At 43.1% G+C, this 975,175-nt stretch overlaps 6 protein-coding genes, 1 non-coding gene and 1 pseudogene across 27 annotated transcripts; 5 read left to right on the forward strand and 3 right to left on the reverse strand.

The window, feature by feature from the left end:
• Positions 1-85,852: 85,852 nt before the first annotated feature.
• Positions 85,853-171,516, forward strand: ORC5 (origin recognition complex subunit 5). 3 transcript variants are annotated; one of them, XR_016230992.1, is made up of 14 exons: positions 85,853-87,301; positions 91,856-91,948; positions 95,577-95,777; positions 104,273-104,347; positions 109,042-109,153; positions 115,206-115,336; positions 122,481-122,529; positions 122,618-122,708; positions 128,377-128,429; positions 129,784-129,896; positions 131,742-131,789; positions 134,724-134,883; positions 138,117-138,227; positions 162,893-162,967. XR_016230992.1 is itself a non-coding variant. In XM_002712028.6 (14 exons), the coding sequence occupies exons 1-14, from the start codon at positions 87,230-87,232 to the stop codon at positions 170,792-170,794; spliced, it is 1,308 nt and encodes a 435-aa protein (XP_002712074.1). In that variant the 5' UTR covers positions 85,853-87,229; the 3' UTR covers positions 170,795-171,516. The 3 variants fall into 3 exon arrangements, 2 of the variants coding, with proteins under 2 accessions (XP_002712074.1, XP_051705683.1); XM_002712028.6 differs by lacking the exon at positions 134,724-134,883 and adding an exon at positions 170,749-171,516 and having other exon boundaries at positions 162,893-163,005; XM_051849723.3 differs by lacking the exons at positions 134,724-134,883; positions 138,117-138,227 and adding an exon at positions 170,749-171,516 and having other exon boundaries at positions 162,893-163,005.
• A 72,899-nt stretch (positions 171,517-244,415) lies between these two features.
• Positions 244,416-244,712, forward strand: LOC149127532 (signal recognition particle RNA). The gene has a single exon (XR_016232039.1).
• A 56,774-nt stretch (positions 244,713-301,486) lies between these two features.
• RELN (reelin) lies at positions 301,487-840,855 on the forward strand. Of its 2 annotated transcripts, XM_070071183.2 has the most exons (66): positions 301,487-302,003; positions 377,861-377,971; positions 459,211-459,346; positions 524,145-524,215; positions 556,449-556,481; positions 559,073-559,151; positions 579,772-579,868; positions 590,297-590,348; positions 613,790-613,886; positions 616,591-616,831; positions 639,917-640,062; positions 659,082-659,233; positions 667,896-668,008; positions 669,302-669,510; positions 670,578-670,706; positions 671,634-671,743; positions 674,780-674,846; positions 679,494-679,727; positions 680,410-680,571; positions 686,478-686,714; positions 703,475-703,667; positions 704,428-704,540; positions 711,022-711,159; positions 712,002-712,188; positions 716,572-716,777; positions 718,547-718,718; positions 719,152-719,352; positions 727,420-727,652; positions 736,882-737,039; positions 738,234-738,441; positions 739,610-739,686; positions 749,281-749,439; positions 749,629-749,817; positions 750,538-750,811; positions 754,165-754,305; positions 754,411-754,588; positions 757,259-757,343; positions 758,096-758,278; positions 761,764-761,935; positions 762,034-762,136; positions 763,675-763,904; positions 769,352-769,572; positions 771,136-771,283; positions 773,500-773,758; positions 774,614-774,863; positions 779,273-779,441; positions 791,817-791,957; positions 793,114-793,291; positions 795,937-796,130; positions 802,362-802,618; positions 810,053-810,207; positions 811,227-811,441; positions 814,062-814,239; positions 816,787-816,962; positions 817,090-817,196; positions 818,369-818,611; positions 819,213-819,388; positions 824,217-824,290; positions 825,071-825,232; positions 825,945-826,102; positions 827,503-827,722; positions 829,370-829,567; positions 830,197-830,295; positions 830,922-831,005; positions 834,888-835,023; positions 839,767-839,902. In XM_070071183.2, the coding sequence occupies exons 1-65, from the start codon at positions 301,778-301,780 to the stop codon at positions 835,015-835,017; spliced, it is 10,494 nt and encodes a 3,497-aa protein (XP_069927284.2). In that variant the 5' UTR covers positions 301,487-301,777; the 3' UTR covers positions 835,018-835,023; positions 839,767-839,902. The 2 variants fall into 2 exon arrangements, with proteins under 2 accessions (XP_069927284.2, XP_051705654.3); XM_051849694.3 differs by lacking the exons at positions 830,922-831,005; positions 834,888-835,023 and having other exon boundaries at positions 839,767-840,855.
• On the reverse strand, positions 805,998-807,731 carry LOC103348712 (cyclin-C pseudogene; annotated as a pseudogene).
• Positions 840,856-851,558: 10,703 nt separating the features above from the next.
• SLC26A5 (solute carrier family 26 member 5) lies at positions 851,559-917,572 on the forward strand. Of its 4 annotated transcripts, none has more exons than XM_051848011.3 (20): positions 851,559-851,694; positions 854,802-854,908; positions 879,584-879,787; positions 880,794-880,933; positions 887,895-888,005; positions 889,203-889,369; positions 889,931-890,095; positions 892,479-892,631; positions 893,726-893,808; positions 898,408-898,555; positions 899,882-899,995; positions 900,768-900,845; positions 901,475-901,570; positions 902,085-902,191; positions 905,194-905,263; positions 906,259-906,351; positions 907,927-908,034; positions 908,720-908,920; positions 910,241-910,295; positions 911,471-917,572. In XM_051848011.3, exons 3-20 carry the CDS (start codon positions 879,636-879,638, stop codon positions 911,662-911,664), a joined length of 2,235 nt encoding a protein of 744 aa, XP_051703971.2. In that variant the 5' UTR covers positions 851,559-851,694; positions 854,802-854,908; positions 879,584-879,635; the 3' UTR covers positions 911,665-917,572.
• A 502-nt stretch (positions 917,573-918,074) lies between these two features.
• Positions 918,075-929,174, reverse strand: PSMC2 (proteasome 26S subunit, ATPase 2). The gene is made up of 12 exons (XM_008258330.5): positions 929,054-929,174; positions 926,634-926,671; positions 926,084-926,165; positions 925,294-925,393; positions 922,542-922,673; positions 921,922-921,994; positions 921,416-921,511; positions 920,623-920,787; positions 919,821-919,908; positions 918,601-918,803; positions 918,418-918,514; positions 918,075-918,334 (listed from the first exon to the last, which is right to left on the reverse strand). The coding sequence occupies exons 1-12, from the start codon at positions 929,121-929,123 to the stop codon at positions 918,177-918,179; spliced, it is 1,302 nt and encodes a 433-aa protein (XP_008256552.1). The 5' UTR covers positions 929,124-929,174; the 3' UTR covers positions 918,075-918,176.
• A 3,186-nt stretch (positions 929,175-932,360) lies between these two features.
• Positions 932,361-962,722, forward strand: DNAJC2 (DnaJ heat shock protein family (Hsp40) member C2). Of its 10 annotated transcripts, none has more exons than XM_070071187.2 (18): positions 932,403-932,795; positions 934,662-934,763; positions 941,250-941,325; positions 941,832-941,881; positions 948,123-948,221; positions 948,899-949,040; positions 951,077-951,157; positions 951,868-951,933; positions 952,416-952,507; positions 952,584-952,705; positions 953,090-953,239; positions 956,078-956,166; positions 956,244-956,313; positions 957,953-958,137; positions 958,986-959,086; positions 959,206-959,313; positions 962,159-962,313; positions 962,591-962,722. In XM_070071187.2, the coding sequence occupies exons 4-18, from the start codon at positions 941,860-941,862 to the stop codon at positions 962,663-962,665; spliced, it is 1,557 nt and encodes a 518-aa protein (XP_069927288.2). In that variant the 5' UTR covers positions 932,403-932,795; positions 934,662-934,763; positions 941,250-941,325; positions 941,832-941,859; the 3' UTR covers positions 962,666-962,722. The 10 variants fall into 10 exon arrangements, with proteins under 10 accessions (XP_089185535.1, XP_089185536.1, XP_089185537.1 ...); XM_070071186.2 differs by having other exon boundaries at positions 932,407-932,795; positions 934,573-934,763; XM_089329409.1 differs by lacking the exon at positions 941,832-941,881 and having other exon boundaries at positions 932,361-932,504; positions 934,573-934,763.
• Positions 959,811-974,855, reverse strand: PMPCB (peptidase, mitochondrial processing subunit beta). 6 transcript variants are annotated; one of them, XR_011387391.2, is made up of 14 exons: positions 974,762-974,855; positions 973,784-973,924; positions 973,035-973,121; positions 972,550-972,679; positions 970,400-970,598; positions 969,348-969,427; positions 967,634-967,746; positions 965,728-965,871; positions 964,092-964,252; positions 963,408-963,493; positions 963,239-963,327; positions 963,044-963,119; positions 962,748-962,958; positions 959,811-959,997 (listed from the first exon to the last, which is right to left on the reverse strand). XR_011387391.2 is itself a non-coding variant. In XM_051848857.3 (13 exons), the coding sequence occupies exons 1-13, from the start codon at positions 974,840-974,842 to the stop codon at positions 962,894-962,896; spliced, it is 1,452 nt and encodes a 483-aa protein (XP_051704817.2). In that variant the 5' UTR covers positions 974,843-974,855; the 3' UTR covers positions 962,679-962,893. The 6 variants fall into 6 exon arrangements, 2 of the variants coding, with proteins under 2 accessions (XP_051704817.2, XP_002712070.4); XR_011387392.2 differs by having other exon boundaries at positions 959,811-960,010; XR_011387389.2 differs by having other exon boundaries at positions 974,741-974,855.
• Between the last annotated feature and the right edge of the window lie 320 nt (positions 974,856-975,175).

Below are 975,175 nucleotides of genomic sequence, written 5' to 3' on the forward strand. Positions count from 1 at the left end.
ATGGAATGGCAAAGTCAGAAAGTCTCCTGAAGGAGATGACATTTTAGATTAGAGAGGATAGCTCCAGGATTATCTTGGTTAGTTAGGGTTGTTACAACAAATATGCGATAGACTGCTGACTTAAGCAACACTTATTTCTTACATTTCTAGGGACTGGCAAGTGCAAGATCAAGGTGGCAACAGAGCCAATATCTGGTGAGGGCCCACATTGCTTTCTGATTTGCACATTTCAGAGCAGAGAAAGAGGAAACAAGCTCTTGTGTGTCTCTTATTATAAAGCCACTAATCCATCACAAATGCTCCATCCTCATAACCTAATTAACCCTCAAATACTCTGTCTCCAAATACCATCACATTGGGAATTAGATGTCAAATATGAATTTTGGAAATACACAAACATTCAGTTCATAGCAAGGGTACAACCTGGTTTATTGGAAAGAATTTGGGCTTTAGAATCAAGAAAACTAGAGTTTGAATACGGATACAAACCCTTTGTTATTGGTTAAAAGTCTGAGGAACACAAGAGGAGTTGGAGGAAATCTAGGATGCAGCAAGACAGGAAGTTAAGAGAAAACATTTTTCCCTCTACTAAAAGTTAAGTTCCATGAGGACAGAAACTTTTGCTGTTGTTGTGTTTCAGTGATATACTTCTTAGCCTCTGGTACAAAATAAATGATCAATAAATGTATTAAAACGGTCACTAATAAGACAGAGAAAAAGGAAGTTTCAAGAAAGAAAGGAAGGTCAATGGTCCATGCTGTAAAGAGATTGAGTGGAATCAGCACTGAAAAGATCAGCAGTCAAAAAGGTGGAATGGGGGAGGGAGAAGGAAAGGGGAGGGTTGCGGGTGGGTGGGAAGTTATTGGGGGGGAGCCACTGTAATCCATAAGCTGTACTTTGGAAATTTATATTCATTAAATAAAAGTTAAAAAAATAAAAAAAAGGTATTTGAGCTCTTTCAGTATACAGTGTCCATATTTCAGTGGGGTTATGTCCTAAATTAAAGAGGAATCAGAGAAGAATACAGATAATGTAGGATATCAAGATATTGAGGAATGATGAAAATAGATAGTGGTTCAGCAGATTCATGAAATGACAATCATATTAAGTAACACTCTGACCTCAGAATCAGCCCTTAAGGCATCCTGGTCTGGCTGAAAAGAGCATTTCGGGCATGAAAATCCAAGACACTGTGGCAAAAAATGTTCTACCTGAAGGATCTTTGTGAGTGAGACCCCAGTGGAAAGAAGTGGCCATCAAAGAGGGATGTACTTTTCTGTAAAGGAAGGAGAGAACTTCCATTTTGCTTATGGCATTGTCCAAATACTGATGGAGTTTGTAGACTCAAAAGGCTTCCATAGCCTAGGCAGCACATGTCAAGAGCCTCAGTTGGTCATACATAAGAGTGTGAATTGTTAAATTAACAGCAGTAGTCATTGTGAACTAACTCCCCATGCAGGACCTCTGTCCTCAATGAGCTGTTTTATGAGCATTAATTGTAAAACTAGTTCTCAAACAGTTATTGTGTGTGTGTGTGTGTGTGTGTGCAAACTGTTGAAATCTTTACTTAGTTTAGAGTTGATCTTCTATGTACAAAGTTAATTGAAAATGAATCTTAATGGAAAATGGGACTGGGAAGGGGAGATGCGGAGGAGGAAGGGTGGAGAAGGATGGGTGTGAGGGTGGGTATGGTGGGAAGAATAACTATATTCCTAAGGTTGTACTTATGAAATTTGTATTTTTTAAAAAAATAAATTTAAAAAAGAAAATAGATACTGGTTGCAGAGGAAATCTTTCTACTGCTAGTATCTCTGCATATAGGAAGAATGACCAGAGATGAAGAGAATGAGAACACAACGGAGAGGAGTGGCAGGGCCATTTGAGTTAGGCAGAGGGATCAGCCCTTGGCAGAAAGAAGACCAGGAGTAGCAAAAATTCCTTGGCTATTTCAGTGTTTTGAGGTGGAGGAAGGGACCTCAGCATGAAAGAAGGCAAGGTTGTCTGATGAGTTTGCAAGGTTGAGGGCTGTGCAAAGGTCTGGTAAGGAGAGTGAAGAATAGCCAAGAAGAATCAACAAAGTAAAAAAAAAAAACCAGGGAGGATTTAGCATAGATTAATTTATACCATTAGCTAGTAGGGCCTTTGAAATCAGAGATCAAGGCTAAGCAGAGATCTGAATCACTTTCAAAGGGGAAAATGACTTAGAAGAGTTTTCTTGGGAAGAGGAAAAGTCAAATAGAGCAGTAAATGATGCATTTGTTAAAGAAAGAAACACCAAAAAAACAGCAAAAGGGCACTAGGGCCTTGGAAAGGAACAGAGGTGATAGGTGAAGATTTGAAAGAGAAAATGGCACAGATGTTCTTGGAATGGCATATGCTTGAGTTAAATAGGAACTTAGAGACCATAAAGTCTTACTGAGAGAAGCTTGGTAATACTATGAGTTTGGTAGGGCATGAAGCAGTTACACATACAACCTAGTTCTTAACGTGATTTTGTCTTCTGCCTTTGTCCCTTTGAACCTGGGTATACAAATGTCGATGAAAAGTATGTCTGAGAAATTAGGAACATAATTGAAGGAATGCAAAATCAGAACTAGATTAATTTGTGAGATTTAGTTCTGACACACAACATAGAATTAGGCAATAAGACAATAACTTTGCTAGCCAAGTTATTGTCTCAATAATGTTTTTATCATTCTCCATTTTGGCATGTCTACTACTGAACTTGAAGGATTCAGCTCATATTGTCATCCTGGTTTATAGATAGCTTACTGTGTCTTCCAATAAGGCCAAAAGGCTAGGAGGAGGGGACAATGTGGCAGAGTCTCCGGTTTTCTCAATGGGTGAAAGTTAGGAAGATATCACAGATATAAGGCATCTCAACTGAATCTTGTCCTAGTCCAAAGAATGACACAAACGAATGACACAACTCAAAATTTTTATTCCAAAAATTTTACTTTGTGAGGCTCACAGTTTGTTAAGTTCCACTCTGTTCTATACAATTTCATTGTTAAAAAATCTTAGACACAAATGGCTAAACTGATTTTACAATCACAGTTTGACTGATAGTTTGGAGAGTATTATCTGAGGATCTGTACTGATAATTTATATCATTAAGTTCAATATCATGGTGGTATACTATGTTATGATGCCATCAGATAACATACTGAATGGCAAACAGCCTAATACAGGAAAGGAAGAAAAAAAAACTAATATTAGAATTTAATGAAAAATAATGTCTCTGGATAAAGAACTTCACACCAGCTCTGTGTACCCCAAACCAAAAGTGTCAAGAACAAGAAGAGGTAATATGGGATTGGGAGCTGGAAGCATTTGAAGCACAATAAAGTACAGGTGAAAAAGTGGGAAAATCAGGAAAGCTTTGAGGAGAAACACCTTGGCTGTCACCAAGATGGTTTCCAGGTCATCCCTGATGGGAAATCTCCCACCTTGAGCCTGACCAGGGTGCGGTTTGCTGTAGAGAATAAGCAGGAACCTTCCCCAGAGCAGCAGGGATTGCAGAGTTCTCTGGTGGTGTGCCAGGTGCTTATTTGAATTGCTGATGGTTGATGATGAGCATCTTTATTTGAATTGCTGATGAGGTAGGACCCAATTTTGGTATATGAGAGGCTCAGATGTATAAGGAAGTCCAACCTTAGGAAAGGGGAGAACTGACATATAATATTAAGTATTTGTGACTAAAATACTTATTCATCTCTTTCCCTATCTTTAAAATATCCTCTTGAAGAATCTCCACTCCAACTGTCACTTGGGCCATTCACCAAGTGACAACTGGAGATGGTGAGAAAGTAGAATAAGTGGAGAAGATTGGCTTTGGTGTTCCAGACAAAAACTTTCCACAGGCTGAAAGGCATAGCTTAGCTAACAGGACTCTTCATTTGCAAGCAAAAAAGAAAGAACAGCTAATGTAATATAGAAAAAAGAAAGAGCATTCTTGTGGCGACTTGTAAATTTTTTTTTTGACAGGCAGAGTGGACAGTGAGAGAGAGAGACAGACAGAAAGATCTTCCTTTTCCCGTTGGTTCACCCCCCAATGGCCGCTGCGGCTGGTGCACCGCGCTGATCTGAAGCCAGGATCCAGGTGCTTCTCCTGGTCTCCCATGCGGGTGCAGGGCCCAAGAACCTGGGCCATCCTCCACTGCGCTCCCGGGCCACAGCAGAGAGCTGGACTGGAAGAGGAGCGACCCAGACAGAACCCGGCGCCCCGACCGGGACTAGAACCCAGTGTGCTGGTGATGCAGGCAGAGAATTAGCTTATTAAGCCACGGCACCAGCCGGTGACTTGTAAATTTAAATAAGCAGGTGCACAGTAATGAGAGGATCCAGAGAAGTTTGAGGATATCAAAAAAAGCAAGAACCAACAACTCTTCAAAAGGCTGTCACTGGAGCAAATCAGTTCCTAGGGTCAGACTCAGTTTCAAGAGTCAAATCCTCAGAAGTCTCTAATGGGCTACATCCTACCCCTTAACTGGAGGATGGCAGGACACACTATGACTATTATAGTAATCAAGTCTGTATCTGGTGATGGAGAGAAAGAGTCCTCCAGAGGAAAACTGAGACCTAATTGACAATATAGTGACTGATGCTGAGCAGTGGAAAATCACAATGCCCACCATTACCATCTTAGGGTACCATGCTAATAGAGAAGATAGACCCAGGAGGCCTTACTGGGTCCAGAGGCATCACAACAGCTGACATGGGATCCTCACACAGCTCATGTCCGAGGCAAATGCACTTGACAGGATCCATTCCTTTCCAGGACAGAATTTGGAATTCAAATCAAACATTATTTGGTTGGAAGACATACGACTTTACCGGGCTCTTTCAAAGAGAACATCAAAGAAGTTCTTTGTAAATAAATCATACTGCCATAAGTGTTACATAAATCTTGAAGGACTATAACCGCTCCTCAGTATGCAACTGGGTTAAGGTACAATTAATGGTGAATGCTGGGGCCTTGCTGAATATATGTTTTCCTTTGCCTTTCATCCTTTAAAGAGGTGCAAATGTCGATTTCCATGCCTTCCAGAGTTTTGGATCAATCCAGTCTATTCTGCCTGTAATTTGCCATGCTATTTCTTATTTTAATACTCTCTCAATGCAAATCTGGCTTTAACTCAAGCAGAAACAGGTCCTTACTGAGAATACTACATTATCTTAAAATCAAGAGGCCACAGATTATTGAAATGCCAAACATTCCTGTAATGCTTCTTTCTTAAGTGAGTAAACCTGACACACGAGTTGACTTGTATCTCTTTGGTATGTTTAAGTAGCATAACATGGAGGCACCAACATAAAAACCCACCCGTTCTGCTGCTACCTCCCCAGTGCATGAAGCCAGTTCAGGCTGAAGCTGCCCATTTGTGTCCAGCTCCTCCTCTTCCTCCACTGGACAAAGGTAAACTCCAGGGTATAGCTTTCATAGGAAATATATGCATCTTACCTCCTGGTCTACCTTCACTAAAATCTTCTGCTTGCCATTAACTTTGTGATCTCTGATGGTGCTTCTCAATAAGCCACAGTGTTTGTATGAATATAAATAGTGCAGTTTGAATGTCCCCTCCTGAACTCATATTGAAATTTGATTGCCATTGTAGCAGGAATAAGAAGTGAGATCCGATGGCCAGTGCCGTGGCTCACTAGGCTAATCCTCCGCCTTGTGGCACCGGCACACCGGGTTATAGTCCCGGTCAGGGCGCCGGATTCTGTCCCGGTTGCCCCTCTTCCAGACCAGCTTTCTGCTGTGGCCAGGGAGTGCAGTGGAGGATGGCCCAAGTGCTTGGGCCCTGCACCCCATGGGAGACCAGGAGAAGTACCTGGCTCCTGCCATCGGATCAGCGCAGTGTGCTGGACGCAGCACGCCAGCTGGCCGCAGTGGCCATTGGAGGGTGAACCAACGGCAAAAGGAAGACCTTTCTCTCTGTCTCTCTCTCTCACTGTCCACTCTGCCTGTCAAAAAAAAAAAAAAAAAAGTGAGATCCGGGAGGCCAAGGCTATGGCGCACTAGGTTAATCCTCTGCCTGCGGCGCTGACATCCCATATGGGCACTGGTTCTAGTCCTGGTTGCTCCTGTTCCAGTCTAGCTCTCTGCTGTGGCCCGGGAAAGAAGTGGAGGATGGCCCAAGTGCTTGGGCCCCTGCACCCATATGGGAGATCAGGAAGAGGTACCTGGATCCTGGCTTCGGATCGGTGTAGCTCCGGCTGTGGCCGCCATTTGGAGGGTGAACCATCAAATGGAAGACCTTTCTCTCTGTCTCTCTCTCTCTCTTTCTCTCTCACTGCCTGTAACCCTACCTCTCAAATAAATAAATAAAATCTTTTAAAAAAAATATGAGATCCAGAAGAGGTGATTAGGTGAATAGACTAATGCTGTTATCATGCAAGTAGGTTTGGTATTGGTTTGTTATAAGCTCAGCCTTATAAAATATCTTCTCTGTCTCATGTGCAGTTTGCTTGCACTCTTCTACCATGTCATGATACAGCAAGAAATCCCTTGACAGATACCAGCATCGAGCTCTTATACTTCCAAAGCCTCCAGCATCGTGAGTCAAATCTCCATTTTTTATAACTTTTAAAAATCTCACATATTTTTATTTATCCAGTCTGTGGTGTTCTTTCATAGCAGCAGAAAATGGACTAAGACAGCAATGCAAATTCTTAATCAGCAGCACCTGGTCTTGGTGTTATGCTGAAGATGTCAAACATCAAGCTGCCTACCCAACAGTTCCCATGAAGTTTAGGACTGGAGAAGCTTCATATCCCAAGTGATGACCATTTAATTTTGCTGCTATGGAGTTCTCTAAGGTTTCATAATCCAATTGTGATGTCTCTTTGGGTAAATAAACCTACCTACTCTATAGGAATAGAGAGTTCATTCCTAAGACTAATTTGAGTGATTTCTACAAGCCACATTTAGAAAGAGAGAAAGAGACCTCAAAAGCTAATACCATAGAAGAGAAACAGTGTAAGGAGGCCACCATGTTTTTCAGTCCTTGGATGTTAATCCTATCTAGGAGGAGCAGGGGACTTGAGAAGACCATGTGCTTTGTGGAAGTGGAGTTAGATATGTCAGCAAGTCCTTCATTCATTTGCATTTGGGCACTAAACAATCTCCTACCTTCTGACAGAATACCAATTTCACTGACAACTGAACTTGCATATTTACATAATGGATTCTATACCCTTTTCTGGTTTCAATTTCCTTGAAAATATGCCAATATAAATGAATGAAGATAAATATATCTCTGTGTGCAGTGCCTCCCTACCATTCTAGGGAAGGTAATATTTCAAAACATGTTGGCTCAAAATGTCTAAGCAGAGAAATGCTGTAAGATCCACAGAAATTCTAGCACCTCGGCTTTATTTCACTACCAATAATGAATCAACTAAACACAACATGCTAATTATTCTTTTCTCATAAGAATGCAGTGTACTTCTACCTGCTGGCCTCCCTCACATATTATATGCCATAATCACGGATCCTCATTTGCTTGTGAAAATCTCTACTCATACTTTAAATATCTTTTATTTGGTTTTACATTGCAGAAACTAAATAGTTCTGCTTCCTCTAACATCAGTCTTACTCATATGCTAGCCCTCCAACATGTTTTAATGCTGAGGTCTCAACTTTCACTTTTCCAGATGAAATGCTGCATTTTTTCATGACTTGAGCCAACTTTAGGGGTACACATATTCTTAATAAAGTAATCTTTAAAAGAAATAAAGATAATCTTTCTTAATAAAGAAAGATTACTTTCATGTTTTCTGGGTTTTCTTTGTCCCAAGGTAAGATTAGTCTGACCTGGGGAACTGCCAGTGGCTTGTTGCTTTACAGAGTACTACCACAGAACTATAATCTTTGGTTAGAAGGATCATCTCTTGATCTCCAACTTGGCTACTTATCAAAAGCACCAATACTTCCCAGTCTCATCCCCTCTCATGAAGAGCCATACGTTGATCATTTTATCAGAAGTTACAGCTGACCTCACGTGGGACCTGATCTTCCATCAGATGTAGAGAATCAACCTCAGTCAATACTATTTACCACACTATTCGATAATTCATTATAGTCCACAAGGCTCGTGAAACAAAAACACAATTTCAATACAGTTCATAAGAAACAGGGAGTCCTAAAGTTGTGAAGGGAGTGTCTGTTATTTGATTCTATTTTGGATATGCTAGAAGTTGAAAGATAACCACAGTTTTCATTATCCTAGAGATTATTATTCTCTATTATTATTATCTTATTATTTTTTATATATTATTTTATTTTATATTATATATATTATATATTAATATTCTCTTATTATTATATTATGATTCTTTGTATCTGATTTCTCTATAGCTTCAGATAATAGTCAACCCAAAAATTACGTAAGCAGTCAAATTAATAACTACATATGGTAAAATTGGAGGGGAGAGAGAATTTTCATTTGTCTTCACAAACCTTTGCTCTGCAGTTTTCTTGAAAGAGTTGTGATAATCCTCTGCCAATTCTGACCAGGCTCACCGTTAATTCAGGCACCCTGAGTAAGTGACCATGGGAGCTTGCCTTTCAGGCATAATCAGGCATAATCTGATTCAGGAGCAAGGAGAAGATAATCATCCCATCCTCCCCACAAAAAGCAGACTTTTCTTCTACCTGCTGCGAGCTACAGCCTGAAATTCTTTTCACAGAAATCAAAGTGTCTCATTGCACAGCTAGAAACCAAGGACAAACATCTGGAAGATTTACACTTCAGTGAACATGAGATTCCATCTAACAGCAAGCACTGCTTACAGGTGTTGACTATACAGCCCTGGAAAGATTAAAGATGGGTGAGAAATAGTGAGGACAGGGAAGACACAGAAGAGGGAGAAGCTTCAAGGGAAATGTAGCCTGATGAGTTGGTAAGGAAGCTGAGAGAGCAGCAAGAGTTGATTTACCCCAGTGAGTAAGGTCCTGAGAACAAATAGAGCATGCAAAGTTAAGACGGAGCAAAACCGTGTATTTGCTTGGCTAAGATGTTTCCGGAAAGATGTGAAAATTGAGAAGAAAGTATCCATGACTGTCAATTTTGAGGCAATATTTTGGAATGTGGACAAATCTTGAGGCTAAGCATTTACACTCCAATCACGGTGTTTGGAAAGTTTCTAACAGTGTGAGACAAATCCATAACACAGTTAATCAGAATTTCCTGAAATGTGATTATGTTCATGTGTCTGGGATTAAAGGACTGAATGAAAATTGCAGTCTGAGCCTCACTGTCATCCTAGGGAGACTCTGAAATGCAAGGGACAATAAAAGCATAGATTTTCTGTTTGGGAGGACTCTTGTATGACACAGTGGTAAGACTTAACGAAGAAGTCAAATCCACCTGTTCAGGTTAGGGAGCGTCTCAAATCAGTATAATGAACCATACTGCAGAATTGTGTCAGCAAGAGGGCCTAGAACAATGAAGCAATTTCTAACAAGAGTTCTTTCTTGTTAATGATGTGGCGTAACTATTCAAGGTAAATATACACATGAGAAAGGAAAAGGCAAATTATATCTTGTTTGGAAGTTAAAAAAATCAAGATAAAGTGAAAAGTTTTGGAGATGTGATAAGACAGAGTATTTACTTGAAAATGTAGTATTCATTGGCTAAAAAATGAGTAAGAACAATCATATTAAAGTAATCTTTTCTGTTTTGGATAAGATTTATGGTTTGGAAGAGCACAAGAAACAGCATAGGCATTTGATGTACCTTGATACTACACTTGATCTTATCCAAAAGGCCAAGAAGCGATACCTTGATATTTAATAAGTATTTGATGAAAATTTTGATCACAGCTTCATGGGTATGTTGTCAATATGACAGCATCATTGGTAAGTCATGAAAACTCACACAACCCCAGTCAGCACTTGTGAATGACATCATGTGAGTCAACCCGCTTCAGCATACTGAGGGAAATACACAGCTCTATCAATGAGACAGCATTTTCAACAGTGTGTTAGTGTCACCCTGCCCCACAATATCAATGACATGGGTAAAGTCCCAGAAAGCAAGAGTATCCATGTTTTGGAGGTTAAAATGAGGAATCATTATTTATGCAATGGAAAAAAAATCATACAGTGGTGGGCATTTGGCCTAGTGGTTAAGACATCACTTGAGATGCCTGCATCCCATATCAAGAGTGCCTGAGTTCAAGTTTTGGCTCTGCTTCCAATTCTAGCTTCCTGCTAATGTTGAAGACAGTAGGTAATAACTCGAGTAGTTGGGTCTCTGCCACTCATGTGGGAAAACTAGATAGGATTTCCATCTCCTGGCTTTGACCTGACCCAACCCTGACTGTTGTGGGCATTTGATGGGTGGTGAACCAGAGGATGAGAGTTTTTTTTTTTTTTTTTTTTTTTTTTGACAGGCAGAGTGGACAGGGAGAGAGAGAGACAGAGAGAAAGGTCTTCCTTTTTCCGTTGGTTCACCCCCGCAGTGGCCGCTGCGGCCAGCACGCTGTGGCTGGCACACCATACTGATCCGAAGCCAGGAACCAGGTGCTTCTCCTGGTCTCCCATGCGGGTGTAGGGCCCAAGGACTTGGGCCATCCTCCTCTGCACTCCTGGGCCACAGTAGAGAGCTGGACTGAAGAGGAGCAACCGGGACAGAATCTGGCACCTCGACCAGGACTAGAACCCGGGGTGCTGGTGCTGCAGGCAGAGGATTAGCCTATTGAGACGCAGCGCCGGCCAACAGATCTTTGTCTTTCTGTTTTTCAGGTAAGTGCAGTCTGTTGAAATCTTTACTTAGTGCATACTAAGTTGATCTTCTGTATATAAAGATAATTGAAAATGAATCATGATAACGAATGGGGTGGGAGAGGGAGTGGGAGTTGGGATGGTTGTGGGTGAGAGGGAGGTTATGGAGGGAAAAGCCGCTATAATTCAAAAGTTGTACTTTGGAAATTTATATTTATTAAATAAAAGTTGAAAAAATTTAAAAATAAATTATAAAATAGATGGCATAATTACAATTCTAGTTCTATGATCTAGAACAATGGATTAACATATATAGGGTGAAATTTAATAGAAGTAAATAATAATTACTATATTTGTCATTAAAAAAAAGTGTCCCTTGAAAACATGGCTTGGAAACAGGTTGTTCTTCATGGAGAAAAACATAATTAAACATCTCACAAAACATCAATCTAAAAATGGGGTTATGCACATGAGACTGATAGTTTTTTGACTTTTAAGCCAAACAGTGTGCATCTGTCATATCATATTTTATTGCATTAGCAGCACATTTTAAGACAGACATCAACAGGTAGTGAAGTATCCCATGGTGATCAGATCAGCCTGGAGACCATGTTACTGAAGACCAGTACCCGGTAATGTGGCTTAGTGTGGAGAAGAAAAATCTAAGAACCTCCTTTATACAGATTTAAAATACATATATTTGAAGAGTTTTTCTAGATAAAATCTTTTTTTTTTTTTTTGGTGTTATAAATGACAAAAGCAAGGTGAATAAGGGAGTAACTGTAATCCCATCTGAGGCAGGGCCCCAAACACTTGGGCCATCTTCCCTTGCATTTCCCAGGCACATTAGCAAGGAAATGGACCAGAAGTGGAGCAGCCATGATATGAACCAGCACTCTGATAGAGGATGCTAGCATTGTATGTGGCGGATTAATCTGCTGTGACACAACATCAGCCCAAGGGAACAGCTGGAAGTGGAATCAACAGCATGACTCATGCATTCATATTAAATAGAAAAAGCACAGAAGCAGAGTTCCCAGAATCACCACTTAGGAGTGGTTGTTGACTTGTTTAGTATTTTGCATGCAGGCAGTGCTGCAGGAGAGCAGAGTGGCAAGTAGGAAAAGGACAGATTCCCCAGGTGCTTAGTTCATGAGGAACTTTGCTGGTTAACACAAACCCTCTAGAAGGTGTTTCCTGTGGGGAGCAACTGAGACTAGACTAAGTTACTGGAATTAAGACTTATTCTATGCATCTGCTCTCCCACAATATGGCGCTGGGGAGGAGCAAACAACCTCTACGCAGCTGCCTCATCAGTTTGATAAGCTGCAGGAGCTGATCCTGCTCCTGATTGGAGGACAGCAGCGTGCTCGGCGTGTGGGTAGCAGAGTTGGGATTGGTGGAAGAGGACTATAAAGGAGGAGAGAGACAACATGCACCAGGAACCTCTGAAGGAACATCTGAGCAGCCCCCGAGAGAGCTGGCCGGCGGTGTGCCGCTCCTCCGCGGAAGCAGGGAAAGTGGCAGGGGGGTGCCACCCCTCCACGGAGGTGGGGGGGCCGGCTGCTAACCCGGGACGGCATCGTTCCTCCGCGAGTGAGGGAACGGCAGCTAACCTGGGAAGGGCCGAGCAGACAAAAGAACAGCGCAGGTTCTAGTGTCGTTCCTCCGCGAATGGGGGAGCAACAGTTTCCTCCAAGTATAGGAATATTCACCCATTTACAGGGATAAGGGAGAAAATTTATTTTCACTGGAGCTACATGGTAAAAACACAGTGACCAAAAACAAAAGCTTAAATAACTGCTTCTAGGTAGAGCCAGCAAACACCAGGGACATCTAGGACATAGGTGTCTATAACAGTCAGTGAAAACCAATAACATATCACTGAAGACACACAATAATCACAGATTGTTCTTGAGATGTCCAATGCAAATCTCAGTATCAGAAATATTTTTCAACAAAGAGAGCAATTTCACCTCTCCTGGAGTTACCAAGTGTCCAACATTCATTATAAATCTGTATTTAGGTATTGTGTTCCTTTTTAAAAACATTTAATATTATCTGTGCTCTCTTTAGCCACTGCAAATGACCATTATTACCATGATTTAACCCTGCTACCACTGTTATGCCATGAATTCCCCAGAAACGTCAACAGTTAGTTAATTCCGATTTCATTGCCTTTTAGCATTTGCCCAGGAAGTAATAAATGTAAGAATCAAAGCATGACTATTTTGTATAGACTCATCTATGTATAATATAAATAGCCTGATTACAGATAATCATCCAACCATTCTGATTTGCAAATGGAGGAAGTTTTAGATCACTGCCACCTACAGTAATAGCCACAAATTGCACAGGCATTTTACAACTTCTGAAAGGAGACACAAGAGAAAAGGACGTTAGCATGCCATACTCAGTGACCTGTAGAAGATGATTTGAAATAATAATTATGTAGTAGTAATTGTTCTGCAGTATTACACCATGAAAGGTAAGTTGATATGTGGGCTTCTAAGACAGCTTCTGTGATAGGCTTGTTCAAAAGCAGGCTTGAGGGGTGCCTGTGGCTTCTGACATGGCAAGCCTGGTATGAAGTTAGTGTGTTCAGTCCACTTCCTCTATTGGTGGCCAAGAACCTACTGTGAGTCACGAAGTCACCTTGAGCACTGAATCTGAGCCTGGCCTAAAGGATACGCTTATAAAGCCTTCGGTGAAACTAAATAGTCTCTTGTCTGCTTTCAGAGCCCTTGAAATGTTCAGTTCAAGGGAGGTAAAATATTTATATCATAATGTGTAAAGCTAATTCCTGTTTTCTGCAAATTTTATTATAAAAAGTTGCTTTCAACAGAATAATCTAATTCACTGATTCTTCTTATATCTCACTTGAGTGTACATACTCGGCCGAGCAACTTTGATGAGAATATTATCTATCGAGCTTCTGTCACCCTAACATCCTGATGAAGCAACCTTGACTGAATTAAATTAAAAGAATACGCTTTTGTTGTTAAGCCTCCATTTGTCCAGGGCAAAAATATTCTGTAAATCTCATTCATTATCTGCGTGCCTCTCACTGAAGCGTATGATCTGCTCTTTGATTTTGCAGTTACCGTCTCATAATCCACACTAAGGTGGCATGGCTTATCATTTCCATTGACAAGACAAATATAAACAAGCAAGATCGATAGTCTGATGACTCCATGGATCAGAACTTTGGAATCATAATGTTTACCCATTATCTTTCACAGGTTTTTATGTATGTGTGTGCTGTGAATACCAAGTTCACCTACTTGCAATCTCTGAATAAAGCATACTGACTGAGAAAAGAAGCATGTGAGCAAGCATAATGGACTGGTGCCCTCCTGTTCTGTTAATCACTAAAACAAGCAGTTAAATATACATATTAAATATATATATATATGGCCAGCGCCGTGTCTCACTAGGCTAATCCTCCACCTTGCGGCGCCAGCACACCGGGTTCTAGTCCCGGTCAGGGCACCGGATTCTGTCCCGGTTGCCCCTCTTCCAGGCCAGCTCTCTGCTGTGGCCCGGGAAGGCAGTGGAGGATGGCCCAAATGCTTGGGCCCTGCACCCCATGGGAGACCAGGAGAAGCACCTGGCTCCTGCCTTCGGATCAGCGTGGTGCGCCGGCCGTGGTGGCCATTGGAGGGTGAACCAACGGCAAAGGAAGACCTTTCTCTCTGTCTCTCTCTCTCTCCCTGTCCACTCTGCCTGTCCAAAAAAAAAAAAAAATATATATATATATATATATATGGCAGGGAATTCTGTAGCATTTAATAAAATTCCACATTTTAAATTGGATTCTAGTTACACAGTCTTCATCATCATCCACTTCTGGATTACTCACAATAAGGCTGAATGTAGTAATCTACAGATATAATTATAATTTCTAATATAGCTGTTCAGCATTCTTCTAATGAAGAGTTTTACATACATGCTGTGATGCTTAATTTTATGTGTAAACTTGTCTGGGCTATGGTGGCCAGATTCACTCTGGAGATTGCCATGAGGGTGCTTTGGATCCGATTAACGTTTAAATTGCTGCTCTTTGACCTCCACAATGCGAGAGGGCCTTCTCCCATTGGTTGAAGGCCTGGCTGGTACAAAAGGCTGGCCTGCCCCAAGTGAGAGGGAGTTTTGCTGCAAACAGCTTTGGAGCTTGAACTGCCCCATCTGGTCTTCCTGAGCCCCCAACCCCTCAGAGCATCCTGCAGACTTTAGACCTGCCAGACTCCATAACTGCATGAACCAATTCCTTACAAGAAACTCATTACCCTCCCTCCCTCCCTTCTTCCCTCCCTCTCTCCCTCCCTCCCTCCTTCCTTTCTTCATTCCTTCCTTCCCTCTACCATTTTTTCCTTCCATAAACACAAATTAGCAAAATCTTGTGATTATATTTTTTAAGATTTTGATTATTTATTTGAGAGATAGTTACAGAGAGAGGGAAAGACAGAGAGAAAGGTTGTCTATCTTCTGGTTCACTGCCCAAATGGCTGCAATGGCTGGAAGTGGGGCAGTCAGGAGCCCAAAGCTAGGAGCTTCTTCCAGGTCTTTCACATGGGTGCAAGGGCCCAAGCACTTGGGCCATCTTCTACTTCTTTCCTAGGCCATAGCAGAGAGCTAGATCAAAAGAGGAGTAGCCAGGATATGAATCGGCACCCATATGGGATGCCTGGTGCCACAGGTGGAAGCTTAACATACTACACCACAATGCTGGCCACTTCTTTTGATGTATGAGTCTTTGGCTCTGTGTTAGACTTCCTATTTCCTGCCTTGGGTTTGCTGGGGTCTGATTCCAGGTAAATGTCCATAGACAATGGGAGTTAGTACAAGTATACAAATGGAAAATAGTCTTCTCATGCAAGGTAGTTGTGGTGGCACAATCACAGGGTCCTTCCCTACTTCAAGGCAGGAAGGACCTCCTTGGACAGAGGAGCAACTGGTACTTTTCCTGGGGGAAGGCTCAGGGAGCTTGTGGGCTTGGAGTGATTAGTCATCAAATCCTCCCCTAAGTTCCCAAGGCAGTTCTTGGTGACTCTTTCTATCCTCCAATTTTGTTATCAGAGACAGGCCAACTGGTATAAATAATATTGCCCGGTAGGGAATCACATCTTGAGTTTGATTTTTCTGGTATATTACCCTGAAATTACTTTTGATAAGAGGCTCTTGTAACGTAATCATAGATATTCTATGGTTTTCTGTTTTCCATGAGCTGAGAATTTAGAAAATTGAGCTTTCTTCTCCTCTTTCTTTAAGCTATACAGTGCAGTTAGAAGCAACCAACCTGTCTTATAGCCCTTAAATTTCTCACAATTTTCCCATTATTTTCTATGGTAGCAGCCAGTTGGTCACCCAAAGTCTTGCCTTCAGTGGGCACTTTATGTGACTCTAGGTGTTCATTGCATCACCTCTCTTTGAATTAGCTCTTTTGCTACAGTGTGTGTGTGATGCAATGCCAGCATCCCTGTCTCTGTGTTAGCTGAATTTTTGGAGCCACCAGTTCCAAATACTTCAGATAACTTATTCTAGTTTTCCTCCACTTTTATAGGGTTCTATTACCTACGGCCACTTCTATAATCAGTTTTTGTATGAAGAGTGCTTGATCTCATGGTTAAAATGCTAACTGGACATCCCAAACACATGGGAGTATCTGGACTCAGTTCCTAGCTCTAGCTCTTCACTCCAACTTCCTGCTAATGCAGACCCTGGGAGGCAGTATTAATGGCTCAAGTGAGTGGGTGAGTGGGTTCCTGCCACCCACATGGAAGGGCTAGGTTGAGTTCCTGGCTTGCTCCTCCCCCCCCCCCACACCCCTCTGGCCCCAGATACAGACATCTGTGGAGTGACCCAGTGGATGTGAACTCTATTTCCTACCTCCCTCTCCCTCCCTCCCTCTCTCTCTCTCTCTCTCTCTCTCTCCTCCCCCTCACTCCTATATTAGAGTTCCTGGGCTATTAGGGAAGAAAAAGCTACAATGGTGATTAAGCATAGACTCAGCTTTCTGCTAGGATATGACAAGGTCACGGGAATGCAGGAAGAGCCAGGGAGTGGTTTCAGGTCAAGCTTCTAATCCACACTTCAGAATTTCTCTGCTAAGGACACAGCCACCACAGCCTTCATCAAGCCTTGCCATTAAGACCTTGATTTCCCTGCAGCTGTTGCTCATTTGGGACCAGGGCCTCAATCTTCCAGCCACTGCCTTCGCCCATAGCTGGAAGCCTCTTGGCCTAACCTGGATCCTCCTAGAAGCAGACACAAAGGTAGAAGTAAACACACAAGAATTGCATGAGAGTAAATATTTGTGTGAGGGAAAACAGGAGCATTCTGGAATAGCAAGGAGAGCTTTGACCTGGCACAGCCCTGGCTGTTTCAGTCATTTGATGAGTAAACCATAAGATGGAGATATTCTTTTTTTTTTTTTTTTTTTTTTTTTGGACAGGCAGAGTGGACAGTGAGAGAGAGAGAGAGAGACAGAGAGAAAGGTCTTCCTTTTGCCGTTGGTTCACCCTCCAATGGCCACCACTCCACTGGGTCACTCCTCAGCGCGCACTGCGCTGATCCGAAGGCAGGAGCCAGGTGCTTCTCCTGGTCTCCCATGGGGTGCAGGGCCCAAGCACTTGGGCCATCCTCCACTGCCTTCCTGGGCCACAGCAGAGAGCTGGCCTGGAAGAGGGGCAACCGGGACAGAATCTGGTGCCCCGACCAGGACTAGAACCCGGTGTGCTGGCGCCGCTAGGTGGAGGATTAGCCTAGTGAGCCGCGGCACTGGCCAATATTCTCTCTTGTCTCTCCTTCTCTCTCTGACACTCTGCCTTTCAAATAAATAGAAGAAATCTTTCTTTAAAAAAAATTACACAAGTAGTAACTGATGGTTGAAATTTTGAACCCATCTCTCTTTTATATCCTTGTGTTGAGGGACCTTAATTTTATCAAACTGTCTTCTGGATAATTCAAACATACACAAAGAACTTTGTGCACAATAAGTCCTTCTATGTGATATGGTGCATAGAAAACTATAAAATCAAACCTAGTAGGAATATGAGCTCATTAAGTTTATGGAAATAAGCAGTTTACTCCAACCAGTCGCACAACACAGTAAGTAACTAGCTCCTTCTGGTCTATGTTCTGCTTTGCCTTTGGACACCTGGCTCCCACATGCCCTGCATCCCAGGAAGTAGCCTACAGGTTAGTTTCTTATTAGGCAGCTGGTCCTACAGTACTAATCTCTGCACATTCTCTGACAACCTGTAGATGGCACCCAGTTGGATGCTCCCATGTTCTAGTAGGTTTCCACAGTTCTGGTTACACTCACTACGGGATGCACACTTTAGATAGGTGTTTGAGCTTAGTCAAAAGCAAAATGGAAACGAATAGATTAACTTTTTTCTGGTGTAAATTCACATTTTATTTAGGCCAGCATGATTACCATTTTATAACATGATTGCAGACTATAATGGTATTACTGTGCTAATCTTGAGGAAGTCAATCGGATTTTATATACTAGCTATAACAATCAGTAATATTTTATAGCTATATGATGGTTGTTATGAATATTAATTACCACTATCAACTGTTCTTGATTGCCACCATTTATCCTCTATTCTTCTGGCTTTGCAATGAAGCTCTATAGTTAAATGCACTTATAATTAGATATGCAAAGCAATTTTTAAAATGCTTTTAAAAAGTCCTTTTGGCTTCCTTTAATTGTATCTTTCTATTTTTAATGAATGAAAATAGTAGAAGTGGATTATTTTGGAGCTGGAGATCTAATTTTATTCTTTTACTACCTTATAAATTCACCGAGTCCTTATCTATACACATAGAATATATTATTTTCTAGCTATTCTAAAGGAAGAAAAAATTTAAAGACTTTAGTGGGTAAAAGATTTTAATACAAATAGGTGAATTAGAAATGTCTGGATAATTAGATAAATTTCAGAATAAAATAATTATGTTTAATATCAATGCTTGAATGAGACCTGGTTAACAATATTTATTGAGCATGCTTTACAATACTACTGCATGTAAAGAGAATAAGTCCTATGTATCTATAGTTTTTGTCAAAAACTTCATTCTAAGAGTAGAAGTAAAATGAATTGAACAAATGTATTCTTTATATATAGGCATATTTTTATTGTTTCAATGAATTTTTATATATAGAATATAAATCTTTTCAAAAAGATACATTTCTTCATTTAATCAGTGGTAAAAAGCCTTACTAAGCAGAAACAAAGCCTAAATATCATCACTCATATTTAAAGAGAAATACAGATCATTAAAGTACATGAACATAGAACACAAAATGTAGTTTTCCTTAAGCAGTTACATGAGTGAGGTGGTTGTTAAGTTTCTTCACTGACAACCCCATTTTACCCACTGAACAAATTGTACTTAAATTAACAGCACTAAAAATATAAAAATTCAAATTTAAACATGAAAATATGGGACAATAACAAAAAAAGAACAGGGAGTATCTGCATTACCAAACATTAATAAATTCGCAGACACTCAGGTACTTTCTGAGGCATATCAAAAGAAAAACAAAAGATTCTTTGAAAAATTAGTTATCTGTTAAATAATACATAATGTATGGGAAATTTGTCCTGAAACTCCCTTGGTGCCCATTAGAGATTCTCAATGGACATTAGAAAATAAGGCATTCTGAGAAACTCCACAATTTAAAAAAAAAACTGTTCAACCTCATACCACAGAGAGAAAGAGATCTTCCATCCGCCAGTTCACTCCCCAAAAGGCCACAACAGCCTGGGCTGGGCCAGTCTGAAGCCAGGAGCCAGGAGCTTCATCTGGGACTCTCACATGGGTGGCAGGGATTCAGTCACTTGGACTATCTTCAGCTACCTTCCCAGGAACATCAGCAGGGAGTTAGTTTCGAAGTGGGGCAGCTGGGACCCAAACCAATGCTCTGATATGGGATGCCAGCATCACAGGCCATGGCTTGTCCCACTGTGCCACAACATCAGCTCCATTAAACACAGTTTTTAGCTGAACATGTTGTCAGCCCACCCAGAGACTCCAATTCCCACGTCATGTGTTCTGACCAGGTGACTAAGATCCGGCCAATGAGATGCGAGCTGAACCATCATCTACAGAACTTTACCAAGTTCTTAGAAGGGAGGGAGAATTCTCCTTTCCTCCCTCTTCCTTCTTCCTGCTGGTAGAAGTGCTGGAACTCCTGCAGCTGTCTCGCACCATGAAGCAGCACACTAAGGATGATATTACTAAATTAGGCCCAGGCTGCTCACACACCAGAGACAAGAGTTGTTGATGCAAGGGAACAGGTTTCTTCAAGAAAGCAGCATTTTGGGGAGAAAGCTTCAGTTTTTTAGTCCCAAATATGCTCTTCCCAAATTGCAAGCTGGCAGGAGAACTTTTACAGGAGAAGGGTACTTGGGGGAGGTTAGGGAATATAATGGGTCCAGCTGATTGACTGTGATCCAGGTCCCAGGGTCTGTTCTGATAGTCATCGCCTTGAAGCCACTTAGGTGGAAGTTTCTTTGGTGTGAACTTGACTCTTTGGAGCTGCTGGTGGTAAATTTCTACCTTATCTAAGGTCTGCCATTCTAGCCACTTCTCGGCAGTTAGCTCCTGAAATTCTTAGACAAGCATTATTTCTCTGCTGAATTGAATAGACACTGTAATTAGTCACAAGATCAGCACTTAGCTTTAGTTAATCAGAACAGGGAAAAGGAAAGGAAGATGGATTCAGTACAGTTACAATATAGCAGCAAAATGGAAGAAACCAAGACCCTTGATAACCAAGGAGCTGAGCGGCCACACGGCCCTGGTCCTGCTTTCAGACTTCTTTTACAAAAGAAGGAAGTAAAACATATATAACTTCAATATTGTTTATGCCACTACTTGATTTGGTGGCTTGTGATATACAGCTGAAATGAATCCTAACTGATACACATTCTGATTTAAAATAAGTCTGAAAAAAAAAAAAAACACGTGAGCAAAAAGAAATACATTGAAGCATTGATTATTTGGGCTAATTTGAGGTCATCAAGAAGAGACTGTCCTTCCCTGATAGCAATTCCCTGCTCATAATAGTTCCAAGGAGCTTCATTCACAATTAATAGCATCCTCATCTTCATCCTCTGTCAGAGCTCACATCGTTGCCCAGTCAGGTGTAGATGCTTCTTTTTAAAAAAAAAAATTTTTTTTATTTGCTTATTTGAGAGGTAGAGTTACAGTGAGAGGGAGAGACAGAAAGGTCTTCCATCCACTGGTTCACTCCCCAAGTGGCCACAATGGCCAGAGCAGGGCCAGGAGCCTCTTCTGGGTCTCCCATGTAGGTGCAGGGGCCCCCTTTCCCAGGCCATAGCATAGAGCTGGATCAGAAGAGGAACAGCCAGGACCAGAACCGGCGCCCATATGGAATGCGGGCGTCATAGGCAAAGGATTAACCTACTACGCCACAGCACCGGCCCTGACACTGATGCTTTTACCTCTCATCACATCCCCAGATGCTCCCTAAAACACAATAACAACAATGTGTGATCACTGACAGCCTTCCAATTGGGTTTCTGCCACATAAAAAGAGAGGCTTAAAGTCCTTCTCCTCTTACCTTCCATAGGTCTGGAGAGTTGTTAAAGCTCAAGAAACAAACTCTTGTCAGCCAAATAAATGAATCAAGGACCTACTCAAGCAATCCAGTCAGATAAATAGGTTCCCCTCCCTCACCCTCCAACATCAGCAAGACAACAGGGTTACTGGTCCGTGTGGTCTTCCTTCGGTTCTTGGTCCTTGCATTTTGAAGCGGTCTTTCTTGTGGGAGTTGCCTTTTTCACACTCTGCTTTTAGCCCAGTTTCCAATTTAAGATCATCTTTTTGTCCTTTGTGGAAGCCATGGCAAGTCCCTCTCTCTCAGCTCAGCTCTGATGGCCACACCAATTTGACCAGGCCAGAAATTCATCATAGCCCCTTGTGACTAAGAATGGCTTCCCAGCTTACACAGGCCCTTGAGATATGTGACTTGGGGCTGGCCACATGGAAAACGGATGGCTGCATGGCCATGATCTTCACAGTTTCCTGAGCACAGATTCTGGAGAGTTGACAGGATTGGGGCGGAGGGTGGAGGAAAGGAGTTTAGAGGTCCTAGAGGCCTGAAGACACCACTGGGGCAATCCCAGCCAGCCCGGTTCTCAAGCAGACACCCACCTGCCACCGGCACTTGGCAGGAAGCAGAACCCTGGAAATCTTCCTGAGACTCCTGATTTCAACTCACTTTTCTCAAAATATATACTAGCTTTCTTTACCTCCAAGTTTTACATGTGCATAAAAGTTTCAAGTATGTTTGGGAGGTTCTGTTTTACCATATTTTACTCAAAAAGGAAAAAGAAATCCAGCAGTTGGAACTTAAAGCTGTTAGGAACAGCAAGCTTCTCTGCCCTGCTGGCGACCACGCCATAGTCATCCAGGGTCCTCCATGCTGTGGCACTGGCATAAGCCTATGTTTGATATCTTTGGAAATAAAATTCATTTTCAGAACTCTTCATCTAGAAAATTCAAGAAATTTCATTTCCAAAAGCTAAATAAAAAATATCTAGAAACAAATTTAACTGAAGAAGTGCATGAAAGATCTCTATAATGAAAATACTTCAGAACAATGGATTAGGGGAGGATTTTCCAGCTTAGACTCCTAAAGCACAGAAAACAAAAGCAAAAATAAACAAATGGGATTTCATCAAACTAAAAAACTTCTACTCAAAGGAAATAATTGACAGAGTGGAGAGACAACCTACAGAATGATAATAAATGCTTGCAAATTATACATCTGGCAAGGAGCAAATAATTAGAATATAAAAGGAAATCAAACAACTCAATAAATAGTATAAAACTACAAATAATTAAATTTAAAATGGGCAGTTGACTAAACAGACCTTTCTCAAAGGAAGACATTCACATGGCCAACAGGCACATGAAGAAATGCTCAGCTTCCCTAACGATCAAGGAAATGCAACTCAAATCCAACATGAACTATCACTCCAGTTATACTGGCTACTGCTAAAAATACAGAATATAAGAAGCACTGGTGAGAATGTGAAGAAAAGGAAACCTTTATACATTAATGATGTAAATTATTAGCATAGTCATCATGGAAAACAGAATGAATATTCCTTAAAAAACTACAAAATGGCTGTGAGCAATCATCAAATATCAAAATGGCAATTTCACTCCTATTCATTACATTTTCAGGTACTCTACTAGTTACCATGGATCAAGGAAAACATGATATTTGTCTTTTGGTGGTTGGCTTATTTCACTAAGTAAATGGCTTCCAATTGCATCCATTTTGATGCAAAAGACAAAAAGACAGGATTTCATCCTTTTTCGTGGCTAAGTAGTATTCCATGCCATCTATCCATGTATCTATCTTATCACAATTTCTTTATCCAGCCATCATCAGTTGATGGACATCTGGGTTGATTATTTAGTGTAGATATAATCTTATAAGCATAAAGTAAACTGAAAGTAAAATATTGTAAAAATTAAGAGAGGAAATAAGAGAGGAAGGAGGAGAAACGGTGGGAGCATGGGCAGGAGGGAGGTAGGGTGGGTAGTATCACTATGTTCCTAAATCTGTTTATATGAAATTTGTATAACTTAAAAAATTTTTTAATTAATTGCTTTTAAAAAAACTAAAAATGGGCCGGCGCCACAGCTCACTAGGCTAATCCTCTGCTTGCGGCGCCAGTACTCTGAGTTCTAGTCCCAGTTGGGATGCCGGTTCTGTCCCAGTTGCTCCTCTTCCAGTCCAGCTCTCTGCTGCGGCCCGGGAAGACAGTGGAGGATGGCCCAAGTGCTTGGGCCCTGCACCCGCATGGGAGACCAGGAAGAAGCACCTGGCTCCTGGCTTCGGACCCGCGCAGTGTGCCGGCCGTAGCAGCCATTTCTGGGGTGAACCAATGGAAGGAAGACCTTTATCTCTGTCTCTGTCTCTCTCTCTCTCTCTCACTGTCTAACTCTATTTGTCAAAAAAAAAAAAAAAAAAAAACTAAAAATGAAACAACTGTAATACCTAGCAATCCCACTACCAGGTATACACTCAAGGAAAATCACTCTGGCAAAGATACATCTGCACTCTCAAGTTTCTTGTGACACTATACACAATAGCCAAGAAATGAAAATAGCCAAAGTATCCATCCACCAATGAATGAAGGAAGTGTGGTACATGTACACAATGGAAGAATACTCAGCCATAAAAGGCAGAAGTCTTGTCATTTGCAACAACCTAGATGGAACTGGAGGTCATTGTGCCAAGTGAATTCAGTCAAGCACAGATGGCAGGTTTTATATGAGATCACTCACACTTGAAATCTAAAAATATGCTATTGTAGAAGTTGAGATCATGATGTGGGTGAGCAGAGGTTGGAAAGGGTAGGGGATGGTGGTAAAGATGAGAAAAGTTTGATTAATGGGTACTGAGCTAATGTAGTCATATAAAGTTCTGTTGTTTTTTTGCACAGTTGGTGACTACAAAGATGATGTGTTGTATATTTTCCTTAAAAGAATGTTGAAAGAAGCCTTTTTTAAAAAATACTTTATTTATTTATTTGAGAGGTAGAGTTATAGATAGTGAGAGGGATAGACAGAGAGAGAGAGCTTCCTTCTGTTGGTTCACTCCCCAAATGGCAGCAACGGCTGGAGTTGATCCAATCCGAAGCCAGGAGCCAGGAGCTTCTTCTGGGTCTTCCACATGGGTGCAGGGGCCCAAGCATTTGAGCCATCTTCTACTGCTTTCCCAGGCCATAGCAGAGAGCTGGACAGGAAGAGGAACAGCTGGGAATAGAACCAGCCCCCACATGGGCATGGGATGCTGGCGCCGCAGGTAGAGGATTAACCTACTGTGCCACGGCGCCAGCCTTGAAAGAAGGCTTTTAGACATTTTCACCAAAGCAGTGATAAGTGTTTGAGGAGATCTGTTTACTATGATTTGGCCATTATACAATGTATGTGTATGTTCAAGTATCACGATACCCCACAAATACGTGCAAATTTTATGTATGTGTTAAATTAAAAAAAAAAAAGAACCACCAGTGGTCACTGATTCTTAGGCAGTCATTTTCCACATTACCCACCCAGTTGCAAGTAGAATTATTTAATAAACAGTACTGAGACCGTAGAAAAAGTCCCAATTTTATAGGCAAAGAAACCTATGCATGAGTAACAAGACAGTTAGTATGTATTGAGTGCCAATCATATACTCACAACTATTTAATGCCAAAGCAACCACTGTGTAATGTAAACAAAATCAAAATACCCATTTTAGAAGTGAAGAAATGAAGGAACAATGTTCCCATAGCTACCAAAGTGATGCGCCACTTAGAAAATGAGAGCTTTTCTGTTTTTATCTAGTTTTTGGACTTTATTTAGTGAGAATTCACTTCAACAAGAAAAAGTTATGTTAAAAAAAATTCTTCCAGGGGCTGGCATTGTGGCTTGGTGGGTTAAGATACCTCCTGTGATGCCAGAATCCCATATGGATGCTGGTTCAAGTCCTGGCTGCTCCTCTTCTGATCCAGCTCTCTGCTAATGTGCCTGGGAAAGCAGCAGAAGATGGCCCAAGTGCTTGGGCCCCTGACACCCACGTGGGAGACATGAAAGAAGCTCCTGGCTTCAAATCATCCCAGCTCTGGCTGTTGTGGCCATCTGGGAAATGAACCAGTGAATGGAAGATTCTCCCCGCCCCCCATAACTCTGCCTTTCAAATAAATAAATATTTCAAAAAGGATTCATCCAGAAAGAGGAGCCAGTGCCACGCATGCCCTGTCTGCCTTCCTTTCGCTCACTCACTAACAGCACTCAGGTTCCTAGAGAGGAGACTACCAGCGCCCCAGCATTTAGAGTATCTTCAAGTTCAGAGTGCAGGCAGGGAAGAGGCTGTGGAAGCAGTGCAGCCTAGAACAGAGATTCCCAGTCATTCTGGGGTCATGAGGAATCGCTAGCACTAAAGATCTGAGCACAGCTGAAGACGCTCTCCCAGAAACACACACCTCTGCCACTCACACACCATTTCCAGGTGTTTCCAGAGCCATTTAGAAACTGCCATGCAGGCTTACTGAAGTCCAAGCCGGGTGACAGCCTCCCGGACAGGGCCAGCACACATGTGGAGTAAATAGCAGAGAGCTCATTTCCAGAAAGAAGCGGGTCCTTCCCCTCCTCTGCTTGCGTTGTCTTCTGACTGCCAGTGACTCCTGCGGGAGACCTGGCCGTCCTTTTTGAATACAGAAACAACTCAGGGAGAGTAAAGGGGTGGTGGGCCACTGTACTTCAGTAAGAGTAAATTCCATCAGATTGCCTCCCTGTTAACACCTGGGCAAGATGACCAGCTCGGGGCAGGAGAGTTTTAACTGTTCTGGAGCTTGCAGTACTTTGGGAAATGAGATGGACTCTGAAAAGGGTTTGGGTCACTGAGCTCTGGGAGGCAGTGGGGTAGCTTGAGTTGAGAGAGGGGGAATTTCAGATAGAAACTCTAACAAAGTCAAGGAAATGAGAAACTCAATTTAAAAAACTAAGTTATCTACTATATGCCAGGAATCCTGAGAGTCAATGCATGCATTCACCACATTTAGATGTGTCACCAATACTTGTGTTAGTTTCCTCCATCTTATAAATTAAAACAAAAAACAAAGTTCGCCAATAAAAGAAGAAAAAAAAACTTGCCCAAGTCCACTGTGTAGTGACACAGCCAAGTCATAGAATCCGGGTTCCTTTTCCTCCACCAAAGCACTTTTTTTTTTTTTTTTTTTTACAGGCAGAGTGGACAGTGAGAGAGAGAGACAGAGAGAAAGATCTTCCTTTGCTGTTGGTTCACCCTCCAGTGGCCACCACTCCACTGGGTCACTCCTCAGCACACTGCGCTGATCTGATGGCAGGAGCCAGGTATTTATCCTGGTTTCCCATGGGGTACAGGGCCCAAGTACTTGGGCCATCCTCCACTGCAGTCCCTGGCCACAGCAGAGAGCTGACCTGGAAGAGGGGCAACTGGGACAGAATCTGGTGCCCCGACCAGGACTAGAACCCAGTGTGCCGGCGCCGCAAGCAGAGGATTAGCCTAGTGAGCCGCAGCGCCGGCCCCTCCAAAGCACTTTTACCCACAGTGTTTCTTTGAATGAGTCTCGCCATCCCTTCTAAGACTGCATGAGGAAACGCAGGTCAAAGGCTTGCCTTACAAATGAGACTCTGAAATACAACCTGTTTGTAATCGGAGACTGCCTGCGTGAGTCTTATTGTGGATGCTTTATTTGGTCTGGGGAGAGGCGGAATTCTTCACGGTGTACAGAACTGACCTGGTGGCCTCCTTTATCCACGCTTGCATTTTAGATGTTCTGCCTGCAAATCTGTTGGTGTTCTCCAAACAACCATATGCTTGGGTGTTATTTAATTAACCACAGAGCTATGAACATTGTGAAATGCAAGCTTACATATGTTTTCAAACAACATTTTAAATACAATTATTTGCCACCAGAAGAGGAAGCTCATTTATTCATCGCTCCCTTGATGAATATCTGTCGAGTGTCTCCGCTGTGCCAAGCTCTGCAAAGTGAGACAGAGCACCTTTCCTCACTGAGACTCAGTCTCCTTAAAACCCTCCTGACAGGTGCAGACATTTTATTATAATGCCCTTGTAGAGTAGAACTTAAAAAAAAAATAAAGGGATGTATTGAGAAGACAAGACATAGAAATAGCCTTTTCCCTACATAAAATATAAATCACGTTCAGATTTTGCTGCTCATCTGGTGCACTTAAAAGTGTTTCTTGGATGAATGCCTGTCATTCAATCAAAAATCCAGCATTTGTGCTGTCTGGAGTGCATTACGAGGTGCAGTGGAGGCAATGTGGACATGTTCTTTAGCAGGCTGCAGGCTAGTGGAGACCAGACAGGCTAAAATAAACAAGAAAGTTCTAGGTCAGGCGTGGGTAAACATTTTCAGTTTCAACAACAGGTACTGAATTTTAATTTGCTCCTCTGGCCCATATGGTCTCTGTGGCCACTTCTCAACATTGCCACTGTAGCATGAAAGCAACCACAAATGAGTGAGCATGGCTGGGTTCCAAGAAAGCTTCGTCTACAAAAATAGGCGACGGATTGGATATGACCAACGGACTACAGTTTGCTGACCCTTCACAGGGGGCCAATGTCCAGTCACAGACCATATAAGGCTCAGGAAATCATCTGAGCTGGCCCTGCCAAGGCATTTGAAATTCAATTATTCTATAGCAGGATCTTTTTTAAGTTGGTAGTTTTGTATGGCCTGCAAATGACATTATAGATAATCAGATGGTCCTTGTCAGAAGGGTTCTCCTCTGCTAAGTAAGGGTGATTTTTTTTTTCTTTTTATTTGAGAGACAGTGGAGTGGGGATAGAAAGAAAGCACCCATCTGCTCTTTTACTCCCTAAATTCCCACAAAAGGAAGGACTTGGCCAGGCCATAACTAGGACTTAAGAACTCAATTCGACTTGCACTTGGGAGGCAGGGACTCAAGTACTCGAGCCATAACCTGCTGCTTTCCAGGGCATGCATTACCAGGTAGCCGGAATCAGGAGCTGGAGCAGGCACTTGGATGTGGCATGCTCGCATCCGAACAGGCATCTTCACTGCCAGGCCAAGTGCTTACTCCAAGACGAGGGCAATTCTGCGATGGCATTTGCTCTCCAGGTAATGGTAAAGATGATCGCGTATGCCGCATCACTTCCTTCTTCACACAAGACGTGTGTCCTTCCCGCAGTGACCTTTTTGAGTCCCTGCATTTCTATGCCAAGGTTTCCTGGAAACCAGGCAGGAACCCACCTTGCTAGATTAAAGGAGTAAACTTAAGTTGCAAATAACTGGGGAGAACAATGAGGTGCCCCTGAGTTTGCAGGCACAGGGAAGAACCTGATGACAGAAGAGGCATGCACAGGCATGAATGTGGCAAGATGGTTCCATGGGAGGGCGGGATGAATCCTTGGAGCTGATTCTTTAATTTGATGCAAAAAGCAAGCTTATAAAGGAGGGGTAAACTCAACGTAATATGAGCTGAGGCAGAAAGAAATTGGAGTGTGGAGGCCACAGTATAGTATTTAGATCAATAGTCTAGGCATGGACAGCTTAAAGTCGACACTAAAATTAAAGCTGTGACTTTCTGTTGAGGGAGATCAAAGCTACAGATGTGAAGCTGAAGCAAAGAGCAATATTAGAAGCCAATAATTGGGCCCGGCGCTGTGGTGCAGCTGGCTAACACCCTGGCCTGAAGTATTGGCATCCCATATGGGCACCGGTTCACGACCCGGCTGCTCCACTTCTGATCCAGCTCTCTGCTATGGCCTGGAAAAGCACTGGAAGATGGCCCAAGTTCTTGGGCCCCTGCAGCCACTTGGGAGATCTGGAAGAAGCTCCTGGCTCCTGGCTTGAAATCGGCACAGCTCCGGCCGTTGCAGCCATCTGAAGAGTGAACCAGTGGATGGAAGACCTCTCTGTCTCTACCTCTCTAACTCTGCCTTTCAAATAAATTAAATAAATCTTTTAAAAAAAGAAGCCAATAATCCCCCTGGTCTGCCAATGCCATATATTAGATTAGATATATTAGATACGTAATGTTAGAAATATTAGAAGCAAGTAAGCCCCCTTGTCTGCCGATACCAATGCAGACCAGACTGTGTGATATAGGCAAGCAGATTGCATATAGAGCAGAGGTGAGTTGAACACCATCATCTCCAGACAGGCACCTCACATTAGCAACAGGGGCAGCTGGTGCCCTCATCCTAAATCAGGCACCGCACACACACCACAGACCACCTCTAGCTGGCCAGTACTTGCTCAGCCACCGAGTCCAGACTCTTAACATGGGACAGTTCATAGTTCTTCTGTCTTTAAAAGACTTAATCCATTTCCCCTCCCTGAACCTCATTTCCTGGAGTCTAGATTGTCCTAGATGTTTCCCTATGTCCACTTGGGGTTCAGTCTTTAGTATTTTAGTAGTTTCTTATTTCCTAGTTGAGTGAGGCTTAATTTCTACTTGGTAGCTTATCTCCACTCTTTCAGTTTAGCTTTGTTGTTTTACCTTTCCTTGTCCTGCTCCTGCATAGCATCCACCCTATTCCAGTGACCTACTTTCTCTTCCACACACTTCAATTCAGTAAACAAATATTTATGGAGAATTTACAATGTCCTATACAATATCTTATGTGTTGTAACAATGAATTAAATACTACATTTGTTCTCCATTCATTATCAAATATGACGCATTTACAGCTGATATAAAAAGAAATTCAAGTATTTATTAGTTAGTGTTAATGTTTTTTCACACTGTAACATAAGGAGCTTCTTTTAAACCATTAGTGGGGACTGTGTTGTGGAACAGTGGGTTAAGTCGCCGAATATGATGGTGGCATCCCAAATGAGTGCAGGTTCCAGTATCAGCTGCTCTATTTTCAATCCAACTCCCTGATAATGTATCTGGGAAAGCAGTGGAAAATGGCCCAGTGCTTGGGTCCCTGCCACCCACAGAGAAGGATACCCAGGGGGCCGGTGCTATGGCATAGTGGGTAAAGCTGCTGCCTGCAGTGTCGGTATCCCATATGGGGGCCAGTTAGAGACTTGGCTGCTCCACTTCCTATCCGACTCTCTCCTATGGCCTGGGAAAGCAGTAGAAGATGACCCAAGTCCTTGAGCCCCTGCACCTGCATGGGAAGACCTGGAGGAAGCTCTTGGCTCCTGGCTTCAGATCGGCGCGGTTTTGGCCGTTGCAACATTTTAACTTATTCTCTCTCTCTCTCTCTCTATCTCCTCTCTCTCTGTGTAACTCTGACTTTCAAATAAATAAATAAATCTTAAAAAGAAATGAAAGAAAGGAAGGAAGGAAGCAAGGAAGGAAGCAAGGAAGAGAGACCCAGATGGAGTTCCAGGCTCCTGGCTTCAGCCTGGCCCAGCCCTGGCCATTGTGGCCATTTGGGGAGTGAACCAGAGGATGCAAGAGAGCTTGCTCACACTCTCCACCCCCACCCCGTAACACTTTCAAATAAATAAATCTTTCATTTTTTTAAAAAAAAGCATGGGTAATAATATTTTACATTTGCATTAGCAGAATCACAAGCTCAGAAGCTTCACCATCTGGCAGCTTGTAGAAATTAAGGAAGCCTGCTGGGTGTTACACCTGCTGGGGACTGTCCCTCATCTGAGAGCAACACATTAGAGAACATGGATCTACCAAAACCGAACAGGTCTCTGGGCTATGTGGTTAAGATCATTGGTTTAGTGTCTGTTTTTACCAAATGAACTCATGTGCTTCGAGAAACTCCATGGTGGGCTGGACAGGTATTATCACGCTTATCTCACCAACAAGTAAACTGGTCCCAGTGCCCCTGCTGTCCACCTGGGAGCAGCGGTAGTCACTATCCTGGTAAGATCATCCAAGATGTGAATCAGCATAGCACCTGGTCTGGGGCAGTCTCCCTGTGGAGTTTGGCCTTTGGGGAATAAGAATGCACTGAAGGATTTACAATGCTGCATGTGACCTAGAGCCAGAATTCCCAGCCCTGATCTCCTTCACATGCTTAAACAAGAGGCAGTAGAAGTAGCCTCCTAGGGCCACCCTCCTCAGGGAATGTCTTGGCATGCAGAAAGCAGTTCAGTACCCAGCATTTGTCCATGAGCACACTGACTGAGACCATCATTCCTGCCCACTACTCAGTGAGAATAAGCCAGGAGATAAATAACTGTGGCGTTTAGTCATTCCTAGACTTAGGTGTGAAGCACTTGTGTGACCGAAATGGTGCCGGAGTCCGACCCGGGGGCTGGAAAGGTGGAAGGGTGGGTGGCTGAGAGGTCACCCCTTCTGTATGTGACTTTTGGGGCTCTCAGCAGTGGCAGAGCTCCAAATGAAAGGAAATCTGGGATTTTGTGAAAAACTGAAAGGCTGTGCTGCTCCTAGGGTAGTGTCCAAGTGGGGAAATGCGAGTGCACCTCATTTCTATAAACTCTTTGGGGGAAAGACTTTAATTCATCCCTGTAGACTCCCAGATGGTAGCTTGGTGTTTTTGCTGCAGTAGTTCAATAAACATGAGTTGAGTTGCATTTCCTTTCCTGGGCATTCTACTGAAGAGGTATAACCCTTAGGCAAGTAGCAGGGTGTTGCAAGGCTCCATTTCTCAGTTGCAATAATGCCCATGAAAATGTGAATGACTGAAATTGGCTGAGAAAAGATGCCGGGCCTGATGGGCCTCCACCCAGAAGAGGGCCCCATGAGCTGAAGTCAAGGGCACTGATCTCATACCTGAAGAAACGATGAACAGTGGTGTGCAGAGAATCTTCTTCCGGAAATAACACATTAGGGAAGTATGGCAGGTTGGGCTTCTGGGCGAGCAGAATCTGCATTTAGCATGGAGGCTGTTTACTAACAGAATCCTTAGGTTAGTGCCTATGGAAGGCAGAGGAAAGAAGCAGGACTTGAAAAGGGGAGAAAGGGGACTCTGGTGAGGCTTCAAACCAGCCTTGGCTAGCCCAGAAGGGAATGCTGGAGTTAAAACAGATCTTTAAAGTTATCTCAAGTTGGGCCATGATTACCCAGGCTTTCACAGCCCCAGGTCAATCAGTCATCAAATGAGAATGCCTGGGGAGGGACATGACTTTAAGTGAGGCCCCTCTGAACAGCTGAGGCATTTCCCAAAGGCGCTGAGAGCTAAAGACTCTCTGCAAAGAGCATCCCCAGGAATTGGGGCGACAAGTTCTCCACTGAAGAGGAATGTGGGCAGCACCTCATAGCTTTACCTTGGTGGGTGTTTTGTGCCATCTGAACCTCCTTCTTCACGTAGATTCTGCAAGCAGCAATTCTAGGATTGTAAAGGACTGTTCCTCATGGGGAACTTAGCAGAGAAGGCACTGGAGTTAATTTTGCACCTGCCACTCCTGCTGGTCTCAAGGCTGCTACTGACACCACCATCTCCTTCCCCCACTATCCATTCCAGACCCGCTCTTCCTCAGCGAGCACCTGTGATCTCAGTGTCACTTCATCAGGATGAGGGCACTGCACTGTCCCACCTGCCACAAAGATGGGACGTGCAAGCACCAAGTGGGTCCCTCAGTGGGTCACCTGAATGTCCAACTTATTCTTCCTTGCTCCTGTTGTATAGCTCTCAATGACCAGGGCCAATTATCGCTGCCAGGATGGTGACTCCCTTTCCTGTTTGTTGGTCTCTTGGCACAGAATCCTGACATGCCCAGATGGGAGTCATAATTTATAATTCAAAAGGATTTTTGCTCAATTCTCTGGTGGATACACTTTCCCCTCTGGAATCCACAAGCCTGGAAAAGCAGGGATGCAGGGATGGGCAACATCAGTTTCTCACATGGAAAGTGACGGCAGTCACATGGGAACAAAGCAGGCAGAGCCACTCCTGATTGCATGTTGAGGTTCCTGCACCCATCTGTTCTTCCTACTGGTACATAGCATCTTAAGATCTTTGATTCAAAGTGGATATTGCATCTGCCCATCATGGTAAAGTATTGTCTCCAAACTTACCCATCAACTAGACCTTTAACTGAATGTTCCAATGCTGTCAGGCCATTAGCTTCTGGGTGATACAGTGTGGCAGGAAGAGTGGGCCTCTTGGTGATGGGCCTATTCACTCTCTTCCTTTCCTAGAAAGTGAGTCTCCTGATCCGAAGTGATGTTATATGGGATCTGTGTCTGATGTTATATGGGATGAAACATTCCATAAGTCTTTGGTTAATGGTGCTGCAGGGAGGAAATGCAAATATATTCCAGAACATGTACCTGTACTCCTACCAGAATGAACTACTGGCCCTTTTAAAGTTGAAGATGTCCCATGTAGTCAACTTGCTCCCAAGTGGCCAGTGAACTTTGTAGGAGATGGTAACATGCTGGGGCTTGGTGTTCATTTCTGTTAACAATAGGGTGGATATCTGGAAATGGCTGTAACTAGACTGATCTTGGTAAGGTGGAGTCCATGCTGCTCAGCCCATCCCTGCCACTATGGCCATTTTACACATGGCCCTCTTGTCCAAAATGTTTCCTTGCTTACTTCTAAGATACAAGAGTCTCTTGGTTTTACTCCTACCTCTCTCTTGGCTCCTCAGTAATTTCCCCCAATCTATATTCCTCTGCTTAATTCTTAAATATTGACACCTAGGGGCCAGTGCTGTGGCTCAGCAGGTGAACGCCCTGGCCTGAAGTACCAGCATCCCATATGGGCACCAGTTCTAGTCCCCGCTGCTCCTCTTCTGATCCAGCTCTCTGCTATGGCCTGGGATAGCAGTAGATGATGATCCAAGTCCTTGGGCCTCTGCACCCACATGGGAGAACTGGAAGAAGCTCCTGGCTCCTGGCTTCGGATCGGTGCAGCTCTGGCCATTGCGGCCATCTGGGGAGTGAAACAGCAGATGGAAGATCTCTCTCTCTGTCTCTACCTCTCTCTGTAACTCTGCCTGTCAAATAAATAAAATAAATCTTTTTTTTCTTTTCTTTTTTTTAAATTTTTTGACAGGCAGAGTGGACAGTGAGAGAGAGAGAGACAGAGAGAAAGGTCTTCCTTTGCCGTTGGTTCACTCTCCAATGGCCGCCGCGGCCAGCGCACTGCGGCTGGTGCACCACGCTGATCCGATGGCAGGAGCCAGGTGCTTATCCTGGTCTCCCATGGGGTGCAGGGCCCAAGCACTTGGGCCATCCTCCACTGCACTCCCTGGCCACAGCAGAGAGCTGACCTGGAAGAGGGGCAACCGGGACAGAATCTGGGGCCCCGACCGGGACTAGAACCCGGTGTGCCGGCGCCACTAGGTGGAGGATTAGCCTAGTGAGCTGCACCGCCGGCTAAAATAAATCTTTAAAAAATATTATTGACGCCTAAGGTTCTGTCCTGTTATATTTTCTTCCTTAGTCACACATCCTCCATGGGTGAACTCATTCATTGCCATGGCTTCATTAGTGATTTCCATTCTAATGGATCTCTGCTCCTGAGTGATCATGAGCCTTAACTCCAGCCTCATGTTTACAGTGTAGAAAAATAACTTCTGAGGAATTATGGGAGATAGGTTCACTCAAATATAATTCATTTACTCAATGACTTTTCATTGAGTTTCATTTGTCCAGCAAGAAAGGAGAGAATGGAAGCAGAGAGGCCAGCTTATCATGGCAGATAGTACTGAAGCTCAGAGAACGGGCGAGATCATTCAGACTCTGTGCAAGAGTAAGACAAGAAACGCCAGGTGGGGCAGGAGAAATAGTGAGGACTCCTGGGATACTAATTATGCTTTGTTCTTAATTTGTGTTTTGGTTGTGAGTGTGACCAGATAACAAAAAAAATCATTGATCTGTACATTTATGTGCATTTCTTAGCATGTATACTATTTTTTAAAGATTTGTTAATTTTATTTGAAAGGCAGAGTTACAAAGAGAAACAGAGAGAGAGAGAGAGAGAGAGAGAGAGAGGAAGAGACAGATTTTTCCATTCACTGTTTCACTCCCCAAATGGCTGCAATGGCCAGAGCTGGGCCAGTCCAAATCCAGGAGCCAGGAGCTTCTTCTGGGTCTCCCATGTGAGTGTAGGAGCCCAAGCTCTTGGGCTATCCTTTGCTGCTTTCACAGGCACATTAGCAGGGAGCTGGGTGATAAATGAAGCATCCAGGACTCCAACATGCACCCACATGGGATGCCAACATCACAGGCGGCGGTTTTACTCTACTATGCCATAGCACCAGCCCCTGTATACTGTATTTTAATAAAAAGTTTTTTAAAAGAATAAAGATAGATCATATAGAATTACTTCTTCACTGTAAAATACATAAATACAGTGTGGTGCTTAAAAACATTGAAAAAAACCTAGGATTTATCAACATTTAATAAGCAGGTAGATCTAAATAATTGAATAAAGATCAAAATCAGTGTGTCCAAAATACATTCATTTCTCTTTAACTTAACTTGCTTGATTTTATCTTTTTCTCAGGCATCTCAAGCTCCTCAGGTTGGAAACCTGAAAGTCATCATTGCCTCTTCATTCTTTGTATCCAATAAGTAAGTCCTGTTAATTCTTTCTGTGACAGAATTTTATTATAAGACTCCCATCTTTTATCAGTCTTGTGTCAGCTCTCACCTAGAGGTAACATTAGCCTCCTGACTGTCTGGAACAAGCCCACAGGATTACAGAAAATCTGACATGAGCAGCCTGTTTGAAACATCCATTGTTGTGAAAGGTCATGAGGCTCAGCCGAAATAGGCTTTGTAAATAATTATTACACTGTGAGATTTCCTGCCAGGTGAGAGATCTTAATCAGGACCCATGTAGTGGATTCATAGTCAGGAGTCCATGAGAAAGTCAGTTACTGTGATGGGTAATGAAGGTAGCCTGGAAACCAGAGATGGACACGTGCAACCTGTATGTGAAAATGTGCTTGTGTGCACTTTGGCTGCCTATGGGAGTAGTGACAGTCAGATTTTAAAGCAACTGAGCTGGGTGTGGCAGCCTCTAGTCTATCCTGCCTCAACCCTGGTACATGAGAGGTTAGTCAAGTGATGTTCTCCACATTGCTGTAATGTCAGTCTTTCCATAACTCGAATCTCATTGTATCAGTCTCTGGCTGAAAATACTTCAATGGTCCCTGCTCCCTGTAGCGGTTTGGTGGTTCTTAACCTGAAGACTTTGGTAGAGAGTGGGAAATGTAGGAGAGTCTACAAACCAGGTTAGAATTCTTTGCAATACTTTATGTGCATATTTTCTGAGGATAAGAATCACTGGCCAGGTGGACAAAGACCAAACTGCATCTGAGCCCCATCTTTCTTCTTTCCTCTTCTTGACCTCTAACCCTTCAACCCCTGTTCCAGTCATGTTCAATGACTTGCTGCTCTCAAAGACTCTTGCCTCTGCACTTTTCTGATGCATTCTTGTATAAGATTTCTAATCATAACTCACCAGCCAACTCAAACATCAAAAACTTGCTCAAGTATTCTGCTGCTGCTCCCCAGCAGGGTTCGACTCTCCCAGCATTCAAACACACTTCCATGTCTGACTTGAACACATATGCATTTGTAGATGTCCTGCGTAGCTTCATTCAGGTCTTCCTGATGGTGGATATCACATCTCCTTTGCCTTAATTTCCCTAGCATCTCTACCCCAATATCTTAATAAATATTTGAAAAATGGAAGACTTCTAACATGTTCACAGGTGGTAGAGTCTTTAAATTACCTGGAGCTTTCCGAAGAGATAATTCCTCAGCTTCTTAATGGGAGGCTAGTGCAAGAGGCGAGGAAACTTACCCATAGTACCTTATGCCTAAGGCTTCTCAAATACAATATCGTAATTATAAAGAGCATCATCTTTCACTTCTCTTCTTTATAAGTAATTAACTTTTCTATTTGAACCAGAAATGTTAATCAACTCATTAAGCCACAACAGTTTAAATTCTAATATCTTGTTGTTTTTTAAGCCACGCCCATAACTACAGTTTTACCATCAGAAATATTCAACTATTACCCCCTGAACCCACCAGTTGGTAACACAATGCTTGGGTGCAGCTGAGTATTGGCTATTATATCATGGACTCAAGCACAGAAGGAGAAGTAGGCATCTTTCCACTGAGTTTATTAAATGAGAAGGGGAAAAAGTTACATATGTAGGGCAACACCTTTACACTAGTCCAGTTAATTGAAATCTTAATACTTTGATATCCTTTTTAAGCCTGACTTCTAAAATTACTCCTACAGGCACACTAAGACATGGTGTTAGTATTAAAAGGTCACAGCTATTTGTGGCTGATGAATAAGGCTTTCTTCAACAGTCCATTTTAGCCTCTAATTTTCACATAGTTCTCACAAATATAGATTTAAAATGCAAAGGAGAGGAGACAGGAGACAGGAAAGAGGCCCAGGAGGAGGGAGCTACTGTGCTACCTGGATTTATAAGACATTCAAACATCCTTGGGCTGTTTTCATAGGTTGAAAATCATTTTAAGCACATGATTACATAAAAAGCTTAAGATGCTGTTTCTTTCTTAAATCTTGTTATTGGTGTGGTAAGAATAGGAGCCATTTGTAAAAACAAGACAACAACAAAAAAAACCAAGACTGTCAGTGCAATCAGTTATTCTGACCATGTGTCTCCATTATAATTCAGGATGTTTATTGGGTGCCCTTAAGTCTGCACCAGATGCCTACAGGCAGCTGCATCCAACTGCTTCTCCTACTTAGGAAATAAATGATGATTATGTCCCTCCAACGAGCACCTGAATTCACACTGATTTGCTTTGTACATGTTTTCATGGCTGAAGCTTCCTCATTTTTCCAAACTGTGGAGTAGTTAAGAATTTTACTCTGTGCTTTTGAAAACATTGACTACTTTGACAGAAGCTGCCTCACTTAAGCCATTTCATGTAATTACTGTGAGTGAAAAATGGATCTCAAATATATTAGAAGTCTGAAGAAAGAATCTGCCTCCCCTTACCCAAAGGATTTTTAGTCCATTAACTTAAAGAAAGCAAATAGGGTTTTTTAAAATCTGACTATCAGGAACTGGGTTAGGCTTTACCTATCTGCTCTCCCATGAATTTATTGCAGAAATCAGGGCCCAGTGCTCCTTGTGGTTGCTTTACAGGACAGCCTGTGCTTTGGGGAAGGCAGAGTGTCCTCTCCTCTCAGCGACATGTGCTGTAGCCCTCAACTTCACCATCGTCTCACTGTTCTGACTTTGTTAACCTTTTCTAGCTGTTGGCTGCTCAGCAGCTCTATTTGAGGTGTTGCTAAATGAGACATGTTTTGTGTGTCTCTAATTACAAAACTGTCTTGACAAAGACAGTCACTGCCTGTGATTACTCACCCCAGTTTCCAGAGAATCTGAAAAAATAAAAAATGCCAAGGCTGACAGGCTATTCTAATACTTCAAAAGTAGTTACTTCCTCAGGTGCAAAAATGTTTCCTAGTTTGCCTGCCCCATTCTGCGTCCTTGGTTGTCCCTGGTGTTCTCGCCTTCTGCAAAGGTCTTCACCAAGCACCCAAGGACAGGCACCATCCCCTCTGCCTGGGACATTCTGTTCATTGAACGATGAGTGTGTGCAGTTCAAGGCCATGTACACGTCTGCAGCTACCCCAGAACTCACTACATTTTCCACCAAAGGAAAGCAGTGAGAAAAAAAGTCTACCAAGGTACTAGTTTCCTACACAAATGATTTCAAGTCTGCTAGTCTTGTTAGTGTTCCATTGAAAAATAGTGAACAGATTAATAAATCATCTTGACACATTTTAAAAGGAAAACAGATGCAAATTTATAGGGGTAATGAAACTTATCTCTGTGGTTTTTTTTATTAATGACAGAAATATGTCTTTCCCATATAGAATGAAATCTCTGGGCAAGAGAAATTACTTTAAAAAGATCACTGAGGCCATTGTATTATCACTTGTCTAACATTTCTAATTTACATATGTGCTGTGACGCAGGAAAGAAGTGAAATGTGACACTTCTGGAAACCAGAAATATTTGTAATGACACAAAGCAAATTTAATCATCCAACTTTCTTGCACATTTTTTTCTTGCTTTCACACTCTTCCCCTTCAACTCCCTACTTCTTCAGAAAAAAAAAAAAAACACAAAGTTTGTTTAGATGACAGACCATTCTGTGGTTGTCTCCATTAAAAAAACTTAGTTGATGTATTGATGAGGGTTACTTTTCTGTAAGGCTAGTTAGGAATAGTGATAACACATATTTATTAGTCATTATTGACATTTATTTTAGATTGTCTTGGGCCAGACAACAAACATAGATCAAGACCAAATTTTGCATCTGTCACTGTGTCAGCTGCTGAAAATTCAGTCTGACTGTGTGATCTCTGAGAAGTCACAGAGCACTAAGTACTAGGCATAGTCAGAAACACCTTGGAGACAACCTAGTTCAGCACTTATCCACTTTGCCTGCCATCAGAGGCATCTAAGGTAGTTTTGAAAATTACAAGTGTCTATCTGGGCCACATACTTGTGGATTTTTAACTTAGAAAACCTAGCACACTGCTCAGGCATCTGGATTTCTTAAAGCCCCACAAGGGATTAGGAGAACTGATAATGACTAAGTTACTGATTTGACTCATTTCCCTTGTTTAAACCAAGGAGAAAACAGAGGGTCAGAGTGCTTCTGAGATCTTCCAAGAGTCATCCAGCAAGTGAGTAGCACTATTAGGCCTAAATCCAGTTTCCCTACTCCTCATCCCATGCTCTGTTACACTGTACGGGATTCTTTGGGTTGCAGTGTAAGGGTTGGGGGGATGCAATTTAAGCTACTGTAAGCCAAAACCCAAATGCATTGCCTCACACAATGGGAAAGTCAGGGATCAACAATGAAACTACAGGAATTGTCTCTCTAATCTGTCTTTGGTATCCTTAAATGCATATTCTATTAATTAGTAACTCTAGTGGAAAGAAAAAATTGTTGCTGATGCTCTGGACACACTCAGACACACACACACAGAAGGTTCAGATCACACTGGCTTCTGTCACATGTCTCTTCCTTAGTCAATCACTATGGCCAGGGCATGGAGCTCCCCATGACAAGGATTGGGTGGGTGAGGTATACCCTAAGAAGAGTAGAATGGAGGAGTTCAGTTGCCAGAAATATGGCTGGAGAAGGTATTAGACAAAACCACCAATGTCTAGTTCATGTATTTACCCATCCTGCAATCTAATTTGTGCCTGTCAGGAGTTTTTAACATTAACAATCAGCATTGAAAAATGTATTTATCAGGACCCACATTGTGACGCAGCAGGTCAAGTCCTGGCTGGTCCACTTTCTATCCAGCTCCCTGCTAATGTGCCTGGGAAGGCAGCTGAGGATGACCCAAATAATTGTGTCCCTGCCACCCATATGGAAGACCCAGATGGAGCCACAGGCTCCTGGCTTCAGCCTGGACCAACCCAGGTTGTTATGACCATTTGGGAAGGGAACCAGAGAATGGAATCACTCTCTCTCTCTGCCTTTCAATTAATAAACAAATCCTTTCTTAAAAAAGAAAAACATCTTTATCTCACATGTCTCAACTTTTGAGAAATACATTGTCACAAAACAATGTTCAGTTTTAAGATACACTCTGATATTTTCCATTCTGTAACATTCTACTTCATTTTGTTAAAAAAAAAATTCACCACTGCAATCAGTTGTGAATAGTTCAAAAACTAGCTTGATTGCTGTTCAATTTAACAAATATTCAAGAAGCAATTAATAATTTCTAGTACTATAGATTGGTTTAAATGACATATGTACTTGTCTCTCCAGCTTTAATCATGTAAGTAATCAGGGAAATGACAAATAAGACTGTGTAGCAGACAAGGACGTGGTTGATCAGAAGGAAAATTAACACAGCATCACTCAGGAAAGAGGGCTGGGAGGACAGATACACTCAAACTAACCAGAGGTGACCAAACAAGTGAGACAGCCGATATTCCAAAACCAGGGAGTAAGAGACGAACCAAATGTGAACAGAAGGTAACCCCAGAAGGCAGCCATGACAAAGCGAGAAAACAGTCAGAAGCTGAGAAGAAAGACAATTAGCAAGATGCTGGAAGTGCTGTCAGGTGAGAGCCCAGCAGCAGGAGAAAGTAGGTCAAGGCCCCTTCTAGGCTTATGCGGGAAACCTGCCATGGACCTCCATGGAGGTATAGAGGTAGATGCGGCCTGCCACATCCACAGCCTGGACGGGGAAATGGACATCAACTCTGACCTGCCTATTCAATCACCCTGTGTGAATTATGGCTTCTTCTCAGCCTGCTTCATGAGCATGCTCATGGCAGAGCCACAATTAATACAGACGGTGAACTAGGATCTCTACAGGACAGAGAGACTGCCAAGTTGTAAATGGTCGAGGAGATGCTAAGCCAGTCAAGTCCTGTGGAGAGTTTCTTTCAGCTTGCAAAAATGGTATTATGCTACAAAGCCTGAGATAAGCATGTTTTGTATGTGTCACGATAGATGACCTTAAATTCTGCTTGTTTATTTACTTATTTATACCCTGCTTGTTCACCAAAGCATTCAAACCAGCTTACATTAGTGGCTCCTCATAAAGGAAGATCTTCATATTAGCGAAGCTTCCTCAAACTGTGAAAATAACCCCAGATGTCTTTTCTCACTGTGAAATAGCTTCTGGGAGGAACACACTTGCCAGTGCCTTTCCTCTGGATTTTCGTGGCTTCTCGTCTGCACATCTCCCTCTTAGAGCATTGACCCTTTGCGTATTGGCTCTGGTCTTCTTATACAAACAAAGAAACCATTTCCAATGGAAGTGCATTCCTGTTTCATCTTCTTTCTTATGGCTTTATTTTTCCCAGCTGTGTCTATTTCATATACAACTAAGATCCAATAAGCATGTGGTCCCTTCTTCCACAAAATAAAACCCTTTGCTCAATTGCAAGACCTGGATTTGAGTTCCGGGATGGATCCTGGAAGATTGTTTTTTGCACGTGAGCTGCAGGCTGGGTCGCAGTAGCTGTACACATTCCCCTTGCCCATCTCAAGGACACACAACAAAGCCTCAGCCTCCCTTTCAGTTCCTAGTGTATGAATAAAGCCCAGCCAACAGGGTGTTTCCTCTCTTGGATTTCCTTCTTTCTTGGCCAGCAGACTCTCAAACCACATAGACAGCCACGCAGAAGGATCCCTGGCCACAGGCTACCTCTCCTCACAATTCATTGCTCCCTGTCTGGCCTCAGGAGAGTGCAGACCTTCAAGTTAATTAACCTCAAGAGTGATTACTCTGTACCTCTGCCCTGAGGTTGCATTTCCCATTGGTAGGAAACAGGTGTCTCCAGGAGCCCATCTAGAAAAGTTCTTTGCATGAGGCAGGAAGTTCAAAGTATAGTTCCACAACCTTTTCTTCCCAAAAATCTTTAAACCTCGAACTCCAAGAAGGCAGTCAGGCCTCTTATGCTTCTTTTCATCCCTGCAAGCAGCTTCCCGCTCCAGCATTTGTCTTCCCAGAGCCTGAAGTTCTTCAGGGGATTAAATCGGGAGGAAACGGAGGGGAGTGAGAGACCGACCCCAGAAACAAGAAGGTAGCTGGTCAACGCTTGAAAGAGCTTGGCATGCAGGAGGCTGCACAGGCAGTGGGGCCCTGAGCTGGCTCAGGGTAGGTGAAGGAACCCTGGTGGGAGATTGGCTGAGGGTCACCTGGCTTGAGAAGAAATGTACCCCGAGAAGCAGAAGAGCCCCTCATAGGCCCAGCAAGGACAACAGGGCTATCAGTGAGGTCTGAAGACGGGAGGTGCCCCTCGTGAGGTTTTGTGAGTTCCTTGAAGTACTGGAAGTGAAGGAGGGGCAGGGAGACCCAATATGACTGAAATTAAACTTTCTGTCAACCAACTCATGAAAATTGGGGTTTAAGTCATATTAAATTAGATTTTTCAAAACCAAGTGAGGTGATGGTTTTGTGCATTTGAGCGTGTAGGTTCATATTTGTCATCATTAACTGTCCCCCCTCTCTCACCTTTCTCATCTCCTGGCTGCTGCTTTACATGTATTACCTTCCCAGGCCTGATACCTACAATGTGACTTATATTTTATTCTTTATGTTTTGCATATTTCACTTATTCCCAAGTTACTCCCTTGTTTCTTCTCAGTTTTGGAATGATCCAGCAGGACAAGGATATAAGCAGAGCATTTGAAAGCCCGGGTGTGTCTCATAGCACACACGATGCCAGAGAAAACGCTAACAAAACAATTCAACTACATTGTGTTGGAACCTTTGACCAACCGTCTCCTCTCCTAGACAGGGCACTGACATGGCCTGTGATCTGAGGACAGGGATTGCGTGTGTGAGTGAGAAGGCCTTGAGCACTTAGTAGATCCATACTCTTTGCAGCTAGACTGACAGCAATGAGAGTGGGCATGTGTAAATATGCACGCAGTGCCTTGAACAAATCCGCAACGGCAACAACCTGCCATGATGGACAGCACTCAGGTGCTGTGTGATTTGCAAACAGATTAGATGAAGGATGGGGAACAGTTGTAGTGTAGCAAGTTAAGCTGCCACTTGGGGCGCCTGCATCCTGTACCCGGGATAGAATCTCACCCCTGTTTCTAATCCAGCTTCCTGTGAATGCATCTGGGAAGCAGCAGGTAATGGTTCAAGTGCTTGGACCCCCGAGGTTCATCCCAGGACACCTGGATGGAGTGTCTGGCCCCTAGCTTCTGCAGCCCGACTCAGCCCTGGCTGCCACAGACATTTAGGGTAGCGAACTAGCGGATGAAAACTTTCTCTCACTCCTCTCCCTCTCATTCTGCCTTTGAAATAAATCAATCTTTAAAAAAAAAAAAACAGGTGAAGAATACACCTTGGTGATTGTATATGAAGGGTATTCAGAGACAGAAAAGCATTTCTAAGATAACACAGGATGTCGCCTCTGGGAGTCGCCAGCAGTCCTGCAGATAATATCATGTAGCTTCTCCTGCTGGAAGATATTGGGCAAGAAGACTGATAAATGGTTGGAGGCTTTCCTAAGGAGACAGGTACCTAGCTTCACATTACATCTTCTCTGCTCCCTGCCCTCCCATCCCCAAGGGTCTGCCTGCCTGCAGATGCCCCAGAGGATTCCGCAGGTGCTGTTCCCTAGTGGTTGCAGATGGGGCCAAAAAGCTCAAAGGTTTTATACATGTTGATGTTTCTGGAGTATTGAACTCCTGGTTTCTTACTTTTTGTTAGTTTTATTGCTGGGAAATGATTTTTTTTAAAGATTTATTTAGTTGAGATGCAGTTACAGATAGAGAGAGGGAGAAACAGAGAGAGAGGTCTTTCATCCACTGGCTGCATTGGCCAGAGCTGGGCTGATCCAAAGCCATGAGCCAGAAGCTTCTGTGTCTCCCACGTGGGTGCAAGGGCCCAAGCACTGCTTTTCCAGGCCATGAGTAGAGAGCTAGATCAGAAGAGGACCAGCTTGGACAGGAATCAGCACCTATATGGGATGCCTGCACCACAGGCAGAGGCTTAACCTACTATGCCACAGCTCTGGCCCCTGGGAACTTGTTTTCATGTTATTGTCACTTTAGCATCAATTGCATTTTCAATTACACTTTTATACTACTACTATTGGTTAAAAAATGTTAACTTTCATCCTCCGTCCTTTAAACACTGTGAAATATCTCTGAGCATTCCCTTAAATGTATGAAGATTTTTGCCAGTGTCACTTCCTCTAGGACACCTTCCTCTGTGTCATCATCCTTTCCATATTTACGTCCCTAAGTTCACCTTCACAGAGGTCCTCTGGCCACATGCCTGGAGCTTCTTGAATTATGACAATACTCACATGCTCTCTTCTATAACTCCATTGATGAGTGATTCAAATTCTACTTTCAGCCTTATCAGTGTTCATTTCTTGGCTGCAATTTCATCTTCTCAGACCACTTCCCCACTTGGTAAAATGTGGTGTGCATTTATCACTGGGAGAAAAGGAGACAACAAAGCTACATGATTTTCTGCCTGGGCATGAACTTAACAAATGCAAAGCAACTCATCACAGACAGACTTTAAAAGAAGTAATGTGATCGGTCATTGGTCACAATGATTATGTGCTATCTAGGCACGGATTTGTGGGCTGTGTACTTATTTTATTGTTATACAGTTGTACATGGTTAACATATTATAATGACTGAAACTAGAAGCAAAGTTTTGTGAGACTGGTGCTTTCTAACTAAATCATAGTCTCTGGGGCAGGCATGTAGCCTAGCAATTAAGACACCTGCATCTCACAGCAAGTACCTGGGTTTGATGCCTGGCTCTAACTCATTACTCCAGCTTTCTGCAAATACAGACCCTAGAAGACAGGGGTGATGGATCAGGTAACTGGGCTCCTGCCATCCACATGGGAGACCCAGATTGAGTTCCTGGCCCCTGGCTTCCGCCCAGCCCACTGTGGGAATTTGGGAAGTCAATCAGCAAATGGTAAAGCTTTCTGTCTGCCCACTCCCTTTCTCCCACTCCTTCTTAAATAAATAAATAAATATTTAAATCATGGTGACTGAAATTTACACATACTGGACCTATGCACAGTGTGGACTGCCTATTGTGAAGTGACATAATATCTCTTGTATCTATAAAATCCAGAGCATGGGGCCAGTGCTGTGGCACAGTGGGTTAAACTGCCACCTGCATCCCATTCAGGCGCTGGTTCCCAGCTGCTCCACTTCTGATCCAGCTCCCTAGCAATGCAACTGGGAGAGCAGCGGAAGATGGCCCAAGTGCTCTCCACATGGGAGACCTGGAAGAAACTCCTAGCTCTTGGCTCAGCCTGGCCCAGCCCTGGCTGTTGCAGTCATTTGGGGAGTGAACCAGGTTGGAAAACCTTTCTTTATCTCTCCCTCTCTCTCTGTAACTGCCTTTCGAATAAATAAAATTAAAAAATCCTGAGCAACAGTTAGAATGTACATTATAATATAATTAGAAAACTAGTAAGAGAAATATAAGGAAAAATATTATTCACAATATCCTAAATCTATAATGCTTATAAATTAATTTAAAAAGAAATGAGGAAAAAGCTTATATTAAAAACCTACAAATCTTAGGAAAGACATGAAGGAAGAAATGGATAAATGGAGAATCATGTTTCTCCATGGTAGGAGTCAACTTTCTAAAGGTTGGGCCACTGCCTGTGACCCTGATGTACATATTGGAGTGCTGGTTCCAGTCCCAGCTACTCTGCTTCTGAGTCAGCTCCCTGTTGCTACCCTTAGGAGAGCAGCCGAGAATAGTCCAGGTGCTTGGGCCCCTGCCACCCCTTTGGAAGGCCTGGATGCAGTTCCAGACACCTGACTTCAGCATGGACTGCCACTATTGCCATTTCAGGAATGGCCCAGGGGATGAAAGATCTCTGTCTCTTCCTCTCTTTCTCTCTCTCTCTCTGTCACTCTGCCTCTCAAATACATAAATAAATCTTGTTTTTTAAGCCAGACAACAAAATAAAACAACATACTTCATGAATCCCTTTATATAGAGCTCTAGAAAAAACAAATCAATCTAAAGGGACATAAAACAAATCAATGTTTGCCTTGTGCTGGGATGGAGTGCAGGAGAATGGAATGATAGAAAAGTCAAGACAAAACTTTCTAATGTGACAGACGTGCTCATTATCTAGAATGCAGGATGGTTCCAAAAGTATATACTATAGTCAAGTTTATCAAAGTGTACACTTCAACTATCTGTTGTTATTTATATGTGGAGTATGCATTTAAAAAACTTTAAAAATCAGGTCAAACAAGACTAAAAGTCAATAAAAACAAATAAAGGCTATGGATATCCATCCAATTCACAAACACACCACACGCACGTGTACAAACAGCAGTTGCCGTCAAGTTTGCTTGTTGTGGGTTCTGGCCTGGGCTTTCCGTGCCCTGCTGAGGCCCAAGTGTGGGGTTGGGGCTCCAGCCGCTCCCATAAAAGCTGACAGGTTTCTGCTTCCCTCCAAGGACAGTGAGCAACAGCTCACTGTTCACTTGAGGGTCCAGCCTGGGATTCCTAAGCCTCACCTAGTTCAGCAGGCAGCCCTTGGAGAGTGGCCTGGGAGCACTTGCTTAGTTGTCCCAAAGCCAAAGCCACTCTCTTGGGCCCAGCCACTCTCAGAAGCATCTGGGGGGGAGGGGGCTGCCTCCCCTAGCCAGCATTGCTGCTACACCTGGAGCTGTGGGGCGGAGAAAGAGCTGGCAGTCCATGAGCCCAGGCCACTCCTAGAGCCAGTGCTGAACTCATAACTCCAGCTTAGGACTTGGCGGGTAGCTGGGAATCCATGTGCTTGGCATACCCGCTGCACCGTGGGGCCACTCCCAGAGCCTGAGAAGCTCCTGACTCCAGTCCTCACACTCTGGAAGTAGGCGGGGACCTGTGTGACAGGGATCCCAGTAATTCCACCAGGTCCCGGGAGCACCACAAATACCCATTACTGCTATAAAAGTGTATATGGAGGCCTGCTACAGAGTCCAACCAAAATAAAAGCCAAAGTAGTCTACCAAACAGATACAAAAAGCCTCCCAGAGACTATAACTGATAAGTAAATTCATCCAAGATGCAGGATACAAAATCAACACACAAAAATCAGTAGTTTTTTTTTTTTTTCAGACAGTAACAGTGATCTTGCTGAGAATGAACTTTTAAGGGCAACACCATTCACAATAACTGCCAAAAAAAAAAAAAAAAAAAGCCCACAGAATACCTTGGGATAAATTTAAGCAAACATGTGAAAATCCTCTACATTAGAATTACAGAACAACACAAAATAAATTTAAGAAGATGCAAAAAATGGAAAGACTTTCCATGTTCCAGATTGTAGAAAACAGTATTATCAAAATGTCCATGCTACCAAAAGCAATTTACAGATTGAATGCAATTCCCATGAAAACACCAAAGACAACTCTCACAAAAATAGAAAAAAAATCCTAAATTTCATATGGAGTTTTGTAAGACCCTGAATAGCCACAGCAATCTTGAGCAATTAAAACAAAGCTGGATAAATACAAGGGACCTTACCGGGTGCTACTGAGCACAACCACCTCAGGAAAATTAGGGCTAAGAGTCTACCTCTTAAGTCTTCACAGGTGAGCCCAAAAGACAGGCCTCATTATTCCTGTAAGCCAATCAGAGACCGTAAACACTTCTTCAAAAGGCAAAAAGATAAGTAAAGCTTTTGCTTTTGTCACATAGAAACTGCTGCTCCTTAAGGGAGACGTGCTGTACCTGCCTCTTTTGATCCTCTCTGGGAACTGTTATTGACAATAAAACTCCTAATGGGTTCTTCTATTGTAATTCTGTGTGCTCAAACTAAATGGTTTTATATTCTACATAAGGGTAACCAATCACCACCCACTATCTGGGATTCTAAGATATGTTCTTTCCATCTTAAGAGGCACACCACTTGCAATTGGTTTTGTTCCAGTTTTGCTGATGCTAATTAATAAACATGTTTCAGAACTCAGCAACTTCTGGGAATAACAGACCATGCAGGGAACACAGCCATTGGTAGTGATCGAGACTACGACCAAGACTAACGATAGCTCATAAAGCAAATTTGTTAGATGAGATAGGTGGAGACTTCTGGACCAGGACAGGCAGGGCCTGAGCTATGCCCCGATTGGCAGGAAGCCGCTATAGAAGATGCTATAGAAGATACAATGATTCTATGCCCTTCAACATCCCCTAAGATTAAAGGACTGGAATCTCTCCAAGGGAGGAATGATGTAGGCAGGCAGACAGGATAAAACTGATTAGCTTTGAAAGTTGGAGTCGGCCTGTGCCGCGGCTCACTAGGCTAATCCTCTGCCTGCGGCGCCGGTACCCTGGGTTCTAGTCCTGGTTGGGGCGCCGGATTCTGTCTCAGTTGCTCCTCTTCCAGTCCAGCTCTCTGCTGTGACCTGGGAAGGCAGTGGAGGATGGCCCAAGTCCTTGGGCCCTGCATCCTCATGGGAGACCAGGAGGAAGCACCTGGCTCCTGGCTCCGGATGGGCACAGCGCATTGGCTGTAGCAGCCATTTGTGGGGTGAACCAACGGAAGGAAGACCTTTCTCTCTGTCTCCCTCTCTCACTGTCTAACTCTGCCTGTCAAAAAAAAAAAAAAAAAAAAAAAGCTGGAGTCCATGCCCTCTACCATGCCCCTGTGTGATCTCATGCCCCTACCTGACTCCACCTGTGTGCCCACCTGCCAATCAGGCTATGTAACCACTCCCCTTTGGAAGTGGATAAAAGGCCTGGAGCACAGGGGGCCCCCTCCCTTACTGCCCTTTGTTGCCCTTGCTCCCCATGCCTTCAGGGTGAGTAGCCTTCCTGCCCACTCCCCGCTTTCCTGCCTGCAGGCTTGCTACAGGTAGAATGCTCCTGGCCTGCTCTCAGCTTGGTATGGACCCCCACCTAGCCTCTAGACTTTTCTTTCTCCCCTGAATAAAGCCCTCAGTTTCCTATGCATTTCTCTCACTGAATAAAATCCTTTAAACTTAAAAAAAAAAAAAAAAAAAGACCAAAAAAAAAAAAGCTGGAGGCATCACACTATCAGATGTGAAGATATGATACAGGGCTATTGTAACCAGAACAGCATGGTACTGTCATAAAAATAGACACATAGAGCGGAGCCAAGATGGCGGAATAGTGAGGGCGCACACCGATAGTCCGGGAAAATTTAGTTTAATAAAAGGGGAGTTACGGTAGCCTCAGAAAAAAGAACCAGGAAAATATTGCAGACAAAACTCTTCTGGATCCAGTGGGCGTGAATCGGAGGACCTACTGGGAGAACAAGGTCGCCCACCGCGCGCGAAAGCCTAGCCGCAGGACCGAGCCGCGGGACTGAGCTGCGCAAGCTGCAGGGTCTGCGCGCAAGTGCTCGAAGGGGAGTGCAACAGCGGGGAGACTTGGGACGTCCAGGGCTCCGAGTCCACACATCGGCGCTGGAAGGGGAGCAGACCTGCGAGGAGAGCGTGGGAGCCCACAGTTCGGGACATCAGCGGCAGACTCAACACACCAGCGCTGGAACGCGAGGTGAGCCGAACCTCAATAACCCGAGACACCGGCAGGCAAGCGGAGAGAGGAGACTAGAGGGAACGACCCCCGGGGCGGGGGGGACTTCACCAAGCTAACTGGAAGAGAGAGAGAGGGAAAAAAAAAAAGGTGACTGGTACGGACACGGGTTTCTCTCTCTCCGCTCACCTCTCAAGGGCGAGCAAGACAAAGAGCAGGCGCCATCTTGGACATACGTCATAAGCAGAGCGACCTCAGGTCTGCACCGGCCCTGAGCCTAGCAGTAAAACCTGACTCTGGGTGGGGCGAATTAACAGGAGATTAGGACTTAGTAAATTTATGGTACTACTGAACTGAGACTGTGAAAAAAGAGACGGTGGGGGAGAGAACTCACGGAATTCACGTGAGCACTCTCCAGAGACGCTACAATTCCGTAACTTTGGCAACCCAGTGGGAGACTGAAGGAGAATTTGAGCCCACTCTGAGGGCAGAACAGATTCCCTGTGTGGTCCTTGGGAAAGAGCTTCTGATCTCTGGCTCCTGTGGGTATATCATTTGCCTGCTAACTACCTCCAACTTTGTTCAGCTGTGCAGAATAACTTCCCTTTTGAATCAAAAAAAAAGAGAGAGAGAGAGAGAGAGAGGTTTACCACGCCTAACCTGGGAGTGTCACCTTTGGCACACCAAACAGAGCTCTCAGGCCACACCCATCTCAAGCCCTAAGGCTCCATCAAAAACAGATAGTCCACTTAATCTAGAGTCATAGTATAACAAGAAAAAGCACCACAGTGAAGAAACCAAATATCTCCAATATGACAAATAACAAACGCAAAAACCAAGGTAATAAAAACAAGGAAGTCACCATGAAGCCCTCAAATGAAAAAGACACCCCAATTCAAGATTATGAGGATGATGACATAGAAGAAATGCAAGAAGCAGATCTCAAAAAATTGATAAGAACATTAAGAAGTTCTCAAAAACAAATTCTTGAACTACAGAAATCCTTAATGGACAAGATAGAAAATCTCTCTCGTGAAAATGAAATATTAAGGAGGAATCAAAATGAAACGAAACAACTAGTACAACAGGAAACTGGGATAGTGACTGAAGTGAAGAATTCAATAGATCAAATGAAAAACACAATAGAGAGCCTTACAAACAGAATGGGAGAAGCAGAAGAGAGAATATCAGACTTAGAAGACAGAGAACAGGAAAGGATACAGTCAGACCAAAGAAAAGACGAGGAAATTAGAAATCTAAAACATATTGTCAGGAATCTTCAGGATACTATTAAAAAACCCAACATTCGGGTTCTAGGAGTTCCTGAAGGCATGGAGAGGGAGAAAGGATTAGAAGGCCTTTTTAGTGAGATATTAGCAGAAAATTTCCCAGGTTTGGAGAAGGACAGAGAAATCCTAGTACAGGAAGCACACAGAACCCCTAATAAACACGACCAAAAGAGACCCTCACCACGACACGTTGTAATTAAACTCTCCACAGTGAAACATAAAGAAAAGATCCTAAAATGTGCAAGAGAGAAACGTCAGATTACTCTCAGAGGATCTCCAATCAGACTCACAGCTGACTTCTCATCAGAAACTCTACAAGCTAGGAGGGAATGGCGAGATATAGCCCAGGTACTAAGAGAGAACAACTGCCAGCCCAGAATATTATATCCTGCAAAGCTATCATTTGTGAATGAAGGTGAAATAAAGACTTTTCATAACAAACAGAAATTGAAAGAATTTGTTGCCACTCGTCCAGCCCTGCAAAAGATGCTTAAAGATGTGTTACACACAGAAACAAAGAAACACGGTCATCAATATGAAAGAAGGTAAAGGAAGGAAACCAAGGAAGGAAAGCTCACAGCAAAAGATCACAGGGAATTCAAAGCATATATTAGAACTTATCTTTGGCAAATGGCAGGGCAAAGTTACCACTTATCATTAGTCACATTGAACGTGAATGGCCTGAACTGTCCAGTTAAAAGACACCATTTGGCTGATTGGGTTAAAAAACAAAACCCATCTATTTGCTGCTTACAAGAAACACATCTTTCCAACAAAGATCCATACAGACTGAAAGTGAAAGGCTGGAAAAAGATATACCATGCCAACAGAAATGAAAAAAGAGCAGGCGTAGCCATCTTAATATCAGACACCATAAACTTTACCACAAAAACCGTTAAGAGAGACAAAGAGGGACACTACATAATGATTAAGGGATCAATTCAACAGGAAGATATAACAATTATCAATGTATATGCACCTAACTACAGGGCACCGGTTTATCTAAAAGATTTGTTAACGGACTTAAAGGGAGACTTAGACCCCAATACAATAGTACTGGGGGACTTCAATACTCCACTCTCAGAAATAGACAGATCAATAGGACAGAAGATCAACAAGGATACAGTAGATTTAAACGACACTATAGCCCAAATGGATCTAACAGATATATACAGAACTTTCAATCCTACAGCTAAAGATTATACATTCTTCTCAGCAGTACATGGAACCTTCTCTAGGATTGACCACATACTAGGCCATAAAGCAAGTCTCAGCAAATTCAAAAGAATTAGAATCATACCATGCAGCTTCTCAGACCATAAAGGAATGAAGTTGGAAATGAACAACTCAGGAATCCCTAGAGCATACGCAAACACATGGAGATTGAACAACATGCTCCTGAATGAACAATGGGTCATAGAAGAAATCAAAAGAGAAATCAAAAACTTTCTGGAAGTAAATGAGGATAACAGCACAACATACCAAAACTTATGGGACGCAGCAAAAGCAGTGTTAAGAGGAAAGTTTATATCAATAGGTGCCTACATCAAGAAATTGGAAAGGCACCAAATAGATGAGCTTTCTATTCACCTCAAGGATCTAGAAAACCTACAGCAAACCAGACCCAAATCTAGTAGGAGAAGAGAAATAATTAAAATCAGAGAAGAAATCAACAGGATTGAATCAAGAAAAACATTACAAAAAATCAGCCAAACGAGGAGCTGGTTTTTTGAAAAAATAAACAAAATTGACACCCCATTGGCCCAACTAACTAAAAAAAGAAAAGACCCAAATCAATAAAATCAGAGATGAAAAAGGAAATGTAACAACAGACACCACAGAAATAAAAAGAATCATCAGAAATTACTACAAGGACTTGTATGCCAGCAAACAGGGAAACCTATCAGAAATGGATAGATTCCTGGACACATGCAACCTACCTAAATTGAACCAGGAAGACATCGAAAACCTAAACAGACCCATAACTGAGACAGAAATTGAAACAGTAATAAAGGCCCTCCCAACAAAGAAAAGCCCAGGACCAGATGGATTCACTGCTGAATTCTACCAGACATTTAAAGAAGAACTAACTCCAATTCTTCTCAAACTATTCAGAACAATTGAAGAAGAGGGAATCCTCCCAAGTTCTTTCTATGAAGCCAGCATCACCTTAATTCCTAAGCCGGGAAAAGATGCAGCACTGAAAGAGAATTACAGACCAATATCCCTGATGAACATAGATGCAAAAATCCTCAATAAAATTCTCGCCAATAGAATGCAACAACACATCGGAAAGATCATCCACCCAGACCAAGTGGGATTTATCCCTGGTATGCAGGGATGGTTTAATGTGCGCAAGACAATCAATGTGATACACCACATTAACAGACTGCAGAAGAAAAACCATATGATTCTCTCAATAGATGCCGAGAAAGCATTTGATAAAATACAACACCCGTTCATGATGAAAACTCTAAGCAAACTGGGTTTGGAAGGAACATTCCTCAATACAATCAAAGCAATCTATGAAAAACCCACAGCCAACATCCTATTGAATGGGGAAAAGTTGGAAGCATTTCCACTGAGATCTGGTACCAGACAGGGATGCCCACTCTCACCACTGCTATTTAACATAGTTCTGGAGGTTCTAGCCAGAGCTATTAGGCAAGAAAAAGAAATTAAAGGGATACAAATTGGGAAGGAAGAACTCAAACTATCCCTCTTTGCAGATGACATGATTCTTTATTTAGGGGACCCAAAGAACTCTACCAAGAGACTACTGGAACTCATAGAAGAGTTTGGCAAAGTAGCAGGGTATAAAATCAATGCACAAAAATCAACAGCCTTTGTATACACAGACAATGCCATGGCTGAGGAAGAACTTCTAAGATCAATCCCATTCACAATAGCTACAAAAACAATCAAATACCTTGGAATAAACTTAACCAAGGACGTTAAAGATCTCTACGATGAAAATTACAAAACCTTAAAGAAAGAAATAGAAGAGGATACCAAGAAATGGAAAAATCTTCCATGCTCATGGATTGGAAGAATCAATATCATCAAAATGTCCATTCTCCCAAAAGCAATTTATAGATTCAATGCAATACCAATCAAGATACCGAAGACCTTCTTCTCAGATCTGGAAAAATTGGTGCTGAAATTTATATGGAGGCACAAGAGACCTCGAATAGCTAAAGCAATCTTGTACAACAAAAACAAAGCCGGAGGCATCACAATACCAGATTTCAGGACATACTACAGGGCAGTTGTAATCAAAACAGCATGGTACTGGTACAGAAACAGAAGGATAGACCAATGGAACAGAATTGAAATACCAGAAATCAACCCAAACATCTACAGCCAACTTATATTTGATCAAGGATCTAAAACTAATTCCTGGAGCAAGGACAGTCTATTCAATAAATGGTGCTGGGAAAATTGGATTTCCACGTGCAGAATCATGAAGCAAGACCCCTACCTTACACCTTACACAAAAATCCACTCAACATGGATTAAAGACCTAAATCTACGACCTGACACCATCAAGTTACTAGAGAACATTGGAGAAACCCTTCAAGATATTGGCACAGGCAAAGAGTTTCTGGAAAAGACCCGGGAGGCACAGGCAGTCAAAGCCAAAATTAACTATTGGGATTGCATCAAATTGAGAAGTTTCTGTACTGCAAAAGAAACAGTCAGGAGAGTGAAGAGACAACCGTCAGAATGGGAAAAAATATTTGCAAACTATGCAACAGATAAAGGGTTAATAACCAGAATCTACAAAGAGATCAAGAAACTCCACAAAAACAAAACCAACAACCCACTTAAGAGATGGGCCAAGGACCTCAATAGACATTTTTCAAAAGAGGAAATCCAAATGGCCAACAGGCACATGAAAAAATGTTCAAGGTCATTAGCAATCAGAGAAATGCAAATCAAAACCACAATGAGGTTCCACCTCACCCCGGTTAGAATGGCTCACATTCAGAAATGTACCAACAACAGATGCTGGCGAGGATGTGGGGAAAAAGGGACACTAACCCACTGTTGGTGGGAATGCAAACTGGTCAAGCCACTATGGAAGTCAGTCTGGAGATTCCTCAGAAACCTGAAGATAACCCTACCATTCGACCCAGCCATCCCACTCCTTGGAATTTACCCAAAGGAATTTAAACTGGCAAACAAAAAAGCGGTCTGCAGCCTAATGTTTATTGCAGCACAATTCACAATAGCTAAGACCTGGAACCAACCTAAATGCCCATCAACGGTAGACTGGATAAAGAAATTATGGGATATGTACTCTTTAGAATACTATACCGCAGTAAGAAACAACGAAATCCAGTCATTTGCAACAAAATGGAGGAATCTGGAACACATCATGCTGAGTGAAATAAGCCAGTCCCAAAGGGACAAATACCATATGTTCTCCCTGATCGGTGACAACTGACTGAACACCAAAAAGGAAACCTCCTGAAGTGAAAGGGACACTATGGGAAACGGTGACTTGATCAGCATAGCCCTGACTGTTAATGAACAACTTAATACATTATCCCTCTTAGTAGTTTTTTTGTCTGTTCTACTTAATATGACTGGTTTAATTCTGTAATTAATACACAGTTATTCTTAAGTGTTGAAATTTAACTGAAATGTGATCCCTGTTAAACATAAGAGTAGGAATAAGAGAGGGAAGAGATATATAATTTGGGACATGCTCAAGCTGACTTGCCCCAAATGGTAGAGTTAGAAACATACCAGGGGACTCCAATTTAATCCCATCAAGGTGGCATGTACCAATGCCATCTCACTAGTCCAAGTGATCAATTTCAGTTCGCAATTGATCATAATGAAAGGACTAAGAGTCAAAGGGAGCACATAAGCAAGTCTAGTACCTGCTAACACTAACCGATAGAATAAATAAAGGGGAGAGTGATCCAACATGGGAAGTGAGATACTCAGCAGACTCATAGAATGGCAGATGCCCTAAATAGCACTCTGGCCTCAGAATCAGCCCTAAAGGCATTCGGATCTGGCTGAAAAGCCCATGAGAGTATTTCAGGCATGGAAAGCCAAGACACTCTGGCAAAAGATCTCTGTGAGTGAGATCTCAGTGGAAAGAACAGGTCTTCAAAGAAGGAGGTACCTTTCTCTGAAGGGAGGAGAGAACCTCCACTTTGACTATGACCTTGTCTAAACAAGATAAGAGTCAGAGAACTCAAGGGGCTTCCATAGCCTTGGAAACTCATGACTGGAGCATAGGGAGATTACTGATGCCATAGACAGGAGTGTCAATTGGTAAAGTCAACAACAGGAGTCACTGTGCACTTACTCCTCATGTAGGATCTCTGTCCTTAATGTGCTGTGCATTGAGATTTAATGCTATAACGAGTACTCAAATAATATATTTCACTTTGTGTTTCTATGGGGGTGCAAACTGTTGAAATCTTTACTTAATGCATACTAAACTGATCCTCTGTAAAAAAAAAGAAAAGAAAAGAAACTATCAACTCCCAACTTGACTCTCACTGGGATTAAACATGACAATAGGTCTGATCTGATTTCATCATCATTAAAAAAAATCATCTATTATTTTTCACTTTATGTTTCTGTGTGGGAGCAAACTGTTGAAATCCTTACTTAATGTATACTAAGCTGATCTTCTGTATATTAAGATAATCGAAAATGAATCTTGATGTGAATGGAAGGGGAGAGGGAGTGGGAAAGGGGAGGGTTGTGGGTGGGAGGGACGGTATGGGGGGGAAGCCATAGTAATCCACTATTCGTACTTTGGAAACGTATATTCATTAAATAAAAGTTAAAAAAAAATAAAAAAAAAAAATAAAAACAAAAAAAAATAGACACATAGACTAATTGAATAGAATGTAAATCCAAGAATAAATCCATGCATCTGCCATTAATTTATCTTTAGCAAAGTTTCTAAAAACACTCCCTGGAGAAAGGGCAGTATTGGGAAAACCAGATTTCCACATGCAAAAGTTTGAAATAAGCCCTCTACCTTATACCCTATCCAAAAAGCAACTCAAAATGTATCAAAGATCTAATTATAAGACATGAAACTACTATAGGAAAACATAGGAGAGATACTCCCAGACATTCATGTAAGTAGTAGTTTTCTTAATGAAAACTCCAAATCACAGACAATAAAAGCAAAAATAGACAAGTTAGATTATATCAAACTGGGGATCTTTTGCAGAGCAAAAGTGAAGAGACAACTGACAGAATGGAAGAAAATATTTGCAAAATATAACATCTGATAAAGGATCAACACCCAGATTATTATAAAGAGTTCAAGAAATTCAACAATAAAACAAACAGTCCCGTTCTCAAATGGGCAAATGATCCGAATAGACAACTTTCAAAAGAAGAAAAACAAACACGTGAAAAAATGCTTTGAATCACTAGCCATCAGTGAAAACCATAGTGAGGTCTCATCTCACTCCAGTTAGAAGGCTATATTATCAACAAGTCAAGAAATAACAAATGCTGACAAGGATGTGGAGAAAGAGGAACTCTAATATACTATTGGTGAAAATGCGAATTAGGACAGTCATTATGGAAAACAGCATGGAGAGTCCTCAAAAAACTAAAAATGGACCTAACATATATCGCAGATATATCACTTCTGGGTATATATACAAAGGAAATTAAGTCAGCTATATGAAAGAAATACCTGGGGGCCAGCACTGTGGTGCAGTGGGTTAAAGCCCTGGCCTGAAGCGCCGGCATCCCATATGGGCGCCAGTCCTAGTCCCGGCTGCTCCTCTTCCGATCCAGCTCTCTGCTATGGCCTGGAAAAGCACTGGAAGATGGCCTAACTCCTTGGGCTCCTGCACCCACATGGGAGACCCGGAAAAAGCTCCTGGCTCCTGGCTTCGGATTGGCACAGCTCTGGCTGTTGTGGCCATCTGGGGAGTGAACCAGCAGATGAAGACCTCTCTCTCTGTCTCTACCTCTCTCTGTAACTCTGTCTTTCAAATAAATAAAATAAAATAAAATACCTGCACTCCCATGTTTATTGCAGCCCAAGTCACAACCACCAATATATGGTATCAACATAGTTGTCCATCAGCAGAAGAATGGATAAAGAAATTGTGGTATATATGCACAGTGAAATATTACTCAGCCATAAAAAAGAATTATGTCCTGATACTTGCAACAAAATGGGTTGGAATTAGAAATCATTATGTTAGGTGAAATATGCCAAAAACACAAAAATACCACTTTTTCTACCATATGTTAAAGTTAATATACATATAATAGTAAAAAAAGGTGTAGATGCCATATTATTTGATATATACATACAGAAATATTGTCTCTACTGAATTACACTACTTATACTATAAAATACCCTCTTTCCTCATTTTATGATCCTTGTCATGAATTCTATTATGTGATATTAATCTGTAGTAATAGACAGTAGGTCTACAGCTACTTTCAAAAATAGTATTTGTACATAACATTTACATATTAAATAAATAAGACAAAATGTTCAAAATTTCTAAATCTACACATGCTCATTGAACTCTTCTATTTTTCCTGTATAATTTGTGATATGTTTTGTGTAAAAGAAAAAAGATACTGAGGTATAACTTCATCTATAAGCAAGACAATGCAATTGAAAATAATGAATTCCAAAAGTCACTTTTGCTTAGCAGATGAGAAAAATCCAAAGGATTTGTCTATCTAATGTTGAGTATTATAGGGGAACCAGAAATCTCATATGTTGTGAGGCATTGGATTGGAAGATAATTTGGCTATATCCATTAGAAACTGCACATACATTTTGATATCTTTCTAGGAATCTATCCTATCTAAATAAGCAGTGCAAATTGGCAGATATACATATTTACACACCTATATGAAATATATTACAACATTATTTGAAATAACAGCAGTTATAAACCCACCAAACTATGTATACTAGTGAAAATTTCACTTAAGTTACAGTCTCTTAAGATATAAAAATATTTTTGCATGTCTTAAGCAGAATGATGGTAGATATGTATGTACTGAATTGGAACAAACCCATGATTAGCCCGAAGTGAGGAAACAAGTTGAAGAGTGTCCTTTTTTAGTTAAAAAAAAAAAAAAATACTACGTTCTGTGTATGTGAGCATGTGTGCAGGGAAACAAAAAAATTCCACCTGGAAATGTTGAATAACAGAAGTGAGTTTTTTTCACTTTTTAGTTACACAGTTCTAAAGGTTTTAGATTGACGCTTTCTTCTCTCCTTACAAAATCCATCTACATAATATTTTCTATATACCTCATCCTTGTGTGGAAGAGCGTGCCAGGCCCAGGGCAGCCTGTGGCGGCCTGGTGTGTCCAGAGCCCCCTCCCCGCCACAGAAGGCGACAGCGCTGCGGGACACACGAGCGGCAGAAGTGCAGGGGACGCCCCCTCCTCTGGCCTCTGTCTCATGGGACCGTCCCGAGCCCCCTTGTCCGTGGGGCCACCACAGGCGGATTCTCCAGCAGTCACTAATTGACGGGAGCCAATCACAGGGGCCTCCCGGAAGCCTTGGCCACCGAACTCTATGGAAGCCTTCTGTTCTCCTCACACGTCCCACGCCGGAAGGGGGTGGGCAGTTAGCCGCGACCCCTGGTTCTGGGGCTCAGCGGCCTCCGCCACGCCCCTGGGGGAGGCTGCCCGGGCCGGTGTGGGCGGGAGGCGCTCTGGAGTTGCTATTTAGGCGCCAAGGGCGACATCTAGAGGCCGAGAGGAGGAACTGCAGCGCCTCCGCCAGCGTCGCCCTGGTCCTGCTGGTGACTTGAGGAGGTCCTTTGCCCGTGACCAGCGTCGCTGGCCCAGAGCCCAGTGTTCTCCCTCCATCTCCGACGCCTTCTGCCCACTTCAGACTGCAGCCAGCTGAGACGTGGTACTTGCTCCGAAAGCCATCAGCAGGGAGTCGGGAGGAGCTGTCCGGGTTGAGCCTGACCAACCAACTCTAAGGCTGGTGGGTGCAGGGACTCCCAGGGGGGAGAGCGCGAGTTAGGCCAGGGGCGACCCAGAGACCCTCCCTTGTCTACTTCTCGTCCTAACATCCCCGACCAGAGCATGGGTCCACTGGCTCCCCGCTGGCACGGGAGTGCGGCGGGCTCTCACCTTCAGCCCCTGGGAGGCTGTGGGCTTGGAGGGTAGGGACAGGGGCCGTGGCCGCTACAGAGAATCCAATTCCCCCGTCCTCCTCCTTTGCCTGCTGTCTTCTCCTGCCTTTCTCCCCAACCTGATGATGGGGCCTTCCCCAAAAGGAAAAGACTGCTCTATTTTTTTCCTCTTTCTCATCATGCACCTGGCCCAGCAACTTGGGCAGATCTGGTCAGGGTTTTCCTGTTCTCTTTCCCTGCTCTACAGCTGCAGCTGCAGCTGCCTGCAAACACCCGAGGAGCTGGGCCCAGAGCCAGAAACTCTTACACCCTCCCGGTGGAGGGATTTCCCTAACTTGGCTCGCTTCTCCCCGTGGGGCAGCCTCAGGCTGAGAGAAGGCTCCATGGTTCCACCCACCTGTGTTCAGCCCAACAGTTTGTCCTGGACTGCCAGGCCCTGTGCTTGGGTGATTCCAGTCGATGGAGTCCCTGGCTATAGATACTCATTTCCTTCCATCCAGGATTCCGTAGCATTACTGGCTCGCGTCCACCTGCCCTAATTCCACAAGTCCCAGGTTCAGCCAACTGGAAGACCTTACTAGAAAACAGACAATTTGGTGAATCTTGTATCAAAGGACTCCCACACTTTGACCTAATACTTCCCAGACCTAAGGAAATAGCTGAATATGTGTCAAGATCTATGTACAAAGATACTCATAGGAAGTTTTATAAGGCAATGCTTGGGATAATTGTTAAAGTGCAGTTTGTGCTTGGTCATGTCACGCATGGCACACTCAGGGCATTGAATTCTATATAGCAGCCACAGTGCCTCAGCTGATGCTGCTGATCGGTCCTACTTTCTTGAACTTTTTTTTCTTTTTACTATCCGTAACATCTCTTTCCTTATGCCCAATCTGGTGCAATTTCACTGGCTATCTGGATCTTATCACTCTATTATTCTAGTCTTTTGCCTCCTAGTGGATGTTCATGGTTTTCAGGTTTCCAATCTCACTTTCTTTTATCTTCTCATGTTTTATGACATTGAGTGACTTCATTTATTACGTGGATTTATTTGTTTTATTATTTATTTATGTACTTGAGAGGCAGAGAGACAGATAAGCATAGAGAGAGACAGCACTCTTATGTGCTGGTTCATACCCCAGATGTCTGCAATGGCCAAAATGGAGCCAAGCCGAAGCCAGGAGTCAGAAACTCAACCCAGTTCTCCTCTGCAGGTGGCAGGAGCCCACTTATTTGAGCCTTCACCGCTGCAAACCCCCTACAAGGGTCTGCATTAGCCAAAAACTGGAATCCAGAGTTGGAGGTAGGGCTCAAATACAGGTACTCCAACATGTTTAAGGTCTCTTAATCGCTAGACTACATGCCTGCCCCATATTACATGAACTTAACAACCATAGACATGTTAATGACTCAAATCAAAATGTTTAACTCAAATGGCTTTCGTAAGCTCCACAACCACCTAGCCAACTGGGCATCACCATTTGGTTCCCTTCCAGGTCCCTACAATTCTTCTTGGCTGAATAACAACTCATCTTCCCACTGCTTCACGTACTGTCCCTCCTCGTGTTTCTGCTTATCCACTCGGTGTGCTCACTGGCATTGTGGTCTTCTCCCTCTCTTTGACTAAGCGAGCCTGCTAGTCGTCCCATCTAAATAGCTCTCACAGCTGTATACTTCTCTTCATTTCTGCCTCCAGATGTTAGATTGTGTAATAGACAATGTCACTGCATGATCAGGGCAGTGGCAAAATAAGGGATTCCATAGAGCCCTCACTGGCCAAGTCTCTTGGCTAATTGTCGTGCAAGACTCCAACCATCAGCTGAGAAAAAGATGAACTTGATAAATAGATAGCAGAAGAGGGGCTGGCGTTGTGGCCTGGCTGGTGAAGCTGCTGCATCCCGTGTGGGCACCGGTTCGAGTCCTGGCTGCTCCACTTCCAATCTAGCTCTCTTGCTAATGCGCTTGGGAAAGCAGCAGAGGATGGCCCAAGGGTTGGGCCCCTGCCACCCCTGTGGGAGACCCAGATGAAACTCTGGGCTCCTGGCTTCAGATCACCTCAGATGTGGCCATTGTGACCATTTGGAGAGTGAGTCAGCAGATAAAGATTTGTGTGTGTGTGTGTGTGTGTGCGCGCGCGCGCATGCGCACGTGCGTGTGTGTCTTCCTTTCTCTGCATTACTCTGACTTTCAAATAAGTAAATCAATCTTTAAATAAAGAAACATAAGGGTCGACGCTGTGGCACAGCGAGTTAAAGCCCTGGCCTGAAGAGCCTGCATCCCAATGGGCGCCGATTCGAGACCCGGCTGCTCCATTTCTGATCCAGCTCTCTGCTATAGCCTGGGAAAAAAGTAGAAGATGGCTCAATCTTTGGGCCCCTGCGCCTGCGTGGGAGACCTGGAAGAAGCTCCTGGCTCCTGGCTTGGAATCGGCACAGCTCCGGCCGTTGCAGCCAATTGGGGAGTGAACCAGTGGATGGAACACCTCTCTCTCTCTCTCTCCCTCTCTCCCTCTCCTCTCTCTGTGTAGCTCTTTCAAATAAAAATAAATAAATCTTTAAAAATAAATAAAAAATAAAATAGATACCAGAAGATCATTAAACTGGAAGATGTTTACTGTCCTATTCCCAAGAAATAATTGACACATTACTGTAAGGACAATAAATTAAGGCAGATACTCTTCAAAAATCTTTTTTATCTTGCTTGGTCATTAAATATTTGCAACTTGGTACACTGTCATATTTCTAATAAACAGTAGAGGACATCTACTTCTAAACACCCCAAAGAGAAAAGGAAAACTTTAGACATTCTCATTGCCAATCATCTCAGGGGTAAAAACAGGTAAAAGAGAATCATTTGCTTGCATCCACCCTCTCTGAGGAAGCAGAAGTCATGTCCACAGAGTTTAACTCTAGGTGGCCATCATTGGACAGGAGAACCATTATTTTAAGAATTTTAAAAACGTTCCAGAAAAGAAAACTTACCTATAGATCATTGTGGGACTGGTGTATAATATGTGAATATTAGTGAGTAAAAATGTGAAGGAGGGAGAAAATAACTTTGTTTAAAAAATCCTTTAACTGGGACAGGCATTCAGCATAGCAGTTAAAATGCCAGTTAAGACACCTACAGGGGCCAGTGCTGTGGCACAGCAGGTTAACACCCTAGCTTGAAGCGCCAGCATCCCATGTGGGCACTGGTTCAATACCCGGCTGCTCCACTTCTGATCCAGCTCTCTGCTATAGCCTGGGAAAGCAGTGGAAGATGGCCCAAGTCTTTGGGCCCCTGTACCCAAGTGGAACACCTGGAAGAAGCTCCTGGTTCCAGCCATTGCAGCCAATTGGGGTGTGAACCATTGGATGGAAGACCTCTATCTCTCTCTCTCTCTACCTTTCCTCTCTCTGTGTAACTCTGACTTTAAAATAAATAAATCGTTTTTTTTTTTAAAGACACCTGCATCCTGTATCTGAATACCTGGGTTCAAGTCCTGGCTCCAGCTCTTGATTCCAGCTTCTTGCTAATGCAGACCCTGGGAGGTAGCAGGTGATGGCTCAAGTTACTGGGTCCTTGTCACCTTCTGAGACTTAGAGTGAATTCCCAGATCTTGGCTTGTAAGTGAATCAATCCCCCCTCCCCCCTCATTCTCTCTCTGCCTCTTGAATTTAAAAGAAAAAAAAAAAACCCTTTATTTATTTTTCTCAAAGTTCTGGCTACTTTTCTCTAAAACACATGGAATCAAAACAAACGAAAAAACTAGACAAAAGCTAATATTGGATCTATTAAGAACAGATTATGGGCCGGCGCCACGGCTCAATAGGCTAATCCTCCACCTGCGGCGCCGGCACACCAGGTTCTAGTCCCGGTTGGGGCGCCAAATTCTGTCCCGGTTGCTCCTCTTCCAGTCCAGCTCTCTGCTGTGGCTCGGGAGTGCAGTGGAGGATGGCCCAAGTGCTTGGGCCCTGCACCCGCATGGGAAACCAGGAGAAGCACCTGGCTCCTGGCTTCGGATCAGCGCTGTGCGCCGGCCACAGCGTGCCGGCCTCAGCGGCCATTGGAGGGTGAACCAACGGCAAAAGGAAGACCTTTCTCTCTGTCTCTCTTTCTCACTGTCCACTCTGCCTGTCAAAAAAAAAAAAAAAAAAAAAAAGAGCAGATTATGTTCAACATAAGAAAATATCAAAACAGTTGAATTGTCTCACAATTATTTTATGCTCAATGTAATTTTTATTTGAAATACACATGGGGGGAGTTGAATACATCATAATCTCTGCAGTACAGATGTGTCCTGAATCTGTCTCTATGTCTACCATTCCTTATTTGAGTTCCTTATAAACTCTTAACTAGTTTACTGAATAAGAGATTTAAAAGTTCTCTCTATTTCCAATTCTGTCGTTTCAGTGTCATAAATATTGCTGACACTGTGATTTCCCCAAGATGCAAATTCCACGTTTAAAATCCTTCAGTGGCTCCCCATGGCCTGCTCCCTGCTATGGTTGACGTCACTTTCAATGCCCAGGACACACTCACCTCTCTAATTTCTCTCGACATTCTTCTCCGGTTTTTCATTTCCTTGTCTCTACCTTGTACCCAAGGCTCTACTGAAATACCTACAGCTTTTCTAATATTAACGTTGGACTCATGCACCTTCTTCCTTGTTCATCTAACTCCCACTTAAATTTCAGCACTCATAACAGGCATCATTTCCACTGGGAAGTCTTCTGTGACCTGTGCATTTGATTCCAGGCCCTACTATCAACACTTTCATGTCACTTCCCCAAGATCCAGTTCCCACAGGGTAATGGAACAAAGACCAAATAAGACCTGCACGTGTAGCAGGTTCTGTTCTGAGAGAGGAAACCCCGAGCTTGGGAAACTTGAACCTTTTATGGTGGAGTTTTTGCTTCTGCTCTTTGCTTCTGAGGGTGACATTATCTTTACTATACAGAACAGGATGCCTACCTGTCCCTTTACTCCAGAGAGACACTGTCTATCTTCGTGAGATGTTTGATAGTTAAACATCCTGGAAGACATAGTCCTGAAAAAGGACAGTGCCTCGCTCACAAGCTATGCAGAAATATGACAGGCCTTTGGAACAGTAGCTTGCAACAGTATTTTGATGGATGTGTGAGCTGTTAAGCAAAAAGGGGAATAAATATAAGGCTTTAAAATGCTTCTCCTGAGTTACTGAAAAAATACCATGCTGATTTAATGGACAGGAAGACTGTGCAAGCAGGAGTATAAGAATTAAAGTTTAGCTTTGACCAAGTTAATAAATCAATAAGATAATAATCATAATAATGTTTATTGGGTTTTTCCATGTGCTGGGAACTGTGTCAAGTATATAACATACATTCACTCAATAAATGCTTACTGAGCACCTTACATGTGCTAGTTACTGTTTTAGGAGCTGGGGACATGACAGAGAACAGAGGCAACAAGAGCTTCTGCCCTCTGTAGTGGTGCCCTCATTCTTGTGAAGGTCAGTCAGACTGCCAAGCAAGTTCAGTGTGGGTGGAGATCACCTCCTCCTGCAGGTGTAGTATTGTCAACCAGAGGAGGAAGTTATTGCTTTTCCTCCTGCTCCCCCACTTCACAAACAAGGAAACCAAGACTCAGAAAACAAACCTGCTTAAGGCATAATCAACAGTGTCAGATCCAAGGCTTTATTATTTTTGAATGAGAATGCATTCATGAATATTTACCAGCTTGAGTAAATATAATATCTTTTAAGAAGTGTGCAATTAGCCTGCCCAACAAATTTTCTTTAGAAATGCAATGCTGAAAGTTTTAAGAAGAGTAATGGAAAAATAATAAATCTGGCCATTGCAGTGGAAGAGTTAACTGAATTGCTTTTTCAACTTAGTATTGATTTAATTTCATTGTAATATTGAATTCTCTTATATTACACTACATAAGTCACTTTTGAATATAGTTTTATTACATTTCCTTATTACTTTTTCTTTTCTTATATAAATTTTAAGTTTTATATCATTAAAATAAATTAAATAAATTTGACTTCAGGCAAATTTTAAAATATTTGTCTTATTCCGAAATACTATATAAAGCTTCTAATGCATGTTAGTTGCTTTCCACAGACATGAAGCATTAGAACTTGTTCTACTAGGATAAAAATAATTTATCCAACAAAGGAAATGTTCTTTAAAAAAATGTTTCCTGGAACTATGCACAGCAAAGTTCTAAATTAATGTGATCAGAAACATAAGAAACATTATATTTCAGGATAATATATTATAAAGAAGAGATGTAAAGGTGAACAAGAGATTATTCACACATTTAGTCAATCATTCACTTACTCATTCTGTAATTATATTAATTATAATATGCCAATACTTGGCCTTTTCAGCACTCATGTTTGAAAAATGAACAAAACCCTGCCCAGACTCCTGTCCTGCAGAAAACCAAACTCTTAAACTTTTGTGAGAAATGCAGCAAACCCTGTCAACACCCAACCCCCGCTCTGAGCATCAGGGTACACTAAAGTCATTTGGAAGTGAACAGTGACTAAGCACAACAGTCCCCAAACCAGCTTCATCCTGACTATATTGACTTGATTCCTCACATGAATAATCTAGCAGAAGAGGCATAAACACTCCTTATTCCAGTCTCTGCTCTTCTATCTGTGGTTGGTGTATAACACTCAATAAAAGCATGGGGTGGGCATTTGGCCTGGTGGTTAAGACACCCTCATCCCATGTTAGAGAACGTGGGTTAGATGCTCACCTCTGGCTCCTGATTCCAGCTTCCTTCAAATGCAGACTGGGGGAGGCAGCACTGCTGGTTCCTTGGTCTCCACATGGAAGACATTGATTGAGTTCCCAGCTTTGACTTCTGCCAGGGGTTGTTGCAGAAATTTGGAGACCCAGAGGATGGGAGCTCTCTCTTCCTCAGTCTGTCTCTTGCTATGTGTGATGCCCCTGCCTCTCAAGAGAGTATGGTTATCTTCTTAGAATTGTGTCTATGAAGTACATGAAATCTGAACTCCTTATACAGATAAAAATTAAAAAAAAAAAAAAACAAAATAAAGGGAGTGCCATCACAAACAAAAAACAAGAGAAATACCATTTTTAAAAAGTAAGGAAAACGAAGCCACTGTCAAAGACAAAGCAGTTGACAGAATCAGATTTGGATAATTCAGATGTTTCAGCCATCAGACAGAGAATTTAAAATAATTTTGATTAATATATGAAAGAATCTATTAAAGATGTAGAAAACATACATGGACACATGGGAAATTCTAAAGACAGAACTTTAGAAAATCTAGTACTATTGGATGAACTCTGTAATTAACACACAGTTATTCTTAGGTGTTTAAATTTTAACTGAAAAGTGATCCCTGTTAAATATAAGAGTGGGAATAAGAGAGGGAGGAGATGTACAATTTGGGACATGCTCAATCGGACTTGCCCCAAATGGTGGAGTTAGAATCATGCCAGGGGATCCCAATACAATCCCATCAAGGTGGCATGTACCAATGCCATCTCACTAGTCCAAGTGATCAATTTCAGTTCACCATTGATCACACTGATAGGTCTAAGAGTCAAAGGGATCACACAAACAAGACTAGTGTCTGCTAATACTAACTGATAGAATCAAAAAGGGAGAGAACGATCCAATATGGGAAGCAGGATACACAGCAGACTCATAGAATGGCAGATGTCCTAAACAGCACTCTGGCCTCAGAATCAACCTTAAGGCATTCGGATATGGCTGAAGAGCCCATGAGAGTATTTTAGGCATGGAAAGCCAAGACACCCTGGAAAAAAAAAAAAGAGAGAGAGAGAGAGGAAGACCTAAATGGAAGATCTCTGTAAGTGAGATCCCAGTGGAAAGAACGGGGCCATCAAAGGAGGAGGTACCTTTCTCTGAAGGGAGGAGAGAACTTCCACTTTGACTATGACCCTGTCGGAATAAGATCGAAGTCGGTGAACTCAAAAGGCTTCCATAGCCTTGGCAACTCATGACTAGAGCCTAGGGAGATTACTGACGCCATAAACAAGAGTGTCAAATTGTTAAGTCAACAACAGGAGTCACTGTGTACTTACTTCTCATGTGGGATCTGTCCTTAGTGTGTTGTCCAATGTGAATTAATGCTATAACTAGTACTGAAACAGTATTTTACACTTTGTGTTTCTGTGTGGGTGCAAGCTGATGAAATCTTTACTTAATATATACTGAATTGATCTTCAGTATATAAAGAGAATTGAAAATGAATCTTGATGTGAATGGAATGGGAGAGGGAACGGGAGATGGGAGGGGTGTGAGTGGGAGGGAAATTATGGGGGGGCCATTGTAATCCATTAACTGTACTTTGAAAATTTATATTTACTAAATAAAAAATAAAAAGAATTTTTAACTGATTAAAAAAAAAGAAAAGAGAAGAGTGGAATATAAGTGTAAGAAATAAAATATCATCCAAAGATGGTGAAAGCCCTTGTTATATGCATCAGTAGACTTGACACAGCTGAATAAAAAATTCAGTGAATTTGAATACAGGTCAGTAGAGATTACACAAGCTAAAAACAAAGAGATTAACAGCACAAGAGTGGAATATCATGTGGTTTAACATATGTGTAACTGGGATTCCAGAAAAGAAGATAAGAACAGAACTATTGGAATTGATAAATTGCTAAGTATGTTTTTAAAATAATGAAGAATCTCAGATTATAGATCATGAACCTCAGAGAGCCCGAAGCAAGAAAACATGATACATTAAGTTAAAATACCTGGGGCCAGTGCTGTGGCACAATGGGTTAAAGCCCTGGCCTGGAGCGCCAGCATCCCATATGGGTGGGGGTTCTAGTCCCAGCTGCTCCACTTCTGATCCAGCTCTCTGCTATGGCCTGGGAAAGCAGCAGAAGATGGCCCAAGTCCTTGGGCCCCTGCACCCATGTGGGAGACCTGGAAGAAGCTCCTGGTTCCTGGCTTCGGATCAGCAGAGCTCCAGCCATTGCAGCCATCTGGGGAATGAACCAGCGGATGGAAGACCTCTCTCTGCCTCTCCTTCTCTGTGTAACTCTTTCACATAAATAAAATAAATCTTTTTTAAAAAATAAAATACCATTCTATGAGTCTGAATGGCAGATGTCCTAAATAGCACTCTGGCCTCAGAATCAGCCCTAAAGGCATTCGGATCTGGCTGAAAAGCCCATGAGAGTATTTCAGGCATGGAAAGCCAAGACACTCTGGCAAAAGATCTCTGCGAGTGAGATCCCAGTGGAAAGAACAGGTCTTCAAAGAAGGAGGTACCTTTCTCTGAAGGGAGGAGAGAACCTCCACTTTGACTATGACCTTGTCTAAACAAGATAAGAATCGGAGAACTCAGAGGGCTTCCATAGCCTTGGAAACTCATGACCGGAGCATAGGGAGACTACTGATGCCAGAGACAGGAGTGTCAATTGGTAAAGTCAACAACAGGAGTCACTGTGCACTTACTCCTCATGTAGGATCTCTGTCCTTAATGTGCTGTGTATTGAGATTTAATGCTATAACGAGTACTCAAACAATATATTTCACTTTGTGTTTTCATGGGGGTGCAAACTGTTGAAATCTTTACTTAATGTATACTAAACTGATCCTCTGTAAAAAAAAAAAAAAAAAAAAAAAAGAAAGAAATTATCAACTCCCAACTTGACTCTTACTGGGATTAAACATGACAATAGGTCTGATCTGATTTCATCATCACTTAAAAAAAAATCTATGATTTTTCACTCTATGTTTCTGTGTGAGAGCAAACTGTTGAAATCCTTACTTAATGTATACTAAGCTGATCTTCTGTATATTAAGTTAATCGAAAATGAATCTTGATGTGAATGGAAGGGGAGAGGGAGTGGGAAAGGGGAGGGTAGTGGGTGGGAGGGACGGTATGTGGGGGAAGCCATTGTAATCCATAAATCGTACTTTGGAAATTTATATTCATTAAATAAAAGTTAAAAAAAATAAAAATAAAAAAAATTAAAAAAAAGAAAAAAATAAAATACCTATGCCTATCATATTCAGATTGCTGGAAACCAATTAAGAGGAAATCTTATCAGTGGCTACAGGCAAAAGACCTCCATTTAAAAAAAAAAAAATCTTACAGGAAGTTCTCCAAGAAAGGAAAATAATACCAGGTGAAAATTTGGATTTCCATGGGATGGGCTTAGCCACCATTTAGTGGTTAAGGTGCTGGCTAGGATGCCTGAGCTCAGTGTTAGAGTGTGGATTTGATGCCCGATTCTGCTCTGACTCCAGCTTCCTGCTAATGCAGAATCTGGGAGAAGGCAGTGCTGCCTCACATGACTGGGTTCCCGCAATTCACATAAGAGAGTTTAACTGAATTCCTAGCTCCCAGATTCAGCCCAGCCAGGGGCTGCTGGGTAGTGGACCAGAACATGGGAACCTTCTCTCTCTCTCTTTCTCTTTCTATCTCTATCGCTATTGCTATCACTATTGCTATCTCTTATTTCCTCTGTCTCTATCTCTGCCTCTGAAAGAAATAAAACCAATTTAAAGAAGCTTTTCTAAAAATTGAGTCTACACAAAGAAAAAAACTTTCTAAGAATGATCAAATGAAGGTTAATATAAATTTTTTAAAAATTTAGTCATTCCAAGTGATCTCTATCTAAAAATGTCCTACTCTAGTCCTACTAGAAATGAATAGAAATGTAATTTTAATCAGTTAAAAATTTTAAAATTAATGTTAAAAATCCAGTTCATTAGTATAATTAGCCACATTTTAAGTGCTTGACAGTCACATGTGGCCAGCAAATATGGACAAAACAGATGTGTAACATATCCATCATTACATAAAGTTCTATTGGACAGCACTGGCGCATAGCAAAAACAGTAGCAATATAGTTTGGGTTTATATCAAAAATTAAAAAAGAAGGCCGGCGCCGTGGCTCAATAGGCTAATCCTCCACCTTGCGGCGCCGGCACACCGGGTTCTAGTCCCGGTCGGGGCGCCGGATTCTGTCCCGGTTGCCCCTCTTCCAGGCCAGCTCTCTGCTATGGCCAGGGAGTGCAGTGGAGGATGGCCCAGGTGCTTGGGCCCTGCACCCCATGGGAGACCAGGAAAAGCACCTGGATCCTGGCTCCTGCCATCGGATCAGCGCGGTGCGCCGGCTGCAGCGGCGGCCATTGGAGGGTGAACCAACGGCAAAGGAAGACCTTTCTCTCTGTGTCTCTCTCTCACTGTCCACTCTGCCTGTCAAAAATTAAAAAAAAATAAAAAAATAAAAAAAATAAAAAAAAATTAAAAAAGAAGTAGTATAATCATGAAGGAACAAAAGATAGGAATGAAAGCAAAGTACGCTGTTGTAAGTTTCTTGCAATATTCTTGAAGCAGTGCCTTTAAAGGTAAATGGTGATTAAATAAACACGTATTATAAACCCTAGGACAAGCAATAAGACAACTTTAAAAGGTGGCATAAATAATAACAATGCAGGGGCCAGCACTGTGGCGTAGTGGGTAAAGCTGCCGCCTGCAGTGCCAGAATGCTATATGGGCACCAGTTCGAGATCTAGCTGCTCCACTTCCGATCCAGTTGTCTACTGTGACCTGGGAAAGCAGTAGAAGATGGCCCAAGTCCTTAGGCCCCTGCACCCGTGTGGGAGACCCGAAGGAAACTCCTGGCTCCTAGCTTCGGATCGGCACAGCTCCAGCCATTGTGGCCAATTAGGGAGTAAACAAGCAGATGGAAGATATCTCTCTCTCCCCCCCCTCCCCCTCTCTCCCTCTCTCCCTCTCTCCCTCTCTCCCTCTGCTCTCTCTGTGTAACTCTGACTTAAGGCAGTAGCATACTCAAAATGTAATTTATAAAAATGCCCAATTAGGCCGGCGCCACAGCTCATTAGGCTAATCCTCCACCTTGCGGAGCTGGCACACTAGGTTCTAGTCCCGGTCGGGGCACCGGATTCTGTCCTGGTTGCTCCTCTTCCAGGCCAGCTCTCTGCTGTGGCCAGGGAGTGCAGTGGAGGATGGCCCAAGTGCTTGGGCCCTGCACCCCATGGGAGACCAGGAGAAGTACATGGCTCCTGCCATTGGATCAGCGCGGTGCGCCGGCTGCAGCGCGCTGGCCGCGGCGGCCATTGGAGGGTGAACCAACGGCAAAAGGAAAACCTTTCTCTGTCTCTCTCTCTCACTGTCCACTCTGCCTGTCAAAAAAAAATGCCCAATTAATCCAAAATCAGGGAAGAAAAAAGGGTAAAATATAGGTGAAACAAATAAAAGAAGCTAGTAATATGATAGATTTAAATTAAATTATACCAATAATTAAAGTAAATTAAAATGACCCAAATGCACCAATTTAAAAATAAAAGCTGTCATACTGGATAAATGAGAAAGTTCTAACTACAAGATACCTACAGGAAATTCACTTTAAAAAGAACACAGTTAAATTTTTTTCTTTTTTTTAAGATTTACTTATTCATTTGAAAGGCAGGGTTACACAGAGAGAGAAGGAGAGGCAGAGAGAGAGAGAGAGGTCTTCCATATGCTAGTTCATTCCCCAATTGGCCACAACAGCCGGAGTTGAGCAGAAGTGAAAGCAGGAGTCAGGACCTTCTTCTGGGTCTCCCACACGAGTGCAGGGGCCCAAGGACTTGGGCCATCTTCTACTTCTTTTTCCAGGCCACAGCAGAGAGCTGGATTGGAAGTGGAGCAGCCAGGATTTGAATGGGCACTCATATGGGATGCAGGCAAGGCAGGTGGCAGCTTTACCTGCTACGCCAAAGTACTGGCTCCAAACACAGTTAAGTTAAAAGTAAAAGTATAAGAATGTGAAAAATCTAGAAAGTCATACACTGCTGTGTTAGCAAAGAAAAATAGTACAATAATTTTGAAAAACTGTGGCAAGATTATATTTAATTAAACATATGTTCACTATATGAACCAACAATACCAGGCCTAGGTTTTCACCCAACTCGAATGCAATATCTATGTACAGGCGCACACACGCACACCATTCACAAATGTTTATAGTGTTATTTATAGCTGCTAAAAACTTGAAGTAAGCTAAGTGCCCTTAAACTACTGAATGCATTCACTGTGGAACACATGCAGTGGAGGTCTACTCTCCAACGAAAAGCAATGAGCTACTGATGCATGCAACAACATGAATTTGAAGTGTCTTAAGGCTAAGAGGAAGAAAGTGAACTCGGAGGCCACATACTGTACTTGTTTGATTTCATTTGTGTGACATCAGGAAAAGGCAAATGAGACCACTGTTTGCCAGGTCCTGGCAGGAGGAGGAAGTGTTCAACTACAAAAGAGCATAGGGGAATCTCAGGAGTGGTGGGATTTTTTCTATATTTTGATTCTGATAATAGTGACATGACTGTATATGTTTATCCAAACTCACAGAACTGTGCAACAAAAAGGATGAATTGACATTATGCCTACTTAAATCAGAAAGATGTATTGGAGTTTTCTTTAGTAGAAGAAAACTAACAGGCTAGATGAGTATAGTTTATATCAGGGGATTTATTATGGGAGTCGGCTCACGTGATTAGGTTGTGAAGGCGTGGAAGTCCCATGATATGCTGTTTTCAAGCAGAAGAATGAGGAGAGCAGAGAGTTGTGCTGTTTAGTATGAATCCAACGTCCTGAGAACCAGGGGAGCTAACAGTGTAACTCTCGGGGGAGCCAGCGTTTGAATTCTCAGTGGATCCAATGGTATAGCTCTCAGGGGAGCCAGTGGTACAGCTCTCAGGATATCCAGCGGTAGAATTCTCAGTGGGCCCAATGATGTAATTCTCAGGGGAGCCAATGGGATAACTCTCAGCCAAAGGCCAAAGGCTTGTGAATTTAGGAGGCCAGTGTTGTAGATCTTGAGTCTTAGCACTCGAGAACCTAGAGTTCCGGTGTCTGAGAGAGGATGGATATCCCAGCTCCAGAAGGAAGAGCACATTAACCCTTCCTCTGCTCTAACTAAGCCTCCATAGTTTGGTTGAAGCCAAGGCCCATTAGTAATGCAAATCTTCTTTACTCAGTCTATTGATGCAAATACTAGGCTCTTCCAGAAACACTCACAGACATCTACAGAAACAACATTTTCCTAACATAATAATAATAACTAACAATAATAACTAATAGTGACTGGGTATTCCTTAATCTAACTGACACAGGAAATTAACCATTACAGAAGATAAAGAATTTCCTTAGCTTTTATTTTTGGGGAAAATAGAGCCTAATGCAACTACGCAAATGTTGGTATTTTCCACTGAAAAGTTTGTACTAGTGGTAACAAGCATGAGGAAAAGCAGAAATTTTGTAGTGAAAACTATGAAGTAAGCTGAAGTCACTGTTCCATGATGAACAGTAAATATTCATGGTAGGGGGACCTGCTCATCATTGGCACCCTCCCACCCTTCCGAGACTCTCAGAGCACTCCATGGGGAAAGCCAAGGCAAGGAAATGTGTCTGCCCCTCTCCCTGCAGTCTCCTGTTGTCCTTTGTTCAATTCGCCATCATAGGGAATGAACTCCTTAGGAACTTACCTTCTCTCCCCTCTCATCTGCTTCATTGCGTAACTGCTTGGGATGTCAGATTGCCTGCCCTGCCCTGTGGCCTTTCAGCCAATGCTGCAAGCGGCAGGTGAGCCAGAATCTTCAGATGGGATTGCACTTATCAGTTTGGTTTTCAGCAATTTTGAAATGGGAGACCCCAGCACTCCCCTGTGGATTTGATTTTGAGCCTTAATGGTGGAACTGAGTAGGTTCAAATAGTCAGAAGGAATAGGTAGACAAGAATATAGGTCTCTTGGTAACCTTTTGTGGTTGGAGAATCTTTTATTCACTATTATGCCTTAACACTGAAAAATATTTGACACAGAGTAGGCACTCAATTTCTTTGGTGAATAAATAATTTTTTCAGTTTGGATGCAGGTGGGATAGTATAAGAAAGACTGTAGAAGCAAATCCTCAAAGGTAAGAAAAGCACAGCTATGTACTCAAGGCATTAAGGGAGTTGGTTAAAGATTAATCATTGTTTTCTATGTTTCCCAAATGAATCTCAGAGGAACAGAATTATATGACTCGATATCACAGATCATGATACACTATCAGTATTCTGTGCATAACTCTTTTTTTTTAAATTAAATGTGAACAATTTTGTTGAGGTATAATTGGCATGCAACCATCTGCACATATTTAAAAGTGTGGAATTTGCCAAGTTTTGAAATATTGCATGCATCCATGAAAACATGATAATTAAAATGAAGAATATATCCATTATAATTGTTTCCTAAGGATGCTGTTATTAGGTATCCCAACTGGGTGACTTTCAGCAGCAGAACTTTATTCTCTAACAGGTCTAGATACTACAAGTCCCAAATCAGGTGTCCACAATGGTGGTTTCTCCAGGGCTCTGGGGGAGAATCTGTTCCCTGCCTCTTCCCTAGCTCCTGATGAGGGCCTGCCATCCTTGGCATTTCTTGCCTTAAAAATGTGTCATTCACATTTGCTGTCCTCTCTGTGGTTTTGTGTCTTCATATGTCCTTTTCATGTAAGGGCACCAGTCATATTAAAATAGGGCTCCTCCTAATGACCTGGTCTTAAAGTTATTTAGTTTACAAAGGCTGTGTTTCCAATAAGGCGATATTCACAGCCACTGGGTATTAGAACTTCAATTATTTATTCATTTATTTATTTTGGTAAGGGGGACACAATTCAATGTACCATATCTGTCATTTCCCAAATTCCACATGGTTCTTCATAATTGCTTTTACTAATTTCCCCATCACTAGACAACTGCTGTCTACTTTCATTTTACAATTTCTGGATTTTTATAAAAATGGAAGCATGCAACGTGAATATATATATATATATATAAAATTTGAAAGAGTTATGTAGAGAGAGAAGGAGAGGGAGAGAGAGAGAGAGAGAGAGAAAGAGAGAGAGATCTTCCATCCGCTGGTTCACTCCCCAATTGGCTGAAATGGCTGGAGCTGTAGCGATCCGAAGCCAAGAGCCAGGTGCTTCTTCTGGGTCTCCCATGTGAGTGAAGGGGCCCAAGGACTTGGGCCATCTTCTACTGCTTTCCTAGGTCCTAGCAGAAAGCTGGATTGGAAGTGGAGCAGCCGGGACTTGAACCAGAGCCCATATGGGATTCTGGCACTGCAAGCCACAGCTCTCCCTGCTATGCCACAGTGCCAGCCCCACTAAAATTATTACAATTGTGCTGAATTGGCCGGTGCTGCGGCTCACTAGGCTAATCCTCTGCCTGCGGCGCCGGCACACTGGGTTCTAGTCCTGGTTGGGGCACCAGATTCTGTCCCGGTTGCTCCTCTTCCAGTCCAGCTCTCTGCTGTGGCCCAGGAAGGCAGTAGAGGATGGCCCAGGTGCTTGGGCCCTGCACCCACATGGGAGACCAGGGGGAAGCACCTGGCTCCTGGCTTTGGGTTGGCACAGTGAACTGGCCGCAGTGCACTGACCTTGGCGGCCATTTGGGGGGTGAACCAATGCAAGGAAGACCTTTTTCTCTGTCTCTCTATCTCTCTCTCTCTCACTGTCTAACTCTGCCTGTCAAAAAAAAAAAATTGCGCCGAATTTACATATCCATCTCGCTAAAACTGACAATTTTTAAAAAACTTTTATTTAGTAAATATAAATTTCCAAAGTACAGTTTATGGATTACAATGGCTTCCCACCCCCCATAACTTCCCTCCCACCCGCACCCCTCCCATCTCCCGCTCCCTCTCCCATTCCATTCACATCAAGATTCATTTTCAATTATCTTTATATACAGAAGATCGATTCAGTATATATTAAGTAAAGATGTCATCAGTTTGCACCCACACAGAACATAAAGTGTAAAATACTGTTTCAGTACTAGTTATAGCATTAATTCACATTGGACAACACATTAAGGACAGAGATCCCACATGAGGAGTAAGTACACAGTGACTCCTGTTGTTGACTTAACAATTTGACACTCTTGTTTATGGCGTCAGTAATCTCCCTAGGCTCTAGTCATGAGTTGCCAAGGCTATGGAAGCCTTTTGAGTTCACCGACTTTGATCTTACTTAGACAAGGTCATAGTCAAAGTGGAAGCCTTTAGAGAAAGGTACCTCCTCCTTTGATGGCCCCATTCTTTCTACTGGGATCTCACTTGCAGAGATCTTTCATTTAGGTCCTGTTTGTTTTTTGGTTTTTGGTTTTTGGTTTTTGGTGTGTGTGTGTGTGTGTGTGTGTGTGTGTGTTTCCAGGGTGTCTTGGCTTTCCATGCCTAAAATACTCTCATGGGCTCTTCAGCCAGATCCGAATGCCTTAATGGTTGATTCTGAGGCCAGAGTGCTGTTTAGGACATCTGCCATTCTATGAGTCTGCTGTGTATCCTGCTTCCCATATTGGATCGTTCTCTCCCTTTTTTATTCTATCAGTTAGTATTAGCAGACACTAGTTTTGTTTGTGTGATCCTTTGACTCTTAGATCTATCAGTATGATCAATTGTGAACTGAAATTGATCACTTAGACTAGTGAGATGGCATTGGTACATGCAACCTTAATGGGATTGTATTGGAATCCCCTGGTACTGAAACTCTAGGAATATAAGTAAAAAATAGGGAAACACTTAAGAACATTGGAATAAGAAAGGATTTTCCAGATCAGACTCCAAAAGCAGAAAATAAAAGAAAAAAATAGTCAAATATGATTTTAACAAACTAGAGAGCTTTTGCAAAGCAAAGGAAACAGTTTACAGAATCAAGAGACAACCACAGAATATACTTGCAAGATATACATCTGACAAAGGTTTAGTGTCTAAAATATATAAGGAACTCAAACAACAACTCAGTAGTGAAAAAAATTAATTTAAAAATGGGCAGTATATCTAATGAGACTCTTCTCAAAGGAAGACATATGAATGGACAACACGCATGTGAAAAATGTTCAATGTCACTAATAACCAGGGAAATGTGGGACATATACATATATAATGAAATATTACTCATGCATAAAAAATTGAATCTTCTAACTGAAAAACATGGTGTAGCTCTCTTTTTTACTAATTTATCTTCATTTCCACTTTATTAATGCTATTATTACTAGTTTTCAAGTAATGTTCATTCCTTGATTTGTGTAACTTTAAAATTACACAATAGGAGCTTTATTAAAATTTTTAAGCAGATATAAAAATTGTATCTCGATGTTAGTTTCACACTTTTTTTGAAACTTAAAGGTGGGTATGGTGGGAAGAATTACTATGTTCCTAAAGTTGTATTTATGAAATGCATGCAAATAAATTTTAAAAAGTACATATTTCTGGGGTACTATGTGATGATTTGTCGCATTTATATATTGTGTAATGTCTAATATATTGATTATTTCAAGCACTTAACATTTCTTTATAGTGAAAATCCTATTTTCTAAGTTTTTAAAAATAGAGAACTATACAGTGCATTATCTATAGTCACCCTACTGTGTAACTGAATCCTACAATTTCTTATTCCTATGTAACTACAACTTAGTACCACTCAAGCAACATTTCCCCTCAATCCTTCTGCACAATTCTCTTTCTGTCCTCTAATAACCACCAGCATATTTTGAACTTCTCTGAGGTCACCTGTTTTAAACCTCATATAGAGTGAGATCATGTGATATTTGTCTTTCTGTGCTTAGCTTACGTCACTTAGCATTATGTCCTCCAGCCCCATCCATGTTGTTGCAGCTGACAAAATTTCCTCCTTTCTATGGATGAGTAATATTTCATTGTATATGTATATGTCCCACATTTTCTTTATCCATGCATTAGTGGATGAGCGCTTAGGTTGTTTGCATTTCTTGGCTATTGTGAATAGTGTTACAAGAAACTGGGATATATGCATGTCTCTTCAAGTGATTTTATTCCCCTTGGATATATACCCTATAGGGGATTGCTGGATCATAGCATAGTTCTATTTTTAGGTCCTCCACAATGTACTAGTTTACATTTCAACCAATCATGCATAAAGATTCCGTTTTCTCCACATCCTTGCCAACACTTGTTGTCTTTTGTCTTTTTTTTTTTATAATAGCCAATCTAACTGAAGTTGGGTGATATCTAATTGTGTTTTGAGTTTCATTTCCCTGGTTATTAGTGACATTGAACATTTTTCACATGCGTGTTGTCCATTCATATGTCTTCCTTTGAGAAGAGTCTCATTAGATATACTGCCCATTTTTAAATTAATTTTCTCACTACTGAGTTGTTGTTTGAGTTCCTTATATATTTTAGACACTAAACCTTTGTCAGATGTATATCTTGCAAGTATATTCTGTGGTTGTCTCTTGATTCTGTAAACTGTTTCCTTTGCTTTGCAAAAGCTCTCTAGTTTGTTAAAATCATATTTGACTATTTTTCTTTTATTTTCTGCTTTTGGAGTCTGATCTGGAAAATCCTTTCTTATTCCAATGTTCTTAAGTGTTTCCCTATTTTTTACTTATATTCCCAGAGTTTCAGTTCTTACATTTAGTTCTTTCATCCATTTTTGTTGATTTTTTGTACATAGGTAGCTATAAGGGTCTAGTTTCATTCTTCTGAATGTGGATATCCAATTTTTGCCAGCACCACTTATTTAAAAAGACTACCCTTTTCCCAATGTATGTTCTTAACAACTTTTTCAAAGACCACTTGGCTGTAGATATATGTGTTTATTTTTAACATGTATATTCTGTCCCCGTGGTTTATGGATATGTTTTTATGCTAACACCATGCTGTTTTGATTACTGTAGCTTTGTACTATATTTTAAAGTCTGGTATGTAATACCTCCTGCTTTGTTATCTTTTCTCAAGATTGCTTTGGCTACTCAGAGTCTTTTTTTGTTGTTCCATTTTAGAATTTTTTTTTCTAGTTCTGTGGAAAATGTCATGGGACTTTTGATAGGGATTGCATTTAATCTGTAAATTGCTTGGGATAGTATGCATATTTATTTTTTATTTTTTTAGAAGATTTATTTGTTTATTTGAAAGTCAGAGTTTCACAGAGAGAGGAGAGGCAGAGAGAGAGGTCTTCCATCTGCTGGTTCACTCCCTAATTGGCTGAAATGGCCAGAGCTGTGCCAATCTGAAGTCAGGAGCCAGGAGTTTCCTCTGGGTCTATCCACAGAGGCACAGGGGCCCAAGGACTTGGGCCATCTTCTACTGCTTTCCCAGGCCATAGCAGGGAGCTGGATCGGAAGTGGAGCAGATGGGACTTGAACCGACACCCATATGGGATGCTGGCACTGCAGGCAGCAGCTTGTCCCATTATGCCACAGCACCGGCCCCAGTATGCATATTTTAATAATACTGATTATTTCAATTCATGAACATGGAATGTCTTCCCATTTCTTTGTTTCCTTTTCAACTTCTTTCATCTATGATTTACAATTTACACTGTAGAGATCTTTCACTTCCTTGGCTAAATTTGGTTCCAGGTATCTTATTATATATTTATTTTCAGCTACTGGAAATGGACTTGCTTTCTTGATTTCTTTTTCATATGATTCACTATTAGTGTATAACAACAATAATAATAATAATAAATGTTTGTTGACTTCATGTGCTGCAACATTGTTGAATTTCTTGGTTTTGTTTTTAAAGATTTATTTTTTTGAAAGAAAGAGTTACAGATAGAGAGGGAGAGACAGCAAGATAGAGATCTCCCATCCATTGATTTACTCATCAAAAGTCCTCAATGGTCAGGGCTGGGCCAGGCCAAAGCTGGGAGCCAGGAACTCCATCTGGATCTCCCACATGATTATAGAGGCCCAAGCACTTATGCTGTCCTCTGCTGCCTTTTCAGGCACATTAACAGGGAGCTGGATTGGACGTGGGGCAGCTGGGACTTAAACAGGTGCCTGTATGTGATGCCAGAGTCCCAGCCAGTGACCTAAACAATTGTTCCACCATGCCGACCCCTGAATTTGCTTTTTTTTAAGTTTTAACAGCTTTTTGAAGGAATCTTTGGGATTTTATACATGTACACTCATGTAACCTGAAAACCGTGACACTATGACCTCTTCCTAATTGGGATCCTTTTATTTCTTGCTCTTGTCTAATTGCTCCAGTTAGGATTTTCTATACTGTGGTCAACAAAAGTGGTAAAAGTATGTATCCTTGTCTTGTTCCAGATCTTATTTACCATTTCCCCATTCAGTATGATGTTAGTTGTTGGCTTGAGATTTTATATATATATATAAATATACACACATACACATATGACTTCTGTTGAGTTACATTCCTTTTATGCCTAATTTGATCAGTTTTATCATGAAATGATGTTGAATTTTATCAAATGATTTTTCTGCGTCTACAGATATAATTATTTGCCCATTTCTGTCTCACATTTAGTGATTTGCATATGTCGAGCCATCCTTGCATACCTTGGATAAATCTTACATAATCGTGGTGAAAGGTCTTTTTAGTGTGCTGTTGGATTCAATTTGCTGGTATTTTATTAAGGATTTTTTGGCATCCATAGTCATCACAGAAATTGGCCTGTAACTTTCCATTTCTGTTGTGTCCTTGTCTGATTGCCTTGTCAAAGCAATACTGGTCTCATAGAACGAATTTTGGAGAACTCACTCCTCTTCTTTTCTTCTTCTTCTTCTTTTTTTTTTTGGACAGGCAGAGTTAGACAGTGAGAGAGAGAGAGACAGAGAGAAAGGTCTTCCTTTTCTGTTGGTTCACCCCTCAAAGGCCGCTACAGCCAGTGCGCTGGGCCGATCCGAAGCCAGGAGCCAGGTGCTTCCCCCTGGTCTCCCAGGTGCAGGGCCCAAGCACTTGGGGGCCATCCTCCACTGCACTCCCGGGCCACAGCAGAGAGCTGGACTGGAAGAGGAGCAACCAGGACAGAATCCTGCACCCCAACTGGGACTAGAACCTGGGGTGCCAGCGCCGCAGGTGGACGATTAGCCAAGTGAGCTGCGGCACTGGCCTCCTCTTCTATTTTTTGAATAATTTGGGAAGGATTGGTTTTCATCTTCTTTAAAATTGTGGCAGAATTCATAACTATGACTGTAGTCTTAATAATTTTTGAATATTTTAAAATTTACTATATATGAGTAAAGATAAACATCATTTGTTTCTTGAATATAGCCATTGCCAATATTACTGCTGAACTATGTTGTTTTTACTTTTTATTTGTTGAACTCTTTATTTTAGTGTAGCATTAAGCCTTTGACTATAATGTAAATTAAAAATATGCTATCTTAAAAATAATAAATAAAATAGAATGTTATGTAATGTTTGGCATAATTCAGCAGTGAAGCTAACTGGCACTGGGCTTTTCTTTGACAGGAGGCTTTTATTCCTGATTTAATCGCAGTACACATACTTGATCTTTTTAGGGGTTCTATTTCATTATTGTGCAATCTTGGTAAGGTTCATGTGTCCAAGAGCTTGCCTGTGTCTTCTAGGTTATTGAATTCATTGCCATATAGTTGTTCATAGTAATCTCTAATAGTTATTTTCCTTTTTTTAAAGAATTATTCATCAATTTGAAAGAGTGACAGAAAGGAAGACACACACACACAGAAAGAGAGAGAGAGAGAGAGAAAGAGAGAGAGAGAGAGAGAGAGAGAGAGATTCTTCTATCCACTGGCTTACTCTCAAAATGACTGAAACAGCTCGGGGTAGGCCAGGCTGCAGCTTAGAACCAGGAAATCCATCTGGGTCTCCCACTTGGATGGCAGGGACTCAAGCACTAGGGCCATTTTCTAATGCTTTCCCAGGCACATTAGTGGGGAACTGGATTGGAAGCAGAGCAACTGAATTTCAAACTGATGCTCCAACATGAGATGCTGGCGTCACAGGTGGCACCTTAATCCAATACTTTGTATTTCTGTTTTTTTTTTTTTTCAGTTAAAATGTCTGTTTTTATCTCTACTTCTGTGTATTTGAATCTTTTCTCTTTTGTTCTTGGTTAGTCTATTTAAGGATTTATCAATTTTGTTTATCTTTTCAAAGAATGAGCGCCTTATTTTTTTAAGATTTCTTTATTTATTTGAAAGGCAGAGTTACAGAGAGAGAGGAGGAGAGACAGAGAAAGAGGGAGAGATCTTCCACCTGCTAGTCCACTCCCCAAATGGATGAAGTACCCAGGGCTGGGCCAGAGAACTGCATTGGGGTGTCCCACATGGGTGGCAGAGGCTCAAACACTTGGGACCATCTTTCACTACCTTCTGAGGGAGGTAGATTGGAAGTATAGCAGCCAGGACAGGAACTGGTGCTTGTAAGTGATGCCAGCATCATAGGCAACAGCTTAACCTGCTGAACCACAGTGTCAGCCCCAGAGCCAGCTCTTTGTTCCATTGAATTTTGTATTCATATTTTAATCTCTGTCACTTATTTGTGCCGAGTTCCATTATTTTCCTTTTAACAATTTTGTATTTGTTTTGTTCTTGTTTTTTGAGTTGCTTGAGATGCACTGATTGTTTATTTGAGATCTTTCTGGCTTTTTTTTTTTTTTAAATCAGGCATTGATTGACATAAACTCCCCTCTTAGTCCTGCTTTTGCCATATTCTGTAGGTTTTGGTATGTTGTTTCTATTTTTGTTCAAAAAATTTTTAAAGATTTATTGTATTTATTTGAAAGGCAGAGTTACAGAAAGAGCGGAGAGAGAATTTTCCATCTGCTGTTTCACTCCCCAAATGGCCACAATGGCCAGAGGTGGGCCAGATCGAAGCCAGAAGAAAAAGCATATTCAAAGAGATAATGACAGGGGCTGGCGCTGTGGCATAGTTGGTAAAGCCGCCGCCTGCAGTGCCAGTATCCTATATGGGCACCAGTTCAAGTCCTGGCTGCTCCACTTCCGATCCAGCTCCCCGCTATGGCCTGGGAAAGCAGTAGAAGATGGCCCAAGTCCTTGGGCCTCTGCATGCTCTTGGCTCCTGGCTTCAGATCGGATCAGCCTAGCTCTGGCTGTTGTGGCCATTTGGGGAGTGAACCAGCGGATGGAAGACCTCTATCTCTCTCTCTCTCTCTCTGCCTCTCCTTCTCTCTCTATGTAACTCTGACTTTCAAATAAATAATTCTTAAAAAAAAAAAAAAACAACGAAATAATGACAAAAAATTTCCCAAACCTAGAGAAAGTCAGAAGTATCCAAATACAAGAATATCAAAAATCACCAGACTCAACTCAACCAATTCTACCCCAAGATATTATAACCAAGCTCCCCAAGGCCAAAAGAGAGGATTCTCAAAACTGCAAGATAAAGAAGTAACACAGGAAGCCACCCGAATCCTCCTGATTGCAGGAGTTTTTAACAAGTCAAATTGATATCATTCTTCATTCTGTAGCCAAAGAGATCTTCCTAAAAGTTGAGTCTCATCATTTACTTCTCTGCCTAAAATCCCTCCCTGATTCCCTACAGCCTGCCTAAAGTCCAACACTCTCAGCATAGCACTCTTTAACACTTAACCCTTAACCTCAGCATCCAGGTTCCTTCCTCTGGGGAACTATCCTCAGCCTGTCCAAGCAGTATAGCATTTCCTCTTACATCAACAGCTATTCATTAACTGCTTATTAAGCATATGCTGGGCACTGTTATATGCTGGAATTGGAGCTGTGGAAAGTTTTCACTCCTCAGAGCATCTGGAGAGGGAGACTAACACTTTGTTTAGACAATTATTTAGCTATAAGTTTGTTGAAGGCTATATGGTGTTGAGAATGTGTAACCATTTTTAGGAGAGTGGCAAGGACCTACTTTCCTTATGAAAAGACACTGAGGGGCCAGTGCTGTGGTGTGGCAGATGGAGCCACTGACTGCAGTGCTGGCATCCCATATGGGTGCTGGTTCCAGTCCTGGCTGCTCCACTTAACAATCCAGCTCTCTACTATGGCCTGGGAATGCAGTGGAAGATGGCCCAAGTCCTTGGGTCCCTGCACCCACGTGGGAGACCCGGAAGAAGCTCTTAGCTCCTGGCTTTGGATCGGATCAGCTTCCGAGTAAACCAGCGGATGGAAGACCTCTTTTTCTCTTGCCTCTGCCTTTCAAATAATAAATAAATAAATCTTTTTTTTTTTTAAAGACACAAAGATTTGATGGGCCATCCCACTGTGGCTTTCAGAATTCTCCCTTGGGCAACTTGCCAAGAAGTTATAGGAGACCACGATCCTCAAAAGGTCCTTTTAACCATTACAGTTATGAGTCTGGTCCAGTCTGTAGCCAGACTGATATCCACAATGTAAATCTATGTGTAGCAGGCACTGTACACGTCATCACATACTTTTAGCAATACCCAGTTGCTATTTTTTAAAAGTTTTTATTATTTTTTATTTTTATTTATTTTTTTGACAGGCAGAGTGGACAGTGAGAGAGAGTGAGAGAGAGAGAAAGGTCTTCCTTTGCCGTTGGTTCACCCTTCAATGGCCGCCGCGGTCTCCCATGGGGTGCAGAGAGCTGGCCTGGAAGAGGGGCAACCGGGACAGAATCTGGCACCCCGACAGAGACTAGAACCCGGTATGCCGGCGCCGCAAGGCGGAGGATTAGCCTAGTGAGCCCCGGCGCCAGCCACCCAGTTGCTATTATCCCTACTTTTTTTTTTCTCCCCGACAGGCAGAGTGGACAGTGAGAGAGACAGAGAGAAAGGTCTTCCTTTGCCGTTGGTTCACCCTCCAATGGCCGCTGCGGCCAGCTCACCGCGCTGATCCAAAGCCAGGAGCCAGGTGCTTCTCCTGGTCTCCCATGGGGTGCAGGGCCCAAGCACGTGGGCCATCCTCCACTGCACTCCCAGGCCACAGCAGAGAGCTGGCCTGGAAGAGGGGCAACCGGGACAGAATCAGGCGCCCTAACCAGGACTAGCCTAGTGAGCCGCGGCGCCGGCCTATTATCCCTACTTTCAGATTAGCAACGTGAAGTTCAAAGTGAAAGGCGCCATCACTCTTCCAAGGTCTCCCTATTTGGAAATAGTTGAGTCAGCAGTTCCAACCCAGGAGTTTCAAGGCTCCGTCTTCTTTTCTCCGAGCATGTGTCTACTTCTGTATCTCTGTTTCCAGCATAGTGAAAGCCTTATGCTAATGGCAGCACTGTGCTGAGTCCTTCCACCTTCGCCAACACACACCAGCATTTCCTCAGGTTAGGAGTTCGAGGCACGTCCAGACCTGGTTTCAGGTTTGCAAGTACAACAGTCGCTTCCTGAACCTCATTTTGCACTGGACGCCACACGTTTCCCACACCCGCGTTAGGGGTAAACGCTGACGTTGAGACTACCGGCCAGCAGAGTCCCCTTCCCCGGTGCCTGAGCGGAGGGGGGGTGGGGGGGTGGTCCACTTTCCTGGCGTTCAAGGTCTCTACATTTGGCACCTTCACGCGGGAAAGCGAAGCCCCTCGCGGCACACTGGAAGCCACAGCGCCCCCCGTGCCCTCCCGCCCCCTTTTCTTCCACTCATCCCCGGGGCGTCCTCTCCCCAGCTCGGCTGGAAGAGCCAGCGACCCGAAACGCCCATGCCAACAAGAGGCCGACAAGGCCGCCGCCGGCTCCGACCGCGGGAGACCAGGGCGCCAGCGACGCTCCGCGGTCGCGCTGACGTCACGCCGGCGCGTCCCGTTTCCGGCGGAGCGGAGGTGTTCCCGTGGTGACGCAGTGCTGCCCGGGAGCTTCGCTGCGGTCTCCTCCGAGCTTCCCGCCAGGATGCCTCACTTGGAAAACATGGTGCTTTGTCGCGAGTCCCAGGTGGCCACCTTGCAGTCCCTGTTTGGAGAGGTACGGTGGTCAGACTGTCTTCTTTCTTCCAAATGCTGCAGGGGGGGACATGTCCGTGGCTTTGAGACTGCTTGTTTATTTAGGTAATAATTTCGTGTCCGGGTTGAGGAGCACCTGCCCATGGTTTCCGCTGAGGTTGGGGGCTGTGTGGCTGCCAGGGGCTACCGCGGACCCCCACCCGGAGTAACTTCTAGTGGGCGCCGGGGCGCGGCGAGGGCCGGCTCTCCTCTCGCACACCCGGCGCCGTGCAGATGTCGGGAGCGCAGAGCCGCCGCCGGAAGTCGCCGGTGTGCTCTCAGCCGTAGCGGCTGGTGTGGGGTTCGGCTGTAACGGGCTCGCGCCTCGCGGGAGGTGTGGTGGCTGCGGCAGGTGTAGCGGGTCGGCGGCGTGCCCACGCTCCGGCAGCCTGCTCTCCTGGACGCGTATGCGGGTTCAGATCGGCGCCTCCAGGGAAGCCGTCGTCCTCTGCGTGGAGGAGCTCGGCGAAGGAGTCCCTTCTGCGCGTAAGAAGGAGCGCGCATCAGTTCAAAACTGAAATTATGTGATCTTCTCGGGGCCTTTGGGGTGCCTTTTGCTCCAGACTCATTGATTAGGTTTCGATCTTTATAAAACGAGTGAGCCAGGGCCCGGTAAAGGCTCCCCCTGCGAGGTTGGCATCCCATGTGGGCGCTGGTTCGAGTCCCAGCAGCTTCTCTTCCGACCCGGCTCTCTGCTATGGCCTGGAAATGCAGCAGAAGATAGCCCAAGCCGTGGAGCCCCTGTACCTGCGTGGGAGACCCGGAAGAAGCTCCTGGTTTCTCTCTGGCCTTTGCGGCCATCTAGGGAGTGAACCAGCGAATGGAAAATATTTCTCTCCCTCTTCGCTCCCCATCTTTGTGTAACACTTTCAAATAAATGAATAAATCTTAAAAAAAAAAAAAGTAAATGACAGTTTAGAATTAGCCTCATTTCCTGATCATTTGGTTTGCCTTTTTTTTTTCCTCTCTAGATTTATTTATATGTGTTTGAAAGGTAGAGTTACAGAAAGAGAGAAAGAGAGGTGTTCCATCTGCTGGTTCACTTCCCAAATGACCAGGAGCTTCATCTGGGTCTCCCATGTAGGTGGCAGAGACTCAGGCACTCAGGCCATCTTCTAATGCTTTCCCAGGCTTTAACTAACATAGGGAGCTGGATTGGAAGTGGAGCAGCCTGACGGCCACCCCTATGGGATGCTGGCCCCCTATCTGGTTTGCTTTTCTCAGTATTTTCATCCAACTAGAAAAGAAGTAGCCTGGGCAGTATTAGTGGAAGTACCACTCTCCATTTAAAGGGACATGTTAGGCGGGATACACAGCAGACTCATAGAATGACAAATGCCCTAAACAGCACTCTGGCCTCAGAATCAGTCCTTAAGGCATTCAGATCTGGCTAAAAAACCTATGAGAGTTTCTCAGGCATGGAAAGCAAAGGCACTGTGGCAAAAAAATGACCTAAATGAAAGATCTCTGTGAGTGAGAGCCCAGTGGAAACAATGGGCTGTCAAAGAAGGAGGTACCTTTCTCTGAAGGGAGGAAGGAACTTCCACTTTGATAATGGCCTTGTCTAAATAAGGTCAGAGTTTGTGAACTCAAGAGGCTTCCATAGCCTCGGCAACTCATGACAAGAGCCTCGGGTGATTACTGACGCCATAAATGCCATAAATAAGAGTGTCAATTGTTAAATCAACAACAGGAGTCACTGTGCACCTACTCCCTATGTAGGATCTCTCTCCTTAATGTGTTGTACTATGAGAATTAATGGTAAAACTAGTTTTCCAACAGTACTCTATAGTTTGTGTGGGTATAAACTGTTGAAATCTTTATTTAGTATAGAGTTGATCTTCTGTATATAAAGATAATTAAAAATGAATCATAATGAAGAATGGGAGAGAGAGCAGGAGATGGGATGGTTTGCAGGTGGGAGGGTGGTTATGGGGGAAGAACTGCTATAATCCAAAAGTTCTTTTGAATTTTACATTTATTAAATAAAAGTTTTCTATTAAAAAAAGGGACATGCTAGGGAAGTAAGAAGTCAGCTACTATATTTTCAGGTTATAGTGTTGAAATTACAGTTATCCAGATTATCACAGAAACATGTTCTGTGGATTTCTTCACTGGAACTGATAAACCCAGGTCATTCCTACTAGAAGTGCCTCTTTTAGAAAAGAATATTGGCAAACATTGAGAGATGAGCAGTGCTGCCTTAGTGTGGGCTACAGAATGGAGTCTTTCACTCTTACTGCAAATCGTGTTTAATATTCATGTCACTTTTCTGCAAGGTGTGCATATGGGAAATACAAAGAACTGTAGCAAAGAACTATAAAAAATGGCTTCATGTTTCCAAGAAGATTCATTTATTCATTCAAGAGGAAATAGTTACTGAACATCTTTTCTGTTTCAGACACTGTGCTAGATACTAGCTTATTAGAATTTGTGTTAGGGAAGTTTACAAAAGTTAAGTAACAGTCCAAGAGTGTAATATCATCCTAGGTAACAATTGAAAAGATGTTATAGGGTGGTGATTGCTTTAGGCACCAAATAATAGCAGCATTCCAGAAAAGGAAGGATTCAGTGTAACTTGGCAAAAAAATAAATAAATAAATAAAAACTCCAGAAGCCTGCTATTTCGCTTCTCTTTAAAGGTGTAATGTGTGCAGTGTTTGGGATAGCAGAGATCCCCAGTATCACGCATGTAATGAAAAATGTTTGAGCCAGTTAATTCTAAGATTGTTACATACAAAGTTTAAAAAAAGGATTCACATATTAAAATATCCACTTGGTAAATTGTTAGTTCATTTTTAGCAGTGGAGCTGCTTTTGCCACAGGTGTGCCATTCCAAAAGCTTTCTCCTGTATTAATCTGAGCTCCTGATTTGCCTTGTAAAAGGAAGTGTTTAAGTGAGAGACTAGAATGTAATGCATTTGTATGATGCTGATGCTGAGATAGAAGATGGTGTACAGACTCGGCTTTCTTATGGGAATGACATCAGCCAGTTTTCTTGTATTTTTTTAATGTATGTTGCCCCACTTAGACTATAAACTCCCGAGTAGTAAACCATCTTTTACTGATACTTGTATTCTTTTTAGTGATTGTGCTTTAGAGCATTTAGTAGGTATCTGTGAGTATCCTTTGGACTCATTAAGCAGTAGTATTGACAAGACCAACAAAGGGTGTTGGAACCATTTTTACTCTTCTTGAGGGTGCTGACTTACTGTGCTGCAGGAGGATCTTGTGACTATTTCTTTTTGAATCTATGTATATGGATTTCATTAATATTTTATTTGATAAGATGTATGCATTTTTTGCCAGAGTCAATGAGTATATATAATTCAAAGTATTCTACAAATTTTCTTAAAAATAAGGACTGTTAGAATTACTTCTAGCCCCTTGATTCTATATGCTTAGTTTCAAAGCAGTAAAATGAACGGTGAAGTTGCAGTCTGCAAGGGGATTAAATCCTTTAAAGAGGATTAGTATAAAAATGGAGTATGGGCAAAATTATCCTTGGAAAACTCTTTACAGTAAGTTGAAAATACAGTGTCCTATATATTAAAAATGCAGGAGTTTGTATATGTAACTGTATGCAGTAATAAAAACTGTAAATATGTACAGTATATGCCAGATACAACTTTTATTTATTTATTTATTTATTTATTTATTTTTTTGACAGGCAGAGTGGACAGTGAGAGAGAGAGACAGAGAGAAAGGTCTTCCTTTGCCGTTGGTTCACCCTCCAATGGCCGCCGCGGCCGGCGCGCTGCGGCCGGCGCACCGCGCTGATCCGATGGCAGGAGCCAGGAGCCAGGTGCTTTTCCTGGTCTCCCATGGGGTGCAGGGCCCAGGCACTTGGGCCATCCTCCACTGCACTCCCTGGCCACAGCAGAGGGCTGGCCTGGAAGAGGGGCAACCGGGACAGAATCCGGCGCCCCAACCGGGACTAGAACCCGGTGTGCCGGCGCCGCTAGGCGGAGGATTAGCCTAGTGAGCCGCGGCGCCGGCCCAGATACAAGTTTATAGACATTTTAATTCCATAACAGAAAATACTTGTAAGAGTTGAATTCACATATGTTCAAAATCTAACAGTCCACTACATGCTCATTATTAATTTTTTTTTCTTTTTTAAAGATATTTATTTGAGAAGTCGAGTTACAGAGGGAGAGACAGAAAGATCTTTCCTCTGCTGGTTCACTCCCCAAATGGCCGCACCGTCTGGAGCTGAGACATCCGAAGTTAGGAGCCAGGAGCTTCCCCCAGGTCCCCGGTGCAGCTGCAGGGGCCCAAGCACTTGGGCCATTCTCTACTGCTTTCCCAGGCCATAGCAGGGAGCTGGACTGGAAGAGGAGCTGCCGGGACTCGAACGGGCACTCATATGAGACTCTGGCACCACAGGTGGAGGCTTAGCCCACCGCACCACTGTGCTGACCCCACTCACTGTTAACGTTGCTTGGATTGAGTATTTCACCTTGCCATACAGAACTTTATCACAAGTTGAGGAATAGTTTATCAACTTCATGATATTTATCTTTTTTCCCCCCAGAGACATCATTTCAGCTTTCCATCCATTTTTATTTATGGACATACTGCCAGTGGGAAGACCTATGTAACACAAACTTTGTTGAAAACTTTAGAGGTAAGAATAATCCCAAACTCAGTGCTAATTGATTTTTTAATCACAGACCCCTAGAAACGGTTCTTAACTTTTGTTTGAATCCCTTCACTGACTGTAAACTTTGAAAAGTGTTATTATTAGATCATTTGAATCTTGATGTTAAAATTTATTTTTTAAATTGGGTCAAATTTCCCTTTCTCTTTCATTTGCTGATTGATAATATTTGGAGGAAAACAGATGAGAAGTTGTTTTTAAAATATTACAATTTGTTTCTTTTTCACTGTTTATAATATTAATACTGATAATTTCTACAAATACAAAGCTAAACATATCACTTTACCTTACTTATCTTCCTGTGTTACCTGTCTCTGTGATTGATGTCACCAATGACAGAGCTGTCCAAAAAATCTTTAACTCTTTCTTCATCCTTACTAATCCAGTAAACCAAACCAAGAAACATGTTTTATTAATCTACACCCTCAAAATACTGACTCCATCTACTAGTAACCATAACTGTGCTCCCATTTCAGTTTCATTACCATTGTTTCTTCCATGTATTTTTGCATATCTCCTCGTTCCAATCCTGTCTTCACCCAACAGCTAGCTCACGCAAATCTTAAGGTCTTTAGGACAGTGTTCAAGTGATTTGCCTGATACGTAAGACCTTTCATGAGCTGAATTCAGTTGATCTCCCATCAAGTCATGATTGAGGGTTTGGAATGTCGAGTCTGGCAGAGTTGTGTTCCTCTTTTGGATTCACCACTTAGTGCTTTCCCCATCTGCAAAATAGGGGTCATAGTGACAACATGTAGGATTGTTAGGAGAACTAAATGTTAGTAATGAGATAAAGGTTAGTGGCTAACATATTCTAAGCCAGGGATGGGCAGAGTTTTTGCTAAGGGCAAGTTAGTAAATATTGAGGACTTGGGGGCAGCATGGTTTTTGTCTGGATTTCTTCACACTGCCATTGTATAAAAGTAGTGGTATTACCTGAATGGACGTGGCTGTGTTTCAGAGCAGTGTGTATACAAATAGGGGTGGCCAGCCCGCAGGGTTCAGTGTGCTGTCCCAGTCTTACTGGAGCCCTAAGGCTGCGTGGTTAGTGCAGCTCCCTGAAATACAGTCCTGGCTCTCTCACTTTCAAGGCTTGGCACGTGGTGCTCCCTCTGTTTTGGGTGATCCTTTACTCACTCTTCCACTACTGCCATATTGCTTGCCAAATACTGATTTTGTCACATTTTCTTCTAATATTCTAGGAAGCCCTTCCTGCCTCATTTGTGTTAAATGCCCATCTGTTTTGCAACCTTAGCACTCTGTTACAATATTTAGCCCTCCCAGCTGTGACTTTGTGTTGTGTTTCCCTGGCTTCAGACTGGGTTTCTTGATTATCCCCAGACCAGATAATAGTGTGTAACACATACCAGCTTGTGGATTTCAGCCTTTGATCATGAAGACCAGCTGTGCATTTTGAAAACTTGGGTGCCTGCTCTCTACAGCAAACTTTAGAATCTGAGAGGACAAGGTCCTGACCCAAGCCCTTACATCTGAGAACTCCTTTGTATTAGGCAGCCAAACAAATACATATTGAGGGTGGGCATTTGACACAGTGGTTAAGATGCCTGTGAGTTCCTTGGTTCTAGTCTGGGCTCTGCTTCTGATTCCAGTTTCCTGCCACTGTACATCTTGGCAGATAGCAAGTGATCATTCAAGCACTTGGGTCCCTGCTACCCAAATGGGAAACCTGGATTGAGTTCCAAGCTCTGAGATTCAGCCTAGCTCAGCTCCAGTTGTGGACAGTTGAGAGAAAAAAAAAAAAAAAAAGCCATACTGAATAAAAGCCTGCAAATCCAATAAGGAGGTTTTGTATTTGTATTAGTTAATTTTTCATTGTCACAACGAAACACATGAATCAAGCCACTTAAGAGAGAACACTTAAGAAGGAAGAAAGGTTTTTTTGTTTTGTTTTGTTTTGTTTTGTTTTGTTTTGTTTTGTTTTTTTAGCTAACAGTTTTGAGGCTAAAAGTCCATTCGGCATAATGCAGGCTTTGGTGAAGGCTCCGTGGTGATGATGGAGCTTGAGGGGGGGAAACAGTGAGAGAGGCTGGACTCTAATTCAGGCTTTTATACCAGTCTTTCACAAGAACTACCTGAAGGTATGCCCTAAGTGACCTAGACCCTCCCAGGAGGCCCTGTCCCCTGAAGGTTCTACCTTCACCCCCAATATTACCACCCTGGATCCAAGCTGCAACACATGGTCCCTTAGGAGACATTCGGTGTTCAGACTAATATCCAGACCTTAGCAGTATTTAAGGGCTATAGTCCATGTTTTCACCCATTGTAATTTTTGGTGCTATTTAATCAGTGAGGTGTTAATTTTTATGACTTCTGGTATAGGTGTACAAACAGGCACTTAGAATATGCTGTCATTGAAGGTTACAGATAGTAAAAATGGAATAAGCCAGATATTTAGGAGACGTTGTAGACTCCTGAGCTTAAAGGAATGGGGGTATAGAGGGTTTGCAAACACTGGTAAAACTGCCCAGGTAAATATGATATGGCCTTAGTTATGCTGTAGCTCTGAGAGAGAAAGAAAATCCTTGTAATTGAGTAAGATTTGTGAAATATCACTACAAATAGTTACTGCTGTATAGGTTTCATTATTTGTGCCAGATATCACAAGATATCTCCTTTGATCAGGGCTATTTTGTGATTTCATTTTGATAACAGACTGTATTTGTTTGTTTCCTTACTATTTCTGGAGTTAACTCATTAAAATTATTTTAAATTAATTTATTTTCATTTTACTTGAAAAGCCAAAAAGACACAGATAACAGAGACAGAGAAATCATCCATCCACTGGTTGACTCTCCACATGCCAACAGCAGCAGAGAGGCCAGAGCCAGGAACTCAGTCTATGATATGAGCTATAATCCTCATAGGAGAATCATTAGATTTTAACTCTTTAAATTTCCTTTTTGACCTAGACTTCTTCATCATTAAGGATTTGAACTTAAAATAATAAATTTGTATTTCCCACTTAGAATTTTAATATTCAAATACTTGGATATATTTATTAATAAGAATTGTTTAGAGTTTTCTTTGAATCTCTGTAGGAAACAAGTGACAGACCTAAAGAAATAATTGAAGTGAGTTTAGTAAAGGGAGTATTCTACAAAGGTTGAGGAAGTTTTAGAGGAACCAGTAAGGGATGTTGATGCATCAGGGCCTTTACCAACTCCAGGGCTGAAACAGTCATAGATAGGAGCTGTTGGCAGAACCCAGTAAGAATTGTAGCCTTAGAGAGAAGGCTGCCCAGCTCGAGCTGTTGGTTTTGGAAGAAACCAGCATCACACTGTGGCCCAGTAGGGGATGGTTGTTGGTCTCAGGGGAATAAGTATTCAGCTTCTTTTTCCTACCACTCTCCTTCAGTCTGCTGCTGCTGCCTCCCGTTGGTTTCTCCAGCCACAGCCAGAAAATAAAAGAGTCCAGGCTAATGCAGTATGTGGCATTCAAACTCCTGGGACAAGGACAGATTGGAGAACAGTGGGGGTGTAGATTCAGATAGGCAAATGGAAACTGTATAGCACAGCTGTTATTATATCTGTATGTTTGCTTTATTATTAATAATTTTTTTGGTTTTTGTTTTCAGCTCCCGCATGTCTTTGTGAATTGTGTTGAGTGCTTTACCCTGAGACTTCTTTTGGAGCAAATTTTAAACAGGTTGAGTCATCTTAGTTCTTCCGAGGATGGATATTGTACTGAAATAACCTGTGACACATTCAATGACTTTGTTCGCTTATTTAAACAAGTTACCAAAGCTGAAAGTCTCAAGGATCAGACTGTATATATTGTAAGTAACTTGATTATGTATCATCTCTTATTTGAAAATTGATTGCTTAGCGGATCAATTCCCTATATTTCTTTTGACTACCATTACGTACAGTGCTCTTTGAAAAGTGCTTTTGGAATACAGAAGTGTGCTAGATATATTCCTTATGCAAAGGGAGCTTTGTTTAATTTATGACACATATTCACCTGTGCAGTATTTGATAACTGACAGCAGTGAGATGCAGACTGCTTGCTTTTTTTTAAGATTTATTTATTTGAAAATCAGAGTTATGCAGAGAGAGAAGGAGAGGCAGAGAGACAGGTCTTACATCCGATGGTTCACTCCCCAAATGGCCGCAGCGCTGGAGCTGTGCCAATCCGAAGCCAGGAGCCAGGAGCTTCCTCCAGGTCTCCCACGTGGGTACTGGGGCCCAAGGACTTTGGCCATCTTCTACTGCTTCCCCAGACCATAGTAGAGCACTGGATTGGAAGTGGAGCAGCCAGGACTTGAACTGGCGCCCATATGAGATGCCGGCACTGCAGGCAGTGGTTTCACTTGCTACGCCACAGTGCTGGCTCCCACAGACTGCTGACTGAGGTGCATCTAGTATAGCTTTATGAGGTGATGCCCTTTGAGAAGGACCTAAGAGAAGGATCAGGGTGTTATGGAAAGAAACTGAAGAAGAATTTCAAATGCAAGGAATTATGTAAGCAAAGTGATATGGATGGAATCGGAGGCCAGAGAAGTCCAAATTGTCTAATTTTAGTGGATTATAAAGTATGAAAGGGGTTAAAAAGAAGACAGGAAAGGTAAGTTGGGGCCAGATTATGGAGGTTCTTGGCAAGTATTAACTTTATTTCATTTTATAGCACTTTATTTCCTAGGCAGTGAAAGGAGGTAGTAAATACTTAGAGCAACAAATATGCCTTAGGAAGGCTGCTCTGAATTCACATTGAATAGGTAGCGTTGAGGGAGATGAGAGACTGCAGGCTGAGGAATGGTTGTGACTGTCCACACAGGAAGAAAGTTGACTTTGGGCTAGAGTTGGGCAGACATGCAGAAAGAAAGAAATGGAGAAGATGGCAAATGTCTGACTTGTCAGCTGTGCATGGGTAGTTTTATGGACAAAGATGAATTATTTGATTTTAGCTTGGCTGAGTTTGAATCTAGTTGTTATGTCTATGTGAAAATGACTAGCATACAATTTCATCTTTGCACCTAAAAGAAGTACTTTATGGCTTCTCTTGAGCTTATCAAAAATGCCAGCATTATCAAGTAAAAATTCATGAATTCAGTGTGATACCACTAAAGTCAGTCTGATAAACAATATGACTTCCACGTGACTTAAATGGTGAGCAGTATCCATGGCATGGGTGCTCTGGACAAAGGGATGATTCAGGTGCTGGGTGAGATAGATTTTATCATGCTTCTCAGATCAATGCACAAGTCAAAACCTGTGAATTGCTTATTTCTGGCATTTTCCATTTCATGTTTTGGGACCACAGTTGACTATGGGTAACTAAAACATGGAAAGTAAAACTGCAGATTAGGGATGACTGCTGTAATGTGTTTTGTGTTAGTAAATTTTTCATAATACTTTAACCTTTTTTAAAATGATGATTATCTCTGGAATTGTAATTAAATTGTATATATAGTTCCTTACCGTAACAGCTAAGTAAGTTATAAATTCACTGAAGGGATCAAATCTTAGGTATTCTTGTGTTTCCTAAAATGTGTAAAACATTTTTTACATTTCTTCCTGCATTTTAGTTTCGCTCATTTATGTATTCAACAAGTATTATTGAGGACTTTATATATGTCAGGGACACTATTCCAGGTTTTGGAGATAGAACAAGGAACAGAACAAAGTCTTTGCCCAGTTGTAGCTGACAGTCTAATAAAGGAAGATAGGCCATAAGTAAGTTAATATGTAGTATGTCAGGTAAGATACATTAATAAAGGAAAGTAAAGGAGAATCAAGGAAGTGAGAGGCAGTAGTTATTTTCCCAAATAGGAAAGATCTGAGATGGTGGTACCTGAACTAAAGCCATAGGGAATTGAGGAGCAAACCATGAGGATCTCTGTAAAAAGAATATTCTAAGCAAAGAGGTTTGTGTGCGAATGCAAGGGTAATGAGCATGCCTTGTGTGTTTAAGGATATCAAGGAGGCCACTGTGACTGGAATAGCCTAAGCAGTAGAGGGTGGTATGTTGAGAATCGGCTGGAGGGTGAAAGGGTAGAAGCATAAAGACTAGGATGGTGGGCTGAGTTATTTCTCCCCCAAATTCATATGTAAAAGTTTTAACCCCCATTACCTTAGAACGTGACCTTATTAGGAAGAGAGGTCTTGGCACTCCTAATTAGTTAAACTGAGGTCATTCAGGAAGAGAATAGGTTTCAGATCCAGTATGACTGCTGTCCTTATGAAAGGAAGAAATCTGGAGATAGATACACAGAAATGTTGCCAAAAACCAAGGAATTTCAGGAAACTAGGAGAGAGGCCGAACAGAGACTTGTCTATCACCTTCAGAGTAACCATGGCCCTGCCAACACTTTGATGTCAGATTCTGCCCTCCACACCTGTGAGACAGTAAGTTTCTGTTGTTGAAGGTACCCGGTGTGTGGTATTTCGTTATGGCAGCCTCTGCCGTATTATATATTGTAATAAAAATTTTAATTATATTATATATTGTAATACAATTTTGCTCTTGTCATTTCCTGACACATAGCTTCTTAAAGCCGTTGCAATTTCCAAAATGCTAAATGGGGGTTTCTGAGACATTAGAGTTGGAACTCAGCCTCACAACCCGATACCTGGAGAGGGGAGAGTGGAGAGTGACCTAATCACCAATGGCTGATGATTTGATCAGCTATGCTTACATAATGAAGCCTTCATAAAAACTCGGGAGGATGGGGTTCAGGGAGCTTTGGATTGCTGGAGGTGCTGGGAGGGTGGCACACCTGGGGAGGGCTTGTAAGCTCTGTGCCCCTCCCCCATACCTTGTCCTAGGCATCTCTTCCATTGGATTACTCCTGAGTGTATCCCTTGTAATAAACAGGTAAATGTAAACAAATGTTTCTGTGAGTTTTATGAGCCATTCTAGTAAACTATTGGACATGAGGAGGGAGTACTGGGAACCCTGTCTCGTGGCCAGTCACTCACAGGGACAGCTCAAACTTTTACGATTGGACTGTGACATAGGAGAAGTTCCCTGGGATTGAGCTCTTAACTTGCGGGGTCTGGCACTAACTCCAGGTAGAAAATGTCACAGTTGACTTCAATTGTAGGACACCTACTTGGTGTCCAGAGAATTAAAAAATTGCTTGGCTTAGGAAAAAACCCACATTTTTTATCTCAAAAGTGTTGTGAGATAAGCAGTCACCCCCCGCCCCCACCCCCAGACAGCTCTAGGAAACAGCCTGTTTGTTTCTAGGAAATAACTAATACCACTTATTCTGAGGCTTTTGTGATAATCTAGTGGACAAAACATCACACTAACATGTACCAGGTTGGTAGCAGTATAGGTGGTGAGAAGTAGGTGTATTTTGAAAGCAGGGTTTATAGAGTTTCCTGATAAATTTTGTGTTGTGGAAGGATAAAAACGTCAGAGGCAGCTGACAAGTGTTTGAGTCTGGGGTTGCGATTATCTAAAAGAAGACCCCAGCTGGTGGGGAATTGCAGAGGAGGGGGAGAATGATGAGGAGTTTGACTTGGGCATGTGAAGTTGGGGTGGAGATCCTGAGTTTGCAGGTGCACATGAGTCTGGAGTCCAAGAGAGGTCTATTGTGGAGACATTATTTCGGAGTTGTGAGCACATGGGTTACACCTGGAGCCCAGATAAGGTCAACCAGGGTGAATAACTGAGAAGAGAGGGGCGCCCAGGACATTGAGGAAATGAAGAACCTGGTGCTGTATAAAGAAAACTTGGAGAGTGCTGTGTCCTGCAGTCTGGCTAGGCCACCCCTCTCCTAGTCCTTTGGCTAGTGCAGGCTTTAGTCCTTTGGCTAGAGCAGGCTTTTGTTGGGGCTTTTTTTGGTCTGTATCAATTTGCCCTCTTTTATTTGCATTATATAAGTTTCATGTTTTTAATACATTTAAGATTTATTTATTTATTTGAAAGTCAGAGTTATACAGAGAGGAGAGGCAGAGAGAGAGAGAGAGGTCTTACATCTGCTGGTTCATTCCCCAGTTGGCAGCAATGGCCGGAGCTGTGCCAATCCGAAGCCAGGAGCCAGAAGCTTCTTCCAGGTCTCCCACGTGGATGCAGGGGCCCAAGAACTTGGACCATCTTCTACAGCTTTCCCAGGCTATAGCAGAGAGCTAGATTGGAAGTGGAGTAGCCGGGTCTTGAACCAGCGACCATATGGGATTGCTGGAGCTCCAGGCTAGGGAGTTAACCCACTGCGCCACAAAACTGGCCTTGGAAAAACTAAGTCCTGGCCCTGGAAAAACTAATTTCTATCTTCTTAGTAAATTTTAGCTTCATTTTGTCTAATTAGGATTGAAATATCTTAAATGAATATTCTTATACATTGTTTCAAGCTTTCTACTAAATAACAAAGCAGATACAAAACAGTTTGGGGTACTTGAGGAAGCACTGTTTCATACATTTTAATTTTATTCCTAAATGATCATAATTTGCAATAGTGCTTATTAGTAAAGAACAAGTATTTAGGGGAAAAAAAGAGATTTCTTAGGAGAAAAGGTGATTTTAGGTCTGTGAAGAAAATATACAGAATGACCATAGAACATCTTACCATCTTAGAAAATGGGAAGATTATCAGTGACTACTGGAGTCATTTAAAAAAAAGACACAGAAGGGGTGAGTATTCGACCTAGTATTTAAGAGACCATGTCCCACATGGGAATGCCTGGGTTCAGTTCCCAGTTCTTGCTCCCAGTTGCAATTTCTCACCAACTTCTCACCGACTTGAACCCTTGGAGTAGCAGATGGTTGCTCAGGTGGTTGGTGTGCACCACCCAGGGCAGAGACCTGACTGAATTCTTGGCTCCTGACTTTGGCCTTGTCCTGGCCCCAGCTGTTGTAGGCCTTAGGGGAGTGCCCAGTGAATGGAAGCTCAGTCTGTATGTCTCTATCTCTCTCTTGAGTGCACTCCCTCTCTCTCTCTCTCTCTCTCTCTCTCTCTCTCTCTTTCTCTCTTTTGCTCTCTCTGCCTCTCAAGTAAATAAGTAAATATATAAGACATAGAAGTCAATTTTAAAGAGGTCCCACTGGCCAAGGATAGGACAGTTTAACGGTCAAAAATATAATGAATTCAATGGATGGTAACACATATTAGCATTCTTAAAATCCTTAAATTCCTAACAGTACTAAACAAATGCTTAAAAACTACAAAATCTCAACTAAATGGTTACCTTGGGAGTTTGTTTTCCTGAAGATATCTCTGGGACCCGTCAGTGTTACTGATTTGGAAACAGTGTCTTTGTACGTACAATTAAGTGAACAGTCTTGGGATGGAGAGATTTACCTGGTTTATCTGGATAAACCAAAAATATAATCATTAAGTAGCTGTACAGTAGAGAGAAACAGAGTGAGATTTAACTATACTGCACCCACACAGGAGAAAGCCAGGTAGCAAAAATGGAATAAAGCAGTCAATGGGAAATTTGAAGATGCTGGCCTTAAAGATCCGAGTGATGTGACTACAAGCAAAGGAATGCTGACAGCCTCCAGAAGCTGAACTAGGCAAGAATGAATTCTTCCCTAGAGCTGCTGGAAGGAGTGTGGCCCTGCTGACTCCTTGATTTCTGGCTCTGTAAAACTGACTTCAGATGCCGTCTTTCAAACATGTGTGAGAATAATTTTTAATTCTGTTTTAAGCCACCAACTCTGTTGTCATGTCACAGGAATCTAGGTACAAACTCATTATTCCAAAAATGAGCAAATAGAAAGAACAGGCATTTTTTTCTCTTGTCTTTTGAGAACTTTGTTTTTGGATGAGTGAAAGTTTATTTTAGAAAAATGTCTGCCAAAAAATGCAGAAAGAATGACAGAAGATTACAATTTTGCAATCCCTAATAAAATAATGGATCTAGGCAGTGATCATCAATTAATACCATTGGTAAAAGGCCACCAGGGAACTTTATAATGGATGGATCAAACTAATAACACCTAAATATTAACATCACAAAAAAAGGGGTGACCAGGTATTGTATGCCTGTTGTTGTAGTGCAATAAGAAATACACAGTACTGTTTATGATCTGGTTTTGCCCAAAACTTGAGCGGGAATCTGATCAAATGTTTAGATATATCAGCTCTTTTATAGGAAATATGTGCAATGTAGAAATATTAAATGCCATTACATGGGTATAGTCAACTATTTCAGAAAATGGAAAATTCTGTATGACAGATAATCTGGTTTGTTTTTAACAAATAATAAAGAAATAAAGAAGGATAGAGGGAACTGTTAATAATTTAAAAGATTTACAAGACAAACCACGTGTAATAAGATGCAATGCATAAACCTTTTTAAATGTTGAATCACACTAGCTACCTATAAGAAAATATTAGTGGTACATGTGGGAACATTTGAATACTGATTGTTAGATGGTATTAAAGGATATTGTTATTCTATAAGGCATGATATAATTATACTGTGTTTATATTTTAAAAGTCCTCATCTCTTAGAGCTACATAACATACTGGCATATTAATAAGATGGAATTATAAAATTTCTAGGATTTGTTTTTGTATAATTCAGCAAGATAATAGAGAGCAGTTAGGCTAGGGGTGATTTAGATGAAACAATACTGGTCTTTTTTTTAAGATTTATTTATTTATTTGAAAGACAGATTTTACACAAAGAAAGGCAAATAGAGAGATCTTCCATCTGCTGGTTCAGTCCCCACATGGCTGCAGTGACCGGAGCTGGGCCAGGCCAGAGCCAGAAGCTTCTTCTGGGTTTTCCTCATGGCCGCAGCGCCCCAAGGACTTGGGCATCCTCTGCTGCTTTCCCAGGCACATTAGCGGGGAGCTGGATCGGAAGTGGAGGATTGGGACTCTGTTGTCCATATGGGATGCCAGCATCACAGGTGGCAGCTTTACCTGCTGTACCACAATACTGGCCCCAAGATTGGTCTTTTGTTGTTGTTTATTTGGGTTGGTTGGGGGTATATGAGGGTTCTTAGTACTCATCTCTCTACTTTTTGTGTGTATTTAAAAATTTCCATCATCATAAGTAAAAGCAAGTTAGACTAAATATTATAGATAATGCTTTTAACGCTTTCATTTTTTTTAATGCACTGATGGGTGACCTCTTAAAGCTTTTTTAAAAACATTTTTTAATTATGGGAATTTCAAACATAGGTAAAGTCAAGAGAATAGTGTCTTGTACACCAGTGAACTCATCACCCAGTTAGAAGAATGGCTGACATGGTGGCTGAACTTGTGTAACCTGTACACCATTCACTATGCCATCCATAAATACTTCACTGCATATCATTGAAAGATAAGGACCCTTTTAAAAACACAATTCTAATAGGATTGTCTACCACTGAACAAAAGTTTAATGTTTCTTTTTTTTTTTTTTTTTTTTTTGACAGGTAGAGTTATAGACAGAGAGACAGAAAGGTCTTCCTTCCATTGGTTCACTCTCCAAGTGGCCACAATGGCCGGCGCTGTGCCAATCCAAAGCCAGGAGCCAGGTGCTTCTTCCTGGTCTCCCATGCAGGTGCAGGGCCCAAGCACCTGGGTCATCCTCCACTGCCCTCCAGGGTCACAGCAGAGAGCTGGACTGGAAGACGAACAACCAGGACTAGAACCCGGGGTGCCGGCGCCACAGGCAGAGGATTAGCCATGTGAGCCATGGCGTGCCCCCAATGTTTCTTAACATTATTGGTTATCTAGTTTAAATAAGAAGTTGTCATCAGGGCAACTTATACCATCTTTTTAGGAATATCTTTTTTTGGACCAGTGCTGTGGCACAGCGGGTTAAAGCCCTTGCCTGCAGTGCCAGTATCCCATATGTGGGCCAGTTCTAGTCCCAGCTGCTCCTCTTCCCATACAGCTCTCTGCTATGGACTAGGATAGCAGTAGGTGAAGGCCCAAGCCGTTGGGCCCCTGCACCCATGTGGGAGACCTGGAAGAAGCGCCTGGCTCCTGGCTTCAGATTGATGCATTTCCGGCCATTGCCGCCATCTGGGGAGTGAACCAGTGGATGTAAGATCTCTTTCTCTCTGTCTCTACCTCTCTCTGTGATTCTGTCTTTCAAATAAATAAAATAAATCTTTTTTTTTAAAAAGTATCTTTTTAATGTAGCTACTTAGACATTTCGGTTAAAGTGTGTTATAGTAGCCTACTTTTTAACATTTATTTCACCTATTTGAAATGTTTTTCTACAAATGTAAATGACATTTTAAAAGTTAATTCAGCTGTTACAGTTTTTCTTAATGACATGAAAGTTCAAGTTTTGAATTTTGCAGTATGTTATGTAAATGATTTATAAAGGGCTTTGTAAATTGTGTTTTACTGCCTTTTCTTCTTCTTCATTGAAGGTTCTTGATAAAGCAGAGTATCTAAGAGATATGGAAGCAAATCTTTTGCCTGGGTTTCTTAGGTTACAAGAATTGGTAAGTGATGTATTATACTGATTTTTCCCCACAATGTAATCGATCGATTATGTCATCAAATGTTTTCATTTTACCCTCTGAGATGTTTACTAGAGTAAATGATGGGGCATTTAAATTCTCTACAAGGATTTTTAAATTTTCCATTCAGTAGCCTAAAAATGAATGGTATGACTATTCTGGATTTTCTCAATTTCTGTTTTATGAGAGTACTTCAGAAAGTTTGTGAAAAAGTGAAATTAAATAAGTTTATTTTGATGCAAAATAATTTTAAAATCTATGCAGTTTTTTTTCCTAATTTTCGTTTTCCATAAACTCTTTGAAGAGCCCTTACACTCAGTTTCCTATTTCAATTTACAAATGTGTTGGTACCAAATGGTCCTGTCCCTGTGGATGGCATGATCCTGTGAGAAAACAACAAGAATGGGGGGCGGGGGGGGGGGTAAATTATGTGGATATGTGGCAAGTGAGAGCCAAATAATAATAATAATAATAATAATAGGATTTTTGTAGTAGGTAAATAAAGAAAATTGCTGAGAGAATTCACTCTTCAGCAGTTCTGGTTAGCATAGGGGTTCCATGATAGAGAAGGAGCCATGGCTGTTTATTGTTAGGACCCTGTTCACAAAGGAAGCAAAGGTTTAGTTTGAGTAGGATGGTATATTGTTCTTATTCAGTAAATATTCATTTGAATTCTTTGGTTTTGTAGTTTCCATTTAATTTACAATTTTTTTGTTTTATAATTTTGTGTTTTGAGCATAAAATAGCTTGTACCTACCTAGTTTTAATTATGTATGCATTAAAGTATTAAGTAACAACAGTATCATAAAAAGTAAATATTTGGGGAGAAGTGCTTAGAACATTTCCTCTTTTCAAAGTTAAATACATTACTCAAATTTGAGAAACTGCTTAGTTTAGGGAGGCCTTCTAAATGCTATGGAAATCACTGCAGCTCCTAAGGCCAATTCCTAAGGCTCACTGTCAGCAGTAGTCCTAGGACAGGAGGGTGGAGAGCACACGGGGAGTGGGGGCGGGGGGTGAGTGTGGCTACTGGTGGTCTGTGCTGGGAGTTAACCTCACAGTCTAGTCTTTCCTGGTTTCATTGACTTAGCATTTTCTGAAGGGGACCAGGGACCTGTCCCTTAGGAAGAGAGAGACAGACAGACAGACAGAAAGGAACAGGTCTTCCATTTGCTGCTTCACTTCAAATGGCCCCAGTGGCCAGAGCTGTGCCCATCCGAAGCCAGGAGCCTGGAGCTTCTTCTGGGTCTCCCACGTGGGTGCTTCCACTGCTTTCCCAGGCCATAGCAGAGAGCTGGATCAGAAGTTGAACAGCCAGGACTCAAACCAGCGCCCATGTGGGATGCTGGCACTGCAGGCGGCCGCTTTATCCACTACACCACAGCTCCTGCACCTTCTTTGCATATTTTTACCCACTGTTTTTCAGTGCTTTGCTTTGGGACTCCCCATCTGGAATCCAGAGTGTGTTCTTGCCCTTCCAGGGTAAATTACCCTGTGTTTTCCTCCTTGTGCCCAGGAATGATGATCATGTACCCATAGTTAGGACTTTCACCATTTTTTAGTTTTAATTATGCAAGCTATTTAAAGAAAATTAATGAGTTCACAGCAGTCTGAAATCTGTCAGAAAAGAAAATTGTTTAGAAATTTCTGAAACATACTTGATTTATGTGTTTTATTCAAGAGAAATTTAGCAAAAACATTTCTCATTTTTATATATTTAGTATCTGAGTAAAAAAAATTTTGTTTGGTAACAACTGTTGTATACTGAAAATACTTTCTCATGAATAGATAAGAATGTTACCAATCTAAAATCCTTTCAGACTGATAAGTATCTTTTTTTAAGCTCTCTATATTTTTAACTGTATAAAATGTTTTTAGCTAATTATAGTGAAGTAAAAATAATGCAGTGCTTTTGTAATCAGGATGGTGTTTAGAGCATACTTTTTTTTTTATACCATACAAGTATATTCATAGATTCTGTAAAAATCAGTGAATTTCTAGCCAGTGTTGTGGCATAGCCAGTTTTAAGCCATCCCTTAAGAATGCCAGCAGAGCATATCAGAGTGTCAGTTCAAGTACCTGCTGTTTTGCTTCCAATCCAGCATCCTGCTACTGTGCCTGGATAAGCAGTGAATGATGGCCCAAGTGTTTGGGCCCTTGTATCCACATAGGAGACAAGATCGGGTTTCTGGCTTTGACCTGACCCAGTCCTGGCTGTTGAGGCCATCTGGAGAGTTAATTGGGATAGAAGGTGTCTTTCTCTGTCTCCCTTTCTCTGTTGCTTTGTCTTTCAAATAAATAAATTATTTAAATCTTTTTAAAAAGTTAGTGAATTTGGGGCTAGCACTGTGGTGCAGCGGGTTAGGGCCCTGGCCTTCAGTGTTGGCATCCCATGTGGGCGCCGGTTGGAGTCCAGGCTGCTCCACTTCTAATCCAGCTGACTGCTATGGCCTGGGAGAGCAGTTCTTGGGCCCCTGTACCCTCGTGGGAGACCTGGAGAAAGCTCCTGTCTCCTGGCTTCAGATCAGCTCTGCTCTGGTCTTTGCGGTTGTTTGGAGAGTGAACCAGTGAATGGAAGATCTTTCCTTCTGTCTCTCCTTCACTCTGTGGTTCTGTCTTTCAAATAAATAACATAAATCTAAAAAAAAGTGAATTTGTAAGACAAAGCATTTGGAAATAAAAATCCTTTCCTCTCATAGAGATGTTAAATTTTCTGTGGAATTATGTATTCAGATCTTTTTGTTAACTAAATAAGCAATGAAAATCATACAGGTGAGGAATCAGTAAATCACTCAGTGTCAAAATACAGTATAGGGGCCAGCACCATGATGCATTAAGTTAATCCTCCTCCGCCTGTGGTGCCGGCATCCCATATGGGTGCCGGGTTCTAGTCTCAGTTGCTCCTCTTCCAGTCCAGCTCTCTGCTGTGGCCCGGGAGGGCAATGGAGGATGGCCCAAGTGCTTGGGCCACCTGGCTCCTGGCTTCAGATCGGCACAGCTCCGGCCGTTGCGGCCATTTGGGGGGGTGAACCAACGGAAGGAAGACTTTTCTCTCTGTCTCTCTCTCTCACTGTCTATAACTCTACCTGTCAAATACATAAAAAAAAATCTTTAAAAAATATACAGTACAGTTTATGTGGAAGACTGGTTCTAGGGTCATCCACTGCTGACCAAAACAGCTTTCTTTCTGCTTTGTTAGCCTAGGAATGCCAAAATAATATGGAGAAAATTAAAGTTTGTGTAGAGAATGCAGAGATGAATACACAAAATGTCAGCTAGCTTGTTTAGGACAATTATGGCCATGCTGTAGTATGATAACAGGCTCTCTTAATATTTGTTGATATAGTAATTTCTACATATATGAATATTTCAAAAGATAAGTATTTTGCTTAATGTTGATGTTCTAGATGATAATACTCGTAGTTTGAGCTTTTATTGTTTATTGAACATCAGTTTTACTTAGCGATTGATGTAAACATAACCTTAAGGAAAACCTTTAATGTTCCTAGTATGCGCTGTTATGGGGGATAGATATGGCATATCTATTTTCCTTTAACTGCATATTAACTTTTCTGTGGGTTGCTGAAGCTTTTTTAATGATGAGAAATGATAAGCTTTGCCTTTTTAAATTTACTGATGAAAGCTTATGATTTTTTTGAGAATTTACATAAAAGTTTTGTCTTAATTATTCAAGTAAGTGTTTTTCTTAATTTCTAAAGTAAATCTCATGTGACTATCTTAACATCCTTGAGAACAGATATATTGAATATTTGCAAGTAGATGATTAGGTTTTCTAAAATAACATACAAATGATGTGTTTTATGTTAAAATTGCACTGGAATTTAAAAATTTTTTTAGAAAGCTTGTATTTAATACATACAAATTTCATAGGTACAGCTTTAAGAAAGTAGTGGTTCTTCTCCCATACTCTCCTTCCCACCCCTCTTCCCATCCCATTTCCTACTCCCTCTCCCATCCCATTCTTCATTAAGATTCATTTTTAATTATCTTTATATACAGATGACCAGCTCTATACTAAGTAAAGATTTCAACAGTTTGCACCCACACAGACACAGAATGTATAAAGTACTGTTTGATGACAAGTTTTACTGTTATTCTGATAGTAGAATTCATTGAGAACAGAGGTCCTACATAGGGAATAAGTGCACAGTGACTCCTGTTGTTGATTTAACAATTGACACTCTTATTTATGATGTCAGCAATCACCCGAGACTCTTGTCATGAGCTGCCAAGGCTCTCACTCACAGAGATCTTTCATTTAGGTCATTTTTTTGCCACAGTGTCTTGGCTTTCCATTCCTGAAATGCTCTCATGGGCTTTTCAGCCAGATCAGAATATCTTAAGGGCTGATTCTGAGGTCAGAGTGCTGTTTAGGGCATTTGTCATTCTAAGTCTGCTGTGTGGCCTGCTTTCCATGTTGAATCGTTCTCTCCTTTTTAATTATATTGTTATTAGCAGATAACTGATCTTATTTATATGATCCCTTTGACACTTATTCCTATCTGTATGATCAGTTACACACCTAAAATGATCACTTTAACATGTAAGATGCCATTAGTACCACCCTTCCTGGAATTTTTAAAGGAAAAATGTAAATGGAATTATTGCTTTGATTAATACTTTTAAATGCAAAGCTTTTTTTTTTTCTTTTACAGACTGACCGAAATGTGACTGTTATATTTCTCAGTGAAATTGTTTGGGAAAAGTTTCGTCCAAATACTGGATGCTTTGAACCATTTGTCTTGTATTTCCCTGATTATAGCATAGGTAAATTTTTAAAGATTGTTTTGGCAAATGATATTCAGTAGATTTAATGTTGTTTGAAAGATTAAGCTAGCGTGTTTAAAGTGGGATGTGTTCTGAACTGATAAAGTACACTGCCAATTTCAAATACAGTGTCCTTTATATTTCTGTACTATATTTTTGAAGTTATAATTTGAAACTTTTAGGAATTATTCTTGTATAAGTCCTGAAGTTTTTTGAATGAGCAACTTTTATATCTTTGTGCTAACAGCATATTTTTATCATTTTTTAGTTGGTACATTAAAATATGCAGCAATTATGATATCCATACGATTAAAGTAGACTATAATGACGAAGCATACTAAAATTATATTGAAACATTTATTTATAATAAAATTGGGTTAAAATACCATGTGTAATATATCTTTTGATTTTGTGAATCTTGTTTTTCATTCTTGTAACTTTTGTAGTACCAGCCACTAACTCTTAAATGTCTTTTTTAGGGGGTTGAATTTAAACTTAGATTTCATAGATCTTGATTAATTCTGTCTTTGTAAGAACACATTAGCTCTTTGTGTTGCTAAATAGCTTTGTAGATTACTACTGTGTTGTCAGTATACAAGTGTAAAACTTCTGATTCAAAGATTATAACTGTGAAGTGTGTATGAAAAAATAACATCCCTTGCCTTGTTGATGAACAGTATTATTCTTGTTTGTTTTTGTGCTTTTTTTTTCTTCATACTATTCGGTGAACTCTCTACTTAGGGGGTTAACCTTTTTAGTATAAAATTAATTGAAAATTGATCTCAGTAAAAAATAAGAATGGTAAAGGGAGAGGGAGGAGGAAGAAAGGTGGGAGAATAGGTGGGAGGGAAGTGGGGGGGAAGAATCACCATGTTCCCAAATTTGTTTATATTAAATGCATGAAGTTGTATTCCTTAAACAAAATTAAAGAAAAAAATAGCATCAGCCGGCACCGCAACTCAATAGGCTAATCCTCCACCTGCGGCACTGGCACCCCAGGTTCCAGTCCTGGTCGGGGCGCCAGACTCTGTCCCGGTTGTTCCTCTTCCAGTCCAGCTCTTTGCTGTGGCCAGGGAGTGCAGTGGAGGATGGCCCAAGTGCTTGGGCCCTGCACCCCATGGGAGACCAGGAGAAGCACCTGGCTCCTGCCTTCGGATCAGTGCGGTGTGCCGGCTGCAGCATGCTGGCCGCAGCGGCCATTGGGGGGTGAACCAATGGCAAAAGGAAGACCTTTTTCTCTGTCTCTCTCACTCTCACTGTCCACTCTGCCTGTCAAAAAGAAAAAAGAAAAAAATAGCATCCCATGACGCTGGCCTCACTGCCACTACCCCTCTGGATTTATCTTTTGTAAATATTCATTGTTAAGATCAACACATTTTTGCCTATTTTCACAAGAACAACAGGCAAGTATCACCTCCTGTCCTAGCTAATTAATTGATTTTTTTTAAGTTACCCAAAATAGAAAAGGGGAATCCTTATTTTCAGTAACGTCTCATCCATGGGGGGAAAAAATCACAGAATCAAAGGATTTAATTTTTTAATTTAATTTTATTTATTTATTTGAGAGGTAGAGTTACAGACAGTGAGAGGGAGAAACAAAGAGAAAGGTCTTCCATCCGCTAGTTCACTCCCCCAATGGCCACAGCAGCCAGAGTTGTGCAGATCAGGAGTCAGGAGCTTCTTCCAGGTCTCCCACGCAGGTGCGGGGGCCCAAGTGCCTGAGCCATCTTCCACTGCTTTCCCAGGCCATAGCAGAGACCTGGACCAGAGGAAGAGCAACTAGAACCAGCACCCATATGGGATGCCAGCGCCACAGGTGGAAGATTAACATTACTGCGTCACAATGCTGGCCCCAGGATATAATTTTGAAAATCGCTTTGAAGCTCTCATCCCTACTTATGGTTAAACTTTTCATGACCCATTTTAGATCTAAGTATTAAAAAATTACTAGAATTTAAGAAAATTTCAAAATGCTGGTTTTCTGCATCTTAGTAAATATGAACTAAAGAATGATATAAAATTCTGTTGCAGCTTCTAAAAGTAAAGACACAGCAGCATGGATGAAAAAAATTTAAATAACAGTGATCTTGCTAGTTTCTGAGCATAGGATAATAGATTTTTTTTTTTTTTTTTTACAGGCAGAGTGGACAGTGAGAGAGAGAGACAGAGAGAAAGGTCTTCCTTTTGCCGTTGGTTCACCCTCCAATGGCCGCCGCGGCCGGCGCGCTGCGGCCGGCGCACCGCGCTGATCCGATGGCAAGAGCCAGGAGCCAGGTGCTTTTCCTGGTCTCCCATGGGGTGCAGGGCCCAAGCACCTGGGCCATCCTCCACTGCACTCCCTGGCCACAGCAGAGGGCTGGCCTGGAAGAGGGGCAACCGGGACTAGAACCCGGTGTGCCGGCGCCGCTAGGCGGAGGATTAGGCTAGTGAGCCGCGGCGCCGGCCTAATAGATTTTTGAAAAGTGTTTAGTAGGGGATGGCACTGTGAGGTAGAAGGTTAAGCCTCTGCCTACAGTGCTGGCATCTCATATAGTTGCCGATTCGAGTCCTGGCCATTCTACTTCCGATTCACCTGCCTGCTAGCGCTCCTGGGGAAAGCAGAGGAAGATGGCCCAGGTCCGTGGGCCCCTGCACTCACGTGGGAGACCTGGAAGAAGCTCCTGGCTCCTGGCTTCAGCCTGGTGTAGCCCCAACCATTTTGGCCTTTTGGGGAGTGAATTAGCAGATGGAAGGTCTTTTTCTATGTATGTCTGCCTTTCAGATGAATAAATAAATCTTAAAAAAAAAAAAAAAAAAGTATATAGTAATGCAGCCAAGTCAAATCTGACTACTAAATTTTGTGACCTTTTACATATCAAGTCCTTTTGAAGAAAAATCATTATCATCAGAAAAAAGGCAAAAGAAAACACTAATAAGTCAAATTATGGTTAGAGGAAGCAAGCATGGAACCAGAGCAAAGGGATGGATTTAGTGGTCAGTGTCATCAGTCATGATAACTTAGTATGTAAAAAGGACTTCAAAAAGTTCATGGAAAAATGGACATTCATCAAATAAAAACTTTAAAAAATGAAAAATGGAATTAAAAGATAACGCCCATTTTCCATGAACTTTTTGAAGTCCTTCATAAATCATCTTTAGGAACATGGTGTCCAATAAGGACACCTCTTCTCTCACTACTTACAGCTTGGAGGCCAACTTGGAAGTCTCCCATGCATACTACTCATCTTCTGGTCATTTTTTCTTCAGATAGATTATAATATACTTGATCAGGTTTTTGGCTCAAGTATTGTATCAGAAAAAGTTAAGTGATTCTCTGATGGCAATCTGAAATTTTCAGTATCTTAGAATTTTGTGCTTTGCCTTCTTTATTGCTATTGTACTATATTTTATTTACATATTTATTATAATACCTTATCGTACTATTTCTTAAAAACCCCATAATGTTGTGTTGTCCTTAAAGAAATAAGGAGGCAAAAAAGAAAATATCTTTTGTTGTTTATCTGCTTTGGATTTTTGAGCTTCTTAGAGCTGTGAGTGTTTAGTTTCATCAACATTGGAAAAATTTCAACTATTATTTATCCAAATATTTTGTCTTCCTTTTTTTCTGGGACAGCATCATTAGTATATTAGACTTCTTGCTACTGTTCTATTGGAAGTCTTCATTTAAATTTTAAATCTTTCTGTGTTTTTTTTTTTTTTGGATAGTTTTTATTTTTATATCTTTAAAAATCAGGGACTTTTGTTGCCACGGTTGTCTAATCAGCAGTTAATCTCTTCCTGTGGAATTTTTCATTGCACATCTTATGCTCTTCCTTTATATATTTGAGTGAATATAGTTATAATAGTTGTGTTAATGCTCTGTCTGCTAATCTCATTATCTACTTTTTTGGATATCCATTGTGCTTTCCTCTGTGTCTAATAATTTTGATTGAATTATAAGCATCATGTTGTGTGTGGGGCTGTTTTCTGATAAGCATTTTTAATTACTTGAAGCTATATTTGACCATTTTGAGGCTATTTTTAAAACTTTTTTAGAGAGGGGATATAGAATAGTCTTTATTCCAAAACTAATTTTAGCTCCTCTTCTAAATTATGGCCTTTCAGAATTCTTTTCTGAATCCTCTGTGTATTAGCATTGTCTCCACATTCTGAGAACAATTCAGAACTCTGAGTTCTAGGATTTGACTTAGAGATCTCCAGTAATTGTTTTCTCCTAGAGGTCCTTTAGTTTTAACCTTACAGAGGTTTACGTTGTGCGTAAATTTGGGATTCAGAGAATATGGGAGGGGAACCCTGTACAAATTTCTGGGATACTTTTTCTGCATCATTCACTCCCTTGGTGCTCTGCCCTGCAAATTCTAGCTGCCTTACCTCCCTCTGGCCTCTGTTTCCTCAGCTCAGTGTTACTAACAGACTCCATTTGAAACTCTCCTTGCACCACAGTCTTAAAATTGCCTCCCTTTAGATGTCCTGGCTGATAGGACTCACTCATTTCTCCTTTGTCAGGTGTGATAGTCCTCTACTGCCTTGATATCTAAAAATAGTTTTCTATCTTATATTTAATTTTTTTTTAAGATTTACTTGTTTGTTTGAAAGGCAGAATTAAGAGAGAGAGAGGGAGAAAGAATGATTTCCCATTCGCTGATTCTCTTCCCAAATGACTGTAATAGCTGGTGCTGGGCCGATACAGAGCCAGGAGCCAGTAGCTTCATCTAGTCTCCCATGTGGGTACAGAGGCCCAGGCATTTGGGCTATCCTCCACTGCTCTCCCAGGCCATTAGCAGGAAGCTGGATTGGAAGTGGAGCAGCTGGGACTTCAACTGGCACCTATGTGGGATGCCGATGTCACAGACAGTAGTTGTTTTTCACAGGGGCATGAAAAGTTTCTGACTCTTTTTACTCCCTTACAACTGGAAGCCAAAGCCTCTCTCGAAGTTAGGAATGATTTTTCTTTGTGTGTTAAACCAGAGGCACAGAGATGGAGGTGAGAGGGCTCCCTTGCACAGGAGCTTCTGTCCCTATAGAGTTGGGGTATGCCAGACTCCCAGCCTGTGGCTGCATGCAGCAGCTGGAAGCTCTCTGAAACCTATCATTCAGAGCTTTTAATGGAGACATCACTTAATAGGCCTGATGCATGAAATCATTGGCCATTGGTGGCGGCCTCGATCTCCAGCCCTTCTCTTCTCTTCTCTCTGGAGCAGGTCCTCTCATCTGACAACCAGTCTTCTGAAGCTATCAAGGGACCCAGCTAAAGTTACCTCATTAGTATAAACCCCTGCATGTTTCAAAGATGATTACTGTGAATTACAAAAGATGCTCCTCTCAGCCCTGTCACTTTGGAAATTCCAAGGTCTTTAGAAGCTTGGTCCCTGAATCCGTACTGAGATCAAATGAAGGTTTTTTTTTTCTTGTCACAAAACCGTACTTTGCTGCACTACTCTCACAACAGTTTTATCATTCCTAAATTATTGCTGAACCTGCATGTGGGGAGCAACTCGGACTAGACTAAGTTACTGGAATTAAGACTTATTCTATGCATCTGCTTTCCCACAATATGGCGCTGGGAGAGGAGCAACCAGCTTCTACGCAGCTGCCTCCAGTTCAACCAATAAACTGTAGGACCTGCTCCTGATTGGAGGAGAGCAGCATACTCGGCGTGTGGGTAGCAGAGTTGGGATTGGTGGAAGAGGACTATAAAGGAGGAGAGAGACAACATGCACCAGGAACATCTATCTGAAGGAACACCTGTGCAGCCCCCAAGAGAGCCGGCCGGCGGTGTGCCGCTCCCCCGTGGAAGTGGGGAAAGTGGCTAGGGGGAACCGCCCTTCCACGGAGGTGGAAGGGATGGTAGCCAACCCGGGAAGAACCAGCAGCAAACCCGGGAAGGGCCGAGCAGACAAAAGAACAGCGCAGGGTCCTGTGTCGTTCCTCCACGAAGAGGGGGAGCGACACCTGCATATTTATTTTTTTAAGACCTCTGTTATAAAATGCTAGAAGATAATGACTGAGTTGCTTTGTTAGTCATTTTAAGTTTATTTTGTCTTGTGAACAGGAAACCTTCAAAAAATTCTGTCTCATGATCACCCCCCAGAGTATTCAGCCGATTTCTATGCTGCCTACATTAACATTCTTCTTGGAGTTTTCTACACAGTGTGTCGGGACTTGAAAGAGCTCAGACACCTGGTGAGTGAGCATTTTGCTTTAAATGAGTATGTATCTTGTCACACTTTTCTAAATATAAGTGATGTGGGACTGAAACCCAGAGACGGGGCTAGAGCCTTCTGAGGCCAGTACACCATGCCAGGTCATTCATCCATTCATCTTCGGTTGTGTCTTTTCATTCTGCCTTACAAGTGTGACTTTTCTTTTCTCTGACTACAAAAAAAAAATGTAGTATTCCACTGAAGTCAAAATAGTAACAGAAAGGAGATATAAAAACTTCCAATTTTACATCCCTGTTAACCTTTTGCAGCAGTTTTTCTCCCAGGATTTCTGTATATAGTAACTATATCCTAGAATCTAAATGGATTTGAGTGTAGTTAGGTTTAATTATGGGTCTTTCTTTAGACACTAACCTTGAGATAATAGTTTTTGTATAAAAGATTCTTAAAAATTTTTTTTAATTAGAATAACTTTATATTCCACAAGCAGTCTGGGAAATGTGTAATTTTTCTTTGACCCTTTCACTTTACTTATGGGGACGTGAAAGAAGGCAAGCATGTCTGGCTTTCTATTCAGAAACTTTCTGTTACTACTTCAGGTCTTATCTCCATGTGACAGAAAGGAGTAATATAGCTAAGGCTGGACAGCAGTTGTTTTCAGAGTAACATATTTTGTATACCTCAGCCTATTTTCCTTTCTTTGTCCTGAAAGGTATTACTTAAACGGATTCAGTATTATGCATGAGACAGAACATAGAAGACCATTTAAGATTGTGTTCACACTTAGTATGTTGTTGGAAGTTTTCGATTTAGGACCTACCTCTTACAATTTACAAATAGATTTCAAGCATCTTCTCCTTTGGGGTGGGGAGGGGGCCTATTTCAGGTTGAGCTCATCACTAACATCCCTCTACAAATGTAATCCTGGTCGAAAAGTAGAAAACTGCCAGCATTCCAGGAACCCACTTCATAATTTTTCCCAAACTTGGATCCTACTTGTCTCTCCAGAGGTGATCACTATTTTGACTTTTAACATGAGAGGAGTTTCGCTTGTTTTCAAACTTTCATAAATAAAAACATATAGTATGCTTATTTTCTCTGCTTTTGCTGAATGTTTGGTGTGGGGTATTCATTCATGTTCATTGTAGCTGTGGCAGTCGTTTTCAGACGTGGAGCCAGTGGGAAGAAGTATTTGAGCCAGTTCTCCTGGTGATACATTCTGCCTTTACAAGACACCTTTAGTTATGGGCTGGAAGAGTTAAGAATTCTTTTGGTATGATAATCACATGCAGTGGAACTTGTGTGTTCATAATTTACCCTAATTATTTTAATAAATTTTGTACTTACAAGATATTAAAAGTATAGAATGGGTTTTTTTTTATTCATTTAAAAATTTTGGAAGAGGTTTCTAACTTATAGAAAAGTTGCAAAGTAAAAAGAGCTCTCCTACCACTTCCCCAGACTGTGTGAGAGTAAGCTTGTGACTGAGTACCTTATAATCCCTGAATACTTCAGTCTGCTTCTGAGACATTGTTGTACATACCCACAGTACAACAACCAAAACAGATGCAATTTCACTACAGTCTGCTTCTCAGATCCTATTCACGATTGGTCAGTTGTCCCAGTAATGTCTTTCAGGGCAAAAGAATCCAGTTCAGAATCACGTGGCATTGTCTAGAGCAGATAGTCAGACTTTCCCGAGTTTGAGATCTTTGAAGATGAAGCAGGCCGGTTGTTGGTAGAATCTCCCTCAGTCTGGAGCTGTCGGGTGTTTCCTCATGATTAGATTCACGTTACTCATCTTGACAGGGCTATCACAGAAATGTGCTGTGCTGTTTTCATTTTATCCTATCAGATGGATTCCAGTGTATCCCATTATTGATGTTCATTTGAGCATTTGGTTAAGGTTCTGTTTTCTTTGTAATATGTATCTGGTGAGGAAGCCGATTTCAAACTTCAGGATATCTGTTTTAAGATAGGGTGCCTGGCCTGATCTCATGATCTTTTTAAAGACAGTGCTTTTTCTGGCTGATCACATAAAGAGATTTGAAGCACAATATATCTAGTCTGTAAAATGGGGTTAGTTAGTAGTAATGCCTATTCATGGGATCTTTTTGAGGATAGGAGGAGTTAATGAAATTGAGCTCAGGGGTCAGCACTGTGGCTCACTTGGTTAATCCTCCGCCTGCGGTACCATCATCCCATATGGGCACCGGTTCTAGTCCCAGTTGCTCCTCTTCCAGTCCAGCTCTCTGCTATGGCCTGGGAAAGCAGTGGAGGATGGCCCAAGTGCTTGGGTTCCTGCACCCACGTGGGAGACTCGGAAGAAGCACCTGGCTCCTAGCTTCGGATCTGCGTAGCTCGACCGTAGCGACCATTTGGGGAGTGAACCAATGGAAGGAAAACCTCTCCCTCTCTGTCTATCTCTCTCTCACTGTCTGTAACTCTACCTGTGAAAGAAAGAGAGAGAGAGAGAGAGAAAAGAAATTGAGCTTGAAGAATAAGATGTGACACAGAAAGACCTCATTGCTTAATGAAAATTCTTTTAAAATAGTGCTAATGCAGGTGTTCTTAGTACCAAGTGTTGATCCTCCAGTGTTTAAGAAATAGAATGTAGATATTCTAAAAGGCCAGAAAGTTCAAGGATTATGTCTAGCTTGCTTTGGATAGTGTTTACACTTCCTGCTGTGTATTATTTTTCTGTTGTTGCGTAAAGAATACCACAAATTTATTCTTTTAGGATAGCAAATTGTTAGCTCCAAGTTCCATAGGTCAGAAGTCCAGGCACTTTGCTGCTGGATTCTGTGCTCAAGGTATGACAAATCTGAAATTGAAGTCTTTGCTAGTGTAAATTCTCATCGTGAGGCTCTAGGGCCAAATCCACTGACAAGCTTATTTAGATTGTTGACAGAATTCAGTTCCTTTTGATTGTATGAATGAGGTCCCATGGCTTCACTGGCTGTCATCTGAGAGTCTCTCTGAAGCTTCAGAGAACAGATAGTCAGATTTTCCCTGCCTTTCAAATAAATAAATAAATAAAAGAGTGAAAGAGAGCACATTTGAATGTTAATAGCCAAAGTTGTAAGAGTATTGTATTTCAAAAGATATTTTGTTTATAAAATTCTACTTTTTATGTAGATTTATAAAAAGACAATTGTGTTTGGATAGTTAAATGTTCTTGTTATAATCACATAGTTTTGTTTAATAGTTTCTTGTTGAATCACATGGGGCAAATGCTAATTCTCCCGTCACTATAATTTATTAAAATAGCCTCTTAAATATCTTCATTTCCTTTTTTACTGCTATTCATAAATTATTAAATTTATATTTTAATGTTTTGACCAAAAAGAAAAGCAGTTACTTTTTTTTTAATTTGTTTAAAGCTTTTATTTATTGAATGCATTTTTAATAGGTACAACTTTAGGAATATAGTGGTTCTTTCCCCCATACCCACCCTTCTACCCTGACTCCCATCCCACTTTCTACTCCCTCTCCCATCTCCTTCATTATGGTTCATTTTTAGTTTAATTTTAAATTTTATATACAGAGGACCAACTCTATGTTAAGTACAGATTTCAACAGTTTGCACCCCCCCCACACACACAACATATAGAGTACAGTTTGAGAACAAGTTTTGCGGTTAATTCTCATAGTACAACTCATTCAGGACAGAGGTCCTACATGGGGAGTAAGTGCACAGTGACTTCTGTTGTTCCTTTAACAATTAACACTCTTATTTATGACGTCTGTGATCACCCAAGGCTCTTGCCATGGGCTGCCAAGGCTAGAAGCCTTTGGGGACCACAGATTCCATCAGTATTTGGACTCCACCATAAGCAAAGTGAAAGTTCTCCCCTCCCTTCAGAGAAAAGTACATCCTTCTTTGATGGCCCCTTCTTTCCACTGAGGTCTCTGAGATCCTTCGTGTAGGATATTGTTTGCCAGAGTCTTGGCTCTCCATGCCTGAAATGCTCTCACAGGCCTTTCAGCCAGACCAGGAAGCCTTAAGGGTTGATTCTGAGGTCAAAGTGTTATAGTGTTATTTATAGCAAATGTCATTCTAGGAGTCTGCTGTGTGGACTGCTTCCCATATTGGACATTCCCTCCTTTTTAATTCTGTCTATTATTATTACCAGGCACTTGGTATTATTTATATGATCACTTTTACACTTAAACCTAACTATATGTTGACTTTAACATTTAATATGATCACTTTAACAGTTAAGATGGCATTTTTACCACTGATTTTAATGGGTTTTGGAGCCCCATGACAAGTTTTTAGGCTGTACCCTTAGAAGTAAGTCTGTAGGACTGTATGCAGAACTATACAGCTTTACAGTTATAGACTTCCTCCTCCCTCTCTTATTCCTCCTCTTATTTTTTACTGGGATTTTTAAAAATTGACTTTATATACATATAATTAACTATGTTAAGTAAAGAATTCAACATATAGTATGAAGAAGAGAAAAGAAAAAGAAAGAAAACAACAAAAAAATACAAAATAAAAAGTAACGATAAAAAACTGTTCCTTGATAGGATGAGAGCTATTCAAGTCATTGTTTCTAAAAGTGTCAGTTTCACTTCTATAGCTTTCATTTTAGGAGTGCTATTAATTCTCACAGATCAGGGAGAATATATGGTATTTGTCTCTTTGGGATTGGGTTATTACACTACGTGTTAAGTTTTCCAGCTTGATCCATTTTGTTGCAAATGACCAGATTTCTTTTTTTTTTACTGCTGTGTAGTATTCCATAGTGTGCATATCCCATAATTTTTTTTATCAAGTCTTTGGTTGATGGGCATTTAGATTGATTCCATGTCTTAGCTATTGTGAATTGAGCTGCAATAAAGATGGAGGTGCAGATAGCTCTTTTGTTTACTGATTTCATTTCCCTCGGGTAAATTCCCAGGAATGGGATGGCTGGGTCATATGGTAGGTCTATATTCAGATTTTTTGAGGTATCTCCAAACTGTCTTCCATAGTGGCTTTACCAGTTTACATTCCCACCAACAGTGGGTTAGGGTGCCCTTTTCCCCACATCCCCTCCAGCATCTGTTGTTGGTAGATTTCTGTATGAGGACCATTCTAACTGGGTGAGATGAAACCTGATTGTGGTTTTGATTTGCATTTCCCTGATGGCTAGAGATCCTGAACATTTTTTCATGTGTTTGTTGGCCATTTGGTTTCCTCTTTTGAAAAATTTCTGTTTAAATCTTTGCCCATCTCTTAACTGGGTTGTTTTGTTATTGTGGAGTTTCTTGATCTTTTCATAGATTCTGGTTATTAATCCTTTATCAGTTGCATAGTTTGCAAATAATTTCTCCCATTCTGTTGGTTGCCTCTTCACTTTGCTGACTGTTCTTTTGCTATACAGAAGTTTCTTAATTTGAGGTGATCCCATTTGTTCATTTTGGCTTTGACTGCCTGTGCCTCTGGGGTCTTTTTCAGGAATTCTTTGCCAGTGCAGGGTTTCCCCAATGTTCTCAATTAATTTGGTGGTGTCGGGGTATAGATTCAGATCTTTAATCCATGTTGAATGGATTTTTGTGTAAGGTGTAAGTTAGGGGTCCTGCTTCATACTCCTGCATGTGGAAATCCAGTCTTCCCAGCACCATTTGTTGAAGAGACTGTCATTGCTACAGGGATTGGTTTTAGCTCCTTGGTCAAATATAAGTTGGTTGTGGATGCTTGGATTGATTTCTGGTGTTTCTATTCTGTTCCATTGGTCTATCCATCTGTTTCTGTACCAGTACCATGCTGTTTTGATTATAACTGCCCTGTAGTATGTCCTGAAATCTGGTATTGTGATGCCTCCGGCTTTGTTTTTGTTGTATAAGATAAAGCAGTTGTTTTTATTCAGCCAAGTTGTTTACCAGTTATGACACCTTGATGTTATTAAATGGTACTCAGATTTGAAAATCTGAAACTAAGGTAAGAAATGTGGCTGAAGTGCAAATTTCTTCTCCTTCCTCCCTCTTGCCACTTAATACAGCAGATTTTGGAAGATATTTCTACCTTAAATAGTTTGTTTTGATGAAGAATAGGGAAGATTTGATTCTTAGTCCTCAGTCATCCTCTTAATGTAAGTTTATAATTATACATTTGTATACATCTATATTTCTAGATCTCATTGAATTATTTCAGTATGAAATATTTGAAGGGGCCGGCACTGTGGCGTAGCGGGTAAGGCCGCCACCTGCAGTGCCGACATTCCATGTGGGTGCCGGTGCGAGACTCAGCTGCTCCGCTTCCAGTCGAGCTCCCTGCTATGGCCTGGGAAAGCAGTGGAAGGTGGCTCAAGTCCTTGGGCCCCTACACTCACATGGGAGACCCAGAAGAAGCTCTTGGCTCCCAGCTTCGGATCTGCGCAGCTCCGGCTGTTGCAGCCAGCTGGGGAGTCAACCAGCGGATGGAAGACCTCTCTCTCTCTCTCTCTCTCTGCCTTTCCTTCTCTCTCTCTAGATCTAACTTTCAAATAAATAAAATAAATCTTTTAAAAAAAAGAAAAGAAATATTTGAAGCCAAGTTAATAACAATAAACAGCAACAGTGTGTTTTTAACCATTTTGTTTAAGCTCCCTTTCAGTGAAATTCCAGTGTTGAGTCATGGAAAACTGCTAAATCAATTATGACTAGTTGATGTCTCTCAAACTTTAGAATACATCAAAATTCTAGAGATTGTTAAGATGCAGATTCCTCAGTCTCATCCTCAGAGATTCTGATTATGTGTGCCAGGGATGGTGCCGAAAACTTTCATTTATAACACTCTCAAGTAATGCTGCCGACCCAGACACTGAACTAGATCATGTTTAATTTATGAGAATGTTCAGGCCTTAGAAAATAATACTTAATTTTTTCGACTTAAATTTTATGACTGACTGTTTTATGGTCCCATGTGACATAATTATGACCTGCAAATTATACTTTGTTATTTTGTATCCAGAGGCTAATATTCTCTTCAGGGTTTAGTCAGTTCAAAAATATTTGGTATGTTGTTGTACTGTCTGAATATTGACACTTTTGCTGTTTTATTATAGCAATAAGCTGTAATCACATTTTACTTAATCAGTTGGATTTTAATAAATTCACTGAATTTTAATAAAAATTTTACTTGAAAAATAAATTCCTAATTGTGGTAATTCAGTGCTTTTTCTCTTGATTTCTAGGCAGTGCTTAATTTTCCTAAATATTGTGAGCCTGTGGTCAAAGGAGAAGGTAACTCTATAATTTTATTTATTAATATTTCTACTGAGAAATATTTTTAAAAGTTCTAAATTATTAACATTTTCTCCCTTTGGGGTAGCAAGTGAACGTGATACTCGCAAACTGTGGAGAAACATTGAACCTCATTTGAAGAAAGCCATGCAGACTGTTTATCTCAGGGAAATATCAAGGTAATTCATTGGGAACTATGTCTGTATCTTTAATTGTGAGACCTGCTCTACTAGTAAAGTGTGTGCGTTTTCCTTTACCTTCTTTACATTGACGGGGATGTTATAGAACTTATTTTTTACTTTGGTAAGGACAAACAATTTTTAACCAATATGTTAGATAATTTATGATAAGGTTTCTTTCTCTTTTTTTTAAATCTGGAAAGCTATAGGAAAACCAGTGCTAGCTTTGTTTTTAATATCTATGTTAGGGCCGGCGCCGCGGCTCAATAGGCTAATCCTCCACCTAGCGGCGCCAGCACACCGGGATCTAGTCCCGGTCGGGGGCCGGATTCTGTCCCGGTTGCCCCTCTTCCAGGCCAGCTCTCTGCTATGGCCCGGGAGTGCAGTGGAGGATGGCCCAAGTGCTTGGGCCCTGCACCCTATGGGAGACCAGGGGAAGCACCTGACTCCTGCCTTCAGATCAGCGCGGTGCGCCGGCCACAGCGCGCCGCCCGCAGCAGCCATTGGAGGGTGAACCAATGGCAAAGGAAGACCTCTCTCTCTGTTTCTCTCTCTCTCTCACTGTCTACTCTGCCTGTAAAAAAAAAAAAAAAAAAAAAACTATGTTAGATACTTCAATGAAATAGTGAAATATAAATCATCATAAACCTGTATTTATCTGTTATTAGAATTTCATAGTAATGAAACTGCCTAGGCACAAAGTGACAGAGAATGTTGCATGAAGAACGTGGTTTTGATTTTCAGCTCAACCCTTTTCTGTCTTACATGATCTTAGCAAGTCACCTACAACCTGTAGGCCACAATGTCTTCCCCACCTTTCTCTTTGCTTTTCAAATAAATAATAAATACATTTAAAAAAATACGCTGGACCAAACTTAGTATGGCAGTCTTGGGAACGCACTGTGTCAGGAGAACACGAGGTCTTGCTTTAGAAGTGTGTAGTTTCCTTTAGAGGTTTGGTGGTAAAGGAAAAGATAGGAATGGCTGGAAATAGATTCCTTTCACCTCCCGGATGAACAGAATATAACAAAATCAGAAAGTATGGCAACTCTTCCCTTTCGAAATGGCAGTGTGTATTAAAGAAACTGTTCTTACAGGATAGAACATTTTAGAATAAGAAATCTGAGCCATCCCTAGACTGCACCCCTGCATTCAGACTCACCTGTTACTGATGATCCATACAAACATCAGGCATTTCAAAATGAAGACAAAATAGCACACTCCTTTAAAGGTATTTTAAGAAACATAATGAGAATAAAGACAGTTTCACTGATGAAAATTCCTCTATTCCCACACAAAGCAGAGGAAGACTGCAACACAACACCTGGACCTAATGGAACTTTTTTATAAAAACATTTTCAAATATGAATACAGTCATTTACTTTAGAATGTCTGTAGCCCAGAATCCATGGACAAAGGATAGATGGACGGGAAACAGAAGTTGATGAAGCTTACCAACGGAGTTCAAACAAATGCAGTCCTCTCGAGAATGAAGTGAGATGACACGGGGGAGGGTAGATTCAAGCCATACATCCATAAGGAACATTGAGGAGAGGAATGAAAACAACCAGGAGAAGCAAACTAAATGAAAAGGTAAAACTAATCAGAGTGTGATAAATAGGAGAAACCAAGAAAATTGAACAATACATCATCAGCATTACTGAAGATAGAAAACAGTGTCTTGGAATTAAAATCTAAAACTATAATCCAAGAAAACTTTCCAAAGTGTAAGAAGGCTGACTGAACACAGGAAAAGGAGTTCCTTTTCCCTCTTATTCCTGGATGGTTCATTCTTCAACTATGCTCGTACACTAGTCTCTCAGGGCAGCACATTCGTTGCCTTACAGTCTGGGTCTCAGGCATCTACATGGGTGCACAGGGAAGCGTGCCTTCTCTTGGCTCCTGGGGGGAATGTTTCTCTGCCTTCACCAATGTCTGGAGGCTACCTGCGCTCCTTGGCTTGTGGCTCCTTCCTCCGTGTTCAGATTCAACAGTGGAGCATTTTCTTTTCTCTCAGACCACTTCTCTTCATCCCTGTTAGCACATTGGGACTACCTGGAGAACCCAGTAGAACCGATCTCCTGATCCTTGACTCAGCCACTTCTGCTAAGTTCCTCTTACCTCGTGAGGTAGCATTCACAGATTTTAGGGATTTGGACATTGATGTTGGGGAACGGGAGGTATTATTCAGCCTACAAAAAAGATGTCCTATTGAACGTTTCAGACTTTAAAAGAAAAGAAAAAGAAATGTTTGAACCTCCAGGCAAAAAGATAAGTCACAGAGAGAGAGAGAGAGAGAGATCTTCTATCCACTTGCTCACTCCCCAAGTGGTTACTGGGGCTGGGGCTTGGCCAGGTTGAAGCCAGGAGCCAGGAACTTCATCCAAGTCTCCCATGTGGATGCAGGGGCCCCAGGCACTTGGGCTATTATACCACTGCTTTCCCAGGCACATTAGCAGGGAGCTGGATCAGAAGTGTAGCAGCCAAAACTCTAAGTGGTGCCCATATGGGATGGCAGCGTCACAGGTGGCAGCTTAACTGGCTGTGCCACAACGCTGGCCCTGATTTTGTAGCTTTTATAAGCAGTTTGGACAAATTATAAGAAAGAATCCAGCCACGTCTCCTGTTCATCTTACAATTCTAACCCATTTACCTTTTCTTAATGCAACTGTTTCCCTGAAACATCTCTGGAAGTTGATAATTCATTTGTTTATTTAGATGTGATGGCATGTTTAATCAGAGATCTCAGTGGAAACACTGCCTCCACTACCTGCAACCTCAGTCAGCTTAGTTAGCCCCTGATCCTCAGCTTTTTTATTTGGGGAGGAAAAAAATTTTTTTTCTCATAAATTTATGAAGATTAAATGGGTGTTTAACTGGCTTCAAAATAGACATTTAGTAAATGTCAGTTTCCCTCCTTGTTAATGATAGGCAATTTTTCCTTTGAGAGTTTTTATGTTATTTTTTTTAAAAATTTTGTTTATTTGTGAAGCAGAGAGAGACAGAATGCTCCTATCCACTGGTTCCCTACCGAAGTGCCTGCAGTGGTCTAGCTTAGGCCAGACAGAAGTTATGGGCCAGGAACTCAATCCAGGTTTCCCACATAGGTGGTAGAGACCCAAGTGATTGAGTCATCAGCACTGTCTCGCAGGGTCTGCATTAGCAGGAAGCTGGAATTGGGAACAAAACCAAGATTTAAGCTCAGGCATTTTGAAACAGGATGTGGGCATCCCAACCAGCAGCTTAACCTCTAGGCCAAATGCCCACTCCTGAGAGTTCTAAGAACTTTAATAACAACGTAAATGCACAATTGTTGTATAAGGAAGTCTTACCAGTTTCAACTATCTACAATGTCAGGGTTTTTTGTTTTTTTTTTTTTTTTTTTTAAGATTTTATTTATCTATCTGAGAGGCAGAGTTACAGACACACAGAGAGAGGTCTTCCATCCGCTGGTGTACTCCCCAAATGGCCACAGCAGCTGAAGCTGGGCCAAACCGAAGCCAGGAGCCTCGAGCCTCTTCCAGGTCCCGCAGTTGGGCTACTTTCCACTGCTTTCCCAGGTGAACAACAGGGAGCTGGATTGGAAGAGGAGCAGCCAGGACACGAACCTTCAACTATATGGGATGTCAGTACTGGCCCCTACATGTAACTCATAAAAATGTATTTGCATTTATAAGAAGTAATAAGTGTGCAAATGTTTTATAATCTTGTGAAGCACTCTTCAGTTACAAGGTGGAGGAAATGATCTGTTTTGGAAGTCAGCTTGTTGTACAGATCTGCTTTCCACCTGAGTTACTAATCGCCCATTAAAATTCCCATGTGGGTGCAGGTGTTTGGCCTAGTTGTTAAGATGCTGGTTAAGAAGCCTCATCGGAGTGCCTGGGTTTGATTCCCAGCTCTGTCTCCTGATGTTGCAGGCCCTGGGAGGTAGCAGGTGATGGCTCAAGTTATTGGGTTCCTGTCACCAGTATGGAAAACTGGGATTGCATTCCAGGCTGACCCTGGCCTTTGAGGACACCAAGGGCATGAATCAGCAGATGAGAACTCTGTGTCTTACTGTCTTTTTCCCTCTTGTTTCCCCTTTCTCCTCTTTTCTCTATTTCTCAAATAAAAAAATTTTTCAAAAAATATACCATATAGCTGTATTCCCAGAATTTTAAGCTAAGCCTGCAAATTTAGAAAAAAAAAGTGCAATATAATTTGAATTATTATCCCAATCTGGCATTATTTTTAAATTAGCATTTTAAGAACCTTGTGAGAAAGCTTTAGTGTTGATTGGAGTCCTTATAGATCATTATATCTGCCATTTTCTGATGAGAAGATTATCAGTTTATTCAGAATCATGCTGCTAAAATCTAACTTCCTATTGCAGTCTTTTTTCATTATCCCATAATGTGTTCATGAATTTAGTTCATTAGATCATAATCACCTTACATTCTAATAGTGGTTTGGCTTTCTGATAATTTTAATTGCAAGTAAAGCTAAGGTGGAGCAATTAAAACAGCGTGAACTCTGCAGCCATCCTCCAAGGATGCAGCTCTTATTACTCCTCTGTTGTCTGTCCCTGGCAACTTAACCTTTGGGCCTCTTTTTTTTTTTTTTTTTTTTTTTGTGGTTAAGATTTATTTATTTATTTATCTATCTATCTATCTAATCTATCTATTTGAAAGTCAGAGCACTGGAGAAAGAGAGAAAGACAGAAAAAGAGAGATCTTCCATCTGCTGGTTTACTCCCCAAATGGCTACAACAGCAAGGTGCAAGCCAGCCTGAAGCCTAGAGCCAGGAACTCCGGCCAGGTTTCCCACGTGGGTGACAGTGGCCAGAGCACATGGGCAATCTTCTGCTGCTTCCCCAGTCACATTAGCTGAATTGGAAGTGGAATAGCCAGGACTCTGAACCAGAACTCCCAATATAGGATGCCAGCGTCACAAGAAGTGGTTTAACCTGTTATACCACAGTGCTGGTCCCTGGACCTCGATTTTCTGAGATAATCACATATACTTCAAGGGATTGTTAACAGAATTTAAAAACTGCTGTCCAGGTGTGAAGCCTGCATCCCATATTGAAGTGCCTGGTTCAAGTTCTGGATCCTCTGCTTTCAACCCAGCTTCTTGTTTCTACACCCACTGGAAAGTAAGGGTCAGATACTTGGGTCCCTGTCACCCACTTGGAAGACCTTGATTAATTTTGGGCTCATAGGTTCAGCCTGACCTCGCTGTGGCTGCTACAGGCATTAGGGCAGTGAACCAGCAGATAAGAGATCTCTCTCCATCTATCTGTCTTTCAAATAAAATGAAAACAAATAAATCAAAATTGTAAAAAAAAGTATATGACAATTGTATCCAACTTTATCTAAATTTTATCCAATTTTTATCTAAATTGTATCCAATTTTATCTAAAATACTGAGTTTTAACTAATGGCAGTTTATATTATTTGTTGTTACTTTTTGATAGCTTTACAATATGACCAAAGAGATTACTAAAAAACTTACACCTGAATATTGCATTATATGTATATTTTGTCCTAATATGCACTAAATGATTTCATACAGATACAGTGTATATATTATCTTTTGTCCATAAACAAAATTTTTAGTTTTTCTGGGCTCTAAGCACAGCATATTGATTTCATGTATTTTCAATCCATTTTGCTTTATTTCCTTTCAGTTCCCAGTGGGAGAAACTACAGAACGATGACACAGATCCAGGACAGCTAAAAGGTATCAAAGGAAGTATTGAGATAGTTACCAGAACCACTTCTTTAATTAATTGTCAGCATGCTACATCAATACTAATATCATTCCATCAGTAAAAAAAGAGATGAAAGAGAATTTTCTTTTCAAGTAATAATAATATATTGATTGAGTTTCCTTCAGGTGAAGCTCCATTTTAATAGGAAGAAATAAAATTCAAATACCAGTTGTCCATTTCCTAAATATTGGACTATATCATGTGAAAGTCTAGTAGTTGATATTTTTTTAAATATTTTTGTTGAAGCAGTTCAGTTATATGGCATAATTTTATCTCAGTATGTATGTGTTTCATGAGTGTTCAGGAATAAAATGCAAGTTTATGTTAACTCAGTTTAAGGGATTCATCTCAGCAGTTGTTTTTTAAAAGCTTTGGAAACTATTTGCATTTATCCCAAACTAATTGCTTTTATTTTTAAAAAAAAATAAGCTAATTCCTTAAATGTTAGTAGTTTTTTAAAAAGGTCAGTGGTTGATGGTTGAGGAAAATGTTATGAAGTTGTGACATCATGATTTTCTTTTGTCTGCATGATATATGAATCATACATACTGAATGTTCCCAATGTATTACAGATGATTTCCAGTTTGTTGGCAAGGGAAAGAGAGATTCTAGAGTATAAAAAAACCTGCAATAATTGATCTGCATTACTTCCTGTGTGACCTTGAACCTCATTCACTTTATCTATAGAATGGGAAACATCCAAAGTGGTGCTTCAGTAAAACACTTAGGAGACAGTGTCTGACATATGCTCAGCAAATAGCAGATTCCTTCTCTCCGTTAAAAATCAGGGTTATTCGATTAACTCCATTGTTTGATTTATCCACTCATTTATTATTCCCTACATGCAAAGCATCACATGCATATACCAAAAATGCAAAAAAACAATTTCTTCTCTAATAGTATAGCTTAGTAGGGAATAGAATTTATGTATAATTAACTGTTTACATAAGGCACAATGTTATGTTGATTATACATGAAATACACCCAATAAGAATTCATAGAAGAAATCATTTCTTTCTGTTTTTGTGTGGTGGGGAGTATCAGGGAATGTCTGATGGAGAGCACAGCCTAGACAGGAAGATGAATAGGATTTAGACTTGAGAATGGGAGGAACCAAGCACAAATAACAGAATGAGCACACTGTGGCTTTTGTAGTAAAGTTCATCACCACCACCACAGTCATCATCATGGCACATGAAGCTCAGGCAGTAGGTCCTTTTGTCCAGAAGAAACTATATGAAAGTCAAAAGATACGTGAGAAGGGACACTGGAAACCCAATGGTAGCCTAATCAATTTCTTCGTGAACGTATTTTGTTGTGTAGGTCTCTCTGCATATACTCATGTGGAACTTCCATATTACTCCAAGTTTATTCTGATTGCTGCGTACCTTGCTTCATACAACCCAGCAAGAACTGACAAGAGGTTCTTCCTTAAGGTAATAGCATCATACTTTTTTCACATTATTTTTGATGATCTCAGGAATGTTTTGAAATTTCTCAACATCTATAAGTTTGTACGGGGCTAATGTTAGACTGAGAAATAGCTAAATATGTTTAGGACTCATTCTCTGTAGGCTTTCCAGTAGGATCACAACCTGAAATTTGTAAGAACATAGATAGCTTTATAAAAGCAAAGAAATTAGGTATTCCTTAAGTAATAATTCTAGATTTTAAAATTACATAAATGGGAGTTTTTAAGAGTGAGAACTTTTTCATTGTTTTAAAGCTCTTATTATATTGTTAGTACCCAGTACCAGTACACTGAGAAGTCTCTTATTCATGTGCCCAAGTTGGAGAAACACCACCTTAGAATTGTTTTGCTTACTACTCACTCACTATATTATTACATTTGCCTTTTCTCTTTGTCAGTGTTAGGAAAAGGCGCAGAATAGAGAGGTGGCAGAATATGAATTTACAGCCAGACTGAATTTATTCAGAGAAAATAAATCCGTAGAGGTGGGTGACCAACTGTCCAAGTGCACATTGATGGAGCACGTGTCAGAAGGCCCTGACCCCAGGGATTGGGCCTTTATTTTTTTATTTTTTTATTTTTTGACAGGCAGAGTGGACAGTGAGAGAGAGAGACAGAGAGAAAGGTCTTCCTTTGCTGTTGGTTCACCCTCCAATGGCCGCCGCGGCTGGCGCACCGCGCTGATCCAATGGCAGGAGCCAGGTACTTCTCCTGGTCTCCCATGGGGTGCAGGGCCCAAGCACTTGGGCCATCCTCCACTGTACTCCCGGGCCACAGCAGAGAGCTGGCCTGGAAGAGGGGCAACCAGGACAGAATCCGGCGCCCCAACCAGGACTAGAACCCGGTGTGCTGGCGCCACAAGGTGGAGGATTAGCCTAGCGAGCCGAGGAGCCGGCCGGGTTGGGCCTTTTTAAGGAGGGCTAGAGGTGGGGCTGGGGGTAGGGGGTGGCAGGCAGAGGGGAATTCCTGGAAATGGGCGGGGCCTTGGGAACCTGTAGAGGAATGCAGGATGGGGTATGAAGGCAGATAGGGTGTGAAACCCAATTGAGATTCATGGGTAAGGAATACATTCCAGTGTTTATCTCTTTTAGGCAATGAGAGAGAATGGCTGAGCCTTATGTCTGTATTCCATCAGTCAGAACATTGTAATCTCCTATAGTCTTTGTATATATTCCATCTTTCTGGAAAATGCCTTTCCTACTGCTTATGCTACAGATTTCAGTGCAAATGTTGTTGTTCCAGAGCAGTCCTCCCTGAATAAGCTGTCTTAAGTGGGTCCTCTCTACTGTTTGCTGGTTCACAGGAAATTTGCTTTCCTGTTTGGGTTTAACATAATTTATAATACATTTTCATTTTTTTGTTGCCTCCCTGATTACTGTTTAGATTCATGAGAATCCAGTACTGGATTATTTGAATCCTAAATGCCTAACTAGATACTCTCAGTCAGGGAGGGATATTATGTGAATTGCCAACCTCCTTTAACAGATGGACAAAAACTCCCTTACTTTTGGAAGTTCTGCTGTATGCCAGTAAATATACTAAATTAATATAATCAGTTCTTTTGGAAAATATTATGTTGTCTTATAACCTTTGTTTACATGTAAAAATAATCTTACGTCCAGTGCAAATCTAAGTCAGAAGTCTAAAATACGTTGAAATCTAATATATGTATTTTCATGATGACAAGAACAAAATTAAAAAGCCTAAGACATATAAATTAGCATTATCTTGCCATCTATTAAGCAGATTGTGTTTCCTGGTCTGTGGAGTACTGTCTTTTCAGCCTAAAAGTTATTTTATTTAATTGCAGCATCATGGGAAAATCAAGAAAACCAACTTTCTAAAGAAACATGAAAAGGTATTTAAATTTTAATTTCTCTAATGGGAGAAATTTGTGAATTCAGGGTACTGTAGGAATTGTTTAAATATATAATTGCAATAGTCATTTGCATTTAAGAACTTACTTGTGTTGATTTGGTACCAATAACAGCATTTTGTTTTGTTGAATACAATGATTGAAGGCACATTCATGTGAGCTGGTACTGGTGATAGAACTGGGTTGACAGCCATATCAGTGACTTGATGAAAAGGATCACCCTGAATTGTTTAAACACAGCAGATTAAATATAAGTTTTTTCCTCTTTTCTCCTTTCCCACAAGAAATGACATTGAAGAAAAAAAGGTAGACTTCATAAGGACTGAGCAGATGAGAGACACCGCCCCACCCCACCCCACCCCCAATTTGAAATTGCTTAGTAGAGAGATTTGGGTGACTGACAAATCCTGAGCTCTAACCAAAACCTCTAACCAAATCCTGAGCTCTAACCAAAACCAAAGCTCTAAGCCAACCTGTTTCATCCTGAAGAATCTTGAAAAGCTTAGAAATTTGAAGCACTAAAAGCTTTTTAAGGTAGGGATGAGGCAGAGTTGAAGTTGATGAAAGAAGTATTTAGACTGTTCAGCATGCTTGTTCTGCTGTGTACATTGAAACCGTTGCTGCTTCTCTTGGCAGAAAATAGAGAATTTTGATCCCAGATTATGGGTTATTTATTTTTTTTTTTTGAAAGGCAGAGTTAGAGAGAGACCGAGAGAAAGGTCTTCCTTCCGTTGGTTCACCCCCCAAATGGCCACTACAGCCAGCGCTGCACCGATCCGAAGCCAGGAGCAAGGTGCTTCTCCTGGTCTCCCATGGGGTGCAGGGCTCAAGCACTTGGGCCATCCTCCACTGCCTTCCCGGGCCACAGCAGAGAGCTGGCCTGGAAGAGGAGCAACCAGGGACAGAATCCGGCACCCCCAACCGGGACTAGAACCCAGGCTGCCAGCGCCACAGGTGGAGGATTAGCCTAGTAAGCCACGGCGCCGGCCTACTCGTATTCTTTTTTTTTTTTTTTTTAAGACTTATTTATTTATTTATTTGAAAGTCAGAGTTATACAGAGAGGAGAGGCAGAGAGAGCGAGAAAGAAAGAGATTCTCCAGCTGATGGTCCACTCCTCAATTGGCCAAAACAGCCAGAGCTGAGCCAGGAGCTTCCTCTAGTTCTCCCACACTGGTGCAGGGACCCAAGGACCTGGGCCATCCTCCACTGCTTTCCCAGGCCACAGCAGAGAGCTGGACCGGAAGTGGAGAAGATGGTCTCGAACTGGCGCCCATATGGGATGCTGGTGCCTCAGGGCAGCACGTTAACCGGCTGCACCACAGTGCTGGCCCCTACTCTTATTCTTAAAAGCAGCTCTTTTTTTTTTTTTTTTCAGGATTTACTTCTTAAGACTTTTTGAAGGTATTATTTAATGTTTTCTAGCTTCCACTGTTAATTCTGAAAAAAAAAATCTATTGCTGGGTGTTGATGTTTAGCCTCATGGTTAAGATAGTTGTATCCTACCTCTGAGTACCTGGGTTCAATATTCGTTTCAGCTCCTGATTCTAGTTTCTTTCTAGTCCAAATCTGGAAGACAGCAGTGATGTCCTAAGTAGTTGGGTCCCTTCCACCAAGTTGAGTGACCTGAATTTATCTCCTGGCTTTGGCCCCAGGCCTATCCCTTGGCTGTTGTGGATAATTGAAGAATTAACAGCAGTTGTGAGGTGTCTATCTCTCTGAATATCTGTCTTTGTCTCCCTTCCTCTCTCCCTCCCTCTTCTTTGTCTCCCTGCCACTCAAATGAGTATTGTTTTTTAAATCTGCTGGTCTAATTTCTTTTTTGGCATCAGTATATTCTCTAGCTCCCTTTAAATTCTACCTTTCCTTTGGTATTTTTGCAGTTTCACTGTGATGTATCTGGATCGGATTTCTTTGTATTTAGGATTAGTTTTTCTCTCTGAATTTGAATAATAATACTTTTATTCAGTTCTGATCTGTTCTTGGTCATCAACTTAGCATTCTTTCTACCTCTTGCTAAGACACTGAGAACATGTTCTATCTTCTCTCCATCTCCCTTTCTCTTGAGTCTTCCACATTCTTTCCCTTTGCTTCTCTGTGCACTGTATTCTGGCTAATTTCAGTTCTGCCTTCTGATTGGCTCTTCAGCTTTCTCTGTGCTACTGTTTATATCAACTTCATAGGTTCAGAATCTTTTTTTTTTTTTTTTTTACGATTTATTTATCTGAGAGTGAGGGAAATGGCCATCTACCAGGGCTGAGCTAAGGACTTCATCCAGGTCTCCCATGTGGGTGTAGGGGTCCAAGGACTTGGGCCATCTTCTGCTGCTTTCCCAGGCCATAGCAGAGAGCTGGATTGGAAGAGGAGCAGCCAGGACTAGAACTGGTGCCCCTAGGGGATGCTGGAGCTGCAGGCAACGGTTTATTCTGTTGTGCTACAGCACCAGCCCCGTAATTTCAGAATCTTATTTGTAATTTTTAGAAGTTCTAATTTATTTCAAGTCTGTTTGGGTACATGTTTTTTTTTTCCTAGTCATATCTTTCTTTAATATAAAACATAACTATGTTATACTGTGTATTGTATGGCCCAGTATCAGAAGTCCTTCTTGACCCTGTTCTCTAGTGTCTGTTGTTACTGACCCATGCTCATGATGCCTGTGTCCTGAACATTTTGCAACTATTAATTGTTGGCTGAGCTTAATCTTTGGAATTGTTGAGCCCTAAGATGTTCTTTTCTACATCTTACTTCTGTGAAACATGCTTATGAACACGAATAAACTGGTCTAACTTGAAATTCAGTTCTCAGCCTACGAGTTTTCAGACTTCAAGCATACTGTGAATTGCCCCCATATCGCTATTAGCTCTAGCTTCTAGTTAATTCTGAAGCAAGGCTTATTTCTGCCCCTTCTCTTCACACAGTGCTACCACTTGGCAGGGAAGTGTCCTTACCAAATCCATTCATCCATAAAAAGGTGAATCTAGCATGCTGTCTAAGATATTTATCTGGAAAAAGAAAACATACAAACATGCATCATGATGATAATTGTGAAGTTGTTTAGCACATAAGAGGCAAACACTGGTAAGCTCTGTGTGTGATCTCATTTAATTTTCCCAGTGACTTGATGCATATGGTTACTATCTCAGGTTTTTCATCATATTCCAGATGAGGAAAACAGAGGATTAGAGAGAAATTAAGTAACTTACCCAAGGTCACATAGTTTTTATGTGATGGAACCAGGATCTGATTCCAGTCCTTTTTGACTCCACTATCTTTAAATTCATACAACAGATAAATGATTCGTGTCTAAGAGTTTTTAGAGACTCATACAAACCAATAAGAAAAAGCCTAAAATTTCAATCGAAAAAAATGATTCAGAAAGGAATATGAATGCCTAATAAACTTGACACAGTTATCAGTGTCATTCACTAAAGCTTCAAAATGCAAATTGTAACAGAAGTGAATATTTCACACTCATGGTTTGACAAAACTAAAGTGATGACTCCAAATGTTGGTAATAAATAGTGTAGAAGAATAAAAGCCTGCTTATACTATAGGTTTATAGTACCTAATAAATTTAGCCTAAGAATATCCTTTTTTTCTTAATTTTGATTTCTTTTTTATTTGTTAGAGGGAGAATGAGAGAGCGATATCTTCCATCCATTGGGTCACTCCCCAAATGCCTGCGACTGCCAATATGAAGCCAGGAGCTTGAAACTCAGAATCTGAGTCTCCCACATGAGTCCAAGGCCCCAAGTATTTGAGCTGTCACCTGTTACCTCCCAGGGTATGCATTAGCAGGAAGCTGGAATCAGAATCAGAAGCAAGACTTAAACCAAGGCACTCTGATTTGTGATATGAGCTTCCCAGGTGGGGTATTAATTACTGTGCCATTAACAGGCCCCTAACCTTTGAATGTTCTTTGTACTGGTTCAGATAGGCTGGCCTATACTGTAGTAAAAAAAGAAACCCCATTACCCCCAGTAGCTAAACACAACAAAAGTTTATATATTGTTCACAGTGTAGTTGAACATGAGTTGGGTTGGCTCTCTTTTCATTTACAGTGATATTGAGTAAATCTCCAAAGTTGCTTCCAAAGGGAAGAGAGGACAAAAGAATCCAGTGATTTGAAAGGCCAGGTTGGAAGTAGTTAACTCACTTCTACTCAATAATGTCTGAAACCCAGTTACACGACCTACATCTGACTATAGGAGAGATTAAGAAATAGTCTTCCTGGGGTCCGCGCTGTGGCGCAGCAGGTTAAAACCCTGGCCTGGCCTGAAGTGCCGTCATCCCATATGGGTACCATTTCTAGTCCTGGCTGCTCCTCTTCTGATCCGGCTCTCTGCGATGGCCTAGGAAAGCAGTATGGGCCCCTGCACCCACGTGGGAGATACGGAAAAAGCTCCTGGCTCCTGTCTTTGGATCAGCGCAGCTCTGGCGGTTGCAGCCATCTGGAGAGTGAACCAGCAGATGGAAGACCATTCTCTCTGTCTGTACCTCTCTCTGTAACTCTGTCTTTCAAATAAATAAAATAAATCTTAAAAAAAAAAAAAAAAAACTAGTCTTTCTATGTCCCCAAGAAGAAGTAATGTTGGCTAACACATAGCGTTGTCTTTGCCCAGTACTTTAACCCAGCAGTTTCACTTAGAGGAACTGATACTTGTACACAAGGAAAAATGTGAAAGATTGCCAGTTGCAATAATATTTGAAATGGTGATGAGTCATTAAAAGTAGATGTTGATAGAGTCATAAAATGGAACTTGTTAGAGTAATTTACTAATAGCCTAGAGGGGCTGGCTTTGTGGTGCAGCAAATTAAGCTGCTGCCTACAATGCCTGTGTGCCCTATCAGAGCACAGGTTCAGTGCCCCTGCTCTGCTTTCCATCTGGCTTCCTGCTAATGTGCCTGGGACAGCAGCAGAAGGTGGCCCAGATGCTTGGATCCCTGCCAGCCACATGGGAGACCTGCATGGAGACCTGTGGCAGTTGCGGCCATTTGAGTAGTGAACCAGTGAACCAGTGGATGGAAGATCTCTTTCTGTCTCTCTTCTTTCAAATAAATGAAATAAATCTTTAAAAAATAATTAAAAAAGACTAGAGCTTTGTGTATCTATATGGATAAATCTCAAAAACATCATGTTGAGGGGAAAAAACAGCCATGTTCAAAATGATGTGATCAATATATATGATGTTAGTCATGCAAACTGCTTTTTATTATTTGTGAATACATATGTGGCAGGATAGTATAAATACTGCTCCAGCAGTGGTAAGAATATCGAACTCCAGGTGGTGGTTTCTTCTACAGAAAGAAAGGGAGATTGGTATGAGAGAGGGCTCGCGGGGGCTACAGCTCATCTGTAATGTGATCTAGATTTTTATTTCTTTGCATATACTGCATGTTATTAGTATTTGATAAAATTGGGTGCTAAGTAGACAGGTATTATATTAACTTTTGTGCTTTTCTATTTGAAGTACTTATTGAGAAAAGCATATAAAACTTATGATATGGGAAATGATTTCTAAGCTCTTTTTTGTTATCAGTAGCTGAGATAAATATTCCATTTGATAATTCTGTGTAGGTCTGTTTCTTCATAGCCCTTCTTGTAAATAATTATTTGCATGTATGTGAATATATAATTTCCCATTTTACTTGCCTTTGTGGATGTAGAGTACTTAAATTTTTACCTTGCTTCTAGAATTATCTGCTAATAAAATAGAACTTGGGCACTGCAGTCTTTGGGTGACAAGTAATTGTAACATGTGAGTTTATATACAGTCTTTATAAGTTGTGTTTTATAATCTTTAACATTTTATATGAATCTTACATTATTTCAGGCCGATAGCTTATCTTCAAATTATAAAGTATCATCTTAATGTTCTAAGCTAAGCTAGTATTCACTATAGTTGAATCTTTTTGGAACTATTAGTATTGAAGAAATATATTTTCCAAGCAGTTGTAGAAAGAGGAATGATGAGAAATAAGTAGCTAGTTCTGTTGTGGGAGTTGGGAGCCTGGTTTGGTTGACAGATGAATTGGCTAAGTAACTTCACTTTTGGTTACAAGAGCAAAATAGGGGTGTTGTTCAGGCCTCTTTAATTAATATTTGGTAATACTACATCAGAAAAATCTTGAGGAATATGATAAAACGCGTAAATGTTGATCATACCAGGTCAGGTTAACTGAGAGACTTTACGTTACACTTGTTAGCATGTTTAGAGGACCAAGTATAAATATATTGTCATTGGCAGCTTCAACTTCGGAAGGTCAGTGCTACAATGTAAGAAGAAAATTCGTGTTCTTTTCTTCTTCAGACAAGCAATCATCTGCTTGGACCAAAACCATTTCCATTAGACAGATTACTGGCCATATTATATAGTATCGTGGACAGCAGAGTTGCTCCAACAGCAAATATCTTTTCCCAGGTAAGATTAAACATGAGTTATTGTCTGTCATCTTGGTAGCATTCTTCGGATAATATAATTGGTAGAGTTCCAGGTGCTTAGACGTTTAGTGAGTATATGTTGCCATTTTGACTATGTAATGAACAGTGTTTTTGACCCTACATGTCTATGAGTTTTGCATTTGTGATTTCATTCAACCACTGATAAAAATATTTGGGAAAAAAAATCACATTTGTACTAACATGTACAGAATTTTTTTTCTTGTCATTCACTAAACTATATAGTATAAAAATTATATAGTGTTTACACAGGTATTATAAGTCATTTACAGATGATGTAAGGCATTTAGGAGAATATATGTGGCTTATATACAAATACTACAGCATTTTATGTAAGGGATTTGAGCATCTGCAGATTTTGGTGTCTGTGGGGATCTAGAAACCGTCCGCTGTATATTGAGGAACAGTTGTAATTGAAAATTCCAAATCTAGAATCTTTGGATATCACTGAATTTGCATACATTTACAAGTATAACCTCATGGCAAAAACAATTTTGTATTTCCAAAATTTTTAAAATTAAATGATTATAGTTACCTTATTGAATAAATAAACAAGTAACTTGATGAATAAATTGATGGATTGTAATGTGGAAGTATAACTAATAACATTTTAAAAATTTGTTTGGAAGAAAGTAACCTATGTTGTTCTTTATGCTCATGTATGTATTTGCAGGTTGACATGCTGATTTTTTGAAGTATGTATTTTTCAGAGTAAGTTCCCAAAGTTTCACTAGGTGGCAGTAGAATCATAAAAACAGAAAATAGGACTTTTTTTTTTTTTTTTTTAAATAAGGGTTTTGTTGTTGTTGTTGTTGTTACATTTTAAGAATAATGTATTTATTGGCCAGCGCCACGGCTCACTAGGCTAATCCTCCGCCTTGCGGTGCCGGCACACCGGGTTCTAGTCCTGGTCAGGGCACCGGATTCTGTCCCGGTTGCCCCTCTTCCAGGCCAGCTCTCTGCTATGGCCCGGGAGTGCAGTGGAGGATGGCCCAAGTGCTTGGGCCCTGCACCCCATGGGAGACCAGGATAAGCACCTGGCTCCTGCTTTCAGATCAGTGTGCTGCGCCGGCCGCAGCACGCTGGCAGCGGCGGCCATTGGAGGGTGAACCAACGGCAAAAGGAAGACCTTTCTCTCTGTCTCTCTCTCTCACTGTCCACTCTGCCTGTCAAAAAAAAATAAAAAAAAATTTAAAAAAAAAGAACAATGTATTTATTAAGAGAAACATGTGGGCTGGCGCTGTGGCACACTTGGCTAATCCTCCGCCTGCAGCGCCAGCACCCTGGGTTCTAGTCCTGGTTGCTCCTTTTCCAGTCCAGCTCTCTGCTGTGGGGAGGATGGCCCAAGTGCTTGGGTCCCTGCACCCACATGGGAGACCTGGAGGAAGCACCTGGCTCCTGGCTTCAGATCGGCGCAGTGCTGGCCGTAGCGGCCATTTGGGGAGTGAACCAACGGAAGGAAGACCTTTCTCTGTCTGTTTCTCACAGTCTATAACTCTGCCTGTAAAATAAAAATAAAAAGAAAGAAAAAGAAACATGTTTATTGATGATCTAATCATGGTAGATTTCTTCAGTGTCCCAGAAAAACAATATTTAGAAATGTTAAGAAGATAGAAGAAAAAGCAAAGTGTGTCTCATATTTACTGAAAACGAAGTTACGTCAGATGTTGTGATGAGCATTTTGTTTTATGTGTACATTTTTACATGAACCTTGTGTAAATAATTAAGATTTACATATCAGTTGATTCTCTGTGAATAAATGTGGTCCCAGAATGGACATTAGACTTTGTACTATGGTGGTAATTTTTAATTCTGTATTTAGAAGGCATTTAGTGACAAATATATTCTGAATGTTCTCAACATTGAATTTAGATAATTTTGTACTTCTCAGATGCTTTGTTGGGAACACAAAGAATGATAGTATGTGTTGTATCTTTCAAGCTTATAATATACCCTGGGGAATAAAGTGTGCATAAAAATAGTGTTTTAAGGCTGTAAATGAGTGCTAGATAATGGCACCAGAGGGTTAGAGCAGAAAGATCACTTCTGCCTGGGCAGGATGAAAGAGGGACTTCCCAGGGAACATGAACAAGAGAGCCTGGTTTAGAGAATGGGGTGTTTTTTCTTTAAATATTTCTGGTTAACAAACGATACATGGTTTGTACAAAATCTAGGAAAATCGATCATTCAAAAGGAAGAGTAGTAGATAAAAATCACTTTATACCACACTTCTAGCGGAAGAATGTGATTAGATTAAGCATTCAGAAGGGTGAGGGGAGGTATAAGCTGGACAAAGATATTCATCTAATAGAAAGCAAAGCACATTTGTGAACTGTCACAGACTTGGTTGGAAGTGGATGGGCTATGTTGAAACAGTAGCAGTAGTACTGATGTTAGTAGTGCTAATAATATTATTGCCACCACATGTCATACCTTGCTGTCAGCACCTTACATCCTACTTTTCTACACATTTTTTTAATTTATTTATTTGACAGAGTTAGAGAGAGAGACAGAGAAAGGTCTTCCTTCCATTGGTTCACTGCCCAAATGGCCGCTACAGCCGGCACTGCGCCAATCCAAAGCCAGGAGCCAGGTGCTTCCTCTCAGTCTCCCATGTGGGTGCAGGGACCCAAGCACTTGGGCCATCCTCCACTGCCCTCCTGGGCCACAGCAGAGAGATGGCCTGGAAGAGGAGCAACCAGGACTAGAACCCGGCGCCCATCTGGGGTGCCGGTGCCGCAGGCAGAGAATTAACCAAGTGAGCTACAGCGTCCACCCCTTACATCATACTTTTCTTAGAAATAAACTTTCGGGCCGGCGCCACGGCTCAATAGGCTAATCCTCCGCCTGCGGCGCCAGCACCCCTGGTTCTAGTCCCGGTCAAGGCTCCGGATTCTGTTCCGGTTGCTCCTTACCCTCTTGGAAAAAATATAGCAATTAAAACCAAGGTGGGGGGTTCAATTCTTTGACTGCTGAACAATTTCAGCAGCCCATTTCAGTAGTGCCAGTAATGTGATTACATAACAACTTGGGCCAAAGTGTATCTTTATTTGTTAATAAAGTTAAATTCTTTTCAGTCTTGATAATTGCAGTTGTTGATATTTTTCATTCTTTATTTCTCCTTGATAACTGTCAAATGATAAATTTTGTATGTTTAAAAATTATAGATGAATTCACTTATGTTCATTTTATAACAATTTAGGAACTTGATCTTAGTAACTATATTTAAGATACAGCATATACAAGGGAGTATATAAATGTGGATGCAGTGAGTCCTACGGATTTGACCTTTACTTTTTCTTGCGTTATAAAGTATCCAAAAAATATAATATACATACTACGTTCATAAACAGAATGTGACAGGAATCACATCCAAAAGATCTTTTCATCTATTGAAAAACTATAGTTTTGCCCATAGGAATGGCAATTTGTATTTAACCTGTGCTCATTTAGTTTTTCAGTGTAAAACAGAAACATGCATCTCTATTGGAAGTATGCATTTGATGTGAACACTAGGTGGCGGTGTTGCTGCAGTCTAGCTTTAAGGTGAACTAGGAAAACAGCTTTTACTTATAATAGCGTCCTTGACATATAGAGAAACTTGTTTTTTAATTTAACACATTGATTAATTTGAATAAGAGTAAAGTTCTATGAAGCTATTTAACTATATACATGTATGTACACTTTCATGAAAATGAATAAAATTAGTAAAGAATTGTATGAGTATTTTCTACCTGGAAGTAAATTGCTCTTTATTGGTTATAAAGTATCCAAGTGAGATAAAAATGTGTTGTTTTTCTATTTATTTATATTGAGGCAGGGGATGGGGGGAGAGAGAGCTCTCCTCTCTCCAAATGCCACACAATAGCCAGGCTACACCAGGCCACACCAGGCCAGAGCCAAAAGCCTGGAACTACACTGGGTTTCACAGGTGGTTGGCAATGACCTACCGATTTGAGTTGTCACTTGCTGCCTTTGAGGCTGCATTAGCAGAAAGCTGGAATCCAGAAATGGAGCAGGGACTCACTCAAACCCAGGCTCTTTGACTTGGGATACAGACATCCCAGGTGGCCTCTTAACCACTGCAACTAAAACCTGCCCAGAATGATTTGATAGCAATGAGTTATTTGTATATCTTTCTTTACTATTTACATAATTATTTAGAATTTTTTCATCTATAGTAGATTGGTCATGTGTGATCATACATTCAAAATTTTCTTGACGCTGAAGTTTATTTCCATTACATTTCATTTAAAAATTTTTTTAAGATTTATTTTTTTGAAAGTCAGAGTTACACAGAAAGAAGGAGAGGCAGAGAGAAAGAGAGGTCTTCATCCACTGGTTCACTCCCCAGTTGGCTGCAATGGACAGAGCTGCGCTGATCCGAAGCCAGGAGCCAGGAGCTTCTTCCAGATCTCCCATGCAGGTGTAGGGGCCCAGGGACTTGGACCATCTTCCACTGCGTTCCCAGGCCATAGCAGAGAGCTGGATTGGAAGTGGAGCAGCTGGGACTCGAACTGGCGCCCATATGAGATGCCAGCACTGCAGGCGGAGGCTTTACCTGCTACGCCACAGCGCTGGCCCCGATTTAAATCTTTTAAAATATGTTCTACAATGAAGTTACAAAGATAAGCTTAAGGAAGGAATCTTTAAAGTTTATTGAAATTCTAATAGAGAATAATGAACAAATTTATAATTCTCTTAATTCATCTCATAAAAGAATAGTATCTGTACATTTAATATTTTAAGTTGTTAGTGTTCAGAAGTATTAAACTGAAATATAGTTTTAAATTTTTTTCTTTTTTTAATTTATTTGGAAAGGCAGAGTAACAAAGAGAAAGGAGGAGGAAGGGTGGAAGAGATAGATCATCCACCCACTGGTTCTCTTTCCCAAATGTCCAAGATGATCAGGGCTGGGCCAGGCTGAAGCCAAGAGCCAGGGACTCCATCTGGGTGTCCCACATGGGAGGCCAGGGCACAATTTCTTGGGCCATTTTCTGCTTCCTTCTCAGGTACGTTGGCAGGAAGCTAAATCAGAAGTGAAGCAGCCAGGACCCGAACCGGCATTCCAGTATGGGATTCGGCATCAAAGGCAGTGATTTAACTGACTTAACATAACACCAACTCTTTTCTTAGAGATATAAATCGTTTCAATGTTAACCAGTCTGTACCTTAAATACAACTGTGCAGTTGCATTTTACAAATTTTCGTTCAAATAAAATATGTAGCCCTTTTGTATACAAGGATACTACAAAAAGTTCATGGAAAACAGAATTAAAAGATAAATTCATTTTAATGCAAAATAATTTTGAAATCCATGCATAAATTTTTCATAATACTTATTTTTCATGTGTTTTGGAAACCCCCTTCTAGCTTGAATTCTGGGGTTTCTTTTTCTGCTTTGCTTTCTCCTCCTCATGGATAGAATGAGTAAACTGTATCTTTTACATGTAATAAGTGGGTAAAGTTTATGGGCCTTAACATTCAGATGTTTAATTTAATGAGGTATGCTTTTGAAGACCATTTTTCTTTATAACAAAAAGATTTTTGAATTACCTTCTTTCCAATGGTATTCAAAAGCCGTGTTGTACCTGTTTTATTCTATCTTTTCATGAAGAAAAAATACTCATCTATTAGGAAATTTTTGAATGTCTGCTTAGTTCTTTTTGTAGTTCCATATTTCCTTTTACTCATGCTGGCCTACCCCCTCCATAGTCTTGCACATAGATGTAGGCTGTAAGAATGGGAAGACAGTTTTTTTGAATACTGCCTAACATATCACGTATATTAGAATATAAAGCCACATTGCTTTATCACTGGAATAGGTTCCTAAAGTGACTTTTTAAGAGGAAAGTTATATTTTAAAAAGCAGCATTCAATTACATACATATATATTTATATCACATATTATCATTGATCTTATGATGAATTAGCATTTTGAAAATAATTTTTGAAGGTACTTCACTATAACACTGCCACTTAACAGATTTAAAGTAGCATAGTTATTTTATTGCAATATTGTAAAAGCTTTGTATTCTGAATTAATGTCAAGAATTAGTTGAGGGGCCGACGCTGTGGCGCACCAGGTTAACGCCCCGGCCTGAAGTGCCAGCATCCCATATGGGCGTCGGTTCAAGACCTAGCTGCCCTACTTCCAATCCAGCTCTCTGCTATAGCCTGGGAAAGCAGTAGAAGATGGCCCAAGTCCTTGGGTCCCTGTACCCGGGTGGGAGACCTGGAGGAGGCTCCTGGCTCTTGGCTTCGGATCGTCGCAGCTCTGGCCGTTGCGGCCATCTGGGGAGTGAACTAGCGGTTGGAAGACCTCTCTCTCTGTCTCTACCTCTATCTGTAACTCTGTCTTTCAAATAAATAAACTAAATCTTAAAAAAAAAATAGTTGACAGGTAAGAAAAGGAGTGTAGTTCTTTTTTTTCCCCAGATTTATTTGTTTATTTGAAAGAGTTTCAGAGAGGGAGAGGCAGAGAGAGAGAGAGGGAGAGAGAGAGGTCTTCCATCCTCTGGCTCACTCCCCAAATGGCCACGATGAGTGGAGCTGGACAAATCTGAAGAAGCCAGGAGCGTCTTTGGGTCTCCCACATGGATGCAGGGGCCCAAGGACTTGGGCCATCTTCTGCTGCTTTCTCAAGCAATAGCAGAGAGCTATATCAGATGCAGAGCAGTTGGGACTCGAACTAGCACCCACATGGGACGCTGGCACTGCATTCAGCAGCTTTACCTGCTACACCACAGCGCCAGCCCCAGAAGTGTAGTTCTTTAAAAAAAAAAATTCTGTTTACCATATTAGCAAGTTGAAATTTTATAACTATAATTAGTAATAACTAATTTCTGATTGATTTCATGTTTAGTTGTACATAATTTAATGAGAAAAATAAATCTGAATATCTTTGTAAATTTTTATATAAGAACATGAGTTAAAGCATTTTGTGGGGGCCGGCGCTGTGGCTCACTTGGTTAATCCTCTGCCTGCGGCTCCGGCATCCCATATGAGCGCCAGGTTCTAGTCCCAGTTGCTCCTCTTCCAGTCCAGCTCTCTGCTATGGCCCAGGAGGGCAGTGGAGGATGGCCCAAGTGCTTGGGCCCCTGCACCTGCGTGGGAGGACCAGGAGGAAGCACCTGGCTCCTGGCTTCAGATTGGCACAGTGCCGGCTGTAGCAGCCATTTGGGGATTGAACCAACAGAAAGAAGACCTTTCTCTCTCTCTCTCTCTCTCTCACTGTCTGTAACTCTACCTGTGAAATAAAAAAAAAAATGCATTTTGTAGCATATTTACAAATAATAGTTTTTCCAAAAAAGTACATTTCTAGTTCTCCTTTCTCTGCTTTTGAACTCATAGTATGATAGATACTATATGATAGAATGTGTTTGGACCTGTTTGTTACATTAGTTTAGTTTTTTAGTCTTGATTCTACTTAATCGTTTGTCACAGAAGTTATGTTAATTGGAATAGAATTTAGATCACCTTAAGCTTTCTGCTTATTTAGTTGTTGATTATGAGGTATATGGGATATAAACTATATTTTTGCCAAATGAATTTATCATCAGAAAGCAAGATGGTGATTTGGTTATTTTATCTGTGAGTTTTTTAAAGCAGAAACTTCATGTCTGATTCTCTAGAGCATTAGAAACGTGTTTTACTATACTCATTAGGCTAGCTAACATTTTATTCCGCCAAAATTATTGGCAGTTTTCTTCAGTTGTAAGTAGGTATGTAGTAAATTTGTGTCTTCTAGTTTTTAAGTAAAAAAGGGATTTTATTGATATTTATTTAATACTATAACACTTTAAAATAAAAATATTCTAATTAATTCAAGCTTCAAATTTAAAAGTCAATATTGATCTGTTTTTCCAAGGCAGAATTTAATTTTTCTTTCCCTGCTTAAAATTTCATTGAATAGTTATATAATGTATTCACTGCCTACTACCATGTATGTTCCAGGCACTGTTTAGGTAAAATAAATACAAAAGTGAAGAAAATCTGACTTTGGCTTCCATAGCCTTTCACTTAAACTTGTACATGAATGCTAGCATGTGTGAGAGTTAAGGGTGTCTGTGTATTTACTGAGAGTGTGTGTATACAGACACACATGTGTAAATACTTAGAGTGAATATATAAGAAGAGGGTTTTCAGTAGGCCCTGATAATTGGCCCCTTGATAGGCCAGTGTCTTCTCCCAAGTGATGGCGAGTGCTTCCTTCTGACGCACCTTGAACTTTGTGTTTGGAGCCATGCTTGTTTGATACCTCTGTAATATCAAAAAATCCTAATTAAGACTTGAAACTTATTAAGTTATGAACAAATAAGGAGTGTGTTCTGCTTACCCTACTCTGAACTCTTGGCTTTTCTTCAAAAGGCATGTGGCTATATCTCGAATACTGTATAATGAAAAATTACAGTCATTATGTCATTTGGCCTTTATATACAGTATTTCAAAACTTTTATAGATTTTTATCTATTGATAAGGGCTTATGATTATAAAGCCTCTTTATCTTAAAAATGATTTTGCTTAAATGATAGTCACAGAGCATTCAAAACCATGGTAGATAAAAATAATGTCAGATCCATAGGAATATATTGATTAGGTGTATATTTGAACCTTATAAGTATAAACCATAATATCCTAAAGTCTAGCTGTAAGATACTCATATAAAATGACTTGAGTCTTAGCATTATCTTTATAAATATTAAGCTTGGTGACTAAAAGGGACAGTGGTTCTTAAAAACCTTCCATGGTTACTAGAATATTAAAAATGTGAAGAGCTGTTCCTTTGCAATTTCTCTGCTTCATTAGTTCTGTGCCAGCATTCCAGTGTCTTTGTACTCTCCAACTGAAATACTTGATACTATTAAGGTAAATTATGTAGATCACAGAAAATTTCTTGAATGCTGGCATTTTCTAATAGCCTTACTATGTTTTCTTCTTAACTGTGGCTGAGCTTGCGAGCTTTCCATTCCAGAGATGGCAAGGGAGCCTTACTTAATGCCTACTTCGCTGATGAATAGGTCAGCAGGGATGCTTTTCGAAAGAGGCTGGCTCTTCTCTAGCAGCTAAGAGCGCGACTGCCATGATGCTCAGTCTCCACTGGTGCAGTAAATGAGATTCTCAAATCTCTGTCTACCCCTGGTGTGGATGTCTTACTGTTCTGCCATCAGACCATCGTGTACTAGGTGCCTATTTCAGGAGATTTTTAAAGGTTTTTGGGATACTTCGTGTTAGGAAAAAATAACATCTGTCTGATTTTTCACTAGGTGCCCTGCTGTCATAAGGAATACTAATGTTCATGATTACTGAGAATAATAAAAAGCACAGTATAGTTTATTCTTCTGCCCAGGTGCAAAAGGCTGTTCTTCTTGCTCTTATTCATAGAAGAACATTGTTTTCCCCTGCTCTTCTTTTCTCTTCTCCAAATCTGGTATTAAATGTCTTCTGTATAACCAGTTTGCCTTTATGAATATATCAGTCCAGCAGTATGCATTTTTACTGAATTCTAGAAACGTGGAATCATTGCATAAGGGGGACATGTAAAATAACTGCCTTAGGGATAAAAACATTGCATAGATTATACTCTCTTTTGTATAAAATACAAAAAATATTGCCTTATATGTGTAGGCAATATTTTATATCTGCTTTCTCAAAGCCTAGCATTACTTCAGTAAAAAGACCAAATGTATATCCTGTATTCACATTTTGAGGGAAAATATATTCACCAGTAAGTTTTATTTGACTCGGTGCATCTTTTGGTGAAAGCACCAGAGGAAGCGCGTATGGAAATACTTGGAAGTGCATGTTTCAGAGACTCTGCAGTCACTGTAGTGACTACATGGGTATCGGCAGTCTGTGCTTGTACGCTGCAGCGACTGAGTATAGGCAGTGTTAGCTTTACGACTAGATGTTTCTAATGAAGAAAAGACTCTTAATAAGAATAAGGACATTTGGAAAAATCTCCATTATAGAAATGTGTGCTGTATTTTAAATTACTTCTCTAAAAAGATTAAAAGAATGTTGGATGCTTTAGAGAGTTTCCAGTGAGAAACTGTCTCAATTCCTTGTCAGCATACCACCTCCTGGGGTTCTGTGGAGGAGACTGCCCATACCGGCCCATTCATAGACACACGCTGCAGAAAAGCCCTGTCCTTTCCCCTAGGTGAGAAATGAGGGTGCTGCAGCCCAAGTCACCTTGCAAGTAGATTGTCCCAAACCTTCAGGTGCCCTCAGTGGTGGTAAGGAGTTGTATTATTAATTTTTTTTAGATTTATCTATTTATTTGAAAGGCAGAGTTACACAGAGAGAGGAGGAGAGAGAGAAAGATTTGCCATTTGCTGGTTCACTCCCCTGAATGACCACAACAGCTGGCTCTGATTCAGGCTGAATTCAGGAGCCAGGAGCCTGCTCCCTGTCTCCCACGTGAGTAACAGGGGCCCATCCCCTGCTACTTTCCCAGGTGCATTAGCAGGGAGCTGGATTGGAAGTGGAGCAGCCAGGTCTCCAGCTGGTGCCCAAATGGGATGCTGCCATTGCAGGCAGCAGCTTTACCCACTACGCCACAGCACCAGCCCCAGGACTTGAATTCTTAGAGTAGCAAAGCATTAATTGTACAACTGTATTTCAGAGTAAGATGGGAAACTGGGTTTATTCAGAACTGTCTCATCTACTCCTCTGACTTCAAATGCTGTGTGTATGCTGATGGCTTTCAAATTCTGCTTGTTTCCTCTAGTTCTTCTCCCAGATTGTCAACTGAACTGAATGCCCCATGTACATCACACACCAGCATACCCCAAACCAAATCACCCCTTAAATCCTTGCAAATAATGACCCTTAATATGTAGTGATTCATCTTTTACTTTACATCTATTATGTGACATACACATCTGTGGGTGTTAAAAAAAATGTGTCATATATAGTTTGTTTTTAGTTTAGCCCATTGGAGAAGTTATCTCTGAACTCTTTGTTCCCTCCATTTAGATAATCATCAAGGCCAGGCTATTTTTCCTTCCAATACAGATGTCCTTTGAACATATTCCTTTCTTTCTACCCCTTATATCATTGCCTTAAATCCATAGCTCCAATATTTTTTAGACTACTGCACCAGCTTCCTATCTGGTCTCCCTGTCAGCTGACGCTTCCCTGTTTGTCTTCCATACAGTCATCAACATACATCTTGAAAACTTACTTTGGTCTTGTTTTTCTGTTTGCAGTCTGTAAATGAGTTACACTGTCTACAGAACCAAGCCTTCCATGCTATAGAACCATAGCATTTCTTGCAGGACCCTTCACATTTTGGCCCCGGTTTCTGCCACTTGTGTTCACCCGGTGCGTCACTGACAGTAAGCTGTTTCTCTGTAACAGCATACTCATTTTTCTTGTGTTGTTACATATACTGTCCTCCAGCCATTGAGCTGTCCTTGATGCTTCACGGCCCGTCCCCCAAATGCCATTTCTAATGAATCTACACTTAGCCTCCCTCCTTATTAGTTCAATTCCTTCTTTTAATGAGATAATTATGTTTACACTTATCACTAGTATAGTACTCATACTGTGTCATTACCGTGTTATTGTGTGTCTGTCTCTTACACAGTGCTATGAACATGGGATTCATTCACTGAACAAATGACAATCTTTTCCTATCTCTTCCATTTCTGTGCTCATCACCTCTACTTTGTGTGTGTAAAAATTTCAGTTGAACTGTCTGGGTAATGTGCTATGTACCATCACAGCCCCTGAAATCAGATCAAATAATGTACATACCAGGTTGTGTGGAACTCAGTACACTTAACATTTCGCATGTTAAGTTCATTTGCTTAAATAATTTAACATGTTTCAGGCCATAAAGCTCCTCTAGGACTAGCAGGATAGGCTGTCTCATAAATCAATTGACATAGATACCAACCTGTGAAAGTAGAAAAATAATGAGCATGTTAAAAATTAATTATAGTTGTAAATTGATTTCTTCTTGTTGGCAGAAAGAACAGTTTATTAGCCCAGGAACAGGTTCACACTGTTTTTACATCAAGCATTTCCAGCTGAAGCTTGTTAGTGACTGCCTCTCAGATTAAGGGGGAAAAAATCCTCACTGTGGTACATGAACTCCTATTGTTAAGACATAAATAATCAGCTCATCCCCTACATGGATGAGAACAAAGAACGTAATAGTACACAGAGCAAAGATTAAATAAATATTGGACAACCCCATTGAAGATGTATAAATTAAAGATATTGTACATTTAAGAAGGTTTTCATTTTTGTTTTTCTTAATGAATTCCTCAGTCATAACACAGGAGTTACTTGTCAAAGGGAAGAGAAGATACACTTCGGGTTTTGAACCAGATAGATTATTCTAAACTAAGAGGCAATGAAATGTTAAGCAGTGTCAAAGAGCTGCTAGTATATGAAGCTGGCAATATTATTCTCGTTGATAGCAAGATGCTTCAGATTTTTAGGGATTTTGCTTGGTTTATTCAACCAAGGACTAAGAAATAGAACTTTTATTTTGAGGGAAAACATCAGTGGAAATTCATATGGCTACAAATTTAGAGGCAAGATTACTGATGGTTTAGTACTGTTTTTAAAAAATAAAATTTTATTCTGTATCTTTTTAGCATGAAATCTAAATTTTGACTAGAAGAAAAATTCCCCTCCTTAGGCTGCTTTTTAATCATTTGAATTTTGTTCATTTGACTTTTAAGCGTGACAAGATAGACAAGAAAAGCAACTATGGAAAACAGAATATACATTCCTAAAATCTAAACATTAGTGGGAAAAAAAAGTCTTCATAGATTATAGAAACTCAAGGGAAGTGATAACCTCCCCACAAATCTTAATTTTACTTAGATAATTGCAGTGATTTTCTTGAAAATGATCCTAGTGTTCCAGCAAAGGCCTTCTCATTACTTTTGCTTTTTAAAGATTTTAATGTTTACCTTAGCTTTTAGTACATACAGCCATTAACATATTTTCTGTAGTTAAGTAGTCATGAGTTTTTGTAAATGATCTTTAATCCACTTTACTTTGGGGCCATTTCCAGTATTGCCTAATAGTTTTAGATTTTATGAAATTGTGCTTTGTTCTCCTCCTTACATTATTTATCCTTTAAAAATTAAACCTTAAAAACAATATTATTTCTAATATGCAGTCTGATTTATGAAAAATTCATGACACTAGATTAAATAAATTCCATATTAATATTTTACTTGTATGACATCAAATCCCTCGCATTGTATTCGCAAGATTGTTGATTGTTGTTTGTCAAGGCTGTTGGTATTATATCCCTGGACAGGACATTGGCTGCATTGATAGATTTCTTTCTTTGTCCTTATTGCTACAGTTTCATTAGGGCTTTTTCCTCCGTCTTGTATGTGGTACCTGCTCTCCTGAGCTTCTGCCCTCCAACATATTCATAGTACCCCCTTGCAGTGTGAAAGCTGCTTTCCTTAGTCTGTCTCTGCGAAGTCCTCTCTTCTCTGTGTACTGCAGCACCCTGTTTGCAGTCGTGTACAGATTCTGAGCTTTAATTGAAATAGTGTTCATATCCAGTGCTGTTTAGCTCAGTGACCTTGAGCAATTTGCCTATCTGAGGTTGTTTCCTCATCTGAAAAAAGAGATTTATTCAGAGTACCTAATTGTGAGATTGTTGTGAGGATTGAGTAAATTAAGTGCCTGACACAATGTCTACCATGCAGTCTATTCGCAATAATAAATTCCAATCCCTGTACCACCCATAGTTGCTAATATGATCAGTTAGTTCTCATAGCGCTCTCTTTTTTTTTTTTTTTTTTCCTGCCCTCTCAAGTTTTCGCCTTTGATAGATCTTCAGGGAAGGAATTTTGAAAGACAATATATATATAAAAAAAAGTGAAAGCATCTAGTCTAATGCTGGGGTCTTTATTCCTGGTGGTAATAGTCTTGGCCAAACCACTTTCTAATATTCATCAACACCCAAAGCATGGCATTATTTTGGATAAGCATCTTTGGTATGTTCAATGCTTTGAAAACTGAGTGTAATTTAAAATTTGTTGTTGCGATTCTACAGTGTCTTCTAGTAAACCTCTAACATGGCGTATGTATTCCTTTATACTGGAACTCTTGGATTGAATCATTTTGAAAGATATTAATTTGTTTGAGGTGACTGACTAGGGACAGATAATGCCAATCATCCTTTGATAATGTCTGTTTTCTCATCCGTAAAATGAGGCATTGATCTCCAGGGTTTTCAGTCCTGATGGGTTAGTTCAGAATTTTATTTTGTAATTGTTTTTATGTTGGGAAATTTTATTTTTTTAATAAATTTGAAGTGCAGTTCATTTTAATAGCCCCCAAATAAAAATGGAACTTTCACTATTTTAAAAGGTAAGAATTTGGAAAAATAGAGCACTGATGCTTGGATTTAGTATCTTAACAGTTTTGCTATAATCCTCCTGTGCTATGGAAGAGATGATAAGTTTGGCTGGCCCCAGGTCTGTGGCAACTTTGTGAGAACCTTTATGGGCTCACAGCATGAAACCAAGAGCCACAAATCCTCCTTGCGGCTGAGCCACAAGTCATAGCTAATCATCCACCTTTAAACAGGAAGAAGCTGTGATCTATAAACATGTTTGAACTCACCCCGGTGGCATATCAAGTTTGAAATAACTAACATTCTCTCATTTCCCCCTATTTTTAAAAAATACATCATAAATAAGTGTCAAAAATATTTTCATTTTTACAAGTAGAATTTTGTAGCTTCAGAGGTAATAAACTATTCTGAGATAAAAACAGTATTTCAACAGTTTATGAGGTCTTCCTCAAAGCACTCTGTACTTTGAATACTTTTTCAGTGTTTTTATTTTTTGATTTAACTGTGAGTTAATTATAGATTTGTATGAGCGCTGTCTTCTTGTGTGCCCCTTACTAGTTTCTCCAGTGGTAGTATTTTGCAAAACCATAGTAAAATACCCAGCTAGGAAATGACATTAATCTAATCTACTGATCTCACTCAAATTTCCTTACTTTTAAGTGTGTTCATGTTTGTGTATGCCTGTGCATATTTGGCTATGAGAAAGTTTCCTGTGTGTAGGTTTCTGTTTACCACAGTCTCAGTCAAGACATAGACCAATTCCATCTATTACAGAAGCGCCTCGTGTTGCCTGCCCGTTGATACCCACCCCTTTCCTCTGTCTCCTCTTCTGCAGTCTCTCCCTTTTTAATTTTGTCATTTCAGGAATTCGTATACACAGAATCACATAGTATGTGACATCTGGGACTTGCCTCTTTTGACTTAGCATAATTAATTCCTCTGAAATGAATCAAAAGTTTTTGCATGTATGAATAGTTCATTCTCTACTACTGATGAATAGTATTCCATGGTGTGGATATGCCAGAGTTTATTTTACCGCTCATCCATTGAAGGACATCTAGGGTCTTTCCAGTATTTTTATTATTGTTAGGGTTTGAACAGAATTTGGCTCCCCAAATGCCTGCAGATGTTTAAACTCCAAAGTCTTACATTGATGGTTGATGGATTAAAGGTGGAAGCCTGATCTAATAATGGTGTCCAGGAAGTGGGTCCAGGGGGAGGTCTTCAGGTCACTAGGGGCTTCCCTCTGAAGGTCATTTTCACCAGAGCATTGGTTATTTAAGCAGAGTTTGTAACAACTTCCCTCTCTGTTTCCTGGCTGGCCATGTGATCTCCCTTTGCATGCATTCTACCTTCAGCAGATACCAAAGAATAGGACTGCCTGTTCTTAGATATGAACCTCCAAAATTATAAAATGAATCTTCCTTCCTAAGACACTCCTCTCAGGTATTTTAATTGTAGCAGTGAAAAGCTGACTGATAAGGTACTATAAATAAAACTGCTGTGAACAGTCACATACAAGTTTTGGTGTGAAGGTGCAGTTCTCGGGGATAAATGCCTCACTGCAGTTGCTGGTAACACAGTAATTGCATGTTGAGTGTTACAAGCAATATCAGTGTTCTACTCTTTGGAGTAAAGTATAGAAACCTTACTTCCATTGAGGTCCTTGTATTTTCCTACTTTTCAAATATCATTGTCTGGTGTATCAGATGGTGTTATTAATTTTTAGTCAAATATGATTTAGAAAACTCAAAAGGAGATATTTTATCATATTTTTCCATATATGCTCTTCCCATTGTTCTTTCCTCTTTTGGAATGCCTGTCGCTCCCCGTCTTCGTGGAGGAATGACACAGGACCCTGCGCTGTTCTTTCATCTGCTCGGCCCTCCCCGGGTTTGCTGCTGGTTCTTCCCGGGTTGGCTACCGACCCTTCCACCTCCGTGGAAGGGCGGTTCCCCCTGCCACTTTCCCCACTTCCGCGGGGGAGCGGCACACCGCCGGCCAGCTCTCTCGGGGGCTGCTCAGATGTTCCTTCAGATAGATGTTCCTGGTGCATTTTGTCTCTCTCCTCCTTTATAGTCCTCTTCCACCAATCCCAACTCTGCTACCCACACGCCGAGTTCGCTGCTCTCCTCCAATCAGGAGCAGCTCCTGCAGCTTGTTGGTTGAACTGGAGGCAGCTGTGTAGAAGCTGTTTCCTCCTCTCCCAGCGCCATATCGTGGGAGAGCAGATGCATAGAATAAGTCTTAATTCCAGTAACAGTCTAGTCCGAGTTGCTCCCCACAATGCCCAAGTTCCTTTTTTGTTTTTATCATTTCTTTTTTGTTGTAACAATTTCCTGTAGCCATTCTTTGAATGTAGATCTTTTAGTATAGGTTATTTCGTTTTCCCTCGTATGAGAATGTCTTTATTCCTGCCTCCTTCATGAAGGGTGATGTTGCCAAGTATGGAATTTCCATTTCTTCTCTGCAGGACTTCCTCTTTGATCCAGGAAAGGCATTGGCCTACCTGGATAGACTTCTGTTGGCTGGATTGCAGATCAGAGGTGCTGGGGTCCTTTAGCCACCTTCTTTCTGCCCCTCTCAGAGTCTTTCTTTGGTTACCTCTTAAGTTATTTGCAGGGTTTATGGTTGTACTCAGCAAGAAAGAGCAGTGAATATGAATCTATGCGATCTTGTCTGGACTAGAAATTCTCCTAATTTTTTTTTCTGACCTCCTGTCTAGACTGTTTGGTGTTTGTTTATGAAATATGTTGCAGGATAATTAAAAGCTCGATTGAATAAGAAGCTTTTTGTAAATGAGACAGTGCTAAAAAGGATCAGAGTATTCAAGTATATTTTACAACTATTATTTAGAGAGCATTTTCCCAACAAAGATAATCTTAAATTATTGGCTACAAAAATGTTCTAATTTATTCTTCTTTGCTGCAGCTAGAGACTGTATAAATCACTTTCTGCATTTGGAGACCTAATAATAGGAATGACTTGTGTGTCTCTTCTCTGAATCATTAGCAGCTGGGCAGTAAAGACTGGTTCCACTCTTCATTTTTGCATTCCCTCGCACACATGCAAACTGAGACACCACTATGAATCTGTGTACCTTTATTGTCTAGAGACTTCTGTCATTCTGCCCTGACCATGTCAGAGTACTTAGCTGTTAATGCTAGTCTGGAGATCTGAGGTCATTTTCATATTATCATGAACATTTTAACTTTAATATGTAAACATTTTCATGATTCTGCTCATCTTTGAATGTGCAGTACTTAGAGTAAGACTTGAAGAACTTCATGGGTATGGTATTGGAAATAAAAATTAGATAATGGAGAGGAAGGTAGATAAGCTTGTATTTATGTACACATGGAAATAATTTTTGAAGTTTCATTTGTATTCAGATGTTTTCATTTAGTACAGTTGTATAAGTAATGTGCTTGAGATTTAAAATACTAATGCTGAAATTAATCTTTGATTTTTTTCAATTCTACTCCAGTCGTATTTTAATAAACTGGGAAATACTTTTAATGTATCAGTAATTTTTTTAAAAGATTTATTTGTTTATTTGAAAGGCAACAGTTACAGAAAGAGAGAGAGAGAAGGAGAGACCAAGACAAAGAGAAATCTTCCATCTGCTGATTCACTCCCCAGATGTCTGCAACAGGCTGAAGCCCAGAGCCCATATAGGATGCTGGCACTGCAGGCAGCAGCTTAATCTGCTGTGCCACAGCACCGGCCTGGCAGTACATTTATACACTGCTTCATGTAATATAGGTTCTCCTGAACTATGTATATTGCATTTTAGAGTGATAAGGCCAAAGAATAAAAGGCCTCTGAAGTGAGTAGGTTTTTATTAATGTGAAAAACCACAACCCGATTTATGATTTAATTCACTTTTTTTAGTTTCATTTTTTGTATATTAGCTTTTACTAAGTTAGCCCCCCCCAAAAAAAAAAAAAACTTAATAATCTTAATATTCTTGGCAGTACCTCTTGGCTGCTGTATCTTGGAGTGATACCATAGCCTTTGCTCAATCTCAGGTGATTAATTTAGCCATGGATTCCTTATAGAGCTGAAAGTGACTTCGAGGGACTATGTGTTTCAACTTTTTACTGTGTATATTTGTTTTTTGTGTTTTTTTTTTTTTAAGATATATTTATTTGAAAGTCAGAGATATACAGAGAGAGAGAGAGAGGTCTTCCGTCTGATGGTTCATGCCCCAGTTGGCCACAACGGCCAGAGCTGTGCCAATCCGAAGCCAAGAGCCAGGAGCTTCTTCCGGATCTCCCATGTGGGTGCGGGGGCCCAAGGATTTGGGCCATCTTCTGCTTTCCTAGGCCATCACAGAGAGCTGAATCGGAAGTGGAGCAGCCAGGGCTCGAACCAGTGGCCATATGGGATGCTGATGCTTCAAGCCAGCACGTTAACCCACTGTGCCACAGCACCAACCCCAATATATATTTTCGTTGTAATTAATGTGGCAAAGTAATAAAACTATAAGGTATCTGAAAGTATTCTTGAACTACTAACTTTTAACTAAAGACATCTTGCGGGGCCAGTGTTATGGTGTAGCGGATAAAGCCGCTGCCTGCCTGTGATGCCTGCATCCCATATGGGGGCCGGTTCATGTCCCAGCTGTTCTTCCAATCCAGCTCTCTGCAAATGGTCTGGGAAAAGCAGTGGAAGATAGTAAATCTTTTTTTTTTTTTTTTTTTTTTTTTTTTTTTTATTTTTGACAGGCAGAGTGGACAGTGAGAGAGAGAGACAGAGAGAGAAAGGTCTTCCTTTGCCGTTGGTTCACCCTCCAATGGCCGCCGCTGCAGCCGGCGCACCGCACTGATCCGATGGCAGGAGCCAGGATCCAGGTGCTTTTCCTGGTCTCCCATGGGGTGCAGGGCTCAAGCACCTGGGCCATCCTCCACTGCACTCCCGGGCCATAGCAGAGAGCTGGCCTGGAAGAGGGGCAACCGGGACAGAATCCGGCGTCCCAACCGGGACTAGAACCCGGTGTGCCGGCGCCGCAAGGTGGAGGATTAGCCTATTGAGCCACGGCGCCGGCCTGATAGTAAATCTTAAAAAAAGACATTTTGTATTTCTCTGACAAAAAGTTGTGGAAGAGTAATTTAGCATCCAATTTAGATTAAAGAAGCTAATTTAATATGTGAGAGTGTTTGAATCAGAAAGTTGAAGTTATAAGAAATAAAAGGAAATGCCAGTGGCAAAGTAAAAGGTAATTAATGCCTTTTTTCTATGTTACAAGAAAGACTGAGGAGATCTGCCTTTAATAATAATGGGAACTTAGTATATGATTTTCAAATGACTGTTACTAATACAAAGGGTTGAAGTTAATATAGTTAGCCATAGAGAGACTGTGTTAAAACTCTTTTCTAAGTATTTCCCCATTTATTAAAATTTCAGGTCTACTCTCATTGTGGATTTCTGTGTGTTTCCAAATGGGAAATGATGCAGAGTTTACATTAGCTGGGCTTTCAGTAATATTTACTCTCCCCTACAGACCTCATTATCCTGCAGTTGCCGAGCCTGTTCTCTGTCTCCCTTCTTCGTACAGGTCTCAAGCAATGAATCTTGGAAGAGATGTGAACTCAGGGCCTGCTTTTTATCATTATCAATGAAATCTTTTTTTAGTCTTTTTTTTTTCCTGATTAATGTACCTTCATTTCTCTTTTAGTACAGTCAGTCCAGCATATTCCAGAATCCAAGGATGCTCAAGCCTCAAATAAAGTGGTGTAGAATCTACATGTAACATGTACAAACTCTCCTGTACTTTAGAGCATCTCCAGATTACAGTGGGAAATGCTATGTAGTTATTATACCGTATAGTTAGGGAATAACAACAAGAAAAAGTCTGCCTATGCAGTACACATAGTTTTTTTTTTTTTTTTCCCCCAAGTACTTTTGTGCTGTGCTTGGTTGGATGTGCGGTGTGGAGCCTGTGGGCGTGAAGGCCGACTGCCTTGTTTGACCTATCTCCTGCCGTCCTTTGACTTTGGACTTTCCTGTGTGCTTCTGTTGGAGAGGTGTCTCTTCTGCACAGTGTGTGGTTGGATTTGTTTTTTCAGTCAGCCTTTGAGTTTTATTTGAAGTATTTAGTTAGTTCACTTTTAATATAATTACTAACATGATTTTGTTTATACTTACCTTGTCTGTCTTGATTGACCCTGGTTTTTCCTCCCATTCTGTAAGGGTGCCTTATCATTTCATTGTTTCCAAGTGGCCGTAGCAGCCACTTGGGGAGTGAACCAACGGAAGAAAGACCTTTCTCTCTCTTTCTCTCTCTCACTATCTATAACTCTACCTGCCAAATAAAAAAATAAAAGAGAGAGAGAGACAGAGAGAGATCTTCCATCTGGTGGTTCATTCCTCAAGTAGCCGCAGGCTGGAGCTGGGCTGATCTGAAACCAGGAACCAGGAGCTTCTTCTGGGTCTCCCATGTGGATGCAGGGGCCCAATGAGTTGGGCCATATTCCACTGCCTTCACAGGCACATTTGTAGGGAGCTGGATCTGAAGTAGAACAACCAGGACTCATATGGGATGCTGGTGCTGCAGGCGGCAGCTTTCCCCGCTGTGCCACAGAGCCAGACCTAATACTTCATTCTTCATGTGTAGGCATGCAACTAACTTTTCTATGTTGATTTTTGTATGCTGCAACTTTACTGAAATTGTTTATTGGTTCTTACAGGTTTTTGGTGCTCGCTTTTAGTTATCTCATAAATACTTATGACATCCGTGCATGGCTGATGTATTATTATTATTCCAGGTTTTAGTTTTGAAAATTGAAACCCAGCTTATTTAAGTGACTATTCTGAAATCTGCTTGTATGTGGTAGAAGATAGATTTTCCTAAATTTGCTTTTTTTTCCTCTTATGCTATATTCTCTTTCTTCTGAAATCAGAATATGAAACATGGAATCAGAACAGGCCCAGGGTGGGAACAGGAAGGAAATAATTGGATGATCTTAATTAACAACTTGAGTGATGGCCAGGCAACTCTCACTTCCACAGTGGGCAGAAACATTTAGCATGGACCAGATTTCCGAGTGAGTGAGTGAGTGAGTGAATGGTCCTTTGTCAGTTCTGGAAGCAATATTGCGGGTCTTTCTTTGACTCCTACCTTCATGACTGTTTATGGATCATTTTGATTCTCCTAGTAAACAGCCATTCTGGGTATAAGGGTTTTTGTTTTGTTTTGTTTTGTACCTATGATCACAGTTCAGGTATGTTTTTCAGAAGTTTTGAAGTTGTTGTTAGGAGACCTAAATCCTACTCAAGGAACTTAATTGCCATCCCTTGGCAGTGACTGAACATCTGTTTCCACATTGGTTAGATTAATCATTTGAATCTCACAGTCTCTAATGCATGAATCAGGAAACTTTTGCCACAAAAGGCCACATAGTAGAGATTTTAGGCTTTGCAGGCCAAGAGGCAAACTGCAAGATACTAAACAAGTAGGTGGATAAGTCAGAGGGAATACTTGTCCCATCCACCTCATTTCCTGGAGATAAGCTATTCCAGGTGGTACACTTGCTTTCTGCTGAGTTGTTAGCAAGTAACTACATTGAAAGTACAGAGCAAAAACAATTACAGGGAAAAAAGGCTCACTAAAGTGGGTGAATGGGAGCAGGTGCTGTGGCGTAGTGAGTAAAGCCGCTGCCTGCAGTGCCGACATCCCATATGGGCGCTAGTTCGAGTCCCAGCTGCTCCACTTCTGATCTAGCTCTCTGCTATGGCCTGGGAAAGCAGTGGAAGATGAACCCCTGCACTACGTGTGAGACCCGGAAGAAGCTCCTGGCTTCAGATTGGCACAGCTCCAGCCATTGCGGCCATCTGGAGTGGGGGAGTGAACTGCGGATGGAAGACCTCTCTTTCTCTCCCTCCCTCTCTCTCTCTCTCTCTGCCTCTGCCTCTCTGTAACTTTGCCTTTCAAATAAATAAATAAATCTTTAAAGTGGGAGAATTTTTGTTTTTCCTCTCAGTTTTGATAGATAAAGTAGATTTTTAAATGGCATATACCAGGGGTCTTCAAACAGTTTATGGAAATGCATATTATGAAAAACCTATGCATCTATTTGATAAGTAAACCTTTCAGACAAAAGAGCCATCTTAATTTCATTTCCACAATCTTTTTGAAATGCCTTCATAAAAGATTTGAACAGCACAGAGCTTGATCTAATAGACACATACAGAACACAACACGCAACAGCTGCAAAGCATATACTCTTATCCACATACAGAGAGGATTTCTAAAAAATGCTGTGAGATGTAATCCAATTAGTGATATTGAATTGGAAACTAAAGTCTTAGCCTTTTGAACACAAAACTTCATAATTTGATATGAACCTGAGCCATTTTTCTTTTTGAAATAATGCTTTGTATTTACTAAGTATAGTGTTTTCTCTATATAAATATAAAACTTACCATGTGTTCACCCTTTTTAACTTGTTAGTCAAGTAATGACAACTGAATGAACGATACATGACAGTTTTCTCTTTAAAATTGTCATGGAAAATGTCATAGAGTCCGCATAAGCACAGTAGGATGTACATGAACTCTAGCTTTTGATTTTTATTAAGCCACCTACTTGCTCTGGGGTCTGGGAAGTGATTTAACTTTCCTAATGTGGGGAGTAGGGCCCTGTGGGGAGCAGGGCCCGTCTACCGCAACATGGCGAAATAAGTACTGAGACTATCGAGACTAGACTAGACTACTGAGACTATTGAGACTAACTCAATGCGCCTGGTCTCCCACCATATGGGATTGAGAGGGAGTAAACAAATCTTACACAGCTGCTTCGTCAATTAGCTGATTCCTGATCCAACCTCTGATTGGAGGAGAACAGCGTGCTCAGCACGTGGGCAGCAGAGCACGGATTGGTGGGAGAGGACTATAAAGGTGAGATAGAAGGGGGGGGGGAGATCCGCTTATGCGCCGCGAGGCACCACAGACATCTCACACCACGCGCCAAAAGAATAACAAGAATGCGGACACACACCAAGTGGAATGCGGTTAGCACAGGAGCAAACTTGAGCGCACAACGCAGAGTCATTCGCTTAAACAACAGCGTCCAGTCCGGTGTCGTTCTCCCGCGAGCTGCGGAGGAGCGACACCTAAGGCTTATCTGTAAAATGGGTATAATAATGTCCACCTCATAGGGCCAGGAGGAATATATGTGATAATGTGTATAGAGTACTTAGTACCAAGTAGTCAATACTATTATTTTTTCATTATTCATATAGTATTTATTTAGTATCCACAAAGTATTAGTACCATAGTAAGTGGGTATATTAATTCCTTAAGGGGTGTATTAAATCCTTTATATTGCCATACAGCAGTTATAGGTTGTCAAGTCTCCAAATTTCTTTTGACATTACCGGTGCCTTTCCCTGCTGGTCTCTAGCAGTTAAAAATAAGAAACTGGGAAAAGACAATGGGCTGTTCAGAGTAAGCTCTCAGATCAACTTTGTTTCTTGGGTTTCACAGCACTTAGTACTGTATGGAGTTATTTGGTTCTCTGGTTTGACCTACTGAAACATGGTTTTTTCAGCATTAATTGTTCTGGTGTTTCCGTAAGTACCTGAACAATAAGTTTTAAAGCAAGACTGAGCTCAGGCCTCAGGGGTGATATTCTTATTTGTCACCCAGCCAGCCACCCAACTCTGAAAAAGGCCCAGATCCACATTTTAATTTCTAGATTCCTTAAGTAAGTATAGATGGGATATTCTGAGGTATTCCAATAGATACTCTGAGATTATAAACGGAATTCAGTGTTTCCTGATTACATTTGTAGTTTTTAAAGGTTTATCAGTCATGTCTGTTATTAATGAAACAAGGCTGTCTCAATTGGAATCCTTAAGGACTGACAGTTTAATTCAATTGTTGAACTAGGACTTTATTTTTGTTTTCCCAGAAACCTTTTATTTAAGGTATACGAACCTCATGCATTTCAGAAATACACTTTTAGGAGCACAGTGATTCCTCCCATCCTGCCTGCACTCCCACCCTTCTTCCTCTTCTCTCTTCTATTCCCATTCTTACTTTTTACTAAGATCTAGTTTCAATTAACTTTATACATAGATGATTAATTCTATACTAAGTAAAGAGTTCAACAAATAGTATGAAAGGACTTTAAACATAAGTACAAATTTGTACATACAGATTTTTGTGGATTCAGCTACATATCTTTATCAAAGGTACTAAAAACGTTTCAGAAACAAGGACATGATGTAGTCTCATTTTAAAAGTTTCTTATGAAAATGTTCTCATGTTTTTAGATTACCTCTCTGGTGACCCTTCAGCTGTTAGCCCTGGTTGGCCACGATGATCAGCTTGATGGGCCCAAATACAAATGCACAGTATCTCTAGACTTCATCAGAGCAATTGCAAGGTAAGAATTGAGTGATTGATAATGTAAAATGTCTTGATTTTTGTAAGTGATACACTGAATACAAATATTACTTTTTTCCTAATATAGTATCATTAATCATTTAGAGAAGAAAAGGTAATTTAAGTACCAGAGTAGATAAGTTTCACTGTAGAATGGACCCTCTCATAAAATTTACCAGGGACATAAAATTAAAAGAAATAGCTAATATGCTAGATGGCAAAAATACAGATTATAGGAGACTTTAACAGACTGGAGTAATGGCCCCTATGGTAGCAGACAGTTGGCTGTAGAAAAAGTCTTCTGTACTGAAACAAGATGGGAGAGATTTGGCTGAGATCCTGAATGTTTTAGCTGACTACAAGGTCTTAAAAATCCTAACTTAGGAAATATTGTTAGAAATGTGTAGTGTCTTGTTCAAGGGATATAATCATTCTACTCCGTGTTACCGTAGACACATCAAATCTGGTGTGCTGTGCTGTTTCGAGTTTTAGGAAAGGAATTGACAAATGCCTCTGTGCTGAAGGGACACAAAAAGAGTGGTGGGATACGTAACTGTGCTACATCTCTGACTGAAATATGAAGGGTGGGAGAAGAGCCTTAGGGAGGACATGTTAACTCTCTCAGGTATTCAGGGGCTGTCTCGTGCACAACAAATGACACTACGTGTAAGTAATTCTAGAGCATGAGGAAAGATGGCTGTCCAAATGAGAGCTGTCTGAAAATGCAGTGAGTTGCTTCAGAGTGTTCAAGGCATTTATGTGAATGGTCAGAACTGGGCACTGATCTGTTAAAGACTGTGCTAGAAGATGTCACACAAGTGTTGATTCCTGGGTGGAACAAGACAGTCCAGAAGACAGTGTGCTCCAAACTTTTTTGAATATAAAGATTTCATTTTAGCATCCTTTTAAAATGAATCATGAAAGTATTTCCGTATCTTTCGAAATTGATAATATTCAGGCATGAGACAGTATTTGTTGGGCCTAAAAACAGGGTTTGATGTGGGTATGGATTTGCTGCACAGACAGCAGCTCTGTCCTGAAATCTCTTCTAAATTTGAAAGTCCCATAATGCCAGTGTGGGTATTTGCCAAATTTCCATGACATATAGACTGCAGACATGAAGGAGGATTTTAATGTTTCATTGTAATAAAAAAGAGCAAACTGTAACACAGGTTACTGAAAAGAAACCTTTTTGGGATGTATCAGTATATTCGTAAAGCCATAACTTTGCTTTTCTAAATAATGATATTGGAACCTCTAAGAGCCTTTATCTGAGGCATAACTTTGGAATGAAGTCCATTTTCTTCAGAAGTTGTTGCCTCTGCCCTGAATGTGTTGGGCCGTGCCCCAACATTACTGTGCACAGGGCATGTATGGGGATCGCATATGGGTCCCTGTATGCTTAGTGAATATCCATTGAAGCAAACTGAAATTGCTGTCACCCCATCCAGAGCATCACAGTGATGTTAAACCCATCTGGAGACATGCCCTTCCATTTACCCTCAGAAGAAAGAGGAACTGTAGACCTGGAATTTTGTCATAGAATCTGGGAACTTTGTCAACATCCTTTCCTTGGTTTTCTTTCTTCCTCCCTGCTGTCCATGGGCAGTATGCAGAGCACCCCCTTCTTCCCTCATCTTCCTCATCCACTCTTTCGCCCCCATGGTATTCCATTTCTGCTGACTGCCCATGTTCTGCCATCATCTTCTCATCGTCATCTTCATTGCCTGAACTAAATCCTGAGTCATCCCTGAGAATATCACTTCCCATTGAGTTCTCTCTCATGGTAACCACTGCTTTTCTCAAACCTCAGCAACATCCTTGCTTCTTGTTGCTAGTTCGAGACTTTCACTACCCCCAGCTTGTAAACTGTGGCTTTCTTGGAGACTCATGCAATTTGGCTCTGTTTCTGTATTCTCCTTATGAGAAATTGTCTCCTACTAGCCTGCCATCCTGTCAACCTCATGTATTAAAGGACAGAATACATGGGTCACAAACCTATTTTCCTCCTAGGTCCTTGACTCTCTTCCAGCTACAAATCTATATTCACACTGTTCATCCTCCCTGTTTCACAGAACGGAGTTGAAAGTATCAGTTGAGAAGTCATTCAGCTACCTGCTTAGCACTCGTCTTCTCTATTTGTCCCTTTTCAGTAGAGTAGGACCCAAGATCTCAGGATCTCAGGTGGATTCATCCACGTGTACTGTGAATTCCATCTTCTCTTCCCCTGAACCTCCCTTGGTCTCTGGCTGTTTGTTGTCTCCATGGCACCCAACAGAGTTGACCACCCTGTTTCTTTCTTTCTTTTTTTTTTTTTTTAATTTTATTTAAGGTATACAGATTTCATGTGTTTCATATATACAGATTTAGGGGCATAGTGATACTTGTTGACTACCCTCTGTTTATTTCTTTTTTTTTTTTATTTAAGGTATACAGATTTCATATATACAGATTTAAGGGCATAGTGACACTTCCCACCCACCCCACCTCCTGCTATGCTCCCACCCTTCTTCCTCCTTCATAGAGCCCAAGATTCCATCATCCTTGGGCTTTCCTCTTTATTCTTTGGCAGTTTTGACTAAAGCTCATTTACCAAATTTTCCTTTCCACTTGACCTTTAAATATAACTATGCCTGAGGCTTTGTCCTCAGCTCTTTTCTCTTGTTGTACCTTTTACTAGTCAAGTTAAGCTACACCATGACTTCCAACAACCATCTGAATATTAATAACTCCCCTATTTTTAAAGGCCAGACTTTTAAAAATAATATTCTTGACCTTTATTGAATGTTTCCCAGCTATATCAATATGTTTCCAAAACTGAAATCAGGGATTCTAATCCCTGCTTCCACACACAGGAAAAGGGAAAGATCTTTCTTGCTTCCAGTGTTCCATTTCAATGAAGAGCGTGGCAGTCCACCGTGTTGCACAAGCCTGAAACCTGGGAGTCCTTCTTGACTTCTCTGTCTCCCACACTCCCAGTATCAATCATTAGTCACCTCTGTGTATCACAGATTCATTCTTTTTCATTATTTGTACTTCTGCCACCTGGTAGACCAAGCCACCATCCTCTCTTCTCTAGTAGTCTCCTATTTGATCACCTATCCACTCTTATCCTCCTATAATTTATTGTTCATTGTATACCAGAATGATCATAAAGAAATTTAATGTCACCTTTCTACTTAAAAGTCTTCAATGATTTCCCATTATTCTTGGGATAAAAGACCAGAATCTTTAAATCTTTAAAACCCTGCAATGCCAAAATGAACTGAACTCTACCTCTGTGCCCAGCCACATTGCACATGTGCTTTCTCCCCTCGGAGTTTGTGCTTCAACTACTCTGGCTCATTTCAGGTTTTCAGTTGTGGTTTGCCTGCTAGCATGGTGCATATGCAGTATTCTCCAGCTTCTCACTTTCATCTAGCTGTTAGAGAACACTGAGATTTCAGTTGAAGTGTTCCTTTAGGAAGCCTGTCAAACATACCAAGACCACGATTGCCACCACCCTCGATGCACACAATTAGCAAGTTTCCATTGTGTTCTTCATGGTATGTATCACTTTAATTAAATAATTAACTGAACAAATAGAGTTCATCTTTCTAGAACATGAGCCCAGGAAGCACAAAGCGCAGACTGCATTTGTGTTTGTCACTACTTTATCCTTAAGCCTAGTACGATGCTTTAAACTTAGTATGTGCTAAAAAAATAAATAGGACATATTTTCCTATAGTGAGTAGCAGTAACACTTCAGATGAAGCAAAACTATGTGGGTTTGTTTTACAGGGCACCAGGAAGAAGAGAGATAAGGAGATAGTCCCATTCTAAATTGAGTCTTGATATAGGGAGGATGTCCCAAGGATGGTCACCAAGAAGAGGCAAGGCAGCCTCACACCACCCATTTTTGGCAGAGAATGAATGATTGGATCACAAGGCACAAGCCAGATATATAAAATTGCAGGAAACTACTCGTGATATGAGTTTAAGTGAAGAAGGCAGTTATACAAGATAGAAAGTTGTACATACAAAAAGAAAAAAACCAGAAATACCTGAGGAAAGTAATGGTCAGAAGTCACTTACAGAGTGGGCATTTGGCCTAGGAGCTAAAACGCTCTGTAGCTCCTGATTACAGCTTCATATTAATGGCAGACCCTAGAAGACAGTGGCAGTGGCCAAGTAGGTGCATCTCTGTCACCCGTGGGAAACCTGGGTTCAGTTCCTGGCCCCCAGCTCTGGCCCTGACTTCGGCTGAGACGTTGTGAGCCAGCACATAGGGCTCTTTGTCTCTGTGTATGTCTCTTGTCTCTCTCCGTCTGTTGCAATGCCTTTCAGGAAAAAAAAAAATGTCATGTGCTGCCGGGACCAGCACCATGGCGCAGTAGGCCTATGGCGCCGGCATTCCATGTGGACGCCAGTTCAAGTCCCGGCTGCTCCTCTTGCAATCCAGCTCTCTGCTATGGCTTGGGAAAGCAGTAGAAGATGGCCCAAGTGCTTGGGCCCCTGCACCCTCATGGGAGACCAGGAAGAAGCACCTGGCTCCTGGCTTCAGATTGGCACAGCTCCGGCCGTTGCAGCCATTTGGGGAGTGAACCAACGGAAGGGAGGCCTTTCTCTCTGTCTGTCTCTCTCTCTCTCTTTCTCTCTCTCTCTCTCTAACTCTACCTGTCAAATAAATAAAATCTTAAAAAAAAAAAAAAAAAAAAAAGTCATGTGCTACCAAGAAAGCAAGTAGAGTCCTAGTCCTCAGGTTTAATGATAAAGTCATCGTTTGTGACTTTGCCAGGAACTCTTACATACAGTGATGGGGTAGAAGTAAGTCAGATTATAGATATTTGCATAGTGTTTTATGAGAAAGTACATGTAATGAATAGAGAGAATGCTTTTCTTTCCTTTATTCACTTGCCAATAATTTGACTGCCCAGCATAAACAAACACTGTGCTAAAGCTTTGGGAAGATACAGCAATGGTATAACATAGCTATATCCTCTCATGAGCCTACATTCTAGGATTTTTTCCTTTTTGTCATAAGGAGGGAGAAAGGATTACACGGTTGAGAGAAGGCTATTATATATTTTTTAAAGAAATGAGCTGATAAGAGCATAGAGAAGGTGAGTTAATGATGCAGAAGAGAGATTAAGTCAATGCACAAAATCCTTCAAATGTTATGTGAGCATGGGACTTAGGAAATGAGTTATGAGATGAGAAAGGGGAGTCCTCATTCATTGTAATGAGAAAAAGATGAATTTAAGTGGAACAATTTGGATGTTTGGTGACTTCTGTTTTCTCAGTGAATAAAGAGGCAAAAAGGGGTGAAGGGCAGAGCTAGTCGCAGTGTGAAAGAAATATGGGATATTTGAAAAGCTGCTGTGAGGAATGGAAGAAAGTGTTGACAAGGAAAGCAATGTGCTGGAGTGCTGAGGTTCTTGACCTTGGATGTACAAGGGCACCCTCTGTAAGACTTACGATCTTCTCCAGTAACACTGCATGTGCCAGGTACTGGAAGACCAAAGAATTATAGTCGAAATCACATAGCATTGGGTTTTCTCCAGGTGAGTTCAGTGAATGCTAGCCAGTGAGCACTTGCCATGATGGTTGATAGAGACTAAGCTTGGAGGAACAAGAAGAAAGTAAAGCCAGTTGAGGACTAATAGTTCAATACCTGACATAAACATACTCAGTACGTATTTGTAGACAGAGAAAAAGGGAAGAAGTTTGTGGGCATTTTGTCCCAAGGTGTTCCAAATAGTGTAAATGGCAGAAATTGGGGATCAGAGGGTAAAATGTCTGAATCCATGTTTTTAGAGGTAGAACATATGTGTGTGTGATCCTGAGAGTGGAAGAGAAGGTCGTTGGAGGTGGGAAAGACAAGACTGTGGTGCAGTTGCTCGGCTGGTGCAGGCCTTGGGATGGAGAGGAATTTTGATCTGGAAGCTACGTTGTTCACTGACGAGGAACCAGAGAGTAGTGAGTGATCTCCAGGGAACAGAGCTTTTGGCACAGGACACTGACCTCACCTGACAGAACTGTCCAGGGCCCAGTAGAGTTGAATCTTCACTGGAAGGAGCCGAGGAAAAGACGATGTGCCTGGAAGGCAGCAGAGTACGGCCATGTCCTTGGGCTTCTGCCAACCAGGCCCAGCTGTGGCAGCCATTTGGGGACGATAGACTCGCTCTCTCACCCTCTCTCTCTCCCTCCCTGCCTCCTTGCTGTTGCTCTGCCTTTCAAATAAATGAATCTTTCCTTAAACATTTTTTGAGCTGTTTTAGTTTTCATTTATTATAATTCAGGGCTGAGCTAAAGCTGGCAGCCGGGAACTCAGTGTAGGTCTTCTACATGACTAGCAGAACCCCAACTACTTGAGCCATCACCCTCTGTCTCCCAAGGTCTGCAATGGCAGGAAGCTGGAATTAGGAGCCAGAGCTAGGAATTGAACCCAGACACTCCAGTGTGGGGCATGGGAATCTTAACTACTAGGCCAAATGTTTGCCCCCATAATTATTGCTTTAAAATTATTTATTAGAGGGGACTTGTCAGTAAATGGGGAGGTGAAGGAGGGTCCTCAAGATTGGAATGAAATACAAAAATAAAACAGCTTTATGATTTAATAACCATACCTTTTGTGCCTTTATGCAAAAGTGGTTTTTTTAATAAGTAATTATTTTTAGTTACTTTATTGCTGCTGTTGGTAACAGGATTGTTTTTGGCAGTGCTTCTGTCCCATTTGGAAAGGTTTGCTACTCTTCAGAGAGGACCTGTTAGAATGAAAGAAGGAATTCTTTAGTCCAACATTAGGAACCACAATAGCCAGCACCTCTCCTCTGAGTGATTTTCAAACATATTTGCATAAGCAGATTCTATAGTCTATTTCAAATTTTAAAAAATATTTGGTGTGTCAGTCATTTACTTAGAAACTTTTTTAGAAAGTATATTATAAAATGATACAAAAACATTAATTGATGACGGCTTAATAAAAAAAGCATGCAATTAGTGAATCTTTAAAAGGCTGTTCTCACATGGATGATTATTTTTGCAGAATTGAATACTTGAGGCTTTTATTTTATACTTACTGCTAGATCATTATATCTAATTATTTTGACCATTTATTCAAATAATAAACCCCCAGTCTGAATATTTATAGTGAAGAATGAGTTTGAAAAAAAGAATATAATTATATGTCTCTCTCTCTGCTGTTTTATTCTGCTTGCCTTCAGAGTACAAAAATATACATTCACATCGTCTGTTTGTTGTATGGTATTCTTGGATCCTACAGATTTAGTTACAATACACAACACAGGTCAGCCAGTGCTAGAAAACTGAAAAGAATGAAAACTACAAATGAGGACAGATGAGCGATGGTTTCTGTAATGAGAAAACAGGTGTTTTGGAAGATAAACAATGTTCAGAAGCAAAGGAGATTTAAATACTTTTGCATCTCTAATTACTTTATTCTGATTATTAGACCAAAAAAAATAACTTTCAAATGAAATCTAAGCTTTTTGTAGAATAATTGAAATACAGAACATAAGATGGTTCTAACTTTTCTCTTTTAGAAAAGCAAACTTTATGGTACAAACAAAATAACTTTTTAAAGAAACTGTGTTGAGTGACGTTTTAAAAATGAGTGCCCGTCCCCTAGTGCTGCACTTGGTAGCTTTAGTTGTGCACGATTCTGCACGTGCTTCCCTGAACCATACAAAGCTGAGCAATCTAGGGGTGAAGATGCTAACATATTATCTGTTTTTGTTTATAGGACGGTGAACTTTGACATAATAAAATACTTGTATGATTTCTTGTGAAAACAAGCTTCAAAGCCATATGGACACTGTGACAGTGACTAAGCCAAGCTGTGTTCGTCCAACGACTTGGCTGGCCGGGGAAAGGAGTTCTTTGGCTCTATTGGATTTGTCCAAACAGGTGCTGGCCCAGCATGGAATCTGATGAAAATATTCTGATTGGTCTGGGTGGACGTGAGCAGAAGACTATTTACCAGGGACCCTGGAGTATTTGGAAGCAACGTGTTAATTATAAACAGCAGGGTTTGCACACAATCTGTTCTAGTCTTAATGATGTTATCTTAACACTGAAATTGCCTGAAACCCATTTACTTAGGCCTACATTTTGCTCTGTGAACTATCCCCTGCGCTTTGAACGTGCCAGCAGCCCTTGTTTATATGCCCAGTCTTTTCACTTCCTCTCCACAGGAGCCTCTGCAGTTGCTTGCCAGAGCAGGTTTTCCTGAGGCCACCGTTTTAAAAGATCATAGTTGCAAAATATAAATACAAGTTCTTTTTAAAATCCAAGCTTGTGTATGCTTCTCGTTTCACTCAGATTTTCTCAAAAGACAGGGTGGCTGGTTGAGATGTAGACCGACTTTCCATCTCTAAGACTGGTTCAGTGTCAGGTTTTTCTGGTCAGTCTGGCAGTTAACCACCCAGCCTAGCTTTTTATCAAACAAGACAAGTTTTCTTTGTCCAATTGTTGGCCTTTAAGAATTCCACAATAAAGTATTTTCTTATTACACCAGTGTGAACTTTGTTTCTGATTTTCTTGTCTGTTCATATTTTTGACGTTTTCTATTAGCATTTAAATGCTTGAAAAATTATTTTGAACAGCCTGGTGTAAATGTAGCTGGTATTTGATTGCTTAATTCCATTTTGAAGAAAAATTCTCCATCGGCACTCCCAGATAGGAATCCTTTCCGTGTAGTTTTTGTCTGACATCGTCTGGTTTAGAGAAAACAAGTGGCTGTCTGGCCGCTTTCACCTAGAGGCAAGGAGCCACAGACAGAAGGATGAACTTCCTTCTTCCCTTCCTCCTTAAGACAGCAAGGAAAGAATTCTGGCCCAAAGGGTGGATCCACAACAAGGGACAGTGTGTCCTCCCTCTGCCTTCTTGCCTCACAGAAAATGGCCACGTCAGGGCCAGGGAGAAACCACGTATAGCCTGGGTTCAGGGTTCGGTTTCCTGCATGCAGAAACCCTTGTGTCATCAAAGCAGGAAGCCCTGTGGTAGCTCAAAGGAGAGCAGTGCCACCTGGGAAAGTTTCCAGCCCCTCAGATTTGGTTAGGCAGGTGCAGGTGCTGTGCAGCCTGTCCTGGATGGGCAGGGCCAATCCACATCTTGAAGGAACAACTCTGGGTTTTCAGAGGGGAAAGCAGTTATCACATTGGAGACTGAGCAGGACTGAAAAGAGGCCAGGTGTCCCTTGGGTGACTGTCCTTCCTCCTCTTTGCTGTTCATCTGTCTCCTGCCCGGCACGTTGGCTCTTTGTATTGCTCCATACCTGGTTACCAGCCCCAGGTGTGGCACCTTGCACAGTGTCTTGCCCTTGCCCCCTGACTTGGCCCTCAGAACTTTCCTGTTTTGTAATTTGCTTCCTAATGACTTGCTAAATGACTCACTAGCTAATTTGATTAATTTATTTAAATGAATACTAACAGAGTTTAGCATGGATATTAGCATTTCAACAAGGGTCATCTGCAAATGGCATGTTCTAATTGGAAGATATAAATCTCCCAATTACAAGAGGCAATCTGATGATGAGGATCATGCTGACTGGCAGGCCAGATATTTCTGTTAAGAGAGAAAGCACTTAATGTTCAGCTTCTATTCTTCCTTGATCTAAAAGTGACTTAGGTGGTAGAGGCAAAACGCTATTAAGGCGTGAGTTTTCAGGTTATTCATATGTAGTCAGTCTCCCGTTTTAGAAATATTTTTGATTGCCACGAGCCAGGAATTCATAGGTAGAGAACTTACTTTCACTTCCTTCTTCCTTTCAAGTCCCTGGACCGCTCTGCATTGACAAAGCAGTTCTTTGGCGACAACCCCAGAGAAGATTCTGATCCACCAAGCCTCATCTCATTGATCCCAAAAACCCACACAGGGATTGAGTCTTGATGCAAGGGCAGCAGTGAAGACTGCAGGCTCTGGGGCCTCACTGCTTTAATCAAATACCAGCTATGTTGCTCCTGGCTGTGCGGCCTCAGGCAAGTTCTTTAGCCTCTCTGCCCCTTCCTGTTCTCACTTTACCTCATTGAGTTGTTTACAGGATTAAATATACCTAAGGCCGTGCTAGCTGTCATCTGGAGGCAGAGAACATTGCCCTGCAGAGAACATTTAGGAATTTCTGGAGACATTTTTGGTTGTCTTACTCAGTATGGGGTAGGAAAGAGTAGGGACCTGGGTTGCTGCTAAAAACATTAAAATATCCACCCTGTAACAATCATTTAGTCCAAGTGTTAATGAAAGGAGTCAGAGTGGGAAGCGTAAAAAGGTAGAACAAGGGGGCCCCTCCAGTAATGTGGCTTAAGCTAGAAACCGGTGTGACAACAGAGACATGAACAATTTCGTTGATTAGTCAGGAGAAAAGCAGGCTGGGGCCAAGGCCATGCCAAAGGCCAGGTGGCTGGAGTTGTCTGTGACCAGTTTCAGAAAAACAGCTCTCCCACTGCTGATAGGCCCCAAGATATAACTTTTTCTGTTTCCTGCAAAAAGTCAGAACCAAATAGGAGGAATGGGAGATATGGCAGGATGAGCTCACCACACAAGAAATACTTTTCTTGAAGGATCTTGTACAAAGTTTCCCGTGGGTATAAGACCCCCAGATTACTTTCTTTCAACAATTTTTTCCTGCTAAAGAAGCCCCTCCCAGCGGCTTTCCCGAAAGCTTTCCCTCTGCTCCTTGATTCTGTCAGCTCTTTTCAATAAAACTCTTTGTAGCAGGTGTAATATCAGTTGTGTAAAGGTGGATGAACCTTGCTCTAGCTCTAGTAAGGTGCTTGGCTCGTGGGAAGTGCTCAGTAATGTTCACTGCTGCTACCAGGAAAGACTTGTCTGTGGCCCAGAAAAAAGGTAAGTTGGGGAATTCAAATCCTTTTTTTTTTTTTTAGGTTTATTTTATATATTGAAAACACAGGTCACAGAGAGAGAGGGAGAGACACAGAAAGGTCTTCTGTCTGCTGGTTCACTCCCCAAATAGACACAACAGTCAGGGCTGGGCCAGACCTAAGTGGGGAGTCAGGAGCTTCTCCCAGGTCTCCCACATGGGTACAGGGGCCCAAGGACTTGGGCCATCTTCCACTGCTTTCCCAAGAAGTATTAGCAGGGAGCTGGATTGGAAGTGGAGCAGCCAGGACTTGAACTGGCACCCTTATGAGATGCTAGCATTGCAAGTGGAGGCTTTACCTGCCACGCCATAACGCTGGCCCCTGCATTTAACTATACCTAGAAAAAAAGTAATTTAAAATTTTGGAGTTACTCAAATGAGCACAGTACCCCAGGGATCTGGATTCTAATTCCTATGCAGATGTCATTACTTACTTCTCAGAGGATCGTGTGGGAAAGTCAGAAGTACAGCTGAGGAAGAAATCAGAGCGCATGTGACCGAAGATTCCGATTTGCCCTGAAGGTGTGATGGCTGAACAATTAGTGGTGTACCTCCAAAGATGGAGTTAAGCAACAACTGATTCAGGTAATTAAGGTGGAAAGTAGAAGCCTACTCAGTGCCTCCCAAAAGTTACTCCACTCTGCTATGCAAAGAAAAGCAAAATGACAGACCATGCCCACGAATAATGCATCTCTTATCATTTTAAGTATTTAGATTCAAAAGTAGGAGATGAAATCCAGAAACCACGCATGTGTGCAATCAGAGTTGTAATAGTCTACTCCATTGCTACCTGAAGTCACGCACTATCATGTACTGTAATTGTTCGCGTTTTATTCCTTGAGCCATGAGCAGAGACTTGGATTGGAGGTAATTAGACCAGAGGTTGGTATTATTCAGCTTCATCTCCTGCATTTTGAAAGCTTCATCTACACAGTGTGACTGCCTATCGTATATGAGCAATTTAGATAATTTTGCATGTAATTTCAATCTGCTGACAGAATTTGCTTTCAAAAATGCTTAGTAGAACTCAAAGAAATCTTTCCTATCAAGATACCAGGATTGCACTCAAAATCTGCCGTTCAGTGCCCCGAATACACAGTTAGTGCTCATTTTCCAGCAGTGACACACATTCATGAGCACAGTGAGAGAAGTAGAAATTTGGTAGAGCACAGAAAATTATAATCAATTCATTCATTTAACTGCATGTTGATGCACAGTAATGATGGGAATTTTAGAAGGCATTCAACTGTTTGAGTAAATAGTGGTAGCTTTGGCTGGTGGAAAGAGCCTGGGTGTTAGAGGCATTCGAGATTTTCCTGGGCTTTGAATAGACCATAATCCATTTTGTTGCTCTTCCAAGGAGTTGGGAGTCTGATTTTGTGCAGTTCCCATTGTGTTAGGTGCAGGGAATAGTGTAGTAGCTAATAGGGACTGAGCCTGGCCTAGACAACAGGTGTTACCAAGCACTGGTTGAGTCAGCCCCTGAAATGGGGAGCACTGGAACTGGGGATGGGGAAGATCATGACTTTGCACTTATTGCCATTGAGATGTGAGAAGTCCAAGTGGAAATGTGAAACAGGCGGTCTAATCTAGGTTGGAGATCAGAATTGCTGCCAGTATAAATGTAGACATCATCGGGGTGGTTACCTTGTGATTTAGAGGACTTAATTCCTTAAAGTACTGACCATGACATAGAAACAAAGTGAGTTCAAGTTATAGAAAGTGGCAGTCACCACGCTCTTCAAGAACTGCAAAGTAATTGCATTTTTTTTTAAGAGACAATTCTGCAGTATTCATATAACCCTCATTCCTTTCAACACATGAAGTGGTGCTAAGAAACATGGCCTAATTCCTATTGTATATCTGTTCCAAAGGAAAATATCCCACCAAACCCAATTACAGTCTCAGTTCTTTAGAGAATGTCAGGTCACGTGGTTTCTCCCTGCGCTCTGTCTGCTTCCTCGTGGCCTGGTGACTGGATTTAGAAAGCCAGCACCCCAAGACAAATAGCAGATGAAGGAAGAGAATTCATTAGATCTGCCTTTTTATGAAGAGAGTCAAAGAATTTGCAGACATGCTTTAAATGAGTTACGCATGGAATATATTTTATATCACTGCAATGGAGAGACTGCCCTCCTCTTCCCCTTTTCTTCCCCCCCCCCCCTATCTTTCTTCTCTGCTTTCAAAGCCCAGGAGCTGTAATTGGAACCAGGAAAGGAGGGCAGTTATGGGAGGAGATGGAATTAGAGAGGGTACAGGGCCAGGTCAGGGGTGGCCTTGAAGGGCATTGAAGAACCTAGCTTCTTACTCTGGGTGAGTTGTGGAGCACTGGAGAGTTGAGGAGAAGAGTCAAATGACCCTGCCTATTTTTCAAAAGGATAACTGTGTACTATATTGAAAATAGGCAGCAGGGAGCTGAGCAGATCAGTTAAGAAGACATAAGGTAGATGAGAAATAACAGTGGCTGGGATGAAGGGCTTAGCAGTACAGGTGGTGAGAAGCTGTCAGACGCTGGATATAATTTGAAAGAAACTTCTACAGGACTTGCTAATTAATTGGATGTCAGGGTGGGGAAAAAAAATCAAAGATGACTCCAACAATTTGACCTGCTCATCTGTCTGGAAGGGTGGAGTTGGCCCTAGCTGAGATGGGGAAGAAAACTGGAGGAGCAGTTGAGGCAAGTGGATTAGGACCAGGGGTTCAGGCATGCTAAGTTGGAGCTTTCTGTGAGATATTTGCTGTGGTTTGGATGTATCCTCCAAAATCTCTGTGTTTCAGCTTACTCACCTCTGTGATGGTATTAAGAGCTAAGCATTTAGGAAGTGACTGGGCCTCATGACCTTTGGCCCTTCCATTCCTTCCAAGCTGTGAGTACACAGCTGTCCTCTTTCCCCTCAGGAGGATACAGCAGCAAAGCACCACCTAGGAAGCAGAGAGGAGCTCTCTTCAGACAGTGATCTGCCAGCAACTTGAACTTCCTAGTCCCAAAGATGGTGAGAAATAGTTGTTGTTTTTTTTAAAAAGATTTATTTATTTATTTATTTGAAAGGCAGAGTTACACAGAGAGAGAGGAGAGGCAGAGAGAGAGGTCTTCTATCCTCTGGTTCACTCCCCAAATGGCCACGACAGCCAGAGCTGTGCAGGAACCCAAAGACTTGGGCCATCTTGTACTGCTTTCCCAGGCCATAGTAGAGAGCTGAATTGGAAGTGGAGCAGCCGGGACTAGAACTGGTGCCCATATAGGATGCCGGCACTTCAGGCCAGGGTGTTAATCTGCTGTGCCACAGCGCCAGCTCAGAGAAATAGATTTCTATTAGTTATAAACTGTCCACTCGCAACTGTTTTGTTATAGCAGCACAGACAGACTAAAACTGTATCTGAGTAGAGAGATCAAGAAGCCAGTTACATAAGTCTGGAATCCAGAGTAAACTCCGGCTGGAAGCTGGAGATTTAAACTTGGAGGTGTCAGTATTTAAATGGAAATAATAATGGAAGTACCTACATAAATGTCCACTGTTCTCAGTCAGAAAACCACATATTCACTGAAAAGGCTTGAGCTAATGCACAGGAGCGTTCAGAGCCCCTCTAGAAGGTGGAGCCCCTCACTGGAGACTTAATCCTAGGTGGTAAGGGACTTTCTGTCATTCTTTTCTACTGGAAGGTAGGATTCATAATACAATTGAGATTCCCTTCTTAATACCAAAATTTCAAATACTGAATTATTAAATTTTAAGGCTAAAATTTCAAATGGCAGGAGACGAGTGAGTCAATCAGAGGTGTGGATATATTGATGTATACCATGCCCTGCCAAGGTAAAATGCCTTCTTGATTCCATAGATTAAATGTGCGAATTAAATTCCAAAATCTCATTGTTTTAAGCAGTTCTTATTAACAAACATTTTATTCCTCTATTTCTGAAATAGAAAAAAAAAAAGTTGAATTTTTCTGTTAAGTTTAAGGATTTCCTCTAGGTAAATTTAAGTATGGAATATTTGTTTTAACTCTTAACTGTGTAACTTTGTTTTTCTGTACATATCCATCTTTTTTTGTTTGTATTTTTCTTTCCCTAATCATGATAAATCTCCTGTCCCCGCAGTGAATCACACTCAGTAGAGTACATGCTTCAAGGTGTGGCTGCAGATGTTGGACTGATTTGCACTGATTCTCCCTTAATGCTCATTGTGACCATTGGCACTCAGGGGGTAGAACAGAGTGAAACTGCAAGCCCTGTGTCCTGATTAATATAACGGAAACCCAGTAGCTAGAAATCTAAAGGAACATGGATGACTTGAGTTCAGAAAAAGACAAGACCTGAGCATTCACTTACCAAGGGCAGATGCTGGTGTCATACAAGGTAGTAAGAAGAATTTAGTTTAGAAATACTTGGTAGATCTGGATAATTATAAAATATGTAGAAACTAGAAAGCATACTTCTAACTAACTCACTAGCCTAAGAAATGGCCTCAAGGAAAATGTAAAAATACTTTGAACTGAAGGAAAAGGAAAACTTTAAAATTTGTAAGCAGTTGCTAAAGCCATGTTTATTGGGAAATGTATAGATTAAATACATGTATTAAGAAAAATGAAAACTCAAAACTCAACCTAAATTTCTACCTTAAGGAACTAGAGAAACAGTGCAAATTAAATCCAAGACGATTATAAGCAGGAAAATAATAAATATTTGAGTGAAATTTAGAGATTAATGAAATTTAAACAAAAATTGGAGAGAAAGCAAAACCAAAAACTGACCCTTCAAAATGACCAGGAAAATAAAAAAAACATGATACACCCTCTAATCAGACCAACTGAGAGAAAAGGAAGCACAGATTATCAGTTATCAGAAATGACAGAAAGGATGCAATCGCCGGTCCCACAGTCATTAAGAGCAAACAAGAATATTAGAAAGAGCTTAATGCTTATAAGTTTGATAATTTAAATAAGAAGATCCAATTCCTTTTAAGATATTAAAAAAAAAAAAAACCATAGAAGGGTAAAACTACTAAGTTGTCCCTTCTTCATCAAAATTAATTTTTTCTTTAAAAGACACTGTTAAAATGAAAAGACAAGCTACAGACCGGAGGAACATATTGGCAAAAATATTCAGAATATATTAAAGACCCACACAATTCAATAATAATAAAATAACCTATTACAAATCTGACGGAAGATTTCAGCAGACATTTTATTGAAGAAAATACCAAGATGGAAGATAAACACAAAGATACCCACTATTATCAACAAGAAAATACAAAGAAAACAGTGGGATACTCACAGTACACCTATTAGAATAGCTAAAGGTATGGCCTGGAAAAGCAGTAGAAGATGGCCAAAGCGCTTGGGCCCTGCACCCACGTGGGAGACCTGGAGGAAGCTCCTGGCTCCTGGCTTCTGATTGGCTCTGCTCCAGCCATTGTGGCCATTTGGGGAGTGAACCAGCAGATGGAAGATCTTTGCCTCTCACTGTCTGTAACTCTACCTCTCAAATAAATAAATAAATAAAAATCTTTTTAAAAAAAGAATAGCTAAAGGAAGCAAACAACAACAATATCAAATGCTCACAAGGAGGCAGAATATCCAGAAATCTGTGCATGTTGATATTGGCAGAATGCCAAATGGCACAGCCACTTTGGAAAACAGTTTTCCATTTTTCTTTTATGATTGATGAATTTAAAAGGCAGAACAACAGAGAGAGGGTGAGATGATATCAACCTTTCATCTACTGACTCACTCCACAAATGACTGCAACAGCCAGGCCTAAGGCAGGCTGAATGCCAGGAGCCAGGCACGCCGTCCTGGTCTCCCGCTTGAGCTGCAGGGTCCTGAGCGCTTTGGTCATCCTCTGCTGCCTTCCAAGGTATGTTAGCAGGAAGCTGGATCAGAAGCAGAGCATCAGGGACTCAAACAAATGCTCCAACACAGGATGCTGGCATTACAGCAGTGGCAGCCTTGCCCACTGCACCAAAACACTAACCCTTCCAATTTCTTAAAACTATCCCTACAGTTTTATCCAGGAGAAATGAAAGCCTATTTTCCACAAAACTACTTGCACTTCAATGTTTATAGCATTCTTAACTATTCTAGCAAAAAAAAAAAATTCCATCAACTGGTGAATAGATGGACCAAATATGGTTCATTTATATGCTGGAATACTACTAAGCAATAAAAAGGCATCAGTTACCAAAACATGCAACAATGCATTGTGCCCATTGAACAAAGCCAAATCCATGCTGTATGGCTCTGTTTACATGATACTTTGGAAAGGGCAGAGCTACGGCTTCAGAATACAGATCGGTTGTTGCTGCATCCTGGGAACAGAGTGGTTGGGTTGACAACAAAGCATCATGAGGGAACTTTCCTGGGGATGAAAGCTGCTGTATCATGATAGTGGCAGAAGTTAAATGACTATGCATTCATCGAAAGTCAAAGAACTGTACACCTTAAAAAGACGAACTTTTTTTAACTTTAATAAATATAAATTTCCAAAGTACAGCGTTTGTATTATAGCAGCTTTTCCCCCCATAACCACCCTCCCACCCGCAACCATCCCATCTCCCACTCCCTCTCCCATCCCATTCTTCATCAAGATTCATTTTAAATACAGAAGATCAACTTAGTATATACTAAGTAAAGATTTCAACAGACTGCACCCACACAGACACACAAAGTATAAAGTACTGTTTGAGTACTAGTTATACCATTAATTCGCATAGTACAACACATTAAGGACAGAGATCCTACATGGGGAGTAAGTGCACAGTGATTCCTGTTGTTGATTTAACAATTGACACTCTTATTTATGGTGTCAGTGATCACCTGAGGCTCTTATCATGAGCTGCCAAGGCTATAGAAGCCTCTTGAGTTCACCAACTCCAATCTTATTTAGACAAGGCCATAGTCAAAAGTGTAAGTTCTCTCCTCCCTTCAGAGAAAGGTACTTCCTTCTTTGATGGCCCATTCTTTCTGCTGGGATCTCACTCACAGATATCTTTCATTTAGGTTTTGTTTTGTTTTGTTTAGCCAGAGTGTCTTGGCTTTCCATGCCTGAGAAACTCTCATGGGCTTTTTAGCCAGATCTGAATGCCTTCAGGGCTGATTCTGAGGCCAGAGTGCTGTTTAGGACATCTGCCATTCTATGATAAAAGACGAACTTTATTGTGTAAAATATGTCTCAATATGACTATATTTTTGAAGAAAGACCCAACTATATGCTGGTTACTAGAAGCACCATTTAAGTATAAGTAGAGATAGAAAGTTAAATGTTTGATAATACAATCCAAAGAATGGTAGTCTGGCTATGTTAAATCAAGGTAGACTTTCCTTAAGCCAAAAGATTTTTTTTTTTTAAGATTTATTTATTTGAAAGGCAGAGTTACAGAAAAGCAGAGGTGGAGGGCAGGGGGAGGATCTTCCATCTTCTGGTTCACTCCTCAAAACAGCCAGAGCTGGGCCTGATCTGAAGCCAAGAGCCAGGAGCTTTTTCTGGTCTCCCATGCCAGTTCTGGGTCTCCCATGCCGGTTCAGAGGTCCAGGGACTTGGGCCATGTTCTACTGCTTTCCCAGGCCATAACAGAGAGCTGGATTGGAAGTGGAGCAGCTGGGACTCAAACCGGTGCCCATATGGGATGCTGGCATTGTAGGTGTCAGCTTTACCTGCTATGCCACAGCACCAGCCCTGCCAAGAGATGTTTTATAAAAACATTCCATGATAAATAAAGGCTGATAAAATAATCCTAAATCTAAAACAATAGTTTGGGTTTGTAACATTCTTCTCAGCAGCTAATAGAACAAGTATACAAAATATACACAAACCAGTAAATTCATAGAATATTTAAACAACACACTGAACCGATCAGTCCCACTTGAAGTGTATAACATTAGTTGCAGAATGTATGCTCCTTTCAAGTGCACAAGGAATAGTCACCAAACAGAGCACCGTGAGTGAAACTTCAAAGAATTGCAGTCAGAGTGTATGTTCCCTGCGTGCTGCAGAATTAAACTAGGAAGCGATAACGAAGCCAATCAGAAACCCCAATTGTCTGAACATCAATAAAAATCTTCTAAGTAGGGATGGGCCTTTGGCATAGAGATTAAGATGTTGCTTGTGACATCCATACCCCATATCTAAGTGCCTGGGAGTGGTTTCAAGCTTCATTTCAATTCTAGCTTCCTGCTAAAGTGTCCCCTGGAAAGTAGCAGGTGATGGCTCAAGTCGTTGAGTCCCAGTCACCTACATGGGAAACCACGCTTGAGTTCCTGGCTCCTGGCTTCAACCTGGCCTGTTGCGGGCAGTTGAGAAGTAAACCAGTGTACGGGAACTCGCTCTCTCTCCATTCCCTTTCAAATAAATAAATAGTTTTTAAAACCTTCTAAACCATCTCTATATGTCAAAAAAGAAATCATAATGAAATTAGAAAATATTTTAATCTATATTTAAAATATAATTCAAGATATTTTTGCTAAAGTACTGCTAAGAGAAAGATTTATACTGCTAAATGCATAAAATTTTAAAAAAATTGTTGATCCAGACTTAAGAAGCTAGGACAATAATTTAAGCCAAATAAGTACTAAGATATAGTAAAGAGTAGAAGTAATTAAAATAGAAAACAAATGAGTCACAGAGAACAACAGTAGCCTAATGGTGTTTTTGAAAACATTTTAAAAAATGGGGCCTGCGCTGCGGCTCAATAGGCTAATCCTCCACCTAGCGGCGCCAGCACACCAGGTTCTAGTCCCAGTCGGGGCGCCGGATTCTTTCCCGGTTGCCCCTCTTCCAGGCCAGCTCTCTGCTGTGGCCCAGGAAGGCAGTGGAGGATGGCCCAAGTGCTTGGGCCCTGCACCCCATGGGAGACCAGGAGAAGCACCTGGCTCCTGCCTTCGGATCAGCGTGGTGCGCCGGCTGCGGCAGCCATTGGAGGGTGAACCAACGGCAAAGGAAGACCTTTCTCTCTGTCTGTCTCTCTCACTGTCCACTCTGTCAAAAAAAAAAAAAGAAAAAAGAAAAAAACATTAAAAAAAATGGATAAACACCCAGCAAGACCGTGACAAAGGAAGAAACATGAATCAGTAATATCAGAAGTATATCAGAAATGGGCAGAGTACTATAAGCCATTTACATGAAAAAGATAATAACGGGTGAACTCCATCCCATGTTGGAGCGCCTAAGTTTAAAACCTCGCTCCTGACTCCAGCTTCCTGCTAATGCAGACCGTGGGAAACAGTGATGACAGCTCAAGTACTTGGATTCCTGAAACTTACATGGGGAAATCTGGATTGAGTTCCTGGTTCCTGGCCTATGCCCACCCCAGCCCATCATTTGTGGGCATTTGGAGAAAGAACCAGGAATGGGGTGTCTCTCCCTCTCTCTCTCTCTCTCTTTCTCTCTCTCCCTCTCTCTCTCGTTCTTGATATGTCGACCATGTCAACCTCTCAATTTTTTTTTTTTTTAATCTTAAGATGTCCAGGCTCCTGGCTTTATTGTAGCCATTTGAGTAAATCAGTAGATATAAGATCTCTTGGTCTCTCCCTGTCTATGCAACTCTGCCTTTCGAACAAATAAATCTTTAAAAAAATAATAAAACCTTTAAGATACTGGCATATCATGAACAACTTAATGCCAATACATTTGAAACTTAAATTAACTGAACAAACTCCTTATAAACCACTTCCCAAAACTGGCACAAGAAGGGACAAGGGAAAATATAATTACTCCAATATTTATTGAAGAAATCAATTTCATAAGTAGTCCTTTCCAAAAAGTACCTTCCAAGATCAGATGACTTCATTCACACATTCCAGTAAACACTGAAGGATGAAATAATACCAATTTTACACAATAATGCAAGAAAAAGAAGTGAAAGTATGATGAGAAATTACAAATAAAGTTGCTTTTATGTGTGCATACTGAAAATACAAAAGAATATATTAACACACTATCAGAACCAATATTTTGTTTCCATACATTAGTGACAAACAACTGGGAAATGAAACATAAGTACTATTTACAGCATAAAAGTGAATATAGGTATCAGAATATGTACAATACTTCTATACCCAGAAAATCGCACATGTCTATGAGGGAGATTTTTAAAGACTAAATAAGTGTTCATGGCTCAGAAAGCTTAGTAGTGCTATGTCAGTGACCCCTCGCATGATTACTCAGTGTCATCTCTCTCAAAATCTCTCCCAGTAGGCTTTTTGTGAGTGCTGACAAGGTGAACCAGAAATCTAGAGGGGGAGGAAAGAATCTAGAAATGACAGGACAAATTTTTAAAAGAAAAACAAATTTGTCAGACTGATGTGTCCAACTCCAATACTTACTCTAAAGCTATAGTCTTCAAGATGGTGCTGACGGTAAGAGAGGTGCAGATTAATAGGAGGAAATCCCTGGTCTAACAAGAAGTCCACGTGTGAAGATCCCCAGTGGATGACAGAGGCATCAGTGCAATTCAGAAGAGAAAGAATGATCCTCAAAGACCCATAGCTGGCCCTCACTTCTCCCGCACAACACATACAAAAAGTAGTTCTAGATATATCAGAGACTGAAATGAGAGGAGTAAAACCATGCAGATTCTAGGGGCAGAAATGATGGGCAAGTGTTCTTAGAGTAGGCAAAACTTCTTTCCCATAAGAACTCATCAAAAAGAAAAAGAGCAATAAATTGGACAGCATTTAAGTTTAGGAACTCCTATTGATCAAAGATATCACTAAGAGAATGCAAAGAAAGCCCTGACCACATGATGTGGGTTGCATGACATATTTGACAACAAATGAATATCCAGAAAATATAACCCCTATGGTTAATAATAAAAAGTCAAACAGTCCACTTTTTAAAAAAGATTTATTTATTTGAAAGGCAAAGTTACACATCCACAGGGAGAAAGAGATCTTCCATCCACTAGTTACTTCCCAAATGGCTGCAATGACAAGGGTAGGCTAGAAGCCAGAGCCAGGAGCTTCCTCTGGGTCTCCCACATAGGTGCAGGGACCCCAGGACTTGGGCCATCTTCCACTGCTTTCCCAGGACCATTAGCAGGGAGCTGGATCAGAAGTGGAGCAGCTGAGACTTGAACCAGAGTGAATATGGGATGCTGGTGTCACAGGCGACATCAGCTTAACAGGCTACACCACAACACTGGCCCCCAACAACCCACTTTTTCTAAATGGGCAAGAACTGTAGGAGACCCCTCATTCAAAAGAATTCCTAGATGGATAGTTAGCATGAAAAATGCCTGTCCTGATGATTCAGCTCGGGAAGGGGAATCACAGAGCCATGAGATATCAGTGCACTTTTCAGAACAGCAAGCATGAAAATGCCAAATGGAGTAAGGATGTGGGAGTGACTGCAGCTCCCTTACATTGCTGATGGGCATGTGGTGAAACTATTTCAGGAAACCAGCAATTTCCTAAAAAGATAAACACATGCCTGTCTTCCTCTCCAGCAATTCCACTCCTGGGTTATGCTTCAAAGTCATGAGTGTGTGTTTGCCCACTGAAAAGTTGTGTACAAGGAAACTCAAAGGAGCTTCTTTCATGGACATCAAGACTGAAAACAATAGAATGGATACAAAAAAGTTGTGTGCAGTAGGGCCAGCATTGTGGCACAACAGGTTAAGCCCCAACCTGTGACACCAGCATCCCATGTAAGCAATTGTTTGAGAGCTGCCTGCTCCACTTTCCATCCAGCTCCATGCTTATGTACTGGGAAGGCAGTGGAAGATGGCCCAAGTGCTTGGCCCCTGCCACCCACATGGGAGACCTGGATGGAGTTCTGGCTCCTGGCATTGGCCTGGCCCAGCTCTCACTGTTATGGCTATTTGGAGAGTGAATCAACAGATAGAAGACATCTCTCTCTGATTCTCCCTCTCTCTCTGTAATTTCCTATCAAATACATAGATAAATCTTTTTTGTTAAAAAATATGTGTTATAATGAAAGACTGATAACAACATGGATAAATCTTATAGACATTATGTTGAAAGAAATAAGCCAGAAACGGAAAACTTATCAATTCAGTCATCTTAATAGCGGTTACTTCAGAGTGTGGTATGTGGTGGCAACATTATTGTCAGAAACAAGATACAACAGAGTTTTCTGGAGAAATAGCCCATATTTTGATTTGTGTGGTGGTTTCACTGGTGGATATGAACATTCAGTTGAGCTGTTTCCATCAGATTTATGTAGTTTATGCACTCCAGTATATGTGTTTTTTATATCTCAAAAACCAACAACACCCTCACACCTTACAATGATTCTTCTGTCTTTTAGGCCAAATGCAGTCTCCCATGAGTCAGTGAGTATCATCAGCTCAGTGATAAAAAAAAATGTGTGTGTGTGTGTGTGTGTGTGTGTATAAAACAAAGACAGAAGGGGAAGAGAAAATCCGAGATTTAAGTTTCCCTCTTTTAAAAATCCTGCTATATTTTTAACAGCCCTACAAGGGAGATGCTACTGCCCCTTTTTATTCTTAATTTAAATATTTATTTTATTTATTTGAAAGGCAGAGTGACAAAGAGGGAGAGATAAAAAGAGAAATATCCCATCTGCTGGTTCACTCCCCAAATGGCCACAGCTGGGGCTTGGCCAGACCAAAGCCAGAAGCCTGCAACTCCATCCTGGTTTTTCACATGGCCTGGTTTTTCACAAGTGCTTGGGCCATCATCTGCTGCCTTCCCAAGTGCATTAGCAGGGAGCTGGATTAGAAGCAGTGCAGAGGGCACTTGAACCAGTAGTCCAGTAGGGGTTGCAGGCATCACAAGCGGCAGCCTAGCCTGCTGTGCCACAACTCCAGCCCCCTCCTTTTCCTTTTATGAATGAGGAATGGAAGCTGGGAGTTCAGAGGTATTTTCAAGGCCCTGCTAGGTAAGGTGCAGAGCCAGGACTCAAACCCTAACCACACTTTACCACATGACATCATGGCTACATTTTGGTGAGGCTGGGCTAGTCGGTTTACTCAGTACTTCATTCTTTAATGGCAACATACATCCTAGATCGAATCCTTGAGAAAAACCTTGGAATCCTAGTTAGTGGGAATGTAGCCACTGTCAACAGCAATCCAGAGACCCTGGGTTTACATCTGCCAAAAGCAAAGGTGGAATATTTGCATTATGCCTGTACAGTATTCCAAGAGGCCCCAAAGCCTTAGTGGTGAGGAGCTGGTCCATTTCTGATTTGAGCCTGGCCCTGGACTAGGAGCACCGCCAAGGAAGTTCATGTGTGGGGAAGAACCGGACAGCACTGACCGGTTGAAGCCAGGCCCACGTCTTCATTCCTACTGGAAATGCTCTTGGGTCACCGTGGAAGACTGCAGTGAAGTTTGTAACCCTGCAGTCATTCTCAGCTGGGCTTTCAATCTTCAGTAAGTCATGAGCAGCCAGTGGGGAGCCGGTGGGGTTCAGTTGTCATGGGAATCAGACTATTTTAAATGCAGACGTGAAAGGAAGAAAAGGCACTGAACACAGCATACTGCTTGGAAAATCTGACTTGTGGTGCTGAGACAACGTGATGGAACTATTAGCACAGCAAGGGCTAGGAAGTTATTTCCAGGATATCATAGCCTCTGTCCCTCGATTCACAAACTTAATGAACAATAAGAATCATTAGGTATCTATGTTAAAATAGAGTCACCTGGAAAAGCCTCTCCCAGACTAGTTCTCATCAGTTAATTCTTCCAAAGGTACATTGTTTTAAATATTAAGCCCACATCAGGGCAACTCAGCACCAGCCCCTGAGAGTCAAGAGAGCGCTCTGTGGAGCTGAGGTTTCAGGAAGGACCCATGGGTGAGCCAGGGTGGCAAATACACTTCCTGCGATGAAGAGGACAGTAAGTGACGATAATTATTCTGGTTGCAAATCAGTGCCAGCCATGCTAAAATCAAATCACAAACAGACACGAGAGAAGAATATATACTCCTGTAGAAGTAGAAAATGACAAATAGAAACCAAAACGGCCAAGGTGAGCATTAAAGAGAAACACACAAACTAACCGTGGCACCCATCACAAAGTGATGATCTGACAGAGCCACTTTCTTTAAGGATCGTGCAGTCATGTTCATGATGAATGCAGGGGTATTGCTCTCAGACACTGTCTTCGAAACCAGGATCTACTGAGCATCTGTTGGCTGGAAGACCCTCCAGGAAGCTGTGAACGGGAAGTGGGAGCAGGTAATGGGCCTCATCCTCATACCTGAGGCTTTAAGTGGAGGACTCCGTTCCTTCCAAATTTTCCTCTGCTCTCGCTTCAGATGAAAAGATGATGATATCTCTGGCCCATGGTTTGAGTAAAGATTGTTGAAATGAAGATGCTTGTGTAGAGTTGTTGTTTATCCCCCCACAGAAAGCTAAACAAGACATAAAATTAAAGCAAGTCAATTCAGTGGAAAGTAAGGAGTGCTTTGAAAATGGATGATATCTCCTTCCTTGTTGGGTGATGAAGTCACAAAGCATCTGAATTTACTAAATGATTTAGGGCCTCATGTTGTGTTATTTTATATGGTTCCAGATTGTTCTACCAGGGCCTGTGTTGTGGCACAGTGGGTTAAGCCACCGTGGGCAATGCCAGCATCCCATATCAGAGGGCATGTTCAAGTTCCAGCTGCTTTGCTTCCTATGCGGTTGTCTGTTATGCCTGGAAAAGCAGTGAAGAGGACCCAAGTTCTTGGGCCCCTGCCACCTTCGTGAGAGACCTGGATGGAATTCTAGGTTCCTGGCTTCCGCCTGAACCAGACCCAGCTGTTGTGGCCATTTGGAGAGTGAACCAGCTGATGGAAGACAGCTCTCTCTGTCTCCCCCCACCCCAGTGTGTGTATGTGACTCTGTCTTTCAAATAAATAAATCTGTTAAAAAAAACTTTTTTCTAGTTATTTTGGAACATATGTCTCTGTCATAGTCATCTTTAAAAAAAAAAAAGATTTATTGATTTATTTATTTGAAAGCAGAGTGACAGAGAAAGAGAGGGAAAAAAAAATCTTCCATCCACTATTTCACTCTTCAAATATCTGCAATAGCCAGGGCTGGGCCAGACTGAAACCAGGAGCCAGGAACCCCATCCAGGTCTGCCACATGGGTGGCAGGAACCCAAATACTTGGGCCGTTTTCTGTGCCTTCCCTAGCAGGAAACTGGATCAGAAGCGGAGCAGCTGGGACTCAAACTGGGTCTCCAAGGTGGGATGCGAGTGTCTCAAACCACAGCTTCACCCACACGCTGCAATGGCAGGCCCAGACAGTCATCTTCAGATGAGGAGTCTCTCTGGAGAGATGCTGAGCCAGAGGTAGTCTAGGGAGTCCTGGGCTTATGGAGGTAATGCAAGCTCTGGCCATGGATGAATTTGCAAAAAGCAATAGTGAAAAGAAGGGAAGGCCAAGCTTGCCAGCCAAGAGCTTTGGGTTACAGGTGCCAAATAAGAAACTGTCACAGCCCAGAGATTAATAAAACAGGCAAGGGCAGAAATGTATCTATGGGACTTGACAGTGAGTTTAAATGACTATTAAGGGCATTCCTATTGCTGTTTAAGTTGGGTAAAATGCAGATTGCAGTGGCTTGAAGGATGAATCTCAAATAAGGGATAGACAGTAAATGTTGGTTTCAGTTTCCAGAAACTTTATTCCCAGAGAAAGTGGTTGTTACAGGTTGAACTGTGACCTTTAAAGAAACACACTGAGTGGCAGGCATTGGCATAGCAGTTAAGTCACCACTTGGAATACCTGCATCTCATCCAAGTACCTGCTTTGAGTTTTGGCTCCTCCACTTTCTATCCAGCTTCCTGCTAATGAGTACCCTGGGAGGCAGCCGCTGGTGGCTCAAGTACTTGGGTCCCTGACACCCAGGTGCAGTTGTAGATGGAGTTCCAGGCTTCTGGCTTCAGCCTGACCCAGCCTTGGCTGTTTTGGGCACGGGGGGAGTAAACCAATGGATGGAAGACCTCTGTCTCTCTGCCTTTCAAATACAAATGAAAGTAAATTAAAAAAAATTCAGGCACCCATTAATTCTTAACTTCACTGTGACCTTATTTGGAAATAGGACCACTGTAGATATAATTAGTTCAGGTGAGATAATTAGGGTGGGCAAGCATCCTTATAAAGAGGGGAATTCAGACCGTGAGGTGGACATGAAGAAGGCCATCTGTAAGCCCAGGAGAGAGCCAGGCACAGATTCTCCCTTGGAACAATATGAAGGAACCCTCCCTGCTGATACCTTGATTTCAGCCTTCTATCCTCCAGAACGCCAAGGCAATAAATTCCTGTGGTTTAAACCACCCAGTTTGTATATTTTGTTATAGCAATCCTGGGAAGTAAATACAGAGCTGTAGAAGCTATAAAGAAAAATGCAGGGTTGTCCAAAGCTAATCTCTTTAAAGTGGAAAAATGGAATGTATTTTCATGCTCAGGAGAGGAAGAAGATAGAGAACGGGGCGGGGGGGGGAGGTAATAGACAGGGTGTGACACTGAAGGTGTTTTACAAACCCTTAGCAACCTACAGTAAGAAAGGCATTGTCCAGTGTAGCTCACATGCACATACATAATTTAAACAATGTTTAATATACCTTTACTACGTATAAAAGTAATGATAAAATGATGCTAACCTCAAATAATAATTGGTAACCAACTAAATTAGTAAACGATGTTTTTAAAATAGAGGACAGGCAGGGATTAGCCTAGGACTAAAGAGAGGGCCTTGTCTTTTTTTTCTTTTTAATATTTATTTTATTTATTTGAAAGAGTTACAGAGAGAGAAAGAGACACAGAGAGAGAGGTCTTTCATCCACTGGTTCACTCCCCAGATGGCCGCAATGGCCAGAGCTGCGCTGATCCGAAGCCAGGAGCCAAGAGCTTCTTCCAGGTCTCCCACATGGGTGCAGGGGCCCAAGGACTTGAACCATCTTCCACTGCTTTCCCAGACCATAGCAGAGAGCTGGATTGGAAGTGGAGCAGCTGGGACTCAAACCAGCACCCATATGGGATGCCAGTGCTGCAGGCTGGGGCTTTAACCCACTGCACCACAGCCACAGCGCTGCCCCAGCCTTGTCTTCTACTGGAGCACAAAGTACTGGGGGAGCATGCTGGGGCGGGGGCGGGGGTGGGATGTAGCTAGGGTCCTGTAGAGTGAAAAGCCGAGTGTTCTCAGCAGCTGGGCATGCCCCCTAGAAGAGGAGAGAAGGCTGCATGCTGGGCACTGAGTGGAGCAGATGTGTGTGGACAAGAGGCCTAAGGAATGGCATAGATTTGTAGTAGCTACGGTGGGGAATGGCAAAGGGAGCAACATTAAAAGAAAACAGAGACATAGCAACACATAGCCACGTGTGTCCTGGCCCTCCAGGTGCCGGTGGCCGAGGAGCTGCTGTCTTCCGGCAGGTATCGGACACCCTCATGCCTGCTGCACTTGTTGAGCCTCTTCCTTCCCTATCTTCTCCAGTCACTTTTCCTCTGTTTCTAGCACTCTCGGCTCGACCCTGCTTGCTCTAGAGCATAAAACTGGGCTGATGTCATTTTTTCCTTTTACGCCTTCCCTAATCCGAGAAAACCACTAGATTTCAACAAATACATATCACTTCATTGATTTATCTGCTTCCAAGAGTCTTGTTACTGAGCATGTGGTTTTTCAGTGTCAGCATCACCTGAGAATTTGTGGTAAAAAGAAATTCCAGGCCAGTTCCAAACCATCTGAGTCAGAAAATATATTTTAACAAGATACATACTTGATTCACAGATGTGCTGAAGTCTAAGAAGCATCATCCTATAAGCAGTTCCCAACGTGACTTCATATTAGGATCTTCTGGACAGTTCCAGGAAAATTATGTCTAGACTGAATTAGAAGCTGTCTGGGCAGAACTTAGGCCTTAGTGTTCTACTGCATAACCAGAGCTGACCCTGGTGTCCTACGACCTTGCCGCATGTGTCTCATGTCCCACAGTCTGTTTAGCTATGAGGGCATTTAACCCAACCTTCAATCCAATGGATGGATCTGCACTCTGTCAGATGTTGGCTAGACATGGTTTGATCCCTCAGTCCTGGTCTCCTACCTCCCAATATGATACATTTCCCCTCTAGACCTATTCCAAAATTCAAAATTGTTTTTTCTATTGAACCAACTTTTTCTCCCTTTACCTGTACCTACTGATTCTGGATCTACCCACTTGGGACTATACAAAGCAAAAGTAATCTCTAAGTAGCTGGGGTGTTATTTTTTGCAGGTCTCTTGATATACTTTCCCTTTCCCTGGGAAGCAGAAGGCAAATGATACCCAGGAAGCGAAAGTTTCTGACGTAGAGGCACTTCTTCAGTTCCTCTCTAACTATATAAATGAGCAGGGGGCAGGCATTTGGTCTAACAGCTAACATGCCAGTTGGGACACCCACAGCCCATATCAGAGTGCCTGGATTTGAGTCCAAGCTCCTCTCCCAATTCCAACTTCCTACTTGTGCCATCCATATGGGAGACCTGGATTGAGTTCCCCTCTCCGAGTTTTGGCCTAGCTCAGCCCCAGTTGTGGGGATCTGGGGGAGTAAACCAATGGATGGGAGCTCTCTCTGTCTCTGCCTTTCAAATAAATAAGTTTTAAAAGAAAAGAAAGACTTCATTGCTGTGCATGGGTCAGGGTAGGTGAGTGGAGAGTGACAGTAGGAGTCATTGGGGTGGGTGGTGATTGAGAACAGAGAAAGGAAGAGATGGGGAAGAAATCTCAGTGGGTTTCTCAGCTCTTTCCTCATCCTTTTGGCTTCACAGAGGAAACACTGGGGGAGAAGTAGAGTGGGAAATGAGCTAGAACCAACCAGAGATGTTTGGGGAAATCCTAGAGTAGGAAGGGAGACACCTCCTTCTGCTCTATTCCTTCCTTCCGCCTCCTCCTCCTCCCCCTCCTCCCCCTCCTCCCCCTCCCTTCCTCCTCCTCCTCTCTCACTGTCTGTCTGTCTATCTATCTATCTCCCTCCCTTCCTCCCTCCCTCCCTCCCTCTGCAAAGCATAGGCTTACGCTATGAAAAATTTCCAAGGACACAGCTGTGCAAGTGTCCAGTGCCTGAGAAACACAACTGATTGACACACTGCTGCTGGTATGTAGACTGGACATGATCAGAAAACTCTGAGGGAGCGAGCCCAAGCACAGCTTTGCAGACTGCTACGTCATTCCAGTGCAAGGTGGGGAGAGCAGCCAAGAGGGAGGTCCCTGGCTCCAAAGAGACCCAACCATCTGTGGTGTGCGGTGGGCTCATAGAGGTAGCACTGGGGCCTGGGGACCTTGAGGCTGAGGACAGCACAGGCACCGCAGATGCTACCAGACATGAATTCTTGGAGTCAAACAAGACAGAGGCCATCTCCAGAGACCAGGGAGGACCCAGAGCACAGCACAGGGACCAGAAAGGATGTCACACCTCCCTTCCCAAGCACCAATTTCCACATGAGCTCTGCCACTCTTGAATTTGCTAGCTCCTGGCAGAAGAGTGAAGGGAGGGAGACCAAGAAGATGTGACTGAGAGTCATTCTGGACCCGTTCTTCTCTCACCACCCCAGGGCCATGGTGATCTCCCCCGCAAGGACCTACTCTCCCATCCTGACACTGAAGACCTGCTCCCTCACAGCCAGCTGTGCTGAGCTGGGCCACGAGCCTGGGCATCCCAAGCCCACAGCCATCATATCCTCCCTCTGGACTGGTGATCAAGGCACTGGCTCAGACACCAGGGACAAGGGTCAGCCAGGGAACATTTGCTGAGCCGGAGGACAAGCCAGTGGGTAGCCATTGCTGTAAGGTGGGTCCCGGAAATCCTTCCTCCATTTCCCTGCAGAGCAGCAGAACCAGGTACTTCCAGGCATGGATTTGTGAGGTCAGATTGTCTATCTTCAAATCCCAGGTCAACTGCTTACCCTCCACGAACAAATGTACCTTTCTCATCCATTTCTCCATTTACAAAGAAAGGAATAGTAATAGTGGCAGCCCCTAGGGCTGTTTGAGAATTGAGTTACTACTCATATAATGTTTAGAACAGTGTGTGCCAACAGTAAATAAAAAATGCTTGTTATTTTATGATCATTATTATTTTATATTTGTTATTTTATGATTATCTCAGCCCAAGAGGCTCAGATGGGTCAGGTTATAGGTGACAATGAAACCTAGTCTGAGAGCCTCAGTGCAAGGGAAGCTGAGGCACAGCAGTGGTTTTCAACCTTGACTGAGTGTGAGAACCACCTGGGGAACTCCACTGACCCCAAAGTATACCTCGGACTAATTACATGAAACCCTGTAAGACTTGGAAGGCTCTGCTGGTAACTCCAACAAGCTGCCCTGGACTGAGAACGCCTGATGCCTGGGCTGGGATCCTGACACTGAGCTGGGTGTCCTGCTGGACCTGGAGACACAGCAGCAAGTCACACTCAGAGCTGTGCCCATGAGCCGTGCAGTGCAGCAGAAAAGGAGCTCTGGGCAGGCACAGGCGGTCAACTCTGCAGAGGGCCCAGGGTGCCGGGAGCACAGTGAACCTGTGAGAGCTGCTCACAGTGTGGAGGAGGGCTCCCAGCTCCCCTGCAGGAGGCTGCCTGCCCCCGGCACCTCCACAGGCTGCCCTACCTCTGCCCAACTCGTGACACACAGTGTAGAAACATTTCTAGGTTTATCAGTGTAGTAAATAAAAACTGCTTTCTCAAATACAGGCTTTCCTTAAATGGTTCCTTATTCCCTTGAACAAAGCCCTTGACCCTATGGTGGTAGGGTAGGAAGTAGCAGTAAAGATGCTGCTTGGGACGCCTGCCTCACTCCACTTCTGATTCCAACATTCAGGCTAATGCACACCCCGGAAGGCGGTGGATGCTGGCCCACGTGACTGAATCCCTGCCACTCGTATGAAAGGCCTGGACTGGGTTTCAGGATCCTGGCTTCAGCCTAGCCCAGCCTCAGCCATTGCAGGTATTTGGAAAGTAAACTCATGAATGGGAGATATTCTCTCTCTCCCTCTCTCCCTCTTCCCAGCGGAAGATGGCCCATGTGCTTGGGTCCCTGCCACCCAAGTGGGAGACCTGGTTGAAGTTCCTAGCTTTGGCCTCGCCCAGGCCTGGCCATTGCGGCCATCTGGGGAGTGAACCAGCAGATGGGAGATCTCTCTCTCTCTCTCTCTCTCTCTCTCTCTCTGTAACACTGCCTTTCAAATGAATCAATACAAAAATATTTTTTGGAAAAAGATTGTTCAAATCTGTATAACATGGCAGCCACCAACCACATGTGGGCATTTAAGTAAATTGAAATTAAATGAAAAATTCAGTTCCTCGGTTACACTAGTCACATTTAAATGGTTCAATCACAACTTGTGCTAGTGGCAGCCTTATTGGACGGGATTAACATAGGATCGTCTCACCATTGCATGAAATTCTATGCGGCAGCCATGGGCTACAGTGATGCCCACGACTCCCAGCACCTTCTTACAAAACCCTAAGTCTCTGTCATGGTCATGGGCAGTCACAATGGTTGTCCCAGGAAATGGTCCTGTCAACTGGGGGCTTATGGGAAATATGTGGAAATCCGGGCAGTTAGTGCCCTCATGAATGGCAGCTCTTATACAATGCCCAGAACAGTCTCACACAATGCAAAGTCGTCATCTGTCCAATGGGACTTGTGAAAGTCTCCTGAAACCTATTACTTAAGGCTGAGCCTCCATTTTACACATGAACACAAACAAATTTTAATGGGACTTCACTACCGACCTATCTAAGAATGTGACTGGCATGCTCCTCAGAGGATGCCTGTACTTGGTTTTGTTCAAGTCTTCCACGCTGCTCGTCGTTTCAGAAAACGTCAACACACAGCAACACCATGCGCTGTAAACCGCCAGCCCAGCCATGCCATCCATTGTCACATCACGCTGATTGTCTGTAGAGGCACAAGCACCCTGATATTTCTTACATCTTCTGGTGTGGCTGAGGAAATCTGATTCTATTGCAGGCCTTCTGTTGCTTCTCGGAGTTGGGGCATTATACTCATTTTTAAAATTCTTTATGAAGTTTATCTTCAGATTTTGGGACAGGAGAGTAAAAGGGTCATTAGAAACCATTTGTTATATAAAGGACGCCCAGCTCCAAAGGGCTGCGAATCCTCACAGGACTCCGCACGAGGAACCCTTGCCTGGCTCACCGGCTTTCCCTCCCGCCACCTTCCACCTGCTCTGTCTGCCTCCAGTCCAGAGAACGGGCTCCCACAGCGGCCCTCTGCACTCCCCCACCCCTGGGTGCCCTGGGTGGAGCCCTCTTTTCCTGGTCGCTTCCTTCCCTCCGTTCACTGAGGTCTCAGCTCAGCCCCCATCCGCAGTGGCGCTCTCCAACTCTAGCCCTCCCCATCTTTCACCTGGTCTGCCTTCTGTCTGCCCCCTGGCTCATGCCAGGGCAGCCGGCACTTCATCTTGTCCATGCAGTCCAGACTTGGGGCTCAGTCAGTCACCCTTGTAGGAGGGGAAGAGCCTGGAATTCCTCACATGAAGTATGCAGAGTATTAAGACTGCACATAGCTTGATTGGATATTAGGGTTGTTTTTCTAAAGGTGAGAAATTTTCTAGAAATTTGAAACACATTAAAAAAAAAAAAAGTATGACTTCTACGGTTATCAACATTCTTCTCATTAGACTCCACAGCGCACTCTCTTGAGTTGCTTGTCCTCCTTGGAGTGTATCTCCAGTGATGCTGCCCAGAAAGCTTGGGGTTGTGATATGCTGGATCCCAGGAACAGTTTGACAGTTTCCTTACTGCTTACAACCTGCAGTTCCCCACAGAGGCCTGCTCTGCACGGCAGGCTCTGCCAAGTGGTTGTCACAGCATTAATTAAACTGGAAGAATAAAGGCATTGCATGTCATTTTCTATATTGAATGCCTTCATGTTATGGACGGTTCTCCATGGAGAATCCCGTACAGAACTGAAAACAAATGCTTCGCAACATTACAAAAGCTCAATCAAGATATTGTTCAGAGGGAAAAATTCTGCACACTGAAATATGAACTCTTGCCTAGATCGTATTTTTAAATGTCTGGAGAAACATGAGCTTACTACTTTTTTTCATTTTCCAAATTATGTTTCAACTTCCTCCCCCAAACAGTAAATAGTCACATCATTTTTATGGATACAATCCTTACTATGGCTGTATCCAGGCAATAGACTCAACTGCTGTGAAAAAAGAGAAATGTATTTCCCACTACATTCATACATATTGATAACATTCTAGATTGATTTTTAGATGTTCCCAGGTATCATACAAACACACTGTATTAAGCACACTGCATTTTAAGAAATATGGCTTTTAATAACAGCGAGCATGAGAAAATATAAAACAAGCTCCAAAGAGTGGCTTTGCTGCTACCCCAGAGAAGAATAAACATCTTTGGAAAGGGAAGACTTCATTCCCGCATCCCACGGGGTAACTCCCTGGCTTCTGCAGGACTGGAACTCAACCAGGGTTCCATAGGAAACCTCTGGAGGCTTTGTCCAGAAAGAAATTGTGGACAGCACCCAGTCAGCAAAGCGCATAGGCCAACCTTGTTAAGGTGACAGCTTGGTTAGGAGGGAACAGAGAGAGCAGCGTGAGCATGGTTGGTAAGGGCAGGAGAGCGGCGTGAGCTGAGAGGCCGAGTACTCGCCATCCTCCATGCCTCTCCTCACTGCCGGGACTCCTCCGCCACCCTGCCCCAACACACACTGGGCATTAGGAACAGAAATGGAAAGAAAGTGTTCTGAATTTTCTCAACAACTTCAGGGAGTTGTCCTGTTTCTATTGGACCTGTTAATCACACAGTATATAGTATTATTAATTTCATTAGTGTTATGTATCCATTTACAAATTTCATTTTGTTAATAATTATTCCTGTAACATATACACAAAGCTTGGCCCACTGCAGACTGAAGACTTTTGTGAAAGAGGTCCTTCATTGCAGATATTGGACTGAATTATGTCAATAGACCCATTGCCAAAGAGTGATCTCTAGGAAGCCCTGAACTTGAAGCATAGACATACAGAGGGCCCTCAGTGTATATATTAAAGGCATCCTGAAAAGTCTGAACTGTCAGGTTGAAGGTTACTCCCGAGGTAGCTGCCTATTTTGGTTATGTGACCAATTCATTGATTTTAGTAAATAGCTATTCTTGAATGTTCTGGGTGCTTAGAACCGACTGGAGAATAAAATAGCAAATGAGGAGTTCTCATTCTAGTGGGAGGAGACAAACGAAAAACAATAAACACAAAACAAGCAAAGCTTACAAAGGTACAGGAGGAAGTCAGTGGTAGAAATGCAAATTAGGTTGTGTGTGTCTATGTGTGTGTGATGATTTAAGATACTGTGTTAAGAGTTAGTGTCTTTAAGAAGGTGACAGCCTGTTGTGGCTGTGGGTTGGAGCCTGCATCCTGTATCAAAGTGCTTGTTCGAGTCCCAGCTGCTCCACTTCTGATCCAGCTCCCTGCTAATGCACCTGGGAAGGCAGCAGAAAATGGCCAAGTGCTTGGCCCTCTGTCACCAACATGGGAGATTCAGATGGAATCCCTCCCTGGCTTTGGCCTGGACCAACTCTGGCTGTTGCAGGCATTTGGAGAGAAAACCAGTAGATGGAAAACAGCTCTCTCTCTCTCTCTCCCTCTCTCTCCCTCTCTCCCTCTCTCCCCTTCTGTTGCTCTGCCTTTTAAATAAGTAAATAAATAAAGGAAGGTGACATTTGAGTAAAAGGTTGGAGATCATGAGGGGTTAGTCGGTTGGCTTTATAGAGGAAGAGTGGTCTGGGCTGAGAGAACGGGTCCAAGGCCTGGAGGCGGTGTCATTGGGAAGATGGCGCCTGTGGAGCAGTGGAACAGACTGCTCAATGGGAGGTAAGAGGAGGTGAGCCCAGGTCTTTTAGGGCCTCCTAGGCCAGTGTAAGGTCTTTGGCTTCTCTTGCGAATGCAATAGGAACCCACAGGGCAGAAGGGTTTGAGTGGAGGTACATGGGGCACTCTACCAGGATCCCTGAGACTGCTGTGGTTACAGTAGAGTATGGGAGGAGAGCTAGGAAGCTATGCCAAATGAGAGATGATGAGGGCAAGGTTCGGGGGTCCCAGGAGAGGTGGTGAGAAGTGGCCAGTGGCTGTTTACATGTCCGTGTTGAGCTTGCTGGATTTTCTGACCCACTGGATGCAACATACACAAGAGGACACAACTGCTGTGCTTCCTCAGAGAAACTCTTCTGTCTGTCACGTGAAAACGACCCAGAGGAGCCCGGCATTCACAGTGACTTGTGGCCTCCTTTGGAACAGGGGCAGTGCATTTTTCCCATCTCTAATTCCAGCACAAGGCTCAATCCAGGTACAAAAAGGAGCTCCCAATAAATATTTTATCTCATTAGAAGGATAGTGTACCTGTATTTATATACACGGTAAGTGCACGCAATTCTCTCATACACCCTGTAAGATGTTAATTAGCTAATAATCCCGGTACCCTATCTCACTTGCTATCTATTAAGTAGCTCTATCAGTATGTTTCTGATAGTGATTTTTAGAAAGTAATTCTTACTTCTGAATGGAACTTGGATATTTGAGCTGCCTTATGGGTTAAGGTGTTATTTCAGATTGTATTGGAATTCCCAGTGAGAAGAAGCACAGGGGATACTTCTTCAGGAGTTTCCAAACAATCATCAGTCAAGTCTTCCTTTGTAATTAACAATAAACAGCTGAGGCCTCTAAATGAGCTTACAGCCAGCCTCTCTGTGCTCAGCGTCTGGACCCTGGTGATGTATCATTGATGCCAGAACAGCCCCACACAAGCGTTACCTGTTGAAGAGTCTCTGGAACCAGTAGGACTTTGCTGTGTCTTTCCACAAGATCTGTTCGTTGGCCATGCTACAAACCAGAGAGTTAGAATTTTTGTTTCAACCATGCTCCTTCTGAAACGTGACTTCCAGATCCCTTTTCTCGTGGGGCCCTGCGGCAATCTCCCTCCATTCTGCACTTGTCCATCAGCTATAAAGATGCAGTTCACTGGGCAGCTGCACTCAGCACCATCCCAAGCCCTGCCTGTGCACATACTCACCCAGTGGGCCACTTTGAGCCTGTGTTACAACCCTAGGGAACAGACTGGCGGCTGGGTTCATGTTTAAACAACTCGCCCATGGTCACCCAGTTTGTTGATGCAGCCAGGATTTAAAGGCAGATGATGGGATCCAAAACTGGTGGATGGTCACCATCCCACCACTCTATGTAACTTGCTAAGTGATAGTCCCATTCTGTTCCCCCGAAAAATCCACCATCCCCTAGTGGGAAGTTCCACGAGAAAGGGGCCCAGAGCTATCTCTTCCCATTACTGTAGTTTACCATCCCTGGGCATTCATCTCGTCTGGATTGAACTTCAGCCAGCTCTACTTCAGCCAAGTCTCCACTTTAGGCAGCCAGTGGGTAAGACACAAAAACCACCCTGTCGGAATCAGATGAAAAAGAAATACGGCTGGAGATCTTGGCAGAGGCTGAAGCGGGGCTACTGGGCCCTTGCTGGCGCTGTAAATGGTCTCCCGTGGACACCGAACAGAGAGCATCCCTCTGGCAAGGAGACGTGGCAACGTCCTCGCCGTGGATGGGCAATCACCACAGACCACCTTTTGGGTTTTCAGAGAGAAGGATGGATTTGCTGAGGCCAAAACAAAACAAAACCACATCCACTCCACCTCGACATGCAGAGCTGAATAGCGCTTGGCTACAGTACAAGGCACACAGTAATTCTAAAGCAGCCAAACTCGATGCCATTGACTGCAGGCCTCAAAAGTGGGACACCAAATAGAACTGATTGAAGCGCTTTTGCTCATCCCCTCTGTACGCCCTCTACCCATACTACCCTTCCTTTTATCTCCTTTCCACCTGCTGAGCCCTCAGCCTCCAGGACTGCTGTGGGAGTGGGGAGGTGAGCATGCAGAAGGCTGGGGCAGTGGGAGCCTAGGCTTAGCTACCCTGTCTCTTCTCCACCCTGGGAGCAGGGGCCAGGCAGGAGAGTAGCACCAGAGCAGGTGGCCAGGAGAACGGACAGATCCTAATGGAAGGGGGACCAAGAAACAGGGGTCAGGGGGAAGGAGAGCTGGGAGGAAGGGGAACGGGGGGTGGGAAATGTTAAAAAGAGGAACAGGAATGGAACTGAAGTGAAAGGAAGAAGAAACAGGACCCCGGCAACAAACCCAGGCAGGCCCTCCAGAACACCTGGGCCCAACCAGTCCTACACCTTGTCATCCTTTCTCATGTCCTCAGAGAACATTGAGATCTAGAATAGATATCAAGATAGTTTCACTGTTTTAAGATTTATGTATGTATTTGCAAGTCAGAACAACTGAGAGAGAGAGAGACAGAGAGAGAGAATTTTTCCAATGGCTGGTTCACTGCCCAAATGGCTGCAGCAGCCAAGGCTGGGCCAGACCTTGGTCTCCCAAGTACTTAGGCCATCCTCTGCTGCCTTCCCAGGCACATTAGCAGAGAGCTAGATTGGAAGCAGAGAAGCTGGGACTCAAACCAGAGCCCTGATATGGAGTGCTGGCATCACAAGCAATGGCTTTACCCACTGTGCCACAACTCCCAGTCCTCGGGATTAATTTCTAAGAAGTCTGTTTAATTTTGCTCCTGAGCCCCCGGGGGACCACGACCCACCTCCTTGAAGTCCCCTATCTTCCTTCACAAACCGCTAACGTTTGCCTGACCCTGTATGTTTTCACTTCCGTCTTACCTCTGGACTGAAAGATCACCGAGGGTGGAGATGGCCTCTAACATCTCTAACTGCACAGTGTCTCCCCTTACTATGATTCCTGCCTCATGGCAGGTGCTTAATGGAAATAAATAGAAAACGAAACTACCATGAAAAGCCTAATCATTGAGCAGACACAGAAGAATACGTCCTGTGTGATTGCAGGTGCATGAGGTTCCCAGTCAAAACCAATCTGGAACGCAGGACTGCTCTTGAGTAGGGCAGTAAGTAAGAGGTGGCCCCAGAGTGCCTGAGGCAGGTGACATTCTGTCACCCGGTCTGGGTGGACTTCTTTGTGTTTCCTTTGTGAAAACGGCTGAGCTGTCCACCTATGGTCTGTGCCCTTTTTTTGCATGGCAAATATGTGTGCTACAATAAAAAGTTTACTAAAAAGAAGAACTAAGCAATTAGCTCCTCCAGACAGAGAAGCGATCAAAAGAAATTGGGGTGGATGAGAGATACTAATTACACAAGGAGCCGCTTCTCTTCTGTCGTTTGCTGAGTATGAATTAAAATCACTTGCGAGTTGTACGACAAGCCGCCCTGGCACCTGCTGAACATAATTACTCAGTAGCGTATCTTGTTTCACTGCTCATCAATCATTGATCCTTAACAGGTCAACACATCCGCATGTATGTACAAATTACAATCTCATTACAGAAATCTATAGGGCCGTGTTCTGTGTTATTGATTCCTGAAAGTGTTGTTACACTGGAGGTGAACAAAAGGACTTTTCCACATCAGTAAGTACTCAGGATGTCAGACGCTGGAAAGTGAATTGTGCCTCTGATTAATTGACTTTAATAATAATAATTTTATTTACATAGAGACTATGCCAAGGCATTCAGGGAGCTGTAAAGTAACCCATCACCCATGATTAAAGCATTACCCAAGCAATATATTACAAGCCTCCCTCCCAAAGCCAAACAAAGGGAAGAGATGGATGGGGCCAAGATATGAAGGTGCAGGAGAGGGAAGAGGCTGCGAAGGCAGAGTGGGGATGGTGAAAAATGCTCTGGTAGGGATCAAGGGGAGTTTCCTGGGACAGGCGGAGGGGTGTGAGGGGCAGAGTTGCACTGCGGTGGTGGGCTGTGGGAGGCAGTCCTCACCCAGCAGGGCAGGTGCACTTCCTCCTCACCACGCCCGAGGGCGGTGGCAACACAGTAGCGCCCATCTTTCCCTCCAGCTGCATCAAGCTATGGCTGGTATTTCTCATTACAGCTGGTATTTCTCTTCCGCTCATCCAAACAGCGGAAGTTAACGAAATACTTTTAAGTTGTTCCTTACTCTTTGACATTGACAAAAGAGCCAGGTATCATTTTTTTTTTTTTTAATTTTTTAAATCAGTTCTTCATGAAGCCCTGGAAAATACAAACGTATTTTAGAAAAAGACTATGAGGGTGCCTGCAGGTGTGAAAGTTCTGAGAGAAGAGCAGCAGGAACGGAGACTGAGTATGATTATCGGGGCCTCCACCCTCTGCAGGCTCCCCCCACCCCTGCCTGCCCTGCTCCCCCTGCTCCAGCGCCCCTTTCCCCCCTACACAGCCCTGCTGGCCATGTGTCCTCTCTCCCCGCTGGGACTCCTCCGTGGTTTTCAGATTTTGGCTCTCTTTTGTTGTGGTTTGCCGCCAGTGCATCATGGGTACTATTAAAAATGTGGAAAGTTGAGAGAGTTGTAAGAAAGCAGAGAAAGTGATCACTAGTCCAAGCTATCCAAAGGCAACTGCTTTTGGGATTTTCCGAAACATTTCATTAATATGTATATGTATATAGGAGACCAGACACATGGGAAAATGTCTCCGTGTTTATAGACCAAAGTGTTGTCAGAGGTTATTTCTGGGTGGTAGAATAATGGTTGGTTTTCATTTTTATCTTTACCCTTTTATGATGGAAAAAATAATCAAACCAAAAGGGTCCAAGAGGTTTTTTTCCTGTGTGAGCTCTGTCTACCCCATATTAAACGTTATGTAGCCAGTCTCTTTTAGATGGAAAACACGGCTTCCAGAAGATCTTAGGGTAGATGCTGATCAATACGTTTTCAACAGGAAGCTGATGAGAGCGGGCTACTCCTCTCTAGCTTGCAAGTCTCATTCTTACTTAGTTTGGGCCTCCGAACAAAAAGAAAGATTCATTGTGGGAAGTGCAACAGTCATGAATACGGTCTGCAGATGGTCAGAGAGAAGACTGAGAATGACACAACCAACCTCAGTCACAAGAACCACGTGTGTGCAGTTCAACAGACCGTGACAGGGGATGTCCTCGTGGCCAGAACTCGGCAGGCAACTCCCTGTTGTGCACTTAATTTCACCTAATCCCTGGGTAAATTAAGTAAAGTCTTTATCTTATGCCGAGTAGTTAGAGAATAATATCTACCCCCATGGAATCGTATGCTATTTGTAATGAAATAAACATTCAAAAATCCTCTTATTTAGGGTTCTTTTTGCCTAGATTGGCTGTGTAATTATGTGCCTTTGTTTGACAAAAGCTGAAAAGATGTTCTGGCGGGAGAGGAAGGGGAGCCAGAGTTTACTGGGAATCCTTGGGCAGGGAGTGATTGATTCGCGGGTGAGGAGTCAAGTGAGAGCTAGTGCCCGGGACTGAATGAAAGAGCTTCCATTCTTCAGTGAGACTGGAGAAGGCTGGGGAGCGACCACATGGAGGGCTGCCATGAGGCCAAGAGAAAAGCAGCTTTCTGGGAAAGAAGGCAAACATTAGGGCGAAGCAGGCAACTGTATTCTACCCACTGAGCAAGAAATCCGACATGAGGGGATGAAAAAGCAAGCCTGGAGGGAGGGCGGTTGTAAAGTGCGAACGCTGTGTGTGTTTTGCTTCTGTGGGATGAATTCTCCTTCAATATTTGCCCTTCTCTTGATTGCTGATTATGCAATCGCCGCTTTTGCAGACTGTTCCAGATGAGAGTTTTTTGTAGAAGCCTTTGATGGATGTTGCAGGATTGCCGTCTTACCGCGTTGCGTGTTGGTGTTTACCTGCAGTAGGCGGCATCTGACACTATTATAAAAGAAAGAACACAGGACTTAGAGGTCCCTCAAAGAGGAGTAGCAGTGGAATCAAAGTAGAGCTGTCGGGTGACAGGCTGAGGTCCTGTGCCTGCACTTCTCTGGTGTGACGAGACTTTTTCAGAACAGTGTTTCTAGAACCACAGGTTGGGAACCATTGCGAAGCTGTGAAATCACTTGGGTGGATTACCCAGCATTTTTGGGAAATGAAAGAAATAGAATAGAAAATATCGGAGTGTAATACACGTGGTAAATGTGAAATATTGTTTCGCAAAGTTTGTTGTTACACTGGTATATGAAACAACATTTGCAAGGTAAAATTCGTTTTTTGGTGGGGGTCAAAATCAAAAAGATTCAGAACTACTGTCATGGAATATACTCTTTAGTAATACCAAAGGAAAAAATTAAAATTAAATTAAAAATATGGAACTTCAAACTATAGAAGCCAAGACAGGCATTTGGCCCAGCAGTTAAGATGTTTGTTGAGAGATCCACGTCCTGCATTGGAGTACCTTGGTTTAATACCCGTGGAGATGGCTCAAGTGATTGGGCTCCTGCTACTGACATGGGAAACCCAGATTGAATTCTTGGCCTATGGGTTAGGCCAGACCCAGCCTTAGCCATTGTAGACATTTGAAGGAGTGAATCAGCAAATGGGAACTCTCTCTCTCTCTTTCAAATTAAAAGAAAAACATCATTTGAAAGGGTAAGTTGTGCAAACTTGTAAGAAGAAGCATCTGGAAATACTTTTCTCTGACTGCATTGTTGCAGAACAACCCTGTGAACTTGCTGGAGGTGTTGCTATGGAACCCACAAACTTGGGTCCACTTGCCCAATGCATTAAAAACCGATCTCTGACATCAGAATGGAGGAAGAAAATAGGTGTTTATTGCAAAGCACAGTGCAAGAAGCCAGGCAGCTCTTGCTTAATTCCTGGGCTCCCAAGGAGTTAGGGGTGAAGTTGGAACTGCCACATGTTCAGCTGTATCCAAGTTACTGATTGGTCAGTGGTGCTCATGGCCTTCTTTTGATTGGTCGGTAATTCTGTGCTCTTTGGGGAATTTATGGTGGCCAGGTGGGCTTCAGCTGGTCTGGGAGGTTACCGTAAATGGTAGTTACTGTCTGCCCCACACTTGGAATTTCCCTATCTGGACCTGGAATTCCCCCTAAACAAACTCCTCCAGACAATACTGGCCAACAAGGTTTTATCCATTGGAGGAGCAAATGACTTTTTGAGTCAGCGATTAGAACCTTGTTGGGCCAGCTGTGTCACTCCCTCAATTCAGTAATTCCTTTTGATAAAGAACAGGCAAGGATACCTTGGGCTAAGGGAAATAGATGAGAGGCTGGGTCCTGCCCTCGTATTCTAGGAGTTTGGCCTTAGTGTCACTGGCTGAAATCCTAGGCTATCAGACTTACAAAAAAGAACCATTTTAAGAGCTTCTACCAACAGACTGGTGTTTCACTGGAAATGCATCTTTTAATCTGCTTCCCACTTTCCTAGCTGTTGAAGCTATGTAGTATGCTTTTTAATAATTAGCAATCAGATTTCTTCAAAAGAAAAAGAAAAAAACCTCCTTGCAAAATTATCTTTTTTTTTTTGTAAGTTGCTGATTAAAGAGCCCTGGTTCTTGATAAGAGAGCTGTGGATTACTTGGCAGCATGCATCTTTATTCATGAACAGCCTTTGAAACTCAGCATTGCATTTAATGTAATTTTTCTTCAAAATGTATGAACTTGCTTAAGAATGATAATAAATACTTCACATTTAGTCCTTTGGAACAATTAAACTAGTTAAAAGTGTTTGTCCTTGATCACTTTGCTTCAAGCTTATAGGCCATTACCTGAATGTCATTCTTTGTAAGATTCAAAAACACTAAACACAACCCCTATCAAAATCCCACAGTCTGTTTGCAGTAATTGATCAGCTGACTGAAAAATCTGTGTGGCGGGACCAGCATTATGACGCAGCAGGTCAAGCCGCAGTGTTGGCCTTCTGTACCAAAGTACCAGTTTGAGTCCGGCTGCTCCACTTCTGATCCAGCTTCCTGTTAATGCACCTGATAAATCAGTGGATGATGGCCCAAGTGCTTGGGTTCCTGCTTCTCATTTGGGAGACCCATCCAGATGGAATTCCTGGCTTGTGGCTACAGCCTGGCCCAGCCCTGGCTGTTGTGAGCATTTGGGGAGTCAACTAGTGAATGGAAGATCTCTCTCTCTCTCTCTCTCTCTCTGTGTGTGTGTGTGTGTCACTGTGCCTTTTGAATAAATAAATCTAAAAAAATAAGTAAAATCTACATGGAAACACGGGGGACCTAGAATAGCCAAAAAGTCTTGAAAAAGAAGAGTAAAGTTAGAAGACACACATTTCCCAGTTTCAAAACTTACTGCAAAGCTATAGTAATCAAGACTACCATGCAAATGGTATAAGGATAGACGTATAGATTAATGGAATACAATTGAGTGTCCAGAAATAAATCCACACATCTGTGGTCTAGCAATTTTGGCAGGAATGTCAAGATAATTCAATAGGGGAAAAAAACAATCTTGTCAATAAATGGTTCTGGGATAACTGAATATTCATATGTAGTAGAATGGAGTTGGACCCCATACCACATGCAAAAATTCACTCAGAATTTATTGTAGACTCAAGTGTAACAGCCAAAACTATACATTTCTTAGAATAAAACATGGAAATAAATCTCAGACATTGGATCAAGCAATCATTTCTTAAATATGTTGCCAAAAGAATAAATAGCAAAAAAAAAAAAAAATTGAATGGTCTCAAGATAAAAAAAAACTTCTAGATTTCAAAGGATAGCATCAATCAGTAAAAATACAACTCACAGAATGGGAGAAAATATTTGCAACTCATATATTTGATAAAAGTTTGGTATCTAGAAAGCAAAAAACTTAAAATTCGACAATAAAAAGACAACTTAATTTTAAAAGGAGTCAAGGATTTTAAAGAAACAATTAACTAATTAATTAATTAGAAATCCAGATGGAGAGAGAAAGAGCTCCCATCTGCTTAATCACTGCCCAAATGCCCACAGCAGCCTTGGGCCAGGGGCAGAAGCCTGAAGTCAGTAACAGCCCGGATCTCCCAAGTTGGGGGTATGAACCCAACTACTTCAGCCATCGCTACTGCCTCTCAGAGTCTGGACTAACAAGAAGCTGGAGTCAGGGGCTGTACCTCGATATCAAACCTAGATACTCCAGGGATGTGGGTGTCTGGCGTCTTAACCACAGGGCTAAATATCTGCCCTGGAGCGAAAGATGGAAACATACATTTCACCAAATAAGGTGTGTGTGTTGGTGTGTGTGTGTGTGTGTGTGTGTGTGTAGTCAACAGTACATAAAAAGATTGTCAAATTCATTACTTATTAAGGAAAAGCATATGAAGATCAAAAGATACCATTTCTCAAACATTAGCATGGCTGTGATCAGAAAGATGTACAATAACATGCAACATGTTAGTGAAGATGTAGAGAAATTGGTACTCTCATACACTTGCTCGTGGGAATTTAAAATGGTAAAGTCATTTGGGGAACCTTTGGCTGTCCCTTAAGATACTAAACAGAGTTACCATATGCCCCTGCAATTTTACTCCTAAATATCTATCCATCTATCTACCTATCTGTTTTTCTGTCTATCTATCTTCAAGAGAATTTTCAGAATGTTCTCATAAAATTTGTACATGGGTGTTCATAGAAGCATTATTCATAATGGCCAAAAAGTAGACTCTACCCAGATAGCCATTATCTGATGAACAGATAAACAAAATGTGATATATCTATAAAATGGAATATTACTGAAGCCATTAAAAGAAATGGAGTGCTAATACATTCTACAACATGGATGGACCTTGCAACCATTATGATTACGTGAAAGAAGCCAGGCATAAAGGCTAAACATTGTAAGATTGCATTTTTTTTACAGGCATAGTTAGACAGAGAGAGAGCGACAGAGAGAAAGGTCTTCCTTTTGCCGTTGGTTCACCCCCTAAGTGGTCTCTATGGCTGGCGTGTTGCAGCCAGCGTGCTGCGCTGATCCGAAGCCAGGGGCCAGGTGCTTCCTCCTGGTCTCCCATGCGGGTGCAGGGCCCAAGCACTTGGGCCATCCTCCACTGCACTTCTGGGCCACAGCGGAGAGCTGGCCTGGAAGAGGGGCAACCGGGACAGAATCCGGCACCCCGACGGAACTAGAACCTGGGGTGCCAGCGCCACAGGCAGAGGATTAGCCTAGTAAGCCACGGCGCCAGCCGTAAGATTGCATTTTATGACTTTTCCAAAATAAGCAAGCTCACAGAGACAGTAGATTGGTGGCCGACAAGGGCTTCAGGAGGAGGCGATGAGGAACAACTACCACTGGGCAAGGAGCTCCTTGAGCTGATGAAGATGTTCTGAGTCCGTAGTGATGGTACAGACTATTACCAGGAAATTCGACACTCTGAAAGGTGACATGTATGGCTTTGGAATTATATCTTAATAGAAAAAAAAAAAATAGAAGACCTATGGGAGACAATTGAGGACATTTAGAAAAGATCTAAATATTAGATGGTGTTATGGAGGAAGTACTAATTTTCTTAGGGTGAGATGATATTATGGCTATAAAAGAAGAATGCTGTTATTTTTGATTGATACATACTGGAATATTTGGGACTAAAGATGATCATGTTTGCAATTTATTTTTAAGAGGCTCATCAAAAAGATATTGTGCTTGTGTAGGTAAAGTAAAGTTAGCAAAATATTAACAATGGTTCAATTTAGGTAATAGGTACCTAGGTTTTCAGTGTTCTTTCAATTTAACCAGATTTGAAAATCTTCATACAGGAAGAGATTTGGTGCAGTTGTTAAGAAGTCATCTAGGCCTGCACCGCGGCTCAATAGGCTAATCCTCTGCCTGTGGCACCAGCACCCCAGGTTCTAGTCCCTGTCAGGGCGCCAGATTCTGTCCCGGTTGCCCCTGTTCCACGCCAGCTCTCTGCTATGGCCTGGGAGTGCAGTGGAGGGTGGCCCAAGTGCTTGGGCCCTGCACCCCATGGGAGACCAGGAGAAGCACCTGGCTCCTGCCTTCGGATCAACGCAGTGGGCCCGCCACAGTGCACCGGCCGTGGCGGCCATTGGAGGGTGAACCAACGGCAAAGGAAGACCTTTCTCTCTGTCTCTCTCTCTCACTGTCCACTCTGCCTGTCAAAAATAAATAAATAAAAAATAAAAAAAAAGGAGTCATCTAGGGGCCCACATCCCATATCCAGGTGACTGGGTTTAAGGGCCACCTCTGAGTCTGATTCCAGCTCCCTGCTAATGTGCACCCTGGGAGGCAGCAGGTGATGGCTCAGGTACTTGGGTCCCTGCCTTCTAGGCAGGAGACCTAGACTTGAGCTCCTGGATCCTTCCTTTGATCTGGTCAGCCATGGTTATAGTGGGCATTTGGGGAGTGAATCAGTGGATGGGTGATCTCTCTGGGTCTCTTTATCTCCCTCTCTCTTTCTCTTCTGCCTTTCCAAAAAATTTTAAAAATAAGTATTAAAAAAAGAAAATCTTTGATGTGTTGCCAGGATTGATTAGTTACTATTGTGTTGAGGATTTTTGCATCTATATTTTTTTTAAACTTTTATTTAATGCATATAATTTTCCAAAGTACGACTTATGGATTACAATGGCATCAAAGATTACCCATCCAGATTAAGTGGGATTTATCCAACAGAATTAGGGACGGGTTAACATATGCAAGTCAATAAACATGATGCACCATATTAACAAAAAGCAGAAATAAAAAAAATAATCTCAGTAGATGCAGAGAAAGCTTTGATAAAATAGACCATTCTTTCATATATATATAAAATTGTTAAAATTAGGTATAGAAGGAACATACCTCAACAAATCAAGGCAATGTATCACAAACACATAGTCAACATCATATTGAAAGGCGAAAAGCTGAAAGTATTTCCACTAAGACCTAGAATTACATAAGGATGCCCACTCTCACCATTACTTTCAATCTAGTTCTGGAATTTTTAACCAGAGCCGAACCATTAGACAAGAAAAAGAAATCAAAGGTGGAAGTCAAACTATCCCTGTTTGCAGTGGACATGATCTTAATATTGGGGAACTCAAAGACTCCACTAATAGACTATTGGAACTCAAAAGAATTTGAAAGAGTTGCAAGATATAAAATCAACACACAAAAATCAATGGCATTCATATATGCTAACATTGCTATGGCTAAGCAAGAGCTTGTAAGATTAGTCCAATTCACAATAGATAAAAAAAATAAATATTTTGGGATAAATTTAACCAAGAATGTGAAAGTTCTCTGCAATGAAAATTACAAATAACTAAGGAAAGAACAAGAAGATACCCCCCCACACACACACACACGGAAAATTCTTCCATGCTTGTGGATTGGAATGATTAATATAATCAGAATATTCATTATACCCAAAGCAATTTATAGATTCAATGTACTCCCAATCAAAATACCAAGGACATTTTTCTCAGCTCTGACAGAAATCCTAAAATTCATATGGAAACACAAGAAACTCTAAATAGCCAAAGCAATCTTAAATAAGAAAACTCAAGTCAGAGGCATCACAATATCACTTCATCCCACTAGCCAGCCCTATTTGTAAGGAAACTGTGGTGTTCCCAGAGCTGCTGTCTGTGTGTTCCTCCCAGCCAAATTTGGTGTTGGTGGGAAAGGTGGGTTTTTCTCTCTGGTTAGGTCTGTGGGAGATGGGACTGCATCTACCTGCCTATGTCCAAAAATGGCCTAAGTTCTTCCCCCCACTTGACTGCAGGTCTCTGCTGTAGCAGGGAAGTGGGGAGGGAGAGAGATGCACTGCCTTTTTTTATTCCTGCGTCTGGGTGCTTGGTTGCCTGCTGTCTTAGAGTGTCCTTGTGGCACTCTAAAAGCAGTTCACCAAGCTCTCCCTCCTACTGCATCAGCAGTGCCGTGAGCCCATGGATTCCTCTCTCACCTGGTTTGTCAGGGTCCACATCTTTCTCCCTGAATCCACGCTTTTGTTATCTTCTATTGTGTATTTGCTCTTTTGATGCAGGTCTGGAACATTCATATTTCTTTCACAGGGTCTTCTTCTGTGGTTCTCCCACAGCTTTATCCTAACGTGTACCTTCTCCCTCTTTTTAAATATTAACTTCATTCCACATAAATCAGACCTTTCTGTTGCTATTCCACCATCTTGAAACTCCTCAATTCCCTTTATAATCACAGGTTTAACGCACCACTAAGCAGAGTGTTCAACGAGTGAAAAGTAGAGACTTCTGGGTTGAACTCTATTTAGAGGAGCATTAAGTCTTTGACTATAGAGTAAATTAAAAATATGTTATCTCCAAAATTAAAAAAACAAAACTTTTAATCTATGAACATGGGATATCTTTCCAACATTCAGCTTTAATTTCTTCTAGCTGCATTTTGAAGTTTCTAGTGTAGAAGCTTTTCATCCCCTCAGTTAAATTCAATCCTTAAATATTTTATTAGTTTTTATGCTATTGTAAAGGAAATTACTTTCTTAAGTGCCTTTTTAAATAGTGATGTTTGAATGTTGACTGGAAGTCCTCTAACTTTATTGAATTTAATTATTTGGTATTTTTTCAGGCTTTAATCAAGTATAATTGAGAAATAAAATTGTATGTATTAAAAAAAAAAGAAAATCTTCAGAAGTAAATTTGGGAAATAAATAAGAAAATATATTAAGTCTTGCAAAGGTATTAGGCTTAGGAAGATGAATCAGACAGGATCCCAGCACTTGAGGAATTTCCAGACTCGAAGAAAACAGTTGCGAACAGGTCACTGTAGTATTGCAAATACCATGGAAGGAATGTGTATTAGGTATTATGCAATCACTGGGGATGGTAGATTTAGGAAAACTCCAGAGCTGTAATATGTAGCTGTATCAGTACTGTGCTAGCAGGAAAAGCTTCATTCGTTGAAGAATCACCTCTTTTCCTAATTAGAGTAGTGGAGGCCCATATGGGCAATATTGTCCCTCGTGTGTACCTGTTAGATAATTTTTTTTAGTATTTCCTGGGAATGTCTTCTGCCATGCTGACTTGAGACTGACATTACCTCTGGTAAGGCTCAGATCTCTTCTGCAGGAAGTGTTTTCTGACCAGTCCTGCTCAGCCTCAAGTGGACTTTATCTACTTTGCTGCTTTACATTGTTCTTATGTTTTCTATGTCTGTATGGTTTTCTTACTAGGTTTTTAAAGGATGAGGACCACTAGTTCTTTCATGTGCATTTCATTTTGATCTTTTTTTTTACCACCTTCAAATGGAACCTTGCCCAAAGCAGTTAATTCATGATGGTGACGCACATGTGTCAGCTAACATTTGTTATGAACCACAGTTCACCGCTTCCCTTTTCTCTTGACCTGAAGCCTACTGTGCTTTTGCCTCTTTGAGACACAGTTCTTTCCAGTTCCCCTGTGGGGCGGCTGAGGCCCTTCTACTCCCCTGTGCTTCGGAGGTCCCAGTGGCCCAGCCAGAGACTGGGGAGCCTTAGATGGCATCACAAGGCGGGACATGGACAACTTGCATTTGTTCTACTGCCCCCCACCTCCTTCCCAGGCCACCTCTGGGTCCTTCTTTCCATCCCTAAAATGTGCTCACTGGACAGAACCAGAAACTCATTCATAAGATACAATCAAGGCCGGCGCCGCAGCTCACTAGGCTAATCCTCCGCCTTACGGCGCTGGCACACCGGGTTCTAGTCCCGGTCAGGGCGCCGGATTCTGTCCCCGTTGCCCCTCTTCCAGTCCAGCTCTCTGCTATGGCCCGGGAGTGCAGTGGAGGATGGCCCAAGTACTTGGGCCCTGCACCCGCATGGGAGACCAGGAGAAGCACCTGGCTCCTGCCATCAGATCAGCGCGGTGTGCCGGCCGCAGCGCGCCGGCCATTGGAGGGTGAACCAACGGCAAAGGAAGACCTTTCTCTCTGTCTCTCTCTCTCACTGTCCACTCTGCCTGTCAAAAAAAAAAAAAAAAAAGATACAATCAATAAGCTTTAAAAGTCTTTTTCTTAGGTTAACTGTATGCTGGAGCCCAGGAAGCCTTAAGCTAAAGAGTGAAGCTCCAAGCATGGCGTGTCAGATGCTATCCTACATGAGGAGAAGACATTCGGAGGCCAGCTTGGTTTCCTGGCCCTTCCCAGCTCCCTGTGTAACTGATACCTAAAGCCAGCACGCTCTCTGGGAGACACCAGTTCATGTCTGAAGTTGGCACTGGTTCCTGCCTACTTGGTGGCTACTGGATATTTGTGTGAAATAAAGCGATAATTTCATTTCCTGTTCCTTGTACAAAGATGCCCACCGCACAAACTCCATCTAACAGATTTCCACCAACAATTAGCACTCTGCAGGCAATCAGATGCAGGGGACTAAACAGCCCAGAGGAGAACGCCTCTCTCCCTCGAGGCTTCCTTTGATAAAAGTTGACATATCCTTCAGAGAAGGACTGAGAGGAAGGACAGGAAAGACAGAACACAGCGACTTTCCAAAGCAGCTTGCCGCAGATTGGGTGCACTTTGGGATTCACCAGAATCCGATTTTCTAATCATCTCGAGAAAGCAGCTTATGAGTTGGACATGAATTTAGAGACCCTTGCGAGCTGAACCAGGCAGCACAAGTGTTGTTCTGATTTACAGCTGCAAAAGCAATCCCGACCACATTTGAGATGCAGTGATCATATCCCACCAAAATCAATGGCTCCAGCCCGAGCCCTGTGCAGGTCATTTATGGACTGTCCCCTCGTCAAAACATCAGGACAGGAATATTTCTTTCATTGGGAGCATAACAGAGCGACACACTGTACACAGTTCTGTGACTGCCTAAGCTGAAATACTCTTGTCACTCACCCATGATAATGGACGCCACTCTGCACATTAATTTGGGTTGAGGTAATAAGCATTTAAAGGCAGAAAACAGAAGTCATAGGTTAAAAGTATCCAATGTCAAAAATAACTCTTGAAAGTATTTGTTATACTGCTTTTTAAAGGAACTCTTCATCTTAAAATAGTTATTTAATCACAATAACGTAGAAGCTTCCTATGTCAGTTTCTTCTATAGTAACGCTTTAGATGTGTATAGTGTTTTGTCCAACGCGAGGCATCATACAGCAATGATTAACAAGAGTAACTCTACTAACATGGCTGACTTATTTAAGATTCTGAGAAATTAGGTAGCTCCTTAAGGTTTCGCTTACTTAAGCAGCTTGAGGTTTAATTCTGATTTTGATAAAAGTTCTACTGAATGTCCTGCTGCTTTCCTGGACATCAGTTTTCCACATGAAAACTGAGGCATTGAAGCAAGGCAGTCAGTAAACACACAGCAACACATGGAGGTAACAGTGATGACCGCCACAAACGGGGCTGTGGCAGAGGGGTGATGCCAATTACGGAGGGACACCAGCTGCAGACGGTGTTGTCAGGAAGAGCCTCTCTGAGGAGGTGACATTGAGGCCATACCCTCAGGTTTGAGAAGGGGGCTTTCCCGTGATGGTCGTTCCAGGCACTTGTGAAGAGATGGGTGCTTGAGAGCTCCAAAGGCAGCAGGCTGCAGCTCGATCAGTGAGGACACAGCCCATTCTGTTCGCCTCCCAGCGAAGGTGACACCACGTCCAGATGTCCAGGCCATAGGTGTTGAGTGAACACATGACCAAATGCATGTATAAATCACGTGATATATAAAGTTTTCCGAGCTCTGGCAATCTACCTTACTCGGCAGTGACAGCCAAGTTTCTGACTTCAAATGTACAATCCCTACCAAGTTCATTCCAGGGCATTTCATTTCACACAAGAGTTCATCATCAGACTGAGGATTTTGACTTAGCCTCTGGGAGTCTCCCCTGAGTTCTGGTAACTGCTGGGACTCACAGTCACTCAGGAATCACCCTTTGTAGGTTCTTAGAAACAGTTTTGACTTTCCATCCTTGGCATAGAATTGAGAAGGGCTAAGAGGATGGGTGGTGTGGAGTGTCAGCATAGGGGGAAAAAGGAAGTACATGGAAAATGCTCTTGAACTTGGCATCAAGGCAGAGTTGCTCGGGTTCAGCTGTGCCATTGCTAATGCCAGTCTCTCACCGACTGGACTCCTCGCCTCACAGCAGTCTCCACGTGTCAGGGCTGTCTGCACATCTGTTGTGGGTCTTGGGACTGACCCCTAGTTTTCAGTATTCAACAACATCCTTCTACAGGGATGAGGGGAGAAATCAGTGCTTCCAGAATCTGCTGCCTGGGAAGACCTTTGCCCTCCTGTCTGCTTTCTTAGGGCTTCAACCTAGCAGCCTCGTTCTAACTCAGTCACTTGTTTAAAGATCCTGTTGATGTTGGGAACGCTTGGTCATTCTTTGATGTTTGAAAATTTCACTATACCCTGTTTAGGGTGGGATTTTTTCCTTGGTGCCCTACTCAGCACTATGAATTCTGTCATGCTGGAGTTTTGGGTGTTTCTTCAAGTCTAGGGTCCTTTGGTCATTATATATTAAAATATTTTCTCATTTCCATGTAGCTTGTTGTCTGCTCCCTTTGAGTGGATGCTGACTTTGCTTTCGTATCTTTTAGCATCACTTTCATTCTCATCATGGCTTTTCCAAAGCCTTCTGGGAGAGTTCCTTCACCTGATCTTCTGGCCCACTGATTTGTTCTTTGGCTGCATCCATTTTTCTATTAAACCCATTTGTTGTATGATTTTCCATTATGAATGTTCTGGCTATTTTTCGTAACTTTCTGCTTCATTTCTACTTATATACCTAGACTATTTCAGTTTTTGCCAGTTTTTAAATTCCACCTTTTGCTTTCCATTGTTTCTCTCCATTTTACAGTGCTTGTGCTCACAAGATAGCTCCTCATGTGTCCCAAGGATGAGCAGCTAGCTTGGAGTGCTGGACCTTTGTCCTTTCAGATCCACTGTCTCCCCATCCCCACTTTGCTCAGTGCCCTGAGGCTGACCTGTGCAAACAACATCAATGGGCTTCTTGAATTCCACCTTTCCACTGAGTTTAGCCACTGTGGAGCTGCAGGAGAATGTTGAGAGGAAAAATGTGAGATTGCGTGTATTCAATTTTTTTTAAAGTGTGTGTTTATTTTATTTGAGAGAGAGAGAGATCTTCTATCCTTTGGATCCCCTGGTTCACTCACCAAATGCCCACGTAAGAACTCATTCTTGATTTCCCACATGGGTGGCAGGGATCCAACTACTTGAACCATCACCTGCTGCCTCCCAGGGTGGACATTATCAGGAAGCTGGAATTGGAAGCAGAGCTGAGATTCAGGCGTAGGCACTCTAGCATGGGACACAGGTGTCCTAAGAGACGTTTTAACTACTACACCAAATAGCCACTTCAAGAGTATTTATTCTCTCGTTAGTCCCCTTATACTGGCAATGACATCCTTGGCTGAAGATCAGAAGTCCCTCTTAGAGCAAGTGTTTTGTGCCACCGTTAAGATATTGCCTGATACACTTGCATATCAGAGTAACTAAGTTCAATTCCTGGCTTCAGCTCCTGACTCCAGTTTCTTGCTGATGCAGACTCTGGGAGGCAGCAGATGGTGATTCAAGTAATCACATTCCTACCACAAGTGAGACCTACATTAAGTTCCTGGCTCCTGGCTTTGGCCTGGCCTAGGCTTGGCCACCACAAACATTTGGGGAGTGAATCAGTAGATGGAAACATTCTCTCTCTCTCTCCCTCCTTCCCCCCAACCCCTTTCTCACTCTCTCTTTTTCTCTCATCCTTCTGGCACTTGAGTATAAAGAAAGCAAAAAAAGCTCTCTCCAGTGGTCTTTCTCATTGTGATTCTGATACTGCCTTTCTACCTTGCCAGACTATTACGAGTCCTTAGATGCAGTGATATGCTGCCCATGTAACTGTAAACAGTCTTGCTAGTGAGGTCTTCTCAGATGAGCTGAGTGTCCCAGCGTTGCCCACTTGGACCCTGGCTAGTACGTCCAGCTTGTGATGTCTGCCTGGAGAGAGTGGCAAACGCTTACTAGGCCCTGGCTCATGCTTCTGCTGGCGAGTCTGGAGATGAAGAGTGTGTGCCTAGTGATCTGGGTGGAATGACTCCAAGTAGAGAGGCCTTTGTGTGGAAATCTAGGATTAAGCCACTCCACAATCCCTCCTCGTCACTCCTGGGGTTCAGCCCCTCTCCCCGGGAATGGCTTTTATCCAAGGCCACTGCCACTGCTGAAACCATGGGCTGGGTTAGGGGGGAGCTGTATGCTCAGCTGCCTGCCAGCCCATCTGTGCTTTTGCTGTCTTGTCTTTACCGCCACAGCCTCCAGGGCTTCCAGGAGATCACTGTGCTGGTCCTGCGGCTGTAGCAGAGAGGGCAGAGATCTGTCCAGAGCAATGCTGGGGAGACAAAGGAACACGACGAGAAGATTCCCTGCCAGCCAACGCCCAGTAGGGGCTTTAGAGCTCACACATCATGTACCCTGCTCCTAGCCCATCTTCTTCTTCTCCAGGGTGTTCTCATAGTTTAATTTTTTTTTACATTCAGAGCCAACTCTGAGCTCTCTTCAGCTTTTTGTGCATTTGGTTTAGAGAGGGAAATGGTTTGGGGAAGCTTCTTGAACCTGCAGTTGCACGTGGTTGCCCAAGCAGATGCCTATCTTTTGTTAGTATCAATGCTGATTTATTAGGACAATAACTGTTTTGCTCAAGGAAGCTCAACCCTCCCCCCCAACATTGCCATCGATTCATGGGTTGATAACAGGCAGGATCAACCCTCAGAGACCATTCAATCCGCCCTGTAGGAAAGCCTGCGCTCACCATGATCACAAAGGGACAGACAGGAAGTCTCTGCCGGGTGCTGATGGTCTGGTTCCATCTGCTATGCTTATTATACCTACCACTAACTTGAATGTTATAGTGGGGCTGTAACGCACCAACCTGGATCCCCTTCGGGAATGGGGGTCTGATCTGTTGGGAGTGCTGCGAGGAGGCAGCATCCAGCTGCCAGCCCCCATAGGAGTCCCTTAATGAAGAGACAAGAGAAATTATTATTATTATTAGGGTAAGGGAGGGATCAAAGAACTATTAAACAAAGTTCCCAACTTTGAGTAGCCTAGGTCTTGTTAGGAAGGCAATTTATAAATAAAAAGAAAGATAGTTAAAAATGCAAAAGTATGTGATAAACCACAAGGATAAATAAGACAGCAGTTATAGACTTGGGGGAATTTTATTTGAGAGGCACAGAGAGAGACAGGAACTCAAATATGTGAGCCATCACTTGCTGCTTCCTAGGGTCGGCATTAGCAGGAAACTGGAGTCAGGAGCCAGGGCTGGATATTGAACCCAGATACTCTGGGTGGGGACTCTGTCATCCTAATTGTCATAACCAGCAGGCTGAATGCCCACCCCTATGGAGGAATATACGATGTCATTTTTTTTTTTTTTTGACAGGCAGAGTGGACAGTGAGAGAGAGAGACAAAGAGAAAGGGCTTCCTTTTCTGTTGGTTCACCCCACAATGGCCGCTGCAGCCGTCACACTGCGCTGATCCGAAGGCAGGAGCCAGGTGCTTCCTCCTGGTCTCCCATGCGGGTGCAGGGCCCAAGCACTTGGGCCATCCTCCACTGCACTCCTGGGCCACCACAGCAGAGAGCTGGACTGGAAGAGGAGCAACTGGGACAGAATCTGGCGCCCCAACCGGACTAGAACCCAGTGTGCCGGCGCCGCAGGCAGAGGATTAGCCTAGTGAGCCGTGGCGCCGGCCTACACGATGTCATTTTGTTTAAAGCTAGTCAGGGCAGATATATAAATGAGTCAGGTATATACATGAGGTATTTGTAAAGCAACTTGAATCTGGATGAAATTAGCTAGGATATATTGCAAACATGGTTAATCTGGAGATTTCATAGCCAGATATTGTGAATCTTATTTTAAATGTGATTGATATGCATTTCAGAGGATTCATCAATGCAATGCCCATTGGAGCAGTCAAATAATTGCTAAACTGTATTTTTAAAAAGAGTCTACTCAGCCTCACAACAGCCCTATGAGGTAGGTCTTATTCCCACCTTCCAGATTAGGAAGAAAAGCACAGGATGAGTAAGTGGCTTGTCCAGGATTACACAGCTGGTAGGTGCTTGTGCTGCACTCCGAAGTCAAGAAGGTTGGGCCTGAGCATATGTTTTCCTGTTTCCAAGGCAAGTACTGCTTTCCTCCGAGACTCCGAAAGATGAGGCTTGGATTTAATGTGTTTATGAAGTGATAGCTATGGATAAGCCACTGTGCCTGTGGGAAGAGGAGCTTGTTTCTCATTTCTCATCTTTTCTGCAAAAATAATTCTTACAGCAGCTCAAGTTATAGCACAAATAAATGAAACAGGTGCTCGTTAGACCTCCAGGCTGGTATAGCTCTCAGTTTGCCTTGCTGTGAGCAGTGGGAAAAATGAACAGCCCTAAATATTCACTATGGAAGTGTGGACATCATTTATATTAACGTGGAGTTCAGGAACCCAAAGCTCTTTAACAGTGTTTTTGAGAAACAGGCAAATAAATGCTCCTGGTTGTGGGAGGGCACAGAAGAGAAAAATAGTATATCTTTTTTTTTTTTTTTTTTTGACAGGCAGAGTGGACAGTGAGAGAGAGAGACAGAGAGAAAGGTCTTCCTTTGCCGTTGGTTCACCTCTCAATGGCGCTGCAGCCGGCGCTGCACCTATCCGAAGGCAGGAGCCAGGTGCTTCCTCCTGGTCTCCCATGCGGGTGCAGGGACCCAAGACTTGGGCCATCCTCCACTGCCTTCCGGGCCACAGCAGAGAGCTGGCCTGGAAGAGGAGCAACCCGGACAGAATCCAGCGCCCCAATGGGGACTAGAACCCGGTGTGCTGGCGCCGCAGGGGGAGGATAAGCCTATTGAGCCGCGGCACCGCCCTAATATATTTTTTTAAAAATACACAAAACCAAAAAGCTTTTAGGAAAATATCCCAGTTGTTTCTTTTTATGGTAGTCTTTGAAGCACCCACGCTCAGTCTGGCCTTGTGTTTTTTATAAAGTCAATAAAAAGAGAGATGTGTTTTGGAGGTGGGACAACATATTACCTGTTGCCTGAACTGTGTTGAGTTCAGCCTTTGTGGCTATAATGAGTAGAGAATCCATGGTATTGTGAGATCCAAAGAGAATCTCGCCAGTTGGCACTAAGACAAATGAGTTTTGACAAACATGGAGAGAGCTGTGTATTGATTCAAAGGATTCCTGAAGTCACTGATTCATTTTCATGGCTTTTCTTTGGTTGTGTGTCTGTTGCCATTTACTTGAGGGTAAACATGAGATCAAAGTTCTGATTCCCCCAGGATTAATCATTTTCTTCTTTATCTGCTTCAAAGTTCTTTGATACAACAAAACTTCCTTTTTCAGTTGAGCTTACTGTATGCTTAGATTTCAATCAATCATAGTAAATATTGACTTAAAAGGTCATCGCTTACCTGAGGGAAAAGAGTTTTCATTAGAAAAATTCCCACTTGCAAAGTTTCTACACTGCCACATTCCGTAATAGAAGTCTACCCGTTTCAAAAATTTCATTACATTGAGAAAAAAAGAGTGCTGATAAAATTCCTCCCACTTTCTTGTTTCCAAAAATCGAGGAGTAAATATTTCCTCATCCAATGTGGTTTTTGTGGCACAGTTGTTGCAAGCACAGGGTTTAGAGCCACAAAAGCCAGAGCTGATTTGTGGCTCTAACGCCTTTTGGTTGCTTAATATTTGGTAAGATCCCAACCTCTATAAAGTGTGGTAATAACCAGTCCTACATTCTATAGTAGTTTTGAGTGTCAAAAGATATAGTCAACCTAAAAAAATGTAACTCAGCACCTGACACAGAAGTGCTCAATAAGTATTAGCTGTACTATTGAAATATTTGAAAATACATATGGTCGGCTCCGCAGCTCACTAGGCTGTAGCAAACATTTGGGGAGTGAACCAACAGAAGGAAGACCTTTCTCTCTGTCTCTGTCTCTCTCTCTCACTGTCTAACTCTACCTGTCAAAAAGAAAGAAAGAAAGAAAGAAAGAAAGAAAGAACATACATGCATGCAAATTATGAAGTGCGTGTTTGCACGATCAAAAACATCGCTACAGATTTCATAAACCATGTCCAAGTGGGCTCAGAAATTTTCTTAAGAGATAATAAATCTTTAAAAATCCTTAGAGCTGAGATTTTTTTAAAAAGATTTATTTATTTTTTACTTGATAGTTAGAGTTACACAGAGAGAGGAGAGGCAGAGAGAGAGGGAAAGAGGTCTTGCATCCGCTGGTTCACTCCCCAACTGCGCTGATCCGAAGCCAGGAGCCAGGTGTTGCTTCCTGGTCTCCCATGTGGGTGCAGGGGCCCAAGGACTTGGGCCATCTTCTACTGTTTTCCCAGGCCACAGCAGAGAGCTGGATCAGAAGAGGAGCAGCCGGGTCTTGAACTGGCGCCCATATGGGATGCCAGCACTTCAGGCCAGGGCGTTAACCCACTGTGCCACAGCGCTGGCCCCTAGAGTTGAGATTTAATAATAAGGCAATCCAATATTCTTTTTTAAAATTAGTCATACATGCCTAGTCAGCTTGACTTTGTATTCTAACTTCCTCCCTTCCCTCCTTCCTTTTTTGTTTCCTTTCTTTTCTTTTCCCTCCTTCTCTTCCTTCCTTCCTTCCTTCCTTTTCATCTTTCTTTCTCTTATAGGCAGATAAACAGACACAGAGAGAGCTCCTATCTATTGATTTATTCCTCAAATTCCCCCAGTAGCTGAGGCGGGGCTGGGACAAAGCTAGGAGCCCAGACTCGGTACAAGTCTCCCATTTGGGAGACAGTAACCCAGTTACGTGAGCCATCACTCTGCCTCCCAGACTCTGCATTGGCACCTAGCTGGAGTCAGGAGGTGGAGCCATGTGTCCAACCTGGGTACTCCAGTGTGGGAGGTAGACAGTCCAGCCGGAGCCTTAACCTCTTATGCCAAGTGTCTGCTCTGTGCCTCTGTACTTTTATGTTCACTTCAGAATTCAAATTCATAGGTTCACAATGCCCGGTATAGTTAAAAGAAAATATATATAAATATAGAATGGTTGGAATGCATAATAATTGGCGGCAGGCCTTTGGTGCAGCAGCTACAACTCTGCTTGGGATGCCCAGATTGCATATCAGTGTCTAGGTTCCTGGCACCCATATGGGAGACCTGAATTGAGTGCTGGGCTCCTGGCTTCAACCTGGCCCAATCCTAGCTGTTGTGGGCATCTGGGGAGTGAGCTAACAGATGGAAGATTATCTCCTCACTTCTCTCTTTCTCTCTGCCTTTGAAATAAACAAAAATAAATATTTTAAGCTAATTGAATATGCATGCAGTGTGTGTATGTGTAAATGTGACCATCAATATTTCATATAGCGAAACAGCCATGTCAATTGGTTGTGTTAGCTTCTTTTTAGTTCAGGCAGCCAGGGAAGTACATTGCAAAAGCACCTGTATGTGTTTTTTCCCCACAAATGTTGATGCCTGGACCTCATCTTGGACTTAGTGCAAAATTTCCTGGAATGGGTTCTAATTATTTGCACTTTCAGAACTGCCATTGTGCAACACACAAACCAAAAAAGTTATCACAGTGGGGTTTTCAAACATTGACTGGGGCCGGCGCTGTGGCACAGAAGGTTAATTCTCCACCTTCGGTGCTGGCATGCCATATGGACGCCGGTTCTAGTCCCAGCAGCTCCTCTTCCAATCCAGCTCTCTGCTGTGGTCTGGGAAAGCAGTGTAAGATGGCCCAAGTCCTTAGGCCCCTGCACCCACATGGGAAACCAGGAAGCAGCTCCTGGCTCCTGGCTTCAGATTTGTGAAGTCTGGCTGTTGCAGCCATTTGGGGAGTGAACCAACAGAAGGAAGACCTTTCTCTCTACCTCTCTCTCTCACTGTCTGTAACTCTACCTCTCAAGTAAATAAAAAAACATTGACTAACAGGCCATAGAAGACAAGCTCCATGGAAGAAGGCAACAAATGCAGGGATCCCTCCAATTGTTCCAGCTCACTGCCTGTGCAGTTTCCGGGCCTCAGCTCAGGAAGGAGAAACCCAAAGAGATAATGTGTGTCTCTGTCTTAGTCCATTGCTGTTGCTATAGAAAAATGCCGGAGACTGGGTATTTATAAGCTTAGTTCTGGAGGCTGGGAAATGTAAGATCATGGCACCAACAGATTCAGTGTTTGATGAGGGGTCCTTGCTCATGGACAGCAGGTTCTTCTGCATTCTCACACGTCAGAGCAACCTCTTTTATAAGAGTACTAATCCCATTCAGAAGAGTATTATCTAGTTAGGAGGGACCTAACCACCTCCCCATGGCCCCACCTTGGGCATCAAGTGTCAACATATAAATTTTGGCAGGGTGCCAGCATTCAGACCCTAAGAGTCTGGTTGTGGATCCTGGGAGGCTAATGGCTACAATTTGTAAAAGAATATCAGGGAAGAGAAAATTGCCCAGAGAAAGCTCTGGGGATTAGCAGAGTTTCCCAAATCTTTGGCTGACTGCTGATCTGTGGAAATCTGGGTTGAAATTCTGGGAGTCTGGGGAAAGCTCCACCTTGTGATCTCTGCTTCTTCCCTTTTCCCCAAGCACGCATTATTTCTTAAAAATCTGTTTTGAGCTTTATCTAAGTTAGATCACATAGCCTACCTGAATGTCTGGGGGGACTGACGTTTTTGAACTTGATGTTTGGAAGGTTCATCCATGATGTGTGGAAGTAGCACATCCATTGTCATTGCTGCATGTTCTTCTATCATGATTATACCAGATAGTATTCATCATCTGGTGGCTGACAGAGTTTTGGTTTGTATCACTTTTTATTTCTAGTTATTACAAACAGTGGTGAAATGAATGTTTTTGTACAGGTCTTTTGGTAAACCTATGTCTTCTCCTTCAGTATAGAGCTGGGAGAGGTCTAGCTGGGTCATGAGCTCATGAACGTGGACCGTGCACGCAACACTCACTGATACGGCCAACATTCTCCCAGCATGGTTCAGTGAGCTCACCCCCCACCATGGTGCATGAGAGTCCCATTTTTCCCCCAGTCTTACCAACACTTGATATGACTAGTATTTTTATTTTTAAAGATTTATTTATTTATTTGAAAGTCAGAGTTACACACAGAGAGGAGAGGCAGAGAGAGAGAGATAGATAGAGAGAGAGAGATAGAGAGAGAGAAATAGAGAGAGAGGTCTTCCATCCAATGGTTCACTCCCCAGTTGGCCGAAATGGCTGGAGTTGGGCCAATTCGAAGCCAGGAGCCAGGAACCTCTTCCAGGTCTCCCATGCAGGTGCAGGGACCCAAGGACTTGGGCCATCTTCTACTGCTTTCCCAGGCCACAGCAGAGAGCTGGATTGGAAGTGGAGCAACTGGGACTCAAACCAGTGCCCATATGGGATGCAGGTGCTTCAGGCCAGGGTGTTAACCCACTGTGCCACAGCATTGGCCCCACACCTAGTCTTTTTTAATTTCAGTGACTCTGATGGGTTTGTAGTAGGAGCTCACTGTACTTTTAGTGTGCATGGTTCCCTGATTTACAATAATACTGAGCATCTATTCGTATGTTTAGAGATTATTTGAAGACCTTTTTAAAAAATTGTCTATATTTTCTTGTAGATTTATAGAAATTAGATTTATCTATTCTATATACAAGCCCTTTGCTATTCGTGTTTCAAATATCTTCTACCACCCGGTAGTTTACCTTTAATGCTCTTAATGGTATCTTCTGATTCAGGAACAAGAGTTCCTAAATTTAATTGATACTGATTTATTCATCTTTTCTTTGGTGGTTACTACTTTTCATATCCACTTGAAATCCTTGCCAACCTCCCTTCATGAATATATTCTGTATTTGCTACAATTTTTCCTACCATGATTAAATACTAGCAGAATTTTATTTCATTTTTATTTTCATTTGGAGAACTGACTCAGCACCATTTATTGCAAGACCATTCTCTTTCTACTTCTGTGTTGTGCCATCTATCACGTGAATGACATGTCCATATGTGGGCAGAGCATTTGCTGAGTCTTATTCTCCATTTTTCTATTACCTATTCTTATGCCAGTGGCACTGTCTCAGTTGTAACAGCTTCATAACAAGTCTTGATATTTAGTCGTGTGCCTCCTTCAACTCTAATCTCTTCCTACATGATTATCTTAGCTCATATTAGCCTTCTCTATTTCAGTTGGGCAATTGCTATTTTTATGTCAATTATAATAAACATGTTCTGAGAATCTTGTTATTTTACCTAAAATTTCAAATCTATCATCATAATCCTAATATTCTCATTCTCTTTTTTGTTGTCAGAGGGACCTATTGTAATATCCTTTTTCATTTTTTATTGGTAATTTGTGCCTTCTCTCCTTTTATCATTGATCAGTCATGCCAGAATTTTATTCATCCTGGTATGCTTTTTGAAAAATCAGCTTTGCCTTTGTTAATCCTCTTCCTTTTATGTTTCCTTTCTTTTTAATATTCCTGTTCCTACAGTTTTTGTTGATTTTCCTTCTTACTTTGGGTTTCATTTCATTTCATTTTTGCATTTCAATCACTGATTTTAATTCCCTCTATTTTTACAGTACATATATATATTTTTTTAAGATTTATTTGCTTATTGGAAAAATTAGACTTACAGAGGGCGGAGGGAGAGAGAGAGAGATCTTCCATCCACTAGTTCACTCCCCAGACGGCCACAATATCCAGATCTGAGCTAAGCCAAAGCCAGGAGCCAGGAGCCAGGAGCTTCATCTGGGTCTCCCAAATGGGTGTCAGGGGCCCAAATACCTGGGCAATCCTCCACTGCTTTTTCCAGACCATTAGTAGGGAGCTGGATCAGAAGTGGAGCAGTCAAGACTGAAACCAGCACCCATATGGGGTGCTGGTGTCGCAGGTGGTAGCTTTACCCACTCTGCCATAAGCACCAGCCCTTCCAGTATATTTTAAAATCTATGTATTACCTCCTAAGCTCTGCTTTAGCTTCATCATCCATTTAATATGTATTATTTTCATTATTATTCAGTTTAAGTGCATCTTAATTTCCATTTCATTTCTTCTGGGTTCCAGGGGTTATTTAGACCTAATTTTGCTTAGTTTTAAACCTGTGCTATTTAATTTCCAACCATGTAAGAATTTTCTGATATTTCGGAGCTGTTATTATGATATCTAGCTTAATTCCACTGTGGTCAGAGGGTGTACTCTAATTTCATCTTAGGGAATATGTCAAGATTGCATATGAATAATCATATGTTTAATCTTGACAAATTGCTGTGCAGTTGCTGGGTGCACTATTCTACACATGACAAATAGGTCAAGTGTATTACCAAGTAATCACTATCAGCTATTACTAATATTTACTAATTAGAATATTTGTTCCATTCTTTTTCAGTTTTCATTTATCTGCTGAAATTCTCTATTTTACTAATTCCTTGAACACATTATTTTAAAATTCATGTCATGTGACTGTCAAACAAAATAATAAGCGTCTATTGGGGCCAGCATTGTTGTGTTGCAGGTAAAGCTGCTGCCTGAGATGCTGGCATACCATATGGGTTTGTTTGTATTCCAGCTGCTCTACTTCCCATCCAGCTCCCTGGTGATGGCCTGGGAAGAGCAGCAGAGGATGGCTCAGGTGTCTGGGCTCCTGATACACATAGGGGAAACCTGGAAGCAGTTCCTGGCTCCTGGTTAAAGGCTGTCCCCAGTCGGGGCCATTGCAGCCATCTGTGGAGTGAACCAGTGGATGGAAGATTCCTCTCTCTCTCTCTCTCCCTCCTTCCCTCCCTCCCTCTTCCCCCTCTCCTTCCCTCCCTTCCTTTCTCCCTCCCCTATCTCCCTCCCTCCCCCCTCTCTCCCTCTCTTTCTGTAACTCTGATTTTCAAATAAATAAATATTTTTCAAAAGTTTTAATTTTAATTAGTTTTTAACAGATTCAATATGACTTGTAGATACAGTTCTAAGAACATGATATTCTCTTTTTCTCTCCCTCTCACCCTTCTTCTTTCTTTCTTTAGTTTTGGAGATAACATATTTTAAATTTACATTATGGTAAAAATATTTAACACTTCATCAAATAAGAAGTTTAACAAGTAAAAAGCAAAAAGGCCCTAGTGCAGTGGGGATATAGACAATGGCTATAAACAATAATTGAATGGAAAGGGATCACATAAACAAGACCAGTGTCTGCCAATAATAACTGATATAATTAAAAAGGAGAGAATGATCCAAAATGGGAAGCAGGATACACAGCAGACTCATAGAATGGCAGATGCCCTAAACAGCACTCTGGCCTCAGAATCACCCCTTAAGACATTCAGATCTGGCTAAAAAGCCCATGAGAGTTTCTCAGGCATGGAAAGCCAAGACACTCCGGCAAAGAAATATGACCTAAATGAAAGACCTCTGTGAGTGAGATCCCAGAGGAAAGAATGGGCCATCAAAGAAGGAGGTACCTTTCTCTGAAGGGAAGAGAGAACTTGAAGTTTGATTATGGCCTTGTCTAAAAGAGATCGGAGTTTGGGAACTCAAGAGGCTTCCATAGCCTGGACAGCTCATGACAAGAGCCTTGGGTGATTACTGACACCATAAATTAGAGTGTCAATTGTTAAATCAACAATGGGAGTCACTGTGCACTTTCTCCCCATGTAGGATCTCTGTCCTTAATGTGTTGTACTATGCAAATTAACAGTACAGCTAGCCTTCAAACAGTACTTTATACTTTGTGTGTCTGTGTAGGTGCAAACTGTTGAAATCTTTACTTAGTATATGCTAAGTTGTTCTTCTGTATATAAAGATAATTAAAAATGAATCTTAATGAAGAATGGGATGGGAGAGGGAGTAGGAGATGGGATGGTTTGTGGGTGGGAGGGAGGTTAAGGGGGGAAAAACTGCTATAATCCAAAAATCGTACTTTCAAAATTTATATTTATTAAATGAAAGAAAAAAAAAATAAACAGGGACTGGTGCTGTGGTTCAGCGGGTTAACGCCCTGGCCTGAAGCGCCAGCATCCCATATGGGCGCCGGTTCGAGTCCTGGCTGCTCCTCTTCCGATCCAGCTCTCTGCTATGGCCTGGGAAAGTAGATGATGGCCCAAGTCCTTGGGCCCCTGCACCCACATGGGAGACCTGGAGGAAGCTCCTGGCTCCTGGCTTCGGATCAGCGCAGCTCCGGCCATTGTGGACAACTGGGAAATGAACCATCAGATAGAAGATCTCTCTCTCTGCCTCTCCTCTCTGTGTGTAACTCTGACTTTCAAATAAATAAATAAATAAATCTTTTAAAAATAAAAAAAAAACAATAATTGAATGGAAAAATGATCATTTCACCCATATACAGTAAGTTTTAAAGTAATCACAGATCATTAAAACTACAGTAGTATAACATTTTTTAAGATTTATTTTATTTTTATTTGAAAGGCAGAATTAGAGGCAGAGGCAGAGAGAGAAAGAGAGGTCTTCCATCCAATGGTTCACACCCCAGATAGCTGCAATGGCCGGAGCTGCGCCGATCCGAAGCTGTGAGCCAAGAGCTTCTTCCAGGTCTCCCATGCGGGTGCAGGGGCCCAAGGATTGGGCCATCTTCTACTGCTTTCCCAGGCCATTGCAGAGAGCTGGATCAGAAGTGGAGCAGCTAGGAATTGAACTGGTGCCCATATGGAATGCTGGCACTGTAGGCAGAGGTTTCACCCACTGTGCCACAGTGCCAGCCACATGTTAATCATTGGTTTGACAAAGGTATAAAGCAATGTTTTGCAAAACTATATTTGGGGGCTGGCGCTGTGGCGTAGCAGGTAAAGCCACCACCTGCAGTACCAATATCCTATATGAGCTCCAGTTCAATTCCCAGTTGCTTTACTTCTGGTCCAGCTCTCTGCTGTGGACTGGGAAAGCAGAAGATGACCCAAGTCCTTGGGCTCCTGCACCCACATGGGAGACCCAGAAGAAGCTCCTGGCTTGGGATTGGCACAGCTCCAGCCATTGCAGCCATTTGGGGAGTGTAACAGCTGATGGAAGACCTCTCTCTCTCTCTCTCTCTTTTTTGACAGGCAGAGTGGACAGTGAGAGAGAGAGACAGAGAGAAAGGTCTTCCTTTGCCATTGATTCACCCTCCAATGGCCACCACGGCCGGCGCACCGCGCTGATCCGATGGCAGGAGCCAGGTGCTTCTCCTGGTCTCCCATGGGGTGCAGGGCCCAAGCACTTGGGCCATCCTCCACTGCACTCCCTGGCCACAGCAGAGAGCTGGACTGGAAGAGGGCAACCGGGACAGAATCCAGCACCCCAACCGGACTAGAACCCGGTGTGCCAGCGCCGCAGGCGGAGGATCAGCCTATTGAGCCGCGACGCTGGCCTCTCTCTCTCTCTTTCCCTCTCTCTCTCTGCCTCTCCTTTCTCTGTGTAACTCTGCCTTTCAAATCAATAAATAAAATCTTTTTTAAAAACCTATATTTTCAGCTATACTAATACACACAGACATTTCTTTTTTTATTTTTTGGTTAGTTTTTAAATTTTAAACTCCCACATATAAGGAAGAACATGTGCGATTAGTCTTTCTGGGTCTGGCTTATTTCATTCAACATGATGTTTTCCAGTTGCATCCATTTTGCTGCAAATGGTAGAATTTCATTCTTTTTTATAACTGAATGATATTCCATCGTGTATATATATACCACATTTTCTTTTATCTGTTCATCTGATGATAGGCACCTTGGTTGATTCCAAATTTTGGCTCTGGTGAATGGTGCTGCTGTAAACATAGTGTTGCAGGTATCTCCTTGATATGTTGTGTTCAAAGTTTTTGGGTATATACCCAGTAGTAGGATTGCTGGATCATATGGCAAGTCTATTTCTAGTTTTTTTTTTTTTAAAAGATATAATTTATTTATTTGTGAGGTAGAGTTACAGACAGTGAGAGGGAGAGACAGAGAGAAAGTTCTCCCTTCCGTTGGTTCACTCCCCAAATGGCCACATTGGCTGGAGCTATGCCGATCCAAAGCCAGGAGCTAGGAGCTTCTTCCTGGTCTCCCACGTGGGTGCAGGGACCCAAGGACTTGGACCATCTTCTACTGCTTTCCCAGGCCACAGCAGAGAGCTGGATCGGAAGAGGAGCAGCCAGGACTCGAACCGCGCCCATATGGAATGCTGCTGCCACAGGCAGAGAATTAACCTGCTGCGCCATGGTGCCAGCCCCTATTTCTAGTTTTTTTTTTTAAAAGAAATCACACTGTTTTCCACAGTGGCTGCACTAATTTACATCCCCACCAACAGTGTATAAGCGTTCCTGCTACCATTTGTTACTCTCTTTTGGATTTTAGCCATTCTGACAGGGGTGAGAAAAACAGATCTATCATGTATCTCATTATATTGGCTTTCAGGTAAGCCCTATCTTCTCAAATGCCTAAATGTGGTTTTCATTGGCTATCAGGCATTGTTTGTGAAAACCAGGAAACTGAAGTTCTGGATAGTGCTGTCTTCCTCCAAAGAAAATATTCTTTTACTTCTGGAAGTTGACATTGAGCTAGGGGCTCCAGATTGCCTTACAGCCAGGAATTGAAATGATTCCAAGTTGGATGCCATTGTCTGGAAGGCTGGTTTGTTTCTGGTTTACCCTGACACCTTTGGGGTCTCAGCTCACCTCTAGCCCAAGATTGCTTCTCTTTGGCAAATCTTCAACTTGTACTTTTGCCTCCCAGACCCATGCCTTCTGAAATTTCTGCTCTAAAGGTTTCCACTTCTCCTCGAGAGGGTAGAGACACCAAATGCCAGGTACTCTTCTTTGGGCTTTCTTCCTCTCCCTAACACATTTCCACCACTCAACCCAAGGACCTCAGAGTGCGTCTCCCTGCTTTCCTAGTTCTCAGTGGAAAATTTGTTCCAAAAAACTAATTTTCCATGGTTAAAAGGAAAAAAACTAGACCAAAGAATTTTACACTTGACCATGGCCAAAAGGCCGAGAAGCAATAGATCAAAGAATGTTAAGCCAGCAGGGCAATCTCATCCTCTTACCAGAGTCACTAGTTCAGTCCACATGAACCTACACCTGCATTTGTGGACCAAAAACTGATCATTGTTTTAAGTGATCACATTTTAAAATAGCTGGCTGATCAGCTGTGGATAGCTGGTGCAGATGTTGGTATTTGTGCCTGCTATGGGTACTGCTGCCATAAGAAAAAAAAAAACCTAAAGCCTACCATTGGCTTGGGGAACAGATGGCTTTTGCAAGCTGGAATGGACACAAGGACAGTGCTACTGGAAAGTCTCAAGTGCCTGGAGAAGTGTTAGTGGGGCCTCCAAGGCCCCAAGGGAGCGGCTTAGAGGAAATACTGTTAGAAGTTGAAGTAAAGGAGGGCCCTCATTATATATTAGCAGGACGTGAAAAATCTGAGTACAACAGTGATCTCCCTGAGGAAGCTTCCATGTAGAGCATCGATAGTCCTGCCTGGGTTTTGTTTTGTAGCCGCCTTCAGTAAAATGCAAGAAATCAAGAACCACGAAGGAGCTGTGGTAGGCAGAATGCTGGGACGATCCCCACGATTGCAACAACCTCCTGGTGTTGCACTCGCACTTGGGTTCCATTGCATGGCAGCCATCAATTAGCCTTGAGTTAACCAAAAGGAGATGGTCCCCGATGAGCCTGACCCACATTGTGAAGAGGATCTGAAGGGGCCTGGGAAAGGGGCAGCGTGGCAAGGACCCGAGAAGGTTCTCTGACAGCCGTGGGAAGCAAGAAGGAGGGACCGCAGTGGGAGAGTCAAGGGCGTGATTTCTGCCTTCAGGGGAGGGCACCTGCAAGCAGATCTTTCCCTAGTGTGTGGGGAGCAACTGGGAGCAACTCGGACTAGACTAAGTTATTGGAATTAAGACTTATTCTATGCATCTGCTCTCCCACAATATGGCGCTGGGAGAGGAGGAAACAGCTTCTACACAGCTGCCTCCAGTTCAACCAATAAACTGTAGGACCTGCTCCTGATTGGAGGAGAGCAGTGTACTCGGCGTGTGGGTAGCAGAGTTGGGATTGGTGGAAGAGAACTATAAAGGAGGAGAGAGACAACATGCACCGGGAACATCTATCTGAAGGAACACCTGTGCAGCCCCTGAGAGAGCCAGCTGGTGGTGTGCCGCTCCCCCGCGGAAGTGGGGAAAGTGGCAGGGGGAACCGCCCTTCCACGGAGGTGGAAGGGTCGGTAGCCAACCCGGGAAGAACCAGCAGCAAACCCGGGGAGGGCCGAGCAGACGAAAGAACAGCGCAGGGTCCTGTGTCGTTCCTCCACGAAGAGGGGGAGCGACATAATGGTGCCGTGACTCGGATATGAAGCCTAGGCAGGGTTTAGTGTCGTTCCTCCATGAAGAGGGGGAGCGACATAGTGGAACTCCACACACACTGCAGCTGGCTGATGCCTCGCTCTCAGCCTTGTGAGCTCAACCACGCTGGGCTCCTGAGCCGCAGAAGCGGCGAGAGCATTGATTTCTAGCGCCATCGGCTGCGAAGTTGTCGCCATTGGTTGCACAGAAATAGAAAATGAACACAAATTTTTGAGGAGATATAAAGCAGATTTTTTTAGATTGAAAATTAAAGGGTCTCTTTTCTCAATCTCTCATAATTAGCCACATATTCTTGAATTAAGAAATGGCCACCAGGCAAAGATTAAATGCATGGAAGGCTTATAAGATTCTCTGCTTAAGACCTCAGAATGATTTCAGATGGAGTCTCAGACTCTTTTTTTAAAAAATATTTTATTTATTTATTTGAGAGGTAGAGTTATAGATAGTGAGAGGGAGAGACAAAGAGAAAGGTCTTCCTTCTGTTGGTTCACTCCCCAAATGGTCACAACGGCTGCCTTGCTGCGCCGATCTGAAGCCAGGGGCTTCATCCAGGTCTCCCGCGTGGGTGCAGGGGCTCAAGGACTTGGGCCATCTTCTACTCCTTTCCCAGGCCACAGCAGAGAGCTGGATTGGAAGAGGAGCAGCCGAGATTAGAACCGGTGCCCATATGGGATGCTGGCACCGCAGGCGGAGGATTAACCTAGTGCGCCACGGTGCCAGCCCCTGAGTCTCAGACTCTAAGACAGAGGGCCCTTGAGGGGTCTTACCTGTCTGCCTCACAGACTCTGTTAAGCAATGGTACTTCTTGGAATTTGAACAGATTGTCAACAACACATTATCTTCATAAGGACACCAAGGTATAAGAGAGCTTATCTTAAAAGGTTGGGGGTTGTAGCTTTCTTAAAGACACAGAGATCTTTCATCCACTGGTTCACTCCCCATGCCTGCCACAATCCAGGTCTCACACATGGGTGGCAGGGACCCAGGTACTTGACCCATCATCTGCTGCCTCCCAGGATGCATATTACCAAGAAATTGGAATTGTAGTGGAGGTTACACTCCAACCACACACTCTGATGTGGGACGTGGGTATCCCAGCAACCTCTTAATCACTGCACCAAGTGCCCACCGCTGCAAGTTCTTAAAAGTGCATTCCTAAAGGACTGAACTTTAATAGGCTTTGTTGAAAATCTGCGGAATATCTTAGAACATTGCTCCATTGAAAGTGCTGTCAGCTTGAACTGAGAACCGAGAATGATAAATCATCCTTCCCAAGGAGCAGTGCTGGGCTTTCATTAAGAAATTAACCACATGCACCTGACTGTCTTCTGCTACAAACCGCTAAGGGTTGTGTGGCCCCGTGTGTTTTCCACCCTTTTCCAGCTTTCTGAGTCACTTTCTGAGTCACTGCTTCCTGCTCTCCTCTACAATCCCCAGTGGCAAAACTATGGTAAATTAACTTTTTAAATGCGTCTTTTTGTTTACTTTCATAAATGTGAAAGGCAGAGCAACATTTTTCAAAGCCAAGGGCCAGGCAGAAGCCAGGAACTCCATACAGGTCTTTCACACACTGGGAGGGGCCCAACCACATGGGCCATCATCTGTTTTCTACCAGCCTGCGTTAGCAGCAAGCTGGATCAAAAGTAGAGGAGCTGGGACTCGAACCAGCACCCCTAAAGGGGACGTAGGCTTCCCCAGCAGCAGGTCCACCTGCTGTGCCACAGCAGGTGGCTCCATAGCAGCTTCTGCCCTGCATCAGGGCGTGTGGTGTCTGAGAGATTCATGTGGCTCTCCAGGTAAGGAGTTTTCCACCCCAGCATCCGTACCTCTGATCAGTTTTCTGCCTCAGGTGCCCTGGACCTCCACATGTGGGGAGAATAAGGAGGGGAGAGGGGGAGGAGACTGACCAGCCGGCTCCTGGCTTCTTGGCTTTAGTATCTTTTTTTGGTTTTTAAGATTTATTTATTTATTTGTGAGTCAGAGATACACACAGAGAGAGAGGGAGAGGCAGAGGGGGAAGGGGAGGGGTCTTCCTACCTGCTGGTTCACTCCCCAGATGGCCGCAACGGCCGGAGCTGTGCAAATCTGAAGCCAGGAGCCAGGAGCTTCCCCCTGGCCTCCCATGCAGGTGCAGGGGCCCAAGCACTTGGGTCATCCTCCACTGCTTTCCCAGGCCACAGCAGAGAGCTGGATCAGAACAGGAGCAGCCGGATCTCAAACCAGCAACCATATGGGATGCTGGCACTGCAGGTGGCAGCTTTACCCACTATGCCACAGCACCGGCCCCAGCTTTAGTATCTTGCACCCTTATCTCTGAGTTTGGACACACGAGAGGGAGTTTCTGTGTAGGAGTGTGGATGCATGTGCATGTATGTGTCTGTGTTTGGTTGGTTGTCTTTCCAAGAGGACAAAGGCCTCGCCCCTCCTTTCTTCCCCAAATCTCATGCCATTCTGTCCACTAGAGCAATTCTGCCCCCTTTGCATCCATATTCACACTCTCCTTTAACTGGAAATGGCAGAGAGCTCCTCCATCAAATTCAGAGACATAGAAGAAAGGGAGGGGCTCATCCCAGTCTGGCATGGGCTGGTTTCACCAGTCATGCGCTCAGCATGGCCTCTCCTTGGCCCGTCACTTGGTCACGAGGCCCAGACAGCCCACATGGAAGGCACTGCACTCCCAGGACGTCCTCAGTAGCATGGACCCAAGCTCTGCACAGACCAGGTCCACTTCTCTCAAGGAGGGTTCACAGATGAAAATGTGGGGTCCCAAACCACATGCTTCTCCCCCCAAGCACCCCACCAGAAACTGTGCACTTCCTTAAGATGGAAGAACGTTGAGGAAAATGTGCCACATGTGTTTTTTCCTTTCCTCAGGGAAAACCTGTGACTTTGGGTTTCACCACTCATAAATTATCAAGTTCTTTCTCACCTCTGGCATAAATTCCCATCTGGTTGGGATCTGCACCTGCACATCAGCTGAGCCTGAAGAGAGCTAAATTTACAAAAGGGGAAATCAACAAGCCTGTGTGAATGGGTAACCAGTGTGATAGCCCTGTCACTTAATAAGGCCACAGCATCACGGTTAATCATCCTGGTTTGCAACTTTGGAAGTTTTTTTTCTCCTTCCAATTTTCCAGTGTTGCTGTAAGCTCGAGGAGCCAAGAAACTTGTCTCGGAAGAAGAGAACAATGCATCTCAAAATAGACAAGGAGAAATTAGCCCAGGAAGATAAAGCGGGGCGAATACCCACACGCTGCAAGCATTGTGCGATGCTCCATCGGTACAGAGGGAATGATAACTACAGCTCATTTTCCTTGTGTTTTCTATTAATGAGGAACCCTGGAACAGACAGGGCTGCCAGATGCCTCGCGTTACAATACCGACCCTCCAGATGGGCTGCGGGGGATAGGTAAGAATAGAGGGACACAAATAGAATTTCTTCCCTCTCTCTCGTCCCAGGGCTCTCCAAAACTGTATCTCAGATCCTACAAGGACTGGGGCCGGCACTGTGGCATGGTGGTTAAAGCTGCGGTCTCTGATGCCAGCATCCCTGTGGGCGCTGGTTTGGGAACTGGCTGCTCCACTTCCAATCCAGCTCCCTGCTATTGGCTTGGGAAAGGTGGTAGAGGATGGCCCAGGTATTTGGGCCCCTCTTACCCATGTGGGAAGCCCAGAAGAAGCTCCTGGCTCCTGGCTTTGTCCTGGCCCAGCCCTGGCTGTTGCAGCCCTCTAGGGGGTGAACTAGCAAATGGAAGATCTCTCCCTTTCTCTGTAACTCTTTAAAATAAATAAATCATTAAAAAAAAAAAAAAAAAACTACAACAACCAATCAACAATCTGCTTCCTTTTAAAAATATCTCCGGGGCAGGCCTTTGGCCCAGTGGCCAAGGGACCAGTTAAGATCCCCTCATCCACAGCAGAGTTCAAGTCCCAGCTAGCTCGCGGTTCCAGCTGCATGCCAATATGGATCCTGGGTGTTGCAGTGACAGCACAATTATTTGGGCTGCTGCCATCCAGGTGGGAACCCCAGACTGAGTTTTGGTTCCTGGCTTCTACCCTGCTCAGCTCTGGCATTGTGGGCATTTGGACAGTGAGCCAGCAGAGGGGAGCTCTCTCTGCCTCTCAGTAAATAAATGGGTTTTTTAAGAATGTATCTTTCTGTACAGAAGTACTCGTTCTCAACATGGCTATCTTTTCATATTACTAATCAAATATCAAAGCAAAGCAGTCTATAATATTTGCTTTAGAGTATTTACCCATGCCCAGAACTTTTTTTTTTAAGATTTATTTATCTGGCCAGTGCCGCGGCTCACTAGGCTAATCCTCCGCCTTGCGGCGCTGGCTCACCGGGTTCTAGTCCCGGTTGCCCCTCTTCCAGGCCAGCTCTCTACTGTGGCCAGGGAGTGCAATAGAGGATGGCCCAAGTGCTTGGGCCCTGCACCCCATGGGAGACCAGGAGAAGTACCTGGCTCCTGCCATCGGATCAGCGCGGTGCGCCAGCTGTGGTGGCCATTGGAGGGTGAACCAACGGCAAAGGAAGACCTTTCTCTCTGTCTCTCTCTCACTGTCCACTCTGCCTGTCAAAAAAAAAAAAAAAAAAGATTTATTTATCTGAAAGGCAGAGTGACAAAGAAGAGAGAGGGAGAGATAGACAGGGAGAGATTTTTAATCTGCTGATTCACCCACCAAAAGGCCACAACAGCCAACGCTGAGATAGGCCAAAGCCAAGGGGCCAGGACCACCATCCGGTCTGTCTTCCACATGAGTGGCAGGGGTCAAAGTACTTTATCCATCATCCGCTGCCTTCCTCAGGGCATTAGCAGGGAGCCGGATCAGAAGCAGAGTAGCCAGGACTTGAACTAGCACTCTGTTTTGGGATGCCAGGGCTACAGTTAATCTGCTATGCCGTAATGCAAGCCCCCAGAATTTTTTTCCCATGACAATGTACTAGAGGAATCCGGCAGCAAATGAGAGATGTCACTGGCCTCGGTAGTGCTGTGTGGTCCTAAGTGAATGCAAAAGACAAGAGTGCAGACAGAGCTCAGCTGCCAGGCACACCCCACCCCCACCCTGGACTCTTGGCTTGGGTTTGGCAGGGGTGGCACATAGAAGTGAGAAGTGCATGAATTGGAATTGGGAAACATGGAACAAACTGCCTGGTGAGGGTGAATGCTGGCCTCTGTATTCATTCCTGGTGCCAGCACACAGACCAACTCTGCACCCCTCCCTCTCAAGTCAGTACTGCGTGCTGACCCCTGTACTGTCTCTCTCTGCCGCCATTGCCACACAGCACCACAGGGCTTCCAGGCAGCTCTTCCTCCCCGGAGTTGAGAATTAGCCAGAAAGAGTCTTAATGTATGCAGCAGGAGGAATTCCTTATCTGTTACCTAGAAGATCTAATCTAGTCTATTTTCATATGCAAATCGACAGCAAATCACAGGAATGAAACCCAAATCATGACATGGCAGGTCCAAGGTAAAGAGGGTACCTGCTCCCCAGCAAATGTGAGCTAATTTAGGAAAGCCAAGGTTATTAGAGAAAGCAAAGCAACACTGCAATTACATTTTCAGAGATTCAAGGATGTATTTTTAAGTTATATCTTTTAAAAATTCTTGAAACAGTGTTAGAAGGATATCTAAGAAATTAGTAACAAGGTTGTCTCTAAGACTCGGAACTGAGTGTGAGAGAACTTGTCACTACACATTCTTTACTTGAGATTTGCCACAGGAAGTCACAAATAGAAATAGTTACTATCAGTAAATTAACAAAATATAATATAGCCATAAATTAAGAAAAAGGCACCAAGTGAAAGGGACAACCAGAGAAAAAGAACTCCCCAAAACTAGAAATATTATTGGTAGAATGACAGAAGTTTGGGAAAACAGAGCAAATGTACAAGGAGAAAGCAAATCTCATTAATGTGAGCTGCTCACATGGAAAATGTAGAAAAGTAAGGAATGTTACCAGACAGTAGAAGGAAAGTTCCCAGAGCTAAAGAGAAATAGGAATCTTTACATTGAAATGACCTTTCTCTTAGCCCTTTTCTTCTCCTGTTTTAAACAATAACTGCAAAAAAAAAAACACAATCACCCAACTTTATAGATGGGTTTATAGTTGTAAAGATGTTGTGACATTATAAGTGAGGAAGGATTATGTACCGGGGAAACGTTTCTATTACAATACTGAAGTGAAGATAGTATTGACATAAACTAGATTATTATTATTTTTTTCTTTTTTGACAGGCAGAGTGGACAGTGAGAGAGAGACAGAGAGAAAGGTCTTCCTTTGCCATTGGTTCACCCTCCAATGGCCGCCTCGGCCAGTGCGCTGCGGCCGGCGCACCACGCTGATCCGATGGCAGGAGCCAGGTGCTTCTCCTGGTCTCCCATGGGGTGCAGGGCCCAAGCACTTGGGCCATCCTCCACTGCACTCCCTGGCCACAGCAGAGAGCTGGCCTGGAAGAGGGGCAACCGGGACAGAATCCGGCTCCCCAACCGGGACTAGAACCTGGTGTGCCGGCGCTGCAAGGCGGAGGATTAGCCTAGTGAGCCGCGGCGCCGGCCAAACTAGATTATTTTAAATTGAGATGTACTCTCCTCATTCTTAGCAAGTTGAAAGAAGAAAGAGCCACAAATAGACCTATCACTGTGAAATTTCAGAACTCCAAGGATGGAGAAGATCTTCAATACTTCAACAGAAGAAATTAGGTCACTTCATCAAAAAGGAATACGATCAGATTAGCATAACAAAATGCCTTCAAATTCTGAAGAAAGGAATTTTCAAACTAGAAGTTTACACCCATCCAAATTGCTAATCAGCAATGAAGGGTAACAGGTATTTTTAGATATACAAAGTCTCACACAGGTTGTATGTAAAATATTTCTTCTGAAGAATTTGCTTTGGACAAAATAAAATGGAAGATATTACAGAGTCAGTTATGGGATGCAGAATGGTTTAACAACTCTGGGAGCCTCTTCACACCTTCTTGCCACTGATATCTTCACTTTTAACTGTCCTTTACACATGCATGAGAGGACTTCATAAGTTCATGGAAAATGTATATTAGGAAACAATTCATGGATTTAAATAAATATTGTACCAAAATAAACTTTTTTTATTTCCAAGGTAGAAAGAATGTAGTTGGTTCCAGTTCTGTCCTAAGTTTCATGTAGAATTAAAAGGTAAGTTTATTTCATTTTAAAAAATATTTGAAATACACACATAGTTTTTCACAAATACACATTCTGCAAGAACATTTTGAAGACCACTTATATCTCACTTTCCTGGAGCTTAAATTTCATGATCTATCTCTCTAATAACTTCCTTCTCTGTACCATCAACATCTTCCCCTGGTTTACTCACCTGACAGCAAAAAGCAGATTAAACTCAGGTCTCAACCTAAGTATGCCTGACACCAGCAGTTGTTCATGACCGGGGAGACCCCTGCAGCCACAACAATTGATCTCCCTCTCCACATAGGACCACAAATCTCACATGTGCCCTCGGCACAGACTGTCAGCCCTACTCTGCTGAATTTCTGGTCCCTCTCTCCCATTAACTCATTTACTCTATCATCTTAGCCCCCACATCTCAGGCAGCCATCACTCGTTGCTCACTCTTAGCTGATAGCCTGCATTTATTGATCTATTGATATGAAAGCTGTATTGTTCTAAGTGAGTCTCTCCTTCATGAACAGAACTGATTGAATCAGTGTACATCTCCCTGGCTACACACATACACCTCTGATGAAACCACATGGGGTCTACAGAAGCAGAGAAAGCTTGTCGGCAGAGAAAGGAAAGAATGAGGGCGGTGTACAGAGATGTCAAGACAAGAGGTGGGGATGGTACAGCTGACTTTCATTTCCAGTCTCCAGTTGCCTCCTGAAATCCAATGCCCTGACCCTCCCACCATCTCTCGTTGCAATCAATTAGTACAGATCATCTGAGTACTTTATGGGCCATTTGGGACTTTTCAAATAATCTGCTAGACAAATCCCCATCACTGGGATTGTGGGTTTCTGGTCTGAGTTGACCCACCCTTTACCCTATACCAAGATCTGAGGAACCAGGTGAATGAGATAGTGGTGTCTACTTTATTGCTGATAAATGTTAAATTGGAGGATGTGACTAAGGTGTGTGATAAGAGATTTCCTAGTGCTGAATCCCAGGTTTTGATGGATTTCTCCACCCATTGTCGGTAACACAGGAAGACTGTGGTCCCGCTGCAGAGTCAGAGCTGTTACCACTAAGCGTGCCTTATGGCTGAGAGTGGGCCAACACATATGCTCTCTGCAATGAAGCAAGCCTCAAAAAGAAAAGGGGAGGAGGGATTAGACTACAGGCAAGTCCCTGCTCCTAAAACCACATGACATCATTTCCTGGGGATAAGGTAGGAGTGAAGCGTCCAGGAATGCTGTGTTGGTAGACATTCCTCTAGAAGAACCCCAACCTGTGGAGGGGGAAACAGTCTCAAGCAGTCTCCCTGCAGCCTGGTGGAACTGCTGATTCCCTGTTCATTGTGTTGTCCTCCATGCACACAAAAGCAAGAATCTCCTTTTATCTACCCTAAAGCAGCAGTAAGGCTGCCATTAGGGAAAAAGAAGACACATAAAGATTCCATTAACAGAGGTTAAGCATCTTGAGACATCATTTAAAAGAGAGATTTCTCCATTTGGAGTAGGTATTGGAAGTTGCATATATTCATGACCAAAACTTGTTAGGCATCTCTCACCCAAGATTTCCTTTGATGAGTTACAGGCGGTATGTTTTATACATCACGGTCTTTTACAACTGATACAATACTGCAATCAATTCTGGGTCACCAAATGTAGCTCATGGCCAAGGACTCCTTGCAAACCATTGCTTCATTATGCTTCGCCTATTGTGGCAAAGATAATGTGACAGATGCCTTCTGGAATGACAATGAGATTTCCCATAAAAGTCACTCTTCATGAGCACATAGCTCATGATGGAAGCTTGTTAAAAGCTTGAGTTCCTCTCTCCGTCTCTCCTGACTACTCCCTGCACACTGTATTTGAGCCCAGGCAGTTAATGTGAAGGGTCTATGCGAAAAATGGATCAGTCATGTACCACATAATGATATTTTGACCAAAACAGGCTGAATCCCATGAGATTGTATGGCTTTGTCATGCCGTAGGCATCAAAGTTTTTGTAAGTATCCTCTATGATTTTTGCATAGCAACAAGGTCACCTAATGATGCATCTTTCAGAATATATCCCCCTTGATAATCAGTGCACAATTGTATCTGACATTGAAGCTCCCACAAGAGGAGGTCATTGGACAAGCTCCCACAGTCTGGAGGTCATTGGACAGGTAGCCTTGAGTACTAAAATTAGTCAATTGCTCTTCCAGACTACTAACAATAATTGGGAGAAACTTTTATTTGCATATCTATCAACTTAATTAAGGTGTAGGCTAATCTTCAGGAAAAAAAAAAAGTACCCAAGGAAACTTGTGACCAGCATCATTTATTTTAATTTAATTTTTAAATGTATTTTATTTATTTGAAAGGCACAGTTAGAGAGAGAGAGAGAGAGAGAGAGAGAGAGAATCTTCCATCCACTGGTTCAATCCTCAAATGGCTGCAAAGGCTGGGACTGGGCTGGACCTAAGCAAGATCCAGGAGTTTCTTCTGGGTCTCCAATGTGGATGCAGGGGCCCAAGTACTTGGGCCATCTTCTGCTGCTTTTCCCAGGTGCATTAACAGGGAGCTGGATCTGAATTGGAGCAACCAATACTCAAACCAGCACCCATATGAGACCCCTGTGTTGCAGGTGGTGGCTTTACCCATTATGTCACAGTGCCGGCCCCAACCAGCATCATTTTTAAGGACAATGCCACCAAGTGAGCTACAGAATTCTTTTTCTCTTTGGGTGAGAGAAAAACTTCTTTCCTGACATGCCCAATTTGGTAGTGAAAATGAGATTTGTCCTTAGTGATGAGAAATCTGATAGATGAGGCTGTGTTATACAGAGTCATTAATTGTGACAGACAACCCTGAAATCTCCAGGGCTTAACACAATGAAAGTTTGATTCTCACTCACATCACAGCCCACTGTTGCCCAGGCAGATCTCCATCTTCTACAGCATCTGGAATGCACGCTATCCAAGTTTGCTTTCTCTTGGGAGGAGTGATGGAGGAGGCATACCTGCTCCTACTTGCCTCAGCCTGGAAGGGACACATTCAGAGACCATGGGTAAATCTAATGAAATGGCCCCAACCTAAGTGAGAGGGAGGATGGAAGACACACAGTGAAGGTGTAGGCTGATTTAGGCCACAAGACAGAGGCAGAGAGCTCCCATCTGCTGGTTCACTCCCCAGATGCCCACAAATGAGCCGCAAGCCAGGAATCAGGAACTCACTGCAGGTCATCCACACAGGTGGTAGGAACCCAATCAAATACTTGAGCCATCACTGCTGCCTCCCAGGACAAGCATGATGTTTTAAAGGTATTACCATAAAGGGGACAGGTGGTATTTGATAAACACAGTCTGTCACTGTAGCTTAGCACAGCTCTCTTTAGTTTTTTTTTTTTTTTACATTAACAACACAATCCTGTGTTTAAAACCTATAGTTTTTATTCTTAAAACTGTAAGCAAAACAGCTATTGGCATATCTAATTGAATCTTCAGATATTGGGGAGCATACTTTTTTTTGCTCTTTGCTAACAGCTTAGTTCCACGGACAGGTGATTTATTTGTAATGAGTCCTCTAATTTCTGAGACTAGCTGGCTAGCGCTGTCACATCAATTTTGCTGTAGTGAAAACGGGTCGGAATGCCATTGATAATCATCTCAAAAGATGATCCTGCAGCACTATTTAAGAAATCTTTAAGGTTTCTGGTTGGAGACAGATGGTGCAGCACAGCAGTGAAATAATCAGTGTGCCCCAGACGGTTGATCTTACATGCGAATCATAAATCTCCAGACAACGACCAGTGGTGCTTGTGAACATTTTCCCACAAGCTCATCAGATGAGTTCATCATGGTGCCAGAGAACCAAGTGACCCTTTTATGGTAATTGTGTATGACCCAGGCAATGGAAGCACAATGTGCAGTTCTATTTGCTTTAAAACAGAAGTGATTGTCTCAGCCTAGGAATGCCAAGAAGAGACCTGTCAACAGATTGTTCAGTTAGTTTTGGTCCAGAGGTTCAATTTATTTACTTGCCAGTAGTACCTGATTTGTACGAAGTGGTGTTTTCCAGTATGGCTAGCAAAGCATCATCTCTCTATTTTTATAAGGTACTCTGAGTATGTTAAAAGTAATGAACAGCGATAGATGAACAGCACTTCAGCAAGACCATTTTTCGTTGTCTTAGTATAATTACCCAATTAAAATTGAAAGTTTCTAATATACTCCAAGGGAACCAAACTACTAACTGTGAGCATTGTTTATGTATATAATTCAGAAACACCCAAATGTTACTTCATTCTACATATATTGTAGGTAATGAAATAAAAGATTTTGGCCGGGCGCGGTGGCGCGCGCCTGTAGTCCCAGCTACTCAGGAGGCTGAGGCCGGAGGATCGCTTGAGTCCAGGAGTTCTGGGCTGTCGTGCGCTGTGCTGATCAGGCGTCTGCACTAAGTTCGGCATCAATATGGTGACCTCCCAGGAGCGGGGGACCACCACATTGCCTAAGGAGGGGTGAACCGGCCCAGGTCGGAAATAAAAGATTTTGAATTTTTATTTCATTTTTAATACAGAAATGCAGATGACTTCATAGTGTAGCACTCAACAAGGATTAGGGTACTGTGGCAGTCATATAGATTATCAGCTGGTCTAGAAATGGCTGATGTGACTGAACTTTGCTATTACTTTCAAGGTTATCCTGGTGCATCTTAAGTTCTATTGTACAGTTTCTCAGGAAGTCAGTGAAATACTGCTTCCCCTGCACATGGAAAGAAGGATATGTGAGAGTTAGGAAGAAGGGTCTTAAGGTAGAAAATGGTTATTTTTAATTGTTTTTTCCCCAATGGATTGTTTTAAATTAACCAATTAATGGATTTGTGGACACTAACAATTTTTTTAAAAACCACATGTGAAAAATTCCTCATTAATAAGTACAGATCAAGGGAAGTTAACTACATGTGACCAACAAAATAAGTATTTTTGCGTATAATCTTTTTCTCAGGAAAGCAAGGGAATAGAGTGTCAAATACATTAGCCTGGAATCAAATTTCTTAAGTTCGAATTCCCTCTGAGATACCTACTAGCTACATAACTTTCTGTCTCTGAATTTCAGTTTCTTCATGTATAGAGGAAAATACGCTTATGCACAACCCAGGGGGGAGCAGGGGATGGCTCAAGTACTTGTGTCTGTGCCACCCGCATGGGAGACCTGGATGGAGTTCTGGGCTCCTGGCTTTGCTTGGTCCAGACCCAGCTAGCACCAATTTGGGGAGTGAACCAGCAAATGGAAGATTTCTCATTCTTTCACTTTCAAATAAATAAATCTTTTTGAAAAGTAAAATGAAAATAAATAATTTCAAAAACAGGAAAATAATATTATCTACCTCACAAATGTCGATTGTGATAAATAATAAGGTTATGTTCAAAAATTTTAATATAATTCCACAATTAAAGTTAACATTATTTTCATATGTACCAACATAAGAGAACGGAAGTGGGTGCTGTCCAAGGTACTGAGGTGAGCTCTGAATCATAGACCATATGACACAATATGAACAATGCAAATGGCTTGCCCAGAGCTGTACAGTACATACAGCCTGTTGCGTAGATGGCCCTCAATTCAGTCAGACTATCTAAAAGGAAGGCTATTATTTTGACTAAATTGATGTGGGACATTGACAAATGGCTTCACATAAATTTTATGATGGAATTCAGTGCCATGAAAACAACTATCCACTTAAGTAAACAGCTGCTTAGACTTGATTTGTATCCTCCCAAATGAATTATCTTAATTGACCAATTAATACATATCTTAATTTTTAAAATAAAATACATGTGATACTTTGTTCATTTATGAGTTTGTCTTCTAATAAAATAATTTTATTGAAGGACCAAATGGCCAGCCGGTCCATTACTTTTATTTCTGTTTACTATTAGTCTGGCTATTATCAAGATGCTAAGGTACAAAAGACATGCAAATGGAGCCTCATAATAAAATTCACTAAAGGCCTATATATGATTTTTCTTCTGAAGCACTTCAGATTTATAAGGTGAATCAACTGGAAGTTTCCTTGGGTAATGTGTTTATACTTTTGTATAAACAAAAGTATAAAGTTCAACTACATTATATAAAATTACTTATGCCAGCATGTCATAGTTTTATTTACTGCAGTAAAAGTAAGGAGGATATAAAATTGAGAGTTGAGCAGACCACACTGAAATCAGTAAAGCAGAAAAGGGGATCCACATATGTCCTTATGATAGGCAGTGATTGAAGGGGTTGAAGCCGAAGTGTTGGGCTTCAGGATTAAAATCGGGTGATAAAGGCACACAGAGAAGAGCAATCACAGAAAAACAAGTCAGTCAGTGGGCAAAGAAGAACAATCAGGAAAATTACAAGAGAAGTAGGCTTGCTCATGGATTTAAGCTCCCTTCCATGGACCACACAAATTGATTGGCTTCATTTAAAGAGCAGAGATGAGACAGACATTGTGTTGGCTCTTGCCAATCACTGAATCTCTCTGAACCTAAAGTTTTTGCACATGTCTATGAGGATAATAAAGAACAACTCATGCTTATATTGGATGAATAAAATGAGATAACATATAAAGCTCCTTGTATTCAGGACATAGTAGGTACTCAGTGTTCGACACTGGCCTCACATTTCAACTACAAAGGAACTCTTTTTTTTTTTTTTTTTTTTAGATTTCTTTATTTATTTGAAAGGCAGAGTTACAGAGAGGCAGAAGCAGAGAGAGACAGAGACAGAGACAGAGACAGAGACAGAGACAGAGAGAGACAGAGAGAGAAGTCTTTCGTCCATTCTTTCACTTCCCAAAAAGCCACCCAGGCCAGAGCTGAGCTGAACCGAAGCCAGGAGCCAGGAGCTTCTTCCAGGTCTCCCACAGGGGCACAGGGACCCAAGGACTTGGGCCATCTTCCACTGCTTTCTCAGGCCACAGCAGAGAGCTGGATCAGAAGAAGAGCAGCCAGGACTCAAGTTGGCGCCCATATGGGATGCCAGCACTGCAGGCTGGGGCTTTAACCCTCTGCACTACAGCTCTGGCCCCTAAAGGAACTCTTAAAATAAACTCTTGCCTGAGATTCACCCTAGAATCAGTTAAATAAGAAATTCTGAGAAGTCAGGCACTGGACACTTAAAAAGCCTCCCCCTTATTATCCTAATATGCAGCCAATATTGAAACCCACCAAATTAGATCCATAATTACTGCTTTCTCTCCCTTACCACCCTCCCAAATACAAATATTTAAGTATGTATAATTAAAAACTCAGAATTCACTTAACTTGATAGACATCCTGACTGTATTATATTCATTTACTAACTTATGTTTCGAATATAGTAGCCAACAGATTAATAAACTGCTATCTATTAAACTGCTTAATGATCAAGACTCTTCTAGATATTATATTACATACAATATGACTTTTATTTTTATTTTTGTTCACCTCTTCTATTACAATGCAAGCTCTAATAGGACAAAATGTTATCTCTTTTGCTCACCTTATTCCTACAGCATGACAAATAGAAGATATTCAATAAATACTTGTTGAGTGAATGAATAAACAACTTTGTAACTAAGAAGATGATTACATTCCTATTGTAATATTCAATGTTTTTCTTAAAATAATGTCAACCTGATAAATCAGTATGTCTACTGATAAAATATACAAATGAAAGCAACAATTGTATGTCAACAGATTAGATGTGCTAAACAAAACAGGCACATTTCTAGAAAGACAGCTATTGTCAAAACTGATAAGAGAGGAAATAGAAAATCTAAAGAAACATAAAAGTACAGGCAATTAGCCATTTTAACACTTCCCACTAAGAAAATCCCACATCCAAATGGCTTCACTGTAAACTCTACCAAAACTTTAAAGAAAAGTTAATGCTAATCCTTCACAAACCCCTGCAACAAATAGAAGAAATGGGTATACTTCCTGACATAGTCTATAAAGCTAGTATTATTCTAATAGTCAAACTAGACAAATATCCTAAGAATGCTATAAGCCAATATCATGTAAGAATGTAGATCTATTTTCAAGTTCTAATAGACATATAAAAACTGTACATATTCATGGGTTAATATGTGATGTTTTGATATAAATATACATTATGTAATGCCTAATCAGGATAAATATATCTATATCCTGAATTATTTAGTATTTGTTTACTGTGAAATCCTAGTTTTCTTTTTTTTTTTTTTTTTTTTTTTTTTTTTTTTTTTGACAGGCAGAGTTAAACAGTGAGAGAGAGACAGAGAGAAAGGTCTTCCTTCCATTGGTTCAGCCACCAAATGGCTGCTACAGCTGGTGCACTCTGCCAATCCAAAGCCAGGAGCCAGTGCTTCCTCCTGGTCTCCCATGCGGGTGCAGGGCCCAAGCACTTGGGCCATCCTCCACTGCACTCCCGGGCCATAGCAGAGAGCTGGACTGGAAGAGGAGCAACCGGGACAGAATCCAGCACCCCAACCGGGACTAGGATTAGCCTAGTGAGCCACGGCGCCGGCCTATAATATATCTTAAAATCAGATCACATAATGTCTCCTGCATTGCTGTTTTTGTACCTGATTGCTTCAGTTATTTGGAGTCTTTGTGCTTCCATTCAAATATTAGTAGTGGTTTTTTTTTTTTTCTAGTTTGATGAAAATGTCATTAGGATTCTGAGAAGAATTGCATTGAACCCATAAATCACTATGGGTATTTTACACATTTTAACAATATTGATTCTTCCTGTCAATGAACATAGGATGTCTTTCCATATTTTTGTGTCCTATTCAATTTCTTCCATGAATGATTTGTAGTTTTCATTATAGAGAACTTATACTTGCTTGGTTAAATTTATCCCAAGGCATTTTATTATTTTTGTAGCCATTGGAAATGGGATTGCTTTCTTGGCTTTATTTTTCAAATAATTCACTATTAGTATTTAACAATGTCAGTGATTTTTGTACATTGGCTTTGTGCCCTACATCTTTGCTGAATTTATTGGTTCTAACGGCTTTTTGTGGAGTTTTGGAGGTTTTCTATCTATAAGATCATGTCATTTGCAAAGTGACAGTTTGGCTTCCTCCTTTCCACTTGGATACCAAATCGTTCTAGCTAGGACTTCTAGTCCTATGAATAAAATTGGTGAAAGTAGGCAGCCTTATCTTGTTCCAAATCTTGAAAGTCTTCAGCTTTCCCTGGGCAATATGATGTTAATTGTTGGATTTAAATATGACCTTTTTTTGTGTTGAGATATGTTCCTTCTATACCTAATTTGGTCAGAGTTTTTTTTTTTTTATCATGAAATGATGTTGAATTTTATCAAATGCCTTTTCTGCATCTATTGAGATGAACATATAATGTTTGTCCTTCATTCTGTTGATGTAATGTATCACATTTATTGATTTGCAAATGTTGACCCATCCATGCATCCCTGGAATTAATTCTATTTGGTCATGATTAATGATCTTTTATATGTGCTGTTGGATTCGATTTTAAAGCGTTTTATTGACTTGTTTGCATCTGTTCATCAAGGATATTGGTCTGTTGCTTCCTTTTTTGGTTGTTCTCTTGTCTGGTTCTGATATCAAAGTCATTCTGGCCTCATAGAACAAATTTGGAAGAATTGTCTCCTCTTCCAATTTTTGAAATTACTTACGAAGGAGGGGGTTAAATCTTTTTTAAGAGTTTGGTAAAATTTTGCAAACTATATGGTAGTGGGCTTTTCTTTGATGGGAGTTTTTTTTTATTATTATTACTGATCCAATCACACTACTCATTTTTGTTCTGTTTTGGTATTCTATTTCCATGATTCAATCTTGGTAATATATATGTGTCCAAGAATTTGCCCATTCCTTCTGCTTTATCAAGTTGGTTGCCATATAATTGTTGTAGTCTTCCCTAATCATCCTTTGTGTTTCTGTGGTGTCAGTCCTAATGTCTTCATTTTCATTTCTGATTGTACAAATTTGCATCTTCTCTTTTATTCTTGCTTAATCTACCTAAGGATTTATCAATTTTGTCCATATTTTCAAAGAACCAGCTCTTTGTTTCATTTTTTAAAATCTCTAGGTTATTTGTTTGTGCTCTGGTGATGCTGGTTCAAGTGTGAGAGTGCAGAAGCCAAAGGTCATGGAACTCTGCTGGGCACTGAAGCAGGTCCCCAGGCTTGGTCTGAAGGTACTGGCCTGGGAACACAGACTGTTAGGACCTGCTCAGTGCTGGGTTTTGCCAGCCTCATGCTGAGTCCCCCAAACAGTTCTGTGATTCCTAAAGGTTGTGAGATAGAGGCAGTCCCTCAGCTACCAAGGCAGGGCCTAGGTGGGCCACACCTGGGTCTCACAAGTCACCAGCGACTGTGCAGTCTTAGGGATGTACACCAGGCTAGTAAGAGGCTGGTGATGATAAATACCATCACAAATCTGTCTCTCCAAGGTGCAGGCCTACTCAAGTCCAGAGACTGTCCACAGGCACTGACCTCAGGAAGCAAACCTTAGGGTCTTCCCAGCATTGGGCTTTACCAGCCCAGCATTGAGTCCCAAGATGCAGTCCTGTGACCCCCTGCTGTCTGCTCAAGGTTAGAGAAGGGTGATAAAGGCAGTGCTCTGGCCACCCAGCCTGCCCCAGGCTGTCATACCTGGATCCTGCAGTCACAGTTCTCTACAAACTCCTGGGGGTGTCCACTAAGCCCACCAGTGGCCGGCAGTGACACTCATCAAAATGAGTCTGAGCCCTTGGAGGGCAAGTCTCTACCTGATGCCGAGCAAGTCTAGAGGGGCTGGGCCTCCCTTTCCATGTGCCTGGAATTTCCATTTCTCCCAGTGTTCAGGGGAGGGATGTCAGAGGCTGCCTGGACATGCAAGCCTCAAATAGTCACTCTCAGAGTGTGGGACCAGGGCAGGGAGGTGCAGCCTGATTGGATATTTCCCCTAGTGAGCCTGGCACTGGGGTCCAGTTCCCTCTCCCTCTCCCCAGCTCGGGGAGGGGCATCATCTCTGCAGGCTGTGCTCCTGGGAGCTGGGGGGGAGGTGACACAGGGAACTCTTGCTTTCCTCAATGCAGTGTTTCTTATGATGATAGCGGGATAAGGCACTGTGGTCTCTCGCCTGGCTTCCATAGCTCTGGTGAGTGCCCCGCTGTTCCCAGTTGTGTCTCTGTGGGGAGCTGACTGGCAGTGCCCCTCACGCAGCCACCATGTTGGTTCTTCTCCTCTACATCTTCCGAATACCTATATTTTTTTTTCCAGTCCCTTATCTGTCGTTATATGAAACTTTTATGACCACTTTCAGACAAAGGCAAGAAACAAAGTCCAGTAAATAACACACCAGCAATTTCAGCTCAGCTGTGGAATCAGCTCCCAGCCTTAAGATTGCTGAAGAGGCTGCATGCAGGTGTCAGAGACGCTGGTGAGGCAGAAATATGAGCCTTAATCTCTCTTGTGTCCTATTGTTAGCGGTGCTGACCCTGCTTCAACTGCTAACCAAATTACTGAATCTCACATCAATCACCGTATCTACTTGACTGTTTTTGTTTCCTGCCAAACGAATCTACTACGTGTACTTCCTGTTTATATACAATACTGCTATAATATGTTATGCATGGAAAACAATTAGAAAAGCAATTGATATTTATACGTTGTGACTTAGGTAGTCTATAATAGAGATAGTGTACTGCAAATAGAAGCAAACTTTGTTTTCCCTCTAGCAATAATAACCTGCATTTAAGGAAGGCTACTATGCACGAAGAATTTTTTTAAAAAATACTTTACTTACTTAACTATTTAATCCTTTTAGAAACCCCAGGAGTTCAGTATTTTGTCTGTAAAATGCAGAGAATAATAATTCAACATCACAGAATTGTTGAAACAATCCCAGGCATAGAGGAAGCTCTCCATGAATGTTAGCTTTATTATTCAGTTCATATCCACTCTTTTTCTCTCCTTGAAAACCCAGGCATTTGCTTTTCACCAGACTTCTGGCTCTCTTTTCCTTCTCCAGGATGTCACAGAAGTCACAGAAAGTGATACACAGATTCTTTCTATGCTCCAGGATATAATTTTTAGAACATGAAAGCATGGAAGCATTGAAAGCAACAAAGTGCATCCTTGCTTGGTTCCTTCCTCCTCCACTACCTTTCTATTCCCTCTTTGCTGAGGTTTATTCTATGCCCTCCTTCACAATATTCTGATATTTGAATTGCAGGTTAAAATTTAAAAAGTATTTTACAAATGCAGAGTCATCTTTGAGTTGAGCTTTGGAGTTTTTTTTTTTTAAGATTAATTTTATTTCGTTGAAAGGCAGATTGGCAGAGAGAAGGAGAGAGGGACAGATATTCCATCTGTTGGTTCCCAAATGGCCATAGTGAGCTGGGCCAGGTTGAAGCCAAAATCCAGGAACTTCAACTGGGCCTCACATGTCAGGGGTCAGTGCCCAAGTGCTTGAGCCATCAACTGGTGCCTTCCCAGGTGCATCAGCAGGAGATGGCTTAAAAGCAGAGTAGCTGGGTCTCAAAACAGAACTCCCATATGGGATGCCAGTGCTGCAGGCGGTAGCTTAACCCACTGTGCCACAGTGCAAGCTCTTTGCAATGGTCTTTTTTTTTTTTAAGATTTATTTATTTATTTGAAAGGCAGAGTTACAGAGAGAAAGAGTAGGAGAGACAGAGAGAGACCCTCCATCCACTAGTTTACTCCCCAAATGGCCGCAATGGCTGGAGCTGGGCAGATCTGAAGCCAGGAGCCAAGAGCTTCTTCTGGGTCTCCCACATGTGTGCAGAGGCCCAAACACTTGGGCCACCTTCTACTGCTTTCCCAGGCCATAGCAGGGAGCTGGATCAGAAGTAGAGCAGCCAGGACTCGAACCAGTGCCAATATGGGATGTTGGCAGTGGCTTTACCCATTATGCCACAGCACTGGCCCCTGAAAATGGTCTTTGGCTTCATTTCTGGCTCAGCATTTACTGATTTGTGTAACTTGAATTACTTCACCAACCTCAGCCTAAGACTCTCCATCTGCAACCTGAAACTAATAAAACCTCATACCTCCTGGATTTATTTTTAAATGAGATAATACATGTAAAAGATCTGGTATAGTCCTAACACTTTCTATATATAGAAAGAATATATATTAAACTATTAGTGAACATTGTTATTTTTAGTGGCTAACTGTCCAACATGTATTCCATACTATATTCCAAGCTAGAGAGCTAGTCATAGTTATATATCTACCTTACAGTAACTCATTTAGAGTTAGCAATGTCACTCAATTGCAGAGAGTCAGACAGTGAAGTTTCCCAGGGGGTTTCTGGAAAATGTTTCCTTGCTCCGAAAAACCAGCTGAAAGAAATACTGGGTTCCTGTTCTTCCTTTGAACACTGTCGTGCTTGGATGTGGAGGTAGGAATGGCTGGAACCATTTTGCTGCCAAGATATGGATGAACCTAACCCACAAAAAAGTCAAAAGAAAGCAGAACCCTGAGGTATTGAACTTGGAGCTACCCTAACCCTAGGGTCTTGATTACTTCATTTTAAAATATAAGCTACTATGAGTTGGGGTTTTTACTTACTTGCAGCCTGAAGCATACTCTGATTAATAATAATAATAGTAATAACTGGCAGATAAGAATTAGTGATGAGATTTCTATTTCCCCACAATAGAATGACTTTAGTACAAGTATTCACAAAGGAGACAACCCAGTCTTTATAGCATTTAACAGTGCCACATTTTAAGATTATGTGCAGCAAGCTGGCTTTAAGGACTTCTTGGACTTTAATTCAGCTGGACGAGGTTGAGGGTGAAGTGGGCAAACATTAAGATCCATGAGGTCTGACCACGTCTATTCTTGCCGTATTCTGATAAAGCTGAGGTTGCCTTGTTAAAGAACTTAGACAGTAATGGTCAACAAAAGGTTTCACTCGCCCCGGGACTTTTTTTTTTTTAATGATTATTGTTTCCTTGTGTTCTCAGCAACGTCGGCTTTTTGAGAGTTCACGAAACTGTGTCCCAAAGTGAGGACCTCAGGAGCAGAAGCTCTCTCTGCCCTTCTTCTGCTTTTTTCCCTGGAGGCAAAGCCGCAGAAACCAGAATCCTTCCTCCTCAAGGCAAGTCAGAGAAACCACAGCCTCTCTTTTTCCTAAAGTCAACTTAAAACCTAAAAAGATTACTCTCACTTTCCCCCGGATTTCTGTTTGAGAATTGGCCAGGTGCATGGTCTGACTACCTTGTTGGGCTGTAGACTTGCATCCCACAAAGGGCCCTGCCCTATACCCAGAAGCAAAGAATTGCTACAACGGAGGGCCCGAGAAGAAGTCGAACAGACCAGCCTTGCTGCGTTCCCCCACCAGTCTATTTCCACTAGCTCCCAACCTTTTGGCCCAGTTCCTACACAACGTGTTCCTGGATTCATCAAACCTAATCTGAAGGCTCTTCCATGTGTCGCATGAAACCATCTCAAATAGGTTTGTTGTACTTATCTCTTCTTAACCTGTCACTTGTTATGAGGGGGAGGATGTTTGCCATGACCCTTATGGTAGGAAGGAAGGGATCACTCCTTTTCCGTCCTCACATTCTGAGTGCGGATGATCGCATAAACAATACACATTTTCAGGCAAGAACTCTGTCTCTGGCCCAAGAACACCTCATCAACATGATCTATGTTTGATCTTATGCTTCAGTTGTTTTTTTTTTTTTTCAATAATTTATTTATTTGAAAGGCAGAACAAAAGACATAGAAACAAAGAAACAGATTTTCCTTGCACTGATTCATTCTCCAAATAGCCATAATGGCCAGAACTCAGCCAGGATGAAGCCAGGAGTCAGGAACTCCATCCAGGTCTCCCGTGTAAGTGGCAAGGGTCCCAGCACTTCCAGGCACATTCGCAGAAAACTGGATTGGAAGCAGAGCAGTTGAGTCTTGAACTGACACGCTGATAATGGGATGGCAGCTCCCAATGCCAGCCCCTAAAATGACCTTTTAAAAATGATATGACAGCCAGCATTGCTTACATGAAGTAGACCTTTTACTGTTTGCAACCAGTACTGAGATGCCAGTATCAGAGTGCCATTTTGAGTCTGGCTGCTCTGCTTCATTCAGCTCCCTGTTAATGCACCTTGGAAGGCAGCAGAAGATGGCACAAGTACTTGGACCTCCGCCACCCATATGGGGAACCTGGATGGAATCCTTGGCTCCAGGTTTCAGCCTGGCTCAACCTTGGCCATTGCAGCTATTTGGAGAGTGAATGAGCGGCTGGAAGTTTTTCTCTCTCCCCCAAACCCCCTGTCATTCTGCTTTTCAAATAAATAAAATTAAAAGAAAGGAAGAAGTCCAAGTTTATTGGGGGAATGATGACTTTGGTTTTAACTTTGTTGACTTTGGGATAGGGGGTGGGATATTTGTGAGACGAATACAAAAAATGTGGAAATGGGTGTCAGGGCTGGAAATGGAGATGGGTTTGATTGAATAATGGGCGAGAGAGTGGGCCTTGGGAGCCAACTGCCACAGGCAACTGTGTGACCTTGGGAAAGTTTGGCAGCTTACTCCTGCTTCAGCTTCCTTATCTTAAAATGGTGAAAATAATAGCATCTTGATCATGGGGCTGTTGTAGAGGTTAAACGAGAAAATAGTTCTAAAGTTATGAAGTGCTTGGAACTGGCACAGAATGATTCTCCAAAAATATTGTCTTTCACCAGTGTGTCCCACCCTAACTCAAAGGGAGATTATATAGATCTTCCCATCCAAGGATTGGAAACCTTTACGGCCATCTTAGAATTTTATCTATCACATCCAGAGACTTGTTAGAAAAGCAAATTCTGGACCCCTAGCCAGGATCTACCTGATCAGAAACTCAGAGATGAGAATTCGTGATCTGTGGACTTCCCCGTGTTCTCTATGGAATTCTAATGTAGGTTAACATTTGAGAACCACTGAATTCAACTATTAATTGCGATAGAAGTGTAAATATCTGAGATCAACTCAGGCTGTGTGTTCACGGGGAAATCAGATCACCTCCCTGGATGCCTGCAAACATTATCCATACGAATTGGAGTTGGGACTCGCCCTTTAATGGGTCCCCTCTGGCTGTGGGTGTCAGCTGGCTGAGTTTTGTGAAGCCAGGCCTGTTCTAAGCTTCCAAAGAATTAGAAGTCAGCAGGGTTTCCAGGCTTCTGCTGGAGTCTTGGTCTGACCTGTTTGAAAGAGCTGAACCTTGGCTATCCAAGACATTATGAACCGATGCTGAACCTTGGTAGCTTGAAACTGATCACGACGGGACTATTTACAACATAATACCGGCAAATACTACAAACCTGGGCCACCCCTAACCCTCAAGGGCTGGCACTCAGTGCTTCATTGTCCCCGAACTCGCCCTCTGCCAGGTCAGAAAATACTCTGTTCCATTACAGAAAATACTTATCCTTCCATGTTTCCAAAGTCTTCTGTTCTTCCAAAATTTCTATATACACAGCACAACTTTTTAGTCATAGACGAAAGAAGAATACGAATGTCTTGGGGCAGGCATTGAGCCTAGGGGGTTAAACTGCTGGTTGAGACTTCCGCATCCCGTACTGGAGTGCTTAGTTTTGAGTCCTGGCTCTGGCTCTGGATTCTAGTTTCTTGATAATATGCACCCTGAGAGGGAGTAGGAGGTGGCTCAAATAGTTAGCTCTGTCACCCATATGGGGGACCCGAATTGGGTGCTTAGTTCCCTACTCCCAGATTTGGCCCCAACCATGGGCTGCTGTGGGCATCTGGGGAGTGGACTAGCAGATGGAAACTCTGTCTCTCTGCCTCTTCAAACATGTCTGGGGAATGTGAAACATGGAGAGTTTCTTACCTTCCAGATCTCAGAGTGGAACATTGGAAGTAAATGTACTCGCTCTCTGATGGATGAATGGATGAAACAAAGTTATGCCTCTCTCTCTTCTCTCTCTCTCTCTCTCTCTCTCTGCCATCACTTTCCTATTTTCCTTGTCCTGCTTTGCTTTGACATCTCCAGGGATAGGTGCTGAATTCCTCAGGCTGTAGGTCTGGTCCAACCATCCTGCCTCGCACCCCCACCCCCCACCCCGGAACCTACTTGGGCACTCTAGCACGGAGAGTGAGAGCATGGCCTTTGGCACAAACAGCCAAGGTCAAGTACAGTCTTACCTTGTTCTAGCTGCCCAACCTTGAATGACTTACTTTGCCTTTCTGTCCTTTGATTCCTCATCCACAGTCCTGGATACAGTCACTTCTGATGTCATACCTGTTAAGAAAATGTCAGTTTATTGAAAGAAGTTGAGCATAGTGCGTTATGTGGGCTGCCTTACCCAGAAACGCTAAGTAAAGGCAGAAAGCTGTGTGCAGCTGAGCAGGGCTCTGAAGGAACATACAGAGGGGCTCCTGCATCCAGATGACGAGGACAAGGAGGCTATGCTTGTGCACCCAGTATCACAACTTCCCTTGTGTCTTTTTTTTTTTTTTTTTTTTTTTGGACAGGCAGAGTGGACAGTGAGAGAGACAGAGAGAAACGTCTTCCTTTTGCCGTTGGTTCACCCTCCAATGGCCGCCGCACACCGCGCTGATCCGATGGCAGGAGCCAGGTACTTATCCTGGTCTCCCATGGGGTGCAGGACCCAAGGACTTGGGCCATCCTCCACTGCACTCCCTGGCCACAGCAGAGAGCTGGCCTGGAAGAGGGGCAACCGGGACAGAATCCGGCGCCCCAACCAGGACTAGAACCCGGTGTGCCGGTGCCGCAAGGCAGAGGATTAGCCTAGTGAGCCGCGGCGCCGGCCCCCTTGTGTCTGATAATCCCCAGGCAGTGGACGTACAGTACCACATCCCCTCTCTCTCATTCCCCTCTTTCCTCGCCAACAATTTTGTATATTTCCTCTCTGTTCTTTTCCCCCCTTTATCTTGTCTTCTCGGTCTTTCCTGTTCCCAAAGGACACTGCATGGCAAGCTGGGGACTGGTGAGCCTTCCAGCAGGAGCATGGCTGCCCCCCACAACAGGCAGGCTTCAGACCTTTTTATCAGATAGAGCACCTTGTTTTTTTTTGTAGTCATTACATATGTCTAACTATTTCATATGTATGAAATGGTGCCGCCAATCTCAGTACAGCTCTGTCTTTTCTAAAATGTGCCACTGAAAAGTTTCTGAATATTACACCCCAACTCCATTTCCCCATAGGAGACCTGTGTTTTAAACCACATGATTTTTCATGGAGTGGTGATTTTTATGAACACATACATCACACTGTAGCAGAACTGACTGGAATATCAATAAGTGCCATCTTCATAAGGCAAATGATTAAGTGAGCTTGTACATACAAAAAACACTTCAGATAACACTCGGTTGTAGTAAGTGGTAAATTAGTAAATGGCTGTTTTTGCTCTAATACAGAAGAGAAGGGACCAGATTATGTTTTCCAAAGACCTTCTAACTCCTAGAGTTTGTGCCTGCTCCAGTCCAGGCCCCTTCCTTGCACACATGGGTTGGGAGGCTGGAGGCCTGCTCCAGGCGTCATGTTAATGAGGGGGTGAGGACGCACAAGCACCCAGGGCTGTGGCCTTCCCTGCAGACCAGTGACCAATAGACTGAAGGCAGTAAATGAAAATCGGCTGCAAAGTCTCGAAGCTTCTCTCAGTTTCTACAGTACACACGGAGGCTTCCTGGTTAAGGCAAACCATGTCAGATGGAAGGGCTGTCAGGCTCTTAGTGGCCTGAGCTGTGTAGAAAGTTATAGCCAGAAGGCACATGTCTGGCCTATTCACATTTTCACTCTGAGTTCTGAGCAGCAGTCCATCTTAGTGCCTGAAGGGAGAGAGGCATACAAAGGTAACATCCACTCACTGGCAGATGAATGCCTAAGGGGCGCAGAGAAATTCATTTTTATCTCCCCCATCCCATTGTTATCTTTTCAATAGCAATTCCCTCAGCCCCCAACAGTGGGAAAGCAGATGCCCATGGGTGGAGGGCTTTGTTTTTCCTGGACTGCTGATGGTATACAGTGCGTGCCTAGCTAAATATATTCTGCAATGAAAGAGCCTCAGCACCCACTTCACCAAACTGCCCCTAACCTCCTTTTTCAATCCAGGATTTTATGTTGACTCTCCAAATATATATAGACTCTCCACACATCGTAATCAACATTTGACATTTGGGTTATCATCCCTCTATAAATAATGATGGTTTTTCGACTTCATCTTTTTTTTAATTAATTTATTTATTTGAAAGGCAGAGTTACAGAGACAGAGATAGAGAGAGACAGAGGTCTTCCATCTGCTGGTTCACTCCCCAAATGGCTGCAGTGGCTGAAGCTGGGCCATCTGAAACCAGGATCCAACAGCTTCTTCTGGGTCTCCCACACCAGTGCAGGGGCCCAAGGACTTGGGCCATCTTCCACTGTTTTCCCAGGCCACAGCAGAGAGCTGGATCGGAAGTGGGGCAGCCGGGACCTGAACCAGTGCCCACATGGGATGCCGGCACTACAGTTTGGGTCTTTACACACTACGCCACAGCGCTGGCCCCTCAACCTCGTCTTACATATTTCCCCGCTGGTTAGCTCTACACAAATTATTGTTTTAAAAATAGTTTAGAAATAATGATGGGTTAATTCATTTTACTCATTGTGTCTGTCACCTCTTTGGGGGAAAGATGAGCCAATGAAAGTGAGGACTGCATGCTAAGTCTGCATTCTTGTTTTCCTGGCTAGATTATTATTAAAATAATAGCAAGGGGCAATCATTGTGGAACAGTGAGTTAAGCCACCTCCTTTGAATCTGCCATCCCATATCGATGCCAGTTTGAGTCCAGGCTGCTCCACTTCTGATCCAGCTGCCTGCTGATGTGCCTAGGAAATGAGCAGAAGATGGTCCGAGTACTTGGGCCCCTGCCCCCGTGTGAAAGACCCAGAAGAAGCTCCTGGCTCCTGTCCCTTGTCTAGGTCAGCCCCAGCTGTTGTAGCCATTTGGAGAGTGAACCAGCAAATGGAAGATCTCAATCTCTCTCTCTCTCAATTTCTCTCTCTCTCTCTCTAACTCTGCCTTTCAAGTAAATAAGCAAGTCTTTAAAAAAAATAGCAAGCTCCTTTTTAGAGCACAAGTTTTCAACCACAGACTCTCAGAGGCCTGGAGACCTGTTCAGGTTTGTGAGACTATAACCAGTTTCATAAAATTACAAAGATCGCATTTACCTTTTGCTCAGTGTTGACAATGCCCTTGTTCGTGTGAAAGGAAACTGCTGGCACCTTTGCAGAAATCAAAGCAGAGGCACCACATTGCTCTAGCAGTCATGGTATTCTTCACCAGCACATCTTAGCGATTAAGCAAACAAAACCTAGTTTCACGTGAGAATGTCTCTCTTGAGGCAGTGAAAACGTGAGTGGAATGAAATCTCAGCTGTTGAGAAGTTGTCGCTTTCACCTGTGAGGGAAACCAGAGAGCTCAAGAAGCAGAGTCCAGTGGGTGTCTCCAGGACCAGCAGCTGCACAGTCGAGTTACCAGCTGAGCTAGCCACTTCTGTTTTCTAAGGAGCACCGTTTCCATGTGAAAGGATACTAGATATGTAAGACATGCTTTTTAGACCTCTCAAAAATGAACCCAGTATGCCTGTCACAAAGGAAAAACTACAGATATTTGTTGCCAGTGATATCAAGTTTTCAAGTGAAAATTAGAGTTTTGGAGAATTCCTGTCTGTCACAATGAGCCTGCCAGCTCCTCAATACTCACAGCCTTTTCCGATTATGTTAATGAAGATGATTTTAAACATATTATACAATGAAATATTCCAAAATTTAGGAACTCTGTATATGTTAGTGAAATGCTGTTTTCCAAATGGCTAACGTATGGTTACAAAATGTGTAAACAATCATACAAGACTGGAGTGAGACCAACGTTAATGTGACAAAGAATGAAGAGTTCATTGATATGGACTCAAATTCCACATTGTAATCAACCTTCAGGAAACTTCTGTTTGTTGAGTTTTGCTGAAATATCAGTGAATACTCACAATTATATTAAAAGCTTATTAAAATAGTCCCTCTTTTTGCAACTATCTGTCTGAGACCAATTTCCCTTCCTGTACTTTAACCCAAAGTGACAAACTGTGAAGATTAATAACAGAAACAGCTATGAGAACTTAGCTGTCTTCTATTAAGCAGACATCACCAGTTTTTTTTTTTTAAAGATTTATGTGTTTATTTGAAAGTCAGAGTTACAGAGACAGAGGGAAATAGAGAAGGAGAGAGATCCTCCATCTGCTGGTTTCACTCCCCAGATGGCCACAACAGTCAGCGCTGGGCCAGGCCAACACCAGGAGCCAAGAGCTTCATCCAGATCTCCCATGTGGATGCAGAGGCCCAAGCACTTGGGCCAACTGCTGCTGCTTTCCCAGGCCATCAGCAGGGAGCTGGATTGGAAATGGAGTGGCTGGGACATGAACTGGTGCCCATATGGGAAGCCAACATTGCAGGCAGCAGGTCAACCTGCTGTGCCAAAACACCAGTCTCACTGATTTTTTTTTTTTTGCTTTGGAAAATATAGTTATTTTTCATAGCCAATATGTTACTTATGTTAACATGCAATGAGTGCATTGTTTTATAAATTAATTTATAAGTAAGTTTTTAAAATGTGGTTTAAATTTCTAGTACAGTATGTATTGATAGAAATGACCCACAAAAATAAAAGATTTTAGGAATCCTAGTTAATTTTACAACTAAATCTGAATTGTTTGAGACTCACTGTCTAGACTGAAAAGAAGTGAACTGGACTGAAAGAAGTGGTTTTCAAAATGTGGCCCATAAAAGCACCTACCTCAGGGATAATTAAGAATAATGCGTACAGTAGTGATCAACTGTGTTCTGGAAATTCCAAATGGAAAATTCCAGAAATAAACAGAGACTAAGTTTTCAATTGTGCACCGGGCCGAGTGACGATATGATGAAACCTCAAGTCCCACCTGGGCCTTGAAAATGCAGTGTATCTATGCTGTGTATGCCACAGGCCTGAAGCCACGTAGTAGCCATCTCAGAGTGACGGTTGTGGTATCACAATGCTTGTATGTAGGGCTTGGTATGATCCACAGTCTTAGGCATCCACTGAGCATCTTGGATTGCATCCCCAGTGGCAAAGGAGGGGACTGGTGTATAAATGTGCATGAAGGAATATTCCGGGATCGCTCCCACCCTCCCGCCGTAGACTCTGGCACCACGGAGGTAGGACGACTTCCTTATCGGAAAAGCTCCCAGCCGTTCTGATGCACATTGGAGTCTGGGATCCCGCCCTGGCTGAGGGTCCTGGATTCCATGTCTGGATTTATTAAAGACCTTGGCTAGCTTCTTGGAACCTCCGTTTTCCACATAATAATTTGGACCCAGGGGCTCAGCACAATAAAAGCTTGTTCAGAGAGCCTCAGATAAAAGCTTGAAACCACCCCCACATGTTACCCTTCCTTAAATCACTCACACGTGTTAAAATAAATGACTGAAGTGCACGTTGCAAAGCTACATCCTTAACGGCTAAAAATGGCTTTAAAAGCAGTCTTTAAAGGACTTTTAAAGCACTCTGCTGACCTGTTATCCACCAGTTCCGAAAACTCTCGTGGACATTTTTGTTATTAATGTATGTTAGCTGGTTTCTAAACTCAAAGTGCGTTTCCGTTAAAAAAAAAAAAAAAAAAAAAAAAAAAAAAAAGGCAAAGCTACCTGAAAAGAGAAACCAGAAGGAAGGCATAAAATAGATAAATGTGGACTACCAAAATAAATAAATAAGTGACAGCTGTACAACTCAATATCAAATGCATCGGTGGTGCCAAGGGTCCCTGAGAAATGAAAGCTTTTTAAAATGAGAGATGATCCCCTTGCCTGGGGGCCGTGTAAGGAAAGAGATGTACAATCCCTTTAATGTTCCACTAAGCCCCGCAATCCAAAGCTCCCTTCCCTCAAGTCCCTGAAGGCAAGGACCGGCCCAGAGTCCCCAAGCTCTCTCGGAAGCTTCAAGAGCTTTAAAAGTTAAAAGCAAAGACCTTAAACCTTAAACTTAATCTGTTCTTACACAAACATCCATTCAAGCAAGTGCAGCTGTGGGCAGGCTGTGTCCTCCTCGCCCTTCTCCATTCGCTTCCCATAACAAACTTCAGGCACCCAGGGACTCCTAGCAGGGCCCCACCCAGGAGCAATCCTTTGTGCCCCAGATGCTGGGGTGGCATTTCAAGGCAAAGCGTTTGTCCCTAAACTAGCAGCTCCTGGTTATATGTCAAATACTAAGGGGTCATATTTACTGAATCTTTGCAGGTCGAACAATGAGTTCGGGGAGACTCCCAACTATTCTGAGACAGGTACCGTCATTGTGTCTACTGACAAGGAGGAAACAGGCGTGGGACACGTGGTGGTTTGGCAGGATGTAGCTTTCCTTACCCAGGGAGCTGGGTGTGGGGGAGAAGGGAGGAGAGCGAGGCCCTTACAGAGCCTTTAAAGCCCTGTGACAACTTCAGAGAACCAGTCTAGGACTTAACTACAGCCTCTAAATTTCGTTTAAAAAAAAAAAAACTCACTTGCATTTTAAACTTGATTATTTTCACGTCTGTTTCGATATGTGCCTGACTTCATTTGTGAATGGTTTAAAAAAAAAGTATGCATTTCAGGATCATGAGTGCCAAAGGGTTCTTCTTTTTTTTTTTTTTTTTTTTTTTTTTTTTGACAGGCAGAGTGGACAGTGAGAGAGAGAAAGAGACAGAGAGAAAGGTCTTCCTTTTGTCGTTGGTTCACCCTCCAATGGCCGCCATGGCTGGTGCGCTGTGGCTGGCGCACCGCACTGATCCGATGGCAGGAGCCGGGTACTTATCCTGGTCTCCCATGGGGTGCAGGGGCCCAAGCACTTGGGCCTGCCTCCACTGCTTTCCCAGGCTATAGAAGAGAGCTGAGTTGGAAGTGGAGCAGCCGGGACTTGAACTGGTGTCCATATGAGATACCAGCACTGCAGGCAGCAGCTTTACCTGCTATGCCACAGCGCCAGCCCCCAAAGGGTTCTGATTACCCTTCTCCCATTTTTCTTTCTGGCTGTGTCCATTGGTCAGGATTCAAGTCAAGATCATGGGTAGGAATTTTCTGGTATGGTCTCGAGCTCTATGGAAACGACTTTGATCATTGCATTAATTCTATATTTCTTCTTTGCTCCCCAATCCTATAGATAATATCTGAAAAGTACTTTGTTGCACCTGAGAGGAACAGGTATTTGAAGAAGCATCTCTGCCTATGGGGATCATGTTTTTAGGACTCATTGTCAGGTCAGTAGCATGATGCTCTAAAGTTATAGCACTTCTGAATTTTTCTACCCTCCCCTTCCCTCAAACTTCCAAACAGAGACTGAGACTAGTGCTGTTGGATACTCTTGTCACTCTTTGCATTTTTCAATTTTCATAGGTTTATTTGAGAGATAGAGCCCCCATCCATTGGTTCACTCCACAGATAGTTCTAACAGCTGGGGTTGGGCTAGATAAAATCCGAATTCAATCCATATCTCTCACATGAATGACAAGAACTTAATTACTTGAGCCATCACTGCTGCCTTTCAGGGTCTACATTAGCAAGAAGCTGGAGTCAGGAGCTGGAGATCAAACCCAGGTCCCCAGATATGGGATGTGGGTATTTTAACCACTACGCTGGACACCTGCCCATCAGTCCTTTGTATGTGTGTGTCCTCTGGCTCTTCTCCCAGTCCGTTCTGATATCTCATGCTCTTAACCTTGACATTTGTTTATAGTCTAAAACATACTTAGGAGTTCATTAACTTGACTTGTATGGAGTGGATGTGCTGTAAACATCTAACCAAATAATGTTTTTCCTCCAGGAAATGTCAATACCTGAGAGAAAGGGTAGACACAGAAAAAGAAAGCATGTATGAGTTTCTCAACTCCTGTTTGGGGATGTTTTTCATTATTATTAAACTTCATTTCAGTGGAAAGAGGGAATCTTTTGAGGATTGTAAGTATGAGTTTACAGGACAGCTAAAGCACAGAATATGTTAGGATACTCAATAAATGACCACTGTTTGCCTTGTCCATATGGCTAAGGTGTCGAACAGCATTCAAGCTAACATATTTGTACAGATGTCACTTTATTTAATGAAATAAGTCATATCTATAGGGTGTTTTTTTTTTTTTTTGGTCAGGCAGATTTAGGCAGTGAGAGAGAGACAGAGAGAGAGTTATAGACAGTGAGAGAGAGAGACAGAGAGAGAGTTACAGACAGTGAGAGAGAGACAGAGAGAAAGGTCTTCCTTCTGTTGGTTCACTCCCCTAATAGCCGCTATGGCTGGCACTGTGCCAATCCGAAGCCAGGAGCCGGGTACTTCCTCCCGGTCTCCCATGTGGGTGCAGGGACCCAAGTACTTGGGCCATCTTCTGCTGCCCTCCCAGGCCACAGCAGAGAGCTGGACCGGAAGAGGAGCAACCAGGACTAGTACCTGGCGCCCCAACCGGGACTAGAACCCGGGGTGCCAGTGCCACAGGCGGAGGATTAGCCTAGTGAGCCATGGCGCCGGCCTATGGGGTGTTTTTGCATTCATTGCTGTGTTTGATCTTTGCAGTAGTGCTGTTCAGTAGGCATTACCAATAACACTTAGGATGTTAAAAGGACTTGCTTGAAGTCATGGAGCAAAAAAAGTAGAGGAGCCACAAGCTCTTTCCTTCCCAACGGTACTCATATAAAATGTTAAATTTGCATTTAACGGACACGTTGCCATTCACCAAGCATTACCATACACCTCTTGAATTAAATCACTGAAGAAGTTTCCTTAAGAGGTGAATAATAGGTTCCCTACTCACAACTTCCCTATTGAGACCTGTATACCCACCTGAACTGAAACATGCACAAATGAAAATGGGACTAGAGGATGTGTGTTGGATAAGTATTTAAAGTAGACCAGGAGAACTTGCTGTTTCATGGAATGCTGTTGTGAAATCACTATGTTTCATATGAACAGTCATACTCTAGTTTGTCAACTGACCTTAAACAATACTGTTTGTTTAGATTCTAAACTTTAAAGTAAACTAACTTGTAGTTAAAATACATTTCTTATATCCTTACTATATCAACAAAAAGGGAACATTTCACTAACTCCTTTCCCAAATGAGAACTAATTTCAAATGAGTTGGGTTCCTAAGATCATTTTAAGAAAATTTGCAATTCCAAAAAACGTTTGAAGTAAATTTGAAAGCTGTCCCCAGATGGGAAATGTGTAGAATATTATCTATAGGGTTACCTATAAAAATAGCTGTCAGATGTTCCTTAATATACTCACTATCCTTGGTAGCAAGGACTATCAACTCCTGATATTTTATCTTCTACATTTCAGTGAGAAACAGAGCCGTGCCACTAAATAGGCCAGCGTGGACATGGGAGTTACTTTAGTATCCTTTGTCTCTTATATTCAAGTGGTTGGGAGTGATTATACCGTGTTCCTTACATCATGCAGGCATTGTGAGCCAGCTCCTCCCCCTTTAGATTCTAGCAGAGCCCTCTGTCTTCCTCCCATGACTTCAGTCAACTCCCAGTGCCGATCTTCTATTTCTGTCATTCTCTCCTCCAACAGGAGACATATCAGACAGCTGAAAGAGCTCAGGACTGGGAGTAAACAGATATTCACCTTAAAATTGTTCCACCCATTACTGGCTGTGTGATCTTTCATGATGTTGTCGTCTTGGGGAGAGAATGATAACGGTAATACTCTCATGAGAATTGAAGGAGATAACTGTAAAAAACATTCAGCTCAGTGTCTGGCACATTTCAGATATCCAATAGATGCTAGTTTTTTCCCTCATTTCTCACCAATGCAGACCCCAACCTCAGTTATCAGGGAACTAGTCCCATGGCCTGCTCTTGCTTCCTCCCACCCAGAGCGGCCACCCTGCTGAGGCTCCCCCGTCCACAGGATCTGCAGCTCGTTGGTTGCTTCTCCCGCTGGCCCTCGCGTTTGTCTCCAGATCAACCTCAAACTCATCCAAGAAGTCCTCTGGATTCAGTCAGCAGTTGGCATGGTAATGAGCTTGTCTTTCTACTGGGTGTAATGTTAACCATGCAGGGAGTAAATACACAGAAGTGTCTTTTGCCTGTTCACTCATTCTAGAGCACACAGCAGGCAACTGGGTAGTAAGTGAATCAAACATGATCAAAATGTTGATCAAATGCATAAGCTGTTCTTGCTAAGTCAAACCGTTCTGTGAGGGAGATCAAAGCGCACAAAGGCCCTGTCACAAGGTAACTGGCAGAGAAACAAGTCATGATTTTTTTAATGCACTCAGCTCCAAGCAGCTGTAGTTGAAATCGATCAAAATATCTGTTATGATTTATTAATAGCAAATGACGTTTGACCCGCAAGTATATAAATATCACCTCCAGAGAAGTGGCCCTCACTGATAACATCATTTCATTGAGTACCGAGCCAATACTGCCCTCTGTAGCCCACCCAAGATCTATTAGGGCACAGACCAACATGGGTTCCCTTAACTCTCTCAGGACAAGCTTCTGTTGGCAGAAGATCTGTTTCTTGTTTACCCAGCATCCTACTCCTATTTCCCTCTTCACAGTGGAATTCGGATTTGAAGCAGCCATCCACCAATATGACTTGGGGGAAGGTGACCCAGGCCTTGCCTGGGGAGGCTCTCACTTGTCTACAGCAATCATAGTGGTCTCGTGTCTCTTGCCTGGTTTGGTTAATTAATCTGGCTTAAATCATCAGTTCATGGCATCCCCTTGGCAACGGGACCTATGTTTAGCCAGCAGATGACAGGAAGTGAATTTTCTTGTAAAATTAGGGGAGAGACTCAACTGTTCCCCGCTGGCTCTAAACAGGTCCTTTTTACTGCTGCTGGCCACCACACTCTGGACTGCTGGGGAAACTGGCTGCAGGAAGTCTACACTGTGAAAGGCAGCTGGGAGACAGAAGGGCTTGGGCTTGGGCTCCTTTGAGCCACTCAATCAGCCAACCCTGAAGCCACACCTAGGCTGAACTTTTTATTAGATGAGTTCATGCATTTTAGTATTGCTTAAGTCAATTCAAAAGCACCCTAACTCATATCTGAAAAAATAGAAACAAATTGAAATAATAATGATTCTTTAAGATCTTTCCAAGCTAAGGAGTTTATATAAATATACATTCTTGGATGGCATACTTCCTAAAAATATTCTCTCAGCCCATCTGTGAATGGAAGTGAAATGTGTCTATTCAGGTTCAAGTTCTTGTTGGGATCTTTAGCTTTGTCTTTAAGGCCTACTTGAGGCTGAAGTTCATGGATCCCATTGAAACCATGAAACAAACATGTAATTGATAAATTTGGACATTTGATATCTCTGAGTTCATAATCATAAACTTCTTTCCTCAATGCTTGGCTTCCCCTTACTTAAAATCAAATTCTAGGGCTGGTGTTGTGGCACAGTGGCTTAAGCTGCTGTCTACAACACCAGCATCCCATATAGTCCCAGCTGCTCTCCTTCCAAACCAGTTCCCTATGAATGCACCTGGGAAAACAGCAGGTGAGGACCCAAGTACTTGAGCCCCTGCCACTCACATGAGAGACCCAGAGTTCTCGGCTTCTGGCTCTGGTCTGGCCCAGCCCTGGATGTTGTGGCCTTTTGAGAAATGAGCCAATGGATGAAAGATCTCTTTCTCTCTGTTTCTCCCTCTCTGTGTCTGTCACTGTGCCTTTAAAATAAATAAATAAAATCTTGGGGCTGGTATCATGGTATAGCGGGTTGGGCCACCACCTGTGATGCCAGCATCCCATATGGGTGCCAGTTCAATTCCTGGCAGCTCCACTTCTGATCCAGCTACCTACTATTACCTAGGAAAGCAATGGAAGATGGTCCAAGTGCTTAGGCCCCTGCACCAATGTGGGAGATCCAGAGGAGACTCCTGGCTCCTGGCTTTGGCCTGGCCCAGATCTGGCTATTGCAGCCCTTGGAGGAGTGAACCAGTGGATGGAAGATCTCTTTCTGTTTCTCTCTGTCTTTCACTCTCTCTCTGTGTAACTGTTTCAAGTAGAAATGAATACATCTTTAGAAAAAATAAATAAAATGTGTAATATAATTAGGTCATCAAGGTTATTTCTGTGAATTGCTAGTTGGTGTGACATCATCATGATGCTTTCAGGATCGTTATCTTTTTTACCAGGACAGCTGCCAAAACCACTATTATTTTAACTCTTTCCATTGTCCCCCTCCAGTGAGAAATAGCTGTATTCTAGTCTGAAGGTTACTCATACTTAGCGGCTTATTGATTTTAATCATGAAGAATATTGTAACTTATGCTTCTCCAGAAAGAGTTTTCCAAAAAAAGGGGGAATCTGAAAGTTAATCACAACCCTTAAATGCTGTGGGTTCATGTAAGCCACATTCTAGAAGACAAATTAACATAAGCCTACTTAGTATCATTTACATCTTATAATTAAAATTGGTCCGCAGTATTCCTGCCTGTGCTCATGTTTGTGTTTCCAATGCAGTTGATGCCAAGTGATACTCCTTGAATGGATGCCAGGTAATGAGAAAAGAACGCCAGTGGGCTTGATACACTGAGGCTGTCTTTCACCAAAAGGAAAGCCAACAGTATCTCCACAGGCATACAAACTGGGTGTCCCAGTAGTCTAATTAGGGAAAAATAAAGTGAGAAATTGAGTCATCAAATTGTGGCATGCCAAACTTGAACCAGCTTCCCTCTTAGCACTCCATTCCATATTGCTGTTGCATGCAGAACTCATTTTTAAACAACATCTTTTACCATAAAGTAAGCTGGGGCAGTTTTTGTAGTTTGCTTTTATTCAAGCTAGTTTGTTTTGAGTTAAGTGCGTACATAAAAGCCAAAAGCACATACTGATTACACTTTACACATTTGACAGCATCTCAGCTTTACCCCTGACTACCTGTAGGTCACACAGAGCTCTGTGCCTCGATTTCCTAACCTGTAAACAGGGAGGAATATTATCTGCTATGTTAACTGGATTTGGTGAGAACATGTAGTGTACTCAGGAAAGTCCCTGGAATAGTAGTAAGCACTCTATGTGTTGGAGCCACTCTAAGCACCACTGTGGTTTCACTCCTAGTAAAAATAAAATCATGGAAGCTGCCACTCAAGGTTCAGTGGCTGTTTTCCAGTCTCAGGAAGAGGCTAGAGCTGATGTCTTCCTTTTCGCAGGTAATGCGAGAAAGCTTTGCAACACGTCTGTGGCTTGAGTGAGGTTACAGTCTTATGTGTTTTTTTAACTCATTTTTGCCTCCATTTGTGTTCCTGTCCATATTTTCCTTGCTTCTTTGCTCACGCTTTTAATTTCTGAAGTTTTGTTGCACTTTATTTATCTTTTTTAAAGCGATCTTAGGTCTATTCTGGAGCAGAAGGTATGGTACGTAAAAATCAATAGGAATCCATGTCCACTCTTAAATGGTGTGAAATTCAGGCATTTACTAGACAATATGGCTCACTGGGACAAATTACCACATACAGGAAGGATCTCAGAACTCATTTCCTGGACTGTGAAATATTTTCTCAGGAGTAGGAATATAATATAATGACTACAATTATCTTCTGTCTGTTCTATGAATGTTCAAGTGTTTATTCTGTTAAAAAAAAAAATCCTGATGTAGTGTTTTTTTAAAACCCTCTCATAATGAATCCATTTAGGAGACTCATGTTTATTTTTTATTTGTATTCCTAAGTTTTTGATGATTTCTTTATTTTCCTTGAGACAGAAATAAAGACATTTATGGTAGAAGTATGATGATTCAGGTCCAGAACAGAATATTATTTGTGATGACAGTTATATAATTTCCATTTCCTGATCTTTCTGCTCCATTTTCTGGGCCAGATTTCAACCTCAAACGTTTTGTACTGAGATAAATGAATGCTCTGTAGGAGATTTTTTGGTGCCTATTAGAATTTGTTAAGTGAGATGAGAAATAACATGATTCATCAGGCGTTGAAATTCGCTACTTATAGTCCTGGGGAAAAAAATACCTCTCAGCATATCCAGAATTATTTTGCTTTTAAAGCAATTATCACTTCATGTTAGGAGTTGAGATGAGAGAGAAAGGAAGTGAGAACTTCACTTAGAGGCGTCATCTCTACCCATTGAAATGATTACTCTCCAATTAAAATCCTGCTCCACCTGACATTCCTCCAAATGCATTTATTTGATGTGTAATTTATTGAGATGATGTAAAATGGAAAATTGAACTTCATGACTTCTAAATAATAAATAACTTAAGTGTTTCTTTGTGCTCCCCCACATATAACCAGTTCAGATACTATAGCATAGGTTCACAAAAGTCAATGATTTCTTTTTGTAATAAATTACTGTTGTGTCTGCCTATTGGACTTGCCTACAGGCACAGAGCAGAATATTTCTTCCCGCCATGTTCCAGTCTGTTGCGTTAGGTGATCAAGGTCTACCTTCTGCTGGCAGCATAAGGTTAGTGAGCTGCCAAAGACTTTTCGTAGCATCCTTGTGAAATACAATCTCCAGCTTGGAGTTTCCTTGAGACTGGAACACAGCAGTGACGCCCACTCTCGGAAGTCTGTGGTACTTTCTGATCTGTGACCCAGCCTGATCCAAAACCCCGCGTGTTGAGGTGATGTGAGGAATGTTAACAGATGTCCATGATGTGCTCACCAACCTCTTCCTCCACATTCCAAGCTTTCTTCCCTCCAGCTGACTTGCCCCTCCCAGTGTCCATGGAATCCTGACTGCAAGTCCTGGCAGTTCAAGAGCTGAAGTTCTAGCTGTGAGAAGAGTGAGGCAGACCCAGTGAGTGAGGCTACGCGGTGTGTTTTGAGGAATTCTCTCCTACTGCCCCTCATAATCCATTTCTTTTTTCTTTCTTTTTTTTTTTTTTTTTTTTTTTTTTTGGACAGGCAAAGTGGATAGTGAGAGAGAGAGACAGAGAGAAAGGTCTTCCTTTGCCGTTGGTTCACCCTCCAATGGCTGCTGCAGCCAGCGCACCACACTGATCCGAAGGCAGGAGCCAGGTACTTCTCCTGGTCTCCCATGGGGTGCAGGGCCCAAGCGCTTGGGCCACCCTCCACTGCACTCCCGGGCCACAGCAGAGAGCTGGCCTGGAAGAGGAGCAACCGGGACAGAATCCAGCACCCTGACCGGGACTAGAACCCGGTGTGCCGGCGCCGCAAGGCGGAGGATTAGCCTAGTGAGCCGCGGCGCTGGCCCCTCATAATCCATTTCAAACAGACTGATTCTTCCCAGATAAAAAGTTCTGAATCAATCATTAACTTTTAAATAACCCTTGAAGGGTGACGGTAAGCTCCATTCATTGGAATTAGTTTACCAAAATTTAAAAAATGATTTCATGTGTGTTGTTCAAAAAACAAATTCAAGGAGGACAATCAAAGGGGTTGAAAGAAAGTTTCTTTCCCTCACCCATACCCAAGTTTCCACTCAGGTCTTTTGTATGTTCCAGAAATCTTCCTTATGCACACATTTACCTGCAGACTGTTTTTTTTCCAAGTTGAGCAACCTGTATCTCTCTGTCTTTCTGTCCCTGTAGAGAGAAAGGGAAAGAAAATAATATTTTCTCCATATTTCACTCCTACAGATTTATTAATGATATTAATGTTAATGAATTAATAGCCTCTCAAATGCTCTGATGAAAGCAAATAATATCTTTGTCTGATTTATTTTTTAAAGTGAAGGATACTTGGCCAGTGCTGTGGCTCACTTGGCTAATCCTCCACCTGTGGCACCAACACCCTGGGTTCTAGTCCTGGTCGGGGCACTGGATTCTGTCCCGGTTGCTCCTCTTCCAGTCCAGCTCTCTGCTGTGGCCAGGGAGTGCAGTGGAGGATGGCCCAAGTGCTTGGGCCCTGCACCCCATGGGAGACCAGGAGGAAGCACCTGGCTCCTGGCTTTGGATCGGCGCAGCGCCAGCCGTGGCGGCCATTTGGGGGATGAACCAACGGAAAAAGGAAGACCTTTCTCTCTGTCTTTCTCACTGTCTAACTCTGCCTATCAAAAAAAAAAAAAAAGAAAGTGAGAGGATAATCTACATATTATTTGGCAGTTAAGTTTTTACTAAACAATACATGGACTCCCTCCAAAATGATAAGAATCTTAAGTTTTCCTTTAAAACAGCTATGTGATACTCCTTGACATGGCTATACAATTACTAGGTGTCACAACAATGCAATATTTATTACAATGCGAGCAGCTGTCTTTATGCTTCTTACATTCTCTGTTCTCACTTTGGTTAGATGGGTTCCCAAAGATTAGAAGTCTGGGTGGAAGGGTACATCTACATTTCATTTTTGGTGACACAGCCAGGTTTCAAAAATGTGGCAATGCATCCTCACATTTCCCCCAGCAGCATCTGACTCTGATTTTCTTACCTCCTTGACAGCACTAGGCTTCCTCATTCTTTACAATTTGCTTGCTGTTTTTATTTACTTTGGCCCAGGAGGATGAATTATTTTTTATAATTGTAACAATATTTTTTGTGAATTAACCATTCACATCCTTTATAAATGTTTTTTGTTTCACTGTCTTTCATTGTTATCATTATTGCTGATTTATAGAATTCATTGTATCAGTGGATTAGTGGCCATATATGTTGCAAAGATATTTTCATGTTCAGTGAATGATGTGAGAGGCCTGATTTCAGGAGTCAAATGGTCTGGTTCACATATGGAAGGTGACACAGTAGCTAAGTCATGGAATGGAATGAGGATTAAATGAATCGGTAAATGTAAAGTGTGTAGAATCACATCTTATACAGAATATGCCAATGTATTCCTTTGTTTGCCACTATTTCTGTAATACATTTTTCTCTAAAAGCCTTTTAATCCATTACATAGCCTCTATTTGTTAGTTTACCTAATGGACCTTGAGTTTTCACGTCTTGCTTATGAAGATTCCCCTTTGCCCCATGATTATGCAAACTAATAGCTTTTTTCCATTTAAATTTGAATTCATATATCATTCATTTATTTCTGTGTATGTAGTGATGCACACTACATCTGACAAGACTTGTACCATATCAAAATTAATTTTTTAGAGTCTTCTTGGCTGTTCTTAGATGCTTTCAATGTGTCTTTTTTTTTTAAAGATTAAAAAGAATTTTTTTTTATTTTTGACAAGCAGAGTGGACAGTGAGAGAGAGAGAGAGACAGAGAGAAAGGACTTCCTTTTGCCGTTGGTTCACCCTCCAATGGCCACCGTGGCCGGCGCGCTGTGGCCGGCGCATCGTGCTGATCTGAAGCCAGGAGCCAGGTGCTTCTCCTGGTCTCCCAGGCGGGTGCAGGGCCCAGGCACTTGGGCCATCCTCCACTGCACTCCCGGGCCATAGCAGAGAGCTGGCCTGGAAGAGGGGCAACCTGGACAAAATCTAGCGCCCTGACCGGGACTAGAACTCGGGGTGCCGGCACTGCAGGCGGAGGATTAGCCTAGTGAGCCATGGTGCTGGCCCTCAATGTGTCTTTAAAATGTTACTAAGGTCATATATATATATATATGTATACTCACATTGATTAAATTTATATATTAATTTTGAAAGGATAACATCTTATGATATAAATCGCCTTATTCCACATTGAATTGTATCACTCAATTTCTTTATTTTACAGTTGATTTAAGTTTTTAGTAAAAATTAAAATTTTAATGTATATTTTGTCACAATTATTGCTATTGTGAATGCTATTTCCATTTCTATTAGTTATTAATATGCTGTTATTATGTACTATTGATTATTACTAGTATAAAAAGAAATTAGATGTTTTAGTATATTATCTCAAATCTGTTCTTTTTTATACTATTAATTTGCTAAATTAATCTCTTGGGATTCCTGTGGCTGTAATATCATCCTGCAAAAGATAGTTTTATTTCTCTTTTTCAATATTTCCCAGTATTTGTATGAAATATTTTATTTTATAATTATTATTATATTTATATAATACAATATATTCTATATTAATATGTAATATATTATAATGTAATTTATATAATATATTTATATAATATAATATAATATTATTATTATACTTTTAGCATTCTTCTCACACTGTTTGTAGTGAATTATCTTATGGGGTTGTTGAACACTGAACTGCCCTTGCATATGGAGGATAACTCAAATTTGGCACTCTTCTCATTTATTCCTGATTAGATTAGCAATATTTTATTTAGGATTTTCCATCTATGTTCACAAGTAAAACGGATTTAAGAGTTTCTTATTTGTATTATCTATTGAGTTTTCCTTAATAAGGTATTGCTAGTTGCATAAAGTGGAGATGGATGCATTTTCTATGAGCTAGAGTACATTAAGTAGCATGAATTATCAAGTTAAAAGTTGTTTTTTTTTATTAATTTGAAAGGCAGAGAGATGAGGAGGGGGGTGAGGGGAAAAATGGAGTGAGCGCTCTCATCCCCCATCCACTGCTTCACTCCCCGGATGCCCACAGTAGCTGGGGCTGGGGCAGGTGGAAGCCAGGAACCCAATCCAGGCCTCTCTCAAGGGTGACTGGAACCCACCTACCTACTTGAGCCATGCTGCTGCCTTCCAGGGTTGCCATCACCAGGAAGCTGAAGGCAGATATCAAATCAGCATCTTAACCACTAGACCAAATGCCTGCCCCAAATTAGCAGCTTTCAAAAAAAAAAAAAAAACAAAAAAACAAAAAAAACCACAAACTTCATGTGTCTGTAAAACCCCCCGGTCTTACAGGTGGGGGCCAGTGTTGTGGCGTAGTAGGGTAAGCATCCACCTTCGGTGCTGGTATCCCATATGGGTGCTGGTTCAAGTCCCCGGTTGCTTGGCTTCTGATCCAACTCCCTGCTGATGGCCTGGGAAGGCAGTGGAAGATGGCCTGAGTTCTTGGGCCCCTGTACCCATACAGGAGACCTAGAAGAAGCTCCTGGCTCCTGGCTTATGATCAGCCCAGCTCCAGCTCTTGGAGACATTTGGGGAGTGAATCAGCGGATTCACTCTCTCCCTCTCTGTCCTGCCCTCTCTCTATAACTCTGACTCTCAAATAAATAAATAAATCTTTTTTTTTTTTTTTAAAAAGGTAGATCTTAGGCCGGCGCCGTGGCTCAATAGGCTAATCCTCCACCTTGCGGCGCCGGCACACCGGGTTCTAGTCCCGGTCGGGGCGCCGGATTCTGTCCCGGTTGCCCCTCTTCCAGGCCAGCTCTCTGCTATGGCCAGGGAGTGCAGTGGAGGATGGCCCAGGTGCTTGGGCCCTGCACCCCATGGGAGATCAGGAAAAGCACCTGGATCCTGGCTCCTGCCATCGGATCAGCGCGGTGCGCCGGCTGCAGCGGCGGCCATTGGAGGGTGAACCAACGGCAAAAGGAAGACCTTTCTCTCTGTCTCTCTCTCTCACTGTCCACTCTGCCTGTCAAAAAAAAAAAAAAAAAAAAAAAAAAAAAAAAAAAAAAGGTAGATCTTTACTTACCTTCTCTGACTATTGATTTGTTTAGGTTTTCATTCTTCTATTAGGCTAATCTTAGCAATTTGTATTTTTGCTGGAAAATTAGCACTTCCTTCTAGCTTATTAATTTTATTTCCAGAGCTGCACATGTTTTAATAATAATATTTTCCATATCCATTATAATCATATCTCTCTTTTTAAAGACATATAATTTTCTTTCTTCTTATTCATATATGTATTTAAGTATATTCATAATTCTAAGAGTAGACTTTTATTTCAGACTGCTTTTCAAATAGGAGTTCATTGTTGTGAAAAAAGGTGGGACAAAGGTTGAGAGGAGAGCCAGTACAGAGAAAGACTCCAAGGCGGGCAGAGTGTAGTTGCCTTTTGGCTCAGTATCACAGTTTGCGTATAATTAGTATTTCCAGGTCAAAGCCACTGCTTTCTAGCTATCAGATTGACAAGGGTGGCTTGGCACAGTACAGAGATGGCAAAGAGATTTTAACTGATATGACAGCTCTAATCTGAAGCTGCTGCCTCCTTCTCTGTGTTGAGGAAGAGACTGAAACCATGTTTTTGACAGTCGATATAGGGATTAGATTTGAGTTCAGATTTTCTCTATTGTTTACTAGTTGTTTCTGGCACAGTGTAAGCACCTCGTTGATAACTGAATGCATAAATGTCTAATGAGGGCTTTTAGACTCACTGAGCCTTACTGTCTACACTGTGGCCAAAAAAAAAAAAAAAAAAGACCTAAATGAAAGAGCTCTGTGAGTGAGATCCCAGAGGAAAGAACGGGCCATCAAAGAAGGAGGTACCTTTCACTGAAGGGAGGAGTGAACTTCCACTTTGACTATGGCCTTGTCTATATAAGATCGGAGTTGGTGAACTCAAGAGGCTTCCATAGCCTTGGCAGCTCATGACAAGAGCCTCGGGTGATTACTGACGTCATAAATAAGAGTGTCAATTGTTAAATCAAAAACAGGAGTCACTGTGCACCTACTCCTGATGTAGGACCTCTGTCCTTATTGTGTTGTACTATGCAAATTTACGGTAAAACTAGTATTCAAACAGTACTCTATACTTTGTGTGTCTGTGTGGGTGCAGTCTGTTGAAATCTTTACTTATTATATACTAAGTTGATCTTCTGTATATAAAGATAATTGAAAATGAATCTTGATGAAGAATGGGATGGGAGAGGGAATGGGAGATGGGATGGTTGTGGGTGGGAGAGAGGTTATGGGGGGAAAAGCCACTATAATCCAAAAGTTGTACTTCGGAAATTTATATTTATTAAATAAAAGTTGAAAGAAAAAAAGAATGCAATGGTCCTAGTAGCCACAGGGGTTGGTTGTGAGGGATAAATACGACCAGTATTTGTGCATGCGAATATTTTCTCAGTTAGAGAATGTTGCTACATCATCTATTTGTGTGTAAAATTACTGTGCTTTTGTTTCCCTGACTCCTGCTTCATAGTTTATCATTCAATAATAAGAGATTTAGAAAATAAATTTCAGCAGCAATGGGTTGCTCTTTGGAATACAGGGCAACATATGCAGTTCTCCTAGTACATGGAGAAATATCAACTCAGGGCGTTCTCAGTCCCTGAACTTGGCCTTTGTATATATTTTTTTAATTTAGTAATTAGGTCAAACAACCTATCTGACCATGAAACCACATGTTGACCTAATTTAACATATTCTGCTCTATTTTGAGCTCCTAAAATTTCATCTGCCTGGATAATAAGGAAGTTTATTCTGATTATTGAATCTTTGAAATGTGATTTTCTCATTCCCTAAGTTCAGATTTCCTTGTTTGTATCTAATTTGGCCAAGAAAAAAAAAAACATCATTTTGACTTCAAACTGTCTGAAGAATACTAACAATTGGAAGCCAAATATGTCTGTAACAAAATAAATAGCTCCAGGTCAGTAATAGTGCCCTGTCATACCCACAGTAGCTCCCAGGTGATGCAATTACTGAGCCAGGGACTTCAAAGTCTTTGGGGAGTTTGCATGTGACTTTCTTTCTTAGAGAATCATTGATGGACACTTGCTTTAAACCTCAGTGAACCAGTCTCTCTCTCCGTAGATCAGGACAGTAGTGTCCTGATCAAGATTAATCATTTATATCAAATCTCAGCAAAACTCAACATGTATTCAATAAAACGTAGCCGATGTGTTGGACAAACAGGTCTGGAGATCGAATATACAATATGTGAACTACAAACAATAAAATGTGATTCTACCTAGAACTCATGCTAAAGGAGTACCTTTTAGCTGCACTTGCCACAAAAGCCAAATTAAAAAAAAAAAAAAAACCACCAGAATAACTATTTGAGAAGGTGGATGTGTTTATGGCCTTGCTATTGTAGCCTTTTTATTAGCTCTATGTATCATAGCATCATGCCATACACCTTAGCAAGTGTGCAATAGCATTCATTTGGGGGCAACAGCAGCAGCAGTGGCTCTGCCCCCTTCGGAGACGCTAGAACCCAGCCTCACTCAGCCTGTCCTTGAGCAGAGCTCTATTGTACTGAAGGTCATTTGGAGGTCAGCATTATTTTTCAACAGTCGCACTCTTCACAGCTTCTTCTAAGTTGGCAATTGTTGTCTTTCCCTTCTCCCCCCTCACTCTTTTCTTTTCCTGTGACCTGGAAATCACAGGGCAGGCCACTAGTGCTGAACCTTAATCAGGCTGCCCTAGAGTTAAAGCCAGGACTCACCCTCTAGTTCAGAGACAGGAGCTCAATAACCAACAGGATCAGTGAGACGGGCCCAGTAGAGCTCCCCTCCCCCATCAGTTCCCAGAAAACCCTGCTTATTGACTTACAGAGTGTAGGGCCAAGCTCTTGATACCGTTCAACTCACTTGTTGCTTGTATGCCCTGGGATGGGGCAATGGTCTGCCCAGGATGGAGAGCAGGGGTGCACTAGATAGAGGCATGTCACCTTCCCTGGGACACCCTGGCCTCAGGGCCATCTGCCTGGGGAGCGTTCTGCACCTCACCTCCTGTGACACCTCCCAGCTGCCCTGTTCTTGGAGGAAATCCTCTTTGGGGGCTTTAAATGGATTTGGGGAAGAACCATGGCTCGCCTGGAGGCAAGGAATGATGAGTGGATTTCCATAATGGAGAGTTAGGAATTAGCCTTTGTATTCCTGAGGAGGAGGGCAGTTAGCCTAGCAGATAAGATGTCCTTGTCCCACATCACTGTGCCTGGGTTCCGTTCCCAGCTCCAGCTCCTGGCTCCAGCTTCAGGCCAATATGGACCCTGAAGGGTGGAGATGACGGCTCAAATAACTGTGCTCCTGCCACCCACATGGGAGACCTCGATTCCCAGCTCCCAGCTTTGGCCCTAGCTTAGCCCCAGCTGTTGTGGGAGTGTTCTCTCTTTCTGTTTCCAAAAAAGAAAGAAAGAAAAACAAAAGTTCATGGATAAATGGAGCTAAAAGTAGTGCAAAAAAAAAAAAAAACCATTCATAATTTCTTCATAACACAGATTTTTCATGAACTGTTTGGAAACTACTCATATGCATGGGATTTAATATTTTTGCACCAAAATAAGCATACCTTTTTATTTTTAAAGATTTATTTCTTTTTACTTGAAAGTCAGAGTTACACAGAGAGAGAAGGAGAGGCAGAGAGAGAGAGAGATCTTCCATCTGCTGGCTCACTAATTGGCCGCAATGGCCAGAGCTGTTCTGATCCGAAGCCAGGAGCCAGGAGCTTCTTCCAGGTCTCCCACATGCATGCAGGGGCCCAAGGACTTGGGCCATCTTCCACTGCTTTCCCAGGCCACAGCAGAGAGCTGGATAGGAAGTGGGGCAGCTGTGACTCAAATTGGCGCCCATATGAGATGCCGGCACTGCAGGCAGTGGCTTTACCTGCTACGCCACAGTGCCGGCCCCAAGCCTGCCTTTTAATTCCATTTCCCATAAACATTTTGAAGTTTCATGTATATCAAATTTGGTAGTAGATCTCAGTTGTAAGGAAACTTAACACTGGGAGTGTTTCAGTGTGATATGTGAGAGGCATACATTATAAAGGCAAAAAATGTGTTCTTTTTGCCAACTTTCTCAACCTGTGACACCCTCATGCATAAAATTAATCATACTAAACAGAGAAAACAATTATAAATGCCTTCGACTTGAATTCTTCAGATATTACTGCAAAGGGAAGTATGGTAGAGACATTACTGACAAGTTAGCGGTTCACATTAGTGTGTGTTACTTAAAGTAAGTTAAAGTTGTTGTGAAATGGAAGGGGAGATTTTGGGATGATTAACATTTCAAAAATACTTCAGGTAAAGCCTATCTAGGGTAAAAACATTCACAAGTAAAATTAGAAAGTTATGCTAAACATAAATGATAAGGAGATAGAAATACTAAGTATTGTGATCTGATCAGTCATGCTGCATAAATGTCCTTAAATATCACTCTGTACCCCATAAATATGTACAGTTTTCACATGTTAATAAAAATGTATAGGGAGGCCGGCGCCGCGGCTCAATAGGCTAATCCTCTGCCTTGCAGCGCTGGCACACCGGGTTCTAGTCCTGGTCGAGGTGCCGGATTCTGTCCCGGTTGCCCCTCTTCCAGGCCAGCTCTCTGCTGTGGCCAGGGAGTGCAGTGGAGGATGGCCCCAAGTACTTAGGCCCTGCACCCCATGGGAGACCAGGAGAAGCACCTGGCTCCTGCCATCGGATCAGCGCGGTGCGCCGGCCGCAGCGCGCCAGCCGTGGCGGCCATTGGAGGGTGAACCAATGGCAAAAGGAAGACCTTTCTCTCTCTCTCTCTCTCTCTCTCTCTCTCTCACTGTCCACTCTGCCTGTCAAAAAAAAAAAAAAATGTATAGGGGCTGGTGCTGTGGCACTGCAGATTAATGCCCTGGCCTGAAGCTCCTGCATCCCATATGGGCGCCAGTCTGGTCCCGGTTGCTCCACTTTGGTCCAGCATTCTTCTGTGGCCTGGGAAAGAAGATGGCTCAAGTCCTTGGGCCCTGCACCTGCATGGGAGACCCGGAAGAAGCTCCTGGTTCCTGGCTTCAGATTGGCACAGCTCTAGCTGTTGCAGCCAATTGGGGAATGAACCAGCAGATGGAAGACCTCTCTCTCTCTCTGCCTCTCCTCTCTCTGTGTAACTCTGACTTTTGAATAAATAAATAAATCTTTTAAAAAAATAAAAATGTATAAACCCCTTTTGGGGGGAGGGAAGGCAGGCATTTGGTCTAGCTGTTAAGATGCCATTTGGAGTCCTGGCTCCACTCTGGATTCCAGCTCGCTGCTGATGTGCAGGCTAATGGGAGGGAACAGTGATAGCTCACGTGGGAGACCTGGATGGAGTTCCTGGCTTGGCTCCAGGCTTTGGCCTCGTTCAACCCTGGCCATTGCAGCAGGCATTTAGGGAATGAACCAGTGTCTGGGAGCTTTCCTCTTACTGTAATGGAATGGGATGGGATGGGATGGGATGGGATGGGATGGAATGGGATGGAAGTTAAGGGAAGGGAAAGGGAAGGAAAGAGGAGGGAAAGGGTTTTTAGGTTTGTGAGTTCTCAGGGCACAGAACTCGTGAGTTCTTTAGAACAGTCAGAATTGCCAGAGGCCAGCTGCACTTGTGAAAGGGCTGGGCTTTTGTTAGAGGTGGTTGGTTCCCATGCAAACATCTAATTCTACAGTTGCACTATTTGTACCACACAATTATTTGCAAAATTACCTGGATTTGAGTACTTTTAGTCAGGGGTCTGAATTAATTTACATATGTCAATACTGAAAGATTAAAATACTAGAGAACCGGTAGGTGTAATATTAACAGTTTCTCTAGTATCTTGATATTTGGCATTATTTAGCACTTTCTGTATGAATTATATAAATGATACTTTGGCTAAGTTGAGGCTTTAAAAATTATTTATTGCATTAAAGCCTGTAGCATCTGCAGTGAAACCATATCTTAATAGTGATAAGTTTGATAATTGTTGAAATGTTAGATTTTTAACTATAAGATAAACTTTATCAATGCCATTTCTTTTATTAAATTCTTTAATATTCATGAACAAGGATGTGTTCATTAATATATTAGAAAAAAAAGACTTATTTTACTGGGCCATGTGATGTAGAGAAGTTTATGTCTTTAACAGAATTGTTAGACCTGTCCCAGACTCCGAGGAACATCCACATTGCAGACATCAACTGAAAAAGAAAGACAAAAATGTGCCATTGTGTCCACCATGTGAAAATTAAAATCTCGTCATACCATAGGCATGGCAATTGTTTATCATTTCATATTTAGTGCTTTGTTTGAAACTGACCCATGACCCATTTGAGATCAAAGTTCACGCAACTGGTGAGTAATGGTTGCATTATTGTGTGTCTCTGACGTGTGAAGGACACAAAAAAGGAATTCATAGGGACAAACTGTTTGGAACGAACAGCTCCTCTCTGAGCCTGGCGGACTTTCTCGAATTCAAATGAGGAGAAAGAAGGAGAGAGAAATAAACCATTAAAGGTAGCCAGTTGGCCCCCACACCAACCCCCACCACCATCAGAAGGCTCAGGAGTGCTCGTTCTTGAATATTGTTATGTCTTTCAGAGTGAGATTCTTGGCCCAAGACCCACACAGTCACCAAACACGACAGAACTTTGAGCAGAGATGTAGTGGTAGTTGTTAGCTATGTGTTTAAATATCCTTTTGTATCTAGGTTAGGAACAAGAGAATTTGAGGATGCATTGGGAGGTCTGAGGTTAGGGTCATCATGACCAGGAAGGAGCATTGACTTTGGGTTAATTTACAGTCTGCTACATGATGGAGACCTTCCAGAAGCCATCTGGGTTGTTTTTTGTTTTGTTTTGTTTTGTTGTTGTTGTTGTTTTGTTTTTTTGGCATGCAGTAGGTTAGCACCAGACAAGGAATCAATATTTACGAATCTCCCTTGGTCTGAGCCCTCAGAAGCAACATTCTGGCTCCAATTCCAATGGGAAGAATGTTCACTAGTGAAGAATCTCCTCAGGACATTTCCTTGAATATTAGGAAAAGAAAGTGGGTAGATATCTACAATTTTATCCTTGCCTTTGGGAGAAAACTTACCTTCTGAGCGCTGATAGTAGCTATTGAATGTCAAGATAATTTTTTTGTGGCAAAAAGTCACCCACAAGGTCATGCGCTAGAAAGTATGGATTGTCGTTTCGTAAGCCCAGGTATGCTGGGGCATTGATAATGTGACACTATTTTCTGAGGAATGATATGTTCCTGAATAATTTTCCCATTACATCGGTACACAGCATTGAATCCGACGATATTAAACAAATCCTTCTTCTTTATTTAACGTTACTGGAAAGCCTTACAGAGTTATATATTATTCATGCAGGACTTGATCATGGAAGTAGCAAGTGGAGGACCCAAAGAGGAAACACTATTAAGTTTTATGGACTGTGGGAGTCCTGGCCTCTGTCATGTAGTGGTCCTGACTTTTCCTGATCAGGCTGAAATTCACATTCCCATGAATGGCACTTCGGAAACCAATCCCTGGCCAGCACTCATCCCTAACCAGAAGAATGCAGATCGTCAGACACACTGCTGGGTATCCTGTCGTTCCTAGAGAACAACTGAGATGCCCACTGCTCAGCCCTGGAAGGACATTTGCTACCCAAAGCTCGGTCCCTGTCCCTGGTGCCCATCAAAGTAATGAGGACAAGGTTTTGGGGTGAAGGGAAGAGAGCATTTAACATGCCTATAGATGAGAGTGTAGCAGACTTCCAGGTGTTAACAATTACTGCCCTGCTACTTGAGGGCATTTGGGGGCTTATAAAGGGACTACAAGGAAGGGGGTGCTGGTGTGGCCAAATCACGGACCAGCTGCAGGTCTCTGTGTCAGGTGTCACCAGATGATGACAATGCATTCCTTCTCGGTTTCATCATGGTGACCCTTGAGGTGCACCAGTGGTAAGATTAGTTTAGCCTGACCAGATTCCCCTGTCGTGGAAAAGTTGAGATAAAGAACAAGGCAACGTGCGCCTTAGAACAGGGGCAAGTGGGAAGCCAGCAGCCCCGCCCTGAAGCATGAGCTCCTCGGCTCTACATTTCAATGGTGTAGATGGTCTGCGGATGGGACTCAGCCCCGGCCACAGTGTGCATCCTCAGGGGACACACTGGATGTCAGCTAATTGCCCAGTGTTCACTCTCCCTTCTTTTGTTGCATTTTCCTTTGGAAACCACCTCTTCTTCCTCTCCACAGCCCGTGTAGTTTTGATGAGCCTGGCTCCACACATCATCCCCCTGGGCTCTAGGCAGGATGTCACAGGCTGGGCCAGGCAGCGTCTCCATCCCGGGACTGTGAAAAGGAGTGCATATATGATGCTCAGTCGGGCCAGCCCAGAGACAGACAGAGAGCTGGCAGCATTATTTCGGCTCTGGCTACGCTAGAACTTCCTTTAGAGTTTTCAAACTATTACCCTATCAATCACACTTTTAAAAATATCTATCTATCTATCTATCTATCTACCTATCTATTTATTTGAAAGGCAGTTACAGAAAGAGGGAGAGAGAGAGAGAGAGAGAAAGAGAGAGACAGGGAGATATCTTCCATCTGCTGGTTCACTCCCCAAATGGCCACAATGGCCAGGGCTGGGCCAGGTTGAAACTAGGAATCAGGAGCCACATTCAGGTCTCCCACACAGGTGCAGGGGCACAAGCACTTGGACCATCTTCTGCTCTCCCAGGCACATTAGCAGGGAGCTGGATCGGAAGTGGAGCAGCCGAGACAGTAACTGACCCCCATATGGGATACTGGAAAACCTTATAGTGCCAGCTCAACCCACCATGCCACAATGCTGGCTCCAATTAATGACTTTTGTCGGGCCCGGTGCCATGGCTCACTTGGCTAATCCTCCGCCTGCGGCGCCGGCACCCCATATGGGCGCCAGGTTCTAGTCCTGGCTGCCCCTCTTCCAGGCCAGCTCTCTGCTGTGGCCCGGGAGGGCAGTGGAGGATGGCCCCGGTGCTTGGGCCCCTGTACCCACATGGGAGACTGGGAGGAGGCCCCTGGCTCCTGGCTTCGGATTGGTGCAGCACTGGCCACGCTGGCCGTGGCAGCCATTTGGGGGGTGAACCAATGGAAGGAAGACCTTTCTCTCTCTCTCACTGTCTGTAACTCTACCTGTCAAATAAATAAATAAATAAAAATCTTTTAAAAAATTACTTTTGTCATTAGGTATATTTGAGTTGGAGTCTCTATTGTTTATAACCAAAAGTTCTGTCAACTCTGATTTACAAATAAAAGGAATCTTCAAAACGTTTAAGGATAATTGGTGTTATGGAAAAACTATGCATGAATTCCAAAAGATTTTGAATGAATTTAGACAGCTCATGGAGGGGTTGGCGCTATGGCATAGCAGTCAAAGTCGCCGCTTCCAGTGCCAGCATCCTATATGGATGCCAGTTCAAGAGCCAGCTGCTCTGCTTCTAATCCAGATCTCTGCTTTGGCCTGGGAAAGCAGTAGAATATGGCACAAGGCCCCTGCACCCAGGGGAAAACCCAGAGGAAGCTCCTGTCTCCTGGCTTCGGATCAACACAGCTCCAGCCATTGCAGCCACTTGGGCAGTGAACCAGCAGGTGGAAGACCTCTCTCTCTCTGCCTCTCCTTCTCTCTCTGTGTAACTCTGACTTTCAAATAAATAAATAAATCTTTAAAAAAAAGCTCATGAAAAAATAGAATTAAAAGTGTATTTGGATGCAAAATATTTGAGGTCCATGTATTATTTCTTCACACATTCTCTGTGAATTTTTTGAAGAGCACATTGTCTTGAAATTTATGATACTTAAATATAGATGAAACTAAAAATTTACCTGGAAAAAATATCTTGGAAAAGCCCAGAATCTACCATTCTGTTTAAGAAATACCTAATTTCAAGTCCCCTTGATCCATCCACCAAAAAATCCTTTTCTGTTCTTTCTAGAGATAGTTTCCATCCCAAAGTTGTTTATAATTCCCATGCATTTCTCTATACTTCACAATGTATCTACGAATGCCTAAACAACAGATAGTGTTATTTATATATGCTTTCTATATCTGATATACTACTGTGTGTTTTCTTTTCAATTTGCTTTCTAAGTGAAATATTTGCTCTTGAGATTCCTTCTTGTTGAAAGGAGTAGCTCTTCTTCATTTTAGTGCTGTATGGGGTTCTATTTCAAGTTCTTAATAGGTCAAAAACCTTGTCGGGGAATGAAGGAAACAGAATTTTCACTAGCTTTTAACTGAAAGTTTGCCAACCCCAGTAATATGTGACTTTGTCACCTGTGGAGATCACAGATAATTCCATCTTATATTAAGGTTGCTAAGGAGAGCTTTTAACAGCGTAGGCTCATTATTACTCTGACGTTGTTCATTGCTAATATATCTTATCATTTAATGGTTAATAAAACACATACATGAGTATTATAATTTTTTAGTATTCTGATAATAACTATATTTTAATGTAATTGTTTCCTTTGTACTCTTACATATTTTATATGCAGGCACTAAAAAAATTGTGGCATTATCCTGAAAAAAGCCATACTGCCGAGGAAGTCCTTTGCATGAACAACATGAGGACTTTAACTCCCAAGCAGTAAGTATCTACCCAAGAGAACTGACAATATACATCTGCACAAAGACTTGTATGTGAATATTCATTGCAGTATCATTCACAAGAGCTGAGAGGAAATGGTCTGTTCACACATTAGAATGCAATTTGAGCAATGAAAACCCAAGGATATGTACTGCAATATGGATGAACTTCAAGTATACGATGCTAAGCAAAAGAAGCCAGATACAAAAACCACCCTTTTAATGATTTCATTTTTATGAAATGTCCACAAAAGGCAAATCTGTAGACACACAGAGTGCATTAGTGGTTTCACCAGGAATGTGATAGGGAAGATGGGATAATCGCAAATGCACATGAAAAGTCACCCTTGGGGTCACAGATATATTCTGAAATTGGATTGTGGTGATGTTGCACAATTCTACAAATTTACCAAATTTACTCTTAAAATGGCTGAAACTTGTGGCATTTAAACTTCATCAAGGTTATTACAAGAGTAAGAACTTGCACTGCATTGTAAAGCCAGATCATTTATTTTCCCACTAATGGATGTTTGGGATGTTTACATTGTTTTTGCTATTTTAATAGCAACATCATTTTTAAAATTCTTATTAATATAAAGAGAGCAGGTTTCATACATTTCATAGGTACATTTCTGAGATGAAAACCTGCTTTCTTCCCCTATTAATCCCCCTCCTTCCTTTCTATTTTTTCTTTAATTTTTGCAAAGATATAATTTCAATCTACTCTGTAATCACAGGTTTAATTCACTAACCATAATATTCAACAAGTAAAATGTAGGAAGACCACAGTTCCACAGGAGTACAAACAAGGGCTAAAAACAACATTCATATGATGAAATGTCCATTTCATTTCTATATTTTTTGTATTCTATATTAACTGCCACATAATTAGAAAAAATATGACATTTGTCTTTTGGGGGCTGGCTTATTTCACTAAGTATAATAGTTTCCAGTTGCATCCATTTTGGTGCAAAAGACAGGATTTCATTATTTTTTATACCTGAGTGGTATTCCATTGTGTATATATATATATATATATATATATATCACATTTTCTTTATATGTTCATCAAGTAATGGACATCTGGGTTGATTCCATATCTTAGCTATTGTGAATTGAGCTGCAATAAACAGGGGGTTACAGATAACTCTTTCATATGCTGATTTCCTTTTGTTTGGGTAAATCCCCAGGAGTGGGATGGCTGGGTCATAGGGTAGATTTATTTTCAGATTTCTAGGAATCGCCATATTGTCTTCTGTAATGGTTGTTCTAGTTTACATTCCCACCAGCCATGTATTAGTGTACCTTTTCCTTCACATCCTCACCAGCATTTATCTTTTTTTTTTCAAATAGCAGCCATTCTAACTGAAGTGAGGTGAAACCTCATTGTGTTTTTTATTTACATTTCCCTGATGACTAGTGATCCTGAGCATATTTTCATGTGTCTGTTGGCCATTTGAATTTCCTCTTTTGAAAAATGCCTGTTCAAGTCCTTTGCTGTTTCTTCACTGGATTGTTTGTTGTTGAGTTTCCTGAGCTCTTTATAGACTCTGGATATTAATCCTTTATCAGATGTATAGTTTGAAAATATTTTCTGCCATTCTGTTGATTACCTCTTTACTTTGTTGGGTATTTACTTTGCAGTACAGAAGCTTCTTAGCTTGATGCAATCCTATTGTCTATTTTTACTTTTATTGCCTGTGCTATTGGGGTGATTTCCTAGAAGTCTCTGCCTATGCCAGTGTCTTGCAGAAATTCCCCGATTTTTTCCTCTAGTGATTTGATGGTATCAGGTAATGAATTTAGATTTTTGATTATCTTAGAGCTGATTTTTATGTAAGTTGTAAGGTAGAGGTCTTGTTTCATATTTCTGAACATGTGGATCTAATTTTCCCAGCACCATTTGTTGAAGAGACTGTCCTTTCCTCAGGGATTGGTTTTAGCTCATTTGTCAAAGATTAGTTGGTTGTAGCTGTGTGTATTAATTTCTTGGTTTTCTGTTCTGTTCCATTGGTCTACATGTCTTTTTTTTTTTTTTTTTGTGCCAGTACCAGGCTGCTTTGATTTTAACTGCCCTGCATTTAATACTTTTAAATCTGGTATCGTTATGTCTCTGGCTTTTTTTGTTGTTTAAAATTGCTTTAGCTAGTCTAGGTCTCTTGTTTTTCCATATGAATTTTAGCACCTAGATCTGAGTATCCTTGGTATCTGGGATTTCACTGAATCTTTACATTGCTATGGGTAGTATGGCATTTTGATTACTTTTAAATGTGCATGAGTGAACAGGATAGAATGGATCTGGGGATGAGGGAGAAATGAAAGATATTTGGCACAGCATTTTCTTCTAGGAGTGTTAAAGTCTTGCTTTGAACACTTAAACCTTTACACAAGCAACTGCCTTTTTGCCTGTTGTAGAATTTAATATTCAGAATATGTAAAACTGATACAGCAGAGTCAGAATGAGTGCTGACAGTAAATAACAAGTTAGACTCCACCTGGCAGAACATCTAAGCAGAGGTAAATTCAGGCCTTGTGGGAAATGAGGTTTAAATTTAATCTGGAGGTCCTCTTTAAGAAAAATAATAAATTATATATGAAAGAGAATGTTTATTAAGAAGGAGAAAAAGGCACAGCAAAGTAAAACATTTCAAAAGCAAATACCACACACATCACAAAATTCAAAGAAATGCATAATATTTTTATTAATGAACTGCCTGATCCACATCTATGACAATTTTTCTGCCACATTTTGGGCTGCATATTCAGTAAACTGCTTTCTGTATCACAGATTCCTTGTGCTTTGTGGAATTTTTTATGGATTTTGAGGCCCATAGTATGTCCACATCCAGCGTGAGCACCCAACATGTGTGAGCACCCTTGTATGATGTCTGTTCAAAGGGCTTACAAACAAAACAGTGAAAGCAGCCTGTACTTTCCATGGCCCAATATAAATCTGAAGGAGTAGTTCAGCCATTTAAACCTGTGCCCACAAGGGAGACCTGGAAAAAGCCAGGCTCCTGGCTTAGGATTGGCCTGCTGGCCATTGGGGCCATTTAGAGAGTGAACCAGTGGATGGAAGACCTCTCTCTCTCTCTCTCGCTCTCTCTGCCTCTGCCTCTCTGTAACCCTTCTTTCAAATAAATAAATAAATCTTTAAAATAAACTTGTTTATTTCAAAATACCTTTTTTTTGGGGGGAAGGGTGGGAGGGGAATCTTTTGTCCATGTGTGTTTTACTCAAGCCTCTACAAAGTTTAATGGGATCACAGTTTGAAAAAGGTGGTTTTTTAAATGTCTCATGAAATGGTATTGAGTGGAATTATCCATCTCAATACAGCAAAATGAAAGATCATATTGCTTATCCAAGTCAAGAAATTTGTAAAATTGAAGCAGCAATTTTGTGTGTTGATTTGTCTGGAACCATTATCCGTCAGAGCAAGATATATCAGATATAGCACAATAAGGGTGTAATAAATGGAGAATCTTGAAACATGAGACGTCACTTATAGATGTATTGGCTGTTTGGGGTGGTACTATGGGTTTGTACTTTTTATATTTTAAATCTATTTATGTGTTTGTTTACTTATTTATGTATTTACTTTATATGAGAGGGAAGGAGCAGCGTGTCTTCTACTGGTTCAATCCCCAGTTGCCCACAGCCATTGGGGACAGGCCAGGCTGACTTTGAAACTTGGGGATTCAATCTGGGTCTCCCACTTGGGTGGCAGGGACCCAGCTACTTGAGCCTGCTGTCTCCCAGGGTGCACAGTTGACAAGAAGCTGGAAGCAGAAGTGGAGCCAGGAATTGAACTCAGACGTTCCCATGTGGGATACAGGCATCCCAGTCCGCGTTTTCACTACTGTGCCAAATGCCACGCTGCATCCCCCATCCCCCTTCTTTGTGCCTTTTAAATACAGAAATTCTGGTGAAGCTGATTCATATTCCAGGTGATACGATACAAAGACTGCACTGCACACATTTCTGACAGCAGAGAACTTAGAATTTGAAATATCTTGGGCTTACTTTGGAGTGGTTCAAAAGCAGGGCCCCGTGAACCCAGTTCTGGGCTCCGCTCAGGCTCTTGGAGGAGACTCATCCAAGTGAAAGGTCTGGGGCCCCCTTCTATATTAGTACTTCCCATATGGACAGTCAGTTACCTCGGTGCATTATCGGAAAGTCCGGTTCTTCCTCCCAGGATCCACAGTGCCAGCTGCCATATATTTGTTTCCACGTGACTGGGAATGAACACTCGCTTCTCCTCACTGGGCACATCCACAGGCCAGGCCTTCCTACATGGTTGGCTCCTTTTTTAAAATCTCTGGTCTCTGGGTGGTTCGTTTTACTTTCTTTAAGCCTAATAACAAAAGAAAACTGTACTTTATACTGGATCTAGTTGTTTTGCAGGAAGATTTCCAAGAACGTCTGATATTCCATATGGTCAGAGCAGATGTCCCTGCCCTCGGAGTTTTAAATTTTAGTTACCATGGTTTTTATTTTTGTTTTGGTTACTTTAAGAATGCCTGGTGATTCTTTTTTTTTTTTTTTAAGAAAATTATTTTCTTTTTGTTTGAAGAGTGGAGTTGCAGAGAGAGGGAGAGAGAGAGGGAGAGGGGGAGAGCGAGAGAGAGCAAGAGAGAGCATCCATCTGCTGGTTCACTCTCCAGATGGCTGCAGCAGCCAGGGCTGTGCCAGGTAGAAGCCAGGAGCCAAAAGCTCCATCTAGGTGTCCCATGTAGTTGACAGGGGCCCACACACTTGGACCATCTCCCGCTGCTTTTCCAGGCACATTAGGAGGGAGCTGGATCAGAATTGGAGCAGCCGGGACTTGAACCAGTGCCCATAGCATGCTGGCTTTGCAGGCGGCAGCTTTACCCACTACACCCAATGCCAACACTACCTGGTAATTGATGGTTCTTTTTCTTACTTACTCTTCATTACTTTTTAAAAAAAGATTTATTTATTTATTTATTTATTTGAAAGTCAGAGTTACAGAGAGAGAGGTAGAACCAGAGAGAGGGAGAGAGATCTTCCATTCACTGTTTCATTCCCCAGATGGTCTTAAGGGTCAGGGCTGGGCCAAGCCAAAGTCAGGAGCCAGGAGCCAGGAGCTTTATCCAGGTCTCCCAAGTAGGTGCAGTGGACCATCTTCCACTGCTTTTCCCAGCCATTAGCAGAGAGCTGGATATCAAGTGCAACAGCTGAGACCAAACCAGTGCCCAAATGGGATGCTGGCAACATGCAGGTGGAGGCTTTAACCACTGCACCACATGCCAGTCCCTCTTTATTACTTTAGAGATATTATTTTCTTTTTAAAATTTATTAAATATTGTGTAGTTTATAATTCTAATGTATAAATCTTTGTAGGTCTGATTCTGGTACCTGCAGCATGATAGTCTAAAAAATATTGTTTCTGTTCACTCATTGGTTTCTAATTTCTCACAGTGTTAGTGGTTTTTTTTTTAAAAAAGATTTATTTATTTATTTGAAAGTCAGAGTTACAGAGAGAGGGAGAGAAAGAGAGAGAGAGAGAGAGAGAGAGGTCTTCCATCTGCTGGTTCACTCCCCAAGTGGTGGCAACGGCTGGAGCTGGGCCAATCTGAAGTCAGGAGCCAGGAGCTTATTCCAGGTCTCCTATGTGGGTACAGGGGTCCAAGCACTTGGGTCATCTTCCACTGCTTTCCCAGGCACCCTAGCAGGGATCTGGATTGGAAGTGGAGTAGCTGGGACCCAAACTGGTACCCATATGGGATGCCTGTGTTGCAGACAATGGCTTAACTTACCATGCTACAGCACCAGCCCCTTATTAGTGATATTTGATTGTGAACATATGTTCCAAGAATCTTCATCGGTTGTAATTTTCGAAACCTGACTTAAAGGGTTTTCCTGTTGTTGCTGTATCTCCTTCCTAGAGGTGACTTAAATCTGGTTCTTTCAGGTGTCTGGGGCCACGTTCAAACCCAAGATCACTTTAAGGAGAAGTCTTGGCTGGAGGTCTTCCCAATTAAACTGAAGTGTGACTTCCGGTCACAAACTTGAGGGGCAGGTTGTGGCTTCACATTCTTTTTGGTGAGAGAGTCCCCATGTCTTCACTTCCCTGTCAAGACTGAGACAACTAAAGAATGTTTTTTCCTAATTCACCTTTCCATTAAGGCTCTGGCTATTTGGGGTGGGTAATAGATTTATGCATGGCTTGTTGTTGTTGCTGTTATTTTAGCTACAGTGCATTGCAAACTATCTGTTTGGGATCCATCACAGATACTTTTGTAAAGTGCTGTACCATCAAAATGAATTACTAGAAATTAAAGAAAGCAACTTGGATGTCACTGCCCTGTAAAAATGACTGTAAAAGTTTCCAAACACTTAACTCTGAATTTCTGTACATATCTCAACAGGGACTGGTGATAGATAGCTTGTGCACTGGTCTGCAAACCACACTTTGAGTAGCACTGTCCTATCACCCATCCCACCTTGAGCTTTATCTCCAGTTTCCACACCCCACATGGCCTGCAGAAGGGAAATTCTAGGGCTACTGGAATGAGCAGATGTCTCAGCGTGCTGGATGGGTGGGGTTCCCAGTGTTTATCTCAGGATTCCCACTCCTGCCATGAGCCCACACTTCCTCCCCTAACTGACATGTTTGAGAAGGCTCACCAAAAGACCCCATGTGTCAGACTATTTTTAACTGCATGGATCGATCATGAGTTAATCATGATTATACCAAATAACTGGGCAAAATGAATTAACAAATAAATTAATAAACTCCTATGTGCAGCAACATGAATGATTCTCAACACCATGATTTTGAGCCAAAGAAAACAGATAGAAGACTCTTATATATCATTTAATTTACATAAGTTTGGAAAACAAGCAAAAATAAGCATCCTGAAGACATTGCGTCTTCACTTAAAAACTCCCCCATGCTTTGGGGAAGAGCAATTATTCAAAGAGATCAGAGGGACCTCTGTTTAATGCACTCCGGGGGCTCCCTACATGAGTTTCCATTTGTAGCACTGCATTGTGTTCCCCACTTAAGACTTGCATGCTTTTCTGTGTATCTGTTCTGTTTCATGTAAAAGGGTACTTCTGCTGGTGTTGTGGTGCACTTGCGATGCTGGAATTGCATATTGGTGGTGCTGGTTGGAGTCCCAGCTGTTCCACTTTCAATCCAGCTCTCTGCTAATGTGCCTGGGGAGGAGGTAAATGATGGCTAAGTACTGGGACCCATACTACCCACATAGGGGACCAGAATGGAGTTCCTGGTTCCTGCTTTCAACCTGGCCCCAGATTTGGCTGTTGCAATCATCTGGAGAGAACCAGTAGATGAAACACCTCTGCACTTTCGTGCTCTCTCTCTCTCGCTCTCTCTTGTCACTCTGTTTTTCCAATAAGTAAATAGATCTTTACAAAATCAAAGTTTACTCAATAAAAATATTTTTTAAGAATAGTTTATCCAACTAGCAATTACCAAGCTGTAAATCGTTCCAGGCTATAAATGAAAAGCCTGAAAATTGTGCATTATATTCCACATCTCTCTCTCCCTTTATCCTTATGCCCACTCTATTACCTAATCCTGCAGTTCTGATTCCTAGTACTTGCCCATCCTGTTCTCTCCATTTCCTTCCCACACCATCCTCTCACTTGAGCTGCTCACGCTAGATCCTAATCCTACCCCTGTATCTACTCTCAGTGTTCTCCAAGCCACCATACATCCTCTTTAGTTCCCTTCTATGCCTCACCATTGTGTTGAGGAAGAAGACCAAAGCCCTCACTGTGTCAGACAAGGCCCTGGGCAGTCTGGCACTGGCCACCCTGGTAGCTTATCTGGGCCTTTCCCCACCTGCACTGACTTCTCTGTAGACCTTGAATCTAGCATTTCCTTTCCATCTACAATTCTTCTTAGAGAAAGGTGCTTGGCATGGAATATTATTTCTTTCACCTTTCCATTGCTTTTTCCTATACTAACTCCTTGTACACCTTCGCTTCTTCCCCTATGCCTTCACTATCTTCTTTTTTACCTTGTCATTCTTTATTTCCCTTTATCGCTCTTTTAAAAAAAATCACTTTATTTGTTCGAGAGACAGAGACTGAGATCCTCCATGTGCTGGTTCACTCCCTAAGTGCCCACAACAGCCAGGGCTGGGCCAGGCTGGAGCCCAGAGTCAGGAGCTGTCTTGGGTCTGCCACGTGGGTGGCAGAGGCCCCAGTACTAGGTTGGAAACTCCATTAGACAGGCACTGTATTAGCTGCTGTGTCCACTGGATGTAGCCCACTGCAAATGGGAGGTGTGGTGTTTGACAAATGTTGACTGAAGGGCCAGCACTGTGGCACAGTGGGTTAACCCCCTGGTCTGTAGCACCAGCATCCATATGGGCTCTCCTTAGAGGCCCAGCTGATCCACTTCTGATCCAGCTCCCTGCTAATGTGCCTGGGAAAGCAATAGAAGATGACCCAAGTCCTTGGGCCCCTGCACCCAAATGGGTGAGCCAGAAAAAGCTCCTGGCTCCTGGCTCCTGGCTTCAGACTGGCTCAGCTCCAGCCATTGCAGCCATCTAGGGAGTGAACCAACAGATGGAAGATCTCTCTTCTCTCTCTTCCTCTCTCTCTGTATCTCTTTTAAATAAATAAAATAAATCTTTAAGACATTGATTGAATGCATGTGCTAGTGACTGGGCACTTATTCACTTAAAAAATTCTCTAGAGAGACTAAGTTAGGATGAAGCATGAGGGGTGCCAGCCAAGGCAGGGGTGAGGCTGCGAAGGGAGGGCTGAGGGTATGCAGTGAGGGCACAGGACATGAGGAGAGAGAACAGCTTGCGCAAACCCCAGGAATAAGGAATCATTGAAACTTGGATTTTTTTTTTTTTTTTGACAGGCAGAGTGGAGAGAGAGAGAGAGAGAGAGAGAGACAGAGAGAAAGGTCTTCCTTTTTGCCGTTGGTTCACCCCTCAATGGCCGCTGCGGCTGGCACATCGCGCTGATCCGAAGCCAGGAGCCAGGTACTTATCCTGGTCTCCCACAGGGTGCAGGACCCAAGGACTTGGGCCATCCTCCACTGCACTCCTGGGCCACAGCAGAGAGCTGGCCTGGAAGAGGGGCAACCAGGACAGAATCCGGCACCCCGATCGGGACTAGAACCCAGTGTGCCGGTGCCGCAAGGCAGAGGATTAGCCTATTGAGCCACAGCGCCGGCAAAACTTGGATATTCAGAGTTGAGGAATTGGGTTCTGTTTCAGAACTTTTGTGATAAAATGACTTTGTTCTTGACCCATGTTTATCTCATTTTGGCATTTTAATTTAGGGTGCCGTTAACATATTCTGCAGGACATGTGTATCAGAGCCAGTGCTCAAATATCCCATCATTTCCAGTGCATTTCATTTGCTAAAGTCTTAGCTAATTTTGTGTGTGTGTGTGTGTGTGTGCACTTAAGGGCCACAATTTTATCAGCTTGTACCAAGCCTATGGGTAATGGGCTTTATAAGTTTCCTAGCTGGAAGGTCGGGAAGGGTTTGCCCTTATTAGGCCTCCTATTACTAGTTTGGAGCCTAAAAAGTTGACGGATTTCAGTTCCATGTTTATACTTACATATTTTTGGATTTGTATAGACTTTTGTTGGATTTTTACATATTAAATAAGAGTAGTGCTTTACTTTCCCATACAACCAAACAAAATATTTGATACTTTGGCTTAAAAAAAAATCAATGAAAGGCAATGAGTGAACTCGTTACAACTTTTAAATGTAAGTTAATGTCTGTTTTGTACTTAATCTGAATTCCTCACTTCCCAGGTAACTTGGAAGTTGTGTATCTGGGATAGACACACATGCACTGGGCTTCAAAAAGTTTATGGGAAATGAAATTAAAAGATGTTGCACATTGTCTATGAACTTCTTGAAGTCCCATATATATGCAGAATTTAATTCACAGTGTACTATTATTCAAATGTTAGGTATTAGTTTTATTGCAAATAAATTGGCTTATTATCTAATGCTTAGTGTTTTTTTAAATAGCCTAATTACCACTTTCAAGATCTTAAATAATAATCTCACTTCATTTTAAACCTCCCTTTCCCACAAGTTTATTTTTCACCCCCGATATCACCTTTAATTCTTTGCAATTTAAAACACTTATTTATTTGAAACGCAGAGCGAGCGCGAGAGCGAGAGTGAGAGAGAGAGAGAGAGAGAATCTTCCATAGGCTGGTTCACTCCCCAAATATCTGCAACAGCCAGGACTGGGCCAGGTGGAAGTCAGAAGCCAAGACATGGGTCTCCCATTTGGTTGGCAGGTTCCAAGTACTTGAGCCATCATCTGCTGGTTCCCAGTGTGTGCGTTAGCAAGAGCTGGATCCCAAGCACAGAGTAGCCAGGACTGGAACCAGGCACTTCAATACAGGATGTGGGTGTCCCAAGAGGAAGCTAATCTGCTGTTACAACACCTAACCCTTGCAGATATTTTGAATGTAAACCAATTTTCCTTGAAAATCACTTCTCTATCTGTCAGTTCAGAATGTTTATAGATTTTGTGGACCAAATATTTTTCAAGTTTTTCTTTTTTTTTATCATTTTTCGCTAGATAGAAGTAACGTCCAGGGTTAATACGTGAATTGGGAAACTATGTTATGATTTCCAACTTGGTTTACCACCTTATTGTGTGATTTCAAGTACATTGCTGTGTTGAAAGTGATTCCATATATGCCTCGTATGTGTTCCAGACAGGGAGAGACACAGAGAGATAACCACCTGCTGGCTTACAGTAGCCAAAACAGCCATGGCTATGCCAGGCCAAAGCCAGGAGCTGGGAGCTGCTCCTGGGACTCCCACCTGGGTACAGGGGCCCAAGCACTTGGGCCATCCCCTGCTGCCTTTCCAGAAACATTGGCAGGGAGTTAGATCAGAAGGAGAGCAACCAGGTCTTGAACTGGTGCCCTCATGGGATGCCAGCTTGGCAGGCAGCCACCTAACCCACTGCACCATAATACTGGGCCCTATATTCCTGATTTTGAAAAAGATTACAAAAAAATTTTCATTTTAGCGAGTTGAACTGGATTCAGCTAAGGAAGTCTCAGGGGTGTGTGAATGTGGGCCTCTATTACTGTCAGGGCACAGGGGCTCATGTTAGTTTAAAGGACCACAAAGGAGTGTGCCAACACCCACCTCCCTCCTGCCCAGCTCAGCAGCACCCAGGGCATCATTTTCACCAGTCTCCGTGCCTGTTAAAGAACAATTTGGGGACGATAGCCAGAAAGTCAAGCCTACATAGTTAAGGGTGTAAGTGACCCAAATGCACACAGCAAAGTACTGCCGTAAAAAGTCAAGGAAGCACAAAAATGGGGGAAGATTTGGGAAATTAACTTGGTCACATAATGAGAAAAACCATAACCAGAGATTCCAGCAAGAGGATTCTTGGTTTTTAATTCAATTGTAGATTTATTTATTTGAAAGTCAGAGTTAGGGAGATAGAGAGATAGATAGAGAGATAGAGAGAGAGAGAGAGAAATGGAGAAGGAGAGAGGTCTTCCATTCACTGGTTCACTCTCCAGATGGCTGCAATGGCCAGGACTGGGCCAGGCCAAAGCCAGGAGCCAGGAGCTTCTTCCAGATCTCCCACATGCGTAGCAGGGGCCGAAGTACTTGGGCCATCTTCTACTTTTCCCATTAACAGGGAGCTGGATTGAAGTGGAACAGCCGGGACACCATCCAGTGCCCATATTGGATGCTGGCACTGCAGGCAGTGTCTTTACCTGCTATGCCACAATGTTGGCCCTGCAAGAGTATTTCCTATACAGTATACCACACAATGACAAGACCAGGGCCTCCTGGAAACTGGGGACCGTCTGGGCTGTAAGTGCCTATTATGGACCAAGTGTCCTGCTTTGCTAAGGATCTTTTTTTAAAATCAGCAGCCCCCAGATGAAGCATGGCTAGATAGGATCCCAGGCTCCCCTTGTTACTTCCACGAATCTCAACTCTTTCCTTTAAAAACGAGGCTCATTCTATCTATTGTATAAGTTGTTCTTTTATTTATTTATTTGACAGGCAGAGTGGACAGTGAGAGAGAGAGACAGAGAGTAAGGTCTTCCTTTTGCCGTTGGTTCACCTTCCAATGGCCGCCGTGGCCGGTGCGCTGTGGCCGGCGCACCGCACTGATCCGATGGCAGGAGCCAGGTGCTTCTCCTGGTCTCCCATGGGGTGCAGGGCCCAAGCACTTGGGCCATCCTCCACTGCACTCCCTGGCCACAGCAGAGAGCTGGCCTGGAAGAGGGGCAACCTGGACAGAATCCGGCGCCCTGACCGGGACTAGAACTCGGGGTGTCAGCGCTGCAGGTGGAGGATTAGCCTATTGAGCTGCGGCGCCGGCCTTACAGGTTGTTCTAAACATTAAATGAAGTTATCTGAGACAGGATTTTTTAAAAAAATCCTCCCTTCCCTGTAACAACACCAAGGTGTTCTGTAGGGGTGGCCCGCAGGGGTGAGTGCTGGAATTCTGCAGACTGCCTGCCTTGGACTCACCACAGGCCCTTGGCAGCAGGCTGTGTGACCTCCCACAGGCTCCTTAACTTCTCTGCGCTCCTCATATGTCAGGCGAACATATTAGTAGTTTCCCCACTATGTGGCGACCGTTAAAGAAGTTAACACAGGCAAAGTACTTAGGAAGGGGCTCAGCACAGAGTGTACTTTATAAGCATTCGCTGGAAGCATTCACGTTGAGAAGTGATTTATTTTGTCTGAGGCCACATACACCTGACTGGACAGGAAGATTTGCTAACAGTCTTGCTAGCTGCCGAGCGAGTATCTTCTAATCCAGGATCTCCTGGTGGCGGTGGCTTCCCTTCTAGCTGGGGTTGTAGACACTTGCACGGCCGGCCTGGCTGCCTTGCGCACCTGTTTCCTCTCTCGTGAAAGGAGGATCATTTCTGTCTCTCCAGGTGGTGTTAGCATGAAACCAGGCGATGTACTCAAAGCCTGCACCCAGCATACAGCAACAGTGTAGCGACTGTTGTTTACACATATGCATATACTTTATGTTTGCTCTATGGCAGCCATTCCCTCGGGGAATTTGCGGCCCCCCCCTCCCTCCCCCGCCAAAAGCAGGAAAAAGTGGACATTTTCTCCCTGTCTAAACTTGGCTCGAGTAAGGGGGAAAAAACCGATCGCTTCCTTTTGCAAGGCAGCGACTATAGCGGTCTCCCCGTGGACCCTTTTTTTTTCCCCCAATACTTTCTCCCACTCCCCACAGCAGGCCCGGACACCGTCCCTTCCCATTTCATAACGGACTCATTTCTAGGGCGTGCGGGTTTGTCTGGGCTTGGTGGCCAGCCAAGAGTGGGTGGGGAGAGGCGTTAAAACCTGGCAGCGCCCCCCCCGCTCCCCCCACCTCCCCCGGGCTCCTCTGGATGCCTCAGGGTCCCTGCCAGCCGGCCTCGCTTGAAGACGCGCTTACGGATTATCCCAGGTCCCCGCGGTCCCCCGCGCCGCAGCTCATTACCACCCGCTTCCATCGCCTCCCCTCCCCCGCCCGGGCACCTAGGTCACAAGTGACTTTCACAGGCAATAAACACTGCTTTCAAATAAATAAATATAAATAAATAAAATGCACCCAGCTCCGCCTGGAGAACCCAGTCGCGACGAAGCGATGAATATTCCACCAGCCCAGCGCAAGAGCGCCTGTCGCGGCTCGGCTCCGCGGGCTCCTCCAAGCCTCACGCGTCCCTGCACCCGAACGGCACGAATCACCATTTCCAGGCACCGCTCCAGGCTGCCAATCCCACTGTCGCTTCGTCTCATTTGAAATCCGGCTACAGATGAAGCTGGCGCTGGGCTGGGGGCTTGGAAGGGGACGGAGCGCAGGGGCCCCCGGCGGTTCGCGGCCGCGGGCGGTTCCCCGCGTCCAGGGGAGACTGCCAGGCTGCGAGCTCCGAGGGGAGCCGGGCGCAGCCGGCTCAGACAAAGGAGCTTGCGCCCGTGCGCGTTCCCACCGCCCCCCGAGCCTTCCCTCGCGCATCCTCGGGGAAGAGAAGGCTACTCGCAGGGCCCAAGGGGCTGGCCTGCGCCTTCCGCTGGTTGGGACCGCTGGGTGGGAGGGTCCCTCTCTCCAGGGCTCTTTTAGGGGCCCCCCTGCAGATGTGCGGGCTCCCGGGTACCCCCGACAGCGCCTCCCTCCCCGCGCCGCGGCACGCACCCCTCCCTGTCCTTCCGGACGCGGACCGGGCGCCGGCCAGGCTCCCCCGGGGGGCGTGCGCCTCGCGCTGCGCTCCGAGCCACGCGGGCCGGAGGGGCGGTGGCGGGCTGGCGGGCGGGCGCGCGGGGGCGGGGGAGCGGCCGGGACACGTGTGGCGACGGCGGGGGCGGGGGCGGGGGTGGGGGGAACGCGGCGCCCGGGGCTTTAAGAAGGTGTGGAGGGGGGCGGGCGCTTTCCCAGGCCTGGCCGAGGGGCGTCGCGCACAGGCAGCGGCGGTGCAAAGGAGGCAGTGGACGACCGCGCTCTCGGCGCCCGCAGCCCCGGCCCCGCTCTGCCACGGCTTAAAGTAACTTTGGGAGCCGCGGTCTCCCGCGGAACTTCCCGGCCGATCCCTCCCGGCTTGTGCCCGCCGCGCTCTCCGCCTTCGCTCCGCGTGGCGCGGCTCCTCCTCGGTGCCGACGTCTCCCAAACTGAATGAGCGAGCGGCGCGCGGGGCGCGCGGCGTTGGAGGCGGCGGCGGCATGGAGCGCGGGCGCTGGGCCCCGCGGACTCTGCTCGTGGCGCTGCTGCTGGGGGCGACGCTGAGGGCGCGCGCCGCGGTGGGCTACTACCCCCGCTTCTCGCCCTTCTTTTTCCTCTGCACCCACCACGGGGAGCTGGAAGGGGACGGGGAGCAGGGCGAGGTGCTCATCTCCCTGCATATTGCGGGCAACCCCACCTACTACGTACCGGGACAAGAATACCATGGTAGGTACCGCCGCACCTCCGGGCGTCCCCCGAGCGCCGGCAGCCTCTGGTACCTTCCCAGGGGCCCTTTAAAAACCGGAGCGGCGACACCCCCTGTCCCGCCGCTGCGCTCTGAAGGCGGGCGCGGGGGAGCAAAGTTAGCGGGGAACCGAGTCGCGAATGGGTGCACTGCCCTTGCCCCATGCTCACACACACACACCCCGCGCGTCCCCGCGGGCAGGGCCGGCGCTCATGCCAAACGCCTGAGAATTCTTGGGGGGCTCGGGGCTTCCTTCCGCGCTGCTGGTTGGTGCCGCTGCCACGGTGAGGGGACGCGCGCCTCTTGCTCCCCTCAACCTAGACCTTTGTCCTGCTCCCTGTCTTCCCCTCGAGGGGCCTGCGGGGCGGCTTAGGGGCTGTCACTGGGCTTTGCGGGCCGGCCGGTGACAGATCGAAGCGCCGCGGTGCCCCGCACCGCCCGCCGCAAAGTTCCTGCGGCTCGCCAGCAGCCAGGAAGCCCCTGTGGACTGCTAACGGCGTCCTGTGCTTTCTGAGGGGGTCCCCGGCTCGGCAGTGCTTCCTGGTGTCTCTGCTTGTTCTCCTATTTTGGCCACGGTGCTGGGCGTTCGGGTCACCTTCGTGGCGCTTCCCAGTAACTTTGCTTACATTTGCACAGCTCACAGCTGCAGGTGGAGGTCCCCCCCCCCCCCATGATGTAAAGGAACCTTTGGGAAGGGGATCATTTTGCAATCCTTTCTGGAAATTAGCACTAAGGAAGACTTTAGCTTCAAGACGTAGAATTTCATCCTAAGCTAGTACACTATGTGGAGAAATCAAACTAGTGTCTGTTTTCTGTGTTTCTGCTGGGACTTCTGAATGTTCCACTTCGATGGCGCTTTTAAGCAGTTGACAGCCACTATTTAATCTGAATTTTAACGCAAAAAATAATTAGACCCAACCGAATAGAAACTGCTGCCTGGTTAGGTCGTGTTACAGTTTCTCTATTAGGCTAACCGTTGTTGACACGGCAAGAGACAGCCCGAGGGACACTGGCATTTCAGAAAGACGTGCGTTTAAAAATGTTAAGAATACGTAGGAATTTTTTTTTTCAAGACGCTTCATACTCTGGTTTCTCTTCAGATAGTATAAATCTTTTGCCTTTTCTTTAAAAAAAAAAAACCTTCCTATCTGTTTTAAAATATTTGGCCTAAATCAATGCTTCCTAGTTTAGAAAAATGTTTTCGCAACTTTCTTGTAGCACAAAGTCCAATTTACTGGGATTTTAAAAATTAATTTTGGAAAGTCAATATCCGTGACTAGTCTCGCCTTTCCCAGAAGCCCTTCCTGCACTGTCGTCCCAAGAACAATCTGGTGCTTTTCTGAGTCTGAGGCTCTTTAGGTGGAAAGAAGCCAGCATGGTGACACCTGGGAGCCTAACCCAAGACAGATTGGTTGGGCCGCTCACTCAGTGTGAGGAGCCTTAGCAAAGATGCTTGCCCAGTGCTAACTCCCGGGAGGGCGGTAGGTGAGCTAGCAGGGCGGTCTGGGCAGGCTGGGAAGAAAGACCATCTGATGGCATGAAGCCCATTTTTGTTTCTGTCTTCCACATCAGTTGTAAGGTGCTGTCATGGAACATTTAAGTCAAAAACACTAAACCGTACCGTAGGCTTTTCTTTTGCTGTAAAGTTAGCAGGTGTGAGTCCACCTACCACCACGGACGATAATCGGGTCTGAAATGACCAGCAGGTGACCCTGAGGAAGAATGAAGTGTAATGCTTTATACTGGGCATTGGGAGGAGAGAATCTCCAATTTCTGCCACTGAAAAGGTCGAGGAATCTTACTGTGTTAAGTTATAAAAGGTCAAATTAGTGTAAGCTTTGAGGATAAATTCCTGTTAACCTAGTTCACCAACCACTTATATCTGAGCTCTAGCTGTAGCTATAGGCCTTTAGTAACAGTTTGTCTTGTAGGATGTTCCACATGAAGAAGAAATGTTGAATGCTTTTTTAGATCTTTTGTCTAAATTAATTTCAAAGTTAATTGTTTAGCATCTGGAAGAAGTGAACTGCCGATAGTTCAAAACTTAACCCAATATACTTTCATGAGTGGCTTATTTGGATACGTGACCAAAATGGAAGGTTCTTTGGCCAAAAAGTCTATGCAAGCTTAAGGTATCTGTAGAATGTTGCTTGCGACTTTGCTGCTAACCTTCTAGGTCTTTAAAAGGTAGTAGCTATGTCCAGAAAAATACGGAGTATCTGTGATTTACATGGAACTTGTGTTGTTGGGTACAGAGCTGATAGATTTTTTTTTTTTAACCTGAGAGTGCACTGGTTGAGGTGGTGTGTACGTGTAACGTAGAATGTTCATGAAGATCAGGGCACGGACAGCCTAGATTAATAAGAAATCTAGAATAAAGACGTTAAAAATCACAGGTTCCTGTATTTGTCGTGTTTATTTAAAGGTTTCTATCAAAAATCTTTGACCAAACATAATGATGAAATATAGTACTAAAGAATTTGAAGCTTGGGACTGTAGCAGAATAGTTACAGATTTCCAACATTAAGTAGTTTATTCATCTGTCTGCAGTATCAGCCGCTCTGTACATAGTGCATGGTTGTTATCTAATAGGCTCCCATCTCTTAATTAAGTGGTGTCACGCAGCATCTCTGTTCTCATCTTCTTATATCTTTTAAATTCTCTTGTCTGTGACTCCCTTGAGATGGCATTGTTAGCCATGACGAACTATGATATCTTTCCATGCATGCACCGCAGTGTAGAAGCTTAGCAGAAAGAGGTTTTATATGCATCATTAGAAAGATCTTGGGGTCAGACATTTTTTTCTAGATTTTTTATTTTTTGCACGAAACCCAAGATCTGGTCTGTTTTCTCAGGGCTTCCAGGTGCCAAATCTGGGTAATTTTTTTTTTTTTTGATAGAAAGTTGCAAATGATAGGAAAGTAGGAAATGGCGACCTAGATGGTCTGGGTCGCTGTTTTCTTTCCCAGCCACGCCCAGCAGCTGACTGCCTGTGCTCCTGGGGACCAGTACAGTACTGTGACACACGCACGCGAGGGTCAAGGTGAAGTCTGCAGCCTTCCTCTCCCGTGGTAGCGCCTCTTCCTCATCTGCACCACCTAGCTGTCTCTCTACCACTGTTGTTTGCAACTCCTCCCCCAGTCAATTTACATTTTTTCTTAATTGTGGAAGCATTTCCCCCCACCCCTTTATGCTTAAAATAACTTCAGCGTCGCTAAGCCCGAAGAGAACATATTGTGTGAGAGGAAGACTTCAGATACCCCTGAAGTCCCATCAGGGAGCACCTGCCCACTTGCGAAGTTGCCTTCACTCAATCACCACCAGAAAGGAAAGATCAGCTCTGAAAAATCATTGCCCCTGCAAGCCAAGGGTGGATACAGGAGTCTGTTCAAAGCACTTGCGCTTCAATGAGGCCATTTACCTGAATTTCTAGGAATTAGAATCTCTATTCTTATAGGGCAATAATGATAAGAATGTGATCTAAGCAGTCTATTGAGGGAAATCGATTCTTTGTGGTTCAGACTGAATTAGTGGCATACCAGGGACACTTTAGAGGGAGGATTCTCTTGTATTTTGTAGATCCACCAACACCATTGGTGGTTCTTGCATTCAACATTTCCATGCCATTTAAAAAACCATACTGTGAAGGTGGGCAGGAAAATCACTTTCCTACTGAACGTTTACCTTAAAAAAATAAAACCAGGATAAAATATTCGGGGCACGTTGCTGTAACAACTGCCAGTTACCTATTGTGGACAACCTGTGTTCTGAAATCAACTAGTTGCTGTCTAAAGATCACTGTTCAAAGGAAGTATACTGGATGTGGTGGCCTCTCAAATCCGAGTGATGGCTCTCTGTGAGATACAATGCTTGGGCACATACTCCAGATTTAACTCCTTTCAAAGACACGATTTTACTATTTGGATATAAGTCATTTACCTTTGCTAAAATAACAGTTGTTGATCAGGTGTGTGTGTGTGTGTGTGTGTGTGTGTGTGTGTTTAATCCTCCTTTGGTGTCAGATTATTTAATCAGCATATTGAAACTCTTAGAATCATTTGTCAGATGCAATTTATAAATGAACTGCAGCTGTGTCCTGCTTAGATCTGACTGAAAATGTGGCTTTTTAAAGCATTTTGCTCTGCTTGTCATGTAGTTCATCTTACTCTCTGTAATTTATTGGAAACATTTTACTGATGTGGCTCAGATTGTTTCTTAAACCAAAAGATGTTGCCTCATGTAATTTATATTCCTTGTGTGTTTCAGTTCCAATCTTAAAAAAAGATCAGATCTTTAGAGTCATAATTCAGAATATCATTTAGGCAGAAATTCTTACTCCGTAGTAATTCATTACTAGAAATTATTTAGAGTATTTCTTTCCAGTTTTTTTATTTTAAATTATTTCTATTTTCATTAAAATGATAAGCACAGAAAAGGAAAGTTGTGTCATTGTAATCATGTGAGTATTATTTTTTGCTGAACTGTCTGATTCGAATACATTTTTCTTTCTATCTTTGAAAAGAGGCTGATAGATATTATAACGAGATTTTTAAAGTCAATATTATTGACTTCCCAGTTTTTCATAAATTAATTTTATTCAAGAGAAAATATCTTAGAGCTATCTTTGATTTGTTTTTCCCCTTTTGGGAATTGGCCAATTTTACAGAATGATCTGGGAACCTCACATTATCAATTATTTGGGATAGGTTGCACAGTAAGTGATAACTGTTTCTCTGGTTATTTCAAGTGTGACACAGAAACTTATTATGTCTTTAATGCTCACAAGCAGCTGCTGATGCAATAGCCCCTTTATTTAAAATAGCCTTTACTAGTGAAAATCATAAATAAATTGAGCGGCAAGTACTTTTTGAACATTTGCATTTTAAGAGTTATACTGGTCAATGTACTCACTCAAGAGATAAAGTTATTTCTGTTATATAAAAGCAGATTTTAAAAAAAAGGATGATCCTACACTGAGGGAAAGAAGGGAAGTGGGAGGTGTGAGGTTGGAATGGGCAGGTGCACCATGAACAGAGAGAAGTGAGGTAGGTAGGGTGTGTCTGAGCCACGACATAACATGCGTAAAAGGAAATTCATTTATATATTCTTGTTTAAAAAACATTGAGGTGATTAAGATACACCTTTCACCTAATTTTAGATTCACTTAAAAAATAACCAAACTATCATTTCATCCTCATCAGCTTAAAGAAAATTCTAAAGCACATTTTTAAGAAACTGGGATTGAACTTTTCAACCTTGAAGTTCCCATAATGACTGTTTAAACATAGAAATGGTGTATTTTTAAAAAAATCTGGACTCTAGAACATTCTGCAAGAAGTGATCTTTCTTTGGTGTTAAGTGTGTGGCTCAGAGAGCAGTTTTCACCATGGTCACCTGCCATGCTCATCTCAAAGAGACAGAACTTCTGACAAGTTGAATGCTGTGCCTATGAGTTAACGAATTATTTTTAAAATTTACTGCCTTTAAAACTGTGCATACTTCATCCCCCATTTTATTCTGTCCCCTAAGGGTCCCAGCTATGGCAATGAATTTGAGGGTGTGTGTGGAGCACAAATGAACAAGTGTTGGTTTGTAGTGTGAGGTAACCCTAATTGCTCAAAACACAAAGCTAAGCTGGTTAAACTGCTTTGAGTACCACAAAGGGATAGTTACAGAGGCTCTGAGCTGCCAATGTAGACATTAAATACCCTAGAAATCCTTTTCTTAGAAAACTAAAACGATGTTGAAAACACATTTTTACTGCTGAAAGGTCCCTCTTCAATTCTAGGAGAGCTGGCGATGGGTCCCGGTAACACTGATTGTGGATGGCCACAAACCTAGGGACCCGAGCAGGGCTGCTAACAGCTGGAGCAGCGCGTGCTCCAGGCCCCTCGCCGCTACCTGCCTTTCCTGCGCTGCTCCCCCTCCTCATCTGAATGCAGCCTGCCTTCTCTTTTGCTTTCTTCCTTCTCCTAAAGCTTCGCAGTCGCTTCCCTTTTGCTTCCCTTCTGATCCGTGTCGCAGGCTCTTGGTTCCCCTCTCCACCTCTTTTTTCTGCTTCACGGTTCTGTTTCCTTTCTCTTTTTACTCTCTCTTTTCTTCAGGGTTCCTCTGGTCACCAACTTTATGGCATTTCTCTCCTTTGATATGTAATGTGGAAAGTATCTCCACGTTTTTATCAATTATGATATTCATTGACCATTTGCCATCATAGAAGTGGGTAAAAGTAGGTTTGCGTATTGCCATTGTAAAGATCGGTTTGATCTGCTCATTTAAAACATTTTACTTGCCCATTTGAAAAACTGTGAGCTAGTTATTCCCAATAGGAAAATAGGGTCCCTTCTCCTGCACTGTAAAATCTTTTGGTAGAGCACCCAAGCCTGTAGTTGTTGGATTCCGAATTGGCTGCCTTTTTTGCTGTCAGTGTGTGGTGACGCTGTAGCATCAGAAGTTTGGGCACAGAAACTCTTAGATACAGCGGATGGGAGTGCTGTAGCAACTGGAAAACAGCACACTGAATGCATTTGAATCCCAAAGGCAGCTCCATTTTGAGATCTCTTGAATGCTTGAGTGCTCTAGGCTGCTTCTGGAAAGCTGAAGAAGACGTGACTTCATCATCATCCCCATTACCTCGGATTATGTCATTGAGTTGCTGGTCTCATTGGCAAGCGCATAATTGCAGCTGCGTAGCTACCGCCATAACGAAGCCACCTTTTCAGGTCACTGGCATTTGATAAGCAGACCAGAGAGGGCAGCAGTGCGGTGAAAGGTGGAGTGCCCCAGATTGGAAGCAAAGAAGGGAGCTCTGTTTTCCTGATTCATTTAACAGGCAGAGAGGGAGGCTAGGGGAGAGACAGACAGAGAGAACTCCCAACCCACTGATTCACTCCCCAAATGCTCATAAAGCCCAGAGCTGGGCTGGGGCCATAGCTGGGAGAAGCAACTCAATCAAAGTCTCCCAGTTACGTAAGCCATCGCTGCTGTCTCCCAGGGTCTGTGTTAGCAAGAAGCTGGACTCATGGACACCAGAGATGGAACGCAGGTGTCTTAAGCCATGACTTAAATGCCAAGCTAAACACCCACCCTCCTCAATCCTCCAGGGTATTTCTTGAACAGAATCTACTTCATTGTTTTGTTGCATGTGAACTCCAGTGTGTATTCCAGCTCAAACATTTGAAACGTCTGTGGCTCCAGGCGCAGACTCATGACCCTGTAAAGAGAAGCCCAGAGAGGCACAGTGAGGTAGTGGGGAGAGTCCAAGCTTTTGCAGCAGCAATTCGTCTGCTTGTCTTGCACCTGTCCTCTCTGAGCTGCGGAGTGTACATTTCTAATATAGAAGCCATGGTTTCCACTTTTCATTGTCGCTGATATGAAACAAGACATTGTATATAAAGCATGTGACACACAGTAGGTGCTTACTAGGTAATGGAAGTTATCATCTGCTACAGTCACCCAATTTGAGATGAGATACCCGGATAAGAGCTGTTCATCCGTGCCTGGCCAACAGGCGACATGTTTCAAGTGCGATTCCAAACTGAGTATGTTGAGAAGGGTCACAAAAGTGGAAAAAAAAAAAATCGGCTCGCTACCAAATATGGATGCAGAAGCCACAAAAAGCCACAAAAAGTGTTATTTTTTGCCTTCAGATATCATAAAATCAGTATAGTTTTAGTCCAATAGAAATTTTGGTTAATTTATCCAGTTCCTAAGTCAAACATTCTTGTTCCTAAATGGAGTATTTTTCTTTAGTTGACCAAACCCACAACCAAAAATGTGTGGGTTTAGATAGCGGTCTAGGGACATATGCAGAATTAAACAAATGTAAAAGAGTTTCATGCTTGTATATTTGGTCCAATTTTTTATACTATACAAGGGGTCTTCGAAAAGATATGGGACCTATGTATGAGGAAAAAGCTCTGCACGGACTTCAAACAGATTTTACACCAAAATATACTTCTCTCTTGAATGCCATTTTCCAAGAACTTTTTGAAGCACCCTTATGTGTGCATGTCCACAAGCCAATGTGAAATGCTTTTAAAATACAAAACTCTTGCAGCCAAACTGGAACTGAGAGAGACTGATGTTGACAGAGTTTGCTGGGTCCTGAGAGTGAGTGAAGAAAGTAGGTGGTGAACCGCAAGGCCAGTCCATCTGTGAGAAAACACAGCCACACCCACACACAGGGCAGAGTAAGGCCGTGGCTGGTGGTGCGCTCTCTGTGTCCACGGCAGGTAGGTTGACATGGGCAGCCACATGACCCTGTGTAGGTTGTTCAGAAGTATGGAGTTAGATGATCTCCGTGGCAGATTCTGGAATCTATGAAAGTTTGTCCATCGATCTCACAGTTGAGATCTTCTCTGGACTATTGGAGAGCAATTGCTCTGTTTCTAGACCCAACAGTGCCACGTTTTGTGGCACACGTTGATTGTTGTGTACAGTTACATCTAGGATGCCTCTCTCACTAACTGATTTTGTTTGGATCAAATGTGTCCAGTTAAAGATACCCCCAGTCCTGTATGATTCAGTAATGTTAAGTGGAAGTCAGCTGATTGTGATCTTTGGGAAGGTTCTTGATAAAACAAAGGAGGTTTTCAGAAGACTCAGCAGGTACATGTTTTGTTTTTGTTTTCATTTCTTGGGACCATACCCTTACCTATATCTTCTAGCTAGGAGGTGTTGCAGCCCTATTCTGTTCTTGAGGATCCTGGCCACAGGCTAAGAATAGTGACTCAGAGCTGTAGAGGGAGCTGGGTCCTTATGTATATTCTTGGCAGCTGTGTCAGCCCTGGAATAATTTGGAAGTTTCTTTTATCATAAGAAAAGTTACTCCGGGCCAGCACTGTGGCCCAGCGGGCTAACACCCTGGCCTGAGGCGCCGGCATCCCATATGGGCACTGGTTCTAGTCCGGGCTGCTCCTCTTCTGATCCAGCTTTCTGCTGTGGCCTGACAAAGCAGTGGAAGATGGCCCAAGTCCTTGGGCCCCTGTGCCTGCGTGGGAGGCCTGGAGGAGGCTCCTGGCTCCTGGCTTTGGATCGGTGCAGCTCCTGCCATTGTAGCCAATTGGGGAGTGAACCATTGGATGGGGGATCTCTCTCTCTCTCTCTCTGCCTCTGCCTCTTTTCTGTCTGTGTAACTCTGACTTTAAATAAATAAATAAATCTTTAAAAAATATTAAAAAAATTACTCCTATTAAGTCATGCTGAGTTTATGTTCTGAATGTAGTCCTAATTAATATGCATTTCTTTGAAACACATGAAGGAACCAGTTAACGTTCTCTGCTGTGTCACTCACAATTCTTGTATCCAGTTCTGAATTGCTTTGGTCCTCTGGTGCTTTAGCTAGGCTACTTTGGGTGTATTTCCAGAATATCCCTGCAGGTGGTTACGATGGTGCATTTTGTATTAGCTCTTGTAGTTGAGCTGTGGGAAGGTAACCTGTGCCTGACCTCTGGTTTCTGGAGTCGCTTATATACTGACAGTTTATGCTTGTTAGTTTCCGCCTCTGAACTTTGTTTGCTGACACTCTTATCTCTCCAAAGTGCAGCGTCACCATATGTAAATCCTGTTGACATTTACAACACCTAGATGTGCTGCTTGGCTGTGAATGTGGGCTCTGCCCTCACCTTCACCTTGTCTGTTATGTCTGGCTCAAGCCTCCAGGACCGAATCCAAGTTTGTCATTTCTCCTGCTTGTTACATGTCAACAGAGGAAGCCGACACCGCAGGCTTACCTGCAGGAACATGTCATCATTTGGCGGAGGCCACTTCTGTTACGAGTGTTGACATATCCTGTGGTCCTAGTCCCGGTCCTTTTCATACTTCCTTTCCTCGCAGCCACACTTCCTGCATTCTCACCCTGCAGAAACTTTTATGTCCAGTGTTTTTTTTTGGGGGGGGTGGGGGTGGGGAGGAGCGGGGAATATAGGAAAACAAGTTTTGTTCTAGGTCTTTAAAAAAATAAAGTGGATTGACATTGCCATTCTGAGCACTGAGACTGTGAAAAATGGCAGCTGAAGAACTATCGGAATAAATCATAGCCATAGTAATAAGAGTGAACCCTAAACTAGCACTTAATAGGTGCCAGAGACTAGGTGCCTTATGTGTATTAACGCACGTGATTCTCTGCAAAAGCCTCGGGAGCAGGTGCTGTTACCCTGCTTCTATGGAGGCAGAAGGGAGTCGCAGAGAGGTGCGCCTTTTGCCCAAGACTGCAAGGCTGCTTATTCGGGACTCTGTCTTACTCCAGAATCATTGGAGTGTGCAGTTATCTTTTTAAATGATGATTATTCCTGGGAAGGGAACATAACAAGGAATAGTAAAAGTCATTTCAGGAAAAAGAAACTCAGGAAAAAGTAAAAGCTATTTTTTGCTGATTAAGATAAAAGATTGCTGGGCAGGCATCGAGCCCAGGCATGCAGACACCCACTAAGAGGTCCAGGTCCCATATCCGAGGACCTGGGGTTGGCACCTGGCTCCCGACTCCAGCTGCCTGCTCCTGCAGACCCAGCAAGGCAGCAGTGACAGCTCGGAAATTGGGTTCCTGCCTCCCATGAAGGGGACCTGTGTTCCCAGCTCCCAGCTGAAGGGTCAGCCAGCCCACCCATTGCAGGCGTTGAGGGAATGAACTCTGAGTGGGAGCTCTCTCTGTATTTCTCTCTGTCCCCTTCTCAGAGCCTCTCAAATAAACAGATGATGACGAAGAAGTAAAACATAAAATAAAGATTTCACATATCAGTCCAGAAGGCTGGGGTTTTATAGTTCTAAGTTTTCAGTTGTTGGACTACACATGTCTTTCAGATAAAGCCCAAATCAAAGGTATTATCTAGTGTGCTATCTGCATGAAAGAGTTACTAGCATGCCTTCCAAGTAAGGAAGGCAAAGTACCAAAAAGCCATTTCCAAATTTTTTTTTCAAATTTATTCTTATAACAGTTTTATAATATAATTTTTATTAGCATGCCAAATTAAATAGGAAATTTGTTCTCTGACTCACCAGTAGAACTTAGGTGCAGCTTGAATACAAGAGAATTCAAAAAGGTATGTGGCAGGAGACTTTTTAAAACAATTTCGTTGACGTTCATCTACTTGCAATATATCCCTTTCTTTAGAAAAGTCCTCTAAGTGTTATGAGTCTGCATGTGCAGCCTACAAAATTGAGAGAGGTGGCGTACAATGGAAATCCTTGGTGATGACCCAGAGCTTTCTGCAGTGTGTGGTCCACTCTCTACTCAGAGCCCTGCTCATACAGTGATATCAAAATCAGTGTTGTCTTGCACTTGACTTTGTAGAGTTACTTTTCATACATGGATCAGATATTTTTATTTAATATTTATTTATTTGAAAAGGAGAGAGGGAGAGAGAGCTTTCATCTGCTGGGTCACTTCCCAAGTGCCTGCAACAGCTATGTCTGAGCCAGGCTGAATCCAGGAGGCTGGAACTCCATCTGGGGGGTCTCCCACAAGGGTGGCAGTAGCTCAAGTGCCAGGGCCATCATCCGCTGCCTTCCCAGGTGCACGAGCAAGAAGCTGGATCGGAAGTGGAGCTGTGGAGACTTGAACCCGCACTGTGATATGGAATGCAGGTGTCCCAAGTAGTGGTTTAAGCTGCTGCACCACAGTGCCTAGGCCATGGCTCAATGCTGTAAAAAAATCACTTTGTGTTGAGTTTGTTTGAATGAGAATGAGTGAACAACCGCCAAGGCCTGCCAGCGAAGACAGCTCAGCTGTAGATGTCCCGCTATGGCGAACATCCACTGCAGGAGTGTTGAGCCTTTATTTTGGCAGCATTATAATGTCCTCTAAGCCTTTGTACTTACCTTGGAGAACTGGTTCAGCTTAAAAACACGAGTTTCCTGAGCTGCCACAGAGCTGAAGAATTCAGAGTGGCAGGTATGCCAGGGTGCCTTGGTTGCCAGCAATAGAAACCAACCCTGGCTAACTTGGGCTCATGGAAGATACTAGAAGGAGCTTGGTTAGCTCACAGAATGGACGGAGAACCCGAGTGGGGCGGTCCACTGCTCAGGGAATCTGGGTGGTAGGAGCAGTGGTCGAGCTTTCCTGTCCCCACACTTGGGATGACTCTTCTCCAGGTCCTTTCCTTTCTTGCGTCATTGAAGTTGCACAGTGCTGCAGAGATGTGCTGTCACTGCTCAGACCCTCTGGGACTCTGTCCACCGCGCTTCGCTTCAAACCGCCAGCAGACTTCGGCTGAACGGGGCCTGTAAGGCAGTCACTAAAGGCAAATGAGTGAGTGTGTGCCCTTGGCCGCACGTATCCACTACAGCAAAACCCTGTCCTCACTAGGAAGCTGGCAAACACTCACCAGGACAGGGTGGCACTGATGCAGCTGATCACAGGACACACTTTCGTCGTCTGGCTTTTGCAATTTCACACTGTTCTAGTTTCTGCCCCCTTCCCTGTCTGCTGTTTCTCAGCCTCCTTTCCTATCTCTTCGCCCCGCCTCTGTAGAGTTGGCACACCCACATCTGCCCTTTGCCCTAGGGATGGCATCCATTCTGGTGCTTCAAGTGCCACTGGCACGTTCATGACTCGAAGTCTGTCTGAGGCCTGCCGTGCCTGTCGACTCGGTATCTCCACCTGGATGTCTGTTGGTACCTCCTGTCTCCTCTTACCCTAGAGCAGCCCCTTCTGGCCTCCCCCACCTCTGCTGATGCTGACTCAGGCCCTACAATTGTGCAGTCCCCGATCTTTTTTCTAATTCTCTGCTCCCAGTCCATCCTTAAGAGCAGTTGGTTTTGCACTGAAACACACCCAGCATCTGTCATGGCCGCCACCATCAGGATGCTACGGGCAGATCCTATTTGCCTGCATTGCTTCAATGCTTGCTCACCTTCCATCCTGTCTTAGAGCCTGAGGACTTGGTTAAAACCGAGGTCTTCCCATTCCTCTGCTCCAAACCTAAGGTGACACTCCGCCGGTGTTTTCCTGGACCAGTGCCCGTCTTCCTCCGTTTAACCAATGTCCGCTCTAGTTTAGCATTTTTTGCTAATGGAAAAACCAGAATTTTAATAATAAATTATGTAGTCATTCTGTCTCTATTTCTTATTGCTCCTCAACTCTCTTTGTAAAAATTAAAAAAATGTCCTTCGCATGGCCTTTGAGGCCCAATGGCACCTGATTCCTCAGTCCCTTTTCAGCTCTGATGTCACTGCTTTTTTCTTATGCCTCCACTGAGGATCGAGGGCCTCTTTCGCTGTTGTTTCGACACAGGAGGGGCTCAGCCCCAGCCGGGGGCTTTGCACTTGGCATTCCGCTGCCTAGCGTGCTCTTCCTGGGACAGCCTCTGCTTGTTCTCCTCCTGCCTCTGGCCGATTTCTCAGTGAAGCCATCCCTGGCTGTCCTGTTTAAACTTGTGACGTCCTTTCTCTGCAGGTCGCACCCCGCTGCCTGCCTGGTTGGTTTCCTCACGCTTATGGACACATATATATGTTGCTGTTGACCTTGCTGCCTTTCTGGGCCATCAGTGTAAGTGCTTCAGGCCCCACCAGCGTTGTTTCGCTTGCTGCTCTATAGCCAGTGCCTAGACATGTACCTGGCTCGCAGCAGGCCCTTAACAACTTTTATGCAATGAATCAGTGAGCAAAAATAGCACTTGGGACCCCTGTCTAATGTCAGTTCTATTTCAGATTGTTGTCTCAAAGTGGTCCTTTCAAAGTAGTCCAAAGAATCATTTGTAGTGATGGATTTGCGAGTAGTTTCTAAATTTTGGCTTTTTGAGTCCTTGATAATGTTGTTTTTTAAAAGAATTGGAAAGCATGTTCCTACTTTCCCACCCTCCAAACTTATAAAAATTCTCACGACTTCCATGAGACCATGCAAGGCTAATTATAGTACTGATTGCATTGGCTTTACTTTAACTATAGGTTAGCTTATCCAAAATGTTCTCACAGCAATTAGTGACTACACTTATTAATAGAAACTGTAATAAATTTTAAAGTTCTTATTCCCAGAAGTTTCTCTGTGCTGTGCCATAAATAAATTTGAAGTAAGTTTGATGAATGGGTAGCTAGGTTTTTATTTAAATTTTTATCTGAACGGGAATAAAAAATGGGGAGGACAGAGACCAAAATAGCTTGGGCTCCATGATCAACAGAAGTGCCCTAACCTTACAGAAAGCACACAAAAATAGGCAGTGAAAGGTTTCCCCGAAGATTGCATCTTCTAAGAGAAATCTGCTCAAGCGCCAGTGAATATGCAAAGATGAGACTTGTAGGTCTTCAATGAATTTATTTATTGCCATCCTATTGATTGAGAGAAAGAGAGGCGCCAAACTGTAGATGCCAACATGAATGTTTCTAGGAGCAGTTAGTGAGGATTGCTTAAATCTTAGAGCTGAGGCAGGAGAAAAGAATCCCCGCTCTAGTCCGAGTGTAGTCGGGTGCTTGAATTTATGAACTGTCGCTCCCCCTCTTCGTGGAGGAACGACACCAAACCCTGCCTAGGCTTCATATCCGAGTCACGGCACCATTATGTCGCTCCCCTTCTTCGTGGAGGAACGACACAGGACCCTGCGCTGTTCTTTTGTCTGCTCGGCCCTCCCCGGGTTTGCTGCTGGTTCTTCCCGGGTTGGCTACCGTCCCTTCCACCTCCGTGGAAGGGCGATTCCCCCTGCCACTTTCCCCACTTCCGCGGGGGAGCGGCACACCGCCGGCCGGCTCTCTCGGGGGCTGCACAGGTGTTCCTTCAGACAGATGTTCCCGGTGCATGTTGTCTCTCTCCTCCTTTATAGTCCTCTTCCACCAATCCCAACTCTGCTACCCACACGCCGAGTACGCTGCTCTCCTCCAATCAGGAGCAGGATCAGCTCCTGCAGGTCATCACTCAAGTTGGCGAGAGGCAGCTGCGTAGAAGTTGTTACTCCCTTCTCAGTGCAATATTGTGGGAAAGCAGATGCATAGAATAAGTCTTAATTCCAGTAACAGTCTAGTCCGAGTTGCTCCCCACAATGAACCTTTGAAATCAGAGGAAACTTGACTCTGAGAATCAGATGCACAGGAAACGCACAGGTTTTGCACTTCCGGACTGTGTGGCCCTGGGCAAGTGACCTCACCTCTCTGCATCCATTTCCATTTATGAACAATGGGCATGATGATCAAACCTGCCACAGTGGGTTTTTGGAACCCTTCAGTGAGATACTGCATAGAAAAACCACAATATCTGGCACAGGAAATAATGCTAAAGGGTATTATTACTGTGGCATACTTTCTGATATTTTTTTCCAGTGAGTAGATAGATCTCTATTTATAATCACAAGACTTAGATTTTTTCTCTTACCATTATGTGCTCATGATACCAATATTTTTGAAATGCTGTTTTAATGGCTGTATAATATTCTGTTTGCAAATGTTTGATAATTTTGGTGTTTTCAGTGTTATAAACACCAAGATAAGTATCTGTACAACTTTGAAATTTTGACAAAATTCTTTCCTCTGTATAAAACATTATAGTTTCATTTATTTGAAAGGCAGAGTGAGAGAGAGACTGACAGGCAGATAGACAGACCACCCACCTGCTGGCTCACTCCCCAATTGCTTGCAACTGCCGGCCCACAGCTAGGAGCTGGCAATCCAATCACTTGAGCCATCATCTGCTACCTGTCAGGGTCCGCATTAGCAGGGAGCTGGAGTCAAAAGGCAGAGCCAGGAATAAAACCCAGGTATTTGGATGTGGGTTGCAGGCATCCTAATTGGCCTTTTAATTACTGAGCCAAATATCTGTCCCCAGATGTATTTTTTTTGAATATTTATTTATTTATTTGAAAGTCAGAGTTACACAGAAAGAGGAGAGACAGAGAGGAAGAGAGGTCTTCCATCTGCTGGTTCACTCCCCAATTGGTCACAACAGCCAGAGCTGTGCCAATCTGAAGTCAGGAGCCAGGAGCTTCTTCTGGGTCTCCTACACGGTTGGGCCATCCTCCACTGCTTTCCCAGGCTATAGCAGAGAGCTGATGGCAAGTGGAACAGCCGGGACTTAAACTGGCACCCATAGTAACGACTACTAGAAAAGCTTTTGAAAAAGCCACCCTATGCACCATGTGGGCTGGGTTATTGCTACCGACTGCTGTGGTGGAGGGCAAATGCCAGGCCCCTTCACTGTAATTCTCAGAGGACCTTTGCTTCTTCATATGGTTCACTCCTCCAGACAGGATTCTTTTTGGGATTCTAATATTCCTAGTTGGAAAACACAACCGGATCGCAGTAAATGCTGACACTGTGAATGCACTCTTTTGTTACTGGTACCTTTTTCCTGGTGCCAGTCATAAAAGCATTTCTACCGAATCTCATAGCATACATATATTATCTTACCCTCCCACACTGGTAATGTGTGCACAGAGAGCCGGCACAGAGCATCTCCCTTCCGGTTCTCCATGTCATAACTGGAGTCTTTGAGCTCCTGTCTGTTCTTCATGAAACACATAATGTGTTCAGCTTCGCTCTCAAGGTACTCCTATTGATCTCAACTTCATCAGATCCTCTCTCTGAGTCTCCATCTGACCGAGACGCTGTATCTCAGCCTGGCATTCTCTTTTTCTGTATTGAGTGATGTCTACAGAAGCCCTCAACAGATCATGACCCCTCTGTTCCAAACAGAAGTCAGGTGATGGTGCCAGCCACTGTGACGTGGCATCTGCCTACACCTCACCTGCATTCTGCCAGTGCCTCCCACTGGGGCAGTGCCATAGCTCTTTGCTCTACAATTCTAAGAAATGGCAGGAGGTGGGGGTGGGGGTGTGCAGTAGGTTAATCCTCCGCCTGTGACGCTGGCATCCCATATGGTTGCCGGTTCTAGTCCCAGCTGCTACACTTTTTTTTTTTTTTTTTTTTTGACAGGCAGAGTGGACAGTGAGAGAGAGAGACAGAGAGAAAGGTCTTCCTTTGCCGTTGGTTCACCCTCCAATGGCCGCCGCGGCTGGCGCACTGCGGCCGGTGCACCGCACTGATCCGATGGCAGGAGCCAGGTACTTATCCTGGTCTCCCATGGGGTGCAGGGCCCAAGTACTTGGGCCATCCTCCACTGCATTTCTCTGGCCACAGCAGAGAGCTGGCTTGGAAGAGGGGCAACCTGGACAAAATCCGGCGCCCCAACTGGGACTGATTAGCCTAGTGAGCCGTGGCACCGGCCCGCTACACTTTCGATCCAGCTCTCTGCTGTGGCCTGGGAAAGCAGTAGAAGATGGCTCAAGTCCTTGGGCCCCTGCACCCACATGGGAGACCCAGAGGAGACTACTGGCTCCTGGCTTCAGATCAGCTCTACTCTGGCCGTTTCGGCCATTTGGGGAGTGAACCAGTGGATGGAAGTCCTTTCTCCTGTCTGTGACTCTACCTCTCAAAAATAAATAATTAAAAGAAAAAAGAAAAGAAACAGCAGTGGGAAGAGTGAGAACGTGTAGTTATGAGAGCCAAGACATACTCTTTGATGTAGTCCTCATGATGGAGCCCGTCAGGACCAGAGAGGAAACACTTCTCTAAATCTTCATGTTAGCAAACGGGATTTTACCTGCATGTGTACCTGTAGACTTAAATGAGTTTAAATGGGATCTGCCCTTGTGAGTCTTTCTCACTCAGCTCACTGTCCCCAGTATCTTTCCACATCAAAAAATACAGAGCTGCATTATGTTGTTGGACGTACACACGTATACCTGATTCCCTCTTGTATTCAAGCTTTAGGTAATATTCTTAAAATCTCATCTCCGTTATTGGTTCATTGATGCCCAAATACTTCCATAGTGCAGCTTCCTGGAACTGAAATTTGCAGTTCAAAATTGGTAAATAGGGTTAAGGCCATTGATACCTACTGCCAAATTGTGTCCAGAAAGATTATATCTTTTTACATTTTGTCCAGCAACCTGTCTGCACATACATGTTAAACGGGGTGAAAACTGGAAAGTGAATATTTGTCTTATATTTCATTACTAATTGCGCATGTGTGCAAATGATCTTTTGAAATCTTTGCTTATTTTTCAGTTTTGTGGTTCCTCTTTTTCATACAAATTTGAGTAACACTATTAATGTCAACAATTGTTTGTAATATACATTACAAGTTTTTCTCTCCTGGTTTGTCTGGTGTCTTGAGTTTTGAGTAGTCAAACCTGTCAGCTGTTTCCTTTATACAGAATGAGCATGATGCAGTATTCGGTGGCCTGATCGCTGAAATCACACATGCCTGGATTATAATCCTGGCTCTGCCACAGTTTTTAAAAAGGGAGAGTCTGCTAAACACTTCTTTAAATTTTACTTATTTGAGAGAGAGAGAGAGAGAGAGAGAGAGAGAGAGAGGAGAGAACAGAGAGAGATCCTATCTGCTCTTTTACTCTCCTATTGTCTACAGTGGTTTGAGAGGCTGAGGCCAGGGGCCAGGAACTCCATGAGATCCCCCCTGTGGGTAGGAGGGACTCAACCACTTGAGCTCTGGCTTGCTGCCTCCCTGGGTCTGCATTAGCAGGAATCTGGAATCAGGATCTTAACCTGTGTCTTAACCACTAGGCTAACTACTAGGTAACTACTACATTGGCAAACACTGAATCTTTTCTCCTAAAGAAAATAGAGTTAGGTTCCTGCAAACCTCTGGTCACACATTCCTCAGGCAATGGATACATGACATTGTTTTTAAATGTGTGTTGCTGAAGGCCAGCAGCCCTGTATCTCCTGTCTCAATATGTATCCTCTCCTTAAGGCACATCACAGCCTTCCTGTACTTAGGGGCACTGGACAGCCCTGCCTCAGGGTGCTTGGGGGCTGGTTTCAAACAAAGACATCACCAAGGAAAACCACAGAAAATGCAGAAATGTGGCAGTAAACAGATTGTGAAAAGGACGCTTGTTTACAGGAAAAGAAAAAGGCAGCCTTGTTTGATCTCGACTTGGAATGCCTGTGTTGAGAGACTCGAATTTTCTGCCTCTGAATGAGCATGACTGTTGATTTCTAGTTAAAAGTAAATTCTCAGATAAGGAATAAGTGAATCATAAGTGCGACCTGTGTAGACTACCGTGGAACTTTTTTAACCTGAATTCCCTTGCTTCAAAGTTACCAAAGCTTTCTAAGTGCCTTTTCATGGCACGTAAACGGAAGACTTATATCTTAGTGATAAAACAGAAAATGGGAAAATGTAAGCTTGTATGTAATAAGTGTGACTATTACCTGCATTCTTATATGGTTTCTGCCTTCAGTGTTTCGAATGGAAAAGCTTCCTGAACCTCAGTTTGCCAAAACCTCATGTCCTTCCTTGTAGTCCTTTTGTAATATTTGCTTTATGCAGTTAAGAGTCAAATTCATTTATATGTAAGGAGCGATGTTAATTCATTTTTCTCCTGTACAAGTATGTTCTGCCTATGTGCCCAGCACCATTTACTGAATAGAACATTTTTGTCTAACTATTCATTATCTAAATATTCATTTCAATAATACAAGTGATATTTTTAATTACATCTTTTTCTTTAAGATTTTATGTATTTATTTGAGAGGTAGAGTTACAGACAGTGAGAGGGAGAAACAGAGAGAAAGGTCTTCTGTCTGTTGGTTCACTCCCCAATGGCCACAACGGTCAGAGCTGCACTGATCCAAAGCCAGAAGCCAGGTGCTTCTTCCCAGTCTCCCACATGGGTGCAGGGGCCCAAAGACTTGGACCATTTTCTGCTTTCCCAGGCCACAACAGAGAGCTGGATTGGAAGAGGAGCAGCCGGGACTAGAACCAGCGCCCATATGGGATCCTGGCGCCACAGGTGGAGGATTAACCTAATGCGCCACAGCACCGGCCTTAATTACACTTCTAATTGGCTATTTCATTTTTTTTTTTTTTCATGTGGGTGCAGGGGTCCAAGTGCTTGGGCCATCCTCTGCTGCTTTCCCAGGTATGCAAATTTGTTTGTTTGTTTGTTTATATATTTTTAAAAGATTTGTTTGTTTATTTGAAAGTGTTAGGTAGGAAGTCAGAAATGAGCTTATATGTGTGTGACAAAGGCCTGAGGAGTTGACATCTAGGTCCAGCATCTGCATCTCAAAGTCATCCTGATAACCTTCCAGGTACAGCCCAGTATCTGCACTTCAAATGCCCTGCCTCTCTGAGATTTCTGTCTCCCCTCCCCCACCTACCTACCTACTTTCCTCCCTCCCTCCCTCCTTCCCTCCCTCTCCCTCTCTTTCTCTCTCTTTTCTTTCCTTCCTTCTTTCTTTCTTTCTTTCTTTCTTTCTTTCTTTCTTTCTTTCTTTCTTTCTTTCCTTTCTTTCTTTCTTTCTTTCTTTCTTTCTTTCTTTCTTTCTTTCTTTCTTTCTTTCTTTCTTTCTTTTATATTTATTTGAAAGGCAGAGTTACAGAGAGGCAGAGAGAGAGAGAGAGAGATCTTCCATCCACTGCTTCACTCCCTAGATGGCTGCAATGGCCAGGGCTGTGTTGATCTGGAGCCAGGAGCTTCTTCCGGGTCTCCCACACAGGTGCAAGGACCCAAGAACTTGGGCCAATCTTCTACTGCTTTCCCAGGTCATAGCAGAGAGCTGGATCAGAAGTGGAGCTGCTGGGTCTTGAACCAGCGCCCATATGGGATGCCTGCACTTCAGGCAGCAGCTTTACCCGATATGCCACAGCACTGGCCCCTCCTCCACTTTTCAAAAAAAAAAAATTAAAAAAACAAAACTAAAAATCCCATATTATTAATTCAGAAGCATATCTGCAATCCTCTTCCTGGTTTTTTTTTTTTTTTTTTTTTTTTTTTTTTTTAGATATTTTTATTTGAAAGTCAGTTACAAAGAGAGAAAGGGAGAGATCTTCCATCCACTGTTTCACTCTCCACATGGCCACAGTGGCTAGGGCTGGGCCAGGCCAAAGTCAAGAGCCAAGAGCTTCATGCAGGTCTCCCACGTGGGTGACAGAGCCCAAGGACTTGGCCATTATCTGTTGCTTTTCCTAGGCCATGAGCAATGAGCTGCATTGGAAGTGGCACAGCCGGGGACAGGAACTGGTGCTCATATGGGATGCTGTTGTTGTAGGCATTGCCTTTACTCTCTCTGCCCCAAGCCCGAAGCCTCTTCCTTTTATGGACAGTGTGGGGAGCAACTCGGACTGGACTGGGTTACTGGAATTAAGACTTATTCTATGCATCTGCTCTCCCACAATATGGCGCTGGGAGAGAAGAAAACAGCTTCTACACAGCTGCCTCCAGTTCAGCCAATAAACTGTAGGACTTGCTCCTGATTGGAGGAGAGCAGCGTACTCGGCGTGTGGGCAGCCGAGTTGGGATTGGCAGAGGAGGACTATAAAGGAGGAGAGAGACGGCATGCACCAGGAACATCTAAGGGGAACATCTAAGGGGAACACCTGTGCAGCCCCTGAGAGAGCCGGCCGGCGGTGTGCCACTCCCCTGCGGAAGTGGGGAAAGTGGCCAGGGGGAACCGCCCTTCCACGGAGGTGGAAGGGACAGTAGCCAACCCGGGAAGAACCAGCAGCAAACCCGGGGAGGGCCGAGCAGACGAAAGAACAGCGCAGGGTCCTGTGTCGTTCCTCCACGAAGAGGGGGAGCGACATAATGGTGCCGTGACTCGGATATGAAGCCTAGGCAGGGCTTAGTGTCATTCCTCCACAAAGAGGGGGAGCGACATAATGGTGCTGTGACTCGGATATGAAGCCTAGGCAGGGTTTAGTGTTGCTCCTCCACGAAGAGGGGGAGCGACATAATGGTGCCGTGACTCGGATATGAAGCCTAGGCAGGGCTTAGTGTCGTTCCTCCATGAAGAGGGGGAGCGACAGACAGGAAAACAAGGATGGTGGGAACACTCAGCAGACGGGACACAGCAGCAGCAGAATGAACGGATCGTTGACCACGTGCTGGACCTGTCCCCTTTCTCTGACTCTTTGTGCACCTAACTCATTGTTCTTGGGAGAACTTCGTGAGGCAGGCAGCAGCATTGTTCCCAAAGTGATGGAGGTGTGCAGTGGTACTGAGACCTATAAAAGGTCAAGGGCTGTTTCTGTTATTTTGGTTACATTCGGTACTTGCTGGCTTTTTATATTTTAATAAAACTTTGACAGTCTTTGTCAAATTACTTTGAATGTTCTGAGATTTTTATCCATAATTGTTGTTGTGGAGCAGAATGTAAAAAAAAAAAAGTTGATGACATTTAGGGCTTTAGGGTTACTATGTAAAAAGACTTTTAATGGTTTCCATTTCTACATTTTCTGATTTTTAATAGTGTGATGACTCTTATCTCTGTTGGCCCCTGAATGACAGTAATCACATAGCCAGAATTCCTAGATGGTTACAATAGATTTGAACAAGGAAGCAGTAATATCCATTGCCTTGCTGAATATTTCCTTGAGATTTAATTTCTTTATATTTCTTTGCTTTTCTAAATTTATTTCATGCTTTTTTTTTTTTAAAAAATAGATGTATTTGTTTATTTGGAAGGCATGGTTACAGAGAGAAAAGAAGAGACACAGAGAGAGAGGGTTAGAGATTATCCACATGCTTGTTCATAACCCCCCACCCCACCCCACAATGGCCAGTCCAAAGCTGGGAGCAGGGACTCCATCTGGATCTCCCACGTGGGTGCAGGGGCCCAAGCACTTGGGCCATCTTCTGCTGCCTTCCCAGGCCATTAGCAGGGAGCTGGATGGGGAGTGGAGCAGGCAAGACTTCAGCTCAGCATCCATAGGGGATCCCAGCATTACAGGGGACAACTTAACCCACTGCGCCACAGTGCTGGGCCCCTGTTCACAGTTTTCATCTCTTCTCTTGGTTATACACAGTATTGAAATGGTTCTCTGCTGTTTCCTTGTATTCTGTCTTAATGTAAACATATTCAGAATTGACCACAGAGGAATGAAAGCACTTTGTCCAGTGGCCATGGTCCCCTGTCGTCTTGATGGCGTTGGGTTACTAGTGCAGGGAAAGTGCTTTGGGTGGCTGTGCCCAGCCTGGCTTTCAGCTGGGGCATCTGGGAGGGGGCCAGCCATCCACTGCTGTCTCAGAACAGGTTCCTGTGATTTCCCGTCTGATTTCTCATGGGCCATCAGCAGCCGCTAGTGTCTGCAGGCCTGGATGTCAGACCAGCTAGCGGATGGGCAGTTCCAGGCAGAGGCACCACGTCGTCTTCCAGTTATTTTATTTCTGAGTTCACATTAAGGAGAATTTTAAAGACCTGCCCTTTGCCTTTAGCGATTTGCTTGAAGATTGTATGTAATGTATCATAGAGTAATATTTAGCCTTCTAGTCTCTTTATCCTATTTGAGGGAAGAAATTTCTATTTCCTTTAAAATCCATAAACATTTGTTGAGGGCCTGCTTTGTATAAAGTAGTCTGCTTGGTCAGTGGAATGTACATTTGTGTGTGTGTGTGTGTGTGTGTTTTGCCATGAAGGAGCTTATAAACTAATTTGAGAAACATATGCTTGAAACCAAATGGCAACTTCAAGGACCAGCTATGAGCGAGTGACAGCTATTGAAGTTGGATACCTGGGGCTGGCGCTGTGGCATATTGAGTAAAGCTGCCGCCTGCGGCACCAGCATCCCCTGTGGGCAGCAGTTCGAGTCCTGGCTGCTTCTCTTCCCATTCAGCTCTCTGCTTATGGTCTAGGAAGGCAGCAGAAGATGGTCCAAGTGCTTGGGCCCTTGCACCCACATGGGAGACCCGGAAGAAGCTCCTGGCTCCTGGCTTCAGGCTTCAGATTGGCCCAGCTCTAGCTATTGCAGCCACTTGGAGAGTGAACCTGCAAATGGAAAACCTCTCTCTCTCTCTCTCTGTCTCTCTCCCTCTCTCTGTCTGTAACTCTTCATCTCAAATAAATAAATAAATCTTAAAAAAAAAAGAAAACCCTGTATTTGAAAAATAAAGGAACCTTAAAGGCCTGGCATTTATGTTTATAGTTTCTGGCCCACCTATCTCTCCTCTGAACTGTTCAAGCTATCCGTTTTAAAACAGAAGCACAATGAATGTTTTTTCACATTTCTATTATTCTATACTATATGCCCCAAATTAAAGTATTTGATTCATCTTAGTCATTTCTAAATGGAAGATCTCAAGGTGGTCAGCATATTCCATAGGAATGACTCATGTGTTAGTAGAAAAGAACAAAGTATATTGGTGTAGATTACACAGATTGTTTAGTTCATGAAGTAAATAACTGTTTAAATAGTTTCAAGTTCTAATTTTTTTGGCTTAAAATAAAATCCTAAAGATTGAATGCTGTTTGGAAAAGTGCTTTAAATTTCTAAACTTATATGAAACAAAGGAATTTGCTGTGTCTGCAAAAAAGGGAAAAAATTGGATTGATCCAGCTAGATAATCGGGACAATATGCAAACAAATGTGTGTTCGTTGCCACCGGTGTCAAGATTAATTTTCCGCATTCCACGGGTTATTTAGAATCAAGTCCTAGCTTCTGAGATACCAGGAGACCAAGAGCCAGACTGTGTGATGGAGTCCTTAAAAGTATATTAAAATGATGCTTTCATTACATTGGTTCCCTTTAAAGACAGGATTTTATGAGTATAATCTTATAATACTCAGTTTTATTTATTTAAATTGTCCTTCACAAAGGCAATTCTGTGGTGTATTTTCCACTAAGAATCTTGATGGAATTGCTCAGGGCAACTATTTTCTCCTGGTTGACAGACACTTCACTGATTTGGAGTCCTGAGCCCTTTTTAGAATTTATTGTGATACATTAGTTTATTGCATTTATTTGATGTGCTTTGTGTTAGGTAGCCTATGAATAAATTTGCAAGCACCGTTTAAAAAAAATTCCTGGTCTCGTGATTTAAAAATAGATGTCAGAATAGGCAGCAAGTTTGAAAAGCCTTGGCCCCAAGGCCTGTGAAAGAAGCAAATGTTCTCTGGACACAAGTTTGCAAAGTGCAGTGAGTTTACGTGAAGATGTGTTTCTAAGAACATTTCTCTATAATAATACTTTTTCTTAATAGTGCTTTGCAGATTTCAGTATTGCTTATGTAAATTATTTGTTTCTCAAAATGAGTCTGTAAGGTAGCATTATTATCCTTACTTTTAAAAAAATTAAAAATTTATTTTTGTGAGGGAGCAAGAATGCTTCCATGTACTGTTTCGCTCCCCAAATGCCCACAGTAACCAGGGTTGGGTCAGTTCCAAGCCAGGAGTGAGGAACTCCAGGCACGTCTCCCACATGTGTGGCAGACACATAGTTGAGCCATTATCTGCTCCTTCCCAGAGAACACATGGACAGGAGCAGGGCCATGACTGGAACCCAGCCACTGCCATATAGGATGCGTGCATTCCAAGCAGAGAGTTAACTGATAGGCCAAAGCCCACCTCATCCTTATTTTAGTAGTCACAAAGCAAGTTTAGAGAGGGTGGGTGACTTGTCCAAAGTTTCAATTCCCTCTAATTGGTGGGGCTGACATGCACGTCAAGTGTCTGGCTTCCAATCCTGGCCTATATCTGTGTGGCCAAGGACATGTCAGAGTGGCCTCACTGGATAGCAGTCTTCCAGTAGTCTCATTTTACAGAGGCTTGAATGAACTACAGTATTGGAGAATGTCTTGGGGAATCTGAAGTGTTACTGTGCACAAAGATGAATGAAATGTCAGAAATTAAGTTTTCTGCCAGCAACTTACTTTTTCCTTTGTATTTTAATTTTTAAAAATGTATTTGCAAGGCAGTGAGAGAGAGAAATTCCATCCATTGATTCACTCCCCAAGTGCCTGTAAGGGCCAGAGCTGGAGCCAGAGCTATGAGCTGGAAACTCAAACCAGGTCTCCCATGTGGATGGCAGAGAAACAACTACTTCAGCCATCACCTGCTGCTTCCCAGAACCTACATTGGCAGGAAGCTAGAAGAAGGAAGGTATTAGCACCCTTTTGATGAATGTCTGTTTCCTTTCCTTTTAATAGCTGTGCATTGTCAACCATATGTAACAAATAATGGTTTCTTAGATTTCTAAAGGGTATTTCACAATGTGTGAGGGAAATAGAATCATAAGTTAATTTTGATACAAAAATTTTTGTGGAGCTGTCGCTGTGGTGCAGCAGGTTAACGCCCTGGCCTGAAGCGCCAGCATCCCATATGGCCACCGGTTCGAGACTCGGCTGCTCCACTTCTGATCCAGCTCTCTGCTGTGGCCTGGGAAAGCAGTAGAAGATGGCCCAAGTCCTTGAGCCCCTGCACCCTTGTGGGAGACCTGGAAGAAGCTCCTGGCTCCTGGTTTTGGATCGGTGCAGCTCCGGCTGCTGCGGCCAATTAGGGAGTGAACCATCGGATGGAAGACTTCTCTCTCTGCCTTTCCTCCCTCTGTGTAACTCTGACTTTCAAATAAATAAATAAATCTTAAAAATTTTTTTTGTTTAGTATTTTCATAATCAGGATTTTTCATGAAGTTTTTGAAGACCCCTTGTATGCATGGATTTAAAAAAATTATTACACCAAATTAAACTTACCTTTTAATTGCATTTCCCATGAACTTTTTGAACTTCACTCATAATTAAATGCTCCTTTGCTCCCCAACCGAGTGCCCTGGTCTGTTGGAGATGGCTGGAATCCTAGAGCTCCTGGGAGCACCTGTGTGCGCAGGTGATTTTAATGACCAAAAAGAGGTAATTAATGTCTGAAGACTCCCACCTGTAACACGCGAAATGCACTCGGGTAAGCCTTTGTTTATCTGTTTATCCATCGGGGCTTAAATATTCTTCTTACCTCAGTGGATGACATGGGCTCCTGTCGGTGAAAATGCTTCGTCATCTGTAATGTGATGCAGAAATGTGGGCAATTTTATGGTTCTCTGGGTTTAAGGTCTGTCTTGTGATTGCAGTGGTTGTCTAGATCCGACGGGGGTAGGTAAGGAGAGAACAAAGCAAAGACAGTAGAAAGAAAGCAGATCTGATGGGCCTCAGATGCTCCTGCTCTTGCCATTACTGGCTGAGTTCTGTTCCTGAGGTTTCTGTCTGTAGCCTGCCTAGAAAGCTGGACTTCTCAGCCTTCCCTGGCTTTCGTAGCTTAGACTACACCATACGTGGTATGAATGAAATTTTGTAGTATTGTTGGTTTCATCCTATTTTCACAGGCCCTTTCAAAATATTTTCTATCAGCTAAAGTCATCATCGTCATACTCTTACTGTAAAAGTGAAGCCATGCGTTTCGACTTGAGTCACTTTGTGGCCTTTCTAGTTAGACTGTCCATTCCCAAGATGTTCCACGGCATTCTGATGAACTCTGACATGGCTGTTATGTTTGGACAACAGCAAAGCCAGCTATGCCTTTGTCCATTGTACCTGTATGATGCACACATGCTAACTTCTGCATGAGGGTCCAACCCAGGCTGCTCTGAGAGGCTGCCCAGGTTCCTTCTTCGGGGAGAGGGGTGTTCTCTTTCCTCCTCTGTGATGCTGTGCGCTGGAGTCTCCTTCTGGTGAGGGGCCTCAGGACGGTGACCTGGGCAGAGCACTTACCTGTGGCACAGAGCTGTGGGCAGACACAGACTCATACCATGTTGGTGGTGGTCGCAAAGGCGGTCCAAGAGCATGGAGAACAAGGAGGGGTGGGGTGGGCAGCAGGGAGAGATGGCAATGTGTTGAGACAAGTGGAAGCATGCTGTGTGTGTGTGCATGCAAAGTCCGTGGCGGAGCATGCAAGGAGCTGGCGTGCCACTCGGCAGTTTGGGTAAAGGTTGTCATGAGCAGGGAGGAGGGGACATTTGACTGTGGGGAGTGGGGAACCAGGGGATGTCTGCAGATGGTGACCATCGCTTCCCATAGCCAGCTGTCTGCAGTTAACAGTCTTAGGGGTTAAATAAAGCAATCCCGAAACGAAAGAGGAGGAGAAAGGAAGGAAGGAAGGGAGACAGTCATTTGGAAAGAAGAGGAGGCAGCTGCACCCCGGCTCTTTCCAAGGCTGCTGGGGGGACTCCGAGTTCAAGTCCTATTTACTTGCTGCTTCCTACTTTCAGACTCTTGTAAGCGTTTTATGTGCCTTTCCTCCTTCGCTCCTCACAACAAGGCCTTTGAAGCCACAGGGTGGCGGATTAGACGTGCAGAGAACTCAGGGGCTTTCCCAAGGAGCAAGGCAGAATCCAAATCAAAGAGGGTAGTTCCTCGAGCCTGGACTCACTGCTGTAGTTGTTTTGTAAAGCAAAATGAAATGAAATAAACAAACCAGCTTGGTCCACAGCCCCTTGGGCCTGCAGTGGCTTTGCTCTTGAGCTCCTAAGACTGAGTGCTGAGTGAACTGCTCAGTGCTTTCCATGTCTTTGCTTTTTTAAAAAAAATTATTTTCATTTAATTGAAAGGGAGAGAGAGAGCGAGCGAGCAAGGGAGCGAGCAAGGAAGCCAGCCTTTCATCCACTGATTCAGTCCTCAAATACTTGGCAATGGTTAGAGCCGGGCGTAGCCAAAACCTGAAGCCCAGAACTGAACCCAGACCTCCCAGCTGGTTGACAGGGATCCAAATTTTTGGACCAGCAGCTGCTGCCTCCCAGGGTTCGCTCTGGCAGGAAACTGGAATTGGAAACAGATGTGGCACTCTGATGGCGGCGACTCTGATGTGGGGTGCAGGCACCCCGGGCTGCACCTTGATCCCTGCCCAGGGGGCTGCTTTGGTATCATCTTGCCTCTTTTATTGTTTTTTAGCTGCCAGTTCCTTGCTAACTGAAAAAAAAGGAAGAGGGCCAACATTTGTCTCTTTGTTTTTTAAGCCTCAATTTAGTTGCGCCATAGATAAAGCAAAAATGGATACATTAGATGGGTTTTGCCAATCATAACTTGTAAAAATGAGCTTTGAATTAATTCCTTAAAATTTAAACAGTTGCAGTGTTGGGAAGAACTAGATGGGTTTCTCATTTGGACCTAGAAGAACAATGAACAGTTCTAGGGTCTCTTCATCAATCTTTTTTTTTTTTTCCTGCACGATTGTCATCATGTACCAACATCACTTAGCCAAGAACAGTCGCTGGTAACAGGCTTGTCTTCTATTTCTGTATTTCTGTTTTGTATTTCTTGCAAGCTTTGCAAGCTCCTTGTTGATTAGCACTTTTTAAAGGCAAATACAGACTGTTTGGTCAGCAGATGGGATACCGTTCCTGCGCACACCGCTTCGGTAAACACCAGCTCTCCTGCCTTCGAAGCTCACCTCAGCTTGCTAGTGATTTCTGAAGAGTGACGGTCGCTTCCGTAATATGTGAGGAAGCACCTGTAAGCAGTGCTCATTGTTAGTTGCAATGGCTTTACTTTTTCTAATCTTTGGAGGACGGTGTTCCAGTACCTTTTTCGATGTATAAAGAAGGATTTCAGGGTCCAGACCAGAATACTGGCTTTGCTTATTCATAGACACTTAACGTCAAATAGATCCAGGTACAACCTAGGCATGCACATACAGGTGCACAAATTAAGATATGTAGGTATATTTGATATGAATTTTATACGGGCGCATTCACTATAAACTTGCGTATTTTTCTTGGCAGTCACTCTGATCCTGCTCAGGGAGCCAGTATTATTTAGAGAGAGGTCACTATCTGTCGCTCCCCCTCTTCGTGGAGGAACGACACAGGACCCTGCGCTGTTCTTTCGTTTGCTCGGCCCTCCCCGGGTTTGCTGCTGGTTCTTCCCGGGTTGGCTACCGACCCTTCCACCTCCGTGGAAGGGCGGTTCCCCCTGCCACATTCCCCACTTCCGCGGGGGAGCGGCACACCGCCGGCTGGCTCTCTCGGGGGCTGCACAGGTGTTCCTCTTAGATGTTCCCCTTAGATGTTCCTGGTGCATGTTGTCTCTCTCCTCCTTTATAGTCCTCTTCCGCCAATCCCAACTCTGCTACCCACACGCCGAGTACGCTGCTCTCCTCCAATCAGGAGCAGGTCCTGCTGTTTATTGGTTGAACTGGAGGCAGCTGTGTAGAAGCTGTTTCTCCCTTCTCAGCGCCATATTGTGGGAGAGCAGATGCATAAAATAAGTCTTAATTCCAGTAACTCAGTCCAGTCCGGGTTGCTCCCCACAACTATCCGTTGATTTATTTGTTTGCTCATCAAAACACACAAGGTACTTTCTGCGCTTCTGTTATAACCAAAATGGGGGAGTCAGAAAAGACTGGAATAAATAAATAAAATACATAGTATGTGAAATGAGAAAAAAACTAAGGCGGTACCCAAGCAGGAAAGAGGGACGGGATGTGTCAGAAGGTGAGGAGGCGGGTAGGACCTGCCCCCTACCACCACCAACCACCCTTGGTGACATCGAGGGAAGACCTGGGGTGGAGCCATGATAACCCCAAGCCCCTAGCAAGCTGCCTCTGTATTTGGGTCACAGCCAGGCTGGCCTATGCATCTGCAGAGAGGGGCAGTGGAGAAAGGTGAGACAATGAGGAAGGGACAGAGCCAAGAAAGTAGGGTCTTGACCCTGTGTGAGGGCTTGAGGGACACGGAGCCTTCGGGAGGGGTTTTTAGCCAAGGAGCAGCAGCATCTAATGCCATCCTTCCAAAAGCGGTATTGTGGCCACTTACTTGAGAATGGGCTGCCTGAGGAGGGTGGGGCAGAAACGGCAGCCGAGCAACCCTTTGGAGGCTGTTCTAACAGGCTTGTTGGCAGGTGGTGATGAGTTGGTGCAGGCTGGGATAATATTTTAATTTGCTGAAGATGAGATGTGGTTAAGCGAGAGCAGGGAGTCAGGCTGGCTTCTAGAATTCCAGCTTGGGCAGCTGGAGTGAATGGCATTGTCATTTATTGTGATGCAAAAAAACAAAAAACAAAACAAAAACAAAAACAAACAAAAAAAACTACAAGGAAAGGAAATTTGGGCTGGGTTTTTTGGTAGGCAAGTGAATGTGGAAGTTTGGAATTCTGGGGAGAAGTCTGGCCTGAGATTAAGGGTGTCTCCTGCACTAAATGGTACCAAACAGAGTGAGTCCCTGGGAATTCATTAATTAATTAGAAGCCCATGGGAATTCATTAATTAATGCAGAAGGGAAAGGAGCAGGATGTGATTATGAAAAAAAAATCACTGCACTGGGTGTTTGGAGGTTTGTGTGACTTTGAACAAATCTATTTTTAGACTTCATTTTCTTATCTATAGAATGAGGGCTTCAAGAACTTGGACATTCCTTTCTTGGACTAGGTGATTTCTAGGGCCCTGGGCGCTTGTATGGGGCCTAACATTTCTAATTTTGCTTTTGACTTCGGTGCTGAAGGAGCTCAGGCACCTTAGGTTCAGTAAGACGGTTTCTGAGCGTCACGTGCAAGGCTAGTGACCGATGGTGTTTCTGACCCTAGTCTGTCTTGTATTCAAGCAGGCTCTGACCGACAGTGCACACACACAAACACACACACACACACACAGAGACTCATTGAAGCCAGCATCACATTGAGACCCTGGCAGCAGTGGAGAGTTCCCTGTCTGTGTTCTTTGGTGGGAGGTGAGAGTGGGGGGCTGAGAGGACAGTGAGTGGGAGAAACCATCACTCATGTTGCACCAGAAGCTTCCTGCAGGGCACATGGATTTTCTTCAAACTTGCAGGAAACCCGTCAGCATCAGAACTTAACTCCGATGGCAGGGGCCTGTGCTGGCTGGCTGCTTTTGCTGTCTTTATTGACGTAGTTGAAGCCATGTCCCAAATCTAGCCTACACAAGAGTTTTAAAGTGTCTGCGCTGTAAACTGGCACCGGATCTGAGACAGATCATCGGTGCCTTAGCAACTCCATCAGTTGCCAGTGCAGGAGGACTTACTTATGGGTGGAGGAAGATTCGTCCTGTGCTTGATGCAGTAGGGCACTGCTGGCTGCTTCCCCTGTGTGACTGAGCTCTACTTTGTCCTCGTGTGAGCCTGGTGGGGTGGGTACTGTTCTGCCCTTTGTCTAGTGGAGGCCTGGGCTGCAGACAGCTTAAGTTGCTGGCCCTGGGCCCATCAGCAGGAGTCACACAACCATCCAGGTGCAGGTCCAGAAAGCTGAATTTGGAAGAGGTGGGGTCTGTCTAGGGGAGTGCGATGGGGTCTTTGTGTCTGGCACATTTCCTTCCCCGTGTTGCCAGTGCTCAGGGGAGACCCCTGAGTGATACGGGACCATTCTTCAGAGCATCAGTAGGCTTTTCCAAACCTGCTCTGAAGGTATGTATGTTGCCTTGGGGAGGACTGTGCAGATCTGATGTCTTTTCATCTGGCCTGTGACCGTCACTTTGTCAACCATCTGGGAATGACTGACATCTAAAAAGCCCTTTCTGAAAATAGTCAGGTACATATGAAACTTACACAGATGTGTTCAAGAAGAGGGGACCCACATAGGAGAGTACAGCTGGCTTGGGTGGGGGTAAGCAGGCATTGTGACAAGGTCCTTGCTGTTGATTGTGTGTGTGTGTGTGTGTGTGTCTCCAGGGCAAGTAGCCGAACTCCTGGGAGCTTTGATTCACAAGGAAGACAATCAAGTCCTCTCGGCTGTGTCTACATTCCAAAGTGGCGATGGAGGTTGAATTAGACACTCGTGTTTTGGAAGATGTAGCACATTTTAAAGGACTGCTATAGGATAGCAGTTAACCTCCTTAGAATTAGGTTAACTTAAAAAAAAAAAACATTTATTTTGTTTATTTGAAAGGCAGAGTGACAGAGAAGGAGGGAGGAAGAGAGAGAGAAATTGAGCTTCTGTCTGCTGGTTCATTCACTTCCCAAATGGTTACAAGCGCTGAGGCTGAGCCTGGACAAAGCCAGGAGCCTGGCATTCCATCCAGTTCTCCCATGTGGGTGGCAGAGGCCCAAGTACTTGGACCATCTTCCACTGTCTTCCCAGGCACATTAGCAGGGAGTTGAATAAGAAGCAGACCAGCCCCAGCCGTTGCAGCCAATTAGGGAGTGAACCAGTGGATGGAAGACTCTCTCTCTCTCTCTGCCTTTCCTCTCTCTGTGTAACTCTGACTTTCAAATAAATAAATAAATCTTAAAAAAAGAAAAAAGGAAGCAGCAGAACAACCAGGGCTTAAACAAGTGCTCTGATATGAGCTGCCAACGCCACAAGCAGTGGCTTAACCCCCTGCGCCGCGACACCGGCCCCTGGATAACTTTTGATCTCATTAAAGCCCTGCAGACTTACTGTTCTGCATCAGAAGTCATGGCTCTCTCCCTGTGCCCTGCCCCCGGTTCTCCTCTGCTTTATGACTGGATTCCTCGTCCCCTGCTACCTGTGCTTCTGTTTCTGCTTCCACACGCGAAGGGCTAATCTTCTCTTCACTTAGGGAATCCCAGGACACCAAACGCCTCCATTCTTCTCCGCTTCTGTGCCCAGGTTTTTCCTTCTGCGTGTTCCTCTCTGTCATTTCTAAGCACGAGTTGTAAAGTTGCCAGGACAGGTCTTTTATAATGCTCCAGTGATTCCGTTCTTTTTTTTTTTTTTTAAGCAGGGCCACAGTGCTCACCAGTTATGTCTTCATCCTCACCCTCTCTACCTTGTTTTCAAGTCCATATTGAAATTTTAGCACTTCTAAGCCTTCTTAAACTCTTGCTAATGACCCCTTTTGGGAGTCGATGTGAGCATGTTTTTTTCTCAGTCTAACACACTTTTATGTCTTCTCCTTGTTAAGCAAGTGTGTATCCAAAGATTATGGTATGTAAGTATGATTCCTAATTAAAAAGTTTTGAAAATTAGCCTGAAGGAGATTTTCTCACAAGATTTTTTTTATTATACCAAGAAATTATGCTGCAAGGATAGATTTTTAAAAAAGATTTATCTGTTTGAGAGCCAGAGTTATAGACAGAAAAAGGGAGAGACAGAGAGAGAGGTCTTCCATCTGCTGTTTCACTCTCCAAATGGCCGCAACAGCCAGAGCTGGGCTGATCTGAAGCCAGGAGCTTCTTCTGGGTCTCCCATGTGGATGCAGGAGCCCAAGGACTTGGGCCATTCTCCACTGCTTTCCCTGGCCATTTTAGCAGGGAGCTGGATTGGAAGAGGGGCAGCTGGGACACGAACCAGAGCCCATATGGGATGCAGGTGCTGCAGGCAGAGGCTTAGCCTACTACACCACAGCGCCAGCCCCCAGGTGTAGACTTTTGTGTCATGCTGATTATACTATACACTTTTTGGTCATGTTTCCTAAATTCTGTTTGGTTTTATTCTGGCCTTTCCATTACAGCAATGTCATATCCTGTTTCCCTTATTGAGCACTTTCAACTTCCAAATTAGTTTTGCTGGAAACAGGTGTTTCGTCTAGCAGTTGGAGTCCCTGAGTTCACGTATCACCTCAGCTCCTGATTCCAATTTTCTGCCAATGCAGACCGAGGGAGCCAGCAGTGATGGCTCAAATGAATAGGTCCCTGCCATCCAGGTAGGAGATCTGGATTGAGTTACTGTCTTCCAGCTTTGGCTCCAACGAAGCCCTGGCCGTTGCAGGCTTTTGGGGAATAAACCAGCTGATGGGAGCATTTGTGTGTTTCCTCTTTCTCTTTCTCTCTCCCCTCTGTCTCCTCTTTCTCCCCTCTCTCATCTCCATATATGTCTGTGTGCCTCTAAGTAAGTTAAAAAAAATTAAATTCAGTTTTACTGTGGTCACACATCTTTCAGGGAAGCCAAACATTTCAAGTAGTGGATTTTCTAGAACTCAAAGACATAGTAACTAGAAAGAATGCACTGTGGGTACAGTGGGTTAAAGCCCTGGTCTGAAGTGCCGGCATCCCATATGGGTGCTGGTTCGAGTCCCCATTGCTCCACTTCTGAACCAGCTCTCTGCTATGGCCTGGGAAAGCAGTAGAAGATGGCCCAAGTCCTTGGGTCCTTGCACCCTTGTGGGAGACCAGGAAGAAGCTCCTGCCTTTGGATCAGTGGGGCTCTGGCCGTTCTGGATGGAAGACCTTTCCCTCTCTCTCTCTCTCACTCTCTCTCTCCCTTTCTCCCCTCCCCCCTTCTGCCTCTGTAACTCTGCCTTTCAAATAAATAAATAATTCCTGAAAAAGAAAAAATGAACACTACAGTGGCCCTCAGGGGTGTTTGGACCTAGTAATCCTCAGAGATTTTATTGTCTGAATCATGGTCAGTGCTCCTGGGTCCCTCGTACAAAAGAAATCTGGATCTGAGCTCTCTGTCCAACATTCAAAGCTGGGGTGGGGGTTTCCTGTCCCTGCATGAGTACCAGAAAATCCATAACCATCAAATTTTCAGCTAATAGTGGAAGTAGGCTTCCTGTCTTGGTTCCCGGGCAGGAATCATGTTCGCTCGACAGAAGCCAAGATGCTTTTCTGTGTGGTTAAACTCTTCAATGTGTATTGCTCACTGTCAGAAATCGGAGCCAGGACAGTAACGACAGCACTGTCCTACACCCAGCAGGAGTCCCAGGAGGAGGTGGGCATGATATTGCAGGGGGTGATAACGTTTTCTAGAATTGGAGAATGTTTGGAGCCCCTGGATTGAAAAGACACACTTCTGTGTTACTGAATAGGGGTTAATTTGGATGATGTAGAATCACACGGCATGACTGAGTCATATTCACTCCTCTCTTGTTGGAGAAAATAGCCTTAAGTTCTCATAGGAAGAGAGTTGATTGTTTAACTTCAGTTCAATAGCTGTTCATGGTAATATATTAAAATATCTTGTAGAAACACCATAAGGTGCTGGTAGACATTTTGTATATAATTGATTCCATGTCTATGTTATTATTTATGAAATTGAGATTTTTGCGTTATTCAAGGTCTTACAGGTAGGCATAGATAAATCCGGAACCCAGATTTCATACCATAGAGTTATTTGTTTAAATTGAATTAAATGATATACTATTTAAAAAATATAAGTAGTTGATGCTTGATGCATCTACTTTTGAGATTTAACAAATAACAGCTGCTGGCTGATATCTTTTTTGGTTTTTAATGAGCAGGTGATCTGGAATCAGCTAAAACCTGTTGTATAAAGCCTCTATGACTTCCTCTTCAGATAATTAAGAGCTTTATTTTTTCCCTTTATCTTACTAATTGTTTTCTTGAGGCTCTTCAAAGTTATTACTGTTTTAAACATGAGTATAAAGTACACATGGGGTGGAGGGCATTTGGTGCAGCGGATAAGACACTGCTAGAGATGCCCACATCCCATTTACAGTGCCCCAACCCTGCTCCCAGTGCCAGCTTCCTGCTAATGTGCACCAGGCAGGCCAGAGGGGCAGCCGTCATGGCTCTACTAGTTGGGTTCCTGCTACCGGTGTGGGAGACCTTGATTGAGTTTTTGGCTTTGGCTTGGCCTTGTTCCAGCTGTTGTGGGCATTTGGGGAGTGAACTAGTAGATTGGAGATCTCCATCTACCTGACTGTCTGTCTCTCTACCTCCCTGCCTTTTAAAATAATAAATAACAAAAGATGGCACACAATTTAAAATACAATTATCTTCAGAAACACCCATGGATACATTTCATGCTATCAATGAGAATTTGAAATTTCAAGGATAGAGCCTGCATCCAGGTCAATAACTCCTCATCATTTGTTTTATTTACCAGAATATAAGAGTCAGTTCTTGCCTACCCAGATTTAAATAATCTGATAATCTAAGTGTAGAATCTGTTTGTGATCTGGTAATTTAGTGCCTAACTGTTCATGTTCTAGACTCCGGTCTAGAGCGTTCTTGGGGACCCTAGCATTTCACGTGTATCTTCAATACCAGTGTTGCTAAGGCCATGATCCAGATGGTCTACAGTTGTGTGATGACTGGTAGCAAATAGACAGAAAGCCCATATGAAGAAAAGCTGTTAAAATCATTTTCCCAAAAACAGAAAATAGGAGTAAAGAATTGATGCCTGCACATACATAAACACACTTACACAAACGTCCACATTCATATACACTCTTGTTTCATGCTCTTCCCAAGTGTTTGGTTAGGTGCCTATCACCATAGCACACATAGCAACTATGCCTAAAACCAGAAGAGACAGAAGCAGGTCATGTACTCAATAAAACTGGTGAGTGGGAGTATTTATTTATTTACCAAAAACAAATTCATTATGCCTGCTAGTTAATATTGCATTAACATTTAGTATTTAGATTTTAAGGCATTTAATATTCATTTTTAAATTTTTTTGGGTTACCCATTACCTTTCTCATATTTTATTATCGTATCAACTTATTTATGTAACGCGCACAAATTTCATGTATTTCATATATACATATTTAGGGGTGTGGTGATACTTCCACACTACCATCCTCTTTATTATTTCAGTAGCTTTGTTTCAGTTGCCTTGATTCCTTTTGATGCTGTATGGCAGTGTGCAATAAGCTACACAAGTGACTTCAAAACCCGGCAAAAACCAACCGCCCTTCCACTTAGTCTTGTGAATGGGTGGCACTGATCTTGGAGCAGACCTTCCTTGGAAGTCATCGGGAGTCTCAGAGCCCAGATCAACACCCAGAATGAGAAGGAGACAGGGAGGGACCAGGCTCTAGGGGTGAGTCCCTACTGGAAGGCACATTGGGAGGAGAAGGCTGGGGTGGCCTCTGACATCAGAGGCAAGTATGACTTCACGTCAGAAGGGCTCAGCAGTGAGGAGACATCCTGTAAAAAAGCCAGAGCCCATTTCCATTTTAAATACTACTTCTCCAGTTAGCACAGGTGGAATTAAAGACAAAAAGGAGAAGCAGTTTTATCAGAGTAGACATCCTGTGAATGACAAAAGGCATCATAGTGTTGGCCAGCATCCTTACATTTAAACAACACGATCATTTTAGAAAAGGATCCACCAAACTTTGGAGTACAAACAGCTACTGTGCATTTTTATATATCCCTAATGCTTTATTTGGAAAGAAACTAATTCTTCCTGTCTTCATTTACTTCATATGGATTTATGCATTTGGAGTCACTTCCAATAACCAGTGACATATTTTGAGACCCCAGAGATTTTCCTGTAGCATCAAATTTACATCGTATGAGAGAATAAGGGCAAAGATTAAGAAAGGTTTATAGAAACGCATCAGGAGAAATATCTATTTTGTGCTTTTTAACATTTAAATTGAGTGGAAGAGGAACAGAGGAAGAGTGAGTGAGAGTGAGAGCAAGAAACAGGGAGAGAGGGGATGGTGCTGTGGCGTAGTGGGCAAGGCTGCAGCCTGCAGTGCTGGCATCCCATATGGGTGCCAGTTCGAGACCCGGCAGCTCCACTTCTGATCCAGTTCTCTGCTATGGCCTGGGAAAGCAGTGGAAGATGGCCCAAGTCCTTGGGCCCCTGCACTTGTCTGGGAGACCTGGAAGAAGCTCCTGGCTCTTGGCTTCAGATCAGCACAGCTCTGGCCGTTGTGGCCATTGGGGAGTGAACCAGCAAATGGAAGACACCCCCCCCCCCCACCACTCCCTCCCTCTCTGTGTAACTGTGACTTTAAAGTAAAATAAATTTTTTTTTTTTTTTTTTTTTTTTTTTTTTTTTTTTTTTAAAGAAAGAGGGGCTGGTGTGTGGCTCACTAGGCTAATCCTCCGCTTTGCGGCGCCGGCATACCAGGTTCCAGTCCTGGTCAGGGCGCCGGATTCTGTCCCGGTTGCCCCTCTTCCAGGCCAGCTCTCTGCTGTGGCCAGGGAGTGCAGTGGAGGATGGCCCAAGTGCTTGGGCCCTGCACCCCATGGGAGACCAGGAGAAGCACCTGGCTCCTGCTTTCGGGTAGGCGCGGTGCGCCAGCGGCCATTGGAGGGTGAACCAACGGCAAAAGGAAGAACTTTCTCTCTGTCTCTCTCTCTCACTGTCCACTCTTACCTGTCAAAAAAAAAAAAAAAAAAAGCAGAGAGACAAAGACATGTGCTCGTGCGCACGCACACACACGCATTCACTAGAGGGTGTTCCCATCCTCTGGCTCATTCCCCAAATGCCCGTGGCTGAGCTCTGGCTGGGCTGGGCCAAAGCCAGGCTTTAGGAATGTGATCCAGGTCTCCTAAGAGGTTGGCAGGAACCCAGTCACTTGAGCCACATCTGCTGCCTTCACTGGTAGGAAGCTAGAGTCATGAGCCAGAACCTGGAATTGAATTTAGCACTCCCATGTGGGATGTGGGCAACTGAGCTACCACGTTGAACACTCAGTCCTGGAATATGTATTTTAGTAGGAAACCAGAAACGAAAGTTGTTAGCTCAATGATTGTTTAAGCACCAAAGATATAATGCTTTTAAGTAAATTTATTTAAAAATTAATATTGTATAGTGTGTTTGCAGAGTCACGGGAAGTGACACAGGAATCATAGGGAGTTGTCTGTAGCTAGTTCCTGGCTTTGAACCACTGAAGGGTGATGTTCAGAATCCAACAAGGAGGTCGGTGCCGCGGCTCACTTAGCTAATCCTCCGCCTGCGGCACCGGCACCCCAGGTTCTAGTCCCGGTTGGGGCACCGGTTCTGTCCCGGATGCTCTTCTTCCAATCCAGCTCTCTGCTGTGGCTTGGGAAGGCAGTGGAGGATGGCCCAAGTCCTTGGGCCTGCCCGCATGGGAGACCAGGAGGAAGCACCTGGCTTCTGGCTTCAGATCAGCGTAGCACACTGGCTGTAGTGGCTATTTGGGAGGTGAACCAACAGAAAAGGAAGACCTTTCTCTCTCTCTCTCTCTCTCTCTCTCTCTCTCTCTTACTAACTCTGCCTGTCCAAAAAATTAAAAAAGAATCCAATAAGGATTCAGCTTCTCACACATTCTTGTGTTTAGCTCCTTCCTTCCTTAAAGTTTGTCAAATGATTAACAAAGAAAATCAAAACAAAATGGAGCAGCAACAAAGTCACAAGTTTTTTTTCCCCAAAAAAACTTTTAATTAAGGTACACAAACTTCATGCATTTCATAAATAAAACTTTAATAGTCATTTCTTCCCCCCGTACCCATCCTCCTACTCTTCTTCCTCCTCCCTCTCCTATTCCCATTCTTATTTTTTACTAAGATCTATTTTAAGTTAACTTTATACACGGAAGATTAACTCTGTACTCAGTAAGAATTTCAACAACTAGTATTTAAAAAAAAAAAAAAAAAACCTGTTCCTCAACAGTGTTTTGATTTCTCTGTGATTATTTCCATGACCCACTGTCCATTCAGAAGCATACCATTCAGTCTCCATGTGTTTGCCTATGTTCTAGAGACTCTTCAGTTGCTGATATCCAGCTTCATTCCACTGTGGTCAGAGAAGATGCATGGTATGATTTCAGTTCCTTCGAATTTGCTGACTTGCTTTATGGCTTGGCCTGAGATCTATCCTATAGAAAGTTCCAAGCACTGCTGAGAAGAATGTGTATTCTGCAACTATAGGATGAAAAGTTCTGTAGATATCTTTTAGGTTCATTTGGTCTGTAGTGTCAATTAACTGTTGTTTCCTTGCTGGTTTTCTGTCTGGTTGATCTGTGCATTGCTGAAAGTGGGGTATTGAAATCCCCCATCGCTATTGTATTCAAGTCTATGTCTCCCTTTAGATCCATCAACATTTCTTTTAAATAGCCAGGTGCCCTGTAATTAGAATGTGTATATATTTATTTTAGTCACAACTTCTGTTGGATTATCCCTTAGTCATTGCTAAGTGCTCTTCTTTGTCTCTTTTAACAGTTTTTGTGTCAAAGTCTGTTTTGTCTGATATTAGGATGGCTATACCAGCTCTTTTTTGTTTCTGTTAGCATGGAATATCTTTTTCCATCCTTTCACTTTCAGTCTGCATGTATCTTTGTTGGTGAGATGGTTTTCTTGTAGGCAGCATATAGATTTTTTTTCCCATTCAGCCATTCTGTATCTTTTAACTGAAGCAACTATTTACTTTCAAGGTGACTATTTATAAGTAACAACTTGGCCCTTAAGTCGTTACTTATAAATTGGCCCTGATGTTTTTCCATAAATACTCCTATTGTTTACTTTGTATTTCCTTTGTACTTTTACTGGGAGATTTTCTGCCCTTAGGGTGATGACCGTGTTTCTGTGTGTAGCACATCCTGAAGCATCTTTTGTAAGGCTGAATGAGTAGTGACAAATTCTTTCAATTTCTGTTTGTTATGGAGGGTCTTTATTTCACGTTCATTCCTGAATGAGAACTTTGCAGGGTACACTATTCTTGGTTGACAGTTTTTTCTCTTAAGACTTGGCATATATATCACCATTCTCTCTTAGCCTATAGGTTTTCTGGTGAGAAGTCAGCTGTGAATCTAATTGGAGATCCTCTGAAAATAATCTAGCATTTCTCACATGCACATTTTAGAATTTTTTCTTTATGTTTTACTGTGGAGAGTTTGACTGTGAAGTGTTGTGGTGAAGATCTTTTCTGGTCATGTCTGTTAGGAGTTCTGTGTGATTCTTGTACTTGGATGTCGGTCTCTTTTTGCAAATTAGGGAAGTTTTCTATAATTATTTCACTAACAAGACCTTCTAGTCCATTCTCCATTTCCATGCCTTCAGGAACTCCTAAAACCAGTATATTGGGTCATTTGATAGTATCCTATAGATCTCCAACAGTGGTTTTTAGTTTTCTAATTTCTTCTTCTTCTTTTTTTTTTTTTTTTTTTGGTCTGAATGTAAAATTTCCAGAGATTTGTCTTTTAACCCAGATATTCTTTCTTTCCTCTGCCTCATGAATTCTGTTGTTTTATTTGTTCTATCAAGTTCATTTCCAATATTTCATTTTGATTTCTTTTTAAAATCTCAATTTCATAAGAAAAATTTTCATTCATGTCATGTATGAATTTCTTTAGTTTGTGTATTTGCTTCTGATTACTTCTAAGTAATACTATGATCAATTTTTTGAATTCTGTTTCTGGCATTTCTTCAGTCTCTTCATTTTCACATTGTAGTATTGAAATGTTGTTGTGTTCCTTTAGGGGTGTCATGTTGTCTTCCTTATTCTTGTTTCTCGAATTGCTGTGTTTATTTTTAGGCATATTTTTTGGAGGTACTTGTTGGTTTATTTTTTCCCCTGTGATGGCTTTTATCTTTGTACTCTGCCTCTGTGGATTAGTGGAGTGTCTGCTCTTTCAGTGAATACTCTGAGGCGTGTGCTAGGTGTGGCCAGTGTGCTCTGTTCAGTGCTCCACAGTGAGGGTAGTGTCCAAGGTGACTCCCAAATTGGGAGTGATAAATCTCCATCAATTCTCTCTCTCTCTTTTTCTCTCTCTCTCTCCCTTCCCCCTCCCTCTCAGAGGGGAGGTTTGTTCAGCTCTGTTGGCATAGTCTCAGGCTCATCTCCTCTCCTCCAAGGAGAACAATGCCTGGGCGCTAGCCCCTGTGAGTTCAATATTCATCCATGCTGCCACAAGAACCACACAAAGGATCTGTGGAGTCCTCAGTGTGAACATGGATCCCGCAGCAATGACCCTGACCAGGGAATCAGGGAGCCCCACATGTGTGGAACCGCCACAGTGACTGCCCAAAGACCCAGCCACACCCTGTGCCCTCACACACAGCCACAGTGTTTTCATAGTCCCAGCACACAAGGCTCCCACAGTCGCGAGCTCCCAGCCCCCTGTCAGTTCTGCCAGCCAGACTCATGTATCTCCTCTTGGCTAGTTGATGGGTGCCCAGGCACGAGCTGGTGCAGCTATTATGTGTGTCCAAAATGGTGTTAGTTGGCTCTCAGATAGTTACAGGATACTGGTGCCAGTGGTTGGGGAGAGGGAAGCGTTCCCCCCTTTTTTATCCTCCAGGTTAGCAGGTATACTTGGCTCCCAAAGGGCTCCAAGCCAGACTCACACCAGGCTCTTCCCACAGCTTTATCACCAGTGGCTTGGGCTGCTGCAGCCTGGTCTCACCTCACTCTCCAAAGCTGGTGTCGAGTCTCTCATCTGCTGGGGTCCTGAGTTGTGTGCATCCACACCCTCCACGTAGATCCTCGTGTCCCTCTAATTTGTGTGGAGTTTCCTCTGCAGTTTTCCTGAGATTGCACTCTCTCAATAGTTTTTTTAAACTATCTTCCCCTAGACTAGAGCAGTAAGCTCCCTCCCAATGCTGCCATCTTTTTTTTTTTTTTTTTTTTTTGACAGGCAGAGTGGACAGTGAGAGAGAGACAGACAGAAAGAGAGAAAGGTCTTCCTTTTCCATTGGTTCACCCTCCAATGGTCGCCGCAGCCGGCATGCTGCAGCCGGCGCACTGCGCTGATCCGATGGCAGGAGCCAGGTACTTCTCCTGGTCTCCCATGGGGTGCAGGACCCAAGTACTTGGGCCATCCTCCACTGCACTCCCTGGCCACAGCAGAGAGCTGGCCTGGAAGAGGGGCAACCGGGACAGAATCCGGCGCCCCGACCGGGACTAGAACCCGGTGTGCTGGCGCCACAAGGCGGACGATTAGCCTATTGAGCCGCGGCGCCGGCCCAATGCTGCCATCTTTGTCTCTCTGACTCCAAAGCCACAGGTTTTTAAACAAGCCCTGTAGTACAGTATCAACATAGCACAATCTGAATTATTTTCCTGAAGATTAATTTGACAAATGTCACCAGGAAAAGATATTTTTGACTACTGAGAAAAGAGTTGATGTCTCAATATGTGAATCTGAGCCCATCAGACTTTTGAATTTAGGGGTTCAAAAGTCAAAGAAGGTGTAGATATGGGTGATTGTGAGCATGAAGTCATGGGAACAGAAACGCTATAGTGCAGACGTTTTCCTGGGAAGGGATTTTGGAGTATTTGATTAGAGTAAGTCTAACTCAGCTGTACTGAGCGGAATAGTAAAATAGTGGAATGAAAGGAACGTCTCCTTACAACAGGCTTCTTTGTAGAAACGCGATGACTGTAAAACACCCAGAGGTGTCTTACTAGGGCTATGACTTGGTGTATGTACACGATCCATACATAATCCCTGCATAATGATTAGGCAAATTATAGGATTTAAAGTGAACCTAGGGGGCCGGTGCTGTGGTGCAACAGGTTAAAGTCCTGGCCTGAAGTGCCAGCATCCCATGTGGGCGCCAGTTAAGGACCCGGCTGCTCCTCTTTCAGTCCAGCTCTCTGCTATGTCCTGGGAAAGCAGTAGAAGACGGACCAAATCCTTGGGCCCCTGCACCCATCTGGGAGACCAGGAGAAAGCTCCTGGCTCCTGGCTCCTGGCTTCAGATTGGCACAGCTCTGGCTGTTGAGGCCATCTGGGGAGTGAACCAGCGGATGGAAGACCTCTCTCTCTGCCTCTCCTCTCTCTGTGTAACTCTGACTTTCAAGTAAATAAAATAAATGTTTAAAAAAATAATAAAAAAATAAAGTGAACCTAGAAGTTGCTCTCAAAAATCTTTTGTTTACTCTCTATACTGTTTCCCCCTTCCTATTTTGTTTAGATCTAATCCCATGATATTAATATTTCTCTATTATTTGCTTACATATACAAGTACTTGACTCTTAATTGTCAGTGAGCTGATAAACCAGCTGGTGCAAGTGGTGTCAGATTTCCTTTATATTTTTTATTTATTTATCTTTATTTTCATACATTTGGTAAATATAGCTTTAGGAACATAGTGATTCTTCCCACCACACCTGTCTCGCCACCCATACTCCTACCCCTCATCCTCTTCCCTCTCCTGTTCCTAGTCTTGTTTATTACTAAGGTCTGTTTTCATTCAACTTTATACACAGAAGATTAACTCTTTTCTAGGTAAATAGATCAGCACTTTGTATGAGGGGGAAAAGATAAAGAAAAAAATTAGAGCAAACCAACAAAAACAAACACAAAAAAACATAAGAAAAAAAAAAAACAAGAACAAAAGCTGTACAACAGTCTAAACAAGGGCTGTTCATCTTGATGATAATTTCACCTTTTTTTTAAAACTTATCTTTAAAGAGGAACCCAAGAATGGTACATCTTTTGCGAGCACTTAGATATAACTATAATTTGTGTGACGTAAGAATATCCTCCACTTCATACGCTAGAACAGCGTAATTCTTTGAGAACAGGTTTTACTGTTACGTATCATAATACAGCTCTTTGTGTTCAGAGGTCTTGCATGGGAAGGTAGTGCACAGTGACTCCTGTTGTCGGTTGAACAGTTAACACTCTATGTCTGACGTCTGTGATCACCTGAGGCTCTTGACAAGAGCTGCCTCGGCTGTGGAAGCCTTTTGGACAGGTTTGATTGTTGGGAGACTTGAGAGAGGAGTGGAGGACTTGCTGATTCAGACAACAACAACAAACAGTCTAGATTCTAGTGACAGAGCATTGGAGTTTTCTTTTCTTTTCTTTTTGGCTGAACCATAGTTCAGTATTATTTACACAGATTTTATTTTCATTAATGCTTTGGTAGTCTCTTTACTACAGAAAAGGGACTAGATAATCATGACCATGTACAACATAGGAAAGGAAATGTTTTCATGAAAACTGCATAAATATAGCTGAACTCTCAGGAGGCACTTTGGAAGAACGTATCTAGATTTATTGTTGAATGTGCCTTTTTGGGGATAACCAGATTTATACTGCTGATTTTCTTCTTAATTTTAATGTATTGTAAATATTATGAATTAAGAAATTTACACCTGCTTGTACATTAATGTATTTGTTAAAATTTTATTTTTAGAATATTATATTTTATAGACTCATTAAATTATAACAGGAGCTATCATAAATTTGACTATGTCTTGAGAACATGTGCTATGGTCTGGATGTTTGGGTGCCCCTTCTTTCCCCCCTAAATTTCACTAAAAGTTATAATGTCTGTGGGAATCAACAGTGCTAGACATTAATATACTTATAGATATAGCTGTCTATGCCTTTTTGTATGTGTTCTGAAATGGCTTTGTTGAAGGAAACAAAGACGTAGATAAAAATTAGTTTATTATGGAAAAGAAAAAAGCCATGTGCAAAAAATCTATATCAATATGCATGAGTTAGAAATTTCAGAGGAACATGTGCCATAGCAACTATAACTCACCTTAGTATCATCAACTTTATAAGAAGTGACATTTAATAATAGATGACATGATAATTTCTCACGATAATTTATTCTGTACACCATCAGATGGCAGCTGCACTGTAAAGTGTAATTTCTGTATTGCATGAGTGGAGTATTTCAGTGGTGATTTCACTGTGTTACTGTGCTCACAGCTGGGATGGCTGCTGTACCACACAACCTTTGGGTAGTGTCTGGGAGGATGGCTTCCAGGACCCCCTGCTCTCAGCAAAAGCCAAAGATGCTCCAGGCCCTTCTAGAAGAAGGTGATGCATCTGCTTGCAATCCACACACATCCTCCCACGTGCTGAAAATCATCTTTAGATCAGTACCCGATACAGTGTAAATGCTATGTAAGTAGCTGTTCTTCTGTATTGTTTAGGGAATAATGATGAGAAAAAACAGATCTGTGAGTGTTCAGTTCAGGTGCACACAGGCTGTTTCCCCTCTGAGATCGGTTGAATCTAGGGGTGCAGAGAGCCGACTGTACCCCAACAGAAGTGTGTTGTCTCGCAGGTCCAGAGGCTGGAAGCCCCAAGTCCCCAGGGCAGGGTTGACCCTTTCTCTGTGCTTGGCCTTCTGCAAGTTCTCTTCACACTGCGTTCCCTCTAGGGATGTCTTCCTTTGTGTGGAAATGTCCTGTCTGTAGGAAGACTTAGTTATTACTGGGTTAGGGGCCACCGTATTGACCCCACTCTGAGTGGTGTTAACCTCACTTTCACCTGTGTGTTTCTGTTAAAGAGGCCATCTTCCTAACAATGTCACATTCTGAAGTAAGTCATTTAGAATTTAAATGTGTGAATTTTGTGGGGAGGGAGTTGGGGGCCACAGTTCAACCCACGATGGTCACCACGGTTTGCATATGATGTACAAAAGTGCTTTGCTGATACGCTTAAAGGAACTGAATTTGTTCTACGGTAGAATGGGTCACAGGAATTTCCTTGAGATTTCTGAATGATGGAGTTTGTGTAGGAACAGGTCATGGTGGCTATTATTAAATATTGTAAAACAAAACAAAATACTAGTTTTAAGATAGCAGAGAGAACATGGATTGCATGGGTTCATTGGGAGCGATAGGATTCTATTTCCACAGCCAGTGTGGACTAATGTGCCAACACTGATACTTTGTATTGCCTGAAATGCCTTTAGCATCCCACTTCAGTCTATGTAGGGGAGTTCAGGAAAGCCACATTTTTAGTAAGCTGCTACAAATAATTCAAGGATGAGAGGCAATCACGTTGTTTCCCTTATCATGAGTGCCTTTGTTGGGACTGTTATCTCTGCATCTGAGATAAATGTGTTGAGAGTTTCATCAGAAGCTTAATGCATCGCAATCATGTCTTTCTCTAGTGTACTTCTATAGGTCACTGTGGATTCCGAACCAGAATGCCAGGATATTACGTATCAACTCTATTGTGATTCACTTGTAAAACACATAGTAAAGTGTAATATTTTCAAGAGACTGTAGAAGCACTAGCATTAAATATTAAACATTTGAATGAGGAAATTCTGATTAATTCATAATATTCTGAGCAGCTCATGAATGTTTGATGCTCATATCTTGCCTTGATTGGATATTATTTAACTGAAGCCATGGTCATTGTAGACTACTTAGTCACTATTTTTTTTTTAAACGATGTATGTATTTATTTGAAAGGCAAAGCGACAGGCGGCGGGGGGGGGGGGGGGGGGTGGAGAGAGAGAACACTCCTATCTGCTGGTTTACTACCCAGATGGCCACAACTACCAGTTGTGGGCCAGGCCGAAGCCAGGAGCTAGGAACTCCATCTGAGTCTCCCACCTGGGTGTCAGGGGCCGAAGTACTTGGGCCATCTTCTGGTGCCTTCCTAGACGCATTCGCAGAGAGCTGGATCAGAAGAGGAGCAGTTGGGTCTGAAACGGCACTCTGATACAGGATGCTGGCACAAGTGGTAGCTTCACCCGCTGTGCCACGATGCCGGCCCCCTTAGTCACCATTTTGAATTGCAGACCCAGTATACAAAATTACTCATCTCACTTTGAGTAAATATTAATTTGAACTTTCTCACCGTGGTTTTGTTCACTGCTTTGTAAGCTACAGCAGGATGAAAAATTAAAAATTAACAATGGTAAACATTTTAAACCATAATTGTGCTTAAAAGTAGTAGTTGAGGTTAAGTTTGCATAGTCTTCATAAAATAAAAGGATGTAGTGATGCCATTCCCTTGATTTTAATTTTTAGTCTGTGATTCACTGAGTAGACATTATTCAGCATCTGCTATGCACCTCAGTAGCAGTGAGTGAAGCAGACCCAGTCACTACTCTAGGAAGCGCTTCTGGCTACAGAGGGCTTTAGAGATGGGCTAAACTCCGAGATAACGATATGGTGAGTGCTAGGCGGGAGGAGATTTTGATGTGATTTTCTGGGATTGTGTAATGGGATCTGCACCCTGTCGGGTGGGATGAGGGGACTTCCAGGAGCAAAAGCAGTCACTCACAGGTGGGGTGACCACCGGTCAGGGGAGGGCTGGAAGGGAGTGGTGGAGTTGGGGCGCAGGGTACCACACACAGAGGCTCTAAGGGCAGGGGAAACTGAGTCACGTTTAAAGTCCAAATGAATATCGTGGGTGAGAACTGGTTTTCTTTCCAGAATGGGATTAGCTGTTGCACGGTGTCTGAAAGGCCTAGAGAAGCAGTAGTCCAACCTTGGCTTGTGATAACAGATTGTGACTCTTCATGGTCAAGATGGATCCTAGGGGAAGGAATAGAATGACAGCATTTTGCTGGCAGTCCATTTTCCCCTGCTGTGCTGTCTCCCCATCAGCCTTGAGAGCTCCCGATCTACTTGCAAACTCTTAATATCTGAGAGTGTAATTCAGAAATTCATGCTTCTTGCAGCTGCTCTTTTCCTTGTGTGAGTGTGCTGGCTCTTGATGTAATTCTTGTCATTTTATTTTGCAGGAGAATTGGAGGTACTGCTAGGTGGAGCTACCAGGGAGTACATAGATGAAAAACAAAACAAAGCAAACAATGCCTGGGGGCTGGAGCTTTTGACTTCTCTGGTGGCAAACACAGCAGACTCCCCCAACTCCCCCCCCCCCCGCCCCCAGTGGCTTCAGTGAAGGGGTTATGGAGCCAGGCAGGGACTGGTCAGCTCTGTTATCTCAGACTGAAACCGGCATCAGACCACTTCCAACACTCAAAACTCTGGCCAGCGTTGAGGTCTTTTAGCGGTCTGTTTGCTCACATCAGGCTGCAGAAACACTAGGGGTGAGTGGCTGGCTGAAGTTTGTCCCGTGTGTTCCCTGCCCAGCTTGCCACATTGGACGCCAGCCCAGTCCTTCATGTCCCTGCTTGTGCCGCTAATCTGCACCTGCTGGAGTTTTGCCCGGCGGTTAGGGGTTCATCTTCCAGGGAGAGATAAAGCTGTGAGCACATCTGGGTTCCAAAGTCCTCCCCACAAAACAGATGTGAAAGTCCCTGCTTTGTCTTTCTCCTCCCTGCTAAGTGACACCAGAAGTGGGAAGTCAGGGGATGGCCATGATGTAATCCCATGTAGTGTACTGGTTCCCTGCTTAGATTGTCTTTACTTGCACTGGGCTTGGGTGTTTCTGGGTCTGTAAGTCCATCCAGGTCTCCCATGTAGTTGGCAGGGGCCCAAGTATTTGGGCCATGTTCTACTGCCTTCACAAGTTCATTGGCAGGGAGCTGGCTCAGAAATGGAGTAGCTGGGACTTGAACTTGTACTCTGATATGGGATGCTGGTATCACAAGTGGTGGCTTAAGCCACTGAGCCCCAGTGCCAGCCCTGTCTGTAAGTCATGTTCTGACTGTCTAAGTTCCTCCTGGGGAGAACATGGGGTCAGGGTATTCCCTCTTGGGCTTAGCAAAGTTGTAGATCAGACCTGGGAATCTCATCCAGCCAGTCTTCCCCACTCCTTCCCTTCTCCACATTAAAATCAGAGCTATTGTTATGGCTTTTAATTAATTAGAATTACTACAACAGTAGTAGTTTGAGGCCAGGCTCTAGGAACTCCATTCTGGTCTCCCACACAGGTGGCAGGTTCCCAAACACTTGGGCCATCATCATCCACTGCCTTCCCAGGGCGCTGGATCCAAAGTGGATCCGCCAGGACTCAATTCTCCACTTTAATACCGGATGCTATTGGCAAGCAGCGAGTTAACCACCTGTGCCACAGCCCCTGCCCCCACAGCTCATAGTAGGACTCCTCCCTGGCCTTTGTTCTAGTGCTAAACTTATATTCTCATTTGTCACTCTGCCTTTAAACAAGCCAGAAGTATTTAATTATCAGAGAATTAGTAAACAGGTACCGTTTGGTTAACTGTTATTATTTTATATATATGCCCTGAGCAAAATGTTGACAGTAGTGACTTTTGGGCATTGGCATTTCAGGTGATTTTTTTATCTTTTTCTTAAATAATTGAATTTTTTCAGATTTTTAGAATGAATAAGCATTGTTTTTATAATTAGGAAAATATGTAATTCAGTCTCAGTAACCAAAAAATAATTTTCATCTGGTTAGAATATGATTGGAGATCGAGATAAAAGTAGTCAATAAAATAAAATAGTAAAAATAAATAGGGGGATATTCCAGATGAGAGAATCAGTTTGCTCTTTTGTTGTTGAGTTTGACTGAAAGAGGAAAGAGCCATTTCCTCTAAAAGGAAAGAAATAGTTCTTCCATGGCCTTTGGGCAATCTTGATAAACCCGCATTTAGGAAGTTCTGGTTGGTGTATAGATGTTTTAGCTACCATTGAGGACACACAGAGGGTCTAGGGTTCAGGACAGCTTTCTCTTCTCCAGCTGCATGTTTTTTTTAAACTTTTACTTAATAAATATAAATTTCCAAAGTACAGCTTTTGGATTACAGTGGCTTTTTCCCCTCCATAACTTCCCTCCCACCCGCAACCCTCCTATCTCCCACTCCCTCTCCCATTCCATTCACATCAAGGTTCATTTTCAATTCTCTTTATATACAGAAGATCAATTTAGTATATATTAAGTAAAGATTTGCACCCACACAGAAACACAAAGTGTAAAGTACTGTTTGAGTACTAGTTATAGCATTAATTCACATTGTAGAACACATTAAGGACAGAGATCCTACATGGGGAGTAAGTGCATAGTGACTCCTGTTGTTGACTTAACAACTGACACTCTTGTTTATGGTGTCAGTAGTCACCCCAGGCTCTTGTCATGGGTTGCCAAGGCTATGGAAGCCTTTTGAGTTTGCCAACTCTGATCTTATTTAGACAAGGTCATAGTCAAAGTGGAAAAGTGGAAGTTCTCTCCTCCCTTCAGAGAAAGGTACCTCCTTCTTTGATGGCCTGTTCTTTCCACTGGGATCTCACTCGCAGAGATCTTTCATTTAGTTGTGTTTTTTTTTTTTTTTTTTTTTTTTTTTTTTTTTTTTTCTTGCCAGAGTGTCTTGGCTTTCCATGCGTAAAATACTCTCATGGACTCTTCAGCCAGATCCAAATGCCTTAACGGCTGATTCTGAGGCCAGAGTGCTGTTTAGGACATGTGCCATTCTATGAGTCTTCTGTGTATCCCGCTTCCCATGTTGGATTGGTCTCTCCTTTTTAATTCTATCAGTTAGTATTAGCAGACACTAGTTTATGTGAGCCCTTTGACACTTAATCCTTAATCCTATCATTATGATCAATTGTGAACTGAAACTGATCACTTTGACTAGTGAGATGACATTTGTACATGCCACCTTGATGGGATTGAATTGGAATCCCCTGGCACGTTTCTAACTCTCCCATTTGGGACAAGTCTGATTGAGCATGTGCCAAACTGTACATCTCCTGCCTCTCTTAGTCCCACTCTTATATTTAACAGGGATCATTTTTCAGTTAAATTTAAACACCTTAGAATAATTGTGTGTTAATTAAAGAGTTCAACCAATAGTATTAAGTAGAACAAAAAAAATACTAAAGGGATAAAGTAGTAAGTTGTTCATCGACAGTCAGGACAAGGGCTGATCAAGTCACTGTTTCTCATAGTGTCCATTTCACTTCAAAAGGTTTCCTTTTAGGTGCTCTGTTAGTTGTCACCGATCAGGGAGAACATATGATATTTGTCCCTTTGGGACTGGCTTATTTCACTCAGCATGATGTTTTCCAGATTCCTCCATTTTGTTGCAAGTGACCAGATTGCATTGTTTTTTACTGCTGTATAGTATTCTATGGAGTGCATATCCCATAATTTCTTTATCCAGTCTACTGTTGATGGGCATTTAGGTTGATTCCAAGTCTCAGCTATTGTGAATTGAGCTGCAATAAGCATTAAGTGCAGACAGCTTTTTTTTTTTGCCAATTTCATTTCCTTTGGGTAAATTCCAAGGAGTGGGATGGCTGGGTTGTATGGTAGGGTTATATTCAGGTTTCTGAGGAATCTCCAGACTGACTTCCATAGTGGCTTTACCAGTTTGCACTCCCACCAACAGTGGGTTAGTGTCACATTTAATTACATATCTAATGATTTGAACACATGACATGTATCAGATGTTATTCTAATAAATTCATCCAAATTATATCATCTCTAAATCACAGTATAGGGGCCGATACTGTGGCATAGGGGTAAAGCCTCCCACCTGCAGTGCTGGCATCCCATATGGGTGCCAGTTCGAGTCCCGGCTGCTGTGTGACCTTCACCCAGCTCAGCAGGCAGACACTTACAAGTACACTTTTAGACAGTTTTGGATCCTACTGTGACACACTTGTGAGGCTTGGCCCCCTCCTTTTTCCATGTAACCTTTTATTTTAGTCAACTGTTTCCCACATTAATACCCATTCCTCATGAGAAACAAGCTTTCTAATGGCTGCATGTTAGAGCCTCAAGTGGTTAAATAAGAACTTACATGACTGCTCTTTGAATACTGGACATTTATGCTATTCCAGCTTTTCATTATCATAAACAGCATTGTAGTTTATACTGTTGAGTGTGAATCTCTGGCTGTGTCTTTGGTTACTTCCTTAGGATACTATTCTAGATTAGTAATTACTAAATCAAAGAGCATCAATATTTTAAAGCTCTTGATGCGGGTTGACAAATAACCCAGAACAGTTATGGCAATCTACAATGTTTATAAGTATCCACATTCGCATGTTGGGTTTCCATGCATGTGTAAGGGTTGTGTGTGTGTGTGTGTGTGTGTGTTTGTGTGCTTTGTTTATCTGTCTTTTGGATGGACAAGAATTAGTATCTGACTACTGTTTGGAGTTTCTGACATTAGTGAAGTTAATGTGTTTTTATATATTTATTGGACACCAAATAGAGTTTTTTTTTAAGATTAATAAAATATTTCAAAGGCAGAGTAAGAGAGAGATCTTCATCCACTGGTTCACTCTTCAAATGGCTGCAACAGCCAGGGCTAGGTCAGGCTGGAGCCAGGAGTCAGGAACTCCATTCCGGTCTCCCACAAGGGCGGCAGAAGCCAAAGCACTTGGACCATCATCTACTGCTTTCTCGGGCACATTAGCAGAGCGCTGGTTTGGAAGTGAAGCAGCTGGCACTTGAACCAGCACTTGCATGATGGGATTTTGGTGTCTCAACTGGTGGCCTAACCTGCTGTGTCACAGGCCCACTCCACCTCCACCTAATGTTACTTTTCTATTCTTTATAAGATGGCAACATGTAACTACAAAATTACTCCTTACTTGTTTCCATCTTTGGGGGAGATAAAAGTTGAGAAGAATGTGATTTTAGCTCATAAAAATGTAGGAAACTGATGAAATGAGTTTTCCCTTCATGATCACTTTTTCAAAACAAACTATTTTAGAGGAAAATCCACATCCATTCCTGAAATCTGTTCTTCGATGTGCAGAAGACCTCAGCTCTTAACCTGTTAGTTTTATACTGTAGCCTTGCAATAAGAGACACTATATTCTTATGCAGTGACACACTTTTTTTTGAGCATCTCAATTTATTTCTATTGTTATATCTGAAAAGCAATTCATGCTGGAAAACTCTTTGAATATGCAAAACACAGCTTCATGTAATTCAGTTATGATTAGAAATCATCCCTATGTATGTTTCTTGTTGGTAGAATAAGACTGGACTTGGTTTGAAAAAGTTTCTCTCTTTTGAGAATTATAAATGTGAAATATAAGGAGCATTATAAATAGAATTAGACTGATACATATCAAAAGCTCTGTAGTTAGTGATTTGGTATGTGGAAAAGTTTTAATATTAAGGTTGTTTTTCAGATTTTAAAGGTATATTTGGTTCTTTAAATGATGTATATAAGACATAAAATGTGGGGAATTTAATGATTTCAGGAACTGGAGTTTGTCTAAATTAGCTTTTTCAGCAAGGCAGTGGAATTTTAATAAGGAATTCTTGAAATGAAGAGTCAGCAGGGATGACGTGGGGCCCTCTGATTCTCTCTGACCAGTGTGTCTCCATTACCATCAGTTATATCCATCCTGAGCCTGGCTATTGGGCAGGGCTCACCAGGGCTGACCGATTGTGCTGTGTCAAATGTAATATGGAAAACAACCTGCAGTTCTGAGCCTATCAGCATGACGGTTGAACGTGGTTGCTTTAATCTCTGCGTTAGAATTCTGATCTCTAGATGTTGTGGACATTGAGCCATTCTTTCCCCTTTCAGAAATACATTTGCTGGGACATCTCTGTACCTCAAGTACCTGGGTGCTCACTTGGAGCTTTACCTGATGTGATTCTTTGCTGTACATTTGGACGTCAACTAAATCCTTTTTTCCGGTCATTTTATAGATCACTATTAGCCACCACATAGGGGCATTGATGATTGTTACAGTTGGAAGGGACTTTGGGGATCAGATAGTCCAGCTCCACTGACTTCCAGGCCAGCAGTGCCTATGTGAAGTGACTGAGGGAAAGATAGTAGGAAGTCATGGTGAGCACACAAAACAAAGTGTAAACACCCTCTGAAGGCATCACGTTAAAAAGTTTATTCAGATACTCTGCTGTCCTCAGAAAACATGTTCTACAGCCACAGCTTACCAATTTGCAATCTCTGTAATCTTTTAACTTTAACAGTAAATTGATCTTCCTGGGAAAGTCAGTGTGAGCATGGATCAGGGACCCAAGATTTCTGAATTCCAATGAACCGGTCAATTAGATATCTAGTTGAATGTCCGCTCTCACCAGACATTTCCATGTACTTATTTATGTATTATGTCTGTACACATACAAAGGCAAATTTGAGGCTCATGACAATGCATATGCATATTAACATATTCATAAGGAGGATAAAATAAAGATATAAACATGTTTAAAACCACAGGGAAAGGGCTAAAAATCTTAGAAGAAGCTTGAGATGAAACATGGCACCCAGACTTAAAAAAGGAGGTAAACAAATGGAATGCATCCTATATCCAAAGAATAAAGAGAAGCTAGGGGGGAGTTTTAACCTGAGCGTGGAGTGTGCAAGGAGGGTCCCACAGTCGAGTCTACATTTTGGAGAGACCTCCCTGATTGCCATGAGTGAAAGCTGCAAGACCATTAAGGAGACGCGGAAGCAGTTGATGTGGGCTCACTGACACTTAGAATGGGAGGGAGTGGACAGAATTCGTATGTGTTTAGGAGATAAAATTAGCAGTGCTGAGAATGGATGTGGCAGGGGCCACAAGGGAGGGGCGTGCTGGTTAAAGGGGATTCCAAGCCTTGGCTTTGCACCTGGTTGGGTGACTGTGCCATTCAGGAAGGTGGAAAACTCTGAGAACAAAGTTTCAAATTAGGGTTGGGGGAGTGGACTGACTTTGAGTTCTGCAAGGTTAGAGGCATAGTCTCATCCACTGATGTCTGTCAGCACCCAGGTGTGTAACAGGTACTCAGTAAATGCTCATTATGTGAATGGATCGTGCTCTCAGACTTAAGCAGACTGAGTTGGAATGTCTGAGATGTTCTGGTGATGCTGTCTGTGAGTATAAGGACTTACGGGGAGCTAAGCAGATGGCATCAGAGGTGGAGATCCTGCAGGATAGAAGTAGAGAGGACCCAGGGCAGAGCTGCAAAGTGCATGAGCCTTTCAAGGTTAGGGAAAGGTCCAGGTGACACCTCGAGTTACGTGGAGGAAATGACAATTGCAGTTTGCGGAGTTAAAGGAAGAAACAGGAAGGTGGCACAGGGCAGTCAAGCAAGATGAGGGCTGGAAACCCCATTGGCTTGAGCAACACGGAGGTCATTAGCGCCTCTAGGGGGAGCTCTCCTGGTGGAGTGTTTGAGGTGGGAGCCGCCTGGGAATGACTGAAGGTTGAGTGGGAGAGGAGCACCAGAGGCAGTAGTTTTGGTGCGGCTGTTTGATCACCTGGAGGTCAGCTCAAGTCCCAGGCAGTTCAGGGAACTGGAATGTGCTTTACCTGAAGTACTCGGATGCTGAGAAACTTCAAGCGTGTTTCTGTGCCTGAGACACAGACACGTCACACCAGTGACTTCTCCAGCGGAGCCAGTGGGAGTGGACATGTGTGTAGTCTGTGCCTCAGCCGCTAGCTGTTCTGAAGTTTCAGCGTCAGGCGAAAACGTGGATTACAAGCTTTTCTGTGTGGGATTCCCTTCCTGGGATAGTTGCTTCCTCAAAGATTGTTGAGGAGCAGATGAGGTGAATGTTATTGTCATTGCCATCCTGAAGTCCCTTTACGCCTGGAGAATTCAGGGGGTGGGGAACACGGGCCCTGCGAGACCTGAGCGGTCATTCGCTCTGGCGCTGCCAAGGACATCACTGATTCCCAATTCAGTGAATTGACAGTGGGCTGCTTTTAAGTTGATGCTTTCGCATGGCCCGTGAATGACGTTATGTCCCCACCCCTGCTGGATGAATGAGAATCCCAGAACAGTCAAGTGTCTTCTGCTGCCGCTGCCAGCCATTCGGCTTCCACCACCAGGTGGGATGCGAGGAGCGTGGGCTGCCAATCTGCGTGGTTGCCCAGCAACAGGAGGAGATGCTGTCACCTGTCTAGGTGTGGGCGCCATGGATCAGCTCAAGGTGCTTGATGAACATGGTGATTACATGGCTCCTCCCTGTGCCCCCTGGAAGCGGTTGTTCAGAATCTGGGAAGCTGGGCTGTCTTTGGAAGCTGAATTTGGAAGAGAAAGGAGGGATAGAGGATGTGATCATCTGGCTATGTAGATAAGTATTGAGAAACAGGATTTGGGTTTCTGGCTACGGCTTACGCTCTTGGTGAAGGATAAAGTGTATCTCACAAAGACCAGAAATAATGTGTCTGGCATGTATGAATCCTACTGAATATGAGGGAAGATGGAGACAAATGTCCAATAATCTGAAAAACTTTTAAAAAATAGATTTTACAAGGAACACCAAGTGTGAAGTAGAAACAGCCATAGTGGAAAAGATACAGAGAGAATATGAAATTTTAATACGAGATTATAACATCTCCTTGCTCTTACTGAGATTTGAAACTGTCTTGCAAGGTGCGCCCTTTGGTGCCATCAACAGTCCTGCAAAGTTTGGGACAAATTCCACAGTGCAATGTATGGATCAACAAATAGGCAGGATTGGAAACACTCCAGGAACAGGACCAACAAGCATTTTTTTTTTTTTTTTTTGGTCATCAAGTGGAAAACCCTAGGTGTTACAGTGGAGGGACCCTTCCTTCCCATGGCTCCCTCTTTTTATATAAAGCAAGTGACTAAAAAGCCTTGTCCTTGGGGGAATAATCAGTCTGCTTGGGACCAGGTAGCCAGAAACCAGGGTTGTCTGGAAGTCAAGCTGCAGAACCTCTGGAAACCCTGGGGCCACACAGAATGTCGCAGCCCCATGCAGGGAAGAAATCCCACATTCCACAGGAAGCTGAACTCGGACACATCCTCTCCTGCTGCGAGAGGGACTCAGCACCCAGCACCCAGGCAATGCTGGCTTGCGGACAGTTCTGCTTGTGGCTCCTCAGATGGCATAGAAGGTGTGGTTGGAATACAGCACAGAAACAATGTATTTTGTTCAACCAAGACAGCTACTCCAATAGATATTTTCAGTGCCTCCCACATTTAGTCAGCTGATGGATCTCACTGATTAAGTTTTCAGGAGTTACGCGAGCCGGTTGTTATGCAGTGATTGTTAGAAATTAAATTACAGATGCACATTTTGCCCAGCAGTTAAGAAACTAGCATTGTGGTGCAGCAGATTAAGCCACCACTTGCTGCACCTGCATCCCCCGTGGGAGTGCTAGTTTGAGCTCTGGCTGCCCTGCACTTCTGATCCAGCTTCTTGCTGATGTGCCTGGGAAGACAGCAGATGAAGCTCAAGTGCTTGGATCCCAGCCACCATGTGGGAGACCTGGATGGAGGTCCTGGCTCCTGGATTCAGCCTAGCCCAGCCCTGGCTGATGCAGGCATTTGGGAAGGGAATCAGGGGGTGGAAGATCTCTCCCTCTGTGTCCCCCTCTCTCTGCCAATCTGCCTTTCAAGTAAATCAATCTATCTTCTTTGAAAAAAATGCCAGTTAAGATGTCCTGTATTTGAGTCCAAGTTCTTGCTCCTGATTCTAGGTTCCTGGGAGGACCATGGGAGGCAGCAACCATAATGACTCAAGTATCTGGGTCCCTGACATCATGTAGGAGACCTCGATTGAGTTCTTGCCTGCTGCCCAGCCCCAGCCATTTCTGGCATTTGGGGAATGAACTAGCAAATAGGATATCTCTATCTGTCAGTAGCTCTCTGGGTCTGTGTGTGTGTGTGTGTGTGAGTGAGTGCACGCATGCATGCACACACATGTATCCCTAAGAATAATTAAAACAAAAGTACTCTTGAATAAATTATATTAAAACACAAAGATAATCAGTGCCCGGAACTCATCACTTTCAAGGATGGCATCGTGTGCAGTAGGCATACTGCTGTGCCTCTCCTCCTGGGTCAGTAGCACTTGGAAGCTTAAAGTCAGCCAAGGCAGAAGTTTCCAATATTCATAAAATCCCTCAAGTGGAGGTGGAGCCCTTGGTCCCAGAGAGGCCGTTGCTGCTGCACACTTGCCTCACACCACTGCACCGGCCCCTGGAGTGCTGCCCCAGGTCATGGTGCTCCAGAACTCCTCCAACTGCTGCTGCCTGCGTGTCTGGGCCAGAGGACATTGTCTGGAAGCTCACTCTGCCCCTGTACATGCATGCTGTAGGCAGGACCTGGCTCCCCCAGGAGCAGCCCAGGATGGATAAATACCCCCAGCTCACTTGACCCTCACACGGGATAATTTTGAGGCGAGTGTTTGAAGTGTTTTACTCTCTTCCCCACAGTTGTTCTACAAGATGAAGTTCCACCTGCCCACTTTAGAATTTCCTATTCTCTCTCTCTCTCTCTTTTTTTTTTTTTTTTTTTTTTTTTTTTTTTTTTTTTAAGCTTGGGTCCCGTTCCTGTCTCACTTCTGTTGTTTCTCACTCTGTTCTTTCTACCTTGCCTCGGGGTCTACTGAAAATTAGGTAAAAGGGAGGAGACCAGTGCTTTCTGGGAGGTGGAAGCATGATGGGAGAACTCTGGGATAGGATTAAGGGCAGAGGCTGAAGTGTGAGATCCTGTGAGACTCTGTAGAAACCAGCCAGCCAGATGGCAGATGTGGATAATGATTTCCTAACAGCCATCGCAGAATTGGCCGAAAAGCAAGACGAGTAGTCATGAGGGACTTCGACTCTATTCACCTAAGTCTCGTGCGGCTGCTGGTAAAAGCAGAGGCTATCCACTTAGAAAACACTTGCTAATAGCCCATTAGAGGCTGTGCTCAGGGGTGGGCACATGCGGTGTTAAATAAGACATTGCCACTGGTTTCAAGGTGCCTGTAGCCTTGCGGGAGCTATCCAGTGTATACACAGATATTCCAAGGTAGAATGCAGTCAGCTCATGGGAGGGAGGTTGAGGGCTTGGATAGAGAGGACGCAGCCAGGAGAGGCGACAGCCAGATGGGAACCTTGAGTTGTTGGAAGAATTTCAACAGGAACAGTTGGAGAGGGATGCTGAGAACCAGGGCCTGAAGCTGGGAAAGCAATCCTTGTATGCCTGTTCTTGGCCACGTGAAGGTGTGCAGCACCGTGGAGCCAGAGGAGAGCCTGGAGAGGCAGGTTGTGGAGGCACGCATGGAATCCTGGGGAACTGTGGCTAGCTGGAGAGAGTGCTTAGGATACAGAGCAACTAGGTGGGCACATGGGGTCTGATCCCCTGGCCAGCAGCTTCGGAGGAGTTTTTATAAACTCAACAGGGTCTTTACACAATCGATCTTAATATCTATTGTAATTTTTTGAGGTGAGGGATAAAGGGAGAGAGGAGAGAGAGAGAGAGAGAGAGAGAGAGAACTGATCAGCTTTGATTTCAAAAGGTGCTGGCCTTGTGGCATAGTGGGTAAAGCCACTGCCTGTGACACCTGCATCCCATATGGGCACTGGTTCATGTCCCAGCTGCTCCACTTCTGATCCAGCTCTCTGCTAATGGCCTGGGAAAGCAGTGGAAGATGGCTCAAGTGCTTGGACCCCTGTTACCCACATGGGAGACCCAGAAGAAGCTCCTGGCTCCTGGCTTCAGCCTGGTTCACCCCTGGCCATTGCAGCTATCTGGGGAGTGAACCAGCAGATGGAAGATTTCTCTCTCTGTGTCTCCCTCTCTTTCTCTGGAACTTTGACTTTCAAATATGTAAATATCTTTTTTTAAAAGGACAGAGAGACTAGATTTTTAACATTCTCATCACATACTCACACACAAGTTGGTGAGTGATGGATATGTTAATTAGCCCGACTGAATCCTTCTTTAATGTATACATAAACCAAAACATCACATTGTACTCTATAAATAGATATAATTATTGTTTGTCAATTAAGAATCTTTTTTTAAAAAAAGACAGGAAGAGAGACACACAACTGAGGACATAAGAAAGAGTGCTTTTAGGAAGCCCAAATGCATAACAAACTGAAATGTGGAGGGAATAGACACTGCTTGGTATAACAGGCTGAACGTGGTCCCCTAACCCTCCCCCCCCCCCGATTTCTCCTGTTGAAGCCGTAATCCCAGCACCTTTGAATGTGACTGTATTTAGAGATAAAGTCTTCAGGTGGCCTAATCTGCTGTGACTGATGTCCTTATAAGAGGAAGAGATTTGGACACAGACATACACGCACATAGACAAAAAGCACAGCCAGGGTGCAGAGAGAAAGCAGCCGAGGAGCGAGGCTGTGGAAGAAAGGAAATTTAGGACCTTTGATCTTAGATCTCTAGCTTCCAGCAGCATGAGACAATACACTGGTGGTGCTGCAGACATCCTGTCTGTGCTGCTTCGCTATATGGCAGCTCCAGCAAGCTAGTACTGTCGGTGTGAGGTGAGCAAAGAACCGGGCTGTGGCTTGGGGCGGATGTTGCAGTGAGTCCATTTTCCTCAAGTTCTGTGTCTTCCGGCTCATCTGTGGGCTAACATTTACCTGTAACCCCAAAATCGATACAAACTCTGATGCACAGAGCAGTGAAAAACTCGAGTTGCCAGGTGTGCTTCTCCGAAGCCGAGGCCAGACGCTTTCCTTGGTGGGTCAGCTGTCAGAACATAAACAGGTGTTCTTTTCTCAGTAATCACGCCATGTTTTTGTTTTTCCACAAAAGTGGTCCCATAGTGTAAGGCTGCAATGCCAAAGACTGTCAAGTGCCTGACAGAGAAGATATTAGTGTCAGATTAGCTTTGGTTAGTCCTGGGCTGTGCTGCTGCTGGTTAAGCTTGAGTTCAATGTTAGTAAATCAACAATACTCATATATATATTAAACAAGGTGTCTTTAAAAAGAAACACACTAGAACAAAGTTACGTATTGGTCAACTGATGAAAATTGATCAGCTGGAAAAAAACCAGAAGCTTGCAGGAACCTAACCTTACATATGCCCCAGAGTGATTGTTTAGTGCTAATTCAGTGTCCGTGATGACCTGGTAGCACACAGCTGCTGCACACAATGGCAATGCATTGCATGATGTCGGAGGATTGGGGGAAGTCTACACTTTCAACTTCTGTTCTTACCTTCTCCATCAAGGTTACACCAAGGGAAAAATGTAGAACACAAGGACCCTTAGAGAAGAACTGAAGCTCCAGGTAGGTAGTGAGCTTACCTAAACTGTGGTAGTGAGCACAGTTCTGCAGCTGTGGTGTAGACGATTTTCCACATGGTCGCTGAGTGCTAGTCCACTGTTTGATGAAGAGCAGAGAACTACGATGGGGATTCCGGCATCCACAGACTGTTTATCTTGGTGTTGGTTCCGTACTAAATTCTAGCAATTCCCATGACCCAGTAGCCATCAGAGGAGAGAGGAAGCTCCAGCAAGCTTCCCCGCAGCAGTGTGTGTCAACCTTATCCCCTCACTTCCAACTATTTTCGTTTCGTTTTTTGATGTTGAAATCATACTAGATATAACCCTGGCTAAACACTCCTTAACAATAACCTGCCAAATTCAGGAAATGTTTAGCTCCTTTTCTCTACTACGAATTCACGGTCAGAATAACCATCGGCCCAGGTTGCAGAGAACAGGGCTCTGCCACTGTCCTCTGGAGCCCACCCTCGATCTGCTGCAGCCTGGGCCACCCATCCTCTTCCTGTGTTTGTGTCAGGCCTCATCAGTCTGAGAAAATTTACTGACACACAAGAAGTCTCCTAAGATTGGAGGTCCCGTTGCAGCCTCATCTTGTTAAACATCATTTGAAGAGGAGGAGAGAAGGATGGTGTAATAAAAGGCCAAATGCCTATTTACTGTGGTGGAATTCTTAATAGGGTCTCAATTCAATTCAGCTGCGATTTTTAGCCCACCTGGATAGCCTGTATTTGAAATTCTGTTCCCCGGGAGCTATCAGTCTGGTGTTCTTTGTATCATGACACATGAGTTAAACATTGAGTCTTGGGGGTGACACTGATTGCCCAGAGTCAGAATCCCTGGGGACCAGGAATCCGAATTTTTCAAACTTCATAGGTGAGAGGAAGTTTTAGTTATAAAAGTAAAAGGACATTTGGGAGAATTTGGTTGACCAGCGGTCCTATGAAATCTCTCCCTCTTTTTCACTCTGCCATTCAAATAAATAAGCACATCATTCAGAGAACCCATTATTTAAAAATAGTAATTGTAATGCTCAGGTTGGCACTTATTACAAAATGAGTCCCTCTGTGTTGACTAGATAGTTCAACTGACATTTTAAATTCTGTTTGGAACGGTGGTTTAAGCATGTCTGTATACAAATACTTGCAAGCAAAACATATGACTTTGTCATCAACAAGTCAAAACCAAGTGTGTGCCAAGGCTAGTTTAAGATTTGCTGAGAAATCTGGTACCAGGAGCGGAGGATTCGCACAGCTGCAGTGCATACTCAGTCCTTTGTAAAAAACCTTTCCTGGGCCCAATCTGTAGATAAGTGATCACTTAACTTTGTCCTGTCCTCCTGGGGCTTAAGACATTTCCTGAAGATTATTCACACCTGGAGCTTCTCTTATCGTCATCATCGGGAAAATTGTCTTACAGCTAAATTCAAAATGCAAATTTAGACTTAACTGCCAGAGATTTTGTTGCTTTAAGAAGGATTGAAAGACTCACGGTACTAAGTGCCATGTTGTAGAATAAAAAGTGCAGCATTTCCCATCTTCCCCATAGGGGAAATATTACGTATATACAATTTGCCATTACACATGTTAGCTGTGCCTGTGGAGTTGGCCAAATACCTCTGTCAATGGAAATGCCACTTAAATGACATTCTTAGAGAGTGATTAGCCTAAAATTTTAGCAAAGCATTCAATTGTGTATGAGAAGAACAATTAGCTGAGCATTTCTGCCCTACCATTTAATTAACATTGTTTTGTGAGTTTCAAGGTTAGAGGTAGCACTTTTGGATTTAGTGAATTGGATTTTGAGACATGGAATCAAGATTCTGCTGAAAAAGGACATGCAAACTTATTCAAGTGTTATTTTTATAAGCACACAGATGGTTCACCATTATATTCCTAGAGCCGAGAGTAGCACTTTATAAATATTTATTTAATAAGTTAGTTGAGCCTTACACATGTACAAAATAAGTGAGAATTTTTTGTCTTACCTAAATTAGTTACTAGATAGTTTTATAGCTTGTTTAATCTTATGTGTAATATATTCAGTATGTAGTTAAAAATGAATTATATTGCCAGCGCCGCTGCTCACTAGGCTAATCCTCCGCCTTGCGGCGCCGGCATACCAGGTTCTAGTCCCGGTCGGGGCGCCGGATTCTGTCCCGGTTGCCCCTCTTCCAGGCCAGCTCTTTGCTGTGGCCAGGGAGTGCAGTGGAGGATGGCCCAAGTGCTTGGGCCTTGCACCCTATGGTACCTGGCTGCTGCCATCGAATCAGTGCAGTGCGCCAGCCGCAGTGCGCTGGCCACTGCGGCCATTGTAGGGTGAATCAACGGCAAAAGGAAGACCTTTCTCTCTCTCTCTCTCTCACTGTCCACTCTGCCTGTCAAAAATAAATAAATAAATAAATAAAAGAATTATATTTTGATTTTCGGTTGTTGCTTGTAATTAGTTTAAGTATACTGAAAGGAACATACAAAAGTACCAAAAAGGCATACTATGGAAAACCATATTAAAACTTGTAATGTGTTTAAAACGATACTGAATTTCACTATGTCTCATAGGAATTCTAGTAGTTACTAATACTGGCCTAGCCACTTTACTTCACAAATGTAGCAGGTATGTGACCTGCATGTGAGTACCAGCAGTGTCACCGTTGCCATGTTATTGAACAACCCTAGAGTCTCTGCAACTGTGAAGATACTTCAAACGTGTAGGGGTGGCACCGTGGCACAGTGGGTTAATCCTCCACCTGCGGCACTGGCATCCCATATGGGCGCCGGTTCTGGTCCCGGATGCTCTTCTTCCAGTCCAGCTCTCTGCCTGGGAAAGCAGTGGAACATGGTCCAGGTGTTTGAGCCCCTGCACCTGCATGGGAGACTGGAAAGAGGCTCCTGGCTCCTGGCTTCGGATTGGCAAAGCTCTGGCCCTTGCAACCATTTGGGGAGTGGGCCAACAAAGGGAGGACCTTTCTGTCTGTCTCTGTCATTGTCTGTAACTCTACCGCTCAAATAAATAAATAAAATCTTAAAAAAAAAAAAAAAACCCACAACATTTGTAATGGAATGTTGGACTAGAATCCAAAGCATATATTTGTATTTTGAGCCACTTGGCACTGTTGGATTTGCTCTGTGATCTGTGACATGGGTTTAAGTTTTCTTTAGTTACCTTCATTCAAAACCACATTTTGGGGGGATGAGGGAGGCATTTCATGTGAACAAGAAAAAAAATCCAAGCAAACATAATAGAAACCGAATAAAGACTGGCTATTTTGGTTGTGTAGAAGCTTAAACACCTGAGTATATTGGGGTAAAAGTCACACGTGCATTTACTCTCTAGACATCTTGGTATTTTTTTGTAACATATTTACAAATACAAGCTTATGAGAGTTACTAGGCTTATTTTTCTCAACCTAGAAAACCTTAGTTAACATCCATGTCTCAAAAGAAGAACACTCTTAGAATGTCAGATAAAAGGTTGGGGTAAATAAGTGTTCCACAATGATTTCTTTTAAGGCTATTTTTCTCTGCTTAAATTTTACCAAGTTTTAATGAGTTGTAGACATGATCATCTTTTCTTTAAAAAAGACAAGAAACAAAAGGGTAAAAACTGCTGAAGACCCGAACACTGCATTCCTATTCACATGACGTTAATAATTTATGGAGTGCAGGACCAACAATATGAAATTTTCATGTGTGAGTATCATCCGGCCTCGAATAAATGTAACGCATGACAAACAAGGTCAGAGACAAATCACAAAGACCATTCTTGGCTGCGCTTCTCTAAATAATAATAATGAAATGCCATTAAGAAAAAAACACTTTAATCTAAGAAACTAAATGATATCATCACTGTTTATATGAAAACAATTTTTTTTAAAGTTCAGAATTAAGTTGTAAAAGCCAAAAGTGGGTGATGGAAAGAAAATCCTTCCAGCCGTCAGTGCAGTTGGGACTAGAGAGAGGGTGGAACACTGCACAATTACGTTTTTTCTTCTTAAATTCAAGATCACTGGTTAAGGAATTTGTGTTTGGGATCCACTGAACCATCTCTGGGAGATTTCAGAAAGATTATTTGAGACCTCATTCCAAGTGAGAGGTCTAAGGATAGTCTAACTATTGAATTTCACCTGAACGAGATACGTGAGATTTCACCCCAAGGTTCACATTTTCAGAAGTACTGAGGGAGTGTGTGTGTGTGTGTGTGTGTGTGTGTAGGGGGAAGGGGGTTGGGAACTGAGGCATAATGAAACAGGAAGAAAAGGCAAGGTGGATACACAGAGGAAGAGGAAGATTTATATTCACCAAATGCTGTCATTTGAACCTCCATAGGGCTTAATTTTAAAATAATAAATTCACAAGCACATTTGACTGTTCCCGTTTTATCTCCTAAGCAGAACTCAAAGGAGGGAAAATCTCAGATCTCCTTTTATTACGGGTGGTGCCGGCAGATAAGACCTAGACACGACGTGTGGCTCATCTAAATCTCTGGCTCTGTAATAAATATATTGTAATGGGGCTCTGCGGAGTTGCTGGATCCCTGCCCCAGCCAGCGGAGGGAATACCTCAGCCCCTGGGAAGCGTCTGAATCTATCCTTCAATTTCCCATAGGATGTGCCTTCTGCACCTGCCACACTTCCTGGATCCTGCTTGGTGGAGGGGAAGGTAGAGGCCTTTGCTCTCTGGGCTCCCTCTGCCCTCAGAAGTGAGCTGGCCATGGGCTCTTTGACCTTTGGTTTTGATGTTCAGCTCCGTTCTCAACATCACACTGCATTTAGTCCTCCCTGGGGTCCATTCCCCTGCTTCCACTGACCCCTCAAGGAACAGCTCAGATGTGTATAGAATGAGAAAGAAGAGTAATAGTAATAATAACCAGAACAAATGGCTGTGATAATAACTGGTGCAAGCATGCATCAGGACAGCCTGCTGGGTGCATGGCAGGAGACTCCCCATGTACTGGAGCTCAGGTGCTCCACTGCCCCACTGCTTTCCAAGTGAGGACTGAGCCTCTGTCACCCTGCAGGCTGCTTATTTACTGCAGGGCCATGCAGGATGGGGAGCACAGCTTCCATGTCTTCGAGCCACCTTTCACGTGCCGGTTCAGTCGTGTTACCTTACCCACCCACGCCGTTTGTCTCTGCTTTCTTGTGGGTAAAAGAATATAATAATAGCACTTATCTCAAAGGCTTAGTGAAAAGATGACATCATAACCATGGCAGGCTTATGAGAGGATTTGGCATTTAGTGCTTAAGTATTGTTTCACTGTTAAGCCCAAGTTGGTAAAGAGTCCTTAGAGATGACCCAGGCCATCAGGTAATGAAGACTTGTGGACGTGGGAAACAGTGACTGTGGTGCTGTTAACATGGCTTCTCCAGAGATGGATGGATGGGAGTCTTTGCCCGGTGGGCAGGCAGGGCCATCCTCATCATGCCCCTCATCATCAGCTGTAGAAACAAATAGATCAGGCAGGAATGATCTCTCTCTGCTCATCACATAAGGCTGGCCCAAGTCCATTAGTTTCTGGTGTAATGATTTAAGCTCCGTGTGTCCAGTTCATGACCACAGGTTCATGCCTCCACTCCATGTGTGTGTACCTCCACTCATTTCTTCTACATACCTGCATGGTTCTTTCTTGCTTTGCTGCTGTTGACTTGGGAATGTTTTAGTTCAAATGCCTGACTCAATATCTGAAAACTGCCCAAAGCCATGGCACAATGGAATTAATATAGGCACTGAGAATTATTTGGAGGTCATGTTCTCCCAGAGGTTTTGAACGGAAATTGTGATGTATTTTGCAATGGTCTCTCTATAGCACCCAGAGTTAGCGGTGCTTTAACTAAAGAAGAATCTGTAATTGAACACGCGGTGTTGATATGATTTTCCAGCAAAGAAGCTCGGTTTATTTCATTTTCTGAGCAATACGTTTGTTCCTCAGGCTATTTAATCTGTCCTGTATTCAAAAGGCAAATGAGTTTCTGTTCATAAGGCAAAATGTGATGAGTTTTTAAGATATTGATAATATTGGATTCTGCTGGTGTTTCTCATCTTTAAAATATATAAAATTAAGAGATGAGAACTCTGTAACTGATGCACCATCACCAACACGTAAATACAAACATCCTCTGATGTTTGTCATGGACAAAAGACGGAGGCATCACTTCAAATATGATCGCTTTCTTGTTTTTGCACATAGGAAAGGCCTTTTGTATCAGGTAGTGATAGCATACACTTGAGCTGATCACAATTTAATGGACCATAGAGCGGTTGTAGGCCAGAAGGTTTAGGAGCAAATGCAAACAGCATTAACTGTCTAAATTTATTTTCTTCCAGACTTTGATCTTGTAGTGATTTTCTGCAAGAATGGTATTAGGGTCTTGTTGGGAACATTTAATGGAAGCTATTATAGATGATAACTGACTCTGTAATTAGTCATTTCAAGACACAGGCGCTCTCTGAGCCGCTGATAAGAATTGAATTGTGTCCTACATCATGTTTTCATTGTGCTGCCACAATCCACAAATCCATATGCATGGTCTCCCGGTGCTAAGCTCATTGCCAGTTCCGCACAGATGGGGAGGAGATAGGCATACCCTCTCAGCCTCTCCTCGCTCCTTATTTCTTATTTGAGGGAATGGTGTAGTCAACTTCAGAGTATGGTAACGGCATAAGGTATCTTGGTGACAAAAATTATCCACAGATTAGTCTCATCTGCACAGAAACGGTGTGGGTGTATTCACGCACAAAGTATAGGAAAGAAAGAAAGACTGTTAGGCTCTCATAGAAACTCAACTGACATTTCCTCAGACATTTCTGATTTCTGATTCACTTATACTGCACTATAGTATGCTCGTCTATACCAGAAAGAAACATTGCATTTTTTTATTGTTTTGCTCCAGGGGAAAAATATTTGATTTTTTGTACATCCGCCTGAAAACCACTAGGCTTTTCCTGTGGAAAGAACTTAGTTTTCACACTTTTTGTGACACTGGCTACATTAATTTGTTCCTCCGTGCTGATTTATGTTGTCACAGATGTTTCTGTGTGATTGGATGTGGTCAGATCAGACTGCATGAGAGATGGTAGTTGAGCCCCCAGCTAAAGAATGAGGGTGATTTTAGCAAAAGGTTACTGTGGACATCACTCTAGGCGAGAGCTCCTTCCAGAGAGAATCCAGCAGGCAGGGGAGTAGAGAACATGATCTATTCTTTTTTTTTTTTTTTTTTTTTTTTTTTTTTTTTTTTTTTTTGATATGGTTTAACCATATCAAACAGTATTTACTGCCAACTTGGGGAAACTGGACTGGAGAGATTGGTCATGGTGACAACCCGAGGGTCTGGGAAACCACCTTGAAGACTTAGGGTTTTCATCGACAAACCATGGCACAACAGAGATATTTGTCGAACAAGAAATGTTGTGATCTGATAAGACATATTTGCTGTCTGGTTATAGATAGTAATAGTAATATACATGCCTTTGGTTTTCTTCCCTTAAATGTACTGGAAAGCACAAAATTCTATTTGTAATCCATAAGATTGATATTTTGCTCTATGATTGAAGTAGCTATCTCTATTTATAAGATTTTAATGAGAAAACATGGAAGAGATAGAAATTGACCCCAAGATGGGGTGGGGAGTCTCCTGGGGAATAATTTTACAAATTTTACTGTGAAAATTCGTGAAAGCATCAATAGAAATAGATCAAATGGCAGAGTGAATTGTTAAGTAGGTTTTTACCTGTTTAAAGTTAACAAATTATGATTTATTGATTTTTACATAAACTTTTTGTGTCTAAAATGGGTAACTGGTAGGTCCTTTGCAATAGTGGCAATATGTCTGAATTTTGAATAGCTAGAACTGATAGGATGTCAGAGTTTATAAATATAAACCCTTTTGTCAATGATATTTCGTTCTAAATATCATTTTGCCTTTTAGTTAATAAAAACAAAATTACAGCCCTGATGCCTTTCCTGGCTTGTGGAGGGTATTCAGTGTTTCTGTCTACATACCAATTACCTAACTTGGTTAGTTCATGAGGTGTGAATACATTACGTACTTTCTAGTGCATTGTATTATATTTTTAAATATTTATTTATTTGAAAGAGTCACAGAGAAAGAGCAAGTGGGAGAGACAGATCTTCCATCTGTTCCTTCACTCTCCAGATGGCCCCAAGGCCACAGCTGGGGCAGGCCTAGGCCAGGAGCTTCATCCGCTATGTGGGTGGCAGGGACCCAAATACCTGAGCTGTCGTCTGCTGCTTTCCCAGGGCATTAGCAGGGGGCTGGATCGGAAGTGGAACAGCTTGGGACACCAAGTGCTGCCCATGTACAATGCTGACATCATAGGTGGCAGCTTTATCTGCTATGCCACAATGCCAGCCCTCCATTGTTTCTTATTATTTGAATTAGTTTGCTCATTATAAATGAATTTATAATAAAATTTTCACCCCAATTTTTTGATACAGTATTTTTCTTACATGAAATTTAAAAGACTAGTATGAGGGAGCTTCAAAATGTTTATGGAAAATGATGCAAAAATATTTTGAGATCTACACATACTTGTCTTCAAAAAGTCCATGAAACTGCATATTATTAAAAAAAACTATGCAGATTTCAAAATTTTATGCACCAAAGTAAACTCACCTTTTAACTTCATTTTTCCATATTTTGAAATCCCCATGTACAACAAATATCTGTATACTTGCTGCCTAGACTTAGCAATTGTTAAATTTTATGATAATCTTCTTTAAATGAGAATTATAGTAACAATGATTAGAGCATTTGGCTGATAATCTTGGGAAGGGCATAGAGATTTTGTTTGCTCACTGGGTTTAGTAAGTACTGGTTAACACGTGTGGCTCAGCAGTTGTCTTGTGAAAGGTAGTTCAGATAGAAAATTTTCATGTAATTTTTCCTCATCCTTATAGACTTGAATTTCTCTTTGAACTGTAACTTCTACTTATGCATATATATATTTCATATATATATTTTTTTGACAGGCAGAGTGGATAGTGAGAGAGACATATATAAATTATTTCATAATAATATAATATAAATATATAATATATATAATATAATATATAATATAAATATATTTCATATATTTTTAAAAGTCACATTTTAAAACGGCAGTAGTTTTCGGATATTTTGAACTATGTAGTTTGGAACCATACCATTCTGAATAAGAATTATTCAGATAATTTTTATTCTTATTCTTATATTCTAATAAGAATTAGAAAATAACCCCACAAATCCGTAGTGGGAATTAATACTGTGTATGTTAGTTGGTAACTGATTACAGTGATTGTTAGTTATCTGTTTACTTGAGGGGGAGAGGGAGAAAGAGACTGATCTTCTGTTTACTGGTTGTAATGGAAGACCGCGCAAATGTCTGCAAGCAGTCAGGGTGAGGCCAGCTCAAAGCCAGGAGCGAGGGCCTCAGTCTGGCTGTGCCCTGTGGGTGGCAGGGGCCCAGTTACTGAGCCGTCACCTGCTGCCTCCTGGGGTGTGCCATGGCAGGAAGCCGGAATCCAGAGCAGAGCTGGGACTCTAACGCAGGCACTCCAGTGGGGAGTGGGCACCCCTAGCAGCGACCTAACAGCTGTCCCAAACATCGCCCCAGGACTGCATATTTTACATTATGCAAATGGATGTATTGATAGCTGTACACTCTCTTGACTCATGTACAGTTTGCTTATTTACTTAAAGATTTAAAGATTTATTTATTTACTTGAAAGTCAGAGTTACACAGAGAGAGAGGAGAGAGATAGAGACAGAGAGGTCTTCCATCCGCTGGTTCACTCCTCAATTGGCCACAATGGCCGGAGCTGCACCGATCCGAAGCCAGGAGCCAGGAGCTTCTTCCTGGTCTCCCATGCGGGTGCAGGGGCCCAAGGACATGGGCCATCCTCCACTGCCCTCCTGGGCGACAGCAGAGAGCTAGATCGGAAATGGAGCAGCCAGGACTCAACTGGTGCCCACATGAGATGCTGGCACTGCAGGAGGCAGCTTTAACCGCTGTGCTACAGTGCCAGCCCCCAGTTTGCTTATTTAAATAGTAGATTACACTTATCTCTGTCTTCCTTAGTTTCATCAATGGGCTTATATTATGGTAATGAGAGCTTGAAGTATTCCTTCTAGTTCATGTGTGCATTAAAATAATTTCACTTCCCCAAGTGAGGGTTTTGATTTTTTTCAGTCGTAATCATATTAGTGCTGTGTCTGGTAAACTTCTTTAATTGATCACAAGTTACTTTTCAGCCTTCAAAGTTGTAGATGATTTCAGTTGTCTGGAAGGGAGCAGGTTGCAGATTTAAGTGACGAGCTAAGACTGGAGAAGCCAAAATAGAGCTTGAGGGATGAGTCCCAGGGAAACTAGGGAAAAGACAGGTCAGCCAGCGCACAAGGGAAGGGAAAGAGCCAGTGCACATTTGAATCAGATGCTGCTTTCTGGAAAAGAATCACGGAGGCAGTAGGAGGCAAGGGGAGGGGAGAAGTCTCAAGTGAAAACCAGACCCATGAAGTCTGGGGACACAGAATTACACAGCTCACAGTAGCTGTGGAGCACCTCGGTGGGGTGCATTGGATGCATTGTACCTGGGATTGTTGTTGTTTTTTAATTGTGACAGGTTATCCAGAGGCTGCAGTACAGGCCAGTGGGAGCATGGAGTGAAAGGGACAGGGCTGGTAGAGAGAAGGCTCTGAGGGCGCTGGTTCCAATGCCCGTGGGCTCACTGCATGCTCTGGTCAGCAGAAGCAGGGGGCTGCAGACATCCCGAGACGTCCTGTCGGGGGGGTCCCAAGCAGTGGCTGATGTTTTTAGAAACACAGAAATGGGGCCCCTTGTCTTGCTGAGTCCAGGGGAGCCTGGTGCTCAGGAGGCCGTGTGCTAAATCCCACCAGAGCCTGGCCAACACTTCTTCTTTCTTGGGAAGAGACTGATTGCCAGTTCACATACGGATTACACGTCACATCTGTTTAAGAAAGGAAAACAGGAGCTTATTCTGCAGTGTCCAGACAGTAGCATTTTTTCCAAGGCCAATGCCCATTTGTTTCCCCCTAAGAAATACTCAGCATTTCCGACTGTAGCAAGCACAGGAACAGATTATCATCTGGGGAGATTTTTCTTTAGATGACTTCTGTAAACACACAGCATGTGACAACCTGTGTAGGCACATTGCCCTGCCTTTGTACAGATGTCTTGAACTTGACTTTAAGTCAGTTGCTGTCTGCATTGATCCATCTTGCCCTCTGCAGAACATGGTGCCTATTTAAATAGCCAACTTTTCTTTTTTTTTTCTCCATTTGGATTTTCCAAATAGGATTCATCTGGCATACACACTGCTCCCCTGGAGAGGAGCTGAAAATAGCCAACTTCACATTGCTTTTGAATGACTGAGTGATAATTTGTTAATAACTCACTAACTGCTTATTGAGCATGGAAAAGTATCTAGAATTATTCTAGGCACTTGAGATAGGTCAGTGAGCAAAGCATTGAAGTTACAGCGGTGGTGATTGCCTTGTTTGGACTGGGGTTGATGGCACATGTAAGGGTGGCCAGGACACAGTGGTCAGCGATCAGGAAGTCGCTTTGTTCTAAACCCTGCTTGGTGGGAACACAGAAGCCATTGAAGCACTTTCTGATTTTAGTCAAGATTAACTCAACTGACTCAAAAGAAGGAGGCATCAGAAAATCAGCTCTGTAAGTCTGGGTATGGAGACTGTGATGGGGATATATTTCTGTGGATGGTGATGTTTCGATTTAGATGATGTGGTTGCCCCAAGAGCCCCCAGCCGACAGGTAGCAGATGAGGGTCCCACCCTCGAGCTATGTCCACTGTGCCCTGTGCCCTGGGATCAGTCAGCTCCCCACAACCTCTGGTTCGCCTTCTCTCTCTCTCTCTCTTTTTTTTTTTTTGGACAGGCAGAGTGGACAGTGAGAGAGAGAGACAGAGAGAAAGGTCTTCCTTTGCCGTTGGTTCACCCTCCAATGGCCGCTGTGGCCGGCGCACCGCACTAGTCCAAAGCCAGGAGCCAGGTGCTTCTCCTGGTCTCCCATGGGGTGCAGGGCCCAAGCACTTGGGCCATCCTCCACTGCACTCCCAGGCCACAGCAGAGAGCTGGCGTGGAAGAGGGGCAACCGGGACAGAATCTGGTGCCCTGACCGGGACTAGAACCCGGTGTGCCGGCGCCGCAAGGCGGAGGATTAGCCTAGTGAGCTGCAGCACCGACCTCGCCTTCTGTCTTATAACAGTGATTTCTGCTCCTTCCCTTTTCTTTAAGTACTCTTCATATGTATGGGTAATCTGGGAGAATTATTAACCAAGGGTTAATAATGTCCCCCCTTGCCCCAGCTGTTTCTTACTTTGTCACTTGGGGTCTGAGGTTAACAGAGAAAAACCAAGTGAGAATCATGTGACCAGCTTCAGTGTTTTTTTTTTTTTAAGATTTTTATTTTAGTTATTTGAAAGAGTTACAGAGAGAGGTAGAAATAGAGACAGGAGAGGTCTTCCATCCGCTGGTTCACTCCCCAGATGGCCACAATGGCCGGAGCTGCACTGATCTGAAGCCAGGAGCCAGGAGCTTCCTCCAGGTCTCCCACATGGGTGCAGGGGCCTAAGGGCTTGGGCCATCTTCTACTGCTTTCCCAGGCCATAGCAGAGAACTGGATAGGAAGAGGAGCAGCCAGGACTAGAACCGGTGCTGATATGGGATGCCAGTGCTTTAGGCCAGGGCTTTAACTCACTGTGCCACAGCGCTGGCCCCACCAGCTTCACTGTTTTCAGATGATACCAGAAGGTTCTGTTTGAGGCTCTTAATCACTTTGTGCTATAAACTCATCATTTGTATGTGGGGATAGGAGTAGCCCTCCCTTCACAGATTCACTTTGACATTGAAATGACGTCAGACCTGTAAACTATTTAGCTCAGTGCCTAGCTGGAAAGTTTACTTGTGGTTTATATGCCTATTATTTTTCATTAAGGATGAGAAGGCGATTTATTCCAATGCCCAATGCCATTTAGGATAGCAGGATGTCAGACTGTTCTGTTGACAGAGGTGTCTTGTTTTATGCTTTGTAACATGCGTGTTTCAGGCCGTTTAGCTCTCCTCATTGGAGTTCCTAGAGGTTCACTGAAACATTTTCATCAAAGTTAATAGGACTGTAGCCACTCTCCTTGTTGTCCCCACCCATGATGACAGCCTTGTACTGGCATGACCAAAATCATGTCCCCCCACCCTCCCCCCATCCCAGCTGCTTCTTACAAATGGAATTCTCTTCATTTTATAAGATCTGTGAAGGAGAACATGTCAGGCAGGAAACCAGCCTCAATTTTTCGGTTGGTGAGCAAAAACCTGAGTCGCACAAAGAGATGGTTAGTTTGACTTGAGTCGCACAGAGATGGTTAGTTTGACCCTCCTCTTCCCAGGAACATCGCGGTTTTCCGGTTATGAAATCATCTGGACTCCTCCTGTAGACTTTGTTCTAAAATGTAGCGCGCACAGGGCTCACCCTTTCTTGTTCACAGGAGGGAAGGGGCTGACTTCATGCAAATTATCTGCTTTTGTTGCAAAACTTCAGGGAACTCATCTATGAAATGTAGGCTCACAATAAGAAATACAGTGCATCTCACTGTGTTTCCTTCAGCCAACATGAGATTGTTTCCCACAGTGTGGAAGACTTGAAAAAAAAAAGTGTTTCATCACAATGCCAAAACTCCAGCAATGCCTTTGAGTGCCTTCAGGGGAGGTAGTGGAGGTGGGAAACCGTCTACTCAATGCTATCATTATTTTCAGAGTTTTCACATAGCTGGGAAATGTGTAAATGAGTGTAGAAAGGTAGGACTGGTTGCTATATTTAGGACCAGCAATTATAGACATTGAAGCTCTAAGCTGCTTTTTTGCTCTTCTGTAATTTCTAGCATTAAAAAATACTAACGAGGAACAGTATGAAAATCATTTGTTAACAATGGGTAAAGATTGTTTTGACAACGTGGAACACTGCAGAAACGTATCTCGTGATTCTGACTGTAGTAACTGAGGTTTCCTTTTCTCCCCTCTGCCTTTCAGTGACAATTTCAACGAGCACCCTCTTTGATGGCTTGCTGGTGACGGGGCTCTACACGTCGACCAGCGTTCAGTCTTCACAGAGCATTGGCGGTTCCAATGCTTTTGGGTTCGGTAAGCTATCCTGGCAGCTGTGGGTATTTTATGCAGTTACTGGATTTTTTTTTAAAAGCGTCTGTTTAAAAATTTTAGACATTATTTCAGAGAAAATGAAACAAGTGATTTTTTGCTTGTTTGATTTTGGTGAATTCAGTCACCAAATGAGCTTGGAGTGCTGGTCTTTCTAGCCCTCTCTCCGTCTACCTTGCCATGACACTTGGTCCTATGAGATTCATGTAAATTTTCGTGTTCTGCCACTTAGGTTGTTGGGAGCCACTCTGGCACCCATGTGGATCGATCATTCCGTAAGCTGTTTTCATGAACAGTTCCTAACATATTGTGAGAAGTCAAGGGTGTCATATTCAGTTTGGCAAGTAAGCATCATATAAAGTGGAAGATAGCACTGTTTGTTAAAATAATAAAATTCTGTGAGCACTTCAAAAAGAATGCCACATGGTATTGAAAACACACGGGGAGTCTTTGTTCTTAAACCAACAACTTGGCCAGTTATTTTGTGGAGAGACAGGAGGCCACAAATCCCAGAGGATTCTCAATTTGGAAATCGCTAGTTTATCCTCAGTGCTGTAACCATGCCAAGCTGGAACTCAATAGTCCCTTCACAAGTATCAAAAAATACAAATTTATAGGTTTATGTAAGACATGAGATCAATGATATGATTCTAAAGTTGGGAAATTACAGTAGACCTTCTCCACTGATGTGAGAAAGATAAACTTGTCTTATCAAAGGCAAACATCGTGTTCCGTGTCGTATTTTTTCTCTGATATTTATTACATAAATAAGTTTACCTGTGAGTCCCAGTGGTATGTGAGTCCCAGTGGTAGCCGTGCCAGGTAATTCACTGACTGAGGTTGGAGCAGTGATACTGATGCTGCATTGTTACTGTGCTTGTCCAAGGTGAAGTCCACAGGCTCAGAGCTGAAAGGAACCTGGAAGCTGTTTGATCATCATGGTGAATTATTTGACATTGAGAATTTTCCCTATTTTGAAGATTCCAGATGAGAGTTTACAATCTCTTGCTAACTAGTTCTAAGGGCTAAACCTCAGGAGGGGAAAAAACACCAGTTAGGGCTAAAAATTCCACTGATGGAGCCCTATCCTTTTGTGCTCTGCAGAGTTGAAAGGTCAGGTTGTAACCATACACTAGGAAACTTCAAAAAGTTCATGTAAAATGGAACTAAAAGATCAGTTTATTTTGGTACAAAATACTTTGAGATTTGTCCCTAGTGTTTTCATGATATTCATCGTCCATGAGCTTTTGAAAGTGTCCTCATATTACTGTGTATGCGTAAGTATGTTGCATGCCACTTGTTTTCCAGTAGGCCCCATACCTAAGGTTGCCAGATTTAGCAAATGAGAATACAAGACCCCTTGTACATTTGGACTTTTAGTAATGTTTTAGTCCAATGCCATAATATTTAGAGTAAGGCCTCCTGGGCTGCACTGTAGCTCAACTAAGTTAAAACAGGACTGGGTTCGGGGGAGCCCTGGGCCTTGGTCATCTTTAAAGCTTCCCACCCGGTGATTACAATGTTCATCCCAGGTTGAAAACCACATACTGGGCCAGTCCCCAGCCCACAGCATCTGCAGCACCTGGTGGAAGTTCTAACTGCAAAGTCCCAGGATCGCTGCAGGCAAGGTGCATCTGAAACCTGAAGGGGTTTTTGAGAATAAACTCTCCAGGTGGTTTTGATGCACACTACAGTTTGAGAGCCGCTAGCCTAGGAGAAAGATACTGTTTCAATGAGCATATTAATGCAGAACAGCAAACTTGACTGAGGGGTGGCAAAGAAATTTACTGAGTGCCAGGAAGGGGTATGACAGAAAAACTAGATTTTTGAATCGAGATCTGAAAGAGTCAAGGTTATTGAGTTAAAGTTCTTTAAAAAGTGGGGCACAGCATTCTTGAAATAAAGACCAGCAGGTGCAATGGCCAGAGTGTGGGCAAAGGCTGGGAATGTTCTAGAAACTGAAAGGAAACCTTAGAGTAGTAGCTGGACCTGGGATGAAGAAGCAAAGGGAGAAGGCTGGGCAGGAGACCAAAGCCAGACCCCTCAGGATCTTGTAAGTTTAAGGTCTTTATCCTAAGAGAAGGGACAAGGATTCAGGCTGGGCCTTTCATTTTGGAGATCACTCAGGGGTCAGTATGGAGGACAAACTCTAGGGCCCAGGAATGGATTCAGAAAGTCTGCTCTGTGGTTAAAGAGAGGTTATTCCGGGGCGTGTAAGAAGTCCCGGTGCAGGCTGGCACAGGCAACAAGAAGGAGCTGTACGAGGAGGGCTGAGACTTGGGGCTGTGTGCCTCGGCCAACAGTTTCACCTTTCTAAGCTTTGCCCCCTTGTCTAAGAAAATGATAATGATAGTGGTCCCTGCGTCATGAGATGCTGGCTTTATCCTCAGGGTGAAAGCAGGTGAATTATGTAAAGCCCTCTGCACAAAGAAAACACTCAGTTATGTGTGTCTTAAGAAATCTCATGGAAAATGCATGTTAAAAAAAAAGATGCATGGATTTTTTAAAAAAATTTTTTTGACAGGCGGAGTGGACAGTGAGAGAGAGAGACAGAGAGAAAGGTCTTCCTTTTGCCATTGATTCACCCTCCACCGCACTGATCCAAAGCCAGGAGCCAGGTGCTTCTCCTGGTCTCCCATGTGGGTGCAGGGCCCAAGCACTTGGCCATCCTCCACTCACTCCCAGGCCACAGCAGAGAGCTGGCCTGGAAGAGGGGCAACCGGGACAGAATCCGGCTCCCCGACTGGGACTAGAACCCGGTGTGCTGGTGCCGCAGGCGGAGGATTAGCGTATTGAGCCACGACGCCGGCTGCATGGATTTTTTTTAACATCAAAATAATGATCTTTCCTTTCCATTTTCTATGAACTTTTTGAAGGACTGCCCCACCCCAAATCTCAGTAAGCGAAGCAGCCAATTTCCTTAGTCTGAGGTTTGCATGCCCTTCCTGGGGACAGGGGGTAAAGGCAGTTCTGACATGTGTTAATCTGGGGCATGCATGTCACGATGGTTTGAGAGGATTTAGCTCCATTCAGTAAGTATCGTGTGTCGATTTGTGGTCTTCAACAAAGTCACTGAAGACCATTCACGTGTGAACAGATTTTTGAAGGATTGCACAAAATGCATGTATCCCTTTGCCTCAGATTTTTATCTAGTAAGACAAACAAAATTTAGAACAATTGTTAGAAATTATGTAAGAAATTCAGGCTTCAAGACCTTTCCCACAGTGGCTTTCCAAGTTGTAAAAAGGTGGTTTTGACTTGAATTAGAAAGCAGTTTGATGGTCATAAATTACACTTATAATATCCCTGCCATTGTTGTCAGTCCCACATCATGGGTCTCAGGGTCCAGCGAGGCTTCTGAACGTGGGTAGAACCCACTTAGGATAATTGGACATCCAGAACCAAATGCTTAGGTTACCGACAAGCAACTTGACATTTTACAGGACATGGTTTTCGTATGTTGAATAGACAGCTGAGACCTTTTTAAAGTTCCAGTTATTCATGTTAGTAAATAATTTTATGTGACAGGGTAAATAACTTTAAAATTTAATAATTTTTGGGTATTGTTAAGAGTTAATCTTCATAAATAATGTTTTGAATGGGGAGCAGGGGATAAAATGTGATAAAATGGCCAATTTTGGAAGAAAAGTTAGTATGTTGGTATTTGATTTAGATTCAGCATATCCCTTTCAATTTAAGAACAAAATGCAAAAGTTTTAATTTGGCCAGGGTGCAAGTGGGAAAGTACAGGAAACTTGCAGAAGGTAAAACTGAGAAGAACTGCTGCGTTTTGGTGGTTGAGTAGTTATGGTCGGATCAGGCGGAAGTGATATGGCGTTCTTCGATCGAGAACAAAAGAGTTATTGAATACATAATCTATCTTCAGTCCCTCATGTTTTTAATGGAATTCTAAGTAAATACAGTGGTGTAATGTTTTCCCAACATATCACAGGATTAGTGAGTGATGTGTTCGCTGTGAGAACTAAGACAAAGTAAAGCAATTACTTGAGACTAAATAAGTACTTCGAGAAGTTTTTTCTGCCTAGATTGAATTTTAATTCTGCTAATTACACTAAAGTATTGTCACTCTCCTTTGAATGTAAGATACACATACGATCAGCCAAACTATGATCATAATTATTCCTAAAATACCATTGTAGAAATGTAATTCCAATAACATAACTGCAGCCTTTTATGTAAAAGCAGAATTCTTTAAAATGCATGCCTCACTGACCAAAAATAGGCAAATGCCTAATAGCTTGAAATACATTAAAACAATAGCTATGCAAAAGATGTCCCTATGCCAGCCCTGCCTGATTTGAAATACCTCATTTTGCTTGTCAGTATAAGAAAGCACACTGCCCTGGGGAAGTGTGGTGTTTAATTATGGATATCTCTTTGTGCAGTCCAGAAAAACAAATGCTTCCTTCTTGTCTCTGCCTTTGAATTCCAGCTCAATCATGTAAATCTTGGAGACTCACTGTGGTCTTCAGTGAGGGTCTATTGGAATATCCTTTCATGCAAAATTGTTCTTCTAAAATGCAATTTTACTCAATACTTAGTATGCTGGCTCTAAAAGCTAGAGGTATTACTCAGTTTTTAATACTCTGGTTCTAAAACCTGAGATTCAGATTCATAATTCCGGTGGATAGTGGCCTCATTTCAATTTGTTAAACCTCATATGAATTTACCTTTTTTTTTGGATTTGTCGTTTGTCCACATTTTGTTCAGCTGATCACCCATTTTATCATTTTTCGCTTGTAATTTTGTAATTTCTGTCTATATCATTTCCTTTGCTTTCTGTAATAGTTAGGCACCCTAGAACCAGTCATTTAAGCAGCAGAACTTTGGAAATGGTGAGATTTGATGAAATCAAAGTTTGGAGGAGAAATACAGTAAATGGACCCAGAATTTTTTTTCTTTCAAATATTTTACTCTTAAAAATCAGTGAATTGTATTTTTATTAGTGAATGAACAATTAAATAAAAATTAGTATTTTCCACACCATCTTTAAAACACAGAATCATTAAGATTTGATTTTTTCCCAATGTGATCCAACATTCTCAGCAAATAGGACAGGGGAATACAAAGCAAATTTTTGAAGTGCTTTAAGAAAGACTTCACATTTTGGTAAATGTTAAATAGGTTATTAAAAGTGTGTGCTTGACTTGTGGATTTAGAATATATGTTGGAGTTTCATTGCTAGGATGCAAATGTTTTCATGGGTTTTATTCTGACTTAATTTCCTTTGAGGTGATATTTTTTAATTGACATTGTAGTCAAAAGCTTAATGCACAAGTAAAAAGTAAAAAACAAAACCATAGTTGAGCATGAAAAAAAGTGAGGGATATAAACAGTGATCAAAGATGTTCAACTTCACTCATATAAAGTACTTTTTAAAATAGTCACAAAGTCGTCAAAGCTATTGCGACTTAAATACAGGGTCTACTTAAGTGAACTTTTGGTTATCCTTCAATGAAGACTAAATAGATTGGCACAGTGGTTAGGGTGCCCGCCTAGGGGCATGGGCATGGCATATGGAGTCCTGTCTTCACACCAGATTCCGGCTTCCTGCTGGTCTGCACCCTGGGAGACAGTAGGCCATGGCCTTGGTGAATGGGTCATTGCCACCCACATGGGAGACCTGGGTTCAGTTCCTGGATTTTGGGGTAGTGAGCCAGTGTATGGGAACTCTCTGGCCGGCTGGCTGTGTCTCTGTTTCTAAAATGAATAAAATAAATAAATTAAACATTTAAAAATAATTTGTAAATGCCTAACCTGATAAAAAATAATAAACACCTAAGTAAGATCTTTTACAGCTTTGCAGGACCCTGGGTTCACTGCAGTTCACTCCTAGGTGTCCTGTGTGTGTGAGACTGTGAGACCACATGTTATGAATGCTATGAATATAAGCCCATACTTAGGGCTTGCTGTCTGTAAACTAGCAATTTCATTAAATAAGGTCCCAAAGAAAAGTGATATTTATTTGCTAGCCTAAATGAAGCTAGCACTTTCCCCCCGAATAATCTAGTTAAATTTATTTCATCTGTCTCTTTCCAAAGACATGCAGTTTAAACATCCTTGAGGAATTAAAAGGTGTGACCTTTTATTGGGTCTGGTAAATGATCTCTAATTAACAGGAAGACTCTGGGTTAATTAAACAAATTACTCTAGTTGGTGGTACAAAGAACAGAGCTGATGAGATGAAGCTGCCATTAATTTTCCCTATTTACAGGGTATTAATCTGTGGTTGTTCTTCATTCATCCCACGTGGGTAGTGCAGCATTGTCTCCACTAAGAAATAATTTTATCCAGTTTGTATTTGACACATGACAAAACTTCAGGATTATTTTCTAATTCCTGAGTAATTAACTTGAGAGGAATCACCACTGGGGTAGTAGGCATGATAAATGTAAAGTGGTGGCATTAATCAATCAAGGAACTGCTGATACAGATGTTCAGGGGCATGGGATTTGGGCCAGTTCAGGTGAGTTGTCAGAGAAAGGCAGCTAAGCGCAAGGGTTCATTGCTGGACCTCTGGGGGTAGGCAGCTGGGGTTCTGCACCCTGCCCTGCATCTTGCTAACTTGAGCAACATGTTTGCTTTCTCCAAGCCTCAGCATTTGCCCTTGAAAAACTAGGATAACAACAGTGCCCAGTTCACAGAATCCTTTGGTGGGTTAAAAGAGATTATCCATTCCAGTGCCTGGTATATTATGTGCTCAACCTGGGCATTATTTAAAGACTCAGAAAGAAGCGAAAACTTTACTTTGGGAAGAGCTATAGAATGACAAGATGATGCAGAAGACAAGTGGCAGAGGTTGGCTAATCCTCCGCTTGTGGCACCAGCACACCGGGTTCTAGTCCCAGTTGGGGCGCCGGATTCTGTCCCGGTTGCTCCTCTTCCAGTCCAGCTCTCTGCTGTGGTCCGGGAAGGCAGTGGAGGATTGCCGTAGCGGCCATTTTAGGGGGTGAAACAACGGAAAGGAAGACCTTTCTCTCTGTCTAGCTCTGCCTGTCAAATAAATAAATAAATAAATAGGAGGGAAGTTGGCCTTAATGTGCAGGGTATGCACTCAGTTTCTTACCTGTAGAGTTTAGAACCGGGTTGGACTTCCTCAGAACCTGGCTCAGCCCTTACCCCTGATACACAGGTGGAGACAGGACTTGGGAAGAGCCAATGGGGCTATTGCACGAGAAAGTATCAGTATGAGGAATAAAACCAGGTGTTCTGGCATCACACCCAATTTTCAGATACTTTAGAAAACATAATTCACGTATTATAAAATTTAATATTTTGAATACACATTTCTGTGATTTTCAGTGTATTTATAAGCTTGCTCAATTAATCCCAATATCTTATTCCGGAACAGTTTCATCCCCTCCCACAGAAACACATACACATTAGCAGTCATTCCCCATCGTCTCTGATAGCTCCTTGCACCTGCTTAGCTGCTACCTGCCTATTTTGGACATTTCGCAAACATGGAATCATATGACATGTGGCCTTTGGGGCCTGGCTTCCACTGAGTATAATGTCTTCAAGGTACATCGTGTTGCAGCATGAATCTGTGGTTTACTTTTTTATGGCTGAATAATATTCCACTGTATGGTTATATCTCTTTTTGTTGAATGGATTTATATTTGGCAGTTAACAGATTCTTAAAAGAAGCTAGACTGAGCATATGGAAAATAAAATGAAGGAGAGTTGAAGGGAAAGCTAAGGAGTAAGATTATCAGATTTTTAAAATACTCACTGTGCCTGCAAAACCCCTGAGGATTAAGATTGCTTAGCCAGTTCTACAACTTAGACCTGGAAATCGAGATGGGTGTCCGCTCGGCCCTCCCTTCTTCCTTTCCTGCCATTCAGGAGAGGCCGTGGGAGCATGTTTCCACCTTAACCGTTTTGCCTCCATTTAAACCGTGAGCTACACAAGCTCAGCCGAAGCAGATTTATTAGCATGGGATTTGGATGGAGACTCATCAATCCCAGTCCAGCTCTTCCTGAGCTGGATCCAAGGAACAAGTAAACACTTGGGAACTATGGGCAGCCATCCTCCACAGTGGCTCAGAGGAGTCTCGTGCAGAGAGAAGACAAGGAAACCCAGAAGCCTTCCAGACTCTGCTATTAGGCTTTCTTGGGCTCAGGTTCAGATATCCCTGGGTTCTAAGAAATGATAAGAATAGCTAACATTCCCAAGCACTTGCAGTATTCCTGGGGGTGTTAGCGTTCCTGCTGGCTGTCCCCCTGCCTCCTTGGCTGAGCCTTCTTAAGCCCGTCCTCTGCCCCTCTCTGGCATCCCCTCCTCTGTGCGCCCCTGTCTTCTTTCCTCTCCACCAGCCACCTCCAACGAATGACTGAATTTCCCGATTTAGAAACCTGTTTGCCCCTGTGAGAACAAGGAGATGATCCAGTCACCTCCACTCATGACACATACTGCGTGTCACTTTGAGCAGCGTGACTAGTCACTGAATGAATAATCCTATAGAGTTCTTAGAGATAGTTATTTTTTATTTATTTATTTATTTATTTATTTATTTTGATAGGCAGAGTTAGAGAGAGAGAGAGACAGAGAGAAAGGTCTTCCTTTTCCATTGGTTCACCCCCCCAAATGGCCACTATGGCCAGCGCACTGTGCTGATCCGAAGCCAGGAATCAGGTGCTTCCTCCTGGTCTCCCATGCAGGTGCAGGGCCCAAGCACTTGGGCCATCCTCCGCTGCCTTCCCGGGCCACAGCAGAGAGCTAGACTGGAAGAGGAGCAACCAGGACAGAATCTGGCGCCCCAACCGGGACTAGAACCTGGGGTGCTGGCGTCTCAGGCAGAGGATTAGCCTAGTGAGCCGCAGCCCCGGCCATTAGAGACATTGTAGGGTGTGTTACTGCTGGAGTTGCCTTTAGTAAATGTGTGTGTATGGGCGAGTGTATGGACAAGGGCAGCTGTAGGGAGAGGGAGAATGCTCTAAGTCTACATATGAACTCTCCTGTACATGCATTTTAAACTACACAAACATACACCACTCTTACCACCCAGAGCTCTGGGGAAATTCATCCCAGCTACCATGGTGTCCCTTCCTCTCCTGGAGGTGGTGGGCACCAGTGTTTTCAGATAGGATGGTGATTGATTGTCTTCTACAAATCAGGGGGCTAGAAAGAACTTGAAGAGAGAGTCCAGCGCAGCCTGATGTCTTAATGACACATCACAACTAAGTTTTATTTCAGCTCACATCTCCCCAGAAGTGGCAACTCTATAATTGCTTGGAAACAGATCCTAAAATTATATCAGGTTAGATGATCAAGGAGGATTTTTTTTGTATTAAGGTGTAATCCCTTCCTTTTTTTTTTTTTTTTTTTTTTGACAGGCAGAGTGGACAGTGAGAGAGAGAGAGACAGAGAGAAAGGTCTTCCTTTGCCGTTGGTTCACCCTCCAATGGCCGCCGCGGCCGGCGCGCTGCGGCCGGCGCACCGCGCTGATCCGATGGCAGGAGCCAGGAGCCAGGTGCTTTTTCCTGGTCTCCCATGGGGTGCAGGGCCCAAGCACCTGGGCCATCCTCCACTGCACTCCCTGGCCACAGCAGAGGGCTGGCCTGGAAGAGGGGCAACCGGGACAGAATCCGGCGCCCCGACCGGGACTAGAACCCGGTGTGCCGGCGCCGCTAGGCAGAGGATTAGCCTAGTGAGCCGCGGCGCCGGCCAATCCCTTCCTTTAACTTTAGTATTGTTCTCATTTAACGTCTCATATGATTTAAAGTGGTAAATGTTTGTTAATAAGTAATTATGTCACTTGGGTCCTTGCCACCCATACGAGAGACCTGGGTTGAGTTTTGGGCTCTTGGCTTTGGCCTGGCCGAGTCCTGGCTGTTCTGGGCATTTGAGGAATGAACCAGCAGGTGGAAAACATCTCTACCTTTCAAATAAACAAATTAAAACAAAATTTTAAATTAATTGTTATGTTTTTCTTTATGCAAAAGCAAACAACAAATAAAGCCATGCTTCACAAAAGACCCATTTTCCAGCACCTTAATATTCATCTAGCAGTTTTCTTTGGATGCCACAGATTCTGGGGGGGGCGGAATTTACACTTTGCCAATGCAGAAGCAGCTCTGTAAAAATGAATTAACATCAGCTGTTCTAGATAGAGGAAATTAGCCCAGAGACCACCGCAGGTACCTTAAAAATGCAGGTACCCGGGGTGGGCATTTGGCCTAGTGGCCAGGATGCCACTGTCCCACATCCACACCACAGTGTCTGGGTTTGATACCTGGCTTGGGCTCTGGGCTCCAGCTTCTCGCTAATGGGCATTTTGTTAAGATTCTCCCAGTTGGTATTAATTCACTTGCGAAGAGCCGCTTAGTCTTGGCAAGGCATAAGCTCATTTCTGTTATTCAAGAAGCCATTCGCCCTGATGACTTAGCGGGAAATGAGTAAGGAGATAGCCGGAGGTCACTGGGAGGGCACTTTCTTCCTCGCCAGAGTTCAGCAGAAGAATCCTGGAAAGGAAGTGTCTGTAAATGCCGTCTTGTCTCTCCCAAGATAAAACTGGTATTGGGGATACTTTTCTCTCGCTGTCTCTAGCTGGAGTGGGGGTGGGGTGGAGACCGCAGTGGGGAACAGTGAGTCTTGGCTGATAAGAGGTGCAGAACTTCTCTGAGGGTGACCCTGCACAGAGCGGGCCAGGCTGTCCGCTGTTAACAGGGCGCAGGATCGAAGGTGACGCTCCAGGCGTGAGCTTCAAAGCTGGGCTCTGACCTAGCAGTCGTTTTCCTGGGCTTGTGGCTTACTTCTGAAGGTTTCCAGTTCTTTTCTTGGTTTGCAGATAACGATAAATGAATTTATGTTCTTGTGTTCACAGAAGTTGACTTATAAATACTCTTGGGTAAGGTTGGTTTCTTATTTTCTGGCAGTTGAATCTCAGAAAAACGGACAATGATTTTATGAAGTTATTAATTTCCAGAAATAATTCTGACAATTATCTTTGACTTTTTTTTTTTTTAAGCAGTGAAGGTACATTCTTAGCATCTCCTGGGAAATAGTTCTCAATTAAACATATGCCTTGGGCTCCTCACCCATGTAGTATGGTTCCACTCCGGTGTTCTGTGCTGTAGTTTTGTTCACTCTGATGCTGGGTTTTCCATTTAGCCTAACAGACGTGTAGGCTGCTTTCCGAGGCGAGCACAACAACTAAATTACTGTTTTCGGGACTCTGAATGTCTGACTCGTTCGTGTGGGAGTTGCCATTTTGGAAAACAGAAGAGCGAAAACGCTGTGACTATTTCGGTAGAAGTTCAGACGGCACTCCCTCTCCGCTGCTCGTCCTGCTTGTTTGCATCCGTCAGAACCACGCTGCTGTGATCAGCTGGCTAATTATGTTATTTCTAGGTCTCGTTCAGAAAAGTTCCTCTCCACATGAACTCGAGTAAATAGCGAACCCGAAGTAAAAGCAGGGTAGCTATCAGAGATCGGGTTCAGGGAAGACGTTTTGTTTTGCCCTTTAATTGTTTTCTTTTAAAGTGATTATCCACACTCTGAGAAGAGTCTTTTTTCCACCGGATTTTAAACCCATGGGATTGGATAGCATTTCCTAACAATAATAACTTAAAGGATGAATCTGTTACCAATAAAAGAAGAACTCACTTGGGGTTTGGCTTTCTGTTCTAGGGCCTTAGACGGAGGGCTAGAGCTTGAATGTTGATGAGGTTGATGAACTTTGTCCCTAACCTGCCCCATTTCCCCCTTTCTTTGTTCTTCTTACCCTTTCAGCAAGGAACTGCTTTCAGTCACACCTCAGAATGGATTTTAGACTTCTGTGTAAATAGCAGGTTTTCCCACATTGTGCGTCTTGCAAACATTAGTGTCTCATGTTACACTAATAGGTCTAACATGGAAAGCTTAGAATTTCTGGTCAAAGAGTGCTTCTTAGAGTCTTAATTTTGTTGTTGTTGTAGTTTCGAAACATAATTCAGGATTTTGTGTACAATTCACCAGTTCTTGGCATATTCAGTGTTATATAGCCATCACCACTAATTTGAAAACATTTCAGTGCCAGATCTCAGCCTTTCTAAGCCCCTGGAACCACGAATCTACTTTCTATCCCTGGATTTGCGTCGTCTGGACCTTTCACACCAATGGGATGGTCCAGTAACGGGGTCTTTGAGCTGACTTACAGACTTAACGCTGATGCTGAGTTTTGCATTTGGCCTCCACACTCAGGTGCCTTCCGGTTCGTCCAGGCTGAAACACGGATTAGTCCTCCACTCTCACTTGTGGCTGAGGAAATCCCACTGTATGGATATTTCCTGTTTTATTGACCTCTGGAATCCATTGATGGGCATTCGCGTTGTTTCTAGTTTTCACCACTCTGAATGGCGTCCCTGTGAACCTTCATGTAGAATTTTTGTGTAGGAACACTTTTTAGATTCTCTAGGGTGTGTACCTGGGAATAGAATTGTTAGATCACGTGGTCATCCTCTTTAAATTTTTGAGGAGTGGCCAAACTGTTTTCCATGACGCTGTACTGTTTTGTATTCCCACTAATAACGTGTAGGAGTTCCAGGTTCTCACATCTTTACCAACACTTGTGCTTTTCTTTTTGTCTTAATGAGAGCCATCGTAGTAGGTGTGAAATGGTATCTCAGCAGTTTGATTTTCATTTTTCTAGTAACTAATGATGCACAACATCTGGATATCTTTTCATGTGCTTATTGGCCATTTGTATGTCTTCTTCAAAGAAATCTCCAAGTGCTCTACCCATTTTTAATGAAGTTATCATCCTTTTTCTTGTTGAGCTGTAAGTTTTGTGTACATTTGCACATTGGTAATTAACAATATCATGTAATAAAAATTCTTGCAACAATTTATGTTAGCATGGAGTTCTTTGTTTTCCCAAAGAACCACATTTTAGACCCTACAGAACTAGTTTTGCATGAGATAGTTTGGGAAGCATGGTTTTAAAGGATAGTCCATCATAACTAAACTGACTTTTTAATCCCTGAACAGTTCTGAAAGTGCAGAACTGTTTATGTAATTTAAAAATGCTAACTTTTTAAAAAGATTTTATTTATTCACTTGAGAAGTAGAGTTATGCACAGAGAGAAGGAGAGACAGAAAGAAAGATCTTCCAACTGCTGGTTCACTCCCCAAATGGCCTCAACGGCCATAGCTGAGCCTATCTGAAGCTGGGAGCCAGAAGTTTCTGGGTCTTCCACATGGGTGCAGGGGCCCAAGTACTTAGACCGTCTTCTGCTGCTTTCCTAGGCCATAGAAGAGAGCTAAATTGGAAGAGGAGCAGCCAGGACCTGAACTGGCACCTGTATGGGGTGATGGCACCACAGGTGGAAGCTTAGCCTACTATGCCACAGTGCCAACCCTAAAAATGCTAACTTTTAAAAATTATTTTCACTCTAGGTACAGTAGGTATACAGGGCCTTTTAACCTTTAACCAGAAGAAAAACTAATATCCTGATAGAAATGTACCAGAAAGTGACAATAACTTAAGAAGAAAGACAAACGTTCCATATCTGAGCAAAATATTCAACTTACTACTAACAAAATCATAATTAAAACAATATGAGGGATGATTTTTTTAACTGGAAAAGATGCTTTAAATTATGCCTACTCTGTACTGGTACTGGAAACTTGGTATTTATTGTTAATGTGAACATTGATTTGATCATCTAGAAAGCAATTTGAAGCTTGTGAACTGAGACATTAAAATGCTCATGTGCTTTGACAACAGTTCTTTTACTTTGGGGAATCTATTATAATTTTTAGAAAGGACTTATTTATTTAGAAGGCAGAGTGACATAGAGAGAGAGAAAAAAAAGAGACAATGAAAGAGAGAGGGAGACAGATGTAGATGTTGCATCTGCTGGTTTGTTCCCCAAAAGGCTGCAATGGTTAGGGCTGGGCCGAGTGGAAGCCAGGAGCCTAGAATTCCATCCAGGTCTCTGATATTGATGGCAGGGACCCCAGCCCTTGGCCAGCACTCACTGCTTTCTCAGGCACATTAGCAGGGAGCTGGATCAGGAGCAGAGCAACCAGGACTTGAACCAGAATCCCATATCAGATATGGCATCCAGTGTCACAGGCGGTGGCTTAACTAGGTGCACCAAACACTGGCTCCTATTATAAATTTTAAGAACCAGAAAGAGAGACGAATTTACTGTATATGATCCATCAAAGCTGATAGGAATTTTTTGAAAAATTTGGAGATGTCTAATAATAAGGGAGTAATTGCTTATGTTAGATATTAAAGGAAAGGAATAGTATTCTGCCATTAAAATTAACATATTGGAATAATAGCTGATGACATAAGAAAATGCTCACCGTGTAATTGGAGTAGAGGGATAAGTACATACACACAGCCTGCTTCCTCAAATGATGCTGCAGCCACATCCATTCTCAGGAACCACTGTTATTTGACGGGATCAGTTTGGGTATTGAGCCCAATGAAAGAAATAAATTAGACATGCTTGTTTTCTGTTTTCTATAAATAATGAAACAACAGTTTAATTAGTTTGTTAGAAGGTGATCAATCCAGTGGGGACTAGGGAGAGCATGATAGGGGGTACATCTGTGAGTTTGATTTTTTTCTTCTCAATGTTTGTGTAGTTTTTGAATACTTAAAAGTCAGAGAGAGAGAGAGAGAGAGATTGATTGATTGATTGAGATTTCTTCCATCTGCTGATTGATTCCTCAAATGGCTACAGCACCCTGGGCTGGTCATGCCAAAACCAGGAGCCTGATTTCTCACATTGGTGAACCATCGTCTGCTGTCCCAGGATGCATTAGCAGGATGCTGGATCAGAAGCAGGGTAGCCAAGACTTAAAATGGCACTGCAGTGTGGGACGTGAGCTTCCCAAGAGGCAGCAACACACCATGCCACAACCCCTGTCTCTGGGCTTCTTAGGAAATAGTACAGTTAGGCCCTGTTTGCCCATTTCCAGATGTCAGTTGAAAGTAATTCTTTTTTAAGAAATTATTTATTTTGTTCATTTATTGAGGGGGAAAGAGAGAGCTCAAGCCAATATCCACTAGCTTACTCTCCAAATGGCTGAGACTGACTGAGCCTGAAGCCAGGAGATAGAAACTCAATCCAAGTCTCCTGCCCGGGTGGCAGAAACTTAACTACCTAAGCCAATATCCTGCCCCCCAGGTCCGCCTTGGCAAGGTCCTGGAGTCAGGAGGCAGAGGTGGGTATCGAATCTTGTCCTCGGGTGTGGGTCAGAGGGGTCTTACCAGGCCAGACGCCCCCTCCTAAGGACTGTTCTTTAACCACGGGTCTGGAGGCCATCATTGTGGCGCAGCAGGTAAACAACGCTGGCCTCCCATAGCAAGCACTAGCTGAGTCCTGGCTGCTCCACTTCCCATGCATCTCCCTGTGAATGTGCCCGGAAAGGCAGCGGCAGAAGGTGGCCCAGGTACTTGCATCTTTGCTACCCACGTGGGAGACCTGGGTGAAATTCCAGGCTCTGGCAGAAGGAAGATCTCTCTCTCCCCTGCTCTGCCCTCTCTGTCATTCTGCTTTTCAACTAAAGAAATAAATCTTAAAAAACATAGATGTACTTCTATTGATTATAGTTCCATTAGGATTTTGTTTTGTTTTATTTTTTCACGTAAACCATAATTCCAGTTTTGGTCTCTTTACAATGGAGCAAGAATATAAATAGACTTGTGAAGAAGTCTAAGCTTAGACTTCTAGATGTGTATGATTTTTGTTTTGCAATCTTTAATAGGTGTCTTTTCCACCATAAATTTTTTTTTGACAGGCAGAGTTAGACAGTGAGAGAGAGAGAGACACAGAGAAAGGTCTTCCTTCCGTTGGTTCACCCCCCAAATGGCCGCCATGGCTGGTGCGCTGTGCCAGTGCACTGCGCCAATCCAAAGCCAGGAGCCCGGTGCCTCTTCCTGGTCTCCCATGCGGGTGCAGGGCCCAAGCACCTGGGCCATCCTCCACTGCACTCCCGGGCCACAGCAGAGAGCTGGACTGGAAGAGGAGCAACCAGGACAGAATCTGGTGCCCCAACTGGGGCTAGAACCCGGAGTACCGGCGCCACAGGCAGAGGATTAGCCTAGTGAGCCGCAGCGCTGGCTCCACCATAATTTAAAAGCAGCCTTTCTTTAGCTTCTTGTTACTGTCCTCCCAAACATTCAAGTTAGTTTGTATATATACAACAATTCTCTTAGGAATATTTGTTCTTCATCAGTTTATACAGCACTTAATGACATATTAGGATAATTTGTAGTTTTCAGTAGAACAGTTTTGGGAGCACACACCAGAGAAGCACCCTAGTCAATGTCTAGAAATAAAACACAGAAGCAGGGGTGTCTACTCTGTCCCAAGCTCAGGCTACCAGATGCATTGGTGAAAGAAATACTGTCATGGTTGTCTTTGGGTAGATACCCATCTAATGAACTGATGTTGTTTTCAAAGGTAGTTTTAGAGATAAAAGTTCAATTTTCAGCCTACTTTTTAAAAATGTATTATGCAAATGATCAAACAGGCATTGCCATTGAAAGAATTTTAGAGCCAACACTTCTACTGTTTTCCCAGGCCATAGCAGAGAGCTAGATCAGAAGAGGAGCAGCCGGGACTCGAACCGGTGCTCATATGGGATGCTGGTACTGCAGGCTGGGCTTTAACTCCCTGTGCCACAGCGCCGGCCCCCGATGAGCTGAAATTTCATAACTGTGCATGCCTGTGTAGCCCAAGCCCCTATCACAATTCTAGAACATTCTCACAAGCCCAGAAAATACCCTCGCATCTCTCCTCCCTCAACTTTCCCCCCACTCCCAGAGGCAACCGCCGTTTTGATTTTGCTTCACCATAGATTAGCTTTGCCCATTCTAGAACTTCACATCAAAGCGTCTGTCCAGTGCTTATTTTATTGCGTGGCTTCTTCATGCAGCAGTGCGTCTTTGAGATGTATCGGTGTTGCGTGTTTGGTAGTATGTTTTTGACTTGCTGAGAAGTATTCCTTTGCTGTTCCACTCTATTAGTGAACGCCTGAGTTGTTTCTAGTTTGGGGTGATTACATGTGCAGCACTATGGACAGCCTTGGACAAGTCTTTTTGTGTGTATGTGTTTTCATTTTTGTTGGACAAATATTAAGTGTCTTTTTTTTTTTTAATAAGAAATTACCGGACTTTTCCCCCACATGGTTGTACCTTTTCACACTCCCACCAAGATAATATTCGAGTTTTAATTGCTGGGAATCTTCCACATTGGTATGCTCAGTGTTTTTAATTTTAGCCATTTTGGTGAGAGTATGGTGGTTGCTCATTGTGGTTTTCAATATTTTTAAAAAGTTATTTGTTTGAAAGGGCAGGGGAGAGCTCTTTCATTCTCGGTTCACTCTTTAGATGCTTTCAAAAGCTGAGGCTGGGCCAGGCTGAAACCAGGAGCCAGAAACTCAATCCAGGTGTCCCCTGTCGGTGACAGGGACCCAGCTACCTGGGTCAGCACTGCTGCCTCCAGGGTGCTCATTAGCAGGAAGCTGGCACAGGAAGTGGAGCCTGGACTTGCATCTGGTATCAAATGTGGACATCCCAAGCAGCATTTTCATTTATATGCCTAAAGTCTGCTCCTCATTGTGGTTTTAATTTGCATGCTAATGATATTGAGCATTTCTTCATGTGCTTATTGGCCACTTTTGTGAAATTTCTGTTTAAAGCTTAATACCAATGTTAAAAATTAAGTTCTCCTTCTTATTGAATTATTGTAGTTTTAGCATGTCCTAGATGCCAGTTATTTATCAGATATATGTCTTATGAATGTATTTTCCCATTAATGGCTTGCTTATCCCTTTTCTCAATGGTATCTTATGAGTGGAATTTTAGATTTTGATAAATTCATCACATTTTTTTTCTTTTATGGTTATTGTTTTTTTCTGAGTCCTGGCCTTGAATCAATCCACTGCCTCCTTTTTTTTTTTTTTTTTTTTTTTTTGGTGTGTACTCCAGGTGTTGGAGCCTTACAATCAAAAAGTAGTTAATTTGTTAATTTTAAATCACATTTGGGTGAGTGCAAAGCAGACACTGGAGTTCATATGCGATGTTTCTAAAAGTTTTTCTTTAAGCATTGCCTTCCTGTTAAAAAGTCAGGCTGCTTTCCATTCTTGTTTTTAGAAGTTTTCCGTTCCACAAGTGCAAGGCCTCTGACTTGAATGGGCCACTTTATAAATGACCGAATTGCTTCAGACCCCCGGGTTACACTGTGATAAGCCAAATGGGCTTGGGAGACTCCTTTCACACCGGAGCCACTTGCCAGAAACCAAACAGATGGTAAACTAGGCAGAGATGACCCTCGGCATTCTCATTAGAGCAGTTGGGAAAATCTTAATGGGCCCCCATTTGCCTCGTGCTGTATCTAATACCCTTTGAACTGCCACTTTTTTTTCCCTGTTGCAAGTCAACAACCGCTATGTATATTTTAATAAGGATTATCAAACACAATTTGCCCAGAAGATGTACAGCCCTCTAATGCTAATTAGCCAAGTTAAAATAATCACTGAATTCTGGGATAATTGGAAAGAAACACTGTTTTTCTTGCCAGTGCATAATTACTAATTAACAGGAAGATAAAATAGCCATGTAGCAGTCCTATCTAGAAGAATCTGTTAACGGTTAATTAACTGATGAGCTGGCGCCAAGTTGATGTTGGTCAAGAAAGTTTACAGATGAACTTGTGTCAAACAAACACGTAAATGTACACACTATGTAAAGATTACATCGTTGAGGCAACACAGAGCGTGGGGCCGGTAATCCTGTGTGGTTTTCGGCTTAGCATTCCAGTGCTTACGGCTGGCGGCCATCACGTTAAAGAAGTAGCTTCTTTGGTCCAAAGTATTAAAAACACCAACTGCTGATGTCTCCTGCACCGCTCAGACCCAAGATTTGAGGCTTTGTAATTCGCCCTTCTCTTGATCCTAATAATTGCCTGGGCTTTCCAAGCCGTAACATTTCCTCTTGTAATTGGGCCACAGCCTCCTCTGTGTTTTTTCCTGTTTATTGGGGTTAACATTTGAATGCCTGTGGGTAGGTAGACATTCACAAGCAATGAAATAAAAGCATGACTTCCAGAGTTCTCTGCTTTTGTGGATGCGGGAGTTACCATTAGGTCACTCCACAAAAGTATTTGAAACATACATGTTAAGCCATTTAAAGAATTTAGCAGTTTTATTAGAAATACCTTGCTTTCAAATCTATTTTTAAAGATACTGCTTTGAGAGACAGAGAGAGCTCCAATCCACTGATTCACTTCCCAAATGCCCACAATGGCCTAAGCTGGACCAGGCCTAAACTGGGAGCCAGAAACTCAATCTAGGTCTCACCCATGAGTGGAAGGGATCCAAGAACACGAACTCCCAGAGTGTGCTTTAGTGGAAACTTGGAATCAAGAGTGAAGCCAGGACTCAAACCCAGGTACCTGGATATAGGATGCAGGTGTCTAACCAGTGTCTTTAACCACTGAACCAACTGCTCTCTTCCCCCCAAAAACCTTAAATCTATTTTTAATTTAAAAAAAAAATTAAATTAGGGGTTGGTGCTGTGGCACTGTGGGTTACACTGCTGCCTGCAGGGCTGGCATCCCATATGGGCACCCATTAGAGTCCAGGCTACTCCACTTCTGATCTAGCTCCTTGCTAGTGTACCTGGGAAAGCAGCAGGTGACCCAAGTCCTTAGACTCCTGCACCCAAATAGGAGACCTGGATGAAGTTCCTGGCTCCTGTCTTTAGCCTGGCCCAGCCCTGGCTGATGTGACCATTTGGGGAGTGAACCAGCAGATGCAAGACCTCTCTCTCTGTGTCTGTCTCTGTCTCTGTCTCTCTCTCTCCCTCTCCCTCTCTCTCCCTCTCTGTAACTCTAGCTTTCAAATAGATAAATAAATCTGTAAAGAAAAAAAAAAGACCAATGAGGAAGTGAATACTACAAAGCATTTAATGCACATTGATTAAAGATTTAAGTGCTTTAAAATTCCATTTTCTAGGGAGTCTTTTTGTCAATGGACAAAAATTTAAATGTCAACACTTTGTTTTTGAATATTTTTGAGTTTTTTTTTTCTAATTTTGATTTTAATTTCTATGGTGAAATATCATTTAGAAACCTTCTTATTGTATACATACTCCCAAAATATTGCATTATATATATATATGTTTGAATTGTCATATTGATTGAAATTCTTCATTTTGATTCAGATCATAGCTATTTTATATCAAATCAAAAGGCTTTGTGTACTTGATACTATGACAGTGTCTAAGGAATGCGATGCTTGAAACCACAGTTCAAGACCCACTCATTATAAAGCATAATGTTCATAATTACACATTCATATCATGGCACATATTCCCCTTAGTTAAAAGCATTTTTTGATTTTAATTTTTAATTAATTTTTTTATTTTTAACTTTTATTTAATGAATATAAATTTCCAAAGTACAGAATATGGATTACAATGGCTTCCCCCCCATAACGTCCCTCCCACCTGCAACCCTCCCCTTATCCACTCCCTCTCCCCTTCCATTCACATCAAGATTCATTTTCGATTCTCTTTATATACAGAAGATCAGTTTAGCATACATTAAGTAAAGATTTCAACAGTTTGCTCCCACACAGAAACATAAAGTGAAAAATACTGTTTGAGTACTAGTTATAGCATTAAATCTCAATGTACAGCACACTAAGGACAGAGATCCTACATGAGGAGTAAGTGCACAGTGACTCCTGTTGTTGACTTAACAAATTGACACTCTTGTTTATGGCCTCAGTAATCACCCTAGGCTCTTGTCATGAGCTGCCAAGGCTATGGAAGCCCACTGAGTTCACTGACTCTGATCATATTTAGACAAGGCCATGGTCAAAGTGGAAGTTCTCTCCTCCCTTCAGAGAAAGGTACCTCCTTCTTTGATGACCCATTCTTTCCACTGGGATCTCACTCGCGGAGATCTTTCATTTAGGTTTTTTTTAAAAAAAAAAAAACCTAAATTTTTAATTAATTTTAACAGATTCAATGTGATTTGTAGATACAGTTCTAAGAACACAATGATATTCCCTTCTACTACTCCCTTCTACTACTCCCTTCTACTACTACTCCCGCCTACTCTTCTTCTTTCTCCCTTTTTTAAATCTTTGAGATAACATATTTTAAATTTACATTACTGTAGAGGCTTAATACCTCACTGAATAAGAAGTTTAACAAGTAAAAAGCAAGAAGACTTTAGTTTAGTGGGACTATAGACAACAGCTCTAAGTAATAATTGAATAGAAAAAAATGACCTTTTCACCCATATACTGTACATTTTAATCACAGATCATTAAAACTACAGTAGTGTAACATTCTTAACCATTGGTTTGACAAAAATATAAAACAAAGTTTTGCAAAACTATATTTACAGCAATACAGATACACACAGACCTTTCCTTTTTATTGGATTTTGAAATTTTATCTTCCACATATAGGGGAGAATTTATTGAGAGACAGGGACAGACAGAGATCTCATCTGCTGGTTTCACTCCTTAAGTACCTGCGATAGGTGTTACTGGTCCAGCCTGAAGACAAAAGCCAGGAACCCAGTACAGGCCTCCTATACGTATGGGTGGAAGGTACTGAACTCCTTGAGCCATCACTGCTGTCTCCTGAGGTCTGCCTTGGAGGGGAGCTGGAGTTAGGAGCAGAAACCTGCAACCCGGGTACTCCGATGTGGGATGTGGTTGTCTCCAACACTAGGATAAATACCTGTCCCTGAATGTGTACTTTTTCTTGACTTTTTTTCTTGCAAAATCTTTACTGCAGTTAGGAATTATTGTAGATCAAGAAATCTTATAAAATTTGCCAATTTTATAATCAGCAAAAGACTGAATTTTTTATTAGGAAGTTGATAGAACACCTGCTAAACTATGTGTCATTGATCATGATAGAAATGAAGAGTATTTTGCTCCTTTCTTTTGAAGTAAATGAAAATGCAGAAGGAAGATTTCGTAGCAGGAACATTTTCATTAATGTACACACACTTAGGTTGAACACATCCGTTATTGAGGTGGAAAACTTAATAAATCAAATTTATCTCCTTATGCTATCCTCTGCCATACCTGAAAGTGATCTCTCTCCAAGGAACAAAGGAAGGAGAATGAGTGCTATGTGGGTGTTATATTCATTTTGTTAATTTGCTCTTCTGGTGTTGGGGAATCACTTAGCCAACTTACAGATGCGTTCCTTACATGGTCCTCTACCTGCGTGACCCCCAGCCAAGGGGGGTGGGTCATCTTCTGTGGTTAATGATTAAACATGTCACAGCAAAGACAAACACTGTTGCATGAAACTTTCTGGGGACACCCGTGTGTATTTTTATGGCTTTGGCTACAAGCAGTAAGCATGCTGTCTGTTGTAGACTGTATGTTGGATCTTTGAGAACCATTCACTGTCTTAGGAGCTTTCTCCAGTACCGTGTGGCGGCTTAAGTGGGTTGCGATGTCTGCATCCATTAGGTCTTGGTCAGATAAGAGCTGACATTTGTAATGTCATGACTAGCAAGCCATGTATTACCTTGTTACTTGGCCAGAACACAAACTGGAGCACAAGACTCAGTGAATGACTTCTGAGTATTCAGATTTCAATGGAGTTTTTGTATTTTTCTCATTGTTCTCCTATAGTAAGGAACTGGCAAGACCTTTGTGAAAATTATCCTGTAAGAAGGATGTCAACTATGAGAGCTGGAGTTGGACATGGAAGTTGGGAGAAGGGTCTTCCCAGGGCTTCTGACCTGGCGGGCTCCGCAGGAGGCCTCTGCATTCTGTAGGAGTCCCTGGTGGTGGTGGGCTGGGGGTGGTGGCAGGCTCTCCTTCTTCACACTGGGGGAGCACCAAGGTTGCTTTCTATTCTTTCCATTTCTATGAAGCCTCTTTGCTTCTTTGCCTGTGGCCTTGTGGGCTTACTTCCGACCCTACTTCAAGACTCTTTCCACATGGCCCACTACAGAAACCTATCTCAGCCCTCTCTTCTCTTCCAGATTCCCAAACTGGGCTCAGCACTGCAGGTCCCCCTGGTTGGATCACCCACATTCGTGTTGTAAACTAGATCTGGGTTAATGACTGATTGACCACAAACGTCTTTTTGAAGCATGGTGGTTCTTCTAGGCACACAGGAATTTCCTGCACTGACCCTAGTTTCAGAATGAGAGTATGAGTGTGGGCTAGAACAGGAGGGTTGTACTTTAGTTTCAAGCTAGATTCTTTTTTTTTTTTTTTTTTTGACAGGCAGAGTGGACAGTTCTGGTTTGCCGCAGAACTTTGAAGGCTTTTCAAGACCTGAGAAATGGCAGTGCTCCGTGAAAGACTTAAGATTCTGAGAGCTTGTCATATGATTAGTCATGATGTGGGAAAAGACTGATTCTTATATTTTAAAATAAAAAGTATATTTTTAAAAAATTTACTTATTTATTTGAAAGGACAGTTACACACACACACACACACACACACAGAGATCTTCTATCCACTGGTTCACTCCCCAGATGGCTTCAATAGCTGGAGCTGGGCCAATCCAAAGCCAGCAGCCAGGAGAGCTTCTTTTGTGTCTGCCGAGTGAGTGCAGGGGCCCAAGCACTTGGGCCATCTTCTGCTGCTTCCTGGGTGCATTAGTAGGGAGCTGGATAGGGAGTGGAGCAGCCGGGACTCAAACCTGCACCCTTATAGGATGCAGGTGTTGCAGGCGGGAGCTTTATGCGCTACAAAAACAACGCCAGCCCCCAAAAGCATATTATTAAATAATAAAATGATACTAAAATAAGTATAATTTAGAGGTAGGTGCTTGGTTCAGTTGCTGCTTGGAACACCCACATTTCCTATGGGAGCGACTGGGTTCGAGTTCTGGCTCTGCTCCCAATTCCAGCTTCCTGCTAATGTGTACCCTGGGGGACAGCAAGTGATGGCTCAAGTTCTGGGGCCCCTACCACTGCATGAGAGACTTGGATTGAGTTTACAGCTCCTGGTTTCTGTCTGGTCCAGTCCTGGCTGTTGAAGGCATTTGAGTAGTAAACCAGCAGATGAAAGGTTGATCTCTCTTTCTCTCTCTCTCAAATAAACAAATTAAAAAACATTAAGCCTTTAATTGTAAAAATTGCATTTGAAAGTGTTGAATAAGGTCTGATGCTTCCTATTAATACTTTTTCTTAAAGGCTTAAATAAATAAAAGATTTTTTCTTTCAAATATTTAACATGTATTATGAATTCCAAAATATACAAGTTTATTAACACTATGTAATTCTTACAGATTCCAAAACAAACCAAAGCAGGAAATGGTGGTGACCTTCTAAGAAGTTACCCAGTTTCCATAATATACATGTGAAAGCTGAATATATCTTCCCATGGCCATGGTGGGAATTTTTTAAAACATTTATTTATTTATTTGAAAGGCAGAATTACAAAGAGGGAGAAACACACACACACACATCAAGATCGTCCATCTGCTAGTTCACTCCCCAAATGGCTGCGTCAGCCAGAGGTGGGCCAGGCTGAAGCCAGGAGCCAGAAATTTCATCCAGGTCTCCCATGTGAGTGCAGGGGCCCAAATACGTGGACCATCTTCCCCTGCTTTCCCAGAAGCATTAGCGAGTTTCTGGATTGGAAGCGGAGGAGCCAGGACACGAACCAGCGCTCGTATGGGATACCAGCAGTGTGGGCAATGGCTGAATGTACTATGCCAGCCCCTGTGGTGGGAATTTTAATAAATTGGTAGGAAAAACTACCAAATTGCTTGATGCATGCTTTCAGGAAATGTTCTCCCCTGCCTTTTCAGTGTTTAAGTTTGTTAGGAAGTTCACTGGTGGTGTCACATATATGTACAAAATTTTAGTGGCTTAAGATGACAGAATGTTTCGTGTGTGTGTGTGTGAGAGAGAGAGAGGGAGAGGGAGAGGGAGAGAGTCCATTGTGCATGTGTTTCCGGTCGACAGGGCACCCTTTGCTGCACTGGTCACTCAGGGGCTGCGTGACTGGCAGAGGACCTGCTGTCTTCACAGGCTTCCATGGTCACCTCGGGTACTCGGCCCCCGCCGACTGAGGAGGGACAGCAGCATTGAAACGGGGCAGTGCCGTGTTGATCATGTTGGCGCGGCGATAACGCATCACTTCTGCCCCTGCTCCGTGGGGGACACTGGTGCAGTGCCGTGTTGATCGTGTTGGCGCGGCAATAACGCATCACTTCTGCCCCTGCTCCGTGGGGGACACTGGTGCAGTGCCGTGTTGATCGTGTTGGCGCGGCGATAACGCATCACTTCTGGTCGTGTGGCTTTGCCTGAGGTCACTGGGGTAGGAGGAGGCCAGTGCCACTCTAGACCAGTTGTGCTTCCCAGCAGGGATTCTGGCCTCGGTCCTGCGGGGAGCAGGCGCCAATACATTCCTGCCTCTCAGCTGCAGCCCTGCTCTTGTTCCCTAGCAAGTCTGGGCTGCAGGGTGCAGCGGATCTGAACTGAGGCTTGGTGGGCCCGGCTATGGGACTTGGCAAAACAATCAGAGGGCCCAGTGGGGTCAGAAAGGCAGTGAGATGTTGGTTGAATAAATGAATAATGACAGTGAGGTGGCCTATGGCAATAAGAACTGGAAGCTTGGGAGCATTCGGTCAGAGCTGGGATGCAGGGAGCTTATCATAGGTGGGATGTTTCCAGGTGAGGAAAAGGCCCAGCTGACTGAGGGTGGGGAGAAGGTCCCTGGCATGAGTTTGCCTAGAAACTGGGAGTGAAGGGCTGGTGCTGTGGCGCAGTGGGTTAATGCCCTGGCCTAAAGCACTGGCATCCCACATGGGTGCCGGTTTGAGACCCAGCTGCTCCACTTCTTGTCCAGCTCTCTGCTATGGCCCAGGAAAGCAGTGGAAGATGGCCCAAGTCCTTGGGCCCCTGCACCCACGTGGGAGACCAGGAAGAAGCTCCTGGCTCCTGGCTTTGGATCAGCGCAGCTCCAGCTGTTGCGGCCATCTGGGGAGTGAACCAGCGGATGGAAGACCTCTCTCTCTCTCTCTCTCTCTCTCTCTCTGCTTCTCCTCTCTCTGTGTAACTCTGACTTTCAAATAAATAAATAAATCTTAAAAAAAAAAAAAAACTGGGAGTGAGAGCTGTAGGAGGATCCCTCCCTCTCTGAACACATGGTTCTGCCAGGGGTCATGGCAGACAGTGGAACAGTGAGCCCCATGAAGTTACTGTGTACCCGTTAAAGACAGGCCCTCTGCCTCGCCAGTGGCCGTGAGGACCCCAGAGAGCACGGTAAGCCATGGATCAGCATCCCAGCCTGCACACCTGTATGATGCACTGTAATCTGCAAACGAGCTCCATGCATATGACCCCACTTAATGTAAGCCAGAAAGTGTCTAACCTGAACACGGCACTGTTTTCCAGATAAAACAGTTTATTTCCTCTAGCTCAGGTAGAAAGACTGAGAAAGACTCTGCAGAGACAATAGCAGGTGGCCTTGTTTGATGTCAGTGGTGAGTTTCTTCTGTAGCAAATAAGGATTTTGATGGAATGCCACTGTCCACTGCTGCTCTCCACTTCTTGATTCAGAGACAGAATGGGACCGCAGTCCCTGGTTGTAGTTGCAGTGTCCCTGCTGCCTCCCTCCACCTGTCCCTCTGCGAGTAAGCTGACCCCTGACCGGAGGCAGCATTTGCAGGAGGAGCCTGGTCTCCTTCAGTCCCCTAGCACCAGAACTTTTCTTCATTAGAGCCCTTGAGTCTCAGAAGGTCACGCTATTCTGCGGCTTTTCACACTTTCTGTGAGCTGTGCACTTGAGCTTGCAAGTTACACATTAGGTTCCTGGAAGCCTTCTCAAAGGAGAACGGAGAGCAGTGGACTTTCTGCCCTGTGCTGTTGGAGCTCTCGGTGGGTAGAACCGGCATCCTTCTTGCTACCAAAATTCCCATGTTGCTTGAGGCCCGTCAGCCAAACTGATCCCCTCCTAAAGGTGTGAGATCCAAAGAGCAAGAGTGTTTGACTTAGGAGACACAGAGCTCAGCTTGTTTTCACCTTCTTCATGGTCTGGGATCTCAGTGGTTAGAAGGGTTAAAAAAATGACGTGGGCAACCCCTGTGCTCCTGCCACTATCATCCATGATAAGGGTCAAGTGTGTGTACTTGGCTGTTTGGGGCTCTGTATTTTCTCTCTTGTCAGAAACACAGCAGGATGACAAGGGGTCAGGACAAGGAGCTGCAGCTCATGTGTCCTCAGCATGCTGGGGTCACGGCTTAGGGGTCAGTGTCCGTAGGCCAAGTGAGAATGTCGGGGCACTCCAGGGGCTGAGAACTGGAAAGGCAGGAGGGTGAGGGATGGGCCAGTAGGAGTCATCTGGACAAGTAAGACGAGGGCTTTCATGCGGGGGACAGGGCTGCGGCTGTGCACTGTGTCCTGCAGGTTGTGTTTCACACAAAGCCTCCTGGTAAGCGGGGTTCAAATCTGGCACCTGCTGTGCTGGCCAGGCCTTGTGTGTTGGCTGAGTAAGCACCTGCCGGGAGAAAACACCCTGGGGGACCAAGCTGGGGTGTCATCCATTCCCGGGGTGGGGGGATGTCTTTCCACATTCCATGCGGGCTGTGAACAGACTCAGAGTGGCTCTGCCCAGAAGTCTTCACTGCACTCTGAAGCCATCTGTTTAGCAAGGTGCTAAATAAAAGGTCTTTGGAAAATATGTAGAACAACGAGACGCGATTGGGCAATGCCAAACATCATTGTACATGCAGTAGCATCCAAGAAATAAACACTTAACACAGCTTTTGCTCAGCTGTGGGGATTTCCTGGGGCTTTCGGTGGCCAATCTCAGGTTCTTGGTAGAAACCTGGTTAATGGGAAGAGGCTAATGAAGACATCTGGTTGGGCAGGGAGAGCAGGGACCCTTCCTGTGGTTCCTCCCTAGGTCTGTTTTTCCCTTCACCTTGAAATCCATAACTGATCCCAGGTTCTCGGGATTCATTTTTTTCTTAGATGAGCTGATGAGGAGAACACAGGTGTACATGTCATTGCAAGAGACCAGAGGATTTTATTTAGTGGAACAAAGCATTTGTCTGCGATTTCAGGACAGACCGGAGTACCGTTAGGACCATTGCAAGGTCTGGGAACATCTGGATGGGATAGAGAAACCAGCAGGGCAGGGAAGGAAGTGAAAGTGCTGGCAGTCTGGGGCGAGTTCCTCTTTTCCCACCAACTTCTGGCACAAAAGGAACACAATCGATGCACAGCACAGGGAGTCTTCTGCAGAACCCCTGAGCTAGTTCAGTCCTGGTTGTTTTGCCTTGTTACATCTATGTGTTTGATGAGGGAGGAACATATTCCTTCTAGAACTGTTCTGAGAATGTCAGAGGCAAATGTTAATGAAGTAGAGGACCTTTGCCACTTCTGGTGCTGCTTCCTTAATTCAGCTACACATCATCCTTCCCGCCAGTGATTCCCACGTACACACAAAACACTTTAATTAGAGCAAAGACGGAGCACCTCCTCCCCATGTGACCTTCCTGGAGTGTCTTCCATGTCTAGACTGTGTTGCTCTCATGTCTGACCACAGAAACCTCTTACTCATGCGACAGCCAACTCTTAACTTCCCCACCCTTTCCTCCCACCCCATCTGCCCCAGCCAGAGTAGACCACTGAGCATCCTCATGCCACACCCTCCATTCATTTTGCTTTTGACTTTGTATTGCCCAGGAGACCAGGGACTCTCATAACACTTGGGTATCCCTTACATAATTTCCCTGTAGTTGCCACCCTCTGAGTTGATGTCCATATTAATCAGCTTTGTACAAGTGATGATGAAGTTTCCAGGGCATTGTAAAGAGAAGTGGTTTATTTTGCTCAGCATTTTGGAGGTTCAAAGGCATGGTGCGTGTCTCGGCTTGGTTCTGGTGAAGGTTGCATTACATCGTGGTGGACAGCAATGGCAGGAGAGGAAGTGACTGTATCTTGACCCTGGAGGAGAGAGAGACAGAGAGACAGAGATAGACTGACACATCAAGAAGGAGAGGCCAATCTCAAGCTTTAATCACAGCCCCCTGATGAGAAATTCAAGAGGTTGCCCAAGAGCTACCAAGGGGTTACACAAGAAACACCTCATGGCTTCTATGACCTCAAGACCCTCTACCAGGACCCATCACCCACTTTGGAGACCAAGCCTTTGACTTTAATCATGGACCCCTGAGGGTCACTCAAACCAATATCTAAACCATCGGATCAGACCCTTCCACGCATGCAAGCTTCCTTCTCTCCTGCAGCTCACTTTTGGTATAGGTCCGTGCACTAAACTCCAAAGCAGACTCTTTCATTCTGCACTCTTCAGATGCTCAGTTTGTTCTCTGTTATTATTACAAAATACCTGAGACAGGGAGGTTTATAAAGAAAAGAGGCTGATCTTGGCATATGATTCTAGAGATTTGGCATCTTTCTTCTGTTGACCCTAGATCTACCTAAGACCCATCATATTGTATTCAACGGGGGATCACTTTCATGTAAATGTCAATCAGCCAACACAAAGATTGGTGTAGATTGTGAATTTTTAGAAAGATTTATTTATTTGAGAGGCAGAGCAGTAGGGAGGGGTGGGATAAGGAGATAAGAGACAGAGAGAGAGATAGAGTGAGTGAGTCAGTCTTTCATCTGCTTGTTTACTTCCCAAATGGTAGCAATAGCCAGGTCTGGGTAAAGCTGATGCCTGGAACCAGGCACTCCGTCTGAGTCTACCACTGAGTCTACCATGGGTTACAGGAGTCTAATCACTTAGGCCACCGTCCACTGCCTTCCTAGGAGCATTAGCAGGAAGCTGGATTGGAAGTGGAGCAGCTGGGACTTGAACTGGCACTCTGATAGGGGATGCTGGAACCGCTGCACCACTAGGCCTTCCCCTGTGGATTGTGAGGCTATCTGGAGTGCCAGATATTGAAGCTGGAAGAGGAAGTGGATTCTGACCCCTTCAGCAGCTACCTGTGTCAAGGTGGACATGCTTCTCTTTGGCAATTAAATTGCCAACATTGAACCAGGATGGAAACAAGTGGAGGTTTTTGGAGTGACTAATGAATAAAGACCCTTCCATAGTAATCTGGATATCTGACATTTACATAAAGCAGGAAAATCACCTTGCACTTGTTCTTAAATTGTTCTTTCTATTGTTTTGTCATTATTTGCATGTTACTACATGTATTCATTGTTTTCTGCTATATATATATATATATATATATACATGTATATATAGCTAGCCATTAGAGCTGTAATACATAAGTATATAATAATATATAATAAATATACATATATTATATCTCTCTGAATGGCTAGCAATCAAGTTTGAGGCAGCTGTCTAAAAGTATAAACTGCATAGCACCTAGTATGCAAGCAGATACATTGTGGGCATAGACTTATCATTGATTTCCATGCTTGCAATGACTGAAAAATATGCCATTTCATTAGGAATTGAGAAGTTTAGGTGACCTTAATTGTTATCACATTGTTAGTTCACAAACAGCAATCCTTATCTCGTAGCTGTTTCTGTGATAAGATTATAACATTATGGGATTTGCCTAATTAGAATTACTTTTTTTTCCTGTTCTGAATATCAAAATGGCTTTGATGTTGCCACAAAACAAATAATTCACCATAGCTTAAAATCAAGATGTGCATTAATTTGTACATGAAAGATAATCCCTTGATTGAAAAAGGCTAATTGGGGTTAGCTTCTGCTCATGAGTAGCTTTGATAGATTTTAGCATATGGATAAATCCCTTTTTCCAAACTTCCCATGATGAAGGATATCTTTCAGTTGGATAGCCCTTAAAATTGGATGCATAAAGAAAAAAATCTTATCAGGCATAAAATGTTTGCCCATTTTCTGTGGATATGGGTAATGAATTTTCTCTCCTATTAACGAAAGTTAAATACGTGGGTACCAAAGAGATGAGGGTCCAACTTGAATTTTTCTCCATTTCTTTTACCCACTTACTTCATTTTCGTCTTAAGAATCATTTTGGTTTAAGCTGCTTTCTCACTGCAGTCATTATCTATCACCTATTCTTTTGACACTGCTCATGAATAAAACTCATCAAATAATAGACTCTAATGTTTAGTCATTTCACAGAATTTAATTTTAAGATCTGTTTACTTTCACTCTCCTGAATAACATAAGTTTATTTTGGAAGAGAATAATGGCTGTTGAAATAGTCACCATTTCTTCTTTTAGACCTAATTAGCCTGACATTAAATGTTTAATTTATGAAAGGGCTTCAGGTAGGATACACTGTGACTCAGAAATGTCACCATAAGGCTCCTAGGCAGCATTTGAATTGTGACACGTTTCAATATTGGAAGACATTTAGAAAGTTCTGCCAGTAGTGCAGAGATGGGGCAGTGAGTGTCTGAACTGGGATGGGGAAAGGAGGATTTTAGAGGATGGCATGAAGGCCAATGACAAAAAAGTCACCGAACTGTTAATGGGCACCAGACCCCGGATGTGTCCATGGGGAGCTAAAGGAAGGAGTCGGAGACAGCTAGATTTAGAGAATGAATGGTGATCCCAATACAGCCAGAATGGTCAATTGGGCCCCAGTTTGGAGGTTTTTTAAAGGTTTAGTTTGTTGAGGTAACAGGGGAACACACTTAAGAGAGTAGATGAGGAAACTTGAGAAGTTCATGCAAAATGGAATTAAAAGATAAGCTTATTGTGGTACAAAACAGTTGAAATCATGTATGGTTTTATCGTAACATTCATTTTCTAGAATCTTTTTAGAAACTCCATGTATGTATGGATTTCAAATTTTTGTACCAAATGAGCTTATTTTAATTCTATTCTTCATGAGCTTTTTGAGGTACCTTGTACGTAGTAGGAAATTCTAGTATGTAGTAGGGCTGAGGGTGTAGCCATAGAAGCAAATCAGAACTAAAGCTTTGATCAGAAGGTGTGTCTCGGCTGGCGCCATGGCTCACTAGGCTAATCCTCTGCCTTGCGGTGCCGTTACACCGGGTTCTAGTCCCGGTCAGGGCGCCGGATTCTGTCCAGGTTGCCCCTCTTCCAGGCCAGCTCTCTGCTGTGGACAGGGAGTGCAGTGGAGGATGGCCCAAGTGCTTGGGCCCTGCACCCCATGGGAGACCAGGAGAAGTACCTGGCTCCTGCCATCGGATCAGTGTGGTGCGCTGGCCACAGCGCGCTGGCCGCAGCGGCCATTGGAGGGTGAACCAACGGCAAAAGGAAAAAGGAAGACCTTTCTCTCTGTCTCTCTCACTGTCCACTCTGCCTGTCAAAAAAAAAATTAATAAAAAAGGTGTGTCTCTCCACATGAATGTGTGTAACAATCATTTTTTTTTCATTATATTACCCTTTCTTCCATTTTGTTGGTTTCCCTGCACTTTGAACCAGAGAAATACTTAATTAAAATAAGATCAAAAGACTGAATTTAGAGAACTTTCACTGATGGATTAGTTGATTTACTTTGGTTGAATGATTGGCTGATTCATCCATTCGTCCATTTGTGCACAGGAGCATCATGAACCAGAGGATGCATTGATTTCAGTATAGTATTCAATGAAACAGGATTTTGCCTGTTTGTTTAGGGTCTCCTGGCTTGGGTTTTGTGTATCTGTTGCCATCTATCAGAGCACCCAGAAGATGGCCACTTGATGATAATTATGTGTTTGCCCATGACTGTGTAATTTCAGGGAGACTTCTGGAAGAAGCTTGTCCCTCTTCCATGAGGTCTGGATGGTATATCCAATGTGATTTTTTTCACTCACAAATCTGATTCCTCTGATTGAGATGGACATAGCATGAGGGGATGCATAACACAGAAGAAAGGAAAAGAACATTTTAGCAAGTGTCATGTAGGGGCCAGCATCATGGTGTAATGGGTAAAGCCGCCACCTGTGATGTGGGCATCCCATAAGAGCACCAGTTCATGTCCCAGCTGCTCCACTTCTGGTCCAGCTCCCTGCTAATGGCCTGGAGAAAGAAGAGGAAGATAGCCCAGGTGTTTAGGGCCCTGCTACCCTTGTGAGAGACCTGGAAGAAGCTCCTGGCTCCTGGCTTCAGCCTGGCCCAGCACTGGCAGTTGCAACCATCTGGAGAGTGAACCAGCAGGTGAAAGATCTCTCTCTCTCTCTGTCTCTGTCTCTGTCTCTCTGTAACTCTGACACTCAAATAAATAAATAAATAAATAAATATTTTCTTTTAAAGTTCATGTAGAAGCCTGGGAAACAAGATTCAAAATGATGCATCCAGGAAAGTTGAAGTGGATCAGTGGCATAAAGGAGCATGGAGAAGGAGGCAGATAGGAAAGTTTGAGGAATTAACCGAGTGTACAGAAAGGAGCAGAGACCAGGTCACTGAACCAAAAGAAACTTAAGGCTCTTAAAAAATATTTACTTATTTGAAAGGCAGAGTTACACAGAGAGAGGATGCTTCCATTCACTGATTCGCTCCCCAAATGGCCACAATGGTCAGGGCTAGGCCAAAGGCAGGAGCCAGAAGCTTCATTCAGGTCCATCACGTGGGTGGCAGAAGTCCAAGCACTTGGGCCATCTTCTGCCGCTTTCCCAGGCACAGTAGCAGGGAGCTGGATCAGAAGTGATCAGCCAGGACTCCAAACAGGTGCTCATACGGGATGCCAGTGTCGTGGGTGTCAGCTTCACCCACTATGCCACAGCACTGGCCCTGGCCTGAGACCCTGTCTTTATTTTTTGATGCCAATGATTAAGGATGTTGAGGAAGTGGCCTTTATAGGAAAGCAGAAGAAGCAGGCATAAGAAGGTAGGAAGACAATCAGGAGTGAGGGTTTTCACAGAAAACAAAGAAGGAGTTTTAAGAATGGCATCATGCCTTGGCAGCTCATGACAAGAGCCTCAGGTGATTACTGACGTCATAAATAAGAGTGTCAATTGTTAAATCAACAACAGGAGTCACTGTGCACTTGCTCCCCATGTAGGATCTCTGTCCTTACTGTGTTGTACTATGAGAATTAATGGTAAAACTAGTACTCAAACAGTACTTTATACTTTGTGTGTCTGTGTGGGTGCAGTATGTTGACATCTTTACTTAGTATATACTAAGTTGATCTTCTGTATATAAAGATAATTAAAAATGAATCTTGATGAAGAATGGGATGGGAGAGGTTGTAGGAGATGGGATGGTTTGCGGGTGGGAGGGAGGTTATGGGGGGAAAAGCTGCTATAATCCAAAAGTTGTACTTTCGAAATTTATATTTATTAAATAAAAGTTTTCTAAAAAAAAAAAAAAAAGAATGGCATCATGATCAACAGTGTCAGATGCTGTAGTGAGGAGGAGAATAGGAGCCAGATGGGTCCCGTAGACTTAGCAATGAGAAATGGTGGTTGGTGACCTTGGTAACACCAATTTTGATAGAAGCAGAATCCAGATTAGAAGAGACTGAGAATTTAATAGGGAATGAGGAAATGGAAGGCAGGAATATGAGAATGGTAGCTAGCGGAAGAAGGGGATAGACGGTTGATTTGATTTAAATGGGAGGAGCTTTGGCATACTGTTATACTGTGTTAAAAAAATTAACTGATGGGGGCAGGCATTTTATGCAGTAGTTGGGAAATCAGGTTGGAAACCACATCCCTAATCGGAGTGCCTGGGTTTGAGTCCTAGTTCTATTCCCAATTCCAGCTTCCTGCTGGTGTGCACCCTGGGAGGCAGCAAGTGATCATTCAAGAGTTGAGTTCCTACCATCCATGTGGGAGACCTGGATTGAGTTCCTGGCTCCTGGCTTAGACCTGGCCAAGCTTCACTGTTGCGGGCATTTGAGTAGTGAACCAGCATTTGGGAGATCTCTGTCTCTCAGGCTTTCAAACAAAACAATGTACTGTTAAAAAAGTAATTGGTAAGTAACAAGCAGAATACATTTCTTTGGGTCCTTGGTTCACCTTTGAATGAAGCTTGGAGAAGGTAAGGCCTTGGTTTCAGGCCATAGCACTGTGCAGGAGAGGAGCAGGGATCTGAGTCTCAGTCCAGAACTTACCAGAACTCACGCTCTTAAGTGTTAGGCATTTAACCACTGTACACCCTGACAGTGATGATGAGAGTGGTGATTGTGGTGGTGGTGATGATGGGGATGAGGAGGAGGTGGAAGAGAGAGGGACTTGTCACTGAATTTTGACTAATGAAATGGACATTGATTATATATAGCCTATAATTATTTGGTGCCTTAATTTTCTTACCTTTGAGATAGAAGCTTCAGAATGGTAATGTCCATGATTGACATTGCAGCTGATCTAAAAATAAACTAGTCACTAAAAATAACTTTCCAATGCTGTGAATTATTTTGCCTGTATAGAATTCTATTCCGTGTTTTAAAATCCTTTCAAGTTCTAAGGAAAGATGACTTAGAAATTACAGCTAAATGTGCAGGCTTTTCCACTTGGATGTTTGAGGCCACCCGTCTGCTTGGGGTGGCTGAGGTTGGTGTGGCCTGCTTCTTAGAGCAGCGGTCTGTTGGAAGTCTAGAAGAGCAAGTGGGTTTGGCCTTGGCGACTGTCGGAAACAGTGGTAGGTTTGTATTTTTTCTTTGCAGAAAAGGGGAATGTCTTATTTCAATACATGATGGTATTAAACCCAGCTTGTGGAAATGCTTACCGGCAGTTTTGTGATATTTTGATAAACATTGTGATGATGTGGAGGTGAGAAAAATGGCACAAGGGAACGGAGGTGAATGACGGCTGGGAAGGAGCCAGCTGCATGATGATGTGTGCAAACGATGAGTTTTTAGTTGTCAAGTATTCGAAATTAGAAATATGTCCAGAATGAAACTGGCCTGTGGGAACGACAGCAGTCAAGGTTATGAAAACATTAGAAAACACTGAGTTAGCTCACCCACCTCAGCACCTGTGAGGAGCTGCAACGTGATGAAAATGCATGTGTAGCCAGCAGGGCCATCTGTTCAGGCTTCCGCGGGCCTGGTCAGTGTTTGCCATGCAGACACCTGTCAGGTGAATTCACATGCTACAGGAAGCAGAGTTTTTGGTGTTTTGGCAGCTTTTTCTCTTCTCTTTGAATCAAAATGAGACAAGTGTTTTGGCATTGGGAGGCCTGCATATGGTGCGTATCCCTTCAATAGAATATGGATGTGTAGCCCTTAATAAAAACATCAGAACAGAAAGAACTTGGACACATTTGCCCCAGGCTTGTTCACTCTAGGTGTCTGTGCTTGGATTGGAAAGCGTAGGAGGAAGGAATGGTGACAATATTCTTAAAGGTACCTAACCGTTATTTGTATTAAGCTTTACGTTAAACACTGTGTATATAGTTCAACTCTTCTATTAAAAATGCTCCAAAAGAGATTTTTTTAAATAATTATTTTATTTATTTGAAAGACAGCATTAGAGAGGGAGGTAGAGCCAGAGAGAGAGAGAGAGGTCTTCCATTCTGCTGGTTCACTCCCCAAATGACCACAACAGCCAGAGCTGAGCTGATCCGAAGCCAGGAGCCAGGAGCTTCTTCCAAGTCATATAGGTAATAAACTGGGATTAGAATCCCATCCTCAAAATGTAGAGCTTAGCTTCTCTTTTTAAAATAAAATGTTTATTTTGTTTATTTGAGACACACACACACAGGGATATGAAGGGCAGGGATGCCTCGGGGGAGAGAGAGTCCCTGTATCCACTGATTCATTCTCCAAATGCCTGTGATAACTGAAACTAGGTTAAGACCAAAGCCAGAAGGTGGGAGCTCAGTCCAGGTCTCCCAAGTAGGTGGCAGGAACCCAATTAATTGAACCATCACCATTGTTTCCCAGGATCTACATTAGTAGGAACCTGGAGGCAGGAGGCAGAGCTAAATATCAAACCCAGGCTCCTCAGGGTGGGATGCAGGCATCTTAACTAGGCCTATTCAACTCCTTTTACATCTGAAGAGGATGTGGTGAATGATATTTTACTGATGGCTAGAAATTCAGGGATAGGCTGGACGTGTCCATTAGCCATTGCCTTGATGAGAACTAAAATCTCAGGCTGAAGTTCAGTTTGTTAGTTAGAAGCCTGAACCGCGATTTTCCCCCAAGTCTAGCATTTGAAATTGACCAAGATTAGAGCCGAACCCTGATCATCTTGCTTGTAGGGAAAGACGTAAATAATAGAGAATGGAAAGTCGGCGCCACGGCTCACTAGGCTAATCCTCCGCCTTGCGGCACTGGCACACCGGGTTCTAGTCCCGGTCGGGGCGCCGGATTCTTTCCCGGTTGCCCCTCTTCCAGGCTAGCTCTCTGCTGTGGCCAGGGAGTGCAGTGGAAGATGGCCCAAGAACTTGGGCCCTGCACCCCATGGGAGACCAGGATAAGTACCTGACTCCTGCCATCGGATCAGCACGGTGTGCTGGCTGCAGCGCGCTGGCCGCGGCGGCCATTGGAGGGTAAACCAATGGCAAAAAGGAAGACCTTTCTCTCTGTCTCTCTCATTGTCCACTCTGCCTGTCAAAAAAATAAAAAATAAATAATAGAGAATGGATCAGGGTTGTTTCTGGAATCCGGAGCAGCTATTCTGTTGGAGACAAGCATTTGGATGGATACGAGTGTGGTGTTTTTTTTTTTTTTTTTTTGACAGGCAGAGCTAGTGAGAGAGAGACAGAGAGAAAGGTCTTCCTTCCGTTGGTTCACTCCCCAAATGGCCGCTACGGCCAGTGCACTGCGCCAATCTGAAGCCAAGAGCCAGGTGCTTCCTCCTGGTCTCCCATGTGGGTGCAGGGTCCAAGCACTTGGGCCATACTCCACTGCACTCCCAGGCCACAGCAGAGAGCTGGCCTGGAAGACGGGCAACCAGGACAGAATCCGGCGCCCTAACCGGGACTAGAACAAAGGATGCCAGCGCTGCAGGCAGAGGATTAGCCAAGTGAACCACGGCGCCGGCCGGATACGAGTGTTTTTAAAAGGACTCTGGGGATCTATCTTACTTGAACACAGGAAGATAATTTTTGTGATTTAAAAAATCATTTAATTATTTTTGTATTTATTTGAAAGGAGAGGAGGGGCGAAGGAGGAAAGAGTGATCTTCCATCCACTGGTTCACTCCCCAAATGCCTGCAAAAGCTGGGGCTCAGCCAGGCTGAAGCCAGGAGCCAGGAGCTTCCTTTGGATCTCCCATGTGGGTGCAGGGGCCCAAGTACTTGATCCATCTTCCACTGCTTTCCTAGGTGCAATTAGTGGGGAGCTAGATCCGAAGTGGAGTAGCTTAGATTCGAACCACTGCCCACATGGGATGCCTGCACCACAGTTGGAGGCTTAATGCTCTATGCCACAGCGCCAGCCCCTAGAGTTAACCTTTTTGAAGCAGGAAATTTGATCACACGTTCCCGTGAGAGTAGCAGAGCCTGCAGATGGAGGAGCCCCATTCTCTCACCTCTAGCAGGTGCCTGGGGTGGGAGTCTCCAGTGAGTTAGACATACTCTTCTTTTTTGAGTAAGCTCGGACTCCTCTGTCACATTGCGGGACATCATTTCTCAGCAACAGGTCTGAGATGTGTATACCTGCCAGTTGGGAGAAGAAGGAACATACTCCTAATTGATACATGGCTAAGGATTTGATAAAATAAAAATTCACTAGGGCAGACGCCAAAGATATATTGTTGAACAAGTCAAAATCCTAGCCTGAGGTTCAGCTGAGTGTGTGGTTGAAGGGCGGAGCTTCCTAGCTAAGGTGTGGAGGGTGCTTAGTTGTGATACGGTGTTAAGGGATCAGGACACACAGAGGTGTTTTGTGAAGTGAGACCAGCAGGTGGTCAGGGAGGCAGGAGAAAGCATGACATTTTTAAATAACTGGATGAAGCATCGCATGGCTGGATTGAAGATGAAAGGTGGGATCTGCAGAAGAAACTGTGGAGTCAGACTTCGAAGGATCTTCTGGGCCATGTTCGGGAGTTTGGACTTGAGGCTCTTTGAGCAGAGAAGTCATCCATCCAGAGTGCATTTGAGAAAGCTCATTCTGGGTCCACGGTACTGAGTAATTCAGTAGACACAGGCAGGAAGGCAAGAAGGAGAACCTTGGCAATCATCCTGGGAGAAAGGGCGAGGCTGAGCCACGGGGGTGACAGGGGAATGGATAGAGACACATGCATTGACGGCAAATTTGAGAAATTTGAGAAAACAGCTACAGGTTTGGAAGCTGAAGTTGAGGGAGAGTGACGATGGGTCAGAGATAACGTGCAGATTGCCCACGTGCGAATTAGATCTGCCCTGAGTCAGAGAACACATCAGGGACAATAAACTGCACCAGATGTGGTGAGGGAACCATTTGGGAGTTTCCACTCTGCACCACTAAGACACCCAGGGAGGGTTTGTGGCTTGCGATACCTTAGAGACTGAACTGTTTTCCATAGATGTCAATGGAAGCCATAGCAGTATATAGGATCATCTGCAGGGGAAAGGGAGAAGAGAGGTGTGCATTGAACTTGGAGGTGTACCAGTATTTATGGGATGGGCAAGAGAGATTTGCAAATGATCACAAAGAGAAAGATAAGAGACACTGGATGGGTGTCCCAGAGGCCAAGGGAAGGAACATCTCACATGGGCTAAGGATCTTAGTAGATGAAGTCAAATAGAATAAAGCCTGAAACATGTCTTGTTGGTGGCCTTGTTAGATTATCTATATCAAGAAAACAGTACAACAAAGTAGCTAACTTTAAAGATTTTAAATCTTAATGTGGTGGATTATTTTTAATTAAAAAATTTTTTTGACAGGCAGATTTAGACAGAGAGAGAGAGACATAGAGAAAGGTCTTCCTTTTTTTTCCCCCGTTGGTTCACCCCCTAAATGACTGCTGTGGCTGGCGCGCTGCGCCAATCTGAAGCCAGGAGCCAGGTGCTTCCTCCTAGTCTCCCATGCAGGTGCAGGGCCCAAGGACTTGGGCCATCCTCCACTGCACCCCCTGGGCCACAGCAGAGAGCTGGACTGGAAGAAGAGCAGCCAGGACAGAATCTGGCGCCCCGACCAGGACTAGAACCCAGGGTGCCAGCGCCACAAGCGGAGGATTAGCCAAGTGAGCTGTGATGCCGGCCAACGTGGTGGATTTTAACTAAGGGATTTTCTTAATAGCAAGAGTTTTAGCATGTGATTTGATAAATTTTTTGGTATCTTTTAATCAGAATTTTTTCCCAGATAGCATTAAGCATCATATGATATATTTCTGAAAAAAATATGTTATTGCACTTTTTAGATGGCGCTTCACAGGCTATGTATCCATAAGTAAAAATAAAATCAACCATGCTTCAAGCTTTATCCTATTAACACTCAGTATAATTACAATAGAAAGCATTACTAATATCAATGAAAGGTACAAAAGCAATCAGCCTTAGTGCTGGTAATAACTAATGTTTAATAGCATTTTGCATATACATTTAAGCATGAACAAAAGCTGATAGTGTGATGAATACTTTGGAGGGGATGGGGGTAACTGTGATTAGGGAGGGGACTGGGGGTAACTGTGATTAGGGAAAATAGTAATTTTCATCCTTTAATTCAGAGCTTTCAGTAAGAAAGTAAATCCCAAAATTAATGTTCCGTCTTTTATCCTGTGTGAGCTTGCCTTGTCATAGCTAGCTTTTGAGGATAAAGAAAACATATATTTGGAGAGATACAGATGATAAGTTCTAATATTTCATCTTAATTGAATCCCTTAACGAAATGCCTTTCTGTCTGTCTTGTACAAGTTAATCCTAAAGAAGTCTCAGTAATGGCCAGTTGTTTGATAAAATGAAGACAGCAACTGGAATCAATGATCCCTTGGAAGTACCTAATCCACGAAGAAGTGGCTCTCCCGCAACCAGGCCATCGTGGGCACCGTGGGAATTCACGTTGTTGTGCTGCCGTTAGAATGCTTTCTCAAGAACGCTTGCTGAAAAGGGCTTTTATGTGATGGTGTGTTGACTCTCGGGGGTTGTCTCGCACATGTGCTTAAAATATGAATTATGCCCTAAGTCTCTTGAATCTCTTCAGAACCATCTTACTCCAAGGAAATTTCATTTAGCAGGTCCCGAGGTGATTTCCATTCATCAATTATGAAAGACAGATTCAAGGTTTTGGATTTTAACTGGTTGCAGTCTTTGACATTTTCAGAGTAGGGTTGGAAAAAAAACCTCTCAAGTCTTGTGTATAGTTTCTTTGCCATAGTCACGTAAGCAGCAAGTCATGGGTTTGTGCCCACTTTGTAGATTTAACAAGGCATTTTAGGTTTCCCTACATTGCATGTATTCTCTAATACCACTTTGGAGTAATAGCACATTAAATTTCTATTAAGTATGAAGCTAACCTATGCTTGATGTTTGGACAATATTTAAAATATAGTCTGCTAGGGCATTTGGAATTTTCTCTTAAAAATATGTTAATATACCATGGTCAGAATGTAGGTAATAAAATGTGTGAATGCTTAAGCATAATGTCTCCTTGGCTTAATTTTTTTTTTTTTTGACAGGCAGAGTGGACAGTGAGAGAGAGAGACAGAGAGAAAGGTCTTCCTTTTTGCTGTTGGTTCACCCTCCAATGGCCACCGCGGCCGGCGCACCGTGCTGATCCAATGGCAGGAGCCAGGTACTTATCCTGGTCTCCCGTGGGGTGCAGGGCCCAAATACTTGGGCCATCCTCCACTGCACTCCCTGGCCACAGCAGAGAGCTAGCCTGGAAGAGGGGCAACCGGGACAGAATCTGGCACCCCGACCGGGACTAGAACCCGGTGTGCCAGCGCCGCAAGGCGGAGGATTAGCCTAGTGAGCCGCGGCGCCGGCCCTCCTTGGTTTAATTTTAAGAATAGCAAAAATGGATGTACTTCTAATACACACTCTAGAATTTGAAAGACTCTCTAGTTCTCTTAAACATAGGAACACTGACAACTACCAATGGCAAAGCAGACTAGAAAGCAGAGATGATCTTGCCTTCGGAAGGTGCAGCAATACCGTGTTAGTTGAGGTAGTGGTTGCTAAAATGCTGTTTTGCTCTTCTGTTTTCCTCTCAATTCGAACTATTCTACGTTGTACCTGATGCCTAACATACAAGTATTTCCTACAAGAGCTCTTTAGCTCTTTGCCTTGTCGGTGTGGTGGGCCACCTCCCCCACTGCTGTGCTGCCACTCCTTCACTCCACAGGCCCTGGGGGGTCCAGTCGCTGAGACAAAGTGGTTGTGCTCGTTCTGAAACCAGTGACTGAAACATCTAGAACTGTTCTATATGAATATAGTTAATATTGTCTTTAGCTTTGGAAATACATTCTTAGTGGTTGGGGACTGGGTGGTGCATGTGTTATAATATATCACTGAAAATAGCTGGTGTGGGAAGAAGCAAAATATATAGTTCGTTATTATTTACTTGTAATTTATAACTCCTCACTTAGGACAATAATTTGAAACTACTTATAAAAAACTATAGGAAGGAGTTCACTAAGTATATTTTTAAATGTTTTAGTCTTCATTCAATAAATTTAAAGGTACAAAGCAAAAGGACCCTAGTTTAGTGGGAATATAGACAATAGCTATAAACAGTAGTTGTATGGAAAAATGACCATTTCACCCATATACAGTAAATTTTAAAGTAATCATAGATCATTAAAACTGCAGTAGTGTAACATCCTTAACCATTGGTTTCACAAAAGTATTTAAGTTTTACAAAGCTGTATTTGTAGCACTGATATACACAGACATTTCTTTTTTTCCTTCTTCTTCTTCTTTTTTTTTTTTTTTAAATTTTAGCTCCCAAGTATAAGGGAGAACATGTGGTGGTTGTCTTTCTCGGTCTGGCTTATTTCATTCAGTGTGATGTCCTCCAGTTGCTGCAAATGGTAGAATTTCATTCTTTTTTAAAGCTAAATAATATTAAATTATGTATATATATTATGCATTCATATGATGGACACCTTAGTAGGAGTTCACAAAGTGTAGATTGAAAAGAAGCCACTTAGGAAATTGGAAGGGAGGAGTGGCATTTTGACTCTTGAATTAACTACTTTAGTTGAGTGTCAGAACTCATTATGAGATGTTTCTACTTCAGCCATTATGGAGTACTGGCATTTGGCTATATAACACACTGTAGTTGATCTTACAGCTGGACAGAATGTATGTGAACATAGTTTTTACTTATTAGACAGCAGGCAGTGTAACATGGAAAATGAACATCGTGATTGCCCCATTTTTCTCCCTGGGGATGGTTCCTCACTGTACAGAATGGGACTGGAGTCCAAGCTGGTCCTGCTCAGATGAGGAGGAAGAGATCGGAGTTGGGAACAGGTGAATCGACAGGCATCTGTGGCATAGAGCACCAGGAAGAGGCAGCTAATAGCAGAAGCCTTTGTTTATAGTGCCCTTGAGTTCTTGGTTGCGGGCTGGGCTGCACTCATGCAGAATTAGATCACATGGTGCTTTCCAGACTGTGGCTTTGACAGGTTTTGAACAGAATAGAGTTACTAGCAGGTGAGTAGGGCTGGAAGACATTGAAAGTAGGGCCTTGCCCAAGGGAAGTCATCAAGTGGGTACCTTGAAAACACTCTTGGGCATTGGGCTGTGTTTTAGGAATAAGGACATGGTCTAGAATAAGATCCTCCACTAGAATCACCAATCCTTATGGATATCCTTAGGGAAAACTGAGTTTGGATGCTAGCTCTTGAAATTAAAGGGACATAGAGAATTCACTGGGAATGTACAAACATCTGGGAAAGCTTTTACAAAGAAAAACTTGCTCAAGTTTAGGAAGATTATCTAGTAAACAAGTTCCTAGCCAGAAAATAATCAAAACTTTTCAGGAGAAAATAAGAAAAATCAGATTATCTATGTAGTATAATCTACTATATATATATTTATACAAATATTTTATATATTTTATTATTTATTATAAATTATATTTATATATTAATATATTTAAATATATATATATGGAAGTAAACAGGAAAATGGGGCCTATGTCAAGGGAAAACAAAGCAGTCCGAGGAAACTGGCCATGATATGGTCCAGGTGTTGGATTTAACAGGAGCCTGAAAGCAGTGATTATCAATATGCATGATGAACTAGGGAAAAATAAAGTCAAAGCATTAAGAGAAAATGTGCTCTAGTGAGTTGACCATATAGAGAACCCTAAAAGAGAATAAAAATTATATTGAGAGCTAAATCAAAAATCTAAAACTAAGAAGTACAATAACTGATATGAAAAGTGTATTGGATAAATTTACTAGCACAGTAGAGAAGGCAGAGGAAAAAGTTAGTGAATTTGAAGACAAAACAGTAGGAATTATCCCATCTGAAGACCAAATAGGACAGAGTTTAAAGGAAAACTTCACAGTGGCTGGCATTGTAGCATAGTGGGTAAAGCAGCACCTTGACACTGGTATCCCATGTGGGTGCCGGTTTGTGCCCTGGGTGCTCCATTTCTGATCCAGCTCTGTGCTAATGGCCTGGGAAGAGCAGCAGAAGATGGCTCAAGTACTTGGACTTCTGCAACCCACATAAGAGTTCCAGTAGAAGTTCCTAGCTTTGGCCTGGCTCAGCCTTGGGAATTTCAGCCATCAGTGGAGTGAACCAGTGGATGGAAGATCTGTGTGTGTGTTTATGTGTATGTACATGTGTATATCTCTGTCTCCCTCTCTTTCTCTCTCTGTAGCTCTAACTTTCAAATAAATAATTAAATCTTAAATAAGGAACAATTTTAGAGACCTGTGGGCTAACGTGCAATTGTTTAAAACGTGAATAATAAGGTTGACAGAAGAAGAGAATGAGAGTTGGGTATAAAAATATTTGAAGAAGTAATAGCTCCCACTTCCCCAAATTTGATGAAAAACATTAACTTACAGATTCAAATGCCAAGCAGAGTAAATACACAGAAATTGACAACTAGGCTCACTGTAGTCAGCTAGAAATCAAATATTTAAGAAAGATCTTTAAAACAGCCAGAGAGAAAGGCATCGTATATCTAAGATTGTTTCTTGTCAGAAACAATGGGAGCCAGATGAGTTGAATGACATCATTAATCTCCTGAAAGAAAAGAAGAGGGAAAACAAAACAAAACAAAAAAACCCATAAGCCCAGAATTCTATATTCAGAATAAATATCATCAAAATAAAATTTAAAAAGACTTTTTCAGATGAATGAAAACTGTACTGTGAGAGATTCTAAGATATTCCAGTGTAGTGGAATAATAATAGGTAGAATCCTGTGTCTTTGTAAAGCAAGAAAGGTTTAAAAGGGGGCACTTAAAATGGTACAAAAATGGATGAATATGTAATATGGTAGTTTTTTCTTTTTGTAATGTCCTAATACAATGCAAAAGAGGAGAAACAACACCAGCATGTGGGTTTAAAAGGCCTATTTATTGTACTGCTTCACAGTGGATCCTTTATGCATCCTTTTTCTCACTTCCAATTTCTTGGTTCACAAATCTAACTTCATACGTTGCACTTCAAAATATGTTACTACTTCCACCAATACACAGAAGGGACAAATAAAAATGATAATTTAAACCCACCCATATCAATAATCACATTAAGTGTAAGTAGATTAAATACTTCAATTAAATGGCAGAGATTGTCAGACTGATTATAAATTGAAAATCCATGTATGTACTGTAACAAGAGGCACAATTTAAATATAAAAATACAAACAATTAGAAAGAAAAAAGATGGAAAAAGGCATATGATACAAACAAGATATGTAAAAATGTGATATGTCTATACTCATATAAAACAAATGTCTAGGGAAAATATTACAAAAGATAAAGAACATTTAATGATTATAAAAGGTTCAGTTTAATAATAAGTTATACTGACTTTAAATAACACATGCATGTACCGTTTAATAGAATTGCAAACTATGTGAAGCAAAATCTAAAACAAAACTAAGGCAGAAATATATAAATCCAAAAGTTAGAGCTGGATGTTTTAAATTTAAATCTGAATTCCAAAGAGCAGTGGACAAAAAAGAGAAACACAGCTGTTTCTGTTGTTTAGCTCTGCGTGCTCAGTGGAGAGGACTCTGAATGAACAGACTTTCCCTGGCACTAAATTCAGGAAGGAACTCATTGCACAGATTTTTTATCTAAGGACAGATTTTTAGTAGATTAAGATTTATCTTAATCTTCAGATGGAGTTTCTTATTTTTTATTTGCTATAAAATGAAGTTAATAGATATATTTAATTCATTTCTATGTAGAGGTGTTTTTAGAAAGTACTGTTTTAAATCTACTTGTCTCAGCACAGAAATAGAGTTTGCAAAGCCTAAGAATATTCGCATAGCCCTTAGAAACATTCTATGGCCATCAGCTGGCCATTTCACTTGGTCAGTTTGAGGCTAAGGTTTTCATATTTGTTCCTGATACCCTGTGTTACTGATGAACGAGAGCCATGTGGTTTGGGCTACAGAGATGCCTGTGCACTGTGGAAGTGCAGGTGCTTTCTCTGTGTTTGTGTCCGTATGGAGCCCCCTCCCACTTTTGCACGCAAGCGGCCTCAGGGTTGCCTTTGGGTAGGGCCAAATCTTTCTTGCAAACAGCTTTGAATTTCGTCAAGCACTTGGACGGAGCATGAGGGCACTTGGCGCCAGGAGGAAGAAAGGCTTTGAAAAGGGAGATGGGAGGACACAGTGGACATATTTGGCTGACTTTACAGTGTTGCCTGGGGTCTACTCTGGTTTGGAATATGAATTAGGCAGTTTGTGATTGGTGCACATTGTTTTATCACAGAAAGAAAATTGGTGGATTTTCCCCCTCTTGCTGTTTTGTGAGATGAAATCAAGAATATATCCATTTGTATGGTTACTAAATATTATAGACCCCAGCAGTCAGAGATGGAATTTTAGGATGGGACTGAGGAAAGCATGTGAAATAAGGGTGAGAACCAAAGATTTTTTTTAAACATAGCATATTCAAAGGTAAGAATTCTGAGCCAAAAATTAACATTGATATTTCGGTAAAAGAAGTACTGATTTTTCCTCTATATTTTTGGATATTCTCTGTTAAATATTTATTCTTTTCTTATTCAAATATAATAGTTGCATAGAAAGCTCAACAAATTTGATAAACATACTTTATTCTTTTTTCTGTTTGACAATAGTTGCGATTTATTTTTGAGACAGAGAAATGTTAACAGATAGAATTGTACTTATTTATGGGGTAGTATGTGATATTTCATTACATGTAGATATAGTTAATATCCAATTAAGATAAGTATACTTACCTTTTTAAGCATGTAACATATGTTTTTTTAAGTGAAAGCATCAAAAACCCTGTCTTCTAGGTTATTTTTTCATAGAAAAATATATGGTACATTGTCAGTAATCACCTTATGTGCCACAGACCCCAGAACTCCTTGTTCCTATGAAGCTATAACCTAACACCCATCCATCAGCCTTTCCCATCCCTACATCCCTGCCCCCACCCCCACCTCTAGTAACCACCATTATATTTTTAACTTCGATGAGATCACATATTTTTTAGACTCCACGTATCAGTGAGATCATGTGGCATTTGTCTTTCTGTGGACCACGCACGTTTAAAATGGTTTGCAATATACATCCCCAAACAAAAAGTAGCACTCCTCTAGGACCTCATATTCTGACGCCCAGAGGACACATAACAAACTGTGTGCGCGTGTATTCTTCTCGGTCAGGCGATATAATGAACTAATCTTTCTCTTAAGAGTTGACATTTTGGGAGACTATTGTCAAACTGGGAAATATAAATGGTTGAGTTTATCGAGTTTCTCTTTTCAAATGAAGATACCATCTCATAGTCTGAATGCACAGTGAGCAGCAGTGACAGTACATAAATAACAGTGATTTCGTAACAAGAGCCGCACACAACTGTTGGGTTACATTACTTCAGGTAAACGTTAGCTGTCACTCAGCTGTTGAAGGACTTCGGCAGCATCTGTTCTGTTTTGGTTTTGAGTTTAAAGCAATGTCGATTCAGTCTCACCAGTTCTCATTTTCTGCTAGACTTTCTTCATTTTAAACTGGGCAGCCATATTTTACATGTCTCCTGGTCTTGTTTAAATGTGGAATATATTGATTATTAGGGCAGGCTAATAAATCCTTCTGTGATTAATAAAAACCACACCATCTAGTTCCGTGTCTCCAAAGTGTGTGGGGTGTGTGTGTGTGTGTGTATGTGGGTATGTTTGTGGGGTGTGTGTATGTGTATGTGTGTGGCTGTGTGTGTGTATGTGGGTATATGTTTGTGGGGTGTGTGTATGTGTGTGGCTGTGTATGTGTGTGTATATGTTTGTGGGGTGTGTGTTTGTGTATGTGTGTGTGTGTGTGTGTGTGTGTGTGGGTATGTTTGTGGGGTATGTGTATGTGTGTGGCTGTGTGTGTGTATGTGGGTATATATTTGTGGGGTGTGTGTGTGTGTGGCTGTGTGTGTGTGTGGGTATATGTTTGTGGGGTGTGTGTTTGTGTATGTGTGTGTGTGTATGTGGGTATGTTTGTGGGGTGTGTGTATGTGTATGTGTGTGGCTGTGTGTGTGTGTGGGTATATGTTTGGGGTGTGTGTATGTGTGTGGCTGTGTGTGTGTGTGGGTATATGTTTGTGGGGTGTGTGTTTGTGTATGTGTGTGGCTATGTGTGTATGTGTCATGAGATAAAGCTATGCAGACATCATAGAGGGCAGACAAAATGATCCATTGGGTGATGTCAAGAAATTATTAGAACTTCTGCTCATATATTTATTTCATCATTATTTTATCCTTTTACAATGAGATTACATGTATTTTTATTTGCATAGTATAGTAGTACAACAATGATTGTATTCTTTTATAAATTAAAATTACACATAATGGGGTGCATGTTATAAAAATATTTTGCAGTTTAGAGATGCCTGATTATTGATCCTATTTATGACATTTTCCTTTTGAACTAAAATATGAAAATAAGAGAAAGATACATACTAAATTATTTGTTTTTATTACCCAAATTGTCTCCTGAGCTTTAAATAATTTCAGGAGTATAATTGCAAATAACTGATTTCTTAAAAATACAATGAGTTTTACAATTAATAGATTGGATTACTTGAATTACATCATCCCAAGAGAGAGGCAAGCTTAGTTGTGCCCTAGCACAAGTCCTAAAATAGTACCTGAACTTGATTTGGGAGAATCAAAAAGACAAAACAAATGTTTTGATATGATTTTCTCATCTTCAACTATACTTTTGTTTTAAAGCTGAGGGACTTTTTTATATACAGTTAAATAGTACCCATTGCTCCCCTCTGGTTATTGTCTGGGGAATTTATCACATTTCCAGGACCAATCTCAAGGCAGAATGGATCATTTATTTATTTACTTATTTGAGAGAGATGAGAGGAGGAGAGGAAGGTTGGGGAAGAGAAGAGAGAGAGAGAGCACTCCAATCTGCTGGTTCACTCCCCAGATGCCTGTAAAGGCTGGGGCTGGGCCGATGCTGAAGCCAGGAGATGGGGACATGGTCCAGGTCTCTCACCTGAGTGGCAGGAATGTCACTTGAGCCATTGCTGCTACCCGCATCTGCATTGGCAGGAACTGGAGGCAAGAATCCTACCCAGGCACTCTGGTATTGGATGTTGGGCTCTTTTTTTTTTTTTCTTTTTTACAGATAGAATTTACAGACAGTGAGAGAGAGACAGAGAGAAAGATCTTCCTTCTGTTGGTTCACTCTCCAAATGGCTGTAATGGCCAGAGCTACACTGATCCGAAGCCAGGAGCCAGGAGTTTTTTCCTGGGCTCCCATGCGGGTGCAGGGGCCCAAGCACCTGAGCCATTTTCCACTTCTGTCCCAGGCCACAGCAGAGAGCTGGACTGGAAGAGGAGCAATCAAGACTAGAACCCGGTGCCCGCTGCAGGCGAGGATTAACCTAGTATGCCACGGCACCGGCCAGGATGCTGGGGTCTTAATTGCCAGGCCAGTTGCCAACGCCAGAAACTGAATTTTAAAATAATGATAGTTCTTGCATTCTTTATGGGTATCTAGTTTACAAAATATTTTAACTGCATTATTCTACTTGATCCATCTAACATGCTATCAAAAAGGACTGATGCTATTAAGCTCACTTTGCCAATAAAGAACCTGGAATCCTTAGCATTCTGGCCTCAGAATCAGCCCTTAAGGCATTCAGATATGGCTGAAGAGCCCATGAGAGTATTTTAGGCATGGAAAGCCAAGACACTCTGGGGAAAAAAAAAGAAGACCTAAATGAAAGATCTCTGTGAGTGAGATCCCAGTGGAAAGAACGGGGCCATCAAAGAAGGAGGTACCTTTCTCTGAAGGGAGGAGAGAACTTCCACTTTGACTTTGACTCTGTCGGAATAAGATCGAAGTCGGTGAACCCAAAAGGCTTCCATAGCCTTGGCAACTCATGACTAGAGCCTAGGGAGATTACTGATGCCATAAACAAGAGTATCAAATTGTTAAGTCAACAACAGGAGTCACTGTGTACTTACTTCTCATGTGGGATCTGTCCTTAATGTGTTGTCCAATGTGAAGTAATGCTATAACTAGTACTGAAACAGTATTTTTACACTTTGTGTTTCTGTGTGGGTGCAAACTGATGAAATCTTTCCTTAATATGTACTGAATCGATCTTCTGTATACAAAGATAATTGAAAATGAATCTTGATGTGAATGGAATGGGAGAGGGAGCGGGAGATGGGAGGGGTGCGAGTGGGAGGGAAATTATGGGGGGGAAGCCAATGTAATCCATAAACTGTACTTTGGAAATTTATATTTACTAAATAAAAAAAAAAGAAAAATGGATTTCAAAAAAAAAAAAAAAAGAACCTGGAATCCTGGTATTGGGTAAATTTTTTTTTTTTTTAAAGATTCATTAATTGGCTGGCGCCATGGCTCAATAGGCTAATCCTCCGCCTGCGGGGCCGGCACACCGGGTTCTAGTCCCGGTCGAGATGCCGGATTCAGTCCAGGTCACTCCTCTTCCAATCCAGCTCTCTGCTATGGCCCGGGAGTGCAGAGGAGGATGGCCCAGGTCCTTGGGCCCTGCACCCGCATGGGAGACCAGGAGAAGCACCTGGCTCCTGGCTTCAGATCAGCGCAGTGTGCCGGCCGCAGTGTGTCGGCTGCAGCGGCCGTTGGGGGCTGAACCAACAGAAAAGGAAGACCTTTCTGTCTGTCTTTCTCTCACTGTCCACTCTGCCTGTCAAAAAAAAATATAAAGATTCATTAATTTATTTGGAAGAGTTACACAAGAGAGAAGGAGAGGCAGAGAGAGAGAAGTCTTCCATCCACTGGTTCACTCCCCAGTTAGCTGCAATGGCTGGAGCTGCGCTGATCTGAAACCAGGAACCAGGAGCTTCTTCTGGGTCTCCCATGCGGGTGCAGGGGCCCAAGGACTTGGGCCATCTTCTGCTGCTTTCCCAGGCCATAGCAGAGAGCTGGATCAGAAGAGGAGCAGCTGAAATTCGAACTAGCGCCCATATTGGATGCCAGCACTGCAGGTGGTGGTGAGCGCCGGCCCCACGTATTGGGTAAATTGATCGAGGTTCCCTGGCTTTGTAATATCAGATATGTGAGCTAAATCTAAGTGTCCTGACTCTGAATTCAAAGTTTTTCACATTCTGCCTTTCAAAATAAACACTTTTCAGCACCATACTGAATAGAAGTGATGAGAGTGGACATCCTCACCTGAGGAAAACTTGTAGTTTTTTAACCACTGAATATGGTACCAATAGGCTTTTTATATATTGACTTTATTTTATTGATGTAAACTCCTCTACCTAATTTCTTGAGTTTTTCTTTTATCGTAAAAGGATGTGGAATTTTGTTATATGCTTTTGTTGTGTCTACCATAATGGCCACTTGATTTTTATCTTTCATTCTGTTAATGCGGTATATCACATTAATTGATTGGTGCATGTTAAACCATCCTTAATCCCAGGAATAAATTCCACTTGGTTCTGGTGTGTGCTCCTTGCAACATGCTGTTGGATTCTGTTTGCTAGTATTTGTTAGAGTATTGGTGCCTGTGTGTTTATCAGGGACATTGACCTGTAGTTTTGTGTTTATATAATGTCTCCATCTACCTTTGGTATCAGGGTAATGTTGCCTCATTAAATGTGTTTGGAAGTGTTCCTTCTTCATTTTTTTGAAAAAGTTCAAGAATTGGTATTAGTTATTCTTAAATGGTTGAATTCACCAGTGAAACTGGTTCTTTTTTGTAAGATTTTTTGATTACTGGTTCAATTTCCTTAATTTGTTTGTTCAAGTTTTCTATTTCTTCCTGGTAATTTTGTGTTTCTTGGAATTTACTTCTTCTAGGCTATCCAATTTATATAATTGCTCATCATAGTCTCATCCCTTTTTATTTCTCTGTCATCAGTTGTAATGATTACCCTTTGATTTCTGATTTTTTGGCATCATTTTCTGAATCAAGCTAAGGGTTTGTTAATTTTACCACCTCTTAATTCTATTGATGTTTTCCTATTGTTTTTCTTTTCTCTATTTCCACTCTAACCTTTATTCCCTTTCTTCTGCTAACTTTAGGCTTGGTTTGTCCTTTTTCTAGTCCATTAAAATTTACAGTTAGGTTTTTTTTTAAGATTTATTTATTTATTTGTAAGAGTTACAGAGGTGGAGGAGAGACAAGGAAAGAGAGAGGATCTTCCACCTGCTGGTTCACTCCCTAGATGGCCACAACAGCTGGTGCTGGGCCAAGCCAAAGCCAAGAGTCAGGAGCTTATTTCTGGTCTCCCATATGCATGGCAGGAGCCCAAGCACTTGGGCCATTTTCTGCTTTCCCCAGGCCATTAGCAGGAAGCTGGATCAGAAGTGGAGCAGCCAGGACTCAAACTGGCACCCATTTGGGATGCCATCATTGCAGGTGGTGGTGGCTTTACTCGCTATACCTTAACACTAGCCCCAACAATAGGTTCTTTAAGAAAATTATATCATGTGTGACAACATGGAAGAATTGGAGGACTTTATGCTGAGTGACATAAACCAGTCAGGGGAGGAAAAATACTACATGATTCCATTTCCAAGAGGTATCTGAAAAAGTCAAACTTTTGAAAGCAGAGAGTAGAATGGTGGTTGCCAGGAGTTGTTCAGAAGGTATAAACTTTTAGTTATTCATGATGAGTAAGTTCTAGAGACCTGCTAAACAGTATTGTAAAGCTATAGGTAGTGTTACTATATTCTACACCTAAATCTTTTTGAGGGTAGATCTCATGTTTAGTGTCCTTACTGCAATAAAAAATAAATACTCTTTGTTAGCATTTTTGGGGTACCACATACATATGTTCCTGAGATGACACTACCCTTATGATGTCGGATTGGTCATCTGGAGTTGTATCATGTATGTGTTTAAGTCAGGATAATTCAAATATGATTGAGAAAGACATAAAGAATAAAACAATGTACATGTTGTAAGCAGTTCTGCCCATCTTCCCACCCAAAGAGCACATACTTTTGAGTGAGTGCAGATGTAGCGCAAGGTGTTCCTTCAGTTTGTCTGAGTTCTCCCATGGCTCCAATGGCATGAGCATCCTCCAGAGTTGAGTGAAGCTTTGTTTAAAAATCCGTATCTTTTGCACAACATGTCACCTTCATGCAAGCCAGCTAACTCATTTAGCACTCAGCCAATAAAAAATGACTTCTAATGCTGAGAAACTTAGAGGCTTTTAAAAAATAGAAAGTGTTGATTATAATTGATTTTACCTTATGCGAAATTTTATGATACTCCATTGAATCATCTTGGAGTGAAACTTCCTTATCTGTGGGATTAGGATAATCATGTAGTTTTTATCAGTCTTGAAGAAGATTCAGATTAGGAAATGTGTAGAAAAGCACCTTGGAGGCCAGCACTGTGGTGTAGCAGGTAAAGCCTGCAGTGCTGGCATCCCATATGGGCGCTGGTTCGAGTCCCAGCTGCTCCACTTCTGATCCAGCTCCCCGCTATGGCCCGAGAAAGCAGTAGAAAATGGCCCAAATCCTTGGGCCCCTGCACCTGCATGGATGACTTAGAAGAAGCTCCTGGCTCTTGGCTTTGGATTGGCCCACCTCTGGCCATTGTGGCCATTTGGGGAGTGAACCAATGGATGGAAGATCTCTCTGTCTCTGTCTCTCACACTCTCTCTGCCTCTCCTTCTCTCTCTGTGTGTAACTCTAACTTTCAAATAAATAAATAAATTTAAAGCAATAAACAACAAAAAAAAGCACCTTGAAAATATCCCATACAGATGCACAATTTAAATAATGAATGGTCTATTTAGTCTAATCCTTCTGGGCAAAGTCTTTGTCACCCTTTTTATTCCACACTGCAACTGGGGTCTTCCGGGTGCCCCCTCTTTAAGCCCAGTCCATAGCTTTTCTCATAAAACACTTCTTCAGAGCTCCAAGAGCTGGGATGCCATGAAGATGAGGACCTGTTCAATGGAATTTTCCCATTTCAGAGGTACAGAATGTGAACAGCAGTTTGGGTCTTGAAGAACTGGGCTCCCATCCCCGCTTTCTCACCAATGACTTCTGTGCCCCGGAGAAATCACTTCACCTGCTGGGCTCTAGTTTGCTCACCTGTCAAAGGAGACTGAGTCACATCCTTCCACAGCCCCACCAGGCTGATGTTCTATGATTCTTCCACAGGGTGCAGCTATCAGAATTGTCTTTTGGATAGGGACTGCAGCCTTAGTAGTTATTCCTGTTGCCTTTATGCTTAGGGTCTTCCCCTCTTAGATTCAAAAATCATGTTTATTTTTTTAAGCTAAAAGACTTGACAGTTTTATTTTCACATCACACTTGAAAATTATATTTTTTAGAATCTCATTTCTTCCCTCTACAATGACTCTGTCTTTAATAGGACGAGGGAGCAAGTCTTTCCTATCACGCTGTGGGAAAACACCCAGCGTCACAGCACCTTGCTCTGCTGGTGAAGCAGAACTGGTGGTGTAGAGCTGCTGTGACGAGCTCCCCTCTGTCCCAAGCTGTCTGGCTTGGTCATTCCTGAACAAGGGGGTACCGTCATGGTACGGGCAGGTGGTCTTGTGATTGGCAGCCCTGGTTTCGTTGGTATGTGGCCTCCCTTCGATGGGTGGCCTCATTCCAGGAGCAGGTCCCACTGATATCATGGGAAGGCCTCCTGTATTAGATGCTGGCAGGGCAAGGAGGACCCAGAAGACCTGGAGTGAAGTAGGATCATCCAGGAGGAAGAGCAGAGGATGGAGTAGCAGGTGTCTTCTTGTTGAGATGGACCATTGTTTGGTCAGTCATGCTCTGAGCCTGCTCATCCATCCACTTCTTTTTTTTAAAGATTTATTTATTTTATTTGAAAGTCACAAGTTACACAGAGAGAAAAGGAGAGGCAGAGAGAGAAAGAGGTCTTCCTTCCGCTGGTTCACTCCCCAGTTGGCTGCAATGGCTGGAGCTGCACCGATCCAAAGCCAGGAGCCAGGAGCTTCTTCCAGGTCTCCCACATGGTGCAAGGGCCCAAACACTTGGGCCATCTTCTACTGCTTTCCCAGGCCATAGCAGAGAGCTGGATTGGAAGTGGAGTATCGGAGACTCGAACCGGTGTCCATATGGGATGCCGGCACTGTAGGCTGTGGGTTTACCTACTTTGCCACAGCGCTGGCTCCTCTCCCATCCATTTCTGATAGTAGTCTCTCATATTCTCTTTGTGGTTTCCTACCACTGCAGCGTGCCTTTCTTACACGTGGAGAGTCTTGGGTGAGTAGTTAGAATAAAGATTGGGCATGTTGCTCTGCAGGTCATTGGCCATTCCATTCCCCACCACCCACCGATGGCTGACATCCGTAACCATCTTGACCCTTCCCTCTCACCACAACTTTTTTCATAGTTGCTAAGCAGTTCATTATTTTTGGCCCACTTTCTGCTTATTCTTTTCAGTCTCTTTGCTGGGCATCATTATTCAACTAATGGATGACCAAGCTCCGAAAGCTTTTCTTCCTTTGACCCTCTCAAGGTTGTCTGTTCTGGCTCTCCAGCTGCCTAGCCTGTTAGAATTCTGACCTCAGAAACTGTTGATGGGTAACCCTAAGAGATGGCTTGCTCTAAGGAAACCCTTACATTCCTCTGTTAGGAGCAGAGCCGTGTCAATTTTCCTATTTCCTGCCTACTCTGGAACAGATGAAGTGCTTCTGCTATTCTTCAAACAGTCTTCTCTATCTGCTATGTGCTAGAGGACAGTGTCCTGGTCCAGGGATTAGATTTCTGTTCTTTGTCAGCTTAAGTTTCAGCATTCCTGACCCCTCTGCCTCTCACTCAGACCCCTTCATCCTTGTGTAGGAATCATCACACATGTTTGAGTTTGAAAGAAGAGTTTGTAGACTGAAATTTAAGTGATTCATTTCAGTAGAAATATAGTAAGGTCCTATCCCAGGCCATGCAATGGAAATAAAAATGGGAGTCAGAGGTTAAAAGAAAAGTAAAAGAAGAATGGGAATAAACAAGAGAAAAGTGTGAGACTGAAAGGGCCAGGGAGATGGAGAGGGTAAATAAATAGATATACAGGTAGGTAAGTAGATAGGTAAATGTTAGATAAATATAGATGAGGGATAGATAGTAGATATGCTGATAGACAAATATATGTAATTAAATAGATAATGGATAGATAGATACAAGTATAAATGGAAGAGATAACTGCAACAATACGATGACCAATGCCAACATTACAAGTAAATTTCTGACTATCACTGCCTTTTATCCACCTGAAGATGTTGAACATGTATCAGCCGCAACCACAGATACTCAAAACACTGAATTCAGAATTAGGAGGAGATGTGTACAGTCTTCATTAGCTAGCGTAAGCTGACTCGGCTCACACTACTGCCGTTTCACAGGGCTATAGGGGTATTTATGGGGACAGAGAAGTGCAGGTTGTATCACATCAATATCTGATAGGTCTTACTGTTTTAACTATTATTTCTGGCCCAACGGAACTCCCTCATTTGAGAGAGTTCTTCAGCAGGTTCTTCCTCATTACACATTTTCCTGCATCTAAACATCGGTCTTCAGTACTATCAAAGGACCCATAAAGCAGTGTGTTCCGTTCACTGCCTTACTCCATATAATAATCGACTTGCTACACATTAAAATGAAAACTTAAATACCTTGATCCCTTAGGGAATACAGCAAAGAAATGTCAGTGTATTTGCTTCTCAGAATTCATAATATGATGAATATTAAGTGTTTTGAGAGTTGAATGTAAAGTTATTTTGGAGGCTTTTTTTAAGTCTTGTCATCATTAATTACCTATTGCTATTGATAGAAGCAGATGGGAGATATTAAAAGTTTTCATTTATAGTTACAATGTAATGAGCAAAGTGTGCCTAATTCAGTTTGTCATATCCACCACGCCCATGTATTTAAAGCCAATAAAGCAAGTGCTTGTATTACTGCCTTTAGAGAATGGGGCTTAATGGTTTACCTGCATATATTTGAGGTTTTGTTCACAGAGAAGTGGGAAGTGTTCATGACTGTCATTGTGCACATTTAAAAATCATTGAAATGTCTCCAGTGTCTCACATTAGGTCTCTTATCTGTAACATCTTTTCTCTGTGACAGCAAAGTAGACAGATTCTGAAATCTGTCACTATTCTCAGAGTTCCATTTATTGCAATTTTTTGAAATTTAGTAAAGATTTGATTTTTTTTAAAGTTAGGCATAGAACTCTAGATCTTGTGAAAAAGAAAAAGTCAAGTGTCAAAAAGTTGTTTCGCCATGGGGCGTGAAATGAATTTGGATACCATGTGCCATGTTGTTAAAAAATCCAATTAACATTTTGTTTATATTCTATTTAATCCAGTATTCCTAAAACTAAATATGAAAGCTCTAAAGACACTAAATGTACAGAGCGCTCTCACGGTGAAATCGAACTGTCCATTCTTGGAGTTGTATTAATGTTAGCATTATGCATGCACTTAAGAAGCATTAAAGCTATCATTTCTGTGTACTCTACTTCTTTCTCTTCATTCACTCAACCAGTTTTCTTTGAAACCATCCAGTTTTAAAACTAAAAAGAACAGGCCGGCGCCGTGGCTCAATAGGCTAATCCTCCGCCTTGCGGCGCTGGCACACCAGGTTCTAGTCCCACACCGGATTCTGTCCCGGTTGCCCCTCTTCCAGGCCTGCTCTCTGCTGTGGCCTGGGAGTGCAGTGGAGGATGGCCCAAGTGCTTGGGCCCTGCACCCCATGGGAGACCAGGATAAGTACCTGGCTCCTGCCATCGGATCAGCGCGGTGCGCCAGCTGCAGCGCGCTGGCCGTGGCGTCCATTGGAGGGTGAACCAACGGCAAAAGGAAGACCTTTCTGTCTCTCTCTCTCACTGTCCACTCTGCCTGTCAAAAAATAAAAAAATAAATAAAAATAAAAAAAAGTTCAATGTTCTCTTTTTAAAAAAAAAAAACTAAAAAGAACAAATACATGCTACATTCTCCAATGATCATCCCATCATCACGAAGAGTTACAAAGAGAACTGAAGTCTTTAACTCCCAGTCTCCAATATTTTTTTTCTTCTAGGCAAGGCTCAGCTCAGCTCAGATCTTCATTATCTGTAATAAAATGTGCAGGACTTTTTCCTCCCTGTAGGGCAAGCATTCATTGCTAAAGCCCATTAGATATAATAGGAATTAATTAGTAAATAAAATTTGCATCATGCTGTCAACGTGTGTTCTAATGAGGAATAAAAGCAGTGGGCGCACCACTGCTATGATGTGGGACTGTCATTGAGTTTTGTGTATGAAAAGAATCAAGGTGATGGGATAATGACTCTAATGACAGTGCTGGTACAGACCAGGAAGGAGAGCTCTTGTAACTAAGCTAAATATAATCATGTATTTATGAGTGTACTAAGTTTAAGCATATATTTTTTTCAGCAATATTTAGGACTCATAACTATTTTACAGATGCAAAAAAGCAAGTTCTTCAATTCTAACCCTCATATCTATTTCAAACCATTAGCATGTTTTATTACTCAAATTTTATAATGTTATACTTACCAGGAATACAACTATCATGCAAAGGTAAACAGATAATATATTGAGTTACAGTAACTAATTTTTACTGAACACCTACTGTGTCAGCTACTATTCTAAGAGATTTGCTTATATTAACTCACTTAACCCTTCCAACAATTCTAAAAATCATGTATTATTATAGTCCCATTTTATAAATGAGGAAAGGCCAAGGTCACACAGCTATGAAGTGACAGAGGCTGTCTAATGTGCTTAACCATGTACTGTACTGCATCCTAAAGGCAAAACTGAAAACATGGATATGTGTCTTTATGTTTGTATGTATGCATGTCATAGTTAACTTCAGAAGGCACAGAGGGAGAATTTGGAGATTTCCAAAAGACCACTGAAGAAGGTAATTGTGAAAAACATGACTGTGTTGTAAGTGGGTTATAAGTATTGAACGCATAGCTAGAGGTGTGTATTAAAAATTAACCAAAAGTCTCTGCAAAGCCTTAAAGATGTGGCTTTTTTTTTTTCCCCTCTCCTTCCCTGGTGACTTGTTTTCCTGGAGTCGAACAGCTGATTAGCATATTTTATTTCTGTTGTTAATGCCAAGCCTGTTTACTATGACTAGTTTGCCTGATTGTTGGTGTTTAGTGCAGTGCTTGGCGGTTCTCTGAGGAGCTCTTAGACATCAGCTGCAAATCATGTGCTGAGCCTCCTGACTGAGCTGCGTTCCTCCCACCTGCTGCCCCGGGCCCAGCCATCCACACACTCGCCATATGCAGGCAGAATCACGCTCGGCCTCCAGGGGCAACCGTGCAAATTAGAAGGTGAATCCACAGCTCTGTGGGCAGGCCCTTACATGTGCAAATCCTGTTCCTTATAATTGGAATTGTGTTAGCAAATCGCTGTACCCCCTGGTGGGGCTGTATCACACCCCTGTATGTGGGAGGCAGAAGTAGACAGTGTGCTGAACAGAGGTCAGTTTCTTCTAAGAAGCAAACAGCACGTGTAGGCTTTTTACAATCAGTCTTTCAATGGCGTTCTCTTTATTTCTTAAAAAAAAAAATAGTAAAATGAACGTTCAATGATAGTTTAAAAGGTGGTCTTTTGTAGCTCTACAGTTGTCTTTAGAAAGAATTCTGCATGTGGCCTGAGGACTTGGGCTCCTACAACCCACATGGGAGACCATAGTGGACGTCCTGGCTCTTGGCTTTGGCTTGACCCAGCTCTGGCTACTGTGACCATTTGAAGAATGAACCAATGGATGGAAGATAGATCTCTCTGTCTTCCTGTCATTCTTTGAAATAAATAAATGAAAAAAATGTTCAACAACAACAACCAAAAGAAAGAGTTTCTTCATATACCTCTTGAAACAATTTTTATAAGAAACCATGTTATTATAATGTATAATAAACCCTGTTTGTTTATCAGTAGCATGTGTTGGAGTTGCTGAGTTGGTAAATAACTCACTGGGATAGTTTTTACTGATAACCATTGTTAGGTTCAATAACTTATTCCCATTTGAAAGTCTTCAGGTTACAAACTTGATGATCATTGTACAGTGTCGCTCCCCCTCTTCGTGGAGGAACGACACAGGACCCTGCCTAGGCTTCATATCGGAGTCACGGCACCATTATGTCGCTCCCCCTCTTCGTGGAGGAATGACACAGGATTCTGCGTTGTTCTTTCGTCTGCTCGGCCCTCCCCGGGTTTGCTGCTGGTTCTTCCCAGGTTGGCTACTGTCCCTTCCACCTCCGTGGAAGGGCGGTTCCCCCTGGCCACTTTCCCCACTTCCGCAGGGGAGCAGCACACCGCCGGCCGGCTCTCTCGGGGGCTGCACAGGTGTTCCTTCAGGTAGATGTTCCCCCTAGATGTTCCTGGTGCATGTTGTCTCTCTCCTCCTTTATAGTCCTTCCACCAATCCCAACTCTGCTGCCCACACGCCGAGTACGCTGCTCTCCTCCAATCAGGAGCAGGTCCTACAGTTTATTGATTGAACTGGAGGCAGCTGTGTAGAAGCTGTTTCTCCCTTCTCAGCGCCATATTGTGGGAAAGCAGATGCATAGAATAAGTCTTAATTCCAGTAACTTAGTCTAGTCCGAGTTGCTCCCCACAGTACAGTAAGTGTTTTGTGTTCTTTTCAGAATTTATATCAGCCTGTGATTTTTAAAAATATTTATTTTATTTATTTGAAAGAGTTACAAAGAGAGGTAGAGCCAGAGAGAGGGGGAGGGGTCTTCCATTCTGCTAGTTCACTCCCCAAAGGACCGCAATGGCCAGAGCTGAGCTTATCTGAAGCCAGGAGCCAGGAGCATCTTCCAGGTCTCCTACATGGGTGCAGGGACCCAAGGACTTGGGCCATCTTCTACTGCTTTCCCAGGCATAGCAGAGAGCTGGATCGGAAGAGGAGCAGCTGGAACTTGAATCTACACCCATATGGGATGCCAGTGCCTCAGGCTGGGGCTTTAACCCTCTGTGCCACAGCGCTGGCTCCAGCCTGTGGATGACAGGATTTGCCTCTTTAAACATTAATATTAATTTCAAAAAATCATGCTACTCTTGCATATAACCTCTAATTCCAAACCTGAGATTTCTTTCTAGAACTTTTTGCCAGCAGGTTTAGTTTCTATGTAAATTGTCTCTCTCCCTCCTGCTCTCTATCCTTCTAACATTCTCCCCTATTAGTTTGTGCAGCGCTGTACTCTGTTATTCTATTACTTGTATTTTAGAAAAGTTTGAATTGTAAAATTAAATAAATAACATTTATAAAGCAAGTTGTTCTTATTTGATGACATCTTAGTAAATAATAGCCCTTCTATTTAACTCTGATTCATGGAACAGAGTTCATGCTTTCCTAATTGAAAGTGCAGTCTCTCTGTGTGATATCGCTCCAGTACATTGGGCTCCTCTGTATTCCTGTGAGGCATGTTATGGGTTGAATGTGTCTCCCCAAAAGACAAGTTGAGGTGTTAACCACCAGTAGCAAAGAATGTGACCTTCTTTGGAACTAGGGCCATTACAGATTAAATGAGGTCCTGCTGGATGCAGTAGCGTGGTCTGCTAGTCCAGTAGAGATGTTATGATCAGAACATAGGCATATGAAGGTGCAGAGACGCAGAATGACAGCATGTGAAAGTGGAAGACTGGAGTGATATGCCTGCAAGCCAGGGAATGCCTGGGACTACGGGAAACTAGGGGAGAGACATGAAACGGTTTCTTCTCAGAGCCTTCAGAAGGAATCAACCGTGTTGTAACCTTGATTTTGGACTTCTCTCCTCCAGAAAACTGTGAAAACATAAATCCCTCTTGCGTTAAGTCATCTAGTTTGTGATATTTTGTTGTGGCACCTCTAGCAAACTTGTGAGACATAAAGCAATGAATTCAAATTTAAAAAATAAAAAGCCTTTCTATATTCTCCTAACGCTAGAATCTAAACATTTCTTGTGTCTTGCCTGGTCTCCTGCAATAAAACTTCCAAGAGTGTCCTTGGTGGTCTTCTTATTTACTACTATCACTTAAAAATGAATTATTTTATTTATTTTAAAGGCAGGGGTACAGACAGAAAAAAGGGGAGAAAGAGAGAGAGAGAGAGGTCTTCCATCCGCTGGTTCACTACCCAAATGGCTGCAATGGCCAGGGCTGGGCCAGGCCAAAGCCAGGAGCCAGGAGCTTCTTCGGGGTTTCCTTCGTGGGTGCAGGAGCCCAAGTACTGGGACCATCTTCCACTCCTTTCTCAGGCCATAACAGAGAGCTGGATTGGAAGTGGAGCAGCCAGGACTCAAACAAATGCCCATATGGGATGCCAGCATTGTAGGTGGAGGCTTGACTTTCCATGCCACAGGTCGGCCCCCACTACTGTCACTTTAACATTTTCTCATGTGTCCACAGATTTCCGATGGTCATTCATTCCCCCTTGTGTCTAGCTCAGTATCAGTTGTTTGGTGATGCGTCCCCAGGCCTCCCACTCTGGCCTCTCGGTTTTCCAGCCCTTGCCCCACATGACTCCCATGCAAACCACTGTATTTCAGCTACGTTGCACATGTTACTTCTGCCAGTGTGACCAGCACTTTGCCACATCAAGCATGTGTTTCCCTCTGCAGCACACTCCCTGAGGACTTCTGCTCCCTTTTCAATGCGTGTCTCAAATGCTGTTGTCACAGTGTGTTGATTGATACTCCCAACTAGATATATCTGATATGTCTTTGGGTGACTTCTTTTGTGGCACTTAGGAATTTGCTTTGTGTTAGCAATATCTGTGCAGTAGTCCTTCATTGTCTTAAGTCCTCAAAGCATCTTTAGTCCTTGTTGGCAGAAATCTGGCATCCTCAGGCTAGATCCTGATTGTGCAGCCGACCAAGCCCTCTGCCGGCTTCAGGCTTCTGCTGTGCTGCTCCTGCCATGGTGTCCCCTTCAATCCCTGCAGGGTATCGCAATGGACTCGAATCAGCCTTTTCTCTTCCTGTTCCCATCACTGTGATATCTCCTTACTGACCACAGGAGGAGAAGTTAAGACCTGACAATAGAAAGTCACAAGGGAGATGATTTTTCATACTCAATCTCTTAATCTCTTACTTCATCCGTGGGCTGGTAAAGTCTCTAACCCAATTGGAAACAGTTTTTTTTTTTTTTCTATCAGTATTTAGTTCTTTTAGTGAATTTCCCTTACAAAGTGTAGAGCAGGTTTTATTTTATTGTTTGTGATTTTTTTATTCCTTTCATATCATTTTTTAAATTGACAAGTAAAATTGTATGTGCTAGTTAAAATTTTTGAGCATGCATGTATAATTATTCTTCCATTTCTTTACTCTTAATTTTCAAATCATATATATACTCCTGTACTAACATGTTAACATAGAGTATAGAACTTCCAAAACTTATATTATAAAATAAAAGTTCTGAATTTTTTCCCACCTGTAAATGGAGATATGTAAATGAATTTTTGAAAAAGAAGTTTGAGTGATTTCTTTTTCAGTTAGACACTGTAAAATAATTCCAAATTTAAAATTAATTTCTCTCAAAGGATCCAAGGTAGGAATGTTAACCAAGAACATAAGAAGCAAGATAGAAATATAAATTCAAATTGAAGGTAATATATTATGCAGATTAGAAGATAAAAGATAGTAGAATATAATCAGTTGGATGGATGATTGGAATGACAAAATTTAAATAAAAAGAAACTTTGAAGAGCTCATGTAGTCAGCCATTATAATAAATAAATTAAACCTACAGGGGAGAAAAAATAATTTTTTTTAAATAACTTGCCATTTTAAGAATCCTTTTGTGATGTTTCAAGTAAATGTATATTCATGTAATCTCAATTTTTTTAGTCAACCTAATGTATTCTGCCTGATTTCAAGTTACTAGATTGAAATAATTTTTTAAAAAACTGAACTTTGTATTTTTCTTTCTCTATAGTCTATTTTAAATGTGAGTAAGAAGGAAGCTTAAGAATTTCTAAGACTTTCTAAGGTTTATAATCATTTATCTTCAAGGGGTATGGAGCACTCAGTTTTCTGAGTGAATATTCCAGTTATTGTTTCATGGAGTGAGAATTTAATAAAACTTAAATGGAAGTAGTATATGTTATGTGAAAAATAACTTTTGGAATGATTTGTTTTCTAAAAAGTGTTTTACAAGCACTATTTGGAATCAGAAGAACTGTAAATATGATGAAATACATTTTGTCGTTAGAATCCATTCTTTAAATGTCAGTGCTTTCTAATCAATTATCATGATGTTAATAGATAAAATATTTGCAATAACTATAATATGATGTTTTAATGCAACTTTTATTACTATATGTGATTTGATACCCTTTATTAATTTCACATGAAAGCAACAATGAGTTATTGAATGAAGCACCTTTCCAGAGAAAAATAAACAATTGGTTTCATAAGTTGTAGTGGTGTAGTAATAGCCAATATTTATTTAATGCTTGCCATGACTTGGCATTGTTTTAAACAATCTTCATATGTTAACTGTGTAACACAGTGAAGTGAATACTACTCTGTATTTCACATGTTAGGGCACTGAGGCAGAGAGTGTTTATGTATAGCTTATCAAAGAGCAAGTGCATGGCAGGTGTGGGGTGTGAAACTAGGATGTTTGGCTCTAGAAACTTTGCTTTTTTTTTTAAACTTTTATTTAATGAATATAGATTTCCAAAGTACAGCTTATGGATTACATTGGCTCCCCCTCGCCAATGACTTCCCTCCCACCCGCAACCCTCACCTTTCCCACTCTCTCTCCCCTTCCATTCTTATCAAGATTCATCTTCATTTTATATATATACAGAAGATCAGTTTAGTATACATTAAGTAAAGATTTCAACAGTTTGCACCCACATAGAAACACAAAGTGAAAAATACTGTTTGAGTACTCGTTATAGCATTAAATCACAATGTACAGCACATTAAGGGCAGAGATCCTACATGAGGAGTAAGTGCACAGTGACTCCTGTTGTTGACTTTACAAATTGACACTCCTGTTTATGGCATCAGTAATCTCCCTATGCTCCAGTCATGAGTTTCCAAGGCTATGGAAGCCTTTTGAGTTCACCAACTCTTATCTTATTTAGACAAGGTCATAGTCAAAGTGGAGGTTCTCTCCTCCCTTCAGAGAAAGGTACCTCCTTCTTTGAAGACCTGTTCTGTCCACTGGGATCTCACTCACAGAGATCTTTCATTTAGGTGTTTTTTTGTTTTTTTTTTTTTTTTTTGCCAGAGTGTCTTGGCTTTCCATGCCTGAAATGCTCTCATGGGCTTTTCAGCCAGATCGGAATGCCTTTAGGGCTGATTCTGAGGCCAGAGTGCTGAAACTTTGCTCTTGACTACTATGCAGCCCACATCACCCATAGTTCTCCTTTGCTGTAAAATCAGCAGATTATTCTTTTGAGAGCAAAACTTTGTGGAAGAGAGAAAGGTAGACTTAAGAAGTCTGGGTATTCATTTAGCAAATAATTATTGAATGATTTATTCAAGATCAGTAAGACACAATGACTGTTCTGAAGAAATTTGTAATCTAGTAAAGGAAATAGAAGAGATTAAATTGTGATGAGTGTTACATTTAAAGGATGCATTTTTCAGGTAAATCCAGTTTTTCTGTGGGGATACATTAACTCCAAATCTCAGCTATACTTACCAGTCTCAGATGAGACGACGACTCTTCAGAAGAGTTGCCCTCCATGCAGGGACCCGGCATTCTGGGCTGCTTCCATACTGTGGCCATGCCATCCAGCACATGGCCTCCATTGTCATCAGGCCAAGGGAATAAAGAAGCAGAGACACCTCGCGTCCTCTACTCTGTGCTCCTGATAGGAAAGAGCATACTTTATTTCTGCTCAAACCCTGCTGGTGAACGGCCCTCTTGAACTGCAAAGGGGCTGGAAAATATGGGGCAACATATCTTGTGAGCAGTTAATGCCTTGACCAAAGTTATGTGTAGTCAGTTGGAGCAAAATGGGGCCTGGTCAGGAGCTAGTTAGGGTCCTATAAGAAGTTGATTGGAGTGTAGCAGAAGATGTCTTGACGGAGGGTGCTCAAGGTAATTGAGAAATAGAAAAGATAAGGGTCTGGGTGTCCTTTATGAAAGTGGTCGAAGAGATTCTTCAGCACCACGGAGAGCTCCTGTGATTTTAATTGTGCTGATAGCCTGTGATGTAAATTGTAATAACTTTTCAGCGAAGGTTCGTTCCATAAACACTTGTTTTGTGTCTATGACAGATTTTATGATTAGAACAATTCACAACACACTAACAGTCTAATTAGAAAGACAACAGCTCTCTGTAATGCAGCAGGTAAGTTCAGTGACAGAGCTATTCACTGGGTATTATGGGAGCATACAAATGTCCCTCATGTCAGTCTTGAGAATAGGAAGGAGTTGTTAAGAAATGTTTCTTGAAGGGGATGATTTATGATCCCGTATGCATCGTGAGCAATGAATAAGGGGTTAATCAACACAAAAGGAAGACAGTTTAGATCAGAGGTCAAACTTTTTCTGTAAGTGGCCAGATAGTAAGATTTCAGGCTTTTAAAGTCAAAGGTGGTATATCACTGTTGCATATTCTTTGTGTTTTACAACTTTTCAAAATGTAAAACTGTCTTTAGTTCAAGGGTTTTAAAAGACAAATTTTAATAGATATTTGACCTGTGAGCCATATTTTGCTCCGGTCTAGGCAGAGAGGACAAGAACTGATACCAGAAACAGAGCTGTGTACATATAACTAAATACAGTTTGGCCCTTGTGGAATGTGGAGTTTGAAGAAGGGTCATGATAAATGAGCCTAAAGAGGTAGGTAGGGGACAGTACATCATGTTGAAGAGTTTAGGCTTAATTTTATAAGTATGGCTTACAGCTGAAGGATCTAAATCAGTGGAGTGATAAAATCACATTTGCATTTCAGAAAAATGGCTCTGTTGAGAATTAATGTGAGGAGTGAGGAGGCAAAACTCAACTCAGAGACCAAATAGAGAGCTGGCCAAGTAAGAGTTAATGAAAGCCTGAAATAAGGCAGTAGTTGGGAAGGGTTGGCAAGAAGGAGCCTGGTGGGTAAAATCTTGGGGTAACATCAGAAGGAGTTGATGATTGACTAGGGGTGAAGAGAGTGGTTAGGAATGACTCCCAGGTGATAAAGCATTGCCTCAGAGGAAATAATAAATGTTACGCTAACTCATTGATGTTCAGCCTTCAGCAATACCTTTGATTGCAAAAAGGATCTCTGATATTTATTCTAGAACTGCACCTTCTGAGTCAGCACAGACATATTTTCTGACCTGGTGGGACTCCTAGGGAAGTCTTAGTCTATCAAGGAAGGGTATGGGGAGCTTTTGCCACTGTCCTTCAAGTAGACTGACTTAATGGGCAATATCTTTTTCTGTGCAGGATGCCCATTCAAGGCAAAGGGTCAGGGGTTCAATGTATAGGCTCATGGCAATAGTCTTAAAGGCTGTGGGCTTTTAAAGGTCTCAGTTATTTTTGCTACTTTTAGATCAAGAAATCCAGACTTTGAACTTGCCCTCTGTCATGGTCACATCTATCCACGATTACCCAATATTTTTTTATATGGCTTCTCAAATTGTGAGTTCTACCTTCTCAAAATAGAATTCTTATACCTCCCTTCTAATGAGGTATGATTACTTCTTTTCTTTCTTTATAGGGAGAAGCCATGTAATTAGTTTCTGCCTATTAATCCCACCCTCATGAGTTTGAATGCAAGAGTGCAGTATGGAATAGGAAATCAGTATGAGGATATTTTAAAAATATCCTTTTAAAAATATGGATTTTTTTTTGAAAGGAAGAGTGAGACAAAGAGGGAGATGGAGAGATTTTTGATCTTCTGGTTCATTCCCCAAAGGCCCGCAACAGCTGAGGCTAGGCCAGCCTGAAGCCAGGAGCCAGGAATTCCATCCAGGTCTCCCATGTGCGTGGCAGGGATCCAAGTACTTCAACCATCATCTGCTGCCTCCCAGGACGTGCGTTAGCAGGAAGCTGGATAAGAAGCATAGGTGGAACTCAATTTCAGGCACTCTAATGCAGGATACAGTTGTCCCATGTGGCCAGTTGTGCCACACTGCCTGTCCTGGGGAGATCAATCTTCTATCAAGTGTGGCAGAGGGGGATTCTGATTTTGTGAAATTGTTAAGGTGGAGATTCTGATATTTCAGTCCAGATATGATTGGTATCAAAGAGTGGGAAACAGCTGTACTGCTTTTATTGTTTGACCCATCCCATCATGTGGGAGGCCTCACTCCTTCCTGTGCAGCACCAAAGTTGACCTCTCTGGCCCTCCCAGAGAAGCTAGGTCCTACCTCTAAAATTGCCTTCAATTAAGCATTCTGTGGTTTGCAAGTAAGGATGTCAATAGTTGTACTCAGCGCTTCAATTACATATTATATTTTAAATAAAATATCGTGAGGGACAATTATAGAAATGTTTGAAAATGCTTGATAGAGGGGATGTAACAAGAAAACAAAGCCTAAAAGACAGTGTCATAGGCTAAATGGGCAACAAATCAAGTTATGGATTTATAACAATAGAGGCAGGGGAGAAAGGAGGAGGAGTCACTGTACCTAGAGAATGTTGAGTATTTAAAGATTGAAAGCCATGGCGTTATTCACTTTCACAACCATAAAATATATGATAGAACTGTCTGGCTCAGAGCTTTGTCCATTTGGCAGCAATCATAGGTTATTCCAAGCTCCATCTTCTAGGGTACATGTTATAAGTTAGCCAGTGTGGAGGAGAGTGAAGATGATCAGATCCTATCTTTAATGCAGAGGTTTTTCTGGAGATATATGAGAGTTATCTTGCCTGTCCTTTGTTGCCTGGGCTTCGTGCTGCACCTGCATGACCTGCAGCTCACCTACCAAATGAAGGGAGAAGGGTATGTGAGTGTGGTAGGAACAGAGAAGGCCTGGCATAGATCCTTGAATTCTGCAAATAAAATTCCAGCACTGAATGAGCACTATCCTGGTCACCTTATGTGCATTTAATCTTCACAATATGAATGATTTCATTTAATAACTTCCACAGTTCTATTAAGTAGATCTTATTGTTATCTATATTTCAATACAAGTGATCTTCAGATTTAGAGAACATAAGTCATTTGCTGAGAATTGCATCACCAGAAGGTAATGGGACTGGGTCTCAAGGGACTGTTGGGCACTCAGGTGACTAATGGCTTGGACAACTTCTTTAAACTTCCCTGAACCTTGGAGAAACAATAAGACTTCTCTGAATTTTAATGACCAAATGGGTGATCTTTGTAAAACACTTAGGACTTTTCCTGCAGCATTAAATACTCAGCAAACGTTAGCTCTCATTATTTCGCCTGAGGTCTTCTTGGAAAATTTGTGTAGACAGAGGTCTGCATGTTGGGTAGGATTTTGGTTTTGCACTCGCTTCCAGACAGGGTCAGTGGGCATTTCTCCAGCAGTGAGGAAGGAGGGAAAGGCAGGTTTGAAAATATTAGAGGGGGCTTTAGGGCTTGGAGTTGGAAAGAGTCTCTATCTCTAGTTTTTGGCTTTGCTTTCAGAGAGTCTTGTGGAGCCTTTTTTCAGACTCCTACATGGCTTCTCAGGTTTCTCCTTCTAAAGCCGCCCCCCCTCTTGCGGTTTCTTGAGCCTGCATCTATTTGAAGTCTGATTTCTGAAGTGGAGGTTGGGTTGTGAATCTCACACAAGCCACAGCAGGTCACAGGAGCAGGCAGCAGGTGGTGAGGCGGAAAATAGCTCTGGACAGATAGCCAGTATGGTGCAGTTAGGTTGAAGAGGGGCCGAGGGCAGGCGATGCGTAAGGATTATCTACACCAAACAGCTGTTAAGGGGGGAGGGGGAGTCTGCGGTTTAGGAGGGGAGGCAGCAGAGAGAAGCTTTGGACCAGTAGATCAGAGAGCTTCAGTTAAAGGCAGCGCAGACTTCACATAGCTCTTTGGAAAGAATGCTGTCCTATTAAATTCATTGGCCACAGAGACACATGTGGAACAACTTCGGACTTAAACTTGATCTTTCAAGACGGCAAATGATTTCCAAAAACCTTTAAAAAGTCAAGGCGTGTGGGGGGCGGGGGAGTCTTTGAGCCCTGAGCTTGTGTCTAGAGAAAGGCCTTCCTTCCATTCCCAGTCAGATGGTTTGCACGCTACCACTTCATTTTATCAGGATTTCTGTTCACTTAAGACAGGTGTCTCTCCCAGGACTGAGTGCTCCTTTAAGGATGTATAGAAGAAGCCAGTGAACAGTATAAAATGGGAGATGAACTTGTGTTAAAATGTCATTCACTGGGGCTGGTGCTGTGCTGTAGCAGGTAAAGCTGCCACCTGCTATGCTGGCATTCCATATGGGTGCTGGTTCGAGACCTGGCTGCTCCACTTCCAATCCAGCTCTCCGCTATGGCCTGGGAAAGCAGAAGAAGATGGTCCAAGTCCTTGAGCTCCTGTACCTGTGTGGAAGAACTCCTTCCAGCTCCTGGCTTTGGATCAGCTCAGCTCCAGCTGTTGCAGCCATTTGGGGAGTGAACTGGCAGATGGAAAACCTCTCTCCATCTCTGCCTCTGCCTCTCTGTAACTATGCCTTTCAAACAAATAAATCTTTTTTTTTAAATAATAAAGGAACATTAAAAAAAAAAAAAGAAAGGTCATTCTCTGACTCTGCCCTCCTTGTCACAGCATTTGAATCTATTGGGTATTGATCCTGTTGTATGTAAACTGGGAATATTAATAGCCAACATATAGCACTATGAAGATACTTACTTCAGGAAGTTCTTAGGAAATGGAATTAAAAGGTAAATTAACTTTGGGGCCAGCATTGTGGCATAATGGGTAAAGCCATTACCTGTGGTGCCAGCTTATGTCCCAGCTGTTCCACTTCCAATCCAGCTCCCTGCTAATGGCCTGGGAAAAACAGCGGAGGATGGTCCAAGTGTTTGAGCCCTTGCCACCCCTGTGGGAGACCCTGATGAAGCTCCTGGCCTAGCCCAGTCCCAGCCATTGCAGCCATCTGGGGAATGAACCAGCAGATGGAAGATCTCTCTCTCTCTCTTTTTCTCTTCCTTTCTCTCTGTAACTCTTTCAAACAAATAAATAAATCTTCCAAAAAAAGAGAGAGAGAGACAGATTTTGTTGCAAAACATTTTGAAATCCTTGCATAGTTTTTTCCTAATATTCATTTTCCATGAACTTTTTGGAGATGCCATGTGAGTGTCATGAACTCATTCAGTCTCCACTGCTAATTTAGTATCATCACCCTGTTTTCTTTTAGAGAAAACTGAGAAGCAGAATAGCCAAGTAACCTGCCCAAGTTTCCACAACTCCTTGGTTGTGGAGCAAGGAACTACACCCAGGCAGGCTGCCTCCAGGATCTTTGCTCTCGGCCTTTTCCTTCAACTCCACTAGTGGAAAGATACATGCAAATCACCTGGCACAGGGAAGGCAAGTGGCACTTCTAGGAGAGGAATGGACAGGCAGCAGTAGGGGCTCTCCTCGTTGTAACTGCAACCAACAAGAGAAGAGTCGGGTTGTCTTGGAATAGGCTCTGTTGATAGAACCGACGAGAGGTGTCAAAGTAGTGGAGACCGTCTTATGTTTCTGACTTACGTCCATAGACATACAATCCCAAAGTGGTTTTTTAAAAATGTCTCAATACTTTTTTTGCTTCTTAGACTTAAATCTTAAAGCCAAATACCTTCAAATCAATGCTTGTAAAAAATAAGCACACACAGCACGTACGTGTGAGTGTGTTTGCATGTATTATTCATTATTTTCTAGCACTACTTGAGAGCTATCCTTTTCAGACCGATTTTTGTCAAGTTGGTACTTCACAGATAAGCTGCAGGGAGGGTTTCTCAGGAAGTTGTGCGATTACTTTCCAGCGTATAAAATCGTGTTTGGCTTTGTTGAAATGTTTGGGGACGCTGACCTAGTAAAGGAAGCAAATGAGAGACAAGCCAGTTTTTGAGTAAACAGTTACTCGGATTTGAAGTAACAGATTGAAGAGTGACAAATAAAGAATGACGAAAAGGGAGCTGCACGATTCGTCTGCTCCTTTTCATTTACAACATAGCACTCAGTTTCCAAACTGGATTTGCAGAGCGGTCTCTGCTTTTTTATTAACTGATGGAAGCCTTTAAATATCTCTTTCAATGAAAGAACAAACGATGAAAAGGAAATAGAAATCATGTTAAATAATGGTGCCATTCTTATCTTATACAATTTATGTAGCCATGAGTCAATGACTTAACCAAACTTCCCTAGAAAAACATTCTACCAAACCTTCTGATAATGTTTCTTGTAAGATTTCATCATGTTTAGGCATGGCAGTTACATTTTTCACGTAACAAAAATCTGTAATTTTGGTGTTTGTACTTTCTTAGGTGATACCCCATTCACAGATGTTTTAGTTCTTCAGATCCATGAAAAATAAAACAGGCTATATTTCTTCCACTTTAACACTCACCATGGCCAACTCTGAAGTGCACATGGCTGATTCACCCATACCTTTTAGCCACAAAATACAGACTACATCCCACACGAATGTCTGATTTTCTCACCAGATTGGTTATTTTTGGTAATGAAACCTTTAGTGTGTCTTGGAAAGGAATAGCCTATGTGTCTTAGCAGAATATGTACATTTTTATTATAAAGATGGGGGAATCATAGAATTTCTAGTTACAGTTCTGAAGACCTAAGGTATGCACATTAAAAGCACAGAAAAGTATTCCTGAGAGAAAATGGAGTTCATACAAGGTTTAGTCACAAACTTAAAATAACTGAAGACTTGTCAAGGAAAATGACATCCTGGAAGGCACAGAAATGTGTGTTTCTCTCTTAAAAGGGATTGTGGAGGAAACTTTGAGATAATAAAGACATCATGAACCCAATGTTGGGAAAGGACAGTGTGCGTAAAGGAATCTCTGCTGTGGATTCCCTTCCTTCTACAACAGCTTTGATCGAGAAGACAAACATTCAATAATTTGTGAACTAAATTCAGTTCAACTTAATGAATGTAGAACACCCAGACTTTGTTCAAAAGAATCGGTGTTTTAAAGAGGTATTTTGATTTTTGGCAGAGAAGTCACAGGTAGTGTGAATATTCTATTTTTGAAACGTGTGCACACAATGTTCAAAAGGAAATGTTTTTATAACATACGATGCTTTAAAACCTTGCTTAAATCAAGACAGTTATCAATTTTGTAGAACTTCTGAGTTGAAGGACAAATCCACTTTCGTCAAAGTTGGAATGGGAGAGTTGCTTGAAAGTGTTCACTTTGTTCTCATGGGAAAAAAAAACAGATTTCTCACAGAAAATTGTTTTCTCTGGGGAACAAATTCCTAGAAAATGTTAAGTCTAGTGGTTTGCACATAGCCAAATAAATAAATCTTTATTATAGCTACATTACACATACATATGTAAGTACATACCCTCTCAAAAACAAGTTATAATTCCTTTATAATAATCTGGTTCTTCCCTTCCCAAATAACATTAAACACTCCGTGTGCATCCTGTTCCCCACCATGCAGCAACGAAAGCACCAACATAAATTTAAATTAATTTTCAAATTCAAATTTCAGTTATCCCAAGAATAGGATTCCGAATCACCTATATTAATCAGATAATATGTGTCTCCCATGACATGGAGGCATTAAGCAGGTTGCTGTGACAGTGTATTGTGCTTCCTTGAACACTGGACACTGATTCTGACTTCCAAACCTCATTGTCTTTTCTGTGCGCACCCCATTCATTATGTCAGCCCTGTAGAGTGCCCTCCCATCCTCCTTCTGTTCTTTTAAGTGGTACTGAGAGCAGTGGAGCTGAAAGGGCTCTCAGCGATCATGGACCAGCCTTTAACAGATGTCAGTGTGAAGCTTGAGAGCTGTACCCTGATGCCTGTCACAGGGCAGTGTGGTGTTGGTTACGCCCTGCTGTTTCATGGAAATAAAAACAATCATGGAATTTGCAGTATTTCTTCTAGACTCAGTCCAGTCTTACTTCAATAGAGCAATTTCTTATTTATTTGCAAAGCAGGGAAGAAGAGAGACTGACAAAGACAGAGATGCACAGAGAGATTCCGTCCGCTGGTTCACTTGCTAAATGGCCACAACCACTGGGGCTGGGGCTGGGGCTGGGGCTGGGGCTGGGGCCGGGGCCAGGGCCAGGGCCAGGCTGAAGCCAGGAGCTGAGAACTCCGTCTGGGTCTCCCGTGGAGGGAGCAGGAACTCAACCAGCTGAGCCATCATCTGCTGCCTTCCCAGGTGCACTGTAACGGGAACCCGGAACAGGAGCTGGAGCCAGAAGTTGAACCCACGTACTCTGATATGGAATGCGGGTGTCCCAAGTGACATCTTGACTGCTGGGCCAAATGCCTACTCTAACCAAGTCACTTGTGAGACTGTAGTGAGGGCCCACTCTCCCAGGTGCTGTGTGAGCATGAGCAAGTTCTTCTATTTCCATTTTCTCAGTGTCCTAATCAGTAAACTGGAGAACATGCTAGCTTAAGGAGTGCTTAAGGGCCTTAAATAAGTTAACATTCACAAACACTCAAACTAATGCCAGGTCACTGTGTGTGTCCAATAAGCATTAGCTGTCATTCTTATGGTTGTCCCACTTTATCATTACTATTTTCTGTTTCTCACTGATATCACCCAGCTAGTGCTCACCTGTTTCCAAGCCTTTATTTAGAGTGTTAGTTCATTCTCGCTTGCTCTTCCCAGCTCTAGTCATTTCAGGACAATGGCCTTGCCCTATATTTCTTTGTTATATCACCTTAGGGCCTTACAGAGGCTTTGATGCAAATAGGGATCTTTGGGTAGCAGGGTTTTGTAAAAAATGTTTTCTATTGATTGGTCTTTAAGATAGTTAAATTTCTAGCAGCTGCAACTCTGGCCAACTTTTAGATGTTCTCAAAGAAAATACGAATTTTTATGTGGTAGCCCTGTGTTAAAAGAGCAAGAGCCACTGCACATTCATTGCATTTAAGGGGACATAAAAAGGCCCAGAAAATACATGTTTGGGATGATTGTAGAAGTATTGCGCAAGGAGATCGGATGTTTTCCATTATTACTATGGCCTGTTATAAGACACTATTGAACACCTCCAGTGTGTCTATTGGTACTTTGGTCATCTGAAGCGTGTTGCTCTAAGCTTTGAATTCTAAACATTCTACCAAGGTACGCTGGCTACACATTAGAATTCCTGGGTGAGGCCCTCCAGGTGTTCAGGATAGAACCTCAGACCATTAACCCAGAATCTCTGGGTTCCGATGTTGACTGAGTTTCTTCGGGTGCTGCTGAGCGGAATTATGTTAGGTTACAAGAATCTTGTGCAGCAGCAGCCTCGCCCAGGATAGGACCACGGTAGCTGCTTTAGAAAGTACTGAATGTAACCTGCAGCCTAAACACTGACTCACTTTCTAAGAGGGATTGTGAGGAGTGAACTTGGCCATGAATCCCATTACCACAGCCTGGACACCTTATTTTGTTTGGTTCATTTCCCTTCCCACAAGATTGTGGCTGGAACTTTGATTTTCCGTTTGGGCCAGGCTGACTCCAGCAGATGTGTCACTTCCCACCCACTCCCTGTTCTGTGCCTGGCCAGAGGTGAGTGGCAGCTCCTGAGTCATGGCTATTGAGTCTCCTTTGGTGCTCTGTGATTTCCCTGGCAGTCTCTTATCCTCCTTAGCCTTGCGGTTTCTCTGGCTTGATGATTTTTGTCTCAACATGCAGTATATAACTAAATAAAACCCTGAATGAGAAGAAGAACCTCATGTATATGTGACAAAATTTAGACTTTTTTTTCCTATGTCTTAGACTAGTTCTGACCTATTCTATACAGCTTTCTGTTGGACAAGATTGCATTTCACTAGTTAATGTAACATATATGATATAATTCTTGTTCTCATTTATTTTGAAAGTTCCTCTTGGGGCTGGCGCTGTGGTATAGTAGGTTAAGCTTCTGCCTGCAGCACTGGAATCCCATTTAGGTACTGGTTCATGTCCTGGCTGCTCCTCTTCCAATCCATCTCCTGCTAATGGTCTGGGAAAGCAGTGAAAGATGGCCCGAGTGCTTGGGCCCCTGCATCAGTATAGGAAGCCCTTGGTTTGGGATCAGCCCAGCTCTGGCCTTTGTGACCATTTGGGGAGTGAACCAGCAGATGGAGGACCTCTGCCTCTCTGTCTCTGCCTCTCTCTTTCTGTAACTCTGCCTCTTAAATAAATATTTGAAAAAAAAAAAAAGAAAGTTACTCTTGTACTTATTCAGAAAACATTTCCCGGGTATCTGTGATGTGTTAGATATCATGGCAAGTGCTTGGGATGTAAAGATTAAAGACAGAGCCCACCCTAGCCTTCTTGGGGAGGTGATCAAGTGTGGTGATGGAGAGATGGAAAGGAGGAAATGTGGGCAAGGGACGTGAATGTGGAGAGAGGCCTTTGAGGGTGTCTGAAGGGCATGTGCTTAGAAGTATGAGTGCGTGTGGCTTAACCACCAGAGCTCAAGAATGGCATCGTGGCCGGGACATAGGTGCAGGGAGAGCAAGTAGGGGTCAGATTTTGCGGAGTGCTGTAAGTGGTGCCGGAGAGTTTGTGTTTTTCTGGAATCTGATGGGGATCCATGGCAGGCAGTGCAGCAGGGGGCTGTCATGATCATTTGCAGCCTTCGGAGGAATCATTGGTGGACCAGGGGAGTGAGACCGGAGTAAAGATAGCTCTGAACAGGCATCATGGCATCTTAAGGGAAGAATGCTGAAAACCTAGAGTCACTTAGGGGGAACAATAATAAAGTTAAATGCCTGCTTTGTGCCACATAACAAGATTTAGGGGTGGGGTCAGGTGTTGGCACAGGCCACCAGCATCCTTTATCTTAGTTCCTGGCTTTGTGTCTCAGCTGGGCTACTGATCCCAGCTTCCTGCCACTGTGCACCCTTAGGAGGCAGTGGACGATGCTCAAGGACTTGGGTCTTTGCCACTGACGTGAGAGACCCACAGTGGGTTTCCAGCTCCTGGCTTCACCCTGGCCAGCCCTGAATGTCATGGGCATTTGGGAAATTGGACCAGGCCTGGATGTTGCAGGCATTGGAGGAATGAACCAGTGCATGGAAGCTCTCTCTCTCTCTCTCTTTCTACCTTTCAAATAAATTTTTAACTAAAAAAAAATAGAAACATTAACAATGTAAATGTGAAAAATCAACTAGTAAAAGGAAAATACAGGAAAATTTTGTTTTCATCTTGGTGATTGAGATGCCATCTTAAAGCATGACACCCAAGAGTAAAGATACTAAGAAAATAAGTGATATATCTGAGTATGTGTACTGTGCCGGGTGCCAGAGGAATGTAGGTTAGTAGGCCTGATTTGTGTTTTTAAAGAAAATAAGATGCAGGGAAGGAAAGAAACCGGAGCCTTCCAAATGCCTTGGGCTAAGAGCCATGCTAGACTGAAGTAAAAGGTTTTCCAGGAACGTACGTGTAGGAGGAGCTTGCTGAGTTCACCTGGAGGTAGATAGGAGAGGCTTGATAGAGTAGAAAGTGAAGTAAATATTGATGTAGCCTCTATCAGGTGGTTGAGAGTGGTTGAGTATAGAGAGCATTTTAGGTGGAAGGCATACTTTGTGCAAAGGTAGAGAGGGGGTTTATTTGGTATTTTGGGTGTGTAAAGGACGAGGGACTGGATAAGACATGGGAATAGAAAGCGCTGAAGATGAGTTGGAGAAGGAAATGCAAGGCACACCCAAAGGGTCTTAATTCTATCCTACGTAGACCAGTTCTGTCTAATAGAGCTTTCTGTGATGATGGAAACTTTCCATGCTTTGCTGTCCAGTATGGCAGTCACTGGACCACACATAGCTAATGAGCACTCGAAATGTGGCTAGTGCAATTAAAGAACAGAATCTTAATTTGCATTTAATTTTAATTAAGTTTGAATAACCGCTAGCAGCTACCATATTGGACAGCACCTCTAAAGACAATGTGTGTGGGGGTCACATTGAAAGGTTTTATTTATTTATTTTTTGGTTGAGAAATAGTATGAATAGAATTGTATTTTAGAATGATCACTGTGGCAGGCAGAAAGAAAATCAAGATTCACTGAAAGCCCACTTGTAGATTCTGTACTAAATGCGATTATACTTGGACGTACTGAGTCATTTAATTCTCACAGCTTTAAGATACAGAGGGCATGATATTTACATTTTAAAGACCATAAAACAGGCTCTCTGAGAGAATAATGAGTCATTTGCCCAAGGTCACAAAGCCAGTATATGAGAGAATTTTAAAACATGACTTCCCACTCCTGACAATGCTTTTATTAATTTTTAAAAATTAATAAACTTTATTTTTTAGAGAAGAGTTGGACTTACAATGAAATTGAGTGAAAAGTACAGAATCCCCATATACAGGGATCTCTTTTCCCACACATGAGAAACCTCATGTGCTGTTGGCATCCTGCCCCACAGTGGAGAATTTGTAGAATGGATGAACCTACACTGACCCATCCTTATCCCCCAAAGTCTATAGTGTGCGTTGGGATTCACTCTTGGTGCAGTACTTCCTAAGAATCTTGAAAATCCGTCTAAGGAGAGGCAGCCCCCACTGTGGGATTGCAATAGTTTCACTGCCCTAAACATCTGCTGTGCTTTTTTTCCTGGTCATCCTTTCCCACCCTCCAGCCCCTAGCAAGCTCTTATCATTTTCCCATCTCTATAGTTTTGCCTTTTCCTGAAGGTGGTATAGTTGGAATTGGCTTCTTTCCCTTGGCAATGTGAATATTTGACTTCCTGTCGTGTCTTTGCACGACTTGATGACTCATTTCTTTTCAGGGCTGAATAATATTCCATTGTCTGGATGCACCACAGTTTATTTAGCCATTCACCCAGTGAAGGATATCTCGGTTGCTTTCAGATTTTGGCGATTATGAATAAAGCTGTGAAGAACGGGTTTGGTGCGGATTTAAACTTTCAGTTTGTTTTGGGATATTTCCAGGCATGCATTTGTTGGCTTGTATCCTGAGAGTCTGTTCAGCTTTAGAAGATACTGCCCGATGGCCTTCCCAAGTGGCTGCACCGTTTTGCATTCCCTCCAGCAGTGACTGAGCGCTCTCTGCCGCACAGCCTCTCCAGGCTCGGGTGTTGTCGGTGGTTTGCATTTGGGTCATTGTAATAGACATGTCGCCATATCTCATTGTTGTTTTAATTTGCAATTCCCTCAGGACATCTGAGGGTACTTCAGAGAGTTCATGAAAATGTGCATCGTGAAAAAAGCTGTCATGATTTCAAACATCTTTTGCATAAAAATAAGCTCATCTTTTAGTTCCTTTTTCCGCAAGCCTTTTGAGGTGCCCTTGTATGATTCTCTACATCTTCTTGTGTCCTTATTTGCCATCTGTGCTTCTTCATGTCTGCATAGACTTTGTTTTTGTCCATTGTTCAATGAACTTTTCTCATACTGTTTATTTATATTTTATATCTGAGGTTATCCTATGGGAACCACTTTATTAAAAAAAAAAAGCGGAAAAAAAGCATCCACTGATGTCTCAGCTGGGAGCTGACCTGCTCACTGTGAGGCCGTGGTGACCTCAGTTGGGACATAAGCAGTTTCACAGGACATCCACACTATAGACCGGCCATCCTGAGATTCTGATGATATGAAGCGAACACAAGGCCACTCTGTAATGCACACCACACAGATGACCCACATCCTTCTCTGTGCTGACGTGACTCCTGGTGCTTTTCATAAACCAATTGCAGATTTAGCTTCACTCTATTCTCCATGCATCGGAGATAAAAATTAAGATGCCCAGTGATAAAATGACCTCCACTTCCTGATAGCCCCAAAACCGTGTGCCAATCCACATCTCCCTGCAATCTCCCCAGCGGGGCTGGAGGTTTTCCTGAAACGCAGGGCTTTCTGAAACCATAAAACACTCTCCTCGGACATAATCTAAGGGAGGCCCAGAGATTTTAATGAGTCCCTCCCAGGCACCTCCTACTGAGATGCCTCTCAGTCCCCATGGTATTTGGCCTCTTCTGTTCCAGTAAACTCAGCCTCCTTCAACTGCAGGTTGGTCCTGGTTGTCACTGATGAATGGAGAAAGATCAGTCAACCAAACCAAAACAAATGCATCCTAAAGCAGTGATTTTGGTACGTCGCTCCCTAACAACAGTGTGTTTAAGAAAGTTCATTTCTCTCTAGCAGTAATAAGGGGGGAATGACACAATGTAGAGGGAAGCTAAACAGCATAACACGTTTTTCTTATTTTTATAATTTTAGGGATAATTTTAATGTCAGGATAGTTTTGAATTTTGAGTTGTGCCGAGTTCCCACATACTGCACACCTAGCATCTCGTAGTGTTGACATCTTATAATTAGTATATTTGACACCGTCTATCCTCTACACCCAACTTCCTCTGTTTTTACTGAAGTCAAACTCCCTCTATCCCTCCTGTCCCCGCCAGTCTCCAGGGAGCAGCATTCTGTGTTCACATTGAGGTGTTTGTTGGTTTGTTTGCTTTAGTTCCCATATCCCAAAGAGAGTATTTTAGTGCATAAAAAGCACATTTTCTTCATCCTGTCATCTGATGATGAACACCTTGGTTGATTCCCTGTCTTGACTATTGTGAATAGATTGTTGTTATGAATATAGTGGAGTAGGTATCTCTTTGATGAATGATTTCATGTCTTTGGAGTATATACGAGGTGGTGGGATTACTGGGCTGTACAGCAAGTCGCTTTCTAGTTTCATAAGAACTCTCCATGCTCTGTTTTCCATAGTGGAACATAATGAATCGTGACAGAGAATTGTCCAGAAGCTTTTGTCCTGCCATGATAGGGAGGGCCTGGTTTTGTTGTCTTTCTACAACGTCTTTTCCTTTTTGTTTTCCAGGGATCATGTCTGACCACCAGTTTGGAAACCAGTTTATGTGCAGCGTGGTGGCCTCTCATGTCAGTCACCTGCCCACAACCAACCTCAGCTTTGTCTGGATTGCTCCGCCTGCCGGCACAGGCTGCGTGAATTTCATGTGAGTACCCAGAGCGTCCCTGACGGTATGGAAGGCAAATGCGCTCTCTCATGTGGTGGCATCTAGGGTAGCTCTTTAAATGTTTTATTTTCACAGGTCTGACCTGAAAGCCTCTAATTTTGGTGTAAAAGAGGTCAAAACTTTTTTTTTAAGGTTTACTTACTTATTTTGAAACTCAGAGAGAAAGGGAGAGACATAGAAAGAAATCTCCAATCTGTTGGTTACACTACCCAGATGGATGCAGTGGCCAGCGTTGAGCCAAGCCAAAGCCAGGAGCTTCATCTGGGTATTCCACATGTGTGCAGGGGCCCAAGCAGTTGGGCCATCCTCCGTTGCTTCTCCCAGGCCATTAGCAGACAGCTGGATCGGAAGTGGAAGAGCCGGGGCATGAACCTGTGCTTATAGCCGGTGCAGGTGCCGTGGGCAGTATTCTATCCACTGTGCCACAGTGCAGGCCCCCAAAACTGTGTTTTAAAAGTAGTGTTAGCAGTTTATTTTTGCATATTTATTTATAACTTCTAAACTGGATTTCAGCTGGCAAAAATATACAAGAAGATAAAAGTGAATTGGCCTAGGGGTTAAGACCTGAGTAGGACTCCTTCATCCTGTATCAGTTCCCAGCTGTGGCTCTTGATTTCAGTTTGCTGCTGCAGACAGTGGTGATGGCTCAAGTAGTGAAGTTCCTGCCACCCGTATGAGAGACCTGGATTGAGTTGAATTTTGGCTTTGTTGAAGCATCTGGGGAGAGAGGCAGCAGAAGGGGAAGCCCCCTGGCTCTGTGTCTCTCTGCCTCCCAGGAGCTGGGGAGTGGAGAGAAGTGGCTCAGAGGGTGCTCTGTTTCAGGTAGGAGTAAGTTTTAGAGACCTGTTGCCACATCATAGAGATTCTGGTTCCTAGCTCTACATTGTGTATTTTACAATGGGTGAAAGAGTGGATTTTAAATGTTCTCATCACCAATACAGATAGGAATTTGATAAGCAATAGTATGTAAATTAGCTTGATTTAATATTTTGAAATAAAAAACAACAGAATGAATATATACAGAATATATATGAATATAAACAGAATAAATATATACAGTCAAATATATATATATGAATATAAACAGAATAAATATATACCGTCAAAAAAAAAGTAATTGGAAACATCAGGGACCTAGGAAAATGAATTTAAAAATATGCTGAAAACAGGTTTTAAAATGCTTTAAATATTACCTACTGAAAAATCCATAAAAAAGTCATAAAAAGTGTTAGGAAAAAGTTGCAGATTGGTGCCTCCTCACACGGGGCACCAAGATGTTAGGAAAAGAGGCGCAGAATAGACAGGAGGCAGTGTATGAATTTACAGCCAGTCCAAATTTATTCAGGGAAAATAAATTCATAGAGGTGGGTGACCAACTGCCCAAGTGTACATGGATGGAGCATGTGGCAGAAGGCCCCAACCCCCAGGGGCCAGGCCTTTTTAAGGAGGGCTAGAGATGGGGCTGGGGGTAGGGAGTGGCAGGTGGAGGGGAATTCCTAGAACTGGGCAGGGCCTGGGGACCTGGAGAAGAGTGCAGGGTGGGGAATGAAGGCCCTAGGGTGTGAGACCCAACTGAGATTCAAGGGCCAAGAATACATTCCAGTGATGAGAGTGGCTGAGGCTTATGTCCTTGTTGCATCAGTAAGAATTAAACATTTGAACTGAAATTCAGGAGACATATATTACGTGCTGTGTGTACCTTTCCCCAGGAAAAGCAAGTGACACGCTGGCTGCTATAACCGTGTTTTATTGGTAAACCACTTAGCCACCCGGCCATTGAGACTGTTTACTGCCTTTCGTGTTAAAATTAATCACCTGAATGACACAGAGGCAAGGATGCCCTGAACCCAAAGTGCTGAATGTTCTAGAACATCTGGAGAAAATGGACAAAAACTACTTTACCATTGCTTTCCCCACACCTGTTGATAATCTTCCATTTTGCATAATTCCTTCAGGGTTGCTTGGTATCCAACTATTATGGCATTAGAGCTACCAAATAAGGTGGTAGTCTTTAGAGATGATAAAACTCAAGTTAAAAGAGGCACTGAATTATTCAAACCTTTTGGCTGTAAATCCCCACACACACACTAGGGGGAGCCTGGGAGTGGGAGAGGGGGAGGAGGAAGGGAAGGAGAGAAGGACAAAGGAAGGAAGGCTGGAAGGAGAGAGGAGGGGAGGTAAATCCTGAGCCACCTAACCCTGAAGGTCAGTGGAGAAAGTGCCAGAGAAAGGGGGTTATAAAAGATCCACTGGAATATTAATATTTTTGAAAACTTGCTGTGTGCCAGCAATTTTGGTACTTGTATCTTTTTTTAAAAAAAGATTTATTTATTTACTTGAAAGAGTTACAGAGAGAGAAGGAGAAGCAGAGAGAGAGAGAGAGGTCTTCCATCCGCTGGTTCACTCCCCAGTTGGCTGCAGCAGCCAGAGCTGTGCTGATCAGGAGCCAGGAGCTGGGAGCTTCTTCTGAGTCTCCCAGGCAGGTGCAGGGAGCCAAGGACTTGGGCCATCTTCTACTGCTTTCCCAGGTCATAGCAGAGAGCTGGATCAGAAGTGGAGCAGCTGGGACTTGAGCCGGCACCCATTTGGGATGCTGGCACTGTGGGAGGCAGCTATACCCGCTGTGCTACAGCACTTGCCTGCACTTTATCTTTTGATCTGTTTAATTCTCATAGTAATTCTGGGGACTAAGTGCTATATTATTATTAAAGCACAGAGCTGTTAAGTAACTTCCCGAAGTAGCTCATTTAATGAGCAGCACAGCCTGCCTTCAAAACAGGTGATTCTTGCCACTTTGCTGCAGTTGCCTATAAAATGATCACTTGTCTATTTTATTGTGGAAAAATACGACACTGATCCAATGAAAATTAAAAAGTGTTTGCAGTATGATATCAGAATCTCTAATGGTTTAAACTGGCCAATATGTGTTTCCTATTTACATCTAAAAACTTTTCTGTACATGAGGTGTACTGGAGGTAATATTACCTAATCCATTCAGATTCCAAGAGGCACCTCTTTAAAATCCTGAAATGTGGAGTACTGTTGGAATATTGTGTCAGACATGGGTTGGATCTTCGTATGTATGACATCGGTCCATTCTTTGAATGATGATTATATCCTTTCTCATCACAAGGGGGCTTTGTATAGGGCACCTGTGAATTGCACGAAAACTTGGTCACAATCAGGTTTAGGTTGAAGTGCCTGGATGGAGAAGCTGGCAGAATATTAGAATAAAAATGGTACATAGAATAAATCAGATTTGCACCTAAATTAATAATGGTGATTTAACCTTAAGTGAACTTCCTGAAAACTGAATACAAAATGAACAAAGCAGTGTTCTAGTTAAGATCCCTGAGCGTTGATGTGGAATGAACTCAGGTCAGAGAAGAGAAACACGGGAGGACCCCATTTGAACATTCGATATTTTAAAGAAAGTATCTCCTAGAGGAATCATTTTCTTAAAGCACATGAAACAAGAAGACCAAAAAAAAAAAAAATAGATTTTACCGATTGAAGGCACCAGCAGTTTCGGAACACCTGACAGACTTGGAATAACGCAGATGCAGAGATTGGCAGCGCTGCCTGAGTGCATCTCAGAGGCCTTTAATTTTTGATGAGAGCCATTTCAGGCTGTCTAGAGACTTCTTCGGGAAGGGCAGCGTGGTTGCCTGTTTATTCCCATCCATCAGGAGAAAACACGGCAGATGTATTTGCCTTGTTACTTCAAACAGTTGAAATAAGACTGGGGACTCCCCGTGGGCGTGTCTTGGGGGGGAGAGCATTTATACCTGTAGATAAAGATGCCAACGGTCGATCCAGACAAATGTTCCTATACTTCCTAGATGATGCGTAGCTTCCTGCCAGAATAAATGACTCCTCGTGTTAAGTCTGAAATGACTGTCTCGGCACCGTGAGATAACAGCGGATAAGCCGCTTTCTTAAGGAGGAATTTCATCTGTCTCTGAAATCACAAGTCTGCTGTATTTTCTGATAGTCTTGCTTCTGTTTTAAATAGACATTTCCCAGCTTGAGACGTTTATCTCGCTTCTGCTCAAAGATGTATTTCTGAATGGCAAGATTTTCAAACAATGTATATAGATCCTTAAAGGTAAATGACTGGGAAACTAACGGATAGTTCTCACTTCCCTGTAGGTTTCTGGCAATTAGACATAGAGCAGAAGACAGTCCACGTTCAGGGCCTCCTGTGTGTTCTGAAGTATCAGCATTGACAGATGAGGTCAGAGTGCTTCCTGGGGAATTAAGTTTTAAATTTAGGGAGTGTAGTTGAGATGAAATAATGTCCATTCATCTCCACGAAGGTTTGAAGAAGTTATTTTTATTGTATTAATTATAAAAGATTTTTTTAAAAGATTTTATATATTTATTTGACAAGTAGAGTTACAGTGAGAGAGAGACAGACAGAGAGAAAGGTCTTCCTTCCGTTGGTTCACTCCCCTAATGGCTGCAACGGCTGGAGCTGCGCCGATCTGAAGCCAGGAGCCAGGTGCTTCTTCCTGGCCTTCCATGTGGGTGGCAGGGGGCCAAGCACTTGGGCCATCCTCCGCTGCCTTCCCAGGTGCCTCAGCAAGAGGTGGATCAGAACCAGAGAAGTTGGGATTCACCTGCCCTTCCATATGGGGTGTGGATGTCCTAAGCAGCAGCTTAACCTATTGAACCACAGCACCCGCCCCTGGGAAATTTTTTATTCTAGAAGCAACATATTCTTAACCAGGGTCCAAAGACAGATGTGCTTCTAGGGAATTCTGTCTCAACAAATACTTGTTGATGAACTCATTCTTTTTTTTTTTTCCTTTTCATAGAAATATCAATTTTTCATACTGTTAAGTTTGTTTAGAAGCAGAAATCAATAATACAAATAAGGAGCAGCCTGTGGCAAACCCACCTCCCCTTCTTCGTGCCCTTTTATGTAATGCTGTGAGAATGTTTGGCGGGCCCTCCAGTACACGGGCGTGGGTTTGGAATCCACCAGTGCTTCTTCATGCAAGGCCTTGTGGTCTAGATGGGATTTCCACTGCACTTGGCCCGCCTTCCTTGAAACCACAGGGAACATTTGTGAAAGCAAAAAGACCAAGTCCGTAAACCTAAGAGCTCTGTGTGGTGCACTTATTAGACGTTCCCAAGACTGTCTCAGTGTTGTAAGGGCAGCGACTTGGGTTGTTTTCATTATTAGAGTTCTTTAAGCCAGTTTTAGAAGCCTGAACATGAATTTTTTTTTCTAAACTGCCTACAGAGTCAAAAATGATGATGACGAAGGTGCCTGAGAAACAGGTGAATAAGTTTTTCCCATGACAAAAAAAAAACCCATGGTTTGCCAGAATAGTTACCAGCATAATATATGCCAGTGGCAGCATATTATATAAACCCTGATTTTCATAAAGTCTCTTAATATTAAGACATTACTATAGATGTGAAATAAAATTTTGATTTCTTTTTCCAGCTAAAAAGTTTTTAAAGAATATATATGTGTGTGTGTGATTTATTTAAATATGCACATATATGTGAGCCACTTATTTAGATATATACATACATATTTGAGAAGATGTGTGTATGTATATAAGTATATAGATAGACATGTATGCATTTACACACGTATGTGTATACACACTACAGCATATTATGAAATTTGCTTAGAAATGTGATTCCTGACACGGTAGCTGTGAACCACATGTGGCTATTTAAAATTGTTTTAAATATTTATTTATTTACTTGATAGGCTGAGTTATAGAGAGAGGAAGAGACACAAAAAGAGGTTCTCCGTCCGCTGGTTCACTCCCCAAATGGCTGCAGCAGGCACCAATCTGAAGCCAGGAGCTTCTTCCAGGCCTCCCACCCGGGTGCAGGGGCCCAAGGACTTGGGCCATCTTCTACTGCTTTCCCAGGCCATAGCAGAGAGCTGGATAGGAAGTAGAGCAGCTGGGACTCGAACCAGCGCCCATATGGGATGCCGGCACTGCAGGCCGCAGCTTCACCTGCTACACCACAGCACTGGACCCCTCAAATTATTATTATTATTATTATTTTGTGACAGGCAGAGTTAGACAGTGAGAGAGAGGGAGACAGAGAGAAAGGTCTTCCTTCCGTTGGTTCACCCCCAAAATGGCCGTGACGGCCGGCGTGCTGCGCTGATCCAAAGCTGGGAGCCAGGTGTGTCCTCCTGGTCTTCCATGCGGATGCAGGGCCCAAGTACTTGGGCCATCCTTCACTGCCCTCCTGGGCCACAGCAGAGAGATGGACTGGAAGAGGAGCAATTGGGACTAGAACCTGGCACCCCATCTGGGACTAAAACCCCTGGGTACCGGCGCTGCAGGTGGAGGATTAGCCTTGTGAGCCACAGCGCCCGACCCCTCAAATTATTTTTAAAGAAGGTTGCAGTTTAGCTGAAAATGATTCTTAAAGCTATAAATATAGGAAATGGCAGTAAAATTAAAATTTCCACAGTAAGAAGGAAGAAGGGTAAAGGGCTAAAGAGCACTAATCCATCAGGAGAAATGAAAAAAAAATTAAAAATCACAAAAGTAAAATGTAATGTCAGATAAAGAAGTGTAAAAAAGTCAATAATTCCATTAAATGTAAACAGATTAAACTGATGAGTTGAAACACTGTGACTTTCTTGATACAGTTTCAAAAATTCAACCGTATGTTGCTTCCAAGTGACAAATGTAAATGTGATACAAAAAGGTTGAGACTAAGGAGATGGGAAAAGATGGCCAGGCAGGTGGAAGAATAAAATACCTTGCTTACAGACAAAGATGAAAAAACAATGAAAAACAGAAAATCCTTTTTGAGGCAATATTTTTTTAAAGATTTATTTATTTACTTGAGAATTACAGACAGAGAGGGAGAGACAGAGAGGGAGGTCTTCCATCTGCTGATTGAATTCCCAAATGGCCACAATGGCTGGAGCTGGGCCAATCTGAAAAGCCAGGAGTCAGGAGCTTCGTCCAGGTCTCCCATGCAGGTACAGGGGCTCAAGCACTTGGGCCATCTCCCATTGCTTTCCCAGGCCATAGCAGAGAGCTGAATTGGAAGAGGAGCAGCTAGGACATGAACAGGCACTCTTATGGGATGTCACCACTGCAGGCAGATGCTTAACCTACTACGCCACAGCACCAGCCCCGTTTGTACACATTTCTAATATTTCGGTTACAAGTATTGTTAGGAAATTACTAATAAGGCAGTGCTTTAAAAATGGTTGAAAAGGATGAAAGAACAGGTGTTGAAGTGGACGCAGAGAAAAGGAAACTCATGTATTATTGGTGGAAATATAAATTACTATAGCCCATGTGGGGAATAATATGGAAGTTTCTAAAAACAAACAAGCAAAAAATAGAACTACCTGATGTCCTAGTAATGCCTCATTTGGGAATATATCTAAAGGAACTGAAGTCACTATGTCAAAAGAGTATCTGCACTCACATGTTTTTCACAGTAGCCGAAATATTGAAACAACCACAGTGTCCACCAGTGGATGCACAGGTAGAGAAGATGTGGCGTACGTGTACAGTGCAGTACTGTTCAGCCTTACAGAAAGAGGAAATCCTGTCATTGGCGACAACATGGATGAATCTGGAGAGCATTATGTTAAGTGAAATAAGCCAGGTACAGACAGACAGTTGCCAGATGATACATGTGTAATCTCATAAGTTGAACTCATAGAACTAGAGTAGAAAGAACCAGAGGCTGTGGGTTGGGGTTGGGGTGCAAGAATGGGAGATTATTGATCAGAAGGGACAAAGCTTGAGATAAGCTGAAGGATTAGGTTTTAAGATCTATAGCACAGCAGAGTGAATAGCATAGTCAATAATAATGCATTATGTGTTTCAAAACAACTAGACAGTAAATTTCACATGTCTAACTATGCAAAATTATAGGTAACTGAGTTGGCAGATCTGTCAATGAGATTGATTTAATCATGTCACTGTATACATACGTCAAAGCACCATAACTTTATACACAATTATGACTTGCCAGTCACAAATAATATTGGTTAAAAATATATCCTATTTGTTAAATGGATGAATGAATGCATGCATACATTAATTTAAAAATGCAGAAATGCCTGAGTATGCCAGAAGATTATGCTAGAGAATTAGAATTTATATGCTCCTATTTATACTGCCAAGCATACACTGGTGACAGATGGCTTCATATTACAATATTTTAAGTACTTGGGAAATATCAATTTGGTCATTTAACAAAGTTCCATAAATTTAAAATTTTGATTTGCTGTTAGTTTTTCTCTAGTAATTCAAGGCACATTACATAAACTCTTAAGTATTTCTTCTGAAGGCTTAAACATGTTGGAATACTAATATTTCTCTTGCTTACTAAGTTAAATTGCATTTCTTCTGTTTTTGAATGCTATTTAAATGAACATACAGTTTAAACATTAATATTATTAATATTTCTAAATTGAATGGTCGAAGTCCATGTAAAATCTCATTGTTAGAAACTTTTTAAAAAAGATACGATCATGGCTGGCGCCACGGCTCACTAGGCTAATCCTCCACCTTGAGGCGCTGGCACACCGGGTTCTAGTCCCGGTCGGGGCGCCGGATTCTTTCCCAGTTGCCCCTCTTCCAGGCCAGCTCTCTGCTGTGGCCAGGGAGTGCAGTGGAGGATGGCCCAAATACTTGGGCCCTGCACCCCATGGGAGACCGGGAGGAAGCACCTGGCTCCTGCCATCGGATCAGTGCGGTGCGCCGGCCACAGCGCGGCGGCCGCGGCGGCCATTGGAGGGTGAACCAATGGCAAAAGGAAGACCTTTCTCTCTCTCACTGTCCACTCTGCCTGTCAAAAAAAAAAAAAAAAAAAAAAAAAAAAAGAGAGAGAGAGATATGATCATGTCTTTTTTTTTAAAGATTTTATTTATTTGAAAGGCAGAGTTACAGAGAGGCAGAGGCAGAGAGAGATCTTCCATCTGCTAGTTAACTCCCCAGATGGCCATGCTAGCCAGAGCTGGGTCCATCTGAAACCAGGAGCAAGGAGCGTCTTCTGGGTCTCTCACTTAGGTGCAGAGGCCCAAGGACTGCGCCATCTTCTACTGCTTTCCCAGGCCATAAGCAGAGAGCTGAATTGGAAGTGGAGCAGCTGGAACTTGAACTGGTTCCCAAATGGGATTCCGGCACTGTAGGAGGCGGTTGTACTGGCTAAATCACAATGCTGACCTCTAGAAATATTCTTAAAAGCAACTTGAGGAAATAAAAAAATTCAAATCACATATTTCTAGATTAATATAATCTCTTTGAAATTAAGCTGTAGGCAGGCATTTGGTCTGATGGGTAAGATACCCACATCCTATATCAGAGTGCCTGGTTTGAGTCCCGGCTCCATTTCCAGTTCCAGCTTTCTGCCAATGGGTGCCCTAGGTAGCAGCAAGTAGTGGCTCTATTCATTGAGTACCTATTACCCACATAGGAGACCCAGGTTGAATTGCTGGTTCATGGCTTTGACCTAGCCCAGCCCCAGCTATTGCAGACAATTGGAGAGTGAACGAGCAGATAAATTTGTCTGTGTATGTGTGTGCTTTTCTGTCTCTCAAATAAATAAACACATGAGTAAAAGATGTTTTAATTAAATCAATGCATATTGATAAGTTGTCTTATTTAGCACTGAGAAATAAATAATAAACAAATTGAATTATTCCCTCTCCAATTTAGCATATTGTCATATCGAAATCAGGTTTTGGGTATTCACATTGACAAACCCTAAGCTGGAAACTAAAATATGACAGTCAAATCCTCTCCATTTATTTCCTCTACTAGTATTTATAGAAAGGATTATGAATAACATGAGCATATGAGTTATCTGGGCTGACATATATTTCAAAGAGCCGTGCCCTAAATTTTATAGGAAAGATAAACAGTGAAAAGGCTTCTAATTAAAAATGCACGCTGTAGTTGCAAAGGCGCTAAGATAGTAGGTCCCTTAATCAAGCCCTGGTTTTAACTTAAGCAAATATATTGAAAGTATGTAGAGCTAAGCCACATAAGCCTTTCTTCTAAATCCGCCTGCAGGCATTAATGCTCAGATTTGAGATGGCATCCTTATTTGCTAAGTGCAAAGATGGTTACAAAAGAGCTTTTCTCACTTTGAGGATAAAAGCAAAAGTATTCTTTAATTTTGGTTACTGCCAGGCCTGTCTCTGCACCATAATAGTTATTTGGCTCAAAACCAAAAAGTAGCAATACAGTACTTACATGTCTATGGATCAAAATTAGATGAAAAATTGCTGTTTCTCATCTCCAAAGCTATTTGCTGCACATTTTATAACCCTCAAGATGCCTTTTGTAATATGTGATAACAGAGCCAACTGCAGCATCTGCCTGGAAAGAGATTACTTTAATTATGGACTCAATGTCCTATTTTCTGCAAGTGATCCCCAGAGACAGGCTTCCTGACGAAGGAGAAGGGCAAGGATGCACATTATAGCCTACTCACCAACCACGAAAGGTGGGCAACGCGAGGCAAGGACACCCAGAAACTGCCCGCATTTTCCTACGCTGGGCTGTGATGAGAGAGTCTACAGTAATAGCTTTTTAATCATTCTCGCTTCTGTTGTAATGAACTTGTGATGGGAAGGGCAAAATGAGCTTATAAAAGAGCAAAACCTTAGACAAATCTATACCTCTATACCAGAAACAGGTTATAGTGAAAAGGTTAGGTTCAAACTATCTTGAGATATATATGTATATATATGTGTGTGTGTGTACAAAATAAAGATGTACACACTTTACTTTCCAATAGAAAGGTTCGCTAAAATATACTTTACTTTGAAGTTTTCCTTCCAAATTGAAAAATATATGTGTTTTATCAGTTACTGTTACAATATTAGAAAGTGAAGTTGAGTGGTTTCCTTGTCAACCCTAGTTCTTGATAACACATCAAGTGCCTCATTATTAAGAATTCATTTGCCATTCAGTGTAATAGTGCTGTTCACAATGAATTTTCTTTGGAATCAGTGTAGATGTCTTGTGTGTTTCCCAGGAGATTCTTTATAATGTAGCCTTGGTTTAACTATATGAATGGACACAAAGCATATTGTTACCTGTTTTTACAAATTTCAGAATGAGACTTCTTGATGAACACCTGTTTTGAGAATGAATTTTTTTTTCTTTTTAAAAACAGCACATACTCACATAGGATATTTTGGGATTTCATCTCATTTCACAACAAGTATAGGTGTATTTTACATTTTTAAAAAAGATGGAGGATTATTGAAGAGGAAACATGGAAATTAATTTTGAACTTCAAAAGAGGAATTGAAGGGATTTGATGTGGAGTAAGATTTTGTGTGTGGGAGGGGAAAGCAAAACAGAAACACGTACCTACATTCATATTAGAGGAAGGCATCAAGTCTCAGCTACCTCACCAGCTGTGGCACTCATTTTCTGGTGTTAAAGTGAAATACATTAATGTTTTATACTTTGATAAATAAATTTATTCTAGGGGATTTTTCAATGGTAGTATTTGACTCTAAAATGTCAGCATGGAGAATTTGCTATTGTTCAGACTTTCTCATTTATAAAATCCTACACTGCAGAAATGCTTCAGAAACATGTTGAAGTGGATAGTTGTACAGAGAGAGTTGTACTGGTGTATCTTGTAGATAAATGGTTGACTCTGTGTTGTCCTTATATCACTGGAACCTTCTGAGAAGGAAAAAGTGTTTATGCTTAAACAGCTTGGATATTGGGAACTGAAGCAGTATGTATGGATTTAGAGAATAGAAACCTCTTAGAAGAAACTGTAAATAAGTGCACTATGTCAACCGTGGAAGGAAAATTATTCTCAGTGTTTTGATTTTACACTTTTGCTTTTGAAACACAGTTTTCTTGATTTGGACAGTGGGTTTCAGATCTGTGGTGCTGTTGCTTCTTCCAGCGAGGGAGGATTTCTAAATGGCTTATTTGGAGCATCATGAGGTGACCTCCTCAGAGATCAAAGGGAGTCAGAGTGTTCACTCCAGGAGTATTCCTTCCGTAATTTCAGTTCCATATTGCACTTCGGTAATTTGCAATTGAATTTTTTTAAATAAGTTTTTAATTCAAGGGTATTATCTGGAATCCACACTCATTTCCCCTACTATTTGTTTCAGACATTGTGTCTTTCTGAGGTTGAGTCTGTTTCTTCGTAAAGGTATCAAGATAATTTTCTTTTTGCTTTCTGGGTCAGAATGCAAAATCCCTTAATTAAGATTTAGAATGTAAAAGAATAATAGTAAATAAATACAAGTGTGCACTGCCCCCAGGCATTGTTTTGCCTATTTAAATTTGAAGGTAAATAGCACTTCTGTTTACATCAGATTTGAAGTGATTTTATTTGCTTATATAGTTTATAATGCTTATATATTTTAAAATACAGATAAGAAATTACCATTTTGTGTACTGGTGCACACATTTACACTGGCATGCATACACACATGTATATTGCTACAATCCTAGAACTCAGAACAGTAACTGTATTGGGGTATATTTCTCTAGACCTATGTGTTCCATTTCATCTCTTTTTGCGAAGATCTGTTTATTTATTTGACAGAGTGACATGGGGGAGGGGCGGGAGAGACAGAGAAAGAGATCTTCCATCCACTGGTTCACTCCCCAAGTGACTACCATAGTCAAGGCTACTCCAGGCAGAAACCAGGAGCCCGGAACTCCATCTGGGTCCCCCACAGGGGTGGCAAGGGCCATCTTCCACTGCTTTCCCAGGTGCATCAGCTCCTGGATAGGAAACAGAGCAGCTGGGACTCGAACTGGTGCTCTGATATTAAATGTTGGCATCACAAGCAGCAGCCTAACCTGCTGCACCACAATGTCAGCCCCAGAAAGTCAATTCTTGATTTATCTTTAAGCTTTTTCTGAAGGAAATCCTATAGACTTATTCTTAGACATTGTGATTTACTGTACAAACACAAATGGGAGTATGATTCATATTGGCCATCTTTATTCTTTAGAAAAACCTTTTAAACTTTTTCATCTGAGCACAAGTTTTTTTCGCCTTCAACTCTGATCTTGCTCCATTAAAAGGATGGCATTCCTTCAAGGAGAGAGGACCTGGCCATCCATTCACATCCTTGGCCTGTGGCTGTGGGTTATCTACCTGCCCTCAGGCTCAAGTCGTTGGTTTATAAATCACCTAGAGGTGAGAACTCACAGAGAAGCATTCAAGTTTATGGGTGGCACTAGAATTTTCCAGACAGTGAAATGCTAACTCAATAGAAATAAATTGCAGGCTAGTACTGTAAGGATGAGTGAGCAGAAGACTGAAAATCAGTGTCAGCGTGTGTTCAAACAGAAAGACACACAAGCAAAGGATATAATTGGAGCTATAAGGCAACATTGTGGGGGCCAGCCCTGCAGCATAGTGGGCTAAGCCTCTGCCTCCAGTGCTGGCATCCCATATGGGCACCGGTTTTAGGCCCGACTGCTCCTCTTCTGATCCAGCTCTCCGCTATGGCCTGGGGAAGCAGTCGATGGCCCAGGTGCTTGGGCCCCTGCACCCACATGGGAGAACTGGAAGAAGCTCCTGGCTCCTGGCTTTGGGTCAGCCCAGTTCCAGCTGTTGTGGCCATTTGGGGGGTGAACCAGCGAATGGAAGACCTTTCTCTCTGCATCTTCCTCTCTTGGTAACTCTACCTCTCACATAAGTAAATAAAATATTTTATAAAAAAGGACAACATGGTGGCCTGTGAGTGGTCAGTTTTCTTCCGTAGGAAGATTCAAGGAGCCCTCATGAACCGTCCTAAAGAAATCAATGTTTCATAGCTCATACGGTGCCCAGGGTTCTGGGAAGACTCACAAGTGCTCCTGGGAAGAGAACAGAGAATGTTTCTCTCATGGCAGCAATCCCTGGAAGTGCAGTTACAATGTTAGATAACACTATTTTTGAGTGGAGTTTATATTGCTTTAGTCTTGAAGGAAAGCTGAGAAAGATAAATCATACTGCTGTCTTTAGGGAGATAACTTCCTGCATATTGTTTCATATCTTTATGCAAATAGAAAGGTGGTTTACATTTCCTTGATTTTCTTCAGCTGAATGAAACCTGACTTGAAAGCCTGGCCCCTTTCTGCTAATTCTGCATTGAGAAAATGCAGACAAAACTCCAGTCTCCAGAAGTGTGTTTTCCCTCTTATTTTACAGGACTTGTCATACAAGTTTAACTTATAGGACATTATAAATGACTGAAAAATGTCTTTCATGAAAGAATCAAGTGATTGTGGAAAAAAATTCTTTTTATTTGAGAAGCATAGAAAAAGAGAAAGAGGGCTGGAGAGAGAGCTCCCATCCACTGGTTCATTCCCCGGTTGCCTGCAACAGCTAAGGCTGCCAGGAACTCAGTGCAGGTCTCTCATGTGAGTGGCAGGGACCTAACTACCTAGACATTGCTTCTGCTTCTGGGAGTCTGAATTAACAGGCAGCCAGAGTGAGAAGTAGGGTAATGAACCCTGATACTCTGTTATTGGACCAGATACATCTTAATTTTTTCTTTTATTAAAATTTTGCTTAAGTTATACAAGTTTCATGTATTTCATACATAGAGATTTAGGGACATAGTGACACTCCTCCACCTTCCCTCCTGCCTTCACTCCAACCCTTCCTCCTCTTCCCTCTCAAAGTTTCACTCTTGATTTTTACAAGGACCTATTTTTAGTCTACTTAATGATTGTATAGTTGACCCTACTCTAAGTAAGAGTTCAATAAACAGTAAGAAGAAAAACAAACACTGTTCCTCAATGGAAGAGACAAGGGCTGTAAACAATCATTGGATCTCAAAATGTTATAGTTACCTCAGGGAAAAATATGATATCTGTCTTTTTGGTACTGGCTTATTTCACTAAGTATAATGGCTTCCAATTGTGTCCATCTTGTTACAAAAGACAGGATTTCTTTTTTTTTAACAGCTTAGTAGTACTCCATAGTGTATATACACCATAATTTCTTTATCTAGTCAACAGTTGATGGACATCTGGGTTGATTCCATATCTTAGTTATTGCGAATTGCACTGCAGTGAACATGGGGGTACAGATAATTCTTTCATATGCTGATTTCTTTTGGTATGGGTAAATTCCCAGGAGTGGATGTCTGAATCTTATGGTAGGTCTATATTCAGATTTCTGAGGTATCTCCATACTGTCTTCCACAGTGGTTGTGCCAGTTTACATTCCCACCAACAGTGGACCAGGGTACCTTTTCCCCAACATCCTTGCCAGCATTTGTCATTTGTTGATTTCTGTATGAGAGCCATTCTAACTTGAGTGAGGTGAAACCTCACTGTGGTTTTGATTTGCATTTGCCTTAAGGTTAGTGATCCTGAGCAAGTGTCTGTTGGCCCTTTGACTGTCCTCTTTTGAAAAATGCCTGTTCAAGTCCTTTGCCCATTTCTTAACGTGATTGTTTGTTTTGTTGTTGTTGAATTTCTTGCACTCTTAAACATTCTGGATGTTAACTATTCATCAGTTGCATAGTTTGCAAATATTTTCTCCCATTCTGTTGGTTGCCTCTTCACTTTGTTGAGTGTTTCCTTTGCAGTGTAGAAGCTCCTTGTTGCTTGTGCTTCTGGGTTTTTTTCCAAGAAGTCTGCCTACGCCAATGTCTTGCAGACTTTCTCCAATGTTCTCTAGTAATTTTGCTGGTATCAAGTCATAAATTTAGGTCTTTGATCCATTTTGAGTAGATTTTTGTGTAAGGTGTAAGGTATGGGTCTAGTTTCATACTTCTGCATGTGGAGATCCAGTTTACCCAGCACCATTTATTGAAGAAGCTGTCCTTACTCCAGAGATTGATTTTAGCTCCTTTGTCAAAGATAAGTTGGTTGTAGATACATACATTGATTTATGGAGTTTCTGTTCTGTTCCAGTGGCCTACAAGTCTGTTTTTGTGCTGATACCAGGCTGTTTTGATTATAACTGCCCTGTAGTATGTCTTGAAATCAGGTATTATGATGCCTCCAGCTTTGTTTTCGGTGCATAAGATTATTTTAGCCATTTGGGGTCTCTTGTGTTTCCATCACCTTTTTCTAGATCTGCGAAGAATGTCATTGGTATTTTGATTGGGATCACATTGAATCTGTTAATTGCATTTGGTTTTATGGATATGTTGATGATGTTGATTCTTCCAATCTATGTACGTGGAATATTGTTCCATTTTTTAATGTCTTCTATTTCTTCCTCTAGTGTTTCATAATTTTCATTGTAGAGATCTTTGACATCCTTGGTTACATTTATTCCAAGGTATTTAATTCCTTTTGGAGCTATTGAGAATGGTATTGATCTTAAAAGTTCTTTCTCAGGGACGGAGCCCTCTTCACGGGTGGCTTAGCAGGTAGGCGAGATGTCTGCGTCCAGCTGCCAGCTTGCAGTGGAGCCCACTGCTTGCTTGGCCCCCACACCGTGCTGACCCTTTGCCACCCCCCCCCAAATCTCCTGGACCCTCAGTGGGCATTTCAGATGAGCTCTCTGCGTTGTGATCCACCCTTCTCCACATGTCAGCAATGCATGGAGACAGCGAAGCGTAACATGTAAATGTCACGACACTGATGCTCAGTTGCCAACGAAGATGCTGATGTTTCATATGGATTTATTAAAATAAATAATAGTGACCTTAGGGTCTGTGTGTTCTGGAGCAGCCTTGAATTCTTTGCAACAAGGGAATTTGTTAAGTGCACAGAAATAAACATAATTTGATTTGCATTATAAGTGAGTCAGAATAAACTTAGAAATCAAGACAGATCTTCTCTTGGGTTATGAATCTTTATTGTGGTTTAAGAACACAATGAGCTAAATGTCTTCTCTCTGTGTGCTGTCCACCATGCTAGGTTCTTATTACCTCATTCTTTTTATTTAGTCCTCACAACATCTAAAGAAATAAATACTATTAGCCCATTTCGCGAATGAGGAATCAGAAGCTCAGGGTGCTTATTTAGCTTTCTCATCACAGAGCTGGTCCCATGGAGGATGAAGCTGAGGTTTAACCTGGGTTAATTTTGTCCCAAACTTATATTCTTCCTGTGACCACACCAAGCTAAATGTTATGACATGTAAAGGTAGGAAAAGAAAAAATCAAATAAGCTGTTAATTAAAAATACTGTAGTGTGGCATAATTTCTGTAGGAATGGTTAATAAATTCATTAAGTTTTTAAAAATTATTTAATGGTTTATTTTATTTATTAGAGAGAGAGAGAGAGAGATCTCCCATTTACTGGTTCACTCCTTAAATGCCTCCAATAGCCAGAGCTGGACCAGGCTGACAATAGGAACTTAGAATTCTACCTGCGTCTCCCACATGGGTGACGGGGACTCACGTCCTTCAGCCAGCACCTGTTGCTTCCCAGGATACTCATTAGCAGCACTTGAGACTAGAACTGGGCCTCAGACCAAGGCACTGGGCATTCCGGGTGGCGTCTTCAGTTTGGAGTGTTTAAGAAAACCATTGTATGACACAAGCAAGGGAAAAGACTAATTTAAATAAGAGAACAAAGATGTGGTGTTCTAATCCATTGAAGGAGACAAAAATGCACCTTACATTAAACCTTTAAAGAAAAAAAAGATGAGAAAAATACAGAGAAAGGTTTTGAGCCTCCTGCTTTTTGCAAAAATCTACATCCTAATAGAATATTACTTGTACCCCAAGTTTGAGACTTTCTTACTATGCTTGTAAAATAAGTATCAGTTTTCTGAACTCATCTGTAAACTGCTTAAGTGGAAAATCCAATTTTTCAGCTATGTACAGATAATATAGCATTATTTACATATAGTTATTGAATTTTAAAAATAATAATAATAAATTTATTCCCCTTAAAATAAGTGTGAGACAGTAGTAATCTGACTTGTTAAAGTTCTAATACAAGGGGTTTCTCTCCCCCAGTTTATCTATTTAAAAACGAAGTTAGTTAATTTGGCATTTCCCTGATTTATTTCAGAGAAGCCATAAAGAACCGGTTCAGGGTGATTTGTCTTACCTGAATGCTTTGGGCATCAGAAATCACAGAGACAGAAGGCTCTGTCATTGTGTTAGGTAGGAAGTCAGTTATGAGCTTATGTGTGTGTGACATAAAGGCCTAAAGAGAAGGCATCTATGTCCAGCATCTGCATCTGCATCTCAGAGTCATCCTGACAATGTTTCAGGGGCAGCCAGGTATTCCCATCCTGCCCTGCCCCCTTCTACCTGATAACCTGCCAGGTGGAGGTCCCCGCCCCTTCTGCCTGACAAATCTTCCACAATCTCCCAGGTGCAGCCCAGTATCTGCAAGTATCTGCACTTCAAACACCCTGCTCCAGATCCCCATTCTCCAGGGGTCTTGCTCACCCTTCCTCTAAACTCAGGATGGCGCCAGCTAGGCTTCCTCCTGTCTGATACCTTCAGGGGAAAACTCAGATAGAAGTTTTTCTATTTACATCCAAAAAGCCCTTTGTTCCAAGAGGAGCAGAGGTGGGGAAGCGAGACCCATCTCCTTAAAAACCCTCTGCCTCAACTGGGCTGCCCACTCAGCCCTCTGCCTCTCTGCTGAGCCTCCCGCCTGGTCTGGCTTGGCCAAGTGTACTCTCCACTCAACCATGTAACCTCACTCCCCCCCCCCCCGCAGTCCCAGCGACTGCGCTCTTTCCCAGGTCCTGTGTGGAGAGGTGCCCATCCATCCTTATGGGTGTCCCTTCCCTAATAAACCTTGCTATTTTACCTCCCACTACTCTCTATCTCACACCTGAATTCTTTCTTGCGCGAAGACAAGAGCCCTGCAATTTCTCCAGTAACAATTGGGTTCTGCTTCAGTGTTGACAGGACACTTCCCATGGACAAGGGTCTGAGCGTGGCCACATAACAGGGGTCAGCAGACTGGCCCAAGGATCTTAAGAGGAAACTGGCCATGGATGTGGAAAGAGGGAGGATTTCCAGCGACCTCCAGGGGGAATGTCACATCTCTACCAGTGCCACCCCCTCAGGACTGACCTGAAGCAAAGGACGAAGTACAAGATATGACATTCTCAACCGATGCTAAATGGAGAGGTGTTTGTTGTAAAACACCAATGAAGGGTTAGACTGTGTTCAAAAAGGTCTGTAGGGATTGTTACAGACAGTTAGGAAATAACCCAAAACAAGAGAGGAAAGAAGGAAGGGAGGAAGCAGGGAGTTTAAAAATTCAAGCCAAATCCTCTGCCAGCGGCGCTGGCACCGCGGGTTCTAGTCCCGGTCAGGGCGCTGGATTCTGTCCCGGTTGCTCCTCTTCCAGTCCAGCTCTCTGCTGTGGCCCGGGAGTGCAGTGGAGGATGGCCCAAGTGCTTGGGCCCTGCACCCCATGGGAGACCAGGAGAAGCACCTGGCTCCTGGCTTCGGATCAGCGCGGTGCGACGGCCGCAGTGTGCCGGCCGCAGCGGCCATTGGAGGGTGAACCAACGGCAAAGGAAGACCTTTCTCTCTGTCTCTCTCTCTCTCACTGTCCACTCTGCCTGTCAAAAAAAAAAAAAAAAAAAATTCAAGCCAGTGTATCTAGAGAGTAAACAGTTTTAAACCTCGATATTAGATAAGCTAGAATTACAGTTCAGTAATGATAAAAAAAAAAGTCATAAGTGACAGCAAGTAGAAAATTAGATAAAGCTTGAAATGCAATATATTTTAAATGCTGCTGTAGTTTGGGGCCCTTGAATTGAGTTTCCGCGTAAAGGATCAGAAACACTATGCTGACGAGAGTTTATTGGGAGTTAATTCAGGGAAGGCAGTTATAAATAAAACAAAGATTCTTCTTTTCCTAGGTATGCAGATACCCTGCAGCCCAGGGAAATCCACGCCCGGGCGGCTCCCAGCTACAGTAAAGGCCCCTTTTTCCTGCAAACGTCTCCCTTGTCTGTTGGGAGCAGTGCCTGAGGTCCTTGTCTTTGTCATCAGGACCTTCAGTGATGCTGCTTTTCTTACACAACTACCCTGGAAAGCAGGACTATATCGGGTTGAGGGCTCAGACAGGGCTGTGTGCTGTGGGACCTGCAGGAGGTCAGAAGGGCCGGGCTGGGTCAGTTGTGTTGTATGGTGCCGGGCAGCTTTAGGAATTCGCTGTCTGAGGGCTTGGGAGAAGTGTGGTCAGGGGAAGGTGACTAGACGGTAACTCATTGGAGAGCAGGAGGTTGGTGAAAGTCAATTAAAAGCAAATGATTTCTTTCTTTCCGTTTTTTTTTTTTTTTTCCTTAAAAGATTTATTTATTTGAAAAGCAGAGTTAGAGGCAGAGAGAGAGAGAGGGAGACAGAGAGACGGAGAGAGAGGTCTTCCATCCGTTGGTTCACTCACCAGTTGGCCTCAATGCCCTGAGCTGCATCGATCCAAAGCCAGGCTCCAGGGGCTTCTTCTGGGTCTCCCACATGGGTGCAGAGGCCCAAGGACTTGGGCCATCTTCTGCTGCTTTCCCAGGCCATAGCAAAGAGCTGGATCGGAAGTGGATCAGCCGGGACTTGAACCGGCACCCATATGGGATGCCAGCACTGCAGGCCGGGGTTTTAACACACTGTGCCATAGTGCTGACCCCCTTCCTTTCCATTTTAAAAGGATTTATTTATGTTTTTGAAAGGCTGAGTTATGGAGAGAGAGGGGTGGGCAGAGACATAGAGATAGAGATAGAGATAGAGATAGAGATAGAGATAGAGATAGAGATAGAGATAGAGATGGGGGAGAGAGAGAAATAAAGAGAGAGAGAGAGAAAGAGAGAGAGAGAGAATCTTCCCCCAAATGGCTGCAACACAAAGCCAGGAGCCAGGAACTCCAGCTGGGTCTCTCATGTAGGTGGCAGGACCATCTTCTACTGAAAAGCAAATGTTTTCTGACTCACATAAAAACTGTGGCCAGTTACCTAGTTTCTACAGGTCCTGTGGATGCAACAAGGCAAAACCACTTGAACAACTCTGTTCTCTCCAGCTTGTTCTTCATAGGGATGCTCTGAGCTTATCCCAGGGCTGCATGGCAGGACCATTAAAGTCACTTACTGGGTAGATGCATAACTTGGACACTAAAAATAAGTTCCATTGCATTTAATACCTGACATGCATTTCCTCTTGGATGCAAACAAGTTTTGAGGGTCGATTTTTTTTTTTTTAAATTGCATCGATCTATGTCTGCTAAGGGAACTCCACAGTGAATTAATTCTGCTCCATGAATATCTGCCCTTATGAAATTGTTTTAATGCTAAATGTTGCCTACTTCAAATATTGTACCAGAGATATTTATTTACAATCTGGTACATATGTAGTTTGAGCTTCTTAGCATAACTTAGAGTGAATTAATGACTTGTTATTTATTGCTTAACCACTCGGCAGAAGTGATTTATAGGGCCATGCTATGCCCTGGCAGTTACTCTGCAGTCTCTGTGCAGGCTGTCTCATCAATATCGCCAAATGAATTCACAGTGACACAGCTCTGCTACTGTAGTTTTTGATATGAAGGATAACCGAACATAAATCAGGACTTATGTTTAATTCATAAGATGTTCCAATCTCTCGTGTAGGCGGGAGTTGGGCTGGGGATGTCACAGATGTGTTTTACAGTACCTCTTGTGATTAAACCCCGGCCCTTCCGGGTAACTTTATGCAGCAGGTGAAAATAATGGGCTGCTCTTCATCGCACTGTGCCATTTTTCAGATAAACACAATTTATTTAGCAGTGCTTGCTTGCTATTGTTGTTCCACAAGCAGGATGTATTTTAGAAAGAAACACGGAGGGAAATATAATGAAAGAACTAGTCCTTCAAATCTGTAATTCTTGTATGTTCTAAGTAGTTACATATGAATCGATAATGGCAGTTTATTTTTGGAGATATTTTTTGCATACGATTAAAGAAAAATGTAAGATAATTGGACATCAATGATGAGTCAAAGTAGTTTTTATTTTAAGTCTTAAAATTTCTTTGCACTATAACTTTAAAAATGCTTAACTAATCGTGGGCATCTGGGCCTGGTTGTCTTTCTTTGTTTGTCTAGTCCAATAAAAGGGAAATATTATCACTTAATATACTGCAAAACAAGTCAGTTCGCTGCTTATTGGGAAGCAGATAAATATACAGAGAGAGAAATCAAGATATATGTATGTTTCCTAAATCAGGGGGAGGAAAAATAAACCCTGCTGCTATCAAGGGAGTTTTTCTGGCATCATTATCTTGGCTACAAGTGACCGATATTTATTCTTTGAAGCCGGCCCTGTGTGAGTGCACTGTAATCCATGCAGAAGAGGTGAGGTTTTCTCCTGGAGGGCTGGATAATCTGCCTCCAGCTGTGCTGCGACCAGTGGCGCTGGGATAATGGCGAGATTGCCAGGTTGTCGTGCCTTGTCACTGGCCCGCTGTGGTGCCGTGTGATCCGCGCAGCTGACTGTCACAAAGAAAGAATGTGACATGTTGCTGCCAAAGAGAATAATTCCAGCGTGTGCAAGAAACTGACACAAATGGCTTCCCTTCCTTCCTCCAGTTCCAGTTGATTAGACCTCGCTCTGGGTCGTGCTGATTGCAAGACCCAGTTATTGGGGCCTCTCACTGAAAAGAAGATGGATGAGGCCCGAGTGACAAAGAGATGAGAGGAAATGACATTACTTAGGAGCGAAATAAGTAATTGATTTCATAACGCTTGGGGCGAGGGGCAGAGCCAGTGCACGCAGGAGAGCAGAACCTGCCCTGGGCTTTGTCAGTAGACTGGACGGTGAGTGTGTGAGGGTTAGGGAGCGGCAAGTGGGGGGCAAGAAAGAGGGGGGCAACAGCGGGACGATTGAAGGTAGCTCCTTGTGGTCTAAATCGTGAGATTAATTAGAAGTCGAGAATTTGTAAGAAGCAGAGCATTTCTGCAAGCGATGTCAACCATAAAATTTACCTTCTGGAGCTTATGTCATGTCCAGATAGATTCCATCACACGAAAGAGCACGCCTGACTTCCAAGGGCTGCGACACTGGGAGTCTGTTTTTGTTCACCGGAGACGTCATTCATGGGGCTCATCCTCACGGTGGGTGGGGCTCCTCTTCCAGCTGATTGCTGGAGTTGTTTTTTTTTCCCCCTCAGTTCTCACTAGCTAATGTTGCCGGTTCTTGTTTTTTGTTTTCTCTACTTTAGGCATTATCTATTGACTTTGCACTGTGGACCTAGGTTGTGGTTGGCTGGTTTGGGTTGGACCCAAATGAAGAATCTGCAGGGTTGAGGATATGAACACCACTCACCGCTGAATCACACCCTGGGCTGCAGTTTCTTTGCCTTCCCAGCCCGAAGGTTTTATTCTCCCGGCATCACTCATCACTTTGCTTCTGCTCTCACTTTGTTTTCCAAGCACTGGCTTCTCCCCTAATTGAGTGCTCTCTGGACGCATTGATATCCAGTGGGTTTTCCTTCTGTGTAAGCCTCTTAAAATCTCTCCTGTAGGTGTGGGCCCGCTGCACAGCTGGTCCTTAGCCCTTCCTGCCCTCGCTCCTCACTTGGTCCCCAGCTTTCTTTGTGCTACCTCTTCCTCTTTTTTTTTTAATTAAATTAAATTTAAAAAATTTTATTGGCCTATAAGAGAAACACATGTTATGGGGCACCGTGTGATGTTGCATCCCTAGGAAGTGCAGACAGTAGATAACTGGGGCCCCAGAGCCCCGCTTTATGTACGTACGCCTGGTGAAATGTTCCACACGGAGCACGCACATCCGTCAAGCGATTATCGTTTCTTTGTGTGATAACACTGGCTGCGCTTCCTTCTATTTTTTTTAAATAGACTTCTTGTGTGTCTACCCCTGTGCCTCCAGCCCTGTTTTGGTCATCCTTGTTCTTTGTTGCTTGGAATAGAGCATCCTCCAGTAGACAAAAACCTTCCTGAGTAGACAAAAACAATGTTTTGAACTTCACTGGTCTGAAAATGTCTTTGTTCGACCCTGATGATTCACTACCTTTAAAACCTGATGAACCTGATGTTGCTTAGCATTGACACCACAATTCACCTGCTCCTCTTAGCCTTCATTCAGACCGGGAGTCCTCCCCTGGGCTGCCACCACGTTTGCTGCTTGCCATGACATTTGCCTTTGCGTGTGTCTCTCTACCTTTGTCTGTGAGGTCACTGACCCGAAAGCAGGGTGTGACTCACCCTCCTGTCTCAGGGCTGGCTGAGGCTATGGCACAGTAGCTAACAGGAAGTCCTTGCTGCGTGGTGGGTGTGGCTGGTTGGAGACTAAGGAAGAGATGTTTTTTCTTGACTTTATCTATCCTGAAGAGATTAGATTAAGTCTACAACTTGATTTAGAAATGGGATTTTTAAGAGATGGTAATTCATTTTGCAGATTTTTCTTACGATTTTTCAACTTATAACATTTTTTAAAATGATTTATTTAGGGGCTGACGCTGTGGCTCATTTGGCTAATCCTCCGCCTGCAGCACCAGCATCCCATATGGGCGCCGGGTTCTAGTCCCGGTTGCTCCTCTTCCAGTCCAACTCTCTGCTGTGGCCCGGGAGGGCAGTAGGGGATGGCCCAAGTGCTTGGGCTTCACACCCACGTGGGAGACCAGGAGGAAACACCTGGCTCCTGGCTTCGGATCGGCACAGCGCCGGCCGTAGCGGCAATTTGGGGGGTGAACCAATGGAAGGAAGACCATTCTCTCTGTCTCTCTCTCTCACTGTCTAACTCTGCCTGTCAAAAAAAATCTTAAAAAAAAAATAAGGATTTATTTATTTGTCTGAAGGGCAGGGTGACAGAGAGAAAAATATTCCAACTCCCCAGTTGGCTGGTCTGGGCCAAGTGGAAGCCATGAGCCAGGAACTTCCATCCAGGTCTCCCATGTCGGTGGCAGGGGCCCAAACACTTGGACCATCTCTTGCTGTATTCCCAGGTGCTTGAAGCAGTGAGCTGGAGCAGAAATGAGAAACCAGGACTAAAACTCGTGCTCTGATATTGGATGTCAGTGTTGCAGGCAGCAGCTAACCTGATGTGCCAGTCTTTCTTCCTTTTTAGAAAGCGAAGGAGGTAGGTTATATTTTATGGCTGCCTGTAAGAAAATGTTTACAAGGAGCAGGATCACCCTTTGATTCTGAGGAATAATTACTTTAACCGGTGGACTGGACGGAAGTCCCCCAGCCTATCCGAAGCCAGGAGCCAGGAGCTTCTTCCAGGTATCCCACATGGGTACAGGGGCCCAAGGACTTGGGCCATCTTCTACTGCTTTCCCAGGCCACAGCAGAGAGCTTGGATTGGAAGTGGAGCAGCCAGCGCCCATATGCGATGCTGGCATTGCAGGCGGTGGCTTTACCCACCACACCACAGTGCCGGCCCCTCATTTAGCTTTCTCATCAACTCCTAGAACATTTTTTTTTCCCAAGCTGGGAGAAAACTTCTCACAGTTGCAAAGCCTTGATTCTTCCTACGTATCAATGCCAAGTCCACAAGTTCTCTTCTGCATACTTTCTCTTTTGAGCTAAACCATGGTGAGTGGATGTCCCTTCCCATGGAAGATCTGGTAGGAAAGGCCCTTGGGAAAGTGTTAATCTGTCTTTCTAGCCCTGCTTGGATATTTGACATTTGTCTAGACAGCTCTGTAAAAGGCAGCCATTTTAGCTTACATTTCACTTCAGATGTGACTAGGTGGCCAGTAGAAGCCCTCTTGGTGAGTTAGACAAACCTGGGATTCAAGGAGAGTGTGAGCTACGTCTGCCTATCCAAGAGCACCAGACCAACAGCAAAGGAGAGGGGACATCATAAAGTTCATGGAAATGGAGCTAAGAGATGTCAGGGGCCAGCGTAATAGCATAGCAGGTAAAGCCACCACCTGGAGAGCTGGCATCTTGTAAAGGACTGGTGCCGGTTGGAATCCCAGCTGATCCACTACCAATCCAGCTCCCTGCTAATGGCCTTGGAAAAGCAGTGGAAGGTGCTGAAACAGGAAAAGAGGTCAGAGATCCATGACAACTTAAGAAATCAGAAAGTTGGCAACACATGTAGTTGTCTTTTGTGAGCTTTATGCAGGGATGGGCCCACCCCTACATATTCATATGCCATACACATCCAGCTCTCTAGAGATGGTTTAAACCCCCCTTGGGAAGTTAGATATTAGCACTCTACATTTATTGGGTCTTTTACTGTCTACTGTTGATGTATCACTCGCTGTAGTGATTGATCACATTAGCAGCCTGTGAGATAGGCATTTACCTACTCTTCCAGTTGCACAGTTGAAGAGCCTCCTGCATAGACAGCTACTTCCCCAGATTCATGAACCCAGATTGTTAGTGGCAAAATCAAGAGTAGATAGAGTCTAGTTTTCTTTCAAACTCCTTCTTGACACTGATTTTTTATGCAACCGGAAAATACATACATTAGATACTTGATTATGTATAATATTTGCCATATATAGTAGATACATGGTTGGATATTTAAGTCTTTCATGAAACAAGTCTTTGCTAGACCTTCTGATTGGCAACAATTGCACATCATTCATCTGTGATCATTGTTCACTGCTCCCCATTTAAAATATCTTGGCTCCATGCATTGTTTAGCACAGAATGGAGAGAAAATACATCACGAAAAGCCACTCCACATGGAATAATACAAGTCAGCTGCTCCCTAACTTATTTTTTTTGCTTTTGATATTGAAGATTTAAGAGTTTAATTTGTTACCAAGAAATAACCTATTGCTTTTTCTCCTACACTATTTCTTACTGATAGCCTGCATTAGTTCATTAGATCTGTCTAAAACATCTTTCTTCTTATTCCTTATAAATAATTTGTGGGTGCCCAGACACTGCAGAATCAGGTTTGGTGTTACTACGCATTATTTATGACCATATTTCTTTAAACATATTCTAACCTGGAAACTGTGTGTAGATTTCACATTTGCATAGCTAATATATGCATTGTCGCTGCCACATGGTAAGAAACGCTTACCTGGCAGGCTGTGACCTGCATAGTGTAGCAGACATTATTCCTAATTTGTCAGACATTCGCAGCATAAATGATGGGTTTCTTTTCATTTCACTATTGACTGCCATTCTATTTGAAATAGGAAAGATTTCCAGCGACTTCAGATGAAATTTGAGATTTCTCCTCGTTAATATTTTGGCTTTGTTATCAATCATGCAGTAAGTTAGAGACAGTTTGGAATAATTCTTGTGTGTACTTGAAATAACCTTTCTCTTAACCCCAAACACAATCAACTTTTGGAAAATTTTCAATAAATAAATGCAAGTCACAAAGTTAAAGATAGGAATAGTTTTAAAAAGTTCCAGTGATGGAAGTTTTTTTCCCTATGAGGTGAGGGAATGGAAGGGCAGGCTAGAGACTGTGTGAGCTGCAGAGAAGGTGACGCTAATTACAGGATGGAGATCTCCTTTCCAATTACACCTCATTTGAAGATCTTAAACACCCAACTCAAAGATTCGCCCTGGCTTTTATAGCCTAGGGATATTTTTATGTGCAATTTTCACTCTTTGTAGAAATTTCCACTTTTTAAAATAGCTAGTGAACCCCAGTTTCTGAAGTGTTTCCTGTTCCTGCATCTGTTGCTAGGAGAGCAGCGGTAGGAAAATGACAGCCTCCTAAGATCTACAGCCTTACCAGTTCCTGTTGTTCTGGAAATGGAGCAGTCCGGGTTGTCATCCAGTCTCATAATGATCTTCACACAGTAGAATTTGCAGGAGGGCCTGGAAAATTCTTGAAGTCTTTGGCCTTCTTCGAGCCCTGCAAGCCAAATAACCAACTGCAATCTCAAAGCAATTTGATAACAAGATTTGGCTACCTGTCCTCCACCTACCACTTTGTAAAGCCTTATAACTTACAAAGTAACCAAGAGGCATTTATTGACTGAACAATTGGAGCACTTAGAAAACACCATGGAATTAGCATCAGACTTTCTAAAACTATCATCACTGCAGTCAGGCATCTTTGAACTAATCACTCAATCCTTGACCTCTAAGAGTTTACTATATATGGAAAGAACACTCAGTGTGTTAAAGACATCTAGCCTACGAAGAAGCACGCAGTGAAGGCAATGACTTAAATAAGAAAAAAGGATGCATTTAAAAGCATGAGTGATGTGAAGGTGTTTGAATCATGTGAGTCAGTGGGATGGCAGGTGAGAAGCAGTCACTGAAAATGCATTTATAGAGCATGAGTTTGAGTGGTAATAAAGATGAAGTATTTTAGCATTGCCATCAGAAGGCTGGAAAGGGTTTTATTGGGGGGAGAGGATGCTGATTCTTGGCCCACAAAAGACATGGAACACTGGTTTTCATACACCTATGTGGATGATTGCATTTTTTACATGCTTTTTTTTTTTAAGATTTATTTATTTATTCAAAAGGCGGAGTTAACAGAGAGGCAGAGGCAGAGAGAGAGAGAAGTGTTCCACCCGCTGGTTCACTCCCCAAATGGCTAACAATGTCTGGAGCTGGACTGGTCTGGAGCCAGGAACTTCTCTCAGTCTCCCATGTGGGTGCAGGGGCCCAAGAATTTGACCCATCTTTTACTGCTTTCCCAGGCCATAGCAGAGAGCTGGATCGGAAGTGGAACAGCTGGGACTCAAACTAGCTTCCATATGGGTTGCCGGCTCTGCAGACAGTGGCTTTACCCACTACGCCACAGCACTGGCTCCAGCTGATTGCATTTAATTCTCTTGCAGACAGGGTCTCATAACATCCATCCCCCTGTCAATGGAAAGAAACATTCTCTGTGACGAAGGTTGTTCTCAGGTTTATTTAAGAAGAATGGGAGTGACCTGGGCTGGGTAGGGACATTAGCCCAACAACTTTCCATGAGACTTGGGGAAGTGCTCCAAAGTGGTCCGACTCCAGTCAGAATTCATGTGGTCCACAACAGCAAATTCTCATTTGTCATTACGCTGCCAACACATGCTAGCTTGGCCCCAAAAGGCAAGGTTAGGTAAGTGGGCGGGGGTAGGATGGGGGGCGGGAGTGGGGTGGTGAGGTGAATCTCCTAGAGGTTAGAGATTACTTTCTTTAGGGTGTGATTGGTTACAACAGGAAGCATCTCTGGGAAGAGGCTCCTGAAAAGAAGACTGCTGCTTAGCTGTAAGAGGGACAGTGATGGGAGTAGATAAGGAGTGCGTGGATAAAGACGGCAGGATGGTGCAGGATTGCTCCACGTGGCCGACTGAGGCGGTGCATGAGAGTAAAGCTCAGGCCAGACACTCCGTAGACTGTTTCTCTTCAGTGCTTTGCAGGCTTTTTAGGGGGCAGCTTGTTCTCACTACGTATTGATTGGAGATCAGGAAACGAATGCAGGATAGAATATAGTTATTACGTTGTGGGACAGATGCTGTTGGTTCACTGCATAGTAAAAAGTGTCAGCATTCTTCAAACAGTTTTATATTGTGACTGTCGTTCCCCGAGGCCCTGGTTTTGTTTTAATCAGGAAAACAAGCATTGCAGGAATTTTTGTATGTACATTTTATACAAAGGGTACACTTTGTAAATCCCCGCTTGGAGGTTTCAGATGTACTTATAAACCTATCCCTGAAGCCAATTGGAGCCTTTAAATGGAATTGGTCCTCTGATTTCATAAGGAGACTTGGCAATTATCTTGGTGCTTAGATGCCTGGTTTATTTTCTCAGGGATTTCATGCACAGTGCTAATATTATTGTTTGCTACTAAACAAACTGCTTCTCAAAACACTGCCTTTGGATATCTAGAATTTATGTGACTTGTACAGCACTTTTATGTTTAAATTAACTTAGGGGTAGGTGTGGTGGGAGAGTAGGTTGGGCCGTTGCTTGGGACGCCAGCATCCCATGTCACAGTGTCTGGCTCAGGTCCTGGGTGCTCCACTTCTGATTCAGCTTCCTGCTGACGCATCCTGGGGGACAGCGGATGGATACCCAGTGCTTGGGTGCTTGCCACCCATGCAGGAGACCCAAATGGAGTTCCAGGTTCCTGTCTTCAGCTGGCCCAGTCCTGGCTGTTGTGGGCATTCAGGGGAATGAACCAACAGATGAAGAATCTCTCCCTCTCTCTCTTCCCTAGCCCTGCTCTCTCTTGCTCTGCCTTTCAAGTAGATGAAAACATTTTTTTAAAAAAAATCCTTAAAAATTAATTGAAATCTCTTGAACCTTGGTCTAGAGCAAATTCAATATATAAATCCAAGTTGAAAGAAAAAGGCCAGAGTATTATGATTGGTTTTACAACTGTAATCCTTTTAACAAGCAATCTCCTCTTGTGCACACCTCAGGAATGTGTGCAATGCGTCAGATGAGGCGAAGATCAGCCCTGCCTCTGCTTCTTTGGTTATACCTTCATTAGACTGTGTTAGTGAACTTGGTGATTTTTAGTGCTTGGTCATAATTATTGTTCCCCTCTGAAGAATTTTTCAAGAACTAATGGCTAAATTTTGAATGTGATCAAATTGCTTCCTTTTTTTTTCTCCTGGACTTGTAAAGAGTATTAATTGTCCACATGGCTCTCACCTCTGTTTATTTACTTAATTTCATGTGTGATCTTCTCCCCCATCTGAACAGTAAACTTAGAGAAAACCTGATTCATATTTATTTGATTTCTCACTCAGCAATTCTGAAAATACTACTGACCATGCACTGTGTGCCATGGGTTATGCTAAGTCCCAGAAAGGTTCATCAGTGAGCAGATAGAGGTGATGCTACTATCATATCAAATCAAAATTATTGGAATGGCGGATGGTTACTGAGAACTTACGCTGTGCCAGTGTTTTGTATAGGTAATTTCTTTAAACCTTCACCATAACCTTATGAAGTAGAAATCAAGTCATTCATTCCCATGATTTATCCATGTAATGAAGTCAGATTCACCCAGGGTTTGTACTCTCGACTGCTTTTTACACAAATTGAATAATTTGTAGTAATTGTGACAGATGGCTTGGAGGAAGAGTCACCAGTATAGTGGTCACCTTTCACCGTGGATGGAGTTTAGTCTGGGAGGTAATGAAAGTCTCTCTGAGGAAGACATTTAAGATGAGGCCTTAAGGATTCCTAGGAGTTGACTAGGGGAAATGGATTCCCACAAAGGTAATTACACAGCACATGCAAGTGTCCTGAGATGCCATGCAGATGTCCTGATTATGTGATTAGCCGAATCGGAAGCATGCACTGGGCTTTCATTGTGCTGAGGAGTAGAGAAGCATGGGGACCAGCCTTGTGGAGCAGCAGGTTAAGCTGCCACATGCAACTCTGGCACCCCATGGGATCACTGATTCAAATCCTGGCTGCTCTGCTTCCCGTCCAGCTCCCTGCTGGTGGGCTGGAAAAGAGGAACTGCTGCCTTCTTGGGAGACCTGGATGGAGTGCCAGGCTCCTGGCTTCGGCCTGGCCTTGCCCAGGCTGCTGTGGTTGTCTGGGGTGTGAACCAGCTGGTGGAAGACATTTTTCTCCTTCTCTCCGTCTCTCTGTAATTCTTTCAAATAAATAAATAAATAAATAGATAGACAAACAAATAAATCTTTATAAAAGGAAAGAAGAGACAAAAAGCATGGGCCACAGAAGTGCTGGTCTGTTTTCACAGACCAGTGAGTATATTATTGAATAATATCTAACTTTGCTGTGGTGTTAATTATAGTATCATCCTGTGTAACTAGATCTCATATAAAAATGCAGAGTACTGGTAGATAATGTATGCTTTGAAACTAGCTATACAAAGTTACTTTAAAAGTTGTTGGAAAAATGGATTTTAAAGATAAATTTATTTTGGTGCAAAAAAGTTTTCAAATCCATGCTTAGGTTTTTTATATCATCTATTTCCCATGGCCTTTTCAAAGACCTCTCATAACATGGCTCTGTGAATGCATTCCTGTGTTTTCCTACTCCAAACTGCAAAGACCTGGAGGTACAAAATATTTGACTCTCTAATGTAGTTACTTAATGTTGCTAATTCTGCTGCTAGTTCAGTTGGTTAGTACTGGTAAGGTTATAACTCTGTACATGGTGTTGTTGCAACTCTGTTATTGGTGTGGTGTTCATGGCAACCTATGGCATATTTGAAGCAGGAAAAAAAAAAAAAAAGAAGAGGATGGATCTGAGACCAATGCTGGGGAAACTGAAACTCCAGGAGAGAATGGCTGGAGACCTTGAGTCAGGTGGAGGACCAACAGCACAGCCGCAGGGGCACTGACACTGAAGTTTGCGTGGGATGGGGTCTGGGATAAGGAAGCCCGGGTAGTTAGTACTGGGAACCTGGAAGAAGGGTGATTTGCACCTGAGACACTCTGGCTGAGGGTGATCATGGTGTACACTTTTTGAAGGCACAAACCATCGTCTGTTTTTTGCCTTACCCTCAGTGCCTAGGATAGTTTCTGGCATGATGGCTGGTGCTGTTAAGAGCAGGCGCTCAAGCAGAAGTCCTAAGCCCTGAGACACTGTGGAAGGGAAAAGAGGACCCTGGGGATGTCTTTGTGGAGAAAGCCCCCTGGGTCTGCCTGACAGTGAAGGTGATACCTAGAGAGCAACACAGGCTCTCAGAGATCAAATTGGCTTAGACTGACTATTCCAGTGCCAGGTATAATTATAATTATCCTGGGGATCAGCTCACTTAATCCTCCTGACAATAACAGTTACAGCCTACTATTGCCCCCACAACATAGATAAATAAACTGAAGCTTATAGATGTTATTAAATTTGTTGAAGATCAAAGGGTTGTAACTAAGATTTTTTTTTTATTTTCTGGTGGTGCTAGGAAATTGTATTATTCCAACGGAACAAAACAGTTCTGTAGTACATTACAGAAATGTGTGAGTGTGTACACAGTGTGAACACACGGCATGAATGTAACAGAGATGAGTACAAACCTCATGTTCCTCATCATGACACTTTGATGCTCCTTGAAATCCATCTGTCCCTTCAAGTGGATGTGAGAGCAAGCTTGTAGCTGGTAAGGGTTCCTCAAGAAGTCTGTCTAGGAGCAGAACTGGTGCAGAATTTGTCCTTCCCTTTGCAGTGAGCAGTTCTGTCTGGGCTGGGCGATCAGAGATGCCTTCAGCCAGAAATAACTCCCACGAGCGATGAGCTGGGAGAAGCAGCTCTAAAGAGGCAACATGGCATATCTCACAGTGCACACAGCATCGGCGTCCGAGGATTGTAATCTGCGACTTATTACCATAATTAATGATTTGTTGTTTTCCCTCGAATGAAAATGAGTTTGTCAGATGTAGTAATTGAGGGAGCTAATTACACATAGCTGCACAGGGCCTGCCCCAGGCAAAATTGAGTATCTTCTGGCTTGGACTCGCTGCCTCCTCTCTTGGCAGCATTTCATTCCCTGCACAATTCCTTTGCACACGCCCCCACCACACACACATGCCCAGGGTGTTCACTTTGCCCTTATCTTTCTCTTCCAGACAAAAATTAATATGATAAATGAGTTCATAATAGGGTTTGGGTGGTAATTGAATACATTACGTGGCCTGGAAATTTTTGTGTTTACAGAAGAGATCTGACTACATGGGATGTGGTATCTTGGATTGGATATTGGGGGAATAAAGGACATTATCAGAAAAACTATAAACCCTGAGGGTTAATTTCTTAGTATTGAGAAGTGAACCCTCGTTCATGTAAATGAATCATAGTTCCTGATAAATGAACCATATAAGATGCTAACATTAGGAGAAGCTGAGTGAAAGTTTTGCGAGAAAGTTCTATCTTTGCGACTTTCAGATAATTGATAGAAATCGTTCCCGGGGCTGGGTTGTGGCTCGGGTGATGAAGCCGCCACCTGCCTCTCAGGGTACCAGGACACATCTGAGCTATTCTGCTTCCAAATCAGCTTCCTGCTAATATGCCTAGAAAGGCAGAAGATGGCCCAAGTCCTTGTGTCCCTACCACCCATGTGAGGGACCAAGGTAATTCCCACTGCAACCATCTGGGGAGTGAACCAGGCGACAGAAGATCTCTTTCTCTGTCACTGCCTCTCTTCTGCCACTCTGCTTTTCAAATGAATAAAATTAAGCCTTTAAAGTTATTTGCAAAATAACAGGTTTAGAGTATAAAATGCACCTTGTAAGAGGTCAGTTAATACTCAAAAGCATAAAATTAAGACATTTCCAGCACACATGTCATAGTGCACACCTGTGTGGAGAAAGTTCTGTAGCTCTGTGCCCATTTACTTTCTACAGACCCTTAGTTTAGTTACCAGCTGAGTATTTCTCTGTTTTATAAAGTCTGGCTGCCATGAATCACAGCCAGGGTAAGAAGACTGTATCTGTTCGCCTGAATGCAACCAACAGTTTCTGCAAGTCGGAAACCAAGCTGTGAATTAAAGTTGTAAAACAGAAAGCAGAGCCATTGTTTCCTCTTCAGGGAAGAATGATTGATTCTAGAATTCGGAATTAGGCAAACATTAATTGATGTGTTGGGAGATGTGTAATTTAGAAGAATCAGGGTTGCTAAATTGCCACTGTTTTTGAAATACCAGAAGAATAACAAACTCATTTGGGGCTTGAAATCCTCACCTAGGGCTTGTTGTTTATCTAATGGCAGCTTGAAAATCTGTCATCTTTGTGTGACCTAATTTGAAGGGTCTGGAGTACTATACTGAGTTCAGTGTTCCCAAAGAATTTACAGTGTATAACTCCAGGGATATTAAAATGAGATAAAGAATTTAAAAACATGATTTCCCTGCTGGGATAGGTAGACCAACTGCTTGGCACTGTGTCAAATGAGAAACAATAGATGCTTGTTCCATTATTTATCCAAATTGACTGGTTTGGCAGTTGCTACAGCAATGAGCCTTAATGAACTACAGAAAGATTTCTTTAGCATGATGCAAAAAATGTAATATTTACAGGAAGCTGGAGAATGACGTTACGAGAACCTGTGCTACGTCCAACAGTCTTGCCTGCTGCTGCTTTATCCAGGATGTGATTCAAATAGTCTGCCCACTCAGGGGGATTGTAATGGTGGTCTCTCATTTTCCTTCTGTTACTAAGGGGGCCATGATTCCTAATTCCAAAGGAATTTAAGATATTCACTTTTAACTATACTATCACCTGCCTTTGTTTGCCATAAAGTTTTCTTTTGTCTAAGTACAGAATTTGCTGAAATTGGAAGATTTGGTCTTGTCTTTCCAGCACAGGGAAGGGAAAATAAAAAACCTTATGGAGCATGTAATTCAATTGTAAAATACCTATTTTTCTGATGAATCGACTCCATCTGCTTTTGTGCCATTAGGGAATCGCTGGCCTTTGGCCTATACTCTTGACCTTGAACTTCCACATTTATGCCTTGTATTTCCATCCACTCCTATGCTGGGTCTTCTCTAACAATATTGTGCTCAACTGGAGGAAAGGCCTTTTAAACAAAAATACTACACACTTCAACTTTCCCACCCCAAGGGTTGTGTCAAACAGTAAACCCCCAGGAAATGTGAGTCAGACAAGATGAGTTTCTTGAAGCTGAAACTCAGCGTGAGCTTGAGAGAGCCACTTATACAGACATCTACAGTAGCATGTGTGTCAAATCTTATTTCCTCTTTTGCCCGAAGCAGTGCAGGAAGTTGGCTATGACTGTTCCACAGAGACTGACTCCAACAGAAAATGCTACTTGGCATAAGGGGAGGGTATATATAATGAAACTCCTGGATATGAACCAAATTCGAAATATTTCCCATAACACAAATGTCAAAGTACTTAATATCCAATATGATATGCAAACATTAAATTCAGTGAAAATATTGTAATTTTTAAGCACTTATTGGTACAAGAGGGGGGGAGGGAGGGGAGAGAGAGAGCGAGAGCTAGAGAGCACTTCCATCTGCTGGTTCACTCTCCAGATGCCCACAATAGCCAAGAATGGGCCCATGATGACCCAGGCCTGGAGCCAGGAGCTAGGAACTCAATCTAAGTGTCTCACATGGGAGACTTGAGCCCAATGACTTGAACGATTACTACTGCCTCCCAAAGTTTGCATTGGCAGGCAGCTGGACTGACGGTTGATGTACAATGTAATACTTTATCCATTTTGGTATTTTTTTTTGTTCTAGTATCATTGGTTGAACTCTATAATTAACACACAATTATTCTTAGGTGTTTAAATTTTAACTGAAAAGTGATCCCTGTTAGGAATTTGGAAAACATTATGCTGAGTGAAATAAGCCAATCCCAAAGGGACAAATACCACTTGTTCTTCTTGATAGGTGACAACTAACTGAGCACCAAAAAGGAAACCTATTAAAGTGAAATGAACACTATGAGAAACGGTGACTTGATCAGCCCTCACCCTGACTGTTGATGAGCAACTTAATATGTTATCCCTCTTAGTATTTTTTTTGTTTGTTCTACTTAATACTTTTGGTTGAATACTGTAATCAATACACAATTCTTCTTAAGTGCTGAAACTTAACTGAAAAGTGATCACTGTTAAATATTAAGAGTGGGAATAAGAAAGGGAAGAGATGTGCAATTCGGGACATGCTCAAGCTGACTTACCTCAAATGGTAGAGTTAGAAACATACCAGGGGATTCCAATTCAATCCCATCAAGGTGGCATGTACCAATGCCATCTCACTAGTCCCAGTGATCAATTTCTGTTCACAATTGATCATAATGATAGGACTAAGAACCAAAGGGATCACAGAAACAAGAATAGTGTCTGCAAATACTAGCTGATAGAATAAAAAATGGAGAGAATGATCCAACATGGGAAGTGAGATACACAGCAGACCCATTGAATGGCAAATATCCTAAACAGCACTCTAGCCTCAGAATCAGCCCTTAAGGCATGTGGATCCGGCTGAAATGCCCATGAGAGTATTTCAGGCATGGAAAGCCAAGACACTCTGGGGGAAAAAAAAAACCTAAATGAAAGATCTCCACGAGTGAGATCCCAGTGGAAAGAACGGGTCATCAAAGAAGGAGGTACCTTTCTCTGAAGAGAGGAGAGAACTTCTACTTTGACCATGGCCTTGTCTAAATATGATCAGTCAGTGAACTCAGGGGGCTTCCATAGCCTTGGCAGCTCATGACAAGAGCCTAGGGTGATTACTGAGGCCATAAACAAGAGTGTCAATTTGTTAAGTCAACAACAGGAGTCACTGTGCACTTACTCCTCATGTAGGATCTTTGTCCTTAGTGTGCTGTACATTGAGATTTAATTCTATAACTAGTACTCAAACAGTATTTTTCACTTTATGTTTCTGTGTGGGTGCAAACTGTTGAAATCTTTACTTAATGTATGCTAAACTGATCTTCTGTATATAAAGAGAAATGAAAGTGAATCTTGATGTGAATGGAAGGGGAGAGGGAGTGGGAAAGGGGATGGTTGTGGGTGGGAGGGACGTTATGGGGGGGAAGCCATTGTAATCCATAAGCTGTACTTTGGAAATTTATATTCATTAAATAAAAGTTTAAAAAAAAGGAGCTGGGGACAGAAATTGAAATCAGACAACATGCTAATAGGAGAACGTGGGTGTCTTAATTGCTAAAACACCTGCCCCTAAATCTTATAATTTTGATAAGGGCTGAATTCTTACAGAGCTGTATGCCAGTAGTTCTCAGTCAGGAGTCGGTTTTGCCTGTGCTGCAGTGGGACGTTTGATAATGTTTAGAGAACGTGTTTTGTTGTCACATTGGGTGTCTAGTGGTTAAAGGCCAGGGCTGCTGCTCAACAGACTACGTTGTGCGGGATGGCCCTTCCAAGACAAGGATCATGAAGTTCAAGTGCCCGTGATGCTGAGGTTGAAAATTCAGCCTAGACACCAGCTTATAGATTATTATACCGAAGACACTCTGAAATGGCATCGTTTTATAGTATTAATTTAAGCTCTTGGGGGATCCCACTTCACTGAAAAATTACTCTATCTTGCTGTTGTTGTTGTGAGTTGTATATAGTGCTTTGCATCTACAAAAGAAAGTGATAGTGAGACTGAATGGAGGTGGGGCAGACAGTTCCCTGCCAGGGTCAGCAATATAAACTGTAATCCTTACTAAAGGGTCTTTAGTTAGGGAACAAAGGAATAAAACAGCTTGCGGGTGGTGATGGATGCTACAAGAATGGAAGATGTTACCAAGGCCTGGGTGCTGTGGGAAATTTTCTGACTCATAGGAAATTGTATAGCAGATTATCTGTTCAGACTAGTAGTTTTCAGGACTGGCTGAAATTAGAATCATGTGTACCTGAGCCCAGGCCCACAGATTCTGAATTGTCAAGGATAGAACCTGGCAAATGGACATTTTTAAAGATTTCTATTTCTAGAATCATTGTCTAAGTGGTCTAGAATCAGCCCTTTAAACACCTTTAAATTTTTTAAAAATCACCTATAAAATAAAAAACTGGTCCTTCTGTCAAGCACAATGTTCACTGTCCTACCCTTGACCACTACCACTCTCACTGCCCCTTCCACCTCCTGGGCCCCCGGCCTCCCTTAAAATGCATCAGCTCCAAGCATGACACTTGGCAAGATGTCGCTTTTCCTCACGGGGGCCACTGTCTGTCTTTCACCAGGCTAGGAAGCCGTCCCTATCAGGCTTGTGCTGGCACATGTACAGTTGCCAGATTGGATTCACTGGTGACAGAACTGGTGCCATCAGAAGTCATACCTGGACTCTTACCTGACCATGTGTTCTTGACTTTGTACACTAAGGAAGCTGGGTCCTCTTCTGGTTCTTTGTAGACTTAGGTAATGAGGGCACAGAATAGAAAATCACTCTTCATACAGACAAAAATCCTAAGCATTCCTTTTGGTTTCTTCACTTTTATAATTTATTTAAAAAAATAATGGTACACAGGACTGATTTTGAATGTACTTGGAAGAGTTGTAGTTTTGCCTGAGTAGGGCCAAAGGGCTTTGCTATAAATATGCTATATAATTTAAGGGGACTTTCAATTAATCATTACATCAATAATTTAATGTGTTTTCTTTCATCTAAATGTGTCCCGAGGCAGGTAAGAGAAGCACTACTTATTCATTGCAAAAGAAAATTATTCTCTCCTTGGGCTTAAAAGTTGCATATTATATGTAGAAATTAAACTTTGCTTTAATTGAAATTTGGTTGCAATCTGAGCCTCTATAGTTTCCATGGGGCACCTGCTGCATTCTTTTTAATAAAGCATTGAATGATAGTGGCATTAAAAATACTAAGTTAGCTCTGTTTGCTGATGTTTCAAACAATAAGACAATTTCTTTCTTTTGTCCAATATAGCACAAGACCCAAGAAAATAGAGATGTCTTCTAAATAAACCTGACTTTCCCTAGTGATGATCGTCTTTTACTATTACCTTATTCTACTTACACAGCTTACTGTTAGATTATACTGCCATTAGCTTATCTGCTGCCTTCCAGAATGTTTTAACTTTATTTCTTTTTTTAAAGATTTATTTATTTGCAAGGCAGAGTGACAGAGAGAGGGGGAGAAACACACACACACACACACAGAGAGGGAGAGAAATACATATTCTGTCCACTAGTTTATCCACTCCCAGACATGGCCACAATGACCAAGGGTAAGCCAAGCTGAAGCCAGGAGCCAAGAACTCCATCCAGGTTTCCCACGAAGTTGACAGGAACCCAAATACCTAGGCCATCTTCTGCAGCTTTCCCAGGCACTTTAGCAGGGAGTTGGTTTGGAAGAGGAGCAACCAGGACTTGAACCAGCGCTCCAATATAGGATGCTGGTATTGCAGACAGCAGCTTAACCCACTGGGCCACAACACTAGCTTCATCAATTGTATTTCTTAATAAAATACTTATTAAGATTTAGTTTGCATTCCATAAATACCCCTTTGAACTATACAATTAAGTGGTTTTTATTGTCCCCACAAAGTTATATAATCATTGTCAAAAATTTCAAAACATTTTTTTTTCTAAATAATGTTTTATTTTCTACAGAAGAATACCTGGTAAATGGAAAAAAATACATATTTTGCCAAAATGAATTTACAACATGCATCATTTTATATTTTGTAATCTCATGTGACATTTGAGACTCTTATACATATTATTACCCTTATATTTATCATTATTATTATTATTTAACTTTTATTTAATAAATATAAATTTCCAAAGTACAACTTTTGGATTACAGTGGCTTTTTCCCCCTATAACCTGCCTCCCACTGCAACCCTCCCATCTCCCACTCCCTCTTCCATTCCATTCACATCAAGATTCATTTTCAATTATCTTTATACACAGAAGAACAATTTAGTAGATATTAAGTAAAGATTTCAACAGTTTGCACCCACACAGACACACAGAGTATAAAGTACTGTTTGCGTACTAGTTATACCGTTAATTCAAATAGTACCACACATTAAGGACAGAGATCCTACATGAGGAGTAAGTGCACAGTGACAACCGTTGTTGATTCAACAATTGACATTGTTTTTGGCCTCAGTAATCACCCAGGGCTCTTGTCATGAGCTGCCAAGGCTTCCAAGCCTCTTGAGTTCACAAACTCTGAACTTATTTAGAGAAGGCCATTATCAAAGTGCAAGTTCTCTCCTCTCTTCAGAGAAAGGTACCTCCTTCTTTGATAGCCAGTTCTTTCCGCTGGGATCTCACTCACAGAGATCTTTCATTTAGTTGTTGTTGTTGTTGTTGTTGTTGTTTTTCCATAGTGTCTTGACTTTGTTTGCCTGAGAAACTCTCATGGGCTTTTTAGACAGATTCAAATGCCTTAAGGGCTGATTCTGAGGCTAGAGTGCTGTTTAGGACATCTGCCATTCTATGAGTCTGCTGTGTATCCTGCATCCCATGTTGGATTGTTCTCTCCTTTTTAAATCTATCAGCTAGTATTAGCAGACACTAGTCTTGTTTATATGAGCCCTTTGACACTTAATACTATCATTATGATCAATTGTGAACTGAAACTGATCATTTTGACTAGTGAGATGGCATTGGTCCGTGCCACCTTGATGGGATTGAATTGGAATCCCCTGGCACGTTTCTAACTCTACCATTTGGGACAAGTCCGATTGAGCATGTGCCAAACTGTACATCTCCTCCTTCTCTTATTCCCACTCTTATGTTTAACAGGGATCACTTTTCAGTTAAATTTGAACACCTAAGAATAATTGTGTGTTAATTAAAGATTCAACCAATGGTATTAAGTAGAACCAAAAGATACTAAAAGGGAAAAAGTATTAAGTTGTTCCTCAACAGTCAGGACAAGGGCTGATCAAGTCACTGTTTCTCATAGTGTCCATTTCACTTCAACAGGTTTCCTTTTGGATGCTTGGTTAGTTGTCACCGATCAGGGAGAACATATGATATTTGTCCCTTTGGGACTGGCTTATTTCACTCAGCATGATGTTTTCCAGATTCCTCCGTTTTATCACTTCAAAGAAGACACCCTGTACTTACTGGAAGTTGCTCTGCATTTCCCTGTTCCCCCATCCCCTGAAAGCCCCTCATCTGCTTTATGTAATTGTGGATTTGTCTATTCTGAATGCTTCCTATAAATGGAATCCTACCATATGTAGGCTTTTCTAACTGAAAAGTCTTAGCGTGTGTTCAAGGTTCTTCCGTGTTGTAGCATGAACAATACCTCATTTATGACTGAATAATGTCCCATTGAATGGATAGATGATGTTTTATTCAGCCATGGGTCTGTTGATGAATGGGTTTGCTGGGTTGTTTCCAATTTGCCTTTTGTAAATAAAGCTCCTAAGGACATTTGTGGATACACTTTTTGTGCACACATGGGATTGCTGGATCATACGATAATAGGAGGTTTAATATTCTGAGGCATTCCTTAAGGCATTCAGATCTGGCTAAAAAGCTCATGAGAGTTTCTCAGGCATGGAAAGCCAAGACACTCTAGCAAAAAAAAAAAAAAAAAAAAAAAAAAAAAAAAAAAATGACCTAAATGAAAGATCTCTGTGAGTGAGATTCCAGTGGAAAGAATAGGCCATCAAAGAAGGAGGTATCTTTCTCTGAAGGGAGGAGAGAACTTGCACTTTGATAATGGCCTTCTCTAAATAAGTTCGGAGTTTGTGAACTCAAGAGGCTTGGAAGCCTTGGAAGCTCATGACAAAAGCCTCGGGTGATTACTGATGTCATAAATAAGAGTGTCAATTGTTAAATTAACAATGGGAGTCACTGTGCACTTACTCCCCATGTAGGATCTCTGTCCTTAATGTGTTGTACTATGCGAATTAATGGTAAAACTAGTATTCAAACAGTACTTTATGCTTTGTGTGTCTGTGTGGGTGCAATCTGTTGAAATCTTTACATAGTATATACTAAGTAGATCTTCTGTATATAAATATAATCAAAGATGAATCTCAGGCCGGCGCCGTGCCTCACTAGGCTAATCCTCTGCCTACGGCACCGGCACATCGGGTTCTAGTCCGGGTCAGGGCGCCGGATTCTGTCTCTGTCACTCCTCTTCCTGTCCAGCTCTCTGCGGTGGCCCGGAAAGGCAGTGGAGGATGGCCCAAGTCCTTGGGCCCTGCACCCGCATGGGAGACCAGGAGAATCACCTGGCTCCTGGCTTCGGATCAGCGTGGTGCGCCAGCCGCGGTGGCCATTGCGGGGTGAACCAATGGAAAAGGATGATCTTTTTGTCTGTCTCTCTCTCACTATCCACTCTGCCTGTCAAAAAAAAAAAAAAAAAAAAAAAAGGAATCTTAATGAAGAATGGGATGGGAGAGGAAGTAGAAGATGGGATGGTTTGCGGGTGGGAGGGAGGTTATGGGGGGAAATACTGCCGTAATCCAAAAGTTGTACTTTCAAAATTTATATTTATTAAATAAAAGTTAAAAAATAAAAAAAAAGTTTCTTAGAAATAAAATAAATATTCTGAGGCATGGCCAAGTTGTTTTCCAAAGCAGTTATGCCATTATACCTTCCTTCAGCAATACATCAGGATTCTAATTTCTCCATTTCCTTGCTACACTCACTGTTGCTTTTCTTTTTTATATTAGGGAGTTGGGCTTGAGTGATTATGACACTGAATGTCTTCTCGTGTGTTTCCTGAGCTGTTGTATGTTTTCTGTTGATAAATGTCTATTAAATCCTTTGCCCAGTTCTTTCTTTTCTTTTTCTTCCTCCTCTGCCTTCTCCTTCCAGTAATCATTCTAACCAAGTTTAATGAAGAGCTTACACTTGACAGACCAGGCAAGAATCTCACTCGGGAGTGCAGTGGAGGACGGCCCAAGTGCTTTTTTTAAACATATATTTTAAATCCAATGTTGTGTATTGAGTTAATTTTGCTTATGGTGTGAGGTAAGGGTCTAACTTCATTCGTTTGCATGCTGACATTCAATTGACTAAACACCATTTGTTGAAAAGCTTTTTTTCCTCATTATTCTTTGTGAAAAGTAAATTGACCATAAATGTAGACATTTATTTCTGAATTCAGTTTTATTCCTTTGATATCCATGTCTGTCTTTATGGCAGTGTCACACTGTCTCATTACTGTTTCTTCATGGCAAGTTTTGAAGACAGGAAGTGCGAGTCCTCCAATTTTATTCTTTTATCTATATTACTTTCACTCTTCAAAGTCTTTTTCATTCCGTTTGAATTTTATGACTACTTTGTCAAATTCTTGAAAATACCCAGCTGGGGTTTTGAGAAATATTTGCTAAATCTATAGAACCATTTGCGTACTGTTACCATCTTAATGATATTAATTCTTCTGATCCATTATCATGGGATGTCTATTTATTTAGATATTTGAATTTTTAACAATGTTCTCTAGTGGTCATATACAAGTCATCTTTGACAAATTTATTCTTGTCTATCTTATTCTTTTTGATGCTACTTAGAATTACTTCCTTAATTTTATTTTCAGATTAATCCTGATAGTGTATAAAAAATAATAATTCTTATATACTGTCTTTTATTCTACAATCATTCTGGTTATATTAGTTATACTAGTTTTTTTGTGTATTCATTAATTATTACAAATTCAAGTCATCTGAAAATAGATGTATTTTTACTCCCTCTTTTTGAATCTGGATGCCTCATTTTCTTTTTCTTACCTTTTTGTTCTGGATAGAATATCCAGTAAAATGTTGAATAAAGGTATCAAGAGTCGGATCCCTGAATTATTCATGATCTTGGAAAGAATTCAGTATTTCACTGATAAGTGTGATGTTAATAGTCACTTTTTTTCTAGGTGGCATTTATTAGACTATTTTCCCTTGCACTCCTACTTTATTGAATGATTTCATCATGAAAATTTTCTAATACTTTTCCTACCATGTTGAGATGATCATAATTGTTTTTATCTTTATTCCACAAATATGGTGTGGTATTATATAATGAAATAACTTTGCATCCTGGCTTGAATCCCACTTGGTATAATCCTTTATGTATGTTTGCTAATATTCTGTTGATGACTTTTTTACCATATACATAGGGGATATTTGCATAGTTTTCTTTTTTGTATGACATCTTTGTCAGGTTTTGCTATGCTGGCATCACAGAAGGTGTAGGGAAATGTTGCCCTTTCTCCTGTTTATTGGAAGAGTTTGTGGAGCATTGGTATCCTTGGTTGTAAAGGATTAATTCTTTAAACATTTTGTAAAACTCACCAGTGAAGCCATCTGGGCCTATGACTTCCTTTGTGGAAAGCTTTTTAAGTACTAATTCTGTCTCTTTACTTACAAGTTTACTTAGATTTTTCAATTATTCTTGAACGAGTTTTAGTGGGAGTTCCTTCATTTCATTGTGGTATCTAATTTCTTGACATATAATGGTTCATAGTGTTTCCTTATTCTACATTTTATTTCTGTAAAGTCAATAATACTGCTGCCTCTTTCAGCCTTGATTTTATTAAATTGTTTCTCTGTCATTTTTGACTTGGTTAAGCTAGTTAAAGGCTAGCCAATTTTTTTAAAGCAACTTTTTTCATTGGATCTATTTTTAAATTCTCTATTCATTCTGCTATGATCTTTATTATTTCCTTCCTTTTGCTTGCTTTGACATTTCTTTTTAAATTTACTTTTATTTACATAAAAAATTTAAACATCATAACATGGGAAAAGGCTTATAATAAAAAGGAGGTTTTTCTTTTCCTCCTCCTAGAGATATCCTCTGGAATAAGCCTCTGTCATCATGGTGCTTCTGCTGGTGGCTTTTATGCTTGCAACTAATGTGCCTAAGCCAGTGGCTCTGCTGTGTGACAGAGGAAGCTGTCTCTTTTATACCTTCAGGAAAAAAGAGAAGAGAATAGACTGAAAGATATGATTACATGAAAATTGAACATTTTTTAAATTACAAAAAAACCCACAGAGACAGAAAAAGACCAATATAGACTGCATTAGAATATTGAAAGCAAACATAACAGGAAATGAACAGCTTTAACATTTAAAGAGTTCTTATAAATCAGTTAGAAAAGCATTGAAGTCCATAGCAAAACTGGAGAGAGACATTGAATGGGTAATTTCCAAAGATGAGTATCCTAACCAACTAACATGCAAAACACCCTTGCTGATAATCTATGGGATGAAAATTAAAAGTAAGTTGATGACTTCATTGGCAAGAAAATTGCACAGATAATGCTGGAGCCAGCAGTGTGTGTGAGGTGGGCATTCTGTAGTGTACTGATGGGAACAGGCAGGTTGATACACCTTTCCTGAAACGCTCTTTGGAACTGTGCATCAAAGCTGTCTTATTCTGTGCGTGGAGTACAATGACGGAGTGCCATAGACTGTGGAGCTTCAACAATGGGCATTTATTTCTCAGAGTTCTGGAGGCTGAACAGTCCAAGACTGAGGTGCTGCGGATTCTGTTCCTAGTGAGGATTCTTACCCTGGCAGCAGATGGCGTCTATCTCACCATGTGCTCAGCTCACATGACCTCTTCCTTATACTTGCACAGAGAGGAGATGGTGGGGCAGAGGGAGAGCGAGAGAGCAAGCAAGAGAGCTCTAATGTCTCTTCCTCTTCTTTTTATATAAATTTTCTTTTTAATTGTATATGGACAGTTTATACTTACTGCTGTGAGGTTGGTTGTTGGAGGTTTTATATCTATGGGATGTGGCACTGCATGCCACAGAGTCGGCCCCTCCGTACACTGTTAATTGTTTCCTTTGCCCCACAAAAGCTTTTTGTTTGATGTAATTCCATTTGTCTATTTTTCCTTTTGTGATGTACACTTCGAGGGTCAAATTCAAAGAAGTATTGCCCAGAGCCATGTTCTACATGATTTTTGTATAGGGGTGAGATAAAGGTCAAATTTCATGCTTCTGCAGTTTTCCCAATACAATTTATGGAAGAGGCTATTATTTTCTTATTGTGACACCTTTGTTTATACATCAGTTGACCTTGTATGCATCCGTTCATTTCTGGGCTCTCTAATCTGTTCTATCAGTTAATGATCTGTCAATTTTTATTTGATGTTACCATACTGTTTTAATTACTACAGCTTTGTTGTAGGGACTCCAATCCTGTTACAGGAATTTTGACATTGAGGCTTCATCTAAACTTAATTAGCACCAAAGATTATGTCTCTAAGTACTATTGCTTCAGGGTTAGGGTTTCAACATATGAATTTGGGGGAGACAAAACATTCAGACCATAATACATAAAAGTAAATGCTTATTCCCTTAGTTCAATTGCCCTAGTCCTTGAAATCCATCCTAAAATGCAGGAGATCATGGTCAAAAGCTTATGTACTTCATTATTTAAAGTATTGTAAATAACTCAAATTATTTGGCCTTGAAAAATCTTGTTCTAGGGGTTGGTGCTGTGGTGTAGTAGGCTAAGCCTCTGCCTGCAGTGTCGGCATCCTATGTGCGCGCTGATTAGAGTCTTGGCTGCTCGCCTTCTGATCTAGCTCTTTGCTTTTGGCCTGGGAGGGCAGGTTGGGCACCTGCACCTGCATGGGAGACCCAGAAGAAACTCCTGGCATGGGATCGGAGCTCAGCACCAGCCATTTCGGCCATTTGGGGGAGTGAACCAGCAGATGGAAGACCTTTCTCCTTGTCTCTCCTCTGTTTCTATAATTCTACCTCTCAAATAAATAAAATCTTTAAAAAATCTTGTTCTAAAAATATTTAATAATAAAGGAACTATTTATAATAAATATTAAATATAAGGAATAGAAACCTGCTTTTTTAGGCAAGTGATTTTCTAAAAAGAACTTGACATCCATGAATGATTTTTAAAAATTGCAAAGGTATATGCTTATGAAAATGTTAATAATGATTATCTCTCCTTGATATGAATATGAATAATTTTATGTTCTCATTATATTTATTCAAAAATTTTCATAATGCAACTGTATTATATCATTTAAATATGTAATGTAAACTATGTGATAAATATAGCTATTAATATAAATGTTACTTTATAACATACTTCCTCCAAAATAATTCTTATATTTCGCTTGGCAAGATTTCCTTACAAGGGTACACCAATGTTATCCTAATTTGTTGTGATTAATTCACTAGGTTCTAAACTTTAGCCTTTATTAGAGTTTTCCTTGGTGTGATCACAGTCATAAAACATTTCAGAATTTATAGTCTTCCGCTCCCCCTTTAAAATCAAAATCTGCTTTTGATCTTAAATCCTGTAGGATATGTTCCTTTTAATTTCCTTTCAATTTTGCACATATTGTCAGCTGAAACTACCAGTCAGAACACTATTGTCATAATTCCTTGCATGCTTTACAACATTTTCACAGACTATGTCTCATTTGATTTTCACCACAGCCCAGAAAAATAAGTAGCACAAGTTTTCTAGTTCTGTCTCAAAAAATAAACACTTGACCGCAGTTAACATAAATCCGTGAACTGTGGTGCAAATCAGCACCGCTGATTACACATCTGTTTGAAACTTAAAAGTTATTTAGTCCAATTGGGTCATTTTGCAGATGAAGAAAATGAGACACAGAAGCTACATAAAGCAGCCCACTTCATGGAGATTGTGAATGCCAGTTCTAGGGCCAAACCCCCATTCCTCTGTATCTCCAGCCAGCGCTCGCTTGCTCTCTCTCTCTCTCTCTCTTAAGATTTATTTATTTATTTGAAAGGCAGAATTACAGAGAGGCAAAGAGAGAGAGAGAGGTCCTCCATCCGCTGGGTCACTCCCCAACTGGCTGCAACAGCCAGAGCTGCACCGATCCGAAGCCAGGAGCCAGGAGCTTCTTCCGGGTCTCCCACGTGGGTGCAGGGGCCCAGGGACGTGGTCCATCTTCCACTGCTTTCCCAGGCCATAGCACAGAGCTGGATCGGAAGTGGAGCAGCCAGGACTTGAACTGATGCCCATATAGGATGCCGGCACTGGAGGCGATGGCTTTACCCACTGTGCCACAGCGCTGGCTCCAGCACTCTCTTTTGGTCCACTCAGAGATAAAACCTAAATACTTTAATAGGTGTTTTAACAAATCTATACCTTTTGTTTGTAAATTTTAAAAATTATGCTTCTTTGAGAGACAGAAATAGAGCACTTCTATTCACTAGTTCATCCCTCAAACTCCAGCAATGGCAAGGGGTGAAGCCAGGAGCCAGCAGTATAATCCTGGTCTCTTATGTGAGTGGCAGGTTCCCAACTACTAGAGGCCCTCACTGCTGCCTTCCAAGTCTCCAGTAGCATGAAGCTGGAATCAGGAGCCAGAACCAGGTGGTGAACCTGCGTGTTTCTATATGGGAGGTGGATTTTTTAACCTCTAAACTAAATGCTCACTCCTTAATTCATTGTGCAGGGGCAACGTAATTTCCTTGGGCATTGGCATGCTATTTTACCAGTTTTGTCCTTGCCTTGCCTACGAATGCCTCTGAGGCACCTTCACACAGGATACTTTGTTGAAATGTGTTTAAAATAGCAGAGCCACTCAGTTTTCTTTGATGAAGCCTAGTGATTTTTTTAAAGGTGGTATGAAAAGCATTTTTATTGTGCAGTTTGGAAGGCAGTACTGGAATACAATTTGTTTAAGAGGACTCTGGAAGATGTTCAATGATGAAAATGTGTTACAAGTGTAAAGCAGAACTATAGAGTTATTTACTTGTGTTATTACTATTAACTGACTGCAAAGATAAATCTTAAGTAGTGCTTATCTAGACTATCAGTTATTATCATCTGATCATCTTTTTCATAACGTTTCTTATGCTGTAATTTTCTGGTTACTTATGAGAGCATTTAACATTCTTTCTTAATTATCAAATTCACCTGTTCGACGTTTACTGTAAGACTGTTATATGTCAGTCAGTGAGTAAAATTTTGTAATAAAAAAAAAGTCAACAATATCCCTGTGCCAAGTGGACAGATAGCCTAGTTTAGAAGGCACAATTCAAATTAATTCAAAAAATACTTGCTGAACACCTGTCATTTGTCAACAGGGCCAGAATAAGAAATGAGAGCACTTAAAGCAGGCTAATAACTTAGCACCCCACCCGATTTCTCGTTCTTGATGGTTTTGCAATAACTACTTACTGGAGGCAGAGAGAATATCATCTATTTATTAACAAAGATTGTATGGATATATGTATATATTGCTGATTGGCTTCCCATGCCTATGACACACTGTTGTTGGCTGTGCTGGACTGAGGGCTGAGAGACATGGCCCAGCCCATACTTGTATGTGTTCCTGAGATGGGTGAGGGCTACTATGGAATTTTTCAATCTCATTTGGCTTAACTCATAATTTTTCTTTCTCATTAAATAAGTTTGCACATTCCTAGAAATCAAAATTATTCATAAATGTGAATTAAGACATTTATTTATTTTTTTAAGATTTATTTATTTATTTGAAAGTCAGGGATATATATAGAGAGAAAGAGAGAGAGAGAGAGAGTCAGGGATATATATAGAGAGAAAGAGAGAGAGAGAGAGAGAGAGAGAGAGAGAGAGGAAGTCTTCCATCCACTGCTTCATTCCCCAGTTGGCCTCAACAGCTGGAGCTGTGCCAGTCGAAAGCCAGGAGCCAGGAGCTTCTTCTTTGTCTCCCATGCAGGTGCAGGGGCCCAAGGACTTGGGCCACCTTCCACTGCTTTCCCAGGTCATTATAAGAGAGCTGGATTGGAAGTGGAGAAACCAGGACACGAACTGGCGCCCTTATGGGATGCCGACATTGCAGTGGGCAGCTTTACCCACTACGCCACAGTGCCGGCCCCAGATTGGGACATTTAGACACATTTCACACCTTAGTGGTGACTTTTTTGGTCCATGAATCAGTCTGATCAACTTCTCCTTCTTTTAAAATTCTGTGATCAATCCTGAGACATTTGGCATTTTTACCAGTGAAAACCATTCTTTTGGACATAAACAGAAATGAAACATGATTTTATCTGCTTGTGGGTATCATCCCTCCATACATTGACTTTGCTTTCAATTTACAAAGCATAAAACTCTGCCAGTGATAAGCACTTGCTTTTCTTTAGTGTTTTCTGTCCTGCAACTATCAAGTGCATTTTCACAACAAAAATTACTTCTCTTCATTTCATTGCAGCATCATTTCCTGATGTTGTGGAAACATTTTAAGTGGAAATCAGAATTCTGACTATGTACAGTTGAATACATTCAGTACTGTGGATTAGCATGTACTGTTAGATGTGTATGTATATCCCTCAACTAGCCTCAGTGGTTAACTTCACTGAAGCAAGTTAAGTTACTGTAAAACTATTAATTTATTGACCTTACTTAAATGATTTTATCTGTATGTTCGCTTTCTAATCAGAATTATATTTTGATAAGAAAATAAAGTTAAGCCATGGATTTAGTAAACTTTAAGAACATATAGTTGGGACTATTGGATAAGGAACATTAATGAGGAAATTCGTTGTTTTCACAGAGAGAACATTTTTATACAATTAACAGATAAGGGAAATATGCTATGGCTTAGAAATAAAAAAATTATTAAAAACAGAGAGAAGTAGAACTTTGGAAAACAATACATTGTGAAAATAGGCACCTTTTTTAAAAATTTATTTTGCAATGGCCTTGGTGTAATTGAACACCTGAGTTTAATATAAAAATAACTTTTCCCTGAAAGTATTCAATTGCAATTTTAAACATGTTCAAAAACGTTTGAGTTTTTTTTCCTTGTCTTTGTTTTTTATTTGAGAGGCAGACAGATAGACAGCCCCCATCTGCTGGTTCACTTCCCAAATGCCTGCAACAGCCAGACTGGGATGTGCCAAAGACAAGAACTGAAAACTCAATGCAGATCTCCCACGTGGGTGACAGGAACTCAGGTACCCAAGCTGAAGTCGAGATCAGGGCCCAGAAAGCCAACCAGGCATCGTAACTGATGTCTTCAATAGTAGCCCAAACACCAGCCTTCATTCTTTCCCCCTGTTTCAATTAATACCAATCTGTATCCCCAAATTAAAAAGCACTGTAATTTGCTGATGAAAAGGGGGCAAGGATCTTTGCAGGTGGACTGGATACATTCCCATGGTCCACATATTTAGCAGCATTTCCTGGAGAGCAGTTTGGTACAGACATGCTGCTATTGCACTTGGTTAACATCAGGTTGCTAATTAATGAATGTCTTTCCAGCTGAGAGAGGACGAGATATAGTAACATGCCAGATCTGACCGGTAAAGCAGTAGAGAAAGGTGGGAAAAGTAACACATGGTCTTAGGTTTTAAAATGCAGCAGCTAATGTCATTCTTTATGTTCATCTTTGAGCAAATTAACACAGGAAATAAGCAAACAATACACTTGGGGCCTTAGACATTGTAACAACTTTATTAAAACCTGTTTGTATTCCTTCCCTGGAAACTGGATGGTGATATTGTGCGTTGGAAGCAAACTGAACTGAAGTATAATAGTTTGGATTTTCTTATGTTTAAGGTATGACAGGTAACTTATGGGGATAATTTCCTTTTTATTAAAGATTTATTTATTCATTTAAAGTCAGAGTTATACAGAGAGAGAAGGAGAGGCAGAGAGAGAGAGAGAGAGAGAGAGAGAGAGAGAGAGGTCTTCCGTCCACTGGTTCATTCCCCAATTGGCTGCAATGGCTAGAGCTGCACCAGTCTGAAGCCAGGAGGCAGGAGCTTCTTCTGGGTCTCCCACACAGGTGCATGGGCTGAAGAACTAGGGCCATCTTCTACTGCTTTCCCAGGCCATAGCAGAGAGCTGGATCAGAAGTGGAGCAGCTGGGACTTGAACCGGCACCAACATGGGATGCTGTCACTGCAGGCAGCAGCTTTACCCACTATGCCACAGTCCCAGCCCCGATACTTTAATTTTGATTAATGACTTTTGACACTCAAAAAGCTTGAAATCTATTTTAGATTACAAGACTAAGTATCTGTAGCGAGAATATTAATGTCTTTAAGTCATATCTGTATCCTCACATAGACAATTAGAACCTAAGAGTATTTAAGAAGTTGCATGCCATTGGAAGGTACTTCGAAAAGTTCATGAAAAATGAAATTTAAAAGTTTATTTTGGTCCAAAGTATTTTTAAATGCAAGCATAGTGTTTTTTCATCATACACATTGTATTTTTTACAAAGATTTATGTATTTATTTACTTGAAAGGCAGAGCAACAGAGTGAGAGGGAGAGATACAGAGAGATCTTCCACCCTATCATTCACTCCTCAAATAACTGCAATAGCTAGGTCTGAGCCAGGCCAAAGCCAGGAGCCAGCAGCCAGGATCCAGGAGCCAGAAATGCCATGCTGATTTCCACATGGATGGCAAGGGCCTAAGACCTTGGGTCATCTTCCTCTGACTTGGCAGGTACATTATCAGGAAGGTGGATTGGCATCAGAAGCAGAGCAACTGAACTCCAATATGAGATGCCAGTGTTAAAAGGTGGTGCTTGGGCCGGCGCCGCGGCTCACTAGGCTAATCCTCCGCCTAGCGGCGCCGGCACACCGGGTTCTAGTCCCGGTCGGGGCACCGGATTCTGTCCCGGTTGCCCCTCTTCCAGGCCAGCCCTCTGCTGTGGCCAGGGAGTGCAGTGGAGGATGGCCCAGGTGCTTGGGCCCTGCACCCCATGGGAGACCAGGAAAAGCACCTGGCTCCTGGCTCCTGCCATCGGATCAGTGCGGTGCGCCGGCCGCAGTGTGCTGGCCGCGGCGGCCATTGGAGGGTGAACCAACGGCAAAGGAAGACCTTTCTCTCTGTCTCTCTCTCTCACTGTCCACTCTGCCTGTCAAAAAAAAAAAAAAAAAAAAAAAGGTGGTGCTTAACCCACTATACCACAGCACTGATCTCCATAAAACATGTTTCCCGTGAGCCTTATGAAGACCCTTGTGTGGCTCACAGCAGCTCACTGGGTTCAAATACTGGCCTTTCTCTTTGCAGAGACTCTGAGAGTCAACACTGTGCCGTGGCACACAGCACAGCACAGGGTTGAATCTGAAGTACCTTGGTCAGAAAATCACTTTGAGCATTAAGATCAGCACATCACATCCTGTTTTAAATGAACAGCAAGCCCAGTTTCAAGCACGAAATATGCTGATTATAATGAACTTCTTAATTTTGGAGGAAATATAGAGCTTTTCAAATGAGAGATCTTAACAGTCCCAAATGATGGTAAAATGACTTATTGAATAAGAACTCTTGTTGGCGGGCTTCTTTGGATATCTATACTTCTCTCCAGAATAAGCACTTACTAGAAACTTGTTTAAGAAATTTGGTCTGCTCCCCAGAACAGCAAACAATGAGAATATTTTCAGAACTCTTTAGTAAAATTACTGCTAATTATGGAAAATTAAGTGCAAATGGTACCAACATAGTAATTAGCACCAGAAATTTAACCGACATCTCCCCAAAAAGAGAACTATACATTATATAAAATAGCAATTCTGAAAGTTAATAAGGCTTGACATCATCTATCATAGCTGTGTATTCTTATAAGAAAATTATACTGTGAGTTTAAAATCGAAAGAACTGAGCTTTCAAGTCTTTAATTCTGAGTTGTTGTGCTTTTTGCACTTCCACATTGTCTTCACGGTGGCTGCGCCACTTTACATTCCCAGTAGCAGTGGATTAGGGTAATTTTTTCCCCACATCCTGGCCAGCATTTATTGTTTGTTGATTTCTGTATGAGAGACACTCTAATGGGGGTGAGGTGAAACCTCATTGTGATTTATTTTTATTTTTTTGACAGGCAGAGTTAGACAGTGAGAGAGAGACAGAGAGAAAGGTCTTCTGTTGGTTCACCCCCAAATGGCCACCATGGCCGGCACGCTGCGCTGATCTGAAGCCAGGAGCCAGGTGCTTCCTCCTGGTCTACCATGCAGTTGCAGGGCCCAAGCACTTGGGCCATCCTCCACTACACTCCCGGACCACAGCAGAGAGCTGGACTGGAAGAGAGCAACCGGGACAGAATCCGGCACCCCAACTGGGTCTAGATCCTGGGGTGCCAGCACCGCAGGTGGAGGATTAGCCTAGTGAGCTGCAGCACCGACCACCTCATTGTGATTTTGATTCACATTTCCCTGATAGCTACAGATCCTGAGCATTGTTTCAAGTTTCTGTTGGATATTTGAATTTCCTCTTTCGAAAAATGCCTGTTCAAGTCCTTTGCCCATTTCTTAACTGGATTTTTGTTTTGTTGTTGTTGAATTTATTGAGCTCTTTATAGATTCTGGATAATAATCCTTTATCAGTTGCATAGTTTGAAATATTTTCTCCTTTCTGTCAGTTGCCTCTTCACTTTGTCTTTCTTTTGCAGTGCAGAAGCTTCTCAGCTTGATGTAATCCCATTTGCCAATTTTGGCTTTGATTGCCTGTGGTTCTGGAGACTTTGCTAAGTCTTTGCCTAGGCCAATGTCTGGCATAGTTTCCCCAGTGTTTTTTTTTATTTTTATTTTTTTAAATTTTTTTTTGACAGGCAGAGTGGACAGTGAGAGAGAGAGACAGAGAGAAAGGTCTTCCTTTTTCCATTGGTTCACCCCCCAATGGCTGCTGCGGCTGGCATGCTTCAGCCGGCACACCGCCCTGATCCAAAGCCCGGAGCCAGGTGCTTCTCCTGCTCTCCCATGCTGGTGCAGAGCACAAGGACTTGGGCCATCCTCCACTGCCTTCCCAGGCCACAGCAGAGAGCTGGACAGGAAGAGGAGCAACCGGGACAGAATCTGGCACCCCGACTGGGACTAGAACCCGCTGTGCCGGCGCCGCAGGTGGAGAATTAGCCTATTGAGCCATGGCGCCGGCCCCCAGTGTTTTGTGATGACATCTGGTCATAGATTTTGGTCTTTGATCCATTTTGAATTGATTTTTGTGTAAGGTGTAAGGGAGGGTCTTGTTTCATACTTCTGCATGCAGAGATACAGTTTTCTCAGCCCCATCAGCTAGTATTTCTCTTCAGACTGTCCTTGCTCCAGAGATTGATTTTAGCTCCTTTGTCAAAGGTAATTTGGTTGTAGATGAGAGCATTGATTTTTGGTGTTTCTATTCTGTTCCTTTGGTCTACATGTCTCTCTCTCTCTCTCTTTTTTTTTTTTTTTTTTGCCAGTACCAGGCTGTTTTGATGGCAGCTGCCTTATAGTATGTCTTGAAATCTGCTATTGTGATGCCTTCAACTTTGTTTTTGTTGTAAAAGATTGCTTTAGCTATTCCATGTCTTTTATTCTTATATATGAATATTAGCATTGTTTTTTTTTCTAGGTTTGAGAAGAATGTCCTTAGTGTTTTTATTTGGATCATTGTAAATTGCTTTTGGTTATATGGAAATTTTGATGGTATTAATTCTTCCAATCTATGAACATGGAAGATTTTCCACTTTCTTGGTTTTGTCATCTATTTCTTTCTTGAATGTTTTGTAATCTTTATTGTAGAGATCTTTGACATTCTTGGTTAAATTTATTCCAAGGTATTTAATTTTTCTGTAGCTATTGTGAATGGGATTGATCTTAGAAGTTTTTTCTCAGGTATGGCATTCTCTGTGAATACAAAGGCTATTAATTTTTATGTGTTCATTTTATATCCTGCTACTTTACCAAGCTCTTCTCTAAGTCCCAATAGTCTCTTAGTGGAGTCTTTTGGATCCCTTATACATCGAATCTTGTTATCTGCAAATAGGAATAGTTTTCCTCCACAATTTGTATCCCTTTGATTTCTTTTTTCTTAATTAATGGCTCTGGCTAAAACTTCCCAGACTATATTGAATAGCAATGGTAAGAGCAGGCATCCTCTTCTGGTTGCAGACCTTATTGGGAATGCTTTCAACTTTTCCCCATTCAATAAGATCCTGGCTGTGGGTTTGTAATTAAATTGTCTTTATTATGTTGAGGAATCTTCCTTCTACATCCAGTTTGATTAAGGTTTTCATCATGAAAGGATGTTGTATTTTATCAGATATTTTCTCTGTGTCTATTGAGATAATCATGTGGTTTGTGTTCTTCAGTTTTTTAATGTGAGGTATCATTTTTTGATGTGTGAATGTTGAACCAATCCTGCATAGCAGGGATAAATCTCACTTGGTCCAGGTGAGTGATCATTCTAATGTGTTTTTGGCTTTGATTAGCTAGTATTTTGTTGAGGATTTTTGTGTCTATGTTCATCAGGGATGTTGGTCTGTAGTTCTCTTTCTCTGTTGTATTTTTTTCAGGTTTAGAAATTAAGGAGATGCAAGCTTCAAAGAAGGAGTTTGGGAGGATCCCTTCTTTCAGTTGTTTTGAATAACTTGAGAAGAGTTAGAATTAGTTCTTCTTTAAATATCTGGAGGAATTCAACAGTGAAGCCATTGGTCCTGGGCTTTTCTTTGTTGTGAGGCTCTATTACTAATTCAGTCTCTGTCTTGGTTATTGGTCTGTTTAGGATTTTTGGCTTCATGATCCAGTTATTTTGTTAAATATCTATTTTATTTATTTGAAAGTCATAGTTACACAGAGAGAGAAGGAGAGGCAGAGAGAGAGAGAGAGAGAGAGAGAAAGAGAGAGAGAAAGAGGTCTTCCATCTGCTGGTTCCCTCCCCAGTTGGCCGCAATGGCTGGAGCTGTGCCAATCTGAAGCCAGGAGCTTCTTCCGTGTCTCCCACGTGAGTGCAGGGGCCCAAGGACTTGGGCCATCTTCTACTGCTTTCCCAGGCCACAACAGAGAGCTGGATAGGAAGTGGAGCAGCCAGGACTAGAACTAAGGCCCATATGGGATGCCAGTGCTTCAGGCCAGGACTTTAACCCACTGTGCCACAATGCCAGCCCCATTGACTCAATTTTGGTAGATTGTATGTGTGCAAGAATCTATTTGTTTCTCTCTCTCTTTTTTTTAAAGATTTATTTTATTTATTTGAAAGAGTTACAGAGGTCAAGACAGAGAGAGAGGTCTTCCATCCACTGGTTCACTCTCCAGATGGCCACAATGGCCAGAGCTGCACTGATCTGAAGCCAGAAGCCAGGAACTTCTTCCAGGTTTCTCACATGGGTGCAGGGGCCCAAGGACTTGGACCATCTTCTACTGCTATCCCAGGCCTTAGCAGAGAGCTGGATCAGAAGAAGAGCAGCTGGGACTAGGACCAGCGCCCATATGGGGTGCTGGTGCTTCAGGCCAGGGCTTTAACCAGCTACACCACAGCACTGGCCCCGAATCTATTCATATCATCTAGATTTCCCAGTTTGTTGGCGTACAGCTCTTTGTAGGAATTTCTGATGATTCTTTGTGTGTGTGTGTGGTACCTGTTATTATATTTCTTCTTTCATCTCTGATTTTATTGATTTGGGTTTTCTCCCTCCTTTTTTTGGTTAGTTAGGCTAATGGTGTATCAATTTTGTTTATTTTTTCAAAAAGCAAGCTCTTCATTTCACTGATCTTTTGTGTTGTTTTTGGTTTAAATTTTTGTTTCTTTATTCTCTAATTTTAATTATTTCTTTCCTCTTATTAATATTATATTTGGTTTGTGGTTGGTTTTCTAGATCATTGAGATATGTTGATAGTTCATTTATTTGTTACCTTTCAAATTCCTTCTTTTTTTTGACAGGCAGAGTTAGAGAGTGAGAGAGAGAGAGAGAGAGAAAGGTCTTCCTTCCGTTGGTTCACCCCCCAAATGGCCACTACGGCCGGTGTGCTGCACCTATTTGAAGCCAGGAGCCAGGTGCTTCCTCCCACCAGTTTCTATAAACTTCCCCTTTAATACTGCTTTTGCTGTATCCTGTAAGTGTTGATATGTTGTATTGTTCCTCTTACTACATTTCCAGAATTTTTAACATTTCTCTTTTGATTTCTCTTTGAGCAACTGTTCATTTAGGAGCATGTTATTCAGTCTCCATGTTTGCATATGTTCTAGAGATTTTTGAGTTGTTAATTTTCAGCTTTATTCCATTGTAGTCAGAAAAAAATGCATGATATTATTTTGATTTTTTTGAATTTGCTGAGAATTTCTTTATGACCTAGCTTATGGTTTATCACAGAGAAAGTTCCATACACTGATGGAAAGAATGTGTATTCTGCAGCTGTGGGGTGATAAGTTTTGTAGGTATCAGTTAGATCCATTTGGTCCATAGTGTCAATTAGCTCTGTTATTTCTTTGTTGATATTGTGGCCCGTTGGTCTGTCCATTCCTGAAAGTATGATGTTTAAGTCCCCCATTTGTATTTTATTGGAGTCTGTGTCTCCCTTTAGATCCATTAACTTTTTTTTAAAGAGCTATGCACCCTGGCATTGGGTGCATACACATTTATAATGTTACATCTTCCTCTTGAATTGATCCCTCAGTCACAACATAGTGCTGTTCTTTGTTTCTTTCAACAGTTTTTGTGTTAAAGTCTATTTTGTCTGATATTAGGATGGCTACACATAGTCGTTTCTGCTTTACATTACCATAGAATATCTTCTTCCATCTTTTCACTTTTGGTCTACATATATCTTTGTTGATGAGTTGTGTTTCTTATAGGCAACAGATAGATGGGTCTTGTTTTTTTAATCCATTTAGCCAGCCCACATCTTTTAATTGCTGAATTTAGGCCATTTACATACAAGGGTACTATTGATAGATAATGAATTGACCCTGCCATTTTCCCATAAATATTCATTCCTATTGTTTGCTTTGGATTTCCTTTGTATTTTTACTGGAAGATTTTCTGCCTTCACCTTCTTTCATGGTTCTGTGTTTCTTGTGTAGCACATCCTTAAGCATCTTTTGTAATACTGGATGAATTCTTTAAATTTTTATTTGTTATGGAAGGTCTTTCACAAATGAGAGCTTTGAAGGGTACAAAATTCTGGGTTGACAGTTTTTTCTCTTAAGACTTGGAATATATCTTGCCATTCTCTCCTAGTTTGTAGGATTTCTGATGAGAAGTCACCTGTGAGTCTAATTGGTGATCCTCTGAAAGTAATCTTGTGTACATTTTAGAATCTTTATGTTTTACTGTAGAGAGTTTGACTACAGTGTATCGTGGTGAGCATCTTTTCTGGTCATATTTATTAGGAGTTCTGTTTGCTTCCTCTGCTTGGACATCCCTTTGTTTCTCTAAATTAGGGAAGTTTTCTGTAATTATTTCATTAAAAAGTCCTTCTAATCTGTTTTCTCTTCCCATGACTTCAGGAACTCCTAAGACTCATATATTGGGTCATTTGATAGTATCCCAGAAATCTCCAACAGTGTTTTTTTTAATTTTCCAATTTCTTCTTTTTGTGACTGAAACATTTCCAAAGATTTGTCTTCTAGCTCAATAGTCTTTCTTCTGCCTCACCAGCTCTGTGGTTAAGGCTTTCCTCTGTATTTTTTATTTGACATGTTGAATTCTTCATTTCTAATATTTCATTTTGATTTCTCTTCAAAATCGGAAGTTCATGGGGAAAATTTTCACCCATGTCATGTAAAGATTTCTTTAACTCATAAATTCCCTTCTCATTGCTTCTGAGTAATCTTATGATTAATCTTTTGAATTCTATTTCAGGCATTTGATCAATCTCTTCACCTGCATATTCTGGTATTGAAGGATTGTTGTGTTCCTTTTGGGGGGGGGGGTGTCATGTTGTCTTCCTTATTCTTGTTTCTTAAATTTTTGTGTTTATTTTTAGGCATTTGTGGAGATGCTTGTTGGTTTTTTCCTCTGATGGATTCTATCTTTGAACTATGCCTCTGTAGCTTGGTGGAGTGTCTGCTCTTTCAGTGAATTCCCAGAGATATGTGCTGTGCTTGCCCAAGGCACTCTGCTCAGTGCTCCAGGATAGGGTGAGTGTCTAGCGCAGCACTATGTCTTTTTAGCAGGAAGGAGGGTATGACCCCCTTTGCTGGTGTAATCACACACTTAACTCCTCTCTTCCAATTGTCATTAATGCCCGGGTATTGGCCCACAGTGGGTACCATACTCCCCTATGCTGCCACGTGAACTGCACAAAGGATCTGTGCAGTCCGCAGTGTGAGCAGGATCCTGCTGCAGTGACCCACCCCAGGCAATTAGGGAGCTCTGAGCATGTGGAGCTGCACACAGCGATTGCCCAGAATCCAAGCCACATCCTGTACCCCCTCATGCAGTCACAGAATTTCCACGGTCACAGCACACGGGGCTCCCGTGGTCACAGTGTGCACATGAGCACTAGCCTGTCCTGTCCACGGAGAGGCAGAGATGTCCCAGAGCCAGCTGCCTGTGGGTGCTCCGCCTAGGCTGTTAGAGTTCTAATCTCACCTCACTCTGCAAAGCAGGTGCTTTCTCCAGCTCTTGGCTGCAGGGGTCTTGTGTTATGTCCGTGCTCATTGCTGTGTGTCCGCATCTTCGACAGCATCCCTCTACCTTCTGTAGAATTTCTCCTGTGTTTTTCTCTCTAACTCTCCCCTGAGAATGTACTTCCTCCAATTTTTAATTTTTTTTTCTACTGTCTTTCCCTAGCCTAAAGCAGTATAGCTGGTCACCTGGGCTTCTGCTGTTTCTTCAGAAGACACCAATATGCAAACCTTTTAAAATGACACCCATTACCTACTACACAGTGCGGGCGGTGTTTTTATATGAAAAGGTTATCTGAGAGATTTGAAAGTTTGCAAAGAAAGTGGTGCACAGGATGGTTGTCAACATGCATGTGGGTACTGGGTACCTCTACAGAGTTTGGGCATTAGCACGGCTGAGGCTGGCATCCACTGCTCTTGTTGTCTGGTAGAGAACAGGAGGAAAGTAATGAGCCATGGAGACCACTGGAGGAAATATGGCAGAGTTAAAGTGGGACTACAATGACCTGGTTAGAATCTAAGGAATTCACAGAGCACTGTGAAAGAAAGGCTCAAAAGAAATGATATTTTTAAAGACAAATTCCAGGGGATTGGTAGCCAACTGGCCAAGCTTTCAACCCAGAATGGGAAAGAAGTTGGTCCAAAATGAGGCTGAACACGTTAAATTCAGCTTAGCTATAGCCTGAAGGGTGGAAGTAGGGTGTAAGCCAGAGAAAACATTATTATTTTTTTTGAAAGAGTTACAGAGAGAGAGGAGAGGCAGAGAGAGAGAGAGAGACAGGGTTTTTTTTTTAAGATTTATTTATTTATTTGAAAGTCAGAGTTACACAGAGAGAGGACAGGCAGAGAGAGAGAGAGAGAGGTCTTCCATCCATTGGTTCACTCCCCAATTGGCCACAACAGCCAGAACTGCGCTGATCCGAAGCCAGGAGCTTCTTCCAGGTCTCCCACACGGGTGCAGGGGCCCAAGGACTTGGGCCATTTTCTTACTGCTTTCCCAGGCCATAGAAGAGAGCTGGATCAAAAGTGGAGCAGCCAGGTCTCGAACCGGTGCCCATATAGGATGCCGGTGCTTTAAGCCAGGGCTTTAACCCACTGCGCCACAGTGCCGGCCCCAGATAAAACATTATTTTAAAGATCAGGGTCTCAATGTTGGCTTTCCTTCTGGAAAGAGATTGGAAGTTACTATCATGGAGTGGGTATTTGGCCTAGTAGCTAAAACATTGGTTGGGACAACCCCATCCCATATAGAAGTTTGAGTGATTCCAACTTCCTGCTGTTGTACACCTGGGAGGCATCAGGTGATGGTTCTCAATAGTTGGGTCCCTTCCACCCTTGTGGAGAACTCACCTGGAGTGAGTGCCTGGCTCCTGACTTTGGCTTAACACAGCTCTTTTTGGGAACTGAACCAGCTGATCAGAGTTCTCTCTGTCTCTCTGCCTTTCAAATAAAGCAAGTCAATGAAAGTCTCTCTCTCTCTCTCTTTTTTTTTTCCTAAAGTATGTTATCATCATCCAAAACTGCCTGAGTTGGAATTCTGGCTTTACATTGAGTTGTGTGGCATTTGTAAATCATGCAGTAGCTCCATGTCTCAAGACACAGATAATGGTGCCTATCTCATTAGGCTGTTGTCCGGATTGAGTTGATTTATGCGGAGTCCTACAACCATGCCTAGCAGGGGATAAATATGAATTCATAATGGATGAATACTGGCCCCATTATTGCTTCTACTTGTACTTTGACCAAACAAGACCTCAGATGATGGCTTTGAACACATGGTGTGCAGTGCTCCCAAAGCAGTTTTTTTTTTTTAATTGCTGAGCCCTTTCTTCAAGCTAAATTCAATAGCATAACAAAGCCTAGGTGCTCTGATAGAGTTGATTGGTGGCTGGAGCACTCTCTGCAACCTCCCCCCACCCTTGTCTCCCAGGAACACCCCTAGGGCACCACCATGGAGCACACCTGAGAAACTAGTGATTCAATAGGAAGCATACAAGGCCTCAAGTCAAAGACCTGGAATCAGATCCCAACTGCTATTTACAGACTGTGTGACCTGGAACAGCCCTCAGATTCCTGATCCACCAGCTTTAGAGACCGGACCAGTTCAGTGGTTTTCAATCCCTGCTCTCTGAAGCCCTCAGAGTTCCAGAGAAGTGTGCCAGTAAGATGTGGAGGGCTGGTCGTAGGGAGCATGTTGAACAAGGCCAGTGAGTCCTACAACTTCACAACCTAGGCCTCTTAGAATTGGAATTCTGTGTTTACTGGAAGAATGGATACCACTTCTATAGAAGTTTGACTAGATGAATGCAAAGATTTCTTCAGTTTCAGTTGTTCCATATTCCCCAACAACTTAGGAAACATGTCCAGTGAATTCAAGTAGCAGATAAAAGAATATGCACAAAGCAATAGATTGCCAGCCTGGAGGAACAGAGCAAACAGCATGGACCAGGCCCAAGGCACTGTGCAGTGACTCAGGAATCCCAGTGTCTTTCCAACAGCGAGAAGGTGTAGGCTCTGTTGCAAGTGTCTTTTATTGAAATACTGCATCATCGTGTTCATGGAGAACATGGACCTGCACAGGGTTAACTAAGTTTGTGGATCACCAAGAAATATTGTGCTAAAAGTGTTAACTACATACAATCAGAAGGCAACTAAAATGAGCAATTATTTAATCATTGTACATTGTAGTTAGTGATTTCAGGAAATATGTCCTTTCAAGGCAAATGCCAAATTAAAATTCTACATTGATTGCCACGGTGTTACTATTATAAGTGTAGTAAGCTGAGAAATTTCTGGCATGATTGATTTGAAGGATGAATGTAGGTAAACAGAGTTAGTGTATTCCCTCTGGATGGAAAAGCCATATTGGTTAGTGAAGATGTAGACCACATATATGGCTAGACCAGCCATAGGTCTTCATTCTCATTTTCAATTTTCTGGCATCAAAGAAAAACCCTTAGAGGTATGTGCCTCTACAGAGAAAATGGAAGCACCTGTTTATCTGAGTGTTTAATAATGATTAATATGCAATAGCAAGAACTGATCCCTTATGAGGCTGCCCAGTGATTTTTCTCTCCAATTACATCCCCTTCTACTCTTACTATTGTGTCATGGTGTGAGCGTGGGCAGGTGTTAGCTATGGTATAATATTTTCACAGTTTCACTGATGAAATATGTTAACCTGGAGCAACATCCCCTATTAGCACTTCAGCATGGATCACTTTCAGAGAGCTTGGTCCTCGGTGCTAGCACTAGGGGACGGTGGGAGGATGGGAATTGGGAAGTCCTGCAGTCTGAAGGGGACTCACATGGGGACCAGGCTGGGGAATGCTGGGGAATGCTGGGAGCTGGAAGTCCTGCTGAATCTAGGAAGGGAGAAGACGTTGACCACAGGGTGACATGGGGAGGAGCAATGTAGAACTCAGACTTTGTCCTCTCATGCGCTAGCACATTGCTTTGCAAAAATCCATCCTTACCAGATGATGGTTGAAGCAAATCATTTTGTTCTATTGTGATTTTGGCTTAAAGTCAAGTCAAAATTTAATGTTAATTTTTTTCTTAATTACTAAAAAGAGTTTGTATGGCCTATTTCCTAAAATCAGGCTTCTTAAACAGACATTATTTTCTGTTCTCAATTCTTCTAAATAATGTTTCGCAGCAGAAAAAAATCTTTTTAAGGGAAAAGTTCATACAGAAAGCATAATAATTCTTCCTTTAACAAGACTTTTCCTATTATGGCCACTGAATAACACATCTGCTGCAAAGATGTTATTTTTTCCAACAGTCCATGTGCACAGCTCTGATTAGAGGAGGTGAAAGATGTACATCTCCTTCAAATAGTGAATGAGACCCAGTGAGGGGGAAGCTGTATTGTATTCTGACAGATTTGGTTATTATGAAAGCTCTGAATAGCCCTCATTTTTTGAAAATACTTTTTAAAAAAGTAATTCTCTGCCTCAACTCTTGGTGTTAGGGTGACTATTGATTTCAAGGGAAAAAAACACCTTAAGCACGTCTTTCTCGAGTACTGATATCATTATGGCTTCACAAAACCTTCCTATCAAGGTCTCCTGAAGAATACATTTCAATAAGCATCCTTCCCATACCTTTTCTTCCACCCAGGCTTTGCTCAGATGTGCCCAAAAATACTATTTGGAAAGCAAGACCAGAAGATAATCATCAACCTCGATTCCTTGGGTTAAGCTTTCATTCTATTTTTCATTGATAATCACCATTCAGAAGCACTCGTTAAAAAAAATTTCCTACACAAGAAAGTTTTGGAATAGGGTTTTCTAAGTTTTAAAGTATGTGTATTATCAGCAAACATTACAAAATTTGTATTAACCTTTTCTTATTTATTTCCAGGGCTACAGCAACACACAGGGGCCAGGTTATCTTCAAAGATGCTTTAGCCCAGCAGTTGTGTGAACAAGGAGGTAAGAGTCATTTTTAAACTTTTTCATGTTGTTTGTGTCCAAATGATTCATGGGAAGTCTTATGTTCTATGTATGGAGTAAGTACTTCATTGCTATTACTTGACTGATGAAAGATTGACTTACTGTCCCATCATATCTCCAATAATTAATTACTTAGTAGTTACTGATGGAAGTCTAGAGACTTTTGAAAACAGTAAGTTTGAGGAACCAAAACCAAAAGCAAATGTATCCTATTTGCATAAATGTTTTCCTAATGAATTACCTGTAATTTCCCTGCAAGTACAAATCTTAGTAGCAATTTTAGAATTCTGGAAAAATCCATCTGTTTAATTTACCACTTAAATTTCTTGTCAATGTATTTGAAAATTATTATTATTGCTTTAAATATTTGATCATGTATGTTGATATATACATTGCCTATAGGCTTGGGTCAGCTGTGTGCACTATTCATTTTAGACTTGTTATAGTCATTTTAGATTAAATTTTGGATAGATTTGAAAATATTCTTGGAAAATGCATATTATGAAAAACATGCACATATTTCGAAAAATTGTCCTCACATATGCCCAGAATCTCAAGCTTTCACAGGCATGTGCTTACAAACACATCACAGTGAAAAGGTGAAGCCAGGTCTCTGGCTCCATGCAAATTTGTTTCTCCCACCTATTGAGCTTCCATCCAACTTCGTTTGTCTCCATTGCAACATTTACCACTTGTTACTGGATTTCCCTCTGTGAAGTGGTGGATGCTGCCCATGAGGGTATGAGCTTCTCAAGTAGAGCAATTGTGCCTCAGGGACCTTTCTTCCCAGAGGCTGGCCTTATGCCTGAATACAACAGCCATTCTGCAGTTGTTGGTTGATTGAATGCAAGTTGGTCTCCATATGTATATTCCTTGTATTAAGCATCTTGATATTTGATATTTGAAGTCACTGTTTGAATTCTTAGGTCATTTTCACTGACAAGGAAGGGCATAGTTGCACTTTTTTTCTTGGAGTGACATCTTGGGAATTTTTTTAAACTTAATAATTATATTAGGGGCGTTTGGTGCAGTGGATAAATTGCCATGTGGATGCCCACATCCCATATCAGAGTATCTGGGTTCAAGTCCCACCTTTGCTTCTAATCCAACTTCCTGCTAATGCAAGCTGGGAGTCAGGAGATAATGGCTCAAGTACTTGGATCCCTGCCACCCATGTGGGAGACTTAGACTGAATTCTGGGCACCCGGCTTTCTCCTGGCACAGCCTTGGCTATTGTAGGTATTTGGGGAATGAACCTGAGGATATAAGATCTTTTTCCATCTCTCTGTCTTGCAAATAAAATAAAAATAAATTTTAAAAAGAATTAGAAAATAGAATTTAAAGAAAATTTCTCTTAGTTGTTGCTTTGCCAAAGACAGTCTAATGGATTTAGGGGCAGGTGTTTGGCCTGGTGATTGAGTCACTGGTTGAGATGCCCACATCCTATATAAGAGTGCCTGGTCTCGAGTCCCAGCTCCGTTTCTAATTCCAACACCCTGCTATTGCATACACTTCCAGGCAGCAGGCGATGGCTCAAGTAGTTATAAATATGATTTTATCTAAGTAATGTGACTCTTGGTGACTATTACTTGCAATTTATGATTGTATATACATAATTCTGGAATCAGAAAACTCTACCATAATTATAAATTCACAAATATTATCAGTATTTTTGGTAAATGGATTTTCATCCTGTGACTTGTAAACAAAAAATTGAATGTTTGTAGATAGGTTCAAGAATTCTGTCAAAACCTAAATTTTTTTGAGTGTATGAAAATGTTTATATTGCTGACAGTGCAGCATACAATATAGTCTGAGCATTAATATCCTGAAATATGTATGGGACTGAGAAAAGATACATCTAATCTTATTAACATTTACTAGTGCCTATAAACTGCTGTTTCTTTTTTCTATAAAGACCAGTAAATGTAATTTTATGTACTGTCAGTAATTATTTGGAATAAAAATTTAAAAAAAAAAAAAACAGCATCATTTACAACAGCACCAGCAAATTAGGAGTTACAAGTCTAACAATATGTGTATAAAAGTTGTACGAAGCTTAAGATTGACTCTATACTAAGTAAAGAGTTCAACAAATAGTATGAAAAAAAAAAACCAACCCTGCTCTTCAGCAGTCACATCAAGGGCTCTTCAAAGTCATCACATCTCAAAGTGTCAACTTCACTCCTACAGATTACCTTTAGGTGCTCTGTTAGTTACCACAGATCAGGGAGAACATATGGTATTTGTCTTTTTATTATTTCACTAAGTATGATATTTTCCAGTTTTATCCATTTTGTTGCAAATGAAAGGATTTCATTTTTTTACCTCTGTGTAGTATTCCAGGGTGTACATATCCCATAATTTCTTTATCCAATCTGCACTTGATGGACACTTGGGTTGATTCCATATCGTAGCAATTGTAAATTGAGCTGCAGTAAATGTGGAGGGAGGTACAGATCCCTCTTCCATATGCTGTTTTCATTTCCCTTGGGTAAATTCCCAAGAGTGGGATGGCTGGGTCATATGGTAGGTCTATATTCAGATTTCTGAGGTATCTCCATACTGTCTTCCACAGTGGATGTTCCAGTTTACATTCCCACCAGCAGTGGATTAGGGTGCCTTTCCCCCCACATCCTCACCAGCATTTGTTGTTTGTTGATTTCTGTATGAAAACAATTCTAATGGGGCTGAGGTGAAACCTCATTGTGATTTTGATTTGCATTTCCCTAACCACTAGTGATCGTAAGCATTTTTCATGTCTGATGGCCATTTGGATTTTGTCTTTTGAAAAAACATCTAAGTCCTTTGCCCATTTCTTAACTGGATGGTTTGTTTTGTTATGAGTTTCTTGAGCTTTTCATATATTCTGGTTATTAATCCTTTATCAGTTGTATAGTTTGCGAATAATTTCCCCCATTCTATTGGTTGCCTCTTTACTTTCCTATTTCCTTTTTTAAAAAGATTAATTTATTTATTATTTGAAAGTCAGAGTTACACAGAGGCAGAGAGAGTGAGAGAAGTCATCCATCTACTGGTTCACTTCCCAATTGGACACATTGCCTGGAGCTGTGCTGATCTGAAGCCAGGAGCCAGGAGATTCTTCTGGGTCTCCCACATGGGTGCAGGGGCCCAAGAACTTGGACCATCTTCTACTGCTTTCCCAGGCCATAGCAGAGAGCTGGATCAGAAGTGGAGTAACCAAGACGTGAACCAGCACCCTTATGCTTTACCCACCATGCCACAGTGCCAGCCCCTGAGTGTTTCTTTTGCAGTGCAGAAACTTCTCAATATGATGTAATCCCATTTGTCAGTTGTGGCTTTGAAAGCCTGTGCTACTGTGGTCATTTCCAGGAACTGTTTGCCAGTACCAATGTCTTGCAGGGTTTCCCTGACGTTCTTTAATTATTTGATAGTATCGGGTCATAGATTTAGGTCTTTGATCCATTTTGAGTGGATTTTTGTATAAGACGTGAAGTAGGGGTGTTGCTTCTTACTTCTGCAGATGGAGATTCAGTTTCCCCAACACTATTTGATGAAGAGACTGTCCTTGCTCCAGGGATTGATTTTGGCTAATTTGTCAAAGATAAGTTGCTTGTAGATGTGTGGATTGATTTCTGGAGTTTCTATTCTGTTCCGCTGGTCTACCCATTTCTGTACCAGTACCAGTCTGTTTTGATTATAACTGCCCTGTAATATATGTCTTGAAATCTGGTATTTTGATGCCTCTGGCTTTGTTTTTTGTTGTATAAGATTGCTTTAGTTATTCGGGGTCTCCTGTGTTGCCAAATGAATTTCAGCATCATTTTTTCTATATCTGAAAAGAATGTCCTTGATATTTTGTTTGGTATCACATTCAATCTGTAAATTGCTTTTGCACATTTAGATGATATTGATTCTTCCAATTCATGAACCTGGAAGATTTTTCCATTTTTTTTTTAATGTTTTCCTCTATTTCTTTCTTTAATGTTTTGTAATTCTCACCATATAATTTGATGTCCTTTGTTAAATTTATTCCAAGGTACTTGATTTTTTTGAGCTATTGTGAAAGGAATGGATCTAGAAATTCTTTCTGAGCGTGGCATTGTCTATGTAAACAAAGGGTATTGATTTTTGTGTGTTGATTTTACCAAACTTTTTATTTTTTTATTTTTTTTTTTATTTTTGACAGGCAGAGTGGACAGTGAGAGAGAGACAGAGAGAGAAAGGTCTTCCTTTGCCGTTGGTTCACCCTCCAATGGCCGCCGCTGCAGCCGGCACACCGTGCTGATCCGATGGCAGGAGCCAGGATCCAGGTGCTTTTCCTGGTCTCCCATGGGGTGCAGGGCCCAAGCACCTGGGCCATCCTCCACTGCACTCCCTGGCCATAGCAGAGAGCTGGCCTGGAAGAGGGGCAACCGGGACAGAATCCGGCGCCCCGACCGGGACTAGAACCCGGTGTGCCGGCGCCGCAAGGTGGAGGATTAGCCTATTGAGCCACGGCGCCGGCCTCCAAACTTTTTTTTTTATAAATTCCAATACTCTTTTAGTGGAATCTTTTGGATCTCTTATATGTAGAATTATGTCATCTGCAAAAAGGGATAGTTTGACTTCCTCCTTCCCAATTTGTATCCTTTTGATTTCTTTTACTTGCCTAATGGCTCTGGCTAAAACTTCCAGGACTAAATTGAATAGCAGTGGTGACAGTGGGCATCGTTGTCTAATTCTGGACCTTAGTTGGGAATGCTTCCACCTTTTCTCCATTCAATAGGACGCTGGCCACGGTTTTGTCATAAAGTGCCTTGATTTTGTTGATGAATATTCCTTCTATACTCAATATGCTTAAAGTTTTCATCATGAAATGATATTGTATTTTGAGGTCGGCACCATGGCACAGTAGGTTAATCCTCTGCCTGCGGTGCTGGCATCCCATATGGGCACTCTCTGCTATGGCCTGGGAAAGCAGTAGAAGTACAAGTGCTTGGGTCCCTGCACCTGCGTGGGAGACCAGGAAGAAACACCTGGCTCCTGGCTTCAGATCAGCACAGCTCCAGCCATTGGGGCCATCTGGGGAGTGAACCAATGGAAGGAAGACCTTTCTCTCTGTCTCTCCCTCTCACTATCTGTAATTCTACCTCTCAAATAAATAAATAAACGTTTCATAAAATAAAACTATGTTGTATTTTGTCAAATGCTTTCTCTGCATCTGTTAAGATAATCATATTTTTGGTCTTCAGTTTGTAAATGTGATGTGTCAAATTGATAAATTTGTGAATGTTCAACCATCCATGCATACCAGTGATAAATCCCACTTGCTCCAGGTGAATGATCTTTCTGATGTGTTGTTGGATTTGATTGCTAGTATTTTGTGAGAATTTTTGCATCTATGTGCATTGGGAAAATTGGTCTATAGTTCTCTTAGTCTGTTGTATTTTTTTCAGCTTTAGGAATTAAGGTGATACAGGCTTCATGGAAGGAGTTTGAGAGGATTCTGTTGCTTTCGACTGTTTGAAGAGCTTGAGAAGAATTAGAGTTAGTTCTCTAAATATCTGGTAAAATTTAGCAGTGAAGCCATCCTGTTCTGGGCTTTTATTTGTAAGAAGGGTCTTTATCTTTTTTTTTTCTTAAGATTTATTTATTTATTTGAAAGTCAGAGTTACATAGAGAGAGAAGGTGAGGCAGAGAGACAGAGAAGTCTTCCATCTGCTGGTTCACTCCCCAAATGGCTGCAATGGCCAGAGCTGCGCTAATCCAAAGCCGGGAATCTGGAGCCTCTTCCGGGTCTCCCACACAGGTGCAGGGACTTGGGCCATCTTCTACTGCTTTCCCAGGCCATAGCAGAGAGCTGGATTGGAAGTGGAGCAGCCAGGACTCGAACCAGCACCCATATGGAATGCCAGCACTGCAGATGGCAGCTTTACCCGCTATGTCACAGTGCCAGCTCCAGGAGAGTCTTTATTACTGATTTGATTTCCATCTTGGTTATGGGTCTGTTTAGGTTTTCTGTGTCTTCATGGCTCAGTTTAGGCAGGTTGTATGTGTCTAGGAATCTATCCGTTTCTTCTAGTTTTCCCAGTTGGTTGGCATACAGCTCTTTGCTAATTTCTGATGATTCTGTTTATTGAATTGGGTTTTCTTCTTCCTTTTTTTTTTTTTTTTTGGTTAGTTGGGCCAATGATGTATCAATTCTGTTTATTTTTTCAAAAAACAGCTCTTCCTTTTGCTGATCTTTGTATTTTTTGTTTCAATTTTGTTTATTTCTTCTCTAATTGTAATTATTTTCTCCTACTAATTTTGGGATTGGATTGCTCTTGTTTCTCTAGGTGCCCTTCCAATTTCTTGGTGTAGGCACCAAGAGTTATAAACTGCCCTCTTAGTGCTGCTTTTGCTGTATCCCATCAATATTAACATGTTGTGTTGTTATCTTCATTTGTTTCGAGAATTTTTTTTCTCCTTTGATTTCTTCTATGACCCACTGTTTATTCAGGAATGTGTTGTTCAGTCTCCATGTGTTTGCATATGTTCTAGAGATTCTTGAGTTTCTGATTTCCAACTTTATTCCATTGTGATCAGAAAAGGTGCATGGTATGATTTTGATTTTTTAGAATTTGCTGAGACTTGCTTTATGGCCTAGCATGTGATTTGTTATAGAGAAAGTTCTATACACTGGTGCGAAGAATGTCTATACTGCAACTGTAGGATGAAAAGTTCTGTAAATATCCATTAGGTCCATTTGGTCTATAGTGCCGATTAACTCTATTGTTTCCTTGCCGATTTTCTGTCTGGTTGATTTGTCCATTCCTGCAAAGTAAGGTATTGAAGTCTCCTTTACTATTGTATTGGAGTATGTCTCTCTTTAGATTCATTAACATTTCTTTTCAGTCGCCAAGTGTCCTGCAATTAGGTGCATATACATTTATTATAACACATCTTTCTGTTGAATTGATCCCTTAATCATTACATAGTGCTTTTCTTCATCTCTTTTACCATTTTTTGTGTTAGTCTATTTTGTCTGGTGTTAGGATGGCTACACTAGTTCTTACTTGGTTTCAGTTAACATGAATAGAATATCTTTTTCTGTCCTTTCACTTTCAGTCTGTGTGTATCTTTGTTGGTGAGATATGTTTCTTGTAGGCAGGAAATAGATGGATTTTGTTTTTTAGTTCATTCAGCCAGTCTGTATCTTTTAACTGGACAGTTGAGGCCACTGACATTCAAGGTGACTGTTGATCAGAAATGACTTGGCCCTGCCATTTTTCCAAAAATATTCTTGTTTAATTTGGATTACTTTTGTACTTTTCCTGGGAAATTTTCTGCCTTCACCTTCTTTCATAGTGATGACCATGTTTCTGTGTTTCTGTGTGTAGCATATCCTTAAGAATCTTCTGTAAGACTGGAAGAGTAGTGACAAATTCTTTCAATTTCTATTTACTATAGAAGGCCTTTATTTCACCTTCATTCATAAATGAGAGCTTTGCAAGGTACAGTATTCTGAGTTGACAATTTTTTTTTGTCTTAAGACTTTGAATATATCGTGCCATTCTCTCCTAGCTTCCAGGGTTTCTGAAGAGAAGTCTGCTGTGAGTGTAATTGGTGATTCTCTGAAAGTAATCTCTTGTTTCTCTTGTGTACATTTTAGAAACTTTTGTTTATGTTTTACTGTGGAGAGTTTAATTCATGTCTATTAGGAGTTCTATGTGTTTCCAGTACTTGGATGACCCTTTCTTTCTCCAGATTAGGGAGTTTTTCTGTAATTAGTTCACTAAAAATGCCTTCTAATCCATTCTCTCTTTCCACACCTTTAGGAACTCCTAAAATGCATATGTTGGGTCATTTGATAGTATCCCATAAATCTCCAACACTGTTAAGTTCTCTAATTTCTTCTTCTCTTTTTTTTTTTAATCTGAGTGTAAAATTTTCAGAGATTTGTCTTCTAAGTTGGATATTCTTTCTTTTGCCTCACTGAGTCTGTTGTTAAGGATTTCCACCGCATTTTTAATTTGTTCTCTTTAATTTTTCATTTCCAATATTTTATTTTGATTTTTAAAATCTCAACTTCATGGGAAAAATTTTCATTCATGTCATGTACAGGTTTCTTCACTTCGTGGATTTGCTTCTGATTACTTCTAAGTAATCCTGTGGTCAGTTTTTGATTTGCATTTCCAGCGTTTCTTCTCTCCATCTTCACGTTGTAGTGTTGGAGTCTTGTTTTCCTTTGGAGGCGTCATGTCGTCTTCATTCTTCTTCTTCTTTTTTTTTTTTGACAGGCATAGTGGACAGTGAGAGAGAGAGACAGAGAGAAAGGTCTTCCTTTGCCGTTGGTTCACCCTCCAATGGCCGCCGCGGCCAGCGCGCTGCGGCCGGTGCACCGCGCTGATCCGATGGCAGGAGCCAGGAGCCAGGTGCTTTTCCTGGTCTCCCATGGGGTGCAGGGCCCAAGCACCTGGGCCATCCTCCACTGCACTCCCTGGCCACAGCAGAGAGCTGGCCTGGAAGAGGGGCAACCGGGACAGAATCCAGCGCCCCGACCGGGACTAGAACCCGGTGTGCCGGCGCCGCTAGGCGGAGGATTAGCCTAGTGAGCCGTGGTGCCTGCCGTCTTCATTATTCTTGTGTCTTGAGTTGCTGCATTTGTTTTTAGACATTTGTGGAATTACTTGTTTTTATTTTTTTTCTCTCTGTGATGGCTTTTTTTTAAGATTTATTTATTTTTTACTTTAGAGTCAGAGTTACACAGAGAGAGAGGAGAGAGAGAGAGAGAGAGAGAGAGAGAGAGAGAGAGAGGCCTTCCATACGCTGGTTCACTCCCAAGATGGCTGCAATGGCCAGAGCTGTGCCAATCTGAAGCCAGGAACCAAGAGCTTCTCCCATGTCTCCCACATGAGTGCAGAGGCCCAAGGACTTGGGCCATCTTCTACTGCTATCCCAGGCCATAGCAGAGAGCTGGATAGGAGGTGGGGCAGCTGGGACTAGAACCGGTGCCCATATGGGATGCTGGCGCTTCAGGCCAGGGCATTAACCTGCTGCGCCACAGCACCGGCCCCAATCTGTGATGACTTTTATCTTTGGACGATGCCTGTGTGGCTTAGTGGAGTGTCTGCTCTTTCAGTGAATACCTAGAGACATGTGCTGGATGTGCCCAAGGAGCTCTGTTCAGTGCTCTGCAGTGAGGGGAGCGTCCAAGGCAACATCCAAATTTGGTGTGGTCAGTCTCTCTGTCTTTTTTTTTTATCCAAGGGGAGGTTTGTTCTGCTCTGTAGGTGTAGTCTCATGGTCCCCTCCTTTCTTCCCAGGAGTCCAACGCCTGAGCAATAGCCCCAGTGGGCACAGTATTCATCTGCACTGCCACAAGAACCACACAAAAGATCTGTACAGTCCTCGATGTGAGCAGGGAACCCGCAGCAATGACCCTCCCTAGGGAATCAGGGAGCCCTGAGGTGCCCATAGTGACTGCCCAGAGACCCAGCCACACCCTGCGCCCTTCCACACAGCCACAGTGTTTTCTTAGTTCTGGCACACAGGCCTCCCACAGTCACGAGCACCCAGCTTCCTTTCAGTTCTCCCAACCAGACTCAGGCATCTATTCTCGGCTGGTTGCTGGGCGCCTGAACACTAGCTGGCGCAGCCGGTACACATGACCAAAATGGCACCCATCCTCTCTTAGATAGTTGCAGAATACCAATGTCAGGTGGTTGGGGCAAGAGAAATGTGCTCCCTTTTTTTCCCTCTGGATTGGCAAGTACAGTGTCCCCCTGAGGGCTCCAAGCTGGGCTCAACTCCAGGCTCTTCCTGCAGCTTTATCACCAGTGGCTTGGGCTGCTGCAGTCTGGTCTCACTTCATTCTCCATAGCTAGTGCTGAGGCTCTCAGCTGTTTGGATCCTGAGTTGTGTGCGTCCATGTCCTCTACACAGATCCTCAGCGTCGCTCTAATTTGCATGGAGTTTCCTCTTCATGGAGTTTTCTCCGTAACTCTTCTCTGAGATTGCTGTCTGTCCATTTTTTTTTTTTTTTTTTTTTTTTTGACAGGCAGAGTGGACAGTGAGAGAGAGACAGAGAGAAAGGTCTTCCTTTGCCGTTGGTTCACCCTCCAATGGCCGCCGCGGCCGGCGCGCTGCGGCTGGCACACCGCGCTGATCCGATGGCAGGAGCCAGGAGCCAGGTGCTTTTCCTGGTCTCCCATGGGGTGCAGGGCCCAAGCACCTGGGCCATCCTCCACTGCACTCCCTGGCCACAGCAGAGGGCTGGCCTGGAAGAGGGGCAACCGGGACAGAATCCGGCGCCCCGACCGGGACTAGAACCCGGTGTGCCAGCGCCGCTAGGCGGAGGATTAGCCTAGTGAGCCGCGGCGCCGGCCATGTCTGTCCATTTTTTTAAGATTTATTTTATTTTATTTAAAAGACAGAGTTACAGAGAGAGGTAGAGACAGAGAGAGAGGTCTTTCATCCGCTGGTTCACTCCCCAGATGGCTGCAACGGCCAGAGCTGCGCCGATCTGAAGCCAGGAGCCAGGAACTTCTTCCGGGCCTCCCACGCAGGTGCAGGGGCCCAAGCACTTGGGCCATCTTCTACTGCTTTCCCAGGCCACAACAGAGAGCTGGATCAGAAGAGGAACAGCCGGGACTAGAACCGGTGCCCATATGGGATGCTTGCGCTTCAGGCCAGGGCGTTAACCTGCTGTGCCACAGCACCGGCCCCTGTCCGTTTTTTTAACAACTGTCTTCCCCTAGACTAGAGCAGTAAGCTCCCTCCCTATCCCACCATCTTAAGTCTTGAATTTTTGTTTTTTATCATAAATGAATTATTGGTATTGCATCATTTAAAAGAAAAAGCTGGAAAAACCTGTAGGAAAAAATTCCCAAATAGTGGGAAAGAAAAAAATGCCTTACATGATGATAGTTATGGCTGTTATTAAAAATGCTGTGGAGACCAAAACCAGAAAGAAAACATTGAGCTTTTAAGACAGTCTCTAATCCTTTGCAATCCTATCAATCCTGCTAAGGTAAGGTGAAACAAATACTAAGAAGAGTAATGGCTTCATGCTATCAGGAAATAATAAAGAAAATAATCGATGCTATAAACTATATGTTTACTTGGACCTATCAACTTCTAGTTAAAATATGAATCTTCTCCCTCAAAGAGCATACTTTTATAATATCATCAGTTTTTAAGCCTTGGATGAGGAATAACTATCTTTACTTACTGAGAAAATAAACTATCAATTGTTAAATAGCACAGCAATTGTCTTTCGATTGCAACATAGTCCATACGTTTGTTAATTTTAATGAAATGAAACAATTCAAACCAAGTCCATTTTGTTTTGTGGAGCTTGAAGGCAGCTGTTATTAGGAGACTGTGATGCTGGCTAAACACACTGGGAAAGTTAAGGGGATGGAAGTCTGTAAGGTGAACCTTACGGAGCCTGTGATCTTAACTCCTTCCCTTGCAGACACTCACAGAAAGCCTGCCTTCTGCTTGCCAGTCTGACTCCTGACTGCTGCCCCAGCGCACAGTGTTGGATGTGGGAATAAAATCTTTTTGTCCTGGCTAACTCAGGTTTTTAGACTCTGCTTAGGTATCACTTCCTCTGGGGAAAAAAAAATATATCTGATGTCCCCTTCACCTCTTGTTCCACGGAGACCTAACTCTCAAGGCACGATGACAATACAAATGGAAATACTTCTGGCAGTGAAATGTGCCGGACTCCACTCTTCCAACATCTTCTCATTCCACCCTCACAACAACCCTCCAGAAAAGGACCTGTGTGAGAGCCTGGCTTGAGCATTCATTCATTCATTCATTCAGTGAACTATTTTTTGCTTTATGCCGTAAGAGCACTATCGCAGTGCTTTGCCTACCATCAGACAGAAGCTCCTTGAGGGTAGGGACTGTGCTTTTTATGAGCAAATCTCAAAACTCTTTCACCATACCTGTCGTGTAGTATGCACCCAATTAATGTGGATCAAGTGAACAATTAAAGTGCACTAGTCGGATCAAGGTGGGAAAGAGGGAACCACCCAATAATTGCATGCAGGGAGAGTAAGTGGAGCAGGTAGCAAAGGGCCAACTCTGCTCCGTGCAGGGACTCACACAGTGTTCTGTAGGCAGTGGGAAGCAGGACAGTGACACAACCACCTTGTGTTTTAGCAAGAAAACGAGGATGCAGGATGGAACAGAGTGCATGGGGTTAGGACAGATACTGAGCTCATCCTGGTGAGAGCCAAGGTGACCTCAGAAAGGGCCTACGAGGCCAGAACGAAGGGGACATGTTAGAAAGACCTGGGGTAGAAAGCACAGAAGGAGGCCATGGTGGGAGGCGAGGCACCACTAGTTTCTGGCCTTGGTGGATGTTGCTACTAGGACCTGAGAGAAGGAATGACAAAGACATTAGAGGTGTTTGCGAAGAGGATGCTGGAGCGGACTTCAAGGCCTTGGCTTCCTGGGGGTCGCGTGGTGTCTCTCAGGGCTCCCTGGCAGCCTGCTGCAAACAGAGGCCTGTCTCAGCCTGGGGGCTGCAAGTGGAGATCTGGAGGCCCTCAACACCAAGGTGCTGAGAGTGGAAGCTGTGCATTCCAGGAGAGCCAGCAGAGCCAGGAAAAAAGGGGCAGAGCGGGTGAGGCTGTGACTGAGCATGCGCGACCCAAGAGGGAGCCCTGAGAAGAGGCAGGCTTCAGCGGTGGGGACTAGAGAGGCAAGCTCAGCACGGACGAGGTGTTTCCTGGGGCCCAGTGCTTACAAGAGACTGGAGAGGATGCGGTACCAAAGGAGGCCTTAGAGGTCGGCAGTTAGAAGCTCATTAGCTTGCTTCCCCCCAGCCCCAACTCTGTCACTCTGCCTTTCAAATAAATAAAACTGATTTCTCAAACAGAATCTGGAAGTTGTTCACAGATTTTCATTTAAACTAGTAAGTACCCTTAACACTCTTGGAATGTACACGGATTCAGACTTATTTTTCTTTTTCGCCTGAGGCTTTGATTAGTCATAAACACATCTCTGGTTGAGTTCTGTGGACAGTCACAGGGCAGACAGGAGCCACGTTCTTCATCTCTCATCCAGGGCTGGAAGGAGTGCTAGGCTGGCCACTCCTGGTTGTTTTGAAAGTATGCTCAGCTGGCGCCACGGCTCACTAGGCTAATCCTCTGCCTTGCGGCGCCGGCACACCGGGTTCTAGTCCTGGTCAGGGCGCCGGATTCTGTCCCGGTTGCCCCTCTTCCAGGCCAGCTCTTTGCTGTGGCCCGGGAGTGCAGTGGAGGATGGCCCAAGTGCTTGGGCCCTGCACCCCATGGGAGACCAGGAGAAGCACCTGGCTCCTGCCATCGGATCAGCGCGGTGCACCATCCGCGGCAACCATTGGAGGGTGAACCAATGGCAAAGGAAGACCTTTCTCTCTGTCTCTCTCTCTCAATGTCCACTCTGCCTGTCAAAAAATTAAAAAAAAAAAAAAAAGAAAGTGGGAGATGCTTAGGTTAATGCACTAGTAGTAAGAGAAATAGAAAAATGAAATTATTCAATATTTAGTACTCAACAAGAGTTGCTTCATGCTTACCCGGCCTCAGACTCTGGTCCAGGATAGATCCTGGGATACATCAGTGAATGGAGCAAGGGTGGAGATAGTGTTCGGCCTGATGGTTAAGACACCCCATCCTATATGGGAGTACCCGTGTTTGATCCCACCTCTGCTCTTAATCCCAGCTTCCTGCTAATGCACACCCTGGAAGGCAGCAAGTGATGACCCAAGTGCCCCTATCGCTGGCGTCCAAGTGTGAGATCTGGATTGAGCTGCCAGCTCCTGGCGTTGGCCTGACCCAGACCTGGCTCTTGTTGGCATTTGGGGAACAAACCAGCAGAGGGTGGCTCTGTCTGTCCACCTGCCTGCCTGCTTGTCTGTGTGTCTCTCTGTCTCCATGCCTCTCAAATAAATAAAAATAAACAATTGTAAATGAAATCAAACTTTTAGAAACCTCAGGAGCTATAATTCCAATAAACAAGGTCATCATTACGGCATAAGTTCCCTGAAAAATGAGGAGAGAATACATGCGCTTTGGAGTCCTTGTGCATCTGCCTTCAGCAGGCGATAGTGGCCAGGGGCCAGCTGAGGTAGGCGTGGCAGCATGGCTGCTGCTGCTCCCGCACTGGGCACAAATCCCGGTGGAGGACGGGCCAGGGAGAGTAACAGCATCCACCGGCCTCTGAGCTGGCTGGCACCCCTCTGCAAACACACACATCGATTATTTAGCAAGGCCAGATGGCAGGCTTAGCAGCCGACAGCAGCCATGCCCTGTAGTGCCCCCAAAGGGTGCGTGCCATTTATAAGCCTTGCTGGAATTCTCTGTTGTTGGGTTGATGGAAGTGGCTATAACCAAAGGCCAATGTTTTATGTCAGGAGGAAAGGGTCAGGCTTGCAGCTGGTGCACGGAACCTTGGCTGCTTTCTGCCAGGCGCAGCAATCTGTCTGGCTGTTCCTCTCACCCTCAGGACAGTGACTAGTGGACGAGGGCTCTGTTTTCCAAGGGCCATTGGATCACAGTGATAGGCTGCACGGCGACATCATTCAGTCTGCACACTCCAGAGGTTTTTATATCATTCGTATGAAGCATCGTTGAAATTTCACTGCAGCCATGAGATGTAGAAGTTTAATAAGCAAATCCATAAAGCTAATGAGGTGTTTCACTAAGTAGATGATTTTCAACACGTTTAGAATCCCGTCTATGCCCACATATTGCAGCTAGTACACATCAGATCTCCCAAGGTCTTCCCTTAGCTCTGTGCTTGTATTGTATCTCATATGACTCATCATAGCTTGTGTTGCCGAATGTCCTTCCCAGATTCTGAAATGCCAGGTCTGTATTAAATGAGCCCAGCTTCTCTCCTGGAGTCACAATTGTGTTTCACCGTGTCTACTTTAATTGTGGGAGGGAAAACAGATAATAGGTCTCGTTTGGATTTTTTTCCCCAGTGTTAACCATGTGCTAGTCAGAGACATCTGTCTTCCCCGTGGCTATTTTGTAGCTAGGATTTCAGTTCAGCAGTTGCAGCTCCTCTCCAGGATAGCATCAGGCTTTGTAATTTACCCCCACTCCACACACACACACACACACACACACACACGAGAGCTGACATTGGAGGCTCAGGGCAAACTAGCCAGGAACTCCCCTACTTTTACTAGGGGGTCTCACAAACTACCCAACAGGGGGAGGAACCGAAGCCCTCGGGCAAAACAGTGTCCTGAAGACAAAGGAGAGTAAAGATGATGCCAAGGAGCTGGCAGCGGTGACAGGTGACATTAGTAAAATTCCTCGCTACTGGGTCTGGGTGGGTCCGACTACTTTTTAATTTCCTGAAGAATTGTGTTTCCGACTGGTGCTGTTTATTCCAACGGGATTGAACATAGATTTAAGCAGCCTTCCCGTCAGTTCGGAGAGCTGTATACCTTTCCCGGTGACAGCTTTATCTGGTCCTCAGTCAAAACTGCAGTATTTATGCCTGAGAAGAACTTGACGTTGAGTTCTGGGGGGACGCTTTCTCCTCCTGCTGCCACACGATCTGCTTTTCCCTCCTTTTCATTCTGAAGATCAGAGCCCAGATTTGGGTCTAGGTGATTACTTAGGGGAGGGGGACAAAGCTGTTGTAAGCACATGTAAATCACAGTTTGATTTTGGCTCATGAGATATTATTTCATGCAATGAATTAATCCAACCTCTCCAAAATATACAGTGTAGATTCAGCTGTCTCCTGTAATAACAAATACAGACACTCAGCGTCAAGTTTTCAGAATTGGGATTTATTAATGGCAATTAACGCATACTATGCTGGGGCTCCAGTGAGCATCTGTGGAGCATTGTGCCAGAGACAAGGGAGTCGGGTGGTCATATAAGGCGATTTCATGGCCTGCTCTTAAATAGCTTACAACATAGGTATTCTAGCTCAAACTCAGAAAGGAAGAGCTGAGATGAGTTCATGGCAAAACATAAACTCAGAGCCGATGCTGCCGTATAGTGGGCTAAGCCTGCCCCCATGGAGCTGGCATCACATATGGGTGCTGGTTTGTGTCCTGGCTGCGCCTCCTCCAATCCAGCTCTCTGCTGTGACCTGGGAAAGTAGTAGAAGATGACCCAAGTTCTTAGGTCCCTGCACCCAAGTGAGAGGCCCAGAGGAAGCTCCTGGTTTCTGGCTTCAGAGATCGGCCCAGCTCAGCCATTGCAGCCTCAACTCTGCCTCTCAAATAAATAAATAAAATGTTAAAAAAAAAAAAAAAAAACACATAAACTCAGGGCAGTATGGTTGTATGGTTCTTTTCATCCTCTCTGAAGCCTGGCTTCAATTTTTTTCCCAAAAGAAATAAAGATTTTATTTAAAAAATTATTTAAGGTATACAAGTTTCATGTACTTCATATATACGGATTTAGGAACATAGAGACATCTCTCCCCTCCCCTCCCTCTTGCCCGTGCTCCAACCCTTCTTCCTCCTCCCTCGCCTGTCCCCACTCTTCATTTTTATGAAGATCTGTTTTCAGTTTACTTTATATTCATAAGGTTGACCCTACATTCTGGCTCCAACAGTTTTGCCCTATCCTTGTGGCTTCAGTGTCTTTCTCTTAACCACAACGTGGCCACCACTAGTTTCAGTGAGAATTTCTTGTTTGACTGCACGTGTCCCTCCCTGGCCATGTTCCTACCTCACGCTGAAGTTTCTTAGCTTTCCCCCTCACCGTGTCATCTCTGGGCCACCACTGCCGACACTGTGGGCACCAGAACTCTGGCAGGTGCCAACCAATGACTGTGACCTCACCCTACCGGCCCTCATCGCTCTTAATCAGTTTCCTTAACGAGTCCCTCTTCTTCCCATGATGTTTTCTGAAGTTGGCTGTGGTTCTGTCCTGGGCTTCCTTTGGGATGTTATAAAGTCTTGGCGAGGCAGGGGGCAAAGGAGGCGGAGGGGTATCTTGCTCACCCCTGTGGTCGTCCATCTCTTGAACTCTGTCCATTTGCTTGGTGCTGCTTCTGTGAGTGAATAAGGTAGAGTGGTTGAGAGCAGGGAGTTTGTAGCTCTGTACCCCCTGAGTTTGAATTTCTTCTCTGACTCATTCTAGTTATGTAAGCTTTCTAAGTCTCAATGTGCTCATCTGTAAAATTAGGGAAAGTAGAGCCAGCGTTGTGGCATAATGAGTTAAGTCACCACCTGCAGTGCCAACATATCATATGGTCACTGGTTCAAGTCCTGGCTGCTCTGCTTATGATACAATCCCTGCTAATGCACCTGGGAATGCAGCAGCAGATGACCCAGGTGTTTTGGCCACCACATACACATGAGAGACCTGCTCTTGGCTCCTGGCTTCAGCCTGGCCCAACCCCTACTGTTGTAGCTATTTGTAAACCAGTGGATGGAAGCTCTCTCTCTGTCTTTTCTCCCTCTCTCTCTTTCTCTCTGTGTAACTCTGCCTTTCAAATAAATAAAAATGAATCTTTTTTTTTTTTTTAAAGGGAAGTGATAGTGCTGATCCACTCAGCCATTCCATCCCATGCACAAGAGCCTGGCACCATGTTCTGTGCCCAGGAGGAACATACCAAAGCTGTGAGAATAAAGGCCATAATGAAGTGCATAGCACAGGGATGAGCACACAGATACTCTGTAATGTTAGCTCTGATTACTGAGCGCTTTTGCTTGGATGCCATTTAGGTGTCTTGAACTCAGTGTGTTACATACTGAATTTTATTTTTACCCAAATCTGCATCCCTTCATTGAAGTTTTGCTTGGTGGCTTCAGTAAACACTTATTTGCTCATTCCTTTCTGTCTTCCATGTCTACACCCAGTATTTCTAAGGTTGGTTTACTTAATCTGCTTTATGACTTAAACCAACTTTTTTCTTCCTGTGCCTACTACTTTTTTTTGGGGGGGGAGGCTCAGGACCTCCACATATCTGCTAAATACTGCTAAATGCAAGCCCCATTTTGTTACTCCTGGCCTCAAACCTATAGCTGCCCCTACTTGCTTAGTGTAGCTTGGTTGTCAAGGTCCTCTTTGGTCTGTCCATGCCTCTCTAACCTCATCTCTGCAGTTGGGCTCTCTTCACACTCCTGTGCTTACCTAACACCGAACTCAGTATTTCAATTGCTGTAAGCACTGAATTCATCAAAATTGCTGTTACACCCCTACCACCCTCTCTGTCTCTTTCCCTGTAATACCTTCCTGGTTACCTCTTGCTCCTCTAATTGGCCAAATTGCATTCATCCCTAAAGATCCAACTCATGACTCTCTGCCCCCGCTATCTTTATTTTTATCACTCTTCCACCTTAGGCTTGCTGGTGGAATTTAGCTCATCAAACCACATTGAAATGCATTGACTTCCACGTGTGTTTTGTTCTGCTCTTTAGACTCTTGATCCAGCACAGCCGTCATTTGCTCAATGCCTGACACTTACCAGGCACTCAAATATTAACCAAGGAAGTAAATGAATCACATAGGAAGAGAGACCTGGCAGGCCTTTCCAGAATTATCCAATGACAATTATCCCTTCAACTTCCAGCCAACCTGCATCTCCCATACCTGCATAAATATTTTTAAAAATGTGACTAGGCATTATGCTCTCCTGAATTGATGGGCTTTTCTATGACCAACCCTGAGAATCTCACAGTTAGATGGTTATTACTTCTGATCATTTTCACTCCATCGTTCGGTGTGCATTGTAAGAAATCACAGGAGAAATTCTGTCAAGTCTCCCTGTACCTTTTCTTGAGAACGCAGTGTACTTTTAATGTTACGAACTCTTCAGAACCATTAAGTCCTAGGACCATGCATCCTGCATAATTATCCTAACACTGGATACATTTTTCCCCGCCCTCATTTGTCATCATCTTTGATTGCTCCATTTTATTACCTTAGTCAGTCATTTGCCTTTTTGGTAAGCTTCCTTCAATCTGTGTTCTAGCAAGGCACATCCTACAGTTTATCCCTGGATATGTGAAGGGAAGTGAAAAGGAACATGAAAGCAGAAGACATTTATAAATGAACAGGAAGGGAGGGCACACAGGAGAACACTATAACTTTTTAACAACAATGATTATAGCAATAATGGCCTGCAGATGTTATCAGCGTGCACTCTGTTAGTGTTTCTGGAGCTGCTTTGGTTGTGGCAAATGTCGTGCATGGCGTTGGGGATGCAGAGCTGTGCACAGCAGAGCATCACTCACAAGAACTCAGTCTGGTCAGCTCTCACTTCTACTCCAGCTTTGAGGACTGTGACTAAGATAAAGAAAGGAAACAGTCAGTTGGGGTGCCAGTTCTGTCCTGATTGCTCCTCTTCCAGTCCAGCTCTCTGATGTGTCCCAGGAGTGCAGTGGAGGATGGCCCAAGTGCTTGGGCCCTGTGCCCGCATGGGAAACCAGGAGGAAGCACCTGGCTCCTGGCTTCGGATTGGCACAGCGCGCCGGCCGTAGCAGCCATTTAGGAGGTGAACCGACGGATAAAAAGGAAAACCTTTCTCTCTCTCTCTCTCTCTCACTGTCTAACTCTGCCTGCCAAGGAAGGAAGGAAGGAAGGGAGGGAGGGAGGGAGGGAGGGAGGGAGGAAACAGTCACCAAAAGAGAGCCTTTCTCCAACCTTGGGAAATCTTTTCATTAGAGTGTAGACTGAACGTCTAAACTAAGCAAAGTACCTCAACTTACAGGTGGCTGAAATGGCTATAAGTTTTTCTCAGTCATAAACACCGTGGGTAAGATATGGAGTTATAAGTTTTAGTGCTTGAGATCCCAGAGGCACGGGGTGCAGGGCTAGCAGGTGGTTTCTACCAGCTCCACACAGCTTCTGTATTTAGAGGCCAACGTGGCTGCAGCAGCATTCAGTGTTTCCTACCATCAGGAAAGGGGAAAGACCAGGAAAGCATGACCATTTCTTTAGGGGAAGACCCAGCCATGAAAGTGACCCAGGCCACTTCTACTCGCTCCCTAGGGGCAGACTTAATTCCTTTGTCACAAGGAGTTGCAGGGAGGCTGAGAATAGACCCCTCACTGGGATCCCCAGGGCCAGTGGAACTCCAGCACTTTGTGCTAACATTAGCTACAGGGTGGTCCTCCTCCTCCCTTTCTTCCTCCTCTATTTCTCTCCTTCTGCTCCTTCTTCACCCTCTTCCTCCTCCTCCTCCTCCTGCTTCCTCAGTTCTTATGACCCTAATGATTTGCTCTTCTGCCTCAGAATATTATTTAAGTCACATGAGCTCTGGTTTCTGGTCAGTTTCTCTCATCCTCCCTATTATGAACTCTATCTCTTCATGTTCCCATAGGTCTGGGTTTTTTTTTTTTTCTTTAAATAATGTTTAGTGATTTTTTTAAAGATAAACATTCACCAAGGGTACAAATTTTTTGTATTCTCATTTTCACTTAAAAGCTTAGTCATAGGCAGTTTCTAAACACGTGTGGCCATCTCCCAGAAAAGGTAGAGGCATGGGCACGGTAAGACTATGATTCATAGGCTTCAATGCCTAATGTGCCATTACTGGTCATTCATAGGAGAGTAAATCTTTTCTGAAAGGAGTCTCCATCCCCCAGCCGTAGGTTATAAAGATATATTTTCTTTTGCTCTTATTCCATTCATTTTAGAATATGAAAGATGAAAAGTTGTTGCAAGACATAAATCAGATCAAGGTGGGAAATAAGAGGGGCAAGGGAGGGAAAATAGTTGCTAATATGGGTCGTTCTGTGTGTAATTTAGCTGTCTTTAAATATTAAGTCATCTTTTATACTGATCATAAGTATATTCCGGAACACAGGGAGGACTATTTTCAGTCTAAATTTATAACATTTTTGGAAGCTTAATTATCATACTTGAAGGTCAAATGGTGCTTTATTGCAATAAAATACAAAAAGTAATAAAGAAATTATTCCTGGGGAGATGAAAGTCTTGGTCCGTAGCTCATTAAACACTAACTTCACAGACCATGTCTAATTTGTCATATTTAGCTTTAGAAATTTAATACATTTGAATTTCAAATTAGGTGAAGGAATACCTGAGGCAAAACTAACTACGGCCTGGAATTCCAAAATGATCCAGGAGATAGAGTCCCTGTAACAGTCTGCCTGTACCTATCAGAGTTTCCTGTGACCACACGTGTGTGTGTGTGTGTGTGTGTGCACACGCATGCAGGGAAGTCCCTGTAACAGTCTGCCTGCATCTGTCAGAGTTTCCTGTGATCACATGTTTGTGTGTGTGTGTGTGTGTGTGTGTGCGCACACGTGCAGGAGAGTCCCTGTAACAGTATGCCTGCACCTGTCAGAGTTTCCTGTGACCACACGTGTGTGTGTGTGTACGCATGCAGGAGAGTCCCTATAACAGTCTACCTGCATCTGAGTTTCCTGTGATCACACATGTGTGTGTGTGTGTGTGTGTGTGCACACGTGCAGGAGAGTCCCTATAACAGTCTACCTGCATCTGTCAGAGTTTCCCGTGACCACACACGTGTGTGTATGTATGTGTATGTGTTTGTGTGTGTGTGTGTATGCATTCAGGGGAGGGTGGCAGTGGAAGAAGCAGGAAAGGAGAGAGGGGAGAGAAAGAATGCCTACCTGATTCAAATGTGCTTTTCTTTTAAATTAATAATATTATCAAAAAGCTCCTTAGCCATGCCTCCAACTCATTTCTTTCTTTTTTTAAGATTTATTTATTTATCTGAAAGGCAGAGTTACAGAGAGGCAGAGAGGCAGAGGGAGAGAGGGGGAGAGGCTGAGAGAGAGAGAGAGAGAGAGAGAGAATCTTCCAACCGCTGGTTCACTCCCAGATGGCTGCAATGGCCGGAGCTGTGCTGATCCAAAGCCAGGACCCAGGAGAATGTTATGGAACCCACACTTGAGCAAGCCGGAACACAGAGACTTTTTTAAACAGGAAGCTTCTCTTTACTTTCAGCATATAACTGATAATGGGAAGACTTTGGGCTTCCAAGTGGAAACGCCATGTAGTGATTCATGTCTACAGTGTTTACTTTAAAAGATCCAAAAGTCTAAGCTAGTCAAGTGTGATTGAGAAAAGTATTACTGTGATCGGCTGGCACCGCGGCTCACTAGGCTAATCCTCTGCCTTGCGGCACCGGCACACCAGGTTCTAGTCCCAGTCGGGGTGCCGGATTCTGTCCCAGTTGCCCCTCTTCCAGGCCAGCTCTCTGCTGTGGCCAGGGAGTGCAGTGGAGGATGGCCCAAGTGCTTGGGCCCTGCACCCCATGGGAGACCAGAAGAAGCACCTGGCTCCTGCCATCGGATCAGCGCGGTGCACCGGCCGCAGCGCGCCGGCCGTGGTGGCCATTGGAGGGTGAACCAACAGCAAAGGAAGACCTTTCTCTCTCTCTCTCTCTCACTGTCCACTCTGCCTGTCAAAAAAAAAAAAAAAAAAAGTATTACTGTGATCACCAAGATCCAAATCCTAGAAAGCTAGCGTGAAGGCATAGAAGCTGAGGTTGAGTTAGAGGCGTTTGCTTCCTGTTTCAGTTACAGGAACATTCCAGTCTTCACTGCCATCAGCAAAGCTCTGCTAGGGCTCTCTCTTGCCGAATGCCAGGGCTGAAAGGATGCATTCACTCCTCATAATCTGTGAGATCCTCTGAATAGCTGCAGGTAACAGAGAAACTATGTTTAGTAAGTGAAAATCGATGTAGTTCACAGAGTAACTGTGTAACAGGAGGCAGCAGATGTTTAACAGGTGTTGAGTGTAAAAGGTTGGAAAGAAAGTAATAAGTGAGTTTTTTTTTTCATACCACAATGAAGGTCCCATTAGTTTACATTGCATGTGTGAGGTTTTGAAAAGATTTTCTACCCCAAAAATATAATCACTCAAGGGTATTGCAGAAAGTTCATGGAAAAGTAAAATTAAAAGATGAGTTTATTTGGCTGCAAAAAAAAAAAAAAAAAACTTTTGAATTTCATTCATAGTTTTTTCATAATATGTGTTTTCCATAAATTTTTTGGAGAGCCTTTGCATTCCTTAAGAAGGGACCTGTGATGCTTATGACTCTGGAACCAGAGCCAACATGCAGGAGGGCAAAAAGGTAGCAATATACACCTTTTCTGCTGTTCCTTCAACAAATGTAGTATCCCTGCTTAAAGAGGCCAAGAAGGGGTGGATGCTGTGGGCTGTGGTTTAAGTCCTGGCTGCTCCCCTTCAGATCCAGCTCATTGTTAAGGCTTGGGAAAAGAAGCAGATGATGGCCCAAGTACGTGGACCCCTGCTACCACTATTGGAGACCCAGATGAAGCTCCTGGCTCCCGACTTTAGCCTGGCCCAGCGTTGGCTATTGCAGCCATCTGGGAAGTGAACCAGTGGAGGGAAGATCTTTCTCTCTCTATGTCTCTCCCTCTCTCTCTCTCTAACTCCCTCTCAAAAAAAAGTCTTTTTTAAAAAAGCAAATCAAAACAAAAAAGAGGGGGGCTGGTGCTGTGGTATAGTGGCTAATGCCACTGCCTGCAGTGACGGCATCCCATATGGGCGCCAGTTCAAGTCCTGGCTGCTCCATTTCCAATCCAGCTCCCTGCTATGGCCTGGGAAAGCAGTAGAAGATGGCCCAAATCCTTGGGTCCCTGCAGTATAGTTTTTTGGTTTGTTTTTGAATTTTAGAATAGCTTCTGAAACAGTTGTTCAGGGTTTTAAAATTCTCAACACGTTAGCTTATCAGTTTTTAAAAAAACCCATTCCCGTCCTCTCTGCCTCGTCTATGAAATCTTAGTAATCTTCAGGTCATTTAATAGTCGCCTGGTATCTAGGGAGACGCCCAGCTAAGCAAAGACCTAGAATGTCACTGGAGCATCTCATTGCTGATCCAAAGCTTTGTACTCTACAAAGCAAATATTCTGAGTGGCTCCCACTGGAGAGAGAATTGAGAGGGCTAATAAGCAGCACTACTACAACTCCAAAGCAGTCTGGAACAACAAATCTTAAGTGCCCATTTATGAGCAATTTGGATTTTCACAAGAACTTTTATTTATCTATCTAATTTGAAAAGATTGCATTATGCTTGAAATTCCATTTTTTTTCTCATCTGCTCTCAAGGAGAGATTTGAATAATGGAATTAAGTGAATTCTCATTTATCAATGCTTTTCTGTAAAAAAATATTCCTACCAATCTGTATTGGTAGTTTTCAAGTTTGAAAGGTGTTTGACTCTCTTAACCACAACCAAGTCACGGTATGCCATGCATTATTCTTTTTTTTTTTTTAAAGATTTTATCTATTTATTTGAGAGGTAGAGTTACAGACAGTGAGAGGGAGAGAGAGAGAGAGAGGTCTTCCATCCGCTAGTTCACCACCCAGATGACTGCAACCGCTGGAGCTGCGCCAATCTGAAGCCAGGAGCCAGGAGCACTTGGGCCATCTTTTGGTGCTTTCCCAGGCCATAGCAGAGAGCTGGATCGGAAGTGGAGCAGCTGGGACTTGAACTGGTGCCCATATGGGAAGCCTGCACTGAAGGCGGAGAATTAACCTACTGCCGGCCCCTATGTGTTGGAAACAGGCTGTGAGAAAACATGGCTTTATCAGACTCTAACATGATGCCAGTATCTCGTTAGCTTGCTTTTACTTTCTTTTTTAAGCAAAGTGGAATCTCCAGTTTAACTTACCTGTGTAGTATTTCATATTTTATCTGTTCTTTTGACTAAGTTGAGTCCTAGTGATCACCTTCGTCCTATTCCTGATCATCATGACATAGCTTAAGATGAGCTTCCAACTCAGCCCACTGAACTTCAACCTGACCAAGCTTTACAAAGAGCATAGTTTCTGTAATTTTTAGAGATCTCAATGACATTAAGTTTTTTATTTATAAAGATTACGGAGGTTGGTGATTTTTCTAAATGAGATCTAGAGTTGATTGAAATACATACTCATTCATCTTTGCTATGTTCTATTAATACAAATAATGATGTTACCATCTTGCCTAGGGTTATTAACAAATTAATAGGGGTTCTGAATTAAAAGTTTGGTTTATTTATCCAATGCCAGTGCTCACCTTGGAATAACCCATGAAATTCAGCTGCAGGGTTTGGTGTCCCACAGTGGTTGTGCTTGACTGCTAAGGCATCAGTGAAGGGGCCGGCGCTGTGGGGTAGCGGGTAAAGCTGCTGCCTGCAGTGCTGGCATCCCTTATGGGCCCCGGTTCAAGATCTGGCTGCTCCACTTCCAATCCAGCTCTCAGCTATGGCCTGGGAAAGCAGTAGAAGATGGCCCAAGCCTTTGGCCTCTGCACCTGCATGGGAGATCCGGAAGACGCTCCTGGCTCCTGGCTTTGGATCAGCACAGCTCCAGCCATTGTGGCCAATTGGGGAGTGAACCAGTGGATGGAAGACTTCTCTCTCTGCCTCTCCTTCTCTCTCTGTGTAACTCTGACTGTCGAATAAATAAATCTTAAAATAAAAAAATAATAAAACACATGTGAAGTTTGATCTCTCACCAATGTCCTGTTGACAAGCTATTCATGTTAAGTTGCTGCCAACGCTTACAGAAATACAAATGCTTTAGTAATTCATTCATTTTATTAACCAAAGTGAATTCCTCTGTTTCCTCAGAAGCGGATTCTTTTTCTGTAGTATAGGATGTTCACTTAATTGCTCTTGTAAGTCTAAGAATAGCCTGAGCTGTTAATAGCTCTGTGTAAGGATAAAAACTGAGTGTCTGCCCAGCCTCTAGGTGTGGTCTTAACAGCAAAGCTACATCAGCCCTGGAGCCACCCCACACAGGGCCTACCTGGCCGCAGAACCATTCTAGCCCGGGGTTGCTATCTGCCCAGCTCAGCTCACACCCAGCCAGTGCATCCTCCTCTGCACCTGCCTGAGCTCAGCTGCTAGGGAATTCTCATCACTACCACAGAGACACCTGCAAGAAACTGGAAGCTGTTTCGCGTTTCTGTTGAAGCTGCATTCTGCTATGGGTTTTTTTTCCCCTCAAAAGCCAATCCCCAATTCTTCAGGAATATCTTTGTTGTCTCTCATTTTCAGAAGCAAAACTTGCCAGTTTAGGCTATACAGTTTCAGATTCAGAGGAGCTGAAAAACAGGGCCAAGGTATGAGGGGTGTGTGTGTGTGTGTGTGTGTGTTGAGAGGTAGTGTGGGGTCCTAGGAAAGGCAGAGAGCCTGTAACAGACCCTCCAAACACATTGAAATAAAAACATCTGAGCAGCCTACAAGGCGTTGATGATTCGAACTAAAACTAGGCCGAAGGCAAAGTAGCAGGAAGGATAGACTTGGAGATGTGCCACGGGGGAAGACTTGTAGCACTGAATAAATTAGGGCCTATCTGGTGAGCATGCATTTGATATTTAATGCAAAGAGTAGCAACGTTCAAACCAGGTCCACATCAGTCAGAAATTTAGTCATCCATCCATGTTCACTAGTGTGAGGCGGGACAAGTACTGTCCAAGTGGGAGTGTGATAAGTGATATTGACACAGATCATTTATCTGCACTTCCTCAGGCTGCTTGAACTTCTCTGTGGTACATTTACCTCCGTCGATGTGGAAAAGCTGGTGAACTTCCTACAGGCTTGGGTATCTTGTTTAGACTACATAACACCACATCTAAGTGCCCACCTAGTGAGAGATGATTAGAATAATCTTCACGGGTCCAGTACACTAGATTATGGGCCACTTTTTTTTAATTGACAGAGTTAGACAGTGAGAGAGAGACAGAGAGAAAGGTCTTCTTTATGTTGGTTCACCCCCAAAATGGCCACTATGGTTGGAGCTATGCCGATCTGAAGCCAGGAGCCAGGTGCTTCTTCCTGGTCTCCCACGAGGGTGCAGGGGCCCAAGCACTTGGGCCATCCTCCACTGCCTTCCCAGTGGGCCACTTTTTTTTCAGAGAACTTTTATTTAATAAATATAAATTTCAAAATTACAACTTTTGGATTATAGCAGCTTTTCCCTCCATAACCTCCCTCCTATCCACAAACCATCCCATCTCCTACTCCCTCTCCCATCCCATTCTTCATTAAGATTCAGTTTTAATTATATTTATATACAGAAGATCAACTTAATATATACTAAGTAAATATTTCAACAGTTTGCACCCACACAGACACCCAAAGTATGAAGTACTCTTTGAAGACTATTTTTATCATTAATTCTCATAGTACAACACATTAAGGACAGAGGTCCTACATGGGGAACAAGTGCACAGTGACTCCTGTTGTTGATTTAACAATTGACACTCTTATTTATGATGTCAGTAATCATCCGAGGCTCTTTTAATGAATTGCCCAGGCTCTGGAAGCCTCTTGAGTTCACATACACCAACCTTATTTCCACAAGGTCATAGTCAGAGTGGAAGTTCTTTCCTACCTTCAGAGAAAGTTACCTCCTTCTTTGGTGGCTCGTTCTCTCTGCTGGGATCTCACTCACAGAGGTCTTTCATTTATTTATTTATTTATTTATTTATTTATTTATTTATTTTGCCACAGTGTCTTAGCTATCCATGCCTGAGAAACTCTCATGGGCTTTTTAGCCAGATCCGCATGCCTTAAGGGCTGATTCTGAGGCCAGAGTGCTGTTTAGGGTTTCTGTCATTCTATGAGTCTGCTGTGTATCCCACTTCCCATGTTGGGTCATTCTCTCCCTTTTTAATTCTATCAGTTATTATTAGCAGACACTGGTCTTATTGACACTTAATGTTATCTTTATGAAAAATTATGAACTTAAACTGATCACTTTAACTAGTAAGATGGCATTGGTACTTGTCAACTTAATGGCATTTGGAGAGTCCCATGGCATGTTTCTAGCTTCACCCTTAGGGGTAAGTCTGAGTGAGTGTGTGCCAAACTGTGCATCTCCTTCCTTTCTTACTCCCACTCTTATTTTTAACAGGGATCAATTTTCAGCTGGATTTAAACTCCTGAGAATAATTGTGTGTTAGTTAAAGAGTTCAATCAATGGTATACATAGAAAAAGAAAATATTAAAAAGAATAAAATAGTAAGCCGTTCCTCGACAGGACAAGGGTTGATCAAGTCATTGTTTCTCATGGTGTCAGTTTCACTTTTATAGGTTTCCTTTTAGGTGCTCAGTTGTCACCGATCAGGGAGAACACATGATATTTGTCACTTTGGGACTGGCTTATTTCACTCAGCATGATGTTTTTCCAGAGGGCCACTTTTTTTCCTCAAAGATTTATTGATTTTACTCAAAAGTCACAGTTATACAGAGAGAGAGGTAGAGCCAGAGAGAGAGAGAGGTCTTCCATCTGCTGGTTCACTCCCCAGATGGCCACAACAGCTGGAGGTGTGCTGATCTGAAGCCAGGAGCCAGGAGCTTCTTCCAGGTCTCCCATGTGGGTGCAGGGGCCCAAGGACTTGGGCCATCTTCCACTGCTTTCCCAGTGGATTGGAAGTGGAGCATCCGGTCTCAAACTGGCACCTATATGGGATGCCAGCACTGCAGGCATTGGCTTTGCCCACTATGCCACAGCGCTGTGGGCCATTTTTATACCATATGGTATGGATATTTATTTTCAAGGAAATTGTGCTTTTCCTTTCATTAAGTGTACTGTGTACTAAAATACCTTCCTCTTTTGATAAAATAATGTTATCTCAGATAGCAGATATATGTGTTTTTGTTAAAAACTATTCAGTTCAGTCTTCCTAATTAATGAATTTAAAACAATTTCAATTTGTTGCATTTAATTAAATCTGGATGTATACCTCATGGACTCTTTAGCTACCCAGACCACTTAGACTGAAGAGCCTTCTGGAAATGTTACAGGGATATTAGGGCAATTTTTGAAGATTTGGACCCTAAACTCGGTATTTTCTAAAATATTGTAAAATACAATACAATTACATCATGTAACTAGTAGTTTTCAACTGAATTCAGTCTTGGTTGAGAAACTATTGCCAACTTTGGCTGATGTCTTAGATGGGCATATTTTATGCCTTTGAGGAACATATTTCTCCTTTGGAGAAAACATAAACACTTAACACCATACAGAAAGTAGTTCAGCATGCTATGAAAATAAGAACTGGATTGTGTGGTTAGGACCAATGATCTTTAAATCATTTGCTATATCAGTGTCATCCAGAGAGGTTTATCAACATACAGAGCTGAACCTCCCTGCTTATAAATTCTAATTCAAGGGGTCTCTTAATATAAGCCCTCCCTTCATGATTACGACATAGGAGGGGCTATAAAGGATTTTGTATGTCAAAATGCTTTAGAACAGATAGCTCTCAGTTTGCATAGACAACTGAGGTGAGTGAAGAAGCTACCTCTTGCAATGTTGTCATCTCATACCAGAGCACTGGTTTGAGTCTTGGCTACTCAGTTTCTGATCCAGCTCCCTGCTGATGCACCTAAGAAAACAGCAGACACTGGCCCAAGTACCTGGACTCCTGTCACGAATGGGAAAGACCCGGAAAGAGTTTCAGCCTCCTGTCTTTGGAATGGCCTAGCCTTGCCCATTGGTGCCATCTGGAGAGTGAACCAGTGGATGAAAAATATCTCTCTCTCTCTGCTTTTCAAATAAATTAATTAGTCTTCCATTCGAAGGTTCACTCATCAATTGGCCGCAGTGGCCAGAACTGCGCCTATCCAAAGCCAGGAGCCAGGAGCTTCTTCTGGGTCTCCCACTGGGTGCAGAGGCCCAAGGACTTAAGCCATCTTCTATTGCTTTCCCAGGCCTCAGCATAGAGCTGGATTTGAAGTGGGGCAGCTGGTCTCAAACCGGCACCCATATGGGATGCCGGGGCTTCAGGTCAGGATGTTAACCCAGTGCACCACAGCGCCGGCCCCTAATAAGTCTTTTTAAAAATAATCCCATAACTCATTCTCCTTACTAGGTCCAGGTTTCAGTCTCCAAGATCATTTGCAATAAAGTAGGAGGCTTATTTGATATTTCCATCAGTATCTGGTTATGCTTACCTAACCAATGGACTAAGTAGTAAGTATTCCTAATTAATAATTGTCATAACTTTTCTTACCGTTAACTTAGCTAATTTATTGTCCAGGGCTTGTTTTTAAATTCCATATTTTAGATACATGCTTTTCCCCTTCTTAGCATTAACTTGTTACAAAGAATCCCTCTTGCAATTCAGCTAATAATGGACATAATAAACAAATTATCTTAAGCAGACAACAAAAATAGTCCCTGTTGCAGCAAAGACTCTGTGAAGAGCAATCCACACAGTAGATAAAGTAGAGCCTCTTGGGCCAAATTCCTTGGGTTCATCTAGAGACTTTATATATAAACAGGATGTTCTCAATAGATATCTGCTTTATTAGGGATGTGTTGGCTTCTCCTTCAGCTCCCTTCTCTCTTAAAACTGTCTTTTTTGTAAAGTCATTATTAATTTGTATTTTAGAAGTTTTGATTTCAAAATAAATTCTCCTATTTTCAGCTGTCTACAAATAAACTCTTGTTCTCCTTAAAGCTTCAGATTTAGCTTGTTTGTGTGCAGTGTGATGTTGGTGAGAGAATATACATCCTTGCACCATGTTTTGTCACTGATTATTGGCTAATTGGCAAGTATTCCTTTATCTCAAGAAAATCTTAAATTAAAGTTGACAGTTCAATGAATGTCAAAACCTTTCTATGGCTTAATCAATAAGCACTGACACCAAACACCCGCTCATTAAATCTATCATGGTCTTTCTCAAGAGTCCTATAAACTGGTGCCAGTTCAGAGCATTTGCAAGTACCTATGGAAATGCTCTAATAGCTCCGTCCATGACATTTTCCATGGAGGCTGCTGCAAAGACCTAAGCATGAGTGTTCCCAAGATGTGTAATATATTCACACCAAGCAGTACGACAGGTATTGGTGTCTTGTTTAACATGCTGCCAAGTCTGGATTTCAATGTAACATGGCTGAACCACTGCCATCTTGATAGAAATTTTTTCATTTTGCATCTTCTTTTCTTCTGTGTTTTTTTTTTTTTGTAAATTCTTCTTTGACAAACACATAAGTTTTAAAAATATCTGTAATGAATTCTTAATTTATAGGTGGTGAACTACAATTGTTCATAGATTTGGAAATTCTTTGAGAAAAATGAAATATTCAAAGGGTTGCCTGGTCAATGTGGCTTGTCTCCATATTCTTTTAGAGGGAATATTCTTAATTTTTTATTTTAATGTTTAGAAATTATGTATTTATTTGAGAAGGAGAGAGAGAGCAAGAGAGAGAGAGAGAGAGATCCCATTTGCTGGCTCACCACTCAGATGTATACAATGGGCTGGGCCAGGCTGCAGCTGGGAGCTAGGACAGGAACTTAATTCAGATCTCCAACATGAGTGACAGGCACCCATCATCACTGCTTTCCAGGGTCCACATTAGCAGGAAGCAGGAATCAGGAGCTAGAGACAGGGATTGAACCCAGGCATTCTGTGTGGGGTAAAAGTGTCAGCCAGTGTACCAAGTGCCCTTTCTTAAAATGTGTATTTGAGCCCACCACCCTTCGCTCACATGTGATGACCACAGGAGAGCATCAAGCTCCGGTATAAGAGGCCACAGCTCTAACATTGTCCAGTTCTGTCTTCTTGCCCTCCCAGTACTTCCAGCATCACCTTTTCTGCTCTTGTCTGTTGAGTTTTCATTCCATCAGGTTGAACTCTGGTTCTCCCAAGCGACTGTTCCCTCCTAGCTCTCTGTGCCAGTGTGTTTTTCTCCAGGAAGAAGCACCTGTTTCTCCCCCTCCCCCACCTGTCTCCCTCTTACTAGCCTTCGGAAACTCGGTGGGAAAATGGTCTCCTCTGGAAACCTCGCTTGATACCTGGCTGCCTGCAGTCTGTCTGGATTACCGCCCCTCCTGGTCCCCCTGCCTCACTCCAGCAACCTCTGAACACCGGCCTACCGCTCGGTGACTGTGCTGTAATCAGCCACACCAGGGGCTGAGCGCCTTGGAAACACCGATGGTGCCTTTTGTTTCCTTTTCTGAATGCACAGTGCAGTGGCCAGCTGGGCTTACAAGGGTTTTGGCACATCCATTGTCTTTCATGTCACCTTCACCCTATGTGTTTCAAGAGCTCCCTGACCCAGTGACTATCCTGCATGGAAGAGATTTCTACCTCCAAGGGGGAACTCCACTACTTTAAATATAACTAGATAGAGACTTGGCTCTCTTGCTTTATAGGATGTGTATCAGCAGTTTTATTGCTCCTGAAAAGATTTAAGTCTCTAGCCATTTGATTTGTTTAGTGTGACCTACATATTGCAGCTGCATTTGTGATTATTTATTACTGGTATTTGCTTTTGTTATTAATAGATTCTCTTTCCTTTTTTTCCTCTGTCCAGCTCCAACAGAGGCCACGATACACCCACACCTAGGTGAGTGCCGAAGACCGGGATATCACTTACCTTACTTTTGGTCTTGCTTTGCCCTTCTGCCTGTGTGGGCAGGTGGCACAGAGGTGCAGAAATCCATGGACCTGCTGGATTTGCTGATCAGTCCCTGAAACCAGACTCAGGACAGGATTAGGCTCGTCCCTGAGAGGTGACTATGTGGCTCAGGTTGAGCGAGTGCGAAGGCTTTCATACCCTGCCCCCTTGGGATCCCACTGAGTGTGAGCTTGTGGCCCAGTGTTCTCACCAGGAACGTTCCCTAAAGCACCTGCCCATCATAGGGGTCATGAAGAAGGAGCCATGACTATAGAGGAGCTAAGATCCTTTCAGATTTGAGATTTCTGTTGAGTTTAGCAAAGCTTTGTCCAAAAGGGAAATCAGGTGGTCATTGCCCTTAAAAATGGCACCATGGTATTTTACAGTGTCACATATTCCGTGTCCCACTGTCCTTGAGGCAAGGTTGTGAAAGGGTTAAGAGCACTGATTCTGGAGCCAACACTGCCTGGGTTCATCTCACCTGTGCCACTTTGTGAATCCTGTGATGCTGAGCTCTCTGGGTGCCTCAGTTTCCCTGTCCACAAAATGGAATTAATAACAGTACCCACCTGCTTGCGTTGAGATGAGCCTTGAATAGAATGTGTATTTGTAAACTGTCTAGTAAGTGATAGATATTTGGAAATAAATAAAAATAAAAATATATGAACAAAGACCCAGGGAGACATACCCACTTAATGCCTTTGAAAAAAAAAAAAAAATTGGTTCTGGGAAACAAGTGATCTTTACAAGTTAGATTTCTCACGTGTAAAGAAGAAACTCCCTAAGCTACTGTGCTGAATAAGAATGAAAACAGGAAGGTACCGGAGCAGGGCCAGGCTTTGCAGACGCCTGTCACCGAGGGACTCCCGGATGGGTCACTTATTGGTCTCTTGGGCTTTTCCTTTCAACCTATAAACCCAATTAGCTCCTTTTTCTCTCTGGAAAACCTGCCTTGAGCAGCTCCCCTTTCATGTAATGCTACAGCTTGGGGCTCCCCTTATTTGGCAGGCAAACATCATCAGTGCTTAGATGCTCTCCTGGCCATGGAGACAGGCTGGTGACCCGCGCTGGGCCAGCCGAGACCCCACCAGCATCAGGTATCAGAGAGCTGTACCCTGTAGGCATTTCGGGCACTGCATCCAGTCGCTCGGAGGACTCATTAAATCACTGTCCATCCCAGCATTCTCTCCAGTGGATCTCCATCTCCTCCCTGCTCTCACGCCTGCGGCTTTGCATCCGAGCAGCCAGAGCTCACAGCGTGTGCTGATTCGCCAGTGCCGGTGACTTCATTACCTACCCGCCTGCTGGCTCACCTGTGCCCAGGGGGTGAGGACCGCCAGAAATAGGGAGGTCACCGAACAGAACTGGGGAGTCTTTTCCCTGCTATTTGGAAGTGATTTTAATTGCCCAGTGAATTCAGAGAATTGTGAGTGAGCTCATAAAGAAAAAAAAAATCTTGGAACAAAATAAAAATTGTGCTCAGATTTTTGTTAATCAGATGATAGGATTTTAATTTTCCCAAAAGGCTTCTGCTTAACTAGCTCAAAGGAAAAGTGTAAAGGCCCAGAGAATTTATATTAGCTGGCACAAACTTCCTCAGCAAACCGTGGGAATCAGATGAAAGGGTTTTAAAAGTGCTAAATTAATTTTTACAACTTGTATAGAAATAATTAGCATTTCTTGCACAAGCTTAAAAATGAACACACTTACACCATAGAAGGCTTGGAAATTGTTTCAATTTGCCTACCCCCTGCTCAGTGGGAATATGTTCTCTCTAGTGTGTGGAAAAAAAACACTCTTTGTTCTTGGCATGCTCCAAGTTCTTCTGGAGCTTAAAAAATGGGTGTTTAATGCAATCTCAAGGGTAGTGATGTTACTCGAAAACCATTGATAGTGCCCTGGCATTGCTCCTGGCATCTACATGGGTTTTATTTGGGAATTTTACTCACCCATGGAGACAGTGTCTCCTGTGCAGATGTGAGGACAAAACGAGACCAAAAAGAATTTAACAATTTGAAACACCTTGGAAAAAAAAAAGAAAAAAAAAAAAAACAGAGTGAGTTTATAGGAAAGGAGAGAAAGGGAGCCAGGGCAAGAGGAAGAGTAGGAAGGAGGAGAAAACGGGAAAACGGGTCGGTCGGTACTGCATCCTCCAGCCCGTGTATTTCATCCCCTCCCATGCTTTGAAGTGAGTTCAAGGTTTGTCTGATCAATGAGTCACTTTCCCGTGGGAGACCTGGCGGCCTCTCCTCCTAAGTTGCTGCTGACCTTGGCCTTCTGGCCTCTCCTGCCCAATGGCATTCAGTTGATTTCTCTTTGGGTGCTCTGGTCCCCAGACTTCCAGGCATCTCAACACCAGAAGTCTTTTATTTTTGTCCCTTGGCAATGTGGGAACAAAGCAAATGTAATTAACTGCTCACTTGAAATTCAGTTTTAATTGAAAATACTGTTATTCCTCATTCATGCAGCACTTTTTCAAATTGAATCTACTATCATCATATATATATTTTTTTTTCCTGAATGCTTTGTTGTTCTTTCAGCGGAATTGCACAGTGACAGCATTATCCTGCGAGATGACTTTGATTCCTACCAGCAGCTGGAATTGAATCCAAATATATGGTAAGCCGCCTCACCTTGGTGTCTTTCGTACTAAAGATGATGCTGACTGCTTCCCTTAAGGAGAAATTACTTAAAATTAAATTATTGCTTGGTGCTAAGATATCAGAGAGAATTGTCAAGCTGTGGAGCTGGCCTTAATGGCCAGCTGTATGCAATGCCTATTTCTCGACTTCTTTAAGAACTGAATCTAGGAGCTCCTCTAAAAGCAAGATCATGGTTATTTTTTTCAGTTTTATAAGATTGTTGCATAGGAAATACCCCACCATCACGTATCTAATAATCACAGTTACACCAGTTGAAATAAGGGGAATGTTTATTTGAAGTGATAAATGATTTGAGTCACACTTTCAGTTGATTTCTAAGCTGTGGGGTCACCTCGTTACTTAGATTCCAGTCTTTGCCTTGAAGGCTATTCAGTGAAACTCCGTGGGATTTTGAGAGCACAAAACAGTGGACAGAAATTCACTCATTAAATCTCATTAAATGCATAAATGGATACCAGACTCTGTTAGCAATTTGTTGTATGTTTGCTGACTTTGAAAGAATAGGTCTGTTGACCCTGCACTAGAATCACTCTGTAATCTAGAGGAATGGAATATATGAACTTGTACTTTCTTTGACACCAAGTGCCTTTATTTAGACAATTACATTAATGATAAATGGAAAACGCTAATATGAACTTTTAAATTACATCTGAATCCAAGCAAGGCTCAAGACCAGAGGAAGTGGCTGGCACCGCGGCTCACTAGGCTAATCCTCCGCCTAGCAGCACCGGCACACCGGGTTCTAGTCCTGGTCGGGGCACCGGATTCTGTCCTGGTTGCCCCTCTTCCAGGTCAGCTCTCTGCTGTGGCCAGGGAGTGCAGTGGAGGATGGCCCAAGTTCTTGGGCCCTGCACCCCATGGGAGACCAGGAGAAGCACCTGGCTCCAGCCATCAGATCAGCGCGGTGCAGCGGCCATTGGAGAGTGCACCAACGGCAAAAGGAAGACCTTTCTCTCTGTCTCTCTCTCACTGTCCACTCTGCCTGTCAAAAAAAAAAAAAAAAAAAAAACCAGAGGAGGAATAAGCATCTCATTCTCACATGTCAACAAGTGATATACAGTGGGTTTTTTTTTTTAAGATTATTTTATTTATTTATTAAAGGCAGAGTTAAACAGAGAGAGAAGGAAAGGCAGAGAGAGAGGTCTTCCATCTGCTGGTTCACTCCCCAATTGGCCGCAGTAGCTGGAACTGCGCCAGTCCGAAGCAATGAGACAGGAACTTGCTCTGGGCCTCCCACGTGGGTGCAGGGGCCCAAGGACTTGGGCCATCTTCTACTGCTTTCCCAGGCCATAGCAGAGAGCTAGATTTGAAGTGGAGCAGCTGGGACTTGAACCGGCGGGCATATGGAATGCCAGCACTGCAGGCAGCGGCTTTACCCACTATGCCACAGTGCTGGCCCCAGATATTCATTCTTGTTTTTGTTTATTGTTACTGTCTTAACAAAGATTTCTCAGTAATTATTTTATTTAGGCAAGTATAGTAAATTTTAAAAGGATACAGTTTTTTCAAAAATCTAACAGTTTAGTAGAGGAGATACTAGAAATACACTTTTGAGAAGTTTTAATCCAAGACATAAATCCTTAAATGTGATAGAGGCATACAAATGACAGAGTCCAGGAGAGCAGAGATGACTCCTGTGGGAGTTTCTTGGAAAAGTGGTCCTTGATCTAAGAATGGAAGATGACGGACAGGTAGAGAGAGTGCTGGGCTTTCAGTACCTAGGGGTGAACTTTCATGTCTTTTTTAGAAAGAAATATACATCTAGGTAGTATAAATATAGAACAAATACTAGACTAGACAGAAACCTAGAGTCCTGTTACTTATGTGCCATTTAAAGGAACAGTTTATCGACAGCAGGATTCAACGTCTCTATAAATACATGCTAGATAAAGTTTTCTTAAAATCAATTGAAAATCCTTATTAAGAAAAAAACAAAATAATAAAAATGATTTAAAAACACTCTAAGCACCCTTTTTACCCAGGAAAAATTCTCTACTATTCTTGACATTTGGCTTTTTGATATTCTATTAATATAGATGTTATCAAACAATTTGTTTCTTTCAAGGAAAGCTCTTCCTGTCAAGTTAATTTGTTTTCTTGAGTGAATTTTCTTGACAAATACAAAATGTGACTTTTATGTGGTTCAAATTCTGTTGCTTTTTGGATCAATACAATGTGATTTATTGTGCATCACGCATTTTCACGACTGATCTAATATATGCTTTCTTGGCCAAAGTTATAGATTTTGTGTCCCTTTTACTTAAGCTATGGTTTTTCATACTTTTAAACAACTTTTTTTTTTTTTACTTTAAAAACCAGGTACTTGTTTCTTCTTTCAAATATTCTACAAAGTCAGTTCACTGTAGCCATTATTGTCCACAATCTCCTTCACTGGGCCTCTTTAAAATTAAATAAAATGAGGCTGGCGCCGCGGCTCAATAGGCTGATCCTCCGCCTGCGGCGCCGGCACACCGGGTTCTAATCCCGGTTGGGGCGCCGGATTCTGTCCCGGTTGCCCCTCTTCCAGTCCAGCTCTCTGCTGTGGCCAGGGAGTGCAGTGGAGGATGGCCCAAGTGCTTGGGTCCTGCACCCCATGGGAGACCAAGATAAGCACATGGCTCCTGCCATCAGATCAGCGCGGTGCTCCGACTGCGGCGGCCATTGGAGGGTGAACCAACGGCAAAAAGGAAGTCTCTGTCTCTCTCTCTCACTGTCCACTCTGCCTGTCAAAAAAAAAAAAAAAAGATTAAATGAAACGAAGCAGCAGAAGAAAAAGAAAAGGAAAAACTATGATAAAAGAGGAGCCTCTCATTATCGGGCTTTGTGGATGACCTTGTGGAACGAACGGTGTCAGAGATGCTGAGACCAAGCCAGGGTTGAGCCGTGAGCAAGCCGCCTGCTGCCTGGCCACCTTGGGAGAAGCAAACAGCTGCTTTCCCTCACAGAGCTCCCTTCCCTTACAGCAGGTCGGGCAAACGCTGTCCTTCCCGTATTGTCTTGGACATAGATGAGTGACAGGTTCTGACACCTTGCCTCCTGTCATGGGAGCACTCAGCACCAGTTAGTTCCTTGCCTCTTCCTACCCTCTTCCCTGTCCTTCCCTCCATCTCTCCCTTCCTCTCTCTTTCTTCCTCCTGTGATGCATTTGCCTATCAGACTGTTTCTCTCCTGTAAGCACAGATAGGATCATAAAATGAGTATTGTTAAATAGTATTAAGCTGGCCAGTGCCGCGGCTCACTAGGCTAATCCTCCGCCTGCAGCGCCGGCACACCAGGTTCTAGTCCCAGTTGGGATGCTGGATTCTGTCCTGGTTGCTCCTCTTCCAGGCCAGCTCTCTGCTGTGGCCCGGGAGTGCAGTGGAGGATGGCCCAAGTGCTTGGGCCCTGCACCCACATGGGAGACCAGGGGGAAGCACCTGACTCCTGGCTGCAGATCAGTGCATCACGCCCGCTGTAGCAGCCATTTGGGAGGTGAACCAAGGGAAGGAAGACCTTTCTCTCTGTCTCTCTCTCACTGTCTAACTCTGACTGTCCCCCTCCAAAAAAAGAAAATAGTATTAAGCTAATTTATTTAACCGAGTCCTCAAGTCTCCCTCAGTTACAGTTGCATGAAAAACAAGCATTAAATATATCTTATATTACATAATCTGTGAAATATATATTCAGGAAAATAACATTTTAGGGGCCGATGCTGTGGCGTATGAGTGAAGCCACCAGGTATGGCACCAGCATCCCATTTGGGCACCAGGTCCAGTCCTGGCTGCTCCACTTTGATCCAGCTCCCTGCTGGTGCCCCTGGGAAGGCTGTGGAAGATGGCCCACGTGCTCCTGCACCCACTTGGGAGACGCCAGAAGAAGCTCCTGGCTCCTGGCTTCAGCCTCACCCAGTCTTGCTTCTTGTGGCCATTTGAGGGAGTGGACCAGTAGATGGAAGATTGCTTTCTCTCTCTCTGTAACTCTGCCTTTCAAATAAGTAAATAAATCTTTTAAAACAAAGTAGCATTATAGCAGAATCATAGAAGATCAAACAACAGTACCAGATTCTTCGTGCCCCTTACAAATAAACTCCCTAGAGTCAGAAACTAGTATCTAATAAAATCATATATCCCAGTGAAATATGTCCAATAATGTTAACAAAGCCTCTCTTTGTTTTGGAACCTTGTATGTGTTGGAAACTCTTGTTCTCCAGTGAACATTTTTGTCTTATAATATTGCCTTCAGTTATTTTTATCCCATAGAAAAATCAGAAACCCACTCGCTGCTTTGTGGCAATGAGGAAAAGAGATCTGTGTGTATCCATGCCCTGTCCCACACCAGCAGATAGAAACAGTGTCTGGGGGTGCCACGGATAGTCAAATTCCATGACTCTGTCCCCCCAAAATCTGCTTCAAATGTCAAGTGTCCTCTCTTATCTGAGCATGTTTCTCACAAAACCGGTAGTGTCAGGTGCATTGTTTAGTTTGAATTTTTAGGGACAGACCAAAAGAGAAAATAATGAACTTAAGTTACATCTGTTCAGTGTTGGACAGGTAGGTCAGGTTTAAAACTTAAATCGTTCACAAGTTATATGCTTCTTTTTTAAAATCTTTTTATATGTATATATTTTTTGACAGGCAGCATTAGACAGTGAGAGAGAGACAGAGAGAAAGGTCTTCCTTTTCCGTTGGTTCACCCCCCAAATGGACGCTGTGGCTGGTGCGTTGCAGCCGGCGTGCTGCGCCGATACGAAGCCAGGAGCCAGGTGCTTCCTCCTGGTCTCTCATGTGGGTGCAGGTCCCAAGCACCTGGGCCATCCTCCACTGCACTCCCAGGCCACAGCAGAGAGCTGGCCTGGAAGAGGAGCAACCGGGACAGAATCCGGCATCCCAACCGGGACTAGAACCCAGTGTGCCAGTGCTGCAGGCAGAGGATTAGCCAAGTGAGCCGCAGCACCAGCCCACAAGTTATATGCTTCTTTATCTAATGAACTTTTCATTTGATTTTATGTAATTCATTTGTGTCTAAGTTTTTTTTTTAATCTCATGCACAAATGACTTTAGGTTAAAAAGCAAGGAACATAAAGACATAAAGCAATATTCCTGTTTTTGTGAATGAAAGTAACAGCTTAGTTACTCTTCCAAGCATTTGATGGTGTTGGAATAGAACCGAGAAACTCTTCCACATCAGCTCTCTTGGATGTACTCTCTACCAACTCAGTTAAAATATTCAAATTGATTTAAAACTCAATAAATATAAAAGTTCAATTAGTGCAAAAATATAGACAAGGAAAATGAGCCTTACCCCCACACTAGTCCAGTATTCCCTGTCTGCAGAGGCAGCGACGGGGTTAAGAGTCTCTGTTACAGTTAGAAATTCTGTCTGCAAATGTGGGTATCAAGAAATGAAACTTGGTTCTTCCATAACGGCACTTGATTTCTGTTTATTGTCCCCTGCTACCGAGTTGGTGGAGATTTCATTTCAGCCAGCTCTGATTTGCCCTCTGCCATGTTTTCTGCTTTTGTGGCAAAGTTTCTGTTTCTGGGGGCTTGGAAAGGCAGGCACTAGGCAGGGATGACCTCTGGTCGCCAGGTCCTCTGTCTCACTGAGATAGCCACCACACAGCCTGTCACCTCCTCCTGTCCTGGGAAGAGCATTCCACACAGACAGCCTCCACTCATGTCCTAACCAGGCCTTCAGGACAGTCACTCTGCATTGAGCCCTGCTCAGTGGCATTGAAACCAGTCTGCTGCTCCTGGCCCTGGGCCATGGGCATCTTTGCAGTGTTCAGTGGTGTGGCCGTGGATTCTTGTTGCTCTTGGCTCCCCGGGTCTCCCTGGGACGCTGCTAGCAGAGCGCCCCTCCATCTTCCCACTCTCCCAGCCGCTTCGGATTGTCTTTGAATGAGAGATGTGACATGGAGTCCCACGTGAAGAAAGCAGCAGAATCCCTTCAGGTGACCTAAGGGCACCTCAGGGCCTTGATGAGGGTGAGGCTTCTGCACTTTAACTTTGCCCTGCAGCAGGGCTACGTGCGGGTGCAGCCCCGGCCCACAGCGCTGGCCTCGTCAGTTCCAGTGCGCTCTGGAACTTGAAGGGCTGAGAGCACACACAGGTGCTGCAGCACCATCTCACCAGTGCAAGGGCAGTCAGCGCTGCTGCACCGCCAGTGATGGGGTGATCAGCAGGGCCTCAGCCCTGCACCAACACTCCCCCACAATGCGAAGAAGTAAATAACTACACTTAGAAGAATGTAAGGAACCACACATATGTTATATTAGCATGTTACTGAAATAGCTACTAATTGTGTATCAACTACACTATTTTTTAATTTTTTATTTTTTTATTATTATTATTATTTCCCCAGAAACCTTTTATTTAAGGAATACAAACTTCATGCTTTTCATAAGCACAACTTTAGGAATATAGTGATTCTTCCCACCATACCTGCTCTATCACCCACACTCCCACCGTCCTCCTCCTTCCTCTCCCATTCCCAGTCCCATTCTCCACTAAGATCCATTTTCAATTAACTTTATTTACAGAAGACAACTTTATACTAAGTAAAGATTTCAACAATTTGCATGATAAAAAGAAAACTGTTCCTCAACAGTCAAGACAAGGGCTGTTCAAAGTCATTGCATCTTGAAGTTAATTTCACTTCTTTTTTTTTCTTTAGAAACTTAATTAACTTTAAAGAACCCAAGAATGATATATCTTTTGTGAGCACTTAGACATAACTATAATTTATGAGACAAAAGAATATCCTCCACTTAATACACTAAAAGAAAGTAAATCCTTGAGAATGAATTTTATCATTAATTAAGGAAGCACCTAAGAAAACAAGCAATGGAGTTGGACACTTAGGCAGAACTAAAACTTATGGGACATAAGAATATCTTCCATGTAATACACTAAAATGAAATAAATCTTTGAGAACAAGTTTTACTGTTAACTCTCATACTACAACACTTTGAGAACAGAGGTCCTACATGAAGAGTTAGTGCACAGTGACTCCTGTTGTTAACAGTTAACACTCTTATGTATGATGTCAGTGATCACCCAAGGTTCTTGACATGAGCTGCATAGGCTATGGAAGCCTTTTTTTTTTTTTTTTAAGGAAAAGGGTTTATTGGGGAAAACCCAGCAGACCAGAGGGAAGGAGTGAAGAAGGAAAAAGAGAGAGTAAGAGAGAGTAAGAGAGAGAGAGAGGAGAGGAGAGGAGAGGAGAGGAGAGGAGAGGAGAGGAGAGAGAGCGAGCAAGCTGAGAGAGGAGCAGAGAGAAGTGAGGAGAGCAGAGAAGAGAAGAGAGAGCGAGGAGAGAGAAGCGAGCATGAGACGAGAGGAGAGAGAGAAGCTGAGAGGGAGCAGAGAGACAGTGAGACAGCAAGAGAGAGAGAGCAAGAGGGAGCCACGTGTTCAGGAACAGGTCCTTTTAAAACTTTGCTGGAGGGCGGGCAGGGAAGCAGGAGCAACGAATCCCATTAGGATGGGGGTGGAGCTTGACACTGGTGGTCAGGCCATGTGGCCACCTGGCTTCCAGCAATGGCAGCAGGGGCTAGAGCCTAGGATGTAGATCAAGGTGTAGATCACACCATAGATAAAACTGCACCATTTTCCTAACATTCCCCCCTTTTGTTTTTTATAAAGCAGGAGTTGTATGGGATTACATTAGCCCAAAAGTCCAGGAGGGGTAGAGGGACGATGACCTGTCTTTTGAGCTACTATGGAAGCCTTTTGAACTCACAGACTCCTTCAATATTTAGACAAGGCCATAAGCAAAGTGGAAGTTCTCTCCTGCCTTCAGAGAAATGTACATCCTCCTTTGATTGCCCCTTCTTTCCACTGGAGTCTCACCCAGATACGTCATTTAGGACATTTTTTGCCACAGTGTCTTCGTTTTCCATACCTGAAATGCTCTTGTGGATTTTTCAGCCAGACCAGGGTGCCTTAAGAGCTGATTCTGAGGTCAGAGTGTTACTTAAAGCAATCATCATTCTGTGAGTCTGCTGTGTGGTCTGCTTTCCCTGTTGGAGCATTCACTCCTTTCTAATTCCATCTATTATTATTATCAGACACTTAATCCTATTTATATGATCACTTTAACACTTAATCCTACCCATATGATCATTTTAACACTTAAGATGGTATTTTTACCACCCAGCTTAAGGGGATTTGGGGTCCCATGGCAAGTTTATAAACTGTACTGTAAGTCGATAGGAATGTATGCAGAACTATACAGCTTTACAGTTACAAACTTCATACACTTCATGTTTACAACTTCAGGAACATGGGGACTCTTTCCACCATGCCTGCTCTCCCACCCACACTGCCATCTCTCCTCCTCCTGCATCTCTTATTCCCACTTGTATTTTTTACTAAGATCTATTTTCAGTTGACTTTATATAATATGATAAAGTCTATAATAAGTAAATAGTTCAACAAATAGGATAGGGAAAAAAACTATTCCTCAACAGTCAAGACAAGGGCTGTTCAAGTCATTGCTTCTCAAAGTGTCAATTTCACTTCTACAGATTGCCTTTTAGGTACTCTATTAGTTACCACAGGTCAAGGAGAACATATGGTATTTGTCCCTTTGGGACTGGCTTATTTCACTAAACATGATGTTTTCTAGATTCATCCATTTTATTTCAAATGACCAGATTTAATTTTTTTTAACCACTATGTAGTATTCCATGGTATACATATCCCATAATTTCTTTATCCAGTCTTCAGTTGATGGGCATTTTGGTTGATTCCATGTCTTAGCTATTATTAATTGAGCTGCAATAAACATGGGAGTGCAGATAACTAATATGCTGATTTAATTTCTCTTGGGTAAATTACCGGGAGTGGGATGGCTGGGTCATATGGTAGGTCTCTATTCAGATTTCTGAGGTCTCTCCATACTGTCTTCCATAGTGGCTGTACCAGTTTACCTTCCCACCTACAGTTCGGGTACCCTTTTCCCTACATTCTTGCCAGCATTTGTTGTTTGTTGATTTCTAACTGGGGTGAAGTGAAACCTCATGGTGGTTTTGATTTGCATTTCCCTGACAGCTAGTGATCCTGAGCATTTTTCATGTGTCTGTTGGCCATTTGGATTTCCTCTTTTGAAAAATGTCTGTTTAAGTCCTTTGCCCATTTCTTAACTGGGTTGGTTTTTGTTGTTGTTGTTGTTATTGCTGATTTTATTGATCTCTTTATATATTAGGGTTATTAATCCCTTATCAGTTGTATAGTTTGCAAATAATTTCTCTCATTCTGTTGGTTGCCTCTTCACTTTCCTGACTGCTTATTTTGCAGTACAGAAGCTTCTCAGTTTGATGTATTCCCATTTGTTTATTTTGGCTTTGATTTACCTATGCCTCTTGGGTCTTTTCCAGGAACTCTTGCCTGTGCCAATGTCTTGCAAGGTTTGCCCAATATTCTCCAATTATTTGATGGTATTTGGTTCTAGAATTAGGTCTTAAACCCATGTTGAGTGGATTTTTGTTTAAGGTGTAAATAAGGGTCTTGCTTCATACTTCCGCATATGGAAGTCCAGTTTTCCCAGCACCATATGTTGAAGAGACTGTCTTTGCTCCAAGGATTGGTTTTAGCTCCTTTACCAAATAGAAATTGGTTGTAGATGTTTGTATTGGTTTCTGGCATTTCTATTCTGTTCTGTTGATCTACCCACCTGTTTTTGTTTTTGTTTGTTTGTTTGTTTTGTTTTTATTGTTATTTTTGACAGGCAGAGTTAGACAGTGAGAGAGAGAGAGAAAGGTCTTCCTTCCGTTGATTCACCCCCAAATGGCCGCTACGGCCAATGCACTGCACTGATCTGAAGCCAGGAGCCAGGCGCCTCCTCCTGGTCTCCCATGCAGGTGCAGGGCCCAAGCACTTGGGCCATCCTCCACTGCCCTCCCGGGCCACAGCAGAGAGCTGACTGGAAGAGGAGCAACCGGGACAGTATCCGGCACCCCAACTGGGACTAGAACCCGGGGTTCCAGTGCCGCAGGTGGAGGGTTAGCCCAGTGAGCTGCGGTGCTGGCCTACCCACCTGTTTTTGTACCAGTACCAGGCTGTTTTGATTATAACTGCCCTGTAGTGTAACTTAAAATCTGGTATTGTGATGCCTCCAGCTTTGTTTTTGTTATGTAAGATTCCTTTAGCTATTGGGGTCTCCTGTGTTTCCATTTGTTTATTTCAGCATCATTTTTTTCTGTATCTGAGAAGAATGTCCTTGGTATTTTGATTGGTATCACATTGAAAATGTAAATTGCTTTCAGAAGTATGGACATTTTGATGATATTAATTCTTCCAGTACATGAACATGGAAGATTTTCCCTTTTTTTTTTTTTTTTTTTTTTTTTTTGGTGTCTTCTTCTATTTCTTTCTTTAATGTTTTGTAATTCTCATCATAGAGATCTTTGATAGCCTTGGTTAAATTTATTCCAAGGTATTTTATTTTTATGTAGTTATTGTGAAAGGGATTGATCTTAGAAGTTCTTTCTCAGCTGTGGCATTGTCTGTGCATATTTTTATAGTACATTTTTTGAATTGAACTATTTTAATGTGTTGTAAACACTGATAATACATCATATGAATAGAGAGAAGTCTTGACTTTAAAAAAAAATACCAAAGCAACAGCAACTAGAACTATCCCAAATCTTGCTTCAGGAGGATGAGTTCTACATCCACTCAACGGAATGCTAGTCAGCGGTGAAAAAGAATGAATTATTGATGTGTTGATAGTCACAACAACATGGACATCTCTCTAAATACATTAAATGAAAGAGGCCAAGCCTCAGAGAGTTGGTTCCTTTTATACGAGTTCCAGAATAGACAACATTACGCAACAGGCTAGAAATCAGAATAGTGGTTGTTTCAGGGATAGAGACTTAACTGGGAAAGGACAATTAGGATCCTTGGGGATAATTATGTTACATGTCTAGAGCAGGTATAGGATGCGTAGATAGTGACATTGTCAAAACTTGAGAACTATGTGTTTTATTGTATAAATTTATCAAAGAAAAATTCCAAGGTGAGTGTTCAGCAGTGAAGATGCGTTTGTCCCGCATTGGAGTGCCCGAGTTCATGGTCCAGCGCTGGCCTGTGACTCCAGCTTTCTTCTAATGCAGACCTGGGGCAGCAGCAGTGATGGCTCAAGTACTTGGGGTCTTGTCACCTGTGTAGGGACCTTGGATTGAGTTTCTGGTTCTGTGGGTATCTGGGGAGATGAAGCAGATAGGAGCTTTCTTTCAGTCTGCCTCTCTGCCTCTCAAGTAAATACATTTTCAAATTTTTAATAATAAGAAAAGCAATGAGAAAAATAAGAAGTACATGATATTTCATTCATGACTTGAGGAGAAAAAAAAAAAAACAAGGGCAAGAGAGACCACATGTGCTAACAGAACGAAAAAGCGAGTGAGTTTTTAAAAATGATCAAGTTTGCTTAAGAAGTATCTTTACCCTCCAAGCAATTACAGAGTCAAGAAAGAACCTGTGTTTTGTTTAAGTTCTCTCTTTAATGCTTGTTTTCCTGAAGATCACAGAAGGCGTCTGGAGCCGTGATGTCGCTGGGCTCTGATGTTCTAGTGGGACATGTAGCGCTGTTAGAAAACACAATGATCGATGGCAGCTGGGTGGCAGCAGCTGTTCCCCCTCGAGCACAATGATAGAACAATAATTCCAGCAAAGAGGTCCTGTTCAGCAGAGATCAGCTCTTTTGGAGGAGGAAGTAAGTGGAGGAGTGAATCATGATGCTGACGGGGGCCGTGAGACATCAAGAAGAAAGACACAACGGAAGTTGTCTCAGCACCTGGGGAACGGGAGCACTTCCACTGATGGGCTTACGATACAGCAAGACCCCAAGCTCACAGGCAGGGGAGCTGAAGCCAGGGCTAGCGTTGCTGGAACCAAGAAAGGACTGGAACACTTACTATTTCACATGTAAGCCCGGGTGTTACGGGACCCAGGGAATGGAGATCAGAGACTCTGCTGCATCTGGTAGTCTTTGGAAAATGCTGGTTTGTTGGAGCAATTGATGTGAAACAGAGCCAACACGTTGTTGATTTGGCTTCCAAAAGTTTGCGTTGCCTGAGAAAAAAGTGATATGAGGAAAGAATACAAAAACACTGGGATTTTCGGATGAAGGGGTGAATTATTCTAGCTGGAGCATTATTCAGGGACAGCTTAGCTCATGAGAAGAGAAGTCAGGGCACGGTGTAGTTCACCACCCTCCACAAGTGACAGAAGCAAAGGGGCCTCACCACTCAGTAGCCAAATGTGAGAGCCACAGACCAAGTGGGGTTTCCAGGTAATCAGGATGCAGCGAGACCCACAAACACAGAAACTGAGAAAGAAATTGGATGGAAGTGTGGCCACGTTGTTCAGTGTCCAGCAGGCCCAGGGGCCATGAGCCTGACAGGTGGCGCTGGTGAAGGGGAGCACAAGCCTTGCATCTTGTTTTTAGGAGCAGGTGACTACAGGAGATGGTGAGGAGATGAGAAAGTCAGGCTAAATATATACTTTCTCTGATGCCATTGCACTCTGGCCAGGAACTCTGGTATATCTGTGTTATCTTTGCACTGTGGAGTTACGATTTGATGCTTGCAGTTGAGTGGTCCATCTTAGGTGCACCTTTCTCTTTTTTTCTCTTACTCGCCCGCCTTTTGGTTTCTTCAGCCCTCTCTTCTATTTCTCACTCTCTCTCGGTTGTTAACTTTTTCCTCTAATGACGAAACTCTCCTCTAACTTCCCACTCTTGCTTCCTCCCCCTCCTTCCTCCTCATCTTTTATCATGATGTGATTGCGCTGGGGGGAAAAAGTCTCATCTATCTTAGAAAGGTTAACCAGCGAGTGTCCCACTAATACGATGGGATGTGAGTCTCAATACTTATTATTTCCTTCTTTAGTCTCTGTGTTAGATGACAGGAGTAAGAGCCTACTCGACGTAATGAAACGTGTACCACATTAGAAACGAGTGGGAAAATACTTCTTCAGACAGCATATAGTGGAGTTCACCATAGTGGGAGGTCAGAAGAGTGTGTGCAGTTGTGGGATTTGAGAGGGGTTATTTTTAACCCAAATAACATGTGTCATCCTACCTATTAGCAAAGAAGCGATCACATTTTTTAAATCCCTGGTGAAATCAGAAGCATTCTCTTACCTTCCTCAGTGAGAAGTAATGAGAAAGAATGAGCTATAAATGGAGTTTGTTATTTTCACATTTAAACCATGTGTTAGCTCCTTAGGGGAGAAAAGAAAAGGCTTGACATAGCTGAAGGTGGTATCATTCTCAGTCTTACAAAGTGAACTTTCTCATGTTTTTTTCTAAAAATGCCCCCACAAAGAGAAAAAGATTAAAAAAACACTTACTTGTTTAAAGTTTGATCTTTCACTCTGAAAATGATCATGAAAATTGCTTTCAAGCCAAAAGTCATGCCCTCTTTATTTATTTATTTATTTTCAGATTTATTTTATTTAGTTGAAAGACATAGTTACAGAGATATGTAGAGAAGAGAGAGAGGTCTTCCATCCACTGGTTCACTCCCCAGATGGCCGCAACGGCTGGAGCTGCACCAATCCAAAGCCAGGAGCCAGGAACTTCTTCCAAGTCTCCCATGCAGGTGCAGGGGCCCAAAGACTTGAGCCATCTTCTACTATTTCCCCAGGCCATAGCAGAGAGCTGGACTGGAAGAAGAGCAGCCGTGACTAGAACCAGCGCCCATATGGGATGCTGGCACTGCAGGCCAGGGCTTTAACCCCCTGCGCCACAGTGCCGGCCCCACCCTCTTTATTATAAAGCCTTCTCTCTTTACTATAAAATACGCTCACAAGTTGAGCATACTGGTTATTGAGGTTTCAGTAGAAGGTACGAGGAGCTCTGGGGTCTCTGCAAAAGTCGGTGGACGGCCCAGTGCCCCCTGGCCTGTGCAGGGGCTCATTTATGCTGGTGGATTCTTGTCACTGATCTGGCATCTGTCTACAAACTCACCTGTCAGCTTTGTCAGCACACAGGATGTGATCTGTACCTGGGGCCAGAGACACTCTGGGTCAGGAAGTTAAAGGAGTTGTTTTTCTTTTTCTTATCCAATATCAAGGTACTTTTTAATAGTTAGAACAAACATCGTTCAAACTGTTTGACTCTCCCTGTTCAGAAATACTGGTGAGTAGATAATTCTGCCTAGAAGGCTTCCTGTGAGGCTGAGCACAAGACCATGGCCCTTTCCATGGCAATAAATTATGGATAGATACGAGGAGGCCTTGGGTCCTGGGGACAAATGGCCCAGATCTCCAGTGAGAATTTGATGCTAACTGATTGTCAGTGAGTTTCCAGGTGATTAACTTGTTTCAGCCGAGTGCCTGGCTGAAGGCTGAGTGATTTCACCCTGATCTAAAACGAGGTAAAGAGTTTTGTCATTAGCTTACTCTTGAGAAAATAATATTTCAATTATTTATTCCTTGCTATCAGGATGCTGTCACCACCATCCATTCATAAATCCCTGGCTGTGGAAAGGAGCCCAGATTTCTCATCTGTGCTGCTGTTCTTTCCTGCAACCGGAAAGCCCTTCTGAGTCACTAGGGCGTGTGGGGACCCCAGTCTGCAGGCCCCCGTCAGTCTCTTGTGTGCCTGCTGAACAGGGAGTTGGGCGTGGCTTCATGCCTAATCATTTTAAACTCAGGATAAAAGGCATAATGATACCTTCACAAGTGTTCTCTATACTGCTGAAGGGCACATCACCTGTGAGTCTTTGTTGTAAGACATAAACAGCCAGCTAAGTAATAAAAAACAAAGATAGAGAACCAATACCAATGTCATAAGCTTGCAAACCACCAAGGAACTTGTTAACAGCAAAAAACAAAACTCTGCTTCAAAGCATTTCTTTCTCTTTTATGTTTATGGTTTGGCCCTAGTTTTGTTGGTCAGCAAGTACAATCCTTCATATTTACTGATTCTTTTATCTGTTTGTTAGTTAAAAGAATGATAGTGTACTTAAAAAATAGATTTTGATGAATGAACTAAGGATGTATCTAAGCAGGGAGTTATTACATTTGATTGTAGGTACACGAGTCCAGTGGATTCACTCCTACTTTTTTCCATGAAGTCTGTGTCAGTTCTCTTACGTTTGTACATTTTTCATTGGCAAAACAAAATCCTCCTATCCTATAAATGAGAAACCAACTGTTAAGTCACTGTAGATTTATAAAATAAACTATGAAAGTAAAAAAAAAATGACATTCTTGGAAATGCTCATTGTTTCTATAGGATTGGAATGCTTTTTCTCTTGCTGGCTGCATAAGGGTGGAGTGGGAGGAAGGTTGGACCAGGAGCCATGGTCTGTATAATAAGGGGTGATGAGATGCAGTGATATTGCCAGTCCCCTCTAACTCAATGGTCTGTGAATGCGAGTAATAATAGATCAGCTGCAGGTGGAGCCTAAGCATGTGATAAATAGGCCCAGAGAGGGTTCAGTAAATTCAGGCTTTGCATGGTCTTTGAGGATCACAGAAGCATTCCTTGTAATGCCTTTTAATCGTACTGTTCAGCGCAGAATCTATTTTGAGGTGAACAATTCATATATGCCATGGCGCTTGTCGGATGCCTACGTTGTGTGTTTCACATTGGGAAATAGGAAAAAGAGGGAAGAAAGGTCTCTTAGATGAGGGAGACAGTTGGTATTACTTGTTGTAGTAGGCCGAGAAGCAATTCATTTCTAATGCTTAGCCAGGGAGGTAACATTCCTTTTTAAACTGAAAAAACAACAGTCTGCTTAATTGGGGGGGGATCATTTAAAACTTCCTTCTCCCCCCAGATCTCCAGAGAATATTTCACCTAACTTTATATTTTCTTCAGAGAATGAGAAAGTAAGATAGAAATTCACTTGGGAGGTCGTAGATTTAAATGTCAGCCACAGATAGCAGTGGGCTTTTTTGTTTGTTTTGGGGGCTTTTTTTGTTTTTCAGAGACTAAAGAAAATTGGACCACTCACTGTGTAGCAAATTGTGTGTACCCTAGTTCTTAGGAATTATAGAAGTTTTCCTAAAGGAAGAGTAAAACTTCAAAATCTGGGAATCCTTATAGACAGTGTCCTTTGGGGTTCAGTATCTAACTCAAGGGGCAGCTTCCACATCAGAATACCTGGTTTGATATCCAGATCTGGCTCCTGACTCCAGCCTCCTGGCCATGGAGAATCTGATAGGAAGCAACGATGGCTCAAGTAGCTGGACCCCTGCTACCTACACGGGTGACTTGGATAGCATTTCCAGCTCGCAGTTTTGACCCAGCCCTTGCTGGTAACCAGGGAGTGAACTAGTGCATAGATGCTTGGATGCTTACTCTCTATCTCCACCACCACCACTCCCACCTCCATCCCAGTCTCTCTGGTTCTTGAATAAAAAAGAAATTTAAAATACCAAACTCCACTCAACCAAATTAAGCTGTCAGATACAGAAGTTCTGAGGAAGTGAGGAAGAGAGGACTGGAAGAGCACATAGGCACTTGAGAATCGCCTTAAATTTGGGAATGATTCTCTTGGAACTGTAATGTTCATTTGTATCGGTAGGTTTTGAAAATTCACCTTGTCTTTCTGCATTGGATCATTGTTCTCATCTGGGAAACCATGACCACCGGTGGCTCTCACAGTATCCAGCAAAATAATCTTAGTGAATTTTGTGCTATTGTGACTGAATGCCCGAGGCTGGATCGAAGGCTGAGCTGTGTTTTGGCTCATGGTTCTCATCCAGGGTCGAGCAGGTGCATCTGAAGATGGCCTTCTTGCAAGCACAGTCCAGACACAGTCCAGGCATCACTTGGTGTGAGTCAGGGAATGGTGGGAAGGACCAGCCAAACTGGCTGAAACAGCAACCACATTCTTGAGATAACCCATTAACCCATCCATCCATCAACCCATTAATCACATGAATGAATTAATCCATTCATGAGTGAAGAGCCCAAATCATGTCTTAAAGGGTCCCACCTGGTCCCACCTCTTAATATCTCAGAATGGGAATTAAATCTCAGCATGAGTTTAAAGGGGAGAAATCATCTTCAAACCATAGCAGGCTTCATTGTGTTCATGATGAAACTATGACCTATCATCCTTTTCTGATGATACCATGCATGAGTGCAGATGTACAATGCTTACCCTGAAACATAGAAAAAAAGTATTAGGAAAGTGACATTATGATTCACACAAGTCACCTTCATAGGTGGCTCATATTGGTTAGCAACATGAATATGATGAACCCACTGCCAATGTTCATGGAAAAGCAAGTGGAAGTAGGGTGGATTAATACACACTGACGAGTCGTGATGAAGATCAGAGCTTTGCACACACCGGACGAGGCGATATGATTCTTCCCCGGAGATCTACTCTTGGACCCATTCTCTTTTTACTTTGAATGCCCTCTTCATTCCCACATCTCCTGAAAACATGCACTCCCCTGATTTCAGGCAGATCCTGAGACAGTCATGTCAGCCCCATGAAGTCCCGAAAGTTCAGCTTGTTATCTCCAGATGTCAGCGTAACCAGAGAGCAGTCAGCTTCCAAGTCCCCAGTTCCCATGAGCTGTGCCGTCCAGCGTGGTGTGGGCATGTTGACTGCTCAAAATGAGACCAGTCTGAACTGAGATGTGCTGTAGGTGTAAAATATGCTCTGTGATTTGAAGTCGTCCTTAAACAAAAAAGTATATAAACCCCATCCTTAGTGATTTTTATATCAATTACATATGTGAAGATAATTTAAATCTACAGATTGAGTGTTCCTTATCTGAAATACATCATACTGGAAATTTGTAAAGTCCTGGAGATAACAAAGCACCATGAAGAACACAGATGTCTAGAAGGGTTGTTAAGGTGCATTGAGAGTAGTGCTGTATCTCTTTGCTTTTCTTCCTGTGTTTTTCTTTTGTTCATTCTTGTTATTCTGCAAAATGGATGTTAGTCTCCAGATACATCAAACATCCATTATCTGTTCATTGGTTCTGTAATTTCAGGCTGTGGGCAAAATTTCCCTTAAACCATGTGCATATATCCAAGTTCTGCCTGAACGCCATTTAATCAAAATTATGGGAGGAGGGTGCCTGTAATCTATATCTCTCATATAGATATTATGTTTCTAATATACTGTGGGCTAGAGAACTGCTGCTCATTTTGTAGATGGAAAGCTTGCCATAGAAAGTGCCACAGGAGGCCCGAGATTTCACATCAACAGTGAGCTTTCCCTTGAGAGTCCCAGGAGGCAGGTGGCAGGTAGTGAGCTGAGATTTGAACCGTTTTGTCATTTGTTGTCTTTGTCAACGTTAGTGTTTCTCCCAAGCCGTTTCATAAGGGCTCATCTGTACTAAAGATAGAAACCCACTAAAATTTTTACTACTTCTCTGTACTGTTATCACATCCACACCCAGTCTAAAGACTTAGAAAATGGTAGTAATGTGTTCATGTAATAGGTTCTTGGTTGGGGGTGGAGGGGACCCCAAATACACCAGTCCTGGAGCAGATGACAGTGTAGAAATCTGTGAGATAGAATGATGATGATGATGGCGATGTCGGCTAACACAGCATGCCTACTATGTGCCAAGTGCCCAGCTAAGGGTCTTTAGACCTAGTTCTGAATCATAGCTCTATGAAATTGTCTTTTTTTTTCATTTGTTCATTCAACAGCAAATATTTCTAGGATGCAACACAGTGCAAATGATGATGAGGAGACGGTTTATTTCCCTTATGAGGCTTCTACTGCACCTCTTCTGATGGCAAGGACATTTTATTAGGCAGTTGCTTCCTAACAATCCAGAGGGGATTTAAATCTCCTGCTAAGACTTGTGATGCTGTGTGATACATTATAAATAAAATTACAACAATTCTTTTTTTCTTAAATTAAAAGACACTTGACCTTAGTGGTCCCCTTATCTGGCAACACAACTCAGAAGATTAAAACAATGCCAGTCACTACTTCACTTGGTAAAATACAGGAATGCTTACACTTCGTATCAGTCAGCTTTTCCTTACTTTAACTAAAACACTTGGGAGGACCTTGTTGGGGAGAGAACAGGTTTATTTCAGCTCCAAGTTTGGAGATTCACAGTTCAGGTCCCCCTTGGTCTGCAGCCTGGTGGAGGCAAGCACTGGCAGAGCGGGTGTCCAGAACCATCACAGGCTAAGCCAGGAAACCAGCACGCTGGGCTGAACTCCGCTGAACAAATCACCCCTCTTTGGAGAACTGCCTTCTGAGGGCACCCCTCAGCCCACCATGGCCTGAAGACCTTCCCCTGGGCCACCTCCTGGCTGCCATAATTAGGTCAAGCCCCCACCATAATCCATCTACCACTAGCATTGATCCATGAAGTGTTAACTTGAGGTGTCTGCACACGTTTGGTGAGCCAAGTTCTGTTTGATCCGTAACACTTTTTGCCCAATTTTTTACTTATTTTTTTTTCTTCTGCCTCGTAGCTCTATGGGCCACCTTATCTCCTCACTCTTTTGTCTTCCTGCTTGGATGGAAGTTCCTACTTCCTTTTGCAGAAATTAACAAACAGCTGAAAGGGCATAACACAACGATCTCTGAAACAAAGGGCATGGTGCCCTTTCCACAGAGTTTGGCACTTGGAATGTGAAAGTCATTGAAAATGTTCTTTCTGCGTGAAATACAGCTCTTATGTGGCTTGAGGTTCAGACAGGGGAGACATAGATCTTTCTTGCTGCACCTTAGGTGTGTAATGGTTGTAGGTTGAAATGCCATAATGCAGAACATTGTAAATGTTACTGCAAGTATGCAAAGTCAAATCCCGAATATCCACACCTTCAATTTCTATTCCATAGGCATAAATAAATTTATTTTTAAAATCTTTCCCTAGTATTTTTAGCCACTTCTTTTTTATCAGAATCAAGTAGCTGATTATTTGCAAGGTTAAAATAACTCAGTATCCACAATTTGCTTCAATTTGTTTTTATTTCATACAAATATGTAGATTAAATATAATCTGATTCCGTTATTCTTAGGTAGGATACATACAGGCAAATGTATTTAAGGACAATCATTTTAAACATTTATACTGGCCGTAACACAGAAGAAGAGGTTTCAAATTTGTAAGACCCATTTTGGTTTCAGAGATACAGATTTTTTAGTTCATTATATGAGTGGATATTCCTTTGCTTGTTTTTGATACTTGTGAACATCATTGTTCTGGGCCTACTATGTGTTATATGTAATTATTGACAACACCACCTTTCATTATTAAATACCTATTTTGAAGTTGGTTCTGTACTCCTGGCTTTATATACACTCTCCCTTTAATCCTCAGAACTGTATGATATTAGGTTATCTTCCTTTTTTCAGACGACGTTAGGTAACTTGCCCATCACAGGGAATTACAAGGTAATATCCACTTACGTAATAAACTAAAATCTCTGTTATCTCTGAAATCCAGGTACATGAAAGGATCGTGATGTGTCTTCAGGTCTTTCTGATCTCATAATACAGACTCGCGTGGCTTCCCTCGAAGTGCTGACTGAGGCTGGACAGCAGTAACCGTCCCCTCTTTCCAGTAACCTGAGCAGTAAGCCATCCTGTGCAACGTGGTTCTCAGACTAGGATGTGTTCTCCGTTCCTGCAGGACTGACTGTAGCAACTGCGAGACTGGAGAGCAGTGTGGCGCGATTATGCACGGCAACGCCGTCACCTTCTGTGAGCCCTATGGTCCACGGGAGCTGGTACGTATGTGCTATCTATGCCCAGTATGCCATTGTGCCATTTGCTGAGCAAAAGGTTCACTTACAGTCTTGTAGCACAGGTGAGCACTGGACGCCTTACTGATGAGTCCCATGTGAAGTATCTCACAATCGGGAGGGGTGATTTTATCATCTGCTTTCAGATGTAAAAATAAACAATTCTGTGCTAAAATTGACAATGCCAACAGATCTCATTAAACATGATGCTTTGCTGTGATGAGATGGCTTCTTAAAAAAATTGAGTTTGATGATGTATGAGGACACTTCAAAAAGTTGGTGGAGAAGTAGAATTCAAAGGTGAGTTTATTCTGACGTAAAACCACTTGAAATCTGTGCATGGTTTTCCCATGATGCATGTGTTCCACGAACTGTTTTGAAAACCTCTCTTTATATTTCAAAAAATTTTGCACCAAAATATGTATCTTTTGCTTCCATTTTCTCATGAACTTTTGGAAGCACCCTGTTATATGACATACCATGGAAACACACATGTCACACCTAAAAAGAAATTGACTTTTTTTCTTTTTTTTTATCTTTTATTTAATGAATATAAATTTCCAAAGTATGACTTATGGATTACAATGGCTTCCCCCCCATACCGTCCCTCCCACCCACAACCCTCCCCTTTCCCACTCCCTCTCCCCTTCCATTCACATCAAGATTCATTTTCGATTATCTTAATATACAGAAGATCAGCTTAGTATACATTAAGTAAGGATTTCAACAGTTTGCTCCCACACAGAAACATAAAGTGAAAAATAATAGATGATTTTTTTTAAATGATGATGAAATCAGATCAGACCTATTGTCATGTTTAATCCCAGTGAGAGTCAAGTTGGGAATTGATAATTTCTTTTTTTTTTTTTTTACAGAAGATCAGTTTAGTATACATTAAGTAAAGATTTCAACTGTTTGCACCCCCATAGAAACACAAAGTGAAATCTACTGTTTGAGTACTCATTATAGCATTAAGCCTCAGTGTACAGCACATTAAGGACAGAGATCCTACATGAGGAGTAAGTGCACAGTGACTCCTGTTGTTGACTTTACAAATTGACACTCCTGTTTATGGCATCAGTAATCTCCCTATGCACCAGTCATGAGTTTCCAAGGCTATGGAAGCCCCTTGAGTTCTCCGACTCTTATCTTGTTTAGACAAGGTCATAGTCAAAGTGGAGGTTCTCTCCTCCCTTCAGAGAAAGGTACCTCCTTAAAAGAAATTGACTTTCCACACTCTTGTACGGAGCCATGCTCTGAAAATTGTCCTTGTTTTCCCCTTATATTCAAAAATGTTAGATGTTTAGTTTTATCGCATTATCTTTCACTGTTGCTTCCCAATCACTGAGGAACTTCGATAGCTTGGAACTGAAAGAGCACCAGTGCCTTCAGTACTTTTTGGCTGGTGCCGGATTGCACTGGAGCAGTTCCCGTCCCCTCCTTGAGATTCATGAGCCCCTGCTGCTGGCATTCTGGGCTGAAAGCCCTGGAAGCACCAGCTCTCAGCCTGTGGCTGCTGAGCCTTTAGCCTCCCCACCGGAGGACTACACTCGTGTCTTACTCCTGAAGGGCTATGACTGCAGCACATGGGTGCTGCCCTGGCTCCGTTGCTTTGCCCTGCACTCTGCTTGTAACATCTCTCGCCCTGTGCCTTTCTGCTTTTCAACTTGGACTTCAAGGCTTGTTCTCTGGTTGCATCCTTCACTCCTTTGTCACACATTGTGTTCACAAACGTGTACTTTAAGGCCGGCGCCACGGCTTACTAGGCTAATCCTCCACCTTGCGGCGCTGGCACACCGGGTTCTAGTCCCGGTCGAGGTGCCGGATTCTGTCCCGGTTACCCCTCTTCCAGGCCAGCTCTCTGCTGTGGCCAGGGAGTGCAGTGGAGGATGGCCCAAGTACTTGGGCCCTGCACCCCATGGGAGACCAGGAGAAGCACCTGGCTCCTGCCATCGGATCAGCACAGTGCGCTGGCCACAGTGCGCTGGCCGCAGCGCGCCAGCCGCGGCAGCCATTGGAGGGTGAACCAATGGCAAAGGAAGACCTTTCTCTCTGTCTCTCTCTCTCACTGTCCACTCTGCCTGTCAAAACAAACAAACAAACAAACAAACAAACGTGTACTTTAAAAGGTGCCAAAAGATTTGCTTTCAAAGGAAAGGGAAAACATAGATAGGCAATTAAAGGAAGATTTAGTTATCAAAATGCGAAAGCCAATTAATTATTGTAACATGGCTTTTATTTTATGTTGCTTGAATACCCCCTTTCATGGCAATAGATACATTTAATTTATTAAAGATACAAGCTTCAGAACATTGATGAATTGAAGAGTTTTGAATTGAAATTAGAACACAAACAGAATTAATTGGATGCAAATTAAAATAATAGGTGCTCATAATTCAAGTCTCAAAAATCGTATAACGTTCCTGCAGACAAATGTGACTCTGCTAGTAAAGTTCTTGAAAAAATAGATTTGCCAGTACATTTTAAATGATGTACCATGACTGAATTAATTATCTATAAACCTTAAAACAAAATTAAATTTTTGCCGTAGTTAATTGAGCTTAGAATAAATGCCTATTTTATAAGGTGCCCTTATTCAGTAGTATTAATGGAAATGCGTGGCAAATTCTTTTTGTTTCTACTGATTAGAAGAAAATAAAAATATCTTGGGGCCAGCATCATAGTGCAGTGGGTTAAGCCACCGCATGTGACACCAGCAGCCAATATGATTATAGGTTCGAATCCTTGTTGCTCCACTTCTGACCCAGATCCCTGATAATGCTTCTGGGAAAGCAGCAGAAGATGGCCCTGCCACTCATGTGGGAGACCTGGATGGAGCTCCTGGCTCTTATCTTAGGCCTGGCCCAGCCCCAGCTGTTGAGGTAGTTTGGGAAATGAACTAGTGGAGGGAAGAGCTCTTTCTTTCTCCTCTGTAACTCCGTGTTTCAAATAACTAGAATAAATCCTTTTAAAAAGAAAGAAAGAAAAGCATCTAATTACACAACACCAAAATTCAGATTTCTATAGCATGAAAACTAAAATATAAAGTTTATTTGATATGTTTACATGTATATTTATTCTTGATTATTTCACTGTATCCCAGATTAAAGTTGATACCCAGTGGGCTAGTACTAGATTATGTTATAGAATTAATGTGATATTAGCCTATGAACTAAAAAGGAAAATATTCAAAATGCTTATCTTCATCTGAGATATTTTAAAAAGGATTCAAGTTTATATCCCCATCATAAGTATTTCCTCAAGATGGAGTTTTTACTTCAGAGTCAAAGGGAATAGACAGATTGAGAAAAATCTCAATTCATCTTAAAACATGATAAAAGCAGGGTGATGTCGACAGTTGACTCTGACAATTTTTATACTTTATTGGTTTCCCGGAAGCAGAAATAGCCAGTCACTCCTTGGTATCCAAGGTGGGATTGGTTCCAGGATTCCTGCAGATTCCTCAAACTGTGGATGCTTGAGTCCCTTATATAAAATGGAGTATTTTCATATAACCTGCACAGACCCTATTACTGTACATCATCTCTTATTATTAGGTATTCCTTATGATATCCAATAAAATTTAAGTAATCGTCACGTGTTGTTTAGAAAGAATGAAAGAAAACACATGGCTACAAATGTTCAGTACAAATGCATTTCCTCCCAAAACTTTTCTCCCTGCAGTTGGCTGAAACCGTGTTTTGTGGAGGCAGAATCCACAAATGTGGAGAGCTGGCCGTGTATTGTACCCAAGTTGTGTTTATCAAAGACAGATCAAAAACAAGTGAAAAGCATGGAATTCATTTATCCATTACCATTATGTTTGCCAAAATACAACCTTTTTTTTTTTTAACGATTTTATTTATTTATTTGAGAGGTAGAGTTACAGATAGTAAGAGGGAGAGACAGAGAGAAAGGTCTTCCATCCACTGGTTCACTCCCCAAATGGCCGCAACAGCTGGAGCTGTGCCGATCTGAAGCCAGGAGCCAGGAACTGCTTCCTGGTCTCCCCTATGGGTGCAGGGGCCCAAGGACTTGGGCCATCTTCTACTGCTTTCCCAGGCCATAGCAGAGAGCTGGATTGGAAGAGGAGCAGCTGGGACTAGAACAGGCACCCATATGGGATGCCGGCGGCACAGGCGAAGGATTAACCTACTGTGCCATGTCGCCTGCCCTAGTACAACCATTTATGTTGTACTTCAAAACTAAATCCAGGGGTCGGCTCTATGGCGTAGTGGGTAAAGCCACCGCCTACAGTGTCAGCATCCCATATGGGTTCCAGTTTGAGTCCCGGCTGCTCCACTTCCAATCCAGCTCTCTGCTATGGTCTGGGAAAGCAGTAGAAGATGGCCCAAGTCCTTGGACTCCTGCACTCGCATGGGAGACCTGGAAAAAAACTCCTGGCCCTTCCACTTAGGTAGTGAACCAGTGGATGGAAGACCTTTCTCTCTCTCTCTCTCTGCCTTTGCCTCTCTGTAACTCTGCCTTTCAAAGAAATAAAGATAAATCTTAAAAAAAAAAAAAAAAAAAAAAAAAAAAAACAGGAAAACCTGAATCCAGTCAAATGTGTTGTGCATGAGAACTGGTGAATGTTATCAATCCTCAGACATCATTTTTTTAAAGAATGTACATTCTTATTTTTCATAAATCTAATTCTTAGTGAAGTTGTAAAACAAAGAACCACAGGCAAAGGCTATTGATAGGCTAAGGATTTAACTTTCTTTTTTGAAAAGATCAATGCATTGATTTGAAAGGCAGTTACAGATAGAGTTTGAAACATAGATCCTTCATCCATTGGTTCACTCTCCAGATGGCCCCAAAAGCCAGCACTGGGCCAGGCCAAAGCCAGAAGCCAGGAGCTTCATCCAGGTCTCCCACATGGGTGGCAGGGTTCCAACCACTTGGGCTGCCTTCCACTGCTCTCCCAGGTGCGTTAGCAGGGAACTGGATAGGAAGCAGAGCAGTTGGGACTCCTGCCAGTGCCCATGTGGGGTGTTGGCATGGCAGGCAACAGCTTAACCCGTTGCACCACAACGCTGACTCCAGCATTTATTTTTTAAAAATTCTTATAAGAAGATCTCCATTTTGTAGATTTCAATAGCCATTTCATTTCGATAAAAGCTAAAGTTGGTCAGAGGCAGGATCTGCTATGTTCTGAGCATACCGTAGGTTTGCTTCTGCTAGTACTGTCTTCTGTCCTCACACGTTTCGTTCTAGTCTCGAAATTCCAGGTGACACTGAACTTCATTCATTTTGTTGGTTCAAAATAATGGTAGAGAGGAATTCATTTACCCACTGCTTAATAAGTTGTTGTTTCAGATTCAACATGAAACGAGGTGTGTTACTTTCTGTTTTTGTAAAAGAAGTTATTTACTAAATTATTCTCACGTATATGGAAATGCATTTTCCATGGTGATTTCATGGAATAAATTCATGATTTCAATAATAAATGTATAATTAATAAATTCAAAAATTCAATAATTCCATGCATTAACAATGGTGAATTTGGGCTAAAATGGTATCAAACCTAGTAAAACTGTGCAAGGTAGAGGTGTAGAGTGGACAGCGTGGGCTTCAGTGAATTATTCAGATTCATGTAGTTACCGTACTAATTTTCTTGAGTTTGGAGTCCATTTGATAACTTAAGAGCCCTGAGATTTTGCAGAAAAAAAAGTACTCCATCAGACATTTATAATTGCTCTATTATTTATCAAAAGCCTGTAAATGGCACTTCTGTTTTCAGAATGTCAGATATGAAGGCTTAATAACTTCCTAGACTAAAGTGACATATCTGCACTCAAGATTAACAAATAATTTTCAATACCTAATAATAAATACTGTTGAAGAGATTTCGTAGGCAGTGCTTCTTGTTTTCTTGTTCTCTTTCCTGTTCTTTGTTACAGCTGACAAAAATAAGTGCACAAAGGTGGAGAACTGAGAGTCAGCCTTTGTACCAGGCTTTACCTTCCTTGATGAAGAAAAAAAAATGTAGAATCAATGACTAATCAAACTCTGAAGTCACCCTCAGTTAGCCTGTATAATTTGAAATTTGACAGTATTTCATGCCACTTGCTATTCTCCAGCAGAGGTCACGGCTGTGGAACCTGACCATGCAGGTGACACAGGCATCATTTTTTACACCACCAGGATAGGAAGCTAAGACTCTCTGCATATTTAATGCACCAGCCATGGCAGAAAGCATGTTGCTTTTAACTTACATGACATCACTGTTTCAAAGAACCTGTACTCAGAAGTATTTTTGCAGCTCATCTGATAATCTACTCAGTTATCTAAAATCAGAGGGTAAAAGAGCATTTGTTCAATGTATATGAAATTATTTAACAATTCTCTTTTAGTATTGTGCTTCTGGATTTTAAGATCAAATTATCCAGGTGGAAACCAGGGAGGACGGAGAGTTGAACTTACTATAAGAACTCTGGCAAAAAAGAAAAAAAATATATATCTATATAAAGGAAATTTTATTGTACATTGTTCCCTGATGCGGCTGGTGAAGGGTGGGAGACCGGAAAGAGAATCATGGACATGGTGAGCCAGTTGTCTTTTTTTTTTTTTTTTTTTTTTTTTTTGACAGGCAGAGTGGACAGTGAGAGAGAGAGACAGAGAGAAAGGTCTTCCTTTGCCGTTGGTTCACCCTCCAATGGCCACCGCAGCCGGCACACCGCACTGATCCGGAGCCAGGAGCCAGGTGCTTCTCCTGGTCTCCCATGGGGTGCAGGGCCCAAGCACTTGGGCCATCCTCCACTGCACTCCCTGGCCACAGCAGAGAGCTGGCCTGGAAGAGGGGCAACTGGGACAGAATCCAGCGCCCCGACCGGGACTAGAACCCAGTGTGCCAGCTCCGCAAGGCGTAGGATTAGCCTATTGAGCCATGGCGCCAGCCAACCAGTTGTCTTTTAGAAGGTAAACCTGGATAAGGAGGGATTAAAATTAAATATGGAAGAAGTTTCCTCTGTCACCTTGACACTAATGATTTTAATAAATTAGGAGTGAATTAAATTAAATTTAATTAAATAATTAAATTAAAATAAATTAGGAGTAAAAACTGACACATCTACCCAGTGTCTCTGCCCTGCCTCCATTACCATTCCTGCTTTTCACTGAATTTTAAAGTGGTGTGACTCAAGCACAAGCCCAGTTGTCCTCCCAATTCCTACCGTAGGTCTTTTTTTTTTTTGGGGGGGGGGGGACAGGCAGAGAGTTAGACAGAGACAGAGAGAGAGAACGGTCTTCCTTTTCCATTGGTTCACCCCGCAAATGGCCGCTATGGCCGGCGCACTGCACCGATCCTAAGCCAGGAGCCAGGCACCTCCTCCTGGTCTCCCACACGGGTGCAGTGCCCAAGCACTTGGGCCATCCTCCACTGCCTTCCCCGGCCACAGCAGAGAGCTGGACTGAAAGAGGAGAAACCGGGACAGAATCTGGCGCCCCAACCGGGACTAGAACCCGAGGTGCCAGCACCACAGGCAGAGGATTAGTCAAGTGAGCCACGGCGCCACCCCATAGATCTTTCAATAGTCATGTCTCCCCTGTACTCTGCCAGAGCACACTGGTTCCCCACAGCCCTGCATGAACTGGCTAGCACGTGACCATCCCATGGTTGCAGGTCCACCACGCTGGGGCTAATGCAGGTGGCTCAGTGCTTCTGCTGCAGTGAGAAACCTTGTCACACACTTCCTGTATCATGGGAACGAGTCCTCCAACGTTTCCCACACTTTAGCCTGCAGGATTCAGGAGCCCAGCACAGTGAGCACCTAACGTTCATTCCATCTCATTTGAATGGATGAGAGTTAAGGCCACTGCTCCAAAGATTAAAGAGAATTTTATCCTTCCTTCAAAAGGGAGAAGGAAATTGTGAACGCATGCTTCTTTATGAAATTAAGGAAAACTACAGAAACACGTTGGAAAGATATTTCTAAGCCCATAATTCTATGTTTTGGGGGGTTGGGAGCAGGGGACGGAGTGTAGTATTTTACTGAGGAAAAAAATCCACAGATTTTATTATTCATTAAATTAAAATATTACATTCAAGATTGTTAGTTTATTCATAGTGTTATGCAGCCATTATCACAATCTATGTTAGAATATTTTATCACTCCCCCCCAAGAGATCCTGTACCCTTTAGCTGTTGTAGTCCTAGTCACTTTTTTAAGAAGATTTATTTATTTATTTGAAAGTCAGAATTACACAGAGAGAGGAGAGGCAGAGAAAGAGAGGTCTTCCATCTGCTGGTTCACTCCCCAAATGGCTGCAACGGCAGTAGCTGTGCTGATCCAAAGCCAGGAGCTTCTTCCGGGTCTCCCACACAGGTGCAGGGGCCTAAGGACTTGGGCCATCTTCTACTGCTTTCTCAGGCCATAGCAGAGAGCTGGATGGGAAGTGAAACAGCCAGGTCTCAAACCGGCGCCCATATGGGATTCTGGTGCTTCAGGCCAGGGCATTAACCCTCTGAGCCACAGCACCGTCCCCAAGTTCTAGTCACTTTTCTTTCTTTTTTTTTTTTTTTTTTTTTTTTTTTTTTTTTTTTTTTACAGGCAGAGTGGACAGTGAGAGAGAGAGAGAGACAGAGAGAAAGGTTTTCCTTTGCCGTTGGTTCACCCTCCAATGGCCGCTGTGGCCGGTGCACCGCACTGATCCGATGGCAGGAGCTAGGTGCTTCTCCTGGTCTCCCATGGGGTGCAGGGCCCAAGCACTTGGGCCATCCTCCACTGCACTCCCTGGCCACAGCAGAGAGCTGGCCTGGAAGAGGAGCAACCGGGACAGAATCCGGTGCCCCGACCGGGACTAGAACCCAGTGTGCCGGTGGTGCAAGGCAGAGGATTAGCCTAGTGAGCCGCGGCGCCAGCCCTCTAGTCACTTTTCAAAATAATTTTATTTTATTTATTTGCCCTTCATCTACCTCCTCGTTTTTGTTTGGTGGCCTTGCTGTTGTGAGAAATAGCCCCACCCATCCACTCAAAGGATGGACTTAGACTCAGGAAGTGCAGCAAAAGCAAGATTTTATTAATGATCTTGCAAGACCAGGCACCTAGCGAGTCAGCACACCTGGGGTGATCTATGGCAAACCATTTATTTTCTAGAACACAGGTCCCTCCCCCAGTTACTCACTGGCTGAGTACTACAAGGTTACAGTCTTCCCAGCATCTGCTTCAGGTATTCTGGCCACTCTTAACATCCTGTTTGTCCAAGACTTTTTTTTTTTTTTTAAAGATTTTATTTATTTATTTGAGAGGTAGAGTTACAGAGAGAGAGAGAGAGAGGTCTTCCATCCTCTGGTTCACTCCCCAAAGAGAGAGAGAGAGGTCTTCCATCCTCTGGTTCACTCCCCAAATGGCTGCAACGGCCCGGAGCTGTGCCGATCCGAAGCCAGGAGCCAGGTGCCTCCTCCTGGTCTCCCATGAGAGTGCAGGGGCCATCTTCCACTGCTTTCCCAGGCCATAGCAGAGAGCTGGTTTGGAAGTGGAGCAGCCAGGACTTGAACTGGCACTCATATGGGATGCCAGCACCGCAGATGGAGGATTAACCTACTACACCATGGCACCAGCTCCCCTTTTTCTTTTTAAAGATTTTATTTATTTATTTGAGTTACAGTCAGTGAGAGGGAAAGACAGAGAGAAAGGTCTTCCTTCCGTTGGTTCACTCCCCAGATGGCTGCAACAGCTGGAGCTGTGCCAATCCAAAGCCAGAAACCGGGTGCCTCCTCCTGGTCTTCCACGTGGGTGCAGGGGCCCAAGTACTTGGGCCATCTTCTACTGTTTTCCCAGGCCGCAGCAGAGAGCTAGATTAGAAGAGAAGCAGCCAGAACTAGAACTGGCACCCATATTGGATGCCAACACCACAGGAGAATTAACCTACTGCACCATGGCGCCGGCCTTGCCCAAGACTTTTCCAGGAGCCTGTAAACTAGGTGTTAGGCTAGGTGGCTACTTGTAACTTTCCACATACCTGCAAGCTGTTGTGCCATTTACTTGTCTACTTATGGGTTAACACCTTAAGTTGAAAATGAACCAAATATTTGCTTCTCACAATGTGCCGTTCCCTCTGAGTCTCAGGACTGTGGGTGCAATAGGATGGAGGAGGTGTGGGTGAGCAGAGAGGGCTATGTGCAGTGCCCTGACAAGGCTCCCTGTCTGAGACAGCTGAGAAGTTTCAACAGGGCCCTGAGAAGTTTACTACTTATGCCTCAGTCAGGATCCTGCCTCTTTGCTTCCCACAGGGGAATAGGAAATATGTCTGTGTTCAGGCATATCGATAAAAAAGTGATCTATGAACTGGATAAGTGCAACCTCAGTTAATGAATGTGTCCTTCCTTTCCTCTTCTCTCACCACCCCCACCAACATCTTTCTGCTCTGCTCTTCCTATCTTGTCTAATTTTTGTGTGTTCCTTTCTCTAGACGACCACGGGCCTTAATACGACAACAGCCTCTGTCCTCCAGTTTTCCATTGGTAAGTGTTTTCAATGAATCCAGCAATTCATTTATTTTTAATCACAGCAATTTAACTTGGAAAAATTGGTTTTAATCATAGTGTACTATTGGGATTATAATGCCAAATGCTTTTAGATTTACATAAGGGTAAGTCTTAACTTTGCATAAATTATTTAGAATGTTCTTTAAATGAAACTAAGATTTTTAAACACCGCATTCTGTTTACACTTCTCTCCAGCAGTGAGTGGTATTAAAAATGCTACAGATGATCCAAAAGATCTTAAAATGATTTACATACGTATTTTGAACGCACTGGGTTATTGTATTACAACTAATTACCTTGCTGGTTATGCTTCGCTCAGATTAAGATTGAAATCTATTCAATTTCCTGAGCTCCGACTAACTGGTAGTGAAAGAGATAATTATTGGTGGCTGAAAGAAACCAATGAAGCCTTCATGTTTGGCATAAATAATCTATGATTAATTCAGTCATAGATAATGAAAAAAAAAAAAAGGCTGCATCTGGCAATCTTTCTTTCATGTGCTTTTGTAGTAGAAGCAAACATTTCTGCCCCAGGAATCCCATAAAGCAAGGTGACTATTGATCAAGTGCTTGCGATTTTGCTGTCTTTTCTATTACTTTCCATTTTAATTTTTGAATGAATCCTTCACGGATTAACACTTGCACCCGTTCCTAAAAGGAGTGTTCTGGGGAAAGCAAGTGCTTGCCTTCTTGAGGCCTCAGACCTTTTCTTTAACCTTGGTCCTATAACATGCACTCTCCCCCTGCCCCACCCTGTGGAATACCTGGTGCCTGGCAGCTGTCTCCGGGGATAACACCCCCAGCCCCACCATCTTTACCCTCATTTCCTTGGAGAGCAACCACTAGCAAAAGGACTGCTTCCCTTAGTAGCCTTGTATTCAAATTGCAAAATCATTGTGCTGCATCCAGGAGCTCACTGTGGTTGACGGTGCCCAACAGGAATTTTCTTCTAGTCATGTAATTGTCACTTTTTTTTGTCACTGTGCCTCATCTCAGCTCATGCAGGTATTATGTGAAACTGCCTAATGACAGTATGGGTTCTTTTCTTCTCACGTTGATCATATTCCCTACAGCAGTTTACAGATATTTTAGAAGTCCATATGTGGTCATAAAAAGTGTTAGTAAAAACAAAAATAATGTTTTCTAATGAGAGAGTTTTCTTTGATTTATTAGCAAGTATATCCCACTTTAATGAGCATGTAATACTTTTATGATAAAAAAATGAAGTTGTTTTTTAAAGATGTAGTACAATAAAACTGTATGTAGCATAACAGGTAGCTTGGAGATTCTTAACCAGAACAAATTCATTTTGCTATTAATGTGTAAAGATAGACAGAGTAGTGAACACCGGTGTATCTGTGTGATAGGTACCTATTCTTACTTTTGGGGAGAGTAATGAGCATTGACTTCAGAGATTCTTTGAGCAATTAAAAGAGCATTCACTCTAATGTAGCTGTTTCGTGTTTGTACTTTATCTAAAGGAGGAAAGAGTACCAGTTACAACACCCTTTATTAAAGCAGAGGGGTCCTTTTTTGTGAACAGTAAAGTGTGTACAGCAAATCTGGCAAGATTCTCTCTCTCCTTGCCTTCAAGTGCACCACTTACAATAAAGATGATGAAACAGGACCAAGAAGTAGAGTTTAACTAAGGATGCAGGGGCTAGTACCTGAGGCTCCAAACCCAAAAGTACCAGGTCCAAAGTCTTGGGATGGAACCCAAACATGTGACTTAGCAAAAACCCTTGATTTCTCCAGGAGACAGAGGCCTGCAGGCCACAGGCAGGCTTATGTTATTTAAGACATAGTTTTGAATTCTGGGTTGGAAGCATGGAAGAGTAACAGAAATGAGGGGGAAGGGAGGGAAGAAAGAATGAATGGAGAGACAGATTTTTTAAATTTTAAATTATTTTTTAAAATTTAGAACTCTTTTTTATTTGAAAGTCAGAGCAAGGTCTGTGTGTAGAGTGGGGAGACAGAGAGAAGAGAGAGAGAAAGAGAGAGAAAGAGAAAAAAAAGAAAGAATTTCCATCTGCCTGTTCACTCCCAAATGACCACAACCACCCAGGCTGGGCCAGGTCTAAGCCAGGATCCAGGAGCTCCGTCTTGGTCTTCCACATGGGTGGCAGAGCCCAAGTGTTTAGGCCATCATCCACTGCTTTCACAGTAGTACTGACAGGGAGCTGGAATGGAAGCAGAGCAGCCAAGACTCTCATATAGGATGTCGGGCATCATGACCAGTGCCCCAACGCCAGCCCCTTAAAATCTTTTTGGATGATAGTTTTAGAGTCAAAAGTGAAATTATAGCATGCCATTGTGACTGAAACAAAATACTTAGTGAAAGAAATTATAATTTATTGCTGAGAAACTTCCCTGGGGTGTTGACACTGTGCATTTTAAAAGCACAATTCCTTGGGAACCAAGAAGGGTTGGGTGCTGGAGAAGCCATGGGGTAGCAAACCATTCATTCTAGGGTACGTGGTGTTGCATCTGTGTGGTGGGCAGCACTTTCCGGAAATAGTGTTCTGTATCTTGTAGTCATTTGTTGATGTCGATATGTATGAGTATTAAAGAAGTGAAATCATCGTGTTTACGTGTGTGGGGTGAGGGCCGGACCGGGACACACATGTAAATCCTAGAAATGGCATCATCATGCTTATTCATCTTAAACTCAAAAAGCAAATATCAAAATAGAAACCACAGTTTAGTAGTTGTTCATTTATATTCAGTTCATAAATTATGGGGTGTGTTTGGAAAAGCTGTCTGTTGACAGTTCAGCACATGTGTGTGTGTGTGTGTGTGTGTGTTGTGAAACTCTCCAAATCTTTACTAATCAGTGAAAGATGGCCAATTTTAGTGTCCCTTCTTAGGAGTTCATTTAGGAATAGTTTAATTCAATGTTCATTGTATTGCAAAAGGACTCAGATGTTATTCCGGCAATTTTCTGGTAGATTCTATTATTACTCATGACCTGAATGGTAAATGTATTCATAATTAGGCAAATATAATTACAGTTGAAAAAAATGTGTTGATATGTTCATAATGCTCGTGTAAGCACTTTCAATTATCTGGCAAATGCTTTCCAAAAAAGTCCCAATTTCCTCAGAGCTAGGTGTGTAAAAATTGTTTGAATTAATTTGTCATGCCAGTGCTTAACAGCAGGGCTCTCCCAATTCTTGCAGATATATATGAGCCATTTATAGACATAAATACATAGGCAGTCTTAATTAAATGATTTTTAATGTTCAAACATCCTGAAAATACAGTTATGCAAGTTGAAATTTATCAGGTTATCAACCGCTAAGTCATCTTGAGAAGTGTCCTATAATATTCTTAAAAGAACTTTTCATTTTTCCATTCTGATGAAAGATCTTGTATCCATTCCGGGGCTGAGTCATTGATTTGCTACAGTCCTCACTTGATTCATGAGATTGTGCTTGTGAAATTTATGGCTGTAGTCTTAGGGGGCATTCACCCATTTCCTTCAGATTTCCTGTGGAATAGGAAGAAACATTTCAGATGACCCATCACAGACCATTATCTTACAGATGCCTCCAGAATGTTTTCCCAGCCAGGGTCCCGGGTCCAAGGGAAATGCTGGCAGTGCTTGGCCTCCATCATTTAGCAGACTTTCACTGAGTGTCCACTGTGTGTCCAGCACTGTCCTGAGCTGGCTTTGTAGGAAGAGAGAACCTATCAACACCACTTCACAGTGTAGGAAGAGGTACCAGGTACATACAGAACAGGAGCCTTCCAGACAATGCCAGGTTGTTAAGAACAAAGATGGGTAGCTGTACATGTCAGCATGGGCCTGGGGCCCACCTAGGTCTGGTGGGGTAGCGAGAAGAATCTCTGAAGGCCAACAATGCGAGTCAGTTGAAAAGACTGAGACAGACTTCTGAGGTGAGCGGGCAGAGTGAACGCAAGCAGAGCACTGCAGGAGAGCGTGAGTGCTCTCCCCGAGCAAAACTGGCCCAGGTGGCCAGGAGCGAAGCCAAACAACACTGTCTATCCGGACAGCTAATCTACCTCGGCTAGGAGTCTTCATAGGTGAAGTTGGGTAGTGGAGGAGGGGAGATTAACTTGGTTGGCTTCCTGAAAATGAAATAAATTTGTCATTTTTTTTTAACTTAGCTAAGAGAGGTGTATGAAAGGGCCACTTTCTATAGCAATAAAGAAATATAATAAAAGCGATTCTGAAGAATGATTACTGGGCTAGCTGTGTTACAGATAGGTGAGTCACTTCCTTGATGTAAATCTGCATTGAGCACTCTCCAAGAGTTTGCCAAGTGATGCACTTGTTCAGTTCAACCCAGGTCTGTCTGCAGATGAATGGGATTCCTTAGCCAAGTGAGGATTCAAGAGAAAGTATTTAAAAATAGACACCACGAAGAGCTAATCGTTTGGCCTAGAACACAAATCTTTCTTGTCCATCCAGGTAGCCTCAAGCCCAGGGGCTCACAATGAATAGATGCTCAAAATATTTCTTGCCAGAATGAGTCACCATTATAGAGACACCTGTAACAGAACACAGTAACCAAGTGCTAACTAGGTGTGATGCAGGCTTTTCATTTCATGGTGACAGAAGGTTTGGAGGAGGTAGAGGTTTGGAGGTTTGGAGGACCTCAAAAGTGGGAAAGTGGGAGTCACTAATAAAATGTGCCTTTAGGGAAGCAGACGGAAATATACATCCAGACATTCATTGGTAATTACAGAACTAAAATCTATTCTGTGTTCACAATTTATAGTTAGTGCCCTTTTCCTTGGTTTTACTTATGGTGGCCTAAGATATGTGGTTTTTCAGATGAAGAGTGTGTATGTATTATTTTTGCTGCTTTTTTATCATCTTAAAACAGAAGAAACTCATTAAATCCTGAGTGCTCTGTATTTGCATATTCATGTGGGAAAATGTTCCGGGGCCCTGAGTTGCTCTCTCTCTTTACTGTCTGTCCCACAGGAATCTATGGGATAAATGAGAGGTGCTCCTTTTGTATGAGTGTACTTTGAAAAATAAAAACTGGAAAATTAGCAAAGTGAGAGGCCCTCGTAGCTGAATCGGAAGGTTGCTTTGTAAAAGGAAAGAGATTATTTTTTCTTCCACAGATGCAAGATATAAATACTTTTAAGAAGTATTTTATTTCATTTAGCATTGGAGAAACAGTTTTTCCTTGAACTTAATTCATAAAAAGAACTTAATTCTTTTAACTTTTATTTAATGAATATAAATTTCCAAAGTACATCTTATGGATTACAATGGCTTCCCCCCCCCATAACTTCCCTCCCTCCCACCCGTAACCCTCCCCTCTCCCGTTCCCTCTCCCCTTCCAGTCACATCAAGATTCTTTTTTTTTTTTTTAATTTTTTTTTGACAGGCAGAGTTAGTGAGAAAGAGAGAGACAGAGAGAAAGGTCTTCCTTCCATTGGTTCACCCTCCAAATGGCTGCTACGGCCGGTGCACTGCACTGATCCGAAGCCAGGAGCCAGGTGCTTTCTCCTGGTCTCCGATGCGGGTGTAGGGCCCAAGGACTTGGGCCATCCTCCACTGCCTTCCTGGGCCACAGCAGAGAGCTGGACTGGAAGAGGAGCAGCCGGGACAGAACCGGTGCCCCAACAGGGACTAGAACCTGGGGTGCCAGCGCCGCAGGCGGAGAATTAACCTAGTGAGCCGTGACGCAGGCCAAGATTCATTTTCAATTATCTTTATATAAGATCAATTTAGTATATATTAAGTAAAGCTTTCAACAGTTTGCACCCACACAGAAACACAAAGTGAAAAATACTGTTTGAGTACTAGTTATAGCATTAAATCATGATGCACAGCATATTAAGGACAGAGATCCTACATGAGGAGTAAGTGCACAGTGACTCCTGTTGTTGACTTAACAAATTGACACTCTTATTTATGGCGTCAGTAATCACCCTAGGCTCTTGTCATGAGTTGCCAAGGCATTGGAGGCCTTTTGAGTTCACTGACTCTGATCATATTTAGACAAGGTGATAGTCCAAGTGGAAGTTCTCTCCTCCTTTCAGAGAAAGGTACCTCCTTCTTTGATGACCTGTTCTTTCCACTGGGATCTCACTCGCAGAGATCTTTCATTTAGGTCATTTCTTTTTTTTTTTTTTTTTTTTTGCCAATTCATAAGCATCTTAATTACTCAGAACTTGGTTCAGTCGAGAAATGCACTTTCTCCGTTCTTTAAGAACCAGTAATTCAGTGAACGAAAAATTGAGCCCTCATACCTTGCTGTGAGTTGCTACTTGTTGTCTCCATGGGCTGACTGAAATTTGTTGCAGATCAGATTCTCATTTTTATTTCAAGAGTTATTCTCCTTGGTAAAGGAGTAAGACTTTGGGGGAGTTTATTGTGAAATAGTGAAAACCTCTTCTGAAACATAGAAATCCGTATGAGACTAAACAAAGTCTCTGGTGGCTGAGCTCAGAGCAAATATAAATCAAAACCAGAAGTTGAGAAAATTTCAAGGGCAAAATTAATATCATATGTGTGTGTGGAGGTTGGCATTTGGTGCAATGACAAGACTCCACGTGGGACTGCCTGATTTGAGTACCAGCTCCACTTCTCGTCCAGTTTCCTGCCAATGCGCAGGAGGCAGCAGGTGATGGCTCATGTACTTGGGTTCCTGTCACCCACATGGGAGACCCAGATTGAGTTTCAGGTTCCTGGCTTCAAACTGCCCCAGTGCTTGCTTGAAATCTCTCTGGAGGATGTTCTAGGAATAGGAATACAGCAGTGAGGGCAGGGTGAGAAGCAGCTGCTCACGGATGGTGCTCCCCAAGAGAACTCATCCATTGGCCCAGCCAGATACCTTGGAACCCCCTGCTTCCCTGAATTTATTTTGTGACATCCACTTCACTCTGCTTTTATTTCTACACGGACCTTTTCGGCACATGCATTTTTACCCTGTAGCTTAGATACTGGCGGGCTAAGGAATGTTCAAGCATCCCTTTTTGTGTAGCTCATAATTTTTCAATTAGAACTAAATAAATGTAACTGAATTGAATTAAATCATAGATTAGGAACAGGATAAAGTGCTTTTCCACACTGGTGCTCAGTACTATACCAGTTCTTGGCTTTGAGGCTAGGGAGTGTGCAGAATGAAATCTATGGGCAATATTAGAACTTAATCTGAGCCAGCAGTTCTCGCTTTGTTATTCAACAATCAAGGACTCCTCCCTCAAAGAGAAGATCTTCAGGGAAGCTCTTTTTTTATCATTGTTTTTAAGATTTATTTATGTGTTTGAAAGGCAGAGTAAGAGAGTGAGAGAAGGGAGACAGAGAGAGAGATCTTCTATCCATTCGTTCACTCCCCAAATGGCCTAATAGCCAGGTGGTCCAGGTGGAAGCCAGGAGCCAGGAACTCCATCTGGGTCTCCCACATGGGGGGCAGGGGCCCCGGTGCTTGGTCTGGCTTATGCTTTCCCAGGTGCATTAGCAGGGATCTGGATCGGAAGTTGTGTAGCCAGGACTCAGACTGGCACCCTGCTATGGGATGCCGGCATCACAGGTGGCAGCTTAACCCATTGTGCCTCTACCCTCGCTTAATGAAGTGTATTATATATAATAAGGAAGTGTGCTATGTATAATGCAATGCTCCCCAACACACATAGGAAAAGGAAAGCCTAAGACAGTGCCCTGCCCTTCAAGAAGTTTACCATCAGGGTCGTTACACGATGCATACATGGATCAGAGCATCATATTGCACCCCTTAACTATGTGCAATTATGTGCCAATTAAAAATAAAACTTTTTTTAAAAAAAAAAACTTTATTATCAAAAGGTGGAGCACAAAAAAGTACACATTTGGGAAGAAACCAAGTAAGGTAGTACACTTGAGGTGCTAATTAAGGGATGCATGGAGGAGACCGAGGCAGATCTTGGGAAAATCCAGGAGAGAGGGAGATCCAGAGACAGGACTTCACCATTTGGGAGGAGACTGGCAAGAGCAGGCGTGGCACCACTGCAGAGGGTCAGAGTCCCAGTGAAAGGTAGGGGATGGCGTCCTGTAGGGAGAAGGAGAACAAAGCTGGGCCGGGTCAGAGGCACACAGCCACAAGGATGCCTTGCTGAGTCTGCAGATTGCAGGAGCTGGGGAGGAGAGGATTAGTCCTCCTAGAACATGGGCCAGCCCGGAGCACTCGGGCATGGGTTATTTGGGCCCTGGGGAAAGGAACCCTGTGTGGCAGGGAGGCTGGCACAGCCTGGCACACTGTGGGTTTCTCTTGCCTGTGTTTTCTCCAGCACAGGCTACAGCAAAGGTTCTCCACTGTGAGCTTAGGAGGAAATTTGCAAAGGGCAGGCACCTGGAATTTTGAATGATGGCATCGCATTCCACAAACTGGGAGGGAGCCCATCCCTCTCCCCCTTCTAAGAGTGGCAGTGGCAATGTGAATATTTTGGAAGTGAGAGACCACAGATAGGACTAGGAGGGAGAAAGGCCCAAAAGGCGAGGAGGACAGCTGCTCCTCTTATATCCTGTGGTCACCGCGCATCTGCCATAAACTGGAAGAAGTCCCCTAATGAGATTTGGGAATTTCAGCCAGGGAAAGGAAGTTGACAAAAAGACAAAATATTGAGTACAATAAATCACGTACTGTCACCTTGCTCCAGAAAGGAGGATTTGCAGATCCAGTGGCCTGCTTGCAAAGGAAGTCAAAATACAAATCAGTACCAGTAGCCTCATTTTTGAAGTTGAACTTGGCCTCTGTGACGTGCTATGAAAGAGGTCTTTCAATTTAAAGGAAGCATGTTTTTAGTGTAAGTACAGACTGAGGATTTTTATTGATTTTTTTCTTCTGTTTTGTTTGACCCCTCTTAATCCTTAAGATCAGCTTTTGTCTTTTCCTCGCTTAACATTATACTAAATTCCTGCCAGGTTATTTTTTTGGTGGACAAAACAGATTTAGACATAAATCCTCGATTTTCATATTTAAGTAACTGCTTAATTGACAGTCTGAGCAGACTGAAGATCAGGGGCAGGTTCATTTCTTTAAATTGACCGTTTCTATTAAAAAATGATTTATCTCAACACTGGTGTCATATTTTACTAAAATTGAATTCGTTTGTTCTTGACAGATCCAAGAGTGATTCTCTGATTTCCTCTCCTGCAGAGTGGAACTGTTCTTAATTAAAGTAATATCTGTGGGCTCCTCTGGTCACAACTCCCAGCCCTGTCGTTTGGGACTAAGAAGCCTCAGGACACTTCCCGCCTGGGCTGCCACAAAGCATTATCTGACACAGTGACCATTTTTTTTCCCTGACCTGGCTTTTTACCCATGAATCACGCTGCTGCCCCTTTGGCTAAGGCCCCTGAACTTGAGCCAGACATGAGATGCCGTCTCTCTGTGCAGACACAGTGCAGGCACATTGTGTTGGTACCTCATGACTTCCAAAAGCCACCCTGTATGGTGGGATGTGCAGGCACTGTCTCATGTCGGGAACAGGCTAAGAGCATGCCTGCCATGAGCTGGGGGAGGTTGTTGGCTCAGCCAAGAGCAGCACTTCCTATGTAGCCATCCCTCATGCATTTATTTTATGCAGGAGCTGGGAGTTGGTAAAATAGCCCACTTGGGTCCAAATTCTCATATGTCCAGGCAAATGTTTTTTCCCTTGCACTCCAAGGTGCTCTATGGATCACTGATGTACAGTAAAATACAAAATAGGAAAAACAATTTGTAAGGTGGATATTCGGTGCAGCAGCTGTGCTTAGAACACCCACCTCCCAGAGTGGAGGGCATGGGTTTGAATGGAGCTCTGCTTCCCACTCCAGCTTCCTGCCAATGTGCACCCTGAGAGGCAGCTGGTGATAGCTCAAGTTCTTGGGTCCCTGCCACCCATGTGGGAGAACTAGATTGATTTCCTAGCTCCTAGTCTTGTCCTGGCTCAACCCTGGCTGTTGCAGGCATTTGGGGAGTAAACCAGCAGATGGAAAATTTATCTCTCCCTCTTTCTCTCTCTCCCTCCATCTCTCTGCTTTGAAAATGAATAAAATAGATTTTTTTTAATACAAACAAAAAAACCAATTTGCTCTGAACAGTAACCAGGCAAAAAGCTAGCTCAGTAATAGAGGACAGACTTAATTAGATTTTAATAAAATTTACAAATTAATGAAAAAATTTGTATAAATATATCATTATAAAACAATATGCAAAAGTATATGCATAAAGTGTTGGTTTTGTAGCAGGAGAGAAAAATAAAACCGACATAAAAACTGAAAAACCTATTAAATTATCTATCCTGGGTGTTACAACATTATATGCTTAAAACTGGGAGTCATTTCTAAGAACTGCTCATACGTTAGTGTTTCTAGATTCGCCTGATTGTCATGATTTTGCTCTATTTACAGTAGGCGATTTTGATGCCATTGGCGAAAGGCCTTAAAGCTGTTAGGCTTTTTCTGGCAAATTCAATAAAGAAGGAAACAAACAAAAAAATCTGACTGTAATCATTGTTCTCTATTGTTGCTGAAAGAGTACATACGCACAGTTGCTGCCAAAGAAATATTTGAACAGAAATTTGTAGACATATCACAGCATCGATCAGTTGAACCATAATCGCCTTGTTTGGGGTAGAATTATTTTGGAGAAGAGCCAAGTAGCCAATGAGCTCTCCCTGTGATCCTTGCTGCTTTGGAAGATAGAGTGTCGTCTCCCTGGTGAATATAGTGCTGGTCTCAAAATCGCTCTTAGCTTAAAAGCAAAGAGAGATAATTGTCAGAATTGCTGCTTGCACCAAGTCTTGGTGCTGCCCACCACAGTTTTCACACTTTGACGCAGAAGAAGGCACATCTCTAGCTTGCTTGCCCTTGCCTGGAGTAACGTGTAACGTCCCTTTGGGAGTGACAGTGTCTTGCTTTTTAAAACCTTCCCCCGGAAGTTTCCCATTCATCTCCCTCTGTCTTTCTGCTCACTACAACTGCGAGTTAATGGCCCTGCCTTCCATTTGTCTGTCCTGAAGTGATGAACGGATGTGTTGATCCCGCCAGCATTTGCTGCCTTCGGAACAGGGGCTTCTGAGCCTCCCTTCCGTATTCTTACGGCGCCTCTATATCAAACACTGTTGCATACAGGCGGCTCCTAGGACCCTGCTTGCGGCTCCGCTCAGTCTTGAGTGATGGCAGCGGTGGCACCTGTGCCGCGAGAATCCTCCACAGGCCTCTGTCCAGACCCTCCTTGAGCCTTCAGTATTTATGGGACCTGCTTGGCTGTTGAGGCGTGATTTCTGGCATTGCCTTTTGCTGTCTATAAATTCTGTGAGATCCGTTCCCTCCTCCTCCCGTGGTTCTGTGCGACAACTGAAAAGGCAGCTTGTTTGCCAGGCAGAGCCCTGGGGAAGACACTGCTCCCAGCAACCTCCACCACCAATTCTCAAGAGGACAATAGCTGCTTCGATTGTGTTCTGCTCTGATTTACTTTGAAAAGTCCTGGGATTGGTGGAGAAGGGCATAACCCAATAAAATAAACTACCCAGGCCCTGAGAGACTCAATACCAATTGATTTATCCTTCTACTATCAAAGTAAAAAGAAATAGATACTGGAGATCCAGGCCCACAGTCCCTCATCTGTAATTCCCGTGTTTTAAAAATCTTGTTTTTTGATCTGTGTGGTGGCCAATCTGGACACGATCCAAATGTGTGTGGCAGCAAGAGCTGACTTGAAATGATTAGGCATCTTGTAATCTGTATTTCGACAACTCATGTGAATCTTCATGCGTTTCATTGCAGAAATATCAATGTGTTTGATTACAGAGTATTGCCCTAGACTTTGCTGGGCATGTTGCATAATATACGATACACACCCCGTATTACCTTCCTGAAACTGGTAAATGAATTCAAAACAAACTTTGAATTCTAGAATTCATCTACTCTCAAGAGATTGTAGACCTGGATAGCTGTTACCACGAGGAAGGGAACAGCTCTTTCGTTTTTGTTAGAAGTTACTCCTATTTCTATTTTTCATTGGCTTTGATTTGACTCCAAATCAAGTTAGTTTCTGCATTGCTTATTTATATGTCAATGACCTATGAGAGATGGGAAATAAGGAAGACATTCATTTGTGAATTGGGGAAACTTTGTGCTTCCATATATGTATGTCATGGAAAATGGGCTATTGCACAATGAGCAGATTTTGAATATACTTATGGGCTTCATTTGTCTAGCTCATCATTGCTGCTTGTTCATGAGCAGTCTTGAGATGGTGGAATCTTAACAGCTCTGTAGGACACTCCCAGCTAGCATGGTGCGGAAGCATTCCAGTGAGCAATTCCCAGAGGTTTGAGGTCCTCTCCAGCTGTTGTTGAGTCCCTGGGGTTCATGAAAATCAGCCTAGGGTTTCATTCAGGTTCATCTCCAACACGGTCCAAAAATCAATTGGTGTTTGTCTTATGTAAGCAAACAGTTACTTGTGGTTGTTTAATATGACTCATTTCCATATGAGAACATTTTAATTGGGCCGTATTTGCCTGAAGTGATGGAGAAAAAAAAAGAACTTCAAAGATCATAAATTACTTTTTTTACTCTTCAACAAATTTTTAAATTTTCTATTTTTCACTGATGAAGAAAATTGGATGTATTTATATAATATGATGTTCTGAAGTACCCTTGTATATACATTATGGAATGACTAAATCTGGGCCCGCGCCATGGCATAGTGGGTTAATCCTCCGCCTATGGCACTGGCATCCCGTATGGGCACCGGTTCTAGTCCCAGCTGCCCCTCTTCCAAGCCAGCTCTCTCCTGTGGCCTGGGATAGCAGTAGAGGATGGCCCAGGTCCTTTGGCTCCTGCACCCACCTGGGAGACTGGGAGGAAGCTTCTGGCTCCCGGCTTTGGATAGGCGTGGCTCTGGCTGTTGTGGCCATTTGGGGAGTGGCCCAGTGGAAGGAAGACCTTTCTCTCTATCTCTCTCTCTCACTCTCTGTAACTCTCTCCCTCAAATAAATAAATGAAATCTTTAAAAAAAAAAATGGAATGACTAAATCTAGCTAACTAATATGTATATCTTCATTCTTTCTTCGCCATTGTCCCGTCATTTAAATACATTTATGGCTTGATTGTGCCAATTTAAACAAAGTGGAAAACAGACTTTGTAGTTAGGAGTCCTGTGCCCTGGGAACTGTGATTTAAGGCGTTCATGCAATGCAGGAATGGACATGCAGAGAACGCTCTCTTAATCGGGATCCGAAGCCGGCGCCGCGGCTCACTAGGCTAATCCTCTGCCTTGCGGCGCCAGCACACCAGGTTCTAGTCCCGGTTGGGGCGCTGGATTCTGTCCCGGTTGTCCCTCTTCCAGGCCAGCTCTTTGCTGTGGCCAGGGAGTGCAGTGGAGGATGGCCCGAGTACTTGGGCCCTGCACCCCATGGGAGACGAGAAGTACCTGGCACCTGCCATCGGATCAGCGCGGTGCGCCGGCCACAGTGCACCAGCCGCGGCGGCCATTGGAGGGTGAACCAACGGCAAAAAAAGGAAGACCTTTCTCTCTGTTTCTCTCTCTCACTGTCCACTCTGCCTGTCAAAAAAAAAAAAAAAAAAAAAAAAAAAAAAAAAAAAAAAAAAAAAAGAGGGATCCGAGTTTTGTGGGTCCACATTTGAAGCGTCTACACATTGGAAGAGGGCCAGGGTCTTGCTAAGGAAAAAGAAAGTTCCATGTTCAAAATTAGGTAACACTAAGAATATTTATTGAGGTTTACTTTATTAACTTGAAAGAGTTAAAGAGAGAAGGGGGGGAGGAGAAGAGAGAGAGAGAAAGAGGTCTTCCATCTACTGGTTCATTCCCTAAATGATTTCAATAGCTAGGGATGCTCCAGATCAAAGCCAGGAGCCAGAAACTCCATCTGGGTCTTCCACATGGGTTTCAGGGACCCAAGCACTCAGGCCATCTTGTACTGCTTTCCAAGGTGCGTTACTAGGGAGCTTGATCAGAAGTAGAGCAGCTGGGGCATGAACCAGCGCTGTGTTGGTGTCACAGGCAGCAGCTTAACCCACTGCACCACAGTACTGGCCCCAAGAGAATATCTATTTAGAGTCAGAAAATAAATCATAATACAATCACAGACTTCTAGAAGTTTCTAATACCACAAATGTCACAAAATCAAGAAATAAAACCTCTCTGTGAGCTCTCTCAAATGCCCTGTAATACTTTTGATTTGTGTTTTTTGGTTGCATACTCTGAAATCACTTCTTCCTATGACAGCAAGTGTTTCACATTTCCTGTAGAGAAAATAGAATTCTCTCTACGTTTGTGGATGGGAGTTGGTTGTTTATGTGAGTTATTTTACCTTTGCAACTCCTTCTTGATAATGTCATTTAGATTGTTGGGGTTATTGTGAAATTGGAAAAATCTTTATCTTGCTTACATCTGGGGGCACTGTAGCTTTTTCTGTGCAGTGACTAACCTTCACTATGAATTGACATCACTCATCAGGCAGTGCGTCATCAGTGTCTGAGTCACGATGCTGGGTGCGTCAGCACAGGGGCGGCAAGAGTTCCTGGGAGCACTTGCTGTGCTGAGAATGAGGACACTGTGAAATAGACGTGGGCCATGTAAGCATATCACTCAAAATAGATGTACCTCCTACTCAACTACTCGCTGTCTGAATCCCCAAAGCAGCAGGGCCATGCCAGTACCACGTGACATGAGGAGGCACATGCTGAAGGGGCACCAGAATGGAGACAAGACCTTAACTAGTTGCACGTGTTATAAAATACACTCATGTGGGCACACTTCTAGAGCTCCCCCCAGGGCCTTGGGAGGGACACACACCAGTGAGGTCCTGAAGCTACATCTGCAACAGTTTCTTGGTCAATGTGTTTCTGTCTACACTGAGCATGTTAGAAGTGAACATTGCATTTGTATAGGTTGTCTTGATACATATATGTTGACATTGATATGAAACTTATTGTCACTTCCTCACTATTTTTTTAACAACCCCTTGCAAGTTGCCTCAACTTTTCCTTTGAAACTCTAGTGTATCTTATCACCTTTTATTTGAGATGCTTAGACTTTTGCCTATCTCAGTAGTCATATGAGGAACCATGGAGATTTCGATACACTGCTGCAACAAGTGTTCTGATTTCCAATAGATATTAATCATTGAGGCAAGTCAATAGTTTTATTCAATATAGATCTTAAGCCATTTAGCCAATTTTTTTACATTCAGAATATTATACATCATATATACATGTCTTTGTGACTTTTTAAAAATAATATTTATTTGAAAGGCAAAGAGAGAGAAAGATAGATACTATCCTCTGGTTCACTCCCCAAAAGAGCTGCTTCACACTCAAGAGGAGCGCGGTGAATCCTTGTTGCGTGACATTAGTGTTTCCCGGGCATAGTGAGCTCAGCTCTGGCCAGAGAGGCTTTTGGAGATGCAGCCCTCCCATCATGGCCATCCTCATCATCACTGGCTGTTCTGCAGCCCCTCTTGATCAGGCCAGGGAGGTGGGGGGATTCGGAGCCTCTGTCCAGCGGCTTGCAGGCTGGTGCTCCTCTCGGGAGGTCATAGGGGGCTGCCACTGAGGACTCTCTGATAGCAACAGCCTAAGGTACTGGTGCTGCACTTCTGCTCCTAAGCTTATTACCCTTCGCTGGTAACAAAACAAGCTGCAAGCCCAGATTACCTACCGTTGGTTACAGAAAGATATGGCAACTGCTTTGATATTTCTTGTGAAGGCTGCCTTAACCAAAACAGCTAACATAATAATCATACTTTCAGACAAAATGTGTTCCAGTTAACTCATGGCTCGTTCTTGTCACTCAGTTCTAGGACTTAAGATCACTGTGGTCCTAATCTTCAGGACAATTCCCTGAGTGGTTGCTATTATTGTTCACAGTTTACCCATGTGAACACTTCAGTACAGGAACAGTAAGTGACTTGCCTAGGGTTACACAGCTAAGTGTCAAGCCCAGATTAGAACCCTAGCAGCCCATTTTCTCTGTCAACTCCACTAACCCCTATACATACCTCTGATAGGCAGGGTGACAGAGAGAGATGGAAGGGGAGAGGGAGAGAGAGAAAAAGAAAGAGAGAGAGAGAGAGAGAGAGAGAGAGAGAGAGAGAGAGATCTTCCATTCACTGATTCACTTCCAGATGGCCACAATAGCCAGGTATGGGTCAGGCTGAAGCCAAGAGCCAGGAGCTCCATTTAGGTCTCCCACATAGGTGGCAAGGGCCCAAGTATTTGGGCCATCTTTCACGGTTTTCCAGAAGCATTAGCAGGAAGCTGGATTGGAACTGGAGGTAAGTTTAGACTTGACCTAGAGCTCCCATATGGGATGCAGGTGGCTTGACCCACTGCCACCACAACACCAGCCCCTCTGAAAGGTATTTTATGGCCAAGGGATTTTCACTCTAAAAAGTGAAGGAGGGGCCGGTACTGTGGCGCAATAGGTTAATCCTCTGCCTTAGGTGCTGACTTCCCACATGGGTGCTGGTTCTAGTCCCAGCTGGTCCTCTTCTAATCCAGTTCTCTGCTGTGCCCTGGGAAAGCAGTAGAAGATGGTCCGAGTGCTTGGGCCCCTGCACCCACATGGGAGACCCAGAAGAAGTTCCTGGCTCCTGGCTTCAGATTGGCCCAGCTCTGGCCATTGCGGCCAGTTGGGGAGTGAACCAGCGCATGGAAAACCTTTCTCTCTGTCTTTCCCTCTTACTTTCTGTAAATCTACCTCTCAAATAAATAAAAATAAAATCTTTTAAAAAAAAAGAAGGAAAAATTATATAGAATATAGTAGCATTAACAAGCATTGAATTCATTATCATGTAGGCTCCCCTCTTATAGGAAGAATTAAACAAGATCTATTGAAGGCTATGTGATATGTTATCAAAGATTTTCTCATTAATCCATCACATTGCAATTTAGAGAAACATTTGTTAAGTTGTGGTTTTATAAGATATTTTCCAAGATAAAAAAAGCATCAGTTTTTAGACTTCTGTTGTTTATGTGCCTTTGGGAGGCATTATTTGAAACGAAAGCCACAGCAGAATATCCATGGTGTAGAAAACTAATACTCCTAATTTTCATTTACTAAGTTGGAGACTTCCATTTGCAATGGCAAGTAGCAGTTGAATCTGTAAGTGTGAATCTCGTGGCAAATATAAACCTGGGTGTTATCAACGTTAATTAAAGCCTTGGAAGCAGGTTAGATCTCCACAGGGGGCAATGTGAATAAGACGCCAGAAAGGCATGAAGCAGTTTGAGTCCAGAGAGTAGAGCAGTGGCTGCTAAAGGCTGGGAGGGTTGATGGGGTGGACAGGAAAAGGGGAGATGTGAGTCAAAGAGGGTACATAGCTTCCATTAGACAGTAGGCATGAGTTCTGCTGAGCTGTTGCACAGCATGTAACTACAGATAATACTGCCCTGTTTTATATTTCAAAATTGCTAAAAAGAGTAGAGTTTAAATGTTCTCACTATGAAGAAATGGTAAGGCATGTCAGGTGATGGATATTCTAAGTCATCTGATTGAATCACCCCACAATTGATGCAGGTATATCATATACTCCATAAATATATACACCTGTTATTTGCAAATTAAAAATAAAATCAGGGGCCAGTGTTGTAGTGCAGTTGGTTAAGCCCAAGTTTAGAACTCCACATCTTGTATCAGAGCACCAGTTTGAGTCCCGGCTGCTCTACTTCTGATTCAGCTCCCTGCGAGTGTGCCTGTGAAAGCAACAAATGATGGTCCAAGTGCTTGGGCCTCTGCCACCCATATGGAAGACCAGGATGGAGTTCCCGGCTCCTGGCTTTGGTCTGGTCCAGTTCAGGTTGATGTAGCCCATTTGGGTAGTGAACCAGCAGATAGGAGATTTTGTTCTCAATCTCTCTCTCTCTCTCTCTCTCTCTCACACACACTCTCTCTCTCTCTCTGCTTTCACGTACAATATATCTTAAGAATAAAATAAAATAAAAATATTAACATTAAACAAAAACAGTTTGAGGTTAAGAGGAAAAAGACAATAGAGAAGAACAAACAAAAGAGGCCAGAAAAATAGGAGACAAATCGAGAAGGTAGTGGGGGCCAAGAGAAGCCCCACCCAGGAAGCCTTGGATTGACTAACAAATCCTGCCCAGAGGTCAAGTAGCCTGAATTTGCAATGCCATTGGCAGCATGGACTCCCCACCAACTGGAGGACTAATGAGAGCAGTTTCAGTGGAGTGCTCGAGGACTGAAGCCTGGATGGAGTGGAGAAGGGGGAACAGGAAATGAGGAGCCAGAGCCAGTCACTGCACAACCTTACAAGAAGTTTTTGCTGTACAAAGGAGCAAAAATAGGATGGGAAGAAACAGAAGGTAGGGGTGTGGCATCAAGAGGGTTTGTTATTATGGTTGTTCAAAGATAGAAGGTGCTTAGTAGGTTTACACCGTGTTCAGTCATATGATAGTGAGAATTATCCAGGAAGTCTTTGGGGAGAAATTGATGTTTGGGAGAGAGAAGAAAGATTGTAAGGCCCGAGAGGAAGTGGGACCTAGACCATTTGAAGAGGTTCTGATGAACAGAAATACATCATCCTCTGTAACAGTTGGGAGCAGAATTAGGTCATATGGACAGATACAGAGTGTGGTTCACATAGATTTGCAACATTAAAATGAAGGCATTACCGTCTGCATTGCATGGTTAACCTAGTAGGAATGAACTTAGACGTATGATTTTATATTAAAATGCTGAGAAATTATAAAAGAAATAACCCAGTTTTCTTTTATTAAACTTGATAACACTGAGCGAATTATTCAAATAGGTGCCAATTCAGTGGTATGAACTCAGGACATCAGGAAGAATGAAATGTTGTTGTGATAAGATAGCTTCAGGGCATTATATAGATATCTGCGCAGGAGTAGAAGTGGCCTGTATTTATATCACAGTGCATATGTGTGCCAAACCATAGGACAAACTGTAAGACAATAACAGGCCAGAAATACTGTGGATGGAATCATCTATCATTGAACTCTACAGGGTTGACAAAGGAACCAACGATAGCTAAATGATGGCTGCTGTAAATGACTGTAGGTCTACTTTTATTATTTACCCATTTATTTCTCAGTTTAAAATCAAGAATTGACAACCAAACCTAATCAGAAACAACCCAATGAAAGCTTACGTCTTTTACACAAAATACTCTGCCCTCCCCCAAACCGTAAGCTGGTAGCAGTACTGCATGGGAACCAGAAATCCTAGACTGTGTGGAGTCCTCAGAAGATTCTAGAAGTTCACTAGGTTTTTTTAAAAAGTTTATTTATTAATACCAAACTTTGAGAACCTCTTGTCACTTTATACCCCTGTTGAGGGTAAAAATGAAAGTATTTGGATTTTTCTTGCTTGCCTGTAGGAGCCAAGGAAAGTGCTTGAAGTTGTAGATCAGATTAAGTCCATCAGTGCCTCCCAGGGCAAACTTTGATGACCATGGTTCTCTGTTGTCTTCCCTCTTTGAATGGGTCTGGCAGACTTGTTGCTGTAGAGTAAAGGATTGCATTGGAAGTGATCTGAAGAAGAGAAAAACACATCTGCAAATAAGAGGATACTTTGCATGTGACAATATGTCGAGACAATTTGTCTTTCCTTTCTGGTTTTAAATTTCTCTTTGGCCTCTAAATATCTTTTATTCAAGAAAGGAAATCAAGAAGTAGCCATTGCAAGTGATGCCTGCCTGCAGCTGTCTCCTCACTGCAGAGGAGGTGCCTCCGTTGGGGAATGTGACAGCTCCTTTCCCCAGTGTCTGGGCACAGCAGGTTGGGACGGGTGTTAGGCACCTGCACTCCCAAAGAGGAGTGAACAGTGAGTGACCCTTTCCTGTTCTCTCCCCCAAGCAAAGTCACACAACTATTTTCTATCTGGGCAAGGGGCACCCTGGTTCTGCCTGCTGATGTCTCTGGGGCAGTGGGATGGCAATTTGGAAAGGTTGTACGGCTACAGTCTGCGTGGCTGTGGGGAGTTATCTGTGGGATGGACTGGTGCCAAAGGAAGGTAGTGTGCTGGCAGTGATTCTTCTGGGGTGTGCGCCTTCCCGCCGAGTACACAGTGCCTCTCCTGCTCTCTAGCGGGCCACTCATACCCCAGACTCCTGTCTTCCAGCGTCCCTCCCTCTCTTGGAGTCCCTTTGTCTTCCTAGCCTTTGTTTTTATGTAGGAACTCTTTAAGATGACCTCAGGCCAGTTCATTTGCTCAGGGTGCACTCAGGATCCCTAGGTGCTATGCGTCTCTACCCACTGCAAGAAGAGGTGCAGCTTTGTTCTGAGGGCAATGAGGAACTGTGGAAGGGCAACCAAGCAGGGGGGTGTTGTGAGCACCGGCCAACAGTGTTGTACTGAGGAGGCTAGAGACAGGACACCAGCTGGTCTCTGGTGCAGAGTCACAAGAGCTAACAAGGAGATGGCCTCCAAAAAATACAATGTTCTGGGGGCAGGCACTGTGCTATAGTAGGCTAAGCCTCCACCTATGGCACCAGCATCCCATTTGAGCATCGGTTTTATTCCTGGCTGCTCCTCCTCTGATCCAGCTCTCTGCTATGGCCTGGGAAAGCAGTAGAAGATGACCCAAGTGCTTGGGCTCCTGCACCCACTTGGGAAACCCGAAAGAAGCTCCTGGCTCCTGGTTTCGGATCAGCACTGCTCCAACCATTGTGGCCATTTGGAGAGTGAACCAGTAGATAGAACACCTTCCTCTCTGCCTCTACCCACTATCTGTAACTCTCTCAGATAACTAAGTAAAATCTTTTAAAAGAAAAACAAAAACCCAATGTTTTAAATATTAAAAATGTAAAGGCTAAAAGGCTGGGGGAAATGAGTCATCTGCTAGATGCCCTCCCCCTTTTAAATAAGTGTGTAATAAATTGAATCTTAAAACACTGAGATGTAGCATAAGAAAGTCAATAGGGGTCACCATTGTGGTGCAGAGAGATAAGCTGCCACCTGCAACACTGATGTGTTCCCAGCTGCTTTGCTTCTTTCTGATCCAGCTCCTTGCTAATGCCCCAGGAAAGGCAGTGGATGGTGGCCCAAGTTTTTGTACCCCTGCAACCCGCATGGGAGATCCAGATAGAATTCCTGGCGCCTGGCTTTAGCCTGGCCCGGCCCTGGCTGTTATGGCCATCTGGGCAGTGAACTAAGGGTTGCAAGGTCTCTACCTCTGTCTCTTCCCCTCTGTCACTCAGCTATTCACATAAATAAGCACAAATCTTAAAAAAAGAAGAAGAAGAAAAGAAAAGAAGTCATATTTGGGGCAAGTGTTATGGTGCAGCAGGTTAAGCCAGTGCTTGGAATGCCTGCATCTCATAGCAGAGTACCTGGGTTTGAGTCCCAGCTACTCCATTTCAAATGCAGCTTCCTGCTAATTCGCCCTAGTAGCTGGGTTCCTGCCACCCACATGGGAGACCCTGATGGGGTTCTTGGCTCCTGGCTTCAGCCTGGTCCAGTGTCATATGTAGCAGCCATTTGAGGAACACACCAGCAGGTGAAAGATCTCTCTCTCTCTCCTTCTCTTTCTCTGTTTCTCCCTCCCTTTCTCTGCCACTCTGCCTTTCAAGTAAATAAATAAATCTTTTTTAAAAATATTACATTTGGCCAGCGCCTTGGCTCAATAGGCTAATCCTCTGCCTGCGGCACCGGCACCCCAGGTTCTAATCCCGGTCAGGGCACCGGATTCTGTCCGGGTCGCTCCTCTTCCAGGCCAGCTCTCTGCTGTGGCCAGGGAGTGCAGTGGAGGATGGCCCAAGTGCTTGGGCCCTGCACCAGCATGGGAGACCAGGAGAAGCACCTGGCTCCTGGCTTCGGATCAGCGCGGTGCGCTGGCCGCGGCGGCCACTGGAGGGTGAACCAACAACAAAGGAAGACCTTTCTCTCTGTCTCTCTTACTGTCCACTCTGCCGGTCCAAAAATAAAAAATTTTTAAAATTTTTAAAAAGTTACATTTATCACCAATGGCTGTATTTGGACACATTTTTATTTTGATATGTATCAACTTCCCTTTCTTCTGTTTGAAAATAATTTGCAAGAAATTGCATTCTGTAAGGAACATTTTTGGTTGTCATTGTTCTGTTGTTTCTCTTTCTAGAGATCTGCATTATAGATTTGCTTGTAAGTGCTTGGGGTGTATAAGACATAGCAGAAGCACATAAATAGCATTTATATTCTTCAGGCTCATTCGAACTTTTCCTTGAAATAACAAAGTCTCTGCCAGACCTCGTTCTTGTTTGTGTTGAAGTTTGTCCCACAAATCCTGCCCGATTCCATTTTCAGCTGCACAATTTGATATTTATTTTAAGCAGCTGCTTATGAAAGGTAGAATTTAGCAATGATTAAAATGGCATAAGGTGGGTTTCCATTTAAGAGCAAGGTGGCTGGGCAGTTTTCCTTTGAGTGACCCACCCCACTTTTTTTTTTTTTTTTTTTTTTGCTTGCTTTTTCACCTATATTTCAGTTGTGAGAATAAATCTAGGAAAACTGCTGTTTGGCCTCTTAGCACACCGCCAGCTTGGGCGAGTGGTGACCCGAATGGTTTGTCCTAAACACCACTGAAATAAAATAAATGAGTCTGATTAAAGCTTGAGCACCACAAACGTGAAACCATCAACAGATGCCATTTGCTGAAACCAAGGCTCCTCTGGCAGATGGGTCAAAGTTAAACATAAATGGCTCTATTGCTTTTTCCTTGGGTTCATTGGCCTTAATGGAGTATAAAGAATTCTGCTATGTCAGTTACGATAAATCTGGCCAGGGTTTCATGGCTGTTTGGGGTGTTCTGAGATCCTTAAATCTACAAATCATACTGTGCTTTACTTTTATGAATGCATTACATCTGTAGAAGCAAAGGCTTCCCCATTTTTAAGCTGTCTGTGGAGTTTATATTTCCAATACTGAAAACAATAATGAGAAATAATCCCCAAATATTCACCATGAACTGTGTCGTCTCTATGTTAAATCTCTAATAACGGACTCGTAGAGTAACATCGATCACATTTACAACAACTGTCAGTCACCCAGGACCTGAATTGTCTTTAGCGTGCTTTAATTCCTCACTTACTGTCTCATCATTTAGTTAAGGCATATATAGAAAGAGAATGATGTTTTTATTCCTCAGCTTCATGATTTTTGTATCATTTAACAAAATCACTGTTAATTGATATTACCCTGCAAGAACCATTATGGCATTATCAGTCATTCTATGATGTTTTGATATTTCTTGATGTAGAACTCAGTGTTTATTTTACAATGTAATAGTTCATAAGTCACTAAAGGAATCTCCAACTTATGTTTTTTTGTTTTTTTTTTTTTCTGATTTCTGAGATTACTTATTAAGTAGTATTTGTAGAAATTACAGCCTAGTTGGAAGAACAGGGCAAGTATGGATCAGCAAGGACAATATATAATTGTACTGTTTGTTAACATTGAGATTTATTGTGCTTGCTATTCACAGGGTCAGGTTCATGTCGCTTTAGTTATTCAGACCCCAGCATCATCGTCTCATATGCCAAGAATAACACTGCGGACTGGATGCAGCTTGAGAAAATCAGGTTTGTGGTCATTTACAGCATTTTCATAAACTCTAGCAAAGTTGGATTGCTGCTCCCTACCTGCCTTCACTCTACCGTTTCCTTTTTCTTCCTGGTGAAAAGTACTCTGGTTGTTAATTATGTTGAATTACTTGAATTATGATCTATCCTATTAGGATGTGTTATGATCTATCAGACCTGATAGACACCACCCATCTCTCTGGCTGGGGCTCTGGCCCGGGTGTACATCTGATGACCACTTTCCAGTTTGTGAAGTTTTGAGTTAAGAGCCACTGGTTTCCCCCCCCCCCCATCTAATCTCCAGTTCTGTCATTTCTCTTCTAATTCCCCTAAGACTAATTTTCAAATTCTATTTTCAAAATTGTATGTGACTTGTATAATCATATATTACATTTTTCCTTTTATTAAAAAAAATCCCTCAGTATGAAAATGAAGTAGGATGCTTGAGGAAAAACTCATTTACATTGAGGATGTTTGGTTTAATTAGCAAAACTCAAATAATATTTTTCATTTCTGCATTGTTTAAAATTTAAAATAAAATTCAAAATGGATGCTTCATTTTAGGTTTAAAATAGTTAAGGAAAAATACCTTGAGCTTTCGTAAAGTAATTATTATGATTGGGTTAGTTCTTAAATTAGCATAACTTAAGTAGAATATTTTTCATCAGTTTTATGACAGCTTCCTTTTCTCAACAAGCTATTTTCCTTACTATATTTCCATATTAAAAGAACTGTGATTTATTTAGAGGAATAGAATAAATATTAGGTTCTTAGTCCTTAATAATAAACCACTCTATCCAAAGTTTCTAGTAGTATTTCTTGAAAGTTTTAAAATAAAAACTTCACAAGTCCAGGCTCTATTATAACCAAAAAGTGAAAAGAGCGATTCTAACTCACAGATTTTAATAAATTGTCTCCCTCTGCTGTGGGATTAAATATAATTTATCAACTTCAAGCTGAGCTCTGACATGCTGTGTCAATTTTATAGCAGAACATTTTGCTATTCTTTCTAATTACTAATAGTTATGCAAAGACATGCCTATGAAATACTTATTTATATAAATGGCTTTAAGAAAAGCAGTATAAATACTCCTTCTAGCATGTTATGTATCATAGTTTAAGAAAATTGTCGTACATATTTCTTGCTGGAAAACATCTGAGTGCTTTTGATGTGACAAACAATGAAACTCCAGATTTAATTAAAACATATAAAGCTTGTGTTCAGCTGAGTCTATTTTTGCGCTAGATGGGGCTTTCAGTTTTAGGCCTTGTACCAAAGCATCTTGCTCATTTGTGCAAATTTCCCTTACCACTGGTGCTCAGCGTGCAAGAATTTCCAGTCACCTCCCAAAACCAAAATAGATTGATTCTCTTTGTCAGTGCCGATTCCTTTTGAAGCCAAAATCATAGTCATCATGAAATATTTTGAAAGAATAGGGGATTGATTACTCCCAAAGGTAAGGTACACCATCTATAACCTACACTGACAATTCCACAGATATATATGTGCCTTATTGGTGACTGCAAAATAATGACTTTTCTCTAGTCCTTTCAAACCTGATTTATAGCGAGCCCAGGGTACCACTGGTTTGCATTTTAGGACCACTTTTAATCTTGGCTAAAGCAGTCATTTTTACTACAGCAGATTTCTACTTTGGTAAAATAAAATGTTTAATAAAAATATTTAATTGTATAGCAGAAGGACCTAGAATCTAACAGATGTAATATAAAAATCATGTTAAATGGTATCATGTTTTGAAAGATTGATATCCATGACATGATAAAGAATTACAAATGAAAGAATTAAATTCTATTGAAAAATCTCACATTTCATATAGACTAGACATTTGAAAGTACATGTGATTGCTAGAAATAATTATTACATAAAGACTAATTATTAAACATATTGTATACATTAACTACTAATAGGTACATAATTTCAGAGTAAGAATTCATATAAAACATCATAATTGTATAGTTTTTATCACTCTTTTTAAAGATTTATTTATTTATTGGAAAGACAGGATTACAGCAAGGCAGAGAGAGAGAAAAAGAGTCAGAAACTTCTATCTGCTAGTTCATGCCTCAAATGGCCACAACAGATAAAACTGGGCTGATCCAGAGCCAAGATCCAGGAGCTTCTTCTGGGTCCCCCATGTGGGTCTGGGACACAAGGACTTGGACCATCTTCTACTGCTTTCCCATGTGTATTAGCAGGGAGCTGGACTGGAAGTGCAGCAGCCAGGACTCGAACTGGCATCCGTATGAGATGCCAGCACTGCAGGTGGCAGCTTTACCCACTATGCCACAGCGCCAGCCCCTCCCTTTTTTCTTATAATCAGTTTACACAAACTGCTTTAAATTGAAGGTCTGCCATGCGCAGCATGAAATGCTGGATACACTTTGGTTTTTTGTTTAATCCGTGGAAGTATGTGCCATTTTCTCTCGGGTGACTTCATTACTGGCTTACGTGAATATACTTAATGCTTGTCTGTGTTAAATGTAAACTTCTTAGAGGCATTTAATATTTAAACTGTCATCACTCAATCGGAAAATCTTAATACTCAGAAGATATTAAAAGATTTAAAGGCTCTATGATTGTAGTGACTGCCATTTTTGAGAAAATGGAAGTACAGTCTTAAGAAAGTTCATCTGTAGGAAACAAGCGGTATAGTTGAACTCCCCTTCTCACTGTGTGTTCCAGAGCCCCTTCCAATGTCAGCACCATCATCCATATCCTCTACCTTCCTGAAGAAGCCAAAGGGGAAAACGTGCAGTTTCAGTGGAAGCAGGAGAATCTGCACGTGGGTGAAGTGTATGAAGCCTGTTGGGCCTTGGACAACATCCTGGTCATCAACTCAGCACACAGAAAAGTCATTTTAGAAGACAATCTCGACCCAGTGGACACGGGCAACTGGCTCTTCTTCCCAGGAGCTACAGTTAAGGTTTGAACTCAGTTTCCTTTCTTCCTTCTCCCTTCTGACCCCTGGAGCTCAGTAAGCCAAATTGTACAGTGATAGCTATTTTACCCAAATCACTACTAATGGGCTAGGTAATACGCTTACTGATCTTGCCCTACCTTTTAAGGATGGAAAATCATCGGTACAGAAACAGTCCTCTGTTCATTCATGTTACAAATATTTTTAACGACCTGCTATGTCAGTTACTGGGCTGAACCCAAGGACTCTAATTGCAAAGATATGGAAGAGTTCCCTTTGTGAGGGTATCAGGGTAGTGGAGGCAGTTACACATATTAACAGGCAGATACAAAGCAGCCTAATTTTTAGGATTTGCTGAGGAAGTGCAACATACAGAATGGGTCCAGACTTGGGGTGGGGGGAGGGCTGTGGGGAAGCAATCCAGAATAATAATAATAATAATAATAATAATAAGGAATCCAAGCAAAGACTAAAGGATAATATAAAGCTGGCTGAGTAGGGTAGGTAGGGTAAATAGTGTTTCAAGAACTGAAAATCATATGCATAAAGACTAAGTTATGGGCAAATGTTTGTCCCCTCCTAAAATTCACCTGTTGAAATGCTAACCCCAATATGATAGCATTGGGAAGTAGAGTCCTTGAGAGGAAATTAAGTCAGGAGACTTCATCAGTGGGATTAGGACCCTTATCAAACACACCCCAGAGAGCTCTCCAGCCCCTTCTCCACTACCTTCTGAGAACACATCAGGAAGATAGCTATCTGTGAACCGGGAAGTGAACAGTTAGACATGGACTCTCCCAGAACCTTGGTCTTAGACTTCCCAGACACCAGAGCAAAGAGAAATACTCATAAATATTGGTAGGTGAAGCCACTCAGTCTATGGTATTCTGAGATAGTACTTCAAACTAAGGCTAGAAGATGAGCACATAAAGCTCATAAAGTACCAGACAAGGTTCCAAGTAGCCGTCCAAAACAGTTCCAGTTGAGTTGACGGCAAGCGAAAATACCTTGAAGACCTTGAAAGCTGCTGGGGAGTTTCAGTTTTATCCCAGAAGTGATAATGAGTCACCGAAGTACTTTAAATAAGATCCAAGCACTTTGGATGTTTTGAAATATCCCTTTGAAGATGGAGAATGGAGTGGAAGGGAGAAAGAATGCATGCTGAGAGACCAAATAGGAGGCTGAAGACAGTACACTAAAGGAAAATCTCATTGTCAGGAGTGGAGGAGAGGGGTTAGGGAAATGTTAGATGTTTCTGAGATTTTTAATAGAGATATGGAGAAGGTTGGAGACGGAGAAGATGAAGGAGTGACAGATATACAAGGATAATGTTTTGGCAGCTGTCTGGGCAGGGATGCCATTCGTTGAAACAGGAAGCATAAGAGAGGAGCAGGATTGCGGGAAATTGATGGATTCACTTTGGATGGTATTGATCTTGATGGTCTTGGAACCAGATATCAGGTAGGAGGTTAGATGTATGGGTTAGAATCTCAGAAGGTCCACATTTGACAATTATCAGCTTTGTGAATGGGAATCAAATTAATAGGCTTGCCTGCTCAAGGAGAATTTATAATATAATATAAAGTTGCACTTAGGCCTTGTGAAGAACACTGTTAGACCTTCTAAAATGTCAAATATTTGAAAGTGCAATATAAATATAGCTTAGAGAACTTTTTAACTAATACATGAAAAATGCACATATTTATGAGTACAATGTGTTATTATGCTATATATATATATATACACACACACACATTGTGTAATGTTCACATCAGGATAAAAATATCTATTTACTCAAACATTTATCATTTCTTTATGGTGAAACATTCGAAGTCCTTTCTTCTAGCAATTTAAAGAATACAATACATTATTATTATCCACAAGCACCCTGCGTGCAATAGAATACCAGAATTTCCTTCTCCAGAACTACAACTCAGGGTCCATTAATCAGCCTTTCCCCAACCCTTCTCCCCACCCCCTCTCCCAGCCTCCCAAGCCTCTGGTAACCACCGTTATATTATCAACCTGTATAAGATCAACTTTTTCAGGTTTGAATCACGAGTGAAATCATAGAGTACTTGCTTTCTACGCCCGGCTTATTTCACTTAGCATAAGAACCTCTGGTTCCATCCATGTTGTCTCAAATGACAGGCTTTTGTCCCTCTTAACAGCAAAGAAGTATCCCGTTGTGTGTATCTGCCACATTTTCTTTATCCACTCATCAGTGGATGGACACGTAGGGCTGTTTCTGTTTCTTGACCTTTGTGAATATGGCTGCAGATGTCTCTTCAACAGGTGCATCTCATGTCCCTCACATATATAACCAGCAGGCAGTTACTGGATCATATGTATGCTAATTCTTTTTAATTTTGGGGGGAACCTCCCTACTATTTTCCATAATGACTTTTCTAATTTACATTCCCATCCACAATATAAAAGAGTTTCCTTTTCTCTACATTCTCCCCAGCACCTGTTATCATTTCTTTTTGATAATAGCCAGTTTAGTTGGAGTGAGGTGGTGATCTAATTCTGGCTTTGATTTTCATTACCCTGATGATTAGTGATGCTGAGTATCTTTTTCAAGTTCCTGTTTGCCATGTGTGTATGACTCCCCTTGAAAAATGTCTGTTTAGATCTATTGTCCATTTATTAACTGGATTCTTTGTCTATTTGCTATTGAGTTGTTTGAATTCCTTGGATATTCTAGTTACTAACCCTTGTCAGATATATAGCTTGCAACTATTCTTCCATTCTGTAGGCTCTCTCCATTCGCTCTGTTGACCATTTCCTTTGCTATACAGAAGCTTTTTAATTTGATGAAATATTGTTTGTCCATTTTTGCTTCTGTCTCCTGTGCTTTGGGACCTGAATCAAAAATTTTGCCCGTTCCAGTGTCCTGAAGCATTTGCCTTCCATTGGACTTCTGGTATTTTCATTGTTTCAGGACCTACATTTATAGCTTTAATCCACTTGAATTGATTTTTGTTTGGGATGTGAGGTAGAGGTCTATCTTAATTCTTCTGCATGTGGATTTCCTAGTGTCCCTACACCATTTATTGAAAATAGCCCTTTCTCCAATATGTGTTCTTAGCACTTCCGTCAAAGATCAGTTGTCTGTAGTGGCTGGGCTTACTCCTAGGCTCTCTATTTTATTCCATTGGCCTGAGTGTCTGTTTTAATGCCAATAACACTTAGCTTTAATTTGTACTAAACATATTTTAAATTTAGGCATTGTAACATCTTCTGGTTTATTCTTAGTTATCGCAAATGCTTTGGCTATTTAGGGATCTTTGTGATTCCATACAACCTTTAGCAGTGCTTTCTCTCCTTCTGTGAAAACTGTCACTGTTATTTCTATAGGGATTACATTGACTCTATATATCACTTTGGGGAGTATGGACCTTTAAAAAAATACTGATTCTGGAGTACAGCATTATGGCACGGCAGGCTAAGCTGCTGCTTGAAATGCTGGCATCCCATATCAGAGTGCCAATTTGAGTCCTGGCTGCTCTACTTCTGATCCAGCTTCCTACTCATGTGCCTGGGAAAGCAGCAGAGGATGGGTCAAGTACTTTATCTCTTGCCACACATGTGGAAGACCTGGATGGAGTTCCTGGCTCCTGTCAGCCTGTCCCAGCCATGGCTGTTGCATCATTTGGAAGATCTCTGTCTCTCCTTGGGTCTCTGATAGTTCTTCCTTTCAAATAAGTAAAAAAAAAAAATCTTTTTAAAAGAACGAAGTAAAATTTTGATAGTTTTCCTTAAAAACTTGATTCTGTAATCTGTGAATAAGAGATAGCTTTCTATTTCTTTGTATCCTCTTCAGTTTATGTAATGAGTTATGTATAGTTGTCATTGTAGACATCATTCACCTCTTTGGTTCAATTTATTCCTACATAGTTTAATTTCTTTTTGTAGCTATTGGAAATGGGATTGCTTTTCTGATTACTTTTTAAAATTATTTCCTATTGGTATATAACGAAGATTTTCTATTTATATATCTGCAAGCAGTGACAACTTGGGTGCCATATATTTCTTCCCCTTCTCTAGTCACTCCGGATAGAACTTCTAGCACTGTGTTGAATAAAAGTGATGAAAGTAGGCATCCTTGTCTCATTCCAGATCCTAGAGAGAAAGCCTTCTGCTTCTCCCATTAAGTATGTTAGCTGTTGCCTTGTTATTTATGAATTCTGTTAGGCTGAAGTGTGTTCTTGCTAAATCTCATTTGTTCAGAGTTTCATGAAATGGGTTTTCTTTGTCTATTAAGATGGCTATAAGCTTTTTGTTTTTCATTCTATTGATGGGCTGTGCCAAATTCATTGATTTGCATATGTTGAGCCATGCTTGCCTCCCACCTTATCAGGGTTAATAATTTTTTGAATGTGTTGTTGAATTACATTTGCTAGTATTTTTTTGAGAATTTTTGCATATACATTTTCAAGGATATTGGTCTGTAGCTTTCTTTTTTTATTATGTCTTTGTCTGGTTTTGGTATCAGGGTAATATCTCATAGAATTTGGAAGAATTTCTTTTTGTTCTGTTTTTGGAATAAATTAAGAAGTATTGGTGTAAATTCTTGGAAGAATTCAACAGTGAATCCTCCTGGTCCTCGGTTTTCTTTAATAGGGAACTTTTAATTATTGACTCAATTTCATTCTTGTTATTGATCTGTTTTTTTTTTTTTCTATTTCTTCATGATTCAATCATTGTAAGTTGTATATGTCCAGGAATTTGAACTAGATTATCAAATGTTTTGTATACTTTTCCTAACAATCTTTTGTATTGCTGTGGTGTCAAGCTATATTGTCTCCTTTTTCATTTTCAATTTTATTTATTTGAGTCTTCTCTCTTTTTGCATTCTAGCTAAGGATTTGTCAATTTGTCTATCCTGTCGAAGAACCAGCTCTTCATCTGGTTGATTTTTGAATTGGTTTTTAGACTTGATTCCATTTATTTCTTTTTTTTTCTTTTTTTTTTAACTTTTATTTATTTCTTCTCAGATTTTATTATTTATTTTCTTCTACTAATTTATCATTTGATTTGTTGTTGTTATCCTGGTTTTTGGAGGTACAAGTTTAGGCTGTTGATTTGAGAACTTTCTGCTCTTTGATGTAGGCACTGATTGCTATAAACTTCCCTTACTATTGATCTTGCTGTATCCCAAAGACTTTGGTATGTTGTGTTTCCATTTACATCTGTTTGAAGGAATTTTAAAATTTTCTGATTGTTTATGATTAAATTGTTTAATTTCCAAGCATTTATGAGGTTCTCAAAGTTTTTCTTGTTATTTATTTATGATTTTATTGTATTGTGATCAGAAAAGATACTTGATATGATCTCTGTTTTAATCTGTGAAGACTTGTTTTGTGATGTACAATATAATATACCCTGGGGAATCTGACATGTGCTAGTAAGAATGTTTATTCTGCAACAGTTGGATGGAATGTTCTGTAGATGTCTGTAAGGTCGGGTTGGTCTAGGGAGCAGTTTAACTTTGCTATTTCTTTGCTGAAAATAGAATGTTAAGCGTCCTATCGTTACTGCCATGGAATCTGTCTTCCGTTCAGTTTTAGCAATGTTTGCTTTATGTATTTGGTGCTGTAATAATGAGTGTGCATATATTTTTAAAATTGATATTTCCTCTTATTAAATTGAACCTTTTTACTTTTTTAACTTTTATTTAGTAAATATAAATTTCCAAAATACAGTTTATGGATTACAATGGCTTCCCCCCATAACTTCCCTCCCACTCGCACCCCTCCCATCTCCCGCTCCCTCTCCCATTCCATTCATATCAAGATTCATTTTCAATTATCTTTATATACAGAAGATTGATTCAGTATATATTAAATAAATATTTCATCAGTTTGCACCCACATAGAAACATAAAGTATAAAATACTATTTCAGTACTAGTTGTAACATTACTTCACATTGGACAGCACATTAAGGACAGAGATCCCACATGAGGAGTAAGTACACAGTGACTCCTGTTGTTGACTTAACAATTTGACACTCTTGTTTATGGCGTCAGTAATCTCCCTAGGCTCTAGTCATGAGTTGCCAAGGCTATGGAAGCCTTTTGAGCTCGCCGACTCTGATCTTATTCAGACAGGGTCATAGTCAAAGAGGAAGTTCTCTCCTCCCTTCAGAGAAAGGTACCTCCTTCTTTGATGGCCCCTGAACCTTTTTTCATTATATGAAGACCCTCCATGCCTCTCTTTAATGCTTTTGCTTTAATGCTTATTTTATATGTTTTAAGCATAGCTAATCCTGCTTTCTTTGGGGTTCTATTTGCATGTAATATCCAATTTCACCTTTTAACTTTTAGTCTAAATGTATCTTGAGAGTGGAAGTGACTTTCTTGTCATAGGGTTTTGTAGCATATGGTTGGATCTTGTTTTTTGTCCATTTAGGTAATTATTGACAGGTAGAGGCTTACTTCTGCCATTTTGCTTGTTTTTTGATTTCATTGTAGTTTCTTTCTTTTTTTATCCCTTTCTTGCAATCCTCCTGTGTGGTTAAGTGACTTTCTCTAGTAATGTGTTTTGATTCCTTGCTTATTATTTTTGGTAAGTCTGTTATAGCTTTGTGTTGCGTGATTACCATGAAGCTTGCAGAAAGCTTATCTCTCATAAAAAACTATTTTGAAATGATAGCAACTTAACATTGATTATTAGTACAGTGAAAAAAAAAGATAAAAATACTAATAAAATTTCTATGTTTACACTCTTCTCTATGTTTTACACTTTTGATGCCACATTTTATATCTTCTGATCTTGCCTGTCTCTTAACATGCTAATGTGATTATTACTTTAATTGTTTGGGCTTTTAGCCTTCATTCTAAAGATAGGACTAATTTATGCAACATGTTTACAGCACTGGAACAGTCTGGCTATGTCTGTGTAGCTAGTTTGGCCCATGAGTTTGCTGCCTTCTGATACTTCCTTCTTACTTGCTAGTAAGTAGAGAACACTCCAGCATTTCTTAGGAGACATTTGTTTGGGACTGTCTTTGTTTATCCTTCATTTCTAAAGGACAGCTTTGTTCAGCTCAGTATTCTTGGTTGGCAATTGTTTCCCTACAGTACTGTGAAAGTCTTGGACCACTCTCGCTCAGTCTGTAAACTTTCTGCCAAGTAGTCTCAGTCAAGAGAGGTAGGACACCTTACGTGATTTGTTACTGCCCTCTTGCAGCCCGGAGAATCCTCTCTCTGTCCTTAACTTTGGGGGAGTAGACTTAGCTGAGCTGAAGTTGACCAGTGACCTTTGACCCTCCCGTACCTAGATAGCTACGTATTTCTCTAGGTTTGGGAAGCTTTCTGTTATTACCTCTTTGAATAAACTTTTTCCCCCTTTTGTCTTCCTACTCTCTCTTGAACCCTAATATTTGTTCTTTTAGTGCTGTCTCAAAATTTCCATAGCTTTTTTTATTCCTCTTGATTCTTTTTTACTCCTCCAACTGTGTGTATTTTCAAATAACCTGTCTTCAAGCTCACTAATACTTTCTTCTGTTTGTTCTGTTCTGCTACTGATGCCTTCCATTGTATTTGTAATTTTGCTTAGTATACTTTTCAGCTCAAGGATTTCTGTTTGATTTCTTGAAATTATTTCAGTCTCCCTGTTAAGTTTCTCTACTATAGTATTGATATTTTCTGGTTGTTTTTTTTTTTTTTTTTCATTAAAGCTCATTGAGTTTCCTTAAAGCAGCTATCTATACTAAAGTCTGTATCCAAGAGTTTGCTTACTCCATTTGCTATCTGGTTGATTTCTGATACCTTATTTTAGGTGAGTCATGATTCCCTGAAAATGTTCAGAAAGTTCTTGAGGCTTGTTGGCATATGCTGTTATCTGCTCAGTGAAGGACTAGGTATTTTTTCCATCTTTATAATCTGGCTTTGTTTACACCTGGCCTTACAGACAGTGGCTTTCTCTGAATTGTGAGCACTTCTGCTGTTTTCAGCACTAGATGGCACCAAAGTGGAGGTTTGCCAAGAGTCCACCACTGGTGTGTTGTTGCTGTTTCAGCACTAGAAAGTACCGCATTCTAGTTTTGTCCAAAATCTGCAATTGATGTGTTGCTTAGAATGAGCAGTTGGGGTAGTGTGTCCCTGCAAGCCCCTTCGTGAGGCTAAGGTAAGCCCATATGCTGTGTCCTGAGTCTCCAGGAGGGACCAGCCCCAGGCTCCTATGCAATAACTTGGCATCTCCCTACCATGTCTTCCTCCCAATAGACAGTTACTCTCTTGACATTGCACTGACTATGGCAGGGGATGGAGTTGAGTTAGGCAGTCCCGTGGCCTCTGATACCATGATGCTAGATCACACATGGAAGCCCAGAGCATGCCAAGACCAGTGTAGCACAGCGGTACAACAAAGGCCCACACTGAGGGCTCCCTACTGCTGAGATGTTTCCCCATCCCAGGACTGCAGCAGCCAGCCCCAGGTGTTGCTCAGTGGGACATAGATCTGATTGACTGGGGCCACGGGTCTCCACTTGGACCCTGGCAGATCCCAAGGCTCTGCCCGTAGTCCTGGGCATGGGGGTGGGAACCATTAAGTCTTCCCAGGGTTAGGTCCCAGACCTGAATTGACTTTCAAGACAAAGTCCTGTGGTCATTGTTATTCCCCACTCCCCATGACTGATGTCTTGCTTCTCGCTGATTGCCTAAGATTCGGAAAGAGGTAGTGGAGACTGTCCCTTGATCCTCTGGATAAAGACAGTTGAGGTACTCAGGCTACAGGTACTGGCCTGAGAACAGAGGCAGTGTAAACCTGTCCAATACTGATGTTTACCATGGAGAGGCTTGATACTGAATTTCAAGCCCAAGGTCTGTACTTAATTCTCTCTCATACCTGTAGTGGGAGGCGAGGTGTCTGTCTATACTGCACAGCTTGGAGCCAGGGGAGGGGGGATGCAGACAGCTGTTTGTTTTTTTTTTAAACTATAGTAATATAACATTTTTAAAAGAATTTATTATTTATTTATTTGAGAGGTAGAGTTACAGACAGAGACAAAGAGAAAGGCCTTCCATCTGCTGGTTCACTTCCCAGATGGCCGCAACAGTCAGGGCTGGGCCCATCCAAAGCCAGGAATCAGGAGCTTCTTATGGGTCTTCTACACAGGTGCAGGGGACCAAGCACTTGGGCCATCTTCTGCTGCCTTCCCAGGCCATCATCAGGAAGCTGGATCAGAAGAGGGGCAGCCAGAACAGAAACCAGTGCCCATATGGGATGCTGGTGCCTCAAGCCACAGCACCAGCCCCAGACAGCTGTCCCCCCCCCCCTGCATTCTTCAATGTGTCTTTCCTTTTTGTAGTGCTAAAATAAGGCACTGTGGTCTCTCACCTGCCTTCCTTAGCTCTTGTGAAGGTGAGTTGGTACATGAATGGCTTAGTCAAACAAGTGTGTCTGTGGAGAGATCACTGGAGAGATCCAAGCACTCCCAGCTTGGAGACCTTTGTCAAGTGTGACTCACTGATGCAAGCAAATGCTATGCAGGCTGGCCATGAGATCCTAGGAAGAGGAGCAAGTACAACATGAAGATCCAGATTGCTCACTTCCCGTAAATAATGTATTTCAGTGCAAAAAAATGCAGATTATTCAGTGAACCTTCAACACAGGAGCTCTCCTGACACAAATGGTGTCTTCCTTAACAAATCCGATCCTAGTCATTTATTGCAAGTCGATGGTACTACACTAACGGACAGGTGTTAGGAACGGGCATCTGCTTTTCTCAGTACAAGACAACATCCAGAGAACATTATGGACATTTTTTTTTTCTGGCAGAGTCTTAAAGCCATAGATCCTTAAGAGAATCCATGGATTCCTTTCTTGTGTTCATGAAAACAAAACATTTGTCACATCCCACTACCACTTGATCAGAAGAGAAATTTCTGGTGTCATGGTTCGTGGGCAAGCAAATGAGTGAACCCAGGAGCTTCAGGGCCAAGGATTCCATGTGTTTCCCATGATGATCATTTATCATTTGGTCTCAGGACCTTTTACTGCATAAATGTACTTTTTCTGCCTCATTTTACAAGCCATTATACTGATCTAATTAGCTGTTCAGTTTCTTAATGCATGTACTTTGGCACCACCTATGATAGCAATGCATGAAGTGTGGTTTTGCTTCGGCGGTAATTTTAATTAAGTTACATCTTTGTGTTGAATATGATTTCTGGCCCTTTGTGCAACTTATAAGCTTAGCAGTCACACATCTGGGACTTGCCAGGTGAATTACATCTACTTAAAAAGAAAAACTGATTGTAGTAATGATTTATATCACTATCTTTGACTTAGCTGTAGGTAGAAATTTTTCTCTGATGTTTCTTTTAAATAAATAAATACACTAATAAAAGCTAACCATTTTTTTTTGTTTTAACTCATTTGCAAGTCCACTCTTTTGCTTTGGTACTCAATCATTTGAGAATGAAAAAATACATTTGCCTAGTAAATTGAGTTCTAGAAATAAAAAAGTTATTTAAACTGTATGCAATTTCTTTGTCAAATATTACTGCTTTCCTTGGTGATCTCTTGAGATGCATAATGAATACAACCATTTAGAATGCACAAAGGAAGGGAAAAAAAACATATCTCAGTGTTCCTACTGATCACAAGACATGTTTTAAACATTCCTTTACTTTGGATTTTTCGTTTAGGGAATTGTGTTTGCTTATTCAACCTATAGGTCATCTTTTCTGTTTGTTAAAAGTTCCTAAGATGGCTCTAACTTAACCAAACCAAATAGTAAGTCTAACAGCCAATGAAAAGGTATACTTAATTACAAAATAGGATTATTCAAGGAGAACTTTCCTAGAACAGATAAGATGATCTGTGACCAATGTTAAGAGCTGCTTTTTCATTGAGCATTTATTCAATGCTTTTTAAGTCCTCGGAAGAGAAAGTAGCTGGAACTACTCAAAGATAATCATCTCTGTGCTAGGAAAACTTTCCTTGATTAACTCATTATATGTATTTGTATATGAGTGTGTATGTAAGCAGATGTACACGCTCAGGCGTACTTACATCTATAATCTCATATAACCTGATCCTTATAAACCTATAAGGATGGTGCTATTGTAGCCCCATTTTTAAGATACAGAAAATCTTGAATAACTCGTCCAAAATACACATCTCATCATGGTGGAATCAGAATTCAAACCCAGTAATCTGACTCCAGCACTGCTGTTCTCAGCTGTCTCATCTGCTGATGTGCCTCCTGATTGTCCTGTGTTTCTTTCCAATATCTGTCTATCAAGTGACCTGCCCATTTTCTGCCCATTACTCTCTGACTAATAGTTGAAAGGATTCTTGTTTTTCGATTTTCTTGATTTTACTTCAGCCTTGTCCCATGTGTGCTGCATATTACTTCCTCCAGATGACTGGTTTTTTAATATGTTAGAATTCAGCAAGTTCTGCCCAAGTGTTAAAGTAAATAGAGGAGAATGAATAAAAGGCAGATTGTTGAACTGTCACCTTCAGTTATGAGAAGGGGGAAAATAATAGGATGGTAAAAATACAGAGTGCACAGAATGTGTCAGCTTTATATGTCATTTGGGCAATATCAAAATCAAATGCATTAATTGATTAGGTTGGATGTAAGTATTGCCCATAGCGTAACCATTGGCAATGGAAATACAAAATAATTTCTCCTAGAATAAAGTTTCAGTGTCACTCGTGTGATAGGAATATTGATAGCAGTTTTCATTATTAACTATAAATAATTATTTTTAAATGTTACTGTTAATAAAACACGGGAATACAGAATGCTGAGTATGTAAGCCGTCTAGCTACTGACCTTGGAAATAAAGATTGAGAGTGGCAGATCAAAAACAGGAGGAATCATTGTCGCCCCTAACGCACATTTCTCTGATCTTCTTTAGGTATTTCTTTCTGTTTCTTTGGGAATATTTAATTCATTTCATCTGAGCCTCTCCTTGTTTATCTCAAGTCGAGCAGAATGATGTACAGAGTGATTAGCTTAAGGAGTTTTTATGATCTGGAGAATTGCAGTTATAGGTCACTAGTTTAAAATTGTGCTGGGTCAGTAGAAGGTGTTTGTTGTCTGTTGACTCTGTAGTAGTTCATAAGGAATAGACGGATAACCGGATCCGCTTTCAGTGTAGACAGTTCTGGAAGAATGTAGCCATCTGTGTTTTTCCACCATTTTTCTCACAAGCTCACTGGCTTGCTTGCCTAACTCACCATCCAGTGTTTTTCCAGAGAACTTGCTCATGTAGAATAAAAGGCACGCCACATTTTTATTGTGCTCCTAATTACCATCATAACTTTTAGTTCCCACAAATCCCTAAGTAGCCCTGTGTTCACTACCAAGGAGGAGTGGCTTTAAATACCAAAAAAAAAAAAAAAGAAAGAAAGAAAAGAAATACAGTGCTGCAACTCCAGAAGCTTCTGAGAGCACACTCTCATTTGCAAACTTGAGTAAGCAGACCATGTGCCCACTGGAAGGAGCCTGATACCCACTGGGTGTTAAATCACCTGGCTTCACTGTTGAGAACGATGAATCAGGATATTGGGTCCCTTTCTCCATCTTTGTATGACTTCTAGAATAATTTAGAATTTGTGTCAGTTCTTCCTATTCTTTTTTTAAGATTTATTTATTTATTCAAAAGAGTTACACAGAGAAAGAAGGAAAGGCAGAGAGAGAGAAGGAGAGGGGGAGAGAGAGAGAGAGAGAGAGAGAGGTCTTCCATCCAATGATTCACTCCTCAGTTGGCCGCAATGGCCAAAGCTGCACTAATCCAAACCCAGGAATCCGGAGCCTCTTCCAGGTCTCTCACACAGGTGCAGGGACTTGGGCCATCTTCTACTGCTTTCCCAGGCCATAGCAGAGAGCTTGATTGGAAGTGGAGCAGCCAGAACTCGAACCGGCGCCCATATGGGATGCCGGTGCTTCAGGCCAGGGAGTTAACCCGCTGCGCCATAGCACCAGCCCTAGTTCTTCCTATTCTAAAGATGTGGAGTATACTGTGTTGGTTCGTCATCTGTTGTTGCTAGAACATTTTTTGCCACCATGGCTTCCACCCCTAGCAGTGCCTCCACCAGGCGACTGTGAACTGTGTCCCATTTTTAAGAGTGAGAGACACATTCTTCCTACCTGATATGGAAGAAGAACTGATCTCAAGGCAATTTCTGGTGCACCAATTCTGGGAGAGTGATCTTGATTTTGCCATCAAGGATGAAAGAATATCCACTTTTTTTTTTTTTTGCCTCCCTCCATTTATTTATTTATTTTTTATTTTTTGACAGGCAGAGTGGACAGTGAGAGACAGAGACAGAGAGAAAGGTCTTCCTTTGCCGTTGGTTCACCCTCCAATGGCCGCCACGGCCGGCGCACCGTGCTGATCCGATGGCAGGAGCCAGGTACTTCTCCTGGTCTCCCATGGGGTGCAGGGCCCAAGCACTTGGGCCATCCTCCACTGCACTCCCTGGCCACAGCAGAGAGCTGGCCTGGAAGAGGGGCAACCGGGAAAGAATCCGGCGCCCCAACTGGGACTAGAACCTGGTGTGCTGGCGCTGCAAGGCGGAGGATTAGCCTAGTGAGCCGCGGTGCCGGCCTCCCTCCATTTAAGATCAAGACTCAACATTATTGGGTAGGATTCTAATGTCTACAAATGATACTTGCAGTATCACAGAAACCGTGTGGATCCTGGATATATAGTTAATAATATTAGCAATAATTATAAATAAAGTTATGATAAATAATAGTAAGATAATAATAGTGGTATTGACACTATTTCATGAAGGCTTTGTAGGGGCTGACACTCTGAGGAGGGTCTCCTCCTCGAGTTTGATGCCTGTAGTAAGTTAGCACCAAATGGCTGTAAAGACTTTGGTTGCTCAGTGTTCAGTCTTCCTTCGTCACTTCTGAAATACCTGGACAAATTCATCGAAGTCATCACTTCCCAGCTCTTCAAACATACACATCTTTGCAATGTGAGGACATCCTGAATTCAAGTTCAAACAAAAACATGAAGCCTGGAGCTGCCCGTATTCCACGGCTCAGTACCCAGGAGAAGAGCTGCAGAGGTCCATGAAGCTTGGCAAGGAGAACCCAGGGAAGAGCTGGGAGCAGGATGGTTTTGGCTTTGTTTTCTGTTCTCCTCGTCCTGGAGTATTACCCTCGAAACAGAATTTCTAAATGGGCCAATATGCCATGGAGGTAAATGCTGGTCAGCCAACTGCTTTGTTTTTGTTTTGTTTTGTTTGCTTTCATCTTTGGCAGTGACCAACATTTTTATCTTGAAAGCATGAATCATCTGTAACTCCTTGATATCTGTGTATGTGAAGGAGAGAGAGAGAGAGAGAGAGAGTGTGTTTCTCACTCACTGCTAGTAAATGTTTATCTCTGCTCAGCTGGCTTGGGTGCCCCCAGCCTGCAAAGACATAAATCACTGGCTTCTGTCAACTCTGGAATTGACCTGCAGATTAAATGCAGATCACTGTGAGATAGAAGCTGTTCCTCATTTTTTTTTATTTTTAAGAAATCTTCCACTCTGATTGCTGTGCCTGCACCTGCTAATCTGTTGTCTATTTATTGCTCTAGTCTGTGGTGTGGATAGCAAAGAATTCCCAGTTGCTTCTTCTACACACGTATGTTAGGTTTCCTGAGAAGTAAATCGGTGCGAAATGTCCAGATTCTTTTTTTGGAGGTTTGTCCTTTAGATCTAAACACATGGATTTAAAAGAAATTCCCTTTAAAAAGTAAGTTACTAAATATTGCAAATTTATACTAAGGATTTGTAGCATCCAAGTTGCAGAATTTAGAAGAGTTCTATCTTAATCTTCTTTCCACTGCTACTTGAAGTTTGATTGTGTCCCTCTCACCATGTTTACTTTTGGAAAATATCCAATAATAATGACAGTTTTTTAACAAATGCCCGGAAGCCCTAGGGAAGGCAACAGCCATTAGGTAAATCAGCAATGCAATAAGAGCAATCATTTAGTCAAAGCATGAGTGTCTATTAATTTTCTTTTTGCTCTTGTACATCGTGAATTTTCCAAATTCACTATCTAGTGGACACCAGGCGGGTCTCCAGTCCTGCATAAGAACTGAAGCTTTCAGTCTTGACATTGCTTATCCCCTGTCCAATCTTATTGTCACAAGTTGCTGAGTCATTCATGGAGCAGACAGGCAATTATGTCCAAATTATGAAAAAATGGTAAATTAATTTGTGTCAAAAATTTAAAGCCTTGACACAAATTGAAGCTAATGAAAAAAAAGGAGGGGGGAGGAAACTCACACTCTAAGTAAAATTCATTGCTACACCTACTCTGCAAATATGATACCCGGGCAGAGATGCCGAGCGAATGCCCAGTTTGTGTTCTGTGTGATATTCCATTGAGTACCCCTGAAATGTTCCAGCAATCTGTCTGATCATTTTATTTTCCTGGAGTATGAAGGACAAATGGGAAGAAATCAGATTTTCTTTCCAGAAATGTGATTTGCACATCACTGTTCTAGAAACCATCTAGTGTGTACCTTGGGGGATTCGAGCACTGGCTTTCTCGTGTGGATAAAAACCTGGGCTCAGTACGACTTGTGGCTGGCCCATGTTCCCATGTCTTGTTCCATTAACGATCAGAACGTTAACTGCGATGTTCTGGCCAGATTCCAGCTTAGTTAATTGCATGCTGTCTACCCAAATTCCCTTCACATGGGATGTTCTTCACTTTGGATCATGTTGCTCTTATTGTCATGTTTCCCCCAAGAGGTGGGTCCATGATATTGTAACACGAGCCAGAATATAATTTGTTAAGCTAATAAGAATACTTTAGGGATGAAGGGCTGTACCTAACTAGTGTGCTTTTCACAGTTTAGCTCCAATGAGGCTTATTTGTACAGTAATTAATGTGGAATAGCATTAGTGAAACAAGGAAAAGAACCAGAACACACCAAGTGGTAATAACGCAGGAGCAACTAATTTTGATAAATTCGACAGAAAATAACGATTCAAACAAATCCCCCAGGGCCTCCTTGCCTCCTGCACCTTTTGTCTTTCTGTTTTGTTTTTGACGTGTCATCACTGAGCTAACACAGTGTTCAGTAAGTAAAATTTAGAACATGGGTACACTTACTGTCATCTTTGTCCATAGCACAGCACGTAGTACGATTAACCTGCATCATTAAAGTAAGGGTTGTTAATTGAACAAGTGAAGATAGGGAGCCCCAAAAAGGGAAGGAATTGAACTTTATGATTTTCCCTAAGGTTCACCAACCTTTTGCATAGGCATTTGCCTGCAGTGTCACATCTCATCTTTACAATTATCCCCATTTCACAGATGAAAACACAGAGGTTCAGAAGCACCAAACACCTTCCCTAAATTCAAGCAGCTTTGTGTCTCAAAGCCAAGTCTATTTAACTTCAGTCTGGCCCTTTCATTCCCTGTTACCCTGCAGCCTCCCTGTTTACGCCTGCCATCTTTGGCTTTAATTTGAGGAGGCAAGTCTGAAATTCTTAGACAATGTGAAAGTCAAGTTCATCCCCAAAGACAAGGTTAACAGCTGCCCTATGAAATTTTACATTGTTATTCTTCCTCTCATTACTCCAATTCAAATCTGTCACCATTGCCATTTTAGAGTTGTTGTAACTATTGCCAAGTAATTATACACTTGTCACAAAATATACCATAAAGTGAATCTTTATCATTCTTGGTACAAAATGGTTCAAATGTGAATGCTTAATGAATCCAAAAAATAATGAGGAAAACACTCTGTAAGCTCCCTAACATTCACTCACCGGGGTTGAATCTATTGTGTTGACCAGAGAAAATGCACTCCAGCCTTCATGCACCTGGACTGTGTTTATAGCCAAGTTTTCAGTTTTTTAACTGGCATTAAATTATCTAGACGTTTAATGTGTGCAAAATGACAGAATTGCATTTTGGGTCAGGAGAGAAATCATTCTCTTCCCTTTTTCTTCTTTTTTTTAAATTTCCATTTTCATGTTCTGTTTCCTAGTAAAAGCATGGAAGCCTGTATTTTCAGAGGCAGTTGGACCAGGATGGGTGTGGAAAATATGTATTTCTATAGGGTAATGTCTTCGGCATGATAAAAGGCGCAAGAAACACCATTGTAGGTGATCTGTAAATCAGTCGATTTCCAGACACTCAAACATGCATCTCACATTAGTCCAGAAACTCCTATACCAGTATATTTTATTCCAGCCACATAGTGGCTGATTTACGACTCTGCCAACAATGCCATTTTAATTAATTTTATTCATCTTATTTCTCTTTCCTATGCTCTTCATCTCTCATCTGTTTGCATTGCCTAGATTTTAATTAAAAAAAAAAAACCATCTCCTCTCTAAGGAGCCATCTGAAGTGGCAAAAAAATAATCACTTAAAATATTACAGTCATTAAAAAATTGGCTGTTGTGGAAGCCATGCACTTTCAATTTTCCTACAAATGATGTTTTAGCTTCCTTTTAAAGTGCACTTTGTATCTGAATTGTCTGCCACCAGCCAGCTTGGCTATCAAAAATGGTCTTCCAGCTGGGTGGGCTGAGTGACAGCTCCTTAATGGAGGAAATGGGTGTCTCTCTGCTCATGTGGAGGTGCAGGCAGGCCAGGCAGGTTTCGTTCCATCTGCCACCAGCTCCCTCCAAGTTGGCAGTGCCCAAATGCCCCCCTAGACTCACTCCAACAAAAAAGATAGCCTCAAAAACTCACTCGGAAGGCTCTAGATGCCCGAAAAAATCACCTGGGCCATTAGACTCCAGGGAGATAGTATTAAGAGTTGCTTCAGGGTCCATCTTTGATGAAAACCTCATTAAACAGTGGAGGAAGCAGTTGTGAGTACTGTTACAAGTCCAGAGGTGACACCATTAATGTTTTCAGCAGAGGGTAGGGAGCCACCTCAGAAAAATGCTCCCCTGAACTGTAGCCAAGAACTTGTTATATTGAGGAATTTGCACTGATGTTTCCTGTTGATGCTTTTCTGAATGGCAAATTCTTGTCACTTAGTTACACTGTGTTCTGCTTGTCAAGTAAAGGAAATCCATTTAGCAGCAAAGTAGGAAAATATTTTTGGTTGACAAAGAGAAACACAAAAGACCATAGTTAAGAGATTTTTTTAAAAATGGGAAATCTGCTAGTACTTAGTATAAAGTATATTTCATTGGTCAATGCTAGAATAATTAAACAAGTAAAAATAATTATAATTAATTTAATAATCAATGTATATTGGTAGGACTGGAAATAGAGCCATCTGCAGAATTCATACTTTGGTCTAACCCAAAATAAATAATATATTTATTATATTATAATATATAAACTCACCATAAGTTAACCAAAGTTATGACTCAGGAAGTCAAATGTGATTTGCACTTAAGTGCTCAAGAAAACCTGATATTTTCAAGATGCTCAAAATAAAATAGTTCTAAATTCCAAAAGATTTTGTTTTTATCTTTATCAAGAGCTTATGTATCTCATAACCTGAGACATTTACTCATTGAAGTTGTGACACGTGTTTGAATTGAAGCTAAACAAAATTAGCTGGGTATTAAAACTGAAAGCTGCTTCCTGAGCTTCATTTCAGAATTTTCATGCACGTCTCGTTTGGATTTTTAACAGAGTAGACTGATGTTATGCAATGCAAGTTTGTGTGCCGGAGAGTGGCTTCAGGTATCTTGCATTATTAGCTTTTCCTCTGTTAGAGGAGTTTTGGTAACTTGCCAGAAGTTGGAGGGCTTTGAAAGTTCTCACCGACGGTTCCATCTGCCATGGTAATGACGATTTGCAGCATGTTCACCATATTGTATCATGGGACATGTTCTTGTAAATGTTTGTTTTCCGCTAAGCTGAAGAATTTTAATGACTGTCCTGATAAGAAACACTTACAAATAGATTTCAGTGCTCTCCTGGTTCTCTGTCATCTACCACCAAGCATAAGGAATAAACAGTAACAATGTTTTTTTTTAAGTATGTATTCAGAAATACTGACTATTTTATAACAGCTAGAAGTTCCCAACAAAAACCACCTCCTCATATTATTTGTGCTTTTAAGAGCATCTCTAAGGAACAAATGCTATCGACTCCATTCTACAGCCTAAGACATTGAGGCCTGGAAGGGTTAATGACCTGTGCAAAACTATGTTGTGTCTAAATAGACAGACTTGGGCATGTTTTCTTATTCCAAGCCCGAGACTGCTTGAAGATGGACAGGAACTGACTTCTCACTCCTTATCATCTTGGTTGGTTTGGGTTTCCAGTGTTTTGTTCTTTCCTAACCTTCATGTCCTAGATCCTAGGACAGGCTGAATTAGTGGAGTTCGAGTCTCGGGGAAGATTCCAGCCATACCTAACCACGCAGGTCGCGGCTTCCCATTCTGAGATGGGGATGCAGTTAGAACACAAGCGGAGGCCCAGGGACACTCAGTCCAAAGGTGATCAGGCAGTGACTCTTAGTCAGCAGAACGTCCGGGAAGCAGGCCAGTTCCAGGACCTTGGGTCCCTGTGATCAGTCCTAACAGAATCCACCTGCAAGTCTAACTTGCCTGTGATTGATTTAGGGCTCCTCGGAAAGAGAACTCCAACCTGGGTCCCTGTGCTCCCTAAGACCCCTGAACACAGGGCTGTATGTAACCCACTTCTTAGGGAGGAAGGGGACTTGGGAGACCCCTCCTCTCACACAGCTCAAGGATCCCCTGCTTCTAAGGCCCAGTATTACACTGCTGGTTCATTTATCCTTTTTTTTTTTTTTTTTAAGATTTATTTATTTTGTTTGAAAGTCAGAGTTACACAGAGCAAGCGAGGAGCGGCAGAGAGAGAGAGAGTCTTCCACCCAATGGTTCACTCCCCAATTGGCCGCAATGGCTGGAGTTGTGCTGATCTGACACCAGGAGCCAGGAGCCTCTTCTGGGTCTCCCATGTGGGTGGAGGGGCCCGAGAACTTGGGCCGTTTTCTATTGTTGGATCAGAAGTGGAGCAGCTGGGTCTCGAACCGGCTCCCACATGGGATGCTGGCGCTTCAGGCCAGGGCGTTAACCTACTGTGCCACAGCACCGGCCCCATGGCTCATTTATCTTTAAGGGACATCCACTTGCTTGGGGTGTCTCACAGCCTTTCTGTGGTGACGTGTCACTGTCCTGAGACAATGAAGAAGATAGTCCACAGCTTTCCACACCCCAAAAGACATCGTACTGCTTTGGGAGGAGGGAATAGCCCTAACTCTGAAGCTGTCCTTAAACTTGACAGACAAGAAGAGGATGCTTTCAGGGCAAAGGCTAACACTGACCGTTATGAAGCCTTGCCCTGTTTGTTAGAATTGAGGTTGGATATTGAGTGTTGCTCATTTACTGTCAATTGGTAAAGAACTATATCAAAATTCATACCATCCCATTCTTTGTGGAAACCTTTCAACAACAAATCCTACTAGGTTTTTGATCCTTCTAAGTTATAAAAATTGGTCAACACTCAATTAAAATTTTTAAGTTATAAAAATTGGTCAACACTCAATTTTTTCTGAATTGCTTTCTTCAGACATACTATGGCAAATAATATTTGCGTTTCATAAACTAGCATTGTTGTGGTGGTCATGATAAAACACACATTTGACAGCTAGTTGTCACTAGTTGTGCAATTGCAAATGGTCTGCTCAAATACTAGATGTATTTGGCAACAGCAAAACAATGAACAAAAAGGTCCTTTTAAGTAAACTTTTATTTTCGGTTATATCAACTCATTTAACTAGTTTAACCCTATACTACCCAGTTTTATAGTGATGTGATTTTGTACGTAAGTTTTCTACCTCAGTTAAATCTAAAATGTGCAACAAATAAATAATAATATAAATCTTAGAAAAGTCAGAAAAGATATGATAACACAGAGTTTTATTATTAATGGACAATTTCTGAGGGAAGCACAACCAACATTGAAGTAATTAAGTTGATATGTAACCCAAATGACCAAAGTTTGATATTGGCGTATCTTCCATTTCATTTTACAGATGTTATCACTTAAATTGTCATATAAATTATTCTCTTTCTTGTGAACAGATAGTTGATGTATGCCATTTCCTTGGACATTGTCCTTTGCAGTGGTGTGGGAGTCCCTGTATTGGTTCTGGATAAAGGCAGGCCACAGTTGATCAGGATTCCATAATGGGAAGACCTGTGTTTAGAGCTCAATGGGCTTATGACTAGGAAAGTGGCCTTTGTGAGTCTGCTTAGCCTTGATTGTCGTGGCAGCATGCACAGCGGCAGAGGATCCTTGGACTTCTCACCTCTTGGCATTTTCCGTTTACTGTGAAGTGAACTGAACCCTAGCTTGTGCTCAGTGTCCCTGGGTTAAGGATCGCATGTAATGAGCTCAGTTCGGCACCCACGAATAACCTGTCTTCGTGGGACAAAGGTTCACAGGCAGCTGCTGCTTGCCACCTCCTCAGTGTTAACTCAGGCATGGCAGGGCCCACGGCACACGCCGCGGGTCTCAGTGCTCTGAAGTGATGCCCTCAGGATCGTACGCTCTTATTTCTTGAACTTCCGGAAGCCTTATTGACTCTTCCAAACAGGCAGTCTTATTCCTCCCCAGTTAATTCAACTAGCTGGAGCCAATTTAATCGTCATACATTTCTCTGTACACATCCCTGTCCTGTGATAGAAAACCACTGTCAACAGAATGGTGTGGAAATTCCAGAGACTTCACAGAAGGACATTTGTAGTAGGCTCCAGTCTAGTACTCATTGCATGCCTACTTATCAATTAATGCCTACGAATCAATTATGCAATTAATTCCTGTTTTGCATCTAACTTTCGTTTCTACCCATCCTTTCTATTCAAATGCTCATCTTGAAGCTTGCCCATCCAGACCAGTACTGGACACAGGGATTCCCACCTTATTTCACACATTGGCACTTAACATGTGTTTTTGGTATCAGGCTCTCTGAAATATCCCAACTAGAATTTTTGAAAGCAAAGGTTATGGATTATTGCATATATCAATATATCCTCCACCAACACCTTACTTAATGCCTTTTGTATAGTGAGTTCTCCATCAAAGAATAAGTGACTACTTGAAAAAGCATAGCCACATCACTTATTCATTCATTTATCAAACAAGTCTGTAAATATTTCTGAACTTCTACTGTGTGCCAGATGCCATGCTAAGACAAGAAATGCAACAAGGAACAAAACAGACATGATCCCTGGCCTACACAACTCACAGTCACTGGGCCAAATGCCGTTTTTTGTCCAGTTTATTTTCTTCATTTCTGTCTCCTTTTAAGAGCATAGAAAACCCAAAAGCATATCTGGCTTCTTTTAGTATTTCTCTAAACATGACATTATCCAAGAATTTTTTAATGCAAACATAATTTGTAGAAGTAAATACCAAGTGTACTCAACTCTAAAGTTTGATCTTACCTTTGACTATTCACTTCAAGCTGGAAAAATTTCAGTGAAAAATCATCTCAGAAGAAATTCTGGATTCTTTATTCTTTGCAAGTGTTTGTTGAAGAATAACAAAGTTTGTGATGCCCCAGCTCTTCACCAGACACATCATGCACGTCTTACGTCTGGTCAGCAGCTTTTACTCAAAAGCTGGCTAAGAATATACGATCAGATCCAGGATTATGTTGACCTTTTCTGTACTCCATGTTTTGATTAGCTGGCTATTCTACTCATATCCCATTTGCAGAGAAATTGTGAACGACTTGAATGGCAAGGCAGAACTGTGTAGAATATTGAAAAGGTCAGTGTGATTTAGCCCATAACCACAGAATTTAAAATATATGACAAATCACTATCAAGCTTAATTCCCACAACAAGGACTGTGGCAATGATGGGAAATTATTCCAATTAAAATACTCTTGCTTCATACTAATGGCTGAGATGGCAAAGCTCAATGCCCTCTTGACTCTTTCTTTGTGATAACTTAATAAGTTAGAAAGAAATTGTAATTGAATTAAACAAGGCAAAAAAGGAGGTACCAAGCTCTTTTGATTTCAAAGTCCATCGTAGAGAGAATAATATAATGACTTTTCTGAAAACTCTAATTATACATGAGTAAGACAGATTCAGCTACAAAACCAATTCAACAGCCACCCCATGCTCTCTTTTTATCTACAGCATAGCTGTCAGTCAGATGGGAACTCCATTTATTTCCATGGAAATGAAGGCAGTGAGTTCAATTTTGCCACCACCCGGGATGTAGATCTTTCTACAGAGGACATTCAGGAGCAATGGTCAGAAGAATTTGAGAGCCAGCCTACAGGGTAAGTAATTGTTATCTCCCATGCTGTGTCCAGCACTTCCATTTATTCCACTGGGCATATTTTAAATGCATATTGTTAAGGAGCAAAAACCTGCGTAAATCAACACTGATGATTCCTAACAAAGAGGAGCCTAAAGCGATGCATTTACCCTGTTTTTATGCATATTAAAAATTTGCCACTAAAAATACCTTTTCACTTCGCTCAGATCACTTACATCTCATCGTAGTTTCTTTAGCTTTTTTCTTTAGTCTTTGTTTTCTTCCTGCAATGTTTATAAAGTACCAAATCTTTGTACTGCTATTATATTGAGATTTTCAGTTGTCTTCCCAGGGTCTGAGATTTATAGTCATTGCTCCCTGATTTTCACTGGAATGTGGCTTTGATCTATAAAAATCATATTGGGGATAAAATTTATCTTTGACAGATTTATAAAGGAGGGATTTGGGACCGAGGTTGGAGGCTGTGACGGTGGCCTGTAGTGGTGTTTTCTTGCTTCTCCATGCTCTGTGCCTTTGTCTGGGTCTCAGGTCCTTAATATATGGCCTACAATTGAGCAGCAGATTAAAGTTGGAGAAAAGGAATAGGTTCAGAGAATCAAAATACAGAAGATAACCTGGGCTGAAAAGAAATTCCAGAAGCTTCCAGGTTCTCACCTGGCTTTTCTTTTTACAGTAAACACATGCAATAGAACCAGACACTTATAGTTAGTGTATGCTTCTAATACTATAATGAGAATGACTGAAATTAACATGAAGTACGTACATTTTCATAATGGTTATGAAAGAGCAATAGTTTAACCAACCGAAGTGAGAAGCTTCCCCAGAACACAACATTTGAGGTGCAGCTATGTCATTCGGATCCTCACGTTACATCAAGACCGATTGAACTTCTGCAAGCCTCTCTGGGCGGAAGGACAGTGTTGCCCTCTTGGGCTCCCCGTTACCTGTGTGTTGCCCAAGACCTTCATTCAGATCCAGTAAGAGGGAAGCAGGACCCACAGCTGAGCTACGGCTGCTGCCACATTGCAGTCTTGCCCAGCAGAACACGGCGTTTCTACCGCGGCTGACCCAGCTGTGCTCCACCTCCTGCCGCAGGCCCTGCCCTTTGTCACAGGCCACAGGGAGCCTCTCAAGGAGGCTGACATCCTGAGTGACTCCAGCCCTCATGGATCCTTCCAGGCCCAGCTCACAGCCCTGCTCCTTGGAGGTTCTTGTCTCCCTGAAGTTCTGTGTCCAGTGACTCCGGGGTCTCTTTGAGAACCAGCAATGACCGCTCTTCTTTCTCAATGCCTTGGACGTTCCCAGGAGTGAGCCAGCTCTCCTGTGTAACCGTCAGGATGCACAAGGGCTTTTTCCACTCCCCTCACAGATCTGGAGCCGTGATGGTGCCCAGGCAGCTTGCTGTGTACCCATCTCTCTCCCAGGGATGAGGATCCATCACAGCTCAGCAGTTCTTCCTTTCCGACCCCTGGTACAAGGGCTGCGCGCAGCTCCCTTCCTAGGTCGTAGAGCTCAACTGCCTCTGCGGGGCCCTAACTGCTGAAACCCAAAACACTCATTATCCCCACTCCTCCACCTCTCCAGTTTTCCCTGCTGACCATCTGCCCTCTCTTATCTCTCTCTTTCTCTCTCCCCCACTACCCCCTTCCATATCTCTTCCTCTTCCTCCCCTTCAGTAAAATTTGATGCATTAGTAGCACTTATTCTTGTAGACCAGGTACAAAACATGGAAAAATCCTTCATGAATTAACATTAGAAAAGGTATATTTTCCATTTTCACAGAGTACTAATAATGAAAGAGAATTGGCTGCAACCAAATCAATCCTACCATCTTGCACACATGCACACACACACACACACACACACACCCTCACCCTCAAAAGACACAAAAGTATTAATGCCTGAACAGACAAAGCAAAAGTCATAAAAGACTCAGTGGAACTTCAGAAGAAATGTTACGCCCTGAATGACTCAGATGGTCTCAGTTCTGTTCTTTGGACATTTCTGGGGATTCAAGATGGATCAGGGGTTTGGTCTGAGTTAAGAAGTGAGGACTTGCCAGCCCTGTCACTGTCAGTAGATTTCTGCTCCATGAGCACTTGACTAAAGCACCTGTGTCCCTCAAACTGCAACACAACTAAGTCATTTAAATTCTAAACACAGTTGAATTATTCTACTGACCTCATCTTAGGTTTATTTGCAGTTTTGGGTCCTAGGATTTCAGGCCACGTCACCACAATTATCTCATACATGCTTTCATGCGATGGCCCAGGTATGAAGTCAGCATTGTGTTATAAAGGTGTACAGGAGTAATGAGGGGACCTTGAATTTTCTGCATTTGGGGTGATGATCAAAATGCTGGTTTAATTCATAATGGTTTCTTGTGGGGGGAGGAGTGACTTCTCCCCTTCCTGTCATCACAAATGTTGCTTTGTTGGTCTAGGAAATAATGCCAGTATAATAACTATTAATCATGGATTCAAGAAGAAAATCCTGTCATAAAATCAAATTAATGAGAAGCATTTTTACCTAGCATAAGAGCTGACAAACAACAAGAACAACAGAAACAGACTTGGAACTTGGTGATGAACTTGGTGATGTGGTCTGTTTTCTCTGCCTAGTTTATTGAATGTCTGTCTCATTCTCCTCTACCACCACTGCCCACACAATTGATCATTATAAGCTCACTTGCTGAAACAGAAACAAAACACAGAAGTGCTAAGTCTTGATCGACACAAGAATGGCCAATGAATTGATTGAATTCTGCAGCAATTGAGGTCACTTTTTTAAAACTATTTAAAATTATTAAAATGCACATAACACTTTCTTCCCTTTTAACTTTGTTTTCTCCAAAAAATGCCAGAAAAAAGAATAAATGATCTTTTCTAATACCATTTTCAAAATACTTAGTAGGAATGACAAGAAAGAAAAGAAGGCCATGAAGTCATTATGGCTTTTTTTTGGAAAGTACTTTCCCAGTTATCCATGTTTTCCTATCATTTGAACTAAAGTATTTGATCTCAAATTACAAGGATGCAGGAGCTGTTTGCTTTTCAAATGACTAACTGTCCCAAATCCAACGTTAATAGAGTTTTTTTTTAAAAAAAGTTTGATTTATTTGAGTTGAGAGAGAGAGAGAGAGAGAGATCTTCCACCTGTTGGTTTACTCCCCAAATGTCCGCAATGGCTAGGGCTGGGCCATGCCAAAGCAAGGGGCAAGGATCTTCATCCAAGTCTCCCACAAGGATGCAGGGGCCCACACGCTTGGGCCATTCTCTGCTGCCTTACCAGGAGCACCAGCAGGGAGCTGGATCAGAAGTGGAGCACCTGGTATGCAAACCAGCACCCATATGGAACTCAGGACGTCACAGCAGCTTCACCCACTATGCCACAACGCTGGCCCTGATAGGGGTTTTTTAAAAGTAGATCCCCCCCCCCCCGAAGGAGTCACAGCTGTTACTTTAGCAGGGGAGAAACTTTAATAGATACACTGCTAATTTATGTGAGTTTTTCAGAACTCCAGCACCTTACAAACACATCACTTAATTAGCAGCTCCCCATGTCTCACCTGGCTGAGGCTGTCTTTAGGTGGGAGAGGGCTTTTTAGAACGACACACTGCCGTAAGATGGAATCTGTCTACCTGCCTTGCATCCCGAACTCAAACAATGCATGTATTTTACTATTCAAATAATTTTTTAAACACTCTGTTTTATTGCTGTCACCAGAATATTCCTGCTAAAGAGAGAAACTCCACAAACAAACATTTAAATGATTGAATGGAGAGTGCTTGCTCCAGTCTTTCCCATTTGCCCCCAATACTCGGAAGTTACAGAAAATGAGCAACTGAATCTTTATGAACACTAGAAAACAAGGAAGTGCCCCTTGTTGGGCCAGGAATTAGAAAGGATCGCGGGGAGAGGGAGAGCGAGGGCATGGTGAAAGGAGGGGACTGTAACTAAACACACGCCGAATAAGGTGCTGCAGAAACGTCTCCACACTGCTACAGCTCCTGGATGCTGGACACAGGAATTAGGATGGGGCTTTGAGGTGCTGCTGTAGGGGCTGCTCGGTAGGTGAGCCCCTCACCACATCCAACAAAGCCTTCTGCCCCAAGGAACAAACCATGCATGCAGACTTTTGGAATGGAGGAGCAAGGCACTGTACCCCACAGTAGTCCTCACCCCAGGCACATCAGCCCCAGGTCAGTGAGCGGTTTCACAGTGAAAGTAGACAGAGTAGCAGATAGACATCTCAGCAAAGGATCTAAAATTGCCACATCAGAAAAGTCAACTCCGCTATATAAAAAAAAGCATCAGGCTGAAGACCTGAAAGCTGAGTCAATGGCGAAGCAGAATCAACAAATGGATCGTGAATAATGGTTATCCTCGGAGGGACGAGCGAGCACACTACATTTATGAAATTAGATCTTATGAGCAAAAAGCAGTGAGAGAGGTGAGAAATGAAAACATTTGACTTTTTAGACAAATTTAATGGATTGTTTCCCTGAATACAAATGCAGGCAAAGCTGGAGAAGGAAGTAGTGAGCTGGCAGTTTGGGTCTTGGGTTCTTTTATCCTTAGATAGAGGAAAAAGAAATGTTATGTGTGGGGGTGAGGGAATGGATACTTCCACCATTAGAAATAGCAGATCCAGAAGATCCAAGGGGGCACAGGGCGTGAGTTATTCAAATACATAGGCTGGAGAAGAATGTCTCAGGATTAAGACAAAGGAGAATCTGCAGATCCTGTGAGTGAAAATGTTTTTGCAAGGAGGAACGGGAAAACACAGAGCCCTAGACCCCCAGGGAGGTTGCTGATGGAAGAGACGTCCTGCGAGCGTCGCTTCTCGGCACCATTCGCCGTCCTTTCCTTCGCAGCCTTAAGCACAATTTGTTGAAAAGGAAGCAGACCTCTTAATGTTCCGAGAGAAAATGGCGTGGAGTGTCAAGTTCCAGCTCCGGTCACGCATCATCAAACGTTGAGAAAAAGTAGAATCTTTTTCAGAAGCAGAATTCAGCACGCCTGAACCTTTTCGCAAGAATCGCCTCCAAATATGTTCTTGAACGTTAACCCAAGGGGAAGATGAGAGATCAAAAAAAAGAGCAAGTCATGAGTTAATAAAAAGAATAAAATGTGTAGTTCAGTCTAAGTAGATGTTGATTGTTTCTAAAATTTTCATAAAAATTGGGAAATCAAGCCCACAATACCTCAACGCAAGAGATACAAGAAGAGAAGCACAGTGAGAGAAACACAGCACTGCCCAAAGTCTCACCTGGCTGCAGGTGAGCGTAGAAATGTGGCTAACTTCACGTTAGCAGAGAACTTCTAGCGTAAATAGAAATGCTGTGTCGAAAACCTTAGATAAGCCAGATAATAGGCATGTGGTTTCTAAGTCATTAGATTAACTTAGAACAAAGAAGATATAATAAAGTCCAGCAAATGTCAGAAAAGGGAAAAAGTAAACAATAAAACACAGTGTAGATAGTAAACATAGAACAGTGTGTCAGGAGCCAACTTCAGTCAGCAATGTGATAAATTTGAATGCGTTATGTTCACTTAGGAAATGAGATTCTCACAGTAAGTTTTCACAAAGCGGGTATATCTTCACCTCTATGAGAGATTCAGATTAAATTGCCACACAAAGTTGAAAGTCAAAAAGGGCCTATTACTCCAGGCAAATACAACAGAAAAGTAGGAAGGAGACATAGCAAAATGAGATAATAGAATTTGGATTCAGGTTTTCATAGGGCCAGAAAAAGGCTGTTTCTTGCACCAGTGTAGATCAAGCATTTTGAACAGTAGTACATGGCACATAATAAGCATCCAGACAAAGTTAAAACTAACTGTTTCTATAACCATGATTAGCATCAGCAGTGCAATATGGCCCGAGTGGTACTCAAAGGAAAATTATATTAATTAATCAGCTATAAAAGAAATGCAAAGATAAATAGGCCAATGCAGCCTAAGCCATTCTCCAGATAAACAAATCAAACATGTCATTGATAAAAAAGCATTAGTTAAAATGATAATTGAATGTGCAAAAAACTGTGCAAACGCTAAAATAGATCAGGGAAAACTCCTTATAGACTGTTCTGACTTCTGTATTCTAAGACTGCAAGATTATATTTGTATTTATAAAATAAAAGTAGTAATTTTTCAGGTGACAAAAAATAAGCTGTGCTGACATTTTTCTGATATTCTGTCATGGAAATTCTAAGCCCTTTATGTTTTATTAAACAGAGTAACTTTATCTTTTTTTTAAGATTTATTTATTTATTTGGGAGGTAGTTACAGACAGAGGGAGAGACAGAGAGAGATCTTCCACCCGCTGGTTCACTCCCCACATGGCTGCAAGGGCCGGAGCTGGGCCTATCTGGAGCCAGGAGCTCTTTCCAGGTCTCATATGGGTGCAGTGGCCCAAGCACTTGGGCCATCTTCCACTTGAGCCCATCTTCAATGCGCAGGACACTGACATCCCGGTTTTGCTCTCAGGGCCTTCTTATGTTGGTGAATAGGCCTCCTATTGCCGAATTACCTGACCACGCGAGCATCCAGAATTCAACAACTGACTCGCTCGCTCTCTTTGTTCCATGGAGATATTCCAATAAATCTTACATGTAACCAGTGAGAACCCAAGTTGCCACTAGGCCAACAAAAACCAGCTCTGTTATAGTCCCTTTAATGTAAATCAATGCTTTTATTTAAAATAGTCTAAAATTGTTCATAACTTCAAAACACAGTTTAAGCATCTCCTTGCTATCTTCCACAAATTATTCCCTCTGTGCTATCCAGAAAAATTGTTACCTCTGACTTTGAATACTTTTCACAAAATGCTTAAAAGGCTACAGAGAGCCGGCGCTGCGGCTCACTAGGCTAATTCTCCACCTTGCGGCACTGGCACACCGGGTTCTAGTCCCGGTCGGGGAGCCGGATTCTGTCCCGGTTGCCCCTCTTCCAGGCCAGCTCTCTGCTGTGGCCAGGGAGTGCAGTGGAGGATGGCCCAAGTGCTTGGGCCCTGCACCCCATGGGAGACCAGGAGAAGCACCTGGCTCCTGCCTTCGGATCAGCGCGGTGTGCCGGCTGCAGCGTGGCAGCCATTGGAGGGTGAACCAACGGCAAAGGAAGACCTTTCTCTCTGTCTCTCTCACTGTCCACTCTGCCTGTCAAAAAAAAAAAAAAAAAAAAGGCTACAGAGAGAAGTGAACATACACAGTAAGTGAATTGAACGTGTATTCACAGCACTCAGGTGCCCAGATAGGTTGTAACCCAGATTTTTTTTTTTTTTTTTTTTTGGACAGAGTTAGATAGGGAAAGAGAGAGACAGAGAGAAAGGTCTTCATACTGTTGGTTCACCCCCCAAATGGCTTCTACGGCCGGCGCACTGCGCCGATCCGAAGCCAGGAGCCAAGTACTTTCTCCTGGTCTCCCATGGGGTGCAGGACCCAAGCACTTGGGCCATCCTCCACTGCCTTCCTGGGCCACAGCAGAGAGCTGGACTAGAAGAGGAGCAACTGAGACTAGAACCCAGTGCCTATATGGGATGCCGGCACCGCAGGCGGAGTATTAGCCAAGTGAGCCACGGCACCGGCCCCATCCCAGATGAAGATAAAGTACACCCAGCATTTGTTTCAGCGATTATCTCCTTGGTCAGAGATGGTTTAGGCAATACCGCTTTGCGTACTGCACTGTAACTTCATCTGAGACTGGTGCTCTCTCGGTGCTGGGGTAAAAAATACTCATTGTAATTTGGAAACTCATTGGACTTGCTATTTTGACTTACCTTAGAAAAAAATAGCACTTCATTTTGCAAGGCAGCAAAAGGAAACTAACATTTATTTAGATTCTGCAATGTCCTGGGTATTATTTTCTCTAAACAATCGTCCAGGTTATATTATTGTCTTATTAATGAGAAAGCTGCATGCTTTCTACGCATTCTGAGCCCAATATTTTTTATTAGCGTTATTTCAGCGAGAGTAGAGATACACATGACGCAGGTAATAAAAACCTAAGACACAGTTGAATCTGAGCGAATTCCTGGGGAGTCTTTTCTGTGCAGTACGTGCATTCAAATAGAGCTCATCCTTTACCTTGCCTTCAGCTGTCAAGCCAGAAGGAAAACTGTAAATGCAAGAAGGCGGAGAAGCCGTCCGTCAAAGTAGACACCTTAGCAGACTTCAGAGGACTCATACTGGAGATAAACCTCATGAATATAAATGAACGTGGAAGACTCTTTACCTATGGCACAGCCCTTATTAAATATCAGGGAATACATCCCCAGTAGAGACCTTATGCATGTCATGAACGTTTCAACCTTAGAGAATTCATAGATTAAAGAAAAAAACAACTTATAGATTTGGTAAATATGGAATTTTATAGTCAGGCTGTATTTTCTATCTTTACTCATACCTCGCACTGCCATCCAGGTGGTTTGGTATATTCTGGAGGATGTAACAAACCAGAACACGTTGTCATCTATAATGTGAAACATTCCATTAGCATTAGTGCCTTCACGCCAATATTAGCAGGAAAAGAAATCTGATCGAAATATCAGTCCTCTATTTCCTGTGTCCATATTCTTTGTGTTTCATCAACCCGTAATGAGATCATTTAAATTTTAATCCTGAATTCTACCACATATAAACTGAGTGCTTTTCTTCTTTTCTTTTCCCAGAAATTATGTGCATATTGCAAAGCAATGTGTAAAGTCTAATGTCCCCTCATGCTGATTCCTGTTCTTCACTGTTGAAATGCTGGCATATATTTTGGTGTCTGTTTGTTCAGAAGTTTTCCTATGAAAATATATCTTATACCTCAACTCTTTTTTTTAACCTTAACATGTTATAAACTCTTCTAATCAATTAATATAAATAATAGTTCTTAAAAACTGATGGATCCGTTTATATAATTAAACCGCAGTGGCTAGACAAAGAATATTGCAACAAGCATTCTTGTGTGCTTGAACAGTATGTCTGAAAGATAAATTCTAAAAGAAAAAAGAAAAATCATGGGGTCAGATATGTATGTGTCCATGTACATATGTAGACATGTATGTACTTTTAGTTTCAATAGTTACTGCTATGTTGCTCTTCAAAGAATATATATCATTCTTAGAAGTATGAGCTGATTAGAGCATAATTAACCTTAGTTGCAAAGCATACTAGAACAGTGATAGAGAGGACCATCAGCCTTCTAGCCAAGGTACTTCTTTAAATTACTTTTGCTTACAAAAAAAATACTGCTCTGTTTATGACACACACATGAAAAGTCTTTTTTCAAAATATAAATTAAATATTATTGTAACCTGGCTATCTCTGAGGGACAAGGCTGCCTTCAGGCACTTTATTGATTAGGAAACGTTTTTCCCTGGGCTCCAACATCACCTCACTCTATTTGTAATAAATAATAGATGCCCCTGTATAATAAATAAGATAGGGGCTTTTCATTGTAGAATTAGCTATGAAAGAATAAATATAAATGGCAATGTTGTAGAGAGCTCTCACCCTTGGGCAGGCGTTCCTTCAAGTGCAGCTCACATAGGACTGCGTCTGCTTGGGGAAAACGTAATTTAAACTACAGACAGGTGGCTCCTTTTGAAGGAAGCTGCCATCCATCTGACATACCGCTACAACCATGGAGCTCCCCCACCGCTGATGGTCTCAGAGATTCGGTGATGTTGGAAAATTTTCACTTCATGTAATTATTATGCTTGGAGAATTCCAGAACAATACCATTTTCGTATCTGGAAATGATCCCAACTTTGCCACCTTGTTGATTGGAACTTTGAAGTCCAGGGAAGGGGGACGCCTCCCCCTGGAGCCCCTCCGTGGTTGGTGGTACTCTGGGGTCCCCAGGAGGATGCTTTGCCTCCAGCCAGGCCACAGCCAGTGTTTATCCATGTTCATCAAGAAGTGCGCTTGTCCTATAACAAGCTCCTGCTGAATTTCTAGTCAGGGTCATTTATTCCACTTCATTTGCTGAATCTGGGTATTTCTAAAGAAAATATCTTTTGTTATCTTCCAACAGTTACAGAGTCCAAGAAATGCAGTCAAATGAGAGTAAAATTGGACATGACAAGCTTTACCATAAAGGCTGAAAATAAATACATGGTCTTAATCACATCTCACTATCTCTGTGGACAAGTTCATGGAAATAACTCCAGTTAATCTAGAAAAGTTACTCATTTACAACAAATAGTTAACAAGAAGCAACAGCCCTCGCTTCTCACTTGATAGAAGGTTCTTGTAGTCCAGTGGCAATTCACTCTTTTTCAATGTAATTTTTCACTTTAAAAATCCTCTAAGGCAGATAGATGTCTGAAAGAACTCATCATCTGCATCATTTATAACCTTAACTTGCTTTGTGGGTAAGTAGGCTGAGTGGTTTAATTGGGATAAATGGAGCAAGTAAAAGACCAACGAGCCAGTGTGAAATTTTCATGTACGCATCAAAAGAGGCTCCCGCTGAATTGACAAGTGATCCATTACTATTAAGAGCTGTTTCAAAAAGTTAGTCCTCATGCTCCCTGAGCTAACAAACAGGAGATCTCAATTTTAGAGGCAAAGAAGCAGATGGCCATAAGCAAGCCACTTACTTCTTTGTGTCCCAACTTGGGCAAGTTAGTTGTTGGAATGACAAAGGCAAACTAGGACAAAACCAGAAATAAATACCAAGAAATAATAGTTATTAAAATATGATTTTAAATATGTAGTACATGTCTGAAGTATTTAATTTCTCATAAACCAGAAAAATTATAAAATTGTATCTAATACTCTTTTAAATTATTTTTTAATTAGAGAGGCACAGAGAGCAAGAGAGACAGAGACAGACAAAGGTTCCATCCTCAAATGCTTGCAATGGCCATGGCTGAGCTGGGGCCAAAGCAGGAAGCTAGAAACACAATCAAGGTCTCTTGCAGGAATGGTTGGATCCCAAGTACTTGAGCCATTCCCACCACTGCCTCCCAAGGTCTCCATTAGCACGAAGCAGGAGTTACCAGCCAGAGCTGGGAATTGAACCCAGGCACTGAGATGTAGGAAGCAGGCTTCTGAACCTATAGGCTAAATGTCCACTCCTGTTACACATTTTTAGTAATTTACATGTTAACTCCAGTATCTGTTGCCAAATATATGATAGTATAGTTGTATACTGTTGGTTCGGTGTTCCTAAAATTTTTTCCCTGAATAGTCTTTGCCTTGAAAACAGTTAGTCAACTATAGTTGATGAACTTTGTGGGAGACATAAATGTAGCATGTGAATAGTACAGCATTTTAACAAAAATAAAATAGCTCTGATTGTATTTACACATGTTGATTTCCAGCAAAGTTTGATGTTTAATGAGATTTAACGGAAGTAGTATCCATCTATTGAGAACTGAACCTGTGGCTTAAATACCAATAACATTGCATAGAGAAGTTTTTCAAGATCTCATGACATTTGGGTGGGGAAATGTGGCTAATGACCATTATTTATTTTTCTGGAAGGGAATGAAGCCCCATACCCTAGAATACCTATTAGTATTTAGCAGCTAATAATTATTTGTTTATATTTATGAAGTTACTTTCTGAATAATAAAGTCACCAAGGATACAAAGTATGTTATCTGAATGTGTAAAAACAACTAATCAGCCTATGTTTGAAAATTAATATTTAAAATTTCATGTAGTTATTCTACTTATTTGATTTATAGAGCAAGAATAAGAGAGTGAGAGCCAGAGTGAGAAAGAGAGAGAAGAAAAGAAATAAATAAAAAAAAGAGGGGCTGGCGTTAATGTGGCATAATGGGCTAAGCCTCCACCTGCCACGCCAGCATCCCATGTGGATGTTCGTGTCCCGGCTGCTCCTCCTCCAATCCAGTTCTCTTCTATAGCTTGGGAAAGCAGTGTAGGATGGCCCAAGTGCTTGAGCCCCTGCATCCATGTGGGAGACCAAGAGGAAGCTGCTGGCTCCTGGCTTCAGATTGGCCCAGCTCCAGCCATTGTGGCTATTTGAGGACTGAACCAGTTATTGGAAGACCCTTCCCTCTGTCTCTCCCTCTCTGTCTGCCTCTCAGATAAATATATAAATCTAAAAAAAAAAAAGAAAGAAAAAGAGAAATCTTTCATCTACTGGTTCATTCCTCAAATGCATGCAAGAGCCAGAGTGCGAACAGACTGAAGCCAGGAACTGGAAAACTCCATCCAGGTCTCCCACAAGGGTACCAGGGACCAAGTACTTGAGCCATCACTCACAGCCTCATAAGGTGTGCATTAGTAAGAAGCTGGAATCAGAAACAGAGCTTGAACTCAAGGCACTGTCATAAGGGATGTGGGTATCCCAAGTGGCATCTTACCTGCTGCACCAGACACCCACCCCGGTTAACATTCTTACCAACTGAATCCTTCTCAAAGACAGGCGCTCACTGATCTGAAAGACGACATGGTCCTCTAATTTGCTTAGTTAACACCCCTGATGACATCATTATGTGATGAACTAATTTGTTTATCTCTCTTAGTTTCCTGTCACTGCACTCACAGTTCCAGCTGGCTGAAGTTTGGCTCATTTTCTTCATTACAAAGCCTTAGGATAGGGGAGGAAAGGAGCCAGTGGCAGAAGCAAAGGAAAGTGTACATGATTAAGTACTGTAAACAAAACTTTATTTTTTTTATGCATTTGATGGGTAGAGTTATAGACAGTGAGAGAGAGCGACAGAGAGAGAGAGATCTTCCTTCTGTTGGTTTACCCCCCAGATGGCCACTACGGCAGGTGCTGCGCCAATCTGAAGCCAGGAGCCAGGTGCTTCCTCCTGGTCTCCCATGCGGGTGCAGGAGCCCAAAGACTTGGGCCATCCTCCACTGCCCTCCTGGGCCACAGCAGAGAGCTGGGCTGGAAGAGGAGCAACTGGGACTAGAACCGGCGCCCATATGGGATGCCGGCGCCGCAGGTGGAGGATTAACCAAGTGAGTCACAGTACCGGCCCTAAACAAAACTTTAGATAGTTCAGGGTATCCTACAACTAGATATAATCTAAGGCTAAAAATTAACGTGCGAAGTGCCCACACAGGATGTTGGAATGTGGCAGCTGGAATTACTGTTCTTCTATAAATCTGGGACTCGGAAAAGCTCTCCCCCCATAAGAAACCATGAGGACAACAACTCCTCTCATTGATTCAAGGAGGGACAATGACCTCCAGGAGAATGGGAGCTCTCGATAAATGTAAAACTCATCTTTGCTCCACCTGGATAGTGAGAAAATTCTAAACTGGAAAATTAATGTAAAAATTCAGGCCAGCGCCGTGGCTCACTAGGCTAATCCTCCGCCTTGTGGCGCCGGCACACGTGGTTCTAGTCCCGGTCGGGGCACCGGATTCTGTCCCGGTTGCCCCTCTTCCAGGCCAGCTCTCTGCTGTGGCCAGGGAGTGCAGTGGAGGATGGCCCAAGTGCTTGGGCCCTGCACCCCATGGGAGACCAGGAGAAGCACCTGGCTCCTGGCTTCGGATCAGCGCGGTGCGCCGGCCACAGCGCACCGGCCATGGCAGCCATTGGAGGGTGAACCAATGGTAGAGGAAGACCTTTCTCTCTGTCTCTCTCTCTCACTGTCCACTCTGCTTGTCAAAAAAAAAATAATATTTCAGAACCAAGGAAACCTCAAGGTGCTCACAAACACAGATGTACAAACCCTCGTAAGGAAATAGTTCTGCTATACAAAGTGCATAGAAGTCACACTGGAAATAAATCCACTGAAGGTGATTCCACAGCAAGAATTAGAATCTACCAGAGAATTATGATCCACCAAGAAAGACAGCAGATATAACAAATAGGAGAATAAGTGCACCCTGGAGTTGAGATAGAGAAACATTTTAGAGATGCATAAAACAAATCTACTTAAACGATTGAAAAGGTTAAGTTACCACCTACAACACCAGCATCCCATATGTGTGCCAGTTCCAGTCCCAGCTGCTCCACTTCTCAACTAGCTCCCTGCTAATGCGCCTGCGAAAGCAGCAGATAATGGCCCAAGTGCTTGGGTCCCTGCACCCCATGGGGGGCCCAGAAGAAGCTTCTGGCTTCAGCCTGACCTAACCCCGGCCTTTGTGGCCATTTGGGGTTGAACCAGCAGATGGAAGATCTGTCTCTGTCTCTCCCTCTCTGTCTCTGTAACTCTGCTTTTCAAATAAGAAAATAAATCTTAAAAAGGAGTTTAAGGGACAGACATTTGAACTGGCAGTTAAGATGGCACTTAGGACTCAAGCATCCCATATCACAGTGCCTTGGATCTGGCCCAGGCTCTGCTCCCTATTCCAGCTTCTTCCTGATGTGCACCCTAGGAGGCAGAAGGTCAGGGCTCAAGTCATTGAGTTCCTGCCACCCAGGTGAGAGACCCAGAATGAGTTCCCGGCTCCTGGTTTTGCCTGGCCCAGCCCCAGCTATTTCAGGCATTTGGAGAGTAAACTGGCAGATGAGAGACTTCTTTCTGCCTTTGAAATAAATATAAATAAATAAGCTTTATATTTAAAATAAATTAATGAAAAGAATCTAAATCATTATGAGAGACACTTGTACTTAGAAAGAACAAGTACATGTTAAAAATGCCAAAGAGAGGCTGGTGCCGTGGCTCACTAGGCTAATTCTCTGCCTGCAGTGCCAGTACCCCGGGGTTCTAGTCCCGGTTGGGGTGCTGGATTCTGTCCCGGTTGCTCTCTGCTGTGGCCCAGGAAGGCAGTGGAGGATGGCCCAAGTGCTTGGGCCCTGCACCAGCATGGGAGACCAGGAGGAAGCACCTGGCTCCTGGCTTTGGATCGGCGCAGCGCCAGCCATAGCAGCCATTTGGGTAGTGAACCAATGGAAGGAAGACCTTTCTCTCTGTCTCTCTCTCTCTCACTGTCTAAATTTGCCAATCCAAAAAAAAAAAATTCCAAAGAGAGTATCTTAACATGAAAAATACACTCATGGAAATTTAAATATCACTCTATAACTTTTTTAAAATTACAGAGATCTAAATAGAGGGTTGGTAAACTGAATTCAGGATTACTGATACGAGAAAATAATACAAAATATAATTTAGAAAGAAACATAATGAGATCATAAGAGGACATGAAAAATAATATGAGACTTCAACTGGGCCCAGTAGAATTTCCAGAAGGAATGGGGAAAGAAGTAGGGAGAGTTAATATTCGAAAAAATGATGACTTACATTTTTCCAGATCTGTTAAAGATGTGAACCTCCAATTGATAAGACACACCAAGTCCCCAAAGGATCAGTAAAATAAGCCAACGCCTACATACACTGAAATAAACTTCCAGAATACCAATGCCAAAAACTACAAAATAAAATGCAGCCAGAGAGAGAGAGTATTTATAAAGGAGCAACAATTAAATGGCTAACATACCGTAGCAGCAGAGACAGTGGGTTCTCATCAGGGTCCAAGCAGGGCTTTTCACAGATGTCAACAAGGTGATGGTCCTATTTATTAGGAAGGGTAACCAGAGATAAGCATAGCCAAGACGTTTGTGAAGAAGTGAAGGGCATGGTGGGGTGGGGGAGATTCGACTGTCAAGAGCTATTGTATAGATACAGTAATTAAAACAATTGGCTTTTGACACAGAGACAGATAGATGTATAGACTAAAGGGAATAAAAAGAGGAAGCCCAGAAGTGGACATTTCAGTAGTGTGCCCAGAGCTTAGGCTGATGGAGTAGCAAAAGCCCAGGTGGCCCTTCTGGGCTTGAGTCTAGATGGGCAGATGGTTTAATGATGATGCAAGTGGCAGAAGAGTGTAACTCAACAGAGCAATGACCTTAAGTTAGTCCCCAGTCAGAGCCAGGCAGCCACAGTGTCCAGGATGAAGCTACAGAGAGCAAAGGAATGTGAGGATGGAAAGCAGACAGAGCACTGGGCCGGGTTTCTTACCCTCTGCATCTGGCGTCCTTTAATGCCTCCACCACGCAACAAGCATTTCCAAGCAGCTGCTGGACCCCGGGCACTAGGATAGCATCTACAAGGAAATAAGACACAGGTCCTGTCTTAGGAGTTGCACATCAGGAAGAAAGAAAAACGTAAAGGCATGGGGCTAGTTCTGTGTCATCCACCTGTGGTGCTGGCATCCCATGTGAGCACCAGTTCAAATCCCAGCTGCTCCACTTCCAAAATCCAGCTCCTTGCTGATGGCCTGGGAAAGCAGCAGAAGATGGCTCAAGTGTTTGGTCCTCTGTGCCCACGTGGGAGACCCGGAAGGTGCTCCTGGCTTTGGATTGGCCCAGCTCCAGCCATTGCAGCCACTTGGAGAGTGAACCAGTGGATGGAAGACTTTTCTCTCTCTGTCTCTCCCTCTCTCTGTCTGTAACTATGCCTCTCAAGGAAATAAATAAATCTTAAAAAGAAAAAACAATAAAGAAGTAAGGGCAGTGTACTGTGAGACTTGGAGTTACAAAGGAAAAGTCCTAGGCTGAGGTGGGTAGTAGGGGTGCTAGTAGGACAGCTGGCAGTTTGGGGAAAACTTTACACAAGAACATCTGATGTGTAAGACATCTTGAAGAAGGGCTCTTGAGTTTGTCAACAGTGAGTACAGGTACCACCTTCGTCTGTTTTATGCCACTGTAAGAGAATACCACACTGGGTCATTTTAAATGGACAGCAATTCATTGGCTCACAATTCCAGAGGCCCCAAGTGTAAAATGAAGGCACTGGCATCTGACAAGGCATCTCTCTGGCCACATCATCCCATGGCAGAAGGGCACAGAGAGGGGTAGGGAGCAAACTCATCCTTTTTATAGAGAACCCATTCCCACGATGCTGTCATTAATCCATTCATGACCTCAGACCCCTCATGGGCTCTTAAATGGCCAACCTCCTGACTGCACATTGGGAATCAAGTTCCCAGCACATGGGAATCAAGTTCCCCTGGTGGGGGGAGGGGAATGTTCAAACCCAGGCAGAATGGAGGCCTCATGGAGAAAGCTTGGGTAATGTTGAGTTGGCATTACATGGCCCAAGTAGTGCAACAGTACAACACAAGTAGAGGCAATGTATTCCTGGGCTGGGCCAAGAAGGGCCTTGTAGTCTGTATAAAGGAATTTGGACTTTGACCAGTTGGCAATGAAGAGCCACTGATAGTCCCCAAGCACAGGAGACGCAATCATATTTGCATTTTAGAAATGTCACTCCGAGGGTCCACCACAGAGTCTCCACTCCTGTCTTCCAAGCTTTGCATGGCGAGGGTCCACCACAGAGTCTCCACTCCTGTCTTCCAAGCTTTGCATGGCGAGGGTCCACCACAGAGTCTCCACTCCTGTCTTCCAAGCTTTGCATGGACGGCTTCCACTTCCCTCTTCAAATATATGCCCTGTTGTTGGTCAGCACACATGCACCACTGATGGCTGTTGATGTCTGCACTGTCAGTGGTGTCAGGACCATTCTCATTTCTAAGACTGTTCTCAGGTGATCTGCTCCATCCCAAGGAGAGCATACCCCAGTGGGAAGAGTGCAGCTCTGGGTCACACTGCTTGGATGTGAGTGCTGTCCTCAACCTTGGCTGTCCAAACCTCGCTGCATCTCAGCTTCTGCATCTGAAATGGGGGTCTAAACTGTGGTCATCTCATGGGGTTACTGTGAGCATGAAATGAGTTTACTGTGTGAAGTGCAGGCTCTACCTGCCACTCAATACAAGCTAGCCATTTTTATCCCCTTCCGCATTTCCAGGTACCTACTTGACAAGATCTGGTTTCAATCTCATCTCCTTTTTGAAAACTTGCTAGATTTTGCCAGCTCTATGGCTCTTCATGCTATGGCTATTTTTAATATGCAAAACACCTACAAACCTTTCTGTTATACTAGCTTTTATGGTTCACCCTTTGCTTATTTCAGATTGGATTTCCCAACGTTAAGTACTTCAAAAATAAAGACTTCCTAAATATGGATCTTGGCTCTGAGCGTATCATAGATGCACTATTCATGGTATTGATTAAATTCGGCCTTCTGCAGGAAAGCACAGTTATGAATGAGGAGTACTTACAGTTTATTTGGTACCTAAAATCGGTAGCATGATCTCTTTATATGAGGATTATTTATTACTAAGAAAATGTTCCTCATCAAAAGTACAAAATTTTTAAGATTTACCTATTTATTTGAATGGCAGAGTGAAAGGGAGGGAGGGAAAGAGAGAGAGGGGGAGAGAGAGAAAAGTATCAGTTGCTTCTTGGCCTTTTGGGAAAGATCAAGTATGGAGAGAGATCTGCCACCTGCTGCTTCACTCACCAGATGGCTGCAACAACCATGGCTGGGCCTGACCAAAGCCAGGACCCTGGAACTCCATCTGTGTCTTTCACTTGGGTGGAGGAGCCCAAACACTCAGGCCATCCTCCACTGCCCTCCCAGACACAGGGAGCTGGATCAAACGTGCAGCAACCAGGACTCAAACTGGTGCTCCAATGGGATGCCAGCATCGCAGGCAGCAGCTTGACTGCTGTACCATACCAGCCCTAAAAGTAAAAGGTTATATAAGGGCACTTCAAAAAGGTAATAGAAAGCTAGAATTTAAGGAGCCGGGATTGTGGTTTTGCAAACAAAGCCACTGCCTGCAATGCTGGCATCCCATATGGACACCGGTTCCAGTCCTGGCTGCTCCATTTCTGATCCAGCTCCCTGCTAATGTACCTGGGAAAGCAATAGAAGATGGCCCAAGTTCTTGGGCCTCTGCATCCACATGGGAGATCTGAAAGAACTCCAGGCTCCTGGCTTTGGACCAGCCCAGTTCTGGCCTTTGTGGCCATTTGGGGAGTGAACCAATGGATGGAAGATCTCTCTCTCTTTCTCTCTCTCTCCCTCTCTCTCTCTCTCTCTCTCACTCTGCCTTTCAAATAATTAAATAAGTCTTTTAAAAATAGAATTTAAAAACAAGTTTATTTTTGGTGCTCACGGATCTTGAAATCGTTGTACAGTTTTTTTCATAATACGCCCTCTCTGTGAACTTTTTGAAGATCCCTCATACTTCATACAGCTGTGTCTTAATATTCGCTCTTAAAGATTTTCTGTCTTTCTTTTTTGAAGGTGGGACATCTTGGGAGCTGTCATTGGTACGGAGTGTGGAACAATAGAATCGGGTTTATCGCTAGTCTTCCTGAAAGATGGTGAGAGGAAATTATGCACTCCATACATGGACACCACCGGTTATGGGAACCTAAGGTTCTACTTTGTTATGGGTAGGTACATTTTGAATAAACTTTGTTGACCCTGGGGAATGCCTACACCTAAAGAAGTAAGACTGTTTGTTGTCGACCGTACAAGATGAAAATTCATACCACATGAGCTCCATTGACAGAGCAAAAGCCTGTTGGAACCGTGGTGAGGTGGAGAGGGCTGGTCTTGGCAGCCGTGAGCAGGCCTGCAGACAAAATGCCGTAATCCTTGTTGCCTGCCACCTTTCCCTCGATAGTCCTGGCTGGAAAGACGACGGGAGAGGAGCTGAGAACAAAGCAACTCCTGTGTCCACAGCCTCCAGCTTCCCCCAAAATAGTCATCAGGATGAGTCATTTGTTTTCCTGGCCATTTCATTGCCTAACTACTTTGTTGTGGAAACTGAGAAAGAAGGAGGTCGATATCACTTTAATAATCCTCTCTACTTTCTGTACTGTTTGCAAACAGAAAGAAAAAGTGTAAGACTTATTTTTTTCAAACTATTGTATATCAAATTAATGAAGTTGGAAACATACCCAACAGAGGATTAGAAAATCAAAATGTGTGACGACTCCAATTTGTCCTTTTAGCTAACGAGAGCCGCAGCTACATATTCTTCCACTGATGTCATCCCAGAAGTGTGAGTAGGTGTCACAGGCCTTCTTTGTTGAGTGAGTTGCACAGGCAACATCTGGGAGTAAAACAGGAAGCAAACATTGGGTACCTTTGAACTTGCTAGCAAAGGTGTCAGTGCAGCAGGACACACAGGTCTCCTGGCTGCAGGCTTCAGCACAACTACGTAAGCCTCTCTTAGCACTCACTTGACCTTGAACACACAACTAGGGGTTGCATGGTAAGCTTTGCAGTGTATCATGTGCTCAACCCCATGTTCTGTGTCATGCTTATCTGTTTGATAACAGAGAGGTTATAGATATCAAATAAAATAATGCAGTCTTCCATGTAAGGATCTTTTCACCTTGATTCTGCAATGGTTTATATATTTAGAGGTCCAGAGCTCATTTCCTTCAAAATAATTAGAGTTTAAGGTAACTTTCATTTAATGAAAGTGATTATGGAAAATCTTTAAGCCAAAGCAAAAAGTTATAGTAAACATTCAATATGTCTAAGTTTTTTCCCCTTCTTACCCTTTTGGCATCATATATTTTGACTCTTGTTTTTTTCATGATAAATTAACCTCATTCTGTGCATTTATAAGAGATGAAGTTATCATCATGTAAGTTCCTTTATGTGAGAGACTAAGTCACCTTTAATTCTTGCTGGAACAAAGTTTATTAATGAATGAATTAAAATAGAATTGACCATGAGGAGAAAATTGGAAATGAAGGCAAAGTATGTTCTCCCAAATAAAAGCATCTCCATTGAATTTTTTTAAAAAAAGAAAAGAATAGCTACTGGATTTAGAGCTAAAACATACGGAAAATACAAATCACGTGATTAATGGAACCTAAATCATCGGTCAAATATGTTAACACAGCCAACACACTCAGAATAGTGCCTAATAAATAGTTAAACGCAGTGAAGAATCAAAGCAGTTGCTTCTGCTTGGATAAGCATTTGGATGTCCCCCAAAGACCTTCACATTCAAGGCTTGGCCTCTAGACTCTTCTATTAATGGATTAATGATAGAGGTTTGATTTGATTTGATGATGACATCTAGGAGGTGGGCCCAGAGGGGGTCTTTAAACCATTAGTGTGTGCCCTCAGAGGCCGTTCCGCAGAGAGTGCTGCTTGTCAGAGCGGGCTGAGACCCAGCTGCTTTGTGCCCGCTTCCTGGCTTCACCATGCACTTGGGGTTCCACCACCCTCATCAGATGACAGACTAACGGGGCCACCTGTGGAGCCTCCAAAAGCTCGAACCCAAACAAGCCTTCTTCCTGCATAGGTAGCTTCTCAGTGTGTTTCAGTTCCAGTAAGGAAAAGCTGATGATCCCACAGTGATGGTGGTAACGTACAGGTGAGACAGAGATGAGTCACTGACGAGATGGAAGCAGCTGAAGTGGGCACCCAGCTCACTGTGGGTGTTATGAGAACAGTACTGGAGAAGACACGAGTTCAAATTCTGGTGACAGAAAGAGAAGTGCCATTCAAAGCACCAAGTGTGGAGTAGGCTATTTTAATATTAGATTTGGCAGGATCATGGAGCGCAACACGGAAGTAGACATTCTATTCAGCCTTGAATCGATTTGAAAATCCCCAGTGCAGCTGTTAGCCAGAGCCGCTGGAGTTTCTGTGTTCTCTGAACAAAGGAAGCCTAAGACGTGAGAATTACGGGAATCCTCCTCCAGGTGTGGAAAGGTAACAGACCTACAGAGCGAAACTTCAAAACTTTTTCAGCTGATGGAGAAGAAAGCCACATGGGGAGAGATTTAAGATGAGACAGGTGTTTATAAACAACCACCCACTAAATATGGGGCATTGGGAAAATCAGGGGTTGATTGTTAATCTAGACCAGATCATATTCCCTCCTTATCCTGCTGTTGTCTATGGTGTGGTCTTCCTTAAATCATTCTGCTGTGACTGCCATTTCTGGAAAAACTTGTTCAGCTAAGTTCAGTTCGGTGGCTGTTTCCTTCATCCATATATTCATTTATTCCACATGGATTGGTTGATGACCAGTATCCAACTCTGTCCTTGGAACGAGAATGCCTTGGACAAAACAAAAATAACCTAACAATCACTAGCTTACTATTCCTCCCACAAATGTTTACTGAGTGTCTGTTATGCACCCAAGTCTTTGAGCTCACACTTATATCTCTTTTCTCTAAATTTCTACTGCAGTTGTGGCAGTACAACATGGTTTACTGCTAATTGTCATTCTTTGTCTTCTACATTAGTCCTCTTTTTTTTTTTTTTTTTTTTGACAGGCAGAGTGGACAGTGAGCGAGAGAAACAGAGAGAAAGGTCTTCCTTTTGCTGTTGGTTCACCCTCCAATGGCCACCGCAGCCAGCACACTGCAGCCAGCGCACCGCGCTGAGCCGAAGCCAGGAGCCAGGTGCTTCTCCTGGTCTCCCATGCGGGTGCAGGGCCCAAGCACTTGGGCCATCCTCCACTGCACTCCCAGGCCACAGCAGAGAGCTGGCCTGGAAGAGGGGCAACCGGGACAGAATCTGGCACCCCGACCGGGACTAGAACCCAGTGTGCCGGCGCCACAGGTGGAGGATTAGCCTAGTGAGCCGCAGCGCTGGCCCATTAGTCCTCTTAACTCATGGGAAATTAATTCCAAAACCCTCCAGTGGAACCAACAGTATACTGAACTCTGTAGACAAAGGTACACCAAAAAATTCATGGAAATGGAATTAAAAGAGAATTTTTGTGTGTGAAAAAATGTTTTGGAGCCCATGCATTGAGTTGTTTTATAATAGACATTTTCTATGACTTTTTGATGTATCTTCATGTACTTGTTTATCTATACAGATACTTAGGATAAAGTTTACTTTATAAATTAGGCTCAGAGAGTAACAATAATAATGTAGAACAGTTATGACAGTGGGTTATAAGAAGTTGTATTAGTGTGGTGTCTCCCTCTTGAAAGAGCCAAGATAAATACAGAAATGTTCAGAATATGGTTAATTGAGGGTCAATAAAACCACTCAAAAGGGAGGCAGTGCTGTCGGTTAGTTTTGTTTTTCTCACTAAATTACAGACTTTCCTGAGATCAAGATACATCTCCCCCTCTAGCCCGGTACTCTGCAATATTAAATCCTCAATAAAATATCTTCCCTGATACAAATAAGTACCTTGAAAGCTGCAGGAAACAGTATTTAAAATATGGTGAAGCTCACCACCATCTAGTTTCTGTTGAGCGCTTCCTGTACCTTAATTGCTGTAGGGGATGGCCCTTGAGTCATGCCTTCCCACTACGCATCAAAAGCTGTGAATCTGAAGAAGAATCCACATCTTCCCGCAGGAGCTGCTGTTACTGAAACGTCACAGAACTGATCAGTTGCCCCCAGAGGGACGTTTCAGATAAAGCCTGTCATCATTTTAAAGTCTCGGCTCATCCGGGGCTTTCTTCCTCTGCCATCCTGAGCTGAGACTCCTACGTGTGTCCCAGTTCTCTCCGAGAGGTGGATGCAGTTCATGAACTGTTCTTAAGAAATCACAGAGAAGCTACAGGGGACGAATTAGGGAAATCGGAGAGAAATGATAGTTCAGTTCCTGTGTCTTTAGGAAGGGTGCACTAAGCCCACACTGCCTGTGACCTTTCAGTCTTTTTGTCTCTTTTGGGAAATCTTGAATGCACATTGAACACTTTCCAAGTTGCGTTCTCAGGGTGGGTGTTTGTTGCAGAAGTTAAGCTGTCACTGAGGGACGCCCACATCCTGTTTCAGAGTGCCTAGAGATTCTAATTCCCGCCCCACCTCTGATCCAGCTTCTTGCTCGTGGGAGGCAGCAAGTGATGACTCAAGTACTTGCGTCCCTGCCACCTGCGTGGGAGACCCGGATTAGGTCCCAGGCTCCTGACCTCAGTATGGCCCAGCCCTGGCTGTTGTGGGCATTTGAGGAGTGAACCAGAGATCTTCTATCTGTTTCTCTTTCTCTCTTGCTTTCACTCTGCTTTTGAAATAAATATAATCAATTAACTAATTAATTAAAAGTCTCATTATCCATAAAGGAATTTAGCTTCATGAGGATCTTGCCCAGATCATCATTAATATGGCTTTTACTACCTGTAAAAGGAATATAATGCAATGCTAAAAAATATGATACAAATGTCAAAATGATAAGATTTTCTCTACACGTTGCTGACCTTGAGCAATAAACATCTATTGGGATTAAATATACGTTGTAATCTGTGGGGAGCAACTCAGACTAGACTAAGTTACTGGAATTAAGACTTATTCTATGCATCTGCTCTCCCACAATATGGCGCTGGGAGAGGAGGAAACAGCTTCTACACAGCTGCCTCCAGTTCAACCAATAAACAGCAGGACCTGCTCCTGATTGGAGGAGAGCAGCATACTCGGCGTGTGGGTAGCAGAGTTGGGATTGGTGGAAGAGGACTATAAAGGAGGAGAGAGACAACATGCACCAGGAACATCTATCTGAAGGAACACCTGTGCAGCCCCCGAGAGAGCCGGCCAGCGGTGTGCCGCTCCCCTGCGGAAGTGGGGAAAGTGGCAGGGGGAACCGCCCTTCCACGGAGGTGGAAGGGTCGGTAGCCAACCCGGGAAGAACCAGCAGCAAACCCGGGGAGGGCCGAGCAGACAAAAGAACAGCGCAGGGTCCTGTGTCGTTCCTCCGTGAAGAGGGGGAGCGACATAATGGTGCCGTGACTTGGATATGAAGCCTAGGCAGGGTTCAGTGTCGTTCCTTCACGAAGAGGGGGAGCGACAGTAATCTATGCATCTGGCTTCTCTCTTCTCAGATTATATTATTTAATTCTATGAATATTTATTTTATGCCATGTAACATATGTGTAACATACGTAACATGTCAGATTTCAATGCTTTCCAAATACCACTGCCCAAGACTTGCCTATTGAAGGCTTGACATCCAATAAAATAACTTGCAATTTAGGCTTTACTATGGGACCATGGGCACATTAATAGCCTTTCTTGGCCTCAGCCTCACTATTGACAAAGTGGACCTATGTTAATACTTAACTGAAAATGTTATTATGAGATGAAAAGAGAGCACATTTGCATCTAATTTTGCATGGCACATAGTAAACAGTAAAAAAAAAGTGAATATTACTACTCTTATGTTATTCATACTAGAAAAGAAACACTGGGCTAGATACTGCCAGCCATCATGTGCAGCATCAGCTCTCGGTCAAACCAAAAAATCAGGAGCAGGCATTTGGCATGGTGGTTAGGACACCAGTTAGGATACCTATTAGCCACATCAGAGAGCCTGGGCCTGATTTCCAGCTTGGTTCCTGACCCCAGCTTCCTGCTAATGTGGACTTTGGAAGGCAGTAGGTGACGGCTCAAGTAGTTGGGACCCTGCCCCAATGTAGAAGAACTTAATTAATTTCCTGGCTCCAAGCTTTGTCCTCCAGCCATTGTAGGCATTTGGGAAGTGAACCAGTTGATGAGACCTCTCTCTCTCTCTCTCTCTCTCTCTCTCTCTCTCTGTCTCTGTCTTTCAAATAAATACAGAATTACTTTCTTTTAAAAACTGAAAAATCACACAGTTCCTTGAGAATAAACTATCTTATTGAGCAGATTTTCTCATGGATGACTCAGCTATAAAGTTAGTGGGTCATGAGCTGAAATATTCGATGTATTCCCCAAAACTTTCAGACCAGATGTGGAGGCTAATTTCCCATGACTCTACTGTGTAACCTACTGCTTTCCCATAAGTCCCCTCAGCTGCTCTAAGAGTATACCCGGTAGAGTGAGGATCTATGCTGACACTGCTCCTTCTCTGCTTGGCGACATGCTGTAGTAACAGACTTCCTCCCAGAATTCTCCAGTTCTTTTCAGTTTGTGTTAAAGGAGTTTAATGTTCAGCCAGGCACCAGTGCCCCTGACATTGAGCCAAGTTCTTGGATTGCTTCCACCGGTATATGCTCAGATATGTCAAATAATTTTAGAATTAACCTAGGGGAAATTAAGAATATTTGTAAGACATAACTCCAGTAACATATTTCCAAAGCCAATTGCAAATCATCTGTTATTTGTATTAATTTAGTTCATTGAAAATTATTGCATTCAGGAAGATGAAATAAGGTCATCATATAAATAAGGCAGCTGACCAACCAGGATGGTTCTCATAGTGGACCTTAATGGGATTACTATAATCAATGCAGCAGATCTCAAGTTTATAGATTCAGAAAATCAGTGTTCTTTTTTTCTTTAAAGATTTATTTATTTATTTGAAAGCTGGAGTTACAGAGAGAGGGGGAGAAACACAGATCTTCCATCTGTTGGTTCACTCCTCAAATGGCCACAATGGCTGCAGTTTGGTCAGTCCAAAGCCAGGAGCCAGGAGCCTCATCTGGGTCTCCCACATGGTTGGCAGTGGCCAAACACTTGGGCTATCTTCTGCTGCTTTCCCAGGCACATTAGCAGGGATCTGGATCAGAAGTGGAGCAGCTGGGACATGAACTGGCACCCATATGGGATGCTGGCACTGCAGATGATAGCTCTACCCACTACACCACAAAACATCCCAGTCTGGGGCCGGTACCGTGGCTCACTAGGTTAATCCTCTGCCTTGCGGCGCCAGCATCCCATATGGGCACTGGGTTCTAGTCCCGGTTGCTCCTCTTCCAGTCCAGCTCTCTGCTGTGGCCCAAGAAGGCAGTGGAGGATGGCCCAAGTGTTTGGGCTCTGCACCTGCATGGGAGACTGGGAAGAAGCACCTGGCTCCTGGCTTTGGATCGGCATAGTGCCGACCGTGGTGGCACTGCCTTCCTGCTCCTGGCTCTTCCGGTTGGTAGTTAAATGATCTTCAGCTTCGGGGCCCTGCCTATGTTGTTTCACATAGATATAAAATAATATGATGGGGACTAAACGTCTCTATTTTCCTTCCAACAATCAAATGAGATGCCAGACCTAAAAAGAACTTTAAAAATACGTGTGCAAAAACATTAAAGACACTATCACAACGCTTTGCACTACTGAACTTCAGAAGTCTTGGATGCAAGGAGTCACCACACATGTTTCAAGGCCATCATCAATACTTTATTAATTTTGGCCATACAAGCCTCAAACATAACGAAGAAATGGTTTATTTAAAAGCAAAGAACATATTTTTGTGGATCAAAGCATAAGCATAGAAAACATGAGCTCCTCCACCTTGCGGCGCCAGCACACCAGGTTCTAGTCCTGGTCGGGGTGCCAGATTCTGTCCCGGTTGCCCCTCTTCCAGGCCAGCTCTCTGCTGTGGCCAGGGAGTGCAGTGGAGGATGGCCCAAGTGCTTGGGCCCTGCACCCGCATGGGAGACCAGGAAAAGCACCTGGCTCTTGGCTTCAGATCAGCACAATGCGCCGGCCGCAGCGTGCCAGCCGCGGCGGCCATTAGGGGAGTGAACCAACGGCAAAGACCTTTCTCTCTGTCTCTCTCTCTCTCTCTCACTGTCCACTCAGCCTGTCAAAAAGAAAAAAAAAAAAAAAAAAACATGAGCATACAGACCATTATTTGAGTCATCTCTTTAAGCAGATACTTTGAGCTTCATAGAGGTCATGTCTGTGATCTTCAGCATTGCTTACCTGAGTTCTTTCTTCCTTTCTTTCTTAAGATTGATTTATTTATTTGAAAGAGAGAGAGAAGTAGAGACAGAGAGAGAGAGGTCTTCCATCTGCTAGTTCACTCCCCAATTGGTCTCAATGGCCAGAGCTGCGCCAATCTGAAGCCAGGAGCCAGGAGCTTCTTCTGGGTCTCCTACGTGGGTACAAGGGCCCAAGGACTTGAACCATCTTCCATTGCTTTCCCAGGCCATAGCAGAGAACTGGATCAGAAGTGGATCAGCTGAAACTAATGAGAGCCCATATGGGATGCTGGCACTGCGGGCGGCGGCCTTACCTGCTATACCACAGCCCCAGCCCCCTAAGTTATTTCATAGGTTATTTCCTTCTGAGTATCTTTATGGTTATTCTTAAGTGATGTCTGGCACCGTATCTATTTTTTATTCGAGAATTTAATGCTGCATTTGCATTTGATATGTTTGTGGATGCACATTGGTACTAGAAACCGAAATTTTATGCTTGATGCAGGAGGGCTTTGTGACCCTGGAGGCTCTCATGAAAATGATGCCATCCTGTATGCCAAGACTGAAGGAAGAAAAGAGCACATCGCCCTGGACACACTTTCCTATTCCTCTTACAAGGTACGCCTGCCAGTCTGTATGCCAGACGGCCCCACTCAGACCTCCCTAGACCGTGCAGAGAGCAAACCTTCAAGACCTTGCCCAATGCAGACGGTGGATCTCTGGCAGCCCAACAGGTTGTTAGGTTTCTTTAAAAGTGACATGGACATTGTAACATTCACTCGTTTTTTTTCCTGATACAAGTGAAGTATTGGGTTTTATCAGAAACATTGAATTATAGGCCATCAGAGACAGCAAGGCTGAACTGAAAACTCTTGTACTCTTGTCTGCATGAGAGCTCAAAAAGTACCTCCAATTACACAGCCTCACAGATCTGCCATCAAGCACAGGGCGTATTTATCCAGCATTTTGAGGTCTCTGGGAGTAGAAGACATTGCAAACATGCAGATGACTACCATCTTTGCTTTCCAGTTTGCTAATTAGAGCTAATGAGGTTCAACTTCTTCCTTTGCACTTTGGATATAGGATGGGCGTTGTCTCTGGTTACTTGCAAACATCTTCAAAATGATGTGAGGTGTTTGTCATAAGGTATAAAATTCTCTTCTATTGTAGTACATTTATCTATGCTTAGTTCACATGCACACATCATTGTGGTGCATCATTTAGTGAAGAGCATGAAAACAGCCAACACCTAGCATCTCGTGTTCTGGGTTAGGAAGACAGGAGATAAACATCAGGGTTAGAATGCAGAACAACCAGAGAAGGTACCCACATGCTCCACATGCAAGTGTAACCCAAGTACTACCATTTTGGATTTCATAAGGCCAGGGAGGGTTACACCTGCTCCAGTCATCTGCATGCTCTGACCAAATCAGTTATACAGCTTCTCATGCATTCAATCATTGGTTCTGGCTGCTTCTGCTACGAGTCCTATATTCAGAACTAGTTGAGGAAATCAATGCTATACAAATCTGCTTTAAAAAATACTGGTGATAATGTAGAAATGCCAACTTGATTTTGTTATGTGCTCATGTAGAAAAAAAAAATGGATACACACACTCAAACACCTTTTACAAACCTCACACCAGAGTAAACTGGAAGCAGAGGGAGCCTGGTTCATCACACCAGAGGGCTCCCTCCACTTGGGTGCGAAGGAAGAATTGAGTCAGAGAAACAGGTGCTCCTTGAGAGCAGTATCTTCTAGGTAGAATAACAGTGGAACAGAAAGCACACTGCCTGCTGCTTAATCAAGGGCGGCTCTCTATATGGCCACGACCAGAGAGAATCCAGGGGAATTCGCATCGGCTGCCAGAGGCGATGATTAAGAGTGATTTGGTTTCCTTTGTTTGAAAGGTTCCATCTTTGGTTTCCGTGGTCATCAATCCTGAGCTTCAGACTCCTGCTACCAAATTTTGTCTCAGACAAAAGAACCATCAAGGCCATAATCGGAATGTCTGGGCCGTAGACTTTTTCCACGTCTTGCCCGTTCTCCCTACCACAATGTCTCACATGATACAGTTTTCCATTAATCTGGGATGTGGAACGCATCAGCCTGGGAACAGGTAGGAGGCTTGATTTGGGGTGTGTGCTAAAGTAATTAAGAACAAATCCCTGGACTTGTCTATTAAGTCAGAGGAAGGCTCTCCATAGATTTTTAAATAAAATATTAAATAAAATGTTTTCTCCACAAAAAAAAAAAAGTTCTTCAATGAATATACAGGATCGGATGGAACAGAGTGTAAGTGGGACTTCACGTTAGGTACTGGAGGCATTTCACATGCTGTGGCTGCCTTCCCTTACAACAGATTGCTGAGAGAGGAGAAAAACACTGAGTGACCTCATGCCACTACTGACACCCTCCCCCCCAATAAGAGGCACAGAAATCAATTAGCACTTCAAGAGCTATCACTGGCGTAAGAGCTATCACTGGCGTAAGAGCTATCACTGGCGTAAGTGGTGCTTTGCCTGCTCTCTAAGAATTCCGCTGGGTCTCACGTTCAGAGGATGGAGTGCCAGCATGCAACGTGGTAATGGCCTTGCCATCCATCAGATTCCAGAACACAGCCGCAAGTGACCCTACATTGTCTTCGAAACTGAGCTTGTGTGTATAGCAGACATGTAACCGCCCACCCTCTGAAGGCTGGCCAGGCTTCTGTGAAGAAACAGACTCAGTTAGGGACCAGCATTTTGTTTTTAATTTTATTTATTTGTTTGAAAGGCAGAATTACAGAGAGGCAAAGGCAGAGAGAGAAAGAGAGAGACAGAGGTCTTCCATCCACTGGTTCACTCCCCAGATGGCCGCAACGGCTGGAGCTGCACCAATCCGAAGCCAGGAGCCAGGTGCTTCTTCCAGGTCTCCCACGTGCGTGCAGGGGCCCAAGGACTTGGGCCATCTTCTACTGCTTTCCCAGGCCACAGCAGAGAGATATATTGGAAGAGGAGCAGCCGGGACTCGAACCGGTGCCCATCTGGGTTGCTGGCACTGCTGGCAGCAGCCTTACCCACTACGCCACAGCGGGGGCCCCAGGACCAGCATCTTGAAAGCACTTTCCGCTAGTTCTGCAGATGTAAATTCCATTTTCTTTGTTTCCTTCGCCCCTTTTTGGCCTGCTGGCTCTGGTGTCAACAGTGTCAGCCTGGAGTTCTCCACCAACCACGGGCGTTCCTGGTCCCTCCTCCACACGGAGTGCTTGCCTGAGATCTGCGCTGGGCCTCACCTTCCTCACAGCACTGTCTACTCCTCAGAAAACTACAGTGGGTGCGTAAACTCTCTCTGCCCTGGGGGAAGGCACGAATCCACGTTACAGGATGAAAATCAGTGAGTCACCCTGACACTAGCATTTTGAGCGCAGGAGGTAAGGAGCATGACTTCTCTTTGAGAGTGTGACTGATGCAAGGTCACAGTGTGTAAGAACATTCATCCTTTATGTGCTTGACTTAACGTTTCCGATTACAGGCACTTGAACTCTATAGGGTGATCCTGGGGTCAATGCCGAAATGCTCAGTGTCAGCATACTGACTTGTGATAAGATGTAGTATGGAGAAGTGGCGGAAGGCTAAGTTTTGAAATTGCACCTGGATCCTACTCCTCATTCTGCCATCTACTGTCTGTGTATTAATATTTACTCTCTCCAACTTCCCACTGCTTTCCACATCAGTTGAGGACAATAATAAAACCCTTTGTGAGCCACTATGGTGATGTGAAATACCTGCTACTTTATAGAATACACATGATAGAGATAGTGTACGGACTTCCAAGCCTGGCAAAATGAAGTTGGGGGTTATTTTCTTTCTTGTTTCTCTTTTGCTAGTGGATAGCCAAAACGTAAGAAGTAACTGATGCTAGTCAGCACTTCATAGCTGCCCAGATACTTAGTGTGAGATGATAACGAAGGCCTGAGGATTGATGTAGAGAGTTCTAAAAATAGTATCTAACAACAAAGCCAACATCACTTGCTATTAAGAACAAATCCATTAGGCACTATAGCATGATATGGATGTTTTTACTAGTTGTATGTCTGCTTTCAAACTACACACAAAACTCCACAGGTGAATTTAAAGAATTTATTGACAAACTCCCATGCTATTCCAAGAATACAGAAACTAGAACATCAAAAACATGTAAAATAAATCCAAAGCATGAGACTTCAGCAGTGACACTGCTTTTGTGTTTGATTTATCACAGGTGGAACCGAATAACCATTCCCTTCCCTAATGCTGCACTGACTCGGGACACCAGGATTCGCTGGAGACAAACGGGACCGATCCTTGGAAACATGTGGGCAATTGATAATGGTTGGTGTTTATGCCTGTCATCATCACATGCCATTGATGTAGACTCTTCCCGGGCTTTTGTTCATAAGCACAGACTTAATCACATTTCCAAGTCATGGTCTTGCGATTCGTTAAACACCCTTTCTTCTCTTCCTTCTTTGCATTCAGCTAGAAGCCCAGGGATGAGCAATCACACACACAAAAAGGCAGTGGCATCAGCAATATTAGATGCTGAGATGTTTCAACATACACAATTTAAAAATGCATGAAGCTCTGAAACTCCAATTCACAGCTGATGACAAGGGATATCCTAACATTTTCTTTGAATGTTCTATACAAGATTAACATAAATACTAACCATCCTGCATGTATTAAAATAAGATCACCCAACATCTGGACAGCTTATCTTTTAGACACAGACACCACGCACAAGGAAGCATTATCTCCAAAACACTTGTGAAACTTCTACCTCTTTTTCAGAAAATAGTATAAAGAGAAATTTGGATAAACATAGAAATAGTCTCTTATCTTTCATTTTTCAGTTATTGACAATGTTTGGCATTTTTTTAAATTATACAATTTTATTTTTATTTTTAATTAACATTTTATTAATCATTCAAATTATGGGATACTATGTGATATTTACCTTGTGGTGTGCACTGAGAATCACTCCATAAATTTATTTTAAAATATAAAATTTTAGCACTGAGGTAGTACTGTGGAGTAGAAGACTAAGCCTCTGCCTGCAATGCTGGCATCCCATATGGGTGATAAACTTCATTAATCACAATAAAATTAATATTAAATTTTTAAGGTGTTAACATGATATATGAACTAAAATATATAAAATGCAACATAAAGAAAATATTAATTGGGAGACTATAGAACAAAGAATCATCTCATTTTGATCCAGTAAGAATTTAAATTTGAAAAAAATCAACTGAAAAAAGAATTTCAGTATACTTATTAAAACCAAGCATATCCATATGTATAGGGCCCAGCCATTCCTTTTCCAGATACATATCTTTGGTCATTCATAGATATGTTTTCCAAAACAATGTACTAGGGCAACACTATTTTTACCAGTCCAAAACTGGATGCCTCACAATTAGCCATCAAGAGATAAATGAGGAAGTGAAGTGTGACATATCTCCCCACAAACATACCTTACAAGAATAAATATGAATACTTTATGAGTCTGTGTATGTGATTACAAAAACAGGCAAAACTGATATGGTAATAGAAGTCAAGACAAGGTTAACCAGAGGATATGCTTGGTAGTGACCAGAATGGGAGTGATGGGAGTTTTCGGTGTTGGTAGTATTTTCTGACCTAGGTGTCAGTTATATCATTGTCATGATTGAACATTCACCAAGTGGTTCACTTAAAATAAGTGCATTTTTATATGCATATAGTGTACCTGCCACAGTCTAAAAAAATTATCAAGGAAGGATAGAAATGAGTCAGAAACATAAAAACTATTTTCCTTGCCTTGCCTTGAAATTTAATAAGTGTTTCTATACAACAACAAAATTAATTGAGATTTCCATGATAAGTGGAAAAAATCACCTTTCCTGCCTTTTCACAGACTTTGGAAAAGTTGAATACGACAGACATGTCTCTCCCTATCATATACTGCAACATTAGTATCTGACATTACTTATCAACTAATCTGTTTTAACTAACACAAGTTTAACACTGATAATATCATTTGAGTTAAATGTGCCCATGATGTGGGCACACTGCAGTCGACCCCACAGTGACCCTGCAGTTGCAGGAAAGCCCTGGCAGACCTGGAACAGGTCATGCTGCAACCATGAACCCATCCCCGTTCCTCGACGTGGTACACTGTGGAACCCCTCAAAGCACAAGGACAGGAGGAGAGCAAGGGCTGCTGTTGAAACCATCTAGAGCCAGACCAGGCATGAAATGTTTTTTTCACTCTTTCCTTCAGGGAATACGAGAAGTCTTCAAGAGGGAAAATTGTAAGATGAAATAAACTCTCTTTGAAAATTTTTGCACCAGAGTCAAATTCTGTTTTTCCATGAACTTTTTGAAGTACTGGCGTGCTTTAATCTCATGTTTAAGAAGAGGATCCCTGAGGGGCGAGCACTTGGCCTGGTGATTAAGGCACCTGCCTTCCACGTCAGAATACCTGTTTCTCAGCTTCAGGTTACAGGTTTTTAGAAACACAGGCCACAGGAAGGTGTATTTTTAAAATACTTCTTTTTAAATATTTTGACATGATTACAGGACAAAGAAAGTGATATTGAATGATAAATTTATGCCTGAAATTGAATGTTTGGGGTATCATTGCATCTTCAATCCATTCCTCAGGATATTTTTTAACCACCTCTATATTATTGTTATGTTATTGATAGTGCTGGTTATCAAAAGACTTAATATTGGTAAATGCGTTGAGGTATGACTGTCTCAGAATCTACCATCAGCAATCAACAGCCCATGTCTCAGTATTCCAAAGATTAGAATTGAGATTTGTAGCGTCACATTGCCGGTTAAGACCAGCATTAAGGGGGAAATAGCTGCTGCATCGTGGAGAAAACTGTGTGTTCAACAAGTTATTAACTCTCCATTGCCAGCGAGGATAGATCAGTGTTTACAATTAACACCTGCCAATCATCTATGATGCTCTAGGTTTCCCAAGATAAGTATGGAAAGTATATGGAAAGTGAAATGGCAAAAAATTAATCCTTGTAAATTCTTTACATTTGCCTAAAGAATGTAAGCACTGTAGAATGTTCAAGACAGAAGCATTAATCTGAAATTGTTCTGGCAGAACAGACCCCGTGAAGGAAAACGGGTAGAACTCACCTCCCCTCTTTCATATGAAATACTTGAAAGCTAAAAGTTGCAACAGACGTAACTGAGAGCGTGCTTCGTCACACAGCCCTCTGCATGACGTCCTGGCTTCCTGTACACAGCATACAAGCAATGGGCAGTGTTCCCTGGGCGTTGCTGCCCCAGATTGTACTGATGGTGTCCTTTGTTTCTCCAATTACGCTGCCATCTCTTACATGCTGTCTGCTTCCCTCGCAGTCTACATTGGCCCATCGTGTCTCAAGTTCTGCTCTGGCAGAGGACAGTGCACGCGGCACGGCTGCAGGTGAGCATTTGAACTGAGCCTGTGTGCCTTGCCCGTCCGGAGTGTATTCCGCATACTGAAGCCACCATCATTTCAGCTGGTTTTGATACCTGTTTACAGGCTTTGGGAGTTGTTATAAGACCAACAATAAAATACTTCATGTGGAATTTAAGTATAATTTAAACGTGTTTTATGACTAAATGCTAGCAAATAAACTTTATGTTAGGTTTAATTTTGAACCAATACAATATTCCTCTTGTAAATTTGTGAACAACTTTTTTTTTTTTTTTTTTTGGACAGGCAGAGTGGACAGTGAGAGAGAAACAGAGAGAAAGGTCTTCCTTTGCCGTTGGTTCACCCTCCAATGGCCAGCGCGGCTGGCGCACTGCAGCCGGCGCACCGCGCTGATCCGATGGCAGGAGCCAGGTACTTATCCTGGTCTCCCACGGGGTGCAGGGCCCAAGCACTTGGGCCATCCTCCACTGCACTCCCAGGTCACAGCAGAGAGCTGGCCTGGAAGAGGGGCAACCGGGACAGAATCTGGCGCCCTGACAGGGACTAGAACCCCGTGTGCCGGCGCCGCAAGGCGGAGGATTAGCCTAGTGAGCCACGGTGCCGGCCTTAATTTGTGAGCAACTTTGAATTCCTTGCCTGTCTTCACTTACATTCCTGTCCATAAATTTGCACTAATGCTCAGGAACCATGTTTTAATCACTAGCGTGCTTTATACATGACCATAAAAAAAAAATCAAGATTGACCCCATAGAACCATTGTCAAAAGAAACTGGACTGGATCAGACTTAGCAAATGTGATTAGAAAATTTATCATCTTTAAATATAAATTCCCAATCTTCTTTATTTGTAGAAATCATTTGAGTCTTCCAAACAACAGGACAATGACATTGAATATGAAGCCTGAATTTATGTATTGATAGTGTAACACCTAATTGCCACTGGTGCATTGTGTCATGTCTGTACCAAGAATAGTTATTTACTTTTATTATGTCATTCCCACATTAAAATTTAATTATAAATTATCTTGGGAATTCCTGAAAACACAGGCAAGTTTTTCAACAGTGAATCATCTATTTGATCTCTTTTTATCCTCAAAACAAAGGGAGTAATTAATCAACTAGCTAATTAATTAATGAATAAAGAACTCATGAATGGCTTTAATCCTAGTCATTTAGAAATTGCAAGTGTGTCAAAATAAAGTGGCAGGTTAACTTTTTAACTGTATTTCAATGAACTTAATTAACAAAGATCATTCTGCACAATGCAGATGTGTCATAAATTCTGTGAACTGAAAAGTTTCCGTTTATATTTCAAGATGGAATATGCATCCCTTTGCTTTTTAATAGCACTATCAACTCCAACCCAAAAACAGTAACTTCTTACATCTATGAAACATTGGCTGGTGTTTTCCTTGAGTCATTATCTTCATCCATTGTCCATAACCAAGCCTTCCTCCTGGTTAGTACATTTCAAATAAAATTAACACAAGAAAACTAGCCCTTTTCACAGTTCCTGAGATTGTCCTGAAAAGTTTGGAAAGCATTCTAACTAAAAGGACAACGACTTTTTTTAAGGAAAATAGGAGGTGCTGTTTGTAAAAGAACTATCAGTAATCACAATGGATGTACTTCCTCCTCCATTTTCTGTGGCATTAAATCCTTGGCGTTAAATCCTTTTATTTAAAGCAGCATCTGTGATACCCATGATGGATAGTTCTTTTCTGGTGCCACCTGTTACCCTGAGCAGCCATAGCCTTTTTCCTCCTCCTGGATTTTATAGAAGGCTTCCTCAGTTGGAGCTGCAGTTACTCCCCTCCTGACGACCTTTGGTACAATACACGTTGGCTTTGTTCATTTGTGTCTGGGCTAAATATTGGACCACTACCTCCTTTTCCAGGAATATGCTCCTTGTTGAGCACAAGCAAACTTCAGAGAAAAGTTATTTTCAATACCTTTTACTTTCTTTAAGAAGGTCCTTGAATTTGGGGCCTCTGCAGTTTTGTTTTTCTCTCCTCCTTGCTAACTTCATTATTGCGATTATTTGCTACCAAGACCCTACCCTCTGTTGCTGCCTAATACTGTCTTGCCTGTGTACAGGTCTGGTTAAAAATAATAGTGCAATCATTATTGGCATTCTGTCCCAGTGGCATAGCTTGTTAGTAAGAGCAGACTTTCAAAAACAGTACATGGGACCAAATCAAAACATGAATCATCTCTCAGGAATCGGCACTTCCTCCCAGTCACTGGTCCGAGGAAGATTCATTTAATATACCCTGAAAGGCACTCCGACAACACGGAGTCTTGTTGGGGAACACTAGTTCCAGTTTGTGTCCATGGTAAGCTGCAGTCGGCTTCCGGACTTTGAAATGTGTCTAACTTAGCTGGGCTTTTTTCCGGAGACGCCTTGGCTCTCCAGAGTCTGACCGAGTCCACAGGATAACATGTGGAAGAAGGTAATTGTTTGAGGCTCATTTACATGTCCAGTAAATGCTGATTTCCTTTCCTACTCCTTTCCCTAATGCCATTTAAGATGCCAAGATAGCTCTCAAGCTTCATGAACCTGGGGTCCTTCTTTGATAATTGAACAGACGCTGGACCTTCTCCCCCAGGAAGTGCTTTGCATATGAAGTTTGGCATTTGATTTAAGCACTGCCATGCCTTCTGCAGACCCCTCTGGGAGACCAGCATAGACCCCAGCTTGAGTGAGATGGCTGAGGAAGCATCCTTTGGGTCATTCTATAGCGCCATTTCAACTGTGCACCTGCGTTACATCAAATGCTTGTTTACAACTTCACAAAGTATTGAAAGCTTATGTGAGAATTTCCTACCCCACGAAAGACACTGATCTTATTTTATGGTTTTAAAGATTTTTTTTTTCCAGAAGATTCATTCACTTATTTGAAAGGCAGAGTTACAGAGAGGAGGAGACAGAGAGAATGAGTGGTTCTCCACCTGCTGGTTCACTCCCCATTTCCCGTCAGGATCCTAAACTCCATCTGGGTCTTCCACATGGACGTGGGGGCTCAAGCAGTTGAGCCATCCTCTGCTGCCTTCCCAAGTGCATTAGCCAGGAGCTGGACCAGAAGTGGAGCAGCCAAGACTTGAACCGGCCCCCCTAGGGGGGTGCCAGCATCACAGGTGGCAGCTTCACCTGCTGCTCCGCAATGCCAATCTGATTTTACACTGGGCAACATTGTAAGTATAGTGAGAAAGGAATAGTGTGGTACAGATAAAGAATTTGGAACTAATTCCTGAGGGGTGAACTCCTTCAAATATCAGAAGTTTCCTGCTATTCAGCTATTGATTCATCTGTGGTGAGGTTTTCCCATTGGCGGCAGCCTCAGAGAGAGCTATACAGATTCTAATGACCCAACATAAATACCGCACATTCTCATGTAGAGGAAAAGCAGGTTGCCATGTGGGCAAGGTTCCAGTGTTTTCTTGAAGCACTAATTCAGGGGCTCATTGAGAAGCAATGCAGTTCTGCTGAGGACTTCTGTCTAGCTCAATCGTGTACACATTCCCTCTACTGTGCCAATATAGGTTTGGAATACAGATTTATCTTCAAATAGTTTGGAAATATTTAAAATGATTTCTAGCTTATAATTTTATGTGTTCACTTTTTAATTTTTAAGATATATTTATTTGGGGGCGGGAGCTCTGGTGTAGTGGATAAAGCCTCTGCCTGCAGTGCTGGCATCCCATATGGGATGTTTGAGTCCTGGCTGCTCCACTTCTGATACAGCTCTCAGCTATGGCCTGGGAAAGCAGTGAAGATGGCCCAGGGTAGAGTCTTTGGGCCCCTGCAGCCATGTGGGAGACTTGGAAGAAGATCCCAGCTCCTGGCTTCAGATCTCTCTCTCCCTCTCTCTCTCTCTCAATCTGCCTTTCAAATAAATAAATAAAATTAAACATTTTTAAAAGATTTTTTATTTATTTGAAAGGCAGTGTTACAAAGAGGAAGGGAGACTGGGAGAGAGAGAGAGAGAATTTTCCATCTACTGGCTCACTCCCCAGATCTCCACAGCCAACACTGGGCCAGACCAAAGCCAGGAACAGGAGTTTCATCTAGGTCTCCCACATGATTGGTAGGAGCCCAGGCACTTGGACCATCTTTCCTTGCTTTTCCCAGGGGAGCTGGATCAGCCATGGGGCTACCAGGATATGAACTGGTGTGCCCATATGTAATGCTAGTATCTCAGGCAGTGGCTTTACCCACTGCACAATGCCAGCCCCTTCATGTGATCTTAAATAAACTGTATTCTAGATTTCTTGTTGAAAGAATTTAATTTTTGTTGTTTCTTTTAATTTACTAAGATCATTGTGAATCCATTATGTATGCATATGACATAATTTAAGTTGGAAATGCACACATAGATGCATTTCAAATCAACTGCTGCCATTGGTTGAAGATGGGCACTGAATTGCTGCCTCAGTTGTAAGCTGTCCACAGAAGAGCTGCGTAGACTGCAGTCTTCTGGGATATTTATGGTCAACTGTCCATTATCAAGTCTTCTCATTGGGTGCTCTCCAATGGCTAATGAGCCTCCTTCACCATCCCGGCAAATCCTGGAGTCCTGGCCTCTGTGCTTGCTCCTGTCCAGAGCAGATTCCGAATCTCTGAAAGGACTTTATTTCCAACATGTTCCCTCAGGTGTGACCCTGGATTTTCGGGCCCAGCGTGTGAGATGGCATCGCAGACATTCCCAATGTTTATTTCCGAAAGCTTTGGAAATTCCAGACTGTCCTCCTACCATAACTTTTACTCTATCCGTGGTGCTGAAGTCAGCTTTGGGTGCGGCGTCCTGGCCAGTGGGAAGGCCCTGGTTTTCAACAGAGACGGGAGGCGTCAGCTCATCACGTCTTTCCTTGACAGCTCACAGTCCAGGTACGTGAAGGCACATAACACAAACAGACGCGCATGTTGGATTTAGATATATTTTTAATTTTTATGTGTTTCCTTTTCACTGCTGTAGATGTGCCAATTTTTAGCTAGGATGGGGGAAGCTTATGGTTTATTTGGGGTTATTTCCTCTGGTTTGTAATAAATCAGAAGGCTCACCAATGACTCTGAGATACTAATGATGGACTAGGTTTGTTTGTTTATTTTTTCAAAATATGAGATGTTAGCATCAGAACTGTGTTCTTAAGCCAAGGGCTGGTTAATTATTTATGTGGTTTTATTTATTTGACAGCTTGCAGAGGCTGATTAGAGTTATCCTACATCTTCCCTGCCCCCAGTGCCTTATAAATAATGCAGTAAAGGAGTGATTGGCACTGTAAGCGTATGTACACAAAAATATAGTATGCGAATATTATAGTGTAGTGTAATGTAGTAAATAAGTGTAAGAGCAGTTATATTTTTACCGATATGTCTGTTACAAAATATGCACATCTACCTCATCTACATCTGCCCCTACACATCTACATGTGTCCCTACATCTCACGTGGAAACCCACCACCTTGGGCAAGTTCATTTAAATTTGCTTGAAATTATTTAATAGCCAAAATGAACATTATGGTCAGAAGTGCCTACACACACAGGTTAATGATGGATGATTTGTGTCCAGGTTTCTCCAGTTCACACTGAGGCTGGGGAGCAAGTCTGTCCTGAGCACATGCAAAGCCCCGGACCAGCCTGGAGAAGGGGTTCTCTTGCACTATTCGTATGATAACGGGATCACTTGGAAACTGCTGGAGCACTACTCCTATCTCAGCTATCATGAGCCCAGGTATGTGGGGAAGCATTTGGGAAAATGAGAGAGTGATGCCTCCTCCCTGGGGAAATTATTCAAGTGGTGCAAGATCCCAGGTATTTTTCCATTGAGAGATGAGAAGACAGAAATTAATGTGTCGTGCAATGAAAAACTAGCAGTCCATGTTCTTGTAGTCCATTTGTCCCACTGATTTCTGGTAATTTGAAGAAATTTATTTGCATATCTTGAAACGTGCAGCTAAGGGAAATGCTTTGATAATTAAGGAAGAGAAAAGAGTTAACATTTTCCTTATTCAACTATGATGGAAATTGCTAGATAGGATTTCTTTTAAAAAATTTGTTTATTTGAAAGGCAGAGTTACAGAGAGGCAGAGAGAGAGAGAGAGAGAGAGAGAGAGAGAGAGAGAGAGACAGAGAGGTCATCTATCTACTGGTTCACTCCCCAAATGGCTGCAACAGCCAGAGCTGGAGCCAGGATCCAGGAGCTTCTTCCAGGTCTCCCACACAGGTGCAGGGGCCCAGGAACTTGGGCCATCTTCTACTGCTTTTTCTCTTTCCCAGGCCATAGCAGAGAGCGGGATCAGAAATGGAGCAGCTGGGACTCAAACCAGCACCCAAATGGGATGCCAGCACTGCAGGCTGAGGTTTTAACTGCTGTGTTACAGCGCCAGCCCCTGGATTTCAGTGTAACAATAAATCATACATACTGTTAAAAAATTTTAGCAATATATTACAATATGTTACAGTTAATTATATGATAACTGATAAAATCTGATAAGCAGTATGTTTTTAAAACTCACACATGCTATAATTATATAAAGAGCCCAGAGAGATTTTTCTAGCAGGTGCAGAATTTCTGGCCAGTGTGGAGCATGAGATATTTGCAGTTCTTCCGCCAGGCCACTTCTGTTTTCCTATAGCTTACGCATTTCATTTCCTATTCTCCTTTTTTTTTTTTTTTAATTTGACAGGTAGAGTTATAGACAATGAGAGAGAGAGACAGAGAGAAAGATCTTCCTTCCGTTGGTTCACACACCCCCCAAAATGGCCGCCACGGCCGGTGCTGCGCTGATCCAAAGCCAGGAGCCAGGTGCTTCCTCCTCCTGGTCTCCCATGTGGGTGCAGGGCCCAAGCACTTGGGCCATCCTCCACTGTCCTCCCGGGCCACAGCAGAGAGCTGGACTGGAAGAGGAGCAACCGGGACTAGAACCTGGCACCCATATTGGATGCCGGCGCCGCAGGTGGAGGATTAACCAAGTGAGCCACGGCACCGGCCCTCATGTCCTATTCTCAACACCTGTCAGGGCAATCCTTCCCCCCGGGCAGAGGAGTAGCCACATTAGTGATGTGATTTCAGACGTATCCGATCACCCTCCCCCTCCTGGAGGTGCTGACATGCCTGTGGAAAGCATGAGGCACGAGGAGGATGGAAAACTTCACTGGAGGAGGGGCTTACACCCCAGTCATGTACAAAGCAGGGACACCGCTTTCCTTCCTGGGTATTCGTTGGAATCATCGGAAGGCAAGAAAGACAGGGCTCAAGGAGGAGGAGGAGCGTTACTGATGGTGCTCTTCACAGAGTCTGAATTTTTTTACAGGATTTACTTTAGTTACTTGTTTATTTGAAAGGCCGAGTGACACACACACATCGCTCTTCCCTCTGCCAGGTCACTCCTAAATGGCTGCAGTGGCCCACGGCTGGGCCACATGGGTGGCGGGGGTCCAGGTCCTTGGGCTTTCCCAGGCACATCAGCAGAGCAGCCAGGACTCAAACCAGCACTCCAGTATGGGATGCCAGCGTTGCAAAGCAACTGTTTTACCTGCTGTGCCACAACTCCAGCCCTGAAATATTTTATAGTTTTACCTACCACTGCCCCTATATTTAAGTATTTATAGATAAATAAGAACTTCAGTTTTCATTAAGAACATTCTAGCATGTAACAGAAACGATGGTGAACAATTGTTATGACATGTAAATACAAGATGTAATACACAACACAGCTGTTTACCCTGTGCAGGTAAAAATGTAAGGTTGGGAGCTGGCATTTGGCCTAACGGTGAAACAGCTGGTTAAGACACCTGTATCCCATTTCACAGTGCCACAGTTTGATACCCATCTCTGGATTCTGACTCTAGCTTCCTGCTAATGTAGACCCTGGGAGGTAGTGCTGATGCTCAAGTGATTGGGTTTCTGCCACCCACATGGGAGACCTGGGTTGGAAGCCAGGTCCAGCACAGGCTGTTGGGTTTCTTTCAAAAGTGAACCCCACCAATAGGTTCAATTGTGGTATCTCTCTCCAGCTCGCTCGCTCGCTCTCTCTCTCTGCCTCTCAAGTAAATAAAATAATTTTTAAATGGAGGGCTAAAAAATGAACTTCTCATTCAGTGGAGACACAGAAGTCCTAAAGAGCCATTTCACAGACTCTACCTAGTAAATATTAAAAGAAATGCAGCAAAACTCAAGATGTTAATGATAAAGGCAAGAAGAAAATATCACCGTCCTAAGCTAACTTGGCCCAAAACTCATTTATTTTTTTTCCAACAAGGATGGACAGCTGAAAAATTCAGTCATCAATCTGTATCTTGAAGTTTAATTAATCTTTGTTGATATGAAAAATAATTACACATTTAATGTGCTATTGCAAAAGTGTGTTTAATCTTGCCTGCCATTTGACAGCAACATTTTTCTTCTAAGTAGAACTGAGGTGGCTTTGCAGTATTAGGGATGTGCATAGCTTGAAAGATTAGGATCGCAGTAGAGATTTTGTAAAGAGGGTTACGTGGCAGTGGTAGCAAAATATTTTCATTTCCTATAGAGAGAAGCCCTTCCTCCCTCCCTCTCACTCTTATAAATAATAGTAACAGATGACATGGCAGAAGTAGAGTTTGATATATCCTAGATCCTAAATTACATTTTTTATGATAAATAATACAAGTCATGCAGGTTCTTCATAAGAGAGTTAAATATATCTTGATGCCTTTACCCATTTGCTGCATTTCCTTTCGTATCAATTGCTGCCTGTGATGGCTTAGAATTAAATTTTGTTTCTTTATGCCATGATTGTTCAAAAACAATGTGCGATCCATAAATTAAATATGCTAGTTTGGCTACCCCCTATTACTCCTAGACAATTTCAGATTGTTTGCTTTATCTATGATTCCTTCAGTAAATAAAAGAACTCTATGTGATTGTTACTTATAAAATTTAAATTATGGTAATATACCCAAGCCTTTTTATTTCAAACTAACTAGAATGCCCTGTGAACTAATTTGAACTTTTATTAATGCCAAATTTTATATAAGTAGTGAAACTAAAATTATTCTGGCAGTTTTCTTAATTATATGACTTTTTATTTTAAAATTATTCTGAACTCTAAACCTAGTTTATTTTATGTCCTTTTTTTTAGAAAGCTTTTATTTAATAAATACAAATTTTATAGGCACAGCTTTAGGAATATAGCGGTTCTTCCCCCCATACCCTCCTCCCTCGCCCAGTCCTGTCCCACCGCCTAGTCCCTCTCCCATCCCATCCCATTCTTCATTAAGATTCATGTTTAATTATCTTGATATACAGAAGTTATATCTTTTTCTTTATAAATATTTATTTTCATTTTGAGTGGAGGGTAGAGATATCTTCCATATCCTAGTTCTCTCGTTATCTCCCCCAGATACATGCAACACAAGAGCTTAGAACTCAACCTGGGTCCCCCATGTGGGCGGCAGGAACTCAGTAACTGGGCCTTGCACCTCCTGCTTCCCAGGGCACATGTTAGCAGGACTCTAGAATTGGAAGTAGAGCTGGAGTGGGACCCAGGCACTCTAATGTAGGATGCAGGTGTCCTGGTGGTGTCTTTATTGCTATGTGGAACATCCACCCCTATTTTTGTGTCTGATTATTATACTTGATCTCCTCTTTGTGTCTATCAGGTCACCCAATTCCTTAGCACATACCACTATACAGCATTTTTTAAAAGAAATCCATGAGCTTAAAACCTACCCACTGAAGGAAGACTGAGACAGAAAGTTAACCCAAGTCTCTGGGTTCTCATGGAGGAATAACAATTTCCCATTCAAACTCTCCCAGAGCTCTTTAAACCAGCCACTGTGGTCTGTAAAAAGCAGTGAAATCAGCAGAAACTCCCACCCAGTCCACAGTATGATGTGTAAATTACAAGGAAGGTTCTAGAACTCTCTAGATCCCAATCCTGGCTTTGTCACTTAGAACCTGTTTAACCTCAAACAGGAGGTTTAACCTTCCTCTGTCTCTGGATTCCCGTCTTTAGCAAGGGTATACAAATAGTATGAGTGGACTTTTAAAAAGTATGTTGAAAATGAAATTTAAAATAATAATAAAAATATAAACTTTATTTCTCAACTTAAGTGCCATCAAGTTCAAGACACTTTTGTAAGCGATGATTCCAGCCATTTAGCCCATCCCTAAACTGAGGGACCTGGAAGTTTAACCATGTCCATTCACTTTTTGGACACCATTAACTGAAGGCAGAGGTTTGCCTTTTAAAGCTTTTTCAAGATTAGAAAACAAAAGGAAGAGGCCAGTGCTGTGGCTTAGTGGGTAAAGCCCCCACCTTCAGTCATACCTTTGGGCACCAGTTCCAGTCTTGGTTGCTCCACTTCTGATCCAGCTCCCTGCTAATGCACCTGGGAAAGCAGTAGAAGATGGCCCAAGTCCTTGGTCCCCTGCACCCATGTGGGAGACCTGGATGAAGCTCCTGGCTCCTGGCTTCAGCCTGGTCCAGCCCTGGTTGTTGCAGACATTTGAGGAGTGAACCAGCGAGTGGGAGATTCTCTTCTCTCTCTCCCTTCTTCCCTTCCTCCCTCCCTCCCTCCCCCGCCCCCATAATTCTGCCATTCAAATAGATAAATAAATCTTCTGTTAAAAAAAAAAAAAAAAAAACCAGAACAACTCTGTAACATTTGGAGAATTTTAGCTACATACAACATGGGCAACAAATGTAACCACCATAATATGGGTCTGGTGACCCATTCTACCCACATTTTCATGTACAAATTATTTAAAGGAAAAATAGGTAGTATTTTAAAACCTTTTGATAGGTGAGAAATTACACTTCCAAGATATAGTTTTACATGTTTCTTTACTCAGTGGAGGTATGAAAGTCGATCTTATTTCTTAGTAAATCCATCCTTGGAAATTGAAGTTTTTAGATTTATGTATCAGTTATACAGCTAGTCTTTTGGCTTAGAAAGTTTTTCTTTGCTCACTCAGGAAAAGAAAACTCAGTCCCTTCAGTGTGCAGTTCATGTAGGCGCCTCTCCCGGTGTTTAAGGTGTTCAATTGTACGTTGATGGAGACAAATGTTGCATTTACCATTTGTTTCCCATCTCACCTTGTGTGTGGATGTGAGCAGCATGGCACCATGATTTATGGAGCTTTCAAGTAGATGTCATTGCAGTGGCAATTAATATATGGTGCCTGCTGCTGTGTACAATAATTGCTCCTGGAAATTAGATATTAGTCTTAATTTTCTCCCCCATTTGTCAGATACAGGTTTGTTGTCATAGCTGCCATGACACAGCAAGTGACCTGTGTGCACTATGCTAAACTCATGGGAATGAGGCAGTGCCGTGGTTCCAACCACAAAGCCAAAATATATGTAACAAGCTACCCGATGTCCCTCCCACACTGTGATGCATCCTGTCATTTGGACAACTGGATTTTATCAGCTTAGCTTTTTGGGGGGCAGATCAGTGAAAGCAAAGCTACATTTTGTAATCTATTTGGAAGACTTTGTTGGGGTCAGACAGGAAATTGGAAACCTCAAAAGAATGTTTCTGATAGAATTTTTAAAAACTATTATCCTTTAAGGAAAACTATTTTACTATTAATATCTGTGTTTTAAAATATCTGTGTTTAAAATAATCTGAACTTTTATTTTTTTTTAGAATAATCTCCGTAGAACTGCCAGATGATGCAAGGCAGTTTGGAATCCAGTTCAGATGGTGGCAGCCGTACCATTCTTCCCAGGGAGAAGATGTGTGGGCCATTGATGAGATAATCATGACATCTGTGCTCTTCAACAGCATCAGTCTTGACTTCGCCAACCTCGTAGAGGTCACGCAGTCTCTGGGATTCTACCTTGGAAACGTTCAGCCATACTGTGGCCACGACTGGACCCTCTGGTAAGGATTTCATCGTAGTTGTCACTGCTGTTGCAGTTTACACTGGCGTCTGGGCCATGAGGACCGTCTTCTGCTCCATTCAGCAATCAGTCATTTGTTGTCAGGTGTTTGCTGAACGTGAACCATCTGAGAAGTTGATGTTCTGTTGACATGTGAGATGCCTTGGGAAGGCAGGCAGAGAATAAAATGCTCACAGATTTAAAGAAATATAAAATTTCACCATACTTATTAACCTCAAGTTTTGGTTTCCTACAGGGGCAGGTAAAAACCTTTTTCAAAAAGTGTTAGTAGTTAGCATAGTTAGTGAAGACCACAGTGATCGTATGAAATTTGAAATCACTCTAGTGACTGTTTTAATAAAATTTCTTCTGAGTAGTTTTGTTTTCATGCCATCTTACATAAAGTTCAAGACATTGTTTCTCATTCCTAACTTATGAACTAAGATCTCCTTTTTAATCCATTTTGCCAAACAATGTTGAACCAATGACTTGTTTAGTTAATGCCAGTGAGGTCTCGAGATTTTAGGATATCCTAATTAAGATACTCTTTGTTTTTAGTTTGTTTTCCCTCTGTGGTCATGTGCAAATTTATTGATACAAAAGAACAGTAACTAAGTGATTACCACTGTGATTAGTACTCCGTGAGCATCAGTAAGATGATGTGAGAGGAACTGAGGCAGAGAGCCAGAGGGACTCCCCAGTGGCCTCTGGGAAGAGGCTGCCTTTGGATGGTTCGGACAGCGGGCGTGATACATTCACTGATCAGAAGGTAAAAGAACAGGGAAGACACAGGAAAGAACAGGAACAACACAGGAAGAGCTGAAGTGAGAGAATCCCAACATCAGGAAACTTTGGTACGAATACCCCCAGGCAGGAGTGACCACAGAATGCTCAGGGGCCAGGAAGGAGGCCAGTGGTACTGAAGCGCAGGCAGTGAGGGAACAGACGTCAAGGATGGACCAGAAACAGTGTCACATAAGGTCTTCTAGGCCCAGAGAGCCTGGATCAAAACTCACCCCTGCATCGTTTCACAACCCCCAGTCTTCCCCACGGTGCTCACTGCCTCTCTGGAGGTACCTTTAGGGCCATAACTGTGATTGAGGAATAATTTTCCAAGACACTTTTATTTTCTATTGACTCATCATCAGACCAATTTAATTCCTCCAGATGAACCTCACTGAAAGCTAGTCACTGCCGGTGTCTCCCGAGAGCATATCATGAATGACCCATCAGTGACCTTATCATAATTAGAGGTAAATTTTACACACCACTGCACAGAAAATTACGTGTGGTAGGAACTGTGCGTGTAGAGTCACATCTCACACACAGCAGGCGAAAATGCTGGAGACAAAATGACAGCTAATGGAATGCAAGTGCAGCTGGGCACTTGGGCTGCAAGCAAGTCGGACTAGGTAGAACGGAATTTCTGTTTGACAAAGCAGGAAAGGTCGTATTGCGTGGCTTCTATTCGGTGGCCTCTAATACGTGTTTTGGGGGTTGTCCTTGCTGAATCTTGGAACCTTAAAAAACATAAAGGGGTGAAACAAAGCCAGAACATAGAAAGATGTAGACCAACTGAGATTTCATAGAATTTTGTGCTTCCAAAAATCTCAGTTGACCTAAATGAACTGTAATTCAGATTGATCATGTACCACAAACTGTTATGTCCCTCAAGTGTGCACTGTAGGTTTTTTCCTCAGCACTTTTAATACAACAAAGGATCATATCACGAATGCAAGTCCTGTATCATGTTTATTTTCATAAATAGTTAACATCTGCTCAAATAAACTCCAAAGTTGCTGAGCACTTTAATTTAGCACTTGGGTTGAATGTATGATAACAGCACTTTAATTTCTATGAACAATATCCTTTCACACAGTGTGATGAATATTCCTAACCCACCACTGCTTGAATTGGTGGAGACACGTTGACTTTGTGCAAGTACAATCACAGTAATTATAGGAAACCATAAGGAAATATAAATAATTGTGCAATCCCCATGGGCACCTTCAGCATTCACGGCGGGAGTTTTATGAACAGCCGCGTGTGAGCAATCCGATTTGGCGTTCTGATCCCTGCATTGAAAAGGAGCTGTCCTGGTTATGAAACTACAGAGAGTATAGTCGGGCAGTGATAATGAGACTAGAGAAACACATTCACTGCTTTAATAAGGACATGAAAAATGCCCACTGCACATTAAAATGAAGCGACATGGAAGATCTCAAACTGGTCCCATTTTCTTAGCCAATGAGTCAGAACAAAACCCCTTTGAATGGCCCCGTGTGCTCTCCGCCACTGTTTAAGAATACATGTTGTCCAAGATTCAATGTGAGCTCTCTTTGAGGATGTTTTTCAGAACCACTTGTTATGTTGTTGAAGTTCAAGTGATGATATTGACTATTTATTATACCCACCTCGTCCTAAAACAAACCAGAGCTTTTTAATGTAAAATTGGTGGCACCTGATATCTTATTAGGCAAAAATTCCTTACACGTATTTAACTGTGTGGCCTCTGCCCTTCAGTGACCTTTCTCTCAAGGGGAATTTTGAGATGTAGACATGGTCTGCACAAATGACTGGCGTTAAATTAATCACTGTTGGCTTTTCCCAGCTGTGAGTTCATTTGTTTCTCATTTTCTAACTCACGACTTTCCGTGAGCCTGGCTGGTTGTTCCTGAGAGTGTTCTCCGGGGAAAACATGGACAATTGCTTTTTCATTAGAAGAACGACAGTCAATATGCTATAAATCACTTTCACAGTGTGTCATCCTAGAGTACTTTTCTCCAACGGAGAAATGAATTGCTTTTAATTCTTTTGCAATACTTTCTTCTGCATATAGTATCTACCATAAGTAACTGGTTTTTTTTTTAAAGAAAATTATCTTTAACAGTCTCTTACATGTCTTTTAAGATCACTAAGGGAATAATTCTAATTATGGTTTATTAAAGATTGCAGCTGACTAACACTCTTAGTGATAATTCCATGGGACATAGACATTCTTCTGTTGTTTCTAATAAACCAGATAGATCCAACAGGTGGGAAAGACATTGCCTTCATGTTATACTTGCTTAACCTTGGTTTTCAGGTCTCTGCAGTTGTGAGGAGATGGCTGTCATGGTATGTTAGATCTGGCAGTTGTTTTTAGCAATTCTCATGTTTGGTTTGGGGAACCTAGACCTGAATTCAAATTCTGATGCTGCCCCCTTAGAAACTTGGAAAATCAAAGCAGGGCCATTTTAACAAATGAGGAATTTGGAGTGTGTCTTGCCAGGGCTGTATTAAGAAGGTATCATTGGGGCTGACACTGCAGCATAGCAGGTTAAAACCCCGGCCTGCCACACTGGCATCTCATATGGGCACCCAGTTCAAGTATTTGCTGCTCTACTTCTGGTCCAGCTTCCTGCTAATGTGCCTGAGAAAGAGAATGGCCCAAGTCTTTGGGCATCTGCATCCATGTGGGAGATGGCCCAAGTCTTTGGGCATCTGCACCCATGTGGAAGACCCAGAAGAAGTTCCTGGCTCCTGGCTTTAGATTAGCTCAGCTCTGGCCATTGCTGCCATTTGGGGAGTGAACCAATGGATGGAGGACCTCTCTCTCTGTAACTCTTTCACATAAAATAATCTTTAAAAAAAGAAATAGAAGGTAGCATTGAAGCAACTGTATCAAAGTAGGAGATAAATGAGTTTTGTCATTAAATGATGAACAACAGACATCCTTGACTTCCAACTCCATCCAGGACTCTTACCATATCTTTGTCTTTCATCCCCTCCATGACCTAGGGCCAACTGTGACCTTTATTCCAGCTCTAACCACTGCCCTCTAGCCCAGCCTTACTCCATTGCCACCCCTAGAAATGGGCTATGAGTTGGATATTCGAGTGAGAACATCATTCTTGTATTCCGTGTTGCATTTAGTTCCACAACGTGAGCAACTTTTCTGAATTTTAAATGCTAATAAACATAATGTTGCTTTAGCAATGCACAAGAGTATGTATCTGAAACTTAAAGAGATCAAGATAGATATTTTAAATAAGATTTTTTTTCTCGCATGAACTAGATTTGGTTGGGAGGAAAGGGTTGGAGGACTGTGTGAGCAAATGATCACAGTGTCTATACTTTATTTGGTCAATTATCTTCCAATCTAAATACCAATCCAGAAGATTTAGCAATAGATGAGACTTGAAGCAGTGTTAAGTGCTTCCAGGGTGCTTTTGTGTGCCTTCACAATAGAAGATATTCATTCCTTGTTAGGTTTAGAGTTATTTTTGAACTAAAGCTTTCTTTGTTCACACAAGGAAATCACTATCACTAAATGTTTTCAAGTTATTTTTTTTTTAGAAAGAGAACTTTGCTAAAGCAGTGAGAACAGAGAGGAGTTGAAGGAGCAACATGCAAGAACTACAAGTAGCTGGGAGTGACAGAGAGCATGGGGGAGGGGGAGCCCTGGGTAGAATGTGATGAGATGACGGGTGGATCTCTGAGGCCTAATTTTCCACATCAGCCGCAGGTGGCCTGGCCATCCCTGAGGACTAAGTACTAGAGATTCTCTCTCCCTCTGAAAGAACAGCTGGGGGTGGGTGGCCCAGCTCAGAGGGAATTCACAGAGCTCCACAGGTTCAGATCATTCAAAAAGTATATGTTCATATCTCGCAGGGCATCTATGAACATGAACAAGGAGATAGAATTTGTTGATTTTATGAGAAGCAGGAGTTGCCCAGGCAAAGATCCCAGACTGAGAAGGATCCTAAAAGCCTATTTATCTCATACTATACCTATTTATCTCATACACAGTGCATTTGCCATAACAGCTAGAAAATAGTAGGGGCACGATCCACAATGAAAGAAAGCCAGTAAGTTAGTGTTGTATAGTAATTACATAGTGATAAAGTAGAATTGAATAATGGCTGAAATTTTAAGATATTGAGGTACTTCAAAAATTTCAAGGAAAATAGTATAAAAAATAAGTTTATGTTGGTGCAAAGAAAAATTGAAATCCATGCATAGGTTTGTGATCAGTGAATTGTACATGAACTTTTGGAAGACATCTCACACAGAAGAGGCTAGTAAGTGGTTGTTAAGGTATTTTTAGATTTTAGACCATCAAGGATCACCCATAGTATATAGTAATGGATGCCCCAGTAAGAGCCACTGTCAGTGGCCGGCGCCGCGGCTCACTATGTTAATCCTCCACCTAGCGGCGCCGGCACACCAGGTTCTAGTCCCGGTCGGGGCACTGGATTCTTTCCCGGTTGCCCCTCTTCCAGGCCAGCTCTCTGCTCTGGCCCGGGAAGGCAGTGGAGGATGGCCCAAGTGCTTGGGCCCTGCACCCCATGGGAGACCAGGAGAAGCACCTGGCTCCTGCCTTCGGATCAGCGCGGTGTGCCGGCCATGGTGGCCATTGGAGGGTGAACCAACGGCAAAGGAAGACCTTTCTCTCTGTCTCTCTGTCTCTCTCACTATCCACTCTGCCTGTAAAAAAAAAAAAAAAAAAAAAGCCACTGTCAGAACTCCTGTTTGCAGAGACTTATGCATCTGAGGACCAGGCAGCCCCACGGCAGGATCTGTCGCATGTTTAGCAAGCTTGGACCACACATATAAGGAGTGTAGTGCTGATACACTTGAACAAAGGAGAGGTGGGATCAGAGCCCACCTGGACCTTTAGATAGCACAATAACAGCCTGAGGAGTTTCTTTGGGATTTTATTTTATTAAGCATCAACCTGTAATAGCAATGTTATATGGCAATATTGTTGGTTTAAATAGTTTATTAGAAGCTTGGGGTATTTAGGGGATTGTTTTTTACAAAGACTATTAAAGAGCAATAAATCCACTAAAACCGTGCTGCTGTGAGAAGGCAGTGGGACGAGACAGCTCCCAAGAGCTTCAGCTGCCATTTTGTAGTAAATGATTGTTCTGGGGAGCTAGCAGATGGATCAGGTAAATACACCGAATCGCAAACCAGAAAGTCACTTCCTATTACTCTCAGCAGCCGTGAGAAGAGTATCCTGAGTACCAAGAGCTTTGAGGGCCTCTCGAAAATCACTAATATAATTGAGTATAACTCCAAATAAATGTGTAAGTGCTTTTCTGAAACAGAGCCTGTTTTACCGTGAGAATTCCACTCCGCGAAGTTCTTCATTTATTGATAGGCTAATTTATACACTGGGCTGTGTGCGGATTGCGTGACAGGCACTGTTTGTTCGCGAAGTGTAGCACTCAGTAGGGGAGGTGAAGGTGGGAAAGCCCGTTGCCTGTAGGGCACACAATTCTAGAGGAAAATCACAATCATAAACAAGTCAACAAAGTCATACTCAAATCCCCCGTAATGATCAGGGCTGTGACAGGAACGGAACGGAGTCTTAAGAGGCAGAGGTGGCGAGCAGGGTGAGGTTAGGTAAGGGGGTTAGCGAAGCCCTCCTGGGAGGCACAAGGGAATATTCTCGAATGACGAGGACATTGACAATGTAGAGGTATGGGAAGACAGCATTGCAGGCAGAGGGACCGAGCTGACAAGGCACGGATCTTGCTGAGGCCTCGCAGAGCCATAGGAAGATTGTGGATTTTGTGCCAGGTGGAACAGGGTTCCAGTCAATAATTTCAATCAGAGAGGTGATGGGGATCTAGCTTAGGTTTTAAAATACAGTTGTGATTGTTAGGTGGTAAAGAGATGATTGTGTTGGTCTGCTCTTCATTACCTTACCTAAAAACATCTGAGAGGAATTTCTCAGGGGAAGAAAAGATTTTTTGCCACTTATAGTTGGGGGATATAGGATTGGGCGGCCCCTAGTCTGCTGTCTGTGGAGGCTGGTCACTGCAGGTGTGGAGGACAATCGTGTGGTGAGCCAGGAGAAGGGGTGGGGGTACCTAGGCTGAACTTGACCTGAAATGCTCCCAATCTCTTAAGGGAACCGCCCTCCACGGGCACACCCCCATGACCCAAAGACCTCCCACCCGACCCAACTCTCACGCCATCATTAGATTAAGTCGGTGAATGGTTCACAAATTCTCCTTGGTAGGCCCTGGGTCACATGGGTGGGTCGACCTCTGCGACCTCCTCCCCACCTTGCTGCCTTTCACGTAATCCTTTGATCTTGCTCCTCTCCACTCCAGCTAGCTGTGCCCTCTCCTCTTTGAGCGTTTTGTACCATTGGTACCTCTCTGCAGGAATGTCTTCTATTACTTTTTGGGGGCACAGTGCCAGGGCCTCCAGGCTTTCCAGAAGACTTGATAAAGTTCAAGGCCTGGGAAGACATACATTGTCTCAGAAGTAGGACAAGAAAACACCAAAAGAAAATTAGTAAATTTTAATGAAATGTCTACACAACACATTATGCCAATTTCATGAATTGCTAAATTTGATATTTATAAAATTTCATAATATTGGAAATACCGGTCAGATTCCTGAGCGTGCTGAGAAATCACTGCCAAACATATTAAATACACTATATAAAATCCATGAAGATTTTTTTCAACTAGAATATTTCTCTTTAATGTGAGACATGAGTGCATTTTAATGTTTCCCATGATGGAGGATGGTGTTTCCAAAATTAAAGCTACCAAGGTCTTATAAAGTTCTTAAAATGGCTCTGCATGAGTTTGCTATAAATAATGCATGGGGCTGCACATAGTTGAAAGGAGAGAGAAAGTGAGAATTCCAAAGACCCCCACATGTATTTTCTCCCTCCCTTAAATTCTTGTCTCCATGCCAAACATTTTCTGCTGGAGGTCTTGGGTCTGCCTGCCTGGACCAGTGTGTTCCTTTCCGAAAGGAAGTGGAAAGGAGCTGAGACAGACAACAGAGTGTGTTGAAAGCACAAATCCTAAAGATGAGTGGTTACCTGTGGAGCAGGCGAGTCCACTTCAACCAAAACTCACTCTCGAGATGGTGTGGATGCAGACTCAGATAATCAGGAGCCAGGGAATTTCAAACGTCAGAGAGGAGTCGAAGGTATGGACAGAAGTGGGAAGAACCAGAAGCAGCAAAAGCCCCTCTGATCTGTTCTCCCCTTGTAAGGGGCAGAGAAATAAGTGTTGCCACTGAAAGAAAAGGGCCCTGGTAACTTGTCTGTTCACACCCCCATAGGTGCGTGTGAGTGTACACACATACACCCCATGAGGATCATGTGTGTACACACACCCCATGAGGATCACGTGTGTACACACACACCTTATGAGTGTCGTAAGGAGCTAAGTAAGTGTTGCTACTGAAAAGGGCCCCTGGTAACTTGTCTGTTCACACCCCCATGGGTGTGTGTGAGTGTACACACACACCCCATGAGGATCGCATGAGTATACACGCACCCCATGAGGATCGCGTGTGTACACATGCACACCCTATGAAGATCACATGTTACACACACACACCATGAGGATCATGTGTGTACATACACACCCCATGAGGATTGCGTGTATACACACACACACCCCATGAGGATTGCATGTGTACACACATACCCCATGAGGATCGCATGTGTACACACACGCCCCACGAGACTCATAAGGAGCTGTGCTTCCCTGGGTCCTTAGTCTTCCTGGCTCTCTACCGGACACTTGTTCTCCCTCTCCCCCCCCTCTCTGCAGGGACCACAGCCCAGACTGTGCTTTGTGTCACCTCCCCCTCTGACTGTCACCCTGTTGAGGGTCACCCTCTCCTATTGTTTTTACTCAGCTGCTGAACACTTCCTGAAAAACAAAGAACCTGATATGTAGACAAAACAAAGACTCATCAACAAAGTCTTTTGGCAGACATCTTTGAAACCTTTATCTCACTCAACACATTTCTATCAACTTTTAGTTTAGACTCATTTTCTAAAGCTGCTGGCATCCAGATGTTGGGCGAAGTGGGCTTGGTCCACTGGAGACAGAAGCAAGGGACCAGACTGCAAGTGGGGCTCTGGACCCCTAAAGTTGAGGGGGAGCTGCTATGACTCCAGACAATTTCCTGTCCATTCTCCCCATCCCACAGTTGCACCCCTGGAGATGCACATAACCTGGGTAGAAAGGGAAGATTGAGTCCCTTTGAGGTCACAGCCATTGTGTACAGACAGCCCGAGTCTCTTGGGGTCTCATTCCCCCATCACCACTGATTCCCACACACAATACACGTCTGATCCTGGAGAGAAAACTGCTACTGAGCATCCAGTTGTATATAGAGTTTTGTTTGGAAACAGGGTGCTTTCTATAAAAGCTAAATAACAGGAGCCAAGCGGCTCAACGTGTGCTTTCTATCAGCCTCAGAGTTTATCTAGTTTAAAGATTCTAGGCCTTCTTCAAAGCACTGTGTAAGTTTGCATGGGGAGAATGGGCATGAGAATGAAGAAGTGGAAGAATATAGACTATGAATTTTAAATAAGAAGATTAAAGACAAGCAAAATAAAACAGGATCTAGGGACAAAAAGAGCCTGAAAAACACATGCTGAAAACCATGTGTTCCCAAATATCTTCAACTGCCAACCTAACCTGGAAATCTCAACTTAATTAAAGGAGCAGTCTAGCCATTCAGAAACTCATAAAGAATTTCTAAATAGAATATTAAACATGTGACAAAGTGCATTATATAGAGAAATTTCAAATTTTTTTTAAATTGTAAGTCAAATGAGTTAAAATAAAAAATGTCAAAAAATAAATATAGTATCTGGAAATTTCTCATTCAAAGGGTTAGTCCGGTTGAGAAACTCATTGAGAAAAGATAGCCAGGAAACCAAGGAGACATCATTAAATCAGCTTATCACATGTAAATATCTTGGTAAGCTGAAATGACTCTCTAACATTGCCCTAACACTGAAATGATCCAAGCCATGTAACAAAGGGAGAAAATGCTGCACCATTTTTAAAACCTGGACCAATGGATGTGTTTCTGGAGGAAATAGTGTGAGAACTGTGCTGCTGAGAGAAGGCAAAGTGTGCAAAAGCTTAGTGGCCCCTTCCACCCAGCCTACAAAACTCTTCTCTACTGCCCCTGAGGCTGGAGAGCAGTGAGGGAGTGGGGCTGGGGAGAGGGGAGAGGAGTTCACAGGAAAATGAAAATAGCAGTCTCCACACACTGAATACCATGCATTGGTGACCATAATGGGAAACCTGTTACAATCACAAAGAGAAAGTTGCAACTGCTGTGATTCAGAGTGTGGTCCTGGATGGACAAACATTACAACCAAACATAAGGGAGGGCCCAGACAAATGTTAGGAGGTAACTAACAGGCAGGAACTAATAGATCAAGAAAAATCCTAGTCATAATAATAGATAGAAGTAAAAAGGAGTGAATGCTCCACCATGGGAAGCAGTCCACACTGCAGACTCATAGAAAGACAATTGCTTTAAGTAGCACTCTGACCTCAGAATCAGCCCTTAAGGCTCTCTGGTCTGGCTGAAAAGCCCACAAGAGCACTTCAGGCATAGAAAGCCAAAACACTGTGGCAAAAAATGTCCTACATGAAGGATCTCTGTGAGTGAGACCCCAGTGGAAAGAAGTGGCCATCGAAGAAGGAGGTACTTTTCTCTGAAGGGAGGAGAGAACTTCCTCTTTGCTTATGGCCTTGTCTAAATAGTGAAGGAGTTTGTGGATTCAAAAGGCTTCCATAGCCTAGGCAGCTCATGTCAAGAGCCGTGGGTGATCAATGACATAATACCTAAGAATGTTAATTGTTAAATTAATGGGAGTCACTGTGCATTAACTTCCCAATCAGGACCTCTGTACTCATTGAGTTGTACTATGTGAGTTAACAGTAACACTTGTTCTCAAAGAAAAAAAAAAAAAAAAGCAACCTGGACCCTACAAGCAGATCACATATATTATATTCCTTTCAAATGCTCATTGAGCAACTGCAAAAAGAATTATGACCCAGGTTTGCTGGCAGTTTCAATAATTACCAATACAGCAAGACACCCAAAGCAGGGCCCATAAGTATTACATATCCACTGCTTAAAATTTTTAAACTTTTATTTGAAGAAGAAAAAAAAAAATCTCCCTGAAATCAAAAAATTACCATAAATTTGGAGCAGGAGGTTATCTTCAGCTTTTATGACATACTGTGTGTATATGTATATATATATATATATCCCCAGTAAATGAAGAACTCCTATAAATCAGTAAGAAAAAGATGCACTTCAATTTTTAAAATAGGCGAAGTGTGTGAAAGGGCTGTTCATACACACACACACACACAAAATACATGTAGAACAATAGCCAGTAAATAGGAAGAGCTTTTTGACTTCTTTTATAGTCAAAAAATATAGGTTAAGAAACTAAATGTAGATTAAAGTAGCTAAGTGTAAATGTATTGATGTTCAGTATTGGCAAGAACTGTTCCATCAGTCCTAGCTAATGTTCTTGGTGGGTGGAACTTGCTGCAGTCTTTGGCAGTGCAGCTTGGCAGTTAATTGTCAGCTTGTAAAATGTGCATTTGTTTTGTATAAGCAATTCTGTTTCTCAGAATTTATCCTAAGGAAATAATTGGACAAGTATACAAAGATACACAAGGATGCATATTGTACATGCATTGTTTATAACAGTGAAAGATGGAAACACCATTCCCAAGTTTCCATAATTGGAGATTGGCTTGATTCATTAAAAATGACAGTGTCTTACCATATTTTTCCAGTGTAGAGAGATGGCAATTAAATTGTTGTAAAAAGAGGAAAAGGGAGATTTACTGTAATTTCATAATTTTTAAAAAGAAAAAAAGAATGTATATATGTGTGTATTTCTGTGTGTACGGATAAGGGAGAAAAACATCTGGAAGTATGACCAAGCATTAACAATGATCATTTCTAGTTAGTAGAACTGCAAATTTTTACTTTTAAAACAATGCTTCTTCTGTATTGTCAGATTGTTTCACTGAGGGTAAAATTTATGTAATCCACTAAAATAATATTATTTCTATTTTAAAACATATTGTAGAAATAGCAAGTGGGTCAAAATACCATCTTTAATTTCACAACACCAACTAATTTTCCCATCACATCTAGTAAACATTTCTTTGATGATGACAAGAACATAACCAGAAGGAGGGTGACATCAGAGAAACAGATTCTTCCACTCTCCTGCAAATCACCCTTACCTGCAAGTCACTTCATAGCAAAACAGCATTGAGTAATTCTGTTTCTTGGAAATGAGCTCTACAGTCTTCTCTACAGAATTCTTGAAAATAATAGAAAACAGCTGATGTTTTTAAGACATGTAAATATTGATGCAGTGTGTTTTTTATGCACATTAATAGGGAGTTTTCAACCATACTGATTCACTTACCAAACTCTCCATAAACACATGAAACCAGTTGTGAAAAGTGGCCCCTTCCCTAGGTGACTTGCTATTTGACATGAATTTGCTTTTAAGGAACCTTGTGCTCCCAGTGTTCTCCCACTTATTTAGGTTGTGTGTATCTGCCTGTCCTCTCAAAGAGACGGGAAAGAGGCTCTGGGGAAACGCAGAATGGGATTTCTGCAAGCAAATGTCACCTCAAACCCTTGACCATGTTCATTCTGCATTTAAGTAGCTGCAGTTTTGTAAAACCTGCATGTCTCCCAGTTGGAAGACCTCACTCATGTGTTCATTTTATTTAACAAACATTCTTTGGGAGCCTTCCATAGGCGTGACATAGCAATGAACTTCCAAGTAAAAATCCAGCCTACTTTCTATGTATTTCTGTGTGACACTGAGGCCAGCCACTCAGCATCTTTTTTTCCCTTCTCCGTACATAGTATCATTGATCACTATTGGTCTTTGGAAGGACCTTGACTAAAAGGTCAAATATGATTCTCTGACTGTTGGAAAAGTACAAAGTCCATCACAGGATGCTTCTGTTAGGAGCAAGTGAGGTGCAGCATCTTCAGGCGGTACAGAGACAAATAAAATAAGATCCCTCACTATGGAAAACAAATCCTTGGCAATGCATAAGATAGAGAGAGAGAAGAAAAAGAGCTAGACTATGAAGTAGGTCTAGAACTGTGGAGATTCAAGGTACGTTATGATGCTATCCATTGACCAATGTCATTACAGAGTCTTCTCAGAGGTGGAAATGAAGAGGGGGAGAGAGGTAATCTCATTTCAGTGGAAAGAGTTGGGCTCTCTCCCTAATTAGACCTTGTAATTAGGTGCAAAACACTTTTTGTGTGCCTCTGGTAGTAGTACTTATTGCTGTTGTTGTGGAGAAGAGACAGAAAGCTTCCTTTGGCTGGCTAACTCCCCAGATACCTGCAGTGGCTGGAACTGGGCCATGACCAAAGCCAGGAGCTGGGAACTCAGTCCACAGAGGTGGCAGGGACCCAAGTACTTGAGCCATCACCTGCTACCTCCCAGAATGCACATTAGCAGGAAGCTGGAACCAAACTCAAACCCGGGAACCCTAATATGGGATGCTGGCACCTTAACTGTTAGGCCAAATGCCCTCCCCTGTTCTTTTATTTTTGAGACACTCATGCAAGTTAGCATGAATCATGTTAAGCCTCCTGATTCCTAATGCATTCTGTCTCCTGAAGTTCCCCCAAAATGCTGATGCAGGCTCTTCTTTTTTCTTCCTATGATTGTAACAGAGAAGAAGTTCAGCTTCGTTTTTGCCTTTATAAACATATCATGACTTAGATGAGCAGCAAAGAGAAGCAGTTTTCTAAATTAGTGGATCTCGGTCTATGAAATTCTCTGCCCCCAGAACTCCAGCTGAGCCTGAACATTCAGGAGGGAAGAAAAAACAGACCTAATATCCCTTGCTTTCAGCCACTTTTGAATAAATAAGACACAACTGAGTGAAGTTGTACTATGAATGGTCTAGTAGCATGGACATCTGTGCATTTCTTGTGTATCTTGCTTCAGATAAAGGCATCAGGCTAGACAGCACACAGCACTCTGAAGTGTGACAGGTGCATCTGTTAGAAATGCATTCAGCTTGAGGTCACAATAAAAATGAGGAAACACTGACCACGACATAAGGAAAAGTGAAGAGACCTATTTGTCATTTGTAACAGACTATCCTAGAATAGGCAGACCAGGGCTGGTGACCACTATAGCAAAGTTTTCTCTAGTTTTCCTGCCCATCCACCTGTGGGACCCATCATTCTCCCAAGGCGGTGGCCACACCTCTAGAGAAGAAGGAAGACAGTAAGGGCAGCAGGCAAATACATGGCAGCAACGCCATCAATCTCTTGCCAGAAGCTTTTAACAAAACCAAGTCAGTGGCTCCACCTAGCACCTTGCACTTACCTTTCTTTGGTAAGAACTCACTGGTGGACACAGGGCCACCCCTGGACCAATCGCTAGAAAGTGGTTGGCAGCAGGATCAGCCTGCCCACAAATGTGTGCTCATGCTAGGAGACACCAAAAACAGTCTGGGCTCCTTTTCTACCAGTTGATAGACACAAGTACCAAACAAGAATTCTGTCATCATTGTTTATCCTCTGCTGCTTATTTAACCTATTATTCTAAATTCTTATTGTTTTCTCATGGTGCCTTAGCACCTTTAAAATCTAGTATTGTGGGGTGCGCATTTGGTCTAGGAGTTACAATGTCCGTTAAGACATTCACATCCCACATCAGAATGCCCGGGTTCAATTTCTGGCCTCAGCTCCTGACTCCTCTTCCTGCTAATGCAGACCCTCGGAGGCAGCAGTGATGGCTCGAGTAGTTGGCTCTCTGACACTCACACAGGAGTCCTGGATTGTATTCCTGGCTCCCCGATCCCACCCCATCTTAGCCCATGCCATCCTAGGCATTTCATTTGAGGAGTAAATCAACAGATGGAATCTCTCTCTAGCTCTCTCTCTCTCACACACACACTCTCCCCTCTCTCTAATAAATAAATAAATAAGTAATTTTTTACAAATCTGCCATCAGAGCAGCTCACAGAGCATACCTTCCAAGTTTGGGTATTTCCTTCTGTTCTGTACAGAATTCTGGGAACACTAGATGACCTCAGAAGGGAGGAATTTATAAGAAGCTGACTGTGAACGTAATCTTAAGTTACATCAGAGATGTCGGAAGCAGGGAAATGCTATGGACGGCGTGGGCGGGAATGTTCTAATTGCCCTGTCACTTGCAGACTCCGGAGCTCACGTGCTACCAGTGTACTGTGGGGTTTCTCTCCAAAAACCCAGGACACGTGAGATGTTGGGTTTTTGAAGTTCTGTTTTGTTTTAGTTGGCAAATAATAACTGTCCATATTTAAGGGATACAAGATACTGTTGTGAGATATGTACAAGTGCCACTACGGTTGCTCACAGGACACGGCTGCCATCAGAGCAAACCATTTAAATGAAGCCTAGTTGGCTGCCTCTGATTACTTTCTTCAGAAAAGATGTTTGAGAGAGCAGTTCACCTTTGAAGCTGAAAGCAGAATGTACTTCTCGTGGGAAAAAGCTTGGAGTTTTCTGGAGTTTGTGCCTGTATGGCTTACTCCTATTTTTGCTCTTTGTTGTTTCCTATATTGCCAATATTGCCAAACACCTGTACTCTATAGCCTTGTATTTTTTGATCATATTCTATATACCTTAACCCTAGCAGCAGTTGTGTGCACCTGGCTCCTGACTTCAGATTAGCGCAGTGCGCCGGCTGCAGTGGGCTGGCCACGGCAGCCACTGGGGGGTGAACCAACGGCAAAAGGAAGACCTTTCTCTCTGTCTCTCTCTCTCACTGTCCACTCTGCCTGTCAAAAAAAAATAATAATAATAATTTTGTCTGCCTTCAGTTTACAGACTCATTTAAGACCTAGTAAAATGTGAATTGTACTCACTTTAAGCACAACCACTGCATTAAAACTGCACTATGATGGTTTCAGTATTGAATGCATGAGCCTTTGAAAAACAAGAAAATTTGTAATTTGCCAAATAACTCACCACCAAGCACAGCCACCACATTCTGATGAATTTCTTTTATACATAATGAATAATGTTCTCTGAGTTGACTAGCTCAGTTTACTGAAGTCTGGCTAGATCTCCTTTCTGGATGAAGTTATAATTAAGTTTAAATTTTGGATCTGGGGGATTTCTTCAGATCCAAAGTGGGAAGTGTTTAGGCTTAGTGAACTAGAAAACATTCTTTCTTTTAGCTGTGCCACTTCTCGTAAGCCTTCCATTTTCTGTAGGGGTGGACATGGAGATTGTCTACCATCAGGAGTCCTATAATATTTTTCATATTTTATAAAATGGCCTCTGAATTTAGAATGACTTCCTTACCAGAGTCCAAGAAGTGAGATGAATGAGTCAAATGGCTTGTACTCATGAGCAATACATGAGTGAGTATCTAATTTCAGACACATTGGACAACTGTGGGTACTTGCTTTTTATAAAGCTTGCTTCTTTAATAGGTGGCATTACATTGTATTTATGATGGACTGAAATCCATTCTAGAGCTTGGCAAGATTTAAATGGATGGGATGAGGGGCAGGCACCATGGCACAGCTGTTAAGTCAAGTGCCTGGTTAGAGTCTTGAGTGCTGTGCGTCTGATCCAGCTTCTTGCTAATGCACACCCTGGAAGCTAGCAGGTGAGAGCCCAAGTGCTTGGGTCCCCGCCACTCACATTGGAGACCTGGATGAAGTTCTTGGCTCCCAGTTTCTGCCTGATTCAGCCTCAGATAATGAGGATATTTGAAGAGGGAACCAGTGGATGGAAGGAATTTCTTTCCATCTCTCTCTCTGTGTGACTCAGCCTTTAACATAATTAAAAAAATAAGTGCAATGAACTATCTTGGTGTATCGTATGAAGTAAAGAGTTTTAGCTTTTCCCCAATCCATCACTTTTCTGTATTGTCTTCATAAGCACTTCTGTCTCTCTCAGTTTCACAGGAGATTCTAAACTTGCTTCAAGTATGCGCTATGTGGAGACACAGTCAATGCAGATAGGAGCATCCTACATGATTCAGTTCAGTCTGGTGATGGGATGTGGCCAGAAATACACTCCACACATGGACAACCAGGTGAAGCTGGAGTACTCAACCAACCACGGCCTCACCTGGCACCTAGTCCAAGAAGTAAGTGTATGTTCTCAAGCGTGAAACAGGGCATCTCTTCTTTTTCACCTGGAAGCAAAGAAATTATAGCTCTAAACGTTTAAGTCTGGATAAAAAGGAAGTGCGATTCGTGACCTTGAAGTAACAAAGTTAGCGACAGATTACAAGGATGCTCCATTCTTCCCTATCAGATCCTAAAGGGTATTTGGAACTGAATAGACAATGAGAGTAACTTCGAAACAGTGTATTCTCAGGCAGTGTTTTGGAGGCTATTTCCTGCATAAACATGTGTCTTCTCTCCCTATAGCATGCCTTTATTTGTTCCTTGTCTAAGTCTCTTTTCCTATAGGTAGACCATATTAAAAATATTGCGATCTTGTCTTTAGAAGCAAAAAAGAAACATATCGATCCATTTTCTTACAATAAAATTTACTTCTTTTACAAATACATATTGGCAATCTGGCATTGTGATAAATCACAGTGAATGCAATAATTTTGCCAAACACTAATGTTGCAACAAGCCTCCAAACCATGAGTCCTAATCCACTTCGTTTTGTGCATGTAAGAATTGGGAGACATTTCGTTTGTAATTATTTCTCAAATGTTTTAGCTTCATAGGAGGAAAATTACAGATTGCATTCATATCCCAAGTGGTTAAGATTGTGACATTAGATTTCTTAGACAATGGTGGGTGAGCAAGCAGGTTGCCCTGGGAGGAAATGTGTTTCATGTTTTGTTTTTGTGTTGTTTTCTTGTCTGTGTGTTTCTGCCTGCCTTGCAGGAATGCCTTCCGAGCATGCCAAGTTGTCAGGAGTTTACATCAGCAAGTATTTACCATGCCAGTGAGTTCACCCAGTGGCGGAGACTCATAGCACTTCTTCCGCAGAAGACCTGGTGAGAGATGTCTTTGCTTGTGGCTGCCCCTGTGACCTCACTGTTTCTCTCAGCAGGACTTGAGTATGAGCTCAGTGGAGAGTCAGCTACTTAGATGTTTTCATTGGCTAAGGACCCAGATAGTTCTTTTATGCTGAGGATATGTGAAAGATAGGAAAGTTTGATTTCCAAATCGTCCTAGATTCCTCTGGCTCAACTGTTCCTTTTTATGGGGCAACCCAACAAGCTGGTTCCTATAGGTATGACATACAACAGGGAATGATAGAGGCATCTAGAAATTCAGGTAGTTTGAATTGCCAGGTTGTTTTCTGGCTGTAAAACCCTACTTTTTAGGTCAAAAGCTTAGCATGCCCTTTTTCTCTGGCCACATTCTTATAGTCATGAGGAAAATCATCTCCCAAGAAGCAGAGGCCTCATTCATCTAGGAACAAACTTCAACATTTGATAATGGGAAAGAGGAAAGCATGATTTTTTGTGACTATTGCATTGTTTCATGTTAGCTTGGTCACTTGAAACAATGTAATATTTGCAAAAAAAATTTAAAGAAATAAATGTGCTCAGTGGACTTTGGATGAGTTCAGCCAAAGAAAAAGCCTCACACCAGAAATCAAAAAGCCTGAATTTTATTCATTGTATTTTTAATTTTCATTTATGTACATATTTGAGAGGCAGAATGAGGCAGAGAGAATTCCTGTCTGCTAGTTCAGTCTCCAAACGCCTGCAAAGGGCAGAGTTGGGCCCACATGAGTGACAGGGATGCAACTACATCAGCTACCACCTGCTGCCTCCCAGGGTCGGCACTGGCAGCAGGCTCAGATCTGGAGCTGTGGCCAGCCATCAGACCCGGGCTCTCTGGTATGGGAGAAAAGAGTCTTAACCAGCATCTTCACTAGGCCAAACACCCACCTCGCCCCCAAAGTTTAATACATACAGAAAGAGGAAGAATTACTGTGCCAGTGTTTATTAGCTGCTTCGTCTAAACCATTCACAACTTCTTTAAGGTCAGTTCCTTATGAGGATCATAAAATGGATCAATGAGATGATCCCAAATGCTACTCATGGTGTTGGGAGTCTAGGATTCTGTGATTTGCGCAAAATCAAAACCATAAAAAAAAGGTACTATGTTTATCTGGGGTATCTGCCCCCCATAGTCTTTTTGTGAAAAGAAACTGGCTAAATAAACCCTTTGACAATTATTTTTCAAAAGGTGAGTCTCTACCAAAAACAACTGATGAGATAAAAACCTAGAATTACTTTTCCACCTTTGGTTGAAGGGAGAATTACTGCATTATGAAAGAATGGCTCCTTGATTATTTTTGCGGATACATCATTATATCAGATGGAATAAAATGCTTGAAATTTGATTTCCACAGATTTTTTTGTATCCAACTGTGTGCAATTTCCTAGATACACTATTAATGCTTTGTGTCCCAAGTTGCTGCTTTCTCTAACATTCTTCTCTTGTGTGTCTACTGCTGGGAATATAATCAAGACTTTTATTTAATTTCAATGCCATTCCAAGCATATATATCAAGTTTATGCAGTGACAATCAAATAATTGAAATACTGGTCATACTGGGTGCCAGCCTACTGAGGGTTTTTTGTTTTAATTTTGCCATGGAGTAAATCTCCCTCATTCTATTAAAAAAAGTAATTGATTTTCACTCATTCACATGTAAAGTACAGTTTCAGAATTGACAGTGTGTTTTAGAGATTCCATTCCTATGGACATAATGAGCTTCTATTCTTAGTTAAGGTAGGATAGGCAATATTTTAAAAGTATTGTTCCTATCAGAAAAACCTTCACAAGTGGCCTGTGCACCCACATTTATGTTGCATAAGTATTTCTTAGCTCAAATGATAGCACCACCCAGTTGAAAATTGTAGTACAGTCAGGAAAGGTTAATCTCATTGTTGTTAATTGGACCCTTTAGAAAATATATTGGCCCTTAAACTCATGAGTTCCAAACAGCACCTACCACGTAGAAGGTATTGTTACTCAGTGTTGGGAAATTAAATAGAATTTTAATTCAGTGTGCCCCAATGAACCAAGGAGATATCTTATTCTTAGGTATCTCTTTTAAAAGCAAAGAAAAAAAAGCCCTATTGGTTATTCTATTGACTATTTGCCTCTCAGTAGAGGTAGTAAATAATTTAATACTGCTTTTCCAAACTATCTTTAAGGCCCTTGAATAAGAAAGTGAAAAAAAAATTTTAGACAGACAGGCCAAGGGATATTTTATTTTAGTATTCCTTCTGACTAATATACTACACATTATTGCTATATTTCTAACAAAAAATGCTTAGTAGGTTGTTATCGTTGTTTTTTATACATAGTGCTTAACAGTTCTGCTGTAAAGTTAAACTGTATTTACTCTCCCTGGCCTACTTGATAACATTATTTATTATATCCAGTTGCGACTTTTTTTTTTTTTTTTTTTTTTTTTTTTTTTTTTTTTGATAGGCAGAGTGGACAGTGAGAGAGAGAGACAGAGAGAGAAAGGTCTTCCTTTGCCGTTGGTTCACCCTCCAATGGCCGCCGCTGCAGCCGGCGCATCGCGCTGATCCGATGGCAGGAGCCAGGATCCAGGTGCTTTTTCCTGGTCTCCCATGGGGTGCAGGGCCCAAGCACCTGGGCCATCCTCCACTGCACTCCCTGGCCATAGCAGAGAGCTGGCCTGGAAGAGGGGCAACCGGGACAGAATCCGGCGCCCCGACCGGGACTAGAACCCGGTGTGCCGGCGCCGCAAGGTGGAGGATTAGCCTATTGAGCCACGGCGCCGGCTCTCCAGTTGCGACTTCTGCAAGAAGCATGTTTTTCCCAAGCATTAAGCAAAGAGACTATAGATTAGTTTGAAGCAGTATTCCTTTTGACCAAATCTTTGGGGTGCTGTTTGGATTCAAACATATACAACTCTAAATTGAATGTATGAAAGCAATATAGTGCCTTCACTATCAAAGTTCTATTAACTTTGGAAGAGATACTATCAGCTCAACTTAGAGTGGAAATTTCAAATATATACTACCTGCTCAAAGAAATTATATTGTATATGAACTGAACATTTGTTACCCAATGAAAATTAATTCATTTTTATGAGAGACATTTACATAAGAACAGGGCCTAATGAGACCAAAACAGCTGTCAGTCGCTGACTGCATAAACAAATCAACACCTAATGACTGAATGAGTTTCAGAATAATTGGGCAAATGTAATTGGAGGAACTCTGAAGGTGGAAAATACAATTTCCTCAGCCTTCATTTACCTTAATTCCTCAGGTTACCCGACTATCAAGAGATGAGTCAATACCATTTTACTTCAGTCTTGAAGTTGACATGGGGAAAGAAATCAAATAAAGAAAAGACTTCCGTTTTGTTGCTCCGGAGAATCTGTAGAGTTTGGATTTCCAATGCAAGTCAACTTCTTTTCATGACCTATGCAGCAGCAGTCCTGCTTTCTTTTTTTTTTATTATTTTTAAGAGTTGCTTATTTTATTTGAAATCAGAGTTACACAGAGAGAGAAAGAGAGGCAGAGAGAGAGGAAGAGAAAGAAGTCTTCTGTCTGCTGGTTCACTCCCAGTTGGCCGCAATGGCCAGAGCTGTGCCGATCCGAAGCCGGGAGCCAGGAGCTTCCTCTGGGTCTCCCATGCGGGTGCAGGGCCCAAGCACTTGGGCCATCCTCCACTGCCTTCCCAGGCCATAGCAGAGAGCTGGATTCGAAGTGGAGCAGCCGGGACTTGAACCGGCAGCCAAAAGAGATGCCAGCACTACAGGCAGCGGCTTTACTTGCTATGCCACAGCGCTGGCCCCAGCAGTTCTGCTTTCAATACAACAAGTTCAAGGTTGTCTTCCTAAGCGGACTTAGCTTTAAGAGAGGGAGAGAATTACAGGTTAAATAGTGGCATTGAGGCCAATGCCTAACAAGGGTATAGCTGCACATCAGTGGGATCACACCTTGTCTTCTCACCTGGGCTACCTGCAGATGGCTCCCACTAGTAATTTTTTTTCCTTCCTTGAAACAAAGTCCATCTTCCACCTGCTTTTCCTGCCTGTTCTCAGAGTGAGCATCAGCCCCTCAAACTGTGGGTTGTACTCAAAGGGAATCATCCACTTGGAACTTTTTATCCAAGGAAAGTATCCTTTTCAAGAATTCATAAGCCTCAGGTAAGGCAGAATTTACTTAGAGAAGAATTTAGACTGTGTCTACCTGTGACTGTTACAAGCATAAATAAAATGGGAAGTCTAGGGTAGGCTTCTGAACCTCCCCCACCCCATCCCATTTTATATATGAAGCAACAAAGCCTCACAATAATGTATGCCCTGGTTTTGTGTAGGCATGTAACTATAAAGAAAAGCTGTCACCTTGCTCAGTGACCGCCAGCACAATCATTATACTTGAGAGCTGGAAGGGATCTTAGAACTCAGCTTGCCCAGTCCCCTTTATTTGAGAGCTGAGGAACTGGACACCCCTTCAGGTTTACTTTCCTCACTAAAGGTCAGGCAGCTAATAAATTCCAGAGCCAAAGTCCTTGTCCCCACATCCTAGCACATTCTTTACAACCTACAGAAGACAGAAACAGGAGGTCCTCTCCTGGCCTGTGCACCCACTCCTTGACTCAGTTTTCTAAGCAAACTTTTTTGAGTACCTGTTTTATATTTTATTCTGTTCCTGTGAAAACTTTTGAAACAAAAGATGGCCCCGTGGGGCTGGCATTGTGGCGTAGCTGGTTGAGCTGCCACCTGTGGCACCAGCATCCTGTGTGGGCACCGGTTCAGGTCACAGCTGCTTCATCTTCAATTCAGCTCCCTGCTAATGCACTTGGGAAAGCAACAGAAGATGACCAAGTACCCAGGCCCCTGACACTCACGTGCGAGATCCATAAGAAGCCCCTGGCTCCTGGCTTCCACCTGGCCTAGCCCTGGCCATTGTAGCCATTTGGGGAGTGAACCAGCAGATGAAAGATATTTCTTTCTCTCTCCACCCCCCCCCCCGCACCCTCTCCCTCTCTGTTAACTCTACCTCTCAAATAAAATCACTAAATCTTTAAAAAAGAAACTCATCATAAGTAAACAACTCAGTTTAAAGGGGAAAAAAAGCCCTTTCTCGGAGAAAGGGCTGTGTCCCTGAAGTTAACCCAAATTGTGACCAGTCCTAACAGAGTCAGCTGCCTTTTTCATGATGGTGCCGGTACACAAAATCTAGTTCGTCTAAGCAGAGCTCTAAGCAGCAAGACAACATACTCCCTTTCACAGTAGGATTTTTTTAAAGCCATTTCTTCATAGGACATTGAAAAGTGTTATGGCCATTTCATTACACTGTAAACCTATTACCATAGAGATGATGGTGCACCTGTCCTGCTGTATGTCCCATGACAGGCTCTGACATGCAGCAAGCCTGTGTCTGCTGGGTACACCTCAGTGAACCCTGGAATTACCCTGCTAGGAATGAAAATGCAACTCATTAGCTACAGATCATTGGTAAAATAAACAATAAAGGCTTAGGCTGGATTGTAACAGTCTGTTATGTACTTAGGGAGTACTTAATATGCAGGTAATTGATGCAGTAGGCTTTAATGGATCACTCAGAGCCCTTAAGATCAAGTGTATCTGTAAATTGTGTGCTTGGGGAAGACAGAGCATAGTCGATTCTTCTACAAATTCTTATTTGTTCTGTTTTGCACTTGGATCGAAAAGAACTCCTCACAGATCTCGGAAAACTCCCCCAGGTGAAGAATGTGCTGTAATTTTGAAGGAATAGTTTCAAGTAGGCAGTGGCTGGGAGCCTCCTGACGTTGCTCCCGCAGCATCCCCTTCTCTGGACTTCTGGTCTGGTTTCAATGGATACAGTTCCAAGTGTTTCTCCCTGAGTAATGGACTGTTTCATTCATAATCTCCACTTAAGATAAGCTTCCGAATGAAACTCAAGCAAGCTAGAATTTCAAAAACAAGCAGAATTTAGCAGCCAGCTGTTCTTATGTATAATAGAGAATAGTGGAGTCTCTCCTCTCAACCCCAAAACAATATCCCCCCCCAAAAATTTTTGTTTTACAGGAAGAGCTAACTGAAGGTCTTCCCGTAACTACTGATGTGTTTATTGTAAGAAATTGTATCACTACAAGTTAAACATCTTACATTTCCATCTGTTTAATAGTCTTATTTTTAAAATAATCTTCCTCAGTGATTTTCTTTTTCTAGCATGAAATCTATGTGCAACAAAAAAAGATGTTTTCCTTTTCTTTCAGATGTCTCCAGTGAATTCAGATTGAAGCATATCTAATATGGGCAGATTTCTTTTTAAATTTTAAGTTTCTTTCATGATAAAATTGTTGCATTGCACAGTTCTTGAGTGGGATATAAAGAGAAAGTTTTGGACTGCTACATACAAGTTCTAGAAAGTTAATCATCTGAAAGACTTTGAACTCTGACATGCTTTATCTACACCATCACATGGCCATTGAAACAGTTTTATAACCCGTTTGCAGGTCCAGTGCCACTCGCTTCCGTTGGAGTCAGAGCTACTACACAGCCCAAGATGAGTGGGCTTTGGACGACATTTACATTGGGCAGCAGTGCCCCAACATGTGCAGTGGACATGGCTCCTGTGACCACGGCATGTGCAGGTATACTCACCAGGGAGTAGGACTGACCCTCCTGCCATTTAGGATGAGTGTCTATATGGAAACCATAGCAACCGTCCTTGGAGTTGTAGGGATGGAGAAGCAAACAGTGAAATAGCCAAAGAAAGCCATCCTCCTTCCTGCTCTGCTTTTTGACATGTAAAGGATGGTGTTGCTTTAACATGAGTATGAAGCCATGTATTATTCTAAACAGCAAAATCTAACCTCAGGATGAGGTCTCCTGGATTTCATTTCAGAGTTTGTGAGAGAAGCCTGCCAGTGTTTACCTTTGCTTCCCTGAAGCACAAGTCAAACTCTGCTGCATGCTGTCCTGCACCAAAGCACCACAAGTTCAAGGTTGCACACCTGGGGAATGGTGAAACCATTAATGAGGATGGGAAGGGAACCCATTTGAATATTCAAAGACTCTAGAATATGTAATTTAACCAGGAAGAAAAGAAAGAGGAGCTACAAAACATGGCCAGAGTTACATGTTGGTTGAGCAGACAATGTTTAGCTATGCCTTTATAAGGCTATAGGAGAATCCCACCATCTTTCACCTGCCACACACACGTAAGCACACATATCCATGCTCTCCCTCTATACTCCTTGATATCTAGTTCTACTGTTACAGCATTATTTCTCTCTAAGAAAGGATGTCCATTTGGGGCGAGGGTGCAAAACTGTTGCTATTGCACAGAGATTGATGCTTTGGTAAAAAAAAAAAAATGCTTGTGGCTAATAAGACCTGAACGAAGGTGGGATGTGCAAACTGTTTTCAGTCAGGCGGCCATGGCATTGCAAATGATCCCACAACTTGTTTCCCTGGTCCCACTGTCTCATAGGTGTGACCCGGGATACAGCGGCACTGAGTGCCACCCAGAAGCTGCACTGCCTTCCACAGTTATGTCAGATTTCGAGAACCAGAACGGCTGGGAGTCTGACTGGCAAGAAGTCATTGGGGGAGAAATTGTCAGACCTGAACAAGGGTGTGGAGTCATCTCCTCTGGATCATCTCTGTACTTCAGCAAGGTGTGACCGGGACCCAGGGCGGAGGCTCATTTCATTTGTAGTTGGTTCTCGGGGCTGTCAGAGCTCCCAGGGTACAAATAAGAAAGTCGTTTTATTGTCCTCACATTCCCAGCTTTTTTTTTTTTTTTTTTGGACAGGCAGAGTGGACAGTGAGAGAGAGAGACAGAGAGAAAGGTCTTCCTTTTTCCGTTGGTTCACCCTCCAATGGCCACTGTGGCCGGCGCACCGCACTGATCTGAAGGCAGGAGCCAGGTGCCTCTCCTGGTCTCCCATGCGGGTGCAGGGCCCAAGAACTTGGGCCATCCTCCACTGCACTCCCGGGCCACAGCAGAGAGCTGGCTTGGAAGAGGGGCAACCGGGACAGAATCCGGCGCCCCAACCGGAACTAGAACCCGGTGTGCCAGCGCCGCAGGTGGAGGATTAGTCTATTGAGCCATGGCGCTGGCCACATTCCCAGCTTTTGATTGGGCTTTTTCCAATCTCTGTGCCCCAAGTTACATCTGGGACACTCTTGTCATTTTCTGATTGTTTTTTGGATTCTATGACTGCAGAGTGGGCCACTTGGACCTTATTTAAATCCTACTGCTTTCCTCTCCTGCAGTGTAGCCAGCCTTGTCTTGAGGGACTTTGGGTGGTGAAGGCTCTTGGTCTCTGCCCACTCCAAGCTGATTGACACTTATTGTGTCAATCACTTAACCTCCTAGTGCCTTCTCTTCCTCAATCTAAAAGTGGAGCTAATGAGAGTGTCTACCTCTTTGAGAGATGTATGTAGATTAAGTGAATTAGTATCTGCCAATCATGTGCAGCCTTCTCCAACATAGAGAAAGCACTTTCTTCAGTCTGTCCATCCATTAATCTCAGCAATGTCATTGGAGGAGGGAAGACCAATGGTGGGGCTGGGGAATGCAGAGCTTTTCATGGTAAACCGACTTCTTGGGTCCTGTTCTGGCTCAGTTTGGTGGCTGCTGGTGGCATCTGAAGATACAAATCTCTCCTGCATCAAATTAGGCATGCAGATTGACAGAGACAGTCAATGTGGCAACACCCCCATCCATGTCACTCGGTGAGGGTTGAGAGCAGGGGAACCACCCCCAACTCCTCCCATGCTACAGTCTCAGCAGAACATAGTTTTCCTTTGCCCTCCAACTCATCTCCTTCTACAGTCTTCAAAGGGACTGGACAGGGAGCAGGTCCAATCTGCAAATCAAGCAACACAGCTAACCCTAAATGTTGGCAGATCCCTAGAGTGTGAGGTGTTTGCTGCTACTTCTTTCCAACAGAGACTACAACCATTCATTCTGGGACAATTGGAATGTCCCACTTTATATCACGACAGGCGTGCATGATATAATAGAGGGCTGATATGTTGCAGACACTGTTTGGGCAGAAATCCAAGAGAAGCTAATATATGTAACTACAAAAATAGGTACAGGTTTTTGTTTTGACGACGCAGGTGCGCAACAGAGAATCAGCAAGCAAACCAAATAGAGAATGACAGAAGTCAGGAGATGATTCCATTTGGCAATATTTTCTGCCCATTGACATTGAAGTCCCCCCCGCCAAGAATTGCTGTGAGAAATAACAACCAGCAAATGACCAACAGACATTGTGTAGATACGGATATATACTGTAGAATTCTACCAAAGTGGGGAAGTTATTCTTCCTCTGAGCCTTAATTTTGGAAGAAGATTTTGAGTCTTTCACTAATAAGTACTCAAATACCCCTAGTAAACATGTGTATTCTCACACATGTTTTAAACATATCAAGGGTGTGGGGTTACATCTCAGTACTTCCTTCACTTACTGCCAAGTAGTCCCTGCAGCCAGACCACCTGTGTTTTCATATGGGCTCCCAAACTCATTAATTGATTCAACTTGAAAAGTTAGAAGGTCTCTCTCCACCTAATTTCCTGAGCTGTGAAGTGAAGTGGGATGCTTTATGGAATCGTGAGTTAATAAAAATAGCATTGGGCACATAGAAAGATCTCATATCTTATGAAAGTGAATTCCAAATTAGTATTAGTGAATATTTTTACCTATAAGCAGGAACTTCAGAAAGTTCGTGGAAAATCAGAAAAGCTAAATTTGTTTTTGATACAAAAGAGCTGAAATCTGTATATAGGTTTTCAGTCTGAATTTTTCATAAACTGTGTGAAGACCCTTTATATATCTTGCCACTAACTTAAAAATCATCATTTTAAAAGTAAAATTATTCTCTCCCCTTCCTAATCCAGCTTTCTCCCTAAATTTTTGTCAGAATAACTCAGGGTCATTTTTTTAATTTTTCTCTCTTATATCATTCAAATCTATTTGCAACTCTAAGTGGAAGAAACTGTCTTAAGCAAAGAGGGGGGGCTGGCAGCAGTTCAATAGAATGATCATTCCAGCCAGCTAATTGTGATCAGCGCCTTTCTACAGTTCTGCCCACTTACAGCTGATCTTTTGGCTCGTTTTCCCCAGGCTGGGTTTCTCATGGAACTTTGCAGGATTGGCATAACCTTGCCCAATTCTGTAATTTTGCTTCTAAAAACATCCTCCCCATTATGATCCTGAGGCATGAAAATACTCAACTCTCCAAAGTCTGTTCTCCCAGTATTTCAAATCAACACCGAGAGAAAGGAAAAGTGAAAAGTATCTGTTGCTGGCAAGATTGCCTCAGATCTGTACTTACAGTGGAGAGTTCCCCAGAAATATTTTCAGTTCTCATTGTGCTCACATCCTTGTTTTTCTGGAATTTGATTAATTGGCTTCAGGTCTATGAGGAGCTGTATCCTCTTATTTAGCCCTGAATAGTTCCCCCTCTGAGAGCTGAAACCTTTTCTTTTTAAAAATTTATTTATTTATTTACTTATTTATTTATTTGAAAGGCAGAGTGACAGAGAAAGAGACAGAAACAGAGAGTGAGAGAGAGCCACCCATAGGTTCATTCCCCATATGCCCACAACAGCTGGGCCTGGCCTCAGCCGAAGTCAGGGGCCAACAACTCCATCCAGGTCTCCTAAGTTGTTGGCAGGGAACCAAGAACTCGAGCCATCACCTGTTGCTCTCAGGATGCACCCGAGCAGGCAGCTGGATGGGAAGTGAAGAGTAGCCGGGACTCACGTCAGGCACTCCCGTACGGGACGCAGGCATCGCATGCAGCAGCTTAACCCACTTCACCCCAGCACGCACTCCTGATGCACTTTCTTAATTAGCTTAGTGGATTAGAATAGCATTCAAATTATAAGTGTGAAGAGTCTTTTCCTCTCTACTGTCTCAGTTTCTCTTTTCAACTTTATTTTTCTTTGAGATACAGATAGACAGCTCCTGTCTGCTGGTTCACTCCCTAAATGCCTACAATGGCCAGAGCTGAGAACCAGGAACTCAACTGCATGTCTCCCACAGGGGTAGCAGGAACCCCAGTACTCAAGCCATCACTGCTGTCTCCGTGGTCTGCACTGACAGAAAGCTGAAGCTGGGAATGAAACCCAGGCATCCTAAACTTTTAATTGAACTTATTGCAGACTAGGACCAGTTCAGAAAAATCCTTGGATTAGCTTTGGCAGGCCCTGTTTCAGGGAGACTCCCAAACCTTCCTTCAATCCCACTAGCATGAAACCATCTACAGTCTGAACAATGGAAGGAGTTCCTGGATTTGAGGGAAATTTTCACACTTTTAAGAACAGTCCATGGTTGTAAAAATTGATATACATGGTTCTTCCCAACCTTTGGATTAGAAAGAGACCAAGAGCCCAAGAAACTTGAAGACTTGCATACTCTTTCTCTGTTTCAAGAAGTTTCTGTCTTGGCCGTCTCACTTTGATTCTCGCAGGAGGGAAGAGTCAGGGCCTGTGTCTGGGATGATTGCTCAGGAGGGCACGCTGTCTTCCAGGCAACATGGTACTCCATCTCTCTCATTGTCATAGCAACCTAAGAGGAGGGTATTATTATCCTCATTGTACCTTTGAGAAAATGCAAGTTGCCATTTGACTAATAGGCTGCCATTCAAACCCAGCTCCCACTGATTTCAAAATATGTGGTCTTTCTTCTGTGTTACCCTGCCTGGAGTAGAATTACCAAGCACGGATTGAGAGGGCTTTAATTAAAACTAATCTGGCTTTTTTTTTAACTTTGAAGTACTGTTTGGTGTAATTAGCAGTTCCCAAGGATCTCATAACTGAGTCTAGGAATCATTGAGGGACATATTAAGCAAATGTTCCTATAACCAGAGCAGAGACAACCCAGTGGCTTAACTTGTGCCTCTCAGTGAATGATAAAGAGGGGCAACGCCGGTTCACCAGAGCCTGGGGTGCATGTGTGAATTTGAAACTGCAACAGCAGAATGCCAGTGAACTCCCACATGACTGGATCTGTGATTTTTTTTTGTTTCTATCCTGTGGAAAGGCTGGGAAAAGACAGTTGGTGAGCTGGGACTTGGATACCTCCTGGGTGGACTTCGTTCAGTTCTACATCCAGATAGGCGGGGAGAGCGCTGCCTGCAACCAGCCGGACAGCCGAGAAGAGGGTGTCCTCCTGCAGTACAGCAACAACGGCGGCATCCAGTGGCACCTGCTGGCCGAGATGTACTTCTCCGACTTCAGCAAGCCCAGGTAGCCACCCACCCAGGGAAGGTCCCCTTGTTGATGTGTTCACTGTCCAAGAACAGACAGACCCATCCATACTGAACCTGAGGGACAGCCTGGTGTGTAAAGATTTCATTTCATTTAAGTGACAGGAAAGTGTTTGTATTCATGTTTGAACTTTTCAGCATTTTGAAAAAGGATTTATGGCTACAGGAAAGGTCAGATGTCCAGCCAGTGTTCATGCAAAGAAACCACAATACAAACACATTCCAGGCACAGTGTTCTGTTCCACTCATGTCCACATGCACACAAAAAATGCTCACTTGTTAGAGCTCATGGCAAGATTTTCACATGGATATACCCAGGGCTCATCCTAAAAGTGTTTAAATGAGCCTGTGGAGTTTAGGTTTTCTAAAGTGTTTTACTGGCCCAGCCCTGTCTCTTCTGTTGATGGCTGGGAAATATGTTATAAAATGTGTTAGGCAGTGACTGTTGAAGAGTTTGGGAAAATGAGTCGTGTATTAAGTAGTATGTGGACCGTTCATGCATTTATATGTATTTCAATCCAGGTCTTTTGTGATAACACAGTATTTTGTTTATACTCATAATGCATTTACTAAGTATCATTAAAATCTACTCTAAGATATCACTTTTAAAGTATCACTTTTTATATTCTTTGCACTTTCACTTTCACACAAAAAATGCAATTTTTATATGCTAACTCCCAGCCATTGTTGAGCTTTAATATATTAATATGTGTTGTTTTGCATATTACAACTGCACTTTCGTATTGAAAAATTACTACTGACAAATACATAAATCCAATTATTACTTATTAAATATATTTAAACATACCACTTAAAATATACCTATTTTTTAGATTTAAGGTTCATAAGTTTATATGAAAGAATAATTTTGGTGATATTTCCTGTGAAGGTTATGACCATTGTGATGTTCTACTATGCGAATTAACGTTAAAACTACTACTCAAACGATACTTTATACTTTGTGTATCTGTGTGGATGCAAACTGTTGAAATCTTTACTTAGTGTATACTAAGTTGATCTTCTGTATATAAAGATAATTAAAAATGAATCTCAATGAAGAATGGGATGGGAGAGGGAGTAAGAGATGGGATGGTTGCGGGTGGGAGGGAGGTTATGGGGGGAAAAGCCGCTATAATCTAAAAGTTGTACTTTTGAAATTTATATTTATTAAATAAAAGTTTAAAAAAACTATAGAGCAAATAAAACACTTTTTAGAATTAAAAAAAAGAGATACACTTCAACAAATTAAACTCAGTGGAAATATTTTCCCTCTTTTCCAAAAGATACAATTCCAAATGAAATAAACATGACCCCAACTTATACTCACGATGTTAAACTCTTGTCTGATCTGTGCAAACTTACTTTTCAAAACTATCAAGGGATCAAAGAAACCTTAACATTCTAATGTCATCTTAATTTTCATGTTATTTAATAGAGAGACAGAAAAAGTTCCCACCTGCTGGTTCACTTCCCAAATGCCAGCAGTGGCCAGGAGCCCAAGGAACTCAATCCAGGTCTCCCGGTTGCAGGAACCCAATTGCTAAGCCATCACCACTGCCTCCCAGGGGCTGCACTAGCAGGAAGCTGGAGTCAGAAGCTGGAAACCAGCAGCAAACCCAGGCCCTCGTTTGTGGGATGCAGGCATTTTAACCACTAGGGCAAATGCCTGCTCCCCCTTATGATGGCAGCAGCTGCCGAGGAAGGCGTGGCTTTACCGTTCCCAACTGGAAGTGATGTGCTTGCATGCAGGTTTGTCTATCTGGAGCTGCCAGCTGCCGCGAAGACCCCTTGCACCAGGTTCCGCTGGTGGCAGCCGGTTTTCTCAGGGGAGGACTACGACCAGTGGGCCATCGATGACATCATCATTCTGTCTGAGAAGCAGAAGCAGGTCATCCCCGTGGTCAACCCCACGTTACCCCAGGTATTGTTCACGTGTCTGAACTCAAGAATTCAGAGCATTCTGAAAGTGGATGAGATAAACAGCTCCTCCCATCCGTATGTGTTTAGTGCTTGATGCTGAACGTGTCCTCTGAGTTCAATACGTGCACATTATTTCTGTAAACTCTCTGAGGCTACCAGTTCAGGGAGTATTTAGATGGAAAAAGACTATGCAGTCTGGCCAAGTCATCAAGCAAAGTTGTCAGTGTGTTTATGAAATGATTACATACACAGTGGCAAAGTATTTCACTTGTTAAAACATCAAGAGAGACAGTTGATGGCAGTTTTTTAAAAATGTTAAGAAATCCTAGAAATGCAAATGGTACATGACCCAGCATGTTCTGAACTGAAAATTCCTTTCTTGTTTCCAAAGCTCTCAAATTGCCTTCCTGTGTTGCTTGTCTTGCCTCTATTAGAACTTCTATGAGAAGCCAGCTTTTGATTACCCTATGAATCAGATGAGTGTGTGGTTGATGTTGGCCAATGAAGGGATGGTCAGGAATGAGACGTTCTGTGCCGCCACGCCGTCAGCCATGGTGTTTGGCAAATCAGATGGAGATCGGTTTGCAGTAACTCGAGACCTGACCCTGAAACCTGGATATGTGCTGCAGTTCAAGGTATTTATGCACAAACCTCTCCCCAGGGCAGAGTAAGGAGCCTGACCTCTTCCAGATCCACAAGTGAAACTCACAAATGTTTCACGTTGTACGAAAGAAGGGACTCACTTGAATGAGGGTTTGATGATCTTGCAAGGGCCAAGCTTTTCAGCTCTGCTGGTAAGGAGCACAGCTTACCAGTTTTTAAGGTGAACAAAGGGTTGGCAGTCTTGGGACAGCAGAGCTTGTGGGCTGTACCCTTGGGGAGCACGGTTCATCCATTTTTAAGGAATCCCAGAAGTCGTGGCTGTGCATTGATGAGGCTCTACCAGAATTAAAGATAAAATATTGACTTTGGAGGACTTCAGTCTGGTTAGGACTCAGTGAGCCCCAGGCTTCTGAATCGTGATGACAAGTTCTCTTCTGTCTCTTAGTGGTTTTTAGACATGGGACGTTTTGCTTTCGCTGTAGGATTCTCAAGCAGTTTCTCTTGCTTTCAGTCAATGTTTACTCCAGTTGTCATCATTCTCTTAAAAAGGTTGATGTTTTTAGCCCCGTGATAACATCTCCACATGAAGTGAGTGTTTACTTTGACCAGTGCTTCTTTCAGATCCCTAATCAAAATTTTATTGTGTTTATAAGAAAATCCCATTGGTGAATTCTGGGGTCAAAGGTAATGCAATTTTAATGAGCCAGCACAACTACATGGTCCCTACATTTATGCCAGGATGCCGATGGTAAGTAGTTTACAAGTGCAGCTATTGAGGAGATGAGACGTTTATAAGCAGCTCTTTAAATATGATTCCCACAGGTCTGTCAACAAGCAAATTACCATAAATATCATGATTAGTGACACATCATCCTTCCTTGTTTAGATTTTGATGTTAAATTACAATGAAAGGCAATCAGTAACTGGTATAAATCTATGTTCATTTATTAATACCACCTAAAATGCTAACAAAACGTTGATAGCGAACACATTTCCAGAATACTATGCAGGTTCTCATCAGCCTTATTTTCTATTTAATTATTCACAAAATAATGGCAGGGTAGGTGTAAAAAACTACAAAGTGGTATCTAAATAAATGCAATGTAGACAGAGCAAATTGTTAAACATTCCAAGTACTTGAACAACCAGCAAGGATGCATAATGCTTAAGAAAAATCCTAATTCTCATAGCACACCAGCAGAAGTCTATTAATTTGGGGCTATTCATTAATAATAGGTATAGAACATGGGTCACTCGTGGGCTTATGATGAATGTATGTGTAAAACCTGTGAAAAGGGTTTTTTGCTGCCATTTTGACAAAAATGCAGGACTGGTGCATTTTCTGTGACTGCTTGCTATATGATAAATTTGAGGTGGTTGGAATGTAGAAATGAAAAATACAGCCCTGGTCCCCGAAGGAACTCAGAAACTAGTGACTGAGTCAGGAAAGTGAACAATTGCAGTACAGTCACAGGAGCGCTATGGTAGAAGTAGCCTCTAGGTGCCTCAGGAGTGCCTTATGTAGTTCCTGACATATGCATGGGTGAGTGGATGGATGGATGGATGGATGGATGGGTTGAAAACGGAAACTTCTAGAAATACAGAGATGTAGCCAACTGAAGAGTGGAGGGAAAGAAACTCCAGTCAGAGGGAACAAGATGAGAAAATGGATAAAAAATAAATGAAAGTACAAATGAGAATGACAAATTTGAGAACTTTTAAAAAATTTTTTCTGTGTTTATTTGACCAACAGATAGGTACACAGAGAGCTTCTATCCTCTGGTTCACTCCCCCAAATGCCCACAATGGCCCCAGCTGGGCTATAGGTAAAAGCCAAGAGCTAGGAACTCAATCCTAGTCTCTCACATAGGTGGAGGGATCCAACTCTGTGAACCATCACCTATTGCCTCCCAGGGTGAACATCAGCAAGATTCTAGAATCACAACAGAGCCAGGACCTGGCACTTGATATGGGATGTGGGCATCCCCAATAGCATCCTAACTTACGTCCAAATTGCCTTAACATTTGGAAACTTTGAGGAGTATGGAGTATGTGCAGCAAGGAGAGATTTGTGTTTGACCTTTTTGACATTATACTCTGCACCAAGTCATTTGGACATTATCTCAAGATTATATGAGTCATGGAAGATTTTTTGATCCATTGAGTGTCAGAATCAGACCCATGTTTTAGAAGGATCATCCTGGCTGGCGCCACAGCTCATTAGGCTAATCCTCTGCCTGTGGCGCTGGCACCCCGGGTTCTATTCCTGGTTGGGGCACCGGATTCTGTCACGGTTGCCCCTCTTCCAGTCCAGCTCTCTGCTCTGGCCCAGGAGTGTAGTGGAGGATGGCCCAAGTCCTTGGGCTCTGCACCCGCATGGGAGACCTGAAGGAGGCACCTGGCTCCTGGTTTCGGATAGCTGCAGCGCACTGGCCGCAACATGTTGGCCGTAGCAGCCACTTGGAGGGTGAACCAATGGAAAAAGGAAGACCTTTCTCTCTGTCTCTCTCACTGTATAACTCTGCTGACAAAAAAAAAAAGAAGATCATCCTGGCAGAAGTATGGGTGTTGAACTAACAGGAGGATAGATCAGTTCAGCAAGTACAATCATTCATTCTTTCAGCAAATATTTTTAAAGACTGTGTTTTCTAAAGTGTAAAAATACCAAAGGAAAAACAAAGAATACAGATAGAGAATGGAACGGAGTGATAGAGGGTTGATACCATTTTATACAGGATTGTCAGGTTGGCCTTACTAATAAAATGATATTTAAGGTGCAGCCTGCTGAAACTAAAGGAATGAGTCATGCAGCTATTTGGGGAAGACCATTTTAGGCCCATGGGACAACATGAACCAAAGCTTTGAGATCATATTCTTCTCAGAAAGTTCTAGAAGACAAGAGGATGCCATTACAAGGAGAGCAGAGAAAGTGATCAAGGGGGACAGGTAGAAAAAGTAAGGTCAGGCTTCAACTTCCGAATAAAGCCACTGGCTGCAGAGTGGTGTGTCCTGACTCGGGCTTTTAAAGAATTGCTCTGGTCACTGTTGGGAGTACACCATCAGAGGCAAAGGCAGGCACAGAGAGACAAGTGGATAGCTGTCGTAACGATCCAAGTAAGAGTTGATGGGGGTTTGGATAGTGAAGGGGACCCAGAGAAGTGCTCAGATTTTAAATATATTTAGAGTACAGGATGCCAGAGCAGTAATCAAAGTAAGAAATAAGAAAGCCAGATTAAAGGATAGCATGGGTTATAAACATGAGTAGATAGTCTGGAGAAATGTTAAAGGGGGGTGGCCAGGTTTTGGCGATCTCTTGGATGGCAGAGTGGATTTTAGAATGAATCTCATGCTTCTGGCTTTAGTCACTAAAATGCAGTTAGAGGTGGATTTGTTTTCAGGGAGGAGGAGGAGGAGAACTGGCTGGGACGTGTGGAGTTGGGGGCTATGCTAGCTGCTGGAGTGGACATAAGCAATAATGCACATTAGGTGCATTTGTCTAGAGAACATAAGAGAGATCTCAGGGGAGTCATAGGACTTCAGAAGGGACTTGGAGTCATGGTGGTGAGTGAGACCGGGGAGCATTCATAGAGGAAGAAGATAAGAAAGCCAACAACGGAATCCACAGAATGTCCAACACTTAAAGCAGAGTAGATGATTAATAAAAGGGTTGGGGTACGATGTTGTGACACGGTTGATTAAACCACCACTTGTGATATCAGAGTGCCAGTTCAAGTCTCAGCTGCTCCACTTTTTTTTTAATTTTTTAATTAATTTATTTTTTTGACAGGCAGAGTTAGAGAGAGAGAGACAGAGAGAAAGGTCTTACTTCCGCTGGTTCACCCCCAAAATGACTGCTACGGCCAGCGTGCTGCGCTGATCTGAAGCCAGGAGCGAGGTGCGTCCTCCTGGTCTCCCATGGGGTGCACGGCCCAAGCACTTGGGCCATCCTCCACTGCCTTCCCAGGCCACAGCAGAGAGCTGGACTGGAAGAGGAGCGACCGGGACAGAACCAGTGTCCCAACTGGTACTAGAACCCGGGGTGCTGGCACCGCAGGCAGAGGATTACCCTAGTGAGCCACGGCGCCAGCCCCACTTTAAAAAAAAAAGAAAAAAAAAACCTTTTATTTAATAAATATAAATTTCGAAAGTACAACTTTTGGATTATAGTGGTTTTCCCCCCATAACCACCCTCCCACCCGCAAACCATCCCATCTCCTACTCCCTCTCCCATCCCATTCTTCATTAAGATTCATTTTTGGCTGGCGCCACAGCTCACTAGGCTAATCCTCCACCTGCAGCACCCCGGGTTCTAGTCCCAGTTGGGGCGCCAGTTCTGTCCCGGTTGCTCCTCTTCCAGTCCAGCTCTCTGCTGTGGCCTGGGAAGGCAGTGGAGGATGGCCCAGGTGCTTGGGCCCTGCACCCACATGGGAGACCAGGAGGAAACACCTGGCTCCTGGCTTCAGATCAGCACAGCGCGCCAGCTGTAGCGGCAATCTGGGGGGTGAACCAATGGAAGGAAGACCTTTCTTTCTGTCTCTCTCTCTCTCACTGCCTAACTCTGCCTGTCAAAAAAAAAAAAAGATTCATTTTTAATTATCTTTATATACAGAAGATCAACTTAGTATATACTAAGTAAAGATTTAAACAGACTGCACACACACAGACACTCAAAGTATAAAGTACTGTTTGAAGACTAGTCTACTTCTAATCCAACTCCCTGCTAATGTGCCTGGGAAGGCAGAGATAATGGCCCAAAAATGTCGGTCCCTGGCACCCCCGTGGGAGACCAGAATGGAGTTCCTGGCTCCTGACTTCAGCCTCACTCATCCCCACAGCTGTTGCCTATTGCCGCCATTTGGGGAGTTAATGGAAGCTCTTCATTCTCAATCTCTCTCTTTCACTCTGTGCGTGTGTGTGTGTCTCGCTCTGTCTTTCCGATAAATAAATCTGTAAAATAAATAACAGTAAAAGAAAAATGGTTAACCATTTTAGAAGCAACAGATGAGAATAGTGATGTAAGGATTAGATTTTCCCATCGGATTTCGTTAGATAGAGGTTTCCTTGTTAATTTTGCAGAGGTGGAAGGGCAAAAAGCAGATTACAGTAGACCAATGAATAGTGAGCAAAGGAGCACGATGCACCTGGCCTTTTTCTCATGGCATTGAGCTGTGTGGTTAAAGACAGACCAAAACTCAGGGAGGATTTGTATTTCCTTTGGTTTTGTTTTCAAAGGGAGGTGAAACATAAGCATGTATCTGATGTTCAGATCAGTAACTATTTGTTGAATGTGTGAGTGAATCCTGAATGGAAAGCTTAAGATGAATTATATATTTAGTACACCTGAGAATATGTCTCCACCACCCCCCATTACATTATTTCTAAAACTCTGAAAGTCCCAACAACCTGTCTGCTGTAGAAACAGTGACAGTCGGGGCTGATGCTGTGGCACAGTAGGTTAAGCCTCTGCCTGCGGTGCCAGCATCCCATATGGGCGCCGCGTTCTAGTCCTGGTTGCTCCTCTTCCAGTCCAGCTCTGCTATGGCCTGGGAAAGCAGCAGAGGGTGGACCAAATGCTTGGGCCCCTGCACCCACATGGGGGACCCAGAAGAAGCTCCTGACTCCTGGCTTCGGATCAGCTCATCTCCCGCTGTTGCAACCATTTGAGGAGCTCTGATGCAAGACCTCTCTCTCTGTCTCTCCATCACTCTGTAACTCTGCCTCTTAAGTAAATAAATTAATTTTAAAAAAGGAAACAGTGACTATCACAATGATAAATTTAAGACAAAAAAGAAAAAAACAGGCTAACTGTGGCTACTCTGATCGCATTCTAACCAAAGGCTATTGCCACTGATGGGCGAGCCATAAAATAAATGTATGTGATAGATTTTCATCATGCATTTGAGGGGCTACATCTTTAATTACATTTTTGAGGTTTAATGGTCTACACTTGCATACGTGAGTCATACACTTGATCTTAGCCAAAAGGCCTAGAAGTGATTGCATACATGAGTCATAATAAAATTTCTACTTGGCCAAATTATAAATCCTTCTGAGAGATGCATAGAAAGCTCTGAGTATGGAAATAAGGAAGACAGGGAGTCATCTTTAGAAAAACTAGATGAAGCTGCCTTAAGTCACAAGGACCAGCTGGTTGACCTCTGGAGCTCTGGCCCTATATTTTTTGTAGCTCCACCTTTATTGAGTCCTTAGTATAATGTCCTTTAGCATCCTGACCCAAACTTGCCTCCCATGAAATTTGGCTATTCCTCCTTATAAAGTCCTGAGCAACAAAAGCCCATGGTGGCTGTGGCCAACAAATGAAAAAGATTTGAATAGACTATCCATTTAAGATGAAATATAACTAGGTATCAGAAAGTGACACCAACATTGACAGTTATCAAAAAGTATAAACCCAACCCTAATAATATTCACTGATATATTTTTTCATTTAGAAAAAAACTGTATAAGGGGCTGGCACTGTGGTGCAGTGGGTTAACACCCTGGCCTGAAGCACCGGCATCCTATATGGGCACCAATTCTAGTTGCGGCTGCTCCTCTTCCAATCCAGCTCTCTGCTATGGCCTGGGAAAGCAGTAGAAGATGGCTGAAGTGCTTGGGCCCCTGTGCCCGCATGGGAGACCCAGAAGAAGCTCCTGGCTCCTTGCTTCGGATCGGCTCAGTCTGGCCATTGCAGCCAACTGGGGAGTGAACCAGCAGATTGAAGACCTCTCTCTCTGTCTGCCTCTCCTCTCTCTGTGTGACTCTTTTAAATAAATAAATAAATCTTTAAAAAACATAAACTATAGATTATTAAAAAAAAACTGTATTAAGCTAGTGTAATACCCAGGACTGTGTTACACTGACTTAAACCCAACTGATATAAAATAAACACATATAACCTGAAAAATGTACAGTACTTCTGCATTTTGGCTCAGTAAATCTACTGCTATGAATTGTCTGCTCATAGCACATCAACTGAAGAAAAAAAAGATATATATTATTTGCAGTGCTGTATGTGATAATAAAATTGTTAAATAGAAAGTAGGAGGAATGTTCTAGATGTGTGATACTTCAGCCTTATGACCAAAATGTATACGTCTATATAAACAGCAGAAAAGAAAACAAAAACAGAAACCATTTTTGCTAGGGCAATGGGACTTGGGTAGCATAGTTCATCATAGTTCTAATGTCATTAACCCAATGCTGCTCCCAAGTGCACAGAACACTGACACTGGATTATGTGATGGAATGCACCTGTTTCGGCTGAATTGACACTGAGTTCTCTCTCTCTCTCTCTCTTTTTTTTTTTTTTTTTTTTTTTTGACAGGCAGAGTTAGGCAGTGAGAGAGAGAGACAGAGAGAAAGGTCTTCCTTCCGTTGGTTCATCCCCCAGATGGCTGCTATGGCCGGCATGCTGCGCTGATCCAAAGCCAGGAGCCAGGTGTTTCCTCCTGGTCTCCCATGGGGTGCAGGGCCCAAGCACCTGGGCCATCCTCCACTGCCTTCCTGGGCCACAGCAGAGAGCTGGACTGGAAGAGGAGCAACTGGGACAGAACTGGCGCCCCAACTGGGACTAGAACTCGGGGTGCCAGTGCCACAGGCGGAGGATTAGCCTAGTGAGCCACGGTACTGGCCGACACTGAGTTCTTACTGAACTTTGGCAGGAAAACGGAATATCTAAAGATGCTTGCCTGACCGGAGGCAGACAGGACAGCCATCTCTTTGGCTAACCCTTGTGTTCTGAAGGGGATGGCTGCTTTTCCACCTTGAACTTCCCTCCATTCAGAGGCTGTGGGGTGTGAGCAGAAAGCAGTTTCTTGGTTTCTTCTCTTTTGTCTGGCACTGCAGAATCACAGCCATAGTGCTTCTCTTGTCTCTCCTATAATTGCACAAGATGGATGGTTCGTCCAAGTATCTATTGCTTACCTGAGCAAAGAATTCCAGGATCTACAGAAAGGACTTGGTTAGGGTTAAGCTAGCCAGTTCTCATCACTGTATGTTTGGTACACACTCAGTGGAACGGCAGCTTCTGGCACCTAATTTGCAGAATCATAACTTGGAACTAAAGCTTCGTGTCATTCTGTGCTTCCTTCCAACAGCTCAACATAGGGTGTGCCGATCAGTTCAGCAGTACTGCCCCTGTCCTTCTGCAGTACTCTCATGATGCTGGTATGTCCTGGTTGCTGGTGAAAGAAGGCTGCTACCCAGCTTCAGCAGGCAAAGGTTGTGAAGGAAGCTCCAGAGAACTGAGTGAGCCCACCGTATATCACACAGGGGACTTTGAAGAATGGACAAGAATCACCATTGTCATTCCAAGGTCTCTTGCATCCAGGTAAAGTTGTCATTCCTAGGTGCCATGTTGGGAACATGTATTTATCTCAGTACTTTGATCTGAAATATCTCCGTAACCTTAAAGAAGTCATACAGTCTAATTACACCTGTCCGAGAAGAAGAACCCTGGGATGAAATTCGCATAGTAGGTGGAATACACATGCCCACACTGCTTGTGAGACAGCTTCATCATTCATTCTTTCTACAGATATTTGTAGAACATCTACCTGTGCCAAGTAGTGTTCTTGGCACTCAGAGCACAGCATTGAAAAAAGATGTTAAAGACTGGGAGAGCTACAAGTCGTCATGATATCAGATTTGCATGATATGTAGATTCTTAATGATTTCTTGCCTGGTTATATAGACAAGCTGGGCTGTCTTGTATAGAAATGATCCCTTGAAATGCCAATTAAAGCCAACAATAAAACCAAAGAGAGACAAATTAAAAATCAGCTGACAGAGGAAAGCAGGAGGAATGAGCTCAATAGATGGAGAACTTCAAGTGACTTCATTGATAGGGCTACAAATTTAACTTTCAACTTCCAGGCAGTTAAGACAAAGGAGGAAAGCAAAGGGTAATTTAGTCCTCATTGTTGAGTAAAAAGAAAAAGTAGACGCGTGGTGTTTAGAAAGAAAGTTATAATTTTTCCAGGCTCAGTATTCTGAAACAAATTTATAGCCTGTATTCTTGTATCAGATCGAGAGGGTAACACAGTGACCAATCCATCTTTACAAAAAATAAAGCAGCATTCTTCAAGTGGACACTTCTGAGCTGAATCCTGGAACGTAACACTGAGACTCAGTCAGGATATTTCTGTTCAGAGCTGAGCTGATAAAGACACTGTTTGTACCACTTCCTGCTGATTGGGATACTCATCAATGACACTCAGCAGTATTTCCAGCTTTCTTCCTCCTTAGAATGAGGTAGAAGTATAATTCTTCCCCCACACCCTTTAGGGCGTGTCATGATCTTTGGACACATGAATGGAAATGAAACAAAGGACATGATAGGCCCATGTGTATTTTGTTGTATTTTCTGCTTCATGGAAGCATGTATTGAGATGTAGGTTCCATCAGTCTAGGGTTCTGCGTGTCTCCAGTAGACAGACTCTTTTGACTGCATAAAATAAGCAAGACATAAAGTTTGGTTGAGTTAAGCCCCCGAGATTGGTGGTCCTTTGTTACTACAGCATAATAAAACATCATATCCTGACTGGTAGCATGGCAAAATCTCTGCAATGCATACACAGGGCTTATTTATAAAGTTCTCAGAGACCATTCCGTCTGTGGCATCATTCATTTAATTGATCATCGAATTTATTATGCATCATCTGTTTAGATAAAATGGCTGTGTTTTCTGCCGCCCTCATAATGTAGATGTGCATATTTCAGAAAATGACATCACAGTCTTTGATAAACAGACTTCCTAGATAGGGAGAGACTTGCTTGGCCAGGGATATCCAAGTGTTAGTGCTAATCTATTAAACCTTGAAACATAATCTCTATACATCAGCCATTTCAACAAAGAGTCAGGAGATCCAACTCAATTTGTAAGTAATTTCCTTGTCTTTGGGTGCCAGTGTTCTTCGTGGTTGATCAAAGAAAAGCTCAATGCTTTGTATATTTCATGGGCAGGTGGCAGAGTTGATAAGTTTAGCATCTTTTTTTTTTTTTTTTTTTTAATTTTTTTTTTTTTTTTTTTACTTTTATTTAATGAATATACGTTTCCAAAGTACGAATAATGGATTACTATGGCTTCCCCCCCATACCGTCCCTCCCACCCACAACCCTCCCCTTTCCCACTCCCTCTCCCCTTCCATTCACATCAAGATTCATTTTCGATTATCTTAATATACAGAAGATCAGCTTAGTATACATTAAGTAAGGCTTTCAACAGTTTGCTCCCACACAGAAACATAAAGTGAAAAATAATAGATGATTTTTTTTAATGATGACGAAATCAGATCAGACCTATTGTCATGTTTAATCCCAGTGAGAGTCAAGTTGGGAGTTGATAGTTTCTTTCTTCTTTTTTTTTTTTTTTTTTTTTTTTTTTTTTTTTTTTTACAGAGGATCAGTTTAGTATACATTAAGTAAAGATTTCAACAGTTTGCACCCCCATAGAAACACAAAGTGAAATATATTATTTGAGTACTCATTATAGCATTAAATCTCAATGCACAGCACATTAAGGACAGAGATCCTACATGAGGAGTAAGTGCACAGTGACTCCTGTTGTTGACTTTACAAATTGACACTCCTGTCTATGGCATCAGTAATCTCCCTATGCTCCAGTCATGAGTTTCCAAGGCTATGGAAGCCCCTTGAGTTCTCCGACTCTTATCTTGTTTAGACAAGGTCATAGTCAAAGTGGAGGTTCTCTCCTCCCTTCAGAGAAAGGTACCTCCTTCTTTGAAGACCTGTTCTTTCCACTGAGATCTCACTCACAGAGATCTTTTGCCAGAGTGTCTTGGCTTTCCATGCCTGAAATACTCTCATGGGCTTTTCAGCCAGATCCGAGTGCCTTTAGGGCTGATTCTGAGGCCAGAGTGCTATTTAGGACATCTGCCATTCTATGAGTCTGCTGAGTATCTCACTTCCCATGTTGGATCACTCTCCCCTTTATTTATTCTATCGGTTAGTGTTAGCAGGTACTAGACTTGCTTATGTGCTCCCTTTGACTCTTAGTCCTTTCATTATGATCAATTGCGAACTGAAATTGATCACTTTGAACAACGAAATCCAGTCATTTGCAACAAAATGGAGGAATCTGGAACACATCATACTGAGTGAAATAAGCCAGTCCCAAAGGGACAAATACCATATGTTCTCCCTGATCGGTGACAACTGACTGAACACCAAAAAGGAAACTTGTTGAAGTGAAAGGGACACTATGGGAAATGGTGACTTGATCAGCATAGCCCTGACTGTTAATGAACAACTTAATACATTATCCCTCTTAGTAGTTTTTTTGTCTGTTCTACTTAATATGACTGATTTAATTCTGTAATTAATACACAGTTATTCTTAAGTGTTGAAATTTAACTGAATTGTGATCCCTGTTAAACATAAGAGTAGGAATAAGAGAGGGAAGAGATATATAATTTGGGACATGCTCAAGCTGACTTGCCCCAAATGGTAGAGTTAGAAACATACCAGGGGATTCCAATTTAATCCCATCAAGGTGGCATGTACCAATGCCATCTCACTAGTCCAAGTTTAGCATCTTTAATAAAATTTAAGAATTCAGCTTGCAGTCTGATTCAGTTAGGATATAGACCCCAGCTGCTCTAACCGAAACACTAACACAAATGCCTAACAAGGTTTAAACAAAATAGACGTTCACTCTTTCTCCTAGAATGATCCAGAGGTGAACAGTGCAGGATTGACAGGTTGCCTCTGCCTCACGAATGCATGAACCTCCATCTTTGCACCCACGCAGCTGTTCCAGATCTTGTCATCTCGTAGTCAGTGGAAGAAGTAGGGTCAGGGGTGTTTAGATGCATTATTGTTTAAAAACTCATCCCTGGTCTTTGTGTATTTTCCCAAGCAGAGCCTAAGGTAATCGTCTAGTTGTCTACTGGTATGCAACACACATCGCCAAAATTTAGTGACTTTAAACAACAATGGTTTATTATGTCTGTGGTTTTGTGGGATCAGCTGGATGGTTCTTCTCTTGGTCTTTTCTGGGCTCCTTTGTTTGGTGCATTCAGTTGATGAGCTGCTTAGCTGGGCCTTTCTCTCTCTGTTGTCTTCATCCCAATATTTTTCAGTTAGGTGGTTCCAGAGTTTCGAGAAGAAAAAAAAAAAAAAGGAGCTGCAAGTCCTTAACTGATTTACTCCATCCTATTGATCAAAGCGTGTCACAAAGCCAGTCTAAATTCACAAGGTGGGGAAATGGACTTCCTTTTATGATAGGAAGTGCCTCAAAGTCACATGACAGGGTAGCATGTACAAACAGAGGTGAGATTGATGAACGGGGCAGAGGGGCATTACTGAAGCAGTCTATGAGAGCCTGCCCTAGCCCCAGGGGGTCACATCTTCCCATGTGCAAATTGCATTCTGTGTCCTCCCATGACCCGTCACAGTCTCACCCCATCACAGCATTAGGCGCTCCATCCCTGTCTTATGGTCCACATCAAGTCAGAATGTGGATGTACCTCCTTATACATGTCTCCTCTTGATCCATAGACCTGCGAAGACAAGCTGTCTCCCCTACCCATAGCCAACATAAAGTGATGATACAGTAACAGGATGACCACAACGGACACCCCCCCCCCCACTCAAAAAAAGAAAGAAGAAGGAAGAAATGGGACGCACGTAGCACTCACTGGCCATAGGCAGTCAGAAAGCCAGTTAAGAGACTTGCTACTGGGACTGCGTCCTCTAAGATCAGTACCCAGAATACAAAAGTTTCCTTGGCCGTGACAGTTTTGCTCCATGGGAGTGGCTCCTGAGTCCTTTGTTCTTCTGTGCTCTTGGTTCTACCCTCTAGGCTTCACCCTTGGAGACATTTGCATTTCCATGAGAACATACATGTGTTTGCAGCCAATTAGCCATCCTGTCCTGCTTTCTGCCCATTTCAAGCTGTGCATATAATAGTGCCCCTGGGCTCTCACCTCTGCTACTGCCTTCCTCCCCACCCCCAGCCCCATGCTTTCCTGAAACATGGCCCATCCAGAGCTTTTCCCAGTAGATAGTTGAAGCATCCCATGGAGTTGCGAAGCATCACGTGGTGCATCTGTGCTGTGATGATTAGAAAATCAGAGTGGTGGAAGACACCACTCTAAAAATAGATACTAATCCAGTGTGATTACCCCAGGGCCCATAGTACATGGCAGAATCTGAAACTGTAGTGTGTTTCATGTTGGGTGAAATAGCCCAAGTGGTAAAGCCATAGCTGAAGAGTGAGAGAGAGTTGTGCTTAGCATCACCAAATAAGCCAGTGTGTTGAGGCATCAATATTTTCTTGGACCTCAGCTTTGGGAAGAAGGACTCTATCTCATTAGAATCTAGTTTCCTGGTTCATTTGAATGCCAACCAGTTTGCCAGCCGATGGCATTTGGGATGAAGAGCCCTCTGCTAAATAATAGGAAATATGTTTCTGCTTTACCCCAAGTAAATGAGCTGTTGTTGTCTCTTGGGCAATATGTTAAACCCAGATATCGCCAAATGCAGTGTTGGAAAGCTGAGAATCCTAAGTGTTAAGATTGTTAAAATTTGGAGCTATTTTGCCATGAGGCAACTTGCTTATAATAGTTACTAGTGCATCACGCTTTCAGAATAATTCTAAGTTGTTTTTTTTCTCAAAGGAGCCATTTGTGCTCCTGTTAATTCATCTGGTTCTTGCCCACAGAGAAAGAGACATTGGTGATGGCAAACATATGTCAGGGTATCTCTCCTGACTGTCAGAGGTGTCCCCATCCAGACAGTGTGCCATGGAGCATGCTCATTGCATTCTGCCTGGCGTGGGCACCTCTGGGCATGGCCGGAAACAGTGGCTGGGTATTACGCAGTATGTATGCCTCCACATCACAGAGCACCTGTGCTTTTTGCACAGCACAGCAAGTGCACAAGAACCATCTTTATCTGAGAGGCAGATGCAGCATCTCTCTGAATCAGTGGAAGGCTGGAAGGGAGGTGGTAGGAGGGTGAGCTGTGGAAAGTGGTTCTCTTGATCACTCAGCCGTCCTCCCAAAAAGATGAAACTTTGGGGAGGGGACAGAGAGGTAGAGTCTTACCTTTTACTTCTTCTCCCTCACTTGAAACATGCAACACAGAAGGGAGGTGAAGCCCACCATGGTTCATTTCAAATTACCTAAGATTAAAGTCCTTCTCTTTGATCATCACTTCCTCATCTCCTAGACCTCCCAGAGGGTCACGTCAAAGGCCTCTGCTGCATGTTCTCCTGGGATTCACCCTGTTAACTCAGCGATGAGCATCTGGTTTCATTCTGTTTTTGTCTCTTTATTTGAATATGGCTTGCTTAACACTGAGCTCCCTTCTCAAGTATCTAACAGGGTGTGCTGCTTCTCGGGACTGTAGGAGCCTGGGAGTCTGCAAACGGGGTGGGATATCTCTTCAGCTTGGCCAGCCCAGAACTTGTTTCTTTAATTATGGTAAGGAAAATGACAGGACCCAAGAAACAGCAATGGCCCTCATTCAGGAGCACATTCCCGAAGCCTCTTCCAGAAATCCCCCTAAAGGTGAGGTTCTGCACGCTCTGAGTGCCTCTGGGCCCAAACACAAGTCTGCTTCTTCCAAGATGCAGGCAGCTGGAGAGACGCCCACGCCGGGTCCCAGCAGGACAGCTGGGGCAGGAGGAAAGTTGTCCTTTCTCTTTGATTCCTTCCTGTACGGCACAAGTTGTGGATCCATGTGGATCCATAGAATTCTGCTGTGGGAACACAAGAAGGAAGCATGACTTCTAATCCCAGAGGACGTGTTCTGGGGCGTGGGTGTGTTTTCCTCATTCATCACCAGCACGCAGTCTGTCTTTTGGAAGGGGAGCCGAAGCCTTAACGTGAACATGTTCCTTAAGGAAAATTGGCAGCTGCTGATGTTCCTCGGTGGCATTAACTTCCCTTCGGAGGAAAACTATCTTCACAGGCTGAATAACATTACAGTTCCACTGGGAGGCATTTCCCCAAGGTCTATAACACTAGAACAACTACTTGAGCCATCACCTGCTGCCTCCCAGGGTGTGCATAAGCAGGAAGCTGGAATTGGGAGTGGAGCCAGGTATCAAAGTGCTGTTACATAAAATACAAATGTTTTAACCACACTGGGTTAAGTGCCCATGCCAGGACAGCTGTGGGCTTTATTTTTTCACTTCGTTTTTGAAATCAATTTTCTCTTGCCTTAAAACAGGAGACCAATATATCTTGAGTGAACTTCAAAGGACATCCATGGATACATTCACCTTTCTCTTAGCACTAAAACTAAGGCTTGCATTAATAAACAATCTCTGACAAACTTTAAATCTCCTAAACAGCATTCTTGGTTACATTTTGCAAATTTTCCCAGAACAAAAGTAGCTGAAAATAATGAAAACTCACTATTGCCAAATTTCCAAAGCTATTCAAAGAGCCAAAAAGACACGCATTCTGATGTTATTCTCACTGTAACAGAGGGCACGGGAGCCATCTGTGTGTAGCTATCCTGCCAGTCATCTTTCCTCTTTCAGAATCTTCACCCTTGTTTACCAGGATGCTACTTCACATCAGCGTCTATGCAGGGGCAGGTGTCTGACCTAGTGGTTAAGACGCTGCTTGGGAGACCCACACCCCATAGTGGAGTGTCTGCCCCAGCTTCCTGCTAATGCATCCTGGGGGCAGCGGATGATGGCCCAAGTACTTGGGTCCCTGCCACCCACGTGGGAGACCCAGATGGAGTTCCAGTTCCTGGATTCAGCCTGGCCCAGCCACGGCCGTTGTGGGCATTTGGGGAGTGAACCAGCTTAGGGAAGATATTCTCTGTCTCTGTCTCTGTCTCTGTCTCTGTCTCTCTCTCTCTTTCCCTCTCTCCCTCTCTCCCTCTCTCCTTCCCTCCTTCCCTCCCTCCCTCCTTCTCCTTCTCCATCTCTCTCTCTCTCTCTGTCTCTCAGCCTCTCTACCTCTCAAATAAATATAAATAAGTAAGTAAAGTAAAAACTTTTCTTCACAAAGTCTGTACATATTGGCAGCAAAATACATTGAAATCCAGCTATCCTGGTACATCTTCTCTATTTGCTTGGTACGAAGAACTAAGAAGGGTGAGGTATTTTTCTGGTATGAGATTATAGTTGTGTATGTGTCCCAAGGAATCTGCAAAGAAAAGAGATGTGTTGAAAGCATTTAAAAGGTTGGAAAGCAATTAGGATGAGTCCCCCTCCCTTTTTTTTTTTTGGCAGGCAGAGGTAGACAGTGAGAGAGAGAGACAGAGAGAAAGGTCTTCCTTCCGTTGGTTCACCCCCCAAATGGCCTCCACGGCTGGCACGCTGCACCAATCCGAAGCCAGGAACCAGGTGCTTCCTCCTGGTCTCCCATGCGGGTGTAGGGCCCAAGCACTTGGGCCATCCTCCACTGCCTTCCCAGGCCACAGCAGAGAGCTGGACTGGAAGAGGGGCAACCAGGACAGAATCCGGCGCCCCGACCAGGACTAGAGGTGGGGGTGCCAGCGCCGCAGGCAGAGGATTAGCCTAGTGAGCCGCGGCGCCAGCCAAGGGATGAGTTTCTCTTTAGCGACCTCTGAATAGCTGATCTGGGGAAGAAAGGACTGGGCAACGGCCTAGCCCACTGGTCTTCCAGGACTTTGAAGCCCTGTGACAAGGTCCTCTTTTGTTCATGGGCAGCCCAGGTGGCTGCTGGGGTTCATAGATAATCTGAAGATGAGACGTGAAGAAGGAGAGGAAGGCACAGATGGGACGAGCACTGTCAGTACAAGGTTAACTCTTCCCTAATTCTGAATCTTGCCAGTGGTGAGTTGCCAGGATCCACATGCATATCTTAACAAAGAATAATCCATTGATAGTTTCAAAAACTCCCAAAGAGCCCCTGCTGGAAATTGACATAAAAATGGGTGGGATGGAGAGGTGAAATGCTTATTAGGTTGAAGGTAGGGATGTCTTTCTGGGATTGTAGGGTGAGAAAATACACAAGTCAAACCTGTGATATGTTCCTGGTCATCCAAAGTCTTCAGTGTCTCATAAGCCTCCATGTTAAAGGATTTGTGCTGAAGAGGAAATGGACACGTTTTGAGAAAGATCAGAAAAAGACATGATATAGAGATTACAGGTGCAATCAGGCAGGCATGACATTCAAACAAACATTAAACCTCTTGTGAGTTTTTCTGACCTTTTCTGTGTCCCTGCATTTTGGTATGCAACATCGATTCAAGAAACAGATCTGGGGGTAGTTAGAGTGGCAGAGTGGAATAAGCCACCACTTGTGACACCCTGTATCAGAGTGTAGGCTGGAGTTCCTGCTACTTTGTTTCCAATCCAGCTCCCTGGGAATGCTTATGGGAAGCAATGAAGGATGACATAAGTGCTTGGTCTCCTGCCACCCACATGGGAGACCCAGATGGAGATCCAGGCTCCTGGCTCCCCCTGGCCCAATTATTTGAGGAGTGGATAAGCAAGTGGAAGAATCTCTCTCTCCTCTCCACCTTCCCCCCCTCCCCACAACACACACACTTTCAATAAAATATTTTTAAAAGAGAAAGAAACAGATCTGTTGTTTTCCCAACAGCAAAACCAGATTCCGATGGATCCAGGAGAGCAGCTCCCAGAAGAACGTGCCTGCCTTTGGCCTGGATGGGGTGTACATCTCTGAGCCGTGCCCCAGTTACTGCAGTGGCCACGGGGACTGCATTTCGGGCGTGTGTTTCTGTGACCTGGGCTACACAGGTGAAGCTGAATGCACGCATCTGATGGCTTGTTTGTGAAATGCTCATCTTTAGCGACTCAGTCTCCTGTTACCTTCCAAAGGAAGAGATTCTGAGTTTATTCTTTGTTAAGTCTAAAAATTATAGAAAACTGACACCCTGGTCCAATCGATACTAAAATATTTTGTAGTCCTCCAACTGCCTGAGGAAGAAAACATGATAACGCAGATTTAACTCCCTAAAGAGGATTTACTTATTAACAATCATTAATAACAATAATAGTTGACATTGCTTGAGGTTCAACTTCATGCCAGGCACTCAAGTAACTGCTTTTTAATTTCATCTCATTTAATTCTAACAATAGCTTTGTACTGTAGTACCATCAGCCCTATTCACATTTTTAAGACACTGAGACACAGAGAGGTTTAGTAACTCTCCCTAAGTAGCACGGTTAGGAATTAGTGGCACTGGGCTTTGAACTCTGGTGGTCGTTGTCTAAAACCCAAGCCCAAGCAATTATTAGCTTTGGCTGCAAGGTCTCCTTGACCTCTTTATGTTATTTTTTTTTACAAGAAATGCAGCTTTTTATACATTTCAAGTAAAAATGCAATTTGGAAAATGATCAAGTCAAGGCTGCCTAAAGAGAGCTTTTCAAGAGAAGAGTTTTCTGCTGACAGTCAGCTTTAGACGCTGCTACGAGTGGAAATGAAAAGGGAGCCGAGATGAAGGAGTAACAAAATACTCTCAGCTTCAAACCCTCTTTTTTGCACACCTCCTGGAGGTGACTTGCAAAGGCTGAGTGCCCCGGCTCTCCTCTCAAGCGTGACTGAAAGCAAACATTTGTTGTCACGGGCCTTCCGTGCAGAGTGCTCTCCCTCCAACTCTCAAGGGTGTTTTTGTTTTTTAGGGTTTTTTTTTTTTTTAATCTGAGACTAACTCCCCTTACTGATCTTTTTTGTCAGAAGGAAACAGACACGTGCAAAATGTCTCTCTCTCTCAGTTCCTCTGAGGAGCGCTTACTGTGGAAATGCACAGGTGGATGATGACCATGACAGTGGTCTTTGGGGGGAGAGTTGGGAAGTTCAAGTTTCCGTGCGGCTTCTTCCCCCTTGTGCCTCCTGTGCAAGGTCCCCCTCTGCCCGCGTGTTGACTGTGCCTTCTAGCCTTCCGTGATTCCAACACAGCCACCTCTCCTGTGTCTTTTTTTTCTCCAAAGCCGCCCATGGGACCTGTGTGTCCAATGTCCCTAACTACAGTGAGATGTTCGACAGGTTCGAGGGGAAGCTCAGCCCACTGTGGTACAAGATAACTGGTGGCCAGGTGGGAACTGGCTGTGGAACGCTGAATGACGGCAAGTCCCTCTACTTCAGTGGCCCTGGCAAGAGGGAAGCCAGGACTGTCCCTCTGGACACCAGGACTATCAGGTCAGTTGGCAGTTGGTGACAGTCCTCCACTAATGTATTATTGACCGCACCCAATGTCCTAACCTGAAACATTGCATTCCAGGAATAATTCATAGAGCAATGTTTCCGTATAGGGATTCCAATAAGTAAATATTAAGCATGGCATTCATTTGTATAAGGAAATGGGTAATTTCTACCCAAAAATCATACTGCAATTCATATCTCAGCGTACACTCATCACCAAGACCCATGTGTCTGGTGTGGATCAGCTTGATTTAAAAAAAAAAAAAAAAAACCCTGTTGTCATGAAAACTATTTGATATTATTCTTACTGTGTACCATGTGACACAAAGGTTTTTCTCCAGTTTTAAATTCTGCGTCCAGAAATGATGAATCCTCATTTACCTGTTTGTATTTGCTTATTGAAAACTGCCCCAGAAATTTAAGATCCCTATACTGACACCTACTGGCAACATAAAGAGCTGTTTGGATTTTGTAAGGTCAAATGAAATAGTAGCACACCTACTACTTTTTCAATTAAACTATCTGACCACTGGAAGAAAGGAAATGGGGGCGGGGGGGGGGGCGTTTGGAGGGATGTTTGGAATGTCTAGATCCTCTCTCACTCAACTCTGAGGTCCTGGGCCATTTTTCTTCCCTTCCCTCCCTTTCCTTCCGCACTCATCTGTCACAGGCAAGCCTGCCGAGCAGGGCCCCTCTGAGGGTTGCCAGGGCAGAGGTGCCCTGTGCATCACACTGAGTGTCAGTTGTGAGAGCGTCAGTCAGCTGAGTCCAAATCGGTCCCAGCCAGGATACCTAAATATGATATCCAATTTCTCAGCGTTGGATGTTTCCTCCCCCTGAGTTTCCAAGGATGGTTCGATCTGGATTTCAGGAGTTCCCACTGCAGTGGCAGAATAGAACGGGGTTAAGTTGCTTCCTTTTGCCTTAGGTCATTGTTACAGAATAAAGTGAGGGATGGCATTCATCAACCTTTTCTAAACGGTTACAGAAGGAACTTACCATAATCATCCTAGCTTCTACTTGTCCTACACCCTTTGAATTTCAAAGCTGTGCTTGTGAGTTAACAAGAGGTTTCTTTTTCTCCCTACTGTGTCAAAATACAAAGTGTTAATACTCTTCTGAACTCACCTGTTTGTAGGTAAACTAAAGTTATTTTTCCCTGCAGGCTCGTTCAGTTTTACATACAAATTGGAAGCAAAACTTCAGGTATTACCTGCAGCAAACCGAGAGCTAGAAATGAAGGTAAGGTACTATATTTCCATAGCAATTACAAATACTCTTGAAAAAGTTATCCTTTTTCCTCCCAAAAGTGTGGTCAGGACTTTGGAAACTGCTGTGGTACCCGGGGTCATTCCCTCTTCTGTTCCCCTCCCTAGAAGGTTCTGCAGGCTGCCCTGATTCCTGAGGTTCCTCATCCAGATCGTTAACCTTGAAAAATACAAGCTGCCTTGGGTGTAGGCAGGATAGGAAGTCATTTGTTATAGGAACTTCCGTTTTTGTGACTTTCCACAGGGAAGAAAACAGAAAGCGTTAACAGCAACCTTTCCACTTATCCTGCAGACTAGAAACTTCTGTGCATAAGCCATGAGTAAATGCAAATCAAGCTCTGCTCCTGTGCCTAAACATGCCAGGGGTACCAGAATCCTCATCCTCATGCAGGAGGAGCTGTTCTTGGTGACAATAAGCATTGCCTTTTGCCGGGCACCTATTAGAGGACAAACACTGTTCCAGGTGCTTCACTGGTGTTGATAGCCCTTTGCTGTGGATACTATTACTAAGTCCTTTTTTATAGACATAGAAACAGAGGAGACAAGTGACTTGCAGTCATGCGTAAGTGTATGGATGAGCAGGGATTCAGACCACTCGTGCTGGTTTCAGAGTTGATGCCTTCAATGTCGTCCTGTATTGCCTTTCTCCCTACCCTAAACTGCTCTCTCTAGGCCAAACCCACCTCTTTCAAATGATTCAGTTCCAAAAGAAATGCAAAAGGCTGGCTCCCAGGAGCCCCTGCGATATGATGAGGATCCTTGGGGGGCCCACAGAGTGAGTTGACTCCCAGCACAAAATCCGTGGGCTTCTCAGGTGGGGCCTCCTGCAAACCACAGTCCCAGGAGTGTGATGTGAAGAGTTCTGTGGCTCCTTTGTTTGATGTTATCTCAGGCAAAGCTGTGTGGAACACATTGGCTTAAACAGTGCCTATTAATCAGTAGAGCTACCAACAGCCCTGTTCATCAACTCTGAATTTTCTTGACTATATCATCACTAACTGAAGGCTTTCATAACTTTCTCTGAGTATCTCAATACTCTTCGTCTAGTAATTGTCCACATCATCTATTTACTGAAGTAGCAGTCCAGCAACATTTACAAACCACTTTTGCATTCTGTAATCTTTTTTAACAGTATATTTTGTTTATTTATTTGAAAAGCAGAGTTACAGAGAGACAGAGGGAGGAAGGGAGGGAGGGAGGGAGGGAGAGAGAGAGAGAGAGAGAGAGAGAAAGGTCTTCCATCTGCTGGTTCACTCCCCAGATGGCCACAATGGCTGGAGCTGCTCCAATCCAAGGCCAGGAGCTAGGAGCTTCTTCCAAGTCTCCTCAGGGGTGCAGGGGCCCAAGGACTTGGGCCATCTTCTACTGCTTTCCCAGGCCATAGCAGAGAGCTGGATCAGGAGTGGAGCTGCCAGGACTCGAACCAGCTCCCATATGGGATGTCGTCACCGCAGGCGGTGGCTTTACCCACTGTGCCACAGTGCTGGCCCCACAATCTGTAATCTGGATAAGCATCTGTTAAGTACCCATTCCCTGTCCTAAGCCAGTCGCTGTCCTAGGTGCTGCCAAGGCAATGTCACCAAAAGACAGGTGCGTAAGTCACGATGAGCCAGGACATGCAGCAATAACAAATGACCCTCGAATTGTCAATGGGTTGAAACAAGGATGATTTCAACCTTGTGTTACATCTTCATGGGTCATCTGAGGTCCTCATTCCAGCGCCCAGGGTAAGGCAGCAGCTGCAGATAGACTGGATGTTGTCAGCCTTGGGGCAGAGCGAAAGAGAAAGCATAGTAGGGTAGGATGTACCCTTAAGGGAACTTACATTCTAATGAGCCATGTCAGGTAATAAACTACCAAGAACAGAAATGAGCAAGAGAATGGCCCACTGTAGAAGCTAGATGAAAACTAGCACATCAGGGAGCAGACGTGTGCAGGGCAAGGTGCTGACTTGGATGCAGCAATGCTCAGGGGGAGGTCTCACGGAGCAAGCGACAGTGAATCCATTGAAATCTAAAGGAAGCCTGTGGGCATGACTCTTCCCAACACTGCAGACCCTTACCCCTCTTTGTGCATAAGCTGAAAATATTGAAAGACCTCGAACACCACATAGCAGAAAGTGTATGCTTATCACAGACCTGAGCTCCCACTCACTGCTTCTCTTCTGATTCCAGGAGCTGCCATCTGCCCTGCAGGGCCAACTCCCCCATGCCCACCCCCTCCCCCCAACCCCAGATCCTTTTAGAAACAAGCAACTTTTCCTGAACTCATCCTGAGCCACTTTCTTCAACTCAGTGCTGGCTGTGTAATTCACGTCCCACAGGCATTTCTCAGCCTTTTATTGAAAACTGATTGTTAAAATGTAAATCTGCCTAAATCCTCAAACAAATCTGTTCCAGGGATGAAAGTGAAGATTCTTCACTGACGCAAGCTGGAGCATCAATTTACACATTTGGAATTGAAATTAGGCTATTTTCAATAGGGCTGGGCAGAACCCAGATGGAGTTGGAGTTGAGAAAGAGACATGTTTTACATGCCTGAAGCACTTGGTGGATGAGTGGAAATGGCTGGCTTGATTCAGACACACAGTGTGTTAGCACAACTAATGAGGCTCAGCACTGGTATAAAACCTGGGTGCTGCTGTTTCCCTGTCTTGCATTCCTCCACTTCCTTATACATATCTGGAAGGTATTTCTTCCCCATCCTTTGGAACTGGGGCCCCAGCTCTGCAGACCTGTTGCCACCTGCAGGCATGTGTGACACTCCTGCAAAGGCTAACGAGAAGAAAGGTCACAGGCAGAAACCATGTGGCGTGTGTGCTTCCTGAGTCATGCTTCTGTAAGCTCATGTACATCTCAAGCACTTGGGAGGCTTGGTAAAATGCAACCTCTGATTTGGAAGAGCTGGAGTGGTAATGCTGCCTAAAAGGTTAGCCCTAACCTGAATGGCTTAAAACCACAAGCACAGTTTACGTGAGTTGGGAATTCTGGAACAGCTCGGCTTGGATGTTTCTGGCTCAGGATCTTTCATGAGGTGGCATTCGTAACAAAGGCCCTGTGGAGTACAGGTGTCAGAAGACTTAACCAGGGCGAGCTGGTCTCTCTCCAAGATGCCTCTCACATGGCTATCGACAAATGCTTCAGGTCTGGCTGCCAACAAGAAGCTTCAGGTTCCCGTTATGTGCTGCCCCTCACAGGCTATCTGAATGTCCTTGCTACATGTAGCCTGGCTTGCCTCAGAGCCAGAGAGCCAAGAGAGAGCAGTGAAGAACCCACCTGGTATCAGCAGAAACACACCATCACTTCTCTCACATTCTGATCACTAAAAGTCTATGCTGGGTTGGTGTTTGATGCAGCAGCCAAGTTAGCACTTGGGACATCCTCATCCCATATAGGAGTTCCTAATTGGACTCCATGCTCCTCCACTTCTAATCCAGCTTCCCAATGATGTGCACCCTGGGAAGCAGAAGGTGATGTCTCAAGTAGTTACATCCTTGCCACCCATATGGGAGACCAGTCTCTTGGCTTGGGCTTGGCCCAGCCATGGCTGTTGTGAGCTTTTGCAGAGTGAACCAGTGGATGGAAACTCTCTCTCTCTCTCTCTCTCTCTTCTCTCTTCTTCTCTCTCTTCTCTCTTCTCTCTCTCTACCTTTCAAATAAAGTGGAAAATGAATAAACAATAATTTTTCAAGAATAAAAGTCTATCCTGGCCGGTGCCATGGCTCACTAGGCTAATCCTCTGCCTGCAGCACCGGCACCCCAGGTTCTAGTCCTGGTTGGTGTGCCGGAGTCTGTCCTGGTTGCTCCTCTTCCAGTCCAGCTCTCTGCTGTGGCCCGGAAAGGCAGTGGAGGATAGCCCAAGTGCTTAGGCCCTGCACCCACATGGGAGACCAGGAGGAAGCACCTGGCTCCTGGCTTCGCATTGGCACAGCACGCTGGCCATGGTGGCCATTTTGGGGGTGAACCAACAGAAGGAAGACCTTTCTCTCTCTTTCTCTCTCACTGTCTAACTCTGCCTGTCAAAAAAAAAAAAAAAAAAAAAGTCCATCCTCACTCAAAATGAGAATTAAGGCTCCACTATTTGGAGGACAGAGTAAGATTTTGTGGACATATTTTTTAAATAATCAGTGATCACCCAAGGTTCTTGACATGAGCTGCCTAGGCTATGGAAGCCTTTTGGATTCACTGGCTCAACCAGGCAATAGGCAAAGTAGAAGTTCTCTCCTCCCTTCAGAGAAAAGTATATCCTTCTTCGATGGCCACTTCATGCCACTGGGATCTCACCCACAGGGGTCTTTTTTTGTAGGACCTTTTTTTCCCAGAGTGTCTTGGCTTTCCATGCCTGAAATGTTCCTCCTAGGCTTTCCGTCCGGACTTGAATGCCTTTAGGGCTGATTCTGAGGTGGGAGTACTACTTAAAGCTGTTGTCATTCTATGAGTTTGCTGTATGGACTGCTTCCCATGTTGGAGCCTTCACTCATTTTTTAATTCTGTCTATTATTGTTTCCAAATGCTTAGTCCTATTTATATAATCACTTTAATACTTGATCCTATCAGTATGGTCACTAAACCACTTACTCCTATCCATTTGATCTTTTTTATAGAAAACTTTTATTTAGTAAATATAAATTTCAAAAGTACAACTTCTGGATTATAGTGTTTTTCCCCCTATAACCACCCTCCCACCCGCAAATTTTCCCATCTCCTAACCCCTCTCCCATCCCAGTCTTCATTATGATTCTTTTTTTTTTTTTTTTTTTTTGACAGAGTGGACAGTGAGAGAGAGAGATACAGAGAGAAAGGTCTTCCTTTTTGCTGTTGGTTCACCCTCCAATGGCCACCGCGGCTGGCGCGCTGTGGCCGGTGCACTGTGCTGATCTGAAGCCAGGAGCCAGGTGCTTCTCCTGGTCTCCCATGCGGGTGTAGGGCCCAAGGACTTGGGCCAATTATGATTCATTTTTAATTATCTTTTTATACAGAAGATCAACTCTCTACTGAGTAAAGATTTCAACAGTTTGCACCCACACAGACACACAAAGTATAAAGTACTGTTTGAAGACTAATTTTACCATTAATTCTCTTAATACAACACATTAGGGACAGAGGTCCTACATGGGGAGCAAGTGCACAGTGATTCCTGTTTTTGATTTAACATTTGACACTTTTATTTATGATGTCAGTGATCACCTGAGGCTTTTGTCATGAGCTGCTAAGGCTATGGAAGCTTCTTGAGTTCACAAGCACCAACCTTATTTGGACAAGGCCATAATCAATGTGGAAGTTCTCTTCTCCCTTCAGAGAAAGGTACCTCTTTCTTTGATGGTCCCTTCTTTCCACTAGGATCTCACTCACAGAGATCCTTCATTTAGGTTATTTCTTTGCCACAGTGTCTTGGCTTTCCATGCCTGAAATATTCTCATGGGTTTTTTAGCCAGATCCAAATGCCTTAAGGGCTGATTCTGAGGCCAGAGTGCTGTTTAGGGCATTTGTCATTCTGAGTCTATTGTGTATCCTGCTTCCCATGTTGGATCATTCTCTTTTTAATTCTACCAATTGTTATTAACAGACACTTACCCATTAGATCTTTATAACACTTAATCTGCTATTTTTATCAGCCAGCTTAAGGGATTTGGGGGTCCTTAAAAGTAAGTCTGGGGGACTGGCACTGTGGCATAGCAGGTAAATAGCTGCCTGCAGTGCCAACATCCTATATGGGCACTGGTCCAATTCCCACCTGCCCCACTTCTAATCAAGCTCTCTGCTATGACCTGGGAAAGCAGTAGAAGATGGCCCAAGTCCTTGGGCCCCTGCACCCACGTGGGAGACCTAGAAGAAGTTCCTGGCCTCTGGCTTCAGATCGGCACAACTCTGGCCATTGCGGCTATTTGGGGAGTGAACCAGTGGATGGAATACTTTCTCTCTCTCTCTCTCTCTCTCTCTCTCTGCCTCTCTGTAAATCTAACTTTCAAATAAATAAATCATTTTTTAAAAGAAAGAAAAAAGTCCATAGGAATATATGTAGAACTATACTGCTTTGCAGTTGCAAACTTCATACATTTCACTATTACAACCTTAGGATCTTGGTAATTCTTTCCACTGTGCCCACCCTGCCACCCACACTCCCACTCCCCCTCCTCTTCCCTTTGTTATTCTCATTCTTTACTAAGATCTGTTTACATTTAACTTTATACATATATGATTAACTCTATGTTAAGTATAGCATTCAATGAATCATATGAAAGAGATAAGGAAAATATTACAAAGGAAAAGATAAACAAAAATATAGCACTTCCATTTGCTTATGGTCTTGTCGAGCCACTGGACCCAAAAGGCTTCCATAGCTGAGGCAGTGCATGTCAAGAGCCTTGGGTGGGGCCGGCGCCATGTCTCACTTGGTTAATCCTCCACCTGCGGCACCAGCAACCCATATGGGCGCCAGGTTCTAGTCCCAGTTGCTCCCCTTCCAGTCCAGCTCTCTGCTGTGACCCAGAAAGTTAGTGGAGGATGACCCAAGTGCTTGGGTGCCTGCACCCATGTGGGAGACCAGGAGGATGTGCCTGACTCCTAAATTTCTTTTAAAAATGGCTTTCTAAATTTCAGGCTTTGGATCAGCATAGCTGCGGCTGTAGTGGCCATTTGGGGAGTGAACCAACAGAGGGAAGATCTTTCTCTCTGTCTCTCTCTCTCACTGTCTAACTCTATCTGCCAAAAAAAAAAAAAAAAAAAAAAAAAAGACCTTTGGGTGATCACTGATATCACTGATGTCATACACAAGACTGTTATTTGTTAAATAAACAACAAGAGTCACTGTGCACTAACTTCCCATGCAGGACCTCTGTCCACAAAGAGTTGTATCGCTCAACTTAATAGTAAAACTTGTTCTCAAGAATCACTTCCACTTACTGTATTAAATAGAGAATAATACTATGTCTCATAAGTTAAAGTTATGTCTCGGGGCTCACAAGACAGGTACTATCCTTGGGTTCTTCTTTAAAACAAGTAAGTTTCTATAAGCAGAGAAGGGGGAGGAAGGAAGGGAAAAGAGGAAGGGGAAAAATGCAAAATCAGCTTCAAGAACAATAACATAGAACAGCCCTTGTCCAGACTGTTGAGAAACAGTTCTCTTAGTTTTTTATTCCATTCTTTTTTCTTTTTCTTTCTTGGACTAAACAGGAGAGGGAGGTGGAGAGGGAGTGAATGGGAGGGCAGGTATGGTGGGAAGAATTACTGTGTTCTTAATGTTGTATTTATGAGATACATACAAATAAAAAATAATAATAAAATAATCAAAGCTAAGTCCTGTTCTGAAGTGCTGCAGGTGTTAGTCTTGGAGCATAACTTGAACAGAAGACACTAGAAGGACCAGTCAGTAAAATTTGATTCACATGGTGCTTCATTTCTGATAGTTTCATCTACCTTCTGAATGGGGCACCCCCACATAACTGTCTTTATGTATTCCCTCCCTCAGCCTTCCCCTCTTCCATTTCAGTTAGTAAATGTTAACCCTATGAACACAAATGAGTAACCAGAATAAAAACTAAATGTTGATGTGTTGGCAGGCTGAGTCATCCAGTGTTACCATAAACATCAACAGGACACATTCGGAGCAAGTGTTGAGGGTCAGAGGCTGGAGCTTTTGCCGGGTGCTCCTCACTTGGCTAGGATAGACACTAGACACAACATCCTGGCTTTAGTTCCCTCGTGGACTCCCAGGTAGCTTTCTCCCTTCTCCAACACCCCAACACGTGGATCTCACCTCAGTCAGCTGCAGCCCTCGCTCCCCGTCCACCCACCTGGACTCAGCGTGCCGTCTCCCCTAAGTGTTGCTGTCCTTTGAGATACTTTGATCCGCCCCTTTAGTTTAATCAGCTCCTTCACTTTGAATGTGGTTGGTTTAATTCTCTTGAGATTTCTAATTTTAGCATATTTGTGATTATTGTTCCTGGCATCATCTCTTGTCAGATGTGGTGAAAATTATTCCAAACACCACTAATTAGCACTGAGAAGTTCTAGTCAGTCAATAATAGAGAAATGAAAAAAAAAAGTGCATACTATAAATGATTTCTAAATTTCAGGAGTTAGAATATAATAAAATAAACATAACAGATATAAATGTTCTAAGAATAATTTCTGTAAATACTTACAAAGTGGTTCTGTATCCCCATCATAATTATTATTCCAATCTTTGGAACAGTTTTGGAATAGCAATTAAATAGATGCCTCTATCCCTCTGCCATTGCCACCAAAATAGACACAGACCACACACACAGAAATTCTTCCCAAATCCCGCACAGTCTTGCATCTAAGGCTGACACTGATTTGCAACTAAATATATTTGGTATGTTCAAAAAGTTCATGGAAATGCAGACCGTGAAAAAACTTTACATGTATTTATATATTTTTTAATTTACTTGAGGGAGGGTGGAAGCACATCTACTAGTTCAACTCTCCGGATACCCACGATGTGCCCTCTGGTTGGGGCTGAAGCCAGGAGCCAGGAATTCAATCCAGGTCTCCCACATGAGTGGCAGGAACTCAGTTACTTGAGTCACCACCACGGCCTCCCAGGGTCTGCAGTGCAGGAAGCTGGAGTCAGGAGTCGGAGCTGGGTATGGAATACGGTGATTCCAGTGTGATACGTGGGCATCTCAACCAGCATCTTAGCTACCCCCAAACTTATCTTTTAATTCTGTTTTTTTTCCATCAGGATTTTGAAGGGTCCTTGTAGATTACAAATAGTTACAGCTCTACACACACATACACGTCACACATATGTGTGTGTGTATGTATACATATTGATTCCCACAATTTCATCCTTAGAAATTTGTTCCTTGGCATTCAATATCATCTTTGCCTATGTCCTCTTCTAGAGTGAGAATGTTTCTGGGAGAAGTAGAAGGGTAGCCCAGGAGGTCCCTGGCTCAGATCACCCAGAGACAGGAGAAGGGACATGGGTGGATGGAGTTGGGAAGGTGACACAGAGAAAGGGAAGTAGACTTCGCGTCAGAGCAGAGGGAGCTTTTCTGCTTTGCTGTTTAATAATCTGGCTTCATGCAGGCTTCATTGACCTAGGTCAGACCAGGCATGGAGTGCCAGTGAGAGGGTATTCGTGCTTAACGGCATTGCAGACTGAGCAGGGCTTACTGCCTAGTGCTTTAGCAACAAAGAATGCTGCTTGATTTGTACCAGGGAGATTGAGATATTTCTTCTGCATATATAATAATGCTATGAGACTTCATAATGTTCAGGACAGGATCTGAAATTCAGATACATGATCGGGAGTAGATTTTTATGGTCTTCTTAGCAACCTCCTCATCACTCACAGAAAGCTGAGTGGCCTTTCAAAGAGCTTAGCTATTTTTTTTCTCCATTTCCTGGGAGTCGGTGTGTTGGAAACTCACGAGATTGATGAGCGTTCGGGTTACCAGTGCGTTTGTAGGAAGTCAGATGAATGTGCCCTCATTCCAGGAGACACGGGTTGAACTTGCTGCTGTGTCACCGTTGAAAAAATACTGTGCCTTGCCTCGGGAGAGCTGTCCAAGTAACTGGATTTATGTCTTTTAACTCAGGGCTTGTTGTTCAGTATTCCAATGACAATGGGATAGTCTGGCATTTGCTCCGTGAGTTGGACTTCACGTCGTTTCTGGAACCACGGATCATTTCCATCGACCTGCCACGGGAGGCCAAGACTTCGGCGACGGCTTTCCGGTGGTGGCAACCACAACACGGTGAGCTACTGCTTGCTCCAGCTCCCCTGGGAGCCTGTAGACCCTACAGCACCCGCGTGCCCTTTGCATTCTGTGTGTCTTAATTTGCTGTCCATTTCTAGACAATTTGATTTAGCATCACAGTCACAACGATGCTCATATTGCTGTGTAACGAGGCTTCTCTAACTGCCTTTCTTCATCTGATTGTAGGGAAGCATTCAGCCCAGTGGGCTTTGGATGATGTCCTTATAGGCATGAATGACAGCTCTCAAACTGGATTTCAAGACAAATTTGATGGCTCCCTAGATCTGCAAGCCAACTGGTATCGGATCCAGGGAGGTCAAGTGGATATTGACTGCCTCTCTATGGACACTGCTCTGATATTCACAGAAAACATAGGTATATATTGTCCCCAGATGTCGGGAGAACATTTGATTAACAAGAGGACGAAATTAACCAAACATCGAGAGAAAATTCTGTAATGCAAAAGTGTGTGCATGACTGTCTGTGCTGAGAAAGGCTTTAGGGATAAAAGGAGTTGTATTCGTCCTCTAAAATGTTGGTGAGCTCAGTCAATTGATTTTTGTTGGAACTGTCTTTCATGGAACATGGATGATATGAGTAAGGTTTTTTATTAATAGAAAGAGAAGAGATTCCATGCATTCCATAGGTGCTGTTCCAAAAAATCAAAACCACATTTCTCTCCCTCCTCCCCTTGCCCCCATCCACCTCCCACCCTCCCCTCTCTTCGTTTCATCAGTTTTTTGCAAAGACATACTTTTAAGCCACTCTATATTCAAAGCATAGCAAAGACTGAATATAGGAAGACATTTTGTGTTTCCTACAATTTGTAGGATTATGGGCTTAAGACTGTAGGTAGGCCCTGGTCAAGGTGTTAGTGCCATTCAAGGTAGCAGCCTTCCGTTTTTCCAAGTCTGTGGCGACCAAATGCAAAACAGTAAACATGAGGAGAAAAAAAAATCAAAAGCACTTAGAAGGCACTAAAGATAAGCCATGATTTTTGTTGCTCTCAAAAATGTTGATTGCAGATATGCATGCCAAATGAAAAGAGAGCACATATGCTACTGTTGAACTTTTTTTTTTTTTTTTTTTTGGTAGGAAAGCCTCGCTATGCTGAGACCTGGGATTTTCATGTGTCAGCATCTACCTTCTTGCAGTTTGAGATGAGCATGGGCTGTAGCAAGCCCTTCAGTGACTCCCACAGTGTGCGGCTCCAGTATTCTCTGAACAGTGGCAGGGACTGGCATCTTGTCACCGAGGAGTGTGTCCCTCCGACCATCGGCTGTCTGCACTACACAGAAAGTTCAACTTACACCTCGGAAAGATTCCAGAATTGGAAGCGGATCACTGTCTACCTTCCCCTCTCCACCAAGTGAGAGTTGCCGTGGCTGCCTGTCAGAACTCTGGGTTTCTGTCACCTAATTTGGAGATAGTTGTGATTCCACCTGGGGATTCTATGACTCTTTCATAATTATGCATGGATATGCCAGGAAGAGGGCAAGAAAACATAAAGTGACTTGGGTTCCTGGAGAGTTCTGAACATCCTAGAAGGCTGAGTCTTCTGTTCTTTGGCAACATAAAGGCTGCCCACCAGACTCAGTTTTTAAACTGTTAGAAAAATAAGGCTCTACCCTTTAAGCCAGACTGACACTCATTCCCATTCAGTGGTGTGAAATTGTAACATACAGAGGAGTGCTCTTGGCAGAGTTACAGAGTTGGGGTTCACTCCCCAAGTTGCCACAATGGCCAGGGCAGGGCCAAGCCAAAGCCAGGAGCCAGGAGCTTCTTCCAGGTCTCCCACATGGCTGCAGGGACCCAATCACTACTGCTTTCCCATACCATCAGCAGGGAGCTGGATCAGAAGTGGAGCAGGCAGGACTTGAACCGCTACCCATACGGGATGCCTGTGCTGCAAGTGGCATCTTAACCCTCTAGGCCACAGTGCCAGCCCCTGTTTTGTTCTCATCTCAGCACCACAATAGAGATAAAAGCTTGTCTGGTGCCTTGGGGATATTCATGCTATTTTGCACCCCCACATTTCAGAACGCATTGGAGAGCTCTGTGGATTTGAGCAGCCTTCTGCTGTTGTCATGTAGGCGTTTGGCTAAGTTGAAGATCTTTCTAGGAACCAATATGTTCCTAGAACTGTGGGGATGGATTAGAGATCCTGGAACTGCCCCCAATTCCTTGCCTCTCCCTCCCTGTGCTGTGTTCTGTTTGCAAGGGAGTTGGCCCAGCCCTGTCTATCCTTGGCCTGCAGATAGGGGTGTGTAGAGGCAGAGGGGGCCTGTCTTCCTCCCTTTCCTGCCCCAGGTGCTCCTTGGCCAGCTTCTGCAGCCCCAGCTCTCCGACACTGCCTCTTGTGACCCTGGCCCTTGGGTGTCAGCAACTGTGTCTCTCCCTGAGCCCTCCAGCCTTTAACCTGGCAGTGGCTTCCTTTAAAGAATTATTTATTTATTTATTTATTTATTTGAAAGTCAGAATGACAGAAAGAGGGAAAAACACAGAAAGAGGTATCTTCCATCCACTGGTTCACTCCTCAAATGGCTACAACAGCCAGGGACAGAGCCAGGCTGATGTTAGAAGCCTAGAACTTCATCTTGGTCTCCTATGTGAGTGGTAGGGGCTCAAGGACTTGGGCCATCATGTGCTGCTTTCCCAGGCACATTAACAGGGAGCTGGATCAGAAGTGGAGCAGGCAGGACTGGAACCGGCACTCTAATAGGAGATGCTGGCATCATGTGTAGCATCTTAACCAACTGGGCCATAACACCAGCCTTTGTAGTGGCTTCTGGACTTGCTAAACTCTGGCCTCCTCACTGCTCTACTGGCTTCTGCGTTCTGACACTAGCAGTGTATTAAATTCCCTCTGTGATAAAAACTTGAGAGTGGCTTCTCTTTTCCTGGTTCAGTTCTGACTCAGAAATGTACAGCTGTGTGACAAGAGGGGAAATGCAGGAGACCAAAGCACTTTAGTGTTAAATCTGGAATAGTTTCCCTGTGGACACCCAGTGCCTAAAATAGGGTTTGCTTATAGCTCATTTCTTCATTTTGTTATTCAACATTTTTTGAATGTCTGTTGTTGTTCTGTGCCTCTGACACTAAATGAACAAGCAGATGCCAGGATCTAATTATATTATTTAGGATAACAGATCTCTAAGCAGCTTTTTCTGATATAAAATGACAACAGAAGTAACACCCAGGGGTGTTATTGAAACACAGGAAGCTAAGGAAGATCTGCACAGTTCCTGGGAGCTGGAGGGAGCTTCCTGGAGGAGCCTTTGTCGCCACTGAGTCTGAGTGAGTGGGGCTTAGCCACGTAAAGAGGAGTATAGGTGACCATATGTTGTGCTGCTAAAAAGCCAGGACAAAACCCCAGTGTCCAGAGTGTGGGTTGACAGGGACAGTCAAGGCTTCGGTGTTTCCAAGTACTGTCGTGAGTCTAGACATCAGGAAAGAGAGGCTGGAGCTGGGGAAGAGGGCAGATGATGGGGGGCCATGGCCGTCATCTTTACTTTGGTCCTGATGGTGCGTGCATTGGGGTGTTTAGCAGAGTGACCATGGAATTAGACTTCTACTGTAAAGCCACCACGCTCTCACACTGAGAAGGGACTTGTGTGGGAGAAACAGCAGAACTTGCAATGGTGCTACTGACATTCTGCTTGGCTAGATGTGTTCTGTGTTCCCCAGTGACCAGCTACACACTTCAGCCATACAATCCATTCCTAAGTGGGGACTGTCGCTGTTCCTCGGTGCGGCTGCGTCTGTCGCTGCAGGAAATGGGCTTCTGACCAGTGCAGCCCAGGTCACAGATCACCAGTGTGGTAGGAAACACAGGATGCAGCCCATCATTCCAGTCCTCTGGCTTATGGGAGCCAGAACCTGGAAAACGTAAACAGAGGGCAGGGGTAGGGTTCGGCTTCCATTTGACTCTCAGCACCCAGGAGAACAGGGACCTCACTGCCAGAACACTGCAAATTCCAACTTTTCCTCTTGTTTCTCATCTTCTGTCTCTTTCCCAGTTACTGAGTAGCAGTAAAAGCCAAAAAGCAAAAGCCAAAATTCTACCCTTATTTCAAAACCAAGAGTACATTGGGGGCCAGCATTGTGACACAGAGGGTTAAGCCACCCCTTGGGACATCAGCATCCCCTATCAGAGCAGCAGTTTAAGTCCCATCCAGCTTCCTGCTAATGCACCTGGGAAGATGGCGAAGAATGGCTCAAGTACTTGGGCCTCTCACCAACATGGGAGATCCTGATGGAGTCCTTGGCTCTTGGCTTCAACCTGGCCCAGTCCTGGCTGTTGTGGCCATTTGGGGAGTGAATCAGTAGATGGAATATGTCTCTCTCTCTCTCTTTCTCTAGCTCTCTTCCCCCACTCTTCCTCCCTCGCTCTGCATTTCAAATAAATAAATAAATCTTTAAAAATACAAGAGTAAAACAGTCATCCAAAATAACTCTTCCATGTCACACATGTGTCTGCAGAATTTTACACGAGAGATGTTCAGAAATATTAAATATTCATGGTGAAATATTTAAATAGCATGCATTCTCTTGTCTGGATCAAGAGGAAAGAGCATGCACTACTTAGCGTAAAGATAAAGTGTCTCAATGCAGAGGGATCTGGACCCTGGAGAAGGGCACTTTAAAGGGAAAAGAGAATTAATGTCTTTTTCATCTTCTCAAGGTTGCTTGTCAAACCAATGCCATGTTTTCTGTGGTTAGTTCTCCCAGGACCCGGTTCCGGTGGATTCAGGCCAACTACACCATGGGGGCTGATTCCTGGGCCATTGACAATGTCGTGCTGGCCTCCGGCTGCCCCTGGATGTGCTCAGGACGGGGGATTTGTGATGCTGGCCGCTGTGTGTAAGTGAATAAAACCGGCAGTTGCCGTCTTTGCTATGCAAAATGGAAAATGGCTGGTCGAGCTGGTAACAAGTAATGCCTGTTCTCCACCCCTGTCTTCCCAAGGTGTGACCGGGGCTTTGGTGGACCTTATTGCGTTCCACTCATTCCTCTGCCCTCGATTCTTAAAGACGACTTCAACGGGAACTTGCATCCTGACCTGTGGCCGGAAGTGTACGGTGCAGAGAGGGGAGATCTGAATGGTGAACCCATCAAGTCTGGAACGTCCCTCGTTTTTAAAGGGGTCAGATGGGCTTCCACTTCTCTACCCTGCTACTCGCGCTCCCTCCCTCACCCGAAGGCATTTCCAAGTCTGTTCCCTGGGTCTGCTCTTTTAGACACAGCTCCTATCTTCCAGCCCAAACCATGGGTCTGCCCCTATTCGGTACATTTTTTACCATCACATGGGCATAAACCTTCTTCCGCCTCAGTGACCACACCTTCTTTCCTTTCTGCAAAATTATATGTTAAAATTCGTAGCATGCAATTTTTAGCATTCTAGATTTCTGGAATGCAGCATTTTATGTTATTCAGTACTTAACTTTGTAATATTTTTAAGTGATTTTAGGAAAGGTCTTTCCTTTCTCCTTCCATTATTTTCTGCTTCCTGACAATAGAACCACTTGGTGACTTCAGGAAAACCAAATGTTTAGGTCAAGTTAAACAGCATTTTCAAACGTTAGTAGATTTTTGTATTTCAGCCTGGAGTCTGGCTGAAGACACATTAAGCCAGTGAGTGATGCTCTGTCCTACGCTGGCACATATTCGTATGTGGATCCATCCTACATCCCATCTCTCCCAGCGTGGGGAAATTGACATGCCTAGGTGTACAGGTGAAATCTTTGACAATCTGCATGGGAATCTCGGGAACCTTAATGACCAGCACCTAGCACTTAGAAAATTAGACACCCTGGAACTTTTTCAGTGCTGCTTGCCAGAGGCAGGTTATCATTCTTATTTAAGTTCTTCTCAGGTTCTGGTTGAGAAAGAAAAAATGCTAAGAGGTATGAGAGATTTACAAGTCTATGAGTTTTGAGTAGCGACAACCATTGAGGAGTGAAAACTGCAGAGTTCCTAGTCTGCTCTAAGGGTTTGGCTGTCGTTACCACTGCTTCACTTCTGATCTGTTGGAAGCAGCTGATGAGACCCAAAAGCTGGAGCCCTGTTACCTCTCGTGCTTGGAAGATCTTCACCTGATATATTTGTGAGCAACAGAATTAACCTGGTTCTTAGGGCCGTTCAACAAGAAAGATGCATCGTCCTGTGTACTCTCCCTTTACCCACCCAAATGCAAGAGCAGCCAAGCACTGTGTGTGTTAGACAAGTTATCTGTCAGTCCTGCGAGCTGTGGCGAGGGCTCAGCAGGTGCCACTCAGCAGGCTGCAGCTCGACCTGAAAAGGCACTCTTTCGTGAAAAGGGAAATGATAGTCTGATTTTAACGTGGATAGATTCAGGAGTACTATTGCCTATTTAAAATAGTGCATTGGTTACAAACGCATTCCCTCTGTTTGGCCCAAATGGATCACTGAGCCTGGCCAAAGGACAATAATGGAAACACTTGTGTGGACTAGGCGAAGTGTGTCAGCCCGGCTGGACATTCCCACTGCACGGATATCGCTGTCAAGTGCTGAACTGTAAACAGGCATTGCAGCTGTGAAAGAGAGATACTTTCAGATTGCAGAAAATTCTTAGATTCTGAATTTAACACTGTCTCACTTCCTTCTCCCTGAACCACAAGATGGTTTGATGAGTAACACACTGGAATCTTATAAAGGACTGAGGCTAAGTTGCAGAATCCGACACACCTGGATCTCCACCCGCCGTCTGCCACTTAGAAACTGTGGAACCTTGAGTAAATTGTGGCCAGTCTCTGAGTCTCCATCTCCTATCTGCAACATGAGGAGAGTAAAACTGTCCTTTAGGAGTGCAGGGCGCTCTGAATGAGTTAACGTGGAGAGTGCTCAGTCTGCGGTTGCCCTTATGAAATTAGCTGTATTTACGATGTGTTCAGCTAAGGAAGAATACGGTCCATCATGACTGTTAAAGAAAAAGAGGGAAAATGTGCTCTTTCTGGCAACAGCTACACTTGATATTTGTGAGTTGATCATTATGACTGTGCCCGCTCTGTCACAGGCGTGCACCCCTAAAGAGTCACTTCTTCCTGAAATCGTAGCTGAGAAACTAAAAGGCCTGCTGGGCCCTGAGGACATTGGCCTAGTGCTGTTCTCTTTCACTGTCGCTGCAGTCCTGTGCACAGCTGAAGAAAACAACCTTTCAAGCTGTCAATCCCAGGCAACCAGGAATAGCTGATTAGCAGAAAAAATTACTACAGCTAATGTGATCTCTTCCCTCGGTCCTTGGTTTCTCTGCATGAGTGAGTAGAGCCTTGGCGTTGGAACTTGCCTTTAGTTACGCCTTATTTCACTTGACCAACCGAGAGGGATGTGTTGTGTCAGCCTGAACGAGAACCTCCTGGGGCTGGCTGAGCAAGCAAAGGAGTAGCGACTTCCTACAACTCCTTGGAACCCTGAAAAAGTTGCCCATTAGTTCCCGGCTTCCAGCGGGAGCACTTGGCACATCTTCCACCTGCTTCCTGCGTACTCCTCTCATGGCCAGCTGTGAGCAAAGCAGGTTCTTGTGAAAAAGACCTGTCAGTAGGGAATGCTCTCAGGTTCGCAATTCTTTTTATGTGAATCACAGCAACGTCTGATTCAGAGTTAAGACAATGAAATTGTGTTATTCAGGCAGCAAAAATGAAGGCTGTGAGGAGAGGGGAAACAAGAATTGTTCCATTTTTCCTTGTCAGCTGGACAAAATGCTGCCCTGTGAACTTACCTAGCTAATATAAGTTAGGTGTGGAAAATAACTTTGCAAATGACATAGGTTGTGTAACACATGTGTTCTTATTTGCAGGAAGGACTAAGGATGCTCATTTCAAGAGATCTAGATTGTACCAATACCATGTATGTCCAGTTTTCACTCAGGTTTATAGCGAAAGGTAAGGCTTCTATGGTTATGAATTTATTATTTCCCTTCAAAAATTCTGTCATGCATGAAGATGTGATGACTATTAAGCTGCACGAAATTTGTTGCCTGGATGACCTGACATAAATGTTCACAAATGTTCTTCTTTAGTGTCAGTTCATCTTAATGTAAGGGCATGGTAACTACTAATTGAATAATTTCATAAAGCTGTACTAATCATACCATTTCTATGGTAGTTAAATTTATCCTTATATTCCTAAGCCCACCACTGCTGCCTAGCTGTTTTTGGCTTTTCTCTTGTAGATGTGAACGCCCCCCCCCCCCCAAAAAAAAACCTATTATTTGTCATTTGGTTTTTCCTGTTGATAAAATTTTCTTTAAAAATGTCATTGTATCCATAATACATTTGCAAGTATTTTTAATATATCCTGAGATATAAACATTTGCTGTTTTGTAAAATCAGGATGCTTGTAGAAACAACATCTTTGATGTAACATTTCCTAAACACAGAAAGGTGCATGTGCATATATGAGAGAGAGAGGTGGTTCTGTGTGCACATCCAACATTCAGTGTGTGTTTGAGATCTATTCCTACAGAAGGCCCAAGCTGTCATAGCTTTAAGTCCCCTCTGAGGCTTTTGGACTACAAAGCCTCCATGTAAATATAAATTGGTTTATGCATGGATTCCAAAAGAGTAGGGTAAGAACCTGTCATCTCCCCATTGCTATCACAGTGTGCTCCATGCCTGTGTTGTCTTCTTCCTAGGTACCCCAGAGAGGTCTCACTCCATTCTCCTGCAGTTCTCCATCACTGGAGGAATCACTTGGCACCTGATGGATGAATTTTACTTCCCGCAAACAACCAATATACTTTTCATTAATGTTCCCCTGCCCTCCACCGCCCAGACCAATGCCACAAGATTCAGACTCTGGCAACCCTATAATAATGGTAAAAATGCCTGTGTTCTCCTGTGATCAAAACTGACAGTTGCATGTTAACCTATTTGTTTCTAAAGGGCCAGGGTGCAGGGGACAGGGAGTGCCCAAAGAGTGGCTTAGCGGTCCATAGCACACGCATTGCACATTGTACCTGTGTAACTTTTGACATGTGTCAGTATTTAAGTGCACATCACTGCATTCATTGCTTCATACTTGACTCCTAAGTTCTTTTGATGATGTGAATGTAGCTGGGTCCTTTCACAAAGCTGAAGCTTTTCTTTTAAAGATTTATTTACTTATTTAAAAGGCTGAGTTACAGAGAGAGAGAGGTCTTGCATCCCCTGGTTCACTCCCCAAATGGCTGCAACAGCCAGGGCTGAGCCAGGTCAAAGCCAGGAGTCTGGAACTCCATCCAGGTCTCCTACTTGAGTGATGGGGCCCAAGTACGCAGGCCATCTTTTCTCTGCTTTTCCAGGAATATTAGCAGGGAGCTGGATTGGAAATGGAGCAGCCAGGACTCAAACTGGCACCCATATGGAATGCTGGCACAGCAGGTGGCATCTTATTTTTTTAATATTTATTTTATTTGAAAGTCAAGGTTACACAGAGAAGGAAGGAGAGGCAGAGAGAGAAAAATAGGTCTTCCATCTGCTGGTTCACTCCCCCAGTTAGCCGCAAAGGTCAGAGCTGCGCCCGTCTGGAGCCAGGAGCCAGGAGCTTCTTCTGAGTCTCCCAGGCAGGTGCAGGGGCCCAAGGACTTGGGCCGTCTTCTACGGCTTTTCCAGGCCAAATAAGAGAGCTGGAACAGAAGTGGAGCAGCCAGGACTTGAACTGGCACCCATATGGGATGCCGGCACTGCAGGCAGTGGCTTTACCCACTATGCCACAGTTCTGGCCTCCACAGGTGGCATCTTAACCACTGCACCAGCCCCTCAAAGCTGAAGTTTTTAAAAAATAATCCAGCCCTACCATCAGGCCATCTTCAGGTGTCACTGCATTTCTGTTGAATTCACTTAGGAATTCGCAGTTCTTCTGAGTGTGGCAGTGTGTTGTGAGATCGGACAGCATGATATCAAAGTGCTATGGTAAAGTGACAGGGATGTAGACCAAGCAGACAATGCCTTAGAGAAAAGATTCTTACCATATACACTAGCTTCAGTGATACATTACAGGAGTGTGTAACTTAATAGCATTTTCAGGTAGTTACAGAAAGTTACTCTACAAGTTTGTAATGTTTTACTGTATTTCCATTAACTGCTGATGATAAAGGGCCAGACTTTACCAAGTCATTCATTGACTCACCCCAGTAAGCACAGAGATCACACAAAGCAGGGCTCTTGGGAGAGTCATCATAAGGGAAGTATACTTCTGGGCCAGTGCTGAGGTGTAGCTGGTGAAGCTTCTGCCTGCGATGCTGGCATCCCATATGAGGCACCGGTTCCAGACCCATCTGTCCACTTCCTATCCAGCTCCCTGCTAACGTGCCTGGGAAAGCAGCAGAAGATAGCCTAAGTATTTGGGACTCTGAACCCACATGGGAGACCTGGAAGCAGCCCTTGGCTCCTGGCTTCACCCTGGCCCAGCCCTGGCCATTGTGGCCATCTGGGGAGTGACCCAGTAGGTGGAAGACCTCTCTCTGTGTCTCCCTCTCTCTCTCTCTGTAACTCTGCCTTTTAAAATAAATAAAAAATAAATCTTCAAAAATAGTGTACTTCCATCTCTGAAATTTAGCCTATGGTTCCCTTGCTAGTAAGTACAAAATAAAATAAAAACGTTATTGTATTTGAGGTATTTACATACATATATAATATATAGTATGATCATCAAATAAAAATGCAGAAAAGGAAAGAGCCAGTTTCACAACACTGGGCATTGTTGTCTTCAATTTGTACTTGCAATGCTCATCTGATTTTTTCTTCTTTGTTTCCATCTACAACTTCCAATATAAGAAAAGGAAAGACAGCAACTAGAATTAAAGCAGTGATTGGATTAGAAAGAGATAAAGACATGTGATTGCAGTTGATGTATAAGGTTATATCTACAGGATCCTATTTCAGATCCTGCCTTATGTTTTGTGAGAATTGTGCCGTAAGCAGGATTGAGTGAAGAAGCAACCTCAGGGAATCTGGTTTTTTTATGACTTGAAATTACGTGTTGGCCTTTATTACAGAAATTTCACATAACCTGTATTTTCTTACCAATGAAAATAAGTACAAAAGGATGGTACTTTTCATCAAAAAGGCATTATCATTGAACAGAATAAAATTATAGAGTAAGCTAAAGGAGTTAATTTCATTTCGAGACACCTTCCTCCTGCTGCATCTCCTCACGTGATCACATTTAAGTACTCAGTGGCCTCCTGCTCGCCGCAGTCACATCCCCTTGCTCAGGTTTGGTCCAGACAGTGCTTTCCTCTGGGACATGGTCCTTAAACACCCAGCCCACGTCACTGAATCAAATACTGGGACTGATGAGTCTGCACAGTGAGTTCATTTGTGTTCTGTATATTCCCACAAGTCTTCAAATGGACATGGGAGGTTTGAAAACCAATAAGGGGCTGGCGCCGCGGCTCACTAGGCTAATCCTCGCCTTGCGGCGCCGGCACACTGGGTTCTAGTCCCGGTTGGGGCACCGGATTCTGTCCCGGTTGCCCCTCTTCCAGACCAGCTCTCTGCTGTGGCCAGGGAGTGCAGTGGAGGATGGCCCAAGTGTTTGGGCCCTGCACCCAATGGAGACCAGGATAAGCACCTGGCTCCTGGCTTCAGATCAGCGTGGTGCGCCTGCCGCAGCGCACCAGCCTTGGCGGCCATTGTAGGGTGAACCAACGGCAAAGGAAGACCTTTCTCTCTGTCTCTCTCTCTCACTGTCTACTCTGCCTGTCAAAAATAAAAAATAAAAAAATAAAAAATAAGGGAAAAATAAAGTACTGCATGTCACGGCATATTTTTCTTCTAGTGTACATACACAAAACAGCTAAGCCTTGTTATGAATTAGGGCCATATTGTCGTCTCCAAGGTCGCCCTTCAGCCTGACTGAAGCAGGGTGCTAAGCTGTCATGAGTGACTCCTCCAGCAGACTAGCTAGCATCCCCCAGTTCAGTGCCCCCTGACTGCCCATCCTCACACACCAGACATCCGACAAATGCCCCCTAAGCCACAACAGTGTGAGTCAGCCCGAGTCAGCCCGTTCTGGCTGGGGAAGGGTCCATGGCACTGCTCTCATAGGAAGGACAGCACACTTCCCCACACTGTCACCCCTTCCTGAAATTAGCAAGGCAATCCCATGCTATGTCGGCTACACAGGTAGCGAGGGCAGTTTTTCCTGCACCTTCATCTCTGTAAGTTGTCCGTCACGTCATCTGAGTTGTTTGTCTGTCTAGAACACATCTGTGCACCTGCTGTTACCCAGTTCCTTCTGTCCTCATTTCCAATATGCAAAAACCATCCATCTGATTTTCATCATTGGAAAACCTTGCCCTGTCCTACAACGTCATAGGTAAAAAAGAGGAAATCTGGATTGTGGACGACTTCATTATCGATGGGAACAACTTGAACAACCCAGTGATGCTTCTCGACACCTTTGACTTCGGGCCCAGAGAAGACAACTGGTTTTTCTATCCTGGTGGTAACATTGGTCTTTATTGCCCATATTCTGCAAAGGGAGCCCCGTAAGTGTCTGATGGAGGAGCTAAAAATAAAACTATGCTCTATGTATTGTGATGCATTTTTGCCTAAGCGGATTCCTTGTTGCTTTCTTGTATAACAGAGAGGAAGATTCGGCCATGGTGTTTGTTTCGAATGAGGTCGGTGAGCACTCCATTACCACCCGCGACCTCAGTGTGAATGAGAACACCATCATCCAGTTTGAGGTACTTGACCCTGTTCCATTAGAAGTGCTGTGAATTTTATCTCGAACAACATCTAGGAAAGAGGAGGAAACTCTCAGAGAATTTAATGCATTGTAACTTCCCATTTCTGTGCAAGTCCGTGAGAGATTTGGGCATCATAATTCACTTTTATTAGCAGAACTGATTGTCCTATGAAGGTTTATGTCTGAGTTTCTGTCCTTTATTTGTGGCCTAGTTTCCCCACCTACTACAGTGGAGAATTGTTGAAATTGAGTATTTGAAGCATAAAAATGAAAAGGATCATACTGTTCTGGTACTGTTATCATCACAGGTCACTAGTCAGTACTATGCCAGCACATGTATCATGATGACATGAATTTCATAGATAAAACAATATAACGTGGTTTTCATAATTGCAAAGGTATTTGCTCTGTGTATTTTATTAATATTGATGCATTCTTTATATTTGTCAAGAGAGCAAATCAATAATTAACATAAAAGCCCTGACATATTTTAAAAACTTAGATAATCTAATCGGTGGAACCAAAGGTGTTCAGGTATAGTAACTTCATTTTCTCTCATTTTATATAAAAAAAAGAAAAACCAGGAAGTAGGTAAGGCAGAGGCTGGGACAATTCCAAATGTTTAGAACATACTCGCTTCTCCACTTCAGTCTGTACTAGCCTATCAGCTGACTTACTGAAAATAGCACGTGGAAGGAGATTGATATATTTACCCTGACTGGACAGTACAAAATGTATACATGCACCAAAATATCACATGGTACTCCATAAGTATGTGTAATTTTATGTGTCTATTAAAGCTTAAAGATCAATACAAGATAAAGAGTACCTAATTGCATCAGCATGATTTTGATCATCTGTTTTTTAGACTGTCTGCGTCCTCTAAATTCGATTTGTGTCCTATAATCTCAGAAGGCGCAGACCAAATGAGTCCCAAGAGGAGGAATTACTCTTATCTGTTTTAAACTTTGCATTATATTTTCCAATTTTATTTATCCCTTAAATGCTAATAAAAGGTAGCACATTTGGCCCTTTTAGGAATTCTACTAGCAAAAAATTCAAGTAGAAACAAGTGCCTATGGAAGTTTCTCAGATGTTAATAGCTTACTCATCAGAAGGTCAGGGAATCAGGTCACACACACACACACACACACACACACACAGAGTCCTCTGAATCATGGGTCCCACATCTGTGGATTCAACCAACTGCAGATGGAAAATATTTAGGAAAATCATTGTATCCGGCATTTGGAATTGTCCCAGCCTCTGCCTTACCTACTTCCTGGTTTTTCTTTTTTTATATAAAATGAGAGACATAAATTTTTCATGATGCCCGTTGAGGTTCTTTATGAAAAATTATAATTTAGAGGTAATATGTGATATTGCTCAGTTAGGCAAAACAGAATCTTACAGTGTTAAATATTTCAACAAGACAGTTCCCGGGAAAATGGACTCTCTGGAAAATAATGAAGTGGTGAATCATTTCAAGGCTTGTTGCTCTGGGGTAATTTGCATCATTTTTCCTTCTTCTCCAAGATCAATGTGGGATGCTCAACCGATAGCTCATCTGCTGATCCCGTCAGACTGGAATTCTCAAGGGACTTTGGGGCAACCTGGCACCTGCTGCTCCCCCTCTGCTACCACAGCAGCAGCCACGTCAGCTCCTTATGCTCCACTGAGCACCACCCAAGCAGCACCTACTACGCAGGCACCACCCAGGGCTGGAGGAGGGAGGTCGTGCACTTCGGGAAGCTGCACCTGTGCGGGTGAGGGCCTGCGTGGCGCCGTGCATGTTTCTCCTGTCACAGTTTGTCCCCAAACTCCTCGTTGACCTGCCACTTTATCACGGGGACATGTCCACCTTCCATTTCTTCCTCCTGTCTCACTTGAAGCAGGGCAATGGATATTTAAGGCCTAGAGCTTTGGGCTGACCCAACTATTAGAGTTTGCAGGTAAAGGTTTTAAGCACATGCTGTGGACTGCACCCCCTGGCGTGGTTCACTTCCCCACGGCGTGCCCTTGATGCTCTGAGCCTCCTCCTGCCTGCCAGCCCCCACCTCACGATATAAATACGATTCGAATTGTATGACTTTCAAGTACCTCCTTCCCCGTCTCCTGCAGGGAGAGGTAATATATGGAGGAAGGAAGCCCGCAGAAGATTTCTGGTGTCTCATAAAAAAAAAAAAAAAAAAAAAAAAAGTGTTAGCACTTTTTCCCCCCAGGCACTTCTACTTTTTCAACCTCTCTCAGCATTCTGGTTCCGTATAGTTGACTCTTCTGTTGCAAAGCTACTTGGAGATAAAGGACTTCAGCCCTAATAGAAATGAAATGAAAAGTAAGAGTTCAAAACATGAAGCTAATAATATCAGTGAACAAAGAGGGGAAGTCAAAAAAGCAGCCTGCCTCAGAGTTTCTGTCTTTTCTCTTGGAATAAAGAATTTATTCTTTCAGAGTGTGTCAAAAAAAAAAGAAGAAGAAGAAGAAAGTAGTAATATCATACTTTCAAGATGGAAGTAGACTTCTAGTCCTGATGTGAAACTAAGCATAATTAGAAATCATGGGTCTCCAAGCAAAACTGCAAACACTTGGGTCTTTTCCAAAGAAGAGTGAAAGGGAATTTTCAAGAGTCTGCATTCTCATTAAACATAAAGCTGTTGACTCCTCCTCCTCATTAGCATTTCAAAATTTGATTGCTAAGGACCTTAACATTTTGTGGTGTTAACTGTGTCATTCACCACCCCTACTGTTACATCAGGACATCATTCTCGTAGAAGATCCAGCTCGTTTTAAGCATTGCGGAGCCACATGTCCTCAAGGTTCCTTACAAATGATAGGCAGAGGAGGTGAGGACTCTCTGGAGCTCATAGGAAGGGAGAGAGCTGATGACACCAGAGAGAGCCAGGACAACCAGAAAGCTACAGTAGGGTGTGTGCAGCTTATCTACAGAAGAATCGGGAAGTTGGGGGAAAGAGGTCCAAAAACACTGCTTACCCAAAATCAGTTCTATTAAGATCATACGGCTGCAAGGAATATAGAAAGGCTTATATAAAAGGTGATAGAACTTACTGGAAAGAGACTGGGGAATCCAGTGGACCATGCTTAGAAAGCATGAAGACTTCAGCAGGCAGAGTCATGGCTTCTTTACCGTGCTAACATTAACTTCCCTGAGCAAACCACAGCTCCTGCCTTTTGGTACTCCTAATTCCAAGATTTCCAGAAAAGAAAATTTGAGTCTGACCCAGTCAGCTCTGGCCTTGCAAGAATCCAGGGGTTGCAATAGAAGAGTAGTTGCCCAAATATCAGACCGGTAGGCAGGGTCAGGGCGGAGGTGGGAGGTGGGGAAGAGCATGAGTGGCTGATCACTCCAGCACACTATCAGCTCCTCGAATTCACAGCTGGTGTCTGTAACCTCCAAGGTGATGGCATCAGGAGGTGGGAACTGTGGGAGCTGAAGCCTTCAGGAATGGAATTAGGCATAAAAAAGGTGCCGGAGATTGGCTTTGTCTCTCTCACTATGTGTGGGCACAGCTAGAAGGCTCATTTGTGACTCACAGAGCACACCCTCCCCAGACTTGGAAAATGCTGCATTCTTGAACTTGGACTTTCCAGCCTCCAGGACTGTAGGAAATGGTTTTCTGTTGCTTGTGGGCTCCCCAGTTTATGTTGTTTGCTATAACAGCAACCCGAACCAACGACGACGAGCACCTGTGGCCAGAGGATGCCACCAGCTCCACCACGGGACTTCTGAGATGTGCCAGGTGTTCTCTTTATTGGTCTTTAATTTCCTCTGGTTGCCCAACTGTGAATTAGATTCAGTGCAAAAACCACCCTAAAGAGGAGCTCTGGGTCATGCTCTCAGTATTGCCAACTGAGACTTGGCTTTAACAAAGTTGCCACGTGGAAAAGATGTGATCTCAAGGAGAATGAAACAAAGTCACAAGCATTTGCCAATCAATCAGAGGAGCTAAGGACAGATGTGCAGGCCAGGAGAGTGCTGTGGTGCCACAGCGGCCGCCTCCCCCAGCACTGGTGATGTGCACTGTGTGGGGCTTCCACACAGGGCATATCAAAATAATGTAGGAAATTGAATAAGGGAAATGCAGACAGCCACATGTTCACCCACTAGTAAAAAGCCACTTAAATATCAAACAGAGCCCTATAGCCCTGCACAGAACCTAGGCTGCCATGTGTTTTAGTTGTATTCCATGCCATGTTTATTTCTGTGAAAAAAAAAAAAAAGTTGAAGTGTTAAGGAGGCATGTCCACTCTCAGAATGGTATAAACCCACCTTTCAAACTGCCCTCAAGCGTTTCTGTAAAGAGAAGAATTTGCCTTCCTGGTGCTGTCCTGTCCTTGTTTCAAGAAAAGAATTAGCACCCTTCTTAAAGCCCACACAGGCATGAATTGCTGGAAGGCAAAAGTTAAATTTTCTCCAACTCAGTGAACCATTCCTTGGTTTGTATTCAACGTGGTACATAATCATGGCACAAGTGCTAGCAGCTAAAAAAAAATATAAAATCCATATTTAAATCACCCTCTTCTATGCACGGACTGTACCCTGGATACCAAAACAGTGTCATAAATGCATCCAGGTGCCCAAATGGCCCCCTCTTGCCTCCTTGTGTGGGCAATTTACATGCCAAACCTAAGTATGAAGCTTCCATCTAATTTTATTCATGTCACCTCTGTGTCCTGTTTGGTCTAGAGTCTTTTTGTCTTTAAAACTTCCTAATTGTTTTTGCTTTCTGCAGTTTCATAATGAGTCCACCAAGACTCCTGTTTATTGAAAGCAGCGTTGTGTGCTTGAAATTTTAAGTTTATGTTTTAAAAACAGATCCTTTTGAATACCGCTGGCCTGGGAGCACAGATGCTAACATTCACTAAGCAGGGTGGCAGTGAGAGATTGTCAAACCAGGATGTCAGCAGAGGAGAGCCACAGCAAAACTGGACCCTTCGGCCCATTTGTCATAGTGCTCGCAGTTTCTGTGTCAAGGCAGGTGAACCATTATAAATATCCAACCAAGGTGGCTCATTTGTATTCAGAACATTTGAATAAAGAAGAAGTTCAAAAAAACCCATGTAGGCTTTTGTTCAAAGGCAAACTCCAGCCATCTCCCTCAGCTCAGCAGTCTCAAAGTTCAAAAGGTAAGAAGTGCTTCTTGCCAAAGCTAAATTCTGACAAGTATTGGAAAATAAAATTTAATTATGAACTGGCATTTTCGGGGCAGCTTCATATAGTTGGAGTCTTGGTATTAACAAGGAAATTAGGGTTCAAATTGTACATGGGAAGCTGACCCCTGTGTTTTATGATCTACTAAACTTCAGAACTAAAACACATGTAACCCTCCCACCACCCAGTCCCAACCCTAGGGTCTTGTCAGTTCCGTTTCTCAAATAAAAACCCATTCAGAATTTAGCTGCTGGGGTTGAAAAATGGAAAGATTCACCAGACACAAAAATAAGTGCCTGTGCATCTCGATGTCCTGCTCCCTGAAAAATGAGTCCATCTTCTTTGAACCGAGTCTGATATGTGATCAAATGCATTAAGCTCTTTCTGGACTGCTACCTTAGTATATGGATAGTTTCCAAGGTGCTAACTTGTCATCAATAATGTGATAGAATGACTCATTTAGAAATCAAAAGGAGGGGCCAGTGCTGTGGTGCAGTGGGTTAAAGCCCTGGCCTGAAGCACCGGCATCCCATATGGGCACCAGTTCTAGTCCCGGCTGCTCCTCTTCCAATCCAGCTCTCTGTTGTGGCCTGGGAAAGCAGTAGAAGATGGCCCAAGTCCTTGAGCCCCTGCACCCACGTGGGAGACCCAGAAGAAGCTCCTGGCTCCTGGCTTCAGATCAATGCAGCTCCAGCCATTACGGCCATCTGGGGAGTGAACCAGCGGATGGAATACCTCTCTCTCTCTCTCTCTCTCTCTCTCTCTCTGTAACTCTGTCTTTCAAATAAATAAAATAAATCTTTAAAAAATAAAGAAATCAAAAGGAAAGTAGACTTTCGTATAAAAAGAAGTTAAGAAATAATAATTATGAGACATCTAACTTAAAAATCAATCTCATTTTGTCACTTTTGCTCTTAAAAATAATCTTTGCAGGCTCTGTTTCTAATAGAACAAAATTCTAAAAAAAAAAGTTTGAGTCATAAGACCTTTTGCAACAAATCACACACAGCAGACGTTGGCTGCTCACTTACTGTGCATGAAACACTTCGCTGGGTACCATGAAAAGGCACAAAAAGGAAGGAGACATGGAACTGGCCTCCTCAAGCTCCCGGCCAATAGAGAAACTAGGCAGATTTTAAAATAATGCCAATTGTATTAATGGAAAGACTATCAATGTTATGGGAGAGAGAGGAAGAAATTCAAAGATTAAGCATTTACTACAGCAATTTCCACATCATTCTACCCAAAAAAAAAAAAAAAAAAAAAATTGAAGAGAGGCATTCAAGCAAATCCTGGACCCAAATGTTCAGGGCAGCTATATTTACAAGAGCCAAAAGGAGGAGCCCACCAAAGATCCATCAGCTGGTGAGCGGGTGAATAAAGTTGGCATTTTCAGACAGTGGAATGTTACTCGGTGAAAAGAAAGGCATGAAATTCTGATACTTGCTACAACGTGAACTTCCCTTGGGAGTATCATGCAACGTGAATAAAGCCAAGCACAAAAGGGTACATATTGTATGCTTCCATTGATTTGAAATATCCAGAATAGCAAAGCAGATCCGTGGTTGCCGGGGAAATGGGCAGTGACCACTCAGTGGGTAAAAGGCTTCCTTTTGGGGCAGTGAAAATGTTTCAGAACTAGAAAGAGGTGACAGTTGTACATTGGCTAAATGCCACTGAATGGAACCAATAAATGGTTGGTGGTTAATTTTGTGTTACATGAATTTTACCTCAATGAATAAAAAGACAGGACTAGTTATACAGAGCATGGCTAAGTGGGAATAGAGGAATCCTCACCAAGGAAGTCAGGTACCAAAAAAGGTGGAATTTTGACATAGTTATGGGATTAGAACGTTCTTACAGGAAGCAGGAAATACACTGGGAGAATTCTCGCTTTTGAGGAATGGAGTTTGGTTCCGAAATGGAAAATCACATGTTCTGCTTCTTGAGTGTGACACACAGGTTGTAAGTACCCAGTGTTCACTGATCCTGTACGTTTAGTCTGAAGGTACATTGTTCCCTTGACTTGCACCTCTTTTCCAGATCTGTGCGTTTCAGATGGTACCAGGGATTTTATCCTGCTGGCTCTCAGCCAGTGACGTGGGCCATTGATAATGTCTACATTGGCCCCCAATGTGAAGAAATGTGTAATGGCCATGGGAGCTGTATCAATGGAACCAAGTGTATTTGTGATCCTGGTTACTCCGGTCCAACCTGCAAGATAAGCACCAAAAATCCTGATTTTCTCAAGGATGATTTTGAAGGTAATTTTTCTTGGAAATTCTGTGTAGTTTACCATTGCAAGTGTGAACATCCCAGAGTTCATTTAGTTCTGAATTTTATGGGATTCCATTTCGGAAACAGCCGTCAGTAAGATAAAACAAGATCTTCAGCTCTAAGACTGTTTTCACCACTTTTCCTACCACATTTAATATCTGATTAATGATAATTTTAGAAAATATCTGTAGAGGGTTTTATATTCTTGGAAGGAGAAAACAAGTTTCAAGAAATCTAAGTTCCTGTCATTGCTTTTCTGCCAATTCACTGAACACTGTCTTATCACTTCCTGTATGTTAGTCCTCCACCGAGAATACAGCCTCATTATGTGCAAAAGTAATGTTAACAGAATAGAAAAAAGCATGTGATGAAACAATTAGACAAAAAGCATTTAAATTACTATGCACTCTGATCAAGCTATGGAAAAACATCCTCATAAGAAGAAAAAATCTTATCTTTAATAGCTGTATTAGGAGAGTGGGATTAAAAGATTTCTCTTTGTTTTTCACAAATTTTCTAAACAATTATTGTATTCATAGTTTCACTGTACATTTTAAAACTGAGTCTAAGTATAACCGTACAACAGAGCACTGTTCAGTGTAACAAGGAGTGAAATGCAGATACATGCTACAACGTGGCTGAACCTTGACATTATACCCAGTGAGAGAAGCCAGACATGTCAAGTTGCATATCATGTGATCCCATTTATATGAAATATCTAAGATAGGCAAATTCATAGAGATAGAGATAGAGATAGAGATAGAGATAGAGATAGAGATAGAGATAGAGATAGAGATAGAGATAGAGATAGGAAACAGATTAGTAATTGCCAGAGTCTAGGGGAGGGGATATGGGGAATGACTGATTAAGGAGTTTGCTTGGGGATGACAAAAAAGTTCTGGAAAGTTCTGTCTGCACAACACTATTGTTGTAGTACACACCACTGAATTGTTAGCTTTAAAATGGGTAAAATGGTAAATTTTATGTTGTGTATCTTACCTAATGTATAAACCAAATCTGAGTATCTGAACAGACTGATACTTGTTTTGAAAACATTGCTTAATAGGAAATATTCAATTACACAGAGATTTCTCCTGCTAAAATTGTATTCCCAAATATACTGTACTATGCCTGCCTGTTACTATCCTTATGTTGGAAAGGAAGAGAGACCCTGGGGGGAGGCTGGGAAGCCACACACGCTCCTGGACTTTTGATACCAGCAGCACTCTATGACCAGGGTCTACATTTTCACTGTGGAAGAGGAGAATGGAGGGACCGACTGTCTAGACCTTAGGTACTCAAGGAAAGACTTCTTCCTCCTGTCGTGTAGATCCTTAAATCATACAGCCAAGGAGAACCCATCCCAACAAGCTCAAGTGCCGACGAGGCCTCTTCTCCCAAAATATGTGGCTTTAATATTTTTTTAAAATGAAATATTTTAATATTTAATGATATGTGTAAAAATTGCATAATGCCTTTCTCTGGTTCCATTTAAAAACGTGCAACTCCACTTGGGGTTGTAGGTCAATGCCATTTTCCACTTTCTTCAGGTCAGCTGGAGTCTGATAGGTTCCTGTTACTGAGTGGTGGAAAGCCATCCCGGAAGTGTGGGATCCTCTCCAGTGGAAACAACCTCTTTTTCAACGAAGACGGCCTGCGCATGTTGATGACCCGGGACCTGGATCTATCACATGCCAGGTAATCGTTCTTAAATGATGTTGAGAAGCCGCATCGGAACGCACGGTGTACGACATAAATCAGAGAGGCAGGGCGCTCTCAGGATGAGGTCTCGCTTCAGAAGTGCTGCACTTCTTGCTGCCCAGAGCCTCCGTGAACACACAGTTTACATAATTTCCACTCGCAAATGGAGAGATTCGCTCAATAACCACATCAACCGTGAAAAACATAGCTGAACAGACAAGTTAGTATCTGGCATTTTATAAGACTAACCCTGGGAAAAAGCAATGTTTAACTTATCTTAATGCCAAGAAAATGATATTGCATCTTCTCTGTCAAACTTCTGCACCACATTTTTCAATAGGCCTTGCACTGTGTAGAAATGATTTACAGTCATTGCACTATGCTTAGTAGAATGCTTAGTTCAAACACAGTGCCTCCTCAAATGATTGACAATTAATTTTATCTTCATTAGCAATGTTAGTGAAGAACATTTGAAGTGAGGCTCTAGACTTGCTAAGCAACACTCTTGTGGTTGACTCACACATCCTAGAAAGTCATTTTCTAAATCGAGCACAGTCCCTCCGAAACAAATGTTTTAAACTGGCTCAGCGGATTATGTGCTGTCAGGATGTGTATGCCTTAATCATTTGATGAGCCAAAAATTTAACAAGAAACATGAAAAACACAGTTTATCATGTGTAAAATGGGACCCTGACCTATTTTTGCAAGGAAACAAAGAAATCATGTTTTTGTTTTCAGAGTATCTTAAGATAGAGTTGAACATACGTCTCCTCTCCTCCTACCAAATCCTTCCTTTATTGCTTATACATTTGATCATGGTTCATAGACAGCAATGAAGTGCTATCTGTGAGATAATAATATCACAGTTAATAGAAAGTAAGATTTTGCTTACACCGTTTTGATGCATATAATTCAGTTTGATGTTCTTTATTTCAGATTTGCATTAGCTGCAAAGTCCCCCCAATTTAGACATTATTAGGTTTGTCCCATGTAAGAAGTTCTGACTTGGCTTATTGATCACTATTACTATAAATATTTCCCCAGTAGAAGAAGACAACATGCCAAAAGTTTTTCTCTTGAACAGTCGTTCCATTAACGTAAATATCACCAGACACTAGCCATGTATGTTTGCATTAATCCAATGTTAAAAGCCCCATTATTTAGCTCATTGCAGTAGCCTGCTGTGTAGGATTTGCATATATTGACCTGAAAATGCTTCCTGTCAAATCTCGATTTCTTCAGGGTCACGAGATAAATGAATGGGGTGTATTGCAGCGGGGAAAGGGGAGCTCATGAGGAATGAATGGTTTCATATGTAGTGTGCTGACACTATATTCATTAAAAATCCCCATATATTTCCTCGTGGTTGGCATGCACGCATACATGGCTGGGTTCGTGTGTTGGGTGACTCGTGAAATTTGCCATGCATTACCAGCTAGCATAGTGGCCAGCCCAGGCACCAGCAGCTTGCCTGCCAAAGCTAACATGCGAGCACTGGTTCTCACTGGCACCCCAGCTGCTTGCTACTCATTGCGTCCACCTCCCTGCCAGCTGGGAAAGCTGCCCCTGGCTGACCGCCACAGCCTGCAGGGGCCAGGATCATCCGTCCCCAATCCCAGCAACAGTCAGAGGCTGGCACCGACCTCCACCACTACCCACCCACCCTCATGCCCCCCAGCGCTTTCACAGAGAGACACTACAGCTGGTGAATGTAAATATGTCTCCCCAAAACCCACATATGAGAGCTGAAAACTGCTGGTCAACCCTGGGGCTGGCTAACTTGGCCAACCAACCCTGGCCTGCTCTATACTACCCAGGTTCTTCTGATTTCAAATACTGAGAGCTCAGATCCAGATTTATCTTAAGTGGATGACAGTGTACACTCCCAGTACTCACACAGCCATGGGCTTCCTCCCATCTGCTCACAGAACAGCCTAAGGGTGCATGGACGGCTCTCTTCCTTTCGCTGGGAAGAGATGCCAGGTACAAATATGGGCACCAAGGAGCCTGTCTTCAGACTTCACATTTAGTTAGTGCCCTTTCACATTAAAAAAAAAAAAAATGGAAAATGAGACTTCCAAGTGTTCATTCATTGACTCATCCCCATCATTAAAACCACTCATTGCCCTGGAATGCGCGGGGCTCTCGTCTTTAGCTGACAATGTGGGTTGTCGCTGAAGCGAAGGGCTACAGTGACAGTTTCCTGCTGTCAGGTTTGTGCAGTTCTTCATGAGACTGGGCTGTGGCAAAGGCGTGCCAGACCCCAGGAGCCAGCCGGTGCTTCTGCAGTACTCGCGCAACGGCGGCCTCTCCTGGAGCCTGCTGCAGGAGTTCCTGTTCAGCAACGCCAGCAACGTGGGCAGGTACATCGCCCTGGAGATGCCCCTGAAAGCGCGCTCCGCCTCCACCCGCCTGCGCTGGTGGCAGCCGTCTGAAAATGGCCACTTCTACAGCCCCTGGGTCATCGACCAGGTCAGTCCCTCCACCATCCACTGTTGTGATTTTTGTCTCTGCGCTGAGAAAGCATGTGGTAGCCCCAGCCCCCGGGGCTCAGTAGAGGAAGCCCAGGATGGACAGCCAAGTGGCTTGCCCAAGGGCACGCATCTAGATTAGCTAGGACATTTAGCTTCTCCAGTCTTTCCGTTGCCGAAGTCTATTAAAAAAAATAAAATCAATGACACAACAGAAGCGTAGGTCCTGCGTGGGGAGGTTCCTGGCAGACAGGCGGAGGGACTTTATAAAGCGTGGCACAAGGTTGTAACTCCCTGAAAAGGACAGTGTGCAAATGGGCACTGGTGCCACATGCAGCAGCTCCCAAATCTTCTCTCCTAACATTTGAGGAAAACAACAAATAAACCCTGCCGGCACCCGTGTGGAGGGTTCCAAGGATCTCCATCCAGAATAAAATGTGCCTCTAGTAGAATTCAAAAGGCCTGTGAATAAATGCATAGCCCATACAGAATAATAACAGAAGTGCATGAGGGTACAGCCATCCTTTGGTAGAAATTTTCCATGGAACGTGATCACATGGAAGCCACAGTTTTGCTTTCCCAGCCTGGGTATGGGTCATCTCCAAAGGCACAGTTGGGCCCACACTGCCTATGAATGTTTTTGCCAGCCCTTGGATTTGTTTTCTGCAGCTTCTTGCCAGATGGGCAAAGGGACCCCATACACAGGAGCCCCCTCCGTGAGGCCGCTGTGCAGTGCCCATGCTAGGCAGGCAGACAGATAAAAACACATCAACCCAAATGACTGGCACTTCCCCATCTCTTAAAGCCAGATTGAAAATGTGGGGTTTTGTTTTTGTTTTTGTGCTGTCTGTTGCAGATTCTGATAGGAGGGAATATTTCCGGTAATACAGTCTTGGAAGATGATTTCACAAGTCTGGATAGCAGGAAGTGGCTGCTTCACCCTGGGGGCACCAAGATGCCTGTGTGTGGCTCCACCGGTGACGCCCTGGTCTTCATCGAAAAAGCCAGCACCCGTTACGTGGTCACCACGGACATCGCTGTGAATGAGGATTCTTTCCTACAGATAGATTTTGCCGCCTCCTGCTCAGTCACAGACTCTTGCTACGGTAAGAATCCCACTTCCAGACAGAGGGGGCAGACATGCGCACTAGCGTCCATGCCTGCCCCATTGTGGGACCACTCTGCACCTCTGATAAATCCATACCTCACACAAAAGTCCATTTCGGCCAAACCATGCCGTATGCTTGAAAATAATGTGTCAGATGAGTTTTAGAGTTTATCTTCAGAAGCATCAGAATGTGAACGCATTTCTAACTCACATATACATGAGGACGTCTTTTATAAGGTATATGATATGATAAATAATAATAATTTGTACATCCAGATTGTTTTAGTACAGGACTAAAGAGGACACTTGAGTGGTATTCCTCCACCCAAGGACTTTCGTCCTATAGAGAACACCAGAAATAAGCAATGTCGTTGTGTATTTCCTTGTGTGTTCTAGGACTTGAATTCCCAGGGCTTTAGGTTAGTCTAGTGATTTCCTGCTCTCCCTATCCCTGGGTGTCATGTAATTGTCCACATTTTGCCTTCTGCTTTCCTCCATCATGGGCCACAGCACACTCTGGGCCATGCTCACTGTGACAGATTCATCTCCTCTTTGCTGAGTATGTGTATGCACACACACACACACATATACCACACACTTACACACACAGCTAAGGGTAAATAAAATCAGACACCACTGCACATTTAGACCCCACACTTGAATTTACCAACTGGTCACGGCTCTTGGGGTCTCCTGGTCTGTCCCCATCCATGTCACTCCTCTTCCAAGAAGTCCATTCTAGAACATTCACCAAGGCCTTGTTCAATGTTAGACCCTGGAGGGGCTGCAGAACGAGGAAGTTGGTTACTTTCAAGGTCCTTTAGAATGCAGATCTTCTGTTCCTATTTTCGCTAATTTAGACTTAATGGGCATGTCTTAGGAGGAACTCCAGAACGATTCTTTCTACTTCGGAAACAACTGATCAATGGACATAAGAGTACTTGATGGAAAGAAACTTATAAAAAGAAGACAGAAAAGTAGACGGTTCTCACTCTTTTCCATAGGGAGAGTTGAGTGCAGGGGAGATCCCAAGAAGCTAGTGTCTAGTGAATGACCAAATTAAGTGCTCTTTGGAGTGGTACTGGTGGGAAAAGCCTAAGAACTCATGGGGAGACAGATAGTTGATTGACAGTTGGCCAGTGCAAGGGCTTAAGGAACATTTCACAGGAAGCTTAGTCTCTAGTGGACCTTGGCTGTTGGAGGTGTGTTTACAGGACTAATGGAGATGGGAGCACAGTCCAAACCAGGCTGGCAGAATCGGCCAAGAAACAGGGATGGGGGGTCCTCTTGGGCCCTGGGAGGAGGAGCCACATGCACCCAGCCTGAGTAGGCAGAGTTTGCACCTAGGCGAGGAGAACAGTGTTGGTTTTGGAAGCAGACAAGAGCGTTAAGACCCTGGAATCTTACTCCCTCGTTAACATAGAAAGCCCACGGGAACCTAAAGGATACCATGTGTCGGGCCTGCAGCAGCACCAGATATGTCTCATGTGCTTTCTCCCATTGGCTTCTGCAACCTCCTGAGAGGGGTTGATACAAACCGTAAGAGGGAAGAGGAAAGTGGGAACAGGTTATGAAGGGTCTTCAGAGACAGGCACAGGAATTTGGTCGTAAATAAGAGAGTGCAAAGCAGAGGGGGCCCGGGGTGTCTTTGGGGGAGGTTAGCTCAGGAGCTGCCAAAGTAGGCAGAGAAGAACCTAGGTCAGGTTCTCCTGAGTCAGGAGATCCTCTCTGCACTGTGTGGCATGACAAGGAGTGGAATGGATAAAATCCACAGAAGGCAGCAGAAAGAATCCTGAAGCAGCAGATGTCAGGACCAGCCAACAGGTTGGACACAAGGATTAAAGGGAAGAGAAGAGTAAAATTTGCTAAAACAACTTCAGAAGTTCCAGCCCATGAAACCGGTACAAAAGTGTTAGCACTGGGGGCCGGCAATGCAGTGCAGTGAGTTAAGCCACCGCCTGTGATGCCAGTATCCCATGTGGGTGCTGGTTCAAGTCCCAACCGCCCCACTCCTGATCTAGCTCCCTGCTAATGCACCTGGGGAAGCAGAGGAAGATGGTCCAAGTACTTAGACCACTGCCACATACGTGGGAGACCTGAATGGAGTTCCAGGCTCCAGGCTTTGGCCTAGACCAGCCCTGGCTGTTGCATCCATTTGAGAAGTAAACCAGCGGATGGAAGTTCGCTCACTTGCTCTCTCTCTCTCTCTCTCTCTCTCTTCAAAACACAATAGTTCAAAAGAGATGCTTGTTGATGATGGAAATGATGAGTTTTTCTTAGTTTAGTTGGAGGGTGTTCTAAGTGGACATGTCCTTCCATGGGGAGGACTTTTCTATACTGACCAGCACAATACTCCCAGCATGCAGGGCAATGCCAGGCTTGCACTTGTTGAACACAAATCAAATCAATTTTGAGCCATGAAGTTGGGAGATTTGGAGGTAGGCATATGGCCCAGCAGTTAAGACACCACTCAGGACACCCATGTGCGACATTGGAGTGCCTGGGTTCAGGTCCCACCTCTGATCCTGATTCTAGCCTCCTCCCAATACACGCCCTGGGAAGCAGCAGCTGATGGCTCAAGACTTTGGACCCCTGCCACCAACTTGGGCGACCTAGAATGAGTTCCTGGCTCCTACCTTCAGCCTGGCCAAGCCTTGGTGTTGTAGGCATTTAGCTAGTGAACTAAGAGATGGAAGATGTCTCTCTAGGTATCTGTGTACCCCTTTCTCCCTCTCAGTCTCCTTGCCTTCCAAATAAATTGAAAAATAATTTTAAAAAAATTTTTTTAGTTGGGCGCAGTGGTAATAGTTGAAGCTCTCTGCAAGTATTCTTGTACAGAGGCAGCCAGAAATGGGGCCTGGAAGAATACCCACAGCTGGGCTAGTCAGCAAAGGAGGTGGAGTAGACCTAAGACAGGAGGCTCAGAATAATGTCCCCTGGAATGAAAGAACGGTCCAAGGGTCAGGGAACAACTGATAACGTCCACTGCTGTAGGGAGGACGCAAGCAGTGAAGACTGAGCCCAGCCGGCGTGTTCACCTGGCAGCCTTGGAGCCCACGTGGTCTCAGCAGGCTGTGCAGGAGAATCACCTGGGAGCATTACAGCTCCTGACCCCGTGGCCAGGGCAGCAGCAGGCTCCAGGCAGTGGGAGTTTCCGGATACCCAGGTGATTCCAGTGCAGCCAAGACCAAGAAGCAGAGCCTTAGGGAAAGCAATTCCCAACAGGAGGTGGGGGCTGTGCCAGTTTATAAGGCATTAAGAAGTGAGTAGGGGGAGAGAGATATAAGACTGTGGGTGTAGGTGGACTGTTTCAGAAAGAGCCAAAGAGAGAAACATCCTTCCCCAAACCCCCAACCTGACTGCCTGGCACTGGCGCGAGGTCCGTGACCTCCAGATACTTCCCTCTCTGGTTTCCTGGGACTTAGGAAATTCGTTACACAGCAGAGCAAGATACACAAGTAAGGGAGAGTTCGTCATTTCGAAGTTTCAGCTGTGCCAGGAGCGAAATTGGCATCAGCTGATCAGAATACCTGTAGAATCGTCAACTCTTGAGAAGGCTACTCAATTTCTTAAATATTGAAAAACTGGTCATTAAAATACATAATAAATATGTTCTCTGTTAACCATGAAGCAGATTAACATAATACATTACTTATTGTTATGTATTAAATTATATAACATGTAAGTAATGTTTATGTAATATATTCTGCCACTATGAAATTATGAATATGTAACTTACATATAGTTGTTCATACACTAGCTGTATATGAGGCAAAAATTTTGCCATGAGTGTTCAGAAAGTTTCCTTTTTTTTTTAATAAAGGTCTATTTATTTGAAAGGCAGAATTACAGAGATAGCAGGAGATAGAGAGATCTTCCATCTGCTGATTCACTACCAAAATGTGTATAACACCTGGGGCTGGGCGAGGCGGGAGCCAGGAGCTTCACTCGGGTCTCCCACATGGGTGGCAGGGGCCCAAGCACTTGAGCCATCGTCTACTGCTTTCCCAGGCCATTAGCAAGGAGCTGGGTCAGAAGTGGAGCAGCCAGGACTCTTGCCAGCGCCTTTAAAGGATGCCAGCATTGCAGGTGGCTGCTTAACCTGCTGAGCCACAGTGCCAGTCTCAGCAAGTTTCTCTCTACAAGGAGTAATTCAGGAAAAGGTACTTTCTGTTTCATTCGATCAGATGCCCTTCAAATGGTATTTTAACGAACAAATGTGACACTGATAACCAGTAATGTACAGAAGGAAAAAAAACCTGGAAAACATAAGTGTACACAAGTGTAGAGCAAAACTGAAGTCAGCCTGTGATTGTTGAAGTTGAAGCCTAGAGAAACAGGCCAGGTAATTGTGATTCTGGGTCTGCAGACCAGGGTTCACACCCAGCCTGATGCTTTCTATTCCAGCTATCGAGTTGGAGTTCTCCACGGATCTCGGCTTGTCCTGGCACCCACTGGTGAGGGACTGCCTGCCCACCAACGTCGAATGCAGTCGCTACCATCTGCAGCGGGTCCTGGTGTCGGACACTTTCAACAAGTGGACCAGAATCACTCTGCCTCTCCCTCCTTACACCAGGTATGGAAGTGTCTACGGGGAGTGAACCCCAACGTGATGCAATTTGGCATGTTGGGTTTTAGCACAGCAAGTTGAAATGAGAAGTGTGAGATTTTGAAGCGCTCCCAGCACTGCTGTGTAGGAAATAGATTATCTTAATAACTAAATGGGAACCAGTTTTTATGGTGACATGATTCTGTGTTTTCCCAAAATCCAGGCCCTTTTCTGTCTTGTAACTCTAATACTTTTTTTTGTAACTCTAATATTTTTAAAGCATGGCCTATGCAAGAAAACAGTGGCTGCACCACCCGGCTCTCCAACTTAATGCAGAGATGGCAAGGACAAACCACTTACAAAAACGCCCAGGGGTTACAAAGTAGATTTAAAAAGAGTCTATTTTTCTGCTAGTCAGACCGTTGTAAATTTAGTAGTGAGTGAAATTATATAAATGGGTATCGCAGATAAGTGTATATCAGAATTAGTGTGTGCTTTTGCAATTCAATTTTGGACAGTAAATACCTTGAGAACAATCACCTGGAGCATTCTCTTATGTGAAAAGCAATTGCAAATGCTTCCGTTGCTGGGTCTGTGGGAAGCGATCATGCTTCATCAAGTCGCCTGGCACATTCTGATAAAGACGTTACCTCTGAATTATCTGTGCATCTCAACAAGTAGCGAATTAGCTCTGCCCAACAGAATGGTATTAGATGACTCTCACTAGCGACAGAGGTACTGATCGTAGGGCAGCTTTCAGATCTTGATAGAAACTCCTGTTCCTCGCAAGAAAATGATGATCGGTTGGTACTGCTAAAGAAACAAGTAAAGCTACCCACGCAGTTTGGGGAACAGGAGTGAGAGTTTGGGCTCATTATTGTTCTGTCATCTCCCCACCAAAGAAGAACGAATAAATCCTACTAGCAAATGACCACAAAAGTTAACCATTCAATGGAGGGCATAACTTTTCTTGAGATTATCATAAATGGGGTGGTTTCGGTTACTAACAGCCTAGGGGCTGCTTTACAATTGCTGGCTCAGAGGTACTAGACTATATTAACTGTCAGCAGAGTTGCCAAGTTTAAATGAGATACGTGAGATTTTGTTGCTCGTTAAAGGTATTGCCCCACATGAATTATTAAGACGATCTTAATAAATAAAATAGAAAAAAAACTCCATTAAGGCAGCAGTCTTTTAAGTCTTTATGAATTCTGTGAATTATTACCCAGCTACAGGGTAGCATTTTGCAAATAAGCGGCATTCTAAGATTTACTGCAGCTAGACATTATGCCCTTGAGGTCTTTGCTCAACAAGAGTAATTACTCTTCATCTTTTAATCTATCTTTTAATTGTCTCTTGCACAGACCCACCAGAATTTTGACCCTTGCAAATGATATTTGAAAAACCTGATGAGCAACCATTTCTTTCTGTTACCATATTGAAAATATGGAGCATGTGTGTTATATTACCTCAAAGCTCATGTGTGCAGTGATCGTAAAGGTGTCCCTGCCTTGTCACAAGGCCCGATGGGTAATTCACAAAGAAATGTGCATAGATGGAGCCCAAGCCAGGCCCAATTCTTAGCATGCACTGCTGTATCCCGGAGGTTGTTAGAACAACATGCTAGGCTCAGTGCACTTTGTCTCAAACGCAAGGTAGCACCTCTGTACTGTTTCTGCTCTTGTATCTCATTACTTGTTAAATACGGCATTTCCAAATATGGCGTTTCCTTGTTCCACGTGAAACTTGCATCCTCAGCGTCTGAAAGCGTACTAAAGCAGTCCGTATGTGAGCTGCCCGGCTGGAGTGGACGATTTCAGTGTACGGCTCTAGGCTGTCAGCAGACATGACACTGACAACAGAAAGATGTGTGCTGAGCAGGTCTTAGGAATGACTGCAATCGTGTGACAATTGCAGCTTTGTCTACTCGTGTGTCATATGCCCTTAGGCTAGGACCCTATTAGTGGTGGCACATGGTGGTGAGGGTCAGTCGAGATTGGTTGTCTACAGATTGGTATCAAACCATTCACCAAACCAAAATGGCCAGCTGTCAACACTAGCAATTATTCATTCATTCAGTCATTCATTAAACAAATATGTTTTACCTAGTTAGCTATGTGCTAGGCCCATGTAGGGAGTGAATGTATCCCTACCTCAAGGAGCATCGAGTTCAGGTAAAGAGAGGCCTATAACCAGAAATCATCATCAGTCACAGGAGTAATTATAAAATTCAACTGTGATAAGTTCTAGAGAACAATAATACATCATTGGGAGATTTGATGTGGTTAAAAAGGCCAAAGAATGCTTTCTTGAAAAGAGGATAATTCGGGTAAGAAAAGAAAGATGAATAGGGGTTAACGAAAGGGAGAGGAAGCAGGTGCATTTAAGTTTCTGGATATATGCCTGAGTCCCAGGAGGAGAGGAGAGGAGTGGAGTGACGTGTGAGGTGGTGTCAGAGCCTGAAGAGCACTGCAGGTTGTGTTTAAATTGGGGCATTTATTGCAGGAACACTGAGCAGCCTGTCCACGTGGCAATGGGCTGCATGATCAGGTGTGTACTCAGAAAGCCGTACACGAACTCGGGAGCAAATTGGAGAGGCTAAGACTCGATGATGAAGTGGACTTGGGAGGTTGAGGGAAAGGCAGTATGGAATGTGACAGCCTGGTTTCTGAGGTTCTAAGTGGACACTGGTGCTTCTCACAGAGACAGGAACACTGAGCCTAAACAGCAGGCACATCACCTTCTACTCCAGTCATCGCGGTGTGGAAACGTAACTGACCGGGGTAGACAGGCTGCATGATCTCTTAATACTTGCCATATACGTTGGTTAAGTTTTATCTTCCTGGGAGAAGACACGCTCTCGCTCTCACTCTGACACACACACACACACACACACACACAATGAATGAAAAGCCTTGTGGAAGAGTGGAAGCTTCTGTTTTTTTTAGCCCTGTCGAGCACTGAGGCAAGTCATTTGGTCTCTAAACTCCCCTTTTCTCATCTGAAAAATGCAGATCCTTCTTTAAAAATCAAACAAATGTTCCCAGAAGTATTTGGAACATTTCAAAGATGTATACAGATTTTAAAAATTTGTACTCTTATGAATTAACCACACAATCTCACTTGCTAACCGGAGCACAAGTTTATTATGAGACTTGAACTTCAGACTAAGAAATCTTCCTAAGTCACAGGCTAGCTTAACGGGAGTATGCATGAATGTGATCACCATAGTACACTCTCTTAAATTTTTGCCCTGGTGAGATGTTAAAGAAACAACTCAAAAGTAATGCCTGCTGTATTGATTTAGTTTCATACTAGCCTTGCTTTCAGAGTTGAGAAATAGGAAATGGTGTTGAATACCAGATGAGAGAGGATCTTATGAGAGAATTGAGCCCTGCCCTTAAAGGATGGCTAGGAAGTGTGTGGGTGATGGGAAGGACCTTGTACATCAAGGGAGCACATCAACAGGTGAGGGACACATGGACATGAACATGGGAGAGGTGCAGGAGCTCCGGATTAAAGCAATGGGCTCACATCCGGAAGCTGTAGAAAGATCTGGTTGGAACGGTTGTTGACTTACGGCAAGTGTTGCAGCAAGGCAAAGGAGTTCAGAATGAACTATGGTGGATTTTGATCTGGGAATGTTCTTCCAAGAAAAAAACCAAATTGGGAAAACAGAGAGACTCAAATAAGAGAAAATGACAAAGATATTTCTGAGGAAGACCTAGAGATGTAGTAACACGGACCTGGGTTACAGCTAAGATGAGGGCAATGAGGCAGATTTTATGGAAACATTTCAGCCACTAACGTCCTCTCCATTGCACTCAGCATGAGGTGACACTAAAGTTTGAAGACTAGGATAGGAGTGAGAAAGTGGGGAGAGGTACGGCTGGTTCCAGAGGGAGACAATGTGGCAGATTTTGTCCAATGATCCTGAATTAAATGTAATGACTGGAAGTACAAATGGAAACATCCACTTGACAGGGATACAGAACTCCAAGCCCAGGTGAAGAAGATAAACTCGGAAGGCATGGGTGTAGAGGTGACAGTCAATGCCATCAGCCTGCATCAGCTCCCTGTATGGAAACACCTCAAAAGCAAGGAGAGGACTCCTAAGTTTAGTAACAGAACAAGTGCAGCTGGCTAGCAAAGGAACAGAGGGTGTCCTTTCAGAGACACAGAGTCAGACAGGCATGGTATCCAGGAGCCACATGAAAAGCGCTGGCCATCGGCGACATAAGCTACAGAGAGTAGTGCAGGAAAAAGTACCACGACTAAGTTGCTGGATTTTTCAATTAGGAGACAATCAGTGACCTTCAAGGAACAGTGTTGGCTCCTGGAAGGAAAGACAGCTTGTTTGGCCCTGGGCTTAACCACAGTATACCTACTGCATCTTTATTGCTTGCCTAAGGGATACAGATCCTAGAAGAAACAGGGAAGGAGAAATTCCAGGGGTTCTCAAGAAAGGCGGGAAAGGAAGATAGGAAGGTACCAAAATTGATTTCATAGCCCCTAATCTGAATCTGTTTCGTCTTTCTACTAACACCACATCTAAAAATAACACTATCTCAAGTGGCAGGAGTTCTTGAAGTGTCACCTGAGAGCTAGAGTGAGTCACTGGAGGGGCAGGTAACCAAAATCCACCAAGAAAGAAAGGAGGGCAGCGGCCCCTGGAGAGCTCAGGTGTAACTTGGCTATTTTAAGTCACAGGTTGAAGATGATCCATGGCCTTCTACTGGCCCTAGTGACCTAGCTGATAACACCTGCTTTAAAGATTAACCACAACACTTCGGAAGCAAGGTGGGTTTTAGCCACAGCGTGGAAGCTACTTGATGTGTGCAAGAAGCTCCAAGGAAAGGTGGAAAGCCCAAGAAAAGGCAATGTCTGGAAGGACTGGAGGGATGGTTTGACTTAAGAAAAGCTATAACTCGGGGCAGAAAATAACTTTAGAGAGGCAGGATACTTTTCCAGGATATTCCTAGGTACTGGACTGGCAAACAAAGAAGAGAATTTATTCTAAGAACATCAAATAAATAAGCTCAATATTTATAGGATTCTTCAAATATTCCAAGAAGTTACAAGTTTATGTAAGGAGAGAGTCTTTACACTTGCCCTGGTAATCTTCATTTTTGTCCATTGGTGCTGCCAACATGACACTATCTTTTGGAAGGCTTTCTGCAAGCATCCACAGTAGACATCTTGTTAAAATTTTTCAACCCAAAGTAGCAGCACTGCACGTCTCTTCCCAGTCCATCTTTTCCAGCTTCATTTTGATACTGTACACATGTCTACTCTTGCTTTACCAATTTTTTTCTGGTGTTTCAGCACTATAAAACACAACAAAAATAATTTTATATGGTACAAGCCATCATACTATTGATTTTCATATCCTGAATATAATATATTCTAGGCACAGTGAAAAAACAAATGTTTCCATTTCTACTACAACAGAGAATAAAACTATTACCAAAAATTCTGAATTCTCTAAAAGTTTTATCAGTTGTCAACATAGTTCTTAAAGTTTTATCAGAGAGTCAGATATTTGGTTATATTTTGCTATGCAATGGTCCAAATGGATCATTGATATGGTTATAAAAGCTAAATATAGGCCAGCGCCACGGCTCACTAGGCTAATCCTCCGCCTAGCGGCACCGGCACCCTGGGTTCTAGTCCCGGTTGGGGCGCCAGATTCTGTCCCGGTTGCCCCTCTTCCAGGCCAGCTCTCTGCTATGGCCCAGGAGTGCAGTGGAGGATGGCCCAAGTGCTTGGGCCCTGCACCCGCATGGGAGACCAGGAGAAGCACCTGGCTCCTGGCTTCGGATCAGCGTGGTGCGCTGGCCGCAGCGTGCCTGTGGCCATTTGGGGGTGAACCAACGGCAAAGGAAGACCTTTCTCTCCGTCTCTCTCTCTCACTGTCCACTCTGCCTGTCAAAAAAAAAAAAAAAAAACTAAATATATCATTCTCCATTGAAAGCTTATTTTGCAAATTCATCCCTTGTGTTCAAATGATGGTCTAATGCATTTTATCCCTTCAGTAAACTTACTCAGAACACTATGGTTTTTGTCATCATTACTGATTATAATTACCAGCAAAATTAATAAAAATCAGAACTTCTTAACTACTTAAGTTCCATTATATGTAATAACTCATTTAATTAACTGATTATTGGTTGGCCATTTGATTTGTTAAAAGGTTTGAATTTTCCATCTTTGTTAGTATGTGTTGAAAATAATGATCTCTATCATTCAGAAAATAAAAAAATTATAATTTTTGTTAAAGTGACAGCCATTCTGTTTGATTTGTAACTGGCAAAAGAAGGTTTCCCTATGAGTTTGTAGCTGGCACGCAACCCCATGCCTGCCTTCCAGAGCTTGCTTTTCTCCAGCTCCTGTCTGTGAATCATGAACAGACGATTCGTGAGCTCTCTTCAGTTCACCTCCATGCTGAGATCTCTAACCATTCTTGGGGGGAAATTTCAGGACCCTAGTCCTGGGAGCCATGAGCCAGGCCACCTCAGTTTTCTTACTGACAGCACCCAAGTCTCATATGAGAGATTAAGAACAGGAATACCAGATACAGAATCTCTGTCAGTCACCACGGACAGGAAATGTGAAAGCAACGGGGAAATATGTAGTTGGGTGCATATTGTCTACAAGTGCTGTACCATAAGCCTGCGGTTAATGTGCAATTCTGTAATGAACTCTGCACACAATTGAGAAAGGCTGCTCCTGGAAGAGGCTGTCAGTCCACCCCAGTTACAAGGCATTCCCACTATTCTAAGAGCACTCTGCTTTAATAAAGCATGGCTTCGGGAGGTAGCAGGGTGCTGAAGATCCAGCCACTCTGCCTTTGTATGTTAACCTCGTCCATGCCAGAAAAAGTCAAGGCTGTGCCTCTGACGCGTGTTTCTTACTCTCACTTAGTTCCTCTCAGTGCACCTGTGCACAGGTGCAGGCTCACCTGGACTTCATTCCGCCAATACATTAGTCCCCCAGAAGACCCCCTTTCTGCTTGGATAAACGAAGGAATTCAGTTGATTTGAGGATTAGAACTCTTGAAGAAACTTTGCATTTTACCAGTAAGCTTTGTAGGTCGTTAATATTCATCACTTGAAAAAAAAAAAAAAGAAGAAGAAGAAAGGGAGGGAGGGAGGGAGGGCAGGCATTTGGCCTGGTGCTTGCAATGCCTGCATCCCACATCAGAGTGCCTGGGTTCAACACCCAGCTCTGGCTCCTGATTCCAGCTTCCTGCTGATGCGGACCCTGGGAGTCAGTGGTGATGGCTGAAGTGACTGGGTTCCTATTACCCATGTGAGAGATCTGGATTGAGTTCCTGGCTCCCAGCTTTGGTCTTGGCTGATCCCTTGCTGTTGTGAACATTTAGCCAGTGAATCAGCATATGGGAACTCCCTTGGTGTCTGTCTCTCTGTCTCTCTCTCTCCCTCCCTCCAGTCCTCCCTTTCTCCCTCTCTCTCAAATGAATAAATAAATTTTATAAGGGTTTTATGGAGATATAATTCATATACCAAACAATTCTCCCATTTGAGGTACCCCATTCAATGATTTTTTTAGTCAACATCTAAAAACCCAAAGGGTTGCAAAACCATCATCACAATCTGTTTTGTCTCCTTAAAAGAAATTCTGCACCCATTAACAGATGTTCCCAGCTGCACTCCCCGCCCCCACTGTGCCCAGCCCTAGGCAACAACTCATTCCATTCTGTATTGGCCTATTCTGGACGTCACGGATATATGGAATCACGGAATGCATTTTATGACTGACTTCTCCAGTTTAACATCAGGCGTCATCTGCATTGTAGTACACATCAGTCCTCCATTCCTGCTTCCAGCTGAACAACATCCCAAGGCGTGGACGTGCTGGGTTTGATCTACCTGTTCATCAGTCGATGGACAGTTGGTTTCTTTCCACCTTTTATGCTGCTGTGAATATTCGTGGGTGAGTTTTGTGTGGATGCTTATTCCCAGTTCCCTTAGGTATAAACCTAGATGTGGAACTCCTGGATACAGTAGTAACTACAGGCAATATTTGAGAAATTTACAACCCGATACCACAGAGGCTGCCCCATTTTACATTCCTACCAGCAACGTACAAAACTCGGTTTCTCTACATCCTCTCCAACATTTGGCATTGTCTGTCTGTTTGACTGTAGCCATCCTCAGAGGTGTGAGCTTGTCTCTAATTGTCATTTTTATTCCTGTTTCTCTACTAACTAATGATATTGAACATCTTACCATGTGCTTGTGGGCCATTTATGTATCTTCTTTGGAATATTCTGTACTGTTTTCTAATACAGAGAAATAGGCTAATGGGGAAAATTTGTATGCTAAATTTTACATTTTTAAATTTTATATTACCCTTTACAGAAGGGCTTAGGATAAAAAGGTAAATACTAGACACAGTTTGAAAAGACCCACATGTTACGGAACCTCTTGCTCAAACGCACAAGGTCAGGGGTTCACCTGTGAGAGTGACTTTGAAAAGTCAGGGTAAATAGGCTTGTGTGCACACCACAGCAACCTTCCATAGCTACACCACTGTTCCTAATCATGGGTACCAGTAAGGGTGGGGTAATGTTGTAGAGGTTGTGATAGAGTTTTGAAAGCTTTACTTCGTGGGAATACAAAGGAAGAAAAAGACAAGAGATCCTTGGCTTGCCTCAGCTTTGCTCCCGAAATTGTGTGAGTCAGGTCAGGGCAGCTCATCTGTCTTCACTGGCAGAGTGGGAGAGTTGGGCTGCATTTTCTGGGCCTGAATATTTTACACGTCTCTCTGGGAGTACAGGGAAGATTGAAAAGGTTAAGACAAGCATGGGTGGGTCCTCTCAAAGGGGCTCTTTCTCCTGATGGTGATGATGACAATGACAACTTCAGGGCAGACAGTCGTCCTGAAGTCTGCTGAGTGTATCAAATACACAAAAAGCTGTGGAGGCCGCAGGGGGCCAATACCCTTGGCAGTAACATTTACGGAACAAACTCAATGTCATACCTACCGTGTGCTGGAGACGGGGAAGAGCTGGTATACATTCAGAAACGAAGCAAGGGAAAAGGTTTCAAGGATATGGAAAAGCGAGAATGTGCTCTGGGGCCATTCCCCACCCCCGCCCCACCCCAGCTCTGAGAAGGAGCAGCTGGTGGTGGCCATCATTATGGGGAACCTTCAGGATAAGTGATGGCACTTGCAGAGGGACCTTCGCCGAGACACTCGCAGGTCTCGGTAAACATGAAGTAATTAATTTTCACAACACCCTTGGGAGGCAGGAAGTGGTGTCTTCGCAGATCTGCAGATGGGGAAGTGTCAGCACATAAACATAAGTGATTTGGAACCCTTCACATGGTGCAGTTGCGACAGGGCTGGGAATAAGGAGTCTTGCTGAAAGACAGAGAGGTTGAAGTCAGCTTCCAGACTCTCATTCTGAACTTCTATTCCAGCTCTTCCCCTCCCAGGGAATGTCTCCCCTTCTTATAAAATACTAGCACAGAGTTGTGAGATCCTTGTTTCACAAACATATTGCTACTGGATTTTATCATCATCTCCAGGAATAGGCATTTCTTGCAGTGGTCGATACCTCACTCAGGATACCTGCATCCCAAAGCAGAGCGCCTGGGTTCAAGTTCTGACTCCACTCCTAATTCCAGCTGCCTGCTAAAGTGCACCCTGGGAAATAGCAGGTGATGGCTCACATGGAACACCCAGGTTGAGTTCTGGGCTCCTGGCTTTAGCCTGGCCCAGTCCTGCCTGTTGTGGGCATTTGGAGAGTGAACCAGCAGATGGGAGATCTCTCTCTCTCTCTCTCTCTCTCTCTCTCTCTCTCTCAAATAAATATCTAAAATTTAAGATCATCACCTCTAAGAAAGGGCCTTCAAAATTATCTAATTTAATGCTGTCATTGTATGTATTAAGTTACTCACAACAGTCAGACCTTGTTAGTGCCAGAGTTAGAAATTCCAGCCCCTGGCTTATCTTTGCCTTCTGTCAGCTTCATGTGTCCTCCCTCTATGTTCTCTCCTGTAGGATGCCAGAGAGTCTCTGAAACAGAGGTCAGGGTTAGAGAGCCCCTAACCATTGGCTGTCAGCACCCTAGCGTGGTCTGGCTCCTACATCCTCTGTGCAATCTCTCCGCTGAGTGGTTGCCCAGCTTGGGATTACACACAGGCTGTGATCAGCAAGCCACCGGCTCCTGTATAAATCTCTGATCTGGGCAGGAGACAGACGTGCATGAACCATGTGTACAAGTCAGTGCATGGCTCTCTGTGACAAACACTATGAAAGAAAGAGAATACTTTGCTATGAGGGAAAATAAAATGGAAAAAATATCTTTTTAAAAGGGATCTGGAAGACAATGTCTATATGAGAACCTGACATTTCCTCTGAGACCAGAAATACACATAGAGCTTACCAGGAAGCGGGGGTGGGCAGAGAGAGAGAGAGAGAGAGAGAGAGAGAGAGTCTGTTGTGCCTTGGGAACTGAGATGCCATGCTCCAGAGATGAGTGGCCAGGATGGAGGAGGAGAGGAGAGGGCCCAGCTCTGGCAGAGCCTTGGGGACCAAAGAGAGGTCTTTCAATTTATTTTTTTAAAGGTATTTATTTATTTATTTGAAAGAGTTAGAGAGAGAGAGAGAGAGAGAGAGAGAGAGAGATTTTCCCTCTGCTGGTTCACTCCTCAAATGGACACAGTGGGCCAGCGCCGTGGCTCAATAGGCTAATCCTCCGCCTAGTGGCACCGGCACACCGGGTTCTAATCCTGGTCGGGTCGCCGGATTCTGTCCCGGTTGCCCCTCTTCCAGGCCAGCTCTCTGCTGTGGCCAGGGAGTGCAGTGGAGGATGGCCCAAGTGCTTGGGCCCTGCACCCCATGGGAGACCAGGATAAGCACCTGGCTCCTGCCTTCGGATCAGCACGGTGCGCCAGCCGCAGCACACCGGCCACGGCGGCCATTGGAGGGTGAACCAACAGCAAAAAGGAAGACTCTCTCACTGTCCACTCTGCCTGTTAAAAAAAAATGGACACAATGGCCAGGGCTGAGCCAGGCCGAAACCAGCATCCTGGAACTCCATCTGAGCCCCCAACGTGAGCACAGGACAGGGACCCAAGCACCTGGGCCATCTTCTGCTTCATTCCTAGGCCATTGGCAGGGAGCTGGATTGGAGGTGGAACAGCCAGAACTCGAACCAGCGTCTGTACAGGTTGCCAGCATCACAGGCAGCAACTTAACACACTGCACCACAATGCCAGTCTCCCTTCCTTTTTTTTCAATCAGAGATCTTGAGGTTGAAAGTAAATGCCAAAGGGAGGGTGTTAGGCCGAGATGACTGCTGATGGGCCACGTGGGAGCTGAGGAGCAAGGGCCAAGGAGACAGCAGCTGTGCGCAGAAGCTCTGAGGATCTGTATCAGACTAAACTACTTATCTGCAAAGTGGAGATGTCACTCCATTTCTGTTCTGTTTTCTAAAATTTACATAAATATTTTTCATGAGAAAGTACAGTCTTTGCTGTTCTCCGCTCTGATGTCCTGCCTACAGTCTCTGTTCCTCGGATGATTAATGGTCTCTTAATGACAGAATGTATAGAGATCCATAAACACAGATGATCACCTCAGAGAGCCTGTTTGCATTTAAGCCACTGGAGCCTTGGGCACCATCTGGGTTTTACTGCCATCTAGTGTCTCTTAAAACATATGTTTGTGTTTTTGAACAAGACCAAAACAGGGCGAATGAGCGAACAGATTTCTGCTTCTGGAGGGGAGAACCACTGTTTGGGCCTTTATATCACTTTTAAATCAATGTGAAATGAGTCTGGTCTCGTTTATAACCCTCTCTCTAGTTTCTATCCAGTTACCTTGGGTTTCATCTTCTGCTTTGCCCTCATACCAACTCTAAGGCTTTCGTTGGGAGAGTTCTCAGGAGTGCCACGTGAGGTAGATCAGTGTGCCCACTGCACAAGTGTTTGCCAAGTGGGAAGCTGAAAACCAGCTCGTATTCTTTGCCCAAGTCAAATGCACCGTGACAGGCATCTTGTCCTACTCTGCATGTTATAAGCAAGCAGCCCTGGGGTCACACAGAATTGGGAGGTGGGGGGCCATCATCCTCCTGAGGCTTTTGGTTTTAGTATTAGTGTTAGTTTCCAATGTGGTCTGTTTTTATATCATTCAGAAAAACCACTCGGCCAAAATACATGATGATCAAGCTGTTGTAGTCCTGTTGCCTTGATTTTGTTCGCCAAAATCCTGTGTAGATTATGGCAGCACCAGCAGCAGCATTCTTTTCAGAACAGGAGAAGGAATTACGTGCTTTTGTGTTCCCCTCCTCCACACACTGATCCCTGCATCCCAGAACACATTCTCCTTCCCACATGGCCTTCATTGTGGTGCTCTGCTTCTCTCAAGGTCCCAAGCCACGCGTTTCCGTTGGCACCAGCCGGCTCCCTTCGACAAGCAGCAGACGTGGGCGATAGATAACGTCTATATCGGGGACGGCTGTGTGGACATGTGCAGTGGCCATGGGAGATGCATCCAGGGAAACTGTGTGTAAGTAGATTTTTCTCCCTCCCCCGATCGAAGCTGCTGATTCACCTTCCATCTAGGAAGTTGTTCAGAAACTGGTTGTCAGTCCTTCCCCAGCTACCGTAGGGTGTGCATTTTTCCTGAAATATGATCCTGAGTGAGTGTGGAGGTGAGAAGTCTCCTGTTTTCATGCTTGCTTGGGGATTAGGAAGAGCTCACTTGTGAGGAGGGTGTTGAATTATGATGGACTGGATTTGATTTCCTTTAGTGTTTCTGTGATCCTGGAAAAATCCATCAGAAGAGGTTCGGGAGTTCAGTATGTTCTTGCCAACAATAATATACAACCTAAGTATGTTTCCTCACTGTGCCATGCATTAGTTGCAATGTAGCTGGAGTTCCCATGTTGTTTGCCCAAGAATGTACATAAGGTCTGATCTATTTCCCAGGTGTGTGTGATAAAGAAGCCTAGTTTATTACTCTTAGAGAGCCTAACATCTTTGGAAGAATCTAAATAAACTGTGTGTATGCATGCATGTGTGTGCGTGCTAAGAGCATCTATGTGTATTTGCAAAGATGACACCGTTTGATGAGCCAAGTTGTCAACGGAGAATTCGTAGTCCCTCCTCCACTAACCTCCACATGCCAGGGAAGTCTTTGAATGGTGATTTCAGCCCATCCACCGGAGCCCCCCGTCCTGCGTTCAGATCCCCTCTCCCCCTGAACACGGAACTCAGTCCTTTGCTTGGAGGTAGCCATTACTATCCAGAGTGTCTTTTGTAGCTAAAACCCAGACTCTTGGGTTCCTAATTGGCCCAGAGCCTGTTAAGAAAGGCCAATTTCTTAGGACCGTCCAACTTAGTTTGGTAGCTCCAAATGTTTATTAGCCAGGTAGAACTTTGCTGGGTAGAGACAAGGCTTTCGTAAATTCTTTGAAAATGCTTCTGTCTCTCCACCTGTAACCCCAAGTTGCCACTTTAAGAAAGACAGAGGTAATTCATTCACAGCTTCGTTCTGACCCAAGGCCCTGATAGGACAGCAGGTGAATTCTGACCGGTTCTGTGAACCTCAGTAACCTTCCACCTCCCAGGCTATGAGACAGAGTGGGCTTTGCTAATTTGAGGTCACACTTGGGGGAGCTTTGTTTGATGTTGGCTCTGCCTTTTCTCTTTCTCTCCACCAGCTGTGATGAGCAGTGGGGTGGCCTGTACTGCGATGAGCCAGAGACCCCGCTTCCAACGCAACTCAAAGACAACTTCAATCGGGCTCCTTCCAACCAGAACTGGCTGACTGTGAACGGAGGGAAGCTGAGCACGGTGTGTGGAGCCGTGGCTTCGGGAATGGCTCTCCACTTCAGCGGGGTGAGTGTTTGGCTGTTGGTTCTTCACTGCTGTACCCTCTAAGCACCCCCAAGTAGCTGAGTCTCTTTTGAAGTTTAATGAGCAAGTAGGAGATGATGCAGGATTGGGGACCCGAAATGCACAACCCCGATCTGAACTTGCAACTGTAGACAAGGCAGAAGATACTAATTATTCCCAGTGTGTTCCTGCCACAAATCATTTGAAACAATTTAATTATGCAGGGGAGTGTTAGCACCGGGCATGTTTCAATACACATTTAGAAAGGATTTAAATGAACTGGCATCCTGGTAGAGAATGTATGCACATTGCACGGGCCCTTCATCTGGGCAGAGCTCTGGTTTGAATTTAAGGAGCCAAAAACCTGGAAAATGAGCTAGGATGGATCTTGAATTTGTCACAAACAATTAATCCTTTCTATAAATTATTTTTTAAATAACACTTGGCAGTAATTAGTAGACATTTGTATGTGTAACATATTATTCTGTGGGTAACAGCAGCAACGTTAGGAATTTTGTTTGGGAAGCTTTACAGTCACTCTACATTGCTGCTAAAGATGACTTTGTTTAAAAATAAAATTCCTCCAATGCCAAGATTAAAAAGGCAGATTTTAAAAATCCACAAATTCATGATCGACTTTTTATTTTTCTACCATAGCCTACCTTAGGGTTTACATTTGTGCCAATGAAGTGTAGTGCTTTTTATTTATTACTTATTTTATAGGCAGGGAGACAGAAATCTCCCCTCTGCTGGTTCACTTATCAAATACCCACAACAGGCAGCAGTGGGCCAGGCTGAAGCCAGGAGCCAAGAACTCAATCTGTATCTCCCAGATGGTTGGCAGGGACCTAACTTTGTGAACATTTGCAGGCAGCTGGAATTGGGAACACAGACTGAACCAGAACACAGTCACTCTTTTTTCTTTTAACTTTTATTTAATGAATATAAATTTCCAAAGTACAGAATATGGATTACAATGGCTTCCCCCCCATAACGTCCCTCCAACCCGCAACCCTCCCCTTATCCACTCCCTCTCCCCTTCCATTCACATCAAGATTCATTTTCGATTCTCTTTATATACAGAAGATCAGTTTAGCATATATTAAGTACAGATTTCAACAGTTTGCTCCCACACAGAAACATAAGGCCTTTTGGCTAAGATCAAGTGTAACACAGTCACTCTTGTCCAGGTTGCAGACGTCCCAAGCAGTCTGTTCCCACTGCTCTAAACACCTGCCCCTAAAGTGTGTTACTTATATTCAGGATTTAGTCCAAGAGTAACAGGAGGACACTCACCATTTAGGACTTCTTTCTTCTTCTTCTTTTTTTTTTTTTTAGATTTATTTGTTTATTTGAAAAGCATATTTAGAGAGAGAGAGAAAGTCTTCCATCTGCTGATTCACTTCCCATATGGCTTTGACAGCCAGGGCTGGGCCAGGCTGAAGCCAGGAGCCAAGTGCTGCTTCTGGGCCTCCCCGATGGGTGCAGGTGCTCAAGCACTTGAGCCATCTTCCTCTGCTTTCCCAGGTGCATTAGCAGGGAGCTGGATAGGAAATGGAGCAGCCAGAACTTGAACCAGCACCCCTATGGTGCTGGTGTTGCTACACCATAATGCCAGCCCTACCATTTGTGATTTCTGTAATCAACAGTAAGAATGCAATGTTCAAGATATTCTTCCTGGGGTGGTACAAGGGGTTAAGCTGCTGTGTGGGATATCCACATTGCATATCTGAGTACCTAATATCCAGTCCTGCCTTAGCTTCCTGCTAGTATGCCTGGGAAGGCAGGGGATGGTGACCCAAGTGCTTGGGTCCCTGCCGGTCACCTGGGAGATTCTGATGGAATCCCTGGCTCCTGGCTTCAGCCTGACACAGACACAGCTGTAGTGTGGGCATCTAGGGAGTGAACCAATGGCTGGAAAATCTCTCTCTCTCTCTCTCTCTCTCTCTGCCTTTCAAATAAATCAATAAATAAAACTTTTTTAGAATTTAAAATAGTAAGTTACTCTTCCTAGCTTAGTGGGAATTCTTAAGGGGCCTGATTTCCCAATTATGTTCAACTAGTAAATATCTACTTCTCAGTATTAATTACTGAATTTATATCAATGACATTAAAATCTATAAAAGTTTAAATTTTAAAAATTATGACTATTATTTCTAATTACACTGAAAGTTTCAGATGTGGTTATTTGAAACTTTTGTATTAAAATTGTGATCTGAACATGCTATCCAATTAATAGCTGATATCTGGTTAAGAATGTAATGAATGCCAATGATTGCAAGCAAATAGTTTAACTAAAAAACAAACAGAGCAGTTTCTTTCATTCTCATTCTTATTTTGCTTATAAAAAGTAGAAGAAAATCTCCTTAGAATACATTTCCCTTATAAGTCTTGAATATTGAAATTTCAAAGTTCTGTAGATAATTTCTGGATACTGGTGTGCACTGGGCAACATTTTAGGAGCTAGCACACCTAGAGAAGAGATGAGAAAGTCAGTGCCTCGGTTCCACGGGACTTGGATTACAAAAGAAATATAGAAGGGATGGAAACCAAAGACAATGTTTAATCCATAATCAATTTTCAATCTATAATCTATAAGTATTCCTTTTCTCTGTATCTGTGTGTTGTGTTCTGTTCCTCATCCCTAGGGTTGTAGTCGGTTGTTAGTCACTGTGGATCTCAACCTCACCAATGCTGAGTTCATCCAGTTCTACTTCATGTACGGGTGTTTGATTTCACCCAACAACCGTAACCAAGGTGTTCTTCTGGAATATTCTGTCAACGGAGGCATTACCTGGAACCTGCTGATGGAGATCTTCTATGACCAGTACAGTAAACCCGGGTTGGTATTCTGCTTTGTCTGTAACAGCTAACCTGTGGAGCAAAGGTGCTGGGTAAGGCTGGCCAGCAAACCCATCACAGGGGACTGAAGAGCACTCCGCCTTACTCATCAGCACAGGTTCCCTCTAGAATCAATGTGAAAATAGGTTTACAAACTACATCAATAGCTGGTTTGAATTTTATCTGAAGAACAATTAGTTTTCACATCCCAGAATCAAATGAGATATGCTATTTACAATATCAACAATGAATAAACCCTGTGCAAGCACCCATAGAAACGAATGAGCATATGATAGTTAATTTCAGTATCACTTTGGCAAAAGAGAAACAGAAATGCAAGTATTTATTTGTTTATATAGTGTTTTCTCAGTTCTAGAAAATTTGGAGCTAGAAAACCAACGTGTACAGTAAAATAGAAATACCCTGAAGAGGCCTGGATTCTATCTTAAAACCTCTTATTTTAGTATATGTGTTGCCAAAGCAAGCACAAAGCCTCTTATTTAAAGATCTCGAATAAAAATGATGTGGGAATTTTTTAAATTATTTTATTTTATTTTATAGACAGAGAACTCCCATACACTGGTTTACTCCCCAGATCCCTGCAATGGCCAGGGCTGGGGCAGACCAAAGCTAGGAATCAGGAACTCAATCCAGGCCTCCCATGTGAGTAGCAGGGACCCAACTACTGGAGGCATCTGATACTCCCAGGGCACATGTTAGCAAGAAGCTGGTTGTGAATGGAGCCAGGACTTGAGCCTAGGCACTGTGATATAGGATGCAAGTGTCCAAACTGACATTGTCACTGCTGGGGCTAATACACATCCCACATGGGTCATTTTAAAATGGGAGGCCAAACACAATCAATGTGACTAATTAGAGAGAGAGAGAGAGATCACTAGAGAAGAAATGGTAAAAATGGGCATATAACTAAATCAAGCAACATGGATAATCTCTGGTTTGTGGCAAGCCAGGTACAGGTGTAAATGTGGGTAAAATAAAAAGAATCTTATTAATAATCATTTAGTTCAATATATATAGTTAAGAACAGGTTTAGCTGTAAATGACAGAAAACCCAAAAGAGCATCCACAAAACTTTCTCTTTCTTTCTTTCTTTCTTTCTTTCTTTCTTTCTTTCTCTCTTTTTCTCTCTCTCTCTCTTTCTCTCTTTCTCTCTTTTTTTCTCTCTTCTCTCTCTCTCTCTCTCTCTCTCTCTCTCTCTCTCTCTCTCTCTCTCTCTCTCTCTCATAAATCTGACCTCACAATCAGTAGTCCAGGACTGCCTAAGTGGCTTCGCAAGCATCAGAGACCTAGACCCTGGTTCCTTCTGACTTGTTCTTCCACACTCACCTTGCAACTTCCATCTCACGGTCTGAAAGGGCAACCAACCCTTCCCTGTGCCAGCCAGCAGAAAGAAGGATGGGGCAAGAAACATGTGCTAGCTCTCCCCTTTTTCAAAGATGTATATGTTTATTTGAAGGGCAGAGTGACAGAGAGAAAGAGAGGGATCAGTCTTCCATCTGCGGGCTCACAACCCAAATGCCTACAATAAGCCTGGGCTGAGCCAGGCCAAAGCAAGGGATCCAGAAATTCCATCCTTGTCATCCACACTGGTGCCTTCCTCTGCTACTTTCCAAGGCACATTGGCTGGGAGCTGGAATGGAAGTGGAGCGGCCTGGACTCAAACCAGCACTCCAATACGTGATGCTGGCATCGCAAGCAGCAGCTTAATCTGCTGTACGACAACACTAGCCTCTGCTGACTGCCCTTAAGGACACTTTCTAACAGGGCACATATTAGGATGCTTCAAAAGTTCATACAAATAGAATCAAAACTTAAGTATTTTTTAAGGTAAAAAAAAAATTTGAGGGGCCAGTATTGTGGCACAGCAGGTTAACCATCACATGCGACATCGTCATCCCATATTGGAGTGCCAGTTCCAGTCCAAGCTACTCTGCTTCTGATCCAGGTTCTTTCTAATGAACCTGGGAAGGCAGCAGAAGATGGCCCAGGCCCTTGGGCCCCTGCCACTCATGTGGGAGACCAGAATGGAGTTTGTAGCTCCTGGCTTTGGCCTGGCCCAGCCCTGGCTATTGTAGCTATGTGGGGAGTGAAACAGATGATGAAAGATATCTTTCTGTATGTCTGTTTCTCTCTCTCTTTCTCTCTTCCTCCCTCCTTCTCTCTCTCTCTCTCTCTCTCTCTCTCTCTCTCTCTGTGCCTTTCAAATAAATGTAACTTTTAATAAGTTCATGGGAATATAATTAAAAGAAAAGTTTACTTTGGTGCAAAAAACTTTTTGAAGTCCATGCATATAAGGGGAAAAATTTATGAAAATGCCTATGGAAAAACTGTTTGGCTTTCAAAATTTTACACCAAAACACATATCTTTAAAAAAATTTATTTATTTATTTGAAAATCAGGGTTACACAGAGAGAGAAGGAGAGGCAGAAAAGATAGAGAGGTCTTCCATCTGCTGGTTCACTCCCCAACTGACTGCGACAGCTGGAGCTGTGCCAATCTGAAGCCAGGAGCTTCTTCCAGGTCTCCCACGTGGGTGCAGGGGCCCAAGGACCTGGGCCATCTTCTGCTGCTTTCCCAGGCCATAGCAGAGAGCTGTATCAGAAGTTGAGCAGCTGGGACTCAAACCAGTGCCCATATGGGATTCTGGCACTGCAGGCGGCAGCTTTATCCACTATACCACATCATTGGCCCCCAAACACTTATTTTTTTAAATTCCATTTTTCCACACACATTTTGCATCCACATTTCATTGGCTAAAACTTAGTCACATAGCGACATCCAGATGCAAGCACAGCTGGACATGTTGTCTTTCTTATGGGCGACCTTGATAGAAAGATAAGCTCTGTTATAAGGAAGGAAGGGAACTCTGCCATGGAGGAGATGCCAGTAACCTCTACCACAAGCAAAAAATTCAAACCCTGCACTTTGATTAAACCAGAAACTAAATGGAGCACAATGAAATCGTGTTTTTAAATAATAATAATAATAATAACTAATAATTTACTCATCTCTTGGTAGGAGATAAAAGATAAGGCAACTAAACTGTGTCTCTGGTCTGCATGGAGGGATTTATAAAGACTGTCAGGTTCCTGAACACGTAAGCAGGATGACATAGAGGCAGAAGGAGTAAGAGTGTACCTGGCTGATCTACTTTGTTCTCTGGAGGAGAAACAACTTGACTAAGGGAGGAGCAGTGGTCATGATTTATTTAGACTTTTCAGCCTTAAATTTCCACTCCAAGGGTTTTTAAAATGTTGCCAAGGATTTATCCCAGGAAGAAAACTCACGTGGGCGTGGAAAAATAAGACAAACCAATGCAGGAGACCGTGGCTCTGGGTAAGGAATTGTGGCTGTAGACCCTCCAGGAACTGATAAAGTCCTGATGCTATTTAGCCCCTTTAAAAGGTTTGGCAAACATGCCAACTCAGTGGCAGTAAATCATAGGATGATCTCATAAGAAGAGTGTACAAAGGCAGAGAGGGCAGAATAGCTTCAGCATTGGCAAAATGAACTCTGGGAAGGACTTGCCAAAGGAGCAATGGGCTCTAAGCTGCCAGGGACCACAAAGATGAAGGCCCAAGAGGCACAGACTGCACTTCACTTCCCCCAACCAAGACACACTCAGCCATCATGGCCCAAATGGTGCATAAAATGATAGGCACAGGGGCCGGCGCCTTGGCTCACTTGGCTAATCCTCTTCCTGCAGTGCCAACATCCCATATGGGCGCCGGTTCTAGTCCCGGTTGCTCTTCTTCCAGTCCAGCTCTCTACTGTGGCCCAGGAGGACAGTGGAGAATGGCCCAAGTGCTTGGGCCCCTGCACCTGCATGGGAGACCAGGAGGAAGCACCTGGCTCCTGGCTTCGGATCAGCGCAGTGCCGGCCGGGACGGCCATTTGGGGAGTGAACCAACAGAAGGAAGACCTTTTTCTCTGTTTCTCTCTCTCACTGTCCAACTCTGCCTGTCAAATAAAAAAAAATGATAGGCACAATCCCAAAAGATGTTTTAAAAACACAGTCTGGAAACCCAATTGGAAGCATCATGGCTTTGAATGAATATTGGTTGGCTCTAATCTGAAACACAGCCCACCCTTCTGGCCAAGGTATCTCAGAAACACACACACACACACACACACAAAGGGAGGCAAAACAAAATCAACAGGAGATGTTGTGAAAAAGAAGCAAAGATGTGTAAGACACAGACCAAAGTGACTGCCACTGAAACCCTCAGTCCAAGGCGACTCTTCGTGGATGAACTTGGGCTTGACACTGCGGGAGATGGATTGGTGTAGATCAAAAGAGAATATTTGATGCAAAGGACAGTAAGCCTCAGGAAATTATTTTCCCCAACAGACCTTATGCATTGTCAATATAAATAAATTCAAAACAATTTAAGACATTCCATGGATTTTAAAGCATAGTTGTGTTTAAGGGGTATTTCTGACCTCCTGTCTGACTTATTAAAGGTCATAGTGGGACATGGAGCCACTCTTCCCCCATCTGTCCTTAGTGACTGAGCCAGGGTTAGACTGCTGCGCTTGTCAGCTCATTGCTCATTGGCCATTTCTTAGTGTCATGGTTTTTGTTGGTGGTTTTGTTTTGTTTTGTTTTTTACAACTTATTTATTTGAAAGTTGGAATGACAGAAGATGGAGAGACAGAGAGAGAATTTTTTTTTTTTTTTTTTTTTTTGGACAGGCAGAGTTAGACAGTGAGAGAGAGAGACAGAGAGAAAGGTCTTCCTTCTGTTGGTTCACTCCCCAAATGGTCGCTACAGCTGGCGCGCTGCACCCATCCGAAGCCAGGAGCCAGGTGCTTCCTCCTGGTCTCCCATGCAGGTGCAGGGCCCAAGGACTTGGGCCATCCTCCACTACACTCCTGGGCCACAGCAGAGAGCTGGACTGGAAGAGGAGCAACCGGGACAGAACCAGCGCCCCAACTGGGACTAGAACCCAGGGTGCCGGCCCTGCAGGCAGAGGATTAGCCTAGTGAGCCGCGGCACCGGCCAAGAGAGAGAATTTCCATCTCTGATTCACTCCTACAGATGGCCGGCAACAGCCAGGTCTGGGCCAGGAGCCAGAAAACTCCATCCAGCTCTCCCACATGGCTGTGGTAGAGGGCCAGGCACTTGGGCCATCAGGTGCCATCAGGTGCCTTGCCAGGTGCATTAGTAGGGAGCTGGATCAGAAGTGGAGCAGCTGGGACTTGAACCCACACTCTGGTATAGGATGCCAGTCACAAGCAGGGGTTTAACTCACTGGGCCACAACACTGCCCCTTCGTGTCATGTGTTTAACAAAGCTCGTAAACCAGGTTGTGTTAGTACCACTGACAACTAATAATGTCCATAGTAGTCTTGGTCTCAGTCCATGCAGCAAGCCACAGTCCACTGTGCTCCTCAGGTGGGTAGCTCCAGGATACTCAAAGCTGTTTACGGCTGGCACCGCGGCTCACTAGGCTAAATCCTCCACCTTGTGGCACTGGCACACCGGGTTCTAGTCCCGGTCGGGGCGCCAGTTCTGTCCCGGTTGCCCCTCATCCAGTCCAGCTCTCTGCTGCGGCCTGGGAGTGCAGTGGAGGATGGCCCAAGTCCTTGGGCCCTGCACCCCATGGGAGACCAGGAGAAGCACCTGGCTCCTGCCATCAGATCAGCGTGGTGCGCCGGCCGTGGCGGCCATTGGAGGGTGAACCATGGCAAAGGAAGACCTTTCTCTCTGTCTCTCTCTCTCACTGTCCACTCTTCCTGTCAAAAAAAAAAAAAAAAAAAAAAGCTGTTTACATTCTATTTCCCCACGCTCATAACTCCTGGGATTTCATAAAATCAAGCCAGGTAAGGAGGGTTTGTTGTAGGTGGGTTTTTTTTTTATTCACATATAATAATTATACTTACGGGATATGGTGTAATATTTTGATACATGCATACATTATATAGTGATCATATCAAGACAATAAGAATCATGATGCTATCAGGATAATATCATTCACCATCAACAGGTATCATTTCTTTGTGGTAAGAAGGTTCAATATCTTCTAGCTATTGTGAAACATGCAATACATTCTTATCACACTGTAATCATGGTCTCTACAAATTATCTTAGCTAAGTCCTCGGCTCCCCGCCGTGTGGCCTGCAGCCGGTCATTGCTGCCCGGCAATCTTCCACTCACCTGAGATACCTGACCAGGTCATCCCCCCGCCTCCCATCATTTTCCTCCAGATTCGTGAATATCCTGCTCCCTCCTGATGCTAAAGAGATCGCCACCCGCTTCCGCTGGTGGCAGCCCAGGCACGACGGCCTGGATCAGAACGACTGGGCGGTCGACAACGTCCTCATCTCGGGCTCTGCGGACCAGCGCACGGTGATGCTGGACACGTTCAGCGCGGCGCCAGTGCCGCAGCACGAGCGCTCCCCGGCGGACGCCGGCCCCGTGGGGCGGATCGCTTTCGACATGCTCATGGAGGACAAGACTGCCGGTGAGTGTTCAGTGGTGCCAAGTCAAGCCCCGGGGGGTGAAATGCCGTCTTTGTGTTAGTTTTCCCAGAAACCTTTTATTTACGGAGTGCAAACTTCATTCCTTTCCCAAGTACTACTTTAGGAACATGGTGATTCTTCCCACCTACCTGCCCTCCCTCCCTTCTTCCTCCTCCCTCTCCTATTCCCATTCTTGTCTTTTACTAAGATCTATTTGCAATTAACTTTATACACATACGATTAACTCTATGTTGAGTTCAACAAATAGTAAGGAAAAAAACTGTTCCTCAACAGTTGAGACAAAGGCTGTCCAAAATCATTGCTTCTCAAAGTGTCAATTTCACTTCCAAACATTAGCTTTTAGGTGCTCTATTAGCTGTCACAAATCAGGGGGAACATACGGTATTTGTCCTTTTGGGACTGGCTTATTTTACTAAGTATGATGTTTTCCAGTTTCATCCATTTTCTAGCAAATGACACAATTTTGTTTTTTTTTCTACCACTGTGTAGTATTCCATGGTCTATACATCCCATAATTTCTTTATCCAGTCTTCAGTTGACAGACATTTGGGTTGATTCCACATCCTAGCTACTATGAATTCAGCTGCAATAAACACATGGGTACAGATCCCTCTTTCATATGCTGATTTCATTTCCCTTGGGTAAATTCCCAGGAGTGGGATGGCTGGTCACATGGTAGGTCTGTATTCAGATTTCTGAGGTATCTCCCTACTGTCTTCCACAGTGACTGTACCAGTTTACCTTCCCACCAACAGTAGATTAGGGTACCTTTTTTCCCACATCCTCACCAGCGTCTGTTTGTTGACTTCTTCATGAAAGCCATTCTAACGGAGGTGAGGTGAAACCTCATTGTGGCTTTGATTTGGAAATGGGGTCTTTGGATCTGGGTCTTCTCAGAATGAAGTGTGAGGCTTTGCAGATGTTCTGAGGGCATAGAGATGCTGAGAAGGCCGCACGCTCCTGTTCCTGTCAACCTTCCTGGCTGACACGGTAACTGAACCCTTCCTGTCGCTGAAGCCAGCCAGGGTATCTTGATAAATAGTAGTACAAAACTTCCACTTCTGTGTTTCCTGTTCCCTGTGGTGGGTAGAAAAGCAACATGGCCTGATCACTTATTTCCCTATCCCAAGATGAATGTCTTGGTTCTGCCGCAGGGGAGAGGCACGTGGGATGGCATTTCCTGTTTCAGATCATGGCGCAGGTCTTGCTTGTCATGGCTCAGGACCTCCTCCCACAAGTCTCATTTTTCATGCCATGCTTTCATTTCATTGGTCCTATCCTGGTCACCTTTTTTAAAAAAGATGCCTTCCATGAAGTATGTTTCCTAGTCTTCTACATACCTAGCTGCACCACTGAAAACATAGTACCTTCAGGGGAAACAGAGATGTTTGTGTCTCTCCGATCACCAACAGAAGTGTATTCAACAGTGGAGACAGACACCGTAGAAGCAGACAGTGGCACTGGGTGTCAACACCCTACTCACCCCAGCATCATGCCCAGAACAATCTGGATAATTTTACAATAATAATTTTTGTTTAAAGACTGAGAAGAACCTTCCAGGGGAATGGCATAGGCTGGAAAACATTACAATTTAAGGAATTTTAATAATTTGAAACACTGAATTATTAATGCTTCATTGTAAAGGTAACACATGTTCACCAAAGTGTTAAACTGAGAAAATATGAAAATCTTGAGGATAAAAATAAAAATTACCCAATGGATGACCATTCTCACTACTGTGGCATGCTTTCTGAGAGCCTTTGGTATCTACACACATATTTATATATGCATACTTCTGCAAAAATTACAGACTTACATTATATGTTGATGAGTTTTTTCATTTAGAATTAAATCTTGATCCTCTCCCTATTTCCTTAGAACCCTTTGAAAGTAAAATTGTAATAGCTATCTTATAGTCCTCATGATTTATCATTCGGCTATTGCTAAATATTTGGGTTACTTAATTTCATGAACTCATTTATTCATAAATAAAATGGCACAGTTATTTGTTTATCTGTATTTACTAAAAATCACCCTTGTAAATAGAAAAAGCTTAAAATGTCCTTCCCCACTAAGTAGTCTCATTCCCTTATTTGCTTATATATATCTGCTTCAGAACTTGGCTAAATTATTCATTTCTTTTTTTTCCGTGGTTTACATTCATAGAGCAATTTGAACTTGGTATGAATAAAAGCAAATACAGAGTAGCTTTCCAAGAACCTTAAATACTGTTTTTTACTTGAGGCTTTGTTGGTGCCATATGTTGAAAGAATGAATTTTCCGATTCCTGTCTGTCATGCGAAAATGGTGTTCCTAGAAACCAAGGCATGTGCTGACAAAAGTAGAGCTTCTAGGAGATGGACAGTTGGTTGATGAATCCTCCTTCATCAGGATTGCAGAGTTCTCGCATAAAATAGACACCCCAAAATGAACCGGCTCGGAGTGTTCTCCCTGGAATTCCGATTTCTGTGCCTTTGGACTCTTCCTGTCATGTAGCATTAAACATGGTTCCAAATCCCCTGGACTGAAGACACAATGATGTGAGTACAGTAGCCATGGAATCCCAGAGATAAGCTGCTTGTTCTGCAGGCCTGTTTGTGCTTAGACAGAATTGAAAGGTGAAGGCTGGATGACAGTTCCAGTCTTCTTTCTCCTCTCTGGCTCCTCTGAGGCCACCCAGTGCTGCTGCTTCCACAGGGGTCCCCAGCCCTTAGTTGCTCCAGTTCCTTTATGTTGTAGATGCTGCGGCTAACCAGAAACTTTTAGAGAAACACTGGACCTATAAAATCAAAGAATATTGTGAATTAGAAGCAATCTTCTGCTGGATTCCATTTCTGACCTTTCTGAGTACACATTGAATGTACTCTGTACTCATCAATGCATGGTCTTGATGCTTTTGTTTCTTTTGACTCTTCCAAACAAATCTGTTTCTATTAACCAAGTACCTTTCCTCAGAGTGTTAACTCTGGATCTGATTTAGATCCACAGGGTTTAAATAACCATACATGAATAACCAAACACTAAGAATGCTGCAGAAGTAAACTTAGGACATGATTATTTTAGGGAAAATCCTAATTTGTTTCCTTGTAAATTAGAGAACTTACTTTTACTCTTGCAGTTTTATATGAGGATGGCAACACTTAACTTAATAAATCCTTTGTTTACCCTTGATTTGTGAACACCTTAAATCCCAGTATCTTAAGATATGGTAAGGAAAAACTGGATTTTCCTAATCAAAATTCCAGATATGCTTGACAGAAACAAGCTGCTCATCTTCATTTCTGTTCCACTAAAGATATCACTGTGATCTCTCCCAAGGCTTCTTTCCCAGGGCTCCACCCCAGAGCTCATTGGAATCTTCTAAGATTGGCCGGAGCTAATGTTCTGATTTCCATTTGGACCCGACTCTCCGTCCCTGTTTGAGGGTGGTTTCGGCTTTGGCATCTTACTAGGAATGGTTGACGTCTCTTTTCTCGCATCAGAATTCTTCCACTGCTCATAGAGCTGTAAAATAGCAGCTGGTGATTTCCAGAACCTTCTCCATATGCACAGAAAGCTCAGCATCCCACAGGCTGGCCTGTGTCTGCTCTCTAACGCCGACTACGCATAGGCAGGACGGCGCTGTCACGGGAGGAGGATACAGCAGGCAGTGGGGTGTTTATTCTGCAGGTAGCATGCTCTCTCCTCCAGGCAACGGGAAGCAACATGTCTTCCTGGCCGACATCCTGCCCACTGGGGCAAAGGCTATAGGGATGGTGTACTGTCAAGTAACAGTCCATTAGCTTTGAAAGACAGAATCCACACCCTAATGTATGAATCATCCTATAAGGAAACTCGCACAGAAAGGCAGATGGAAATCCGGTTTTTAATGTAGAAGTAGCGGCAGAAATCAATCCTGCATGTGAGGCCGCTCCAGAATTATTCTACTCTGGATGCAGGAGCCCCTATACGGGGTCTATACTTTGAGGGAGCACCTGGCTTAGAATCTCTTGATATACACCTAACAGTGGTGTTAACTAACATGTTGTCTTAAAATGTTAATGTAAGGTTTGGATGACATTTGTACTGATAATATTGATAATGCCCAATTCTCTTGTTCCAAGAGAAGCTTTTGGTCCCTTCAACAAATCTTGTTTATCCAAAATCCGGTGAAAATAGTAGGATCTCTGCCATGATTCCCTGCCACGGAACACAGATTCCCAGCAGAGTGGCTATAGACTTGGCCTGATAACCACACTCTTCCATCAGACCCGCTCAGCTCTGCCCTGTGGCAGCAACCTAATCCCAGTTTCTTAAATAATCTCCTTATAATACTTTATTTTCATTTTTCCCAAATTAAGAGAGACATTAAAATGACCACCACAGAAATACAAAATATTGTTAGCAATTATTATAAATAATTATACACAAATTTGATAACCTAGAAGAAACAGACAGATTCCTGAACACAGACACCTTGTCCAGATTGACTTGTGAAGAGCCAGATACCTAAGCAGTGTTGGCATTTAGCCCAGCAGTGAAGATGCCTGCGTCCTGTATCAGTACCTGCATTCAATTTCTAGCTCTGACTCCTGGCTCTAGCTTCCAGCCAATGCAGGCCCCGGGAGGCAGCAGATGATGGCTCAAGTAATTAGCTTTCTATCACCCATGTGGGAGACCTGGATTGAGTTTCTGGCTTCCAGCTTTGGCCTTGCCCAGTTCTAGTACTTGTGAAGTGAACCAGTGAATGTGAGCCCTCACTCTGGGTGTCTGTCTGTCTGTCTGTCTCTCTCTCTCTCTCTCTCATACACACAAAAATATAAATACATTTTAAAAACATTCCTATTCAGAAAACACCTAAAAATACCAATGATAAGTAATGAGATTGAATCAGTAATACTTTTTTTCCCAGTTAAGTTTAGCTGCACAATTGTTATGATTTGCCTAATAAATTGTAATTTCCCTCAAACCATTTCTGAACCCTGAAAATCGTTTACCTAATACAATAGGGTGGTTACCAGGGTCTGAGGAAGGGGGGAATGGGTAATCACTTTTCAATGGGATGAAGTTCCTGTATGTAGGATGAATAAGTTCTAGAGCTGTGCTGGGTAGCATACTATCTAATAGTTAACAATACAGCATTGTTCACTTTAAAATATGTTGAGACAAGATCTCAGATTTGGTGTTCTTACTGTCCCTCCAACAAAAAAGAAAAAAAAAAGCCCATAACACAAAGACTGTAAGGAAAATTTAGTACCTTCATTGCAGGACAGATCACAGGTGTGTACGTAGTCCAGACTCATCAAGGTGTATGTGTTTTAGGCCGGCGCCACAGCTCAACAGGCTAATCTTCCGCCTAGCAGTGCCGGCACACCGGGTTCTAGTCCCGGTCGGGGCGCCGGATTCTGTCCCGGTTGCCCCCCTTCCAGGCCAGCTCTCTGTTGTGGCCCGGGAGTGCAGTGGAGGATGGCCCAAGTGCTTGGGCCCTGCACCCCATGGGAGACCAGGAGAAGCACCTGGCTCCTGCCATCGGATCAGCGCGGTGCACCGGCCGCGGCAGCCATTGGAGGGTGAACCAACGGCAAAAGGAAGACCTCTCTCTCTCTCTGTCTCTCTCTCACTGTCCACTCTGCCTGTCAATAAAAAAAAAAAAGATGTGTTTTAAGTATGTGTAACTTTTGCAGATCAATTATACCTTGGCAAAGCTATAAAAATTTCATTACAAGTTTTTATTTTATTTTTTATTTTTTGCCAGGCAGAGATAGCGAGAGAGAGAGAGAGAGAGTTATAGATAGTGAGAGAAAGACAGAGAGAAATGTCTTCCTTCAGTTGGTTCACTCCCCAAATGGCCGCTACAGCCGGTGCTGCACCAATCCGAAGCCAGGAGCCGGGTACTTCCTCCCGGTTTCCCATGCAGGTGCAGGGACCCAAGCACTTGGGCCATCCTCCACTGCCCTCCCAGGCCACAGCAGAGAGCTGGACTGGAAGAGGAGCAACCGGGACTAGCACCCGGCGCCCCAACTGGGACTAGAACCCAGGGTGCCAGCACCGCAGGTGGAGGATTAGCCAAGTGAGCCACAGTGCCGGCCTCATTACAAGTTTTTTAATTACCCAGGTAATACTATCAGAATTTGAATAGGTGTAGCTCTCTTCCTTATCATGTACTAAAAATTCTTTCACCTTATTTTTTAAATATTTATTCATTTATTTGAAAGATAGAGTTACAGACAGAGGGAGAAACAGTAAAAATGGTCTTCCATCTGCTGGTTCACTCCTCAAATGGCTGCAACGGCCAGAGCTGAGCCAATCAGAAGCCAGGAGCCAGGAGCTTCCTCCAGATCTCTCACACGGTGCAAGGGCCCAAGGACTTGGTCCACCTTCCACTGCTTTCCCAGGCCATAGCAGAGAGCTGAATTGGAAGAGGAGCAACCAGGACTCAAACCTGTGCCCATATGGGATGCCAGTGCCGCAGGCAGAGGCATAGCCTACTATACCACAGCACCTGCCCCTCTCCTTATTTTTTCTGAGATGACATATTTTTAATTTACATTATAGTCAAGGGCTTAATATCCCACTAAATAAATAGTTCAACAGGTTAAAAAGTAAAAAGACCATAATTCAACAGGAATATAGGAGAGATCTCTGCTGACTAAAATGTTAAACATGTCCAAACATTAGCTATACATTTCTCTTTGATTTTCATCTGCAACACATGTAATACGCTCGTTTTTTCCCAAGTGTGGACTGATGTTTATGCTTGCGTGCTTGTATTTTGGTATCAGATGGTAGTTATATCTCAATCCTCCCAGTATCCAAGTGTCTAACAAACATGTTGACATTATTGTGTTGTCTGTGGATGGTGTGCAGTGTAGTATCTGTAAATCCTGTCTTTTGCAACAAAATGGATGCAACTGGAAACCATTATACATAGTGAAATAAGCCAGTACCAGAAAGACAGATTCCACATGTTTTCCCTGATCCCAGGTATCTAATAGAGCACCTGAAAAGTAGTGTATTGGAGTGAAATGGACATTTTGAGATTTGATGATTGTTTACAGCCCTTTTCTCTTCTGTTGAGGAACAGTGGTTTTTTTTTTTCTTCATACATATAAATATGTTGGACTCTTTTACTTAGTGTAGGGTTAACTTTATGATCATTAAATAAACTGAAAGTAGATCTTTGTAAAAATTAAGAGTGGGAATGGGAGAGGGCAGAGTAAGAAGGGTTGGAGCATGAGCAGGAGGGAGGGTTGGGTGGGAAGTAGTACTATGTTCCTAAATCTGTATATATGGAATATATGAAACTTGCATAATTTCTATAACATTTTTCAAACAGAGGTTTCTATTTAAAACATTTTTAGTTCTCACTTAAAGTGAAAATTTGTCCCAAGTACTTTGATCGTAAGTTTTTCATGAGACCTGTGTCTTTTTTGAAGTGAACGAGCATTGGCTGTTCCATGATGACTGTGTAGTAGAACGGTTCTGCCACTCCCCGGACGGTGTCATGATGTGTGGGAGTCACGATGGCCGGGAGGTGTATGCAGTGACCCACGACCTGACTCCCACCGAAGGCTGGATTATGCAGTTCAAGGTGAAAATGTTGGGCTCTCAATTACATTAGTTAGCATCCGTTAGCAATGTAACAAATTTAAAACAAAGAAACAAAGAGTGTCCAATACATCATTGACTATACTTGGAAAAACGAAAGTTAATCTTAAGGTGGTAATTCAACTCAATTATTTTTGGCTTATTGATTGAAACACTATTTCAAGATGAAACATTTGTAACAGCAAATGTGTTTCTGTTCAGGGTCAAATACTGATAGAGCAAAACATTTATAATAAAAATGTAGGATACTGATTCTAACTCCTTAAATTAAATCAATACATGACTTGGGCAGATTGTTTCTGTAAGAGAAGTTTAAAGCTATAATGGTTATTTCTACTGGTTTTTTTACAAGAGAATTTGGATGTTTCTGGAGAAAGAAAATTATAGAAAACAGAGGCTTGAATTAGCATTCATGCCAACATGGCCTTTGGCCAAGATTTTATGTGAACTGATTCATTCCATCTACCTAATCTCATTGTGTTAGCAAACAAATGTCACATTGTGGTTATCCCCATCACCGAAGAAGGCCGTGCATGGTTGAAAGTACTTTCTGTTATCACTTCATTGCATCTTACTTGTAGTTGAAAGTGATTTATTGAGAGTCATAAATTGTATGACACAATAATAAAATTGGTAAAGCTGTTAGCAATCCTTCTTGGTCAAATATTCTGCCAAACAGAAGTGCCAGACCATTAACACAACAAACAATTTGTAAGAGTGGGCCCCAAGCTTTCCAAGGCAGCCAGCCAGCCTGGCAGAAGTACAGGCTTCAACTTCTCTCCAAACCCTCTACACAATGTAGTTGGCACTGTCTGTAATTTGTCCCCTGGGGCAACCATGTTGACTTTCCTTATCCATCAGCAGAACAAAGAAAGAATCTGAAAAATACAGATGGATGCAGTACAGTGTGTATCAGAGGAGCTTTCCTGCTGCCAAGTCCCTATAGCAGAAACGTGTAGCTTGGCTTTCATATCTTGACGGTCTTGCTTTTCTGTTTGTTAGATCTCTGTCGGATGTAAAGTGTCTGAAAAAATTGCACAGAATCAAGTTCACGTGCAGTTTTCTACGGACTTTGGCGTGAGCTGGAATTACCTGGTCCCTCAGTGCCTCCCTGCTGACCCCAAATGCGCTGGAAGTGTTTCTCAGCCGTCTGTATTCTTTCCAACTAAAGGATGGAAAAGGATCACCTACCCACTTCCTGAAAGCTTAGTGGGAAAGTAAGTAAGAAATTAAAATGAAGCCTGGTGGGCCAAGCTTCCAGAAGTCAACTGGAGAGACTATTGTCAAGCCTAAAATTCTGGATAACTGTAGGTCAATTCATCTCTCCATCCCTAACTCAGGGTTCTCTAACTGATGACCTCTGTGAAGAGCTAACTTCGGGAGGCCTTGCTTTATAATCCTCTGACTTGGCACCTTGGACCTCGTCAAGCCCTTCCATTTCCTGCTCCTTGGTGTCCTCAAGTGGGGTCAGAGCAACAGTGATGGCCTCAGAACCAGATGAAACCACATCCAGTCCCTTAGTACCTTGCAGACGGTGGTACACTGGGCACATACCGTTCTGTATTACTACCTTGTCCGAGATGGTTAACACCAGGAGCAGTTCCTAACTCCTCATGCTGTCTGTACTAGCATGGCTTGAAGGTTTCCTTTGCCTCTTATCAAAGATTATGTTCTGCACCTGCAGTGAAAAGTAATTAGCCAGGAGCAGTGACAAGCCAGGCTCATTCCCTGCTCTGGAAAGTCCGTGGATGTGTTCATTTAAGGCAAGTCCCAAAGACCTCCCTGGACCTCAAAGTTAGCAAAAGAGACACAGTAAACAAGAAGACAGTTGCATCTCTGCCAACTTAATCATGTCGTTTGGCTAAAGGAAAAACTTTTTGAAACCAACTATGATACATGACCAGGACATAGAGAATCTTTGAATAAGATGCTACACCTAGATTTCCCAATGTCCCTTAGATATCTTTTGCTTTGGGGCCACTCACAGTTTTCTGGAATGAATCCAAAGGGTTTCTTCAATTAACATGTTAGGAAATTAAATCATGGTGCTTTCAGCTGCCTGGAACAGACATTCCAATTCAAACTGGCTCAATTAAAAGTGAAATTTATTATGTCTGTAATGAAAAAATTCAGAAATATGGACTCTAGGATTGGTTAATTCACAAGGTCAACAACGTCTTCGAGGAGCCTGTCCCTCCTTATTCTCTTAGTCTTTGCCTCTCTAACCACATCCCTGGCATCATATTCAGCTCTACAACTGGTGCCACTATGAAATCTAAGAGGTAGCCTCCACCTGTGGCACTGGCAGCCATATGGGCGCCAGTTTGAGTCCCAGCTCCTCCTCTTCTGATCCAGCTCTCTGCTGTGGCCTGGGAAAGCACTAGAAGATGGCCCAACTCCTTGGGCCCCTGTACCCCCATGGGAGACCCGCAAGAAGCTCCTGGCTCCGGATGGAATTCCTGGCTCCTGGCTTTGGCCGTGCCAAGCCCCAACCATTCCAACCATTTAGGGAGTGAACCAGTCAATGGGAGGCCTCCCTAACACTATCTCTCTCTGTCACTCTGCCTTTCAAATAAATAAGTCTTAAAAAAATTTTTTTTAACAATTAGGGGACTTCCTACTCCAGTGATTATTTCATGGGAACAGGTCAGATGAGATGGATGCTTGAGAGCCATCATAACGTCTGTTGTGGACTCCTACCCTCATCTCACTTGCCCTCTGTAAATAAAGCACACGTCTTTATTGTTCAGCTCAGTGAGCTTTTCCTGTCATGTAATCCGTGTAGCTACCACGGAAAGCAAGGCACAGAACATGGATGTCGCTCCAGAAACTCCCTTCCTGCACTTTGGATTCTTTCAACAACAAGAATGCAGTGTATTTTAATGCAAGGTTAATGATGAGTCCTCTTTTTACCTCCAGATGCCAAAGAGCAATGAGGAAATTGAAATCTCAGGAGAACTGGCCTTTGCTGTAACCCTTTGAACACTGTTTTTTGTTGTTGTTGTTGTTTGTTTTTTGACAGGCAGAGTGGACAGTGAGAGAGAGAGAGACAGAGAGAAAGGTCTTCCTATTGCCGTTGGTTCACCCTCCAATGGCCGCCACGGCTAGCACGCTGTGGCCGGCGCACCGCGCTGATCCGAAGGCAGGAGCCAGGTGCTTCTCCTGGTCTCCCATGGGGTGCAGGGCCCAGGTACTTGGGCCATCCTCCACTGCCCTCCCGGGCCACAGCAGAGAGCTGGACTGGAAGAGGAGCAACCGGGACAGAATCCGGCGCCCCAACCAGGACTAGAACCCGGTGTGCCGGCGCCGCTAGGTGGAGGATTAGCCTAGTGAGCTGCGGCGCCGGCCAAACACTGATTTCTGATTCGCTTAGTTACTGCAAGAGTATTGCTTGGCTTCAGGAAATTCAGAGGCTGTGTGTGCAGTGACAAGGCCCTATCCCAGCCTTTAGTCACTTTCCGCACGAGTTCAAAAATGCCATCAGTGTATCCAAATTGCATCACAGTCCCTGAACTCCAGTTCATAAGAAGCCTGTTGAAAGCTCCAGATGTGTGTTTTTAAAATATGCCTATTGCCTGAAACCGAAACTCCACTGATTTTCATTTTGTTTGACAAGTTGGCTCAGATATTGTAAGCTTTAAGTGAAACCAGCTTTAAGGTTATATTACTGGAAATAGATGATGGTATCCAGGTGACCTTGTTTTTTTAACTCATTTTATCTGGTAAGAGTCTTAAATGATTTTTTTTTCTCCTGGGTACTGAATACACATGCAGGACAATGGACCTGACTACACTGAACTTTTATTTTTCGCCCCTTTGCCTTTGTGTCGCCAACAGTCCTGTGAGGTTCAGGCTCTATCAGAAGCACTCAGACTTGCAGTGGGCGATCGACAACTTCTACCTGGGCCCTGGATGCTTGGACAGCTGCAGAGGCCACGGAGACTGCTTAAAGGAACAGTGCATCTGTGATCCGGGCTACTCCGGGCCCAATTGCTACTTGACGCACACCCTGAAGGTAACGTCGAGGCGCCTGGCACCACACACCAGGCCTGAGACCCAACCTCTGTGTACAACTAACCATTCACAGCCATGTCCTTTGGGTCCCCTAGGAAAGAAGCCATCCTTTGCATAGAAACTTTATATATATATATAAATTTATAAACTTTATATATATATATATATATACTTTATATGTAGAAACTATATATATAGAAACTTTATACACACACACACACACTTTTTTTTTCTTAGATACAAGAATATTATGGTCAAGTCCTAGTACAGTTTACCCAATTTACAAAATAAACCAGCCTGCACGGATTCGAGAGTACTAACACTCTGAATTTCTGTTTGCTTTTAAGCAGACTCTTAAGAAAGGGCATTTTGCCCTTTTCACGGCATTTTCCTATTGATGTGTCATATGAAGGAGACTATTGATGTCATTGTCGTTATGAAATAAAATACACACATTATCACAGAGGAACAGATTTTCAAAAAGGCCTAAATAATGTCTGAATTTTTGCTTGCAGGAGTCTCTGTTTTGATTTATTGACTGCTAAAATGCAGTTGTGTGTTAAGAACGAGGAGATCATTTTTAGAAGCTTTTTAGCAGTTACATCATTATTTCATATGCAAATACATTTGCTCAGTGTGGTTGCCACACACATAAAATTTCCGTGAATAAATATAGTACAGTCATCATTATGATAACAGGAAAGTGACTAAAATGTACACCCACAAGAGGTTAAAATCCAACCTATAAGAAGCAAACAGTGTGAACAAAACCTGATCTGTCATGTTTGTTTTCTCCAGTAGTTCAACAACTTTGGTATTTTTTTTTTTAATTTAAGCAGAATTGGAACAGCGTTTGCTAGTGTCTGAAGATATCAGTCCATTGTTGACAAATAGGGGATTATACAAATCTGTATTATGAACTCTGACTTGAATCTTTCCAATGAAAGTGTCCATGGTTAGACATGCACTTCTTCAGGCTCTGGTTTACTTATGTGTAAACCTTCAGTTAGGTAATGGTATTCATTTGCTAACATTAATGACTTAAACTGGCCTGTGACTGCATATCTTTAATCACAGAGCTAATCATGTTCTAATTTTGAAGAAAAGAGGATTTATTTAAATCAGCTTAACTGTGTAGTAAGATAGCAGCTAGACAACTCTTCTAAAGACTGAAAAAACACAATTTTTCTGTATTCCGTAACTGCATTGCAATGATAAATTATTTTCATGATATATTTTTATCATTTCAAAATGACATGTCTCAACAATGAAAAAAATGTATTATGGACAATATGGATATTCTGTGAACAAAATGAATAGAATCAAGTTCTTAGCTATGACCTGAGTGATGAGCTGATGTTTTGTAAAACGTAGCCATGAACATTAAGTATTTTTTTATCTACTTCCTCTCTGGGAAGTAGACAGCTCCTGGTTATTAACTATTCTTACCTGAAAAGAGAAACTGGAGACCCAGGGGAACATTTTATTGTAGATTTTGAGTACTTTGCCCCATCACCCTGTAACTGGATCCTGGTAAACCTGCAGAATGTCTTTCAGACGGCCTTCTGGTTTTTTTTTTCCCTTTTGGCTTTGTACAGAAAGCTGTGCTTTCAATGTCCCTGCCTAACCACGTGGACATTCTAGGCTCACTGTGTGCTGCAAGCTGACTGCCGGTAGCAGTCTCCAAAGCCAGGGCCATCACCCCACAACAGCACAGTGGCAAGTGTTAGGGGCAAGTGCTAGTGCATCTGCTTATTTTCTTTCTCATTCCCTTAAGTATTTTTTGTGTTTGTGCAAGTTCCATAATAATGAATTACAGTAGTAATTTCATGCTGTGTAAACAAAATATGCATTTTGGGGTTTTGCTATGAAAGATTTTTATTTTTATAGGAGCATTTCTGTAGAAGACTTTACAAATGTAGTTAATTTTAAGATTGCCTCTTGACTTTACATTCCAGAGTAGACATTTAGCCTAGTGATTAAGACACTCCATCCCACATTGAAGCACAGGAGTTCAGTTAAAGGCTCCTGCTCCTGACTCCAGCTTCCTGCTAAGGCAGGTGGACAGGCATCAGTGATGGCTCAAGTAGTTGGCTTCCTGTCACCCCATGGGACACTTGGATTGAGTTCCTGACACCCAGCTTCAGCCCAGACCCAGCCCTGGCTACTTTGGGCATTTGAGGACTAACAGGGGAAGACATCTCTCGCTCTCACTTGCGCATGCACGCACGCTCTCTCTCTCTCTCTCTCTATCTCATCTCTTTCTCTACAAATACTTTTTTTTTAATTAAAAAGCATTTCTTAAAGTTAAGATTCAAGTGAATTTTAATTTTTAAATAGGATTTGAGTGGTTTAAATTATAGTGTTTTAAATTATCTTCAGTGTGTGATAGAAGACCACATTGTGGAGGTAGCCTGTTGCTTTTCTAAATATCTTGGGAAAAGCATCAAAGCTCTTTTTAAGTTCAAAATATAACCGTATGGTTTTGTATTCCAGTTATTATCTGAAATTATTTTTCTCCACATCCCACTTATTTTTTTCGCCCCAGACTTTCCTGAAGGAACGCTTTGACAGTGAAGAAATCAAGCCTGACTTATGGATGTCCTTGGAAGGCGGAAGTACTTGCACCGACTGTGGTGTTCTGGCGGAGAACACCGCGCTCTACTTCGGGGGATCCACCGTGAGACAAGCTATTACGCAAGATTTGGATCTCAGAGGGGCAAAGTAAGTCCATTTGGGGCTGTTCTTATTGCAACGTGGCAAATTGGCCCCAGCCCGAAGAAAACGTGTCTTAACCATCATGCAGGACTTGGGTAGAGTATTCTGACAGCTCCCGTGTGCTTGCCTCCAGGTTCCTGCAGTACTGGGGCCGCATCGGCAGCGAGGACAACATGGCATCCTGCCATCGGCCCGTGTGCCGGAAGGAGGGCGTGCTGCTGGACTACTCCACGGACGGAGGCAGGTGTCGCGGGCTCGGGAGCCTCCCGGTGCGGCAGCGGGCCGGGCCCCACGCAGGGCCCCACGCAGGGCCCCTCTGCAAAGTCTACGCCCGACCTTGCTGACTTCCCTGTGTCCCCTGCAGAAGTCGCAAAGGAAGAGCCGCAGATGCCCTTTGCGTAACACAGTCCACACGCACATACGACCCCTGTGTTGGCGAACTGTACCCAAGAATGGGACCGAGAGAAGTCGCATTAAAAAATAAATACCACAGTTTATGAAGAAAGAAAATACCCTCTGTACTGAGCTGAGGCTGGATGCTGAACGAGATATAGATATATTTACTTATTTATATATATATATGTATATATATCATATACATATATATATTATATATATAATATATATGAAGTAAATTTTGTATCAATTCCCAAGTGAAAGATCATTTTAAAAATAGTTTGAAGTGTTTCTAAGCAAGCATGTAATAAATGCAGTCAAGAATCTATAAGAAAACATGAGTAATGGCGAAAGAAAATAATCAGAATTCATAACTGTGCTAAAGAACATGCTACTGCAATTCTGTTTTATTATTTGGCACAGCTTAGACTGGACCAGTAATATAAGGAGGTTTTTACAAAACCTGCCTCATCAGACAGATATTCTTAATAACTAGCTGATAGATCGATGACCTTAAGTATTTTGGGGCATATGAAAGATATTTTCATAAGCATTTTAAGCATCCCACCTGCAGTCTCGTCAGGCAAAAAGAAATAAACTTCATACCAGACCAGCTAATCACAAATCACATATTTTTGTATGTATCACATATACATATTCATATACAAATCACACATATTAAATATTTTGTGTATCATATATTTTTGAAACACTAGAACTTAATTATCTCGAAATATGGATATGTCATTATTTATGAGATCTGATGCCTATAAAAATCAAGAATCAAATTTTATTTCTTCACTTTGATAGCTTTATTTTGGCAAGTATTTTACATATCTTCCCTCTTCACATCATCAGCCTGACAGAGAAACAATGTTTCAAAATAAATACCCACATCAAAGTCATCCAAATCAATGCTGAATGTCCAGTTGGCCATGTCTGTGGTGGCTTATACATAGTATCTGCTATGGACTGATAGCTTAAGGTTTGCTATGTTGGCATGTCTGTTTTTACAGGAATCACATGGACTTTGCTCCATGAGATGGATTACCAAAAATACATCTCTGTTCGACACGACTACATACTTCTTCCCGAGGACGCCCTCAGCAACACAACTCGACTGCGCTGGTGGCAGCCATTTGTGATCAGCAATGGAATCGTGGTCTCCGGGGTGGAGCGTGCCCAGTGGGCCCTCGACAACATTTTGATTGGCGGAGCAGAAATCAATCCCAGTCAGTTGGTGGACACTTTTGATGATGGTAAGAGAAAAGACACAAAGGAGTTTTCTTTCCTGCAAGTCTTCTGAGCCTTCTGCCTTCTTGGCTCTTCGGACGGATTACTCCATGAAACGCTTTTAGAACAGGGCCTAGTGGAATACTCAGGCTCTATAAGTGTTAGCTATTGTTACGCCCAGTGGTTGGCTGCATGTTGAAATGTCAACTGAGAATTTAATAAATCCCTGTTGAAGACACAAGGGCTAGCTTTAAATGTAAGTTGGAATTTCAGTTCCTAAAATAATTTTAGTTTGGTTAATAACCTGTGGGCATAGAAATACATATGGTACTGGCTTAAGAAGTGTGTCAAGAAGAACTTTGTCATGGTGCAGGTGACCCAAACAGTGACATTTTGCATGTGGGATAACCGTATTAACATTGAATAATCTTCTCTAGATTCAACTCCTCACCTTGGTTGTATGTAAATATGTAGGTATGTAAATACCTACAACAATTATAGGTAAATAATTTAAAAATCACTCCTAAGGAGTAAGCAAAATCTGGAACATAAACATTTAAGTAATTCAACATTAAGCCAATGAGTTCAAGTTCATAACGTACCTCTTGCTTCCATGTGCCTTAACAGAAGGGACTTCCCATGAAGAAAACTGGAGTTTTTACCCTAACGCAGTGAGGACGGCGGGGTTCTGCGGCAATCCATCCTTCCACCTCTACTGGCCAAGTGAAAAGAAGGACAAGACTCACAATGCGCTCTCCTCCCGGGAACTCATCATTCAACCAGGATACATGATGCAGTTTAAAGTAAGGGGAAGTCGCTCCCCACGTCAGAACATGGCCTTATATGTGGGGGTCAGGGGAATAGTGACTCCAACAACTTCAAGGAAATCATTAATTTATTCATTATAAGAGACTTTAAAATATTTTTTGTAAAGATTTATTTCATTTATTTGATAGGACGAGTTTCAGAGACAGAGAGAGAGACAGAAAGATAGATCTTCCATCCCCTGGTTCACTCCTCAAGTAGCCACAATAGCCAGGGCGGGGCCAGGCCAAAGCCAGGAGCCAGGAGCTTCTTCCAGGTCTCCCATGTGGGCACGGGGGTCCGAGCAGTTGAGCCATCCTCTGCTGCTTTCCCAGGCTTGTTAGCAGGGAGCTGGATCAGAAGTGGAGCAGCCGGGACTCAAAATGGTGCCCATTTGAGATGCTGGCACTGCAGGCAGAGGCTTTATTTGCTATTCCACAGCACCAGCCCCTAAAAGAAACTTTCTCTGATAAAGAAAAGAGGTCATCTTTTGCAAAGGCCTGTATTCTTTTTTTTTTTTTTTTTTTTTTTTTGACAGGCAGAGTGGACAGTGAGAGAGAGACAGAGAGAAAGGTCTTCCTTTTGCCGTTGGTTCACCCTCCAGTGGCCGCCGCGGCCGGCCAGCGCACCACGCTGATCCAAAGGCAGGAGCCAGGTGCTTCTCCTGGTTTCCCATGGGGTGCAGGGCCCAAGGACTTGGGCCATCCTCCACTGCACTCCCTGGCCACAGCAGAGAGCTGGCCTGGAAGAGGTGCAACCGGGACAGAATCCGGCGCCCCAACCGGGACTAGAACCCGGTGTGCCGGCGCCGCAAGGCGGAGGATTAGCCTAGTGAGCCGCGGCATGCAAAGGCCTTTATTCAAGGATGATTGTTTGAGCAAAGATTAACAATCTCTGAAGACACTGAGATATAGGCCAAAAATGTAACTGCACTGGATCTGTGTGTGCAATCTTGATTTGCCTCCCAAACTAATAAAAAGCTCAGTGGGTGCCTCTGCCTACTCTAGCTCTCTGTAACTCATTTTCCAACGTCACACAGTTCTCTCTCTCTCTCTCTCTCTCTCTCTCTCTCTCTCTCTCTGTCTCCCTCCTTCCCCTCCCTCCACCCCCTCCCTCTCTCCTTCCTTCCCTCACCCATTTCTCTGCCTCTTACATGCGTCATTGCATTTGCCTCTTCATCTCCCAGCGTATCTTCCCACTTCCCTTCCTCTCTGACTTCACAAACCTGCCCATTAGACCAACCAGAACTTCCAGAATTTCCCAAAGCCTCCAAGAACTGGAGGAGACTCAAATCTTTTTTTTGACAGGTTACTGCAGGTTTTACTTGTTTAGAAGGGTGGAAGGGAATGAAGAGATATTTATAGGTAATTTAATGGTTTGACGCTGAGGGAGAGAAAGCAATAGTAATTGATGGCTGTCTCTCCACTGCAAAACATGCTTTGTTTTTCTTTTTTAAGATTTATTTATTTATTTGAAAGAGTTACACAGAGAGAGGAGAGGCACAGAGAGAGAGAGAGAGAGAGAGAGAGAGAGAGATCTTCCATCCATTGGTTCACTCTCCAAATGGCCGCAATGGCTGGAGCTGTGCCGATCCAAAGCCAGGAGCCAGGTGCTTCCTCCTGGTCTCCCATGCGGGTACAGGGACTTGGGCCATCCTCCACTGCTTTCCCAGGCCATAGGAGACAGCTGATTAGGAAGTGGAGCAGCTGGGTCTCAAACCGGTGCCCATATGGGATGCCAGTGCTTCAGGCCAAAGCGTTAACCTACTGTGCCACAGTGCCAGCTCCTTTGCTTTGTAAAAAGACATTAGAGAAATGAAGTCTATTGCTCTGTCACTTTAAAGATATCCATTATTCTGATATCCTTATTTAAAACAGTGCACTACAGCGATGGCTTCTAGCAGCAGTAGAAATGTATGTGCTGTTGGCCTCAGCCCTGTGTTGAACCCTTTGAGACAAAGCTGAGACAAGCTCCCCGAAGGCTCCACCACCTTCCATGCTCTCCCCAGTGTAATGCTGTTAGGATATTCCAAGTCATGTTTGGAGCTAAACCACCCCTGCTTCGAAGCCATGTCCATGTCCAGACAAGTGATGGTTTCCCCTCTCCCAGCTCCCCCTGCAGCCTAGGTCAAAAGCATCCTCTCTGACAGAATTGATGGGGGTCTCCTCTTTCTCTGGTTCAAGCAACACTGAGCTGAAGAAACTGGGTTATTCTTCTATCACCAGGACAGTTTTTTAAAGCGAGAGAGAGAGAGAGAGAAATAGGGATGGGACAGAGAGAAAGATAAAGAGGAAGGAAGGAGCTTTGTCTCCGGAATGTAGCAGCATATCGCTGTGACACATTCCTCAAAGTCACTGTGGAGTTTCTGTGCACTTCCTCCAAAGCGTTCACCCTTGCTCACCCTCCTTTTCTTATTCACCACTCGACAACTGCGGTCCTCACCCTCTCCAGCTTGTGCACTCTCTTTCCCCCTGACTTCCGAGTTCTCCTCTCTCCTCTTTGATACCTACTTCTACCTCCCGTGTTGCTCTCTCCTTCCCCCAACCCCCAAAATGTCAGCGTCTCACAGTGTGGCTGCCTTTCATCTTGCTGCTTAGACACATTCTTGCTGTTGTGAAATCTTATCCGTCTTCTGGCTCCACCTATCACATCCTGAAGAGCAGGTGTCAAATCTGCATATCTGATCTTGACTGGCTCCCTAATAATAAAGCCATCATTTGTAATAAGCCCTGCTCACTCCTCTAGCTTTGCTTACTGCTGCCTCGACTCAACGTGTCTAGCTATGAACTCAGTATCTTCCCTTCCCCTCCCAGTTCCTCTTTGTGATTTTCTGGTTTCTGTTGATGGCACTGCCCTCCAGCTAGTAAGTAGCTTAAAATGTTAAGTCCTTGATTTTTCACTCCTCACAGCTAATCAGTTACCATGTGCTTTTTAATTCTGTTTCCCAGTGTTCCTAGTATCCACTGGGTCTTCTCTGCACTGTTCCACCTGCATTCTGACCCTAATTAAATCAGGTATCCACCAAGTACTCTCCCCCTCCCCCATCTCTTCCCACTCCTACCTCTCTTTAACATCAAGTCAGATGGATCTTTACAAATCACATCATTCCACTGCTCATAAACCATTCGTAGCTTTTCAGTGCTTCTGAAATAAGGTCAAGCGCCAAAGACTACAACTTGTGGTCTCCCAGACTTGACTAGGCTTGCTAACATTACCTCCAGGATGCCACGCACACCACACACTGCTCAAAGCATTCCGCACGCTGGTCTCTGGACCTGCCCTGCTGCTTTCCAACCTCTGTGTCCTCTCTTGCTCTCTTCCTTCTACTTATCTTTCTTCTGTCTTCCCATCTCAGACTCTTGCCATTCTTCAAGGGCATCTCACATGCACCCTCTTTGGTGAATTATTTTTCTGATCCTTTTAATCCAACACTAGCTCTCAGAGGTGGGTATTGGACCTGGTGGTTAAGATGCCCACAATCCCATGCCACAGCGGCTGGATTCTCCCAACTCCAGCTTCCTGCTAAGTCAGACCCTGGGAAGCAGTGATAATGGCTCACAGTTGAATTGCCTTCCCGAATCCTGGCTTTGGCCCTGGCAAGGAGATATTGAGTGTATCTGGGGAGTGAACCAGTGAATGGGAACTCTCTGTATCTGTCTCCCTGCCTCTCTAATTAATTAACTAGCTAACTAAAAAATGTAACCTCTCCTTCCCAGGAAGCACTACAATACTTTATTTGTGTGTTTTATGATTCCTAACATATAAATTTGGTGGCATTTATGCATTAGTGATGTTTTAAGTGCTTAATTATATATCATATGGAAACCTTTTATACACATGAAAATAAGGAAAACACTAAGAATGACTACAAAGTAATTAAGAACTTCTCTTTTTAATTCCAAATAATAGTAATAGTAGCATCAAAGAGATAAGGATATCAATAAAAATGTTTTGAACCAGTGATATTTTTTGTTTCTTTCCATAAATTGTCCTAATATTACTTCCAGTTTGGCCAATGTTTCTTACCCAAAGTTGCAATTGATGTGTTATACTAATTAAGTAAACAGAAGCAGTACCTTTTAAAACATTAGTTCTCGGCCGGCGCTGCGGCTCACTAGGCTAATCCTCCACCTGCGGTGCCAGCACACTGGGTTCTAGTCCTGGTCGGGGTGCCAGATTCTGTCCCGGTCACTCCTCTTCCAGTCCAGCTCTCTGCTGTGGCCCGGGAGGACAGTGGAGACCAGGAGAAGCACTTCAGATCTGTGCAGTGCACTGGCCATAGCAGCCACTTAGGGGGTGAACCAAAGGAAAAAGGAAGACCTTTCTCTCTCTCTCTCTCTCACTGTCTAACTCTGCCTGTTAAAAAAAAAAATTAGTTCTCTATTGCATGCAAAATTGCATGTCATTAACAGAACCCAAAAGAGCCCATTTTTTTTTTTAAGATTTATTTATTTGTTTGAAAGGCTGAGTTACAGAGAGGCAGAGGCAGAGAGAGAGAGAGAGGAGAGAGAGACAGACTTCCATCTGCTGGTTCACTCCCCCAAACAGAGCTAGGCCAAATCAAAGCCAGGAGCCAAGAGTTTCTTCCAGGTCTCCCATGCGGGTGCAGGGGCCCAAGGACTTGGCCCATCTTCCACTGCCCTCCCGGGCCACAGCAGAGAGCCGGGATCCCATCCTCGATGTCCCTGCAGGGTGCACTCAGAAACTCCCCGAGTATCCCTCCGTTACCTCTCAGAGCATCATCACGGGGAGAGATGGGGGTCTTAATTCATGACAGGAGGCATCGTTTCATCTGGCTTGTGCATTCACTGTTCACGTTTGTTTTAGATCGTGGTGGGCTGTGAAGCCACTTCCTGTGGTGACCTTCATTCCGTGATGCTGGAATACACAAAAGACGCAAGGTTTGCAAAATCCCATTTCCCGTTTGCGCCAAAGTTGAATACATAATTCAAATGGTTGTCTATTTGTAAAGTCCCTGCTGATGGAGACACAGCCTGTATTGTCAGTGGCAGTTCATGTGTCTTTCCGTACAGATTTCATTTGTATGCGGTTTGCACAGAATCTTCAAATTTTTCCTTCAAACCCAGAAAAAATGCATTTTCATATCAGGCTGCAGCCAAGGAATTTTCCGTCTCAGAATAAGTAAAACACTACATTGGGCTTCAAGGTGGATCCCTGTTATTTGTGTTACTCAAGGTCAACCAACCCTAAGAAAACTTTAAGTTAATGAATACTCTGTGCATCAGCTGGAGTCATCTCTCCTACCACAGATCAGCAGTGTGGGTAAAAGTCCCACATAGTGTGCTGCCTTACTGGGGCCCTGAGAGCCATGTCCTCCACCACCACTTTTAAAATCAATCACACTGAGTTTGGGTGGACAGACAAGTTTGTCAACTGACTCCAGGTTGATTTTTCAAGGCACAATATCAGGGGAGGACATCACTAGGCTACACCACCACGTGTGCTTTTATTTATTTTTTCCATGAATGTTTCAATGTGCTTCTAGACTCAGACCTATGTCTTACGTGAAGCTATTTTTCTGATCTGTCATTATTAAAATGTATCAGAAATAGGAGATTGATGTTAAAATATCTTAACCTGACCTCCAAAGCATGACCTTGACATTAGACAGACCATCTGTTTCGGTGAGACTTGTCTAACAAGACTGGTGGTTTCTGCAGGTCTGATTCCTGGCAGCTGGTTCAGACCCAGTGCCTGCCTTCCTCTTCAAACAGCATTGGCTGCTCCCCCTTCCAGTTCCATGAAGCCACCATCTACAACGCTGTGAACAGCTCGAGTTGGAAGAGAGTCACCCTCCAGCTGCCTGACCACGTCTCCTCCAGGTACGTTTCATACGTATGGGAGCATGGCGGAATTATCTGGCAGCCTCCGCAGAGTCCAGGCTGAAAACAACTGAGAAGATTCGTTTTAGTTGCATCCCCAGCACTGTCTCCCACATTCTACACCTCCTCTCACCTACCCTTGTCCCCAGAATGGCAACCGGATGTCCTAAGAAGAAAGAAACAGGAGCTTGTTTGTCAATGATGCATAAGTCGTTTACCTAAACACCATGGCATAACAGGCCTGGAATGACAGACGTCGCACAAAGACTGGAATTGGCACCAGTTCTGCTCTGGTGTTCTGCCCTCCCAGATATGAGCACCACTGAGGTTGTGCAGGGCTGTCGGGGTTTGTGTTGAGCAAAACTGCAGGATGGAGTGCAATCGTTCTAGAGCAGCACTCATTTTACACACAGATTTGGAAAATAATATAGCCCCATAGGAAAAAAATGGACATAGGCTTATTATGGAATAGAATAGAAAATTCGCATATGATTCTCCAAGGAAAATACATGCTTCCAGAATGGTATTTTGGGATCTACCTCAAGAGTCCAAGGGCTACAAATTGACTCACCCCTGCCATCGGGTGCTGCAGGGAAAAGCTCGGGACGCCCTGTCCCGGGATACAGCCCCCATTCCCAGAGGTGGCAGGCTGGACACAGCCCTGGGGAATGCCAGCCTACTGAATGTCTTCTGCTCTCTCTGGGTCTTTCAGTGCCACACAGTTCCGCTGGATCCAGAAGGGGGAAGAGACGGAGAAGCAAAGCTGGGCCATCGACCACGTGTACATCGGAGAGGCTTGCCCAAAACTCTGCAGTGGGCACGGCTACTGCACCACTGGCGCCGTCTGCATCTGCGATGCAAGTTTCCAAGGTCTGAATCCTGGGTCTTCTGCACCGATGCACACCACTCTGTGGTCACAGAATTCATTTGTCTTTGGAACAAAGCGTAGTCTCATGCTGTGTTTCTGAAAGTATATGAACTGGAGCTGGAAATTGAGCCCAGGCATTCCCATGTGGGACATAGGCGTCTTTCACTAGCATCTTAAGCAGTAGGCCAAATGCTCACCCCACAAAAGTATAGTTTAAATGCAAATTGAAGTCTGTTCAACATATCCTAACTTAACTATGGTCAATACAATTATCCCATTCTATAGGTAAAGAGATTAAGGCTCAGGGAGCTTAGGTGACTTGCCTACAGTCACACAGGTAGGCCATGTCAGAACAAAAGACCAGCCCTCGGATTGTTCTTTCCAATCAGCCCTTGTATCTCTAGAACCGAGAGGTTTATCCATAGAGAAGCAGAATGGTGCATCCGTCCCCAAGAACACCATGGAAGAGATCACCTATTTGAACTCTGGAGTAGAGTCTCTAGGTTTCTTGACTGATGCTATTTCCTTGCCTCCCAGTGAGATGGGTGTGATTAATGTAGACTGCTGTACAACTCCATTGCTGGAAATTACTTAGCCATCTCCCTTCTCCCCTGCTGTAATTGCCTCTTCGACCGGCTCGTTCTGTCTGGGTATCAGCTGGAGGATTTTCACATTAGGCAAATGAGTGAATCAAATGTCTCACCAGGAGTCCTAGGATTCTGCAATTTGCCCTCTGCCCTGATCCAACAGAACTAGGAGCTTTTGACTTTAAATTATTGTGGACATTTAGAAAAGACAGAGGTGTTCACGTCAAGGGAAATGCAAGCACATATACAAGTACTAACATAGTGACTTACTTAAGTGCTAGTGTTTTGGCCATGGCCCCAGAGAGACTCTTCCAGTCCATTCGTCATCCATGTATGTATCCCAGCTTCATTACTGAATGTCCAACAAGTGCCTTTGTATAGACTCCACTCTCAGGAATCATCAAGTACAGAGCTGGAGGGAGAACCTTATCTTATTTGCTGCTACAAAATCTTGTACAGGAAACAGAAATTAGGTTGGCCTCTCGTGCCATGGTGACAGCTCCCTCCTGGGACACACTGCTGATAAACAGGAAGATTTGGCCAAATGCTGTGGCATTGAAATAATGGATTTATACTAGCAAGCAGCACATTAGCACCCACATATTTTAGTAAACATTGACTCAGAGATAATGGATTTTTTTTCCAACCACATAGCCAATAATTGCCAAAACAGAAGGGAAGCATTTATTTCTGAGAGTCTATGCCTGTATGCTAATGACTGACAATGGCTCAGATCTGAAATTAAATGCTAGTTCGTAATCCTTCCTGATTCTGCTTGCCCTAGGTAATTTCTGTTATTCTTCCTGTCCCTGCAGGTGACGACTGCTCTGTGTTCAGTCACGATCTTCCCAGCTACATTAAAGATAACTTTGAGTCCGCAAGAGTCACTGAGGCCAACTGGGAGACCATTCAAGGTGGCGCGATAGGAAGTGGCTGCGGGCAGCTGGCACCCTATGCCCATGGGGACTCACTCTATTTTAACGGCTGTCAGATCAGGCAAGCTGCTACCAAACCACTGGATCTCACTCGAGCAAGGTAACTCAACCCCTGTGCTGCAGTCCAGACACAGACCTGGTCACGAGCCCAGATGTGCCATCGGGAATTTCATGGCACAGATGTCACTGAGAACTGGAAACCATAATACATTCGAATTCAGTATGAGGAAGCACTGCATGTTCTAAGCATTCAGAATCAGACTTTGCTTAAGTGTATTGTAGGATTGCTTTGTGTTTCCTCACACACAGTGACTGAGTGGGGATGACAAAGGCCAAGAGGAATGGCCGAATTGTAAAAAACTGGCCAAGGTTGACCACAGGCAAGTATGGAAATAAAAATGTGTACATGAAGTAGGTTTTGAGTAATGTAAGTATATACCTGTATTTAACATATGTAAGTGTGATAGAAATAGAGGATGGGTGGATGGAAGGAAGGAAGAAAGGGGGGGAAGGGAGGGAGGGATGAGCTCTTTAACATATTATAGGAGATAGAGATTAATGCAGAATAGACTACCAGAAGCCATGCAGATGGACTTAGGGAAGGGACAGAGAAAGAGACTCTGGGGAAACTGGATGTCCTTCCCCACCTGCTCTTTCCAGTTCTGCCAAATTCATGGATCAAGCATAGACTTTTATCTGTAATTCAAGACAAGTTCCCAAGGCTGCAAAAAGGTGGTGGGTTACTACACTAGAGTATTGGGTTCTGTACCTATGGGGCTATCTGAGAAGTAGAGATTTGCTTAACAAGAAGCTAGATATTTGCTGGAAGCATTTCACTTTAGAAAATGTTAGGATTATGTTACCAAAGGCAGAAAGGGAGGTTTGGGGATCTTAATATGATTAACAATGAGAATATAAGATAATTAATTCCTGACATTGCTAAAAGGTTTATGTACCCATTCTCATTTTCTTTTCCTACCAAAACGATGTACTCAATCTAGAGACTGATTCCTTCCTTGACCCCATGTACAGCTGCCACACAGTGCTAAGTTATCAACTGCATGCTGTGTCATACAAGCAACTTTAAAACAATGCTTTAAAGTAGTTCCCGTATTTTTCAGTTTTAAATCTGGCTCTTTATTTCACTACGTACCTATCAATGGGGCCATCCTTCCCCATGATGCATCTCACAAGAGGACACGTTTCCTAAGGCTGTTCCTTCTGAGGGCCAGGACACCTGTGACAGCGACAGGGCCTCTCGAGCACACGAGCTGCAGGCCCCAGCTCATTTGTCCCCAGCTCTGATCTCCAGGCCACGTTTTCTCAGATACACGGGACCATGTTCCCTTGTGCCGATGCCGTTCTGCTCAGAGCTCTTAGCAAAAAGGATGTGGCAGACATACTGAGGTTTGATTTTTTGTCCTCTGCATGTCCTTAGCGGCCTACTTGACCCATGCTCCCTTGCAAAGACTAGAAGGTGTCTAGGGGACAAGCATTCTCCTAAGATGTCCAACATCACAGAAAGAGGGCATATGTTTGAAAAGCAACATTGCCCCCTTTGTGGAGAGAACTAGCCTTCTGAGGTTATTTTTCACGTGTATAACAATGAAAAACACTACAAACGCATTGAATTACTGGTGTGCTTTCTTCATTTTACCGTGTGATGGTGAACTTAGGAATAGGAAAGTCGAACTCCTCCAGTACTCCCTGGTTTGCGTCTGAAGAGGATGTCCTCTGTGTTTTGCAGTAAAATCATGTTTGTTTTGCAAATCGGGAGCACGTCGCAGACGGACAGCTGCAACAGCGACCTGAGCAGCCCCCAGGCCGTGGACAAGGCCGTGCTGCTGCAGTACAGCGTCAACAACGGCATCACCTGGCACGTCATCGCCCAGCACCAGCCCAAGGACTTCACGCAAGCCCAGAGGGTCTCTTACAACGTGCCCCTGTGAGTGCCTGGGCAGAAAGCTAGAGTCTTGTGCGCAGTCCCCGCGTGTCCCACAGTAGGAAGTAGAAGCTGGGGGAAGCCTCTGGGGGCAGGACCAAAGGGAACCCCCGTCTCCAGAGTTGCGTTACTGTTTTCTAGTAGGACTCGAGGCAAAACATGAAAGCAAGGGCAAGAGGAAATGGAGAAGGACAACAAAACGCAAAGGCACTCCGCACACATTCCTTTTCCTGAACTAGGATCTTTAGAAAACAGCAGTTTTGAGCGCATGCTGGAGGTGCTAGTTTGACATGGCACCGCGAAGAGGCAGCCCTGTTTTGGTCTGCATTGTGTGCTCAGCCTCTAGCACGCTGCCTGTCACTGAGGAAGCTCCTCGTGTTTGCTGACCAGATGCACTGCTCTTCCAGGCACTGCTGGAGCAAGAGGAAGGAGGGAGAGGGTTGGAAAAGCATTACAAGTCCTTGAGTGGCCAATACAAGTTAATCCTGCCTAGAAGAGTATTGCGATGTAGGCAAATCTGAATCCCGTGTCCAGAGTTTGGTTGACTTAGCCTATCATAAGTCTGTAAGTCACACACCAGAAAGTTCTGCTTGCCAGTGTTTGATCTCTTTTTCCTTCTACCTGTGACCCAGGGAGGCACGGATGAAAGGAGTTTTGTTGCGCTGGTGGCAACCACGCCACAATGGAACAGGTCATGATCAGTGGGCTTTGGACCACGTGGAGGTCGTCCTGTGAGTATCTGCTACACAACAGCCCGTGTCCACTCAGAAAGCTTTGAGGTCTCTGATCTGGAGGGCGCCTTAATTCAGAATGAGCTGCTCCTCCTGAGAAGCCCCGACAGGACCACTTTGCCTTAAACTCTTCTGTTGCTTCAAGCTGTGGTTCAACCAACAGGGAGCAAAGCCCGAATCTAGTGTAATGTGCCTTAGAAAACTTTAGCAAGTAAAACATTTGTGTAAGGATGGACAGCGTTGGTTCAGTTGGATTGAACAAAGGTCTCCGGGTAAATGGGAAACAGCGTCTTATGGCAGATCTGGGATGTCTTATACGGTAGATTGATGTCCTTAAGGAGAAAGGATCTATGTAGCCCCTGTACTGGCCGACGTGCCCAGTTACAAACACCCATCTTAGCCACGGATGCCTGTGGCATTCTCCCTGAATGACCTGGTTGCAGCCAGAAAAAAAAAAAAAGTCTGTGGTTTCAGGGGCCTCCTGCCCAGCCTCCCAGCACCTAAGCAGTGCAGGGTGCTCCCCTGTGGTTCTCCCCTGTGGTGGAAGAAGGCAGTCACCACTCTCACCTGGCCGGGTTGACTTTTCCCTCACCCAGAGATGACTTGCTTTTTCTCTAACAATCTAGTTCCTGTAGAACTGGAATGCTTATGTCTCGACGGGTTCGGACTGATGGCTCCAAGTTGTTGGCAAGGAGAGGCGAATCTTCTCGGTAGATAGGTTCAAATGTTCATTCTGTTTACCCAATCCAAAGGAAATCAGTCCTGTGGCTGATTTCTGTCATTTTGAAAGCAAATTTAAGTGATGACTTGGTAGGAAAACTACCAGCTTTGTTTTCTTTCGATCATGGCCATGAGCTGATTCTTCTCAGTCTTGAGCTAGCCCTCGTCTTAGTTTTCACTGAGGCACCTGCTTGCATGGCATCCATACCAATCCCGAAATCCAAGAGCAACCCGGTCCTACACAAGCCCCCACTATGCGCTCTGCTGCTTTTGGACAACTTGCTGGGCTCTGCCCCCACAGGACTAAGTGGAAGGTTAAAATAACAGTCCACACTGGTTCGAATCGAAATGTGAGGCTGATGATCTGTTTAGACACCGATTTCCTCAGGCCACATTATTCCAGGAGTGTAGAACAACCCGGGCTCTCAAACGGATACACACAAAGAAAGGCCGTAGAAGAGGTTCACACAGGCCACAAACCAACCCTGCAGCCACGTGCCTTCGAGAGCAGCCCTGCTCAATCTGATTGAACATCAGAATCACCTGGGAAGCTTTGGGAAGATACGTGGATGTCCCCAGGCCCAGGTCCCGCCCCATGGGTCAGTCAGGTGGGCCTGCAGGGGACCTGGGCAGCACGGTTGTAAAAGCACCTCAGGCGATTCTGATAAACTGGTTGAGGCTCTAATGTGAGTCAACCATTTCTTACTCTCAAAGTCTCTTGCCAAGGCCAACTGCATGCATGGGGCTTCCTGTTCCTGTGACAAAGAACTCCCAACTCCTATGAAACCTGAAAACTTGCGAGCCCTCAAAAGAAGGCTGGATGCTAATAGCGCCCATGAGTAACAGAAGGATTCTTAACATACACACTGAAGTAGATATTTCTCCTCCTGCAGCCCAAACAAGCAGTTGTAGGTCTCTGTTTTGGATTTCAGCAGCATGTCGTCACCAAGAATTCCCTTGTTTGAACTAAAACTAAAGAGCAGGCAGGGTCAGAAGCACAAATACACTCTCCCCTGAGATGAAGTGACCCCTGGCCAGCTTGGAAATGAACTCTGGTCTCCGCTCCCTGTCCACCTGCTGCCTAGAAGGCTCTCTGAGCTCCAGCAGGAAGCCTCCCTGCTCAGCCCCTGAGTGCAGCACCTGCTGTCGGTATTCAGTGTTCTAAGCACTTACCAGCATGACGATACTATTACAAGAATCAAGTTCAGATTATATGAAATACCAGCACCCTGTTGTTTCTGGTATTTTCCCGGAGCTATAATCTGGATCGTAAACACTTCATTTTTATTCAGTGGCCAGAATTTTGAGACTTTGAAGACTGTGTCCCTCACCAGGCCCCTGTCTGCTCTCACCCTGCATTATTGTCTTGAATTCTCAGGACACTGATTCACTTTATTTATTTATTTATTTTTTGACAGGCAGAGTGGACAGTGAGAGAGAGACAGAGAGAAAGGTCTAGAAAAAAGCTTCCCATGAGAAAAGAACAGTGTCACACATGCCTGAGGTTGCGTGGTTGGAATTGCATTCCAAGTCTTCTTTGAATACTTTAGAAATTATAGCTTTACACATAAATTATTGTATAGGAAGGGGCTTCAAAATGTTCACAGCAGATAAGTATCTCTTTTTAATTCCATTTTTCTGCAAAGTATTTGAAGCCCCTTTATACTTTTATGTACACTTACTTATAATTTTAAAAGCAAATGCTGTCTCTTTAATGACATTTCAAATATTTGTTAAAATTGTAGTTCATTTATTTTCCTTCCTTTTTTTTTGAAAGAAAAATACTTCCCAAAACTGAGTTCAATACATGAGTTATTTAAAAATACAAGACTAAACAATTAGTTTTTAGCACAGTATTTTTGATGTTTTGCTCTAATCATAGAATTTTAACATTTCTGGGCCACTCACACCCTTTAAATAAAACATTCCTTTTCATAAGAATCACAAAAAGTTGTAAGGTGCTCAGTAATTGTTATGCATTGGTAGCTCTAAAAATAATTACTTTAATTTATGCATTTGATAAGCTTAAACTAAATAGAAATTTCCCGAGAAGTCAGAAAAACTGTCCACTGTCCAAGGCTCAAAACTTCATAGCATGAGTCCCAAATGTTGCTGAGTATAGTTTTGCTCAGAGGGTGTTCCTGTGTTTGGAAATAGAGAGATGGGATTTACCCCAAAGAGCCCTATTAATGAAAAATGAACTCTTGATTTTTAAGCACACTTTTGTATCAGAACATCTGGTGGTGTGAGCTAGTTATGCGAGGGCAGGAGTAGGCTGGGGCTCGTATCTTGAGAGATATAAGCCCTACCTGCTTGAATGAAGCCAGTAGTCATATGAATATGTTTTTGCAACTAATGGCTGGGAATATACATTTCACTTCAGAATTTTTACAGTGTATTTTCCTTCCTACTTCATGAAGATTGGCCTTAATCTAGCTTTATTACTACAGTTTCGCTTTTGTGCATGTGCACCAAGGACACATGCTAAAAACCCCTAGGAAGAAAAACCTGTGATCACGCATGGTATCTTACACTGAGTTTAACTTCTGTACTGCCCATAGGAGCTTAACGGATACGAATCTAGCACTTTCAAAAACGATGCCATGTTCAAGGAGTCCACCCCAAATGCATAAGACACATTCTGTATCTTTGATTTCCTGGCTTAATTCTAGACACATGCAGAAGGATTTAAGTTTCATAAATATGGATATGCAGAATGACAGGCTCCACACCACAAAGATGAAAGCCACCCTTGCAGCATTTAACAGGCCAAGTCCCTTATGCCTCACGCTTGTTTGAGAGCGTAATCTTCACCTCTCATATTTGCCAGTAAAACCTGCTCATGAATAGCTCTCTGATGATTAGCCCCTGCTAATCTGCCATGGAACAGCTGAGCCGAACTGACAGCTGATTCTCCCAGCCTCACTAGCTCACAAAAAGTCCTCATTCCGTAAAGTCTGAATGACGTAGCAGAACACATTGACAATCCAGTGGCAGAAACTGAATTTTCTGTGGATTCATCTTCTAGTCAGAGTACTTGTTTGCCAGTACGTGTTTGTGAATACAGTTGGGCAGATCCCTCACAAGATCCATGCTGGTGGGGCCTTTCTTAGGACAGAAGGGATCTGTTGCCTTACCACCGCTCTGCCGGGCACTGGTGCTTCTATCCTAAGAATCTGCCTCACCCAACTCCGCATTCCATTCACACATCACATTTCCTGCGTACGTGTCTGAGTCACACCCTGTCATGTGTATAACGGAGCGGGCCGATTTTTGCATGTGTACCTTGAAAGCGAATCTCTCAGTAAAAAGTTAGCGTATGCGAATTGATTCCACGAAAAGTGAATTACTACCACATTTACTGAGAAAATTGAAAAGCAATATGTTGCTAACTATGGTCATAAGTGCATTTATCAGATTTTTAATATGCATTCCATCGTGACCATCCCCTCATGCTAAACATTAGCAAGATACTGTCACATTTTTGGCACAAATGATTTATGGAGATGAGCATATTACATTTGTTGCAAAGCATATTTAACCTTTATTAAATTTGAATGTGTTAGCTGATGTTTGAAGACTTCTGTATTTTTTAAAGCCCATTCTTTCATATGATTAAGAATTAGTATTTCCTAAAGTGTGAATAATTGAAATATCAGATAATAAAATTAATAGTAGTTATTAGCTACTAGTTATTAATTTTTTACTTTATATGCAACATTTATGCCAAATGTTGTACTATGGCTACATGTACCTTGACATATGGTTATGAGCAAATATTGCATGTTGCATTACATAAGAAAAGTTAAGTATATGTATATATTGGGTGTAGAAAAATAAGAAATAACTTCTTTAATTTTTATTTTCAAAAGAGATGAAAAATCCTATATTGCGTCTAAACCTGATCAGACTTTTATGACTAATCACAGTGCTGCATGCATTGAAAGGCATTTTTTAACTTGTGTTATATTTCATTATTTGCTGTCATTGGTTTTCCACTAGAGTAAGGTAAGTCCTTCTTATGTCTGGGGAACTATTTGCTAATAGTTTCATCAATGTCACCCAAGCTAACCGAGAAGTTTTGTAGAAGAGCTTTGCAAATGAAAAAGTGTCAGTGAACTCAGAATAGTATTGGGATATGCCGGGGCCTTTGAGCTCAGGGTACGCCAACTTGAGATAAAACTATACCCAATGCCGGGCAAGACAGCAGAGGCCAGAGCACTGATCAGCATTCCCTCCTGGAGCGACAGGTCTGACTTGGGTTTTCCTCTGTGCTTGGCACTCTTAAAGTGCTCACAGTTTACACATTGGTTGGGAAGGAAAACTGGAAAACTAGAACTGTGTGTACAAACAAGTGCTCTGATGGAAGGGGATGGCCAACGCAAGACCTGTTGTGCTTATCAGTTCTTTTCTAAGTTAATAAGTGAATTGGGAGAGGAGAGGGGATGTAGGCATAATGCTTGCGAGTTCTGGATCCTGCCTTTAGGTGAGACTGGCCACCTTTCCACACTTGTCCTCTATTGGAGATCCTTTAAAACTTAAGGAAGAGGGTGAGATGGTTATCGTTTGTCAAACATCTACCTGATCTACCTGTAGCGCCGGAAGTTTTCGTTTAGTTCTTACAACTTGCCAAAGGGCACATTGTCAGATGCTGCTCCCACCTTGATTGAGAGAAAAAGGACACACGCAGTCTTCAGGGGCTGCTGAGATATCTGCCCCTGCACGTCTTTCTAGTAGCCTTGCTGAAAATGCACGACCTTCACAGCTGGAGGACAGCCGCTTCTGTGCCCCGGAGTTTCAGTCGTTAGCTTGAATGGCTGGTTCCCATCTTACCCTTGCTAATGTTTCTCTGAGATGTTAAGTCTCACAGTCCACTGGATTCTTATTTCTGCATCCACATAAATCGTAATTTCGGATACCACATGTTTTGAGGATATAAATTAATTGCCGATCGGGACAAATGCTAAATTTCTATGCGCTCAGGTGACTTTTACCAATTTCCCATCTTTTCCCCTTTCCTTTGGGATCTATTAAAAATCAATTGAATTTTTCTCATAATAATAAATAAGCTAAGGTTGTGGCTGCAGCGAAGAGTAACAGTTCAAAAGACCTTGCTATATCCATATTTCCTATACAGAAACAGAGAAGAATCTTGTAATCCCCTGGGCTATCTAAATCCCTAAACTCCCTCAGTGGTCACAGAAATTTAAATCTGCATTTTAAAGAAGCCACTGATGTTCCTCCTCCCTTCTATCTATGACTCACTTATAATGGGAGATTTTTAACTGAACCTAGTTCTGTCTATAAGCAAGGCAAATTGATGCATCAAGTAGTACAGTTGATGCACCTTGGGATGAAAATTATCTGCTCTCATTAAACTTATAATAAAAAACACTTTCCCTTATAATTGCAGTACACAAATAAATTTTTTATTTAGTTTGCATCTATTTTGATTTATATGGTTATCTATAGTTGTACAACTACAACAAAACCAGGCTCACAGATAGGCTGCACCAAATTTAAAAAAAAAGTAAATGGAAAATATTTAAACTTACTTAAAATTCCTCTATTGTCCAAAACTGTAAGATATTTTGAAAGTGCAATGGCTTTTTGGTTAACCATGTTGGTTTAGTAAATGAACTTAGAGATAGACAATACTTCCATGGTATTGATTTTAAAAAGTTTATGAGCTAAAAAAGTCCACTCCATTGGATTCCAACCTGCCTAACTCAGGACATATTTGTGTCTCACATACAAAATTGCCAGTTGGTTGCAAGGATGCTCTGAAAGGGTGGTTGTGTTTGTGACTATGCAAACGCCAAGCATCAAAAGTAACCACATGACTTTCCAACCTTCTCAAGAATCCAAAGTTCTGATGCTCAAAATGAAAGAGTATCTAGTGAATGAAAATGTGCCCTAATGTGGTTGTAAGTGTGCACCATGCAATTGTTTGCGTGATGTTAAAGATCTGCAAAGATGGAGACTTTGACATCAGTTTGATAATAAAGAACGCTACAGAGAAGTTGCTTTAAAGCAACCAAACTTTACAAACTTGTGTGCGAATGAAAGGTACCTGAGTTCCCATTTGTTGAGGTGACTTACCTGCCAATCTAGTTTGCACTAAGATAACTGAATATATTGGGTGTTCTATCTTTTTTAATGCAGAATATGTAACTATTTTCACTTCTCTTTGAGTTCCATATATCTTTAAACATGTTTTCAACAGAATCATTTTCATGGCTTTAACTTTGCAATTATTCCTTATAGTTAAAGAGTAATGAGTTACAACAGGAATCCAATCAGTAAGTCGCCAAACAAGCCTTGACCACCAGTGGGTCAAGCAGGAGGCCCAGTGCTTCGGGGTCGGGGTGGGGGAGGAGGCAGGGGACAGCCCCCTGTGCCAGCTGGAAGTTGAGTTCTGGGGAGCCAGGATAGGAACACAAGTAAACACCATGCAAAGCAAGAAAGGAGCAAAACAGAGAGAGAGGGGAAAAAAAAAAAAAAAAAGAACAATTCTGGAAAGGTTGAGCAATATAAAAAATGTGATACTTGGAAAACAAGTAGAAATGTAGGGAGTGATGTTGGGGATTGGCTAGTGAGGCAGGGGGAACAGCGTGGAGGCAGCTTAATTAGGGCAGCATGCATTGGAGTGCAAGTGGGGAAAAGGACCTGGAAAACAGGATAGGGTTAAGCATGAAAGGACTTGAAACATCCGGTTAAGTTGGCTTAGAAGCTGCTCCATGGACAGGAGGATTATGACTGGTTTGCTGAGCAAAACAAAGCCAGCATTTGAGGAAAACTTTACCGAAATTGACGTGCAAAATCCATGTGTGTACTGTAGAAGATACCCATACAAACATACACGCATGCCCTCAATTATACTTTCTTAGTGTTTCATTGTTTCTTTTCAGTCCTGAGACAAGGAGGCCAGGGTGGGCCACAGCTCAGGAAGGGCTGTAGCGGAACCTGGGATGCTGGCTGGAAGATAGCAGGGGCCAGTCCCAAGACTGTGTGAATGAAACTGCAGCTGGATAATAACCCTGACACTTGATGACTTTGTTACATTTGATCAATGTCCCTTTTTTGTAACTCAGCTTTACATAGGCAGTAGTTAATATTTATAGCAGCTAATAAACAATAGATCAATTTGTTCCATCCTTCAATTGCGGCATCAAAACCGATCCACTTAGGTAACATTGTCACGTGGAGGGAATGAGGAGCAGAATAGTAAAGCTATGTAAAGAAACCTGCTGTTTTTTTCTTTTTCTCAGTGATGTACATGTACAAAGCAGAGTACATGCTTTGCTTCCATTTTACAGTTTCTAGCTTTTTGCCGACATAGAAAGCCAGGGTGGAAAGTTGTTAGCACTTTATAAATTATTCATCAATTTGATGTCTTGTTTTATCCGGTTTTCAGCACAGACGCAACTGCTTTTTGATTACACCACTGATGAAATTCAATATAGATGTTTTCCTTTGAGACATTTTATTACAAATTTTCTTTCTTAATGATCGGACAGCTATGAAGGTCTCACGCTTCAGAGTTTGCTTTATTTCACATGTGCCGGTATAATCTGCCTAAATGTGATACCCAGGATAATACACTCAGTAAAGCAGCAGCAGCTACACCTTGCTGGCCCGCACGTAGTGAAAACTGCTAGCACAGAAGATTGGGCTGCTTAGTGCAAAATTACCCTCTCCCTCCTCTTTAACTAACTCAAGTTCATATCATCTGTTTCCTGATGGCGCGTTCACATCACAAGGCACTGTCTCACCCTCTCCGCATTCTATGTTTCCATGAAATGGAAGAGGAAGGGCTTTCAGAGCAGGTGTTCAAGACACTCAGTTTGGAAGACTCTGATAGGCTCACACACTGAAGCCGCAGGGAGATGTGTTGTCACACAGTTCAGGAGTGAGGGGCTGATTCCTCTTGGTGACGTTCAAGATCATCCTCCTTTTTAAGGTGTATTTGCCATGCTCAAGGCTACCAAGATTGTGCAGTCTCGCATGGGTTCCTGAAATCTATTTGCAGTATTTTTACCAGCACATACGTGGGAGGAATGTATGCACACAGACGTATGTTCACTTCCACCTTCTTGGTATTTTATGACCTCTCTCTTGGATTTTGTTTCTTCATTGTCTCTTTCACAGGACCTTGTTTAAAGAGCGTAACCCCAGCTATTTAGTGTTTAGGCAGTGGAACCCAACAGTCTGAGAAAAACTCACTTCCTCCCTCTGCACCCCAAGACTGTATAAACTAGGAAGGTCAAGCTGATTCAAATACAATTCAAATATTGTTTTTTCTTTTGAGGCTTTGAATGAGAATATTTGCTTTAAAAACTCTCTCTATCCTACTTGTTAAAGAGGCCTAGATAATGGGTATAGCACACACTTCCTCTGAAATGAAATCCATCCAACTGCATGGCTAGGACAAGTCCAAGAACAAAATTAAAAATATGTAAGAGTTTCAGTCTGCTTTGGCCATGAATCAAGAGATTTTTCCATCTTTTGTGGTTGAGAACTCAGTCATGAAAAGACAGGGATTTCTTCCAGGCCATGGGCAGTGAACACAGAGATCAACCCTGGGGACCCTGGCCCTGGTGGCAATGTCAGCATGACCCCTTGCCCCTGAGAACTGTTACCCGAGTATCGAGGTCACCTAGGACCTAGACTAGAAGGCTCGGTCAGTGATGGAACTTACATGCTCTTTCTCCTTTCCCTCCCTGCCTCTGTCCCTCTTGCTTTTAACAGCACTCGCAAACAAAATTACATGATGAATTTCTCACGGCAACACGGGCTCAGGCACTTCTACAACAGAAGACGAAGGTCACTTAGGGGATACCCATGAAGAATCAAAAAGTGTATTTTTTTTTCCTTCCGACGTGTGATGTGTTGCTTTCCATCCTTTTGAACCTTTCACTGCATTGGCTATCAGGAAATACCTGTGAAGGACTTGGTAACGGACAGAACAAGTGTATACCACTTTCCCACACTGTGAACTAATGACAAGTGACTTATTTGCTCCTAAGTAAATGTCTTCATGTTGATGTGTCCGTGACAATTGTGACCTGTTGTAATATCAGTTGCAGTGTCAGTATTGAGAATAAGAAATAGTTTAACAGAAAAAAAAATAAAGTTTAAGCACAAAAAAAAAATAAAGAGACTTTATGTTTTAAGATGGCATTTAGCACAGTATTTAACATTCTTGGTCACAAAGCTATTTACGTGGACTGCATTTCAGCTTCATATCATGTTTTACATGATTAAATTATCATTGTTTGTCCTTTATGTATTCTCTTCTACGATGTAACACATGACTTGTTATGTTGCAATATTTTGCTGCTGGATTTTTGACCTACTTCTATTCTGCACAAAGCTCTTGGGAATACCTAGTTAAGAAGCTGGTTGTGAGGATACTGTCTCTCCTTTAATAGACTCTTTAAAATGGATGTTGGCTTAGCGTTGTTTTGTGGATAAGAAAAATGCTTGACCTTGAAATATTTTCTACTTACGAACTATGGCTGGAGACCCTCTCTCCCACAAAAGAGTTCCCATTTCCTTATCTAAAGACCTTTAAAGTGATTTACTAACAGTAACTGCCATTTCGTGTCTGTGGTAACAGAGTGACTTGTAAAACAGTGAGTGTTTTCTCATCGTGTTCTCTTCGTGGATTGTTTCTCTTGCGGGTCATGTTCATCCCTTCTGATGAAGCTGTACCAACACCAGCAACATTGCAATGGCCCTGTAGCCCTGAACTCTATTAGCGTAATGGGAAGCTTGCACCCCAGGGTGAACCAAGCTGAAAGCCCCTGCTTAAATAAAACTCATGTCCAAAACCCATTTGAAGTTCATTTGTCTTCATTTTTAATTAGATTTTATGTCAGATTTGCAAGCCTGGTCAGCTTGGGAACAGAAGATGTCAAATGCATATGCCTGGTTTTTGTTTCATCATTGGTAACAGCAATTATGATGCCACACTGTCAATTTAGCCCTCAAGATTTATTTCATTTGAAAAGCAGAGCACCAGAGAGAGAGGGAGAGGTGGAGGGAAACAAAGAGATCTTCCATCTACTGGGCACTCCTCAGATGGCCACAACAGCCAGAGCTGAGCCACAAAGAAAGAAGCCAGGAGTCAGGAACTCCATCTCGGTGTCCCATGTGGGTGGCAGGGATCCAAGCATGACAACCAGCATCAGGAAGGCACATTAGCAGGAAGTGGAGGAGCCAGGATTTAATCCAGCGCTCCGATATGGAATGCCAGTGATATAAGCAGTAGTTGGGTTGCAATGCCTGTCCAACAATTTTTCTTTTACTCAGCTTTTTCTGTTGATCACACCGAGAGAAGTCAATAGAAAATTTGGAAAATGAGTTAACTCTTGAGAGTTGTGTTGGCTGATAACACAATGCCTGGCTCACAAAGCGGTGTGCACACATTCACTGTGCAAATATTTATTGGGTGCTTGCCATGTGAGAGATGCTATGATCAGCGGTGAGCATGAAATGGTGATAGAGATGTTGTCCCCACTTGCATTTAACATCCACACAATAAACAGTGTGTTAATACAATTGCATTTGTTTATTGCTGAGAAAATTTTTAAAAAAATCTAGGAGGGGCCAGCATTATGGCTCAGAGGATTAAGATTCCACTTGCAGCAGCAGCATCCCACTAGATGCTGGTTCAAATCCTGGTTACTCCACTTCCAATCCAGCTCCTTGCTAATATGTGTGGAAAAGCAGCAGAAGATGGCCCAAGTCCTTGGGGCCCCCACACCCGTGTGGGAGACCCAGAAGAGGCTCCTGGCTCCTGGCTTCGGCCTGGCCCAGCCCTGACCATTGTGGCCATTTGAGGAATGAGTCAGCAAATGGAAGATTCTCTCTCTCTCTCTCTCTCTCTCTCTCTCTCTCCCCTCCCTCCCCCCTCCCGACTCTGCCTTTCAAATAAATAAATAAATCTTTAAGAAAAAACAAAAAGGAAAGTTTTAAGTCTGGAGGTTCAACATTGGCAGACTTCCTCAATCATTGGGATACCTTGAATGCTGAGCCAAATACACCTACAATAAATGACTCAATCGTCTTTTGAAGGAAGACCATGCCTCTTGGAGAACAGTGTCATTGTAAATGCTTCAATGTGAGGGAAGTCGTCTGATTTCGGAGGATTTTTCCTATGACACACTTCAGTCATTCTGTGTATGACTTCATTCATAAAGTACCTGTTAAGGGACACCATGTCCCAAGCACTGGGAGGACATGAGGAAGACAGTGGTGAACAAGAAAAAGATGGCATCACCCCCAAGAAAGCCCACAATACAATGAAAGAGGACACGATTGACCACTAATCACACAGTAAACCATTTACAATTATATTTGTAAATGCCTCACTAAGCAATCAATGTATATTGATAAGCATCTATTAAATGGATACTTAACACTAGGATATGTTATCTGGGAAACTGCAATGAATGGAACATGGTTCAGGGCCAGCACTGTGGCACAGCAGGCTAAGCCATGGCTCACGACACCAGCATCCTATATCGGAGCACCAGTTCATGTCCTGGCTGCTCCCCTGCCCATCCAGCTTCCTGCTAATGCACCTGGGGAAGGCAGCAAGTGATGGCCCAAGTTCTAGAACTCCTGCCACTCGTGGGGAAGACCAGGATGGAGTTTCTGGCTCCTGGCTTCAACATGGCCTTTGGGAAGTGAAACAGTAGATGGAAGTTTCTCTCTCTCTCTCTCTAGTTTTTTCAAAGTTGAAAAGTCATAAAGAGTATGATACCATTTATCAGATTTCAAAACTTGCAAACAGATTCTAGGCATTATTTATGAATACTTGCATAGTGAAAGTATTTAAGCTTATGTTTAAATAGGAAATCTAAATTCATGACAGTGGTTACTGCAGGCAAGGGATTAAGATGAGAGAGGAGTCTGGGGAAGACGTCGGCCACATGGAAGATTGCTTTTTAAAAAAAAATAGAATAACGTTAAGGTTTCAGTGAGTTATGTGCATATGAGAGTGTCGGGCCGGCGCCGCAGCTCAATAGGCTAATCCTCCACCTTGCGGCACCGGCACACTGAGTTCTAGTCCCGGTCGGGGCGCTGCATTCTGTCCAGATCGCTCCTCTTCCAGTCCAGCTCTCTGCTGTGGCCCGGGAAGGCAGTGGAGGATGGCCCAGGTCCTTGGGCCCTGCACCCGCATGGGAGACCAGGAGAAGTACCTGGCTCCTGGCTTCGGATAAGCGCGGTGCGCCGGCCACAGCACGCCAGCCGCGGCGGCCATTGCGGGGTGAACCAATGGAAAAGGAAGACCTTTCTCTCTCACTATCCACTCTGCTTGTCAAAAAAAAAAAAAAAAAGTGTCTGTCATGTTCTTTTCTGTTCTCACGTGGAGGGCTAAAGAAATATCACAGGCAAGAAACTAGCAATAGGTGAGATTTGTCAGGCATAAATTATGGGAATACAGCCAAGTGTGCAAAAACACGAAGTCAGGAATGAGCTTGGATCCTTGGGGAGCCTCAGGGAGTTTGTGTGAATTTAAGGGGCTCACGAGGAGCAGCCGTGCAAGGTGCGGTAGCAGCCAGAGCTGCAGGGGACCGAGAGTCCCTCCTCACACTAACAGAATCCTCCTTTCACTGGACATCTCCCGGAGGAGTTGAAGCGGGTAACTCTTGCTCAGTTCTCTGCAGCCAAGATGCAGAGAATGGTCAGAATGAGCTAAGCGAGACTTCACAGGGAGGGAGATCTGAGGCAAGAGCTGAGGGGGAATTTGAAATCGACGTGAATTTTACGAGGATACATCCTTCTCCAGAATAGCTTAAAAACTGCAGGCCCATCAAATACAGTAGTAAAGCTGCAGAGCAACTGTCAATTTATTCATCGTTCAGGGGGTGAAAAATGAGCTGAAACAGAAGGAATTCTAGTTGAGAGGCAAGAGGTTTTATCATTCTTACTGCATCTCCCGCTTGGTCCTTTGGGTGCTTATTATACATGGATTTTCACAGCACTTCTTAATCCAGCAAGGATGCAAATGGATGCTGCCTTTAAACCTAGGAGACCATGCAATGACAATGGAAAAGTTGTCCACTCTCCAATGGCCTTATTACTGTGTCCTGGCACCTGGATGCAGAATTCATGCCAATACAGCAGAGAAAAAGAAGTCTGGAAAATATCACTTTTTATGGCGAGAGCTCTGGTTGGGATAATATATGGGGATATATAAGTGAATAATAAAAAGGCACCAGAATGTGAGAAACACTGCCTCAGCAGACCTAGAGACAGTAAACTCACTTATACCAGAGGGATCAGATAGCTCCCTAGGAGGCTACGCGAGCAACACAGTCACTCCTGGTTCTCCTGTAAATTCTATATTTTCTTTTTCCTTTTTTTTATTTGCAAGAATGGATTGATTGATTGATTTGAAAGTCAGAGTTACACACAGAAAGGAGAGGCAGAGAGAAAGAGAGAGAGATCTTCCCTCCAATGGTATACTCCCCAGTTGGCCTCAACGGCCGGAGCTGAGCCAATCTGAAGCCAGGAGCCAGGGGCTTCTTCCGTGTCTCCCACATGGGTACAGGGGTCCAAAGACTTGGGCCATCTTGTACTGCTTTCCCAGGCCATAGCAGAGAGCTGGGTCGGAAGTGGAGCAGCCGGTTCTTGAACCAGTGCCCATATGGGATGCCGGCGCTTCAGGCCAGGGTATTAACCCGCTGTGCCACAGCACCGGCCCTGGGTTTGTTTAAGAGATGGAGAAGATGGTGTGCACTCAGAGGTGAGGCTTGCCCTTTCTTGGGTAAGGGGTGGTCCCCTCATTGAATACACAAAAGGAGTGGAGTTTGGGCAGGGCTAGTGCACCTGGAGATCTCTGGGAAGGGTTTGTGGCTTCTGCACGTGGAGCTTAGCATCCACATGTTCATCATGGCATCTTCGGCATGATGGAGGAAACTTGGAGGCATCATGGGAAAGTGAGTGTGCTGAGTTGGCATGAAAGGGGTGGGATTTTAGCCTTGCACATCTACAACAAGAAGACAGCTGGCAGCCTTACCATCATTTCTTCTATATTGATAAGTTATTTGGAGTTACTTCTACATTACCTAGCTGTATGGAATACTTATTTTCTAGTACCTTCTGTGTTTGGAACTTGTTCAAACAGCAAAACTGTCTCTGGGCCTCTCTCCCTAAGACATACTTCCATGCAACCAGAATGTGGCCCAAGTCCCCAAACCACAGAAAACCAGTGTGAGCCCCAGTCCTACAGAGGAACCAGCTCTCATATTACAGAGGAACCAGCTATCTTACAGAGGAAGGGCAGCTCAGGTCTTTTGAATGTCAGATAGTGCAGCTGCCATTTCTTTATTCATTTCACAAAAGCTGTTAGTACAAAATATAACTTTCCCCCAAAGGAGTCGTAGTTTGATAAGTAGGGTTACACTTCCAGAAATGTTTTAAGATCCAAAAGAATGTTTCTTTAAAAAAAGATTATTTTTATTTATTTGAAAAGCACAGTTAGAGAGAGAGAGAGATCTTCCATCTACTGCTTCACTCCCCAGATGGCCACAACAGCCAGGGCTGGAACAGGCTGAAGCCAGGAGCTAGAAGCTTCATCCAGGTCTCCCATGTGGGTGCAGAGGTCCAAGCACTTGGGTCATCTTCCACTGCTTTCCCAGGCACATTAGCGGGGAGTTGGATCAGAAGTGGAGCAGCCAAGGACTTGAACCAGTGCCCAAATGGGCTACCAGCCTCACAGATGGTAACTTTATATGCCAATAACACTGGTCCCCTATGAGGCTTTTAAAAAAATATTTATTTGAGAGGTACGGTTACAGAGAGAAAAGTGTTCCATGTACTGTTTCATTCCCCAAATGGCTATGATGCCCAGAGCTGTGCCAATGCAAAGCCAGGAGCCAGGAGATTCTTCCTGGTCTCCCACATGGGTGCAGGGGCCCAAGCATCTTCCACTGTTTTCCCAGTCCACAGCAGAGAACTGGATCGGAAGAGGAGTAGCCGGGACTTGAACCAGCACCCATATAAGATACTGGCACTGCAGGCAGCGGCTTTACCCGCTATGCCACAGTGCTGCTTCCACCACCCACCCCCCCCACACACACACCATGAGACTTTTGACCTACAGGTTTTTCCACTACGTCTGTTTCAAATCCTTTGTGCACACAGATGCCAGCCTTGGATAGTTTAAGGATGGCACACCTGCCCTGCCCTGCCTTATGCTGCCACAGTCAGTGAGCCTTCATAACCAATAAAGTGAATGTGGTGTTCTTTGAAAGAGGCACTTGGAAACGATCTATGCCAGAGATAAACAGCGTGTCACGCCAATTCTTTGTGTGATACTTTTCATCTCTCGTGATTGCCCTGCTGTTTGTGATCGAGGCAGATCTAGGTTTGGGGGGACCTGAAGCATATGCTATCTGATACACTCTCTTTAAGAAAAAGAAGTCAGGGGCTGGCACTGACACCTGTGGCGCAGCAGATAAAACTGCCACCTGCAGCGCTGACATCCCATACGGACACCTGTTCAAGTCCTGGTTGCTCCACTTCTGATCTGGCTCCTTGCTAATGTGCCTGGGAAAGCAGTAGAGGATGGCCAAAGTGCCTAGGTCCCTGCACCCACAGGGGAGACCCAGAGGAAGCTCCTGGCTCCTGGCTCCTGGCTTCAGCCTGACCCAGCTCTGGCCATTGCAGCCATTTTGGGAGTGAACTAGTGGATGGAAGATTGATCAATCAATCAATCAATCAATCTCTCTGAATTTCAAATAAATATTTTTTAAAAACTCAAAATTATAAAATTATGTACAAAAGTGAGTATATACTTAAAATGAGGAAAGAAATTATAACATGTTACAAACGTATAGATTTTCTAAAATTGACAAATTACCCCCAACATTATCTGAAACTATCAGGCTTCATCAAGAAAAGATGAATCAGGAATACAATGATGTAATTTGGCATATCAGGATACACAAAATAGACAACTTCACACACATGAACTCCCTGTTTATTGGAAGAACTAGTGACTAACCATTTTCTGAATTTGGTGAAATCTGTAAATTCAGAGATCCAAAAGGATCCACAAACTTCAAGCAGGATAAACATAAAGAAGCTACTCCTTGGCACACCATCATTCAATGGATGAAAATTGGTGATAACCAGGAATTCCTAAAAATCACCGCGGGCTGGCGCTGTGGTATAGTGGGTAAAGCCACTGCCTGCAGTGCCAACATCCCATATGGGCACTGGTTCAAGTCCCAGCTGCTCCTGTTCTGATCCAGCTCCCTGCTAATGTGCCTGGGAAAGCAGTAGAAGAATGCCCAAGTGCTTGGGCCCCTGAACCCGTGTGGGAGACCCAGAGGAAGCTCCTGGCTCCTGGCTTCAGATCAGCCCAACTCTGGCCATTGTGGCCATTTGGGGACTGAACCAGTGGATGGAAGCTTGCTCTCTCTGCCTCTGCCTCTTCTTCTCTGTAACTCTGACTTTCAAATAAAGAAATAAATCTTTAAAAAGAAAAAGTACTTCCATAAAATTATATTATCTCTTTATTGCTCATATTCTTGGACAAATCACTTTGCATTCATCTGTTTCCTTTTTTTTTTTTAATTTATTTGACAGGTAGAGTTACAGACAGTGAGAGACAGAGAGAAAGGTCTTCATTCCGTTGGTTTACTCCCCAAATGGCTGCTGCGGCCAGCGCTGCACCGATCTGAAGCCAGGAGCCAGGTGCTTCTTCCTGGTCTCCCATGCGGGTGCAGGGGCCCAAGCACTTGGGCCATCTTCCACTGCCTTCCTGGGCCACAGCAGAGAGCTGGACTGGAAGAGGAGCAGCGGGGACTAGAACCCGGTGCCCGTATGGGATACTGGCACCACAGGCGGAGGATTAACCAAGTGAACCACGGTGCCGGCCCCTCATCTGTTTCTAATATGGAAGAAATATCTACTTGTAGGACTATTGTGATAAATAAATATGCATAATTAAATTATCTTTATGCATAAATGTATTTTAGTTTTTCCCATCAACAAAAATAATGCTTAAAGTCAAAGTAAAAATGAGATGTTCACAGAATATTTTTCTAACATGCATCACATTTGAAGAGCTAATATTCCTAACATATAGAGATCTTTTAAATTAAAGGCAAAAATGAGGCCGGGGCCGTGGCTCAATAGGTTAATCCTCTGTCTGCGGCACCGGCACACCGGGTTCTAGTCCCAGTTGGGGCGCCGGATTCTGTCCCGGTTGCACCTCTTCCAGGCCAGCTCTCTGCTGTGGCCAGGGAGTGCAGTGGAGGTTGGCCCAAGTGCTTGGGCCCTGCACCCCATGGGAGACCAGGAGAAGCACCTGGCTCCTGCCTTTGGATCAGCATGGTGCGCCAGCCTCAGCGCGCCGGCCGCGGCAGCCATTGGAGGGTGAACCAATGGCAAAGGAAGACCTTTCTCTCTGTCTCTCTCTCTCTCACTGTCCATTCTGTCTGTCAAAAAAAAGATTAAAGGCAAAAATGACCAAAATTCTAGTGAAAACTGAGCAATAGACATAAATAAATGATGCAGGAAAACAGATATTTCAAAATGCCCATTAAACATGACAGAAGTTTCAATCTGACTCATTATAATAGAAATGAAAAGTAAACCTCACTGAGATACCATGTCTAACCCATCACATTGAAAACATTCAAAAGCTTGCCCATACAAGCTGCAAACAGCTGTAGGACCAAGGCTCTCCCATGCACTGCTGGTAGGAATGAAAATGACATAAGCCTGAAGCTGGGATAACTTCATATGCATTTACCATTGACCCAGCAAACAGCAACCTCACTTCCAGGAATCCACCCTAAATGTATACCTCCAGCCATATGAAATATGCAAATACAAGCAGCATGTCTTTTGTAACTGTGAAACACAGGAAACTACGTACATCAAGGTCCAAACCTGTGACTGCTTGAACACACTATGATTCATGTACACAATGGAATGTGCATGCCGGGCTATGGAGCTGCAAAACAGAATGAGGGTGGTCTCCCAAGGTGACAGAGCAATTTCCATGGGTGAGATCTAATAGCAAAGAGCAGAGAACATCTGGAACCTGCCACCTTTTGTATGAGAAAGAACTGGATACCTGCATACATGCACACACCTGTTAGCTTTACAAAAAGATACTTGGGAAGGGTCAGCCAGAGCGTTTAGCCACAGGGGAAGGGGGCAGCCAGCTGGAACAAAGAAGGGAAGACACATTTCTGACTTTGCTTTTGTATGGGTTTCACTTTTTTGGATCCCATTAATGTTCTACAAACTCAAGAACCAATGAAGCTAAACCACTGAAGATGGGGAAAGGGGTCCAGATAGAGGGAACTAAACTGAAAGTTAACTCATCTCTTGACCAGAAACAATAGCAGTGCCTACCTCACAAGGCTCCTGTGTTGACAGGAGTTAATACGCATGGGGCACTTAGAGCAGTGCCTAGGACAGGAAAACACTGAGCAAAGGCAAGCAACATAATTCTTGCTCTTATTATGTTGGGTACCTGGGTGCTACCCAAAAAACAGTTAATCCAGCTGTCTGCAGTGTTGCTTCTCAAAGTTTTGTCCTCCAACAGCCCATCATTCTCACCATGGGGCTGGTCAGATACGCATGTGTTGGAGAAGGTGTTTGGCACAACAGCCAAGTCACTGGTTAGGATGCCAGCATTCTACATCACAGTTTCTTGTTTGAGTCCCGGCTCCACTCCTGACTCCAGCTTCCTGCTAAAGTGCACCCCTGGTGGAAGCAGGTGGTAGTTCAAGTACCTGGGTACCTGCCACTCAAGTAGGAGACATAGCATGAGCTCCAGGATCCTGGCTTCAGGCTGGCCCAGCCATGGCTTCTGTGGGCTTTGGAGAGTGAACCAGCAGATAGGAGATCTCTCTCCACGTCTGTCTGTCTCTTTCAAATAAAATGAAAATAATTAAAATAAATAAATGGGTATCTCAGGTGCCACTCAGATCTCCTGAGTCAGAATGTGCATGTGTAACCAGATCCTCAGGTGCTTGGTAGCCACAATCATGGTTTAAAAAGCATTGGGCTGGGGCAGGCGCTGTGACGTAGTGGGTTAATGCCCTGGCCTGAAGCGCTGGCATCCCATATGGGCACTGGTTTGAGTCCTGGCTGCTCTACTTCTGATCCAGCTCTCTGCTACGACCAGGGAAAGCAGTAGAAGATGGCCCAAGTCCTTGGGCCCCTGCATGAGAGACCCAGAGGAAGCTCCTGGCTCCTGGCTTCAGATCAGCACAGCTCCAGCCGTTGTGGCCAACTGGGGAGTGAACCAGGGGATGGAAGACCATTCTCTCTCTCTCTGCCTCTCCTTTCTGTGTGTAACTCTTTCAAATAAATAAATAAATCTTAAAAAAAAAAAAAGCGTTGGGCTACAGTAGGACACCTATGACAAAATAATCTCATATAATGACAAAGGCGAAGTTGGAAAAGGACGCCAGAAATGTTTGTCCCGGGGGCCAACTCCTCTGTAGTAACGCATCTGTTAGGATTTCTTCAGAGACTTGAGATCCTAAAGAACAGGAAATTTGGCTTTAGCTACCTGCTCAAGTATCAGGAGTACTGAGCACGCGCCGCGCAGCCATCAGGTGCCCTGGAAGAGAGCGCCCTCCTGCGCGGTACCTGTGCTCTCGGGCTGCTCTGGGCCTCCGCTCTGCAGGTGCAGTCTCCAGGTGCGCTTCTCACCTTCAAAGCCCTGGCCAGTCAGCGGGCTCATCTCCTGGGTCGCAGCAGTGTGCACGCGCAGAGATGCACAGTGCAGAGCAAACGGGTTTCCAGCAAGCGAGTTTCCTGGTGAGCCTACGATAAGGCTTGCTCAGTCGTGAAGCCAGAGAAAGGTGCGGAAGGTGAGATCGCGTTCTCGCTCACCTTCCTGAGGCCGGCTCATCCTGGGTGTCAGGAGCCAGACAAGCGGTCTTCTCTCTGCCTCTTAGGTAATGGGGCATGACGCTTTGCTTCATCGAATACAAAAGCTGTTTTGTAAATGCTAGCTCGCTCGCATTCCTGGAAAGCCATCTGTCCCAGCCCTACTGTGTTGCCCAATTCATAGTATTTGCAAGGCAACACAGAGTTGTTATTAAACAAAAAACTCACTCGTGGTCATTGGATATTTCCTGGATGGTCCTGCGTTCTTTTAGCCATCTGAGCCTCTACAATGACTGCGTCCTTATTGAATACTAACAAGCGGCGTGTGCCACTTGAATCCGGCTAGTCGGTGGTGGTTTAGGGGGGCCTGGTCTCCACCTCCGACTCGGGAGCCACACGAGGAATTCCTGGGTGACGGGGACGCAGAAGATCCTCACTCATGTCCAAGCACACCTTAGAAAGTTCTAGGCGTCGGAGACGCGACCTCTGTGGAGAAAAGGAGGCCCGGTCCCGGTCCCCCAGGGGCCCCTGGAGGCGGGGCGGGGCGGGGCGAGCCGAGGAGGGGAGGGGCGATGCGGGGTGGGAAGAGGCGGGGCGAGGTGGGAAGGTACAGGGCCCGGCGAGACCCGGCGGGGCGGGGGCGAGACGGGGCGGGAAGAGGGTAGACGGGGAAGGCGCAGCCGGCGCTGGCGCGGTCCTTCCAAGCCGCGGCGCCGGCGCCTCCAGCGAGAGCCGCACGCGGAGGCAGCGGCACGACGTCCAGGCGCAGCGGCTCCGTCTGAGCAGCGCGGGCCGGTGAGTGCGCGCGGGCGGCCGCGGGGTCGCGGCGCTTAGAAAGGGCCAGCCGGCCGGGATTCCACGTCTCGCGCCGGGGTTCCGTCTCTGTCCTAAAAGCCCGTGGTCCACCTGTCTCCAAAGCTGGGGGGTGGGAGGGACCAGCCAGGGAGGCGCCTTCTCTGCACCCTGCGCGACCACGCGCAAGTTGAGTGCGGGACGTTTGCCACCTGCCCCCCTCCCCTGCCCGGGCCAGACCGGCCTCCCGGTTCCTTCCTGGAGCGCCCGCTACTCCGCAAGCTCTGCCCAGGATCCCAGGTGAGCCAGCAGCCCAGACCTCGTGAGGGGAGGGCACAAGATCCCTCCCACCCTGCGGTCTCCTGTTGGTTGCCGCTTCCCGGCTGCTGCCTGGAGGTGGTCGAGGTGGCTAGGGGCCCCGTGACCGCGCGTGTGATCCGCGGGTCGGGCCGAACCGGGCCGGCTACCCTGCCCCCGCACGGAGAGCCCTTCAGGTAGGAAAGCTTGCACAGGTATGCCTGCAGATAGGGCACAGTAGGGCGCGCCGCGATGCGCTCTTGGGGTCCAGGACTGACCAAGTGGAGAGAGAATCTGATAACAGGAATGGCCGCTTGGCGGGACTGGGCTTGGGAGTCCAGCTTCTCTGATCTGAAGGCTTGGGGGTGGGAGGGGGGCGGGTCGTGGGTGCGAGCTGTAAAGGCGTTACCTCCTGTAAGGGAGGGACTGGCCCTAGAGGAAGCGCAAGGGAATTGCTTTGAGGGGTGGGCAGTATGAGCGGTTAGAAGAATGAGTTTGTGCCGGGCGCAGGGCAGTGGGTTCTGGCAGGTGCCGGGCAGTGTTGTCTGTTATCAGCTTCTCAGGCACGTACAGAAGCAGAGAGAGGGAAGTTGCAGCTCATTTGCGTTAGCAGGAGGCTTGGGGAGAATTCCTAAGTGCCAGTCGCTGGGACGGAAACCTTCAGTGAGCTGCTGGAAGGCTTTGTAGCCTATTAGGTAACACCTGGAGCCCCAGTTCTGTTTCAGCGCGTTTCTCTCTGTCTCTCGCTAACTACTTTGAAACTATACAGAGTTACACGTTCCTCAATAATTGATGAGCGATACCCAAAGAATTGACTCAATCCAGCAAGCATTTTGGGCGCCTTCTTCGTGTGGGCACTTTAAAACTGACAACCGCAGAGGGTGGAAGGTGGAGGAATTTTCCCCCCACCGCAGCGGTAGTCTGACTTGTAAAGTTCAGACGCAGGTGTGTGCTGCCTTTTTCATTGAAAACCAAAATCAGTTGCATCTTCCTCTCATTCCAAATGCGGGGTGTGTCTTCTGGTATCCCCGATGTTTTTGTGGTTTTTCTGCCATCGCAGGTAGCCTGGTTTTCTGAATAAGAAGATATGTCTATATTCCTGTTTTTTTACTTTACCATGAAATCAATAAAAATAAACTCAACAAGAGAAACAAGACGTTGATTTTTCCTTTGGTTTTAAATGAGTGAAAGTTTGCCCAGAAAGATGACGTCAGCATGGACACGTGCTTCCCAAACTATGACCCAAGTCCATCTTCTTGGAGAATAGATTTGGCTTCATGAACTTTTTTTAAAGATTTTATTTATTTGAGAGGTGAAGTTAAAAGAGAGAGGTCTTCCGTCCACTGGTTCACTCCCTAAATGGCTACAACAGCCGGAGCTATTCTAACCTGACGCCAGGAGCCAGGTGCTTCTTCCGAGTGCCCCACATAGGTACAGGGGCCCAAGCACTTGGACCGTCTTCTGCTGCTTTCCCAGGCACAATTTCGGGGAGCTAGATGGGAAGTGGAGCAGCCAGAACTTGAAACGGCTCCCATATGGGATGCTGGTGCCGCAGGTGGAGGCTTAGCCTACTATGCCACAGTGCCTTCCCCATGAACTCTTGCTTCTTTATTTTGGAAGTTAGTTCCAGGGACCAGTTTCAAAAAATCTGTCATGGGAGGTACCAACTATCACCAGTGTTTTTAGCTTCTCCCCAGCTTCATTCTTGAAACAGTTGTGCTCTAGGGGACTTTAAGTAAGGGGATAGATCTTTTTCAAAATCCAGTGAACTCTAGAGACTTGAATGCAACCCATTCACAATGCTGTGTACCTTCTAGAGGATTCTTGGTGTAGAGCATGAAACCTTGCTTTAAAACAGGAAGTAAGTAGATGGAGCAAAATGAAAAAATGAAGCAAGGGTGCAGGTAAAGCCACAAACTGAGTGGGCACTGGTTAGTTTATTTCCAACCTAGTCTCTTGAGTATGTGTTTTGTGAATGGGCAATGATAATTGTATCATTCAAGAAAGACTAAAGACAGATTAGTTCTGTTCCTTTTTTTAAAGATTTCTATTTATTTGAAAGGCAGATCTAGAGAGAGAGAGAGAGAGAGAGAGAGAGAGAGCTCTTCCATTCCATTCACTGGTTCACTCCCTAAGTGGTTGCAATAGCCAGGGCTGGGCTAGACTGAAGCCAGGAGCTTCTTCCGGGTCTCACATGTGGGTGTAGGGGCCCAAACGCTTGGGCCGTCTTCCACTGCTTTCCCAGGTGCATTGGCAGAGAACATCCAGGACTCGATCTGGCACCCATATGGGATGCTGGTGTTACAGGCAGAGGCTTTGGCTACTATGCCACAACGCCGGCCCCTCCTGTTCAATTTGGAATTGAACAAGTTCAACTTCTGTTTGGAACATCGTGATTCTCTCTTGTTTTTGTATTTTTCTTGCTCTTCTCAAGGAAAGTACTTTGTGGGGGATTTGTGCCCAGGAGGAATGTCTGGGCACAGTCTATCACGCACACCCTTCATGCCCATGAATTGCAGAGTATGGGAATGGTCAGTTCAGCAGCTGGACTTTGTCTCTCCCTTGCTCACACACACCCCTGCCATTCTCCCATGAGGAAGGAGATGTGTAGACATTCACATGTGGTGATACACGTATGCATGTATGTATTCTAAAGCCATGCTGCACGTAAACCGCTGTGCTAATGACTGTGTCTCAGGAGGGGGCGGGTGAGAGTTAGGAGGAAGGAATGGACAGCATTAAATATTTTGGATGTGACTCCTTTGAAATAGCAAGATAGCAGCTGCCCGATGAACTTGTCTGTGTTCTTCCAGCGCCGCCTTCTCCCGCTCGCAGCCCCGTTGGGCGAGCTGTCCCTGACCTCCTCTGCAGCTCCCGCTGGGCATCCTGTCACCTGCCCTGTGCTGCTCGTTGGATCTGGGTGAGTAGAGGTTCCCCTTGGAACTAGGAAAGGAGAGGGCTGCCCGACAATATTCATGGCTTTTTGCCTGCACCAGCGGCTTCCTGAACTTTTCCAGAGGCCTGAGTCCCACACCACGGTTTGGAAGGAAACCATGAGAGAGAAGGCTGGAACCATCATCCCTTACTCTCACCTTCTAATGTGGCTTAAGATCAGCCTGACTGCCCCTCGGCCTATCAGCCAGCTTTGACTCACCTTGCTCTTGAGTGGCAACCAGCTAGCCGGTCCACACCCCTGCAGTGGTGCTGGTAGATGCTTGCTCAGAGAGTGAGCTGATGGGGATCAGGCTCTGCCACTAACTAGGCATGCAATCTTTGACAAGTCCCAGGTCAGTGAAATTCTTTGGACGTTAGTTTTTCTATATTAAAAAGAGAGTGCCGTGTGCGATCGGAAGTTCTTAACTAATAATCTGTAGTCCATTGTGTTTTGTGTTGCCTGTGAGGTGGGCTGTGTTTGTTTATCCAACAGAGATTCTGATTTAAGTGGACTGGAGTAAGCCCAGGTGTCTCTAATTTTTTTAAAGTTTCCCAGGAAATACTAATGTCCAGCCAAGATTAAGGGTTACTGTGTAACCCAATATGGTTGCACAGTGGGATCCACTGTCCTTAGCAATACCAGTATTCCATATTAGAGTGCTGGTGCCAGCCCCGGATGCTAATGTGTCTAGGAAAGCAAAAACGATGATCCAAGTCCTTGGACCCCTGCCATTCATGTGGGAGACCTGGGTTGAGTTCCAGGCTCCTGGCTTTTCGGTATGGCCCAGTCTTGGCCATTGCAGCCTTTTTGGGGAAGTGAACCAGCAGATTGAAGCCATCTCACCCTCCCTCCCCATCTCCCTTTATCTCCCTCTTCCTCTCTCTCCCACCTCTTCCCCTCCCCCCTCCCCCGCCTTTTAAATAAATAAATGAATATACCTTTAAAAAATTGTTTCAAAGGATCACTGGGTTAAATAATTGCTAAGAAGTGATTCAGTGATTGTCTCTTAGGATGGAAAGCAGGCCCAAAAAATTCCCAATACACAGAGCCAACCCAGCAGCGTACATAGTCCATGATAGCCAAGCATAATACATGTGTGTGTGAAGCAGTCCAGAGGAAGCCATTCCCCTTTACCCAAGGAGGGGGCGGTGCCCTCTCTCCTTCTCAGTGCTTTGCTGAGTCCCTAGTCCAGGTACATTTTGCTGGACTGAATTCGATGTAACTCTGCCTGCCACAGCTGATCAGCTGCCCCGAAGGTCCCCAGAGAGGATTCTGCCTCTTCTCCAGTTCCCCAGGCCACTGCTTAATAGCCTCATGCGATGTTCTCCTAGCCGTGATCTGTGGCTTGTGGAGGTGGGGAAGAAAGGTGTCAGCAAGGGACAAGGACGCTGGGGGCTGAAATGTGAGCCTGTGGGTCCACGGTGAGATGGACAGCGATCCTCACGCCTTCTCAGGTAGTGGAGGACTATTGAGTTACCACACCTTCGAGAGGGCTTCCTGGGACCTCATCTTGTTGCTGTTACATTGTAAATTCTGTGGCTGTTCCCGCCTGGAAAATGATCCTTGGCTTTAAAACTATAACTTATTAAGTTAGCATTCATGGGATCTATTTGTTGCTCCTATTCCTCTTTTCTCTACTACCCTTTCTATTTCCTGTCCCCAGATACCTAGAAGACAAAAGACAGTATGTTTATGTGACTATCAGATCAGTACAGGAGAGACAGATGTGAGTTGATAAATAGCAAAAAGGATGTGAAGGGAGAAAAGTTAAAAGAAGGGTACGAGGCACGTGGGTTCCAGGGAGCTATACTCAATTTCTTTTTTTCTTTTCCTTTGTCTCTACCAGTCTCACCCACCACAAGTTTATTCTCAAGCTTTTTATCATTGTACAAATTATTGCATTCCAGTTGCTGTGTGTTGGTCAGTGTGAGTTTGTGGCCCACAAGTCTTTTTGTTTTTTTAAGATTGATTTATTTGGAAGGCAGAGTTACAAAAAGGCAGAGGCAGAGAGACAGATCTTCCAGTCATTGGTTCACTCCCTGAATGGCCGTACCTGTTGGAGCTGTGCTGATCCTAGGCCAGGAGCCAAGAGCTTCTTCAAGATCTCCCACGTGGGCGCAGGGGCCCAAGGACTTGGGCCATCTTCTACTGCTTTCCCAGGTGCATTAACAGGGATCTGGATCAGAAGTGGAGCAGCCAGGACTCGAACCAGTGCCCATATGGGATGCCGGCACTGCAGGTTGGGGCTTTAACCCACTATCGGCCCCCCCTTACTCACTTCTTAAAGTTAGCTAAGAAAGAAATGACCGTGCTGAGTAAAGAGGGGTTTGTTATCATAACTAACCCTGATGAAAAAGTTAATTATTGCTAACCTCAGACACCCACTTGTATGTTTCTATATAAACATTTGTCCTCCCATGTGCCTAATTTTTGAAGATGGTAAGAAAAGTCAGGGTTGAGGATATGCTGTCCTTAAGATTACCATAAGTTTGCTTTTTAAATCTTTACTTCCTTGGGGCCGGCGCTGTGGCATAGTGGGTTAAGCCACCCCTGTGGCGCAGGCATCCCATGTGGGTCCCAATTCAAGTCCCAGCTGCTCCACTTCTGGAAAGCAGTGGAGGATGGCCCAAGTGCTTGGGCCTCTTCACCCACATGGGAGACCCGGAGGAAGCGCCTGGCTCCTGACTTCAGATCGGCACAGCTCTGGCCGTTGCTGCCATCTGGGGAGTGGAGCAGCGGATGGAAGACCTGTCTCCATCTCTGCCTCTGTCTCTGTAACTGTGCCTTTCAAATAAATAAATAAATCTTTTAACAAAAATCTTAACTTTCCCAAAACAAACTGTTACAAAAGAATTAGCAATGACTGAATTTCTTTTTTTAAGATTTATTTATTTATGAGAGGCAGAGTTAAAAGGCAAGGGGGTGGGAGAGGTCTTCCATCTGCAAGTTCACTCCCCAGATGGCCGCAATGGCCAGAGCTGGGCAAGTCCAAAGCCAGGAGCTGGGAGCTTCTTCCAGGTCTCCCACATGGGTGCAGGGGCCCCAGAATTTGAGCCATCTTCTGCTTCCCCAGGCCATTGCAGAGAGGTCTTCTTCCAAGAAGTCTCATGCCTTTGGCCTTCACCTTCACCAGGTCTCTGTTCAATATCACATTCTCAGGAGCAGCTTTTTCTGAGCACCTTATTTTAAGAATTGTACAACCAACTCCAGCACCTTGCTTCCAGCGTCACTGTGTTCCCACACCAGTGATCGACATCTGAGTTACGTTAGAAAGCTCTTCTTTTTTTTTTTTTAACTTTTATGTAATGAATATAAATTTCCAAAGTACAGCTTATGAGTTACAATGGCTTTTTCCCCCCCATAACTTCCCTCCCACCCGTAACCCTCCCGTCTCCCGCTCCCTCTCCCTCTCCCATCCCTTTCACATCATTTTTTTTTGGGGGGGGGGGCAGGCAGAGTGGGCAGTGAGAGAGAGAGAGACAGAGAGAAAGGTCTTCCTTTGCTGTTGGTTCACCCTCCAATGGCCACCGTGGCCGGCGCACTGCGGCCGGCGCATCGCGCTGATCCAAAGGCAGGAGCCAGGTGCTTCTCCTGGTCTCCCATGGGGTGCAGGGCCCAAGCACTTGGGCCATCCTCCACTGCACTCCCTGGCCACAGCAGAGAGCTGGCCTGGAAGAGGGGCAACCTGGACAGAATCCGGCGCCTTGACCAGGACTAGAACCCGGTGTGCCGGCGCCACAGGCGGAGGATTAGCCTATTGAGCTGTGGCACCAGCCCTCACATCATTTTCAATTATCTTTATATACAGAAGATCAATTTAGTATATGTTAAGTAAAGATTTCAACAGTTTGCACCCACACAGAAACATAAAGTGTAAAATGCTATTTGAGTACTAGTTATAGCATTAATTCACATTGGACAGCACATTAAGGACAGAGATCCCACATGAGGAGTAAGTGCACAGTGACTCCTGTTGTTGACTTAACAAATTGACACTCTTGTTTATGGCATCAGTAATCACCCTAGGCTTTTGTCATGAGCTGCCAAGGCTATGGAAGCCTTTTGAGTTTGCCGACTCTGATCATATTTAGACAAGGTCGTAGTCAAAGTGGAAGTTCTCGCCTCCCTTCAGAGAAAGGCACCTCCTTCTTTGATGGCCCGTTCTTTCCACTGGGATCTCACTTGCAGAGATCTTTCATTTAGGTTTTTGTTTTGTTTTGTGTTTTTGCCACAGTGTCTTGACTTTCCAGTGCAAAGGCCCTGAGGCAGCTGAGTGCCAGCTTGTTCACCCAGTGTTAAGATGTGTGTGTGGGGCTGGTGCAGACTGACAAGGTGGGAAGTAGAAGGTCATGAATTTAGGAAAGGGCAGTTGTGGTCTTCCACTCAGGTGGCAGGAACCCTATGACTTGAGCCATCTGCGGCCTCCCAGGATCTGTAGCAGCAGCAGGCCAGGTCCAGATATCAGACCCCAATGCTCTGATGTGGCACGCAGTCCTTTGAACTGCTAGGCTAAATGCCTCCTCCCATAAATTTAAAAAAAAATTTTTAAATTAATATTATTCTAATGGGCAAATCATAATTATATTTAGGGGGTACCATGTGATATTTTGATGTATGTATACAATGTGGCGTGATTAATGTAATTATTCTTTATAATGAGATGTTTGAAATTCATGTAGATATTTTGAGATGTAGGATACATTATCCTGGGCTGCACATACCCTGCTGTTCAGTAGCTCTCATTACACACTCCTCCCGTCCAGCTGAGACATTGTACTATTTGATTGGCAGCCCGTCATTTCATTCCCTCCCTCACTGCTCTCAATCCCTTTTGTTATATACCCAGAAATTGGATTACTGAATCATATGGTAGTTCTATTTGTAGATTTCTGAGGAGCCCTCAAACTCTTTTTCTTAGTGGTTTTGTCAATTTGTATTCCCAAGAGTATACAAAGATTCTCTTTTCTCCACACATCACCAACTTTTGTTCTTTCACCCTTTTTTTGAACTTGCGAGATGGAGAGATGGATAAATAGGGCTGCCATCTGCTGTTTCACTCCCCAAATGCCTGCTACAGCCAGAGTTGGGCCCGACTATTCAGATCTTCGATGTGGGTGACAGGAACCCAATCACATAAGTCATCACTGCTGCCTCTGAGTCTGAATTGGCAGGAAGCAGGAGCCAGAGCCTGAGCCTTGAATCCAACCCAGGTACTCCAGGGTGGGATGTGGTTGTCTTAACTGCAGAGCTGAACACCTGCTCTTAATCTCTCATCTTTTTGCTAACAGCCATTCTAATAAGCAAAGTGATCTCTCTCTGTGGCTTTAATTTTCATTTCCCTGATGATTGTTGATTCTGAACATTTTTGTACTTCATGGCTGTTTTTTGTGTGTCCTCTTTTGAAGAATGCCTATTCTGACCTTTTGCCCATTTTTAAGTTAGGCTGTTTGTTGTTGTTGTTGTTTTATTTTTTGGACAGGCAGAGTTAGAGAGAGAGACAGAGACAGAGAGAAACGTCTTCCTTTTTCCATTGGTTCACCCCCCAAATGGCCGCTATGGCCGGCATGTTGCACCGATCTGAAGCCAGGAGCCAGGTGCTTCCCCTGGTCTCCCATGCGGGTGCAGGACCCAAGGACTTGGGCCATCCTCCACTGCACTCCCAGGCCACAGCAGAGAGCTGGACTGGAAGTTTGAGTTCCCTAGACATTTTGGTTGTTAAACCCTTATCAGATGTGTGGTGTACAATTTTTTTCCAGTTTTGATAGTTGACTGCTCATTGGATTCCTTTGCTGTGCAGAAGCTTTTGAGTTTGTAGTAATTCCATTTGTCAACGTTTGCTTTTGTTAACTTTGCCTTTGGGATCACATCCAAAAAAAATGACTTCCCAGAGCAATGTCATGGAGCTTCTTTCTCTGGAAGTTTTGTAGTTTCAGGTCTTAAATATAAGCCTTTAATGCATTTGGAATTGGTTTTTATATATAGTGTGAGATAAGGATACAATTTCATGCTTCCTCATGGACAGAAAAACGATCCCCAACACTATTTATTGAGATAGTCTACAGAAGAAAGTTTCAGTGGGATCCTTCCCCAGCATTGTCAAGAGCTGTGCAGGATCAGACTGCTGTAGGCTTGGCACCTGCTTTCTCGATCAGCACGGGCATACCTGACTCACTTCTGTCACTTTCCTGAACCACCTTGCCTTTCCTGAGTAGCACTGCTTTGTGATTCCTTCAGTCCATGCTTGGGAAGTTTTGGTTTCAGTTATCAATGAGGAGAAAAATCTGAATACTGTTAGAGTGACTTAAAAAAATAGTATTTCTGTACAATGAAAACAGAATGCTCTTAAGGAACAATCAGGAAACACACAAAAGTAATCTTGAAAATTGAAAAAAGTAGGACTAAAGTTAAAATTGTTTTTAAAGGCCTAAAAGATAAAATTGTTAAAACCTCCCAGAATGACTAATTGAAAGTCAAAAGGGGGCAGAATCTGCTGGAAACAATGAGAAGTAGGAAGATGATCCAGTAATCCTATTGGAGCTCTACAAAAAAAAAAAAAAAAAAAAAAGTTGACATTGAAATGCAAGAAAAGAATTTGCTGTAAAAAGGCTCACCAAATAAATTAACACCCAGAGATAGAATCATTGCAGAATTTCCAAGTCAAAGATGCAGAGAGATTCTAAAACTTTCTGAAAGGAAAAATAAAGTCGCTTCTTTAAGATTGACCCAAGGCTGGCGCCGCAGCTCAATAGGCTAATCCTCCACCTAGCGGCGCCGGCACACTGGGTTCTAGTCCCGGTTGGGGCGCCGGATTCTGTCCCGGTTGCCCCTCTTCCAGGCCAGCTCTCTGCTGTGGCCAGGGAGTGCAGTGGAGGATGGCCCAAGTACCTGGGCCCTGCACTCCATGGGAGACTAGGAGAAGTACCTGGCTCCTGCCTTCGGATCAGCGCAGTGCGCCGGCTGCAGAGTGCCAGCAGTGGCAGCCATTGGAGGGTGAACCAACGGCAAAAGGAAGACCTTGCTCTCTGTCTCTCTCTCTCACTATCCACTCTGTCTGTCAAAAAAAAAAAAAAAAAAAAAAAAAGATTGACCCAAGACTTTCCATGAGTAAACTGGATGCCAATGGAATAATGCCTTCAAATTTATAAGGGAAAATTATTCTGAACTTGAAATTCTGTTGCCAGTAAAATTATCAATTATACATAAGGGTTAAATAAAGATGTTTTGAGACACTCAAAGACCGAGTCCATTTACCTTCAAGTACGCTTTCTGAAGTAGGTGCCTAAGGATGTGCTCCAGCCAACTGAGGGTAGAAAGCAAGAAGGAAGATGTGGAATTGGAAAGAGTGGAACTAATTCCCAAGTACAACAGGGGGGGAAAATACTACATTGGCAGCTACTTCTGGGCTTAGAAAACATATTCACAAAATAGGGCAGCTAGTCAGAGAACTCCAAGAATTATTTTAAGAAGAATTAAATATGATTCAGTGTTTAATTAAGCCATTAGGATGCTCATGTTCCACACTGGAGTATCTGGCTTTGGCTCAGCTCTTTTTTTTTTGAAAGGCAGAGTTACATATAGAGAGAGATCTTCCAGCCACTGGCTCTCTTCCCAGATGACCACAACAGCTGAGATTGGGCCAGACCAGAGCCAGGAGCTTCCTTGGGATCTCCCACATGGGTGCCAGGGCCCAAGTACTTGGAATAAGATGGCTCAAGTGCTTGCCCCCAACCCCCGCCTCCCACACGGGAGACCCAGATGAAGCTCCTGGCTTCGGCCCGGCCCAGCCCTGCCTGTTTGGGCCTTTTGGGGAGTGAATCAGGGGATGGAAGATCTGTCTCTCGCTGTCTCTCTGTAACTCTCTCAAATCTTTTTTTTAAAAAAAGAAGTGAATTCCATTCAGTAATTTTATAGTAATAGAAGTTTTGGCAATATAGAGAACTAAGCTGACTTTTCCTGATCTCCCACCGGTACCAGGTACTAAAGTGGAGGACAGAACACAACAGAATGTTTAAATAGTCAGTCTCAAAACAAATTGCCGGAAGAACAAGGAAAAGGAAGTTTAGTTTCACACTCAGCACCACCCGTAGAAGTTTCTCGGCTGTGCAGGTGGGATTGTACCACTCAGTCCAGGGAAAAAAAACATGCTCTCAGACCTGCACAGTTGGAAGCTGGGACTGAGACACTGGCAAAGCCTGGAGCCCCTGTCTAGGTGGCTGATGGAGCATTAGGAAGACTAACGACGGCTTAAGAAAATAAAGAATCCTTACAGCCTTGAGTGAAAATTTAAAAAAGAAAAAAAAAATCAGCTTCCGACAGTTAAAGCCCCAGACCTCTGTTTGAGCTATGTTGAGTTCAGAATCATAGTCCCTCAAACCCTAACATGAAAGAGACACCGGACATAGTGGAAAAAATGCCCAGAGCCAGTAGAGCCATGGCAGTGCCTAGGGACGCTTCATATCTTAGGTGCACATGGAACACCAGTGAAATGCTCCCTGACTTTCCCCACTTAATATGAGCTTGCAATTTTAAAAATCTACAGGGACTGGCACTGTGGCACAGTGGGTTAAAGCCCTGGCCTGCATCGCCAGCATCCCATATGGATACATGTTCAAGTCCTAGCTACTCCACTTCCAATTCAGTTCCCTGCTGATGTACCTGGTAAAGCAGTGGAGAGTGGACCAAGTCCTTGGGCCCCTGCACCCACGTGGGAGACCCAGAAGAAGCTCCTGGCTTCAGATCAGCTCAGCTCGGTTCAGCTCAGCTGTGGCCATTGCGGCCATTTACAGAGTGAACCAGTGGATGGAAAACCTCTTTGTCTCTCCCTGTCTCTACCTCTCTCTGTAATTCCGTCTTCCAAATAAATAAATCTTTAAAAAAAAATCTACAACCACCATAGGAGAGTATCAGCAAACAAAACAATCACAAAAATCAGATCCCCCAGGAACTTAAAACAGTGGAAGGAATGAACACGGTCCCAAGTAGGTTAAATATTCACAAAGGAAAGAAAAGAGGAAAAATGAATACATACTATGAAAATGGAAGAGGCATATTTTTAAAAAGCCATTTATGAATCAAGATGCAGGTTTAGCGATGCAGCAAAGAAATGATAATACTCTGGGGGCTGATGCCGTGGCCCAGCAGGTTGACACCCTGGCCTGAAGTGCCAGCATCCCATATGGGCACTGGTTTGAGACCTGGTTGCTCCACTTCCCATCCAGCTCTCTGCTATGGCCTGGGAAAGCAGTGGAAGATGACCTAAGTGCTTGAACCCCTGTACCCACATGGGAGACCCGGCAGAAACTCCTGGCTCCTGGCTTCAGATCGGTGCAGCTCCGGCCATTGTGGCCAATTGGGGAGAGAACCATCGGATGGAAGACCTCTCTCCCTCTCTGCCTCTCCTCTGCGTAACTGAGCCATTCAAATAAATAAATAAATCTTTAAAAAAAAAAAAAAAAAAAAAAAAAACAAGAAATGATAATACTGAAAACTAAAAATCAGAAATGAAAAGACATAGATGTGTAGTATTGGTGATTGACTAAAACTGGAAAGTAGGGAACGAGAAAAAAGGATTCCCTGATAGTCCCAGAAAGCAGGCCCTCAGGGTGGCATTTTGGAATTGTTGATATCACTTGCTGCATAAACAAGGGCCATATTGCTGGAAACGAGAGAGGTGGGAAGAAGCACAGATGACTCGCAGCCTTGCCTCTCAAAGTGTGGTCCGGGAGCCAGAGGCTTTGGTTTTACTCGTAGCATTACTGGTCTTAGAGTTTCAGTGCTAACAGGTTTATCTGTGCAAGATTCTGCTCCGGGTGTGGACTGGAAACAAGGAACAGAAACAGAGGTAGGCTCTCTGGCCGGGACTCACGATGGCTCCTCACCTGGGGGACTGCGAGTTTAGGTTCTGCTGGTTTGGGGATCCTTGTTTGTGGGAATGATCCCATTTCACTGAAACCAACATTGCTAAGGCTCATTTTTGGATTTTGTAAAAGTCAAAAGCAGGTAAAGAATTATTCTCCAGTTGATTAAACTGGCCTTTATTATCATCATGGATCTAGTGTTTTGCCACACAGTGTGAACAGTAAGGAGCATTCCTTAAATAGAGTGGATTCTGTGAGTGAGTGAATGTGTAATTTTAGGAATGACAGCCTATTTTAATTAAAAATATTTTAATTAGGGTCTTATCACAAGGAATAAAATTTCAAGTGGATACTCATTACAGACTTGGGACTACTTTTTCTGTTAAAAAAAGACATTGAATTTTTCTTTAAAAAATTAATGTACTGAGGATCTGGCACTGTGGCATGGTGGGTAAAGCCACCATCTGCGGTGCCAGCATCCCACATGGGCTCTGGTTCGAGTCCCGGCTGCTCTACTTACACTTCAGCTCTCTGCTATGGCCTAGGAAAGCAGTGGAGGATGGCCCAAGGGCTTGGGCACCTGCACCCTCATGGGAGACCTGGAAGAAGCTCCTGGCTCCTGACCTCAGATCAGCAGCCATCTGGGAAGTGAACTAGCAGATGGCTAGTTCATTTTCTCTCTGCCTCTCTCCCTCTCTCCCTCTCTCCACTCTGCCTCTCTCCCTCTCTCCCTCTCTCCACTCTGCCTCTCTGTAACTGTCTTTCAAACAAATAAATAAATCTTTGAAAAAAATTAATGCACTGAGGCCGGCGCCGCGGCTCACTAGGCTAATCCTCCGCCTAGCGGCGCCGGCACACCGGGTTCTAGTCCCGGTCGGGGCGCCGGATTCTGTCCCGGTTGCCCCTCTTCCAGGCCAGCCCTCTGCTGTGGCCAGGGAGTGCAGTGGAGGATGGCCCAGGTGCTTGGGTCCTGCACCCCATGGGAGACCAGGAAAAGCACCTGGCTCCTGGCTCCTGCCATCGGATCAGCGCGGTGCGCCGGCCGCGGCGGCCATTGGAGGGTGAACCAACGGCAAAGGAAGACCTTTCTCTCTGTCTCTCTCTCTCTCACTGTCCACTCTGCCTGTCAAAAAAAAAAAAAAATTAATGCACTGATTAAACAGCCTGTCAGAGCTAAAGGTAGGGTAGTGAACTGGGAGCTGAATCTAAAAAGCTGTCAGGAAACAACCCAATCAGATGGAAAAAAAAAAAAAAAAACTGGAAAGGTTGAAAGACACAATGATGAGCAAGGCTATTAAATATATCACAGTAACTTAGTAAATGGAGGAGTAAGCAAGGAGACTCACGCATTCAGTTTTCATGCTGAGCATTTGTATAAAACGTTTACACTTGATAAATAAAAAAAAATAGCCCTGCAATTCTATGACTTTGAGCAGTAGTTCTCAGTTCTAGAGAGAATTTGGAACTGCATCACATTGTAAGGTCAAATTCATAGGTACAACTTTAGGAATATAGTGGTTCTTCCCCCATACCTGCCCTCCCACCCCCACCCCTGTTCCACCTCCTCCTCCCTCTCCCATCCCATTCTTCATTATGGTTCATTTTTAATTTAACTTTATATACAGAGGACCAACTCTATGCTAAATAAAGATTTCAACAGTTTGCACGTGCACACACACACACACACAATATATAAAGTACAGTTTGAGAATAAGTTTTGCAGTTATTCTCATAGTACAACTCATTAAAGACAGAGGTCCTACATGGGGAGTAAGCGCACCACGCTGATCCGAAGGCAGGAGCCAGGTGCTTCTCCTGGTCTCCCATGGGGTGCAGGGCCCAAGGACTTGGGCCATCCTCCACTGCACTCCCTGGCCACAGCAGAGAGCTGGCCTGGAAGAAGGGCAACTGGGACAGAATCTGGCGCCCCGACCGGGACTAGAACCCAGTGTGCCGGTGCCTCTAGGCGGAGGATTAGCCTAGTGAGCCATGGCGCCGGCCCTGTATGATCTTTTACACTTAATCCTACCTATATGTCACTTTAACACTTAACATGATCACTTTAGCAATTAAGATAGCATTTTTACCACCAATTTTAATGGGATTGGAGTCCCATGACAAGTTTTTAAACTGTATCCTTAGAAGTAAGTCTGTAGGACTATGCGCAGAACTATACAGCTTTACAGTTATAAACTTCCTCATCCCTCTCTTATTCTCCCTCTTATTTTTTACTGGGATCTATTTTCAATTGCCTTTATATACATATGATTAACTCTATGTTAAGTAAAGAGTTCAACATATAGTATGAAGAAGAAAAAAGGAAAAAAAAAGAAAAGACAAAATATAAATAAACTGTCCCTCGACAGTCAGGACAAGGGCTATTCAAGTCATTGTTTCTCAAAGTGTCAATTTTACTTTTATGGCTTGCATTTTAGGAGTGCTATTAACTCTCACAGATCAGGGAGAATATATGGTATTTGTACCTTTGGGACAGGCTTATTTCACTAAGCATGAAGTTGTCCAGATTGATCCATTTCATTGCAAATGACTGGATTTCATTTTTTACTGCTGTGCAGTATTCCATAGTGTACATATCCCATAATTTCCCTATCCATTCTTCTGTTGATGGGCATTTAGGTTGATTCCATTTCTTGGCTATTGTGAATTGAGCTGTAATAAACATGGAGTTGCAGATAGCTCTTTTTTTTACTGATTTCCCTTGGGTAAATTCCCAGGAGTGGGATGGCTGGGTCGTATGGTAGATCTGTCTTCAGATTTCTGAGGTATCTCCATACTGTTTTCCACAATAGCTTTATGAGTTTACATTCCCACTAACAGTGGGTTAGGGTGCCCTTTCCCCACATCCTCTCCAGCATCTGTTGTTAGATGATTTCTGTATGTGAGCCATTCTAACTAGGGTGAGGTGAACCCTCATTGTGGTTTTGATTTGCATATCCCTGATGGCTAGAGATCCTGAACATTTTTTCATTTGTCTTTTGGCCATTTGGATTTCCTCTTTTGAAAAATGTCTGTTTAAGTCCTTGGCCCATCTCTTAACTGGGTTGTTTGTTTTGTTGTTGTGGAGTTTCTTGATCTCTTTGTAGATTCTGGTTATTAATCCTTCATCAGTTGTATAATTTGAAAACAATTTCTCCCGTTCTGTTGGTTGCCTCTTCACTTTCCTGATTCTTTTGCTGTAAAGAAACTTCTCAATTTGAAGTAATCCCATTTGTTAATTTTTGCTTTGACTGCCTGTGCCAATGTCTTGCAGAGTTTCCCCAATGTTCTCAATTATTTTGATGGTGTTGGACACAGATTTAAATCTTTAATCCATGTTGAGTGGATTTTTGTGTAGGGTGTAAGGTAGGGGTCTGTCTTCATGCTTCTGCATGTGGAAATCCAGTTTTCCCAGCACCATTTGTTGAAGAGACTTCCCATGCCCCAGCAATTGGTTTTAGATCCTTGGTCAAATACAAATAGGTTGTCAATGTTTCGATTGATTTCTGGGGTTTCTATTCTGTTCCATTGGTCTATCCATCTATTTTTGTACCAATACCATGCTGTTTTGATTATAACTTCCCTGTAGTATATCCTGAAATCTGGTATTGTGATGCCTCCAGCTTTACTTTTGTTGTATAAGATTGCTTTAGCTATTTGAGGTCTTCTGTGCCTCCATATGAATTTCAGCATCATTTTTTCTAGACGTGAGAAGAATGTCTTTGGTATTTAGATTGGTATCACATTGAATCTGTAAATTGCTTTTGGGAGAATGGACATTTTGATGATATTGATTCTTCCAATCCATGAACGTGGAAGATTTTTCCATTTTTTTGTGTGTCTTCTATTTCTTTAAAGTTTTGTAAGTCTCATCATAGAGTTCTTTGACATCTTGAGTAAATTTATTCCAAGGTATTTGATTGTTTTTGTAGCTATTGTGAATGGGATTGATCTTAGAAGTTCTTTCTCAGCCATGGCATTGTCTGTGTATACACAGGCTGTTGATTTTTGTGTATTAACTTTATATCCTAATATTTTACCAAACTCTTTTATGAGTTCCAATAGTCTCTTAGTGAAGTCTTTTGGATTCCCTATATATAGAATCATGTCATCTGCAAATAAGGATAGTTTGACTTCCTCCTTCCCAATTTGTATCCCTTTGATTTCTTTTTCTTGCCTAATGGCTCTGGCTAAACTTTCAGGACTATATTGTATAGCAATGGTGAGAGTGGGCATCCCTGTCTGGTACTGGATCTCAGTGGGAATGCCTCTAACTTTTCCCTGTTCAGTATGGTGCTTGCCATAGTTTTGTCATAAATTGCCTTGATAGTGTTGTTAAATGTTTTATAAGAAATGTTTTAGGTTGATACAGAAAGATCACCAGGATTATTTTTTAAAAGATTTTATTTATTTGAGAGGTAGAGTTAAGACAGAGATAATGAGACACAGAGAGAGAAGTCCCCAAATGGCTCCAATGGCCGGAGCTGAGCCAATCTGAAGCTGGGAGCCAGGAGCTTGTTCTGGGTCTTCCACATGGGTACAGGGGCCCAAGCATTTGGGCCATCTTCTACTGCTTTCCCAGGCCATAGCAGAGAGCTGGTTGGGAAGAAGAGCAACCAGAACATGAACAGGCACCCATATGAGATGCTGGCACTGCAGGCAGAAGCTTAGCCTGCCGCGCCATAGCACTGGCCCCACCAGGGTTTATCATTAAATCAAAAAGGCAATGTATAAAACAGCACTAAGGCATGATTTAATTAATGGGAATATATGTGTATTTTCATATCTGCTTGTGTGTATATAAAATATTTGAGAAGACATATAGGGAATGGGTTCTATTGTTTCCCAGCCATGGAATGGAAGTAAGCCCTCACTTGAATTCTTTTTAAATGTGGATTTTTGAGCTATGTGAATATATTAGTGATTGAAAAAAAGCAATTAAAGAGCAGTCATGCTCCTCATTTTTTAAAAGATTTATTTATTTATTTGAAAGAGTTACACAGAGAAGGAGAGGCAGAGAGAGAGAGAGCTTCCATCTGCTGGTTCACTCCCCAGTTGGCTGCAGCAGCCAGAGCTGTGCTGATCCGAAGCCAAGAGCTTCTTCTGGATCTCCCGTGTGGGTGCAGGGACCCCAGGACTTGGCCTATCCTCTACTGCTTTCCCAGGCCATTGCAGAGAGCTGAATTGGAAGAGGAACAGCCGGAACTTGAACTGGCGCCCATCTGGGATGCCAGCACTGCAGGCAGTGGTTTACCTGCTATGCCACAGCACCAGCCCCTCATGCTCCTCATTTACAAATGAGCAGCCTGGAGCTAAGGGGAACTACACGCCTAGTAGTAATGCTAGTCACACAGAGCACTTACATGATCAACACTTCAGAAGCTTTTTCTAATTTACCTCTACAGGGCTATTATTTTTATGTCACAGTTACAGCTGCAGAATTTGAAGAGAACATAATTTATTACCGAACTCTGGGCCACATTTGGATGTAATAATTACTCTGGGACAGCAGGCCAAAGCCACGCCCTATGGTCTCAATACTTAGGGCAAATAACTTGCTGATGTTCCACCATAATGGCAGAGTGGGACCAGTGCTGTGGCATCATAGACTGAGCCTCTGCCTGTGGTGCCAGCATCCCATATGGGTGGCAGTTCAAGTCCCAGCTGCTCCTCTTCCAATCCAGCTCCCTGTTAATGTGCTGGGAAAGCAGTGGAGGATGGCCAGGTACTCGGGGCTCCTGCACCCATATGGGAGATTTGGAAGAAGTTCCTGTCTTCAGGCTGGCCCAACCCTGGCTGTTGTGAACATCTAGGGAGTGAACCAGCCAATGGAATACCTCTCTCTCTCTCTCTCTCTCTCTCTAACTCTGCCTTTCAAATAAATAAATATTTTTTAAAAAATAAAAGAGCAAAGTCTTGAACTGAGGTTAATGGCAATACAAATCTTTTGAAAGTTTTTTTTTTTTAATTATTTTCATGTTGTTTGAAAGGCAGAAGAAGAGAGAGACAAGCAGGCAGAGCTTCTATCCACTGGTTCTCTCCCCAAATGCCCACAACAGCCAGATCTGGGCCACGTGGAACTCAGGAGCCTGGATTTCAATCCAGGTCTCCCACTTGGACGGCAGGGACCCAAGTACTTGAGCCATCACCCGTTGCCTCCTGGGGTGCACATTGGCAGGAAGCTGCATCAGAAGCAGAGTAGCTGGGACTCGAATCAGGCACTCCAACGTGGCATTGCAGGCATCCCAAGAAGTGGCTTAACCTCCGCCAGTGCCCACATCACTAGGCCTGGCCTCCAAGCCAATCCTTCTGATCCCCAGGCCTTGCATGTGGTATTGGTGATCTGGATCCTAATTTCAGAGCCCTTTGGCAGAGGACTGTTAGGGGTGGGATAACTATAAAAGAAGAAGGAAATGACATGCAGAGCCCTAGGCCAGCTGGTCCCAGAACCTTGGCCTCACTACTGAGATATACCTCTGTCGAGGAAATGTACGGAGGCCCCTGTGAGCTAGGCCACGGCTCGATCCCAGGCAGCAGCCCTGCCCTCGCACAGCTGCCAATCCACAGTCAAGATCAGCTTGCATCAACCTGAGGGCTCTCTGCTCTCCCTGAGTACTGGGCCACTATAATCAATCAGAGATTATTAAGAAGGGATAGCAGATCATATATCCTGGTTATGCTAAGGGTTCAGAAGTATAAAGAGGAACTTTTTCAAATTGTTTTCAAGTAAAGTTGTAAGTGGAAAAAATATTTTTGGATTTTAAATCATGAGATCTTTTCTGAGTGCTATGTACATTATAGAACAGTTTATGTCTTGCTCTGGGCAGAAAAAAATTCTTAATTGGTTTTTGTTAGTTGTTCATGCAAATACCTATAGAGAAGGTATATAAAAGAGTAGATTTCTCTGTCTCTCTAACTCTGCTTTTCAAATAAATAAACCTTAAAAAAAAAAAAAAAAGTAAACTTGGGAATGTGCTGCCATGCTTGGAACTAAAAGGTTCACATATGCTTTACCAGCTGAGTCAAGTCCCAGCTGCTCCACTTCGGATCCAACTCCCTGCTGATGCTTCTAGGAAGGCAGTGAAAGATGATCCAAGTACTTGGGCCCCTCCCCACAAGTGGGAGACCTGGATGAAGCTTCTGACTCCTGACTTCTGTCTGGCTTAGCCCTGGTCGTTGCAAGCATCTGGGAGTGAACCAGTGGATGGAAGATCTCTCTGTCTCTATAATTCTGCCTCTTAAATAAATAAAATAGATCTTTAAATGAACATACACACACATTACCAGAGTTGCAAATGCCTACTGTGAGTGGATGGATGGATGGATGCCCTGATACTCATTAGTTTCTTTTTATTTATTTATTTGAGAGATAGAGTTACAGACAGTGAGAGGGAGAGACAGAGAGGTCTTCCTTCTGTTGGTTCACTCCCCAGATGGCCGCTACAGCTGGCGCGCTGTGCTGATCCGAAGCCAGGAGCAGGTGCCTCCTCTCAGTCTCCTACACAGTGCAGGGGCTCAAGGAGTTGGGCCATCTTCTACTGCTTTCCCAGGCCACAGCAGAGAGCTGGATTGGAAGAGGGGCAGCCAGGGCTAGAACCGGTGCCCACATGGGATGCTGGTGCTGCAGGCAGAGGATTAACTTACTGCACCACGGAGCCAGCCCCTGATGCTCATTACTTTCTAATACCTCCAAGCCACAGAGAAAAATGCTTGGTTTCAAACCTTGAAGAAAAGCATTGCTGTGCTATTACTGTCCTTAGTTTCAAGAAACTGAATCCATTTTACCAAGTTTCAGCACACAGAAAGTTCAATGGTGTTTTAAACAAATCTGCCAAATACTGTTCTCAAGAATGTGTCATTAGAACCTTTTTTTTTTTAAGAAGCAAAGAATTTGTTTTTATATTTATTTTTACATTTTATTTATTTTAAGAGGGGAAGAGGGCTGGTGCCGCGGCTCACCTGGCTAATCCTCCGCCTGCAGCACCGGCACCCCAGGTTCTAGTCCTGGTCGGGGCGCCGATTCTGTCCCGGTAGCTTTTCTTCCAGTCCAGCTCTCTGCTGTGGCCCAGGAGTGCAGTGGAGGATGGCCCAAGTGCTTGGGCCCTGCACCCTCATGGGAGACCAGGAGTAGCACCTGGCTCCTGGCTTCGGACCAGCGCGGTGCGCCGGCTGCAGTGGCCATTGAGGGGTGAACCAACGGCAACGGAAGACCTTTCTCTCTGTCTCTCTCACTATCCACTCTGCCTGTCAAAAATAAATAAATAAATAAATAAAAAAGAGGGGGAGAGACCTCCCTGCTCCTGTTCACTCTTCAAATGCCCACAACTGAGATTTTGCCACACTGAAGTCAGGGACCTCAATTTGGGCCTCCCATGTGGGTGGCAGGGGCCCTACCACTTGAGCTATTACCTGCTGCCCGCGCCACCCCCCCCCCCACCCAGGGTTACATCAGAAGGAAGCTGGGATTGAGAGCGGAGCGGGGGCTTGAACCCAGGCCCTCCAATATAAGGTACAGGTGTCCCAAATAACATTTCAACTACGGTGCCAAACTGCTTCCCAAAAACAATAAAGAGGAGGAAGCATAGAAGCTGAGAGAATAGAATGCAGGAGCTAGAGGGAAACATTAGTCAAAGGCAGCGAAGTCTCAGTTATGCAAAATGAGTAAATCCTAGAGATCTGTGTAGTAGCATGCCTGTAGTCAACGGTTCTATGTTGTGTATTTATGAGGTAAGATCTTGGGATGTTCTATCACAAGATAATAAAGAGAGCAGGAGGAGGGCAGGTGCTATTGTATAGTAGTTTAAGCATTTTCCTGAGGCACCGGCATTCCAAATGGGCACCAGTTCAAGTCCCAGCTGCTCCACTTTTTACTCTTTGAATGGGAGCATTCAAAGAGTAAACCAGCTGATAGGAGATCTATGTCTGCCTTTCTCTTTCAAATAAATAAATGAAATAATAAATATCAAAAAAAGAAATAATAAATATCTATGTCTTTTCAATTTGATAAGTGCTTTGAATTGGAAGCAGGTTTGTGTTTTGAGAACATTTTTGTAGAAGTCGTTCACCCTCAAGTTAGTGTAGGCAAGTCCATTTTCTCACGTACAAAGTGAGAGTTAAATTGCATGGTCTTCAAGATTAAGATCTAAAATATGAAAAAAAAAAAGATATTCTAAACTGCGGTAAAATCCCTTGTTTTACGGCTGTGCAAACTGTGTCTTAAACCTCTAGGCCAATTTGCTGTTCTGTCGTTAGTGTTTTGTTTGAGGACCTACCAGAGGATTTTTCTCTTTAGGCCATCTTTTTGTTTGTTTGTTTGTTTTAAACTTTTTGAAAGGCAGAGTTACAGAGATAGAGACAGAGAGAGAGATCCTGCATCCCCAAGTGGCTGCCACTAAGGCTGGGCCAAGCCAAAGCCGGGAACTTCTTCTGGGTCTCCCACATGGGTACAGGGGCCCAGGCGCTTGGGCCATCCTCCACTGCTTTCCCAGGTGCATTAGCAGGGACTCATACCGGCGCCTGTATAGGATGCCAGCAACACAGGTGGTGGCTTTACAAGTTCTGCCACAATGCTGGGCCCTTTAGGCCATCTTAGAAGTGACTTTTCTCATGGAAGGATTTTAATTATGTAATCATCGTTGATGCGAAACTCCCCCAAAACGGCAGCCTTTCACTGTGACATCATTTTCTTTCTTTGCCAGTTGACACATCCCTGGAGTGACAGACACCTGACTGTAGCCAGGATTCTAGCACCTCAAAAATACTTGTGAAACCCTTTTTCCATGTCTCTTCTTAACCCATAAAAGTTAGGGTTGTCAGGTTTAGCATAGAAAAATAGAAGATACTCAGAGGGAGACAAAGAAAAAATTTTTACTACAACATGTGAAATCCACAATCATGTGTTGCCTATGTGACCTTCAAATTTAAGTAGACCACCTGTTCTTCTCCAGCAACCCTACAGCGGGTGCACACAGGATCACCAAGTCCATCTGATGTTCCGAGATCTCAATTTCTTTGAGACTTGCTCCTGATTTAAACCTTCAGGGAAATGGCTGTGACTTTGGAGCTGTGTTTGCCGGGAGTACAGTGGGTGTAGCCCTGTCCACTTGGACCCAGCTGCCTTTTGTTGTGTCAGTATGAGCTTAGTAAAAAGACTTTAATGGAGACACTCATGCTAAGTATTTCTCTCTCTTGTAACTTTTATTAAATATTTCAGGGACCCAGTAAGTGAAGATCGTAATGTAGTACACAATGTCTGTGCACCCCATGCAATGACCTTCTTTTTGTTTGTTTATGTGGGTGGGTATGGGCCTTCCTTTTGCCACCTCCTAAGGTAGTGGTTTTGAACTTTGACTACACAAGAGAATCCCTGAGAGCTTCTTTTTTTTTTTATTTTTTTTTATTTTTTGACAGGCAGAGTGGACAGTGAGAGAGAGAGACAGAGAGAAAGGTCTTCCTTTGCCGTTGGTTCACCCTCCAATGGCCGCCGCGGCCGGCGCGCTGCGGCCGGCGCACCGCGCTGATCCGATGGCAGGAGCCAGGAGCCAGGTGCTTTTCCTGGTCTCCCATGGGGTGCAGGGCCCAAGCACCTGGGCCATCCTCCACTGCACTCCCTGGCCACAGCAGAGGGCTGGCCTGGAAGAGGGGCAACCGGGACAGAATCCGGCGCCCCGACCGGGACTAGAACCTGGTGTGCCGGCGCCGCTAGGCGGAGGATTAGCCTAGTGAGCCACGGTGCCGGCCAGAGAATCCCTGAGAGCTTCTTAAACTCTCAGTCCCTGCTGGCTTCCCAGACCAATTAACTCAATCTCTGGCAGTATCTGGCCCCAGCAATATTTAAAGCTACCCAGGGAACTCTTCTGTGCAGCCAGTGCTGAGAGCCAATGCCCCAAGAGAAAATGGCAAATCCAGAGATGCATTTTTACTGCTAAATCAGTTTCCTTACATTTGAAATTCCTCTTCAGAACTACTTTGTGTACTCTTCATTAAGCAGTAGAATTGTAGCATACCATATGGGATATGGGCATTTCTAGGGGAGGCTTCCAGCTATAGCATATTGATTATTTATTATTTTGTCTGACCTTACTGTATTATACCATATCTCATATTAGAAGATTTACTCTTCTTAGAAGTTATCTTATCTGGCTTTAATTGTGTCACTGATTTTCTAAATTCCTGAAAGCCTGTCATCATCATTTTAGATGCTCCTTTTTTATTTTCTCATGTCTTTTCCATATGTATTTCTCTGTCTCAGGACATAAACCACTGCTTCTCCACTTGCGCTGGTCTTTGGGATTGTCTTAGGATGCTTTTAAAACAGATACCTGGGTGCATGTCCTGGAGGCTGTGGTATGGGACCCAGGCCCAAGTGGGTTTGGGGGGCTTGTTTCTTTTTAATTTATTTGAGAGACAGACAGAACTCCCACCTACCAGGTCACTCTCAGAATGCCCACAGTGGCAGGGGCTGGGCCAGGAGGAAGCTAAGAGGCAGGAACACAGTCCAGGTCTCTGAACTCCTGGAGCAACCCAGGTGTTCTGAAGTGTTCAAGTGTCTTAACTGCTAGGCTAAACACCCACCCCTCTGATGGTGTTTTTAGTACCTGGGGAGGTTCTGGGTTTAGGTAGAGATGAAAGCCAGTCTCTTTATATATGTCTAGTACCTACCTGGCAGATCATCTTAATGTCCTGGGGGATTTTTTAAACCTGCATAGAAGGAACTGTGAGGATCTAGGAGAATACATAAGGGGGGTGATAAGTGCCTTTTGCATGAATGTGTATAAATGAGGGATTACTGATGTTGGGAATAGCCAAATTATTTTTAATTTACTTATTTATTTGAAAGGCAGAACAATAGAGAGAGAGAGGAAAATACAAAAAGAGAGAAAGAGAGGTCAATCTTACATCTACGAGTTGATTCCCCAAATGGCCTCAGTGGTGAGGGCTGGGCCAGGCTGAAATCAGGAGTCTGGAGCTCCATCCTGGTCTTCCATATGGGCAGCAGGAGCCTGAGCACTTGAACCATCTTCAGCTGCTTTCTCGGGTGCATTAGCAGGGAGCTGCATTGGAAGCAAAACAGTCAGAACTTGAACCTGCACTCAGATGTGATGCCAGCATCACAGGCAGCAGCTTAACCTGTGTCACGGTGCTGGCCCCTAGCCAAGCAACCTCTGAGAATGAAAATTAAGATGGGTGTTTGATGCAGCACTGAAGTTGCTGCTTAGATTCCTGCACCCCAGATTGGAGGGCCTGGTTTACGTCCTGGCTCTTCCAATCCAGCTATCTGCTAATGCACACTCTTGGAGATAGCTTTAATGGCACAGAATACTTGGGTCACTTCCTGGGTGGAGCTCCTGGCTCCTGGTTTGGGCTTGGCCCAGTCCTAGGCATCACAGACATGTGAGGCATGAACCAACCAATGGAAGGTGTTTCTTTCTCCCTCTTTATCTCCCTCCTGAATGTCTCTTTTCATCTCTGTCTGCCTTTCAAATAAAATGAAAATTTTTTTAATTAAAAAAATCAGAATGTCTAACTACATAGTTGGATGCAGGGACATTTGCTGCCCACACCAAGTGAATGTCCATTGTCCATCCAGGCACCACTCTGGAAATTCCTAATCCATTAGGAATCCATTCAGAATCACTCCCTGGCACCAGTAGCCGATGCTTTCCCCAGACCGTGGCGCTAACTGGCAAGGGTTGGTCCCCTCTGTCTCGTAGATGGACACCATTGCTTCACAGTGGTCATCATAATTCATCCTGTTGACTGCTGAGCAAATTCATGTGGATAACAGTAAAATCAAAGTGAGTTTTTGCAACAGGAGAAAAATCAGAGCTGCATTCTCATTAGAGCTCCCTCATGAGGGTCTTTCTATCTCTGAGGGGCCGTAAGAAGGAGGACATGACCTTCCTGGCAGAAGACAGAAGATCAAGGAGGAGAAGTCCAGAAAAAAATAATTTTTTGAAAATTTAGGCAGACTTCTGTAATATGAAATATCAGAGAAGAAGTGTGGTGTACATTATCAACAGTCATGATCTAGCCAAATGATATGGGATGCCGGTGCCGCAGGCAGAGGATTAACCAAGTGAGCCACAGCGCTGGCCCCTGCCCAGTTTTTTTAACAGATTAAATCATTGCAGTTGTAGTTAGTTGAAGCTGTGACTAACCCTTGGCGGTCTTTTCTCCTTCTCTCCAGAGGTAACAACATCTTGGTCTTAGTGTTTATTATTATTATCAATGCTCTGATACTTTTATGAGGTGTCTATGTATCTAAAACAATGTATACAACTGCTTTGTAAGTTTTTAAACTGTTGTTTGGTTAATTGCATTCTGTAAGTATTCCCCTATGCCTTACATTTTTTAATTGACTTTAAGATTCTATTTATCTGAGAGGCAGAGAGAGACAGAGCTCTTGTCTGCTGGTTCATTGCCCACAGACCCACAACAGCCAGGGTCAGAGCCAGTAGCCAGGAACTATGTAGGTGGCAGGAACCGTTCCATCCACTTGAGCCATCACCTGCTGCCTCCCGGGGTCTACACTGGCAGGAAGCTGGAATCAGGAGAGGCAGCTGTCCATGCCAGGCACTCTGGGATGTGGGCATCTTAACCACCAAGCCAAATACCTGTTCCCTGTATTTTTCTTTAAAATCAAGCTTTGGAGACTTATTGATGACACCTACAGATTTAGTTTGTTTTTTAAATACTATATAGTGTTCAGTTTATTAAAATGCTAAAATGTGTTTTATTGTATATGTGTAGACACTTGAGGTGTTTTTCAAAAATTTTACAATCATATAGCTACTGTGAACATTCCTGTATACACTTTCATCTGCGTAGACATGTTGAACTTTTCTTTCACTTATATAAGTGGTATTCACTATATAGCATGAAAAAGAATTACCAACAGTTTTTACAGTGTATCTCCTTGCAACATCATCAGCTTTAGAACAATATGATAGAGTACAGAGTTGCACTAATGTTTTTAACTATAGCCTTCTGCAAATGTCACCAGGGACTTCCCTCACGGAGTCATACGAGCCTCGGTTCTGAACCATAGGATGATTTAAGAAGTCATCAGGGGCTGGCGCTGTGGCGCAGTGGGTTAAAGCCCTGGCCTGAAGCGCCGGCATCCCGTATGGGTGCTGGTTCTAGTCCCGGCTGCTCCACTTCCAATCTAGCTCTCTGCTATGGCCTGGGAAAGCAGTAAAAGATGGCCCAAGTCCTTGGGCCCCTGCACCCGCGTGGGAGACCCAGAAGAAGTTCCTGGCTCCTGGCTTTGTATTTACCTCTCTCTGTGTAACTCTGTCTTTCAAATACATAAAATAAATCTTAAAAAAAAATACAAATGCTATTTAATAAAAAAAAGGAAGTCATCAACCATAAATTCAGAGTCAGAAAAGGAGACTAATAAACCATCAGGAAACTTGAGGTCCCAATTGAGGATTGATCCTAGCCTCGTTTCTGTTCTCTTCTTAGAGAGCTAGTTGGAGTTGGCCTGCTTTGCAGTTCCGCTTACCTGGAACCAGAGGCCCTGGCTGCAGTGTTCAGCCCCTCAGCTTGCGAGATTTTATGAAAAGCAAACCCTATTACTCACTTAGCGCCCTGGGAAGGAAGAAGTCACGTTTACTCTTTTTCTCGATCCTGGTTTCGTTTCAGTTCTCTGTGCTTACTGTTTAGAGGACAGGGTGGAAGGTGCCCTGGGGTGACTAAAGAAGTCCTCAGGAGAACTCGGGGCACCACAAGGAAGAGCGGCCAGGGGGCGGTTGGCAGGAAGACTTTGGCATCTAAAACAGAGTTTTCTCTCCTCGCTTAGTGACGCTCCGCAATGCTTGTCTCCTGCCGCTGATGACTGATGTCAGAGGACGATGGATCATGCGGAAGACAGTGAGGCCCTGGCGGCCGCCCAGAGGTACTGCGTGGAAAGGCCCATCTTCAGCCATCCCGTCCTCCAGGAAAGGCTGCACAAGAAGGACAAGGTTGCGGACTCCATCGGGGATAAGCTGAAGCAGGCATTCACGTATGTCGGCCCCCAGCCTGCCTCCTTTCCCATACTGTGCGGTGATGCCATGAGCCAGGTGGGAGGCGGAGATCTGTTAGGTGATGTGGAGACGAAACGAACGGGCAGCATCTGCAATTTGCAAAGCCGTCCGCAGCCGTTCAGCCAGGGTTAGATACGGGGTTGAACGTAGGTATGTATCTGACCATGTATGTTGGATTCCTACTGTGCCTTACATCTGCGTAAAGCAGGAGTGGGGGATTTTTTTTTTTTCTTAACAAGGGCTATTTGGGTATTGACAGCATCATTCACAGGCTCCTACAACATTAGCAACTTAAAAAACAGCCTGCCATAGATGTGTTGGATTTCAAGTCCTGTCTGGTTGCCTTAGCAGGTCTACACCAGATGATTTTGCAGGCCTTGTTTGACCCACAGGCCAGATGTTCTCCACCCCCTAGTAAAGGTTTACACAAGCAACCCCCTTTCTGTTTCCCTTTCAAGTACCCACGTCTTCGCTCGGCCTCCCAGTGATGCTGCAGCCACTGTGTCTCTGGTTTGCACTCTGGACTCCCACCCCATGGAGTAGCATCCAGAATCACCAATTGTGAACTTGTCCTTGTTGCTCGTCTTAGTGTGTTTTCTGTTGCTGCTAACACAAGACGGGGCACATTCTAAGTCCAAGAGGCTCTCTGTTCGGTCCGTGGTTGTGGTGGCCCAAGGGATGAGACCCTCTTGCAGGGCCTCCCAAGGTGAGACAGGGGCACACACAGGTGTCTGTGGTCTCTCTCTCTCTCCAGTGTCAGTCATGGGTGCTGCACCTGCTGACCTCACCTGTACCTGCCCACCTTCAAACCCACTTACTGCCTCTCAGCAGGAACCAAACCCCAGCGGAGTTTCAGAGGGGATAAGCTGATTGCAGACTTTAGCATCGTCACTGCTGGGTCTGAGGAAGGGAGGGAGAATGCGTGGGTGTGACGTGCAGAGACATTCCCCATTTACACCTTTCTCTCTGTCTTTGTCCTTCTAGATGTACTCCCAAGAAAATAAGGAATATCATTTATATGTTCCTACCCATAACTAAGTGGTTACCAGCGTACAAATTCAAGGAGTACGTGTTGGGTGACTTGGTCTCGGGCATAAGTACGGGGGTGCTGCAGCTTCCTCAAGGTTAGTGGAACACTTGCCACTGTCTCCTCACACAGTCACTTGACCTTGTTTCCGTTTATTCTATCATCATTGCAGGTGCAGTGGATTTTTGCTTTGTTTTGTTTAAGATACTAAGGTGTAGCTTCTTTTTAAAAAAAAAATAGATTTATCTATTTGAAAGAGTTACAGAGAGAGGTAGAGACAGAGAGAGAGGTCTTCCATCTCCTGGCCACAATGGCCGGAGCTGCACCGATCTGAAGCCAGGAGCTTCCTCCAGGTCTCCCATGTGGGTGCAGGAGCCCAAGGACTTGGGCTGTCTTCCACTGCTATCCCAGGCCATAGCAGAGAGCTGGATTGGAAGATGCCGGCACTTCAGGCCAGGGCGTTATCTTGCTGTGTCGGCCCCAGGTGTAGCTTCTTTTTTACGTGCTATTTATTTTACTTGAAGAGCACAGAAAGAGATCTTCAATCAGTTGGTTCGCTCCCCAAATACCCACAACAGTCAGGGCTGGGTCAGGCTGAAGCCAAGAGCTTGGAACTCCATTCAGGTCTCCCACGTGGAAGGCGATGATCTAAATGCTTGAACCATCACCTGCTCTTACCTGTGGTATGCCTGAACAGGACACTAGATTGAAGGTAGAGCCTAGACTCGAGCCCAGGGACTTGACTATGGGAATCAGTACCTGCTATGCCTAACATCCACCCAAAAACCCATAGATTCTTATCACACCATTCTATTAACCATCACCTGCATAAAGGAATGCTTTAGAAATGTTTACCTTATAAAAAGCCCCAGGGAGATTGACATATGGCACAACAGGTAAGTTGTTACTTGGGCCACCTGCATCCCATATTGGAGTGCTTGGTTCAAGCCGCAGCCGCCCTACTTTCAATCCAGCTTCCTGCTGATGCACGCCCTGGGAGGCACCAGATGGTGGCTCAAGTCTTTGGGTCCCTGCCATCCACATGGAAGACCTGGGTTTAGTTCTTTGCTAGGGCTTCAGCCTGACCCACCTCTAATTATTTGGGAAATTTAAAGAGTAAACCAGCGAAGAAAAAAACAATTCTTCTGCCCCTCCCTTCTCCCCCTTCCTCTCCCTCTCCCTCCCCCCACCTCTCTCTGCCATTGAGATGAAATGAGAATAAATAAATAATCTCAAGCAAAAATCCCTAGGGATATTAATAGTGAAAAATGATGGTGCTGTTTTGTGGATCAGTACACTGGTTGTGTATTATCTTGCCTCTTATCAGGTCATTCAGACAGTCAACAGTTTGTGGTGGTTCTTAAGTTCTTGACTTAAGAAGATTTATTTATTTGAAAGAGTTACAAAGAGACAAGAGATCTTCCATTTGCTGGTTTACTCCCAATGTGGCCACAACAGCCAGGGCTGAGCCCGGCTGAAGCCAGGAGCTTAATCCGGGTCTGCCACATAGGTGGCGGGGTCACAAACGCTTGGACCATCTTCCACTTCCTTTCTCCCAGGCACATTAGCAGGGAGCTGGGTCAGAAGTGGAGCGACTAGGACTTAAACCAGCACCCATACGGGATGCCAGTGTCATGAGCAGCTTTACCTGCTGTGCAACAGTGCCGGCCCCGGGTTCTTGACCTCTAATTCCATATTTTAACGACAAGGGACCATGATGAACCAAATTTCTTTACAACTCTGTGGTTTTATAGGTAATGTAAGGGCTCAAATACTCATTAATTTATTCATGGAGACAGTATGTGATTATTAAGCTCCTGCCTGGCCTCCTGCCACTAACTGACCATTCAAAGAATACGATGTGCGGTAAACAGAGGCCCATTTAGGTCTCTGTTGTTTGCTTGTTTGTTTTTTAAGGATTTCTTCTGTATAATTGTTTCAAATAAATAAAAACCCAAGAGATCTTCCATCCACTGATTCACTCCCCAAATGGCTCCAATACCCAGGACTGGACCAAGCTGAAGCAGGAGTCTGGAAGTCTGTCCACATCTCCCATGTGGATGCAGGGGCCCAAGCACTTGGGCCATCTTCCACTGCTTTCTCAGGTGCAATAGCAGGGAGCTGGATCAGAAGTAGAACAGCCAGGTCTCAAACCAGCACCCATATGGGATGACAGTGTCACAGGCAGTAGCTTTACCCTCTGTGCCACAACACCATCCCTGTAGTCAAACATCCAAAAGTAAAGCCTAGGGGCTGGTGTTGTGGCACCATGATTTAATCTGCCTGGCTGCATCTCCGGCAACCCAAGCAGGCACTGGTTCGAGACCCGACTGCTCCACTTCAGATCTAGCTCTGAATGAGCTCGCTGTCTGTATCACTCTCACTCTCTCACTCTCCTTCCCTTTCTCCCTCTCCCCATTCCCATCCATCTCTCTCTCTGACTCTGCCTTTCAATAAATAAAAGTTTTATCAAACTGGTATTTTTTGGCCCCTCATTAATCAAGGACAGAAAAAATGAAAGAACAGACACAGTGAAGCAGAGGAAAACCAATGGCAAGCAACTGGGCAAGTGACTGGTGAATCAGAGCAGAGGAAGCTGAGACTTGGGAGCCTTCGTCCAGAGCCCTGGGGGACTGGAGGCTCCTGGTGTTGTCAAAGCTGGGAGCCAGGCAGAAGCTGACAGCAAGGGCCTTGTTGGAAGTCTCATCTGATAAGGCACGCGTGGACGCTCAGGTTGTCAGCCATATGCCGTGTGATCGGGTACTGGGGCTGTGAGGAGGAATCGGTGAAAGTCTGCATGCTGGGCTGTGCGCCTTCAAAGACTGTTCCCTCTCCCTGCTCAGCTTCCAGTGCCTGCAGAAAGACTTAGAGCCCAGGCAGCTGGTGAACTCCCCCAGAGAAAAGACCTGGAGTGACAGCTGGAAGTCCCCCAGGAAGGATGCTGGCTGGACACCCAGCAAGGCCCATCAGAAAACGACGTGGGCTGTGCACTTGAAGCTTCAAGAAAGAAACCAAGGGCCAGCACTGTGCTACAGTAGGTTAAGCATCCATCTACGGCACTGGCATCCATATAGACACCAGTTTGAGTCCCAGCTACTCCACTTCTGATCCAGCTCTTTGCTAATGCACCTGGGAAAGCAGCAGAAGATGACTCAAATGCTTGGGTCCCTGCACCTGCATGGAGACCCAGAAGAAGCTCCAGGCTCCTGGCTTCAGACTGGCCCAACTCTGGCTATTGTGGCCATTTAGGGAGTGAACCAGTGGATGGATGATCTCTTTCTCTCTCTCTCTCTCCCTCTGTCTGTAACTCTGCCTCTCAAGTAAGTAAGTAAGAAAGAAAGAAAGAAAGAAAGAAAGAAAGAAAGAAAGAAAGAAACCAAACCACACAGGAAAAAAAGGAACTCATCAGGAATGGAAGTAACAGAGAATGATGGCATTGTCACACAGCATGCATCCCATCTCAGAGTGCCTGGGGTCAAGTCCTGGCTTGGCCTCCTATCCAGCTTCTTGCTAAAGCAGACTCTCGGGGGTGGTGAATGTTGGCCCCAAAGCTTGGGCCCCTGCCACTCATGAGGGAGACCCAGACGGAGTTCCTGGCTTCTGGTTGTGGCCCTGATCAGTCCCAGCTCTTGCAGGCATTTGGGGAGTGAATAGGTGGATAGAAGCTCCCCCCTGTCTCTTCTCCCCTCTCCTCCCAAATAAAATTAAAATAAACTTAAAAAAGGAAAAAAGGTAGAGCTAGCATTGTGGTACAGCAGATTAAGCCTCTGCCTGTAATGGCAGCATCCCCTATGTGTCCTGGATGCTCTACTTCCCATCCAGCTCCCTGCTGATGCACCTGGGAAAGGAATGGAAGAAGGCCCGAGTGCTTGGGCCCCTGCACCCACACGGGAGACCCAGATAAAGCTCTTGGCTTCTGGCTTTTGTATGTTTCAGCCCTTGTTGTTGTGGCCATTTGGGGAGTGAATAGCGGATAGAAGAGACAACTATCTCTCTCTCTTTCCTCTCCCTCCCTAACTCTGCCTTTCAAATTAAGAGAAAAAAAAAAAAAGTAAGGAGCATTCAAAGAATAATAGCCCATAAAAATTGTAACTATGACAGCTACAATCAGATATTTGGTTGGAGGATTGGAAGATAAAGGAGAACTCTGCTGGAAGAGAGAAACATAAATCCATAAATAAGAAGAGAACAAATGAGAATATCAGAGGCTCAGCCCTGGTGCTCTGGCCTGTTTCCTGTAGGACTTCCAGAAAGAAAGAAAGCAGGGAAACAGAAAGGAGGAAGCCACTAAAGAATAATTCCTGTCATTGAAATGCCCAGATTTTCAGACCAAAGAAAGTCATTAAGTACCCAGCAGAATATATGAAGGAGAACTCAGAAACAATGCACGCTATAGTGAGAGAATACCAGGGGTAAAGGAAAGTTCCCAAGCTTTCTAGAAAGAAAACAACGCATCTAATTACAAAATAACTGATGTGGTACTGAAATGATGGGTGTAATAGAAAGTTAACAGCTTATGTCTAAAGTTGATAAAAATGAGAAACAGCACTATCCTCGTGTTACTAGGAACTGGGTTTCCCAGCACCGCACCAGGTACGTATTGTAGGATGTTTAGTAGCATCCTGGCCTCGACGCCAAGTGCAGGGCCACCTCCCGCCCCCACCGTGATCAGCAGCAGTGTCCATCCCAGATGTCAGAAAATGGAGATAGAGGGCAGAGCAACCACCAAAGAAGGGAGCAGCACCTGGAGGGAGGGCAGGAGGCAGAAGAGTGCCTGCGTGTTTCTTTGCTAGAAACAAAAAAATTTTAAAGGCATTAGAGTGAACATATGAAACAGGGATATTTTCCCAACTTCTCTTTGGCTAGAGGTGTTTTCTTCCCAGCCTAACAGCACATTAAGAGTGTTTCCTGGCTGTCCTGAGTCCCCACGGTGGAGAACAAAGGGCATTTGTGCCTGCACGTCCAGACCATCTCTGCACAACTGTGAGTCAGTGACACCAGTGCTCTCTCTGGAACGCATCACTCCAACGGCGTATGAGGGCCGTCTGGGATGAGAACTCCTAATCCCCGCAGGAAAAGTCTCTGACTGCCCTTAAACAGTAACATCTGTTAAAAACAACTCTGAAGTGAACCTGCCCCTGCGTGCTTACAGCAGCCTTACTCGTAATGGTCAAACCTTGAAAGCAAACAAGACATGCTTCAGGTGAATGGATAAATAAGCTGTGATACACCCAGACAAAAGAAAATTAATGCTAAAAAGACAGGAGGGGCTGACATTGTGGTGCAGTGGGTTTAGCTGCTGCCAGCCATGCCAGCATCCCGCCACCCCGCCACCCCACTTCCAGTCCAACCCCCTGCCTAATGCACCTGAGAAAACAGCAGAAGATGGCTCAAGGGCTTGGGTCCCTGCCACCCACGTGGGAGACCCAGATGGAGTCCCTGGCTTTGGCCTGGCCCAGCCCTGGCCACTGTGGCCATCTGGGGATTGAACCAGTAGGTAGATCTCTTTCTCTATCTGCCTCTCCTGCTCTGTCATTCTGACTTTCAAATAAAATTTAATTTAAAAAATAAAAAGAAACAAGGAAATGTAAATGCATCTCAGTAAGTGAAAGAAGCTAGTGTGAAAAGGCTGCAGACTATATGATTCCAACCATTCAACTTTCTGGAAAAGGCAAAGCTATGGAGACAGTAAAAAAAAAAATGGATGGTTATGGGCCAGCGCCGTAGCTCACTGGGTTGGTCCTCCACCTGTAGCGCCGGCATCCCATATGGGCACTGGGTTCTATTCCTGGTTGTTCCTCTACCAGTCCAGCTCTCTGCTGTGGCCCAGGAGGGCAGTGGAGGATGGCCCAAGTGCTTGGGCACCTGCCACCCACATGGGAGGCAAGGAGGAAGCACCTGGCTCCTGGCTTCGGATCGGCAAAGCGCCGGCCGTAGCAGCCACTTGGGGGGTGAACCAACAGAAGGAAGACCTCTCTCTCTGTCTCTCTCTCTCACTGTCTAACTCTGCCTGTCAAATAAATAAAAAAATAAAAATAATAATCATAAAAGATGGATGGTTGCCCAGGTTTGCAGGGAGGAAGGGATGAGCAGCCAGAGCACAGAGGACGTTTAGGACAGTGAATCTCCTCTCTGGTGCTGGAATGGAGTCTCCCTGTCCCTGTGTAATTATGTGGAAATTCCACCATCAACAGTGAAATCTTTCAACCTACAGAACATGCACCACCAAGAGTGGACCCTGTTGCAAACTCTGGACCTTGAGTGATGATGTAGCAAACAGACCACCGTGGTTGGGGGTACTGATGGATGGGGGAAGCCATGTGAGCATAGGGGTAGTATAGGCAGGAGATCTCTGTGCCTCCGCTCAATTTGCTGTGAACCTACAAATGCTCTAAAAAAAAATAACATCCATTAAAAGATGGAAGTCTGTCGGTCAAGGATGAGAAGAACTACCCGTGACAGCATAATGAAGAGATAGTCCTCCCCAGAGTGGAACCAAACTGCCTAAATGTCCTCAGGTGCAAATGCCAGGCTTTCCCATTAGGTGAGTGGGCACCCTGCAAGGTAACCAGGCTTGGCTCCCATCAAAAGTGCCTGCCCGAGAATTCTGCCTACAGGTTGAGCATATAGCAGTGGCAAGAAAATGGAAGACTACCTTCTAATAAAGAGGCAGAGAGAGGAATCCATGAGTGAGGTGGAGGCGCTGCTATGTAGGGCAAGGAATGCTGCAATAGGATGTCCAGATCACAACCACACCCATTCACTAAGACTTTTAGGCTCTTACCTAATTTGTGAGAGAATAAAGCAAGAAAATATTCCACCCACTGGCCCAGAGCAGCTGGCCGAGAAAACCCTCTCAGCCTGGACTTTGCCCACAGATGCAGGAGCCATGCAGGACAGCCGTGGAAGAGCAAGAAGCTCGGACACATTGGTCTAAATCTAAACGGGCTCCACGTGGCCATCCGAGTTAGAGAACCGAGAAGAAGAAAACGTGGACCCCCCCACCCCGGCCCTGTTTTCTAATGATCTTCCCGTATCTGTGCTTTTGAATCCCGCAGGCTTGGCGTTCGCGATGCTGGCAGCTGTGCCTCCCGTGTTTGGCCTGTACTCTTCGTTTTATCCTGTGATCATGTATTGCTTTCTGGGAACCTCCAGGCACATCTCCATAGGTAAAAGTTTACATACTTGATATTTTAGCACCTTTCCTTTTGGACCTCCAAGCTTTGCAATGTGAGAAGTAGCATGGTTGTTACAGGAACGTCTGCTTGATGATAACTTTTGATACTACGTACACAGTACTTTTTTTAAAAAACTCCTGAGATTTCAAGAACTAGTAGCTTTCTTAATCATCTTAAGATAATAAAGACCATGTTCTTGTGAGAAAGAGCAATTATTGAAATCCATGACATTAGATAAATGCTTTATTTCTTAATGCAAGTTGCTTGAATCTGATTTTTCTATCTGTTAATTTTAAGAGTAGTACTTTAGGTTCCTATTGCTATGTGGTTACTTCATCTTATTTTAGGCAAACACACACACACACACACACACACACACGGTGGTTCAGATATCCATTCTTGGGTAACAGGTGCCCCCACACTTTGACAGCTCACAGAATGATCATTGTGTATTCTCTCACAGTTCCTGTGAGTCATGTTTCTTAAGGAAGGGCTGTCTGGGCAGCCCTCCTCCCTCCCTGCCTCCCTCCTATCCTCCCTGCCTCCCACCTCACCTTCCCTTCCCTTCCCCTTCCCCCTCTCTCCTCCCTTCTTTCCAGGTAATCCCAGGACTCCTGCATAGGGTCTAGGTGAAGCTTTCCTACATACAGTGGCTCCTGGGGCTTTCCCTTGGCCTCCAGCACAAGTACTGCTGCTCTTAGGGGGAAGCCGCACCAGCCTCTATTATTGCAAGTCCCACAGGGTCATTTCTGGTTGCCAGCGGATCTCAAACCCACGAGATTCTAGGAGAGAAGAATTAGACTCCACCTCTTGATAGGGAATTGACTAGGTTATAGATAAGTGTGTAGGACGAAGAGTATTGCTGTGGTCAGTTTTGGAAAAAGATCTTCAAAAAGTTTATGGGAAACGCTTGGTGTGAAAAAAAAATGCATAGATTTTAAGTATATTTTGTACCAAAAATAAAATGTGTTAATACCATTTTCCACGTACTTTTTGAAGTCCATTCATGCAGTCTGTGCACACAAGGTTGCTCGCACCCCAAGAGCAGGACGCCGAAGGAGGGCAGTGCAGCCTTTGGTCCACCTCACCTGTGTCTCCGGTGGACTGGCAGCAGCCACGTCAGACATACCCTGGAGCAGGGTTTCCTTGCACCCTGCAGCAGGGCTCACGTGCGCCTTGTTATTTCAGGTCCTTTTGCCGTCATTAGCCTGATGATAGGTGGTGTGGCTGTTCGACTGGTACCCGATGACATAGTTATCCCAGGAGGAGTAAACGCAACCAACGGAACAGAAGCCAGGGACGCCTTGAGAGTGAAAGTCGCCATGTCGGTGACCTTGCTTTCGGGAATCATTCAGGTAGGACTCAAAGATGGTGATGGGTTCTCATTTGTTCATTTGGTAAATAGCCACTGGGCACTTGTGGTCGGTGTTACCGCACCAGGGCAGAGTCCGCCCGCAGAACTCCAGGGCTCCAGCTCATAGCACACAGGAGCGCTCCTCCAATGCCATGCCTTGTTACTACAAGGAGTGCTGGCAAGCTGCACTTAGGGCGGGCCCAAACACAAGAGGAGCTGGAAGCAGTGGGATAGGGTAGGGCTGGGGAGAGGCCAGCCCTTATCAGCTGTAAGGAGCAGCCAGCAGTCCTGCGCTCCGTGACGGTGTGTGCCCCTGGCTCTGTGGCACAGGGAAGGCAGGGCCCTGGCCAGTGCCCTGTAGGGCTCCAGGCTACTCCCGGCTTTCCACTGCGTCCTGTCCAACCTGTGGTTTACGTGTAAGCCACTAACTGCAGGCACAAGTGTCTAGTGGCAGGAGGTAGTCCAGAAAGAAGTTTGGAATGTTTTTTTTCTTGGTTGCATCTTCCTGATCTATCATGTGATTTATTTGTTTCTTTGTCATTTAAAAAAAAAAAAAAAACAGTTCTGCCTAGGTGTCTGTCGGTTCGGCTTCGTGGCCATCTACCTCACGGAGCCCCTGGTGCGCGGCTTTACCACCGCGGCGGCCGTGCACGTCTTCACCTCCATGTTAAAATACCTCTTTGGAGTTAAAACCAAGCGGTACAGTGGGATCTTTTCGGTGGTGTATGTAAGTAAGCAGCTTCCTGACTCACTGCTCGTTTCTTCTTCACTCTCCGCCTTTCTCCTGAGTGTCTAGTTCCCCGGCGAGCCTGAGGTTCCCTTTTCCCAAGAATTTCCAGCACAGGGAGAACGGTCAGGGGTTCTAAGGCTTTCTGAGAGGCACGCTGTCATGGGCATCAGTATCTCCATCTCTGTTCCCAGTTCTTGTCCCCGCAGAGGTGAGAATTCAGAGGCATGAATATGGTGCACGAGGGAGCGCAGAACGTATTTGAGAGTGAGCGAGCGAGTATACACTCAGGTGAGAGTGTGGGCAGCCCCACACGGAGGGAGACCCGTCCCGAGTGGGCCACTGAGTTGCCTATGAGGAGGGAGCATTGGAGGAGGCCAGAAACCAAAAAAGCAAAAAGGGCGTTTCCACATGTAATAGGCACTTTTATGGGGTAGGGGGTGGCGTCTGGGCAAGGTTTAGCGTGTGTCTGAGGGTTTCTGGGAGTTTCATGGTGCCTCCACCTGGAACTTTGCTTCCCATGTGGCCATCATGGCATCTCCTCCTTCCTGGTCCCAGATGAGACACAGGTGCATCCTGGGAACGTGGGCATGCTGGATTGGTAGGTAGGGGGTAGAGTTAGTGCAGGGCTGGCAGGGCTCGTGAGAAAACTCTTACAGCTCAACTATTCCTACCTAATCTTCCTGCCTAGTTCCCACATGGAACTAGGATCACAAGAAGGATCACACCCCAGAGTCCTGCTTTATCAATGCATGGCTCTACCTACTGCACAAGGAAGCTGTTGTCAGACTTTTATTTAATGACTGCACCATCACTGGCAAAGACATCGACCAAGTTCCATTTGTTTTAGAAACTAACAAAGATTGTGTCTCTCAAAAACAGTCAAGAAGGCATAAAAATAAGTAAGGCTATGAAAAATTTCACTAACACAGTTAACCAGTTCAATGTAAGGAAACATATATAGACTGTGCCCAACTCAGAGAAAATAGAAATCATTGGCAAGCACATAGCAAACTATGGTAATAGCTGATGGTATTGACGCCGGTCACAAATTCTAAGAACTCAGTATTTTTTCACAGAGTACAGTAATCAGTAACCAATTGTATCAGTAACTAAACGTATTTATATGCACGTGTATATCAACAACTAAATAGAGCTTTAAAAACCCCATACATCCTATGACACTGATTAAAAATTCCAAGAATTCACTATTTTTTCAGAGTGTGATAAAACTCAGAATCAGTAACTACATATAACTTTAAAGCCCCCTACAGTTAGAAACCAAAAAACACATTCCTATACAGAGGGAATTCAGGAGTAGTGAGCATCAACTGACAAGGGAAGTGTTGCCCTTCGCAACGTCAGAGGTGTCGCTGAAGCCATCCCTGGAGAGAGAAGCCTAGAGCCAGTGCGCTCGAGTGCCTCACACTGTGCTGGGCTCTGAGCTACAGCAGCGAGCCGGGCAGAGGGAGCCCTCGCCCTTTGGAGCTGACAGCCCAGGGAGGAGACAGCTGGTCAGCCATGAACCGTTAGGTGTGTGGTCAGTGACGAGCAGCGTGAAGGGCTACGAAGGAAAGATCTAGGCTGCTGCAGGGACGCCTTTAGAAGAGAGGTCCAGGAAAGTCTCTGAGGAGGTGTATTTCCACAGTCAGTGCTCTGTTACGATGTAGTCAGACTGTAGGCATATTCCCTAAATACCGAAATTCGCAGTTTCCCCTGATGGCTAGCAGCATCCTTCTTACTCTGGGACCTCCCAAAATGCCTTGTCACAAAGGAAAGACGATGCACAAACACACCTGGAAGCTGTAGGCAGGTGGGAAAGGGTGTGTGGCCTGGGCTCGGCCAGGAGTTTACTTCACTGGCATCAGATGAGAGCTGGCTGTCTCCGGGGCACTCAGTAACCCTAGGAGATCATTAGGTGGCCTTCCCCTCCAACTCTCCTGGGCTCCTTCCAGACACGGCCACTCTCTGGACTTCAAAGCCTGATTTCTCTTTCACCTGCTAACAACAATCCCCTCGCTCTTGGAGCTCCTACAAGCCCTTCTATGCTAGGAGCCTTTTGCTCCTATGGACTCGTAATTCTTTCCTAACGCACGGGACTCAGGTTCATGGTTACGTTTCTACATGTGATAATACCACATGGAGATGTCAGCATGTCGAAAAAATACCACAAGTTTGTTGGATAAGAACTGCAGCTACCGAGTTGCATGAGGGGGGTTAAAGATGCCTCCAGGTTGGAGGAAGCTGCTGGGAGTGCGACGGCAGCCTGAGAAGCCGGCACGAGCAGGGTCCTGCCTGCTGGCCGGCCGCGCTACTGCACTAGTGGGACTCTGTGCTCCAGAGCTGCTCCTGATGTAAACACCCAGTGTTCACTGTGTTGCAGAGTACAGTTGCTGTGTTGCAGAATATTAAAAACCTCAACGTGTGTTCCCTAGGCGTCGGGCTCATGGTTTTTGGTTTGCTGTTGGGTGGCAAGGAGTTTAATGAGAGATTTAAAGAGAAATTGCCGGCACCCATTCCTTTAGAGTTCTTTGCGGTAAGTCAACTCAAGGCTGTCACCTGTTTGGCTTCTGGGATTGCGCCCACGTTTTTATATGAAGGGTTGCGAAGTGGGTGCTAGCAGAGCAGGGAGGTAGAGCGTCTTTTGTTCTGTTGGTTCTGCCAAAAGAAGATTAGACTTTGTCAAAGGGAGCTTTTACCAACTCACAAAAAAGCTAGAAGCTTTAAAACATAGACAAAGATGTTTGACCCCTAAGTGGAGACCATACGTGACTGTTAACACTAATTACTGCTGAGAGATAGGATTATGGAGGATTTGATTGCCTCACATTTTTATTGTCTAATTGTTTTCTAATGAGCAAAAATATTGCCTTAATTACCTGAAAAAAGAATTCAACTGTTTCCATTTTTTAAAAGATGAGGGTCCCCAAACTTTGTCAGCTCCCTAGCAGTCCTAAGCCAAAAGCCAGTTCACTGAGTAAATGGCTAAGTCCCAGCACCTTAGGGCATGTTTATGATTGACAGCTGGAGAGCTGGCACTTGATAAGAAATATGCCTGTGAATCGGAATTTTAAAATGCAGTTTTAAGAAAGCACAATTACTTACTCATGGCATGTAGGTGCCTGCGGAGTACATACCCCAAACCTTGAAACCAGGTTGGACATCGCTGCCTGATTTCCTGTATTTTCATATCATTCCTACTTTTTGAGAGAGGGAAGAAGGGAGGGAGAAAGAGGGAGAAAGAAATCTCCCATCTGCTGGTTCATTCCCCAAATGCCTGCACAGGCTGAGGTTGGGCTAGGTCAAAGCCAGGAACTGGGAACTCAATCCAGGTCTCCCACATGTATGATGGGGACCCAACCACCCGAGCCATGACATCCTGCCCTCCAGCATCCACACGTCCACACTGGCAGGAAGCAGGACTTCAGAGCAGAGCCAAGGGTCATTTGGATATTTATGACATCATTCATGGGCCATACAGAATCATCCACTTTAAAATTAGCCTGCTGGAGATGTATTGAATTTCAAGTCAGCATTGAGAAGGGGTTCGGCCTGGCTGTCCAGGTCTTGGGAGCTCATTGTTGGGGTTCTGAGTATTCCTTCCTCAAGGCACACTTGCATCTGTTTCAGGTGGTCATGGGCACTGGCATTTCAGCTGGGTTTAACTTGAAGGAATCATACAGCGTGGACGTCGTTGGGACACTTCCTCTGGGGTAGGAAGATCATTTTGAGAACAGGGTGGCTTGAATAATCCATGGATCTGTTGTTTCTAACTCCTGCTGTAGTGCCCTTACAATGTAAATGTGTGTATGTGTGTATAATACATTTGTTCCTACAAATCAGATAGCTAAGGGTTGGAGGGCTTGGGCTGTATGTTTTTAGTGGTAAAATCTATAGAACATAAAATTTACCATCGTAACCATTTGTAGGTGTGCAGTTGATTCATGTTAAATATATTCACATTGCTGTAAAACAGCTCTGCAAAACAAATCTCACAGATCTGAACTTCTGTACCTTCAAGACCCTGCTTTCGGTTCTGTGGGATGTGATATAATGACTCTATTTTTAACTTTTTCTGGAACCTCTATACTGTTTGCTATAGCATTTTGCAGTCCCACCAGCAGCTGGGTTTCTTGGTTTCCTTTTATTTCATTAAATGTACAGGTTTTTTAAGTCTCTCCTTGACTGGTGTAGGAATGACGAGCAGAAAGACCTAAGTTCTAGCCTGCCACTTACTAGCTCTGTGACCTGGGCTGCTCGCTGACCCTCTGCAAGCCAGGTGTGCATGGGAATGGATGCTCAGCCCTTGGGCAGGTGTGAGAGCTGCAGGAGCTGACAGAACGTGCAGAACAGCACGTTAATACAGCACCTCGCACACATCAGCTGAAGGCTCTGAGGCTTGTTGTTTTCATAAATTTTCTGATTTCAAGTAATATTTTACTTCTTTGCATCATTTCTGTACCTGACTCCATGTTTTTAAATTCGTTACTCTATACTTTAAAGAACAAGGGTGACTACCCCCTTTCCTCATCTAACCTCTGACATGATCTGGCTATCTCTTTCTCTGTGTGTACCTTCTATCCCTTGTCCTATTAATCTCTCCCTCCCTCCCACCATCATGTATGCTCACGCTCTCTCGCCCTCTTGCTCTCTCATCCAGAAGAGCACAGAAGTTTGCCCAAATGTTGCACATTGGTGGAACTGCCCATGTCCCACCAGGCCTTGCCCTCCAGTCCTGTCTTAGTTCCATCCTGGGAGGCAGAAGGGGCAGAGCTTGCTCTTTAAGTCAGTGTTCACCCAGTGGAGCAAGTATTAGAGGAGGAAGCATGCACTCTACTTTTCTTTAAAGATTTTATTATTTATTTGAGAGGTAGAATCAGAGAGGGAGAGACAGAAAGAACAGTCTTCCATCTCCTGGTTCCCTCTTCAAATGACCGAAACAAACAGAGCTGGGCCAGGCCAAAGCCAGGAGCCAGGAGCTTCTTCTGGGTCTCCGACGTGGGTGCTAAGGCCCAAGCGCTTGAACCATCTTCTACTGCTTTCCCAGGCCATTAGCCGAGAGCTGGATTGGAAGAGGAGGAGCCGGGACTCGAACTAGCACCCATACAGGATGCAGGCACTGCAGGCAGAGGCTTAACCCCGTATACCATAGCACCTGCCCCACACTGTATTTTAAACCTCAAATCAGTAAATTGGTATCATGAACTTGTCACTAGCAATGATTCAGTGTAAAGCTTTAACAGTAATATGCATTGCTTTTATATTTGGGCTTATAAAATACTTTTATTTCCATCATCTGAAACCCTGTAGATAATATGCACTATTATCTCCATTTTACAAGTTCATTTATTCAGCAGGTGTTTCTTGAGCGCCTGTCATGTCCTAGGGATGCAGCAGTTAAACACACAAGAAAAAAAGTGCTCACCCTCACGGACTTTGTATTTTCCTGGAGGAAATAGACAGTCAACCAGTAAACACTGAGCAGTGCTGTGAAAAAAGCGAAGCCAGATAAGGGGGAGGGGGGAAGAGGTTGCTCTTTGAGGTAGGGTGTCAGGAAAGGTGATATCTGGGTGACATGAGTGAGGTTTAGGGACTCTGGCAAGTTCCAGCCTGCTCCTAAAACTCGGTATTCTGATAGCCGGCGTGTACTCTTTCCATTAGCTCACACCTAGGTCTCTATACAGTCATGTGATAAGTGTCAGTCTTTGATTGGATCCGATGGCTAATCCTGTTCAGTTGCCAGTTACAAAGAATTTGATTAAATGTGAAATGCTTACACTTAGGTTTCTGTCTTTAAAAAAATTTTTTTTTATTTGTTTGAAAGACAGTTGCAGAGAGACAGAGGCAGAAGTAGAGAGAGGTTTCCATCTGCTGGTTCACTCCCCAAATGACCGCAACAGCTGGAGCTGGGCTGATCCAAAGCTAGGATCCAGGAGTTTCTTCCAGGTCTCCCACATGGGTGGCAGGGGCCCAAGGACTGGGGCCATCTTCCACTGCTTTCCCAGAGACATTAGAAGGGAGCTGAATCGGAAGTGGAGAAGCCGGGACTCGAACCAGCGCCCATATGGGATGCCGGCACTGCAGGCAGCAGCTTTGCCCACTAGACCACAGCACCGTCCCACGTTTTTCTTTTTAAAAATAGACCAATAGGTTAAAATGCGCATTTCACCATAATTTCTTAGTACCTTTCTTTCCCTATTTCATTGCACCCAGATATGTTTGTTTTCTCCCATGTGAGAGAGCGCAACTTAAAAAAAAAAAAAAAAAGTTTTTACTTTTCTGGAACTTGGCTATTGAGAAACCTTATCTTTCTGAAACTTTTCCAAAGCCAAGCAAGTAACAAATACCTACCTACCTACCTAATCTCTATGTAATCATACCATTTTAGTCATCTGTGAATCTTATTGAAAAATTGTCTCGAAATAGTGATTTGTTCATAGTTCTCAGTCTAGGTTGGGCTCAGCTGGCTGGTTCTTCTGGGCTCATTTGGGTGTCTCTCACGTGTCTGAAGGTGTGTCTGCTGCTAGAGGATCAAGAGGGTTTCATTCACATGCCTGGCAGAACTTGGTTGAAGTGACAGGAGCAGCTGCAGGCTGGCTGGCTGGCATATTCTCTCCACATGGTGTCTCTGGCAGAGTCCTGAGACCCCAGTGCATGGTGCTCAGGGCAAGCAGAGAATTGGCCAGGCCTTACATAAGCATGTGTACAATATCACTTCCACCACATTCTGTTGGTCAGAGCAAATCAGAAGGCCAGACTAGAGTCAGCCCAAGGGGAAACAGATTCCATATGTGGACAGGAGAAGCAGCATGCAGTACAAGTATGGTAGGAATGACTGGTGGCCGTGCTTGCAAACAAACTGTCACCCTTACCTTTTAGACATGAAATGTATTACATTGCATTGCCCAGAAAGGAGTGTTGAAGTGTTGAAGACTTAATGATGGCAGTATATCCTGATTTTTTATTTACTTTCCTTAACTTGTTGCAAAATACATCTTTTTCTTACATTTGTATTCCTCAAGCCCAGACCTGCTGCTTGGTCTCCCCTGTCAGTTAATGCTTATGCAGCCAAGTACAGTGAAAACCATTTTATGGTCAGACTCTCTGTGTTTAACTCCCGGCTCCGTCTTGGAAAAATCGGTTAATTTCTGCAGTCATCCATTTTTCTTCATCCTTAAATTAGGATAATAATGGACCTATCTGATAGAATTGTTTGGAGGGGGAATGAGATGGCTTAGTTAAGGCATGTAGCACCGAAGGGGTCCTGAACACATCAGAGCTTCCTTTCTCTTTCTCTCCTCCCTTTCCTTACCCCGAAATTTGAAACTTCCCTTCTGTCACTGCGCTGTGACATAGTGAGAAAGATGGGGAAGAGGTGCATGCTATTTGTGGTTTTGTTGTACTTAGTGGATGAGCTGTTGACCTTGTTCAAGCTGCCTAACCTCATTATGCCTCATCTGGAAAATGGAGTTTACACTGGCACCTTGTTCACAAAGCTATTAGACATAATTAAGTGAGCACAGAACCTGGCACAGAGGAGGTGCCTAATGAATGGCTGTCATTGCGATACTTACTGTCCATCAGCTGGGTGATTATTGTTGCTGTTTAGCCCAAGTGCCTTGAACTGGAGCAGGATGCCTTTGAAAATCCTCACTGACCCTTCCCCAGCAACATCAAGGGAATCCTTGTTCTGTTTCTTTAAGACAAGGACCCAAACAACTGTTAAGGCTGGACCACAAAAGCTGGGCTCCCCATTGTGGGATTCGAGGAGTCACGCTTTGGGCTCCGTGAGGCTCACAGGATTCCCAAGGGGCATCCTCTTCTGCTGTTGGTTCCCTGTTTTAAAAACTCACCCAGAGGGGGAACAACATGGGGAGAGGTAACGGACTCAGACTCCTCACATCAAGTAACAAGAGGAGTGCCCGTGTCACAAGGACATCGATTCTCCTCGGCGGGAGCCCTTGTCCGATAACCTCCCCACCCTAGACTTTGGTTCAAATGTCTTGTGGCATCCGAGTACTCCTCTGAGCCTCTTTTCTTCCTGGTCCTGGGTCTTACTTACACCTGTCCATGGGGTGCCATGAGGTGTGAGGTTACTCCCTGTCCAAATAAAACAGTACCCGATCTCTGCAGATTAACCCTCCAGGGCCTCGAAGGTAGCCCTCTGTGTCCAGCAGGGCCCTCCAGGGAACACAGGTGTCCAGGTGTGGGTTACCTCCTTGATAGAGTGTCCCTTGGAAATGCCACCCTCCCATCTCGGGCTTTTTCCTTACAATCACAACACTCGAGTTAAAGCCATCTTGGTTTTCCAGGCTACTACCTCCAGCCAATCCAGACACCAGCCTCTTCCACCTCGTGTATGTGGATGCCATTGCCATAGCCATTGTTGGCTTTTCAGTGACCATCTCAATGGCCAAGACCTTGGCAAATAAACATGGCTACCAGGTTGATGGCAATCAGGTAAAAACCACCTGTTTCCTGCAGAAGTTTCATAAGAGAACAGTCGTTGTGCTCTGTTAGGGAAGGCACAGGAATGAAATTTATCTATCTTGGGGGAAAAACATTTGTTTTGGTGATGGACCTATTTGAAACATGTATTTATTCAACAGTACAATCTTTTTTCATTATTTGTGAGCATTAAATAATCAGAACCCTGGGGTACAGAGTCCTGCCTTGCCTCAGGCATGACAGTCTGGCTACAAACGTGAAATCTCCAATCTGCAGCCTATTCCTAGAGATGTTGTCCCTATTTTTAAGGATTCGTTTATTTTAATTTGAAAGGCAGACTGTGTGTAAGCGAGGGAAAGATGCCTTCCACCTGCTGGTTAACTCCCTTAATGGCCACAACAGCTGGGGCTCCTCAAATAGCTGCAATGGCTGAAGCCAGGAGTGAGGAATTCCATCTGGGTATCCCGTGCGGGTGACCCAAGTGCTTGGATCCAAGTACAGGTGCCTTAGCAGGAAACTGGATCAGAAGTGGAGCAGCCAGAACTCAAACCGCACTCTGTTCGGGGAAGTTGGCCTTACTTCAGCTGCTTAACCCACTGCCTCACAATGCCAACCCCATCCTTGTCTTTGTAAAATCACTGCTTGGAAGTAAAATATCTTTCCAGAAGGATTTTTGCTCCACGGAAAGGCTTACCTTCGTTCCTTAAGCTTTGGGTCTATGACTCATCACTCAAACTCCACAGTATTCTCTAAGCTGCCCCCTCTTACTACGTGGCCGCAGGTGCGATGTTGAATCCAAACCCCATGAGCTCTAATCTTGGCGTGCCGATGTCTATTTTGCACCTTGTGTATGTCTAAGGGAAGACGAGATGCTCCACCTTCATATGAATTTCAGCGATCAAACTGGAAGTACCCGAAATAGCCTTAGGAGCAGGACTCCCTGGTCCCAGAAGACTCTGGCACGTGCTCATCAGTGAGCAATAACCCAGGCTTTTGAGAGATGCCAGTGGCCCTAGATATCAAAAACTTCCTTTTTATCCCTTTTACTGCAACTTCCGTTCAAGAAACAGCATTATTTGTGTAGAGTGTGTTTGATAAGACGGCAGCTGGGCAGGAAGCATAACATTTATCTCCGACACAATAAAAATTCAACCTGTGTTTTCCCCCACCATGAAATACGCCCTACTTCCTATTTTGAACTCATGCTAAACAAGTTCTTGTCTCTGCAAAGAAAATGAGGAGACAGCATTCCTATTGAAAATGTGTAGTCAGTGGACTCTCAGGCGTCTTGCTGAAGAATGATCTGTCTCACTCATGTCTTGTTTCCTTGTGGCAAAGGAACTCATTGCCCTGGGACTGTGCAACTCCATTGGCTCACTCTTCCAGACCTTCTCAATCTCCTGCTCCTTGTCTCGGAGCCTTGTGCAGGAGGGAACCGGAGGGAAGACACAGGTATGTATGCAACAGGCCTCTAACAGCCGCTGGCAAGAGTGGTGATTGAATTGTCATCTCCCAATCCTATGCTGAACCCAAACAAAGCTACTCTGCCTGCAGATCCATGCTCCAGGGAGCCGGGTAGTGAATCAGAGAAAGGCACGACTGGTTGAAGCAAATCACCAGAAACTGAATCTGTAGGAAAGAGGAGCAATGTCCAGTTAAACTGGAGAGTTACAGAGAACTCCCTGCTGCCAGGGACCCTCACCGTTCAGACGTGGGATGTTATTGTGAGAGCTGAGACTGCCAAGGGCAGGAGGCCAGCACCAGTGACACAGAGGTTTCTGCAGTGATGGAAATGTTTGATGTTTGTGCCATCCAGTATGGCAGCCAGTAGCAGCTCTTGAGCACTTGAAATGTGGCTGCTGCAATCAAAGCCTGGACTTCTGTTTTAATTTTTGTAAGGTTGAATAGCCACATGTGGCTTGTGGCTACCCTATGGGACAGCAAACACTGTCTGAACTCTTCCAGCCCTGGTGGGCCTCGGCTCTGAGAAAGGCATTTCAACTGGGATGTGGAAGCATTTCAGCGTCTGCATAAAAGCTAAAAGAGGACCCAGAGCTTCTAAAAGGGTGTGGGCAGGAGCTATAGGTTATGTGGTGGTTTGGACACTTTGTTCGAATCTGTATTTTCTTGAAAATCACTTGATTTTCAGTGGTTATCAAACAAATAAGACCAACCTGTGCTGCTTAAGTCCCCTCAAAGTGCCTCCTTGTGTTTTCTCATTCAGCTTGCAGGTTGTTTGGCCTCCTTGATGATTCTGCTGGTCATCTTAGCCACTGGATTCCTCTTTGAATCATTACCCCAGGTGTGTAGCATGGGCTTGGTGTGAGGTCTGGCCATGTGTAGAGATCTTGCACTTTTATTTGCATATATTTTTGAGGCTGTCTTAGGGAATTTTAAGCAGTAACCCTAGCAAGGTGGTATGAGAAAGGGTCAAGGCTGAGATCAAGGTCATGCTCTGTCATCTGTTGATACCTGCTAACAGGACTTTGGTAATACATCTCAACCCAAGAGAACCTTGAGAACACATCTCCAAGAAGTGGTTTGGACTGGCTATCTCCAGTGTCTCTCCTCTTTGACTCCTGTGGCCTTCACTCATAAGATATTTGCATTTAATCTAATAGAGGTCAGGAACAATATAGAGAAAGTCACCGTGGCGGAGGACTCTGGATGAAATCATTCCTGAATCCCAGGTCTAATTCTGAACCTCTTGGCCACCATGCAGGTTTGAAAAAAAAAAAAAAAAAAAAGCAGATCAGTCTGCTTTTCCCAGGCCCACTTTGGCCAGCCACATCCTGAAAAGCCAAGTGTTCATGGCTCCAAGTTAGCATTAGCATCAGGTAGGAAGCGAGTGGGGAAGTCAGCAGCAGGACAGTGAGGAACCAGCAGAGGGCACCAGAGAGGAGGCACCTGAGCGCCTGTGCTGTGTTTCAGGCGGTGCTGTCAGCCATCGTGATCGTCAACCTGAAAGGCATGTTCATGCAGTTTGCAGATCTCCCCTTTTTCTGGAGAACCAGCAAGATAGAGCTGGTAAGTAACAAAGCTGATCAATAGGTTAATGCGTTCCAGCAGCAAACGTGATCAGTGCCAATGAAAGTGTGAAAAAGAGAAGTTAACATGGTTGTTACCTACAGTACCCAGTTATTCTGGGTCAACATAGCTCATACGTGTATGTGTTTAACTCTTAGAGAGGTTTTGTTTGTTTGTTTTGTTTTGTTTTTTTTTTTTTTTTTTTGAGAGACAGAAAGAGACAGCGACAGGAGAGCTCCCAAGCACTGGTTCACTCCCCTCCAGGTGCCAGGGCTGGGCCAGGGCCAAAGTTGGGAGCCTGAAACTCAATCCAGGTCTCCCATATGGGTGGCTGAACTCAGTCACGTGCACCAGCACCAGCTGCCTCCAAGGGTGCGCATGAGCCTGAAGTTGAAGTCAGGAGCCAGATCCTGGCACAGAGTCCAGGCGCTCCAGTGGTGGACCTGGCCATCCCCCGCCTGCCCCTCCTGGAACTTCCCAGGGATTCCCCACGCACTTCTCCGCCTTTGTCTAGACGATCTGGCTCACCACCTTCGTGTCCTCCTTGTTCCTGGGCTTGGACTACGGTCTGATCACGGCTGTGATCATCGCGCTGCTCACGGTGATTTACCGAACACAGAGGTGAGTGAGCGGCTGAGACCGCGCCGTGCACTCCTAAGTGTGGAGTGAGGCTGGGCTGGGGAAAGTGGAGCCCTTGGGCTGTTTCCGGTGAGCGTGCCAGGGAGCTGTAACGCTCGCGTGGGATGTCGATGAAACAAAATGCCAAACCGATCATCTGATGCTCTCCTGGGTCGCAGTTGGGACTTGCGTCAGCGACTGTGTTAGATAAGAGCCTGAGTCCCATCACGGTTCCTGCCGTGTGTGGCCCAGGGGTAGCCTGGGTTTCCTCCACACATCTGAGGACAGCGCACGTTCTTGCGATTTGCTTGGGCACCAGGTGCCGATGTGAGTTTTAGGTGATGTGGACCACAGGTTATCAGATGCAGTCCTCCCAGTGTCCCCTCCCCCCTGAGCCATTATTCCCTGTCATCTCCTCTTTCTAATAAGGAGCTGGACCCACTGAAGAAGGTAGAAAGTAGCCTGTAAAAAAAAAAAATACTGTTTATGACAAAGAAATTGCATAAAGATGAAAAGGAAATGTTTCAGAGAACAGTCTAGATTTTTTTTTTTTAAATAATAGATGTATTTGTTTGTTTGAAAGGGAGACAGAGGCTGGTGCTGTGGCATAGTAACCTAAGCCTCCCCCTGCAGTGCTGGCATCTCATATGGGTACCAGTTCAAGTCCTGGCCAGCTCCCTGCTAATGTGCCTGGGAAAGCGGTAGAAGATGGCCCATGTGCTTGGGCCCCTGAACCCATGTGGGAGACCCGGATGTATCTCCTGACTTCTGGCTTGTGGCCCTCTGGGGCATGAACCAGCAAATGGAAGATTCATTCTCTCTCTGTGTCTCTCTGTCTCTCTGTCTCTCCCTCTATCTCTGTAACTCTGCCTTTCAAATAAATAAATCTTCAAAGAAAAACAGCAAACATCTCCTTTAATAAGGCACGATATAGAATTAAAATTCTTCTTTGTTTTCCTTACAGAATAGAATTTTATGGTTTCAGATAATAAAGTTAGAAGTTAAAGTTATGCAAAGGTTTTTTAAATTTATTTTTAATGCTTTTTATAAGAAAAATATTCGTTTATTTATTTGAAAGAATTAGAGATCTTCCATCCACTGGTTCACTTCCCAGATGGCCACAAATGGCCAAGACTGAGCCAGGCGGAAGCCAGGAGCCAGGGGCTTCATTCGGGTCTCCCACATGAATGCAGGGGCCCAAGCACTTGGGCCATCCTCTGCTGCTCTCCCAGGCTCATTAACAGGGAGCTGGATTGGAAGTGGCCCAACCGGGAATCAAACTGGCACTCATACAGGATGTTGGTGTTGAAGGTTGGCAGGTTAACCCGCTGTGCCACAATGCCAACCCCTAGACAAAGTTTTTGTTAAGATTTATTTATTTATCTGAAAGGCAGAGTTACAGAGGGACAGAGGGACAGAGGCAGAGAGGCAGAGAGAGAGAGAGAGAGAGAGAGAGAGATGTCTTCCATCTACTGGTTCACTCCCTAAATGGCCGCAACAGCTGGAGCTGGGCCAGTCTGAAGCCAGGAGCCTCTTTCAAGTCTCTCATGTGGGTGCAGGGACACAAGGACTTGGGCCATTTTCTACTGCTTTCCCAGGCCATAGCAGAGAGCTGGATTGGAAGTGGAGCAGCCAGGACTAGAACCAGCTCTCCTATGGGATGCCGGCACTATAGGCGGCAGCTTTACCCGCTATGCCACAGCACCAGCCCCTGGACAAAGTTTTTTAATGCTATATTTCTTTCTCTGTGATATAATTAACAAAAAGTGATGGCTGTCTTACGTTCTGTTTTTGGTTGCTGATTCTGCTGGGTCTCAAAGTTCAAGCTTGGAGCCCCAGCCTTTGGGGCACTTCTCTGTGCTCCTCTGGCTTCTCTTCCTGTAATTAGGGCACTTTTAGGACACAGCTGGTGGCGCCTTGGCCTTGACCTTGTGTCCCGGGGCCTAGTTTCCCTTGGAGCATGAGTAGCATGAGACAGCCACTTCTTTCAGCACACAGTTCCTACATGCCTCCTCCGGGCAGGCATTGTGGGGGCCAGAAATGTGATGGATGTTCAGCCCCTGTCCCCAGAAAGCTCAGAGTTTGGCCAATGTTATGAGCAGTCAGTATAATTTTCGTTGAGGCTCATGTCTGTTCCCAGGGCGATGCTAGCCTCAAGGGTATTACAGGAAATAAGACATGGTCCTTCTCTTCATGTTTTCCTGGATGACAGCTGCGCCATAATGATGAGGGCGATGTCAATAGTGACAGTGAAGTGACGGTGCCCCTGAATTATCACAGCTCCTACATGGCTGGTTCTGTGTGGAGACCAATGTAAACATCACTTCTCCCCTGCAACACAGGGACTCCTAGCATCCCCATTTCCCAGATGTGCAAACTGAGGCCTAGAGTGAGTAGGTAACTTCCCCAGTCGACAGTAAGTGATGGGGCAATGACTCACCCCTGGGTTTTTTAGGAATCTAGAAGCGGACGCTTCATCAGCATGTCATAATCCACAGTGAGAAGTGTGTCTGTAGGTGTGAGCAGGGCGCAGTGGGACGATGAGCCTGACACATGCCCAGAGAAAAGCCCCCGAGAGCTCACGGCAAGAGATTTTCTTGCTCCTGGTGCTCTGAAGGAAGTCGTAAGGACTTGGCCTTTGCTGGGAGCAGCAGTCTTTGAACTTGGTGATATGAGATCCCAGGCACTGCGCGTGGCCTGGGAGGCTCATTCTGCCTTTGCCTGTTAAAATCCTTATCCTTTGAGGCCCAGCTCCCTGGCCAGAGGGACCTCAATTCCCCTGCATCCAGCAACAGGATGCCCTGGGAAGGTGGTGGGGGGCGCCCTCTGCAGAGGCTGCAGGCAAGGATCATTTGTCTGCTGAGTCACTAGCAGATGCACGCATCACATGCACACGTGACATGCACACGTGACATGCAGACGTGACATGCAGACGCACAAACCCCACATCCGAAGCGCGTGCGGCACCTGCACCCAGTGGTATCTAACGGCCTCTCTGTCTCCAGTCCGAGCTACAAAGTCCTTGGACAGCTTCCTGACACCGATGTGTACATTGACATAGATGCGTACGAGGAGGTAGGCCCCTTCTCTGCTGTTCCAAGAGGTGGTAAGCATGTGGTGTGAGCTGCCAAGTAGTGCTTTGACCCAGAACAGGAAGTTGGGATGAAGAGAAGGGCGGCTTCGCTGCCAAAGTGAGAAGTCAGAGCCTGTACCCTCTGGATTCAGCTGTGTCCGTCACGGGCATTACCTGCTCAACCTCCTAGTGTTTATTTTTCCCAATTTTTAATGGGGAATTAAAATATGGATTGGCCGAATACCTACGCCAGGAGGCTGGCTTGCATGTGCATGGTTTTCTCCTGAGGAATCCCAGCCAGTGGCAAATTCCAATTTTAACCATGGGGAGTAGGGGTGGCGGGGCCATTGAAATGATGCCTGTAGGTTCCCCCGGTTTTGAACATTCTTTTCTTCTGTGGGATCTCAAAGACTGTTCCAGAATCTTTGAAAAATGGCTTTTGTTCATTTGTTTTGGTTCCTGTGCAGGAGGGCCTTCTCGGGGTCACTCCAAGGGGTCTGGAAATGAGACCGCGGTTGGGATTCCTCTTCTTTCCTCATTGCAAGGAAGTCAGTGCTGGATCAGTCCTTCCCCCACTGCATCCTGGGGCTCTCGGAGGCTTCTCTGTGCCACCTGTGAACCAAATCTGCGTGCAGCTCTGTAGCTGTGGCCAGCCTGCCCGGCCGCCTGCCCACCCCCACCTGTCTCCTCTCTCGTAGAGCAGGAGCGAGCTTCACACAACTCATGGATGAATGGAATTAACGTAGGAGTTTGAAGTGCCCTTGGATTTGTCTCTTCCTTCTCTGTGCTTCAGGGGAACAATGACCCCAAGTCAGACGTTGAAAGGTTTCCTCCTTGGCACTCTCCCCTCCAGGGCGGGAGCGGAGTGGCCTCGCTGTGTCATGAAGCCATTCTGCAGGACTTCGGGGTTCCCGCTCTGGCTGGCGGAGGGCGGCGCCTGCAGCTCTGAGTCTGAAATGTCTCCATGTGTTAAGTGTGTGCGTGTTTTACTCCTTAGGTGAAAGAGATTCCTGGTATAAAAATATTCCAAATAAACGCCCCAATTTACTACGCCAACAGCGACTTGTATAGCAATGCCTTAAAGAGAAAGGTGAGTGTGACCAAGTGTGAGCGATTGTTTCCGGGGCAGGAAGGTGCTTTGGGTTGACAGAGCGTCAGCATCTACTCTGTTTCACTATTTCATCCTTAATCCTTTCTCTTCCCCCCATCACCCACTCCCCACACACTCCTCTTTTCTCTGATGGCTATATAGACATTTACCGTTTTAACAATGCAGTGAGTAACCTTAAGTATGTTTACATGGTGTTACATCCTCATGGCTGCTCGTCTCCCTTATTATAAGGACAAAAGGTTCATGGGAAAATCAAATTAAAAGAGAAGTTTGGATGCAAACATTTTGAAGTCTGTGCATAATTTTTCCATAATAGAAGTTTTCCATCAGCCTTCTGAAGACCTTGTGTATATAGTTTCAATTTTTTTCTGTGCACAAAATGAATTTTTCTTCTAATTCCACTTTCCATGAACTTTATGGGAAATACTCTCATATGGTGCCTTTTCCAAAAAAAAAAAAAAAAAAAAAAAAAAGGAAAGTGAACAAACAACCTAGGTTTCCAAACAACCTAGGTTTCATACTCTTGAGATCATGTGGGTTTCTGTGGTCGTGATTAGAACCCAACCCCGCTCTGCCCTGTATTTAGGAAAACCTCCCCATCTACCCACAGCATCTCTTCAGTTTGGAGTTTGGTAAATAGCCGTCCGAAAATTCTCTTTAGTACTTGAGCTTCTGGTTGTCTTGAATAAGGATCACGAATAGGAGAGGCTGCTACTATTCTTCTAGTGAGGGAGGAGGAGTGGGCGTTCAGCCCAGGAGTTAAGCTGCTGTCAGTGGAGACCCCCACCTCCCACAGATGAGGACCTGCGTTGCCTTCCTGGCCCTGCCTCCAGCTCCTGATTCCAGCTTCCTGCTAATGCAGACCCTGGAAGGCAGCAGGGGCTGGCTCAAGTGCTTGCTGCTCGCCATCCATGTAGGAGACCTGGATTCAGTTCCCAGATCCTGGCTCCAGCCCCAGGCCAACCCTGGCAGCTGGAGGCACTTGGGGAGTAAACCAGTGGATAGGAGCAGTCTGGTGCTCACTGTGGCTCTTACATGCATGCTCTCACTCTCTCGCTCTGCCATATATGTATATGTAATCTATGTGTGTATGTATATGTTTGTGTATATTTATGTGTATATGCATGTGGATGTGTATTATGTATAAATGTATATGCATATATGTTTGAAAATATATATATGTGTTTGTTTAAATATATGTGTATTTGTGTATGTGTGTATGCATATGTATGTATGTATATGTGTATATATGTTGTGTAAATATAGGTGTGTGTGTATATTTGTATGTGTATATGTATGTGTATATATGTGTATGTGTATATTTGTGTACGTGCGTATGCATGTGTATATGTGTCTGTGTATATGTGTGTATGAGTATATGTGTGTGTGTATGTATGTGACTGAGTTTGGGACATCAGAGGAAAGGCAGAGCAAGGGCTGGGGTGATTCTTGGCATAGGAAGCAGTTCCCTGGAGGAGACTGGAGGATTACTGGTGTTTGGGTGCAGCTCTGGGAGCCATGAAGTGACTCTGTGTCTGTTGTTCTTCCGTGAAGACTGGCGTGAACCCAGCAGTCATCATGGGAGCGAGAAGAAAGGCCATGAGGAAGTATGCTAAGGAGGTGGGCAATGCGAACATAGCCAACGCCACCGTGGCCAAAGTGGTGAGTGGCCTCCTCACCACGAGCTGCCCCTCTCTCCACCTGCAGGGGCTTCCGTCTGTGTTCACGGTCCAGAAGTTTCCACACCAGGAACGCTTAGAAACAGTCTAAGTGTCCTGTCGTACTACAGGTACATGAGAAGGTCAATGACGGGGACGGTTTGGAGAGAAGGAGTGAAAACGTTTAAAAAAGAAAAATCACTGGTGCAGTTAGCTAAGCCGCTGCTTGGGACAACCATGTCCAATATAAGGGTGCCCATCTCTCTCTGCCACTCTACCTTTCACATAAATTTTAAAAAGTCTTTAAAAATAAGTTTTTAACATCACACTGTCCCTTAATAAATTTTGTCATCAGAACAAAGATTTATTCAGAAAAAAGGTTAATTCAGCTGACGGTAGAAAAACTCAACGGCTAGATGTTTACTGTTGAAGCTTACGGCAACCTGCAGCCTCTCAGGCTACAGTTAGGAACTGTTTGGGGTATGGATGGCCAAGGAGATGGATTTCACTGGACCAGAAAATGAGGAGAGAAGTGGACAGGACAGGCTGGGCTGTGACCCATGTTCTAGAGGGGACCTGGCAGGGTCAGTCGCTTGAGAACAGAAGGCTGACTTTCCAGTACCAGTGTTTCTCACAGTCCCGAGTGTGGGTTGTTGACCCAATTCCCGGTTGTGTTTCGCCTCTGGCAGGATGCAGAAGTCGATGGAGAAAACACCCCCAAGCCTGAGGAGGAGGAGGAGGAAGTGAAATACCCGCCCATAGTGGTCCGAAGCACCTTCCCGGAGGAGCTGCAGAGGTTCATGCCGCCTGGGGACGGCGTCCACACCATCATCCTGGACTTCACGCAGGTCAATTTCATCGATTCCGTGGGCGTGAAGACCGTGGCGGGGGTAAGCATCGCCTGGAACGGGCACTGAAACCTCCATGCCCTGCGGCACCTTGCAATAGCCGGAGAGCTCTCACGGGCTTGCCCTTTCTGCTCTTTGGGAGCTCTTGTTTGTTTGTTATTTTTTCGACTGTTGATTATGGGGAATTCCCACAAGGTCCAAAAGTAGAGAGCTAAGTCGAGTGGATCCACATGGAACTGCCAGTCTTCATGCTTCAACAGTGAGGAAGTGCGGTCAGTCTGGGCTCGTTAATTGCTGGGGTCCCCTCGTCCTGTCTCTGCCATCCCATCCTCTCCTTGAGAACTCAGTACCACAGTCCCTTCTGTCTGAGTCTGCTTGTCATCATTTTGAATAGACTGTCTGAGAGGTACTTCTTGGGGGGAAGAACAGGCTTGTTTCAGCTCGTGGTCTGGAGGCTCCCGCTCGGAATCAGCTGACCCCATAGCCGGCCTGTCTAGTGGAAGCTCCTCATGATGGCTGTGGGGGAATGATCCCGTGGTGAGCCAGGGAGCAGAGGCAGAACAGCTAAGCAGAAGTTGAGCCCAAATCATCCACGCTCTTGGATGAACCACCCTGCCAGGGCATACCCCCAGAGACCTAAGCATCTTGCACTAGCCCTGCCTTTCAGATGCTGTAATTAAATCCAGCTTCTGCCCTTAACCCCTCAACCATCAGCAATAAAGGCTATACCTGCTGTACCCATAACGCCTTCAATAAGTTCCACTAAAACGTCATAACGTTTTTGATACCTTCAGTCATCCCTGTCTGCATAGAAAGCAGAAGAAATAGGAAGTTAGTTTTTTTATTTTTTTTTTATTTTATTTTATTTTTTTTGACAGGCAGAGTGGACAGTGAGAGAGAGAGAGAGAGAGAAAGGTCTTCCTTTGCCGTTGGTTCACCCTCCAATGGCCGCCGCAGCCAGCGCGCTGCGACCGGAGCACCGCGCTGATCCGATGGCAGGAGCCAGGTGCTTTTCCTGGTCTCCCATGGGGTGCAGGGCCCAAGGACTTGGGCCATCCTCCACTGCACTCCCTGGCCACAGCAGAGAGCTGGCCTGGAAGAGGGGCAACCGGGACAGAATCCGGCGCCCTGACCGGGACTAGAACCCGGTGTGCCGGCGCCGCAAGGTGGAGGATTAGCCTAGTGAGCCACAGCACCGGCCGGAAGTTAGTTTTAACTTACTTGTCAAAGGTGCATAATTATTGAAGCAAACGAGAGCACGTGAATGAATGCTCTTGTATCACTAAAATGCATACGAGGATTGGTGCGAGACTTGCAGCTGGCAGAGGCAACAGAAACGAAAGTATTTCAACATTTTTACAGATTGTGAAGGAATACGGCGATGTCGGCATTTACGTCTACTTAGCAGGATGCAGCGGTGAGTGCGCGTCTGCCATGGGCAGGAGGTCTGACACTTTAGTTTTTTCTTTTCTTAAATCATTACATTTGGGACATTTTCCCTTTAATTTTATATAAAACTAAAAACGATTTGTCAGAAAGTCACCCTGAAGCCAGTTTTAGAATGGGTTACCTGTGGCGGATCCCCCCAGCCTGGAGTTTGGAGGAGCACTGTTTACTGTCTCGTGGCTGCTGCCAGAAACATTGCAATTTACTACAATTCTGTATGCATTACTGCAGTCAGGATTGTTTCGTGAGTGCCGTAAGCATATTACATTTCTATGAAATCATTCCAGTCACTTGTTTCTCCATCCAAGAGTCTTGGAATGTCTTGCTCCTTGTTTCTGCTCTGTATTTTGGCTAAAACAATGCTTGGAAATGAAATTGACACACAGACATGACTTTTCACCTGTGAGATGGGCAAAAAATCAAAAATCTTGACAACGTGCTGTGCGTGTGTGCGTGCAGTGGAAGGACAGATTGCCCTGGGCATTACTGGTGAGAGGGCAAAATGGAGCACCCCTTGATGCTGGCCGACAGCATTGCCTTTCCAAATTCCATATGGCTTTACCTTTGAAGGAAGCAACGCCACGATATATTGTACACATTCAGAAGGACACGCGTGTGTGGTTGATCATCACGGCATTGGTGTCAAAACCAGAGAGGGACCAGTTAAATAAGACGGGGTGCATCCATCCATAGAGTAGAAATCCGTGCAATGGATGAAAAAAAAATTAAGTAAAAGAATTACAGAATAATCTATGAGGGGAGTTCAAAGGGTTCATAGAAAATTGAATTAAAAACTGAAATTTATTTTGATGCAAAACATGTTTTGAAATCCAAGCGTAATTTTTTCGTAATACATAATTTCCCTGAACCTTTATGAAAACCCCTCAGCGATCTCTGTTGGGTAAGAAAATGGAGAAAAGAGTATCTATTTATATGTACTTATATGGGCGTAGAGGAATTCTGGACGAATACATAAGAGATCACTAGCAGTTGCTTCCTCCTACGGGGGGGGGGGGGGGGGGGGAGGGGGGTGTGGTGTGTTGGAGAGGTCATTAGAGCCAGCCTTCTGCACAGCATTTGCATAATTCAACTCGGTGAGGGTGCTCCCCAGGGTGCGGACTCACTTTCCTGTCCTTCCTGTTGCAGCCCAGGTTGTGAATGACCTCACCCGAAACAGATTCTTTGAGAACCCTGCCTTGAAGGAGCTGCTGTTCTACAGCATTCACGACGCGGTGTTGGGCAGCCAGGTCCGAGAGGCGATGGCCGAGCAGGAAGCCCTGGCGGCCCCTGCCCAGGAGGACATGGAGCCCAACGCCACTCCCACCACTCCGGAGGCGTAGACGAGGACCCGAGCCTGGGACGGGCTTAGGGGCCTCTCGTGAAATTCCCGAGTTGCACTTTTTAAATGCTAGACACTAGGCTTTTTCCTAGGCGTGAATAACCGTAGGCAGGGCTTGATTTGGAGGGTGAATGACGCATACATGGCAAGATGTATCTGCCTTGTGCTCTTTTCATTGAATATTTCCCAGACAAGTAGGACTCCTGCCTGCATGGATTGTGCAGTGACATCTCTGTTACTTTTTTAGTGTTCTCTTTGCAAACCAAGCACTTAAAAATGCATTTGCTTTAAGACCCAGGTAGGGTAAGCTGACACAGATGGCGGGGGGCTCCTTGCTCTAGTAGCCTCATTGGTCTATAGACTGTAATCCGTTTTCTGACAGAAGAGGGAAACCCACTACTTTCTAGAAGCTATTGTTTTAGAATAACTTTTCTTTATTACAGAAACAATAGAAGTTTATTGTGGATATTTTGAAAAAATAGACAAGCAAAAATAAAAAAAGAATTTTGTTCCCACCACTCAGAGATTCACCACTGTTAACACTTTAACCCATTGTGTCCCATTGTCCTATATATGTGATACCCAGAAAGACTTAAATTGAGCAGCAAACACACCACTTATGCTAACTGTGAAGTAAATATTATACTGCATCATTGAATTCAAAAGTTGGGACTTAATGTGTTAATGCACATCTTTCCAGATCTTTTTCTGTGCATGAATATTTACATGTTTAACCAATATAAGATCATGTCTACATAGCAGTTTAGAACCCAGTCAATAATCTCCATTTTTTTTTATTTCAGAACATACTTGCCTCAGATAGTATTCAGATTTCCCCTGTTATCCCCAAAATTGCAGTTGGCTTGTCCAAGCTGCTATTCATTCTGACCTTACACTGCAACTAGTCATTTCTTTTCTTTTTTTTTTTTTTTTTTTGGACAGGCAGAGTGGACAGTGAGAGAGAGACAGAAAGAAAGGTCTTCCTTTGCCGTTGGTTCACCCTCCAATGGCCGCCGTGGCCAGCGCACTGCAGCCGGTGCACCACGCTGATCCGAAGGCAGGAGCCAGGTACTTCTCCTGGTCTCCCATGGGGTGCAGGGCCCAAGCACTTGGGCCATCCTCCACTGCACTCCTGGGCCATAGCAGAGAGCTGGCCTGGAAGAGGGGCAACTGGGACAGAATCCAGCGCCCCGACCGGGACTAGAACCCGGTGTGCCGGCGCCGCAAGGCGGAGGATTAGCCTGTTGAGCCACGGCGCTGGCCCTCTAGTCATTTCTTTTAAGTCCCTTAAGTCTAGTGTAATCTAGTGCAGTTCCTTTTTTTTTTCTCCATGACATTGGCTTGTTAAAGAGACTGGAGAAGTTGTCCTGATGTCTCATCTTGTGAACACGTTTGCTTTCTCATGGTGGTGTTAGCACTTATTCCTTTATTCCCTGAACCATCTGAGACCTGCAGACGGTATCTAAAGGCTCCATGGGTTTGAGTTAGACATTTTGTGCTAAACTCTTAGAAGTCTCCTATTATATCACATCAGAAAGTATGCTGTGTCTAGTTGGCCTACCATTAACAGTGCTAAGCTAGACCAGGGTCAGCATGAGTCTGAATGCCCAATTAGGTTTTCTCCTAGTTATCCACATAGTGTTGCTTTGTCATTGAATGGAAGTACAGTTTTCCACTAACCATTCACCCATGAGTATTAGCATCAAATGATCATCCATGGCTAAATCAGTGATTTTATTAAGGTTTGTGATTTCTTTTTCCTAAATCTCTTGTTTCTTCTTCTTTTGTTGTTCCATATAAACAATAGCCTTCCCTCTTCAACTTGACCTATTTTGGTTATCCTTAAAGGTTCTTTTAAAAAAAATCTTTATTTATTAAAGTCAAGGTTACAGACAGAGAGGCATAGAGATCAGTCTTCCATTTGCTGATTCACTTCTCAGATGGCCACAGCAGCCAGGGCTGGGCCAGGCTAAAGCCAGGAGCTTCTTCCAGGTCACCCACGTGGGTGCAGGAGCCGAAGGAATTGGCTACCCTCAGCTGCTTTCCCAGGCCATTAGCAGGCAGCTGGATTGGAAATGGAGCAGCCCAATTCAAATTGGTGCCCATATGAGATGGAAGCATCGCAGGTGGTGGCTTCACCAACTGTCCCATAGTGCCAGCCCCTAAAGGTGGATCTTCCTAGGGAGGTTGAGTACTTGGTTGCTTCCATTTAATTTTCAGCTTCAAAATAGGAATTGATTTAATAAGAGAGTGACAAATTAGTTTTAAAGATTTCTTCTTTGGTATAATTGTAATTTTGTGAATTTGTTTAATTTTAATGTGTTTCAGTCCTTTATGTTCTTCTTGATGCTCAAATTGCCATGACTGTGGCCTGTAGGAGTCTCTCAAGTTTTTGTTGTGGTTGCTAAATACTGTATTTTTAAGAAAGTGAGCCCCCAGGTCTAACTTGGTATCCTCCTTAGAAGTCCGCAACAGCTAATTCTTCATCACTCAATTTTTAGCATATGGAGAATAGCTGATTCATTCTTCAGAAACATGGACTATTCAAAGATGGGGACAAGAGGATCTTTAACCCAATTTGTCACCAATAGTTCTTGTTCTTGTGGTTCTTTCTGCTGTCTACCAGAGTTCATTGTAAATCAAAACACAGGTAGTAGCCAACCTGTTCAAAGCCGGCTCTGCTAAGAGTTCCTGCTGATGGTGAGTGTGTCTTTAAGTTTTCTCATGGACTCCTTTTCATTTTCATGAAGACACTGCCAGAACAAAAAGGATCTGGCGGTCCCAGCCGAATTATGCTAGCACGGCCTACTTGCAACCGAACCCCATGGTTTGGTTTAACTCCTATCAGGTTTCTCGGTGACTTTACTCATCTAATTTGAAGTAGATCCCTTCTTTCTAGTCAGTAGTCTATCTAGATCTAGAGTAAAGTTAGACTTGCACCCAGGTAGTTCCCTTGCTGTGATCACACACAAGATCAGATACATTTGCGTCCTGATACAGACTGCCTTCTGAAACAGCATGTAGTTTGTAGAACTTCTGCTTATACTAGAAACTTTGGTAAAAGGACCCGTATCATTTCAACCATTTAAATAGAATTTAAGGATTTTAAACAATGTTATAAAATACTTCATTGCGTATTCTTCAACAAATGCTTTCCACGTGGTAGATGTTCAGTACTAGTGGTTGTTAGATTGAAGGTAGCACACAAAAAGCACACATGTATTTAATTTTTACTATTTTTAACTTGCTTTCATTAGAATCCATCATGTACATAAAAAGCACTTAAGTCTTAAGGCAAAAAACGTAATTCTTGTTTTAGCATGCATCTGAGAATTTGAGTGCATTTCAAAAAATATTTCATCCATATGTAAATATGCCAGAATGTTTTAATTTCCAATTATTTCATACAGTGGAACATTGCCTGACCTTGTCTTTGTCTCCTTTTCAAGGAATTCATGTATTAAGCCCAGCTTGTTCTTTTTGGGCTGTAGTAGCTGCCAGTCCATGCCTTTCAGCCCTGACTCGAGTTCAGGTTCATATTACCGTATCAAAATGGGTATATTCCACAATGATGACACAGGGACTGGAGTCTTTCCTTATGGCAACATGGGAAAGCCTGGTTTTCAGGAAGTCCCATAAAGAGAAGCCCTTTGTCTTTCTCAAATCCTCTGCAATGTAACAGTGGGTAATGTCTGCTTCATGGATGGATCAAATATATTCGAAAGACCATTGTGAACCAGCACCTGGGAGACTCCAAACATCCACGCATGGACTCTGTATAAGGTACAGTGGCTGATGGTGGGGTCCCAATCGCCAGTCTCCTCTGCAGTGAGACCCCAAGAAACAGTGAAGAGTGTGGATCTTCTCTAGCCCTGGGAGCAGCTCATTTTGTAGTCTTCATTTAACATGGAAAATAGCTTCTTCGTGTGATTTGTTCCTGTATACTTATTGTTAAGCAGAAAAGAGGTGCCTACCTCCAAGTGTACATTTTGAGAAAATGACTGCCCTCTTGTGAATGGAGGGAGGGTAGCAAACCCAGAGAATCTGCCTGGAGTGCATGGGTGTGTTTTTCTGTGTGGTTGGGGTGAGGGTGGGGGGTGGGGGCGTGCCCTTGTGTAGGGGTGAGGGAGAAAGAGGGAGGGAAGGGTATATGGTGGGGAAGGCTATGATCAATTACGTCTGCCCACTTAAATTTAAATTCTGAAGTCAAACAAAACTTCCTTGTGAGTCTGTATGCTTTAGTGAGCCAAAAATGTTGGGCCTTTTAAGGGCACCTTTCAGGAAAATTCAGTAGGTTGGTTCTTGATAGGCAAATTTTATCAACTCACAAACTAACAACTGATAAAGTTATTAACCAACCCTCTGAACATACAGCCAACCAAAATGCATGCAATGAGTGGTTTAATCAAAAGCTAGCACAGCACCAGTAATATACCTGCTTATTGACTTGGATTTAATCAAGTCTGAACAGCTTGTAAGTTCAGCTTGTCTTTGAGAAAGTCTTACCAGGCTTTTCACTGAATTGGAACATAGTATAGTTGTGTTAACACATGAACCTCAGAAGCATGGTGGAAATGTTTTATAAACTTATTCCCATCATTTGTGAAAGAGAAATGTCTTTAAAGGCACCCTACAACACGCTTTGCTACAGCCATAGACCCTTCGCCTATCAGCATCCTGATACAATGTACACGTTATGTATATCTATAAACATGTAATCAGATGTTCCTTGATTTATGGTGGGATTACATCCCAGTAAACACTCTGTAAACTTATTCTAAGTCTACCACACAGCATAGCTCGCGACACAGCACACTGTGGTCTCTGCTGTGTCCCCTCGTGATCACAGGACTGACTGGGAACTGCTACTCACTGCTGAGCACAGCATCATGAGAGGATCATACTGCATGTCATTAACCCAGGGAAAGACTGAAATCCAAAGTGCGGTTTCTACCGAATGTGTACTGCTTTGGCACCACAAGCTGAAAAAACTCTCAAGTCAAACTGTCATTACGCTGGGGACCATCTATAAATGAAGGCATGTATGTAGTTTAGTTGAGGGAGTTAGCAATAACTCTTTATAAGTAGGGTGCAACTGTGCTAATCTAGGTACTGCTGATGCTGTCTGCATACATATATGTAAGCAGAAACATGTTTGATGTGTAGCCAGTTGGATTTTTCATGATGTACCCAACTGCAATGTCGAGATTATTCATAGGCTGTACCATATTAGGCCTGAGTGAACTCCACATCTCCAGTGTGAGTTGGCTTAAATCAGTGTGTATGAATCAACGGAAAGAGTTCAGAGTGTCTTTTAAATGCTTACGTTTATTTCACCAGAACATCCACAGAAATACATCTCTGGTTTACTTGAGTATATTCTATTGTACACATAATTTGGAAATGGTTTGCTCTACTTCATACCTCAAGAAAGACTAGACCAGTGCTTGAAAAATGATGAAATTTTCTGGTCAAGTTCACAAAAATGAAAAAGGAGTACTGGTTAGATGTAATGAATGAAGAGCTTTACTTTTTCTACTTAAAAACTTTTGTAAATGTGAAATATTTCAATAGAACACAGGATTTTCTATGTTGTCAACTTTCTTTTGTGAATTAAAAATTTAATTCACTGTTTTGCAACTTATTTATGAATATTGAACTTCAATAAAAATATTCATTACTGTGCTTTGGTCTGAGTTTTTTGGGGGCAGGGAGTAGCTGTGGGGATTTGGTAGTGGTTACATAGGAAATAACTGTTAAAGAGATATGCTCAAATTCTAACACAGCCTTTATTTTAAATACTTCACTGTAGACCAGCAGTCTAACATAAAATGAAAACAATCACTTCTCTGTAGGAAGCCTATTCAGGATCATCTAAATGAGATTGTTCTTTCTGCTGTATCTGCACCACTTCACTGTACATTAAAATCAATTCTGGATTAATTTGAAATCAGAAGCAAAGCAAAAGTTACACCAAGTGCTTCTCCATTTTTTTAAAAGGTTTGGCCAAAATTATATTATTCAACTTTGGAGTGGAAGTGGGGAGGGACTGTTATGCATGTACTCATAGACCTAGATGAGCTATTTTAATAAGATTATAGATAATGGAAGTGACAAACAGACTTGAATGCTAGCTCTGCTGCGCTAAGTAAATCAGGTAGGAAAGTGTGCATCCATCCAGATCTGAGGAACTGTGGTCACTGGGCAGGTGGGAGAACACACTGAGATGGAGTGTGCACTGCATCCAGCACTGGGCCTGTGAACCGTCTAACACAACTGTACATGTGAATCCTCTTAACGATAATGGGCCAAAAAGCAGGCAGCACATGGTGCAATAAGCTTTATCGCCCAACTACATTTGATACTGGCACCTTTCATTATACTACAGAAAGGACATCTGGAAAAAAAGCATTCAATTTTGAAGCCATTTATTTTTTGTGAGGTGGTTATTAAGTCTATAAAAGGTTAGGATTCCAACTGAAAGAAGTGTTTTCATTTGAAAGCCGTAGGGGCTCAGTTGTATGTCATGTAGCGAGGAGTAGCACTGAACTTGGCATAAGACTTAATGACCTTATTTACAGCTTCCAAGAAGTCCTTCTCCGTAGCAATTTTCCGCCTCGCTCTGATCGCAAACATGCCAGCTTCTGTGCAGACACTTCTGATCTCGGCACCTTTCAAACCAAACGAGAATAAGCTTAATTTAAAGCAGCCTCAACTGGCAGACCAGCAAGTAAAGCAACACCTTTGCACTCACCGGTGCTATTTGGACAAAGTCGTGCTAGCAATTCGAATCGGATATCTCTTTCAACACTCATCGAACGAGCATGGATCTTAAAGATGTGAGTCCGCCCCTAAAAGTCACAGAAGTGACAAATGGTTAACAACAGAAAACAACATGGGAAGACAACTTTGAGGCAGCTCTTTTCTAACTTCTCACCTCGAGATCAGGTAAGCTAAATTCAATCTTTCTGTCCAACCTCCCTGGCCTCATCAGGGCTGGATCCAAAGTATCCGGTCTGTTAGTGGCCATCAGCACTTTGATATTGCCTCGAGGATCGAAGCCATCCAGCTGATTGATCAGTTCCAGCATTGTTCTCTGCACTTCATTGTCGCCTCCAGCACCATCATCAAACCGAGCCCCTGAGGAGACAAAAGCAAAGACAAGCTCTTGGCGCCCACCTGGAGTAACGGTATGTGGAACTTCACATTGCCATAGTCCTCAGTTCAGATCACGCTCTGCAGCACAAGTGCACAGTTCATTTCCAAACAAATCCTGTGACGAACTGCCTGCTTTACAAAAACAGTGAAGCCTCCTTTGCTTTCTAAAAGATTCATCATAGATTTAAGTGTTTTTTTTTTTTTTTTTCAGTTTTCTCTAAGGAATTTGTTTTTTTTCCAACTCAACTAAGAACATCTCTATTGTTTAATACAGTCCATACCTTAACAAGCCAACAGAGTAACATGCAAATTTTTGCACTATAATGATGTTTGATTTTTATGTAGGAAATTATCAGACTATTCTAAATTTCCCAAAGCTGTCCTTTAAAATATGGCTAAAGCCCTAACACTGTAGAACCTTATCAGCTTGCTATCAGGCTGACCTGGATGTACTTGAAAACTCTATGCACATGTTAGTCTCCCTTTCATTTCAACCAAAAGAGAAAAACAAAACCCTCCAAGTGTATTTTTAAATTGATAAATGCACACTGTTGTATTGGTATACACTAAGATACCAAAAACAATTTTGAAATTAAAAATACAAAGAAATTCTAGTATTTTCTTCCTGCATGTGCCCGACTAGACTGTCTTATACACACTGCATTTGGGAAGCTGTAGCTTCGGAGCCCCCAGACAGCAGGAGACTTACTTGAATGATGCTATGAAAATGACTGCAGAGTCACAACATGCTATCATTAGACTGGAGCCAAAGTATGGCCTTTGACAGCATTAACTGCATCATTTCCAACCTCGGCAACACCCGGCCAGTCTCTTTCCCTCTCTCTCCCCCTAAAGAAGGCAATACTATATGTTTGTTTTCTACTGGACTGCAATTAAAATTTTGCGCAAGATTCAGGTATCAGAAAAACTAATACATAATCACTGCAGAGCCCTCACTAAACCCAGTCCTCAAGCAGTTCTCGAAAATCTTATTCATACCTCCAATGGCATCGATTTCATCAAAGAAGATAAGACAGGCTTTTTTTGTCCTGGCCATTTCAAAGAGCTCACGAACCATCCGAGCCCCCTAATGAGATAAAGTATCTGTTAATTCAGAGTTGACTTTAAAATCTTTTAAAATACAGTAGTGATGCTTCAAACTTTTTCAATATTTACTCCTAACAATATTCTACCTAGTCCAGCAAATCTTAGCCTGAAAACAATTTTCATGATTCTAATTTATAATGAGATCAAGAGGTCAAATTAATGCTTTTAAATAAAATAAAGGCAGCATTCTAATCTGTACAACTTGAGGAAATCAACTCATCTGATCTATCCCTGGGAATTCTGAATCACTGGTTTTGATCTGTTATTAGCAGAGAATGAATGTTCATCTTAACTCCTGCAGCTCCCTGTCTAGTTCTTCCTGTAAGTATGCTAATCATTAATCCCCGAATAGGCACACAGACACATAATCTATGTTCTCTCTCATGAGACCAGGAAACAGTGTGTCTGCAGCGAACACACATTTCCGGATGCATTCCCCAGGGATCTCCAGAGTATTTACCTCCCAGATTAGATCTGAAGAAAATGCCATCCTTTAAGTGGATACAATTTTAAGTGGCTGTCTATTTCCAAATGACCAAAAAAGGAAGGTTGGTAGCTCTGGGCTTCCAAATTATTAACAATTAGTCAAGAAGTCGAAGGTCTTTATCCTTCAACGTGGGACTGTCATTTTAACTTCAGTGCTACTTTACCAATCATTCACAGGCTATAGATTCTTTGCTTTTGGTAAATTTACCTCACCGACGTACTTCTGCACGAGTTCAGATCCAATAACTCGAATGAAGCAAGCATCAGTCCGATTAGCAACTGCCCGCGCACAGAGCGTCTTGCCTGTACCCGGTGGACCGAAGAGCAGCACACCCTTGGGCGGCTCAATGCCAAGGTTCACGAACCTCTCTGGCTGTGAAAGAGATACAACTTTTACACCTGTCACTTCTTTGACAAGACGACTTCTATATCAAAATATTTAACCAGAGTCATTAAGGCCACGATCAAAATAACTTAATTCTAAGACATAAGATCTAAACTAAACCAGTTCAACAGGCAAGGCTGAACAACTTTTAGAAGTGTTTCTACTAACCCAATCTTAACAATTTCCTAATTTTGAAAAATCAGTGTTTCAAGTTGGAGAGTATTACCTGGTCTTCAATAGCCTAGTTGTCTGTTATTGTCCCAAATTTAACTTCATTCAATTTAAGCTCATTTCACCTTGATGTTATCAGAATACCTGGTTTCTTCTATAAAAGTCTGTACACATTTAGCATATTGCTAAAGGCCACACCTCAACTGCCCTTGTCACTCTAAGTAGTTCTTCCTTTTTGAAAAATGCTTGACCACTCAATCCTCTTTGCTTGTTCTTTTCTGAAACTTAGCAACTCTCCACACCTCCACTTTCCATCCAAGGTTTTCATCAAGGGGGACATCAAACGTGAAAGCTATCTAATGCACAAGCAATTCCAGTGCTAAATACACAACAGACGGTTCCACCTTCACACAAAGAAATTGAAATCCAACCCTCGGCTACTTACATGCAGTAGTGGGGTTTCAACCACTTCTCGCAACTTCTCAATCTGTTCCTTGCAACCACCAACGTCACTGTATGTGACGTCAGGTTTTTCCTCCACCTGAGATAACAATGTACGATATTCAGTCACAGGCTTTTAAATGCTGGTCAAAGCCCAGTACGGTAGACTCAATGCCCCGCAATGGAAAAAAAACAAAAACAACAACAACAACAACAAAAAATCCTTTCCCCATCTCTGTCACTCTTTCAAATAAGACTTAAAAAAAAATAAATTAAAAAATACATTTATCAATGTCTAAAACTACTTGGCACATTACTTGTTAGGATGCTTGCTAATAAGTGGGAGACAAACTAGTAAAATTTTCTTCTGAAAAATTGTTCAAAAAGTTTTGGCAACTCTGATACAAACCCACTTATTAGCGGTTTATAAACGGAAAACCTCAAAACATTTTTGGAGATTGATATAATTAGATGAAAAGATCAATCTCATTCCCTCCCATAGCTTCTTACCTGCATCATGGTAACGGTTGGATCAATCTTAGGAGGCAGTGGGATGTGAATTTGATACTTATTTCTGTCCACACTAAGGAGGTTAAAAAACACACATTACTGTCTATAGGCTTTCAAAGTATTTTTATGGTTAGTCTTCAAAATCATATTTTAAATAAGAGAAAGACACAAAGTCCCCCAAACTAATACAAACGGAAACCAGGAGAATATTATGACACTAAGTCAGCAGCCTACACAAAAATCTTGAACCAAGGGGAGGGAGATTTTTTTTTAATTTACTAAGTGAATTCTCACATATTCTATACATCATCACCTTATTAAATCAAGTACTTCCTCTACCTATACCGTTTTTACCGTAAATGGACTGGTAAACTCAAATTCTGCACTTACTTTGATTATGATAGTTGAAAGCCACTCATCAAAAACAACAGTAGGGGCGGGATAAGGAGAAGCTGGTCAGGGGTTAAAAGTAGATGCAGAAGAAAAATGTGCAAATCAACTAGGCTGTCCCTCGGTATACTGCGGCACTCAGTTCATTCCCTCACAGCAAAGCCAAGGACGTGCATGCGACATGCTATCTTAAATGAAAGAAGAGTATTGAGTGTCAGTAGGAATCTTACCCAACTCTCATTCCTTCTTCGATGTCAGTGGGTGCCACCTGATCACTAAGGTCCACCACAAACTTGGCAAACTGCTTCACGTTGATAATGTATTTCGGGTCCTCCGAATCAGCATTGATTATCTTTGTACACCTAACACAGCAAAAGGCTTGATTAGAGTGGGGAACCTAAACCACTAATGATGAATTCAAGTAACTGGACTCTCTCCTGGGCATGCAGTATACTGATGAGCAGGTGTACACTAGAACTCCAGAAATGGGCCGCCGTTACAGATTCCTCTCTATGCTCAACCCCAAGGGTCCACTGAATTTCAGCAACGCCACAAAATTTTCAAAAGATGCCTTCACCTGGATAAGTATACCCGCATATTTCATCATTAAGAAGCTCCCTAATTCCTTGATGTTCATAGCTATCCCCCTATAATGATCCACCTTTATTTATTAAGTTGTTCTCCTTTTTATGTTCCCTGTAAGCAGCAGTCATCTTGTCTTACATCAGATTCAGCAATCGGTGTGGTTTTTTTCTTCTCAGAGTTTGTACTTCAAATCCATTTTTAATGTTGCTATTTTTAACTTGAATGTATTTGCTTTCTGAGTGAATTGTTAACACCATGTAAGCCAGAGCTTGCTTTTGTCTCCTTTAGTTACCTGTCTACTAAAGAAAAAGACTCATGCTAGAAAACTGTGACACAAGCCACAGTAACAAAAAGAGGACTGGAAGACAGTCTCTGGAGCGCGCACACAGGTGGGGCTGAGCAGCGGGGAGGAACACTTGGCTTTGCAGTGACAGGTCCCTCTTCCATCACCAGTCATGCTCTCCCAGGAAGACTCATACACACACACAAAGAATTATCACTACTTTATCTGACAGACCCTGCCAGCACTATCTACAGAGATGAGAATTCTTCAATTCACAGTTTAGAAAATAGACAGACCTCAACTTCCAGATGGACCCAAGAGAGAACCCAACAGATCAGACATATCTGCAAAGGGACAGCAATCTAGACAACCAAAAAACAACCTGAGCTGAGTTGGTAATACACAGAGAAAACGAGGCAAGTGAAGAAACAAGACAGTTAACAACAGAGAAAAAAAGGTACAAGAAAAGAAATCAGTTTACCACTTGTTCTTTGTGCCAACCCTAACAGGGTAACAGGGTTTGTGCACAGCCATAATTATATAAACATAAAATTAAACTGGACAGGAAATTAAAATTAAACAGATAGGAACAGGATGTCTTTGGAAGGAAGGCATAGGAAACAAACCACAAAGTCCTCACCTTCCACGGTGAAGAGCCAACAGATACTACCTAAAACTAAAAATTATCAAGGAGGAACAATCTCTACTACCTAAGACACAGCAATGGCCATTACAATCATGAAAGTAGAAACTGCAATCAGCAGCTGAGTGTGAAACTGGAATCTCTAGTGAAGAGGAGCTGGTACTGTAACAACTTCTTTCTATTAAATTTTCATTCATTTGAAAGGCAATGACAGAGAAAGAGAGACAGAAATCTTCTATCCTTTAGTTCCCTTCCCAAATTCCCACAACAGCCAGAGCTGGGGCAGGCCAAAGCCAGGAACACCAGAACCCCACCCAGGTTTCCCAAGTGGTGTAACAACTCTTTAAAGCCCTGATAAAACTAAAACATGCATGAATGAAAAACAAAAGATGGAAAGAGAGATGGGGAGACAGATAGGAACAAAGAAAAATAATCTTTAGCTGTGCTGAAGATCACATTAAAATAAAAAACAGTTTTTAAACATTAGGATAAAATTCGGGAGAATGACTACAGTCGACTGGGCTTTTCTCATCAATGTTAATATCCAAAAGGTATGGTGAAAACATTGTTACATTTTGCCTACTAAAAATTTTAAAAAGTAGTGCAACAAAAGGTATCAAGAAGTCACATAATAGAATGGGGACAAATATTTGTAGCATAGTTAAGAGTAATATGTACAATATATGAAATGATTCTAAGAAACAACCCAACAAAACATGAATAGCAAAGAAATACCGATTCTTAATAAGGATAAGTAGCTATACTAGGGATCAGTATAGCACAGATTAAAATGAAATATTTTTCTCCTTATTGGTAAAAGTATAAAATTTGATTATCATGTATCTTCTGTTGCTCAAACAGGCATTTGCCCCCTTGTGCTTAAAGTGGTCAAGTCACTTGTTTTCAGATTTTCAAAATTATAAACGCCTCTGACCCTATGATGCCAGTGCTAGTGAGCTATCCTACAGAAATGTATGCCCATAGATACTGAAGATGAATGTCCACTACAGCACTGTGAATAACACAAATTGCCAACAGCTTAACCTATATTTATCACAAAACTTAAATAAAAAAAAGGAAATAAAGAGGTACACCTATACTGAAGACAATGACAGATGTCTGAAACACATAATTATGTCCAAAAGCACTTACACTGTTTCTTTGCATGCTAACACATGCATGAAGACACACAATAAGAACTAGGAGGACCAATCTCTGGTGCCTACGTCCAAAGAAGGGACAAAGGGAGAGCAAAGGCGAGAAAAGGTTTTCATATTTTGCTCTCTATCTTTTTGTATCTTTCCAGTCTTTGACAATTATGCCTCTGTGTAGTTTGAACCACAGCAGATGGCTTTATTTACCTGGAATTTGCAATACAGAGTCTTTATAAAATTTCCATGTTATCCCCAAGACATTAAAAAGTGCTTGAAAATACAGATAAAAATAAATGTCCACAGAGAGCTATGCCTACCGTGCAACCTGCAAAGGCTGTTCACTCTGGAGCGTTTGCTTATCTGCAGCCAAATCCCATAGTGCTGGTGGGGCCAGGCCAGTGTCAGACTCTTTAATACCTACACAGAGAAAGATGACAAAACCCAGTGAAACATAACGCATCGCCCTGCCATCAGCTTCGTCAGCCTCAGCACTGCTGGTATTCTGGGCTAATTCTTTGCTGTGGGGACTGTGTACACACTGTAAGGCAATTAGTAGCATCCCTGACTCTGGCCACTAGATGCCACTAGAACCACTCTCCCTCAAGTGAGGAGGATCAAAAACCTCTCTAGACATTTCTGAAAGTCCCCTGAAGGGGCAGAATCACTCACACTGAAAAGCTTGGCCCTAAGGTGATCATCAGGCTAAATCTATGGACATATTTGTTATGTTTTATGTGGGCCAAATACAGTAGAACTTCACATTAGAGTTCTCAAGAAGAAAATTTCCAACTGTCAATTAACTATCCACTTACTTAAAGCAATACTATGTGAGATCAAAATTGTATTCAATTAACAATTCTAACTCGGCCTTTACTGAACAGGGCTTTGACCAACTGAAGCATTACTCGCTTAGAGAAGCATGTTGTTTCTTTATTGTACAAGCTTTAAACCTGGTTCTGAAAAGCAGTCAGAAATTAAATGAGACTGTTTCTTAACAGATTATTTTTAAAATCTGTAACTCATGAAGGTATAAAATGTATGTAAAGTCTTTTGACACAACGAACATATAACATGTAAAGAGGAAATAAAAATTAAAAAAATAAATACCAGTGAGCTCATTAATTTTCTTGAGAAGCTGTTGAATGTCATCTTCAACCTGTTTGATCTGCCTGGAGTAGGTACTCTGACCCTAGGTGATGAAGATCAGTTGAACATCAGGATAGCAACAACTTATTAAACTAGACAGAAATTTTAAGTCACAACCTTAATGGCGATTATTTCCCAAAGCTTGCAATTCCTGAACCAACACTTCCCACCATTATATAAGACAACAAATTAAAATCATGCAAAACCAGACTTATTTCTATGCACTAAAACTTTACATTTTACATCTAATTCAACTGCATACATTTTAAATACAGTGAATATTTGTGTAAACTATTTGAAATAGCTTTCATATAGTACCATACTTCAATAACAAATATTATAAAAATAATGGATAAGCTTAGACAAGCTGAACACTTACTGATCTACTCCAGAAAGAAAACTTTAGGAAAACATTTTCTCAGTGAGATTAATATGGACTGCTGGACATTCTTGTCTATCTTGGAAAGACAATATCAAACGTCTACACTTTGTAGACACCGCAAGTACTTACGTAAGTTTTCAGCAAGGCAATGTCCCCCTCATCCAGAGCTGAAAGAGGAAGTAACACATGAGATCACAAAGGAACTGGAGCAGACCAACTTTTCTGTTCACTTCAAATTGTTTCAAATGAGTGCCAAAACTGGAGCAAAACTATGATGATACACAGACAATCAAGTATTTCCTCAACTCAAGGAATCTAATTTTGGGAAGGAGAACTTTAAGAGTATATACTGTATATGACTGCATATTTTATATGCAATATAGAGTGCATATCTAAAACATACCCATTAAGGACCTTTGGTTAAATACATTAACTATATTCATTACAATGAAATACAATGTAACCATTAAAAGTAACAGCACCTATGGAAAACTATCTAAGAACTATTAAGTGAAATAGATATACTAAAAAGAACACATAGAATGTGTATATCATTTGTTTTCATACAAAATTTTTATTTTTAAAATATTTTTTCTTTTTTAAGATTTATTTATTTGAAAGAGTTACACAGAGAGAGAAGAAGAGGCAGAGAGAGAAGAGATCTTCCATCCGATGGTTCACTCCCCAATTGGCCACAACGGCAGGAGTGGAGCTGCACCAATCTGAAGCCAGGAGCTTCTTCCGGGTCTCCCACGTGGGCGCAGGGGCCCAAGGGCTTGGGCCATCTTCTACTGCTTTCCCAGGCCATAGCAGAGAGCTGGACTGGAATTGGAGCAGCTGGGTCTCGAAACGGCGCCCATTATTTGAAAAGCAAAGAGAGACCCAGGTGGAGTTCCCAGCTGCTGCCACGGCCTGGTGCCGTCCTAGCTGCTACGGGCATCTGAGGAATGAACCAGCACACAGGAGATCTCTGTCTCTGTCCCTTTATCAAACCAATAATAATAATAAAAGCAGAAACAAATCAGGCTCCAGAAGTCAGGTGCTAGCCTGAAGATAAAAAGATTGATTATACATAGAGCGGGAAGACAATCTAACATGAGAGTGGAGGGAAGCCACAAAAACAAACCCTTAACGCAGCTACGCGAGGACCCAATGACAAGAAGCGAAAAGGCAAAGAAAGGTAAGCAGGCAGGTTCAGTAAGAGAAACAAAGACGGGAGGTAACAGCTTCCACAGTGTCAGCCCCGTGAAGATCAGCTGAACATGTGGAGGAAGGGGAAAACAAAAACCCACAAGCTTTGCTGTTCAGAATACTAAATAGGAAGACACCACTGATCATTTTAAACAATTTATAAGGTCAGCAACCTAACTGCAAGGGGCTTAAAAGTGAAATAAGCAATAAAGAAATGCACACAGTGAGCTTAATAGCAATACCAGGTGCCATGGAGACACTGTGATGGGACAGACATGCATTAGTTAATCCTACAGGTTTCTAAGCCTAGAAAAGGAATACAATTACTTCCACGTTACGCACAAGAAAAACGGAGCTTCACAGAATTTAAGTGACTTGCCCAATATCACACAGCCAGTGAGAAGCAAAACCAAGATTCAAACCTAAGCCTAACACGCAAGCCTGTTCTTTCCAGCCACCTTTAGGCCGTAGAACAAAATTGGACTGCGGCTTGCGAGGGTAGGAGAGTGGAAAGACTGTCCTAAATGCGTGTGTTTTTAAAATAAAATGGACCCTGGCATAATTAGAGGAACGAATGGGATAATTCCATAGGAAAACAAACACAAGTGGTGGCTGATGAAACAAAGTACAAGAGGAGGAAGGGACAGGGTCAGGGACACGGGACGGGATTGATGGCACTTCCTCCACGGCCAGGTTGAAACCAAAAAAATGGGAAAAGGACAGAGACGTGAAGAGAACGAGTGGCTTTGTGCTCTTCTGAGCAGAGAGACCGGAAGAAAAGGGATTGCACCAAGTACTCAAGACAAGCAAGAAGTCACTGCACAGCACGCTACGTTTATGCAAACGAGGGATACAAAAGCAGACTTGCTTGCAAATCCGCAGAAAATGTCTATATACAAAGACAACACAAAATGGCCACATTAGCTGCTTTTGGCTGGAGCCAAAGATTGGAAACTTCTCAAACGTATCTTTGCTGCCTCTTGAGTTTTGATCCTTGAGCATCCGTAACCTAGTGCAATAAACAGAAGGAGGAGGAGGACACAACGTCTCGGGATTCCCGCTGCCCCAGCTGCGGCCGGGGGCGGCCAGGAACCGGCATCAGGTGACGGAGCACCGCCGGGCACCGGAACTTTCTGGGACCTGGAAGGCCGAGCAACAATTTTGGTCAGCCGCAGATGAATGTAGGCCTTGGAATGGGGTGAGCAAGCCAGAGAGGGCCGGCAGCTCAACCTGGCAGCCGCCCGGCGCTAATCCCGAGCAGCAAGGCGGGCCAGGGCACCGAGCGGGGAATTCGGCAGGGCAGCCCCTCTCCCGGGCCAACGCTGGTCCCGCCCGGGCGCCTGCCCACATGAACTCACCTCGGATGGGCTTGTCGTCTTTCTCATCCTCTTTGGTTTTCCGCTGGTCGGCCCCGAGGTAATCCGGCATTTTGGGAGGTCCAGGTGCCTCGGCTCCTTGGAGATTACACAGCACCTTCCTGGCTTCCGGTGGCGCTTCCCTTCTTCCCTTCCCCTACCGGAAGTAGAGCTCCGCGGGGGCCCCTTTTCACGGCGCCCAAGGCGGAAGAGGGCCTGGACAGACCCCGGCGTGGCGTCTCAAGTGTTGTTAGGAGACCGCGAGCTATCCCAGCCTCTACTCTCTCCGTCTCTGGCCCTTAGGGCTTCCCGAGCGACAAATCCGAGCCTCACTCTGGCACAAGACTCTTGAGTTTAAGTCCATAGGCTGAGCAGCCGTGGATAACCTCAATCTGAACTTTGATTCGTCTTCACCTCACAGGATTGCGTAGGTGAAGAGTCAACGCTGTAAATGACCTGTCGTATTAGACACACAGTTACTAGTGCGAGATCTCCACGTGGCGTGAAGGAAATACGTTCCTGATAGGGAATTAAAATCTAGAATATACAAAGAGCTCCTATAACTCAACAGTCTGCTGTTTTTAAATGAACGTAGAACCTAAACAGACATTGCCCCCAAAGAAGATATACAAATGGCCAACAAACACAGGAAAAGGTGTTCAGTATCACTGTTACTGGAAATGCAAATCACAACCATAATTAGATGCCACCTGATACCGCTTAGGATGACTAGTATTTACAAAAAAAAAAAAAAAAAAAAAAAAAACCAGGAAATATGTGTTGGTGAACATAAGGTAAAAATGGAACTCAGGTACTGGATGTGGAAATGTAAAATAGTTTAACTGCTGTGGAAAAGACTCTGGTGGCTCCTCAAAATTTAGAACTTCCATAAAACCTAGAAATTCTGAAAACAAGGTCTCAGAGGTGTGCACCCTCTGTTCAACCAGCAGTATTCACAATATAACAAAAGTTGGACACAACCCAATTTCCCATCTGCATATGAATGAATAAACAAAATACAATACACTCCTACAAGGGGGTATTATTCTGCCTTAAAAACTACCAGCATTATGGCACAGTAGGCAAAGCCTCCGCCTGCTGTGCTGGCATCCCATATGGGTGCCAGTTCTAGTCCTGGCGGCTCCTCTTCCCATCCAGCTCTCTGTTATGGCCTGGGAAAGCAGTGGAAGATGGCCCTAGTGTTTGGGCCCCATACCCATTTGGAAGACCTGGAAGAAGTTCCTGGCTCCTGGCTCCAGATCAGCTCAGCTCTACTTGTTGCAGCCATTTGTGGAATGAACCAACAGATAGAAGACCTTTCTCTGTCCCTGCCTCTCTCTGTTACTTTACTTATCAAATAAAAAATAACATTTTTTAAAAGCAATAATTCTGATCCATATTACTGTTAAGAGTCCGAAAAAGCCCACCGCCCGAGGAACGACTCCAAGAGACCTTTCTCTCATGCAACCAGCAAAGGGTTAAAGATTTATTGATTATCCAGCATGCTGGGGCTGTCTGATCATACATGAACAGAGCAGCCCCGAATAACCAAAGGTTAGAGTTTATAAAGGCAAAAACCGCAAAACCGGGAAGGGGGGGAATACATGGTTGCTATGCACGGTTGCTATACACAGTTGCTAAAATCAAAAGAGAGTACATAAAATCAAAAGAGAGTATATGGTTACTGGGGTCAACATAACCTAAAACCTAAGTGAAATTAATATTAATCATAATCTTGACAATACCAGTTACAATATTACAATTAGCAATTAGGACTTGACATTAATGTAAAACACAGACAAATCACATCTTTATTATTAGCCCAGGTAACCCAGGTGCAACCTTTCTACTTTTAAGCTTGAGCAATCATGCTAGGGGGTTTTTGTGCTCTGCCAAGGGTGATGTAGTGCGCTGCTATTGTCCGACTATTTGAGATCATAGTTTCAGACCAGTCTCACGGTGGGGGGGGTGCTTTCTCAGAATGGAGTCTCAAGTGCTCCAAAATGGAGTCCCTACTGTCAAGGTGCTACTTCACTCTGTCTTATTTTTACAGCTGTACCAGGAAGGTTTAAACCTGTAAGCTTAAGCTTAACTTTTTACACCCACACATATACAATTTTAACTTTTCATTACAACATAGATATACCTTGAGGACACTGAACTAAATGAGCAAGCCAGTTACAAAAAGTCAAATACTGTATGATGTCATTTATATGAATTTGACCTGGAGTAGTCAAATTCAAAGAGACAGAATTGTGGTTGCCTGTGGCTGAAAGAAGAGAAGAATAAGAGTGTGTTCACTGAGTTTAGAGTTTGTTTTGCAAGGAAAAAGTGCTCTGAAAATTGGTTGCACAACAAGAATACTTAATGCTAATGAACTGTACTTTAACATGGTAAAGGTAGTATATTTCACAGTATATTTCATGTTATGTGTATTTTATTACAATTTTAAAACAAAAACCTCATCAACTTTAGAAATGAAAGTCAAAATGGATGTGAAGCAGTGTGGGAAAAAATTAAGATTACAAAAATGGAGTCAGGTTTGCACCTTAGAACACGTGTTAGCAGTGGCTGCATAATAGAGAAAAGAGGAAGAGGTTTGTGGGTGCTGATTATTTCCATTTTAAACAGCAATTCTGAAGTAACAGTCGTGCATACAGCCCACCAACCTGTTCAATGTATTTAACAGTGAAAATGTAAGACCTAGAGAATAATTTGCTAAGTTCTGGTGCCCTTGCGGAAGACTGCACATCAAGTCTGTTTTTGCCCCCATCTGTTCCAGATATTACTGTTGGAGATGAGCCTTCACCCACTGGTTTCCTTTTGCTAATTTTTGCTTTCTACCTGCATCCTAAAGCAAGCAGTTAGTAAGAATACAATTGTATTACTATACATAAACAGTTAAATATACTAAACATATATATATACTAAACAGTTAAATTCCAGAGTCCTGTAATTGGAACTATCTTGGAAAAAAAAAAAAAAAACTCCATTCAGTTTGAGGAGGGTAAAAATATTGCTGGCCTAGGAATCGAATCCAATAACAGAGAGATTTCTTCTCCAAATTAGTACTAAAAGAGATAATGTGGGTTAATTAATCATAGCACAGCAAATGTTAGCTGCTATTATTATTATTATCAAGGCAAACACAAACCCATCACGTAATTCTCTCTAGACACACACACTATACTAGTTACTCTCAATATTAGTTCATATACTCCTTTAATTTTTTATTTATACAAGTGGAGCTAATTGGAAACTCGGTGATTAAGTTCAGCCTGACACATTAAGTAGCATAAACTTAAGAAGAATATAGAAGGAACTGCTTTTCAATGTTCTTAACTTATTTCACCTGGACCAGGAAAACAAACTCCTTTTACAGGGGAACTAATGAGTCTAGGAACCATTCTTTCCGGCGTCTCGGTCTCCGGCCGGATCTGAGTCAGCGGAGGAAGTAGGCTGCCGCACACGTTGGCGGGGGCGAGCGGGGGTGGGACTGGCGTTCGCACCACGAAAGCTCCATCCCGGAAGTGCTTACTGGTCGTCTCCATGCGCCGGTTCGTGGGCGTCGTGGAGCCAAGGCGCGAGGCTCGGACGGGGAGGTAGAACTGGAGGGGACGCCAAGTGCCCTCCGCCCGGGACGTGAGCCGCTGCGCCCGCGGGGCGAGCCGCAGCGCCATCATGCTGCTGCTGCCGAGCGCCGCCGAGGGCCAGGGCACCGCCATCACCCACGCTCTGACCTCCGGTACGTGCCCACCCGACCGCGGCTCCTACCCGCCTCAGCCGCCCCCTGCCTCCGTCCTCTGCCCGGATGACCCTGCGGTCACCCTACCCTTGACCCTGGCGACGATTCTCAGGCCTTGGGGCCGTGACAAGTGCCCTTGTGTGCTCCGTGCTGGAAAGTAATCCTACCTTAGTTTGGAAGGAAGCGGGGTGGGGGGCGTCTTCCTGCTGCGCTTACCTTTCCTCCTCGCCCGGCGGCTGATGATGACTCACGGGGAGGGCTGGGCAGTTCGGGTTTGGCCCCTGCAGCGCCCCAGAAAGAGTCGCCTGAGCATCTGTCCCCTTGCCTACGGCGAAGGGACCTGCCGGGTCGCGTGCACCCCACGTGCCTGGGTCGTACAAAGCCTTGCTTGCTAGCGCTCTATTTGAACGCCTTTCTCGCCCACTGCTTGCGTTGCAGCTTTGTGCTTTAAATGTCAGAACTCTTCACGGTCGGTGTGGAAAGCGCCTTTGCCGGCGTTGGGGCACAGGTTCGCGTAGAGAGACTGTTAAAGGCAGTCAGCACCGCGGAGACGCGGCTGGGATTTCACAGCCCAGGGACAGTCGCGGGCATTGTAAACGGCGGCGGCTTCCGCCCGTTCCCATTTGAACATAGTGAAGATGATTTGGGATGTTATCCCAAGACTCGTGTTGCATTGGTGTGTCTGGGTGGAATCCTACGAGGAAAAGGCGTGAAAGGCAGTGTTCTGCAAGCCGCACCCACAGCACTTCTCATTCTGTGCTTTCCTGTAACGTGGAGCAAATACTGATTTTCCCAAACCAATTCAAACATGAAAAACCAATTGTTACGGGAGAGGGCGTTTGCCTTTATTTATTTGTTTATTTTTTAAGAAAACTGACCGTTAGGTAGAAAAGAAAATTTTCTTGGCTTTTTGCTTTTTTATGTAATATTAATTTAAAATTAAGAGTTTACCGTTTATCTTTTGACCCAGATGACCCCTTTGAATTACCGATATGCAGATGGTCAGTGATTTACTTCCCAGGAAGATAGAATGCCTCACTTTTATACACTTTTGTTATTTTTCAAAATGTTCTTGTAGTTTCTCATTCTGTCTGCCTGGGATCTGTAGTTTGATTCCCATTTTTTCACAGCTGAAAACATCTTTGCGTCATTTCAGAGTAAGTGGCCACTATTTGTCAGACGTAGATGAACACCCAGAGCTTGTTCCGCCAAAGCACATCGGCAGCCCCCCTCAGCTGCTTGGAAAACTGCTTTTCAGAAGCAGTCCCTGCTGATGAAGCCTTGACACCTTGAAGAGCTTTTTCAGTTCAAGATTGGAATAATTGAAATAGTTTGGCTTGTTTCTGAAGACTTTCTGTTTTTTAAGGCCAGATCTGGGTTACATTTTATCATTACTTATAGCTGTATTACACTTATTAGTCTAAAGGTAAAGCTGTTTGCTACATTTCTTCCTGTTCCTCATCTTCCTTTCTGTCCTCAGAAGAGTGTTGATTTCTTGTTGGCATTGCTGAATGTTTTATTTGGTAAGATGGATGATTGACTACACCGTAAGGTAAGGTGTTTTATTCGGAAGAGGGTGAATGACTGCCTGTAAATACCAGGAGAGAATGATTTCCTGCCAGTTGTCATATAATCAATTGTTTCCTCAGTGGCTTGTCTTCAGGTTACATTCTGATGGTATTACGGTTTGCTCTTGCTGCCTGAGAACGTTTATTATCTTGAAGCAGATTGATTCCGTGCCATACATTGAACCCTCTCTTCACACTTTCAATCACAGCCTCAACACGCTGTCAAGTTGAACCTGTGGGAAGATGGTTTGAAGCTTTTGTTAAGAGGAGAAACAGAAATGCTTCTGCCTCTTTTCAGGAACTGGAGGATAAGAAAGAGTTATCAGAAGAGTCAGAAGATGAAGAATTGCAGTTAGAAGAATTTCCCATGCTGAAAACACTTGATCCCAAAGACTGGAAGGTATTAACAGCTGAATCTGTGTTCAGGCAGGTGCTTGCTAGACAAAGACAACTTTCTCATGAGTTTTCCATAAACCATGGCTTAGCGTGGATCAAGCAGGTAACTGCTTTGAGTACCTTGTGGCTAAGCCTTGAGCAGGATACTGCCAGCCATAGGATACTGTCTATTCAGGAGAATCTGGGAAGGTTCACCAAAAAAAATGTGCAAGCTGGTCTTAAAAGGATGAATGGCAGTTCATGGAGCAAAGAAGGGAGGAGAGGCGGAGGAACAGGTGCGCGGACACACAAAGGTGTAACACTGTGGTCACCGCTTGGGGATTAAAGAAGAGCAGAGCAGGTATAGAGGGATGAGGGGGAGAAACTGGGCTTGGAATGGACTCCACGCCCAGCTCTGTCATGTCCTTTCTGTTTCCATGCTAAGGATGGAGGTAAAACTTTATTTGTGGTGCAGTAGGAAGTCACCAAAAGTTTCCAAGATAATTTTAGAAAAGTAATTTTCTTAACAGTACAGAAAATTTCTTGTGGTTAGTGGGCTGGGGGACAGGAATGAAGGGAATAGTTCCCTCTCTGACCCTCAGCAGTGAGTGAAGACTTGAACTGATTTGCAACTGGATGTTGAGAAAGAGACGACAGATTTGCTGCTTTCAAAGTAGAAGTGACAGGTCTTGCTGACACTGGCTATGTGGCACCAGGGAAGCAGAGGTCTTTAGAAGGCCTGTGGCATTCTGTGGGAGTGACCTGCTGCAGTGTGAAGTCAGGAACCGGCACTGGGTGCAGAGTAAGGACATTTGTGGGGAAGTGCTGTTTGGATCTAAGTCGGGCTGTGTCACAGCCAAGATCATAGGACTACATTGGTGAATTTGTCTAGATGGTTAGACTTTGATCCGTGACAACCAAAAGAGGTTACAGTACAGGACAGTTTGAAGTCATTGGCACTTGTATTGTAGTTGAAACTGAGGCAGTGAATCACCTTAGCCAGGGAGAAGTACAGACAAATAAGCATCGTGCTTGAGTAGGCACTGGCACACTACTGTGTTTGTTGTAGAATTAAAGTACGCAAATTGACGGCTGCTGTTCAGTGCACTGGGACCTGGAGGAAGTTACTAGACGTCTCTGAGCCTCATTTCCCTCCTTAGTGCAGTGAGTTGTTAACAGCTCAAAGGATTTTGGTGGGGGGATTTTAGTGAAGATCAATGGACAGTGTACATAAAACACACAGGACAGAGTTGGTGTTTGTCATAAGAATTATGATGGAACTTGAGACCCCACCTCCCAGATCAGAATGCCTGGGTTTGGATGCCATCTCTGCCTTCAATTTTCATTTCCTTCTTGTGTGCACCCTGGGAGGCAGCAGGTGATAACACAAGTACCTGGCTCCATTCCACCCATGTGTGAGGTCCAGCTGAAGTTCTGGGCTCCTTCCTTTGGCCTGGCCCAGCCCTGGCTGTTGTAGGTGTTTGGGGAGTGAATCAGCATTTGCAGAGATCTCTGTCTTTCAAGTAAATAAGTTAGAGGTTAGTGTGTGATAAATGTCAAACTAGTGGATAATAAGAATACCTATCTCATAGGGTGTTTGGAGAATTAAATAAAGTAAGGCTTATTGTCGCTCCCCCATTTGCGGAGGAACGACACAGGACCCTGCGCTGTTCTTTTGTCTGCGAGGTCCTTCCTGGGTTGGCTGCCGACCCCTCCACCTCCGTGGAGGAGCGGCACACCGCCGGCCGGCTCTCTCGGGGGCTGCTCAGGTGTTCCTTCAGATGTTCCCGGTGCATGTTGTCTCTCTCCTCCTTTATAGTCCTCTTCCACCAATCCCAACTCTGCTACCCACACGCCGAGCACGCTGCTCTCCTCCAATCAGGAGCAGGATCAGCTCCTGCAGCTTATCAGTCAAATTGGTGAGAGGCAGCTGCGTAGAAGTTTACTCCTCCCCAGCGCCATATTGTGGGAGAGCAGATGCAAAGAATAAGTCTTAATTCCAGTAACAGTCTAGTCCGAGTTGCTCCCCACAGCTTATGTAGAAAGCACTTGGAAAAGTAAATAAGCACTCAAAAACTTTAGCTGGTTATATTAGCATTATCAGTTTCAAGGCAGAAGAACTGAGGTGGGTAGTTAGCCTCACATTAGAATATTCACATCCCACATTGGAGTGCCTATATTCAAGTCCCTGCTCCATCTCTCAGTTCTGGTGGGAGGCAGCAGGTGATGGCTCAGGTACATGGGAGCCTGCCACCCATGTGGGAGAGCTGGATTGAATTTTCGGCTCCTGGCTTCAGTCAGGCCCAGCCCTAGCTGTTGCAGGCATTTGAGGGAGGACCCAGCCATTGGAGGCACTCATTTGTGTTCTTGCATGCTTCCCCCACCTCTGCTCCCTTCAAATACAGAAATATCTTTTAAAAAATAATTGACTCAATATTCAGGAACATGGATATTTAAGGGGTTGAAAGAGGAGAAGAAACAGAATCATGAGGGTGAAGGAAGTAGAAAAAACTAAAAAAAAAAAAAAAAATTCTCCACAAAAGTTTAGTGAACATCAAGCACAATACTACAGAAACTAAGAGGAAGAGGAAGTCATAAACAGTTATCACCGTCACTGCTTTAAAGTGTGGTCAATCATATGATGTGAAAAAAATGATAAAAAGCCACTGGGATTGACAAGAAGTTTAGGTAATTGAAAGCAGTGCCCGTAAAATGACTGGGAAGGAGAAAGATTGCAATGAGTGGAAGAGAGATTAGGAGGTGATGTGGTAGAGAAGTAAATGTAAAATTCTGTCTCTCAGAGCTGGATTGTAAGGAAAACAAGAGAGGATATTAACTGGAGAAGGCAGAATTGGGACTGTTGAACTCCGTGCAAGAGAAGAATGAGTAGAGAAAAACATTGGTGTAGAAAGGAGTAGATGGCATCATAGCAAGGTAATTTGCTTGTTCCATTAATTATTTCATCCATCAAATTGGAATCAAACACCTATTAGATATCAGACCCGGTTTTTTTTTTTGTTTGTTTTTTGTTTTTTTTTTCCATTTTCCCCAAAATGTACTCGCTTATTTACAAGGCAGAATGACAGTTCTTTTGTCTACTTTTTCACTCCCTAGTTGGCCACAACATCCAAGTCTGCCAGGAACTCAATCCTGGTCTCCCTTGTGGGTGGCATGGGCCCAGATACTTGAGCTATCATCTGCTGCCTTCCCAGGCATATTAGCAGGGAGCTGGATCAGAAGCAGGGCAACCAGGACTCTGATATGGGATGCAGAAATTAGAAGAGGTGGCTTAAAGTGCACCCCAGATGCTGTTCTAAGTGCTAAGGGTACTGTGCTGAACAAAATGATATAAGGTGTTCTCCAAAAGTTCATGGAAAGCAAAGATTTAAAATTTTTCTGCACCAAAACTTACCTCTTAATTCCATTTTTCTGTGAATTCTTTGAAGTCGCTTTGTATCACTGCTCCCACAAAGCTTATATTCCAGTGAACAAACAGACAATAAGTAAATAACCAAGAACGTAGGGCCAGGAAGTGTTCAGCAAAGAATAGGTAATGGAATAGTGTCCAGGTGACTGCTTTAGATTAAGTAGGTACAGAAGGCCCGTTGAGTTGACATAAGATTTATTTATTTGAAAGGCAGAGCCACAGAGAGAGAGAAACAGATCTTCCATGCTCTGGTTCATTCCCTAAGTGGCCTCAGCGGCCTGAGCTGGGTCGGTCCAAAACCAGCTTTTTTCTGGTCTCCCAATGGGTGGCAGGGTCCCAAGCACTTGGGCCGTCTTCCACTGCTTTCCCAGGCACATTAGCAGGGAGCTGGATCAGAAGTGGATCAGCCAGGAGTCCGACAGGTGCCCACATGGGATGCCGGTGTTGCAGCCAGCAGCTTTACCTGCTACACCACAGTGCCAGCCCCCGAGTTGACATTTAAGATAGAATCTGGATGATACACACAGATCAGGGAGGACTAGCATGCTAGGCTGACAGCTTGGGAGTCAGGAAGAAGTCTGGAATGTACCAGAATCTAAAAGATGGCAAGTGGCTGCAGCAGTGTAAATAGAGGATGAGGTGTGGTCAGTAGAAGCCATTAGAATTTTCAGCACTATTTGTAAGCATTTTGGAAGTAACGAAAAAATAGAGCTGGGAGAGAAGAGTGGCTGTTTGAAGTAAGGGGAGCTATCTAAGCTGAGGCCTGGATAAGAAGGTTGCAGCCCCATGCAGGGTGGGGGACAGAATGTGAAGGCAGGGAGAATAGCAGGTTATGCACCTCTTCCATTGGGGTGGGAGAGAACTCGGCACTTTCCATGAACCAAATGCCTGTCTTGTATTTGAATATGAGTGACCCAGGTAGAGGTTCATGCATCAGGAGGTTGGAGAGATGGAGGCGCTGTGTGTGCGTGGAGCTTGAGAAATCTGTGCAGAGTTAGCAAGGGAGCGGTCAGGATATGCGAGCTCCATGTCCTAGCCTGGGACTGAATCAGATCACCCAGGACCAAAGGCAGCAAAAAGAAAGAAACCCCAGGACAGAGCTTTGAAGGTCCGCTACAAGTCAGCAAAGATAGCTGAGAACAGGCCCCTGAGAAGTGGAGGAACAGGAGAGTGGATTCACTTAACCTCTAAAGGAAGATCATCTTTCAAGCAAGAAGTCGGCTGTGGGGCCACTGGAAGTTGCAGCTGAGGGAGGCGGGAAATTGGTACTGAAGGCAACAGTCTCAGCCCATGGGGTGGGGGGCAGGTAGAGCAGAACCAGCCTACACTGGGCTGGGAATGAACACAGGAGAGTACAGACATTGTGGGGACAGCTTTTTTAAGAAGTTTACCTCTGGTGCTGGCACTTGGCCTAGTGGGTTAAGCCGCCATCTGCAGCGCTGGCATCCCATAAGGACCCCGGTTCAAGTCCCAGCTTCTCCACTTCTGTTCTAACTCCTTGCTAATGTGCCTGGGAAAGCATCGGAATATGGCTTAAATCCTTAGGCCCCTGCACCTACACAGGAGACCTGGATGAAGCTCCTGGCTTCAGATTGGCCCAGCTTCAGCTATTGTGGCCATTTGAGGAGTGAACCAGTGGATGGAAGATCTCTCTCTGTAACTCTGCCTTTCAAATAAATAAGTAAATCTTAAGAAAAAAAAAAGTTTCACTCTGACAGAGCTGGGTGGAGAAACTGAAAAGGGGGTCTTAAAGAGTTTTCAAGATGAGCTATGAGAAAGCATCTCATCTTTTTAAATTTTTGCTTTTTTTTTTTTTTTTGAACTGTTCATTTGAAAGAGCATCAGAGAGAGTAAGAGACAGACTGAGATCTTCCATCCACTGATTTCACTCCTCAAATGGCCACAGCAACTAGGACTGAGCCGTGCCAAAGCCAAGAGCCAGAAGCTCCATCTTGGTCTCCCACATGGGTGGCAGGAGCCCACACATTTATGCCATCCGCTGCTTTCCCAGGCGCTCTAGCAGGGAGCTGGATCGGAAATGGAGCCGTCAGGACTTGAACAGGTGCTCTGATAGAGGTTGCTGGCAGTGCAAGCAGCAGTTTAGCCCAGTGTTCTGCAATGCCTAGCCCAGTTTGAAATTTCCTTAGCATTTTTACAAGAAAATCCTTACACATCTTTAATGGATACAAGCTGATGAGGTAGTTTTAACTTTTTTTTAAGCAGGAGGAAGGCTATCAGCTAGATGGTAGAGAAAGGATCTATGAGATTTAAGGAAAGACTAGATGACAGAGGTATCAAATATAGCCACCCTCAGGAATAGAAAAGTAAACTGACTAGAACAGACTGATTGCTTGGCATATAGGCTGAGGTTTGTAATCCTGAGTTTAAAGGAGAACAAGTCAGTCTGACATTTTCTCCTGTGTTTTATGCCCTCACTTTCCTTCCCTTCCCTTCCACTCAGTTGTCCAAGACAAAATATGCCGTTTGAGACTTCGCTCTACTTACTGTCTTGTCTTCTGAGTTTGCTAGAGTGTTAACCAGAGCAGAAATGAAAGCAGGTACTTCCTGCCCAGAGAAGCCTCTGAGTTGCTCAAGAAATTGCCCTCCAACCTGCTTCTTCACCTTTCAGGACTCCTGCTAGCCTGAGGCTGTCATTGTCCACTGGCCCAGCCTCGTGGAGCTCCTGTGACGCGTCCCTCAGTTCTGAAGTGTTGGCTGGTCCTTGGTGTTAAATGGTCATAGGACATTAGCAGGTGTTGAGAGAAAAGGTGTTTTGGTCAAGTGTGTTTGGAAAATGCTGTTTTAGAGGTTTCTGGTTTTTTTTTTTTTTTTTTTTTATTGCTGGACTTCTCAGGATCATTATTAAGCTTGTTTGCATACACATCATCAAGAAGGCTACGTAAAAGTCCAGATTTCCTAAACTCACATGACTACAGAACCCATTTTATGCAGAACTTATTATTGGACTCTTGTTATGAAAGTGTCACTTTGGGGAACACTTCTTTAGGGTGCCAGAACACAAGAGATAGGATGTATTGTGTGTTGCTCCATTTCAAACTTGACTCTCTTGTGTGTGTTTTTCAGAACCAAGATCATTATGCAGTTCTTGGTCTTGGCCATGTAAGATACAAAGCTACACAGAGACAGATCAAAGCAGCACGTAAGTACTTAGTTATTCTGAAATAATGAACATCTGGTACAGGAAATGTTATCCCTGTGAATAGCATGTGTTACCTGGTGATAACAGTGTCAGACCACAGTCACCTTTACCCTTAGAACCAGCAGAAAGGCGTCAGTTCCATGTGTGAACTTTCTCTTTGGGAAAAGAATCAGAATGGGTGTGCATGTATGTCAGGATAAAGATAGTCTCCCATGGCAAGCTTTTAAAAGATACTTCATCTCTCTCTAGATGTATAAGCTGCTTTGTTACTTGAGTTTTTAGATGTCATTTTTTGGTCCCATTCTTCATTGACAAGGTTAAAAATTTGGAGGAAAGTGTTGGGAACCCAGTCATCATATGCCCTATAAAACACCATCCCTGGATGCACCTAAATATCTTATCCTTTTTCATTCCTGTGCACACAAGTCCTTAGACATTCAGTTCACCTGATTAGTGAAGTTTCATGAAAGAGGTGAGGGTGATTAGTTTTCTATGTTTTATCTTAGGAGAATGTTCTGCCCTCCACTCTAGAGAATGGATGTTGAGGTCAGAGGAGGTAAGATTGTGGCCATATGCAAAAGGAGTAGGCAGTTAAGACCAGTCAAGAGAAAATATTGTACTTGGAGAAAAACCACTGAACAGTAACTGATATTGAGACTTAGTGTCATATATAAGCTCAAAATTTTCCCCCATTAGTGTCTATATTTGTGAAAATCATAGGAAATATTTTTTAACAAAGTGAAGTTTATTACATTCTTTTAGACTTATTTATTGGATTTCTGAAAAGGCTGGCATGATTTTAGGTAAAACATGTTAATGCATAGTCATGCAGTATGCATAAATACCCAAAAGTTCATTTGCCGTGAAAAAAATATTTGCAGAGCCTTATTCTGTTGAAGAATAGCATCCAAAGACCAAATGTGCCTGATAGAAACGTGTGAGGGATGTAGAAGTGATGCAGATCTGTGGGAATGGTGATGTTGTAAGATGAAGGAATTCTTGGGCTCTTTCTGTAAAGATTAAGATACTTAATAAACTGTAAACGACACAGATACTGGCTTCTGCTAAATCCACTCTTATTGGCATAATATAAATTAATTTTGACCATTCTGTAACCCAAAGGTTTATACCACCAGTACACAGATGAATGGTCAGGTCACCCTCTCACACCTTTGCTGATAGGCTCTCTGTATTTACTCAGAAGATTGTCATTCTCTTACCTCCATCACTGTAGGAAACATGGTTACTACTTCTCTCTGAAAGTCTAGCCCAGAAATAAATACACCCAGTTAGTGTTTACAAGAAGATCGTTATTGGCACAACAAACCTAATCAAAACCTAAGTCTGATAGTGTTTAGATCTGTTAAGTCCTTGCCTCAAATTCGAAACACACAAAAAAGTTTTGACTGTATTTTGAATGGCTATAATTAAAATTTTTCCCCTCCTCTATAATATCTGAAAAGAATAAATACTAGAAAAGTTGAATGATGGGTTAAGAGACAGTATCCGAGTACTAAAGGAGGTATTTAAATTAACTTGAAGAATAAAATTATATCGATAAAGAGTCTATGCTGGGGCCGGCGCCGTAGCTCAATAGGCTAATCCTCTGCCTAGTGGCGCTGGCACCCCGGGTTCTAGTCCTGGTCGGGGCGCCGGATTCTGTCCCGGTTGCCCCTCTTCCAGGCCAGCTCTCTGCTGTGGCCAGGGAATGCAGTGGAGGATGGCCCAAGTGCTTGGGCCCTGCACCCCATGGGAGACCAGGAGAAGCACCTGCCGGCCGTGGCGGCCATAGGAGGGTGAACCAACGGCAAAGGAAGACCTTTCTCTCTCTGTCTTTCTCTCTCACTGTCCATTCTGTCTGTCCAAAAAAAAAGAGTCCATGCTGGCAAGTGAAACATGTAGATTTGATATTCTTTGCATAAAAATGAAGTCTTTAGTAATTTGAATTTTCTATAGCTAATAATTTTAGTTTAAAATATTTGTGAAAATTTTCATATCCGGCTCTTAAAACTCATATTTAAGGACATTTTATTATAATAGAAATGTAAATGTACAATAAAAACCCATTACTCAGGGCTGGCGCTGTGGCTCACTTGGCTAATCCTCCACCTGCGGCGCCGGCATCCCATACGGGCACCGGGTTCTAGTCCCGGTTGCCCCTCTTCCAGGCCAGCTCTCTGCTGTGGCCCGGGAGTGCAGTGGAGGATGGCCCAAGTGCTCGGGCACCTGCACCCGCATGGGAGACCAGGAAGAAGCACCTGGCTCCTGGCTTTGGATCAGTGCGGTGCCGGCCATAGCGGCCATTTGGGGAGTGAACCAGCGGAAGGAAGACCTTTCTGTCTCTCTCTCATTGTCTAACTCTGTCAAATGAAAAATATATATATATAAAAAAAAAACCATTACTCATGTATGCTCAGAATACCTCAAACTACATTTGATATGGACAAGAAAGGCAAGGGAAGTCTCAAATTTCATTAGCTTACAATAGCTGCTGATAGCCTTTGTTTTCTTTTCCAAGCTGGTAATGTCCTTTGCCCCCCTTTACCTTACTTTTAAAAATTGGGTGACATGGGGTGGGAGTTGTGGTGCAGCAGGTTAGGCTGATGCTTGGGATACCTGCAACCCATACTGGAGTGACAGTTTGAGTCTCAACTGCTCTGCTTCTGATCCAGCTTCTTGCCAGTGCATTCTAGGAGGCAGCAGATGATGGCCCAAATACTTGGATTCCTGCCACCCATCTGGAAGACCTGGATGGAGTTCTGGGCTCCTGGCTTTGACCTATAGGCCCTGCTGTTTCTGGCATTTGAGGAGTGAACCAGCAAATGGCAGACCTCTCCCCCTGCCTCTCTCTGCTTCTGTGTATGTGTATCTCACACTATGTGCCTTTCAAATAAATAGAAATCAAATTTTTTTTTTTTTTGACAGGCAGAGTGGACAGTGAGAGAGACAGAGAGAAAGGTCTTCCTTTGCCGTTGGTTCACCCTCCAGTGGCAACCGCGGCTGATGCGCTGTGGCCAGCGCACCACACTGATCCGATGGCAGGAGCCAGGTGCTTCTCCTGGTCTCCCATGGGGTGCAGGTGCCCGAGCACTTGGGCCATCCTCCACTGCACTCCCGGGCCACAGCAGAGAGCTGGCCTGGAAGAGGGGCAAGCGGGACAGAATCTGGCGCCCCAACAGGGACTAGAACCCGGAATGCCGGTGCCACAAGGCGGAGGATTAGCCTATTGAGCCGCGGTGCTGGCCAAAAATCAGAATATTTTTAGCAATTGGGTGACCTCTTGTGCTCCTCACAAGCACAGAGTACAGGATGATGAGGACCTACAATATGCATGGATGACAAAAGATGGTTAGGCATCAAAGGCAATGCACAAAAGAAACAGTGCAACTTTAGTAAGAGGAGATTAACAAAATCCAGACACACTTCTCTGACTTTATCATAAAGCGGCTGTGACATTGTTGCATTAGGGTGTAATACAGGCATTGCAGGAAGAAAGTAGGAAGAAATGGGTGGAAATTGCTTGGAAATTAAAAATATGAGAGCAGAGTTTACAGTTAGGCTGATGTGCAATTAGTAGACATAATAAAGCAGAGGACATCCTTGAGAAATGTTCCCAAGATTCAGAGGGAACAAATAAAGGCATGCTAGATATCCTGAAAGAAGAAATCAGTAAATGCAACAAACAATAATTGCAAATCAAGAAGAAAATGTAGTGGTTTTTTTTGTTTTTGTTTTTGTTTTTATTTTGGAAAGGCAGAGAGATGGAGATAAAGATCTACCTGTTGGTTCATTCCCTAGGTGCCTGCAACAGCTGGGGCTAAGCCAGCCAAAGCTGGTAACCCTAAACTCACTCCAGGTTTCTCACACGGGTAGCAGGGACCCAAACACTGAGTCATCGCTTGCTACCTCCCAGGGTGTACCTCAGCAGGAAGCTGGAATCAGGAGCAGAGCTGGGACTGGAACTCAGGCCTAATGCCCACCCCGGGATTTACATATTGAAATGGAGAGTTTTTTGTGGTTCTGTGTTTTAGCTAGTTGACAGACAATTGGAATTGAAAGAACAATGCAAAGCCATGCTGCAGAATCCCTGTGGCTGCCAAGGCTGGGAGAGCACCGCAGAGAGCCTTAGAATCTTTTACCAGCTGCCTTGGCAGGGACCATAACTTGCAGGGAACATCCTCAGTGCAGTGGCGTGCGCAGCAGTGGCAGGATCATCATGCTTCTGAACTGTCCGGGCTGATTTGATTCCAGAGCCTCTATTCCTGAGAGTATCTGAAGCCAGGGCCAGGAGCTGCTTTTCGGTCTCCCATGTGAGTGCAGGGGCCCAAGCACTTGGACCATCTTCCATTGCTTTCTCAGGCACATTAGCAGGGAGCTGGATCAGAAGTGGGACAGCCAGGACTTAAACCGGCACCCAAAAGGGATGCCGGTGCCACAAGCTGAAGCTTAACATACTACACCACGGCACTGGCCCCAGCCAGCAAACTTTTAACTGTGTGATATTAGTGCTGCTACTACTAATATCCAGGGGAAAAACTAACCTGCCCATTATTTAATACTATTTTGGGAATTGGCACAATGAATTAAAGATTATTTGTTAATTTATTTTAAAGTATTTTAATTAAGTTAAATAAAGAAAACTCTTGGAAAGAAATATATTTTTGTGTAGGTAATATAAAATATACCTGGGACACCAAGAATTGAGTCAAGTGGCTATATAAGAAAAATATGTGAAATGTTACAGTTTTGGGAAGTTATCAGATATATTAGAAAGCACACCATTTTAAAAATAATCCAGAGCAAGCCTAAGTGACTGAAGCAAGAAGCAAAGTTGTCTATGATAAAGGAGGCATTTCACATCAGGGGAGAAGGGGATTTTTAGTTGATATTAGGGTTTTGAAAAAATGACCAAGTTTAGCTATTAATTTGGCTGTCAGCTCCAAAAAGATTTTTTTTTAACTTTTAGTCTAACCATTGAAAACATTAACAATGAAAAGTATCGAGGCCGGCATGGTGGTGTAGTGGTAAAGCCGCTGCCCACAGTGCTGGCATCCCATATGGGCACCAGTTACAGTCCTGGTTGCTCTGCTTCCGATCCAGCTCTCTACTGTGGCCTGGGAAAGCATAGAAGATGGCCCAAGTCCTTGGGCCCCTGCATCTGTGTGGGAGACTGGGAAGAAGCTCCTGGTTTCTGATCAGCCTAGCTCCAGCCATTGCAGCCATTTGGGGAGTGAACCAGCAAATGGAAGATTGATCTCTCTCTCTCTGCCTTTCAAATAAATAAATTTAAAAACATTATAAACACTGGAAGAATTTGTAAAGGAAATGGTCAGTAATTGTAAATAAAAATGAATTTTTAAAAAAATATTTTATTTGAAAGAGTTAGGAAGAGAGAGTGAGAGATCTAACATCTGCTGGTTCTTGTTCTCCAAGTAACCACAATGGCTGGGGCTGGACTATGCCAAAATCAGTAGCCTGAAACTCCATCTGGATCTCCCATGTGGATGGCAGGGGCCCAAGTACTTGGGCCACCTTCTGTGGTCTCCCAGGTGCATTAGCAGGAAGCTGGATCAGAAGCAGAGCAGCTGGGACTCAAATGGCCCTCCAAATCAGATGCGGGCATCCCAAGCAGTGGCTTAACCCACTGTATCACAACTTCAGCCCTTTATGAATATTCTTAAAATCATAAATGTGAACAACATTTGAAGGAAAGCATTAGTGATTAATATGGTGATGTTAGGAGAGACAACATACAAAGCATAGGCTAAGGAGTTCAGCTGGCTGGATTGGAGCCCAGCTGAACCACGCTTGGAGGAGGTTATGATGGTTCTGACTGCTGCCCTCTCTCACCTCATTTTCCTCTCTAAAATAGAGAAAATAATAGTACTTTTCTTGTAGGGTTTTGAGAGATGAACTGGTACATAAGCCTGGCATGTGTTAAACGCCCAGTAGAAGTCAGTGACCAGCCATTTGAACAAGCGGATGGAAGATAAAGTCTCTTCCTAACCCCCTTCTCTTCTATCACTCTGCCCTTCAAATAAATAAATATTAATTGTGAAATGACTCAAACAAACTAGAAGAAAAGCATAAAACGGTCCCTCCATCCTCCAAATACAATGAAAGAGCTGTTGAGCACCGTTAGTTGTCACTGACTTTAAATGCCAGACCCTGTGCCAGTGAAACCGGTGAGAACGAGCATGACGGAGTGTGACTTGCAGAGGAACCTGCTGCTGCGTGTTCATTGACTGACTTTGCTTTTGTAAATGTATCCTAGGAAGAAAGAAGCTCAAATGTGGGGAATGCTTCCATTGAAAATGATTCATATTGGCTTTACAGTAGTTAAAAATTGGAAACAATCCAAGAATCTGACAGCAGAGATATACCTACATTAATTATGATAAATCTAACTTGAAATATTGTAGTCTTTAAAAAGATTTTGAAGAATATGCAAAAAAGATGTAAATGCTATAATGTTGACAAAAAATGTAAATTTTGGATATGTGATATGATTATGCCTACTTTTTTTTTTAAAGCATACACTTAAAAAAAAGTCTTAAGAAAAAAAGTATATGGAAATCCACCAAAATAGTCATTTCTTTGGATGCTGGCACTAATTCTTAAAATATTCTTTCAGTTTCCTCTGTAATTTCCCCATTTAATAAGCGTATATTTTACCATGGGAGAAAATATGTTAAAATTAGCATTATCATTTTAGAAGTGGTCTCTGATTAGCTCATCTTTAGTTTCAATTTTGATGCCTGAAGTGACAAATTATCTCAATGTGACTTCTTTTGTAGACAAAGCAATGGTTTTAAAACATCACCCAGACAAACGGAAAGCAGCTGGTGAACCAATAAAAGAAGGCGATAATGACTACTTCACCTGTATAACTAAAGGTCAGAAAACAGAGTCGGGCATTTCTCAGAGTAATTATATTTAATAATTGCTAGGGTTGCGTACTGTCACTGGATTAACTGTTCCTTGCATTGTCAGATGTTCTCAGTTACGTCAGTTTATTTCTAGTAATCTCCCCAGAGCCACCTGGCAGCTGGTAGAAATGCAGTCTCAGGCCCTGCCCCGGTGAGAATATGTATTTAACAGGCTCCTCAGGTGATCCTTTTTAGAAGGAAGTATTCATTTTCCTTGAATGTGATTTTTTCCTAAATATGTTTTGATGGTAATTTCTAAAAACTGTATGTACCCTTCCGGCTTGCTCCTCCTGGCCCTTGCAGGGAGCCTAATATCCTTCCATTTTTCACAGCCTCAGCCTGAGAGCCCAGCAGTGAATTTTCTAGCTATTTCTTTTTCCCTAGAGTCACCTGCTATCCCGCGAGGTGAACATTTAACTATTATTTTGTTTCTTGTTTATCAAATACTTTTAAAAGGAGCTAAGTGCGGTTACATCCAGGAGTGTAAGAACTGTTCCCTAAATTAAATCCTTCCTACCTCACAAACCAAAATATTTAAATGTGAAAACCCATAACTCTTTTAAAGGAGGGAGGTATTTGTTTTATGGGAGACAAAAAAGTAGGTAATGTTTTGGTAATGTGACCCTACAATTTTTTTTTCTCAGCTTATGAAATGTTATCTGATCCAGTGAAGAGACGGGCGTTTAACAGTGTAGATCCTACTTTTGATAACTCTGTTCCTTCTAAAAGTGAAGCAAAAGACAATTTCTTTGAAGTATTTTCCCCAGTGTTTGAAAGGAATTCCAGGTGAGTGAGGGCCTCTCCTTCTGATCAGAAAACTCACTTCTTAGAGTCATGCAGGTTTCCTCTTTTCCTTCTAATGAGAGCTTTGTTTATAGAATGTTCCCAGTCTCCCCTCCTCACTGAACCCTTCCCTGAGCTTACTGTTCTCATTTATGTTTGCTGTGAACAGAAGTTCTACCTGTCCATAGTGAAGTTCCTGCCTTCTTAGGGTGTCTTTTTCTTGTCAGTTCCCTTCAAGGGAAAGAACCATACCTGACTTGATGTGGTATGATACTAATACTTGGGTTACAGTCATCTCCCATCTTTGGTTCCCCCTTTTTAGTGGGTATACTTTTCTGTTTGGCTTGATATCACTTGAGAAAAGCTTTTGATCCTTTCTTGAACACCTGGTCATCACAAGGCTTTGGGACAAAAGGCAGATTTGTATCTAAGATTAAAGCAGGACCAGGGCTTTGGCGCAGCAGTTAAGGCTCCCACACCCCACATCACAGTGCCTGGGTTCCAGTCCAGCTCCACACTACACTCCAGCTTGCTGCTACGGTACACCATGGGAGGCATTAGTGACTCAAGTTCTTGGGTCCCTGCTGTCTCTACATGAGAGACCTGGGTTGAGTTCCTGGCTTCTGGCTTTGGCCTAGCCTAACTCCGGCTATTGCCGTCATTTGGGGGATAAACCAACAGATGGGAAATCTTTCTTTCTGCCTTTCAAATGGAATAAAGAAAAGGTTACAGCATATATAATTTATTTCATTAAAGTTCATTTAAAAATAGTATATACATGGCCGGCGCCGCGGCTCACTAGGCTAATCCTCCGCCTAGCGGCGCCGGCACACCGGGTTCTAGTCCCGGTCAGGGCGCCGGATTCTGTCCCGGTTGCCCCTCTTCCAGGCCAGCTCTCTGCTGTGGCCAGGGAGTGCAGTGGAGGATGGCCCAAGTGCTTGGGCCCTGCACCCCATGGGAGACCAGGAAAAGCACCTGGCTCCTGGCTCCTGCCATCGGATCAGCGCGGTGCGCCGGCCGCAGCGCGCCGGCCGCGGCGGCCATTGGAGGGTGAACCAACGGCAAAGGAAGACCTTTCTCTGTCTCTCTCTCTCACTGTCCACTCTGCCTGTCCCAAAAAAAAAAAAAAAAAAAAAATAGTATATACAGAACCAGTAGCCAACTCCTCTGGTTTCCTCTGCACTGAAAAGTTCCCTTCAAGTTCGCCTGGGCTGCACACTGGAATCATTTGTGATGTCTGAAAACATTTGCCCGAGTTTCATCTGGAGAGATTTTGATTTACTGGTTTACATACATGCAGAGATGTTTAGTGCTCCCAAGTGATTCTTCTGTGTAGCTGGTTTGTGAACCACTTGGTGGGAAGTTTGATGTGGTCTGATACTTCCTCCACGATTTCTCATTTGTGTATAACAATGTGGAAAGTGGTAGAGTAGAGTATATGTGTATATAAATAGTTTCAATCATTAAGATCTGGTTTATTGTTTAAAGAGAGCACATAATTCAAGAACTGTTGATGTTTAAATGATGATAGATTAAAACATGGGTTTAAACAAAGATTTCCTAGAGTATTTCCAGCAGTGTTAACTTCATACAGTGGAAAAGATGGGGTCACACTCCTTTTCAGAGGCCAGGGGTGAAGTGCTGAGCCTAGAAATCCAGGGCTAAGCGTGGGGTGGTGGTGATGAGGAGATTGAAAACTGTTCCCTCCTTGCATGCCAGTGTCTTAAAGGATTGGCCTACGGGTGCTCCTGTGCTGCCTGTGAGGAGCAGAAAGCAGTGAGCTTGGGAGGATGGGCCGGCTGCCAGGCAGCTCCCACGTCATCATATTTATAGGCCTGGAGCTAACCTGATGGTTGGAAGACTGTTGCATAGTTCTGTCCCCTCTCGTGGCCATCCTTGTTCTCACTTTTGCACACCTACCTTGTTTAATGCACTACAGCTGACCTTCCAGTTCATGATTTAGATGCACAGGTTATAGATGGGGGAGATTGAGGGGATTAGTAAAATCTTTGAGTTGAATTTTTCCTTTAATGTTTCAGATGGTCAAATAAGAAAAATGTCCCTAAACTTGGTGATATGAATTCCTCATTTGAAGATGTAGATGCATTTTATTCTTTCTGGTAAGTGAATACACTATTTCTCTGATGCTGTCTTTTTTTAAAAAGAGTTAAATATTCAATAAGTACTTGATTGTCGTGTTAATTGCGGGATGGATGAATCACAGAACTTTCACCGAACAAAAGCACTCTGGTCAGAAATGAAGATGTTTACATAATTCTCTTCCTTGCCATGTGATAGTTAAACTTTTTTGAATATTTTTCCTGGTCTGTTTTCTATTAATAAAAAGAAAAAAGTACAATCTTTACTAGACATTTTATGTGCTGTATTTTCTCATTAAATCATCTTGTAACTATGAAAACATTTTTATCACTGTTGAACAAAGTAAGGTTTAGTTCTCTGAGCTGTGCAGTAGTCGCTCTTACCTGATCACTCCTAGAGTGGCCTTGTAGCTTGACAACGAGGGAAAGTGAAGGAATGGTAAGCCGTACAGGTCCTAGGCAAGAGAGAAATCTAACAGAGAAGGGGTAGCGGGGAAGTGTGAATGTGCCTTAGGCAGGAGGCGAGAGAGCCTTTACCTTGTTCTTGCAGTGTCTTTCAAGAAGAGGGAGGGAGCTGTGCCAGTGAGACTGCAGCACAGCGTCTCCGAGCACAAGGAGGGCAGGGTGACCTGCTGAGGCAGACCCATCCCACCTGTCATGATTGTCTTCTGAAATTGCATGCGTTTTTCTTTTGTTTTCATTTTTTTGGTCTTGATTTTATTACTGTCTAGGTATAATTTTGATTCTTGGAGAGAATTTTCTTACTTAGATGAAGAAGAAAAGGAAAAAGCAGAATGGTATGTATAAAAGGCAGTGATGAAGAAAAATATTTATTTGGTTTTTTGGTATTAGTGATAATGTAAAATTGTGCCACATGTTTTCTTGTGTTTTTTCTCTTTGTACATCTTTTTAAATAAGCTCTCTGACAAAGTATTTTGAAATCCCTTCTAGACGGGGCCACATCAGTAATTGGTTGGGATATGCTTAAATAGTAAAATGTAACTGTCGAAACAGCTTACTTCATGAAATTCTTTTTCTTCTGTTTCCTTGACCCAGGCTTTATTTTAATTTTCCCTGTGAGGAGGGGGAATTCTTTTGACATGAGTGTCCGAAAGTTTTCGCCAAGGTTAATAGTAAACAGAGGCACACTTTAACACTAGGAGCAACAGAGCATTTTAGCCTTCCAAGACTTTACTTACATAAAATGTATAAAACAGTACATTTTTCAAGAATACTACCTCTAAGCAGTAATTTATTGCCAGTATTTTCTGTTTTCTAGTCGCGATGAGAGGAGATGGATTGAAAAGCAGAACAGAGCAACCAGGGCTCAAAGGAAAAAAGAAGAAATGAACAGAATAAGAACATTAGTTGGTCAGTATAATCGCTGCTGTTTTTTAAGTTCTTTAATTAAATGTTAGACATTCAAAAGATTAACTTTTTTCGGTAGACAATGCATATAGCTGTGATCCAAGGATAAAAAAATTTAAGGAAGAAGAAAAAGCCAAGAAAGAAGCAGAAAAGAAAGCAAAAGCAGAAGCAAAACGGAAGGAGCAAGAAGCTAAAGAAAAAGTAAGATAATATTTGATGAAGTTGGACTTTAAATGTTCATAAAATCTTTATTCTTTGATTCTATTTAAAAAATTGGGAATGCATCATGACAAGCTGCTTCAGTTGATTGAGAGCTTCTTTTAGCAGATTCTTAGCAAAAACATGATGTCCTTCCAGTGCCTTTAATACTATGCTGATTTCTAGTGTTTCTGTTGCACATTTTGCAGTAAATATTGTAGAACTTTAAAGAGCTGTATTTCCCAGTCCAACCTTCAGTCCTCAATAAGTAGATGTCATTTTTTCTAATTTGACATTTTTAAAAGATTGAATATTTTGAATAAAATGACAGGGCATTTGGAAATTCTGAGTTTGTTATTAAAATGATTTAACTTTCTATTTTTAAAGCAAAGACAAGCTGAATTAGAAGCTGCTCGCTTAGCTAAGGAGAAAGAAGAAGAAGAAGTTAGACAGCAGGCGTTACTGGCAAAGAAGGAGAAAGATATCCAGAAAAAAGCAATTAAAAAGGAAAGGCAAAAACTTCGAAACTCATGCAAGGTATGTCAGACTGATTGAATAAATAGTGTTAGTAATAGGCACAAGCAAGCTAAGCTTAAAAATACCTCTTTCTTTATACTATATAAATATGATTAAAAGGTGTACACATTTTATCTTAAAATGCAAATTTGCTTTTAAATTATCTGTTGCTGAACTTCCCATGTGCCTATTTCAGTGTGCAGTTCTGGTGGACTTACTTTAAATGACCATGATGCCATTAGTAAACCAAAATATATTTGTCAGTGTTTATGGTATTAAAGTTGGTATTCATATTCTGATCTCCCTGTATATCGCTGCAATGTTTTTTTTAGTTGGTTTATTCAAAGTAGGATGCATATAAGGTCAACACAGCAGCTGCAGTGGTCTCTCCGGGCTCTCTAATTCTGTAACAGGCCCCCAGCCCTCCTCCTCCACCCCTGTTTACTCTTGATTTGTTGCAGAAACCAGATCAATGTGAAAATGGGCCACAATTTGTTTGTTTTTAAGATTTATTTATTTGTTTTAAAGTCAGAGTTACACAGGTATTTCAAAACATTTTTATGTTAATTTTTATGTTTATTTTCATCTACTAAGTGGGGTGGAGGAGATGAACAGGATAGATCTTTCATCCACTGGCTCACGTCCCAAATGCTTTTAACAGCCAGGGCTGGGCCAGGCCGATACCAGGAGCCCAGAACCCAGTCTGGTTCTGTCACGTGAGTGGCAGGGGTCCAAGTGCCTGAGTCATCTTCTGCTGCCTCCCAGGATGCACAAGCAGGAAGTTGGACCAGAAGTGGAGTAGCTGCGGTTCGTACCAGCTCTCCAATATGGGATGCAGGACCTAAGCAGCAGCTTAAGCCACTGTGCCTCAACGCCTGCCCCTGTGTTACTTTTCATGTGAATGTCTAGAAGGCTCTAAGCCGGCGCCGCGGCTCACTAGGCTAATCCTCCGCCTAGCGGCGCCGGCACACCGGGTTCTAGTCCCGGTCGGGGCGCCGGATTCTGTCCCGGTTGCCCCTCTTCCAGGCCAGCTCTCTGCTGTGGCCAGGGAGTGCAGTGGAGGATGGCCCAGGTGCTTGGGCCCTGCACCCCATGGGAGACCAGGAAAAGCACCTGGCTCCTGGCTCCTGCCATCGGATCAGCGCGGTGCGCCGGCTGCAGCGTGCCGGCCGCGGCGGCCATTGGAGGGTGAACCAACGGCAAAGGAGAAGACCTTTCTCTCTGTCTCTCTCTCTCACTGTCCACTCTGCCTGTCAAAAAAAAAAAAAAGAAAAAAAGAAAAAAAAAGGCTCTAGACATTGACACGTATAGTCTAGTACATGCTCTGCCAAATCATCAGTTAATAATGAACTGAAATTAGCCCATCCCTAGGCTGAATTTTTTTTAAATCTTTTCAAGCATTTGGTGAGCAGGAAGAGAATTTAAGTGTAAAAAATGAAATATTTTCTTAAATTTCACTTGGGTAGAAGATTGCTGTGTGTGTACTGCTTCTATCAGAAAACAATGTGATAAAGGACATGGGCTCAGGCAAGCTGCCTGGAGTTGAAGCCTTTCTCTGTCTACCACTTTTTTTTGTTTTAAAGATTTATTTATTTATTTGAAAGGTGGAGTTACAGAGAGGCAGAAACAGAGAGAGAGGTCTTCCTTCTGTTGGTTCACTCCCCAAATGGCAGCAACAGCCAGAGCTGAGCCAATTCAAAGCCAGGAGCTTCTCCAGGTCTCCCGTACAGATGCAGGGGCCCAGTTAGGATGCCACGTAGGACACCTACATGCCGTATCTTCCTAGTCCTGGCTCTGCTGCCTGTCCACATTCTGGCTATGTATACCCTGTGAGGAGCAGGTGATGGCTTGAGTAGTTGGGTCGCTGCTACCCACTTGGAAGACCCAGATGAATTTCTGGGCTCCTGGCTGTTGTGGGCATTTTGGGGGTGAACAGCAGGTGGATGATTTCTATCCATATTTCTCAAATCAAAAATTAAAAAAAAAATTAATGAAAAATGAAATTAAAATTTCCAGGAGAGATGGGCCTTTAAGACAGTGGTTAGGACTCGCACATCCTACATCAGTGTGCCTGGGTTCAACACCTAGCTCCAACTTCCTGCTGGTGCACACCCTGGGAGGTAGCTGGAATTTGGGGAATAAACCAGTGGATCAAACTGCTCTCTCTCTCCTTCTCTCCCTCTCAAAAATAAATTATCAATCAAAAATTTTTAATTCTATCAGATTTTACAGTTAAGTACACTATATAGAATAAGCAGTCAGAAAGATTTTGAGTCATCACCCAGATTCCTCAATCCTTAATTAGTTCTGAGGAGTAATGACTAACTTTTTTTTAATGCCATCCAGAGATACTCTACCTTTTTTTTTTTTTTTTTTTTTGCTTCTTCCTGTTTTGATTCTCTTCCTGCATTTGGTAATGCCTTTTGTTGCCAGCTAATCAGGGAGAGCCCTGGGATTACCTAGTGGCAGGCAGAAGTCCATCATGTACATTCACATCAAGAACTTCTCAGAGGTCAGCGTCGTAGAGCTGCAGCCTGAGACATTGGCATCCCTTATTGCAGCAGGTTGAGTACTGGCCACTCTGCTTCCAGTCCAGCTCCCTGCCTGGGAATGGAGTGTCCCAAAGTGTGTGCACCCCTGCCTGTGGGAAACGCACAGATGGAGTTCCTGGATCCCGAGTTCAGCCTGGCCCAGCCTAGCTATTGTAGGCATTTGGGAGTTAACCAGTAGATAGAAGTTCTTTCTCTTCAAACAAACAAAAAAACACTCTTTGAAAAGGTCATGCTCTATAATTGTGTCCATGGATGCATTTTTGAGTACCAGGAGATATAAATGGAAATGTTTGCATTGTGTTTCTAGACATGGAATCACTTTTCTGACAATGAGGCGGAACGGGTTAAGATGATGGAAGAAGTGGAGAAACTCTGTGATCGGCTGGAATTGGCAAGGTGTGTACGTATCTTTGGGGCTGATACGGAAGCATCTTCGGGCTTAGCAAGAGTTTCATACTTGTTTCTTTCTTCAGCTTACAGTGCTTGAATGAAACACTCACATCTTCCACAAAGGAAGTAGGAAAGGCAGCTCTCGAAAAACAGGTAATGAAGAAAGAATCACTTCTACCTATATTTAACAGTTAATTCTGCTTTTACCCTGCTGTTTCTCCACCTAATATAAGTTACTAAGAGCAGAGAGTATCTGACTTCTGTTTGTGTCTCTTACTATGTTCTGTTAATAAGTTTATCATTGATAGTATTTGTGCTAGATAGCACATTAGTCAGTTTTCATGAAATTTTTAGAAAAAATTTGATTATTCCTTGAGTATTTTCATATGGTATAACATTTGATCCAAAAGATCTTTCTGTCCAGTCTACACCTTTTGTTTTAAAAAGTTAACTCAGTTCAACAAGTTTGAGCATGAGCATGCATATATATATATATATATATATATATATATATGGCACTGAGCACTGTGCCTATGCACTTTTAGAGAAATGCCTAATGCTGTTGCTGCCACAGAGTTCAGGAACAGTTATGCTGAAAAGAAAAGGGTTCTGGGAAAGATGAAAGGCCATAGTAAATGCTATTGGCTGGACAAGAAGTGCCCTCATTTGAGTGGTTAGGGGCAGGACGGAGGGCTCAGTGAGGAAGGAGTGTTAAAGTGAAGGCTGGGGACCAGGAACTACACAACTCTGAAGCGGGGGCCAGCACTGTGCACAGGGGGTTACGCCTCGGCCTTCCATGCTGGCATCCCATCTGAGTGCTGCTTCAAGTCCTGGCTGCTCCATTTCCCATCCAGCTCCCTGCTGATGTGTTTGGGAAAACAACAGAAGATGGGCCAAGTGCTTGGTCCCCTGTACCCATGTAGGAGACCCCGTTGGAGCTCCTGGCTTTGGCCTGGCTCAGCCCCAGTCATTGTGACCATTTGAGGAGTGAACCAGCAGATGGAAAAGCTCTTGCTCTAACATTCAAATAAACAAACTTAAACTACAGAGAACTGGGAAATGAAGTTGATTAGGAAGAATGAAGTCAAAGTAAGGAAGTGTTTAATACCCTCAAGACCCATCTGTGTTACTGCAGATCTCTCAGTCAGAGGGTTCAGCACTGTACTGTACTGGCATTTGTGGGCAGGATGCATCAGCTTACATGTAGTGACTAGTCAGGAGTGGTGACTAAGGCCCTGGACCATGAAAGTGATGGTGGAATCAGGGAACACTCACAGTTGGTATCACAGGGACCCAGTGATTGTTTCTAGGGTCCGAAGGGGAGAAATGTCAGATGCTGCCTGGGTAGCAGCTGAATGAAACCTCAAGTAGAGGAAGTATTGTGCATATTTGAAGTAGACTACACGTAACAGTGGAAGGGATAGAATTTGAAGGTAAAACAGATTTTTCTGTACCTTTTCCTTCCTGTAAAGAATAAATGAGATGATCTACTGTGAAAGGCCTAGAGCTTGCAGGTTTGAAATGGCCTTGAGTGAATGACCTAGTGACAACAGACTTCCCAAGTAGTGTCCAGGGCAACTGGAAGTCACAGGACACAAGTACAGGACAGGGCAGGCCATGGGTGGTTCTTGTTCCTGGAACAAACTGGAAGCTAGATTAGAAAGCTGATGCTAGTTTGGGGGCTTGGCATGAGAGGTTGCTGGGGTCAGAATGAAGGCTACACAGAGCCAGAAAGGGACTATCAGGTAGCAAGATGCTTAAGTTTCTGACTTACCTATGATATTTTGTGTAGATAGAAGAAATAAATGAGCAAATTAGAAAAGAGAAGGAGGAAGCTGAGGCTCGTATGCGGCAAGCATCTAAGAATGCAGAGAAGTCAACTGGTGGAGGTGGAAGTGGCAGTAAAAATTGGTCTGAAGACGATCTGCAGTTACTAATTAAAGCTGTGAATCTCTTCCCTGCTGGAACAAATTCAAGGTACTAGTTTGACACCTTTTCCTGAACACATGCGGGTTACAGCAGGAACTTCAGAGATGGGCTTTCCACTAGATCCTGTGCCATAGAAGTGTGGAAAGCACAGGTACACTTCACACTGGCCAGTCCTGTACAGTGTATTACTGCAAGATGCTGCATCGGGTTCTGGGGCGAGTACAGACCACCACCACATGGGAGCCGCACTGTCCTGTTGGCTGGTGCTGGGCTTCATGTTCTCTGGCGCCCTTTCACAGCCTTGCTGATACGTTTCACTCCAGCTGAAGCCTCAAAGTCTGGGTGTGGAACTCAGAAAAGCTTTGGAGGTCAGCCTCCCTCATTCTATAGATGAGGAAAGTAAGGTTCAATTTTCAGAATGAATTCTCAGAAAATACTAGGATGCTCTAAAAAAGTCTGTGGAAAGTGGAATTAAAGAATTCATTTATTTTGGTGCAAAACCATTTGGAAGTCCACACATATAAAGGGTCTTCAAGTAGTTCATGGAAAACTGAATGGTTTTCAAAATCCTTTTGCACTGAAGTAAACTAACCTTTTCATCCTGTTTTCCCCCTGAATTTTCAAGTGTCTTCATAGGCATTACAGTGGCAGTAATGCATGTATGGTTTTATTTCTGTTGATTTGTACAGACTCTGTAAGGTTTTGTATGAACTTAAAACCAGAATTATAGTTGGTTTAAACATATGAAAAGCAAAAATTATAGTCCAGGAATAGTAATTTAGGGAAGTAGCATAATTAGACCACCAATTTGGAGCGCGTACCATTCTCTTCTGCAGTAGAAATGTAACGACTTGGTTTTCCTTAGTACTATTACATGATTATGTCCATTGCTCTAGATGGGAAGTTATTGCTAATTACATGAACATACATTCTTCTTCTGGAGTCAAAAGAACTGCCAAAGATGTTATTGGCAAGGCAAAGAGTCTCCAAAAACTTGGTGAGTTAGTTTTCAGAAATCACTTCTCTTAAACACATATTTTTTTAAGTGACCTATGCAATTACTGAAAGAGTAAATGAGATAATCTGTTCTGCATTGAATTCTTTTTCATTTCCCAGACCCTCATCAAAAAGATGACATAAACAAAAAGGCGTTTGATAAGTTCAAAAAAGAACATGGAGTGGTGCCTCAAGCAGACAATGCAACACCTTCCGAACGATTTGAAGGTAACGAAGTTTTGCTTCTCTGGAAGTAGAAAGATAGCTGTGTATCCAGGCAAGCATTTTCCAGACGGTCACAGCTTTACTCCTACTAACCATTACTAACTGAGAATTAATAGTGCTTTCATTTCAGGTGCCATGGGAGGGGGTACCTGGGTTTATTTTAGTCCTAGGTTTTACAAATCGGAGTTAGAACGGCATGTTTGGTGAAATGTTTACATTTGATGTGACTGACTAGATTGCACAGGGATCCTTTCTACTCTATTTCACAGTAACGTTTAAACCTGTTAGAGTGTTCACATTGTCTTGAGTATCCTAGACAGCCTGGCTACAAGTCAAGACCCATAACTGAGCCATGAAATCAGTTTTGTGGTTTATGAATGGGAAACATCACCAAGCATTATACCTATAACATAAATGTCTATTACTTGTGAAACTTGTTTGTGTGCATTTTGGGATGTGATGTATATTTTTCTTACTACGACAAAGTTTGAAGAAAGATCTTTCACTTAATTTATATTTATTTGAAAGTCAGAAAATTAGAGGGAGGGAAGTCTTCCACCCGCTGATTCACTACCCAATTGGCCACAATGGCTGGAGCTGAGCGGATCTGAAGCCAGGAGCTTCTTTTGGGTCTTCCCACGCAGGTGCAGGATTCCAAGGACTTGGGCCATCTTCTGCTTTCGCAAGCTATAGCAGAGAGCTGGATCAGAAGTGGAGCAGCCGGGACTCGAACCGGCATTGATATGGGATGCTGGCACTGCAGGTGGTGACTTTACCTGCTATGCCACAGTGCCTGCCCCAATGTTTTCCTTCCTTAAACTAATTTCCGGTGTACTTTCTAGATCAGGTCCAAAGATGTTTTTGGATTAAAAGCTAACTACACGATAAGCTGTCCCTGTTTTATAACAGACCCAGCTTTATCTTTCCTGGTCTGGTTTACAATACCCAAATTTCAGGTAGAAGTTATAGAACGATAATTTTCTATAGAGCATAAAAATCATTCTGCCATTGCAAAATGTTTGAGTGAGGCAACAAAGTACAAGTTTCTGAACACCTGGAAGGCATTTCTCAAGAGGCTTGTTCCTTTATCTCCTCCACAAAATCCAACCTCAGCACACCTGGTGCCGTGGTGGAGACAGACCCCGATATTTGTGCCCACAGCCCATCATCTGACATCACTGACAGTGATGCTGCTGGCTGTGGCTTCCCTCTTTTGCAGGTTTAATGGGAAAGCACCTGCCTGTTAAATTATACCACTGAACAGGAGGCTGCCGCTATGTTTTGAACAGTGGCTTCTCATAGGAATTGTGCAAAATGATGTTGTGAAGTAACTGAAGAACAGGCAAAATAGTTGTATGTAACTTTCATCTTTTTTCTGAGAAGAAATGAAGTAGAGCTATGGTACTGGGGGCTTTAGATCAGTAACAGGGCTAGAATTAAAATCTGCCTCAGGAAAGCTTTCAGTCTGCCTTCAAATACAGATCCAAGTCCCCTGGCTTGTCTTGAGGAGGTGGTACTTTTCTTTCTTGGGAAGTAATCATATATGCTATGGCTGTTACGTTTTTATTACATGGTCTGAAATAATAAATCAGTCTGTGAATTTAGAATAACCAAATCAGCTTTTTTCCACTTAACATTCATTTTACCTACAGTATGGGCTAAACCACATCCTTAAGAAATTGAGACTTTACAAAAACTTGGTTAAAAGAAGTACATTAACAGTTTCTAGAGGTGGTTAGCAGTGACTCCATGCAGTTTAGCATATTTATTGAAAAGAACATCAGACTAAAACCAGATCTCTAACTTCAGCTTGCCTCTTTAGCACTGAAACCTTGAGCACCTGGCTTAGTATTTCAAGGCTTGTTTTTTCCAGTGTTAAACAAAATTGGTTTTCAAGGGCCCATGCAGCAAAACGTTCAAACTGTGAGGCATGGCTGGCACCGCAGCTCACTAGGCTGATCCTCCGCCTGCGGCGCCGGCACCCCAGGTTGTAGTCCCGGTTGCCCCTCTTCCAGGCCAGCTCTCTGCTGCAGCCAGGGAGTGCAGTGGAGGATGGCCCAAGTGCTTGGGCCCTGCACCCGCATGGGAGACCAGGAGGAAGCACCTGGCTCCTGCCTTCGGATCAGCGCAGCAACCATTGGAGGGTGAACCAACGGTAAAAGGAAGACCTTTCTCTCTAACTCTGTCAAAAAAATAAAAAAACAAAAACAAAAACAAAAACTGAGGCAGCCCAATCCTGTAGGGAACCAGACTTACAGTTGTGTGTGTTTTTTTTTTTGACAGGCAGAGTGGACAGTGAGAGAGAGAGACAGAGAGAAAGGTCTTCCTTTGCCGTTGGTTCACCCTCCAATGGTTGCTGCGCTGATCCGAAGGCAGGAGCCAGGAGCCAGGTGCTTTTCCTGGTCTCCCATGGGGTGCAGGGCCCAAGCACCTGGGCCATCCTCCACTGCACTCCCTGGCCACAGCAGAGAGCTGGCCTGGAAGAGGGGCAACCGGGACAGAATCCGGTGCCCCAACCGGGACTAGAACCCGGTGTGCCGGCGCCACTAGGCGGAGGATTAGCCTAGTGAGCCGCGGCGCCGGCTACAGTTGTGTTCTTAAACCCAACAGTCTAACTGAACTATACTTCTCGGATTCCTCTTCTAATCATATTTAAATGTATAGTATTAGGTTGCAAGAGACCAACAACAAAAAAACCTTTGAAATATTTAATGGTGGGGGGAATGTCTGCTACCTCAAGTTTTTCTCTATCTGTACTGCACATCCCTTCACTTAGCAAGCTACTTGTGTGCAAAAATTTCAAACAAATCAGGATAAGCGTTTTCAGATAAAAACTGTTGTTAAACAGGCCCATGCACAGATTTCACCCCATGGACGACGGAAGAACAGAAGCTTTTGGAGCAGGCTTTGAAGACATACCCAGTAAACACACCTGAGAGATGGGAGAAAATAGCAGAAGCGGTCCCTGGCAGGACAAAGAAGGACTGCATGAAGCGATATAAGGTTGATGACTGAGTTTATAGATTCCGTTATGATGTTGTAACACTGTTCTAGATAGCATTTTGATTATGTCTGTTAATTGGAAAGAGGTTACGGTCGCCTCTTCAATATCACAGTAGTATGGGGCCAAAGTTATTACAGAGAAATGCCTACCTGAGAAACTTTCTCGCCCTGGCAAATTAGTGAAATCAGTCTTTTCACTAGTATCTGAGTTCTTACGTATTCCACTCTGTTCTTAAAACCCCGCTTTCCTAATTTGTCGCCCTTTCTCCCTTCCTAGGAACTTGTCGAGATGGTAAAAGCGAAGAAAGCTGCTCAGGAGCAAGTGCTGAATGCAAGTCGAGCCAAGAAATGACTTAATGACAATCTTTGTGTGTGCATTTTTATAATAAAACTGAAAACACTGTACCAATTCTCTTTCTTAAAGCCATACTTACTTCAACACAATTTTTCAGATCAACCATCTGACAGAACAGCCTTCAGGGCGGTAACATGTTGTGAGAATTATTTTTGTCTTTAGGTATTGATAAAAATCTGTAGGTCTCTCTAGATATCGTTCCAGAGGTCTTGATTTAGGAGCATGTTAATCATGAAGCCAGCGCATGTTATGGCAAATCTGGTTAAAATCTGGTAGTTGCTCAATGGGACCTACAGATTGAAAAGACAGCAATTACAACTGCAAACAAAAGTGCTTAGCCAACTTTCTGCAAATGAGGAGAGGGGCCAGACTCACCAACAGCAGCAATAGCTGGACTCTTATCATAAATGTATCTGGTGCATACTGCTCGAACTGTCTCCGCATTCACAGCCTGAAAGAAGAGATTACCATTCCAAGCTTTTGTAGTAAGGACACATTTTGCAACGAACTCTTTAAGGCAAGATGTAGGATACACATGTTCAGTTTCTGAAATAAGCAGGAATGACTTACATCAATTCTTGCTTCAAGCTCAGGAATAGGAATTCTTCTATTATAGCATAGCATTTGCCTACCAATATCTTCACAAATTGGAGTTGAACCTGTTTCAAGAGAAGGAAAAAACTAAGCGGTGGACTACAGATGACCCATATGAAAATAAAACTTAAGGGTTGTAGCTCACCATCAAGCTGCAGCAACATGTTTGTTTTCAGAAGATTTTTGGCTCGTGCAACTTCACTTTCAGTGACACTTGTACAGAGTCGCATCCTAAAAACATTTGCAAGACTGGTATCACCAAATAGTTGGAAAGTAAATAGTACACAACATAAAAATGACTGCTTTTAGTAAAAAGTTAAATTACTAATCCCCATAAAAACACAAGCTAAAATACTATTTTCCTTGCAGAGGAAGGTTTGACAGGATATAAAATAGGCTGCCACCATTTTGAGAAATGCTGTAATCTCGACACTTCACCAGTTTCCATCTGGTAGGGCCTGGTAAACTAGGGGACAGGCCTGTGGGCCGTTCCATTCATTTCTCAAGAGAAAATGTTGAATCTAACTTAAAACAACTAGAAATTACATCTCAGTTGACTGGATTTAGCTTCCCAACAGTGATGGCTCAAGTAACTGGGGTCCTGTCATGCATGCAGAAGAGGTGGATGTAGTTCCCAGCTCCAGGCTTCAACTCCAGCCCTGCTGTTGCAGGCATTTCAGGAGTATGCCAATGGATGACAGCTCAATCTGTCTATGGAAGTTCTCTGTATCTGTCTCTGCCTCTCAGATAATCACTATAAAGTATGAAGAAACAGGCCTGAAATAATAATACTAGACAAGATTTAATTTACTCAAAGCTATTTTCTCACCATTCTTTTTGAACAACATGTAGCATGTCTGCAACTGTGCCTGGTTCACAAACCGTATAGAGTCCCCACAGTCCGGTATCTGTGTAAGAAGTGTTGAAGGACTGGAAGCTATGGCACAGGTTGCCATGACAGGTGAGCTGAGCCAGCTTGCTAGATAAATTCTGCAAGGGAAAAAGACATCCAGGAGAATTGTAGGTCCATGTGTCCAAATTACCAGAAATGAGCTGTCTGTGTGGGAAACAGTGACTGCGCTGGCAGTAATAAAGTTAATGAGACTGAAGAGCTGGGCTTGGGGCAGTACTGTGGTGCAGGGGTTAAGCCCATGAGCATCGTGTGAGTGCCAGCTGCTCTGCTTCCAACCCAGCTCCCTGCTAATGCACCTGGAAAAGCAGTGGAAAATGGCCAAGTGTTTGAGCCCCTGCACCCACATGGGAGACTAAGATGGAGTTCAGGCTTCTGGCTTTGGCCTGGCTATTGCAGCCATTTGGGCAGTGAACCAGTGAATAGATCGCGTTCCTTGTGTCTTCCTGTCAGCTCTGCTTTCCAAGTAAGTAAGATATTAAGATGAGTTAGGCTCATCTGGCCCAGTGTAACCCTGGACAAATTTATGACTAAATGCAGTTAAGTCCTTGTAATAAATGTAGTAGCCGTACTTCTAAAACAATACACTGCTGTATCAACCTATTTTGTAGGGCTCACTCTTGGCAACATATACCTAAATATTCAAAATAATACTGCATGTGGAATCTGAACTATGAAATGCATTTCTCTGAATACAGACAAATCTGTAATAAACTTATTATTTTGTATTTGACTTACAGAAGAGATAAAAATACAAATAATTCCCTTTATCCTTTAACTGTTAATCATTTTACTTTTTCACCTGTTTGAAAGTACATTCAAATGTCTCTTAGCTTCTATGTAGTATGCACTCATGAGAAAGAAAATTTTTCTTACGTCACCTCAGTACTATTAGGAATATTAACGTTAACATAGTTAATAAAATCAGTTTATAGTATGTATTAACTGTAGTAACTAGTACTACAGTATTAGCAACTACAGTTATTTCTTTTATTTTTTTTTTTTGACAGGCAGAGTGGACAGTGAGAGAGAGAGACAGAAAGGTCTTCCTTTTGCCGTTGGTTCACCTTCCAATGGCTGCCGCGGCCGGCACACCGCACTGATCCGAAGGCAGGAGCCAGGTGCTTCCTCCTGGTCTCCCATGTGGGTGCAGGGCCCAAGCACTTGGGCCAACCTCCACTGCCCTTCTGGGCCATAGCAGAGAGCTGGCCTGGAAGAGGGGCAACCAGGACAGAATCCAGCGCCCTGACCGGAATTAGAACCTGGTGTGCTGGCACCGCAAGGCAGAGGATTAGCCTAGTGAGCCACGGCCCCAGCCGCAACTACAGTTATTTCAATAGTAACTCTTCTGTCCTCAAAATCTTACCAATTATTCCACTAATTTGTAGCAAAGAAAAAAGATGCAACAAGATTAGTTTGTATTTTCAAAGTCAAAATTCATAGTACAAAGTTCTACTTTGTGATAAGGGAGGTGGGGGTGGATAGTGGATTCTTACAAAGAATTTATATTTAGAAAAACATGCTAATCCCCATTTATGAAGGAAAGATCACATACCATCCCTCCTCCGAAAGAACGATCCCAGTTGCCAATCAGCGTGTTTGCAACCATGAGGCAGATTGTATCCGGATGTGCCCAACCAACAGCTTCCACAGCTATGGCAAGGTGTGCCAAAGGCATCTTGTCATCCCTCACACGAATCTAGTGAACATATAAACATCTCATTAAGATGACCATTACAGCACTGCTTACTAAGGAACGAACAGTCACATTAACTGCAGCGTTTAAACAGCTTATCATGACTAGTTTTTAACTAGCAGGCTTCATAAAACCTTTGTATGGTTTTATCTAGAAGAATTTCAAGAGTTAAGGAAAAATTACTTTCACCAAAAGATCTCAAAGTAAAATACAACAGCCAGCCATCAGATGGCTTACCTGGTCAAAAAAGATGGCATTTCACTGGTACAAATCCATCTTTTGGCACCTGAGTTTTTACAAACATACTAATGTTGGCATTGCAGATTTATTTTTGTACTACAGTTTTGAAGCTTCCAACTTAACACACCTTTTTCGAGGTACTACATCAAACATCTTTAAGTGGCAAAGTAAACCCTCCCCAGGGCTTAAAGCTGTTAACTGACAAGTGGCAGTTTCTCCGCAGCTTCTGGCTTTAACAGTTTCTACCCCTAGAAACGTATTGTGAGCAGAACTTAGAGAGTAAAACCTGATAGGAAAGTCAAAATTGGGGGCCTTTTTAATCCTACGATTACTTTTTTACCTTACTGCATACAAATGTGCATACTACCAAAGAAAAGCACAAAAAGACCAGGGCCGGCGCCGCGGCTCACTAGGCTAATCCTCCGCCTAGCGGCGCCGGCACACCGGGTTCTAGTCCCGGTTGGGGCGCCGGATTCTGTCCCGGTTGCCCCTCTTCCAGGCCAGCCCTCTGCTGTGGCCAGGGAGTGCAGTGGAGGATGGCCCAGGTGCTTGGGCCCTGCACCCCATGGGAGACCAGGAAAAGCACCTGGCTCCTGGCTCCTGCCATCGGATCAGCGCGGTGCGCCGGCCGCAGCGCGCCGGCCGCGGCGGCCATTGGAGGGTGAACCAACGGCAAAAAGGAAGACCTTTCTCTCTGTCTCTCTCTCTCACTGTCCACTCTGCCTGTCAAAAAAAAAAAAATAAATAAAAAAAAAATAAAAGAAAAGCACAAAAAGACCAAATTATAACACTGCTCTTAAAGTGTACCCTTCTGGTGCCGGCGCTGTGGCGCAGCAGTTAAGCCACTGCCTCCAATACCAGCATCCCATATGGGTGCCAGTTCGAGTCCCGGCTGTTCCACTTCCGATCTGGCTCTCTGTTATGGCCTGGGAAAGCCAGCAGAAGATGGTCCAAGTACATGGTCCCTTGCACCCATGGGAGACCCAGAGGAAGCTCCTGGCTCCAGATCAGCTCAGCTTCTGGCAGCAGTTGTGGATATTTGGGGAGTGAACCAGCAGATGGGAGACCTTTCTGTCTCTCCCCCTCTGTAACTCTGCCTCTCAATAAAAATAAATCTTACCAAAAAAAAGAAATATGCATGCATGTGTGCTTGCTCTCACATGCATGTGCTTACAAATATATCTCAAAAGGGGATGGGCAGTGTAGTGGCATAGCAGGTGAAACCACTGCCTGCAATGCCAGTATCCCATATGGATGCCAATTCATATCCTGGCTATTCCACTTCCAATCCAGTTCCCTGTTAAGAACCTAGGAAGTGTGTGATCCTCTGCCGCCCATGTGGGACAGCTGGATGAAGCTCCTGGGTTCAGCCTGGAGTGAACCAGCTGTTGAAAGATAACTCTCTGTAGCTTTTTCAAATATATATATATATATATATATATAAATGCACATTTCATACACTCATTTATAAATAACACAAGACACCCAAAAGGTGAGGAAACTCTAGCCACAAGGCTTGCCCTACCTCACTTCCTGTGAATTTGCAAGGAGGCAGAGCTGGTACATCTCCTGTGTGTGTGCACAAAGAGTCACCAAAATGAAACTTCGCTAACTCAAGCAGTTCATCATGGGAAACACCTAAATTGAAGGAAAATATTTTCACATGTACCCAGCGGCAGGACAATCTGTTAAGACAACAAACTGCCAATACCTTGGTTCACAATCAACTGGTGGCACAAATGATACACATGAACTATGTACACTCAGTAAAAGCCATTTTAAGAGTAAGTTCACACCACACTTAATTTCTTTAGTGTTAATAAGGCCTAGGGTTGCACAGCTTTCTCATTCTGTAAAGCAGCTGACGGTTGTCATCAAGATACCAGTGTAGGGTATTGTCCCACAGCAGGTTAACCAAGTTAAGGAGCAGCTTGGGCCACCTGCATCCCATGTCCATGCCTGGGATTGAGTCCTGCCTCCAAACCTGCTTTCGATCCATCACACATCTTGAAAAGACAGCAGATGATACCTCAAGTACTGGGGTCCCTGCCTCCCATGTAGGAGACTAAGATGGAATTCCTAGCTCTTGACTTTGGCCAGGGCCAGATCGTGCATTAGCCTGCTGTGCCACAGCGCTGGCCCCTAACTCTGACTTTCAAATAAATCTTAAAAAAAAAAAAAAAAAAAAAAAATCCATAAGCCAAAATAAAACTCACTGCCCATATGCCACACTGGCTGTTGAGGTCTCACATAACCAAGAATTTCTCATCATTTTCAAAATAGTTGCCAATGTGTAAGAACCAGGGAACATCAGACATTTTGAAAACACTGTTACTAAAGAGAGTCCCAGAGTGCACTGCTGCCTTACAAAGGTGATTGAACTGGAAGTCACCACAGTGACATATTTGAGAGAACCTGAATTTTCATTTTCTCCAATACCTCCACATACTCAGCTCAGCAGGCCATCCAAGTTGACTAGAATTTTAACTTATTATGAAGGTACTTTAAAAAGTTTGTGGAGAATGGAACTAAAAATGAGTTGATATTGGTACAAAAAACCTTCTAAATCCATGCAGTTTTTTAATACACCTTTTCAATGCACTTTCTCAAGAACCCTCACATATGTGGATTTCAAATTTTGTTATCCCAAAGGAAACATCTTTTAATTCCACCCCACTAACAGCTTGAAATATGAAAACTGCCAGCTCAGACAGAATCTACTGTGAATTTTCTTTTATTCGCTGTCTTCAAACATGTCCACGAGAAATCCGATGCAACGTCCATGTCTGGGTTCCCATGAAATGTTCCATGAAGGCTCCCTGTTTCCCCTTCCTAGTAATTCACAGATCTATTAAATGAATTAACAAATGAAAGGAACGAGCAAAATCATTTCATTCCTCACCAGGGACGAAGCGATTTCTCAAGAATGAAGGCTCTCCAGATTGTCAAGCTGCAGAACACTGAGTTCCAAGTGTAACTTCTCCCAGTTCCCTCATTCACCCCCGTCTTACAAGTAAGTGGCTGTACACTGACGTGGTGAATAGTTCATTAAGTTTTTCTATAAGTGAAACCCACTAAAAAGAAGACAGTCTTATTCCACTGTTCCACATTCCCTTTAGACAGAATATAGTTGGCTCTAAATAAAGCTTTTGCACATCTCCCCCAAAAGGATCAGAGTGACTCTGCATACCACTCAACACCTGCATCTAAAACACGCAGCAAATATTAAATTGACTAACCTCCAGCCGCAGCAAGCACTATTCTCGGGCCCTTATAATGGGTGGTGATATAATCCACCAAGTCCTTACGATTTATAGACCTGTAGATGGAGTAGATAAAGCAACTGTAAAAGGAAATTTTAAGCAGCACAGATCTTTATGTAATACACCTGAAATCACAGACGACCTGAAAGGTATCCTAGAGTTAAATGAAGTCAGCAATGGAATATGGGGTAGGTGGGGGGCAAGCATCCAGCTCCGACACCACTTGGGACACCCGCATCCCACATCTGACTGCCTGGCTCTAGTTTCAGCTCCTCCATTTCGGAGCCAAGCCTGTGATGGCTCAAATACTTCGGTTCCTGCCATGTATGTGGGAGACCCAGATTGGGTTGTGGGCTGCTGGCTTCAGCTTGGCCCAGCCTCAGCTACTGTGGGAATATGCCAGCAGATGGAAGCTCTTTCTCTCTCTGTGCCTCTCCATGTCTCTCTGCCTTTCAAGTAAAGAGAAAATAATTTAAATAAAAAATTAAGAACAGGATGTAAGTACTGAAGAACTTCAGGCAGTGAGAATTTAGCCTAGTGCTAAGACACTGGAGTACCTGGGTTCAAGCCCCAGCTCCAACTCCCCAGTCCAGCTTCCTGCTAAGGCAGACCCTGGGAGGTGGCAGAGACAGCTCAAGTAATTGTGTCCCTGTCACCGAAGTGAGAGACCTAGATTGAATTTCCACCTCGTGACTTTGGCCTCAGCCCAGCCCTTGACATCACAGATATTTGGCAGTGAACCAGTAGATGGAGGAGGAGGAGGAGGCGGCAGAGGAGTGCTCGCTCTCACCCTGTGCTTCTCAAATAAAAAAATAATAAAAAGCTGTCAACATTCTTACAGCAAGGAAAAAGATTCAGCATGATTACATCTTTACTCCAGACGTACACCTGGGAATTAAGTGAAGTGGCGCTAACTACAATTTCACTGGGTCATCAGGGGCAAAAGTGACTTGGAAACATACTTTAGGAATGTTCCTTTTCACAACTCACAATTTTTCCCAGAAAACTGAATCGAGAATTGCACCTACTTGATATTCTCAGTTGGTCCCAGAATTGTCCGACCGAGTGCAGTATTTTGATAAGCTGTGGCATGAAGATAATCAAAAACAACTTCCTGTAAATTAGTTTCCACTTCCTGCATCTCTCTGAGGATTACGCCACGCTCACGTTCAATCTCGGCTTCTCCCAATGTGCTGTTCTGTATTATATCAGCAAGGATTTCTACAGCTAATTGAAAAAAAAAAAAAAAAACACTAAAAATCTTAACTCTCACTATTAAAATCTCTTTAAACATCAGACCCCATGATCCCATCCATCAATTCAATATGGACTAAATGAGTAATCTGGGGAGAAACTTTCCCATTCAGTGACCCTAAAAGGACAACACTACGATGGAAAGGACAAAGCCCTGTGGCATAAAGAGCTTGAAGAATCCTCGAGTCACCCTCGCTTTGCAATAGGCCCACCTACTACAAAAGTGCTAAGGAAACTGCACGTTAACATACAGTGTTCTGTATGAAATCGCAAGGTTCCAGACTGTTATCTCTAACAGTCTGGAAACAGTCAGGTATGCACAGAGGGTTCAATCACCCAAGCACTTACTACTCAAGTGCCCACAGCAGTGAGGCTGCTTTACAAAGGAGTACAGAATGAATGCAAGCTAACATAAGCCCCCAATGACCCAGTAACATAATTACGTCCTCTCCACACTACTGTGCGAAAAGCAAAAACTGAGGTGAAGGGTGTCTTATCAAACTATTAAGCAATTTTATCAGAAAAACCACATCCCTTCCCAAAAAATAAAAGTTTAAAGAATGAGTACATAACTGCAACACAACCTAAATGTTATTAAACACAAAATAAAATCTAAAGATTTCATTTTCTTAATCATGTGACCTTTTGTTCTTTAAGATCACTTAAGGAGCCTTATCTCAAAGTCACTTAAGTTCAAATACCAAGAACTTTAGAAGACAGATTTTAAGAGTAAGCTGGGACTGAGATGACCAGCAAAGAGGGGGAAAATCTATAAAAGCAGTAAAATCCTGTCTAGATGACAGAACCAGAGTCCAAGAATGGTGAGGAAGAGCCTGCAGCCAGACAAGAAGACAAGATTAAGCAATGGGGTCGGGCGCTGTGGCGCAGGGGGTCCAGCCTCACTGGGACACCGCATCCCTTAATGCAGTGCTGGTCTGAGTCCCAGCTACTCTGCTGCCAATCCAGTTTCCTGTTAATGCAATCTTGGGAGCCAGCAGATGATGGCAAATGGCTAAGTGCCTGCCACCTGCAAGGTAGCCCTGTGACACTGGCATTCCACACGAGGGCCACACAGAGGCCCTGGCTGTTAAGATTCTGATCCAGCTCCCAGCTAATACACCCGGGAAGGCAGCAGAAGATGGTCCCAGTCCTTGGGCCCCTGCGACCCACATGGGAGTGAACCAATGAATAGCATCTCTGTCTCTGCCTTTCAAACAGAAAAGGAAATGGGCCAGCACGATGGTACGGCTATGTGGCTTTTGTCTGCCCTCCTGCTGGTGCGTTTGGGGAGGCAGCAGAGGATGGCCCAAGTACTTGGGTTCCCGCAACCCACGTGGGAGAAAGGGATGGAGCTGCGGGCCTCTGGCCTCCCCCTGGTCCCACCACGGCTGTTGCTTCCATCTGAAGAGTGAACAAGTGGACAGAAGATCTCTCTCTCTCACTCTGCCTTTCAAACGAATTTTTAAAAATACAAAATTTTTAAAAGCAGACATGCAAAACAGTACAAACATAGTAACTACAAAAAATGCTATACTATTCTGTCAAAATAACTATTTCAACAAAATAAAAATAATATCTACTTGACTGTAAGTAAACATGTGCTTATTTTGCCCAGAACCAATAGTGTTTGTTACAAACAAGGAATGAAAATGATTTTGAAAGTTTTCCCACACAGGTATGGGAAAGTGTTCCTCAAGTGTTAGGCCTGTATGCACAAGTCTTTAGGCCTGTAAATATTTAACATCATTTACCTTATGAGAAGGAAAAAAACTCAGCACAGCTGCCCTCTCACCAGAGTTTGATCTCCCCTTTTTTTTTTCTTCCATATTTCTGGAGGTTACAGACATAATCAAAGTCATGCTAAATTATCTCTGAGCCCTGGAAGGTAAGTCTGCATCACCCACAGTACAAGTAATAGCAGTACCTCTTGGCAAATCTTTGGAGAACGCTTTGGCATAATACACAGTCTGCTCCCTGGAGGTATAGGCATTGAGGTGTGCACCCATGTTTTCTATCTCGAGTTCCAGATCTAACTGGGATCTCTTTTTGGTGCCCTTGAAACGGAAGAAGAAAAACAAGTTACGACTCCTCTCTTCATCCTTCGTGCATTCTGAACCTCCAAACCAGGGGTTCGGAGGACATCTGCCAGCGTCAGCTTCTTGCAAGCACAAATCTGGTTCTGAAGTGCACAATGCAGAAGTGGCCTACGTTCAAACAACCCTCGTGCCCGGGGAAAACCCTCGTTTCAGCTTCCAGAGCCGAGATCAGTAATCATTTCAGATACTGTCCTAGAAAGCAAACACAACCCACGCTCTGCTGCGACAGCAGTTCTTCACTGTGAAAGGATGAACTCCCGCCGTTACGAAGTCTCAGAGAAGGCGAAACCTCCTGTCCAGTCCTACCACTTGCCTTGAAAGCCATGTGCTCCAGAAAGTGGGCTGTCCCGTTATTCTTCTCATTTTCGTATCGACTTCCAGCGTCAATCCACAGCCCAACCTTAACGCCAGCAAAACACAAGTAAGCAACAACAGCCTTCGTTATTTCTCTGGACGAGGGGAGGTTCCTTCCCTTTTCTGACAAATGCTTTCAGTTATTAACATTAAGGTTTTCTCACTTGACTGAACTGAGTTCAGTCCTATGATTTAAATGTTTACCATCCGGCTACTAATATCCACCACCAGTTTCAAGTAAGAACTTAGGTTCTCAGCCTAACTCATGGCACAGCCAATTAATAATGGTGGAATGAATAACACTGGAGGCTGTCAGAAAACTGAGCTCAAATCCTGGATCAAATCTTAGCTCTGTGACCTTGGACTAAACCAAGATTCTCAGAATCTGCTTCCTCCACTACAGACTATGTGGGTTGAGGCCTGCTACCAAGAACTGTTTTAACAATCAAGTAAGAAATACTACTTAATTATTTGTCAAACACCTGGCACCCAGGAGGCTGGCCCTCTTTCATTATTCTCAATACTGCTAGTAATAAACACCATACTAGGCTACAGGAACCAGATGCAGATCGTGAACCAGGGTTCAGAACTCAAGGGGCACCCGTCAAGCAAACCACCACCAGCCAACCTAACAGCTAAAGCTTCGACTCAGCAGTCTGCCCTCTCCCGAAGGAGGCAGCCCTCCGAGAAGGGAGCCTGGTCACGTACGGTGCACGTGGACAGCCCCGAGTCTTCCGAGGCCACTCGGAGTCCGTTTTCCAGACGCGTCACTCGGGTCTCGGGGACGTTGAGAACAACTTGCGGTGCAGCCTGTGTACTTCTCCACCTGCTCCCTCCAAAATGCGGGGGCTGGTCGGGGATGGGACAGAGGAAGCAAAACATCTTTACTATTCTTATCTTAGAGGTCAGTTAGAAAACCAAACCTTGAGCCGGCACACATCAGAGTGCCTGGCTTCAACTCCCGCCTCCCCCCCCCCCCCCTCACTCCAGCCCTGGGAGACAAAACCAGACTTGGGCCCCTGCCACCTGCTTTCCCGGCTTCAGGATGGCCTGGTCCCGACCGCTGTGGGCAGGTGGAGAGTGAACCAGCGCTCTCGCTGCCTCTCGAAGACAAACATCCCACCTCCCCTCCCCCATCTACAGCCAAAGGGAGGCAACCTGGAGACACCCGCCCCAAACCAGCCACTCTCCCAAAGCCGGCAACCCGACGGGAAGATGAGCCATGCCTAGCAATACGGAGAAACTGATACTATATTAATTATTATCCAGGAATGTCTCGGATTCGTTCCTGCGAAAACAAAGGTGGGCGGAGAGGGCAAAAAAAGAGAGAGAAAACTACCCACACACAACACAGGAAGGAAGGAGACTCGAGTTTCCCTGTTCGCGAAAAGCAACGAGTTCTACAAGGATGGGGAGCCGGAGCAGACAGGGCACCAGGGCGGAGAAGGCATCCGCAGCCCCGGACTCCGAGCCTCGGGCTGCTGGCCTGGCTTTTCCTCTGCACACAGGTGACCGCCCCACACGCCCTCGGAGACGAGAAAAAGGCAATCGCACACTGAATTCTGCCTCCAGCTCCCCCGAGGCCCCGGGCACGCGCAGCCGAGCCCAGCAGGCCTTGCCCGACCCGCTGTGGGACCCTGTCCAGCCCAGCCGAGGAGAGCTCACCCGCCCCGCGGCATCCCGCACCAAGAGTTTCTCGGCAAACCCCCAGAGGCGCCGCCGCGCCGCGGGTAGAAGCACCCCTCGAGCTGCTGCCGCCGCCGCCATGACTGCTAGGGGCAAAGGGGAGGGTGTGCTTCCGGGGTCGTGACCCGAGGTCCAGACACAGCAGGCGGGCCCCACCTTGTGGCCATAGTGAGAACGCCACCCTTGGAAACTGCCGTGGAAGGCAAGCGGGCGGTTGATGCTTAACTGTTTCCACCAAATCGATTCCACGGAGCAGTCCGCAAACCCCTTATATATTCAAATATATATATTTGAAAGGCAGAGTGACACGGAGAAGGAAGCATGAGATCTTCCAACTACGGGTTCACTGCGCAAATGACCACAAGGGCCGGTGGGGCTGGGCCGGGCGGAAGCCATGAGCCAGGAAATCCATCC

Source organism: Oryctolagus cuniculus, chromosome 3 (genome assembly GCF_051225735.1).
Source record: "Oryctolagus cuniculus isolate XC-2025 breed Fujian yellow rabbit chromosome 3, ASM5122573v1, whole genome shotgun sequence".
Lineage (NCBI taxonomy): Eukaryota > Metazoa > Chordata > Mammalia > Lagomorpha > Leporidae > Oryctolagus > Oryctolagus cuniculus.

What these genes read in the sequence shown, in the direction of transcription:
- PMPCB (XM_002712024.6), bottom strand. Translation starts at nt 974,842, where the DNA reads ATGGCGGCGGCGGCAGCAGCTCGAGGGGTGCTTCTACCCGCGGCGCGG. An exon ending in GCAAATTCACAGGAAGTGAG is followed by an intron (nt 965,872 to 967,633) that starts GTAGGGCAAGCC and finishes TATGTTCACTAG; the next exon opens with ATTCGTGTGAGGGATGACAA. An exon ending in CATGTTGCTGCAGCTTGATG is followed by an intron (nt 963,328 to 963,407) that starts GTGAGCTACAAC and finishes CTCTTGAAACAG; the next exon opens with GTTCAACTCCAATTTGTGAA.
- ORC5 (XM_002712028.6), top strand. Translation starts at nt 87,230, where the DNA reads ATGCCTCACTTGGAAAACATGGTGCTTTGTCGCGAGTCCCAGGTGGCC. An exon ending in TTCTAAAGAAACATGAAAAG is followed by an intron (nt 131,790 to 138,116) that starts GTATTTAAATTT and finishes TTTCTTCTTCAG; the next exon opens with ACAAGCAATCATCTGCTTGG. An exon ending in CAGCAAATATCTTTTCCCAG is followed by an intron (nt 138,228 to 162,892) that starts GTAAGATTAAAC and finishes TCATGTTTTTAG; the next exon opens with ATTACCTCTCTGGTGACCCT.
- DNAJC2 (XM_002712025.6), top strand. Translation starts at nt 932,732, where the DNA reads ATGCTGCTGCTGCCGAGCGCCGCCGAGGGCCAGGGCACCGCCATCACC. An exon ending in TTGATCCCAAAGACTGGAAG is followed by an intron (nt 934,764 to 941,249) that starts GTATTAACAGCT and finishes TGTGTTTTTCAG; the next exon opens with AACCAAGATCATTATGCAGT. An exon ending in CAGAATAAGAACATTAGTTG is followed by an intron (nt 952,508 to 952,583) that starts GTCAGTATAATC and finishes TTTTTTCGGTAG; the next exon opens with ACAATGCATATAGCTGTGAT.
- RELN (XM_070071183.2), top strand. Translation starts at nt 301,778, where the DNA reads ATGGAGCGCGGGCGCTGGGCCCCGCGGACTCTGCTCGTGGCGCTGCTG. An exon ending in CATGGAGGACAAGACTGCCG is followed by an intron (nt 802,619 to 810,052) that starts GTGAGTGTTCAG and finishes TCTTTTTTGAAG; the next exon opens with TGAACGAGCATTGGCTGTTC. An exon ending in AGGAGAGGCGAATCTTCTCG is followed by an intron (nt 831,006 to 834,887) that starts GTAGATAGGTTC and finishes TATTTTCAAAAG; the next exon opens with AGATGAAAAATCCTATATTG.
- SLC26A5 (XM_051848011.3), top strand. Translation starts at nt 879,636, where the DNA reads ATGGATCATGCGGAAGACAGTGAGGCCCTGGCGGCCGCCCAGAGGTAC. An exon ending in AAGCTGAAGCAGGCATTCAC is followed by an intron (nt 879,788 to 880,793) that starts GTATGTCGGCCC and finishes TTGTCCTTCTAG; the next exon opens with ATGTACTCCCAAGAAAATAA. An exon ending in TTCCTTTAGAGTTCTTTGCG is followed by an intron (nt 892,632 to 893,725) that starts GTAAGTCAACTC and finishes CATCTGTTTCAG; the next exon opens with GTGGTCATGGGCACTGGCAT.
- PSMC2 (XM_008258330.5), bottom strand. Translation starts at nt 929,123, where the DNA reads ATGCCGGATTACCTCGGGGCCGACCAGCGGAAAACCAAAGAGGATGAG. An exon ending in TGAAATCGATGCCATTGGAG is followed by an intron (nt 918,804 to 919,820) that starts GTATGAATAAGA and finishes TTGTCTCCTCAG; the next exon opens with GGGCTCGGTTTGATGATGGT. An exon ending in ACTTTGTCCAAATAGCACCG is followed by an intron (nt 918,335 to 918,417) that starts GTGAGTGCAAAG and finishes TTGGTTTGAAAG; the next exon opens with GTGCCGAGATCAGAAGTGTC.